General features: G+C 45.1%; 6 protein-coding genes across 33 annotated transcripts; 5 read left to right on the top strand and 1 right to left on the bottom strand.

The window, feature by feature from the left end:
- Nucleotides 1-12,226: 12,226 nt before the first annotated feature.
- Nucleotides 12,227-16,499, bottom strand: LOC140897663 (urotensin-2 receptor-like). 4 transcript variants are annotated; one of them, XM_073310563.1, is made up of 3 exons: nucleotides 16,443-16,499; nucleotides 15,745-16,031; nucleotides 12,227-13,949 (listed from the first exon to the last, which is right to left on the bottom strand). In XM_073310563.1, exon 3 carries the CDS (start codon nucleotides 13,771-13,773, stop codon nucleotides 12,628-12,630), a length of 1,146 nt encoding a protein of 381 aa, XP_073166664.1. In that variant the 5' UTR covers nucleotides 13,774-13,949; nucleotides 15,745-16,031; nucleotides 16,443-16,499; the 3' UTR covers nucleotides 12,227-12,627. The 4 variants fall into 4 exon arrangements, with proteins under 4 accessions (XP_073166664.1, XP_073166661.1, XP_073166663.1 ...); XM_073310560.1 differs by lacking the exon at nucleotides 16,443-16,499 and adding an exon at nucleotides 16,291-16,348; XM_073310562.1 differs by lacking the exon at nucleotides 16,443-16,499 and adding an exon at nucleotides 16,291-16,348 and having other exon boundaries at nucleotides 12,227-13,944.
- Nucleotides 16,500-155,467: 138,968 nt separating this feature from the next.
- On the top strand, nucleotides 155,468-178,656 carry LOC140897780 (uncharacterized). The gene is made up of 7 exons (XM_073310818.1): nucleotides 155,468-155,688; nucleotides 166,020-166,161; nucleotides 167,010-167,333; nucleotides 169,112-169,426; nucleotides 170,216-170,326; nucleotides 172,690-172,749; nucleotides 174,182-178,656. The coding sequence occupies exons 2-7, from the start codon at nucleotides 166,092-166,094 to the stop codon at nucleotides 174,220-174,222; spliced, it is 921 nt and encodes a 306-aa protein (XP_073166919.1). The 5' UTR covers nucleotides 155,468-155,688; nucleotides 166,020-166,091; the 3' UTR covers nucleotides 174,223-178,656.
- A 14,599-nt stretch (nucleotides 178,657-193,255) lies between these two features.
- On the top strand, nucleotides 193,256-205,159 carry CD7 (CD7 molecule). The gene is made up of 4 exons (XM_073311264.1): nucleotides 193,256-193,377; nucleotides 200,832-201,170; nucleotides 203,711-203,820; nucleotides 204,923-205,159. Exons 1-4 carry the CDS (start codon nucleotides 193,305-193,307, stop codon nucleotides 205,037-205,039), a joined length of 639 nt encoding a protein of 212 aa, XP_073167365.1. The 5' UTR covers nucleotides 193,256-193,304; the 3' UTR covers nucleotides 205,040-205,159.
- Nucleotides 205,160-258,823: 53,664 nt separating this feature from the next.
- Nucleotides 258,824-519,043, top strand: SEPTIN9 (septin 9). Of its 5 annotated transcripts, XM_073312122.1 has the most exons (12): nucleotides 258,824-259,025; nucleotides 296,951-297,007; nucleotides 402,810-403,469; nucleotides 483,913-484,104; nucleotides 490,583-490,711; nucleotides 491,095-491,176; nucleotides 492,959-493,096; nucleotides 503,527-503,644; nucleotides 509,104-509,199; nucleotides 510,777-510,873; nucleotides 514,203-514,254; nucleotides 516,282-519,043. In XM_073312122.1, the coding sequence occupies exons 1-12, from the start codon at nucleotides 259,004-259,006 to the stop codon at nucleotides 516,409-516,411; spliced, it is 1,773 nt and encodes a 590-aa protein (XP_073168223.1). In that variant the 5' UTR covers nucleotides 258,824-259,003; the 3' UTR covers nucleotides 516,412-519,043. The 5 variants fall into 5 exon arrangements, with proteins under 5 accessions (XP_073168223.1, XP_073168225.1, XP_073168224.1 ...); XM_073312124.1 differs by lacking the exons at nucleotides 258,824-259,025; nucleotides 296,951-297,007 and adding an exon at nucleotides 321,190-321,271; XM_073312123.1 differs by lacking the exons at nucleotides 258,824-259,025; nucleotides 296,951-297,007 and adding an exon at nucleotides 374,575-375,062.
- Nucleotides 519,044-549,592: 30,549 nt separating this feature from the next.
- Nucleotides 549,593-892,871, top strand: LOC140897602 (uncharacterized). Of its 11 annotated transcripts, XR_012154755.1 has the most exons (8): nucleotides 549,986-550,191; nucleotides 550,272-550,401; nucleotides 564,494-564,591; nucleotides 615,354-615,416; nucleotides 621,320-621,395; nucleotides 766,433-766,494; nucleotides 872,118-872,438; nucleotides 892,798-892,871. XR_012154755.1 is itself a non-coding variant. In XM_073310415.1 (7 exons), the coding sequence occupies exons 4-7, from the start codon at nucleotides 611,841-611,843 to the stop codon at nucleotides 717,729-717,731; spliced, it is 699 nt and encodes a 232-aa protein (XP_073166516.1). In that variant the 5' UTR covers nucleotides 549,986-550,191; nucleotides 550,272-550,401; nucleotides 564,494-564,591; nucleotides 611,783-611,840; the 3' UTR covers nucleotides 717,732-718,153. The 11 variants fall into 11 exon arrangements, 8 of the variants coding, with proteins under 8 accessions (XP_073166511.1, XP_073166516.1, XP_073166508.1 ...); XR_012154754.1 differs by lacking the exon at nucleotides 621,320-621,395; XM_073310415.1 differs by lacking the exons at nucleotides 621,320-621,395; nucleotides 766,433-766,494; nucleotides 872,118-872,438; nucleotides 892,798-892,871 and adding exons at nucleotides 611,783-611,891; nucleotides 716,559-716,967; nucleotides 717,556-718,153.
- Nucleotides 892,872-948,358: 55,487 nt separating this feature from the next.
- Nucleotides 948,359-1,152,794, top strand: TNRC6C (trinucleotide repeat containing adaptor 6C). Of its 11 annotated transcripts, none has more exons than XM_073311080.1 (24): nucleotides 948,359-949,689; nucleotides 980,010-980,109; nucleotides 984,094-984,115; nucleotides 1,050,356-1,050,688; nucleotides 1,084,217-1,086,814; nucleotides 1,108,341-1,108,547; nucleotides 1,110,014-1,110,180; nucleotides 1,111,789-1,111,869; nucleotides 1,112,561-1,112,618; nucleotides 1,112,965-1,113,110; nucleotides 1,120,907-1,121,080; nucleotides 1,122,536-1,122,682; nucleotides 1,123,066-1,123,185; nucleotides 1,126,539-1,126,622; nucleotides 1,126,972-1,127,203; nucleotides 1,128,861-1,129,028; nucleotides 1,129,926-1,130,117; nucleotides 1,130,271-1,130,414; nucleotides 1,137,269-1,137,415; nucleotides 1,138,656-1,138,772; nucleotides 1,140,880-1,141,074; nucleotides 1,142,467-1,142,537; nucleotides 1,143,433-1,143,572; nucleotides 1,145,308-1,152,794. In XM_073311080.1, exons 2-24 carry the CDS (start codon nucleotides 980,047-980,049, stop codon nucleotides 1,145,666-1,145,668), a joined length of 5,967 nt encoding a protein of 1,988 aa, XP_073167181.1. In that variant the 5' UTR covers nucleotides 948,359-949,689; nucleotides 980,010-980,046; the 3' UTR covers nucleotides 1,145,669-1,152,794. The 11 variants fall into 11 exon arrangements, with proteins under 11 accessions (XP_073167181.1, XP_073167182.1, XP_073167180.1 ...); XM_073311081.1 differs by having other exon boundaries at nucleotides 1,108,338-1,108,547; nucleotides 1,120,931-1,121,080; XM_073311079.1 differs by having other exon boundaries at nucleotides 1,108,338-1,108,547.
- Nucleotides 1,152,795-1,153,433: the final 639 nt, after the last annotated feature.

Raw genomic sequence — 1,153,433 nt, 5'->3', positions numbered from 1 at the left:
AGTCAGTGAGTTATGAAGCTGATGTTTTCCCTCAGAGATTATCTGGGTTTCCAGGTCCATTTGGTTATCTGGCGCAGTGCAGATGAAAGCTCAGCTCGTTCTGTAGCTTGAAAGCAGGCACTGACTGTAGGCCTGCAGGCTTAGCCCTCAGTGCTCACATTCAGACACAAGAAGTGTTCTAAGGACAGATTTTTTCCCCCTAGACATAAATTTCGAGCCCAGCAAGAATTTTATGGCTGAACATGAATCAAGCCCCAGGCAGCTATAAAAACACAATTTCTTTTTAAAGAGCTGGGAGCAGCCAAATTAAGTTGTAATCAAGCTACTGAATACAAGCCAAACTAATGCTTATTAAATGGGAACATGCTCTTACTATCCCTGGTCCGCCAGCAAAACAAGGGGCATAGTTATGCTCAGGGATGTATTTCCAATTCAGCACAGTAGGCAGGTGTCTAAGGGCACTGGCATTCTAGGGGCGACTAAAAGTTAAAAAGTTACTACATACAGCTCCTCTGCGGGTGGCTGGGCTCCCTCCACGGGTTGGTGGCTGCCCAGTGTGTGGGGCTGGAGCAGGGTGAGTGTCCAAGTCAGCCCTCCTGGGGGCGCTGTGAGCCGTGGCTGGGCGGGGCGGCTTCTGAAGGTGCTGGGAGCTTCTCAGCCCCTTCCCAGTCTTCGCTGCCCCACTGCCTCCGCCCCATGTCGGGGAGGGAGAGGGAGGAGCATGGCCGGAACCCCATTCACTTGCACGGGAACAGCTGGAGCGTGGCTGCCATGCCGGGCTGTGGGAGAGAAGACATCAGGAGACCACTTGCTATGGGGAGAGGTACAGTCCCGTCCCCCCCACATTGCGCCTCACCAGGGGCCAGTGGGCTGCGCCCCGGCTCGGGCTGGGAGTGCCATGCCTGGCAGAGGGTCTCATGCTTTCCTGTGGAGGCTGTGTTTATATTTCTTTTCAATTAATTTTTTATGGAAAACACAAAGGTCAGCTGTAGGCAGGGAGTGCACTGAAGAGGCTGTGCCTACGGGTGTGAAAGGGGTAAATCCAGCCCTGCTTATGTTCTTCATGAAGGCAGGTGCACCATGCTGTTGCAATGACAATCCAGGAAGTAAGAGCAAGGCCTGGGAGAATTTAACAGCTCAGGTTCCTTTGGAATCATAAATTGCGATAGAAGCTCCCAGCAGAGAGAGGAAACTCGAAGTTAGAGCTGACAGATTTCTGATACTACAAGGACTGTCTGCTGTAATGTCACTTGGCTTGTCATCTTGCTGAGCTCTTTGGACTCTGGTACAAAGGTACCTCAGTATATGTGTGACTTATGGCCAGACCTCACATATTAATGCAGCAGTTCACAGTGAATGGTTTGTTCTATCACTCCCCTAGATGACTGTTATCACTGCAAGGGATATTTGTATTCCAACGATCCTTTCTATTGTAGAAAGTATAGAACAGTGGAAATTGGGGCATTTAGTAGAAATATAAGCTCATGTTCTCTTCTGGTATAAATTTGGTACCGTTGCATTGACTCCAGTGGAGATGCACTAATCTGAGCCAGCAGAGAATTTGGCCAATAGACCATTTTCTCTTTTTTTCTTGGTTTTCTCGGTGAATGTAGTGCTAATGAGAGTAAGGGACTCATAGCATTTGTCTGAGTCCTGGCATAAGCAGGCACTATGCAAATTTAAACACATTTGGATCTGCTAATGCCCCTTGATCATGTACTGTACTATGCCTTGAATTCTGGACTCCCCAGACAGCTTGGCCAATGTCCCTCAATAATAATGACCTGTTTTTCCAGACCTGGGCCCACACATTTCAGCCATGAATAACCCCCCTGTTGTTCCAGTCATGGGTTACTTCATGCACAGTGCAGGGGAGGGGGAAGCTTCCCTGCAGAGTGGGGAAAGGGGATAGCAGAGGGAGCAAGGGGAGCTACTGACAGAGAGAGGGGTGCAGGAAGGGAGTCCTGGTAGTTCCTACTGCTGTTCCTATGACAGTTCCTCAATGACTGGTAGCCTGTAACCTCCCTGGGAGCAGGCTTCCTGTGCTCTGACACCCCTGCTTCCCACCCAAGTGCCATTGTCCTGTCCTGTCCCATATCACCTGTTCCCCCAGTGGCTGTCATGCATGCTCCTGCCCCTCCCCTGGGCTGGGTGTCTCCACTGGGACCCGCAGTGCCTGGAAAGTGGGACCAGGCTGGGGCAGGGAGTCCTACCTGCCCCCTGGTGGCTGGCCTGATTTTTTTGAACCATGGGGGGTCTCTCTGCATCCAGCCCCTCCTTCAGGTCCCACTCTTGTCTCTGTTCCTCACCCCACTGCATGCATGCAGAGCGTGGAACGTAGCTGAGTCCCTCTCTCACCTCTGTGAGATATTGTAGGGGCAGAAAACATTGAGGGTAATGGAAACATAGATCTGCACTCCAATATTTCCATTGTGGGGGCACTAGCCCCCTAGTTCCATCCCCCCTGGCTGAGTCTAGCAGTGGTGCCAATTAACTGGAGGGTTTCCAATATGCAGGAATTAGGATGAGATCTCCAAGGCTATTTTTCGCTCTTGTCTTCAGTGGCATTTCTTCTCTCACCCCGGTGTAATTCAAAAGTCTCAAACGCACCATCTCCAAAGTCAAATGCTAGTGCGCTGCCCTGTCGCACAGCTGCAGCCCTCAGAAAGATGGTTGCTGAGTGAAAATACTGAAGTATGATGTTCCAGCTGTTCCAATTCTAAGAGTGCTTTGCATTGCTACCTTCAGCTGCGTTGTCCTGGGCACTGAATTTTCTCCAAGCCATACTCTGGAAACAGAACTGAGACTCAAGTCCAAGGGTATCCCAGCATACCAGTTACTCTCAGACCCTTGCAGACATTTTGCATGCAACAATTCTATTTGAAAAGTGCTGATAGTTAATGTTTTAGGCTCTTTCGAGCAGGAAGCCATGAAGTAGGCAGACACAGTGATCAGCGCGAGTCTGGGTGGATGCATCTCTCTGCTTTTTTGGGATAAACAAACCCCAGAAAAATGGAGGCTGAGTGCACCCTTGCTTATGTGGAAACCATTCAGCACAGCCAACCCTCTGCCCATCTGCCTTTTGTCAGTTTCATGCATGGAGCGAAATCAGCCTTTGGGAATCGAAACAAGCACCGGTTCTGGCAAAGGAACATGCACATGGCATGAAAGGGATAGATGCTGCCTTCAGCTCTCAAGGAATGGGGATTGGCTCTGCCAGTAGGCTACAGAAGAGGGAGCTGCCTTGAGGTTTCTTCTTGAAGAGTGGGCCCAAGGTTTAAGAGGGGAAATGCTAATTTGTAGTTAAATACTGTGCTCTCACCCTTGGGTCTCAAAGCACTTAACCCATATTCCCAGTCAAGTGCCAACATTAGGCTCACATTTTCAGAAGGGGTCCCTCCATTTTTGGGTGCTCAACTCAAGTCAACTTTAGTATTTCACAAACCTGAAAAATCAGGTCTCAGGTGTCTGCAGGCTGTCATCCAGAACTGGCCCCTGATGCCAATACATTCTCTCTCTCTCTCTCTCTGAAGGTTACATAAACACTTGTTCTCCAACAGTTTTTACTGGCGAACCAGGGTATGTGTTTGTCACTGCCAGAATTTCTATGACAAAACCTTGGACTTCTCAGCTTTGTAAATAAAATATCAATGGTTGTCTGCACTCGTTACTGAGCAAGGCTCTTCCTTTGACTTTTACATATGTGGTTGTTAACTTGGGATTTTGTGATCTTTAGAGACACTTTTAAACTATTAATGGCAGCTACTTACCACTTAGCTAACAGACACTAAATCTAATAGCAATTAAAGTTCTGTCTGCCATGGCTTTTTCCTTTTTAAAACTAAATTGGGGATGTTGGCAATTTTTTTTGTCCTGGCAAAACCATGATTTCCCAGGACAAACAACCCACCTTCTGAATGAAAAATGGTTGGAATGACTGAGTTGAGCAGTAAGAGTCTATTCTGAGACATAAACTTGATCTAATTCAGTGATGTGTTGACTAATTATTTCCCAGCTGTTACAGTAAAGCTCCTTACAGTCAGAGATGCTCTTATGTGATGCTTTGTTGTAAGCAAACCAAAATAAAATCAAACTGTCATTTAAAATAAATGGTTAGCATGGCCTACTCTTTTCATTCTCCGTTGTGACGCTGAGAGTGACACTTCGCTACAGGCTGTAGCGTTTGCAGTTTTAACCATGCAAAACAAAGGAGAAAATATGAATTTCAAATGGATATTTTGTTTTTACCCAGCGAAGTGGAACTCCAGTGGGAGAGCACAGGGAGGGGTTTCAGTTTAATCTCTACATTTGCACATTCAGCCTGGAGCAAACCTGTCCCTGCATCACAGACCGAGGGTGGGTGTGTGTGTGTGTGGAGGGGGAGGGGGGACTTATACAGTGGATCTGCTGTGATTCTGCTGTACAGAGTGGGGGCAGCACTGGAGGAGCCTGAATGGGGTCTCCACTCACAGCTCTGGGGGGCTGCATGTTTCGAGTCTTTGGCTGCATCTGCACCACGAGCTGTGGTTGATTCCCCGTTCGTGTACACTTACCTGCGGTAGGTCTCAGGTGAGCTAGTGTGCTAAAAACAGCAGTGTCGCTGTGGTATCCCGGGCAGTGAGAGCCCCGGGCTAGGTTCCAGGAGTGCAAACCCTTTTGAACCCTTTGGTTGCGTATTCAGGGTGGCCAGCTTGTGCTACTACTGACTACACTACTGCAGCTCTATTACTATTTTGATCATGCCAGCTCATATGAGACCGTGTACGCGAGCTGTGACTCACTCCCTAGCTTGTCGAGTCGATGGACAGCACCTGGAGAGTTCTTCGCTGTATGGCTCTTCTGGTCTTCCCCCTTAAGCTGTAATGGCCCTGCTCCTGCTCCAAGCGCTTGGGAGGGTTCCGTCTGCTTTTGGCCCCATGGAGTTTCCCCAGCATCTGACCAAATTACTTGGGGTGGCTGCTGCAGAATGGGTTTGGATCATACCATGTGCACTGATGGAGCCTGATCCCAGTGGGAATCTTCCCATATACTTCAATGGCCCATAACATTTTTAGGGGACGTGCGATCAAGGGGTGTGTGTAAAAATGAATTCACCATGGCCATGGAACTGGGCAGACCACCCCTTCCCTTTATTAACACAGAGGGGAAATGTCCCAATTTCAGTTGAGAGTGGAGGGAAGAGTTTGCCTAAGCGACATCCTACCCCCTCCTTCTGAACCTATGCAAGCTCCCACACCTGTGGTCAAAGGGGTAAGGGTTTGAGAGGCTGGGCACAATTGGGTGAGAAGTGGACAGAGGGAGGAGATGGTCACTTTATGGACCCCATCCCTTCCAAATCCATGGGAAAATCCTTGCAGGGATTAATTCAGCCTCTGTTTTAACTGGCAACCACGTTGTAAAACCTGGATGCTATATTTTTGCATAAGACCTCTCAGAGATTGGCACATGCAAGATTGAATTTGGAGGGGCAGTAATGATTGGCATTGGCAGCATCTCCAGTGTCTCACACAACATAGGTGTGAAATAGGTGGCATAAAGTGACACAAATAGGTGGGGCCAGATCTCAGCTGTGGTTGGAGCAGCACTTGGCATATCTTTGTAAGGGATGTGTATATGCCAAGGTGGCTTTAAGGCAAAGCTGATCTAATACAACAGAGGATCTGACCCCTGTCTTTCCGAAGCACTTCACTCGAAATATATTGCTTGAGAACTGTAAAGAGATTGCACTTCTGGTTAATTAATTCTGGGGCTGCATTGATCCCAGAGAGAGATGGCCAATAAGATTTTATTTACCAGGGGACATGGGTCTTGAAGTTATTTATTAGCTCTTACCCAGACCAGGAGGTGTTTGGACTGAATGACGAAAACCAGAGCGAGGGCCTCAAGGTTTGGCCCTGTATTTCTGAAGAATATAAAAAGGAGCCCAGACAGATGTGTGCACTAATGTAGTGAGGCAGCCTCAAGCCTAGAGTTCACAGTCACAGCTGGTGTGTATTTATATACAGCTGCAGGTTTAATGGTGGTGACAAGTCCCAGCCTGACAGCCCTGCAACTTGAATATTGAACTCTGTGTCTGTGGAACAGGGACAACACATCAGGAGGAGTGAGCTTCTCCAGACGGCTCTCCCAGGGTAAGAGCTGAGTATCCAAGGCCCCTTCAGACCTTGGCCGCTGCACGGAGACTGCCAGCAAGGGGCAAATGAAATAGTGCGGGTTGTTTTGTGACATGTACCCCTCCCCCTTCCAAAATGGACTGAGATCACAAATTTGTTTAATGCAGGCCACCCATCAGCATCTAGATAGTAGCACAACTGACCCAGCCTGGTACTGAACTAGTGATCTAGAGATGAAAGGCTCTGTAAAGCCCCGTTCCTAATCCAGCCACTCCATGAACAGCTGGCTTTAACAAAGGCAACAAAACTATAAATGTTGATTATTTTTGTCCAAATTCTCTACTAGGAGCAAGAGCCAAGTGTTTTTAGCAATGAGCTTCGGAAGGATTCCCACCCTCTTAATTCCCGTGGGGAGTGAAGTGAGACAGCTGAAAGTTTGGGGTTCCCGCTGGGAGCTGGTTTGGGTTTTCCCATGTTCCAAGTCACCAGCCTGGAGAACGAAAGGCAGCTGTGGCAAAACAGTTTCTAGCTCCTTGTAGGAATGGCTGGAGAAATGAATGGCCCCTGAAGTCTGGTCTCCTGGCCAGTCCCAGCTGTTTCAGAAGAAAGATGTCAGTGCCCTCCTGGGCTCCAGTAAGGGCCTTAACCATTACATACATCGAAGGGCACACACTATTATAAAAGATGAAGGGTCAGAGGTGCAGTGTCCATATTTAAGGACCGAAATGAAAGGGGCCTGGCTTAGATTCACAGCTGCTGTCAAAGGCCCGTGGAGTCAGGCAGCCAGATTCTCCTCGTGACAGCACTTCAGTGGTGGCTAAAGTGGAGGAGATCTCAGTGGTGTGATCAAGAGGAGAGTTTGGCCCCACGCACTGATTGTCTATTGACTCATGGTACCCAGCACATCCTAGTGTACACTACGGCTCGCCCTGACAGATATAACAGCCAGCGCACATCTCCTCCTGCCAACAAATCACTGAGCTGTAGCTCACGAAAGCTCATGCTCAAATAAATTGGTTAGTCTCTAAGGTGCCACAAGTACTCCTTTTCTTCTAGCTGCCAGAGAGTTATGCTCCATCTTATAGTCAGCGTGTCCAGAGCACACAGGGCACTTCGTGCCATATATACAGGTATGTGTTTGATAAATAACACACACCTTTGTGCATTCACAGTTCAGCTCACCTTCATAGCCGGAAAGGCTCTACACGCTGATTTCTGGGGGCAAGCAAACTGGCTGGTTTCATTTCTAGTTTGTTTGTCACAAACTGGCATGCCTGATGGATGGGTTCTTGTAGAAGGCGAGCTCCCTGGGGCAGTGTAGCGGGGCAGTTGCCCCACTCCTGCAGAACGGGGGTTAAAAGCAGCCTTAGAGAGGGCTGCGGCTGGGAAATGGAGTGAGAACAGCTGGGGGAAGCTGTGGGGAAGCAGCCACAGCTGTGGCCAGCTCAATTAGGGCCCAGCTGGCCCTTATAAGAGGGCTGTGAGCCAGAAGTTGAGGAGTCCCACTCTAGCCCTGCAGTGCGAAGGGCTAGCTGCCTGGGAACAGGGTGGCAGTGCAGTGGAAGGGCAAAGGGAGCTGGGGAGCTCTAGCCTGATAAACACCCAGGCTGCAGGCCTTGGTGAAGGCCTACAGAGGCACTGGGGCTGCAGAGGGGCAGCCTGAGGATAGGCAAAGGCAGCAGGTCCTAACCCCTTGCCAATCATGAGTGGCCATTACACTGCCGTCTGCCCCAGTGAGTGGGGGCTAGATGATGATGGGCAGTAACCACTGGGGCAAGGTGGGTTTAGAGGGTGGGGGTTCCCCTGGGAGGGGAGACCTAGAGTGGGGGTCCTGCTGGGGCAGAACCCCAGGGAAAAAGGCACTGGAGTCCAGGAGGGACACAGGGCCAGTGGCAGGTCAGACACCAGCTTACAGGGGCGCTCCAGTGCTGGAGAAAAGGTAATTCTCTGGATGACCAGCAGGAGGTGCCGCACCAGTGAGTCTCACCCTACTACAGGCAGGGACTGTCTTCTTGGTTTGTGTACACACAGTGGCTAGCATAGTGGTGTCCTGGTTGGAGCTGAGCAGGAATTTTTTGATGAAACATTTTTCATGGGAAATATAGCTCAGGTCCAAGGTGGAATTTCTGATCAAAACAAGAGCGAGACCCAGAACAGCCAACAACCCAGTGGCTAGGGCACTCACTTGCCATGGGGCAGGTCCCGGTTCAAGTCTCTGCCCTGAATCAGGGACTCAATCCAGGGTGTCCCAGGCCACTTGGATCCACCTCCACAGTGTGTCAACCAGCACAGCCACACTGGGGTGTGTGTGTGTATATATATAAACTACCAGCAAATTACTGCCCATCCTTCCCCCCTGCAGGAAGGGAGTTTGCCTAAGAGGGATGTCTCTGAGCCCCAGTGCCTCCTGGGAACGCTCCTGGCATGGTGCAGTTCTGCACCCATGAAGGCCCCCAACTGGCCTGCAGTGCTAGTCACTGCAATCCCCACCACAGGGCAGAAACCCTCAGCAGAATAGGTGAAAATGTAAGACTTCAGGAAGATGAAAGGGCTCCTGGTCTGATCCAATGGAATGGGAACTCAGATCAAGTAGGATACAGCTGTGCGGACAAATTCTGGGACATCCCCCCACAGAGTTCCCATTGATTTCTAGTGAGTGTGATCCGTGCATGCAAATATGAGGCCAGAACTGAGCCATTAAGTATTTGAATAGTCATAGATTCCTGCCAGAAGGGCACAATAATGATTTTACAGATATCACTAACCAAGTAGTTTATGTCCGTCTACAAGAAGGCAGCTCCTTCTTTGTACTTCGCAGACAGTAATAAACTGCTCGGGTGCTAGGGTTGTCCTTTGCACTTGCAGGCTCTCTCCAGTTACTGCCTGCTGGCTTTGAGCAAAGCCTGGGCATCCATTTTACTACACTGAAGTGCAACTGATGCCACAAGCGATTCCTGGATGGTGCAAACCTAAAGGACCTGCTATATGGGGCTAACCAGGCTGGTCAGAGGCTTACATTTGTTTTGTAGACACAGAGTAATCTCCCCTCGATACCCCCATGCAGCTGCTATAGATGTGAATGTGTCAAGTAGTAAAACAGACCCCTTGATCGAGTGCACAGGAAGGTTAAAGGTTCAGATGAAATGTGCCATCATTGGGCATTGAAGTGTCTTGGATTTCAAATGCCACCAGTGATCGTTCACTTGCCTGCAGGAGTCTGGTATTCTTGTGACTTTGTGTCCATATTGCTTGAACTGTGACCCTCCCACTGGGACCCCAGCTTGGTTAGAAATAGAAAACAGAGGGGCTGCTGCCCTTCACATGTCATCCAAGCACAGCACATCTTGTCCTGTCCCCTAGGAGCACTGTGGGGAAGAATGCAATGAGGCCTCAGTTCGGAATACAGCCAGGAGACACAGCATAAATCAGGAGAACTTAGCACTTCCTGCTCCCCGCAGACTGCCCGTCTAAGCCGCAGGCTGGCTAGCTTCACGTTACATAGCAGGGCTTTTGCGTCAGCCAAGCGTTCAGTGGTGCACAGATTTTGTTGAATGTAGGGCTGGTGTGTTGGATGTTTTAGGCCTTCGGTATTTTATGCAGGATGGGATATTTTGGAGGCATTTTGATTTCACTGGGCCTGATTCTTAGAACAACCCCATTGAGGGCAATGGGGTTATGCTAATTTTTGTCAGGTGAGGATCTGATCCTGTTTCTTTTCATAACCACTCTCCAGCATCCCCCCTCTGGGCTGCAGAGGCCTGATAGGCCCAGTTTTCCAAAAAGGCCTCTAATTTTCAATGTCCAGTGTTGGACGCCTTGGGCCCAGGGGTGAAAGTAACTTAACGGACTGACCAGTATGCAGGGCGGCGGGGGTCCTGAGCAAGGTGTGTGTGTGTGGGGGGGCTCAACCAGAAGGGGCGGGGCCTTGGGTGGAAGGGGCAGGGCTGGGGCCAGACTCCCCCAGCCAGCCCTTCAGTGTGGCCTGGTGGTGATTTAAAGGGCCCTGGAGCTCCGGCCCTTTAAATCGTCGCTGGCGCCCTGGGGCTCCTGGCCACCACCGCTACCCCAGTGATCCGGCAGCAATTTCAAGGGCTCAGGGCTCCCAGCCGCCACTACCATTATCCCAGGGCTCCGGTGGCAATTTAAAGGGCCCGGGGCTCCCTGCTGCTGCTACTGATACCCCAGGGCTATGACAGCGATTTAAAGGGCCGAGTGCTCTGGCTGCTGGCACAGTACCGATAGCTGCGGCCGGGAGCCCTGGGCCCTTTAAATCACTGCTGGAGCCCCAGGGCTCCTGGCTGCCGATGGCTGTGTACTGACTCTTCCCGGGACGCCGGACTGGACTGGACCGGCTTACTTTCACCTCTGCTTGGACCAGATTTTCAAAAGAGCTCAGCGCCCAACTGCTCCTACTGAGGTGTCTGAACGAGAGGCTTGGTTTTCAAGTGTGCTCAGGACCCGGTAGCTCCCATTTGGGACAATGAAAGCTGCTGGGAGCTGAGCCCTTTGGAAACCCTGGCCATTTTATGGAGGTGTTTAAATGGAAGCTACACTCTCTTGAAAATCTGGGCCCTGGAGCCTGACAGAGGTGCTGAGTGGCTGAGCCTCTTTTTGCCTTCAAGAGGTGCACCTGGAAATGGGAGGACCTCCAAACTCGAGGCCATGTTTTAAAACTTGACCCTCGATAAAGACACAAGTAAAATGAGCGAGCACTGTGTAGATGTCAGAATAAAGTGCTCCCCTTGAGCAAGCCACTGCACTGCCCCGTGCCTCAGTTTCCCCATACGTAAAATAGGGATAATGATATTGACCTCTTTTGTCTAGTGCCTTGAGAGCTACAGATTAAAGGGTCTGTGTAAAATCCAGGGATTATTATTATGTGCTTTCACTATATGAAATCAGGAAAGAGCGAGTTATGAAGAGCACTAATTGTTGTGCCTTGAAGAGCATCTGCATCTGTAGGAACAGTTTTCAGAGTAGCAGCCGTGTTAGTCTATATCCGCAAAAAGAAAAGGAGGACTTGTGGCGCCTTAGAGACTAACAAATTTATTTGAGCATAAGCTTTTGTGAGTTACGGCTCACTGCATCAGTGTGACTAGTGGCTAGAGCAGGGGACAGGGACTCAGAAGATGTGGGTACATTCCTGTTTCGGCAGCTGACTTGTTGTGTGACGGCAAGTCAATGAAACGCTGTGCCTCAGCTTCCTTGTGCATAACACGGAGACGAGAATGTTTCCCCTCCTTGGTAACGTGCTTTGAGACCTCAGCTGGGGGGTTGCTAGATCATTCAGAGAATTCTTTTTAAAAATGCACAGGAAGTGTTATAGATACAGCTTCCCTTATCCCCAATCACAGTGAAAATGCTCTGTACAGGAATAGAAGGTTACCAGCTACTTCGGATAAGTGAGTGCAGTTCATCCACCAGGGGAATGTTCCTCGCTCACATCATCTCAGAGTTTGGCCCCATGCCTTAATTTGCTTCTAATTCTGTCCTTTGGCTGCAATTCCTTTTGCATGGCATAGCGTTATCACAGGGAATGGGAGCCAGGGGTCAAAGCGATAGGAGGACTCCTGTGTTGGTTCTGTGAGCATCTAAGGGGAGCTGGTCTTAGGCGCCACTGGAGAAAGCTCAAAATATCACTCTTCGAGATGAGTGCTTGGTTTGAGGGGTGTTACTAAACGTTGACGATGCCTGTCTGTCCTGTTGCTAATGGGATCAGCTGCCATTGATTCTCACTTGTGTATGGAGGGAGAATTCCTGGGGGAGGGGAAGGAAAGGTCACCCAGGAGCGTGAGTGAAAAGTTTTCCATTTCCTCCAGCACAGGAGGAATCTGAGGATCCTCATTTGTGTGTTTTCTGACCAAGGCTGGGGTAATACCCATGCTTGGGGCCTGATTCTCTTCCCATGTACACCAGTAGGTTGCTACTACCAGTAACCATTACAGTAACTAGAATGAGGGAGAATCAGGCACAGTGGATTATTACCACTGTAAAACCAGGGTGAGTTAGTCCAGAACCAGCCACGCTTCTCTCAAACCTCCCGGTAACCTCCCTACAAAATTCAAACTGGATTAACACATACGTCAGAAACACAAGCTGCTTTTTCTTTAATTGTGCTGCTTTCACTTCTTATACAACCAGCCACGACTAGTCTAGCATTACTGTTTAAAAACAAACAACAAATAAAACCATCTAAGCCAATATTTCAATAACTTAATTTTAAAATGTGGGACAGCTGTAATCATAAAAAAAAAGTGTCAATATTACAGGCTCTCATTACAGATGGGAGAGAAATACACCATAAAAAAATGAAAAAAGCAAAAGGCTTTGGGTGAGCAGCAAAATCCATGGCACTGGAAACAAATGAGTGCAGATTGCTATGGCACAATCTCTGGACTCAGCGTTAACACATTATGAATCTGCTGAGACTTTGCCTTTACAATGTTGCACTTTCAAGCAATGCAACACTGAAGTCAATATTGATTTTTTTTTTTCTTGGAGATGTATTTTACTTTCAAGCACTGTTTCCCACGGGAACATGAGTGAGCACATAGGTCTCTGTGCAATGCTGACTGCTCGTGGAAAGGGATCTCCCAGAAATCCTCTGAAATCGATTCCTCCTCTGGAAGTACCCGCTGCTGCTATGGAAAGAGCGTTGTCTGTTCCTCAAGTATTCCTTGTAGTTTTTGGTCAGCAGGGTGTAGAGGAAAGGGTTGATGCAGCTGTTGCTGTAGGTCAGGCAGGTTGTCAGATAGTTAATGTTCCTCATGGCCTTGGGGGACAACGGAAAGGATTCGTAATATTGGAAGAGAAGCTGCCAGATCCAGAAGGGCAAGAAGCAAGCCCAGAAGACCAGCACTATCGTGAAAATTAGATACAGCACTTTTTGGTTAGGCAACCGCTTGGTCTGTTTGAAAGAGGCTGTTTGGGACACCCAGTAGGTCCTGGCTAGTCTAATGTAAAGGTATCCAATGATCACCCCTGGGCCCACAATGCTGGTACAGAAGAGGATGGTCAGATAGATTTTGTAGGACAGCTTGCTCCAGGTGGGCATGCAGATGCTTTTGCTGTCTCTTTGCACCAGCTGGATCATGATGAGCATGGGGAGCGTGAGCAGCAGAGACACCACCCAGATGACGACGGCAATGGCTTTCCGGTAGCTTTTGGACCTCTTCACCGTGTCCAGGGGCTTCAGCACTGCGAAGTAGCGCTCTGTACTCATGACCGTCAGGGTGAAGATGCTGGCGTGCATGGTGAGGAAATCCAGACTGAACAAGATGCGGCAGCCCACATCTCCAAAGTACCATTCCTGGATGAAGTATGTTCCAACGATGAAAGGGATGGTGAACAGGTAGAGCAGATCTGCCAAGGCAAGGTTAATGATGTAAATGTACATAGAGGCAGAGTATCTCAGGTAATGGCACATCACCACCAGGGTGTAGACATTGCCCGACACACCGATCACACACATAATGGAGAGGATAGTCCCGATGGTGCAAGTGGCTATCATGTCCTCCATTGAACTGGCGGCTGGAGCACTGTCCTGGGTGGCATTGTAGGAAAGGTTGGGGCTGATTTTGAATGGGCTCCCTTCACTTGCCTCCGTGGCCATCAGGGTGGTTGCTGAAAACCTGTTCTCTAGCTCTTCATTTACAGACATCCTCTTGAACAGCTAACTCAGCTGCTCTTCTCATAGCTTGGGTGTTCCCAGGTCAGTTCTTTCAAGCTGGGGGAGTTGAACAGGTACGAGGAGCAGGATCATTTCTTAGCAGGTTTTCATCGGATGGAGAAAGGACTCCCTGACAATGATCTGCAGAATGGATCCCAGTTTCTACACTAGGCAAAATGTATCAGAAAAACAGTGAGTTAGATGTTTGGCAAAGCAGCAGAGAATATTATGCGGTAGCCACCCCTCTCTGAGGCACATTTTTGCACCGCTTGTGCAGGCTGCAGATGTTCTGCAGTGTGCAAAGATACACGTGATTTTTTTGCAAGATCAGGCTGTGGAGGACCCTACCCCTCACTATAGGGCCATTTTCCAGGTTGCTAGTCAGAGGGAAGCATAGGAGGACATGCAGATCACGAAAGGGTTTTATAACCACTACCACAAGACTAGACAGGCTTCAATTTGATGTTGAAAAAGAAAGGCTTTCTGAGGTTTAACAGCCATCACCATTATGAAACCAGTCTGCTCTGGCAATTTCTAAACTTCTTAATATGAAGGAGGCTAAGACATCGTGAAGAGGGATAACGAGCATTCAATTAACATCCTGCATCCAAATCTCTCTGTATTTTGTGTGTGTGTGTGTGATACACACAGACTGAGTTCTACCCAGCAGCCTTACACAGAGAGGTCATGCTCTTCACAGAACAACTTTTCTCTGAGGTTCTTACTATAACACAGATTGCAATTTGCACATGGTAGTTAACTGAAAAAAAAATCAGAACTTATACTCTACTTGCATATAAAGCCATGTTATTGGTGAATTCACTAAAAGTGAGTTCTACTGTGAGTGTATATACAATTGTTATGTATTTTGACTCAGTGAGAATAAATCTGCATACTCTCTTTCTCTCTCTTTGTATGTAGACACACTTTCTACAGTGCCTGAATTTCCAAACCCTTTGGACCTGGTGCTCTCCATGAAGACCTCCACATGCACTCTGTGTTTGCATTATATATTTTTACTCACTTAAGCCCAGGCTGCCCCTTCCCCTGCAAAAACCCACAGGAGAAGGCTCTGGAGTACCTAATCCATGCCAGGCTGCCCCCAGCTGAGATTTCCCTCCACATTGTCCCCTCAGGCCTGATCATGAGAGAGGCAATGGGGTCAACCCCCAACCGGGGCAGATCCCTGAGAGGGTCAGTGCTTCCACAGCAGCTCTGGTTCTTGCCCTTCCTCCCACTAGCTCCCTGGCAATGGACACACAGTGCCAGGGGCCCTTCCCTGGCTATGGCTGCAGGCAGGGTGGGAACAACACGACAGCTGCCATAGAGCCCGAGGGTGGAGGATATGCACCCGCACCCCATGGCGTGCCCACTCCTCCACCTGGCCCACCCAGACACCACTGCTCCCCCAGGGTATGGCAGTGCCCATGAGGCTTGTGCAGAGGGTCCATATACAGGGGCAGTCTGGTGCCTAGAGACCCCCACCCCCTCCCCCGGCACAGTCCTTGGGGCAGGGGTACAGGGGGGGGAGGCGGAATCAGAGCCCAGCGGGGCCCGTTCTCCACCCAGCCTGGCCAGGTCTGCTGTGGTCCAGTCAAACCAGCCCGTCAGATGCTCCAGAGCCCAGCAGAACTGCACAGCCCCTGCCAGCTCCCCTCCCCTCCCTTAACCCTCCCTTCGCTCCGCTGCCGGGCCGTCCGGGAGAGCGAGCCGCACGACAGAGACAGCGCCGCCCCCCGGGTCCCCAGCGCGCCCCATTGGAGCGCAACGCCAGCTCCAGCGAGCCGCCCCGGCGGGCTTGGCTCCGCTGGGGGAAGCCCGGAGTGCTCCCCGCTCGGGTGGAGCGGCTCCGCTTCACGCCCTGGCTGGAGCTCGAGCTCGAGCTGAAGGCGGAGTCGCCCTGTCTTCACTGCGCTTGGAACCCGAGTTAGGAGCGCACCTGCTCGGGCAGCCCAGACCTACCTGGAGCGGCGGGGCGGGGCGGGGCGGTGGGGTCTGTTCCAAGGGCCCGGCGCTCGGATCCCTGCAGCCCCACTTGTTTTCCTTCTCGGCGCCTGAAGAGGAGCGCAGCGCTTGGATCAAAGGGCAGGTTTGCGGGGAGAGCCCGGCACCTCCCGTCCTCCGCTCCGCCGGCTCCAAGCGCCGTGTTCGCTCAGCCCCTGACAATGCTACTTCCAAGGCTTCACCTGATCACACAGAGCCCCCAGGCTGGGCGGCTCCCCAGGCTGGGAGTCGCAAAATTCAGCAACCTGGGGAAATCATGAGCGTTTTAAAGCAGGTAGTAGTAGTAGCTGGCATCACCCCACCCCCCATGCACCTACCCTACACACAGGCACCCCCATACACCCCCATATACCCATCCCCATTCACCCTCATACACCCCTGTACACCCCCCCACTCATACACCTCTATACACCCCCATACACACACAAACACACACTCATACACCCCCCCATACACACACCCCCCTACCTCCCCATACACACCCCTATTTGCCCCCATACACACACACACACACTGGTTCCCTCCAAGCAGCAGTTCAGAGCATCTCTCAGCAGTCACAGGCTTCCCAGCTGGTCCAGCCTGTTCCCCCAGCACTGCTTCGGTAGCCCCGGCACGTTCCATTTATCTACAAGAGGAACGAAGCTTCATGCTCAAACCTGGCTTTTAAATCCAGCTGCTGAAGTTTCTTAGGGAAAAAATAAAATGGTTTGTTTGTTTTTAAAAAAGGGGATCTGGGAGCCAGAACTTTCCAAAAGCAAGGACAAGCCTGGGCAGACGGCGAGAGACCTCTGTGCTCAGAAGCTACCTCGCCACGTGTGTTTGAAATTTGTGCCCCCTTTGCCTGCTATTTATGTTGCTCCATGACGTTCGGCATCGGGTAGCTCTGACTGCAGCTAGCTGAGATCTTGTTTAAAGCAGTGGCATTTTGGTACTTGAGACTGGTTTGGCTGTCTCCCCACCTGACTGGCCAGCTGTGAGACTTAACCCCCAGCACTAGTTATATTCAAAACCTCTAAGCCCCTATTTAGCCTGCCCAAACTGATGCAGATCTCCAAGCATTGGCTGAGAAAGGGCTAAATTCCCATAGGGAGGTTTGCCTGGCCCAGGAAACTGTGTGCTCCTCGATGCTGATATCAGCTGCAAAGAGGAGTCTGAGTTTATCCACTGGAGAATTTATTGCCAGACGATCCTGCATCTGTCGGGGTATCACGCACAATACCTTCTTTTTTAGCCCCACAATAGCAAACAGTTGTCCAAGCAGCATAGGTTAAACTGATTCCCTTTCATCAGTATTACAGAAGGGAAATAAAAACAGAGAGCAGCTGGAAAACACCATTCCGAAAGGGGCTGGGATTGAGAAATCACAAGGCTAAAGGGTCAGCAGGAATTTTTTTAGCAGCTGAATATTGGGAGGGTGGTTTGCAAATCCTGGGCCTAAACCCTATGTCATTTACCCTGGCATTACGACCCGGAGCTCCATTGACTTCAATGAAGTTGTTCCTGATTTACACCAGCATGAGTGAAAGGAGACGTGGGCCCCTTGGCTTTGGCGATTATTTATATCATTGCCTGGGGAGACGCCAATCAGGCCCATAGTTTACTTTGCTGGGTTGCATTCCAATGGCAGCAGCAGGTAGATCAGTGGCTCTCAGACTACTGTACCCCTTTCAGGAGTCTGATTTGTGTACCCCCAGTTTCAGCTCACTTAAAAAGGACTTGCTTACAAAATCAGACATAAACATACAAATGTGTCCCAGCACACTTTTAATGAAAAATTGCTGACTTTCTCATTTTACCATATCATTATAAAATAAATAAATTGCAATATAAATATTGTGCAGTACTTACATTTCAGTGTATAGTATTTAGAGTGGTATAAACAAGCCATTGCCTGTATGGAATTTTAGTTAGTACTGACTTGGCTGGTGCTTTTTATGTAGCCCGTTGTAAAACTAGGCAAATATCTAGAAGAGTTGATGGACCCCCTGGAAGACCTCTGTGTACCCTGAGGGGTACGCAGACCTCTGGTTGAGAACTTCTGAGGTAGATGATACCTCCAAGCACAGATCACTCTGCTGTCTTTTATCTGAGCTGCCAGCACATGGCAGTGCTGTGGTCCATCCAGCCCATTCCAAATTTCCATGTCTTGTGCGTTTATGCTCCCTCTTATCTCTCCATTACTAGCCAAGAGTCAGTGGCCTGATTTAATTCCTTCTTTGGAATCATTTCTTCTTCATTCTCCATTTTTAATATTCCTGCCTGCTGGGATTTGCCAAGGTGTCTTCACTGCAGTGCTAACTCATGCTGTCTCTAGGTGAATTAACGCCTCTCCAGTTAGCCTGGTTCCAGGGAGAATGGCCAAGCCATGCAATAACACTCCCACTGCACAGAGCTGGCTTGTTGGCAGCTGATGAACTGTGCTAACTTGAGCCTTTTACCCTCTGTGGGCCAGCCACCTCCAGTTGAAAGGGGAGTCAAGTGCCCAGCCTACCTATGACAGGTTCAGCTGAATGGTAAGGGTCACCCCAGCTCCACATGGGGTGGTTAACTGCCTAAGTAGCTGGAAGGCAATTCATTAAGGAGAACTTGGTCCTAATAAAAGATTTGGGAGAGGTCAGTTGAAGAAAGCCCCTGAGGAGAAAGGAAGCTCCCAAGGAGGGGATCTCCTAGGGAGTCTGACCTAGGCAAAAGCTGTCCAGGCAGGGTTGCCAGGGAGAGACCCTGAGCAAGCAGGGAAAAGACTGCAGAGCTCTCCACAGAGAAGTATGAGGCCTTGCAGTGAAAGAAGCTGCTGCTGGCTTGTTTTGGGACTCATAAGTTTTATCTGGGCTCGGAAATAAGAACCTTTTAAACCAGTGTATAAGTGCTCCTTTCAGACGGCTTTAGTAAAGGGAGAAACTCTGCTGGGTTTCTCCTTGACCAGGCTGCTCAAGAGACTTAGTTGTTTCTTCATTGAAGGGGAAACTGAGGCAGGCCACAGCAGAGCTCAGGAGGTGACAGAGCTCCTGCTACGCCACTACACTTATCTTAAAGGTTACATGTATGTGGATGGGACTCAAGTTAGGAGCAAGGCAACACTAGAGCGATAATTCAAGTTAACTCTGCAGCAAAGCCAAGCTCAAAGTCAACATCATTATTAGAGATGGGCCCAGCATCAAAACCCCCCCATCCAAACACCCTGAAGTTTAGGGCTCATTGATCCAGATCTGAATTTTGCATCTAGGTCCCATCTCTTATTAAGATTGAAAACAGCTGATTTTGTTTACCAAACTGCCCTTCTCCTTCCACTGGCGAAAGAACAGACAGTCAATCTCAAAACCATTGCTGGTTTCCCCCCACACGCACATCTCACAGGTAAGTCTGCTGCTATTCTGGATCTGGTTTGTTGTTCTCAATTGCAGTTCAGCTGCTGTGACTAATGTTGAGCATTTTGGCAGACTGTAAATATATCATCATCTTCCCTTCCTTCTTGTTAATGTCCTTTCCTCAGTTGTCAACTGCCCTGTTATTTCCTGCTGATCACTAGCAAAAACGGCTTTAAAAGAATTATAACTGGAAAGATTTTGGCAGCATCCTGCGGGTTATTATTTGGTAGGAAGAATTTTCTGCCAATCCATGTGCTTGGGCCTCTTGTAAGCGTAAACGTAAAGCAAGAGTAACCCCACTAATTCAATGAAACAGGGTTTTGTACCAATGTAATGTGTGAGTGAGAGGAGAACCAGTCCCTTTCACACTAACGCAATAATTAAAAATTTGCCTTCAGTGAAAAGGTTATTAATAAATAAACAATATTAAAAACATCTTTTGAAATGTAAATTGGAACTGGGTGGCTCAGGGGACTGGGTGGCTGGGCTGCGCTGGCTAAATCCTTCATCACTAGGTTGGTGATTCTAATCTAGCCTGTCTCAAAGGTATCATTTATTGGTGGCTTGCGTGACATGAACACGATGATCTCAGTATAGTTTCCAACAGATAGGTGTCTCTACTCCAGAAATGAGAGGGCTTCCTCAGGAGAGAGGTCAAGGTTCAGACGGGGCTTGAACTGTCTCCTCGGGCCCGGAGGTGGAGGTTTCATTGACTGTGTACAGCTACCTGCACTGATCCTGTTCTGTGTAAACAGAAGGCTTCTATCGTAGCAGCACTGAAAGGGCATGGATTATTTTTTTTAGAATAGTGTGGGCCATTCTCCAGATGGAAACACTTTGACTCGCAAACTCAGAGCCCTTTCCCTTGTGACCGTAAACGAAAGGGCCGTCTCCACTGAGACATTGCTCTGGTCAGTGAATGTTTCGCAGAGTCCTTTGTAATCCTGCTCTCTCCATAGTTATGAAAGCAGTTGATGGTTGGCTTTCCACTCATGGCCTGTTACCCTGTGCAGCACCTAAAGCAGCTTTAAAAACAAATGCATTTGTCATGTAATTCCATTGTCTGTGCACATGGCACTTCCATTAGAGTTAACCGGGGCCACACATACTCATCAGACAAAAGCATCTTGTGGCAGCCATTGCCGAGAAGCCTTGAGAGAGGTTTGGCAAGAGATGTGGCGTGAGTGTCAAGCTCAGGTTTCTATTCCTGGTTGTATGCTGATTTGCTCTTTGACTTTGGCTTGTTCAGTTAGCCTCACTTTTATCCTCTGTCAAATGGAGATTGGAAGAATCAGCATTCATTCATATTTGTAAAGTGCTCTGAGAACTTTAGACAGGAGTCCTAAGTAGAGCGGGGCTACTGGCTTTTTTTGGTTTGCTGTCAGTTTTGAAAAATTTAGGGGGCAGTTTTGGGTGAGCCCAAAACCACTATCTTTTTTTGACTTTTCGGGGAATTGAAAAGATTTATTAAAAGTAATTTCAGGTCAAACAAGATGTTTTGTTCAGCCCCAGATGTTTCATTTTGATTGTGGGCGTTCTTAAACACTTTAAAATAAAAGCAGAGGAAATTTGGAAACAAAATGTTGTTTCGACCCCCCCGCCAGAAATGGAAAAATTTGTGTGGAAACAACGTGTGTGACCAAAACAATTTGTCAATATTGCAAAATGTTTTGGTCAATCCAAATCTGCATTTTTCATTGAAAAAAACATTTTTGGCTGAAAAATTTCGCCCAGCTCTGGTCCCAAGCATTGTTATTTGCAGCAGGGAACGTCATCTCCTTAATGAGGAGTTAGACGCAGTCCCTGGCCTGAAGAGTTCACAATCTATGTGCTTGTATAGTACCTAGCACTATGAGATCCCTGATCCTGATTGAGGCTTTTTGATTTTACCACCACGCAAATAATGAATAAGTAATAAAAATAACCATAATGATTCTACAGCACACAAGGCAAGGGGGATCTGTTCTCCACAGTGGCACAAGAGAGACACACCCTTCAATGTGATTGCTATTTCAAAGCTTACCTGAACTATCCAAACTTCTTGGGGCTACAGACCTGGGCTGTAACACTCCCCAAACCCTGCTGTGCCACGTCCATGTCTGGCTACAAAAGTTGTGATAACTGATTTTCCTGTGACATTGAGCACCCTGCCAGGCCCGGCCAGGTGTATACATTTTGTCTTATTTTTTTCGTAAGACTTAGTAAAGTGCTTCTTTAGCACTGCAGGGAGCAGCCTGTGCAGAGGCAGGTAAAATGCAAAATAAATACGGGAAAGTATCCCAGGAACACTTCAGACAGAAACATTTTTGTTCCAGGTCGGCTCTAGAGGAGGACAGGGGTTGGAGCTGGGCAATGGTTTTCGTTTGTTTGACTTTTGTTAACACCAGGGGGAGTCATGCCAATGGTATTTTTGGCTCCTTAGTGCCTCAATCCGTTTTGAAAATGAGGCATAGACATTGCAGTGTTGAGTGCAGCAATACCTAAATACCTTTACAAATCTGGGTCCTTGTCTTTACTACAAACCTTTGTGTTTGAATATTGTGTTAGCTGCCATGACGCTGGCTATGTCTTTGCAGTCAGACAAGGGCAAGTGCTGTGTGCTTGTGCGCTAACTGATGAAACCCTGGTCCTGGGAGGGTTTAACCATGATGAACCGACTCGACACTCAACATGACTTGCCATCGTCTAGCAGTGGGCTAGCAAACTTGACCCTTCCTTTAGAACTGTAGATAAAATGCTCATCCTCTCAGGATTTCATAGATTCATAGATTCATAGATATTTAGGTCAGAAGGGACCATTATGATCATCTAGTCTGACCTCCTGCACAATGCAGGCCACAGAATTTCACCCACCACTCCTAAAAAAGACCTCACACCTATATCTGTGCTATTGAAGTCCTCAAATTGTAGTTTGAAGACCTCAAGGAGCAGAGAATCCTCCAGCAAGTGACCCGTGCCCCATGCTACAGAGGAAGGCGAAAAACCTCCAGGGCCTTCCAATCTGCCCTGGAGGAAAATTCCTTCCCGACCCCAAATATGGCGATCAGCTAAACCCTGAGCATATGGGCAAGATTCATCAGCCAGATACTACAGAAAATTCTTTCCCGGGTAACTTGGATCTTACCCCATCTAAAAACCCATCACAGGCCATTGGGCCTATTTACCATGAATATTTAATTACCAAAACCATGTTATCCCATCATACCATCTCCTCCATAAACTTATCGAGTTTAATCTTAAAGCAAGATAGATCTTTTGCCCCCACTACTTCCCTCGGAAGGCTATTCCAAAACTTCACTCCTCTGATGGTTAGAAACCTTCGTCTAATTTCTAATCTAAATTTCCTAGTGGCCAGTTTATATCCATTTGTTCTTGTGTCCACATTGGTATTGAGTTTAAATAATTCCTCTCCCTCTCTGGTATTTATCCCTCTGATATATTTATAGAGAGCAATCATATCTCCCCTCAACCTTCTTTTAGTTAGGCTAAACAAGCCAAGCTCCCTGAGTCTCCTTTCATAAGACAAGTTTTCCATTCCTCGGATCATCCTAGTAGCCCTTCTCTGTACCTGTTCCAGTTTGAATTCATCCTTCTTAAACATGGGAGACCAGAACAATTTCAATTTCCACATCTGTAAAAAGGGGCTAATAACACCAGAGAGACAAGGTGGGTGAGGTAATATCTTGTATTGGACTAACTTTTGTTGGTGAGAGAGGCAAGCTTTTGAGCTCCGCAGTGTAATAACTTGCTGGTCAGTAATATCATGTTGAGATATGAATAGCGATGTTATATGTAAAGTAATGATTTCAGCTTAGTTTATGACTGAGGTATGTTTACCAGACAAGTCTGGGGAGGAGGTAAACCAGTTTCTCAAAGACAAAGGACAAGGTGATGCCTCTAGCCAGCTGTCATCAAAGTTGATGGGCCATCACCTGCCAAGTGACTATTCTTGGGCAAGGAAGAGGGGCAGGAGCAAATAGATCTGCATCTTAGCAACCAGTAGCATGGAACCTCTTTTGCCATGAGATGCCTTGTCTCCATCCTCAAAATGGGAATGATCTTTATCTAGGGGTAACCCTCTGGAAAAGGCATTTCAAAGGGGGACTGGACTATAAAGTGGGGGCAAAACTACCTCAGAGTGTGTCTCCCTATCCATCTCTGTCTTTTTCACCCAAGAAGACAAAAGAAACCCACCCATTTGACTTTGGGAGAGATCCTGACCTGAAATTTGGTCAGCCCTGTTGCTGGGAACATGTGGTAAGAATTTTATTTTGAACCAAGTCTAGTTGGTTACTTTTTAGTACTAGGATGTGTTTTATCTTTATTTCTCTTGTAGTCATTTCTGACTTTAATGTCTTATACTCGTGCTCACTTAAAACCTCTCTCTTTGTAGTTAAATACACTAGTTTTCTTCTTTAATGAAAACTAATCCACTGTTGTGAATTGTTTGGGTAACTCTATTTTATTGTAGCAGACTGTTGTATATTGATTCCCAAATGGACCTAATATGTCTGGACTGTCCAGAACACACATTTTGGGGGGGCGGGGGGAATTCAGGACCGGGAGTCTGTTGGGGTCACTCTCCAAATAATAACCCTGGCTGCTGGAAACCAGACTGTGGCTGGTATTTGCTGACAGGCTGCTGGGTCAGCGTTGGTGGAGCAAGGACTGTGGCTGGATGCAGACACCTGCATGCTGGCAGGCTGTTTGAGCAGCCCAGGTGGGAGCTACAGCAGCAAAGCATTGCACGGCACCCAAAGTTGCAGGGCAGGGGTGACAACACCTCATGGGTCTGAATTGCACCCCAGAGTGTCATCATCTGCCATTACAATTAGTGAGCTGCACATCAGTAGGAGACATACCACTAGTGGGGCGAAGAGGTTAAGGCCCAAATGGCATCCTTTCTCTTTGCTTATCCACAATCTAAGCAGCTGTAATGCAAACTGCTTTCCACTGCCAGGTGCTTCCATGCTGAACTGCCAGCACCTAAGTGTGTAGGGGGCTGATAGCTGAATCCAGGACCCACTGAAGCGGTGGCTGACAATGAGTAAATGAGTAGTTGGCTATTCACTGGCAGGGGAACGGCTCAGCAGTCAGTCCCTGTGTCCTCTCTTGTTCTGAATAATGGTACATTTAAACAGCACTATCCCTAGAGGACTTGAACACGGGCTCATGTGCTAGCTATGCTCTCAAATGGGTCTCAGCCTTGAAAATGGTGTTTGCTGGTAGCTTCCTTTGCTCACTCTTCCTGCTTTGTCCTTGCTGGTGCAAGAGCTGCCCTAACCTAGCCAGTGCACTTGGAGACCTCACCCTGCTCTTTTGGCATTTTTATCTTCTCTCTTCCTTTATTTGTTTTTGTTTTGTCATCTGATCCTGTAGGTAAATGCCATTTGTCTTCTCCTTTCTGAGTTATTTTTGCTTTGCCGTAGGCTGCACCACATGGAAGAAAACCATGGGATTATAATATCCAGAAGGAAGACTCAGCTAATGGGTCTGTTTTTCACCCTCCTAGAACTCTTTATGCTGAGACTGTGTGTATAAATGCTCTATGGATGCAGGGTGAGTTTCACTCCTCAGCAGAAGGCCCCGCATGAGGTTTATGCATCACTTCAGTGCTTGGGGGTGAATTTCACATACAGAGATAAGGAGAGATGAGATGCAACCAAGGTCCATTCTTTAATAAATTATTAGTGGACTCTCTGCTCTACAAAAAGAAAAAGGAGGACTTGTGGCACCTTAGAGACTAACAAATTTATTTGAACATAAGCTTTCGTGAGCGACAGCTCACTTCATCGGATGGAAAATACAGGAGGGAGATTTTATATACACAGAGAACATGAAACAATGGGTGTTACCATACACACTGTAACGAGAGTGATCAGGTAAGATGAGCTATTACCAGCAGGAGAGGAAAAAACACCTCTTGGAGTCATAATCAAGGTGGGCCATTTCCAGCAGTTGACAAGAACGTGTGAGGAAGAGTAGGGAGGAAAAATAAACATGGGGAAATAGTTTTACTTTGTGTAATGACACCTCCACTCCCAGTCTTTATTTAAGCCTAATTTAATGGTGTCCAGTTTGCAAATTAATTCCAATTCAGCAGTCTCTCGTTGGAGTCTGTTTTTGAAGTTTTTTTGTTGTAATATTGCGACTTTTAGGTCTGTAATCGAGTGACCAGAGAGATTGCAGTGTTCTCTGACTGGTTTTTGAATGTTATAATTCTTGATGTCTGATTTGTGCCCATTTATTCCTTTACATAGAGACTGTCCAGTTTGGCTAATGTACATGGCAGAGGGGCATTGCTGGCACATGATGGCATATATCACATTGGTAGATATGCAGGTGAATGAGCCTCTGATAGTGTGGCTGATGTGGTCAGGCCCTATGATGGTGTCTCCTGAATAGCTATGTGGACAGAGTTGGCAACGGGCTTTGTTGCAAGGATAGGTTCCTGGGTTAGTGGTTCTGTTGTGTGGTGTGTGGTTGCTGGTGAGTATTTGCTTCAGGTTGGGGGGCTGTCTGTAAGCAAGGACTGGCCTATCTCCCAAGATCTGTGAGAGTGATGGGTCATCCTTCAGGATAGGTTGTAGATCCTTGATGATGCGTTGGGGAGGTTTTAGTTGGGGGCTGAAGGTGATGGCTAGTGGGGGGTCTGTTATTTTCTTTTTTGGGCCTGTCCTGTAGTAGGTGACTTCTGAGTACTCTTGTGGCTCTGTCAATCTGTTTCTTCACTTCAGCGGTTGTATTGTAGAGCTTGGCTGTAGACAATGGATCGTGTGGTGTGGTCTGGATGAACGCTGGAGGCATGTAGGTAAGTATAGCGGTCGGGAGGTTTTCGGTATAGGGTGGTGTTTATGTGACCATCACTTATTAGCACTACAGCACTTCTGTTCTGTGGAACAGCCCAGACCTGGGGAAATATTGCAAAACCTCCAGGTGGTTCTCATAAATGTTTCCCTCAGAGTCAAGTGGAGAGGGCAGAAGGCATAATCTTTATCCCCAAGGGTCTGCAGATAAATCAGGTTCCCGCTCCATACCTCCTGGGCTGTTGGTTAGGGCCCTGACTTTCCATCCCATGAAAGGGTAGGAGGGATAAAGGAGAGATTAATCTCACCAGGAGCTTCCCCCAACTTTCCCAGTGGAATTCTGGAGAAAGTGTGTCAGAAGAGCTTATGCTCTGTTATGACCCAGCAAGTCCCAGCAGTGAGCAGCTGGGCAGAAAGGCTTCTATGGACCCCCCCAGGGCTGGGGACACATGCAGTTGATTCAGGAAGCTTCTCAACCATTCTTCCCATGGTTTGCTTCCCTCCCTACTATGCAGCAGGAAGAAGTTCCTGGCCCTTGATAATTAGCAATCAGCAGCTGATCCTGTGATCTATGGTTACAAAGCTTATCAGAAGGTGACATTATTTCACCTCCACCTGACTGGTTTTACTCCAGGCCAAGGCACTACAAGGGCAAGACATCACCATGAATGGCCGCTTGTGGGACATGAGCCAGCAGGCTTGCTTCAGGTTCCAGCGTGCTAAAGGCCGACATTAGGATGAGTGTCCTCATTGGCCATTTCAACAGGGAGCCTCCAAGGACTCCACGGGCAGGGAGACTGCAATCCCTTGTAAGGAGGGAGAACAGCCAGTGGATGCACCAGCTTGGCTCTCTGCTGCTTTTCCACCTGCCCTCTGGGCTGCAGAGAGCTCACGGAGCTGAGATCGGTAGCCTATGGGAGTGCACATATCCCTCAGGGGTTCCAAGCTCCTGTCCCATGCCCTCTTCCACAGCAGAACTGCACTAGTTCTACTGAGCGAGGGTCCTCTGCTACCCCAAAGAGAGTGGGCAGGTGTTGATTGCTGTCTGCCCTGACATGCATATGTGAAATGCTGTTAACTATATATTCTATTAAAAAAATGCATAGAATTCTTTCCCATTAAACAAATGGCCAGCCTGTTTTCTCTGTCCATCTGCCCTCCCATCCGTCACTGTTGGGTTCTTTATAGCTCCCAGAACGAGAATCTACATCTCAACTATCCCTTTGCCTTGGGCATCACACATATCCCTTTGCCTTGGGCATTCCTTCCAGACCTGACTTGAATTTCAAAGCTGACTGTGAGCTGGACTCTGGTTGGTGCTAGGGCTTCTCTGTAGAATCATTAATGTTGGAGATTAACGGGACTAGACTGAGTTTAGAACTGGCTGGCAGGGCTGATCTCGGGTTTTGGCTTTCATTTTAAAGCCACTTATATCACCCTCTTGGTTTAAGAGAAGGAAACCCTTCTGGGAAAAGCCTGTTATTGATTCCTTATTTATGCAACAGACATAAGTATGCAGCATTTGCCACTGATATGCAGAAGGATGCCGATCTCTATTTGCCTGGGACCACATGGCTTCCGGGGTCAATCAAGCTAAATGAATCAGCTCTGCTTTGTTTGTCTAGTCCTCATACACTGGGAATGAATGGTCATTTGGAAAAATAAGCCCACTGTAATATCCCAGCCTGTATCACTGCCCTCTCCTGGGCTGAATATGTCAGACGGGCTTGTGTGGACTGACTATAGGCTCAGACTAGTGAGCCTGATCTGAAGCCTGTTGAACCCAAGGGAAAGACGCAGTGGACTTGGGATCTGCACTGTGGTTAGAGGCCTGCCTTAATCTGACCCCATGTGGAGAAGAGAACATACGTGCATGTCTGAGTCTCAGTTAAACCACATGCATTTGTGTGAAGGGTGCAATCAGTCACAGTTCCTTGCTTGTTTCTTTCAACCAAAGAACTTGGGCCGAAATTCTCATCTAATCCCATGCTTCCCAGAGCTCAGGATTTAAGAAAAACCCCAAATATGTAGAGATGACAGAGAAGTTGGCAAAAGTGTCAAGGCGAACCCTTCTTCCCATAGGTGCTGGAACTAGGGGTGCTGCTGCACTCCCTGTCTTGAAGAGATTTCCATTATATCCGGAGTTTACTATTCGGTTTAATGGCTCTCAGCGCCCGCACTATAAAAATTGTTCCAGCCCCGCTGCTTCCTCCTCCCTTCTCTCTTTAAATTAAACTAGTGACTTTGACTTTACAGAGATGACAGCAGCCCTTGCCTCCCCTGGCTGCCTCTTAGTATGGCTAATGTGCCATTCATACACAGTGGAGTCAGCTGTCTCATTAAGAATTTTAGAGCAAGCTGCTCTCCTAGATCCACTGTGGTTTTGTGCAGGCAGGGGCTCCCCAACCCACACAGACACATTTACATTTTTATTAACAAGTCAAAGATACGCTGCTCAAGCTTCTTTTTTCTCTTACCTTTCTATCCCCCAGTGGGACCTTTGCAGTGCCTGGAAAGATCAGGGAGAATTCAATTACTCTGTTCACAGGGCAAAGGGAATCAGGCTACGCTGGACATACAGAGGTCATTGTTTGACTGCTGCAGATAGTGTGGAGAATGCCATTTAATACATGCTTTCCAGTACACATGGAAATGATGTCTCACTTCTCCCCTTCCAGACCAATAATATTGCATACATTATATTCTTATCTATCCTTTACATAAATTCCCTGCATGTAAATTGTAATGGGGAAAATGGCAAGTGTTCTAAAATTCTCATCCTTACAAACCACTCACAAAAAACAAGCCGGAGCCTTCTCATAGGAATCCACTAAAGCAACATAATGATTACGTTAGATGCATATGTGACGCTGGCAGCGCGGGTGGGTTGTCAGCGGAACTGATCCAACCTGGGCCCTTTGGATCTCAATCCATTACCCTCTACTGTCTGAGCTAAAAGGCTGATATCTCGTAGCTCAGAGTTTCTCAGCCTGCGGGCTGGGACCCAAAACTGGGTCACCAGAATGTTTCGAAGGGTCATGTGGCAGCTCCTATCCCAGGGGGCTGGCTGGGCTCAACTCCCTACTCCAGACACTGGAGCCTCTGGGGTCCCGGCACCGCTCAGGTTTAGGCTAGCCGTCACGATAACAGAAGCCTGAGTAGGCCAAGCTTGAGCAAGTGGTACTGCCACCCTATGAGACAGGTCACAACTCCACTCTCACGAATTTGGTCGGGTCAGGGGGGTGGGGCTAACCCTGAGTGACACTGCAACACCAGAGCTTGCAACACCCCCAGAGCAGAGCCAAGCCCAGCCAGCCCCACAGCACCGGAGCTGCAGGAACCACCATAGTGTGGTGAGTGTCAGGTAGGAGTCTACCCGCCCAAAGGACAGGACCTGACCGAAACCACCTCCGGGCCTCCACCCCCAGCTTCTGACTGGGTTGCGCAGGCTATACCCGTTTACAAATGGGTCCTGAGCCCCAGAAGTTTGAGAACCACTGGCTTAGCTCATGCTCCAACAGAATCATCAATCTCTAAGTGGCCTAGCCGCCATTAGAGGGCGACAGAGCACCACCCCAAGCAGGCATGGCTTACACACAGTTTAAATCATGACCCAGGATCCCTTTGTGCTAGGTGATATCAAAATACAGAACAAAAAAAGAAACAAGATGATAATATTGGTCAGTATGACAGACCGCTGTCTTAGCACACCGGTAGCTTAACTATTGTCATAATCTGTTTACCATCAAATATGTTAGCTATTCATAGTCAGGTAACAAAGAATGATCCAAGACATCCTCAGCAAGGCTAGGATCATCATCTATACATAAGTGAGCTGCCTTTTGGCCAAACTGGGACTGCTAGAGAATTCATCGGCTGGCGAAGGAATGGATGGGAAAGGCCCACTGAAAGTGAGGCCATCCTAGCCATGCGGTTCTACTTGCAGCTGTGCACCATGGGCCCATGGCTCGGCTACTCTAGGGTTGCATTCTCATTGCCCTCTGGGTTGTTATGTTGTGCGGGATTTTAAAAAGGCTGTCTTATTGCCCAAGGGAATGGTGGGAGAAGAAGTCAGTTCCCCCATCATTTCCAGTGGAAACTCCCATGATTCCGTGGGAGCAGCTGCCATTTCCGAGACTCTTTCTCAAAATGGAGGGCAAAGTGAGCACTCAGCTTTTGTTCCTTGCCCAGCAAGAAAGGTTTCTGCTAGAGCTGTTGAAAAGCAGTTGTGAATCGTGAGGGATACAAGGTGAGTCAGGACAGGGTGTGTGGCAGCACTTGAAGAGACACAGCTAGAATCATAGGACCAGAAGGGACCTCAAGAGGTTATCTAGTCAAGTCCTCTGCGCTCAAGGCAGGACTAAGTCTTATCTAGACCATCCCTGACAGGTGATTGTCTAACCTACTCTAAAATACCTCCAATGGCAGAGATTCCACAAACTCCCTAGGCAATTTATTCCAGTGCTTAACTACCCTGACAGGAAGTTTTTCCTAATGTCGAACCTAACCACCCTTGTTGCAGTTTAAGCCCATTACTTCTTGTCCTATCCTCCGAGGTTAAGGAGAACAAATTTTCTCCCTCCTCCTTGTAACAACCTTTTTATGTACTTGAAAACTATTATCACATCCTCTCTTGGTCTTCTGTTCTCTAGACTAAACAAAACCAATTTTTTCAATCTTTGTCCATATGTCATGTTTTCTAGACTGTTAATCATTTTTGTTGCTCTTCTCTGGACTTTCTACAATTTATCCACATATTTCCTGAAATGTGGCGCCCAGAACTGGACACAATATTCCAGTTTAGGCCATATCAGCGTGGAGTAGAGCAGCAGAATTACCTCTCGTGTCTTGCTTACAACACTCCTTGCTTACAACACTTATAACACTCCTGCTAATACATCCCAGAAAGATGTTTGCTTTTTTTGTACCAGTGTCATATTGTTGACTCATATTTAGCTTGTGATCGTCTATGACCCCCAGATCCCTTTCTGCAGTTCTCCTTCCTAGGCAGTCATTTCCCATTTTATATGCGTGCAACTGATTCCTTCCTAAGTGGAATACTTTTCATTTGTCCTTATTTAATTTCATCCCATTTATTTCAAACCATTTCTCCAGTTTTTCCAGATCATTTTGAATTATAATCCTATCCTCCAAAGCACTTGCAATCCCTCCTAGCTTTATATCGTCCGCAAACATTATAAGTGTATTCTCTATGCTATTACTTAAATCATTGATGAAGATATTGACCAGAACTGGATCCAGAACGAATCTCAGTGGACCCCCCTTGATATGCCCTTCCAGCTTGACTGTGAACCACTGATAACTAGTCTCCAAGCATGGTTTTCCAACCAGTTATGCACCCACCTTATAGTGGCTCCATCTAGGTTATATTTCCCTAGTTATTTATGAGAAGGTCACGTGAGAGAGTATCAAAAGCCTTACTAAAGTCAAGATATACCACATCTACTGCTTTCCCCCCATCCACAAAACTTGTTACCCTGTCAAAGAAAGCTATTAGGTTGGTTTGACGTGAATTGTTCTTGACAAATCCATTCTGACTGTTACTTATTACCTTATTATCTACTAGGTGTTTACAAATTGCTTAATTATTTGCTCCATTATCTTTCTGGGTACTGAAGTTAAGCTGACTGGTCTGTTATTCCCCGGGTGGTCCTTATTCCCAGTGGACAAATGTGATCCAGTGGATACAGTGTACTTGGACTTTCAGAAAGCCTTTGACAAGATCCCTCCCTGAAGGCTCTTAAGTAAAGTAGGCACTTATGGGCTCAGAGGGAAAGCTGGTTAAAAGATAGGAAACAGAGGTAGGAATAAATGGTCAGTTTTCACAGTGGAGATAGGTAAATAGAGCGGTCCCCTGGGGATCTGTACTGGGATGAGTGCTGTTCAACATATTCATAATGATCTGGGAAAAGGTGTAAACAGTGAGGTGGCAAAGTTTGCACACGATTCTAAATTACTCAAGCTAGTTAATTCCAAAGCAAACTGTGAAGAGTTACAAAGGAATCTCACAAAACTGGGTGACTGACTGGGCAACAAAATGGCAGATGAAATTCAGTGTTGATAAATGCAAAGTAATGCATGTTGGAAAACATAATCTATACATATAAAATGATGGGGTCTAAATTAGCCGTTACCACTCAAGAAAGAGATCTTGGAGTCATTGTGGATAGTTCTCTGAAAACATCTGTTTGGTGTGTGGTGGCAGTCAAGAAAGCTAACAGAACAGTAGGAACGATTACGAAAGGTATAGATAAGAAGACAGTAAATAACATTGTCACTATATAAATCCAGGGTCTGCCCAGACCTTGAATGCTGAGTTCAGTTCTCAAAAAACAATGAATTAGAATTGGAAAACGTACAGAGAAGGGCAACAAAAATGATTAGGGGTATGGAACAGCTTCCAGGTGAGGAGAGAGTAAAAGGACTAGGACTGTTCAGCTTCAAAAAAGGAAGACCAAGAGGGGATATGATAGAGGTTTATAAAATGATGAATGGTGTGGAGAAAGTAAATAGGGCAGTGTTATTTACCCCTTCACATAGCATAAGGGCGTCACCCAAGAGTCACCCAATTAAATGAATAGGTCAAAGGTTAACAACATACATAAGGAAGTACTTCTTCACACAATGCAGAGTCAACCTGTGGAACTCATTGCCATGGGATGTTGTGAAGGCGAATAGTATAACTGGGTTAAAAAAAGAATTAGTTAAGTTCATGGAGGATAAGTCCATCAATAGCTAGTAGCCAAGATGGTCAGGTGTGCAATCTCATGCTCTGGGTTCCCCTAAACCTCTGACTGCCAGAAGTTGGGACTGAGTAACAGGGGACAGATCACTTGATAATTGCCTTATTCTGTTCATTCCCTCTGAAGCATCTGGCTGCTGAACAAGCTGCTCTGCCTTTAATACAGTCTTAAAACATGTGATAGTGATTTGTGTATTGCTTGTTTTTAAAGCCATTCAGAAAAGAAAGTGATGTCTCCCAATGCAATGCATTTCTATGAGATCCTGATCATTGCTATGATAACTAAACTGGCATGTTCTTGAGCCCACTGGGGTGTGCTAGGTACATGGATTCTCCTGTATTTCTGAACAGCATTTTTTAAAGTGTCCTCCTCTTTTGCTTTTTCCAGTTCTGCTCCCACAATGAGTGACAGGGGATGGATCACTTGATGATTTCCTGTTCTGTTCATTCCCTCTGGGGCACCTGGCACTGGCCATGGTTGGAAGATGGGATACTGGGCTAGGTGGATCATTGGTCTGACCCAGTATGGCCGTTCTTATGTTCTTATGTAATTAACAGAATTGCAGACACAGGGGAGAGCATTTAGACCTGTTACTAGGACACTGCACTGCAAGTACAATCGCTTGCACCTACAATTAATTGTGGTAGATGCTAGGTTGAGGCCTCTTTTAAAATGTCTGTCTCTTTGTGTAATGTCTACACAACAAAAGCTGTGTGTGGGCTAGCCTACCCCAGCTAGCTTGAATCCAGCTAATGTAGTGAACAATAGCAGTAAAGACAGAGCAGTGTGGGCTTCAGAGAAGGCTAGCAGGCTGAATATCAGGGCCTGTGCTAGGCTTGTACCCATGCTGATTATGATATGCTCTGGTAAGGAGGGCTATGGAAGTACCTATACAGAGAAAGGGTTGTGTCATCTACAAATGGATGAGACGAAAAAGCGCTGTTCACCAAAATCCAGGAGATGAGCTCTGGTCTTTAAGAGAGAAAAGCATCATGCATTTTTCCCATGGCAGATGGGTTGATTTAAATCAGCAAACAGGAAACCTTGATTTAAACCATCAATTTTAATCTTGTTCTGCATTTGTACTTTATAGTTATTTTCCTAAAGAAAGTTTGATTCTCATTGATTTCCAACTATTAAAACATGTTGATTTGCAACTAATTATAGCATCCATGATTAATTTGGTACCTTCCGCTAACCCCAAGGATACATTATAAACATATGTCATAAATATACATTTAAGCAAATATATAGCTTAATATTTATTAAGATTCTTGTTTGTTCATTTTTTTATGATGTTAGAAAATGTTGAGTGATGCATTTCTTTGTTTAAAAGATTAACTTTTTACTTGTGACCTGTGTCAAGGTGCATTTAAGTACAAATTGGAATTAAAGTAAAAATGCATAAAACCAGCTTTTTAAAATCGTTTTTCATCATCTAAATAAAACGATCTTAACTGTGCTGGATACATGAGAAAGTTAAAGTGTATGAAAGCCTGTTTTGCATTTAAAATTGATTTGTTAAGCAAAGAATATATTATCTATATTTAGTGAATTTAATAGATTGGTTTTGGTCACCGTGTCCTTCGAGATTTTAGAACTAGTAGAACTTATCCTCAGACCTAGTTTTTAATTCATAGATTGGGAAAGGAAAACAAGTTTTCCTGTTTTTTCAGCTCTGTTCAGCTTCTCAGTTTTGAATGAATTAATCATTGAACCAAACTAATTGAATAAACTGAAAAGAAGAAAATATTCTGTCTGAACAAAAGACGTTACTGCTGGCACTTCAGCAAACTCAGGTTCTAGCTGCTTAGCCAGTATCGTCCGTGGCTGGACTTTCTTTTAAAGCTTTGGCAGCAAACATGTTCTGTTTGACTATTTTAATTTTATGTAAATGATTTTAATAGATTGTACCAAGTTAAGGCTGTAATATAGGTTGTCATAATTTCAAATTTAATTTTAAATAGGTTTCTTTTTGAAAAGAAAAATGTATTTAATGTACATAGAATAATCTCTAGGTATTTATTTATTTTCTAAAAATCATCCATTTTTATCCACCCTGCTTCCCCCCGGCCCACCCCGGCCCCGTGTCCTACAGCAGAGATGCATATACATGTGAGGTTCCTGGTGAGTCAGGCTGCAATGAGTAGTTGGAAACTATTTAAATGAGAAGGAGTGTGTATGAAACATGCAACTCCAGAGATGGCAGCTGTTTGTTAAACAAAGCACATGGCTGTTTTTAAAATAAAATGTCCCTCCCCGCACCCATTGTTTGCTACCTATAAGTAGGGGCGGGGTATTAGTGTGAATGCACAGGCTAGACACACATCTCCTTGCCATAAAGGTCATTGAAGGAGCCAGCTGTAAAAATAAGGCCCTGCAGCTGCTCCCTGTCATTCCCCCAGCACTGTGGCTTAGTCAGAAAGTGTAACATGCAGCACAGCAAATTCAGGGTGTGTCATTTTATTACTGGCTTTGGTGTGCAGGACACATTGAACTTCCTCCATTCCTCCAGCAGGTGGCACTGGGCATGCTAAGTGGCACTGATGAAACTGGGCAAAGGAAGCTGCCAGTGTGGGAGGGGGAGAGTGGTAGAAGTGGTGTACTGAAAACTGTAAAAATTATAAGCTGCCACTTTAAATCCTGGTCCTGCTTGCAGGCTCGAGGGTGCTGTAGCAAAACATGCAAGCAGAGTCAGTCTGGGAAGAGCCAGCTTAAAGCAAGGTGGGATGAGTTTTGCCTTACTGTATTAGGGAACAGCCTGTTTTCTCTCTCTTTGGGTTCTTGTGTGTTATCATTCTGAATTCTAAGAAAAAGTTCTGCTTTTATCTAATGTCTGCGTGTATGCTGTGAACATAACAGTACCAAATGTACAGCAGTTTCCTCTCTGTCCTGGAGACTGTTTCTACATATTGCTTTCTTGTCTCCATTCCCTTCTCCTTTCTCTCTCATGGTGCTTCTGCCTGTTCCCCTTCGCCTTCTACTTTCCCTGCCACCAGACCTCCACACCATTGCCGTTCCTATAGGGGAGATACCGGTACTGTGTCCTCCCTGTCCGGAATGGGATGGGAGTGACTTTCCAGTTTCGCAGCCAAGAGAGGGTTTGTTTGTTTTTAAATCTCTCTTTAAAAACCAAACTTTGAAACACTGTGTGCAGTGGGGGAGAAGTGGGAAACTCCTCTGAAAAAGAGAAAAACCCCTCCTTGCCTACAGAGGGAGACAGAATGGCCAGCAAAGCTATTCCTCCTGGGAAAGCCTGTTTCCTGAGGGTCCTTTTTAGCAAAGGAAGGATGGAAAGGTCCAAACTGTCTGGTTCTCAGCTTTCAGATCTGGTAGACAGGGATCTGCTATGTAGGATAAGAACATAAGAATGGCCATACTGGGTCAGACCAAAGGTCCATCTAGCCCAGTATCCTGTCTTCCGACAGTGGCCAATGCCAAGTGCCCCAGAGGGAATGAGCAGAACAGGTAATCATCAAGTGATCCATCCCCTGTCATCCATTCCCAGCTTCTGGCAAATGGAGGCTAGTGACACCATCCCTGTCCATACTGGCTAAGAGCCATTGATTGATCTATCCTCCATTAACTTATCTAGTTCTTTGTTGAACCCTGTTGCAGTCTTGGCCTTCACAACATCCTCTGGCAAGGAGTTCCACAGGTTGACTGTGCATTGTATGAAGAAATATTCCCTTTTGTTTGTTTGAAACCTGCTGCCTATTAATTTAATTGGGTGACCCCTCATAATTGTGTTATGAGAAGGAGTAACTAACACTTCCTTATTTACTTTCTCCACACTAGTCATGATTTTACAGACCTCTATCATGTCCCCCCTTACTCATCTCTGTTCCAAGCTGAAAAGTCCCAGTCTTATTAATCTCTCCTCATATGGAAGCCGTTCCATACTCCTAATAATTTTTGTTGCCCTTTTCTGAATCTTTTCCAATTCCAATATATCTTTTTTGAGATGGGGTGACCACATCTGCACACTATATTCAAGATGTGGGCGTACCATGGGTTTATATAGAGGCAATAGGATATTTTCTGTCTTATTATCTTTCTGTTTCTTAATGATTCCCAATATTTTGTTCACTTTTCTTACTGCTGCTGCACACTGAGTGGATGTTTTCACAGAAACTATCCACAATGACTCCAAGATCTCTTTCTTGAGTGGTAACAGCTAATTTAGACCCCATCATTTTATATGTATAGTTGGGATTATGTTTTCCAATGTGCATTATTTTGCATTTATTAGCATTGAATTTCATCTGCCATTTTGTTGCCCAGTCACCCAGTTTTGTGAAATCCTTTTGTAGCTCTTCGCACTCTGCATGGGACTTTACTATCTTGAGTAGTTTTGTATCATCTGCAAATTTTGCCACCTCACTGTTCACCCCCTTTTCCAGATCATTTATGAATATGTTGAATAGGACTGGTCCCAGTACAGACCCCTGGGGGACATCACTATTTACCTCTCTTCATTCTGAAAACTGACCATTTATTCCTACCCTTTGTTTCCTATCTTTTAACCAGTTACCAATCCATGAGAGGACCTTCCCTTTTATCCCATGACAGCATACTTTGCTTAAGAGCCTTTGGTGAAGGACCTTGTCAAAGGCTTTCTGAAAATCTAAATACACTATATCCACTGGATCCCCTTTGTCTACATGCTTGTTGACCCCCTCAAAGAATTCTAGTAGGTTGGTGAGGCATGATTTCCCTTTACAAAAACCATGTTGACTCTTCCCCAACAAATTATGTTCATCTAGGTGTCTGACAGTTTTGTTCTTTACTGTAGTTTCAACCAGTTTGCCGAGTTCTGAAGTCAGGCTTACCAGCCTGTAATTGCCGGGATCACCTCTGGAGCCCTTTTTAGAAATTGGAGTCACATTAGCTTTCTTCCAGTAATCTGGTTCAGAAGCTGATTTAAATGATAGATTACAGACTACAGTCAGTAGTTCTGCAATTTCACATTTAAATTCCTTCAGAACTCTTGGGTGAATACCAAGTGGTTCTAGTGACTTATTACTGTTTAGTTTATCAGTGTATTCCAAAACTTCCTCTAATGACACCACAGTCTGTGAGAGTTCCTCAGATTTTTCACCTAAAAAGAATGGCTCAGATCTGGGAATTTCCCTCTCATCCTCAGGCATGAAGACCGATGCAAAGAATTCATTTAGTTTCTCTGCAATGGCCTTATCGTCCTTGAGTGCTCCTTTAGCATCTCAATCGTCCAGTGGCCCCACTGCTTGTTTAGCAAGCTTTCTGCTTCTGGTGTACTTAACATTTTTTTTGCTCTTACTTTTTGAGTCTTTGGCTAACTGTTCTTCAAGTTCTTTTTTGGCCCTCCTAATTTTATTTTTACACTTAACTGATTTGCAATAATTCTGTGGCTAATGTATATGACCTGGTCAGTGAGACAGTCCTGGCATAGATACATTGTGTTATTGGGCTTTCCTACATGAATGTATTGGTCTAACTTAATGCTGGAAAAACCAACAGGAAAACAACATGTGTCTAGATGGGCAACCTCCTAGCAAGCACATGGGGTGCCAATTACTAGCCAATTGCTGAGTTATTAGCATGAAGATGCTACTTCCAGGCTCCAGTTTGAAGGTTCACAGCAGCTTTGCCAAGGCTGGGAGCCTTGAGACCAACAGGCTATAAACAGTGTGACAAAGCTCTGTCCTGGTCTCTGTGGGTCCTGCGCTTCCTGGCAGATTTTGCTAGCCTCAGAGGCTCACTGTGACCCTCCATGTAGCCCTTCTCTCTCTCGAGGCAAGGGTCATAGCCTACTGAGCCATTTTCATCATAAGCCAGCAAGGGAGGTGAGGAGAAGCAACCCTCCCTTGCACAGTGTCTGTTGTCTCCCAGTCTCAATGATTAATCGGGGGGTAGCCCAGGCCCGTCCTCTACTCCAGCTCCAGCCCAGGGACCCTAATAGTAGCAGCTATGGTAGCTGACTTTTTGGAAATAGGATGCGTACAATTCCTTGGGCCACTTCCCCACAGCAGTCCCCACTTCCTCAATATCTACTTCACCATTACCTCAGGGCCTCCTTCCTTGCGTCTGAAATGGTTTGTACTGCTCAATTCCTCCAACAGCACAGCTTCCTCCTACAGCTCCTGACATGTGCACCCAACTGACTAAGTGGGAGGCTTTTAACTAGTTTCAGCCATTGCCTAATTGGCCCCAGGTGTCTTAATTGTTTAGCTGGGGGCTAATATATCTATCTCCCACTATTTTTCTATAGCCATCTGGCCTTGCCCCATCACAACAGTTGAAACCTGACTTGATTCCTCTGTAGAGGGTGATCAAAAGACTGAACAGGTTTAAAGGCCTCACTCCATGAACTGGTTTGTCAGTTAAGAAGACAGATTATGCAAAATTATACCCTGCTAGTGGTTTTGGGGGAAGCTTGTGTGAATCTTAGACCTAGCAGGATCCCTACATAGAAGGTGGCTAGACACTTGGCAAGCTCGAAGTGTGTATTGTCTGCTTATTGTTTTAAGAAATTTTTATCTGAAATAATTTGGTCCTAAATAAATAATAATTGCTTTAAGAGGCTGTCTGGTCACTGGGTATCACTGATCGGAGCTTGGGGAGGGAAAAGAACTGCAGGTACTGAGCCTAAATGGTGTGGGAATAAACTTCCCTTTTATTTTATTTTAGAATATGTTTTGTTGCACAATTGCTACAGATGCTGCTGATGCCTTTCAAAACTCTAATGTGCAAGAATGTATGAGGAAGTAGCCTTGTAAATGTGTGCCGCTGCCTTTTGATGCCATGTGGTTGAAAGAGAGTCATTTTTGCAGGGTTTACAAATGGGGTCAGAGCCACCGCTGTTTCATAGGGAGTGTGGAGAATCTTGCCTCTTGGACAAACAGTTTTTCAAACCAGCAGTGCCAGAAAATACAAACACCTGCATAAATAAGAAAGCTCATTAAAAACAAAAATTAACAGCATATTCAAGTGACTTTTCTCATCAATCCTTGTTATGTGTCCCTGTCAGAAGGGAATGGAAAATATTTTGACTGCAGTGTTGGACTTTTTCCACTAGAGGCACCTGTTCCTGCTGCCGCTGGGCTGCCTCCTCTTTTTCTATTATGGTTTTGTGCGGATTTTCATCACTGCAGTATCTGAATGGTCTTTGTTCCTCCCACCGGTGGCTTCCCTGCCCACCCGTCTCTCAGGGTACATCAACACTGCAATAAAAGACCTGTGGTAAGACCACAGCTGGCCTGGGGCTGCTAGTGCCGTCTCAAGGCTCAGGCTTCAGGGTTGAAAACCTCAGTGTAGATGCTTGGGCTGAAGCCTGGGCTCTGAGAGCCAACCCCCACGGCAGGGTTTCAGACCCCTGGCTCCAGCCTGCGCCCGAAAGTCTACACTGCAGTTTTCAGCGCCAAAGCCTGAGCTCTGCGAGCCTGAGTCAGGTGACCCGAGCTTGGTGCTGCGGGGTTTTCACTGCAGTGTAGATGTTCCCGAAGTGTGTTAGGCAGTGGTTCCCAGACTTTTCTCCCCGAGGCCCACCGCTGCAGCTGCAATAGGCACTGCGGCCCGCTATTAACACTTCTGGAGGGAAATTATTAATTTTATTGCATACATTTAAACGATAACACAGTAAATAAACAATGTCCATGTTTCCTTTTCATTGTAAGGCAATCCATTGTAAGGCTAGAAATCCCGAGCAATATGCACTCAAAGAAGTGCTGCAAGATCTATGAACCCAAAGAGTTTCATGAAAACTACACTTTAAAAAAATGCTGAGAGCAAGATGTGGTGTTCAAATGGGGGAAACACAATGTTGTTTAAAACTGAACAATAAGCAACACAACAATGTTAACAAAAGGGTTAAAAACCACACCATGGTGGTGTTTACTTTAAAACAAAATGGTTGTCCAACTTTGAACACTATATTGTGTTTTCAAATTTGTTTAGTGCAAAATCTAAATTTCTGCACTGTGAAAGTAAAGACTCAACCCATGCGCTCTACAAATTAGAAAATAATCTAATATTGTAAATAAAAATAGAAAATAAGAGTTATATTAAACCCGCTGAGGCAATGGGTACTCCTCCAATGTGATAAAGGCGAGTACAAACTTCAAATATGCGTCATCGTATCTTCTTATCACTTTCTTTATTTTTTTTTTGCTGACTCATTTCGTGCCGCTGTAGATGGTCTGGGACTTTCATTTTCTTCTCCACCGGTCCACCCTACTCGTTTTTAAAAAATATATGGATCCATTGTCAGATTGAAATATGGCTTGTCATTTTTTACCATTGTAAATGGCAGACTGTGTTGTACGTTCTTGGTTATCTTTCAGCGAAACGCACTCTTGTACTCATGAGAATTAAACTCGACATATTGCAGCTTCGGGTTTTTTTAAACTTTTTTTGTATACTCTGTCCACCATATACAGGTCAAAATATTACATTTATATAGCTTTTATTTAGATTACCCGAGTCATGTGGAGTTAAACATTTACTAAGAGCTTGCTTGGAGAATTCCGTTGTACTGGGGGACCACCCGGGTCTTTGTCAGTGGGCTGTGGCCCATGGCTTGGGAACCCCTGTGTTAGGGAACATATAGTCACGCCCTGGAGGAGGCTGCTGAGTTGTGCGTGCTCAACATCTTGCTGAACTGGGCCCCTAAGCAGCTCTAATGGTAAATCTAAATGAAAGGCATCTTTAGACTCATTAGTCTAAAGGTGCGTCTACACTGCAGTCACAGGTGTGACTTCGGCACTTGTAGACATAGCCTAGCTAGCTTGGGTACCAATAGCAGCGGGGCCATGACAGCACCTGCTCTGTACAAGCCCAGTAGGGCTAGGGCCCTGGGTGTGTACTCAAGTTTCTAGCGTGTACTGCTGCCTCGGCAGCTGCAGCTTCACTATTATTGTGATTCAAGCTAGCTAGATCCAAACTAGCCTGGGTGTGTCTACACATGCTGCAGTCACACCTCTGATTGCAGCATAGATGTGACCAATGATTCTTAGCTGGCCTGCTTTATCCAAGCTTTGCCAGGCTGCATTCATAGCTCTTGAGTTACTACGTGATTGCGTGTCCTGCACCCTTTTGCAAATGGCCTTTCTGTCAGCTGTGTTGACCATTTTTCACTTAGGGCCATGTCTGAGTACCAGGGGACAGCTGACATTTATAGCACAATCAGCTCAGAGCTCTGGATGTTCAAAGCATGCGGTAAATTCCCCCTCTCAGCCTGTGTAGCCTGTTGTTTCTATGCTGGCTATTGGAACCAATGGCAAAAGGGTTCTCAGTATCTCACCTGATCAGATGGCGTGAGGCCCTTTTGACAGTGAGACCCAGGCACCAGCTGGCAATGGTTCCCGGTGGCTCTATGCATTCCTCTTCCAGCTCCCTCACTTTTCATCACCAATGCTACTTACCCGTTCATCTCTCTACCAGCAGCTCTTTGCACCTGCGCACCCAGAGAGCAGGGGGCTTCTCTTGCTGCCATGCCTGTGCTGCACAAAGTGCTCCCCAAGCGATGTAACTGAAACAGGTGTGGGCACTGCAGTGGGGACTCCCACCGTTGGTTTAGCTTAATTACATTGACGTGAATTGTCCTGGTACAACTTTCTCATGGAGACAAGGCCTCAGTTTGGACCAAGAGACTAAACAAGTCCCTTTCACGATGGGCCAGAACCAACCCCTCCCCCCTGCAAGATAAGGACACTTGGGAACTCTGGGACTGAGCCGAGCATCATGGATGAGGCTTTTCTTTATGCTCAGCTTGTGTTGACATTCACCTTCTGTTCTCATGCGCCAGCACAAGGCTGTGAGGTCTCGGGGCTCGGAAGCACAAACTCCATGGGACTATTTCTATCCCAACCAAAACCATGTCCCATTTTCAAAAATGTTTCCATTAATATCGGTTTTATAAAAGCCTTCTGGATTTCTCCGAAATGCAACATTTGGGGCTCATCTGCCTGGCAGAGTTAAATGTGAGCTGAGTCTAGCTAAATGGTTGGAGAAATGAGCCAAACCACTTCTAGTTCTGGTATCTTGGATCTAAAGAGATGTTCAAAGACAGGCCTGGTGCATTTTACCACCTCTTTACTGTCCTGCTTTACATAGACACCACCCACCAAACTTACATTTACTTTTGTCTAGCAGGCTGTGCTCTTCATTATTGGCATCAAGAATGCCGAGGCATGAAGTGAAGATTTATGACACCTGGTCATTTTAGCTTCTTGTCGGTTGGTTTTGCAAACCTGTCTCTCATTTTGTCCTTCGTGTTCTTACTCATTTTAAAGGACAGCATCGCACTGTTGAGCCCCGATAGATGGAGGGAGGAGACATTTCTTGACTGTGCAGTATCACTGGGGCTGCTGTGAGGAGTGGGTACCAATGTGTGGAGCTGAGGCTGCAGAATGGAAAGTAACAGAATCCATGCCTGATGGAGAAGAAGAAGGTGGAGGAAGACATGGGAGGGACAAGAGAAGAGGGGGAATGGAGAAGAGAGAAAGGAGAGAGAGAAAGTCAGCAAAGGTGCAACAAAATGGATATAGCAGAGGGAAGAGAGAAAACAGAAAAGGAAGGCAGAGGAAAAAGAACAGACCAATAGTAAGAAACAACAGAACACAAGGAGATGCGGGAGGGGGGCGCAAGTTGGTACAAACAAATAGGGGAGAGCCAGAGGGACAGATGGTGCCAGCTGTGTGTATATCAGCTGGTTAGGTGAAGAATGGTTTGCTCCCTCTCGCCCGAGTTAAAAGAGCAGATCACCTCATCTCTTTCCCTGAGTCAGTCCTCCTGATCTCCCCAGCTGTAATGCTGCCCCATTTGTCTGCAGGATGGCCTACCTCCTCCAGCAGCCCAGGCTTTGGAGTGGGTGCCGGGAACTTCTCGCCCGACAGCTTGTTGGTGTAGGAGAGCTCCATCCTAAGTGACAGAGCCCCTGGAAGCCTAGACAATTGCCTATCTTGAGTCACCTCTGGGCAAAAGGACAGGTGAGCGCAAGAGGGACAGAGACAATGGAATATGAAGGACAGCAGTAGAGTGACAGGGAATAACCCAGAGGATCACAGGGGACTGAGAGAATTGGGCAGGGGGAGGGGAAGAAATGCCTGGCAAGTCTATTGAAAAGACAAATAGGGGAAAGATGGCAGACTTACCTTGTTAAAGTAAGGGAGAGAATTAAGAGGCACTGCTGGCTCTACTGAAAATGACAGCAAAGTTCCTACTGACTTTTAATGGGGCCAGGATTTTACCTCCAGAAGGGGAGAGTGTGTGTGTGTATGTGTGTAATAAATCAATAACTGGGAGTCAATGAAAGAGGGAAATGGAAGAAAAGAAAAATGAGAAGGAGATAAAGCAGTGGAAAGAAGAGAAAGTCAAAGCATGCAGAGGTCCCGGCATTGACGTGTGTGAGTTTCATTTATTCCTGTCCCTGCATGTCATTGCGTTTCCGTGGCAGGCACTCCCTCCCAGCTTCATGCATTCTGCAGAATGACACAGGAAAGGCAGCTGCTGCTGTGGGGATTCGAGCTGACTTGACTTGTTCCATCACCTTCAGAGCTTCTGGAAAGTCTTCTGCCACAGCAGCAGACCTGGTGCTTTCCATCCACCCTTCACGACTCGGCTTGAAGGGGCTTCAAAGAAGGGAACAGAGGCAGGAGCGAATGGGGCTAGTTTGCCTGCACAGGCAGCCTAGAGGGAGACTTCAGTGGGGGTACTCACCTGCTTAAAGTTAAGCATGTGCTTAAGTGCTCCGCTGGATCAGTTCCAGAGTGCTCAGCGCCCTATGGGTTTGAGCTCCCAGACTCTACGAGCACCAGCAGTTAGCCAGTTGGTACTTGCTACAGCAAAGCATTCTGGGCCGGATTCTCCAGTGCCATGCACCTTGTGCAGTCCTATACACTTCCATAAAGTGGATGTCAAGTGTGACCACGTCAGAGTGGTGATGTTTCACTCCTATGCTGCGTGGGTTTACAGTCAGATTTTCACTATTGGACACTGATTTTGTGTGCCCTCTCAAGATAGCGAGGAAAAAGGACCCACATTTCCCATGACCACTGTGGTGTTTCGACCTTTCAAATTATTGTGCCAGGTTATTGTATCACTGCCTTTCCCTGTGCAAAGCTAGGGCCATTTTTCAGCAAAAACGTTATCCAAAAATGTTGCCATTTCATTCTAGGCGAAAGTTTGCTTTCCATTTAATTTTTTTCCACTGAAATAATAGAAATAATAGAAATGTAGGGCTGGACGGGACCTCAGGAGGCCATCTAGTCCAGGCCCCCACCTCTGACCCCCTCCCCACCACATGCTGAGGTAGGATTAAGTATACCGAGACCAAACCATGGGAAAATACAGATTTTCATCATTTTGATGCAAAATCCACTTTGTTAAAAAATGGGCCTTGTTTTGTTTGAAACATCACACATTTTCTAGGAAAATGTCACACTTTTTGGCCCCAAATGAGTCACTTTTCACTAAGAACTGCCCATTTTTGAGTTAAGATGTAAGGCGAAATAGGGCCTTTTCCAGTCTTCTATGGAGATGCTAAAACACTCCCATGTTGAGGCCTTTTCTGTTTTGCTGTGGAAACTGCACACAGCTTTGACGTACTTGGCTTCGGTTGGTTGCTGAAGAAGACAGCTCTGGTCTCCCCTTCATAGCGTGCAGAACAGCAGAGATGGTAACCCATGTGGAATCATTCTATCCCGAAACATGTCCATGGTCTGGGGCAGTGCTTCATTTGCAATGAAGAGGTGCCATGGCTCAAGCAATGGTTTTACGTTAATAACTGATGCGGCAAGCCCAGAGGTTCCGGGGCTATGAATTGCCAAGCCCCGAGGTGCCGGGGCTCAGTCCTGGCACAAATTAAGCACTGGTCTGGGGTGTTGGAGCGGATTTTGCTAGCTCATTGGCTGGCAACAATCCCATTCTGTATTGAAAGCCCAGAGGCTAAATTGCTTAATTGAGCTTAGATGACAATTTTGCTTTCTTGAGCCGTGTATGTATATCCCTAATCTTATCACCTTCCCAATGAGTCACAACTCAGATGTGTCTAAAGTTGGTTGTTTTTTGCTTTTATATGTAAGCTTGTAATGAGCGATCCATTAAAAAAATCAGTGTCTCCAGGAGCTAAACAAGCAACTTCACACACACACATTTTACACACCCATGAAAAACAAACCCATGAATGTAGCTGGAAGGTTTGGGTGTGCTGGCTAATTCTGACATGCATCAGTTTCAAATCCTTCAGGGCAGCTGTTTGATTCGCACTGTTTTATTCTGGTGAAATACCGTAGAAAGTGAACTGGCTCATTTAAAAGGAGTGAAGCAGCTCTTTATTCCTTCTCTTGATAGAAGAGATAACATGGTCACTGTCAGATATTGGGCTGACAGTAGCAGAAGAACGAAGACATGCAGACCTAGCTGAAATGTCAGAAGCAGTTTCAGTCCCCTCAAAACAGGCTTTTCCCGTTAGCTTTCATAGATCAATGAATTTTAGTGCTGCTGAAAGTGAGCAGTCAATCATAATGGCTAGAGATCCGAGTTACTGTAGTACAGATAGGGCATGTCTGAGCTCCCCGCACCAGCTATGACAATGCTTCCCAGTCCTGACCTGCAGAATTCTCTGCTGCTCCAGTCTGGGATACACACTCTGCTTGGTTAATGGGCATCACCCCTCCACTGCATGCTCCCCCTGCTATTCCGGTTCTTACTCAGTGCTCCTCAGTCCTTACCTGCAGCACCAGGTAGCTGTGCCAGTCCTGGATCTCTACTAAGGAGAGTTTGCAGATCAAGACCCATTATGCATGAGGATTTAGGTGCGAGCATAAAAATACCATCAGCTCTCACTAAGTTGAGATCAACCAATTACTGTCCATTGTGATTTAAACCAAGATCGAGCCCAGGTCTCAGGCAGTAAAAGATGACCCAGGACTGGAATAATGAGAGGTGTGTCAGGTCAGGATTGAGGGGCAGGGACACAGCTGTGTGTGGGAAGTCACATGGTACCTGCCTACATGGAGCTGGTGCCGTTGATGTCTTTTTCATGAGTGCAAAATTCAAAGCTTTCAACTTGGTATGAAAGTAAAAAAGTGGAGTTTTAAAGCGTGTCGTGGTCACTGTGTCACTGAAGAGCTGGGCCGCTGGGAGTGCTCTTGAGTGCTCCTTGGCCACTGCCACCTATGTACATTATTGGGCTCACTTTTACCATCATGTCCATTCAGCTGGGATCACATCACCCTTTGGCCAGGCACAGAACTCAAGCTGCTACTGCACTTCCCTGCAGCTGAACAGAGCTCTGTTATGGAGGGTTATTTTAAATCTTCAAGGATGCAGCCCTGAAACAATCCCTCCCACAACATCAGTTGTAAACAGAGGGTCACAGGGTGCGCCATGCTAACCTGGGAAACTGCTGAAGGTATGAAGTCAGGACTGCTCCTCCCAGACTGGGAAAGAGGGGATGAGAAGCCGGTTATTAGGGTATGTCTCCACTGCGATAATAAACCTGCACCCCTGAGACTCAGAGACTAGGTGAGCTGGCTCGGGTGCAGGCTGCGGGGCTATGGAATTGCAATATGGATGGTTGAGCTCGGTCTGGAGCCTGGATTCTGAGACCCTCCTGCCTCATGGGGTATCAGAGCCTGGGATCTTGCCTGAGTCGGACCATCTGCACTGCAATGTTATAAGCCGGCAGCCCGAGCCCCGTGGACCCAAGTCAGCTGACCTGGGCCAGTCATGGCCATGCCGTGGGTCTTTTATCACAGTGTAGATGTGCCCTCAGTGTCCTGGTGAGGGTTCTTATAGAATCAAAGAAACATAGGGCTGGGGGGGACCTCGAGAAGTCATTTAGTCTATCTCCCATGCTGAGGCAGGACCAAGTAACCCCAGACCATCACTGACAGGTGTTTGTACAGCCTGGTTTGAAAACCTCCATGTCTATACTATTATTGCCTCACCCCTAGAGCTGTATGGGGCCCGTCTAGAGAAAAAGCATAACAGAAAGGTAGGATTAGAACCCTTTCTTGTGATATACAGAAAATATTCCTTCTGGCGGTGATTGCTTCTGTTCCAAGTTGGTCTGGAAGCCAGCTTGCATTGCTGCAGGCTCTTCTTCCCCTCCCCTCACCCCCCTGCCAGGAGTTTGCTTGCTGTCATTATAAATATCCCTGCAAATCTGATTGCTTCTTTGTGTCTCAGTGGCCTTTACTGTAAATTTTTGCATATTCTATTCTGGAAAGTAAATCCCCTCTGAAAGCATTAATGCAAATCAGCAGTGCTTAGGCTCAATGAGCTTGAGGGGCTGATGCCCCACAATGGCAGTGAATGGTGGGATGTAATATCTCCATTCCCACTGTAATTAGGGGTTGAGCTGCATCGCTGAATTAGAAATGGCACTGCTATCGGTTAAGCAATCCTGGCTTCATTGCCTGTGAGTGCTACAATCACCTGGAGCTCCTAGAACTTCAGACTGGACTGAGCATTGGGAAGCAGAAGGAGACCTAAATGAGGGGAATTTGAATGCATGAACTCTAATTAAAAAGAAAAAGTCTGGCTGTTTCTCACACTCACGCTCATCAGAGGCGGCTGAGAAAAGAGAGAGGAGACCCTTAATGAATGAAAACTGGGGCCCAATCTTTGAGACATTTGAAAACCAGAAATAGGTATCAGAGTAACAGCCGTGTTAGTCTGTATTCGCAAAAAGAAAAGGAGTACTTGTGGCACCTTAGAGACTAACCAATTTATCTGAGCATGAGCTTTCGTGAGCTACAGCTCACTTCATCGGATGCATACCGTGGAAACTGCAGCAGACATTTTCCACGGTATGCATCCGATGAAGTGAGCTGTAGCTCACGAAAGCTCATGCTCAAATAAATTGGTTAGTCTCTAAGGTGCCACAAGTACTCCTTTTCTTTTTGCAGAAATAGGTACTAATTTGGCATGAACCTATCTCTTCTTCGTCTCTGCTTTCTCTGTGTAAAGGGAATTTAAAGGGAAACTGATAAGAAGCAGCTCCAAATACATTAAAGAGCCTGGGATGTAGGCAGTAGAGGCTGGACAGACGTCTCTGATTTTTTCAAGGCTCTCTTGTGTGAACCTCTTGGAAGATGAAATGTTTCTCTGGCGCTTTGTGGGCTGCCCTGAGCTTGTCCCTGCTCTCCTAGCCCTGCCATGAGTCTGCCTGCCTGTCACTGCGCTGATTTAGTGCTTCCTGTTGATCAGTGCCATCAGAAGTGATGGCAACAACCTGTTGCCCTGGTGAATAAACAGCTGGAGCCGGTGGTGGGTTGGAGAAAAGAGTGTACAGAGAGACCGTGAGGACCGGGAATGGGAACGGAGGGTTTCTCTCAGTTGGGTGAAAACTCACAGCTGTATTTTTCTGATCAGTGGTGAGTGAATGCCCAGAATGGCTCAGTTCAGATAATCCCCCGGATGTCCAGATGCTCACCCGTAACTTACCAAACCCAGCCAGGCCTCCTTAAAGGCTTGGAACTGGGCTGCACATAGAGCTGAGTGCAACTCAGCAGGTTTGGTGTGTAGGGATCTGATATGGATTGATGTGGGGTTGCAGCCCCATCTGGTGCTCGGAGTCTCAGGGTCGAATGGGAAAAAAATAAATCGAAGAGGAACTCAGTCAAACCCGCTAAGCATGTCCTGGTTTGGATTTGGAAATGTGTGACGTCACCAAGCCTCATGGGATTTCCACCTGAAATGATAAATGCCCCATGTCAGACCCAGTCTTGGCCCTAAGACAGCCCCACTTTTACCCAAACCAGCTTTCAGATGAGCCCTGTGGTAGCCGGAAATGTGATTGGTCAAACTGGGCCTCAGGAAAAGAATGGACAAGCTGGACAAAGCAATTGTTTTCTTACACTGGATCGGCAGCTGCAGCTGCTTGTGTATTGTACCTTATGGGTTGGTCTGCACCCTCTAGTCTAATGATTATTCTGATGATGAACACTCCCCAGTTGCATCTATTTTATCCTGCCAGATTTTCTCCCGTGTTGCCTTGTCTCTTCTCTGACAATGAGTCTGCTGGATCGTGCTTACACCGCAGAACTGTCTCATGTTGCTCAGATGAATTAACCAAGGGCTCAGCTGCATGTGTAGATAATATCCTAATAACAATAATGCCCAGCTCTCCTGGAGCCCAGTCGCTTTATGTGACAGCTATTTAGAGGCACTCTGACCACGGGTGAAATTCACCTTGTATTTGCTGTTCTCTTACCAGAATGTCTCTTGGTTCATCTCTGGGCAGATAATAAATGCCTCGAGGACAGTAGGAGAGAAGTTTTCAGTTGCCTAGGGTATGCGAGGAAGTTTATTTTATTTTAAGAGAAGCAGCTCAGTCCATCCACTCAAGGGTCTTTGGGCTCCCTTTGCTGGGGATTTTCAATACATTCTTTCAATAAAGTGGCCTATAGAAGCCAAAGGACCTTGGACCAAATCCTGGTCAATGGGAGTTTTGCCATTGCCTTTGATGAGTCTCCCTAAAGTTTTATTTCTCTCTGCCTAGGGGAAAAGTAAAGAGTCCCTCTTAGATGCTGTATCATATCCCCACTCTCAGCGGCGAAGGAACAATCCCCTGAGATTTATCTCTGGAGTCTTAGAGAAGGCATCCAATACATATTTTGTGTCTATTGAAAGCCCCCACTGTAGTTATGGTATAATTTCCCAGGAAGGGGGATCTCTGTATATCTCATCTCTCTATTCCAGGGGTAGGCAACCTATGGCATGCGTGCCAAAGGCGGCACGTAAGCTGATTTTAGTGGCCACCGTACCGGGGGGCTCTGCATTTTAATTAATTTTAAATGAAGCTTCTTAAACATTTTAAAAACCTTATTTACTTTACATACAACAATAGTTTAGTTATACATTAAAGACTCATAGAAAGAGACCTTCTAAAAACATTAAAATGTATTTCTGGCACGCGAAACCTTAAATTAGAGTGAATAAATGAAGACTCGGCACATCACTTCTGAAAGGTTGCCGACCCCTCTGAGTGGGAGATTTCCCCTAGGAGATTCCTTATCTCGGGGGAGCCTTGCAGGTGTTGTAACTTCATCTTTGGAGAGGGATGTGCATGTCTGGTGCTGCACTATTGTCATGTCCACAATTGTACAGCTCACAGCCCCAGTGGGGTTAACTGTGAGCTGAAATATGTCCTCAAAAACTGAGATCAGCGTTCACCAAAGCTGCTGTGTTAGAGATGGTCGAAAGTGTTTGACCAAAAAATACACTGTTGGAAAATGTGGTTTCATTGAAATTGAAATTTTCTGTGGGGAAAATGGTGAGTACAATGATTTATTTTTTTTACTTTCTGGTCTGATGAAATGTCTGTTGAAAACAAACATTTCATTTGGATGTGTCAGAATGTTTCATTGTGATTTAAAATGTCAACATTATGCCATTGAAACATTACTGATTCAGAACTTGTCAGAATGGCTTTTATTTTATTTTATTTTTTTACACTATTTCAACTTTTTGTCACGATTGGGAACAGCGAGTAATTTTGAAATGTCAAAATTTCCTGAGAAAAGAACATTTAATTTTTGAGCAGTTCTATGCCCAGTCATGGGACCATGGCAAAGGAAGATCTCTGAATGTACAGCCTTTATACAGCCCAGTTATAACTGATTCACATGATGGTGCTTCTACTTTTTCTGCCCCCTAATTTGAAGGAATTCAGGAGCTACAGCAAAATTATTTAATTTTTTTCAAGTTATAAAAGGACTACTCTTCTCTACCCCAGCCCCAATATCCTGCTTTTGCTGACCTTCCCAGCATGCACTGTGTTGGTGACATCAATGTCTCTCTTCCCAGGAACAGCTCTGGAGTAGTGTTTGCCACTGAAGATAAAGCACACCTGGTTTTATTCAGTACTCTTTATCCTATTTTTAATCACCTAAAGCCAAATGAAAATGCCACGGAGACACTGCATTCCCTTTTCCCCTAGATGAGCAGTTGTCCCCTTTCTGACTGACAGAATGCTAACATTTTAAAGGTTACAGCTCTGAACTTGTGCATTCAAATGTCAGAAGATGAAAGATCTGGGACGACACAGACATTCAGGAGCAGATCAATGCACAGGGTAGCTCTGCAGTCCACAACTTGACCAAAATGTTCTCTGATAAATGCTCATTCTTCCATCATGGAGTAACCTCCAGTAATTTCAAGCCTGCATGGAAGCTGGTTTACTGGGGTATAGAAGGCTCAGGAGAGGAGGTATGAGATGTACAGGGATCCCCCTTCCTGGCAAATTCTACTGGGGAGACTCTCCCAGTGCCTAAGCAAAATACCTGCCCTGCCTGGAGGGTAGTGAGAGCTGTGGTCAGATATTTATAGATGTTTGGCTGCGTGCGTGTGATAGCCCGTACAGCAGGCTCCGATCGAACTGCCCAATAAATCCACAGGCTTGGTTCATAGCGAAGGAACTTGGTCAGGTTTATTGCCGATGAGACACGGTGCTAATGCACCAGCTCAGTGGTTCCAGGTACATTGACACATGTATGCCCGTAACAATGGCCAGGCTCAGTAAATGGCAGGGACTTTCCATTCTCCTCTTGGCCAGACAGAGACACTGCCTCTGAGACTCCATTTTATACATCAATACAAACCAGTTACGTACTGCCCCTCTGACGTAGTTAGCTGACACCCTCTGACGTAGCCAGTTACCACCCATCACCTTGTACATCTCTATCCATCACACTGTCATCCTGAGCGTATCTTTAGGATGGGTTAGCGTGTTCCTGTTCTCTTTCGGGAATGTGTTGGTATCGAGGTGTTCTCATACCACCCTTCTGGAATGTGTTTGCGTGAGTGCTCTGTGCCTAACGCTTCTTAGGAACGTGTGTTTCTGTAATATCAGCCCTGTTCTTGACAGATTCTGAGAGCAGAGCTTGCCTCTCGCTCACAGCCTGATGTTGCTTTATATTAGCAAAGTTTTGACCACTACTTTAGCCCAGGCTTCAGGCCTCATACCAGGCCTCTGATACACGGGCTTAAATTTCAGGCCCTCTTCCTACTACAGGAGGATCTGATGCTAGACCTGAAGCTTCTGGAGAAGAGGTCACTTCCCAGCTGTGCTGCTGCCATGAACAATTAATAGAGAAGATGGCCACCACCAGGACAAATATCAAGGGATGTAGCCATGCTCCAGCCCTCCCTACAGTGTGTCCGTCAGTGGGGGTTCTCCCCACCCCACACACTGTTTATTTGTGATGTACTTGAATAAAGCAGTCTGTTCCCCGCCTTTGGTCCTGGGAATAGAGTGTTAGTTTTGTAGCACTGAGTGGTCCCTTTACATTAGGTATAAGTAGCTCATTCCAGTCCACATCCATGGACTTCACTGGACTGCGTCAGCTCCCTCCTGTTTGTTATTGGGAAAAAAAGCCTGATACTTATCTAGACAGCAAAGTCCCATCACAGGTAGCTTCAGTGCCTTGGGACAACAGAATATCAGCTTTCCCAGTCAGTGTGGAGACCCAGACTGCAGTCTTCACAGCTACAAAGTATAGTAAAGAGCTGTCAGGTATGGGGGTAAATGTATTGTCTGCTACCTGATTCAGTAACTGAGTCCCAGGAGTTAATGGAGTCTCTGTAGAGCTCAGCCTAGGAAGAAGCATTTTACTCTCCTTGATCGGAACTCTTATACTGCACTCTTTATCAGTAGCTCTCAGAGCAGATCAGTATTGTTATCCCCATTTTAGGGATGGGGAAACGGAGGCACAGAGAGGCAATGCGATTAGCCCAAAGTTACCCAGCAGCAGAGCCAGGTATAGAACCCAGGTTGCCTGAGTTCCAGAATGGTGCGCTATCCACTAGGCCACATTGCCTCCCTCTGGCTAGGTCAATAGTTCTCACTTATAACCCATCTTAATATTAGCTTGTACGTTCTTTGGGACAGTGACTGCATTCATTTCTGGGTCAGATCCACCAGTAAGTCCTGTATGCTCTGTGTCTCTGTGTTGATTTACACTCCCCAACCCCATCAAGGATGTAGCCAACAGCTTTTGCTTCGATGCTGTATTCCAAACCAAGAATGCACCTTCTTTATTTTCTCCTTGTAGTGCTCTCTCAACTTCCATCAGTTCTTTGCTGTGAAACTCAAAACCAAGCTGAACTCAGGAAAAAGTAGGGCTCTGTTCCCTTCAAACATTAGGGGCCTGATTCTCATATACACTTAGGTTTTCTATTGAAAATTGTGTTAAAATGACAAACTATCACGTTAAGTGTTAGGGGTTTCCTGGTCCTTGCAGGCTAGGGGGCACTGTAGAAAAGTGTGCAGTCTGGGTTTTCCCAGCAGTCAATCTGCAAAACGCCAGCCTAGAGCAAGGTGGGGTGAGTTGTGCCTCACTGCCTTAGGGAGCAGCCTGCTTTGTCGCTCTCTGTTTTTGGTTCTTCTGTGTTAGGGTTCTGGATGCTAAGAAATAAAGTACTGATATGTTGCAGCCTTCCAGAAAGAATATTTTATGTCTTGGTCTAACCTCTCTTTGTGGATACTGTGAACATAACAACTGTAAGCCCATTTGACCCAAGCAACTAGTCAAAGTTTGGGGATGTTCCAGTGAGGAGTAGAACTTTATGATGGAGTCGGGTATTTTGTTTGATGCAAGCTTGTTTATTTACAAGAAGTGTATCATATCCTGCTTCTCCTTCTTTGTGTACAGCCCGAGTTTCTTTCAACCATCCCTAGAGCCGGTCTCTAGACTTTTCCCAGGGTCATGCTATGCTTACAGGCTGCTGCTTGGCTTTCTTGCTGGCTCTGAGGCTCTCTTAGTTTCTTGTCTGCCCCTCATCCCAGCTAGTCTTTTTTCACACCCTTCCTCCCAAGTCAGAGCAATACCCAATGGAACCTTCTGCCCATGTGGTGTTAGTTTCTGGGCAGGCTCTATTAGACCTTGTGGAACCCCTTAACTCTCTCTCTTGCATCAATCTTAAACGAAGTGTGTTGTTCATACATCAGTTTCAAGGAGGTTTTAACTCAATCCATAACAAGGTTTAATCCAGGTCAACACAACTAAGCCCCCTTCGCACTGCCCTGACAGCATAAGGGGTCCCTAAAATGGATGTAAATTACAGTCATACCCATTTGAAGGCACTGAAAATGAGATTCAGGCCCTAGGTTCCTATTTCCAATCATCAGCCAGAGTTCTTTGTCCATTAGACTGATGCTATGAAATTTTGTTTCAGTTTTGTAGCTTTTAACCACGTGTGGCATCATCTTTCCTCTTTAGTTCTCACACTGAGGCATCATTTTTCCCAGTAAAGCATTTAGCTTAGCGAGCTCCCCTGGCTGGCGAGGGCTCCCAGAATCCAGATATTTTTGCACAGATTTAATCTTCAACCCCCTGCACATATCTGTCCACTTGATTTTTTTGACTGCAGTTTAATGGCCAGTCTGCCTATTCCTCTGCATTATCCTCCATGCTACCCAGCTGCTTTTCTCTTCTACGCCCTCTTCCCTCTAAGAACTCGATGTCAGTGGGTAAGACTTCTAGTGTCTCTTCTAGGGAAGACATTTCAACACAGAGCTCCAGCCATTTGACTGTGAAATGGTTCCAAACGTTTGTAGGCAGAACTTCTTCAGTAGGGAAGGATCAAGATGGGCACTTAGTGGGTTTTTTTCAAAATCAATGGACTTCCTTCTATTTTTACCTCTAGGCCTGTTAACTTGCTACTGGGTCCCTGCTGTGACTCAGAAAGTGACAGCTCATCTTAAGCAGAGGTTTTGCATTCTTTTTTCCTTCATCAGCTCACCCCTAGCAAAGCTCCCATCTTCTCTGCTTGGCTCTGCCCCCATGGTCATCTTTTTGTAACCCAAAGCTCCATTGGATAGTGGAGACTTGTGTCTGCTCCCGTTGACCAACTCCAAGCCTCTATTTGATTTCGTGGGCTGAAGTAACATGTATCTCACAATTAAAGGTCTTGCTTAGGGTGACTATATGTCCAGTTTTGGCCAGGACAGTCCTCTTTTTCAGCTCTGTCCCTACTTTTACACCAAAAACTGGGCATTTGTCCTGGCTGCAAAGCAGAGGAGAGAGTGGCAGCTGCTGCTTGGGGGCCAGCTGAAGGCAGCAATGCCTGCCAGCAGGAGAGTGGAGAAATTTGCTGCTGGCAGGCAGTGCTGCCTTCAGAGCTGCCCTCCCTCCCCCTGGGTGGTGCAGAGCTTGACAGCTCAGTCCCCACCTCAGCTGTGGGCAACATGGGGCTCGGATAGTCACCCTGGTCATGCTGTAACTTGTTTTCTCTGGGAATCTAGAGAGCTAGTATAATTGCGGAGCATCATATCTGCAGGGGAAAGACTGAACTAAATACAGTTTTCCCTGCCTGGGAACCTGCTGCTGCGTGATCTCCCAGATTATATGTTAACTAGAAATACAGCTAGCTGCTAAGAGCTCCTTAAATGGCAGCCTTTTGGATGGAGCTTGTCAAAAGGCTTATTTCAAACAGCAGTGCAGGTAGTGAGGGCTGACAGTGGATATTTCTATAGGCAGCCCAAAGTGGGTAGCTGTGACCGGGCTTCTCTGCCTCGATTTTTCAGGGAGCATGATGGCATTAATTTCCATAGTCTAGTGAGCTCACTTATTTGTCAAGACAGGTCTCACTATTCATTTGCACCAGCTCTGACAGGCAAGCACCTACTGGAATTTTGCATATTATACGTCTCTTGCCTCCCTAAGAAGGCAGCTTTCACACTGGCAGGGCCCCAGTCCCTTCCAGCACATTTCCTGGCTTCACTGCACGTCCTACACCTGTGACAGGTTGGATCACAGAAACCCCCTGGGGGTTGTCAACTGAGGTGTGAGGTGCCCCTGCTTTCCGTGCCAGTTTGGGACTCCAGCAGCCTGTCTTGCTGAGCCAGACACGCCAGTCTGCTCCAACACAGACCCAGGGTCTGAACCACATGCCCCAAACTGCAAGCTTAACTGAGAGCAGCTTACAGAAGTGTTCCTGCCTTTAACACTCAGATGCCCAACTCCCAGTAGGGTCCAAACCCCCAAAAATCCATTTTACCCTGTATAAAGCTTATACAGATAGAGAGATATGCACAGCTGTTTGCCCACCCCCTACCCCCACCCCCCCAGGTATCAATACATACTCTGAGTTAAATAATAAGGAAAAAGTGATTTTATTAAGTACAGAAAGTAGGATTTAAGTGGTTCCAGGTAGTAACAGACTGAACAAAGAGAATTACCAAGCAAAGTAAAATAAAACACGCACGTCTAAATCTAATACAGTAATAAAACTGAATACAGATAAAATCTCACCCTCAGAGATGTTTCAATAAGTTTTTTTCACAGACCAGACACCTTCCTAGTCTGTGCACAATCCTTTCCCCTGGTACAGCCCTTGTTCCAGCTCAGGTGGTAGCTAGGGGATTTCTCATGATGGCCTTCCCCTTGTTCTGTTCTACCCACTTATATATCTTTTCCATACGGTGGGAATCCTTTGTCCCTCTGGGTTCCCACCCCTCTTCTTAATGGAAAAACACCAGGTTAAACATGGATTTCAGTTCAGGTGATATGATCACATGTAACTGTAAGACTTCATTACCCACTTGCCCGCCTACCAGAAGACTTACAAGTAAAAGAGAGGTTTCAGAGGAACAGCCGTGTTAGTCTGTATTCGCAAAAAGAAAAGGAGGACTTGTGGCACCTTAGAGACTAACCAATTTATTTGAGCATGAGCTTTCGTGAGCTACAGCTCACTTCATCAGAGAGCCATTGACAGGTAATTGTCCTGGTTAATGGGAGCCATTAAGATTCCAAACCACCATTAATGGCCCACACTTTGCATAACTACAATAGGACCTCAAAGTTATATTTCATATTTCTAGTTTCAGATACAAGAACGATACATTTATACAAATAGGATGACCACACTCAGTAGTTTATAAGCTTTGTAATGATACCTTACAAGAGACCTTTTGCATGAAGCATATTCCAGTTACATTTCTTCACACTCATTAGCATATTTTTATAAAATCATATAGAGTGCAATGTCGCAACCTGGTTAATGCGATCATGTCCAGTGAGAAGCCTGTTGAGGGGCTTTGGGAAGTCACATGTAGATCTTATTGTTGGCTTTTCTGCCAGTGCAGATTTCAGGCTGCTGAATTTCTGAGCCTGGGTGGAGCCAGGAGGGTGGAAAACTTGGATGTCAGTGAGTGGTTCCCAGAGTGGAATTTGGAATTCCACCGTGTCACCCCAGGTTGCTTGGCCTGCTGGCAGGGGAATTAGTTCTTAGCTGTATCTGGGTTACATGATGGGCAGGGTGAGAGGGACTGAGGTAGGCATGGATCTTCCTGTCTGGGGTGAGAACATTGTCCACTGTCCACTTAGAGGAACTCCTTGCACTGGGCTGGAGTAGGGCACAAAGCTGGATGCATGTGCGAAATGGTCACCATGCCCTGTCTGCCTCATGCTCTTCCACTTGGCAGACATATTCAGTGGCATATATGGTATTGGGCAGAGAGGGAACTCTTAACAACATACCTGGGCAAAGGTCAATCACATGAGAGAGAGCAAAACGCAGGTGACTTTGCAAACAGAAGGGGGCACTGGCAGGTGATTAATCCCCATGGTGAGCACTGGGGACAGTGTTGTTTAAAATGGTGAGCAGTGAATTCACTCCACTCGCTTGGTAGTTATACTAAATTGTCCACAGAATAGGGACTCCATAGCAGGCCCCTAGAGCCTGAGCACTGCAGCTAGATGAGAGAGACAAAGATAGTGGGGTGTGCATTGCCACACACACACACACAGAGCCAGTGGTGGCAGCAGCATCTACAGAGAGCAATAACTCTGCTCCCCAGGCACTCTGTGGCTCACCCCAGGGCCAGGGTGAAAAGAAAGTGGAAGGGTCCCTGCACTCTCTCCTGCAGGGCGCCAGCAACAGACCAGCCCATAGCATTTACTAAGGCCGTGAGTAGGCAGCACAACGTCCATCCCGCAGCAGTTTTGTCTAAACAGCCTTGGTAATAACGACTGAATGAGCAACGAGCCATAACCCCACGAGGTCGGGGTCCAGGCAGATTGGCAGAACGCAGTGTGTGCGGGGAGCTGGCATGGCCCATGGTGTACTGGGTCTGTGGACAAATAAGGGACTCCAGTCTCCAGTGCTGTCGAGGGGGCACCATTCCCTTGTGCTGGATGCTCTGGGTTACAAACATGGTGAAAGCTTCGCAAAGACAGCGGAGGTTTTTAATGGCCAGCCTCTTGTGCGGGGTCTGTCCTATGCTTTGGGTTTTCAGTGACACTCCAGGGGAGGATTCGGTTCTGTCTGATGCGGGCCCCATTTCTGGGAGAAAAATCCAATAGCTGACCCCTAGACCGCCGGAAGGCCTGGAACGACCGCAGAGCAAGAACAGAGCAGAAGGCAGCAGCTGGGCCAGATGCCGAGGGGAAAGCAAGGGGAACCAGATGCAGGGCTCTTGCTTTAGGGTTCCCAAGTCTGTAGTCCATTTAGCTGCGTAGGCAGGGGAGGGCCAAATGGAAGGTGAAGCTCCCGCCAGTCTGCTCCCCCTGTGGCTACGCAGTCAGGCTATTCTATGGGGGAAGGAGGCTTCATACCCACAATTCTAACTGAAACGCCCAGAAGGCTGGAGACCAGGGATCACCTCCTGGTTTTGCTGCTGGTTAGTGATTGAGGCAAGCCCTTGAAAGAGCTATTGCCTCTTGTTTTAAGAGGAAAAACAGGATTTTGAACGTTTGAGCTGAATTGCAGACTGGTTGGCAAGTCTGTCTCATGCAAGCCTCCCCAGGGAAAGCACCGGGGAATGTGCTGCCACACGTCTGCTCTGGGCTTTGGCAGAGTGTGTTCAGACGAAGCTCTTCTGCTCTGCACGGGTTCCATGGTGCCCCCCAGATGAGTGTAGAGGTTTCTGTAAAATGTGGCTTGTTTTGTCCATTTCCTACTGCAGAGGATGCCTAGTGTCTGCTACTCAGAGGTGTTACTTGTGTGTAATAGCTACTGAGCCTTGGGGCATGCGTCCCCATGTGTCTGTTACACCCTGGGGCCCTTTAAAACTGGGGCCTAGAGTGATAAGTCACGTTTGTTCCTAATCAGGGGCGAGACACTAGAGACCCAGGGGTAGGGTTGGGCTAGGAAGGGAGCTCCCCTCAATAGCCAGGCAGGGTTCTGAAAGCAGGGAAGGGCCCAGGTCCTGCGTGTTTTGTATTATCTTGAGCCTTTCTATCTTCTCGTGATTAACAAACCTGCCCTAAGGGTGTGGGCCTAAACTTGAGCACATGGGCTGGGCTGGACTGCTCTGGCTACTGCATCTGCCCTGGGGTTAATTTGGCATGAATTTGGCGATTGAGGGAGAGAGCTAGGGGAAGGAGTACTGTGGGCAGGTCTGTGCAAGCTCTCCCAATACAATTCTCCCACTGCACCCCAATCCTGACCGGCACTATCTCTTGCTGCTAGAGTTTCATGCAGAGTTCTGCCATTCGAATGTACTCCTATCCTGCTGTGCAAACAGCCCTTGCTAATCTAGTGCTGGGCTTGACTTGTGTGCAAATTGCCACCATCGCTCCATTGTGAGCTCCAGAGAGAGGGAGCGGAGCAAATCATATGTGGATCATTCAAAAGTTAGAACATGGATGTTAGTGTAAATGGTGCCTATTGTTTTGGTGTCAAGTGTTTTGTTTTTACATAGAAGGGGCTGAAATGTTAGGGCTGCCTGTTCAAGTGCCTTTTCCATGAAGGGATTGAGCTTTGCTGAAGAGGTCAGTGCTCTGGGCCACAGCCAGGGGGGTTCCAGCTCAGGAAGGTGCTCCTGGAAGGCACTTCAGTGGGGCAGATTTTGCAACCTGTGTGGGTTTGCTGGATTTTGGCAAAAGCTTTAATAAAACGCTCCAGTCTGTGGCAGCCCCCTGATCTGTGTGTGACGTGCGCCGCCAATAAGGTATTTAAAGAATTCCCCTTTTTTTTTCCAGTTGGTGAATTGTCTGCAAACAGATAGTGAAATTCTCCAGTTATTGATATTCCAAATTATTTGCCGAGTTTGTTCATTCTGGTCGGCAGAATGCAACTGCTGCGAATTAGACCAACCAGATACACACTTCCTGATTCCTGTTGTGCCCTGTGAAATGTACCAAACCATCCATGCAAATTTCAAGTTAGGCAGCGCTTCAAAGTGCTACTTAATTGCTATTTTGGGGGGCGGTTATGGGATGCAGAGGCCTTCGGCTGACTGCACGGAGTGAGTTGCACTCGGAAGGGAACTCAGGAAAGTCACAAACGTGGTTGAGTTGAATTTTACGCTTGAAGTTGATAGGCTATTTGCAGAAACATTCACCCCCTCCCCCAGCTCAACTCTAGTTCTATAAAGCTTTGCATTCTGCTGCTGAGAGTGACTCATTCATACCCCAGGCTAGGAAATATTAACTCAAAAGGAGTTCTGTTTCTCTAGTACCTGTTTTTCACATCCTTTACACTACCAGCACATGCCCAGCTGCAGCATTAGCTGTGCTTTAGCTTGGCCAGGCATTATTCAATCGCACGTCCCTGGGCAAACCTGCCTAGCATCTCAATTCCTCCCTTTTGGCTGATTTCTAAATGATAGAAGGCTGCAGCTGCAGGGCATGTTGTATATTCCAAGGGAGAGGTTGATCTGCAAGGGCTGTGGATTGAATTAATCCTGTCTGCTTCCCAGGGTTCCTCCTGCATTGATTTTTCTCTCCTCTAATGGTGAAGACCAGCTGCTTGGCTGGAGAGTGCCTTTCTGCACTTAAGTGAGGGATCCTGGGGCTTCTGAATCCAAATGCACGCACACAAACTAAACTAGCAAGTCTTGCTTGGTTCAGCAAGCTAATTACATGTGTGGAGTCTGGCAAGAACATTGTCCAAATGCCCAAGGTGTGGAGGGGAAATTTGATGCACTTCAGCCAAAGCTTGTGTTTGTGCTACCTGGGGAGAGAGAGTGGAGTAACTCAGTCCTCTTTAACAAGCAGGTCATCTGATAACATAAGGCTCCACCCTGGAATGCTAGTCTTGGACAGCCCCCCAATGCACTACTTTCCGGCACACCTGAACAGTCCATCATGACACGTCAACTTCACATGCTGCTGCTGTTGTGATGATGTTAAGTCTTTGTCAACGTTGGGGATTTCGCCGAGAGTATTTCCCATTTTTGCTACCACCGGCGGGAGCCCCCGAGTAGTTGGATGTCAGCATTTTAACTGGTGCTATCTAACCCTGTTTAGAGGGTAGTTCAAATGCCCGTGGCCACCTGCATCTGATCTGTACTAGTACTCTCAGGGGTAGCAGCAATGGGGAGCTTTAGGCCAGGAAAGGCCAGTGTAGACACTAGCTGATGTTCTTGCACTGCACTGGGAGTCAGGACTCCTTTGTTGTCTCACATGCTGACTTTGCAGGAGGCTGGGCAGACCTATGAGAAGCTGGGCTGATCCCCAAATTTCAGGGTAGGTGATGGTCCCATCCCATCCTTTGGCTGTTGCTAAGGCCCATCTTGTGACCTTTACTCTACAGCAGGGATTTGTTGCATCTGTTTTCACAGGGGTCCCAATGAAACACTGTGCTGCATGGACAGTAGGTGTGGTCTAGGGAAATAAATGTGTGGGTGGAACTGACAGGAATGCCAGCTCTCCCACTGGTATGCTCTATTGCCTTGGCCAAGGCATACAAGCCCTTTGGCAGTTTCTTCACCCAAAATATAGAGCTGTTGTTATCATAGAGATGTTAATACTGAACGGGCTAACTTTGTGCCTACTCTACTGCACTCTAGTGGATAGAATCAGAATTGGATAGCTGTGTGTCATAGGCCCTACACTGCTAAGAACTAAAGCAAAATTGGCAGTGCTGGTGCTGCTAGGAAGACGCATGCACATTCTCCTTTGCCTCATTCTGTGCTGTGATTCTTTCCTGGATATCTAAAATCCAGTAAAAAGAAATACTTAAAAAATTGCTTTCTTTGAATATTTTTGGTGTCTAAGCTCAAGGCTGTGGCTCTTCCTGGAATGCACATAAGACAGGGCAGCAAGACAGTGGACTCAAAATCTGCTTTCGTATTTCAGCAAATATTAATGGAAACATCTTTCCACTATTCACCCAGCTCTGATGATGATCATCAGGCACAGCCAGCTTGGAGCTTTGCTCCCACGTATTGTCTTAGTGCTACGTACCACCCATCCTATCTGTCCAGAAGTGCAGATTGCTAATTTGCGTTCCTAGAATTTAGCTCTACAGATTGCGAGCGCCTCATTTCTTCTTCTTCCTGAGGACTTCACTGCAGGCTGTTTGTATTTCTGTTGCTAAGTTTTTAGCAAACCTGTTCATTTTTGCACCCAAGTGATGTTTTAAACGCTATTTGGGGATTTTATTTCAAAGAGCAGAAGGAAAGAGTGGAGAGGTAAGTTAGGATCAGTAAAAATAGAGATTTATTATGGGGCTCTTGGTTCAATATGGGACTCACCAGTAATCCCATATTCATATCTGTTGCCTCCTCCACCTCTTTCCACCAAGACCCGGATTATACAATTACTTCTCTCTCTAGATCAGAGATCTAGGTTCATAAAAAATCCATGTTAATACATCACAGTCATTCTTTTTCTGAGGAGGATGGGTCAGAATCAGCGGAGCAAAAATAGTGAGGTATTTATTTTTCCATTTCCCTGCAACTGCCTGCTGCTTTTCATCATCTTAGAGCCTGTAGCCTGGGCTGCTTCTTGCATCTATGTCATTCTCAATGGCGTATAAAATATTTTGACTGCAACTATGTTTTAGTGCCAGCCAAGACGCATCAGTCACTCTTGACTCCGCAGACAGGCTGTAGCTCACTGCCAGACCAGATCAGTTATTCATGGGGATCATATACATGTTGGCTGCCTGTAGCGGTGTGACAACTCACTGGTGCGGCACCTCCAACTGGAAGTCTTGGAAATTAGCTCTTTCCAGCCTTCGGAGCATCCTCTGCAGGCCAGTGTCTTGCCTGCCGCTGGCCCCGTGTCCCTCCCGGACCCTGGTGCCGTTTTCCTCGGGGTACTGCTGGGGCAGAACCCAACTCTGGGTCTCCCCTCCCAGGGGAACCCCCAACCCTCTAAACCCACCTTGCCTCAGTGGCTACTGCCAGTCATCATCTAGCCCCTGCTCACTGGGGCAGACAGCAGTGTAATGGCCACTCATCATCGGCAAGGGGTTAGGACCAGCTGCCTCTGTCTATCTCTGGGCTGCCCCTCTGCAGCCCCAGTGCCTTTGTAGGCCTCCACCAAGGCCTGTAGCCTGGGGGTTTATCAGGCTGGAGCTCCCCAGCTCCCTTTGCCCTTCCCCAGCACTGCTCCATTTCAGGTACCTTGCTCCCAGGCAGCTAGGCCTTCCCAGTCCAGGGCTAGAGTGAGACTTCTACAGCTCCTGGCCCTCAGCACTCTTATAGGGCCAGCTGTGGTCTGATTGGGGCGTGGCCCCAGTTGTGGCTGCCTTCCCAATCAGCCTAGCCTTTTCTCTCAGCCCCAGCCCTCTCCAAGGGCTGGCTTTAACCCTTTCAGGGCCGGAGCAGGGTGACTGCCCTGCTACACTGCCTCACTTCAGTCCACTAGTATAGCAGTGAAGGCTCCATGCATGGATGGAAGACCAAAATTCCCTCAGCTGGATCCTGGGTTTTTGCCTTCCTATCTTGTGTCTTAGCTGGTAAATTTGACTTTCAGAAACTAAAGGGGAAAGAGTCCACGAGACAGAAAAGTCTCTCCATTATTAATATTATTAATTATTATTAATATTTATTTACATGTCTTCAGATGTCTTACAGTTAAGGACTGTAACAGAAAGGATGGTGATCAGTTGTTCTCCATGCCCACTGAAGGTAGGACCAGCGGGGTATTAATGCCTAGGCCAATAAGGCCTAGGCCAGCAAATTTGCAGGGGTGCCAAATTTATAATAGCAGCCAGAGGCTGCTTCCCCTGGTGCCGGTTCGTGCCCTCCGCCCTCAGCCCTGCCCCAACTCCACCCATTCCCCGCTCCCTCCCTGCCCCTATTGGTCCCCTTCCTCAAATCCCCGCCCCAGCCCCACCTCCTCTCCTGAGCATGCCGCGTTTGCCCCTTTCCCCCCTCCTTTGTGAAGCTGTTTCGCACACAAGCACTGGCAGGGAGTGGGGAGAAGCAGGACCCGGTGGCACACTCAGGGGAGGAGGCAGAGGCGGAGGCAGAGCGGAGGTGAGCTGGGGGGGGGGGGCGGGCGGCAATTATTTCTGGGCCTAGGGGTGGCAAAATCATTAATCCGCCGCTGGGTAGGACAAGAAGTAATGGGCTTAATCTGCAGCAAGAGAGATTTAGGTTCCATATTAGGAAAAACGTTCTAACTCTAAGGGGAGTTAAGCTATGAAATAAGCTTCCAAGGGAGGTTGTGGAATCACCATCACTGGAGGTTTTTAAGAACTGGTTGGATAAACACCTGTTGGGGATGGTCTAGGTTTACTTTGTCCTGGCTCAGTGAAGGGGGCTGGACTTGATGACCTCTCACGATCCCTTCTAGCCTTACATTTCTATAGTTCTATGTACTGCATTACCAGCTGGGAGCCTAAGTCATGGACCAGGACCCTGAGGTGCTAGGTGGTGCACAAACACGGAACAAAACAGCCCCTCTCTCCCAAACAGCTTACAGCCCGAGTACATCTCCATTATCTTTGGTCAGTGAGTGGATTGTAGGGACCAGCTGGAATTGCTACCCAAAGAAAAAAATATTTCAATTTATTTTTGTGAACTTAATGGCATTCTAGTAGCCCTGACACTGAGAGTTGGCCCCACAAAAGCAAGGATATCCTACCGGAGGGCTACTCCTGCCCCCTCCGTCTCTCTGTGCTGATGCGTCTCATCACAGAGAGTCTGGGTGCTGACGTTCAGCAGCACAGGTTGAGCATTAGCACAGCATGGAGTAACGAATCCCCTTCTCATTCATCAGTAGCAAGTCCTCACTCTTCACCATGGTGAGGGAGAAGTACCTGGACGGAGCAGTAATCAGGGCGGTGCTTCCCTGTTATACACAGAGAGGAACAACTCCTTGGATAGATGCTCCCTCTGGCCACGTCAAGAGTGAATGAAGCAAAGGAGTGAAGTAACAGAGCAGGACAGAGCAGTCTGAATGGCTCATGAGTGTCAAGGGATGCTGTCAGGAGACAAGAGGGAGGTGGGGATGGGAACAGCAGGTCCCCACACAGGACATCACCGCTGCAGGGAGGAATCCTGTGCAGGCCTATATCCCCTCCTTCCCAAGAATGTAGAGGCACACAACTCAGCCTGCCTCTCCTCCAACAGGGACACATTTCAGTGGGTTTGGAGTCACTTCTGTTGGCACATTTCTGACACCATTTGTATAGCCTGATTGACAGACCCAGAATGAGTCTATTTCTGCAGCTACTGTTATTAAGCTGTCCCCAATGCTCATTTTGCAGAGAAAACCTCATTTAAGACAAACCTTCTGTCTTGGGTGCTTTCTTTATTTACAGAAGTTGCCTCAACAGAAACCCTCGATGTAGACCAAATAAAACTACACTAACCCCGGAATTGCAATTTGGCCATAGACAGATCCAAATGTGAGATTCAGATATGAGGCTGAGTCTGACTGATGCTTTCTTCAATTATGATTTTGTCAGCCCAGCAGCCTTGCCTTACTTAGCCCCAATTATAGCGCTGCTGATAGGAATGGGTGTCTCCAGTCTCCTGCCCAGCTCTTTTTGCAATCCCCTCAATTAACTAATTCCCAGAGTGGCGGGAAAAGCATCTTAAAACTGACTCCTCCTAGTCTTGATAGAGGAGCAATTGGTTCATTAGGCACAAGGTTTTGTTCACTGCAAAGGAAAAAGCAATTTGTGTGAGCTGGTAGAATGATGAAATAAAGATGGCCTTAAGTTCATTCCTTTCCACACAGCTCGGCCAACGTTGGTATCAGCTGAAAACATGCTTGATCTGACGGATGAACGTTTCATAACTGTTGACAGAGTGCAAGGCAGCTGTGATAGGGAAACAGCTTTCATAAGCCGCAATGACAAAAACGGAGCGATTAGTTATAATTCTAAGAAGGTGACTCTCTTAGAAGGATGGTTTTGTGGATAAGGCACTGGAGTGGGATTCAGGAGGTCTGAGTTCAGTTCCTGCCTCTGCCATAGACTCCCTGTGTGATCATGAGTAATTCAATTAATCTCCCTGGGCCATAGCTCTAAGTTAGCCAGGGCCCTCTTTACACGGGGTATGTTTGCTGAGGGCCATTTCTACACTCTTTACATTTAGAGGGGTGTAAAAAGGGCCATAGCACAAGTGGGAAACAAAACCAAAGTGGAGCATTGACATTGGATACAAAAAGAAAGCAGTCTGGGCTCCTAAGGAAGCAAAACTGCCCAGCAATTAACAAAAGTAACATGTTGCATAGAAATGGTCCAGCTGGGAAGCTGTATCTGAGAATCTTGAGCCATTGTCTCTGCTTGGCTATAGCTACTAGAGAAAATCATTAATGCCAGAAATCTATACGGGCCTCCCATTGGGAGAACCAGTGATTATCACGGAAATAATTGAGCTTGGCCCTTGAAATGACACTGTGTGTGCTGGCTGGCTTGCAGGCATTGATCCAAGAGGAGAGCTCCGCGGGAAAGGAAATCAAGTGCAAAGCAGAGCAGAGACAATTGGTCTATCTATTGGCTGGACGAAGCGTAAACCTATGGGACCAGTTTCACTGTAATTTTGCTCATGATAAAGTGATTCTGAACCAAGGCTTGGTGCAGAGAAATCTCAGGAGTGGTGTCTCCCCCACCCCTCCCCAGCAGTCTGTCACAGACTGAAATATGGCTCATCCCATGATCACAGTCCCAGGTTGGCAGGGATTCTCTCTCATACATCTGCTTGGATGAACAGAGTATACAGCTCCTTTGCAGTGACTCTGGCCTCCACATGGACACAAATGTTTCAATGTTTACAGTTCCCAGAGAACTAATATTCTGACCTATTATATCTGACTTTTAGCCAAAGGCTGCAGCTGTTGAGATAGTTTCCTGGTCCTGAGTGACCCAGGGCAGTGCTGTGCCCACTGGGGTAGCTGGCAGAGCTAGTCACACAGTAACGAGTTTAGAACAGGTGGGATAGTGCACTGGGGTGGGACTCAGGAGGTGCTACAAAAGATTTTAAATCACCAGGTTTGATTTCAAGTTACAGCAATAAATAAGAGGTGGTTAAAAAAAACACAGCAGGTATCTTACTGGAAGGAAGAATTATTATCTGTTCCATGAGTAAGCTACTGCCTACGGCTTGCATTTATTTCTTCCAAGAAAATTGGGAGGCTCACCCTAAAGATTCCTGTTACGTAGCAAAAAAATCGGTGTGGTCTGCCTTGGTTTCCTTCAGTGGGACTAATAAGGCTTTTAGGGGCTCCTGGGTTCTGAGCCCAACTCTGCTGCTGACTCGCTGCACGGCATTAGATAAGTTACTTCGTCACCATAGCACCCTTCATCCAAGGTGACGAGGTGGGGAATCAGAAGTGGAAGCAGATGAACCTATCGGCGATGAAGATCCATGCAAAGGAATGTTTCTGTAATAAATGAGGGGGGGATGAGAAGTGCAGGAAATGTGACCTATATACAGAATTGTTCCCAAACAGGCCATTGTCTGTTGCTCTTTCACCTGCTCTGTCATGCCAGAGGGCATAGCTGAGGGCATCAGGCCGGGGTTTGCAGCATGGGCGCTGCATTTCCATATTGTTGTGGGAGGGATGGGCAGAACATAAATGTAATTGGGGTAATTTGTGTCTGGTTCCCTTGCCTTTGCACTAGGGGATCAGGGATCTATGAGGGTGGTACCAGGAACAAATAGCTTCTTGCACCAAAGATCCCCCCAGAGGTGGCACCCCGGGACCCCAGGTGGCACCCCAAGATCCTATTCCCCTGTAGGTGGTACCCCAGGACAAGATCTTTCATCTGAAAGCTGCTACAGCTTTAATGGCATCGGTTGGGTTGCAACACTTTCCTAGCTCAGTCAGTGTGGCAGGGACAACATCCAGGTCACACACTATGATAATACAAGGTCTCTGCCTGTACTTGCTGGTTCCCATGAGAGCAAAAATCAGATTCCATACCCCAGTAGATAACCCCAAAAGAACTCCACAGTTACTTCTCCATCCCTGAAGACTTTCACACTGACCTGGGGACCCATCAGAGGTCTCCACCCAAGACCAAAGATAACTCAAAGTCCTCCAGCCATGTCCAGGGACCCCTCAAAGACCTCCAACTAGCCCCAAGGGCCCCTTGAAGACCTCCAGCCATGGAATGAAAGGGATCTCCCCCCACTTTGCAAGGTATCCAAAAGTCTCTGACAAATACACTGCAAGGCTAAAAGCAGAAAGGAAAGTACTTCCAACAGGCCCCTTGTCTCCCAAACCCTTCTAAGGGCTTTATTCAGGGCCTTCATGGAAGGGCTGGGGGATAACTTGCCTAGTCTTTAAACCATGCACACTGAGAGAAGATCCATTATGCGGGTATTAATTATTCAGAGACCAGAGCTGAAAGCGATCCAGGAATACACAGTTGCTACAGTCTACACAGCTAATGGGCTGTTCTATTAAAAATACAACAACAAAGATAACACAGAATAGTTTTTCCCACTCCAGAAATTAGCAAGGCTAAAAATAAGTATCTCTGCAGTCTGAAGCAATATATTTCTCCCACCCAGTGCCATGTGTTTCCCATAATCATCAAACCTTTCCTTCTCCTTTCCTCTCCATATTGTCAGAGCTGATGTTCTATCCTAGCAAGGAACGGCAAAGAAGGCATCTTTGAAGGCTCTTTCTGAAGCAGATATTAGGTGAGATGGTATCAACTGCTGCTGTCATGTTAATGATGAGCCAGTGCTGTAGGGATAGGTATCATCACATCACTGGTGATTTGCTATCGCACCAAGTCATGGCATTAGTATTTCAGAGTGAATTAACACATTACCAAGGATCTATGCACCAGACACTAAAAACTCATGCATAAAGTCCGTATTTTGAAGAAGGCACAGCAGAAGGTCGGTCCATGTAGGCACTATGCAGAGTTCTCTGGCTCCTGGAATAAAGACATCTAAGAATTGCTCTCCACCCAAAAGGAAAGCCATAAGAGGAGTCCACTTAAAATCTTAGCCATATTCTGGTGCCCATGGTTCAGTGAAAGAAAGGATGTTAAACGTCGCCTATGGCTGTTCAATTTTAGCCTTTGGGCCCTTTTGGTCCATATACAGTAATTGTTGATCTGTGTGGATTAATATTTCAGATGCTTCTTGGGGTGAAGTGCAATTCATTAAAACAGAATTGTTACATAAAAGTAAATCCTTGTTGCATTTGTTATGGAGGGCCAGATCTTCAGCTGGTGAAAGCTATGCCTGATTTACATCAATCTGGCCTTGAGAGTGAAATCATCAAGGTTTGGGGGCTCCAAAATTTGAACTTCCATTTTGTCCAGAAGAAACCTTAGATGGGTTCACACAAACATAGACATGTTGGCTGCTGGCTAAGATTTGGTGAGGTATCAATTCATCATTCTTACCTTCGTAAACATCCCAGGGGCCACATTACTTGGGGTGATCACCGAGAAACTTCTCCATCTGGGGACAAAATGTGAGTGCCAAGTTAGGTGTACAATGCTTCCCAATTCATCTATCTTCTTCCCTGGTGTCCTCTTTATTTCCCTAACTGTCCCTTCATCTCCATCCTTACACTCCCATTTCTTCTTATGACATGGATGATACTAAACTGAGAGGAGTGGTAGATACGCTGGAGGGGAGGGATAGGATACAGAAGGACCTAGACCAATTGGAAGATTGGGCCAAAAGGAATCTGATGAGGTTCAATAAGGATAAGTGCAGGGTCCTGCACTTAGGACGGAAGAACCCAATGCACAGCTACAGACTAGGGACCGAATGGCTAGGCAGCAGTTCTGCGGAAAAGGACCTAGGGGTGACAGTGGACGAGAAGCTGGATATGAGTCAGCAGTGTGCCCTTGTTGCCAAGAAGGCCAATGGCATTTTGGGATGTATAAGTAGGGGCATAGCGAGCAGATCAAGGGACGAGATCGTTCCCCTCTATTCGACATTGGTGAGGCCTCATCTGGAGTACTGTGTCCAGTTTTGGGCCCCACACTTCAAGAAGGATGTGGATAAATTGGAGAGAGTCCAGCGAAGGGCAACAAAAATGATTAGGGGACTGGAACACATGAGTTATGAGGAGAGGCTGAGGGAGCTGGGATTGTTTAGCCTGCAGAAGAGAAGAATGAGGGGGGATTTGATAGCTGCTTTCAACTACCTGAAAGGGGGTTCCAAAGAGGATGGCTCTAGACTGTTCTCAATGGTAGCAGATGACAGAACGAGGAGTAATGGTCTCAAGTTGCAGTGGGGGAGGTTTAGATTGGATATTAGGAAAAACTTTTTCACTAAGAGGGTGGTGAAACACTGGAATGCGTTACCTAGGGAGGTGGTAGAATCTCCTTCCTTAGAGGTTTTTAAGGTCAGGCTTGACAAAGCCCTGGCTGGGATGATTTAACTGGGAATTGGTCCTGCTTTGAGCAGGGGGTTGGACTAGATGACCTTCTGGGGTCCCTTCCAACCCTGATATTCTATGATTCTATGATTCTATGGCTGGGCTATTTTAGCGTGTCTTCCAAATGCTTTTCATCATAAGATCCTCTCTTAGCCATTGTTTGTCCTCCTGCCTCTCTGACATTTTATGTCTATCATCTTTCAGTCCTCTCCTGCTCAGCTTTTAGCTTTTCATCCATCTTTTGGCTGAGAGTCTGGACAAAACAAGTGCCAAACGTTTGAAGGCAGAAAACTTGCTCTTCGTAACTCTCTCCATTCTCCACGGGCACAGTTTTAAACTTTTCACTGGGTCCAATGGAAATAATGTGGTGACAAATAAATGCCTGTTCCAAACTAGACAGATGAGGCAGAGCAGTTCTTTGTCAGCCACAGTAGCCTTTTCATCTGCCATGCTGTTGATTAACATACTGTTGGTCTGCGACGTGTTGGTCTTGGCCACTCATCCCTGGCCTTCAGATCCTGAATGTTGAGTCTGCCTCCTCCTGGGGTGTCAGGCGAGACAGCCATGTGGGAACCACTTCTTTTCACCAGCCGGCAGCTCGAAAGGATGAGCTCTCCACACAGAGCTCAAACCTCTCACAAAAGATATACAAACCCGAAGAAATAATGGCTGATATTGGTGGGGGCAGTGGGAAGGGGAGGGAAGCCTGAAGAGTTGGAGACTCCCTGCAAGGCAGAGCCTGGGGAAACAGGAATATTTTTTCCAGCCAGGCTGTGGAACTACTCCTGAGAACAGTGGCTTCCAGAATGGCTATAACTCTCTGCCCCAGGGGTGTTGCCTGCGGAATCCATGTAAATGCCGATCCATTGACTTTGCCCTGCCTCTCCCAGTCCTCTCTTTCTGGCCTGCCCTTTCTAACAGTCTCCTCTTGTCACAGCCCGTGTGGAGCAGTGCTGTGTGCATCCCACTCCCCATGCAGTGCCTCTGCAAAGGCAGAGAGGGGAGGGCAGGATATCCCCAGCAAGTGAACACTATTGAGCAGAAGCCCGGCAGAACATGGGAGAAGATTATGGGAAATGAGCCTTGCTATTCTGCTCCTGCCATTGCCTGTATTTGACGTCCTCGTGGGACTTTGTTTACATTAACTCACTCAGAAAAAACCTAGGCTTTGAAAGTGAGCTGCTAAAGGATGGTTTTAAAGCACAAATGCCTTTTCAGGGTGGTAATTGCCTCCTCTGTTCGGCTGGTTTGCAGATTAACTTTTCTAGGTTTTAATGCAGGGCAGAGATTTGAATCTCTCTTATCTGTTTTTACTGTGTTGATATACCCTCTCTGGTCTGGTGTAGCCATAGGTGTACCTACCCATGCTGAGAAGGTTCAGAAACGCAGGTGCCGCCAGCCACCCATGGGTTCTGCAGCCTGGGGGCAGGGAGTGTTCTCTAAGCACATCCCTTTCAGCACCACCAGGGTCTGTTTGCCTCCTAACCCCCTGCACCATTCATTTCCCTTGACTATGTAATATTTGTATTGCCACAGCTCCTAGGAACCCGAGCCATGGAGCAGGATCCTACTGGGCCAGGGGTTGTTAACGAAGCTGCAATGTTTGATAAACTATTATTGATCAATCATCATTTTCTGGAGGTGACTGGGTGGCACTTTCCAGTGGGGAAACCAAGGGCCTTTTTTGTGAGAGGAAGGGGATAAATTCCCCCCTGTTTTCTCTCATGTAACGCACCGCTCCAGCTGGAAACCAACCCTGTCTGTTCACTCTGTAGTCAATGTTCTAGTTTCTTATCTCTGCCAGGGGCATTTGCATGAATATGCCCCACTGTTTACAAATCACCCTGCAACTCAGCCAGGCATCTGCAGCTGTGCTTTCTGCTTTGCATGTCACCACCAGTACAGAGACTAGAACTGGAGCTTAGCTGGCTGATGTCGCAAGCGGCAGACCAGCACCCAGCTTGCTCTTCTGCAGCTGGCCTCGTTCTGCAGGGCTGTTAGTGGTAAGAGTTGTTCAGGAAACCAAGTGGATGTTGTCACAGTAGTGACTAGAGTCAGGAGAGATCCTGACCCCTGGCAAGAGGTAGGGTATCACTGTTTGTAACTCTTATCCTTGTCCTGGTTCAAGGGTGAGGACACCCATCTTATGACTGTACTTTGGGGGGCCGATGCAGAGCAGGTATGGGCAAGTAAGAAGGCCACCTTCTTAGCCAATGCACTGGGGAGTGAACCAGATGCCTCCAAGCCTAAAAGCATGAGCCAATAGAGCTTGAGCTAAGGCACTTGAGCCACGACTGTCTCAGACTTGGGCCCAGACAGGGAGCTGTAACATGCTCACCCCTGGATTACATCAGGCTCAGTAGGTGCTTTTGAGAACAGAACCTCCTCACTGCACTCCTTTTTCGCTGGTGACAGTCAGCGCTGCTGGATGCTCAGGGCTCCTACCCAGGTGGTATATATAGATCCTTCCACAACGAATGATGAAAAACACGATGGGCTGGTTTGAACATAGACTGGGGAGAGCAATGGGGTGAATCATGTGCCATTCAGTATCGTTCCAGGTGGTGAAAACAGGCCTTTGAGGTCAGTCTGGTCTCTGAATGGGGACCTGGCTAAGTCCACGTATAGTGTTCTGAGGATCTCCATGGAACTTTGATATGCCACTTTTCATCCATTGTGGAAGTACCAAGAGTGAGAGAGAGTGGAGTATTCCCTTCCTGCTTAAAGCAATGGTTCTCAACCAGGCAAACGGGTACCCCTGCGGGTACGCAGAGGTCTACCAGGGGTACATCAACTCATCTAGATATTTGCCTAGTTTTACAACAGGCGACATAAAAAGCACTAGTGAAGTCAGTACAAACTAAAATTTCATACAGACACTGACTTGTTCATACTACTCTATAGGCTATACCCTGACATGTATATACCATATTTATGTTCCAATTGATTTATTTTATAATTATATGGTAAAAAGGAGAAAGTCAGCAATTTGTCAGGGTGCTGTGAGCCTTTTGTATGTTTATGTCTGATTTTGAAAGCAAGTAGTTTTTCAGTGAGGTGAAACTTGGGGTACGCAAGACAAATCAGAGTCCTGAAGGGGGTACAATAGTCTGGAAAGGGTGAGAGCCACTGGTTTAAAGCATAGGTGTAGCCAGTGACTCCTTAAGGAGTCTTAGTGTCCCATCTCCTCTTGCAGTGGCATCCATGGTAAACCATCTCTGCTTACAAACACTGATTGGATACTCTTCACTTAGAGCCAAAGGGGATTAAAAACAAGCAAAAAGTGAGTTTGTCAAGCTCTTGCATACTACATTCAGTCTTCCTTCCGGCACGCTAACTGTGGATGGGATTTAAGGATACGCTTTCCCTTATTCCACATGCCTTGATGTGAAAAATCAGTACTTCAGTAGGCAGTTTTCTCTCCGGTGAGTCATTGTCAATACATGGTAAAGAGACAACACCAAGCTGTCTTGCTTATTTTAGTCTCCAGTGTTTTGAAACTTATCTGAGGAAGCTGTCAAAGACCTTTTTAGAGGAAGAGGACATTTTGTCACACGGACAAGGTTCTTCTGAATGTTCCTTCACCTGTTGTCATTTCCAGTAACATCCATAATTCATGAGAGGCTACGTGTGCTTCTCTGGGTGGGGGCACAAGGGCATTACTCAGTGTCCATCAGTGAAAAACATCGGGGCGGGGGGGGGGGGGGAGGAGAAGCACAGGGTGGAGTTCTGCATGCAACCCAAGGAGACAGGAGAAGTCACTTCCTTTCTAATGGTTGGCCATAAGTTTGGCCTAGATTTGGAAGCAATGTCCAGTAATAAGAAAAAGCACTGCTTTTTGGAATGTTGATCACAGTCTTCATTTCCTCTTCCTCTTGCTGTAGGAAGACGTGGGATTTCAGGAAGAACAGCAGTCATTATTCTCACGTCTTTTAAGTGCAGTTATTTCCAGGAACGAACAATTTAATAATCCTCTAAATACTTTTAGTGCTAAGCACAAAGAGAACCTGCAATTGGAAGGGCCGCTAGTAAAGAATAAATGTGAGGACTTTCGGGCCAACTAATATGAAACTAGATTTGCCTGAAAAACCTCAACAAGGGAGGGGCTTGCCTCGATGCAGAATGCATGGAAAGCAGCCTGCAAGTACAATACTGCTAATCATTTCAATTTCCATGGCACTTTTCATCTTTTTTCAAGGCACTTTACAACGGAAGTGAAGTTTCCCATTTTACAGATAACAAAAATTGAAGCACGGAGCATTGAAGTGACTTTTTGCCCAAGGTCCCCCAGCAAAATTGTGGCAGAGCCAGGCCTGAAACCTCGTCTTTTGATTACTAGTTGTGTGGTGTAGCTACTGGATCATTCTGCCTTCCAGGTGAAGAGTAGCCAGGGGAGAAGTGAAATAATATGAAGGACTTGATGCTACTGCTGGAGCTTAAGAGCTGAGGTAAAGGACACCATGTTACTGATACACATGAGCAGCAGCTAACCCACTAGCACCCCTACCACAGAAATGACTGGCATGTGCGGCTGGATCAGACAGCTGTTTTTTGAGACAAGGGTTGGTTTACCGTTACAGCTCTGAAGCCGAGCTGTATTCTTTCTACCCAGGGATGCCTGAAATTTCATCCAAGATGTCAATCAAAGGGGTGTGTGTGCCTGGAAAAAGCTTCAAGTTAAAAAAAACCGCAACGAGTGCTGGAATTGCATGCAACGTGACACAGGATTTAATTTTTCCTTTGCACTGAAAACGAAGAGGAATAGCTTTAAAAACACATAAAGCAGCAAAACAAAAACAACAACAAAAACATTTTTCTCCCCCTTGATGAGCTTAGCTTGGGGTTTCCTCCTTTGCTGATGGGTAAAGGGAGCCCTCCTGCTACAGACCTGCCAATATGACCAAATCGGAGAGCTCGGGAATGAAAACAAAGATGGTGAGAAGAGCTCAGCTCACATTTCTTTTGAGAGCAGCTTTTAATTTCACCTCCTGTTATTCTCCCTGGAAAACAAGCCTGTCTTGTTTCTGTTGGACCTGGCAGGTATTTGGGATGCCAGGGTGATTCTTTCATCGTAAACGGCTCTGAGGCTCTGAAATGTGTGAGCAGCAGGCTGAGTTCTAGTGGTCTGCAGGCGAGACCTGATCTCTCCACTGGTATCCCACAGGCCCTACCATTATATGTGTGCTGCAGCCATAGCCTTGGCTCTGCTGCTGATTTGCTGCCCCTAGTGGATTCCTTTAGTGGTGTGCTAGGAATCTATCAGAGGCCAAAAATACTTTGTGGCTGCAGATGAGACCAACAGAACCAAACCCCCAGCTCTCAGCAGCCCTAGATGCTGCGGAAGTTTGGAGTTGGATCCACACTGTGTCTCAAGCCCACCTCTAGTTACAGTGTTCTGCACCTCATTTCCTCCCATTCCCCACCCCCGCCCTTTATGGCCAGCATGCAGCTCCTCCCCAGGGCCAGCGGGCCAAGCTGCAGCACCTTCTGGGGCCCCACTACCCATATAAACATTTTGCATCTGCCACCAACATTTGCACTTTCCACCCATCAAAGCTGGTCACACCAGTTAAGTGACAAGCCGACGTCATTAGACTAGGTGTTTAGGTTGCGTCTTGGAGATAGTACTGATCCACCTAGTGTCTGCCCACCGCCCTCTCTCAGACCAGCATTGAGGCACATTGTTGGGGGATATGGTAGGGGCAGCTCATGGTGTTGGTGCCTGTGCTGTACCAGTCCTGGGGATAAATGGCTTTGACAATCTTGATGTCAATGGGAAATTTGCCCAACTATAATCAAATGTATCCGGTTACTTCTGGATTCCTAGTGTTAATTATTTGTATTACAGTCGCTTCTAGAGGCCCCAGCTAAGATCAGGACCCTGCTATGCTAGGTGCTGTACAAACAGGTGGGAGACAGTCCTTGACCTGATGAGACCTTCTGTGACTGAGACCGCCTGAATGGAGGACTTGAAATCTGGCCTTGGAATTGATGAATCTAGGATTAAACTTTGAAAAACCCTTACTGGGGAAAAAAAGAACAAAATGGGTAAATCTCACTGGCAGTCTCCCTGAGATGGTATGAAATCAGATGACAATGTCTGATCTTGCTGTAACCTGTAGGAACACAGGCTGGATCAGACCAGGGGACCATCTAGTCTAGTATAGCATCTCCAACAGTGGCCAGCACCAACTGATTCAGAGAAGGGTGCACGAATCTCTACAGAGGCAGTTATGGAATAACCTACTCATTCGGAAAGTTTCTTCCTGACACACTATTAGTTCGTGAAGCATGAGGATTTCTACCCCTTCCCTCATGGTTTTTAAGTCCTTATTATTAAAAACCCTAGATATACTCATCATCCTTAGAACTATTCCATCTTTTTTAACCCTGCTAAGCTCTTGGCTTCAATGATATTTTGTGGCAGTGAGTTCCACAGGCTAATTATACATTGTGTAAAAGCTGCGGGGTTGGCATTTAAGGTTGATGGGAAAGTACAGAAAGGATCTCTTTCAATTTTCCACCCACAAAGAGCAAAACATCTACATTCACTCTGGATTCCTTTCAGCTGACTTCAAGGCAAGCAACAAAGAATGAATGTAACGTCTCCATGAGGAAAAAAGCCTCTCTTACTCTGTTGGATCCACCATATTGGATCCCCTCCCAGCCCTAATCCCTGGCTCACAGGACCCCAGACTTCTGACCTTTAGAGTCACAGAGTCAGAGAATCCAAGGCCAGAATGGACCACCTGATGATCCCATCTGACCTCCTGTGCATTACAGGACACCAACACCACCCAGCACCTGCACTGTAAACCCAAATGAAATTAGACCAAGGTATTACAGCCCACAGGAAAAGAGGATCAGGGCTGCCTCCATCACATACAGCAAGAGGTCTTTTAAATTTAGCATCTCCAATGTGCTTGATGCCGAGCTAAAACTGTCAACATCCTGCACAGGTTACTGATTGCCTCACTGTGATTATCAGGGCAAAAATATCCCAAATGAGTAATTTTTAAAATGTGCAAATGACTGAAATCTGATTCCAAGTTTCAAATGTCTCTTTCTCCACCCCTGCCATCCCTGCTGGCGGGGGATTCGCTGTGGCACCCGGTACACACTCCTGATGGAAGGAGAGTCTTCAATTTTTTGCATGATACTTGACACTCCACAAAAGCGGGGAAAGGGTCTGACACCAGCCCTAAAGGACGGGTTAGCTGTCTTGCTGTTTGTAGTTTAATCCGTTTGTGTCACATGTGTTTATAGTAAAAATCCAATGAAAGATGAACTCTTGATGAGCTTCAAGGGGAAGGTAATAGGAAGGGAACAGTGACATAGGCAGCAGTTCACCGGAGGGTTTGTTTACTCTCCATTTTGAAGGCAGAGTTACATGCCTGTGGCAGAGCAGCCACGGGGCTGGAGGCAACTGGCAGGATCTGAGGGAACATCAGGTTTTCCTTAGCTTTTTACTATTTTCTATGTATATTCTGGGAGAGGCAGTGTGGTCAAAGCTTGACAGGCAGGAGACCTGGGTTCCCTCCCTGGCTCTGCTGCTTGCGCGGTGCACTTCTCGGAATCCATTCATGGCTCTTTGCCTCAGTTTACCCAGCTGTAAAATGGGGGTAAAGCAATCACTTTGAGACCTACAGCTGAAGATGGGCTGTGTCAGTTCAAAGCAGCGTTACTGCAAAATGAATGTAGGGCTGGTGAGACAGGCCCATGCTAAGAGTTCTGCTGTCCTCGATAGCTGGCAAATGTCCACCCTCGCCAGCCCATAGCAACCTGAACAAGCAGGGGCTGAACATTTTGCTGTCATAGGTGACTGTTTACTCTGCCCGTATGGTTGGCTCTGCATTGACTGCCCCAGAGACCAAGCTTTCTCTCCACAGAACAGCTGTCTCATGGCCACTGTGCAGGCTTTCCGCTGCACGCCCCCATGGCCAGGAACGGGGAGCTCAGGGTCAGCATTGCAGTGCACAATGGCCTCTCCGGCAGAATGTTTCTGTGCTGTGCACACTTCTGAGGTGACCAGCTCGTTTTCATGCCCATGCAGCCAATGGTAACGACTGACCGGGGCTGGCTTGAACAGCTGACCTGACAATTAAGTGCTGCTCGTCCCTAGCTCTGCCTTTGTTGTGCTCAGAGCCGCAGTTACGGTTATCAGGATTGTGACAGTTTTCCTTTTGTTTCTTTTCATGCCAGTCCATTAACACCTAGCTTTATCAGCTTCCTGACTCGAGGAAAGAGTAATTGCTTTTTTATGGACTGAAGCAGACAATTATTTTTGTTCCTGTGAGCACTCCCCCTGCGCTCTGTGTGAAGGAGTCAGACGCTGGCATGGATTAGTCCTGGCCCTTCCAACCCTCTGAATGATTCTGTGTGGTCACCATGGGGAGGGGCCCTCTGCTATCAGGCTCCAGATTGCGGAGACGCACTTATGGTCTAGGGGAGGCGTGGGTTAAAACAGCTGTGACGTCAGGAGGGTGGTGGTGGGTGAGGGGGGGATTCCTTTCTGCTCCAGCTAAAGGGTTAGGAAACTGCTCGTGCTAGGCCTGTGGATGGGGCGGCTTTTATTTTGGTCTAGTTACTGTGTAATGAAAGGCACAAAATGTGTGAGCCGACACTCCATTGTCCTGCCTCGCATTTAGACCATGCAAAGTGCAGCAGGGAGTCAGCCCTGGGCAGAACCCACCTGACAAAAAACCAGGCAGTTCAGTGAATTGAAATGGCTCCCTCCTGCTGAGAACTGACCTCCAGGGACACTTTTTGAGCTCAAATGGCCTCTTGGCACTTGAGAGCCCCAGTTCAGTCCCCCAGATAGCACCATGGATGCAGGGGTTCTGTAAGAAACTTGATACCTCGGTGTGTGGATCATATAAGCTCCATACTTCCTGAGGAATGGGAGACTGGGCTTTGACGGCTTGCATCTGAAACCCTAGATATTAACTTGGGACGGCTGGTCCATCTGGCTGCATGGGCCACAGCCGCTACCCGTCCATTTTCAGCATGTTAACTCGATCCGAGCTAGTGTGGGGATGTCTGCCTGAGCTGGAAATTAAACCCCCGGGATCCTGAGACCAGGATGGGTAACTTTAAGGTACTGAGTGGCAATCTTGAAAGGCGATGCCAAAGCAGTTCAGTTACTGCGCATCGTGCTGCAGCATTGCGAGTGGCTAACAAGTCCAATTCTCGCTGGACTGTCCTTGTCACAGATAATGCAAGTGTGACATGCAGGGCCACAAGATGAAGCTGGGTGCTCTGCTAGCTCTGCAATTTCCTCTTCACTCTCTTTGCTTTCCCGTTTCTCTACCTCTCTTCAGCCTCTTTGACTTCCTGGTGCTGCGCAGTCCTTCCAAGTAGCCTGTTTTTTTCCACAGCTTCCAAGCTTGCAGTGTCGGTGTTGAAAGTTTTCAGGTCTCTCTTGCAAACATCCTGGAACCTGAGCCTAGGTTGGCCCAGTGGCCTTAGGACATCCACAAGTTCTCCATAGAGGACATCCGTTCGAATGCATCCATCATCCATCTGGTGCTGATGACCAAGCCAACAGAGAGATCTGTGTTTGAGAAGAGTGATTAAACTTGGTAATTTTGCTTTCTTGAGTACTTTGGTATCAGGAACTTTGCTGTATTCTAAATACAAAGTGGAAAACCAAAGACAGCGGGGGTGGAATGTGTGTGGTCTTCTCTTGTGTCTGTTATAGATGGTCGGGGTCTTGCCACCATACAGCAGTATGTTCAAAATGCATTCCAGGTAGACCTGAATCTTGGTGTTCAATGCAAGTTCCTGTTATTCCACATGTGCTTGGTCAGTTGGCCAGATGAGAGGGCTGCCTTTCCGATGTGAGAGTGAAGCGTGTCACCCAGAGATAGGTTATCTGATGCAAGTGATCCTAGACAGTAGAACTTGTGCACAGCATCTAGTCTGGTGCAGTCAGCCCACCTTGTGCAATAATCATTGTCTTCTTTAGGCTAATGGTTAGTACAAATTCATCACAAGCTAGTGCAAAGCTATTTCAAAATTGCTGGAATTCCTTTGTACTGCGTGCAACAAGCACTGTGTCACTGGTATGGATACGATATTGTTATGGTAAAATTAGGCAAAATTCATGAAACAGTCATGGTAAAAATGTACCAAATCAGCTTATGGTCATGGCAACAAAAAAAGTGTAACAATTTAACAATAAAGTATTATTGTGTAACATTTACAAGAAACAGACACAGTTAGTGTAATAGTTTTCATTTCCTTGTCCAAGTAAACTATTTTGAAATTATATATACATATTGTGCAATCATTTTTCGAACAAAAATGAAAAGCTACATAACCAAAATAACTGATTGTTTTAGTAAAGTCCCTTTTGCAAACTGTTGCAATTTTGGTACAGCAAGTTAGAGACAGACAGATTGTTATTTTTCGTGCAGCTTCTGTTGGCCCCAAGCACATTCTTATAAGGCGTGTTCGGCCCACACTATTGACTGGTACTGCTAAGAATCACAGGACAACTACTGACACAGCTGGGAGTCTGGCCATCATGCTTCTCCAGAAATGGAAAACCTCCTCGTTCCTCAATTCTAGAGTTGCTCCGCAGTACGCCCGATATTCTCTCTGGGCTGGATGTTGTCCTCAAACAGTGGATTTTCAAATCCCGTGATCTTGCAAAATTTGATTTGGCTCAAATACACAGCATGCACTGAAGAAAGCGGCAGCAGGTTGGCAAAAGCAGGAGGTTGAGGGTCCATGTATGATTTTTTTTTTTGGCACTTTCCAAGAGGGCTGTTTTTGCTGTTGGGTTTTGGCAGATTTCAGAGCAGCTCTCTGCTCACAACGCAAGATCACACATGCCATTTTTGACTTGATGAGCATGAACTGTGGGCTCTTCATAAGCTGTAAGCGTGTTCATGATTTGGGGTGCAAACTCTTTTTGGACCTGAAGTTCTTCAGTAACTGCTGCGAATTGGCAAAATCAACAGTCTCTTGAACACTTGAACCACTGCTATGACCATTCTCCGTAAAAAATGAAATGTAATCCTCAGTGTGTTCAGTGTGATAAAGAGCCTCATTGAACCAGCTGTTCATCTGGTTATTATGGGGGTTGGTGGGATGGAAGGACTTTTCCCTCTTTCTGTTCAAAACATGTGGAACTAGGCGTTTCTGGCAGGGCAGAGAGTGAAAGCACGTTTTACAGCCACAACTAATTCATTTTCTTTCAAAAGTATCGTCCGCCACAGATCGCCCGCAAGGTTAAGCAAATGCGCCATGCGTGTAAGATGTACAGCATTTACATCCAGACCTTCCAAACCTTGATCCCGGGCTTTCCCCATGAACATGGCATTACCGGTCACAAACGCAGTGGTGCGATCGAATGGGACTGCGAATTTTTCAACCATTGCTGTTTTAAAATTGACTGCTTCCAAAACATCACAATGTAACAAAAGAACACCCAGCTTGTGTTCACCTGCATCTGAAGTGCCTGCAATTGTCAGTGCTTGGTAGGACGGGGACAGCAAGAATGTTAATCACATACCTGTCTTCAGCATCAATAGTTTAATCTGACGCAATGCTAATTCCTACACAGGACTGCGACTCTTCCTTTCATTCTTCAACGTGACAAGCTGCGCATGATAGAACACCTACCTTGTTCTCTAAAAACCCTCTTGGTTTTGGATTGCTGAAGGCATGCAGGGGCATATTTGCAGCACAGAAGCCTTCTGTTAATTTGAAGACTTCATTTCTCCTGAAATGCTGCTCTTTGGTCTTGGTATTAAACAGCTCTGTAACGGTTCCCTGCTTTTTGACATTTCTATCTTCGTCCATTTTTAATGCCTCTCGTTCGCACTAATGAGTTGCACTTTCAAGATGCTTATCACAGCCAGCCTTTCTCGTAAAATCAACAGGGACATTGCATAATGTACAAAACAATTTTCCTCCGCTTTCATGGAATTTTGTAGGGCACTGCTCTGCTCGCTGCTCAGCACTTAATTTTACCACTTTGCTCATTTTTTTTGTTTGCTGTTGTTCTCCTAGTTGTATTTCAAACCAGTTGCTGTAACCCCTTCTTCTACATGCGTGACTCTTCCATGTGAAATTCGATGAAGGCCGCATGATGTAACATCCTTAGTTACTGTTGCTAGGCGATTGACTGTAAACAACATGAGCGGCAATGAATGCAAACAAATGTTAGACAGTTTATTTTGTTTCTTCTTTTTTAAATACACTGCTAGTTCTTACAAATACAAAAAATCAAACAGTTTTACAGGGATGGTATGGTAGATTCTCGCTGTTTTCTGGGTCAAACTGAAATATATGGCAAAACTTGCAGGTTCCGTGATGGTGGTGACAACCGTAATATAATCCATTCTTTCAAAAGTATCAGACACCACAGATCGCCCACAAGTTTAAGCAAAAGGTTAGGCAAGAAGAGGTTCTCTTTTCAGCAGGTGTTTGACTTTGCTTTTTGCTCTTAAACATGTAAATTTTTTGTTTTTGTATGGAGATGTACACTCTTGGTGGCAGATGAGAAAGCATGATCATAGAATCATAGGACTGGAAGGGACCTCGAGAGGTCATATAGTCCAGTCCTCTGCACTCAAGGCAGGGCTAAGTATTATCTGGACCATCTCTGACAGGTGTTTGTCCAACCTGCTCTTAAAAATCCCCAATGATGGAGATTCCACAACCTTCCTAGGCAATTTATTCCGGTACTTAACACCCCAACAGGGAGTTTCTTCTAATGTCCAACCTAAATCTCCCTTGCTGCAATTTAAGCCCATTGCTTCTTGTCCTATCTTCAGAGGTTAATGAGAACAATTTTTATCCCTCTTTCTTGTCTCATGTAACTTACGCATCTGCGCAAAGGCACGGCCCTCCCGCCGTAATGCCCATCTCACCCCCTTCCTGGCACTGGTGCTGTCAGGTCACCTGTCCCAACCTGGGCTGTGGCCAGACAAATAAAATGATCTGTTGGGCCAGAGGCGGCCTCTGGGCCACCAGAGGCCCATCCCTGCCATAGATTTATTTCAGTTATTCTTCATTGTACAGTGCCTAGCACAGTGCAGTCCAGCGTGGTTGTGAGCTTTCAGCACCCCGCAATATAAATGTTTAATAATAATTAATAACTGCCCTTGTTTTCTGTGAGTCTAACTCCACAGTTCAGTTCTTTCCCCTTTTGTTCACCAGGCCGGAGGGACAGCCCTGTGCTCACTGTATTATTCATGCTTTCCTGGAATCTCACAGACCCGCTGCACAAGGACAAGAGCAGACTTCAGAGAGGACATGTGCTGCTAGGACTAACCAGAAATTGAAAAAGAAAGCAAAGTGCTAGAATATTCAGGGGCTTTGGCAGCAGTATGAGCTGCTCGTTGGGAAGAATTTTTCAAACTCCCCTTCATTTATCAAGGAAAGCTCAAAGTTAAAAGGAACATTGAGCTTTGATGGCTCATTTTTCTTAGTTTCAGAATTTCCAGGAACCTCCCAGTGTGAGTTTGTTACAGGGGGAGCTAGAGTCTGAGTCCGACTGTCATCCCATTAGAAAAGCAAAGGGGGAGAGGCTTTTGCCACAGGTAAAATCACTTTGGAGCACGTTCCTGTCTCATCACAACTCTGTAATTCCCATCGCTTAAAGCAATCCACCCATTGCAGTGAAGGGTGAGCTCTCTGAGCAGGTGAGTCTTTTAAGCACCCTTGATCCAATTGCAAAGCTTTCGAGAGCCATGTCAGTAGCTCCAAGCCTTTCTCAAACAGTGTAGGTTTGCATGTTGCTGAAGAATGCATGGTCTGTGGCTTTCAGACCTGATTAATGTTTAAACATCGCCCGTGAAGGGAAAATAATAATTTTTTTCTTTTACTTCTTTCTGATGGATGCAGAAGGCCTGAAAGGTTTCTGCTCTTTTTTATACATTAGCAATGTGGGTTTTCCCTAATCTGTTTTTCCTGGGTGAGCTTGTAGGATTCGGACATCATAAAAATCAAGGAGCAGTTGAGAAAGGAGGAGATTTTGCCTCAGAATATTTAGAATTCTTTGCTTTTGTTAACACTCGTTTAATTGAAATGCCTGAAAAGAGATGGGAGGAAAAGACCATTCAATTAAAGGGTGGGAAAGCTACTTCTTCAATTACCTAGTCCTCCCAGGAGACCTCCAGCATGAACAGGGAAGATGAAGCTTTGTTGTCCCTTCTGTTATAAAGATGAAAAACAAATAGAAAATAACACTTTAAAAATACCATTCCGGGCATCTCTCGGTCTACACTTGGAAGAAGCCCCAAAGGGCACAAGCCCATGATTTTCCTTGGCATGTCACCTGAGCTTGTAAACTCTTTGGGGCAGGGACCTTCGCTGTGTTCTGGGTCTGTAGAGCACCTAGCACAATGGCGTTCGGGTCCAAGGCACTACCGCAATGCAAGTAATAAATAATAAGAGCCTTTAACTGGCTGGCAGGAAACATCTCCATTATATTCTAATGTGCTTCCTGTACTTAATTATCACTTCCCAGGGGGGGCTGGCCTGAGTAACTGAGAACTGCAGATACTTGAAGGCCACAGCTGGTGTGGTATTTTGATGCAATTAAGGGAATTATCAGGATTATGCTTAACCAGGAACATGCACGGAAATGAGAAAGGGCTGGGAATTTTGAAAACATAAATGCCTCGAGCTGTTGATTTCTTTATCTGATGTGAAACTAAGTGGGCTCAGTTGTAGCATGTGAATGTGACTGACAGCTCAGCTTCTCTCCAGTGGCAGAGCAGGGCTGCTACACTCTAGAGGAAGGGGATTGAGCTGATTATGATTAACGGTGGCTGGAGACTGGCTGGTATTAGAAGCTCATTGACTTCACGTGCTTCCAAACCAGACTCTCCAACACTGCATCCACACATCCAAAACTGCACCTGCGAGAATGGAGAAAACAAGGTATACTTAATCCTGCCTCAGTACAGAGGGATGGACTAGATCAGTGTTTCTTAATCTTTTTGAGACTCCGGACCAGCTTGTAGCCTTCCTAAACTGTGTCAGGGAGATCTCAGGGACCGGTGCCGGGCCACGGACTCAGAAACGGCTGGAACATATCCAGGCACTGTGCCAGCACCTTGCTGATGCTTCTATCTCATTTTCCACAATCTCAGCTTACAGGTTGTTGTTTTTTAAAGTCTCCCAGGTGTATGAGCTGCAAAGAAAACCTCAAAAATGTGACCAGAGTGTTCCTGAGGGCATGGCTATACTACGAAATTATGTCAACCTAGCTTGAGGAATTCCATCGCTTATGCATATCTACACTTTGCTCCTTGTCTCAGCCGTGCACGTCCTCACCAGGAGCGCTTGTATCGATTGTACGGTCAGCATGGGGCATTGTTGGATGGCTCCTGAAAGCCAGGAGCAGTCAATGTAAGCGACACAGTGTGTACACCGACTCTGCATCGACTTCACTACATCAACCTTGACTCTACACTGCTCATGGAGGTAGAGTTATGAAGTTGGCGTAGCGGGGCAGTTACGTCAGCAGGAGTGAAATTGAAGTGTAGACACTTCCCTAGTTAGGTCGACGTGAGTTGCCTTGTGTGGACCTAACACTGTAGTGTAGACCAGACCTCACAGAAAGAGGAGTCTGTGGAGAGAACAATAGATCAGAGAGGTGTGACCTGCCCCATTCACCTCAAGAAGTTAACACAGATGTCCAGTGATGATAATTTAAATAACATTGTTACTCGGTTCATTCTTCATATAAGAAGGAACGGGGGCGGGGGGAAGGTTCTGGATGTGCCCAATTTACTGTGAGAAATGTCTCATTTTGGTGTCATAAGTGGGCAGCATTTGAAAGAAGCCACCACTTCCTCCAGCCCCCTCACCCAATCAAGAGAGAGCCATACCTAAAAGAGTCCCTGGGCGTATTCAAGCCCCACCATTGGGGAAGGGAGGGAAGCTCAGGGAGCCCAGTGGAGCTAAGCCATGCACAGATTTTATACAGCTGCACAATCTACTGTGAGTGGTATCTCATTTTTTGCATCTCGCATGGGTGGAGCTTTTCCTGTGGGCGGAGCTTGGCAGAGAAGCACCACATTGTGGGTGCGCCATTTCCCCCTGCCTGCAGTGCATCGCCAGTGCAAAGCAATAAACCTGCTTCAGACTTGCTTGCAAGGTACAAAGGTATTAGTGTGGGCAGCACCGGGTCACCCAGTAAGGGAAGGGAGTGCCTATAAATCCGGGAGGAGGTATTGTTTCATATTCTCTGTGTATATATAAAGCCTGCTGCAGTTTCCACGATATGCATCTGAGGAAGTGAGCTGTAGCTCACGAAAGCTTATGCTCTAATAAATTGGTTAGTCTCTAAGGTGCCACAAGTACTCCTTTTCTTTTTATAAATCCATAGGAGAGGCCTCCCAGGATTCCAGGAATGGATGGGGACAACCCCCAAGGGGCTGGCTCTGTGTCCCAGGGTGAATACAGTATTCACAGTGGTATTATTGAACTGCTGGGGCAGAGAGGGGAGGAACTGGGAGCGTTCAGGGAAGGGAATGGTGGGGAGTAGGAAATGAAGCCCTGTTGGGAATTGAACCCCTCAGAGCTTTGGGGAAAACCCTCCCTCAAGAGGGGGCAGAGCCATGGGAAGGGACGCTTTGAACTCCCCTCATTCTTGCTCCCAAAGAGTTTCAACGCCAGTTATTTAATGAGCCCTTCTCTCACCCCTGTTCCGTTTTGTTTACAGGCTCCTTCCCCGGTCCATCCCATGGCTGGTCCCCCAGTTGAGATCAGATACAAGGCATATCAGGGGGCAGGGGCCCTACTGGAAGCAGAGGTGGAGAAGTCACAGACACATGCTCAGAACAGGTTTCAGACATCTTGGCAGGTGTGTGGTACCCAGCTGGTATTTCAGCCCATTTCCCCCAACTTACCTGTGTTTGTAGCCTTGCCACTACATTTCTATGTAGCAGTGGGGACATCTAGTGGTTACTCTTGGTAATGGCAGATGAGCAATCAATGCCCCCCACCCCTTCAGAAGAGGTATGACATCCCACTTTCGGGTGGGATCAAAGGGAGCAGTATGATAGCAACACAAGCCGTGCCAATACCAGGATAGATTAAGGCTGTTTCCTATTCCAATCCATGTGCCAGACTAAGGCTAATAGATATTGTACCTGGGAATGGCACACAAGGAGCAGGGATCACAGGCAGATGGCACTATGTGTGGCAGCTTGGCAAGTCAGAATTTTTTGGGCAGGCAGGAGGTAGGTAGGGGATGCAACCATTCCAGGAGCACTGATGTATACAAAAAAAATTTTCAAAAAAATCCCAGCCTATCTCACAGATTCCCTGGTTTTGAGTAGTGATGGGCCAGATCCTCGACTTTGGGGTTTGTATCTAGTTCCAAATATACCCTGTGTTCAGGGGTATCTGGGTCCAGAGCTTTGGTTTGGCCTGTTATAGAGACAGAAGCAGCTGTGAATGTTGGGTGTGGATCGGAACTTCTCCAAAGTTACAGGGAAGGTTTTGGACAGGGCTTAATTCTCATAGAGTATTTCCTCAAGCTTCCCATGCCCCCCTCTCACATTTGGGGCTCCGGGCTTCAGCTGTGGGGCAGGGTGTCTTGAGGCTTTAGCCCTGTGGGGTGTGCCAGAGCTCAGGGCTTCGGCCCCACAGGAGGTGCCCAGACTCGGGGCTTCTGCCCCATGGGGCGCACCAGGGCTCAGGGCTTCAGTGGGGACCTGTGGCTCCCCAGAAACCAGCTCATGGCCCTCCAGAGGGCTGCAGACCCCCCATTGAGAACCAACAGCATCAGGCTGGAATCAAGGGAAAATATTTATTGGCGCTCTGTTCCTGACAACTCCAGCTGAATTTAAGTTCAGGTTCTGGATCTGGGGTTTCAGTTCAGTCCCATCATCACTTGTTTCACCTGCGGCTGTCTCAGTGTGCTCACTCTCAGGAAAGGGAAAGGGGGAGTGGCTCAGGACTTCCTCTGAGGACAGGGTGTGATGAAGCTGCCAGTCTCCACTCCAACCCCTGGCTCATCTTTCCATCTCTGATCAATGCAACATTGACCCCAATGGAGTGACAAAAGACGACATCATTGGCCCCTTCCCCATCAGAGCCAGGGTTTGACTTTCAGCTAGGCATCCCCAGAACTTCCCAGAGATGTCTCACATCAGAAGTGCTGGGGGGACTGCCTCCCTAGTTTGAGGGGACGTGTGCAGGAAGAAGGAGACCAGGGACATAGCAGAGGGGGTGCAGACAGGGCATGTTATGTGAAGAGCTCCTGATCTTCACACTCGCTTCCCTCTCTCCATCTGACACAGTGCCCCCTGGACATGCTGCAAGGCCCATGGATTCTTATAAGGAGGAGGGAGGGTTAGGGTGGGTGTGACACTACACCCCATATTCTTCATAGAAATATTGTTTTAATATGATTATAGCACATCTAAGATATATTTTATGCAACTCTGGCAGCCAACTTCACTCTCTGCACGCCACCCGGTGATCTGCCAGAACATGCTGAGAATCTCGGCTTGGGACACACCATTAGGATAACGAAGGAAGCATCTCCGAAGTGACTCAGGCAAGGCTGGTCTAGCTCCCTTGAACCATGTCAGAAGGCGCCTGAGAAACAATATTACTGTAGCTATGCGAGCTGGCTGATCCCACCATTCAATAGCTGTGTTGATTGGAACGGTCTGAAGTACCGTGGCTAATGCTGTTGCTAATCTCATTCCTGGCAAGCCCTGGCACAAAGTAAGCACTGGTGTTTCCCCTTGGTGGATTGTGTCATTGTGGCAGTGTGAACTGTCCCAGTGGGGAGAAGAAAAAGCCAAGCAGCTGGCTACAATTAACCAATCCCCTCAGAGGCTGCTGGGAGTGGGAAGGATCTGGGGTCTCTATTAGCCAGGCCCAGCTCAGTCCACAGGGCGGAAGGGGCACACCCGAGAAGACTAGAGGCTGAAGGAGTCCCAAGGGGAAAAACAGTCCCAGAAAGGGGCAGGAGGAGAGACAATCAGTTTGGGGGAAAAGTGCTGAGCTTGGCGAACATGGAGTACAGGCTGGGACCTGCTTCCCAAGAAACTTTGGACTTGCCTGAGTGGTAAGAGAACGTAGGGGGACATGGGACTGAGGAGTTTGTTCATAGATGATGATAACTAAATGCCGATACAGCCCACTGATAAGCACTCCGACATTCTCTCTGGCACCCTTTCTCCCCCCAGCCTTTCTGTGGTAGTCAGGTCATCCTGGCCCATCAGGTAATGGCGTAATGCCATTTGGAGCTGTGGGATTCAAGTCATCTTAGTGATTGTCTGCAGATGTCTCTGGGGCTGGTGGGAATCTACTGGTTCTCAGTAGTACAATGAAGGATGAATAGCATCAGCAAAAGCCAAGGATTGTGCAAGCTTTCCCCATTCAGCTTGGCAAATGACTCTCGACTATACCCTGTAACTGTTACTCCAGTCCTGAACTCCTGTAGGTTTGACACTAGACCTGAGGGCTGACCTCCAAACCCCTCTGCTATTCCATTCCTGAGCCGATCTGCCAATGTAATTAACCTTGGCCTGTTGCGACTCTTTGAGCCTTAAATCTCTTCTAAGTAAAGATTGCTGATTCGTGGCATATGGAATGGGAGCTGGGGGTTGTTAGGGAGCTAGGTGTCTATGGCAGAACTGGCGCCTTTCACTTTTTAGCTAAATCGCAGTGCTCCAGTTGTGAGCATTAACCCTTTGTGCCACTGAGGGGTTCTCGGTGTATGAGCACAGCTCCACAAGTTATGGGTGCCATCTAAGAGGCAGGACAGACTAGAAGTGTAGCCAGGGAGGAGAAATTGCCTGTGAGAGGAGACAAACGTCAGAGGCAAAGTTGGATTCAGCCTACCTGAGGCCTGGATTGACAATCATAGCGTTGGTGCCGTGACCTATAGCTGGATTAAGGATACTGTGCCCCCATCTCTCTCCTCCTCAGCTCTCTGCTCCCTCTTGTAAAGCAACATGCTTAGCTTTCCTCTTTCTTTGCCACTTGTGCTGTGGGCAACCCGCTTTTAAACCACGTCGTGTACATTGGATGTATATTGCCACCCAGCTTGTGCTGAATGCCTGTGTGTTGTCAGTTGTTTTCAACCCAACTCAAATGCCCACCATCCACAATTACTTCCGTTCCATCAGATCACCAGAGATCAGGAATGGAATGATCACTGCTCTCACCTGGCAACTGCTTTCTTTTCACAGGGGAATGGCAGCAAAACCCTCACCTTCAACCTGTCTTTCCCGCTGTAACCCTGCCAGCTGCCCCTCCACTCTATTCCCTCCCACCTGTGTACCTCCCTAATTTCTCCCCCTTCTTCTTCCTTAACCTCTCTATCTTTCTCTCTCAACCTGATATAGAGTTCTTCCCCATTCTCAGAATAGCACACACAGGAAATACATACCAAGGAATAAATAAAGGAAGCAATGGTTGAGTTCCCAGGGTGCTGTCAATTAAGATGTTTTCCACTGGTCACTTGGTGCATTTTGTTCCTTTTTCTTTCTTTCCCACTTTACCGTAATAAAGACTGAGGAGGATCGGCGCCTCACAAGGAGGAACTTGAGCACATTTTATATGAAAGGCCAGTGATCCACAGGGGGACGCCCAAGGAGCACCTTTGCAGGTGTGAATGGAAGCTTGAGCATGGCAGACTGGGCATCTGGCACATGCACAAAATAATGCCAAGCAGTTAGATAACACTTTCCCTCTTCCAGGCGAGTTAACCCTGACAACCCCCATTGGACGTGAATGTTTGTCTCTGTGTTACAGATGGGGAATGGAAGATACAGAGCAATTGCCCAAGAGGGGGCTTGTGTGAAGCTGGATCTGGGCTGCCAGATCTGTGCTTAGACCAGGCTCCCCCTCTGCACGAAACACCCTTTTCCTCAGGCTAATCCAGGCTTTGCACACACATAACTGTGAGTGAATTCCAGTGCTCAGGGAAGGGAGGGACAGACAGCTCTGATTTAAGCCAACATAGAGCTGGCACTGGGCAAACATTCCTCACGCAGCTCTGCCAGTGCAGTTCCACCTGGACTTGCACTCCTCCTTTGGCTACAATATCCACCAGCAGCTATGTGCAGTTAACCCAGGGAGAAGCCGTTAACGGTTGAGTAATGCAAAGTGTTCTCCTGAACATAATGAGCCCCCGAAAAGCTCAGGCAACAGCTGAGCTGTGTATGAGACACCTGAAGGAGACAGACAGAAGAGATTACATTTCTTAGCTCAGGGCTGTGTGCATGGGAAAGTTTTAGAGAGACAAGGTGGGTGAGGTAATATCTTTCACACTGTATCCACCTTGTCTCTTTAATATCCTGGGACCGACACTCTACAATGACACTGGGAAAGTTTTACTAGTTATACTGGTGTAACTATACCGTTATATCTCCCCATAAGTACACTCTTATTCCCATATAATTGGGGCTCCTCAAAAGAGAGTGTGTTATACTGGAATCAGAGTGTTCACACAGGGAATTATAGCAGTAGAACAATCTCAGTTTTAATTCATGCCTTAGTTCATACCAGGATAACTTTCCCAGGTAGACATGCCCTTAGTAAATTGGTCATGAGACTAGGGATGGAGTGAGGTACTTCAGAGAGTTAGCTATGCAAGATTTCAGAGTAACAGCCGTGTTAGTCTGTATTCGCAAAAAGAAAAGGAGGACTTGTGGCACCTTAGAGACTAACCAATTTATTAGAGCATGAGCTTTCGTGAGCTACAGCTCACTTCATCAGATGCATATCGTGGAAACTGCAGCAGACTTTATATATACACAGAGAATATGAAACAATACCTCCTCCCACCCCACTGTCCTGCTGGAAATAGCTTATCTAAAGTGATCATCAGGTGGGCCATTTCCAGCACAAATCCAGGTTTTCTCACCCTCCACCCCCCCACACAAATTCACTCTTCTGCTGGTGATATGCAAGAGGAACTAGTTTTATGAACTAAGAGATAATTGTTGTTTGACAGAGGTGGCGACACTGAATTGGGAGGGAAACTAATTGTATTATTAATGGAGAAAGCATTGTCCAGTGATTAGAGCAAAGGTGGGGCTAGGAATCCAGACGCTTGCTTTCTGTTCCCAGCTGGAGCTGGCTCGTGTTCTGACCTTGGGTAAGACACCTCACCTCTGGCTCTCAGCAATCCCTCTGCCCCAGGACACTGAGAGCATTAATTAGTTAATGCCCTTACATTGTCCTGAAACTACAGAACTGGGCATCAGTAAGCATTGATTCAGGCCCAGATTCCGCGACAGAGTTGGGAGGTTGGAGGAGATCAGAGGGAGAGTCTATGAGGGGGTTATTTGGCTGAAGCACGTTTCACTGAAGCTTGATCTGACATTAGCTCAGTAAATATAGGTTTAACTGGTGGAGGCACCCAGTAAGAATAGCCAAATTATTGTGACATGGAGGATATGGGTCAAATCTGAGACCTTACTGCATATCTAGGGGAAATATGGCATGACCTTCAATCCCTAAGAGTGCAAGGAGGAGTTTGTGTTGGGCTGTGCATATTTTAAGGACAGAATATAGTTTAGTGCAGGGGTGGGCAAACTTTTTGGCCCAAGGGCCACATCTGGATATGGAAATTGTATGGTGGGCCATAAATGCTCATGAAATTGAGGGTTAGGGTGTGGGAGGGAGGGTGGGTTTCGGCTGAGGGTGTGGGTTCGGGGGTGGGGCTGGGGATAAGAGGTTGGGGGTACAGGAGGTGCTCCGTGCTGAGACCAAAGGGTTTGGGGGGTGGGAGGGGGGAATCAGGGCTGGGTCGGGGAGCAGGCTCTGGGTGGCACTTACCTCAAACAGCTCCCAGAAGTAGCAGCATGTCCTCTCTCCGACTCCTATGTGGAGGCACAGCCAGGTGGCTCTGCGTACTGCCCTGTCTGCAGGCACTGTCCCTGCAACTCCCATTGGCCGCGGATGCTGGCCAATGGGAGCTGTGGAGGCAGTGTGTGGAGCCCCCTGGCTGCCCATACTCGTAGCGTGGAGGGGGGACATGCCACTGCTTCTGGGAGCCGTGCGGATCCCCGGTATGCGCGGAGCAGGTCAAGTCCCCAACTCTGCTCCCTGGCTGGAGTGAGGCAAACCCAGGACCCCGCTCTCCGGCTGGAGCTCCAGGGCCGTATTAAAATGTCTGAAGGGCTGGATGTGGCCCCTGGGCCGCAGTTTGCCCACCCCTGGTTTAGTGGGTGAGTTTTGCCTGTTGTTCTGTTTGCCAGTTACATGAAACCAGACTTTGATTTTTATGTATCTGTCCATTATTAGCAGTTGTTTGACCCGCCTTTTATTTCAGCTGGTGGGCTGTGCATGAACTAGTTCTTTAACCATCTTTTAGGCTACTCATTATTTCCGGCTTCTGATTGGTCACTGGAGTCACATGATAAACTGTTTGCTCCCTGGCCGCTGTAACTTGTATAAATAGGAGGGAACTTAAAGTGATTTCAGGGTTACTTGGTTTGTAAGCTCTTTGGGACAGAGACTGCCTTTTTGTTTTGTGCTGTGTATGGGTTCCTGGTCCACAACGGGCTCCTCTGCGCTACAGGAATACAAATAATGAATAACAAGATGGCTGCATGAACACTTCTGCTGGAAAGCTGCCTGCAAACACATCTGCACAAATATTTGCAATCCTTTGGGCTTCGCCAGACCATTCTTGCAAACAAACACAAAAATCCCTCCTCCGACTAGCGATGGCAAATGAATGCAGAGTCTCAGCTCACAGTTTTTATTCACACAAATGTTTGCAGATTTTTTTTTTTTGCATTTGCATTTGCATTTGCTTGACTCCATTTGAAAGCTTTCTTATAGCAGGATGAATGAAGACACAGAGATTAGTAGCTGCTTGAATGTCTGACTGAGGTCAGTGAAAGCAGAAGATGATTGATGGATCCTCACAAGCTATGGCGCAGCCATGTCGATGTAAGATGCCTTACAGCTCTGTCAGCTTTGAAATTCCCCAGCACTGGCACTGACAGGTAAAATAATCTCGTGGAAAGCTCTAAAGCACCAGAGCTTTGGAAGCATCCCATCCTTCAACGAATGCCCTTATGGATAATTCAACGTCTCGTTGAGGGTTCTGAGCAACTTCCAGGAGTCAGATCCAACCTATTCTCAAGTGGAAAGAAACATGATGAATCTCTGCCTTGTTCAGCCCCACGGTCTCAAATGCTGAACCAGGGGAAAAAAGAGGAGTTGTGCCATTTACTTTAATGCACGGGTGGAGACTATTGAGGTGAAATGACTGTGTCATTAAAAAGCGAGGATCGGGGCAGCTGATGAGGAGAGGGACAAGTGCTAATCATTTGGCATTTCCTACTTTAGGATTTCTCGCCATGGCATCAAAATTGGAGCTGTGTCAAAACTCGAAGCCTTGGACCTGAATTCCTTCGGAATTTGGGGTGATGTGGGGGGTTTGAATTAGGACCCCCATGTCTCAACTAGCCCCTATGGTTCCATTTACAGCTCAGATCCAAAACTAGGCAGGGCTGAAATTTTCCAGCTCTGCTTTGGACATGGAAGAAATTTAGTGAGATAGGCTAGTTGCCTGTAGAGGGGTCTACAGGCTAGTAGATGGGTTTGCAGGCCTGTGAAATGGGCAGGTCAGGACTGCAGTGCAATGGCAGAGCGGTTTGGGGGGCACAGGATTGGCAGAATGGGCGCAGCAGGAATGGGACTGAGGGGCATTGGCAGAGGTTTGTGGGAGTGTGTGCAATGCCTGGCTGTAGTCTGCGCCAGTCCCCACTTTCAGAAACATTGAAATTCACCGATGTATAAAAGTAACTACATTATCCCCCCCTCACCTGACCCGCACACATACATGCCCTGCCCCTTACCTGCTGTGCGAGCATATCATACCATACAGCAGGTGACAAAACAATGGGAAATCACAGCAGCTGAGCTTCCTGTAATGGTTTCAGGTCAGGGAGTGCGAAAACAGTTTCAAGACCATCTTTCCCTACCTACCAGTGACTGGGGAGGAAGAAGACATACAGGCAGCTTCTCATCAATACCATCAGCTCTTGGTTCTCCAGGCTCCGTTGTGCAGAAACCAGCTTGTGGCCAAGGGGGATTTTTTTAAAGGAATTTAACCTTCCTGTTAGTGACCAGTCCCTAAGCCTGAGTGCCAGACTCCATTTTGCCTCTTGGAAGGGGACTCACCTCCTGATGAACAGGAAAGCTGCTGAGTTCTGAATCTGGCAATGGACCCAGCGACTTCACCCCATTTATTATGGTAGTGCCTAAGGATCAACCAAAAATGGAACTCCACTGTGCTAGACACTGTACAAACATGAGAGCTGCGCCAAAGATCTTACAGTCTAATAGGGTAGAATTATAGGATCAATGACAATGACAGACTCAGCTATAATCCACCCATGCAGGACGAGGCAGCAGGATCTGTCTAGTGCAGGTGGCAAGTGGTCTTTGGACCTGCCAGCTGATTCTCACACAAAAGCTGGACTCTTCCCAAGACCATTCCCAGCTTGGATTTTCTATGGATGTGCACGTTGGAGCAAATCTCAGGGTGCAGCTTGCACTGATGGGTATCACAGATGTTACTGCAGCAGTTGCAGGTTGTACAGTCTAGCACCTGTCTGTCCTATATGATCTTAATAGGACTGTGTGCTTTTCTAGCATGCATTGTTGATGTCTCACTGTGCTACTCGGGGGTGAGTGTCATTTCCTCCCCATTTGGCAAGGAAGCACAATAAGGCTGTGTGATCTGCCTAGCATTGCAGAGTAGAGTTCAAGGCAGAACCAGGAGAAGAATCGAGGAGTTCTGAATCTGTGTTCCCAGCTCACACTGCAGGACAGAGCAATGAATTCGAATGGAGGTACCACCTTCTCCCACAGTATGGGACTAGAGCACCGACAGCGGCAAGACCTCCAGTTCCTGGGGTACAACTCACACCCTTCACCTGCACTCCCAGAGGCAAGACCCACCCATACTGTATAATACATCATGAGAGGAAGGATCGTCCAGTGGTTAGGACATGGGAGATGCCTAGCTGTGCTGTAGGTTCCCTGCCTGATGGTGGACCAGTGACTTGGTCTGTCTATGCCTCCGTTCCCAGCCGTAGAATGAAGGTCATAGTCCTTCCCTTCCCCACCTCCCAGGAGTGCTGTGAGAATCAATACATCAATAGGCTGAAGACTGTGAGGTGCTCAGAGTCTGTGAGGAGGGGGCCAGAGAAGTACCTTAGGCAGGCTGCTCCCAAATGAGCCTCACAGTTTCTTAGTAGCATCCAATAACTTTGGGCCTCTTGTCTCATTGTTACCTCCTGGAGCCTTTGTCCTTTTGGTTAATCAGCGTGCTATCAGTTCCCTATTCTGTCCCCCGTTACATGTGCCAGGCTTCCTTTCTGTGCCCCGTCTCTCTGGCATAACTCCATGGGGCCTCTGACTTTTTCTGAAATGATCTTTTCTCGCCAGCATGTCACCTATTTCACTTTGCCATGCAGCCCAATACAAAATAAGTGTAGAGAGGGGGAAGAAAACCCTGCTGTCCCCACGAATTCCCACTGTCATCTCATCTATTTCTGAAAGGTTTCTATCGATTTCACCCCATGCGCTAATCGAGTGGCCATTCCTCCCATCACCCTCTCCATGCTATAACCTCGGCGTTGCTAGCGAGGCCAATCTCTCCAGCAGGTGCTTTCCCCCCTTTATTTTAGGTCCTGCAGCTTGTATTACCTACCCCAGTATTTCTCAATGGATTCACAGGGAGCAGCTGCTTTGCATCACCTCTTAAGGGACTTATCTGGAGAGAAGAGATGGACAAAGCACTTACAGCTGGTGCTGTAGCAATCTAAAAGGTGAGCCGCTGCCCTCCATTTCAATCAGAGCTGCCAGTGGCAAGTTCCTGGGGTGGGAAAAGCATATCTCCCCAGGCAGAAAGTGCCAGGTGTGCTGGAGAACAAAGCTGAACTGCCACTTGGCTGGCAGCGGGTAGAATTTTTGAGAGCAGGGAAATGGGAGCTGAGCTCAAAGGTTGCAGATCAGTTTCCATCCTGTTGTGGTAGCTTGCGGACAGCAAAGGAGCCTACTGTAGTGATACTCAGGGCCCCCTTTTCTCTAGAGGCACCATTTACAGCATTAAATCTGTACCCAGATTTGAAGTGCTGGTACTTGCATCTCTATTGACTGACCATGGATGCAAACCAGGTCAGGAGGTGTTCAAGCACTGGGCTGTGCCCATGCAATTTGGGAGTTCATCCTGCAAAGAACCAGGTGCAGAGAGCTCCGACAGAGAGAGAAGCTGGGCTCTGGCCATGTGAAAATGTCTCCTTAAACCTTTTGTTTTTTGGGGCAGGCAGGTCTGGAGCTGGGTGCTCAGCTTTCCAATTGGCAAGGGGTTGAGGACATTGAAGAGGCAGCTGTTAGGGTGGGGAAGGCCCAACCATCGCTCTCTAGAGACCCTCTGTGGTAGAGAAAAGCAGCAGCATTAACAGCCTCCAGAGAGAACCATGTGCCACGCTCCTCCAGCAGACAGGACACCCACCATGGCTTGGACCGTGGAGAATCAAATGGAGACCAGAGCTCAGCCTCCATTGTCCAGGCAGGCCTTGGCTGCAATGCCATTACATTACTTTGTGCCTTGGTGTGATGGGGGGTTCACCCCACACAAAGCCTGAAGGAGTTAAGGTGGCTAGGTGGGCCAATTAACTGCCCAAGCTACACTTGGAGGAGCAGCCAGGGAGCCGGGAATAATAAGACTAGGCTCAGCTGGACAGAAACAAGCAGGGCCTGCATAAAGCCCAGGAGCTGCAGGAGAAGCAGTCTGCAGTCCCTCCCTGAGAGGCGGGGGCTGTGGTTGGGGTGAGACAGGTATCCTACGGTTGCTCCCAGGGAGGAGGGAGTTTGGGACGGCAAGCCCAGAGGAAGGGTGAGGGCCAGAGGGGTAGGAGAGGCTCAGGGGAGAAGCAGCAAGGTATGGAGTAGGGCAGACACTGGCTGCTGATAAGAGGGCCCCTGAGCCAGAAGTGGCCCTTTGACCCTTCTGTAGTCATGGGACAAAAACAGGGGGTTAGTGGGTTAGGGTGTTGTAATAAACCATGAATCTAGTGTCTCTGTTCAGTCCATGATTTTTAGTGTCTAGCAGAGTAATGCATTTAAGCTACTCAGCTCATCTTTTGAAAGTGCTGTGCGGGTTGCCTGTGAGGAGGTGGACTGACAGGTCAGATATAGACAGATCGTGTTGTGAAAAGTGTTTGCTCGCAGGGGATAGGGTGTTTTTGTCTTTTTATCATTTTCCTGTGTGAGTTTATGTGGGAACATAGTGATTGTCTGGTTTCACCCACATAGTTGTTTGGGGGGGGGGCATTTAGCGCACTGGATGAGGTACACCCTAGCTTGTGACAGGCATACGTAGGATCCATGAATCTTGAAAGGTGAATTGTGGGGTGGGGGAGGGGTTGATCATTATAGTAGTGGAGATATGTCTAAAGGTTTTGCACCTGTTGTTCTGGTGCTGCTTTGAGTCGATGTGTCCTGGTCTGTGAGGAGCTTATTTCTGATGAAACAGGGAATCATTCCAGACTGGGGGGGGAAGTTTCTGTAGGATCCCCCTAAAAACATAGCCTTTTCCAAGGGGACTTGTATCTGAACAGGATGACTTTAAAAACATGGCATGAGGTGTCATCTGCTCTTCAAGGGCCTAGTCCAATGCCCGCTGATATCAATGGGAGCTCTTCCATTGACTTTAATAGGTTTTGGACATTTAGATAGCTATTGTAAAGTCCTGAAAACAGGGCTAAGTTCAGAAGTGATGCAAAAGGCAGTGCGAGCTAGAACCCCTTACCCTCTGCTAGACTCCTTCACATCTACTGACTCTACCCATGTACAAGGGAGCTTATGCTGGCCTAACTTACACAGCTTGGAACTGCAAGAAAGCATAAGAGGATGTATATTAAAGGAGATCCCACCCTACTTTATCTTATGTCTTCTTTTGGCTCCTTGGCATAGTCGTTAGACTCTCTTTCACATGGGTAGAGCAGATACGAGTACCTCTAGAGACCCAACATTAGGGTGAGGGGGACAAACTGCAATCACCTTCCTTCCTCAATTTGGCCCATCCATTCCAGATTCCTAACTACAATTTGTGGCCTAGGCGCTGACTCCATGGGTGCTCCAGGGCTGTGCACCGGGGAAAAAAATGCAGGGTGCTGAGCACCCACCATCAGCTCAACTACCAGAACCTCCCCCTCCCGCAGTGTCTCCTGCCAGCCAGCAGGCCCCACCAATTAGCACCTCCCCCTTCCTCCCAGGGCCTACTGCCTGCCGCGGATCAGCCATTTCACGGCGTCAGGAGGCACTGGGGTAGAGGGGGTGGAGCGAGGGCACAGTGTGTTCAAGGGAGGGGGTGCAACTGGGCAGGGAAGAGGTGGAGCAGTGTGGGAAAAGGCGGAGAAGCGGTGGGGCGGGGGCAGAGCAGGGTTGGGAAGAAGCAGGGCGGGGGTGGGGCAAAAGAAGCGGCTGTTCCTAGAGAATCTATCCTAGATTTTACACTTAGCCACGCATATGCTCGGGTAGCTCTTCTGGAATTTAGCTAGTGCTTTCACTCACCAGACAGGATAAAAAAACTTCATAGTTTATGCACTTCCCCATCTTATTTCAGTGCCTCAGTTGAAGGAGCTCCCTTTAACCAGGGACATACCAGTTACCCTTAATTATTCCACCTAAATCTTCAAGGCAATGTGAGGAGTTTGAGCCACGTGTTTCCCACTAACCCATAAAACACTCACGTGTTTCAGGCTGGCAGGCAAAGGAATGCCTGTGACACGTGGACAAGGTATATCCACTGGGAATTTTGCAGCTAAAATTCCCACACATGTGCCTTTGAAAATCTAGGACTTTGTTTCCAAAGGCATTTTCCCTCAGCCTCCAGGGGAGAATGTCAAGTGACTACTCCCGTTACCCACTCACTGATCTTGACTTCCCAAAGGAAGGCTCCTATCAGCTCTGACATCTCCCTTGGGAGCTGCTTGACAAGTTGTGGAGGAGAAGCATAAAGCCTCAGGGGTCTTCAAGAACTCTGTGGTTCTTACAACATTTCCAGGTGGCAGACAGGGACACGAAAGCTCAGTTGCTCAGACGGGTGAGATGATTAGTAATGAAACACGTACAGATAAGCTCAACAGGCTGGACATTTTCATAACTTTCCCCAGACACTTCCTGAAATATCAGAGGCTGCTTAATGCTCTCATTGGGTAACACACCTCACCCATACTTTATCAGTTATTTTTTTCCTATTGGTTCCAGTGTCATGGAGCGCAACGGACTCTGAATGTCTGCTAACATGCAGAACTCAATAAAAATACTAAGAAAGAAATCGCATTGTCTGGCCAGAACCTCAGTGGGTGTCAATTAGCATAGCTCTATTTACTTCAGTGGAGACACACCAATTTACACAAGCTAAAGATCCTATTCAGTTGTCTCTGGTTCTCTTCTACTTTCGGTTCCAATTTGTGTCTGCTGACAAGTTAGAGCGGGCCTGTGTATCACCAGAGTCCCTCCCCCTGGGAATGGGCCACACTGACATCAACAACAGTTCCCCCAGCTGAGGATCTGGCCCATTGTGTGTACAGCTAGTGTGTTCCTGCAGTCAAGCCTCAAACTGGGATCCTGACATTCCCCAGCCTCTCTGTGAAGCTGTAAGGAATCAGCTTCTGCAGGAAGTTGTTCTTTAGCTTTGTCCCACAAGTGGCAAATAAAATCTAACAAGCAAGTGCTGCTTCAAATAGCATATGTGAGGTGCTGAGTCAAAATATTATCAGCCCCCGACACCCAGAGCATGAGTCAAAGTCAAAACTATGTCTTGACACATCAGGCTGTTTTGTGCATCTCTTTTTTCTTTGTCAGCCTCCAAGCCTGCATGCCTTTTATTTGTTCTACCATTAAGCCTAGCTTGACCCATGGACTACTGGGGTCATGTGAAGAGAACAAAAGGAAACAGCATGAGCCATGATGAGATAACGTTGTCTGGTAATGAAATGACTGCATGGAGAGATCAGAACTGGTCGAGAGGATGGACTGTTTGCTTGGAAAGGCTGATACTTGCTCTGAAGGAATTATTTTTGAAGTCAGCAGAAAGAAAAACTAAATAGATAAACATCTGTGCCACGAGAGAGCAGAGTAATATTAAAACTCTGTTAACTTTACTGGAAATCAGTGAAATGCATAATCTGCACAGAAAAAGCCAATGAACCGATGGATGGGGAGAAGGGACATAGAAAATTGAAAGAGTGTGAGTGAGCAAATGCCTGGGCTGGTGCTTTTGCTACAAGTTCAGATTTTTAAATGAAAAAGAGGTATCCGCACCTCAGCGATGGGTGACCTGGGGCTGGCCCAGGGAGGGGGAGGCCTTTCACTTCTAGGTCATTGGTTCAAATCTTGACCAGCACTGACTGAAGGCCATTGCAATCTGATGCTGTTAAGTAGCTCGCGCCACTGGGCGCACTCACCGCTGGTGGAGCCTCCTCCTGGCCGTTCTGGGGATTAGCTCTGCCAGGTGCTGCCCCCCCTCTGGCAGTGTCCTTATCCAACATCCTTTCTCACCCCTTGGGACCCTCTCGCTTCAGAAACCGCAGCCACCTCTGTGTGACTTGACCCTCTGGCCAGGTCACTATTGGTTGTGCTTCCTGCCTGAGTCTATGCAGGGACAATTTTGGGCACATGGTAAGTTGGGTGTTGATGTGTGGGTTGAGATTTCTGGAAGGGGAATTGTCCATTTGCTGCCTTTGGGTTCTGTGCCATGACTGGGGTATGAGTGTATCTAAGGCAAGTTACACATAGAACATATGTAGACTCCACCTCACTGAGTTCCCCACTGGGAAGCCGACTTGCTGTCGGCGATAGCTTGGAAGGGGTGTGACACTGGTGTCCACTCTGGGCCACTGGCGTCGGAAGAAGGGGCAACAGTAGAACAGCTTAGTGTCCAACCAGCATGAGTTGAAATAGGGAGTACAGCTAGGTATGGAGAAGACTGCGGGTGGGTTCCAAGATCCCTTCCACAGGATACATAGGCTATTTGGTACAATCCGGGCCAGTCCAAAGGGAAAAAAATGCCATTCGGAAATATTTTGCTAAGCCTGTTCTTGGATGGAATTCAGGGCTAGCTGGTGCAAGGTTGGCTGTGGGGGTTCCTATTTCCACTCCTCCTTTTCCTTGTGGTCAGTGCTCCCTAGCAGAGGCTCCTCCGCTTGTTTCTAGCTCCTTTTACAGACCTCCAGGCTCTTTGTAGTGAAGAACTGGGACTAAGGAGGACTTCACTGATAAAGACCATGGGGCTGCGGAGCGGGGAGCAAAGGGAGGGCGATTTTCTGGTAATTAGGACAATTTGTGAGAACTAAACACATTCTGAGCACTAATGGAGCAGTGCAGAGCCAGCCTCCAGCAGGATTGGCCAGCCTCAGGTCTCAACGTGAGCAGGCAATCCTGCTGCTGTAAGCTTTGCCTTTCTAACAAGTCTTCCCAATGCACCACCTGATGTTTCATATGTAAAACTACACCATTAATTTCCCTTCCCTTGTAATGCACCTGCCCATAGAATACAGGTTTATCTCAACTATTGTTGGATCATATTAAAGAAGTTCTGTATTAAAATCACAAATGAGTTTGATTCCCCATAGTTTAAATTCCAGGGTATTACTAATTAAGAGGTGTCTTGGTTTTTGGTATTGTTTCTCTTCCTCTATGTGTGAAACTTGCAAGCTGCTAATTATGTTAATACATTCTAAGACAGAGTCTGTTCTCAAAGCAATTCTTTGTAACAACAACTACTCACACAGAGAGAGACTCAAAGCAATACTCTGTAACAACAGAAACAGCACCCAGAGACTCCCTGCCCTTTTGTTGTATTCATCTTGCTTTGTTAACAATTGTGATTAAAACAGAGATCGAGGATGTGTGTGGATAATAACTGAATGATCAGGGAGGTGCCAGCCTAAGAATCCAGTGTCCATTGGTTGAAGAAGGCGTCAAGTGGAAATAACCAGAGGACCCCCGGAGGGCAGCCTGGAATCCACCCAACAGCCTCAAGAATGGGAGAACCAAAGAACAAGATAACATCTGGCAGCAGGGAGCCATCAGGAATGTGCCATCTGCTGATTGATTCAGCAATAGCATGATGAAGCAATTTCCACAGACTGGCATAGGAAGAAATTCCTATAAAAATGGACTCTAAAAAGTGAGAACTTTGGGGTCTGATTCTGCAAACCAACTTCCAGGAGCATCAGATGAGCATCTGACAAGGCCCTGCTCCCTCCTCATGTCCAGGCCACCTAGCCAGTGGCTTGGCATGAGCATCTCTAAAGCTGGCAACTACGATAACAACCTTGCAGAACCTGTGTGTGTGTGAGAATAAATATGAAATTGAATGGAATGTTATAGCTATAACTAATTGCTTACTATGATTCTTTCTGTATTCACAATAAATGTGGCATTTTGCCTTTTTCCCTTTAATAAGATCCTGCTGGTTTTTATTTTATTGGTATAACACTATGACTAATTCCTAGCTCCTATGGTGATACGAGTATGTAATGGTGAAGGCAGTCCCTGAACACCCTGGTGTGATGCTGCAGGCTTGGCCCACCTTAATTTCCTCTAGTAGAACAGCAATAAATTCAATTTCAAGGGCAAGGAGTAGCCAACGCCTATTTACACAGTAGTATGTCTACCTCTGAATCAGACTTCAGAACGGGAAGCATTGCAGCAAACACTTCATCAGAACGCTGTATCAGGGCTCCCAAACCTACAATCCACGCCCAAGTCTTTCAGTCAGGTTAGACATGTCTCCTTGAACGTAAGAGCATCTGCAGCCTGCCTGAGTTCTATTCCCCACTCCACTTCCTGTTCATGTTTCTGTTTATATGGTTCAGCCTCCAGAGCAGAGCAGGGCCATCCTGGATTATCCAATCGGCTTCTTAAAGGGGTAGTATCCTTTTTACCACATACTCTTTCACCGAGTCTATTGCAAGTCCATGACATTCCAGTTAGCAATGAGTCACAGCTGGCCGCCTGCGCTCTGCTTGGCCCACTGACATAGAGAACTTCAGTTGCCATGTGCCACAGCATGCTTCCCTATGTCCCGCCATCAGGGCTGCTAACCAGTCCCACCTGGGTCAGAGTCTTGGGTCAGGGACATTAGAAGCACCTTAGCAAACAGGAAATGTTTCTTCGCTACCATCACTGGATCCATTGCTGCCATGCAATAGATAGTGTACAGATTGCCATTATTGCTGCCTCACCCTCCATTCCTGCATCTATTCATTGTACCGTCCACCTGGTCCAGCTTGTCATTGATCTAGATCGGGGAGGGCAAACTGCGGCCCACAGGCCAGATCTGGCTCGGCACAGTTTTCAATCTGGCCCATGGGATTACCAACCCTGTGGCACAGCGGGGCTAAGGCAGGTTCCCTAGCCCTGTGCTGCTCCCAGAAGTGGCCAGCACCACGTCCCTGTGGCCCCTGAGGGAGGAGGGGCACAGAGCTCCGTGTGCTGCCCTCACCTGCAGGCACCGCAGGAACGGGGAACTGTGGCCAATGGGAGCTTTGGAGGTGGTACCCACAGGCAAAGGCAGCACGAGGTGGAGCCGCCTGCCCCACCCCCATCCCACCCCACCCCCAGCAGTCACTGCTGGACATGATGGCCACTTCCGGGAGCGGCGCGGGGCCAGGGCAGACAGGGAGCCTGCCTTAGCCCCACTGCACACCACTGCCAACCCAGAGCCACTTGAGGTAAGCAGCACTGGGCCTGAGCCTGCACCCTAAACCCCTCCTGCACCCAAACCCTTGCCCTGAGCCCCCACCATCACCTCCTGCATCCCAACCCTCTGCCCTGAGTCCCCTCCTGCACCCCAACCACACCCTGCACCCCTCCTGCATCCCAAACCCTTGCCCTGAGTCCCTTCCTGCACACCACACCCTCTCCCACACCCCCTCCCGCACCCCAACTCCCTGCCCCAGCCCTACATTCATGGCCCTGCATGCAATTTTCCCACCCAGATGTGGCCCTCGGGCCAAAAAGTTTGCCCATCCCTGATCTAGATTGTGAGATCTCTGGGGAAGGGTGTGTATTTTTACTACATGTTTGTACAGCACCTAGCACAATAGGGCCCTGATCCCCTAACTGAGGCCTTCAGCTGCTCCTGTAATCCAAGGATATAATAATAATTAATACTCTGTACATTTATTTGGGATACGGTTTTTATGAGAAATGGAAATGCAAAATAAATCTGTGTTGCGTTGAAGACAAGAATTAACCCCCAGCGGAGACTGTCTATGACCCTGACGTTGAACCTATATTGCCTGAGATCAGACCTCACCTCTGGGCTCTGCCAGGTATTTACGTGGATAAAAATGCAGAGATGTCATGATGGATGTGCTGTAGTTTATAGTGCTATTGTTGGAGGTGCGTGGGAAGATCGTGCGTGGGAAGAGAGGGCTTTCCTTTCAGAGCTATATATATGTGTGCAAAAGTGCTTCCTGGATGCCACTGATTAGCTGATTACAGGAATATTCCTGTAATACTGCTGAGTTCCAGTCAAGTGCAGGTGTCACTGATGCGTCAGTGAGAGTGCTGACACTTGTCCTCTGCAAAGGGTCCTTATCAAGCAGGAGTGAATCCTTCAGCTGCTCTGCAGCCTCGTGGCTGCCCAATAGGCAGAGGGCGCAGCTCCATTTCTTCCAGCATCTTTTAAGAAAATGGAAGTTCAGGAATCTTCACTTAATCATGACACACTTAATCCACGTGCCTCCCATGGAAGCAGCTGAATCTCAATGACCCTTCAGGGCAACGTGCGTGGCTTAAACAGGAACAGCATTCCCCATAACCCGGCTGCCTTCGGGTGGCTAAGCCTTTGTGTCCTGCACACTCTTTCTGGTTCTCTCAGTTCGCAAAATGTTTAAGGGTCCTTTAAAAGGGCAAGTGCTCTTTAAAATGTCAGGACTGGGCTGGAGTCCCATACTGTAGCTCACCTGTAAAATGGGCATGATACTATTTACCATCAGGACAATCTGAAAATATCCAGGGTATTAATAGGCTCAGAGCGACCTATAGAAGGCTAGGCAAACATTAACCCACTTTTCTGACAGGGAAATTGAGTCAGAGATGAGAAATGACTTGTCGGGGGAGCCCTGCGCTCTAGTATGTTACCCCTGGAGGCAGGAGGGCGGGGGAAGGGCTGCTCAGGCAGGAGAGACACTGAGCAGGCAAGGGAGAGTGGTCTCCAGGAGGGGAGTCCTGCGAGTAGGAAGAGAAATGTTGATTTGAGGGACTTTAATTTGGGGCTTGGAGTCTTATGGAGTTATTGTCTGTGAACCAACCCAGGCTCCAAGGAGGGTATTTTGACCTCAAAAGTGGGCGGAGTCTGTGTAAGGAGCCCTCCAAGGGAGAAATTATTGGTAGGGCATCACAGAGGTATCCGTGACCACAAGGGGGCAGGTGAGGCAGCCAACCCTGTTACAGGAGGAAAGAGCCAGGAGCTAATCGTTGCTGTGCTGGAGCAGACTGTGATCCTGCCTGGTATGCAGTCTCCAGCCGTGCCTGATACTGGATGTGTCAAAGGAGTGCAAGCTGCACCCTATTAAGGCATTTCACCAACTACACAGTGCAATACCTGGAGAAACACATTCCTCCCTGGTGCTGACAAATCCTCTCCTCTCGAGGACTCCCTGGGAATTTCCCATGTCTCCCGGTGGTTGCAACGTTCCCTCCAGGTTAGGGTGACCAGATGTCCTGATTTTATAGGGACAATCCTGATTTGGGGGCTTTTTCTTATATAGGCACCTATTACCCACCACCCCCATCCTGTTTTTTTACACTTGCTATCTGGTCACCCTACTCCTGGTGTGTTCTGTTCACACATGCCTGAATTACGCATCACGCCTGGCTTCTGACAGAGGGGGCCAATTTAAAGAGCACGGGGCTCCGGCCACCGCTACTGCAGCGGAGCCCCGGGCCCTTTAAATTGCCATCAGAGCCCCGCTGCCGGAGCCCCGGGGCTCTGGTGGCAATTTAAAGGGTCCGGGGCTCCCCACAGAGCCGGAACCCAGGGCCCTTTAAATCGCCGCCCGAGCCCTGGGGCTCCCAGCTGCCACCGCTACCCCGGGGCTCCAGCAGCAGGGCTCTGACGGTGATTTAAAGGGCCCAGGGCTCCTTTTAAATCTCTGGCCTGGGGAAGCTGCCCCCTGCCTGTATGGTTCGCTGTGTACCAGCTCTTGCCAGTACCCCGTACCAGACAGTACTGGCTTACTTTCACCTCTGGCTGCAGTACTACAGGCTAGCCAGCCCAGGTACAAACCCACCTGAACCCTGTGGGCACATACTCAGGGTGGCAAGCTCATGCCCCTGTTGCCCATGCCACTATGGCTACACCATTATTTTTAGTGAACTAGCTCAGATGAGAGCTTGTGTGACCTGGGAATTGCACTCCTAGCTCCTGGTGTAGATGTAGCCTTAGGGTCCAAGGTTAATTGAACACCTGCTTTAACATAAATGCACATCATGCTTGAAAATAGGAGAAGGAGTGCAGGCTTGGATAGAGAAGGTAATTCGAATCCCGGCATTTAGGTGTGTTTGTATGAATAAGTAATTCAGGTCAATCCTAGTTACGTTCTTGTTTGCTCTCTTCAACCACAACCCAATGCAGCTGAGCTTGAGTCATTCCTGGGCAGATGCCCTGGGTCACTGGGACGTCTCTTTGTCAGATGAGATATAGAGCAGAGGCACTGATGAGCTGTGGTCATTAAAAGACTCCATGCCATTTTTTTACAAGAGGAGAGCCATTCGCTTTGGTATCTCAGCCAAATTCCAGTTCTGCTGCCTGTATTGGGGCTGTAATTTCAGATGGCTACATTAGTCTTCACATCCCCTTATGGACACCATTGTGGTGTCGCCCTGTTCCTCTTCCAGGAGTGGCTGCATTTCCATGGTGGGTCAAGTGGCCCCTGTGTAGTCTGAACAGCATGCTGGGATTTTCCCTAGTGGAAAACATTTGCCAAACATTGTTGCTGTGGATTTAAAAAAACCCTTTCTGATGTGTGATCAGCACTGGATAAGGAAAATTCCTGCAACAAGTGCCCAAAAGTGATCTACAGAGGTTTATTTTATTTCTGCTCATGCTGTTCCTACACAAACAGATAAAGTACAATATCAATGATGCTTACAGGCCAGCTATTGAGCCATGCATAACAAGCAAGGCACAGGGACTAATTAAAGAATGACTCTCAAATTGGTGACTCCCAAAATTCTTTCCCCTTTTTCTTTAACCAGCACAAACCTGCCAGATTTGGTTCTGCCTTCTCAGAGGAGAAGTGCCTCAGAAAAGGTGAAAGCTGCATCTGTGCCTAATTCACAGCATAGGCTGATGTCTAGATATTGTGTACAAAAATCGAACCCATGTTCTCCCTCCACAGTTCCTCTCAGGTGTAACACCTTCCCCACCCCAGAAGTATCCAAATAACTTATTTGTTACTCTCTTAGAGAAAGAAGAGACAATGGTTCTTTTGGCCACACTCCTGTACTCAGGCCAGGAAAGGAAGGTGGGGAGCTAGAGGTGGCTTGACGCCATCATTGCATTTCATGCAGGGTAAGTAGTCTGGGAAGAGCTGCACCAAGCGATGAAAAGAGGCACTTGGTTTTGTGTGTGTGTATGGGATGGGGGGAATGGGGGCGAGGGAAGGTCCATCTAGGGGATGCTTCCCAAAGAAACCCAATTGTTGTGTTTTTCCATGCACTGAGGAAAAGATGGTCTGGAAAACTTGTTAAAATTCTTCAAGGAAAACTACCAAGCAAAGAAGGAATAAAAGTAAAGTTTCCATCAGGGAGCACAGTGTGTGTCTTGTCCAGTGACATGCCACAATCCCGGTCTTCACAGGCAGCTGCCCCTGCAGGCAGGCAAATCCCTTGGAAATGAAAAGGGGGGTGTCAAAGGGTGCACTGCGCATCTGGACCTCCAGAAAGCACTAGTTACTGGGGATGGGGCTACCTGACAAGAGTCAGATGGAAGAAAAATCCTCACCCTCTCCAGTACTTGTCAGCAGGATTCAGAAACCAGGGATTAAAGGGTTAACCAGCTGCCAATTCAAGGCAATTGGCGTTTGCTGGGGAAGTCGGCCCAGCTGCTTTATATAGCAGGCAGGAAAGGAAGTTGTTGTGATGATTTGTCCAGGAGCACTGCGTGAGAGAAATGTCAGCACCAGCCTATTATAGAGCAGAGTTTACTAGGGTCAACTGTGGCTTCATTCCCACAATACCATGGCATGTCTGCATACCCCACCCCACTGAGTGACTGTTACCCCTCCCTTTCTGTAGCTGTTTCCCTGGGATAGGGGAAGTAGGGGGATGTCTCAGGAAGGGAGTAGACTCCCTTCCTTTTCAACATACAGCCTCTGCCTCTGTGAAAGCTTCTGCCCATGTCCAGCTTGCAAACTCTGCCAGAGCCTCAGCAAAGCTTGAGAGCTTCCCCTGAGACTCATCAGTAAACTTGATGTTTTGGGGCAAGGGAGAGGAAGACATCAGGAAATTCCCAGCTTAAAAAACAAAAACAGAAACAGAAACTCCAAGTTCAAGGGAATATTGTGCATATCAGTTGCTTTGAGGAGAAATGCCTTAATGCCTCAAGGAAACTGGTAAAAAGAATGAGGAGTACTTGTGGCACCGTAGAGACTAACAAATGTATTTGGGCCTAAGCTTTTGTGGGCTAAAACCCACTTCATCAGGAAACTGGTGAGACTCCTGACATTTGCGCATAAACTATTAGTGTGCTCGCAAGTCTAGTCAAAGGCATTAGGACAGCAGAATAAAAGAGTCAATTGGTGACAGAGAGATATATGTGGGGGCTGTGACTTTGAGGGGGAGGGAAGTTGAAAATGTCGCAAGTGAATCCCCTCCTGGTTTTGAAGCCTTTTTGCTAGAAACACCATGTCTGATTTGCCTCCAAATTCCTAGGGAGATCAGATCCTGGTATAAGATTCAACATGTACCTTTCAGGTGGATAGCTTTAGCTATGTTGAAGCTGGTTGGTGAGGAATAAAAAAAATCAAGCTAATATTGGAAACCCTTGGAAATATTGGAAAGCTGCTTCCTCCCACCTGGAGAGCTATACAGTGACCAGCACTTAGCCCAGCCCCAGGTATCTATGTGAGCATCATTAATGGCAAAAGTACACTCTTTCAGGATGCATTCTCCGAAGTTGCATTCGAAGTGCAGGGCAAGCTTGCAATGGGTGGTGACTTTATTACAGAGCAAGTTCAAGACACCTCATTATGACTATCCTCATTAAAGGGACAGGTTTCTTTAATATCTGATGTCAACAAAATCCCCTGAAGTGGATTTCACCACTTCTGCCTGTTGACACTTTGCTAACTCCTGCACAAACATGTTCCTAATTGTCCGAGTTAGTTCCTAACAGCAGCTGGCCAAAGGAGCCCATAACCTCCACAGTGGATTCAGTTGATCTCTCAGGTGCCCCTCCCAGCATCAATGTGGCAAAGCTGTTCTAAATTATAGCAGTGCTGAGGGAGCTCACCCAGAAGCCTAACTCACTTTTCAGTCTCAGCAAATACCCCGATTTGCAAGGCTTGTGAGAATAAGGTGCTGCTCACTGGAGCAAAACCACTAGTTGAATCCATTGTCCTGGGACAAGCTGAAAGAATCATACATAGTGTTTATTTCTAGATCATGCACCTGGCTTCTTGAGCTCTTCTTTAAATACTATGTCTTATATAAGGACGTGGGAGATTCGAATTCGGTTCTGCCTCCAGTAACTTACTGACCTGCTTCCAAGTTTGTGGTGGGAAACCAAAATCTTCTGCCTCATGGTCACTACTCCCATGTGGATACATCCAGTGGAAAGCCAGCTGTCCCCTAATTGCTGGAAATAATGTTGTGAGGTGGACTTCCTGAGACATCTCAGCAGTAATGACCAGACCACCTGGCACTGTGGGAATTTATCAGAGATCTTATCTTTAAAAAATCTCTGGTTTCTCCCTGCCATTATTCTCATAGGTGTTTCCTTCTGATATGGGTCATAACTGAGAATGCCAAATTCAGGAGGAACTGCTGAGAAATAGGGCAAACACAACGCAAAACTGGTGGTTATTCTTTTATAAGATATGCCAAACCAGCCACAAAATTAAATTCCTGTTTTACTACATTGGCTAACAAGAAAACATAAAGGCAGTTTCCTCAGGCATTCCAGTTCTTATATCACCACCAAAAACACTGGATTCAGAGATGAGTGGTTCTTTACAACCAGTCTCATCAAATAATAGGTTCTTCTGATCCCAAAGGACTAGCCCACACACCCAGGTCAATATATAACTTAGATCTTACCCAAAAATCATGCCAATGCCAATCCTTTAGTATCTAAAATCTAAAGGTTTATTTATAAAAAGGAAGAAAGAAAGATGAGAGCTGAAATTGGTTAAAGGAATCAATTACATATAGTAATGGCAAAATTCTTGGTTCAGGCTTGTAGCAGTGTTGGAATAAACTGCTGTCTTAAGTCAAGTCTCTGGAATACATCCACAGCTTGGATGGGTCATTCAGTCCTTTGTTCAGAGCTTCAGTTTGTAGCAAAGTTCCTCCAGAGGTAAGAAGCAGGACTGAAGACAAAATGGAGAAGATGCAGCTGCCTTTTATAGTCTCTTGCCATGCGGCCTGTGCTTTCTTTGTTTTAAACACAAGCTGCCCAGCACATGGCTAGGAAGCCTTAGAGTTCTCCTCATAGGCATGTCCCTGTATGCCTTGCTGAGTCATAAGGTGTATCTGCCTTCTCTCAGTGGGTCAGTTGTATAGCTGATGGTCCTTAATATCTTACATGGCATATTTGGCTGTGACTGGTGTCCCAGTGCGGGATAGCTATGGTTACTCAATTAGTGTGAACTGCAAAGAATGGGGCAGACAATCTCCATAAAGCTGATGGATATTCCAATATTTATAACTTCACATACAAAAATGATACATGCACAAGTAATCGTTATTATTTATATAGTGCCCCAGACACCTGTGGATATTTACAGAATAAACAGGTTCCTTGCCCAGGAGACTAAAAGGAGGAGACAATAACATAAGAAGAGGCGGTGAAGAGGCATGGGACCAGAGTAAGGACAATGAGTACATGATCACCTGGGAGGCTAGCACATCATATTTGTTTTATGTGATTAGCACTATTATTTATAAGAACAACGGATGAGGTGGGGTTGGACGTGAACACGAAGGGAGTTCCAAGGTTGGGGGGAATGACAGTGGGACATAAAGGGGGGCATCCAGGCAAATGCCTTGGGATGATTCAAGAGGTAGGGAGAGTAAAAGGAGAAAAGTGCAGAGAGGCAGGAAGGAGCTAAACTAAGGAAGGCCTTCAAGGCACATTGAAATAGACAGGGCCCCCATCAGCATTAGATTGGGGTCCAAGAACATGGGAAATACTCCCCACGGAAAATGTCCAGAAGTTATGGACATAGGGGCTGATCCTGCCAGGGTCCTGCAGGCAGAATTCCTAGTGAGTTGAGTGGGAATACGCTGTTGTTTGTTGTTAATTTATTTGTATTATGATGGTGCCTAAGAGCCCCAGCTGAGGCCTTATCAGCACAGAGGAGAATGGAAGAATTACTTCTTTTGTGTTGCTTACAACACTCCTGCTGGAAATGCTGGAAATAGCCCACCTGATGATCACTTTAGATAAGCTATTACCAGCTGGACAATGGGGTGGGAGGAGGTATTTTTTCATATTCTCAGTCTGCTGCAGTTTCCACGGCATACATCTGATGAAGTGAGCTGTAGCTCACGAAAGCTCATGCTCAAATAAATTGGTTAGTCTCTAAGGTGCCACAAGTACTCCTACTCCTGCTAATACAGCCCAGAATGACATTTGCTTTTTTTGCAAGCATTACACTGTTGACTCATATTTAGCTTGTGATCCACTGTAACCCCCAGATCCCTTTCCACAGTACTCCTTCCTAGGCAGTCATTTCCCATTTTGTATGTGTGCAATTGATTTTCCTTATTGAATTTCATTCTATTTCCTTCAGACCATTTCTCCAGTTTGTCCAGATCATTTTGAATTTTAATCCTGTCCTCCAAAGCCCTTGCAACCCCTCCTAGCTTGATATCATCCACAAACTTTATAAGTGTACTCTCTATGCCATTATCTAAATCACTGATGAAGATATGGAACAGAATCGGACCCATAACTGATCCCTGTGGGACTCCACTCATTATCCCCTTCCAGCTTGACTGTAAGCACTGATAACTACTCTTTGAGAATGGTTTTCGTAGCAGTTATGCACCCACCTTATAGTAGCTCCATCTAGGCTATATTTCCCAAGTTTGTTTATGCGAAGATCATGGGAAACAGTATTAAAAGCCTTACTAAAGTCAAGATATACCACATTTACTGCTTCCCCCTCATACATAAGGCTTGTTAGCTGTCAAAGAAAGCTATTAGGTTGGTTTGACAGGATTTGTTCTTGACAAATCCATGTTGACTGTTACTTATCACCTTATTGTCTTCTAGCTGTTTGCATATTGATTGCTTGATGATGATTATTGTGTCCAGTAATTGTTCTGTCTCTGATACCTTTAGACTGAGGTGTGTTTCAAGGGAGTTCATTCTCAACACACCTCCTGGAGGTGTGTTACCACAGCACACCCATCCTCACTGCATCTGTGAGCCCCTAATCAGTCAGCAAAATGAGGAGGGTGTTTAAATCACAGTCTTGGTACCTAAGGGATCCTTCCCCTTGTTATATGACAGTCTGTATCACTGTGAGTGAGCACTGAATGAGTAATAGATGCAGCCTCTGATAGAGAAGTTGGGGGTACTGTTTGCCATGTAACAAGGATAAAGAATTGCACAAAGAGTTTCTTTCATCTAACACTGAACAAGGAACTTTATTTGTATAAGTAACAGAGTATTTTCTCTAAAGCTACTCCATTTCTCTGTGCTTCATTGTTGAGATTCTGCCTAGAACCTTCCCCAATTCCATCCTCCACATCTGCTTGGCTTCCTGCTAGAGTTTTAAATAAATGGTGCCTATATCATCAATGTCTAAAACCAAACCCATTATCAAAAGGTCAGGAAGGTGTGTGACATTTTTGGGGTCATCCAGACCCATAAGAGGTCCTGTAACCTTAATTCTGTGCTGCTATGGCTCAGATCCCTGACACCAGTAGCCAGCCCACAAGCACAAGGTCTCATCCTGGCTTCCACCAGCTTAGTTACTCCTTGCAGGGTGATCCTAACTGCCCTTTCAGTCCCAAGTACCCCCAAATCCATCCTTCCCAAGTTCCAAACTATTAGACACTCGGACTTTCCCCTTCCAGTTCGTCACCGCAGGAGATGTGAAACCAGCGCTCCCCCCAAATGCCTGTTCCTTTTGTCTACATGTCAAATTGGTTACAAGAGCACTTTTCTTGCTGCAGTTAACTGGTTTTGGGCAACATCATACAGGTTTTTAGCCTGTCTTTGCCAGGTTAATTTTTCTCTTTTTTGCTGGATGCACCTCTGCTGACAATCTCCTAGTCTTCCCTTACTTTCTTGTCTAGGCAACAAGGTTATTGCAGTTGCTTACACTTTCCACTTGCTGTTTTAATTTCCCATTTTGATTTTTTTCTAGTTATAAGTTCCTTGTCAGCTCTTACATTATTGTTCAACACTAAACATGTGAAGCAATGCAATGCAATACCACTTTGCTTCTTATCTTTCCCTTTTTTACAAGTTATTCACGTGACCCCAAGGGTTAAGATTTACATATCTAGCCCAAATCATGGACAAACACGACTATTTGCAAATTGTACAACAAGGGATTTTAATGTCTCCCATCTCTCACTTTCATTTGCCTTGGCTTTAAATTTGTTCTATGATGTTTATTGAAAGAGGATTCCGCCCCCCCCCCCTTTTTAGTCTGTGTCTGGTATTTAGCCAAGAAAAGTGTTTTAATTTTTATATACAGAATACTGAAAATGTGGCTTTTGGTCCATGAATTCCTGAGGTATTGGCATTTTGCCTAAAGTGTTTTATCATGTGCTAGCTATAAAACTGGTCACTAGGCCTGGCTTGGCTGGCTACACAGTGTATGTGAGATTAATGAACACTAGCATCCCACTGCTTCCTGAGCATCATCCCCCTCCAAGCAGTTACATTGTGACTCTGCACTGCTTGGTTTGACTAACGTTTGGCTGGATGGCTTGGCTTACCAACTGGTTTATAAATTGTACAGTCAACTGCTTGATCACAATGTCCGTCTGGTGTATTGCTCTAAGCCAATAATAATCTAGTACAGGGAAAAGGCTGTACACCAGTCTCTGGGAAGCTATCTAGTGCAGTGATGTTACATTGACTTTATTCAGAAGGTGTGCTCCCAAGGTTACACATTTCATCTGGTATTATTTATATGATGATCCAACCCATCAGTGTGTCCCAGTTCTCAAACATGTCGTTCTGTTCCTTCCTTATCATTGTTTTGGATACAAGCATTCCAAGTACTGGTCTGGGCAGATACTTCCCTAGCTTCGATTAAGACATAGAATGAATGTACCTTGATTTTGACAAGTTTCCTATCTGCTTATGCCAAGTGCTTTCTTCAGCAAATGCAAGTAATTATGGGATACTTAGCATAAATGAATTTAGCATAACGAACATAACTTAGTATAAATGTGTATAACTCATTATAACATAACTTAGTATAAATGAGCATAACTTAGCATAAACGAACATAGTTTTAACTAGCTAAGTGATAAAAATACACCTAAGTTCTTAAAGTATGGGACTTTACAGGCAGGCCTGAATATCTATATTTTAACATTGTGTAACTCACCAAACAGGAAAAGAGGCATTGAGTAAGGTAAAGTGCTCGTCCATGGCCCATTGAAGGCAAATGAGGACAGAAACCCTGTTGACTACATTCCTGACTCCCTCCAGGAAGCAGAGACCTACACATGAACTCATCCCATCAGTTTGGGGATAAAAATCCTTGACAAAGAGAAACTGTGTCTCTTTCATGCTGTCTGGCCTCTCAGGGGTGACAATTCCTAAACATAAGCAAAGAGATCCCAATGCTGCTTGGCATAGATTAGCCCTGAAAGACATTCTGAATTGATAGATTACTACATCCCAGTCACCTTTTGAATTACAGGCAAACTTATTTTTGCATATATGCTTGCTTTAACCTGTAATTAATTCCCTTATTTCTTTTTTCTAGTTAATCAACCTTTAGTTAATTTATTACAGGCTTGGCCACAAGCATTGTCTTTGATGTGAGGTCTAAGGTACAAATGGACCAGGGGTGAATGACTGGTCTCTTGGGACAGGGAGCAACCTGCATATTTTGTGATTTTTGGTGTAAGTGACCATTTATCACTAAAGCCCTACAAATCCATGGATCATTTTTGCAGATCGGATGTCGATACAAATTTTGTATTCGCGCAGGGCTCTATTTGCCAGCTTGCCTGGCGGGTAAGCTAGACTGGAGAGCCCAAGGGCACTATCTGTGACTCCATGCTGAGACTGTTACAGCGACATCTAATTATAAAATAGACCACCAGTTTGGAGCGTCTGCCTTGCTTTTGACAGCCTGCCCTGAGGTCGTGAACCACTCCGACAGAGTGACATTTACGATAGGTTTTTGCTTAACTTTGCAACAGCACTACAGCCCTGGAATGAACTGGGATACAATGGACAGAAGTCGTGTTCATTCACGCAGTGCACTGAGACTTTCGATGAGGCCAAGAAGCTCCTAGCATCTGAAAGGGTTCTTACATGCTTCAATGCATCTTTGCCCATAAAGTAGCTTGTGCAACTTCCCCCTAAGGAAATGGAGCAGTAATTTCACATGTGATAGAAGATCATATGGAATGACCTTTGCTTCTAGAGATCTCTTACCAGGGCAGAATGCAATAACGTCTGATTGCCAAGCTGAATAGTCAGTGCACATATACCCAACCCTGGTCTCTCCCAGGGCCTTTCTGTTGTTGGATGGTGCAGAATGCTTCTTTCTTGGGGACCATTGCTATTTGTTCATGGAGCTCAGCTAATGTCTCAAACGAATCCATCCGAATGAGTCTTCTCCGAGGCCAGTTTCATAAATGGCTCTTTTACCAATAACCCTTTCATTAAGGGACTCGGGGAAAAAGTTGCCTTTTCCGTTTCAGAGCTAGCTAACATGTAAGGCTAACAGATACATTTTACAAAGGACAGAGGGCTAGTGTGAGGCCTTGGAGCCTGTCTGCCAACAGCACTTCCTGTTTCTGTGCCCATAGGCTGTGGCGTTGCTGCAGATTCATGGTTTAACTCCTTTATCTCTCTGCTATTGCTTGTGGGGCTTTGAATATCAAATTGCTTTTCCAATTTCTGCGATGTCCTGGCTTCCCCTAGGACTAGCCTATTCACCTCTTTCTGAGGCCTGACCATCACTTTCAGTACTAGCTGGGTCTGTTGGGTGGTGCAGACCCACACTTGAATTGTCTTTTTCTCAGAAGTCAACTTGTAAGGATTAGCTTTAGAAACATGTGCCCACAACATGTAACTATGGCACTCAATTAGAGGAGTGAAGTGCATTAGTAAATCATTCCCAATTAACAAGCCTTCAGTAATGTATACAGGGTGGGCGTCCCTCTTTCCCCCCCAAGTTAGCTTCTTCAGCAGATACCCACAACATTCACCCTATCCTGGAATAACTGGTGAATCTGGCTGTATTGTATTGTGGGGTGAGCATTCTCTCTGCTGACAGGAGTGCTTGGTTAATCTGGTCAAACATTCTTTCTGCCCTTAGAGTCACTTCTGCCCCTAGTGATGTGATGGAGCTAGTCCCATCACAGTGCCTTGTATCCTAACCACTTCGGGGCAGGACCTCCAGGGACAAGTTCCCCTAAATAAACTTTCCCTTTGATCCACCTGTACAAAATCAACAAAATCCTGCCTGATGTGCGAATGGTCATTTTGGATGGTTGTGGATTCTAACCCATCTCCCTTCTTCTCCATGGCTGACAGTTAGGGTCTGCCCTAGTGTAGATTGGATCCCACCACTAATCAGCTAGTTTGGGGGCCAGTTTCCAATGCAGGAAGGCTTGTCCTAAGGACATCCTGGTCCACTGGCATAGTTACAGTGAGTGGCTTGGTGAGTTGTCAAAGACAGTAACTGATCCGGTCTATCTATTGCTTTTGCAAACTGCTTGCCTGCAGACTCTGGTTACTCTGGCTGAGACCTTGAGTCCTGACAGACTGAGTTCACTTCCTTTGTGGAGCCAAAAGAAAAATTCGATCCAGATTCTAACTGAATGTGCCTCCCGTACAGCTCCCCTTCAGAAATGTTCACAGAGGATTGTGGGGCCCCTGTTCACAAGGCTAGGAGGAATCTAGTCTGGATGTCACTCAGATTGCTTTTGTACTAGGGCTGTCAAGTGATTAAAAAAATTAAGCACAATTAATTGCACTGTTAAACAATAAGAGAATACGATTTGTTTAAATATTTGTGGATGTTTTCTACATTTTCAAATATATCGATTTCAATTACAACACAGAATACAAAGTGTACAGTGCTCATTTCATATTTATTTTTTATTACAAATATTTGCACTGTAAAAACAAAAGTCTTTTTCATACACGTACCGTAGTCCAATCTCTTTATCATGAAAGTGCAACTTACAAATGTAGAATTAGGTACAAAAAAATAACTGAGTTCAAAAATAAAACAATGTAAAACTTTGGTTCAAGCTCTTGCCCATAAAGAGATTTACTGCTCTTCTGAGGGATCATCCAAGGAACGCACTGTTTGCAGCTGTATGGAGAGAAGCACCCTTGGGACAAGGATTCCTTGTGCCAGATCAAAGCCAGAGACCCTTGTGTTCTTGAATGTGTTTGCATGGTCACACTGCAGTCCTTGGACTGCTCCTTACAATTATGGGGATTATATTTAGCAAGACCCTGATGCCCTAGCTCTGCTTCTTGATCAGCTCCCCCCCCCCACCCAGTTAGTGCAGTGAGTCCTGGAGACAAAGCTGAGAACATGGTCCCCTCAAATTTGTCTCTGCCCCTATTGGATTCCGCAGACCCCCGCCACCGGCAAAAGGCTACCAGCTTCATAAAGGTCAGATTTGCTAAGGTGTCCTCCTCCTCCTCCTCCTGAGGACTGACTCAGAATCCAGAACTTTTGACACAGGGATACCAATAAGCTTATCCTTAAAATGAATAAGGGTGAAGAGGTGAAAACTCAGGGTCCTGGCTTCCCAATAAGGTCCCCTCTACCCCCAGTGACTTGAAGAGCAGAACAAATATTTCCTTTCAGTACTACACTTTTTCAAAAATGTCATAATGCAGATTGGCTGGGGATGAGGGAGAATCACTTCCAGAGTCTCTGCTAAAGAAATGCTGGAAAAATATGGCTCTTTCCCCACGGTGAACTCCAAGAGCTCCTTGGTTGAAATGACCTCCACGGCTCCCATGCTGTGCATGCAACTGCCCCCAGGGATCCAGTGGACAAGTGAGCAGAAGCCTTTCACTTCAGTAAACTACTTGGATGTCCAGGGCCTGTAAGTTTTCCTTTGAAAGAAAATATATGTTTAATGCATTTTTCCTATAACTATGGCCCTGGTATCAGTTGCTGATGTTTCCTGGCAGTTTCCTACTAATGGGATCAGGTAGCAGTCTTGTCAGAAGGGCTCTAAGCAGCTTAAACTTATTTCTCTCTGGTTCTGAGAGCATTTGCTGTGACGTTGATTAGATCTCCTGGGAACTCTTTGTTTGTGCCTCTGCTACACTTCAGTGAGGTTATTTTCCTGGGTTTCAAACCCTGATTTCTTTCTGATAATGCAGAGTAAATAAAACACACCCACCATATTTAGATTTCAACAATAGGCCAAAGACTTTCCTGTTTCAGACAACATCTCAGCGCCACTGCTTTTTCAGCAAGTTCCTTGAGATGAAGAGTTTTGTAAATATCAAGCAAGCTGCATATGTCTCAGGATGATGTTTCCATAACTGGGGCTAGACCTTTAAGGATCATGTAAAAATCTTTTTCTGTTATTACTCCAAAGCAAGCATCATTCCGGAAGTTAATGTGAACTGATGCACATCTTAAATGAATGGCACCATCCAAACTGGCATACAATCAAATTAGACTATCGTCAGTCACAGTTCTCCAAGACAGATTGCCATGCCTTTTGATGGTCATAAAATGGTTAGATTGCTATAAGCAAAACTGCTGAAGCAAAACCACTTTGCACCATAGTTAACAGCTTCACAGTTTTGGTATAACCAGATACATCATTCTATCAGATTACAGATGCTGTCTGTGATGTGCACCGACTGAGATGAATCTTTCAAGACATGCAAGAAGTTGTCATGAAGTACCAGTTACCTGAAATCAGTACATGAGGATGCCAATCCATGATCAGAGTTACATAAAATTAACACTTTCAGTTCAATTGTAGCTGCAGAAACAGAACATATATTGCTCTTTTGAGCTATGTGTATTCCCCCGTGAAAAAACTGGGTTTGTTTAGTCTGGAGAAGAGAAGACTGAGGGGGGACATGATAACAGCTTTCAAGTAAATAAAAGGTTGTTACAAAGAGGAGGGAGAAAACTGTTCTTGTTAACCTCTGAGGACAAGACAAGAAGCAATGGGCTTAAATTGCAGTAAAGGAGGTTTAGGTTGGACAGGAGAAAAACTTCTGAACTGTCAAGATAGTTGGGCACTGGATTAAATTGCCTTTAGAGCCTACAAGTCCACTCAGTCCTACTTCTTGTTCAGACAGTTACTCAGACAAACAAGTTTGTTTACATTTGCAGGAGATAAGACTGCCCACTTCTTGTTTACAATGTCACCTGAAAGTGAGAACAGGCGTTCTGATGGCACTATTGTAGCTGGCATCGCAAGATATTTCCATGCCAGATGTGATAAAGATTCATATGTCCCTTCATGCTTCAATCACCATTCCAGAGGACATGCGTCCATGCTGATGACGGGTTCTGCTCAATAACAATCCAAAGCAGTGTGGACCGACACATGTTCATTTTCATCATCTGAATCAAATGCCACCAGCAGAAGGTTGATTTTCTTTTTTGGTGGTTCAGGTTCTGTAGTTTCCGCATCTGAATGTTGCTCTTTTAAGACTTCTGAAAGCAAGCTCCACACTTGGTCCCTCTCAGAGTTTGGAAGGCACTTGAGATTCTTAATCCTTGGGTTGAGTGCTGTAGCTCTCTTTAGAAATCTCACATTGGTACCTTCTTTGCAGTTTGTCAAATCTGCTGTGAAAGTGTTCTTAAAATGAACAACATGTGCTGGGTCATCATCCGAGACTGCTATAACATGAAATATATGGCAGAATGTGGGTAAAACAGAATAGAAGACATACAATTCTCCCCCAAGGAGTTCAGTCACAAATTTAATTAACACATTATCTTTTTAACCAACATCATCTGCGTGGAAGCATGTCCTCTGGAATGGTGGCTGAAGCATGAAGGGGCATACAAATGTTTAGCATATCTGGCACGTAAATACCTTGCAACGCTGGCTACAAAAGTGCCATGCGAACGCCTGTTCTCACTTTCAGGTGGCATTGTTAATAAGAAGCCTGCAGCATTATCTCCCGTAAATGTACACAAAACTTGTTTGTCTTAGTGACTGGCTGAACAAGAAGTAGGACTGAGAGGATTTGTAGGCACTAAAAGTTTTTTACATTGTTTTGATTTTGAGTGCAGTTATGTAACAAAAAAAATTTACATTTGTAAGTTGCACTTTCATGATAGAGATTGCACTACAGTATTTGTATGAAGTGAACTGAAAAATACTATTTCTTTTGTTTATCATTTTTACAGTGCAAATATTTGTAATAAAAATAATAATATAAAGTGAGCAGTGTACACTTTGTATTCTGTGTTGTAATTTAAATCAATATATTTGAAAATGTGGAAAAACATCCCAAAATAGTTAATAAATTTCAATTTGTATTCTATTTTTAACAGTGCAATTAAAACTATTTCACATTTGGGGACAATGTATACCTTCAAATCAGCGGCACTGCTTTGGGTACCTGCATGGCCCCACAGTATGCCAACATTTTTGTGGCTGACTTAGAACAACGCTTCCTCAGCTCTCGTTCCCTAATGCCCCTACTCTACTTGCGCTATATTGATGACATCTTCATCATCTGGACCCATGGAAAAGAAGCCCTTGAGGAATTCCACCATGATTTCAACAATTTCCATCCTACCATCAACCTCAGCCTGGACCAGTCCACACAAGCGATCCACTTCCTGGACACTATGGTACTAATAAGCGATGGTCACAAAAACACCACCCTATACCGGAAACCTTCTGACCGCTATTCCTACCTACATGCCTCCAGCTTTCATCCAGACCACACCACACGATCCATCGTCTACAGCCAAGCTCTGCGATACAACCGCATTTGCTCCAACCCCTCAGACAGAGACAAACACCTACAAGATCTCTATCAAGCATTCTTACAACTACAATACCCACCTGCTGAAGTGAAGAAACAAATTGACAGAGCCAGAAGAGTCCCCAGAAGTCACTTACTACAGGACAGGCCCAGCAAAGATAATAACAGAACGCCACTAGCCATCACCTTCAGCCCCCAACTAAAACCTCTCCAACGCATCATCAAGGATCTACAACCTATCCTGAAGGACGACCCATCACTCTCACAAATCTTGGGAGACAGGCCAGTCCTTGCCTACAGACAGCCCCTGACCCTGAAACAAATACTCACCAGCAACCACACACCACACAACAGAACCACTAACCCAGGAACCTATCCTTGCAACAAAGCCCGTTGCCAACTCTGTCCACATATCTATTCAGGGGACACCATCATAGGGCCTAATCACATCAGCCACACTATCAGAGGCTCGTTCACCTGAACATCTACCAATCTGATATATGCCATCATGTGCCAGCAATGCCCCTCTGCCGTGTACATTGGTCAAACTGGACAGTCTCTACGTAAAAGTATAAATGGACACAAATCAGATGTCAAGAATTATAACATTCATAAACCAGTCGGAGAACACTTCGATTTCTCTGGTCACTCGATTACAGACCTAAAGGTCACAATATTACAACAAAAACACTTCAAAAACAGACTCCAACGAGAGACTGCGGAATTGGAATTAATTTGCAAACTGGATACAATTAACTTAGGCTTGAATAGAGACTGGGAGTGGATGTGTCATTACAGAAAGTAAAACTATTTCCCCATGTTTATTCCCACCCCCACCCCCCGCCCCCCACTGTTCCTCAGACGTTCTTGTTAACTGCTGGAAATGGCCCACCTTGATTATCACTACAAAAGGTTTTCTCCCCCCCCTCCCCCCCCCGCCTGCTCTCCTGCTGATAATAGCTCATCTTAAGTGATCACTCTCCTTACAGTATGTATGATAACACCCATTGTTTCATGTTCTCTGTGTATATAAATCTCCCTCCTGTATTTTCCACTGAATGCATCCAATGAAGTGAGCTGTAGCGCACGAAAGCTTATGCTCAAATAAATTGGTTAGTCTCTAAGGTGCCACAAGTACTCCTTTTCATTTTGCGAATACAGACTAACACGGCTGATACTCTGAAACCTTTTTTAGAGATGTGATTTTATAATCTTCAGCAACATACTAATGAAATCTTTTTAAAGCAAATTTTAAACTAAGGTCCTGTAGACTAACATGTTCTGAGTAAATATAACAGTAATGCAAAACTGTTTTTGTCAGTAAATTCAGAAACTGAGCATATATATCTGGGCTTTGGCAAATGCCTGGTAAATGGCTTCATTACCACTTGAATGGCTCTTTAACAGTTTCAATGTTGTGCTAAAAGGTCTGGCGGGCTGGAAGGCGTTTTCACTTTTAAGTACTAGATCCCCTCCGGAGGAAGACTCACCAGGCTGCAGCAGCCAGCTGTGGTGGGAACCTGCAGGAAGGGTTGGAACAGGGATAGGAAGAGGCTGACGGGTGGACATTAAGACCTAGGGGTGCCCCAAATTTTCGGGTGCCCTACGCAGTTGTGTATGCTGCGTATGCCTAAGGAGGGCCCTGGAAGAAGAATAAACAAACACAGAACGCTACTACAGGTAGTAATGCACATATTAGAGCTGATCAAAAAAGGGAATGGGAGGCTCTTTACGTACCAAAGGAGAGAATAAAATCAGCCAGAGCACTGCACTTATCATACTGTGTGTCCCTTCAATGGAGTCACGCAGCCGTTATGCATCCTGCCCCACTGATTCATAGAATCATAGAATAGAATCATAGAATATCAGGGTTGGAAGGGACCTCAGGAGGTCATCTAGTCCAACCCCCTGCTCAAAGCAGGACCAATCCCCAATTAAATCATCCCAGCCAGGGCTTTGTCAAGCCTGACCTTAAAAACTTCTAAGGAAGGAGATTCTACCACCTCCCTAGGTAATGCATTCCAGTGTTTCACCACCCTCCTAGTGAAAAAGTTTTTCCTAATATCCAACCTAAACCTCCCCCACTGCAACTTGAGACCATTACTCCTTGTCCTGTCCTCTTCTACCACTGAGAATATTCTAGAACCATCCTCTCTGGAACCACCTCTCAGGTAATTGAAAGCAGCTATCAAATCCCCCCTCATTCTTCTCTTCTGCAGACTAAACAATCCCAGTTCCCTCAGCCTCTCCTCATAAGTCATGTGTTCCAGACCCCTAATCATTTTTGTTGCCCTTCGCTGGACTCCCTCCAATTTATCCACATCCTTCTTGTAGTGTGGGGCCCAAAACTGGACACAGTACTCCAGATGAGGCCTCACCAATGTCGAATAGAGGGGGACGATCACGTCCCTCGATCTGCTCGCTATGCCCCTAATTATACATCCCAAAATACCATTGGCCTTCTTGGCAACAAGGGCACACTGTTGACTCATATCCAGCTTCTCGTCCACTGTCACCCCTAGGTCCTTTTCCGCAGAACTGCTGCCTAGCCATTTGATCCCTAGTCTGTAGCTGTGCATTGGGTTCTTCCGTCCTAAGTGCAGGACCCTGCACTTATCCTTATTGAACCTCATCAGATTTCTTTTGGCCCAATCCTCCAATTTGTCTAGGTCCCTCTGTATCCTAACCCTGCCCTCCAGCGTATCTACCACTCCTCCTAGTTTAGTATCATCCGCAAATTTGCTGAGAGTGCAATCCACACCATCCTCCAGATCATTTATGAAGATATTGAACAAAACCGGCCCCAGGACCGACCCCTGGTGCACTCCACTTGACACCGGCTGCCAACTAGACATGGAGCCATTGATCACTACCCGTTGAGCCCGACAATCTAGCTAACTTTCTACCCACCTTATAGTGCGTTCATCCAGCCCATACTTCTTTAACTTGCTGACAAGAATACTGTGGGAGACCATGTCAAAAGCTTTGCTAAAGTCAAGAAACAATACATCCACTGCTTTCCCTTCATCCACAGAACCAGTAACCTCATCATAGAAGGCGATTAGATTAGTCAGGCATGACCTTCCCTTGGTGAATCCATGCTTCCAGCCAGCAACCCTTTCCTCTCCTGGTTCGTTGCTCAGGGTATCTCCCAGCTGGGACTGTGAAGCCTTTGCTGGGGATGAACTCATAAAGGGCCATGGAACCTTCTAGCATTGCCAGGGCCTCCCTTGGGGAATCTCTGAAAAATTAGTAACTTAGAAGACTGTCTAATTTTTCAGAGATTCCCCAAGGGAGGCCCTGGCAATGCTAGAAGGTGCCATAGCCCTTTATGAGTTCATCCCCAGCAAAGGCTTCACAGTCCCAGCTGGGAGATACCCCTGAGCAACGAACCAGGAGAGGAAAGGGTTGCTGGCTGGAAGCCAGAACAATGTTCACTAGGGAGACAGGAGGCAGCCAAACAGGGCCATGTCAGCTTTGTTCTTTGTGGGTCTCTCTTTGATGTTTATGGATTTAAGCTGTGGCCGGGGTGGTGAACTATTGTTGTGTTGGTTTGATTTCTGGTGGGTTTTTTTGTGTTGCATAAACATACGGTAAAAATAGACTGTGAACGTAGAGTGTGATTTAACATAACCTCTGGCCCCTGTGAACTTTTATCTGCAGCTGCCCAGTCCCTGGACCTGCCATAGCTGATAGAGGTTAAACGGCAGTATTTAGACTGAGGACTTGAAGCCGCTGAATCATAGGGGTGAGAAATACACATTCTTAAATTAAGTGCCTATGTGACAGGCTGCTTTACAGCCCTCCCAGGGCTCTTCACTAATATAGGGCCATTGGGGAATGCCCAGATCCGTATTTTTTGAGACTAACATAACATTATAATACCCTGCTCTTACACAACACTTCCCATCCAGAGAGCTCCGTCAAAGTGCTTTTCATGCATGAATTTTCCAAGAGCTCCTGTGCAAGAGGTAAGTATCGTTATTCCCATGCTACAGATGGGCAAACTAAAATACAAAGAGATGTGACTGGCCCAAAGAGACACTGCAAGTCAGTGGTAGAGATGAAATAGACCCCTGGAGTCTATGATCCCAGGATCCTGCTGTAACCATTAACTACCCATGACAACTGACACCTTGGCTAGTGGTAGGGATTGAACCAAGGACCTTTAGAGATGAAAGCATGCGTGTCTACAGCTTGAACTAAGGAACCAGGCCCTGCTTGGGCTGTAACAGACTCATATTTGCTGGGGACTGGACACCCTGCCTTACAGGTTGCACTTACTCCCAGCACATTTCACAGGCTATTAAAACATTGCTTGGTCTGTAGCACCCATTGCTTCTGTCATCATCCTGGGTGTCAGTTAGGGAGCAGAGAACCTGTGCAGAGTTGGTCAACATCCTCCTCACCCATGGAACCCTAGCCCCCCCAGATGCAGGGCAGAGATGAGCTTGGTGTAGTTCCATGGAGGAACTCTAGTGCCCAAGGTTTAAATTTACACTCTGATTGGTTTATAGTCCCCTAAATGAGTGAGATGAGGGGGGAAAGTGTTGTCCATGCTGATTCCTTTTGTAGGTTGTGGTGATTCCTGTTTACCTCGTCTGTGGAAAGGGTAATTAAGCTGCCAAAATGATTAGAAGGGAGTGGTGGTTTTGAAGAGGAGGAGTACTGTGTTTGCTCCCTGGTTTCACTAGGCCAGTTTCTGAACATCTGGCTGTTTGAATGGCCTAACTTTTAACCCCACTCACTATAAGTGTTACAGGTAATAACAGGATGACTCTTGTGCTTACCTATCCTCAACAATGGTATTTTATTTTAGTGGATACAGGATTTTCAGTCCTTTGTGATGTTTTAACTGAATTATAGAATTAGCAGACAAGGAGAAAGCAGTACGTGTGTGCAGATGTCCTCACCGTAGGCTCCTACATATGCACAAAACCCACCTTGATTTCAGTTCTTGTTTTCTGTGTCTCCCAGTGCTCCCGAGTAACCCAGATACACCCATATTTGAAAGTGTTTGGCTTAAGGCATAAAATCATAACATTGGATGAAGTCACTCTCAGAATTTTACCAGAAAATTGAATTCCAGTGGCTTTGGAGAGGAACATTCCTATGTGGATTGAAAACTGGCTTAGATACAATAAACAAAATTATATAACTGATGGCAAAAATGTTGGAAGGGATATTCAACCTCTTACTTCAAGGTTGAAGCCAATCTCCAACTACCAGAGGTTATTATGTGACCTGTGAGAGGAGTTTCTTATCCCACATCTGCTCCTATGGAGTTTATACCTCTTCTGGTGCTGGCCACAGTTAGACGGGATACCAGACTGGATGGACCTTGGATCTGATCCACTCTGGCAATTCCTATATTCCTATGCGTTGATACATCGGGAAGGATTGAGTTGGGGGAGTTGCACAGCAGGGTACTACAGGAATCGGGGTTAAGTGTGTTCTTTGCTTAGCCTCTTTGTTAGTAGTCCAGAAGGGAGGCATGTAAATAGCATGTTAATGCAATTCATAAAAAGTGATCCATTGGGCAGAGTTGCAGACACCAAGAGGGATAGAAAAATAATACAAAGGGAGCTAGTGAGATTAGAAAAGGTAAAACGCTCTAGCTGGTTTCAAACTAATCTGAAACGCAGCTGTTCAGGGAGGAACTCTGGGAGCACTCTGAGCAAAGCAAGATACACCAGGGCTATCACCTCTGTCCTCTGAGACATATATGCTGAAAGAGATCTGGGGAGAATAGCATGTCTCCGACATGAGATTACAGTGTGACATGGCAGTAAAGGCCAAAATAACTTATGGCTAGCCTCCAAATTACACACAGAATATTGTTTTATGGTCATCTGATTACGAGAAGGAGATTGACTGAGCGGCAAGGTGTTCAGAGAAGGACTGCAAAAACAATCAGCTGACAGCAGGGATCGATAAGGATAAAAGAGGTAGATCGTTTGGGGAAGAGATGATTGTGGGCAGCGGGGGAAGGGAGCACATGGTTTCCATTTACTTGAAATCACAGGATTTAAGTTAAGAAAGTGAAACATTAGGCTGAATGTTAGGAATGTTTCATGATAATATTGTGGACCAAACACCACCACCAAACTCCTTCTCCTGCTGGTCCACTTGTGTTCACCAGTTGCAGCCTAATAGCCATGCATCTCACAGGGGTAGGTCACCTTTGTCCATGGAACAGCTGCAATAGCTAGGCCATATGAGCTGGGGCACACATCCAGGGGAAGAAGAATGGACTCCAAAGCTTGGAGGAGAGGTGCAGCAGGCGAGGGGAAGGGTAGAAGGAAGGGCTCCACAGCAGAGACAGAGCAGTGGAGGAGGGGTATATACATCCTGGGGGTGTGTGAGGACTCTGGGAACTAGAAGAGGTGGCTGGGGCAAGGAGAAAGATGCATTGATCATTCAGTTCCCGACCCTGTCACAAGCTCACTGCACGATCTTGATCTTGAGAGAGTCACTTAATCCCTCCGTAGTTCATTTTCCTGTCTGTGAAATGGGGATAATTGATATTCCCTTTCTCCCCACCTTGGTCTCTCCAGTCTATTTTAAGTGTAAGCTCTTGGGAGCAGGTGCTGTCTCCCATGCTCATGAGTTTGATCTACATATTGAATAATGTGGCCTACCATGACTAAGGAATTGGTTGGCACCATTGCTAATGTGGTGACATGGAAGACCCTGGCAATTATAGACCAGTGTGTCTAAGCTCAATGCAGGGAAAGTACAGAAGACCCCAACTAAAGTTCGAATAACATGGGGCTTGGGTAAGCAGAGCTGTATTAAGTCAAAGCAGTCTGGGGGCTGCTGTGGGAAGGATATGCCTCACTAACCTGGGATAGCCTCTTTTATCAGTGTTACCCGTAGGCATGACGTGCTTGGATTTTCCAAAGGCTGACAAGGCCTCATAAAAGTATAATAAAAGAATTATGTGCCAAGTTTAGTCATGCATGCTGATTGTCTTATAGAAAACATGCAGTCATAGCGAATGGCTGTTTCTCAGACGGGAGAGAAATAAAGCAAGTTAGTGCTGTTTGCTGGTGATGCTAAACTCCTAGATTTTTGTATAAATTATGGAGAATTGTAAGAAACTCCCCATAGATTTCAACACATTGAAATCAACACATGGGAAGAACTAGAGCCGTGAATCTGCATGGCTCACTGAGGACAAAGACTTTGGAGTCACTGGGGATAGCTTACTGAAGAAAAATCAGCAATTAGACAGGCAAATAAGAAGTTTGGGAGAATTAAAGAGGGAAAGAAAATAGCACATGGTACTCTGTGTCCACTCTGGGGTCTCCTTTAAGAGATGGAGCAAATGAGATTGGCCGTGTCCAGAGACAGGCAACAGTAATGGTTAGAGCTTTGACAGAATTTATATATGAGAGATAACAAATCCCATGTTTGTTTATCTGGGAGAGGAGAAGTGTTGGAGATACTTGGAAGCATTTCAGATTATGTTTATGGGTTTCTGATTATGAATATGAAATTCTGGGGGTACAGTGAGATGATCAGTCAGTCCTGTTTACCCACTCCCAACATAATGCAAAACAGAAAGTTACCTTGAAATGAAAGGGCAGTGAATGTGGCACAGGTAAAGGGGACTGTTACATTCATTTATGCAGTTCTGTGCAATAACAGGTCATCAGCTCAAATACTATAGCTGGGACTTAATAAACAGCTGGATAAATTCATGACCACAAACATTAGTACATAGCCTGCCCTTATACAATGTGGCTATAGAGGCTTCAGGGGGAGAAGAGAGGTGTGCCGATTAGGGTTTCAAAGGCATCTCGCTGGCCAATGCTAGGCTGCATCAGTGTGGCTGGCGTGGGAGCATAAGGAAAATACAGTGGAGCTCCCAAAGGAGCAGCAGGGCCCCCTCAATCCCAGTCTCTCCTTGACACTGTAACATGTGTACTGGCAAGCTTAGTGCCAAAGCAGGCCCCTAGCCAGCAGCCCATGCCCCAGTGAGGCTGTGATGCACCAGTGTGCTTATTAGCCGGGCCCCTGCCTCAGTCTGTGTGCTGCTGGGTGGATGAAGTCAGGGGTGGAGACATAGTGAGCCCATGTGACACGGGGCAGAATTTGGCTTTAAGTTAATAGGGTGACTGGTGTCTGGATCAGGAAATAATGGGCAAGAGTTATCCCTGGTGTAAGCCCACATACGTCAATAGTGTTACATCAGGATGAGCTCTTCTTTCTCAATTGCCAGTGGTGCACTGGGGGTGGGCAGAGGTTCCTTTGCCTCTAGAGGCCCATGCACTGGCCACTGTGCAGAGGCAGGAGACCAGTCTAAGCTCTGATCCATTTTGGCCAGTCTTTCCTCTTCCCCTCCAGACTCAGGACTTGACTTTGCTTCCTTGAAGACTTTCCTGACTTTGTTTCTTATTTGTCTATGCAACCTGAACATTGTGTTGTCAATTTTGTTCAGGCAGTGTGCCCACTAATGGCTAAGTCAGCTGGACGGTGTGTGACTGACTGAATAGCTCAGGAGGTTAGTAATGGGCTATGGAGTGACATATCTAGGTCACCAAGTTGAGCCTTGCTTAGGTCCATAGATCACCAAAAGTTTTTTCTATGTGCCAGGCCTTTGCTTGCCTCAGTATGAGATTAGCTTGTGCGTGTGAGTTTATCTTCTAGTAGGGAAGTCTCCATATCTCAGCAACCCCCAACTCAGCAGACCCCTTTGTTGACTGTCAGTAGACAGGCTAAAAATAGAATGGGTGTGAGGAGAGAACTCCCATCGCACCCTTAGGGGAGGTCACAGCAGGTCAGGGTTGAGGTTCTTTGGCTTGGACAATGTCAGGGAAAGCTTGCACTGTCAGTGTACTTCGGCTAAGCAGAAGACCTCACTTTCCAGGCCAGTTAATCCAGGACCTTTAACCAGCACTAAATTCATTGTTTAAAAAGTCAGTCACTCTAAAGAAGTGGAGACGCTGGGCCAGATTCTCACCTGGTGGAACTGCATTGTACTCAGTGATGCATAGATCCAGTGTGGAGTATTTAAATAGCACTTTGATGTAATTCTGAGCAAGTGAGGATTCCTTTCGCAGCAAGAGCACTGAACCACAATCAGAGGAATGCCATAATGGATCAAACAAGTACTCCATGTAGTTCAGTATCTCAGAGAGTGTGATAGCAATGACAGAGAAAGCAGGGAATTCATTAATAAGAGTGATGTCGTATACATCCACACATAGGCCAGAATCCTTGGCATGACTCAGGCCAAAGCCTTTAAAACATGTCAAACAGCAGATGTTACATCCCCCAGAGGAGACATAGTTTGAAAGAGACAGAGCTTTTTGGGCACTGAACAGGCTGGAGTGTCAGACTTGGAAACAGTGAGCAAGGAAACTGTCTGCTCATTAATGATCAGCGAGTTATTGGTTTTCCACATGCCATCTTTTGGGTAAATATCATGACAACAATGTATTAAGTAAAGTGAGTATGTCAGGCCTGACAAAAGTTGCTGACACAGAAGAGTGAACCACCAATGGGCCTTTGTCACAATGTGTCAGGCATATTTTTTGGTGTGATCCTGTTTATTTACAAAGGACGTACACAAAGTTCAGTTTCTCTGAACACTGCAGAAACAAACAACAGCAGGCAGTTTGTTTCTTTAAACAAGCAATGGACTTTATTAATCGTCTGTGAGAGAGCTGGACAAAGCGGGGCAGATGGTTTGGGGGCATTCAGAACTGGGAGATGTGATGGGGTCACTCTGCGAGTAGTAACCAAGGCTGGAGGGGACCAGTGTGTGGCTGTGATGTAACAAGCAGGCTGCAGGGTCAGGGCGCTGAACCAGGACTGCTCAGCACACAGACACTCATTGCATGCTTGTCTGCTGCCTGGGCTGTGAGCCACAGCAGCAGAGCATTTAAAGGCACTCAGGGTTACAGGGCAGCTGGTGACACAACCTGTCACTGGTCTGGGTTGCACCCCAGAATGTGACACATGTATCATCAATTTCTTCTTCGAACAGCCTGCAAGGCCCCAAATGTTCGCTAATTGCTCCCTCCGAAAGGGGCAACAATACATGATTAGAAGTATAATTTTATTGCTAAGTAAAATAAGTCTAAAAGGGATCAATTAAGATTCAAGAAACTATATTGAAAATTAAAGCTATCTAAGTGATAATGTGACAGATCCCTGGGCAGCGTGCCCACAGAATCCAGCAGCTAGTTCGGACTGTGCATTGTCTATTTTAAATAGAAATGTGATCAACAAGCAATTTATAACTGATCTTTAACAAAGATATATTGGACAAGGTATTGGTTTTGTGCTAAAGAATCTTATGCGTTTAAGCGGTATATGGAGAAGCTAGTGTGAAGTGAAAATCTTTAAGGTGAAACAGCCAAAATTATCAGGCCGTAAGAAAATAGGTTGCTGATTGATCCCAGCAGGTGTTCTGTCTATGTCTCAGGATGTTTTGTACAAACTGGTATGGCCTAATATATCTTGCCCAAAGTGGTATGGCACAAAATGCCAAAGTCCTACCAAGGCAGACCGCTGTGAAATCCAGAAAAATAATGAGCATACATCTATCATGACACCTTTAGGCAATCATGAATGAATGGCTTTTCTGTCTTTCTTGAGAAATCAGTCATTGCAACCAGGAAGCTGAGCTGAAAAACCCACTTTCATGTCAGTTCCAACTAAGTAGTTAAGGCAGTTCTAAACATGTATGAGATGACTTGGCTAAATGCTTCTCCAGAAGTAAATACCTAAGCTAAAACACTGAATTCCTAAAGGGTATGCTGTATATTTGTGTTTCACTAACAAGTTTAATCTTAGTTGTCTTGAAATTATGCTGTCAGTAAATAGTTCAGAGTTCTGAGTCTGGGGAAACTCGTTACACTAAGTCTAGTGGTATTTGCAACAGGAAACTGCTTACCTAGTCAGCTCTAAGAAACTCTTTCAAAGAATTCAGCCTAGAAATGGCACAGATTTTGTGGTCAAGAGAATTGACAGCACCTCAGACAAAGAGAGGAAGAAGCTTTGAACTGGTTTGTAAGCTAAAGATCGTTATCATTAATTGAATCTTTTATTAAAGTGGTATAAGAATTTATGGTCCTGTTGAAGTTCCAGAGGCCAGACAGTAGTTTCAACGTCATTCCCTGCATATTACATTTTGGGATAAGTTTTGTGCATGTATAAGTGGCAAAGCTTGGCTATGAGTATCAGGTGAGCAAGATAATTTGGAACTGAATTGACATTCTTTGATAATTAAGTAACATGTCAAAACTTCTAAATTCTACTTTAGAATTGTTTGGTTGAGCTATCAGGAGCAGTCCGATGACTCCATTGGTACAGACGTGATTAGAAAGAAATAAGGATCTCTGATTTAAGGATCAGTAGTTCAATGTTGCTTCCAAAATCATCTGCCCAGAGTACTAAGAGCTCAGATAAATGTTTACCTTTGTAAAAAGACTTGTAATCATGTAACACCAACAGACCCCAGTTGTCACTGGGCACGGTTAAACCAGGGACCTCTGGAGCTTAGTGCATGAGCATCTATCGCATGAGCTAGAAGCCAACTGGCTGTTAGCTAAGCAGGGCCGGCCCACAACATTTTGGTACCTGAGGCGGGGAGCTCAAATGCTGCCCCCATGCCCCCTCGTTTGGGCCAAAACTTTGAAAGGTCTCAGTTCTGCCAATATTGCGCATGTCATCGTGTGTCAACACTGTCTCTAGTGCCCTGCATTGCTGGTGTAGGTTTTCTTCAGGTATAGTGAGGAGTTTTGGAATATCATACAACATCCCAAATATACTGCTGTGTTCCTTGAGCTGCACGAAACGTTCTTCAACTAACTGTATTGCACAATCTAGCACCTGGTTAAAGAATTCAACTTTGAATTGTTGGTTGGGGTCTCTTATGGGATTATCCCATGCCTCATAATCAAAATGTCGTCTTCTTCAGTGACTCTTGTATTCTTGAATGGGTGGGAAAATAGCTTCAGTGTGAAGTTCCTCTGCCAACTTCTGTGCACTCTTCAAATCGTTTTGAAATCCCTCATCTGACCGGTAAGACTGTAGGTATGACTTTGCTTTGTCCAGTTGTTCCATTGCTCCAGATATATCAAGTCAACACCTTGGAGTCTCTTACTTACAACATTTATTTCAAACAGTATGTCATGCCACAACATTAAGCCACACAGAAATTTGAAGTTATGTATGTTTCTGGTGATTCCATTTCCCTCTGCCACTGTTCTCCCACAAACAGTTCCTGTCATAACATTATCCTCCATAATGGCAACTATTGCATCATCTATCTTCCCAATTTGGTGTTTGATAGGCTTTATCGCCTCCACTCGACTTTCCCATCACGTGGCACTCAATGGTTTCAGTGTCAGAGAGGATGTTCCCAGATGTTGCTTCAAAATTTGCCATCGATGAGTTGATTCAGAGAAAAATACATAGATGCTTTGAATTACATTAAAAAAATCAGCAGCCTCACTAGAAGCTGATGCTGCATCACTGACCACCAAGTTCAATGAATGAAAACTGAAAGGGACCAAAAAAAAGCTTGAGGGTTTAACTCTCGGATCTGTGTCTGCACTCCTCTGTTCTTTCCTCTCATGTTGGCACCATTATTGTAGTCCTGGCCTCTCATGTCAGCTATCACAATTCCCGTATCCTTCAGCTTTTTAAGAAGCACATTTGTCATATCAGCTTCTGTAGTATCATTAATGTCAATAAATTCTAGAAAATGCTCTCTGACAGTCACCATTGCAGGGACATTTTCACTAGGTGCTGTTGTTGTCACAAAACACACCATTAAAGTCATTTGTTCCGTATGGCTGATGTCGGGTGTGCAGTCCAGAATAACAGAGTAATATCTTGCTGACTTCAGATCTGCCACAATCTTCTGTTTGACTTTTGTTGCCAGGTACTGTATGATCTCATTTTGAATTGTTTTTCCAAGGTAGTGGTGTGTGTACATTTCTTGGGTGGTGACTCTTCTTAGATGCTCCGGGAGTACAGCATCAAACTCAGCCATCAGCTCCATAATTTTAAGGAAGTTTCCATTGTTTGGCACATACAGCTGATCTGAAGTGCCACGCAATGCTAGGTTTTGGGTAGCAAGCATTCTCACAATGGCAATGAGCCTTTTCAGAACATTTTGCCAGTAAAGAGACTCTGATGCAATCTTCTCTTGATGCTGATCATCTATGGTGGCCTTTAACCTTAGTCTCATCTCAAGCTCTTTCCATCTATGGAATGCTCTCTGGTGATTTGCTGCCTTCTCATGGCATGCCAGATTTCTAGCCAGATTTTTCCAGTCCTTTGTTCCGGTAGAACCCAGTGTGGCTGGAACATTAGACTGGAAGAGTTTGCAACAAAAACAGTATGCAGCATTCTGGGCTTTTGAGTACATAAGCCATGGCCTCTCCACTTTGTCACCATTGGGGATTTCACTTCAGTAATGTGTTGGATGGAAACTTCTGTTTTCATTGTCTTTGGGGAACATGAAGTTTTTCACTTGCTGTGTCCCATGCAGTACAAGGAAGTCCCTGAGACTACTGCTCAAGTGGGTCCACAGTCCTGGATCATCTAGATTTAAGGAACTAAACTCAGCAGCAGCTGTTTCTTGCGCCTCCACCACAATCTTCTCTGATCTACACTTTTCTTCAGCAATGTGCATGGTTACATCCATTTGAGATGGAGATATGGATGCTGCAGTAGCTGCCAGGTCACCTGCACTCTGACTAACAGGAAGACCAGGCATCTCCTCACCACTCACATCCTCACTGGGGCTGGAAGGCTCACCGTGAACATTTGTGTCTATGTATCTCAGGAGAGCTTCTTCCTGCCTAAAGAAAGGAAAGGAAGCTTTTCTTTCTCTTTTTCTGAATGTTGCCCCAGAGGGGCGTTTTCTTCTTTCACTCATGACTGCTGTTCTGTGCCAGCTATAGTGGCTTTCAACACTCAGTTGAAGGGGACAAATAAGCAGGCTGGTAGCAGGGCCTGAGTGAGGGAAGATATCAGCATCTCAAGGGCCTAACTGGCTCCTACTACTTCAGTTGACTGCCTGTTCTCCTCAAGTGGGTTCAGGGAAGCATCAGGAAACAGGAAGCTCCCTGAGAAGCTGGTGTTAATCAGTCCAGGTTCCTGGGAGGTGCTAGAGAGGTACATAAGAGGCTCCTCCTCCTCTCTCTCCCTGCAGCTCCTGCTGCTTTCTGTTATTCCCTCTCACCTTTTCTCCTGCCTGCCTATTATGTCTCTTGTGCCCTCCTTCCTCCAGCACAGCACTCCACCATCTCTGTGCATCTAGAGCAGAGAGAATACATATGCACCAGCAGCAGACACAATTTTCTACACTCTGGCTCCTAGTGGCGCCCCCCCCCCCTCACCCGCCCAAGTCTGGCACCTGAGGCAGCCGCCTCAGTTTGCCTCATGGTAAGGCCAGCCCTGCTAAGGCTGTAGAGCAGACTCATTTTATCTCTCTCTTTTTAAATGGTCTCAGTGACACTAGATGGGACAGAACACCACACCCAGAAGGTATGTGGGTTACAATAAGACCTTGAATTAATTAAATTGACTTATTACCTTTTGATAATGTGTAACATCCCATGTGAGTTTTATTTTGAGATGGTAAACTATATCTTCTAACCATCTTTATTTGGCTTTTTGTTATTTCTTAATATCTTTTGAAATGGTATTTTGACTAATAAAACTCATAAGTTTAAAATAATTCAGTAGTCTGCACATTCTCTAAGGAATAGAGATCCAAAGACCAGTGAGAAACTAGTTGAGGTAACTGGCTAATTAAAACTATTTAACTAAAATATGTAAGTTTATAACATTTCTTTCTCTGAGTGGCCTGTAACAGATGCTTCAAAGGAAGGTGCAAGAAGCACCAGACTGGACAATTATGGAATAACCAACCGCTAGGTGAAGTTCCTTCCTGACCCCCATCAGTAAGTGATTGATTTCTGCCCAGAAGCATAAGGACTTCTAGTAGAGCTGCTCCTTTCTGCAAGAATATGTTGATTTTGATGAAATTTAATTTTAATTTAATTCAATTTCAACATTTTTGGAACCAAATGTTTTGATTTTTCATTTCAAAATGACTTTTCGTTTTGAAATGTGTTAGAAAAAAATTAAAAATCTAAAAAGTCAAAATTGAAATGAAATGCTTCAACTGAGCTGAAACAAATATTTTTGAAAATTGTGGGATGCTTCAGAACTCGACATTTTATTCTGACTTGTCATGAAAACAAATTTTGAAATAGCAGAATTTTGCACAAAATGGAAATTCCAGTTCCTGCACAGCTCTAGGTTATATAGCTTAACAACATTTTCCTAGTTAATGTAACTCTGGATTTTATCATTATCCATATAAATGTCTTTTTTTTTTGTATCCCACTAAGATCATGGCCTCAATTATATACTTGAGTCAATGAGTTCCACAGGTTAATAATTCTTTTTGCATAAAAAAAGTTACAACCGCACTGTGTTGCTTTTCAAGTACATTGAATGTTACTTTGTTCTTGTAATATGAGAAAGTAAATCAAAGTGTACATGCATGACTTAGTAACCCTGATTGTTTCCCATGTGTATGAACAGTCCAAATTTTTCCATCCGTTGAAGCCAGTGGACTTTCACTAGGGAGGACTCTTTTAGTTTAATTAAAACTTTGAAAGAAGATTTAAAATTCTCAGTATGCAAAATGACAACTGAAATTCTTAGATACCCGGAGTGCTGACCTATAAAATTTCTAGTCTGCCCAGCAATATCTTGGGTTAGTTAGTTATTTTTTCTAATTGGTTCCTGTGTGCATTACTAAACCCTAGACTGCCAGTCTCTGCTGAAACTTGTAAACACAGAAAGAGTGACTTTGACCTTTGGAAGCTTGTGTTCACTACTGCCGCTTTATGGGTTTTAAAAAAAATCACATGGACTGACTTACTGGAAACACTTTATATCCCTTTGTTTATTAGTCACAGATAGCTTGTTATAATAAGCCAGGCTAATACGAACGATCACGTTCCAGATAAATGTGCTTTCGCTTTTAGGATGGCAAACAGATTAGATCTTCCTTTTTTGCAGTTTTAAAGCTCCTTTCACTCAGAAAGATACCAAAGGGCTTCATGAACTAGGTGTACACTGGTTTCAGAGTAGCAGCCGTGTTAGTCTGTATTCGCAAAAAGAAAAGGAGTACTTGTGGCACCTTAGAGACTAACCAATTTATTTGAGCATGAGCTTTCGTGAGCTACAGCTCACTTCATCGGATGCCAATGAAGTGAGCTGTAGCTCACGAAAGCTTATGCTCAAATAAATTGGTTAGCCTCTAAGGTGCCACAAGTCCTACTCCTTTTCTTTTTAGGTGTACACACAATACCAATGAAGTGCAGCCATCTTGGGGGAGGAAGAGGGTAGCAGCTAGGTAGCTAACTGACATGCAGCACATTGTACAGTATCCGAAGAAGGCCAAGGGCACTAGGGGAAACAGTGTGATAGGGCAGTGAATGTCCATTCAGACGAGATGGGATGTTGGTTAGTTGGGTTTCATCTAAACATCCCCCATCACCACCACCCCATACAAAGAGTAAATCACATGAAATTTAATTTATCTATTTCTGAAGGCTGAAAACCCAAAAACCCAGAACATGACCAAGGCAAATGGCATTCAAGCATCTTCAGAAGAAAGGGCTCTCCACTTCCTGTACAGCAGTGATGTCCAACCAAGAAAACTGTCCAGCATTTTCCTGGTGGCTCCCATTCTGTGTTTCCAGTCTTGCTCTGAAGCACTTTTGCTTACCCACTTTCTGAGGAGTCCTCCTCAAATGCTCCCCATAAGCTATTCCACTAATTTCTGTGATGCCTCCTTTGAAGCAAAAAGGAGGCATGTGAAGAGGACCAATAGCAGATGGCTGAGTGAAGGCCTGATACAAAAAATTGGGCTGAACCTCTTACTAGACGGTATAACAACTATTACAGACAGTAAGTAACCTCTCTACTGCCACCACCACTAAAATAAGTCCATTTAATGGATATTCACGGTCTAAAATGATTGTGAGTTCTCCAGTATGATCCTTCTGTCACTTTCTTTACCGTTCTTAAAATGAATTAAGCAGGGCTGTCCTTAGGCATACGCAGCATACGCTGCTGCGTAGGGCACCAGAAAATTTGAGGCAGGACCAGGGATGGCGTTTTTTGGGTGGGCAGCCAGGGCGGGTGCCCAGGGTGGCATGGCAAAGAGGGTGCTATGTGCTGGCCTGGCCCAATGCTCCATGCGTGCCGCAGCCAAGCAGCCGCTGCAGCGCTGGTTCCTCTCCAGCCCAGCCCCTCCCTCTGGCTGCTCTCGGCCGGCAGGCCCAGGGCTGCCTTCTCCCTACCCATGACCCCTGCCCACTTGCTCCTCTTGGCCAGCTGGCTGCCGGCTCCTGACAGTGATGGGGGTGGAGAGGAGCTCTCAGCCTCTGCAGCTCCGCTCTGGCCCCATCTCCTCCCCCAGAGGCTAGTACCGCTTGGTGGTGCGAGGGGGTGGGGGGAAGGCTCGGTGGCAGGCCTGGAGGTTTCTGGTTGCCGCGCTGCGGACAGCTGGGCTCCCCCGTGACACAGCCCCCGCCTCCTCCCTGTGCTCTTAGGTTCCTACCGGGCCTGGGGCAGTGCTGGTGGGAGGGTGCTGAGCATGCAGCTCCCCCTCTCGCCCCGTGCACCCATCCCGGCCCCGCCATTATTCAAATGCGGAGGCCAGGGAGCATGGGGTTCCCGGACCATGCGGGGCAGGAGGCAGCACCATCATCCAGTGGATGGACACCCCAACCAGTGGGTGCTCCTTGTTCCAGATAAAACACCTTGACCTGGGCCCCAGGGAGTAACTGGAGACCAGTTCCCCCTGCCCCATCCCCCCCACCAGCACCCCTGGGGGAGACCAGTTCCCCCTACCCTATCCCCCTACACCAGCACCCCTGGGGGAGACCCATCACCAGCAGGGTGGCTCGGTATCCTTTGCTACCTCGTCCACGCCCCCCGGGCTGTGAGCCCAGGCTGCAGCAGCATCTGCCCTGTACGAAGCTCAGTACGTGTCAGCAATGGGGCGGTGGAGACATAGTCCATCAGCATTATAGCGTCCTTAATTTGTTTAAACTGGTTTTAATAAAGTGCATGTGGCAAGTTTTCCATTACTATAAGCTTATGTTTGTGTTGCTAAGAGCAAGTTGGGCATAGGGGTACGAGCATAGGCAGGGCCGTCCCTAGCCATTTGGGTGCCGGGGGGGCGGAGGGGGCTGCATAGGGCCCCAGGCCTCTGGGGGGGAGCACCTGCTTTCCTTCCTCCTCCCCCTCCCTCCCCCGGCCAGGGTCTGGGCTGCACTCAAGGCCTGTGGGGCCCGGGAGGCAGGAGCTGTGGGGAGCCACTTTGGGGGCCCCCACAGGCCCAGAATGACCCGGGGGATCAGCGGAGGCCAGGAGCAGCCCACTCCATTTCCCTCACCCCGGCCCCAGCTGTGTTACTTGGGAGAAGGGGTCTCCCTCCGCACTCACCGGCAGCGGCGGGAAGTGGAGTAGCCTGGCCCCAGCCTGCTCTACTCTGCCAGCTCCCAGCCATGGCGCTCTGCTTCCCGCCACCGGTGAGTGCGGGGGATGGTCCTTTCCCCAGCCCCCCACCTGCACTCACCGGCGGCGGGAAGTGGAGTGACCTGGTCCTAGCCCGCTCTGCTCCGTTCCCTCCGCCCCAGTCATGTCGCTCGGGGGAGGGGATTTGGGAAGAGGGGAGGAGTCCCTCCCGCACTCACCAGCGGCGGGAAGCAGAGCGACGCGGCTGGGAGCTGGCGGAGTAGAGCGGGCTGGGGCCAGGCTACTCCGCTTCCCGCTGCTGCCGTTGGGTGCGGGATTGCTGCGGGAAGAGGTGGAATGGGGGCAGGCCGGGAGCGGAGCAGGAGGGAAGGCTAAGAGGCAGGGCGGAGGGAGTTGTCTGGGGCCCCACACCCCACTAGGGACGGCCCTGCCCCTTGCAGTGGGCACAGCCCGCGAGGGAGCTGGCTGAGGGATAGGGCTGGTCGCCGGAGCTGGTGCTGCCGCATATGCAGCACACAGCTGCCTAGGGCACCATGAAATTTGAGGCACCAATTTGCCCCAAATTTCATGGTGCCCTACTGGCAGGGTTCCCTCCCCACTCTGAACTCTGTGGTACAGATGTGGGGACCCGAATGAAAGATGCCCTATGCTTATTTCTATCAGCTTAGGTTAAAAACTTCCCCACAGCACAAATCCTTCCTTGTCCTTGGATGAGTACTGCTGCCACCACCAACTGAGTTAGACAAAGATTCAGGAAAAGGACCACTTGGAGCTCCTGTTTCCCTAAGATATCTCCCCAAGCTCCTTCACCCCACTTTCCTGGGGGAGGCTTGAGAATAATCTACCAACCAGATAGGTAAACAAGGTGAGCACAGATCAGACCCTTGGGATTTTAGGACACTAAAAACCAATCAGATTCTTAAAAAAAGAGAACTTTATTATAAAGAAAAAAAATAAAAGAAGCATCTTTGTAAAATCAGGATGGAAGGTAAATTTACAGGGTAATCAGATTCAAAACACAGAGGGTTCTCCTCTAGGCAAAACTTTAAAATTACAAAAATGAGGGATAAACGTCCCTCTTAGCACAGGGAAAATTCACAAGCTAAAACAAAAGATAAACTAACGCATTCTCTTGCTATACTTACAATTTGTAATTTTAGAGGCTTATTTCAGGTATGGTTTAGGAGAGGTTTTTCTTTTCTGCCTGGTCCCTCTCTTTGTCCCTAGAGAACACAAAGAAAAACCTTCCCCCACAGGTTTGAAAGTATCTTTTTCCCTTATTGGTCCTTTTGGTCAGGTGCCAACCAGGTTATCTGAGCTTCTTAACCCTTTAGCTGTATGTTTATAACACCTACACTGCTGCGTATTCTGCGTATGCCTAGGGATGGCCCTGAGCATAAGGCCCAATAAATCCTAAAGACGGCCCTGGAATTAAGTTATAAAAAGCAAGGCAAATATAAACCGCAAACATCATGTTAAGTAGAAATGGACAATGAGGAACAAAGATAGAGTCCAGATGCAGAACTGAATTTCTCTAAAGTTGGTAATGTTTGGATCTGCCCTTTTGCTTTTGACTCATCTCTAATATTAAGGATGAGTTATCCAAGCTAGTAATCTCTACATTAAGGAAATGTCTTTTGCAATTGCAGAGGGAATTGTGCAAAGGAGTCCTGTCTGCTCGGATCCAGATGGGCAGACCACTTTGCTAGTTAAAGTTGGTTGGAGTCCAGCCACACCGAACTTGGGGCCCTGATCAAAGACGAGAGGCTCTTAGAAACTACTGCAATATAAACAAATAATAATAATTAGACCTCCAACCTTGTTGACACCACTGCCGCTGAACCTAAACCAATGCCCTAGTTTAGTCAAGGCCACACATAGAACTGTCTTGCAAACTGCTAAATCTGTGGAGGGAAGATTGGATCCAAAACTTGAAGCCTTTGCCCCTGAGTTCCTCGAGGTTGAATGACTGAAAGAGGTGTTTAAGGTGCAACTGATAATGGCATGTTGTAAAAGCTGAACTTGATAGCTCTAAAAATCCCCTGCCATGATGGTTCAAGAAAACATTGCTCTATGCAGAGAACTAGAAATCATTCCAAGAGTAAAAATCTCAGGATTCTTGGCACGGAAGAACCTGAGACAGGGATTAGGACACAGAACTTTAAGGTAGCTCTTGGAAATCAAATTTGAGTCCCTTTGGGATGGCATACACTTCCTGTGTTCCAAGCCGAGCATCCAAAGCCTTTCACGGGTGCAAAGTTCCTCATTACAGACATTTTTATAGCGTCTGGTTTTATAAGTTGCACAGAAGAAAGGGAAAGAGAGGTTTTACACACAATTAAAGGACACAGTAGAAGTACTGGCTGAAAGTAACTAAGAATAAGACTTATTTTATTCTATTCTACACACTGCGCTCTGTTCTTATACCACACTCATCCTCCTAGTATCTGAGCACTTTTCAGTAGTGCATTAAGCCACATGGCTATACATCTGTGCACGTTGTCTCTCATCCTCTCCCTGTGGAGGTGTGTGCAGTGGAATGTCTTGTTTTGGAAGGAGTTTTTTGTTTGTTGTTTGACTGATTGTTTTTAATGTACACTATTGCATAGGATCATGATGCAGAAGGCATGTCGTTGACCTCACCCCTTCCAGAAGGTGGTGAGGTTTGGGATGATCCTTATTTCCTGGGGGAGTTCATTCCACAGTTTTGGACTGGTCCCTGAGAAACGTCTATCTCCGGCACATACAAACTTTTCCCCCTTATTGTTGAGAATTACATCGTGCCTGAGAAGCAAAGCTGTTGACCATGGTCTTTATCCTGCAGCTCTAGGCAGTCTTTTAGATATCCTGGGTGCGGGCTGCGGAGCTCCTCATAGATAAGGACTGAGACCTTGAACCTGATTGGATAGTCTATGGGAAGCTGGTGTAGGGAGCGGAAGACATATTTCATGTGCTCATGGTAGCCTATGTTGCTGAGGAGACAGGTTGCAGCGTTGTATACTAGATGGAGTTTCCTAAGTGCTGAAGGCTTCATGCCCAGGTATATCCCATTGTTGTAATCCAGACAAGTGGTGACAAAGGCATGAATAATTGAAGCCAAGACTCTGTCTGCCAGGAGGGGATGATAGAAAGCGCTACCCATGGCTCCAGCTGCGTGAGAGCTTAGTGTCACCAAGGAACCCAAGAGTACTGCTAAACTATGGACTGATTTGACCAATCATGTGTGTACTTTCCATCAAAGAAGACTGTGGCTGTGAACTCTTCTGAGTACTTTCCTTTGCCCACAAGCATTGTGCCCTGGAGAATGGACAGGGTTCAAACCGACACATCTCTATGGTACCAAAGATGACAAGCCATAGTGCTCACTCAAGCACTCCATTTGTTCCCAGGGTAAGTGCAGCCTAGGCAGCAGCAGTGCAGCCTTTCCCCACAGTCAAACCCCGTGTGGACGGACCATACCTTGGGGTGAGAGTGTAGCTCAGGCAATGTCTCTTCAGTCCTTGACTGCTCTGCTGAGACTGCCAACAATGGGGCCAATTCCAGCCAATAAGGGTAGGTTTGTGGCTGTGGACAGCTGCCCTCTGGGAACTGACCTGACACCTCCAAATTCATTCTCAACAGGCAACAGAACAGCTTTCCAAAGGAAACAGTTTCCAATTAATACTCTTCTGGGCTGGATTTGACCCTGAGATCCAGGATCTCCGTCTGTCACCGGCCGCTGGACCATTTAGACCCCTGTAGATGGCTAATTGTTGTTTTTCTTTCTCTCCTACATATGTGGGATAAAAACAGAGTCTGGGGAGAGGATGAGAGCTCAAATACTCAGGGCTAGTTCTCCTGGTGCAGTGTGGCTCCATTGAGCTGGACCAGCAGCAGGATTCTGGCTGCAGAGCTGGTTTATCCAGCCCTAAGAGATTCATCCTGGCAAAGAGATTCCTAAAACTCACCCTTCATGCTGGGGCAATAAGGAACACAGCCAGCAGAAAGGGGGCATGGCAGGGATGTCTTTACATGTCTGTAATCCCTGCAGTTTTGGCCACTTATTGCTCTTTGCCTTTGCATACACTGGAATTGCCCTTACATTACTCTAGGCTGGTGCAGAGGTCTGGCTTAGGAGCAAGAATATAAAGATTACCCTTATGACCTCTTTGTCTGTGCAGGAGAAAGAACTTTCTTGGGGGCCGGTCTGAGTCTGTGGAATGAATGTTCCCAGGAACTAAGGACCATTACGAACCTCCCCACCATCCACTCCAAGTGCAAATGCAGGTGCATTTCTTTGACCTTGCTGTCTCTAACATAAACATATAGCAACCTGTATAATAAAAACACTCCATTGCACACACCTCTCTCGCTGAGGAGAACAAACAACACATGACAAATGTGTAGTCAAATTGCTCAATGCACTATTGGCAGGTTGTTCAGATACCATGGTGCCGAGCGCAATACAGCAACTTGAATAGAATAGCATATACCTTCCCCTCCCAAGCTGCTTTCTCATCTATATTACCCAGAAAGGAAGTAGAGTAATTTGGAATAGAAATTTTTATTAAATGCTGTGACCCTGATGCCTGGAGGAACCATGCTGAGATAGCTCAATTCTAATAATTAGATTGACCAAGCCAGCAACAAAGCAGCTTCTACAATACCTTCCTGAAAAGAGAAAAGAAGTACTTGTGGCACCTTAGAGACTAACCAATTTATTTGAGCATAAACTTTCGTGAGCTACAGCTCACTTCATCGAATGTAGCTCACGAAAGCTTATGCTCAAATAAATTGGTTAGTCTCTAAGGTGCCACAAGTACTCCTTTTCTTTTTGCTAATACAGACTAACACGGCTGTTACTCTAATACCTTACTGGTAACCCAGAAGCCCAAAAGTACATTTTCCCTTCAGCAATCCAGCCCTGGGCTCCCACCCAGACAGCCAAGTCAAATATGGTGAGGATTACTTGAAATCTTGTTCACCATATGTAAAGTTCTACCAATCCCAAGACACCGGACACATTACCCACCAGGTCAGTGAATATTTCAGACTTTACCCAAATACACACTTACAGCCGATTCTTATTTAAAAGGTCTGAACTACAGTCCTCTTGATTTTCAACTACCAATTTCTTCATCCACATGGGATCAGATGCACTGGAGCTCACTACATAATTACACAACGATGCATCCGATGAAGTGAGCTGTAGCTCACGAAAGCATATGCTCAAATAAATTGGTTAGTCTCTAAGGTGCCACAAGTACTCCCTTTCTTCTTACAATGTATCCAAAGTGTCTAGGGATGAGAATTTGTCTGCCACCCCCCTTCAGAGATCAACAGCACAGCTATTCTGCCTGGGAGATTCAGCTACCCAGTCTTCTCTCTGAACTTGAGACACAAACCGTTCACTTACAATGTCAGTATGAAGACATTCCTGTTTTGACAACATTGTCACCCCAAACTGCTGGCCAAGCACAGCCTCTTGGTTGTGGGACAGTTCAAACTCCCTAACAATTTGCAGTCCATCTGAAACCTCCTTTGAGCTATCCACACTGGATCTTTCTAAAACAAGTTCAGTATGTCCATGTCCATCTGAAAGTCTTTGGCCACTAGGAATCAATACACTTCTCTCCCTAGTGAAATTGCTCTCAGTAGAGAAACTAGTTTCAGAGTAACAGCCATGTTAGTCTGTATTCGCAAAAAGAAAAGGAGTACTTGTGGTACCTTAGAGACTAACCAATTTATCTGAGCATAAGCTTTCGTGAGCTACAGCTCACTTCATCGGATGCATACTGTGGAAAGTGTAGAACATCTTTTTATACACACAAAGCATGAAAAAATACCTCCTCCCACCCCACTCTCCTGCTGGTAATAGGTTATCTAAAGTGATCACTCTCCTTACAATGTGTATGATAATCAAGTTGGGCCATCTCCAGCACAAATCCAGGTGTTCTCACCCCCCCGCCCCCCCCCCACAAACCCATTTGTGCTGGAGATGGCCCAACTTGATTATCATACACATTGTAAGGAGAGTGATCACTTTAGATAACCTATTACCAGCAGGAGAGTGGGGTGGGAGGAGGTATTTTTTCATGCTTTGTGTGTATAAAAAGATGTTCTACACTTTCCACAGTATGCATCCGATGAAGTGAGCTGTAGCTCACGAAAGCTTACGCTCAAATAAATTGGTTAGTCTCTAAGGTGCCACAAGTACTCCTTTTCTTTTTAGTAGAGAAACTGTTTACTATAGATAATGGCCTATCAAGAGCTAGTGGGTGCAATTCCCTGCTGCACTTGTTCGGGACAACAATTGACTGACACACTTCAAAGACTTCATTAAGAAATTCCTTCCTCTCTGAATGATTCTGAACACCAACAGGTTCTTTCTGAGCACCAGTTGCTGTTCAGGACTCTTCAGTGAGGAAGGAATTTCTTTGAAGTATGTCAGTCAGTTGTTGTGCCTAATGAGTGCAGAGGGGGATTGAACCCATTAGCGGGCCCTTATCTATAGTAAAAACAGTTTCTCTACTGAGAGCAAAAAAGAAAAGGAGTACTTGTGGCACCTTAGAGACTAACAAATTTATAAGCTTATGCTCAAATAAATTTGTTAGTCTCTAAGGTGCCATAAGTACTCCTTTTCTTTTTGCGGATACAGATTAACACAGCTGCTACTCTGAAACCTATCTACTGAGAGCATGGCTACACTACTAGATGTAGAGCGCTTTGAGTTAAACCAGCCTTTGTAGAGCGCAGTAGGGAAAGTGCTGCAGTCTGTCCACACTGACAGCTTCAAGCGCACTGGCATGGCCACATTTGCGGCACTTGCAGCGGCATTGGGTGCGGTGCATTATGGGCAGCTATCCCAGCATGCAAGTGACTGCAACGTGCTTTTCAAATGGGGGGGGAGTGTGACAGGGAGAGTGCTGTGTGTATGTGCAGGGAGAGAGAGTGGGTTTTCGGGGGGCTGAGAGCATGTCAGCATGCTGTCTTGTAAGTTTAGACAGCAGCAGACCCCCCTCGCCTACCCCGCCTCTCTCTCACACACAGCATTCCACACTAAGGGTTGCTTTGTCTCGGAGCAGATAAGCAGCCAAATGTCAGAATCGGAGCTTTCAAAGGGCGTATCCACATTCCTACAGTGATTCAAAAACAATGACAAGAGTGGCCACTTGACTTAAGGGGATTATGGGACGTTTCCGGAGGCCGATCAGGGCACAGTAATGCAACACCTCATTCACACTGGCACCGCAGCGCTCCAGTGGGGGCGCAGCAAACGTTATTCCACTCGCCAAGGTGGAGTACCAGCAGCGCTGTAGCTGCGGAGTCAGAGCGCTCTACGTGCCTTGCCAATGTGGACGGGTACTGAGCTAGTGCGCCCGGGCCTCCTTTATTGCGCTGTGACTCACAAATGTAGCCAACCCCTGAGAGATTTCAGTGGTAGCTGTGTTAATCTGTATCAGCAAAAAAACAAGGAGTCCTTGTGGCACCTTAGAGAGTAACAAATTTATTTGGGCACAAGCTTTCATCAGATGTATGAAGTAAAAGATACAGGAGCAGGTATAAATACATGAAAGGATGTGGGTTGCTTTACCAAGTGTTAGGTCAGTCTAATGAGATAAATCAATTAACAGCAGGATACCAAGGGAGGAGAAATAACTTTTGAAGTGGTAAGAGAGTGGCCCATTACAGACAGTTGACAAGAAGGTGTGTGTAACAGTAGGGAGAAATTAGTATAACAGACCTAAGTGGCAGTTCTTCAATAAAAAAACTTCAAAACCAGACTCCAACGTGAAGCTGCAGAACTGGAATTAATTTGCAAACTAGATACCATCAGATTAGGCCTGAATAAAGACTTGGAGTGGTTGGGTCATTAGAAAACCTAAACTTAATTTCCCCAATACTAATTTCTCCCTATTGTTACTCATACCTTCTTGGCAACTGTCTGTAATGGGCCATTCTCTTACCACTTCAAAAGTTATTTCTCCGTTTATGTTTTTGGGCATATTGGGCTGTGTTAGTAGGAGCATTGCTAGTAGATTGAGGGAAGTGTTTATTCCCCTCTATTTGGCACTGGTGAGGCCACGCCTGGAGTATTGCGTCCAGTTTTGGGCCCCCCACTACAGAAGGGATGTGGACAAATTGGAGAGGGTCCAGCGGAGGGCAACGAAAATGATTATGGGGCTGGGGCACATGATTTACGAGGAGAGGCTGAGGGAACTGGGGTTATTTAGACTGCAGAAGAGAAGAGATAGGGGATTTGATAGCAGCCTTCAACTACCTGAAGTGGGTTTCCAAAGCGGATGGAGCTAGGCCGTTCTCAGTGGTGGCAGATGACAGAACAAGGAGCAATGGTCTCAAGTTGCAGTGTGGGAGGTCTAGGTTGGATATTAGGAAACACTATTTGACTAGGAGGGTGGTGAAGCACTGGAATGGGTTTCCGAGGGAGGTGGTAGAATCTCCACCCTTAGAGGTTTTTAAGGCCCAGCTTGACAAAGCCTTGGCTGGGATGATTTAGTTGTTGTTGATCCTGCTTTGAGCAGGGGATTGGACTAGATGACCTCCTGAGGTCTCTTCCATCCCTAATATTCTAACATATCAGAGAGCCAGAGGGTTGTTAGAGAGGAAGACGTAACAGGGCTTTTCCTTCTTTGATGTCTATGGTTCTGTGAGTTAAGGAGCAATACTTTGGATACCCTGCTCTTTAATGTCCCTCTTCTACTCATTGGGTTTGGTTGTGTTGCTTTTCTTAACTGGCCAAATTAAGGACTGTTTTAGGAGACATGAAACCTGCTTGTTCTACATGATGCTAGATTATATGTAATCAGCATTTCCAAGAGAGCTCGGCATACTGGGTATTAAGCATTCTGCACTCTCTGGCCCATGATTAGGTGCATAAATGGGAGCTGAACTCTGCTGAAAAATCTGCCTCTGAGCGTTAGAGTCTGGTTGGCCCTTAGGTAGGTGCACTATGTGGTGGGGTGGGGAGAGGAAGGGGACAAGAAGCCTCCCTTCACTATGGCTCTACATCCTCTGTACTCAGGGGACCTCAGGGTGGGTACTGATAGGCTCCCCCAGGGAACATGGGGCTTCAGGCGGGGGAGTCATAGTTCTACTGTCTCTGGGAATCGGAGAGTGAAGCTGGCTGTTCACACCAGAGAACGTGAGGTGTGCTGGTTGCTCACAAAGGAAAGGGAACTTCCAAAAACCCAAACAAAGCTACACTTCTGTGTCAACTTCCTCACACTTTTCTAAAGCGTGTCTTTGTGTTTCTGAGAAACCTGGCATTGTAGAAACAGCAATGAATTTCTAGTGCTCCCTTTTCCTGTTGCTTTCATGACTAATTCAGCCAGTGCTGCTGTGTCTGCAGCCTCAAGTTCCTCACATGGCAGAACAGAATGGGCCCAGAGAAAGGAGGAACATTGAACCTTGAGTCTTACAGGGGCTCAGATTTGCTTGTCCCATCTCTAGTTTTCAGATGATTAATCCGTGTATGGAATTACTCCCCTGAATAGAAATCTCTTAGGGGATGGGAAACTCCTTGAAATTCTAATGTGATTGCGACAAAGCCTTTGGAAAAGTCTTTACATTTCACTGGTTGGCTTTACTTTATTGATTGGATTGCAGGATTTGATAGATTTGGACATGCTGTGTACTTCTGCTTCCTTTTCCCCGACCCATTACATGTCTCCATAAAGGACTGATGCCTGGCACTTAGCTTAGGAAGAGGCCTGAACTGAGGATTTGGCGAGAAAATTCTTAGCAATTGAGGCCCTTAGTATGAAGGATGGTTGTGCCTTAGGGTTTAAAATCTGAATTACAATAATTAGTAAATCTGAATGGGGTTCAACCCAATTCTCCATTTGGGGGGTAACCAATGCATGAAGAATATCTAGAGAGAAACATGGAAATAAGGCATAAGATTGCATCATCAGCAGGATATAGGTCATTCCAGAAGCCAAGTTCTTCCGTCAGTTCTGCAGTAGGGTGAATGTTTATTTCTTTAAATCTGTAGAAATGCTAGCAAAGGCACCTATCTATCTGGTCTAAACTTTCTTCACATACCTAGGAAATATATCCTACAGGAAGCAGTATAATTTTAAGAGAACCACCAACCACTAATGAGCACTGTAAATAGTGAAATTCCCCACCTTTGTGATTAGCACCTCGAAATACCGGGGGGTGGGGCGGAAAAGGAGTCTCACTGGGGGAGATGATCAGATGCAAAGGAAGTGATTAAGGAAGCAAAGACTAGTAACCAGTCCCGTGTTTCATTTCATGTGCTTCATGAAAGCTCTTGCCATACAAGAGCCGGAAGGGATGGGGAGAAAGACACAACTCAAGCTGTAGAAGCACAAGGTGTTGGATGAAAATGTTTATACCAGAAGGGATCCTACTTCAGGAGACAAAAATGGCAAACAAGCCAGGTTTAAATGAGGGGTGGAAGGAAGCCTGGGAGAGCTCCCAGCCCTAAAACTTGAGAGAAGATAGTCAAAGAGAAATGCACCCCTCTGATCTTAGGAGTGCAATCCCCTCTGTCCTTGAGCCTGAGTTTGCAAGTTGCATTTGCAGTCCTTACTCACACACATAATTCCATTGACATCACTGGGAGGGCTCGTGTGGATGTGTTCCAGGAAAAGGCAACCCGCTGGCTGACCTGATAGTGCTGCTTGAGTGTCTGTTCACTTCCATATTAAATATCCAGTTGCTTTAAAATGTGCCAGCCGGGATTCATCCCCCATGCTGGTGCAGAGCATGGTTTTCATCTCTGTCAAGAAACAGGGTGAAGTCTCCCTCCACCCACAGAGCACTGTGTCATGCGTGCTTTCTCTGTGGCAAGGGACACGGGAGTGGGAGCGGCAGTGGGCCTGGGTCATGGCCAGGGGTGAAAGTAACTTAAAGGACTTACCGGTACTCCAGAGTCCTGAGCAGGGGGCGTGGCCTCAACCAGAAGAGTTGTGACCTCAACTGGAAGAGGCGGGGCCTTTAAATACCCGGGCCCTTTAAATCAAGATTTAAAGGCCCCAGGGCTCCGGCTGCAGCTGGGAGACCCCGGGCCTTTAAATCACCCCCGGAGCTACCAGCTGCAGAGGCAGCTGGGAGCTGTGGGGCTCAGGGGCGATTTAAAGGGCCCCGGGCGCCGCTACCACAGTGGAGCTCCTGGCCCTTTAAATCACCGCCAGAGCCCTGCTGCTGCTACCCCGGGGCTCCAGCAGTGGGGCTCAGGTGGTGCTTTAAAGGGCCCAGGGGTTCCGGCCACTCCGTGCAGCCCCGGGGGTGCTTTAAAGGGCCCGGGGCTCCCCGCAGTGGCCAGAGCCCCAGGCCCTTTAAACCACCGCCTCAGCCCTGCCTCCGCTACCCCAGGGGCTCCGGCAGCGGGGTTCGGGTGGCGCTTTAAAAGGCCCAGGGCTCCAGCTACTGCGGGGAGCCCAGGGCCCTTTAAAGCACCAGCCTGGGGAGGCCGGTCCAGTCCGGCGTACTGGCTCTTGCCGGGATGCCGTGCCGTACCAGACCAGACTGGCTTACTTTCACCTCTGGCCATGGCAGATAGACTTGGGAAAACCCCTGCAGTGGCTACCTGGCTGCTCCATATACCTTGGATACGGGGTGAGGTGGGGAGGATTCCATCCTCTCAACCCCATGCATAGGCCCCTGGACAAAACCTATTTATCTGGGCATTGTGCAGGAGGACAAGAACTTGCTCCTGTGTGGCCAAAGATTCACAGAGTCAGGAGTGGAACCCAGGACTCCCACATCTCCTGTTCTAGACCAAACTCGCCAGCCTCCCTGTTCCACGCAAGGTTTATTCATCCCCAAACTTCCCAAGCAGCGACTCCCATGTATTGGAGTCTGAGCTTGGGATTTCTTTTTCAATCCTCTGCCTTCTGCTGGTGGATACACAACCATGTTGAGTCAGTGTCTGTCTCAGGGGCCCACTTGGGAATCCTAGTACTACGTGCTAGGAATTAGCAACCTTGGGCCAGATCCTCCAATGTATTTAGGCTCCTAAATCAATGAAATCAGTGCAGGTTATGCAACTAAATACCTTTGAGGCTCTGGGCCCATTTGCCTGAGAACATGACAGTACAATAACGGACTTTGAAACATGGCAGAATCTTTCTAATGGAATCCACCATTATTACTTAAATCTACCACTCGCTGCCACTCTTCCGTCTCCACGGCACATTGATTAGAGTTCAGAAATGACTTTCCGGGATTTCTTGTTCTCTCGGTCTCTTGCTGTACATAAACGTGGCAGTGCAAACAGCAGGCACGAGAGCAGGGCTACATGTGTTTTGAGTCTACGCTTTGCACGAATCCCTCATCGCATTCCCATGCCCTGCATGCTGCCTCGGAAGGTGTCATTGGTCTGGGACGCAGCAGAGGTCCACAGGAAACATTTGGCTTCACACCATGTGCTAGCAGCCTAAAGCACTGCCGGAGAGACTGCTGTGCCTGAGCCTACACTGGTTTGTTGTTTGTCTTTCTAGAACCTGATACATGCCCCTCTCGCTCACTGATGTCAGTAGTAGTTAATGCGTAGCTTTTCCTCCAGGGATCTCAAAGCACTTTACAAACACTGGGGATGATTCTGCTTGGGTCCCTGAGCATTCCACCTGAGTAAGGAACGCAGTCTCCCAATGCCTTTGTGAACCATTTTAGAGATGGGTAAACCGAGGCATGCAAAGGCCACATGACAGAGTGTGAGGCAATAAGGAATAGAACCCAGGAGTCCTTGCTCAAACTCATTGAGCTGCACTCCCCCCCTCAAGAGGACATTGCAGAATAACGCTACATACACTGTTTCCAAAGAAACAATAACAATACTTGTATAGATAGTGCTGCTCATCAGTAGATCTCAAATCGTCCTCCCATCGCTGGTGAGCATCATTTTACAAACAGAGAACCTGAGACTCAGGGAAGTTCACTAGACTTACCCAGAGTCACACAGCCAATCAGTGGCAGAGCTAGAAAGAAGCCCCAAGGAATAGGGGTCCTAGTCTGAGGTCCAGTCCACCCTATTGTTATTCCCCCACTGCATAAAGTTATGGCATTAGCTGAGCACCCATTTAAGAACCAGCTCTACAAATACAGATAATGTGCTTAATTAAGACACAGTCATTTCTTCCTTTTTGCCGCGGTTGTGTCTGTTTCACAACTCGATAGCCACTGACATAGCCTCACCTTTTCTTGAGCTGTACAATGATTTCTAATTCCTCTACCTGTCTCCAGCACTGAAAGATAGTAACAGTTCATATTTAATGAGGTAAAAGTGCTGGCTACAAATGAAATGAAAATGAAAGTGAAAGTTCCTTGGTGTTATGATGGGAAATCCAGTGCTTTCATTTCATACCCTGAGCTCAGGGATAAACACGAAGCAGGAAAATTCCCATGTCTACTCACCTGCCAGGCTATGAAAACAACCCCACGGGCCGAAGCATCTGCAGAATAAACTGGAGTGGGAAAGCTTATAGTTTACAGCTGAAGTTCTTTTCTTGCAAGATTGCCAGCTGCTGGAAGTGACTATACTAGGGAACAAAGCAGTCAGGGATCGAAAACTTATTCTGGATGCTTGTCAGCTTTCAGGTACTGTACTAGGTTATTCTTTTTCAGGCTCTGAACAGGTGACGGCCAGATTGTTTTTTTCCATTACAAAGCTTGCTGGTTTCCAGTTTAAACAGTCAGTTAGGAATTTGTATTGAAAATCTAAGTCATCAGCTGAGCAACTCGTGCTTTTAGAACATATCCTGTAGAAGGAAGTTCCTCGTTGCTTCTGTTTTATGCATGTTGCTTAGGATATGCAAACAATTCTCTGCAATTTTGAATATTTTCCCAAATGTTTTAATCCCACAAAGATTGCTTTTGCCTGCCACGAGATGAGACTAAGGCTATGTATTCATTGCAAAATATTTGTACGTTGTTTTGTAGTTTGTCTTGCATGTCAAGTTAGATATGACAATGTAGTTTTACCTCTCTGTGTAATTAGTTGAGGTCAAACACCCCTGACCTGGGATTTACATCAACTAACTACATGGAGGTAAAAATTATAGTCTGCAGTAGGAGTTTACATTCAGATTGCTAACCATGTAAAAACACACCACCTTGTTTTGCAGCAAAGACACAACCTGTGAAACAGGTGTGCTAGAAATGTTCTGCATTTGAGTGCTGCTCAGCAAAACTTTTGCATGATTCTCTCCTGTCTTCGCACCATTTATACCTGTGCAAAGTGGGTAAAAAAATGTTACCCTATCAAAACGGTCCCATCTGACAGCCACTTTGCACAGGTATGAATAACCATACAAGGGGCAAAACAGTGGACAGTCAGGTCCTGAATCACTGTAACACATGCAGAATTTTAATCCTCAGGTGACAGAGTAACAGCCGTGTTAGTCTGTATTCGCAAAAAGAAAAGGAGTACTTGTGGCACCTTAGAGACTAACCAATTTATTTGAGCATAAGCTTTGGTGAGCTACAGGTCACTTCATCGGATGCATACTGTGGGAAGTGTAGAAGATCTTTTTATACGCACAAAGCATGAAAAAGTATTTTCATGCTTTGTGTGTATTTTTTCAAATTTTTTCATGCTTTGTGCGTATAAAAAGATCTTCTACACTTTCCACAGTATGCATCCGATGAAGTGAGCTGTAGCTCACGAAAGCTTATGCTCAAATAAATTGGTTAGTCTCTAAGGTGCCACAAGTCCTCCTTTTCTTTTTGCGAATCCTCAGGTGAGTGTCCCATCACACTGATGCTATTTGTCATATCCTGTTAGCGGGTTTTTTTGGGGAGGGGATGACCCCTTTCCCCAAAGTAGTTATTTTGTAGATGTTTTGCAAAGGAATGGTTTTTAATAGCTTGCCATTACTTTACAATTAAAATTCTTGCAACTCTTGATTTTGATAAGTAGGAGGCACTGAAAGTTACATTACAGCATGGATTTATACTGAGATTTGTTGTGACTGCAGCAGGGCTGGAAGCAAACCAGTAACAATTTAGTTTGCAGGGATGTATTGACTTGAAATTAACTTTCCACACAGCCTCATCTCTTTTCATTTAAAATCCCTTTAAAAGCTGTAAGCAGTAAACAACTCTTGAGTATTATCCAGCGGTTTGAGCAAATGTGCTTTAAAATATTCAGCTTATTTTGCATTCTTTTCCACGGAGTCTAATACAGCTTCCCCACAGAATCCCCACGCCCCAGTTAATTGCTGATTTCTCTTTTTTGTTTGCCTCAGAGTCGTGTTGTCCTTTCTCGTCATCTTGCATGTTTTCTTTTAGGGTGGTAGCCCTTATTTTGTAGTGTGACTGACAGGGAAAAGTGTTTTCCCCAGTTGAGTTAATGGGTCCCAATTAATTTCAGATGTAACTCAGCAGGAATGACCCTTAACGTGAATATAAATCCAGCTAGGATTGCCAGAACGAAGCTGCAGACCCAGCATGGCAATTCAAGGAAGGCTTTTCTGGGGAAGTTTTTTTTTTTGTTGGCTTAACTTCCTTGTTGTCGTCAATAGCTCACATTTTGTTTAGTTTCAGAGTAACAGCCGTGTTAGTCTGTCTTTGAAAATGAAAATGAGTACTTGTGGCACCTTAGAGACTAACCAATTTATTTGAGCACGAGCTTTCGTGAGCTACAGCTCACGAGCTGTAGCTCACGAAAGCTTATGCTCAAATAAATTGGTTAGTCTCTAAGGTGCCACAAGTACTCCTTTTCATTTTGTTTAGTGTTTTCCACTTGTCCTACGGTGTTTATGGATTGAGTCTCACAGCTAGCAGGTACTGAGGCTGGAGTGTGAGGAATTCAACAATCCCTGAATTCTTCAGCCAGTCTGATTCTGCCACTACTGAAGGGGGTCTGAAATTTGGAGCAAGTTACCTTTTAAAAGGCTGATAGCAGCCTTCATATTTAACTGGTGAACTGCTGGGGTCTCTGTCAACCCCCAGGAAAGCAGAGATCTCCAGGTCCACATCACCTATCCATTTGTTGTAGCAGACACCAAAAAGGTCATGGGATGAACACCTGGTGTGCATGTGCAGTGGGGGTTGTGAAATGCAGATGCATTTACCTAGTGTAGGGGGGATCAGGAGCCTGTTAATTGTCTATCACCCTCCTAAACACCATCTCCCCTTTGTCATAAGGACATAAGAACGGCCATACTGGGTCAGAGCAAAGATCCATCTAGCCAAGTATCCTGTCTTCTGACAGTGATCAATGCCAGGTTCCCCAGAGGAAATGAACAGAACAGAAAATCATCAAGTGATCCATCCCCTGTCACCCGTTCCCAGCTTCTGGCAAACAGAGGCTAGGGATACTATCCCTGCCTAATAGCCATTGATGGACTTATCCTTCATTAACTTATTTAGTTCTTTTTTGAACCCTGTTAATACCTTGGCCTTCACAACATCCTCTGGCAAGGAGTTCCACAGGTTGACTGTGCATTGTATGAAGAAATATTCCCTTTTGTTTGTTTTAAACCTGCTGCCTACTAATTTCATTTGGTGACCCTTAGTTCTTGTGTTATGAGAAGGCGTAATTAACACTTCCTTATTTACTTTCTCCACACCTGTTATGATTTATAGACCTCTATCATATCTCCCCTTAGTCATCTCTTTTCCAACCTGAAAAGTCCCAGTCTTATTAATCTCTCTTCATATGGAAGCTGTTCCATATCCCTAATCATTTTTGTTGCCCCTTTCTGTACCTTTTCTAAATCCAGTATATCTTTTTTGGGATGGGGCAACCATATCTGCACACAGTATTCAAGATGTGGGCATACCATGGATTTATATAGAGGCAATAGGATATTTTCTGACTTATCATCTATCCCTTTATTAATGATTCCCAACATTCTGTTTGCTTTTTAGCCTGCTGCTGCACATTGAGTGGACATCTTGTCCTCCATGCCCCTTTGTACAGATGGACACAAATGAGTCACTGATGTAACTCTACTGACATAAGAGGGTTACACCAGGAATGAATTTAGCCCTCTGCTTGTCACTCACAGTACTTAGAACTGGTTCCCCGGCCTTGTTCGAGCAAGCCTCCATGATTTAAGGTGGAAGGAAGTGAGGTTTAGTCATCAGAGTAGCAGTGTAAGATTGGGGACTCCTGAGCTGAAATCCTGGTTCCATGGATGCTAATGGGAATTTTGCTATTAATTTCAATAGGAACCATTCTTTCACCTCTGCTTTATATTCTTCCCTTTGCCATAGAATCACCTTATGATCCTGAGCAATGCCCATGGCCTCTTTGTGCCTCAGTTTATCTGTCTGTAGAATAACTGGGCTGTGAGAATTATCTGCATAATATTTGGGAAGCACTTTCGAATCCTTAGTTTTATTTTTACTGAGCCAAACCGTGCAGTCCTAAGTGTTCACTCAAGAAAAATCCCCCTGCCTTCACTGGGTGCTTTGCCAGAGTAAGGGTTGACCCTTGATTAACGTTGTATCAACATTGTATATTCCCAGTATTAAAAGACTGATCTCTGGGCCACTAGGTTAATCTATTTATTTCTGTCTTAATAAACACAGGGCTTGTGTATAGCAAATGAAATGCAAAACACAAAAGCAAAATCAGGGAAAAACGAGAGACACAAAAAGGTTGCAGCTGATGAACAAAATTCATGCACTCATAACCCTTTCCTATCTGAGCTCTGAGCTTTCTAGTTAGGGCCAGAGAGTCTGATTCATTATCTGCCGAACTCCCTTCCTTCTTTGGTTAATTCCCCACCTTTCCCACCCCTCATTTTCGATATTTGCTCTTGTTCTTCTGCGAAAGGCAGTTCACAGGGGGCCAAACCCATCACATTAATTTCAGCGGAGCTACCCAAGGGCTGAATTTAGCCCAGGGTATAGGTAGCCTTGCCAGAAGTGAGGCTTATCAGAAAAACCCTCCCTAGTTTTCCAGCCCAAATCTGGAAACACAAGAAATGTGTGTGTGGTTCAGCGAAGGACATCATACAAAATATGAGATATCTCACTTATCTGTCCTATTACACTGCAAGGTTTTAGTCAATTAAAAACCCAAAACAGGATAGGCTTTGCCTAAGCAAATCATGCTGTGGCAAAGAACAAGGGTTCATGGGATTTAGGAATTCAGTTCATGCAGGAGGAAACCTTACTCATAGACTTTAAGGTCAGAAGGGACCATCATGATCTTCTAGTCTGACTTGCACATCGCAGCCCACAGAACCTCACCCCACCCACCCACACACTCCTGTAATAGACCCTTAACCTCTGGCTGAGTTACTGAATTCCTCAAATCATGGTTTAAAGACTTTAAGTTACAAAGAAGCCACCATTTATACTAGTTTAAACCTGCAAGTGACCTGTGCCCCATGCTGCAGAGGATGGTGAAAATTCCTCAGTGTTTTTGCCAATCTGACCTGGGTGAAAATTCCTTTGTGACCCCAAATATGCAGATCAGTTAGATCCTGAGTATGTCTGGCAGCTACCTGGGAAAGAATTCTCTGTAGTAACTCAGAGCCCTCTCCATCCCTCATCATACCATCCCCTCCATTCACTTCTCAAGCTCAGTCTTGAAGCCAGTTAGGATTTTTGTACTCCCCCCCGCCCACACTGCTCTCCTTGGGAGGGTGCTCCAGAACTTCACTCCTCTGATGGTTCGAAACCTTCATCTAATTTCAAGTCTAAACTTGTTGATGGCCAGTTTACATCCATTTGTTTTTGTGTCCCCATCGGTGCTTAACTTAAATAAGTCCTCTCCCTCCCTGGTATTTATCCCTCTGATAAATTTACAGAGAGCAATCCTCTCTCCCCTCAGTCTTCTTTTGGTTAAGCTAAACAAGCCAAGCTCTTTGAGTATCTTCTCATAAGGCAGGTTCTCCATTTCTCAGATCATCCTAGTAGCCCCTCTTGGCACCTGTTCCCATCTGAATTCATCTTTCTTAAATATGGGAGACCAGAATTGCACACAGTATTCTAGGTGAGGTCTCAAAGTGCCTTGTATAACAGTACTAACACTTCGATGTCTCTATTGGAAATACCTGTCTGGATGTGCCAAGGTCGGTGATAAAAATGTTAAATTAGACTGGTACTAAGGAACTCCCTGAGGAACTCCACTAGTAACCTCCCTCCAGCCTGACAGTTCACCTTTCAGTATGACCCACTGTAGTCTCTCCTTTTATCAGTCCCTTATCCACCTTTCAGTTCTCATATTAATCCCCATCTTCTCCAATTTAACTAATAACTTCCCAAGTGGAACTGTGTCAAATGCCTTCCTAAAATCCAGGTAGATTAGATCTACTGCATTTCTTTTGTCTAAAAAATCAGTTACCTTCTGAGAGAAGGAGATCAGATTCGTCTGGCATGATCCACCTTTTGTAAAACTATGTTGTTTTTTATTCCGATTACTGTTTACCTTTATGTCCTTAGCTACTTTCTCTTTCAAAATTTGTTCCAAGACCAGGCATACTATTGAGGTCAAACGAATAGGCCTGTAGTTTCCTGGATCACGTTTTTTTCCCTTTCACTACACTGCATGCCTGAACCATGTTGCTAACTGTGTCAGGCAGTAACCGTAGTGGAACCACCAACCAGTGACTTTTTACAGTGTAGCTGGGGTCTTACATGTGTCTTTATTCAAGTTACAACACTGCATTCAATACTAACCACCCTTAATATCGATGCTCTTTAATGATATGCACCTACCTCTGTGTTAACATCTTTCAGCCATAGACAGGTAGAAGCTGTTCTCCAGCCCCCTGCATTCTTTTAATTTTTATTTTATTTTAAAACTTTATTTTAAAGTTTTTAATTCTCTACCATACATTAAAAGGTCCCATGTTAGTGACTCTGGCTTATCTTTTTTTTTAAATCCATTTTTATTGACAAATGGACACGAAAGTACAGAGCATCTTGTTAATGTCCCGCTGACTGGAATAGCTTCACCTCTAGAGCCTCCTGAGATACGATTAAACATCTAGGATCAGTTCCTCATCAGGTGTCAATTGACATCGTGCCATTGAAGTCAGAGCTACACTGATTTACACGTGACACTACTGACTTCAGCGTTGGCTTGTAGCCCTAAATTCATCCTGGCATAAGCAGGTGCAGCGCCCCCTGAAGTTGATGTAAGTTGCACCCACTTACAACAGGGGCAAATTCCGCCCATGGATTCCGCCAAACCTCCTTGTGACCTTGGTGAAGAATTCAAAGGTGACTTATGGTTCCATCTCTTTCTCTCAGCTTCCCACCCCCAACTGCCACTGGTGTCCCTGTCAGCCGGCAATGCTCAGCCCTGATCTCACAGAATCAGGCCAGTTGAGTAGAGATGTGCAAACTGCTTCTTAGACAGTGAAAAGCAGCCGGAAGCTCAGCCTTGTTCCCAAACCTCTGCCAGTGGTCAGAGGAGTCTGGAGTGCAGCTCAGAGCTGTGGGGCCTGGGCTGGCAAATGATAAATTTTCAGTTTCCCTTGGAGAGTAAAGTGCCATGAAATAAATTATGGGGCCCTAATCTTCCCTTCCCCTTCATCAGTTAGACACAGGTGTTACCTCCATTGACTTTACAGAGTTCCTCCAAGCTTGCACCAGGGTAAAGCTGGGAAATGAGGCCCTAGCTATGAAGGGCCTAGTCCTGAGCAGCCCCAACTCTCATTGACGTCAACGGGAGTTAAGGACCCTGCGGAAGGTGCTCATCCCAGGACAGAGTTGTAAGAGTGGCTAAGTTCTGCAGCTTGGAACAGAAACAACCTGAAGAACACAGGCACAGCTGATAAGGCTAAAGGCAAAGTTAAACATCATACTTCACTGATACTGATGAAGCAGAAAGTTCAGTCTAGTGAAATGATCTCCCCGAACAGTTATTGGCAATTCTAGCTGACTGCTCTGATTTATATCACAGTCTGATTGTTTTATTTGTAGGTATCTGGTATTTCACAACATGTTACCTTAAGGGCTGGTCGGAAAATGAGGGCCACTACAGGTAGCCATCACTTCAAGGCATAGGTGCAAACACTGGGGACTGAGTGTGACATGTCACTCCCCCATTGTGCTGTTCTGGTGATGGCCCCTTTAGTGCTGCTACAGGACTCATTAATTCATATTCCTGGTTCCCTCCTCCTCATTTTTATCAAGCTATCTATTTCAAGAACAAGTAGATCTGGGCATTAATGAAAAGTTTAGTTAAGTGCGTGCCTGATTCTACTGGTCTGCATAAAACGCCCCACGTGAAACCCTTGTAGAACTGTCCAAATATTTCATACACATTTTGTGAAATCCACACAAAATATACAGAACAGGCCACAATGTCCGTACAGGGTGGTATACGGTTCACAGATCAACATCAGAGCTGGGAAAAATTGGTAAATGTTGGTCTCTGAAAATCCATGTACAATTTTTCATTAGTTCATTTTTGCAGGATGCCCTTTGCCTCTAGTTTCAGCCAGAATGAAGGTACATTGGTACATTGAAGGTCTGTAGGCAAAAAAGCTGGTGCTGCAGATCAGTGTTGAGATGCTTTGGCAGAGCTGCGTGTGGGCCTAGGAATGGAACAACAGCCATGCTGCAAGCCAGGGCTGAGGGGCGCTGGCAAAGCTGTGTGCAGGTTTAGCGGCAGAATAAGTTGATGTTGCAAGATGGGATTGAGGTGCATTAATTAAGCCTGTGGGAGAAGTTTGCCCAGCATCAGCTTCATATGCTAAGTCGGACTCAGTCTTTCCTGAGCACTACATTCAAATCTATGATTTTCATCAATGTGATAGGGAGGACACTGAAAGTGTTCCCAGAGATAAGAATCTGTCCCGAAGGGTTTGAGCCATGCAGGAAAGAATGGACAACGTACAGACCTATGCAGAATTAGAAATAAGAGCAAGAAGTAGCCAAGGGTAAGAAAGAGGCAGATCCAAGGTACAAATTCTCCAGTACAGTGCTGGAGAGTAGCAGAAAAAACACAGCCTGCAATGAGGGTAGTTGTACAGTGACAGAATGAAAACAAAGATAAAGATTACACAAGGGCCCAAGATAAACAACAAGAAGTACATACATAGGTCATGAAGGAGACAACTCATCTCAAGGCCCAGTATCCTGCAAAACACTTAAGCACATAAGCAACCTCACTTATGGGAGTAGTCCTATTGAAGTCAATGAGTAAAGTTGCAAGTCCTGTGTTTAAGGGTTTGCAGGAACAGGTCCTAGGATCACACCTCTTTGCTCCTCTCTCCTGGCTCTAGGCTGGATTCTCTGATTAATTATTAGTTGGTGTTTTTGCTGTAAGCTTCCCTGTTCAGGGGGTTTCTATCAGAGCGGTGATAATTTCCTTGCAACAAAACTTGACATAGACAGTCTCTGCGATTTTTTTCATTCTTGTAAATCTGGTACATGTAAACTGAAATGGACCATAATTTCCAGACACCTTTGAATGCCTCAAAAATTATGGCTTTTTTTCAAGCCAAACTAAGAGGCCACTCCAGACATGTAGGCTAATCATTCTGGCAAACGTGTGAGTAAGAAAAAGACAGATGGGTAGTGTAGAATTGAAAAAGAAAAAGTGGACTGTGCCCAGGCGGTAAGATTTCACACACAAAGAATTGTTGATTTCCATTGGATTTAATGGCACTGTTCATTGGGGTGTGACATCAGCCAACTTGATTTTTTTAAAATTTGACTCTAATTTGACTAGCTTCTGTTAGCCCACCTTTGAAATAGTATGTACAGAAAAGTTTGCTTAAATTCTTTTAAAGACATTATAAGGACATTTCTGTTCCCTGGTTGATTCTTGTAAGGATCTTTATGAGTAATTCCTTAACTGAGCTCAGTGAAGTTCAGCATCTGCTTAATTTTTTACATGATCATGGCCAATTGACTGTTTAGGGGAAACAGTGAAATTGAGTATGTACAAAATAAATACACTGAAATTAGAGAGAAAAATATTTTTTTAACTTTGTTCAGTGATAATAACCTTGTAAGAATAGGTTTCAGAGTAGCAGCCGTGTTAGTCTGTATTCACAAAAAGAAAAGGAGGACTTGTGGCACCTTAGAGACTAACAAATTTATTTTAGCATAAGCTTTCGTGAGCTACAGCTCACTTCATCGGATGCCACAAGTCCTACTCCTTTTCTTTTTAGGTGTACACACAATACCAATGAAGTGCAGCCATCTTGGGGGAGGAAGAGGGTAGCAGCTAGGTAGCTAACTGACAAGCAGCATATTGTACAGTATCAGAAGAAGGCCCAGGGCACTAGGGGAAACAGTGTGATAGGGCAGTGAATGTCCATTCAGATGGGATGGGATGTTGGTTCGTTGGGTTTCATCTAAACATCCCCCATCACCACCACCCCATACAAAGAGTAAATCACATAGCACGATAGAGTTGGTAGCAATCCCTACATTTAGGATGCCTAACGCTTTCTGATATAAATGACTCTTGCGACTGTTTTTTTGAGACGCTCCCATGCCTCCCTTGTTTTCAGTAGGCCTTTGATATGTGGGGAGAGGGAAACCCCACAGACTGGAGATGGGCCTTCCCTACCCCGCACCATGAAATTCCATTCAAGTTTTGCTGAGATGTACACTTTTGAAAATCACCATGTTCATACTCTTGCTTGCATTCTTCTGTGCCCAAGCCATGAGGCTAGGGTGGGCTCTGGGAGTGGTCACAAGGGTCAGGGACAGTCTAAGCCAGGGTCACACGGTGTCAGAATCAGCAACAGAACCTAAGTGTCCCCACAGCCAACCACTTCCTTGACTAGATCAAGCTGCCTCCCTATACTGCACAGGCATCATCCAAAGGTATTTGCTGTGATGTACAATGGGTTCTTCTTTCGGCAAAAGTCCTGTGATGAGAGGTCGTTTTGTTGCTGGTGGAAAGGAGATTAAACAGGATGAGAAGGGGATGGGAATTCTCAAGGCTGTAAATTAAGTTTATACCCAAGAAATTGATGTCACCTCTTCTGCTCTGATAGAATAATACCAAAACGCTGGACGTCTACAGCATCTTTCACCTCAGGATCTCAGACATCTGAGACACACGCCTGATGGGCTCCCTCCAGAAAACAGCTGCATGCCTCCTGTTCCTGTCCGTTTTCTCAAGTGCCTCCCACGGCCGTAAGTCACCTCATTTTACTGTGTTGGTCTCTCATCACACAATAATATATATTTTATGCTCCAAGGAGAAAGCTGAACTGTTAACAATTAAAACCAGCAACCCAATGAGCTGGGGCAAGGGCCAGGAGGAAACCAAGTTAGGCTACGAAAGAACTGACGTTAGAGCCTTCCGTGGAGAGGAACTAGCAGCTTGGCAAGAAGAGACATTACAGTACTGATAGTCTAAGGGGATACTGCAAACCACAGCATCACCTCTTCCCTCCAGCTCCACTCCCACCACAACCAGCGTGGTTTGGAATCAGCCAGCAGATCCGTTTTAGGGCAATCGTTATATCCCGTTTGTCTCCTGTAAACTCAGACAGGCTGGTCACTGCTCCCACTGGCTCAGCCAATAAGGAACCTCCACTTTGGCTCTCCTGGGAGAACCCCTGTCTACCGAGCCCCCACATTCCAGACTAAGACTGAGACTAAGATGTGCTAATATGCTAACAGTGCTACTCCATCCACTGGAAATGCTCTTTGGATAAAGTAGATTTAAATGCTGGCCATCAGTTGTCTGTCATCTTAGGGCACATTCACCCCAGGGGTAATTCCTCAGACATCAGTGGAATTACACTAGAGATTAGTTAAACCCAAGTTAAAATTCTGTGCTCAGTTGTGCATATTTGCTTATGTAAGTAGCACAGGTGTAACTTGGGACAGAATATGGCCAAATGGTCTTGAACGGATACAAGTTTTCTCCACTTAAACCTATTCTATATTTTAGCAATCAAACACTTGTTTTACACTTAATGATTTCTGTTTGAGTAATAATTTATTTGTGTTCTTTTTTCCCCCGCCTCCCTCAGAACTTGCAACCTTCATCTGCAGTGATGTCAAGACAGAATATAACAAAACGGCAACAATTTCATGCATTAGCAACAAGAAGATTACACATGTGGTCGTTAAGCGCTGTGAAAATTGTAATAAACAGAACTCGTGCTTAGAAAGCGTTATAAACACGTGGGCAGGAAAGGATTCCAGTGAAGAGGGAAGAATTCGGTTGGTGCTACAACACAATGTTTCTGAAGTGCACATACAGGAAGTAAAAGCAACTGATGAAGGAGGTTATAAATGGCATCTTTATTCTGACGCTGGGGAACGCGATGGATGTGCAACCCTTGAGATTACAGGTAAACTCACAGCACAGAGGGGATCATGGACACTATAATAAAGCTACTGCAGATTTCAGTTACTTTTTTGAGCATTTTAATAAATAAATTCAGTTCGACCATGGATTAGTTTTCAGAGGACAATTACCAGCACTAGAGGTTTTGGAGATAAAATAAAAAGGTTTTCAGAATAAATAAAACATTTCAAACACTGAGTTAGGCCCTGCACAGCCCCATTGTCTTAAATGGTTGAAATACCGTAAAAGAATGGAGACTGTTTGGTGACCTGTGATGGACAGGTGAAAGCTCAGCGTTTATTGTTCTTGTACTCAGCAATCCATGAGTGAGCTCACCGAGTGTCAAGGTTCTAGCTCAGTAGAGACACGGAATTGGACTGTGTTCTTCTCCCTGTTCCAGTCATTTGTATTATATTAGCTTGTTTAGGGCCAGATTGTGACCCTTACTGTATAGCCACCCAGGGTTAAGGGACACCGTTCCCTTGTGCCTGTTGCCCATGTCATGGGTACCAGTGCAGGGTGGGAGAGCAGCCACAACAGTTGCAGGGAAGCTTGGTTCTGCCCTTCCCCCAAACATATCACCCAATGCAGCTGCCTCCTGTGTGCAAGCAGAAGTATCCTTTGCCAGGTAGAGGCCTGGCATAGATTATCCCCCCTCTCTTCCCTCTCCCTTGAGCCCTTAGGAAATGGGGGACCAGATTGTGAGTCTCTGAGTTCCAAGTCTGCTCTTGGGTCAGTACGGCTGCATGCTGCTTTTTGCCCAGGGCAAAGCCACTCTTTAGCCCATGTATAGCAGCACAGGAATAGATAAATGCTGCCAGAGAGGGTTGTGATGCATTGGTAGAGCTGTGGAGGAAGTCTGACCTGGGATCTGTTATGAGACTTTCTGGTAAGCGAGAGGGGAAAGAGGGCACCTTTAGATCCACACTAAATGAGTTAATTGCTGGGTTTACCTGCAGTCAATAAAGTAAGAGTTTGTTAACCAAGACTAGCATGGAGCTAGGGTTGACTGAGGTTTCCTGCAATGGCCTTCAAAGGGCACCTACCGTATTGATCAGCAAGCCCCTCGCTCCTGAGGATGGGGCCCGTGGAATAAGGGAGCAGAATGAGGTGGGCCAGGATCTAAAATTTCCCAAGTGGCAGCAATTGTCTGTGCTGTAGGAAAGTTGGGGTTGTGACAGCCATGGCTAGAATAGCAGGAGTCACACAGGTCAGCACTGGACCAGACACAGGGGGCTGAGAAAAGAACCGCGGGCAGTTGAATTGCTGGGTGAGGGAAGCCTGTAGAGCAAATGGCTGCACTGTGTGTGACTGAAGTCACGGCTGTCAAGCCCTCCGCATTAGAGGTTCACCTGCAATATAAAACGTTTAGAGAAATCAATCAGGTATAAACAGACACCCAAACCACCCTGGCAGAAACCATTTTTGTTTATAAACTCCCTGCCGTCTCCAGAATCTTTAGTGACACCTCAATCCACTTTTCTTTTATTGTCACTTTCCCTTTTTTCCCCAGCTGTACTCACACGTATGGTATAAGGTGCAGTTGTGACCCACCCTAGCACCAGATCCTTTAGCTCCATCCCCACAGAAATCCAGCCAGAACTGTCGTTACACAGTTCTAGGGCCAATTCATCCTCAACTGAACTTCAGTGGAGTTACCCACACATGCCAAGGCTGAATTTGACCCATAGGTTAGCTGTTAATTCGGACCGCTAGTCACCTATTGTGGGAAAAAAGCAATGGATATTGTACAAGCCATAATCAACACTGTGTTTCTTTCAGCTCCAGAAACTGAGCCTAATCTCACTAGGAACGGAACAAAGCTCACCTGCCTGTCACCTATAGGGCATCGACAAAGGGAGATCCATTGGTTCAATGGCCATGGGACTAACCTGACGGGCAGTGCAAGCCTGGTATCTGAGGAAGCAGAAGGTGGCTTAACCAGCCTTAGCAGCACTCTCCATGAGAAACCCAGCTTAGCTGCCTCAGAGTATTGCTGTACTGTGCTGTATGATGTGCACACCAAGAGAAACAAAACCAAGTGCCTTAGTGCCCACAAAGCAGTCGCTGATTACCTCCATTTTACTTCAACCGCAGGTATAAGATATAGCAGAAATACTTTGAGTTTCAGCCACAAATCAATCATCCCCTGATGATGAAACGTTAGCAGTTGTCTTGTGCAGAATTCTTGCTCCCCAGATGGAAAGGGGTGACTGGAAGTTCTCAGAGTATTAGTTCTAATGCCATTATTATTGAGCACCACCAACATACTGTTCCAGGAATAGCTGTCTGCAGGTAAAGCAGAGATTTTTGAATAATATGTCACATGCATCTGCTTCACATGCTAGATTAGTCTAGATTTTTTTACAATACAAAGCAGTGTGGGCAGTGCATTTTGTACAAGAAAGGGCTTAGGCACCTGACGCCAGGAGAGGGTTCATGGCTGTGAATCGCACATGGAGATTGGTGCCAAAGTATTTCCCACTGGCTAGTTTAGGCAGCTCCTCGCTCTGTGTGCTGGCTTTTGCAGATCCCTTTCTTAGGCTCCTAAATCTCCTCAAGCAGTGCATACAGAGTTGGGTGCCTAACTCAGGGCTGTGGATTGCACTGGGTAACAAGGTGCCTAAGTCTCTTTGTGGATCTAGCCTGTAGCTGCCTAAGTTTTATGGGAAGTCAACTGCGGCTCCTAAACCACTTAGGCACCTTTGAAAATTTTTCTCCATGTAAGCTGAAAACAGGATCACAAAAGTTACCCTCAACATCTGCCAAATGTACCGTATGACACACAGATCATCCCGCTATGAATTACTGCTTTAAACACTCTACGGCTTTGGTTGTCACCGTAATGTTCTTGAGTCCTTATTAACACACCTGGTTTTTTTCCAGATCCGGAAATTCCGAAGACCATGAAAGAGCATGTTGCCACCGTTCTAGTGCTCCTCTTTCTGGTTCTCTGCTCTTTTGCAGCTGTTCTGTACTACAAGTACCGCCAGCGAGGTACAGTCTGACAACACACATTAAGGGCGAAGCCTGTCCGATCTGCGCTTGCTGAGTTTCAAAAAGTCATTTGCTAGGAGCTAGTACCCAGGGCCGGCTCTAGGCACCAGCAAAACAAGCAGGTGCTTGGGGCGGCATTCCGGCGCTGGCCATGCCGCCCCTGGAAATGTGCCCCCGCCGCCTCAGCTTGCCTCTGCTCCGCCTCTGCCTGCTCTCCTGAGCGCGCCGCCACCGCTTTGCTTCTCCCCCCTTCCTCCCTCCCAGGCTTGCCGCGTGCGAAACAGCTGTTTCACGTTGCAAGCCTGGGAGGGAGGAGAAGTCGAGCGGCGGAGGTGGAGCGGAGGCGAGCTGGGGCAGGGAGCGGTTCCTTTACCCCACTCCTTTACTTCCGGTTCTCCCCCCCACACACCCTCACTCACCTCCACTCCGCCTGCTCCCCTGAACCCGCTGCCGCTCCCTCGCCTGAGAGGGAGGGGGGAGAAGCGGAGCGGCGGCATGTTCAGGGGAGCAGGCAGAGCGGAGGTGAGCTAGGGCAGAGGGTTGCGGGTGGGGGAGCCGCAGGAAGCAATGAGGGGGGGAAATGCGGCAAGCCCGGGGGAGGAGGCGGGGCCGGGGATTTGGGGAAGGGGTTGGGAAGGGGCGGAGCTGAGGGAGCAGGAGGGGGGGCATAAAAAAAAGCGGGGGCAGCCAAAAATTTTTTTGCTTAGGGTGGCAAAAATTCTAGTTCCAGCCCTGCTAATACCACAAACTCAGCTAATCCACTCTTAATGGTGGCAGCCGGGAGCAAACATGGGTAGTGTCCATGCCAGCCTTTGTAAATGTGTTAGCTACCACAAGTTAATTGGTAACAAAATTATTTGAGATTAAAATGTCTAGTGCAAACCAATGCCATGAATTTAGAAGAGGCAGGAATGCTGCTGCTTAAGGATATGTCTACACTGCGAAAGAAAAGCTCTTTGTTCAGGTTAAAATACCAGTGAAAACATGGCAACTTGGATGAGCAGCTCAAATTCAACTCCTGGGGTATGTCTACATGGCTGCTGGATGTGAGCCTTCCAGCCTGGGTAGACAGACTCACACTAGGTGGGCTCAAGCTATCATGCTGAAAATAGTGACGTGGAGGTTGTAGCTCCAGCAAGAATCAGGCTAACCACCCAAGCTCAAACCCAGGGGTCAGGTGGGCTTGAGAGTCTGAGCCACAATGTCCACACTGCTATTACGAGCACAAGTCTGCCTACCCAGGTTAGGAGGCTTGCGCCCAGCTGCGGTGTAGACATATCCCTTTCGGCCTGCACTCTAGCTGCTATCCCAAATTAAAAGTAGAGTTGCTACATCTTCACTGCTATTTTAATCTGAGTTAGGAACACAACTCTTTTTGCAGTGTAGACATATCCTTACTCTCCTCTTGAGCTTACTGGCTTGATTTAGCCAGTATTTGTGGGCACTTGAACCCCTCCATGCTACAAACCAGGTAGAGTCCATTCCAGTCCATACTTCTTCATGACTGAAACCTAACACTTAATGCTACACCCAAGAACGTAATGGGAAGTTTGCATGATCCTTGGTGGAGACTGATTCCATACAAATGAACAAATGCAAACCTGTAACACGCAATGGACCTTACCTTGCACCCCCTAAAGAGCATGAGAAATTATATTGGAGACAGTAGGAGAGTAGAGTGTCCCTGCTTGTCCTCCAGGAAATCAAGGGTATCTTTTTCCTGCACTAAAGTACCCTGTGCTTTTCAGTCATATCCATAGATTGTGTCCTACCATGCAAAATAATGATGTTGGAGAGGTGTAACTCCCAGCCCCAATGGTCCAATTCTACCCCCAGTAAAGACCAGGCCCTATATTAACCGAGAAATATTGTTTAAAAGTGTCCCCAGGACATGTTTTTGAGTTCCACTTAAGTCAGTGGGACCAGGGCTCCTAAGTAACATAGGCATATTTGAAAATTTTTCGCTTTGCCATTAGTCTCAAGCCAGGCAAAGGATTAATCTCTTGCTAAATTTCAGATGGCATTTAAAATAAAGCTTTGGGTAGCACTGCCAAATCCAGCCCAGAGAAAGAACTTCAAATACACGCAAGACAGCACTGCCCCTGGTATACAAGTGATCAGGGAACCATGCAGAGGGCTGCACGGAAACACGTGACTGACCCCAGTCAAAATCAAAATGTAGTCCTTTCCTGTGTCTGCATTCACAATGGGGTGTTGCCTCTCATTCATTGTCTTGGTCAACACAGTGAAAGCAGCACTGCTAAAATCTGTTTTCAGTGATGCAGTATAGTTCCTGAAATTAAATCATGTAATGGTTTCATACATTTTCTAATGCAAATCCCTTTTCCCCTTCATTTTCCTAGCAATGGCCAGAGGGAATTTTGCAGACATATTAAGGAACCTCCTTCCAGTTTTGAGACAATGTAAGCCTTTCCATTGTTCATATTGTATCTAATCATGGGTCAAGTTCATCTGGTGTGTAGTTCAGCTGAAATTGCTGGCGTTGTGTCAGGGTTGAATTTAGCCCAATATCTCTGTGATTTGATTGCTTTGTTACATTTTAGTGCTCTTCATAATGAAAAGCTGATAAGAACACAATGTCGTGCGTTGCATGGACTGGCTATATGTGCTTCTCTCCTGCAGCTCTGCCAAAACACACCTCAGTTCTGACCTGCAGCAATCCAAGCAAATATGTTCCGGGAGTACACACACCTATGAAAAGTATCTAACTCCTGATCTAAAGTACCCCCTGCCAGTCCTGGGACACCATACAGCTCAGCTGATGGACCCCGAACCTCCTATTTCAGTGCTGCTACCCTCAACCGAACCACTCCTTCGAACCACCACACAGCTCTACCCACGCATATTAAACCTACCAAAACTCAGCCTCTGACCCTCTATATTTATCTGCAATGTCCTGTTCGTTTCCCGTTCTGGCAACCCACCCAGCTCTCCCATTGCACCTCATCACTGGCAGTGTGAACAGACAGGCTACAGACAGAGGCCAGGTCTGCCCTGTAAAGTTTGGTCAGCATAGCTATGTTGGTTGGGGTGTGAAAAAAAATAATCATACCTATTCCGGAAAAATGGCTATGTAGCTGCAGTTTATTGTGGTAAAGGGGCATTTTTGCCTGGTTGGTTTGTGTTAGGAGAGATGGTTGAACTATTCAGACTGAAATACGATGTAAGTTTTTAACAGTGAAGGTAACTAACCATTGGAAGAAGGACCATGGTGGATTCTCCATCAATAGCTGTTTTCAAATCACTGTTGGATTTTTTTTTAAAGATATGCTGTAGTTCAAAAGGAATTATTCTGGGCAGGTTTAATGGCCCTGTGTCACACAGGAGGTCAAAATGGTCCCTTCTGGCCCTGGAATGTAGGAATCTATGAACTATAGCGGTAGAGAATGCCTCTTGTCGGAACATGCTGTGTCTCCTTCGGGGGCTTTGCCAGTGCAGCTATTGGCAAATTGGCAAAGCCTTTGTACCATACACCAGCCCCTATGGAACAACAGTGACAGGATCCCCTCGGCCCTCGAGGCAGTTCCACTAGGTCAGAGCTGAGGTACCTTGGCAGGGCCATTCAGGGGAAGCTGGCACCACCACAGTCTGTGCTTTGCCTGTACTGAATCCAAACAGATACACACTGGGCCGGGTTCTGATCTAATTGACACCCATTGTACACTGGTGTAATGTCACTGACTGTCATAGATTCTTTTTTACACTGGTGTGAGAAAGAGCAGGAGCAAGCTCGCCGTCACCCAGCTGTCGCTAACCTGGCTTCAGGCATTTCTTTTGTAAATTGGAAATTGAGTCTAGGGTGTTCTCACAAGAGTTTCCCCCTGATTTCTACAGATGAAAGAGCAGAAGAAAATGTATCTAACCAAGAAGTCTGACGTATGAAACAAGATGGCTCCTGATAGGAAACAATGATGATCCAGCCTGCATCAATGCAACTGAATTTAAGCAAAGCAGTAGATACAGAAACTAAGACATTCAGTACATACACACTCAGCAATCAAACAATGTTAAGAAACTAGCATTTTAAAGACTTTTTTTGTCTGATATCCCCTGCTTTGCAGACTGGGGGCTACATTCTCCTCTCAGTTTCACTGGTCTGATAATTTGAGCAAAGTTCTTTCCCTCCCTGAAACACTGATGCTTTAAGACCATATTTTCCCCACTTTTGATGGAATCAAAGCTTTGTTTCCTACCTTAATAGCCAGCCCTTTAGGATGGGCTAATATGGCAGCTAGATGTATGTAGCATTGTATCCCCCAATTAACCTGCAGCCATCAGGACAGAAGTGCAGTGCACGATCACAAAGACTTTGTGATGCAAGTGCCAATCTAATTCACTAATCAAATGGTGTGTTGTGAAGGGGCTGCAGAACTGGGAACCATCCCCCGAATCAGAACCGTCTTCAATTACTTGCAAGAGTTGTATGATGAATGGACACAATGAAGAGAAAATGAATGTAAATGGGGCCCTAACTTCACAAGTAGATTGCAGAAATTAATTGCACTGATTTACTTTCTACATATGATAAAAAATATGGAAAGAAAGTAGGGAATCTTGTTTTGTGGGGTGAGAGTTACCTGGATTATTTCACCCTAAAGAATGAAAGTGTGCTGTTTGTTATGATTTGTCTCAAGCTTATGCAAGACTTGGCCACTCTGCTCATTGAAAGCTTCCAAAGGGCTTAGGTGCTTCTGAAAATGTTGCCCCTAGCCTCCACTAGAAATGTCTTAAAATTTCCCACCATTGCTCTCCTGTTGGTGCAGCTCCAATGTGGTACCAACGGTGGAATGCTAGTTAAGACAGGCCACTGGCAGTTTAAATATGTACGTATTTATATTACTGTAGAGACTGGCACTCCCAGTCATGGCTCAGGATCCTATTTTGTTAGGTGCCGTACAAAAACCAAACAAAGACTGTCCCTGCCCCACGTGCCATGTAGACCTGTTCTGGCACTTTAGATAGTAGGGTGATTAAATGACATGCAGTTAATTTACACTAGAACTGAGGAGCTAAATTGTTGGTATTGCAATGATGGGAAATTTCTGTTGACTGAATAGTGTAGCCTCAGCCATATACTGTCAGTAGTGCTGCTGGGGTCTTGGCACTTTTGAAAATCAGGGCTTTTAATCAGGTAATTAAAACATGGATTTAGGACACTAACTTTAGGCATCCATTGAAAAAAATCTTGGCCATTGATTTTATCCAAATGTCTTGCTATGTTGAAAGACACAGAGATACCTGCCTTCCTCCCTCCGGCTGAAAACCAATGGGAGATTCCCATAGGGCCAGATTTTAGTAATTTTTTCCAAACACTCTTTGGGGACAGGACAGACCTTTTGAAACCCCTGTTTAAATAAACTTAATTGACAGTTGCACCAGTGGTTGCTGGGAATTGTAGTACCCACCAGGCTTAAACAACTCCTCCTCGAGCAGACATAGAGCTGCCTAGGATGCCAGGGAACCTTGTCTAGATAACTAGTGTGTGTTTGGGAGATGCTGTTTTGTCTTCCTCAGAAATGTTCACTATTTGTTGCTATTTGAGGTAAAACACTATCCTTGATGGGCCACTGGGCTGAGCTATGTATCTGTGACACTCCAGTTACCCACCAGCGACACAAGGGCCTGTACATGGGAATGTCGGAACCTGGAGGTGGGAGGATTTGTGAGACTATTCATCCTCCTGTCAATGGGCGCCTCCGTCGCTGCCCAGTGTACCGTACCTCCAGGCCAGTTTGTGTCGACTCAGTCACAAACACATGCCCGGCCCTTACCCTTTCACCAGGGGTGTATTTATTCTTTCCTTACACGCTGTGAGGATTTCAGTGCAGGGTTATAGCAAGAGGAGGCTTCCATGCCACCTTCACTCCTCAGCCCAGGCTCACCTTTCAGCTCCCCATGCTTCCTGTTCCTCCCATTTACAGCCTCCCAGTTACCTCATTAGGCCAGTGAATAGCACCCAGGGGCTCATAATCCCCCAACAGAAAGTGTCTAATTGGCTTCAATTAATCCTGTGCTCTTGCCAGTGCTGCAGCAAACTCAGTGACCAGGGTGCTATTAATAACACCCTGTCACACCTCCTCTGGCTGAGTTTTAAACCAGTAATTAGGCCCAGGACCTAGCTTCTTCAGGGCAGGAAGCTGCAGATACAAAATTCCATCCAAACAGCCAGCCATCGCATGACCAGGAATCCATTGGTTTTGTCTCAGGAATCTGTTAGTCAAAGAGGTAGATCTTATTGTCATTGCTATGCTGATTCAGTCTTTCTGTTAATTAAGGCCAAAGGCATATCTGCAATTATAGTGTATTTTATGTACATAATGACAGGTTTCAGAGTAGCAGCCGTGTTAGTCCGTATTCGCAAAAAGAAAAGGAGTACTTGTGGCTCAAATAAACTGGTAAGTCTCTAAGGTGCCACAAGTACTCCTTTTCTTTTTACGTACATAGCAAGTCATGCATATAGAGCCAAAGGTAATGCAAAGCAAAGTCTGACACTGTCCTTTCAGATTCTGGAGCATCAAACCCGTAATGGCAATTCCAGCTGGCTCTTTTTGAATCTTTCAGTTGGTCTGTGTTGGTTTCTAGTGCTGGGCCAGACATCAGTAGCCCAATAATGAAACTATGGCTCCGTGCCAATAATACGAGTATCGTTCTGTGCCAAAACTTTTTTTGCCAGCAGAATCAGTAGAAACCAGATACAAATTTTCAAATAGAATTTCCATTAGTGACATTTTAAAAATGTGAACCAAAGTTATTCTTTTTCCACTCAAGTTGCCACAGGAGCTTGTGTTCCAGAATTAGCTCTAGCATTGTCTCTGGCTGTGGATAGCATTTTCTTTCTTGACATTTTTTTACTTCATGGCAAAACTAATTACTTGTGGTTTATTTCTGTAAGAAATCATTTTGAATTAATTTTGCAGTATCAGTGATAAGAATATTATATATTTTTTCCATAAGGTTTTGAACTTTCATATGGCTAGAAAGAGCACATTGACCAGTGAGTTAGGTCTCAAATGTTCCCATCCTGACACTTACGTATTTGCTAAAGCCATGCCAGTGTTTTCTTTATTTCCAACACAGAGGTTAACACTGTGTGAGATCAGGGCTTGGATTCTGCATGGGTGTTGGCTTGTTGCCTCTGATGGGTGCTTATACACCTGCATAACTTTATTAGTTTTTCCCGAGGTGCGGGGGAGCTGCACCAAATGAAGCCTCAGTCCTGCACTGTGACCCATGTAGACAGCCTGCAGCACCTGTGCAAAGCCCAGCTGATGTCAAAATGGGCTCCATGTGGGCACAATGAGATAACAGTGCAGGATTGGGGCCTGAGAGATGACCATGTTGAATCTGATGTGCTCTGAGCCAGAAATGACCCATAACTCTTGATGGTGGGGGGGCAATTTAAAGGTTGGGGTGGGCACGTGACCACCCCACGTGTTGCCTCTGGCCCCTTTCCTGCTCCCCCTGCGCCTTCCACACCCGCTCAAAGCAGGCACCAACTTGCCCCCATTCCCCTCACAGCTTCTTCCCGCTTACTTCTCCTATTGCCACTCCATTGCGGGCACGGCCCAGGCCAGAGAGTGCTGCGGACACCTACTGCCAAGCAGGTACCTGCGGCTGTGGGAGAGGAAGGGACAGGCTGCTAGTTTATGGTTGTTCATGGAGGAGTCTTGATTTCCCTTCACCTCTATCTCACATAGCAGAGAGCTGAGGGGGGGTCACATGGGGACACGTGCCTCCCCACAGATTTCTGCCTGGGTGGGAGTGGGGCTGAGTGCGGAAGAGGGGGCGTGCCTGGGAAAGACACTTATCAGTCCCGCTGAGCCCTGCTAGGAGGCACCCATAGCAGGGAAGAGAGACGGGGCTGGCAGTGCACCCATATGCAGCTATAGCTATGCAAGACACCTCCAGTAGGAGGCAATGGAATATTTTTTAGTTCCTCGGAGCTTGCTATTCATACCAGAAACAAGGGCAATAATCAAAGGACATCTACTAATAGGTCTCCCCTGTATAATGTCCAACACCCTCAACTCCCCTGGTGATGATCAGAAGCTTGTAGGACCAAAGCCATAATGTGCAACTTCCAAAGTATAGAAACTTCTGACCCTCAACTATTCGGCTCTGTGCCCCTTTAACCAATCCTGTAAATAACTGTAATCAAAACACAAATACACGTTGCTTTGTTTTATTATGCAATGGATCAATGTCTCCTGTTAAAATGAGAATTCCTGGCTGCAGTGTCATTTTAGCACCCAATCTACTTAATGATATGAAAGATTTTCACATAAAAAGCCATTAAATCAACTCACTGGCAAGTGGGAAATTATTTCTCTGTGTTTTTCGTCTCTGGATTCTTTCTGTCTGCTGACTGAACAGAAGGTTTTAACCAGACGGATTTTGAAGTCACCGTTTTGATTTCTATCTTAATTATTATAGTTGCAAAGAAGACTAAAAATTGTTTTAAAATGGTTTAAAAATTGTATATACACAAGGTTTCAGGAGTCTTTTGTGACAATTGAGGCCCTTCGTACGAAGGACGGTTGTGCTTTATCCTTCCATCCCATAGGGTTTAAAATCTGAATTACAAGAATTAGCAAATCTGAATGGGTTTCAACCGAATTCTCCATTTTGGGAGTAACCAATGCATGGGGAATATCTAGAGAGAAACATGGAAATAAAGCGTAAGATTGCATCATCAGCAGGACATAGGTCATTCCAGAAACCAAGTTCTTCCATCAGTTCTGCAGTAGGGTGAATGTTTATTTCTTTAAATCTTATAAAAATGCTAGCAAAGGCACCTATCTATTTGGTCTAAGCTTTCTTCACTCCAAAACATATCCTACATACAGCAGTATAATTTTAAGAGAACCACCAACCACCCATGAGCACTGTAAATAGTGAAATCCCCCACCTTTGTGAATACCACCTTTAAACACTGGGAGGTGGAGGGGGGGAGGAAGAGGAGTTTCGCAACATCCACTGAAGATGTTCAGATGCAAAGGAAGTGATTAAACAAGCAAAGACTAGCACCCAGTCCCGTGTTTCATTTCATGTGCTTGGTAGAAGCTCTTGCCACACAAGAGCCGAAAGGGATGGGCAGAAAGACACAACCCAAGCTGTAGAAGCACAAGGTGTTGGATGAAAATGTGTATACCAGAAGGGCTCCTACTCCAGGAGACAAAAATGGCAAACAAGCCAGGTTTAAATGCGGGGTAGGAGGAAGCCTGGGAGAGCTCCTGGCCCTAAAACTTGACAGCAGATAATCAAAGGGAAATGCACCCCTCTGATCTTAGGCGGGCAATCCCCTCTGTCCTGGAGCCTGAGTCTGCAAGTTGCATTGCAGTCCTTACTCATGTAACCCTTCTGCCAGGTGAAGCCAGCAGCAACAAGGGCCGGTTCAGTATCTAGGGGTTCCTTTTCAACAATACAACACCGAACCGGCTCAAGCCCCCACCCAGTAACCTCTGACAATTACACATCACCCCCTGGGTGCCTCTGAGAGGCAATACTTGCCCACTCGCAAGCACAGAGTCTGAGTGTAGCAAAAACTTTTAATAAAAGGAGGGAATTAACTCAGCATTAATTTGGGAAAACACCACAGCTATGGTTCATAAACACAAACCATGAGCAAAAGACCCACCCCAAAGTAAGTTGGGCAGTGTCCTTTTCCCCTCAGGGTTTTAAGTCCAGCAACCCAAAAGTCCCTTTAGCGTGCCCGTCCCTTCTCTGTACCCCCACTCACAGTTGCTCTCCTTGGCCAGTGCAGTCACAGAGTTCAGAGGTTCATCCGCAGAGTTCACCTCCCACCCTGTGTGGAAGACAGGGGTGGGGGGTAAGGAGGCACTAACACACTGCACTGCTCGGGCACTCGCTCGTCGCCCCAACGGCCGATTGCCACGCCTCTACAGGGCTTTTCTCTGGCCCTCTCCACCAGCTTCTCTGCTGGCCACTTGCCATGCCTCTCCACCAGCCGCCCTGCTGGTCGCGCCTCTTGTAAGGGGCAAAATCCTAAAGTTTGTGTTTGTATTATCATTGTTTATTGTATTTGGGTGGCATCCATGTTATAATCCAAAATGGAGTATTGGTCATGTGACCCGAGGGTTAGCTAGAATGCTTCCCGCCCTTTTCAACGGTCAGTAGTGGTACAGTGGTAAACAAGTACCAGCTCAAACTGGTTTTGTGCAGGGATTCTACGGGGTTTCCCGCCTTAGAATCTTTATAAGGCTGGCAGTTATCTCAGTTAGGGGCTGCCCATCCTAGAGGCAGGTACACTCATCTTGCTCCAACGGGCCGTCTAGACTCCGGATCAATTACCCGTCACAGTCACAGCCATTATTATCTGCCTTCAGACGCCCTGCTGTCATCGCGAAAAACTGTCTTGGTGTCATCATAGAAGAACAGACTAACGAGGGATCACTTCAGTGTTCCTCTCTCAGGGGTCTATATGAGCTAAGAGATAAAGGGCCTGAGCAACCAATGGAAGGGTGATATATGTATGTCATACTTACCTTGTACCCCATCTGGTATTGATTTGGGTCCTGGCTTCACACCATGCATTCACTAGGTTACTGTACCTGTAAAAGAATAAGTTTCAGTTAATGTTTACTCACTTTCCTGTCCCCACTTTGCTTACATCTCCCCAAATAAACATTTTCTGTTTGTTTTACATATGCCTATTTTCACTTGTATCGTTAACCATCATAGGAAGGGGGAGGGAAATTACATGGTAGAGGGTGATAGCCAACCAGATCAGAGATACTGGTCTCACAGTAAAGGAATGAGAGCTCATTTATAGTTGGGGGGCTCCCTGCTGCCTTATCCATTCTAGGTCTTGTAGCTAACACTCTCTGCAGGCCACCCTGCTAGCCACTTGCCACACCTCTCCACCAGCTGCCCACTCACCAAGATGTCTCCAGGGCCCTCCCAACACTTAACACAGCTCTCAGTGATTTCAGCTGTTAGTGAGAGAAGCCTCACCACTGGTGCACACTGGGTAGTCTCTTGTAATTGAGATACTGTCCCAAAGTAGGTCTAATATTACACCTAGATATCAGTGATTTCAGCTCTGCAGCATATAATAAGACTCTCAATTGAATCTAAATTAGCTTTTTTATTATACCATAAAGACAACAAGGATCAAGTGGTGTCCCCCACCACCACACACAAATACCTGTCCCCACCTTCTCTCAATTCCTTGGGCTTTGGAACCCATGTCCCCTGCCTAGCGAGTGCTGTTCAGTTGCGGGGGAGTCCCTCCATTGGGGTATGCCAGGTACAGTTCTGTTGCCCTTGGTTCACACAAAAAGGATAGCAACCCTTTATTACTCCTGCCCCAATAACAGGGAGACTGGAGATCCAACACCAGCCACAAATGATCATTTGGACAAGCAGTCCCATGATGCTGAGCACCTAGGTAGGGTGTGTGTGTTCATGCAGATGAGATCAGCTTTTGAAGTTTTTTTCCACAGCTCAACACTAGACGTCAGGGGAGAGCTCATCCAGACTTTGCTTACACTCTAACTTATAAGTCCATTGACATCACTGGGATGGCTCATGTGGATGTGTTACAGGAATAAGGCAACCCATTTGCTGATTCTAGTGTCTGTTCACTTCAGTATAAAATGTCCACCTGCTTTAAAACGTGCCAGCCGGGATTCATCCCCCATGCTGGTGCAGAGCATGGTTTTCATCTCTGTCAAGAAACAGGGTGAAGTCTCCCTCCACCCACAGAGCACTGTGCCACACAGGCTTTCTCTGTGGCAAGAGACACCGGAGTGGGAGAGGCAGTGTGCCTGGGCCATGGCAGATAGGCTTGGGAAAACCCCTGCATAAGAGGTGCATAGGGGGTCACTATCACTAGCACAGCTCACTAGCTATCTGGCTGCTCCATACACCATCCTCTCAACCCTATGCATAGGCCCCTGGACAAAGCCTATTTATCTGGGCGTTGTGTAGGAGGACAAGAACCTGCTCCTGTGTGGCCAAAGATTCACAGAGTCAGGAGTGGAACCCAGGACTCCAACTTCTCCTGTTCTAGACCAAACTCGCCAGCCTCCCTGTTCCACTGAAGGTGTGTTCATCCCCAAACTTCCCAAGCAGCGACTCCCATATATTGGAGTCTGAGCTTGGGATTTCTTTTTCAATCCTCTGCCTTCTGCTGGTGGATACACAACCATGTTGAGTCAGTGTCTGTCTCAGGGACCCACTTGGGAATCCTAGTACTACGTGCTAGGAATTAGCAACCTTGGGCCAGATCCTCCAATGTATTTAGGCTCCTAAATCAATGAAATCAGTGCAGGTTATGCAACTAAATACCTTTGAGGCTCTGGGCCCATTTGCCTGAGAACATGACAGTACAATAACGGACTTTGAAACATGGCAGAATCTTTCTAATGGAATCCACCATTATTACTTAAATCTACCACTCGCTGCCACTCTTCCGTCTCCACGGCACATTGATTAGAGTTCAGAAATGGCTTTCCGGGATTTCTTGTTCTCTCGGTCTCTTGCTGTACATAAACATGGCAGTGCAAACAGCAGGCACGAGAGCAGGGCAACATGTGTTTTGAGTCTACGCTTTGGACGAATCCCTCATCGCATTCCCACGCCCTGCATGCTGCCTCGGAAGGTGTCTTTGGTCTGGGACGCAGCAGAGGTCCACAGGAAACATTTGGCTTCACACCATATGCTGGCAGCCTAAAGCACTGCCGGAGAGACTGCTGTGCCTGAGCCTACACTGGTTTGTTGTTTGTCTTTCTAGAACCTGATACATGCCCCTCTCGCTCACTGATGTCAGTAGTAGTTAATGCGTAGCTTTTCCTCCAGGGATCTCAAAGCACTTTACAAACACTGGGGATGATTCTGCTTGGGTCCCTGAGCATTCCACCTGAGTAAGGAACGCAGTCTCCCAATGCCTTTGTGAACCATTTTAGAGATGGGTAAACCGAGGCATGCAAAGGCCACATGACAGAGTGTGAGGCAATAAGGAATAGAACCCAGGAGTCCTTGCTCAAACTCATTGAGCTGCACTTCCCCCCTCAAGAGGACATTGCAGAATAACGCTACATACACTGTTTCCAAAGAAACAATAACAATACTTGTATAGATAGTGCTGCTCATCAGTAGATCTCAAATCGTCCTCCCATCGCTGGTGAGCATCATTTTACAAACAGAGAACCTGAGACTCAGGGAAGTTCACTAGACTTACCCAGAGTCACACAGCCAATCAGTGGCAGAGCTAGAAAGAAGCCCCAAGGAACAGGGGTCCTAGTCTGATGTCCAGTCCGGGTCCAGTCCACCCTATTGTTATTCCCGCACTGCATACAGTTATGGTATCAGCCGAGCACCCATTTAAGAACCAGCTCTACAAATACAGATAATGTGCTTAATTAAGACACAGTCATTTCTTCCTTTTTGCTGCGGTTGTGTCCTTTCCACAACTCGATAGCCACTGACATAGCCTCACCTTTTCTTGAGCTGTACAATGATTTCTAATTCCTCTACCTGTCTCCAGCACTGAAAGATAGTAACACTTCATATTTAATGAGGTAAAAGTGCTGGCTATAAGAATGAAAATGAAAGTGAAAGTTCCTTGGTGTTATGATGGGAAATCCAGTCCTTTCATTTCATTTTGTACCATGAGCTCAGGGATAAACACGAAGCAGGAAAATTCCTGCTTCGACTCACCATTTGTTAGTCTCAACAGTGCCAGAAGTACTCCTTCTCTTTTTGCCAGGCTATGAAAACAACCCCATGGGCCAAAGCATCTGCAGAATAAACTGGAGTGGGAAAGCTTATAGCTTACAGCTGAAGTCCTTTTCTTGCAAGATTGCCAACTGCTGGAAGTGACTTTACTAGGGAATGAAGCAGTAAGGGATCGAAAACTTATTCTGGATGCTTGTCAGCTTTCAGGTACCGTACTAGGTTATTCTTTTCCAGGCTCTGAACAGGTGACAGCCAGATTGTTTTTTTTCCCATTGCAAAGCTTGCTGGTTTCCAGTTTAAACAGTCAGTTAGGAATTTGTATTGAAAACCTAAGTCATCAGCTGAGCAACTCATGCTTTTAGAACATATCCTGTAGAAGGAAGTTCCTTGTTGCTTTTGTTTTATGCATGTTGCTTAGGATATGCAAACAATTCTCTGCAATTTTGAATATTTTCCCAAATGTTTTAATCCCACAAAGATTGCTTTTGCCTGCCACGAGATGAGACTAAGGCTACGTACTGATTGCAAAATATTTGTACATTGTTTTGTACTTTGTGTCTCCTCCCATAAGGCAGGTTCTACATTTCTTGGATCATCCTAGTAGCCCCTCTCGGCACTTGTTTCAGTTTGAATTCATTTTTCTTAAACATGGGAGACCAGAATTGCACACAGTATTCCAGATGAGGTCTCAAAGGTGCCTTGTATAACAGTACTAACACTTCCCTGTCTCTATTTGAAATACCTCTCTTGATGTGCCAAGGTCAGTAATAAAAATGTTAAATAAGATTGGTACTAAGACCGATCCCTGAGGAACTCCACTAGTAACCTCCCTCCAGCCTGACAGTTCACCTTTCAGTATGACCCACTGTAGTCTCTCCTTTTATCAGTCCCTTATCTACCTTTCAGTTCTCATATTAATCCCCATCTTCTCCAATTTAACTAATAATTTCCCAAGTGGACTGTGTCAAATGCCTTCCTAAAATCCAGGTAGATTAGTTCTACTGCATTTCCTTTGTCTACACGATCTACCTTTTGTAAAACCATGATGTATTTTATCCCAATTACGTTTACCTCCTTAACTACTTTCTCTTTCAAAATTTGTTCCAAGACCAGGCATACTATTGAGGTCAAACGAATAGGCCTGTAGTTTCCTGGATCACGTTTTTTTCCCTTTCACTACACTGTATGCCTGAACCATGTTGCTAACTGTGTCAGGCAGTAACCGTAGTGGAACCACCAACCAGTGGCTTTTCACAGTATAGGTGTGGTCTTACATGTGTCTTTATTCAAGTTACAACACTTTGCATTCAATACTAACCACCCTTAATGTAAGTGCTCCTTAATGATATGCACCTACCTCTGTGTTAACATCTTTCAGCCATAGACAGGTAGGAGCTGTTCTCCAGCCCCCTGCATGACAGTTTTTAATGCTCTACCATACCTGTTAGTGACTCTGGCTTATCTTTTTTTTTTTAATCCATTTTTATTGACAAATGGACACGAAAAGTACAGAGCCTCTTGTTAATGTCCCGCTGACTTTTGCTGGTACATGGTATTGCACAATATGTTACCTTAAGGGCTGGATGGAAAATGAGGTCACTTCAAGGCATAGGTGCAAACACTGGGGGCTGAGTGTCACTCCCCCATTGTGCTGTTCTGGTGATGGCCCCTTTAGTGCTGCTACAGGACTCATTAATTCATATTCCTGGTTCCCTCCTCATCATTTTTATCGAGCTATCTATTTCTAGGACACGTAGATCTTGGCATTAATGAAAAATTTAGTTAAGTGCGTGCCTGATTCTACTGGTCTGCATAAAACGCTCCACATGTAAACCCTGTAGAATTGTCCAAATATTTCATACACATTTTGTGAAATCCACACAAAATATACAGAACAGGCCACAATGTCCGTACAGGGTGGTATACGGTTCACAGATCAACATCAGAGCTGGGAAAAATTGGTAAATGTTGGTCTCTGAAAATCCATGTACAATTTTTCATTAGTTCATTTTTGCAGGATGCCCTTTGCCTCTAGTTTCAGCCAGAATGAAGGTACATTGGTACATTGAAGGTCTGTAGGCAAAAAAGCTGGTGCTGCAGATCAGTGTTGAGATGCTTTGGCAGAGCTGCGTGTGGGCCTAGGAATGGAACAACAGCCATGCTGCAAGCCAGGGCTGAGGGGCGCTGGCAAAGCTGTGTGCAGATTTAGCAGCAGAATAAGTTGATGTTGCAAGATGGGATTGAGGTGCGTTAATTAAGCCTGTGGGAGAAGGTTGCATCAGCTTCATATGCTAAGTCGGACTCAGTCTTAAGGGAACCCTTTCCTGAGCACTACATTCAAATCCATGATTTTCATCAATGTGATAGGGAGGACACTGAAAGCGTTCCCAGAGATTTCCAGATACCTTTGAAAGCCTCAAAAATTATGGCTTTTTTTCAGGCCAAACTAAGAGGCCACTCCAGTCATGTAGGCTAATCATTCCAGCAAACCTGTGAGTAAGAAAAAGACAGATGGACAGTCTAGAATTGGGTGGGGAAAAAAATGGACTGTGCCTAGGCGGTAAGATTTCACACACAAAGAATTGTTGATTTCCATTGGATTTAATGGCACTGTTCATTGGGGTATGACATCAGCCAACTTGATTTTTTTTAAATTTGACTCTAATTTGACTAGCTTCTGTTAGCCCACCTTTGAAATAGTATGTCCAGAAATGTTTGCTTAAATTCCTTTAAAGATGTTATAAGGACGTTTCTGTTCCCTGGTTGATGCTTATAAGGATCTTTATGAGTAATTCCTTAACTGAGCTCAGTGAAGTTCAGCATCTGCTTAATTTTTTACACGATCATGGTCAATTGACTGTTTAGGGGAAATGGTGAAATTGACTATGTACAAAATACACTTTTTAAAACTTTGTTCACTGATAATAACCTTGTAAGAATAGAAGGTGCAAAATTTTCAGAGAAAAGTAAGATTGTTTTCAAGTTAACAGCATCCCTCTAAATAATGACAGGTCTAAATAATGATGTTTATTTCTGTACAGCATCCTCCATATACTTAAGCGCTGTGAAAGAGAGAGGAATGTCCTTAGGAGTTGCTAGTAGCCTGAGGCGGGAGGATAGGACCTGAAACTTGCAAAGATTGGAAGTGCAAGAGTGAGTTTTTGTGTGTGTGTGTTTTTGAAAAAAAGGGGGTGGGGGGGTGAGAAAACCTGTATTTGTGCTGGAAATGGCCCACCTTGATTTTCATACGCATTGTGAGGAGAGTGGTCACTTTGGATAAGCTATTACAAGCAGGAGAGTGAGTCTGTGTGTGTGGTTTTTGGAGGGGGGTTGGGGGGTGAGAAAACCTGGATTTGTGCTGGAAATGGCCCACCTTGATTATCATACACATTTTAAAGAGAGTGGTCACTTTGGATGGGCTATTACCAGCAGGAGAGCGAGTTTGTGTGTGGCGGGGCGGAGGGTGAGAAAACCTGGATTTGTGCTGGAAATGGCCCAACTTGATGATCACTTTAGATAAGCTATTACCAGCAGGAGAGTGGGGTGGGAGGAGGTACTGTTTCATGGTCTCTGTGTATATAATGTCTTCTGCAGTTTCCACAGTATGCATCCAGTGAAGTGAGCTGTAGCTCACGAAAGCTCATGCTCAAATAAATTGGTTAGTCTCTAAGGTGCCACAAATACTCCTTTTCTTTTAACATAAATTTTGTGCATTGTCACTTGTTAACGGAGTGCATTGCGCCCTCTGGTGGTTTAAAAGGAAACATACAGGAATTTCATTATTTAGCATCACCAAGTTCAGATGAAGAATAAATACGTCTGATGTTTTTTATTTTCTGAGAGCTCGATGGGTCTCAGGATAGTGATGGAAGATCCAGCAGCTTAGCACCTGAGTCACTGATTTAAATCTCAGCCATGGTAGCAACGCAGGGAAGTTATTAAAGTCTGAAAACTGCTCAGCAGTTTAGTAATGATTCTCAGGCCAAATTCCTGCAGGACAGATGTCCACATGGCAGACCCCTGCACCATGACTGCACTGCACCCTTGCCACCACTCCAGCACAGACACCAAAGGTTGCCTGGCCATGGAGACAATTACCTGCTCATCCTTAGAAGTGGTTAATCCACAGCAGATTTGAAGCTACATTCCTCTTGGTTTTAGCACAATAGGGTTGGTAGCAACCTCTACATTTAGGATACCTAACGCTTTCTGATATAAATGACTCTTGCGACTGTTGTTTTGAGAAGCTCCCATGCCTCCCTTGTTTACAGTAGGCCTTTGATATGTGGGGAGAGGGAAACCCCTCAGGCTGGAGACGGGCCTTCCCTACCCCGCACCATGAAATTCCATTCAGGTTTTGCTGAGATGTACACTTTTGAAAATCACCATGTTCATACTCTTGCTTGCATTCTTCTGTGCCCAAGCCATTAGGCTAGGGTGGGCTCTGGGAGTGGTCACAAGGGTCAGAGACAGTCTAAGCCAGGGTCACAAGGTGTCAGAATCAGCAACAGAACCCAAGTGTCCCCACAGCCAACCACTTCCTTGACTAGATCGTGCTGCCTCCCTATACTGCACAGGCATCATCCAAAGGCATTTGCTGTGTTGTACAATGGGTTCTTCTTTCAGTAAAAGTCCTGTGATGAGGGGTCGTTTTGTTGCTGGTGGAGAGGAGATTAAACAGGATGAGAAGGGGACAGGAATTCTCAAGGCTGTAAATTAAGTTTATACCCAGGAAATTGATGTCACCTCTTCTGCTCTGATAGAATAATACCAAAACGCTGGACGTCTACAGCATGTTTCACCTCAGGATCTCAGACATCTGAGACACACGCCTGATGTCTCCAGAAAACATCTGCATGCCTCCTGTTCCTGTCCGTTTTCTCAAGTGTCTCCCACGGCCGTAAGTCACCTCATTTTACTGTGTTGGTCTCTCATCACACAATAATATATATTTTATGCTCCAAGGAGAAAGCTGAACTGTTAACAATTAAAACCAGCAACCCAATGAGCTGGGGCAAGGGCCAGGAGGAAACCAAGTTAGGCTACGAAAGAACTGACGTTAGAGCCTTCCGTGGAGAGGAACTAGCAGCTTGGCAAGAAGAGACATTACAGTACTGATAGTCTAAGGGGATACTGCAAACCACAGCATCACCTCTTCCCTCCAGCTCCGCTCCCACCACAACCAGCGTGGTTTGGAATCAGCCAGCAGATCCGTTTTAGAGCAATTGTTATATCCCATTTGTCTCCTGTAAGCTCTGGCAGTGGAACACAGCTCAGACAGGTGGTCACTGCTCCCACTGGCTCAGCCAATAAGGAACCTCCACTTTGGCTCTCCTGGGAGAACCCCTGTCTACCGAGCCCCCACATTCCAGACTAAGACTGAGACTAAGATGTGCTAATATGCTAACAGTGCTACTCCATCCACTGGAAATGCTCTTTGGATAAAGTAGATTTAAATGCTGGCCATCAGTTGTCTGTCATCTTAGGGCACATTCTCCCCTACGAGTACAACTCTGCCTACCCAGGTTGGGAGGCTTGTGCCCTGCTGCGGTATAGACATATCCCTTTCGGCCTGCACTCTAGCTGCTATCCCAAATTAAAAGTAGAGTTGCTACATCTTCACTGCTATTTTAATCTGAGTTAGGAACACAACTCTTTTTGCAGTGTAGACATATCCTTACTCTCCTCTTGAGCTTACTGGCTTGATTTAGCCAGTATTTGTGGGCACTTGAACCCCTCCATGCTACAAACCAGGTAGAGTTCGTTCCAGCCCATACTTCATGACTGAAACCTAACACATAATGCTACACCCAAGAACGTAATGGGAAGTTTGCATGATCCTTGGTGGAGACTGATTCCATACAAATGAACAAATGCAAACCCGTAACACCCAACAGACCTTACCTTGCACCCCCTAAAGAGGATGAGAAATTGTAATGGAGACAGCAGGAGAGTAGAATGACCCTTGATTGCCTGAAGGAGAAGCAGGGAATCTTTTTCCTGCGCTAAAGTACCCTGTGCTTTTCAGTCATATCCATAGAATGTGTCCTACCATGCTCAGCTGATGGACCCCAAACCTCCTATTCAGTGCTTCCACCTTCCCCCAACCACTCCTTAAAACCACCACACAACTCTACCCACGCCTGTTAAACCTACCGAAACTCAGCCTCTGCCCCTCTATACTCATCTGCAATGTTATGTTCGCTTCCAGTCCTGGCAACCCACCCAGCTCTCCCATTGCACCTCATCACTGGCAGTGTGAACCAACAGGCTACAGACAGAGGCCAGGTCTGCCCTGTAAAGTCTGGCCAGCATAGCTATGTTGGTTGGGGTGTGAAAAAAATTAATCATACCTATTCTGGAAAAATGGCTATGTAGCTGCAGTTTATTGAGATGAAGGGGCACTTTTGCCTGGATGGTTTGTGTTGTTAGGAGAGATGGTTGAACTATTCAGATGTAAGTTTTTAAACAGGGACAGTAACCAACCACTGGAACAAGGGCCATGGTGGATTTTCCATCAATAGCTGTTTTCAAATCACTATTGGATTTTTTTTTAAAGATATGCTGTAGTTCAAAAGGAATTATTTTGGTCAAGTTTAATGGCCTGTGTCACACAGGAGGTCAGACTAGATGGTCACAATGGTCCCTTCTGGCCCTGGAATGTAGAACTCTATGAACTATAGCGGCAGAGAATGCCTCTTGTCGGAACATGCTGTGTTTCCATCGGGGGCTTTGCCAGTGCAGTTATATGGTATTGACAAAGCTTTTGTAGCCCTTCAGAACACTACCCTCTATGGAACAACAGTGACAGGATCCCCTCGGCCCTCGAGGCAGTTCCACTAGGTCAGAGCTGAGGTACCTTGGCAGGGCCATTCAGGGGAAGCTGGCACCACCACAGTCTGTGCTTTGCTTGTTCTGTATCCAAACAGATACACACTGGGCCGGGTTCTGATCTAATTGACACCCATTGTACACTAGTGCAATGTCTCTGACGGTCATGGATTCTTATTTAAACTGGTGTGAGAAAGAGCAGGAGCAAGCTCGCCATTACCCAGCTGCCACTAACCTGGCTTCAGGCATTTCTTTTGTAAGGTGGGAATTGAGTCGATGGTGTTCTCACAAGAGTTTCCCCCCGATTTTTACAGATGAAAAAGCAGAAGAAAATGCACCTAACCAAGAAGTCTGACATGTGAAAACAAGATGGCTCCTGATAGGAAACAATGATCCAGCCTGCACCAATGCAGCTGAATTTAAGCAAAACAGTAGATACAGAAACTGAGACATTCAGTACATACACGCTAAGTAATCAAACAACCATCATAGAATATGAGGGTTGGAAGGGACCTCAGGAGGTCATCTAGTCCAACCCCCTGCTCAAAGCAGGACAATTCCCAAATAAATCATCCCAGCCATCATCAATGCAATGGTCTCCATGCCATTCATCTTAACTGGCCGCATGTATCTATGTGGGGTCATCACAACCCCCACAAGGTTGATTAAGCCACATGGGCCTGCATGATCACCCAGATTGCACTGCATGGGCTCCTCAGTATTAGGACATTGGGCAGCTATATGCTCTAGTTCTCTACAAGCATAACACCTATATCCTGCTTGGGATATCCCCTATTCTTTGGGCTATCAGGTCTTACCCCACGACCCTCTCTCCTCAGTCCCCCAAATCCCTTTGCAGACTCCGGCTGCTCTTCAGCATCATCGTAGGCCTTCTGGGTTTCCCCACATAGGAAAGGGGCAAGGATGCTGGCCCACTGGTCTCAGGGCCAGGCCTCATGTAGGGCCGTTCTCTCAAAGGTGAGAAGGTACGCCTTCACATCATCTTCCACCGTCATCTTTTGCAGGTAACTTCTGGCCCTTCGGGGTTTCATCTCATTAAGGCCATGTGTCAGAGTGGTCAGGGCCTTTAGCTGGCTTACGAACTCCTGCAGGGTGGCTTAATCCTGGGCTGGCTTATCAGCAGCTGATTCGTCTCCTGTTGTAGTCGTACCAACTCCTGTTGGGCACTCATCTGGGTCCTGGTAGCCTCTTGTTATGCTGCCATGGCCTGCACCAGTGCCCTCAGTAGATCATCCATTTGCAGGGGCAGGGTGGTGATTTACCTTGCCCTGGGATGATTCTCAGCACCAATGCGATCCCCCTTCTGACACCACGTGCGGCAAGCACCCTTTCTGCCTCGCCGGGTTTAGCACTCCCTTCTCTGGCAGGGACAGGGCCTGGAGTACATCAGCCCCCACTCTGGAGCATGTCTGTCTTCCCTCTTCAGGATTTGTTTCTCAGAACCTTCCCAGTAGGCCTCAGGGCAGGCCTGAGGAGTCCTCCTCTGCCAAACAAAGGGGAACAAGCCTATAAAGCACCAAAACAAAAAGGGAATACCTTTCTCTGGCCCCCTCACTGGGGCAGGTGTTGTCCTGTCGCTGGCCCCAGGGTGTTAGTCCTTCCCCTAAACAGGCACTGGGTTTTGGGTGTCTCCCCTATGGGGAGGAGAGCAGTCTCTCACACTGGAGAAGCCTATCTCCCTGCTGCCTCCAGCTTGCAACAGTTTGTCTCTCCCCCCACCCTCTCACCAGGAGAGAGATTTTAACGGGTTTTAGGCAGCCCTTAATTGGACTCAGGTGTCCCTAATTGACCTGAAGTAGCCCCTTCCCAGCTTGTAGGAAAAAGGGCCTTTAGCATTCTAGGGCTAACATACCTGCAGCCGTCTGGCCTGACTTTGTCACAACAGCAATAGACATTGAAAAGGATGCAGAAGTGGGAATGAAAGTGGAGTGAACCATCTGACCTTGTACATTAGATGATGTGGGAATAAACTGAACTGGATTCAGCCCTGGTACAAGTGGGTGCAAGACCCACTGAAGTCAGTGGTGCCTCACCTATTACAGCAAGGTGGAACGTGGCCTTCCAATGGCACAAACCTGCAAGGCTCTGAGCACTCCTGTGCGGTACAGGGGGACCTGTGCTCTAGCTAACTTCAGTGGGAGTCAAGAGAGCTCAGTGCATAGATGAACTGAGCCCTACAAACACCGATGGTTTGGGGGTTTTTCCCTCGCATCAGCACTTCTTCAAAACTAGCTCATGCAGCGGTGTTTGTACGTCTCTGTTTGTTACTGATGTGGTTGACAGCTAGCAGATGCGGGTTCAGCGTCACAGGAGAAACAGCTCATCAAGCTCTGCCTTTCTTCACTTGACGATGGGTGGGATTTTATGCAGTAGCACAGAAATCTAGCTCCAAAGGTTTGTGAAAATGCCCTGGACACCGGTTCTTCCAGCTGCGTTTCTGCTCTTCCTGCTTTTCCAGAGTACCCCAGCCCAGAAAGGTATGTAGTGAAGATTCAAGCTTTAACTTTGTTTTGGAATATTGTAGCTCCAATGGCTCAGTCTGTTAAATCCAAATTTGGCTTGGGGTCCTTCTAATCTGGGCAAGTGACCTGCTATTCACAATGGCTGGTGAGTAACAATGGGTCCCCTTTCAACTAGTATTGAAGATGATTTAGCTACGAGTGTAGATAGAGTCTCACCTTTTTCATCACTCTTACAGAAAACTTATTTTCCACCAAATTCCACCAGGTCTCCACCACGCAGTGTATATATAGGTGCTGAGAAACACTTGACTCCATCTACCCTAGCCTACCTTGTTATTTGTTTGCACACACACACACCTAGTTGCCAGCAATTACGCTATTTGCACATACAATTTTGCAAGGCCTTTATGTTATGGAAAGCAAGGTCATGAAGTTCTTTCCAAACTTGCTTGGAGAAGGATTTATAACATTGTTATTTCCTGCAAATGTACTCTCTGGGTGTTAATAGTTGTTATCAACCGCTGACTGGGGAGAGGTGGGTTGGTTTAAAAGGAAACAAAAGTTTCAGAAGTTTTCTGAAATTTTCTAAGATTGAATTTGGTATTTCCCAGGCATTTCAACTATGGTAGGATTGTTTTGTGTTTCATAGTATTTTTTAGTCAAAAGAAAATACGCTTCAGGTGATATATTTCAGCCAGCAACCACAATAATAAAACCCCAACAATGTTTAACAGAGATTTCTTGGAACCTTTTTAACTCTTCAGACCATTTGTTACAGTAGGACTCATACCACTGAAAATAATTTTTGTACAGATGATTTATTACTTTAAGTTCAGTTGCTTTTCTTCCCCCACAGTACCTCTGTCTGTGCATAAAGAGGGAATATGTAATAGTGTGGGGGGGGCTGTGAAAAGAAGTATTTCTTACTGTGAGTTTGGGGTAACTCAGTCACTCTCATACATTGGAGCCAAACAATGAATTCTGCAAATCAGTCCAATCAAGTGGCTATAGTATAAGAGCTTTGTAGCACAAACATTTTTCAGTGCCACTTATTTTGCTTCTATCTTTGTAGTTCCCCCTCTACTTTCGCCCTTTGAAACATTTTTGTATTATAGAAATAATGAAACCATTGGTATGGGTTGAAGAGTGTCATCTACAAGTGCAGAATATAGATTTCTACTGCTGTTGTTCTGATTAGAATTTGGGCCACTTTGCTTAATGATGAAATGCATCCTAGAATACTCAAGAAGCTGACTGAGGAGATATCTGAGCCATTAGCAATTATCTTTGAAAAGTCATGGAAGACGGGAGACATTCCAGCAGACTGGAAAAGGGCAAATATAGTGCCCATCTATAAAAAGGGAAATAAGGACAACCTGAAGAATTACAGAGCAGTCAGATTAACTTCTGTACCCAGAAAGATAATGGAGCAAATAATGAAGCAATCAATTTGCAAACACCTAGAAGACAGTGAGGTGATAAATAACAGTCAGCATGGATTTGTCAAGAACAAACCAACCTGCTAGCTTTCTTTGACAGAGTAACAAGCCTTGTGGATGGGGGGAAGCTGTAGATGTGGTATATCTTGACTTTAGTAAGGTTTTTGATACTGCCTCGCATGACCGCCTCATAAACAAACTAGGGAAATACAACCTAGATGGAGCTACTATAAGGTGGGTGCAAAACTGGTTGGAAAACAATTCCCAGAGAGTAGTAATCAGTGGTTCACAGTCATGCTGGAAGGGCATAATGAGTGGGGTCCCGCAGGGATCGGTTCTGGGTCCGGTTCTGTTCAATATCTTCATCAGTGATTTAGATAATGGCATAGAGAGTACACTTGCAAAGTTTGTGGACGATACCAAGCTGGGAAGGGTTGCAAGTGCTTTGGAGGATAGGATTAAAATTCAAAATGATCTGGACAAACTGGAGAAATGGTCTGAAGTAAATAGGATGAAATTCAATAAAGACAAATGCAAAGTACTCCACTTAGGAAGGAACAATCAATTGCACACATACAAAATGGGAAATGACCTCCTAGGAAGGAGTACTGCAGAAAGGGATCTGGGGGTCATAGTGGATCACAAGCTAAATATGAGTCAACAGTGTAACGCTGTTGCAAAAAAAGCAAACATCATTCTGGGATGTATTAGCAGGAGTATTGTAAGCAAGGCACAAGAAGTAATTCTTCTGCTCTACTCTGTGCTGATTAGGCCTCAACTGAAGTATTGTGTCCAGTTCTGGGCGCCACATTTCAGGAAAGATGTGAACAAATTGGAGAAAGTCCAGAGAAGAGCAACAAAAATGCTTAAAGGTCTAGAAAACATTACCTATGAGGGAAGATTGAAAAAACTGGGTTTGTTTAGTCTGGAGAGGAGAAGACTGAGAGGGGACATGATAACAGTTTTCAAGTACATAAAAGGTTGTTACAAGGAGGAAGAAGAAAAATTGTTCTTCTAAACCTCTGAGGATAGGACAAGTAGCAATGCGCTTAAATTGCAGCAAGGGTGGTTTAGGTTGGACATTAGGAAAAACTTCCTGTCAGAGTGGATTAACAAAAATAAATCTGCAATTAGGGTTTTTGATTTCAAAAGGGCTGACTTTCAAAAATTAAGGAAATTAGTTAGGGAAGTGGATTGGACTGAAGAATTTATAGATCTAAAGGTAGAGGAGGCCTGGGATTATTTTAAATCAAAGCTGCAGAAGCTATCGGAAGCCTGCATCCCAAGAAAGGGGAAAAAATTCATAGGCAGGAGTTGTAGACGAAGCTGGATGAGCAAGCATCTCAGAGAGGTGATTAAGAAAAAGCAGAAAGCATACAGGGAGTGGAAGAAGGGAGGATCAGCAAGGAAAGCTACCTTATTGAGGTCAGAACATGTAGGGATAAAGTGAGACAGGCTAAAAGTCAAGTAAAGTTGGACCTTGCAAAGGGAATTAAAACCAATAGTAAAAGGTTCTATAGTCATATAAATAAGAAGAAAACAAAGAAAGAAGAAGTGGGACCGCTAAACACTGAGGATGGAGTGGAGGTCAAGGATAATCTAGGCATGGCCCAATATCTAAACAAATACTTTGCCTTAGTCTTTAATAAGACTAAAGAGGATCTTAGGGATAATGGTAGCATGACAAATGGGAATGAGGATATGGAGGTAGACATTACCATATTTGAGGTAGAAGCGAAACTCAAACAGCTTAATGGGACTAAATCGGGGGGCCCAGATAATCTTCATCCAAGAATATTAAAGGAATTGGCACATGAAATTGCAAGCCCATTAGCAAGAATATTTAATGAATCTGTAAACTCAGGGGTTGTACCGTATGATTGGAGAATTGCTAACATAGTTCCTATTTTTAAGAAAGGGAAAAAAAGTGATCCGGGTAATTATAGGCCTGTTAGTTTGACATCTGTAGTATGTAAGGTCTTGGAAAAAATTTTGAAGGAGAAGGTAGTTAAGGACATTGAAGTCAATGGCAAATGGGACAAAATACAACATGGTTTTACAAAAGGTAGATCGTGCCAAACCAACCTGATCTCCTTCTCTGAGAAAGTAACAGATTTTTTAGACAAAGGAAATGCAGTGGATCTAATTTACCTAGATTTTAGTAAGGCATTTGATACTGTGCCACATGGGGAATTATTAGTTAAATTGGAAAAGATGGGGATCAATAGGAAAATTGAAAGGTGGATAAGGAATTGGTTAAAGGGGAGACTACAACGGGTCCTACTGAAAGGTGAACTGTCAGGCTGGAGGGAGGTTACCAGTGGAGTTCCTCAAGGATCGGTTTTGGGACCAATCTTATTTAATCTTTTTATTACTAACCTTGGCACAAAAAGTGGGAGTGTGCTAATAAAGTTTGCGGATGATACAAAGCTGGGAGGCATTGCCAATTTAGAGAAGGACAGGGATATCCTACTGGAGGATCTGGATGACCTTGTAAACTGGAGTAATAGTAATAGGATGAAATTTAATAGTGAGAAGTGTAAGGTCATGCATTTAGGGATTAATAACAAGAATTTTAGTTATAAGCTAGGGACGCATCAATTAGAAGTAACGGAGGAGGAAAAGGACCTTGGAGTATTGGTTGATCATAGGATGACTATGAGCTGCCAATGTGATATGGCCATGAAAAAAGCTAATGCGGTCTTGGGATGCATCAGGAGAGGTATTTCCAGTAGAGATAAGGAGGTGTTAGTACCCTTATACAAGGCACCGGTGAGACCTCACCTGGAATACTGTGTGCAGTTCTGGTCTCCCATGTTTAAGAAGGATGAATTCAAACTGGAACAGGTACAGAGAAGGGCTACTAGGATGATCCGAGGAATTGAAAACTTGTCTTATGAAAGGAGACTCAAGGAGCTTGGCTTGTTTAGCCTAACTAAAAGAAGGTTGAGGGGAGATACGATTGCTCTCTATAAATATATCAGAGGGATAAATACAGGAGAGGGAGAGGAATTATATAAGCTCAGTACCAATGTGGACACAAGAACAAATGGATATAAACTGGCCACCAGGAAATTTAGAGTAGAAATTAGACGAAGGTTTCTAACCATCAGAGGAGTGAAGTTTTGGAATAGCCTTCCAAGGGAAGCAGTGGGGGCAAAAGATCTATCTGGCTTTAAGATTAAACTCGATAAGTTTATGGAGGAGATGGTATGATGGGATAACATGGTTTTGGTAATTAAATATTCATGGTAAATAGGCCCAATGGCCTGTGATGGGATATTAGATGGGGTGGGATCCGAGTTATCCAGGAAAGAATTTTCTGTAGTATCTGGCTGATGAATCTTGCCCATATGTTCAGGGTTTAGCTGATCGCCATATTTGGGGTCGGAAAGGAATTTTCCTCCAGGGCAGATTGGAAGAGGCCCTGGAGGTTTTTCGCCTTCCTCTGTAGCATGGGGCACGGGTCACTTGCTGGAGGATTCTCTGCTCCTTGAAGTCTTTAAACTACGATTTGAGGACTTCAATAGCACAGATATAGGTGTGAGGTTTTTTGCAGGAGTGGTGGGTGAAATTCTGTGGCCTGCGTTGTGCAGGAGGTCAGACTAGATAATCATAATGATCCCTTCTGACCTAAATATCTATGAATCTATGGTTAAGCACTGGAATAAATTGCCTAGGGAGATTGTGGAATTTCCATCATTGGGGATTTTTAAGAACAGGTTGGACGAACACCTGTTAAGGATGGTCTAGATAATACTTAGTCCTGCCTTGGGAGCAGGGGACTGGACTAGATGACCTCTCGAGGTCCCTTCCAGTTCTATGATGCTATGGTTTGAAATATATTCCATGGTTTGTGACATGCAGGAATTTACATGACTATCATAACCACATATATGCTATTAGACAATACACTGCAAAGATACTTGAAATAAGAAGATTGGGCAACTTCAGAGGATTTAAGTTGTGAATATCAGCCCCAACCTGATCATATTTAATTTAAAAATTAATGAGAGAAAATTCCTTATTCAGTAGTGTGGTATTGTAGTTTGGGATCATTAAGTCTCAGAAGTTCCTGCTATCGGTAGATATTTGCCTGGTGCCATCAGTCACTAGATCCTATTTGTACATGGTTGCACCAGATCTGAAAGAAACCCATGAAATGTAGCTACTTTGAGACCTGAACTCACTTCTATACAACATAGCCTGGGAGAAAACTGGACAACAGGGGAATCACATGGTTTTTTTTGGTTTGTTTAGTTGGGTTTTTTGGGTGGGTGGGGAAAGTGTTATGCTACAGTGTATTGCCAGACTGGGCATCTTAAAAAAAATTTTTAAAAAATGCTCTCGCTCAGTCACAAGATATGGCCTTGAAGCGTACATCAGTGGGTGCAAATCTATAGTCTGTGTTATTCAGAATGTCAGAACTAGAATATTGTAATTTTCCCTTCTGGCCTTCAAAATCTCGGAATCTGTAATATGATGATTATTGTTTGCTGAATGCCATCAGGGTACTCAGTACTGTTCAAATGCAGTGGAGCACACATTCTGTGTTCCCAAGTGTTTGTTTATAATCTGCATTACTGATCTGAAGCCTGCAGTACACAGTTCCTGTGGATTACTTTTGTATCTTTTATTATTATGGTGTGAAAGTCACTGGGAGCACATAAAACCCAAGCATTTAGTTGGCATACCTGGAGGTGAAATCTACACCCCAAAAAAGGAACAAGGCCCTGGGCAGCTATCACAGCTCCTCCATTGCAGCTGCTACTTCAGTCCATTGCATGGAATAGTGGATCCTCTGGACCTATGTAAAGTCAGATCCGTGGCTCCTTACCTTGCCCAGTGGCAGCTCCCAACAAAACAGGAGGGGAAGCAGGCCAGTGAGCAACCTCCAAAGATACTGGATGGGAGACAGAAGGCCACTGGGTCTCCCCCTGGAAGACAACCAAAATGAGGATGGAAGTCTGGGCCTGCTGATGGAGAGGGGGGAAGTCTTGTGAGGAGAGTGAGCAGATTTGTAGGGGTAGGCAGGCTCCAATGTCTGGATACACATTCACACATTTGGATTCTGATTCCAAATGACCAGGTTCACCCCAGAGTGAGAGGTCTGAGCTGGCTTCAGGAACCCAGCAAAGGCAATGGAGATAAGCTTCCAAGATGGTCAGCGGAAGGAAAATGGCTATTAAAAGAGACTTATTTGTTCACCTCTCACTTTTAGATAGGGTGTAAGGTGCACCTTATCCTTCTATCCTCCAGGTGCAGCCCTGCCTCAGTTTCCTCTCTGAGGGGAGGGATCTGTTGTAATTGCTCACAACATGACTCAAGTTCTAACTCAAAGCTTCCCCTCCTGGGCCTTGGTTTATCACCATACAAAATATATCCCAACAGGAGACCCCATCCACCCACACCTCCTCAGGATATCACAGCTCTCCTCTAGGGCCTGTAGATAATCCTTCACCCTTCCCAGACTACAGTTTCCTCCCTTGGAAGCCCCATAGCCCAATCAATTGGGTGTGCAGATAACCCTCTTCCTCTTGTGTTTGGGGTTCATAAGTCCCACCCCAGGCTGTACGGGTTCCAGACAGCTATTGCCCCTCCTCAGGCTACTGCTTGGAGAGGCCTAAAAATCACTGCTGTTCCCCTTCAGGTCTCCAAGTGGGCAGACTCCCTGTCCCTGCCAGGTCTCTTTTTAAACTAAGAAAGTGGTTTGGCCTTTTATATCCTGCTTCATCTCCCATCAAGCCTTGCCCTCAGGCCTGCGACTCTAATAGTGCCTGAACTACAAGTCCCAGAATTCCCTTGATATAGCTCTGGGAAGTGTGAACAGTGGTGGATGGGTGTCTGTCCTTGAAGGGCCAGCACACTCTGTTACAAAGAGTATGGCAAAGACACCTGGCTCTGGAGCAGAGGGGTGTTTTGTAATTGGAAGAGCTTGCTAGTGCAAGGCCATCCTCCCTCTAGCCTCCAACAGTTCCCAGTCAGCCGCATGGTAATAACATGTTTTCCTTTCCTCCTCTCTGCATGCAGGTGTGACACAGGAACCAGCTATTCTCATAGTTAATGAAGGAGAGTCGGTCAACATAACCTGCTCCGTTACTAACAAGGGGATACTAGTAGGGATGTATTTGAAAAGAGAAGTTGTAAATGCCATGGAAGTGCTATACATCAAAAATAATAGTCATACCAGTACCGTAAACTTTCACTACAAAGACCGCATCGAGAGCTCCTTACTCGGGACAGAAATGAGGATAACGCTGCACCAGTTGCAGAAAAATGACACTGCTGTATATGTCTGTAGTGGGAGCACGCTAGAAAATTTCGAGCCCCGTAATGTGTTGAGCCATGGCACCATATTGGTGGTGAAAGGTATTGCACGTTTTTCTATTTTTTTTAAAGTGTAAGACAAGTGGGTATTTATTTTCATTTGAAAGGGCTGAGGAAGTGTAGAACATTAACTGAATGGTTATGTGTTTCAGTATATGAGTAGAGCCAAGGATGGGTTTATGGAAAGACGGGGTCTTCTTACAGTTATGTTTTTTCCCATATACCAACCATAAATTTTTGATCTGAAGACAACAAGAAAGAACAAAAGTAAAGTCCCCATGCAAGAGTCCAGTGTGTGTCTCATCTGTAACAGGCTGCAGCAAGTCTGAAAGTGAAATGGTTGCTCTTTCTGCATTGAACAGATTTCTTTGACATGGAAACAGGCAATACACAGAAAACAAAGGCATCGTAGTTTTATAGCTACAGACACCACAGTTATTCCCTCCCAAATTTGCTGTTCAGCCATAAAATTTTAAATGTAACCCCCATTTCCTTCCCAGGTTACTTGGGAGTAGGCAACTCTCACCTGTGATCTGGGTACCTATGTCATTAAGGATAATGGAAATCCTGGGTGTCCCAGTTGAGGTGAAGAATTAGGTGGGAAGTCATAAGTACCTGCTCTGTTCCACAAAAGATGATAATTCCCACAACCATTTTTGAAGTACCAGACAGTACAAAGTAGTTGTTGCATATTGCCTTGAAATAACCTTCTGCACTTTCCTCTCTTTCTCTTTAAAGTCAGAGGTGACTTCTGCTCAGATTTGGTCAATTTACAAGTCAGCAGGTAATCATGCTGCAAATTCAGGATGGGATCCAAAGATAAAGCTCCATTTTGGTTAGTTTTTTCCCCACCTACCTTTTGCATCATCAGCCCCAGTAATAAAGATTCTAAAGTCAAACCTTTTGGCAATAGTTTTGTTGAAATGTTGAGGCAGAATAGAATCGAGGTCACTCTCTCCATGCTTTATTGACTCTGCAGCATAATACAGAAAATTGGTTTTGTCTATAGAATATGTAGAGATGACTCAAAAATACATGAGGCTAGATTGGGCAGCTCTCACTCATGCTGGCAGGTACTTATGACGTCATTGGGTCTCCTTGTGTAAGAGACCACCAGGAGTAGGGGTTGCACAGTTTAGCCCACAGAAAACAGAGTTGCTAAATAGAAAGGGGCAATTCCAACTAGTTTCTTTCCCAACGATTGTGTAACCACACTGCTATCACAGCCTTATCCCATGGGATTTACTGGAGCCAGGAGCATGGCAGGGATCCCAATTGTTGTCGCAGAGTTACAAAGCAGGGTGTAACTTTAAACAGAGAGGACTCAATAAATGGGGAGTACTGTACCCTGCCACAATAGAGTCTGTAATGCCCTTGGTTAAAGAGAAGATAAAGCAAGGGCCAGTTGTACCCTATTTCATCTAGTCCCCTATGTCTTTACTAGAGTCAGATATATAACTGGGCCGCCATGTGAAGATGACTTTTTCGAATCTATGCACTTGAAGCTTCATAAGAACACGTGGCTGTAGCCGTTATTAAACATGAAGTCATGGCTATTATACGGTGGTTTGTTTTCAATAATTGTGGCATTGGACAGTGGTACGCTGGTTGCACAATAATTCTTTGGAGAAGTGGTAGGGTAGTGGTTACATGTCATTCCTGGCACAGTTCTATACCCCATGATACCAGAACAGTAAACCTTGATGCTTAGCTTCTTCTTACTCCAAGTGTTCCAGCACTGCACGCAATGGTAGCAACCATCCTAATGGGATTGGCACCTAAATCCTTTGTGTTCCAGGATGAAAGCCATACTGCCATCTCCACTGGTCGTCTTCTTCTTTCGTATGGCTGGTGTAGAGCAGCAACTATAATTTCACCTGAAGCTGATGGAGCCAAATGGCTACATCAGGAGTAGCAGAATTTATTGCAGTAATGCCCCCTTCATATTTATGAATTGGGCAATCGGTAGTGATATGTTCGATGGTCTGTTGTGGGAAACAACACTCGCACCACGTGGAGTTCTTGATTTTCCATTTTTGCATTCGATGCCCGCATCTACCATGGTTGGTTCGGATTTGGGTCAGAGTTGACCATGGAACACCAAACCCAGAAACTTTCTGCGTGGAATCCGGCACAGGGTACTTATTTTTTAAGTCTTGTTTAGCCCAGTCTGCTTTCCAAGCCTCCTCCTGATCGTAGCCTGATTGCATGAGACTAAACGAATGTTCCCAGAAAGGCTTGCAGGACTTAACACAGTGGGGGCAGGGCATTGTCAAGTCTTGGTGTATAGGAAGACATCTGTTTTCCTGGATTCGCTGAGCTTCGCGGAATGTCACAGCAGTTCAGTATATCGGTGGGGGAGTGATGTTAGACAGAACAGGTAGCCAACCTGTTGTTGGAGTCGACTTAAGGGTTCCCGTGATGTGTGGTGTGACACTGGGAATGCACTGGTGGTAATGAGGAATGATGGTGACACTGGTGGACTTCCAGTTTGCTGGCCTGCAGAGCCCCCTGCAGAGCGATATAACATGTTCCTCACATGAAGTCATAATTCTGCCTCTCCTCTGATAAATCACCCACAGAAATGGAGCAGGCAGAGTGCTGTGTGGCTTCCTGGGTGCCCTATGTCCTTTCCTTCATGGTTTTGATCTCGGTTTCTGCGCTGGGATACCTCATTCTGTCTCACATCGATGTAAGTATGTCTTCGGCCACAGCCCCAATGTTTTCTGCACTTCTGACCCTGCAGATAGGAGTCATCCCCAAGCACAACCACGCCTGTTAAAGTGCTGTGCATAGAAAACATTGTGGAGCCATAGGACATGCATATGATAAACCTCTCTAACCATGTGTGTCTCCTATTGTCCCTTTGTCCTTCCATCCCCACTGCTCCCATCCCTTTGTGTGCTGACATCCCCTGGTGTCATGACTACATGTAGACTGCAAATTGCTGAAGGAGGGACTGTGGCTTCTATCATGACTGTACAGCCCCAGGCTCATTTTCAGGCTCATTATAATAATAATTTCTTAGAGAGGAGGAGGAAAGCACAAGCCAGCCCCCTTCCCCCCCCCAGCTTTGCCTATGGACCTTGATGTGGTAACTGCATTGAAATCCCACCATTCTGCGGTTGCTCTTCTCACTGAAGAATGGAATCTCAACAAGCCCCCTATTGGGATGGACGAGAGGGACGTCCCCTTCTTGCGGTGTTCTGTGGGAGATCAGGGACACCACAGGGTCATGAAGAAGCTCAGTGTCAGAGGGTAGCACAGCCATGTTCCCTGACAATAAAGTTTCCTCAGAGGGCTTATGCAGAAAAGCCTCTTTGGAAATGGGTTGTGACTGACACACGCACTCACCTCCCATGCCCTGCATGTTTATTTAGGAGAGTCATTTCGAACTGTAGAACAGGATTGAATGAAAGCCTTGCTTTGGGCCTCCTCCTAACAAGTTTAACAGGCACCGCAGTGCAATGATGCCAGCAAGCCTCTCCTAAGGAAGCCATGTCTCCTCTTGCAATAATTACAAGACAATTGTCCAAAGCTGTTGGAGCCATTGATACTTTTAGCCCCCTAAAGAGCTGCTGGTGGAAGAGCCTGTAAGAATTTTGGGGATTAACCCAGCCCTTTCTGCTTGTTGCTCTATGTAATTCCTTTGGGCTAAGAGAAGGACCGTTTTGTTATCTCTGCTTGTAACTCCCTGCACACTGAGATGAAAACAACTCCTGGGCAGGGGTTCTGCTCCAGCCCTAGACCTGGATGGCTGCTTGAGTGTTTTGTTTTTGTTTTGTTTTTTGCAGATCAAGAAACACTGCCAAGAAGGAAAGAAAAAGCAAGCAAATACGGTGTACGAAGACATGTCCTACACCCATAGGGTCAACACCCTGGCCACAGGCAACTCTTATAGCAATTATTAACAAGCTCTTGCCAGCTGAGGCAGTGTGGACATCAGCAGCTCCTTCTCCATGTGCTTGAGCTAGAAAGGCTGACATCTGACTGTTATTCCCTTTAGTGAAAAGAAAAAAATACCTGCCTTGTGTCCTGTGCAATATTTCTGCTTATTTCAATCAATTGTGAAGACCACTTTGGGGTGGGGGGCAGGGAGGTTACTTACAGAAAATGTAGAGAAATGAGTGCATCCCTGAGTGTCTGAGTGTGTGCTGGGGAAGGTGGCATTAGATGCTGCGGTGTATGATGCAACACCTGCCCTTGCTCCGCCCGTTAGTGATGCTCACAGTTCCCAATGAAGCATGTGAGAGAAGTTGTGTCGGGAGTACGGGGAGGCACTCAGGTCCAGATCCACAAAGGGACTTAGGCACCTCAACCCACACAGGCACCTCTAAGTCCCGGTTTAGGTGCCACTGAGATCCACAAAACCTCCACTCAGCTTCACCTAACCCTGTAGGTGCCTAAATGTGCTCAGCGCCTGATTTTGCAGTAAAAGTTCCCTGGGCACCTAAGTTCCTCTGGGCAAGGGCGCACCTGCCTCCCTCTTGGTGTCTGGCCACCTAAGTCCCAGAGCAATCCAAGAACCAAGGGAAGATAGGTACTCCTCCACCTATCTTACCTGTGGGACCTGATCCAATAGGCACGCTCAGACCTTACCTACTGGATTGGGTCCCACAGAAAATCTGGCTGGAGGAAAGTGGTGGTGCTGGTGCCTACCTTATAACATTCAGCCCAGTGGTTAGCTCACTTTACCGGTATGTGGACAACCTGGGTTCAGTCCCCCTCTTTGCTTGAGGGGAAGAAAGGATCTGAACAGAGATCTCTCGCGAGTGCTCGGACTACTGAGTTATGGGATATGCTGATGTGGGACTCTCTTCTGTGAAACCTGTTCCATTTTGAATAAATACTTAGTACTTGGGAGAGAAAATGGCTCTGCAGATGGGTGTTTAGAGCATGCAGTTCCCCTGCTCCAGTGATTGTAACTAGTTATCCACCATGTAAGAGCTTCAACAGGAGAAAGCGAGGGAGCCCAACAACAGACCTCTCCTATGGCTCAGTGGTTAGAGCACTCTCCTGCGAGCTGGGTGACTCCTCTTCAAATCCTTTCTCTCCCTCAGGCAGGGTGGGGGGAATTGAACCTGGGTCTCCCAAGCCACAGCTAAGTACTCTAAAGTTAGGTGGTAGACACTGCCTCCTCCCGTGGCTGTTTTGTGTGCAGGTGCCCAACTCATTCTCCCAAGAAACGAGGTAGGAACCTAAGCTGCTTGACTCCAGGCAGCTGGTTCCTATTCATGGATCATTAGCAGAAATAGCAGCCTGGTCATAGACACCTATCTCTGGGAGAGAGGTAGGGGTTAGCACACCTGCCTTTTGTCAGCATCTCCCATTGGCTAGCTGAGGTGGCTCCCTGCCTAGCGTACTGGCTTTTGTAGAGCTCATTCTAAGGTGCCTCTCTCGCCCCATGGGAGCTTAGGCACCTAACTCAGGCTGTGTGGATTGCAGTGTTGTTCTGTGATTTTCTAGGTATCTAAACATGGGGTGTTGCTATACTCCGCACCATAACGCCTGAACCCATGAGGTAGGCTTCAGACACCATGGTGATGCACATCTATATAAAAACATAGATGAATAAATAAATAGATGGATTCCAGCATTTGCAACAAAGCACAGGTAGCTGGGTAAGTGGGTTTTGTGTAATCTAAGTATTAAAGCAGAGGCAGTTCCTCAGAACAGCATTCAAAACCCATTTGTGAAATGGCAAAATACAAATGTAAAGAGCTTGTCTAACACCCCTGTAGTCATTGACTATCCCACAGGGATGAAGTTGGACCTACAGTGTATATGACTGGTCTTGCTTTAGGGTAATAGCCAGATGGCTGGGATTCTTGCATTAAATTCAGGAAATGGTGAGGTTTTCAGGTCCATGATATCACAGAAGCTGCTGTCCCTCTTTCTGATTCTTTGTCTGTTTAATGTAGGTTATTACACAACACAGCTCAGTAAATCCACCTCAGTGATGCTGCACTGTACAATGACTTTCAAAAGTCAGCTAGCCTGGACCACAATCAATAGCTAAAAGAAAAGCAGTACTTGTAACACCTTAGAGACTAACCAATTTATTTGAGCATGAGCTTTTGTGAGCTACAGCTCACGAAAGCTCATGCTCAAATAAATTGGTTAGTCTCTAAGGTGCCACAAGTACTCTTTTTCTTTTTGCAAAGACAGACTAACACGGCTGTTACTCTGAAACCAATCAATAGGTAGACATCTGACCAGGGAGTGGATGATCCTGGGCCAAAATCACTCTAGGATATTTACCTTTCTCTTGGTAACATGAGTTTGAAAACTCAGTGGGGTGAATAAAAAGCTACATTAGCTCTGTAATGGCTTATATAGACCTGTCCATTGGTTAGCAGGGAAGGATTTAATCCTCTTTCTCTCTGGCTAGAGGACAGACCACAGCTGTCTGCCTTGAGTGCAGGGAGATCCAGAGTTGGCTCAGCTGTGAGGAATTAATTAATTACCCCCAGCCCCAGCACAGTATAAAACAGGGGAAGTGGGCCTGATATTTGTTATTGGATTCAGGGTGTTTAGGAAGGAAGTTAATGAAGGAAAATGGTCTTTAAAGTTTTTTTTTGTGCTTTGTATTTGATTGAGGGAAGCTGTCTTGTATTTGGTCTGCAAAGGGGACAAGATATCCTTTATCTTGGTGGTATATTTCTATTTTGCATTACAAATTTGTTCAGAGCGTACCAGTCTCCTTTCTCAGTTAACACTGTGGGTGCTCAGCACTTCTGAGAACTGGACCTGAAGTGTCCCAACTTGGGCACCCGCAATCAGGGGCTGCTTCTGCAAATCTTGGCCTTAGTATCTCTCTATGTTGTAACCATGGAGCAATGCACAATAGAGCAGGGGTTCCCAAACTGAGGGTGGGACCCCTCAGGGGATCGTGAGGTTATTACCTGTGGGGTCACGAGCTGTCAGCCTCCAACCCAAACCCCGCTTCGCCTCCAGTGTTTATAATTGTGTTTAAATATATTTAAAAGTGTTCTTCATTTATAAGGGGGGGGTCACACTCAAAGGCTTGCTGTGTGAAAGGGAAAGGAGTACTTGTGGCACCTTAGAGACTAACCGATTTATTTGAGCATGAGCTTTCGTGAGCTACAGCTCACTTCATCGGATGCATACCGTGGAAACTGCAGCAGACTTTATATACACACAGAGAATATGAAACAATACCTCCTCCCACCCCACTGTCCTGCTGGTAATAGCTTATCTAAAGTGATCATCAAGTTGGGCCATTTCCAGCACAAATCCAGGTTTTCTCACTCTCCACCCCCCCACACACAAATTCACTCTCCTGCTGGTAATAGCCCATCCAAAGTGACAACTCTCTACACAATATGCATGATAATCAAGTTGGGCCATTTCCTGCACAAATCCAGGTTCTCTCACCCCCTCCAAAAAACACACACACAAACTCACTATCCTGCTGGTAATAGCTCATCCAAAGTGACCAGACCACTCTCCCTACAATGTACACGATAATCAAGGTGGGCCATTTCCAGCACAAATTCAGGTTTTCTCACCCCCCCTCCCCCATACACACACAAACTCACTCTCCTGCTGGTAATAGCTCATCCAAAGTGACCACTCTCCCTACAATGTGCATGGTAATCAAGGTGGGCCATGTCCAGCACAAATCCAGGATTTCTAACCCCCCCCTTTTTTTTTTCCCCAGGGACACACACACAAACTCACTCTCCTGCTGGCAATAGCTCATCCAAACTGACCACTCGCCAAGTTTAAATCCAAGTTAAACCAGAACGTCTGGGGGGGCAGGGGGAGGGTAGGAAAAAACAAGGGGAAATAGGCTACCTTGCATAATGACTTAGCCACTCCCAGTCTCTATTTAAGCCTAAATTAATAGTATCCAATTTGCAAATGAATTCCAATTCAGCAGTTTCTCGCTGGAGTCTGGATTTGAAGTTTTTTTGTTTTAAGATAGCAACCTTCATGTCTGTGATTGCGTGACCAGAGAGATTGAAGTGTTCTCCGACTGGTTTATGAATGTTATAATTCTTGACATCTGATTTGTGTCCATTTATTCTTTTACGTAGAGACTGTCCAGTTTGACCAATGTAAATGGCAGAGGGGCAGTATGCATCCGATGAAGTGAGCTGTAGCTCACGAAAGCTCATGCTCAAATAAATTGGTTAGTCTCTAAGGTGCCACAAGTACTCCTTTTCTTTTTGCGAATACAGGCTAACACGGCTGTTACTCTGAAACCTGTGTGAAAGGGGTCACCAGTACAAAAGTTTGAGAACCACTGCAATAGAGTGTGTGGGTGAGGAAATCTATTAGCTATTGAAGACAGAAGTTTTTTTTTTTTTTCCTGTAATAGACAACGGATAAGCAGGGGGTTTGTTTACCCACCACAATATTTCCTGTCATCTAGAAGGTGCCAAAAAGACAGATTGTGAGACATTAGGGAGGAGAGAGGGTACTGAGAGAGAATTTTTGGTTAGGCAACAAGCTGTAACTACAGCAGAGTGGCTGATTGAATTGGTGTCTCATCAAAGACATTCCCAACTGTTTTGTCACTTTTGCATGAGTAGATTATTGAATATTCAGTATGTTATTGCATGGCTATAGTCCAGCATGCTGTACTCACATATCTGCAATATTCATTTGTATGTGTGTTATGTGACCGTCAGCTCAGATCCTGTAATCCTTACCCAGGCAGAGCTCCCGTTGCATTCACTGGAAGTTTTCCCTGAGTAGGGACTACAGAACTGGGTACATAATATTTAATATTTTACTGTGTAGTTGTTGGAAAAATACCAAATCCACTGGTCAAACTTTAAATGTGTATGAAATGCTACATGCACATTTATGAAGAGGGCTTTACACATTTCTTTTTGTATCCACATTTTTTTCAGTTTCTATATCTTTTCATGTCCTTTACAAATTAACATTATAGATACTGATTTAGTTTTACTTTTAGGCTAGTTTAACAGTTTCCTGCAAAGCACAATAAAATCTATAGCAGACACTGCCTCTAACACTCAATTCCCATTGTTAAGGTAGCATTGGAAAATATTGTCCAGTACATGATTTTCAATTTAGAGTAAATTGGTGAAGAAATTTGAGGGGAGGAACTGCTCACCTTCCGAGTGCAGCTTTTACCTGCTTAAGCAAAAATAATTAAATATCAGGTTGATGGAGATGGGAAGAAATAAAATAGACAACTACAATTTTGCATGACCTTTGAATAACCATATGTTTGTTGGTTAGTGGCAGTTGCTTAGAACGCTTTTCATTGTATTTTGCTGGATTTATGTGCACTGTCCTTACTCAATGCACTGGCTGGGGCTTTGTGCAGAAAGCCTCTCACAAGAACCATTCCTCTAATGTCTAACAGGCCTTAGACCAGCCCTTGGGCTCTGCACAGGGGCACCTGACTCACAGCAGCCCTTCCGATTTACAGAAGTGAGAAGTAAAACCAAGACCGCAGGGGAGCTATGACCTCAGTGAGCCTGCTCTTCAAAATATGCCTGGGTGAGGTAAAGGAAGGAGCTAATGAACCACACACCAAGGCTGAAGAAATGCTTGTACTTTACCAGTGGGAGAGGAGAATATGCCATAACCAGTGGGGACCAGCTGTTTTTTTACACCAGTCTCAAAGCCTCCCCTCCCCCCGGCCTGTCTGCTGTGATTCCCAGAAGTGACACTTCTGTTAGTGTGTACAATACAGTGATGGCCTGGGCCTACCCAGATAGATAGGGGGCATCTGATGTCTGAGGAGGATCCATGAAGAGTCCCGGGGGATTTGGCTTCATGACCTCTCAAGCAGAAACTGCTTTTCATAAAGGCAGCATGTTCCTGTGGACATTGGTGGGGTTCTTGAGCCATGGACCCGCCACATAAACGTGACATGTGGGAACAAGTTCATCTGACCCTGAGGCCAGACAGGCCTTCATCTGAGGTGAACGGTGATGTGCTGCCAATCACATGACGAGGAGAATTCCACAGAAACGTTCCTCTTCCTGCCTCAGCGCAGGGCAAACCCAGTGTCTCAGGAGTGCTTGGGCCGGAAAGGGGAGGAGTGCAGGGCTGGGGAATCAATTGCTGGGTGTTCCCATTGGAACAAGACTGCTCTCTCACCACTAGAGCCAAAGAGGGAGGCAGCAGCACAGAGCAAACAGGCTTGTCATCTGGGCCACACGCTGGCAGTGTTTATAGTTTGTTCCTCAGAAACATGATGGTGTAGCACAATGGAGTGTTGTGTAGTGCAGAAGTATGGGCCGACAGGCAGGGCAATTGCTTAGGACTTGAGAGACCTAGGTTCAAGTCCCTGTGCTTGGCCGCAGACTTCCTTACGGTCCCACAGCAAATGGCTCTTACAAAACTATTCAAGATAGTTAAGTCCTACGCAGACTGCAAAGAGCTACAAAAGGATTGCACAAAACTGGGTGACTGGGCAACAAATGGCAGATGAAATTCAATGTTGATAAATGCAAAGTAATGCACATTGGAAAATATAATCCAAACTATACATATAAAATGATGGGGTCTAAATTAGCTGTTACCATTCAAGAAAGAGATCTTGGAGTCATTGTGGATAGTTCTCTGAAAACATCCACGCAATGTGCAGCGACAGTCAAAAACGCGAACAGAATGTTGGGAATCATTAAGAAAGGGAAAGATAATAAGACAGAAAATATCCTATTGCCACTATATAAATCCATGGTACGCCCACATCTTGAATACTGCGTGCAGATATGGTCACCCATTCTCAAAAAAATATATTGGAATTGGAAAATGTTCAGAAAAGGGCAACAAAAACGATTAGGGGTATGGAACAGCTGCCATATGAGGAGAGATGAGTTAAACTGGGACTTTTCAGCTTGGAAAAAAGATGACTAAGGGGAGATATGTTAGAGATCCATAAAATCGTGACTGATGTGGAGAAAGTAAATAAGGAAGTGTTATTTACTCCTTCTCATAACACAAGACCTAGAGATCACCCAATGAAATTAATAGGCAGCAGGTTTAAAACAAACAAAAGGAAGTATTTTTTTCACACAACGCAGTCAACCTGTGGAACTCCTTGCCAGAGGATGTTGTGAAGGCCAAGACTATAACAGGGTTCAAAAAAGAACTAGGTAAATTCATGGAGGATAGGTCCATCGATGGCTATTAGCAAGGATGGGCATGGATGGTGTCCATCCCCTCTGTTTGCCAGAAGCTGGGAATGGACGACAGGGGATGGATCACTTGATGATTATCTGTTCTGTTCATTTCCTCTGGGGCACCTGGCATTGACCACTGTCAGAAGACAGGATACTAGGGTAGATGGACCTTTGGTCTGACCCAGTATGGTCGTTCTTCTGTTCCTTAAGCTTCTAGCATGGTTTTGGAACCTGTAATAATTAAAACGAATAAGGCATCTTTGTGCTGGATAACAACTATGTGCAGAGAGGAGCTGGCTCCAGCAGGCCTCCCTCCCCCCAAACCTCTCTTTGAAATGAGAGGAGGATTCTAGCAAACCTCTGGCAGTGCATCACTGGCCTCTCCTGTCTTTATCTATTGATCTAACCTGGCTAGAGCATCCCCCCTGTGACGTGGGTGGAAGCAGGAAACCTACATGCTGTGTTGATTCATTACAAGATTTCAAAGCTTTTCCATTTAAGGAATGGACAAATTAACCCAAGTTGTTACCAGCTGAATTTAAACAATTCTCCCTAAATGTAACCTGGAAACCCTGTCCCTGCAGTCCCTGTGCTGTGTGGAGCTGGGTGCCCCAGCACCTGCCTGGGCAGGTGTCAGTGGAGTGCCCACACAGGCTTCAGCAGGATTAAGCAAGAGACATACTCTCTGTACTGAGCTCCAGGGAGCCTTGCTCTCTCCTGCTTCTACTGGACAGCAAAGCTCGCTCAACTGCAGAGGGGGCAACTCCTTTGTAGTTCCTTCCTTCCTCCCTCCCTCAGCAGTGCTGTTATTATCTAGCACCAAGTTATGTAACTGTACAGCTCAAAGGGAGACACCGGCATACAAAAGGAAAGTGTATTAATACTGGAGGTGAATGAACTCTCTTGGTGCTGCTATAACCCATCCCTGAAGCACATGGAAATGCTTCAGCAGAGCCACTGCTTTGCCATTCAAAGGGACCAGATTGCAGCAGATGGCAAGTGTTTTCCAAAAGTTCCCCAGCTGAGGAGGCGATCCCCTGTCTCCCTACAAGGCTCCACTGAATTTTAAATGACTCAGGTGGAACCCTCTGCTGTCCTGACTACACTCAATGTATTGCGGTCAGGAAAAAAGTCTGAGGAAGTAACCTGGGGGATAGCCATTTCAGACTTGATTCTGACAACACAGAAGAGTTGGTTGTGAATCTGAAGGTGGAAGGCAGTTTGGATGAAAGTGATTGCAGGGGGGCTGGAACAATTTTTATAGTGGGGGTGCTGAGAGCCCTGGAACCAAACTGTAAACCCTAACATGGCTGCTACTCTGAAACCTGTACATAATGGAAACCACTTCAAGCCAGAGGGTGCAGCAGCACCCCCCGTACTCCTAGTTCCAGCACCTATGAGTGATCGTGAAATGACAGATTTCATCATTCTAAGGAAGTGAAGGAGTGGGAACAGTATAATAAGGACAATGGACTCCAAAAAAACAGACTTTAGCAAACTCAGAGAAATGGTAGGTACTTTAGGAAGAAAATCTAAGGGATAAAGGAGTTCAGGAGACTTGGCAGTTTCTCAAGGAGACTATATTAAAGGCACCACTGCAAACTATCCTGATGTGAAGGAAGAGTAGTAAGAAGCCAATATGGCTCCAACAGGAAAAAAATTTTTAATGACTTGAAAATCAGAAAAGAATCCTACAATAAGTGGAAATGTGGACAAATTGCTAAGGAGGAGTACAAAAGAGTAGCACAAGCATGTAGGGGAAAAATCAGGAAGGCTAAATGAGTTACATCTAGCAAGGGATGTAAAAAGCAAGAAGAAGAGGTTCTTTAAATATATTAGGAGCAAAAGAAAGAGGAAGGAAAGTGTATGTCCTATACTTAGTGAGGAAGGAGAGCTAATAACGGATGACATCAAGAGGGCTGAGGTATTTACTACCTATTCTGCTAAAAAAAGTTAATGGTAACTAGGTACTCAACATAATTAATATGTTATTATTAGCAAGAGGGAAGGAATGCAAGTCAAAATAGGGAAAGAACAAGTTAAAGAATATTTAGATAAGTTTGATGTAATCTAATTGGCTTGATGAAATTCATCCTAGGAACTAGCTGAAGCAATCTTGGAATGGTTAGCAATTACCTTGGAGAACATACGGGGAGGATGGGTGAGGTCCCAGAGCACTGGAGAAGGGCAAACATAGAACTTATCTTTAAAAAGGGTAACAAAGAGAACCCAGGGAATTATAGACCAGTCAGCCTTCCTTCAATACCTGGAAAGATACTGGAACAAATTAATAAATAATCAATTTGTAAGCACCTAGAGGATAGTAGGGTATAAAAAACAGCAAGCCTGGATTTGTCAAAAACAAAATATGCCAGACCGACCTAATTTCCTTCTTTGACAGAGTTACTGGCCTTGTGGATAAAGGGGAAGGGGGCAATATATCTTCATTTTAGTAAGGTTTTTGACACAGTCCCACATGACATTCTCATAAACAAACTAGGGGAATAGGGTCTAGATAAAATTACTATAAGGTGGGCATACAACTGTTTGAAAAACCATACTCCAAGTAGTTATCAATAGTGTGCTTTCAAACTGGGAGGACATATCTAGTAGGGTCTCACGGGGGTCAATCCTGGGTCTAGTACTAGTCAATATTTTAATTAGTGACTTGAATAATGTAGTGGAAAGTGTGTTTATAAAATTTATGGATGACACTAAACTGGGAGAGGTTGCAAGCACTTTGGAGGACAGGATTAGATTTCAAAATGATCTTGACAAATTAGAGAATTTGTCTGAAATCAACAAGGTGAAATTCAATAAAGATAAATGCAAATTACTACACTTAGGAAGGAAAAATCAAATGCACAATTACAAAATGGGGAATAATTAGTAGTAGTAATGTTGAGAAGGAACTGGGAGTTACAGTGGATCACAAATTGAATATGACTCAACAATGTGATGCAGTTATAAAAAAGGCTAATATCATTCAGGAGTGTATTAACAGGAGTACTGTAATTGTTTTGCTCTACTGGAGACTGGTGAGGCCTCAGCTGGAGTACTGTGGCCAGTTCTGGTCATCACATTTTAGGAAAGAGGTGGATAAATTGGAGAGAGTCCAGAGGAGAACAGCAGAAATGATAACAGGTTTAGAAACCTGATCTACAAGGAAAGGTTTTTAAAATGGGCGTGTTTAGTCTTGAAAAAAGAAGACTGAGGGGGACCTGCTAAGTCTTCAAATATTTTAAGGGCTGTTACAGAGAGGATGGTGATTAATTTTTCTGCATGCCCACTGAAGGTGGAACAAGAAGTAATGGCTTCAATCGGAAGCAAATTTGATATTGGAGGAAAACTTTCTAACTATAAGAGTAGCTATATTCTGGAACAGGCTTCCAAGGGAGGCTGTGGAATCCCCATCACTGGAGGTTTTTAACACCTGATCTAGGTTTACTTGAACATAAGAATGGCCATCCTGGGTCAGACCAAAGGTCCATCTAGCCCAGTATCCTGTCTTCTGACAGCGGCCAATCCCAGGTGCTACAGAGGGAATGAACAGAGCATGTAATCATCAAGTGATCCATCCCCTGTTGCCCATTCCCAGCTTCTGGCAAACAGAGGCTAGGGACACCATCCCTGCCCATCCTGGCTAATAGTCATTGATGGACCTATCCTCCATGAATCTTTTTTGAACCCTGTTATAGTCTTGACCTTCACAACATCCTCTGGCAAGGAGTTCCACAGGTGGACTGTGCATTGTGTGAAGAAATACTTCCTTTTGTTCGTTATAAACCTAATGCCTATTAATTTAATTGGGTGACCTCTAGTTCTTGTGTTACAAGAAGGAGTAAATAACGCTTCCTTATTTACTCTCTCCACACCTTTCCTGATTTTATAGAATTCTGTCATATCCTCCCTTAGTCGTCTCTTTTCCAAGCTGAAAAGTCCCAATCTTATTAAACGGAAGCTCCTCAAACGGAAGCTGTTCCATACCCCTAATCATTTTTTGTTGCCCTTTTCTGTACTTTTTCAAATTCCAATATATCTTTTTGGGGATGGGGCGACCACATCTGCACACTGTATTCCCATACCCAGACACCCCTGCCAAGCATAACCCAGTATGCCCAGAACCCCCCTAGCCCTCCATACCCAAACCCCACCCCACTGAACCTCAACCCCTGCATCTGGAGACCCCCACCCTGAAGCTCCACCCCCTGCACCACCCTGAGCCCTCACATCCAGACCCCCACACCACTGACCGCCAACTAGCTGCACCCAGACCCCCAGCACCCAGACACCCCCGCTGAGACCCCCACACCCAGACACCTCTGCTGAGCCCCAACCACCTTCACCTGGAAGCCCCTGCAGAGTCCCATTGCCCTGCAACTGGAACCCCACTGCCCCAACAAGCCTCTGTGCACCTAGACCCCCTTACTGAGCTGCCTTTACCCAGATTGTCCCACACAGAATCCTCTCACCCTACACCTGGATCCCCCCCACACTGAGCCTCTCCACACTTGGATCCTGCCTGGTTGAGCCTGCCTGCCTCACACCTGGTGCATCTGGCGCAGAGGGGCTGGGCCCCAGGGTGTTTCTGGGGCAGGCCCAGGCCTTGTGCTGTGTCAGGGTTGGGTGCAACCTAACCGCTGAGTCCGTGTCCTGAGGGTAGGGGGGCTGCAGGGTGATCTTGCACCTTTGTGCAGCCAGTGGCCTGTGCTCCCCACTGCTATGCTGGAGCCTCTACATTTATTTATTGACAAATAAAACTTGCAGAATTTTGCAGAATTTTAAAATATTCGTGTGGAGAATTTTTAATTTTTTGGCACAGAATGCCTCAGTAATATTATTGTGTAAGTGCAACTTTAAAATGTATATTTTTTTGTTGTTACATAACTGCACTCAAAAACAAAACACTGTAAAACTTCAGAGCCTAGAAGTCCACTTGGTCCTACTTCTTGTTCAGCCAGTTGCTGAGACAAACAAGTTTGTTTACATTTACGGGAGATAATGCTGCCAGCTTCTTATTTACAAAGTCACCTGAAAGTGAGAACGGGATCCCCCTTGTCCACATGCTTGTTTACCCCTCAAAGAATTCCCGTAGATTGGGGACGCATGACTTCCCTTTACAAAAACCATGTTGACTCTTCCCCAACAAATTATGTTAATCTATGAGTCTGACAATTCTGTTCTTAGTTTCAACCAGTTTGCCTGGCCAGCCTGTTATTGCTGGGATCACCTCTGGAGCCCTTTTTAAAAATTGGCATCACATTAAGCTCTCCTCCAGTCATTTGGTACAGAAGCTGATTTAATTGATAGGTTAAAAACCACAGTTAGTAGTTCTGCAATTTCACATTTGAGTTCCTTCAGAACTCTTGGGTGAATACCATCTGGTCCTGGTGACTTATTACTGTTTAATTTATCAATTTGTTCCAAAACCTCCTCTAATGACAACTCAGTCTGGGACAGTTCCTTAGATTTGTCACCTAAAAAGAATGGCTCAGGTTTGGGAATCTCCCTCACATCCTCAGCCATAAAGATCAATGCAAAAAATTAATTTAGTTTCTTTGCAATGGCCTTATCATCCCTCAAGTGCTTCTTTAGTACCTCAGTCATCCAGTGGCCCCACTGGTTTTTAAGCAGGCTTCCTGCTTCTGATGTACTTTAAAAAAATGTTTGTTATTACTTTTTGAGTCTTGGGCTAGCTGTTCTTTAAATTCTTTTCTGGCCTTCCTAATTATATTTTTACACTTCACTTGCCAGAGTTTATGCTCCTTTCTATTTTCCTCACTAGGATTTAACTTCCACTTTTTAAAGGATGCCTTTTTGCCTCTCACTGCTTCTTTTACTTTGTTGTTTATCCATGGTGGCACTTTTTTGGTTTTGTTAATATGTTTTTTTAATTTGGGGTATACATTTGAGTCTCTATTATGGTGCAGATTGCAGGGATTTCACTTTTGGCACCGTACCTTTTAATTTCTCATTAACTAACTTCCTCATTTTTGTATAGTTCCCCTTTCTGAAATTAAATGCTACCATGTTGGGCTGCTTGGTGTTTTCCCTGCCACAGGGATGTTAAATGTAATTATATTATGTTCACTATGTTCACCAAGCGGTCCAGCTATATTCATCTCTTGGACCAGATCCTGTGCTCCACTTAGGATTAAATCAAGAATTGCCTCTCCTCTTGTGGGTTCTGGGACTAGCTGCTCCCGAGAAGCAGTCATTAAGGTGTCAAGAAACTTTATCTCTGCATCACATCCTGAGGTGACATGTTCCCAGTCAATATGGGGATAGTTGAAATCCCCCATTATTATTTGAGGTTTTTTTATTTTAATAGCCTCTGTAATCTCCCTGAGCATTTTGCAGTCACTATCAACATCCTGGTCAGGTGGTCGTTACTAAATCCTTACTGCTATATTCTTTTATTGTCACTTTTCGGCTGTCTGAAATTACATGATGTAATTGAATGGGACTCTTTTTCATTTGGCTGTTTCTCATCAGATCCTACCCATATTTTATCATTTTCCATCCTCTCCTCCTTACTAGGACATAGAGAATCTCCATTAATAGATCCTCCCCTAAGAGATATCTTTGTCCGAACACGTGCTCTTCCTCACCTGTCAGCTTTCCCCCACCCCTTTGTTTAAAAACTGCTCTATGACCTTTTTAATGTCAAGTGCCAGCAATCTAGTTCCATCTTAGTTTAGGTCCTGCCTCAGCGCGACACTTCCAGCCCAAGCTTGCTATGATTCTAGGCCTTCCAGGAAAGGGCACCCTGTAAAAGTTTGTTTTCCAGGTAGTATTCTCTTGTTCTTTGGACCTGGCTTTCAGAGTCACTTCTGTTCCAATGGAAAAACCAATGAATCCACTTTCCAGACCCTCTGGAGCATGGGGTTCATCTCGGATTAAATGTTGGGGGGGGCTTATTAAAATACACTGGCCAGGTCCAATATTTTCATTCTCCTAAGCACTTTCTTTGTTATTCTACTTGCTCCTTCTTTTCATTGAATGTTGGCTGAGGATCAGAGATCAGGAACCAGAGGGTTGAATTCAAGAACCTGGCATGACACAGAAGGCAGGAGTCTGCAGCCCTTTCTCATGCTGGGGAGCCCCTGGTCTGGGACTACTCCCCAACTTGAAGGAGGATTGCACAAGCTCTCTGAAAGAGCGGTGCCCACAGATGAGCTTGAGCACCCTTCGGCTTTGCTTCTCTGAGCTGTCTTCCTCTACCCATCTTGCCTTGCAGCTCTCTGGCAATTGCTCGAGTGAAACCACAGAGACAAATTTACTGCTTAGGGCCCCAGACTGCAATATGTTGTTTTTCAACAGTGAGAAGTGAGGCACCGGCCAGGTCAGCTGCACTGCTGGCGAATGACATTTAAAGGTGTATGTGGTTGGTTTCTCATGTGGCTTCTCAGCATACCAAGTGATATGGGTATGCGTTTGAAGGTCCTCAGCTTCTCAGAAAGGGACTGGCCTGACTAATCATCTCTGTAACATCTCTGAAGGATTCACTGCTCTTCTGATTGCTCTCGGTTATTTATAAGCAAAGCGCAGTGGTTCCTTCTGTGTGTCTGGAATGGGGAGAGTCAGGGAGTAAATTAAAATACCTCATGGACCAGAACTACTATGTTCCAGAAAGTTCAGTTAACAGGGACTCTGACTGTGTGTTGGGGGAGGTAAGGCTGCACCTCCTAATTCCCTACCGGGTTTGAGGTGGAAGCAATGAAAGGTCAGACGAAAGGCTGTCCTCAGGCAGCCATATTGTCCCCTCCAGCAGGATGTGTCTAGGAAGCTGACAGCAGCTGCATGCAGGAACACCCTGGTTATCCGTGTTTCTGGCCTAGCCAAAACCAGCACATCCAGGGAATCTCACTGGAGTGCTGTTTCCCATGGGATCTGCAGCCTTCGTTTCAATTCCCAAAGGTTCATGTAAAGATCCCAAACAGAACCTCTGACATTTCCAGCAATGGACAAAGCAGAGGTGTCTCACCCTTGACAGTCTGGTGACCAGCAGAAGAGAAGGAACGTGCTGTCCAAATCCTCAGGTCTCTTGTTATTGCTCTTTTGCTAGCAAGTTGAGGGTAACACATGATGGGCAGTCTGTGGCGGCTTTGTAGTAGTGTCTCTACAGAATGGTGGCAAGTGACCAGAAGCCTGAGGTTCACACTTAACTGGAGTGCTGGGAGAGATAAACCACCACCCCACTTTATTCCTTTGCCTCTCTGGCTCTGTTATAGAGAGACAAAGTCAGCCCTGGGAACTGGGGGTGCCACCTTGCCTTGGAAAGAGCAAAGAGGACAGCAATATTTATAACCCAAACCAGGCTGCTAATCACGATCTTCTTAGCATAGGTGCAATGTGCCTCAGGTGGCACATGATCAGGATTCCTCACCGAATCTGGTCAGCACGCTTTGCTGGGCTAGTGCATCTTTCTTTGCTGTCGCACTGAAGGAACAGTGGTGGGGTAGGTGCAGGGGTGATTGCTGCCATAGCCTTTGAAGTGTTATGTTTCTATCTGACACTCTTCACAGCTACAGCTTATCTGCAAAGGGGCTTATTTTTCGGAGGTCTGGTTTACTAGCCTACCACCTTGTTCAATGGCTCCATGCTAACACACCGACAAGCTGTGGTCACTTTGATTCAGAAGAGGCTGCTGCAGAGGTGGTGCAGCTCAGCAAACCCAAGGCGCATCAGCTCAGTAAACAATCACCTACATTCGTATCTCTCTGACCCCGAATGCTGCTGGAAGATGTGCTGAACTGCGGCTCCCTGACAGATATCTCAGCAACGTGGTTTACACCAGAGTTTGCCTCTGATTGCTTGGAAATGCAATGGCAGATGGACTGTCCTGTCCAGGGTCTCACAGGACTAATGGCTGGCTGCAGACCTCTCCCACTTGGGAGCCAAATAATTCTAGGGCAGCTGATGGCCAGGACTCTCTTTTCCCAGGTTAGAAACAGGAATGGCTAGAACACAGGACTCAGGTGGTAAAGACAGAAATCTGACATTTATATACCGCCTTTTGTCCTGAAAGGATGAAGGGTCCCACTGTATGGTTGTACGTAACCAGGCATGCTGGGGCCCTGATCCTGACCGGGTGCTCTTGCTATACAAGCAGTAATAGCAATACTGGGCCTTTATATAGCATGCTGCTTGCTCAGAGCACTTCATAATCCATTCTCACAACATGCCTGGGAGGCAGGTAGTATCTTTATCACAGAGGCACAGGTCAGGGAAGTGACAGCAAATCAGGGGTACAGCCAGGATTAGAGGTTGTCCCCTTTGAGTCTCAGCTTTGTTTTCATTGTTCCAGGCATTGCCGCCTCACCGCTGGCAAAAATGAACACTGACGGGCCCTGTTGTGGTGCTGTCATTAAGTACGGGGAAGTGGGATGTGGAAAAGGGGTGGGAGAAGAGCTGACCTTGTTGGGCTTGAGAGGACTGCAGCTTAATGGCGTCTGCTCATTTAGTGGTATTTTTACAGCCTGTGCTGTACAGAAAGGATACTCCAGTAGTTAGGAAACTAACTGGAGACTTGGGAGCCCTGGCTTCAATTCTCTGCTCTGTCACAGGCTTCCTGGGTGACCTTGGGCATGTCACTTGGCTCCACTGCACCTCAGTTCCCATCTGTAAAATGGGGCCAATAGCAGTGTTCTACCTGGCAGGGGAAAGAAATACCTTAAAAGAGTATGAAGTGTTTTGAGCTCTACTTATGTAAAGTGCTGTCTAAGAGTTAGGTATTATTATAAGTCCTAAGCAAAGCTACAACAGACATCAGGGTGACCAGCAAAGTACCCCACCCCCATACACCACACACAAGTTGGGTGCTACCGTACTTTGCATACACATACTCTGCTATTGCCTCCCAGGCTGGTGAGCTCTATGTGGAGGTTCCTATGTTAAACAAGTGTCTGCTGAAAGGGCATGTTTGAGTGCAGCACCTCTTTGCAGAAAACTGCTGACATGGATTGTTATTTTATTAGGGTTGGACTTACCCTGCCAACTCATAACCATCCTGTGGAGTGTTGGTGTGGTCTCCAACCAAGGCTGCAGAGACTTCTGACATTTACAGCAGAGCTTTAGTCTACCAGCTTCTGCAGAGCATGCTAGCATCAAGTTCCTTGCAGCTCAGACACGGTAGCTGTCTCATCTGGGCAGCACTTGTATGTCTTCTGTATGAAATCTTCAGCTCCCACCCCAACACTGACAAGGCTGCAGAGAAGGAACCCCAGAGATTGCAAAGTTAAAATGAAAGCTGCCCACTAAATGGGCTGGACACAAGGGATTTTTGTGTGAGGTACCCTTGGGTGATCATGAAGGCGAGGGATGATAAAAATGCCAGCTATTAGCATTCAGACAGTGAATATTTTTGCTGCCTTATGACCTAAGGGCCCACAAACCTGATATACAAAATCTTCATGTTTTTCTCTGATGTAAGGGGAGATCCCTGCTCCCAGGCAGTGGCGCTGACTATCTGCCAGGAGGGGATGAAGGAAGAAGAGTTATGTACAATATGGCACAATTGTCTAGGAGCATCGCAGGAGAGTGGGCATTCCCATCAGGGACCTGTCATTTCTGGGTGAAGGCTCAAGATGAGACGGGCTGATGATATGATCTGAGATGGCAATTGTTCCCGGGTACATAGTGCAGTCAGGAGCTGAACAAGTATTTTCTCCACTGCCCTGCCCTGCCACACCTGCGCTGGCTGTCACCTGGACTTCTCTTGGCCAGGGATGGTCCCAGTCCTACTGAATTGAGTGTCAGTTCTCCGATGGCATCAAATGCCTGTCCGTTCATTTGTGCTCAGCAAACCTGCTTCACGTGCTGCACTGGCATGCTGTGAATGGTAATGGTGCCTCCGAGTCCTCGGGTGGAGTGTCTTGCAGAAATGCCCTGAAAGGCTGTTCAGCCTGAACTAGATGTAGGCATGGAGCAGACCCTAGATAACAGGGACCTATGGCAGCTCTAAGTTCTCATCTTAGAAGGAACCCTTGGGGGGTTCAGTTCAGCTCTCCTCTGTACGTTACTTGTGTGCACACACAGTATGAATTTCTCATGTATGATTACATTGTGTCCAGGTGCAGAGGCCCTACCAGAGCACTGACAGGCAAGGACTTAACTGCCCACTCAGCTTTGTTGCAGGTGTAAAGGTCCAGGTAACGAAGTGCTGCTAAAGGCCTCATTAGGAGCTCAGAGGTAAATCAGGGAGCACAATAAAACCAGCTCCCTCAGGGGAGAGGCCGAACTTGGGGGCACAGTGAGAAGGGACGATTCACAAGCAGGCCATTTGGTTTTCTATTTGAGAACTACGTTTTGTCTGTTAGCCCCAGAGCCCCTTTGATCCCAACTGGGCCCAATTCATCCCCAGGGGAAATTCCATTGGAGTCCCCAGAATTGCATAAGGGAATGAATCTAGGCCAGGTTTCTTCTGCTTCTGAGCCACGTTGGAGGACTGCCAGTATGTACACATCTAATTCTAAATGGTAAAGCAATGTCAAGCTTCCTGGGAAGTGAATGCCTCCTGGGAATATGAAAGCCAGAATGCCATGAATTCTTCGACAGGCCCCTGTGCACAGTTAGAATACAGGGCACTGATCCATACTCCAGCAGACAAGACATGTCTGGTCACAGACACAATAGGGCAGTTCCCATGGTGTGCATCTTTTGAAAAAGAAAAAGCCCAGGTGTGCATCTTTTGCCATTTGCCTTCATTTGCTTAGCCCAGCCAGACACAGTCTGTGTCTTTGCCTGGTCCTCTCTCTAGCTCAACATTTCTCAATGTGGCCACCATGGCTGCATGCGGCTACTAGTGTATTTTTTTGCAGCCATGACAGCCTCCAAAGCATGGGCTGAGGCTGGGAGTGGGTGCAAAGCAGCAGCCCTTCCCCATAGCACCCAGCTATTGCTCCTGGATGCGCTGCCTTGGTATTTGCGCTGCTGGCAGGGATCGGTGCCCTGCACTGCACAGCCTCCTCAAGGACTCTAAGAAGCACATCTGGAGACAAGTGGGGCCGGTGGGTGGGGCACCAGAGGTGGCTGTGGGCTGCGGCATTTGATCACTGGGGCACTTCCTTGGGCAACTCCCTCACTCCCACCCGGCCAGGGCATAGTGAGCCTGAGACTCCACAGGCGGCCGGTGAGTTCCTAGCAGCAGGGCTTGGGCTTCATCTTCAGCCAGGGAATGGTGGGGACTCACTCTTTAGCATCAGCATGACCACCAGCAAAAGTTGGTGGCTGCACTCTGAGGCCACCAAAATAATTTGTTGTGAGAACTCCAGCTCTAGCTTGTTCTCAGCAAAGTGCTGGGAGCCTCCGGGTGGTGTCTATGTTTCCTTTGCATCTCTGCCGCACTGTCCCACCACACCCAGCAAAGCCCTCTGCTGCAGACGCAAGTGGCCCACCTAGACGATGTTTTACAAATAGACGCCAGAGCGTGAAGCAGATCACAGGTCACTCCCCACTTAACCACACATCACATTCAGTTGTTTGTTTAAATTTCTCTTGTTTGTGGGAGACTGGGGAGGAGGAGGGGACAACAACATGTGCACAATGTGGCTTACATCGGAAAATCTCTCTCTGCCTCTGGGAGAACATAAGCCTGCCGAGGCCTTTGTCTAACAAGGCTGGAGCGCTGGGTGCCAGCACCGGGCATGCCTGAATGTGTCCGCGAGGAAGTCGAGGCTTCTGGGTGAGCATGCAAATTGCTGCAGAGGCAGAGTCGTCACTGGCTTCTGGCTTGCCTGATTATCAGGAAGGATGACTGGCACAGCAGCACCGGGAATTATTTCTTGAATGATCACAATGAGTAGGATGGGAGTAACGCCCAGCAGTGTCGACTGAGATCGGAACCCCCAAGGGCTAGGCACTGTACAGACACATGGTGAGAAGCTGCCCCTGTCTCAAAGAGCTTGCAGGCTAAATAGATAAGACTGGTAAATGATGGGAGGGGAAACAGAGGCACAGAGAAGGTGGAGTGACGTGCCTCAGGGCACAATGCAAGTCAGTGACGGAGCCAGAAATAGAACCCAGGGCTGCATCCCACTGCAGTGCCCTGGCCCATGCTGGGCCTGTGTTTCACTCGCAGCCTTGCGGCTGAAGAAAGCACCAGAGACGCAAGCTGCAATTTCTCTTCTTCACTGTTCTTTCATCTCCCCTTACATGTGTGTTTGCCTTCCACGATCAGACTTCACTAATCACCACCACAACAAAACACCGGTCTGGGCTTATCACAACTCACTTTGTCTTTTTAACTCCCAAATGCCCAGTTAAAACCATGCCTAACACTCTCTGAAATGACAGGTAAGCAGGGGTTTTCCCCTATGGAAGACACTCGATACAGCTGAAGGAAATAAGGAAGATGGTTAAAATGAAAGCCTTGCATATTGCTTTGAGTTTCAAATGCTTTAAATATTTTCTCTTCTTTTTCCTGCATCTTTAGTAAGAAGTTTGTCCTGGGGTCCACTCACCACGAGTGGCACCTCCTCCTGGTCACTCTGGGGATTAGCTCTGGCCAGATATTGCATCCTCCTCTGGCAGTTCTTTCCCGTCACCCTCTTGTCCTGTGGTCCCCTCTCATGCCAGGAACGGCAGGGGTAGCAAAGTCCCCCTTGGTAAATGGGTTCAGTGTGTCTGCCTCCTCACTGCCCCACTGGTGCCAGTTTGTCAGCAGCTGGTAAGGGGACCCGGGCCCACCTGCTACTCCGGGTCCACACTCTAGGGCCCTCTCATCGGCAGCCAAGGTTTGACCTACCCCATACCTCACTGATCCTTCCCTTGAGCCTTGCCTATCTCTCTGGCTCTCTCCTTTCACTGGGCTTGCCAAACAACACTTGCTCCTCCCAAGGAGTAACTACAGGTTATTCACCTCCAGCCCCAGATACACCTCCCTTCTCCCAGGGAGTGACTGGAGACTCCTTCCTTCCAGCTCCTGGGCATTATATGGGCCCCTGCTGTTCCTGTCCAGCTGACTGTGCTTCCAGTTAATTCCCTGCTCCCTGGCTTCTTCTCTGGGTGCAGCCTGTGGAGTTAACAGGCCTGCCTGGCCATTTTAACCCCTTTCAGTCCTAGGTGGGGTGGACACCCCATCACAAGGTTAAAAAGATTTTAATGGCAATTGTGACAATGGAAGATGCCAGCGATAACTCGACAGGAAAACCCCAGACTACACTGAATTTTTTAATGCTCTAACTGGGGTGAAGGGTTTTTATTAATCTTATCCCTTGTTCAGCCTGAGACAACTTCTTACCACCATCACAGGGCACCCCAGTAATCTGAGAGCTACGCTGCTGACTCTCTCAATGGTACATCCCCTTAAGAGATCGCGCTGCTGGTAAGTCAGTGAGCCAAGGGAAAAGGCATCTGGAGGACTGGGAGCAAGTGAAAGTGGTAATAGACTAGCATGGGCACTATAAGATGGATGAGGCTGATGCAAGAATGATGCTCAAAGGATAACTTCAATAAGGAATGGAGAGAAGACGACAGAAGACAGATGGGAGCCACTCAGCTGTTTCTGAGGATACTGGGCTTTGTAGGACATAAATGGTATGGGGCGGAGGAAGGTTCCCTGGAAGCATCAAGGGGAGATCTTCATCCCTACCTGCAGAGAAGGAGGCTGTGTTGATGAAAATTCACGTGCATCTATTTCAGGAAGCTCACTGCAGCACCAGGGCTCGTCTGGTTCCAATAGATGGCCTTAATATAAACTTACATCTACTGACAAGCATCACTCCTTCCAGTGTCCATGCAAGCCTAGATGGGTGTGTCTTGCTTGGTGGTCAGACATCCTGGTGGAGCCACTGATTAAGTTTACCTAGCAAGCACTGGGGAGAACAATGTGCTCCCTAGATACGTGTGGACCATAGAGGCTGGCCATTGTACTCCTTCAGTGTCTAAGCCATGGGGGCTTTCTGCTCATGCACACATGCATCCCGGCTTCAGTCTCTATATCACTCCCATCAAGTATTCATCAGAGGAAGGTTTTCATCTGAATGTTTTGCATTATTCAGGCATGGCAGCCTCTCAGTGAATCTAGGAGATGTTCACATTGCTGACAGGATTTGGATAACAGGGAGGTGAAGGGGGGAACAGATCCCTCTTTAATTTCCTTCATTTAGAAATTTTACTTGATTAGGATTCTTTTGAAGATTAGTCTTAATGAAAGACCTTTAATTCAGAATCTTCCTCCCATTAAAGGAGGCCCACAACTGAAAACAGATGAGCCCGCTCCAAAGAAATCCCTGCAATTTGATTATCATCCATTGACTGATTACGGAGCCAGCTGTATTCAATTCACTCAGCTTTTGTCTTACCCCAGCAGGCCTGCATGGTTAACAGGCCATTCCTGTTCCTTTAAAGCCCTACTGTATAATATCAAAGGAGGATCCTTCCTAGAGCAAAGCTCTCTGATGCACTGCATCAACAAAACAATTAGAAATAATGCTGAGCCAAGTTGGAACCAAGTTTCAAACCATCAAAGTCCAGGGCTATTTGGATCCAAGGTTTTGGTTTGACCCATTGTAGATATAAAACCTGATTTTCAGAGGGATGCACAGGAGTTGTGGGTGCTCAGCACCTCTGGAAATCTGGCACACTCTAGACCAGCCAAAAAATTCAGATCTGGATCTAGGTTCAGATTCCACCAATGCTGCAAAGATCATGTCAATTTTCTTTCTATGACGCTGTATTAGGGGACGCAGCAGTGGAAGTTAAGTCAGCTATAGTGCTTGGCCACTAAGTCACAGACAGAACAGGATACTGAAAGTTTGGCATTATGGGTACTAGCACTCCTACATATTAGAGGTTCAGATGGTACCATATGGAGAGAAAAGACTCCGCAATAAAGGAAATCTAATTTTTAAAAAAAAGGACAAGAGAAATGTTTGCAATTAAAATCATACCTGGTGCATATGGGTGCAGCTCTGTTGAAGTCGATGGAGTAGCACTTGCTTACATCAGGGCTGAATGAGAAGGATGCTTAAAACCCAGATTCTAAATTCTTTGCTCATGAGCTGCCTTACAGGAATTCTTTGATGGGAAACAGATGCAAAATTAAGTTGCTGTCTTTTCAAGAATCAGTCGTAGTGGGGAAAGCTGGTAATGGCAAGCAGATTCGCAGTGCATGTTGCTCTGAGACAATCTCAGTTATTTCATTCACTCCTGGAATAACTTGTTTATCTTTATCTGCGTATGTTGGAATTTTCTGTGATTCTCCTCCATTGTTCTGTTTGGTGCATTAACAAATTTTAGTGAACTCGGACGAAGCAGGGATGGGCATTAAACAGATACAAGGTGAAGCCAGCCACATATTTTATAACATGGGGTGGTTACAGCAGGGTGAATGTCAAAGATACAGAAACTGCAAATACAATGTTTGACTTAAGCCACAAGCAAAGAACAAAGCAGTGTCTTAAGCTAAGCTACAAGGCGTGCAGGCAGGCCCACCTGCAGCAGATAGTTATAGGGATGAATCAGTCCCAAGCTGAGACTCAGCAATCGCGAATGAGACTTTGCAAAGATGTGCTCCAAAATGTGTGTACATGCATGCATATGTGTACTGTATGTGCGTATAAACTTATGTGTACTGTACTGTGTACTGTATGGTCCGAGTAGCAGCCATGTTAGTCTGTATCTGAAAAAAGAACAGGAGTACTTGTGGCACCTTAGAGACTAACACATTTATTAGCGCATAAGCTTTCATGGGTTACAGCTCACGTCATCGGATGCATAGAATGGAACATATAGTAGGAGATATATATATATATATACACGTACAGATAAGTTGGAAGTTACCATACAAACTGTGAGAGGCTAATTAGTTAAGATGAGCTATTATCAGTAGGAGAAAAAAAGCTTTTGTTGTACTGTATGTATGTGTATAAACCTAGGTTCTCTAGCTCCTTTTCTCTCCATTTCTTGTATTTACATAGGTGGTTGTGTTTGTGGGTTGTAACTTTGAGCAACATCCAATGTCTCCAGAAAGTGAGGAGCTGATCCCTGGGACTAGCCTGGAACAACCATCATGTGATGGAGGCAGAGGCTGGCCAGGCTTCATACACACACTTCAATCCCTGATGTGAGCATCCCTGCTGCTGTGCCCCTGGGCTTCTCCTGATGAGAAGATGGCCAATACCCGTGGCAATCAAGAGCCAAATTTCACATCGGGGGGATAACTCTACTGAAAGCAAAGGATTTGGCCTGAAATGTTTCCCCTGTTTTTCCAAGAGTGTGCGACAAGTCAGAGAGAGTTAAAACCAAAACGATCCACTGAGGCTATTAAAAAAAAATAGCACATGACAGCGACACTTTCGGAGCATTTGCCAATCCCAGCAGTTTGTTGGCAGCAGCGCTGGGGGCATCGTGGCAACACCAAAGTACACTGAAGGGCTGGTGACAGCAATAAAGCTTCATCTCCATGAATGCTTTCACCAAAGGGCTCCCATGCACTTCTCACAGAGATCGGAGGAGACTGTTATTTATGGTAATTAAATAATTAACTAGTAAGAACATTTATTAAGGCTTAATAGCTGAGCCATAGATAGGCATCAATTACAGAACAGCAAAATCTGCAATAAATATGCTCCCCCCATAATCAAATATGGCATAATGAGCTAATACTGAAAGAGTAGGGTTGCAATAAATAGACTCAGTAAGACTTGCCTTTATAATGGGATTTAATCAACCAGCCCTTGTATGTTCATTTAATAATGATTACTCTACATCTATTTATTGAGGATTAAAAACTCAGTGGTAGATATGCAAATCCCCCCATATTAAATACACCGGAAATTCTCAAATACTATTTAATGCACATTAGCAATCTGATTAAATCTAAATGGCTGGCCTACTGGAGAACCCTCCTTCAGCACTGGGCTGAAAGCTGCTTGTTGCCTTTGTGGGCTAGTCTGTGCGTGTGGTGGGTGGCTTTTAAGTGGTTATTTGGGGTGTAGGTAAGAATGGAGAGAGAGACAAAGGGAAAGTGGAGTGAAAGGAGCTTGCTTGATGAGCCTGTGCCTGTCTGGGGAATAGAAGTTCTCTGTGAGCCTAATCTTGCTCCACTGATTTCAGTGCACATTTCTGTGTTTATTTTTGCCACTTCTTGAGCAGTGTGGGTAGAAGGAAGGGGTCTTCATGGGGGTGAATTGGGTGGGCAAAGGAACAGATTTGGGGATCTCTATCAGGATGACTTTCCCTAGAGGAGATGATTGAATAAGCTTCCATTAAATCTCCTTCGGCTAATCTCCATGGCTTCTGTTGAGAAATATGCCACGCTGGAACGGCTCATTTGTATCGCTCCTGCGTGGGATTTTGCTGGGGTCTGTGGTGAATAGTGCCAACGGTCTCCAAGATTTTATCATGAAGTATCACCCAGAATAGGCACAGGTTGCTGGCTGAGTGATGCTGCAGGCCACAGATGGCAAGGCTGGCTCCAGTGGGTCTCACAATGGCCCAGTGACACCAGGCAGAAAAAGGGGTAGTGTCATAACTGTGATATGTTCATCCCTCTTCCCATGCATGAGGTTGCCAAAGGTAGAGAAGACCTTAGTCAAAGATCTGGTCATTTCCTGGCGACAGGTTGAAAGGGATGGTTCTGCTGGTGAATGCAGCTCAAAGCAACTAGAGGGGTTATGGCCAGGCTCTCTAAGCTGTCCTCGGGTTCTTGTCCTCAAAGACTACATGCATGTGGATGTCCATGCCGATGGGCCAGCATGTAGCTTTCTGAAAGAAATGGACTGCCTGGGTTTCACTAAGAGGATTCAGAAGAAATCCCACAGGGCCTTTGTCTTTGGACCTAGTTAAATATTCCATCTTTTCAAGGCACTCCAGTCTGAGGGTCATATCCTTTATCCTACATTTCAATACAAGATCTACCCCAACCCTATCTCAGCACCACTGCTGATCTCTTTCTTAAAGAGTGAGGAAAGCAATAGATCTCTGTGATCTTCCTAATGCTTCTGAGTTAGATATGACTTTGCCTTCCATCCCAAGGAGCAATAACTTCAACAACCCAGGGAGCTGTTATAATGAGTTTTTGCTGTTTTTGCCAACTAGATACCTCATCTTCCACCCTGCGTAGTTCTTTGCCCAGCTAGGCCATGCTATCTCAGAGATAGTTTCTTCTTCAGTAACTCCCCATCACCAAGATCCTTGGGTATTCTGTGGCTACAGGAACACAAACACACATTCAAGGAAGCAAGACGCAGAGACTTTGCCATGCTGTGGGAAACAGCTTCCCAAAGCAGATCAGGAAAGCTCTATCTTGGCCATCTTCAGGTGGCAGGGAGATTCCCTTCTTTGGCATAGCACTGCCCTCAAGGAGCAAGGAGGGAAGGAAACGTAATGGTGCACTCAGTGATAACAGCTCATCACTGAACTGGGAGCAGGATGGCTGATTAATCTCATGCTCAGACTCATGGGTCTGGATTACACCTAGAGCAAGACAGAGAACTGAACTGATTAACATGAGAACCACGAGAGGTGCTTGCATTTGAGAGGATTTGCTAATGATAAGTGTAACCTGTGGTGGGCTGTGGGGATATAGAGGCTGGGTGCACTGGGTGGATGACAGTGGGCCTGGTTCTCCACTGTCCCTGCATCTTGTGCTACCTCTCCCACCAGTGGAAAGTGGGTGTCAAATGGGAATAAACTTCCTTCATCTCTACCCAGTACCAGAAAAATCCATCCCCTCTCCTGTCCATTCCCTGCTGTTGCTTCTCCATACTCACATTTACAGTATATGTTGAGGTAGAGGGGAGACACCACAATTTACAGGGTCAGGTATTCAATGTACCTGAGAGCTAGAACTCTCTTCAAACCAACCTCCTGCAAATTTTGCTGCCAGTCCCTATCTTTACAGTGAGCTGAACCAAAAACCCAGCTCTGAACTTTGGGGGGGAGTCTGGTTGAGGTTCGGAGCTGTGCAGCTTCGAGCCATCTCTAGAGAAAGCAGAGCTGCATCCGACACAGTAGAGTAAAAGCGATTGCTGCATTAAACAGGCTGATGCTACATAGTGGCAGTATTGGGAATGTTCAAATGCCTTTTTGAACCTGGAACCCTGCACTCCAGTCCTGCAGTAGCTTCCTTTGGAGCTCTGCAAGGATGTGGGGATCCATGCTAGCAGGTGCAGCTGCAGAATCGAGGCTAGTGGCTGGAAATCGCCTAGGCTATTTTGCAAAGGTTCCCAGTCTTCCTTGCTTCCAAGCATTTTGGAACCCAGACATGCACAAATGCAGGCAAGAAAAAAAAATGTGCAGCAGCTAGTTTTCATTGAAGTCCTGCTTTGTTTTTTAGGCATGAGATCAAGTCACTTGCCATTGTGTGGTCATATAATTAGAAACTGGTTCAGTCTGGATTCAAACCTTTTATAAGTGAAGTCTTTAAAAAACATGCAGAAAAGGAGTATGGTAACATGAACCAGCTGATACTGGCCACTGTCAGAGACAGGATAGTGAGCTAGATGGACCATGGGTCTGATCCAGTATGGCCATTGCTATGTTCATTGTACAACATGGCAAATAACCGTGTGTGTGCGTGCTCATAAGCGCATAAATGTAAATACCTCCAGCAGCTAAACATTCTAGGATCTCACTTCCTAGTATTTATATTCTCTAAATTGAGTAATAATGAGGGTTAGCTGCTGGTGACATTTGGTATTTGTCCAGGGAATGGACAGAGGGAAGCCACGTTAATAGTTTCAATAATTGGGACAAAGAAGCACCCCTGGACTTTCTCCTGCATTGCCTCAGTTCTCCCCGGGTGTTTCTGTTCTCTTCTCCGGCTTGCAGAGGAGGGGTTCAAGTTTTCAGACACTCCCCTCAGTGCATGGGCTATCATGTGGATCAAATAGCAACTGTATGGGCAACCTTTGCTACGAAGACTGCTTTAAAAAAATATTTTTGCATGTAAAGAATTTGTTGCAAATCCCAAGGCAGGACACAAGAGGGCGATGTCTCCTTAGGAATTTTTTCCCCTGTGCTGGAGCTGCTTTTCCTTGGGGAACCTGCTTAGACAGAGAAACTAACCAGTTTCCAGCATTGAAATGAAATGTTCCTTTCTCTTCAGGGAAGATCCTGCTCCCCCTTTCAACTCCCACTGACTTCAACGGGAGCAGGCCCTTAATTGCCTACTCAAGCAGGTGATGAGACACGGTTAGGAACTGGTCCCATCCTGCCCCTGACGGAGGCAGCCGTGTTCATGTTTGTGATAGAGTCTCTGCTCTGGGCCAAGAGTAATGAGGGAAGGGGATCAAGGAACTCCCCACGCTGGCCTAGGAGGAGGGCTGCTTACACAAGCCAGGGAAAGGATGGGGAGCGTGGCTCTTCCACGCAGAAGCAGCTCCCATCCACTTTTAGCTGCGCTTCCTGCTTAGGGACATCATGTGGGGCTGGCCCGAGCTGCTCGCCCGATCCCTGCCTGTCCCCCTGCTGCCCTCGCGAGGCTGGGGCTGCCATCGCTGCTCACCACCCACATGTTCCTCCACACCCCACTTTTTTGACAAAACTGGGCATTTGTCCTGTTTTCTCTTGCCAACTGATCAAGTGTGTGGCAGCGAAGGCCCCAGGAATGCGAGGGGCAGAGGCCATCGTGAGGAAGGTGAGCTGCTCCCCCCACCCTTTTGACCGTAATCCATTTGCAGCTCTGGCTTTGATTCCTGGAGAGCCAGGCCTGTCTAAACAGCTTCCAAATCGCCCTGCTCTCCGAGAGGTGATTGATGCTCAGTGAGGGAAGCTATTATTAAATTCCAGCCTGCTGCCCCGTTCCTGCAGGTGAAGCACTGGGCGGTGCCTCTCCAACACATCTATCGCCCCGGCATGCCGGGCACAGGCCTGCCCCATCTGTGGCAGCCTGCTCTGTGAGGGAGCTCTGTTCCCTGTCCCTGGGGTTCCTCCTTTGCTCTGTGGGACCCCAAATGTTCTTCAGTGCCACTGGCCAACCCCAAATGGCTTTGGCACAGGTGGGTGGATCCAGGCAGGGTACGAATGCCAAAGGCCTGCACTCCTGAAACTTCCTTGTTACTGGCTGAGAGCCACCTGTGGCTGCAGGACCAGAGAAGAGACCCTCCCGAGTTTCCTTGACTTGGCTGTGAATTCGTCCAGAAAAGCATTTCTCAGGATACCTGGCTGTTCTCCACCTTGTGTCCCAGCCAGAAACCAGCAGAGAAGAAACCTGTGTTTGAACATCACGGCCAGTTCTGTCCCAGTTCAGTTCTAGAAAGAGGCCAGTGCTGCGGAAGGGTGTCTCAGAGCTCCTAAGCCAGTTTTCCCATCCTCACTTGCTCTCACCTCTCTCCCTTCGTCCCTGGGCATGAGGGCTGGCTGGGCATTTCTGCTCCCTCCTCAGAAGAGTCCAGCAGCCAGGAGATTTCTGCACGTGCATCCCCTTCTGATCCTGAAGGCTTTTTCTGAAAGTACCACTGGGAATGAGTAGAGCACATCACCCAGCCTTGCTACCCCGCTGACCTCCAGCTAGGGCTGCTCGGCTATTTCTGTAACAAGCACGGGTAAAAACACCTTTATACCTGTTTAACTGCATCCACACTAGGATCTGCACTGATTTAACTATCTCTTTATAAAATCACCCACCTAACTGACATAGAAGAAATGCTGTGTGTAGACCAGGACTTAAAGCAGCCTAGGAGCTGCTCTAGCTTATGCAATGCCACGTGGTTTCTCCAGACTGTCTATCTGCTCTGCCCCATTTGTATGCACTCTGTGCTCAGGCTGGGGGCAATGGCTGGCACAGGAGCCAGCTAAAAGTCCCCCCCTTGCTGGGATAATTTTCAGATGGCCAGTTACAGCCAGAATCAGTCACCAGCTGAGTAGGGGTCTGGATCACATAGGAGAATCTGGCTCAGTGACTTTAGTGGTGGCTGTGCACCTTCAGCCCCTTTGAACCTGAGCCCTCCCTGTAAATTAGAACATTAAAATAGCCTGATTTGGCCCCTGCGCCCCTCACTCCTAATCTGGATTCTCTCCATTCGCCAATGCACTGCAATGATGCCGATCCATGATGCCCTCCCGACCCCCCATTTCCAGACACAGGGTGCTCCAGTTTGCTGTGCAGAGTGGAGTGATTGGTACATTTGTTTTGGAGGGCTGCCAGGGGAGTTGTCTTTCCCTCGCATCAGAAGCCTTTGGATTCCCTCCAGGAAAGAGGCGAAGGTTGATTCTCGCCCCGTATCTGGTGTGCCTGCAGAGCTGGTCAGGGCCGCACAAAGGCAGGCCCTGTGACTTGGGATCCTCTCCCTGAGCTGCCGTTCTCTTCAGCGGTCGTGGTCCACACCCCCACCCTGGCACCTGAGGAGCTCTCGACCTCTGGCGGCAGCTGAGTCAAGCCTCTGAAATTACAGGTTTACCCAGAGACTGCCGGACGCCTCGCGGGATAAGTGATCCCTGTGTTTGGAACCCACATGACACAACGCAAGACAAATTGCTGGCGACTAAATATATGTTTGGGGTGCGTCAAAAGCTGGCAGCATGGTCGACTGCGATAGCCAAAAAGGGGTGGGGGAAGGGGAAGGGAAATGGCCAGATTCCTTTCCCCTCACGTTACGCTACAAAGAAGCCTGGGATCGACTGAGGCCTGTTCACGGGGCTTTGGAGGGGAAGAACAGAAGGGTTGAGCCAGGAGGACCTATGCAGGGGGTCAGTGCAGCAATACTCCCAGTGAAGGGATGTTCATTTCAGGGACACTAGAGACCTATGTAAGGGGCAGATGACCCCACATCTGCTACTGTTGGGGGTCTTCCAGCTCCCTCTGAAGTATCGGCTGCTGTCAGAGACAAGACACTGGAATAGATGGAACTGGTGTGATACAGTCTGGAAGTTCCTGTGTTCAGTCCCTGACCTGGGCTAAGCCACCTGCCATCACCGGGCACTTGTTCTGGCAAAATGACACATCTGCATTTAAAGGGGCAGTGTCAGATTTTAAAACATCAGTCTCCTTGTCTGCATTACTACAACTAAATCCTTAGATTATTACAATGGAAAGAATTCTCTAAACCCGAATTGGCTCTTTACATGTTTTGTTTACTCTTTTACACTTCTGCTCTGTGGAACTAGACCGGTCAGTTTCCCTTTCTGTTTAGGGTCAGTTTCACTTTCTGGCTCTCCGCCACTAGCATAAAAAATCCTAGTCATTCCAGCACTGAAAGCTGCTTTGAGAGGTGCCCGGGGCTGCACCAAATTCTAACATAAAATGATTCGTTTTAATAATTGAAGCTCTGTGCCCATAATTGTGACATTAGCTTTAACCCTAATGCGGGCTTGAAGCTGAGACACGACAGAGGTGCTTTTAAATCGGGAGTGTTTGCCACTGGGTAAAGGCTGCGTGATGAGGTGTATAAACCCCACACTGGTTAGTAATAGGTTAATAGGAGCTTGAGCCCTGGGGGGCACCTGCAGGAGTGGTAGATCTAATTGGTGATCAAACCAAGCTGGGTCCTCATAAAAGCAGGAGCGCTGGGAAGACTGAGAAGGCCAAGGAGGAAACTCAGGAGAAAGGCAGCTGGGAGTTTATGCTCTGGAGCTATAACTGGAGGGTCCTGAAGGAGGAGGAAGCCTGGGAGGTGGGGGCTGTGAAGCCTGGGGCCAGAGGAGGATGGTCCTGAGGAAGTAGGAAGCAGAGAAGTCCAAGAGGCAGCAAGGATAAAGCCTAAGGGGTCTTGGGATGGGAGTGTGAGGTGCTGCAGGCGGAGAGCAAAGAACTCTGCAGTCGCTCTTTGGGGAGCAGGGTAGTGGAGATCCCTGGAACAGACAGGAGTGGAGCAGTGGCTGACCCTGACCCAAGGGCAGGAACCAGACCCCTGGGGAAAAGCCCTGGGAGGTGCTGATTGTTCCCAAGGGCCCAGGAAGGGGCTAGGGGAAAGGCCGGGGGAAAGGCTAATGGTAGGAAGGAGTCCAGGGTAGCAGCAATAGTGACAGACAGAGCAGGCAGGCTTGATCCAGAGTCAATACACAGGAGCCCAGACTAGAAGGTGGGCCTGGGTTCCCCTGGTTGCCACTGACCAGGTGGCATGAAATCACCTGAAGTCCGGGATAAGGACAATTGAGGGCCCGGAGATAGGGGTGTAAGGATCAGTGGGCTCACAATCAGGGGCCAGTGACCTGACACAAGGTCTTGGAATTATTTTTTGGAGTTTCTGTTACCCTGGGATGGATGGACTTAAATGTGAATCGTTATTTGTGAATCACTTTTTCAATTTTAGGCTAGTGCTGCTATCTCTTTAATCGTCACGCACACATTCTCATACTGTCTCCCTCACACACCCCCTTGGAACTCCCGCTCCCAGACAAAAGGACATTTCCAATGGAAATAAATACCGTTTTAGACATGAAAGAGTTTCTACTAGCTGAATTGATTATCATAAATCAATAGGGCCACATTTTCAGCCACAACCTCTGACTGCACCTGCCAATTTTATGCATTGCCCCTTGCATTGCACACCTCTTGATGTGTGCAAAACAGTTGTGTGTGAATGTTGTGGGTGCAAACATTTGTGTGTGCAATTTTGTAAGCACAGAATTGGATGCTGTGGCTGAGACCAGCCGAAAAAAAGTGTCCATAAAATTCTAGTAAATCTAGAAGTGTGTGAAGTCTTAATGCCTCTCTCCAGTCAGGGGAGCTGTCGACATTGTCTGCTTGTTTCCTGTAAGCTCACTCTGATATTTGCCAACAGGTGTTTGTTTGCACATAGTCTTACTATGATGCAGTGTGTTGCTAACCAGCAGGGCTTAGAGGGAGCCGGATATCCTGGCAGCTGGACTATGGCTAGAGCTGGTTGACAAAATGTGGAGATGACAGTATTTCCCTGAGAAATGGCTTTTTGACCACAATGAAAATGTTAATTTTGGTCATTTTCCAGGGTGGTTGTTTTTTCTTGAAAAACTAGAAACCAAAAACTGAAGTTTTCCAAAAAATGACTTTCAAAACCTACATTTTTTTTGTTTACCTCAAAAAGCAAACATTTTGAAATTCCTTCCCCTCTCCCCACATTTCCCCTAAAAATAATTGGCATTTTCCAATCACTTCTAATTAATATCACCGTTACTCTGCAAGAAGTTGAGCACACCAGCACATATGATATAGGAATGGCCCCTTTAAAACCTTGCCCTGAGGCAGAGGAAGGGCTGGTTGTCCCAGGGGCGTAGGGAGAGGGAGAGGACAGGGTGTGGATGTCTAGCTCCACAGAAGAGGGCTACAGCCAGCAAGCCCTCATGTAGCCAAGAACCTGCCCGAAGACTGGGAGGGAAGCCAGGGATGCCCTGGGACAGGAGCCAGGAGGAGCACTGTGCCAGGGAGGAATCACCCGAGGAGGACAAACCGGAGCTGAACCCAGTATCATTGCTGCCCAGGGCTCTGTGGGGGGCTTGTGACCTTGCACTGGGAATAAGGAGGGAGGCTGTAGCTAGCTAAGTAGGGGGGTGGTCACTCTGTGTGGCTTTGCAGAGAGCGGCAGAAGAGGGCACCGGAGGGGTTTGTTGGGGAAAGTTCACTGGCACTGAAGACGACCAGGAGCACCTAAGACTCGCTGCTGGACTGGAACTCTGCCCAGGACTCCTGACCGCTGAGTGTAGACGCAGTGCTCGGTGTCTGCCCTGTCATATTGTGGTACCACAGGGCCTGTGGGGCCTCGTGTTGTATGTAACCCTGTTTTATTCCCCTCTTCCCCTCTGTTGTTTTTTTCTCCATTCATCCCTCTGTAAATCAATATTTCCCTTTCCTATATTCATTGTACTATTCCCAGGTGTGTGGGTGTGTGTGTTTACTCTGGGGGGGAGGGTTGAAACAGGTGTCCCTGGGGTGGAAGAGACTTTCCCTGCTGTGTTCCTGCATGTGCCTTTTCATGGCCGCAGCTGCCTGCAGAGCAGACTCCATCTTGGTCATGAGGGTACTAAAGTTACACTATTTAAAGGGATACCACCCAATTCCTATACCAGGAGTGGGCAAACTTTTTGGGCCAAGGGCCACATCTGGGTGGGGAAATTGTATGCAGGGCCGGGGCAGGGGGTTGGGGTGCGGGAGGGAGTGCGGGGTGTGGGAGGGGGTGTGATGTGCAGGAATGGGGACAGGGCAAGGGATTGGGGCAGAGGAGGGGTGCGGGATGTATGAGGGGGCTCAGGGCAGGGGGTTGGGGTGCAGGAGGGGGCTCAGGGCAGGGGGTTAGGGTACAGGAGGGGTGCAGGGTATGACGGGGGCTCAGGGCAGGGGTGCACAGGGGTGCAGGGTACAGCAGGGGGCTCAGGGCAGGGAGGAAAGGTGTGAGGTGCAGGCAGGGGGCTTAGGGCAGGGAGTTGGGGGGTGGGGTGCAGGAGTGGTTCGGGCTCTGGCCCAGTGCTGCTTACCTAATTTTCCGGGGTGGTAGCGGCGAGCACTAGGGCAGCAGCAGCGAGCACCGGGGCCAGGACAGGATCCCTGCATGCCCTGGCCCTGGCCCTGGCCCTGGCCCTGGCCCTGGCCCTGGCCCCACGCCGTGCCACTCAGCATGTCCCTGTGCAGCCCTTGTGGGGGGCACAGGGCTCTGCGCACTGCTCTTGCTGCACCTCCAGGTACCTCTCCTGAAGCTCCCATTAGCCATGGTTCCCCGTTCCCGGCCAATGGGAGCTACATGGGGCGGTGCCTGGAGGCAAGGGCAATGCATGGAGACCTCTGTCCCCGCTCCCCCCTGCCCCGAGGCCCCAGGGACATGGTGCCGGCCACTTCTGAGAGTGGTGTGGGGCCTGCGGCACCACGGGGGGCAATCCCGCGGGCCAGATCTAAAGCCCCGAGGGGCTGGATCCAGCCTGCGGGGCGTAGTTTGCCCACCCCTGTCCTATACACTACATATATATTCTTAACTTTGTGTAGAGAGCTAAGGCACAGCAGTGGGACTGACTCCGCTTAAGAGTCCTGCTTGGTCTCGCTTCCTGGCACCCAGAGGATCAGTTGACCTCCTCCAGCAGCCCCAGGAAAGACCCATGAAATCGGCCAATCCTTGAAGCAGCCTAAGGATAAGCCACTTCCCTCAGGATAAAGTTGGATGTGGACATATATATTTGAAAATACCGTGGCCACTCACAGATCTTATTGTGCTGCCCACAATGGTCATCTTGGAGCTAAATAAAAATAGAAATCTCCCTTCACTATTAGCAGTATGGTGCCTAGGACATGCCATCGAGCAGTTCTCATGCCGTCCAACAGAGGACAGTGCATAATAGTTCATTACATTTAGACCTTCATTCATTCAGCGGGCAGTAGGGAACATGGCAACATTCAAAGAGTTAAGATCTTAATTTTACCCCCTGTGCTTTGCTCCCAAGGGCAGACACTGATCAGTTTTCTCCACTTTGTTTCTCCTCACTGATTAAAACTAAGAAACCACACCAAAGGAGAGAATGGGGAAAGGGATTAGGGAGTTAGTCTTTGAACTGCCATGTGGTAAGGTAATGAGCCATGAATTATTGAAGTGATTTCAATCAGGACTGACAGCCACATGCACAGTTCCTGCACTGGACTTTCCTCTATGTGTTTAGGCAGGTTTGCAGCTTGCAGCTTCTTTGCACAAACATACTCTTCTTACAAATTATATATATATAATATTATATATTATAATAATAATATGTATATGGGTGTGTGGCTGATATATAACTTCATCTGCCATTTGGTAATGTAAGCTAATGGTCCTGTGGCCAAGAAATGTTATGCCTTAGTGCATGGGGCAGGGTCACACACTGTAGACCCATACAGGAGGGAATAGAGCAGCACTGCAATGAAAGGATATGGATACCATAGTAGAGCTGATCAGCAGCGTGGCATAGATCCTACACTGGTGACCGCTAAGAGCGATACTCCTTGATCTCAAAGGGTAGATGCATTGTTTTGATATCACGGAATAGTTTGTTTGCTTGCACAGGCATAGCCTGTTGTCAGTAGCTCACCATCAAAGAATAGTTCTATTCAAAGAGACTTAAGCACGGACCAGACTGGTGTGTGCTCATCTTCTAAAAATGACCCGCACCACAACTAACTTAACTTCCACTATTTCTCCAAGATCTAACGGCCGATACACAGTTGAGTATCTGTAACAGTGCCATCTGGTGACTGCTAAGAATATTGCAATAGAGGCTTATACTGGAGTGGAAAGATTTGAGTTCTACCCTCGCCGTTGCTGGGAGGTTCCAGACGGCCGTGGAAATCAGCAGTGAGACCTGTGACATGCTACAGTAGGAGTCCATGGATATATTCCACTATCATTGGAGCTGGGCAAATATCTCATAAAGAATGGGCTCAGCTTCTGGGGACAGGAGCCGACTCTCAGCATGCCGGGGAGGGCAGGGGGCTCCGACTCACTCAGGCTCAGTCCCTTAAGCCAAGCCCGGGTGGGAGGCAGCCCACTGCTGCTGCAGCCAGTCACTCATCCAGGCAGCTGCTATGCCGCACCGTGCAGCAACCGGGAGTGGCTCTGGGGCCTGGCTGCCAGGAAGAGCAGCCAAACATGCCCGGTGCAGCGGGAGGACAGAGCCCCCCTCCCCCAGGTACCGTGGGATGGGGAGGGGATGGGGATAATGCAGGGGGGCAGGGAGGAGTCACGTGGGGAGGTCACATGTCCTCTCCTTTAGCTGGTGCCCCCCCCCAGTATGGTGATGCACCAGTCGTCTCAGTTGGAATCAAGCCAGTGATCTATTTGGTAAAATGCTCTGTAACCCAGTCCTATGCCCATGAGCCATTCAGGTAACACATCCCCCGCCACCTGTCTCTCCCACCCCATTCATTTACTAAATTAAACAAATAATGACAATGACCATTTTTGGAAAATAGACAGGTGCAAAAAGTCATATCTTCCTATTCCCCTCTGAGGAACGGACCAGTTTCAGACCTGCTTTTGTGCATGCCTGTCTGGTTTGGTTTTCACAGTTGGAAACGGGCAGGTGCCCATGACACAAGCTTTTTGGGAGTCTTCTATTTAAGTCTGACAGGCTCCGAAATCATCATTGCCCTGCAATTGTACGAAACTGATTGTAAGCGCTGAGATATATATAGATAGATAACCTGTGCCCTGCATTGAGTGATTGTGCCTTGTAGTTCTGGTTCCACAGAGTAAGGTTCTTAACAGTCCAGTAAGCTAAAATCCTCAGTTTGCCGGCTAGCAGCAGAGAAGAGGCTTCTCTGTGGTTGTGTGGAGATGTCTGTGCAGGTGGCTATTCCCACAAGTGGAAGGGCAGGGCAGGAATGGGAGGCATAGGCAAAGCTGGAATCGGTCTCTGCTCCCATACTGAGACAACTGTTGTCAGCTAAAGCAGCCACAGGTGTGCAACACTGGAAATAAAACTCCCACCCTTTAGCTCAAAAAATCCTCAATCTCTGGCTCCTGATCTAATGATGACTCCGTGTTCAATAGGTAGTCCAACTGCACAAGGATGTACCTGTTGTTTGTAGGCCAGCCACCAGAGGGCAAAACAGGAACAAAATCTTGAGCAGTGTGGAATCCACTGAGCCCAGGGAAATGCTCGTCTACCCATGATCCATTATATTGCAAGCAGAACAAAGATTTAGGCCTCGAATAGCAGTGGGGGCTGCAAGTCAGGTTGGCTCCTTGTCCGGGGAGCCCCATTCTTTCTAGCCCAGAGAATGAACATCCCCTCTCTGAACTCTCAGAGCCCTGGATTCCGCCTGGCACGTAAACACTAAAGCATCCATCTCCAGGGCTCTTTGGAGAACAACCTATTTTCCATCTTCCTTCAAGTCAGCCCCAGCTCAGAAAGAGATCAAAAGAGCCAGGGGGCAGCGGGTGAGGAGTAGGGAGTTCCACACGGCTACATTCACACAGCTGCTAGTACCAGCCCGCTCACTGAGTTGCTCTTGAAACCAGTCCAGACTCTGAAGTCATTGTTCCATTAGGAATCTATTCATGCTCCAGCCAGGGCCCTGGTGTGGCTCCCTGCAATGTAGCAAACAGCCAAGCACTAACACAGACTAGGAGCCACCGCTCCTGCCTGGCTCGTTAGAGGAAATATACTGCTGGTTTGATGTGCGCCGGGCAGGCAGAGCAGGGCAAGCCCCCAACACTGCTCCCCAGCAGGAGCTGGGCAATGGAGTTTGAGGGCCAGATTAAAAGCTCTGATAGGTTGGACGCGGCCCGCAGGCTGTAGTGTACCCACCCCTGTGCTAGCTTGACAGCCCGGGAGACCTAAATCCTCTGCATGCTTCATGCAGCAGCCGCCCTGTGCTTCATCTCTTTAGGCCCTATGTCTACGGGTGAGAGAGGGATGGTCCTTCTCAATGTCCCTGGACTCTCTGAGATTGCCTACAAGGATACCACTTTCTGCCAGCTGTGCTGGTCAGTTTGGTAGTGCAGACCTTTGCAGAGAGACCCGCCAGGCTGTTAGATAATAGCAGTGTTTGCTTACTCCTGGCTAGACTGCCGGCCAACCCAGTGCTCTTTGGGGCACATGCTCTGGGTCCCAGTGCAAAGCCTGATAGTGCGGGATTGTTTGGGTTGGGAGATTCTGGCCCATCGCTGGGAAGAACAGTGAGAACCAATTCTCTGGTTCGCCTGCTTGACCTTTAATTACCCTACCGGCTGCACTATGCAGTGAAATCCAGATTTGGTTTCATTTTCATTTGGTGAATCAGCATTTCCTCTGATCCTTTTTCTCTCCTTCTTTGCATCTCTGGGAAGTCTTTCACAGCAGTGTAAACAGAGAGGTATTAACCTCAACACACACAACTTACTAGTTTGCAGATGGGGAAACTGAGGCATCTAACAGTGAAGTGACTTGACCAAAGTCACAGAGACAGTCAGTGGCAGAGCTAGAAAAAGAACCTAGCTCTTCTGATCCTCAGTCCTCTGGCTCTAACCACTAGGTCACACTGCCTTTTTTGTCACCAAGAAGGAGACAAGCATGGCCTTGTTTTGCTTACTTCATCTTTTGTGCAGTTCTGGAAGACGGGGGCTGCCTGTGAACTTGCACTGGCTTTGCAGCAGCAGAACACAAAAATATGGTAGACCCTACAACAACCGTGGCTATTTAAAAAAAACAGGAATGGAGACAGAAATAAATATTTAGTATCTGAGGTGATTTCCCAGCATCAAGGCTGAGCCTTTGGGAGGAGTCAAAGAACTTGGAAAACAGTTAGTGATTCGCTGGCCTCTCTCTCCCCCTCTCCCACACCATCCCTCCACCCTTGCTCTGAGACGTCTTTCTATAAGTCCCCCTCTGAGGTGGATGCATTAGTCAAATCCCTGCTGTTACCTGGTAAACTGCAGCGAGCTTGGTTCCGTGTTTACATTATCTCTTGGCTTGTCTCTTTCAAGGCATTTTTCATACTGATGGATCAGCCTTTTGGGCTGGGTTTGCAGTCGGTCCTTTCTGCTTCATTTCATTGCCCTGATAGCTTTTGGGCCAGGCTGCTTTGCACCCCCTTAACCTCACTGACTTTTGGATCTCCTGCAGAAACTATTGAGGTTTGCTCCATTCTGGGTTCCGCAGCTCCACTGGCTTTGAGCTTTCCAAAGCTGTTTTCCCCTCTCATCTAACATGGAACTGTCAGGGTCAGCATGTGCTTAGGGCCTGGGGGTCAATCAGGAATAACTGTGCTGAATTCACTGGGCCTCATTCTGCAGCTGCCCTGAACTGGTGCAGTCATTTTCACCAGTGCAATGGCCCTGCAAGGTACAGGGCCATGCAGAATCAGGCCTGATGGAGCTGCACTAGTGCAAAAACAAAGTAAGGGAGAGTAGACTCAAGTCCATAGAAATCAAATAGGAATGGGGGTTGTGGCAGGGAGGCAGTGGCGATGTCACCAGTGACAGACAATGGCATATTAGACAGAAACCTGCTCCAGCCTCCAGGGCTGCAGTAGGACCAGGCTGGGGTTCTGCTGCCCAGGGTGAAGGCATCATTTGCAGACTCCGTCTGAGGGGTGTTCTCCTTCTGTGCAGGGCAGAGTCCTCTCCTGGGTGTTGTGACACTGTCTGAAGGTGCCAGGCAGCGATTTATCGCAGCCTAGATCCCACAGGCTGTAATAGCAGTAGTGGATCAGCTCTGCTCACACTCCTCTGACTGGGGAAAGATTCTTCACCCACTTTGCCCCCATGGAAGCCTCCAGTATTGCTCACAGTGGCTGCTGTGGAGATTCCAGGCTCCGTGGAGTTACAGCAGGGGTGAAAATTGGCCTGTTCAGTTTTCCACTCGTTGGTCCCAGTCCTGCTCTCAGCTCCATGGGAGCAGATCCTTGCCCCACTGGGTCTCTCACAGGCACAGAGATCTGCACCGCATTGCTCAGCGCAGGAGCAAGGATCTCCTTGGTAACTTGCCAGCCTAGGATGGTAACGTAATAGCCCCCGGGGTAGGGTGCTGGTAGCAGGGGATCCAGGAGCTCTGGATCTAAACGCATGCGCCCCTACCGCCTGGGCTAAAGGAGCTGCTTGTGTTAGCACTAAGTCAGGAGCACAGAAACTTGTGATGTGGTCCAGCCCTCACCCCACCCTTAGAGCGGGACAGAGAGCCACACTGTGCAAGTGTGGGCTACAGGGACCTACTCAGTTCCCAGAGGCAGCATGATCTGGGGCTGGGAACTCCAGGGTTCCATTCCTGGCTTTGCCAGGGACTAGCTGCATGTCAAACCTCTACATGCCTCCATTTCCCCACCTGTAAAAAGGGGGAGGGGGCAGTAATACTTCCACGCAGGGGTGCTGCCAGACCTGCGCAATGGCCACACTGCACGCCAGCGCCGGGAAGGTGCTGAGGATTGTGAGTCACTGATTTGACATTGTGGTGTTTGTTTTCCTTTGTAAACTTGGAAGTAACATTTGGCCTGAGCTCCAGGCTGGAAGCGGAGAAGCGTAGCCCTTCCTTCCCGCCTCCGCCCCACCCCTAGATAGGACAGAAGTGCTGAGGCTGTACTGCTCACATCTGAGATAGCCCAGTGCCAGGATACCAAATTCCCTCCTTCCAGCTTTTCCATTTCACATGCCAAGGACCCAGCTCTGCAGCCTGGTATAAATCTTCCATAATTGCTTTAGTAGCGATTACAGCCTGGCTCTCGCTGAGCCTTCTGTGGTTTTCCTTCATCCAGATTTGCTGTGTTTCCTTTTCCCCTCTTCTCCAGTTCCCTGCTTCCCTCCTTCTCCAGTTACCAGCTGGGCTCTGTGGCTCCTGTCCAGAATCTCTCAGCAGAGAAACAGCTGTACAATGGGTCTGATGGGTTTCTATGCCTGCTGTTCCACAAGCAGCCAGTAGGGGGAAGGGGCCTCTCACGCCCTCCTCCCAAGCACATGCAAACACACAGGTCAAGGTCAGACACCAAGGTCAGGCTTACAGTGCTGGGGAGGGGGCCTGTGCTCTGGAAACCAGTGACTCTGCAGGTGGTTGTAGACAGCCAGCTGAACATGAGCTGCCTGTGGGATGCTGGGGGGAAAAGAGTTAACCCCATGCTAAGATGTAACAGGGCATGTACTGAGCAGGAGAAGGAAGGTGGGATTGCCCCTGAGTATGGTAGATGTAGGGTAACACTTTCAAAAGTGCCTGTGTCCCATTTCTAAAAGGCACTTTGGCTCAGACTGTCAGCAGTCTTTAGGCCCCTGACTCCCACGGGATCTGGGCCTAGGTCACTTAGACACTGTTGAAAATTTTACACACGGTCTAGTTCAATTGCAAGTTATTAAACTAGAATCAGGAATCCCTGGATGAAATGCTATGGCCTGTGCTCTTCAGCCGGTCAGACTAGATGATCATGATGGTCTCTTCTGGCCTTTATTAAAATTGATGCATCTCCAGTCTGAATGTATGTTTCCTGGTCAGTATTTCCTGGGCAAAGCACAAGGGAGAGGGGCTCCACTTGAGAGGAGAACACGAGGGTCATGTGAGTCTGCCCTAGAAAAACTGTGACTGAGGCCCTGGAGAATCCAACAGGTTCTTGCTCCTGTAGGTTTATTACAAAACAATGACTTACATTATACTAACTAGGAACTATAAAAAAGTTTACATTTCTGTAGCCCCTTTCACCTGAGGATGTCAAAGCACTTTCCGATTAATCAAGCTTCACAGCTCCCTGTGAGATAAGGCAGGATTATTATCCCCGTTTTACAGATGGGGAAACTGAGGCACCGAACAGGTAAGTGACTTGTCCAAGGTCACGCAGGGAGTCAGTGGCAAAGCCAGGAATAGAAGCCAGTTCTTGGGTCTCCCACTCCTACCCTTGAAAAAAATACTCAACAATGTCTGAACAGTGCTGTGCTCCTCTTCGTATGCTGAGCAGCACCCAAGAGATGACTGTAAGGGAATAGAGAACAAGACCATTAGAGCGCATCAAAAACAGCAACACATTTTAGAGCAAAATGGTGTCAATGTTTTTTGTGGGGTCATTTTTTGGCTTTTGATTGTGAGTACTCAGCATGTGAGTGAGATGTCTTGGAGGGGCATGAGATTCAGAGAGTCACTGAAAATCAGACTGTTTCAGATGTCTCGATCTGGGCCCCCAAAGTCACCGGTCATGTCTGAAAGCCCTTCAAATGAAGAGGCAAAACAATGACTTACATTATACTAACTAGTAACTATAAAAAAGTCTGCATTTCTGTCGTCCCTTTCACCCGAGGATGTCAAAGCACTTTTCAATTAATCAAGCCTCACAACTCCCTGTGAGATAAGATAGGATTATTATCCCCATTTTACAGATGAGGAAACGGAGGCACAGAACAGGTAAGTGACTTGTCCTCTTGCTGTTTCCCTTGGGCACCAGCCCTCCTGCCCATGCCTGCTGCTTTATTTTATTTATAATAGAAGCATCAGCTTTCAGTTTGGGGCTGTAAAAAAAGTTTCCTCTTATAAATACATTGGCAAGGTTGTTCTCAGAAACTGACCACTTGTGCCATAGCAGATGTTACCCTGTTTGGTAATAAAATCCTGCCCATGAGCAATTGGACGCTCCTTCTGGCTCACCGTAATTAAGGTGAAAGGAAAGATCAAAGCCTTCTGTCTTAAGCTAGGTAATTGCTTCATTAAAGTTCCTGCCTCCTAAACACATCCATTAGTCCAGGCTGTGGAGCAGCCGGGTTGCAGAGCCAGGTGGCTAGATGACAATGTTATGACGCTGTGGCCCATGGATGCTGCAGTGTTAGATGGAGTCACTGGAGCAGGAGGCAGGGAATGCATTGCTAAATTACTAACTTCCTAGCCATATGCAGTTGAGAGTGCAGAGGGAGCCTGGCTGTTGTGCTATAAAGTGAATCGGGGTTTGAAACAGGCAGACAATGAAGGAGCGTTCAGCTCATCACATCACAGACTGCTTCCCTCTGCTATCTGAGCATCAGATTGTGATGGGGTGTTAGGAAAGCCAGAGCATCTGTGTTCTCCCATTCCAGGGGATGCCTGCTTTAACACCTGTACTATAACTGAAGAGACGGAGGGTCATTCAGGACTAGTACAGTGCAAATCTTAGCTCTTGGAGTATGTGACTGTCCATAGAAAAGTTCTCTGTAGTGTCAGTCCCTATGGAGGTTTGTGACCATACACACAGGTGTGTGCACACTCAAATGTTACTTTGAGTTTAGGGTATAAATGAAGACTCAGCCACTGCTACCCAACATCGCCTGGTTGCATTTAGTTGGGTGTCAGATCTGAGCTCCATGTCCAAGATTATTGCTGCAACTTACTTCCTTAATGGGTGGGATCCAAACTCTCCAAACTCTGGGGAAGTTTAGACCTGGATGCTGCCCCCAGAGTTTAGATTGGGGTTTGATTCTGCTCTGCACAGAGATATGAAGTTTGGAGCTAGTTCTAGTGTTCTGATAGGGGGGTTTGGCTGCACCCCACCTCTAGCTTGGCTGGGAAACCTCACATTTGCCCATGTCTGCAAACCTGTTCTGAGCATCAGATTTCTTACCAAGCCCCAAATGAGGCAAGTTTGGCTTTGAACATTTCACAGGGCTCTAATTAGGATTGTGCCTGGACTGTAGAAGAAGGATCCCAAGCCTTCCTAGGGTTTTTCCACCCAGATTGCCAGCTGTTTTGCAGCTGCTAATTACATATATATATATATGAATATAAAGTCTGTAGGACAAGGACCACGTCTTAAGGTGTTTGTAAAACCCTGATCCTGGTTGAGACTTCCAGGTGCTGCTGTGATAGAACTAGTGAACAACCATTTTATATAACCATTTCAATTATTAGAAATATAAATAGTTGGATTTGTGATGACCGGGAGAACCACATGATGAATTACTTGCTAAGTGCAAAGGTGGTGGACTTCTCAATGCATCTAGACCAGGGGTGGGCAAACTATGGCCCGTGGGCTGGATTCGGTCTGCGAGCTGTTTTAAGCCGGCCCACGAGCCACACCACACAGCTCGGCCCGTTCTATCCAGGGCACTGGGTCAGGGACGCATCACTTGGCTCGGCTCCACTCCAGCCATGGCGCTGGGTCGGGGGCCACACCATGCGGCTCCCAGAAGCCGCGGCATGGCCCCGCTCCAGCTCCTACATGCTCCAATGGGAGCTGCAGGGGCAGTGCCTGAGGATGGGGGGGCATGCAAAGCCTCCTGGCCTCGCCTCCACATAGGAGCCAGAGAGGGACATCCATTGCTTCCGGGAGCTGCTTGAGGTAAGCGCCACTTGGAGTCTGCACCCCCTGAGCCTCTCCCCATGCCCCAACCCCCTGCCCCAGCCCTGATCCTCCTCCCACCCTCCGAACCCCTCAGTCCCAGCCCAGAGTACCCGCCTACACCCCAAACTCCTCATCCCCAGCCCCATCCCAGAGCCTGCACCCCCTCCCACACCCCAACCCCAATTTTGTGAGCATTCATGGCCCACCATACAATTTCTATTCCCCGCTGTGTTCCTCAGGCCAAAAAGTTTGCCCACCCCTGATCTAGATAGGCTTATGTGCAGTGCTGGGGAGGAGCCGGTGGTTGTTGTGGTCTATGTAGGTACTAATGACAAATGGAAAAGTAGGAGTGAGGTGCTGGAGGCCACATTTACCTGTTAGGTAAGATATCAAAATCGAGGACTTCCATGGTAGCATTCTCTGAAATGCTTCCAGTTCCATGTGCAGGACCAGTTAGACAGGCAGAACTGCAAGCTTTGAGTGTGTGGATGAGATTATGGCGTGTGGAGAAGGGATTTCAGTTTATTAGGAACTGGGAAATCTTTTGGGAAAGGAGAAACCTATACAGGAAGTTTGGGCTCCACCTAAACCAGAACAGAACCAGATTCCTGGCATGTAAAATTAAAAAGGTCGTAGAGCAGTTTTATAACGAATGGCTGGGGGAAAGCTGACACGTGCACGCAGTTCGGACAGAGACATCCCTTAGGGGAGGATTTATTAAAGGGGATTCTTTTGATTCTAGTAAAGAGGAGAGGATGGAAGTTGATAAAGTACAGGTAGGAACTGAAGAGAAACAGTCAAACGACAAGAGTCCCATTCAATTATTTCACATGAAGGCACACAACTAAATATTGACAAATTTTATAAGTGCTTGTATACAAATGCTAGAAGTCTAAATACTAAGGTGTGTGAACTTGAGTGTTCAGTATTTAATGAGGATATTGATAGGTAGCAGAGCAGCTTGGTGGAATGATGATAATCAATGGAACATGGTGATAGCAGGGTACAAAATATATAGGAATGACAGAATAGGTCATGCTGGTGAGGGACTGGCACTGTATGTGAAAGAAAGCGTAGAGTCTAATATTGTAAACATCTTAAATGAATCAAATTGTACCAGAGAATCTCTATGGATAGAAATGTCATACTTGAATAATAGAAGTATAGCAGTCGGAATATATTACTGACCACCTGACCAGGATGGTGACGGTGATTGGGAAATGCTCAGGGAGAGTAGAAAGACTACAAAAACAGAAATCTCAATAATAAGGGGGGATTTCAACTATCCCCATAGTGACTGGGAACATGTCACCACAGGTTGGGATGCAGTCTAGATAAAATTTCTGAGCACCATAAATGATTGCTTCTTGGAGGTGCTAGACCTGGAACCCACAAGATGAGAGGCAATTCTTGATTTAGTCCTATATGGTACACAGGAATCTAGTCCCAGAGGTGAATATAACTGAACTGCTCGGTAACAGTGACCATAATGTAATTAAATTTAACATCCTTGTAGGAGGGAAAATACCAAAGAAACCCACTGATGTAGTATTTAACTTCCAAAAAGGGAACAACAGAAAAATGAGGAGGTTAAATGGAAATAAAAGGAACAGTCATAAGAGTGAAATGCCTGTAAGCTGCATGGAAATTTTAAAAAAAAAAACACCGTAACAGAGGCTCAAACTAAATGTATACCCCAAATAAAAAATAACAGTATGAAGACACCAAAATGCCATCATGGCTAAACAACAGAGTAAAAGAGGTGGTTAGAGACAAAAAAGACATCCTTTAAAAATTGGAAGTCAAATCCTACTGAGGAATATAGAAAGGAACATAAACTCTGGCAACTCACGTTAAAAGCATAATTAGGGCGTCCAGAAAAGAATTTGAAAACCATCTAGCAAAAAAACACAAAAACTAACAGCAATTAGCAATTAGGAAGCCTGCCAAACAGTCAGTGGGGTACTGGACAATTAAGGTGCTAAAGGAGCATTCAAGGAAGACAAGACCGTTGAGGAGAACTAAATGAATTCTTTGCATTGGTCTTCACTGAAGGTGACAGATCTGAGGAAATGCCCCAGATTGAGGTGTCAGTAAAGGAAGTTTTAGAACAAAGTGATATATTAAACAGTAATAAGTCACCAGAACCAGACGGTATTCACCCAAGAGTTCTAATGGAACTCAAATATGAAATTGCAGAACTACTAACTGTAGTATGTCACTGATTGTTTATATCAGCCTCTGTACCAGATGACTAATGTAACACCAATTTTTAAAAAAAGCTCCAGAGCAGATCCTGGCAATTACAGGACGGTAAGCCTAACTTCAATACCAGGCAAATTGGTTGAAACTATAGTAAAGAACAGAATTATCAGACAGATAGATGAACATGGTATGTTGGGGAAGAGTCAACACAGCTTTTATAAAGGAAAATCATGCCTCATCAATCTATTATCATTCTTGAAGGGTGTCGACAAGTGGGCAAGTGGATATAGTGACTTGGACTTTCAGAATGCCTTTGACAACACCTCTTCCCTCACTAAAGGCTCTTAAGCAAAGTAGGCAGTCATGGAATAAAAGGGAAGGTTTCTTATGGGTCACTAACTGGTTAAAAGATAGGAAACAAAGGGTAAGAATAAATGGTCAGTTTTCACAATGGAGAGAGGTAAATAACAGGGTCCCTCAAGGATCTGTACTGGGACCAGTGGTGTTCAACATATTCATAAATGATCTGGAATAAGGGGCAAACAGTAAGGTGACAAAGTTTGCAGATGATACAAAATTACTCAAGCTAGTTAAGTCCAAAGCAGACTGCAAAGAGTTACAAAAGGATCTCACAAAACTGTGTGGCTGGACAAGACAATGGCAGATGAAATTCAATGCAGATAAGTGCAAAGTAATGCACATTGGAAAACATAATCCCAGCTATACATACAAAATGATGGGGTCTAAATCAGCTGTTACCACTGAAGAAAGATTTTGGAGTCATTGTGGATAGTTCTCTGAAAACGTCTGCTCAGTGTTCAGCAACAGTCAGAAAAGCAAACAATGTTAAGAACTATTAGGAGAGGGATAGATAATAAGACAGAAAATATCATAATGCCACTATATAAAGCCATGGTCCATCCACACATTGAATACTGTGTTCAGTTCTGGTTGCACTATCTCTGCAAAGATATGCAACAGCTTCCATATGAGGAGAGATTAAAAAGACTGGGACTGTTTCGCTTAGAAAAGAGACAACTAATGGGGGATATGATAGAGGTCTAGAAGATTCTGAATGGTGTGGAGAACGTGAATAAGGAAGTGTTACTTACCCCTTTCAGAGAACACAAGAACCAAGGGCCACCCAATACAATTAATAGGCAGCAAGTTTTAAAACAAACGTAAGAAAGGACTTCTTTACCCAGCGCACAGTCAACCTGTGGAACTCGTTGCCAGGGGATGTTGTGAAGGCCAAGAGTACAAATGGGTTCAATAATACATTAGATAAGTTCATGGAGGATGAGTCCATCAATGGCTATTAGCCAAGATGGCCAGGCTGCAACCACATGCTGTGGGTGTCCCTAAGCCTCTGAGTGCCAGAAGCTAGGACTGTACGATAGAGGATAGATCACTCTGTAATTGCCCTGTTCTGTTCATTCCCTCTAACATGTCTGCCACTGACCATTGCAAGAGGACAGGATACTGGACTGGATGGACCACTGACCTGGCCCAGAATGGCCATTCTTATGTGTAGAGTTACATATAACATACACAAAGACTAATGTCTATCTCAACACCTCACAATACTCCTGTGGGACACGGCAGGGCTGTTATCCACATTGTACAGGTGGGGAACTGAGGCACAGAGAGGCTAAGTGACTTGCTCAACATCACACAGGGAGTGTGTGGCAGAGCAGGAAATTGAACCCAGGCCTCTGGTGCGCTAGACCACAAGGCATTATACCATCATTAGCATGCATCTTTGACAGCCTCATTTCTTTGACTCACTTGGCTTCCCCAGACAGGAATATTGTAGCCATCCCAAACTCTGGCCAATTAAACTTTTACCCCTCCCCTTCCTGCCATGTCTGCCATAGCAAGCCAGCTGTGGGTGTGAGTATATAATTTATATAAAAATATACACACATAGCTAGTATGCTGCAGCATAACAGTGTTCTTGGCATGACTCTGGCTGTCTCACTCCCAACTGCTGGAGTGATGCATGAGTTATGGAGGCCGTGCCAGGCGAGTGCCAATCAACCCTCTAGACCTCTTCATCGTGTAAATTGCACATGCCACAGACTAGCTGTTACAGGAATGTTCTCAGAAATTCTTCAATTGGAATGGCCTTTTGGTAACGCTCTGAAGCCAGGTGTCTCAGTTATCCACCTCCAAGGGCTCAGAGGGAGAACCAGGCGAAATGTGACAGCAACTAGAAAGTTAGCTGGGTGGGCGAAAATGAACGTCGGTGCTCCTACTTCTAGGTCTGAAAGTGACTCTTGCTAGGACCCCGGGCTAGCTTCTGTGCTTCAGTTTGCCCTTCTGTGAAATGGGGACAATGCTAGCCTTAGTTCACTGCAGGGTTAATTCACTACCGTTTAGGCAGGGCTCTGAAGCTGTCAAGCTCCCAGTGTTATTACTAGGATTCTGAGAAGCCAGGAAAGCAGCCAGGGCTAGGGGGGTGTTTGGTGCTGGTACTGGCTTAGGCAGGGAGACTGTGCTATCGGCAGAGGGGGTCTCTCTGCAACAGAAAGGGATAGCTGGTGCTCTGAGTGCTAGCTGTAGGATGAGGAGGGTAGAGGCTCTGATTCTTGGGAGTGCAGGTACCAGATGTTCCCAGTGCTGGCCATTCTCTGGGCTTGGCCTCAGTCGCAAGCAACTTCCCCTTGGCGTGGAAACATCATGCCTCCAGCAGGGAGCAAACTACCCTGAAAGTCCGTTTCTTTGCAGCCAGGAAACCAGCCGGGATCCTATTCCAGCCAGTGATTTGCCTGGCTGGCCCCTTCTGCTGACTCAGTGCCTCCCGGCTGCTGGACGTACGAAGTGCACAGGAGGAGTCAGCACTCCGCTGCACATCCATCAGCACTGAGGCTGTCCCTCCGTCCCTCCCAGCGAGCTCACGCTGGAGCCAATTTCTGCCAAAGCCACAAGCTCCCATCTCCGTATGGTCCCACTCCCTTCACTCCCAGTTCAAAGGCTTTGCTTGACTTTCTTTTCCCTGGGTGTCTCTCTCTCTCCAGCCAGTGGGTGGATGGCACAGCTCACCTACTGTTTGGGTTGGCAGCTGCCCTTTCCCCTGCTGCTCGGCCAAACAGGGAAGAGTGTGCTGGATGGAAAACTTTCCAGGCGCCCTCCAGCCATGCAGCCACGGCAGAGCGACTGTGCAACTGTACGAAGCTGGCAGGATCAGACGTAAAACAAACAGAGCGCTGGAGAGGGGGATGCGGCCGATTTATGGCCCCATCACTCTAGTTTCCACCTTTACATTTGTCAGGAATATTTTTCCCCAAAGAAGTTGATGAGGCCTGGCCTGCTGCTGGCTTGTTCAACCCATGCACCCCTTCCCTTGGCCCTATTGTGCCTTTCTCCTGCTTGCCCCTCATTCCGCTGGCTTCTACTCACTCCCACCTCCCTCCCTGACTGGTGGCAGAACAGCCAGCCTGATGGAACAGGGCCCTGCTCCACAAAATCTCTTCCCCTGAGCCCTGCTGAGCCTCATCCTATTCCCTAAATGCAGCTCCTGCTGCCTTTCCTTGCTCATGGTAGCCTCGGTTAACCTTTTCCTGTTCCTAATAATAGCCACAATGATTGGATAGCGTGCAGCATCTTCAAACGCGATACCAGCACTAAAGGCTCACAAGGCTGGCTGGCTGGCTGGAAAAGAAGCATTCCATGTCATGAAGAATGTCAAGGTTTTGAATTTTGGTTACAGTCTGCACTGGAATAGCCGGGGGGCGGGGTTCCTACTGATGAGACCTGAGGTGGATTGGCAGCGCTGGGAATGGGGAGGATGGACTAAGATTGGCAATGCCAGGAGCATTGCAGGTCAGGAGTGAGGTGCATTAGCAGGGCTGCCTGGGGGCCCACAACTGCAGTAACAGGGGTGCTCCAGGCTAGGAGCAAAGTGCTTTGGCAGAGCTGATGGGGGCCCAGGACTGGGACATCAGAGGCGCTGCCCTTCAGGCCTGAGGTGTTTTGGCAGAGCTGCATGTGTGGGACGCTCACCCAGACAGTGTCGGGCCTGCACTGTGTCTGGAGCAAGCCAGGACTCTGAATCCTGCCCCTTTCAAGAGCAATAAATTCCCTCACTTATCTTAGGGAACAGAAAAGAGCTATAAATGACTTACCTATTTGCAGCTTGAGGGCTCTGTATTGGATTAAACATTAACCTGCCTTTCCAAGCAAAACTACTGACTCTCTGGATAATTCGGAGGCCCAGGCAGTTCAAGAAAAGGATTTTTTGTCTGATGGATGTTTCATAAAAAAATCCCTCCAGCCATTTTCTAGTTCTTCACGTTTATTTGGCCCTGCACTAGAGACCTTGCCCCACAGTTTGCTGTTTGTGTTTGTGCAGTCGAGCAGCTGCTCTGCACACATGCACACACATACATAGTCAAACACACAGATGCACATAATCATATGCACACATGACTGAGCACACACACAATCACATGACCATGCATGCACAATTGCACACACACACACACAATTGTGCACACCTAATTGCATGTCCCCCACACACACAATTGTACACACATACACACATGCAAATATGTGAGAGGAGCTGTAAATTGTCCCTGAACCTTCTGCAAAACGTTTCTATGTGAGTATGATAGTATTTGAATCAGCCATGTCTGTGAATATAACCAGAGGTGCAGAGACAAGGGGGGTACCCCAGACGGTAGGATATTTGATTAGCATTCAACCAAGCAAGCTGTGGATTGTCTTCCTGGCTTCATCATTGGCCTTGGCCCATTGTATGACGTTGGGCAAGTCACTGCACCTCTCTGTGCCTCGGTTTCTCACCTGTAAAATGGAGCTAATGACTTGTAAAGCACTTTGAGATTTGTTCTGTAGAAGAGCTAGGTATTGCTGTTTAATGATGGGATGGGCTACTGGTCTCTCCGTGTCCTCATGTAATGCCAGGATCAGAGCACACCCACCCTGTGCCAGGCAAGCTTGCAAAGCAACAGACTTCCTTGCAGGATATTACAGTGGGAGTAAAAGCAAGAAGGTGAGTCACCTGTCCTCTGGATTGCTGAATACAACAGGGATGGCCCTGGGCTCTCAGTAATGAGACACGTGCTTACGCAGTCCCAGGAAGGGGTGGGGGAGGGGGCTTTTAAGGGCAGTGGCCACACAGCCAACAACATGGTGAGGGGGCCTTTTGCAAACCACAATGTCAATATTTTACTACTTCGTGCAAATCCAGTGCTGGTGAAAGTTGCTGGTTCAGCAGCTTCCTTCACAACACATGCAAGTACTTCTGAGGGTTAGAGGGCAGCTAAAGCTCCATGGCCCATTCAATCCTCAACTGCTCTCCTGAGACGGGAATTAGAGCTGGCTATGATGGTGGGTTGTGTGGTGTGGACACTTGCCCATGGGGAACCTGGACTGAGACCCAAGAAACTCATTTCACACAGGGCACCAAACAGCCATCAGCTGGTAATAACTAATGGTTGGAGCTGGATTCAAACTGGTGGCCTAGAGGTGAAAAACTGTAGCTAGGAGCTAGTCAGTCCTCCCACAGCATCATTTTTATTTCAGGCCTTGTCTACATGAGAAAGTTGTGCCAGTTTAACTTAAATTAGTGTTTAAACCACTTCAATTAAACCTGTGCAAACCACCGTGTAGACATGCTTAATTCAGTTTAAATCTGGCTTATATTCTTTTAGTTTAAACCAGATCCTAATAGGCTTAAGCCAAATGGAAATACGTCACTCTGAGCTGAAATAAGAACATCCATACAGGGGCTTGCACCAGTTTAACCAAATCAGTTTCAAAATTGCACCTCTTGTTAAACCAGTGCAACTTTCTCATGTAGACAAGGCTTTGGGAGGAGGTTCTGTCACCTTTCCTCCTGCTGAGTGAGTCTCGGTGTCAATGGGAATTTTCCATTGACCTAACTCCATAAAGAGTCCAATTCCATGGGGCAGAATCCAGTTCTTTGGCCTTTTCTTCTTAATGTTCTCCTCTTTCTGTGCTAATAATGCCTTCGGCATGTTTGCCTGACTACTAATTACCCAGCATGCACTTCACATGGCCAGTAATCGGAAGCATGTGTCTCGTCTCTGGGCTCCTGAGACACCCAGACCATGTGTCAGACTCGAGCCTTCCCTCTCCCCAGATGCTCTGAAGGGCGATGAGTGGACCTGTGTGTGAGGGGGGAGAATCTCCCTCCGCTTTGTGAAGCTGGTTGTCTGGTATGTGGCTGGCTGTTGCGCTGCTTCTCTTCGGTGTGGTGAATGGTTCGGTTACACACACACGCACACACACTGTGACACACACGCACGCACACACACAACCCCACGGCGGGAGGCTAAGCAAATGCTGCACTTGCCTGGCAGCCTTGCCTCTCCATGCGGGTTTGGAGAACGAAGAGGAGATGTTTACACTAATCAGGCTGACAGGCCAGCAATGCACTTTGAACTAGAAACTGCTTCTCCCTAGAACTGGGGTGATCCTGCCCCACACAGACGGGGAGGGGCTGAGTCAACGGCGGTGGGGTGGCTCGGGGCTTAAAGGAAGAAACTCAGGTAGATTTTGTTCCTGGCTGCACAGATTCAATCTACGGGAGGTTCCAGGCCCAGGAGCTGGCAGAAATATTCTGCAGAGTGCATTTGTGTTTGGAGGGGAAAAGGTTAACCCACCAGGGAGGCTGAGCTCTCCTCCTTCCCCTGCCAATGTCAGCGCAGTTGGAACGGCCCAGAACTGAACATCAGATTAGGAAAGGTGTGTTCTAATTGCTGGGAGTGTGCTGGGCTGCCCCTCCGCTGGAGCTCCGGGTTGTGTGGAGCCAGTGTGCAGGAGGAGTGCACTTCCCCTGGCTGATCCCTGCCTGCGGGAACAACAGGACTAAGCCAGTCACACATCACCCTGGGGATTAGTCGCAGGAGCAACTTGGAAAGCCATCCCGGCACGGAATTTTGTTCCTATGTAACGTCCGCGACGGTGGCAGCATGAAGAAGTCAGTACACTCAGGTGAGCAAAGCGGGCCCTGGTTTGGTGGCTGCCGGGTGTTCTTGCATCAGTCAGCTGTGTGTGTGTACGAACCCAACACTTAAAAATAACAGTATGGCACATACAAGCCCCTCTTGCTCCACTTCTCTCTGTCGGAGGAGAGACGCTGTTTTGTTGCCTATAAATGAAAGTCTTTGATCAATGGAAAAGGCTTAAGAAACCCAGAGCAAACCCAGGGAGGCAGGTTGTGCCAGCCCGCTGGAAATGTCTGTGAATGCAGTTCCTGTGACCCACACGTCACTGTGACAGCACATGCCACAAGGAACGGCAAAGACGGTCATCTTGGAACAAAAGAGGGACTCTAAAAAGCAAAGTGGTGCCTAAGTTACCGGCTGCATTTCCTGTTGTAAGGGACGCTAATAGTATGTGTGCTGTGAACTGAATGAACCAGAGCCACGGGAGGGTGGTGTGGGTCTGAGTCAGTGCCCGCTATCCCATCCTGCTCCACTCCCCAGCTCTACTCCAAGTCAATGCAGGCTCTTTCGCACTCGCTCCTGTGGGGACAGCCATTGTAGGTGAATGGCAGCGGTGGGGCTGCAGCTGGTTACAGTCCTGCCAAGGTCATCTTCTGCCTCCTGGAAGCTGAGTCACCAGCCGAGGAGCAGTCCGATGTTACAGCTCCTCTCCTCTCATCTTCAGCCTTCCCATTAGAGCAGAGCCCTGCGAGCCCTGTGGAAGCCTGGCGTTGGCAGCTTCTGAAAGAGTTGCCAAGCCACTGCTCACAAAGAGCTGCCGCTGGTACAATGTGAGGGGAGTGGCTAAAGTTAGCATGGATTCCTGACACTTCCTGTAAGGTCAAACTAACAAATCGTTGGAATAAGTGATCAGTGGGTGACGGTGAGGGCAAATCCCCTGTGAAAGACCAATCAGTTACCCAGCTGACACGCTGCAGTTAGGGTCCCTGCTAGCACTTAGGCATATCTTCCCCTTGACAGCTGAGTTCCACTCCTGCTGCAGCCAGCAGCCTGTGCCTTTAAATTCCTTAAGCCAAATTCTGCTCACTTACACCCTTGCTACCTCAGTGACTTCAGTGGGGCAGGCTGGATGTGACTGCCTGCAGAATGTGGGCTGTTTTCTACATGCCGGTCTCTTCCAAGGAGCCGGAGTCACATTCCTTGTTGGACCATTGCGTGGGTGAGCTTCTTCGCTGGTATTTCGTTGCTTTATGGAGTGGCCAAAATACTGTGACTTATTGAAGCCACATAACAGCCAACTCGAATCCCTTCTGGGGGCTTGGATGACCTCATAAACCACAGGAGCAAGCTGGATTCAGTGCTTTGTCTTCAGAGCTCCCCAATGGAAATGCCTCGGATTACTCCAATGCTTCTGTCCGTTCAGAACGTTTCTATTGGTGTGTGTTCAGTCTCAAGCTCCCACCCCCTAAAATATATATCTTATTGGTGTCAATCAGCAGACTGTTCTGGTGGTTTTATTCTGACTTTACATGTTGAGACCCATAGCTGGTGAAAGTATTATTATTAATATAGCACCATGCCTTACAAAGCATGTCATTTAGATGGGCCATTGCCTTGGGCAGTTTGACAAGCTAGATATGACTGCTACAGTACAGCAAGACATGGCATGAGGGCAGTCGCAGCGACCACTCTTCCTGAGTGTGAGAAAGCAGGGCAAAAGAAGTGTGTTTCATGGGGGAATGTGTGGAGCATAGAAAGTGGAGGGTTATTTCAAGGGTAGGATCAGGGCATAAAGAAGGTGCAGACACCAGGATGGGAGAAGGGATTCGTAATACCTCCTTGCTCCTAAAAATAATGGGCCAGGTCCTCAGCTGGTGTTAGCTGGTGCATCTCCATTGCAACCACGCTGATTTATCTCTATGGAAGATCTGGCCCAATAGATTTTATGTGAGATGGGCAGCTAACAATGGCAAAACATGGCACACAGACACCACAGAGATGGGCCTGTTAGAAAGGCATAGATAGAAAAACATCTGATGGGTTGCAACCCCTTTCTGATGCCTCCTGACGCCTCCCAAATACTAGACAACACATATGTTCTACTTTGCACAGCAGGGCTGAATATGAGCATTACATATTTTAATCCCATACCTTAAGGAGCCTTGTCAGTGTCCAATGAGCTGAAATTGTGGCTGCTTGCTATTGAAGCTGAGTGTCCTGGACTGTCATGTTTGCTTTGTACTGATGTGTGGTGGGGTAACCCTGAGAGACTGCAAATCTTCTGGCATTAGTGAGATGTGTAGCTCATCAGACTGCCCCAGTGAGCACAATTCCAGATAACTACAGTAGGGTTCGGCTTTGATATTTGTTTAGTACCTTTCATCCAAAAGGGATTTTAGAAACACTTTGCTCATCACAAAGATGCAGCCACTTCTGGGCTGGAACATGGCAGTTGTTTAAAAAAGGAAGGGAAGTTTATATTGTTCAATATAGAGGAAGGTACAACAAGAGGAAGGTTAGGGAGGCAGAATGTAATTGCGTGGGTTGGAATTTGGCCAGGACACTAGGGTTGAAACCCCCACTTACATTCTCACAATGCTTTGGAGACAACTTTTTATTACAGAAGGTGGAGAAAGCGACTAGGGGAGAGGTTGTTCTAGATTTGATTCTGACAGACAGGGAGGAACTGGTTGAGAATTTGAAGGTGAAAGGCAGTCTGGGCGAAAGTGACCATGAAATGATAGAATTCATGATTCTAAGGAATGGTAGGAGGGAAAACAGCAGAAAAAAGGCGAAGGACTTCAAGAAGGCAGACTTTAGCAAACTCAGAAAATTGGTAGGTAAGATCCCACGGGAAGCAAGTCTAAGGGAAAAAAGGGTTCAGGAGAGTTGACAGTTTTTTAAAGAGATAGTATTAAGGGCACAAGAACAGACTATCCCAATGCCAGACACCATCCTGGCTTAATAAAGATATCTTCAATACCCTGAAGCTCAAAAAAGAATTACATGAAAAGTGGAAACTAGGTCAAGTTGTGAAAGATTAATATAAAAAACAACAACACAAGCATGTAGGGACAAAATTAGAAAGGCCATGGCACAAGATGAGATTAGGGACACAAAGGATAACAAGAAAACATTTTACAAATACATTAGAAACAAGAGGAAGTCCAAGGACAGAGTAGACCCTTTACTCAATGCAGAGGGAAAGACAATGCAGAAAACACAGCAATGGCTGAAGTGTTAAATGTCTTTTTTTGTCTCCATTTTCATCAAAAAGGTTAGCAGTGATCAGACGACTAACACAGTGAACATCAGTGTACATGGGGTAGGATCTGAAGCTAAAATGGAACAAGTTAAGAATGATTTAGACAAGTTAGATGTCTTCATGTCAGCAGGGCCTGATGAAATACATCCTAATATACTTACGGAACTGGCTGAAGCAATTTCGGAGCCATTAGCGATTATCTTTGAGAACTCGTGGAGGACAGGAGAGATCCCAGAGGACTGGAAAAGAGCAAGTATAATACCTATCGATAAAATGAGGAATAATAACAACCCAGGGAATTACAGGCCAGTCATCTTCACTTCAGTACCTGGAAAGATAATGGAGCAAATAATCAAACAGTCAGTTTATAAGCACTTAGAAGAGAAGGTGCTAAGTAACAGTCAACATGGAATTGTCAAGAACAAATCATGTCAAACCAACCTAATATCCTTCTTTGACAGGGTAACAAGCCTTGTGGATGGGGGAAGCAGTAGATGTGTTAAAGCTTGATTTTAGTAAGGCTTTTGATGCTTTCTCACATGACCTTCTCATAAACAAATTAGGGCAATATAGTCTAGATTAACCTGCTATAAAGGTGGGTGCACAACTGGTTGCAAAACCATACTCAAGAATAGCTGTCAATGGGTTCATAGAAAAGCTGGAAGGGCATATTAAGTCAAGTCCCACAGGGATCTGTCCTGGGTCCGGTTCTATTCAGTATTTTCATAAATGATTGGGATAATGGCATAGAGGGTACACGTATAAAATTTGCAGAAGATGCCAGTCTGAGAAGGGTTGCAAGCATTTTAGAAGACAGGATTAGAATTCAAAATGATCTGGACAAACTGGAGAAATGATCTGAAATAAATAGGATGAAATTCAATAAGGACAAATACAAATTACTACACTTTGGAAGGAACAATCAGTTGCACACATACAAAATGGGAAATGACTGCCTAGGAGGGAGTACTGCAGAAAAGGATCTGGAGGTTATAATTGATCACAAACTAAATATGAGCCAACAGTGTAACACTATTGCAAAAAAAGCAAACATCGTTCTGGGATGTATTGGCAGGAGTCTTGTACTCAAGATATAAGAAGTAATTCTTCAAATGTACTCAGCATGGATAAAGCCTCAACTGGAGTATTATGTCCAGTTCTGGGCATCACATTTCAGGAAGGACGTGGACAAATTGGAGAAAGTCCAGAGGAGAGCAACATAAATGATTAAAGGTCTAGAAAACACAACCTACGAAGAAAGATTGGGGAAAAAAACTGGATTTGTTTAGTCTGGAGAAGAGAAGACTGAGGAGGGACATGATAACAGTCTTCAAATACGTAAAAGGCTGTTATAAAGAGGAGGGTGATAAATTGTTCTCCTTATCCACTCAGGACAGGACAAGAAGCAATGGGCTTAAACTGCAGCAAGAGAGATTTAGATTAGACATTAGGAAAAACTTCCTAACTGTGGGGGTAGCTAAGCATTGGAACAAATTACCTAGAGAGGGTCAAGAACCTCTGTGACTGGAGGTTGTTAAGAAGAGGTTTAGACAAACACCTGTCAAGGATGGTCTAGATAATGCTTAGTCCTGCCTCAGTGCAGGAGACTGGATCAGAGGAGCTCTCGAGGTCCCTTCCAGTCCTACATTTCTATGAAAAGGCACAGTGGACTTGATCTTGACTGTACATAATCAGACCTTGTGTATAACTCAGCCAAAAGGCTAGCGCTTTGGAGGACAGGATTAGAATTCAAAGTGAGTACAGCTCCCCATAATGTCCTTTTGGGGGCTTGTCTCTTTGCTGATGCGGAAGGAAGAGGGTCACATACTGAATCACTACCATCCGTAGGTTTCTTTGGTGGTCTCCCCTCCAGACCCAAGCCTGCTTAAGCTTATAAATTGGATAGCATTACAAATCTTGGTAGATGTATGGTTTTCTTTTGGGATGGTCACAGGGAATCCCGCTGGCTTTACAAAGAAAGGTTACTGCCGCTCACTGATTGTGCAGACTATCAGGACTTGTTTGACAGGGAAAGTCAGTACTAATGAGAGATGGAAGGGAACATGCCAAAACGGCTCGGCTGAAAAGATGGCCCCTTTCTGCCAGCACTGCAACCCCCAGCACTGTGTTGTGGGATTTGAACTACAATGCCTTCTCGGCCAGAAGCAAGAGTACGGCTGTGAGAGACCAGCTAATGAACGCCCCAAAGCTACGACATTAGGAAGCAACAAGCACGTTTCACATGATTTGTGAGGATAGAGAGGGGCCATGGGGCTTAAATTCAGTCTCCCGAGGTACCAGACTTTGCCCCGCTCCCTTTGACTCCCATTGATTTCACTGGGCTTTGGCTCAGGCCCTGTGTCTGCTGGGCACGCGGTAATGCTTTTGCTGCATCTTCCTGCTGTGGGGATATTCACAGCCCAAGCAGGATTTACATTTTCTGAGGCAGTGTAGGGAAATCATATACATCTGCTGTGGCTTTTGAACTCTTGCCATGTAGGTGTGGTTGGGCTAGAGATACTGCCTTAGATACTTTATCTCTTACCCATAAACAGACATTCAGACCTTTGTGCTTTAGCTGCAGGCATACACAGCTCAGCCCTGCAATGAGCTGGGCCTGAATATACTGAGGTGGCTGGAGGGGAGAGGGGCTATAAAGGCCTTTGCAGCCGTCAGGAGGAATCTTACAAGGCAGGTTTAAGAACAAGAAGCCCCCACTATGACACCAACTGTAACTCCTCACACTTGTTTTTTCAGATCTGTGGGAAGAAGAGAGTTGTCCTGAGATATTTCAGTTGTGCTGGGATCCTCTCTAGGGGATACTGTTTCTTTAAGGATATAGTGCTCCCTTTTCCATTACTCAGATCCATGTGCATTGCCAACAAGGCAATAGACAAGCAAGGCTCATGCTGAGAGGTGAGGCTGAGGCTTGACGCGGAATGACCTTCAGGTGACCTCCAAGCTTGGCAAGAATTGCTTAAGGAATGTGTATGATGCTGAGAATATTTGAAAAACGAGTGCCCTAATTACCTCCTGAATTACCCCCATGGAACTGGATGTGACCCACCGGTTGAGCAGGATTGGGGGGAAACTTGCACAAAATCTGGGATTTACAAATCTTCCAAAACTTTCCCTCTGTGGCCAATTACACTCCTCATCCTGAACGGAACAGGAACCTCAGAACGGTTCCATCTAAGACACTGCTGCTGCTAACAGGGAGAGGCCTAGGCTTTGGTTGGGCTCCACACAACAGGGGTCTGCCCACATGGATGTGATCAGACCCTTGGGTTGTATACTGTAGCTCTCAATCCTTCTGAAGAACATCTGTGGGTGATCAAGGGGTTTCCTGCTTGTACTGCCACTGTATAAACTATCAGAGGTATAGCCGTGTTAGTCTGGATCTGTATAAGCGGCAAAGAGTCCTGTGATACCTTATAGACTAACAGACGTATTGGAGCATAAGCTTTCGAGGGTGAATACCCACTTCGTCAGATACATGTAGCGGAAATTTCCAGAGGCAACTATAAATAGAAGCATATTTATACCTGTCTCTGGAAATTTCCACTACATGCATCCGATGAAGTGGGTATTCACCCATGAAAGCTTATGCTCCAATATGTCTGTTAGTCTATAAGGTGCCACAGGACTCTTTGCCGCTTGTATAAACCATGGACTTGTTAACAGGGTGCATGCAGAAGAAATACCTGTATAGTTCATTCATGATCAATGTACTTATAATAAATGTAGAGGTTATTGAAAGAGAGCTGTGTTCTGAGCTCTGGATGGGGAGTCAGGAGCTCCAGCATGCTCCAGCATAATCTTGACTTTCACAGAATCATATAACTGGAAGGGACCATGAGAGGCCATCTAGTCCAGTCCCCTGCAGTCAAGGCAGGACTAAGTATAATCTAGATCATCCCTGACAGGTGTTTGTCCAACCTGCTCTTAAAAATCCCCAATGATGGAGATTCCACAACATCCCTAGGCAATTTATTCCAGTGCTTAACCACTCAGTTAGGAAGTTTTTCCTAATGTCCAACCTAAACCTCCCTTGCTGCAATTTAAGTCCATTGCTTCTTGTCCTATCCTCAGAGGTTAAGAAGAACAATTTTTCTCCCTCCTCCTTGTAACAACCTTTTATGTACTTGAAAACTGTTATCATGTCCCCTCTCAGTCTTCTCTTCTCCAGACTAAACAAACCCAATTTTTTCAATCTTCCCCCATAGGTCATGTTTTCTAGACCTTTAATCATTTTTGTTGCTCTTCTCTGGACTTTCTCCAATTTGTTCCCATCTTTCCTGAAATGTGGTGCACAGAACTGGACACAATACTCCAGTTGAGGCCTAATCAGCGCATAGTAAAGAGGAAGAATTACTTCACATGTCTTGCTTACAATACTCCTGCTAATACATCCCAGAATGATGTTTGCTTTTTTTGGAACAGCGTTACACCAGTGACTCATATTTAACTTGTGATCCACTATGACCCCCAGATCTCTTTCCGCAGTACTCCTTCCTAGGCAGTCATTTCCCATTTTGTACGTGTGCAACTGATTGTTCCTTCCTAAGTGGAGTACTTTGCATTTCTCCTTACTGAATTTGATCCTATTTACTTCAGACCATGTCTCCAGTTTGTCCAGATCATTTTGAACTTTAATCCTATCCTCCAAAGCACTTGCAACCCCTCCCAGCTTGGTATTGTCTGCAGACTTTATAAAAAGAAAAGGAGTACTTGTGGCACCTTCGAGACTAACCAATTTATTTGAGCATGAGCTTTCGTGAGCTACAGTCACTTCATCGGATGCATACCGTGGAAACTGCAGCAGACTCCATGGTATGCATCCGATGAAGTGAGTTGTAGCTCACGAAAGCTCATGCTCAAATAAATTGGTTAGTCTCTAAGGTGCCACAAGTACTCCTTTTCTTTTTGCGAATACAGACTAACACGGCTGTTACTCTGAAACCAGACTTTATAAATTACTCTCTATGCCATTATCTAAATCATTGATGAATCGATCCCTGCGGGACCCCACTCCTTATGCCCTTCCAGCATGACTGTGAACCACTGATAACTACTCCCTGGGAATGATTTTCCAACCAGTTATGCACCCACCTTATAGTAGCTCCACCTAGGTTGTATTTCCCTAGTTTGTTTATGAGAAGGTCATACAAGATAGTATCAAAAGCCTTATTAAAGCCAAGATATACCACATCTACCGCTTTCCCCCATCCACAAGGCTTGTTACCCTGTCAAAGAAAGCTATCAGGTTGGTTTGACATGATTTGTTCTTGACAAATCCATGTGACTGTTATTTATCACCTTATTATCTTCTAGGTGTTTTCAAATTTATTGCTTAATTATTTGCTCCATTATCTTTCCTGGTACAGAATTACTGGTCTTTATTTCCTTCTGGGCTGTAATTCCGTAATTTCCGGGGTTGTCCTTATTTCCCTTTTTATAGATGGGCACTGTATTTGCCCTTTTTCAGTCTTCTGGAATGTTTCCCATCTCCTCCATGACTTTTCAAAGATAATTGCTAATGGCTCAGATATCTCCTCAGTCAGCTTCTTGAGTATTCTAGGATGCATTTCATCAGGCCCTGGTGATTTGAAGACATCTAACTTGTCTAAGTAATTTTTGACTTGTTCTTTCCTTATTTTAGACTCTCATCCTACCTCATTTTCACTGATATTCACTATGTTAGACGTCCAATTGCCACCAACCTTCTTGATGAAAACCAAAACAAAGAAGTCATTAAGCACCTCTGCCATTTCCACATTTTCTGTTATTGTCTTCCCCCCCTCATTGAGTAACAGGCCTACTCTGTCCTTGGTCTTCTTCGTGCTTCTAATGTATTTGCAGAATGTTTTCTTGTCTCCTTTTATGTCCCTAGCTAGTTTGATGTTGTTTTTTGCCTTGGCTTTTCTAATTTTGTCCCTACATACTTGTATTATTTGTTTATATTCATTCTTTGTAATTTGACTGAGTTTCCACTTTTTGTAGGACTCTTTTTTGAGTTTTAGATCATTGAAGAGCTCCTGGTTAAGCCAGGGGGGGGTCTCTTGCCATACTTCCTATCTTTCCTACACAGTGGGATAGTTTGCTCTTGTGCCCTTAATAATGTCTCTTTGAAAAACTGCCAGCTGTCTGCAATTGTTTTTCCCCTTAGACTTGCTTCCCATGGGATTTTACCTACCAGCTGCCTGAGTTTGCTAAACTCTGCTGTCATGAAAGCCACTGTCTTTATTGTGCTGTTCTCCCCCTACCATTCCTTAGAACAGGGGTGAGCAAACTACAGCCTGTGGGCTGGATCCGGCCCCTCAGGGCTTTGGATCTGGCCCATGGGACTGCCCCCAGTGGTGCCACGGGCCCCATGCCACTCTCAGAAGCAGCTGGCACCACATCCCTGCGGCCCCGGGGGAGGGGGAGCTGGAGGGCTCCGTGTGTTGCCCTTGCCTCCAGGCACTGCCCCCCGCAGCTCCCATTGGCCGGGAACGGGGAACCGAGGCTAATGGGAGCTTCGGGGGAGGTATCTGGAGGTGTGGCAAGGGCAACATTCAGAGCCCTATGCCCTTCCCTCCCCCAGGGGCCACACAGGGACGTGGTGCCGGATGCTTCCCAGAGCGGCGGGGCGTGGGGCCAGGGCAGGCAGGCAGGCCCTGGCTGCTGCCACCCCAGAGCCGCTTTAGGTAAGCGGCGCCAGGCTGGAGCCCACACCGCTCCTGCACTCCGCCCCCCAATTCCCTGCCCTAAGCCCCCTGCCTGCACCTTGCACCCCTCCTGCACCCCAACTCCCTGCCCCAAGCCCCGTCACACCCCGCACCCCTCCTGCACCCCAACCCCCTTCCCTGAGCCCCCTCATACACCCTGCACCTCTCCTCTGCCCCAATCCCTTGCCCTGAGCCCCTTCCTATGCATCACACCCCCTCCCACACCCCGCCCTGCCTCCCACACCCCAGCCCGCTGCCCCAGCCCTGCATACAATTTCCCTACGCAGATGTGGCCCTCGGGCCAAAAAGTTTGCCCACCCCAGCCTTAGAATCATGAACTCTACCGTTTCATGATCACTTTCACCCAAGTTGCCTTCCACTTTCAAATTCTCCACCAGTTCCTCCCTATTTGTCAAAATCAAATCTAGAACAGCCTCCCACCAGTAGCTTTCTCCACCTTCTGAAATAAAAAAATTGTCTCCAATACATTCCAAGAACTTTTTCTGTAGCCTTGCCTTGAGCAACCCCCCATGCCTCAGTTTCCTTCTGAGTAGGTGATAATACCAAAGGCAAATAGAAGTTGTGCAGTTTAGTTCGACAGGAAATGATTGGGGAAGGGACTGTGTTTTCCTGTGGGTTGGTACTGTGCCCAACACAATGGGGCCCCAATCCTGACTTGGGCCTCTGGTCACTACCCTAATAGAACTAGGGTCTGATCATTCTGAGATGCTGAGCTGTGATTCAGACCAGTGGGACCGCAGGTGTTTGGTGCCTCTACGAATCAGGCTCCTACTAGATCCAGTGTTTCTGGCTGTACCATGCGGTAAGTATTAGACCCAGTAGGAGAATAAAGATTGGACACTAAGATCATTTGCTTTGGTCCTTGTCAGCTGAGGCCTTGCTGAGCAGAGCAGCATTGATAATGATCAGCTGAACTGTATTTCTCCAGTGGCATGGCATAGCAAGCTTTCACTCCAAGGGTCGGATTTTCCAGAGGCACCGAGGGCCGGATTTCACGTGGTCAGCACCCACAGCCAGGGGCAGCTCAACTACTATTTATGCACCTAATTAAGGGTCACACCTTCAAAAGAGCCAGCTCCCCAGAGGGATGGTGCTAACTGTTTACTGGTGCACAGCAACACCACACAGCCGCCGAGGCTGCAAGCGAGAGAGATTGTTTCCAATTGAGATTAGATGGGGATTTTAGAGGCGCAGAATGGAATTTGGCCAGGCCTCTGAAATTAATGTTCCTCCCCCCAGGGCAAGTGTCATGGGGCTCTTGAGAGCTCAGTTCTTCTCTCCTTTACCCATTGACCCAGCAGACAGTTTGCCTGTATAAAGCCTGGAAAATCTTTAATGACCATGCGCGGTCAGATCTCAGTCTTTAGCTGCAATAAGCGAGTGTATGAAAACAGAATTCAGTGCAAACTACATCGCTGCCAGGGCAGATTAACAAACTGGTGGCATTGTTTCCACCCATCATTTCTGCCAAGAACAGCTCTGCCTGCCACTGTGACGTGCATTCAAACACATTAAAGGTTACCCCATTATTTCTCAGGAACGGTGCCCTTAACCAGTTGCACCATTGGATGCTCAGTCAACCTGACCCAGATAATTGCGTACCCTGGATATTCTGTGCTAAGGCATTCTCAGCAGAATCCCTTTTCTGAGCTATTTAATCTAATCGGTCTGCATTATCTCTTTGTCTATCTAGTATCTTCACTATATTTATCACTGTGGTATCTGAGCAACTAAGAAAACAGATCTGATTGGAGTTATTCTTTGCCTCAGTTAGATCCTGATCCCGAAAAAGGATCTGCCACCGGGACATCAACCCACGTGGAGACCTCTCACAATTAACATGGCTTTTCATGAGCACTCGTTTATTATTGTAGGGTTGCTTGTGAGTTGCTGGGGTTTCCCACCGTGGCTTTTCACTGCAGGGTTGTGTTGAGCCATGTTCATATCGAGTTGTTATTTCCATTATTTGTGTTGCTGTTGCACTCCTGGACCAGGCCCCCATTGTGCTAGGCACTGAACAAACACAGGGGAAAAAAGGCTGCCCTTGCCCCCAAAGAGTTTACACTCTAAATGCATATCTTTGAGCCCTAGTTTGTTATTGTAGGGTTGCAAACAGGTGCTGCAGACACTGGTGTAATTTTTGGGCATGAGACTTTAGAAATACACAAGCCGTGCTTCCTGTTGCAGAGTTAGGCCAATGCTGAGCACCCATAAACAATGCCATGGAGTTTGCAAACCGATAAGGGTTGCGGGAGGGGAAGCTGACAGTCTGGCCTCCCATCCGTGCATGGGGCATTCCTGGGAGTCTAAGGTCCCTGCTGGCCATTGAGTTTGAAATCCTGACCCCGCTGAATTCAATGGCAAAGCTCCCATGAACCTCAATGGGGCCAGGATTTCATCCCAAGTCCTCCCAGCCTGAGGAAACAATGGTGGCATAATCATCTTCCTGGCAACATGCCCAATGCCTGCCCTGACTAGCTAAACTGCCAGGGGAGGAGCAACTAGGCACGGGGTTCATAGCGTGATTTTTTTGCCTTTCATTGTTTGTATTACATACAGAAGTTTCTCTATCGGGTTGTTTTAATTAAAACTCACATAAATGACACCACAAATCGTTCCCCCCCAGAGCTAGGCTTTGCAGGCTGAGCCCTGGAGCCAGTCAGTGAGGCCAGAATGCCTAGCCTAGCTCATAAACAAACGGAGCAAGGCACCCCCCTGCTCTCACCTCCTCCTGGGGGAATGTGGGGAGAAAAGCAGCTGCTGAGCTGGTTGAGGGCTCTTTGAAGTCAGTGGAATGACTCCTAGCGATTGCAGGGGCCTCTGGATCGAGCCTTTGGGGATCACCCAGCCCCACGGCAAGCCAGCTCCTGAGCAGATGAAACCTGGCCCTGGAACCGGCTGGGAATTGTTTCAGGGCTCTGCGCTGGGCATTGTAAATTTCTGTCTGCAGAAATGGACACTTTCCAATCACTCAAGGGCAGCCGTTCGCCATGCGCGACACACAGGAGGTGCTGAGCCACCCCTTGCCAGAGACCCCAGATGTATTAGACTGTAAAAATCTCATGATTTTAAGCCAGTCTCCTGATCGTTTTGGAGCCTGACTCCTGGTTTCTGAACACTGGGGGTTGGCAGTGCCACGCATACTGCTTTGCTTCATACAGCTCCTAATCTGGGAGTCTTTCTCCTGATAATAAAATCCACTGTGTTTACATTGCCCAAGGACCTGAACTCCATCTACTCATATACCATCGATCCTGCCTTAAAGCGGCCCAGAAATTATACAAGCCCCTAATTCTGCCCATGCTACCCTACTACACTCACTGGGGATGCATGGAGGTAACTAGGGACAGAATTTGCCTGTAGACTCCCTCCCACAAGCGTGACCCACGTACATTGGGCCTTTCTCATGGCCTTTCAATGTCACAGACATGCAGTTACTGCCCTTGTTTGGTCCCATCTCCTGATGGTGCCTCATTCACTTTACAAGGCTGAAGGGTCAATCCACATGCATCCAACAGCCTTCCCCGATATTGACTTGTTGCTTGCTCATTTGCAGAGTCCCCGAGGCTTGGCTCCTCCCACTAGGGGGAGGAGCAGAGGGTAGCCTCCTTAAAGACATGATACCCTTCTTCAGGGGAAAAAATGTCCTGGACTGTTACATGGACAATCCCTGAAATTCCCCAGTGCTGGGAGAAGTCAGAGCTTTCCTCCTGTCTATTATGATATTATTTATTATCTACATGAGTGTGGTGATGCACCGATCAGGGCCCCATTGAGTTCGTTGCCATACAAATTCACAGTAAGAGACAGCTCCCATCCCAAAAAAGGCTTACAATCTAAACCCTCTCTGTTCCAGCCCTCTGATGACGTGGCTAATGATGAAGGAGGGTATTGAAACACTTTAAACTTGCTTGGAAATGAGTCAGTTTTATGAAATTATAGGAGGGGGAAAAGCCAGGGGAATGTCAGGAGTTTGTCTTCCCTTAATTTAGGAGCTGCTGATAGTTGTTGCACAGACAAGGAGCTTTGTACTTTATCTTCAGGGCACTGGAAACAAATTCTGTGGCTTGGTTTGGTGAGTCACATGGGCTAACAGAGGCCATAATTTACATCTGTGAGAAAGCTTGTAATCTGAAAGGTCAATCGCTCTCCATACCTGCCCCAAACCCAGACACAAAAGAGAAAACAAATAGGATCCAGTTCCCACAAGGAAAACACTTGCCCATTGTTTCAGGCAGCTGATTAGCCTGTGCCACACAGTCACATTTTCCAGCCAGTAAACAAAAGCTACGCTGCCCTGTCATGTTTACACATGCTGCCTGGCAACGACTTTCACCACTGGAGCTGACAGACTGAAAAGCACACCTCTGAACTTCCTGCGTGACTCACTTCCCCTCCCGCCGCTCCCCCGGCTCTGCCCCTCGGCACTTTCAGCAGTGGTGTTTGTAATTCGTCCTACAATTGCACCTGGCAGCTCCAACCGCTCACACTAGAGCCTGCACAAACACCTGGCAAAAGGCAGTCCCTGCCCCAAAGCACTTTCAAAGTAAATAGACGAGACAGAAACGGGTAGGATGGGAAACTGAGGCACAGAGCAGGGAACTGACTTGCCCAAGGGTGCACCGCGGGACAGTGGCAAAGCCAAGAATAGATTCACATCCCCTGAGTCCCAGCACAGTGCCTTCGCCATGAGCCTATGCTGCCTCTCCAGCTAGCTTTTCAATACGCGATTCAACTTTTAAACACTATTAAAATTCAAATTTAAAAAATGCTGGGAAAAGCAGAACAGATGCGCTTCCCAGCATCCCATTTCCAGCCTGTGTCTGTTACCTCTTAGCATTAAAGTCAGCGACCTTCCCAGCCTATCTCAAAACACTAAGCAATGTCTGACCAGATGGCCCACTCTGATCCCTGCACATTTTCAGGGAGACCCACATTCTTCTCAGTCACGGGTGTGTCATGAGACGCTGCTGTGACACTGGCATTGTATATTGCTAGGGCACTGGCATGGTATGCTCCAAAAACATCACTAAAGTGTGCTGCTGTATTGTTTGTCTTAGCCCCAGGTGATGGGGCATCCACCCCACGCTGGCAGAGACGGGATTAATAGGGCCATAGGGAGGCTGCGTGGGGAGCAGCCAATAGGACAGGGGCTGTGAGGAACAGCCAATCAGGGCCCATAGCAGGTCCATATAAAGGTGAGCTGCCAGATCGAGTAGTTCAGTTGCTGTTGGGAGCCCAGGGAGTGAGGACTGCGACCCTGGAGGGCCGAGAGAGCTGTATGCACCTTGGACTGAGCTCTGGCTGGCTCCTGGGACTGCGCAGTGAAGTGCCCTGAGGTGGGGGTGAAGAAGGTGCCGGGGCCATGGGGAAGTGGCTTAGGGGAATAGAGCTGCATTGACAGAGGTTTCAGAGGAGCAGCAGGAGGTTGCTATTTACAGGGGCCCTGGGTTCGTGCCTAGAGTAATGGGTGGATCTGGGTCCCCCCGACTTGCCACTAGGGAAGTGGCTGGACAGATGGACAGAGATACCTACCCCTGGAAAGGGGAAACACAGACGACAACCTAGCCAGAGGGCTCAGTAGAGAAGAGGATGCTGTGGTCCTGGGAGCTGAGAGAGGAGCCACAGGCGGGAGCAGAGACGGTGCCAGTGTTCAGACTGTGGACATGGGCGTCGGCCTTGAGCTAATCCCCAGCACGACCAGGAGGGGGCATCAGTCTGGCAAGGAGTGCTTCACCTGTGATACCCCATTAGGCATCCTTCCAAGGCCCCAGGATTGCTCGCCGCAAAGACTCTAGTGTGGGTGGACTGCTTCAGTGGAACCTAATGGCTGCCATACTGATGCCAATATGTATTACAGTGATGTTGGCAGAATATGCTGCTATCACATCGGTGTGCCATGTGGCTATGATGTTGGCATGGCTTCCAGGGCATCAGCATGGTGGGTGGATGTAGCATTGGTAGGACAGTCCGCTATAGCACTGGTATGCTTTGTTGGCATGGTATGAGATAGTACTGGCAGCTCATGGTACATCAGCTGCTATGTTATTGGCCGGGCATGCGATTATAGCATCGCTTTCCCTTCCAGCTAGTGGAAAAGTTCTGCCGTAGCTAACATGACATCCTGATACCTCTCAGGAACCAGCTCACAGAGCAGGGAACTCCAGCCCAGCAGTAAGTTACTGCTTGTACATAACACCAGGCAATTTAATGAGATGTCAAATAAAGAAGAGCTGCAGCCAAAATTGCTGTTTAGGAGGCTGACTGGGTGTGTAATCCCCCTCCGGGAGCAAGGTCCTTGTTCCTGCCTTCACCCTGCCTGCCCTGAGTGAACCGGACAAAAGGCATCACGTCAAACAAGGAAATATGGCTGTGGGGAATAATTCCCTGATGAGCTAATGGCAGACGGGTAAATGTGAGGCAGGGAAATGGAAGCAAATAAACCTTCACTTCTTTTCTTCTTCGCTCCTTTCTGCTGCCTCTTGCATGTCCTGTCTTGCCTGAACTCCAGCTTAGCTGTGAGTTTCCATGCACTGCAGCTCACAGACACAGGCCCAGTCCTGTTCCTCTTGAAGTCAACTGTAAAAGTCCCATTGACCTCAGCTGGAACAGAATTGGACTCCGTGAACCTCAGCCGGGGCATTGCTTGCCATCAGTCACTCATTGGAAGCAGAGCTATTGACTACAACACAGTAACTGGCTCTTCCTGAATGATCATTATGTGCCCCCTTGCAAACCACAACAGACAGAATTAGTCTTGCAGCCCAAAAGGGCTTTCCCATTTGGGGCAGAGTCTGTGGAGATGGAGAAAACTTGGCCTCTTTGGCGAAGGGAAAGAGTGACCCTCTAAAGCTTTCTCCCAGCAGGTACAAATGGAAAGTCTCTTCTTTCTTTTTGGGGAGCTCTTTGGTGGCTGACGTGAGACGGTGGTCTCCGTCCAGTGCAGCCACCTCTCTCAGACCACTGGCCAGGCCACAGACTGACTGGGCCAAGGAAACTGAACTCCCTTCTCATCCCTGGAGGCGACTCCTCCATATTAAGGCTGAAGCTTATTGGTGTTGGAAAACTTGTGCTGCCACCTTCTGTGCCCAGTCTCTTCTCTGGATAGGTGGACTTTGGTCTCCGTGGCCGCTGGTCTGACACTTTCACCAACACCACTTTAAGAAAACATTAGGGGTTTTTCCTTCCTCCCCAGCTCCAGCATCCTCTGGAAGAAATCCAGGACGCCTGTGCACATATAATCACCGTGTGTGCAGTTTTCGTATTGTAATCAGAGGCAATCAGTCCAGTCAGAGAAAGGCAGCACAGTCACTAGTGAGTAAACGCTTTCCCACGCTTGCCGGAGATGACCTTATCATGACAAAGGAGCCCTGAGACACCCTTTGAAGTGCTTACACTTCAGATGAGGATTCATTGCGGCCTGGGAATCTGCCTCCTGCTGTGTAACTCATCATCCTGGCTAGAGTTGGTGACAGGACATCACAGAGTTTGGGAAGGCCTTTCCTAGTGCTCATGGTGGAATCAATGCCTAATCCAGCTCTGTGGAAGTAGGAGTCGTCTAATCACAGCTTGGGTTCTGACTTCTCAATTATAAAGCACCCTTTGCCCCACACCAAATGGCTTTACGATCTATGGGTCACACAGCACCAGTGAAATGCAGCCACTTCTGGGGTGGAGGGCAGCACATGAGTAGGGAAGAGGAAACTTTTGGCCAATAGTGGCAGATTACAACCCTGCTGTTTATATAAAGTGTCAGGCCATGCTGAGCAGCCAGGACCTTAGTTGTAAATTCTTGTTCAAAAGACACCCTGTATGGTACTAAACTTAGCCATCTTGGAAATCTGAAGGGCTTACTCAGAGCTGCTATGACTGGGGCTTGTGATTCCAGCCCAGACTGGTATTTCCAAACTGATGTTTAGAGCATCCCCTTCCAGTTTTTCTACAGGCACAACATTAAAGTGAAAGAGCCTGCAGGCTCCCAGCGAGGTCCGATGACATCTGGGTTCTAGGAAACTCAGCTGGAGTGGCCAATGCAAGGGAACTGGGGGAAGGAGGAGTTTGGTTCCATGTTTTGGGATTATTTATTTACAGGAAACATTGTACAGGACTCAGAGCTTTGTTTAACAAGGGGCTTAGAGAGAGGAGATAGTGATATGCCTGATGGAAATGAAGAGGGGCAAGGTTATGCTCAAGAAAGACCATCATCCTCAGGGGGGATTACTGCTGCTTTGGGGGTAGAGGGGGTGGCAGGGGCTTTGGCTCAGATTCCCAAAGGGCAAGAATACTCCAATCAGGTGAGTAGCTGAGTTTCCAAAGAGCCCAGCTCCCACTTAGGCCCCCGAACGAAATACTCAGCAGCTCCCACTGAGATCCAATGGACCTGAGCCCAAACCAGCCGGCACAGAGACACAGCTGAACCTCTGCAGCTGGTGGTTCTCTCCACACACAGGGAGACATCTCTCCTAGCAACCTATTGCTATTCACGAAGAGGGACCACCAGGGACCGGGAGCCAACCAGACTCCACGTGTTTATAGGCTGAATCTGGTTAGCTTTGGGAGGGGAAACAGGGAAAGGCAGTTTCCACAGTATGCATCCGATGAAGTGAGCTGTAGCTCACGAAAGCTCATGCTCAAATAAATTGGTTAGTCTCTAAGATGCCACAAGTACTCCTTTTCTTTTTGCGAATACAGACTAACACGGCTGTTACTCTGAAACCAGGGAAAGCATGAAATGTTGTAAAGACGCAGGGGAAGACATGAAGACAACAAGGACAGAGCAGGTCTTTAAAGAGACAAGGGCTAGAATGGATTAAAACCGCCAACGCTTTTAGGGGAGGCACGGTTGCGGGAAGGGGAGTGAGAGACGTAACAGCCTTTTAGGACACTACGATGCCCAGGAGCTATTTTGTTGGATTTGATTGTGTGTTTGTTTAAAGAAGTTTTTATGGCAATGACTTCTACTTTCAGAACAGACCTCACAGCGAAGTCCAGCATCTGTGTAACTGACTTTACAGGCCATAAAAAGTGCACTCTGCATAGCTCTGCCTTTAGAGCTTCACTGGCATAACCACGCTGTGGCATAACTGAAAAAAATGTACTAGTTGAAATTATTCTGCACCTTTATATCTAAGCGTCATGCTCGGGGCAGTATACTTACTACCTACCTTCTTAATTTGGGATGGAGTTTTTGACTCTTTGTAGCCTGGCAGTTGGTATCAGAAATGAGAGCTGCAGGTGTTGAAGGACAGTCAGCGGAAGAGGTTCATTAGTATTTTTATTTTTTTAAATGTCTGTCTGGTGCAGTTGTATGGCAAAATGAGATCACCACTAAGTGAGCCAATAGAACAAGGGGTCACAGGAGAGGAGAAATGGCACGTTCATAACTGACTGCCACTGTGCTCGGCGAGGTAGTGAGCTATGGCTCTTCCTTGTGGTGTCTGGACCACTTCAGCAGAAAGTTGATGTTTCCGGGATGGCCAGACTGTGGCTTGTGAGCCACATGCCCATTCCCCAACTAGACTGGGGGGTGGGGAGTAAAGGACCTCTGCCTTGCAGCAGGGTGGTGGGGTAGGGACTTCTGACCAGCAGGGAGGGAGGTATCAGGGCTTCTTCCCAGAGGGGAGGGGGGATCTCAGGGCTGGCGCACCTATTGGGGCTCAGGGCTTCAGCAGGAGAGGGGCTGAAGTCCTGAGCCCTGGCAGATGCGCCTCAGCTCTGAACTTCTGAAGGTTGTTGTATGTGGCTCAGAGAGTCAATAAGTTTGGCTATATTTGTGGCTTTTCTCACACCTCATTCTCCCCTCCAGTTCACCCTCAGCTACGGCCTGTACAGGGCACAGGCACTGGGAGAGTTGCTTTACCGAAGATCTTTCTTTCTTCTCTTGATGTACGGTTAGGCTGACCCTGTTTAAGTGAAGACCTCTTGGAGGGTGTGAAACCCACCAGGTTGAGTTTGCTTGTGTGTCTGTGTAGTCTGCCTGTGTCATGGCAGGAATCTGAACAGGGGCCCCCATCCTTAGTTGGCAGGAATTTGCTCATCTTTGAGGAATAAAGTACTCCATAATATTCTCACCAAAGGGGTGGCTTGGTAATAAAACCAAAGGAGATGCCCTCTGAGTGCTGCCCAGTTTGGGGTGGCTCAGCTCCAGGTTGATATAAGGGCCTATAAACAAGAGGCCGGAGTCAAGGAGCTTTCCTGATCCTGCTATAATAGAAAGGGGCAGGTAGGCAAGCTGCCAACCCACAGAAGAATCCAAATGAGGGGAGCAGGTTGGCCTCCCCCTGGTCAGAGCTCCAGAGTGGGCCAGCCAGCCAGGCCCTGAAGAAGCTGGGTGGCAAGAGGTCAATGGGCCCCAGGCTCAGTGGTCTGCAGCACTTTGGAGGGTTGGAGAGAATGCAGGTTGTGTTTGGGAGACTGAAGCTTCCCAGACTGCCAGTTACCTTTGGGGTTCTTACTGAAAGTGCCCTTGTTTGGGTCATGACAGCATCAGGGTGCACAGGCCTGTTACTGGGATAGGCTGTGTACCACCGTTTGGGCTTATACCTAAAACATAAAAAGAACGAACATGAGGGAGAGGGAAAATGGCATTGAAGGCAAAATCCCCCTCCCAGAGAGAGAGGGCACCTATCTCCTTTGAGATCCAGCTCACTACTTTCAGGACAAGGGTGGAGCAGGAGGTCAGAGGCCTAGTCCACTGCATAGATCCCAGAGGAGAACTTTGCCTGTTGCCCTTAAGCTGGCCAGGGAGAATGTCAGACTTCCTGATCCATTGGGTCCTCCAACTTTTTAAAGGCTTTTGCTGTCTGTTGCTCTTTACCCAAAAGGCAATATGAAGAAACCACATGGGCACAGTTGGATCCCAAGTAACCATACTTCCTAAACATACCCAAACACATGAGGCTCAGGTACACTGGGTTCTGCCGGATTCTAAACCACAGAACACTGTGAGCGCCACTAGGGAGCCCACGGACTATTTAAAGGGATACTACCTTATTCCTCTACTCTACAAAGGCATGTTCCTCCCACCTTCATTGTGTACCGCACAAGTCAGGTCATTCAAAATGTTATAACAGTCTCTGCTTTGCACGGAGTCAGTGCGATATCCAGCGCTGTGTTGCTTCTGTGAGGCTGAGGGAACCGTGAGTGGGTAAGAGGCTGAATTTTGTTCTGAGATAATACAGCTGACTTGAATCATTTTTCACCCAGCCAGAGCTGATTTTTCCCTTCTGGGAGTTAGTCCCTTTTCCAGGGGGAAGCCTGGCTTTGATTTGTGCCTTGAGGAGATGTCAGGAAGACTAAACAGCAAAAAAGCCCTTGGTTTCTCTGCCTGACCCACAGAGCTGCTCTGGGGCAAAGTGAAGGATCAATAGCCCCTCTGTTCAGCCCTGACATGTCCGTAGCAGCAGGAGCCTGGCAGTGAGAGCAGATAGACTTGTGGGACATGCACTTCCCCAGGGTGAAGCTATCTGACCCTGAGGCTCAGCAGCCCTGGCTCTGTCGAGGTGGTCATGGATCAAGTCGCCACCAGGCAGATAGCTTAAGTCAGTGCTACTCAAAGGGGTGGTCCGCGGACCAGTACCAGTCCACGAGCCATCGGCTGCCGGTCTGTGCGCACACTGGAAAAAAAAATTGCCAGTCCCCTACATCAGATAGCTTGAGAAGCACTAGCTTAAATGCCTTACAGCCCAGCTGAAGATTCTGCACAGAAATTCCTTCTGCTTCATTATTTTAGGACCTGATCCAAACCCCACTGACGTCAATGGACCTTAGATCAGGCCCATAACAAACAACACTAATGACAGTTACTAAGGGGCCTGATCAGACTCCCATTGTGATCAGTAGTGAGGGTCCCACTGTTCTCAATGGGAGCCAGCTCAGGCCCTGAATTTCTAGGTACCTGAATGTGGAGACTGTGAGAAAAATTTAGGACAAAGTCAGGGAAAACTCCCATGGTTTGGAGGGTTTGTCACAGTGCTTGAGTTCACCCAAGAGTTTGTGGAGATTTGTGAGCCTTTCCAGTGACCCAAGGCCTATGTGAGCTGACTTATGGTGTTGCCATTTGCTGGGTAATCTTTTCCAGGTTTTGACTGTGTCTATTGCTGGCAAAAAAGCCAGGCCTGGGAGAGCTGGAGACTGAAGCTGGAGACTGGAGACTATTTACACACAGCCAAAGCAGTGCCGCCTTGTGGCTCATCTTGCCCCACCAGGGGCGAGGGACATGGCCGTCTTCTAATGTACCTCCCGTGGAGCGCTGGTGTATGTTTGTCACCATCTCAGAGAGTGCCTACATCACAAACAGATCCCACACACAGGGAGTTCTGTCTCTTCCACTGGCTGAGCTTTGTAACTAAAGATATGTCCCACTTCTCTAACACCTTCCATCCAAAGATCCCAAAGCCCTTTACAGGCATCATTTTGGGAGGGGAGGGTGGTATGAGCCCCATTTTACAGATGGGAAGCTGCTGAAAAGAGGGGTGAAGAGACTTTATCGAGGTCACACAGCAACACTGCATCAGAGCCAGGTATCCTAACTTCCATCTCCTTGCCTTAACAACCATTGACTTAGGCTTTTATTTGGCCCTCATTAGCGCAGTATCTGAGCATAGTTATCTCACAACACCCCTGTGCAGGCAGGCAGTGCTATTATCCCCATTTTGCAGGTGGAAAACTGAGGCATGGAGAGGCAAAATCACTTGCCCAAGATTACACAGGAAGCCTGTGATGGAGCAGGAAATTGAACCCAGGTCTCCCAAGTCCCAGGGTAGTGTCCTAACACCTGGACAATCCTTCTTCCCTAAACTGCATCCTAAAAGTGAACACTTGTTTACAGCTGGGGCTAAGCCCTTCGTATCCTTCTGTTGTGTTTGTTCAGCAGGTTGCTGATTTACACAGTGGCAGTTAAAGGAGCTTTATTGCTTGAATTCACCTCAGGCCGTATGACGTTTTGAAAATAAGCGACTGCATGCTCCAACATAGAGATTCCTGGTTGGGTAGGTGCTGAGCCTCCTTCCCAGCATTCTGTAATATCAGTGGACCAGGGCACAGATGCTCATGAAGCAAACTGCCATGCTAGAGACTGACATGGTCACAGACCTGGCACCTCAGTATGATAACATAAACTTGGGCCGAGCCGGTGGATATTCTTCAGTGGCTCAGGGCGTGAGGCTGTTGTGACGTGTTAGCAGGGAGAGGGGCCAGCAGTTCCTCTTGAGACAAAGCAGAACCATTTTCTATCCATGAACTCAATTGCTTGAGATAAGCTTGAAATTTAAACAGCCGTTTAAGCATCCTCCCTCCGCCCCCTGTCCAGTCCTCGTGCTTACATCCAGGCAGGAGAGATTCCATCCTGTGAGTGGACATGTCCTAGAGAACAATACTGGAGACAGGTTTGGAATGGCAGGTTGTGGCACTGGCTGAAGATCCCTCTCTGATAGGGGGTTCTGGGGCCCTCTCTAATGGGAAAGGGGGGAAAGCAGGAGAAGCCAGGTCATTTGCTAAATCACAGAATCTGGCAATACCAAGGTCCCACTTACTAGATATCCATAATCACCTGTGAGTCCCAACCAGCTGGGAAGGGAATAGCCCAAGGCCTGCTGGGCCACAGCTGAGTTTAACATACTATGTAGCTGGTCTGGGATTATAAATGTCAGCATGCCCTGAGCTGCATGAGAATTACTCACAGCCCCTTCTCATTACCCTTTAACCTCCCTGATGTGCAGACAAAGGAGACCAGCAGTACTCCAGAAAGTGATCTCAAATCTTCAAGTCCATAGGGACCAAGAATGTTCTGATAGGGGCACTATTAACTTGTCTCTTTGTAATCCTGGACTGCGTGACTACTGTACCTTCTCCTGCCATCCAGCTTGTCTTTAAAAAGGAGACAACACAGCACCCGTATTGGATTCAGGCCATAGAGATCACCTGCCTCTCGTCCTTTATGGGCTATAGTCCTCAGTCCTTCCTAGCATATAAATGTTGCTAGCGCTGGAGCCCACTTCCAGCTACAAGAGTGTAGTCTGTCTGGGCTGCTGGGGATGGAGTACAGGCTGAGGTGAAAAAGAGCAGCCTAGGGTGTTGGGGGTCCTCTCCATTCCACAGGGGAATCTATACATTAAACTCTTCCAGCCTTTGCCCTTTGGAGCCTGGATCAATGCACCACATTGTTCGATGCATTTATATAGACCTTCCTGTTGCAAAACCAACAGCAGCACAAGGCAGCTCTCAGTTCTCTGTGTAGATGTGTATTTGCTCTGTAGATGTGGTAACAATTCTTTGGAGAAAAAGGTAATTTTCCCACACCAGCCAGCATAGCTGGATGTGTGGCTCATGTGGGTGGGGAGCTTAGGAGACTGGCATTCTGGGTTCTAGTCCTGACCTTACCACTGGGTAAATCATGTTAATCTCTTGGGCTCATGGCATTGTTGCTGATTCAACCTGGCTTTTCTAGGGGGTCATTAGGGCACCCCCTATCTTCTTCTCCTGTCCCCAGCAGACTGGGTTATGTTTGTATGACACTGTATTTCAGCACAGGCTTTGGTTCCTCTTGCATGAACTTTCCCTTCATAAATAGATGAGTGATGAATCCTGTTCTAAGGACTCATGTTCTAAGTTTGCAGGTGGCAGCTCTACTCATGCTTTTCACCTGAGCCATGAGCCAGTTCATTTTGCCTTGCATTAGAGTTTGATTGTTTAAGTAGATGCCAGGGGTTTTATTCTTTCCCTAATATTCCCACTCTTCAGCTGCAGCTGGAAGAGCCCATTAGAGCAGCTGGCTGCTTAGTGACCTTTTGGTATCCCTGGAGAGGAGAGGGTAACCATAGAGTAACATCAAGCAGTATTTCCTCCAGCTGGGCCTGTTTCAAGGCACCACTCTAGGGTTGCTTTCCTCCCACCTCATCTAGGGAGCTGACTGAGCTGGCTTCTAAGGTGTAGTCAGATGAGCTGGACTGAGGCCAGAGTTGTTCGGTGCTATTGGAAGCCGAACTTAAAAGGACACAACTAGCAAGGTAGTTTAGTTAAATAATTGTTCCCCCTTCCTGTTTTGAGCACCCCCTCCCCCTATAGCTTGATCCTAACATCTGCTTCCTTGTTCTATTACTCTTATTTAAAGCTAACATGGCTTAGTGTGGGTTCAGGACTGCCCTTCCCCCTCCACTGCTTCCCATGCAGGATTGGAGCATCCGGGGGGGTCAGGTTTTCCAGAGCTCAGCGTGCTGGGTCTTTTTGTATATCAAACCTATAGTTAGATGCCTGAATGGGAGCTGTCTTGTTTGGAAAGCCATGGCCCAATTCCAGCTGCTGAGTGTTTGTAGGTCTGGGATTAGGGCTCAGATCCTCACAGATAGGTAAGTCCCTAACTCCCCTCATGGCTCTGTGCCTAGACCACTGTGTTCCAGTTCTCTGCCTGTGCCTCTGTCCCTGTCCATCTGTGTGGAGCTGAACTGACCAAATGCAAACACAGCAAATCCTCGCTGTAGGGCTTTTTCCATAAAACCTGCCACAGACGTAGCCAGGGCAGCTCTGCTTAATAAGCTAATAACATTCTTTGTGTGTTTTTCCTTGTGTCTTACAAGGATTTTCAATATTAACTATAAGAGGGGGGGGCAAAGTGGAGTAGGGGAAAAACCTCCTGCTATGTGACTCTCTGCATCTGGATATTCAAAAAGCTCCTGTCTGCATCTCTAGGCACCCAAATCCCTTTCAAAAGCTAGTCCCCAGTTTTTTTTTCTAGTCTGCTTTGCCCTCCTCTTGCAGTTAGCAATAAAAATCCCTGTAAGACTCAAGGAAAAACATGCAAAGAATGTTATTAGCTTATTCAGTGGAGTTGCCCTGGCTGTGTCTGTGGTAGATTTTATGGAAAAAGCCCTACAGCCAGGATTCGAGGCTTCTTAGCATCCATAGCCATAAACCTCCTTCTGCCAAACTGCTTGTGGATAATAGCCATCGCTGCCATTATCTATAAGTAGTTCACACCTACCAAGTGCTTTATGGTGCTAGTAACAAGTACAGACATTCAGGAATAGATCCTTGGGCTGCCCTATAAGCAGGGAAGTGTTATTCACCCACTTTTACAGACAGGTGCCTGGCAAGAAGAATTGAATTGCAGTGAGTGAGTCAGTGGCTCAGCAATATTTAGAGCAGAGCAGTTCCTGACTCCATGTCTAGGGTTTGCTTATGCAGACCACACTGCCTCAACAGCTGATGAGCTGTTTGCCTCTTCAAACCCTGCAGCTTTATTCCTAGGGGACACTGTTGCAAGTGAATGGAACACCAAGCTGTGACTAGGGATGGGGCCAAAGCTGTAAAACAGCAATCTGGATGCTCAATGTCCCAAGGGGTCAGCCACCATCTGGGCTCAAGTGAGTGGCTCAAGGCCATTGAAGGAGTCTGTCAAATCTGGGGCTTGAATCTAGGCCTACCAGCCTATGATCAGAATGCTAGAGACCACAAATACGAAGGAGACTTGTCCAAGAGAGGTCCCGATTCACCAATGCACCTTGTGGGGCTGCTTACAGAAGTGCAAAATGAATGTAAAATGCTCCTCCTGTGGTCTGATTGTGTTACACTCACACTGCACTGTGTAAGTAATCACACAAGCTACGGTGAAGTGGGCCCTGGGTACATGAGTGCAAACTATTGACACCGAGGATGCTTTAGGGTGAAGAGCATGATCCTTTTAGAATGTTTCTGGGCTTGTGTCTGATTTTTTTATTTATTTTTTTTCCCTTGGTAGGGTGAGAACTTGATTGAGTGAGTTTGGTTAATTGGTTTTGAGGCCCCTACCTGAATTCAAGGACAGATACACTTAACAAAGGAGGAGCTCAGGAGAGTCAACAGATGCCTCTTATGAGCCTTTTCTTCTTTACACACTCCATCATCCTCTGGGAAAAATCAACATTTGTCTTTCTGAGCCTGGCAAACAGCAGCATTATGTACTCCATCCTGAGAGCAGCCCTTGGTCTGCAGCTTTCTGGTGATCAATTCTGCAGTGTCAGTCCGGGGACTTGATGGGGGAACCCTCTAAAATAGAAGCCAGAGAGCGCTTCGTGTTTGAAATCAGAGCAGGAAAGCACTGAAGGGCCACTGGGGAAAATCTGCAGCTGAAAACCAAAAGCATCTGTTGAATTGCACTGAGCGAGCGCGAGGAAAGCAGGAAACAGAGTTTTCAAAATGCATGTGTTTTTGAGCCGCACATTGCTGCGCAGGGTTACGAAGCTCTGCAGAATGCCAGAGCGCACCGAAGCTTTGCCATGGGAGTTTTCATCCTCAGCCAGAGCCTAGAATAGTATGGGGCTAAGGGCAGGAGGGGGAAGTCTTGGGACCATTTGCTCTCCTCTGGACATACCAGATTCCATATTTAAAATTTCTTTTCCCTCCATCAAATCAGATAAGGGATCTCTCTAGCCAGGTTGTAGCCCTGGCTTTGCTTTATGACAGGAGAGTTTCAGAAAGCTTGGCGGTTTGGTTGAGTGATGAGCACCCCAAAGTTTGGACACTGAAAGCTCTTTGGGGTAGGAATCGAGTGTTTGTTCTGTGTTTGTAAAGCTCCTAAGACAGTGGGGTCCAGCTCCTAGGTGCTACTGCAAGATACATAGTTCAGCGAATTATTATTATTATTATTATTATTTGAAGCTCATGAGGCTGCAGAGCTGGCCTGAAGGTTTTGTGAGAGCTGGTTACCGTAGATTTCTGGTATTTCCTCCTTCCAGCCGGCCAGAAATTGGAGATGGGCTGGAGCCATTGGTTCAAACACCCAGGCCTGCCCCCAGAACATAGCTGGGGCTGATAAAAAGTAAAGGGTAGCCAGATCTCAACCACTCCGAGTTTGGTTTTGTGAACTCTGACTGAAGGTTGTGGGTTGTTGTTTCTTTTTCTTTTTTTTTTTGGGGGGCGGGGGTGGAGGGGGCGTGTTTGTAAAACCAAATTCACCTCCGGGTTTAAGTCCCTCTCTCATGGAAATACCACAACAGCAGCATTTCACTCGGCATTTCACCCCCTCCTTTTCTGATCTCGGATGGAGCTTGGAAGCTTTGTATGGTAAATGAGGAGGGGAAAGTTAGAGGAACATCAACAACTGGGAATCTAGTACATTTCAAGAAGAGAATTACAAGTTGTTTCAGGCATGATAGCTGCCCCTGAGTCCCCTTCCTCATTGTTATGGTTTCACACAGTATTATTTTCCTATTCATTTAAAAATGTTTCTCTCCCCTAATACTGTATGAATCCCTGACAAAGAGCAGAGGAAATGGTGAAATTGACCCCCCACACAAAGGGCCTATTTTTCCAGTGCCTTGTAACTGGTGTAATTCAGAGAGTGTGATTTGTCAGTGAAGTCATGTGGTACCATTTCTACTACCTGATTGCACGACTGATTTTTAAACCAGAGAAGCACGAGTGATGACGAACACCCTTTACAGTACAAATAATCGCTTGTGCTAACATTTTTGATGCCTTCATACTCACCAGCATCTTTCTGAATAGATGGCAGATGTCCAGGCACTCATGAATAATGAATAATATTCCCACTAACAGCAACAAACAGATCCAGCCACTCCCATCTGTGGAAATATTTGTGACTCCCGTTTTGTATGATTCATCCAGCCCTCCTCCTCGCTGTGTGTATTCTGTGCTGAAATGGTCTCAGCAATAACTGGAGGCCATTTTAACCCTTGAACACCTTACCATGGGATATGGTGGATTCTCCATCACTGGAAATCTTTAAATCAAGACTGGACGTCTTTCTAAAAGACATGAACTACTTCAACTGCAAGTGAGTGGGCATGATGCAGGAATGACTGAGTGATGTTCTATGGCTGAGTTAACTCAGGTCAGACAAATGGTATTGATGGTCCTTTCAGACCTTAAAATCTATGGATTCGTTAATCACTCTCTGATCATAACTGGAGAGGAACTCAGTTTAAAACTCTCAATCTCAATTCCTTTTCCTGCTCTAAGCTTGGGAAAATTCAAGTCTCTGTTTTGCAGCTGGGGCTCTCCTCCATCCATAACCACCATTTACACAGTTCTACCTTTTGGCCACTGCTCAGTGGCAGGATGATGACCTTCCAAGCAACACACGTGGTAGCTAGTATCATGCCATGTGCCCAGTACGAGACGTGTAGGCAGTTTATTCATTCCAATTCCCCAACAGCTTTCTGGAGGGATGACTGTGCTCCAGCTGCTGGCCAGATTCTGAGCTGCTGTAAATCACCATAGCTCCACTGAAGTCAACAAAGCTTGGCCAATTTACACCAGCTTAGAATCTGACCCCTGATCTGCACAAGCTTGCTGAGCACTGACAATTCTGGTGCTTAGGCCATACAGTGGTTATAGGCAGCAGTGCACCTAGACATGTGCCACAGTCCCATGAGCACACTGGCAAGTAGCTGCATCAGAAATGGGCATTGATCCATGTCTGAATCCATTATCAGTGTCAACTAGGGAACTGCAGATGCAGCCCTGCCTTGCTTCCAGTGAGAGGTCTGTTTGCAGCATGCTGTTGCTGCTGCTGCTGCCAGAGACATCTGATCCAGGATGAAAAGCAAAAGAAACCATACACATGGGCTGTGCTTCTGTCCAGCTGTGCTCAGCTTATTTGGAGAGTGTCTCCGTTACACAGAACTTGGGGAAAGTATCGGGTTCCTCAGTGCGTGTTTCTGATTAGGGCAGGAGCTCAGCGCAGCTCAGTTTCACATATTCCTTTTTGGGTTCGACGGTGAGAATGGATTTAGAGCGAATGAAGGAGAAGTACTAATTGCACTGGCTGGAGTCAGGCATAGATTTCTGCCCCCATTACCTGCATGTTCTGCAAATAAGTGCCACTCCTAGCCTTCATCAACTTTGCTGCTTCCAAGCTGTTCCAATGCAGCTCAGGTCCTCACCCCCAGCACCCTCTGCTATTCCACTTCTAGTGCTCTGTTGAGTGGACCCGGTCAGGGCTGTTGAGCTACCGGAGAACCTCAGAGGTATAAACACCAGCGTTACGTACTGACCGGTCAACCACACAGCTCATTTGGAACTAGAAGTACACAATCGGGGCAGGAAACAAAAAGAAAAAAGTGCATACAGTTCTGGGTTAAACGGAAAAAAACTACTAAAATAATAAAGGGAAAGCAGCTTTTTTCTTCTGCATAGTAAAGTTTCAAAGCTGTATTAAGTCAATGTTCAGTTGTGAACTTTTAAAAGAACAACCAGAATGTTTTGTTCAGAGTTACGAACAACCTCCATTCCCGAGGTGTTCCTAACTCTGAAGTTCTACTGAATGTGATGTGGGCAAACGGGAATGGGACTCATCCAACCCATTTTCAGTTATGTCCCGAGCCAGCATTTGAACGTCGCACCTTGGGCAGACGTCCAGCATCCAGATACCAGAGAGAAAGGTAAAGAAGTCACTGAGGACCTGCCTATGCACTGTGGATCAGCCCTGCTGCAGAATTTCCCTTTTTGTATTATGAGCTTTGGTCCCAACCCTCAACAGCTTAACTAGCGTTTCCAGGGGTTGTTCATGAAGGCAGGGTTTAGGGCTGGGGTGAAGGACACTTGTGTTGCGCCTGGCTGCATTGCACCTGTGCAGTGGATAAACTGCATAGATTCCACTCTTCAGGATGGCCTAGCTGGCAGCTTTCAGATGCACTGAAATGCACACACAAATCTAAACAAAAAAAGGAGGGAAACTGAGTATTTCATAATCATCTAATTGTACTCCTGAAGGCAGTAAGGCTCTGCCTTGCTGTCACCCTCACATCCTCTCCAGGAGACAGGGTGGGGGGTCATGACAGTGCAGCACTGGAAGGTTGATAGTTACTATTTAGTTGATAATCACAGCCACAATGTGCTGGGCTCTTTTCAAATACAGAGAGTGATGCAGAACCTGCCCTGAAGAACGGATGGTCTAGAAAACTGAGCATCACACTGGGAAATACCAGTGTCACAGAGCAGCATTCCAGCCAAGTCCTATATACATCTCAGAAGTGTCCCCCTCATGGCCAAGAGCCCCTCCCATCATTCCTCACTCCTGATCAATGGAGGGCAGGAGATGGCTTGGAGAAGCTCTTTTCTTATCCTCTGGGTATGGGAGGGTAGCTGGGATGGCCTGAATAGCCTTGGGAAAAGGTCCCGGTCTTAAACAGAGACAAGAAAGGGCTAATACTGGGGGCAGAAACATACATTCAATTATCTGAGTAGCCCTAGAGAAGATCTCCTGGATGATCCCAGAGACTGGTAGTCTGCCAGTAATACAACTTATAGAAACAAGGGGCCAGATTCACTGCTCAGATAAGCAGGAGCCACATGACTGACCAGTGGGATGATTCCTGCTTACACCATTGGTGCATTTGGCCTAGTCATTTTAGACAGGACCAGTGGTCACCATTATATTTACTTCTGTAACGGGTGTAGTGAGCATGTGCTGCTGGTTGTAACACCTTGTTGTTGTTCAGACATAGCCCATAAATCTGAAGAGTTGGATCTAAGAATATGTAGAAGAATATCTAAGAATATGTCCCATACATATGCCTTATGTATGGGATGTGTATAGCTATCGGGATCAGCGACACAATTTGAGAATGAGCCTAAAGCATAGGCGTAGTTTGACTTCTGTAACTGGGGAGGCAGCTCCAGTCAGGCCAATGGGGCTGTGCATGAGGGGGCAAATTCCGTGCTTGCCCAAGGCTTGCAATTTGGAAGGGGGCAATGCCCTCCCCTGCTCCCCTACCCCCAAAACTACGCCCACGGAAAGGACCCATTCTTGGTATTGTTACATGTTCATAAAAGGGTCAGGGAGACAATTCTTTGCCTTAGGCACTTTGTACAAAACAAACCAGGATTATTTTGGTAGTATCGTATTTTGGGGATATTGGACGTGAAAGTAGCTATCAGTTCCATTATTAGGGTCAGGTTTTGCACCGGTAGTAACCAGCTGAGACAGTCATTTTCCACCAGCAGTGATTCCTCTAGATACACTGGACCTGATTTCCCATTGCCCTACCCCCCCCCCACCCTGGCCCTGGTATCATTTATACTAGTGCAAAATGGGATTTGGGAGCATTTTACACACACTTTGCGTTGGTGGCACAAGAGGTGCGAGGCAGTAGGGAATTGGGCCCTGTATTGTCTGGGGGTGGGCAGATGGAGTTGTGAGACTGCCAGAGTGACTGGACCTGATTCTGATCTTGCTCAAACTGATGCAACCCCATTGGAATTGCTGCTGCCTTGCACAGCTATAGAAGGGATCTCAGTCAGGCCCAGCATGCTTTGGGGATGCCCCTGTGTTCACTGTGTTCCCTATGGGCCTAGGCTGCTGGTCTGGGAGTGATTCTGCCTTGATTACAAACTGATACCAGATACTGTTCAGCCAGAGATCAGAGGACAGAGGTAAGCGTCCCTAACGCGATCCCCCCGTGCATAACAGGGACATGTCCATGTGGTGGAATGCACTGCTCTTAGACTGTCCTACTTTACCTGACGGACTGTTCCATTTCAAAATTACACTGAGGGACTGTGGGGAAACTGCCCTAATTTCAACCAGATAAGATGTATTTAATTTTGTTTCTTATTCCAGTACACTATAGCCTGGCCTGGGGATGCTCCTGCTGCTATTAGAGGGAAAACTTATAGACAGTATGTGTAGGATAGAAGCCTTTGATTTTTGATTCCTAGTCCCATAGCCCAGAACCAGAGCTGCAAAGGCCTCCATGCTATGAATAGAGGTAACCCCAGAATGCTGTCTAACATGCTGATACACTGTCCACCCCGCCTGCGCTGCAGTCTTTGCAATGATCTGGGGAGTGAATACATTTTCTTACTGATTGCATTTGCATCTATGACAGATTCTCTCTCCTGTCCTGTGGGACTGGAGTCTTTCCACATTGCTTAACTGCCCTCCCATGGTCAGTCTGGGCAGTTTGTGTCTCTGTGGAGAAGTCTAGAGGATAGCACACTGGACTGGGAATCAGGAGATGTAGGATCTATTTCCAGCTCTGCCTCTGATTTTCTCGGTGACCTTGGGCAAGTTACTTCACTCCGCTGTGCCTTAGTTTCCCTGTCTATAAAATGGAGTAATAATACTTTGTAAAGCACTTTGAGAGCTACTGATGAAAACTGCTTTATAAAAGCTTGGTATTATTGTACTTGAGGTAGCCTTCACATGGTGTCACTTAGTGGTTAGAGCAGCCAAATAGCTGTCAGGATACTCTGGCTCTAATCCTGTCTCTGCCACTGACTTACTGCGTGAACTTGGGCCAGTCACTTTAGCTCTCTGCAGCTTGGGTTACCCAGCTACTAAAAGGGGATAATAATCCTTACTGGCTTCTCAGAAATGTGAGAGTTAAATCATACTAGCAAAGTGCTGGGAGGTCTCTCTATCACAGGTGCCATGTAAGTGCAAAACTGTGCGTGTGTGTGTGTAAGTAAATAGATACATAGCTATATTGCAAGTTCAAGAATAAGAAACGCCAAATGCAGAGGGCTCTGCCACACTGGACATTGTGAATGTTTTACATTTTGTTTTTACCTTGTTACCAGGGCTAAGAGAAATAAAATCTATTTCCTGTGTCCAATCTTGTCCAAGCTTGGAAGTTCCTTGCTTTGCATCTGTTTGCCAGCAGAGTGAATATGGCCTTTGACCCCAAAAGGATGGATTTAACTAGCTCTGCATGACTGCATATCTGCAGGTCACCCAAAGGGGGGCAGTTTCTCCTATAGATGCAGTTTTCAAATGCTTGTAGCTTCTGTGGAAGCTAAATCATTCTCTCCCCCTGCCCAAACACAGCAACGGCTCAAGGAGGAGCCCCTCTTTGCTAGGTTTCAGCCACTCTTGCCATAGCCTAGCTAAAGAAGTGCTGTTAAAATTCTTGTTTAACAAAGAAAATATTTTCACCTTTGCCACACACAATCTCCAAAATATCCAGTCCAACTTCCTGAAAAAAAAATCCCCTTTTGGGCCAAGACCAAGTGAAGAAAATCTCAGGGGAATGTTTCTGAAAGTGGTGGAGGTGGTGGCAAAAACAACCCCAAACACAAGAGATTGCAATGCTGTTTGTGTTACATTAGCACCTAGAGGTCCCAGGAGAGGTTGGGGATTCCACTGTGCTAGGCACCGTGAAAACACCTGGTAAGAAGCAAAACTAGCCCCTGAGAGCTTACAAGCAAAATGTAACCCTTCTTCCAGGCGGAGGCAGCAGCAACCAGGGCTGGGTTCAATATCTAGGGGTTCTTTTCCATCAGTACAACACCGAACCGGCTCAAGCCCCCACCCAGTAACCTGGGAAAATGACACACCACCCCAGGAGCCTCTGCGGGGCAATACTTCCGCACTCGCAAGCACGGAGTCTGAGTGTAGAAAAGAAACTTTTAATAAAAGGAGGGAAGTAACTGGGCGTTAATTTGGGAAAACACCAGAAACAGGGTTCATAAACATACACCATGAGCAAAAGACCCACGCCCAAGTAAGTTGGGCAGTGTCCTTTTCCCCTCAGGTTCTTAAGTCCAGCAACCCAAAAGTCCCTGTAATGTGCCCATCCTTCTCTGCACCCCACGCACAGTTGCTGTCCTTGGTCAGTGCAGACCAGAGTTCAGAGGTGCATCTTCAGAGTTCGCCTCCCACCCTGGGTGGAGGTAAGGAAGCACCTTACTTGTTCCGTTGCTCAGGCACTTGCCTGCCACTCGCTGCGCCTCTCTGCCAGCCGCCCTGCTGGCCGCTCGCTCTGCCTCTCCGACTCTGCCAGCCACTCATTCGCCAGCTGACTGTCAGTCACTTTCTTCTGCCATCTGTCTCTCTGCCATGACCTCTGCACATCAGTCTCTTAGTGATTTTCAGCTCTTTGCAGGCTGGGCAGAGTCACTGCCCCATCTCAAGTGATTTCAGCTCTCAGTGATAGAGCATTTAAAATAACAAAAGAGGCTCCAAATGAAGCCTATTTAGCTCTTTCTTTGAACAATGGGGAGGAACAGGTTAACAAGGTCTTTCAACTGAGGGTGACCCCCTCATTTGGGAAAGATTAAGTACAGTCTTGCTTCCCTGTATTCCTACAGTAATTACAACATTGGTAACCATATTTCACTACCCTGGCATTCAGTACTAAGGTGATTTGTAACCCAACACCAGCCAAAGTTGATCACTTTGACACCGCTCTATCTGCTGAGCAGGAGCAACTATATTTACATAAACACACCCAAAGTCTCTCCCCCTCCCAGCTAGCTGTCAGGGGACCATTCATTCAGATCCTGCTTACGTCAATAGACAAGGAAACAGAGAGGTGCCCAAGGTCACACCGAAGGTCAGTCGCAGAAATGGGAATAGAACCCAGGTCTGTTGAGTTCCACGCCAAAGTCCTGTCCACTAGACTCCTGCCTTGTGCTGTCTGATAATGGAAGTTGTTTACAAACTGATCTGCTGGAAGTTTTATCAGACCCCCACTGATACAGATACAGCTGTTGAAGGGACAGGCTTTCTTCCATCTGCATTCGCACATGCACAATAGAGCAGTGTTCGCCACTAGGAGGGAAACATCAGTCTCAATTTTTTCCTTTTGAAATCTGGACTTTTTACTGTCCCCCTTTCACAGGGTGATTCTTGCCCCGAGGGCTCTCCCTCTTCCTCCTCCGGGGATGAGGAGCAGGGTGCGTCATCGTGGAACTGGCCCAGGGGTTTAGCCACGTGGCTTTGCAGTCACCGAGACTTTCTTATATTACGAAAGGAAAGTGGAGACACACACCCGCACGGCTCTGAGCATGAGGCGTTTTTTCCAAGTGAAGTTGCCAGCCAGAAACCCCTGTCCCAGGGCAGTTAGCATGCGGTTTGCTGCCTTCCCACCTCCCTCTTTTTTTTTTTTTTTTTTTTAAATAAGGCACAAGCTGTTCCAGCTGAGAGGCTGGAGCAACAATACTTAACCCACTGTTTCGGGGCTCTGGGACCTAGGCACACCCTGGTTTTCTGACTGGTTGCTGCAGGGTGGGAGGAAAACACACTTACTAGTGAGCTATCTCTTATAAATGAACTCTGCATTGAACAAAAAGTGGAGAGTTCCAAACCTGCTTGTGTCCTGTAGGTTGCAAGTACAGTGGGGACCTTAGTGGAAATTCCTGTTCAAAATGCCCTAGTGGCCAACTAGGGTTTGGAAAGAGTAGTGCATCTACTTGGCTATTTGTTGCTGGGACTACTGGATCTTAGAGACATTGGTCCTCCAGTCTTCTTCTTAGCGTATGTGCAACATGCCTCAGGTGGCACATGACCAGGATTCGTCACCGAATTTGGACCACTGACTGGATCATTAGCTCCCCGGCTTGGGCCAGTTACTGTTGGGGAGTGCGAAGTGAACGTTGATCCATGCCCCCCAGTCTCCAGTAGAAACCAAGAGAGACTGAAGGATTCTGTTTGGAATCTCTTGGAATTTCCATGGGAGCCAGATCAGCTGATCCACTGAATCCATGATGTAATTGCCACTGCTTGTAGCATCAAGGCACTGCGGAGTCAGTTAGAGTGGGGCAGCCTTAAATCTGTGATTCCTGGATATGGCCAATTCATTTGTTTGTTTTAAATCAGACCTGGTTAATAAGGAAAATTTAACACCCACAGCACAAGTGGAAGATGTGTGGTTGTGGCTATCCTCACATGGGCAATTTGTGGCACAAGGAGGGTAAGTGACTTGTCAAGGAGTAGGTAGCAGAACTGGAGACCAAACCCAGGAATCCCTCCTTGCAGTCCATTGCTCTAACCAGTAGACAGCACTGCCTTGCTGACAGTGCCCAACACCCAGATATATGGAGGATTAGTACTCTCTTTCTGGATCTGGGTATGTGGAATGGAATAAAGGAGAGATTTGGTCACCTTCTAAAGAAAAATATGTTCCAGGATGGGGTAAACTTCCTCTGTAACTATCTCCCTGCCACTGTCTGGGTAGCAGCTGGGTGGTTCACATAAACTGATATGGAAAAACTAACTCATTAAAAAAGGCCTTTCAAACCAAGCCAAATTCAGGTGTGTCTCTTCTGGTTGACCATCAGTCCAGAACACAGGGATGTGTCTAATATTTCAGCCAGTTTAGCCACACTAATACAGATGCTATGTGATAAATTAGCTCTATCTGGTCCTTTTGCATTGACTTTGCTGGTGGAGGGATCCTCTCTGACAGGCACGGAACTAGCAGTGGGTACCATTCACTAGGGTCCCGACGGAGTGTCTCCATGGACGTGGCAGGAGCATGCTGTGGTCAGGCAGTGTGTTCTGCAGTGCTGCGCACAGACCACTGCAGCCTCCTGGACTGATCTAACCTGCACCGTAGGCCAAGCTGGCTCTGGGCAGTTCCAGGATATGGGAGGCACATTTCACCCCTTCTAAGTCCCTGTACCATGCATGCACACACCGTATGCATGCACCAGCCTAGACATTGATTTGGGTCTAATATTGTTGTGTTTGCTTGTCTTAGGAAAACTCACTTCTCTGCAAGATCCAGGGGAATGTCTGTGTTTTCCTGTTGGAGAAAACATTGCCAGGCATGAATATCTGTAGTAAAAAAAAGTCCTAGGTTGAAAGGGGTTTGTGTGTCTGTCCTACTCAATTACTTCAGGACTTTCTTCTCCAATTTCATGACCTTTAAACATGCTTGCAGTTTCTGACACTGCAGAATACTAATAACAACCACTATTAGCCAGTGTATACTGCAGGGGCAGCTGAAGGTTACTAGTGAGGTATTTCTCCATTCAAAATACCCATTCTTGAGATTTCATAGATAATGTTTCTGTACAAAGCAGACACCAGCAGAAGAAGGGTGGCTTGGCAGATCAGGTTTCAGAGTAGCACCCATGTTAGTCTGTATCCGCAAAAAGAACAGGTGGAATTAAATAAATGTGTTAATCTCTAAGGTGCCACAAGTACTCCTGCTTTTTTGGCAGATCAGGAATCACAGCATGCACACCGAACCACATGCCAGGTTCATATTAGTTAGCCTTGCACCTTATCACTGATTTTTCTTGCTCTAGGAATCACCAGGACCTCCAGTGGGAGACTTCGGCGACTCGGTGACCTGACAAGTCCAAGTAAGTGGCATTAATACACCTGTTTCCCTGAGTCGTTCTCCTCCAATAGAAAGGCTGCCTCTCCCATGCTTGCCTCCTGGGGCTATCAGAGAGAACCTCTCCCACCTTCCATCAAATAACAAGCACTGCTAGAAGGGAAAGCTAGCTGCTAACAAACACAGAGAGAGGCTTCCGTACCCTACATATTCTGCACTATAGAATTAGAGGTGAATTACCTGTTGTATGATGGATCCGCACATCAAGTCAAGGGTCCGACACCAGTGAGCAGAAAGTGAGAGTGCCCTGAGGTTGAATTACAGTTCTGGTAATTAATGGCTTTCTCTCACTTTCCTAAGCCATTATCTTTTATTGCACATGGATATTTACGAATAATGTGTGCTTGTCCTTAAAATGACATTCTTAATTGCAGCTTGACATGATTTAAGCGGTTTCCCCCATTCAGGAGGAAGTCAGTGGGAGGGTTTCTCTCTTTAAACAGGTGTCTCCCAGACTCATTACTGCACAGCTCTCTTGTCTCCCTTCGGAGGCTTTCGGCATTTGAGCCACACTTGCTCTGCAGCCCTGTCTGTATCGTATGTGGTGAGCTTTGGAGTCCTGCTGAGATTAACTGTGTGAATTCAGCCCAGACTGGTGAGGGAATTATGGGGCAATAGGGAAAATGCTTGAGGGCAGCACCAACTTTAGGCATAGGAGAGACAGGCAGTTATAGAGTCAGAGATTTTTGAGGCCAAAAAGAACCATTAGATCTAGTCTGACCTGGGACTGCCTGGAGCCAGCTTGAACCCTGCTGTAGCTTACACCCGGCCTGAGGGCTGCCTAGGTTGCAGTGGTCCCTGGAGGGCTGAGCTTAGCTAGGAGGCCACATCTGAAATAGCACCATGTTAGCACAGGAGTCCCAAATGTCCCTCTTAGCGAGGTCTCAGCAGGAGATCAGTGGAATCTGGCTGGAAGAGCAGAAGGGAATCGCCTAGTATGGGGGATGTTGCAGAAGTCCCCAATATGAAGATGCTCACTGCAGCCAGTGCAAAGGATTCTGGGGCAGGGCTGGGCCTATTTGATCCTGGCAGAGGTGGGGGGGCCGAAGCCCACTAGAACGAAAGGCCCAGCTGGGTCCCAAAGCCTGGAAAACTGATTACAGGGGGACCAAAAAGAAAACTGGATGGAGAGTGAAGGTCAGAGGTATAAAGGAAGGGTTCTGGCTGGGACAGGGTTGGAAGGGACAGAGGTGCTGTGTTTAGGCCAACAATTCACCTAGGGCCAATCTTGCTTAAGGGATCCTAGTGACTAAAGTGATGGTTGAAATCCAAATGTACCCTGCCTACAGGTCCTCCCAAGACACTGGCCCTTTGACAAGTACCCCCAGCTTCTCCTATTCCAGTGGCTGGCGGGGCTGTAACTCGTGGAACAGGGTGACCAGCTGTCCCGATTTTACAGGGACAGTCCCGATACTCGGGGCTTCTTCTTATATAGGCGCCTATTACCCCCCACCCCCATTCCAATTTTTCACATTTGCTGTCTGGTCATGCTATCATGGAACCTTTGTGCAGTTGCTTCCATACCCAGAAGCCCCGGCTCCAAAAGATGGCACTTCCTCCTGTAGTGACGTGGCTGAAGTTTGTCTCATGAGAACTCCCATTGGTGTCTATAGGAGTTCCATGCACGGGGAACTCACAGGATTATGGGTAACACTTTTATTCCCTGTTCCCATCCAGGATTTTATGCTTGCAGATAACTGCTCCTGCAAATGCTGTTGGTGCCTTATTAAAGACTGGCTGGAAACTTGTCCCTAAAGCTCCCTTTTCTATCGATTGCAATAGCTTTTTTACAGCTAGAAGGAAAGGAGATTCAAAACTGTGCCACTGTTTGTCAAATGCTGTCCCTTTTCCAGCAAGATCCCTGCTGGCAGCTCCTCACTTACTACTGTTTAATGCCCAGGTGTGCCAGCCAAGTTCAGGGCTTCATGGTTAAAGGCACTGTACAAACCCAGGGTAACAGACTTTGTCTGCTCCATGGGACTAGACAAGACAGATGATGGGAGGGATGAGAAACAGGCTCAGAGAGGGGCAGTGCCTTGCCCAAGTTCACTCAGTGGCAGAGGCAGGTTTGGAATCGAGATCTGCTCAAAGCCAGTCTGCTGCCCCATGAGCTGGACCGCACCGCCACTGCAATGGCATTTCCCTAGGAAAACAAGCCCCATGTCAAATGAAGTGGCCTTTTGTTTGCAAGCTGGGAAATGACTTCTTGCTCCAACCACTGCTGTGCTGGGGAGTGTGGGCACAGCTTCTCCTGAACATCCCCCCCCCCCCCCCCAGTCGCAGCGGGAGTATGAGGAGTGGGGCTGGAGAACAAGGGTCAAGTTTCAGTTTTAGCTCAGTGTGGCACCAGGGGGCTCAGAAACCCAGCCAGGCCCAAGCTGCTTGCGCATAAAACTCTAGAGCCCCAGCACTTCACACTGTCCACTCAGCATCTGTGACAGGTATCTTAGTTCTACAGCTCCGCCTGCCTGCTGCACTGCTTGCTGCTAATGCAAGTAGAGCAATGGATGAAGCTGTCCAGATGGCTACCGGGAGATGGCAGTGGGAACCCAGATCCAGTCTGTTTCTTGAACGTTGCTTTACATCAGGGTCATAGTGCAATGTACCTGCAGGAGGCTGTGGGGTCTCCACCGATGAAGAATCCGGCTTTGTACCTGGCTCCTCTGCACAGAGTCACAACAAGCAGTAGCCATCTTGGGTCAGTCACTTGGGGGGAAAGGGAGAATACTTGTGGGTTTCATTCCCTTAGTGTGAACGGAATCCTTCACACCCACACGCCCCACGTGAGTGTGAGCTCTGATCTCCTGCAGCGGGGTGGCTTCCTCTTGCACTGTCACTACACAATTTAAAAGAGCTGCAGAGAGGTGAGCTGGAGCCAGCTGGCCAAGGTGAGTGGAGTTGGATGGTCACCTTTCCCTAATGGCTACACTGAAATTCCTCCATTTAAAACACCCATGTGGTCTTCCAGATGGCGGGCCTGTGAAAGGATCGCTGGGGACATGAGTGCTGGGGTCTGGTGCTCTTGACTGGGCTGTGTAATCCAGGGAGTGTTTTGCCAATCGATCTGGCATGGAACTTGCTTCTAGGCCTTTCCCTAGCAGCTGCGTTCCCAGTTTGGAAGCTCTTTCTGGAGGAGATGCTGAGGAATAGAGAGAGAGAGCTGGCAGCTGCTAGCCTCCATAAATCCATTTCCACAAGTATTCGCTGGCGACATTTATAGTCACAGGGCTGCTCTTCGAGCTTGAATGCTCATTTTCAAAGAGACTCTGGCTTAGTTGGTTTTTTAAGCAGTACCAGGTGCTTGCAGCCAGAGCTCATAGTGCTGTGACTCTCCTTGGGAACCTTCTCTCTGCCTGGCAATTGGACTGAACAGCCAGTCTGTGGACACCCATTTCCAGCTCTAACAGACCATTGCTTATACTTTGTCACTTGAAAAACAGATTTTTTTTTCCTTTGTGAAATAATCAAGAGAAATATGAAGCCAGTGGGGTCAGCCTGGAATGTTTGTTTGGTTTGGCAACTCCTTTATTAGTCTCTCGGCATCTGAACATGGGTTTTCCCGCACCAGGACTGGTCCTCCACCAGAGGCTGAGATGAAATCATGGTCCCAAAGCTCCTTTTATAGCCCTTCAATTCCCTTCCCTTTCGATTGCCACAGCTGTTCTCTTCCCTCTCTGCTGGGATGGGGGTAGCTATGGCATGCGCTGTTTTAGGAACTAGCAATGAGATGGTAGCACTTAGGACAGCACAATCATTGCCACTGTGCCTTTGCACAGGGGTTGGGCACAAAAGTGTGAGGAGGCTCCCTGTACTTTCTTCATCCCCTTGCATGCACCCCTGCAGGGCTGGGCACAATTAGGCTGTGTATGTAGAGAAATCACCTATTGCAAGAAGCCACAAGACAAATCTTTGTTCTGTTTCCTCTGGGGAACACCATAGGGCAGTAGAAACAACTTATGCAAATACCATTTTTAAGGGACAGACCTGCTAAAAAAACCCCTATTTTTCCGTGCACCAAAAGTTAAAATACAATAGAAAAAAATGGACCTGATGGGGGTGTATGCCTAGCGAAAATACATTTTCAAACCTCTCGTGCTGCCGGGTCTTGGTGAAGGAACGTCATTTGGGTGCAATGGAATTATTAGTGTAACAAGCTTGTCAGAATTTTATTTTCTCACTCAGTTTGTTTGTAACACTCTTTGGCTTGACCATGGACAATGTGCTATAAAAGCAGGACTGGGATATTTGGCGTCCATCCGTGTAGACTCTATATTTATAGTCTGTCTCCTCACCTGGATGTTAATCACAGATGATTTATATAAAGTGACAGTTTTAAAATAAGCCCCGACTCCTTTGAAAGAGCACAGCACATGCTGAACTTGACGAGAAAATGACTGAAATGGGATGGGTTCCTGTGGGGACGTATGGGAGCATGGGGATGTGAGGAGTTTCCCACTGACTGCCAATGCAACTCCGATATTCCCATCCTCCTTGCCCCCTGGGGAATTTTTCATAGGCTGACATGGTACTTCCTGAAAACATTCCCTCCCCCTTACTACACATGCTGTCCCTCTGGGGTCTGTTCCAAAGCCCCCTGAAGTCAATGAGAGTCTTTCCATTGGCTGAGGTGGGCTTTGACTCAAGCCCTTAGAGAATCCACAAATCCTGGTTATCAGTTCACTGTAACTCTCTTTAGATCTCGATCTATCCCACTTGCTGGGCCCCACTGCTGGAATCTCCATTAAAGGTCTCTAGTTTCTTTTGTCCTTGCTGGCCTTAGTTCAGCTCTCTGGGTGCGACAGGTATCTAGCTCCCAGAAGAGAGGTTTTCAGCACAACATTACAAACTACCTTGCTTCCGCGGCGAGGCCTACAAGAAATAACCCAGCCTGTGATGATGTGGCAGAGGGGCAGCTGGGAGGAAGTGGATATAACTTTATGCAATGCAAAGCACAGGGAAAACAGTAGGTGTGTGGAACACTTCTATCTATCTGATAGACTTCTTCTCTCCCCTGTCTCTGCCTGATGCTTGTCTCCTTAGTGTGTAAGGTATTCTGGGCAGGGATCCACTGCCTGCACAGCTCTGAGCACACTGGGGCTCTGGTCTGATCGGGGCCTCTGACCACTACCACAATAGAATAAATATTGGCACCCCTACTTTGGTGCCTCCGTATGGTGGGGCCCAGGACTGACTGGGTCATGGAGATGGAACTAACCTTTTAGCCAGGCAGCAGTCCTGGAAAGTGCCTTTGGCTCCCACTGAAACTGCGAAGACCAATCTCGCACCTACTGATGTTAAGGACATTTTGCTATTGTCTTCAGAAGGGCAAGATCTGGCCTGCTATGAGTGGAGCACTGAGCACCTTGCAGAACTGGGCCCCCGGAAGCAGATCCCTGTGCGGCAGAGTTGCCACGCTAGAGGTAATGCCGGCTTTGCCATGACCCACCCCACACTCCTTCTCTGAAGGAAGAAAGGGCTTCGGTCTTCAGGGCTGAATTAACCAACAAGAAGCTTCTAACAGAACTAGCTTCAGTGCTTTCCCTTGGTGGGATCTTATCTCTGGAGCCTGCTGGCCTCTGTGTTATCATCCCTATGCTCTGTCTGTGCTGCCCTATATCCCAAGGGGCTGTGAGAGGTTCCCTCAGAATTCTGGGAGGCTCCAGCTGCCTCTGGGGCTTTGCCCATTGCAAACGTTCTTCTCTTTTCGTTACCACTTTTGGTGTGATGGTAACTTTCATATTTATTCTGCCTCCCCAGGAGATATATGGATGGCTGCTGGCGTCTCTTACCCGCCCTACTCCTCTTTCTCTCCGGAATGCTGCAGAATTTATCTAATTTTAAATTATTATTTTAGGAATGCTTATCACTTTTCAATCAACAGATCCCCTGGAGAACTCCCACACTCTCCTTTGATACCTTGCTACACCTCTCCTTGGACAGTCTTACGTTCACAGTCTCTCTCCCTTTTTACTTGCTTTCTTGGCCATTTGTACCGCTTCCCAGCCCTCGTTCCCTGGATGTGTTGTCTGAGATCTCAGATCTTCTTGTGGCAGGTTCTTGCTGCTCTTCCCAGTGCACAGAGGGAGGCGAAAGTTATCCTAGCAATGATTTCCTGGAGCAGTGACTTAGCTACAGAAAATGTGCTGGAAGTTTAAGTAGATGCATAAGTGCTTCGCTGGATCAGGGCCTTGGTTCAAATTTGGTCCTTGGCAGATACTGGGTCAAGTGACCATTCAAAGGCCACAGCTGAGTGTTCAGGTTATGGTTGTCCCCAAAGGGTAGACTGAAGGATGGCTTCAGAAAGAATATGCAGCTGCTGATGCTGTGGTATTGTACCATGATGTCATAATGTTTGCCTCTTCCTGCACTGAGGATGACTCTACGGGTGATGATGTTGCATTCTCATAAGGTTGTGGTATCTTGATGCAAAGACATGATCATAATAGCACCCTGTCATAATCCAACATCACAAGGCTGCAAAGCCCTGAAGATCCCTCTTAAAAACTCTGATTCTCCTGCAAATTTGGGGATGGGAAGTGACACCAGTCTGGATGATAGGTGATGCACTAAACCATCACCTTAGGAAAACTGGCTTCAAATTCTTGGCCACCAATGAAATAGTCCGTAGTCAAGTCTTAGTATCTAGTGCACTTTAGTTCATTTCATATGCAAACACAAAGATGCCGTCTTGACTTCTGGTGTGGTATGTCCTCATCCAGCTATATCCAAAGACAGAAAGGGGACTAGGTAGAAGTTCTAGGGTAACTGGAGTGCAGAGACGCTAAATTGAAAGACACAGAATTAGTCTGGTTTCTTCAGACTCTACTTATATAATCTCCTGTTTTTCTGGTGTGAGCCCTTCTTAATTTTAATAAACTTTTTCATGTTGAGAATCTTAACAAGCAGTTCAGTGCTTTGATTTATACTGTAGTAAATATTTACAGCTCCATATAACTGCAGCTCCAATTCCCCTCATTTCAGGGCCAAATTTCCTCTCTCTGCTCGCTTGCCCTGCACCTTGGAGCACTTATAACTGGGACGATTGTGGTGTTTCCCCTTGTGGTGTAACTGCTGCTCAGTCAGGGATGGCGTGGGGCTCTTCGCCATCCCAAGGTGCCTTTCCACAGCCATTGCATTCTGCGGGCCAGATTTTCAAGAGTTCTGGCCATAAGCAATGGGGGCTGCTGGGGGCTGAGCCCTTGCAGATCTGACCCAGAGCCGTCTTGGAAATCTGGTCCTGTGACCCCTTTCTCAGCTTCTCTCCTCCCTGTGCCAGTGCCCTTTTGCCATTGCCAGTCATCTACAAGTAGGCTAGCATCTCCAGTTCCAGGACACCCCCTAGACACAAGGGAGACCCAGTGACTAGGGTGCTACCGGGGGACTTAGGAGAGACCTGGGTTCAATTCCTGGCTCTGCCACACACTTCCTGTGTGACCTTGAGCAAGTGACTTGTCTCAGTTCCCCATCTGTACCCTGGGGATAACAGCACTGCCCTGCCTCACAGGGGGGTCATGAGGGTAAATACATAGACACGTTTGTTTGAGGCACTCAGAGACCTTGGTCAGGGGGCCATATGCAGACCCTGGCTACAGGTACCATTGCAGCCTGTGTATGGGGATTGACTAAGGTCTGTCTGATCACTGACGCTACAGAGCTGGACCTAGCGAAGCCTATTCAGAGGTGGAACAGGGACAAATGAGGGATTGTTATTAGCCCTCTTCCCCACACCCACCTAGGTGGCCCTCCTGTATGGTCACTTGCTCCGATTCCCCACCCCTCAAATTCCAGATTCAGCGTCACTTGGGAATTTACAACCTCTTTTGCCTGCCCAGCCCAGGAAGGATGATTAACAAGTTTCAATGCTCGGTAACCACGGTCAGCAGCACTGCACAGCAAGAAGTGGCTGCTCCTCAAGAGTTGGAGGGGCCCCTGCTGAGAGTCCCTTGGACATACAAATGTCTGGGTTTGGCAATGTCACCCAACAATTAAACAAGGGAATACAGTCCATAAGGCTGAGCAATGTGGGAGGTTTGGGGTCTGTATTAAACACGCAATTGGAAACAGGCGACTCCTCTTTAGGATGAGTGGAGGCTGGGCGGGAGGAGAGAGAAGAGCAGAAGCCCTAAATCAGAACTTCCATGGCAAACTCTAGCTCCCAACCTAACATGCCAACTCGGCATGTCTTTGGTAGCCTTGGCTATCATTTCTGCAGCATGGAAATGTGTTTCCTGAGGCGGCAGGGCTTCCCCCACTGAACCTTCTTCAGATTCAGCCCTGAGGAATACTAGTGAGTGAAAATATTTGCTGATACATGCCAGCCAGGCGAGAGTGTATATTACCTGGCAGGTCCGTGAATAGCCCCAAAGCACCTGAGTGGAGAGAATCTGCATCTTGGGATGACAGCTGCTCTCTGTACTTTGGTATCCTTCCGGGCTACTCTCTGGCTTTTGTCCAGAGGAAAGAACATCTCTGGGGGGCGCTGGTGCAGCATGCAGATTGGGGTGCAGGTAAAGCAGTATACTTTTGGGGCGCAGGCAAGCCCTAATGAGGAGATGGACTTTAAATCTGATGCAGGGAAATTATTCCTTTACTAGATCTGTTTCTGGATCAGGTGATTTGTTTGTCAGAACTCCCACCCGGGTAAGAGAGGAAGAGGTGCCTCATGTTTCCCATGTTTTGTTCTCTATCTTGCTGCATGGCTAATTCATTTTCAGCCAGCCAGACCAATAGAGAGGCGTTGCACCAGAGCCAGCTGCAATCCAGGGGAGGCACCATGAGTCTATCCACAAGAGGCAGAGCGCTAGCAACATCCCTAGTTTTGCATCATCAGCACTTGGCTGAAGCCCGACTGCAGTTTATCTTGAGGCTGCCTGGAAGCGCAATGCATAATTTAGAGACGCACAAAGCTCAGGCCCAGCTATCTGGGTTGCATTACAAAGGGCACTCACTGACAGCATGAAAACCTTCATCCGAAAGGTTTGTCTTTTATTCTCAAAATGATCCTACCGGACACAAGGCGAGAAGCACCATGCCCCAGTCCTGTTACTCTTGGAGTCACTTGTGCCCTTCGTTCTCCTCTTACCCTGAGGGGGTCAAGGGACAAAGGGACCGAAAGAGCGATCAGAGGTGAGGGAGTGTGGGATGGAATCTTATGAGTACGGGCCTCCAGAGAACTTAATTCAAGGACCTCATGAGACTGATGCTGGTGACAAAATGAAAGGTTGATGTTCTCTATCAAAGTCTGAGCAGACACTGTAAAATCCCCTTCACCACAAAGTGTGGCATTGACACAGCTGTGAGAGGGACCCAGGAGTGGAGGCACAGGAGATGTTAAGGCAGGTCAGGACTGAATGTTGTCGCGGGGGTTCACCGCTCCTATCCCCAGTTAGTGCTATAAAGCCACTGCCCTAGGCAGCGAAATCCATCCCTAAGCTCAGAGACATTTTTAAAAATATTCAAGTTCCAGGGGAATCCTTAGTGAATGAAATTGTAGAACAATTCAATCCTTTTCCCCACCATTAAGATTTTTCATGTTTCCTAAGAATCAAAGGTCAGAGGAGGAGAGATTTTTCATCAGCCTTCGCTGAAGTAGGTGCCAGTTGACAGTATTTCCCAGGCATGGCAACTCCTTACCAGAGGTACTGCTCTTATCTCACGTCTCTACATAGCAAGAGGACTGGAGTTATAGATGGAGTAGGGAGAAAATGTTTTATCTGCAAATTTAAAACTTTAACCGTGATTCCCTACCAGTAAAATGTCCATTTATCGGTATAGCTTATACCAGTTCCCCTAAACAAGACAATGATACCAGCAGGAGGACCTTGCCACTGTAACAGCAGCTACACTTGGGCTTTTGTGAAGGAAGCCAGGTCAGCACAACAAATATCCAGCGCTTGTCTGTAGAACGTGGTTCACCAGCTTCATCAAGGTGTCTCGTTGGGTGACATTCTTTCCAGTGCACCTGCTGTGCAGCCTCGCCATCCTCAGGCCTGGGCTGCACTGGGAGCTTTGCTGCCATAGCTAGAGCAGTTGGGGAAGGGATTTTTATTTCTTTATTTTAGTGTTTTGCTGACATGGCCGTCCTAGCAAAAGCCCAAGTGTAGCTGCTGTTATAGTGGCAAGATCCTTCTGCTGGTATCATTGTCTTGCTTAGGGGAACTGGTATAAGCTATACTGATAAAAGGACATTTTGCTGGTATAAACTGTCTACACTAGCAAGGTTTACCAGCAAACTCTTTGAGAGCAGATCAGGCCTCACTTCCCATTGCTTCAGGAAGTGTGACCGCTCCAACTGGAGGATGGGACATGGTGGAAGAGTAACAACGCCTGGCATTTCTGTTACACCTTCCACTCAGGGTCTCAAAATGCACTACGGGTATGGGAGCAAATTCCTTCTTGGTGTAACGCCTTTGAAGCCAATGGCATGACACTAAGCAATGAATACCCCCGTCCTAAATTCTGTGATACTGTGGTTTGAACCGTTATAGCTGAATGCTTCGAAGGGTAGTTTTCAGCAAGCCACTGCCACTCCAATGGAGAGTCATTCAGCTCAATAGAGCACCCTACGTTTCTGTATCCTTCAAGTCTCTTGGGTCTGCTAAAAAGAACTGGAAATCTCATGGCAGCATCACTGTGAGGGAACCCACAGGAAAGGATTCATTGTACAGATGGGGATGCTGAGGCCAACACGTTTTACAGGGTCTGTGAATCTGGGATGCCTTAATGTTGAAATGGAACCATGTATGGCCTGCTGGTCAGAGGGGCTGAGCGAATGGAGCTGTGGGTGTTTATACCTTCACTGTTTCCAGTCAGACAACCAAAAATGGAGGCAACCCAAAATGAGTGCACACTTTTGAAAGATGAGGCTTAAGCGAATTCCCCAAGGCCATGTAGAGAGTTCATGGCAGAGTGGGGACTAGTGTCCAGGGCTCCTGAAGCTCAGGGTCCTGCCTCCCTCATAGGACCATCGGCACTCTCTTTATGCCTAGAAGCAGTGAAAGGGTTAACATCAGAGATGAGTTGGAGTTAGGAGACAGGTGAGACAATGCAGTTAACAAAACCCGACCTATATATTTGTCCAGAGCGTCAGATGACCCCAACTTTTAACTTTGGTTGAGTCATTTTCGCAGGCCACTTCCAACATCAGGTGATCAAGGCTATAACTGTAATATTTCCAGTCTCACCAGAAGCAGGAATGATCCAAATGCCTCCTGAGAGACTTTGCTGCCAGGAGATTTTCAGTTCTTTTTAGCAGACCCAAGAGACCCGAAGGATGCAAAAACGTAGGGTGCTCTATCGAGCTGAATGACTCTCCACTGGAGTGGCAGTGGCTTGCTGAAAACTGCCCTTCTAAGCATTCGGCTATAATGGTTCAAAGCACAGTAGCTTAGATTTAGGGGTACTGCAGGGTTTGGGGCTGAGCCTGTGATACTAATGGAAGCGCATGCTTTGAGGCTTGGCCTCTGACCTTTACTTTGACACAGCAGCAAAGGAGTTAACAGCTGGTTGTTGAAGCCTGGTTGCCTTGAACATGTTCCTAGATGAGGTCATTTGAATTTCCTGGGGCAGTCTCTATTCCCTTTTGTTTTATGCACCAGGCGGGCTACCCCAGCTGCGTGCAGCCCTGTGCCAAAGAATGCCCACATGTGCATGCGTCACTCACTCCTCTTGGTACTAGTGCCAGGCTGGCATTTGAAATGTGTCCTCTTTGTGTTCCTGTTTGGGCGGAGGAGGATGCGGGGACAGAAAGCAAAGGCTGAAACTGCATCGATTGGATGCAGCTGTGCACCAAGTCACAGCACCACTCACTCACTTTTGGCCCCACTATGACGGACGAGCTGTGGGGCCAAACCTGTGTGGGTGGGTGCGGGGAGGCCAGTGCTGCTGCTCCTCGCTGCTGCCGTTGGGAGAGTCCAATGCTGCTGACTTTCCCCTCTGCTAATGGTACGCACCATGTGTAAAGTACATGTGGCTGCGGGCACCACCAACATATCTGATGGTTTGTGGCAGTGAGGGGGGTTCTGGTGTCCAGGATTGTGAGGTTTATAGTGATTTATGTGTGCATGGCTAAGAGTTTCAGAAGTGGCTAGTGATTTTGGGTGCCTCATGTTATACTCACAGCATTCACACAGCGAAGGTACGTAAAACCATAAAGGATTCCTGCCGGATGGTTGCAATGTAACACTACTTTATTTTTTTGAATTTAGGTAATACACAAAACCCCCAAAACAGAGAGAGAGAAAACAGGCTGCTCCCAAGGGCAGCAAGGCAAAATTCACACCACATTTCTTTGACCTGGCTCTTTCCAGACTAACTTTTGCTGCCAGTGCTCATGTGCTTGGTTACAAAACCCTGTAAGTAGGACCAGGAACAGCCCCCACACTTAAAGTGATAGCTTGCAATTCCAACACAGTCCTCAGTATACCACACCTCAGGTTTTGAGTGCCCAACCTGAGACCTCTTAAAGGGGTCTGACTTCTTGTGGAAGGCAAGTGCTCAGCACTTTCTTTACAGTATCTCTGGTTGGGACCACAATATCGTGAGTCATTTTGGTTTGTTAGGTATATGGGGTGGTCCAGGTGGGAGGGGTGGTATAAAATATTGAGGAAGATTTGAGGTTTATTGATTTATGGGGTATTCTGGGTTTGGTGTGATAGGGTCACAGAGTTTAAGACCAGGAGGGGCCACCAGACCATCTAGTTTGACCACTTCATAAGCCACCAACATCCCCCAGCACCTGCGCACTCAGCCTAACAACTGAAATGAGACCAAAATGTTACAGCCCATGGGAGACTAAACTGTTCTGTGCCACAGGCAGAGAACAGGAGGGAGTGAGCTGTACCACGGTCAGAGGCCCCAGCCATGATCAAGTGAGATGTACTCAGATAATCCTGGCAAGTGACCTGTACCTTCACGCTGAAGAGGAAGGCAAAGCCTGCCCTCCCCCAAGGTCACTGCCAATCTTGCGGGGGAAAATGCCTTCCCAGCCCCAACTATGGTGATCAGTTAGACCCAGAGCATGTGAGCAACAACCAGCCAGCACCTGAGAGAGAGAGAGCGAATACTCAGCACCACCTCAGAGCCTTGACCCACCCCATCCAATGTCCCATCTCCAGCTGTGACCATCCATCATCCTTCAGAGGAAGGAGATTTTAGAAACACCAACAGAATACATTGGAGGAGGGGAGTTGGGAATCCCTTCCTGACCTCTGCTGTGGCCAGCTGAAACCCTGAAGCATGAGCTTTTAGGAACGTATGATATTAACTGGAAGTGAGTTGCTGCCCCCTGCCCCCTGCCATCACAAGCATTCAATTCACCATCTGTGAAATGTGGATAGTGCTATTTCCTTTCACGCACCCTTTGACTGTCTTTGTTGTTTAGACTGTGCTCTCTTTGGGGCAGGGTCTCCATTACTATGTGTTGGTACAGCGCAACAGGGCCCTGATCTGGGCTGGGGCCTCGAGGCATTACTGAAATACTGTTGCCTTTGGACAGGCTGTCAATCAGGTTCTTTATAGTCTCAGCACCAGCCAGCCTCTGGAGTAAACTCCTTAAGCCGTAGCCCTTTCAAGTGAGCATGGCAAGCTGCTGCGGCAGGGACAGGCCGGGGGGATGGGAGCAGAGAAGGGGGGAAGTCACAATGGAATTTAGCTTTGTCTGGTTTACTTTGCTAGTCTCGTTCCATTGCAAAGGCAAAACAAAACAATCCCCCTTAAACTGAACACAGTGCACCCAGAGAGGGAGATGCACACATTCATTATCAACCCTCCCAGCACCAACATGTATCCAGTGAGGAACACAACAACCTTGATGGGGGGTGGCGGTGGTGGAAGGCACTTAGCCTGCCTGAAAGCACTGCAAACTGCTTCACACGCACAGGAGCTAAGCAGAGAGTGAGGCTGCAGGCGGCTTCTCCGGTGTCTGGGGGAGAAGAGGGGAAATATTTCCTGCCAGGGTGTTGACAGGTACTGCTGAGATTATTCCACTATTGATGTGTGTGTGTGTGTGTGTTTGCATGTGCGTGTGGGGAGGGGCATACAGCATGATCCCACCTCTTCTATATAGCTCAGGAATGCATTCAGCAGCATAGAGTGGGGATCAGGTGCGAGGAAGGAGCTGTCTGGCTTCAATGGCTAGTGTGCCATTGTCTAAGTGAGATCGGTGCTGTAGCTATGTTTAGTCAGGAATCCCCTGTGCTGCATGTTTGTCTTTCTCCCGTGACTGATTTCTTCCACTTCTTTTCACCTCCACAATGGCAGTTTGCAAACTTTTCTCAAGGGCTCGTTGTTGTGAGACCCGCTGATGGGCTCTCTGAGCTCTCTTTTCTCTCCTCGGCAGCCCTGTGTCTTCACGTCAGTCGGGGATAAGTGGCAGTTTCCAGGACTCTGGCTTGCTTGGAGAAATCTTGCTGGCTTCACACCACAGGCATGCTGCGAGCCTCCAAGGCAGGAACATCCGGCTACCATCTAGTGTTTATCGAAACCCCTAATTGTATCTTAGGCACAGAGCACCCATTTACCCACCTCTAAATTTGTTCTGTAAGCAGGGCTGCAGAAGAGATGGGAACATGGCCGCTTTCTTCGTGTCCTTATCGTTCTGGTTGGATGATTTTGCTGTTTACTCTGCCATGGAAGCAGGGGATCAGCTACTGTGGACAGTTGATGCTGGGCTGCGAGGCACTAAAGAGTATGGATGGCATTCTGGGAACCATGAAAATCATTCCTGTGGGTGCCGGGGTGGATCAGGTAGCAAAATACAACTCTGACTCATGGGTCTTGGATCAGCTCCTGCTGGTCTGAATTTTTCCAGTTGAATTTCTTGTGCCTAAAAGCAGGCCTGATGATCTGAGAACTGCCCAGTCCTTCAAGATTCTGCCACTCTTAGCAAGCCCTGTAGTGTTGCCAATCCAGCCAGGCTTTTGCAGCATAGTTCCTATTTTAACAGGTGGGTCTCTTCTGCTAGCAGGACCTGAAAGACCACTGATGAGACCCAGAGGCTCCCTTAGGCCAGTGCAATGGCATCCTGCTATGTTACCCCATGGCGAAGTTTCTTTGTGGTGTTGCCTGTCAACACGATGATGGTCCTTGGAATGATGCGGTGTCACGAAGCAGTGAAATCCATCCTGCCGGGACAAACTGCTGGAAGTGGCCGTGCTGGCTAAAAGATGAGAGGGGTGGCACCCAGGAGCACCCCTCAGGAGAGTACCCTATGCACTGTGTGGGAAGGGAAGTCCTTTCCCCAGAAAGCTGTTCTTGTACGAAGTGAGAAACCAAGATCTCACCAGGCTAGATCCTCAGCTGCTGTAAGTCAGGGTAGCTCTGTTGACCTCAATGGAGCTACTTGGATTCACACCAGCTGAGGATCTGACCCACAGTGGCATCTGACTGTGTTGCATTCAGAAAACACCTATCATAGGTGTCTGGCTACCCACACTGTTATTGTAGGGCAAAAGCTAAGCGGCAAGCCCCGCTCCCTAGGACAGTCGTAGGTTCCATCTGGGCACGGCTGATCTGCTGGGTTGCAGAGGGAGGGAGTACAGTTGCCAAGGAAGCCAAGGCCCTGGCTTATTAAGAAGGGCCTTTAATAATAGAGCTGGGTCCTTGAATTGTATTCAGAATGAACTGGGAGCCATGCAGTGTATGGAGCCCGGGTGCAATCAGTTGCTTTCCTTGCGTAAGAGGTAGGGTGATGCCCATTGCATAGGTTAGATTAGTAGCTCTCATGTGGCCTTCGTTCTCCATCTTAGGTCAGAGCCACTGCAGTGACCTGACCTGGACGTGATGAGAGCACAGATCACAGTAGCAAGATCCTCATCCAGCAGAGGACCAGGTACAATCAAATGTAGGACCGTGCCTTGTCCCATCAGCCACTTGGAGGTGGGAGGGGGGAAGTGACCCAGCCCTTTTGAGCAAGGTGCTGGGTTGGGTGGGTAGAGGAGATGGGGTGGTTCTGAGAAGACAGCCCCAGTTGGCTCTCAGGGCTGGGTGTGAGGCGGGGAAGCTGAGCAGAAATGAATTAGTAGAGTTCACACTGCTAAGGAATTGAAACCAGCTCCCACGAGGTCCTGAGTCTAGTTGTTCCGCCTCCCCTTTCATTCTGCGTTGCCAGCAGCTATTAATACATCCGCACGTTAATTCTGAAGTGTGAGCAGAAAGGCTGGAGAGGATATGCTGGGGATTTCCTGCCCTTCGAAGGGAATCAGGCAGAGACTCAGCCAGGGTGGAAGAGAGTTCTAGCCAGCAGCTCTTCTTAAAGAGACACACATGCTGGTAGCAGCGGGAAGTGAAATCGAGTCCGGTTTGTGTGCGCATTAAATAAATGTTCCATACGGGCCTGGGGGCATGAAGCAATGGGCTGCTAATATTGAACAAGAGGCTGCCACTAAAATGTCCCCCGAGTAGCCAACGATAAGCCTGTGATCAGAGGTGCCTGTGATCTCAGGGCTGGGTAGCTAAGAGCTGAGGAAATGTACACACTTGTTTTCCTATTTCAAACAAATATGCTTTCTCCTGAAAATAAAAAGGGAGGGAAGTAACAGCACTTGGCAAACAAAGGTTTATAAAGAGCCATGTGCTGGGGATGTTTGTCATCCTGAGGCTATTGACAGGGCAGAGTAGCTTTCAGCCTGTATACCTGGAAGGGACGAGGGGCAGGGTGAATGTCAAGACCTAGGTGGGGTTCTCCTCCTCTCTCAGCGTATACCTGTATTTTAAATACATGGCACCTGGTGCAAGCTGGTCTTCAGAAGCATTTTTAGGAGCCCAAGGGATACGTCATCTATGGCAGGCATGATTAAGCAACATCCAGAGAGGGGATGATTGTCCCGAATCCACCTTTCAGAGGAGTGGTAGAATTCCATTAAGGGCCTCCCCAACCTGCACATCACCAAATTATTCATGCGAGAAGGGGGTTCGTGGAACAAATGCTCAGTGGATGCTGATCTAACGTGATGACTTGGTGGGCCAAATTCAGTCCAGGTGTAAATGGGCCCAGCCCTGGTGTAAGGAAGTTGCACCTGATCACTCCACGCTTGAATCTGTATTGCTACAGCCAGACATCTTCCATTGCACATGGTGTGGCTCAAACACATTCATCTACAAACACCTTGCCTCCTGCCCTCACCGTCCTTTCACTGCCTCCCAGGCTACTAGTCAGAGAGTTTAAGGCCAGAAGGGGCCACTGGCTCACCTAGTCTGACCCCTGAACATCATAGGCCATCCACACCTCCTAGCACCCGCATGCTAAATGAGACCAAAGCAACACTGCCCCCACAGAGACTAGACTATTTGTGCCCCCACAATGATTAAGTGAAATATACCCAGAAAATCCCAGCAAGTGACCCACACCCACGGACTGCAGAGGAGGGTGAAAACCCCCTAAGGTCACTGCTAGTGTGACCTGGGGGAAAATTCCCATTCCCACGTAGGGTGATCAGTTAGACCCTGAGCATGTGAGCAAGAACCAGCCAGCCAAGTACCTGAGAGAGAAAATGTTCAGTGCCACCTCAGAGCCCTGGCCCTCCCCGTTTCAATGTCCTGTTTCCACCCATGGCCATCTCTGATGCTTCAGAGGAAGGAGAGAACAAACCAACAAAACAAAAATGGGGGAAATCCCTTCCTGACCTCTGCAAGGTGACCAGCTGAAGCCCTGAAGCATGAGATTTTAGGAACATAAGACATAAACTGGAAGGGACCCCCAGAGCTGCCAAGTCCTGTCCCCCCTACCATCACAAGCAACCCCATCAGACAGTCCCACTCATAAATGTGCCCATTTCTCTCTTAAAACTAATTACATTGTTTTCCCCCACAACTCCTACTGGAAGATTGCTCCAGAACCTCACTCCTGTGATGGCTAGAAACCTTCTAATTTCCAGCCTGAATTTGTCCAACATTGTTCTTTATAGCTATTCACCCTCTCTGGTGATTACCCCACAAGGTATTCATGGAGAGCAATCACATCCCCTCTCAGCCAAGCCAAGCTCTTCCAGTCTCCTCTCATAAAATGGACCCTCTGTTCCCCTGATCTCCTAGTAGCTCTTCTCTGCACCCATTCCAGTTGGAATTCATCTTTCTTGAACATGGATGACCAGACTGTACACAGTATTCCAACAAAGGTCTTACCAGTGCCTTGTACAATGACATTAATTCTTCTCTCTCTCTCTCTACTGGAAATGCCTCGCCTAACGCATTTGCCTTTTTTCTCAGCCTCATCACACTGGTGCCTCCTCATCATCCTGCGACCGACCAACACACCCAGGTCTCTCTCCTCCCCTGTCACTTCCAACTGATGGGCCCCCAGCTTAAAGCAGGAATTCTTATTAGACCCTAAGTGCGCTTCACACTGTTGAATTTCCTCCCGTTTCTGGTGCTCCAGTCTCCAAGGTACTATGGATGTCTGAGAAATAAAGTAACTAGCTGAATCCATGGCAGCCCAACCTAGGGGCCTGCAGTCTGTGCATTCGCATGCAACACTTCCCTTGCCAGCAGCCTGAGCGCTGGGGCAGGAGTGGGAGCTATATAATCTGGTTAGTGTTTTACGGGAAGAAGACGGAGAGAGGGAGAGTGGCAGCTCTGTGTGCCAGGGACTTTGTGTCACTTGCTGGTTTGGCACCTAGTGCAATGGGGCTCTGGTGGCAGATTGGGGGCCATAGGTGCTGCTACAGTAGGAATAATGAAAGTGTCAGGAGGGATGGACTCTTGGGAGCCTCACTGGGGGAGAAGGGGATTGAAGCAAGCTGTCCCAACCAGGTGATTCTTGTGCTGACTCTAAAATCCATGCAACGCCAGTACAGCCCCTAATGACATGGGTTTACAGACTCCCCTCTCCCCAAAATGATGTAGATGCCCAAATCCCATTAATTTTAATGGGGATCCAAGCCACCTAGACAGCTTGGAAAAGCTCAGGCTGTAACCCATGGACTCGTCCCATATGAGCACCAGCTGAGCTAGAAAATAATTCTCTCCTTAACTGAAAGAAAGGAGGAACTCAGACCCTCTGTGGCAGGCACCCAGGTGTCATGGTGATGAGCATGCTAGGAAACCTAGAGAGCCAGACAGGAGGACCTGCTAATAGAATTTCTCCATGTCTCATCCCAAGGTTTTTGCTACCCACCCTGTGGTGGCCACCAAGTTGGTAATTAAAGAACCTATATGTACTGGGTCACCTCAATGTCCTGGCTAACAGTCCCCTGTCTCAGTGCAACGGGATCCAGCATCCAAAGCTGCGTGTGAGCTTTTGCTGGCCACATAATGACTGCTTTATTTGTCCGCAGAGTCGCTGCACTGCCAGCACCCAGCTGGTTGCCTTGCAAAGTGCTCCAGGGTCTCTTGACTCGGGTGTGGAAGACACGCTATATATAAACCCCAAACTCTAGCCTCTAATTGGATTCTGTTTGTTTTCCTGCTTGTTGTTTCCTCCCTAACGCCCCATCGGAGAGAAATGCCTTGTGTCTGCAGCCTGTCGTAATTAGCAAACACACTGGTTGAAGGGGGAGGCTAAAGCATGGAAGCCACACGCTGTCTCCAACCTCTGCCTGGCTCAGCAAGCTCAAAGGAGGCTGGGAGATCAAGGTTCCTATTTGTTTAAGATTCCCAGCCCCAAATGTAACTGGAGGCTCTTTTTAAAATGGTCAACAGTTCTTCCCTAAAGGCTGTTCCTAATTTGCCCTCTCACACAGCTCTATTATTGGCCCTCTGTAATGCCACCAACTGGGCCTTGTGACTTCACTTGTATTTTTTAACAAGGTTTTTTAATGTTTAAAAAAAGTCCAGGCACAAGAAAACCATCAGATAAACCTCTAGCGGAGTGGCCAATCCCTAATGTCCTAGGCCTCTCATGCACTTTGTCAGTGTCTCTCAAGGGGCAGACACAGCACCAGTATTAGGGCCTTCATCAAAGGCCAACACAATGCGACAGTCGCCGTTTCATTCTGGGATACTTCACCCTCCCTCCAGACTTTTCTTTCATTAAATATTTGCAGAACAGCCAGTTTCTCACAAGGAGCAACAATTCCAAGGATGGTCCCTGTCCTACTGACATTGAAAAGTTCCAAATGTCAATTTTTTTCTCAAAAATAAGGGCCAGTTTTCATGGATTCAAAATGAGATGCAGAAGCCGTTAATTTTGAGACCCACATTTCATGTTCCGTACCGTGCACAGCCCTCATCGGAGTGGCTCCATTCAATGTCAGACCCATGTGACCTTCAATGCTCCTCTTTCCCTAGTGCTTTGCATCAGGACGACTGATTTTAAAGTGCCTATATATCCCTCAAATAACAGCATCAGTGAGAAGCCCCATCACCAGATCACGTTTTACTAACCTCTTCCCAAGAAATTATTGAAACAAACAGCAGCTACTGTATTAGGCCCTCCCTGCTTCAGCAAACTGTTTACACACATGCTTATCTTAAGGTCATGGATGAGTACAGCAGTTATTCAGCAAAGCATGTGCTTAAACATAAGCACGTTCTTAAACGCATTGGGGTCTTAGGGACTTTCTTTCAGATGCTTCACTATTATGCAAAGGAGCGAAAACAAACAAGCAAGCAAAAGTCTACATTTTCACCAACAGGTGTTGTTAGCAATTACTATGTATTTTGTTTTACTTTATTTAGATTTATACAATTCCTACATCATAAAGCACCGATTGAGGACTCTCGGCCCCTTTGCCAGCTGCTTAAAATACAAATATGAATGCAACTAAAAGCAAACTCCATAAACTCTCCCAAACCAAGAAGGTAAAAAAAGCTGGAGCACTCAAATTCCAGCCCTTGGCACAGCTGCTCCTGCCCAACAGCCCTGAGTCACTAGATACATGCTATTTCCAATTCTAGGAAGAAAGGAAGAAAGAAAGAAGGAAGGAAGAAAATCCTGCACATAGACCACCTGGCTAGTAGCTACTGGCTGCCTCCCATCTCCCGGCCTGTACCCACTGCAGCTAGCATGCAGTGAGAGACGATGTCTCAGGTTGGCAGGTCCAGAGCCATCCAGGTCTTGATGGGTTAAAACCCATATGCGCTAACATTTGTGCTGCCTTGCATCTCTCCTTCCTTCCCATTCATCTATTTCCTCTCTCAATATTTCCCCTTAACCCCTTCCTTTCCTCTGTGGCCTTCAATTGGCTTCCTGCATGGAGAGACTGTCAATGAAGGCTCCCTGTGGGAGGCAATGGATTGGATTCTGTGCTGCATGTAGCTATGCGACACTTATGGCTTTTTACCCTTTTACATTTCAGACAGGAAGTACAGAGTTGCTCTTTGTGGATGGAGCCACATCACCTATTCTCCTCTAGACATTTGAGAGGCAACATACCCTTAGTGAATAGAGCACTGGACAGGGATTCTGGAAGTTTGAGTTTTGTTCCTGGCTCTGCCACTGACCTGCTGGGTGACTGTCATGGATCTGTGCCTCAGTTTCCCCTTCTGTAAAATGGAGATAATATTGACTTCCTTTGTGAAGTGCTTTGAGATGCACTGGTGCAAAGTGCTGTAGAAAAGCTAGAGATGATTATTATTATATGAGCCACAAAAATATCCAGAATTCTCATAGTGAAAGAATATGAGAAGGAATCTAATCCCTACCTCTTCAGGCATAAGTCAACTTCTAACTATTGGGGTCAGAAGGAAACTCTCCATGGGAATACATTATCCCATAACTGCTTCTACAGGGTTTCTTGCATCTCTCTCTGGAGCAATTGGCACTGGCCATAGGGGCCAATGGTCTGATCCCCTGCAGTAATTCCTTTGCTCCCCTCTCTGGCTTTGGCAGCAACCAGATTCCATCGTCGGACGTGTTGGAAAATGTGTAGCTTTGGGGGATTTTTTAGTACTGCTGCCATAAACCAATGGATAGTAGATCCAACCCACAAAAACCAAGATACGTTTCTTGACAGCTCCCTTAATCCAATGATTCTTTCATGGAAAGTTTATTCATCCAGACAGATAATGGCTTAGGGACTGTCTTTTTTGTTCTGTGTTTGTACAGCGTCTAGCACAATAGGGTCCTAGTCCATGATCAGGTCTCCTAAGTGCCACTGCAATACAAATAATAATCATGAGGTAATCTTCTGTCATAGTCCACATTACTAAGGGGCACGCGCCTGATGCTAATGCAATACACATAATTTTCCATATAGATTGTATGCATTTTTGGGCAGGGACTGTCTTCATTATAGGTGCATGTACAGTGCCTAGCACAATTGGGCCCTGATCCCTGATCAGGGCGTCTGTGCTACTCTAGTAGAAATAATAATCCATATAAGAAGATTGCAGGATTGCCCCTCGGTGTGTGTGTGTCCCCCTAATGCCTAGAATGTCTGTGGAGTCCGTGTGAAGCAATGGAAACAGCAAGGAGCCTGTCCGAGAGCTCTTTTTGTTTGGAATCTCACCACGCCGAAGCAGCACTGGGAGTCGTGGTCTGTTACCATCCTGTTTTTAAGTTCTCAGCCATGTTTGGCTTTTTGGCGCACCAGGCTTTACAAATGACACCTGTGCGACAGGTGAATAACAATAACGGCCTTCCATTCCTTGCCACCTAGTGGCAGTCCCTGCTTTCTCATTGCGGGGCCAGGCCTCTCTTGCATGCACACTGAAGGGGGAGGCGGGTGCCCTTATATCTGGGCTGTTGACTCACGGCCTGAGGAATTAGCAGAGTGTTCTCATTGCCCAGCTAATGAGTGACGTGTCGGCTGCTGGTACCCTGTGTGCTTCACCACTAAGTGCCATCCTCTGGATCTGCTGCAGTCACAGAGATGGTTCCTGGATCATTCAAGGCAGTGTGTCCCGTGGAAAGAACGGCTTGTGGCTTGGGTAGTGAGCAGTGTGACTGCTTCAGTAACAGAAGGTGCAAGCATAGCTCGCTCCCTACAGAGCCAGAAGGCTGTGGGTTCGAGTCCCATCAGGGGCTTGGCCTCATTCCCATGCTGAAGCCCCAGGCAGTATGTATTGAGCTGGTACAGGTGTTTGCTCATGGGGAGGTGTTTAACCAACATCTCTTCTGCCTGGGTTTGGCAGCTGTCCAGGTGGCGGTTTCCACAAAGAGGAGCCTCCAGCCCCAGAGTCCTTGCCAGCATTCCCCCTCCCTGCCCTCAACAGAAGCAGCTCTAATGTCCAGAGTGGCGCATGAGCTCCTAATGGCTGCTCCATTTACTCTGCACACTCAGTGCACTGCCAGCCCCTATCTCATCACTGTGCAGAAGGGAGTCCATGAAAGGTGCTTTCTGAAGCCCAGCTCTGTCCATTCGGGGATGACAGGGCAGCCCCTGACTCCTGTCACCACTGGGTTAGAAGGGGAGGTTTCACTATTGGTTTCTAGCTGGCTTCAGAAATCTCTTCTCTTATCGCTTGTGTAGCGAGGGGAGGGCCTGGCGTAGCCGGCTGTTCATGCAAAGGAGAAGCAGGGATTGCTTGCCAAGATTCAGCAGTAAACCTCTCCAGCAGGGCTCCGGTGGGAGACTAAACATGTGCAGCAGTCGGGTCCTTCCTGGTAGCAGGCAAACCGTGATGCTCTGCCTGAGGATGAAATCAGCCTTCATCGGCGGAATAGTTTATGCATGAATCGAAACTTCAGACTTGGCTGGGTGGGGGAACAAGCAGGATCTGAGTTCTTTAAAATGCTTTAGCCACTGAAGGAGGAGGGCTGGGGATAGAGGAAATAGCAACAAAATCAGACTGGGGAAGCCGGGAGAGATTTGAGAAGCTGGATGTGTTGCTCTGTTATTCCTAGGAGTCAAGTTGTGTAAGCCTCTCCTGGTGGATACTAAAAGGAGCCAGCCGCAGAGACGGCCGCAGTCTCCTGGATTCGTGCATGCTGCAGCTTTAAGACTGCTCTGGAGAACTTGGGCTTTGCCATCATCTACATGCTCTGGAGTATTTCGGGGGGTTGTTGAATTTGTGGGTCATGTACCCCCCCCTCTTTTTTTTTCTCTCCCTTTCTGCCTCAGTCTTTCTTTTCATTTCAAAGAGACAAAGCTACTTCAGTTTGGAGCACAAACATATGATCAGCACATGGAAATGTGGTAATTTGGATGCATTCATGATTGCAACAGATTGAAGAAATTAGACCAGACAAAGAGCTTTTTTTGGGAAGAGGAGGAGGAGGAGGAGGAGGAGGCAAGGAAAGGAGGGAGGGAGGGAGAGTGGGTGAAAGAAGGGGACACCACCGAAAAAAGGGACGGCGTGACACACGGATGCTAAATATATCCCGTAGTAATGGAGAGGGACCGCATTTCAGGTAGGCTATTGATCGTTTTATCTCTGCTGTTCTATTACTCTCCCCTGCTCCCCCTCCACTTCCCCCGGAGTGTCTGCATGTTAAGAGAAGAACCAGCCAAGCTCTGCTTTGATTTCAATGGTCTCTTTTATTTATTTTTAATGTTCTGCTGCTTTTTTTTTTTCAACCTCCTAAGTTCTCCAGACAGACCATGTTTCCAACAGAAGCAGAGGAGGGTGTGGGAGAAAGAAACCGTTTTCTGGGTCTGGATTTCATTTGAGTCTCTCTCTCTCTCTCTCTCTTTTTTTTTTATATTTTCCAATCTGCCGCACCGAGTGAGGCAGATGAATGCTGAGACTGTTAGCTCAGGACTCGGAGTCAGGGAGAGAAAATATCCTGGCTCTTGACTTAAGGATGCCTTTAGATCCTGGAGGTTGGCTGCTTAGTTCATATGGCTGTGTGTTGTGGTTTAGCTCTCTCTGCATGCCAAAGCTTGTGTTAAAGACAATATCCTCCTCTCCACTAATGCTTGTATTGCTGTACAGAGACTTGGTCATAGGTCAGGAGTCTTCTGTTGCTAGGACAGGGCCTCCTGGCTGCATGTGTGTTCCCACATTGAGCTGGGGTTTGTTGTATAACCCTGGAAAAGGGGGTTGATTTCATGCAGTTGGCATGTCTTTGGCTTCAAGTTGCTGGTGAAGTGTGTGTATTGCGGCGGGGGGTGGGAATAGAAGGGCGACTAAACTGGATACATCCAACTCCTGTCCTTCCTTGCAAACCCCAACTAATGGCGCATGTCTGAGAGATTAATCCCAAAACTGCTGCCGATTGGTCAGAAGGCGTCAGGTAACCGCGTCTCAGCAAGCAGCTTTGCAGCATTGCAGGACTTGATGCTGAGCAATGGCTAAGGCCTTGACAACTATTCATTATTAAAAGTCAGGGGTGGGGGTGGAGGAATGTTTGCCCTAGAAGCTTGAGCCCAGAGACTGAGGATAGGGCTGAGTCCATACAGAGCTCTGAGGGTCCCTAAGAAAAGACAGGAGGTCCTTCAGCAAAGGAATCCCAGTGCCTTTGGAAAGGCCAGGGGTGCAGGGGCTGCTGCTTTGAACGGCTGGGACTCTGCAGCCATTAACTCAGTCTGTGGTTCCCTGCTTTTTCCCTGCTCCCCGCCCCTGCTGGCGGCCAGGGGGTATGCTGGGGTGGAGAGCAGATCGCTTCTTACCTGCTCTGGAACCTGCATATTCTTCTGGCCACTCTGAGTTGGACTGGGTAAAGCAGCGACCGGGTGGGGTGAGGCAAGCAGCACCGCGCTACTGGGCATCAGGTTTGGAAAGAAAACCACAAGGACAAGGGGAAGCAGTCGAGCAAGGGTGGCGTGCAGCAGCCGTGAGGGAACGTCCATCCCATTCCTGGGCCAAATGGGGCCACGTAGGTCCACCGTGCAGCCACCCAGCATTGCTCCCTGCAATCAGGGGCTGGGGAGACCCATAGAGGCCATCAGGCTGAGAGTGGGGGTCTGTGGGGCTCCGCAGTTGGAGACCTTGAGGCATCTGTAACGCCTCTGCTGTCTGTCTGGACACTAGTCTGTGCCATTAAGTACCACAGGGGAGGCCTTTCTTTACTCCAGCCAGGTGTGTGACAGTGCTCGACAGAGGGAGCGCAGCCCTGACGGAGCACAGACCCGGCTGCAATTGACTAAGGGCCTGATCCGGGTAGGTGCTGGGCACCCGCAACTCCTGCCATTGCTGTCAATGGGAATTGAGAGCGCTCACAGCTTGAGACTGGCCTGCGGGAGCGTTCTCTCCCTCCCAGCCCTTGTCCAATAAGGGCAGCTCGGATGACGTGTGCGCTCCTTCTCTCTTGCCCTCCTTCTCTCTTGCCGTCTCTTCCCCACGTTCCCTCCTTTGCTTTGAGTCACTTCAAAGCATTCCTGGGAGCTGCCCTTGACCCAAAGGATGGAGCGTGTGCGTGTCAGTAATACCAGTGCTCAGAGGTGGATAACCCGCTATCACTGCAGCACAGGCCTTGGCCAGGCAGAGGGTAAACCACAGAGGGACTGGGGCAAGGTCTGCAGAACAGAGCCAGTCAGACCCAGCACCGAACCGATCTTTTAAATCTGCTGCTGCTTTCCTTTTGCGTTGATGTTTTCCCAGGACAAGGGGGCCTGACAAACAGGAGTGCTGGCAAGAAACTGGACTTTAATTTCTGGCTCCGTCACATGATCTGGGGCTCTCTTTAGTCAAGAGAGGTGCCAGATCTCCGCTCCCCAGAGTCCCTGCTCATTTTGGGAACTGCTCGATTCAACACACTTCATGCAACCTAAATGCAATAGCTAACTGCAGCAAAGAGCCCACCTAAGTCCGGGTGGGATACCGCCTATCCACTCTCGTCCTTGGTACCCCATGTGCAATGGAGCCAAGGGCAGGAAGGACCCTGGTACAGTAGTCCACAGATGCAGCAGCTCTAGCTAACCTCCAGTAGCCTGGCACCTTCCTAAGGGTCACTAGCAAAGTATGCAAACGGTCAGGTCTGCTGATGACTTAGCTTGGGTGTGCCAGTGAGGCCTGCTGGAGTCTGATGAGAGTATGCAGATTTCAGTTCTCTTGATTTAGCTGTGTCACGCAGTTGGCAGGGAAGCCAGGCAACAGAGCCCTCCAATTAAATCCTCATCCTGCATGTGGATGACAAATAGTTGTGGTATGTGATATGCACTAAACAAGGGTCGTAGCTGTTTGTCTCTTAACTCAGGGGCACAGAGGCTGGTTTGCACACACAGCTCAGACTTGGGAGCGTTTCACTGGGGACGCAATACCCAGTACTCTGCTCTTGCTCCTCATGCTCGCTCTGTTCTAGAGGCCTAAGATGTCAGCAGTCTGTGCCGGGGAGGAAAGAGTGCACTGCAGAGTCGCCAGGCAATGAAGCTCTGTCCAAGATTGGAGAAAGAAAGGGACATGACTAGAAGCAGTTTTTGAATGACTCATCCTTTCAAAACCCCCTTCTCAGCAGCAGCGTGGGAGAGGGAAATGCAGGAGGGTTATGGGTATATGTAGACCCTGAGGAAAGAGTTAAAATCCAATGACATAAATTTGTTTATAGTAAACAGTATTTAAAAGCTGCGGTTCAGGGAGGGATTTCATATGTGCTGGGTAACCACTTTAGAGACACAGTAAAGTAAGGGTTAAAGGGAACATAGGAAAATCTTGTTAAGTGAGGTTCTGGGCAGTTCAGATTATGTTGTTAGGTTTCCAGGTTTATTCTCCAGCATTGACTTCTGGGCAAATCGGCTCGGTTTGCCTGCCAGCAGACTGAGTTGTGCCTGGTACCTGGCAATCCGGCTGCAATCTGTGGATCCGATTCTTACTCGGGGTCTGACTCTGGTCTCATGTACACCAGAGTCACTCTATCGATGTTACCCCTGATGCACACCAGCAGGGCTGATGGAGGGGGGCAGTTTTACTGGGGCCCTATGCTCGGGGTGGGGGTGGGGGGGCAAAAGGTTTGTAATATCTGGGTAAATAAAATTAAATGGAGGGGGTGCAGCCCCAGCTAACATGATTGTACCAGGGCCCCAAATTTCTCTCAATGGGCCTGCATACCAGTGAACAGGGGAGGAGAATCGGGCCCACCAGTTTTGCCTGAGTCACAGCCTCATAGTCTGGCTGGTCGTGCTTCAGCCATCATGACAGGAGTTGGCAGTTCAGCGGCTGGTGTCCCAGGCAGAGGAGAAAGCATCCTGCTCTCTCACAGCTCTGCTGGCTCTGCAGTGTTGGCAGCAGGAAAGAAAAAACCCTGGTTTTGGTGAATCAACAAAACATGACTCAGATGGAGAACAGATCCACGCGGTGCTAGGCGGCCACGTTTCCAAGGCACTCTTCTGGCCAGAAACATGTTTTTAATTAATATTCCACCACTGGAGCTTCACAATGAGGAAATAAAAACTCCCTGTCTGAATTCTCCGTGTGAAGGGGCCTCAGCGTGACTGAGAATCAAGCCTCTTCTCTTCCGTAAGAGTGCTGTGTTCCTGCAGCTACTGCAAATAAGCATTCCTGAATCCTACAGGCGCTCCCCACACAGGGAGAGCACAGGCCTTGCCACGTCAAGGCAGATCAACATCTTCCCTAATTGGCTCTCCTGTCTCTGACAGTGGCCAATGCCCGATGCTCCAGATGAAGGTGTCAATCTCTGTAAAACACCTAGTTCTGCGCTTGGTGATCCTTGAAGTGTGAGGCTATGATAGTCCTTGTCGATTTTATTGTAGCTAGTTTAACTACAGAGACATATTTAGATCATGGTCCTTTAAAATTTTCTGGTCTCTCTAGGTTCTTAGATTGTACCTATCACCATAATATCTGAGCACCCTCAGCAGTGCAGTAAGCAACATGTCTAAAGTCTGTCATGTTTGTTCTCTCATCCGCTCCTCAGGGGAGAAGTGTGTGCAGGGAAGTGTCTTGTTTTGGATTTGTTTTATATACCTTATAAATGTTGCTCTATGTTTATGTTAGAGAAGGCCTTGTACTTGGAGCGGGAGGCGGTGAGCTTTGTGATGGTCCTTAATTCCTGTGGGAGTTCATTCCACAATCTTGGGCCTGTCTCCTGTCCTGCTTTACGTTGTCCCAGGCAGGGACAGTCTTTCTATGTTTATATAGGTAAAGCACCCTGTGGCCTCAATCCTGATGAATGCCTTTGGGCATCAGTAGAATAGACTGTTGTAATAGAAATGGTTATTAATAATAATATGACTATTTAGCCTCATTAAACTGTCTGCCTCAGTAAAATCACCTGGCATTGAGTTTCACAAGTTATGCTGTGGTGCATTAAAACACACAGAGCTGCTTTTTTGTTATCAGATATCTTTATTCTTGTGTTCGGTAAAAGGGCTGCAAAGCTACACCCATCTGGTGTTCTCTAGCCCCTTGTTTATTAATTCATATCCCTCTCTCCTCTTCCTCTAATCCTTTCCAAATGGTCTTGGGGAGGCTAGATAGCAGCAGGTTTGTTCCTGGTAGTGTTCCTTTCTTTCTCTAAGAGATGGACATCTTGGTTCATCCAGATTCTCCTGTTATAAAGGGCCAAGCCAGTTCTTATCTGCAGCCTCAGTTGAGACGTTAATTGCAGAAGAGGCAAAAGTTTCCATCAGGTTTTATTAAAAGGAAAGGAAAGACAGAGAGAAGTTGAAGGGGTAGGAATTGTGTTTTTATTGAGACGTGTGGGATGGTGGAGCAGATAGACGTAGCTTTTATGGAGGATCTAGTACCCCAGATGAATGATCAGTTGCACTTTTATACTAAGGTTCCATATAGAAATGGTTTATAAACAGTTAATAAATGATTCATAGATGTTATAAGCATGTTACAGACATGAGAGGCTTGTGTTGCAGATAGTCTTAGAAGGGGCTGTAGATGATTATAAGTAACCTAGTGAATTCTCTAACAATTGATTAGCCATTTATTACACACCTGTTAATTATTTATTAACCCTGTATAAACAATTTATAAATGGAAGCTTACAGTAAAGTGTGACAACTGAACAGCCAGCGGCAGCCCGAACAGCACCTGTTTGCAGTGTGTGTGGTTATCAGCAGCTGTATAATCAGTAGGGTGTCTAAGGACCAATTTCAGTGATAATCAGTTCTGCTTTGGCAGTGCCCACCCCTCCTGGGGCTCAGAGTCTATGGGGAGTGACTGAGGTAGTGAGCCCACCTGAGCCCCAGGGTATAGGGGGAGAGATTGGTAGAGATCACAGTATCCCTCCATGCTTGTAAATGGGATTTCCATAAACGTGTGTAGCTCTGAATGGAGGTGGCCTGATTCTGATCTCACTCCAGCAGTGTTTACCCCGGCTAACTCCACTGGCTTCCCCTGCAGTTAGTCTTGATTAATGGTGGTGAGGCAGCAGAATCAGACCCAGGTGTAAACTTTGAATGTCCGAATTGTGTCTAGCATTTTCCTACCCAGTGGCTTCCACAGCGGCACAGGCTCCCCTTTTCTATTCCCTCAGTGCTATCGCCCGTCAGCCACCCTCTACAGCAGAGATTTTCAAACTGTGGGGCATGTTGCCCTGGTGGGGTGCATGACATGGTTAACTGGGGGCATGAGGACTGGCCAGTGCTGGGGAGAGCCCTGTGTTAAAAACTGAGGGGAAAAAAGAAAAAAACCTGGTATGGGGATGGCCGGGCCAAACCTGAGGTTCTGCTCCCTACATCCCTGGCACTGTTGCCTATCAGATGGGCATTTTTCTTTCTGCCTTTTGTGCTGCTTTCCACAGTATGTACACTGAGCCATGATGTCTGCATTCTCAGTCAGTCTGCCTTTGTCCTAACTTCCTGGGTTCCTTTGGCTTGAACCTGAGTACTTGTTCTGTGCTAGGGGCTGTCATTGCTTTGATCCTTTTTCTGGACAGTTCAGCTGTGCTTGCTATTTGGAGGCATTTCTCTAGGGTTAGATCTGTTTCTTTCAGCACTCTCTCCTGTAAACTAGAATTGTGAGTCCTACAAGCTATCCTGTCTTTAATTAGGGAGTCATTCATGTTTTCAAAGTTACATGTGGATGTCTGAGTTCTCCACTCTGTAATATAAATATCTAATCCCTCTTCGGTTTCTTGGTTTTGGATTAAAAAAAAACAGTCTCATTCTGTCTGGTCTCACAGCACTTATCAAACACCTCTACCAGCTCTTCCAGTGTTTCAGGCATTATTCGTTGCAGCAATGTCTCTCTCGCTTCTTTTTTCCCATTGAGCAGTAAAAAAGCTATTCTTTCATTTCTTCATCTTTATCCCCCCATGATCAGATCTATGTAGAGACTCAGTTCTTGCTTCTACTGTTTCTCTGCTTGTGCAAGGCTTTTTGTCTGGAAACCCAGCTTTCCTGGTGATCTGAGTCCCTCCATGCTGCCTGTTTGTGCTGTTTGTGTGTACTACTTTGTTTTCCTGTCAATCACACTCTGTTTCTTGACATGAGTCTCACTAGACTGACCACTGCCACCATGTTTCATGTACCTCATGCTGGGTAATAACAGAGAAGATAACATTGCTTGTAAAACTTTACTGTCTCTTTACTAAGAGATTTAAAGAGATGCTGCAATTGCAGCTAGCATTCTAGTCATGTGCACACAGGCTGACGTTCTGGCACCTCCTGAAACCTGTGCTCCTCCCTCCAAGTTCCATGCAGGTTGCTACAATAGTGCGATGCCATTCCTAGAAATGGTGCCTTCTAGAGGCTGTGCAGCCAGGAGTGAGCTCTGAGAACAGCTGCTTGGGGGACCCCTGAAAAGAAAAAAAATGTGGCCACCAGGTAGGAGTGTGAGGAGAAAACTATCTCCTCCAGAAGCCAACAGATTGGTTCCCTTGTTATCAAGAGCCTGATTTGACCTCGGTTCAATCATGTGTGAGGGATTCTCTTCATTTCTTTTTAAAGGAATGCTGCCAGGTTAAAAATCCATCATTAAAAAAAGAGAAACTCATCTATGCTACAAGTAAGATTAGATTATTAAAATGGAAAAAAATTGAGCAATCTAGCTAATTCTCCTCTATGCCACTTCCTATTTCTTCTCCTCCCTGCCTGTGCAATGAACATGCTGCAGACAGGATAGCCTGCTTCACTTTCACTGCTTAGAAGCAATGTGTGCATGAGAATCCATCTTAACTGGTTAGACAGTTGTACTGCACTGATCACTGAATGAATCACTCCAAGGGAACTGTGTGCATGGCTTTGTCTCTCTTTCCATGGGATTTGTTTGTTAATTTCATGGAAATGGTTCTTAATCTTTAGGGTATTTTTCAATTTTATGCCTAATTTTTCCCTTGTAGGGGCCAGATTTTCAAGTGCTCGGCACCTGCAATTGGGGGCCTATTTTCAAACCAGCTCAGCTCCAATGCAGGGCCCCAAATTAGGGGCAGATTTTCAAACAAATAATCCTCAGCACCCAATGTGACAATCTAGCCACTTATTTTGTTGCCCAAATGGGAGCTGAGTTCTCTGACATTCTGGCCCTGGCTGAGGTGCTGAGCACTTGGAATTCAGCCCATTGGCTACTCTGCAGGCTAGCAGCAAATTAGAGGGTTCAACCTCCAGCACCAAACCTGTACTTTGGAAAGAGACAGGGACAATATGGGATTCCCACCTCCTGTTCAATGATGATAGCTTTTTACTAGACCTGTTTTTATCTCATCCCAAGAGCTGGAGTTTGAAAGGATAAGAAGGTCCATATTGGTCCCAGCCCTAAGAGTGCAGGATTTTTTATCTAGTGTTTTTCATGGGTGCCAGCCTATACCTGCAGGTGGCTTGTTTTATATGAACTGATCTTTGGACCTTGTTACTTCAGAGTCAAAAATGTGAAGGGAAACTAAACCCACAATAGAGCATGGGGTTATGTCCCTGGCCATCTTGGCTAATAGCTGTTAATAGACCCATCCTCCATGAACTTATCCAGTTCTTTTTTGAACCCAGTTATTGTTTTAGCCTTCACAACATCCCCTGTCTAATCCCCTGTCAACATTCCCTGATTGTGCATTTTGTGAAGAAGTATTTCCCTTCATTTGTTTTAAACCTGCTGCCTCTTAATTTCATTGGGTGATTCACGGTTTTGTGTTATGTGAAGGGGTAAATAACACTTTCTTATTTACTTTCTCCACACCAGTCATGATTTCCTGTCTTTTAAGCAGGTACTGATCCATGAGAGGACCTTCCCTCTTATCCCAGGACTCTTTACTTTTCTGAAGAGCCTTGAAGAGGAACCTTGTCAAAGGCTTTTTGAAAGTCCAAATACATTATATCCATTGGGTCAATGCATGTTGACCCCCTCAAAGAATTCTAATAGATTGGTGAGGCAAGATTTCCATTTGCGAAAGCTGTGCTGACTCTTCCCTAACGTATTGTGTTCGTCTATGTGTCTGATAATTCTGTTCTTTACTATAGTTTCAACCAATTCGCCTGGTACTGAAGTTAGGCTTACTGCCTTGTAATTGCCAGGATAGCCTTTGGAGCTTTTTAAAACATCAGTCAAATTAGCTATCCACTAGTCATTTGGTACAGAGTCTGAATTAAGTGATAGGCTACATACTTTGGTTACTAGTTCTGTAAGTTCATATTTGAGTTCCTTCAGAACTCTTGGGTGAATACCATCTGGTCCTGATGACTTATTACCGTTTAATGTATCACTTTATTCCAAAACCTCCTCTATTGAAACCTCAGTCTAGGTCAGTTCCTCAGATTTGTCACCTAAAAAGAATGGCCTAGGTGTGGGAATCTCCCTCACATCCTCAGCCATGAAGACCATTGCAAAGAATTCATTTAACTTCTCTGCAACAGCCTTGTCTTCTTTAAGTGCTCCTTTAGCATCTCGATTGTCTAGTGGTCCCACTGATTGTTTGGCAGGCTTCCTGCTTTGGATAGGCTTTAAAAAATTTGCTGTTTGTTTTTGTGTCTTGTGTTAGCTGGTCTTCAAATTCTTGTTTGACCTGCCTAATTATACTTTTACACTTGACTTGCCTGAGTTTATGCTCCTTTCTGTTTCCCTCAGTAGGATTTGACTTCCAGTTTTTAAAGGATGTTTTTTTGTCTTTAACCACCTCTTTTATTCTGTTGTTTAGCCATGGTGGGGGGAGGGGAGGGGTTTGGTCCTCTTACTGTTTTTTTTAAAATTTGGGGTACACATATAGTTTGAGCCTCTATTAAAGTGTTTTTAAAAAGTTTCATGTAGCTTGCAGGCATTTCACTCTTGTGAATGTTCCTTTCAATTTCCGTTTAACTAGCCACCTCATTTTTGTGTAGTTCCCCTTTTTGAAGTTAAATGCTATTGTGGTGGTTTGTTTTTTGTTTTTGTTTTTTTATATTCCCGCCCTATAAGCATGTTAAATGTAATTACAGTATGGTCATTATTACCAAGCAATTCAGCTATATTCATCTCTTGAAGCAGATCCTGTGCACCACTCAGATCGGAGGAAAGATACATTGTGAGTACGGCTCTGTACTGAGATTCACCAGATCTGGAGTCACTTCCTGGCTCTTCCACAGAATTCCTCTGTGATCTTGGTCAAGACACTTACTCTCTGTGCCTCAGTTCCATTTCTGTAAAATGGGGACAATGCTAGCCTTCACCCACCTTTTTGTCTGGCTGGTCTATTCATAGATTGTGAGCTCCTGACTCTTATTGTGTATATGGACGTACACATGTCTAGCACATCTGTGTTGTGATTTCTAGGTGCAACTGTAATATAATTTACAATAATAAAGTACTTCATGATTCTCCTCTCACATGGGGGATCAAGTAGAATCAAGTCTCCAGTTGTCAGTTTTCCCATCACCACCTCACACAGCCTTGAATCAGCACTTCAGTGCATTTCCAGTTTTCAGATTCCCTTTCACAGTGATTGATCGTGCTGCATGGCTGAGACTCAGACATTGCTGGGGATGAAGGGAAGAAGTATCTCATGCAAGTCAAAATGTTTCCAAGTTCCAGAGTCTAGCATACCAAGATGCTGAGTATTTAAGAAGCAAGTACATAGTTGGGGAAAGTATGTCTGAATCAACACGTCTTCTGTAGTCTTAGCAATCCCAGAAGCACAATGTCTGTGTGTCCTGTTGGCTTCTCCACTAGGTACTTGCAGCTGTAGCTAATACTGTAGGTACACAGTAATGCATTAAAGAAAGCAGCAACACCTCCTGCTATAAATCCTAGTATCAGGTTATGTAGCCTACATAGAAGGGACCTGCTTTCAACCATACCTTCTCTGGCTGGTATTAAAAGAGGAAGGATAGCCCAGTGGTTAGGGAGTAGCCTCGTGTCACAAGTCCCAGGTTCAATTCCTTGCTCTGCCATAGACTTCCTGTGTGACCTTGGGCAAGTCACTTAGTCTCTCTGTACCACAGTTCTCCACCTGAACAATGGGGATAATAGTCTGTCTGTGCTTGGATGGAAGGCCATGAAGGAAACTCAGGAGCTCCAGGCAATAAGATGAGTGAGTCAGTAGGCAGTGCCCCTCCCTTCACATCACTTTCCCCAGCAATGAGTTTCATGACAGTGACGCTCTGACTGCTTCTGGTTACCAAAGATCCTACAGCATTTGTTTGCGAGAGCAGCACAGCCTTATGAAATATCAATCTGGGTAACGAATTTCCCTTGCAGTTGGAATGGGATATTGCACTCCTTCTTACCACTCCTAAACCAAGGGGCATCATTATTATTTCTTTATTTATTTGTATTGCAGTAGTGCCTGTGAGTCTCCATCCTGCACTGGAGCTCCATTGTGCTACAAACACACAGTCCTTAATGTTGTTTCTGTTGTTAAACACGGGCCATTTTCCACCCCCGGCGTGGCTGCTGTGTGAGTGGCTGGCCAAGAAATCCCTGTATATCAAGTTCACCAAGCCCTTTGAGATCATTAAAGCTATGAGATGCTCTAAGAGCTGTGCAAACGTCCACTTGCCCTGGCCTGGGGAGATTATATGTAATTTGACAGGTGAGTACAATATCATTAGCTTTTACATCATTACACGATAAAAGGGCCAACAAGTAGATTTTGTGGCTGGTAAATGGCCATGGCAGATTCCCTACGCTTTTAAAAATCTGTGTTGTAAGATCCTTACTAATTAACTGATTACATCATCACCAGGTCTGATGGGCTAAATAAATACTTCTTGGAGCAAACTGGAGGTTATGTGGTAATTAGTTTGGGGCCTAACAAGCATGATTACTCACTCAGCTATACCCAGCTCCATAGGGTTCACAGGAAAAGCCCCATCAGGGGCCAAACCCAGCCATGGGGCAGGCTCAGGGGTCACGGTTCATATCCAAGGACTGGTTGGAGGTTTATGCCTTGGCACAGAGTAGAAAAGGTTTTACAGGACCGTCTTCTTTGCTGTCTGGTACAGCGGCCCCCAAAGTGGCCCAGTAGAACTACTAGGGTCTGTTACGACACACTGTGGGCAACGGCAAACCACTCAGGTTTGAAATGGTCTGCGCCATGCATGCCATTCTCTTATCCAGCCCTATCCAAGCCAGATTTCAGAGGTGCCTCTTCTTTTTCCACGTGTGCCATTCTTGGTTTAAAGGCAAGACTGGGTGTGAGTTACATGGGAATGTCCTCCCCGTAAAGCAGCCAGGGCCCAGTGAGTGCGGAAAGCGCCGTTGGGAGGAATAGGCACTGCTGTAGGGAGAAGCTTAGGCCCAAACATGCAAGAATGGCGTCTGATTTGGGCTGTCTTGCTGGAGATACCTTGGGTCTCATTTGTGAGGGCTTGAGCACCAGCAGATCCCACAGGCTTCTGAAGATCAACCCAAGGCGCCTCAGACGGGCACCCAAAAACTGAAACCGCTGTTCAAGTGATCCCCTGCTAGAGGGACCTCCAGCACAATTCCCCACCCACATACTCTTTCCCCTTTTCTCCCTCAGATCCTCTGGGCCTGGTTTGCAGGCTCCTTGGGCCAGCAGCTCTGCCCATTACTGGCCACCCATCCTCCACTCTCCAGTCCTTGTCAGCTGCGGGTGACTCTCTCACTTTGGGGAGAGAAAAGGACGTGTGTTATTTATTAGTTTCAGATGCTTTTCTTTCCAGGGCTTTTTCTTAGGGCTGCATGTTTCAAGCCCTGAGTCACAAATGTGTAATGGTGGTTTGGGGGCTGTATACAAACCCTCTACTAACAGGTCAGTGAGTCTAACCGGGGAGGATTGCCACGGGGCACATGGTCGGTAGGTGCTGTGCTTTGTACAGGCTTTTTATCCTTTCTGGTGGGGAGGAGTGTCTGGCTCCCGCTGACCTACATGACACAAAATGATTCATGCCCCTGAGCAACATAGTTAAGCCAGCCTGTAGCCGTTTAAGTGTAGATGTAGCCTAAATTAACATTTGTGTGCGTGCAGCTGTGTGTTTAGGTCGCTCTGCAGAAACAGAAATGAAAGGGTTAAGCTCCCATGGGCTCAGGTGGATGTTTTTCCTTCAGAGAATGCCTGTGACGCTAGCATGCTTTGAGTAAGGATCCGGACCCAGATCTTAGCTTTGTGGCTAGGGCCCATTTCTACTCTAGTCTCAATCTGAGAGAAGTGGCTGCATCCAGCATCCTACTCAGGAGGACTCCCCTTGCAGACAGACCAAGGTAGCATGTTCTACTGGTTAATGACCTGGACTGAGGCTCAAACCAGGGTTTTATTCCTGCCACTGCCCTGCTGCCTGATCAAGTCACTTCATCCCCCTGTTTCTCCATCTACAAGGTGTTACCTCACGCTTCAGGCCTAAGCCCATCTCTGTTAACGTACATCTACACTTACAGCTGCCCGTAGAGTACAGACACTGCACACCAAAATAGCATGGGTATAAACAGCAGTGTAGATGGTGAGGCTCTGCGTGGGTGAGTAGAAAAGAGTAGAGTGCCAGAACCCCCACGGCATGTACCCTACACAGTTCTCTACACACTCAAGCCATGCTTCCCACAGCTGTTTATACTGCTGTTTATATCAGTGAAATGTCCCACGGCCGGAGCCTTTCCCTGCTGCATGCAACATCACGCCACAGTGATAAGTGTGGACGCAGGCTGCCTTTCACTGCGGCGTGTAGCTCCACATTCCCTGCATGCTGCCAGAAGTGTAGACAAGGCCTTAGAGACCAGAATGGGGCCTGCACTTGCTTCTTCTGGGGTTCTTACATGTTGCTCTGAAGCATTGGGTGCTGCCAGAGACTGGATAGCTTGGGTCTATCCAGTATGGGAATTCCTCTGTAAAGTGCTTTTGAGATCTTCTAATTTAAGAAGGCCTATATAAATACAGAGCATTATTATGGTGGTGGTTTGTATTATCTATTGTCTAACCCAGAAGAGATCTTTAATTTGGAATTTCATCCATATGAACAGGCAAGAATAGATTTTGCAGTTAATGCTAATCCTTTAATAATACTCTAAATTCTTTAGGGCTGGGATTTTGTGTGATAGAGGTGTGTACAGAACCTAGCACAATGGGGCCGTAGGCACTACTGCAGTCCAGAGCATATTAATTACAACCCTCACTCACCACACTGGTTTCCAAAGGGTCCCACTTGCTTGGCAAGCTGCCAAAACAAAAGGCAAGAAGAGGGCACTGTGGCAGAGGGGAGTCTGGCAGAAAACTGGGGAGAGAGACTGTCAGAGCACAGGTTTCAGAGCGGTAGCCATGTTAGTCTGTATCAGCAAAAACAACAAGGAGTCCTCATTGTCAGAGGACAGTAGGTTGTGGACATGCAATTGCAATGCAAGGATGTTCTAGCATGTTGGGCCCGCCTCTGGGTGGCCAGGAGCTGGGACGTAGCTGCAATGTAATCTCTGTCCTAGCCATGCTTCCTTCCCACGGCTGTCTGTGGAATGAAGAACAAAGCAGAGAGTGAAATAGTTTTTCTTGAGGCTTGCAGGTCTGAGAGTCCCAGGTGACTATTCCCGGTTAACATCTCCCTTTGCCAGCTGTCCCACAGACTGCAGAGAGGGTGTATCTGTGTTGGTGCCGATGATTCCCGCACATCAGCCATGTCTTGCTCTCTGTTTCTACAGGATAGGCAGGGGGGAGGGAAGTAGCTGCAGAGGGAGCTGTTGGAAGGCATTGCCCTGTGGCAGAACATTGGCATGTTCAATCTGTGCAGCACCTGGACAAGACCACTCATTTGCAGGAGTCAGGGTGCTCTGGGTTTCCTTTGAATCCAGCGTTACTATTTAGGTTTTGTTGTGTCTGTGGGATACCTTAAGGCTGCCCCAGTGTGGGCAGTTGCAGGGAAAGTTCAGTGAAGGGTGCTGACTGCAAAGGGCAGAGCTGAACTTCCCCAAGGTTTGAAAGTGTTTTGTATTGGGCCCATTTTGAACATTATTATTTATTATTAAATGCAGCAGAGGCCCCAGCTGGGTGCAGGGCCCCCTTGTGCTAGGCGCTGCACATACATAGTGAGAGGCAGTCGCTGCCCCCTTGCAATCTAAACGGACAAGGGGTAGAAGGTAAACAGAGGCACACACAGGTGAACTGATTTGCCCAAGCTCACACAGCTGGGAGTAGAACAACCCAGGTCTCCGACTCCCAGTCCAGTGCCCTGTTCACTGGCCCATACTGCCTACAGCGGTGAGGGGAAGTGGCATCTTAACCCCTTCTGGTTTCTTGGGGGTTGGTCTCTGCACCCCTGAGTCCTTTAAAAATGTTCCAAAGATGAATAGGGGAGGAGGGCAATCCCTCCACATAAACAGTGTTAGCTGTAGGCTGATTGATGGCAGTGCTGACTTCATTTGCCCACGTGAAATGTCTGAACCAGGTAGTCCAGCAAGCAGGTAAATCTTCAGGGCAGATGGTATTTAACTCCCTGAATGGACTTCAGCAAGACCATGGGTAGACGCAAAAAGGTGTTTCATTGTGAACTATGGGATTATTAGCAGCTGTAACCCAGCAACCTCAGTCCTGGGCTTCCACAACGCAAATGGGAAAGGTGCCATCTCCTGGGGCATCAGGCTTGGCCTCTTCTTTCAGGAGAAGTCATCCATTTCCAGTGACTCGCTCTCCACTCCCTGTGGGTCGCTAGGGCTGGGAAGGCTTGGGGTGGGGAGAAGGGGTGCGTGGAACTAGACGTTGAGCGAAGCAGGCATCGTTTGGAAGAGGCCTGAATGGACAGAGAGTAGCCAGAAGGCTGTCGCCTAGTCAAGCTGACCGACTGGCCACGGAGACCATGATGGGAGGAATCCCTAAGATACGGGAAAATAACAAAAAGAATTGACAGGCTGTTTCTCTACGCTGGTTTGGTGCCAGTAGATGGCAGTGTGAGCTTCGCAATAGGATCCCAGGCCTGCTCTGAAATCGGAAGCCTTGGGGATGCTTTGTGGGTTTATGCCTTCACATAATTCATGGCAGAAGAAATAGCTGCTGCCCTGTTCCAGCTTCAGGGGGCAGTGAACGTGAGGGGGTGGGGTGGGCAGTACGGGAAATAGACAATGAAGAAGGGGAAGGGAGAGGAAGAACAATAAAGGGAGAGCGCCCAACAGGGCACTGGCTAAGAAAGGGGCCAGCGTCCCACCCCCGCCCCACACCTCCGAATGTTCAGTGCTTTCAAATAGGGATCTTCCCCCGTCTTTGCAATGTGCCTAGCGCCAGTTTATGGTGGGAGCTCCATGTTTGCTCATGTGAGCCTCTGAGTCCCTTTAAAAGCTCCCTTAACCCCACAGCCCAGGCTTTGATTACACATCAGCAGAGGAGAGGACAGAGGATTACAGTTCTGTAGATATGTAGAAGAGGCAAAGAATTAGTGAGGATTACAAGAGGGGATTTGAGCTAGAGGGAGAGAGAGCGAGACTAGTAATTGCCCATCTGTACATTTCTCTGGCTGGCACTACAAACAGCCAGCAGAATGTGACACATTTCTGTTTTCAGCCTCCTTAGTTTCCCAGGGGTTACTCCATACGGACCCATCTTGCCTCCAGTTACCCCAGCTCTCAGGATACCCCAAAATCCCAACATGGAGCTCTGGTGGAGAAAAAAAAAACCCTAGCAGTTAAAGATGAAAAATCCCAGTTAACTTGCCCCGTCTCTGTCTTGATGCATATTTGCTAGTGCTTTGTCCAGCCTGCTTTTAAAAATCCCAAGGGCTGAGGGTTTCTATCCCAACCATGGAAATTGTCCCACTACCGTTTTGAAGGTTTTTTTTCTGTGATCCATTTTTAACTTTTCTTAACTTCATCCCATTCCTCCTGGTTCTGTCGCATAGGGTGCCCGAAATAAATCCTGTCCATCTTTGGTATTCATACCCTTCAAACACTTGTTGACTGCCATTGTGTTTTCCTGCCCTGACCCTTCCTGGTCCCCACTTTAGCCATCTTCTAGGCGAACATAAGAACAAAAGAACAGCCATACTGGGTCAGACCAAAGGTCCATCTAGCCCAGAATCCTGTCTTCCAACAGTGGACAGTGCCAGGTGCTTCAAAGGGAATGAACGGAATAGGTAATCATCAAGTGACCCATCCTTTGTCACCCATTCCCAGCTTCTGGCAAACAGAGGCTAGGGACACCATCCCTGCCCATCCTGGCTCATAGCCATTGATGGACCTATCCTCCATGAATTTATCTAATTCTTTTTTGAACCTTGTTATAGTCTTGGCCTTCACAACATCCTCGGGCAAAGGATTCCATAGGCTGACTGTGCGTTGTGTGAAGGAATACTTTCTTTTGTTTGTTTTAAACCTGCTGCCTATTAATGACCCCTAGTTCTTGTATTCTTAGAAAGTGTAAATAACACTTCCTTATTTACTTTTTTCACACAATCATGATTTTAAAGTCCTCCATCATATCCCTGCCTCTTTTCCAAGCTGAAAAGTCCCAGTCTTATTAATCTCTCCTCCTACGGAAGCTATTCCATACTCCTAATCATTTTTGTTGCCCTTTTCTGTACCTTTTCCAATTCCAATATATCTTTTTGAGATGGGGCGACCACATCTGCACGCAGTATTCAAGATGTGGGTGTACCATGGATTTATATAGAGGCAATATGATATATACAATGCACATTTAATGTTCTCTCTAATATTAAAAAATGACAATGCTTGTTTTCTGGACTAACGTTCCAGGCTGACGTTGCAATGCCACATCAGGCTATTATGGCTGCCCTTTCTCTTCTGATCTTTGTTTTCTTGGCAGCTTGGTGCATGCACCTATTAGGAGGCAGAGAGGCCCAAACAGCTGGAGGTGGGTGCTGCATAGAGAGGTGACCTTGTAGCCTGTTAGAGATGCCCGCTCTCAGATGTTGGTCCTTTGGTTTCCCCTCTCCACCCCAATTATAATAGGGGGTGTTATGTGCATGCTGCTGGAATGTTGTGAGCATGCATGTGTGTGTGCATGAATGTGTGTACATTCTGTTTCAGTAAATTAGTGAGGCGCTGAAAGCTCAGTGTGAGAGCCATCTTTCACCCGTTGTCATCTGCTACCCATTGTGGAATTGGCCAGCAGCTCTCCGAGTGGACTAGCTGGGCTCCTCTCCTGTGCACTGGCCATTGTCCGGTTTTGTTTTGATATTGGAACTTTTTGGTTAATGTCTTTATTTTTTACCAGCAAGCCTTAGTCGAGCCCCGCACTGGAGGGAGTGTTCTAGTGGCTATAGCAGAGCTCTGGACTCCTGGATTCTCATCCAAGCTCTGTCACCGCTTTGTTCTGTGGCCATGCGCTAATCAGTTTACATACATGCCTTGATTTTCCTAGCTGTAAAATGAGCCTGGTACTTACTGTCTCCCAGAGAGATGTGCTTCAAGATCCTCTCCCAGTTGGCAGCAGGAGGGGCTGCCTTTATACAGCTGGAAACCCCAATGACCTCTGTTGCAAGCACCTCCATTTTCAGTGTAGGCAATGGGGCTTTCTGGGTGATGAAAGCAGCAGTCAGTCCGGATGCAAGGAGCAGAGATGGAGAGCCGCTGGAGGGGCTTGGCTGCAGACATGAACAAATCTCCCTGACTCAACCTTTGGTCCATTCTGGGGAGCCCAGGCAGATGATCGGGTCTGAGATTCACTCCCCAGAATGCTGCCCACCTCTGCATCAGACACCATTAGCGTTTGAGACTCCAGCCAAGGTTCTCCCTGTGGGGAGTTCTCTCCACTCCATAATCAGGAGCCTGCAGCCAGCCGCCGCCTCAGGTATGTTCAAGGTAACACAAATCATGCGGCTGCATGTCTCTGTTCCTCCTGTTAGCTGGAACTGTCCAGCGCCCATTGTATCACCAGGGACGTGCAGGAGGACACAGAAACCAGCTCGTCCTTTTATGGCTCCTCCAGCCCACACGGTTTCCAGAGACAGAGACGTTCGGGGCCTTGGCTGGTGTCTCTTTCAGCCCCCCTGCTCCCCCTTCCCGCCCGCCCCCCGCAGAGAGAGATCTTCTCCAGTTAATGGCCTACTCTTTCCATCATGGTTTTTTCATTTGCTCCTGCTTAGCTGCTAAAGCATTTAGCAGTCACTCAGCTACAGGGGCTCTCTCTTGCTTTCCCTTGCCCCAAGGCCTCTCTGTGCTCTGTGTTTTGCAAGCCAGGCCTGAAACGCCACAGCTCTCAGGGAAGGCTCAGGTTTAAATGTGCAGTAATTTATCCTGGTAGAGGAAAGGGATGCAACCTTGTGAGCAGCTGAGCTGCCAAATTCAGGGAGCACAAAATCTTTAGGACCAGATGTGTAAAGATATTGAGGCATTGCTCTGCTCAACATTGCATCAAGGCTTGAGCTTCCGAGGCTCAGATCCCCAAAGGTCTTGGGGCTGCTAACTTCCCATGGGACCTAGTCTTAAATCACATGGGCCTTGCAACTGCTGAGCAGAGTAGCAACTGAATGCCTTAGCACTTAAAATATTTACCATTTCACTCTCCTCTAGTAATCTCAAGGATTCAAATACAAGCTGGTCAAAACCATATTGTCCAGACTGTTGGGTTTTTTTTTTAACTAAAAATAACATTTTGACAAAACTGAAAATTTTGTGTGTGTGTTTTTTAAGGCTGTCGAAAAGCTGAAAACCCCATTTTGGGAAGGTTTCAGGTCTTTGGTTTTGTGAAGAAAAGCTTGAAAATATTCAAAGAAATTTTTTGATAAAAATGAATGTTTTTGTTGAAATTTTTCAGTGTGGAGAAAAATAATTCCATATCAAGCTCTATTCAAAGGTATTTTATAGCACTTCACCTATATAGGAATTGCTTCAGCTACCCATCAAATGCAGCCACCTCTGAGCTGAGCTGTTTAACAGCACACGTTAGCTCATTTTAAAATAGGGATTATTAGTTAATAAATTGCCAGAGGGGAGGAGGGAAATATATGTGTCATGGTAATTATTTGTATTGGAATGAGGCCAGTACATCAGATTTCACTCCTGCTCTCACTAAAAGTGTCATGGATCTCTAACGCCCACAAGTATTCAGAATCTCAGTGATGTGGGTGGGTGGGTGTATGTTCAGCTCCATAACAAGTCATCCTAGTTCAGTGCACAGAGGTTTTTCCCTCTGATGGTCACTTCCTTCCATGCCTGAGTCGGGGGAGGGGGTACAGGAGAAAAGGAAAAGGACAGAGTTGAATTTCCCACAGCAGATCCATGCCTGGAGTGAATTGTCGTCACAGCTGGAGACAGACCCCGTTAAACAGAGAGAAGGGGCAACTATAATAAACCACTGCTGTTTGTACGATGTAGAGGCCCCAGCAGAGATCAGTGTCCCATTGTACTAGGAAGTGCCAAAAAGCTTACAGTCCAAGAAGACAAGACAGGCCAAGGGTGGGAAGGATAATGGAGTGCATGACCTCTCAAGGTCCCTTCCAGTCCTACCATTCTGTGAAACGGAGAGGGAAAAGTACTTGCCCACAGTCATACAACAGGTCAGGAGGAATAGAACCTGGGACCCCTGAGTTCTAACCCAGTGCCCCACCAGTGGGGCCAGACTGCCTCCGTTTTAAAACTGGTGCTAGGGTCAGCCAGTGGGATAGGCACAAAGCTTGGTAGCTTAGTGAAGGTGTTTTATGGAGCGTGGGGAGGTGCATGAGAGTGGATGGAGAAGTAGTTTATCCTCATGAGAGCCCATCCTAGCAAACTGTGGATGAAATGGGCTGGGCCCTTCTGAAAGAATACAATTTCTCTACAGCAGCACTAGCCCAAGGCACAGCTGTTTACAGTAGGGTCCATGCAGTGCCCGGGGTGGACCCTAATACAGCCACACTTTTTTACCAAGGCGGGCTGTCTAACACTAATCCTTTGGAGGCTGGCCCAGCCAGTCATAGAGACTGCAGCTACAACCAGCTAAAGGCGATAAAGGCTTGTGCTTTTGATACTGCGGGCCACAGGTTCTACCCCGAAGGAGAACCATGGTAGGGAACATTATAAAGGGGGTGCGTTAAAGATGGCTGCATGGGAAAGTTCAGGGATCTGAGGAGATAGGGAGAGAAGGCAGCTACACAGGCCAGAATTCCACTGCATTAGGTCTGTGGTTCCACATGCGGGAAATCATAGAATATCAGGGTCGGAAGGGACCTCAGGAGGTCATCTAGTCCAACCCCCTGCTCAAAGCAGGACCACTCCCCAGCTAAATCATCCCAGCCAGGGCTTTGTCAAGCCAGACCTTAAAAACCTCAAAGGAAGGAGATTCCACCACCTCCCTAGGTAACACATTCCAGTGCTTCACCACCCTCCTAGTGAAAAAGTTTTTCCTCACATCCAACCTAAACCTCCCCCACTGCAACTTGAGACCATTACTCCTTGTTCTGTCATCTGCTACCACTGAGAACAGCCTAGATCCATCCTCTTTGGAACCCCCTTTCAGGTAGTTGAAAGCAGCTATCAAAGCCCCCCTCATTCTTCTCTTCTGCAGACTAAACAATCCCTGTTCCCTCAGCCTCTCCTCATAAGTCATGTGTTCCAGACCCCTAATGATTTTTGTTGCCCTCCACTGGATGCTTTCCAATTTTTCCACATCCTTCTTGTAGTGTGGGGCCCAAAACTGGACACAGTGCTCCAGATGAGGCCTCACCAATGTCGAATAGAGGGGAACGATCACGTCCCTCGATCTGCTGGCATTGCCCCTACTTATACAGCCCAAAATGCCGTTAGCCTTCTTGGCAACAAGGGCACACTGTTGACTCATATTCAGCTTCTCATCCACTGTCACCCCTAGGTCCTTTTCTGCAGAACTGCTGCCTAGCCACTCGGTCCCTAGTCTGTAGCGGTGCGTGGGATTCTTCCATCCTAAGTGCAGGATTCCGCACTTGTCCTTGTTGAACCTCATCAGATTTCTTTTGGCCCAATCCTCTAATTTGTCTAGGTCCCTCTGTATCCTATACCTACCCTCCAGCATATCTACCACTCCTCCCAGTTTATGTCATCTGCAAACTTGCTGAGGGTGCAGTCCACGCCATCCTCCAGATCTTTAATGAAGATATTGAACAAAACTGGCCCCAGGACCGACCCTTGGGGCACTCCGCTTGATACTGGCTGCTAACTAGACATGGAGCCATTGATCACTACCCGTTGAGCCCGACAATTTAGCCAGCTTTCTATCCACCTTATAGTCCATTCATCTAGCCCATACTTCTTGAACTTGCTGGCAAGAATACTATGGGACACCATATCAAAAGCTTTGCTAAAGTCAAGGAATAACACGTCCACTGCTTACCCTTCATCCACAGAACCAGTTATCTCATCATAGAAGGCAATTAGATTAGTCAGGCATGACTTGCCCTTGGTGAATCCATGCTGACTGTTCCTGATCACTTTCCTCTCCTCTAAGTGCTTCAGAATTGATTCCTTGAGGACCTGCTCCATGATTTTTCCAGGGACTGAGGTGAGGCTGACTGGCCTGTAGTTCCCCGGGTCCTCCTTCTTCCCTTTTTTAAAGATGGGCACTACATTAGCCTTTTTCCAGTCGTCCAGGACTTCCCCGGATCGCCATGAGTTTTCAAAAATAATGGCCAATGGCTCTGCAATCACATATGCCAACTCCTTTAGCACTCTCGGATGCAGCGCATCTGGCCCCATTGGCTTGTGCTCGTCCAGCTTTTCTAAATAGTCCCGAACCACTTCTTTCTCCACAGAGGGGTGGTCACCTCCTCCCCATGCTGTGCTGCCCAGTGCAGCAGTCTGGGAGCTGACCTTGTTCGTGAAGACAGAGGCAAAAAAAGCATTGAGTACATTAGCTTTTTCCACATCCTCTGTCATGAGGTTGCCTCCCTCATTCAGTAAGGGCCCCATGCTTTCCTCCCTGCCCAATTCCCGTAACTGTGAGCTCCTGGATATAGTGTCTTGGGACACATCCCAGAGCTGATCACCAAGACAACCCACCTCCCCTTCCCTATCTGGAGCAGAAGGAGGTAAGTCTCGGCCCGCTACGTCCAGCTGGGGAGGAAATGGAACCTTGCCCTGTGCAAAGGGGGAGCTGACAGCCAGCAGCAAGGTTTGTCAGGGATGTGACCAAAGGGAATCTGCAAGGGTGGGAAAGGGGGATTCAGCGCACAATGCAAGGAGCTGTGCTGCACAGGAGGCAGAACGGGAGGGAAGCACACACAGGGCCAGGGTAGCTAAGCGGATCTCTCTGATCTTTGCAGAGAGGTGATCAAGGTGATCATTTTTATCAAAGTTTTATCCACATTTCATGTTGCATGCAGGAAGCCCATGACTCTGGGCCTTTCAGAGCAGAGAGAGTAGGAGTGCAGTTTGACCTTTGCCCTCTCTTTGCTAATGTCCCCACCTCCTCATGGAATTTTCCTCTCTCCACTGCTCACCTCTGCTCACCTCCCCAGCAGGGGCCAGGCACTCATTTCACTCCCCTCTCCGCTTCTGGAGCTTCAGAAGTCTCCTGAGCCTCGCAGGAAGCGGGGCTCCTGGAGCCCATGTCCTTGGCAAAGGAAGGTGTTTTCTGTTGCTGTTCATTAAAAGCCGAGTGAGCACAGCAGGAGCTTGGATCTTGCTATCAAATGCTAGCAGCGTACAAAGAGCAAGCACTGAACACAGTTTGTAGCTTCCGGTTTCCCAGGCACCAGAGGGAGGGGATGGATTGTTTAACTAAGTGGCCAGATACAGCCCATCAAGTTACTTTTATGCTTTAATAAGTGCCCGCCCAGACCATGCTGCATTTTCTTAGCTCATGGCTTCCTACCAGGCTCTACACCAAGCCTGCCTGTGCCCAGACAGTGACAATTTTAGCCACATTCCATGAGGACAGGTTACTGCAAATCCAGTTGCTTCTCTGAGTCCGATCCTAACTACTTGGACAGCTTGGATGTACATAACTGCTCAGAATCTCCTGCAAGCAGATTTTCCCATGAGATAACCAATGCTTCAGGTTGACTTACAAGAGTTGCCCCATAGTGCAGGATTTTTCCATCCGATCTCACCCCTGCTGGCCTGAACCCCCGGTGCAGGGGTATGTAAGACTGGGGAATAAAAAGTTACCAGTGAAGCTCCACAGATATTGTTTTAAATTAAATGGGAATACTGCCCTTTTAATATTAAACACATAGAGCTCCATTGACTACACCGGCTGAGGGTCTGCTCCATAATACTTTTGCAGCACTTAATATTTCCAGAGTGCTTTGCAAACATTAGTTCATCTCCTAACAACACTGCAGGGTAGGTAAGAGGTTGCAGTTATTCGTATCATTATCCCCATTTTATAGGTGGAGAAATTGAGGCATGGGGTCTGTGAGATGCTGAGCAATCCAGCAAGTTGCTGAGTGCCTCCTGTGAGATCCTGAGCTTCACTGGGAGCTGAAGGAACTCTGCATTGCTCAGGAGGTGCTCAGCATGTCACAGAAATGGCCTCAGAGAGGATAAGGCCAATGTTTTCAAACTGGATGTAGAAAGCTAGGCAGCAAATTCCATATAGAGGCTCCTCCTGGTAAATACATAGTCTGACTTTCAGATGGAGTGATCACCTGCCAATGTCCATGACGTTAATGGGAGCTGAAAATTGGCCACTTATTTAGGTATCCCACTACATCCCTAAGTGCCTAACTTTAGACACCGACCCAAGGCCCCAGAGAGAGACAGTGGCAGCAGTGGGATTAGAAGGCAGGTATTCTGGGCTCTAAGGCCTGGACTTAGTCCACTAGACCATGCTGTCCCCTAAAGAGTCTGTGAATTGTAGGAGGAGCTCTTTCCAATGAGTAGTTCTGAACAGCTGATGAGCATGTTCTAGGCTCAGGCCCAAAAACACCAAGGGGCCAAAAGCATCACGCTGAGTCTAACTTCAGGTAAATCATGGGGCCTCACTGGGGGGAGGGATAGCTCAGTGGTTTGAGCATTGGCCTGCTAAATGCAGGGTTGCAAGTTCAATCCTTGAGGGGGCTGTTTAGGGATCTGGGGCAAAAATTGGGGATTGGTTCCCCTTTGAGCAGGGGGTTGGACTAGATGACCTCCTGAGGTCCCTTCCAAGCTTGATATTCTATGGTTTTCTCTTTGGTGTGTTGCAGCTGCTGCTCTGAAGGTTGCAAACAAAAGGTAGTTTAGGGAAGGCTCCAAACTTTATTCTGTTCACAAAGTTTTTTCCTCTAAAGCCCCAGAGACTTTCCTTGGTGACTTTGCTGGAGCCTTTCTCTGATTATAATTTGAATTTACATCTCCCTCGTTCACAGGTGTTCCCACAGGCCTTGCCTGCCTTTTGCTAAGCTGGGTTATGGATCAAGCTACTGATCTTGCTGTTTTCTGTGACTCCACATACCCCTCTTGCTGGTGGGATTGTGTTTGGACCTCCGTGATGCATGTCTAGTGTTCTGGCCTGCGCATCTGATTATAATGAAGAGGCCGGGCTTGATTCTTTTTCAGTGGCCCCCAGGAACTGTACTTTTCTTGAGGTGGCAGATAAGGAGGATTCTATACCTTTGGGGCATTCAGGGGGCTGGATGGAGAAGCGAGGTGCATGATTTGCAGGATCCTGGGATTTGTATCTTCCATAGGTCAGCCTATAAGGCAGATGCATTTCAGGATTTGGAATGTGGTGCCAGGGGTCCCATAGGATGGGGTGAATGGCAATAAATCCAGGCCATAAATAATAGCACTGTTGTCCTCCCAGTGATTGCTGACTTTTCTGATAACAAATGTAGCAACAGGCTTTCATCTGCGGAGGATGTTCTTGGCTTCCAAGCTGCGAGAGAGACCATTCCAAGTGGGCTTGGCTGCATGGAACTCACAGCCTTAAGGCCAGGGTCAAAGCGGAAAGGAAGCCAAGGCGCAGATAGGATTTTGTGTGGCTCTCCCTGTCTGGCTTAGGATTTTGTTGTCATCAGAACTTGCCCCAATCCTGTGCTCAGCTGAGGCCATTGGGTGACACCACTCTTGTTGCCATGGGAATCTCCAGTGTCACAGACTCTGGGGATCTCTTTCAGGTTCAGGGGCACGGTGCAGCTGTTTGAGACTAAAACCTAGGCCAGATGGATGCAATTCTGAAAGCAGTGTGATTGATGGGGCTAGAGTCTGGCTCTCCAGGCAAGCAGGTACTGGGAATGCTGCTGTGGAGGAGGAGGAGGAGGAAATGATTTGATCAGTCCCTTTGTGGATTGGAGGTATGGAAATGAGAGGCATTTCAAGGGAGTTCCAGCCACCTTCCTTGCAATGGGGAACACTGTAGGAGGAGAGAGAGAGGACATCTGTCAGGGCTGTGAAGATGGGGATTGCAAGGGGGATGCCCATCAATCTCCTGCTAACACATTCCAGACTCCGGTGCCCCCTGCATGAACAAACTGACATGTGGACCCTTTCCACAGGGATCTGGCCCTGCCCAGATAAACTCTTTGTGCTCAGTTTGTGGTGAGATTCCATCTGCCATCTCCTCATGCCATCTCCTGCACTGTGCTCACTCTGACGGGCTCGTAGGCCCCAACTCCCATGCCGAAACTTTGTCAGCTCTTTATCGTCCTGTTCTCTAGTAGCTGTTGGATACAGAGGGCAAATGCTGTATAAAATGGATACCTCCCTCACACCTGCTCTGGCCTGGGAACGTGAGGAGGAATATTTGATGGGCCCTGTGAGCCATCATTGCTGATTTCACTTTAAACACAGTAACTCCCTTGGGGATGACTTGAGGCAGACAGTGGAACAAATAACACAGGTTGCTCTCTGGGTTGGAGATGGGTTTCTTCACATTCTTATGAGCTGAGTAATGAGCGTCACAGATGCTCAGAATCTCTAGCATGCCAGTGGTGGGCTGGTCTGTCTGCCCTCTCTAAAGGGGTGGCATAATTCTTGCTAATCTGAGTAACCCCACAATCTCACCTGGCAGTTAAATAGATAACATTGAGCCCTCCTTTGGGTCTACAGCCATCATGGTCCTGCCTAGCCTTTCATATTTTGCAGTGGGTAGAGTGAGCTCACCAGCCGTGACTGAATTATCTACAGCTTGCTGGCACCTACATACATACTCCCGAGTGTCTCTCCAAAGATAGTGTTGACTAACCATGCTGAACATCACTCCTGGAAGCTCCAATATGGCAATTATATGGTATAATTATAATGGTATCTTTATCTTCTACACCTGTCAGACTCTAAAGTAACTGGGGCGTAAGTCTATAAAAGCCTAGAGGCCTTGCCCATCTGTTAGAATGGCTGAACAATTGACGCTGATGGAAATTTTGTCTAAGGAATGGGTGCAGACTTCAAGATTTGGCCTCTAGTTTGTAAGAACTATGGCTGCTGCTTAAGAAAACTTTTGAACCTTACACATTGTGGAGCGATTTCTCCATAGGTTTATTATAGCTCTTGTTGTTGGCAGAAGAATGACGTGAAATGGATGGCTATTTGTAAACCATATGTCCAAAAAGGACAGAGCATAATATAGGTAAATGATGAGGAATGGTTGAGCCATATTTTGAACCTCAGTGGGACTGCTCTCCTGTCTGAATATTTCCAGGATAAGGGCCTCAGCCAGCAGCATCTCCCACCTTGAGCTGAGTGTATGACCTTTGTAGTGATCTCTACTCATGCTGCCACATTGCTCTGAGACTGGCTGTGGTCAATGGAGGCCTGGACTAAGCTGAAAGAAGCCAGGTCCGAATTAAAGGGACCTCCTTGGGAATGGAGGCTGAAGTGAGAAGGGAAGCAAAACTGCATTTTTCTCATGAGAGCATCAAAAGTTCTGAGTGATGCAATCAGATTCTACAAAGAGGTCATGAAAGGGACACACCCGAGGCATGTGCAGACACTGTTGTGTGACTGTAATAACCTGGCTGGCAAAATAAGTATTCCAGGCCTCTCTGAAGAGTATTCTTAGCAGATAGAGGAATATGATGCTGCTGTTAGAACAACCCTTATCTTGACATTCAGTCACATTGTTTTCTTTAAAGTTCACCTTGTACACCTCTCCCATTCTCCTGGTCCCACTGCAGGTCTCTATTGTAGGCATCTGATCAAGTAGGACTGTGTTTGAAATACTGTAGGCTGAAAGTTGTGGATGGAAGGGATTGACAGTTATTGTTAGCAAACTGTGCGCAAAGAGTGTTATCTGGAAAAGCACTTGAGGAACACAAGTCTGGTCCACTAGGAGCGAAGATCCTGTGCTTAATCTGTAAGTGTTCTGTCACCACTTCTGTTGTAGCCAACATCAGAGATTTGCACAGCGTTTCCAGTGCAAAACCCGGCTTATTTTACTGCCTTTCTCCTATTAGGCCCTAAAATTTTGGGACCTGATTTGCAAATAAATAGAATACATTTTATATCTATAACACATATAGATGGATAGATTTCATGCCACAGTATATATTTAGATTTATAGTGCTAATCTGCTGTTCTTTACAAAATTGATAATATCCAGGATAAAAATTCCAATCACTAAATATATTCAACTGCCATATAAAATCCCCAAATCAATCCCTGTCTTCCTATCCCCAGCTCACACACACCACCTCTCCCCAAATGTCCCAGAAAAACATGCCTACCGCTAAGGTAGGCTTTATAGCTATTACAGCAAATAAGTGGCTCAGAGGCTAGGTTTTTAACATTGCTCGTGATCAGCAATATGTCACAAGGGGAGCTGCTGGTTGATGGGCACTTTTGTAAGTCTAGCCCTTATTTAGCCGCCCAAATGGGAGCAGAGCTATTTTGAATATTAGATCCTGAATCTGGGTGCTGAGTGCATGAAAATCTCACCACCAGCTTCTTGGGAAAAATCTGGATCTTGATGCACAAGCCAAGCTGCTAATGACTCTTCCTCCAGATGACACATGGTTTTGTGTAGGGCTGCCTGCCTCTGGAGATAAGAGCTGCAGAATTCAATCTCAAGGGATATTCATCCCTTGGCTTCTCTGGTGTGCTGCCAGTTTGTACCAGCTGGGCTGTGGACAGGTGGTCTCCTAGGATCTGGCCTGAGACCCATCAGCTTGTTTCATGTAGGCCACTGAGCCGCTATGAAACACTAATAGCTTTCAGTCACTTCTGATGCACATGTCATAATAACGTGATGGCTCTGGTTTGGGTTTGTATCATTGCACAGTGACTAGCTAAGAGACTACTGTGTACAGTGACTAGCTAGCTAAGTGGCTGCTAAAAACAAGATGGTATTTGCCAACCAGTGGGTACTCTTAATATCTGCATCACTACTTACCCTCCTCCTAGAGTGTCTGGAGGTATAAATAAATACGAGGTGAGAGCTCCTGCTGTGTGTTAATATGGCTGGCAGCAGAGATTCCCAGCATGGATTAAACATGAGCTCTGCAAGAAAGAGGCTTTTTGGAGCAGACAGAGAGGCTTGGTGTTGCAGTGCAGCCGCATTCATCCTGTGCTCTGATGCAAACATCATTATCAGCTTGTTTACAGGGGGGCTTGGCTGCAAAACGGCTCCTCCTCTTCACTGCGGGAAGGTTTTTTTCAAGAGGCTTTGTGACTTTTCTAAATGACCCCTTTATTGCACTGCCAAGGACTCTGGTGGAGTCCAGTCACAGAAGGAGTGGCCTGCTTGGCTGAGGTAACATCCGTCAGTGCAAGAGGTTCCATTCCCAGGGGTCCTAAAAACTGTTTCCAGACTGGTAGGTGTCCAAGAGGGGGCCCTTCCCCCCAAGTACCTATGTCAACATTAAGAAAAGGAGTACTTGTGGCACCTTAGAGACTAACCAAGATGAAGTGAGCTGTAGCTCACGAAACCTTATGCTTAAATAAATAGGTTAGTCTCTAAGGTGCCACAAGTACTCCTTTTCTTTTTGCGAATACAGACTAACACGGCTGTTACTCTGAAATATGTCAACATTGACTCTGTACATGCAACTGTCCCTTTAACTTCTGTGATGCCTGGCTTAACAGGAGCTGGAATGGCCCCATCTACCTAGTGCCCCCCACTGAGGCCAGCATTCCAGTGGAATCTTGCCACTTCAAGAGCCCTCCTGAATTCTGCCACCTCAGGGTGGATGCTGCAGAGAACTAGGAACCCAGTAAATGACCTGCTGTCACCTCTTAGGAAAGTGTGAAGAGCGACTTGTATTGCTCTTTATGCCACAGGACATTTGCATGAGGTCAGGATCAAAGGAAAACTCGCAGCTGTTAATGTGTTTGTAGCCCATCTTTGTGATGGATAAAGTTGATCTCAAGGGTTGGTTTGTTTGTTTGTTTGTTTGTTTATAACAAAGGAAAAAAGATTTTTTTTTCCAGTTGTTTTTTTAATATCTGGACTCCCCATCCTTCCTTTTGCTGGAGGACTTTTTGGAGGGTGGAGAAATGGAATAGGAGAGTGACCCCACCCACAATGGTCCGATGCGCAAGCTGCAGCTATCTCTTATATGGCCCTCATCACCATCATATCAGACTGCCTTACAGACATCATTGAACTGTTCTTCACAACCCTCCTGTCAGGTAGAGAAATGATTTTCCCTCATTTTACAGCTTTGGAAACTGAGGCACGGGGAAATTAAATAACTTGACCAAGAGCGTACAGGAAGTCTGTGGCAGAGCCAGGAACTGAACACAGATCTACTGACTCCCAGTCCAGTGCTTTTTCTTTTTGTCTCAGCCCTCAGTTAAGTTGGACAATGAGATGCTGAGGCCTCCAGAGACAGTTACTCTTCCCCCCCACTTTTTTCACTGTCAGCTGTTTGAAGTTAAACAGGTTTTAACAAAATAATTCCATCCCTTCCCACCAAAATTAATAACCAAAGGGTCAAAATGCACTTTGTGATGTAAGTGGAGCGGCTCTGGGTTTGCTGTCTTGAAGTGAGGCTGGGAACCATGCTCTGGCCTGCTGGCAGTGATCTCTTCTCCGATAAACTCTGAGCAAGCATTATTGGCAGGACCCTTATTTGGAAATTTTCAGTTATGGAAGTGAATCCGCATCGGCAGACTTTAGCAATAACCTTTGGAAATCTGATGGCATCTGTGGTGTCCATTGGCCTGCCAAGATGTGCTGAAGATCTATTGCTAGGGAGCCTGACCAAAGCATCTCCACTCCAGAGATTAAGGACAATGCCTTGAGTCTGCTGAATATGGTAAAAGAGCCTTCCCTGTATAGGAGGATCTCACCGATATGTCCAAAGGTAGGGTCATGGCTAATGTGTAATGCATACACTTGTTCTCTTTTTCAATTCCTTTCTAGGAGAAGGTATTTAGAATTTAAAATCAATCCGAATGTAACTTCTTCAGAACAGGGGTTGTCTGAGTCTATGTGTTCGCACAGCCCCTATCACAATGGGGCTGTGACGTGGGTTGGATCTTTTGGATGCTATTGCAATGTAACGATGAAATAATAATGACGAGACAGTGGGGGAAGTCACCTGGGTTGCACGGGGTGGCTGCTGAGGCCAGTAATTGAACAAATGCAGCCTGCCCTACATGTTTGAGATTGCGGGAGGGTTTAATGCAGGTGAGCACCTTACACTTGTCTCACTACCATGCCTGCATGCTTCACTCCTGTCTGCAGGGACACTGATAAGGTCTCCTGATCAGGACAGAAGTTTGCAATTACACTTTGCTGCCTGCAGATGAGCCCAGTGGCCAGGGTGTGACCGGGGCATGTGCTATGTACACAGGTCTATGCATGTGGAGATGAAACTGCTGCTCTGTTACTGCAAGGGGGCAGCCAATGCATGACTTGCTTCTGAAAGCCGTTTGGCTCTGCAGCCTCCATTTGAAACAAAAGCAAAGCTAATGACCCCAAAGCCCACAGCAAGACGTGGAACCGAGCCGTTAAACAGCTACAGCAAGGCTGGTTTGATTTAGGGGGCTGATGGATGGAGGCACTTCCTGTCCAAAGAGCACTGGTGGCTAGAGCAGCTTAGGACAGCACTTCGTAGAGCAGATGCAAAGCCAAACGCTGTTTTCAAACTCATGGCTTACCCCAGTCCAAGCCTTTTTCCCTCTTTCCCCCGTATGCACCCATATAAACTAGGCCAGTTCTTATTAAGGGAGCAGCCCCCTGCTTTGGTGTCTTTGACTCTTATCTGGTTCCAAAGGCCTCAGAGTCAGCTCATCTCTAATGGTTTCACTCCGATGGGTTAGAGCCTGGCTAGCGGGTTGCATGGAATGTTAACTTAGCATTTTTCACTTCCTGTTGATGGGCTGAAAATCCCTCATCCTCTCCCATCCTCCATCTCCTCCCGAATCTACCACCTGGGTCAGTGCTCTGCCTCCCTCCATCTCACATGCCCCATGCACCGCCATCCTCCATCGCTTTTCAAATCTACCACCTGGCTCAGTGCTCTGCCTCCCTCCATGTCACATGCCCCATGCGCCGCCATCCTCCATCGCTTCCCAAATCTACCGCCCGGCTCAGTGCTCTGCCTCCCTCCATCTCACGTGCCCCCTGCTCTTCCCTTCCCCACTGCAGGGGAAACGCGGCAATGACCCTTCTGGTTCATGGGTACCACTCCACCCCCACCCCTGCCAATCGTCTCACAGCAGACGAATCTTTATTAGGCTCCCTTCTGTATTACGGGAGCCAGCATCCACAGCCCTTTTCTCTTGCGTGTGCAGAAAGCTGCTTGTGCCAGTGGAAGGGCTTCCGTGAGCAGAAAACCAGAACAGTCTGACCCAGTGGCAGCCAAGCACTTAGCACTGCCATGCAGAAGTCTTGGGTTTGATTCTCTGTCTGTACTGTCTTGCCCCCATTTGGTGGAGGCCGCAAGTGCTGAAATGGGAGTCTCTGAGTGAGAAGAATTTGTTCTCACCAGGAAAGAGTAGCCTAGGCCGTAGCATGGGTGGTGTGGCGGATGGTCTGTGTGTGTGTGGAGTGAGGGTGGGGGAGTCCGCTGAAGCCTGGGACAGGGCTGCAGGAGGCCTCAAAGGAAAATCACCTAGGACCATGCACATCATACAGAGTCGGCTGGTTGTACAAGTATTACCCTAGGTGTGTGCTGCACTTCACAAGCCAGTAAAAAGCAAAGGTCCCTGCCCTGTGACCTGACAGTTTGGGACAGCCTGGTTGCCAGAGAGACATGCAGCCAGCTTCACTCTTGGTGTCCCTACTCTTCCCTGGGTCTCGCCATCCCTGACGTCCCATTGAGGGGCTACTCAGAGTCAGAACTGGATAGCAACACCTTGGCATGCACTGGGTTTGGCCCTGCTCCACTGGCCATGCAGAGTGGATTACTGCGTTACTGCTGCCTGGGGAGCCCGTTAGCTGAGAAGTATGGAACTGGCCCATTAGTATAATGTGCTCTGGTTAGCACGTGCTTCTCAGTTACACTCCCTTTATAAACAGTGCCTGTCTCCTTTACCACAGAAGGCTGGAAGAGTGGGCACATCTGGGAGGCTTTCTTGGGCATAGCTCCATGTCTACATGCATGAGGGACTCAACTTTCTACATCCTTTTTTGTTTGGAGAGAGGAAGGGTGAGCTAGTGGTTAGGGCTCAAGCTTGGGACTCAAGGGAGACCCTGCAGACAGGTCCCAAGTCACTATGCTAGACTACAGTCCCAGGCCACAGAGAACATGCTTTCTCCTGAGTATAGTTTTTCCTTCTCCAGATCATCAGCCACTCTCCTTCCCACTGTAGGTCCCCTCCATTGATCATTGGCTGGCCTGCTAAATGGTCTGTATTTTTGCCTGGATGGGCACAATGTATAGTGCCCACCCAAGCAAAAATACAGTGGAACATCAGAGTTACAAACAACCTCCAGAATGGAGGTTGTTTGTAATTATGAAATGTTGGTAACTCTGAACAAAACAATATGGTTCTTCTTGAAAAAGTTTACAACCGAACATTGATTTCATACAGTTTTGAAACTTTACTATGCAGAAGAAAAATGCTGCTTTTAACCATCTTCTTTTAAATGAAGCAAGCACAGAAACAGTTTCTTTACCTTGTTAAATCTTTTTTTTAACTTTCCCTTTATTTTATTAGTAGTTTACGTTTAACACAGCAGTGTACTGTGTTTGCTTTTTGTCGTTGCTGCCTGATTGCTGTCACGGAGTGTGGGTGAGTCCGGGGCCTGCACCCCTCTTACTGGGATTCACTGTGACTCTCAGCCAGCCAGTAAAACGGAAGGTTTATTGGACAATAAGAACACAGTCTAAAACAGAGCTTGTACGTACAACCAGGACCCCTCAGTCAAGTCCTTCTGCGGGGCAGGGAGCTTAGACCCCAGCCCTGGGGTTCCCTGCGTTCTACCACCCAGCACCAAACTGAAACCAAAATCCCCCCAGCAGGCTCTCTCCTGCAGCCTTTGTCCAGTTTCCCAGGCAGAGGTGTTACCTCCCCCTCCCCCTTCTTGCTCAGGTTACCGGCTCTCAGGTCTCCCATCCCCAGTGAAACTCCCCTGCCACATTCCCAGGTCAACACTCCCCCCTCCCTGCCATGTCACATCTCTCCCCCCTTCGAGACTGAACTAAGCTGGGTCACTCTGACCAGTGACCTGGGGAAGTTCAGGGCACCCTCCCCATGACAACGCATCCACTATCATGTCGGCACTTCCCTTCACATGGACCATGTCCATGTCATAATCCTGCAGGAGCAGGCTCCACCTCAGGAGTTTGGCGTTGGATCCTTTCATCTGGTGCAGCCAGGTCAGGGGAGAGTGGTTGGTGTACACGGTGAAATGTCACCTGAAGAGATATGGGTTTAGTTTCTTGAAGGCCCACACCATGGCCAGGCATTCCTTCTCGATGGCCATGTAGTGTTGCTCCCAGGGTAGCAACTTCTTGCTCAGGTACACGATGGGGTGTCTCTCCCCCTTTTCATCCTCCTACATTAACACCACTCCCAGTCCCGTGTCTGAGGCATCGGTGAACACCATAAAGGGCTTGTCAAAGTCTGGGTTTGCCAGAACTGGGCCACTGACAAGAGCCTCCTTCAGCGCCCGGAAAGCCTCCTGGCACTGCTCGGTCCAGACCACCTTGTCTGGCTTCCCCTTCTTGCATAGCTCAGTGATGGGGGTGGCTATGGTGCTAAAGCGGGGCACAAACCTTCAATAGTATCTGCCAACCCAATAAAGGCTTGGGACCTGCTTTTTGGTGTGGGGAGCGGGCCAGTCTCTGATCACCTCCACCTTAGCTGGTTCCGGCTTTAGGTGGCCACTCCCCACCCGATGGCCCAGGTAAGATACTTCAGCCATCCCCACCTTGTACTTCCCAGCTTTTATGGTCTGCCCAGCAACCTGGAGTCGGTCCAGCACTTGTCTAACCTGGGACACATGGTCCTCCCAGGTCTGACTAAAGACACAGATGTCATCAATATATACCACGGCAAAACTCTCCATCCCCTTCAGTAGCTGATCCACCAGGCGCTGGAAGGTGGCCGGCGCTCCCTTGAGGCCGAAAGGCAGGGTCAGGAACTCATAGAGCCCCAGAGGGGTGATAAAGGCCAATTTCAGCTGGGCATCTGCATCCAGCGGCACTTGCCAGTAGCCCTTTGTAAGGTCCATGGTGGTAAGGTATCGAGCTCCTTCCAATTTGTCTAGGAGCTCATCAGGCCTGGGCATGGGGTAGGCATCAGATACAGTGATGGCATTGAGCTTCCGATAGTCCACCCAGAACCGGATCGACCCATCCTTTTTGGGGACCAGCACCACTGGCGAGGCCCTAGGGCTGGCAGATGGCTGGATCACCCCCAAAGGCAGCATGTCCCTGACCTCTCTTTCCAGGTCCTGAGCAGTTTTCCCTGTGACTCGGAAGGGGGATCATCTTTCTGCACCTGGTGGAGAGTCAGATTAGTGCATTCAGGCTGGTTGGAAAACAGCTGTCGGTACGGATGCAGCACCCCCCTGATCTCAGCTTGCTGAGCAGGGGTTAGCTGATTCGAGAGGGGAATTGTTTCCAGGGGTGAACCAGCTCTGGTCCCAGGTAACAGATCTACTAAAGGGTCATCTTCCTGCTCCTCCCAATGTCCACACACAGCCAACACCACATTCCCCCTGGCATAATATGGCTTCACATAGTACACCCGGCGGTGGTGCGCCCGGTTAGACAGCTCCACCACATAGTTTACCTCATTTAGCTGCTTGACAACCTTGAAAGGGCCCTCCCAGGCGGCCTGTAGTTTGTTCTTTCTCACGGGGATGAGAACCATCACCTGATCCCTGGTGGCGTAGGCACGGGCCCGCGCCGTGCAGTCATACCAGGCCTTCTGCTTCTTCTGGGCTCTGACCAGATTCTCCCTGGCCCGGCCCATGAGTTCAGCAAGTCTCTCTCGGAAGATCAGGACATACTCCACCACTGACTCTCCATTGGGAGTGGTCTTCCCCTCCCATTCGTCTCTCGTCAGGTCCAGGGGGCCCCTTACCCTCCTTCCATATAACAGTTCGAAAGGCGAAAATCCGATAGACTCCTGGGGTACCTCCCTGAACGCGAACAGCAGGTGAGGTAAGTACTTGTCCCAGTCCTGCGGGTGCTGGTTCATAAATGTTTTCAACATCATCTTTAGCGTCCCATTGAACCTCTCCACCAGCCCATTGGACTGGGGGTGATAAGCTGAGGCCCAGTTGTGCTGGACCCCACATTTCTCCCACAAGCACTGGAGCAGGGCCGACATGAATTTGGATCCTTGGTCTGTCAAGATTTCCTTGGGGAACCCCACTTGGCTGAAAACGGTCAGGAGCGCATCTGCCACGGTGTCTGCTTCAATGGAAGCTAAGGGCACTGCCTCGGGGTAGTGGGTGGCAAAATCTACCACCACCGGAATGTATTTCTTCCCCGACCGGGTCGTCTTGCTGAGAGGTCCCACTGTGTCCATGGCCACCTTCTGGAAAGGTTCCTCTATGATGGGCAAAGGTTTCAAAGCCGCTTTCCCCTTGTCCTGGGCCTTCCCCACCCTCTGACAGGGGTCGCAGGATCGGCAATACTGCCGGACAGTAAAAGTTCTGTAGCAACCTCTGCCGGGTGTGCCAGATTCCATGGTGCCCTGAGAGGGGGATGTCATGGGCCAGGTACAGTAGCTTGCGGCGATACTTCTGGGGGACCACCAGCTGCCTCCTGATCCCACAGGACTCCACTTCCTCTGGGGGAGCCCATTCTCAGTACAGGAACCCCTTCTCCCACAGGAACCTCTCCTGGCAACCTCTCCTCATGGTCCGTACCACACTGAGGTCGGCAAGGTCCCTGAGCTTCCGCAAGGAGGGATCTTTCTGCAACTTGGCCTGGAACTCAGCGGCTGGGGAAGGGATGGGGACTGGTTCCCTCTCATTGGCCGGGTCTGAGGCCACAGCCTCTCTGAGCTGTGTCCCTCGGCGCTCCCTCCCCACCAGGGTAGGGTCCTGCGCCTCCGGTGTGGTACCCTCCCCAAGGTCGGGGCGAAGTGCCCCTCTCTGGCTCTGGCTACGGGTCACAACCAGGACGGTCTGGGGCTTGCTTGGCCAGTCCCCTAGGTCCCCCCCCCATCAAAACCTCAGTGGGCAAATGGTGGTGCACCGCCACATCCTTGGGACCCTCCTTGGCCCCCCATTTCACAACCACGGGCACCTTGAATGGGGTCCCGCCCACCCCCATCAAGGTCAGGTAGGTGTTGGGCACCACCCGATCTGGGGCCAACACCTTGGGCCAGGCCAGCGTCACCTCCACGCCCGTATCCCAGTATCAATTGACCTTCCTCCGATCCATCTCCAGGGGAACAAGGCACTCTCTCCGGAGGGACAACCCTGCGCCCACCCTGTAAACCGAGCACCCTGAGTCCAGAGCATCCAGCCCTCTGGCGGAGCTGGCCTGGGGTACTCTTCCCTCCTGAGCAGGTGGTAAGCTGGCAGCCCCCCTTGCCTGGGCCGTCTGCCCCTCGTCCAGCTGGGTCCCCACCCAGTTAACCCTGGGTAGGTTGGGTCTGCTCAGTCTGTCCCTGAGCCTGGGGCACTGGGTCTGTACTGCCACAGTGATAGCAGCTCATGTCACGTTGGTCCCCTCGAGCGGGTCGGATGGTCCTGACGCCAGGCGTTCCCCTTGGGAGGGGGTTCTCTATATTTCCCCACTGGGAGGTCCCATGGTGACTCTCTCTCTGCATCATGGGGAGCCTGTTCTTTTGGGACTCCTCCCTGCTACTCCCTGACCAACTGTTCACCAACTCGTTGGGGGTTCTCTAGCTTTTTGTCCACCAACCATAGCCTCAGGTCAGAAGGGCACTGTTCATACAGTTGCTCCAGTACAATTAGGTCAAGCAGGTCCTCTTTAGCTTGGACCCCAGCTGTCCACTTGCGGGCATATCCCTGCATTCGGTTGACCAGTTGTAGGTATATGACCTCAGGCGTTTTATGCTGAGTCTGGAACCTTTTCCGGTACATCTCGGGGGTCAGCCCAAACTCACGGAGCAGGGCCTTTTTGAACAGTTCTTAGTCCCCTGCCTCCGCCCCTGTCATTTGGCTGTACACCTCCATGGCTTTGGGGTCCAGTAAGGGGGTGAGAAACTGGAGCCTGTCTGCAGGGTCAACCCTGTGCATCTCGCGGGCATTCTCAAAGGCCGTCAGGAAGCTATCTATGTCCTCCCCCTCCTTATGCTGGGCCAGGAAGCACTTATCAAAGCTCCTTGCAGTCTTGGGTCCCCCCTCACTCACCGCAGCCGGGGCCCCACTGCTCCTCAGCCTGGCAGCTCCAGCTCATGCTGTCTCTGCTTCTCTTCATGCTGCCTCTGTTTCTTCTTCTCCTCCTGCTCATGCTGACGTTGCCTCTCCTTCTCCTACCGCTCATGCTGACGCTGCTTTTCATGATCCTCCAGCTCCCTCATTTTCATCTCCCTCTCCCATTCCAGCCGCCTCCACTCCAGGGATGGGGAGCTCCGCCGGGAAGATCCCCTGCTGGCTGCCGGAGTCAGGGTGCCCTCGGTTCACTGGGCTTCCCCCAACCCCTCCCCTAGGCATAGGTAGGAAGGGTCTTGGGATATCCTCGGCAGCAGTCTGACCCCTCTCAGCCTGGTCAGGCCCCAGGGCCCACACTGTGTCCACTGGGCGACTTCCCTCAGGGATAGGGATCAGGTCATCTAAGCGATCCTTCTCCTCCAACTGGGCAATTAACTGTTCCTTGGTGGACCTCCCAATGTGCAGCTCCCTCTGCCTGCACAGCTCCACCAGGTCACTCTTAAGGCATTTAGCATACATCTCCCTGCTGGCCACTCGCAGGCCTGTGCAGCTTTCCACGGGTTCCAGGAAGAACTCGTAGGGTGCCAGTCCTTCTTGAGGTCACCACCTCTTTGCCAGGGTCGAGCTGCAGACTCCTCCGCCCCTGGGACTGCTCGCTGCAATCCCCCGGGGGACCCTTTACTGCAAAAGTCCTTCTCTCTGGTCACGCACTCCCAGGGCTTAACCGCCCCCTGAAACTGTCTCTCTCTGAATCTTCAGCATGCCCGGTCCCCGTCAATCCCCCTTCGTTTTACTGTTCCCTAGTCACTTACTGCAGGAAGCACCGTTCACGGGGTGCAGTACATCCCACCGCTACCACCAGTTGTCACGGAGTGTGGGGGAGTCCGGGGCCTGCACCCCTCTTCCTGGGATTCACTGTGACTCTCAGCCAGCCAGTAAAACGGAAGGTTTATTGGACAAAAGGAACACAGTCTAAAACAGAGCTTGTACGTACAACCAGGACCCCTCAGTCAAGTCCTTCTGCGGGGCAGGGAGCTTAGACCCCAGCCCTGGGGTTCCCTGCGTTCCACCACCCAGCACCAAACTGAAACCAAAATCCCCCCAGCAGGCTCTCTCCTGCAGCCTTTGTCCAGTTTCCTGGACAGAGGTGTTACCTCCCCCTCCCCCTTCTGGCTCAGGTGACTGGCTCTCAGGTCTCCCATCCCCAGTGAAACTCCCCTGCCACATTCCCAGGTCAACACCTGCCCCTCCCTGCCCAATTGCGTACTTCCGGTTCCAAGTGAGGTGTGTGGTTGACAGGTCAGTTCATAACCCTGGTGTTGGTAATTCTGAGATTCTATTGTACAAGCCATTTATCAGACGTGCCCCAGGGCTTCCTGCACCTGCAGCACCATGGACCGCTTGCCTTTGTCCACACCCGGTATCAGTGAACACCAGCTCCTGACCGACAGACTCTTTGACAGATGTTACTTGTGCAGCGGCTGAAGCGAGGATACTCATAACAAGAAGTGTGCATGGCAAAGGCTGGCTTTCACCATTGGCTGAGTGCCAGAAGGAAACTGACGCTCCCATGCCACAAACCTTGGCTACACCAGAGAACAAAGATTCAACAGGCTGCAAGGGAGAGGAAATAGTCTAGCTCCTCTTGCTTAGTGTGGGCGTGGAAGTTCTGTGCTGACAAGGCTTCCAAGACGCACTTTCCCTCGAGGGGGGATGGGCGTAGGTGTACAAGTGCAGAGGAGAGGTGGAGAGTGACGGGGGGACAGGCCGGCCTGTGTGGATTGCTGTGATCCTGTCTATCTAGACCCTTATCACTGCACTCCTAATGATGCGCACACCGTGGTTCGGTGCTAGTTTGGACTGGAGGCAGAGCAAAGTTCAGTGATTGCCGGGAATCTCCCTCATGCTGCAGGATTTTAAACAGCTGAAGGGCGCTCAGCAGCTGCTTGTGCACTTTGTGAGGCAGGTGTGCCCAGTTGCAGGTGAAAGACATTTGCAGATTAACTAGTGGGGCTGTGTGGTGTTAACCAGAGGGCATGAATGAACTGACAGGCTGCACACTCTGATGGGCAGGTAAAGAGGCTGTATTACGACAGGCATTTGGTTCTTAGTGGTACTGTTCCCGAAAAGAAGTGGTGGATGTTGATGGTCTGGCAGCACCGTGAAGAGTTACACACAGCATCATATATAACGATTTCCCACACTAACCCTGTTCCTTTTGCTTATACCGACCTCACGCTGTTTTGCAGAGGGGAAGTATGGTCTAGCAATTAAAATACAGGACTGAAAATCAAGTGACTTGGTTTCTAATTTGGCTCTATGACTGCTCACTGTGCAACCTGGGGCAAGTCACTTGATTATGAGTATTGCAGCAGTGCTTAAGAGCCCCATTCCAGGACCCCATTGTGCTAGGCGCTGTATGAACAAAGAACAAACCCTCCCTGTACCTCATTTTCCCTATCTGCTTAACAAGGATCAGGATATTTCTCAGCGAGGCGCTGGGAGGCTTGCTTCATGGGTGTTTGCAAAGGCCTTGGAGATCTTGGAGGGTACTCGCAGGAGAGGAAAGATTGATTTATTTTTCTGTTCCTTTCACTTTTTTTTCCCTACTCGTGCTTCTTTTAATTTTTTACTAAGGTAAAGCTACCATGATAGAACTGTGCCTTGTAACTTTATTCTATCTGCCTCTTGCAGAGGAAGCTGGGTGGGTACGTAACTGAGGAATTGTTCTTATCAGCTCTTCGAATGTTTTTTTCTAAAAAAAATCTTTAAGGAAAAGCGGTTGAGGAGACACCATCTCTCTCAGGGCCTGCTCCACCCTATTGCACTCCCATTGACTCGGGCTTTGGATCAGGCAGCCTGCAGCTTGTGTATAAGATCTTCATGGTCCCAATAGATGCCATGTGGGGCTTGGAACATCACTGGAGCCTCTGCAGGGTGGTGAGAAGCCAAGCAGGGACTGGCACATGTAGCAGGAACCACTGGAAACAGCCTCATGGCAAAGCAGTAGGGAGCCATAAAAGAGGAAACTCTCCAGCCATGTGCTGGCGTATTTATGACTGGAAAAGTTCTGGGTTGAAAAGGTCACGCGCACACGGCTGAAGGAGCTGCTGGGGAGCATCTCTAGAGGCTGACTCCCCGGCTGGTTTGTGTGCTGCTCTCTGGAATGACATACTCAGCTGGATAGGAAAAGAGCATTGCACTATCGCCTAGCAGCCTGGTGTAACATGAGAAGGAGCGCAGAGGGAAGGGTGGGCGACAGACAGGCAGGCAGAGAGAGGAAAGACTAGGCTGTGTATGTGGGAGGAGAGATAGGGGCCAGGGTTGTTGTATAAATCGGAGTAGCCCAGGGTAATCTCTGCAGCACCTCAGCATGGAGAGCCCATCTTCTTCCTACATCATCTCCTTATCCTGAAGGAAGGAGCTCGGAAGCTCTCAGCTGGAGACCAGCTGCAAAGGAGAGGGAGAAACATCTGGCAGCAAAGCATGGGTGTTACATTGGCTCATTCCTTCCTCCAAGCCCTCTCTAATTAAGGGCTGCCAGGTAGTTTTCAGTAAGCAAAGTGGCCTGCTTCTATGGGGACCAGGGTCCCAGACTAACCTTTCCCCCACCCCATTGTCCTTCCCTCCATGAGCAGAAAGACATGCACAATATCTCCTGCTGGGAATGTGAGGACATCTCCTCTCGCTCAAGATAACGGCCCAGCGACTTCTGACAGAGTCAGATGCCTCTGACAGCTGCACGGGAAGGCTTTGCGACCGGAGACACGCTGGGCCACGTGTGTGTGTGTTAAACTCCTCGGGGCCCAAGCAAGGGTTCGGACCCCTCTCCTCTTGGTTCAAGTGTCTTTTCCATGCTGAGTTTTGCGCCTACGTGTTGTAACGTAGGGTAGCCTCTACATTATTTCTATGTGTGCAGCATGATGCATTGTCAGCTCGTTCCCCTTCTGGGAGAGCACGCTTGGCCTTTGTTGTGAAAAGGCAGCCTCCAATAAGGCTGCACCTTAAACTGAACTTTCACAGTGAGTGCTGAACTGAAAATAAACAAGCTGGAGGAGAATTTCAGGCTGACCTTATTTTACCTTGAAGGCCGCAGGGTCTGGGTAGATATAATCCCAATTGGCATTTCTACTCCCCCTTCCTCAAGGATTTCAGAGCATTTAAGTCTCCCAGCCTACCTCCCACAAGGCATGGACATGGTATCATCAGCCTATTTCCCCCCTCCCTGAGCCAGTAGCCTAGTGGTGCAGGTCTCTCTTGGGCGAAGGGAGGCAGCGAGCATGCTGTGTCAACGCTGCCGCGTTGGCTGAGCTAGAGTGTCCGTGTTCTGGTGAAGCTGGGGAGTTCAGCATGTCCCTCAGCCCAGGCTTCGGACAGTGTTTTCGTTTCCCGGCTCCTCAGTGCACACAATAGCCGGAATTGACGGCTCCACGTGAAATGCTTCCAGCTGGGCTCTGACACTGATGCCATGAGTGACTCATGTGTTTGCAGCATGAGGTCCGTGTGGTCAATAGCAAACTCATTAAGTGCACACGGGTTGCTCTGTGCAAATGGACAAATTGCTCATTCAGGTCAATAAGGCTCTGAGTGCTGCTGGGAGCATCGCCTGGGGAGGGGGACGCTTCATGTCCGTGTGCAGCTGACAGAGGCAGCAGCAGAGTCCCTGTATGGAGCCCGCTGGGCTGTAGGCCACTCTCCCTGCAACCTGGCATGCTACTGCTGTCCCCCCATGTGTTCCATTATAGTCTGTAAAACTGGGCCTGTGTGCTCCCTGCATCTTCCGTATCACATCTGCTCAGGTTGCTGGAACAAACAAAGTTTCTGTTGCCAGAGACAATGTAGCTGCAGAAGGGCAAGCTCTTGTTAAACAGAACTGTCAGCTCAGGGTCCAGTCCTGCAGTCCTGAGATGGGAAAACGGCCATTAAAGTCTAAAAGAGTTTTGCCTGCATATGGGTAGCAGGACTGAGACTCAAGTCTGAATTCCAGACCCCCGTCTCTTTTATGCCATGTAAATCTAGTATAAATCCTGCTGAAGCAAATAGGTTTAGGGCCAGATTCTCATCTCAGTTACACCAATGTAAATCCAGAGCGACTCCATTGAAATCAAGGGAGTTATTCCAAGTTGCACAAGAGGAGGACTGGGCCCTTTGCATATTGTTGGCAAGATCTGGTGTGCATGTATGTACACATGGAAGAGAAAAGGCACGGCTTGATTCTCTGACTAACTGAGCAAATTTGATCTGGAAACACTGATGGAAAAGAAGTATCATTGTACAGTCACTCTTCTTGCTGTAACTGTATTTTAGTAGCACGTGTTTTGTTTCAGGCTAAATTCATTCCTGGGTCCTGAGTTTCAAAGGAGTTCAGGGTCAGGTTTTGAAATGCTCAGCACCCACAGCTAGGGCCAGGCTTTCCAAAAAACTCAGCTCCATGTAGGTACCTGAATACCTACATTTTTGGAAGATTTTTGGAAGAACTCCCCAGCCAGATGCAGTTGATGTGCTGACCCCATTTGAAAATCTCTGCCACTAATGCACTCTCCCTCAGTTTCCCCACCTGTAAAAGGGAGATCACAGGGCTTCTTCCTAGGGGCGTTGTGAGCAGAAACTTTGTGGCGGAAACCTGAGCACATGTGACTCAGAAGATGACGGGTGCACATGGGTTCATGGACAATGGCCAGTTTTGCAGTCACTTCACTGACCAGTTAGAAAGGAAGCCCAGCCCAATTTAATGACACTGCTTCCTTCCTTCTCTAGGAAGTTGCAAACCTTTCCTTCCCTGTTCCCTAAGCATCTGGCTTAAGATTCTGTTGGATGATGTGTGTGTTTGCATTCACTGCACTGGATTTGGTAGGGATCCTAGTTCTGCCTAGGGGCTGGAACGGGCAGGAAAGCTTTCCTGTGTGCTGGCTCTATCTTCCAGAGTTCTTTGGTGAGGGAGAGCAGCTTAGGAGCAGTGAAGTCACTTGGGCTCCTCATTCCTCTGCCCCCTAATGGTTGGAAAGCCCCCTCTCTCCTTGAAGAAAGAAAAGGAGTACTTGTGGCACCTTAGAGACTAACCAATTTATTTGAGCAAATAAATTGGTTAGTCTCTAAGGTGCCACAAGTACTCCTTTTCTTTTTGCGAATACAGACTAACACGGCTGTTACTCTGAACCCTCTCTCCTTGGTTTTCCACTTCACTGCTGATGTTCTGACCAAAGCAGACAGGATGGACCAGGCAGCACTGCTCCTGCATCAGCCACAGGGGGAGCTATAGAGCATTCCAAGCCCTGGCCTTCTCCCTGCAGGGCACAGAGGCTGGTGTGTTCTTCCTATGGAAAGGGAGCCCTGGCCTGGAAAGCTGTTGAGGGCTGATTCATCATGGAGCAGCTGCAGATTCAGCTCAGCAGGGGAGGCGTCTGACTGCCCGATGTGAACAGCGGGTCCCCTCCAAGGGTTCCATTTTCTAATTAGAGCCAGGGGAGGAAAAAAGAGGGTGATGGGGATTAATTATCTGCTACAGTTTGCTGGATAATTTTAAAAATATGCCTACAGGATTCATTTAGCCACAATGACTCAGGCCATCTGCTGCAACTGAGCCTGGCATTCGAGGGGGGAGCAGACTGTGAGAGCGATAAGGCGGGACTCTGAAGGGTTTAGAGAAGAGAGCGTACTCGCCATGTGACATGTCACTCCTCTCTGCCACCCACAAACACACCATGAAAAGTGCTTTTTAAAGTGGGTGGGGATGGAGAGCCCTTACCAGGCCTGAGCCCCTCAGGCACCTTAAGAAGGGTCTGCCATGCCTCCTAGACCCTTCCTAGAGAGAAATGGGGGTTTTGCCCCTGTTTTATAATACAGCTGCCTGGGCAGTCCTCTGCCATGCCATGGTCCCTGGCATCTCCTCCCCATCCCTGTGCAACTGCAGGATCTGGAACACAGAAATTTCCCAGCCTGCATGAGACCAGAGGTCTGTCTAGCCCCATAGCCAATCAGTGGCACTGGCCAGTACTAGCTGCTTCTGAAGAAGAAGATTGCCATGGGATTTGGAAAACTCAGACTCCAGCGTAAGTGAGGATGCACACAATTGACTGGGGAGGTTGGAGATATGTTGGAGCCCAGCACAGAGTCAGCTGAGCCCCTGAATTCATAAGAACCAGGGGGAAAGTTTGCTGTGTAGGAAGGTTGCTGGCCAGCCAAGTGATGATATTGCAATTGTGGTTTTTTTTATACCGGTCTTAATGTAGCTGGCTTGGTCAGTCGGATGCCTTGCCAAACTGGAAAGTTTCCAGTTTACCAGAAAATCCAGTTTACCAGGAAATGCAGTTATGTAAAGTATGTAGGTTACAATCAACTTACAGGTAGCATCTGTAACTATAGCATGGCAGGGCTAGAGAGCCAGTAAAGACTAAGTCTGGGGGAGAATGACTGATCACAAAAAGAACTGGCTGGTTTAAGTGGTAGGATTTGATTGGTTGCTTTTTAAGAGAAGAGCTGCGAGTCATAGGCCAGGGAGAAAAGACAGGTCTGGAGAAAGCATTTGAAGAGAGCCAGGAACCACCCAGTTCCTGACCGTAGGGATAGCATAAGCAAAATACTTCTACTATGGAGAATGAAGGTCAGAGCTGCTGCTTGTCCCAGATATTAAGGGATTACACTAGTTTTAACTTGGCTCCTGTATTTTGCAGGCTGCACTTGTAGGATGTTCACAGGTCCTAGCAATCACTTCTGGGGCCTGTGAAACATCATCACACAGGAACATTGCAAGTGACATAAAGCTTGGTGGAATGGTAAATAATGATGAAGACAGGGCAGTCATATAGAGCAATCTGGATCGCTTGGTAAACTGGGCTCATCCAAACAAAATGTGTTTTAAGGCAGTCAAAGACAAAGTCATACCCTTAGGAACAAGGAATGGAGGCCATATCTATATATTGGGGGAATGTATCCTTCACTCTGAAAATAATCTAGGGGTCAGAGTGTACAAGCAACTCAACATGAGCTCCCAGTGCAATGCTGTGGCAAAAAAGGGCTAGTGCAAACCTTGGATGTATAAACAGGAGAGTAGTAAGTAGGAGGAGGGAGTTGACATTACCACAGAAAAACGGCCATACTGGGTCAGACCAATGATCCGTCTAGCCCAGTATCCTGTCTTCCAACTGTGGCCAGTGCCAGGTGCTTCAGAGAGAATGAACAGAACAGGCAATCATCGAGTGATCCATCCCCTGTCATCCACTCCCAGTTTCGGGCACTTAGAGCCTTAGGGACACCCAGAGCATGGGATTGCATCCCTGACCATCTTATCTAATAGCCACTGATGGACCTATCCTCCATGAACTGATCTAATTCTTTCTTGAACCCTGTTATAATTTTGACCATCACAACATCCACTCTGTATACGGCATGCGTGAGACTGATACTGGCTGCTTTTTGGAAGAGATGTTTTAGCCAAACATAAGTCATTGGGCTCAATACAGGGGTAACGGAATGTAATTTAATGGCCTGTGCAGGGGTGAAAGTAAGTCTAGGGACTTACTGGTACAGGGCTGGGCTGGGGCCGGCTCTGGCCCCCGGAGAGGGCGGGGCCTCGGGCAGAAGGGGTGGGGCTGGGGGAGGTCAGAGCCAGCCCCGGCCTACCCTGTACTGGCAAGTGCCTCCTTCCCCCTCCCCGGAGTAACAGCGGCAGCTGCGGCCTCTGGCAGTGGTTTAAAGGGCCCTAGGCGGTAGCAGCAGCTGGAGCCCCGGGCCCTTTAAATCTTCCCCGGAGCCCCGCCGCCACTTCCCCAGGGCTCCAGCAGCAGGGCTCCGGGGACAGGGCTCCGGCCGCCACTACCTCCCCGGGCCCTTTAAATCGCCACCCCAGCCCCGTCGCCACTTCCCCAGGGCTCCGGCAGCAGGGCTCCGGGGACAGGGCTCCGGCCACCACTACCTCCCCGGGCCCTTTAAATCGCCACCCCAGCCCCGTCGCCACTTCCCCAGGGCTCCGGCAGCAGGGCTCCGGGGACAGGGCTCCGGCCGCCACTACCTCCCCGGGCCCTTTAAATCGCCACCCCAGCCCCGTCGCCACTTCCCCAGGGCTCCGGCAGCAGGGCTCCGGCCGCCACTACCTCCCCGGGCCCTTTAAATCGCCACCCCAGCCCCGCCGCCACTTCCCCAGGGCTCCGGCAGCAGGGCTCCGGGGACAGGGCTCCGGCCGCCACTACCTCCCCGGGCCCTTTAAATCGCCACCCCAGCCCCGTCGCCGCTACCCCAGGGCTCCGGCAGCAATTTAAAGGGCCAGGGGCTCCACCCGCTGCTGGGAGCCGCAGACCTTTAAATTGCACCTGGGGAAGCCGATCTACCCCGGTACAGCGCGCTGGCTCTTGCCGCTACGCCGTACCGGGGCATACCGGCTTACTTTCACCTCTGGGCCTGTGCGATACGGTCAGACTAGGTGATCAAATGGTCCCTTCTGCTCTTAAACTCCACGAATATATGAAGTGCCATAATGGATCAGACCCAAGGTCTATCCAGTCCAGAATTCTGATTCTGCCAGTGGTCAGTAAGAGGTGCTTCAGAAGAAGGTGCAAGAAGGTGCACCAGGGGAGAGGCAGTGATGGGATAAGCTGCCCCAGGGAAAGCTGTCTCCTGACCCTGGCCAGCTAGCGTTCAGATTTTGCCAAGGCATGAGTGTTTACCTTCCTTCTAAAACTCCTGTTAGTTTTATAATATTTACTATTGTAAATCTGGATATTCTTGTTATCCATAAACATGAGTATCCAATCCTTTTTGCTCACCGCTAGCATTTTATTTATTTATTTTGCTATTTGCTATCCTGGTAGCTGATTTCAATAAGAGATTGCATATTGGGGTTAGCACCTCAGTCTCTTCATTGACAAATTCCGTCACAGCTCTAGATGCCCTCATCTGGGTCTGGTGATCCATTGACAGCACCTCATCTTTATTACCAGGAAAGATTAGATCTGGGGTACCCATCTCCTCAACATCTTCTGTGGTGCAGACTGATGCAAAGCAACCGCATAGCTGAGATTATGTCAAGATAGCTGAGTTTGCCCATTAGATAAAGTCAACCTTCCCACCAATCCTAGCAGACTGGGTAGATTTGGGAGACTATAGGAATAAATCTGGCATTCAAGGAGTTTAGGAGCAGATTGGAAACTAAGAAGAGATGAGGACAGCTGTATGGAGGAAGAGAGGAGATATCCAGTCTGCTAAGAATCTACAGCTCTATATCTTAACCCAACAAAAGCGAAACAATTCCAAATGAAAGCCGCCTCTTCCGTCTCTCGTTGTGCCCAGTTGTTATACCCCATCTGGTATATAACTTACTCACTGTTCTCACACTCCTGTGCTAGTGACAGTGGCAGCTTTAGCTCAGATGTTGGTTGCTTTCCTCCCAGATTAAATCAAACCCACACAAGCGATATTACTTAGGGTTTTGTTCAATATTTTGCAACTATGGGTATTGTGATGGGGGCGAGGCCAGATGGCTATAGAAAAGTAGTGGGAGATAGATATATTAGCTCCAGGCTGAACAAATCCCTGGTACCAGGTTAAGTGAAATGGAAGCTGCTCCAGGTCAATTAAGACACCTGGGGCCAATTAAGAACTTTCCAGAAGGCAGGGAGAATGCTAGGTTGATTAGGACACCTGAAGCCAATCAGGGGCTGGCTGAAACTAGTTAAGAGCCTCCTAGTCAGTCAGGTGGGTGTGCATGTCAGGAGTTGTAGGAGGAAGTTGTGCTATTGGAGAGGCTGAGTAGTACACACCATATCAGGCACAAGGAAGGAGGCCCTGAGGTAAGGGTGAAGTGGAGCTTGAGGAAGTGAGGACTGCTGTGGGGGAAGTAGCCCAGGGAATTGTACATGTTATGTTTCTAAAAGGTCAGCTACCATAGCTGATACTATTAGGGTCCCTGGGCTGGAGCCCGGAGTAGAGGGTTGGCCTGGACTCCCCACCCCCCGCACCTTTGCCCCCTGATTAATCACTGAGACTGGAAGACAACAGAGACTGTGTAAGGAAGAATAACTTCTCCTCACTTCCCTTGCTGGCTTATGATGAAAATGGCTCAGTAGACTGTCACCCTTCGCTCTAGAGAAAGAAGGGTTACATGGAGGATCACAGTGAGCCTCTGAGGCTAGCGAAATCTGCCAGGAAACGCGGGACCCACGGAGGCAAGGACAGAGCTTTGTCACAGTATGTCTATGCTGCAATTAGACACCTGTGGCTGGCTCATGCCAGCTGACTCGGGCTCGTGCTAAGGGGCTGTTTAATTGCAGGGGAGACATTCTGGCTGGGGCCTGGGCTCTAGGACCCTGCAGTGAGGGAGGGACCCTAACATCTACACTGCAATTAAACAGTCCCTTAGCCCAAGTCAGGTGGCACGGGCCAGCCGCAGCTGTCTAATTGCACTGTAGGAATACCCCAAGTCTGAGTATGCTGCATGCCACATTAGCTTTTCTAATATTCCTTTTCTGTGCACCACTCAGTGTGCTATTAATAGAACAGATGGCATTTAGCAGCCTTATATGAAAAGTAATTATCTAAGGGAATGGAAGAAGGAAAAAAAAGGAATCATCCGGAAAGCAACAAGTTGCAATATGGCCGGACAAATCTCTCTCCCTCATCTCTTCCCCTGGCCCAGGTTGTGCAGTGTGAGGCAGTGGAAATTTTCCCATTTCCTCCACAATAGGTATCATTTTACCAAATAAACAGAGAGAAAGGGGTTTTGATTTCCTGTTGATGACTTCATTTCCCCTATCTCTGTATTTATGGAATCCCTGTGCCTATCTCTGTTCTGGAAGCTGTTTCCCTCTGTATCACAAGAGATGTATTTCCCAGAGAAGCTATGAGTCCAGGCTCTGGCTCTGTTGTCATTGAGATAACTGGCATTAAAAATATATCCAACTAGCAGGTTTTTCCACTAGTTAGTTCACTCCCTATTCCCTGACCCCTTCCCCATCTCAAAAACACAGATTCCATCACACTGCAACACTATTGCCTGGGTGACATATTTTGGAGGGTAACATCAGACTCCAAACAATGGACCTGGCTCAGTGAGGGTCTCAGCAGTCTCCTCTCACACTGAATTCAATGGGAGTTGAGGGCACTGTGTGGTTCACAGACACTACTCAGCCCCTCTGAGGGCCATGGGTTGTTTTCCTTCCATATTTCTTTCTTTCTTTGCTTGCTCACTTTATTTTTTATTTGCATTCCACCCCTACCCCCATCATGACAATTCACCAGAGGCTTATGCCCATTAGCAGTGCTCATCTCAGTCAAACTCAGGTTATACAGCTCCCAATACTGAGAGAATTCTCCATCAGTTTTAGCAAGGCAACTTTTCTCTACCAATGGTTTTCAACGTGTGGTCCATGGATCCGTGGTCTGCAGACAGCGTCTAAGATTTCCAAAGGGGTCCGCACCTCCATATGACATTTTTTAGGAGTCCACAAATAAAAAAAGGTTGAAAACCACTGTCTTGTACTAGCCAATTGTAAATCTCAGACTCTGGGTTTGGGTTTTTTTTGTCCATTTAAAATGGATTGTGGATATAACCCCTGCACTTTAGCACCATACAAGAAGGAAACACAAGCTTCCTTTCAAAATTGGTGCCAAGGCCACTGGTACAGGTCAGCAGCACTGGATCCTGTATAACAATAGTTTCCTTTTCCCAAAGACTCAGTGTAGATCTGAAAATGGCAAGGGCCTACTACTAAGGATGTGAAATTAGCATCACAAGAAAGGCAATTTGAGCTGTGAACCCATGTGAGCTCATGCCGTTGTCTAACTCACTTGGAATGTATAACTGGGCTAATTTACCATGGGCTTCCAAAGAAAGTTGCACTCATGTATTTTTGAGCAATCTCACGTTATCAATGCAATAAGCATCTACATTATTTTTAAACCTGTAATGGCAAGGAGGCATAGTGCAAACCTCTCGGAACTGTTTGTGGTTTACCAGTTCCTTGTAAAGAATTCAAGACACGAGCATTATTCTTTTTAAAGGGAGGCTGTAATGTCTGACAAGTTATTTGTAGCTTAAAATACCATGTTGCTGTTTTAAAGGATGCATTAATCAGCTTGTTTAAACAATCATGATTTTCTTTTTTTAAGGAAGTCCTTCCACGTATTAGTAATAAAGCCTCAGATTATTAAAACTGGGTAAAAAACAAATCACCTTTCCTGCTGCTGCTTTCATATGGCTTAAAACCAGCAGTGTTAAATACCCAATCTAGGCTGGCAATCCATTTGTTTGCTTCATGTGGTCTGTCCTGTTAGATGCTAGGGCACAACCAATGTCATCAGATCAACAACTGAACATCACTCAGTGAAGTCCTGGATTGGACAGCAGTGGAAATCAGCTGTGCTTTACACTTTTCATTCATTTGCCTTTTGGATTTCTGGCGCTTTAGACAGCTTTGGGCTAGTCTGTTTTGCTTTTGGGTTCCTGTGTGCTAGGACAAGTCTCTTTGGTGTTTGGGGGTGGAAAGTCATTAAGAATTTTAAAATAAAATAAATCTGTAGATGCACCCCTATTGCAGCAATGGAGGGTTATACCCGGCCTGCTCCTTTCCACATCGCTTCCCCCATGGCCTAGCAGAAAAAGAGTTAAATTGGGTCTGTTTTATGCTACTTTTCCTGCTACTGTCTCTGAACAAATTCAGTGGGTTAGGGTAGCACAGTCAAAATGATTCTGAGGGAATCATTGGTTGGGAGAATGACAAGACAGAGGGCCAGATTCTGCCACCCCTACTCCGATGCTATGGGGTGATGAGCTCAGTGTAAGAATCTACCTAGAATGGAACAGAATGTGCTGAGTAGTAGCCTTCTCTGCGGTTACACATACCCAGTCTGAGTAAAGGCGGTAGTATCTGAATCACAATGGGAAGGGGAAAGCAGAAGGGGAGGGGCAACATCTGAGAAGAGGGGAGGCAGACAGTGACAAAACAGAGTCACAAGCTGCACCAGGGCTCTAGGGCCAGAGTATATCAGTCTGAAACCACCGAATTGTGGAAGACTCAGTCCCCAGGGAGATGCAGCATGTCTCACTGCTCTATAGCAATCTCTGATCAGCTGCAGGAACCTGCACTGATGCTATACTGATGGGCCTAGTCTAACCAGTTAGACAGAGTGAGAGGATCATAAGGGACTGTCCTACAGAAAGGCGGTTACTGGCACAGCAGGGCTTGAAGCTGTTGGAGGAGGGAGTACAAGGGGGAATTGGGGAGGTAAAGCAAAGGAGGAAGGTCCTGTGTAATCCAAAGAAGGTTGGAAAGCATGAGGCCTTATCTATGCACTAAAGTTGCACTGGTTTAACTCACTGAATTGGTGCAATCCTTGAGGCCCGCTCTACACCCATTGTTTGGCCTGACTGAACTAATTCTGCGATGGCTATGGTTTTCTACCACCCTCCCCCCGTGTGGGTCTGGTTAAGCTGGTTATAGGAGGGTAGCTTATTCCCCTGTACTTAACTGATTTAGGAGTGTCCACATAAGGGAATTGCACCCCATTTAACTACAGGCGGTTAAATCAGTGTCTAAACCCATTTTAGTTACTGTTGGGTGTAGACAAAACCTGAAACAAAGAGGGGGACCAAGAAGAGTAGAGGCGGAAGCGGTGGGGAGAAGTGTGGAAATACAGGGAGACTGGCAGAAATAAAGGGGGGGGCGGGTATAGAGGCAACGGGGAAAGCCTATGTCAGTACTGGGTACAGCGAATGAGTTCCCCCCACGGGGGAAAGGGGCTGCAGGGTGGCATGTTCCCTGTCTATAGTGGCAGGAGGTGATTTCTCCCCGTGGCAGGGAATGTGCGAATGGGGCACCCCCAATGGTAAACAGCATCAGCCCAGCTCTACCCAGATGAGCTCCCGGGTCCTTGCTCGCCCGCCCCAGCCAGCTCGCCTCGCGCAGCGCGTTTGCAAACACCGGCACGACCCACTTGCACTTCCTCGGGCAGCGGGGCGCGATCGCCGCCCTCCCGCTCTGTTGCTCCCCCCTCTCCCGGGGGCGGCGAGTCAGCAGCCGGGCGGTAGCGAGGTGGCTGTGCCCCCCGGTCCCCGAGCTGGGAGGCAGGTTTGACGGGCGTGCCGAGCAGCCAGTGCGAGGAGGGGAGGCTGGGCTCCGCTCGCACGGGCTGGGGCTGGGGCTGTGCCCTGGGTGTGCGAGAGAGCGAGCGGGGAGGGCTCCTTCCCTCGGCCCTTCCTCCATTCATTCAGCCCGAGCCTGCGAGCGGGAGGGGGCCCCAGAGGGGCTCCGGCGAGCTCGGCAGCGAACCCAGCCCGCGGTCGCTGAGATCCTGCTGTCCGGCCGGCCAGGGGCTCGGCAGGAGTTTGGCCGCAGCGCCGCCACCCCCAGCCGGGGGCTTTATTTGGGGAGGGGGTGGGGGCAGCGCGCCGCGATGTCAGACCCGGCGGTGAACGCGCACTTGGAGGGCATCATCTCCGACTTCGAAGGTAGGAGCCTGCGCCGGGGGGCAGCCCCCGAGCACTCCCGGGGGGGGTCCCCACTTAGCGCTGGGTGGGATATTGCTGTCTGCCCCTCCCCCCCGCGCCCCGGCTTGCGTAGGGGCAGCAGGAGGTAGCGCCTGGGTGGAGGCTGGATTGGGGGGATCTGCCGGGACGTGAGGCGGGGCCCGCTGGCCCCTAGGCTGGAGGAGCGCACGGGGCTGCTTGCGCGCTGGTTACTTTCCAAGCGGGCGCTTCAGCCAGGACGCTCCGGGCTGGGCTGGGTCTGCGGGGCGGCCCTTGCAGCGGGTCCCCTCTCTGCCCTTGGGGCCGGCTAGCGGCGGGGGGTGGCGCAGGGCAGGGGGTCGCTAGCTCCGGTGAGTGGCAGGCGGAGTCCCCGGGGACTGGAGGGTCTCAGCGCTGTAGCTGCCTTGGGGGCTCTGTGCGCCCCAAGCCTCAGCAGAGGCCGGGCTCTCAAGGGGACAGGACAACAGCCGGCAGCTTCCGCCGCCCCCCCGTCTTTGCGTCTTCTTCCCCGCCGTTGTGCCTGCTCGGGCCGGGCCTGCCACCGCTCCAGGCTCCAGTCATCTGGGGCTGGGGTGGATCCAAGGGCCAGCGTTGCCTCCAACCTCCTGTTGAGCTGTGTCTGGGGCAGCCTCCTTGGCAGTGCAGGGAGTGAGGCCCTTCTGTTCCTGGGTCCTCTCCAGAGGGGGATTATTGCCAGCTCCTCCCCTTCCCCCCAACCAGAAAGAGACCTGGAAATATTTCCGTTATTCCAGCAGCATCTGTGCTCAGCAGAGCTCCTCAAGTTCCTGGCCCTGGGTTCTACAGGGCAGCGTAGCAAATCCGCAGGCAGATCAGTCCGGGATTGCTAGGCACTCTTTGTCTGTGGGGCAGTGACTGTCGGGGCCCTGTCCCCAGAACCTGCCAGCACCAGATTGGGCTGAATCAGGTGTGGCCATGGGATCTGTGTGTTTGGCGCTCATCCAGCGGTGTGTAAAGGGTTAGCTTCCAATTCGCTCCTCCAGTGTGGCAGAGTTGGGGACTGAGCCCAGTTCTTTGGGTCCCAGGGCTAGGCCAATGTCATACTTCGTCTCTTCCAGGAAATGTGGCAGGCTGCACTTTTAGGAGGGGTGAAAAGTGCTTTTCACTTCTGCAGGGAGAACAAGGGGGTTGCCATCTCCTGGAAACAGCTCCATTGAGTCACTACCACTGGCCACGGCTGGTGACCGTCCCTCTTACGCAGGAGGGCAGGGGACAGACTGGGTGGGGTTTGACCTCTTCTTCAGCAAAGTGAGAAGTGTTTGGCTCCACTTGTTGACTTGTCCGTACTTCTGTAGGTAGGGCTGGGGAGGCTGGAAAAATTGAGGTGTCTGAACCTGGCCGACTGCCATCTCACATCCTCTGGCAGCTTTTTGGGGAGCTCAGTGGTGATTGACTCAGTTCTGAGTGTACGGGGGTTTTTTTTGGTTCAGCGCAATGGTGCATTCTGTTGTTATCTGTTTCGGGAAGATCTTCAGGCTGTTTTTTTCCTGTCTTTTCTTACTCTGTTTATGTAGCTTTTTGGTCTGAAGTGCATGCCTGACATAATAGAGAAGACTGTGAATCTCCAAGCACATGCAGGGCTTGCTTGCCCTTTGCTTCTCTTGGATGCCAGCACAGCTTGGAGATAGCTGTGAGATGGCCATAGCTAGAGCTGCCGGAGGAAGCTTCTTTTGTGAACTGGGTTCGAATTTCTACTGCCTGTTACGGCCTCATTACTTTGTGGCAGCCTGAACTTCTGGAGAGCATACAAGAGAGAAGGAGTACCTCCTTCTCAGACCCTTGTGGAGCGCTGAAGGGTTTTGAGGGATGCCTTTGAACTGAGGGCTCTGGGCATGTGCCCAATGTGCTGAGTTTTCAGGAGAGCACAAAGAACTAGCCTAGTCAAGTCTGGACTCTTGCCAGAGAGGCATGTAGGCCAGAGACAGGCAATGACCGGACAAAGGGACTAATCTGGAATGGCTTGGAGAACACAGGTGTGATATTAAGATCAGGGGGATTGTTCTTCCTAAAAATTGTGCGAGTTCTGGAAAAGCAACATTTTCCCTCCAGAAACACTGGGACTTAAGAGCCAGCCATGGTCCAAAGAAACGGAGCTTTGCACAGTGTGCTGTAGAAAACCAAGAGATAGCAGAATCTAGGGCAAGGATGATGGGTCATGGCTCTAGATCTGTCCGTCTAGATACTTCTGTGGCCTCTGTAGTCATAGTCTCTCAGAATTAAGTCTTGTATCCCCTGCAGTGAAGCAGGGACGTATTTTCATTCCCATTTTGTAGTTGATGATACTGAGGCACAGCATGTCTTGCTCCAGGTCACACACAGCTGGGAATTGAACCCTAAGTCCTAGTTCAGTGCTTCAACCACAAGATCATCTTTCCCCTCCTGTGAAAATCAGGGGCATGTCCTCCACAGTGTGGCTACCCCTCCCTCGCAATCTTTTACCGTGCAGGACTCCAGACTCGGCAGCAGCACGCTGGGAGGGGTGGGTGGGTGTGAGAGAGGGGGAAATACAATCTCATAACAAAGTAAGTGCTGGTGGAAGTTTGGAGTGAGTGAAGCTGCCCGACTGCTCGATCAGTTTTCCACTCTTTGTTTCCTCTAGTGCATGTATAACTGCCCTTCAGGGACTTGCACTCACATCCCTACTGAAGTATGCTCAGGCTCTGAAGTAATTACAACCCTCCCCTTTCACCCATCCCAACTGCATTTAAATCTGTCTGCAGCCTGAAGTAACCCTCCACTCGGAGAACAAACTGAAGAGGGTAAAGGCCCTGCCGTGAGCCTGAAGGCTGTTAGCTGCAGAATGTGAATGCCCCCCCCCCGACAAGGAGCTGCCCCCCAGTGGGAGAATTTTCAAGCCAGAGTGGGTATTCCCAAAACGGCAGCCTCTGTCTGTGTAGTGCGAAGCAGAGAGAAAGCTGTGGATGCATCTGGCCCAGAGTCCTGGCATTGCCCTGAGCGGGGATCCAGGTTAATGGTTCACAGCTTAATTAGCTGTCGCCATTCTGCGGCAGCATCCCAAGCAGAGACCCTGGTAGTGCCAGTTCCAGTTATTCTCCTAACCCCCTCAATAGTGAGCCCAGTGTTTGACTTTGTTCTTGCAAACTGCAGGCCTGTCAGTCCTGCAAAAAAATGTTCCCTTTGGCCATCCCTGTCTGGTTCCTCTTCTAGTGTCCCTCACTGGCTTGGACCTGACAACTTTATCTAAAACTACAGAGTAGCAGATGGGAGCAAAGTGCTACTTGGCATGAGGGGATGCTACTCCTTCCTCTCCTCCTTCGCCCCCCGGTGCAAGTGTAACCCACTGGTCATGAGTGTTCCAGGCATGTCCACAGAGGATAGGAGTTGTTGCAGCCCCCAGCCTGGGCTCTTTAGCTCAAACTGTAGCAGCTCATGCTTTCAGCTCGGGAGGTCCCTGATTCAATCCCAGGGCGTGGGCCAGGAGGGCGGCCATCACTCAAACATGAGTCCCTGCTCAGGATGTGGGGATGCCCTGGTATAGTGCAGGTTTGCGCATGGGAGCCTTGCCAAGTCTCATGAGCCAGCGTGGTGGGGTTGCGATGCCGCTGCTGAAGGGCGTGGGCATCCTTTCACAAAGTGCATCTTCAGGAGGAGGAATGCGAGTTGTTGCAATGAAGTTTGGTGGGCACCAGCATCCAAACCAGAGCATCAGCTAGCGTGGGGAAACGCCCATCCCCTGTGATGTGGCTGGGATTAAAATTGGCTCTGCCATGCTCCCGTGAGCAGTGCCACAGGTGGTGGGGAGGAAAGGATCTGATTTGAAGTGGGCGGCAGCAGGGCCATCTATAAGCATTGGTTAGGTTAACAGGTATGGTGGCGTGGGATAGATACTTTAATCCCCAGTATGTGATTGGCAGAGACTCTGTCTCTTTTAATAAGCAGAGAAATTTTTTCTCCCCCCTTCCCCACACAGTTTGGAGTCTGGTTTGCCAAGACTCGTGCAGGACCAGCACAGTTGCAGTCCTAAGTTCAGAGCTTTTGGCAGGTCCTCTGAAGAGTTCCTCCTCCCACAGTGATCTCAGCCCTGCACTGTGCCAGTACCCCCCCAGCCTCACCCCTGTGAGATAGCTCCATCAGCATCTTACATTGCCCAGCACTAGCATAAAATTCAACAAAACTCCCAGGCCCAGCCAGCTCCACAGTGCCCCCAAGGGCCTGGACTGCAGCTAGCTCAGCTTTCAGTAATGTGAAATAAATACATATGTGCAATATGGTACAGAGACTGTCTTCCAGCCATTGATCTACATAGCTTGAGTATGTGCTTCTTGCTTGCTTTTCGGTATGGGGATCAACCTGAATCTGTCCTAATGTCAGGTTACATTCCAGAACCCATCTCTGGAGTATCCAACGAAGATGGGGTGGGGGTGTATGTGTTTCTCACCAGTATTAAGAATTACATTTGCAGTTACTCAAGGTGGGTTAGTTCAGGGCACTAGTAATGTAAGAATACTTTGCACATATACAGGGCCTCTCAAAGCACTGAGCAAACATTTTCTGCTGAAGTAAAGTCCCTTAGAGAGAGAGAAGATGTCCATTAGTGAAGTACAGCCACCTCTAGGGTGGAATTCAACTGTTGTTGAATGACACTTGAACAAAGGTGTGTCTTCACTAAGAATTCATGGAGTTGAGTTAGCAGGCATGATGCGGAGTACAACTAGTCTTTCTCCACTCTTGCCATCAGTTGTGGTCAGCATCCGCTCCAAACATGGGATTTCCTAGTGAACACATGACCCAAATGGCAGCAAATGGAGAATGAGACCATAATTACCCTGCAGTTTCAAGTGATGTAAGGAGGCAGAATGTAATTACCAGAGTTAGCATCTGATCAGGATGCTGGGGCTAGCACCTTTGCTCCAACAAAAAATGCAAAATAAGCTTCAGTTGTCACCAGTGGTTAGATCCTTGGCTTTACGGTCCATCCCAAAGACTCCATCTCCAGCAGTGCAGTGACGCCATGCTGGGACATCGGATCAGCACCGACTCACTGGGACGAGAGCTGCTTATTGACTCACCCGCTTCTTCCTGTACCTGGGTGGGCCTTAGCAGTCTCCCATCCTAGCTCAGTCCTGCAGAGTTCGTGAAATCTGACGGCATCAGAGCGCAAAAATAGTGTGGCTTCAGGCTGCCAACATACTATAGTGGCTTCTTGTGTAGTTTGCTACTTGGCAGAGCAGAGCTCCGTTTATTAAAAAAGAAAACAAGAACCAATCCAAACGTGTTCCTCACAAAAATAATAGCTTTTACAATCCAATGCACTAGAGCTGGCTAGAAGCAGGCATTCCATGGGAAGGTAATTTATAACAGCTGACAATGCACCTCGATTCTAACTGGCAGATCTTTCTCCTTTTGCAGTCCCTCCCCCCAGCTCTGCAAGTGCAGTTCTGTCCTGCCCTATATCACCCCATGATATTCCAGTCATGGCCTTCACTTGAGCAAGGTCCACCAATTGTACCCGACTTCTGTGGTGGTTTTCAGGGTCAGTGGGAGATAAAAAAAAAGGCTGCCAGGTCATGTTGACAAAGGACCCAAGTAGAAATGGATCCCAGGGCTTTCCAGAGTCCCGTAGTCTCATCCAGCCCACCTTCTTCCCTAAAGTGCAGTTCAGCAAGTGTCTGGAATCTCGTAGGGACACATTTCTGGGGTATGCATGCTAAGCCACTTGGTGCACACATTCTTCCTGCATGCTGCATGAGGGAAGCAGCTGTTGCTTGAATGCTGCAGATGCTGAGTATCAGCCATGATGCTAATATTAGAGAGCAGCATGCCAGAAGGATGGAGGTGGTGTTATGTGGAGAATGTGACTTGAACTCAATATGGTGCAAAGCTGGGGGAGAGGAAGTGCACAAGATTTTCATAACATTGCATTTGGGTCCAATCTGACTCGATCAAGAGCGTGGGCTGGATGCCATGTGCATTTGGGCCTCTGATGCATGGGGTGGGGCCTACTAAGGGCTTGTCTACACTTACTGGAGGATCGATACTATGACGATTGATACATTGACAGTTGATTTAGCATGTCTAGTGAAGACCTGCTAAATTGACCGCCGATCACTTTCCCCTGGTCTCCTGTACTCCACCTGATCGAGAAGAGTAAGGGGAGTTGACACGAGACGTTCTCCCATCGACGTCGCGTAGTGTGGCTCCTGTAGTAAGTAGATCTAAGCTATGTCGATTTGGGTTTTGCTATTCACATAACTCAAATTGCGTAGCTTAGGTCGACTTTTTCCCTTCGTGTACACAAGGCCTAACTAAAGTCCCCACATACTGAGGCAGTTCCATTATTCCAGCTTCTTTTGCACATGTTCAGGGAAGTAGATGCTAGGAAATCTTTCAAGGTGCATCTCAGCCTCCCACCCAAGATTTGTAGATGCTCTAAGCAAGTAGGTATCCCTGCCCCCAATCTTTTGATTTCCTTGAGTATCTAAAAAATTAGATTGAGATGGCCCCTTCTTGCACTCCTGATCCTGTACACACATGCCCGACACTAACAAATACCTCTCCCCAGCTGTTTGAGGAAGCTTAATGCTCAGAGTTGACCAGTTAGATTTTATATAATCCTCAAATGAGACCTCTGAGGGTTGTCTCTGCTCTCCACCTTCCCCTTAACAGTCTTCTTGAATCCAAGGCAAAAAAATGGTGTAAAATGGAAGCGTTTCCCCCAAAACAACAAACATTTTGGGAAGTGACGCGGCTGTTTGAGTGGAGGGCATGGGAGGTGGCTCATGGAATGCCTGATGTCTTAGCATAACTGAGCTGGTCAGTAAGAATGGAAGAAATCACATACCTGCTTAGTTTTTGGATTTTTTTTCTTTGTCCTGCCAATACTTTTTTTTGGGACCAAAGGACATCAAACTGGAGGAGGTGGAGAGGTGAGTTGTGAGGCATCTGCTTGGCTTGATTTCATTAATTTTGTAGTGAGGGGGGTGGGGAGATGAATCCGGATCACTGGTTCATCCAGCCCAGTATTCTGTCTTCTGACAGTGGCCAGTGCCAGGTACTTCAGAGGGAATGAACAGAACAGGCAATCATCGAGTGGTCCATCCTGTTGTCCATTCCCATCTTATGGCAGTCAGAGGCTAGGGACACCCAGAGCATGGGGTTGCATCGCTAACCATCTTGGCTAATTGGTCCAACAGTGGCTATTTGCCATGAACTTAGCTAATACTTTTTTGAGCCCTTTTATAGTTTTGGCCTTCACAACTTCCCCTGGCAATGAATTCCACAGGCTGACACTGCGTTGTGTGAAGAAATGCTTCCTTTTGTTTGTTTAAAACCTGCTGCCTCTTAATTTCATTGGGTGACCCCTGGTTCTTGTGTTATGTGAGGGAGTAAATAACACTTCCTTACTCACTTTCTCCCCAACATTCATGGTTTTATTGACCTCTTGCCATATCCTCCTCTTAGTAGTCTCTTTTCCAAGCTGAAAAGTCCCAATCTTTTAAATCTCTCTTCATATGGAAGCTGTTCCATACCCTTAATCATTTTTGTTGCCCTTCTCTGTACCTTTCCCTATCCTAATATATCTTTTTTGAGCTGGGATGAGCAGATTTGCATGCAGTATTCGAATTATGGGTGTACCGTGGTTAGAATGTTCCTAAGAACAGCCTTTCTCATCAGATTTCCAGCACTGTCTGCCTCTGATTAGGCCAGAATTACCACAGAAACCATCTGTCATGATACTTCAGCAGTTCTGCTTCCAGCTGGCATCAAGGGCAGCAGAGGTGTCTGTGAGGGCAGGGGAGGGTACCTTTTTGCATCTCACAAGAGGCTCTGCTCAGGTTTGGTTTGAGTTTTGGGTAAGGGTCTCACGGCTTTTCTTACTCTGTTATGGTTAGTTTGACAACCTCTAGTCTCCGACAGATGTGGAAGCAGCTGGTCACTACCGTAGCCTATGGACTTCAGTCTCTAGTAATAGTCATAGCAGCTGGGGTGGCACAGGTGACTGTAATCGTGCTGGGCATGCAGGTGGCTGGAATTTTTCCGTGTGTAAAGTAATGGAATAAGTAAGTTGCGGGAGGGGAGGAGGAAAGAAAAGGGTTTCTGTGCCTGTGTGAGCTAGACTCTGGTGACAGCCCCGACCTTGTCCCTAGTTAGGAAGTGGGACTGTCCAAGGGTCTCTGGTTGTGGCAGCCTATGCAGTGAGGAGCCCGGCTGCTTCCGCTGGGGCCTAACAGTCTACACCACAAAGCACAGATTGTTCTGTGGCACCATGCTAGGCCCCGGAGCTTCCAGTGCTGCAGACGTGGCAAAATACTAGCACCTTTGGGTGAGGTCAGCAATGGGAGAACTCTAAGAACGGCTTTGCACTAGTACAGTTGAAGGATTGTGGGGGATGGGAAAGGGCCTATGGCTGCAGAATGTGCAGGTGCTTGGCCAATGCAAATGGACCAAGGCCAGAAGAGAGGAGCATCTTTGGAGCCTGCACTGTGAGTGCCCCCTGCCGTCCGAGGCCCCTGCGGCCCATCATTTGGAGTCCCCCCAAGGCTGGCCTGGTATGCTACCCTCAGAATTCTGCTCTTCCATATTATTATCTGCTCTTTGCCCTTAGGTGGCTTATTTGACCTCCAGACCCCCTTGTGGGTAGAGTGCGGTGGAAGCAGCTTGTTTTATCCTGTCCCAGGCTAGGACCCGCTACTCCTTTCAGCCTGGCAAGTGTCTGCAAAATCGCATTGTTAAAGGGATGTGAAGCCTTGATGTGGTGTGGCCTGGCCTGGCTGTGTCATCTGGGCTCTGCTTTCCTGCTTCCCTTTGTTTATTCTCTGGTTCCCCTTCTGCCCCCCATAGGGTACATGGCATGTTTTCATGGGAGTGGGAACGAGGGCAGCAGCAGCAGCCAAACCCTGAGTTCAGGACACACTGTAAATTCAGAGACAATAATGGAGACCTCAGATCCCAGCATCACTCCAAATATTTACATGACTAGCTTTACTATTTAAATGAGGAGACAGGGCGCTTGCAGCTGGCCCAGCCCTACAGCTATCAGCTGTGCTTTCCCTCCCCCCCACTCCCATCACCTCTGTCCCCACCCTCCTCTTCCTGCAGGAGCAAACCCCTGACAGCTCTTTTTCCACTGTTAGAGAGATGAGGATCAAGGGGCAAGGCGGGGATGGGTAATGGGCTGTGGATCCTTTTGCTTCCGAGTTCAGATCAAGCCCAGCCTCTTGGCTGTTGGTGTCGTGTAAAAAGAGTTGATGGGCCCATGCCCATTTCTCAGTGGGAGAGCATTCATGTTGCTGATAGTGGGGACAGTGTTGGTAGAAAGGTCTAGGCCTGGCTGGTTTTGTCTCTGAGCTAGGGTGACCAGACAGCAAGTGTGGAAAAATTGGGACGGGGTGGAGGGTAATAGGAGCCAATATAAGAAAAAGCCCCAAATATCAGGACTGTCCCTATAAAATCGGGACATCTGGTCACTGTACCCTGAGCTGTTGTGCCTCATCCTCCCGCTCAGCGCTGGGACATGCTGCTGCGCTGCGTGTCTGCCCCCTTTCCTTTCACAATCGCTGCGTCCCATTAGCCCCCCTGCCTCAGCCACATCTCCACCCCCGGGCAGATGCCAGCAGAGTTTAGGGTCTGGTTGCTCTGCGGTTGTCTTTCACCAGCGCACTCTAGCACTCCCGTTTTCCTTCCTTTGTACGTGAAGGACAGCACTGAGGAAGAGGAAAGGGACCTTGGGCAAGGAAGAGGTTTATTGTTATCTCTGACGTGGTCCGAAAAGCTGCCCCTGGGTTAATGAAAGCTCTCAGTGCTTCGCAGCTGTGACTCAGACTTTCGTTGTGATTACTTTTCCAAAGTCATTGGCCAGAGCTCAACACTGATTGTCACAGCAGTACGTGCAATGAGTTCTGGGTGTCCTGGGCTCCACTGGACCAAAGCTCCCATTGACCGCTAACTATACTTACTAAGGCAACCTTCCTCTTCAACATGGAGAGAGAACATTTCCTTTTCTGCTCTTAATTTATTTTTCTGTAAGGGCTTGTCTTCACTGCAGTGCTAGCTTGTGGTTTAACTTGTATGCTGCCCCGACCTGACTCCTTTCCACACACAGAAATCTCTAGCTCATGTTAAGTTGCGCTTTAAACTCTAAATAGCAGGCCTCTTGGGGGCATATGGGTTGAAGCTTGAGTGCTGATGCTTGAGGTAGTAATGCAGTGGAGAGGCAGCTACAGCTCGAGGTAAGACCAAAGAGAACGGGGAAGAGAAGTGTCCTCCACCGCACACCCAGCCCTGCCAACGTGTCTGAAACCTGACCTACAGGGACCACCCTCAAGATGGGAGAGGAGTTCTGTCTCCATGTTTCCAGATGGCTCTACCTCTGCTCCCCTTGCCGGTGCAGACACCATTGGCTCAGGCGGAGGAGTGAGGGACATGGATTTCTGGCAAATGGGTCATTACAACCCCTGTCCCAGGTGATAATGCTGGAGATGGGCCGATACCCAGGCTGCAAATCTGAAACTGCCCCCCTCCCTTTTATAGTGTTTTGAGTCTGACCCTCTAGTTCCAAACTGGCCTCAATCTGTAATAATGAAATGCCACTGAAGCTGGTGGGAGAGAGGGGCTTGGAATCCAGATTTTGCAGCTTGGTCCCTTTTCCATGTGATAGGGATATGGCAATAAACCAAAAGACCCCTTTGGCGAAATTCAGAAAGAGCATTACAGATTCTGGGAAATCAGGCCTGGTGGCATCTAAATTCCAGGGCAAGGGGCATTGGGGGAGCATCTACCATGCAACCAACAGAGTGATGGATAAGCACCACCTCCGTTTGCACAGAAAATATTAACTTGAGTAGCCACCATGGTTACATCACTCCTTGATCCTGGTGACTTGCGCAGTGTCCAGCCTGATCCAGTCACCGGGGAGGCATAGCGAGGGCTCGCAAAAACGGAGAAGGCAAACCGGATGAAAATTGCAAAGATCATTTGAGAGAGAAACTACCACTGGAGAAAGAGATTGTTGCAAGTATCAGAATTTCCTGCTGGGAGCCCATAGCTTGTATATATTTATTTTAATTGCTAACGGAAAAGTAAATTTTGAACAAGGGAGAAGGGCCATTTTAGATCTTGGATTTAGTTCATGAGATGTTTCAAGCAGTACTGTCCCAGGGAGGGGAAATGGGAAAGGGACGAGGGTTGGGAGGAGAGAGAAAGGGAAAGAATCTCTCCCAGTACTTCTTGGCAGCAGCTGCCTTCTTGCAGCACTGGTCTTTTCCCTGCCCTATAGAAGCCAGTGCTGCTGGGGACATTAAGAGTGACTGATTGGCCAGTCGGTTGCTTTCGCTCTTCTGTCCCCCTTCCTCCCTCCTTGGTTTCCTGGGTTGTTGTTTAAGGAGAGCGGCATGATGGTGTGTTTATAGTGCTGTCAAATTCTGGGAAGCTTGTGTACATGTCACGGCTGCTGGGAACAAGCTGCCTCTGAAGAGCATGGCTTCCTGTGGAGTCAGTGTGGGGAGGCTGTTAAAGATGCTGACAGGCTTTCCCCAGTTGTCTCCTCTTTCACTGCAGTTGATCTGAACCTTCACCTCTTCTCCAGACTGGAGCTCACCAGTGAGATGAGTTTGGCGGTCTCATTAGAGTCCCTATGGGACACTTGCCTATGTCACAAAAATACTAGTTGATTCTGCAGGATTGGCTCATATTGCCCAGGAGCAGATTAGGCCTGGAATAGGATAAGGTACAGCAGGGCAAGATTAGGGGGCATTGGCAAAGCTGTGGGGGCCCTCAGGCCAGGACTGAGGGGCAGTGGCGGAGCTCTATGCGTGTGGGTGGGGTCCCCAGGATCGGAATAGCCAGAAGCTCAAAGGGCACCAGCAGAACTGTGTGGTGGAGGAACTTGTACAGCTCCTGTCCGCGCTGTATTTGGCTCCAGACAGATCGGTTAAACCCTCCCTCTTCCCAAGCTTGCTCAAAGCTGCTTGGTGGCACTTCTGCCTGTTAGGACACGTTGTCAAACAAAGATTGAGTAATTTAAACTATTGAGGGTGATGAAATCTCCTTTCCAGAACCTGGCATTAATCCCCTGTCGCTCCATGATCAGCCACCTACCATAAGTGGTCTTGACATTTCTTTTGCACCCACGCCTTCCCCTCAGGATATATGACTCGCATCAGAGATGGCATCTGTCAGCAGAGTCTGCCTCTGATGTGACAGGGGACCTTTAGCTTCGTTAGACAAGAGAGACAGGCTATGGCTACACTCAAGAGCGTACAGCATTGGTGCAGATGCACCGCTGTAAGCTCTCCAGTGTAGCTGCTCTGAGCCGGTAGGAGAGAGCTCTCCCGTTCATTTAATTAATCAACCCCCAACAAACGGCGTTAGCTATGTCGGTGGGAGAAACTCGCCCACTGACAGAACGCTGCCCACACTGCTGTTTAGGTCGGTGTAACTTATGTTGCTCAGGGGAGTGGCTTATTGGCACCCCTGAGCGACCTAAATTATACCAACGTAAGCGGTAAGGTACACGTAGCCTCAGCCTTGCTGGACAGTCCAGAGCAATGGTTGTTGTCAAGCCTTTGTGGCTGTTTCCCCACATATGCCCAGCACTGCATTGCCAAAATACGAGTTGATGCTGTCTGCTTGATGCACAACAGTGGTCACGATGCAGGTGACCTTCTGACTATAGTTTAAAGACACAGGCGAGGTTAAAAAAATAATCTCTGGAAAAACAGCATTGTCCCCAATGAAGAAACAAAATAAAAAAAATCTGCAGCACAATCATGGTATTTTCTGCTGCAGGGAGAAGGGTGGCTTAAGTGAATCAGCCAAATCTTTAAACACATCTTAATTTACAAAGACAACTAGTGAAAATTGGGTAATCCCATACCGTTCCTAGAGAGGTTTCAGAGTAGCAGCCGTGTTAGTCTGTATTCGCAAAAAGAAAAGGAGGACTTGTGGCACCTTAGAGACTAACCAATTTATTTGAGCATAAGCTTTCGTGATCTACAGCTAACTGCATTTTCCACTTTTATGCATCGGATGAAGTGAGCTGTAGCTCACGAAAGCCTATGCTCATATAAATTGGTTAGTCTCTAAGGTGCCACAAGTACTCCTTTTCTTTTTGTTCCTAGAGAATTGTTGTCTCAAAAGACATCACCAGAATTTAGCCTTCTTCTACCCCTGACTTTCTAGAATATAACTGTGCAGATCTTTAGTACCGTCAATCCAAGGATCTCAAAGCACATTAGTGAACTAAGCCTCACAACCTTTCTGTGAGGGAGGGAAATATCGCAATTCCATTGTACTGATGGGGAAACTGAGGCATGGATAAGGGAAATGACTTGACCAAGGTCCCCCAGCAAGTTGATGTCAAAGCTGGGAATAAAATCCAAGGGGCTGTTTTTTTCCGTTGTCTTACACCAGTACAAAATAGGTGTAAAGTGCTCCCATTCTTATTTGGTAGCATTTTGCCCCGGTGAAATGACTTTCCCAAGATGAGAATCGAGACCAAAGCCTTTTTATCTATCCAGTACAGTAAGAGACAAGATCTGAATTTGACTTAATCTGGGAGCCGTTTGTTGCTGTTCTTAATACTTGAACATAATTAGTCCTCTGCTTTTCCACATTCAAATAGGCATCTGGTACAATGATGCAATGGTTCCTAATGGCTGAGTGTACCGCACGGGCTATTACAGGTAATCATCATAATTTAAATGAACACATGTGAAATGTTGCTTGGAGATGTTTGGTTTAGATGAGATTTCTGCGATTTCATTTACCGCTACGTTTTGTCTTTTTCTGTTTACATGCTCTCACCGACCCTCACTTTACAGCGGTCCTAATGTTAATCAGTCCATCACCTTAAACTGTTGTATATAACCCATGTATCAGCCTGGGAACTACACTGAAGCCATTTCAGCTCTGTTTGGACACTCGGTAAAAGGCATTATGAAGTGTGTACTCTAACGGAGGGCTTGGCTGCACAGCAAGTGACTACTGCATAATGTCCAGACGGGACGTTGCTTGGTGGCAAGCTGACGCCCTGTTGATTCATAGTGTGATTTTCTGCCAATAGCTTGCTGTACGGACAAGTCCTGAGAGTAATGTGACCATCCCAAACACACGCTGCTTGATGCTATTCTACCACACCAAGCCCTTGTATCATATGGACGTGTCGCAGCAAGGCTGGCTGGGCAGGATAATGATGTGGTCTCCTGATCCAAGCCCAAGAAAAGGATCCAGGAATTTCAGAGTTCTGTTCTTGTTTCTTATGCTGATTCACTCAGTCGCTTTGGGAAAGTTGCTGAACTCCTCTGTCTCCATTTCCCTGTCTGTAAATTGAGAATCAGAATATCTCCTGGGGGTGCTTTGAGGATCAGTCAGTGAACGTTTGCAAAGCAGCATACCTAAGTGTTATGGTGACCATCAACCATTTATAACTCATTGTTTTTTAGAGTGCGTGTCAAGTCCAAACTAGATGTTCTGTGCTCTTCTTGGCACATACAAGCGTAACTCACTGGTGAGTATCTGTTCCAGGTTCCCTTCTATGTCCCAGCCACAAAAGCTGTGACTTTGTTATAGCACCCTCTAGGGAGCTTAGCTCAAGCTGTAGCAGTTTACACTTTTAGCTCTGGAAGTCCCCAGTTCAATCCCTGGACTGTCTACCAAGATGGCAGCCATCACACAAATATAACTCACAGTATTGTTGGAGGGGAGCTGTGAATGACCTGCATGCACATTATTAACATATCTAATATTCCAAAAGCTCTTTCCATAGCCTTTTACTTCACCTGTCATGTCATATCCATTTGAATGTAGAGGGGTTAGTGAAGTGTAAGAATGTAATTATTCAAGCTGAAATATGGCCAGAAAACTGGTGCTAACATCCTGCCAGTCTGGTGACAAGTGTCCTGGGATATTTAATGACCGTGAATGGGTAGGACCTCAGTTCTATGGCTCACCCTCCCTGGGAACCCCAGCTCACCATCTGGTAGCCCTTTAAAGAAAATCAATGTTTTGGAATAATACCGTTGTATATTCTGAAATAAACAGTTTAACTGGCTCTGGCTTATTCCCATAAGAGTCTCGTGTGTCTAAAAATGCAATGAGAGCTTTCAGTGCTTAAGCAAGCAAACAAACATAACTCTGAGGCTACAGAAATCAAGTGCGGGATGTTTAGTGGGAAGCAGCCGCCTCTCCTTTCAGTTCTTCAGTCTCTGCAGAGCCTGAGCCAGGTTGCAAAGCAGTTAGCATAGGTCCTGTAGGAAACGGCATCCCTTTCTGTTTGTTTCCTTTGGTCTCCTTCAGTGCTTTGTAAACAGAGGTTTCCTTGTCCACGGCATCACCTTGGCTGGGACTTGGTGTCTTTTTGTTTACAACATGTCCACACATGTTAGCCTCCCCATTTCACAGGTGTCATCCAGAGATTTTTTTTATCCCCACATCTAAAACGGGGTGTTTGATGTCGGACATTATTTCACGTAGCAGAAAACAGATGAGCAGGAAGCTCTCTAATGAAAACCCAGCAAAGATTTGTATTGCAGGCAAGGGGCAGGAAGCTTGGCGGGGAGGGCAGGGGCCAACGAGCCCAATGATGTCAATGGGAATCTTTCCGTCTACTTCAGTGAGTTTGGATCATGCTCCAGAGAGAGTCTTTCACTCTGGAAGAAAGGCACTTTCATGCATACAGCCCTGGGCTTTGCCCCCGACTTTGTTTTTGATGATTTGTCTGTTTTGTAAATGAGTGGGATTTTCTCAGAGCTTTGTGGCTCAGCCCTACTTCCCTCTCTGTGTGACCCTCATGGGAAGATCCTAATTCTTAGCTTGTGATTCCATGGTGTGTGATGACAGGCATGCCTGAGTTGTCGCAAAGTCAGCATTACGATGACCTCCATGCAGCAGTGGGAGAGGCAGATGGTCTGGGAGATGCACAAAAATGATTGTTCATCACTCAGGTTGCAGTGTGCACAGTTACCGTGATGCACGGTCATAGAGCAAGACAAGTTTCCTGTGCCAACGTACTCACAATCACAGGGCCCGGTCCTGCCAACTCACGTTACTGGGCACGATGCTTACAGGAGCCGCACAGCGCAAGTGTAGGTGGCAGAATCAGATTCTGTAGTGACACTTCTCTACATTCACTGGTGTTTGCAGGATCAGGCCTTAGTAGAGATCAGAGAAACACAGACAACAGTTCCATCGAGATGGGATGTGGAGTGATTAAAGCTGAGAACCGCCAGGTCGGAAGGCTTTGGGGGGGAAGTGGGTCTTACAGAAGGATTTTTTTGGTGGGAGAGAGCATTAGCAGTGAAGGGAAATTATTAAACCCACAATACAAATCTGTTCCCGTACATATTTCAAAGCATTTTCCAAGGACCAAGTAACACATACATACACAAACGTTACCATTTACTGTATTAAAGGAAGCTGTGCCCCGACTTTCTGTTTGAACACGAGTTTCCTTGTAGGAGCAAAGAGTTGCTGCATTTGTGTGTTGTAAACTAGGCTGATTACAGCAAGGTGCCTTGGAGAGAGACATGCATCTGATGAAGTGGATATTGGAGCACAAGCTTTTGTGGGTGAATACGTCTGTTAGTCTGAAAGGTGCCACAGGACTCTTTGCCGCTTTTGGAGAGAGAGCTGCTTTTCCCCCGGGAATCCACACTGGGGGGATTGTTTCTTTTTTTTTTCAGTATCATGATTGTTTAAGCTCTGACCACCCAGTTACCCTCACAAAGCCAGTCCCTGAGTTGGGGCTGGGACGGTAGGGTGAGGTTTCAGATCTGCTCCCTTCCCCCTCTGCACAGGACAGCTTCGCTAGCCAAGCCCAGATGGGGGATCAAGATGGATCCCCTCCAAGGGTATTGCAAAGGGCATGCCAATGTGCATGGCAGTTGGTGCTCCTAGAAGAATTTTCTGCTGAAGCCTCTCCAGGACTGATGATACACAGGGCAGAATCCAACACTTAGGCAGAGCTGGAGCTGCTCATGTTATCTTTTAAACCGGGTAAACAAAAACACACCAGAAAACAAACACCTTTTTCGTGGCTGAATGTTGCTTGGCCTTATGCAGATGTTGCATTGTCAACACAAACACAGACAGCTTTTCAGGGGAGAAGGGGGAGAAAGAGATTCTATTGTCTCTTCATACTATCATGGACATGCTGTCCTTTTTAGAGAGAGTGAGCACAAGGCAGCCAGTCATCATACAATAGCACACTGCATCCTGCACAGGTAACAGCAATAATGTACATTTACAAGTGTCTTTCATGCCAGAGGCTTTACAAAATGCATACAGACATAAATAATTCACCCAGCACTAAAATGTAGCCACCTCTGGGGCAGAACATGGTGGCAGTTTAACACACAGTGATATTGTGGAAACTGCCTAAGGTCTTCAGGGTGAGTCCCTTTGTGGAATAAGTGCAGAATATGTGCTCCTGAGAGGTCAGTGCTGTTGATGATTGATTTGCAGTGCAGGTTGGAGCAGGGAGGTTTCTGCCCTGTCACAGGTAGGGAAGAAAAATACAATGGAAGCTGCAGGGAAAAGTCAGGAATTTGAGTTGGTGGAATGTGCTGCTATTAGGCCACATATAAATGAATCCATGTCTTGGGAAATGAAGGACTTGGGGGGCTACATAGGGGCAAAGGACCAGATTTTAAAGGGGAGTTAAGTGCCTTATTGCCTCTAAAAATCTGGCCCTGTAAGTATTAGCCATGCAGTGGTGGGAGAACTGTGCAACGCATCTGTAGACGCAGCCCCTTTGGTATGGTGTTGTGCGAGGCACCCAGGAGGACTAACACACAGGGCCTGCCTGCAAGGCTGATCTGCGGCATTGGCCTTTATTTGGCTATTATTGTTTTAATTAGTAAGCCAACTTCCCTGCAGGAAGCCAGGAGGCGGGTCCTTTGGAACACGGGCTGTTTACTTCCCTTCTCTTGGCTCCGGGCTGTGCAGGCTATTTTTAAACTCTCCAATGTTGATGGGTTTTTTTGTTTTTGTTTTTTCTGGGATTGTTTTGCTTCCTCAGGTCTTTTTTTCCACACTCTCTCTCTTGCCCTTTTCTTTGCTCAGCTGCTGTGTGCAGGGGCGTGGTGACGCTGAGCAGGAAAGAGCTAGAACAAGAGGCAAGCAAAGCATCAGGGAAGCTGAGAAGGTGAAAGTTTGAGCAATGGGCTAACGCAGTCATAAAGCCAAGGTGATCTTGAGCCCCAGGATGCTTTAGAAGCATGCTCTGCTCAAAGGAACGTGCTTCTGCTTGCAGGGCAGAAATGCAAGGCCCATTTGTCACAGCCATTTTCCTTCCTTCACCCCAGGAACATGGAATACTTGCCCTGCCCAAGACTAAAGTGGAGTTGGGGTGGGTCCCTCCTGCGCTGCTCAGCAGTCTGTAGCTGGCTGCCCAGCACAGTTTGTTCTGTATCTTTGGAGCCGTCTTCTGCATTCCTGGGCTGGTCTGAAAACCTCTTTGATTGGACCAACCAGCTCTCTGCTTTCACGACCCGGTGTTCCTGCTCCTCTTTATGGAAGAGGCTTGCAGTGATTAATAGGGATGAAACCAATGGAGTTCTAGAGAAACATCTCTCGAAGCCTGTTGAATCCTTTCTGTGGGCCTGCTTCAGAGCCCAGTGAGGTCAGCAGGAAGTCGCCCATTGACTTGGGTGGACTTGAATTGGGCCATGTAGGAATTCTGAGCCATCCTGTGGAATTCTGTGGTTGGGCTGTGAGGTTCTACAGGCTGGTCCAAAAGAGCTATAGAAGAGTGATGAGCATAAGAAAACAAATAAATTTGTTAGTCTGTAAGGTGCCACAAATACTCCTTTTCTTTTTGTTTTCTGTTACATTCAGCTGGCCTTTTCAGACCACTATCTGCCTAACCCCCTCCCCCTTGGTCTGATCTTGGTTTAATGGGGTAGGTTCTTTCTGGTTTCCAGAAACTTTCAGGGAGGTTTATGGTACAGAAAAATGAGTCTGTAAATCACCCCTTAGGACTGTACATATCAACTGGGTCCTGCAACAAACTGAGCACTCAGGCCCCGATCCAGCAGAGCACTGAAGTGCATGAGTGATGCCATTGGAAGGGCTGATTTTGGCATATGCTTTGCTGGATCATGGCTCAAACAGTCAGAACATTGGAGCATTGAGCCCTATAGGTCTGAACCTATAGCCCTTAGTCACACAGGTTGTTTGTTCCTCCTCACCTAAGTACTTCCATGGGATTACTCACCTGAGGGAAAGTTGCAAGTTCAGAGATTTTTTCAAGGCCAGAATAGACTATTGTTATCATCTACTCTGACCTCCTGCATATCACAGGCCAGAGAACATCCCCCAGTAGTTATCAGGCCGTGTTCCCCTCTACTTGCTTGTGGAACTCCCTTTGATGTCTCTGGGAAACTAGAGTATATCCCACGTGCCTTGTCCCAAATCCTAATCTGGTGAGTTTGACAAACTCTATTGAATCCTTCTGTCAGCATTGCAGAACTAGCATAATTGCACCGCAGCCTCTCTTTGGCTGTGCTGGTCAACAGCTAAGTAGCCAGTGAAATTCTGATTCCAGAATCTTTAATTCCTGCGGTGCTGGTGATTTTTTGTGCAGACTAAACTCTGCTGAAACATTGAGTCAGCTTCACAATACACTTCCGTGGGCTAGGAAATGGTGGTTGGTGGTGCTGTTGGCATAGACAGCATGTTACCAGAAAAGGAACGTAAATCTTGCAGCCTGCTCACAGAGTGAGTTCCACAAATGGAGTATTGCCTAAATAAAAAAACTTTCCAGTACTCATCAAAATGTTGCCATTTCCTTTGCTATCACATTCGTTGGGAGAACATTATTTACCTTGGAATGTATGATCTTCCAGACACATTTGTCTTTACATGAGTAGGCCGCTTGGTCCAAGGGAATAAGATAGAGGTTGAAGCACTCAGACATCATAGTGATGAGCAAGGTTTAAAACCCCCAGCTCACAGAACTGCGGTACTGTCTGTCACAACAGTGGCAGCGGGTAATGATTGTGTCCTCATCTGACCTACTTCCATCCTACCCCCACAGCTGTCTTGTGTAGAGAGAATGGTGGAGGGAGCAGTTCAGATTTGAATCCTACTTTCTCCTTTCCCATTCTCTGTTGTACCTTTATCCAAAACTCATAGAATCATAGAATAATCATAGAATATCAGGGTTGGAAGGGACCTCAGGAGGTCATCTAGTCCAACCCCCTGCTCAAAGCAGGACCAATCCTCAATTTTTGCCCCAGATCCCTAAATGGCCCCCTCAAGGATTGAACTCACAACCCTGGGTTTAGCAGGTTAATGACCTGAATCAAACTTTTTTAAAATAGAGATTAGGGGAAAAAGGAGTTAATCATTAAAGAGGCACAAAGCAGGAAAGAAAATGGCAGAAAAGCTGATGCCCTTGGGTTCTCCAGCCCAGCACTGGAGACTTGAAGGCTTTGGATAGTTTGGAAAAGCTTTTGAGTCTGGACCTTTATTTTTAATTACGGTTCTGAATAGGACATTGCTGATTTCGTCAAGAATTAGCTGCTGCTCACCAGCAATGCGCTTGGTGGTGGTGGCTCACAAGACCTAGCTAGCAAGACCGAGTCTGCCTGAAAGCGCACACACACGAAGCTAAGCATGGGGCTAGCACTTGCTCGGCTGCCCTATAGGAGCCTAAGGAAGGAAGGGCACAAGAACCTCTCCCCGTTCTCCTGGGCAGCAGCCAGGTGCAGTTGCAGACCATCTGTTTTTTCCTGGAGTGTCCTTGAAGTGTACGACAACCCCTGAGTGACCAATGAGGGAGCCTCTGGTAGAATTCTTCCTAGATTTTCCACTGAGGCAATGCAGCTCTGCATCACCTCTAATATGCACCTGGGCCTATACAGTACTGTACAGCTCACAGATCTTCTCATCATGGAAATGTAGGGCTGGAAGGGAAATTGAGATGTCAGCAAGTCCAGCCCCCTGCACTGAGGCAGAACCAAGTAAACCTAGACCATCTCTGACAGGTGGTTTGTCTTAAATGATGATGGGGATTCCAGTCTCCCTTGGAAGCCTGTTCCAGAGCTTAATTACTCTTGGACTTATAAAGATTCCCTAATCTCTAACCTAGATCTCCCTTGCTGCAAATAGAGCCCATTACTACTTGTCCCGCCTTCAGTGGACACTGAGAACAATTGAGCCCCACCTCTTTGTAACAGCCCTTTGCAGATTTGAAGACTGTTATTAGCTCCCCCTTCTTCTTTTCTCCAGACTGAACAGGCCCAGTGTTTTTTAACAATACATGTGGTTTTCTATGGTGGGCTTCCTGGAAGAAGTGGCTCATCAGAGGGATTTGAATGAGGAGAGGGGTGGAGTCTGGTGTGCTGGAACTGGCTTGTCAGTCAGTCGGAGTTTAAGACCAGGAGAGACCACTGATGGTCTAGTTTGACCTCGTGCAAATCCTGCTGCAGGCTACTAAACACTACCCCCACGCCAAGCCAACACCCAGAATTCGAACACAGCACTACAGCCCTTAGAAGACTAAAAGTTCTGTGCGACTGGTGGAGAACAGGCCAAATGCTCTCTGTCAGCCTCAGGAAACTAATTATTTAGGCTTAGTATTGGTGCCATCGATAGATTGTTCACTCTCTTATAAGAGATAAAAGAGGGGTGGGGAAATTTTTGACTTCAAATATGGAGCTGCCAACCTGAAAAGGTTGAGACCCGCTGCTCCGGAGTATTAAATCCCTCCCAATTCTTCCCTCTGCCTGCATTACAAGGATTCTTTTGCCCCAGTAGAGATAATTCACTTTAGGTACGGAATGGGGCAGAGGATAGCCTGATCCAGTATGGCCAACCCTGCTGGTCCATCCGACCAATATCATGCCTCCAGTAGTAGTCTGGACTTGATACCTCAGAGATGCTGCCTAGCATGTCCCCTTTCGTTCCCAGATCTCAGGGTCCTATAGCAAAGGTGGATGTTGTTAGCTCCGCTTTATGGCTTGAATAAGTGAGGCACGGAGAGATCATAGCGAATCGGTGCTCTGGAGATAGCGCCTAGTCCCCTGACTCCCAGCCCTTCTCTGCTGGACTGCCCTTGCCCCTCAAAGTTAGGCAACAAATCCTATAATGCCTCCAGCCAAACCCCACAGGGGCCTTCCTGAATCCCACAGGCCTTCAGCTTACACCCTGAAGCCCGACATTCGGTAGCTTCTTCCCATTGTTCCTCACCTCAAGTCCACGCTGCCAGCCTAGGAGATGGTGTTCTTCCTCACAGCACTGCATACAAAACTGACACAATCCTTTCCCAGCCCTTCTGAGGTTTGCTTGCTGCTTAATTGCAAGACCCCTGGTGGAATGTTCTTGTGCTGAGCTGATCAGTCACAAGGCACCGACTGCTGATGGAAAGACCTATCTGTGGCAGGGGTCTAATGCACAGCAGTGGGGCTCTGCTCTGTTGCGCTGGATAATGGCATCAGTGGGAGACAGTGGTTATTTCATTTATGGGAAGAGTGCTGGGAGAGAGCCAGGCGCTGCTGGGGTGCTACAGGGCTGCGTGCCACACCCCATGTGTCAATGGGGGAGTTGGGAGCAGAGGCAGCAGCAGCTTTCATGGTTGTGACAAAAGTGATCTTATTGCAGTTGAGAGTCTGTTTCAATCCCAGGCTCGTGAACACAGGCTTGGAAATTTTAGCAAGAGGCTCCCGTGAGACCCCTTCAGTTCATCAGTGGAACCAGGAGTGGGCACAATGAAGGGAAACTGTCCTGACATCTTTCAAGGCTTTAGTTAGTATTTTCTGCTCCTAATTTCCCCTGTGTAAATGAGCCTGATGATTCTCTTTCCTCTGGGTCCGTATTGAGTCAGTGCCCGGCCTAGTGCTGGATGGCGCCCTGCTGCTGCATGTGTTGTCTTTCCCATGAGAGGTAAAACCAGACCGCTTGCAGGTCTGGAAGGTGCAGGTACAGGGCTTTAACCATTGTGTCCTGGCTAAATGCCAGGGCAGAGGATATTCTGCCGACCTCACCTCCTGTCCCCACTGCAGATTCAGTTGGACGAGTCTTTTCTGCTGCATGCCCTGAAGTGTTGCTGTGTTGTGTTAAACAGCTGCCGTAGTCCATCCCAGCACAGTCTGCATTTGAGCGGTGGATGAAGCAGTCTAGCTCATCTGATCTTGCCATCTATTTACATGGCCTGCTGCCATCATGGTATCTGACCACGCTGGGTAAGAGGGTGCTAGAAGAAAGCAGGGTATTGCTGCTTCGTGATTGTGATTGGAGTCGGTGCCGGTCTGGGGGTTTCATGTGGATGCTGTGGTCTGTACCTCAGTGCCTCGGAAACCCTCCTTCCGTATTGCACATTTGCTGCTTGATAGCAATAAAGACTTGATGCTTTCTGAGTGGTAGTTCTAAATGAAGAGGCACTTCACCTCTTTCATGAAGTAATGTCTCTCATTGCATGGCACACAGAGTATGCAGACACCTGTTTATCTTAGTTGGCGGTAATCCATGAACTGGGCAGGTTAAGTGCAATGTTCAAATAACAGAGCAGGGTTCCCAGCGTGCAGTGGAGTTGCTGTACTGATGCAGGAGTCAGGGTGATGCTATAGAGAGCTTGGTAGGGCAGGGACTGTCTAGATTGCGTTTGTACAGCGCCTGGAGGGGCTACTGGAATAGAAATGCTAATGGAGCAGCCCATAGTTAACTATCACTTCAGGGTAGGGGAAAGTGATATTTAATGAGCTCTTGCAGCACGCTCCCTCTCTCAGCACCCCCTCCCCCCCAATAACCAAAGCTTCTACCTAAAATTCTTGATCCTGGCTTCTTCAGAGCTGCATCTGTCAAGGTCCGTCTGGGGCCCCGTTCGCTGCACTGTCTGTGTATTACGCAGGCCTTCATGCACTTAGCCTCTCAACGGCTTTGGAATTGGCTTGTTGGCCAGGTCGAAGAATCGTGATTCCTGTTCTGCAGCGAGGGGAATGGAGGCACTGAGAGTTTGTCTCTTGCCCACGATCACACACAGAGCTTGTAGCAGACTTTAGAATTGAACCTGATCTCCTGAGTCCCAGTCCAGTGCCTTAAACTACCAGACTGGCCTTTCTCCCTTCGTGGCTGCTCCAGCTGGGGGAGAGGTGTCTGTGGATTCTTCAGCTGCTGAATACTGCCCTCCTTGTGATGCCCCCTGCATGGCTACTGGGAGAGGCTGCCAGTGGCAGTCTGGTCCCAGGCCACTGTTGCTTCCCACCGTTCCCACTCCGGGAGGTAGAGTGCACACGAGTGAGGCTCACAGGAGGGGGAATGTGTCCTGTGGACTGCTGAGTAAAAGAGGGATCTCCAGAGAGAGCGACTCTCCCGATACCCCTGGTGAGGTTATAGTGCAAAGCATCCAAGCGAGAGCCCTGGGGCCACACTCAGGTGAATACTGAGCATCCATGATCATGCTATAGGGCTCCCTGTTGGGAAGCTGTTTATGAAAACAGAAGGTTCTAATCCCTACAGCACCTCACCATGGGGGCCCGTAGCTTCTCTAAGTCCCGCAAGCCCTGCTCGTGGAGTCGAAGGTGGTGTAATTTACATCATCTTGTCCCCTTCCAGACTTGCAGCCACTCACCAACGTGTAACGTACCCTTCCTCTCGCTCCTTACGTGTTACCTCTGAGCATGGCCAACCCAGCCTACCTGATGCGTAAGGGCTGTGTTGATGACAGAATGGGAATCAAAACCCTCTTGGAGGGGCCTGGAAGATGTCAGTGACATCAGCAGACTCCCTTGTACTCCCCTTTGAATTGGCCCTAAAACTCCAGCCACTCCTGAAATGTGGGGCTCATGGTGACCCCAGGCACTGCAGATTATGCCGGTAAAGCATGCAGCTGCCACATGCCTCAAATCCCATTCTGCTCATAGCAGATCCAAGTGTGGGCATGGCTGTTTAATCTGTACCGGGCTCCACCAGCTCCCTGCAGGATAACCCCTCAGACTGAGGTGCTGCAGCAAATCGGTGCAATCTCCATCACAGCCGTTCCCCCCCCCCCCCACCATGCTATATTGCAGCCAAGCGCTTTCCCAGCAGTTGGCTGGCCTGTACTTTGCAGCACTCGAGCTCATGACGAGGGGAGGAGGAACCTCCTGAACATAAGCATAACTAACGAATGGTTGGGCGGCTGCGTGTCAGCAGCTGCATTTACAATCTGCTGGCAGAGTGGCGCTGGAGTTCCTGCCACGTGGAACGCTTTCCTGACCCTGTACGCTGGAGAGAGCTGGAGCAGATGGTTCCTATTTCTGAGTGGGGAGGCTGCTGCTCTGACAAATACATGTGTCAAGAGGGTCTGAGAGTTCACAGGCCTCTCTTCCTTCTCCTCTGGGTTCAGGCGCTTTCCTCCACTCTGGAATTAATACTTGCCTTATAGTCGGGACAAGCACCGCTGCTTCTGGAATATATGGGACCAAGCTGATGGGACAGCTCCTGAGCAGCATGTGTGTCGTTCTTCATGGGCCAAACTCGGACATTTGTATTACAGCGCCTGGGCCTTTGCCTGATTGTTGTTGAGATAGGGGAGTACGTGCACCCTGATCTGGGGGGCAGGGCAGCAGGCACCATTCAATAGCCACCCTATTACAGAAAGGCAGATGGCCACCCTATTCACTATGCCACCACGGTAGGGCTGCTACTTCCAAGACTGGCCCTGTGTTTTCTAAGGAGGAGCTGGCAGGTAGTAGACCTAACTCATTGCCTGACTAGAAAGACACTGACCTGTCCTGAAGTTCTCTTGCCCTTAGTCCCTGTCTCTGCAATTGCACAGTGGTAGGCTCCTAGACTAGAGAACCCAGCAGGAGCTAACGCTGCTTTAGGCAGCTACTCCTGGTGAGAGCATCCATCAGGCTTGGAAGGGATCATGCAGCTGCATGCTGACTCCCCCCTCTTTTGCTCCCAAATTTCAGTGGAGTCCCAACCCCACAGAGCTCATGCACAGAGGGGAAGCAGGGTTTGGTGCTGATGCTTTCTCCACACCTCCTTGGCCTGTCCCACCATGCTATCGTTGCGTGTGACAGGTGGGGAGACGCCAGGGCTTGTTTCTCTTCCGTGCACCCTGGTCCCCTGGCTAAGGGTGCTGTGCAGTAAGTAGGTTTTAGGACATTACCATAGCACAGGGAGGCAGAGTAACTGAGAGTAGCTATGATTTCTTCTCTCCCTCTCCCACTTTCCCTCCTGTTGTGCACGTGCTGTTCACCTCTTGCTCCCTGTGCCTGACGTTCAGGGACTGGAGTGGGTCCTGTGGGCTGTGGAGTTGATGCCTTCTCTTCAGGTGCCTATTCCTTTAACGGGGGGATAACTCCAGGGGTGGGCAGGGTCAGTCATACCTGGCCAGTCTGACATGAACCAGGCTGGGATCTGACAGGGGCTGACCCTGGGCTAATGTGGGGATCATCAGGTTGGAGGAGTTTATAATAATAGTTGATGGAAGAGAGATGGATTGATGTGGATGGACCCAGCCTGCTAGGATACTCTGTGCTTCCTTTGATTTCTGAAGTGCAGGTCCAGCGAACTCAGGTTTCTGGGGCCGTGCAATACTTATTGGCTTTCCCCAGACAGATTCCTGGGTCGGGGATTTCAGAGTTGCCTTTTTAGTGGGAAAACTGTCTCCATGTGTTAAAGGGGCCAGAGCAAATGCTGTGGGCCCCTTGAGACTGGGACAGCAAGAACAGCAGAAAATTTCACTTTCAATGACATGCAGCTTTGTAGCGCCTCTCAGACAGGCTGATTACTCAGGTCTAGTATGTGAATGACTGAAAGCAGTGGTGTAAAGACATTCTGCAGTCTATTGATTAAACCAAAGCACTCGGTGCTAAGCTCACATTGAAGCCTAAGCCTGAGAACCAGAACTCCTGAGTGTTATTGCTGGCTGTGTGCAATGCTGGATGAATCACTTAGCAGCACTGTATCTCAGTTTCCCCATCAGTAAAATGAGGCTGATCATGGTTTGTTCTGTAATAGTGTCCAGAGGCCCAACCAGCACTTCCCTGCCCCAAAGGAGCTGTGGCAAAGCTAAATTCATGAACATTTTAAAAGCGCATTGCGATCCTTGGGTAGAAGGCTCTTGAGAAATACATAGTATTGTTATAGAGGATTTATTCAGAGTCTGGTCCCTTGTTATTAAAATATAACCAGCTTCTCTCTCAGTGGTATGTTTATTGGGGATTTCCTGGTCTTCTCCAGTTGTTTTGGACACTTTCATGAGGGTGGGTTTGGATTACTTTGCTCCAAGTGACCCACTCGACCCTCAGAAGTTGTATATGTACCACCGCGTCCTTGGAGGTGGAATCGCGCTGGCTGGCTACTCAGAGTGTAACTGAGCTAAAGCCAGCCAGCAGGCCCTCATTAGGACCTGGTTCCAGGCTGCCTTGTACCTTGTGAAGTCATTTACACCTGTGCAAAGCAGGAGACAAGACATTACCCCCAGGATGAGTGGAGAATGCTAATAAGGTAATAACTTGTACTAGAGGTGTAAAAGATACTCAAGTTGTGGTTAGATTTCTAGGAATTGGGATTCCTGGATTCTAGTCTTATTTCCAGCACTGACTCGCTGTGTAAGTACCATAGGGGTACTTTGGGTAAGTTCCATAAGTTCTCTGTTACTTAGTTCCCCCACGTATTCAGCGGGAGTACTGATCCTCCTTAACCATCTCTTGAGTGTGGGATGGAAGTCTTGAAGGTTCATGAACATTGGTAAAGTGTGCTGTGATCCTCTCATGAAGATGCTGTTGTTAAATTCTGAATTCTGTTCATGTATTTCAGCTCTGAAGCGATCTTTCGAGGTAGAGGAGGTAGACCAGTCTCCGAACACTTCTACGCCGCAAAGACGGACCCCGAACCCTCTCCTCAGGTCCACTGTATCCAGTTCCACACAGAAATTCCAGGATCTTGGTGCCAGGAATTCAGACACACCTGCCAGACATGCAGACCCTCCAGGCCAAAGGTCGCCTAAGTCGTCTCTGAGGAGGGTGGAGCTCTCTGGACCCAAACTTCCTGAGCCTGTGTCACGAAGAACAGAAATCTCCATTGATATCTCATCCAAGCAAGTGGAGAACTCCACTCCAGGGTTATCAAGGTTTGGCCTCAAGAGAGCAGAGGGGCTGGGGCACAAACCCCCTGAGCCCACTCCAAGAAGGACTGAGATCACTATAGGCAAGCCTCAGGAGCCTGCTGTCCGGAGGATGGAAGCCCCCACCTCAAAGATCCCGGAGCTGCCCCAGCGGAGAGCTGACACAGCCAGTGCCCCTGTGCCGGATGTTGCCACCAAACGGGTAGAAATCCAGGTGGCAAAGTCTCCAGAGGTCCCAGTCCCACCTGTCAGGCAGATGGAAAATTTGGAGCCTTCCTTGACCAGTCAGTATCTCCAACCAGAATCAAAGGCGCAACCAGTAATGGCTGAAATCCCGCCAAAGAGTCCAGAGGGTAAGTAGAATCCTGGGCAAATGCTTGTGTAACATGCTGGCTAAGTATATGTCTGCCCATGTCTCCCCCTAGTGGCTGTCCCACAAGGGGGGCAACAGCCAGCTGCTACTTGTTCACAGCTAACTGTTACTCCCTTAGTTCATGTCGTGAGGTCTGGTGCTGAAGGTCCTGGGTTCTGTACCCGCTGGTGTCCGAATGAATATAGTCATGCGTCCATTACGCTTGGATTTATTGAGACTTCTGGAACTGCTGGGGGCACTGCAGAATTTTCATTAAGTGGCCCCATGAGACCACAAAGCTTGCTGCAAGTGGAATGAGAAAATATCCCCCTCCCCCTTACCTCAGCTGTTTGCCAGGCTTGTAAAATGGGACACTGCTCTCACTTTTGGCCCTAATCTTGGGCCCACCCGCCTTGACTGTGTCTCCTTAAGAAAAGCAGCCACTGGGGTGACGTGAAAGGTGCGGACATGGCGCCTGCATTGCTTGCTGTTTCATTGCAGTGCTGACGCTTGTGGGACTCCAGCACTGTGTCAGCAGTTATTGTCCTGCTGGGGCAGCCACCCAGCCTCTCTCTTAGCAGGAATCAGGAGCTCTTTCCCTCTGGCCCCTGTAGCCAGATGCTGTAATTGTGTCATGGACTGGAGCCACTGTGAAATTGGAGCCCTGTTTTACATTAGCTCTATCTTGTTTTTGATTAATCCTGCATTAGGCATTAAAGCTGGCTCCCCTCCCCCAGCGGCGCCGGGACCTTTATTCCCCCCCACTTCTGTTCTAAAGAGATTTTTGTTCTGTTCCAGCTCTTTGGTTATTTTTCCATTCCCCAGTCCCCTCCTCTGCTAGGTGCAGCACTGGCATCGAAGGCCATAACCTTCCCTCCTCGCCCTGCTCTTCTCCAGGGCTCACGCAAGCCGATCCCTTGTGGGGTGAAGTGTTACAGCTGAAACAGGCCGCTGGGCGGACTGTGCATGTCCAGTGAGTTACGCAGCCCGCCCTTCTCGCCCCCCAATTCACTCAGTCCAGCCAGGAGTTAACCAGACTTCCTTACAAGGCAACGTCTGTCAGCCTGTCCAGCGCTATTGTTCAGTTGCTTTGTTAGCTCGGGAGGGTGGTTGGAGACCATAGAAAAGCTGCCTTCTTCATCGCGCCCTCCCCTTTCTGCTGCAGGCCTGTCGCATGCGGACCCGGCCGTGGGTGTCCAGGCCTCCTGCGGCTTTTGCCATTACCTGTCAGGAGCCTCCCTGCTGCTCTACGCCGCAAGCTGGGCTGCTTGGTTGTGGGAGTGACTGCTGCCAGCAGAGGCTGTTAGGGTGGGGTTTTGCTTGGGGGAGACCTGGCCCTGTAGTAACACTTGGACAAGTAGAGCATGATTTTCACCCCCTCCCTACACGCATACATTCTGCCATTGGCTGCTGGACCCGTTCATTGGCATTAGGCGGGGGCAGCGGAGAAGTGCCTTGGTCTGAGGACCTGGCCTCTCAGGTGTTAGCATTGCTCCAGGTGGCCTCCCATTCAAAAGTGTCCATGGAAACAGGAAAGCCATATTATCTGATACCGAAGCTGTGCTGGGCCCTCTCCAGGCTTGGGCCTAGCCCCAGGAGGACCCTGTGTGAAGTCAACTGCACAGGGCCCCATCCAGCTCACTCCCCCTTCACTTCCACGTACGCTTGATGCTGCTGCTTGCCTCTGACCCCTCGTCCCTGAGCTGTTGTGAGACTCTCTGGTCTCTAGCGAGCCCTCCCTCCCTCCCCACCTGGCCTAGGGCATGAAGCTGGCAGCGCTGAAGGGCATCATTTAGCGATTGGGTGCGAGCGCGTGAGGAGTTGGTCTCTGCCATTGGCTCAGCTCTCACTGACCTTAACGGGAGCTGCAGCTGCTCAGGGCTTCTGAAAATCAGGCTCAAATCACATCAAGTTGGGCGCCCAAAAGCTGAGGCACCGAAAGAGTGCCACATTTTTGATGCAAGTGACTTGCTCAAGATCTGAGGGTGAGTCAGTGGCGGAGCTGGGCTTTGAACCCCCAAATCCTGACTCCCAGTCCTTTGTGCTAACCATGAGCCCACAGAGTTTACAATATGTGGAATGAGGAAATGGTGAAGTCCCCCTTGTCCCAACTGTGTGTAGCCTTTGTAAGAAGAGAGGAACAGCCTTGGTGGGACTGAGGGAGGGGAAGCAGCCTAGGACAGCTGCAGTTATCTCAGTAAACAAATTCTGATTATCTGTGGCTGAGTGATATCAAAGAAACAGCACAATAAGCCATAAAAGCACTATAGGCCAATCCACTTTGCCTCATCCCACTCCGGGTTTAACATAGCCTGGATAATCCCAGAGAGACCATCCGCCCAGTGAGATGCTCGGTGGGTCTGATCCTGCCAGGCGTGGAGCTCCTTCTGGGTGGCGCAGAGCCCTATCCGCTCCCACTGACGCTGAGCACAACATCACGCAGGATCGGGCCCTTTGTTAGGTACTGGAAACAGTGTCTAAGCTACAGAATCCCTGGACAGCTGCCTGGAAGTGGGGGTGTCTTTAAATCAAAGGGGCTCCACAATCCCAAAACAGGTTTCAGAGAAGCAGCTGTTTTAGTCTGTATTCGCAAAAAGAAAAGGGGTACTTGTGGCACCTTAGAGACTAACCAATTTATGTGAGCATAAGCTTTCGTGAGCTACAGCTCACTTCATCGGAATGCAGCTCACAAAAGCTCATGCTCACATAAATTGGTTAGTCTCTAAGGTGCCACAAGTACTCCTTTTCTTAATCCCAAGACAGCTGCTGAGGGTGAGGTTTACACGGCAGCTGTCTGGGGTACGATTTACAGAACGAGGCAGCCGTGCTCGGTGGGAGTGACATAAAGGGAGCTTTCAGGCCCAGGGAGGCTCCAAGTCCAATAAAAGAGCTGAAGAAACTGAGTTAAAAGGCTCATCCTCCTGGTCACTCTTTCCCAGCTCAGATTTACAGCCCAAGAGCTAGTGCAATATCCCCACTGCACCCCTCAAGCCCCAGCACCCCTTCCCCGTCCCCCACTGATATCTTAGCCACTCTCCGTTGTGAACTCTAAGCTGCCTATGCAATCACAGCTCCTTGGGTCACTTTCCCTGCCAGACCCCATTGTGGGGCACTCCCTCCCTGTGAATGGCTGTGTAGTGCCCGCTCTGGAGGAGCGCTCTCTGCTGTGGCCTAGTGGGAATGTCGGAGATCTGGCATTTTATGGGACTGCCCATTGTTTGTCTTGCCTGGCAGCGGAGGAGCATCCTGCCCCCTTAGCCCTGTGGAGGGAGGAGCTTTGATCGGCACCCTGCTCACTGAGCATGGGCAAAGCAAGCAGAGCTGATGTCTGGAGAAGCCGTGGACTTTGAGAGCCAAGGGGGGGTCCCTTCAGTGGTAGGAGAAAGAGAGAAGGCTTCTTGGAACCCCCTGAGAAGACGTTACTACATAATCCCCCCGCCAAACACACACACAGTCTTTGGGGGGTAATGAGATGCTTCCCTTACCTTTCCAAGATGGAAGGAGTGGCTGGGGTGGGGGCTGCTCTGCTTCCCACTCTTAAAAGCCCACAGGGCACCACTGGCTGCCATGCTACAAAGGCTAGGACTTCTCAGCTCGGCTGATGGATGCTCCGTGTCCAAGCTAGTAGAGTGATAATGGAGGAAAGTCTGCTCTGAAGAGTAGGTGAGGACTAACCACTCCAAGTGAGGCCCATGAGGTCTGTGATGTTTTCATAGCTCTGAGCTGTAGTACAACTGGGTCTGCTAGCAGGGTGGGGACTGTGATAGGGGTGCCGTCCTGGAAGAGATGTGCCCAGAGCCTATATGTGAGTGCGGAGAGGCAGGCCACGGCTGAGCCCCACAAAAAAGAAACTGGATAATCCCTCTACCCAGTGGGGTCTTGGTAGGTGGCTTCTCTCATCTGTGTTGAAGGGGCCAAGGGACAGACCTGTCATCCCAGGCTGTCCTTCCCTAGGATTGAGTTTGGTGTGGGAAGAAATCGCTTCAAAGCTGCTCGTGGACCTGAGACCAAATGAAACAACCCAAGAGAAAAACAAGCTCTCCCCTTAAACAAATCCATCCCGTTGGGAGCTGGAAACGGGACCGATTTACAGCAGGGGTGAATTTGGCCCTGTGACTAAAAGAAGCTTTGATTTGGAGGGCGATGATAGCTTGGCAACTCAGCTGCTTCCTGCCCAAGGGAGCTGAGGGCTGCAAACAGTCCCGAGTTCTTGTCCGACAGCCAGGATTAGGAACTGCCGTCCTCCCCAGTTGTCCCTGCACTGCAGAGCAAAGTGCATTCCCTTGGAGATGCATGGCTGGCTGCAGGTGAGACTGCCAGGTCTCTACGCATGCTGCAGCTGTGTCCCTGCAGTGGCACTTGCCCCTGTCTCACTTGGCAGTTGTGACACCTGGATTGATGCCCTGCTTCCTCTACCTGGGAAATGCTCCCAGAGGTTGGGTCAGGCATGATGCTGCAACATGATGTTCGTGGAAACTCCCCTCCACCCCAGCCCCCTGCTACCCCTACAGTGGAGCCTCAAAAACAGCCCAGAAGTAATTAACCCCTTGTGCCTGCCTCTAGCTTGTTGAGATTTTATTTCCCTTCAGCTCCAGCGGTCAGTGACTTGTCTGTGTTCTCATGCTGTTCCCCTCCCCCTCACCCCACTGCTGCTGTCACCACCACCTTTGCTGAGGGTCTCAGGAAAGTGTGTGATGCAGGAAGGAGGCTGGTTGGAGATGAGCTGTCACCTGGAGCTCAGCAGCTCTGAAAGAAACGGCAGGAAAAGGAAGCCAAACAAATGGAGCAGCTAGCTGTGGTGAAACTGCCATTGCGGGGTAGGAGGGGGAGCAGTTAGTTTGTATTGAGGTTGCCGTAGAGCGCGATTTCCACCTGCATAGCTTCAAAAGCCTCATGGCAGTTTGCCAGGCACTGGAGGGCTGTGCCTAATTTGCATTTTAATTTACATGCATATTTAAATCCAAATATTATTGTGCACAACCTGATTATCTGTCTCTTGCTTTTATTCCCCCTCTACATTTATTTGCATTAGTTTAATGCTGTTTTGACAGCCCTGGAGACTGGAATCCCCAATAGCAGCTATCCCTAGGACAAGCAGCAGTCATGCAAACTCTTCCTCCCTTCCTCTCTCATGCCCTGCCACCTGACCTGAAGGGAACTTTTCTAGTGGAGGAGGGTGTAGTCAGTCCTCCAGGTCTGTTCATTCCTTGGCTTTTCCTCTGAGAGTGACGACTCTTGTGAGGACGCCGTCCACTGCGCAGGCGATTGTGACAGCCGGTTCGCTTAATGCGACAGCAGCCAACATCAGATGGTGGTAACCTTTGTTTCCTGCCACCTTCCTAAGCAGGATTTGAACTGATGACAGGCTACTTCCAGTCCGCTGGAAGCATGGTCCAGTGGTTAAGTTGCTAGGCTGGGTTCAGTGGTTAAGTTGCTAGTTCAGTTCCTGCTCTGCCATATGTTTTATTTTGTGACTGTGGGCGAGTTGCTTGGGGTACGTGTGCACTGCAACTAAATACCCGCGCCTGGCCCAGCTCAGCTGACTCCTGCTCCCTGGGCTCTGGCAGTGGAGCTGTAAAATTGTGGTGTAGACGTTTGGGCTCATCTGCACCCCTCAGCTCAGACTCCAGAGCTCAGGCTCCAGCCAAAGCCCAAATGTGTCTACTGCAATTTTACAGTCCGGCCGTAACCTCCGTGCTGGAGCCTGAGTCAGCTGACATGGGCCAGGCACAGGAGTTTAACTGCAGTGCAGACATACCTCAAGTCTCTCTTTGCATCCGCTCCCCCCTCGGTAAAGTGGGGATAATAGCAGTTGTGTACCTCACAGGGGTGTTTCTGAGGATGAATGAATTACAGACTGAGAGGGGCCCAGATGCAATGGTGGTAGGGCCCAGATAAGTACTGAATGTGGGCTGAGCTTCCTTGACAGATGAGCAGAATTTGCAGGTTGGTTCACTTTGCCAGCAGTAACTGCTTACTGCTGCTAGGTTGTGTCCTCACTCTGCAGCTCTGGGCAGAGGATGGTTTCAAACTACATTGTCTCTCAGGCCGTACTTCGGATACTTTGAGCGAGACACATGAAGGACTGAAGCGGGCCCTGGGAGGATGGGGGGTGGGGGGGGGGGGGAGTAATGTTATCAGCTAGACTATTCCACCTCTGCAGTAGGTGGCAGGAGGCAGCCTCAGATATGGTATAGTCTATAGGCAACAGCATCACTGTAAACAACGTGCAAACAGCTTCCTCAAAGCGTTACCGCAGGCCCAGCAAGCCTGCTGGGGAAAGCCTGGGTGGAGAGCACAGCTGTGCACCAAAGGGTCAAGTAGCAAACCCCTACGGTTGGGCCAGGGGTGCCCAAAGCTCACCAGCTCCAGGGCAGCTTTCCACGTGTCCAAGGGATACATGCACCTTCCATAAAGGAGCCTCCTGAAGCCAGCCTCTTCTTTAATACAGGCGTGCTGTCCATGGACACTGTGGTTCCCAGCATGCTGTGCTCCATCCATCTGAGTGGCTGGCTGGGCTGCACCTCTGAGAACGTGTCCTTGGGGGCACGCTGTAGGCGTGTGGACTGAATCTTCGGCACGCTGACGCTGGGGTTAGGGAATGGGCCTGGCGATGCATCTCCCTCTGCTGTGGCCCTATGGACCTTGAAACAGCTGTGGAATAGATGGGCAATATTGTCCTTGCTTCATCCCCTCCTGCCCCTGTTGTGTCCCCTAGCTTAACCTGATCCACTCCAGAACATCCCCTGGGCTGGGGACTTTGTGCCTGGTAAGGGGGTGCTCTGCACTGGGAAGGGTGTTCACAGCTGCTATGCTGCCCCTTTCCACCAGTTCAAGGCAGGCAGGACTCTGCCTCAGGTGTGTTAGTGCCCGGATGTGGGTCCCTGCCCTGGTGGTGCAGGCATTGGTCAGCTCTACAATTTCTCTTCTCAGGTGTGTGCTTTGTTACTGCCTTCCAAACAGCCTCTCCTCTGCTGCCTGTTGCCAGGCAGCACCTAGGCACCTGCCTTCCTCACTGCCTCCACAGTGCCCCTCTCCAAGCTCCTGGAGGCATGTATGCTTCACAGCTGCTGCATACTGTGTCCCTTGATGTCCAGGTGCCGGGCTAAACCAGGAGGGGAGCACTTGACATTTTTGGGGGCAGGTTTTATCCCCGCCCCCTGAGACTGTGCAGCTGTTGTCATTTGCCTGGAGCCTGGATATTAGCTCCTTGGCCTCTGTTGGCTTGGCAGATGGTGCAAGGAGAATTGTGTTAGGTGCAGCACGAGAATTCCCTTCCATGTTGTCTCTGGGACAGGGGAACCGGGAGGGAGGAGTAGGAGGGAGCCATGTGCATATGAACCAGCATATGACATCCACAGACACTTCTCAATAGAAGGATTTTGAGGGCTTCCCTTTGGTTTGGATGGGTGCCAGCCTAATCCTTTAGGAAGAGCCTCGTATAATTTGTAATTACTAATTCTGCAAGAGCCCTCTTGTCTGGGGAGATGAACAGCATGTCTCAGCTGTTTCTGGTATTCATGGTTCCATCCATGGCCTCTTGTCACTAATGTTGCAATTTTGAGTGCTCTAAACTCACACACTCAGTCTACACACCTGCTTACAGACACACAAATGTACCTATACACACACGTGCACAAATGCATACCTACACATCACAAATATATATTCAAACACACGCTCTGCATATGCACGTAATACATACACGGATGCATTAGAACCACAAAAACTGCTGGAGACACTCCAGGGATAGATGACCTGGGTCCGGCTGTCTCTACAGTTGAAGCCTTTCTATGTCCAGTTCTTCTTTTTATTTAATTGTTGGGAAAGGGTAGGTTCTCCTACTGGCATCTCATGGCAAGCATTACACCAGTGCAGGGAGCAGCAGCTGTTTTCTATGCTTACAGTAGAGGTCTAGAACTTCTGGGTTTTCTCGCCTCCTCCACTCCTCATTTACTTTGTCATCTTGGGCAGGTTATCTCCTCTCTCTGGGCCTTGGGATTCCCCTCTGTAAAATGGGTATAATTCTTTTGAGCTCCCTTTTGGGTGTGGTGCGGCTTAATTCATCTCTTTATATTGCACTGCTTTACCGTCTTTGGTGAAAGGGGCTCTGTCGCATGCCCAGTGGTGGTGGTAAAGGGTAAGGAATCCACACGGCTCTCTCAGAGCAGGTCTGAGTCCTGGAGGCAATGGGTTTGATACAGCACATGGAACGAGGCTCAAGAAGTTGTCTGTGTCACTCAGTTTGCAGCCCTCTTGTGACAAGTAGAAGATGGTCAGTCTCCAGGATGGTTGAATTGGCCTGCAATTTCCCTGGCAGTAAATTTTACTTTGAAAAGTAAAAGGTAAATAACAGGATAGCCTGCCACCTTTTGTCTGATGAAGAAAGTAGCACTAATGAGTTTTGAAAGGAATTCAGTCTAGTTCCCCTCAGGTAGAAAGATTGAGAGGGGACGTGTGTGGGGGTCGGTGGGTGTACATTGTGTCAACAGGTTATTCCTGAGGAAGAGCATCCAAACCTCCAGCTTTTATTCTACATTCCTTTCATCTCCTCAGTGGACTCTCTGAAGAAGTGTTCTAGTGGCTAGAGTGGCTGTCTGAAAGTCAGGACTCCTTGGTTCTCTTACAGACTCTGCTGCCAGCTTGCTGCATGAGGCAAGTCACTTTTTGTCTCTGCCTCCGTTTACCCATTAAATGTGGGGTACGGACGCTTTAGCCACAGAATAGCTATAGGACAGGCAGTGGCAGAGCAATCTTCCCCACTTCTCCCTCTACATCCTCTGCTCCAGGGACCTCTTCTGCAGGTGAAAGGATAGTTCAGTAGCACAGTTTCCCATGTCCATTCAGTTGTTGGCCTCTGCTGAAGACACCCAGACAGAAAACCCCAGCTTACTTATGACAGGCCCTTGAACAGCTTCCAGATGCCAAAAGCTTTTTGCCATCACTGAGGTAGGCTGGATTGGAGGTGGTGACTGGAGATGAAAGGTTCCATCTCCTGCTCCCTGTCCTCTCCCCATACTCCTCTTGTGCTTACCCACTAAGGTTGCAGCTTTTCCCCTGGTAACAAACCTCCTTTACAATCAGTCCATGAACACTCAATGTAGAAGGCCATAGGTGCTCCCGGAACTTCGGTAAATTTTTCCTCGTTAGTCAATTATTTCTCGTTCTGGCCCCGGCTCCTCCTTGTTCAACCCCTGGGTTGTATTTGGAGGTGAGGCTCAGTTGCAATACCTGGTGCATTTGGAAATCTTCCTTGATCTGATACGAAAGCGGTGTGAAGTGGCTTCCCCTTGAAAGCACATGCTGTGCCTTCAGTGCTGGCCCAGGCTCTGGGAAAGTTGTCCTGGCCGCATGCTGCCAGCAAAATAGGTCATATTTAGAAAGCCACCAGCTTGAAGTTGGCACTGATGAAACTAATTTTCTCTTTGCTTTTTTGCCTGATTTTCATTCCTGCCAGCTCTAACTGGCAGCGGAGCAAGGAGTTTAGCAAATGCCTGGCTCTGGAAAGGTTAGAAAGACCCTCTGTGTGTCAGTCATGAGAGGAAAGAGTTCATTTGCTGGTGTCACTGAGAGCCCCATCTCCACACTTGCCCTCAAAGGAGAAGAGGGTCTGTTTGACCAGGTCTGCTCGGGAAAGGTATGGGGGTCCTCGGGTTTGTAAAGGGCAGAAGGGTGTTATAAGAGAAGCCATTGTGTCAGTGACTACTGACTGCAACCACGTGATGTGGGTATAACTTTGTCTCATTCTGACCAATGGCATATGCTTGGGGCCAAGAAAAGCCCATAAGTCTCCTATCGGCTCTCTCACGCCTTCACTACCATTATCGTGTGGCTAGTTTAGTCCCCTCGATCCCCACCCATGGGTTCTCAGAGTGCCTTCGTGCATATGCTCTAGGCTGAGGACACCGCAGAGTTTAATGTCACTCCACAGAGTCATTGTCCTGCCCTTGCCCAGCACTAGGATCTCATTGCCTTTATCCCTCCATTTTTTGGCTGCTGTTCTCTCCAGGACTCTCCCCAGCAGGCATGGAGAAACGAAGGCAGATAAGATAAACTAGTACCAGGTACCTTCACCCAAAACCTGAACTCAGCCTTCCTCTGAAGCGGCTACTAATGGCCACTGTCACTAGATGGACCTTAGATCTGATTGGGTGTGACATTTTTTGTGTTCCCATGAGCCTGCCTTGATTCTTGGTTTGGCTTCCAAAGCTTTCCAATAACTTTTTAAAAACCTATTTTTTCTTGGAAACAGCCTCTGCCCTTCCTGGCCCCCGCTGGGGAAGCCAGAGAAGTGCTGGGAAATCTGATGGGAGGTGAGCGAGGTTCCCAGCCCTGTTTTGCTGTCCCAGGAGGTTCAGGAATTTAGAGAAGGTGTGGTGAAGCATCTGAGCATTTGGGTGCTTCTCCAAACTGAACCCCAAACACCACCCTGTAACCTAGGTGGCCACTCAAAGCTGATGAAAAGAGTTGCCCGGGGAGGCAAACTCTCTGACCCTCTCTGTGAGGAGGGACATCTTCAGAAAAGGGCTTTTTTTGCCTTTGGAGGAATCTGAGAGGCGAATGCCTCACTGCCAGGACAAGGCTCCTGTGAGGAAGACCCTATCACAAGGGTCCATTGAGAAGAGGGCCCCATTGGTTTGGGGGAGGTGTGGGCGCGTGGGGCTCTTCTCATCCAGAGAGGTTTGGGGATGGAAAGGTGGAATGTGCTATTCAAATACCATTGTGTCTACTTTATCAAGGCCCTCTTGGGATGTGGCTCTCTGGCCTAGTTGTAAAGGGGGTGGGGAGGGGAAGGGGAGTTAAAGAGATTTAAAAGACAACAAACAAAGCAACTCTACCTGAAATGAAAAGGCCAGGGTTGAGTAATCCTTTCCAAGTCCCTGAGTGGCACAACAGTTTAACTGCACTAAGAGATTAAACCTGTGGGGAAGCATTTCCTTACAACCAGCTGACACACTGGGGCTAGATTGGGTGCTGCAGCCGAACATACCCGAGAGAGACTGCGAGCAGGGAGGGGACTGGGGAATGAAAAATGCACCGAGTCCAACGCTGTGTATATGTAGTAGGCGCCAAATATGAGATAATCTGGAAAAAAGGAAAATCTGCAGCGCCAGTTATTTGGAAAGAAAGAGAGGAAAGAGGAGAGAGCGCAAGGGGGAGATGTGCCTGTCTCACTACAGAGGTTGCACACAGTCTGGAGAGCAACATGAATTTGACAACAGAGGAAGCTCTCTGTTCACACTCTATTCCCCTCTCCCATACCCCCAGGCAGGTACCGCATAGGCAGCAGCAGAGCAAGCTTCCCCCTCCTCTGCCAGCGTTCCTTGATCTTGCTCTGGAATGGCAACAAGAAATGCATCTGATGAAGCTCACGAAAGCTTGTGCTCAAATAAATTTGTTAGTCTCTAAGGTGCCACAAGTCCTCCTTTTCTTTTTGCGAATACAGAGTAACACGGCTGCTACTCTGAAACAGGAAATGGGTCGTTCAGCCTCCATGCTCATTTAGACTTGGGACTGGCTGCTGAGAATGCTGGTGAAGGTGCCAGCAGTGATAGTGGTTTTTCTGATGAGGACATCTTCCCTGTTGAGAGATGATCTGAGGCCTGCTGAACTCGTCTCACCTGGGCCACCAGGTGGTGAATAACTGGTTGCTGGCGACCTAGGGGTGGAAGGTTCTGAAGTCAATTACCAAGCCACCAAACCAACATGGGCAGGGATAAGGAGTTATATTTGGACACCAGAGATGGTCTAGTATGATTGAGCCAAGATGCAGAGCATTAAATAGGAGTGTGATTGCAGGCAAGTGAGGCCTTATTACTGACTCAAGCAGTTATTAATATTGTTTGACTGGCAGATTCCCCCCTCCTTCAAACCAGCCCCTCCTTTCCAGTGTGACTCAGGGCCAATGTTTGGAGTTATTTCCTTGTTTTAGCAGATTCAGTGTCTCCTTTTCTCATTTCAGAGTCAGCCAAACTCTGATAAAAGAAGGAATTTGTTTGCCCCAGTGTAAGTCCCTGTGGGTCTGCAGTGAAACGGGTGATCTCACCAGCAGACAGATCTATTGTACTGTGGAATAGTCTCCCAAAAGAAGTGGTGCAAGTCCTGTTGTTTAAAGCTGGACTGGATTGAACACTGTAGGCACCTTCCTGCAGTGGACTGGATGATCTAAACGTCTCTCTCCCATTTCTAGTTTCTATACATCAGCATGATGTTTGCCTCCAAGAATTTCCAAAGAGGATGCTGGGATCTGTGTACTTGGGATTTTTAAAGACCCCAGGTGATCAAGGCCTCTGTTTTCTTCAAAAGGCAGCCGCCCAGCACTTCATCACATCAGGCTGGGGCACTGGCTCCTTGCAGACTTAGGATATGTCTACACTGCACACTAAGCCTAGATCTGGGGCACCTGGGCTTGTGGACTTAGTGTTTCCAAGTCCACGCTTGAAGGTTCACACTGCATTGTAAACCTGGGTTTACAATTGCTGGGCCCAGGTCTGAGCCATGCTAATGCATCCATAGTGTACTATGCAGACCTTCTGACTTGGGTCTGCAGCTTGAGTTGTGTCCACACTGCAAAATGACAAGGCTTGGACCTGAGTTCCTGTGGGACTCTGGCTCTGATCCACCTCCCCTAGCAGGGTCCTAGGGCTCTGACCCACCCCATTAGGGTCTTAGGACCTGGGTCCTGAGTGCTCGCTGACCTGAGTCAGACTGATTGGTGTGTGGATTGAAGGGGGGCTTGTGCTCAAACCTGAATCAGAGCCAGGGCTTAGTGTGCAGTGTAGAACTACCCTGCGAGGGAAGAGTGCCCCCTTCTGAATCAGCAGCACTCTTAGATACCAGATCCTCTACAGCTTTGCACCTTATGTCGTCATTTACACTTGTGCAAAGTGGGTATAAAACGCTACGGACCTAGTTCTCGTTTATACTAAGGTTCTACTATGCTCTGACAGGGTAACAGTGCCTCAGAGTAAAGGAAAACCAGTTCCTACCGTAGGTGTAAATGATTACACAAGGTGCACGGCGGTGCAGATCCTATCTGCTAATTGGAGGTCTCCCATCCACACGCCCTGGAAAATCCTACTTAGCTCTACGAGATATGGTCCCCAGCTCTTCTCTCTTCTGGATGTTCCAGGGGCTCACGCATTTGGGAAAATAGTCTTGCAGGCTGATAAGAAAAAAAGTCAGTTATCTTGGGAGAGATAAGACAAAAATTTCACCAGGGTCTCCTTCAGTATGGGTTGGCTATTAACTTGGACTTCAATGCCTTCTGCTGATAGGGCACTTTGACTGTTGATAAAAGTAGGATAAGAATTGACTTTTCCAGATTGAAGAATTATCTTTTAAGCTATTTATAGATCTTTCCTTCTGCCTAAGCTTGATGTTGCTGTTGGCCACTGCTTGACAGGATAGGTTGGGTAACCTGCCAGCGCAATAAGCCTTATAAGACGAGGCAAAGGACTGAATTAAGATTATGCAGAGATAGCTTTGTTTTGGGAACATCAAACTTCATTGTGATCAAACAAGATAATTTGACAATTGGCCAATTGTGTTCTTCACTACTCCCTCAAACACACACACTTCATTTCCTAGAGTCCAAGATGTTGCAATGAAGCTGGACTGAACATGGCTATAAATGGAAGAAGCAGCTCATCTTGGATTGGAGCCTGTGCTAAGACTTTCTTGGGCCCAGTTTTTGTTCCATCTGCCACAGAGTTTAAAGAAGGGAATTGGGGAAGGGGGCTGCTTTCCTTTAGATCAATTTAAATAGTACATTCATTTCCTGGGTCGGAGCAGGAGTTATCTGGATTTCTCCAGGGTCGCATACAAAACTGGTTCTCTCCATTGAGTTTCATTCTTTCGTGGGGTGGGGGTAGACCTAGACAAAGCTCAGAGCCAAAACTCTGCCAGAGAGGCTGGCTCAGTTCTATGGACCAAAGTACCATGCAAGCCACTGCAGCTAATGAATTATACACATATGAACAAGGAAAATACGTAACATGCCTTATAAGGCTCTTACAGCTATCAAGAAGTAATGGCAGGATGTTCTCACTGGGCTTTGCTTTGCCTATGGTTCCTTCAATAGGGGAAAAAAGGCCCATCAGTCTTCTTGCATAGCAAACGCAACACTTGGCAACTGGAATAAATACTGGTTGAAGCAAAGAGGGATTTTGCAGGGGCTGATGCTCTGGTGGGTTGGGTGTTAGTGTTCTAGCTTGTCACCCCTTCAGAGGCTTATGTTAAAACTCTTAGGTCCCAAGTGAAAATGAATCTGATGATCTCATCATAGTCCCCCAGGTGTACAAATGGCAAAACACCATTGTACGGTTTTCAGTCTGCTCAGGAGAGGCCTGGGTTTGTATGGTGGGGATTTATTTCAGCTCAGAACTGAGGTGCACTTGCAGAACTGTTTTCAGGACTGGACCAGCACAGCCGATTCTGTGCTTCCGATTTGATCAGGACAAGAATCGGTGGGGAGAGCTTTTCATAGACCAACTATGCCTGGCTTTTGGGGAAGGGAGGGAATTAATCTCTCGATTTCATGCATACTAAAACTTCATATTCAGCTTAAGGGCCTGTTCTAAAGTGCTAAACAACCTTCCCAGATCAAGCCCTAGAACTAAAGAAAGAGGGGCTGCTGATGGGTGTTGCCTTTGCAGATTATATACCTGCAACATGTTACAAGCACACATTGTACATGCAAAGGCTGCCTGTGTCAGACATGTGACATGTCTGCTTTTTGGCTGGCAAGGGCTGAAGGCACGCAATCCTCATTGGCTTTCAGTGGGAATTGAACGGCAATTTGAAAATTCCTGCTTTTGGTTTCCTCTGAGAATGAGAGCAGAAGAGGCCTGGACTGAGAGTATTGTCTGATGCATTCCACTCTCTATATATGTTGTCTATTATTTCCGGAGCAAGGCCAAGGGTGGTAGAGGTGATTAAGAGAAGCATTCCTGCATTGCAGAGCAGTGTAAACTACCAGCCCCTTGTAATGTTCCGCACAGTGGTATTTTGAGCACCTCTTTGTGTCTCTGGCCTCATTATGTCATGCAGTGCTATGATCAATTCATGTTTAACAGTCATCTACTTATACAAGGGAATAATGTTTCTTTGATGTTTATCTGCAGCACTTGAATTTTATGGTGGCAGCATGTTCCCTCCTCCTCCCCCTGCACCTCCCCCTCCAAACAGAACAAACACAATTCACTCCTGGTGGAAACAGTCTGGCCTTGAAAAGGCAGAGAAAGATGAGATGGGAATCCGAAAGGGAGGGTTGTAGGGAAAGGGGGACATTGGAAACAAATTGACATGCTCTCTAATGGTGACTGAATCACAGCTTAGACCTCCTAAAGTGTTAGGCAGTGTTCCTCAGAAGAACAGATTGGGATGGATACCACGAATATTCATTGGGATCTAGAGTTTAGTCACTGTGCTTGGGCCCCTAGCCATGTTTGCTTTTGTTTTTGCTGGCTGAGAGTGAATTGGTGCAGTCAGGTATTCACAATGAAAAAGGTCTCTCTGACTTGGGTTGGGATGGGATGGGACAGCACTTTATTAACACAGCGGGGAGGCAGGGTTCCCCAAATCCTTTGCAAAAAGAAAAGGAGTACTTGTGGCACCTTAGAGACTAACCAATTTATTTGAGCATGAGCTTTCGTGAGCTACAGCTCACTTCATCGGATGCATACCGTGGAAACTGCAGCAGACATTATATACACACAGAGATCATGAAACAATACCTCCTCCCACCCCACTGTCCTGCTGGTAATAGCTTATCTAAAGTGATCATCAAGTTGGGCCATTTCCAGCACAAATCCAGGTTTTCTCACCCTCCACCCCCCCACACACAAACTCACTCTCCTACAGAGTGAGTTTGTGTGTGGGGGGGTGGAGGGTGAGAAAACCTGGATTTGTGCTGGAAATGGCCCAACTTGATGATCACTTTAGATAAGCTATTACCAGCAGGACAGTGGGGTGGGAGGAGGTATTGTTTCATGATCTCTGTGTGTATATAATGTCTGCTTCCGATGAAGTGAGCTGTAGCTCACGAAAGCTCATGCTCAAATAAATTGGTTAGTCTCTAAGGTGCCACAAGTACTCCTTTTCTTTTTGCGAATACAGACTAACATGGCTGTTACTCTGAAACAAATCCTTTGCCAGAGCCCTGGGGCAGAGACATTAAGAAAAGCTGGATGAGGATCTGAAGTGGAACCCTTCACAGCTAGGAGCACGTGGGCACGTGCAGTTTCTGCACAGGGGAGCTTTCTGTCTGTCACTCTCTTCTGTGAAGCTGGAGTCAATGGGAGTTTTCGCTAGTGACTGTTATGGAAATGGGGTCAGGTATTCTGAGCATGAAACACAGCATGGCCTGGAAGAATAAAGAGAAGGTTGGGAGAGCGGAGGTCCCAAGTTCTGGTGGTGGCTCTGCCATTAAACTGTATAGCGTAGCCTCAGGCAAGTCACGTCACCAATGTTCCAGTTTCCCCCCTCTGTAAGACAGGGCATCATGAGATTTTCTGTAGCTATCTGATGGGGGTGTGAAGAGGGTTAGTTAGATAGACCTGAATTTTGCCACCCTTGATTAGGACCTCATGCTTTGAATAGTCCCACTGGGTTCATTGTGATTGCTCGTGGACATGGTGCTACTCACCGTGAGTAAGGGTTTGGGTGATCGAAGCCGGCCCTTGATGTCTGCACAACTTGTTGGAGCATTATTATTCCATGAGAGCTGCTGGCAGTTGTCTGTGGGGAAGGGGAAGATGCCAGCCAATGTCTGTATCTATGCAAAACAAGCTCTTTCCAGCTTGCTCTGAAATTCTGCCCTTGTGTCCACTTTCTCAGGGATCTAGGAAACAGCTGGCAACTCACGGCCAACTTCAGAGAGCCCTTGGGTTTAGAATGACATCTATTTTCTGGGTTGTTTTGGTCATTTTCCTTGGTGTTTGATTGCTAGTGTTGTTTTGGGATATGAGCCCACCCAACAGACTCTGCAAACAGAATCCTTCTAAGGCCTTGTCTACACTGGCACTTTACAGGGCTGCAACTTTCTCACTCAGGGGTGTGAAAAAACACCCCTCTGAGCACAGCAAGTTTCAGTGCTGTAAAGTGCCTGTGTAGACGGTGCAGCGGCTCTGGGAGCCGCGCCCCTCGTGCAGGTGGGTTTTTTAGAGCGCTGGGAGACCTCTCTCCCAGCGCTCTGCTGCGACTACACAGCCACGTGTAGACTAGCCCTAAGAGGAAAGCAAACAAGAAACAGCCACGTGTAGACTAGCCCTAAGAGGAAAGCAAACAAGAAAGGTGCCCATATGCAGTGTGTGGACGCGGGTTGGTTGGCAGCGGCTGCAGGTTAATGTACTAGCTAGGAGAAGGTCTGGGTGGGGATAGCAGGGGGTTCTGCAGATCAGGGTTGGGTTGTGTTCATCAGCAGATCTGTGTGTGGGCACACCCAGAATAGCATGGGGTGCTGTGGGTCATAAGAACAGCTGTGGTCCATGGTCCATCTTTTCTGACTGTGGCCAATGCCTGATGCTTCAGAGGGAATGAACAGAACAGGGCAATTTCAAGCAATCCATCCCCTGTCACCAGTCCTGGCAGTTGGAGTTTTAAGGACACCCAGATCATGGGGTTGCTTCCTTGACCATTTTGGATAATGGCCATTGATAGTCCCCTCCTCCAGGATTGAGTGCATTCATCCAGTTGTGTGGTGGAAGAATTACATTGTGCCTGACTGAATTACATTAAGCCAACACATTCATCCCTTTTTCCTGTGGAAGGGACATTGATAGCTGCTTCTTTATGGCTCTGTTTTTCAAACTTTGATTAAACTGTAGAGCATTCTCCTTGTTCCCATTCTGCACTTTGCGGTGATACAATTGAGTCTCTCTGGGGTAGTTTCTGGATTGCTTGTGGAACAGCAGAGTTCTGGTGTAGAGCACAAAACCAGGTTGACCGTGTATTGCAGTCCTTCCCCAGCCTAGCTCATAGATCTGGAATATGCTGAAGGTATCCTTAATTAACTGTCCAGACGTTCACTTCTGCCCCTCACTTTCACTATAGATAGTGGGCAAATCGTGTACACGCGCAGTACTCCTAGGTGAAATCTTGACGATGTTTGAAGGCAAAATTCCCCTTGACTTCAGTGAGACCAAGATTTCACACAATGTTGCCAACCCTCAGGATAGCTGATGCTTTTCTTAAAGCCCCAGTTCTTGGAGGCATGTGGTTAAGTGAAAATCTCAGCTTTCATATAAAAAAAAGAAAAAGTAGCTAATCCTCATGGCTGCAGAGAAAAGCTTGAGAACATGATGCTGAATGCACCCCAAAGGCCCCCAAACCAGAAGACAAAAAGGACATTTTTTAAAAAAAAATAAAACCTCTCATGATTTTCAAGCCAATCTCATGATTTTGGGGGCCTGCCCCATGATTTTTTGACCCTTGGGAGCTGGTACTCCTGGTCAGATTGGCCTCTAACAGGAAGCGTGGAACACTATCTGCGATTCCTGTCCAGCGCGCTCCCTCCTCCACCTTCCCCAGTAAGAGAAAGGAGGGTGAAGGTTTCCTTGGAGTTGTCAGGGTTTGCCTGGGAAAGGGAGGAGAGCGGAGCAGCTTTTCGCATAAAACACAATGTGTTTAGACAAACTCTGGCTGAACTCGTTTCCTCTCGCGGCCCAGCACGCTGATAAAGTGGGTCTTGGGGGAAATTACCTCACATGCTGCTCGGGCCTTCCCTGGGGGTCACCCCGCCATCGAGATCCAGCGCCCACCCTCCCTTCCGCCGCCCTGAGGGGGAGGGCAGGGTGCGGGAAGGCACTTGGCACAAGGCTCATTAGCGGGCCGGGGCCTGCCACCAGTGACAGTTACTGTTCTAATTTATAGTCCTGAAATGGAGAGGGCGCCGCGATATAAAGTGCATTAGTGCCATTAGCCGGGTAGTTAATGTAAATACCAGCCTCATCAGAGGTCACTGTAGGATCAGTCGTAGCTAGTCAGCTACAGCTCAGCCTTGTTTACGTTTCACTCAGTTTTATGTACGTGGTGAATTTCCTCAGGAATGTGTGAGCCACTCAGCACATTCGAACTAGCAACTCCTACCATGTCTGTTTGGGAGTTCTGTTGTGCCTCTCTGTATGCTATGCCGAGCAATGGCTGGATCCCTGCCCTGAGGAGCTTCCAGACTAAAGGCACGAGCGTGATATGAGAGAGCAAGTGCAGAGTGGGGAATGGCCGTTGGAGCTGGAATGTAGAAGGGCCAAATCCTGCTCCCGTTGAAGTCAGTGGGAGTTTTGCTGGTGCGTCCACTGAGATTGGGATTGGAGCCGTAGTCGTGATTTTCCTGGCAGTTACCGTCTCTGTTCCCTGGGGAAATAACAACCCCCGCCACCACCTATGTCGTAGGGCGGGACACTGGGTTAAATGTCTGAGAAGGGCTTGGAAGATGTAAATGCTCAGGATGAGAGCTGTGCAACGTTTTGCTCCCCAGCACCTGGAGATCTTTCCAGGGCCAGAGTGCTCTGCTTTGGTCTGAGCTCCTTGTAAGCAGGGACTCAGCAGAGCTAGGGCCTTTTGCATGGGCACCGGGGTATTGTTTTGCTTCACTGGAATGAGACCATGCATCTGTCCCCCTCGCCCAGACAGTCAGCGGTGAGGCAGACGAGTCACACGGAAGCACAAAAGGAGGCAGGGATGGCTGGGAGAGCGTGATTTATTGTCTACTTGTGGGTGTAATTGGGCTTGTGAGGCTGCAGGGCTGAGCCCTGCCCCACTGGGTCATCTCCATGGGCCTTGCACCAGAGCTCAGGCGTGAGTTCTCTTTTGCTTGAGATTTTTCTGTTTATTGTTCATTTTGGGAGTGAACCTAGTGCAGGTGAAAACAAACAACTGATGGCACTGGCGAGAGTCTGGCAGAGTGCGGTCGGGTGGGAGCTGAGCCCTCCAAAAGCCCTGCCAGTCCACCTCAAACCTTGTCTTCCCCCCACTGCTATGCCGGTGCACCTCAATCCTGCCCAGCAGTGCCAAGTCCTCTGCTCCACCCCCAGCTCTGCCAATATGTTTCCACTCGCTTGCTAGGACCGTCATGACAACGCGCCCCTTACACACACACACACACACACACACACACACACACACACACACACACACACACACACACACACACACACACACACACACACACACCCTCCTTCCCTCCCTCTGCTCTTTCACTTCCACTGCTCTGGTGTGTAATGACTGGAAACTACTGACTCATGTCACTTTTCACCCAACTGGGATTTGGAGCCAGAGGTGAGAAGTCGGCTCTTCTTCATTTAAATTTGTGTTTGAGCAGAAAGAGATGGGGAAGGAAAGAAGTGGTGTAAGAGGACCACAGGGAGAGAGAAAGTGCTTGTGTTTTCCTTCTTCTCCTGCTCTTCTGGCCTTTTCCACAAGACTGTAGATTGGTGGGCTGAGCCCTGCAGAGAACATACTTCAGCAGCCAAAGGGAGCTGCAGGCTTTGAGCCCTTCATCAAGGACCAGGAGCGGTCTGGAGCGTGGCCCATTGTAGCAGCTCATCTGTTCAAGCCTAATGGAGTGATCTGTGCATGCCTAGTGCTCCCACTTCTCAGCATTGGGGCAGCTCTGGTGGGAAGGACAAGACCTTTCAGCTGAGGACTGTATATCAGCCCAGCGCTTGTTACCTCGCGCTCAAAGGCATTCTGGTGAAAAGCATGCCAAGAACGCTGGCATTTTGCAGGCTGCCAGCTAGGCTGTCAGCCCAGGAGGGTGAGCTCTGAAAGCAGCAAGTGTGTGCAGGCCCAAGAAGGTTAATCTGGGTTACTCAATAGGCAGCATTGACCTCAGGAAAAAAAAGTTCTCAGAGCTGCCTGCGATTCTCACTGGGGTGTCCAGCAACATGCACAGCCCCTGGGACTGCACGCTCTGTAAGGAACTAAACTGTAGGACTGCAAGAGCAGGAGGCAGGCCTGCCTCTGAGAGCAAGATAAAGAGACAGGCAGGCAGATCTGATAGATCTATGGCTGAGCTATCCACTGTCCAAGGGCACCATTCACCAGGCCAGTTCTTAAAGCATAAGGGCACACGAGGGCCATATTCTGCCTGCACTCACATCCGTGCAAATCTGGAGTAACTCTGCTGGCTTCAACAGAGAGACGCTGGCTTGGCACTGGGGCAGATTCTGTCCTTAAGGTCCAAAATACATGGAGAGCAAAAATGAAGCTCAGCCACTTCCCCTTGGTTTATCTCTGCTACTTAACACAGGTTGCTGCCAGCCTTTCACACGCAATGCTCCTGTTTGTTCCTATCTTTATGGACCTCAGGGGTATCGAAACTCTGGTGGTGATGATCTCCAGGCCCCCAAGGGGAAGCCAGATCAGATCTGGGCTGGTTTTGTGAGCCGCATGGCCCTAAGCCTCTGGAACAGGGGTGGGGCTGAACCGGGAGTTTTTTCCTTCTCCAGTCCCATTGCTGGAAGGCTGCAGCCTGTGGGTGTGTGACTCAGAGTAGATCTTCAGGATCTGAAGCAGTGGTGTGAGTGTTGTTTGTGCCTAAGGCCAGCCCTGTTTCACAGTGGGGAGAAGCCATTATCTGAAGCATCCGAGTCGAGCCTTCTGTCTGCTCAGAGGAGAGCGAAGACCATCGCTGAGCTTGTCTGAACCACTAGACCGGTTTGTGGGACAAGGTCTGTGAGGGTCCCTAAACAGATTGGTGAGAACCAAAGTGAGTCTCCTCCTGACCCCACTGTAATGAACAGCACAAGGAGACAAGGCCACCTCGTAATCACTGGCTGTCTATACAGAATGTGTGTATTGCTGGGAGCAGCTGCTGGGGGTTGCCTGTCTGAGCCCCAGCACAGCTCCCTGGAGAGGAGAGGGCTCTATCCAGTGTTTTCGGTCTTTGTTTTCCTTTTGATCTCCAAATATGTAGGGCTCATTTAGCTTTTCAACAGTCGCCCCATGGCAGCTGTGTTCTCCCTAGGTGAGTTTCTGCCCAGTGGAGCTGGGGACTGGCTGGGTTTCAGATGCTGTATTCATCCTGCCCAACAGAAACGTCCCCTCCCTGTGTAAGTCACCAGGCTGGCTCCCATGCTTTGCATAAATAGTGTGGTACTTCAGGGTCAAATGTCTTTTAAGTGGCGGTCAGTAGAACACAGGAAATGGCTTAAGTTTCCAGCTCCCAAGATAGCAGGAGTGTGAAAGCTTTGAAATAGAAGAGCATTCGACCTCCGACTTCCTGCATAGCAAAGAAAAGTCCACTCTGCGACCCCAGGGCGAAATGCAGGATTGATGGAAAAGCCTTGCCCACCCTGCAGCACAAGTGCAGCGTTGTTCCGTACAAGATAGATGCTGATTTTGGTGCTGTTCAGGAGTAGTAGATGTTGGGGGGAGGGGGATTCAACCTGACTCCTCCCCACCCCCACCAAGATCTTCAGGATTTCTGCAGGGGAATCAAGGCTGATTGAATTTCCTCTTCTGCTCTGCCTTGCTCTATTGCTCTGTAATAACATGCCCAAGGAGAGCTGTTGACAACTATCAGCTGGGGCAAATTCTCGCCCCCATTGTGTGAGCACGCAAGACCAACCTGCAGCATAGCTTGGGCTGCAGAGAGGCTGTGTGGTGGGGACCCCAAATCCCTTGCATTGCATGGAGCAGTACTTTGTGGCAGCTGTCTCTGCGGCAACATGGGGGCGAGGGTGTTGTAAGTGAGGCAGGAGAAGGGGAAGCAGAGGCAGGTTGGAAAGATGCAAATCCAGTGGCCGAACCCCTATGTAGGGGGAATGTATTGGCTAGGGGATAGCTGTGCAGCAGCTCGGAGGGTTGAGGTGGAAGATTCCATCCACCCCCCATAGATCTGTTTTCTTGGGCTTTGCATGGCAGAGAGGATTTCACTCTAGTTTCTCAAAGGACCTTTCACTGCTTGACCAAGCTGTACGGCAGCTCCCTTTAAATAGTCTCCCAGGCTGCGCCACAGCTTGGTTGCATTGGGCTGGTACTGGCAATACCTGCCTTTAGCAGCCCGCTGAGCTGCCTGGGGCAAGCTGAGCCCTTCTCTCAGCCCTCTTGTTTTAATCTGTTTGCTGCAGACTCTAACTAGGAAACAGCGGCCCCATCGACAGTCAGAGGGGCTTGGAACTGCCAGCTGGAAATGAAAGATGAGGTTCTGGAGTCAACAGGAGATGAGGATTTGAGCTGATTTTCACTTTGGGCTGGACTGGCACCTTCTAGCCTGACCATCACAATTCAGCCCCTGCTTCCCCTCTACATCAGGATGGAGGGAAATTGTGCCAGACAATTTTGCAGGACAGATTACATCCCCCATCAAGCTGGCTGAGCTCCACCCACTTCTGCACAGGAGGGGGACTAGAAGCCTGGAAATGCAGCCCCTTGTGCCCCCTTATCCAGGGTTGGTTGATATAGGAGGAGCATGTATAAGAGGTGTTGCTATAGAACTGGGTGCCAAATTCATCTCTGGTGTAACTCCAGTGAAGTCGGTAGAACTATACAGTACTAGGCCTGAAGTGTGTGTGGGTGGGGGTGGATGGATGGAGGAAGGGTAGTAAACATTTAGTGACTTAGAAGACCGGAATTGCTACACCAGAACAGACGAAGGCTACGTCTCCATGGCTCTTCAGTTTGGACTACAGGTGTATGAATTGCAGTGTTTACTAGTGCAGAAGAGGGAAAGAGTGTCTTGTTTGAAACTAGGTACCTTTTAGTTCACACCTGCAGTGTTCACATGGGGCAGTTATAGCACAACCGGCTCGTACACACTGCACTTCACACCCCCATAGTCCGAGTGGCGGGGCTATGTAGACTAGCCCTTAGACTCTATCTAGTTGATATCCTGTCTCTGACAGATGTCGTGTGTTTTCAGAGGAAGCTCCATCCTGTAATCTAGCTCTATACTACACCATTGTGGGAAATTCCTCCAAGATCCTCTAGCTTCTGGACTGACGCACAAGGTGTGAGCACCCTTGTCAGTGATCCTAGGTGTTGTCAGTAGGCTGGCAGTGGCTTGTATTACATATAATGTGACCAGGGACTGCAAAAGTGCAACAAAAGAATAGACCCCTTCATGGTTAGAGGCTAGAAAACGGTGAACCGGAGGGAGATGCCATGTAAAACCTACTGGCTGGTGTGAAGGAGCATTTCACTTGACAATGCATTGGGCCTGTGTCCCATCTCACTTGCACCATTTGCCCCCCGGTGCAACTCCATTGACAGTCATGGAGTTACTCCTGATTTATACCAGTGCATGTGAGAACAGAGTCAGGCCCATTATTCCTGCACTGCATCAAGGGCCAAGGCGTGGGCCTGAGTCTGTGCTGGGCACCAGCGGCACCTGCAGCCGGACACATGTTACACTCGCTGCATACCACTGGCAGTGGTGAGGAGAAGCAGCACTGGTTGCCCCACTGCCCAGGAGGCCCACTCTGCTTTGGCCTCGCCGGCCCTCTGCTGTAACAGGGTGGGGGTCTAAAATTAGTGATAAGCATTGTGACACCCATGCACCAGGTTGCAATGCCACTCACTCAAGTTTGGCCCCATAGCTACCCTCTGAGGGGCTGGCTTTTATACGAGAGCTCCCCCTGGGGACTTGCCTGTCCTCACCCCACTTCCAGCAGCCTGTGTCCCCTCTCAGAGATGGAGAGTAATGCTGCCCCAGGTGGCCTGGGCTGGAAGGTGGGGGCTGAGCGCTCAGCGGGCAAGGTGCCAGGGCCAGTGGCTGCAGTGGGGATGGCTCTACAGGGACTGACGGTGCATCATGAGAAAAGTTTCTGGGTGTGCCCCTGCCAAGTGCTTAACTCCATTGGCCACAGCGGAATTCCTGGGCTGAGAGCAGAACCACACCATGGTGGGAGCTTTCCTAAGGCAGGTCCGGCATGAACTGGGCACTATCCTGTAGTCAGGTCATGCCTCTTTTCGGCTCTCATCTTAACCCCTTCTTTGCTACACTCTGCTGAATCAGACTCTTGCATGTGGCCTAAAAGTTATTCTGGGAGCTTTCAGCCTCTTACAGGAAGCAAGATCAGAAAAGTGAGGTAGGTGGCATGCCTAGCGGGATGCTAGATCCCTTGCAGCATCAGGAGCACAGAGAGCTGGTTTGGGGACGCCTTTTGCTTCTGCAGACATGAGTAAAAACTCATATTAAGTCCCCAGCAGCAAAGCTCTCCCCATTGGAGGCGGTGGGGTTTCTCCTGGGGACAGGCCCTAGTTTTCACAAAGCTTTTCCACAAGGCAGTTTTCCCCAGCAAAAGCTACATTTTGATTTACAAATCTGGAGTGAAGGGGAAAAAAAACCTGAAACTGGGCACAAATGGCTGTAAAATGTACACAGCCACTGCCACCCAGTGTGTGAGGGGGGTAATAAATGTGGGATTTGAAGACTGTGCCCAGTGGGAAACTGATGAACACTAGCCTGCATCACAAAACTTCTTGGATGGGCTGGCAGATCTTGCTGGCTCCAGTCCAGGCCTGGGAGGACGGAGTATTGCATGGTCTAAGCTGCCAGAATTGGTGGGAACCCAGGACAGCGTAGCAGTGAGATCTGAGGTGGATTGGCAGAGTTGTATGAGGACTCAGGACTAGAGTAGCAGGGGATACTGCAGCTTAAGACTGCAATAATAATGATAAATAAATCCTAGCTCTTATGTAGCACTTTTCATCCATAGAGCTCAAAGTGCTTTATAAAGGTGGTCAAAATCTTTATCCCCATTTTACAGATGGGCAAACTGAGGCACAGTGGTGAAGCAGCTTACTCACAGTTATCAGAACCAGAAAGGAGACTCAAAATCTCCACTTCCTTGCACCACCCTGTGTAGTAATTTATGCTGGTGCCACTGGTGTGTGTGGAGTACTGTGATTTGGTAGGGTTTTCACCAGTGTAAATGACTTCATAAGATACCCAGCAGGGAAGAATTTATCCCTCTCTGGCTGTCTCTCCAGAGGGCTGCTTACCCCTTCTGCCACCAGTGCTGAAGTTCCACTTGATTCACATATTGAGGGGGGTAGAAAAGGGCGCTTGTCTCTAATCCTGCTGAGTCAAAGCTAGCAGCTGCTCTCTGGTTGTGTTTCCTGCCCTGCGTGCCTCTGACGCTGAGCGATGCCTTCAGGAAGCAGAAGTCAGTGAAAGAGTGAATTACATGTGTATGCAGTCCTTCTCCCAGGGAGCCTCTGGGCTTTCCCAGGGAGAGGGCAAGTTCCACAGAAACTTAATTTGTAAGGGAAAAGGTCCTTCCGTGGCTCTGCTGAGCAGCCAGGGCTGAAGTGTGGGGGAGAGGAGGACAGGGAAAGCTTTTGTATAAATCACTGTGGAATTGATTATTTGTCCTTTAGTTTTTGGCCGCCCTCCATCACCTCCATAGCCGAGACTGTTGAGTCCCACATAACAGCAGTCAGCCTGTGTGAACCAACTCACCGTAGGCTATGTGGCAGCCACCGGTCCCCTGGTCAAACTGTGAAATCTGAGCCTGCAGGGTTGGTTTGCAGTGACTGGAAAGAGGGAGATTCACTGATACACTTCGGAGCAGGATATTAAATGTCTCCTTGACATGCACAGCCAGATCCTCCATAGAGGGGCCAGAGTGCAGCACCGAGCACTTTGCCAATTGAGGGTGAAGTCCTACCGAGCCTGCCTTCAAGTGAATCCAAAGTGAAGGTGTTTCCCTCCCAGTGAGTGAGTCTTGGGTGGTCTTCATGAGGGGCATGGGGGTCCCTTCTTGATCTAGCCAGTCCTTGCCTTAAAAATAGATCGGCCGAAGAAATTGAATGGAAGGACTTTCCCCTGCCGCTGCATTGCTCTTGCTTTTGGGAAGGGGGATTGTTCCCAGGCTTGGTTTGTGGTCACCCTTTACAGGTTGGGCTCAGTAGGGTGATGAATCCTGCCCAGCACAGCTGTGGAATGTTACACAGAGAAGCTCATGGTAAAGTCATGAGCAGGACAAGGAATGCAAAGGGACCAGATGCTGCTTTTAGGAGAGCGTTGCTGCACTCCTGCCAAGTTACTCTGCCTGCTAGCAGGATTAAAGCCTACGAGGGCAGTGTGAAGCTAACATGAGTCTTTGGCTTGAACCTGTGTTTGCAGACCTGCCTGTTCCAGTACTTCCAACCCCAAAAGTTCAAAGATCCAAAGTCAGGCTCCCCGAAAATTACATTAGCTTCAAATCATGAGATTTAAAAATAAATAAAAAATGTTGGGGTCTTTTAACTTATTTCTGAGCCATCAGGGTCCATTTGATTCATGTTTCAGGCTTTTCTCCACAACCATAAGGGCTAGAAATTTACTTCTTTGTAATGAAAACTGAGATTCTCATGTGACAAAATGACTCCAGGAGCTGGGGCTTTAAGAAAAACACCAAATATCGTGAGATTCATAATAAAATCTCGAGTTGGCAACATCGTCCCTTTTTCACTCTGCATCTCTAGCGTGGGGATTGCAATACCTGGCATGTAACCTGACTCGCACTCTCACACGGAACCCTTCCTTGTGTTTGTGCTGGAGCACTGCCGCTTCGCACAGCCCTTCAGGGCATCGGGCAAAGGCCTGAGTGAAGGAGGGACATGTAGAGTGATCCCAGCCATCCTGGAAGCTGAAGGTCAGCTCTGCTTTTGGGACCTCAGACCTGCATTTCAGTTCTCCTCTCTGTAGGACAGGAAACATGGAGAGAGATTAAAGATCAGCTCCAGTCAGTGAAGCGTTCCAACCAGTCCGTAAATTGCTAGTAAGAGTCTAATAATAATTAATAATAAAGGAAGAGCTTTTCAAAAGCACACATGGGGGAAAGCATTCAGCCCCCACTGAATTTCAATGGGTTGGGCACCTTAACTGCCCGTTGTGTGTCTGAAATTTTTCCCATATATCTTAACACCCAAAGACCCCAGTCAGGATTAGCACCCCATTCTGCTTGGTGCTGTGCAAACATGGGTAAAGAGATGATCCCTGCTCCACAAACCTTATACTCGAAAGGACCCAAGAACAAAGCTGTGTATTTTTCATCAACATATTTTATCCTTAGGGTCGGGGGAGGCTTCCAGGGATTTCGGAAAAGGGCTTCCAAATAAATGATTTACCAGGGCAATAAAGGATCAAGGGATGTTGGGATGGCATCTAATCTAAACCCCTTCCATCTATGAGGGGGTATCCTCCACCCACTGACCTATTATAGCTTTCCCTTAGCTGCTTATTGTTCTGCATGCCATTTATGGCCAGGGTCCCTTTCCTGCTGAACATCAGTGATTAGACACTCACTAACGCAGTTTGTGCAGTATCCAGTCAGAACAGGCTGGCTTTTCTTTTGGGTAGCAGAAGTTCTTGGTTAGTTTCAAGTCATGAATCGGGAGTCCCATGGAAAAGAAGCCCTTGAGGAATTCCACCATGATTTCAACAATTTCCATCCCACCATCAACCTCAGCCTGGTCCAGTCCACACAAGAGATCCACTTCCTGGACACTACAGTGCTAATAAACGATGGTCACATAAACATCACCCTATACCGGAAACCTACTGACCGATATTCCTACCTACATGCCTCCAGCTTTCACTCTGACCATACCACACGATCCATTGTCTACAGCCAAGCTCTGCGATACAACCGCATTTGCTCCAACCCCTCAGACAGAGACAAACACCTACAAGATCTCTGTCAAGCATTCTTACAACTACAGTACCCACCTGTGGAAGTGAAGAAACAGATTGATAGAGCCAGAAGAGTTCCCAGAAGTCACCTACTACAGGACAGGCCTAACAAAGAAAATAACAGAATGCCACTAGCCGTCACCTTCAGCCCCCAACTAAAACCCCTCCAACGCATTATTAAGGATCTACAACCTATCCTGAAGGATGACCCAACACTCTCACAAATCTTGGGAGACAGGCCAGTCCTTGCCTACAGACAGCCCCCCAACCTGAAGCAAATACTCACCAGCAATCACATACCACACAAGAGAACCACTAACCCAGGAACCTATCTTTGCAACAAAGCCCGTTGCCAACTGTGCCCACATATCTATTCAGGGGACACAATCACAGGGCCTAATAACATCAGCCACACTATCAGAGGCTCGTTCACCTGCACATCCACCAATGTGATATATGCCATCATGTGCCAGCAATGCCCCTCTGCCATGTACATTAGCCAAACCGGACAGTCTCTACGTAAAAGAATAAATGGGCACAAATCAGACGTCAAGAATGTTAACATTCATAAACCAGTCGGAGAACACTTCAATCTCTCTGATCACGCGATTACAGACATGAAAGTTGCGATATTACAACAAAAAAACTTCAAATCCAGATTCCAGTGAGAGACTGCTGAATTGGAATTCATTTGCAAATTGGATACAATTAACTTAGGTTACCTTGCATAATGACTTAGCCACTCCCAGTCTCTATTCAAGCCTATTTCCCCTTGTTTTTTCCTACCCGCCCCCCCCTCCTCAGACATTCTTGTTAAACCCTGGATTTGTGCTGGAAATGGCCCACCTTGATTATCATACACATTGTAAGGAGAGTGGTCTCTTTAGATAAGCTATTACCAACAGGAGAGTGGGTTTGTGGGGGGGGGGGAGGGGGGAGAGAACCCGGATTTGTGCTGGAAATGGCCCACCTTGATTATCATACACATGGTAAGGAGAGTGATCACTTTAGATAAGCTATTACCAGCAGGAGAGTGGGGTGGGGGGAGGTATTTTTTCATGCTTTGTGTGTATAAAAAGATCTTCTACACTTTCCACAGTATGCATCCGATGAAGTGAGCTGTAGCTCACGAAAGCTTATGCTCAAATAAATTGGTTAGTCTCCAAGGTGCCACAAGTACTCCTTTTCTTTTTGCGAGTCCCATGTAAACGGCCCTTCTTTTTTCTAGAGATGTCTGAACCCAAATCCCCGATCCAGGCGCTCCTGAACTTTGTCATACCCATGGCACTGCCTAGGTCCCATTGGTGGCTAGAAGCACCGAGCGGACTGCAGCTCACTGAGGCAGATGTGCCTGTGCCACAATCTCTGGTCCTCCTTCTAAGATGCTGAGCCGAGAAACTGCTCTGCTCTTGGCTCCAACACAAAAGTGTCAGAAACAAAAGCTGTATCCTGTAGAACTGAAAACCCCAAACCAGCAGCAGTGGTGACCTTTAAGAGCCTGCAACAATACTGCAAACCAAGTGCTCTCCCTCTATCTGCAGAGCAGATCTCAGAGCCACGCTGCTTGCTGGGTTGAAATGCACCCTTGAGTTGCTTTTAGGTTGCTATGTAATGTTTGGGTTTAAGGGACGGATTGTAAGCTCAGGTAAGGTCGGACTGCTGTGATGCTGCTGCTTTGGGCTTGTCTTGTGAGGGAAGCGTTAGAAAAGTCAATGTCTAAAGCTGCGCTCATTGCATTAACAGGGGATCCTTGAGAGGGTTTCCTTCCCATGGAGTCAGGGCTGCTACTCCCATCAGCAGCAGGTGCCGCCTCTCTTCTCAGGAGCTGGCAGTTCATGCTGGAATTCAAGAGTAGAGGCTGCACTCAGAGTCCATTCCACGATGGGCACCAAAATCCAGTTCCTGTTTTATTCCTAGTAAATTAAGACAATAGGAGGTTAAGCGTCACTTTTCTCATACCCCTGCGGCTTTTGTTTTTGCTGAGAGACTGACTTTCCCAGGCTAAGGGAACCTCCCACTAGGGCCTAGGACCATCCTGGCAGAGAAGGCTGTGCCGTCTGAGAGCTCCAGCTGTCCACAGAGTGATGCTAATGGATGCTACAGAGGCAGATTGTAGGTGTAAAATGGCAACCGAGCAGGTGCAAATAAACCCCAGCCTCAAAACAGGACCCACCTGTACAAAGATGGTGAGAATATCCTGGTCATTTATTTTGGTCCATGAGTTTTATTTCACCACCAGACCTCAGCTCTGCTTCCTCTTCCCAAAGAGGCGGGATGGGCGGGAGTTACGGTTGCAGGCGGCTGTATTCTCCCAAATACGCTGCTGGGCAATAACTCCTGGACATTCATCGATAGACTTCCCAAAACCCTCCTGGTTACTATTGATATGTGCAGCTCTGCTCCACCCAGTCCCTGCTACGCAGGGGCCTTCTGTCAATCTAGCACCTTTCACCACACAAAATTCACTTTAAACCACCTCAGGAAACAATTTTTTCACAAAATAGAGCAGCAGACATGGGTTCTGTAGCCTCCCCGTCAGAACATAGACCCCCACCATCTCTCATGGTAAAGTTTAACATCACTTGTTCCTCTCCTTGTCTGTGCTGCTGGAGGCCAGCCAGAGTCAATACAACTGGGCTCCAAAGCCAAAGACCAGGAACCCAGTGGAAACTAGACTTTGGAGAAAGATGTCCTGTGTTTCCTCTGCAAATGCCTCCCTCTGCCACCCTGGCCTCGGCAGGGCACATGTGGACAGAGCACTGTCAGTACCAGGAGACTTTGCTCATGGGTCTGAATTCTGTTTTTGTTCTAAGCAAATTTAGTGCAGTGGAACGGGGATAGGAGAGGAAGGGTGGCCATTGGCTGGGGGCTAGCTTGGGACTCGGGAGACCTGGGTTTAGTTCCCTGCTCTGTCACAGACTTCCTGTCTGACCCTGGGCAAGTCACTTAGCCTCTCGGTGCCTCTGTTTCCTGCCTGTACAATGGGACACCAGCACTTCTCTGCCTGCCAGGGCTGTTGTCAGGATAGATATGTCAGAGATCATGAGGCGCTCAGAAACTACAGTGGTGGGGCCATAGAATTACATTAGAGAGCTAGAAGAAATGGATTGATGGACCTGGAGTGTGACGGCTGTTGTTTATGCAGCGCTGGAGTACGGCACCTTTGGCAGCCCTGCCGGCTTTGCTCACCAGTGGGCATCAGCCCTGCCCTGCAGGGGCCAACTCTAGGAGCATGACGGTCTCCATGCCCTTCATGGAGTGTGCCGAAAAGAGTGTTTCTGTGATGTGGATACTTGTCTGCTCCGAAGTGGAGCAAGCCAAGCAACAAGCTTCACATGGGCCACCACATAGCCAAGGGATGGTCATAATATGCAGTTGCTCTCAGGCTTGGCTGGATTCATGCCAGCAAGCTCAAAGTGAAAGGGCCTGGTTCTCAGTTACTCCATGTGCTTGGGACTGGGATGAGAGTGAAGGTGGTTTTCATCTACTTTTGCATTCCCAGAGTTTGGTGCCATACAAGGACCATCTTGGTCCCTGGTGTAAATTAGAGCTGCCTCAAAGCTGCTCTAACCTATGCTCTGCTCTTGACATGCTCCCCATCCACCACTATGCATGGGCCTGGGAGCAGAGCCACTGAGAACCCTTTCATCAGCTCTAGACCATGCAGGGACGTGGCAGGAGGCTATTTCTGCCTCTTTTGAGGGCCCTTTACACGGGTAGCTCGGTGAGCTGCGGCCAGCTGAAGGGGAACACGCACTATTTGGATTTGAGTTGAGGCTTCCATCAGGCATCCGAGGCAGATGGCTTGTCCTAGTCAGAGTCTGTCCTTTCCCTGCAGTAGCTGTATTTCCCGGATCTGTCCAAGTGCGACTAGAATCCCACTCATCTTACAGAGTGCACAGCTGCTGAGCCCAGCCGCATTCCTCTCATAGCTGAACAGGGGCAGCTGTAGTGTGAGTTCATGGGCCCAATTGCATCCACAACCAAGGGTTGGTTCATAAGCAGGCAAATGTACCCTTCTCCTGGCCCAGTCTGAAGGGGAGGCTGGGGGAGGTGTGATGTTGGAGAGAGGGACCTCCCCGCACTCACCCTGCAGTGGCATCTCCTGTCCCGCGGAGCTGAACCCAGCTACGCACTCCAGGCGTTGCGACCTGGCGCACTGGGTTGCAGCGCCACTCAGGATGAGCCAGCCATCTGGAGTGGGGAGTCAGGCTCAGGAGCCGCGGCTCTGGGGTGAGTTCAGGGTGGCCTCTGTCTCCAACGCCCCTGCCCCCACTCCCTGGGGCCTCCCCTCTGCAGTGGTCTGGGATTAGAGTTGCAGAGCTGGGGCGGAGGGCGCTGCAGCGGGTGGTTGGTGCCCCCTCCCCAGTTAAGTATAGCGCACCCATTGAATCAGGAGGCTACATCCGCCCCTGTGGCTGAGCATCCGCCTGTGGCTGAGCGCTCTGGCAGCCTTTTTGGGGAAGGCAGACACCCACTGAAGAGGTTTCTGGTGGTATTAACTCTCTCCTGGCCAACCCCTGGAAGGCTGCATCCAGTCACTATGGCGAGTTGAGGATCTTGATCGGGGTGGGCAAACTTTTTGGCCTGAGGGCCACATTGGGGTGCAAAACTGTATGGAGGGCCGGGTAGGGAAGGCTGTGCCCCCCCCGAACAGCCTGGCCCCCGCTCCCTATTCACCCCCTCCCACTTCCCACCACCTGACTGTCCCACTCAGAACCCCCGATGCATCCAACTCCCCCTGTTCCTTGTCCCCTGACTGCCCCCTCCTGGGACCCCCCCGCCCCAAACTGCCCCCTGCCCGGGATCCCACCCCCTATCCAACCACCCCTGCTCCCTGTCCCCTGGCTGTCCTGACCTATTCACATCCCCGCCCCCTGACAGGCCCCCCAGGACTCCCACACCCTATCCAACGCCCCCCCCCGTTCCCTAACCCCTGACCACCTCAGAACCTCCACCCCATCCAGCCACCCCCTGCTCCCTGTCCCCTGACTGCACCCCGGGACCCCCTACCCAACCCTGTCACCGCTGCACGCAGGCTGCCGCTGCCCCCTTACCATGGCACTCAGAGCGTCAGGAGCTCACAGCTCTTCTGCCCACGCGGCAGCATGGCTGCATGGGAGGGGCAACAGTGGGGGAGGGGCCGGGGGTAGCCTCCCGGGCCAGGAGCTCCGGGGCCGGGAAGGACAGTCCCGCGGGTCGTATTTGCCCACCTCTGATCTTGATGCTGTGGGCTGCTGGCTTTGTGATGCCAGTGACATAGGGCTAGGAATCAGGAAGCCTTCGGATTGGCTAGAGGTTGGCTCCGTTTCTTTCATATTTAGGTTGGGCCAGTAACATTGAAAAGTCCCATCACAGAGAGTCAATTGTTATCCCCCTTCCAACCCCTTCCCGTACGTAAGAGCTACAAGGAGATTGCTTAGGGCTGCAGCTTGACCTTTCCTTGGGCTGTGCAGCGCTCTGCCTCCAATATAGACAGGAGGCTTCCAGGGGAAATCTGATGGAGAACAAATGGAGGGGTACATGTGCAGAGTGTATGAATGGGGTGGGGGGACGGGACATTCCACTAAATCATATGGGGAATTGCCCAATCCAGTTTCTTTCCTCCTATGCTAACAAATACCCCCATCTCCCAAAGTCAATGGGTTGGGCTGGTCCTGAGGGAATCACTGATGATCCTCATGAATGTTTGGATTCAGGCGTGTGCATCAGAGCACAGGCTGGAAATCACAAACTGCAAGGGTGTTTTCACACTTGGCCAGATTTTGCTCTCACTAAAATCTGGTGTAAGTGCTTTGACTTCAGAGGGGCTCCTCTAGATTTACACCAGTGCTGCTGAAATCTGAATATGCCCCAGCGAGAGAGACAATCACCATATCACGGAATTAGTGACCCTTTCATGAACAATGGTGTGAGCTGCCAACAACAATACCATGTAGCTCTTCTATAGCACTTCTTATAGCTATGAAAGCTTATAGCTATAAGCTTATAGCTGTTTTACAAAAGACGTCAGGATTATTATCCCCATTTTACAAATGGGGAAACTGAGGCACAGGGATGGGAAGTGACTTGCCCTCAGCAGGCCAGTGGCAGAGCTCGGATTTAGACCCAGGTCTCTTCTAAGTCTTAGTCCAGTGCACTAGCCATTGGGCTCCACAGTATTTGCATTGATTTAGCATTAGAACCATCTACTCAGACCTGAAGTGTTTATTAGCTGAATTCAGCATCTGAGGAAACTGCTTGCGCTCTGCTCTGCTCTGCTCCCACCTGTAGGAGCTCAAAGCAAGAGGAAACCATGCAAGAAAGAGAGCGGAAGTGAACCAAAGCCACATGAGAAGCTTTTTGGGTCACACATAAGTCTGGCCTCTGCTGAATACATATCTCGTCTGATTCTCTGCAGCTTTTGATGTCAGTAACTGCATTGCTCTTTGTTCATTATGGCCCCAATTCAGCAAAGCACTTAAGAACACTCTTAAGTTTAAGCTCATGAGAAGTTCTGTTGAAGGCAGTGGTACAACAGCGCTCACATGCGTAAGTGCTTTGCTACTTCAGGGCCTACATGCTTAGAGAAGTTACCAGCATTGCTAAGCTGGAAGTTAGAGTTAGGCAGGAAAGCACCAGTCACTATACAAGCAGAGGACTGCTATGAGCCAGGCACTTAGGCTGTGAATGTGAAATGAAGATGAACAAGGAGACTGAGTTATCAGTGGTGGTAAGGGTATTTAATGTCTCTCAGCCTTGAAAGATTCCAGAGCACTTCGGAAAAGACTGGCCTGCTCCTGCTCTCATTGTGGTCAACAGGAACTTCCCCCATTACTGAATGCAGCCATGTCCAGGATGGAACATGGCAGCTATTTAACCATGCACACCAATGCTACACAACCCTTTTAGCAAACCGTGTGTCCCATTGAAACCACAGAGGAAATGTAGAGAGAAAGTAATTAGCCGGTGGGAAGTGGGCCGGGACCTTGCAGGTAGCACCCCTGTTCTGCAGAGAGGAGCCAGGGGAACAGTGAGGACGAGTGCTCAGGTACTGTGTTTCACACCACACCCAGAAGATGGCAAGTGAAGGAGCACTGTCAGGTTCCCTTTCAGCCCAGGACAGGATGTGGCACATCAGAATGTGCTGCAGTGTCATCATATCTGATGCTCCAGGATTTGGCTGCAAATGAATGTCTGTTGCAGAGACAAACCCCAGCGAGACTGATTAAAAGGAAATCCTTGTGGACTCTGAGGGGCGTCTATGCAACGGGCAGTCCCAGAGCTGTAAAGCTGCTTACTGCAGGAGCGAGGGGACACAGGAGAGTGAAGCTAAGCCTTGATGGAGCAAGCACAGTACTTTAGGAGAGTCCAGTTACAAACTGGCTTGAATCACAAGTGAAATGACTCCTAAGTAAGCTGCTTGGGAAATAGCTCAGACAGTCCAGGCTTGGAGGGTTATGCAGACAGATCTCTCAGCCCTGCAGGGAGACAAGAGACAGGGCCACCCAGCACTACCAGCCTGAGAACAAGCTTTTATGAACACTTGCTATGAAAACAGAAAGAGATTTGAATGATAACTTGAGGCTGCTTCCTGATTACAAGGTGAGAACTAGATGATCTCCCAGGAGGGAGGCAGAGGTGTTTACAGCCCGGGCACCCCCTCCATGGATTCTGAGGACATGTGATCCTTCCTCTTGCTCCTGTACTCTGATTGGCTCCTGTCATGCTCTCTGGTCTGATTGACTGTCCTCCTCAAACTACTGCTCCGTATGCCTACCCCAAACATGGAGACCTCAGTTTTTGACCTTCCACCCATTTTGTCACCAAGGCATCATAGAAATGTAGGACTGGAAGGGACCTTGAGAAGTCTCTATGCCGAATGTCTGTCTCCTTTGTCTTCCCCATCCTCCTCCTCGTGGTGTGTATCCTCCCCACTCCTCTCAGACCAAATACACATAGTTCCTTTTCCGGTTAACTTGCAGTTAGTATCAGTGACAGAGTGGGGCAGGGGCAAGACAAGTTTAGTGTGGGCGTATGGATGGGAGATCTGAAGGCAATGATTAATGAGAGTACAGGGATTTGAATAATCATCAAAGGGTTACTGAGAAATAATTTGAGAGCGATTATGCAAAGCAATACCCATCAGCCAGTTAGATGTATATTTGAGAAATAGAGGCCCAGTTATGTGTCACATCCTGTAGGTGCATCCTTCTATTCTGACTGGCTCTGCTCTGCATAAGAACTGTACAGTCTTTTCTCATAACCATGCAAATGATTTTGCAAATCCCTGCCCTCTGATTAACTCCTGCCCTCAGCACTCCACATCCATATGCCCAAAAATTCCATCTCGGTGCAATATGGGATAGGCTCCAGCCTGCACAGAGAACATCTGGCATCTGTGCATTGAACGGTATTAATCACAGCACAGATGCAGCCAAGTGTAAGATGGTACATCATCCCTCCTTCCCCCCAGTGAAGGTCGATTCAGTGTTTCATTAGTAAAAATAACATAGTGGTCTGGGGGGGCAAATGATACTCTGGCAAGAACAACTGCTGTGGGATGAAGGGATGGACAGCACTCTTAAGCTAAAAAACCATGCCGTCCTGTGACTTTTGAAATCCCCTGCGGCATTTGAGCTGTTTCCTAACAATTCCTAATCTCCTTCATTTTGAGCCTAAATCCATGAAGGTTTCTTGTCACCCTCACCCAGGCTGCTCTCTTGCCTTGAATCCTTTTAATTGTTCGTAGCACTATTGAAGGGCCAAATCTGGCACCCTTACTCCAGATGAGCAGCACCTTATTCCATGATGTAATGGGATTCCTTGCATACTTATGTACCGCTCAGCCTATGGGTGGCAGAATTGTCACTCTAATTGTATTCTAGTAACTGTACTGATTGGAATCGGGGCCCCATTGTGGCAATGCTAGAGCATATTCCTATCCCAACTAGACAAGACAGGCACAGGAAGTATTACTGACCCCATTTTACTGCGAGTAATCATAGATGGGGGAACTGGAGCATCTAGAGAAAGTGGATCACATCCTCACCTGGTTAAAATCCATGTAGCTCAAGTGAAGTCACCCAGCATCTGGCCCTAAATGATTAGCCCAAGGTTATGCAGGAAGCTTGTGGCAAAACTCAGAACTGAACTTAGATCCCTTCAGGCTCAGTGTAGTCAGTGCCTTAACCACAAGGCTATCAATCCTCTCTGAGAAGTCTGCCCTGCATGAACAGCTGCATCTAAGGGACATTATGCTCCCCATATGTTACCTTAGATGTGGGTGTTTCCCAGCACTGCCCATGCAGGAAAGCTAGTCCTCCTGGAGCACTGTTCTGGGAGGAGGCCCAGGAACTGGTTGTGATGCACAGAGGAGGACTGATGAGAGAGCACTGCTAAGAGGGAGTGTCGACAAAGGTTTGGAAGCTCTAGCAGCCTGTAGATTTGAGCTGGGTGGGAACTGGATTTTCTGTTTCATGGGAAATTCCATAATTTCCAGTTTCTTTCTATTCCGAAACAGAACGGAAGCCAAACCTTTGAAATTTCCCGCAAACAGAGATTCTGTGAGGGGGGAAAAAACGGGGGAGGGCGGTTGATTAAAACATTTGGTTTTGGTAAAATCAAAACATTTTGCTCTGATTTTGACCCATTTAAACTACACACAACTTTTTAATATTAAAAAAGTGAATTTTTGTTTGACTAGTGTTTTGAAATGAAAAATCATAACATTCTATTCCAAAAATGTTGAATTGGGATGTTTTTACATTATTAAAATGCTTTGTTTCATTTGTTTAAAACTAAATGTCAAAATCACCCTTTTAAAAACATTTTGATTTTGACAAGTGTCATTTTCCATTTAATTTTTTTTTTTAATGAAAAATTTCCAACCAGCTCTGCTGTAGATGTGATTAACAAAGAGCTGGTGTCCCCCAATCATCCTGGAGCCTCTGCAGACTCTGGCCAAGGCTTATTCTCCTACATGTAATCCTTGGCTGAGTTAAATCTCTCTGCCTGACCTCTCTGTTCCCCTCACAGCAGGGAATAAGGAGCAGGGGAGGAAGCTGCTCAGGTTTTGTGGCTGTGTGCAGCTACAGGAGTTTAGCACAGGAAGTCAGAGCTCTTGAGATGAGATGACCGGAGTGTAAAGGAAGTTGGAAGATGGGGGGATGGTGCAGAAGTGGCTTGGTCTGGGGGAGGGATAGAAGGAGAAATACCAGGGGCGTGATGCAGGCATCAGCACAGGGAAATGCTCCTTTGGCAGAGCCCAAGTTACGCAAAGCGCAGAGATTTTTGACATGTGATACTGAACATGGTCTCTGCATGCTCCTATGCAAACTAGACGGTTTTGCCCAGAACTTAGTGATCCAAGCCAGGCCTGCCTTGGGGAGGAGGAAGCCCCTGGGGAGTAGGTTTGGTTATCATTGTGCCTGGTTTTCGGTTGCTGAGCAGCTGGGTCGGGTAGCAGAAGGGAAAGTGTCACGAATAAGCCTGTGCTCTGCTTTAGGAGCGCATGTAGTGGCCCTTCCTAAATGAGCTGCTACCTATTGTTCTCCCGATTTCCTTACAGGGCTGCTTAATAGTCTGCAGCAGGGCCAGGGGAGCAGGGAGCGTATGTAGTTTTAAATGGATGGTTCTCTGCCAAAGGTTAGGGTTTAAGGCTCTCTTCAAAGCCCCCTCCCATTAATGTCTCATGGGAATTGGGTTTCCAGATCCCTTAGCTGGCTTTGACAGTCTCAGCGTCCTATCCTTCCATCTCCCTGTTCACTTCTCCTTTGACACATATGGGGTGGATTATGCAAAGTGCTCAGCAAGTCCTGGAGGCACTGAGTGTCCTCCAGTCGCTCAGGACCTTGCAGAATTGGTCCCCAAATTGCTTAACCTTTCTCCTCCTATTACAAAGCTCTGCCCACTCACACTGCAAACTACAATCAGAACATCTGAAGGGCACAAAGGATGGAGATGATGGTGGATTTAACAACCCTCTTGTATGTTCCCTGGCTCTGTTTTAAGGGCCCTGACGGCAGAGCTCGGGGAGCACGGGGGGGACGGGGGACTGGACCTGCTTTAACTTGAGTTGCTGGGAGGAGGTTCTCTTCAATAGGTGGGAAGCTGAGGATGCTGGTTTGTTTGCCTGCTATCTACTGCAGCTGCCCTAGCACTTCCCCTGTGCCCTGTTGTTTGTTTTTAGGTCCAAGCTCTCTGGAAGGACAAAACCACCCAAAGACCTGGGTGGATTAAGGAATAGGTCAGCTTGCGAGTGACTATTTTAAGGAGGAGGAGAGTGCAGATGCTTACACTCAGTCTGCATCTCTTTGAGACCGAGGTCTTGCATGGCAGAGACATGACCAGTTCCTCAGTTTGGTTCTTGTCCCTGAGCTGGGGCATGCTGGGAAGAGGAGAGGAACCTGGGACTCTCTGTTGGCAGGGTCGCTTCCCCACGTCACGCTGTGGATGTTTCACTCGAGGCTGCTGCAATAAGCGTCTCTCCTCTGTGGTTGTATTTTATGTGACCACTTTGGAGGCAACCTGGGAAGTTCTGGGCTACACTATCCCATGCACAAATAACGGTCACTTATTCCACGGCCTGCAGTGGAGCAAAGCTTCTGCCCGCTACCTCCCAGGCTCAGTGAAGTGTATTGCAGGTATGATAACCTGCCTCAGTGTAACGTCCCCCGCAGCTCGGAGGGGCTGGCTCTTGAGAACATCCCCCTCTGCCATAGAGCCCCATCTGTAAAACACATGCTGCAGACCAGAGGCGACCACTGATTTTTCTGATGATCCTGACTTTCCAATCCAGTGTGCTGGCGTTGTCCAAGACTGTCCAGCTCACACAGTCCTGTGTCGGACTGACAAGTCAGACGCCAACCACAGATCACCCTTGCCAATTGCAAAACTGCTGTGACACATATTCCACTGAGAAGCATATTTCTCTCTTGCAATTTTGCTTGTGGACAGTTTAAATGTCTGTATAAAGGCCAATGCGGCAGGAGCTTGTCTCCCAAATCTCTCCCTGGTAAGGTGCTTTGCTCTGTCAGTTGGATAGTAGGAAGAAGAGGAATGGTCAGGAAGCAAACTCCCTTCCTCCCGGTACTGGATGGGCTTGAGTTGTCCTGCTGGCTGTTTAAGGTAGCAGGGATGGGTTAGGGCAGGGCAAACTCCTCCCCAGTACATCTCTATGGAGTACTAGTAACTTACATAACTTGCCTGGCCCCTCATTAGGGCTAGGAAGAGATGGCACCAGAAGGATTTCTCCCATCCCTGCCCCAACAGCTTTAGCTGTGAGAACCTGCTCCCAAAAAGGGGTTGGAAGAATCTTTATTTTTTCTCTTTATCTGTCTTTGAGTTTGTTCCTGTGTGAATGAGTGGGGTGGTTCAAAGGCCAGCCTTCCCCCGCCTTCCCCATGCCTCAGTGTGTTCTTCGCCAGTGGGAGAGAGAGATTTCTTACCCCAATTAGAAGCAAAGGCCAGCCAAAAGATGGAGAAAACTGACTGTGGCCAGTAATCCAGAGAGGCTGCCTGCATGCAAACCCATTGATATGTCCTGACCTGGACAAAGTGCTCATGCTGCGTCGAGCGTTTGCCCGTGGGGTTAGTTTGGGAGCAGACGTGCTGTCAGAGGGCGACGTACATTCAGCTTGCAAATGAACAATGGATAGCAGTGAAAGCCTGGCCCAAAGGCATGTGTTACCATCCATCTGACTTACCCAGGCTGGCAACCCACCGAGCTCCCTGATCCTGTGCCAATGCACCATTTGGGCAAAGAGGAGTTCATACAAAAGCACAAGAAAGGGAGTAGTCTTAGGTGAAGCAACTGTGTAGGCTTATTCGTAGATTGCATCGTGGGTCTCTGTGTTATGGTATGTTTCAGAGTGGCAGCCGTGTTAGGGCTTATGGTATGTGATTTGTGTCAGAGCCAGACACTAGAGCCTTTAGGAGAGGGTGGATAGGGAGTGTCTGCCTTCCCATGTCCCAAATTATTCATGTAGCACCAGTACAGTAGTGATTAGACACTTGAAAAAAGATGACAGGGTCCTCTATTCCCAGGTAGTCATTCTCCAGGTGTTTCCAGGTACTCTCCCACAATGGGACTCCAGTCCCCAGTGTTCCCTCTAATTTTTCCCAGCATGTGCGGAATGATTTTTGTTATGTGCATCACCTCCATGTTGGTGCACATAACAAAATTAATGTGGCAGGGTGGGGCCGAGGGGTTCAGAGTGTGGGAGGCAGCTCAGAGCTGGGGCGGAGGGTTGGGATGTGTGTGTGGGGGGCTGAGGACTGCAGCTGGGGGTGTGGGCTATGGAGTGGGGCCGAGGATGAGGGGTTTAGGGTGCAGGCTGCCCCAGGGCTACAGTGGGGAAAGAGGACTCCCCTTGGGCTGGGCATCTCTCCCCATTGGGGCTGGGCCGGGTCTGGGCTGAGGCCAGGGGCGGGGCGCCTCTCCCATGGCCATGGCCATGGCCGACCCAGGGCTGGGTTGGGGAGGGGAAGGGGCCCCTCTCCCCCAGCTGTGGCAGGTCCAAGGCTGGGCTGGGTCTGGCGGGAAGAAGTGCCTCTCCTGGCAGCTCCGGGGCTGGGCTGGGGCCTGCAGAGAGAGTCGCCTCTTTATCAGGCATCTCTCCCTGCTGCAGCCCTGAGCAGCGCTTAATAGGCTGCTGCACAACTGTACAGCTTAGAGGGAACTGAGGTCCTGATTAATGATGGGCTTGATTCACCACTGCCCTGCACCTTGTGTCATCATTGGCACCCAGGGAAAGCAGACAGGTATCCCTTTACGCCCACCTTCCAGAGCTGGAAAAGCCAAGATAAATGGCAAGGTGGTGGAGAGTTGGGCCCAGTACATTTATGGTTTTACTAGCCCAAATCCACTGAAGTTCCTTGTCTTGAGTATTTACTTCCCAACAAAAGTGGTTCATAAAACTATCTTCTGCTCATTCACCTTGTTTAATAGATTGTCCTGGCTATCCTTGCTACTTGTTGTTTCTTAGCTGGGTTGGTTTAAGGGCTGGGCCTGTTCTAGACCACCAATTCCTCTGGCTTGATTACTCCCAGCAAAAGCCTCCCTCCTGCTCCAAACACAAGGGGCTAGACTTGGCACAGGGGATTCCACGCAGGCGAGGGGAGAAGTACTCCTCAGGCTGCAGTAGCCCCAGTTGCTCCTGCACCTGCTGATCTGGGTGGGGCTCCATGTAGCCAAGAGACCAGCAGCCCTGCTCCCTCTAACTCCGCTGTCTGAACACGTGCAGGGAGCCCCTAGAGGATTGAACTCCACTGTGCATAGAGGGTACAAGACTCCTCAGATAATTGCCCCCTCCCTGTGCAACAAAACCCCAGCAGCTCTGTGCCTATGTGGCCCTCGTGTTCGTGGAAGAAGAGGTAGGACTGGCTCCTCGGTGAAGTCCCAGTGTTGAACTGGAGACATCAGAGTCCTCTCTGTGGCAGTGGGTCGGGATGTAGGACAAGCTATTACTAGAGGGCAGGCATAGGCATGGGAAATAGGAGTGCAGGGGGTGCTGCACCACCCCCAGGTTTTACGTGAGGCCTCCGGTCCTGCACCCAGGGCTCCACTCCCCAGCTCAGGTCCTGGGGGTCGGCCCCATGCCCCGCTCCCCAGCCGCTGGCTCTACGCCCGGGAGCCCTGCTCCCAGCTCTTGCCCAGGATTCCATGCCCTGGCCCTCTGCTAGGATCCTGGCCACCAGCCCCACTCCTCAGCTGCTGGCCCTGTGCCAGGGGCCTATGCCCCGGCCCCACTCCCAGCCCCGTGCGTGGGGTTCTCTTCTGGGGCCACAGGTGCTGGCCCCACTCCCCGGCCATTGGGCCCCGCATCCAGCCCCACCCCCTGCTCCCAGGGCTCCACTCCCTGCTCCCAGGGCCCTGCTCCTGGCCTCACATGTGGCGTCCCAGCTGCAAGCCCCTGCCAGGGGCTCTGCTCCTGGCCCCATGCCCCTCCTCAGCTGTGGCCACAGCCTCAGCCCCCTTATCCCCGTCTGGGTCCCCTCTTCCTGGAGACACAGCCCTGCTCCCAGCCTTAGCTTGGGCAGGGGGGTGGAGGGTGCAGAGAGGGGTAAGGGGGCTGGATTTTAACACCCCTACTATTAAAAATGTTCCAGTGCCACTGAGGGCAGGATCAGGCAGCAGGAGGAAGAGCTGGCTGGGCTGGGAGGAAGATAAATTGGGGGTTAGAGGAGATCAGTGAGGTCACCCCATTCATCTCCCAGCGAAATGCACAAATGCAAAGTGCTGTTCAGCACAACTATCATCACTTACAGCAGAGGAGCGGCCAACTAACCTGCTGTGTTGGCCGCAAGGTGATGGTCCTGTGGCTAAAGCACAGGGCTGGGCATCAGGAGATCTGGAGGCTGGTCATCATTCTGCTACTGATTTCCTGCATGACTTTGGCCAAATCCCTTAACCATGGTGTGATGTGGGATCCCACCCCCCACCAGTGAAATGGGGATGATAATGCTTAGCTGAGTGGCAGGGGAGTTGTGAAGCCCAGTTCATTCACACATGTGCTGTGCTTTGAGATCCCGCCAGCACTGTGGGATGAATGCTTCCCTGTTTTCCAGATCGCCCCTGTGTGACAGCGCCCTGAGTTTTCGAAATCCCCATAAGCTGAGTCAGCTTCACCTCCTCTCCTTTTTAGAGCAGAGACTTTCCTCTGAATTACTGTGTCACAGAGTTTTTATTTTTAATTGGCTCTTTTGAACTGCCCCCCCCCCTTGCCGGTTCCACTCCACTCTCTGCACCCTAGGCAGTAATTATCCATCTGCACCCCCACCCCCCGCACTGTTGGGTGCTCATAATTCACAGAGTGACAAAGCCCCTTTGATCATTGACTAGTATTCTGAACCATGTGACCCTGAAGGGGGCGGGCCTTCTCTGCTAACATCGCCAGGAGCCTAGAGTGTTTCAACTGCAGGGGTGAGTCTTCTCATTCTCCCTTTGTTCTTTCCAGTAATCCCCCTTCCCTCTGCCTCGCCGTGTGCTGCACGGGGACTCGCCTTCTCTCCGGCCACGGCTTCCCTCGCAGGGCTGGGGACCTGCATGCCAGGGTAGGGATGGGGGGGAGGCAGCAATCCTAAATGGTGATCGTGGGCTGCTTTCAGTGGTAACGTGCAAGGCTCAGCAGAGCAGGACGCCTTCAAGCTTCTGTCCCCCTTCTGGAGATGGGCAGGTTTCAGCAGCGAAAAGCTTTCAGCCTCCAGGCTGAGTCATTGGAACCAGAGAGAGACAGGGATGGGGGAATTTTGTTTCCATGCTCCGACCAGATTCCGCCTGAGAAAGAAGAAAAGAGCTTTGTGCTTCACAGCTATCTCTTTGTAAATATTTGGCCAACTGAGCCGGGTGCTTTAGTTTCTTTCTCTCTGGTGGTTTCTTGCCCTTGCTTTGGAAGGAGCTTGTTTTGCTCTCCTTGAGACGGGGTCTTAACTGAAACTCTCCTCTTGCCTTTATCTAGCAATCTCTTTTGAAAGAGTGCAGAGCGTGTTTTCCTATGAGCCCGGGGGGAGGGGGGGAGTCCAAGTCGGTTTGTGTTCGCTTGAAACTCAAATGAGTACTTTTCTTTACGCCGTGTTCTCAAGTGTCGCTTTCAGTCAGTGTTACCCTTTACAAGCCTTTTCATGATGAAAACTTTCAGGGCTGCAGGGAGATATAGTGAGGGGATTGGGGGAGGGCAAGACGTTCTCTTTGCAACTGACTGGGAGCTCCCGGTTCTTAAATGATCACTTGGGACAGCTGCTTGCATTGCAGCAGGATCACTGAAGGTTGGGAAACGTGTGTTTATATGGCATTATGGGAAACCGTAGTCCTACTAAGGAAATGCTTTTCCTGGGACTTCTCAGACAGACAAGTGCTTGGGCGTGGGGTCCTTCGGCAGGTACAGATCTAGCAATGACTCTTACAGTGAAAGGGCTTGTTTACAGGAAATGCACTCTGTTCTTCCAGGTCTGGTATCCCCAAGCAACTCATTGTTGCCTGGCACTTTTAAATCCAAACAGACTGAGCACCAGATTCTTAGGGTGGCCCTGCTCCCTCAGCTACAGTATGCCTTGTGCTGCTTGAAGCCAGCATCCTTGTTGGGAAACCAGCTTTGTTCCAGGAAAGTTTAGACTCTCTTTTTAAAAGAGGCCAGATTCATTCCTTGGGTAGCTCCACTTCAGTCAGCAAAGTAGCATCTGGGATGAATCTGGCCTGATCTATCTAGTGCCATGAGCATCCGCTGAGACAGTCTTTACCCTTTATGAAGGATGCTTTCTTTTCCATAACAGGCAGGGGCTGAGGGCTGAGCAAGCAGCTGAGTATGTAACTGTAGCATTGTTACTGGTGGAGTGAGATTGTTTCCAGGTTTTTCTGTAATGACCATCACCACAGTATGCAGGATGCATTTATGTTATTAATGCAGAGAACTGAGAATGGAAACCAGTTTCTGAGTTCAGGTCCAGGTGTGTTCTGGTTCAAACCCACTGGCTTAATGTGGACTACTCTTTCATGTAAATTCCCCACCGTGCACTGGCATAGATGCCATGTGGATCAGATAAAGCAGGCCATCTGTAGGACCAGGGGTGTAGGGTACCATTGCTCCAGCATTTTAAAACTGACTATATAACAGAGTTGCTGAAGTAACCTACCATCCCAGGGGGGTGGGTTTCTCCTGTTAGGAAGCCTTACAGATTAAAATCTAGATTCTGGGTTGGATTCTGCTCTGATGCATGAGCATAGATCTTGTGATGCAAGGTTTGCTTGTACAAGCCCATACAGGAGCTGCTTTTAGTGGGTATGTGACCATGTGGGTCTTACGTTTTTAGGGGACCAGATCTGGTTCTTTTAAGCACTTCTGTTCAACCCCTTCCAAAATCTAGCACTGTGCTGCTTTAAAATCCGCCCCCCCACCCAAGGTTAAAGTGTAAATTCATGAGAGTAATTGCACAGGGGCAGCTATGACCTAGCCCTGACCCTGCTGTGAAGAGCATCGAATAAGAGATGTGGGTATATAGGTTCCCCACTCTCAGCTTCATGCCTTCTATTGGAGCAATGTGCCCTAGTGTATAGAGTACTAGACTGGAATTCAGGAGACCTAGGTTCGGTTCCTAGCTCTGCCACTGACCTGCTGTATCACCTTAGGCAAGTCATGTCCCCTCTCTGTGCCTCAGTTTCCTCAACTATAAAAGGGGGATGACGATATGTCTTTTGTAAAGTGCTTTGAAATCTACTGATGAAAAGTGCTATATATGTATTATTATTATGTCATGAGTTCATCTTGCACTCAGAACAGTTTCCCACTCCTTCTGTGCCAAAGTGTCCATACTCTTATTGGAATTGGGGCCGCAATCAGTCCTGTACTGCTTCCCTCACAGTTCCCAGTGTAGGGGGCATGCCAAGGGCAGGGCCAGGGACCTACTGGGAGCAGGAGAGGGCATATCCATAGCACAGGGCACTGTGGAGATTCTGTGCTGGCACACAGCTCTTAGGCTGTGTCTACACTGCATTTAGATGCCTGCTGCTGGCCTGTGCCCGCCGACTCAGGCTTGGGCTCTAAGGGGTTGTGTCATTGCGTGTAGGCTCTGGAACCCTCCCACCTTTCAGGGTCCTAGAGCCTGGACTCTTGTCCGAGCCCGGAAGTCTACACAGCAGTGAAACAGCCCCACAGCCCAAGCCCCACGAGCCTGAGTCAGCTGGCACGGGCCAGCCACTGCTGTGTAGGCAAACCCATAGGCAGCCCATGGGAGGAGAGCAGTCTCATAAACTGCTCTAATTTATGCCTGGGGCCCCATGAGCCGTGAATCTGGGCCGCACAAAGGTGTGGTGAAGTTACCTCTGACCCCTCTCCCGCCAATCTCTGCCTTCTGTGCTGAGTCTCCAAAAGGTTCAGCACAGGATGAGACCCCGTGTTTTCCAGGTATCCTTCCTGCCTAGTTCTCTTCACTGATCCTATCACCACACTGTCCCTTACCTGACCCATTGCTCTGTGCCTAGTCTTGTCTTGCTGAGTTTGTAAGCTCCTCAGGGTGCGGCTTGTGTCTGACATTGTTTTGTAATGAATCCTGTATGTTTACAGCACTATAATAACGATGCTTAACACTATCACAAAGTAACTAGTGCAACCCATGTAACACTTTTTAGTTAAGGTGAATGTCTCCTTCTGTTAATACAGCAGAAAGTCTCCTTGTCTGCTGGTGGAATAAAGTCCATCTCCTGGAGAGGACATCAGAGTGCAGTACCCAAGAGCTGTGACAGCACAGTGATTAAATATGACTTTTAAAGTCTGCCAATATTCTAACCAATAGGATAGCTGTATACAAATGAACCAAGGTCCAACCGTATTGTGATTGGTTGAATAATCAATAATGTCTCACTTCTGCACTCAGCAATCAGCTGTTCCTAACTTTTTTGAACTCCTTTGAAGGGAGGGACTCTAAATGTTTTCTTCTTTCCCCTTGAACAGAACACAAAAGAGATTTTACATTGTAATTTTTTTTAATTTTAAATACCATGGTTTTCTTATTAATGCAGTGTGGTGCCCTATATGCTATACCTAACATAGGAACCCCGTCCGTGATGGGGGGGGTTGGAGGTTAGGCATGCATTGCAGGTTCCGATCCCCACACAATCCGTCCAAGCCTCATTCTGGTTATCACAATGTCCTAGACTACAGTGTTGTCTTGATGTATAGTTCAAACGAACGAGTGAGAGCCAGGACTGGGTTTTATTCCTGACTCCGCCAGTGCCATTTTGTGGCCTCAGGCAAGTCACTTAACTGCTCTGCAATTCGGTTTATTTATCCCTGAAAGAGGGTTAATACTTTCCTATCAGGAGTGTAGAGAGGCTTAATTAATTCACAAGAGAAAATCTTGCTGAGTTAATGTTGCCAGTGCATTTCAAATGGAGCCCAGATAACAATCCCTCCAAAAATTCTAGCCTGGGTTGAAATGTGGCATGTGAAATTTCAAGGGAATTGGATTCTTTTAGGGAAGTTGAGTAATTGCTGGGAGAGCTTGATAATCAGGTTTGTACCAGGAAGTTGGTTTCAACCTTAAGTCCGGTTACCGCCGCTGCATGACGTATATAAAGCACTTTAAGATGCTCAGGTGACAATTGTTCGAGAAATGCAAAGGATCATTATCACATATCCCCTGCTCAGTGTGTGTGGGTACGGTCTTCTAACTTGCAGTCAGCTATAATTAGGCCATAGCTGTTGCTCTCAGAAGCATGTGCCCTGGTTTCTACTGGAAAGTGTCAGTTGTGTTCAAGAGAGGGAAATGGAAGTCCATCCTCACCATGCTCTTGAAATGGCCTTTCATGCGCCCTGAGAAGTGAGAGTCTTTTGAGCAGGGCCCTCCTTTCTCAGAATTCCAGGGTTCTCTGGAACTGCAGCATAGGAATTTGCTTTCCCAGGGTTTTGCTGTTGTGAGGATACTTCAGCATCCTGCAGAGCAATAATAGACCTCCCACTGAAATCACTACCTGTAATCCCCATCCTGTTTATAGAAAGAGATGCAGCCTCACTGTAGCTCTCGCTGGGTCATAGAATTCCATGGCCTCTGTTACCTTAGAACAGTGGTGTCCAAACTGTGGTCAGTGCAGAGCTGGCTGGTCATATGGCCCTGGCTCCTCTTGCTAAAAATATATTCACTCCTTTCCTAATACGCATTTTTCACGTAATAAGCAATTGCTGTCATTGCCGCCGGGCTGTTATTTGATTGACAGCAGGAAGGGAGGTGGCCGGGGGATTTCTTGTGATGTGGTTAAACTGTTGCATACTGGGAACTCCTGCTCGGGGCTCATGTTCCTTTCTCCTGCTCTGAATTTTTAAACTCTGTTAAGATCATAAATGATGTTGAAATCTCCATCCTCATCTGTGTTGCCCCCAGGTGTGTTTGTTCTTTCGAGGGCCAAATACTCAGATCTTAGGAACGGGAGCTAAGGTCCCAGCCAGGACTTTTGGTGCACAAGTTGCTTATTGACAATCTTTTGGCTTTCGCGAGGGTCCGGAGAGCACTGCAGGATTGTTCGGCATCAGACGCTAAACCCCTGAAGCACAGATTTACATGCCTGCTCGTTGAAGGGGCCTTTGGAGCAGAGAGAAAGAAGAATCAAAATCTTCCTGAGCTGCTGCTTTAGTGGCAGCATCTCTGTATCTTCACTTTCATGGAGGCTTTTGATTTGTTTTCTGACAGGAGGAGTCACTGAATGGAAGACAAAAAACCATGTTCTTCAGTGTTTGGGGAGGATTGTGAGTTAGATGGAGGCACCATTTGCTGTGAGCTTTCTCCTGGCTCAGCTGGAAAAGGTTAATTTTTTTCCATTCCCCCAGTAACACTCTTTCCCCAGGATGATTGTGGGGAGCAGGGGAATTGCCTCTGTCACTTTCTCAGGGATGGCTGGGCAATAGGGAATGTCTGTAGCTGATTCTCCTGATTCATAGATTAAAAATAATAACATGCAGCCCCTATTGGACAGTCCACAAGAAGTGGAAAGTACGAACATTTGAAACCAGACTGGACAACAGACTTGCCCACAGTGTGTGTGAGACAGGGGCACTGACAGCTCAAGTTTTATGCCCCCTAATGTGGCTTTCTGCTGAGTTTCATTGGCATAATTTCCCCCTCTGTTTATCGCCTCCACGTTTCCCCACTGGTCAGCGACACTCACTGTAGGCTTCCTCTCCTGGAGCCCTCCCATTGTTAGCCACTGGCCCTGGAGCATCTTCAGATGAGACCCTCATCTCAGGGTGCCACTTGTCCTAACCACTAGTGCTGGGAACTGTATTGTGATCCTGTTTTCTTAGTGCAGTGTGGGACTTTGCTTTCCCATCACAAACTGTAGGCAGTGGCCAGCCAATCTCACAGTGGCCTTTGATGCCCCTTCAGGACTGAGGGCAGCCACTAACTGGTGCTGTGTCAGACCTCGCCTCAAACAGGGGAGCTGCCCCCGCTCTACCTTGGGCAATGGGACTCCATTCAAATGCCTCCTTCCCCCTTGCCAATGGGCCAAGCTGTTTCCCACTCTGGGCTGTTTCCCTTTGACCCCTGGGCCCATGCTGAGCTGGGCAGGCTCTGAATCAGACCAGCAGGGGCTGTCGGAGGGTGGGGCAGGCCGGAGTGGGTGGAATAGGGACAATGCCAGCGAGCAGGCGGGAAAAGTAGAACAAAAGGCAAGGCCTGTATTTTTGTCCCTGGCGGTTGGGGCAGCCAGCTGGCTCCTCCTTAGTGGGAGCCCAGCCCCAGCTGCTGAGCAGAAGAGGCTTCTCCTTGTTCTCTCTTCGCAGAAGAATTACCATATGAATACCGCTCTTTCCCAATCCCAATGAGGCTGGCTCCTCTGGCGCCCAAGGAAATGCAGATCGCAAGGGCGAGGCCTGGCTTTAGGCACTTCTGCAACTGCATCTGCACAACAAGGCCCTGCTGCTTGGCAGGCAATGGGAGCCCTTTCTCCCAGCAGTTCCATGGGAATGTGGATTTGCGACTTGCGCTCTCTGCAGGGATCCAGTTTGCAGGGCATGTTCTCTTGCCAGGAGGACTAGATCAGTCAATTAGCCCTAGGCAGCAGGGTAATCCCAAAGTGAAGGTTTCAGAGGGGTAACCGTGTTAGTCTGTATCACAAGTCCTCGTTTTTTCCCAAAGTGAAAGAATCCCAGTAGAAATGGGACTGCAGTAAAGTCCAGATCCAGTTCTGGGAAGGCTCTGATCCACATCAGAACTTGGTGACCTGTTCCACTCTGGAATGGCCAGACTGAAGCCACCATAGTCCTGTGGCTCGGGCACTGCCCTGTGAGTCTGGAGTGCTGGGTGCTAATCCAAGCCCTGCCATTGCCCTGGTGTGTGACCTAGGGCAAGTCCCAAGAGCTCGGTTTTGCCTCTCACTCTGTCTCTGTCTTGTCTGTTCAGACTGGAAGCTCTCAGGCAGGGACTGTGCATCCGGAGCCTGCTGCACTGAACCCTGATCACAGCTGGGGAATCTAGGTGCTGCTGTAATACAGATACTAATAACTAAAACATTGGCTATCCACCAGAAGTTTGGGATCCAAATCGGCCCGCACCAGCCAGGAGCCAAGGACATGTGTTGGGGAAGGAGTGCTGGGCTCTGCCCATCTGGGAAGAGAATCATAAGGTGCTTTCTCTTGGTGAGTTGCAGCTAAGAGAAGAGAAGGGATTTCCCTTTTGGGTCTGAGTCAAACTGGCATGAGAGGGGAGTTAATGAGACGCTCCCAGGAGTGCCTCTTTACTAAATTGAACGTTAAGATACGGTGACCCTAAAGCAGGCCTGGAAATGTCTAGGAACATATTTTCTAGTCTCTCCTGAGACTGAAGAGGGAAGGTGAGACCTTTTGCATTGTTGCTGGAATCCCAACAGTTGCACCCAATTATCCCCTGCTTAGACCCGTCCTCTGACCAAGAGTGAGTTGAAGATTTGGGGCCCATCAGTGTCACTCATTAATCAGCCGGAGGCACCACTCTCGTGCAGTGCGGGACACCCCTTCTTCAGAGGTTCTGTGCATTGCCTTCACAGGACTGGGGAGATGCCAGCCGGGGCTGTTGCACATGGCCATGCAGCATGCCACACTGCTGGGCCAGCTAAATGCATTATGATTTCCTCAAGTCCTTCCTTGGGGGCTGCTACCATCCAGTCTCCTCCGCTTCATATGCTGGAGGGCTCTGAGGATGCTAAACTGGAGCCTTCTACCTAATTCAGCCCAGAGCCATGCAGCATGTGGTCACTGGAACCTCCCCCACTTTCCAGGGGACAGTGCTCTAAATATCAAGTCCGGAAGGTCCAGCTCCCAGTCTGTTTCTAGGGAGTCGGCGCTTCCTGTGCCGTTCGCTGACATGAGTGTAAGCCATGAAGCACAGCCGGGCATGTGCTGGTGTCGGACGCACACAGCAAGCAGCAGCCACTGTCACAAGTAGCTCTGCACTCTGCTGTGTGCTCAAACGAGGCAGCTTGGGATACTCCTGGACCAATGGAGCATTTGCAGCTGGGGAGCAATGAAGCACTTCCCCTCCCAAGAGAGGTGCTGAGGTGGAATTAGTGAGCTCCAGAGTTAACCCTTTACCTGCTGGCCTCCAAAGCTGTCTGTACGCTAGGGTGAAAAGCGGAACATTGCCTCCTCCGTGGTGAGACCTAGGACACATGGCTGCACTGGAGATGTGATTTGTCTTGGGTGGATGAGAGAGCGCCACAGGGGTTTCAGTGAAAGCCACCTCCCAGGTTTAGGGGCGGGGTAGACACCTGCTTTACCTCTCCTGTAAGGTGCTACCACTGAGGCTCAGTGAACTGACACTGATTTGAGCATTTAGGGGTCTGATCCTGTGAGGTACTGAGCATCCTCCATGCCCATCGAAGCCCAGGATGGTTGAGGGGGCTCAGCACCTTGCAGCTTCAGAACCTGCATCTTCAAGCCCCAGTCCTGTTGCCCAGCAGCACCGTGGGATGTGCCGCTGCACCCACCCTGTGTAAGGCTGGTGCACTGGGTTCCCAGGGAAGTGTTTCCTCAAGGAGGAAGCGGGTGAGGGATGTCCTCCATTGAGCGCTCACTCCCTGCTGGTGCTGCAGCGCAGAGATAAACAGGAAGCTTGTAACAACGCATTTATCATCACGGTGAGCAGAGCTGACACGAGGGGCTGGGACCAGCCCAGGGTTCCCACTTGGGTTGGGTAAGACACAGTGCTGAGCATGAGGAAACAAAATGATCCATTGTTCCCCCTGGGAGTGGGGGCAGAAGGGAAGATATTATAGGGGTACCAGAAACAATGGTGATGGGCATGACTATAAGAATGTAGCTGGATAACTCTGCACTTACATGCCTGGGCCCTTTCCCCCCCCATCTGCCTCCACCCTTGCTCATGGATTTCTTAGATGTACAAGTACAAAGCATTATTATTAGCAGAACAGCATCTGCATTAAATGACAGGGCTGGTTCTATAAACAACCTGGGATGACAACACGCTGTTAATTAAGCTCTAGAAGAAAGAGGAGCACCATGGCAGCTTTAATAGGATTGTAGCTAAGAGTTTTCCCCTCTCTTCAGTGTTGGGTTGTCCTCCCTTCTTCTGGGTTGCACAGCACCAAAAGCAAGAAAATCTCTCCACCATGGGAATCTTTAGGGGCACAAAGAAATGCCCCTTCCACCTGGTTTGTACGTGTGCATGCATTGTACATTGACCATCATGAATACATAGGCACAATAGGCCTGTCCTACATAGCCCTTACTCAGGTGGGCTTTGCATCGGTGGGAGTTACTTACGTGAGTAAGGGCACGATTGGGGCCAGCTGTCAAATGTGGATGTCTCTATCAGGGCATGCAAAAGGCACTAGAAGAATCAGCACTCAGGAGCATTTTAGCCATATACAAGCCTCGTGGAGCACCCAGTAACGAACCTAAGTTCTCTTATGCAGAGAAATGTCCTAACAAAGACCAGCCATGCTATATGCTGTTGCTAACTCTGTTCTGAGACAGGGGAAGTGCTGGCTTGCTCAGCATTGACAACAATAGTCCAGAAACCGCCTGCTCTGCCTGTGCACAGTCATACCTCAGCTGGGAGTATTTGTACTAAGACGTAACTGACCGCCTTTGTCTGGCCCGTCATGGTAACACACCACACCACTTTGAGCAGGCATCCCTTTGTTTCCTGATGCTGTAGCACTAGCTGGACCCACAACAACTTGTGGTTAAAAATAATGAAAGGCTGAAGCACTATGAGGAAGTTCTCTAGGCTACTACTTATGCTTTGTAGTGTCTAGAGGTCTCGTCCGAGAACGGGGCTCTGGTGTGCTAGGCACAGTACAAACACACAAGACCATCCCTGTCCTGCAAATCTTACATCCTAAATAGAGAAGGCAGATGAAGGGTGGGAAGGGAAATGGGCTGAGAGAGTTCAGTTGACTAACCCAAGGTCACCAAGCAGGTCAGTGGCAGAGAGCCCAGATCGGCTAATTCCCATTCTAGTGCCATGCAGCCTCTTTGTAACTAATTTGCTTCCATGATTCCCTTTTGCTGTTCTCCACGACTGCTGATTCTCCTCCTCAGTAGATAAGGACAGAGCGAAGGGAATTCAGAGTAGAATGACAATAATAATTAAGGTGACTGGTGAGGAGCTATTGAGAAAACTAAGGGCCTGGTACTGCATCCACTAAAAGCAAATTGAAGTTTTTCCTGTTGACATCAGTAGGGACAAGAATGGATCCTAAATATGTGCCGCTTGGTCAGATAGGGGCTTGTGTGTGCAGTTTTCACACCAGTCTAATGACATGGATAGAAAAACCAATTCAGTTAAAGCCTCCAGACAGACACTGATCCTTGGTTGCATCCGATGAAGTGAGCTGTAGCTCACGAAAGCTCATACTCAAATAAATTGGTTAGTCTCTAAGGTGCCACAAGTACTCCTTTTCTTTTTGCGAATACAGACTAACACGGCTGTTACTCTGAAACCTGGTTAAAGGTGCTTACACGTGCAGGGTTTGTATTGGTTCCTGATATACAAAGGGTTGGACTGGTTTAAGCAACATAGTGAAACCATTGCCAGGCCTGTGTAGACAAGGTTGAAGAGAAATGTGGCAAACCATTTCAGAAGTGTGTGTGAGGTGCCATGCTTGGAGTAGAATTTTGGTTGGTACAGAAAGGCCGTCCTAGGAATTACGGGATGAAAGTTAGCGTGGGAAAGTCCAGCTGGCTATCAGAGAAATGCTCCTAACGGGGAGGTCTGTTTGACTTTATAATTGAATTTATAATTTATAAAGTTTATAATTCCAGAGGGAATTGGGGCAAGCTGCAGTGCTGATGTCACTCAAACTCTGATGGAGCAGAGCGCTGAAGAATCTTACTGTAGAGCCAGTCATGCTGGATTGAAACGGTCCAGCAAGCCCATTTTGAGCTCTGGGGTGACTTCCCACACTTCACTGCATTTATTTGTTCACCAAAAAAAATTACAAGATGTGCATTTTTCCCCTCGCCCATTTAATGCCGTTGGATGAGAACTGATTGTTACTTGCTGAGTGCATTTCCTGTGTGTCTTTATGCAAATCGCCTGTTGCTGTTTTTAGTTGCCCATAAATTAAGCTGCTAGTGGCTAGAGAAACACAGGTCGTGGTGAAGTAGTGCCAAATCACTCTGAAAATGTCCTGAGTTTGTGGGGGCAGACTAGCTTCAAGCTGCTTTGCAATGGTTGTGCTGGGGAGTGGGAGATGTGGTTCCTGATTCTCCATTCATTCTGATCTCCACTCCATCCATTGATAGAAGATTTTAAGGGTACGTCTACACTGCAATAAAAACCCAGTGGCACAGAGTCTTGGAGCCCGGGTCAGCTGGCTCGGGCTGCGGGGCTAAAAATAGCAGTGTAGGTGTTCAGGCTTGGACTGGAGCCCGGACTCAGGATCTCAAAGCCCAAGCTCCAACCCAAGCCCCAATGTCTACACTGCCAATTTTAGCCCCTCGAACCCAAGCTCCAAGAGCCTGAGTCAGCCGGCCCGTGGCCATGCCATGGATCTTTTATTGCATTGTAATCGTACCCTAAGCCACTGCCCCCATCCCTGTGTTCTCAGCCTGGTGTAAGTGAGAGCAGTCTGAGGGAGCTGCAAGAGGGAGTGGCGTAGAGCAGTTCCACTGGGGTTATTAGCCAAGCAGTCCGTTCTGCTACCGAACAGCTCCTTTATGCTGCTGGAATGGCTTAAAGCGGGCTTTGTGGAACAGTGAATTGGGAGCTTGGTGCATACATTTTATGTGGCAGGAGGCTATGTGGGAGAGAGGTGTCCAAACTTGGGGTGCAAGAGTGGGAGGCAACCCAATCTTGGGGTGCAAGAGCCCCTTCAGACCAGCTGATCCATTCAATCTCTGGTTAATCAGCTGCTGGCTGCAGTTAGTGTTTGGCTGAAGGTGGCAGATGAATTTCTAATGTAGGGTGAGGAGTTAGCTATTGATGGTCTCCTCTCTAGGTTCAGGACCTCTCTCCCATAAGTAGTGGGACAACACTCAAGTCTTAACTGCAGGAGGGGAGCTGTTAGCTGCCCATCAACCAGAAACACACTAGAAGACACAAGCAGCTCCGAGGCAATGTGGCATGGGAATTAGTCTGCTCTCTTCCTCAACCAGGGCAGCAGATCTCTAGCTGTGGCCCAAAGAGCAGGCCTCCCCACCTTCTGTAGGTCTGAGCATCACTGTCTCCAAGGTAACCTTTGTAGCTGCGACACTTGTGTTTGTCTATTGTCTAACAACCTCTACGTGTAAAGGCAAATCAGTAGCTGCTGGGCCTGATCCTGTCACATTCTAGGTGTCTCCTGAGTGCTCTCAACTCCTGATGATGTCAGCACATTGCACGACCGAGCTTGTGTCCTTGGTGAGCAGAGAATGATGGGAGCATTTTTCTCCCGTGCTCCTTGAGTGCGTGTCTGGCCCTGGGCCTGCCTCTCAGCAGTGACTGATGGAGCACAGTTAGAGGTCGCTGGCCTAGTGGCGCTGTGGGTCTCCCTGCTGCTAATGAGCCGCGCTGGAAGGAAGGTGCTGCTGCAGTGGCAATGCTGGGTGAAGGGAAGTGAGTCGCACCCTCTTGGCAAAGCAGCTGACGCCTCCCAAGGATGCAGAGTCGGCTTTGCATATCAACCAATGGCAAAATCCAGAATGGTTCTTTCTGTCCGTCCGTCCGTCCGTCCTGTGCCTGCTGGTGGATGCGAGCCAGGCTGGAGGTGTCAGTCTGCAGGAGCTGTTCTTTCCCCTTCCTAGCCAGGGGTCAGGCAGCCAGGCCGAGCTCGCTGAACAGGAATGTGTTGTTTTTCTTAAGAGACACAGAGCTGAACTAGCTGAGCCCCAGCTCCTTTTCCCAAACTTGCTGTAGTTTCACCTGAAAGGGTTGAGCAAAGCGGAAGGTATGTCCAGAGCTGCCCATGTGATTTGTTGGGCTCCTAGTCATAGGAGGGAATCAGGTTGTAAATTGGCTCTCCCTCTGGTACTTTAACCCGGGGGAGTGTCTGTGAGAGAGCGAAGGTTAGACTGGCCCAGGACTTGCAGAGTCTGAAATGCCCCAATACGCTGCTTGCCCTACTCATGTGTTAAGACCAGGCTTGAATTTTACGGAGCAGGCTGTGGGAACGAGCTGTCAGAGCGGATGCATTTCCCACACAGATGTTCCCTGCGCTGCAGCAGGAGGGAGAGATCATAGGTGGCAAATGGAAAACTGATGCTTCTCCAGAAGATACGAATGATGCAGCTTATTGAATTCAGGGAAACAGTCAGAATTGCTCCCTGGTTTCTTGCCAATCAAAACAAATTCACAACTGCAAAAGTACTTGATTCCAAAAGTTCCCCTCACTATCTAAAGTACTGATATAGTCCCTCACAGTCTTTAGTGTGAAAAGAAAAGGAGTACTTGTGGCACCTTAGAGACTAACCAATTTATTTGAGCATAAGCATTCATGAGCTACAGATGAAGTGAGCTGTAGCTCACGAAGCTTATGCTCAAATAAATTGGTTAGTCGCTAAGGTGCCACAAGTCCTCCTTTTCTTTTTGCGAATACAGACTAACATGGCTGCTACTCTGAAACCAGTCTTTAGTGTATTTACCTTCACAACACCTCTGTGAGGCAGAGCAGTGCTATCATCCCCACTTTACAGATGGGGGAACTGTGAGGCTCAGAGACGCTAAGTGACTTGTCCATGTTCACACAGGAATTCTGTGATAGAGCAAGAACTTGAACCCAGGTCTTCCAAGTCCAAGGCCAGAGCCCTAATCACTGGACCGTCCTCCTCTCACTCTTCAGTTTCCCCCCACTCAATGCTCCCATTCAACGCTGCGTTCTCCTGACTCTTAGAACCATTGATAATGGAGTATCTTTACCACAGCATATGGGGGGCAAAAAATTTATGGCCAAAACTCTGGCCAAAAAGATGACTGGTGAATAACCAGCTACTGCAAATGTCTGGGGAGTTTTTTTGTGTTTGTTTGTTTTTACATCTGTTCTCAAACAGGAACTGCAGCTATTTAGTGCAAGTCTCTGCATTGCTCCTGTTGCTGGGGCTGCCCCGCAGTGGCAGGACCGGGTCTTGTTTGTTCTGAATCCTTGGAGTTTGGATTGGGTTCATTCACCCCCAGAAAGTGTAAGGTTTCCCTTTTGTGGGATTAAGCCGCTAAGTAAATTTCTGCTTGCAGCCCTGTTCAGAAATGAATGGGGTCTTTGCCCAGGCCCAGGCATATGCTAAGCAAGGATTATGCTGTTTAAATAGGGAGTTCAACCAGTGCCAAAAACTGACAACTTGAAGAAGAAAATTGCATTTTATGTAGGAGGAGGGACTCGGGGCTCTGCCACAATCGAATGTAACAAATATTAATATCTAATTCCAATACAATGATTATAGCTAACTCTTATATAGTTCTCTTCACCAATAGATGTCTAAGCGCTTTACCCTGGAAGACGTGTATTATTGCCAGGACCGGCTCTAGGCACCAGCAAAGCAAGCACGTGCTTGGGGCGGCACAATGCCAGGGGTGGTGGCATTCCCACATTCCTTTTTTTTTGTTTTTTTTTTGGCTTGGGCAGTTGCGCTCTCGGAGCTTGGGGCAGCAAAAAACCTAGAGCCGGCCCTGATTATTGTCCTTCCATTTTGGGGTGAACTAAGGGATAGAGAGGTGAAGTATCTTATCTAAGGTCTCAGTGCAGGCGAGTGGCAGCTGATTCATTGATTCATAGATTACAAGACCAAAAGGAACTATTGTGATAATTTAGACTGACCTCCTGCATATCACAAGCTTCCCGGAATTAATTCCTGTTTGAACTAGATCAGATCTTTCAGAAAAACATCCACTCTTGATGTAAAGATTTCCAGTGATGGAGACTCCACCACAAACAACCCTTGGTGACGACTAGTGGGGAGGGACACAAAGGGGGGCATGTGGCCTCACCACCTGATGCCCACACATGACTCCTCCCAGCCCAGGGCCTCCACGCTCTCCCCAGCCTGTCTCTTCCCTATCCCACGTTACCTGGCTGCACCACGCTGGGCAGCGTCCCCTCCCAGGCAGCGTGGGAGAGTACAACAGCCAGGCAGCATGGCCGGAACAGGAGAGACTCTGGCCCTGCCTCTTCCCTTCCGGCTTTGGCCCTGCCAGCTGCTGGCCCCTTGTCCCCCCCACCCCCCCCAGCATTTGGCGAGGGTCATGTGACCCTCTGGGCCCCTCCCACCTGTCGCCCTTGAATGCTTCCAATGGCTAATTACCCTCACTGTTAAAAATTTGAATTGCACTGGCTAGAATCTGATTTGCGGACCGGAGTCCTTCCCTGTTCAGTGGCTCACACTGCCTCCTATTGACTTTAATGGAGCTTCACTATGGTCTGAATTTGCTCCATTTTCTGCTCCTGATCTGAGAGTTGCAATACAAGCGGCTGGAGTTTCCAAGGTGCAGAACACCTGCAACACCCATTGAAGCCAGTAGGAATTATGAGTGATTGGCACCACTGCAAATTGGGCCATTTTATTTACCAAAAATAAAATACAAACAGTTTGGTGTCTGAGCCCTATTGCTGTGCGGTAAACCAGGGATCAATGCGATGTGCGCCTGTATGGATTGTAAACCACTCTTCAGAGCTCTGTTGTTAAGAGCCAGAAGGCCGAACGTCTGGCTGCCAGAACCTTGCACTCTGTACTGTGTCCAAAATAGCGTATCAATTGCCGAGTTAAAACTAGAACCCAGCAATCCTGTCTCCTAGCCTGGTGCCCGTCCAGTGGGCCATATGGCCACCCATTCCAAGATAAGCAGCAGCGGACCCTGGTGCAGCCTTTGGATGGGATTGCCCCAAGGAAAACCTGGGCTCCTGTGGAAAGTGCTACTGGCACTGATGATTCATGACATACCACGGAGTCTCCTCTGGGAGCCGGTACTGAACCAGTGCCCCAGCAGAATTTCTGGCACCCTGGGCTGCTTCTGGGCCTGATTCTCCACTGCCTTGTACCAAGGGGATATAAAATGCTGCCATTGGTGTGCATGGAGAATTTTGATCTGGTCTAGTTTTACACTCACACGTGTAAGTGGCTGTGCAAAGGAGGGGAGAATCAGGCCCAGTGTTTTGGAGGAGATGCAACACTGACAGCATGTCCCCTTGTGCATAGTGCAAATCTGTGACGCTTCTCATAAGAACACGGGGGGTTGCCCAGAATTATTCCTAGCCCCAAAGTTTTTAGAGAGAGGCAGGGTGATCTTGTGAATTATGACCCTAGACCGGGGTGCAGGAGTCCTGGATCCAATTCCTGGATCTACTATAGATGTCCTGTGTGACCTTGGGCAAGTCACTTAATCTCTGTGTTGCTCACTAGCAACTGGTGATAAGAATCCTTCCTGCCACTAACCTGCTGTCGTTTTGGGCAGTAAGCTCTTCGGGATAGGGACTGTCTCTTCCTATCTCCATTTATAGAAACTAGTATAATTGGGCCTCAACCTCAGCAGCCTGTTGGTGCTACTACAGCACAAATGTGAGAGGTGGTCGTGTTGCTATTACAAGCAATTCCTCTGTGCCAGTGATACTCCGACTGAGGCTTCGGCGCCTCAAGTGAGTCTTTAATGAGTTGCTGGAGCCTCTTTGCAGTGCGTGATATTAAAACACAGTGTGACTTAACTATTAACCAATCAGGAGGCTTTTACTATGTTGTTAACCCATTGTAGTTGATAAAATAATAATACTTGGTCAGTCATTTTGCGTGAGAATGATATATGTGGGGATATATGTAATCTAAATATTTCCCTGTCATACTGTTTAAATATGACTAGATAGTACTGTAGTAAATGGAACAATGAATTCACACGACTGTGGCTATTTTGGGTCACGTTGATTGCTAATTTGGCTCCTGAACCCCTGAGGTCTTGAGTATCACTGCTCTATGCAAACAGTCCACAAATAACTTTGATGAAATGTACTGTTCTAAATGCCCAGCGTGTCTCTTTGGTAGAGTCAGGGGATGTCTCTTTATAGTCTTTGTGCTTGGGGGCTCATTCTCCCCACCCTTCAATCGTTTTTCTGGGTGGGCTCTTTGTGTTGCCTCTGCAGCTGAAACAGTAAGTCCGATCGAAAGAGCGTGTAAGAGTCCCGTGATACGTGAGCAACCAGCCCCACGGTATGTGAGTTACCAGCCATGATGCAGTGTTTATAAGATGTGCTACAGCAGTGGTTCTCAAAGCCGGTCCGCTGCTTGTTGAGGGAAAGCCCCTGGCATGCCGAGCTGGTTTGTTTACGTGCCGAGTCCGCAGGTTCGGCCAATCATGGCTGCGGGAAGGGCAGCCCGCATGTCCTTTGGCCCGCGCCGCTTCCTGCAGTCCCCATTGGCCTGGAGCGGCGAACCGTGGCCAGTGGAAGCCGCGATCAGCCAAACCTGCGGACTCGGCACGTAAACAAACCAGCCCGGCACGCCAGGGGCTTTCCCTCAACAAGCAGTGGACCGGCTTTGAGAACCACTGCACTACAGCGCTTGACTTGTTGAGGGGAGAAACTTTTTCTGCAGTTTTCTGCTGCTCACAAACAAGGCTAACATCACAAATCCGAGTCTGTGTGGAACAGTGAGGACAGTAGTAGTACGCACGGCTCATGCAGCACCTCATGGTCTTGGACGCCATCCAATGGTCCAGGGACATCTATGTCGAACACATCACCGGCCACCGACAGTACCAGGAGGTGTGAGCCGGTACGACATCGTGCATCAGCTATGGGAAAGGGACTGAGAGACTTTTTCCATTGGACCATATGAACTGGAATCATAAACTCACTGAACATTAAATCCCACCAAATGAGGGTAAATCCATCCTCATCATCTTATCCACTCATACTCCACACCTGAACATAGCCATTATATGGACAAAATACCCCCATATCTCAGTGTCTGTACTTTGACCCGTTAAACTTTTACCGCCAATCGGGGAGATTGCAGATTACGTATTCCTTACGCCACCCGTTCCTAAACCGAATTTCGCACCCCTTGATAATCTGTACTTTATTCCCTGATAACCAGAAACTTCTATGCTTAAACTCTGTACCATTTTCTTTTTACTTCAACATCATCTTAATAAAATTATTAAATCTGTAAAAAAAGAAAAAAGACTTCAGTTTCAAATATAACAGGCTGGCCAAGCATGTTATGTTCTCCCTCCAGCAGCTCACTCACGCAGAGGATAAGTACTTGCTACTGCTAGCAATTCGTGGAGTTACTCCTTTAGTTCAAGGGGTAGAATTCCATGCTGTTTGGGTAAAGTTTCTGGTTCAGTCCCTGCTCGTGACCCAGAGTAGGGACATTTCACAAGCATCCAGGAAATGGTTGTAATCCTGAGCATGTGTAATTATTTTAATAATAGTTAAGTGTAGATTAGCCACCATTTATAAAGTCAGCACACATCTGAGAGACCGCACTGATTTCCTGTTCTAAGCACAGATGGAAAATGCAGCACCTCAGACACAGCTGCGTGCTAACTCTTGGCACATGATGGCTTTTCAGTGGTAACCATTTTATATTGATAGCTCTTGTTCGAAGGCCCCGATCCTGCTCTCTTTAAGACATTGACTTCAGCATGAGCGTGACTGAGTCCTACATCAGCAAGGCCCTGTCACGGTTTAGGTGAGCCTGCTGGCTTGCATGACCCAGTCCTGGCCCTTAACCTAATGAAAACCTGGAGTGACCTTAAAAAATGATGGGCCCAGCTGCTACTGGGCAAGGCCCTGTTTGGCATCTCGCATGGGATTTTCACTATTAAGGAGCTTAAAACACTAATGCTCATTGATAGGGTTTAGCGCTTTATTAAGTCATAAAAAGTGGTGTAATCCAGCTGCAGGGTAAACAGATTGAGGCTGGATTTCCAGCCTCGGTTTCAACGCAGTGACGGCACTTTCTCAGCAATTGTTATTTGTGGCGATCAGTAAAGTGAGGGGCCGGAATCAATCCTGTCCAGTCTGTTTTCCAGCCCGTTTTCAGAGGGATACATGCCAACTTCAGCAACCTTGCCAGAGCTGATTGGCAGCCAGGGGAAGAGAAGAGAAGGGAAGGCAGCCATCGGGATGAGCGGGGTTAACATTGTAATCGGCAGGGACCTACCACCGGACAAGGGAAATAAGGCGGCTCAAGCCAATTCTTAGGGGAGAAGGAAAGCAGAATGTGAGTTATAGAGCCTGCCGCAGACAACAGAAAGCAACAGAACAGGCACAAAATGCTACTTGAAGTCCGGGGGTTTAGGCACCAGTTGGGTTTGGGTTGCATGGCCTTTGGCTGATTTTCCTGCAGAAGAGTATTTCGTACACGGCTAGGATCCCAGAGGGCTGGTGGCATAGCAGCAGCTCCTTTGGTCTAGTTATCAGAAATCTGTCTAAGGGTTTGATCTTGGAGGGAGGACTGCTGATGCTGATAACACGTCTGATCTGTGCGTTCTCCCTACCCGGTTTCAAAGCAGTAGGGGCGCACAGTTTGATCTTTCTTCACCTCTTCAATGCCCTATGATCCTGGTCCTGCAATGTACTGTCTCCTGGGATAGCTTTAAAATATATATATATCCCTGAGGATCAAAGAATCTACGCAACAGTATTGGAGCCTAGACAACCAGGTCTCAGAACAAGGGAGCCATTTTAGCTTTAATCTGGGGAAGACAATGGACTTGGAGAATAGAGGAAGGAGTGCCCTTAAATTAATTTGCTGAGCCAAGCAGCCTCAGCATGTCTCCATTTCCGTGGTCTGTGTGATCTGCTGCAGAGATGGTGGACAGGTAGGCAGCGCCCACGGTGCAGTGACCACTCCTGAAAAGCACTGGGCACCAAAGCCTGGTTCCATTCATCCCAGGGCCTGGCTGGTTCAAGGGTATCCGGGCTCGGGCTGCCTACGTGCACCAGTGCAATGACAGCGGTGGCGCCAGGCATTCCAGCCTGGCCATTTTACATTGTGATAATCTTCGGGAATCCCGCCTTCCTGCTTGCACTGGGGGGAAGTGGAGGCTAGGGAGGCCCTTCTAATGCAAATATTTGAGGATGTCGGCTAGGTAATGTTGGGGGTGGGGTGGGATGTAGGCTGCCTTTGGGTTTATTTACTGTAGCAGACTGCTGTGTGGTTGAAATAATCCAAGGGGCGCTCCCAGGGGCTGCCTGGCTTTGTATTCCATCCCACTAAAAAGTCCCCACTAGCTGCCGTCCCTTTAACTATGAAAAGAGCCTCCGTTCGCACAGCAGGCCCCAAGTCCCTATGACACTAGGCACCCAAAGGCGAAGTGCCAGCCTCACCCCAAGGATGTTAACAACTTCCCGCTGCCGGCACAGCTGGGAGGGGACCATAGCTCCTGCTGGCACCCCGGGTTGGGAATGCAGGGGCAGGGCAACCAGGCACTTTGCCCAAACTGAAGCGGTGATGCTGTGTTAGGAGGTAGCATCACAGCACACAGCCCTCTGGGGGTGGTTTTGAATGTGGAGTCAGGATGGGTGGGTCTGCCCTAATGCCCTGTCTATAATTGTCAGTGCTTTTTAACCCTGGTGGAGCCACAGTGTGATGAAAACCCTCCATCCTGCCCTCGGTGAATACGCAACCATGTAAAATGGCGCTTGCTCCAGTGCAATTTACCCTGGTGAGTCACTGGGGTAAGGTGCAGTGTGTCTTCACTAGAGGTTTGTACCCATGCAGCTCCATGGATGTCTAGACAGGGCCTGAATCGATCTCTGCTGCTGATGCTCTTTCTCAGTGAAAATCCCTGCTAAGACACTGCCATTCCTGATAGCCATCTAGTCCAATCTCTAAAGCTGGCAAGGACCCTTCAAGGGAACTGGTCCCTATCACTCCATTGAGGGCATGCACAGTATACACAGTACAGACACGTTCTTACAAGTAGACACAGGCCAAGCCAGCTAATGAATGCATCCGATGAAGTGAGCTGTAGCTCACGAAAGCTCATGCTCAAATAAATTTGTTAGTCTCTAAGGTGCCACAAGTCCTCCTTTTCTTTTTGCGAATACAGACTAACACGGCTGCTACTCTGAAATCTCTCAGAAGTGTGGATCCAAATGTCTAGGCCTTTTCGGGTCTGTCTATGCTGCAATTAAGCACCATGGCTAGCCCATGTAAACAGGCTTGGACTGTGGGGCTGTAAAACTTGCAATGTAGATGTCCGGGCTTGGGATGGAGCCTGAATTCTGCAAGGGGAAAAGGTCCCAGAGCCCAGCCTGAGCCTGGATGTCTACACTGCAGTTTTACAGCCCCGCAAGTCCGAGTCCACTGACCCAGTCAGCCGTGAGTATTTCATGCAGTGTAGACATACCCTTTGTCTTCGCAAGCCTTAACTCTCCAGGGGCACAGTTGTTTCCAGCAGGCCTACTGAAATTGCCCTGCAATGCAGCAGCCTCCCTGCCAGAGGCAGGGAACTTCCCACTCGAAAAGGGTGGGGTGAGGGGTAGGGAGAGCATGGGGTGGTCCATCTCATTGCAGGGCATCCTAGGAGGATGGGTGGGCATATATAAGATTCTGGTAAAGAGGGTTATATGCCCTTTCAAAAGTGGCTGTGGGAGGAGGGGTGGAATTCTGTTGACTGTGGGGATGGTGGCAGGGAGCAGAAGAACAGGAAAAGGAGAGTGCTGGGGAGCGAGTCCCCTTTAAGAAGATGTGTTTGCAGGCTGACTGCAGCTAGTCAAGGGGGAGCTCACCATCAGCACAGAGCAAGGCAAGTGGAAGTAGTTAGTTGATTAGGGGGAGGAGGAAATCATTGCAAGCTGACTGGAGGAGGAGAAGCAGCACCAGCAATAAAAGCAGCCAGGGTAAGTTGCTGTTTCCTTTCTTTGCTGAGGTTTCTGCTTGCATTGTATGCAATGTTGAAGGCAGGATGGAAGAGGCTCCTGGTAGCCTGTGCAGTGAGCTGAATTCACAGCAGGCATCTCTGCCTAAAGCACAGGGAGGTATTTTAACAGTATCTTAAAAAATTCTGAGGTCTGGAGTGGAATAGCTTGATAGCAAAGTATCTGAAAACCCATGGGAGTCCCCTAGTTAGTGTAATGGACCCAGGCAGATGGAGTCAGGAAACAGCGGCTCTCTGTGTTTTAAGGGTCTTGTACCGGGGGGGCTGCCAATACTACTCCATCTGCAGGGCTTGAGACAAAACCCCCCCAGATCACATGCAAGGTTCAACTGGTAAACGCTCAACACAGGGCCCTCTCCCTCCTGGTTGTCCTTCCCTTGTATTTATAATTAATTAGCTCCACAAGACAAGCTGTTGTTTCTTCTCCCTCCTCAGTTGGAGCCCTGCTTACATGCCCAGTATTGTTTGGGATGGAATGAATAGGAGGTTGTATTCCTAGCAGGAAGATGGGAAAGCCTCGGTGCCGGCTAGCACAGGGGCTGCTGTTGGAATGAAGGGGGAAGCAACTGCAGGCAACCTAGATGGTAATGTGGGGGGAAGCAAAGGGGGATATGTGCTCTGCTGATATCGGTGTGCCAGAGGTGTTCCATAGCCTCTCCAGGACTAATTGGTTAGTCTCTAAGGTGCCACAGGTACTCCTTTTCTTTTTGTGAATACAGACTAACACGGCTGCTACGCTGAAACCTGTCCAGGACTAATGTACCCCTTGTATAGATGAGTTCCCAGACTGTAACCCTAGCAGCGCTCTTAGTAGAAACCACTGTATTCTAGGCCTCCCTGTCTTGTCTTCCTCCCACATCCTGCTGCTTTGACCTCTAATCCACAGGGAGGCTCCCTGGACATAACTCTCCTTATTACAGTCCCAGAGGTTTTAAATACCCCGCAACAGCTTGATGGCTGCCCTTGAATGCCTGTCAACACTGACGCCTGTGGCTAGTTTTACTCACCCAAGTGGCCTTGTAGAAGTCATTGGGACTGCTCAGGTACCTCAGATGCATATGTGCAGGATTGGGCTAGGTTGGGCAACCTGCTTTGTCCGTGTCTGTAGCAGCTCTTACTCTGAAGATAACGGTGCCTGAAGCTGGGCAAAGAGAGATGGGGAGTTTCTTCCAATGACACTCATTTAACAACCTGCTTACTCTTTTTTCAGCTAATTTAACTAGGGTCTACTTCCATTTTTAAAGGGAAAAATGGGACTAAAATTCTGCAGTTAAAGCCATAACACAGGCCAGCACTGGTTTGTGTCCTTTCTCTGTCCCTCCTCTGCTGACCTCTTACACCTGGGACAGGACTATGGGCAGAGGGGCTCTTCTCCCTGGGGGGAGGGTGACAAGCTTTGTGTCATTCATTTATTTAAATAATCCCCCAATCACTCCACTCCTGTTTCTCAGTGGGGAGTAAAGTAGCTGGCAGTGCAGTGTGTCTTTCTGAATATAGGGTGTCTGGGAGGGATGGCTTTTTTCCCCTGTATCCTGGCCTTTGCAGGGAGTTTCATTGACCCCACTGGAGAGGATTTTAGGGTATGACCATGCCCCATCCTAACTGATGGCCCTGAGTGAAGTTGTTATACAAGTAGGACTTAATTGCACTTCTCAGCTGCACCTGGCTCCAGAACCCATGTACAGTGTGCTGAAAGCTAGGTATTCTGGGAAATCAATCCAGGGATGTCCAGGAGAGCTAAGCCATGTGCCATAACTTAGTTTTTTCTCTTGGAAACAGTCTTTGTGAGTGGGAAAGGGGAATAGGCTAAATGACAACACATTTGTTTTCTCTAGAAATGTTGGCTTCCTGCACTTTTGTCTGTCACTTGAGCTGCACTCTCCTGTGGTTAGAGAAACCAGGGCATGTGGTTTCCTGTCCCTGAGAGGACTGGTGTGTGGGTTAGAAAGATGTTGAGTCCAGCAAAGTGAGACTGAGTTTTGGTAGCTGGTGCACAGCAGGAGGGTAGATGGGCAAGACTTACATGTCCTGTTGGACGGCTCTCCTTCCTTCTCAAAGAGCCTGAGATTACAGCATTTTCCAAAGTGCAGAATACAACCGACTGGCTGGAGACCTCTCAATTGTTCTTCAGAATCTCAGCTCTAATTATTTTAAAACACCAGCTGGAGACTGTCAATAAAACATTCAGCAAGTGTAACTGAGGCAGAGACCTCTGCCTGAGTTTGCTGAGAGCCTGAAACAGTAGCTTTCCAGTGTGAATGGCCCCATTCATTTCAGTGGGTGCTAACTGAGACCCCAATCGTGATACTTTGATTGCGAACAGAAATGGTACAGGAATCCTAGGTGAGGTTCTCTAGCTTGTGTTAAGCAATAGGTCAGACTGTGGGATCAAAATCGCGCCTTCTGGCCTTTAAAACAGGAAATTATGAACTCTCAACTATTTCTCTGCTCATCAAAGCATGGAAGAAAGGAAAGGAGGGGTCATATTATGAACTACATCAGGGTCTCCCAAAGCATGGGTAGAGGGAAGGGAGGGCATGTATAAATTAAGATGTTGGGCCTTTAACGCATAGCAGGATCGTAGGGGACCTGCAAGTGACTTCAGTTTCCTGCAGGGGGACTCACTTTCCAAAGCTTGGATAATGCTGGGCTGCTGGAGTCCTCCACAACACCTCTCATGGTATTTCTTGTAGGTGGGTTGAAGGGAATATATAGCAGTTCTGGTTGGATCCCCAGCTTCCTGTCAGAACTAGTGGCTACTCCCATCCCCTGTCCTACAAAGGCAAGGTTATTTTGTTTCCTCACTTGTGTGTGTGTTTTTTGGTTTGTTTTTTAGTCTTTCCCTTCAGGCTCTCTTTTTTTCTGTATGTTTGTTTCCTGTTTTTTTTTTCTTCTATTTTGCTCAGTCTTTTAAGTCCGTCTCTTGTGCAGGGGCCAAGCTCCTCCTTGCCATGTGCCCTACTGATAAGCTTTTTATCCCAGAGACAGGGGACAACCCTGCCTGAGTCACAGGGGATTGAGCACAGGAGCCATGGGACACTGCAGAGGGCAGCTGGCATCCCAAAGTGTGGAGTTCCCTAGCTGTAGAAGGCTGTGTGTCTGTAGCTAGCTGGAATGGTGAACAGCAGCTGTTGGGATTAGTGTGAGTTCCTCTCCTGGGAAGTGCCCACATGGGATGGTGTAGTGCTGAAAGGGTTAAACTCTCTTACTGTCACAGAGCCTCCCTCTGGGGAGAAGCAACAGGAGGAGAGTGGGAATTGGGAAGCAAATTGCAAAAATTCTGCTTCTCTTGCAAATGAATGAGTGAGAGATAAGCCTCAAATGGCACTTCCTGGTGAGGGAATGGGCAGTTCGGATCAGGAGGGTTGGAGCCATTTAACCTAAACTTCTACCCAACTCAGTAACTGAATGTCTACACTGCAATTAAACACCCACGGCTGGCCCTGACTCTGGCTCGGGCCATGTGACTGCAAAATTGCGGTGTAGATGTTTGGGCTCGGGCTGGAGCCTGGGCTCTGGGACCCTCCCTCCTCATGGGGTCCCAGGCCTTGGGCTCCAGCCTGAGCTTGAATGTCAACACTGCAAGCCCAAGTCAGCTGACCCAGGCCAGCCATGGGTGTTTAATTGCAGTGTAGCCATATCCTAAAGCAGTGGCTCTCAACCTTTTCAGACTACCGTACTCCTTTCAGGAGTCTGATTTGTCTTGTGTACCCCCAAGTTTCACCTCACTTAAAAATGACTTGCTTACAAAATCAGACACAAAAATACAAAAGTGTCACAGCCACGTTATTACTGATAAATTGCTTATTTTCTCATTTTTACCATATAATTATAAAATGAATCAATTGGAATATAAATATTATACTTACATTTCAGTGTATAGTATATACAACAATATAAACAAGTCACTGTATGAAATTTTAGTTTGTACTGTCTTCGCTAATACTTTTTAAGAAGCGCGTTGTAAAACTAAGTCAATATCTAAATGGGTTGCTGTATCCCCTGGAATACCTCTGTGTACCCACAGGGGTACGCTTACCCCTGGTTGAGAACCACTGTTCTAAAGGATCGGGGGGAGGGGGGGGACCCATTGTGTCTTTAAGGCAGGAGGTCATGTAGCTCGAGTTCAGTTCCCGTGCACTTTCGAAGTGCCACGTGCTGGATTGGCAGGTTGAACTACTCACTCCATAGCAGCATCTGCATCACCAATGTGCCTCCCCACCTGGGAATGAGAGAAGAGGGCTGTCTGCAGGTTCGCTTTTGGCCTGGTTTTTCTGCAGACACTACCAACATGGGCACCTCTTTGGGATGGGAGCCCCCCCCCCCCCCGCCCTCACTAGGATCTGGACAGAAACCATCACCTTGACCAATGTACGTACGGCAGCTGTCCGGTCATCTCACCAATAGACCCAGGAGGCAGAGATGAGATCCTTCTCCCGTTTCTGGCTTATGGCTGTTGTGGTGGGGATAAGAACCTCCAAAACTTGAAGCAAGGGTAACCGATGCCAACTCAGGCAGATGCCCTTGCAGAGAGTCTGAAACGGTAGCTGTGAGGCATGAACTGCCCCTGTTCACTCAGCTGCCCAGTCCTCTTTCACCTCTGCGTCAGATGGTCTAAAACTAAAGCACCGGAGCGTATTTCTTACCTACCTTTTGACTTCATTGTATTGCTTTTGACTTGAGAGGTTCTGCAGACAAGACTCAGAGTGCTCCTAATTCAGGAGCAGCCATCTTCGTGGCCATCCCTCTTGAATGAAGACTGTCCAATGGGGTCATGCTGTGGCATCCCTGGCACCAGGAGCAGGCCCCGTGGCATTCGTTTCTCATGGGCTGTCTGTATTTCAGTGGGTGATTGTGGGGAGGAAAGGGAAGAAACGCCGTGGAGGGGGCAAGGGCTATGAAATAATTGCCTTGCTGGGTTAAAAGTAGTCTGTGATGACCACAGAGTTTTCCTAATCCGCATAAATTCATGCCATAGTATCTCTGGACATAAATGCTGGTTGACTTTTTTCAAAGGAGCTTAAGAAAACATGGGGCCCAAATCCCATGGGAAGTCAATGGGAGTTAGGAACCTCCCTCCTTTGAGAGCTCCTGGCCCCTCTGCTCAGGAAATGCCTGGGCTGGAGCACCAAGCTTAGCCTAGGACTGAGCTGCAGGACGAAGGTCGGGGACCCGGCACCTGTGTGTGTTGTGCTTGGTCCATGCTGCCCTCTAACCAGTCGAGTGCTCTGTATGCACATTCGGGCTCTAAAACACATCCCCGTTGCACCCACCAGCCATGGCTGTCATGGGATTTTGGTGCCCAGCGGTTCAGAGGTTAGTTGGCATTGGTCTGGACTGCTCTAGTAGCTGTTCGTGGATACCTGACCCTGAGAAGCTGTTGCTTTTCATCCCCTCAGCTGACTGATACTGTTGGTTCAGCACTGTGCATCCCACATCCAGGTCTGTCGAGTGGGCTTGTCAGATCATGCAAGTCTGTGTGTTTCCCTGTCACACCCATGCCTGAAACCCCAAATACAGGGAAAGATACATTTGTAACAGCTGGTAGCAACTCCCCCTTCCCCTTGAGGGGTCTGGAGCGTCTTTCCTTCGCTGGAGTACCTGTAGTTGAGAGGAATTACCAGGAGGTAACCAGGTGCTAAGTGCAAACAGAAGACTGAAGGCCAGCAATAGAAGGAATCTGTGGGGAGAGAAATGAACTCTATGGAGGGGAAATCCTGCCTGTGCAGATCTCCAAGAAGAAGAGGGGAGAATCAAGTTGTCTTTCTGCGGCAGTTTTGTACCCTCTTCAAGGTGTACGAGCCTCTGTGCTAATCCGAGTGAAGACTCTGACCCAGTCTAGAGACCAGCACTCAGTACTAGGAGAAGGGACAGCAGCCTGGGGCAGGAGTGAGTAACTGGGCTGCACAGATGCTGCAGAACAAGGCTCGAGGCCCACGAAAGTCCCAGTGGAAGCTCCTGTTGCTCCTTTAGAGGTGCAGGATGGTGCTTCAGGCAGTTTAGCAGCAGTGCTTCTCCTGGCTCTTCTGAACGGGACAGTTTGTTATGGGCCCACTCTTCTGCCTCTAGCCCCAGTAACCCTGGCAGTGGGGGCATTTTGTAGCCAGAGACGTGCATAGCATATGAAGAGTTAAACCATGGCAATACACAGGGATGATGCCGAATCATGTTGCATGGTTGGATGCTGCATTCTGATATAGCTGTCGTGTAGGACTTGAAACCAGCTTCTCTGGTAGGGCTTTAAGCAACATCCCTCAGTTTGGGCTTCCGTCTTTAAGGGTACATCTACAGTGCAATTAGACACCAAATGCTGGCCCATGCCAGCTGATTCGGGATTGTGGGGCTCGGGTTAAGGGGCTGTTTCATTGCGGTGTTGATGTTAAAGCTTGGGCTGGAGCCCAGGCTTCTAGGACCCTGTGAAGTGGGAGGGTCCCAGAGCTCAGGCATCTACACTGCAATTAAATAGCCCCTTAGCCTGATCCCAGGTCAGAGGGCACAGGACAGCTGTGGGTTTTTAATTGCAGTGTAGACATACCCTAACTCTACCATTCCTGATGAACACTTTCCTTGCACGGAGTGCCTCTCAGACTTGTCATAAATAGAGGCAGCATGATCTAGAGGGTGGAGCAGGGAGTTCCATCTTAAAGCCATTTAACCTCTGTGTTTCCGTTTGCCTGTCTTCAAAATGGAGATAATTGTGTTTATCCCCCTTTTTGTAAGGCTCTGAAGAAAGTCACCTGCAAAGTGGCGGGAAGCCTGCAAACCATCATGGGGGCCACTGTATTATCAAGGCAGCAAGGAGCCCTCAAGGAAAACAAGGCTGTTACAGAGAAGCTCAATTAATTCTTTGCATAGGCCTTCACTGCAGAAGATTGAGGGAGATTCCCATACCTGAGCCATTGTTTTCAGGTGACAAATCTGAGGAACTGTCCGAGACTGAGGCATCAATAGAGGAGGTTTTGGAACAAGTAAGTGGATAAATTAACCAGTACCAGGACCAGATGGTTTTCATCCAAGAGCTCTGAAGGAACTCCAGTATGAAACTGCTGAACTACTAACCGTGTAGGGTGACCAGATAGCAAGTGTGAAAAATCGGAACGGGGTGAGAGGTAATAGGCACCTATATAAGAAAAAGCCCCGAATATCAGGACTGTCCCTATAAAATCGGGACATCTGGTAATCCTATAACCGTGGTATGTGACCTATCACTGAAATCAACCTCTGTACCAAATGACTGGAGGGTAGCTAATGTAATGCCAATTTTTAATAAAGGTTCAAGAGGCGATCCTGGCAATTACAGGGTGGTGCCTATCTTCAGTACCAGGCAAATTGCTGAAAACTCTAGTAAATTATCAGACACCTAGATGAACACAGTATGTTGAGGAAGAGTCCACACTGTTTTTGTAAAGGGAAACCGTGCCGTACCAATCTATTAGAATTCTTTTTTTTTGGGGGGGGGGGGAGGGGTTCAACAAGCAACCAGGCAAGGGTGATCCAGTAGATATAGTGAACTTGGACTTTCAGAAAGCCTTTGACAAGGTCCCATACCAAAGGCTCTTAAGTAAAATAAGCAGTCATGGGGTAAGAGGAAAGGTCCTCTCATGTATCAGTACCTGCTTAAAAGATAGGAATAAATGATTAGTTTTCACAATGGTAAATGGTAAATAGATGGGTTCTCTGAGAATCTGTACTCGAATTTATGCTGTTCAACGTATTTATAAATGATCAGGGAAAAAGCGGTGAACAGTGAAGTGACGAAGTTTGCAGATGATACAAAACTGCTCAAGATAGTTGAATCCAAAGCTGACTGGCAAGAGTTACAAAGGAATCTCACAAAACTGGGGAGTGGGCAAGAAAATGGCAGATGAAATTCGGTGTTGATAAATGCAAAGTAATGTACTTTGGCAAACATAATCCCAACTATACATGCAAAACAATGGGGTCTAAATTAGATGTTGCCACTCAAGAAAGAGATCTTGGGGTCATTATGGAAAGTTCCTTGAAACTATCTGCTCAATGTGCAGCCGCAGTCCAAAAAGCTAACAAAATGTTGGTAATCATTAGGAAAGGGATAGATACTAAGAGATAAAATATCATAGTGTCACTATATAAATCCATGGTATGCTCATACTGTGAATAGTGCATGCAGTTCTGGTCACCCCATCTCCAAAAAGATGTATTGGAATTGGAAAAAGTACAGAGAAGGGCAACAAAATGAAAAGGGGTAGGGAACAGCTGCCATCTAAGAAGAGATTAAAAAGACCGGGGCTGTTTATCTTAGAAGAGAGAAGACTAAGCGGGAAAATGACCGGGAAAGTAAGGAAGTGTTATTTACTCCTTCATATAACACAGGAACCACGAGTCACTCGATGAAATTAATAGGCAGCAGGTTTAAAACAAACAGAAGGAAGCACTTCTTCACCCAACGCACAGTCAACCTGAATAACTCATTGCTAGGAGATGTTGTGAAGGCCAAAAGCATAAGTGGGTTAAGAAAAGAATTACCCAAGTTTATGAAGGATCGGTCCATCAACAGCTAGTAGCTAAGAGGGTCGGGGCTGCAACCCCATATCTGGGTGTCCCTAAACCTCAGACTGCCAGAAGCTGGGACTGGACAACAGGGATTGATAACTCGATAATTGCCCTGTTCTGTTCATTTCCTTTGAAGCATCTGGCATTGGCCACTGTTGGAAGACGGGATCATTGGTCTGATCCAGTGTGGCTGTTCTTACATTCTTATGATTGCTCTAAAACCTAGGGTACTAGAAGCACTCTGACTCTAATGGGAATCCAGTCAATATGCACAGTCTACAATTGCTCTCTTCCTGGCCTCCCAAACACTTTAGGTTATCTCTTGAACTGTGAATGGTGCATTGCCTGTCCATTTTTTTCTAGGCCCTCATTTCTCCTCAACTACTTGCTGGCTTCAAGGGGTTCCTATGTCTTTGAATGAATGCACTCTGCTAACTAACTATGGCTGCCTGTGCGTGGACTTGCTCTTAGCATCTCAGCCCCACGTGGGTAGCAGATGCGCTCTCTGTGCCTGAGGTGAGCTTTTCATGTTGATACACAGATGCTGAGTTTGGCTTGAGTCCGAAGTGTGTGTGTGTGTGAACTGCTATCAGCCATCCCAGGGTCTCTGACAAACTGAACTCCCGCACAGCTTGTTGCTGCGTGTAGCATAGCACTCGGTTTATTTTGTTCTTGCTAGTGCAGTGACATTCTGATGGTCCCCTATCCATGTATCTCTGGAGAGTGCAAACGGCAAGCAAAGTAACATGCTATTTCGTCAGATAGGTGTCACCACAAAACACATGGGAGGGTTGCACCTGGTTATCCTCAACTAGAGGAAACAAGGCATCTGTAATGAGGTGGATACTATGTGTCACTAGCCTTTCCAGTATGCTGTTGGAACTGCTTGGCTGTGTGTCAAAGGCCCTAGACTGAGATTTTCCTATAGCGCAAAGGGGTAGGGGCTTTTGGGGCACAGAGGCATCTGAGATCTGTCTTAGCTGTTGCTACGAGTTCTCTAGGTGGGCAGCATAGTGACAACCATGAATTTCTTAAGCAACCACAGATCTGTATCAGTATTATGTAGCTTAGTACATGCCCGCTTCTAGCACTCAGAGCTTCTGGTTAGTGGTGTTGATATGAGTATTATGGAAAGTTCTGCAGCTCTGGCACTATTACCATGATCAAGAAGATACGTTTTAAATACTAACAGGAAATCCTGGCAGCATGTATGTACAGCCAACCACTGCATCTGTTCAGATTTAGTTCTGAGACTGTTTTATACATGTTTGGCGAGAACACTCCCCCAGCCATAATGGAAAAGTCTGCCTGGAGAAAAGCAGGAGAGCCTATTGTTCCAAGAGCTGCTGCAGCCAAATTACTCATGCTTTGGGATGTCAGAGGAATCCTGGATACAAATTGGCTGGTGAGAATAAGGCCAGGACACAACCAACCATGCCAAAGTGGGATGCTCGAGTGCACCTATTGACACTGACTTTTTGTTTGTTAATTGCTGATTATTAAAGGAACCCTGTCAATTTAGAGTCACACATCTTAAAAATTGTTCACCTATGTTTGCTACAAGTAACATTTATGGCTACTTGCAACACTGAGAGGTCAAATGAAAAAAATATTCTCAATTCCTTTGTCACAAAATCTCTCCTGTGCATTTGAGAGCACTGCATGCAGAGTTGGCGTCGCGGCTTTGCCCTGTAGGGTCAGTAACCTTCCCCTAGTCAGGTTGAGCTTTCAGACCACAGCTGGAGGAGAGAGAAACATTTAAAATAAATTCTTTCTGATTACATTTTCTTTTAGCCTGGACCAAGCAGTTGTGGAACTAGCTGCTACCTAACTGCATTGCCATACACTAGCTGGCAGCAAGTCATTTCGATTTGCACCAACAGGATGTTGTCTGCATTTCCTCTGATGTCGTAGGGCTTTTATCTGGTCTACTGGGGCTGCTGAAACATGAGAACCTTGGCGGAGTCAAGTGTGGACTTGTGTGAGTTGGGTTGGAACATCCCAGCTCGGCGTCTCTAATCCATTCCCTTGCACCATATGGGGGTTTGCCTTTCTGTTTGCCAAGCACAGACCTATGTAGCAATGCATGTTGCATCCTCTCATAGGACTGCAAGCATTGTTAGAAGTTGTGTGGGTTGGAGAACATGGAGCAGATGCTGTAGGTGCATTTCCTTTGCTGCAAATGGAGAATAACTCTCTTCTCCAGATATTTTGTTTCCCGGTTCTGAGTACAAACAATGCGGCTTCTTAGAGTACAAACAATGCGGCTTCTTTAGCTGAGCACAGAAAGTACGCTCCAATTTCTTTGCTGCCAGCTTTCCGCTCCAGTGCTGCCTTGTTGCACCTGAATCCTCCCGCACGTACATGAGCAATCCCCACAAACCACCCCAGAATCGTACAGGTTTAGGGTTCAGTCCTACTGATCTCTCTTACCTAAGCTATGCCTAGAAGGGTGCTTTGTGTTACTGTTTCTGTAACTGCAACAGTTAAACCCTTACATAACCCAGTATTTCTCCTAGCGGTTACATTCTTTCCAAGTGGATTTGTTTTTTCAAGTGGTATGTAGGATTTTTTTCCACTCTTGGCCTTGCCATTTTGAAAATGGCACTAATTCAGGATCCATGGAAAGACCTCTGGCTTGCTGGGTCTATAATTTTGCAAGGAGCAGTGTTGGGGCCAGCAGCCCATTATCAGCATGACTTTTTGTGGCTTTGGTACAAAGCTATGCTTTGAAGGAACATGCCGCTACTGTGCATATAAAAATTGGCGTGTTCCCTACTGGATCTGTGTGTAACTCTGTTCTGGAGAGCCCGGGATTGTGTGTGTGGTTGTTTTTGTTTTTAAAGTTCGAAGTGGTCTAAATGCATTTGTGCTGTCAATTTGTATTCTGCAATGTAGGATTGAGTATGTGCAATAGAATGTGTGCTACTTGGGCGAAGTGAATGCTTCCTAGTGCCAGATTCATGTGAGTCCTGACTGACTGTCTGGCTTACAAGAGGTTACAAGCTCTTGCAGGTCACTGGCAGAGAGAGGATGGTGAATGTGAAAGTGGCTTTGTTTGGATGTAGGCTTCTTTAATTCAGCTAAACTTACACACCCACACTCACTCACTCAGTCACACACACATGTTTTTGGACTTAAGGGGGGGGGAAGCACCTAGCACATCATAAAAGGCCAAAAATAACAGCGGAGTGAGGCAAACAAGCCAGGAGAGGGTCTGATTTCATCCTCGCTAGGCCTAGTAGCAGTGAGGGGGGAATGTGTCCAGAGCCTAGGAGACTTCCCAGAAGACATTGATTACTCCAGAATAGAGAACCAAGCTCTGGACATAGGCCAGGGGTTCTCACAACAAATTTTTTGGTGGCCTCAGAGTGTGGCCACCAAATCTTGCTGGTGGCCGCTCTGACCATTTTCCCTAAAATACTTTAGGAATAAATATGCACATACATATGTCCAAATCATTGTAATTTATCTACATAGGGGTTGGTTGTTGTTTTTTTTGAAGACTCAATAATAAAAATTAATGTACAGTTGTCTCTATTCTTTACTGGACCTAAACAGAACAGAAACACACATAATGTGCTTTGAGCATTCTTGTCTTTTTTGCTTGTTTCCTTTGCTTTTTTTTTTGTTGTTGTTGTTGTTTTTTAAAAGACTTGCTAGCTACTAAGTGTACTGTGAAAAGTGATATTAACAAACATACAAATATCATTTTCACAGCAGACTTACTCATCCCCAGCAACCCCGGGGACAAATTAAGCCCTGGGTACAGAGGCAATGGGGGCCAGAGGCGATGGGGCACTGGGGGAGGCAGCGGGGCCAGGGGATAAGGGGGGTGAGCTCGGGGCCAGAGCCTGGGGGTGGAGCCTGCCACCCCAGAGCTGAAGCCCAACCCCCACTACTCCAGGAAGGTGGGGAACTCACTGGCTGCCTGCTCCTCCAGCTTGTGTGTCTCCAGAGGAGGGCAGGGTCCGCTCACTGCTGCTCTGCCCACCCACCCCCCACCCCCCGCTCCCCCCAATCACTGCCCAGGAGGCTGTGGCCACAAGAAAAATCCCTGGTGGCTGCGTTTGAGAAACGCTGAACTAGGCTGCAGCTCCCAAGACCCAGGCTGGTGGAGAGGGGGTTGAACATCCTATAAGGTGGCAGCTTTTTGGCTTCTACTGGAGTTTTTCTCTAAAAACTGAACAACTTTGGCTGTCATTGCAGGCCCTGGTTCCTTCTGGAAAGGATGAATTCATGAGCTACTTTAGTTCGGGAGCCCCAGAAATAACACACTGACCCACAGAGCAGAGTTGTCACGTGTGGGTTGGAGATGCAGTTTAGATATTCCCCCCTTTTAATTTACAGGGTTTCCCTGATCAAGCCACTTCCAAACAAAGTGGGGCACAATCAAGGTTTACACTTGTGCATTTTGTAATTGCCCTTTAGCAGCTTACAGTTGCAGTGTTTCCTTACAGGTAGCATGAACCTGCAGCTCTGTTAACATGTGGGTGTGGGAGTGGCTGGTTACAAGGCACTTTTTTTTCTTTCTAAACCAAGTAATTGAATCTTTTGATACCCACACGCCACTTCCTCCCCCCGCCTCCACAGACTCGTAATAGTGACAATACAATGGAACTTTACTAATTCTCCCTCTGCTAATCCACAAACCCAACAACGGTCTCTCAAACCAGGCAATACTGTCCCATTTATGAACATCAAGTAGGGGGTTGTCTACACAGGGAAATTTACCAGCAGAACTACACCAGTATAATTATCTCTGCAACTATGCAGTATAAACCAACACCCCCACCCCACTTTGTGTGAACACTCTTTCAGGATTTAGAGTGGCCTCTTTTCAGCCTAGCTTTTGTCCTTTGGAAGCAGCTGAAGCAAAACTGTAAGTGCGGTATAATACTACCACTAGGCTGAGTCGGTAAATTTCCCCATGTAGACAGGCCCTTAGTAGCAGGGTCTGTGCTGAGATCTCATCTCACTAAGACTTCATCAGTCTGATTAAATATTCTGACTACGACACTTACAGGAAGGTTCCTTGGCTCTGGAATTCGCCTCCCTCCTTGCTGTGATTGATTTGCATCATCAGATTTCTGATGATCTTTGGGATATGACGCAAGGGCAGCCTGTTCTACCAGGCAGCTCTTGTGAATGGGTATCAGAGGGGGATGGATGGGGGTTGGGAAGATATTGCAGGAGGGGTCTCTGGTATGGGCCTTGTTGGACAACCTAATATTCCATTTTAAATTGCTTTAAATAAGCTTTGTAATGTTCTTAGACCCATAGTTGGGTGCAGTGAATGGTAAACCAAGCTAACTGCACTCCAAGGAAGCACCGTCTGTGATGCATTATCCATTTTTAACCCATCTGTCCCCTTCACTTGCTTGGCTAGGTTAGTCATTGGCACTCATGCTCAGGGTGTCTCTCAGCTTCCAAGCTAAAGGGCAAGAAGGTGTTTGTTGCCATCCTCTCCCGTTGCTCTGCACTCAGCATTTACTTCCCAGAGTTCCTCACTGCTCTTCCTTCACTTCCACAGGTCCAGAGGCAGTTCCCAGTTACACGCCAAGCATGACGGACGCCCCCAGAGATGCTGGCCTCAAGCAGGCAGCACCGCCACGGCCCGAAAAGCCAGCTCCCGACTTCAGCTACGTCGGGATCGACGCCATCCTCGAGCAGATGAGAAGGAAAGCCATGAAGCAGGGATTTGAGTTCAATATCATGGTAGTCGGTGAGTTCCCGTCAGACGCTGCTCTCCCAGGAGACGCCGGCTGTGCTGTGCTTGGTGGAGGACAAGCTGTTTATTTTATAGCTCCTTGACAAGATTATTCTCCCTGTAGCTTCTATAGGAGCAGCTTCCAAGATTTAATGCTGGGATTCTTGCATTCAGAGTCAGCAAACTCCCTTCTACTTTAAGGGGCCTGGCTTGCTATCGGTTGTTAAAGCAGAGAGTTGGTTGGGATCAGTGTTGCCAGGCACATCGTTTAGCATTTAAGAGTTTGTGCGCCCTTAAATCTAGTGGGGGCTCCCCACAGCCAGACCTCAGTGCCCCCGCTTGGGCCATGGACCAAGGAGTCTTTCTCCTCTCTCTTCCTGTTTTGTCCCCAGTGCAGTGGTTTGATGGTATAAGTGGGAGGCCGGTAGTAACTGCATGATTTCAACCTCTTCCTGTGAGTATGTACAGCTCCTAGCATAATGGGGCATGGTTTTCGATTGGGGCCTCTAGGTTTTACTGTACTACAGATAAACAAGAAGTAAGCAATGATTCTGCCCAAGCTGTACGGACAGTTTCCCCAGATCTGCTGCATTTACCTGGGGATACCAGGCGCTGTGTGAGATGGTGCTCTTGTGAAACAAGGCCTCAGAGCAGGGCTCTTTTCCTGAAAGGCCTGGGGACGGGGAGGAGTGCAGTTTACAGGTGGGGTGTACGAGGCTGGAGATGAAGAGGGGTGTGCAGCAGGTGGGTTGGAAACGCACACCATTATCAGGGTAGTTGCTGTGGTGTAAGCAGGGCCTGTGCAGCATGGCACAGCGTGGCCCCAGGTGTCTACTCCTCTGCAGCTGAATTCTCGATGTGTTATGATGAAGAGGAGGGGCTGTCGCTTTGCGTCCTGGTTGCCTTTCCATTGCTGCTTGGGTGAGGCACAAACCGCTTGGCCCTCAGAGCTGGACTGGGGGTGCAGCAGCTTTATAAGCAGGGGAGGAAATAACACCGAAGATTTGCTGATGTAATTAAAGGACCCCAATGGGGCTGGCCTCATTTTGAGGCTCCTCTGGCTGGACCATTTGCCAGTCTGAGTGGCCTGCAGCATATAAAAGCTTACCCTGGTGCAATGTACACTGGGATTATAGCATCCCTGGTGCTTGTGGTATGTGGGAATGGGGAGGAGCTTTGCTTTTCCCTCTTCCCTTGTGAATGGTGAGCTTGGTGCCAAAACCCGATACACCGATAGACGTTCTTGAGCTCTTGTTATCCCTTTGAGGCTGCAGTGGATAAAGGACAAGGAACCTAGAGTCTTCCTTCGGTCTCCGGCAATCCCCACCACCACAACCCACCTGCCCTCACTTGGAGGCCACAGGTTTCCTTACTGCTGCTCTAGCTGAAGTTTTACTGCTGTGGCTATCTAAGTTTCCCTTTTATAAGCCTCTAATTTAAGAGGTTTACGAAACTTGCCTCAGGTTAAAACTGTCTGCCTCAGCAGATAGCAATTGAAATCTGAGCACGTGGATCTATAGGTTTGGTTATTAAGGGGGAGGCTTTACAGAAGAGCAACCTTTGAAGAAGCATCTGTCTATAAAAGAAATGAGCAGAGCTAGTGCTATCTGTGCTCCCTGCACTGCCTGTAAAACTGTCATCGATGCTCCGTGCTTTGCAGTGGTACCCAGATCTAAGCTGCTCAGCTTGCAAAGTTCAAGGTGGTTTGCCTGGACCTGTGAAACTCCACCTGGGATCTGGAAGTCGGAACCCATTTGACTGGGGCGAGCATATGTCCCGTTTTGGCCAGGACAGACCCCCTTTTGAAACTCTGTCCTGGCAAAACTGGGCATTTCTCCCATTTGCTTTTGCCCTAGGGGAAGTGCAGAGGAATGTTCAGGTAAGAGCAAACGGGAGAAATGCCCAGTTTTGCCAAAAAAGTCATGATGCCCCTGATGGCAGCTCGGGTGGGGGGCAATGCCGGGCAGGGCTCGGGCCAGCCCCCCACAGCTACACCCAATGTTTTCAGTTAGGAAATATGATCACCCTACACTTGACTCCTGCATAATCCCCAGGAATAAGGGCTTTCAAAGCAGCTTGTCCTCAGTTCCTCTTGAGCAACTGTAAGCAGGACTTGGCCAGTCAGCTGTAGGTAAGCAGTTTCTCAGGTGACCGACCCGTGGCAGGGTGCAAGGGGAAGAGACCACAACACCGAGTCTGCTTGGAGCACAAGGCCTCTGACATGTGTTTTGTTTTTTTTTTCCTCTCTCCCTCAGTGCCTCCTGCTGCTGGGTATGGAGTGGAACAATGTTTGCTCTCCCCGATGGTGGAGGGTGCCAAGCACTGTTTATCCTGGGCTGGCAAAGTACAGAAAGAAAGTCTGGGGGGTCAAAGACGACTGGAGTAGTTTTGGCCTAACCTGCCGTGTGTGCTGGCACTGTCCATTTCCTCTGACATCCGCTCCCCTGGGAGCCTGATTCTGCACCTGGCTTTCCAGCCCCCTGGCATGTAGCTCTCTTGCTCTCTCTGCCCTCATCCCTTTCCTGTACCTGGACAGCCGGCGCCTCCTTGCTGGTTACCCTGGAGCTGTGCAGCGAGCCCAAAACCAGGCCTGGCTCACAACAAACCCGGAACTTGGGTCAGAGTCACTGAGACCGGTGAGCCTGGGCCAGCTTTGCGGGTTACAATAGCTTCTCCCCAAATCAGCTGCAATTTCAGCTGACTTTCTGTCCCCCAAAGATCAAGATTCTTCATGAGATCCAAAGTTGCATGAACTGAGACCCTAGGCCCCTGGCAGGGCTGGACTTGCTTCTGCCCTGTCCTGGGATACCCTGAGTTCACAGCTTAGGGGTGTTGCTTTGTGATGCCCAGGAGCCACAACTCTCCTCTTGCCATCCAAGGGCAGGCTGCAGTGGGAAGGCACCTCTTCCTTCTGCAGTTCTGGTGGTGATGGGAGACTTTTAAGAGGGGCCTGGACTTGCCTTTGCAGAATGCTGTGTATGGTGTGGAAGCCCATACCTCACAGTGGCTGGAAAACTCTGTTCTTTCCTTGGCAAGCTCCTGGCTGAGTGTTCACAGGCCAGGGAATTCGTGGCAGCCTAAACAAGTGCTGAAACTCTCTGCCTATCACAGGAAAACACAGGGTATGCAACAGAGCGGGCGAGGGGTGCTCAGTGCATGTGAATGGGAGGGTGACCCTTGCGATGGATCACCGAGCTTTATAAGGACAGGTTGGACAACCACCTGTCGGAGATGGGATAGGATTACCTGGTCCTGCCTTAGGACAGGGGGCTGGACTAGATGGCTTCTCAAAGTCCCTTCTAGCCCTACAGGTCTAAGTCTGAGGCCCCAGGATGGGATCTCCCATTATCCCCTCACTCTCTCCTGCCTGACTAAATACCATGCCAAGTTGGGAGACAACAGGCTTCCTGAATCTGTACAGATAAGGGCAAGGGGATGGGGCAGCTGCTTATTTCAGGGCTCCCACAGAACTGCAGTATTACTTGGGGGTTGTGTGTGTGTCTGTCTGTCTGTCTCTCTCTCTCTCTCGCTCGCTCTTGCTGAATCTGGGAGTCTTGCCATGTTCCTAAAACTGTCTGGAAGTCATCCACAGGTCTCTGGTTCAGGCAGACAGAAGGGAGAAATGAGGAGTAGCCAAGCAGTTTCAGTCCTTCTTCCTGATGGGCTTAGTCTAAAGCATGCGCTCTGTGGAGTCCATTTGAATGCAGCTGAGTGGGATCCTCAGGGTTAGCCTAGTCATGTGGCAGTGCAGAGCACCCAATGAACCTCTATTGGAAAGCAACTTCCCAGGCAACTTGCTTACAGGAGCTGTAGAGAAGCACGCCTTCCCTGGACACGTTCTTTCCAGTCAGCTCTTTCTTGGTCCCGTCCTCTGCCTTTCTTCATTAGTGGTCAGCTGGGCAGCCCCACAAAGAGCCAGACAACACCCCACTGTATTGCCCAGACATTTATCTAGGTATAATATGGCCCCCCACTCTGGCATTTGAGCACTTGCAAAGACAGGTACTATTATCCTCGTTTTACAGTTGGGGAAGCAAGGGGCAGTGAAGTTAAGTGACTTGCCCAGAATTACACAGGAAGCCTGTGGTGGTGCTGGCAGTTGAACCCAGGTGTTCTGTGACCCAGTCTAGTGCACTCAACACAGGACCATCCTTTCTGTAGAGCAAATCTCTCTGGAGACCTTTGCCACCATGAGCACTACTAATGTCCTCAACAATATTGTTGAGAGCTTCAATCAGATTCCTGGAAGTGTTTAACTTGTGGGTCAGTCTGGATTTCCCAGAACTACTTTAGTCCCCTAATCCCTGCCGCTAAGATGTGGTTACAGCCAGGAAAAGGACTATGTAAAAAATGGCTCCTTATTCTGAGATATTGAGAAGTTGCAAAGTAACTACTTTCCTGAACAAAATCCGCATAGTATGTACTGACCAGAGATGGCCAAAAAGCTTCGCATTCCAACCTCCGTCTCTGCTACCCGCTCCCAGGAGCTGCTCTTCTCTAGTGTTTTTCACTCCAGCTAATTAAACAGCGTTAGATGCAGGAACAGACTAGCACAGGTTGCAACAATGTATCACATCTTAATTAGAATTATATGGGAAAAACTAACAAGATCACAAATAGAATACCTAGATTAGCCTATTTTGTTTACACTTCAGGCGTTTACACTTCTGTTGCTTGATGAAACTCTCTGCAAAGGGCAAAACACTTGAACTGAATTTGCCCTGTGTTTCTTTTGCACCCATAGCTTCTCTGCCTACTGACAAAAACAAGACTTCCTCCTGTTGGCACTGCTAAAAGCAGGTGGGGAGAGACTATGGGAGAGCAAACCAGTGCAGAAGCTTTTGGGACCTATGAGTTTTCTGGATGCTTGGGGAGATGGGGAAGGGGGTATTTTGATCTTCTCGGTCCTAGAAGGGTGGGCATGGAGGTGGAGGTTGGGTGTGGGGCAGGGGCTGGGACTAAGCTTACTCTGAAGTGCTTTTGCAAATTTAGTTAGCAAGCGAGTGGCTCTGCTCGGTAGCTGAAGCCTGTCTGACAGTATTTTTCGTAGGAATTTTCTAGCACTATCATTGTGCTATTTTTCCTGGAACATTGATCTAACCAACAGAGATGGATTTAGCCCAAGCTGCCATGCGCTGCCCAAATCTGACCCTTAAGAGAACCTCTGGTCCTGTTAAACGTGACTCATTTCTGGGGCCAGAGCCGATGCTTCGTTAGTTTAGCTGAAAGAACCAATCTATCCCCAGACCTAATTTATTCCCCTTTGTGATCTCAGCCATAAACCATCGAGTTTTGTTTTTAGCCTAGTCCTGGATCATTCGTATCTATCCCGTGCAGGATATATTGAAGAGCTTGGGGGAAGCTGTCTGTCATGGTGGATGATCAAAAACATAAGATACAGTTTAGAGTGTCCTCTTTAATATCGGCTGAGATAAAGGTAGAAGGAGCCTTGCAAGGAATGGGATTCATGTGGGACAGACAGTGAAGGAAGCCTGTAAGTGAGCCCTCCTGTGGGCCATTTCAATCTGTAAGTCCCTTTAAGAAAATCTTTATTGAAGGGGTCATGGCGGAGGGAGAGCTTGTCTGCTTCCCATCCTCTTGTTAAGGAGGGAAATGGTTAATTGCAGCCTTACAGGGGGCAGATAAATAATTCAAGATGACTGTGTGGCCTCTGTGTTGGCTCAGTTAAGGTTAATAAAGGGGTTCTGTAAACATTAGCCCTTCTGTGCTGTGTGTATCTCTGCCCTTACTGGTCGTGTGAGCTGCTGCTGTTCAGCGAACTGACAAACTAGCTATTCACATGCTCCCCAATGAATTTGTCTAGTTGTGCCCAAATGGGCTGTGTTTTCTGTCTAGCACGTCTTCAACCAAGTGAGATCTTGTTCCATACTGGAGTCTCTTGTCTGACTTCACTCTACGGGGTGCCAGATCCCTGCTCTTTCCATCCCACATCTCCGGGCAATGTCTTCAAACACACGGGTTTTGTGTTCCACCCTGAACAGGGACAGGGGGCAGAGAACCGTATTGATTGCAGGAGGAAGCTGTTTCCACTGAGTGTGTTGCCGCATTACCAAGGATGCTTTCACTTTCAAAGACGGAGCTGCAGTTCCAGTGATCCACACCCACGTGCTGAGCTAACGTGCGGCATGAGCAGGAGAACAGACCTGGGTTGAATAAGCTATAGGACCCACTTTGCTATGTCAGCCAGCAGGGGGCACAAAGCATGAGCCGGTCTGAAACGTTTGCTCCAACACATGTGTACCCAAGCCAATATGTAGCCATCCTGCTTGTGTGAAGAAATATCCCAGAGGGTCTGGGAAATACTGTTAAATTCTGCAAAGAAACTGTAGGTATGTGCAAAGCCGCTGCCTGCGGAGTTGGCCCCACCCTAGTTAGCAGAATGTGTTCTTGATGCATGGTGGGGACGGGGAATTCCCATAAAGGTGAAATGGAGACAATTCTAACTCTGATTCTGACTCTCCCTGTCCTCCAGGTCAGAGTGGCTTGGGGAAGTCCACGTTAATCAACACCCTCTTCAAATCCAAAGTCAGCCGGAAATCCGTTCAGCCAGCTTCTGAAGAGCGCATTCCCAAAACCATTGAAATAAAGTCGATCACTCATGGTGAGTCTCTTGGGCATACATGCACCTTGCGGGGTGACAGAGCTCTGGGGGTGCCTCCTAGGCCAAGAGAAGCCAGAGCATCTTCTCTGTATCCACCAGCCTAGACCCCTTTATGCCAGAACGCAATAAGTTGAAAGTGCTGGTTGTGTATCATGCTTCGCAGGGGGAGGAGTTATATGGTCTATTGAGAGAGCCGAGCTGCATAGTGTCTTCTTTATAATGCAGTTGAAATGCTAGTGATGTAATAGGATGCTGTATCTTTGGAGGGCTGCAGGTACCAAGAGAGCAGCCGCTTGGAGAGATCTCTGGTAGTAGGGCAAGGCTGCACGCTGGGCCTGTCTCTGCTTGCTGCCTATACCATCCCTTGCACATTTCTGTTTCAGATATTGAGGAGAAAGGTGTCCGTATGAAGCTGACTGTCATCGACACCCCAGGGTTTGGAGACCACATCAACAATGAGAACTGGTGAGGAGCCGGGAGAGGGGAACACTGCAGCCAAATGGCCCCGGGCTGTGCTGGCATAGGCCTTCTGTCATGCAGACCACCTATGAGGGTGGGGGCTCACTTTACACCACCCTTCCTTTGGCCTGGGGCATGGAATGGGCCGGGGCGCATTGCAAAGATGCGGATCCCTTGTGGCTCTCATTCTGCCCAGCTTGGTTGTTGAGGGGCGGGGAGGGAGGCTGGAGATGCTGAACAGCTGGGCTGGTGAGCTGCAAAGGGAAACCAGATAATCCTGCCAGCTTCCTTCCCCAGCAGGCTCCAGTGCAAAGGGCTGGGGTTAGTCAGCATTCTCTCTGCCAGGGGGTGGAGCCCAACCCCCCCAGAGTGTCGCTTCATGGACAGGGCAGGTGCCAAAAAAGGCCGAGGAATCCTGCTCTTTGGGCAAAGAACCTGGACAAATGGTGTGGAGATGGCATGGGGACAGCTATGACCCACTGGTGGTTAGTTACAATCCTTCTGCACCCCCAGATGTCTCAGGGCCCTGGGGCACAGCGCTATGTTGCACTGCTCTCAGCAGGCCAAAGGCCAGACTCTGCCCTAGATTTCCCGGGAAATGGCCAGGCAGTTCCATCAGCAGCTGTTAAAGAGCACCTTACTGCCACTGCTAAGGAGGCCACCCGTCTCCTCAGCCCCAGCATCCCCATCATGCTAACACAACTGATCACCTAGCCCTTTCTGCGTCTGCTGGAGAGTTAGCAGCTGTGGGGAAAGTCCTTGGGGCAGCCACCGCCTCTGAACATCCATGTGTCCCACTTGTGGGGATGTGTGAGTGCTAAAATATCTGTACATTTCCCCCCCCCCACACACACACACCCATGCACCCACACGCTATGTGGTTATGTGGGGATGAGGATAACACTGGAAGCATACAGACAAATTTGAGTGACCAGTGTCTGTGGGGAAGGGCACACAAGCACGTTTCTTTTTTTTTTTTTAAAAGCCCACTCCCCTGCCCCCCAACCTCTCTCTAAATACAATGTCTAGGAAAGCACTACAAGGTCTGTTAAGCTTTCTGGGGCACTGCAGGTCTCCCACAGTCCGGGCAGTCAATGGCTAACTGCTCTGCTGCCTTTCTCAGAAGTGACTCCTGGTGAAGGGTTATGGCTGGGATCCTGGGGTGGATGGGGAAGAGCAAGAAGATGGCAGGGCTAAGCGGCCAGGCTTTCCAGGGCTTATTTGACACTCCTGGTGCTGTTCACTAATATTTCTGTTCTGAAATGGGTCAGAGCCTAGTTGGTCACAGGATGCCCATTACTGCGGCAGTAAAGGGGCTACTGTGGGTGCTAACACTTACAAAGCCTGCTTACCATTGTGAGAGTCTCGCATTTGGATGGTGGAGCCCAGTTATCCACGTGAAGTGGTTGCAGGCTCTGCACTGCCTCCTAGTGCTAGAGGCAGAGCTCACAGCCAAGAAGCTGAGCTCTCCTGCGGCCATACATCCTAGTTGTTTCCCTTGTTGAGTGCCAGGACTGGGAGGGTTCCCAGAAAACTTGGCTTTAGAAAGGTGATAAAACAAGATTTGCCATTCACACAGGACTTGGGGGATTCTTTACTTAGCTGCCTGCAGCTGTGGTATGAAACGTTCCCGTGTTTTTACTTGGGGGCCCAATTCTGCAAGATGCTAAGCACCATCCACTCCCAATGACTCCCCCTTTTAGAATCCAGTCCAGAGGGTAGCCTGTGGGTGGTTTTAGAGTCCCTGCATGAGTCCTGTCTCACCTGTGTGTGTGTCTTTCTGCATAGCTGGCAGCCCATCATGAAGTTCATCAATGACCAGTACGAGAAGTACTTGCAGGAGGAGCTCAATGTTAACCGGAAGAGGCGGATCCCAGACACCAGGGTGCACTGCTGTATATACTTCATCCCAGCCACCGGCCATGCGTATGTACCCGCCTCCTTGGGAGAATGATCTTTCCTACTGAGGATGGCGTGTATATGTGTTTATGGGGGTGGGGTTATGATCAAGATTGAACCTACTTGTCTCTCTGGTGCAAGCTGTCTCTGTCTTTAGTCTTCCCCAGAAGTTGCTAAGAAATTCAAAATCACTCTGGTTTGTGTGACCTTACAATAACTTTTTCCAATCAATCATCTTTAGTGCAGATACTACATCCTGTTTAGCCAGGTTCTGGTCACTTCCTGTACGTTGAAGCATGCACACATTGACTGCTAGGTGCTCTATATACAATCCCACACAAGTAACATATCAATGCCAATTTATTTGAGCATGAGCTTTCGTGAGTTACAGCTCAAAGCTGTAACTCACGAAAGCTCATGCTCAAATAAATTGGTTAGTCTCTAAGGTGCCACAAGTCCTCCTTTTCTTTTTGCGAATACAGACTAACACGGCTGTTACTCTGAAACCTGTCATATCAATGCCATAATTCCTAATGCTTATAGCTAGCTCCTTCCCCATCTATAGCTGTTAGTATTAACACAAAGCAGTCCTAGCCAGGCATAGGTAGAACAAATATGCAGGTATCCCTTCATTCCCCCCCCCAAGGACCAATCAAACAGTTAGCCAAAATCCAGGGAGTCTGTAGCATCCCAAGAGTCCTTGTGAGTAGTGGCTAGAATCTGATGGTAATGTGCTTGCCAACGTTTAAAATGCCTCCCTACCATGCTATCCGTTTTTGTTAAGCAAGGATCCGGTTGTCCGAGCAGTATAGAGCAGATGGATCAAGTTGGTGCTGAGCCTGAAGGGGGTATTTAGAAATAGAGCTTTTAGCCTGGAAGTGATCATGGCCTATTTCATATGTAGCCTCATTTCTGTCCTTGGCACCTTTAAAAAGCAAGTGTCCAAGTGTCGGGACCTAGAATTTTCATTTGGTTTGTGGCATTTTCTTCACTCGAGATCTGGCCTTGTCTTCTGTATAAACAAGGTATGAAGTTAAACCTATATAGTTATACTAGTCTAACCCCCTGTGTGGACACTCTTGTTTGGATATGAGTGACTTGTTTTGGTTTCACATATGTCACTTGGGAAGGGGCTTCAACTCAACCAAAAAAAAAAAAGGCACTCTTCGACTAGAATAATTGTCCCGGCGTGGAAAGTTAGACAGGTATAACTATACTTGTGTAACTGACGAAACTTTCCCATGTAGACAAGACCTTAGAGTGCCCTTCTCCATTGGCTTTAGAGAGCAAATTCCTTGTCAATGTAAACGGCCCTGCACATACCTTAGCATAGAGCAGAGGTGGTTGCATACATGCAGTTTGCAAAGACCCTGGGGTCCTTGGATTGTCTGATTGGGCCGTGAGCCTGGAGTCTTTGTCTGTTGTAGCCTTCTGCTAGGGGCAGAGGGAGCCAATGGAGTTGTCTGCCTCGGGATGATCAGACCTTTTCTAGAGAAGACTCTAGGTCTGGTGACCTTGCAAATCCCACTCTTCAGCAGAGGAAGAAAAGGAGGCTCTGAGCCCTCTGCTTGTGTGCAAAGAGCATTGGAGCTTTAGAAGGGGTGACCACGTGCATCCCTTGAACCCTTAGCACTATGGCTGTGCCACTGACCTGGCCGTGCATCCAGCAGCAGGAGTTTGCTAATGCAACTCTTGAGGTGGAGCAAATGACCCATTCCACAGCCCGCTCCCCCATCCCTGGGAAAGCGCCGTCATTCTGTGTGTGGCCGTCGTGTGTGTGGGGGAGGGCACTGACATGTTAGGCGTTCATCCCTCTGCCTGTGCCTCTCTAATGGCATGTTCTGGTTTCTCTCACCCGGTTGCTCCCAGGGTAGCAGTGTTTGCATGGAAGTCTGATTCTCTGCTTCCTCCCCCCCCCCCCCCCACCTTTTCCTCCCTCCCTCTCCCCTCTCTCTCCAAAGAACATGTGTTTCCAATATAAGAAAATGGCCCTGCAGTTCAAGAGGCTTCATTACCACGCTGCACGCAACAGGCTCCTTCCCCTGCAATAGCCTTTGGCTGCATGTAGCCTGATACCCCAGCTGGGGGTTAGAACCCGCTCGCTTGGCTGCCGTCTCAGGTTGCTTCTCCTAGGGCCACGGTTTCCTGCCCAGGTGTCAAAGAGGACATCTGGCTCCTGACTTTCGCCTCCCGACAGAGGATGCATATATGCTGGGGAACAGCAGGACGCACTGAGGCCATAGACTACAGCTCGGGGGGAGGGAAGACCTTTAATGGGACTGGGGAGTGGATGGGAAATGCTGGCTCTCTCGGAGTTGTAACATGTGGCATTTGAGTTCCTGATGCCACACTCTGGTTAGTTTCATATCTAATTTCTTATTGCCATTGGCACTTTCCTCCTGCCCTTCATAATCTCCCCTGCTCTCCTAATGAGTTGCCCCATGCTCAGAGATTGTGGGCTAGCACGGGGTACTCTCTCTTCCCACTGTCGAGTGGAGTATTGTTTGAAATGACCATAAACCTTTTCAGAGAGTGGTGAGCTGGGAGGCATCTTCCCATAGTTTTATGTAAGCAAGGCACATCCCTTCATGCTGGTTTTGTGCATCTCTAACACAGCTGGGAGTTGCAGATGCTAGTGTAACCCACACACCTTCTAGATATGGTGTTCTGTCCCATCTAGTGGCACCGAGACCACTGCGAGAGAGATTAATGAGTCTGCTCTGCAGCTTTAGCTAAAAGCCATGTGTCTTTTAGCTCATACAGTAGAGACTCATGCGTTTCGCTCCAGAGTTCCAGGTTCGATCCGGCCCGCCGATGACCAGGGTCTGTCACTGTTACACTACCGCTGTCTTGAATATGCCACAAGTGGAGGGAACCGGGACTAGAACCCTGGTGCTTCTGCTCTCAAACCTCAGGCCTCTATCACTTGAGCCACCTTAGCGGGTAATGACAGGTATCCCTTTGGACTCCGTGGATCCCCACTGGGGGCAACATCACACAAATCCCAATGGGACGGATCACTTGATGATTCCTGTTCTGTTCATTCCCTCTGAAGCACCTGGCATTGGCCACTATCAGAAGACAGGATACTGGGCTAGATGGACCATTGGTCTGACCCACTATGGCCATTCTTATGATGCTCACCAGAGGTGTCCCCAGAAGGGATAACTCTCTGGGTGTGGTGGTTCAACCTGTTGGGATGCTTCTGCCTGCATAACCTGCTTTTTAATTTGGATCCCAGTTTTTCTTGGCAGCCAGCTCCCTCTCCCCGTTCTCACGGACACATCTTACTACTGTCAATCGTTTGCACCGGTTACAGAAAATGTGGTAGAGGAATTAATCCCCATGTCATTCTCAAGTGTCCTGCACTGTTCAGATTGTCCTTTTCAGGGGCCTTCTGCCCCTTCATTGACGATGGGGAATGATGCAGCGGCCCTGCTGCTTTCCAGACCTGACGACTCAAGGGCAGAGCATTACTCTTTTCCTCCCTTCCCAAACTGCACAGCAAGGACTCCTAGCACCCCTTTGGCAGCATGTGACTGCTTCCGCAGCCAGCAGTGTGCAGGGGGTTAGTTTAACTGCAGTGCCTTGTGGAGATGGGGACTGGCTTGGAGTTGGTTCTGCTTTCTGTGCCAGTTGCATTTGGATTAATACCTGATCCTCTGGAGCCGTTCTTTTTGTCATTGTCATAAACATTTAACATACGTTCAGAATCCACCAAGACTGGTGAATCCCTGAGTGACTTTTACGAGACTGCTGAATATAGCACTCCAGTCTGTGAGCCAGAGATGTCCTATCCCATGATAGCCCTCACCCAGTAGACTGCTTGGTTCCATTTCAGACTCTGCCGTAGACCTTGAGTAAAAGGTTTGTCTATTCCTCCCGTAGAGTGGAACCCGAGAGTGAATCAGCTGATGCCTTTTCCATCTCCTAACGACACATCCTCAGCTCTGTCTCCCATCAGTCAGGAGTCCAGGGCAGAGGAAACTAATCTAGTGCGTGCCCTGCCCTCCTCATAAGGCCCTGGTAAAATGATGTTTGCAAAGACTAAGTAACATGCTGGCAGGGGCTTTTGTCCATGGACATAAAGCCCCAACTACTTACCACCCAATAAATTCCACAGCAGGCTCTGCATGATGTCTGGAAAGCATGGCTTGACTCTGAAAAGTGGCTGTGAAATACGGCACTTTCTCACTCACCGGCTGTGCAACCTGTGTGTGTTGGAGTCGCTGCTTCTCACAGTACTGACACCGTCCAGTTTCCTCTCCTGTTAGTGTCCCTGCTATTGGAGAGGGAGCTAGATTCAGTTCTGGTTTGTGCCTCAGCAGTTTCCTGTTGCGCACTTAGGTATGTCTACATGTAGCTTGCTTCCTGCATGCGTAGGCAGACCCACACTAGCTCTGCTAGTTACTTGCCTGAGTATGTCCCCAGGGGGTGGGGTGGGGTGGGATTGTGCTCAGGCATCTAGCCCAAGCCACTGCCCATGCCACAGCAGCCATGTTGCTATTTGTAGCACACTAGCTCGAGCAGAGCTGGCATGCGTCTGACTGCCTGTGCCAGGAAGCACCCTCCCAGCTTCTGTGCAGAGGCTCCCTTACTGGCGGTGGTGGGGGGAGCCCTGCGTGACTCCGCACGGGTGTTTTGCTCAGTGTACAAATCAGAAGATTTTATTCCTTGCTGCTAGTTAGATCTGGGACGCCACTGACAGGGTATATTCTGTGTTTCGTACTCTCAGCGGCTTTTATTCCTTAACTGCATTTTAAGGGAACAAGCAAGAGCCGAGTCTGCCCTACAGTGTTCCTTCTAATTGTTTACATCCATGTGCGGAATGAATTTTATGTGCACCAATATGGAGGTGATGTGGGGCAGAGGGGTTCGAAGTGGGGAGGGAGCTCAGGGCTGGGGATGCAGGCTCTGGGGTGGGGCTGGGGATGAGAAGTTTGGGGTGTGGGAGGAGGCTCAGGGCTAAGGCAGAGAGTTGGGGTGTGCGGAGGTGAGGGCTCTAGTAGGGGATGAGGGGTTTGGGGTACAGACTGCCACAGGGCTGAGGCGGGGAGAGAGGACTACCCCCAGCCCTCTTTCACCATGGCAACTCTGGTCCTGGGGAGAGGCGCTTCTCCCTGCCACAGCCCTGTATGCCCCAACTTGTTCCCCGCCCACCCCCTACCTCTGTCCTCTCCAGGCCCCTGTGGCTGCGCGGCCCTTGATAGCCTGCTGTGTGGCCACGCAGCTTAGAGGGAATTTTCCTGCCTGATCCCACCTATGCTAGCAAGCCCAGGTGTAGATAACTTGGAGGGGCCATACACAACCCCCACAGTAATTCCCTCCATTCCCTCCCCCACCCCCAAACTTTGTGGGGCTGAGTAGTGGTCACTGAACAAAAAGGAAGGACAAAGTTTTATAGCCACCCAGTGTGTATATTTCAGCTCAGTGGAACAATCCCCTGCCACAGTTCCACTCAGCTGTGGCCTGTCCTCTTTCCCTAGAGGTCCCTTTGCCTCTCAGGCAAAAGCAGTTTCTCTTGTACATATTCAGTCACAGACCTGGCCTTCCAGAGATCATACTGGAAAAGAGTTAAAATATAATTAATTGCCTCTTGTGAACTGCACCCACTGCCTGCTTATGACTCTGGAACACACCACTGATCACAAGAGATCCTGCATGTTTTTGTACTGTGATCATCCATCTTTTCTTGCATGCTTTATTCAGAAGTGAAAAAGTTAATGTGAGAACCAAAATGGTCTTCCTTAGGTTCCAGAATCAGCTGCTTTGCTCCTTGCAATAGGGAGCTGGGGATGGACTACCTGAGACTAGAGTAAGCCATCTCTTCCCACGGCTACTACAGTGGCCATGTCTATAGTGCACGTAATATCTATGAAAGGGTTAATTTGTGCGTAAGCCAGCTCCCAGTGCTAGTGACTTCTCAGGTGCATTGAGCCAGTGAATTTTCATCTGCTTTAATATTTGTAACTTAGTCTAGAGCTAGAGCTTTCCTGGCTAGACTTCCAGTTACAGGGCCTCCTTTGGGGAAAGTCCCACGAAACTGAATAGAAAATGGTATTTTTCTATAGAGTTCTTTTTAAACTGTCCAATAGAATGTAGTAGCAAATTGTAGAGGATGGTCCAAAAAGCATAAAGAAAAATTATTTGCTCTCTGAAGTTCAGTTACTTCTCTAGAGCTCTATTTGTTTAATCCCTGTGACTTTCATTTGATAGGAGAATAATAGCATTTTCAAAGCACTTTATAAAGGCGGCCAATCAAGCTTTCTAACACCCTGTGTGGGAGGGAGGGAAGTGTTCCCCACATTAAAGGTGAGGGGACTGAGACAGAGGTTATACCGTGTCTAAGACCACACACCTTTAAATTGTGTCAGTGGCAGAGCTGGAGTTTGGCTTCAAAAGACCTGGATCGTCTATCTTATTACTGTGCCCTGCTGCCTCTAGGCTCAGAGCTCGCCCTGTTTGCTCTGCTACTAACGGGGAGCTGGGTCAAAGTGTAAATCCCCAGCAGCCAGCCTGGCTGTCCCATGCCCTGTCCTGGTATCAAGCCTCGAAGCTGGAATGCTGCTCGCTGCAGTGGTGTAGGAAGAACTGCTGTTTGGGAAAGTCTGCTGACCTCGGTTCTCTAGCAGTCAGAGGAAAGAGCTCAGCAAGATGCCAGGAAGCTCTGCCTTGGGGACTCTGGGAAAGCACAGGGCCCCACAGTGCACAAAGCCTTACTCTGTTTGGTCTCCTCTGACAGTGTCTTACTATGGGGGGAGTGGGGGGGTTACGGCTTCATGGATGCCCTAGGTCTACTGAGGTCAGACAGGGGACCTGGCTGATAGTAGAGAAGAGTTTGCATCCCTGAGTCCTGCTGCTGACCCTTCAGTCAAAAGCCTCCTCACTAACGTACAGGTTCACACCCCAGCTTGTGAGAAAGCAGAAGCCGCAGCCAGCAGATTCAGTTAATGGGGTTTTAGAATGGTCACTATGGGCCAAATCCTCTGCTCAGTGGAGCTGCAGAGAATTAGACCCATAGATGCCTTTCCTCCCAACGAGTGTTACAATCAGCATGAGAATTCTTACGCCCACCACTGAAATGCAGCCACTTCTGGAGCGAGTCCTCTGCTGCAATGTTGCATCTGTGTAGGGCAGGAAGTGGAGACGAATACCCTATTGAACTGAAACTTCAGTGCAGGGGGATTGAATTGGAATTCGTCTGCTATGATGGGGTAAAAATCTTCTGATAGACTCAGGGCCTTCTTTTCAAAGACCACACTGGGTGAATGCTGGGAGCAGTGCAGCCTGCCTTATTGGCTTGCATTTCTGCTCCTCCAGCCTCTCCTCTGGTCTTTCACACCATCTCACCATTGTTAGTGCAAGAGCCACCTTCTGGGCAACTCTTGCCATTTGGAGCAGCTTTTCTGTATCTCTCTATGTCCCAAGTCTGCCTGTACCTCTCTCTGGAGAGATGCTGGTGTTGCAGCTGTGTTGTTTGTCTAGTTAGAGCATCGAGGGGAAACCAGTCACTGGAAGGACACTACAGATTGAAAGGTGTGTGGGGCTCTTAATGCTGTAAGACCCTTAAGATCAGAAAGGATTGGGACCTCTGTTTTAGGGCTTGTACGAAAGATAGCAGTGCCCCCTATTGCTGTACAGGGGCATTGCTGCACTGCTGAGCTAGAGGGAAAAGCATCAGTGACTGAGTCAGAGTGGGCTGGTGTTATGGGGAGGGAGATGATCGTAATCTTGCAGCTGTGTGGGCTCACTCAAGAGCACCTCCTCTGCCTCCTCACCCCAGTATTAAGTGTGCACAATCTCGTATATTGTACATAGGAGACTTCATGACTGGTCTTGGCCGTTAAGAATACCTCAGCACCAACAGGAGATGCACTGCTGTTGCCCAGTCACCAAACCCCACTGGGATGGGCTAAACATGGTGCGCAGGTGCCAGCAGATCCAAAGCTGTGCAGCTGGCTGATGTCGGAGCTGGGTGCAGATGGGGATGTGGGCTAGGTGTGGCGTGGCACGCTGCTGTTAGAGTAACAAAGGGCACCCCGGCCCCCTACGGCTCAGTGGACCAAGGCAGGCTTGATAACTGGGCTCCGACTTTTAAATCAGAGTTAAAATTCCAACGTACTTCTGATTGTGACTCAATCTGCATTGGCCACATACACATCCCCATCTTCCACCTAAAACAAAAGCTGATGAAAGAGGCAGGAACATGCTGTCAACGGGGGGAGAGACTTTTAAAGGGGAAAAGCTGTTTGAAAAATTGCAAGGAGAATGGGAGGGAAAGAAGTCCTTGGGGAGAGAAACATAAGAGTGATGCTTCCCAGGGAGGTTGGCACATGTATTCTGCAGAGTTCCAAACAGCACTCTCCAACAGCAGTCTGCTCAGATGTGTCCTTGGGGGTTTCCTTTCCAAAGCCAAACTAATTTCTTGCTTTCCTGGAGCTCAGGGCAATCTGTGACTGCAGAGTTTGTATTAGGACCTTGCTCTCCCTAATGCTAATGATGTGATCTCTAGGCTTTTTGGTGTGTTTGCCCCACGCCCGCTGCTCTCTGTGCAGTAGAGAGACCACAACCTCTCTTGTGTTGAATCTCTCCATGTCCTCCATGCATTGTGGCCACAGCTGCACCGTGGCCAGCTGAATGTAGAAAAGGAATTCTAGCCTTGCACTGGCCACAAGGCATCTGAATGAGACAATGTTCGCAACTCAAAGCTAACTCCTGCCTTTCACAACTGAGATTGCTACAAAGCTTTGTGGCAATCCCAGTTGTGAAAGGCAGTGGCTAGCTAGCCTGGCTTCCAAGCGGGAAGTGGACTTGCCTGCCTGGGAGGTGAAAGGCTTTGAGTTGCCAATATTGTCTCCTTCCGTGAGTACAGAGGTGCCAGTCTCCCAGTTTACAGAATAGGACTCGGGTTTAGGAGAGCTGGTGTGTAGACCCAGTTCTGCCACTAAGTTGCTGTATGGCCTTGGGCAAGACATGTTGGCCGCTCCGTGCCTCAGTTTCCCCCACTGTACATTGGGGATAAATGCACCCCCATCTGTGAGGCAGGACAATGAGGCAAGGATTGATTCATATGAAGCTGCATTAATTTAGTGTTCGCCCTTTGGCTCCAGCACTGACCTGGCTGCGCCCTTTCCTCATACTCCCTGCATCCACTTCTACCCTGGCGTACTCTGGCCAGTTTCAAGCAGGCAGATTCCTTGGGATTTCCCTCACCCAAGGGGCTTCAGTGCTCGTAAAGTGTCCCTGTATCCAGGCAGTATACATGACACTGCGCTCGCTTCTTTACAGTAGCTTGTTCTTCTTACCACTCTGCTTCCCAAGCTGGCTGGGGCCTCTCAGCCCCATGGCAATGGCTTATCTCCCTGGCATCATGTCTGGCTGCCTGATGAGGTAGTTGGAGTGGGCAGGGGGATCGTGCCTCACTCAGGCCAACACAACTAGCTGCAAATCCAGATACCCAAATTGTGTTTGTTCTTCGCAAGGGGCAGGAGTGTTCTGGACCCCAGCAGCATCTGGGCCAAAAGAAACAATCCTGGCCTTGTGTTCCAGCAGTTTGCTCGGGTGGATGGAGTTGGCTCCCTTAAGCTGCTGGCCAGCAGTTAACGAGACTTGAGGCCACTCTTGGTTTTAGACAGCCTTCTAGCTGGGAACTTAAGAAGGACAATCATTTGGGTTGTGAATTCCTTGTAGCTTTGGGGCATCTGTTTTTCCCTTCATGCTTCATGTCCTCTCTAACCCCGCTGTGGAAGTAGAGTAATCTGTTCCACTGCTACTGCTCAGTGTGGGCATTAACCAAGTCATACTTTTTATCTGCACTGACAGATCTGTCGTTTTGGGTGAAATTCACCCCTGTGCAGAGGGGTCAGTACAAAGCGTGTGGTCCATAGGCCAGTTACTCTGCGCGCAGGGGTGGGGAATGGCGGGGAGGGGAAAGGGTCATGATTCCACTTTATTCTGATCAGGTGCCAGGATGGACAAAGTTTTATACAATGGGTCACCCTTAAACTGTCCAGTTCCATTGCACAAGGAAGGCAGGATGGCTTAGCAGACCGAGCCCAGCCAGGAATGCCTGAGTGCTGATCCTGGCTCTGCGAGAGACTTGTGTAGCCGTGACAAGTTCCTTAAAATCCTCTGTGGCTGAGAATCCCCATGAAGATAAAAATCCTCTCCTCCTTCACAGAGTGTGGAGGATTAATAAATGATTGCAGGGCACTTGGAAAATGGAACCTGGCATGTTTCGGTATTTGTGTCCACAAAGCATGTGTCTGTCTCTATCCCCCTCTCATGCTTTTAAGAAAATGTTGATTAGAGAGGGATGTTCTCCAGCGTTACAAAATTACTCCCCCGCTTCCCTAGGCTCTAAATACCCTTTCTGAGCTGGGGATTCTCCCCCTGAAACAACCCCTACGTCGCTACTGTTGAAGTCTGATTCCCTTTCTTCTCTGCTGTGCTTTTAGCCTCCGACCGCTAGACATCGAATTCATGAGACGCCTGAGCAAAGTGGTTAACATCGTGCCAGTCATCGCCAAAGCCGACACGTTAACGCTGGAGGAGAGAGACTACTTCAAAAAAAGGGTAAGGGGATGGCAGCCACTCCCCAGCCAGCACTTCTTCTCCCTCCCTTCCCCACCGCCCCCTGCAGGGCTGCAAAGCCTAAGGGCTGGCCTGGAGCCCAGAGCATTCCTTAGGCTGCAGCTCTGAGTGATCCCATGTGGCAGGAGGAAGGGCCTTCGCCTCCAAACAGTTCCTTGTGTTTCTCTTGGATCTCTGTCAGCTCACAATGGATTTCAAGCTCTTGGTCTCCCTCTGCATGGCTGTTTTATTTTTTCCCCCCAGGCTGTTTTTATGGTTTTTAGGAGGCCGGTCCTGCTGTATGTCGAGCCTCTAAGCCCTTTTTGGGGAGCTCATATTACTGCACAGCATCCTGCAATGATACAGAATCCAGGCCAAAATGTATGCATGCTGAGGTCCGCTTTGAGATTGACGGGGGAAGCAAACCGTGCAGTTCCCTTGATTGCATCAGCTGGAGGTTGGTGAGGTGGGGAGCCCATAAGAGGCTGTCTCAGTCTACAGCCAAGCGTGCTGTTTCCTTGTGGTGCCGCTGCTTTGCTTTGGCTTTCAAAGGGCTATAAATCCAATAATATGACCAACGATTTTGCTGCAGGCGTGATGGTCTCAGCATGCGCTGCAGAAATAAGCAAGCCACCAGTCGCCTCTTGGATTGCTGCTTCTCGAGTCTGAATTGCCATTCTGAGCATGAATAGCCTGGGTTTTGCCAACCCAATAGCTCAGCCAGCGTTCCATAAATACCCCCGCGGAATGCAGCGAGGCTGACGCAGGAAGGAAACGGGCAAGGGGCGGAGTCAGGTAAATGGCAGGGAAAGGGGTCTCAGGGTTGTCCGGCTGACTTCAGGATGTCCTGGTCCTCTAATCCAGTATTAACCCATAAGAGCCCAGCGGAGAGGGAGGCTTTGCATGTGGTAGCAAATAGCTTGAGGTGAAAGGGTTCGTTGTAAATCCAGGCTCAAGGTAGTGAAGGAAAATATGAAGCACAGCTAAATCCACATGTTCAAATGTCTCCATAAGCATCTGACTTGGAGCAACAGAAGCAAAGAGATTCCCAGTTTGATTTCAGCCCATTCTTACCTTGGGCAATATAGCAAGGCTATGCGGAGAGGGTTTGCTAACATTCTGCCTGGGGAGGGACTCTCGGGGTGGTGGGGAGAGCACAGATTGTCATATCCAGGTCACCGGGGGATGCTGTGGGTTGTGGAGAGAGGCTACAGGGCTCTGAAGCCTGCCTGGCTGTAGTCTTACTCAAACCATCGCTGCGGAAGGGGAGGAGCTGCCCTGCTCACTGAACGTCATCCACCGGCTGGGGTTCAGAGCTGGCTTGAGCATCCTCTTGTCCCATCCATGGGAGTGAGGGCCATGAATTGAAACCAGCAGTCTGACCGGGAGGGGGGGTTGAATCCAGATTTCACAGCTGAATCCATTCTACAGAGGGCCAAGCAAAGTTCTGGAAATGGAGCCAAATCTTTTGGCCCAGCCCAGGCTGCGCGTTATCAGCATCCCGTGCTCTCGGGGACAAGTGAGGAGCTGTTGCAGTCAGGGGAAGGGTTGTAACGACCGACGGTCTAGCCTGCCGTAGTCTGGTCTTTCCTGATGACTTTTCCACATGCCGTTTGCTCAGTTCAGAAGTTACAAAGCTCGTGCACGCGTATGTGTCGCTCCCTCTCCGTCTGCCTAGCTGCTGGAGCTAAAGTCAGTCTGGAATCTGAAAATCCAGCTTGGCCCCTGTGCCTCAGATATCATCCTTGGCAATAAAAGCTGAGCTCGGAACTGAGCTGACAATGTTGTTGACGCGTCAGGCGCAATAGAATCCAGCTGGCTCTCCTGGTGCCGTATTGGCTTTGCAGTTAATGGACTAAACTTGGATTTGTCAGGGAAGCAGGAACAGATAGAACTTGAAGACTCAGCAAATTTTCCCCTCCGCTGTTTCAGCCCTGTACCATGCTATTCACTCTAATTGGGTGGCAGAGGTGTCTCTGAGCAGCACTGGCCCATGATAGCAGGAAGGCGGGGTAAGAAGTTCCTTCTTTTTATTGAGTCACATTTTTGATTATAACCAGACTCTTAAAATCCTTCCCAAAGGGAGGTGAAAAATGTAACTAAGTTGATCTATGCACCATGTGAGACTGGACACCTTGCACCCCTTCCTCAACGGGCTCCAACGGAACCAGCCAGCAGCTCTGGATCCTCAGCTGATGTAAATCAGGAGACAGTGGAGTTGGGCTGTTTTACACCAGCTGAGGATCTGGCCCCCCCAGTGGTCCGATATGGCTCTGGCAATAGTGGTTAGGCGTGTGTGAGTGTCTCTCTCTCTCCAGATCTATACACACGTGCACAGCTGTAATATGCAATGGCCTCATCTGCATTAGGTGGCCATAGTATATTGGAAGGTGATTTAGCTGGAACTGCCTTTAAACTCTGCTTTCTGGTCCGTTGTAGCTTAGTGGTGATGGAGCATTAACCACCAGTAGCTGTCTTGTCCCCACTCAGATCTCAGTAGGTCCAGATTCTGTTCTCTCTTAAGTTGGGATAATTCCCATGGGCTGGGTGGTATTATTCCAGATTTATGCCAGTGCTCTGTTAACTTGCACCAAAGTGGAGTCCAAAGACCTGCACAGTTGTTCCTTCCCACATTAAAGCCAAGCCTGCTCCTGAAACCGCAGCATGTCTTTGCTGGTGTTACGTGACTCCCCCGCCCACCAGAACGGAGCGTGCTCTCAGGTGGGGAAGTTTGTCAGAGTGGACGTTTCTGGCTTGGGAGAGGGGGTTCACTTCCCCTCAAATGCAGGGCTGATCTAGAGCCAGTGTCAGCCTCATGGCACTGTCACCATTCAGACTTGGATTCAAACATGAGTTTTCTTCAAGACAAACGGCACAGGTGTGTTTTGGTGCTGATGGCACCCGAATCTCCCTCCAGGAACCTGGTATCAGTGCGTGTCTAATGCATGCACCACAGCGAGATGTTCACCGCACTGGGGAGTGTGGGCCTGCACACGTCCCTTGGTGTCAGGGTTGCTAATTCCGTGCACATTACAGGATTCAGGAGCTTGAAGATCCCTGACGCTGATGCCCAGTTGGATTCAGGAGCTGAAAATCTGCCCTTCTTCCCGGCTGAATGGTGCAGTGCTGGTGCTTGCATTAAAACCGACACCGATCTGGACTAACAGACCGCCCCCCTATCTGGGTAGGATGCTCTGCCCTTTAGGCCTGGTGTGGAGGAGGGAATGACATCACTGTTGAACAACCCAGTGCTACCGTCTGCTTAAGGCAGTGAGGAGCAGTGTATGGTGTGCCAAGGGGAGCATGAGCCACCCCTCCACCTCAAGCCCATGGATCTGGGGGAGGGAGTGGCTGAGTAGGTGGCGGAGGATCAGCCCGGTGTCTAACAGGGGAGAACCTTTTGGTGTTGTCTCAAACACATAGCAGATCCCAGTTTGCAAAGTGAGGCTCCCCCAGAGCAAGTCTCCTGGCAGATGGTTTGTTTGCAACTTGAAATAGGTTTCCGAGACCCCATTCCAGGCTCTTCAGCTCCTGGGGCTTGGGTGTCACTGCTCCACTGTGCTTCTTGGCGCGGGGTGCCTCTTTCCTGTGGGGTTATCCTGTGCGGGGTCCATGGTGGCATAACTCACTGATCAGTGTGTGTCTGTCTTCCTCTGAGCTCGATCCCCAGAGGATGGGAGTCTGTTACGCTGCCCAGCTACTGAACACAACCCTCAAGAGCCTGCAGCTTTAGCTCATGCCTTCAGCTCTGGAAGCTGCGGGCTTGGTTTGCCAGGTATCCGCCAAAATGACCGCTGTTGCAGTGGCCAATGCCATTGAGCACCATGGTTTTCTCCCCACGGTGTCAGGCTGGACAGAGGCGCACTGTTCTCATTCATGGCCAGCTGCAGCGCCTATCTGAAGGGGTAGAAAGAGCAAGTTCGTGCATCTACAGTTCACTGAGCTTGTTGGATCATATTAAAGAAGTTCTGTATTAAAATCACAAATGAGTTTGATTCCCCATAGTTTCAATTCCAGGGTATTACTAATTAAGAGGACTCTTGGTTTTTGGTACTGTTTCTCTCCCTCTATGTGAAACTTGCAAGCTGCTAACTGTGTTAGTACATTCTAAGACAGAGTCTGTTCTCAAAGCAATTCACACAGAGAGAGACTCAAAGCAATACTCTAACAACAGAAACAGCACCCAGAGACTCCCCGCCCTTTTGTTGTATTAACAATTGTGATTAAAATAGAGATAGAGGATGGATGTGGATGGATGCTTGGTGTGGATAATAACTGAATGATCAGGGAGGTGCCAGCCTAAAAATCCAGTGTCCCTCGGCTGAAGAAGGCGTCAAGTGGAAATAACCAGAGGACCGCTCCCCCCCAGGAGGGCAGACTGGAATCCACCCAACAGCCTCAAGAATGGGAGAACCAAAGAACAAGATAACATCTTGGAGCCGTCAGGAATGTGCTATCTGCTGATTGATTCAGCAACAGCATGATGAAGCAATTCCCATAGACAGGCATAGGAAGAAATGCCTATAAAAATAGACTCTAAAAAGTGAGAACTTTGGGGTCTGATTCTGCAAACCAACTTCCAGGAGCATCAGATGAGCATCTGACAAGGCCCTGCTCCCTCCTCATGTCCAGGCCACCTGGCCAGTGGCTTGGCATGAGCAACTCTAAGGCTGGTAACTATGATAACAACCTTGCAGAACCTGTGTGTGTGTGTGTGTGTATGAATGAATGTGTGAATAAATATGAGATTGAATGGAATGTTATAGCTATAACTAACTGCTTACTATGATTCTTTCTGTATTCACAATAAATGTGGTATTTTGCCTTTTTTCCCTTTAATAAGATCCTGCTGGTTTTTATTTTATTGGTATAACAAGCTGGGTGTTCCTGCCCCCACGTGACCCCTTTCAGGATATGCAGCACCAGATCTGGGGTTCCTCTTCCAGGGAATGTGAGCAAGACACAAATACCAGAAAGTGACTTGCTAGCTTACTCTGGAGCACCCAAACTTGCCCACCTCCAAGTCTCAGGAGCGTGTGCCTGGGAGGTGCACAGTCGCCCTGACTTGCTGCCCATGGTGCAGGCTGTCACTACCCTTTGTCTTTTTAATGTGAAGGCGGGGTCCAGCTTGCAATGCTTCATCTTGATCTGTGTGGCCTTCTGCTCCGCTCAGAGATGGACGCTGTCCTAGGGGCGTTGGGGTGATGGAGAGAGGATCTTCTAGGACTTCATGGGCTGCACTTCAGGCTGGGTGGATATTTAGCACTAAAACTCGCATCCTTCACTGAGCAGTAAGGGGGGGAGGGGACGCAAGATTACCTGGCTAGTTCCAAGCTGGAAAGGGCTTCGAGTTGTTCAGTATTGCGCAGGGTGCAGCCTTGCTATGCTGCCGGGAGGCTGAAAGGCAGCAGCTGTGGTCATGGAGTCTAACATGGTGTCCTTTCCATGTCCGTCTTCTTCAGATCACGGCTGACCTGCTCTCCAATGACATCGACGTGTATCCCCAGAAGGAGTTTGATGAAGACTCTGAGGACCGGCTTGTGAATGAGAAATTCAGAGTGAGTGGATGGTGCTTTTGTCCCGTAGCACTGTGGCCCAGAGCTCTTCGGGCTGGGCCTTACGGCTCCAAAGGCTTGTGAAGATTTTGGGAGGTTCAGCAAAGTGCCTGTATTTCCTTTCCAAGGCTGGGGCACTATACCCCTGTTTGTGCACAGAGACTGGAGACAATACAGAAAGAGTGGGTGGGAGATTTGCTCCCCAGGTCATGAGAATTACCTGATTTCAGCCATAGCCTGGGATGCTGAGCCCCATCCTCCTGGCAGCAGGCTGGCTGGGTGTTTGTTGCACTTCCTTCCCACAGGGATAGGAAAGTAGGTAGAGTGGCCTTCCTTCCTGTGTTGTGTCCCTGACGCCGTTCGTCTGGGCCTTGGGGAATGTTGGCTGTTGCTGCACTCAGAGGAGCAAGCGAAGGCTTCCTGTGGCTGGGGCTGTGACTTGTTTCCAGACGGCTCATTGAGAACTGGCCTGGCTGTTAGAGTCTGGCTCCCTAAATGTGACATGCTGGACCACAGTATTTGCCCAACAAGGGCCCTGGGGGCAAAGCCAGGCTGGGGAGCTAGGCTAGGAAGAGGAGGGCTCTGAATGAGAACGTTTCCCAGCCGTTTGCCACCCACTGGTATTTTCTGACTCCGAGGTGTGACGGCTGGCAGTGGGGCAGCCAATCAGCCATTAGTGATGGGCTAGTGTCATCTTTCTGCCACTCTTTCAAGCCCTCCTGCCCTTTGAGGTGTCTCTGCAGCTTCCTCCCTCAGCAGATTCTCCCTCAGCAGCCCTTAACAAGTGGGCAGGGGAGCCCCTCCGCACTGTTGCACTGCACTGTTGCCAAGCCATGTGCAGGTGATGCCCTTTTCCTGCTGCGCTCTGGGTGGAGGCGTCCTGTTCTCTGAAGAGCATTTCCCTCTGGCAGCACTACTGATGGGAGGTTTTAAATAGGAAGAGATAGCAGAGAGGGGCACGATTGGAAGGGAGTGGCCAGGATAGAGGCGCATCCGCAGATTTTTATTGGTGTCTGCGATTGGAGCAGCAAGTGGGTGCTGCAAGAAATGGTGCTCACAGCATTCACAGAGCTGTGTGTGAGGCCCTTCCCAGCACTTGCTGAGGCGATGCGTCCCCTCGCTTTGGGTTTTGAAAGCCCCCAATCCCCTATTTTTAGTCCTGTCTGCCTGCCGTGTTTCAGGGAGCTACCACCAGTCTCCCAAAGGGAAGCCGGGGAAGCCTGTCCCTTCTTGGGAGAGCAGCTGTGGTCAGGTTGGCCCCACCCACGGCAGCGGTGATGTATCTAGCCTCCGTTGCTGGGCTGAAGATGCATCGCCCCCATTAACGTGCAGTGGAAACAGACAAGTCGAGCCTATGGAGATGTTCCTGTGAAACTCTTCAGTAAAAAATCTCCTCTGCAGATTTCTCCGGAGGCTAGATCCACAGCCCAGAGACCAGAGCTCTTAGACATGTACCATAACTGCTTTGCCTGCTGAGCTGGCTGTGGATTATCCTACCCAAGGCAACTCCGCCCAGTTGGTTTACCTGCTGGCTTCCAGGATGAAGCCATTCACCTGTGCGCTATGCTCTGTCCCTCCAGGAAATGATTCCGTTTGCAGTGGTGGGCAGTGACCAGGAATACCAGGTTAACGGGAGAAGAATTCTTGGAAGGAAAACAAAGTGGGGCACCATTGAAGGTAGGGGCTGTCATTGTTTGCCACCCCCCCGCCCCCCTTGTCTGTTTTCTGCAGTGTTTGAACGGGAAGTCAAAAGGCGGTAATTGGAAGCATGTGCAATATGTGGATAGAGCACCCACCACTGCCCTTTACAGAACAGAACTGGACCCTGCTCTCGTGTTTGCGATGGGAGTGGCTCTTGAAAGCCTCATGGCACGGCAGAGCCCAGGCCAAGCATCCCGGAGCTGGGGGTCTCATCCCAGAGCAGCCTGTGTGAAATTGCTCCGGCAGCTCTCCATCTGCAGAGAAGCAGACACGTGTGAGGTTCCCTCCAATACGGTGTTGGGGCCCTACAGAGGAGATCACACGACTGCTGTTGATGGGGAAGCACTGGTGTTTGATAAGTGGTCATAAGGAAGGCAGTATGGTCCAGTGGTTAGGGCACCAGGCTTGAGTCCAGGAGACCTGGGTTCTGTTTCTCGCTCTGCCACTGAGCTGCTGTGACCTTGAGCAAGCCACTGCCACTTGCGGAACCTGTCTCCCCTCTTCCCGCTTTCTCTGTCTTGTCTGTTTAGACTGTAAGCTCGTTGGAGCAGGCAGTGTCTTAGTGTGTACATGCCTAGCACAATGGAGCCTGATCTCAGCAGAGGCCAGTGAAGGTGCTACTGTAATACAGATCAAGAGCTCCCCTTCCTACGCATCCCACTCTGGGAATGAGGGTGAGAGCAGGGTCATTTCTGAGCCCTTTCATTGTTCTCCTGACCGCTGGCTAGGAGGGGAGGATCCTCCACTGCTCCCGTTTTCCTTTCTGTTGTCTCCCTTCTCACCTGTCTTCTGCCCCGATGCCAGCATCTTTCTCTTGTTCAACAACTGCCCCAAAGGAGGGGCCTGGCTGTGGGAGTGCCATGTAAGTGTGGAGATTCTCTTAACAGGCTCTAGAAATCTCCATTTCCCTAGCCTGCAGTCATTGATGGTGCAGTTGAGCCTGGAAATCTGGAGTCCAAGGTGACCTGAAACTTCCGCTTTCTGATGGAGAAAGACGGGAAGGGAGCGCGTGAGGGGATGGGGATTCTGTGTGCATTTTCCATCAGAATCATCTGGTCTGCCCTGAAGACTAGAGAACAGGGAGGAGAGGATGATATTCTAAGAGAGCTATTGTGGGGGTTGGGCTGTCCCTTGTTTAACTACAAGGGCCAACATACACTGGAGAGAGCAGGCCTTTGTTACATATTCACCCCCTCTATCTCTGCAACGTCCTAGAGCTCCCCACACCCATCTCTGCTGCCTCCCAATGATTCTCCAGGAAAGACTGGACATGTCTGCTATCGCTGAGGAGAGTGTGCCTGTTAGGAGGTGGCATTCCCATTTGGCAGCTTTTATCTGTCCAAAGGAGCAAAAATGGGCACAGCCCCAATTTAGGACTTTTTTTTTTTTTTTTTTTTTGCAAGTCACCTTCAGTGGATTCAACTGCACTCGCAGTAGCCACTGTGCTCAGTTGGGACTAGTGTACGACTTTCTCTGCCCCACGGAATAGTCTCCACCCACCTATCCCCATCCCCTAATCCGCAGAGGCTGGGAGTGACGGATACTGAGTGGTGACATCTTTTGCCTCTCTGAAAATGCTGGGATCAAGTTGAGTGGGGGCAGGGCCCTTCTTCCCGGGCCCTTCTCTCCTGCCCATCCCACCAGTGCCTGCAGGGGGTGCACAGCCCTTTTTGAGTCTTGCTGCTTCATGAAAGGGCCCACAAATGGCCATGTCCAGCTCCTCAGGCCCTCCCTGCCTTACATCTGGAAGGAACCCTCCATGCACCAAGCCGGTCTCCTCAATTGCTGCAGGAGCCTGAAACCGAATGCTTGGCTGCTTGTGGGGGAGGGCATCTGTGCAGACAGGCCGCCTCTCAGCACCCGCTGGGACGTTTGAATCGTCCTTCTGTCCAGGACTCTCACAGGATTTGTTCTTCTCTCTTCCCCACCATGTGCTGCACCTTCCTTTCTTCCTCCTCTTCCCCTCTGCTTTCCTCTTCTTTTTCCCCTCCCTTCTTTCCTTCCACAGTCAGTCTCCCGCCAGCATTTCATTGGGGAAGCCTATCTCTATCAGTGCGACACATGCTCTGCTCTCGGTAGCTAGGATCCCAGAGGCACAGTCCATGTGATTTCACTGCTCCCTCCCTCTCTTCTCCCCCCACCTTCCATTTCAGAGCTTTTTCTGATTTTACGATTCTTTTTATAGAAATCCTATTTCGAGTAAGCACTTAACAAAGATGCCAAAGGAACCCATTTTATTTTAAACCCTCGGATGCCCTCTTGTGGCTAGTTCTTGGTAACTCTCGGGGCTTGGCAGTGATGGTCCTGGCTGGGTTTGTGAGAAATGCTGGTCATCCTTCAGGTGTGAGGTATCTGCCTTCAGCATAGGGAGACTCAAGGACCCAGTGTTTGCCATTGGTTATGTGGCAGAAATAGTGTTGTTAATCTGCTTGCTATTTGAGCATTGTGTTCAGCCATGTAGAAAACAAAGGGGAAGACGCTTTCCTTGGCCCAGGGATCTGTCCCTCTGAATTAGATCAACAGCACCGTTCAAACACACTGTGTGCTGAGAGCAGGACACAGGATGATCAGACAGCACAGTGATCTTTTTTCAAGGCTTTTCGCTCCACGCCACTTTTAATCCGAACAGTCCCAATAGTAAATCATGTCACTCCACAGCATGAATCAAGATTGGGGGGAGGGGCTGACTAAGGCACAGCGATCTGCTCCAGGTCCCACAGGAAGTCGGGGGTAAAGCCAGGAATTGAATCCAGGGCTACTGAGTCACAGTCCAGGGCCTTAACCACAAAACCATACTTCCCTTCGCCTTTCCGGTTACCCCCGGCCATCTCGGGAGACACTTACGTTGAAACAGGCTCGTTGTTTACGAGGAGTCAGTTGGTGCCCCTTGCCTGGGTGAGGCAGTGACGTAGTTGTGGACTTACACCGGAGGGTGTTCGCTCCAGCAGCAAGTGAGTGTGAGCAGACGAAACAGACACGAAAGCTCTTCCTGTCTCTTGCCAGCTGCTCTTTAGGCAGGTAACAGGTAATGAGCCTCTGTGTAAATATCCTGGCTTATGATGGCGAAGAGGCTTTTCCTCATGACAGGCAAACATCGATTTTTAAGCCCCTGGAATCCCTCAACTGAGTGATCCTTCTGCTGGGCTGAAGCCCCTGCTCCAGGCTGTTTGTGCCCACCGTGCACTGGTGTTAATTCTGAAACAAAAGGCAGAGTCCCGCTTGTCCTGAAATTGCTGGCTTGCTCAGGAAATGTGGCTGTGTTCTGGGCTGTGGCCTAACGGTTTGCCTCCTCTTCTCCTTTCCAGTTGAGAACACGACACACTGTGAGTTTGCTTATCTGCGGGATCTCCTGATCAGGTCGGTATAACTGCTCTTGGGTGAGAAAGAGACGCCATTGTTGTATTCGTGTCACTTCTGCCAGCAGGTGGCATCAAAGGGAAGGGCAGAGCTCAGCAGTTGCTTGGTGCATGGGCTGCTTTATCCTCTCTGCCGTTGCTTCTTGCAGACCACAGTAGCAACAGCTGCTGTGTAACCCGTAGCCTCTTGAATGAGGACGTGAACTAGGGGGCTTCCTGGGTGCACTGGCCAGCAGAAGTTAGGGAGTAGGGAATGGGAAGGGAGTCCTGCTGTCAGACTAGCAATGCCCACCATAGAGGCATCCCAAAGATTGCTTCAGGCCCAGTGTCTCCTGCATCACCGTGCCAGCTGCCTATTGCCACCATACACCTCCGTGCCCTCCAGTTGGCTGCTGTAGCACTGGGCTCATACTAGTGAGTGGAATCCCAGGTGTGGTTCCCTACAGTGGCAAAGGTGATGCTCTAAACCCCATTTAAACCCTTCTGAAGAGTAACCACCTCCAGGCCTAAAACTTCCTGCACAAATAAGACTAGTCCCTGCAGTCACGCCAGCTAGGGTAAAGAGATAAGGGGCGTTGGACCTTGTGTATCGTGGCTTCAGTTGATTGCCAGCTTGGATTGGGGGAAAACTTCCCCTCATGATATATGGATTCTAGGAATTCCAGGCTTCTCCCTGAAGCCCCTAGCACTGATCACTGTTGGAGATATTACACGGGAGTCCAGGGGCCATTTGGTCAGCTCCTGTGTGAAAGACATGACTGACACGCTGCCTGACTTTGAGACGGGCCAACCTGCTGTTTGGGTGTGAGTCACGCTGCTCTCAGAAGTGCTTTTCAGACTAAAGGGCGGGCAGCAAGCTGAGAGAGGGTGTGCTGGTTGCAGAGCTGTGCGTAAGGGCTCCTGTGAGAAGAAAAGCCTCCTTCACTGGTAGCAAAGCTGCAGAAAGCTCTGAACTGGGGAAACCTGTGGCAGCCGTTCCCTGCCAATGTAGGCTGTTTAGCTGAGCGTATTCCACCAGTCCCCATAACCCCCTCTAGGCAGTCAGCCCTGAGGTATGGACTTCCCCCCACCCTGCAAATAGTGTGTAAGGTGCAATACCTCCCCTATGAGCCAGGCTAGATCTGCCTGGAGCCTTTCCTCCAACACTAATCCCACGGCCAAGCCCTTCCTTCCTGGATCACCTGTCAATGCCCTCCTCAGAACAACAGGGAATCGAGAGAAACTGAGAGTTGTGGAGAGGGGGCTGATCAAACCTCTGTGCTACCACCTCTTCTCCCATATGAGTGATTCCTCCCACAGGGGAATGGGAAGCCAAGCTGCTCTTGTCCGTCCCCCCCGGTTATCAAAGTTTCCCTGAGTCAATAGCTCATCAGGCCAAAGTGGTTAAGGCACATCTGTTTCCTACCCCACGGCACCCAGGGGCGATCTGGCCAGCATCGCCTCCTACTGCCTTTAGCAGATGAGGGCCCATTTGGGGGCCTGGTGCACTGAAAGTGGTCTTTGCATGAGATTGAGCAAGACTTGAACCCATGCCTTTCAGAATTGTACTTGAGTGTCTTAACCACTCAGCTACTGCACTTCATGGGGGGAGGGGTAGATGCAGAGGTTAGGGGAGTGAGAAAGGCAGTACTCTTCCAAGACTTGCCTACACTGTAAGCTGTGCCCGCTGGAGATGCTCCGCCCACTCGCAGTCTGCAGAGCGTCAAAATATGAGCCTGTAGGCTCTTTGGGCTGGGCTCCCTGTAGAGGGGACCACACACGTCCATAGGCCCCCACCTTGGGGCACTTTGAATGAACAGAGGCAGTTGGTATCTCTCAGAGCTGTTGTTCCATCTACATCAGCTACACTGGGGTCACGTTCTCGAGGTTCCAGGAGTAACCAGAAGGGCGAGAGACCTTGAAATTGCGGGGCCTGAGGTGGCAGCATGGAGGAGGTGGTGGCAGACTCTGCTGCCGTGAAAGCCCCATTGTGGGGCTACGCATCTGCGCACAGAGATCTCCTTTAACCGTCTTCTCTGCTTCCCTTAGGACACACATGCAGAACATCAAGGACATTACCAGCGGCTTCCACTTTGAAGCCTACAGAGTGAAGCGGCTGAATGAGGGCCGGAGCGCACTCTCCAACGGCGTGGCCGACCAGGAGGCCAATGAAATGTAACCGTCTCTCTCCGTCGCCAGGACCCAACGCGCTCGCGCTCTCAGTTCTTCCCCTCCCCCCTTTATTTTTATATAATTCTTCTGCCACCGTCCCCCTCCCCCGCGCTGCCCATGTTAACTGACCAAGTAACCTGATGCCATATCTATCATCAAGAGCGTGGTGACTGCCAGTCCCCTGGCACGGCCTGCCCCGTAGCGCAGGGGTTCCGTTCTCAGCTCCCGTTGGGCTTAGTGAGGGGCGGCTGGGTGGTTGGACAGGATGGCTGGGGAGGGGAGGAGAGGAGATGACTGTCCCAAGTCAGAAGTCAGTCTCTATTTATTCTCTAACACTAGCCCAAAGCATAATCCCTGGGTAGGTGGAAGATCCCCCTCCTCGCAAAGGCCTGCTCTAACTCACTCCACCTGGCTTCACCAGGAGCTGGAGCGGGCCCCGAGGGTTGCTTTATAATGAAATCCAAGCCATGAGATAGGGGAGAGTCTCTCTCTCTCCTTGCTCACAGAAGCCAATCATGAAATGAATCTGATTTCTCTCTCCTCCATGTCTTGAAACGGCGCCATGGAGTGGGGAGCAGGGACTGCCCTCCTTAGTGCCACGCATCATGTCTGTATAGATAGTTGGAACCAGATGGCTTTACCCTGCGTCATGTGGCTCTTTTATTTTCTTCTCCGTCCATTGAAGGCAAGGCTTTCTCTAAGTAAACATGGCCTTCGTAAACGAGGTGCGGGCATGTGGATGGAAAGGGAAAGTGATCACAAGCTTACCTCTGCCGCCTCTCTTCTGCCCCCAGCCCTGTGCCTAGCCAACCCACTCACCCCACTCCCTGTCACCTGCAATAAGCCAGGAATGCCATGGGGTGACTCACGGATCTCTAAATCTCGGCCCGCTCTGAGAGAAGTGCCTTTGAATTCAGCTCCCATGTAATAGCTAGTTTCTCTGTGCAGCCTGCCAAATGCCTATTGAGATTGACTCTTCAGAGATTCTTCTTCCCAGCTTTTCCCTCTCACTCAGTGCTTGGACCATACCTATGGCTGGTTTCCTGGGAACACTTGGTGTATTTATTTTTAATTCAGTGTCTTTGTTGAAGGCTCAGAGTACGTTTGTGTGTGTGAAGGGGGCTGAGAACAGAACCATCTCTGCAAAGCACGGGCAGGGGGCCGGAATTCTTTGTATTGTGTGACTTGTGTGTTTTGTTAGGTTTTAAATAAGCCAGAGGAGGCTGTTGAATCAATTTGTTTTATTCCTTTACCTGGGCAACTTATATGTACATAGCCAGTTCCTTAATCTGGCTAATGCTTTCTCTTGAGAACCATGTGCACGCACACAGATCGAGCCCCGCATGCCACACGCTTGTTAGAAGCCTTCAGCTGTAAGAAAGGCTAAACTGGTATCTCACGCAAGCTTTGTAGTATAGGGTCACTGATCCCCAACATGGTCTGTTGACTTCGATCAGCTACCGTAAACGCCAAGTGTGCTTAAATGAAACTCCATGCTTGGGGCCAATCCAGCAGGGACAGAACCACCCATGTGCAAGTCGATCTTGGAGCAGAGATCCAACTGCCCAACTTCGACTTCTGTCTAAAAACCCAGCCCCAAGACAGATTCTGGTGTCTGCCCAACATTACTTTTCTGACCCCCCCCCATGGAGGTGTAAGACTGTGCCCAGATTGTCTCCTCTTGGTGCTCCCACAAAATGGCAAAGGTGTCCCAACTTCCAGCCTCACAGAGACACCTGCAGAGCCCCCCGACCCCCCTGAGGGTTGAGACCAGTTACATGTTTACAGGCAGTAAGAAGGTTTTGAAGAGGGATGCTGCTCTCTTCTTGATTCAGAGGCCCGCATGCTCTTCTGCATCAGTGGAGTATCTGCAGACTGCTGCTCCCCACACATCACTCTTCAGAGACCCAGCCATAGAGTCTGCTCAGGGCTGCATCCCTCCACACCATTTCCAGCTGTCTTACTGTCCATGCCAGGCCAGTAACAGGAACCAATTACAGGCTAGCAGGGCCCAATTCTGCATGATAGCAGAGGGAAGTAGCATCTTGCAAGATCGCCCCCCTTCATGCCTGCATGGGCAGATGTTCTATATGGTGGGTGTGGTTATGGGACACATGAATGTGTCTGTGCAGGTGTGTTTGCCTTGCAGGTAAAATCTGTACTCCCCTTTAACTCTGTTTCACCCCCCTCGTGGAAAAAATGTAGGAATTTTTACAGAGCTGTGTTAAGTTGAGGAAAATGAATTATTTACTTGCTGACTTGCTATATTTTAGCAAAAACAAAATATTGTGTATTAACTGAAAAGTGTATGTATTTCAAGTGTTAAAAAGACTATTCAAGGGGAGGGTAGAAAGTCTTTTCTGCGTGATGCACTTCTGCAAATATCACCATCTTAAACTCCTTTCCTAGACAGTATCTCAAGCTGGGCCAAGCAAGACATGCCGCTTTCTCCTTTGTAATCTAATTTTTGAAAAAAAAAATGTTTAAAAAAATTAATCCAGATCTATTAAATATGGCCTTTTGGGTGTTATATGCATTATGACAAATTTAGTCCTTTTTTGTATAAATAATAGTGTTTAATATGTATTTCCCAAAATAAATGTTTCAAATGCAGATGGAAAGAGGCTTACTTAGAAATGTTCGGTTGGTTTGTTTGTTTGTTTTTCAGAGCCACACAACCTCAGGAAGTTTGATCTTGTGTCGGATCTTTTACTATGCAAGGATATTTCTTCCTGAAGGCAAACTCAGGAGCTGCAGGGATTGTGTTAGGGTCTCTGTAGGAAGTGCTCTTCTTTGAATTGCTAAGGTTCCAGTGCCACCATGCTGGGGTATTTGGGGTGCCACTTTTGAATATGATAAAAGAGGTCCTGTGGCTAATAAAGATCCCTCTGGTTCTTTCAACAATAATGATACTGGGCCAGATCTGGGATATAAGTGGAGATGTTGGATGCTAAGCAGGCTTAAAAATCGGGACAGGGAGCCACAGCATCCTAGCCAAATTCTATTATGGGTGACCGACCTACCTCAGTTCCTGTATTGTTCATTCCGCTAATATATTCCCATTCCTGTTGCTGGTACTGCTCTAACAGAGGCTGCATTTCACTTGAGGCAATACCAGGAGCCTTTACTGGACCAACACTCATTAGAAAGACCAAGAAGCTTCATGAACATATTCAGCATCACCAGTGGCCCATCAGTCCTGTCCCAGTTCAGGTCTTGCTGGGACTGAGCAGAAAAGGGTTAATAGGCTAAGGGGTCCAAAGAATTGGAACCCATCAGCTGCACTGTAAACCAGACAGGAAGTGGAAGGTGAGGGGAGCAGTAGTTCAGAGCCCAGGGTACAATAACCGCTGTTGAGGTGAAGGACTCCTACATTTTCACTGGGTTTGTAAATGGGAAGGGGAGAGTCCGGCTGGAGCTGGCTGAGACATGAGGACCTCTCCAGCATGTAACCAGCTAGGTGCTGTGATACTTAAAGAGGAAAAAGAGACCGTTTAAGTACCATATATTCTGCTTCAACACTCTCTCCAGAGCACTGTGGTAGGTAGCAGGAACGGCCCTAACTGTTTTGTGGGTCAGCATAGAAAATGGTTTTGGCACACCCCTCCCTGCAGCAGCTGAGCCAACCCACCCCCACACTTGGAGCCAGCCAATCAGCAAAGCAAAAAAAAACACATGTAATCACAGCCTGGCAAACCAAACCAAAAAGAAAATCCCAGTAGTGTACCACCTTGAATGGAGCAGCCTGCCCCAGAACTAGCCCTGGTTGGTGCGGCAGGGGGAAAGAATTGCAGGGGTGAAGGCAGCATAGATGGAGGATTTGAGGGCAGGGGAAACTCTATGCCAATGGGATCCAGAGAGGAGATACTCAAGGGAGAGGTTCCTGAACAGAAACTGCAGTGTGAATGAAGTGATCACGGATGGGCCCTACTTTTCAGGCACACCATGCACTGGCTAGCATAAGTATAGCTGTTCCCTGAGACTTATGCTGCTTGGATGAGTGTTCAGGGGCAAAACCCTTAATGCACGTTCCCCAGTGACTGCAGCTCCGCTGGAGGAATGAGGTCTGGCCTCAGTGAAGGACCCTGGAGTCCCTGGGTGGCGGAGCTGTAGCATGGAACTGGAAACGGGTGGTTGGGAAAGCAGCTGGGTGGAACCCTGGTGCTGGGAGTAGGATGATTAAGCCATTGTTCAGGGGCTGGTCTGGGGTGGGAAAGAAACTGGCACAGATGGAGGAAGAGAGGATGTACTGACCTGACAGCACTAAGTTGTGCTGAGATGAAACTGGGATGTGCCTTTCCAACACAAAGTCTCACAACATGGGCAAGTACTATTATTATAAGAATGACCATATTGGGCCACCCCAATGGTCCGTCTAGCCCAGTATCCTGTTTCTAACAGTGGCCGATACAAGACCTTCAGGGAGAGTGTAAAGAACAAGCAATTGGAGTAAGCCACCCCTTAGCTTTTCCTCCCAGCTTCTGGTAGTCAGAGTTTTCAGGTCGCCCCAAGCATGGGGTTACACCCATGGCCATCTTGGCTAATACCCATTGCTGGACCTATCCTCCATTAATTGGGTGAGGGGGTGAGAGAACCTGGATTTGTGCAGGAAATGGCCCACCTTGATTATCATGCACATTGTGTAGAGAGTTGTCACTTTGGATGGGCTATCACCAGCAGGAGAGTGAATTTGTGTGGGGGGGTGGAGGGTGAGAAAACCTGGATTTGTGCTGGAAATGGCCCAACTTGATGATCACTTTAGATAAGCTATTACCAGCAGGACAGTGGGGTGGGAGGAGGTATTGTTTCATATTCTCTGTGTGTATATAAAGTCTGCTGCAGTTTCCACGGTATGCATCCGATGAAGTGAGCTATAGCTCACGAAAGCTCATGCTCAAATAAATTGGTTAGTCTCTAAGGTGCCACAAGTACTCCTTTTCTTTTTGCGAATACAGACTAACTCGGCTGTTACTCTGAAACCTGTCATTTTTGAAGCTGGTTATGCTTTTGGCCATCACAACATCCCATGGCAATGAGTTCCACAGGTTAATTGTACTTTGTGTGAAAAAGGACTTCCTCTTGTTAGTATTAAACCTGCTGCCTATTAATGTCAGCAGGAGATACACACATGGTTTTTGTATTGTGGGAAAGGGTAAGTAACACTTTTCCCCCCGCCAACCATGATTTTCTAGACCGCTATCATATTGTCCCTTAGTCACCTCTTTTCTAAGGTGAACAGCTCTAATCTTTATAGTCTCTCCTTGTGTGAAAGCCATTCCATATTCTTTATCCTCTTTGTTGCCCTTCTCAGAACCTTTTCCAGTTCCACTATCTTTTTTGAGATGGAGCAACCAAAACTGGACACAGTACTCCAAGTGTGGGCACACCATGGATTTATACAGTGGCATTATGATATTTCCCTTACATCCTCTGCAGTGAGGACTGATGCAAAGAATTCATTTAGCTTTTCTGCAGTGGCCTTGTCTTCCTTGAGTGCTCTGTTAGCACCCCGATCATCCAGTGGTCCCATTGCCTGTTTGGCAGGCTTCCTGCTTCAGATGTCCTTAAAAAAATGTTTACTGTTAGTTTTTGCATCTTTAGCAACTTGCTTCTCAAATTATTTCTTGGCCTACCATCTTTTACTTAACTGACAGAGTTTGTGCACCTACCTGATAGCCTCACTAGGATCTGACTTGTAAATTTTAAAAGGATGACGTTTTGCCTCTAACAGCCTCCATTACTTTTCTGTTTAGCCATGCTGGCATTCTTTTGGTCCTCTTATTGTCTTTTCTGATTTGGAGTGTACACTTAGTCTGAACTTCTATTATGGGACTTTTAAATCGTGCCTATGTTGCTTCAAGGTATTTAACCCTTGTGACAGTGCCTTTTAATTTCCAGCTCACATCCTCATTTTTGTGTAGTTCCCCTTTTTGAAGTTAAATGTTACCATGGTGGTTTTTTTCATATTATCCCCACTACCAGGATGTTACATTTAATTACATTATGGTAACTATTATGGAGCAGTTCAGCCACAGATACTAGATCCTGTGCTTCACTTGGGACTAAATCGAGAGTTGCCTGTCTCTTTGTGGGTTCTTTGTGCTTCCGTGTGGATGGAAGTATATTGTCTTATAATTGTCAGATGTGAAATATTTCTGTCTAGCAACTCCAATACACAGTAGAACCTCATTTATCTTGCACCCCCTTTTTAGCCCAATTTAAATAGTGGAGGGGTTATGTCCATTGCTGAACACTTTGTATTAAAGTTCCTCCCATTTCTCCAAAATCCAATTAGTCGAAATAAATTCTTGGTCCCCCATTCTCTTCCGACAAACAAGAGTCTACAGTCGTGAAGCTGTCTGCACAGAGCGTCTCATTGTTTTAGTGAACTGCAATGGGCAGATGGCCACTTGAGCTGAAGTTCTTATGAAAAAGGACGGATGTAGATAATGTAGCACTTACAAATGAGCTGGAGAGCTTCGCCTAGAGATGTGACTGCAGTAATGCCCACCCCCCTGCTCCCACAAGCATTACCTCATCCTGCAGGCTTTCCCTAGAATTCTGTTTCAGCCTGTAAGCAATTTACTCCTGCACAAAGCAAAAGACATGGGAGCAAAGGGTGCCCAGCGCATTGCAAGCTCCAGCCCAGTGAGTGCATTGAGCTAGCCCAATGTTTCTGCTGTATCAACAAATGTTCCTGAGCATGATGGAGAGGGATGCTGGGAAACCGCTTGGGATGGGCAAAATTCCTCTTCTCAGAAAAGGGGACCATGCCGTTCAACTCGGCTGAAGAACCATTCCTCGGGGTCAAAGGCCATTTCACGGGAATGGCCCAGCGAATGGCTTCCAGCTGTTAGGATGCTATGGAAAGGTAGTTTTTATAAAGCCATAAAGCCAGCTGCTCTCAGGAAGTTCTGACACATTATGCATAGTCTGCTCTGCTGGCTGCAGCTGGAGTGTTAATACAATATTGCTCCCCCAAGGTTTTAAAACCTCTCTACTTTTATTTATGAAAAATACAAGAGCTGCCAGTGTGTTTTGAGAAGTGTACAGGCTCCACCCACACTGCGAGCTCATACCCAACTCAGGGCTTGTTGGCAGATCAGCCCTTTATGAAATCTCGCAACTTCTTGTCACAAGATTTTTGGCCCAAAATAGTAGAAATCCTGGGAGCTCAGCTGTTCGTGGGGTTTCAGCTGCCTTGGAGCAGGAACTGGTTTGGAACTTAAATGTAGCTCTATGTTAATCTAGGTTAGAGAGAGAGGGAGAGGGATCTTGGCTAGTTTGGATACAGGGGTCCTCAAAAAGTGAAGGGATTTGAATTTGATTTACCTGGCTGGGTCTGTGAATGGATGTCATGCACCTTAAAGGCCAGGAAGGAGTTAATTCAGCCCCAGGGAGAAGCAGAAGGGGGACCAGCTGGGTTCAATTACAGAACCCTGGTGATGAGGCCTGGCCCCTCAGTGCTGGGGCTGAGTTAGGAAAGTTCTTTCTGGGAGCCCTGAGGAATGGCCTGAAGACACGTGTGCTGAAGGACCCTTCCCAGAGGCTCGGCCAGCAGCAAGAGGTACTCACTGTGAATAAAAGAGATCTGTGGCTAACAGGTTCACTGGGGGGCTGGCTAGAGCCACTTGCCCCTCCATCCCCTGCTGGCTACCATAAGTCCTAAGGGCCTTTTTGCCCACTGGCAGTTCTTGGGTCTGAAGGGGACAACTATACACAAAGGTTAAAGTAAGCAGGAATTGGGGGTATGGTAGCATAGTGAGAGAAGGGCTCGCCTCTCCTGAAAAAGGAGGGGAAGAGTCCCTTCCTTTCCTGGCTGGAGAACACAATAATCCCCCTTTCTTTTTGCGAATACAGACTAACACGGCTGTTACTCTGAAACCAGAAAAGAGAATGAGACTCTAACACTTCCCATGCTGGGCTCCATATAAAGAGTTGAAGGCATTTCTGAAAGGGCTCAATAGAGGGAGGCATTCCCCAGTGTATTCTCCCAAGGGTCTACAATCTATTAGAGAAACCAACCCCCAATAAGAAACGGAGTACTTGTGGCACCTTAGAGACTAACCAATTTATTAGAGCATAAGCTTTCGTGAGCTACAGCTCACTTCCTCAGATGCATATCATGGAAACTGCAGCAGGCTTTATATATACACAGAGAATATGAAACAATACCTACTCCCACCCCACTGTCCTGCTGGTAATAGCTTATCTAAAGTGATCATCAGGTGGGCCATTTCCAGCACAAATCCAGGTTTTCTGGATGGGCTATCACCAGCAGGAGAGTGAATTTGTGTGGGGGGTGGAGGGTGAGAAAACCTGGATTTGTGCTGGAAATGGCCCACCTGATGATCACTTTAGATAAGCTATTACCAGCAGGACAGTGGGGTGGGAGTAGGTATTGTTTCATATTCTCTGTGTATATATAAAGCCTGCTGCAGTTTCCATGATATGCATCTGAGGAAGTGAGCTGTAGCTCACGAAAGCTTATGCTCTAATAAATTGGTTAGTCTCTAAGGTGCCACAAGTACTCCTTTTCTTTTTGCGAATACAGACTAACACGGCTGTTACTCTGCAACCCCCAATAGTTATTTCAGGCTTTGCTCTAGTAACCTCCCCTGTGTTAGAAAAATCACAGGATAATGATCCTTTAATTCAACACAAGATTTACCCTTCCAGGGGAAGGCTGGTCTAGTGGTTAGGGTGTGATAGTCTCAGACTCAGAAGACCTGGGTTTAATTCTCAACTCCACCATGCACTTCCTGTGTGAGCTTGGGAAAGACACGTAGTATCCCCGGCCTTAATTCTTCAGCTGTGAAATGGGGATCACAGCACTTGCTCCTCTCGCAGGGGTGTTGTGAGGACAAATACATGAAAGCTCGTGAGGTGTTCAGGTGCAATGGTAATGGGACCTGGGGGCACTAGAAGTACTTAAGATAATAGATATTTCAGAGTAGGAGCCGTGTTAGTCTGTATTCACAAAAAGAAAAGGAGTACTTGTGGCACCTTAGAGACTAACAAATTCATTCTTTGTTAACAATTGATTCTTGTGCTGTACTCTGGGCGCTGCTTCTATCAAATAGCCTCTGAATTTAAGCACACAGACCTCAGGGTCTTCATTTCGGAGCGTAAAAGTCTCAGGGTGCAATCTGCTCTATTTTTTTGTTTGTTTGTTTTTCCCTTCTAAGGGGGGTCCCAGTTACTGCCAGGTTATTCTACCTTCTATACTTCTAGCTTGCAGGACATTAAATGACACTGAGCTAGCTTTGCAGGCCTATGTAATATCAGTAAGTTTGGCAGCATTTTATTTTTATTTTTATTAAATATATTTTGGGACAGGTATTGACGTTTATGTTCAAGATTTCTTTTATCTATTTAAACTTTTGTTCACAGTTGTATAAAATTACGGCTTACGCATTTGGGGGGGGGTTAAACGGATTTCAATTGTCATAGTTTCAGGAAACTGGGCAGAAACTGGGGGAAGGTCAGACAATAATTATTTAGTGACAGGTTTCAGAATAGCAGCCGTGTTAGTCTGTACTCACAAAAAGAACAGGAGTACTTGTGGCACCTTAGAGACTAACAAATTTATTTGAGCATAAGTTTTTGTGAATGCATCCGATGAAGTGAGCTGTAGCTCACGAAAGCTTATGCTCAAATAAATTTGTTAGTCTCTAAGGTGCCACAAGTCCTCCTTTTCTTTTTATTTAATGACAGTAGATTCTGAGATTCAAAAAGTTAAAGCTTTATTACTGTTAGAACACAAATTGTTAACATCACAATATATGAAGTAAATAGCCTGAAATCAAACTAAGACGTTCTCAAGCAGCATTTTTCTCCCTCTGCCTATCTGTGAATTTCTGTTATCGATGGAAATATTTTTAATCAGTTTGTATGTACTGTGAAATCGATGTTTATTAACATTTAGTGATGAAAAATCTCATCCTTCCAAGCTTAAATATCAAGGAGTGGAGTTTCGGTAGCAACTTCACAATTGTATGTTGACATGCGGGACTAAAGAGTTTACGGGTGGATGTCACGTAAATGACAGCCTGTTGAAAAAGTGTTCTGTGTGCCCTGTGATGACCTGGACAATTTATCTATGTACAGCTCATTCTGGCTGGTGCTATGAAGTTATTCTGAACGCCTCAGTGTGGACATGATGTCAGTCATCTGCTGTCAGGGTTATAAAATGTCCCTCCCCAACCAGGTACAGTGGTGGGTCATTAGACTGTTAATGGTCATCTATTCAGGTGGAAGCACCTTGGGGCAATGGACTGACAGAAGCCTAGGGAAACCAGTTTGACCAAGTGTATGTGCAAAGGTTTGGAGAAGTGGACAGTGGAAGATTCCTACTAGCAAAACAAAGAAATCAGCTGCAGGTTATGGGACATAAAAAATTGAGAGATTAGCAGAGCAAGATGCAGGAAGCTTGGGCAGGAGAGCAGAAGGCCACGGACTGCAGAGGTCAGAGAGAGACTCCATGAGTCTTAAAGCCATGAGCTGCAGGAGAGGAATCCTGGACCCTGCAAAAACCTCCAGAGTGGTGAGGAACCTGAGGCAGAGAGGCGTGTGGGTGTGTTCAATATTTTGTCCAGATCTGTGTATTTCTCATGCTAAGTAAACAGTAATAGTGTGTTAGAATCCTGTGCACATGTTGGAAAAGGTAAAGAGCTTTCTGATGAGATGAAAAGCAGTTTCTGAGTAGTATTTGGACATGAAAAATATGCTAGTACTTTCTTGTAAAAACAAACATGTGACCCCTAGTGTGCCAGTTTTCTGGGTGTCCAATTACACTTTTGCCTTTCTACATTTCTTTTGCAGTTTCAAATGGATACAATATTTTGAAGAGACACTAAAGACGGAAAGTATCAGGGGATAGCTGTGTTAGTCTGTATCCACAAAAACAACAAGAAGTCCAGTGGCACCTTAAAGACTAACAGATTTATTTGAGCATAAGCTTTTGTGGGTAAAAACCTCACTTCTTCAGATGCATGGAGTGAAAGTAACAGGTACAGACATAAATATACTGACACATGAAGAGAAGGGAGTTACCTCACAAGTGGAGAACCAGTGTTGACAGGGCCAATTCGATCAGGGTGGATATGGTCCACTCCCAACAACAGATGAGGAGGTGTCAATTCCAGGAGAGGCAAAGCTACTTCTGTAATGAGCCAGCCACTCCCAGTCCCTATTCAAGCCCAAATTAATGGTGTTAAATTTGCAAATGAATTTTAGTTTTGCTGTTTCTCTTTGAAGTCTGTTGGATTCTGAAGTCTTTTTTGTTCAAGTATAGCTACTTTCAAATCTGCCCAGAAATCACCTACTACAGGACAGGCCCTACAAGGAAAATAACAGAACACCACTGGCCATCACGTACAGCCCACAGCTAAAACCTCTCCAGCACATTCTCAACGATCTACAGCTTATCCTAGAAAATGATCCCTCACTCTCACAGACCTTGGGAGACAGCCCCCCAACCTGAAGTAAATATTCACCAGCAGCTACACACCACACCACAGAAACACTAACCCAGGAACCAATCCCGGTAGCAAACCTCTTTGCCTACTCTGTCCCCATATCTACTCTAGTGACGCCATCGGAGGACCCAACCACATCAGCCACACCATCAGAGGCTCATTCACCTGCATGTCTACTAATGTGACATGTGCCAGCAATGCCTCTCTGCCATGTACATTGGCCAAACCGGACAGTCCCTACATAAAAGAATAAATGGACACAAATGGGACATCAGGAATGGTAACAGACAAAAGCCAGTGGGAAAACACTTCAATCTTCCTAGACATTCTATAACAGATTTGAAAGTAGCTATACTTGACCAAAAAAACTTCAGAAACAGAAAGTTTCAAAGAGAAACAGCAGAACTAAAATTCATTTGCAAATTTAACACCATTAAACTCCCTTCTCTTCATGTGTCAGTATAGTTATGTCTGCATCTGTAACTTCCACTCAATGCATCTGAAGAAGTGAGGTTTTTACCCACGAAAGCTTACGCTCAAATAAATCTGTTAGTCTTTAAGGTGCCCCTGGACTCCTTGTTGTTTTTTTAAAAACAGAAAGACCCTCTTGGGTCATTCTTCTCACTGCTGATGCAAGAGGCATCCACTTCCTGTCCTAAACTCTGATTTCATGTTGCTGTGCACCATTAAATAGCTGCTGAGCATGCCTTGGAAGTAGCTGCATTTCAGTAGTGAGTAAAGCAAGACTCATGTACACAAAGGCCAAACCATGCCCTTTCTGGCCTAAATTCAGGAGCTGAGCCACAGTTTAACAGGAAAATCCATTACTAAGAGAGTTGCTGACAGATCATCAGAAGCTGGGTTGAGGGTTTCATGCCTGCAAAGCAGGCAAGGAACACATCCCTCCAGGATGCCCTGAGATCCACTGTACCCCTTTAGCTGCTGGTTGCCAGATTAGTAAGATGCTTTCCATCTACACAGCACCTTCCAGCCCAAGCTCTCAAAGTGCTTTACAAATGTGGGTTAATCCCTATTTTACAGTTGAGCACTGAGAGACACAGGGTGGTTAAGTGACTTGACCAAAATCATTTCATGAGTCACTGGCAGAGCTGTGCATAGAACACAGAAGTCCTGATTCCTTGTAGTAACCACTGGACCACACTCCAGTAAACCTCTTGCCCATGCCCTTTCCCTTTCTCTCCTGTTTGTCAAGCTGCTCAAAGGTTAACAAAGAGGTAGAACTAGTTACCTAGCAATCCCTACACTTAGTATATTCTTCTGTGCAAAGAGTAAAGTGAAAATAAGTCTCCCTTATTCTCAAGAGAGAGACGGTCCGGTGGGACAAAACATTCCCTGAAAAGCTCAGCCCTGCCTTGGGGAAATTGGCCTACCAGTGCTGGACTGGGACAGCAGGGAGCTTGGTGTGGATGACTTGTTGAGTGGCCTCACTTTAATTAATGACAGAAAGGACGATGAGGGACAGTTTAATGACTGAGCAGAGGAGGGCTTCTTGTAGCTTGCGACTTGGGTGGAAATTTTCACTTTAATTTGTCTTGCCACCAGAAAAAACAGCACAAGTGAAATTTGGCCTCTGAGATTTTTTGGTCCCTCCCCCCCACCTAGTAGCTGTTAAAATTCCTGGCTCTTACAGAGATGTGTGCTCACCAAGGCCAGGCTGGAGCTAGGTTTCTGTTCCGGCTGAGTGGCCCACCCCAGAAAGCATCTCCCTTTCCAAAGAGGATGACTATAAATAAGAAGAATAAAAGGGAGTATAAATAATTAAAGTCGCTCATAGTGAGTAGTTTCTGAAATGTCTGCCTGATTTAAAAACTAATTACTTTGAGGGTAATCATCACCAGAAGCAGCATATATTTACCCACAGTGCTGCACTTCTTTCTCCTCTCTCTCTCTCTCTCTCTCCTGATTGTTATCCAAGGCATTGGTATTCGCTTATCATTCATCCACAGCACACAATAAACTTTTGTTGTACTCTTCCATCTCTCTCTCTGATTAATAACTTCATTGGAGACCTATTTCTGAATGAAATAAATCCTCTCCAGATAATAATGCAGGTGCCAACAACAGGGGAAATCTTAGATACGAGACACCAGGAAGTAGCACTCTCACTTCTGCAATAGAGGGGAGTGGGGTTCACACTCCATGGCAGTTTAGTGCTAAGACCAGGTTTTGCGATCAAAGGGGCCATCTGCAGTGGTTGAGGGGCAGTCCCTTTGAAGGTTCCTTCCACCCCAGCTCATGTGGGCTGTGAGGCATATTATAACTCTAGTGTCCTGGACAACAAAACCATGTTCTGTGATCCAAGGCTGAGTATAATGGATGGGGAAGAGGGATGCCTATGAAGTCTCATCTACACTGGGGTTCTGGTGAAATTCACTAGGGTAGACCAGCTGGTGCTACATGAGGGGCTGAGTTCTGATCCCGCTTACCCCAGGGTTACTCCACTGACTTCAATGGATATTAGAATCAGGCCCTTTTTGCCAAAGTACCTCTCTGCTCATGCAAAATTCTCTGAATGTTAAGATCTAGCTGCCGGTCTCATTGCTCCTTTTAAAATCTAAAGCAAAGGTTTTCTCCCACCCCCGCTAAGTGAAAGTTTGTAACTCTGTCCTCTGTTTTAATTTGTTTTTAATCTGGCAATCCCTGTGAGTGGTGCTACCCAAATTAAAAATCACCATTGAACTGACTTAGAAGCAGGATTGTGCCATGTTGCCTCATTTAGGAAAACAGAATAATTTATTTCAAACTTATGGGATTCAGGAGAACTGCAATCACAGACTGCAATATTTTCTCATTAACATTACCCATCTAGGCTAAAAACTGCAATTTCATAAGTCATGCTTCCTTCAAAGGCACCTCACAAGCTTCCCAGGGATTCAAAAAAATTACTGAAGCTTAAAAGGATATCTCCTAGCATGCAGCAGCAATGTACTGAATTCCCTTATCTGATTAAAACCATCTTCCCGTGCCCATTCCCCCAGAGCTCTTTAATGGGTTCTTGAGCCATTCCCTCACTCTGATAACGTCTGATATCCCAAACTAATGGGTGTAGGGCAGTTCCTCACAGGCAACCCTAGAAAAACAGCCTAGGATGCACAGCCCAGCACCTGCCATGAGTAGTCCTTTGATAGCAAATAAGCATCCACAACCCAGCTCCATTAGAAACAGCCACACGACAACAAACTGGTAAGGAAAGCCCAGCATTCATTAGAACCAATTCTGCAATAACAAACCAATCTGCAGGGAGCCCGGCTCCTGACAAGCTACCCTCAAGAGCAAACCAATGTACCAAACCTTGCTTCATTACAACCAACCGCAAAATAACAAACCAATGCTCAGTGCCCAGTGCTGCTGATCAGCCCTGCAATAACAAACCTGTGGTCGAAGCCCACTCTGCTTTTCTTGAGCAACCCTACGATAACAAATAAAAGTGCACACCTCCTCATGGGCAGCCCTGCCACGACAGAACAGTGGGCGCCTGGCTCAACGGAACAACAGAGAATATTTAATTAAAGCCGCAAACTTCAGTCCCAGCTTTCCAGGGGGTTGTTCTAAACAATCAAGAATTAAAACTGATTTGAAAATACCTCAACCTCGTCCCTTTGACTTTAAAAGCGGCTGGTCTGAAGTGCTGCTCCTCTCTTATCTTATCCTTGCTACCTCTGCTGTTAGTCTGGCACTGGGATGACCTGCACAGGTCTTTCTTTCCAAATAATTCCAAAGTACTGTGTAACAAAAGACGATCTGCACGTCTAATGCTATTGCAGCAGAAGCATGGGAGGGCTGCTATCACTGTGACCCTGTGAGGCACAAGAGTAAATGAGGGGAGCGGGGCAGCAGTAGCTAATGTAGAGAGAAGCTAGGAAGCACCAGCGGGAGAATGGGGTTGGTGCCAGGCAGCAAAAGTGTGGGAAAGGGAAAATGAGAACCCATTGGCATTGGGTTAATAAGGGCTGGGGAATGGAAGGAGCCATCAATGAGCAATGGGTAGATGGGGTGTTGCAGGGAGCTGGCTGAAAATTATTATCCAGGAAACAGAATGGCTTACGACTTGCTTTTGGGTGCAAGCCAAGCTGTTGATATAACCCGCAGCCAGACTCTTGCTCTGTGTGATATTGAGAACCGCAGGGGCCCCTCTGTTAATAGGCATTGATGGATGGCAAGGCGGGTATCCTCAGGAAAGAGGGGGCAGGGCTATGAAGCCCTGTTGGTCCACCAGAGCCTGTGTGTGTTGACGTTTCGGGCACAGGGCAAAGCTTGTCTGTTCTCTCAGTCGTCTGTCTGCTGGGCTGTATATTTAGGACTGGCTTTTTAGGAGTCCTGGGTACCCACAACTCCAGTAGGAGTCAGTGAGGGTCACCTCTGATAATCAGGCCCTAGGTTTATTCTAGGGGGTGGGAGTCTATGCAAACTGACTTTACTTGACCTGTTGTAGCTTTTAATGCTGCACATGTGCTGTGATCTGGGCCTTTGTCAGCTCAAGGACAGATTATTGCAGTGGGCCATACACAGGTGGCAGTTCGTCCCAGTTTTAGTGGCTTTTCATAACCTTTCCTGTGACATGGACTAAGACTAACAACTCCCTGTATGGAGGCAGGTCATGGGCAACAGAAAACCTGACAACTTGGACCCCTATTATCCTAAATGGGATTCAAACCTAGGAAAACCCCATAACCCAATACCGGTGCCTGAGCTATCCAGCCCCCCTTAGCCAAGCCACCTCTTAAAAAGAGTTTTACCACAGACCCGTCTCAAAAACTCCCTTTAACCAGATCGACAAACCTGGCTTTAAAAATAAAATCTGCAGAAAAATTTAGCCCTTTAAGAAACACATCCTAAAATGTCCTTATTGATTACATTGATGTGAAAGTAGGAAGAACGAGTTAGTTCCCTTTTATGTTTCTGCCACATTTTACATCCTATTAGCTGTAGGTTTACGTAGGGGAGCGATTGCTAGGAGATGATTTCAGTGACTTTCCCCCTTTCTCCTACCACCTCAAGAAGAAAGGCAAGATTACATATCATATTCCTAAAGCAAAATTACACATTGGAGAGTCTGAGCTCCCCTCGGGAGGATCAGGGCATTCCTGTATAAATATCTGTCTCTGTATATGTAATTTGCAGATGAAATTAAGTCTGTGAAGAAAGAGAAGTCTGTCTCTTTATGTGTGGGCTGTCCAGATTTTGCCTTGAATATTAAAGTGAAGTGAGTTACAAAGCATTGGCTCTCCAGGATTATCTAAGAAACCTTGTAGATCCCAAGTGACAGTGGTTACCGGATCAAAAGATGAAGTACTTATGCAGAAAACAGCCAGTGTGGTTCTTAGATCAGACCCTAATAGTCAAAGTCTCAGGTCAGTTTACAAAGCTCAGAGCTTTCCAAGGTAACAAGGAGATAAATGAGAAGCGAGGGGAGGTTGGGGTTTCATGTGGATTTTGGATTAAATATTAATTCACTGTCTTTGGTCATAAGAATAAACATCAACATTAATAATGTATACACTCATTATTATTGTGATAGTGGATTGCTGGAGCTAAGGTTGCATAAGCAATTCCATTCTAACCCCCTGTTGTCAGTCACTTATAACTTACCAAAACCTCCACCTTTCAGGCTATGCCTCTTTGGAAGGTGATTGATTCATTTAAACCATTTTTATTTGTTTATTTTGAAAGCTTGGGCCAAAATGGTTGCTCTTGAGTATGAGAGAATGAAGAAAATGCACTTTTCGTCATTAAAAAAAATAAATCTTATGAGGTTTTTGTGCAAATCCCAAACTTCAAGGAGGCAGAAAACTGAACTTTGGCCTGGAGATAGCTCCCATGATAGAGATATGCCTTGGCTGTGCCAGTGAAAATTCATCTTGATATTCATGTTGATGACCTCTTTAAAATCACAACTTGTCCACATGCAGTACCTTTTGAACACGGGTTTTTCTTGCTAAGTATGTAAAGTGTGCTGCTTAAGGACAGCTTTGGAGGCCTACATGAGTGGCCAACTTGGCTGTATAAATGAAAAGTAGTCCAAGATCATGTGATGAGATTGTACTGTAATTACAGGCAGTTGATATTTGTGGTGTAAAAAGTTGTTTTGCTGAAAAATGACCTTTTCCTTGTTCTTTTCTTTTTCAAATTCAAACATTTTTGTGAAAACTGGTTTTATTTTTTTTACATTTTTTCAAAACGTTTTGCCTGAATTTTTTCACATATTGTTTTTTCAGTTTTTCTTTCTTCTCTTTCCTTTGTTATTATTCTTCTGTCTTTTTTTGCTCCAGTCATTTTTCAAAATAGCTGGCATGCAGGGAACGGAGAGGGGGAACAAAAAGAAAGACATGAAAAGATTTAAAAAGCAATAAAAAATAGATCTGTGGTAGAGGGCCTGGTTCTGTCATTAAGTGATATTAGATATGGAGCAAAATTATTGTGAAGACGGAGTTATGCATGTCTGCAAATTACTTTTCTAAACCCAGACAAAAGACATGGAAGGGAGCTCACCTAGCAGACAAGAAACTGTCTGATATTAAACATTTGGAGGGGTTGCACTCGTATCTCTAATGACCATCTTCCCAAGATGGAGAGGATGCAAAGATCTATAGACTCCTCCTATGTGAAGCTACCTTCAAAAGGATTATTTGGGTGGGAGGGTGGGGGAGGAGACGGACTGCTAAGACTGGAGAAAGGAAGGTAGGAAAACTTTGGGGAGCTAAACAGGGGGGCGGTAGCTGAATGAGGAGAAAATGACCATTGTGTGGGGAACAAAGAACTGTTCATTTCTTTAAGACAGTCCACCTGATTAAACCTTGTTTATGAAAATGCTGATGCAACATCACCCTGATATGATAATGAACTCTAGCATTTTGGAGGTGAATTTATTTCCTGCATACTGCCTCATAAGGTAGCAAACCCCTCATCCCCTAAGGAAAGGGGGTTGAAGGATACAGGTATCTGCAACCTTAACCCTCACTCAAGGCCTGTCTCAGAGGGGCATAGACAGATGAATCTTTTCCCATTAAGATGTGTTGCAAAGCAAGGCGGGTCATTTGTACACAAATGGAGTTGCTTGAGGATGATGGAGGAGATGAGATTTGGTTAGGGGTGCATGGGGCAGGGCCCAAGTGCAACCCTGTGTAAGAAAAAGTATTTTCAAATGGCGTTAAACTGTTTTTCTGATTTTTGATCAGCCCTAACTGCAGTGCATACATGAGGTGTTGGAGTTAAGGTAACACAGCCAATCTTCACTTGGACATTTCCCAACTTCCGAATGATTCTAGCCAGGCAACCATAATAGTTTATTAACACTGACTTTTCTGATGGAACAATACACTCTTTATGCTTCTTTCTTTCACTGTGCTAAGGATTTGGGCACTGTTAGGAAAAAAAAGATGACTGCAATGGTGGTTTTTCTGTTGTCGTGCAGGTCAATATGACATATCATAAATATCAACATTTGAAAGCTAGAAATATTGGAGAGAAAACTAGGGAAGCACCGCTGAACTGCACTGAAGCATGCTTGGCTGGGAATGCTTGCAGAGGAATCTTGATCTTGGTGCAAAATTTACAAGATGCTAAGGAACAATGATTGACGGCTGCTGATGGCTTGAAAGCAGATGCGATGATGGAATGAGTGAAATTATGGTGCTGTTGCTTGTTCACCAGGTATTTTTAAGGCTGATAGCTGCTGCTGCAGCAGGTTAATATTAAAAGTAATGAAGGTCCATGAGGCAGAAAACTCAAAAGGGTCACAGTCCTCAGAGATGTGCACTGAGGATCTGAAAACTAAGTTATGAAAACTACGGTGAACTCGTCGTGATCTGTTTTCATTTTATTTTCTCCACCATGGGCCAGATTTTCAAATACGCCCTGCACCCAACAGGCTGAGCTATTCTGAAGAACTGGCGGCTTACTTTGATGCTTAAAATAAAAGTCGAGCCATTCTGAAAATTTGGCTCCAATTGTGAGCGTGGAGGTTTTTTTAAATTTTGCTTGTCTGGATCTTCCTCTTTACTCACAGTCTGACCTTTGGAGCCCACCTGGGAAACAGGACAACACAAATTAGAATGCAACAAAGCTCAGATGCAAGAGAATATAAAACTGTCACTGAAAAGTTTCAGAGTAGCAGCCGTGTTAGTCTGTATCCGCAAAAAGAAAAGGAGTACTTGTGGCGCCTTAGAGACTAACAAATTTATTTGAGCATAAGCTTTCGTGAGCTAGAGCCCACTTCATTAGATGCATTCAGTGGAAAATACAGTGGGGAGATTTATATACACAAAGAACATGAAACAATGGGTGTTACCATACACACTGTAAGGAGAGTGATCAGGTAAGGTGAGCTATTACCAGCGAGAGCGGGGGTGGGGGAACCTCTTGTAGTGATAATCAAGGTGGGCCATGTCCAGCAGTTGACAAGAATGTCTGAGGAACGGTGGGGGTGGGGGTGGGGAATAAACATGGTGAATGGTGGGGGTGGGGAATAAACACGGGGAAATAGTTTTACTGGGAGTGGATGGGTCATTACACAAAGTAAAACTATTTCCCCATGTTTATTCTCCCCGCTCCCGCTGTTCCTCAGATGGTTCTTGTCAACTGCTGGAAATGGCCCACCTTGATTCTAGAAAAAAGATTCTAGTCACTTGCATCTTGGGAGAGAAGCCTCTTCCTTCAGGTGGGGGCGGGGAGCCTTGTCCTAAATTGGCTCGCTGGGAAGATGAAAATGCACCTGTCTTCTCAAATCCCTTGCATGTGACAAGTGATCAACCCACAGTCATTTGAATACATAACCCTTGCAAGTACTTAAAATAAAAAAAAAAACTCTAAAAAACCTGGGGCAGGCTATTTTGAGCCCAGGCTGCATCACATGGGAAGTCTTGTCTGATCTGGCTTGTTTAAATCATCTTAACAGTTCTTAGTGAAATGGAGAGAAGGGGAAAAAAAACCCTCCTCATCCTCAAGGCGAGTATATTTGGGGAAAGCAATAAGATAGACTTGAAGAGGTTTGGAGGTTACAGTGGGAAATAGCAGTTACTCCCAATAAGCAGTGTTTAAATGGAGTGCTGCTGACAGTACCCTCAGGCAGGTTCAAGAGTTCCAAGATTTGCAACTAAAAGATTAACCAAAATAGATGTCTTATTACAGGCGAGTTTGTATCTAAATCATTTAAAGTGCCTTTAGACTCTGTAATGTTTTTCCGCCTAAGTACTTGTAGTATTTCTGCCGGTTCCTCTCGACTTTAGTGAACAAGTAATGAAGGGCCCTTGATCTAAGGAAGCCTGAGACCCTTCTGTTAATCACAAGGACCTCAGTGTGTCTGACACGCTGTGACTGAGTGGGAGGCTGTTTGTCTGTTTGTTCTTTAAGTCCAGGCGAGGGGGGGGGGGGAGGAGGAATTCTTGGCCAAAATTTTCCCTCCTTTCTGCTTTGTGTGGTCTGCTGTGCTGTCTGCCTGGATTATGTACACTTCCCCAGAGGGGATGCATTCCCGTAGCCCTGCACAAAATATTGAGCCAAATTCTGTCTGCCACAGGCAGAGAGAGCATGGAGTGGGATTTTTGTGCCTTGATTCTGGGTATCTTCCCAAACCACCAAAAGGCCACTCCAGAGACCCCGAGGTAACAGAGGAGCATTTGGGGGTCAAGGACATGCTCACCAGACTTCTACAGTGTGCCCCCTATATCAGAATGGGGACCACAGAGCCCCACTCACACAGTTTATTGCTGCTTTGAGCAAAGGGTACTGCTGGTAATCTGGGTATACTACAACCCTGCTTTGGCAGGGGTAATATGTGCCTAAATTGGGATCTTTTCCATGTTTTGGGCCATAATTTACAGCGTTTGATAGGATTCTTTAAAGTGGGAGGTGCTGTTTGAAAATGCCAATTCTAATTACCATCCTAAGGCAAAGGTGAACCTAGGCGATCTTGGTTTCCTAGGTATTGCTATATTACTGAAAGCAACAAAGTCTCAGGTTTACCGATAGGTTGAGAACATATCCAGATGATGTTAAATCCTTATAGTCCCCCAGGATTTGGAAAGTTAAATCTCTTAAGAGGAGGCCAACTTGAGCAGGAAAGAAATTGGAAATACAAGCTTCCCCCCCCTCTTCCCCGAAGCCGGTTTCCAAGTTCTAAAGCTAAGTGACATTTCTGTGTCATTCAGAAAACCTGAGATTACATATTTTTTTCAAAAAAAGAAAAGGATTACTTGTGGCACCTTAGAGACTAACACATTTATTTGAGCATAAGCTTTCATGGGCTACAGCTCACTTCATCGGATGCAAGTCTCTAAGGTGCCACAAGTCCTCCTTTTCTTTTTGCGGATACAGACTAACATGCTGCTACTCTGAAACCTGTCATATTTTTTTCACTATGTCCCGGATAATCTCCCACTTAAAAAATGGCTCCAAATCAGTTTGCAATCAATTTTATTTAAAAATAAAAAGTGATTAGAATTAAGAGTTCCTGTCAAAAAGAACCTTTGCCTTGTTACCTGAGCACAGCATGTTCTGAGCTGTCCAGTGGCCATTTCAAAAGCATCAATCTCATTACCACGATAACTCTCAAAAGGACATAGCTTCCTTGCAGAACAAGAACCACAAGGACTGATCTCTAGTTAGTTCCTTAAGGCTGTCTGGCTGGATGTTCAGTCTGTGTCCATCACTGATGATTTCATCGGACCACTGAAGCTTTTGGACCCCCATATAGTCACCAGCTGGGTAGCGGCATTCCCTTGTAAATGCACTTCCTAATTCACTGGTCTTCCATCCTAAAATGTCAATATTAAGGAAGTCACCAAACCTGAACCAGTACGTTCACATCATGAGAGTGTTTATACTGAAGACACCTGAGACAATCTGGTTAATTGTCCTTGTAGCCAAAATGGTCAAGAGTTTCTCTGTCCCTGAAGAGAAAATGACCAATGAAAACCTCGTGAAAGCACCACTCAGGTATCCTGTGTATTGGTGGCAGAAGCATCGTGAAATAAGGTCTAAATAGGCAAAGGTCAAAGACCCACCTTCTGTAGCAAATTAACGTGACTCATTTACCTTGGTGTGTTTAGAAGGAGGCTTCAGAGCGGACTCAGCTGCTGAGGATGGCGTTGACCTCGGTGTTAGCACCATACATAACACTATCATTCCACAGTGCCAAAGCATGCTACAAATACTTCTTAACACTTACCATACCCCTGTGAGGTGGATATGTGTTTTGCCCCCACCATTTTAAAGACTGGGAAACCCAGGCACAGAAAGGCATCATGACATGCTCCAGGCCACACAGCAAGTCAGTAGCTATTAGTTTTCCCGCTCATTAAAATGACGAGGTGTCAAATAGTATGGTGATGGGTGCCAATATAAGACAATACTTGGCCCGCCATGAGCCTTCGTTAATGTTTGTAATGAGCTGTGGGATCCTCAGATGAAAGCTACAGACTGTTCTTACACAGAGCAATATACATGTATTCTCTACCTGTATAATAAGAGAGAAGAGCACGGAGGTTGCAATACCTAGAAAGTGCTCTCCTTACCCCAGCACCTACCACAGAGGGAATCTGATATAATTGACAAGAGCCACGTTCCTGAATGAACTGCATTGAAGGTACAGGCTGTGTTATTGATAACAGATGGAAAAGTAGCTTTTCTGGGTTCTCAGAAATCTCCCTTTCCCCGTCTCCACTGCTCTCACATTCTCTGCAGGTTGAATCACTGCCCCTTTTTCTGTCCACTCCAGGAGTCTCCCCCTGAAGGGTAGAACCGCTACACAAGCTGCGTGGGTGCATCCTCTTCAAGTGTAAGGAGTCCCATTCAAGTCAGACACCACCCATAACACTCTTTTACAGTCAGTGTTTTATGATTGTATGCAAATTATTTACAAAAATGTAAATGAGGTAATACAAAATTTGCATAAAATGTCCTGCACAAAGCTTGTGAGTTATGTCTCCCGGACAAGAGGGCTTTTCAGGCCTCCTTGCCTAACACTCTCATCCAAGACACTAATGGTTTTGTTCCCCTGACTGCATGATGTAGATTGATGAGAGAGGGCTCCATGATTCTAAACCTCACTGTCCTCTTTAATCCCCCACATCCCTCCCTTCCCCACCCTCTTTCCACTTTTTCTCCCATCCAAGCCAAGAGATGGTACTGTGGTATGCAACTTCACTTGCATCTGTTCTGACTTGACTTCTCTGTAGTGCATCTTTCACTGACAAGAAGCCCCACCCACTGCAAGGGGCGCAGCGGCCGTCTTGTGTTCAGGTGCACCCAGTTACAAAGGAGACTTGTGCACACACACTGTGCTCTTTCACAGAGACTTAACTTTTGTTCTTTCTTATGGTGTTCTTCCCTTAATTAAAAATTTTAAAAGTAAAAGGCATTGCGATTGAAAGAGTATTATTGCTCTTTAGGGCTGGAAAAACCTAATAGGCCCAAACCTAAAAAGCCCCGGATCTGAACCCTCCTTCACTTTGGGAGATTTTCTGAGCTGAGTCCAGATTTACATCCTTGTGCTGTTTTCCCTCTAAAACACTCTGACAGCTTCCCTTTTGAATGGGCCCCCTGGTCTGTTATAGTTGGAGAGGGAAGTTAGTTTTTGCCTCATTGCTGGGTTCTAAGTGAAATGTCCTGCGATTTTATTGTGGGGGTCTCAATGCTTTCTCTGAAAGCACCAGCTCCTGGGGTTAGGTGATTACATGAGAATATGAGATTTGATTTTTTTAAAGTAAATTTCAACCTGTAACTTAAGTTTTTGTTTGCCAGAGTGAGATCCTGAGAAGGAGTGAGGATAGGGGTTGTGTGTAATGAAGTGGCAGCCCGATAATTTGGCAATTAACGTAACCCACACTTGTAATGTACATGATTTCTCAAAAGTCTCACTGGTGCATTTCCCCTCTTTATTTTAATGTATAGTTTGCAAAGCTGCCCTTTTAACTCTCCTGGCACTGAAGGGAGGACACTTACCCATGGCTTCCTTCTCCCAAGAGTTAAAATGTTTAATTAAAAAAGGTATTTTCAAGAATTTCTGCAACAGACACAAGCATTTTGTCCTTTAAACAAAGCACCATCCAGACTCTGAATTCCCTGTGCTAATTAACTGTACATTCTGTTAGGCTGGTGAATTATTCATTGCGACTGGAAGTTTAAACTGGGTTTTAAAAAGAACTAGATAAGTTGATGGAGGATATGTCCAGCAATGGCTATTAGTCTTTAAGCCTCTGCCGGCCAGAAGCTGGGGCTGGACAACAGGAGATGGATCACCTGATAATTGCCCTGTTCTGTTCATTCCCTAAGAAGCATCTGACACAGGATACTGGGCTAGATGGACTGTTGGTCAGACCCAGTATGGCCATTCTTATGTTCTTAAAGGTGCCAGTTGATGGCAATTGTAATTGGATGTGGGCATGGGAAAAACCCCTGGCTTGGTTCACCCGGTTGGACTTTAAATCTCAACCTGTCTTTCCTGAGAGTGTAGAAAGAATCTGGCATATAATGGGAGATACTGTAAATAACTAAGTAAAGTAATAATAACAAGGAGTCCAGTGGCACCTTGAAAACTAACAGAGCCATGTTAGTCTGTATCCACAAAAACAACAAGGAGACCGGTGGCACCTTAATAATGTAATAATAATAAGAAGAGTAGTAGTAATGTGAACTCTGAGGGTGGAATATGGCTTTCCTTTCTTTATAGGCACTAAAGCTGCCACCTCCAACCACTTATCACTTGCTCATTGTAGAAATGAGACTTAACCTCACTGATACTTAAACCACAACTACCCTGGGAGAACAGAGACGTTTCTATTTAAAATAGGGACTAGTGAAAACTGCAACATACCTAGCAACAGGTAGAAGGCCCTACGTGTGGATTACACGTTGATTGGTACATGCGTCCTGCTTAGCAAAGGCCTAAAGCAAAACTGTAGAGGTAATATCTTCAACTTAGGGAAACTTGGGCCCAGATACGAGTTTTGCACCTTGGGATCATTCAAATCAGGGCAGTGAGTGTATTTGTCTCCACCTCCCATGCAGAACAGAAATCTTGTGTTCATGTCCTCTATGTTCCCGGCACCATATTTCCAAGCGCTGTGCAAAGCCGTGAGTCAGATACTAGAGTCAACACACAGGCAACTGCAACAGCCCGTGTTCTTCACAATAGCACCTTGGATATTAGAATATGATTACTGAGAGGGGGAATGTTACCTGGGGGAGGTGAGCGATACCTGATTCTCTTCAACATGTTTCATGGGATCTTTAACTTCCACTGGATTCTGGCAGAAGAGGCCTCAAATAAAGTATACCACAGTGTTTTAAAAGCAGGAACTCTGAAACAGCTGCCATGATTGTAGTCAGGCCAGAAACTGCAATGGAACCTGGCTGTGGTGGTAGTTAACTATAAAGACACAGTAGCAGGCAAGCTACTGATATTTTGGATTGGATTGAGCTGGAGAGGAGATATTTGTGCCCCCAAATCATTAGCCAGGATAAGTTACTGGGGCAGAACTCTTAACCAAGAAGATGCAAAAAGAGGCCTTTAGAGGGAAACTCAGGGAAGGCATATGCGTGAATTTTCAAGGCTTTGATGGGGACACGGAGGAGATGGATGGAAAAGATGAGATCCTTACAAGAGTTAGAAATTCAATATGACCTTGTGAGTGGGTGCATAAACCCCAGACAGTTTATGGAGGTGGAAAGGGTTATGATCCTTCCTTGGATTAAGAGAAGGAAACTCCCCTTTTCACCCATAGTATTACCTCAACTGTGAGGAGTGGAGGCCAGTTGCCCCAGGTGAAACTATTTGAGGAAGCTTAGCAAGGAGGAAATGTGCTGGGATGGGTAATTAAGTTACCCTGCATATATGCAAAGAAGAGCCAGGGAATTTTTCTTTTTCTGCATGATATATTTTAAATATATATATATATATATATATATATATATAAAAAACATCCAGCTTTCAGTTTTTTGTGGGGGAAAAAAAGAAGAAACAAAAAATTTAGGGGGAGAGGGGTGGGTTGGTGAAATTTCTCAGTTTCTGAGTTCTGAGTCGGGTTTTTTGGTATGTTTGTTAGCTTGTTTTAACAATAAAAACAATGGAAAACTGACCAAAATGAAAACTTTTCACAATTTTGTTTATTTTTGTTTAAAAAAACAAATTAAGAATTTTTTTAAAGGTAACCAATTCTAATTGAATTCCCTTTAAAGGCTGTGACTAAGGGTCCCATCTACACTATACAGTATTTGTGGCCTCTTAGGTCAGGAGCAGGGAACAGGACTCATAGGGGCTGGAACGGGCCTGGGAGTAGATAGGAACCCCAGGACTCTCATTTCCAGGCTGGAGCTGGCTGTCTCACCACCACCCCCACCGAGTCTCAGTATCTCCCCTTACTCCCCCTCCTATTCCTCTGCCCCTATTTGCAGAGAGTTTCCTCCCCCCAATTTTCATAAGAGTGGAAGAAGGAGCAGAAAAAGCCCAGTAGTTCAAGGTGGTTCTGCTCCCTTCTGCCTCATTACGAACAGTGGATCAGTCTGCTTTCTGCCCCTTTGGCCCTGGGGAAGGGGAAAGGGGGTGAAGAATCTCTGGAGCAGCACCTTCCCTTCAGGCCTAGGAAGTGGGCGAAGAAGCCCATGCTGCAGCTGTCCCCAGCCCCAGGTCTGGGTGCGGGGACTGGAGAGCCCTGGAGTTGCAAAAGGAGCAGAGGTGCTCTGGGGACAGAATTGGGGTAGAATGGATGTGGGGGATGGGCATGTCTGGGGCTGAGAAGGATGAATTAATTTGGATTTTTGGCTTCAGGGAGAAGTGGAAACTTGGCACTGTTAGGCAGCATTTTATACCCATCGGTGTGGTTCAATCTTTGTTCCAGTGAGCACTCCTGCACCCTCTAAATGTGGGAGAGTTGGCAATACGGTCATGCCACACACATGCACTGGAGGTGGACAGGAGTGTGTGTCAGAAATCAGGAGACAGACCATATCACACACTAAAACCTTTTCTGTTTTATGATTTTTTTAAATACAATTTTAGGGCCAAACTCCATGATTGCTTGGGGTCTGACTGGTGATGTTCAAACTTTAGGGGCTGGCAGTACTGGCAGCTACAGCCTGGTGTGGATTGCACCCTGCTGACCAGAGGCCCACCTTCCAAAATGGAGCATCCCCTACCCTAACCTAACAATAACAACTACTCCACACTGCCTGGGAGGAGGCCTAAGAGGCAGATAGACTGAAGGGTCAGGAACCCCAGGGAGGGAGAAGTTCTTATGGACTTTGATAGAGATACTTGGGGTGGATAGAGCTGTTGGGGGACAGATTTGGGAGTGACGGGTTTTGAGATACCTCAGGAATAGTTGGTTTTATGCTGAAGGGACAGAAGTAGCTAAGACTCAGGGGAGAGTTAAAGGACAAGCAGAGAGAAGGAAAAGGTCACAGACAAAGGGAGCCAAAAGGTATACACTAAGTGTTGGCTTCCTAGTTCAGGGCCCATTGGCAGGGCTTCCAAGAGATGGTGGATTTGAGAGGGGCTGTGGTCCAGAGACAACAAAGAGCATCTGTTGGAGCCACTGTATGTTTTGGACTCTTGCTTACTCTGGAAGTGTGGAGTTTTCCTCGTTTAGCCAGAGGGTTACATTTAAGCTGCCCCCACTCGCTATGGAGAAACGGGCTGCCCTGGCGATGGACATACTGGGTTATTAATAGTGTCTAAACAATTTCACAGAATCCTGCAAATTGGCGATAGAAAAGACTTGTTAGCTCCATTCCCTGTCTAATGCAGAATTTCTCCTCTTCACGTATTAGCACAGCATGCTGTCTAGTGGCATGTCCAGTCCACTTTTAAGATTTAAACAGGGGGGCTTACATACGTTTTTTTGATATTCATCCTTAATATCCCCCCCACTTTAGTTTTTCCCTTTACTTCATATTACACCACTTTATTACCCTCCCCCCAACTGCTCTTTTGCTTTCTCGGTGTTTATATACTGTGATCATATTCCCTTTAGTTGCTGTCATTTAGCCAAGCTGTTCATATTTAATAAAAAATATGTTGCACATAGAGACTTTAATCCAAAGGTCTCAAAGTGCTTTATGCCTCATAACACAGCTGTGAGGTTGGGGTTGGGTAATCCTTGTTCTGCTGCCCAGGATACTGAGGGAAGAGAGAGAAAGTGATTTGTCCAAAGGCATATAACGAATCTGTGATAGAAACAAGAACAGATCCAAGGCAACCTGGCTCCTACTCTACTCTAACCATTAGACCACACTCCTTTAGTTTTAATCTTTCTTCATAAGTCCTAGGACCACAGGAATTTTCATACAGGATCAGACCAGTGCTCCCTCAAGTCAAGTATTTTCTTTCTGATTGTTGTCAGTATAAGATGCTTCAGAAGATGATTCAAGGATCCCCATATAACCTGCCCACAGGGAGACGTTTCTTCCTAACCCCAGGCAGTTACTGGGTAAAATATGATTGTTTGTATCCCTTACATTAGATAAGTTTAAAAATAATTGAACTGTGGATGTTTTCATTATATAGAACAGTCTAGTTGGGTTTTATACTCCTCCTAATTTCTTGGCCTCACTAATATCTTGTGGCAGTGAGTTTCACTGGGCAATTATGCATTATGTTTTTTTAAAGTATTTTCACAGTTTTAATTTGTTGCCTTTCAACTTCATTGACTGCCCCATTGCTCTTATATTCTGAGAAAGGGTAAATAGAGAAATAGGTCTGGCACTCCTATCCCAATCATTATTTTGTGTATCTCTTTCATATTGCCCTTAATTTGTTTCCTCTCTGAACTAAAATAGTCACCATCTTTCAATCGTCTATATAGGCTTTTCTTCTACTGTGTTCATCACTGTAATGTCTGAGCACCTTCCAGTAGTGAATTAAACAACATGACTAATATCTGTCACACGCGGTTCATTCTCTCTCTCCTCCTCTCTCTAAGGAGATAACTGTGTGTGCACCGGAGGGTTTTATTTTGGTAGGGCTTGTTTTTAGGTATTTTTAGAATGTACATGCTGCTCTGTGTGTGTCAGGGCTTGTTTACACTTACAGCACTGCAGCACTTAGTGAAGATGCTACCTCAGCCAATGGGAGAGCTTCTCCTGTTGGCGTACATACTCCGCCTCCTCGAGAGGCAGTAGCTATGTCAGTGTGAGAAGCCCTCCTGTCAACTTAGCGCTGTCTACACCAGATGTTCGGTCAGTATCACAGGCGCTGACTTTCCAGAGTGCCAGGAGGTGCTGGACCCCAGCTCTGCCCCAGACCCTGCCCCCAATCCACCCTTTCCCGCCCCTACCTCTCCCCGCTCAGTTCCGACCCCTCCTCCAAGCTTGCCGCGTCCTCGCTCCTGCCCGCTTCCTCCCAGCCTCCTGCATACCACAAAACAGGCAGGGGTGGAGGAGGCTCTGATCCATGGGAGGCACTGGGGAGGGGCAGCTGGGGGGCTGCTGGTAGGTGCTCAGCACCCACCATTTTTTCCTTGTGGGTGCTCCAGCCCCAAAGCACCCACAGAGTTGGCGCCTATGGTCAGTATAACTGATTTTCCACATCCTTGAGTGACGTAGTTATACCAGCATAAGTTTGTAGTGCTTTGAGAAAGCAGGTCGAGGAAGTGCATCTTGAACCTGGAGTGGAAGGTAAAGTTTCTCTTTTCTGGAAGCCTCCCCATACCTCTAATAACTTTCTTTGCCTATCTCTGGGTCTCTTCTATTTCTGAACTATCTCTTTCAAGACATTAACCACAACTTTTACTCCTTGAAGTGGAAAACTTTTGAAAATAAGAGCTCTTGCAAGGAATGTTTAGAAGGCAAGCCTTTGTTGTTTGCAAAGCGACTTGGCAGTCTTTTTCTGTGTCCCAGTATAAAATCCAAAATTAACAGGAGGATTGATACAATAATAAGGACAGTCACTTAGACAGGGTGGCATTTTTATTTTTAATGTGAATACATTTAATAAAAAAACTTAAAATGTGTTGAAGAAATAGACATTAAATGATGTTGTTTTATAACACCTGATGAGTGAGTGTTAGAGAGGAAACAGTGTGAAAACTAGCACATCATGAGCAATAGCAACAGACAAAGCCACAACTGCTAGCCACAACTGCAGTGCTTTGCACCCCCATTCTCCCTCTATAGCAATTTCAGTGCAACAGAGAAGAAAGAGGTTTGAAGACAGTTTTTAAATTATGGCATAAATGAGAAGGAGGAGGAGGAGGATAGCATTCTGGGGAGTTGAGGTCCAAGAGGAGAAGCAAAATAGTTAGGAACAGCACTGGAGGCATGAATAGTATAGAAACGATTATGAGAAGCTGGTACTAGTAAGGTGTGACGAAGAAAGAGACCTGTTTAGGAAAATAGTGCTGAAAGTAAAGCCAGGAATGAGCTGCCAATATTTATACAGGGATTCCCACAACATGTGTCCATCCCCTGTCATGCTCCACCCTCTGCCTTGCCCTCTGAGGGCTTGTCTACCCAGAGACTTAGTGCTCAGCAAACCAGATGGTGAATCTACAGCTCACTAGCTAGCCACGCATTAACTAGCCATGTGGACTCTGCTACTGTGCACAAAAATGTCCCTAGTGTGCTTTGACTGCTGTAGATTTACACCTTGGCTTGCCACACGCTAAGTCTCTGTGTACACAAGCCCTGATAAATGTTTATCGGGGTGCTGCAGAAGCCACATACCTTTCAACCTGACAAGGTGTAAATTTGGGACACACTGTGATGGAAAGCCAGGATGAGGGGACACAAGTTATTCACTAAGAAAGCCTAAAATAATGAGGGATTCCCTCCTTTGGCATAAATGACTCTCTAACCACTCTTCCATGGTTCGTTTGTTCTAATGTAAATAATCCTCAGCAACGAAAGTGAGGGGATGCCAAATTTATGTGGGACCTTGCTAACTCTGGGACTTAAATGAGTGAGGTCCCTCAAAACTGGGGATACTTGAGAGATTTATGTGTAGGGGAATGGTCTGGGAAGAATTTATTTCCTAGTTTAAAATGCCAGCACTACTTCATAGCCAAGGAGGCAAGAGCACTTGAAGTACAAGGGCCACCGCCTGGAATTGTCTCTGAAAAACCTATGAAGTATTTTGCATAGCACATTGTTTGCTGGTGATGATATTGTCAGGGGAGGGGTTTGAGAGAAAAGACTGTGAACCTTGAGGGTTCAGCTGACTCTGGCAGGGGTAATCCAGATGTGTGGCTCTCCTCTGGAGAGAGGGACCCTAGTGGACTTCTCCAGCATGTCAACGTGTATAAGGCTGTGGCAACACCTGTTGTCAGCGATGGCTCCATTTTCTAGGGAAATTACAAATAGCGCTTGGGTGAGAAATTTAACATGGGAGAACAAGAGATTGAGAGAGGCAGAGTGAGGAGAAGACTGGTGAGATGTGCGAGCTGCGGGGAAAAAGAGCTAGGTGGGCTGTATAATCTTGAGCAGACTACAGGGGCAACTCAAGTCAACAGCCCTTCATGGAATCATGGTGCTGTGGAGTGAATATGCCAAGCTTTCACCTCTGGAGACCCAAGTTCAAAACTTCCTTCCAAACAAATTGAGGGGGTGGGGTTAGGACTGGATTAGCAGGGGATGCAGTGGGCTCAGTGTTGACGTGCATTGGCAGAATCGGAGTGGGGACAGTGTTGGTGTAGCAGGACAGGTTTGGAGTTAGTTCACTGGCAATATCCAGAGGGTTGTGCTACTGGAATGACTTTGGGTATAGTATTTTGGGACTGAGTGTGCACTGCTAGGGTTGTGTGCATCAGGGAGCTCCATCTCATGCCTTATGCTGGCCAGTGCAATTCAGCCTCAGCAATACGTTCACTCACACTTGAGCAAAAAATGTTTTTCTCTGCAAGTCCCAGCCACCCATTGTGATAGGTCAGCCCTTCTGTTCCTCTGATCAGCAGCATGCGAGCAGGAGGGTGGAGAATATACATTGATGTTATACTCTGAGCTTTGATTCTTCTTCTTTGTAATGGTTTAATATTTTGGCTTAGTAAACAATCTGCATATGCAAAACAAAACCTTACAACCCTCCCCAACACTGGCTGGCTCCGTTGAGCTCATCTCATTAACTTCCTGAGAGCAAAACCCTTTTGAACAGCCATTTCAGAATGTGTGAAATTGATTTCATATCCATCCTTCTCAGTGAAAGAAGATGGCGGCACAGAGCTGTGGGCTGTATGAACTCCTCTCCCCCCCTCCCCCCTCTTGCTTTAGTTTTTGAGAGATCCTATTCCCACAGCTCATCTCCATGGTACAAAACAGATGGCTTTCAGTCTCACTGATGCTGTGTCTGGTGCCTGCAGGTTAGCCACACTGACTTAACACACTGTCTCCACTCCGTACCTTCTGGTGAGAAAACAATAGGAGACAAATTTATAACTGCCCCTCCTCAGGTCATTTGCATAGTGCAAATTCCCCCACTACCTCTCATCCTCACCCCCCGCCCACAAATGTCTTCATGTAATTAATTAATACAGCATTCATCAGGGCTTAATTCACGTTCCTGTAGTACACCAGGATGGCAGGAAAAGGCAGGGGGGACCCTACCGAGGGGGACAGTAGTACACTCCAGCTTCTCCGTTCTATCGGTAGAACTTAATTAGTCCCCATGATAATATCTGATCATTTCCTGCAGCCTTTGGATCACATGGTTCAAAAATTTTTTAGTGCACCCTAGTGTATAGCCCATTCCAAACAAACACCGCAGCATCTTTCCCTTAAGAGTCAGTGCACGGGTTTTGCTTTTGGATTTTTTGCAGGGGGTCGGCTAGGGGGAATGTATGGAGAGGCAGGACAATCTGTTGTAACAAAGCCCCCTTTTTCTTTCCAACTTTAAACCCACAGTGTTGAGCCTGGTGAGGAAAAGAAGCAAAATAGCCTGCTGCTGCCTCCTTAGATACAGTCTGTCTCTGGGGTTTGACATTGGAAATGGGCAAGGTATGTGGAGTGCCGGAGCTAAAACTGTGTCAGGCTGTAAAGAGTCCAGTATATTCATTTTTGCTCATAGCTGTTACTACTGGTATTGCAGGCTTGCTATTCTTTTTTCCTTTTTAAACATGACCTGCTTTCACATGCAGTACCTCCTATATTGCAAATTCTTACTGCCTTTGCCCTGAAGGGGACCACAGCTGGAAATCCAGCGAAGGTTGGGGGAGGGCGAGCGGGCCCGCGCTTTTATTTTTTGACTCTGGCAAAAGAGCAAACTGGGGGAAAAAAAAAAAAACAGAAAATTTAACCGATGTGGCAATTTTAGGAGGCGAGCATAACTTCTCAAGGACCTTCTGCAAAGGCATCCAATCTGGAAGGTAATTTCCTGCTGGTTAATTAGCATTGGTTTACAGAGCGCATTGGAATTTAAACGTGGTTTTTCTAATTTTTTTTTAAGCTTTAAAAGGAAAAAAAAAAAACCCAAAACAACAATGTATGCCGGCAGTCCATTCCTTGGCAGCATACAAACGAGGTGGGGGCAGAGGCTTGTAAGTACGGACGTGAATGCCAGTCGCTAACGCAAAAGGGTATGTCTTTTATTTGCACGTTGTCTTTGGAGAGAGACTCACGACTCTCCTCCCCTTAAAACAAAACAGTCCCCCTTTGCTTTAAACATTTTGTGCGGTCAGCAACTGCGAAATTCAGATTGTCTGGATACCACATTTAAAATAAAATAAATAAAGGGGGTGGTAGATGGGAGAGAGAGGGCGAGGGAGAATGGGGCAGAGGGGAAAAAAAAACAAAAGCGGAAAATATACTGCCTGGCATGCCGAGGTGTTCAGCGGTGGATCAGGCGCCTTGCCAAGTGTGCACACAATAAGCAGTTGTAGTATGCACAGTGCCCTTGTCTTCACTAATGGCAGCTGCAAAATAAAAAGTCTTGAGCATTGATTACGATGGAGGGCAATGGGTTGGGGGGGGAAACGGGCGGGGGTGTGGGGATGCGGAAGTATAGACAGGCAGGTTTGCGTGTCTCCCTCTCTCTGCCCCACTGTTTCCCTTCGATCCAAAATGGCTGGCGATGTTCCCTGACACACACACACACACACCTCTATTCCCCCCCCCCATTTTCTTCTCTCTCTTTCTCTCGTCCTCCCCCCTCGCTCTTTTCAAGGATCTTGGTGTTAATGCTGTAGGTCTTTAGCTTGAATGCAAAGGCTGTTTTCTGTCAGTTCGGCACACCAGCCTGTGAGATGCCATCTCGCTCACATTCTTCCCAACGCTAGACAGAACTGAGGAATCTGAAAGGCATTATTGGTGCTCCGGCAGCCTGACGCACCCTGTGCACTTGACTCGCTCGATTTGCATATGCAATGCAGCCATACTTAATGAGTGTGAGTAATTATGCCAATCAGAGGGTTGGTTTGTGTGGGGCGGTATTTTTCCCCCTTCCTCCCCTCTTTATCCCCGGCCTGCAGCATTGAAACTTAGCTACCTCTTTGGTGGTGGACTTAGGAGCGAAGGGGGAGGGAAAAAAAGGGGGTCAGTTGGCACAGCAACTGTTGTTAAGGGAGAATAGGAGGCTTTCTTAGATACAGTAGCAGCTGCCAGCCAGAATAGCAAATACGAGAGACTTGGCAACACTCCAGCTTCCTGGAGGGTTTCAGAGGGATGGTATGTTTGTGGGTAAGACTAGCTAATTAATCTTCCGGCAGGGAACAATGTAATATCAGACAATTACAAAGACAGAATGAAATGACAATAGTTGGAAGGCTGGCATATGAATTTCTCAAAGGGTCCATTCCTCAGCCCACTGCTGTATACTTTATATGTGGGGAAAGCATTGACTGCACTTGCGTTTTTGTCTGAATTGAATTATATCCATGTAAGGGAGAGGCTGGGGGGAGGGCGGGAAACTAGACTTGACTGCGTAAAGGTTTTCAGGAGAGAAAGGGAGAATTGTTCAAATTGAAATGGGTCCCCACTCCACACGCCATACTCAGGAGGCAAAAAATGTGTTGTCAGCAACCCCATAGGTTTGTGGGTTTGGGTTTTGTTCCCCCCATGCCCATCCCTTCGGTTGTCCTGTGATGATGCCATGGTGTGAAACAGAGTTGCCATTTTGGGGGGAAATGGCTGGCTGGCTGGCTGGGCTGAGGCAGTAAAGCCTCCCTCAAAGCCCCACTAGTTGTTGGAAGTTATTGGGGAAACACACCTACTAGCCCAGTGGCAGTAATTGCCAATAATTAGCTGTGATAACTGTTACCTGTAGTTGGGATGCTGTGATGAATAGGTCAGCACAAGTCACATGTCAGAGGCTCCCCATCTGTTTATTTGCAGTGGGGAAAGTATTAAGAAAGTTTTATTTATCCTGGAGCTTAGGAAAACATCAGCGGGAGTTCACGGTCTCTCCAGTATTTGCATGAGAAACCACTCCCTCCCCATCCTCCCTTTTTCAGGGCTTTACAGCTAAGCTATTGAATCTCCCTCCAGGCACTGCGCTCCCACAATAAAACTTAACGCAAATGGGTCTCTATATAGGAATGATTAAAAATGAAATAAAAACAAAATTGGTCAAATTCTGTAAATAAAATATGTATTTCTGCGGCTAAGGCTGAGCTTTGTCAAGTGATGGCTTCATAATGTGGCCTTTGCCATGTGTCTGGCACAATGGGGGATGCTTTGCAAAACTGCCCCTTAGCAACTCATCCAATACAACACAGAAGAGAAAAAGCTTGTTGGATCTAAACCTCCTTGGTCACTCTCCCTCCTCTGTGAGAGAGCTGTTTGTTTGGTGCCTGTGTACAAAAGGTCAGATGTCACAGGCAAGGCTTTTTAAAAACCCTTATGAATTTCTGCACACCTGTGATAGGGAAGCGGCTCTCAGGAAACCTTTCTCAACTGCCTGGGTATAGACAGGGGGATCTGTGAGTGCCAATTGTCACTAAAGTTATTGGATTTAAGGTATTGTAAAATAAGGGGAAATTTTAAAAAAATGGCATGGTTATTTTTTAAGGTAAACTAATAATGAAAAATGTTTGATTTACAACCCTGGGGCCCAGTTCTCCAGGCTGCAGGATACTTGTCTCTCCTTTTGGTGGCAGGGGAATAGGGTCTCTGGCAATAGTTCTCTGTTTATCGACAGATACCTCGCAATCTGTAGCAAGGCAAGTCTCTCTTCACGCCACTCCCTGATGCCCTGCTCTAGAGAGAATACCTTGAGAGTGAAAAGAAAGTTCAGACTCCACACATTACATTTTCATTCCTTATCATGTCACCTGAAGACCACCACCAAAGGTGCTGTTGGTGGATTTTGTAATGTGGACATTTGTCCACCAGCAGTGAGGTAGAGACCTTCAGAGACGGTGGAAACTGTTGCTGCCTTGGTTTCATTGGGACTTTCTCAACAGTGACTCCCCCAAAAGCCTCTTGGGTCAGTTTCTTATAAGGGTGAGTAGCTTTTTGTACGATTTCAACAATGAAAAGGAAATTGTGAAGCCAACATTCTCTATGAGCACAGGTTCCCTGATGAGCTGCAGGGTATGCAGTCTAAAAGCTTCTCCATGACAGACCTACTTGCTCTGGGACAGCTCTGAGGCCTTCAGCTCCAATCCATGAAACTGAAGTCATAGAGCTGTGAAGAAAGGATCCAGATTACTGAAGGGGGAACCTGAGAAGGTGCCATTCACATCATATTTTGTATTTATACAGATCCTTTCCTCTGAGGATCTGAGAGTTTTTTCATCAGAGAGTATTATTCCCATTTTACAGATAGGGAAATGGAAGGCCTGAAGGGTTAAGTGAGCCCTGCCCAGCCCCCCAAGACTATGCAGTAACTCAGTGGCAGATCTGGGAAAGAGTGGTTATATCTCACTAGAAGTTTATACCGTACCTGTCACCAGGGTAGTTGAGCCCAAGTCTTCTGACTCCCAGTCCTCTGCTCTAGCTCTTATACCTCTTAATCCTGACCTGCCCATTGGAAGCTCAACCAAATCCATTGGCACTGCATATTTGGACCTGGAACTCTTGCAAGATCAGCCTTTTCAGAAGATGGGCAGACGACCATCCCAGCTTCTGTGTAGGTGCAAAATACCTCAGCCATCCTTTCTCAGGAATCTGATGCTTTTACTTCAGGGCCCTAGCTGGAACCAGGAAGTGAAGAGGGAGAAGAAAGCAAAAGGAATCTGATCACTTTGATATTCAACAAAAGGGTCCATTTGGGTTTGGTTTGAATCTTGGGCAAAGGTTTGTGATGGTCTGTACTTTATCCAAACTATTCACCATTCCTGATAGTGGATTTTGTACCCTTTGAGTCCTACATACCAACTGACTATTTTCTGGCTTTTCTCTGTCTTCAGTTATGTGTATATCAATCTTGTTGATACCAGTGGATCTGGACTTGACTTTCTGAGGGCAGAATTTTCACTTTTATGTTTACAGTAGAGCGGTTTAAAACAAAAGCGTGCATGAAATTCTACAGAAACGGCTGTAAATTCACAGGTGTCTTTCGTTTAACTGCAGGTTTGTGCTTTCTGAATTTTCTATGGATATTGTGATAGGGTCGAGCCAGATGGCTACAGGAGAGTAATAGAAGGCAGATATATAAGCCCCAGGCTAAGTAGGTCCCTTTTCCCTGGGTAAGGTAACAGGGAAGGTTCCAGAACAATCAGGAACCTTCTGGAGACAATTAAGACAGGCTGATTAGAACACCTGCAGCCAATCAAGAAGCTGCTAGAATCAATTAAGGCAGGCTAATCAGGGCACCTGGGTTTTAAAAAGGAGCTCACTTCAGTTTGTGGTGTGCATGTGAAGAGCTGGGAGCAAGAGGCACAAGGAGCTGAGAATGAGAACGCGGACTGTTGGAGGACTGAGGAGTACAAGCATTATCAGACACCAGGAGGAAGGTCCTATGGTGAGGATAAAGAAGGTGTTGGGAGGAGGCCATGGGGAAGTAGCCGAGGGAGTTGTAGCTGTCGCACAGCTGTTCCAGGAGGCACTCGAGACAGCTGCATTCCACAGGGCCCTGGGCTGGAACCCGGAGTAGAGGGTGGGCCCGGGTTCCCCCCAAATCCTCCCAACTCCTGGTCAGACACAGGAGGAGTCGACCTGGCCTGTGAATTCAGAAAAACGGCCAAGCTGAGGGCTGCTGTGAAGCTCCAAGGCGAGCAAATCTGCCAATAAGCGCAAGGTAGAGCAGGAACTTTGTCACAGTATATATTTTTAAATGGAAAAAATCCATGCTTTCGTTCCTATAGCTAGGAAGATGAAATGGGTGATTAGGAATGTACATTTTCCTCTTGCCACTGAAATGTAAGAGAATTGGTACTCTGCCAAGTGGGGCATGGTGGCTAGGAAAGGGTTAACAGCACCCTAAATGCCTCCCATTCCTGGGGGGAGTGCACCTGTGCATTGTTGAACATCCCCTGTTTACCACAGGGTGCCTTCCTTTCATGCCGAGCCTCTTCAAGTCAACCACTTGAGTTAGGAAATGTAATTTGTAATAAATCTGTATTACAGTTCTGCATTACTGTACAAGTAAATCTGCTTCAGTGGTTGTAAAAATTAATTCCTTATCCTAAACATTATTATATAGCTTTTAAAATGAATTGACTGTAGTTGGTATCTTAGTATGTGCCATTATTGGTAATTAGTGTAACAAAATAATGTTGCTGTAATATTTCCTTCCTGCCCCTCCCTCCTTTAGGAGCCGTTTCCTATTAGACAATCAGAATTGCAAATGTGATGCTTGCATGCAAACCTCTTGCTTTGGTTTTTGTGTTGGAAGATAATCCCGCTTGTTCTGCATCTTGGATTGCTGTTTTGCCAATAAGTTTTTGATTATGAATAAGCTTCATAGTCACGGTGCTTCAAGGCCCAGTGTCTCAAGATGCTGATCATTCTTCTGCACTTGGATTCTGTTCAGCAGAAGCTGAGGTTGCTTAGACCTCCTGGACCTAGTCCGTACTTTGGGTAGCACCTTTCCTACAAAGCGGATCTCAACAGGCTTTACCGTGATACATCATACAGGCATATTTTGGGCAGACTCATCACCTTCAAAAATTGAGCTTTCTTTAAAAGTTTCCATCTCTTCTGATGGTGAAGTTATGCAGGGTACTCTTTTCAGCCTGCTGGCAGACAGCCTGAATAGCTCAGGGAGTTGTGATCCGATAAGAATGGGGTGTTAACTCTGAAACCTAATGGCACATTGAATGTCACTATTTCTAACTATTTCCCTGCTGATCACTTTTGCTGAACCATCCAGCTGCTCAGACAGAACTTTTTCTCTCCATAGTCTGACCACCAGTTAAACAATGTAAGTGGGAAGCATATGGTATAAATAGAACCACATTCCATATATTCTCTTTATAACAATGTTTTACATATTTGAAGACTTTTATGTCCCCCTTCACCCTTCTTTTCTCTAGACTAAATATGTGAATTATTTCAGTCTTTCCTCAAGAGGTTTAGAACACCTGAACTATAATAATTTGTGGTGTTCGCTTCTGGATTCTCTCCAATTTGTTCACATCTATCTTAAAGTGTGATTCTCAACGTCTTCTCATGGATGGCTACCAAAATGACATGTAGTGGGCAGCTTTGTAGGATTAGCCAGGAAATCGGTTACATTTTCTCCTTCATGTTGGTTTCTTAAGTGAAATTTTTCTTTCTTAGCTAAGGAATTTTGGGAGGAGAACATAGCGCTTTTTAAACACTTGGATCAAATCATCAGAGTCCAAATCACTGGGATCTTGAGGGACATTCTAAGCCTTTCAGGATGCAAATATCTCTCTTTTTCCAACCACAGTGAGGCATTTTATTTTATTTTGCTACGTGCCTTAGGTACAGGGTGGATGACCCCTGTAAATAAAGTAGGTCCATCTTCTTTATGCCAGGACAGCTGCTCCTGTCCATTTGGACAATTAAGAGCATAGGGGAGCAGCTGAAGCCTATAAAGGACTAGGGAGAATCAGAGACAGGGGGAGGCCTGGTGAATCAGAGTTGCCTGAGAGGGAGTCAGAGCAGATGAGAGCGGCCAGAGACTGTATGTTTGGGACCTGGGAGAAAGCTGAAGGTAGGAGAACAGCAAGTGGGTTTGTTGGCTAATATCCCCAAGCCTGAGAGCTAGGGGCAGAGGGCTGGAGAAGGCTAAAGGCAGGAGAAGCTGCAGAGGGAGATTCCTGCTGGCTCTAAGTCAGATAGCCAGAGCCAGGGAAGGCTGAAGGCAGGGGACCAGCAGAGGAGCTTATCTTCTACTGTCTCTGGGGCTGGAGGGCTGGACTCAGAGGAACCAGGAGAGGGCCAGGGGGAGGGAGAGATGTTCCCCTGGTAAAGATGATCTGCCAGCGAACAGGCTGTGGGGGTTCCCACTGGGAAGAGTGGGATTATGTTCCAGTAGGAGGGGCTGGTACAAGAACAGTGGGGGCCTGCCAGAGCATCTGGACAGGGTCAAAGGCACTAGTGTGTGATATATGGAGTCTTATGAGATGAAACACCAGGTGAGCTTAATGACTGTTTGCACTGGAGTGAGAAGTGAACTGTGTGTGTTTGGAACTTACATTTTGGACCATTTGCACCATGTTTTATAATAAACCATCCCCAAGGACAGTGTTATTGTGTCAAGAGAGCTTACGTGGAATTACTGGGGACGAATTTTTGTCTGAAACAACGTTTCCAGAAAGGTCTTTTGCCTCTTTGGCATTTTCTGATGGAAAAATTGTTCTGTCAGAAAATTTCCAACCACACCTTCTTCTACATGACACATCCAACCCTGCTAGGTTTCCGAGTAGCAGCCGTGTTAGTCTGTATTTGCAAATAGAAAAGGAGGACTTGTGGCACCTTAGGTTCCATTCTTGCTTTTGGGCTCCAGGCCAGTTCCAGCTACAATGCTATCAACTGACAAATCTTTTGATCTCTGACATATGGAATATTCCAGACCTTAAAGGTTCCATTTGTATACATGGTCACCACAAGCTTTAATGTTCCATACACCACTGTAGATGCTTTTGTCTGGAATTCAAACACAGAAATCCCTCCAGTGGGCCACTATGTGAGTATGCCATTAACAAAGATATACAACTCCTGGGGTTAAAATAGGACTTCACCATTGTCCACAGTCAGTTTCTGAAGTGGTAAAGCCTGAAAGAAGTGAGAAAAAAATTCTAACATAGTGGTGATACATCTGCACTACAGTATAATAATAATAATTAATAATCATAATACCTAGCTTTTTATAAAGCACTTTTTATCCTTCGATCTCATACTGCTATACAAATGAGGTAAGCATAAATATAGGATCTGTTAGGTGCGCATGGTGTAAGAATGAGCTCTGAGTTAATGTCTTCTGTTATAGTGCAGCCCAGAGGAACGTGTCTTTTGAATTATCTTTTCCCACGTGCTCTTGCAGTAGAAGAGTTAAATTGGGGTGAATTCTCTCTGTGACAGTGACCATTGTGTACTGGCTAAGGCAAGGGGAAGATGATTATTGTAACTTGTTTCCTGCTTTTCTGAGTTAAGGAGATGTGTCCCAAGTTTGTTTGTTTGGGTTTTGTTTTTGTTTTTGTTTTTTTTTTGGTAGGAATATACCAAAGTAACAGATGTTACAAGAAACTTTAGATCACATTTGGATAATTTATTGAATTACTTGAAAAAACTTGAATTTTTAAAGTACTTTTTTATTTTTTGTCTCTGGTTGTATGAAAGGTCAGACTTTTTACAACTGCTGTATAAAGGACAGAAAGATGTTTACATTTTATATATATTTTTGTGAGAAATCTATGTGATAACTGGCTCATTTTGCTTATTTAGACTTTGTAATTATGTATTTAAAACAGGGGTTTTCAAATTTTGTTTACTTTGTGGGCCATTTCTTAAGATCATGATTTACCTTGTGGCACAGCTTCATTCACAGCCTCCTGACCCTAATTCCAGACCTTCCTTGTGGCACCTACAAGGCTAGGAAGAAGTAGTAATCCCACAATATTCTGAAGACAGAATACAAATATATTATCTTTATGGGTTGCGTATGGCTGCCTGGTTGCATCAGTCCCCACATCTTTTTGCATCAGTGCTACTTATCTCCTTTCCTTGATCAGTCCTGAATCACTTTCTCTCTGCAGCAGGCTCCTACTGCTGTTAGGAACTTTGCAAAGAGAAACCAACTGGGATTAATCATTTTCCACATCAACCTCCTTGAAAACATAAACCTGCTTGCCATCCAGCTCACAGCTTGTTGCAGAGGGGAGACTGACTTACCTTGCTCATGCTATGTTTGTTTGCTCTAGCCTTTTTTTGCTGAAAAATTTCTCACTGTCACTGAAGCAGTTCAGACCTCACAGGTGGCTAGTAGCAGTGGGAGCCCTAGTGTAGACAAGATTCCAAGCAGCTGCCAGCATTTTAAACCATTGTGTCAGCTAACCTAGTCAAAGTGGGTCTACCTGACCCAGTGTTAAAAACATCAGCATCCACATTACTACTCCACTAGCATTCACAACCATTTCTGCTACCACTGGTGTTGGTAACCGTGGGAAATTTTTCAGGAGAAAAAGCCGACAGTATATTTTTTATCAATTAGGCACGTTTATCTGAATTCCCCCCCCCGCCCACACACACATGCTTGCTCATGACTGTACCACAAAGGGTACACTATTCATAGTTCAAGTTTCAGAATTCTCCTCTTGTTTCACTGTGGTTGTCAGTTCTCTCCCCTTTCCCCTCCCAACATAGAATCATAGAAATGTAGGGCTGGAAGGAACCTCGAGAAGTCAAGTCCAGCCCTCTGCACTGTGGCAGGACCAAGTAAACCTAGACCATCCCTGACGGGTGATTTTTCTTCCAACTTATTTTTAAAAGCTTCCAATGATGCAGACTCCATGACCTTCCTTGGAAGTCTATTCGAGAGCTTAACTACCCTTATAGTTAGAAAGTTTTTCCTAATATTTAACCTAAATCTCCCTTGAGGCTGATTAAGCCCATTACTTCTAGTCCCTTCATTGCACATGGAAAACAATTGTTCGCTGACCTATTTATAACAGCTCGTACCTTAGAGGAAGACTGTGATTGTGTCGCCTCACTCTTTTTTCTCAAGACTAAACATGCCCAGGTTGTTTTTTTGTTTGTTTGTTTTTGTTTTTTTTCCCCAACCTTTCCTTATAGGTCAAGTTTTCTAACCTTTTGTCATTTTTGTTGCTGTCCTCTGAACTCTTTCCACTTTGTCTACATCCTTCCTAAATTGTGGTGCCCAGAACTGGACACAGTACTCCAGCTGGGGCCTCAGCTGGGCCAAGGAAAGAGGGAGAGTTACCTCCTGTGTCTTACATACACCACTCCTGTTAATGCACCCCAGCATCATATTAGCCTTTTTCCAGCTGCATCATATTCAGTCTGTGGTCCACTATAACTCCCAGATCCTTTTCAGCAGTACTACCACCTAGCCAGTTATTCCCAATTTTGTAGTTATGTGTTTGATTTTTCCTTCCTAAATGAAGTACTTTATACTTGTCGCTATTGAATTTCATCTTATTGAATTCACACCAATTTAGTAAGGTCATTTTGAATTTTAAACCTGTCTTCCAAAGTGCTTGTAACCCCTCCCAGCTTGGTCTCATCTACAGATTTTATAAGCATACTCTCTACTCCATTATTCAAGTCATTAATGAAAATATTGAATAGTATGAGACCTGGGATTGACTCCTACCAACTCCACTAAATACACCCTGTTAACTGGACAGAAAGCCATTTATAACTACTCTTTGAGCATGGTCTTGCAACCAGTTGTGCACCCACCTTATAATAAATTCTTCTAGACCACATTTCCCTAGTTTGTTTAGAGTATGTCATGTGGAACTGTGCCAAAAGCCTTACCAAAATCAAGGTATATCACGTCAACTGCTTTCTCCCATCCACTAGGTCAGTAATCCTATCAAAAAAGGAAATTAAGTTGGTTTGGCATGAATTGTTCTTATAACCCTATTATCCTCTAGGTGCTTACAAACTGACTGTTTAAGAATTTGCTCCAGTATCTTTCCAGATTTTGAAGTTAGGCTGACTGGTCTATTGCATCACGTGAAGTAAGAAAGGCTGACAAGTTTTCTGAAAACTTCCAGTAATATGAAAGATCACCTTGCAGCTGAGTTGAAAGATGGAAAATTTCAGTCCAAAGGAAGGATTTTATTTTAAAGAAAGTATCAGAGGGGTAGCCATGTTAGTCTGAATCTGTAAAAGCGGCAAAGAGTCCTGTGACACCTTATAGACTAACAGACGCATTGGAGCATAAGTTTTCGTGGGTGAATACCCACTTTGTCGGATGCATGTAGAGGAAATTTCCAGAGGCAGGTATAAATATGCAAGCAAGAATCAGGCTAGGGATAATGAGGTTAGTTCAAGCAGGGAGGATGAGGCCCTCTTCTAGCCGTTGAACTAACCTCGTTATCCCTAGCCTGATTCTTGCTTGCATATTTATACCTGCCTCTGGAAATTTCTACTACATGCATCCGACGAAGTGGGTATTCACCCACGAAAGCTTATGCTCCAATATGTGTGTTAGTCTATAAGGTGCCACAGGACTCTTTGTTTATTTTAAAGAAAGTTATGAGTGAATGAGAATGGGGTTTATCCCAGGAACTGTCCTGTAATCAAAATTGTACTATTCATTATACGTCAAGAAGGGGAAGAATGGCCTTGTGGGTAAGGCCCTGGAATGAAACGCAGGAGATCTGAGTTCAATTCTTCACTCTGTGTGGCTGCCTTAGTGACTTTGGGCAAGTCACTTCTCTCCACGTTGAGTCCCATCTGTAAATGAGTGTAATACCACTTCTTTTTTGTATCTTGTCTGTGTAGGTTGTAAGCTCCCTGGAGCAGGGACTGCCTCTAGCTATGTGCTAGGCCCTGTAGGTGCACAATCTTGTGTGGGGCCCCTAAGTGCTACTGACTTACAAATAGTAAGTTATCCAATGTAAACTATTTTGTACTGACTGATGCACGTAAAGTGTAGTTGCCTTGGTCAGTTTCGCAATGGCAGCATGTGGTTAAAAGCCCTGCATGAACAAATGCACAATTTACAATCATGCTTCAAAGATACTACAACAGGTCCAAGAAAGGTCACATAAAGGGAGCCTGGGTGGGATCTGGGGACATTCTGAAGAACACAATTCACCCTTAATTTAATAGAATGGTCCATTCGATAGAGAATATATTGTAAAGTTCTCTCAGGTTGGATGGCTTCCAGTTGTGCCTGGCCTTTGAAGTGCTGATTAGCTGGGCTGGGAACACGCTGATAAAAAGTTAATTTCTATTTGCTGTTGCTTTGTAATCGGATGAACACGAAAGCAATTAAATATTAAAACATACAAACAAATAACGAAGTCACTGTAATTAGCCAAAGTTTGATCACTGTCATATTTATTTAGGAGGAGATGATACGTCTCAGCAGGTGACATTTTAAATACCCTTGGCCACTTTGGTGGTGTCTTCAGAGAATGCTGAATAATATACAGAGGATTTAATTAAACCCCATTGTAAATCATCTGTGATGACAAGGCAGTGACAGCCACATGTTGAAAAGAGAATTAGGCCTCAGCAAGAGATATTAATTAACTATTTTCCATAGGGTTCAACCTAGACTTCTTGCTCTGAGGTTTGAGTTTATGTGAAAGGGGGCTTGTTTGTTGCTGAGGGTGTTTGCTTATCTTTATAAAAAGTTTAATTCAATTTCGATGTAATCCCTAGAACACTACCTTTCTTCCTAGGATTTAACAGCCCTTTAAAAATGTGAGCATGTGTTGTTATCCCCATCTGACAGCTGGGGATAACTGAGGCACAGAGCAGTGATGTGACTAGTCAGTGGCAAATCTGGGCACTGAATCCAGTTCACCTGAGTCCCATCCCAGCATGTAGAAGATGCTTCTGCAGAAGAGACTGTACTGAGGGCTTTCACAAATTGGAGGCAAGGGATTTATTTTTCATTACCCATTGGTGGATATTTTGAGAGAGGAAACTTTGTGGGCACTGAGGTCTGCTACTCACCAGCTGTGTCTGAAATTCATGGGAGTCTGAGATCTTTATTGTGTCAATGGACACTAGGAAAGAAGCTCATCTGTTTGTGTTATAAATGAAGGAATCCTTTGGAAATGCTGGTGTGTTGCTTTGTGCCTTAAAATAAAAGGAAAGAGAAAGGAACCTCATAGGATTTTCTCAGCTTCGTTAGTGTAAGCAAAACTGAAGGTTTGTTTGCCTGTATGTAGTGTCGTCCAAACCTCATTGGGCTAGAGATTTCATACTAACAGGCTTTCTCATGGTACTTCTGTCACTTCTGTCATAAAGTGCAGAGGCTCCCCTAATTCTGCCAAACAAATGAAGTTAACCAAACTCTTTTTAATACCAAAGACTTCCATTTGGTTTGAGTAGGGGGTTAATTTTTTCTGCTGGTCCTTTTCCCAACTAGTTGTACCCTGCTTTTTAAGTACATTTTAGCAGACTCCTAGACAGTGGTTAAAAGTTTCCTGCACTCTTGAGGTTATGGGGAAAAATCATTGAGTGAGCCTGTGGGGCTGTCTAGTAAAAATAGCCAGTGTTGGTCAAAGGACTGCCAAAACAAGAAGTGGGTGTCAAGATTTCAGGGGATGAAAGAGTCAAAGCCTAAGATGCCTGTGTTGGGAAAGAGGGACAAAGGGGAGCTATGGGAAAGCCATATGAAATAATGAATGGTATGGAGTTTGCCAGTCAGGTACTCCTGTTTGCCTTTGCCCATAAAATAAGAATAAAGGGGCAAGTAAAAATTAAACGGCAACAAACATATAAAAAGAAACAATTTTTTACACATCATATGATTAATCTATGCAACTTGCTGCTGCAGGGTTTTATTGTGATTATAAAGCCAAATACCTTTGAAAGAGTTAAAAACAAGATTACACATTTATACAAATAACATTAGCACCTACTGTTAGAGAAGAGTGAAATGGAAAATTATTAGGGCTACCAATTCTCATGCAGCAAGGCATATACTGATCACTAGTTGGCCTTAGGAATCAATTTCACTCTGTAGCATAGTGTTGCACAATGAGGTATATTATGGGGGTTTTGCACCATCCTCTGAAACATCTGGCATTAGCCACCAGCACCCGGGACAGGAAACCAGATTAGAATGGGCTGTTCTCCTATGAAAACAGATAAGCTGGGCATTTTTACCATGACTCTAGCTGAGTCTTATGCATGTGAACGTTCCTCTACCCAGAGTGCTACTTAGGTGATAACGTACAATGCAGCAATGAATGGCTTTTGTGAGCGGTTACACACCTGAGAGCAGATGAGTGGGCTCCAGTGCCGGGAACCGTATTTCTACTATGACAACGTAGAAGGAGGTGGGGGACCGAAGGCCCTGATTCAGCAAAATACTGAGGCATGCGCTTAATCTTAAACGTATGAATAGTGCCGCTGATGACATTTTAATTACTCGTGTGATTAGTGTTAGGGATATGGTTAAGAATCTCGAAGAATTGGGGCATAGGTGAAAAATTGTTCATGGGCAGGGCTCATGAGTGCAAGACAGAGAGTGACCTGGGTGGGGAAAGGAGTTATGGGACTGGACACACACATGATATGCCTGTCAGTGCAGTTTGTGAGAATCGTAGCTGTATTTTCCCTTCCTGTCAAACCAAACCAACTCCCTCCTTTCTTTCCTCCCAGGGGCACCACTGAACTTCAGAGGCCATCAGAGAGAATGAGTCTGAATGGCACTGTGTGGAAAGATCAGCACAGAAGCGTCTGTAGTCCTTCCCGGTCAGGTAAGGCGATCGGTTATCTTGGATTGCCGCACACAGGTCTCCAGCGCTACTTTTGCTGCTGGATGGTGTGATTTGCTCAAGTGACTTTGCATTCCAAGGGACTCATTCTCCTCTCACTCCCACCCATGTACACACTGGAGGGGAAAAGTCGTACTATGCCTACACCTCGCAGGGCTGTAAATGTAATTGTATCCGCTCAAGAATGGGACTTGGATGCCACTGTGGACAGCTCAATGAAGACTTCTGTTCAATGTATGGCTGTGGTCTGAAATGCAGATATGATGCCAGCATGAATAAGGAGTGGGAAGGAGACTAATAAGGAAAAATTATAATGCTATTCTATAAATCAGCCTTGTCTGGAATACCGTGTGAAGTACAAATCACTCCATTTCAAAAGAGATATTGCAGACTTAGAGGGGATTCAGAGGGGGTGACCAGAATGACTAGGGGCCTGGAAAAACTCTCCTCTGAAGGGAAATTGGAAAAGATTGGGATTAGATTAGAAAGGAGACCAATAAGAGGGGATGTGACACAAGTGTATAAAAATAATGAATGATACAGAGGAGGTATCCTGAAGCTTCTGTTCTTTTGGTCTCATAACAAGAACAAGGGAACATTAAATGAAATTAAAAGATGTCAAAACTTAAAACTGATAAAAGGAAATAATTTCATGTTGTGTGAAAAAGCAAAATGTGGAACTCATTGCCACAAGATGATGTTGAGGCCAAGAACTTAAAAGATTCAAAGAAGGTTTGGACGCTTTAGATGGATAATAAGAATATCCAGCATTGTTATAGTCATTGTTAACAGGGAAAAAAAAGTACTGGAAGGGAGTTTAAGCCCTGAAATGAGAGGCTTTAACTAGTTTTTAACTATTGGGGTTTAGGATGAGGCTTGCATCGGGGCACATTACTTCACATCAGCCCACCATGGACTTCTTGTGTCTTCTCCTGAAGCTCCTGGCATGGTTAAAGACAGGACACTGGTCTAGATGGACCAGTATGACAATCCTTATATTTCTGTGTTGATTGAAGTTCAATGGAGTTAGACCAGTGTAATCATGCTATGAAGGAGAGAAGAATCATGCACTATAATTAAGGCTACGTTTTAATTATGGGTTTTAGTAAAAGTCACGGACAGGTCATGGGTAGTAAACAAAAATTCACGGCCTGTGACCTGTCCATGACTTTTACTAAAAACTTTGGACGGGAGGCCCATGATAGTGTTGGGGGTGGGGGTGAGGGAGAGAGCTGGGTCACGGCGCATGGCCCGGGCCACCACTGGTGCTGGGGAGGACAGGCCGCAATGCACGGCCCAGGACCCCTGCTGGTGTTGGGGGGAGGCTTTGGGGGGGCTGGTCGGGGTTCCCTACCCTGCTTCATGTCCCTGCAGCTCCTTTGCAGCAGAGGGGCCAGGGTCCCCCATGTGCTGCTCCTGCCACAAGTGCTGGCTGCTGCAGCTCCCATTGGCCGGGAACCACAGTCCCCCCTGGTCCCTCTACCAGCTAGGAGCTGCAGGGCCATGCCAGTGGGAGCCCCCGTCCCCGAGGTAAGCACCCCCAACACCTTCCAACCCCCTGCACCTAGCCCTGAGCCCCCTCCCACACACCCAAACCGCTGCTGCTGCAGAAATCCCGGAGGTCACGGAAAGTCACAGAATCCATGACCTCTGTGACAGGCTCGCAGCCTTACCGATGATAATATCCCAGTAAATAGATAGAGGTGTGTGTGTGTGTTGATCCTGTGAGATGCTACGCTCCCATAAATCTTGTTGAGGCCATGGGGCGGTGTGGTAGCTTGGTGTTGCTCACAGAATGTGGACAGTGTACCCTGAAACCTTGGGGGTGTGTCTTGTTGGGGGCCTGTCTGCACTGGCTGCCTGCCCTATACCTGCTGCTTCCCCACAAGTTCCACACAGACCTGAACCCAGCTGCAATGTCCAACAGTTATACCCTGTCCCACATGTTGTAGCCTGCTCTGTTCACAGTTCCCTGGCAATTTCTCCTGCATTCAGCTTCCCTGCTGTTCCTGGCGTAACATGCCGCTGCTGCCTCTTCATGGCCCAAATTACTTCCTTAACTGCCTTAAACCGCGAGACAATCCTTCCTGTTCCTTCTGTGCCCTGCTTCATTCACTACACACTTTACAACTTCTGCCTCAAATGGGGCAAGCAGGGCCGTCCCTAGAGGGGTGCAGCACCTGGTGCGGAGTTTCTAATCTGCCGGGGGGTGCTCCCCCTCCCCCGGCTCCACCCAGGCCCTGCCCCCACTCCACCCCTTCCCACAAGGCTCTGCCCCCACCCCACCTCTTCCCGCCCCCACCCCACTTCTTCCCCGCCCAGTTCCGCCCCTCCCCTGAGCGCGCCGCTCCCTCATTCCTCTCCTCTGTCCCCCAGCGCCTCTTGATTCCACAAAACATCAGATCCGCGAAGAGGGAGGGGGAGGCGCTGATTGGCGGGGTCTGCCAGTGTGCAGGAGGTGCTAGGGAGAGAGGGATGTTCTGGTAAGGGGGCTCCTCCTTGCCCCCTCGCCTACCACTTGCCTGCCCATTCGCCTCCTCACCCCGCTCACTTGCCCACCCACCTCACCTCCACACCTGAAATGTGGGGCCCCCTAAAGCGCGGGGCCTGGGGCAGTCGCCCCGATTCACCGTACTCAAGGGACAACTCTGGAGGCAAGAGTCCTATACAGAAGTGCCTCCTTTGCTTCACAGCCCTGATTCACTGACTGAGCAACGTCCATCCTGTGTATGGAATGGGGTAGGGGTCCTGTGGAAAAAAATGGCACGTGATCATGAATTTAAAGATTGTATTGTACAAGGGGCTGAATTTAGATTGCTTGGACAATCTTATTTCCTCCATTTCTAAACTTTTGAGTGTTTGACTTTACAACCTTAATGGTCTTTTAACATAGTGTTTTGGATATAATCTATGGATAAAGTGCCAGTAGATGGTGCTCAAGAAGATATAGCATAGTTCCTGGGTATAGTAGGACCCATAAAACTTCTTGCTGTGCACCTCAGATGGCTTCCTTTATATCCACTATTAGCAACTGTCATGTTCTGGTCTGGAAATTCAGTGTAAGAAGTGAGGAATCCAAATCGTTGAAGCAGCAGCAATTGTTGGTTGATCCTCGTTCTTGTCTGATCATCTCCATTTTCTTTGCACCGTTTGGGTTTAAACAGCTTCACGGTCTAGAAATCCTGAGCCAACTCTCTCCTCAGTTGACCCCCTTTTATGCTTTGCTTTCAGCTTATTTGTAAAGTGACATGAGAATTTAAATGGAAAGCTGAAGTTAATTGACCTAAATGAGCCAAGAGCCTTCTGCTGGCTTTATATATATACACACCTGTGTAGCCCCAGCTCTCTTGCTTAACCATGTTCCAGATCAGATCAGATTGCCTAATGCATATTGAAGCAGCTGTTTTAACACAAACAATAATATGGTAACATCTAGACACCCTAATTGAGATCAGAACCCCATTGTCCTACACACTATGTATACAGAGAGATAGTCCCTGCTCCCAGAGAGCTCAGTCTAAATAGCCAACACAAAGGCTAAGAGGAGCAACACGGGCATACAGAGTAGCAGTGACTTGCTCAAGGCCATACAGCAGGTGAACAGCAGAGCTGGGAAAAGTCAAGGTCTATCGACTCCCAGTCTAATGCCCCGTTCACGAGACTACACTGCCTTTACAACACAGTGTAGCCTTTTAGTGGTTAGGTTTCCTCAATAAATATTGCATTTTATCATTAATAGAAGCAATGCTCCCAACTTCTAAAATATGTGGCACCTCAGACAGTGAGGGACTTATTCCCATGGCTATACCCAGGCATAGTTTGGGCAGGCATTGTAGAAGTTTCCAGAGCTCTTCTAATGCATCTCAATCCTGCTTAGACTTCTTTCGAGATGTTATGCTCCATTCTACCACCGCACCTTGTTCTTGAAGTGCTGCATCCTCTGCTGTTGCATTCTGTGGCTACCACAAATCTTTCTCAGTGCACCTCGTTGCCGACCCGCAGAACCCTCTGCCCGTGCTAGGCCTGGTCTGCATTAAGAAAACTAGCACCAGTGTAACAAAATCGGTACAATTACACTGGTGCAAACTACCCATTGTAGTTGTCCTTAGACCAGTTTAGCTTAATTCAGTTTCCAAAATAACCAAAACCAGTAAAATCATGACTTAAAAGTGGCTTAAGTGCATCTGCATTAGGGGTTTGATCTAGTGTAAGTGCACTGATTTAAAAGTGATTTAGTTACATGGTGGAATTTTTCTACTCTAGATGAGCTCCTAGTCCAGCCTGGAAGGTGGGTGCATGGCAAGTATGGGGAAATGGGCGAAAAGAGAGGACATATCCTCAAGGCTCAGATGGGGATCCCCGGGAAGCACAGGGCTCATCGTTGCATCACAAATGGAGGGGAGGCAATGTGATCTAGTGGATAGGGCATGTGGCTGGGAGTCAGGAGATCTGGGTTTTATTTTTTGACTTTGCTGCTGACCTGCTGAGAGACCATGGGCAACTCACTTCCCTCCTCTGTGCCTCAGTTTCCCCTCCTTTGTAAAGCACTGAGCTCTCTGGATGAAATTTTCAGTTCATATTCTATAGATAAAGGAGCCTAAAGAAAATAATCTTCAAACAAAAGACTGGCCACAAATTTGGATCAAAATCCAAGTGTCCTCACAACATGGAGAAGCTCAGGTCTGAGATTTTGATGGGACCCCTGCCCTCCCCCCTGCCCCCGCCCTGGGCTTCAGATTTATTAATCCTTAGATAATTTGCACTTTATGGAAATGTGCCAGTGGAGAGGGCTCTCCGAGGGCGCACCATTCTCTGGACAGGAAGAAAGCAAGCCGTCTAGTTAGGTGAAGAAATGCCAAACTGCCTCTAGCAGTTTCATTTAGGGAGCCCTCTTGTGGCAAATGCTAAACATGTCTGAGGCTTTCTTAGAGTGCTGGCTTGGTACTTGTAAACAATAACAAACTAAATAAACCTACAAAGAAAATGTGTCTAAACAGAGAATATTCCCATCTCTCTCCACCCCGCCACTGTTTCGAGGGTTCTCCTTGTCCACAGACTAAATAGCAGTAAAGAATAGTGACGCTTTGTGAAAGTGAGACAGCAAACCTGTTACAGAAACAGCACTCCCCCTTTAAACTTGGTGGGAAGAGAGATGCTTTGGTGATCCCTTAGGCAATTTAGTTTAATGCTGTTCTATAATCTCCCTAGAATCCACATGGTGTCTGCAGTGTGTAGAATGCACTTGTTTTGTACCTCTGCTATTATAGAATATGATGATACAGAACATGACTGAATTAATCACTTTCCTTTCATGCACCTGGCAAACTGGCGGGACTTGTGGGGGTGGGGGGGTCTTTGTGCTGATGATTTGGACTCATTAAAAGTCTCCAGCCTGGTGGGGGAGCAGCAGTATTGCTGTTCAGAACACTGTACGGTGATATCAGGAAGCAACTTTGGAAACAATCCTAATTGTCCCTGTTTGCTCCAGTTTGATTGCATGGTACATTTCTTCGGAGCAATTAGACTGAATGGGAAGGGAATGAGATCTTGTGCCAGAGTTGTCTAGGCTAGGGCCAGTTGTTGCTCCCATTTCAAACCAAAATCAGGCGAGAGAGAGGATGGTCCTGCATCTCTTGGGATGGAAGACTGGGCGGAGCATTGTCACACCTTGGTTAGCATCATTCCAATGAAGGCTCCCTTGCTTGTGGCTCATTGTTGGTTTAAATACTGCTTTTGGGGGGTGTAGCAGGTGGCACAATTTTGCACAGGCAATTACCCATTTTATGAGTACAAATCCGAGTGTTGCTCATACGGTGCAACCACACAAACTCTGTGGGCACAACTTCAGGTAGATGTCTTCATCTGAATGTTTTTTCCGTACAGATATATTAGAATTGCCTTTGTTTTTAAGGTGATGTACAGAATTGCATGCCCATAAGAAACTGCTACGAAGGAGAGTAATAAAGATATGTTTGCCCTTTTATGGCAGGCAAGGATCTCCAAAACTTGTACAAACACAAATGAAAGTTTTGCAGCATTATTCCTGTTTTACTAAAGAAGGTGACTGAGGCACAGAAAATCTAGTTAGTTTTCCCAAGGCTACACAGCGAGTGTGGGAAAGAGCCAGGAAAAGTTCTCTTGACTCCCAGGACAAGGCACAAGGACACCTTCTTCCCTCTGGTAATTCGAATGCCATGCCCCCTGCCCTTCCCTACACTCTTAACATCTGCAGCGGCTGGTGACTTTCAGATAAAAGTTGGGAAGGTGACATGAAGACCTTTTAAACTTCCTTCACTTTCAGTCAAATTTCTTTGACAGATTTCTATATAGATCTTATTTGTGAGTGAAGCTGACAGAACCCTGAGGGCTCCCTGTTCTTTCGCAAGCAGCCTTCTTTCCCTCTCATGCTCTCTATTGTCAATTGGGATAAGACCTTGACTGTGGCTTTTTTCCCTCCTCCTTCTGATGTCTCTTCCCCATGCCCGATGATGACTCCCTGTTTATACAAAGTGGAGATGACATCTGCACTGGGAGTTCCTTATTTCTTCCACATGTTATTGTAATGAGCAAAATAAAAATGAACAGCATTAGGTAATGTCATCTGCTCGAAAAGCCGGGCTAGGGCTTGTACCTGTTGCTGCGGGGAGATGGCTCTGCTATGCTGATTGAAATAATTAAAGCCCACTGAAACATTGGGGACATTTCTGGCTTGGGAATGTCATGTTAGACTGCAATAGAAAACAGATGTTCCCTACTATATTTATTCTCTAAGTGAAAGTATAGCAGATGCAAAACAACATTAAAATGGTATCAAGGCTGTAAATACTGCTCATAATTACTGCGCCAGCCAGGTAATGTCATTTGCAGCAAGCCGACTTTCTCCAAAGGATGCTGCAGGCACATCCCGGATGCATAATGTCTTTTAAATGACAGATTTGTGCATTTTCCTCCTTTTTAACATATGTGTGGGTAAGCTTAAGTGCCCATGGGGGAGCTGAGGAGAGTGCTGGATAGTTAGATGTAGTGGGCAAGATTCTGCACTCGCAGGTAGGAGATGTACTGGGAATGGAGAGTAGAGAACAGCTGCATGTTAGTTACAACAATCATCCTGCTGGCAAAGAGCAGGAATGACTCGGGCTAGACAGCCACAGTGTGGTGTGAAAAGGAGCAGTGTGCGCTCCTGCAGACAGACACAAGCCAGTAGGGTCACTGATATGTAAGAAAGAGAGATCCTGATGGCAACAGTGACATCAGAGACCTAGAGGTGAGGAATATGAAGGAGAGACATGAAATATGTGAAGGAAAAGCTGACTAGGAATCAGAACAGCATGAGGAGGGGGAGTGAGGGGAACAGAATGGGGGGAGGGGGGAGGAGGGAAGGGAGATGAAATGAAGAGGAAAAAGGAGACCGTACTTAACTTGTCAAACTAAACTTAAATTAAGGGGTGGGGGGAGCTCAAACATTATAGTGCAAAATTTCCAGTGCACTCTTTAAAAAAACAAATAAAACCTCAGCACCCCTTAAGAACTTTAAGAATTCAAAAGGGACAATAAGTAGAGACTGAGGGGGGGGGGCACCTGGCATGGTGAGCAGGAGGGAAGGAGCCTATGAGTTTTTCTCTCTATTAAGAGGAGCTACAGAAAAGTGTGAGCACCCCTTTATGTTGGGGCAGCAAACGTCCCACAGTAGTTAGGCAGATGTCTGCCAACTACTGTGCTTCTATCTTAAGGTTTTATACTGCAGCCCATCACCAGAGTATCAAAGCACCTTGCACATAAAACCAATAGCAACAGAGAAGCTCCTAATGGACTCCATGGAGCCTCTGGCAATCTCAATTTTTAGGGTAAAACCTCTATGTGGGGCAGGATTTCTTTTTATTTTAAAATTATTAATTTACTTTTTTAAACAAGTTAGTTTTGCTTCAGGTATGGTTTTTGTGTGCTTGGGGATTTTGAGTAAAAGGGGTGCCAATGTTAGGCATTCTTAGGATGGAAAGGCCCCTTCAGAGGAAGGGTTTGCAGTATTTCCCAAAGATGGTTAGACTCTGGATTTGCCTGATCGCCTCCAGAAACGTGTTCCACAGCCAGATCCCCTTGACTGAGAATACTTTGTCTCCTACAATCCTGCACTTCATCTTGGGCTTTATGATCTGGTTTGTCCCAGAAGAGGTCAACTGTCATGGTGGTTCATAGATCTAAATTTGGTCTTTAATATAGTTGGGCCTAATCCATTAATTGCTTTGAATACGAGAAGCAAAGGCTTAAACTGGCATTGGACATTGATTATGTCTACACTACCTGCCGGATCGGCAGGCAGAGATCGATCCAGCGGGTGTCGATTTATCGCGTCTACACTAGAAGCGATAAATCGATCCCTGAGTGCACTCCTGTACTCCACCGCTGCAAGAGGCGCAGGCAGAGTTGACGGGGGAGGGGCAGCAGTCAACTCACTGTAGTGAAGACACCGCGGTGAGTAGAGCTAAGTATGTCGACTTCAGCTACGTTATTCATGTAGCTGAAGTTGTGTAACTTGGATCGACCCTCCCCCCAGTGTAGACCAGGGCTAAGTGGGGAGCCAATGGAGGGACGTGAGCATGGGCCTGTTATGATCACAGTGGCTGAGACTACAGAGAAGATGGGTAGCTACCTTACATATGAGCTGCAGTCTACCTAGTGTCTTCAAGTTCAGCTACCATGAATTTCTGTAGTGCAGCCTGGAGGTGGATGAATGCAGAGATGAATGGGGTTAGGTCCTTGCCCATGAGGAAGAGATGAAGTTTCCTAGCTAGCTGGAGATGAAAGAAGGCGTTTTTAGATACTGCTTCTGGGTGGATAAACTTCATTCTCTAGGCAGAATGAGAGCTGCAGAACAATCCTTCTCTGAGGTTCCTAGGGACCTTTTCCTTACTCATCCTCTTCTAGACACTGTGCTCCCCTTTCCTTGTTGTTTTTTATACTTTTCAATAACTAGCTTGATAAAATGCAGCTTGCAGAATTGCGTCCATAGCCTGAGAGCTGCCCTGTGTTGTTTCTGTGTAGCACACAGTGCTCTGGGCATCAGGAGCTAATGGCTTAAGATGTATCTCAATCTCTAATACCAGCAGGGGCAGGGTATGAGCTAGAAAGCTGATGCTATCAATTTAGCTTGGACGTGTGGCTAATAACCTGCCTGGGGGTGACCCATTGCTATGCTATAGATGAACTGGTCAGCAGTTACTGCTAATCCCTCTCGTAGGGCATGGTATGTTTTATAGGAAGATGTAGCCTGCTGTGGGGAGTTTGAAGTCTGTGGTTTTCAATAGTTTAAGGGAAAAAATGCTACATTTTCTTTTCTTTTCTTCTTTCTTTTACAAAACCTTTGCATTTCTGCAAAAGATATTCCAAAGGGGTTGGGTCTCCCCTTGCTGTGTGTTTGTATCTCTTGTTAATGGCTATAGAAGTAACATATATGCACTGAAGTAAGAATTCCTGGGAAAGTAAAGTACTGTATTACAATGTAAGTATTTCTTCATACAACACACAGTCAACCTATGGAACTCCTTGCCAGAGGATGTTGTGAAGGCCAAGACCATAACAAGGTTAAAATAGATAAATTCATGGAGGATCAGTCCATCAGTGGCTATTAGCCAGGATGGGCATGAATGGTGTCCCTAGCCTCTGTTTGCCAGAAGCCAGGAATGAGCAACAGGGATCCCACTCTGCTGACCACAGTCCTTCATGGAGCATGGACAGCACAAGGAGCAGCCACAGGAGCAGAGAGCTTGCCTCTCCCCACCAATGTCTCTTGAACCTCCCTGCATTTGTGAATGTGGCCCGCAGTCTTTGTGACATGTGCACACAGACCCCCTCAAACAAACACCCACTCTGATATGTTTACAACTGCAATACACTTTTAAAAACAAAAAATCCCCTGCTGAATCAAATTATCTAGAGAGATCAACCAAATGTGCATTAACTAATCAAACTGTGATTTCAAATTGATTATTGCAAATTGCCAACAATAATGGAGTTCTCATAATGGGAATAATAAAGGTAGAGGCTGTAGCAGGTACCTTGGCTGCTAGCTAGGGATGAATTTATGTCCCCTTTCCCAATACAGAGATCTCTCTGTGAGTTGATAACCTTGGATTACTGTCCTAATCTGGATGTCCCCATTACCAGTGCTGGCACAGATGCTTGGCTTGCTGTTTGTTTCGTGCCCCTCCCCCACTCCTCTCTTAGAATGCATGCCTCACATTGTCCTGCCAACTGCATGGTGAGGTTGGCGGTAATTGGCAGAGTTCCAGCGGGGAGTGCTGAGCTGCTGATTACAGGCATTTCTCACACTTTGCAATGTGGGCAGCAGCCCTGTGCACCTTCACGCTTGTTTCCTTGGCAACCAAATCACTCTGCCAGAGCGCTGCAATGTCAAAAAATAAAACAAGATGACACCAGAGCGCCTTAAAACCCCTTCCCTGCTCCCCAAATCTGTCGCTCCCTGAAATCCTGTGTGTTTCAGAGCCGCCATGTGCTAGCTGGGCATGCCTGGCTGTTAGAAAAGGAGTGAAAGAAATCACTCTTCCTTGAAGACCGTCTGCCGACATATCCAGATCAGCCAGATGTTTAAGGACTGTTAGACTGGAAAATGGCTTCTGAGCAAGCCAGAGAATGTGTACACTTTCACACTTGTAGGAGACTTAAAGTGGCTTAAGATGGCTGCACCAGCTGCTCCCCCTGTATAGCCCCAGCCCAGTTGCTGAGCAAGGTAAAAAAGAAGTAGAATGGTTTTGTGTCCGAGACAGTGGCCTAGGCTTTGGGAGACCTGGGTTTTAATCCTAGCTCTGCTACCCACCTGCTGCATGTGACCTTGGGCAAGTTAATTCATCAGTTTTCCCTGCTATCTTTTGTCTGGCTTGCCTATTTGGATTATCTGTTACTAGGTGTTTGTATGGCACCTTGCACAGTGAGGACCTGATCTTGGTTACAACATCTAGGTGCTATTGTAATACAAATCATGAATGATGAGCTACCACTCAAACTGACAAACATTTCAACTGTTCCATAACAGGATGGACGCAGTTACACCCAGTGCTCTGACCTCATTCTCCTTCTAACATTTCCCTATAGTTTTAACCATATCTCCACCTCCTGAAACCTGTGCTGACAAGTGGCAGGGTACATAGAACTGTGGCTCCCTCTGGTAAGAGGCCTAGGCTAAATTAATGACTGTTTTGCAAAGTGCTGACATCCTCTGATGGAGGACCACAGAGCAGAGCAAATTATTATTACCTATTAATAAAGGTACAAACTCTTCTTTCTTTGTGGTGGCACTTAATGCCACTTACTGTCTTCTCAAAAGGTCATCCCAGATTAGAATGGTTGACACTTTCTGATTTATTAGTTCCTCTTTCTTCTAACTTTGGGTTCCCAATTCTGGTTTTGGAGCAATATTTTTCCACCGAAAGCTCTCATGTAAATCCCAGTGCAAACATCCATAACTCATCCCTGCCCCTTGCTCCCCTATTCCACATCTAGAGCACCTGTGCTTTTTCAATGGTGGTTGGTGAAAGCAGCTCTGGAGTCTGGACACCAGCTGGCAGTCGTGATGTATTATCAACACATAGAATAAAAATATTTAAAGAGACTGTTCTTACTGGATCAAGATATGGCCAGTTTATTTCCCCCCATCCCCACTTTTTAAAGACAGTACAAAATAGATGCTCAGGAAGAGGGGGTGTTGATTCGCACAACTGGCTTAGTAAGAGAAATTCTGCATTGATGTAACTAAATATACAGGGACTTTGGTAAATGGAATGCAGAACCTTTTAATTTCAGGTCACTGATTTTAGTGCCTCTTAGTATGGTGAAATGACCAGAAATGATTCTGGTGGATGTTTAATGGGTAGCTTATATGAGGTGAGTTGGTGGTGTCAATCCATTGGCTACTTTACATGGGCCCCTATCCTTCCCCCCCACACCTCCACAAAAGAAACCATCATCAGCATTAGCCACGTGGTTGGCAGTTTCTGTCAGTAGAGTCGTAAGGACTGACAGTGCATGGAGACTGAACTGTGCCTTCACTCCTGTGGGTGGTCCTCACAGGTCTCAGAAGAAGGACTGGGAAGCTTGTTTCTGTTCTGGCCATACTGCACCTCTTGTGGATTAATCAAGAAATTTAGTTTTGTAGCCTTGTCAGTTTGGCCCCTTTCACCACTCTAACGTTTACTTTAAAAGTACAGTTGGACAGGTTTAACATATTTTCCAGGGTATATTGCATTCAAGCCCCCCTCACCTGAAAGGTGAAAGAGTTGTCAGAACAAAAGCATTCTCCATGTCACAAGGATGCCATCTTAATACCTCCCCCAATGCACACAAGTTATGAGCATGTCCTTTGAGCAGATTTGCATCCCAGCTTTGTCATGGTACCTATGAAAGCAATGCTTTGTAAGACGAAATGTATCTTTCTTCCATTGGCAAATATGGGGTCAATGTGGGGTGTCTCTTTGTATTCGTGTGTATGTAATGTACTGGCCAAATGTATATGTCCCACCTGAGGCTGTTCCATAGACTGCAGTGGTTCTCAACCAGGGGTACATGTACCCCTTGGGGTATGCAGAGTTCTTCCACAGGGTCCATCAACTCATCTAGATATTTGCCTAGTTTTACAACAGGCAACATAAGCACTAGCAAAATCAGTACGCACTAAACTTCCATACAGACAATGCCTTGTTTATACTGCTGTACATACTATACACTGAAATGTAAGTACAGTATTTATATTCCAATTGATTTATTTTATAACTATATGGTAAAAATGAAAAAGTCAGCAATTTTTCAATAATAGTGTGGCTGTGACACTGTTGCATTTTTATGTCTGATTTTGTAAGCAGGTAGTTTTTAAGTGAAGTGAAATTTGGGGTACACAAGACAAATCAGACTCCCGAAAGGGGTACAGAAGTCTGGGAAGGTGGAGAGCCACTGCCATAGAGTAGTGATACCTGCTAGTGCTGCCAGCTTATGACTTGGATCTGTTGGATCCATTGGTTGAGGTCTGTCCTTGAGAGATACAGGTGCCTGGTTCAATACTGGCTGACGTCCCCCGGTTTATATATAAACCTCTTTTATTAAGATGAGAGTTTATATTCACAAGTGGGTATGCCCATGTTGCCTGATACTCAAGCTTACCTGTCGGGGTTTGAATGTAATCCCCTCCGGTCTGATCACCATAAACACTTTGATAACCTACCCTTTACCAGCTGTGAGAGAAGTCTTATCACTCTTTGCTAGGGAATTTGCTCCTATGATTCTGAAATACCTGTCTAATGTACAGGAGATAATTTCTATGGAGAAGTTCGTCCTGTTTGTACAGGACCAGTCTTTGGACTATTAAATTACTGTGTAGGCACCATGGTGTGCGTGTGTGCAGCAAATTAGCCTTTGGATGGCTAAACCACTGATTCTGTCTTCATTTGATCATGCTGTGTGTCGGGAGAGAGGGGGAGGGAGCTATTTCCTTCCTTCCTTCCTTCCTTCCTGGGATTCTTTAGTATGAAGATCCACCACTCTTGTGGCCATACTTCACAAGGAAAGAGGAATGACTTTCCCCTTGTTAAGACAAGTGGATTGGTGTAGTGTGAGGGGAGAGAGCTCCCTGTGCTATGACTCCTGCTTTTAATAAGAACGGCCATACTGGGTCAGACCAAAGGTCCATCCAGCCTAGTATCCTGTCTTCCGACAGTGGCCAATGCCAGGTGCCCCAGAGGGAATGAACAGAACAGGTAATCACCAAGTGATCCATCCTCTCTCTCCCATTCCCAGCTTCTGTCAAACAGAGGCTAGGGACACCATCCCTGCCCATCCTGGCTAATAGCCATTGACGGACCTATCCTCCATGAATGTATCTAGTTCTTTTCTGAACCCTGTTATAGTCTTGGCCTTCACAAACATTCTCTGGCAGGGAGTTCCACAGGTTGACTTGTGCATTGTGTGAAAAAATACTTCCTTTTGTTTGTTTTAAACCTGCTGCCCATTAATTTGATTGGGTGACCCCATGTTCTTGTGTTATGAGAAGGAGTAAATAACACTTCCTTATTTACTTTCTCCACACCAGTCATGATTTTTGACTTCTATCATATCCCCCCCTTAGTCTCTTATCAAGCTGAAAAGTCCCAGTCTTATTAATCTCTCCTCATATGGCAGCTGTTCCATACTCCTAATAATTTTTGTTGCTCTTTTCTGAACCTTTTCCCATCCCAATATATCTTTTTTGAGATGGAGCGACCACATCAGGACACAGTATTTAAGATGTGGGCATACCATGGATTTATATAGAGGCAATATGGTATTTTCTGTCTTATTATGATGTATCCCTTTCTTAATGATTGCGAACATTTGGTTTGCTTTTTTGACTGCCGCTGCACATTGCGTGGATGTTTCAGGGAACTATCCACAATGACTCCAAGATCTCTTTCTTGAATGGTAACAGCTAATTTAGACCCCATCATTTCATATGTATAGTTGGGATTATGTTTTCCCAATGTGCATTACTTTGTATTTATCAACATTGAATTTCATCTGCCATTTTGTTGCCCAGTCATCCAGTTCTGAGAGTTCCTTTTGTAGCTCTTCGCAGTCTGCCTGGGTCTCGACTATCTTGAGAAATTTTGTATCATCTGCAAATTTTGCCACCTCACTGTTTACCCCCTTTTCCAGATAATTTATGAATATATTGAATAGGACTGGTTTTAGTACAGACCTCTGAGGGACACCACTATTTACCTCTCTCCATTCTGAAAACTGACCATTTATTCCTACCCTTTGTCTCCTATCTTTTAACCAGTTACCAGTACATGAGAGGACCTTCCCTCTTATCCCATGGCAGCATACTTTGCTTAAGAGCCTTTGGTGAGGGATCTTGTCAAAGGCCTTCTGAAAATCTAAGTACACTGTATTCATTGGATCCCCCTTGTCCACATGCTTGTTGACCCCCTCAAAGAATTCTAGTAGATTGGGGAGGCATGATTTCCTTTCACAAAAACCATGTTGACTCTTCCCCAACAAATTATGTTCATCTAGGTGTCTGACAGTTTTGTTCTTTACTATAGTTTCAGCCAGTTTGCCCAGTACTGAACTCAGGCTTACCAATCTGTAATTGCCGGGATCGTCTCTGGAGCCATTTTAAAAATTGGTATCACGTTAGCTATCCTCCAGTTATTTGGTACAGAAGTTGATTTAAATGATATGTTACAGACTACAGTTAGTAGTTCTGCAATTTCACATCTGAGTTCCTTCAGAACTCTTGGGTGAATACCATCTGGTCCATAAAAGATCAGGAAGGACTTTCCATTCATATCCCATCAAATGTTTCTTCTTATTGGTCAGAGCAGTGTAAGCGAGTAATTCGGCTCTTAGCTCAGGTCCTGGTGACATTGCCTCCACAGCATCCTCAGCTAAGGTTGCCAGGCATCTGGTTTTAAACTGGAACGCCCAGTTGAAAAGGGACCCTGGTGGTTCCGGTCGTGTTAAAAGTCTTGTTGGTGGCACAGCAGGGCTAACGCAGGATTCCTGCCTGCCCTGGCTCTGTGTAGCTCCTGGAAACAGCAGGCATGCATGGCTCCTAGGTGCAGGGGACGGGGGGCTCCACGTGCTGCCCCCACCATGAGTGCTGGCTTGCAGCTCCCATTGGGCCAGGAACTGTGGCCAGCCGGAGCTGTGGGGGTGGCGCTTGCAGGCACGGGCTGCACACAGAGCTCCCTGGCCCTTCCCCTCTGCCTAGGAGCTGGACATGCCGGCCGTTTCCAGGAGCAACCTGAGGTAAGCACCGCCTGGCCAGAGCCCACACCCTGAGCCCCCTCCCGCACCCAAATTCCCTCTTGGAGCCTGCACCCCAACCCTCTGCCCAGCCTTGAGCCCCCTCCCACACTCTGAACCCCTCAGCCCCAGCCCAGAGCCCCCTGCTGCACCCCAAACCCCTCATCCCCAGCCCTACCTCAAAGTCTTTACCCCCTCCTGCACCCCAACCCCCTGTCCCAGCCTGGAGCCCCCTTCTGCATCCTTAACCCTCATTTCTGGCCCACCTCAGAGCCTGCACCCCAAACCAGAGCCCTCACTCTCTCCCACACCCCAACCCCCAGCCCCAGCCTTGTGAAAGTGAGTGAGGGTGGGGGGATGGAGTGAGCGGGAGGCGGGGTCTAGGAGAAGGGGCAGGGGCGTGGCCTTGGGAAGGGGTGGGGCAGAGGCGGGGCATGCATGTTCAGTTTTGTGCGATTAGAAAGTTGGTAACCCTATCCTCCGTGCATGCCCACTTAGGGTATGTCTGCACAATGAAATTAAGTCGAATTTATAGAAGTTGGTTTTTTAGAAATTGTTTTTATATAGTTGATTGTGTGTGTCCCCACACAAAATGCTCTAAGTGCATTAAGTGCATTAACTCTGCGGAGTGCTTCCACAGTACCGAGGCTAGCGTCGACTTCCGGAGTGTTGCACTGTGGGTAGCTATCCCACAGTTCCCGCAGTCTCCACCGCCCATTGGAATTCTGGGTTGAGATCCCAATGCCTGATGGGGCAAAAAACATTGTCGCGGGTGGTTCTGGGTACATGTCGTCAAGCCCTCCGTCCCTCCCTCCCTCCGTGAAAGCAATGGCAGACAATCGTTTCGCACCTTTTTTCCTGAGTTACCTGTGCAGACGCCATACCACGGCAAGCATGGAGCCCGCTCAGCTCACTGTCACCGTATGTCTCCTGGATGCTGGCAGATGCTGTACTGTGCAGCTCCTGGAAACAGCAGGCATGCTCCGAGGTGCTCCTGGCCGCCTTGGTAAGGTCGGTCTGGAGCGCCTGGGCGGACAAGGGTGCAGGGACTAAATTTGGAGTGGCTCGACAAGGTGATTCTCTTTAGTCCTGCAGGTAGTCCTATTGTACCATCTTATGGTGAGCAGGCAGGAGATGAGGTTGGCTTGCAGTCCTACTGCACCGTCTGCTGCCAGCCAAAGATGTAAAAGATAGATGGAGTGGATCAAAACAAGAAACGGACCAGATTTGTTTGTTTCAGAGTAACAGCCGTGTTAGTCTGTATTCGCAAAAAGAAAAGGAGTGCTTGTGGCACCTTAGAGACTAACCAATTTATTTGAGCATAAGCTTTCGTGAGCTACAGCTCACTTCATCAGATGCATACTGTGGAAAGTGTAGAAGATCTTTTTATACACACAAAGCATGAAAAAATACTTTGCCATGTACATTGGTCAAACCGGACAGTCTCTACGTAAAAGAATAAATGGACACAAATCAGATGTCAAGAATTATAACATTCATAAACCAGTCGGAGAACACTTCAATCTCTCTGGTCACGCGATTACAGACATGAAAGTTGCGATATTACAACAAAAAAACTTCAAATGCAGACTCCAGCGACAGATTGTTGAATTGGAATTCATTTGCAAATTGGATACAATTAATTTAGGCTTGAGTAGAGACTGGGAGTGGCTAAGTCATTATGCAAGGTAACCTATTTCCCCTTGTTTTTTCCTATCCCCGCCCCCTCCTCAGACGTTCTTGTTAAACCCTGGATTTGTGCTGGAAATGGCCCACCTTGATTATCATACACATTGTAAGGAGAGTGGTCACTTAAGCTATTACCAGCAGGAGAGTGGGGTGGGGGGAGGTATTTTTTCATGCTTAGTGTGTATAAAAAGATCTTCTACACTTTCCACAGTATGCATTCGATGAAGTGAGCTGTAGCTCACGAAAGCTTATGCTCAAATATATTGGTTAGTCTCTAAGGTGCCACAAGTACTCCTTTTCAGATTTGTGTTCATTTGCTCCCCTGTCTCTCCCTCCCTCTGTCTGTGAAATCAACAGCTGACAATCGTTTTGGTGAGGTCTGTCAGGGGCACCTTGAAAACTTTAATAGAGATTCAGTCCTGCCTGAAATACCAGAGGGAGGGATAGCTTAGTGGGTTGAGCATTGGCCTGCTAAACCTGTGGATTTTAGTTCAATCCTTGAGGGGGCCATTCTGTGTGACAGTTGTTTTTGTTTCTCCTTGATGTAAAGCCACCCCCTTTGTTGATTTTAATTCCCTGTAAGCCAACTCTGTAAGCCATGTCATCAGTCGCCCCTCCCTCCATCAGAGCAATGGCAGACAATTGTTCCGTGCCTTTTTTCTGTGCAGAAGCCATACCACGGCAAGCGTGGAGCCCGCTCAGATCACTTTGGCAATTAGGAGCACATTAAACACCACACACATTATCAAGTAGTATATGCAGCACCAGAACCTGGCAAAGTGAAACCAGACGAGTAGGTGACGTCAGCGCGGTGACAAGAGTGATGAGGACATGGACACAGACTTCTCTCAAAGCATGGGCCCTGGCAATGTGGGCATCATGGTGCTAATGGGGCAGGTTCATGCAGTGGAACGCCAATTCTGGGCCTGGGAAACAAGCACAGACTGGTGGGACCGCATAGTGTTGCAGGTCTGGGATGATTCCCAGTGGCTGTGAAACTTTCACATGCGTAAGGGCACTTTCATGGAACTTTGTGACTTGCTTTCCCCTGCTCTGAAGTGCATGAATACCAAGATGAGAGCAGCCCTCACAGCTGAGAAGCGAGTGGCAATAGCCCTCTGGAAGCTTGCAATGCCAGACAGCTACCGGTCAGTCGGGAATCAATTTGGAGTGGGTAAATCTACTGTGGGGGCTGCTGTGATGCAAGTAACCAACACAATCTAAGATCTGCTGATATCAAGGGTAGTGACCCTGGGAAATGTGCAGGTCATAGTGGATGGCTTTGCTGCAATGGGATTCCCTAATTGTGGTGGGGCCATAGACGGAACCCATTTCCCTATCTTGGCACTGGAGCACCAAGCCGGCGAGTACATAAACCACAAGGGGTACTTTTCAACAGTGCTGCAAGCACTGGTGGATCACAAGGGACGTTTCACCAACATCAACGTGGGATGGCCGGGAAAGGTACATGACGCTCTCATCTTCAGGAACTCTGGTCTGTTTCAAAAGCTGCAGGAAGGGACTTCATTCACAGACCAAAAAATAACCGTTGGGGATGTTGAAATGCCTATAGTTATCCTTGGGGACCCAGCCTACCCCTTAATGCCATGGCTCATGAAGCTGTACACAGGCAGCCTGGACAGTAGTCAGGAGCTGTTCAACTACAGGCTAAGTAAGTGCAGAATGGTGGTAGAATGTGCATTTGGAGGTTTAAAAGCGCGCTGGTGCAGTTTACTGACTGGGTTAGACCTCAGCGAAACCAATATTCCCATTGTTATTACTGCTTTCTGTGTGCTCCACAATATCTGTGAGAGTAAGGGGGAGACACTTATGGCGGGGTGGGAGGTTGAGGCAAATCTCCTAGCCTCTGGTTACGCGCAGCCAGACACCAGGGTGGTTAGAAGAGCACAGGAGGGTGCAGTGCACATCAGAGAAGCTTTGAAAACCAGTTTCATGACTGGCCAGGCTACGGTGTGAAAGTTCTGTTTGTTTCTCCTTGATGAAACCCCCCGCCCCTTGGTTCACTCTACTTCCCTGCAAGCTAACCACCCTCCCCTCCTCCCTTCAATCATTGCTTGCAGAGGCAATAAAGTCATTGTTGCTTAATATTCATGCATTCTTTATTAATTCATCACACAAATAGGGGGATAACTGCCAAGGTAGCCCGGGAGGGGTGATGGAGGAGGGAAGGACAAGGCCACACAGCACTTTAAAAGTTTAAAACCCTAAAACTTATTGAATGCCAGCCTTCTGTTGCTTGGGCAATCCTCTGAGGTGGAGTGGCTAGGTGGCCGGAGGCCCCCCCACCGTGTTCTTGGGCGTCTGGGTGAGGAGGCTATGGAACTTGGGGAGGAGGGCGGATGGTTACACAGGGGCTGTAGCGGCTGTCTGTGCTCCAGCTGACTTTCCTGAAGCTCAACCATATGCTGGAGCATATTAGTTTGATCCTCCAGCAGCCTCAGCTTTGAATCCTGCCTCCTCTCATCACGCTGCCACCACCTTTCAGCTTCAGCCCTCTCTTCAGCCCACCACTTACTCTCTTCAGCCTGCTACCTCTCCTCCCAGTCATTTTGTGCTTTCCTGCATTCTGACATTGTCTGCTTCCACGCATTCGTCTGTGCTCTGTCAGTGTGGGAGGATAGCATGAGCTCAGAGAACATTTCATTGTGAGTGCATTTTTTTCGCCTTCTAATCTTCACTAGCCTCTGGGAAGGAGAAGATCCTGTGATCCTTGAAACACATGCAGCTGGTGGAGAAAAAAAAAGGGACAGTGGTATTTAAAAAGACACATTTTATAGAACAGTGGGTACACTCTTTCACGGTAAACCTTGCTGTTAACAATACATACGTAGCACATGTGCTTTTGTTCCAAGGTCGCATTTTGCCTCCCCACTCCCCGTGGCTAACAGTGGGGAATATTTCTGTTCAGCCACAGGCAAACAGCCCAGCAGGAATGGGCATCTCTGAATGTCCCCTTAAAAAAAGCACCCTATTTCAACCAGGTGACCATGAATTATATCACTCTCCTGAGGATAACACAGAGAGATGAAAAAATGGATGTTGTTTGAATGCCAGCAAACATACACTGCAATGCTTAGTTCTACAATGATTCCCGAGTATGTGCTACTGGCCTGGAGTGGTAAAGTGTCCTACCATGGTGGACGGTATAAGACTGCCCTCCCCAGAAACCTTTTGCAAAGGCTTTGGGAGTACATCCACGAGAGCCGTGAATGCCAGGGCAAATTAATCATTCAACATGCTTGCTTTTAAACCATGTATAGTATTTTAAAAGGTACACTTACCAGAGGTCCCTTCTCTGCCCGGTGGGTCTGGGAGGCAGCCTTGGGTGGGTTCGGGGGGTACTGGCTCCAGGTCCAGGGTTAGAAACATTTCCTGATTGTCGGGAAAACTGGTTTCTCCACTTGCTTGCTGTGAGCTATCTACAACCTCATCATCATCATCTTCCTCATCCCCAAAACCTGCTTCTGTGTTGCCTCCATCTCCATTGAAGGAGTCAAACAACACGGCTGGGGTTGTGGTGGCTGACCCCCCCCCTAAAATGGCATGCAGCTCATCACAGAAGTGGCATGTTTGGGGCTCTGACCCGGAGCGGCCATTTGCCTCTCTGGCTTTCTGGTAGGCTTGCCTGAGCTCCTTAAGTTTCACGCGGCACTGCTTCGGGTCCCTGTTATGGCCTCTGTCCTTCATGCCCTCGGAGAGTTTGACAAATGTTTTGGCATTTCGAAAACTGGAACATAGTTCTGATAGCACGGATTCCTCTCCCCATACAGTGATCAGATCCCGTACCTCCTGTTCGGTCCATGCTGGAGCTCTTTTACGATTCTGGGACTCCATCATGGTCACCTCTGCTGATGAGCTCTGCATGGTCACCTCTGCTGATGAGCTCTGCACTCACCTGCAGCTTGCCACACTGGCCAAACAGGAAAAACAAAACACAAAGCACAAAGATTTAGAGCAGGTTGCACAGCGGAGTCAAGAGACCAGTGAAGAAGCTTGGCAACATGTGACCTCCAGAAGAAGAAGGGGGAATGTCCGGGTTCCAGCAACGCAGACACAGGTAACTAACCGCTTTCATGTTCTCTCCACAGGTACCATTGCGGAGAGTGGACCAGATGATATGTCTGGGGGGAGAAAGCAGAAGGAGACTCCGCTGGTTGGAAGGCATGAGATGCGCTGTCCTGAGATGGGGGGTTCCACGACCACCACTCCCAAGAGAAGGAGGCGGGTGGTGGTGGTCGGGGACTCTCTACTCTGGGGGACTGAGTCATCTATCTGCTGCCCTGACTGGGAAAACAGAGAAGTCTGCTGATTACTGGGGGCTAAGATTCGCGATGTGACGGAGAGATTGCCGAGACTCATCAAGCCCTCAGATCGCTACCCCTTCCTGCTTCTCCACGTGGGCACCAATGATACTGCCAAGAACGACCTTGAGCGGATCACTGTGGACAACGTGGCTCTGGGAAGAAGGATAAAGGAGTTTGAGGCACAAGTGGTGTTCTCGTCCATCCTCCCCGTGGAAGGAAAAGGCCTGGGTAGGGACCGTCGAATCGTGGAAGTCAAGGAATGGCTACGCAGGTGGTGTCAGAGAGAAGGCTTTGGATTCTTTGACCATGGGATGGTGTTCCATGAAGGAGGAGTGCTGGGCAGAGACGGGCTCCACCTTACAAAGAGAGGGAAGAGCATCTTTGCGAGCAGGCTGGCTAACCTAGTGAGGAGGGCTTTAAACTAGGTTCACCGGGGGAAGGAGACCAAAGCCCTGAGGTAAGTGGGAAAGCGGGATACCGGGAGGAAGCACAGGCAGGAATGTCTGTGAGGGGAGGGCTCCTGCCTCATACTGAGAATGAGGGGCGATCAGCAGGTTATCTCAAGTGCTTATATGCAAATGCACAAAGCCTTGGAAACAAGCAGGGAGAACTGGAGGTCCTCGTGACGTCAAGGAATTATGACGTGATTGGAATAACAGAGACTTAGTAGGATAACTCACATGACTGGAGTACTGTCATGGATGGTTATAAACTGTTCAGGAAGGACAGGCAAGGCAGAAAAGGTGGGGGAGTAGCACTGTATGTAAGGGAGCAGTATGACTGCTCAGAGCTCTGGTACGAAACTGCAGAAAAACCTGAGTGTCTCTGGATTAAGTTTAGAAGTGTGAGCAACAGGAGTGATGTAGTGGTGGGAGTCTGCTATAGACCACCAGACCAGGGGGATGAGGTGGATGAGGCTTTCTTCCGGCAGCTCGTGGAAGCTACTAGATCGCACGCCCTGGTTCTCATGGGTGACTTTAATTTTCCTGTTATCTGCTGGGAGAGCAATACAGCGGTGCATAGACAATCCAGGAAGTTTTTGAAAAGCATAGGGGACAATTTCCTGGTGCAAGTGCTAGAGGAGCCAACTAGGGGGGAGCTTCTCTTGACCTGCTGCTCACAAACCGGGAAGAATTAGTAGGGGAAGCAAAAGTGGATGGGAATCTGGGAGGCAGTGACCATGAGTTGGTTGAGTTCAGGATCCTGACACAGGGAAGAAAGGTAAGCAGCAGGATACAGACCCTGGACTTCAGGAAAGCAGACTTCGACTCCCTCAGGAAACGGATGGGTAGGATACCCTGGGGGACTAACATGAAGGGGAAAGGAGTCCAGGAGAGCTGGCTGTATTTCAAGGAATCCCTGTTGAGGTTACAGGGACAAACCATCCCGATGTGTCGAAAGAATAGTAAATATGGCAGGCGACCAGCTTGGCTTAACGGTGAAATCCTAGCGGATCTTAAGCATAAAAAAGAAGCATACAAGAAGTGGAAGGTTGGACATATGACCAGGGAGGAGTATAAAAATATTGCTCGGGCATGTAGGAATGAAATTAGGAGGGCCAAATAGCACCTGGAGCTGCAGCTAGCGAGAGATGTTAAGAGTAACAAGAAGGGTTTCTTCAGGTATGTTGGCAACAAGAAGAAAGCCAAGGAAAGTGTGGGCCCCTTAATGAATGAGGGAGGCAACTTAGTGACAGAGGATGTGGAAAAAGCTAATGTACTCAATGCCTTTTTTGCCTTGTCTTCACTAACAAGGTCAGCTCCCAGACTGCTGCGCTGGGCATCACAACATGGGGAATAGATGGCCAGCCCTCTGTGGAGAAAGAGGTGGTTAGGGACTGTTTAGAAAAGCTGGACGTGCACAAGTCCATGGGGCCGGACGAGTTGCATCTGAGAGTGCTAAAGGAACTGGCGGCTGTGATTGCAGAGCCATTGGCCATTATCTTTGAAAACTCGTGGCGAACGGGGGAAGTCCTGGATGACTGGAAAAAGGCTAATGTAGTGCCAATCTTTAAAAAAGGGAAGGAGGATGATCCTGGGAACTACAGGCCAGTCAGCCTTACCTCAGTCCCCGGAAAAATCATGGAGCAGGTCCTCAAAGAATCAATCCTGAAGCACTTACATGAGAGGAAAGTGATCAGGAACAGTCAGCATGGATTCACCAAGGGAAGGTCACGCCTGACTAATCTAATTGCCTTCTATGATGAGATTACTGGTTCTGTGGATGAAGGGAAAGCAGTGGATGTATTGTATCTTGACTTTAGCAAAGCTTTTGACACTGTCTCCCACAGTATTCTTGTCAGCAAGTTAAAGAAGTACGGGCTGGATGAATGCACTATAAGGTGGGTAGAAAGTTGACTAGGTTGTCGGGCTTAACGGGTAGTGATCAATGGCTCCATGTCTAGTTGGCAGCTGGTGTCAAGTGGAGTGCCCCAGGGGTCGGTCCTGGGGCCGGTTTTGTTCAATATCTTCATAAATGATCTGGAGGATGGTGTGGATTGCACTCTCAGCAAATTTGCGGATGATACTAAACTGGGAGGAGTGGTAGATACGCTGGAGGGCAGGGATAGGATACAGAGGGACCTAGACAAATTGGAGGATTGGGCCAAAAGAAATCTGATGAGGTTCAATAAGGATAAGTACAGGGTCCTGAACCCAATGCACAGCTACAGACTAGGGACCGAATGGCTAGGCAGCAGTTCTGCGGAAAAGGACCTGGGGTGACAGTGGACGAGAGGCTGGATATGGGTCAGCAGTGTTCCCTTGTTGCCAAGAAGGCCAATGGCATTTTGGGCTGTATAAGTAGGGGCATAGCGAGCAGATCGAGGGACGTGATCGTCCCCCTCTATTCAACATTTGGTGAGGCCTCATCTGGAGTACTGTGTCCAGTTTTGGGCCCCACACTACAAGAAGGATGTGGATAAATTGGAGAGAGTCTAGCGAAGGGCAACAAAAATGATTAGGGGTCTGGAACACATGACTTATGAGGAGAGGCTGAGGGAGCTGGGATTGTTTAGTCTGCAGAAGAGAAGAATGAGGAGGGATTTGATAGCTGCTTTCAACTACCTGAGAGGTGGTTCCAGAGAGGATGGTTCTAGACTATTCTCAGTGGTGGAAGAGGACAGGACAAGGAGTAGTGGTCTCAAGTTGCAGTGGGGGAGGTTTAGGTTGGATATTAGGAAAAACGTTTTCACTAGGAGGGTGGTGAAACACTGGAATGCATTGCCTAGGGAGATGGTGGAATCTCCTTCCTTAGAAGTTTTTAAGGTCAGGCTTGACAAAGCCCTGGCTGGGATGATTTAATTGGGGATGAGTCCTGCTTTTGAGCAGGGGGTTGGACTAGATGACCTCCTGAGGTCCCTTCCAACCCTGATATTCTATGATTCTATGAAATTGAAATTCAAAAGTTTGCGGGCCTTTTCCTGTCTACCTGGCCAGTGCATTTGAGTTGAGAGCGCTGTCCAGAGCAGTCACAATGGAGAACTCTGGGATGGCTCCCGGAGGCCAATACCATTTAATTGTGTCCACAGTACCCCAAATTCGACCTGGCAAGGCCGATTTCAGCGCTAATCCCCTTGTCGGGGGTTGAGTAAGGAAATCGATTTTAAGAGCCCTTTAAGTCGGGGAAAAAAGGGCTTCGTTGTGTGGACGGCTGCAGGGTTAAATTGATTTAATGCTGCTAAATTTGACCTCAACTCCTAGTGTAGATGAGGGCTTAGAGAGCTGGAGGGTTGTGCTGAAAAGGAAAGGAACTTACTGCATGACTAATAGGAGGAGACAAGGAGCCTATGTGATCCCATAGCAAAGTAATCATTAAATGTGTGTCATTAGCACTGCATTAGGGCTCCAATCTAGAAATGGAGCTGGAGATACAGGACTGTGATGAAGATTCCCTTCTATAAAAACTAGAAGGGACTGAAATATTTTCAGTACAGTTTTTTGGGGTTTTTTTGGTTTCCCCCGCCCCCAAAAAGTGGCCTTTTAATTTTTTGGTGAAAAATTGTCTGTTCTAAAAATCATAAATTTTCATGAAAAACTTTTTGAAAAGTTTACATCAGTTTATTTCCTTCCTGTCCCCCTCCACCCTTTTTTTCTTTTTGTATTTCCTTTTTTCCTCTTGATTTTTCAAGTCATTTTTAAAAACAAATTATTGGGAAAAGAAAAAAAGGAAAGGAAAAATCAAAACAACAAATGAAATTTTTTGAAAATCTATCACAGCAAACTGATGGGGCGGGGGGAAACCAATAATGATTTACTTTGAATGATGTGAAACGAAATCAACTGGAATATTTTGATATTTTTTTTGGTAGTTTGTCCAGTTTTTGACTCGCTCTATTAAAAGGTCAGTAATCTACCCGTGACTATTAAAGGTATTCAGGACACATCCCATCTTGTTGTTAATCAATGAATGGCTGGCTGGTGGCCTGTGTGAAATGAGTTGATGGTCTAAGTCCGGCTCCCAGTGAAGATTTGCCCAAATTGCAAAACCCTAACTTATTGCTGGCAGTCTCAGCAGACCAAGTGTGAAATCCTGGCTGCATTGAAGTTAATGGCAAAAATCGCACTGACGTCTGTAGGTTCAGGATTTCACCCCCAGGACTGAGGATGCATGAAGAGTGAATTCTCATCTTGGGGTGGTCCTTCCAATTCAAGAGTGGAGCTGCATGGGGGGGGAAGTTTGCATTGCAGCTGCATGTAGAATACTTGAGTTTCTGTCACAGCCCAAAAGTTTTCACCTGCGCTTAACATATGCAGAGTTTTTGTTTTTTGTTTTATTTAAACCCACCGATTTCTTCAACGAGCACAAAGGAGCGGGTAAGTGCAGTGATCTCCCCATAAGTCCTTTATCTTGTGTGCTTCTCTTATGAAAGAACTTCAAGTGCAAACGTCTCCTTTTTAAAGTTGGGGAATGTGCTCATGTAAAAGTGTCTTTCCAGGCTATTGGGACAGGACTCATTGCTAGACTTTATGAATTCCCAAGGATGTTTGCTAGGAGCCTGATCCAAAGCCCATATGCTTTTCCACTGACTCCAGTGGGCTTCGGATCAGGCCCTAAAGCAGAGAATGGATCTGTTCAGCTCTAAAGGAAGGAAATGGGCTAACACGGAGGAAGAGCTTCTGTGATTTCATGCAAGATGGAATCCTCCCCTTGCTCTGTGTATCAAAAGAAGGGTGTAGACTGGTTTAAACTTCTAAATGATGCCAGCACTATGGGTAACTACCAAGCAAACCTGGTCTCTTGGAGTGGAACAATGGAGAGGCTAAAATAAGAGGTTGTCTGGGACGTGGGGAGTCATGCCAGCATTTTCCTTGGTCTGTTTCCAAACAGATACAGTCTGTGCTTGAGGAAACAAAAGAGATGAGTCAGTCCTCTCAGTGAAGGTTATTATAGGAACCTCTCGCAGCCTCCAATTTAGCTTTGGCTTGAGTGGTCAATTTTCTTTTTCAGTGTCCTTTGTGAAATAGGGGAAGTTAGGTTCTAGTTCTAAAACATCTTACTGAGTCTATTAAATGAAATGATTTCAGACATAGGCTTTGATTGTCTCCAAAAATAGTATGGGGTTGCTATAGTGCATTGCAGGATTAAAGCAGCAAGGACAAAAATTAATATCTTACATAATTTAACTGCAAGAGAGAGTCCATATTAGAATCAGAGGCATCTGAATCTCTCATGTGAGGAGTTTTGCATCCAAAAGAAGATTGGCAGAGGGTTTGTAAACTGAGGAATGTCACGTAGCTTTAAGCACATGGCTTGTGCCAGGACTGGCTTTGTACGTGTGGGACTCTGGAAGAGAAATGAGGGAACACTGGGTTCAGTTCTCCAGCCCAGTTGGTTGAAATACCCACTAGCAGTGGCTGAGACACTCAGGATAATAGCTCGGACTTCAAGGGCTAGAGGAAAATTTGGTTTTGCAGATGTTTGGGACCTAATTGATGCATTGCTTTGAAATTGCTGCCTTAGTGTGGCAACTGGCTTTACCTGGGGCCCTGTTTCAAATTTGCTGCAAGTAGAACTGCCCCTCTAGGAAGTGCTGAAAGGACAGGAATCCAGGAGGGATTTTTCAGATCCTGGTGCTTCCCAGTAAGTCACCAGGCCTGGCATTTGCCTTCCAGATTGTGCTGATGATTGCACTGCTGCCTCCCAGCCAGGCCATTTCAGGCAGAAGTGGCTCTGTCCTGCTCTCCACCCAGCTGCCAGGGAGAATGGCCAAATATGCAGGGGGTAGGTGCAGGGAGATAAAGGCAGAGAGCCCTAGCCCCTCCCAAAGGTAACATGGGGCCAGGAGAGCGCTGCAGTCCCATGCTGGGTGCAGGGCAGGAGGGGTCACTGGGCAGGGGAGATATGTGGGGTAGTCATGTGTCCTCCCCTTTAGCTTGTGCCCCCCCAGTATGGGGGGCACCACTCGTCTATGGTCTTGCCATGGAGACAGACTGGAATGCCCAAGGCAAGCTGGACTATGTGATAGATGGTTACTTTACACCACAAATCACAATATTCAGGTTACTCCCAGTCCCAAAGGACCAGTCACTCAGTCCTGCTCAGTTGTACTCGGATCTCAAACCAAAGACAATGCTTGGAGCCAATCCTGTAATAAACCAACTCAAGTTTTATTACCTAGGAAAAGGAAATGAGTTATTGACAAGGTTACAGCAGGTAAGCATACATACACAAATGAGTTACAGTAAAAGAAAAGTAATAGAAACTTCAACAGTAAGCTGACTGCCTATCTTTTAGGGCTAATCCAGGCAAAAGAACCGGGGACTCCTTGCAAATGCTTAGAAATCCTCACCCCTCAGAGCTCAAGCAGAATAGGTATAAGAAGTTATCCTTAACAGGTATTTTTATTCCCTTGCCCTAATGTTCAAGCTGTGATGGGAAGAGGGCTTGGGCACGTATCCTCTCCAGGGTTTTGGGGGAAGCAATCAACAGTCTTTTGTCCACAGTGGCTTCTCTGATGAATGTAGACCTTATTTTGTTGGGGAGGAGCTAACGCCTCTGGTGGTGAACTCGTATTTCACACTTGATAATGCTTCTCCCCTGACTGGGGTGGGGATTTTATAGTTACAGAGCAAACATTTAAACATTACCTTATATCATGAGATACAGACATTTGTAAGTAGGATTAATACATGCAACATCCTACAAGCTGTTGATAAGGTTTAAACACATTCTTATCAATTTAACATCTATTTTAACAGGTGACCCAGAATGGTTCCCAACTATGCATTTGTCAGTGTTCAGTAAGGCCCAGGCCTTGGCATGAGCTGGCACCTGGTCTGCCAGCATCCCAGCAGGTACATTGGTTACCTGCACAGCCTTAACTGCTGCTCTCCAAACCTTGCAAAATATATTTTATGAAAATAAACAACCTAACTGCCGAACGTGGTAGCTTAAATTAAAGCAGGCAATTCTATGTTCCTACTGGCTGTAAGGTATAATGCTATGTACTTACAGTTAGATTTGATGTCTCTGTATGATGTGCAGTGTTTCAGAGGGGATGTGCATCTCCTTTGCGAATAAGGGTGTCAAGGTTCCTTCCCCACTCTGAACTCTAGGGTGCATGAAAACCTCCTGACCTTACTTTTACCAGCTTAGATTAAAACTTCCCCAGGGTACAAACTATTTTACCTTTTGCCCTTGTACTTTATCGCTGCCACCACCAAACGTCTAACAGATATATAACTGTGAAAGAGCCCGTTGGGAAACATCTTTCCCTGCAAAATCCTCCCAAACCTTACACCTCCTTTCCTGGGGAAGATTTGATCAAAATCCTCCCCTATTTGCATAGGTGAACACAGACCCAAACCCTTGGATCTTAAGAACAATGAAAAAACAATCAGGTTCTTAAAAGAAGAATTTTAATAGCAGAAAAAATAAAAGAATCACCTCTGTAAAATCAAGATGGTAAATACCTTACAGGGTAATTAGATTCAAAACATAGAGAATCCCTCTAGGCAAAATCTTAAATTACAAAAAGACACAAAAACAGGAATATCCATTCCATTCAGCACAGCTTATTTTCTCAGCCATTTAAAGAAAACAGAATCTAACACATATCTAGCTAGATTACTTACTAAGTTCTAAGACTCCATTCCTGTTCTGTTACCAGCAAAAGCATCACACAGACAGCCACAGAGCCTTTGTTTCTCCCCCACCCCCTCCACCTTTGAAAGTATCTTGTCTCCTCACTGGTCATTTTGGTCAGGTGCCAGCGAGGTTATCCTAGCTTCTTAACCCTTTACAGGTGAAAGGGTTTTTCCTCCTGCCAGGAGGGATTTTAAAGGTGTTTACCCTTCCCTTTATATTTATGACAAAGGGCGATAAAGTTGGGACTCAAGCTGTGTGGAAGCCTTTTTCCCCCTCATATCTGTAGCTAACAGTTGTGTTAATGAACACCTCCTGTTTCAGAGAAGCACAGATCCTATATAACATGACATTAGGTTCCTAGAATGAGGACTTGTCACCTAAGTACAAAATTGGCTACCCCATTTTGAAAAATGGCCCATTTCAGCTTGTCTTTAAAATGTGAGTGCATTTTTGTACTGAATTTATCCTTTAACATATGATACATTTAGTATCCGAGACATCTGAATGAAGATTGTTTTCCCTGGGATATTCTAAATTAAAAATTTGTCAGTGGTTGTGTTTTTCTCCCCCAGTAAAGAACTGGGAACTTCATACTGTATGCTGAACTCCAGTTGTGAATTCAAATCAATCTGGTGGAATTAGAAGGGACAATTTTCTGGAATATTCCCTGCTAAAAAGGAGCTTGTACGTTTTGGTGTTATAATGAATGGGGTAGTGGGTACCACTACACTGCTTGGAATCAGAAGTGCTCATGTGTCACAGGCCTGTCACAGGCCTGTCACAGGCCTGTCTGTGTCACAGGCCTGATAGTTCTACCAAGAGCAGGAGATTTCTCCGTTAGTTCAAATGGCAGGGGCATGAGGTTTTAGAGAAGGAAGATATAAATTATGTCCTGGTAGTGTTCATGATGGACAGCATAGTATAGTAAGAAGAAAAAGTCTTAGGTATCATAGAGTAGTTAAAAATATAACATTGTTTCTTGCTTAGAAAGGCATCTCAGAAAATGAATGTTAAGTTAATACTAAGCAAAAAAATTCTCTCACTCCTCCTTCTTTCCTCCTCTCCCCCCCACACACCCCAAGCTGATTTCAAAGCCCAAACCAAGGGTTCATAGAGTTTCTCAGGGCACTGGTACTCATTGTCGGCCATCTGTGCTATTTAATTTTGAACTACCTGTTTGTTACTCGGCTGCATTAAATATTGCTGCATACTTTGCCTATACAAGAGCTCAGTAATACAATCACGTGCTAATAAATTCATTTTCTACTTGACTGCTCATTCGTTGAAATATTAGTACATAGGAAGAATACAATCACAGTGCATGTGGGATTGACTAATCAATGTGTAACGAATAATCAGAAAATACAGATGTCCAAGAAAGACGGCGGCAGTGCAGAATGACTGCACCAAGGAAGGGAGGAGAAAAGCAGGGGGAGCTGTGAGCAAAACATGACATTGAGCCCCTCCTGCATCCCCTAAATGTCCCAATTTCCTTAGACACATCAAGGTGCTGCTGGTTGGGTCATAGCTTCTGCGCACCTCACCTTGACAGAACCATTCTGTGTGGTTGCCATATTCAGTTGACATTCTTAGGGGCGTTCAAAGGCTCTCTAGTGACAAAGGAGAGTCATGGTTTTTTTCTACCATTGTGTTATGCAAATTTGTCTTATTCTGCTTCTCCACAACTTGTTGTTTCCATGTGTAAACTACACAGGCTAAATCCTAGTGATGGCCTAACTGTTCTGGAAATACCACAACATCCCCCACCTTTATCTGTTTCAAGAGCTGAACCCTAGCCAATCTGTGTATATGCCTGCAAGACTGAAAATGTTCATATACAGGTTTTTGTTTTTACTTCATTTTTTTTCTTTGTTGCTGTAACTGTGGGTTCCCCCTGGGAAGAGAAGCTAAAGGATATGAACAGCAAGAGAGTTGTTTGCTTGTTGTTTTCATGAAATTCCCAACCCAGTTTTGCAGCCCCAGAAAGTTGGAATAGTATGGTTAAGTGTATGATCTTCTGGGTGCCGATGCAAGCTGGATCTCTGAACCTCAGCACCTACCCTGGAGGTGGCAGCAGGGTTCCTTCCCATAATGTGGCTTGTAAAGTGCTTTGGGATCCTTTGGAACAGAAGTTGCTAATCCCTATGTAAATGATAAGTCACCCTTTGTGACTGCCTTCCCTTAGCATGAACCATACTACAGTAATCCATTCTTCTTTCTTGGAACATGCTTATTTCTAGGAATGTTTTGCATCTTGGCTGGAGCCCTGAAGGCGCCTCCTCCACCTTTTCATGGTGCAATATATCCCATCCGCCGTTCCATTTTCTGAGCACCAAATCGGGACTACCTTCTCATTCCCAAATAGTGCTCAGATTGGCTCCACGGAAAGCTCAATCAATAGCACTCCTTAGCATTTCAGAGGGAAGAATGAGGTAACACAAGTCGAGAGAGAGTGAGAGAGAGAGAGAGTGTGTGTGTGTGTGTGTGTGTGCACATGGAGCTGCCATCTGAAGAATGGAATCAGAACAGCTTGAGTGCCTTCTTTAATCTGCCTCTAGTGGTTGAAGGCAGGGGATGTAAGAACTTTACTGTAACTGGGTGCATTACAGGGTGTTGTGAGTGCTGTGGTACACCCGACCTCTCTAGATCTATGTCGACACAACAGTGGGGAGGGCGCTTCCATGACATTCCAGGATGCAATCCGAACTAGTTGAGAGTTCATGTCACCACCTGCCCTGCAATGCTTTGCTGCTGTAGCTCCCACCTGGGCCTCTCACAAACAGCATGCAGGTCACACCCTGAGTATCTGTGTGTAGCTGCAGCCTGCCAGCAACACTCTGGCTTCCACTTGTAGAGTGACCCCAACACACTCCCAGTCCCCAGATTTTAGCCAAAAACATGGGTTCTGCACTATCCAGCCCTCTCCTGGACAGTTCAGATATTAGAGGTTCGTTGTGTTTGTACAACAGTTTGCTACCTTAACTAGAGTTACCAAACAATTCAGTTTAAACACAACACGAGATTAGTTTTGATTAAAGAAGAAAACAAGTTTATTTAACTACAAAGAGAGAGGTTTTAAGTGAGCATAGGTGTAAGGTATTAAAGTCAGAAATTGTTACAAGAAAAATAAAGATAAAAATGCTTTCTAGTAACTAAAACTTAACAAACTAGACTCAGTTCAAGGTTCAACATCCTTACCACATGTTCCCAGCAATATAGCAACCAAATTCTCAGGTCAGACTCCTTCCCAAAGTCTAATAATGACTGGTTCCTTTGTCTTCTCAGCTGAAAGAGAGAGAGAATACCTGGGGTGTTTTTGCTCCTCCCTTTTACAATCCAGTCACACTTTGAAATACATTTTCCAGAGGGGTACCCCTATATAAAATTCATTCTAGCTGTGAGGATGGACATATGGGGTCTCGTGGTAAAAGAGGTTCCATGTTAGTTGTTTGTTACGATGCAGATCCACCTATTCCTTCCCTACTTCACTGCCAAAGAATGGCCACTTGATTGGTGATTGCCAGTCAACTTTGACACCTGGCTAGAGGTGTTACCTTGTCCTTTGTCTTTGAGAAACTGATTTACCCACTCTGCAGACTTGTCTGGTAAACACATTTCAGTCATAACTTCAGTTTATGTTCATAACTGTATATATAATGTTGCTACATACATTTCAGCATGACATTCTTGACCAGAAAGTTATTAGTTTTCAAAGGATACCTCACAAGGTGTATTTTGTATGAAGGTTATTACAATGGTGTGTAGGGTGTGAATACAGGGGTGCATTTGGTCACAGCTTCCCAGTGCTGGTAGAAGGACACTCACTAGCTCTGCTTTAGCTAGTGTGCTAAAAATATCAGAGAGAGTCATTTCCCCGTGGGCACATACTGCACCAGTGGTAGGGCATCCAGGAACCCTTTCTTCCTGTCCTCTACATTAAACACTTGGCAGCATTGCCACTGTTGGAAACTTTCTGTAGGACCCTTCTGCTCTCCCAGGAAGTATGAAAGCAAGGACATAGAAAGATTTAGTGAATGATCATTCAATGTTTCTTCATGAACCTTTTCATCTTTCCTCTTTGTAAATCTTAAACCCATGAGCCTGGATGATGCTGGTGGGGCATATTCTAATGTTTGTATTAGGAAATCTTTTAAAAAATGTATAACCTTAGAACCTCTCCTGCTTATGCTGGGCCAGAATCTGATCTCAGTAAACTTCAGGGCTAAACTTCAGAGTTAACTTGATGGGAGTCATTTTCATTTAAGGGCAATATTATATGCTGGGTTTACACCACTGTGACTGAGATCAGAATCTGAGCCTTAGAAATGACTCTCCCTTCTTAAAAATAACGGAACTGCTTCCCCATTTTTGACTCTCCCCAGTTGAGGGGGTGAGGCAGCATGTAACCGTTCTGTCTTTGTTCCAAAACAAAATAAGATTCAGGCTGGGAATGGCTCTTTTGATGTTCATAAGCAGTTCAGTGATCCTGTCGTGTGAAATGATTCCTGCTGGTAGAGATCAGTGCAAGTGATGGGCGGGGTTATTAATGTGTCTGTGTGATTAACCCCAAAGCTGTCTGTGAGTGTGTGTGTGTACATGAGTATTCACTGAAGTTTATCTCTCTTCCATCTCCCTCTCCAGTAGACATGTGTTTGTGTATTCACTCAGGTTCCAGATTACCTTTCTAGAGGAGTCTGTTTCATGTAATAAAAAGGTTATTCACTTTAGAGGGGAGGGGGGCAAGGATGAGGTTAGGAGTGAGGTGGCTGGAGGGGAAAGAGAAAGCAAACTCTTTTTGCCTTTTATAGGGTTCAAATTAAAGTGTGTGTGTTTAGATAAATTCATAACAGGAGGAAACTAAAGCAGATGCTAGTCAGGAATATGTGTGTATTTTGGAAATGTAGACATAGAATCATAGAATATCAGGGTTGGAAGGGACCCCTGAAGGTCATCTAGTCCAACCCCCTGCTCAAAGCAGGACCAATTCCCAGTTAAATCATCCCAGCCAGGGCTTTGTCAAGCCCGACCTTAAAAACCTCTAAGGAAGGAGATTCTACCACCTCCCTAGGTAACGCATTCCAGTGTTTCACCACCCTCTTAGTGAAAAAGTTTTTCCTAATATCCAATCTAAACCTCCCCCACTGCAACTTGAGACCATTACTCCTCGTTCTGTCATCTGCTACCATTGAGAACAGTCTAGAGCCATCCTCTTTGGAACCCCCTTTCAGGTAGTTGAAAGCAGCTATCAAATCCCCCCTCATTCTTCTCTTCTGTAGACTAAACAATCCCAGCTCCCTCAGCCTCTCCTCATAAGTCATGTGTTCTAGACCCCTAATCATTTTTGTTGCCCTTCGCTGGACTCTCTCCAATTTATCCACATCCTTCTTGTAGTGTGGGGCCCAAAACTGGACACAGTACTCCAGATGAGGCCTCACCAATGTCGAATAGAGGGGAACGATCACGTCCCTCGATCTGCTCGCTATGCCCCTACTTATACATCCCAAAATGCCATTGGCCTTCTTGGCAACAAGGGCACACTGCTGACTCATATCCAGCTTCTCGTCCACTGTCACCCCTAGGTCCTTTTCCGCAGAACTGCTGCCTAGCCATTCGGTCCCTAGTCTGTAGCGGTGCATTGGATTCTTCCATCCTGAGCAGGATGGGCTAGGGAAAGTGATAGAAGGTTAAGGGGTAGAACTGATTGGGGTAAATATATTTTGTAAAGCATAAAAAGTTAATCTTGGTTGGCAGTTGTGTGGGGGAGAGGGGGTATTTTTTCTTCTCCTCTTTCTGCCGACCAGTGTTCTTTATTGTCTCTCTCAGGTAGATCGCACATTGCTATAAATTTTCTTATCTCCAGTGCTTTTCCAATTATGGATAACAACAAAAAAGCAGTCATTGGTCTCTAAAAGGTCATCAAGATATAAGGCCCCATTGGGAAAGGAATGACTTACGGAGTTGGCTTGTGTAAACCTGGGGAAGTTTTATGCACAAGTCAGGCACAAAATGTAAGTGAGATTCATAAAAAACAGAGATTTACACTGGTTTCAGTTAGTAGAAATCAAGATGCTTATGAAAATTTCCTCTCTTCTCTAGCTCAGTGTGTATGCAAATAAAAAGCTGTTAAAAGTGGTCTTTCAAGTGAATTTAGTGGTGGAGACAATACCACATTGACAGCCCAGGAGGATGGAGACCTCTGTTTTTCCAAAGATTACTTATTGTGTAAGCAAAGGTAAAACAAGCCCTCTCCTCACACCCTGCTCTGCCAGTGACCTGGCAATGACCTCTTTGGATGAGAGGGCAGTTCAGTCTCCTCTGCCTCTCTGCTAAGACTGCCCGCCAGGTCCCACCTGTGAGGATGGTGATATAGACGCGTCTCTGCTAGGATCAGGATTATTTCCTACAGCTCATATCACACACAGCAGGTCACTGAAGGTCCGTTGGTGTGGCTGTGTTGCTCTGCTCGCCGCTGCCGATCACTGTCAAATTCACACTAACCTAGAAGCAAAAGCCTCCCCAGCTCATTACTGGGGACAATCCCCTTCCCCACCTCTGTGCTTAGTCCGCTTAGAACACACAGTGTGGAAACTGGGTAAGAATCGATTTCCAAGCATGTAACGCAAGGGTGCTTGTTCACAGCTCCCAGGGCTGTATTGCAGGGTGCAGGCCCCCAAATGACAGACACTGGCCTCTCTCAAGAGGGGACTCACTAAAGGACATTTCTCCCAGAGTGTCCTTGGGTCTTTCCTGAAATGTCAATAATTGCCACCTAAGTATCCCCCCTTCACTTCTCCCCCTGTACTGTTCCAGATCCCTCCCTTTTCTCTATTGCTCCCAATGCCTTCCCTTACTCCTCTAGTCTCCATTGCCCCTATGCTCCCTTCATCATTCCACTGTCCCTCACTTTGCAGCACTGCAGCCAGCCGCCTCAGCAGTCCCCGGGCCTTCCCTTTCCCCAGGTTCGAAGCCGCTCTTGGAGCGCTTCAGCTGTTTGGACAGCACTTGCTTGTTTACCCATCTGAATGTAAGTGAGGGGAACGCATTGGCACAGCACGATCAGGTGGCACAGCACTTTGCACACAGATAAAATGACTTTCCTGACCCAAAGAGCTTCCTGGCCGAATAAGACCACCCTGCAGTAAGATATAAGGCAACCATTCAGGGGAGAAGAGGGTGTGTGTTCGCACGAGTGTTAAGGAGCCCTTGGGTCAAAATGATCACAGAGTGATAGAATGGAGCCCTGCCATTCCGGGTGCCTAGAGGACGATGGGGGGAGGGAGAAGGGGTTTGGCAGCTGTGGGAGAGGAAGCAAATAGGCTCCCCCCCTCGATAGCCAAACAATATGTCTCCTGACTGCCCTGTGGGCTTGCCTGTGCAGTGTACAGCAGGCCCTAGAGTCAATGGACCAAGAAATAAATTTAGTTTCTTCCCAATGCTCCTATGTGTCAGACCTGTATTGCAGTCAGGGGAGGGTGGGTGCAGAAAAGCAGGCTGTAGGAGCTCACTGGAAGCTCTAATGCGCTCTGCTGGGGTTTATAAACACTGCGGCCCAATTTGTAATTCAGAAAGAGAATTTGTAATTCAGAAAGAGACAGAAAACTAGGCCCAGGAGACAGAGGCATTCCCTCTTTCCAAAGACACATGGATGCTCTGTTTTAAAGTATACTATATATTCAGGCCCTGTTTCCAATGCATGTTACACTGTAGATTGTGGCAAACTCTTCCTTGGTCTTTCCAACTCTGTAAATATTGATTTCCAGATGCTTGGGTGCCAAAAGGCACTAGCTGTGACTCTCCAGCTCAGATGAAGAACACAGTGAAACTGCCCCTCAGTCCACTTTGAAGGTCCATGATCCTGAACCAATACAGAGGCACCTGGCAGCCGCAATAGGTAGCGGGAGCTGCCATGAGCTACTTAACCTGCCGACTAATGCAGAAAGTCATTTCTGCCACAGCTGTCTGAACAATACATTTGCCAATTAAGTTAATTCAATCAAATCCCTTGTATCCAGCACAAAGGAAAGAGCAAATCCAGGTGAAAGAGAGACCAGAGTGTAAGCTCTCCTGTATGTCACACAAAAAAAGGCAATTTCTATATAGGGTTTGTGTATATACTGATGTGTGGAGCCACAGAATCAAAGCCTAGACATCTTAACTTAAGGGGATGTGTTTTCCTGCATTTGTGCAGGGACTGGACAACTGAGGGAAACAGTGATGGCTGGATGCAACTGTTTCACCCCCAGTTCACTTGTTCAAATGCAACCCAGGTCAGGAATGATCTAAAACTGGTGGAGTGCTGTCTGCTGGGTAAGAGAGAGTTCACTGGAGTTGCTTCTGAAAGGTGAGCAAACTCACCAACGTGTATATGAAGCTGCTTTCTCCTGCTGTTTTCTCAACTCTAAAGAACCGCTGTACCCATTTTAGCTCGAGTGGACTAAACCTTATGAATGCAAACTATTCTCGTTACTCACACCCTTTGGTGGTGACCCAACCTTTTAAGGACATGCTTCTTTGCATTCCTCTGGGTGTGAGCATCCATTATGATTTACTGTACAACAACACTGAACATGAAGCTGTATCATTTGTAGATGACATACTCCCCCGGTTCAAGGTGTGACGGTGCACTCCATAAGGCTTTATAGAAATATGCTTATGAATATATATGACATAACTGGAATATGTTCTATGCTACATATGCCATGTAACATATCTATGTAAAGGTTATGATCTACTGCATCTATTAATCCTATTTGTATGCATGTATCACTTTTGTATTTGAAGTTATGAATATTGGCCGTGTACTGGCTTGATTTCTAAATAACCTTAGTAGAGCATTTGGTCAAATCCTGGAGAAAGGAATTCGCAAAGTTAAGTGCCCAGTCAAGAAGCACTTAAGGAACAATGCATCTTGGAATGCTCCAATCCACATAAGACGTCTTCCTGGAGACATTCAAGATACCATGTGGGCAATGGCTGCTGCCTGTAAAAACTGTGAGTTATGCATGGACATGTGATTTGCCCAGGTGACTCCATCTTGGAGCTGGACTTTGCATAGGAGAGAGCAGGGCCGGTGCAACCACTAGGCTAACTAGGCGGTCACCTAGGGCACCAAGTGGTTGGGGGCGCCAAAAAGCGGTTCCCTGGCTTGGCAGGGAGGAGCCGCCTTCCGGAGCCACCGGAGAGCCAGAGTGTCGGCTTGCAGGGGCGGGGAGCCCCAGTCATGGAGGAGCCGGCATGGCGCAGGGGGGCAGCGCCGCTAGTGGGGAGTAGCTGCACCCCCTGCCCCTCCTGCCCAGGCTGCGGCCTGGCGTCCCACCCCCGGGGACTCCTGCAGGCTGCAGCAGATGCATGTGGGCGGCGGCCCCCGTGTGCCCCCCGGCACCTTCCTCGCCATGCTCAGGCTCTGCGGCTCCCAGGCATGTGAGCCGCCGCCACCCCTCCCGCTGCCTCAGCACTCCGCAGGGGAGGGGCTGTGGGCGCAGCAGCCCGGCAGTGTGTTTTGCCTCAACATGGAGCCAGCATCTGACCAGCATGAGCATGGTAAGGGGAGTCCCGGGGGGCAGTCAGGGAGCAGGGAGAGGGTTGGATGGGTCTGGAGTTCTAGGGGGGGCCTGTCAGGGGTAGGGGGTGTGGAGAGGGATAGGAGCAGTCAGGAGACAGGGACCGGGGGGGTTGGATGGGTTGGGAGTCCCGGGCATCTGTCTGGGGCGGGGGTGTGAAGAAGGGTGAGGACAGGTAGGGGGCAGGGTCCTAGGGGGGCAGTTAGGATGGGGGGGTCTCAGGAGGGGGCAGTCAGGGGACAAGGAGTGGGGGGGTTGGGAGTTCTGAGAGGGGCAGTCAGGGGGTGGGAAGTGGGAGGGAGTGGATGGGGCGGGGCTAGGGCAGGGCTCTTCCCCCCCCCTTTCTCTTTTTTTGATTGTTGAAATATGGTAATCCTAGGCGAGGAGGGAGCTGGGGGGCACATGGAGGCCGGCATCCGCATGCATCCGCTACAGCCTGCAGGAGCCCCCGGGGGGTGGGGGGTGTCGGGCCACAGCCTGGGCAGGAGGGGCAGGGGGGGCGGCTGCTCCCTGCTAGAGGCATCGCTGCCTTCGCAGGGCTGCTGCCCCCCCCCCCCGTGCTGCGCTGGCTCCTCCATGGTTGGGGCTCGCTGCCGCCGCAAGCGGAACACTCTGGCTCTCCAGTGCCTCTGGAAGGCAGCTCCTCCCTGCTGAGCTGCTGCAGCGGCCCAAGCCTGGCAAAGCCAGTGAGTGGACTTGGGGCGGGGGCCACCGGGGTTGGTGGGGTGGGGTGGGGAGGGCTCGCGGGGGCGCTGTGCACCCTCCAGGGGAGTTCAGGGGGCAGGAAGGGGGGAACCTGGTCTGGGGAGCAGCCCCACAGCTGGCTCCTGGGGCCTATAAAGGCTTGTTGAGATTTGCCCAGCAATGAACCAATGTGTGGGGGGGTGAGCGGGGAGGGGGGCAAGGTGGAAGTTTTGCCTAGGGTGCAAAATATCCTTGCACTGGCCCTGGGAGAGAGGAGGGGATCTCCACCCACAAGAGAAAGTCTATTTAAGCCCATGGGAGACCTCTCCATTTTGTCTTCAGCTGGCTAAGGAGATAGCTTCTCCACCCCCAAGGATACCTGAAAGAAACTGGAACAAAGGACAGTAACTACAGGGGGTGTAAGTGCTTGCTGGACCCAGACTAGAAGGAGGCTAGTCTGTAAAAGAGAGCTTACTGGAACTGGTGAGGTTTTTATCTGTATTCCGTTTGATTTGACATAGACTTGCGTGTTTTATTTTATTTTGCTTGGTAATTCACTTTGTTCTGTCTGTTACTACTTGGAACCACTTAAATCTATTTTCTGTATTTAATAAAATCACTTTTTACTTATTAATTAACTCAGAGTATATATTAATACCTGGGAGGGGGCGCAAACAGCTGTGCATATCTCTCTATCAGTATTATAGAGGGCGAACAATTTATGAGTTTACCCTGTATAAGCTTTATACAGGGTAAAACAGATTTATTTAGAGTTTGGACCCCACTGGGAGTCGGCATCTGAGTGTTTAAGGCAGGAACACTTCTGTAAGCTGCTTTCAGTTAAGCCTACAGCTGTTAGGGGATGTGCTTCAGACCTGGGTCTGGGTTTGCAGCGGGCTAGAGGGTCTGGCTCAAACCAGGCAGGGCACTGAAGTCCTAAGCTGACTGGGCAGGAAAGCAGGAGCAGAAGTAGTCTTGGCACATCAGGTGGCAGCCCCCAGGGGATTTCTGTGATTCAACCCATCACACAAGGGTGCTTTAGGTAGACAATACAGTTCAGCCCAATAATACGCCTGTTTTCTTGATAAAGGTGCAATCTCCCGAAAGAGTGCAGATTATTTTAGGGTGAGATCCCCAGTGGCTGTAAACTGGCATTGCTTCTTTGCCTTTAAAGAGTCAATAGAGCTGTACTGACTGGCCCATTGACGTCAGTGGAGCTCTCCCTATGGACACCAGCTAATGCTCTCACCTTCTCTTCCTCAGACCACCCCACTTCCCCATTTTTACATCAACACTTTTTATGACACAAGAACAAATAATAAGCGAAGTCGTCCTCTATTCCAGTCTCCTGCGGGGTCGGGAGTCTCAACTAGTCAGGGCTTGTACAGCACTTCTCAGTGCTAAGCATTATCATGACTTTAAAAAAAACAAAATCAGGGCCAAATCTCCCCTCACCTACTGGTACAACTCAAGTGGGGCTGGCTAGGGTCTAAGTGAGGCCATGATATGGCCCCTCTCCTGCAAAGGTCAGTCTTTCAATGGGCAGCCCAGTTGCTTGTTTTGCAGATAAAATTATTAAATTGTTTTTTTTTGACAGGTATATGCCAATTTGGAGTATTCCCCTTTAAACATTTCTTTAGCCATGCTGAGGTGATGGCCAAATACAGAAGACTCCAGCTCATGTAAATGATCTTCCCTGCCTCCCCCAACTCAAAGAACTCAGAAGAGCAGATCAAAGTGGCTGTGTGCCTCATACGATGTGGGTGCTAATATGGAGCCTTGTTTGAATAATAATTCTTCATCGCTGACATGAGGCAAGGAGGACAGAGACAGATTCCCAGAGTCCATGCTTTTTTCCCCTCCTGCAGGACAAAGAATGGGAACTATGAGTGAATTTGCTGGTTTCCAGATTGACACAGAGCAAATGCAGTCACTGGTAATCAGTGCATACAAGAATTTATCACCTCTGCAGATTACGAAGTGGGGAGCAGGTGTCTGACCTGCAATGACAAAAACACGGAGTGGCAGTGGGGGAGGAAGTTGGTGGGGAGAAAACAGATAAGATGTCATTTTTCAGCAGTTTTTCTCTCCGTAATGTTCTCCTAGATTATGGGAAACAATCATGGGACATGAGATGCTGGTGTTTTATGGTGTCAATGGGGTTTAAGGTTTTAGGTGCAAAAAAAAATGTGATGTTTAGATTCTGTATATTATGGGGCATTTATAGGGCACACTAGGGATTTTTTATCATTACTTATTTAGTTGAGGCAAGAAGGATAAATTGGATTCTGTATCCAAGCACTCGCATCTAAAGGAAATTAAAAGGAATGAACTTGGCCTCCACTTGGGGCAGAAATCAGCACAGGAATGACCCTCACTAAATTAAAGAGCTACTCTTGCCTCAAAGAAAATGCTGAGAGTTACTCAGTGCGTGAACCTTTTCCCTTCCCATATGGTGTGTTTTCTGGATTTCCCTTTACTTATTCTTTGTTAGTAGGGATATTGCCATTTAAAAAAAAAAAAAAGCATCACTGCTCCTGTAGAGCTCTTTTGCTCCCTCCTGTAGGCGCACATCTCCGCCTGACAAACCACTCTACTTACCGTGGATGTGATTATGTTGTCACTGAGCAAATTCCAACCTCTACTCAGGTGTCAATCCATTGACTTCAGTGGAGTTGCATCTGGTCACGCTAGATCTGAAATCACCCCATGCCATTAATGAGATGGATACTTTGCCCTGTTTTAGGGCCTTCCATCTGAGGATGACAGAATGTTTTACAGACATTCATTAAGCATCATAGCACCCATGGGAGGTAGGGAAGTATTATGCTCATTTTGCTAGAGATGTTCTCAAGCTGCAAAATTCAGATGCAGCTCCCAAATACCCCATAGTTGAGAGCTATTTGGATCCAAGCTTTCAATATAGGTTCACTGTTTCATTTTACAGGTGGGAAAAGTGAGGCACAGTCAGGTAATGTGACCTTACAGAAGGTGACCCAGTCTATGTTAAAGCCAGAAATACAATCCAGGGCTCCTGTCTCCCAGTCCTACACTAGACATTAACCACTAGATAATCCGTCATCTCTTAAGATGGGGAACTGGTAAAAGAAGTGGATGAACGGTTAAAGATCCTTTTCTCTTGCAAATGTACTTAACGCTGAAAAGGAATGACAGAAACAGAATCTGCCCCATGACCTGGTAACTGGGCATGAAGCACCAACATTTCATGAAGCCACTAGAACTGCTGAGACTTCATAAACTCAACGGCCAACATCATGCTGACGACACCTAGCTCTATCTAGCCTTTGCTATGTATGACAACACCGCTGTCACTGAGCTGGCCCAGTGCTTGCCTGGAGATCAGCTCATGAATGAAGAATACCTAGTTGAAGCTGAACCTAAACAAGACAGAGATGATGCTAGTTGGCAGAAGGAAACGTTTTGAGATGGTTTTAGCCACTTTGCGGTCTCCACTGGTTGAAGATGCACAACCTCAGCTGGTCAATGGAGTCGACAGTGTCGGAGGCTTCTGGATTCCTTGCTGATGTTGAGCTCTCAATAGCAGCATCTGCAAGTAATGCACTCTACAACGGGCCCGGAGGCCACTTCCCATCGTACAGAATCTGGACTCAGTTATATATGTTTTTGTCACCTCCAGGCTGGACTACAGCGACTGTCTCTGCTGCCATTGAAGTGGTGACAACCTGGATTTGACCCCTGAGCAACTTTTTCATTAACTGTGCTGCATATGTCAATTAATTTCAATGAACTCATTCTCCTGATGCTCTAGAGCAGGAAACTCCCAACCAGCACAGAAGGCAGAAGTCTGGCTCCTCCACAATGCAGGCTATGGTGAGCACATGCACATCAGACTTGTTCTCTGCTCTCTACCTTAGCTTTCTATAGACTATTGAGCCAAATTAAGGTTGCAGCCCTTGTCTTTGAGGTATTCAAGGGTTTGGGCTAGTGATATATAAAAGATCACAAAGGTCCAGGATCAGGACTGGAGTCCACAGCTCCCCTCTGTTGACACAATGGCGCTTTCCAGCAGAAGGATAAAGCTTGTCTTTCTTGGGGGGTGGTCCCAGACTGTGGAAAGAGTTCCCACAGGATCAAAGACATGCCATAAATCTCATTCTCTTCTGCTTCAGGTGCAAGGTGCTCTTCTTTGACGTTGGATTTCTAATAGAAACACATAGCATAGTGTCTGTATAATACATTAAATACAGTTAAAATAGTAAAAGTAAAAAAATCTCCAAATAGTTTCCTTTGGGGGGTGGGGGTGGGGGGAACCACAGGTGCCACATGCTAGTCATGTCTCTTAATGCATTTCTGCAAAGTGTTCAGATACTATGGGAATGAGGGCTCTGTGAGAGCCCGGATATAATAGAATTTGTCACTTTGTCTCTGGGTCTGTGCCTATTGCACCCACATTCCTCCCCCATTGCATGGGAGGCACAACTCCATGCCCGTCTGCTCACCCACACGCTCCTCTTGCACATTCCTGTGAGGTGAGATCCCCCTGTCTGGCCTGCATACGTGCATCCTCCTCCCCCCCACAGCAGAACCACTGGGGCTTTGAGTCTTGCACACCCTTATAAAGAGGGACACAGTGCTTAATTGGTGCCTGGGCTTTCCAGGGCTGAGCTCCAGCACCTCTGGGCTTGGCTATTCGTAGCCCCAGCACCTCTGGGCTTGCTGTGTCAGTTACGAAAGTAAAAAAACTGCTTGAGCCCTGGCACCAAATTGCTTCAGCTCTGGCACCTCTTTCATTGCAAATTAAGCACTGGTGGGACTGAATTTGGTTCTTCATTCTGGTTTTGGGAAAGCGCCCAATGAATTTAATGGCAATTCTCCCATATAAGAATTGATCCCGTGGGGTTCTAACCCATGTGAATTATACAGCAATCACCTGGTTAGTCTCTTAATTTCCTTTGTTGCAAGAGGAGCAGCCTTGATACACTGTCCATCCTTCTGTAATTTCCAGGATACACCCCAATGGCTGGCAGCCTCATACCCCACTGCACTGTGATTTTGTCAGACTGTACAAGCTAAGAAGTGCCCAGCAATATTGTACATCGGTTTGGGACAGGAAGTGAAGTATAATATGGTATCCAATGGAACTGCAGAGGGAATTTAGGTTAGCAGAATGTAATTACCCAAGCCAGGATTGAGAAGACACCAAGCCCAATAGCCTTTATGCTGGGGAAAGAGCTCCAGCATCTTTAATGATGAGGAGTTCAGAGCGGAGTGCAGATTCAGATAGAACTGTTGTTTGAATGAGGCTGCAAGGTGAAGCCTGTACTAAGTAGGGGAGGGGGAGACCATGAGCTCACACCTTTAAATTCCCCAGAATCCCTAATGTATTGGCAAATTAAAGTAGTAAAAGAGATTAAGCATGTTTTCAGTACACATTCTAAGTACAATATCATATGTCTGTCTTTGGTCTTTGTGAACTCAAGTGTTCTGAGGATTGAAATGAAGGAAGGACAGCTAGTCCAGCCTAAACTTTTGCCCATATGCTTCTTAAAAATCTAAACTGTTCTTTTATTTAGGGTTGGATACCTGGCCCCGTTCCAGCCTTTTTTAGATGCGAGAAAAACAGCAGGCCCCAGTTCTCCATTCAGTGCAAGTGTCCTGGTACTGTGGGCTTCTCAGACCAGGCATGCATCTAGTCTGGTATCCTGCCTCTGACAATGGTGTCCATAATGGAATAACTATCATATATTTGGAGCTGATTAGCATAACTGACAGGAAACTCCTGGGCATGGGAGATGTCTCACAAAGCTATGTAGACTGTATATGCTGCTTGGAAGCCAATGGAGGAAGGAGGAGGATGGGGGGAAGGGAGTTGCATGTATTTTTGTGAGGCCTTTAATCTGACATCACCTGTGGCACTATTAGTAATTCACAGCAATCTCTTTCTGGTCCAAGGAACAGCGAAGCCAGAGAGCATCACCAAGTTTACCACGAACAATACGCCAGGGCCTAGCAAAGAGTCCAGCAGACCTCCGTTTTAAAATATAGATAGAGGAAAAAGAGAAGGGAGTGAGGCTGGATGGGAGGGCTGAATTCCCCTCTGATGCAAGCAGACACAACTCCATGCATTTCAGTGCAGCTATGCCAGCAGAGAATTTTTCCCAAATACTGTAAACCAGCGGTTCTCAACCAGGACTCCGGGGACCCTGGGGGAGAGCCGTGAGCAGGTTTCAGGGAGGCCACCAAGCAGGGCCAGTGTTAGACTTGCTGGGGCCCAGGGCAGAAAGCTGAAACCTTGTGTGTGGGGCTGAAGCCTGGGGCTCCCAGCCCTGCCACCTGGGGCTGAAGACAAAGCCTGAGCAACTTGGCTTTGTATGGGGAACCCTGTGGTGTGGAGCCTTGGGCAATTGCCCTGCTTGCTGCCCCCAAATGCTTGCCCTGGCTTTTATATGCAGAAAAACAGTGGTTTTGGCACTGGTGGGCTGTAGGGTTTTTATAGCGAGTTTGGGGTGGGGGTGGGGGGGCTCAGAAAGAAAAACATTGATGACCCCTGCTATAAACAATGGCACAATGGAGTAGTGTGATCTGCCCAGATTCAGATCAAGAACCCCACCTCCTCTTGACATGCTGATGATCCTAGAAATTCTTTCTACTCATGGGAGCTGCTCACAGCTTTTTGTATTACTCTTTGTCTAACTATATATAATCAAACTTTGAAGATGGCACTTGTGGGAGTGCAGTGTTTTGTTTTACCTAGATCTACAACAGCCCTCCTGCTAGTAATCTGAGCAGGAATAATCATTTGAGAGGGAAGCTAATTAAATTAAAAAGACGATCAAACTGGAGGGATAAACCTTTTGATGAAGAAGCGCTGGGGAAGCATAGGGGGATGGGGATGGGGATGGGGATGAAGGCACATATCTCTTTGAATCATCAATGTCTCAGGGCAAGGTTGCTTCAGCCATAGTGAGTATCCCTATGAATTATCTCCTGCTTTTATTATCTGTTTCTACCAGGAAAAGACGTGGGGGGAACTAACTTTTTTTTTTATTTGGACAGACTTAAAGAAGTGGCATCAAATTTGAAGGGCACCCAATCAATCTGTTGTCCTAGCTGCATGAAATTGTATTTCCCTGCCACTTCATATCTTATTTGCAGCAGCTGGGCTGTAAGTCATTGGTGATAACATTCTTTATTATGCAGTCGTGTTTATGAACTGAGCCTGGAAAGAGATGATAGAAATATGCAGCAATATGCAAAGGGGGGGAACGAGGGAGGGGGAATAAATGCTAGTTGCTAGGGCAACCATGGGGCTATTTTGGGCATCAAATTTTGCAGATGCTGAAAAGCATTTTCATGTGATGGCTGGTCTCTCCGGGAAGGGAAGGGGAGAGAGGGCACACAATAAACTGGGAAGATAATATTCAAGAAGGCAGCAATTTAATTTTTTCAGTAGTTTCATCTTTTTTAAAAAGTATTAAAACCAAAAAAGTTGATATAACCTAGTTAGCAGGAAAGCTGGGAGTTTTAAAGAATAATAGAAAAAGACAGCCTAGGAATTTAGGAATCTTCACTTCAACTTCTTACGAGCACCAAGTGAGATTGTTTAAATCTAGCAAGTACTGTCAACCCTGGGGTCTGTAATCACTTTCGTTCATAACCAGTCCAGTTCACAATAAACTAATGCAAACTTTCCTTCCTGAAAAGATCCTACCTGCCTCATAAACCACGATTAGCCTGTGTGCTTGGGCTGAGCCCCCACCCCTGCAACAAGAGCTAAAGACGTGAATTCCCAAAGACCCAATTGGACTTTTCAGGGACCCTGGTTTGTCAAAGGGAGAGAGGCAGCTATTTTGTCTCCGCCTTTAGCTATATAAATACCACTGATCTCTGTTAAAATTCCAAAGTATCTAAATAATGGGAATTGTTCTAGTCACAGCTCAATATTTCTAGAGTACCAGTGTTGGTCAAGATAATGGCTCAACTCACTATCATTTAAGGGCTAGTTTTCTGTTTCTTTTATTTTAAATAGTCTACAATGAATTTAATGCTGATGAAAGGTGCCAGCGCAAGGACTTTGTACAGGGACTTGAACCAAGGTATCCTCTCACGCTACATAGAAGTTTCACCTCAAAGCCCAGAAGGTGCTGAGGGCTAGCGTGGAGTCACTCTGATTTGCACCAGCTGAGGCTCTGGCTGGAGCCATTTGCAGCTGTTTAAAGTGGGTGTGAAATTCTGTTAGATCAGAATTCTGCCCTCACAGCTGTGGTAACATTTTACACAGGTGAAAAGAATTGCATGAAGAGGAAGGTAAGGGAGAGCCAGGCTCTCAAACCACAGAACAGGTAAAGCAGCAGGAGGAGGTTCCTCACAGGATCTGTTTGCATCTAGCAGCCTGAATGAAGAATCCCTTTATAATCCTTGTATCCAAGGTTTGTCTGTTTCCCTACCATGAGAGATACTAGCCCCATCCCAGTTGCCCTAGAGAATCCTTTTCTCCAGCTTGATATTGCATAAATTAAGCAGAATCCAAATAAAAAATAGCTTATGGCTATTTTGTGCAGCTCACACCTCACCCTTTCTCTAGAATTCTGAATGTATTGGCAAATTTAGCCAGGAAAAGGAATTGGAATAAGTTTTCAGCGAGGAACCTCCTCTAAGTACCATGTCACATGTTGGTGTTATTGCTCCCTGATAGTGTTTTTAATTAAACAGTTAGCAGTGGTGTTGAGATTCTCCTTCAATAATTAAATCACAGTAGTGAATAATTATAAAAGTGAATTGTTGAGTTCAACAGTCTCCAACTGAGGCAATAGGACCTGTTTCATTAAATTAATCCAAGTAATATGGAGGTAGATAACTATCATTCAGCCCTGCATGTCTGCCTCTTTTAGGTGACGTATATTCCCAATCTCATCTTCTTGTTCTTTCACCATTTTCTTCACTTCTCTTCTCCTGAAACAAATGTTGCTGCTGTCTTTTTTATTCACACATGGTGTGCTCTCAGCTTTGCCCTGGTAATGCATAGATTTTTAAGGCCAAAAGGGAATATTACAATCCTCTTAGTCTGACCTTCTGTATAACATGGGCCATGGAACTTCACCCAGTAAATCTTGCATTCTGCCTCTGTTTACTCAACTTCTAGCTGGCCTTTTGTGTTAAACAATTCTCTCTCATCTGGATTATCTCACTTTTAGTGAAGATGAGCCTAAGGTGCAACTGGCTCTGACCCCTTGAACTCTGGTGTTTAAATCTGAATCCAAACTTCTTGGCTCCCCCTAATATTTAGATTGTCTTCTTTACATTTTTAAAGCCCTTACTGTTATATCTTCCATACACAAAACGCAAACAGATTGTTTGTCAGAATGACCTTTATTTGTTAAGAGAACAAAATTACATTTTTCATGAGAAGCGCACACAGTAAGAGGATGTCTCTTTTGTTACAGTCTGTACTTAACTGAACACACAATGGGTGCCTGTCTTTGCAGACAGCAGTGTCCTTAGCGGGTGAAAGAGGCAGTGTAGGAAATAAACCCACATGGGGGGGGGGGATAATATTTCCCCTCAATGTTGCTAGACCTACATGATTTTGAAAACCTGTTTTAGTTCATCTCATGGCCTTTCGCTTCTACCCAGGGAGAATAAATCCAATTCCAATAACTATTGTGCAGATCTTAAGATAATTAAGCGGATTCCAAAATATTCTGGTGAACTCTTCTTCAGGTCTGAGGAATGAAGCACACTCTCCTTCTCCAGACCTGAAGAAGAGCTCTGAGTAGCTTGAAAGTGTGCACCTTCCACCAACAGAAGTTGGTTCAATGAAAGATATTACCTCGCCTACCTTGTCTCTCTCAAAATCTGGGCCTTAGTCCCCAAACAGCCAGAGAGCTATGAAATGCAGCTGTTGAGAAACTTTTTTTCTTCTGCAAAGATCTGAACATTGATAATGGTTAATAACAACAGGAAACTGGAAGCTCAGATTTCTGGGTACTGCTTCCTGATTTTGCTGTTGACTTCTATGTGAATTTGGACAAATTGTCTCTCTGTGCCTCAATCTTCTCATCTGTAAATTGGTATAATAGTATCTTCCTTACAGGAATGGTGTGAAAATGACAGATTTTTAAAGTGCTTAGAAAGCCTTGGTTAATAGATGCTAAATATTCTTTGTTCTTATTACAGCTGGTCAAATTTTTCAAATATTGATAAAATTTCAAAGTCTGAAACAGAATCTTACAAAATTCTCACAAAATTTGCCCTTGTTTTTGAGTAGCTACTGACTTGGTTGAAATTTTCCAAATTTCAGAATTTAAAATTTTTAAAGTTTCAGAAAAGAGAAGGAAATTGGGGGCAAGAGGGGGGTCGTGGGAGAATAATGAAATTCTCCCCTCCCTTTTTTTTTTTTAACCCATTCTAATCAGCCCTCTTTAATGTGAGCCAATAGAGGTGTTGCAGAACTGGAAACATTTTTTGCCGTTTTATTGAGCTCCGTTCCACTTGAGCTCCTGGATTCTACAGGAAACAATCACCTCAAAATTGCAGCCATCTTAATATTCACTATTCAGTCTTTTATTACTGGAAGCACAGATATAAAACTTGAAAATAATGCAAATTCGATATATTTTTTTTCCAGGACATGGATGCGGCTTTTGAATTTAAAACCAAAGACAATCAAGATCTTGGTGAGAGAGAGAAGGTCAGTCTCATAGCTTTGTTTAATCAAAATTGAAATTGTGACATCTGTTTCCCCAACCCTCATTTAAAAAAAACACATCACTTCATTTTATGGGTTGATGTCTCCTCGGCTGCATAAGAGGGGAGGCACAGAAAGGTTTAAAAGAAGTTTTCTCTTCATAGTTTCTGCAAGTGGTGATAAGGGAGAAAGAATGACCAAGAGCTTAGGATGCTAACTTGGGAGACCCATGTTCAATCCTCTGTTCTGCCAAAGACTCCTTGTGTAAGTTTGGATAGTCATGTACTGTAGTCTCTCTAGTCCAGATCTATGAAGGCACCCCTGCAATCCACAAAACCCCTGTGAGGCTGCCACCTAAACTCACTCTGTGCGTAAGTCAAAGTTTCCTCAGTGCCTACATTTCTGCACTGGAGCATGCACGCTGCTGCCTCACTCTATGCGTCTGAACATCTGTCTCCCACCTGAGGCCCTCTGTGATCCACAAACTGGGGGAAGTGAGGTGGAGGAGTGTCCATCTTAGGGCCAGAGGGCGAGAGAGAGAGAGAGAGACTCGAGTCCAGTGGTTACAGCACCCACTTGGCAGGTGGAAGACCCAGGCTCCAGTCCCTCTGCTCCAATCACTCTTTCATTATTCTACACAGTGAAAACACTTCAATAGGAGAACTTTGGGAGCCCCTCATCATAATATCCCATAGCTCTGTGGTTAAAGCACCCTGTTCAAAACTTTTCTACCCCGTCAGCCTGAGGGGGGAATTGAACCCGGGTCTCCCCCATCCCAGGTAAGTGCTGTAATCACTGGGCTAAAAGTTATGGGTGGGCACCACTGTCTCCTCCTCCAGACATTTTATATGGAATGAGGCATCCACCTAACTCATTCTCACAAGAGATGACTCCAGGAGGTAGGTTCCCAGTTGTGGTTTGCTAGCAGTCCCTGCAGCCCAGTCTTACACACATAACTCTGTGAGATGGGTGGGGCTTAGCATACACCCCTCTGGCATGCTTAGATGGGGAGTTACCAAGCATGGTGGCTTTTGTGGATCGCTTTCTAAGACACCTAGTTCTCTCCATGCATTGTAGAGACAGCTTAGGCACCTGGCTCAGGCTTTGTGGATCACAGTGTTGTTTCAGTGATTTTTCTAGGCAACCGAGCCCTTTTGTGGATCCAGGCCTCTGTGCCTCAGTTTCCCATCTGTAAAATGGGGGTAATAGGGAAGGACTATTTCAGAGGAGTGTTGGGTGAACAACTACATTAAAAACATTGTGAGGCACTCAAATACTAAGGTATTGTGGGGGTGGGGAGGACTTATGAATATCCTAGATTGATGGCAACTAATAGAACAATTTAAACTCCAGGACTAAGACAGTTTGTTAAAGGGATGAACTGAAAAATTACAGATTTATAAGTGAGTCCTCTTGGGGCTTGCAAAGGTCTCAAAGGATTGCTGGGTCTTTCAACGGTAGAATTCCATTTGGTTCATAGCAAAGCATTAAGGCTAGGGCTTCTCTTTTTAAATGCTGTTGTTTTATTTGAAGGGGAAAGGACGTGGTTGTTTGTTTTTTAAAGCTGTTCAGTTGTGTTGTCTGTGGCTAATTCCTAGAGCTGGGTAGACACTACCAAAAAACTATCTGTGAATATTTGTTTGAAAAATTGTATTGTGAACTTTCTATTTTTATTGCTATACTTAAACCACATACTGGATATGGAATGATACATTTCATCCAAACTGTTACAAAAGTGGTAGGTTTCAGAGTAACAGCCGTGTTAGTCTGTCTTTGCAAAAAGAAAAGGAGTACTTGTGGCACCTTAGAGACTAACCAATTTATTTGAGCATGAGCTTTCGTGAGCTACAGCTCACTTCATCGGATGCATACCGTGGAAACTGCAGTAGACATTATATACACACAGAGACCATGAAAAAATACCCCCTCCCACCCCACTGTCCTGCTGGTAATAGCTTATCTAAAGTGATCATCAAGTTGGGCCATTTCCAGCACAAATCCAGGTTTTCTCACCCTCCGCGCCCCCCCCCCCCACACACACACAAACTCACTCTCCTGCTAGTAATAGCCCATCCAAAGTGACCACTCTCTTCACAATGTGTATGATAATCAAGGTGGGTCATTTCCAGCACAAATCCAGGTTCTCTCACTCCCTCACCCCCCTCCAAAAAACCACACACACAAACTCACTCTCCTGCTGGTAATAGCTTATCAAAAGTGACCACTCTCCCTACAATGTGCATGATAATCAAGGTGGGCCATTTCCAGCACAAAGTGGTAGAGATGTCATACAGCATTTCAGCATAACCATATTTTTTGCCAATATAAGAGTATAAGAGAAGAGTATAGGTAAGACAAAAAGAAAACATGTTGTTGAATCAGTTTTTACCCCTTAACTAAAAATTAGCACAAACTAAACAATCCTGTTTCCCTAGGAAGTCCTTGAACCATCCCAGAAAAAAATGTTTCTGTACATCTACTTGTGTGTGAATGGCCTTCAGTTAAGGTAGCCTCCCACAGCAAGATGATCAGGGTTTAATTGAACATTTTTGAAGATGAAGTTTACTAATAACTCAGTGTGACAGAATTTGCACAATAATGGGACATTTTTACATTGCTAAACTCTGTGACAATTAAAATATATTCCAGAAAGCTGGGAATTTTAGTATGAAAGATTTTTAGTTAAGTTTTGTTTGTGTACATCCTTTTACCTCAGACTTACATACATATTGAATGTTACCAAGTTAGCAGAATGTTCCTAATGAATGGTCCTGGTACAACAAACCATGCTTGGAGCTAAGAATTTAAAATATGTATTATATATTTTTAAAAGTTGACCATACTATAGCAGCAATGTACTGGTACCCAATGGAGAAGAGAGGAGCTACAGTACCTGAGTCTTGAAATGTCAGCAGCTTTGGTCAAGATTTAATTTTCAAAAACATTCTTGATGGAATCCATCTCTGACTATATTTCAAATATATAAATCCTACGGAGAGATGGGCCTGAATCAGAATCCTGGATCTGAAAATCCTCACACTTTGAAATTTGGATCTTGAGCTAGATAGGAATTTTGTCACTGGCCCTTTATAAGTATCTTTTATAATGGCCTGAATTAAAACCCGGAAAACAAAACATCACAGGAGTTTGTGAAAGTTCAGATCCAGTCTCCACTTTGTAGCTAGGTCCCATCTCTATACATTTTGCAGACATAGTATATGATAGATGTATTTTAAAGTCCACTGGCTTCACCTGGGTTACTGAGGAGATGATTCATACAATAATAACCACTATTAAAATGTCATAAAATATATATTAAAAGCGAGGAAAAAATGGCATCTCTGACAAGTATGTCTGGGATACCTTATAAGGCATCCTCTATATAGTAGTATGGCACTTTAAATAAGAATGCATCAAATATCAGAAATGAGTGTTGAAATAGGAGCCGATCCTGGAACACTTGTAATCAATGAGATTACTGTGTGAGTAAGAATCACTAGCATGAGCAAGGATTTGAAAGTGCCAGCCATATTGTGTTCTCTGTAAATGTGGACTTGCTGTAGACCGTTGTTGGGAAAGCGACCAGTCAATCATTTCTGATGCGCAGCCCCATGATTCATTTTCTCTTGTTATCAGATGTCAGGGCAAGACTCCCCAATAGCTGTCAGCTCTTCAAGTTTCTCTCTAGTGTTAGCTTCACAACTATTAATGAGGCGTCCATCTACAGGCAGAGTTCTGGTGAGGCCTTTGGTTTTATCGGGACTGTGAGCTTTTGGTTGCATGGTTGTTTAATCCTCTCAGTAAGCATCCCGTTTTCACACACAACCGGAGGGGGTTTTGTTAAATGTAATGAGTATATTTAATTTACGAGAGATTTAAGAGACTAGAATTGCAAAGTTAGATTCTGGAACCTTCACAAGCGATGAGTGGAACCTCCTTCCACTAGCAGTTCCACTAACGTCAATGGGCCTACTGACCGAGTCAGGTGTTGTTCATGTTAAATAGGAAGCAGAGCTTTACAGGCCCTATCCAAGCAACCAGCTATGTGGTCTTCTGAGACATATAAACCTACCTCTAGTGGATACTATAGTGGAAAACTTTCAGCTGGTTCCTACAGTTTCCACTTGGCAACTGGGTTTTAGAACAGAACAAAAAGGCTATTGGTGTCCTGGCCCCTGGAGCTACTGGCCCTCCAGCTGACCCAACAGAGACTAGCAGAAATCAGTAGAGACCAGATGAAGGACTCAAATTAGCTGCGGGAAGGATGGGGATCCCATAACTAGGTAGATAGGTGCTCAGGGCAAAATATAAAATCTACCAACTCTGCAGGCAGGAATAGATGAGATGTAAATAATCTCCCCATCTTGAGCATCCCTACTATCTACTGCATTAGCCTCTTCCTTTTCTCCTCCCACTCGAGCTTGCAGGGGGTGGGAATTTCTCCTGGGGAAAGGGAGCTGCTTCCTTGGCCAAAGGTTGTGGAACCATGTTGAAGAAGCAGCAACAGAGTCCAAGGGAAATCAGTAGGCCCTCCCTGTGCACGGAAAACCTGTCATGATTATCCATTTAACTAAAACACTCATGTCATAGGGCTATTTTAGTATTATTTCTACCGTCCTCAAAAGTGTGCCAGGCACTTTATAGACAAAACAGAAAGGCATAGTCTCTGCCCCCAATATGGTCCAAACTGACACATGACAAGTATAGGTAGCAAATGTTACCTTACAGCACATAGTAAGTTTGCTAGCTATTTGGTTCAGCTGATGATCTTGATGGTACAGGTAGTTTAATACATAATAATTATTAGTGACTCCATTCTTGTAGGTACTGGGGAAGAAATCGGTATCAAGAGAGTGCGGTGGCTTGGAGGACCTGTAATGGGACAGTATTCTGTACATGAGGGTAGCATGGCTGAGGGAGAAGCAGACAACTTAGGCTTTGAGGCTGATATCACTATGAAGTTGGAGGCTGGGATAATAAGAAAAGCGATTAAATGGGAGATGTCAGTTGGGGCTGAATTACGGAGAGCCTTGTAAGTGAGGATCCGAAGTTGAAACTTGATATAGTGGAGGAGGAGCTAGAGGAGAGACTCACAGATGTGGTCAGACCAACAGGCAAGGAAGATAGATATCGTGGTTGTATTTTGGGTAGACTGGAGGGGGTGATGTGGGTATTTGGAAGGCCAGCAATGGGTACATTTCAGGAATTGAAATGGGAGATAATCAGGAGTATAACTGTTGGGATAGAGAGGAAGGGACAGATCTTGGAAATGTGAAGGAAGAAATGGTAAGATGTGAACATGGCCTATTGGTTACAATGTTCTTCCCCAAAAGGCTGAATCCAGGCATTAAACTTCATTATTTTCTCATGCAGCTTCTTTTAATTCTAAAACACTGGATTCTTGGGTCACAGAAATGTCACTCCAGAGAGTGAGGCAAATTTCACTCAGAGGTTCTAGCAGATTTTTAAAACATGTCTTTAAATAAAAATTATGCAGGGTTGCCTGCATTCACCCACATTCTCCCATGATGCAATGAAGCAGGTAGCACTGTTTGAGTGAACTTCAGGCACTAATGGTTTGGAAAGATCAACTGGTGCTGAAACATGGCAATTCCACAGTTGTGATAGGACCAACAGGATTATGTTGACTTCAGGTACAGAATAAACAGCAGAAGCAGGTGCACCAATGGGGAAAAAATAAAAAGGATTCTAATTTCCGCTGATGGCAGTAGTGGTCAAACACAAGCAAGGAGAAATACCAAAAATATGAGCCCCACTATCAGTTAGCAGTTGCTCTGTTTATTTGGGTTCTGCATGAGAATGTGCAATTCTTTAAAGGACAGGTAAGATGGTAACTTGCCTGTTGTTTGATTTTACTGTAACACTACCTGTTACTCTACTTTCAGGTCCTTGTGTACCTCCAGGTCCTGATGGAACCCCTTAGGGCAGAAACCTCTGCCCCTTCCTTTTGCCCAGGACCAGGTAATAGGCTGTAACCCAGATGAGTGAATTACTTACCTCTCATTAGAAGATGGAGATAATTTCAGAGAGAAAGTTATCAGAATGGACCCTTTCTTTTCAAATAAATTAGCTATAGCAAGCTATCTTTTGGTTTATTAAACACCTTACATTTTTAACATCAAGTTAATCTAAGAAAGAGAGGTATTACAGAAAATAAAATTTAACCTTTAGCCACATCACTTCAAGAGAAGCCTGGGGAAGTTAACCTATGAGCTACAAAAAAGATAGGAGAGATTATGTATTCTGAGATCTTCACTCCATTGGAAAGCACTACTCTCTGACCATCCTCTCATCTACATTGAGTCTCTGCCTCTCATCACGTCCCTTGGGATTTATCTTCCTCCTGACTCTGGTCTACTTTCATATAAGTTGAATTCCCTCTTCAATTTCCCAGAGAAGGTAGGAAGGAATACTGGTTGAACTGCCTTTAGGATTCATCCTGTCTGACTGAGAGCCTTTTCCTTTCAGACAATTCAAAATTTCTTTCTGAGTTTCCACCTCCCCTCTTCAGATGTGCTGAACAATCTCTCTCTACAGGATACCCACTGAATGTATAATTTTTAACCAGTCTGTCTGTCAGATCCACAAAAGCTGTTACTGGAGGTGTTTGCATAAAAGAGCTCCTCTCTAGGTATCAGAGCCGTTGGCAATGCTCTAGACAGTATCCAACAGGGCTGATCAGGACTGGATGCTTTAGTCTCCTTGACTTAATGGCTATGTACATCTTCTTACTGTATCCTCCCCATCAATTCCCTTCTGCATTAGCATTCTGGTTGTGCCCAGCCATGTAAAGAAATGAAGTCTGGAAGCTCTTAGTTTCAGACAAGACAGATTCTTATATTATCAAAAATAAAATTTAAACCATAAGTCGAGATAAATCAGAGAAGATAATGGGCTTGATCCTTGGGTCTGGCTGAGCGCCTATAAGTGCAGACCTGAGCATGCTGTGGAAAAGATAGCTTTATATAGTACACACACCCCACAAGCCTAGGGGTGGTGACTGAGGGTCACTCTGGCCTCTGAAGCGATATAAAGCAGCCTAGGATTTGCTCTAACTTGTGCAGGCTGATAATAGTCGCCAAGGGACTATTAAACCAAGTAGGGATCATTGGGTCACAGCAGTGTTCATGCTGTGTCCCTGATGCCAAGAATTGTGATGCAAAGGGAGGTGCAGAGGCAGGGAGTTCTCAGCTGGGTGATTGAGCCAACTTTATAGCCTGTTTGGGCAGCCAGAACATCACAAAAGGGCCTTAGCAGGGGCAAGATCCTGGCCAAAATGGGCATACTGCATCGCCATGCCACTCATCTGTATGTCGTTAGTCTTCACAATCAGAAATAAAATATTTAGTTAAGTTTTGGATGGACTCTCAAGCAGACAAAATCAGAAGTGACCCAAAGTCATTACCCAAGATCTAAAGGCTTTTGGGGTCATCTGTGAGATGAGTTTGAGGTCTAAGTCCTGTTCTGACTGAACAGACGTTCATGGGATGGAACCACCACCTAACAAATACCTTTTGAAGTCCTGGATTAAGTTAGACCATGGAATCTTAATTACTTTTATTTTAGATTAAGGAAAACCAGCTACAAGAAAAAACAGAAGTAAAGTCTCCAGGAGAGAGCAATGTGTGTCTCTCTCATCTGGAATAGCCTAAAACAACACTGGGAATAAAATGGGTGTGTTCTGTGTACACAGGCGAAGTTCTTACAAATGCAAACATTGATCACAGATTAATAGCTGCATACACCTCATTAACATTTGTTAGTTACTGAAACATCCTTAACATTTAGTTAAATAAATTTCTGGCAACTTCAAAATAGAAGAAGAATGGCCTTGTGGTTGAGACACTGGTCTGGAACTCAGGGAATCTGGGTTTAGTTCTCTGCTCTGCCACAGACATTATGTGCATGACATTGAACAAGTCTTTTAATCACTCTTATCCCCATTTTACAGATGCAAAATTGAGGCATAATTCCTTTCTCTCATCCTCTGTCCCTCTTGCCTAATTAGAATACTGTCCTGCGAACGTGTACATATGTACTTAACTCTAAACATGTGAATATTCTCATTAAAGACAATGAGTTTATTAATATGCTTAAAGTTAAGTGTGGTTAAAGGTTAATATTAAAAGTTAAGAGTGCAAGCTCTTTGGGGCAGGCACTCCTGTCTTACTATGTGTATGCTCAATGCCTGGCACCACACTACTCCCATCTTGGTTGCAGTCTTTAAGTGCTACTGGAACACAAATTTTTAACTTGAAATAGTAAAAAAGAAAAGCTCAGTGAAAATGAATCTGAAAGATGCAGTATTTAAGACAATAGATTAAGTGCTTTGATGGCTGTAAATCAATAGACAGAGAGATGGGTGCTATTTTGGTACTATACTTCACTGGAAAAATAACCATGTTGCAAAATGTCAATCCCTGGCAGGCTGATGGCACAATATGAGCTGCAGAGGGCTGATTTCCATTTGTGCACAGTAGAATAGAAAAGAGACAATGGGCCAATTTTTTCTCTCGATTACACTGTTATCAAATCAGAGTAAGTTCTATGACTTCATTAGAGTTACTCTGGATTTATACTGGTATAAATGAGAGCAGAATTTGACCCTAGTTCTACCAACTGTTGTTTAGATGGAAAATCCTGCATTCTGCTATACGAAGTAAAAATGAGCAGAGAAACCTGCTCTTGGTACCACACAAAGTTTCCTTTAGGAAACGTTGTTTCTGTGTAAACTATGAGCCAGGCAGACCTGTTGTCCCCTTACAAGCCGCAAATTACACAGGCAAATGAAATTACCCATTCTTTTTGTTATTAGCTTGAGCTAGGAAAGCTTTAAGCAATCATCCCCTTTCAGTGTATTTCAAAGCTTACTCACAAGATGCATCCCTGATATTGAAGACAATGAGGTCCCTTTTTTTAAAATTCAATTAAACATTTGCCTACTGTGACTCTTTATTCACTGCAAATTGTCTCTGTAAATAATCTTCATCAAAAGTCAGAACCAATCCCCATTAGTTGTTTAGATTAATTAATGAGTCCCCCTGGAGCCACCCAGATGAATTCAATTTAAACGTCAACAACTTGGCTATGGAGTTTCCCAGGTTGGCATTAAGACAATATTAAACCTGCAATAAGTCACATTTAAAATGTTAATTCGTAGAAGCTCACCATTTAGAGCATTTAATTAAATCCTTAAATAAACTGCATGGGCTCAGTACCAGATGGTTCTGCATTTTCATTGCAGCAGAGAGCCTTGAAGTCATTGAGGGAAGTAATATTAGAGGCATGGTGAAGATAACCAGGATATATAGTGTAATAAAATCTAATCTTGTTTCCAGCAGGGAAATTCAGTGTATGTACACAACCCAGGCTAAAATTGTAAGTTAATTACATTAACCCCAATGTACTCTGGTATCTGAGCAGCCAGAGATGAAATTAGTCTTTTCCTATCATAAGATTCTTTTCAACTTCACTATATTAATTTTTAGCCAAATACTTACTCATAAGGAAAATTGAAGTTAATGTAACCAAAGACAAAGTAATGCAGTCTTAATATTCTGAAGGGATTATGGAGGGCCGTGAAAATACACTTTGCAAATGTCACTCACTTAGAATGGATTTGTGGTGGGAAGTTGGGGAGAGAGAAAAATTATAGCTGTGATCTGAGCCATGCTGGGATTTAATAAAAGTCATGATTTAAGGAATTCAGACCTGTGAGGAGGGAAGGGCTTGGAGGGGGAGGGGGGAAGAAAAGGTAAAGGCTTCTGTCTGGTGACCTAGATTGCCCATCACTATTACAAGGAATGCTTTTTTTATCAGAGGCTTGAGACACACCTATTTTGCTCAGTGAAGGGCTTCTAGAGTACACAAGTACAAAAGTGCTGAGTCCTCAGTATAGAGTTCAGAACTCTACACTGTCTTGGAAAGTTTTAGATTTAAAATCAGGGGCGGCTCTACCAACTTTGCCACCCCAAGCAGTCGCCACCGAATTGCTGCCGTGGGACACGGACTGCCGCCCCATTCTAAATGCCGCCCCAAGCACCTGCTTGCAAAGCTGGTGCCTGGAGCTGGCCCCACTTAAAATAGCGTTTCAGAGCTTTCTGTTGAAAATGGACCATGATGCTGAGGTCAGCTTTTCGGAGGCCCATTTCCAATTATGCTCTTGCTTTTGACCCTTTTTAAAATCTCTGTCCGACATTTTCAGAAATGACTAATCATTTTGGGTCCTTCAGTTTCTGAATGCCCAACTTGACACGGTAGAGGAGCCTGATTTTCAGAAGGCGGGTGCTCACCACTTTCAGAAAAACAAGGCTCCTTTTAAGTGGCTGAAATTGGGCAGCTAACATCTCTAGTCACTTTTGAAAATTTAGGCCCATCTTTCCATCACCACAGAATGAGTGTGTCACTCAGATGACTTAGTAAAAAGCAAAAGACCACTTGTCTCTTAACCTTCAAGAAAAATAACTCAACTTTCAAAAATGGAAATGCTTCTGTCTGTGAAATCAAATACGGCAGGGAACCTGCTTTCCAGTCTCTTAACTGCAGATTTGCACAACTGGCTTCTGCAAGAACCCAAATAAAGCCCAAAACAGAGGGACTTGTGCAAATCCCAATAGAGTTAGATACCTCAATATTTCTATTTATGTTTACATTTTCATTGTCCTCTTTATTGCATAAAGCCATCTAGATAGTGAGATCTAGTCCATTCAGGAACTGGAAGGTGCTTCAAGAAGACCAGATCTTTTCTGATTTAGGCTCCATAAATAACTCTGTGGGCGGTTTAAAGAAAAAAAATTCACTGGAAAAATGAAACCAATACAAGTTCTTTAAGTAAAAATAATAGATCCCACTTTCAGCCCTATTGGATACTCCTCTCTCATCATGGTGGGATTACAAAGGAAGTCACATTTTAATAGTTCGATCACTGCCAGTAGAAGGCTCAGAAATCCAATTAACAGTTTGTATGCAGCATGTTGCTCGTTGTGTGAACTTTCAGGCTGCTGTGCTGAGCAGAATGAGGACTGCTCTCTTTTCATATGTTTTCTCTCTCTCTCCCCCTTCCAACCTCCTCGCTCTCCCCACCGCCACATTGTAGCTAAGAGCACAGAGATTCAACCCTCCCTCTTCCCGCCCCCATCCCATATCATGAATGCTCAGACTTGCCATTTGTATGGTATCTCTTTATCAAACACTGCCTAAGCCAGGATGTGGCCAGCCCTTGTAATAGGGTGTATGTAAATGAAATTCTTCCCAGGAGGCCTTGCTGCAAACTATTTGTGGTGCATAAGGAATTTGTGGCCGCGGGGGGGAACTTGTTACTTCAGTAATCACAAGCTCCTGAGCTCCCTCAAAATTGGAGAAGCAGCAATAATAATCCATCCTGCACCGTTCCTAGTGCTTTGAGTCACTCCAACAGAGGAGCTTGCTTTGCATCTAAATTAGCTGTGACAAAGGGAGAGGAGAAATGATTTTTACATAATACAGGGATGGTAAGAAAACTGAAAACTTTCTTCCCTCTGTCTCTGTCTCATATGAAACTGCATCAGTCAGTGCCTTGAAAACACAGAAGTGCAGGTGGAGGAATGTGCAGATAGTGCAGCAGTATACCTGCTGCTCATGAATATTTGATTCTGTAATTATTTGGGAGGGAAAATCCCATTCTGCCACATTTTAGCCTTTTACTCCTCTGACTCCTTTCTTCAGCACTACTGGCTGTGATTGCACTGTGGAAGTTTTAGAGCCGTTATTTTTGGAGGAGTCAGGGACAGGGCAAGGAAAGTGCATGTGAGAGAATGTGGGGGAGAAGGGTCCGCAAGATTTTTAGAAATGAACTAGAAAGCTAATGTAGTGCCCATCTTTAAAAAAGGGAAGAAGGAGGATCCTGGGAAATACAGGCCTGTCAGCCTCACCTCAGTCCCCAGAAAAATCATGGAGCAGGTCCTCAAGGAATGAATTCTGAAGCACTTAGAGGAGAGGAAAGTAATCAGGAACAGTCAGCAAGGATTCACCAAGAGCAAGTCATGCCTGACTAATCTAATTGCCTTCTATGACGAGATAACTGGCTCTGTGGATGAGAGGAAAGTGGTGGACGTGTTGTTCCTTGATTTTAGCAAAGCTTTTGAAACTGTCTCCCACAGTATTCTTTCCAGCAAGTTAAAGAAGTATGGGCTGGATGAATGCACTGTAAGGTGGGTAGAAAGTTGGCTAGATTGTCGGACTCAACAGGTAGTGATCAATAGCTCCATGTCTTGTTGGCAGCCGGTATCAAGCGGAGTGCCCCAAGGGTCGGTCCTGGGGCCGGTTTTGTTCAATATCTTCATAAATGATCTGGAGGATGGTGTGGATTGCACCCTCAGCAAATTTGCAGACGACACTAAACTGGGAGGAGTGGTAGATACGCTGGAGAGGAGGGATAGGATACAGAGGGACCTAGACAAATTGGAGGATTGGGCCAAAAGAAATCTGATGAGGTTCAACAAGGACAAGTGCAGAGTCCTGCACTTAGGACGGAAGAATCCAATGCACCGCTACAGACTAGGGACCGAATGGCTAGGCAGCAGTTCTGCAGAAAAGGACCTAGGGGTTACAGTGGATGAGAAGCTAGATATGAGTCAACAGTGTGCCCTTGTTGCCAAGAAGGCCAATGGCATTTTGGGATGTATATGTAGGGGCATTGCCAGCAGATCGAGGGACGTGATCGTTCCCCTCTATTTGACATTGGTGAGGCCTCATCTGGAGTACTGTGTCCAGTTTTGGGCCCCACACTACAAGAAGGATGTGGAAAAATTGGAGAGAATCCAGCGGAGGGCAACAAAAATGATTAGGGGACTGGAACACATGAGTTATGAGGAGAGGCTGAGGGAACTGGGATTGTTTAGTCTACAGAGGAGAAGAATGAGGGGGGATTTGATAGCTGCTTTCAACTACCTGAAAGGAGGTTCCAAAGAGGATGGATCTAGACTGTTGTCAGTGGTTGCTGATGACAGAACAAGGAGTAATGGTCTCAAGTTGCAGTGGGGGAGATTTAGGTTGGATATCAGGAAAAACTTTTTCACTAGGAGAGTGGTAAAACACTGGAATGCATTACCTAGGGAGGTGGCAGAATCTCCTTCCTTAGAAGTTTTTAAGGTCAGGCTTGACAAAGTCCTGGCTGGGATGATTTAATTGGGGATCGGTCCTGCTTTGAGCAGGGGGTTGGACTAGATGACCTCCTGAGGTCCCTTCCAACCCTGATATTCTATGATTCTATGAAAGCAATCATTGTGAACTGGTTATTAGAGCTCCAGCAGATTTGACCGTTAGGCACAGCAATAGTTCAGTTGAGAAGTAAATCCAGGTCCTGGCCACGTGGGGTCATAAAAGATCCCAAGATGTCATTTTTTGCAAGAGATGGGTGTATTTGATCTGGCATCCTGGACAAATTCTTATTTGGGTAATCCATCTACGTACATTTTCTCAGTCATTTGTTGGTATGTTATTCTTCTTCATTTCCTGTCTGGTACTGCTTGTTGGGTAACATTTCAGGATGCCATTTCTGTAATGGGAGGTAGTTTTTCTTGTTCTTTCCTTCCCTTACTGGGTTCACCTTCCTGAAAAATGTGTTGTGTTGTATCTATAAATGTTACTAATAGCAAGACTCTGGAATAGTCCTTCAAAGGAACTGGGGGAACCCCATCATTTGGGATGTCTAGGACTGAATTAGACAAAGCATTTAAGAATATACTTGATAGTACATTTCTGCAGTGACAGGCTATAGAAAAGATGATCCGATAGATCTTTCCAACTTCCATTTCTTTAGAGGGGCCCTAAACAAAAAATGTTTGTTCAAATTCCCACAAATTTTGGTTCAGATAAAATGTAACCTAGATCCAAATTGCCTCAGGTTTACCAAAGCCAAACTCTGACCTCCTCAACCCATTTCAGGTTATGTCTGTGATGCTGGTATTCCCCTCTCAGAACTGGCATTTTGGATCCTGAGTTCCAGTACAATGCTCCTAACATTTTTGTTCTTGTTTGCTTGTAAAGCAACTCTCTTTGGGATGGGCTTTGCTGGCAGCATGGATCACATAAAACCTGAATGCCCCTGCGTCAAAGTATGTGGAACTTAAGTGCATCAGAACCTATTGCTGGATTCTGCCTGAAGCAAGCATTTGATTTTGTAGTTTCTTCGGGTTCCTTCTTTAAGGACTGTCAGGGTTCCCTCCCCACTCTGAACTCTAGGGTACAGATGTGGGGACCCGCATGAAAGATCCCCTAAGCTTATCTCTACCAGCTTAGGTTAAAAACTTCCCCAAGGCACAAATTCTTCCTTGTCCTTGGAACGGAATCGCTGCCACCACCAAGTGAGTTAGACAAAGGTTTAGGAAAAGGACCACTTGGAGTTCCTGTTTCCCCAAAATATCCCCCCAAACCCCTTCACCCCCTTTCCTGGGGAGACTTGAGAGTAAACAAGGTGAGCACAGACCAGCCCCTTGGGGTTTTAGGACATTAAAAACCAATCAGGTTCTTAAAAGCAGAACTTTATTCTAAAGAAAAAGTAAAAGAAGCCCCTCTGTAAAATCAGAATGGAGGGTAATCAGATTCAAAACACAGAGGATTCCCCTCTAGGCAAAACTTTAAAGTTACAAAAACAAACAAACAGGAATAAACCTCCCTCTTAGCCTAGGAAAAATTCACAAGCTAAAGCAAAAGATAATCTAACGCATTTCCTTCCTATTACTTACAATTTGTAATCTTAGATGCTTAGTTCAGGTATGGCTTTAAGAGATGTATTTTCCCTGCCCTGGTTTCTCACTGTCCCGGAGAGGAAAAAAAAGAAACACAAAACAAAAACCTTCCCCCACAGATTTGAGAGTATCTTCTCCCCTTATTGGTCCTTTTGGTCAGGTGCCAACCAGGTTATCTGAGCTTCTTAATCCTTTACAGGCAAAGGAGGGATTTTATGTTACCCTTAGCTGTATGTTTATGACAAGGACCCCAACCCTGATTATCCATAGGACTTTTGGAATGTCTGAAACATTCAGCTGAGTATTTCACATGTCCCCCAGGTCATATGGATAATCAGGATTGGGACTCTTAAAGAATGAATCAGATAACTCCGGGGTTGGCAAGCTTTCATCCTGCAAAGCTTAGCAGCTCCCCACCTGCAGAGCACCATCTCTAGTAGGCACATGAAGTAGCATTGACTGGCTCTGGAAGGAGCTACTTTAAGCCTTCCTTGGAGGGAAGGTCACTGCAATGTGACCATAGGGCAGGGATCAGATTGGAGAAAAATGGTGGTGATGCTGCACTCACAAAATAAGCTCCACCCATGGGAGTCACCACAATGAGGTGTTGCTCACAGTAAAGTGTGCAGATGTTAAAAATATGACTGTGTGCACAGTATGGCTTAGCTCCACTGGGTTCCTTGAGCTTTGCCCCTCCTCAGCGGAGATTGAACATGCCCATAGGCTCTGCTAGGCTCCATAGGCTTGACTCCATATTGAGCAAGGGGGAAGTTAAGGAGCGACAGCATCTCCCAAATGCCTCCCACCTGCAGCACCAACATGGGCTGTCGCTCACAGTAAACCATGGAAATCTGTGACTCTTCCTCTCCTTTTTACATGAGGAATGAAATAGCTAACACTGCTGACACTTAAATGATCATCACATTTGATGATCTGAGTTAACCCCTCACTGAGATGAATGGGGCACTTCACCTCTCCAAGCTATTATCCCAGGCTCTCTGCAGATTCATCGCTACATCAATTACTCAGGTAACATTTCTGAGGTTTTCTTTGCAACCATAACACCTAGAGACTTACTTTTTAAAAGTATGCTTCAGAGAGGTGTGGTGCATACATGTTTACAGGCTGTTTCCAAGCCCGGCCATGGGGCAAAGAGACCGAGGAAAGCATTTGGTGGCTGAGGACTGACTACTCACTTCTTTCCTGCTCAAAGAGAGGCAGGAGAGCATGCGATGGATTTTCTCTTAGTATAGACTGCTGGATTTAAGAGCTGTTGTAAATTGGAAAGGACAGGACCTGGGGAAGTGCCTGATGTTTGGTTTTGGTTAATCAGAGTTCACCCGTATATCAGGGCTTTATTGCAAACACTTCTTAATGGCATGACGCTCAGAGACCAGCAGTTCCTGCCCCAGCCTGGCTGCACCTGGCATTCTCTTCCTCTCCACATTCACATCCCCAGCTTACTGTGTGCTCATCTTAACTGTCTTAGTATCTGTTGTTCTGTATCCTGTGGCTGGTGCTCTGATTGCTGATGCTTGATTGTTAGCTGATGCTGTGGGGATACAAAAACAATAAGGGGAAAAATAGCCCCGGAATAGATGCTTCTATTACCAAGTAAACTGTTTCCCTGGCAACATAACCCTCATGTTGAGATTGCTCTCCAAACGTCCTCCCTGTTCAAAGGGGGTGTATTCAGAGTGTTTGAGATGCTGTAGACTGGGCAGAGGAAGCAGATGTGCATGCTGGTTATAGACTTGTACCGGAAAATAGAAGGGTAGGGAATGTCAGTGCAGCTGGGCTGTCCTCGGTGTGATGTTATTCCAAAGCATTTTTGCCTGGTTTTGATCCAGCTGTTATAGGTCCCCAGTCTGGCATGTTGACCCTTGTTGTCTTTTCCAGGTTTCCTTTCTTTTCCATGATGTCTTTGTGAACGTGCCACAAAGCAGCATGCCAGCGAGTCAGACAAGATACAACTGCCACTTACTATGCTGGCTGCAGTCCTGAAGAGCTGGCAGGCTCCCCATTTCTTAGCACAATTTTTAAGTGTCAAAGCTGTATAGAAGCTTATGCAGCAATGGTGTCTCAATGGCCAGGCTCTGGTTAACGCTTATTGTGTATTTAGCTGAGCCTTTTACAGCTGTACTTGACCTACTCATCAGCAGTGCTATTCATTCCCGGAATTGAAAGTAACATGTTCTAGGGGCGGGTGTACTCCTGCAGTTTATACTGTGAACTGGGTGTTAACAGCTGAACTACTTCCACGTCCTTTGTGAAGTTTTTGGAAGTTCACTGGCTAGCACTTACCTGCAATTTCATCCGTCTCTTTGACTCTAGCAATTATGTTTGTCCTTCCCCCTGCTGGTCTCTGCTTACTCTCATCCCTTTTTCTTCTTTCTGCTGTATTAAATTGCAGGCCAGATTATACTCAAAGCCTCTTTCATTTCTCCAGGGCTAGCTGGGCAGTGATTTATGACTGTCTTTAATTCAACAGAGCTTAGATGGGGAGAATTCTGTCCTCCTCTTGATGCTCAGAAGTAACTCCCAGTATTTATTTCGATGTATTTATAAAGTCTCCTGAGCTGTCAGTACTGAGGTAGTTATTTAGGGTTTGCAAAATGTGGAGATAAGCATCCAAAACAAACTATGATTTGCCAACAAAATAATTCCAACTCCCAAGGTTGTAGGAGGCCAAATAAAGAAGCTCCCACATCAGTACCCAAGTCCCTATACAGCCGCTCCCGAAAAGCCACTGGACAAAGGAATGCACGTTCAGGCATGACTTGAGAGTCACCAAATTTGGGCTTTGTTGGACCCAGGATGGGGGTAGGGGCTGAGTGTTATGGTGAATGAGATCAATATATAGGCAATGCAGTGTTGCCAGCCCCAAAAATTCAAAGATCATGAGTCAAACTAAAAAAAAAAACACACATGGATTTTAAAAAGAAAATTAATGTTTTTTGACCTGTGTTCTTATTTTTTTCAGTTTTAGTGAAACACAATTTTGGCCACCACATCCCTATATCAATTAATTTTGTGCTCAACCCCCCCATATCAATTCTGCACCCTAATCCCCACATCAATTAGCTTTGTGCACCCCTCCACCAACTCCACCCAGCCAGACACACATCTTTTGGAAGAATGCAAAATGTCCAATAAATTCTTGGAATATGCTGGGGACAGCTTCTTCTTTCAGAAGGAAGGAACTAACTGGGGGGCTGGGGCAATGATTTTAGACTTGATTCTGACTAATGGGGCCATTCTTTGTAAATTTGAAGGTGGCAGGGAGCTTGGGTAAAAGTGATTATGAAATGATGTCCTGACTCTAAGGAAAAGAAAGAATTAGAGCAGAAGAATAAGGACAATGGACTTCACAGAAAAAGCTGACTTTATCAAACTCAGACGACTGGTAGGTTACGTCCCTGGGGAAGAAAATCTAAGGGAAAAAGGGAGTTTAGGAGAGTTGGCTGTTTCTTAAGGAGACAATATTAAAGGATCAATAGCAAACAATCCTGATGTAAAAGGAAGGATAGGAAGAATTGTATGAGGCCAATATGACTGCACCAGGAGAGCTTTATCTGAAAATCAAAAAGGAATCCTACAAAAAGTGAAAACATGAACGAATTGCTAAAGGTGAGTACAAAAGAACAGTGCAAGCACTTAGGACAAAATCAGAAAGGCTAAGTCACAAAATGAACGAGACCTAGCAAGGGATATAAAAGGCAATAAGAAGAGGTTCTTTAAATACATTAGGAGAGAAAGAAAGATGAAGGTCCCCTTCTTAGCAGGGAAGGAGAGCTAATAACTGATGACCTCAAGAAGGCTGAGATGTTTGTGGTGTTTGTTTTGCTTCAGTCTTCACTAAAAGGATTAATAACGACTAGATGCTTGACAGAGTTAATGTTAACAAGGGGGAAGGAACACAAGCCAGAATAAGGACAGAACATATTTAAAAATATTTAGAGAAGTTAGAGAGAGCCAAGTTGTCAGGGCCTCGTTAAATTCACTCTAGGGTACATAAGGAACTAGCTGACGCAATCTCGGAACCATTAGTGATGATCTTTGAGAACACATGGAGGATGGGTGAGGTTCCAGAGGACTGCAGAAGGGTAAACTCTGTACCTGACTTTAAAAAAGAGAACAAAGAGGATCAAGGGAATTATAGACTACGAAACCTAACTTCAATACCTGGGAAGATACTAGAACAAATTATTAAAGAATCAATTTGTAAGCACCTAGAGGGATAATAGGGTTATAAGGAATAGCCAACATGTATTTGTCAGGAACAAATCATGTTGGACCAATGTAATTATCTTCTTTGATAGGGTTACTGGCCTCGTGGATGGGGGGGAAGCCGTAGACATGATATATCTTGATTTTAGTAAGGCTTTTGACAAGTCCCTAATGACATTCTCATAAGTAAACTAGGGAAATGTGGTCTAGATGAAATTACTATTAGATGCATGGTTGAAAGACCATACTCAAAGAGTAGTTAAGGTTCCTTGTCAAATTGGAGGGACATATATAGTGGGGTCCCGCAGGGGTATGTCTTGGGTCTGGTACTATTCCATTTTCAAGTACACACAAGGTTTTTACATGAAAGAGAATGAAAAATTGTTTTAATTAATCTCTGAGGATAGGACAAGAAGCAATGGTCTTAAATTGAAGCTATGGAGGTTTAGGTTGGACTTTGGACATTAGGAAAAACTTCCTAACTGTCAGGGTAGTTAAGCATTGGAACAAATTGCCTAGACAGGTTGTGGAATCTCCATCATTTGAGGTTTTTAAGAACAGGTTAGACAAGCACCTGTCAAGAATGGTCTAGTTATTACATAGTCCTGCCTTGAGTGCAAGGGACTGGACTAGATTACCTACTGAGGTCCCTTCCAGTCTGACATTTGTATGATTATATTCAGCATTTTTATTAATGACTTGATAATGGAATGGAGGATATGCTTATAAAATTTGAGGATGACACCAAGCTGAGAAGGATTGCAAGTCCTTTGGAGGTCAGGACTGGAATTCAAAATGACCTAGACAAATTGGAGAATTAGTCTGAAATCAACAAGATGAAATTTGATAGACAAGTGCAAAGTACTTCACTTAGGAAGGAAAAATAAAATGCACAACTACAAAATGGGGAATAACTGGCTAGGTGGTAGTACTGCGGAAAAGGATCTGGGAGTTATAGTGGGGCTTAATCTGCAGCAAGGGAGATTTAAATTAGATATTAGGAAAAGATGTCTGTCTATCAGGGTAGTTAAACTCTGGAATAGGCTTCCAAGAGAAGTTGTGGAATCCCCGTCACTGGAGGTTGGACAAACATCCATCAGGGATGGTCTAGGTTTACTTGGTCCTCCCTCAGTGCAGGGGGCTGAACTAGATTGCCTCTTGAGTTCCCGTGCTGATATAAGTGCTGGGACTAGTGGCGCAGGGGGTGCTACTGCACCCCCTGGCTTGAAGTGGTTTCCATTATATGCAGGGTTTACAGTTTGGTTCAATGGCTCTCAGCGCCCCCACTATACAAATTGTTCTAGCACCCCTGCCCATCCAACCCTAAATTTCTGATGCTATGAATTCTGCACTCCATTACCCCCAGCCCCACATCTGTCTTTTGTCCCCCTACACATCTCTGCTCCTCATGCAGTTTCAGGGATTCTTCACAGGCAGCCCCTTTCCAGACTTGAGGGAGCTGACTTTTAAGGGCTCTTCATACCCCCTTCCCAGTCTTTAGGGAGTATTCAGATTAAAGCAGGGCCCTCTTCTCCCCCTTCCCAGGCCTGGTGTTGCAGCTGAGCAGAGATATTTTTTTCTCCTGGACAATCCTTAAAATCTCCTTTGGTATGTCAAACAAAATGCTGCAGCAAACCTTCCTTCCAGGATGGAGCAGACAGAAAGAATGGGATGGCAGCGGACACAAGCAAGGAGGGGAGATGAGAACTACCTCCATCACTCCCAGCCCATTGTCATTGATAGTTTTTTCTAGCAAATACTCTAAAACCCAATGGCATATATAACTATCATGGCTAGATAGGATTTTCAGAAGCACTCAGTGTTGGCCTAACTTGGCCCCCACGAGTCAATAGTAGAGCTCCCACTGGGAGCAAGGTTCAGCCAGTGCTGAGTGCTTCTGAAAACTGCATCGATCATGAACCAAGTGACTCTCACCCTGGCATGGGGTAGAGGTTGTATACACAAAACACAAGGTTGCACTGAAGTTTTTATATGGTGTTTTCTGCTAGTGCACATTTGCCGCTGTGATGATATCCCTTTCTCTCACAACCCAGCCATGTTTTTCCTAAAGAAAGCAGTTGCTGAATGATGGGTAGATTTGTGTGCGGCTAACTTTTCCCTTGAGCAGTTATGGGAATGTAGTCGGGGCAGTTTTGTTCACCATAGTCAACAAGAGACTCCCTAAAATGTTAGAAATGGTACCATGGGAAATGTCACAAGCTGAACTGAAAAGTAGAAAAAAAATGTATTTTTCTGATCGCTTTGTAATTTCCATGCTCCTTTTCAAATAAGCTCAAAAACCAAGATCGTCATCATTTCTGGTCATTAAACATCTTATGGCATCTTTCATAAAAGCAGTGTGTCCTGGTGAAATCCTAACTCCGTTAACTATGGTTTACTTTCCTAAATTCTCCCTACTCTATTTCCTTTGTACTAAATTAGAGTGTAGTGTTGCTATGTGCTCTTGAAAAGCAGCTCCAGAGGTGGCTGCATTTCAGCATTGGATGAAGTATACGCTAAATAGTTAGTACATCAGCTTGTTGTGTTCGCAAAGGGCTATTGGTGATGAAAAGTGCTATAGAAATGTATATTGTCTTATTAGATACATGTCTAAGTTGGAACTAGGGGTTTTATTCTGGTCAGGATACACCTGAGTTCATCTATGGCTGGAGAAATTGTTTAAGGCCTCATAAGAATATAAGAATGGCCCTACTGGGTCAGACCAAAGGTCCATCTAGCACAGTATCCTGTCTTCCAACAGTGGACAGTGCCAGGTGTCCTAGAGGGAATAAACAGAACAGGCAATCATCAAGTGATCCATCCCCTGTTGCTCATTCCCAGCTTCTGGCAAACAGAGGCTAGAGACACCATTCTTGCCCATCCTGGCTAATAGCCATTGATGGACTGATCCTTCATGAATTTATCTAGTTCTATTTTGAACCCTGTTATGGTCTTGGCCTTCACAACATCCTCAGGCAAGGAGTTCCACTGGTTGCCTCATCCTGCAGAACCTCACTGACTTGAATAATTCTTCAGACTTCCCTTGCTACTTCCTTTACTCAGATGGGAAAGGTGATATAGCGCCTGGCTTTCAGTGGCTGTGAGGTCCAAGGGCTTTTCTCAGAGTGCTGTGGACATTGAGCACTGGGCTCTGTAACAAACAATGGCACTGAGCTCAACCCAGACAAAAGAAGATTTGACTTGAACTACCCAAAATGCAAACGGAGCCTTTTTTGAGCTTCCCCAAAGGTGCAGAGAACTTTTCTAGTCAAGTTATTTTTCATTTTTGAATGCAAGTAAAGGCGTTTACACTGCTGTATTACTATCATCATTGCAGTGGCTCCCTAGCAGTCCCAATCATGGACCAGGACACCATTGTGCAAGGTGCTGTACAATTGCAGTGTGTTACATTTTTCAGTGGGGCCACCAGTGACACAATCCTAGTAGACTCAGAACCACCCACAATGGAACTAAACAAACCATGAGAGATGCTGCTTTTATAATATTCCTGGACCAACAGGAATCAGAAGGTACCGTGACTCTCCTGCATGAAGCTGTGCACTAGGAGCTAGATCCCAGAGCCACATGTGGAGTGGATCCATCATATGTGGATATGCCTCTACAAGTGCAGAAGAGGCACCACTCCCCTGGCTAAGAACCTGCTGGAGAGCCGTCATGCAGAGGTGAGCATTGGATAGAAGAAGAGGATCAAAATGAATGGCCCAATAAAGTTTCCCCCAATCAAGAACATGATTAATTTGTTCATCAGTGAATAGATATTCAATACTGTGGCCTACACACTTAGAACTTACATAACCGTGTAACCTTACTATAACCTACATCCTTCCTTTCCCTCCTCTCTCCCACTTGGTTTCTGTTGCTCTTGTTCATTGATTTCTATTTAAAATTAGGTTATAAGATACTTGGGGCAGGGGCCATGCAAAACGTGTAATGCAGCTAGTTTTTTGTGTAAACCATAAATTCTCCTGCTTGTGGGAGTCATGTGGAGAACAAACTTTTCAGCCAGCAACTGAGCTCTGCATGTGGGCGGTTGTTTTTGGAGTTACAGAGATTCATTTGACCACATTGCTGCAGAGGGTGGATATCTCTGTCCCATTGATGTAACTGATTGCAGAATTAAATCATTTAAAACATGTAAACCCAGACATGTTTTCATGCTTCACACAGGAAGGGGGAAAAAAACGTGAATAGATTAGGGAAAAGTACCACAAATTTCTATTAAATTAATTTCAAGAAATAAAAGAAGAGCCATACCATGGCTGCTGCAGGGAAATGGTAGTCATGAGTATAAGGTAGTAGCATAAGCCCAGATCCTCAGAAATACCTATGGTCCTAACTCCAAGGTCCGGGACATACAGCCTTTGCCTTGAAGTCATTGTTCAAATCCAGCACTGGTCCATAGTGAATGAAGGATGTTCCCATCTGCTGACTACTGAATTGACTATATGAAATTAGCTTGTTTAGACTTAAAGTGTCATCTAGAGCTCTGAGTGTCCATCCTCATGCAGAGGCCATGCTAATTTTCTGTCTCCTTCCAATTTTAGTACCCGTGCTGCCAATGGGAGCCCAAAAGATTAGCCACTGCAATACCAATTTGTAGAGAAGATGGTGCCACATTCTCTGCTTTTCTGAAAAGCAGAGAAGTGAACATTACAATTCTGCCTTTACAGTCCCCACCAAAGACGGGTAGAAGGAACCTCAGAGGACAGTTCATGTAACAGTGAAGCACTTGCTTCTGTTGCTGCCAAGCTGTGTCAGCACTAGGTAGAAGCTCAGGTCCTGTATGGGACTTGAACTCGCTGGTTTTTGTCCTCAAGCCTGAGACACAACTAAGTGGGACAGGCTCAGGCTAGTTTGGTTTCCCAGAGGGGTTGGTATCCACAACACAAAAGCACTGCAGCACTTGGCACTAGAATTGAGTCCTTTGCTGGCCCCCTCAGCAAATAGAGTGAATGGGTGCAGATGCTGAATTACCTTCTGATTCTGTAAAAAGAAAAGGAGGACTTGTGGCACCTTAGAGACTAACACATTTATTTGAGCATAAGCTTTTGTGAGCTACAGCTCACTTCATCGGATGCATTCAGTGAAAAATACAGTGGGGAGATTTATATACACAGAGAACATGAAACGATGGGTGTTACCATACACACTGTAACTAGAGTGATCAGGTAAGGTGAGCGATTACCAGTGGGGTTCGGGGTGGGAAGAGAAACCTTTTGTAGTGATAATCAAGGTGGGCCATTTCCAGCAGTTGACAAGAATGTCTGAGGAACAGCGGCGGGGGGAATATGGGGAAACTCTGTGGAGATGATCTCTCAAGGCAAGGCTGAGACATAGGAAAGGGCAGCAACTGGGGTCGGGTTGGGGACAGGTTGGGGTGTGGAGAGGCAAAACCAACTCTGGTGGTGGGGGGATGGCTTCCATTTGTACCTGTTCTCTGGATAAACAGGAAACTCTGTGCTGTCAATCATGCTTGTTTAAGAAGCAATTCTTCTAAAATAAATATATATTTTTTAAAATCCCCAAATACCTGTAAGTTATTGTCCGACGTAATAAGCCCTTGCGTGGGATTTGTCAGCCAGTGTCAAACGCAACCCTTTAACAGCAGTATTGCATTGCATATACATTAATTTAGGTTCCTGGGAGGGACCCCACTCATCGCAATGACACAAGGAAGTGAAGACTTCTTGACACGTTTGTGGCTTGTCAAGCACAGCTTGGTTCTGGTAGCTTCTCCCACCTTTGACTAATTGCTGACCTGACATCTTTCTGATAGTGACCTTGTTTCAGCTAGTAATTCAAATATCTCTGTGTCAGAAATAATAAGTGCTACAGTGAGACGAACAAGCAGAGCTTAAGTTGAGCACAGATTAATGGGGTTTTAATATTCCTAATTTAATCACTCCTTTCTATCTGAATGTGTGCAACATGATGTAGCAGCTAATTATTTTTTTAACCATGATAGGGAATCTTTCCTAATCATTTTTATATTTAACATGAATGAAGGGAGGGCAGTGATTAATGAGGGAATAAATCTTACGAAACAGAAGCAAGCACATGATCGGTTAAAAACGCGGCTGTTTGATTCTCCCCTTGCTGCAAATACTTAACCAACTACACCTTTTCAATTCAAATGGCAAGCTGTTTTCAGCCTGAAAAAGGGGCTGAAACTAGGCTTATCCCCATGATATGGTCCCACCAGAATCTCTGTGTGAACATCTTTGTGGCAAATACACAGTTAGTTTTTCTTTTTCTCTTTAAAAAACAGGTTCACAAATAGATGCATTAATGGGTGGATAGATGTCTTTTGAAACATTTGTTCTTGACAAGGTGTTTGGAATTGCAGATGAGAAGCAAACCGGCTCTGAGCATCTGTCTGTCACTCCAAATGCAGTAAACCACCCTATGTTTCCATCGTGCTAAGGCAGCAAGACAAAGCCAGGAAACTCAAAGCTTAAATGGACAGTTGAGATATTTGATCTCTTCTAAAGTCCTTTTTTTTTTACATTTTTTTTCTTTTCCTCCCTTGATCGTTTTTTATTTTGTTTTTTGTTTTAATCAGGAATCTGTCCTTCATCTGAGGTTCCATCTGAATGTCCCTCTCTTTTGTACATGTCCTCAAGTTTGTTATTGTAGGGTTGTTTGTGAGCTGTGCATTGTGCACCCTAGGTTGTTACTGTAGAATGTCTTGTGAGTTCTGTGCTGAGCCGTAAAGATCGCGGGTGGTGAGTTGCTTCTGAACGTTAGTACTTTGTTGTTGTAGGTTTGTCTATAAATGCGGGGTTGCATCCAGGGGTTTGTTAGTGTAGAGTTACTTGTACATACCACTTTGTTTTTTTTGCAGGGTTGGTTGTGAGCAGAGTTCTGCACAGACTGGTGGTTGCAGAAGGCCTTGGCTATGCACAGTGGATTGTTATTGCAGGGTTCCATATTGGTTCACACAAAAGTGAATACAGGCATTGGTTCACACAAAGGTGTCACACAAACTGACTAGTTCCCCTCTTCATTAGCTACTGTAGTGGATAATCTAGACTCTAAGAAATGAAAGACCATTCTGGGTGCCCAAGTCTGCTCTTCTACCAACACTTACAAGCTAATAAGACTTTTAATAATTTACTGGGATGATTTCCCCACCGCCAGTGCCCAAGCAGCCCTTACAGGTGGCCCTAATTCCTCTGAATCTCAAACAGGTTGTAAAACTGGTTTAATTAACTGTGAAAAGCGAGAAGGCATTCTTAAATACAGCTTTTATAGATTAAAATACTATATCTGTTGCTTATTGTGATGGGGTGTATTGGCTCTTTAAGATTGAAGGGAGCCAGAAGACCCCATTCCAGGCACATTGGAATAAAGAAAGGCTTGGAAACAGCATTGTAGCCAGAAAATGAGGTGTTCCCAGGGAATTGGATGGGAAAACCAGGATACTGTACTGGGACCAGGAGTCCTGTAGTGTACACCTCCCCTCCCTTCCCACCAGTTTAGGGGAGGTCTCTGAAGGAGGCAAGTATATATGCTGCCTTCTCGCTCAGAACAGGGAGTGTCCTGTCAAGGGAGAAGGAAGCCAGTAAAGAATAACCCCGTTACAGGGTGACATACACCAAAACACAGATGCACCATGTTTTGATCACTGGTCTTACATTTAAATGACCTGTGACCCACATTGACAGGTTTCAAGTTTGAGAGGAATGCCACCAGGGGGATTTATTATTATTTGTATTGAAGTAGTGCCCAGGAGCCCTAGTTACGGACCAGGGCATCACTGTGCTAGGCACTGTTCAAACACAGAACAAAAAGACAGACCCTGCTCCAAAGATCTTACAGATCTGAGCATAAGATGAGACAATAGGTGGAGACAGACAGATGGGGGAGCCGAAGGAAGCAAAAAGACAATACTGGATTTAGAGTAATAGCCGTGTTAGTCTGTATTCGCAAAAAGAAAAGGAGTATTTGTGGCACCTTAGAGACTAACCAATTTATTTGAGCATAAGCATTCGTGAGCTACAGCTCACTTCATCGGATGCATACTGTGGAAACTGTAGCTCACGAAAGCTTATGCTCAAATAAATTGGTTAGTCTCTAAGGTGCCACAAGTACTCCTTTTCTTTTTGCGAATACTGGATTTGTATTCCAAGCATTTTAGGAAGGTATTCTCAAAGGCAGTTAATTAAAATTCTACCCTTGCAGGCCTTGGATTCAAATGAATGTTATACTGTTCACCTTTCTATTTATTTATTTTTTCTGTTAAAACTAAATTTGAAAAAAAAATACAGGGAAAAGTATTGTCACTTTGTCTGACTTGAGATTAGGAACATGCATCAGGATCAGATGGAACACTTTATGCTACCAAGATCCTGTTTATGTTAATATGTGCGTAGTAGTAAAGAACACAGGAATGGAGACATACAAAGCATAAGCAGATTTGTTTCCAAATAGAATTTTTTGCCCAAGTTCTTTCCATGAGGTCTTCTCAACCAGTCTATATAGCATTGCAAATGGTGGTATAATTGCATTTGTCTTCCAAACTGTCTTTCCTTGAGGGCAAGCTTCACTTTGTTCCTGATTTGATTGTGTACTTTTAATCTCAAAGAAAAGCTAACGCATAAGTATTCATTACAAAATTGCATTTTACATGGTCAGTGTCCTCTCCTATAATTACAGGTCCCATCTGAATGGCATTTCTTTTTCTGTATTTTCAGCTGTTTTTGCAGCACAGGAGTTTATTTCTCTCCAGCAGTTACACATTCACTGGATAAATAAATACACTATTTTTGCTGTCAAAGCTGAAAGCATGCACAGCTGTTTGCCACATGATACGCTGGGACTACAAGGTATAACATTTCTTAATTAGACTGACCTGGGTTTGCGAAGCAGCATCATTAGCTCAGGAAACTTAATTGCAAATGACAAGCCAAATTCTGCTCTCAGTTACTAGGAGAGGTACAATATTTCCCACTGGGGGCTTGATCCTAAGAGGTGCTGAGCATTTCTCTCTCCCCATTTCACTTCAGTGGAAGTTATAGGTGTGTCCAGCACTTCTCGGAATTGGCACAATAATTAGAGAGTGGTTCAAAACAGCCGTGATATTCCAACTTCAGAGGACTACTCTATGTCAGAGAACTGCTCTGCTGATCACTGGATGGTGGGATATCCCTGGTGTAAGGACCATCAGTGCAATGTATTAGCACTAGCCAGGCTCTTTTGGCTGTTGATTACTCGCAATTTTGCCCCACATCCACCCAATGTGCTGTGCTATTCTGTTGCATTTGTCCTCTGGGTACCTGCCCAATGGTCCTGGCACAGCTTCCTGAACCATTAGCTTCTGGGAGATTTGAAAAGGCCTCTGGAAACCCAGGGAATTGTGAATGGGGGGGAGAAGAGGTCAAACTCCAGTGATTCCTGGGGAAATCATCAGTGCCCTGATCCTGGTGCCATTTTTTAACCTCAAAATAGAGGCCAGAAAGAATGCTCTGGATTTGTTCCTGACTTGGCAACCAAGATTTTTCTGCTAGAGCTTTGGAAAAGCAATTGTGTATCACATGAGGTAGCAAAGCAGCGGAGAAGGTTCTGGTGGTATGTTCAGAGAGCCAGAGCCAGAGACGAAGTGTTTAGAGTCCATGATGAAGCAGCAGTATACTCGCCACTACCCAAGTAGCTGGCTCAGAGTGATAACTGAGGTTGATATTCACCCAAAGGGGCCCAGACCATGACATGAGATCTAATGGTTCTCAACAGCTGGGATGAGCTTCAGTGGCTGCAGAACTTCAAGATAAGATAAGGAATCTTTTCTGCATCTCTGTGATAAGCTGTCTGGACGTTGCAGGGCCATGCCACCGGAAGGAGAGATGGTCTTGTCATGGAATAGAAAGTATCGATTGCCCCGTGGGTGTTGGCTACTACAGATAATTTATTGGTCAGTTGGGCACCAGTTTGTGGTTGGGGAAATCCATGAAGTGTGATCCTTTGGAGAAGGTGTCAGAGATTAACCCATAGTGTGTTGTGGGGCATCTGATCAAAATGGCCAGTGAGCCAAAAATGATTCAGGATTTAAATAGTTGAGGTTTTGATGGAACAGACTTGGCTATCCTGTGACCCTTCCATTCCAAGTGATCCCAGAAGTATATTAACACAAAGGGTTTTCACTCAATGGTGATGCAGGTGTTAGGGGTTAATTGTGGCAGATTCATGGACTCTTACATGAGTTAATGGGGGAAAGTATGTTATGCCAGGAATGTCAAAGCGTCTGGACTTTTTAGAAGCAGGAAAAGCAGTATTTCATCCAACACTGGCATTGATGGTATTTCTATCCTCCCATGACTCTAGATAACCCTGCATATTCACTCTTGCCATGGCAAATTAAACCCTTTCCTGATTGCACAAACCTAAATACAGAGATTCAACTATGATAATGGCGGAGTGTGCTTTTTGGCAACTGAAAGTAAGGTGGAGATGTTTTCTGATCCTCAAAGGTGGTTCAGATCCACCTGCTGCATTTGTCATAATGTATCTGAAAGTAAAGGTGAAATTTGCAATGCACAGTGCAGTGCTGAGGGAGTGACCTGTGTGCAACACAGGGGCACCCTGATCCTGACTGGAAACGTTGGGTCTTACCATAATACGTCTAGTAAAAATGCATTGAACTGGTACAGCAAGAATAATGGGAGGAGAAGCTTTCCTTACATTCCCTGTTCCTTACTAATTTGCCTCAAACCTTAGCAGGAGGTGCCCTCTCATAGGAATGATCAAGGAGATAAGTGTCAAGGTGCCAGCTGAAGTGGTACTTCTTTGTGATAGATACTTGTAAGAAGCTTGAGCCCTTCATCTCAGTTCACACGGGGCAAAAAAACTGCAGGCAGCCTGTTATCTCTGCCAGCTCAAGATGGATCCAGACCAGTGGTCTAGAGGCAAAAGGTTCTATATCCCATTACCCACCTCCCCACATCATCCAGCCCCCTGACTGTAAGAATTCTGAGTAATTCATGTCCCTTATTAGAATCTCAGGCAAGAAAACGAGAGAGTTTTGAGATGCCTGTGACACCGGAGTTCTGCTGCATAGCAAATATAGTCACAGGGCTTCTTCATATATAACACACTGGGAGCGAGAGCATTCAGGTAAGGAAATGAAGAGCCTCAGGGCTCAGCTGTGCAAGATGAAAATTAATTAGGGCATGTTTATCTCACGCTCAAACCTACAGAGGCAAAAAGCAAGGGGCGGGCATGTGGGTTCAGAGAGAGGGGTGAAAAAAGAGAGTTAGTTCATACACACCTCTCAATTAGGTTTAGTTGTCTATCCTTCGGATAAATGCACCTGCCCCTCGTCCCATTACCCCACTGCCCAAAGGCCTGATCCTTGCCTATACTGTTGTCTGTCCAAGTCCACTGTAGGTCTGTCTGACTCTGCCATGCTGGGCGCTTTTTGTAAAAACGCGTGAGCCCCTGGCTACCGAGAGAAGGGGATGCATTTTAAAAAGGGCGCCACTGAGCTAGAAGATTCCCCAGCGTAGATAAGAAATGAAGAATGCAGCTGGCACTGCACAGACTTGCTGGGATCCCATGTTGCATTTTGCAGAATGTTGGTAATGTTGTTTGTTTGGGGGTGGGGGGCACAAAGAGGAAAGAAAATCAGGCTTGGGGGCATGGGGGTGGAGGAACAGAAGTCGCTCGCTCCAAGGTGGGATTGCTCCAGCTGAGAGTTGAGGAGGAAAGCCGGAGAGCAGAGCTGGGTAGTAAGGGGGGAAGCTTGAGATCGGGGACAGCAGGGGCAATTCAAGTGCCAGGATCTGCAGCTGCAGGAGTCCCAGAGTCAAGGTAGGTGGGGGCAAGCTGTGGCTTTGAAGAATGCAGTAGGATAAGTTTTATGGAGAGGCCTGGCCCCAATCTAATGGCTTTGCAAGAGTCTCCAGGTTTGCTTGCAGGAAGGGAGGAAGACCTCAGAATGGTGAGATTAGCATATGAACTCATGGGGGGCTCTCCAAACCAAACTGAGCTCTGAACCATATGGGGGCTCGTCCCATCGCGAGCTTAGTGTGGTGAAATCTTTCCACAGTTCTTTTCTGCACAGTACAGAGTGCTCGGCATAAGCACAGCCACCGCGTAAACAACTCTGCAATGCTGTGCTTTTTTCTGCTGTTTCGTGCATCTTTCTCTGGCCTTTCCTAAGGTCAGGCAGTGAAAACTGAAGCAGAGCAAAGCAGGCTGACGCTGAGCTGTGTTTATCTTCAGCAGGAGAGGTGATCAGCAGTTGTACTTTACCTATACGTCTTCCTTTGCTCACCTCCTAACGAAAAAGTGCACGCAGTTTTCACATCAGTCACGAGGAACTTTGCTCATCGTGCTTGTGAAACATGCAAACGTGGCACTTTCTGGTGGCAAATCCTATTATTTATCCAATGTCTTTTGTTCTTGAACATACTCCTGGGCCTTCCAGGTCTCAGCACAGGCTCTGATGCTTTGCTTGGGTATATTTTGTATGTGCTAACTCTACCGTCAGCTTCAGCAGCACAGTCTCCTTGGTGTTCTGCAGCGTTAGCTCAGAGACAGGGTGGCATCAGACAGTGAGGAGTGATTATTTTTTCATTCCAGGCTTTGCCACAGTTCTGCAGAAGGCCTGAGGCCATCTAGTCCATCATGGCTCTCTCTTCCTGTTCCCTTTCCTGCTTCAGTCTCCAAGTCATGGCTACCTTCCTATTAGCTGAGGCAGATTAGATGGAAATTCCTCTGCAGCCTGTCTGCTCTGCTTTTTCATTGATCCCCAAGCTCCACATTCGGATAACAAGTCATTCCACCCATGCCAGGGATGAATGTGAATAGCTGGGGTTGCCGATGGCCAGGGCTGAGGTGCATGGGCAGAGCTAGGCGGGAGCCCTGGACTGGAATATGAGGGGATGCAGCCAGTGATACCTAAGCTACATTGGGAAGGTCCGTATTCAGAAAGCTTGACTAGTCCCTGCTCACACTTTGCCCAAGGTCCAGCTAACGTATTCAGAGTCTTGTTTTCATGATCAATAAAATTAGACCTAGGCCTGGTCCAGACACTCTGAACTCTCTGGGTTTCAGGAGCCAGGTGATTCTCCAGGCAATGCATCCATCTCCAAGTAAAAGACAGCAAAAGTGTCCACCTGTATTTTTTAAAAAAAAATCTAACCACCTTCTACCAGCTGATCAGGAAAGAGGACCAGAGGCTCATTTGAGAAGGACCCGGCAGTGGGATTAGTGACCTTTTCTCTCTCATCCTAGGAAATTGTGGATTTACCCACCCCCAACATGAGAGAAGGAGTCAGACCTTAGTTTTTACAGATCACATTTTCACCCACAAATTATATTCTATTTAAACCCTTTGTACCCAGTGTGGGATACAGCTTCCTGTTTCAGTCCTGTACCCCCAAAGAAGAAGAATTGTAAAGACCTCAGCTTGGCCTGGATTTTGTGGGGTGTGATCACATCCAGAAGATGGAAATCCATCTGATCAAATGGCAAATCTCTGAGCCTTGGCAGATATGCCTCCTGCTCTGCAAAAACACGTTGCCATGGCTACCACACTGTGCGAGTGTCTCTCTCCTGATCAAAGTGCTGTTCCTCCTGCCAGGGTCACTGCTTGCACTCAATAGCAAACCCGGGCAAGGTTTGGGCCATGCCTCTGCAGAAGCATGGTGGCATCAAATAATAGCTACTAAATAGCCTGGTAATTTGAATTAAAGGTGGATGAATAGTCCCCAAAAAAATCTTGGAACCCATCAGGAGCTTGAAAGGTTTATCAAATCCAAAGACTCCCATTTACTATTTGGGAACAATAAAACTGGGAGGATACTGCGAATGTATTGCACTGAGAGATGAGAGGCCTGGGTTCTAGTCTCACCTTTGCCACTGACCTGTGCCTCAGTTTCCCCTATATAATGAGGATAATATTTACCCAGTTTTCTAAAGTAGCTTGTGATTTATAGATGAAAAATCTTATCACGAGTTATACTTGCTTCTGAAAGCAGCCATCCTATCCTGCAGTAAGTATTGCCTCAGTGTTATAAAAAAGTATCCTGCTTATAGACCACATTTAGGAAACACCTGCTTTAGAGTAAAAAGTAAAAGTTTTAAAGGTCTGAGTTAGAGAAGGGACCTGATCCAAATCTCCAGACTCTGGGGTTGTTTGGGTCCAGATTCAAACATCGCAGCTTGGACTCCTGTCTAGTTGTCGTTATTATTAACAATTAAGAATGGGCATGTGGGATGCTTTATAACACAAACAGAAATAAGACCTTGCCCCAGAGAGAAACTCTAGTACTGGATGTGTGGCCATGAGTGAGGATGACACTCAGTGGGAGGGGGCAGGCTGCAGCTTCCACCCGTAGACGCTCGCTCTAAGCATATGCACGGCTTGGCGTTTCCACAGAGCACTAAATATCATGCTAATTATTTTGGTGAATTAACTTCCTGTAGGCAATGCAGCTGAAATGGGTCTAGAGGAGCGTGTTGGCAAAGGCCGTAGAGCCAAGTTCTGCATGCAGCTATTCCTTCTATAGGGGCTTGATCCTGCTCCCACTGAAATCAATGGGACAGTTTTGCCAGCAACTACAGTGGGAACAGGAGCGGGCCCCTTCACTTCGAGTGCATTTGTTCTGCTGCTATCTGAGTGTCTGGCTGTGTGAATTTGGCTACTGGAATGTCTCATTTGGACTTGTGTGACTGGGTGCACAAATCGAGTTCTCAAAGGCACTTCAGTCCCCTGCGTGAAGTCTCGATTAGCTACTCGGTGCTGCTAGCTGCCCACTCTTTTGTATCGCTCCTTTTACTTACGATAAAGAGTTAAAGCTGGTGATACGTACTCTATAGTCTGCTAGCTAGCGTGTCTCCAACCCAGTCCTTGCCCTTTGCCTTTCTGTTGCAATGGAAAGGAAACCAAAGAAAATGCATGGGTTGGGGTTCTTTGTGTGCCACAGGCATCCATCAGCCTTCAAGATTTACCAGCTGGATTAATTTTTTTTCTCTCTCCTGGAAAGAGAATACTCTCTAAAATATTAGTAACATTGGCCATTTGGGATCCAGGAAAACCAGTGTCAAACCCACCTCTGCGTTCAATAGAAATGAGGATGACAGTGGCTAGCAGATGTACTGAAGGGAATGTTATGCTGATGGAGATTCAGAGCTTTCGTCCCCTTTCCTTTCTCTCCTCCTCTTCTGTACTCATTGGTGTGAAACTGCAAGTTTCTTCCAGTGGCCGTGTGAGGAAGTTGCCTCTCAGCAAACACAAAAGAGAAAAGAGGGAAATTTTACAAGGAATGTGTTCTCCCCAGGTGTGTGGAGTTTATCCTAAAGGGGGGATTGAGGTCATGTCTATTTTCTCTTCTGGTTTTAATTGTGTATTCCAATATGAAATTGCAGTATATCTACTTATTAAAGTGGCCTTCTGCTGTTGCCGTTGCAGTGTTTTCTAGAAACCCCTGAAAATCCCCCGAGCTGTGATGTGGGAATCCAATTCTTTTTAGCGGATGATTCTGTAAACACATTTCCCTGGATTTGTAAGAACCATAGCAAGCATTTCAATTATTTGAATAAAGTGAAAGAATATCTGATGGTGACTGTTCCGCTTTGCATATTCAAAACTTGCAGCCTAATTCCTGGGCTGTATCCTTTCCAGATGAATGGACTATCAAAAGGCAAAGAAGCTGTGCAGGGGATTTAGCCAAAGATCTTCTCTTAAAATTAGTTCACATATGCATTTTTTTTTAACAGTATAAAGGAAGCTGCATAGCGATGGGTGACTCTCAAAGGGAACCTTGCCATTCAGTTTCACTTAATATACCCCTCCACACACACACCCTCCCAAAAAATCTGGGGCTGATCTTTGGCCATGTCCACGCTACGGGGCATATAGCCGCATAGCAACAGCACTGTAGCTGTGCTGGCATAATCTCATAATGTAGACACAGCCTACAGGGACAAATGGGGTTTCCATCGCTTCTGTGGGCTCGCACATGCGTAACTCTAGAGAGAATCTGGCCCCTTGGGTTTGCAATACTGGGCTGGAAATCTTGCAACAGCAGATTTTTTTTTTTTCTCCTGTCACTTCCATCCACAATCCCAGTCAGGAATGGCAGGAAAAAAATCTTCTGTGAACCTTCAAAACAGTTAGGGGTGAGTTTGGTCCTAGAAGGGGGTGAAGTTTTGAGGAGGAGGAATTCCTATTTATTCCAAACTGGTTCTCTCGTCTCCAGTCTGCAGTTCTTTCAAATAACTGGGGCCCATTTTAAAGATATTGGCCAAAATACCCAGTGCAACCAGTTGAAAAATACCAATTATTTTTCACTGAATATTTAAAAAAAAAATTCAAAATCTCCTGTAAAATGTTTTCATTCTTTTTATGAAACCAAACCCAAGAACATCTTCAGTTTTAAAAACAGATTTTGGTTAAAAAAAATGATTTTTCAATTTTAAAAAATTGCTTTTTGAAAACCAAAACCCAATCCTTCCCCCCCCCCTTTTTTTAAAAAAAGGTTTACCTACATTTTCTGTTTTCATTTTTTTTGGGGGGGGGAATGAATTTTTTTTAACCAAAATGAATTTTTTTGCAGAAAATTTTCATTTTAGTTAAAAAGCCATTTTTCATCAAAACATTTTTCCGTAAAAAAATTTTGAATTGACTAAAATACTCTGACCTCAGTCCTAAGGAACAGCCTAAAACTGGAAATAGGGGAAGAAATGGGGTGAGACAAGAAATGAGGGTGAAAAAATCAGAAGAGGACAGAGAATTGGAGAGGAAAAGAAGCCAAAAAAAGGAAGCAAAACTAGAAAATGGGCGAGAAGAGTGAGAATTAGGCAAGGACAGGAAGAGGGAAAGCAATCCATGCAACATAAAGAGCAGAATGAAATAAAACACAAGGAAGAGAGCAAGGAGCCGGAGAGACGTGAATCATGCAGGCAGCTGTAATAGATGCACATAAAGAAACAATTGTAAAAGAAAGTGAACCAAGAAGAGAGGAATGAAAGCAAATAAAAGTCAGATCCCCAGCAGTGAAATCTGTTTGTTTTTACTTATTGTTAGCAAAAGGCAAAAGACTATAAATGATCTGAAATAAATTCACTTAGTGGCCAGTAAAAGGCCCGTGTTATGCCATGCTGTCCATGACAGTAGTTGTATTCTTTCTAGTTCTGCAAGTGGAAAAAGCCACTTGGCCTAAACAATTTCAGAAGTGGCTTCTGAGTTGGGGTATTTTTTTTCCCCAGAGGAGCTGAGCAACAGTGGTTTCATTGACTTTGACTGGAACCGTGGGTGCTCAGCACCTCCAGGAAATCAGGCCCAAGCTGGACTGGTGAAATCAGTGGCTGCTGTTAAAAATGTCAGGGCTTGTCTGCATGAAGACTTAACATGTGGCAGGTACTGCTCCCTAGCTTGTCAAGCACCAACAGGCCGTGTGGATCCTGCTACCACACACTAAAATTCTGTAGGTCAAAACACGCTAAGGAATCAGGGGCCACACGGCCAGTTAGTGTGTGGCAAGCTAGCGTGCTATAGATTTACATCCCAGCTTGCTGCGCACTAAGGGTATGGGTACGTTTTGACCTGGGCCAAGACTTTAGGCCGGTACTCGGGGCAGCTGGGCCCTCAGGTGGCTCACGCTGCCATGGCTATGCTGTTTTTAGCATGCTAGCTCAGTCAGAGGTAGTGCTGACATGTCTCCTCAAGCTGGGAAGTACACCCCCCACTCAACATCTAGACATACCCAACAGAGACTTTGGATATGCATACACTGCAGCTGGAAGTGAGTCTCCCAGCCTGGGTGGACAGACTCATGCTAGCAGGGCTTGAGCTAGTGCACTAATAATAGCAGCGTGGATGTTGCTGTTTGGGCAGCAGCTTGGGCCACCTGACCCACCGGGTTTGATCTTGGGTGGCTAGCCTGAATCGCCACTGGAGCTGCAACGACCACAGGTGGGAAAGCTCGCTCCCAGCTGCCGTGTAGACCTACCCTGTTTGTCTCTATGTAGACAAGCCCTTATGGCTTGATTTTTCACCTGCTCTAGGGCTTGCGCCTCCCACGAAAGCCAATGGAGTCTGTGAGCTCTTAGCACCTTTGAAAGATCAGTCGTTAATGTGATAGGCCCCACCTGTTCAGGTGGGCGGTCTGATTTCTGGGTTTGGCACTGAAAGCGAACCAAGGTCCCTCTTCAGATAAATCTATATTAAAAGCGCTATAGCAGCACAGCAGCAGCCCCACTGTAGCGTGGGTACTTGCTGCAGCGAAGGAAGGGTTTTTTGTTGCTGTAGTAAATCCACCCCTTTGAGAGCTGATAGCTAAGTCAACAGAAAAATTCTTCCATTCACCTACCACTGTCTACACCAGGACTTATATCGGCTTAACTACGTCTCTCAGGGGTGTGACTTTTCCATAGAGACATAGCTAGGTTGACCAAAGTTTTAGGTGTGGATCAGGCCTTTGTGGCTTCTCCCACCCCTAGAAAGTACAAACCATAACCAGCTAATGCATAAGAAAATGTTCACACACCAATGAGTAAATGATTTACAGTCAAACGGGTTCAGCGTTAATTTGCCAGCGGTTTGGCCTCCTCTCATTTTCAGAGGATCTGCCCATGCTAGTGTTCCAGCATCCACTCAGGTTGGAGTATCTTACGGTGTTCTAAAAGGGAAAGTAGGAGCATTTCTGATCTCATTTTCCAGTATTTCAGCTGTGCCATAATCTATTTACCACACAATTTGTGTCACTTTGATAAGCGGCTGCTTCAAGACTGCATTTATTAAAATCAAGCGCAAGGACAGCTTTCAAGTCTCTCAAGTGTTGTAATAAATGTTTGAAATTAGTCATTACAGTGTTTGCCATGGTTCATATCATATACTCTATCTAAATGACAAACGATCATATCCTGGACACACACTCTTTTTCGGGTGATGCTTTCAGGGTGGGATGAGGAGGATGACTCTGCACCAGCCCAACAAGGGAGGGACGGTGTATGGGGGGGAGAGGAGCGGTCAGTTGGAATTATGAGTAGAATTCTTATCACAGCCTCAGGACAACAGCTTAGACCAGTGAACCGCTGGCTCAGCTTTTACTTTCCTGGCGAAAAATAAAATAAACCCAAAAGATGACGAAGGGCCAAGGAAGAAGCCTCTTGTTTTTTTTTGTGATGGTGGAACCATTTAGTTATCTGCATAGACAGGTTCTGATAGGGTACAGCCATCCCCCACGAGGCAGCTCGAGCACAGCATCTGTATTTCTATTGAAAGAAAAGGAGGACTTGTGGCACCTTAGAAACTAACTAATTTGTTAGTCTCTAAGGTGCCACAAGTCCTCCTTTTCTTTCTGCGGATACAGACTAACACGGCTGCTACTCTGAAACCTGTATTTCTATTGTAATTTGGTCTTTGGTTATCTTAGCTAATTTCTTGGTGTGTGTGCACACCTGAGTGTTTATTTAAAAAAACTGTTACTAGTTATGAGTATGTACACACACACATGAATGCCTAATTATATATGTGTGTATCCAGTTCTTTATATATAGGTTATGTGTATTTATACACAGATGTGTTAACACATACACCATAGAAAAGAGACTATTATTAAGACAAATATTCTGTCTCAATTCATTTCATTCTTCATTTTCCCATCAGGAACATAATAGCTAAATTTATAGTGTTGAGTCTGGGCTATCAATTCTATTATTTTCAGTGACAATATCAGTTATGTTCCTTGCAAGGGAACCTTACGGGAGGGGAGAAAATTGGAGACAAAATCTTTGGAGGGCAAGAAGGGAGCGGGTGGAAGAGCAACTTTCCCCCCTTTTCCTTGTTCATTGTCAGTAACCCAGCGCTTTATCCCTAGAGAAACCCATCTGCTCAGCTTCTTGATCATCCAGCTTGTAACTCAGCCCTGTACACAACACATCTAAGATCACAAGTCTGTCACTATGGAAATAATTGTGCCACTACACAAACAGGTGCTGGGATGAGAGGGGGAGAAGAGCGAGAACAGGAAATGGCCTGATTTGAATGTAAACAATGTTTATTTTTTAAAAATGAATGATTGGAAAGGGAAATAATGTATCCAATTAAAGAGAAATCGAGCTGTGTATGAGTATTAGTCTCTCCTGCCCTTGACTTGAAAGTGATTTTTTAAAAAGGTCTTTCACACATGAAAGGAGAAAACATTATTACAAAGAGCAGTTTATTGAGTTGGTAAGCTCTTCCTATGTTCATTCCCATCCCTTTTTAAGGGTTTTCCATTCTGCTTCCTCACCTCAATCCCACCACAGTCTTAAGCCTGTATTTGTGACGTCAGTCTGTTGCTATGGAAATGACTGAATTGTGCAGCATGGTCTCATCCTATAAGGTGCTGAATGCTCTCCATTCCCATTGACTTGGAAGTTGAGGGTACTCTGCATGCTAGAGAATTGGGGCCCTATGACATAACTACTTATGGAACTTGAAGAGGGTTAGAAAAATGCTTGGGAACGAGCAAGCCAATTTGGATACAAAAAAGATGATCCAATGCAGAGACGGTAGCAGTTAGATGCCCAGCTTGCACTGAAATACATTGTCAAATGAAAAAAGAAAAGGAGGACTTGTGGCACCTTAGAGACTAACCAATTTATTTGAGCATAAGCTTTCGTGAGCTACAGCTCACTTCGTCGGATGCATGCAGTGGAAAATACAGTGGGGAGATTTATATACACAGAGAACATGAAATAATGGGTGTTACCATACACACTGTAAAGAGAGCGATCAGGTAAGGTGAGCTATTACCAGCAGGAGAGCGGGGGAGGGGAGAGAACCTTTTGTAGTGATAATCAAGGTGGGCCATTTCCAGCAGTTGACAAGAACGTGTGAGGAACAGTGCGGGGGAGGGGGAATAAACATGGGGAAATAGTTTTACTTTGTGTAATGACACATCCACTCCCAGTCTTTATTCAAGCCTAATTTCATGGTGTCCAGTTTGCAAATTAATTCCAATTCAGCAGTCTCTCGTTGGAGTCTGGAGTTTTGAAGTTTTTGTTGTTGAAGAATTGCCACTTCTAGGTCTGTAATCGAGTGACCAAAGAGGTTGAAGTGTTCTCCAACTGGTTTTTGAATGTTATAATTCTTGACTTCTGATTTGTGTCCATTTATTCTTTTTCATAGAGACTGTCCAGTTTGGCCAATGTACATGGCAGAGGGGCATTGCTGGCACATGATGACATATATCACATTGGTAGATGTGCAGGTGAACAAGCCTCTGATAGTGTGGCTGATGTGATTACGCCCTATGATGGTGTCCCCTGAATAGATATGTGGACATGGTTGGCAACGGGCTTTGTTGCAAGGATAGGTTCCTGGGTTAGTGTTTTTTGTTGTGTGGTGTGTGGTTGCTGGTGAGTATTTGCTTCAGGTTGGAGGGGCTGTCTGTAAGCAAGGACTGGCCTGTCTCCCAAAATCTCTGAGAGTGATGGGTCGTCCTTCAGGATAGGTTGTAGATCCTTGATGATGCATTGGAGAGGTTTTAGCTGGGGGCTGAAGGTGATGGCTAGTGGCGTTCTGTTGGGCCTGTCCTGTAGTAGGTAACATTTGCTCCAACCCCTCAGACAGAGACAAACACCTACAAGATCTCTATCAAGCGTTCTTACAACTACAATACCCACCTGCTGAAGTGAAGAAACAGTTTGACAGAGCCAGAAGAGTACACAGAAGTTACCTATAATAAATAAAACTATTTCCCCATGTTTATTCACTCCCCCCCTCCCCCCCCGCCACCCGCCCCGCACTGTTCCTCACACGTTCTTGTCAACTGCTGGAAATGACTACAAAAGGTTCCCTTCCCCTCCCCCCTCCTGCTGGTAATAGCTCACCTTACCTGATCACTCTTGTTACAGTGTGTATGGTAACACCCATTGTTTCATGTTCTCTCTGTATATAAATCTCCCCACTTTATTTTCCACTGCATGCATCCAATGAAGTGAGCTGTAGCTCATGAAAGCTTATGCTCTCATAAATTTGTTAGTCTCTAAGGTGCCACAAGTACTCCTTTTCTTTTTGCAGATACAGACTAACACGGCTACTACGCTGAAAATTGTCAGTTGAGTCCCTAATTTCCTTAGGCTCCTGTGCAAATCTCAGCCCTAAATCTTCCTCCCAAACTCCGACCAACCTTGAAATTTCTCTGAAGTTTTACAACAATCCCAGTAATATTTCAAAGCAGAACAGGCTTCTGGATGTCCTGTCAGATTATTGAAAATATAGGAAAAACTCCTATAGAGGCTGTTTGTGGGATTTTTTGTGACCCACTTACACAAAAGATTTGTTGACCTTCAGGAAAGGCTGCAAAGCCTACTTCTTTGCTCATGCTTTTGGGGTTATCTCAGTGGATACTTGAAATAAGTTATTTTGGGGTGAAGGAAAGTAGGATATTTTCTTAATGTGTTTTATTGCTAAGGGTTGAGTTACTTGTTGGATTGAAGTTTTTGTCATATTATTTGACTCCATATGGACCCTGGAATCATTTATATATATTTTTCTGTATCATTAAATGAGAACCCCTGTAAGCCTCAGGCAAGAACATATTCTTGTTTGTATTCCAGGCCAGTTCCCTAGCATCCGTTATAGATGAAGGGGTAGTTTAGTCTCTGTTGCCCATTCAGTCATTACCCCTTTTCTACTGATACTATTAACAAGGAAGCCAGTACTGGTGATATGAACATCTGCTCCCTGTAGAACTAGATTGAGACCACCAGCTCATTTCAGCTGGCCTGCTGATAACCTTTGATCATTACCAAGCTGAGCCATATTCCATCCGGTAACCGAGAAACAGAAGGGTCTACCAAGCCATAAAGCCATTTGGGCAATACAGTTCTCAAAAAGCGCTTCAGTAAATCATAAGTCCCTTCACCTTTCACATGGTTTTATAATTTCTTTTGCTACTCTTTGTGATCATCTAGTCTAACCTCTCGTAGATGATCATCTAGTCGAACCTAACCACAGAACTTCTCCCAAGTAATTACTTCTGAACTAGAGTATGTCTTTTACAAAAAATAACCAATCTTGATTTTAAAATTGCCAGTGATAGAGAAATCCACCACAACCATTAGTAAATTGTTTCAATGTTAATTACTCTGTTAAATTTTTTTGCCTTATTTCTAGTCTGAATTTGTCTAGCTTCAACTTCCAGCCATTGGATCTTGTTATACCTTCTCAACTAGACTGAAGAGCCAGTTATCAAATGTTTGTTCCTCATGTAGGTATTTATATACTGTGATCAAGTCATCCCTTAATCTTCTCTTTGTTAAGCTAAATAGATCGAGCTCCTTGAGACTATCACTGTAAGTCATGCTTTCTAATCCTTTGTCATTCTCTTGGCTTTTGTCTGAAACCTTTTCAATTATCATCCTTCTTGAATTGTGGACACCAGAACTGGACACAGTATTCCAGCAGCAGTCGCACCAGAGCCTAATAGAGCTAAAATAACCTTGCTATTCCTATTCAAGGTTCCCCGTTTATGCATCTAAGAATCAGATTAGTCCTTTTGGCTACAGTGTTGCGCTGGGAACTCATGTGCAGCTGATTAACCACCATGACCACCAAATCTTTTTCAGAGTACAGTCCTTCCCCGGATTCAGTCCCACATCCTGTAAGTGTGGCCTACGTTCTTTGTTCCGAGATGTATACTTTTATATTTAGCCATATTAAAATGCAGATTGTTATCAAGCATATTTGTTTAAACAAAGGTTTTTCCCTCATTGCCTTGTTGCTCCGAAAAATATTTTCACTGGCCCTTAGAGCTGGAAAGAGAACATTCATTAATTTTTGTATGTCCTGCTATCTTGCTGAGTCTGCAGAGGCAGACATAAACAATGCACATGAGAGGTGTGAACAGACTCCATTCACCTCAATGTGGTGTTGACTCTGAATCCTCATGACAACATGTCAAAATAAAAGTTAACTATGTCATTGCTGGTAATTTCATAAGAAATGTCTAATTATTCTGAATTGTAGGCATGGTTTGGGTAGAGTTCCCTTTCCCCACTTCTTATGTCTGTTGATCTGGCAGTGAAATCATAAGGCTGAATTTATTACTGGTGAAATTTCCAAAATCACCTGAATGACTTGGGAGCCTGAGCCCCATTTTCAAAAGTGACTTAGGCACTTTAAAAGTCAATGGGATTTAGGGTCCGAAGTGCCTGTGGACTTTTTGAAAATGTTACCCTCCATCTCTATGTATTTTCATGACAACAGACTGATGTTAAATTAGGAACAGTGGTCTGATTTAGCAAGGTCATTCCTTTATGGTCCATGAGATTTTGGATTTCAGTTTCCAGGGCTTTCACAAACACAGCATTCATTATAAAAGAAAGAAAAGCATTTTTTTTAAATTTCCAAATTCAGGAGAGGTCAGCACATTAAGCAGGCTGTCTCTCCAGAGCTCCGACCATTATACAAAGTGCTACTGTCATAAACATAGGGGTAGCCTAAATTCATCCTTACCTGTAAGGGGTTAAGAAGCTCAAGTAACCTGGTTGGCACCTGACCAAAGGAACCAATGGGGACAAAAGATACTTTCAAATCTGGGGTCGGGGGGGAAGAGGTTTTGTTTTGGGTTTTTATTTTCTGTGGCCGTTTGCTCTTGGGACTAAGAGGGACCAGACATCAATCCATGTTCTCCATATCTTTCTGAACAAGTCTCTCTTATTTCAAACTTGTAAGTTACAGCCAGGGAAGGCGTATTAGTTGAGAAAACAAAGATAAACTTGTACATTTTCCCTTTACTAGAGGGAGGTTTATCCCTGTTCTGTTGTAACTTGGAAACTAAGGCTAGAGAGGTTCCTCTGTGCTCTTTGAATTTTCTGCTACCCTGTAAGGTTAACTACCAGCCTAAATTTACGAGAGGTGATTCTTTTACCTTTTCTGTTTAAATAAAATCCTTCTTTTTAAAAACCTGACTGATTTTCCCATTGTTCTGAGACCCAGAGGTTTGGGTCTGTAGTCCCTTTGTAACCAATTGGTGAGGATATATGCTCAAACCTTCCCCAGGAAAGGGGGCATAGGCTTGGGGGACTATTTTGGGAGAATAAGACTCCAAGTGGTCCTTTCCCTGATTGTTTGTTTGTTTGTTAAATCACTTGGTGGTGGCAGTGATCCCAAGGCAAGAAAGGAATCTGTGCCTTGGGGAAGTTTTAATCCAAGCTGGTAAAAATAAGCATAGGGGGTCTTTCATGTGGGTCCCCACATCTGTACCCCAGAGTTCAGAGTGGGGAAGGAACCCTGACAGCTACCATTTGTCCCCAGAGAGGGGAAAGTTGACATCCCCAAAACCCTGCAGTCCTCAAGCATAATGTGGTGTGTTGGGCATGGAATTTTACTGCCTTGCTGGTGGTGCATCTCTGCTGTGACTTGAAGGGGCCACTTCCTGCCTACAGCCCTAGAAATCCCCACTGCAACTGGTACTCTTCTTGGTGGGCTTGCGTTACCTTGGCACGATGGACCAATTTCAGGACAGATAGCTTTGAATGTTTGAAAAGAAAAATAGTGTTTTTATTCTTTGGTGGTGAATATTGATGCTGAACTGACAGCACTAAAATCCTTTCTCCACCAAAACAGCACCGGTAGTGGAGGTTCCACATTTCTCCACAGCCCCCTTCCACGTGCCTCATACCTGTTATGAATGGTCCCCTTTGCCATTTTGACCTTGGCTGCTCTGCTGAGATTTGCCAGTGAATACCAGTTGTGATTTTGCCCCAAAATCCCAGTTAAAGGGAGTTGGTTTTATGTTTGTTTGTTTTTTATTATATTTTTCCTTAAAGGATATTGTATGGGGAACATCAGGAGATGACCTGAGTTACCTTTATAAATACTTTTTTTTTTAACTTGCTGGGAAGGCTGTAAAAATGTCTTCTTGGAAATTCATGCAGATGATATTTAGACATGCAGATATGCACTCCTGTTTTGCATGAATGTTTGACCTTGGGCAGAGCTGTTCGATGCAGGATGGATGTGTTGTGGCTGCATTTAATCATCTGAAGCAGAGATGAAGCCTTGAAAAAGCTCACAGACCCAATTCCCAATTCCCAGCCTCTGGATAGTAATGAACTTCTGAGAAATAGCTAATCAATAAATTGAACAAAAGAGTCAGGCAGCTAAACCACTTTGTCAGGGCCTTAATTACAATTGCAGAAATAAATTGGGGGGTGGGGAGCCTTTGCTAGACAGAACTAATCCTTTATTCTCATAAACTAACCCTTTATAGGCAGAATGCAATGTTTTAGTCAGAGGTTGTGCTTCTTTGATAGGCTCTAGATTGCAATCCCTGAGTGGGCAGATGACACTGGATGATCATCTCTGCAATGGCAGGGGAATTTTTAGTGTTTGTTTTCCTTGCTGTCCTTTTTATTTATAAAGAAGCACATGCTGCAGCCTAGAAGTTGCCTTGAATTGTGCCAACCAGACCTTGTCTAGGAATGGCTGATGCTGTGTGTCTTGTAGAGAAGGGCTCAGGGACAAATGGGTGCAGTGTAGACTGCCTCAGGGATTCAGCATCACCATGATCCTAGGGTGCTGCTGCGAGCCATGGGAGGAAAGTTTTAGGGACTAATGAAAATTCTCAGTGCCCTGGACCTGTAAAACCACCCAAAAGCTAGACAGGAACATACCTGTCAGGAGGTGTGGGGTAGGGCAGGGTGATTTGGATCCAGGGTCTTTGGTCAGAAGGAATCCTGACACAGCTGTGAGAGTGAGGAGGTGCTGAAGCACACAGCTGACTGCGGCAGGCTGGGCTTCCTTACTTGGGAGGTAGATTGAGAATCTGGGAGAGGGGAAAACCATGTACATGCCTTTGTTGGCGTTGCATTGTCTGGAGAGGGAACTGAACTGAACCCAATCCAGCACCATTGCTAGTACAATTAGAGCAACAACAACCAGCAGGACAGTGGGGTGGGAGGAGGTATTGTTTCATGTTCTCTGTGTGTATATAATGTCTTCTGCAGTTTCCACGGTATGCATCCGATGAAGTGAGCTGTAGCTCACGAAAGCTCATGCTCAAATAAATTGGTTAGTCTCTAAGGTGCCACAAGTACTCCTTTTCTTTTAACAACTTCATGTGCATTTCAGTTTATTTCCAGGAAATAACATGGCTGTAAAAAATTAAAACGTGTTGTGTCCCTGATGAGATTGCCCAGTAGATGTGGCCTTGCATTAAGGGGATATTAAAATAGCTGGTGTGTCCTTGGATGAGCTACTTGATCATGGCAAGTCTGGTTCACATGCAATAGGGTTGATTCTCCTGTCTGGGGCAGGAAGGGAATTCCCCTTCCAATCTCATTGCCTCTTCAAGGCATTTGGGCAGGGACCCTGAGAGGCTTTTGTCTTCCTCTGGAACAGTGAGCGGAAAGCTTCTGTTACGATCATAGAGGCATACCCCATACAAATGACTTCCTGCCACTGCAGCAAGGAGAAGTCATTGATGGCCTTTCAGTCTTCTCCCCTTCTGTTTCCATGTTCCTGTGACTTGGCAGAAAGGAGGCTAATTTGCTTAGTTAATTGAGATGCATATTTAGGAGGGAGGAACTATTTTAAATGGTGGTTTGCTGCAGATGAACAGCTATGGCTGCTCCACAGTGAAGTCAGCAGACTCTTGTGTCCAAACAGAAAAAGTGAATTCCATGCAGTGAACAGGTCCAGGACTAACAGAGCTCTGGAGAATGGAGTCCTCTGTTTATCCATGGAACAGATAAACAACAGTGTGATTTTCCTGCACCCCCCATAGCTGACCGAAGAGGCCAGTCTTAGTCTGTGTTGTAAGATTTTAGTTGTATGGTGTCCTTGTGGTACAGGAACACTGTCTTCCTTCATGTTTATACAGTACTAAGCACCCTGATGGTACTCAGTCCTCATGCACGTGATCCTTAGTTCTTCTGCCGAGGCTGCCAACTAGTGCTATACATTGGTGCTTTTTGTGAGGTCCACTAGGTGCCTGATCGAGAATCTAATGAAGTTAATGAAAAGACTCCCCTCAACTCCAGTGGGGTTTGGATCAGGCCCCAGCATTTTTGGCAGGGATTCAGTCACTATTGTGCTGGCCTACCTTTGAGTGCCAGTGGAAAGGCTTTCTACTTCATGCCCATTCCCAATCTCTTTGGCCAGCTAGTGCCACAAAAAAAAAAAAAAACATTGTGAAGAGCAGAGTAGAGAGCAGGGCATGCCTCTGCCTTGGTCTTTTACAGGTCTGTGTATGTCATAGTCACACCAGCAGCCTCTCTGACTGCATGTCTAATTCACACATATAAAACACTGAGGTCACACTTGCCAGCATCTGAATGCTAGTGTACAAACAGGAACTCTTCTTCAAGGCCATATTATTCAGCAAAGCACTTAAGTGCCTGACTTCAGTGGGATTTGCATCTGCTTAAGCATTTTGATCAATATGGGCCTAAGCTACTCAGACCGCTTTTTGAAGGGTTAAAGTTGGGGAAATAATAGTAACTATTTCCCAAAAATAGCATTTATTTCTCCTGAATAGGGATAGTGGTGAGGTGCATCGTATTTCTTCCTTTTTTCAGTTTGTTTTTATATTAATGTATTTGTTTTATATTGATATAAAGCACAAACAGGAAAAAGTTATACAGGTTTTAAGGGTAGTGTTTTTAGATAGTTGATATCATATTATTCTGCATATGTAACACACAGGTATTGATGTAATAGCATTACACACACAGGGTAGTCTGAGTCCCTGAATAGCTGGTGTTGAGTTTTCCTACACAAATAGACATAGGATTGCTTAGTGAAGAACTGCTGTACTCAGCTAAGTGTGCAGATGTTACTTATGCAGCATATAAATGAGAGACACCTTTCTCCATAGGGGACAATGTCATTTCAGTTTGAGGTTAATGGTTTGTCTCTGGTTTTTGCATGTTTTCCCACAGCTCATTCACTAAAGCCCAGTCATCCTCTCACAAATTATGGGGCTGCCTAATCTGATCTGTGTTCTATATCTCCTATTTTGCATAGCCTTCCTCTATTCATATTAGTCAGTGAGTGTTTGCCATATCAGCTGGTGGTTGAGTTGGTGATGTATGCCATTAAAAAGATCTACAGGAATGGAAAAATAAGTATTAGTTGAATTATAGAAAAATCAATTTTGTTGAGTGGACCAGGACAGTTCACTCTGGAGACTGAGGCCCTGATTCAGGAAAAGCACTTAAGCACACAATTAATTTAAAGGCCATGAAAAATCCCACCTTAGTAGGACTACTCAAGAACATACTTCAGTGATTTGCTGGATCGGGGCCCCATTGAGGTAGCAGTGAGATCCATGCCCTGGGGACAGTGTGTATCCCACTCTAATTCAACCCAGGCTGCTGTCTTTCTCAAAAACCTGGGGAGCTGCTCTATAATGAGGCAGCAGCTGCCAGTGACAGGAGGCTGCTGTGAATAAGACACTCGGTTCTCTGTGAGCTGCTTTCGCCTTTGTGCTGGGATTCGTCTTGAAGCGGCAGATAAATCTCCTCCTCAGCAAGGTGGCAATATTCACAGAGCAGTCCCGGGGAAATGAGTAAGGTGCTGCTGTCTGCACTGTGTTTACTGCACTGATAAAATATTTACAGCTCCATCTTTGGTGTGAAATGTGACTCTTCCAGTCCTCATGAAGGTCACTGGAAAGTCAGTAAAATTTATTGACGGTTTATAGCACTTTTGTGCCAGAAAGCAAGGTTACAGTGTTCTATGCTTCTGCATGCCAGCCACAAAGAAATAGAGGCAGACGGGAGTGAGGAAAGAAGAACAGTTTGCTTTAGCTCATTGGTTTGGCCCCAAAACTCATGCATTATTTTTAATTAAATGATAAGCTCCAAATAGCAGAGCATGTGTTAGGCTCATAACAGTCTGTAGCCTCAGGTCTCGTTGCTTGAGCGAATGAAATGTTTACTGTGTGGAAGTGCACATTCCTGGAGGAGGGGGGTTTCACAATGTGTATGTTTGTGTAGATAAAGTCATATTTTTACATTAGCAACATGGGAAAGAACAGGGTTTAGCTCCGGCTCCCATTTCATTTTTTATTATTATTATTATTTATTTTTTCTGTAAGCTACCCAGCCAGGCAGTAGGGTCCTATTGTGCTACACACTGTACAAACAAAGAACACAAAAGCTATCCCTGCCCCAGAGAGCTCCCAATCTAGGGCGTTAGGCAACTCTAGATTCCACAGATTTGAAGAGGGTTATTAACATGCTGCTCTTTTTCCATGTGTCTCTTTGTCTAATCTATACTTCACTCATCCCCTAGTATCTGTCAGATGGAATTCTAAAAAATTAAGTAAGGATAAGAACATAAGAATGGCTGTATGGGGTCAGACCAATGGTCCATCTAGCCCAGTATCCTGTCTTTATCCTGCCCACCTGATGATCACTTTAGATAAGCTATTACCAGCAGGACAGTGGGGTGGGAGGAGGTATTGTTTCATATTCTCTGTGTATATATAAAGCCTGCTGCAGTTTCCACGATATGCATCTGAGGAAGTGAGCTGTAGCTCACGAAAGCTTATGCTCTAATAAATTGGTTAATCTCTAAGGTGCCACAAGTACTCCTTTTCTTTTTGTCTTCCAACCGTGGCCAGTACCAGATGCTTCAGAGAGAGTGAACAGAACAGGGAGTGATCAAGTGATCGATCCCCTGTAGTCCAGTCCCAGCTTCTGGCAGTCAGAGGTTTGAGGACATCTGGAGCAAGGGGTTGCATCCCTGACCATCTTGGCTAATAGCCATTGATGGACCTGTCCTCCATGAACTGATCTAATTCTCTTTTGAACCCAGTTATACTTTTGGCCTTCACTACATCCCACAGCAATAATTTCCACAGGTTGACTGAGTGTTGTGTGAAAAAGTACTTCCTGTTACAGGTGCCGACTTTCTTCTTTCTGGGTGGGTGCTCCACCCATGCTTTGCCCCGAGGCCCACCTCCACTCTGCCTCTTCCCTCTTCCCCCACTCTGCGCCCCCCCCCAACTGGGCCCCACCCTTGCTCCGTCTCTTCCTATGCCCCGGCCCCAGCATTTCCCACCCGCCGCTGAGCAGTTGATCGGCTGGTGGGTGCTGACCACCCACTTTTTTTCCCCCATGGTGTTCCAGCTCTGGAGCACCCACGGAGTCTGTGCTTATGCTTCCTTTTGTTTGTTTTAAATCTGCTGACTTGGTTAATTTCATTGGCTGACCCTTGGTTCTTGTGTTACGTGAAGGGAAAAATAACACTTCCTTATTCATGTTCTCCACACCAGGCACGATTTTATAAACCGCTATCACATCCTCCCTACGTTATCTCTTTTCTAAGATGGACAGTCCCAGTCTTTATAATATCTCCTTGCATGGACTTTGTTCCATTCCCCTATCATTTTTTGTTGTCCTTCTCTGTACCTTTTCCAATTCTACTACATCTTTTATTTTTGAGGTGGGGTGACCAGAACTGCACACAGTATTCAGTGAGTGGGTGTATCCTAGCTTTATATAATGGCATTAAGTTATTTTCTGTCTTCTTATCTATCCCTTTCCTAATGGTTCCTAATATACATCTCTGTTTTGTGCCAGGATTTAAAATAAAATTATTATTTCTTGCACAAACGCTGCTGTGACACACTCTCTATGATTTTATAAAAGTATGCTGATGAGTGTGAATATAATGTAACTAAAATATGCTTCCTGCAAAAGGTGTCTTGTAAGGTATCATTACAAAGCTTATAATCTACTGAGTGTGGTCATCCTATTTGTATGAGCGTATCACTCTTGTATTTGAAACTAGAAATATGAAATATAATTCTGAGGGCCTATTGTAATTATGCAAAGTGTGGGCCATTAATGGTGGTTTCGAATCTTGAAGGATCCCATCAACCTGGACAATTGACTGCGGATGGCTCTGTTTGCAGGCAGGCCTTCCTGTGACTCAGGCTGGGAGGAGCGAAGGCTTGGGGTCTTACAGTGACATGTGATCATGTCACCTGAACTGGAATCCATCTTTAACCTGGTGTTTTTCCATTGAGAAGGAGGGGTTGGAACCCAGAGGGACAAAGGATTCCCGCCTCATGCAAAAGATATACAAATGCGTGGAACAGAACAAAGAGAGGCAGCCATTGTGAGAAATCCCCTAGCTACCACCTGAGCTGGAACAAGGACTGTACCAGGGGAAAGGATTGGGCCCAGACTAGAAAGGTGTCTGGTCTGTGAAAGAAACTTATTGAAACATCTCTAAGGGTAAGATTTTACCTGTATTCAGTTTTTATTACTGCACTAGACTTAGATTTGCGTGTTTTATTTTATTTTGCTTGGTAATTCACTTTGTTCTGTCTGTTACTACTTGGAACCACTTAAATCCTATTTTCTGTATTTAATAAAATCACTTTTTACTTCTTAATTAACCCAGAGTATGTATTAATACTTGGGGAGGGGGGAGCTGTGCATATCTCTTTATCAGTGTTACAGAGGGCGAACAATTTATGAGTTTACCCTGTATAAGCTTTATACACGGTAAAATGGATTTATTTAGGGTTTGGACCCCACTGGGAGTTGGGCATCTGAGTGTCAAAGACAGGAACACTTCTGTAAGCTGCTTTCAGTTAAGCCTACAGCTGTTAGGGGATGTGGTTCAGACCTGGGTCTGGATTTGAAGCAGGCTCGCAGGTCTGGCTCGAAGCAGGAAGGGCACTGAAGTCCTAAGCTGACAGGGCAAGAAAGCAGGAGCAGAAGTAGTCTTGGCACATCAAGTGGCAGTCTCCAGGGGGTTTCTGTGATCCAACCCGTCACACCTGCAATGCCCCAGAAATACTGCCCTGTGTTCTGAAGGTGGTAACATTTGTGAGAGGAAGGATGGGTCAGTGGTGTGAGTGCTGGCCTGGGGCACAGGAGGCCTGGGTTTAATTCTCTGATTTGCCAGTCTCCCTGTGTGATCTTTGGCAAGTCAATTAGGGCCAGATTTTCTAAGGTATTGAGCTGCCTCAAGACGCAGACAGGTGCCTAGTGGAGTTACACCAGTGTACGACATGCCATAAGGAAGTGATGAATCAGATCTCAGAGTATTTAGTTGGGGACTGGTCCTGCTTTGAGCAGGGGGTTGGACTAGATGACCACCTGAGGTCCCTTCCAACCCTGATATTCTATGATTCTAGTTAACAAATTTTGGAATGCAGGGGCAATATTTTGGCTCCCAAATTCTTGTTGAGTGCAACAGCAAATAGAGAGTGATTAAGAAATGGAGTGAATTTCTCCAATCAGCTCTGTAGCATGGGGTAGACCTGAGATCAGTGGCAGCAAAGAGGATTTATGAGCTGCAGTGCAAAAATTTAGTTTTGCCAGGTGCTTCTATGTGCCAGATAGGGATTTCAGCAGCTTGTGCACCATATCCCTGCTGGCTCAGATTGGATTTCCAAAAGAGATTATGGACTGACCCAAAAGGGCAATTGTAACCCATCTCCGTCCCCTAAACAAGTATTCTGCTGACTCAAAATTTGATGAATTAGTGGCAAAGTCAAAGATAGAATAGATAAGTTATTCCATCTCATACTCTCCTGAAATGGAGTAGCTGATGCTCAAAGATGCTGGGCAGATGGGTGGACATTTGTAAATCCTCATATACAGATCTCACTAAACAACAGCTATACAGACTATCAGACTGGCTTTTGGACCCTCCCTATAGGCTGTGTTTTCCGAGATCCCATGAAAATGTCTTGGCAGAATATGCATGATATAATGATGGATCCAGATGTCATGCCGAAACACAGAAAACTGGTACTGTGCATCTATTTGGTCATGTACCTGTCCTAGGGAATTTTCTGAAGACTCCCTTTTCAACCAGAAGAACATAAAGAGACAGGTTAAAATGATCATGCTGTCATCTCTTCCAAATAGACCCAAAAGGAGCCAGTGATCTGTTAGCCACTGTCCAAAGCCACATGCGACAGATATCACACAATTCAAAATGTTATCCCAAATACTACTATTCCCTACCACACTTTTTTGCAAATAGATTTTAAATTTTAATTAACTAAGATAAAAAAAAAAACCAACCCCTACCCTGGGCTATAGACACCCCTCTCATTAATTAAAAAAATACAAGTGATAAACCATCAGAAAGGCATCTGTCTGGTAAGCAGAGCATGATACCTTGAACCAAAGAAGCAGGCATAAATGTAGCCCCAAATACTGGAGCAGTTTGTTGGTGGGATAGAGATCACATGCCAGGAGAATGAGGTCTGGTCAGTTAAAAATTGTGGCTGACAATTAAAAAAAGTAAGTTTAAAACAAAGGTGAACATTGTAGCATCCCTGTATAAATAGAATCTTAGTGTTCTACAGTAAAGATTCAAAACATCATAGCAGCTCTATTGTAATGTGGTGATTTGGGACCGCTACAGAGAGTGCTACCATATATTTGTCTTTATGGATTTATGAAATGTTTTATTTTTGATCCAGTGCTTTTCATTTAACAAAGGAGGGTCAGAGTCAGATAAGTGAGAAATATGGGAAGAACCCAAGAATTAGCTGCTGCTTGTTCCTATCCGTTCCTGGTCATATTTAAAGCCCAATAATGAAATAGCTTCTCTGTGATCTTATTACTAAGGAAGGTTTGAGTCTGAGCATGTCATGAAACTCAGCCAGCTTGGAGGTAATAACAACCCATATGTGCAGTAATGCAGACACTGCAGTCAAGTTAAGACTGGGCACATGCTCGCATAGCTGATATATTTGCATCATTCAGCAAATCCCCCCTTGTCCTGATCGTGCCACAAAAGAGTCATCAGTTTGAAACTGAAGGTGTCTGTCTGATCCCGCTAGCAGGGAAAGGGAATCTTGAGAACATTTGACAAAAAATGCAGAGTTGAAATTAAATATTGTAATGATATAAAACAGTAAGCAGATCTGCTTGACAGCCCTGACAGCTATTTGTTATAGAAAACAGCGTTTATGATGTCAGTCCTATAACGAAATGTGTTTGAATTAAAATAATTACAGCAGATAGTACAACAAAGACTCCTTGTAGTCAATCATCCTTCACAAATACACTGTGTAAATCTTCCCAATGACTGAAAGGAAGCACTGGAAAATAAATACAAATAGAAGATTCTACAGAAAATGCAAGTGACCACAATCAGATTGAGGATTTTCTTCTCTTTTTAATTTCAGTGAAAGAAATGGAGACATTTGTATAGTTTCCCCTTTCACTGTTCATCTAATTCCAGATCTGGAATTGGAAAGACACCACCGTGGAATGGGCACAGTGTGATTATTTCTTGTGGTCATCAGCGTTATCCTGTGTTATTCCTTGTCCCTTCGTCTTCATCTACCCTACCTTCAATGCTGAATTAATTTATTTCCTTAGGGAGCTCTGTCACAGTTCATGGCAACCACACTTGTATTTCCCCTCAGTGGCACCCACTCTCAGGCATCCAGCTGCCCAACCGTTGCCTTTTTTGGTGGAGATCTGCGTCTCACTCCCTTCTGACCAGGGTTTTTCCAGGCTGCACAGTTCCCTGCCATCACTGTGCTCTTCCCAACACAGACAGGTGGCCCAAGCACACCTGCTTGCTTTCTCTTCAGAGACTGGTAACAGAGTGATTGCCAGTAGTTAGAAGTACCACACAGCTCTTTTTATGGATGCCTATTTTATTCTTCACGTAAAAAACATTACAGAGAAAATATGTTAAAAACAAAAGAACCTACATGCACACTAATAAGCTTACCAGACATCACCTCAATCCTAACATGGGCTCAGGCAGGAGCAGTCCTTCAACACCCCACCAAGGGGCTGCCTTGTGGTTACGAGTTCATTAGACCTTCCGCTCAGAACAAGCACCTAGTTTTATGGGGTCTCAATAGGCCCAGTCCTTCCAACCCTCCCCTAAGAATTGGGGCCGTCTTTGGGCCAGGGGTCCTGTCCATTTGCTGGATCAGGAAGAAGGCCCTGAGCCAGTTTTAAAAGAGACTATTTTCCGAAAACCCTCTCTTTGTCTGTTGGTCCCTGGAGAATCCAGTTTGAACTAGTACATGTGCATCACTCCAAGGGTGTGGCTTCTCTGGAGATATCGCAACTTTAGTGAATTTGCTTAATCACCCCCTGCTGTTCTCCTATTACCGCTTCCGTGGAAATACATGCAATTCCACATACACCATTGCATTTTTAATACAATGAACCCCAAGGGTATTAACCTAATTCAATAAGGTTTAGCTTAATTAAATAAGTTCATTTAGGATAGTGCTGGAAATTATCAGTGTCACAAGCATATTTGAGAACTTTCCACTGAAAAATTACTTCTGCCGTATATCCTGTTCTTACTGTCTTATAGTGTGTAAGTGCATATTATAGGAGGTAGTAATACTGCCTATTATTAAGGTTGCCTGACATTTCCCTGTTTTAAGTTGCTTGTAACTTTGCCAGGCTAACTGTTCAGGCTGAAATTTTAAATCTCTGTCTCAGGCTGCATGCTTCTGAAAAAAATTCAGACAAAATGGTTTGGCTGTTTTTGGGGAATGAGGATAGGGACAAACACAGTGTTTAGCCCATGTTCAAAAATTGTCTACTTTTGTCTTCGAAATACTCTGGTGCTTGCATCCTTTGGAGCAGAGTCTTGAAATCTGGGCAGATGACCTTTGTCAGGGATGTGCAGTTTGCTGTCCCTGTGAAAATATGCCCAAATTTGGCCAACTTATAAGCCTTTGGAAAAACCGCAGTTCACACATTCTCCATAGAGACTTGCTGGAGCTTAAAGCTAAAATCTCTGAGGATTCCATCCTCACTGAACACGCTCCATCCCCTCACAGTTCATAGTGCTGGCCAGATTGGGCATGCGCCACCCCCACAGAGAGACTGAGTGCGTTCCAGTCAGGGTTACAGATATGCAGAAGGACCTCCCTTGTCATGGTTACTCCTGGCTGAACTGGGCCAGGGCAGGACCAGGCACCAGAGCTGAGAGCAGGGAGCCTCTTTCCTGGGCACTCAGTGCTCCCCCACTTATGACAGTCAGGCACCATGGTAAAGAAAACCATCTGAATCTAATACAGAGGGGGCAAAAGCCAGACTGGGGAGAGGGAAAGGAATATGGTGAGACTGGGAATGGCATGGGAATGGGGAGAGACTGGGACTGGCCAGGCAAGGACACTGGGATTAGGATGAGAAGTTTGAGGAGTAGAGGTTGGCTCTGGGTGGGCAATGAGAAAAGGAGCTGGGGGATAGGGAAAAGACAGGACTGGGACAAGGAACAGAAGGGGTCGAGCTTGGGACCAACAGGCAGCAGAGTCTCTGCTCACTAAAGAACACTCCCTCCCAGAGCCTAGAATGGAGCCAAGATTCCTGTGCCTCACCGTTTCTCTGATGCCAGCAAATATCAGTGAAACTCGCTGACAAAGTATTTATCTCATTCCCCTCTGGTGCTGGTCTACAGAGAGGCTGACAACCTGCTGTTGCTATTGGTTATTCCATTAGCTCAAATGACAGAAGTCCGTGTGGTAGGGCTAAGGTTTCTAACCCTGCTGATGACCTATGTGGGTGTCAGTATGATGCCACGTGATGGAATTCTGCTCTTTGTTTGCTTTTATTTAAAAACCTAGGAAATTACATTCAAATATATGCATTAAAAGAACATTAGTAAGGTTACAAAGTCAAGCCCTCAAAAGCTAGGAAAGATTGGAATTAAGGTTGCCTGCACAATCTTAATTCAACCCCCTTGTGCTTGCATATGCACTACAATAGTCTTTAGTAATATGATCAAATACTATTTTTCCACAGCACCCAAGCCTCTGTCCATGCACAAGATGGAGTTCTTCTGTGGATGAATTAGGGTTGTGGGCCCCTGCCTGATTTGTTGCAGAAGTTGGCAGGTATGTAGTGAATGAGGCAGGGGACTGCTTGAGGAGAAAGGATGGCCTCATGGTTAAGACACTTAGGTGCCTAAGAGAATTGGATTCTATCCCTGTCTCTGCGTCAGAATTCCTGGGTGATGCTAGTCAAGTCACTTAAACAAAACTTTTCACATGTGGTCACTAATTGTGTGTTCCTCATTTTGGGGGTGTCTGACTTGAGACTCTGGGGTCTGATTTTCAAAAGCATTGAGCACTCACAGCTGCAAATGAAATCAATAGGAACTGTACTTTGAACTAATAAAGTATGATTTAATGCTAAATACGCTGAAAAAATCCGGTCTTAGAATCTCAGTTTGGGCACCCAAAATTAGTGGATACTTTTGACCTTAACTTTTCTGAGCCTCAGCTCCCCATCTGTAAAATGGGACTAATAGCTGCACCTCACCTCACCTCACAGGAGTTTTGTTTAGATTAATTGTTTGTGGAGTACTTGTATACTATAGTCATGGGTGTCATAGAAAAGCCCATGAGGAAATTAATAATTCTGCCTCCAGATCAGTTTGAATAGTATGCAGTAAATAAAGTCTAGGGCTGCACGTTGAACAAGTAGGGGAAAACAAAATATTGAATAGCTTTTTGTTAAGTGCAGCTCTTAAAGATCCATCCAATGCAGTGAATAAGGCAATGGTCCTGTGGGGAAAAAATTGGTATGTGATCATGTAAATAAAGACTGTATCATAATGTATGGGCACAAGGAGGGTGAATGAAAGCAGGGTGCCACTTCCAAAAGTACTCTCCAAACAAAAAACTGTAATCAAGTTGCAATTCAAGTAGAAAGTGTGTATCAATCATTTAACAGTATAGGAATGTTGTAGGATGGAAACGGGCACAGAAAAGGATCTGCCATCCTACAATTTGTCTTGTCTATTTGGACTGTAAGATCTTTGGAGCAGGGACTTTCTCTTACTATGCATTTGTACAGCACCTGGCACTGTGGGGGTCCAATCCTGGTTAGGCCTCTAGGTGCAGTTGCAATATAAATAATAATAAGTGGCCATTTCAGACACTGTTTTAACCATTTTTATGCTACAGTTCATTGAAATCTGCCGACTGGTAGGACACAGCAGCATGAGAATCTTTCTCGTTTCTTTTTCTGTTTGTTTAAATCCACCCTTCCCAGTGATGTTATCATCACAAATATGTGCTCTTGGCCGCTGCGCTGATGTTTTCACAGGTGGGATATTGAGGAGTGTAGAATCGCAGGAAGAATATCAGCAGTGTCCCATGTGAAAAGAGCAGAGATAATGGCCCACTGTTTTCCTTTTACATTCCATGCTGTTTCCATTATTCCAGAGAAATTCTGTCTTCATGTCCCCAGCCCCCCACTGCATCCCCTTTAACAGCTCAGACCCAATCCCAAAAGACGGGGGGGGGAGAGGAGAGGAGGAAGGGAGGGAGCAGTAGTACCATTTTATCCCACCTTCACTAAAGTAGAATGAAACAGATTCAAATATTAGTCTAGTTAGTGAATATGTGGTGCTTCGCTTCTGAATCCCATCATAGACCCAGTGGCAAAGCCTCATATCCAGGTTTTTATGTTACAGTAGCAGCTAACATGTCAAGATCAAAATAAACCCCATTCTGTTCTCCATGGTTACGATTCCTGACCTGATACTCCACACCAGATAGCAAAACCACACTCGCCCAGATTAGCTGTCTCCATGTGTTAGACACCTAAGGTGCTGAGCCACCCTGCCAAGGAGCTTTATTGCAGTTTTTATTCAATGAGGTTTGGATAAGCTCAAATCAGCAACTTCCAGACGCCCCAGTCTCCTGCAGCTTGGTGTCAGCATACCCCAATATTGTCCTGTGGTGGACTGGAACCTGAGAAAGGTGTGACGTTAATCTGCGTTCAGTGCCAGCATGTGTTAAATTGGGTCGAATGGTGAGGCATTGCTTTTGTCTTGTAAAAGGGCATTTTGCATCTGGTGAGTTGAATTCATGGGCATGTGTCCCCCTTGGAAGGATGCAAAGAGTAATCTGCTTTCCTCTGGACTGCCACAGGCCAGGGAGAGCCTGCAGGAGCGAGCAGAGATTTCAGTGAAAGAATCTGAAAACACTTTCAGATACAGAGGCACTGGGCCTAGTGCTCAAATGCAGATGTCTCAGTAAGAGCACCAAGTTCTGAAGCTGAGTGCTCAGATTGGCAATAGGGCTCCCAAGTGCCTGTTTTACATGTCTTTATGCCAGTCTGAGCTCACAAATGTGGGATCTGGATGTCCTATTAAAGCTTCCCTGGCCCACAGTGTGCAATTCCTATGGACTGCAGTGCAGAGACATTCTCCCCCTTCCCCCCGCCCCAAAAAAAAAAGAAAAAAAGAAAGAAAAGGATGGGTTAAAGGTTTCTGCAGTGCTGGGAAACCCTAAGGTTTCCTCTCTTCTCTCTGCTGTAACAGCTTCCCACCCTCTCAATCCAATCATCCTTACAGATGAGGCGTACTGGGAAGGTCTCCTTTAAAGTCCCCAGATTTTCCAGGGAGAGTGTTGGGGGGCCATGTTTCTGTCACTCTTCCCTTCCTGTGACAACCGCAGTGAAAAGGCTGCTCTGGTGTTGCCTGGAGAACCTTTCACGTGAACGGTGATTTGGAACGTGAGGCACTTGGCAGGGGCATGGAGTACCTTGCCAATGTGATGCTGTTTGGCACTGATGCAGCCAGTCGAAAGGTCCATCCAAACGGATTCCAGCTAGAATATTTCAACTTTTGTTTCTAAAAATGTCCCCTGCAGTAATTATGAACCTCTGTCTGCCCACATAGGCTTATTACTGGACCCAGGTAGCCTGGCATCACCACAGCCATGAGGTTAACCCTTTTTGTTCTTTTCCCAGCACTGAATGTAAAAGCCGCAGAGCAGATGCAGGTCAACCTAGAGAGGGGCCAAAGTTGCAAAGTCCAAGTGTGAACTTTCTTATAGTTAAAGGATGCTTGACTCTGGGGGATTGGTTGGGCCCAATAGAGAGGGAATGGCCAGCTGTGAAATGTGAATCTGGATCATCCAAAAGTACCATCCAAATTGCAGGATGTTCCCACAGTCCACATCACAGGTAGCAACACTGGAGTGGAAGAGAACTCTGTACAGTGGCTACTTCCACCCCGTCCCCTTCCCCAGCAGTGCAGGCAGATGGAAGGAGGTGGAATGGGATTGGGAATGGCCAGTCAAGGCTCTGCACCCTTTTCTCTCAAAATAAACCTCAACAAACGCTGCTGTACTGTACATGCTGGGCAAAGCATAGACCTGGAGCAACTTACTGCCTCCTCGGAGCAGAGAGATAATAACCTGCTGAGTCAACATCTCTCTCCCAGGCTACTCTGGGGGTAGCATAACAACTTACTGCCCTTTGCTTAGGACAGATTGTTATCTCATGGTCTCATCCAAAGTTTGGGGATGCCTAGGTCTGGGTCCATTTTTAGTGATCATGGTGTTATGCTGACTGGAGTGGCTCACAAGTGTGAATGCCAACCTCAGAGCAGACTGTCCAGGAACAGGGCACAAACCCAATTGGTTGTGTGTTCTATAATTAGATTTCACCAACCAGATAACAAGTGTGAACTCTTAAAGCAGTATAACAGCCTTAGCATGGAGTCACAGACAGTCACCTTAGGCACTCCGGGCTATCTTACCAAAGATAAGATAGATGCCTCTTGATAGATGGTCCTTTACACCAAAAATCACAATATTATTCAGGTTACTCCCAGTTCCAAAGGACCAGTCACTTACCCCAGGTCAGTTGCACCTTAGATCTCTCACCAAAGACAACTCTTGTAGCCAATCCTGTAATTAACTAACTAAAGATTTATTAACTAGGCAAAAGAAAGGAGAGTTGTTTACAGGGTTAAAACAGGTAACATACGCACACAAATGACTGACAGTCTTAAATGCCAAAGGATAATAGAAACTTCTATGATAAGCAAACTTTATGCATCTTTTAGGGCTAACCCAAGCTAAACAGTTGGGGACTCCTTGCTTATGCTTAGAAATCTTCATCCCTCAGAGTCCAAGCTATGGAGTAATAAGTTTTCCTTCACAGGCATCTTTATTCCCCTTCCCCAGTGTTCAAGCTGTGATGGGACAAGGGGTTGGGCACTACCCTCTTCAGAGTTATGAGGAAAGCAATCAATGAAGTCTTTGTTCCACAAAGGCCCATTTGGATTCAGTAGTCCTTCCTGATGGGCAGGAGAGAGCACCTTCTGTAAGAATCCAGCATTTTGCATTAGATGAAGGTTTTTTGGTGAGTTACATAGTTTCAGAACAAACATTTTACAATTATAGAACCAAGCCTTAAGTACTACCTTATACCATGTGATATAGCGGTTATGAGATTAATGCATGCAGCAATTTACAAGCATTTCATAAAGTCTAAACACTGTACACATTGATAAATCCAATACCTATCTTAACAATACTATACACAGGTGAGACAGACTGGTTTCCAGCTATGCATATGTCAGTGTTTGTTGAGGCCTAAGGGCCTTGGTGTGAGCTGGCATCTGGTCTGCCAGCATCACATACAGAACTTAAAATCTCTCAAAAGCCAATTTCCTTATGAGAATAGATTTTGAAAACAAGAAAGCACTATTAAAACTGACTGGCAATTTTCAGAACTTTAAAGATGCTGGTCCAGTAAAGGGGAGGGAATTGTGGGGTGGGGACAGAGGTTCTTATTTTTACTAAAACAGTTTGTCTATTTCTATCCCATCTTGGAAGAGTGTGTGTGTACACGTGCACATCTATAATAAGTGGTTTATTTTTCCTCCCCTGGAAATCATAATAGTGGGAAATCTACATATCATCTGTTCCGTGAAATAACCGAGCAGACAAGATGGCATTGGAAGGCTTCTGCATTTCAGCCTGGCTCTAAATTTCTTGGTGAATTTCAGTCAAATCCTTGATGATATTTGAATGCTGGATGGTGAGGTTTGGGTTTTTTTGTTTGTTTTGTTTGTTTGTGGCATGTGGTTTAATTATAGTGTGGCTGTGCACTGACTCTCCATTAATAATACAGTGAATTTCAGCAGCAGATTAAATTTCTGTAAAGTAGTAAATTGTCGAGGAAAGTCATGGTTGAGGAAAATAAGTACATTATGAGTCCTTTATTAGATAGGTTTCAGAGTAGCAGCCTTAGTCTTAGTCTGTATTCACAAAAAGAAAAGGAGTACTTGTGGTACCTTAGAGACTAACAAATTTATTTGAGCATAAGCTTTCGTGAGCTACAGCTCACTTCATCGGATGCATTAGATAGAAGCCCATGGCATCAGCCAGACGGGTTCTTACAAACACACACATATGAGAAGAACAGGGACTCCATCAATCAGCTTATCAAAATCACTTAAAAGAAATGGGATTCTGCTGAATGTGTGGAGTGTGGTAAAACATCACTGTAAAACTGGACATATATTAACTGGCACAGAAAGTTTATGACATGTCCATTACCGTGCTTGCTCCTCCTGCTGTCTGCAGAGAGGTCCCAAATCCTACAAACTGTGTTCATTTAAAAAAAATCTTTATTTTTATTAGTCTTGTTATAAGCAGACACACTTTAAAGTAACATCAGAGTCAGAACAGCCACATAAGAGATGCTGAGTCTGCCCTGAAAATCAAATGTACTTCATAAGGGGTATGTAAATAGTCTGCTAATCTAGAGCAATCTGAGAACACAAAAGAAATGAAAAGTGAGTAAAAATCACCGTGCAAGCAGTTCTTATCTCCAGTTAGTTCTGCGCCGACAGCACTCGCCTTCTGTCCTCATCGTGTCTTAGTGGTATGTACTCTAGAGTGTTTGTGGAGGTATGTTGTGTGTTTAGTCATATGTTAGCATGTGTTACTCAACACGTATTAACCAACACCGTTATAATTTTTAGCATCGATGAGAGACAAATGTTAATTTCTACTCATGTAGTGGAATTTATAATTGGGATAGTTAAAACATGTTAAACCATGACTGAAAATGAAAATATGTGGGGTGGAGGTGCACATGTCCATGCATGTGCTACAGAGAGAGCACTCAAAGTAAGAAGAAAAAATGAAGCAATATGGGGACAACTCTTTTGCTACCGCACAGATCTGAGCAGGGCACAGGAGTCAGAGGAAAAAGCAGGGGAGCTCCTGAAATGTTGCAGTGCAGAACAGAGAGAGAGAAATGGAGGCTGGAGAGTAGAGCACAGAGGGGAGATGAATCAAGAACCCTTCTGCTGTTCTGTTCCCTTTTGTTTTGTAATAGTATGTTAGTATGGGGGAGCAGAGTCCAGGAAGACTGGGGGAGTGGTGGTCAGCTAGGTGAAATGTAATGAGTTTTGAGGAGGACAGATGGGTTGCTGGTGCATGGGACAGATCTGTTCATTTCAGATCACTGGAGGCAGACACTTGGTCATCCGCCCAGGAAGAAATTTCCTAGAACTTTTAGCTCATACTTTTGTTTTCAGCATCTTCTATTCTCTTGACTGGTAAAACTCTTATCCACTGGATCCTTGCTACAAGCACTCAGGTTCCACAAGCGGATTCTCTCCCTCCAGCATAATGCCTCCTCTTCATTGTTTTTCAGTTCAGGCGCATTCCTGATCCAGGCACACAAACCTCATATGCTTGAGGAGCTGAGACTGTCTCAGAGGTGAAAGTAAGCCGGTACGCCCTGGTACGGCATACCGACAAGAGCCGGTGTACTGTACTGGGGCAGCCCGACTTCCCCAGGGGGCAATTTAAAGGGCCTGGGGCTCCCAGCACTGGCTGGGGCCCCAGGCTCTTTAAATTGCCTCCAGAGCCCCGCTGCTGGAGCCCTGGGGTAGCGGCTGCAGGGCTCTGGCAGCTATTTAAAGGGGGCTCCCCTGCTTCTACTGCCCGGCCCCTTTAAATAGCCACTGGAGCCCCGCCGCTGCTACTCCAGGGCTCTGGCGGCTATTTAAAGGACCAGGGCGGTAGAAGAGGGGAGCCACGGACCCTTTAAATAGCCCCCGGAGCCCCAAGCTGCTGCTGCTACCCCGGTGGGGGGGGAGGCACTTACCTTATAGGGTGGGCTGGGGCTGGCTCTGACCCCCTCAACCCCACCCCTTCTGCCCTAGGCCCCGCCCCTTCGGGGGGCCAGAGCTGGCCCCAGCGTACCGGTAAGTCACTTGACTTACTTTCACCCCTGTCACTGGCTGGATTGGTAGTAAAGCTGCCTTGTTTTTGCTGTGCCTCCTCATCCCAGCTTTAAAAACCTGGGAACACTAGTGCTTTGGATATGAAAACCGATGATAGCAAACCTGAAACCCCGCCTTTGCAGTTCTGCCCTTTGATTAGGTGACCATCTTTCCCTATGCTGAATACGGGACACCTGGTAAAATTACTCCTATTCAAGCAAGTTCAATGGCAATCAATCAGAACTATGCAGTACAAATGTTCAAATTAACATCAAGTTGACTGAGCCATTGTCAAAAAGAAATACTGCCTAGTTGGATTCTTTTTATTTACTTTCTTATCTTTAAGGCTTTAGGGTTCACGCGGGGAGGAGTGACACACACACCCCTACCGCGCCCCCCCCCCCGGATCGGTTACACACAAACACTCCCATACTCCTCTCTCACACAGCTGGGAGCTGCTTCCAGTTGCAGGGTCTCTCCCTCCTCCCCTGTGGCTGGAGGCAGCTTGTCCGTTCCTGCCCGCACAATGTTGAAAGGCAGCTAACACCTCCATGCTGCTGCTGGCCACTGACGTAACCCAGCTGCCTCCTGTCCCCCGGCTAAGCATGGGTAGGAAGGTGTTAAGCCCTAAGGATGCATTGTGCACCAGAGCCCAGGGAACCTAACTGCAGGGGCTTCAGCGAACTTGGCCAGAGAGGTGGCTCAGCAGGGGAGGGTGCCTAGGGGATGAAGCATGAACAGGCTGGAAATTGCTCTCTTCCCCCGTCCCCCGGCCACTCCAGAGCTTAACTGAGGGGCGGAGAGGCTTCCCCGTGCCGGCGCTGTGTGCGGCTTTGGCACATGCAGAGCTTGGCTCCTTCTGGCCAGCGCCCTGGGCCGGAGGATTTTGGGCTTTCCTGGGATGACGATCCAGCCAGAGGCAGTGTGGGAAGGAAGGAGCCTGTTGGCCAGGCTGTTGGTGAGCTGAGCACTCCAACCAGGGGCTGGTTCTCCACACAGTGCTGGGAGTGGGACATGCCCCTCCAGGGGGGATATGGAGGAGCAGTGGGGTGGGGGAGTGAAGGGGCAAAGCAGGGAGAGGACAGCGAGAGGGGGAGCATGTAAAGGGCCAATGGGTGGGCAGCAGAGGCGACACATGACCGGCCACCCCTTGCGCCTGCCTATACTCACTAGCCACCCCAGCGCGCAGCCAGTGCTGACCGGAAACAGGATGGGAGGTGGGGCCCTGCTGGCTGAGAGCCAGCACGCAAAGGGGGCTGCGCTGACGGACCAGCAGGCGGAGCGGCCGGCCCCGCACGCTGCAGCTTTGCCCCACCACCAGCCTTGCACACCCACCCCCATCGTTAGCAACTGGTCCCCACACTCACCGCTGGTGTGTGGGCAGGCGGTGGGCAGGGATCCAGCCAGCAGCAGGACCCGCCAGTACTGATGGGGGGGACAGAAAATACAGGACAATTTGCCCGTTTTTAAGAAGAAGTCTGGACACCTGCAGGAGGGTTTAAATACGGGACTGTCCCTTTAAAACGGGACTTCTGGTCACCCTACCTTTGATGTAGCACCAGAACAGAACACAGCTTGTCCTTCAGCAGCTAAAGGGGGTTTGCTCTGCTGATACAGAGCTGGTATGACTTTTTAAATTCACACAGGGGGAACAGATACGCTAGGTACTGAAGGTCCATTTTTAGAACCCCTTTTTGGTCCTTATAACCACACTTGGAACCAAACGAGAGGTGAGGACTCTTTCAACTCAAACTGTAAGAGACCCCGAGGGACACAAGATTATGGACACTTATAACTAATGCAAAATAAACAAGACAAAATTATATGTAATTACTCCTAAAGTCATTTACTTGTTTCAGCAATTGACCTGTGCATTCTTTATTCTTTAATGCGCCTTTAAAATTCAGCCTCAGGGACTCATAACATTTATTGACGTTTGTCATGGTTAAGGCTCTGGAGGAACTGGACTTTATTAGAAGTCTTCAGAGAAATATCAATTTTGCGATAAACAGCATTAATAGTTTGTACACAGCCTCCTCCACACGGAGTGCATCACTATATTCCTTTACATTTTATGAAAACAAATGACTGCTAAAGAAGGGCATTGTATTCAATTGCTAGGTCTGGAGGATGAAGTACATGATGCCATTGTCTGAGTAAATTTTCTTCGTGGAAAATCTGGGATGATGTAAAGAAACAGCAGCTGATGCAAGACTTTGATTTGTCTAAATGGCGTGGCAGAGTATTTACATCTGAGAGGCAGCATAGTCCAGTAGAATTGGAGTCAGAAGACTCCATTTCTGTTCCCAGCTCTGCCACACACTTGTTCTGTGACCTTGGATACGTCACTTCATTTCTCTGTGCCTTAGTTCCCGCGTCGGTAACACGGGGAGAAGGATGCTTGAAGATGGTTACATTATTTGAGAGCTGCAGATGAAAAACACTATATCGGACAGATCCAAAGCCAACTGAAGCCAGTGGGAACCTGTCCATTGATTCTATGGTCTTTTGGTCATACCCTGTAGGAGCTAAGTATTTTTACTAGAGAACTGTAATGCAAAAAAGACTAAAAAACAGTTTTCTGCCAGATAAATGAACAACATTAAATCTAGTTACAGTATGAAAATTCAAATACCATCACCATTTGTTAACCCGCTAGTTTTGCCTTGGATAGACTGATACGGTTATCCCAGAATTTGCAGATGTGTAGGTACTCACTATGGTAAGTATAGGGAAGCATGGAGGATACTGCAAATACCAGTGGAACTTCATTTTTGCATCTAAGTTAAAGCTGGCAAGGCTGACCACTGTAACACGAAGTGACACAGCCACTGTGGTGTTATATTTGGCTCTCTTGCAATCATTTTCTGCTGGGCAGCTGTAATATTATTTCAGTGATTCAGGCAATTTAGAGAGGGAAAACATCTGTTAGACCCTCCCATTCATCTCCCAGCCACATGATGCTTCTGGGCAAGTATTGGATCAACAGCACTGTAAATAGAAGTCCTCTGTTTTGTAACTGTTACAGTGTGGGAAGCATCTCCTCCCCCCACCTCCGTTGTTCCACGCACCTTTTTGGGGAGGGACCAACTCTAGGGTCCACAGTGTGGTTAGACTAGTCTCAATGTTCATTCTATCCCTTGCCACTCTCTTGTACGTCAAGTGTGATATGCACAGAAACTGGACTGTTCCATTTCTCAGAGGCTACCAAAGATCTGTCTTGTCAGATGACAATGCCTTTGTCAGAGCCATCAAGCTTAGATTCAGACTAGGGGGAGTGACCATGAGGTTTAAAAAAAAAATCTGTATTTTATTGCCTGTCTAATCTGTTGAGGCTTTTCCACAACGCTAATCACCATGGTATCTGATTGCATTACAGAGCTACATACACTAATCCACCACATATCTAAACACTTATTCTATGGCATTTTCTCCTCTTATCAGGAGAGATTGGTGAGGGGGTATGATACTTGGGCTTGTTTGTTTCTACTTTCTGCTGGAAAGACAGAGTGATGCCATGAGTCTTGCAGTTTTGTCCTAACAGCAGTGCGATTTATGCTCATTTTAATCTCTTTGGAAGGAAATTCCATAGCACTGGGCTGGTCACTATGGCCCGGATGGTGATTAAAGGGGCTGCTCTGTCAGCTAACATGAGTTACCTTACACCATGGCCAGGCAGCATGATTTAAAAGTGCATCTACCTCAGGTGTTAAGGGGTGTTTCAAACTACTGTTAATTTTTTCTATTGTCCTAGTTACTAGGACACCCAATTAACATGGTTTAAAAACACCCTTTTTTGGCCCAAGACAGCACTTTTCCTTGTTAGTCCCAGCTTTGTGGTTGACCATTTTATTGCTCCTGAAGGTAGCAGGTGTCGTGTAAATTTCTGGTCACACAGGGAAGGAATAAAGGAGAAAGAAGAAAGCAGGGAGAAATGGACACACAGGCACACTGGGAGCTGTGGCAGCTTTGAGCATGTGGCCATTTAAGGCTGTGTTAAATTGAAGTGCTGTGTAGCCCTTAAACCCCACTGTGTAATAGATGCCTTAGAAAATCCTAATATAAACAGTTAGCTTGCCTGTGGCCAGGAGGAGATTGTCCTGAGCCTTCCGGTCTGCTAGCCCTTTGTTTTTTTGGTAGCCCTTTGGTGTTTTGCTTTTAAAGGACGTTTTAAACACCAGACATTTTGCAACCTTCTCTTCCTGCATGTCCAGAGAGAATTTCACGCTATAGCTTAGAGCATGGTAATGAAAATTCCTATTGCAGTATTCTAGGTAGTTACAAATGTTGACTTCAGTGTATCTTCAATCAGAAAGAGGACACACAGGATTTCTGTTCAGTTACCATTTGCCACATTGCCCTTTTCCATTGGGACAGGTTGCCTCAAAAGCATATCGCTTTCTTAAAAGTATTTACAGAGGGAAACGGAGATTGAAAAGAATATGGTTCTGTTAGTTCCCCACTTCAGCATGTCATTTGGGTGTCATTTTGGGGGAGCTTAGGTGCTCTCCGAAAGGCAACCCAAAAAGAGGCCAGTTTTTTCAAAATTGCTGAGCACTTGGGGAGCTGTACATTGGATGCTGATTTTTTTTTTTTTTAAATTTGGCCCCTACGAACTAGGACTCCCAGTGATGTCCCAAGGAAAGATTTGTGCACAGATCCAGGGCAACATATTACATTTATTCCATGAGTACTCAGAATAATTGCTGCAAGGGTGAAATAATGATAGCATTTGGAAGGAAGACTGTTCCACAGGTTGCATTTCAGCATTCAGCCTTTTCAGGGCTCTCACGCCGGGCGAAAGGTTTGTGATAGAGATGGCCCTGGGCTGTGAATTTATGATCTAGATACAAACTTTCCTGAAGTTCATAGATGTTTTTATCTGAGGTTGTGAGTTGAACTTTCCCCTAATAGCCTTGTGGAGAATGCTTTTACCGCACTATGTTTACTAAGTGTGTAGTGTTTGTTCAAACAAGGTCTTTTGGAGCCTCTTCTCCATTCATCTTCTCAGCTTTCTACACCCCTGGAGCTGTACCATGCTGAGCCAGTGCTGTCACCATGAGATCAGTTTGCAAACAAATCACAAAAGGAAAAAGGGCTATACTCTTAATAAATATTGTTTACAGATCATTTGTCCCACTCACTCATTAGTATGAAATAAATTAAATGTGGCTTTAGATGTGTTAAAAATTATTACTTTAATACCTGTGATAGCAAAGGAACTAAAAGAATAGTGGAGGAGATGAACAGACTCATGTTTAAATATTATGGGCCAGATTGCACATCCCGAGCAGTTACCCCACACCACCAGTCCTGTAGATGTCTCTTAGATGCCTGCTGTCAGTAACTGCTCAGCAGTGTGCCAAGGGGATTACTATCTGGCCCTATCTTTGTAAGTGATCAGGTGGGGGTGAAAAGCTTAAATATCGTCCTATGCCATGTGCCCTTCTGTGCCTGGGAAGACAGTGGCTAACCTGATACCAAATGATGCTCACACCTTTTATCCCTTAGCAGGACATAGTATTATTCTCTTTCTGGGCCGCAGCAATGCCATGGGTGAATTAGAGTGAGGTTTCCAGCAGAGTGGCAGAGCTGAGCTGCCTCTCACATTAAGCGTTAAAGATTTCCTTAAATGGTGGAGGAGGGAGCTGGTGTGGAGTGGGAGGCTCACCCCAGAGACATTACAGATTGTCTCGTGCTATTTTAGTGGGCTAAAATTAGAGGGAAAGAATCTGCAGCTAATTTGACTTGTGCATTAATCATAGTCTGCTGCCGGAGTACTTCACCCATTAGAATGTGTTAATTTGGTAATTACGGTGAGGGAGGGGGGAGGGAAGGTCTCTCTTTATAATCAAGAGCCTTTCTCTTCCACGTTGTGCACATTGGAAATAGGTGCAGTCAGACATTCCAGCCACAATTATTGTCAGAGGAAACTACATATCACCACCTCCTACTGCACATCTGAGCATGCAATCTCTCTGCTTCCAGTTACCTACCCTTAACCGAGGTTAGACACTGAGAGCAGAGTGTCGTTTATTTTTCAGTTCAGTTGTATCTCAGTTTGTACTGTACATATCCCTCTTTCACTATGTGAAGTGATGAGAACATTCCATGGAGCTGCTTTGGAACGGGGTGTTTTTGTTTGGGATTTATCTTTTCTGTTCACCCCTCCTTCTTTTGAATTCTCTTATTTGCCCTCCTCTTTCTCTGGGTGTGTGGGGGGGTTGTAACAGAACTCTGAATATTCCTCCTGCTTTCCCATTTTTCCACTCTTCAAGGTCCCATGTTGCAGCCCAAACCATTCAACAGAGGAAAAATTATCCCTTACCCTTCTTTTGCCCTGAGTTCTGTTGATCAGTAACCCCAGCACTACCCACCTTCTCATCTTCCCCAGCTACCCAATTGGCAGCTCATGTTAAATTCAGAGGTGCTATATAAACCAGTAAGGAGGGAGAAATAATACAAAGGTATTATTACATAGATAGGAAACATGGACAGAAAATTCAGTTTGGGTAAAATGCAAGAGAATAGTCCTGGGGGAAACTAATACAAAACACAGATGTTCCCAGGGAGGGAGAAACCTGGAAAGTACTCTTGCAGGTAACAGTGAGGAGCAAATTAAATCTGACTTTGCAACATAAAGCAGCGTTCAGTGACTTCATTTGCGGAGCAGGTTGTTGACAGGAGGCTCCACTTTTGGCCTTTCACTGTGGAGGAGTCTGCTAAGAAATAACCCCCTGATATCAGCTCTTACAAACTTCTCCAGCTATAATCACACACAGTTATGTTGCTGGTTTATTAGCCAGCAAGGAGGTAATCATCCTACAAAAGGCCCACTCTGCTTTGAAGCTTCACATGTTAGTTCCTGACGGGGAAGAATTCCCTTCATGCTAATAGAATGTTGTGCAAACATTGATTCTAGTGCCAGAGCCTATTTCCATGTACGTTCAACCAATACACAGCCTGCCCATAGGTCCTCTTGTTATGAATGACTTCAGCTGTGATATATTTGTGGGAATTCTTTGTGCTCACATGCAGCCTTCACAAATACTGACCTGAGATACTGACCTCAAAAAACGACATCATTTTCCACTTGGGCAGCCCCAGATTGGTTCTCTGAGTCTGAAGAACTAGAGGGCTGGTTTTGACTCTCACAATAATTTGCTGGCTCATCAGTACAAACTTCTTAAAGGGGCACCTTTAATGTTAGTAGGCCTAAAATGTGACTTAATTCCCACTCCCCCTGTTTTATCTTCTTATAAATTCCATGTCGTTAAACTGTGTATACTCCCATCCCTCCACCCCAAATTCAGTATTCTTTTGAGAGGATCCTTTTTCAAACCTGCTCTAAAACAAAGTCCAAATACTGTCAAAACAAACCCTTCCTGGGTGTTTGCTTTATTTATGAAGTAATTAACAATAGGAGAACATAAAGGTCAGTACAAGCCTTCCCCTCAGATTTGGCTGCTCCTAGAGATCTTTCCTCTGGACTACTCAACTCACCACACCCTAGACACATCCTTGTGGAATAACAAGCAATAATAAACCAGCAATCTGCTTACAACAGGAAAAAATGTCTGTAAGAAAAGAGATTTCAGTTTCAAACCTGCAAGGAATTATTGTAAACATAGTTTAAAAATGAAAAAGAAGATTTTTAAAGATAACAACCCCTTTCTAAGAAATTATTGTGTGTACGGTGAAGCCAGTTAAACCAATCCTGAATGTAAGAATTAAACCTCTTACAAAAATGATGCTTTTAGTACAATCCAGTCTGTACATTTGCTACAAACTGCACATACCCTTTGGAATAAAATGATTATTACCGCACCAGTTAAATGGATAAAGACCATTCACCAGCTTCTATTTTTGGGATGACTAATGTGAAACCTTGTTAAACAAAATGCATGATTAGGGTATAATTTTGTTAGAAGAACAAATTTACAATGCCCAGTGACTAGGTGTGAAGGAGACTTCCTCTGCACAAACCACTTTGCACATCTAGCCTGTGCTCCTGGACTTTAATTAGCAACACTGTATATATCGAGTTACAAGTTGTTCCTTGCCAGACCTTCAATTCTCATGTTGGCAGGTGATAATCAAGTACTTTTAACAACGTAATGGTGCTACCTTGGTCTTGGCTAGGAGAAGCAGCAGCTAACTATTTCAAACTTCTATGGGTGAAGTTTGTTTTCCATGGTGAAAACTAAAATTAGGATACTATTTTATGTTGTTTTTAAGAATTGTAAGTTCATATTTTTAATAATTTAAATTTCACTAATTATTTATCCTATGAAACCCCTTTGAAGCTTGAAACTGAAATCTGTTCATTTGTCAAATTAGTTTTTCCTTAGCTGTGCATGCATGTTGGTAGGTCATTGCAAGGCTGCTCGTTGCTGCTGGGATTTCATATGCTGGTTTGCTATAGCACAGCAACCTGTTTGCATGGGGTGGCTCACACTGGTTTGTTGTGTAGTGTTGCCTCGTGTGTCTGTCTGCTGGGATTGTTTTATTCTGAAGCAAAACAAATGCTGAAGTATTTGGTAGTGTAACCCACTGGTCAGTATGTGTTTACAGGTCCCCTTCTGTGCCTGATCTGGAGAGGATTTGAGTCTGTTACAGCTAAGGAGACTTGGCCCTTTAGCTCAAGATATAATGGCTTGTGCTTTTAGCTCTGGAGGTCCTCGGATGACCACCCACCCCGAATTGGGCAGGACAGTCCCAAAATGCAGAATTCAAGTCCCAGGCCCAGGCTGAGTGACTCCATGACAGCGTTTGTTCCGGATTCCCTGTGGAGCCCCTCTGCGCCTGTCTGAGGCTCAGGAGTGGCACCAGCTGCTTCCCGGAGGCGGGGAGGATGAGCTGGGCTTTAGCCCCCCCTCCCCCATCATGAGACCTCACTATCTGCTCCTCCTCTTCCCGAAGAGGTAGTAAGAGCCGCCCAGGAAGCCCAGGCTGCTGTGGGGTGTCCCGAACCCTCCACCAGTCCTGGGCAGGCAGGGACATGGGTCGGGGGTGCTCTCAGGCCCCCCCTAACCTCCCACCCAGGGCAGGTGGAGGTTCCGGGTCTCCCCCCAGTGACCTAGGCTCCCTGGGCGGCTCTTACCATGGCCTGGCTCCAGCCTGGCCTTAGGGGGTGGAACCTCGGGGGAAGAGGAGGAGCAGGGGCAGAGCCACAGAAGGGAGGGGAGCAGCTCCTGCATGTGTCCCGCTTTTGCCTTTTGAAACGGTGATCACCCTGGGAGGTCCCTGGTTACATTCCGAGTCGCAAAAAGAAAAGGAGTACTTGTGGCACCTTAGAGACTAACCAATTTATTTGAGCATGAGCTTTCGTGAGCTACAGCTCACTTCATCGGATGCATACTGTGGAAACTGCAGCAGACTTTATATACACACAGAGACCATGAAACAATACCTCCTCCCACCCCACTGTCCTGCTGGTAATAGCTTATCTAAAGTGATCATCAAGTTGGGCCATTTCCAGCACAAATCCAGGTTCTCTCACCCCCCCACCCCCCCTCCCAAAAACCACACACACAAACTCACTCTCCTGCTGGCGATAGCTCATCCAAAGTGACCACTCTCCCTACAATGTGCATGATAATCAAGGTGGGCCATTTCCAGCACAACCAGAACGTCGGGGGAGGGGAGGGGGTTAGGAAAAAACAAGGGGAAATAGGCTACCTTGCATAATGACTTAGCCACTCCCAGTCTCTATTTAAGCCTAAATTAATAGTATCCAATTTGCAAATGAATTCCAATTCAGCAGTTTCTCGCTGGAGTCTGGATTTGAAGTTTTTTTGTTTTAAGATAGCGACCTTCATGTCTGTGATTGCGTGACCAGAGAGATTGAAGTGTTCTCCGACTGGTTTATGAATGTTATAATTCTTGACATCTGATTTGTGTCCATTTACTCTTTTACGTAGAGACTGTCCAGTTTGCCCAATGTAAATGGCAGAGGGGCATTGCTGGCACATGATGGCATAGATCACATTGGTGGATGTGCAGGTGAACGAGCCTCTGATACTGTGGCTGACTAACATAGGTTCTCTAGCTGCGGCTCAAGATCGGGGGGGAGGGGGGGCGGCATGTAAGACACACTTGCTAGTGAGTTACACTTTGACCCCCTAGACTAGGGCTTAGCTGTGTCACAACAAGCATGCCATACTTAGTTTGGAGGGTAGACATATAAGGAAGACTGACACCTAAAGTTTTCTTAAGTGTCTTACCAAAAGCCGGTATCTGAGCTGAGAATAGAAGAGAGTTGTCCCTGTAAAACCATGTAATATATCCCCTGAGGACGTCCTGTATTTTTTATTTACCATCAGGTCAAAAGTTTGAAGCAATGAAAACAAACAAACAAACAAAAAACCTTTTTAAAACTTGAGACCAGTGAGTTCTCACTAAGGAAGCTAAACAGGAGACATAAATGGCTTGGATTGAATTTACAGTGATGCCAGCATTTCAACCGAGCGCTTTATTACACCTTTAAAACAACAGCTTGACATTAGGAAATAGTAAGATGGATTGGCTGAAAGCAAGAGCCACCCTGCTTAAGAGATTTTTTCCACCCAAGCTCCATTTAAATTGTACAATATTAGAAATGCATTCTGGCATGTTTGTTAATAAAGGCACTCAGCTGAACCAACACTACTTGTGTTATGTGTTTGTTTCAGCCCATTGTGTATCTCTAGAGAAATGTTATTGGAATCATATTGCATTTTCGGGTCCGATGAAACTACAGTAATATAAGCATTTTATGTAAATTTGTTGTAGTGGGAAGAATAGCATGTCATGTACTATCAATCTTTAGGTAACTGACATTCTTGTTACGTCTCAGTTTTAACATATCCTGATGTAAGGGCAATTATTTTGAGCCAACAAATTGCCTCTCTTAAAACTTCGTTTCTTTTGCAAATAAGATGTCTCTTTGCCAAATCATATTTAGAGGCAGCTGTTGACATTGGTGAACTGATTACATTATTTTATTGGCCATTCACCCCCAACAAATATGGTTAGGGTAAGCTGTTATAGCATAGGGTAGGGATTGATTTGAGTACGACATTGTAATATATAATCTTTGCATTTACATGGTAACTTTCGTATGAGGATATCAAAGGGCTTCTACTGGAGTCTCCTTAGACCCTTGGCTGGTAGTAGATATTGGTCCAAATCGTCAGCTGATGTAAATCTGTGTACTGTGGAGCTATGCCAATTTACCCCAGTTGGCCCATTATAGCCTTCTTACTGATGGGGGAAATGAGGCACAAAGAGGTTAAGTGATTTGCTCAAAGTCACCTAGAGAGTCAGTGGTAATGCTGGAGAGGAGTTTGGTTCCTAATCCTTTTCATTAATCACTTTCTTCAGAAGCATACTATTATGAGTAGTAAAAGCAGAGAATGGTTAGCTGCCTTGTTAACCTATTTGAAGTAAATATGATAGAATTTCCTGCAGTGCCCTAAAAGCTGGAAGTCCCAGTATAACTATTTTATTCTCTGCGCAAGATTTTAATTCCCCTTCTCCTTTCTCCCAAATGAAATCAAATTTAACTTTACAGGAGAGACGAGGGTATAAATTGTGAATTTGAATAAGATGTATTTTTTCCTGACTTCTCAGCTTCATCTACCATTTAGTGGTTCATGCTGAGAGGGTCTAACAGCTTTTCCAAATTCTGCATGTGCAGCAACCTCTCTGGGGCTCCCTTAGCTCAGAAAAGCAAAACATTCTAGCAAGGAAAAAATATTTTACAAAAGAAAATACCACTGGTTTGTGTTCGCTGTGAGGTACTGGAGGGAGATGGGGGAAAGCAGATTCCGGCACCATATTGCTAGCACCTTGTATCCCAAAAGATTAGACAATACTTTAGGTGCTGTACAAGATGCTCATCGCTGAAATGCAGCGAGATCTGTATTGGAACACAGCAGCTGTTTAAGGTTTCCATAGCAATAGTACTTCACAGTTTAGGACAGGAAGTGAAGAAGTAACCTTTATCCAGGGACTTCCCAAATTTTGTCATGGTGTGGACCACATCGTAACTGAGAAATGGATGGAAACCTCTCCTGCTCTTGGTGATGGTCTGACTCCACTTCCTCTTGATGATCACATGACACCCATGTGGCAATGATAGTAACTGGAAAACATGGAAAATTAACATTGGGAAATTATTTAATGTATTTGTAGCTGTCGCTAAAGCACATGGAAACAAAGAAGAGTCAACACCTGTAATTATCTCTCCACAGAACACTAGCAATAGCTCCAGTTCATGGACCACAGTTTTGCAGTTGCTACCGTTATCCAAATGAAATTGTATGGGAAGTTTATGCCACTTGAACATTATTAGCCATTTTATAATCTGGCCAAAATACAGGTGTTCGCACATGTCCTCTTACAAAAATAGCTAGAAAATCTTTAAGTACTCACAAGTGGTTAGGACCTTGATCTTACATTTTCTCTGACAGACACCACCTCCAACAGCAGTGTCACCTAAAAACAGTACTGAGTCAGAATGAGGCCTGTTTAGGCCCTGATTCAGGAAAGCAACTTAAACACGAGTTTAGCTTTTAACAACATGTTCAAATCCATCCCTGTTCGGCAAAGCACTTAAGCCCTGTTGAAGTCAAGTCTGAAAGTTAAGCCTGCGCTCAGGTGCTCTGCTGAAATCACCTAAATGGACCTACAACATTAACCCGACTTCCTGCACCAGCAGCCATCATTTTTCACTTGTCTCCCATTTGAGCAGTGAGCAGGCCCAACCCTTCTTAGCTTAGCTCATGAGCACTGACAAAACTCACAACCTGAGCTAGAATGGCTTCAGAATGCTGTAGGAAGGAAACAAGCAGCATACACAGTCAGGAAATAAAGAATATATCTGAGCACAGCTGCTCAGGATGATTTCACTGTGGCTAGGCAACAGGATCGGAAGTGGAGGAATGATCTCTCTTTGTCAGACAGCCGAGCTGTTAGAGGTTATGAGATTCTTTTATTGCACTAATTTGCAGTGCGATGCACTGACATTCTCTCCCTGTTGCACAGAGAATATATAAATTATGTCTGCAGGACGATTAACTGTTTGTCCAGGCTAATTGTCAGTATTAAATCTTGCGCAGTCACAGTTTTAAAGCTTTAATTTAAACTCTCTATCTTTAAGAAATCCATACTCCCACTCCCCCTCCCATCCTGGGAAAAAATAATAAAGCTTTAATGGCTTAAGTCAGTTTCTTCTGTAAAAGCCAAAGTTATAATTGGGTGTGTGTATAACAGAAGCATCTACACATGACGAGCCTGTGGAATTTTCCTTTGACTTAGCCGATAATGCCTGTTTCAAATCCCATTGTCTTTGCTACCCTGTATTAATTTCCGAATTATGTATTATTGTTCAGAGACCCTTGAGCCAGTGCTATTCCCCACATCTATTACTGCATAAATCTTCGCAGTATGGTTAAAACAGCAATGATTCATCATGAAAGACGAAGAGGAGCACAAGCTCTAATGAGAAATTTCCCCCATGAAACAGGTACACTCGGGTCTGCAGACCTTGTAAAATGTATCAAAGGGCAAGTGGACCCAGTTGGAGAGAGTTTCATGAAAAGGGAGGAGTGTGTTTGCAGTGTGCTCCCGTGAGTCACAGACGATGAGATGTTGTGATCAACCACAACATCCCAGGGTGCTCAAAGCAGGCAACTGTCCCATCACTGGACCTGTGACAACCAGTCACCCTTTATTCTGGGGAGTGGTTTAATTGTGTCTGTTGCTTCAAAACAGGTGATAAGAACTGACCAAAACTGTCACAGAATTTTCATCTGCATTTGATGATGTGTGTTTTGTTGTTTTATTATGAAGATGCCACTCCATAGACACACACGGTCCATGTCACCTTTGTGATAAATAAAGTGGGGGGATAGCTTCCTTTGATGGACACCCAGCCAGTCAGTGAGCTGTAAAATCCCTCTTTCTGTGGCCTGCCCTCAATAGACTCCTGATTCTGTTCAAAGGCATCAGCTAAAAAAAGGTTTCAGAGTAACAGCCGTGTTAGTCTGTATTTGCAAAAAGAAAAGGAGTACTTGTGGCACCTTAGAGACTAACCAATTTATTTGAGCATAAGCTTTCGTGAGCTACAGCTCACTTCATCGGATGCATCCGATGAAGTAAGCTGTAGTTCACGAAAGCTTATGCTCAAATAAATTAGTTAGTCTCTAAGGTGCCACAAGTACTCCTTTTCTTTTAGCTAAAAAAAGCCATCTCATCCACAGACTTTACATCCGTGTCCCATAGGCTTTGCTTTACATCAGCCTTACGTATGCTATGCTTAGGAAACGCTCTTGAGCAACAAGATCCAACATTCCCTCCAATCTTACCACCTTTTTGCCCCACACCCATTTTCCCAGCAAATCTTTCATTTTGTGTACGTATTCCCCATTACTCATCCCAATATCCCTCTTAAGATTCCTAAATATAACTCTATATGTTTCAGGGGTAATCTGAAAACTTCGCAAAAACAGTATCTTTAAATTTACAACAGTCTGCAGCATCTTCAATAGGCATTCCATTGAATACATTTCAAGCTTTACAGTTAATTTCGCAATCAAGGTAGGAACTCTCTTATCAGGGATTTTGTGTATTACACACAGCCTTTCAAAGGTTGTCAGATATTCAGCAATATCGTCGTCCTCACTGTATGCAGGTCATAAGTGTTCCCACTTGTGGATTTTGGGAGTGATGGGAGTTGTTGGGGTTGGGGAGTTCTGCTTCCGTAGCAGGTTCACTTGATGTTTTCGCTCTTTCTCCTCTCACTCTCTCTTTTATCTCCAGTTCTTTCAGTTGCAATAATCTTTGGTGCTCCCTCTTCTTTTCTGCAGATTGAAGCCTAAAAAGCTTGCTTTACCTGTAAAGGGTTAAAAAGTCCACCAGGTAACGAAAAAAAAGAACAGCTACCAAGAGCGATTTTACAGCTAACTGGCTGGCTGGGTGTCCATCAAAGGGCGCTATCCTCCCACTTTATTTATCACAACCTTACATTCTACAGGAACTCAGCTGTAAAGTTCTCCTATTTGTCTAGGAAAGGCTTTTTTCAGGATTTCACCAGTAATATGAGTTTAGCTGATCGTTACAATGCCCTTGTCTGAGATTAGCAGTTGCATGCCAAAAATGAGCTGTCAGTAATCTATCACTGCGTGCTCAAATTTGCTTTTTAATCCACAACATGCCTTGGTACCTTTGGTAAAAAGCTTCTGCACTTGTGAGAAAACTGTATCATATAAAAGGGCAGGGTCAAGACCCTCCACTTTAAAACGTACTTTACTATGCTCTTTTCTTCAGCTAAACTACAGTCATCATAATTCAGTGAGAGAATATACTGCTGACCCAAAACCTTGGAACACAACATCAGGGTAGTGGAAATAGGTCTGACAAATACAGTGGGGTATGCCAGCCCATGGCACATTTTACATTGGCAGTGTGGTCACCGGTGACTTGCTTAACAGTGTTTTGACCTTACTAACCCTACTATGGCCAGGCAGGGTGAGGTTCAAGCATGACAGATAGAAAGAAATTAGAGGCTTTTGCTCTACTGTGACTTGAGTAACACGAGATGTGGTCAGAGCACATAATGACTGAGGCATTTTCTGTTTCGTTTGAGCCAATTTCAAAGTATAAATTACTTCACCTTTTGTGGGATATTATCCAGGGGGGTTCTTATTCCAGTGCACTTCTAGGAATATGCCATTGGTAAGAGATCCTGGCTGAAGCTAGGTTTGACCAAATACTTTAATTTTCTCAGACCAGTGTCTATCCTTTCTGGAGGTTTCAGTGTCTTCAAGCCTCTAGAACATGTTCTGCTTGGAAAAGCCTCAGTGAAGTCTGCAGATTAGGAAATCCTTAGTGTTCTCTGAAAAGCATGATGGGGCTCCCCAACGCAAGAGAACAAGCCATTGGTGACCATTTCATTTCCTGCTTCCCTTATCCAATAACACACCGGTTGATTCATATTCCTGATCTCTGACTACTCATTCCACGAAACATGTTGAGATCTTTATTGACCTGAGGCAGGAGGTAATTGAGAAAAATGAGGTTGCAGTCAGAAATGAACACAGAAAAGTAAACAAACTGGCCTCTCTCCTAATGGTGAACTTGTTTCAGGAAGATCGGTGACCCCGGCAAAAAGGAGAAGCTCTTTTGCCTTAAAGAAAACTGCACAGCCCTTATATTAGAACCTATTTTATTGAGCAAGAGAGAGTGTTAGCATGATGGGTTGGGTCACAGAGACCCCCTTGGGACTGTCCTCTGATGTGCTGAGACTACCTCTGAGACCGTTTTTCTGTCAGTTTCGGACTCCAGAACCTTGTCTTGTTGAGCCAGATATGCTAATCTGCTTCAACACAGACCCAGGGTCTGAACCATGCTCCCAAAGCTGCAGACTTAACAGAAAACAGCTTAGTAAGTGCTCCTGTCTCTAGCACCCAGACACCGAGTTCCCAATGGGATCCAAACCCCAAATAAATCCGCTTTACTCTGTATAAAGTTTATACAGAGTAAACTCATAAATTGTCTGTCCTCTATCATACTGAAAGAGAGATATGCATAGCTGTTTGCTCCCCCAGGTATTAATCACTTACTCTGGGTTAATTAATAAACAAAAGTGATTTTATTAAGTATAAAAAGTTGGATTTAAGTGGTTCCAAGTAATAACAGACATAACAAAGTAAGTTACCAAGCAAAATAAAACAAAACACGTAAGTCTAAGCCTAATACATTAAGAAACTGAATACAGGTAAATCTCACCCTCAGAGATGTACCAATAAGCTTCTTTCACAGACTAGACTCCTTTCTAGTCTGGGCCCAATCCTTTCCCTGCTACAGTTCTTACTTCCAGCAGGCATCTTAGGTGAAAAGCAGGGGATTCCACATGACTGGGCCCCTTTGTTTGGTTCCACCCCCTTTTATAGCTTTGGCACAAGGCAGGAATCTTTTGTCTCTCTCTGGGTTCCCACCCCTCCTTCTAAATAGAAAAGCACCAGGTTAAAGATCTATTCCAGTTCAGGTGACCTGATCACATGTCCTGTGAGCCCCGCTCCATTCCTCCAGGACTGGCCCACATGAATGCAGTGGAGGCTTGTAGGTAAACAGAGCCATCTACAGTCCATTGTCCTTGACAATGGGAGCCATCAAGATTCTAAACCACCATGAATGGCACACACTTTGCATAATTACAGTAGGACTTCAGAGTTATTCTTCATATTTCTAGTTTTAGATACAAGAATGATACATACATACAAATAGGATGAATACACTCAGCAGATCATAAGCTTTGTAATGATACCTTACAAGAGACCTTTTGCATAAAGTATATTCCAGTTACATCGTATCCACACTTATAAACATATTTTTATAAAGCATTATGGCGTGCAACGTCACAATTAGCTTGGACAGGAGAAGCTGGACAGTCACCAAGGACAGACATTTAACCTCTCATCTGAAGGATAACACCTTTCACAGTTCATCTCCCACCTAATGCTGTGCTACAATGTCAGCACTGAATAGAAGCCTGAATCCTAAGGTAGAGTTTGAACCCATGACTTTTGGCTGAAAAGTGAGAGTGGGACCAACAGAGCAACACTGACACATTATGTAGCTTTTGTCTTATGAAGCTTTAATTACTGGAAATCAAAGAGCAACTTTTGTGTATTCCTGCAGAAGCAGTGATGTAAAGTACTCAGGGGTTTAACTAGAGGATGGAGAAAGGTGAATGGATCGATACCAACTGAAGAAAATAGCCATCTGGGAGCTGAGAAGAAAATGGTTCTTGCTAATCCTGCTCTTTCTGACATCTTGTAGAGAAACAAAGGGGCTCATACCTGTTCTCTTGCTCTACCAGAGCTCACTTTGATAGTGACAGCTTTTCTCATTTTCTCACTTCTTTTCTGAATTCTGCAACATTGGGGAGAGCAAAGGGGTGGGGGAGAGCAAGACTGGCTAGAAGAGAAATGCCTGAGAAATGTAGAAGACTACAGGTAGGAGAGAGAAATTCTGAGATGAGATGTGAAAGCAAGAGGAATGATAGGTAATTAGCTGGCCAGGCTGCCTGATGGCAAAGTATTATTGCATATATGACAAGAGGCTGCAAAGCCTAGAATAATTTTGCCTGGAAAGGGGATGCGCTTAAGAAGATTTGGGAGTGATATTTTAGATTAAGAAGGGTGTTGTGAGAACTGACCAGTCCCTCCTTTTTATAGCTACCCCAGAACCCAAGACGAAGGGTCACTAAGTGAACTGAATGGCAGGTAACACTAGAACGAATAAAAACAATACTTCATCACGCAGCCTGCTGTCAGCCTGCAGAATTCACACTCTCTGCGGATCAAGTCAAACACTTTGCCTGGATTCCTTTTAAAAATAGAATAGTTTGATGATCAATAATAGAGCTGATTGCTTCCATTGTGCAGGCACGTTGCCCCCTCACAGCCCATATTCATGACTGACACAGGCATTTACGGGTGCACAACAGGTAATTAGATGTGTATGTGTTCATTCTGCGCACACCAATGCAGTGGTGTCAGCACAAGAGAAGTGGGTGCCATTTTGCAGGTGCAGTTTAGGTGGCAAGTTTTAAATGTCAGCACTTGTTCAGACAGTGGTCCATCTAGTCCAGCATCCTGATTCTAACAGTGACAGAACAGAGGAAGGAACAATAATCTTGGCAAAGAAGAATGAGAGTGTAGCTTGCCAACAGGGTGTGTCCTCATAACCCCAGGCAGTTAATGTTCAGTTTATACCCTGAAACATGATGTCATATATTCCTTACATTTTTATTATGACTTATTATTTGTATAACTGTCGCACTTAGGAGAATTAGTCATGGGCTAGGACCCCGCTATGCTAGATGCTATACACACACAGAACAAAAAGATTGTCTCTGCCCCCAAAGAGCTTACATCCTCTCTAATGCAATTGTGGACATTCCAGTTATCTATATAAATGTCTAATGCTTTTTTTAAAGCATGCTAAACTCTTGGCCTCAATTAAATCTTGTGGTAGTGAGTTCCACAGTTTAATTATGAATTGTATATAAATAGATACAAATAGTAAAACAAATCTTTTTATCAATTTTACATGTGCCACCTTTCAATTTCCTTGAATGTCCCCTGGTACTTGTATTATATCGCTTTATAACCCTTCTTATTTGTCTCCTCTCTAAACCAACCAGTCAAATGCTTTTCCAGTTCTTCTCCTATGAAATTCTTTCCATGCCTCTAATCATCTCAATTTCTGCAGTATTTTCTTTGAGGTGGGTTGATCAGAAATGATTACAGCAATGAAGAGGAAGGGTTACCGTTGATTTATATAAAGGCATTATTATATGTTCAGAATTATTTTTTTCTGGATACATCCTAACACTTTGTTCACTTCTTTGACTGCCATTGCACACTGAGTAGATGGTTTCACTGAGCTCAAAGTGCACAATGACCCTCAATGATGCTAACAAAAGATTAGTCAAATCTCATGCTTCAGAGTGTACAATGATCACTGGAGGGGTCAGGAAGGCATTTTCCCCCATGTGTATAGCATCGCACAACTAACTCAGTTGTGAGGCTTGTCTAGAAAGCATCAAGTTTTGGCTACTCTTGGAAGCAAGACTATAGACTGAAGTCTAGTGTGGTCAGTCCAGTACCGGGTTTACAATGGTGCTGTGGTGCCAGGCCCACACTCAGAAGGGGCCCCAGCGCCCGGACTGTGGACCCACACCCGCTCCGCCCCAAGGCCCTGCCCCCGCTCGGACTCTTCTCCCTGAGGCCACACCCACCACTCACTGCTCTCTGCCCCCTTCCCCCTGCTTACTCCTCTTCACCTCCTCCCCTCCATGCAAGCGGCAGGTGGGGCCTCAGGGGGAAGAGGCTGAGTAGGGGTGGGACCTCTAGGTGGAGCATGGGAGGAGTGAGGGGCAGGGCTACGGTCCAGGTGCTGGGGCCCACAAAAGATTAATCTGGCATTTGGTCAGTCTAATCCCATGCTCCCTTTAAAACAGCTTGGTTTGTGGGAGTGACTGAGATTCCAGACCATCTCTGGCTTGTGGTGCCAAGCGACATCATGAAGGTGAATGTCAGCAAAGGGACTTGGCCAGGCTGCTTTCTAGGCACAATGTGTCCTTCGCCTCTTTGTAGTAGGGTCCCACCACTCCACAAGTGAACATATGAGTGGCCCTCCCCACTGAAAGAATGTTACAGCAATGTTGATTCAGCAACCGAAGGGGGTTAAGAATGTACACTGAAGGAAATACCTCTCTGTGTTCTGGGGTAGTCTGATGCTGTGGGGCAGGGGAAATAGTGAGTGATACAGAAAATGCAGTGACGCAAGGAGATCTGCTATCTTTATTATAATTAAAGATGGGTCTGGGTTTTCATTGGAAGCCCCCTTTTTGGAGGGTTGGAGATGGAGAGAGGGTGTAGAGTCTAGACCTAGCTGCAATTTGCATTTGCACAAGTTGTAAAATCGAAGCATTTAAAACTGTAAAGGCAACACGAGCAAAATACCTTTGCTAATATAAGAACAAAGGACATTGGGCTGAAATACCTGGGATCTTCAGCCCATGCTGGGGAGCGTGTGTGCAGGGTTTAGGGGGAGGACGTTAGTCTGCCATGGTTCAGCAGGGATGCTTTCTTTAGCATACGCTCTGCATATTTTACTACCGGTGAAGATATGGCAATGATTTAATATGCAAAGGTAGACAGCATGGCATTGATATGCATCCACACTGCATAACATGTGCATACATATTTCAAAGGTGATACAAGTAAGTATCACAGCTGAAGGCAGGAAGGCATTTGTCAGGTTTCAGCACCAGGAAGGGTTTATCTTGATGAAATGGGAGGGGGCTTGTGGTCAGACATTTGAGACCTTTAAAGCCTTGAAGAGACCCTGAAGGAAGAGAAGCAACAATAATAGTCCTGGTTATTTATTTATTTATTTATTATAACTGTATTAGATGTTGGGGAAGAAGGAAACCAGGCATAGATTAAAAAATACTGGGTGATGCAATGGAGAAAAAGGAGGAGAGTCAACAGAGTCAATAAACAAAGGGCTAAAGATAGTGATGCAGAGGGAAATAAAGAGGAGAACCTGAAATGGGAAATCATTCCCTTGCGGCCTGTGCATTTCTCTCCTTAGCAAATTTTGCTCTAAAGCCACAGTAAGTGAAATGAGCACCGCTGAGAGCTGCACTTGGTTTTGTTTGTTTTATTCTGGGAATGGAGCTGAGCTGTGCAGGAAAAGGGGGTTTGACACACACAGAAGTGACCAGTGAAAAAGGGAGTGTAACCTGCAACTAGCATAGCTTGCAGGAGCCTTTTTTATTTTATTTCATTTTATTTCTGGAGGGTTGGGGGAGGGAAGCAGCAGTGAATGAAGCGGCCTGTCTGATTCTGGTGTTTCATTGTAACTCTGATGTGTGAAGCAGCCCGGAGAGGGGATGAATTCCCCCTGCCAAGCTGAGGTGAGCTGTATGTTGGGCTGTCCACTTTACTGTGAGGCTGATGACAAGATTAAGGGTAGGGAGGGCTGAAGAAGGCTTAGTTTAGAAAGGGAAGCTGGTACTTTCAAAGCAGCTCAGAATATCAATGAGTAGTGTGCCTAATTCCCTTAGGCTCCCTTGGAAATTACCAGCCTGAGAATCCAGACATAGGGATTTCCATATCAGGTAAGATCAATGGTCCATGGAGTCCAGATCCTGTCTCTGTAAATGGCTAGTACCTTTTGCTTCAGATGAAAGCCATATCAGGCAGTTATGAGTAACCTGTCCTTAAGAATGTAAGAATGGCCATGCTGGGTCAGACCAAAGGACCATCCAGCCTAGTATCATGTCTTCTGACAGTGTCCAGTTTCAGCTGCTTCAGAGGGAATGAATAGAACAGGACAATTTGAATAATCGCCCAGTCCCAGCTTCTGGCAGTCAGAGGTTTAGGGACCAACCCAGAGCATGGGGTTGCGTACCTGACTGTTTTGGCTACTAGCCATTGATGGACCTATTCCTCCATGAACTTATCTAATTCTTTTTTAAACCCAGTTATATTCTGGCCTTCACAACATCCTCTGGTAACAAGTTCCATAGGTTGACTGTGCATTGTGTGAAATACTTCCTTATGTTTGTTTTAAACCTTCTGTCTATTAATTCATTGGGTGACCCCTGGTTTTTGTGTTATGGGAAGGGGTTAATAATACTTCCTTATTCACTTTCTCCACACCAGTCATGATTTTATAGACCTCTATCATATCTCCCCTTAGTCCTCTCTTTCCTAAGATGAACAGACCCAATCTTTTTAATCTCTGCTCATATGGAAGCTGTTCCATACCCCTAATCATTTTGGTTTACCTTCTCTGTACTCTTACCAGTAGTTTCTTCCTGACCCCTCTCAGATAGAGGTTGAATTATTAGCTGAAGCTTGGGGATTTTTAGCCCTTCTATTCTCTCCTCCCCTTTGCCTATCTAATGCAGTTACTCTTCTCACAAAGGTAGGCTTTTCCAAACTCCCACTCTTTGCCTAAGGGTGGCGAACCCTCCTGCAGCCTTCAGGGAGGCAGGAATTTACCCAGGAATTTACTCCAGAATGCTGGTCTATTCCAACATCTTTGTCAGCATGGGCAGAAGAACCACAGTGCCATGGAAAGGGGATGAGACGCTTAACAAAGGAGCTCTAACTTCATCAATAACAAACTCTCCATGAGGCCTCTCCAGCCTTAGCCCCAGATTAGGTCACCTCTTTCCCTCAGGGTGATGGCCAATTCTTATATTAGTGTAGTGCAGTGCAAGCCCTGACTGGTCAAACACCCATGCTGCTCCCTGGACAGGCTGGCCCTCCCAGCCCAAAATCTCAGGCTATGGGCCTGCTGCATCCCTGCAACAGCAGCAGCATATGCCCCCTGCTTCCTGCCTATGCCATATGGTCTCTTCTTGAGTGGAATTCGCACGCTCAAATGAGAAGGGAGCTGACAGCAGAAAGGGGGCTGGGATTTCCTGCCAGCTCTCTAGCCAAGCCGGGCTATGGGGAAGTCGAGAGATGATAGCAGTGATACTCAGACTGAGGCTTGCGAGCTGCAAGTGGCTCTTTAATGAGTCTCCTACGGCATTTTGCAGCACATGATATTAAAACACTGTGTGATTTAATTGTTAACCAATCTAAGTTATTAACCAGTCAGGATTCTTTTACTTTGTTATTAACCAATTGTCGTTGATAAAATAATACTTGGTCAGTCATTTTTTTGCTGTAAGAATTATATAAACTAAACATTTCCCCTCTCATACTGTTTAAATATGACTATATAGTAATATAGTAAATGAAACAATTAATTCACACAACTGTGGCTCTTTTGGGTCACATTGATTGATAATTTGGGTCCTGAACCACTGAGGTCTGAGTATCGCTGGACTTCCTAGGCCCCTTCCATAACCACTTGGCAGCAGGGGCAGCAGGCTGCAGATGTGTGGAGTTGGACCTTCCACACTAGCATACCTGTGGGTGTTCTCGCCATCCATACGAAGCACCATTGTTTAACGTGAAGTGTTACTGGTCCAGGAAGGAGATCCTGGTAGGTAAATTACCTACTTGTGAAAGGTGGCAAGTTTCTGGATTGGAAACCAGAAACCGTTGTTCAGTTGCATAATACATATCCACAGATAGAATAGGTAGACAGGTAGAGGCAATGTAAGTAACCCTGCCAGGGTTTGACCCGCAGGTATCACTTCTAGAGGTGACTTCTTAGTGCAGCCTCCATGCCTCTGTTCTGCTGAGGCTGTTTAGTGTTCTGGTTAACAGCAGTTGTGACAGTGGTTTTTAGTGATAGGTATCAGGGCTGAGTGAACCTCCAAAAGGCTTAACCAAAGCTTATCTAAAAGTTCTTTGGACCCCCACTCCCCCTCCAGTCCACCATCTTCTTCCTCTCTGTGACAAAAAATAATGCTCTTTCCAACAGACTCTTGTTCTTTACTACCTTTGAGCCACCATTCTTCCACCATTTCCCACATCCACCCTCCCTCCAGGGGTGGCAAGACTTGGGCGAGGTGAGGGCATATAGCCTCTCTCCTCTGACGGCTGCAACATTTCCTCTGGTGACAGGGCACAATAACTTCTCTGTTGAACCGTACTACAGCTCAGTCTCCTGCTGCCCTGGGACTGCCCCATGTTTTTATCCCAAAGAGGGCAGCTGCCACCTCAAGTCCACAAGAAGATGAGATTTGCATGAGCCACCCACAGGAATAGGAAATCACTAGATTACCAGGAAGCCTAAGGAGAACTACTGTAGCAGTAGCAGAATTGGGGGCCAGAAGACAGGCTACTGGATCTACTGAGACCTGCCTCTTGGATTTAAAAGGGAGCAGGTGTGGTTGGTTGGTTACAGGATGTGAGGGAGATACTTTCTGAGATGATCCAAGCCCTGAGAACAATTTTGGTTTTGGAATGGGCAAAGGTTCGGATCAGTTCTTACTGGAGATGGGTCTGAGCCAACCCACTGGGTCTGGACACCACCAAGCTTTAGGAAAGTTCTGCCTTGAAGGCCATAAACAAACCTGGTCTGTGCTGGGGTCTGAACCCAAATCCCAGCACCCCCCAGAGTTCGGGAAACTTTGGCTTCACAACTAGATGTGAATTTTGCAGGCTGGGATTATTTCTTATATTTGCTTCAATCAAATATGATTTCATGTCCCTATTGTGGACACTGAGAAGATTTCAGAGGTTAATGGGCTTTGGTTAATACAAAAAGAACTAGTGGCCTACAGGTGAAAGGCTCTATATCCCAATCCCCTGAGCCATTAAGCCCATTCACAACAGGTATATTTGGGAGAAGCCAGTGAGAGATTTAGGATGTAACCCTTTTTAGATGTATAAAAAGTAGGTCTGTTGATTAATCACAGTTAACTCATGCAATTAACTCAAAAAACTAAATCGTGATTACAAAAATTAATTGCAATTAATCGCAGTTTTAATTGCATTGTTAAACAACAGAATACCAATTGAAATTGATTAAATATTTTGGGATGTTTTTCTACATTTTCAAATATATTGATTTCAATTACAATACAGAATACAAAGTGTACAGGGCTCACTTTATATTATTATTTTTATTACAAATATTTGCCCTGTAAAAATGATAAACAGTATTTTTCAGTTCACCTCATACAAGTAGTGTAGTTCAATCTCTTTATCGTGAAAGTGCAACTTACAAATGTAGATTTTTTTGTTACATAACTGCACTCAAAAACAAAACAATGCAAAACTTTAGAGCCTACAAGTCCACACAGTCCTACTTCTCATTCAGCCAATCACTAAGACAAACAAGTTTGTTTACATTTATGGGAGACAATGCTGCCCACTTCTTAATTACAATGTCACCAGCAAGTGAGAATAGGCATTGACATGGGACTTTTGTAGCTGGCATTGCAAGGTATTTACATGCCAGATATGCTAAAAATTTGTTTGCCCCTTCATGCTTCAGCCACCATTCCAGAGGACATGCTTCCATGCTGATGACGCTCATTAAAAAAATAATGCTTTAATTAAATTTGTGACTGAACTCCTTGGGGGAGAATTGTATGTCTCCAGCTCTATTTTACCTGCATACTGCCGTATATTTCATGCTATAGTAGACTCAGATGATGACTCAGCACATGTTCATTTTAAGAACACTTTCGCTGCAGATTTGACAAAATGCAAAGAAGATACCAGTGTGAGATTTCTAAAGATAGCTACAGCACTTAACCCAAGAATATGAAGTGCCTTCCAAAATTTTAAAGGGATGAGGTGTGATGCACGCTTTCAGAAGTCTTATAAGAGCAACTCCAATGCGGAAACTATGGAACTCGAAGCACCAGAAAAGAAAATCAACCTTTTGCTGGTTTGCTTCCACCAGAGGGAGGCGCTTAACATTCCATTTGTGGTTCTTGGGCAGTTCCTGTGGAGATGTGCTGCCCTAATGTTTCTCTTGGGTGTCCTAGCCCATCCATTACTTTGGGGGCTGTGCCTTAGAGTCTGTACTACTGTTTCCCCATTCTAGATAGATTTTGTGCCTCCTCCCCACAGACTGTCAGCCTGGATTCTACTGGTGGCATCTGGCCCAATGTTTGGAAATGCTTTGCAACCGGTCGGTTCATCTTAAGATCTCATTATGATTCAGAACTGTTTTACAGTGATTTCTAGCAGCAACTATGGCTGTGTTATACAACTTACTATACCTCAGCCTCATCCAACAGCTCTGGAAAGTTACTCTTCCATGAGTCTAAGTCATCTGCGGGATATGGGTGTCGCTTTGCTTGACAGACAAGTCCGCAGGGAGATGAAAGTAGTTTGTTCGGTTCCATTTGCTTCTCACTAAATCACTACCAAAATCCCACTGGAAAGGAACCTTTTGATCAAGGCACCAGGAGTGGTGTTTGCAGCATCCTTTGGGGTTCAAACTCAGCCATCGAGTCTGTAAAGGGGCAGGCAGACACCTGTCTTTTATTGGTAATAGGAAATGAGGCTGTTGCCCAAGCCCTGAGCCACACCAGTATGGAGCAGCAGGCACCTCAATCACAGGATGCTCTATAGCTCTTCAGTCCCTGGGGAGCTCGAGAGAAGAGTGCACTTTGCAGTGAGGTGTGAAGAATAGAGAGGGCTTCTGCAGTGTTAATGACAGTGGGCCGCAGTGGAAGCTACTGTAAGTCGATCACTCTTTAATTATCTGGAATTATAGTGCCGTTCTCATCCTTTTTATGTTACGGTGAAGGAAATCAGGGCATACATTAATTATCTAATCCGTATGTAAAGTGTCACCCACAATTTTCCCAGAGCAAAAGGTTCCAGCTTTAAGACCTGCATCGTCTCTTAATAATCATGTGTGAAGGAAGAAAATAACTCAGTCTATGATTATTACAGTGGTTGGTGCCCATTGGTGCTGCTCTCACCACATCTGGGTTAATGTTCCCATTAGAGAACCTTATCTGGGAAGGCTTGAAACTGGCCTTTAAATGTCCCCTGGGCCTGACCCTTGCCTTGCAGCCTGGGATGAGTGGGAGAGGTGTGGAAATTGGATGCTTTTTGTTGTTGTTGCAACTGGTATGATCAGTTTTGCATTTTGCTTGTCCACGTTTGGAAAAAGTTAAAAATCTAAGGCCTAACCTGTAGAAGATGTACTGAGGTTTTAAAAGCTAGTGGTCTACTAAGAAAATCAGTATTGCATTCGCTATCCTTGGTCCTCATGATACATGGTGTTATGGTTAATTCATGCATATTATTACTATGATTAATTAATTCAAGTAATCATTGCAAGTGTATGCAGTGAAAGCTTATTAAGAATAGAGCTGGGTGACTACTGGTTAAAAACGGTTGAGTATTCATTCAAAATATGAAACTGCTTTGCTTTGTCTTCATTTTTGATTCTTTTGGATTCATTTTCCATGAATATTTTCACAAATGAGTTTAGTGGAAGGATGTTTATGGGAACAGTGAATTTCATGAGGATGTTTCAGAATATTTGTTGTAAGTGAATAATAAATTCTTAATCATGATTGTTCACAGTGGAAACCCTATTGCAAGTGTCACGCTCAGAAACACACCATGTGACTTCTGCAGCCAATCAAAAAAGATTGAGTTTTGGATACGTGCAACACAAATTGCTTGTAAACAAACTAAAGACCAAAGATTTGGCAGGAAGTATTAGATGAGTAAATTCAGATAAATCTGAGAAAATTGCAGTTTGTTTTCAGGAAGCTCATGAGCAGAAGAAGCAGCGGAATTAATTGTGTAATTATTTGTCACAGATTATTCATTAGCTCAGAAGGATATGCACAAATGTGCTGAGGTAACAGGGCTAATAATATGATAGCTATGGAGAGGTCTAAACCCTTGATCCAAACTTCAGAGAAGGTCAGAGCAAGACTCATCTTCCCTCATTTCTAGTGATCACAGCCCCAGAGGAGCCCACCAAAAATACAGGGCATGTTATATGTTACAAACCATCTGAGGAGATAAGTTAAACGCAGTTCCGTAGGTCTTTTCTCTCTTTCACTGCCTATGATTGCTGCACTAGCCTTTCAGTATTGGGATGCCTTGGCAAAGCTACACAGAGAAACTTCCACATTGCCTGCCCAGCTCCACTATTAGGTGATTTTAGGCGCGTTAACAGAAAATATTTTTTTTAAAGTAAAAATCTTCTGGGAACACCCCTCTAAGCTCCCTGGTACACAATGCAATCCTTTACAAAAGAAGAAAGCTGGTAGTAAGCAAGGTACCTGATGTATCCCGGCACTAGTGGGGCTTTAGAGTGTTTCTGAAATGACTGTAATTGGTATTCCATGAGACAAACTACAGGACCCACAAAAGCCATCACTCCATAAGATCATTCAATCATTGTGCAGACCAAACTCTCGAGATTGCTCTTAATGGAAATGCAGAGCCTGGGAGTTTTTGCTTTAGAACTTGTAGCTGTCAGTGACCTCTTTTGGATAGCATAATAGCAGCTAATTGCAGTGGATACAGCTGATAGATATTCCTGGTTCACACAGGAAATCAGTTACATCTCTTCATAAATATCAGATCTTCTGCTGTCATATATGAGCCTCACACTTTAAACACTCGCTGCCTCATTCATTTTGTTTCTGTTTTCCAGTGGGCTAGAGATATTTTGCTGAAATCTTATTTTTTCCCTATGCATGGAAGTATTTTGCCTCCATGGTTGTTTCCTATTTTGTTTGTGTTTTCCTCCTCCTGCCACCAGACCTTCTTTATTAAGTACCTTGCCTCTGGCTAAGAAAGAGGTAGAGCAGAACAGCTTTTTCCCGGAGGTGGCTCCCGAAAATGGAGAGCCACAGACTGTAATTTGTCTTTGTCCCCCGTGGTGCTGCATGTGTCACCTGCAACCATGTGTCTAGCATTTACTCCCCCAGTCCCTAGCCGTGTCTCTCCGCTCCCTCCCCCCCGCCCCAAGGAAGCAGCCTTGCATTCTGGGTTAGGTGTCTGGCTCAACAGTAAAATGCAAAGTTTGCTGGTGGCTCTGCTGCTGCAGCTGCTGTTTTTTCTATGGGCAGTAGCTTGGCAGAGTGCAGAGTTTTGTTCAGGATTACAGGAAAACTGTAGTGAATCTCTTTGTTGTCTTTGGAGTGCCTCTTCCTTCCTCTCAGCCTGCATGTCTCATGCTGCAAAATCTCATGGGAGACAGGACTGAGAGTCAGGATACCTGCATTCTAGCCCTGGATCTTCTGCCTACTCACTGTGTGACAGTAGTCAAGTTATGTACATCTGTGCCTCAGTTTTCCCATTTGTAAAATGGAAGTAATGATACTTGTTAGGATATAGATATTCAGGCCTGTCTGTAAAGGCCTATACTCTAAGAATTTAGGTGTATTCTTATCACTTGGCTAATTATAGAGGTATAAAAGAAAGAATCAAAATCACTATCTGCTGGTGTAAGGGCCTTCTCTTACTGTGACAGTCTGAGGCCCTGTTCTTAGGCTAAGGCCTTTGGCTAAGCAGCAGAGGCAGCCATAAGCTGGGAAGCGAATGGTCACATCCTCACATTCCAAATTAGTCACATTGAAATAAGGTGCTATTGGGCTGTTAGGCACTATCAGGACAGGATTGTATTCCTATCACCTCCAGAGAAAGGGAAGTGCCTAGAAAATGTAAAAGAAAACTTAGTTTGATAGCATCCTGTCTGGCAAGAACTCACTTATCAATAGCTGGGATGTGAAATCCTCACTTCTGTATTGTCTTGTCATTATAATTCCCACTTTGCTATTGTTTGTCTGTATAATCTCTGTCTGGTTCTGTGATTGTTCCTGCCTGCTGTATAATTAATTTTGCTGGGTGTAAACTAATTAAGGTGGTGGGATATAATTGGTTACATAATCATGTTACAATATGTTAGGATTGGTTAGTTAAATTTCAGGAAAATGATTGGTTAAGGTATAGCTAAGCAGAACTCAAGTTTTACTATATAATCTGTAATCAATGAGGAAGTGAGTGGGTGTGGGTGGGAGGGAGATGGGAACAGGGAATGGGGGTAAGAAAATTGGAATCGTGTTTTGCTAAAGGGGGAAATGGGAACAGGGAATGGGAGTAAGGAAGTTGGAATCATGTTTGGCTAAGGGTAGGAATGGGTAGGTGTAAGGCTCTGTGGTGTCAGAGCTGGGAAGGAGGATACTAAGGAAGAAAACTGGAATCATGCTTGCTGGAAGTTCACCCCAATAAACATCGAATTGTTTGCACCTTTGGACTTCGGGTATTGTTGCTCTCTGTTCATGCGAGAAGGACCAGGGAAGTAAGTGGGTGAAGGAATAAGCCCCCTAACAATACTTACCACGTTTGCACAGTGCACTGGGTTGCTAGAATGAAAAACTCTGTGTAAGTGCTTAAGTATTCTGTATTATCATCACCTATTCTAGCTCTTCTCTGGTCGCTTGTTCTTAGTCTTTATCTTAGACACTAAGGGCTTGTCTACCCTTACTGGGGGATTGACACATGGTGATCGATGCATCAGCAGTCGATTTAGCGGGTCTAGTGAAGACTTGCTAAATCGACCACCAATCGCTCTCCCATCGACTCCTGTACCCGTCGCTTCGTGTGGACCTCACAGAAAGTAGATCTAAGTACATCGACTTCAGCTACGTTATTCACATTGCTAAAGTTGCGTAACTTAGATCGATCTCTCCCTGTAGTGTAGAAAAGGCCTTATTAGGCAAGTATGGAGGAAGCAATTTGACATTTGTTTACACACTGACCAGTCTGCTGTGTGCCGTTTCCTTCCACCCTGCTTTACTGTTTACTGACACTGTTCACTGGGGGTAGATGAAACCTCACTGAAGCTGGTGTGTGTAATACCCACCCTTCATTCAAGATAAATGTAGAAAGCAAGTAAGCTCCTTTTATGGAATAGACAGCTGTAGGACTAGCCTTCGGTGTTTTGGTGCCCATGGTTGAAAACGTTTTCAGGCCCCTCCCTGCTGAGAAACCCTCCTCCCCCCCCAAAAACTGAATGAGCAATATGCGCCCTTCTCCCTTTCCCCCCTCCCCCAGATTTGGGGCTTCACCGGAAGCTGGCACTCAGGATGGCCACCCTGATCACCTGCCCCTAAGGCAAGCCCTGGATATCTAAAACAATAGGAGCCACCACCCAGAACACAGGCCACTTGCAATGCTGGAGTAGAAGTTGAGCCATTCTGTGTGATGGGTTTTTCCTGGGGTCTGAAGGGACGGGTATTGTTAGAGGAAGGTGTGTGTGTGTGTGTGTGTAAGCAGCAGAAATACCATAGAAAGGGAGGGATAGCTCAGTGGTTTGAGCATTGGCCTGCTAAACCCAGGGTTGTGAGTTTAATCCTTAACGGGGCCATTTAGGGCTCTGGGGCAAAAATTGGGGATTGGTCCTGCTTTGAGCAGGGGGTTGGACTAGATGACCTCCTGAGGTCCCTTCCAACCCTGATATTCTATGAAACACACAGAAAAGGAAGCAGAAACATCCCTGGGGACAATGTTGGCTAACTGCATGGGTCAGAAGGGCTAACAATACTTTACTCTTCTTTCCAAGGACCATACAGTGTTTAACAACAGTAATGAATTATCCCCACAACCCCTGCCTGGGGTATATTGCATATATATTTACCTGTGTACTCAGGTACTCAGCTGCTCTGCCCCTCTAGAACATTCAAGTCCCCTGGCAGGAGTGGGGATCCTGGAGGCAGAGGTGACGGAAGGTCCTGTTTCACTGTTAAACCCTGGTGCCATTGAGTTTGTGAAGATCTGGCTGTACTGCGGTGGCACAGGGTTTCTCTTCTGCATCTCTGACAAATACTTTAAGATTCATGGCTCTAGACAGAAACCCATGCTTGTTTTCTCTTTTTTTGGGGGGGGGGAGCAAAGGTGCGGTAGGCAAATTCTCTCTTCCATCCCTCCCCCGTCCCCCACAAGAGAATGATCTCCAGCAGTGATTCTCAAACTTTTCTTTTCACGGACCACTTTAAAATTGCTAAGGGTCTCAGCGGACCACTTAATGATCTTTCCAAATGCTGTTTGTACCATTAGCTAACTATTGTAAAGTGCTTTGGGTAAAAGCTCTATATAAAAAAACCTTAAAAATAAACGTTTTTTTGTTCTACAAATAAAAGCACACAACTCATATTTTAACATGAGTAGTCTTACCTTTCTAATGTGATGGATGTGCCCTCTCTCCCCTGCTGTGGCAGGCACCGAGCTGGACTGGGAAGGTGGGGGGGTGTCTCCCCCACCACAGAGCTGAGGCTGGGAAGGAGGGGGGTCTCTCCCCAGCAGCCGCAACCCTGGAACTGGGGAAAGTCGCCTCTTTCTCTGGCCACCGCAGCCCTGTACATCCCAAATTCCCCCCATGCCGCCTTCTCACCCCACTGCCCCCTCCCACCTACCCCCTACTCCCTCCAAGGCTACCACCTCACCTTATGTGTGCATCTTCTCCAGGGTCCAGGCACCTAATTAGTGGAGCCAGGCCTGCACGGCTCCACTAATCAGGTGGGTGACCCTTCATTCTTTTGTGTGCGGCCACCCAGGCGTGCATCTTAGAGGGAACTATCCGCAGAACATCTGAATGGAGCCCAGTGGTCCACGGACCACTGTTTGAGAACCTCTGATCTGGAGGAAGCTATGGAGTTTTCCTGTCAGGGCAGCAGAAAAACCTGGTTTTAAAAGTGGCAAAGAGTCCTGTGGCACCTTACAGACTAACAGTTAGTAAATAAGGTGCCATAGGTCTCTGTGCCGCTTTTACAGATCCAGACTAACACGGCTACCCCTCTGGTAGTGGTTTTAAAAGATACTATTACACAGTTTCAGAGTAACAGCCGTGTTAGTCTGTATTCGCAAAAAGAAAAGGAGGACTTGTGGCACCTTAGAGACTAACCAATTTATTAGAGCATAAGCTTTCGTGAGCTACAGCGTAGCTCACGAAAGCTTATGCTCTAATAAATTGGTTAGTCTCTAAGGTGCCACAAGTCCTCCTTTTCTTATTACACAGTGATGATGATGACAAGAAATAAGGTAATTAGCAAAATGGAAGGAACCTGAGTAGTTTGTGAGAATGGCATGGAAATAATTTCCCATTGGAAGTTATGGCTGTAGAAAACTCTATTTGTCATAAAAATCTTAAGGCCAGATTGTTGTCCTCACTTGTGGTCCTTTTGCACTTTTCCAGCAGCATGAAGGGGCTGAAATGCCAAATTATCTGGCTACCTGAGGATTCACTCTATGGAGGGGGAACTCCTTGAGAGTGTGGAGAGATCAATGCCACCCCTAAAGTAGCATCCATGTCCAGAGCACCCTTGTACACTTGCTACCAGAATAGGCCCTTGGGGCCATAGGGAGTGGTGTGCAATTTAGAGCGGCCCCAAGGCCCCTCTAAATTGCACCATAGGATTGAATCAGCCCATACCTCGTCTTGGGATTGTGGGGACACAAAGGCATCATAAAGCCATTTTTGTGCGTGTGCACACACATACATCCTCACGGACAAATACACAAGTCCTGCACTGAGCGCAGCCTGACTTGCCCAGAAGACCTGTCTCTATACATCCACATGATAGGTATTCTTTCAGTATCAGGATTTCTCTTTTTCTTGCCAGGGGGCCATTAAGTTGTTTACTAGGGATAAAAACTCTAGATGAATATTTTAAGCTTCATATTGCTATGTTTTTATTAGAACTCCTGGTATTTATAATAGCTTCTGTGCATTTATTTATTTTGGAATGTAAAGGTGGAGCCCTCTCCCATTGACATCTGTGGGAGTTTTGCTAATGAGTTCAAAGGGAGCATGATTGGGCCTGTAATAAACTGTGTTGTTTGGTCTTGAAAACCAGTTAAAAGAAAATTGCCTTCAAAAAACTGTGTTCCAGGACTCTGAGACCTGGAACCCGAGTATTCTCCAGCTCTAGGCTCCACCCTTCTGTCTAGTCTATATGACCTACAGAGGTACAACCTCATAAAAATAGGGAGGGGCCTATAGCAAAAATGGACAGGATCTGCAGCTATGTTGAGGGAATCATTAAGAGAATGCTGAAAAGTTAGCGGGAGCAGAAGTTATTTTCCCCTTGTACTTCCCCAGCACCCTGTGACTGTGCCTATAGTCACCTGTTTTTATTTCTAAGGGTATGTCTGTACTGCAATCACAGAGTACGGTGGCAGCTCAAGCAGATGTAGCTGAGCTAGCTTTAATATACGTACTAAAACTCATGCGCTTCAGCGGGCGGTACAAGCCCGCCCAAAGCCCTGGGTTAATTACTCAGGAGGCCCATCTGTGCTGCCACAGCTTCCCTGCTCCAGGTCCCAAGCTAGCTGAAGTTAGCTCAGGTATGTCTCCTTGAACCGCAGTCATACCCTGTAATTGCAATATATACTTACCCATAGGTGTCTATCACTATGGTGTCAAAGCAGCGCGTGAGGTTGGTACCTTAACCTGTTGTCAGGGTTCCTTCCCCACTCTGAACTCTGGGGTACAGATGTGGGGACCTGCATGCGAGACCCCCTAAACTTATTTTTACAGCTTAGGTTAAAAACTTCCCCAAAGTACAAATTCCACCTTGTCCTTGAACAGTTTGCTGCCACCACCAAGTGATTTAGATAAAGAATCAGGGAAAGGACCACTTGGAGGCCTATTCCCCCAAAATATTCCTCCAAGCCCTGAACCCCCTTTCCTGGGGAAGGCTTGAGAATAATATCCTCACCAATTGGTACAGGTGAACACAGACCCACCCTTGGATCTTAAGACAATAGAGAAATCAGTCAGGTTCTTAAAAGAAGGATTTTATTTAAAAAAAAAAAAGTAAAAATCATCTCTGTAAAATCATGATGGAATATAACTTTACAGGGTAACAAAAGATTCAAAAACACAGCAGAACTTCCTCTAGGCTTAGTTTCAAAGTTACAAAAACAGGGATAAACCTCCCTCTTAGCACAGGGACAATTCACAAGTTAAAACAAAAGACACTCTAATGCATTTCCTTGCTATTACTTACTATTTCTGTAATATTAGATGTATCATTTCAGTGGGAGCTGGATTACTTGTCTGGTCTCTCCCTTTGTCTCCAGGGAGAACACACACAGAGCACCAAACAAAGCCTCCCGCGGCCCCCTCTCCCCCCCCCCCCGGATTTGGAAGTATCTTCTTTCCCCATTGGTCCTTCTGGTCAGGTGCCAATCAGGTTATCTGAGCTTCTTATCCTTTACAGGTAAGGAGGGATTTTATGCTACCCTTAGCTGTATATTTATGACACCTGCGTACTGTGTATCACACAGAGCCCAGCTCAGTAGAGGGGACATCCCCACAAATCCAGAGAAGGACTGTAGGTGAATGAAATCAGACCCAGTCCAACAGAACCACTTTAAAGAACAGGTTCAAAAAGCACGAAGCCAGTGAGTCAATTTGTGTTCCAAGTTCCACCTGTCTAGCTTTCCCATAATTCACCTCTTTGTAGTGTTACAGACCAAGGTATAAGCGAGGCCCCTAATACCTCACATTAATTTACAGTGGATTTCACTGTTTTTATAATGTTGTTTCTTTCCCTTTGTTCTTCTGCTGTGTGACACATAGGAGAATTGTAAGATTCCATTCTCTTTCACCTGGATTTGCTCTGCCCTTTCTGCTGGATACAAGGGATTTGATTGTATTAACTTAATTGGCAAATGTATTGTTCAGACAGCTGTGGCAGAAATGACTTTGTGTATTAGTCGGCAGGTTAAGTAGCTCATGAAAGCTACTGACACCTATTCCTGCTGTCAGGCTCCGCTGTACTAATTCAGGACCATCCAGCTTTGAAGTGGGCTTGGGGGATTTCTAGTGCAACATAGGTTTGAAGTAGACATTGATGATTTTGGAGCTAGAAACAAACTGGTAACGAACAACAAAAATCCAGGGAGGGAAGAGAGGCACCAAGAAGCATCATGCAGCTTTCTACACACTTGTTCAGAAATTAATTCAAAATCATTATATATTGGATGAACAACACAGGCTGAGCTTTGCAAAGCAGCCTGGGGGATTCAGATCCCAGGTCCCATTGATTTTAATGGGGATTGGACAGCCAAATCCATTAAGTGGCTTTGACTATCTCAGCCTTAGTGTCTTTATTACTCTATTTGTGTACTTAGAAAAAACAGATCCGATCTAGATGCCTTCTGAGCTGCTAATACACCTGTATTTCAGTTTATAGATGTAAATATCGGAGAACTGTGATTATAGTTGCAGTTTGTTCCAAAGACAACAAAGAGGAAGGACAGTCCAGTGATTAGGCCACTAGTTTAGATCTGGTTCAATTCCCTGCTCCACAACAGACTTCCAGTGTGACTGTGGACAAATCACTTGTGCCCAGATTTGGGAAGTTGGGCACTTAAATACCTTTAAAAATCTGGGCCTTCGTCACTCTGTGCCTCTGAACATGGAGGTAATAGCGCTTCTCTCCCTCAATGGGCTGTTCTGAGGATAAATACATTAAAAAATGTCAGAAACAAGGAGGAGTCCTTGTGAAAGTGTCAGATACTCAGGCCCAGATTTTTAAAAGTATTTAGGTGTTGCACCACTCAGCACTGCAAGATCTCCGTGACTTAGTCCCATTTTCAAAAGTGACTTAGGCAATTGTGACAGTCAATGGTCTCCTAAATCACTTTTGAAAACAGGGCTTCGCCATCTAAGTCACTTAGCCCTGGTCTACACTAGGACTTTAGGTTGAATTTAGCAGCGTTAAATCAATGTAAACCTGCACCCGTCCACACGATGAAGCCCTTTATTTCGACTTAAAGAGCTCTTAAAATCGATTTCCTTACTCCACCCCTGACAAGTGGATTAGCGCTTAAATGGGCCTTGCCGGGTCGAATTTGGGGTACTGTGGACACAATTTGACGGTATTGGCCTCCGGGAGCTATCCCAGAGTGCTCCATTGTGACCGCTCTGGACAGCACTCTCAACTCAGATGCACTGGCCCGGTAGACAGGAAAAGAACCGCGAACTTTTGAATCTCACTTCCTGTTTGGCCAGCGTGGCAAGCTGCAGGTGACCATGCAGAGCTCATCAGCAGAGGTGACCATGATGGAATCCCAGAATTACAAAAGAGCTCCAGCATGCACTGAACGGGAGGTATGGGATCTAATCGCTGTATGCGGAGAGGAATCCGTGCTATCAGAACTCCGTTCCAGTTTTTGAAATGCCAAAACCTTTGTCAAAATCTCCCAGGGCATGAGGGACAGAGGCCATAACAGGGATCCGAAGCAGTGCCGTGTGAAAATTAAGGAGCTGAGGCAAGCCTATCAGAAAACCAGAGAGGCTAACGGACACTCCGGGTCAGAGCCCCAAACATGCCGCTTCTATGATGAGCTGTATGCCATTTTAGGGGGTTCAGCCACCACTACCCCAGCCGTGTTGTTTGATTCCTTCAATGGAGGTGGAGGCAACACGGAAGCAGGTTTTGGGGACGAAGAAGATGATGATGAGGAGGAGGTTGTAGATAGCTCACAGCAAGCAAGCGGAGAAACCGGTTTTCCCGACAGCCAGGAACTGTTTCTCACCCTGGACCTGGAGCCCATGCCCCCCGAGCCCACCCAAGGCTGTCTCCTGGACCCGGCAGGCGGAGAAGGGACCTCCGGTGAGTGTACCTTTTAAAATACTATACATGGTTTAAAAGCAAGCATGTGAAAGGATTAATTTGCCCTGGCATTCGTGGTTCTCCTGGATGTACTCCCAAAGCCTTTGCAAAAGGTTTCTGGGGAGGGCAGCCTTATTGTGTCCTCCATGGTAGGACACTTTACAACTCCAGGCCAGTAACACGTACTCGGAAATCATTGTACAACAAAGCATTGCAGTGTATATTTGCTGGCGTTCAAACAACATCCGTTCTTTATCTCTCTGTGTTATCCTCAGGAGAGTGAGATATCATTCATGGTCACCTGGTTGAAATAGGGTGCTTTTCTTCAGGGGACACTCAGAGGTGCCTGTTCCTGCTGGGCTGTTTGCCTGTGGCTGAACAGAAATGTTCCCCACTGTTAGCCATGGGGAGGGAGGAGGGTTGAGGGGGTAGCCACACGGTGGGGGGAGGCAAAATGCGACCTTGTAACGAAAGCACATGTGCTATGTATGTAATGTTAACAGCAAAGTTTACCCTGAAAGAGTGTAGCCACTGTTTTATAAAATGTGTCTTTTTAAATACCGCTGTCCCTTTTTTTTTCTCCACCAGCTGCATGTGTTTCAATGATCACAGGATCTTCTCCTTCCCAGAGGCTAGTGAAGATTAGAAAGAAAAAAAAATGCACTCGTGATGAAATGTTCTCTGAGCTCATGCTGTCCTCCCACACTGACAGAGCACAGATGAATGCGTGGAGGCAAATAATGTCAGAGTGCAGGAAAGCATAAAATGACCGGGAAGAGAGGTGGCGGGCTGAAGACAGAGCTGAAGCTCAAATGTGGCAGCAGCGTGATGAGAGGAGGCAGGATTCAATGCTGAGACTGCTGGAGGATCAAATCAGTATGTTCCAGTGTATGGTTGAGCTGCAGCAAAGGCAGCTGGAGCACAGACTGCCACTACAGCCCCTGTGTAACCAACCGTCCTCCTCCCCAAGTTCCATAGCCTTCCATAGCCACACCCAGACGCCCAAGAACACGGTGGGGGGGCCTCCAGCCAACCAGCCACTCCACCACAGAGGATTGCCCAAAAAAAAGAAGGCTGTCATTCAATAAATTTTAAAGTTGTGAACTTTTAAAGTGCTGTGCTTAAAATGCTGTGTGGCATTTTCCTTCCCTCCTCCACCACCCCTCCTGGGCTACCTTGGTAGTCATCCCCCTATTTGTGTGATGAATGAATAAAGAATGCATGAATGTGAAGCAACAATGACTTTATTGCCTCTGCAAGCGGTGACTGAAGGGAGGAGGGGCGGGTGGTTAGCTTACAGGGAAGTAGAGTGAACCAAGGGGCGGGGGGTTTCATCAAGGAGAAACAAACAGAACTTTCACACCGTAGCCTGGCCAGTCATGAAACTGGTTTTCAAAGCTTCTCTGAGGCGTACCGCGCCCTCCTGTGCTCTTCTAACCGCCCTGGTGTCTGGCTGCGCGTAACCAGCAGCCAGGCGATTTGACTCAACCTCCCACCCCGCCATAAACGTCTCCCCCTTACTCTCACAGATATTGTGGAGCACACAGCAAGCAGTAATAACAGTGGGAATATTGGTTTCGCTGAGGTCTAAGCGAGTCAGTAAACTGCGCCAGCGTGCCTTTAAACGTCCAAATGCACATTCTACCACCATTCTGCACTTGCTCAGCCTGTAGTTGAACAGCTCCTGACTACTGTCCAGGCTGCCTGTGTACGGCTTCATGAGCCATGGCATTAAGGGGTAGGCTGGGTCCCCAAGGATAACTATAGGCATTTCAACATCCCCAACAGTTATTTTCTGATCTGGGAATAAAGTCCCTTCCTGCAGCTTTTGAAACAGACCAGAGTTCCTGAAGATGTGAGCATCATGCACCTTTCCCGGCCATCCCACGTTGATGTTGGTGAAACGTCCCTTGTGATCCACCAGAGCTTGCAGCACTATCGAAAAGTACCCCTCGAGGTTTATGTACTCGGCGGCTTGGTGCTCCGGTGCCAAGATAGGGATATGGGTTCCGTCTATAGCCCCACCACAGTTAGGGAATCCCATTGCAGCAAAGCCATCCACTATGACCTGCACATTTCCCAGGGTCACTACCCTTGATATCAGCAGATCTTTGATTGCGTGGGCTACTTGCATCACAGCAGCCCCCACAGTAGATTTGCCCACTCCAAATTGATTCCCAACTGACCTGGCTGTCTGGCATTGCAAGCTTCCACAGGGCTATCGCCACTCGCTTCTCAACTGTGAGGGCTGCTCTCATCTTGGTATTCATGCGCCTCAGGGCAGGAGAAGGCAAGTCACAAAGTTCCATGAAAGTGCCCTTACGCATGCGAAAGTTTCACAGCCACTGGGAATCATCCCAGACCTGCAACACTATGCGGTCCCACCAGTCTGTGCTTGATTCCCGGGCCCAGAATCGGTGTTCCACAGCATGAACCTGCCCCATTAGCACCATGATGCATGCATTGGCAGGGCCCATGCTTTCAGAGAAATCTGTGTCCATGTCCTGATCACTCATGTGACCGCGCTGACGTCGCCTCCTCGCCCAGTATCGCTCTGCCAGGTTCTGGTGCTGCATATACTGCTGGATAATGCGTGTGATGTTTAATGTGCTCCTAATTGCCAAAGTGAGCTGAGCGGCCTCCACGCTTGCCTTGGTATGGCGTCCGCACTGAAAAAAGGCGCGGAACGATTGTCTGCCATTGCTCTGACGGAGGGAGGGGCGACTGATGACTGGCTTACAGGGTTGGCTTACAGGGAATTAAAATCAACAAAGGGGGTGGCTTTACATCAATGAGTATTTCAGGCAGGACTTCACGGAGGGTTCCAATAAGAAATGGTGCACCTAAGTAATTGTTCTTATTGGAACAAGCAGGTTGGTCTGGCCTCTGATTGATACATGGCTAGATTTACCTCGCTGCACCTTCTCTGTGAGTGACTGCAGTGTGACCTAGAGGAATGAGTCTCCTAGACGGGGAACGGGGGGGGAAGCAAATGAGTACAAAACAAATCTGGTCTATTTCTTGTTTTGATCCACTCCATCTATCTTTTACATCTTTGGCTGGCAGCAGACGGTGCAGAAGGACTGCAAGCCATCCACATCTCTTGCCTGCCTGGCAGAAGATGGTACAGTAGGACTGCTAGCAATCCGTATCGCCTGCCTGCTCACCATAAGATGGTTCAATAGGACTGACTGCAGGACTAAAGAGAATGACCTGGTCAAGTCACTCCAAATTTAGTCCCTCCGCCCATGTCTGCCCAGGCACTCCTGGCCGACGTGGCCAGGAGCACCTCGGACATGACGATGATGGCTACCAGTCGTACTGTACTGTCTGCTGCCACAAGGCAATGGGTTGATGCTGCTGTGTAGCAATGCAGTACCACATCTGCCAGCACCCAGGAGACATACGGTGACGGTTACCTGAGCAGGCTCCATGCTTGCCGTAGTATGGCGTCTGCACAGGTAACTCAGGAAAAAAGGCGCGAAACAATTGTCTGCCCTTGCTTTCACAGGTGGAGGGAGGGAACGGGGGCCTGACAATATGAACCACCCGCGACAGTTTTAGCCCCATCAGGCATTGGGATCTCAACCCAGAATTCCAATGGGCCGCGGAGACTGCGGGAACTGTGGGATAGCCACTCACAGTGCAACACTCCGGAAGTCGACGCTTGCCTCGGTACTGTGGAAGCACTCCGCCGAGTTACTGTACTTAATGCACTTAGAGCATTTTTCTGTGGGGACACACACACGCGAATATATAAAACCGATTTCTAAAAAACCGAGTTCTATAAATTTGACCTAATTTCGTAGTGTAGACGTACCCTTAGGCTTTGCAATGCTGAGTCTAAATACCTTTAAAAATCTGGACCTCAGATATTGTGGTAATGGGGACCATATAAGTATCTCATCTAGCTAGGAGTAATCTGATCTGTGGTGCATATTTGAGTGAAAGGCTGTGAGTGTAATGTTCAGTCCGATTGTGATAAAAGCACATTTTAGAGGCACCTGAGGATGGGGAATGCAGCCATCCGTGCAGTTTATATGTAGTGTGAGCATATAGATAGTACAGGTATCTCCTTCAAAGATTCAGATGCTGTACATGAAAACAGAGAGAGACAAGCAGACCTAAAGGTCATCCAAGTATTTACTCAAGATTTCGTCATCCTACTTCTTTACCAAGTTGATTCCCATTTCTACAAGGGCCAGTGTCTTGTGGACAGAGCTATTGTAGTAAATGACATTTTAGTGTATCTGGCTGACACAGATCATGTGGCTGCATGCATGTGTATCTGTATCAGGGCCTGAGGTAAGTCCTCCATTGATGATGTCCTGACCAGTGAGAGCCTGATGATTCCAATTGGGGATCTCACCAATGGTCAATATTATTTATTTATAAAGCATTTTATTAAGATGATAGTTTCAGACCCAAGCAGTGTATCATCTAGTTTAGATGGACACAATGTAGTTAATTAAGACTTAGGCAGAACAGGGGGAGCAGACACTTGTGGAGTGATCAGCATCTGGAAGCAAATTGACCAGTGAGCAATGAGGAGATGTTTGAAGGAAGAAAGACAGGTCTTAGTGCATGGGAAAACAGAGCATCTGGGGCATGGATGAGGCATTGGAACAAGTAGGCTGTATATGGTAACCTCATGCCAAGTACATCAAATTTGTTTCCTGAAATCAAAATCCTTAAAGGCTCATGTCACATTGTGGGAACCTGTCATTTTATAGATCGGGAAACTGAGGCACAAAGAGGGGAAGTCACTTCTCCAAAGTCACCAGCAGGCCAGTGGGAACAGAACTTATGTCTCCTCATTTCTATTGCTGCCTTCCATGTATGGTGAGACTCACCTCCGTTCATCCCTAACACACCTTTAAACACGTGCATGATCAAGCCTGGCCACAACTGGCAATTCAGGTTTCAGACTGCGTGCCCAGCTGACTCTAGATGCCTATGGTCTCTGTATCTTCAGGGTCCCCTGCTTCTCAAAGGGCCCTCAATAAAGCCTAGGTCTGGAAGTAGATGTAGTGCCCATTGTCTTGGGGAGGGTGCAAACACCCCTGTCTTGATGTCTGTTACCTCAGGTTAGACCTGACCTTGAGGTGAGCAGTGTTGTTAGTTTTCTTTTTAAAGAAGCAAGTTTCCAGTAGACAACAAGCAGGGACAAGAAGAATAGCAAAATCTCTTTTAAAATTTATATCGACAGCCTGCTGAAGAAATGCTGCCAATCCAGAAAGAATAGTCCCCTTCAGTCAAATGTGGCTTTAATGAAAAATACATATCCACAGGCTTTCTTTCAGCCTCTGTTATTAATGTGACCTTTACTCAACTGCTTCCCTCTCCTTTTGATTTCTGTGAATAAATGTAATTAGGAGGGTGTATGAGACACAGCTGAGCTTCAGCAAGGGGTTCTGATGCTGGGTAGGTGAGCGAAATGTTGCCCAATTAACTCCTTCAGCCATGCGGACACAGGAACAAGTGGAGGGTTTCATCATGACTGACACTATGGGGAAAATAGAACCTTTTTAACAATTGGATTGATGAGGAGAAAATTCTCCTGCAGTCGGTGGCACTTGTGATGAAAGAAATCATAATCTTGTGTGTGTGCCATTAGAAATTGAATAACACTTTTTTTCAGATTTAAAGTTGCATTATTTCAAAGTCAGAAAATGCAGAATTAAGATTATAAACTCCTCCCTTTGAAATGTTTTCTCTCTCTAGCTTTGTAAACTATTTGTCAACTAATAGAATATAACACCAAATTAAATTCAGTATGCAACCTTGCATAAGTAAGTTACAGACCGCTACTTGGCTTTGATTGCTCAGTTCTAATGAGATCTATGAAACAAGCTAAGTTTGAAAAAAATCAGTTGTATATTTTACAGTTTTGACTGTTTAAAGATTAATGGCCTAAGATTAGAAATGACAGAGTTTGAGATATTCTGCAGTTCTTAATCCCACTATCATTGAATCCATCTTTATTAAACCAAATGAAAAAAAGGAGGGGCTGGATGCAAGAGAACAGCTCTCTCCACTTCATGGTCTCCCCTCTTTCCCAGATTCTAGCAGTGTGGTGAATCAACACAATGGTGCTGATGTTAGACATGCTGGGATAGTTTCTCCAGTCCAGTGGAGATGGAGTCTGCAGGGAGCCAGTTGTGGTTCCCTGATCCTCAGTCATCCTTCTCTAGTGCAAGTTAGAGCTGCACAAGAGCAGCTCAAAATTACACTGCTAAGCTCCCTTAGGACCTTACACTAGTGGAGAATTGGACAGAGCTGCTCTCTGGTCTGCCACACCCCCTCACCATCCTGCCCATGGCCTACTCCCCTGGAACTCCCCAAACACCTCATCCCGCCCCTTATGGTGGGAGTAAGGAGTAGCTGGCAAAGGAGTTAGTGACCAGTTCCCAAACACAGTGGGAATTCTTCACTTGCTTCTTCTGACTGTGTTAAGGCCACTTTGAGACACCTACAAAGTGGTATTAGGGGACCAGAAAATCCCACCCTGTAACTTTAAAACTGTTGAACCAGCTTTCTTTAAATTTGGCTTGTCCTTAAATGGGAATCCTTAGCTCTGAGGTGCCTGTATTGGGTAATAATTCTTTGTAGTTCTGCAGCATTTTCCATCTGGGTATCTCAAAGAGGCTTACAAACATTAACTAATTAAGTCACTGTCACACTACAGCTGTAGTGTGGGAATTGTGGGTCATATGTTCCTTTATTATCAGTGGGGAAGGACAGAAATAAGTTAGGAGTCATATATCTGAAATATATATTTTACTTGGAAACCTTGGAAAAAATGGATTTGTAATTTGGACAAAAGTTCAGGCAACACTTGAGTCGGATTTTCAAATATGCCTAAGGGAGTTAGATGCACAACACCTTGGTGAGGGGCACCAAACTCCCTTAGGCACATTGGAAAATGCCACTCTGGATAATTATTATTCATTCCAAAGATCCAGATTTATTAGAGAGCTCTAGCCTGGAGACTAGGTGTATAGGCCTTTGTCTCCCCTTCCCTTTTGCTTCAACCACTCAGCCTCCTCCACTATCTTTCATAGTTCTCCACTTCCTTTCCTTTCCCCCAATATTCTTCTAATTTCTTTCAGATATAAGGGGAGATTTTCAAAGGCCCAAAGAGGAGCTCGGTGCCTAACTTCAATCAATGGGAGTTGGGTGCCGAGCTTTCCATTGTGCTTTTGGAAATCTGCATGGTAGTATTCATAGATGTTACTTGTAACAAGAGTAGGTAGAAACTTTTTCTGACACACGAAGTACCATTCTTTTTAACATTGACAAATTCCCTTTAAAGGTGACCTGCAAAGGACATAACACTGGGATAGTGCCCAGTTTTGCTTCTTTATGATGGAGACAGAAGATCTGAAAGGTTTCTGTCAATGTTTTTTTTTAGTTTGGTTGGTTGGTTGGTCTCCCTGCTTGTTACTTACATTAGGAATTCAGGTTCTGTCTTCTCTGGAAGATTCTATGATTAAGGCCCTACCAAATTCACAGCCATGAAAAACATGTCACAGACCGTGAAATCCGGTTTTATGTGTGCTGTTACACTATATTATACAGATTTCACAGGGGAGATCAGCATTTCTCAAATTGGGGTTCATGACCCAAAAGGGAGTTGCAGGGGGGTCACAAGGTTATTTTAGAGGGGTCACGATATTACTACCCTTACTTTTGTGCTGCCTTCAGAGCTGTGCAGCTGGAGAGTGGCAGCTGTTGGCCAGACACCCAGCTCTGAAGGCAGCGCCCTGCCAGCAGCAGTGCAGAAGTAAGGGTGGCAATACCATCCCGTGCCACCTTACTTCTGCGCTGCAGCCTTCAGAGCTGGGCAGCCAGAGAGTGTCACTGCTGACTGAGGGGCCAGTTCTGCAGGCAGCAGCAGAAGGAAGGGTGGCAATACCATACCCTGCCATCCTTACTTCTGTGCTGCTGCTGGTGGCGGCTCTGCCTTCAGAGCTGGATTCCCGGCCAGCAGCCACTGCACTGCTCTCCGGCTGCTCAGATCTGAAAGCAGCTGCCTCCAGCAGCAGCAGTGCAGAAGTAAGGGTAGCAGTACCGCAACCCCGCCCTCTACAATAACCTTGCGAACCCCCCACAACTTCTTTTTTTGGGTCAGAACCCCTAGAATTACAACACCGTGAAATTTCAGATTTAAATAGCTGAAATCATGAAATTTGCAATTTAAAAAACCCTATTACCATGAAATTGACCAAAATGCACCGTGAATTTGGTAGGACTGTAACTGGAGAACTACTGAAATGCGAACATCACAAGAAAGAGAAGCAGGGTGAAAGTAAAATGGAGCTCTTACCAGTACATGGCCATCTCATGGCCCAAAGGGGTGTGGCCTCGGGCGGAAGGGGCAGGGCTAGGGTCAGCATCCCCCAGCCAGCCCATTTGCGCTACCTGGCCCATGTCGCCTGGGACTCCAGCAGCGATTTAAAGGAGCAGCAGCAGCCGGAGCTCTGGGCCTTTTAAATTATGGCCTGGGGCCAGCTACTTTTTATGCTACCCCCCCGTTGGCATCCGGGGGGGACCAAAAGGGGAAACAGCGCTTTAATGTCACTGCCCCTTTTGCGCCCCCCATCGACAACCCGGCAGCGCTTTAAAGTCAGCGGTACGGGCCGGTATTGGTGGCTACTTTTTACCAGTACACTGTACCAGCCCGTACTGCCTTACTTTCACCCCTGAAGAGATGGAAGGGATTTGTAATCAGACAGCTTAACCCGCTGGAGCGGTTGTTTTTGTTAAGCCCTATTTAATGTCAACGTGTAATGAATATGTGGGAGAAAAATAGACCTTTGTTAAAGATTCAATACCTTTATCCCATTAGGTGAGGTATAAGAGCTTGCAATAAACTTTTCCGGCTGCCCCATGGACTCCCCCAGCAAAACCAGGGAAGAGCAGACTGGACATTCCAGGCATTTCTTAGGTTTAAAAGAAAAGTGAAAACCCTCCTTCAGGCTTTCTTTATATCATAAATGAAATGCAGGAATAGCACAAGCCCAGTTTTTAAAACTTTGTTCATAGGTCACTTTTAAATGCTCATAACTTTAAAACAACTGAGCTGATTTTCTTCAAATCATGGAGACTTAGAGGTCATCGAGACTTAAAACTAAGTGTGCCTGTAAAGCAACCAATAAGCAAAATAGATAGCAGTGTCCTTCCTGCAAACTGTATCCCCAAAAGCTTTATAGAATGAAATAACATCAGAGCAGAAGGAAGGAAAAATTCAGAGGGTGAGAAAATGTTTAGATATGAGATTGGAAAGATCTAAGTCTGTAAAAGGGCTGTTTGAGTCAGATAAAAGGGATGCAAAAGTGGAAGATTCTTAAACCAGCACGGGTGAAAATATGTGAGTGAAAGAAGGATGGATGGTCTTAAAATTTGAACTACACTCAGAGTTGCATCAGCTAACTAAAGGTGTGATTTTTAAACCGGGTTAATTAAAATAATGCAACTCCTTGTGCGTATACTCCCAATTTGGTTTAAACCAGCAGTGTAGCTTTAGTTGATCAGGAAAAGTTTTAAGCTAAACTGAAGAAGCTACTGTTAAATGAAAGTAAGTGTGTCCACACAGGAGTTTGCAAGACTTCAACTAAACCAGTTTATCAGTCAGAAAAGCAGACTTTGACTCCCTCAGGGAACTGATGGGCAGGATCCCCTGGGAGAATAAAATGAGGGGGAAAGGAGTCCAGGAGAGCTGGCTGTATTTTAAAGAATCCTTATTGAGATTACAGGGACAAACCATCCCGATGTGTAGAAAGAATAGTAAATATGGCAGGTGGCCAGCTTGGCTTAACAGTGAAATCCTTGCTGATCTTAAACACAAAAAAGAAGCTTACAAGAAGCGGAAGATTGGACAAATGACCAGGGAAGAGTATAAAAATATTGCTCGGGCATGCAGGACTGAAATCAAGAAGGCCAAATCACACCTGGAGTTGCAGCTAGCAAGAGATGTTAAGAGTAACAAGAAGGGTTTCTTCAGGTATGTTTGCAACAAGAAGAAAGTCAAGGAAAGTGTGGGCCCCTTACTGAATGAGGGAGGCAACCTAGTGACAGAGGATGTGGAAAAAGCTAATGTACTCAATGCTTTTTTTGCCTCTGTCTTCATGAACAAGGTAAGCTCCCAGACTGCTGCACTGGGCAGCACAGCATGGGGAGGAGGTGACCAGCCCTCTGTGGAGAAAGAAGTGGTTAGGGACTATTTAGAAAAGCTGGACAAGCACAAGTCCATGGGGCTGGATGCGCTGTATCCAAGAGTGCTAAAGCAGTTGGCATATGTGATTGCAGAGCCATTGGCCATTATCTTTCAAAACTCATAGCAATTGGGGGAAGTCCCGGACGACTGGAAAAAGGCTAATGTAGTGCCTATCTTTAAAAAAGGGAAGGAGGAGGATCCTGGGAGCTACAGGCCAGTCAGCCTCACCTCAGTCCCTGGAAAAATCATGGAGCAGGTCCTCAAGGAATCAATTCTGAAGCACTTAGAGGAGAGGAACGTGATCAGGAACAGTCAGCATGGATTCACCAAGGACAAGTCATGCCTGACTAATCTAATTGCCTTCTATGACGAGATAACTGGCTCTGTGGATGAGGGGAAAGCGGTGGACGTGTTGTTCCTTGACTTTTTAGCAAAGCTTTTGACGCGGTCTCCCACAGTATTCTTGCCAGCAAGTTAAAGAAGTATGGACTGGATGAATGGACTATAAGGTGGATAGAAAGTTGGCTAGATTGTCGGGCTCAACAGTTAGTGATCAATGGCTCCATGTGTAGTTGGCAGCCAGTATCAAGTGGAGTGCCCCAAGGGTCAGTCCTCGGGCTGGTTTTGTTCAATATCTTCATAAATGATCTGGAGGATGGTGTGGATTGCACCCTCAGCAAATTTGCAGACGACACTAAACTGGGAGGAGAGGTAGATATGCTGGAGGGTAGGAATAGGGTACAGAGAACCCTAGACAAATTAGAGGATTGGGCCAAAAGAAATCTGATGAGGTTCAACAAGGACAATTGCAGAGTCCTGCACTTAGGATGGAAAAATCCCATGCACCGCTACACACTAGGGACAGAATGGCTAGGCAGCAGTTCTGCAGAAAAGGACCTAGGGGTTACAGTGGACGAGAAGCTGGATATGAGTCAACAGTGTGGCCTTGTTGCCAAGAAGGCCAGTGGCATTTTGGGATGTATATGTAGGGGCATTGCCAGCAGATCGAGGGACGTGATCATTTCCCTCTATTCGACATTGGTGAGGCCTCATCTGGAGTACTGTGTCCAGTTTTGGGCCCCACACTACAAGAAGGATGTGGAAAAATTGGAAAGAGTCCAGCGGAGGGCAACAAAAATAATTAGGGGTCTGGAACACATGACTTATGAGGAGAGGCTGAGGGAACTGGGATTGTTTAGTCTGTGGAAGAGAAGAATGAGGGGGGATTTGATAGCTGCTTTCAACTACCTGAAAGGAGGTTCCAAAGAGGATGGATCTAGACTGTTCTCAGTGGTAGCTGATGACAGAACAAGGAGTAATGGTCTCAAGTTGCAGTGGGGGAGGTTTAGGTTGGATATTAGGAAAAACTTTTTCACTAGGAGGGTGGTGAAACACTGGAATGCGTTACCTAGGGAGGTGGTGGAATCTCCTTCCTTAGAAGTTTTTTAGGTGAGGCTTGACAAAGCCCTGGCTGGGATGATTTAGTTGGGGATTGGTCCTGCTTTGAGCAGAGGGTTGGACTAGATGACCTCCTGAGGTCCCTTCCAACCCTAATATTCTTTGATTCTATGATCTAAGCTGGTACAAATTTGTTTGACGACAACCCCTTAAATAAACAGAAAGAGTCAAGAAAGCCTAAGCTAATTTATTAGAATAGAGATGACTATTTATACAAGGAAAAGGACAGGCATCATGCACAACTAATGCCAGGATTAATCATCCAAGGTTTAATGTAAGGATCATGCCTAGTGAAGATCACTCTTGCCTATTCCATTCACCATTCTTGTATCATGCATGACACTTTAGCTGAACTGAGGGACACCAGCATGGGCCTAAGACCAAATGTGTTCCTGTTTAGCCACTGACTGTAATAAAGCCCTCCTCTTGTCTCTGCTGCACCTAGAATCAGCCACTTGGAGGGCTATGCTTGTAACAGAAACCTCTGCTTTCTCTCCTCACTTGCCAGACGGTGTTTCATATGAAACTCTTTTCTTCAGCTACATATTCTGACTCAAAAAGTAACCCTCAAGGGCTGAAGCTTTATAAACTTGGTCTTCCCCAGAAGTGAATGTCTTTGGGGGAACAGTTGAAGAAAATACATTTGGCCATTTCTGATATTACCTGCAAATGAAAAATCAGTGTATTCCAACCACCTAGGAAATGGTTCAGTCGTATGCACTTCTGTGCCTGAACAAACCATTGCTATATGCTGTCCTGAATCATGAATGAGGGTCCGATCCTGCAAGGTGCTGAGCATCTTCAGTTTCCACTGAAGCCAGTGAAAGCCAGACTCTCAGCTGGTGTAAACTGATGCAGCTGTATTGACTTCAGTAAATCAGTGCAGATTTACGTCAACTCAGGAGCTGGCCCCAAGAGCTGAAGTAACTGCGGACGAGGCTCAGCAACTCAGTTCTTTGCCTTATTTGATGATTTTCAAATAAAGCAGGGAATGTTTTAAAATTGTGTGCTGAGCAAGCATTGTGCTTTGCTTATTGATTTTAGAAAGCACTTTGATACCACAGGGAGGAGCACAGTGTAAGTGCTGAGATAGACAGAATTAATGTTTGCAAGGGGCTTTCAGATCTATGGGGGAAAAGGCTGCCAAAGAAGTTCACAATGCCACTATGACTGTGGACATTGGAGGTCGCTTTTCAGTCCAGCAGTGACTTAGGAAAAGAATCTGTGATGAGTAGGAGGGATGCCTCAAACCTTATCCAACTGGGGAGTCTATTCAGTTTTAAATGACTAAGTCTAGCAATATGTAAGTCTAGTATCGAGTTTGGAGATCTGCTCACCAATGTGGCTCTCTGCCACACATAAATGTCAGGGAAGTCCCTGGATCTGTCTGGGTCCTTTGAGTTGGTGCCAAAGACCCAGCACAGTTAATGATGGAGAACCTCTTGCCAAGAGGGTTCTGTGCCTAGCATGAGCAACAATGAGGTCCCTGAATCTGTACCAATTGATCAAGTCTGGTGCTGAGGACCTGGACCTGCTGGCTCCGGAAAACTGCTGTCTAAAATGGCTCTGTGCCCAGCATGGGTGGCAGAGTATTCAGTAGATCCACCGCAGCATCCCGCTCCTGGTTTTTGCTAGTTTGAGGTGAAAGGTTCATAAATCCAGCTGGTGTAGTGAATAGAACAAGTAAAGCTAATTAGTTTCAAAGCGGGAAGATGATAGAAAGGTACTTAAGTCCAATAGTTAATGTTTATACAAATAATATATATTTGAGGCAGAGGAGAAATGATCACAATCTCCTCCTCAAATCCAAACCAGAGCATCTACCAAGATTCTGCTCTGTCCCCAAAGTACCTCAAAGAATTAGCGGTCCAATTATAGATTATAAGGTTTCGTTCATTAGGTTGAATCCAAGGCCAATTAATTCCTAGTATTACTCTGAGCAAAGGGCTCCTCTCACTCTCCAGCTGGGAGCCCCTACTGAGGCTGCAATGTCATTTTAAAGACATTAGAAGGTGTAAGAGCATCTGTTTTCTTCACCTTGCCTCCTCAAGTGGGCTGAAATTGATTAGGATCTTTTGCATGGCTCCACCGATATCATTTACTTTCAGTGAAGAAGAAAGACTTTTCATGCCCCTGGATCTGTGGACAGAGGTGATGCTGGTGGGCAGAGGAAACTATTTCGAAGAGTTTGCAGCCACAGTCCAGGCTTCTTTGGTTGAAGGTTAATTCCGTCTGCAGTCTAGGAGTACTCTCCGATTCCTTGCTGATACTGAGCTTTCACATAGCAACAGCTGAGAGTAATGCTTTCTGCCGTCTCTGGTCAGCTAAGAGACTCCATCCCATTCTGGGGAATGAAAACCTGGTTTCAATTATTCTTGTCTTCCTCACTCCTCACCTGGAATACAGCAGTGCATTATACCTGGGCATGAAACCTTTAGCACTTAAGAAACTCCAACTAGACCATAACACTGCAGCAATATTTCCTCAGCAATACAAGCTATCACAAGCACATCAGACCTGTCCTCCACTTTCTACACTGACTTCCCACAGTTCCAATCAAGTTCCAATCAAGTTCAAGGTCTCAGTCCTTATCTTCAAAGCACTGCATGTCTTGGGCCCAGGACACCTAAAAGACCACCTAAAACTTCAGGACAAAAACTGACAATTATGCTCCTCTGGGACAATGGAACTCTCTACAATAAGAGTAAAAAGCTTGTCTGTGCAAGAGACCAAATGTTTTCTGGGGGTGGTCTGAGCCTGTGGAATGAATTCCCTCAGGAATCAAAGACAATCACAAACCTCATCACTTTCTGTTCCACGTGTAATGTGCATTTCACAGACCTGCCTTCTCTAATATTAATATTTAGTGACAGGTATATTTATATTAACAAAACCAAAAAACACTCCACTGTACACGCTTTTCCCTCTGGAGAGAGGATGAGAGAACAAACAACACATAGGACAACTGGAAAAAGGCTAATGTAGTGCCCATCTTTAAAAAAGGGAAGAAGGAGGATCCTGGGAGCTACAGGCCAGTCAGCCTCACCTCAGTCCCTGGAAAAATCATGGAGCAGGTCCTCAAGGAATCAATTCTGAAGCACTTAGAGGAGAGGAAAGTGATCAGGAACAGTCAGCATGGATTCACCAAGAGCAAGTCATGCCTGACTAATCTAATTGCCTTCTATGACGAGATAACTGGCTCTGTGGATGAGAGGAAAGTGGTGGACGTGTTGTTCCTTGACTTTAGCAAAGCTTTTGACACGGTATCCCACAGTATTCTTGCCAGCAAGTTAAAGAAGTATGGGCTGGATGAATGGACTGTAAGGTCCCAACAGGGTTTTGCTGGTGGAAAATGTTTGCCGGAAGTAGATTTCAAAGTCACATGTGAATACTTGCAGAAACTAAACTGTGTGCACAGATACTTACACCAGAAGTTCTTGTATGCTTTCATTCAGACAGGGAATGGAAACAAGGGCTGTGTGGCTGTTCTGACCACTCACAGCTAAGCAGCACAGCTTGAAACAGCAATATGCATCATCAGTCCCTAAAGGAGTTAAAAAAAACAAAAACAACAACTAGAAGAGATACTCAGAAACAATACCATACAAGATTTCTAATAGCAAATGCAAGGCAATCGGCAGCTGCTTATGGATATTCTAAGCAGAAAAAAGGGGTAAATTCAAGGTATAAATTATTCATTAAGAATTATTTGTTCCAATCTACGACATATGTGTGTTTGTGTGTATGTATAATATATGTATGGGTGTATACATATAAGATAATCACAGAGACTGCAGTGAAGTCCTATTTTGCAGTCCTTTACCCTGCTCAATATAATCCATTAGGGTATTTTTCTTCCCTTTTAGATCTAATCACAGTTAGCAGTGCAGGTTGAAGCATTTCAAGTGTTTTCTGTCGTCTTATCCGGCTGCCCTTTTAATGTTGTTATTGAACGCCAGGGCTTGTGTTGATTTGCATGCCATTTTGCTTTTGATCTCCATGGCAACTGCTACCAAATGGCCTGAGAATAATAGAAGAGCTTTTTGGAGCTGCAAGCAGGCTCTATGCAGAGCGCTGGCGCTGGAGGTTTTTAAAAAATAAATAAATAAATAAAATTAAAATTAAGATAGCTATTGTAGCAAAAAACCCAGCTAGCAAAGCCATGCATTCCCTCTCCTCCCCACCCCCCTTCTTGTCCCTGAATCCTAGCATGTTGTTACATTTGAGAGATGTTCGTGACAGCCACTTTAAAAAAAAAAATAGATGCACTTGGAAAAGGCTGTAATAAATGATGAATTGGCGTGGCACCAGTTTATAGTATCTGGACCTCATAGGAGTCTGCACTATTGTTCCGAGTCCTGATTTTTATTTATTCCATGAGTAAGAGTCCATAGACTTAAAAATTCTTGATGGCTTCTTTAAAGGAGGAAGAGGAGGAGGGATTGGGAAGCCGCTCACAGGTTTGTGAGAGATTAAACGACTTTTGCTACACTTAGCTTTCCTTATAAAGGCAGCTGTGCTGGGCTGATATTCTTCATCTTATTTAAAGGGCAAGACTGTATGCAGGTTTTTAGGTCCTTGCAATGAAACACTCACCAAGGTGATTTTTAATGTCAGTGCTCTCCTGTCTTCAGCAAAGTAGCTTCTTTTGATCCAGACTCACTTTCCCTCCCACAATGTTTGTAAATGAGAGGAAGGATGGTCTTGTGGCTGAGGCACTCAACTGGAACTTGGGAATTCTGGGTTGAATCCCTGGCTGCACCATAGACTTCCTCTGTGACCTTGAGCAAGTTACTTAATTTCTCCCAATCTGTACAATGGGAATAATGTTTCCTTTCTCCCGCCCTTTGTCTGTGTTTTCCATTTAGATGATAACCTCTGAGCATAAGGGACTGTCTCTTACTATGTGTATGTCTGTCACCTCACCCAATATGGCCCTCATCTCAGTTGACGTTTCTAGGCACTACTCTAATATGGATAATACTAAAGTGCAGCACTATGGGAGCATTAATCTAACAATAAACCTCTCTGCACAGCTGGGGGTGTCAATGCCATCAGTGCATGTCATATGTTTTCCTCTCCAAATCTCACATCACAAATAGTTTAGTGGGATAGTGGTCTGTCTTGCATCCCATGCAGCTCTGTCAATTTAATCATGTATACAGTCAGGTATGTATACAGTCAGGGCGTGGTTAAAGAGATTTTATTAGGGCCCTGAATACAAACCAGAGAGTCATCAAACATCAGTGAAGAAACATAGTAAGAAACAGGGAATAAAGTCATGTGGCCTAGGTTACATCTATGTAGCCAATGGCTGTCCGTGGCAGCAAGCCTTGGCTCTTGGCTTACGGGGATTGCCCTATCACATTAAAAATAGCTGTGTAGACATTGCTTTGAAGTTGAGGCTCAGGCTTTGAAATCCTCCCTCACCCTGCTAGACTTCAGACCCTAAGCTCCAGCCCAAGCGGCCATGTCCACACAACTATTTTTAGCATGGTAGCGTGAGCTCCAGTCTGTTGACTTGGGCTTGGAGGCTCGCTGTTGCGGACTGTGTAGACATGCCCCTAGTGGCTATGGCAGGTTATTCTGAGGCGTGTCTCCTGTTCCAGTTCTGTCTGCATTGTGACAGAGCTTATAAGTTTCTCCTTTCCTTCTCCAGGCTCCTTCCTCTCCCATAAACTCCGCTGTCTACTCCCTTCCCTTCTTTTAAACTAGAGATAGGCCCAACGGTGCCAAGGCACCCACTTCAGTTACTGAGCAACCAGGCCACCTTCGTAGGAAGGGAGAATGGGACAAGAGAGGCAATGGCAGAGGGAGGAGGCAGGGCAGGCTGGAAGGAAATACATGACAATGCTTTTTGCTTTCAAACTGTCCCCCTGACCCCAGCAGCCCTTTCTTGTCACTTTCAACCAATTTCCTATGACAGTAAAATGATTGCTACGGCCAGAAGGAATGAGAATGTTTTAGAACCCACTGGGTCCCGAGCAGGCTCCAGATACTGAAGGGAAAACATCCAGGGCAGCTCTTCTTTTCATGGCAGTGGAACAGGACTCAGGGTTTTATTGCCTGGATTTGGCTCTGTCGGAAGTGGTGAGAATAAATCTCCCTTGGTTTGGAGTGGTGCACAATGAAGGGCAGTTGGGGCAGGGGGGAGGCTGATGTGTTGAGGTCCCCTTGGGGAGACAGCAAGTGTTTTGGAGCGGCCCTGTCATCTGGGCGCTGTCTGCCATGCTAGCTGAAGGGTCCCTGCCAAGTTCCACCCCACTCCCTCCCTCCTTAATTAACATCGCAACCACAACTTTGTTATCCTGGGCATGAAATAAGGCTAATGAATCATGTCCTACTTTGAAGCCACGTTAGAGCTGAAATTGACACAAGCTTTTACATCTGTGTCACTCCGCCCCCCCATTTTTCCCCTCCCTTTCTTTTCCCCACCCCCTAACTCAAGGCAGGGCCATCTCACTGTTCACCTGTCAGTCAGCTGAGGAATTTGCATGTGAGTTAAGCTGTTAGCATGAGTAATTACTGAGTGGGTCAGTGACTCCTCCCAGCAAGCCGGCATGAAGTGCTTTGCCTAGCGAGCAATGTCTCTATCGCTGGCGGACTGGCAGCTTGCAGTTGGGGAAATGAATGCAAACTATGACTCAGGGCTAATTGCACTCTTTCACTATCGCTTGGGCGTAAGCTGCCGGCTTAATTAGAAAAACAGTCTGGTCCCTCAAAGCGTGAATGAAAAGCTGCACAATCAATACATTCAGGTGAGAGGTTGAGGAAAAGGGGCAGAGAGGAATCCCACAGTTTTCCAGCTCTGTGACCCAGTGTGGTCATCATTGGGGGCTTCCCTAGCAGAGCCAGAGTGGCAATTTAAGGAAATAGTTGACAAAATATGACTATATTTTTTTTTTGCCATTGATAAGGACAAGGAGACTTTCCTGTTTGTCTCCAAAAAGCCAGTGGCTTCCCACCCAGCATCAGTTCGCAGATACAGGGCAGCGGCAGCCGCAGAGGGTATTCCCACTCTGCAGGAAGGCTGTAGAGCATTTAATTACAATCATAGAACTTGGGCCTTGCCTACATTGAGAATTTGTCCCAATTCCATCAGCCTATCTAAGGGATTTATATGGCCCCCATTAGTGTAGTATCTGAACACCTCACACCTTTAAAGTATTTATCTTCACAACACCCCTGTGAGGAAGGGCAGTTCTGTTATCCCCATTTTACAGATGGGGCACTGAGTCACAGAGAGACTAGGTGACACATCTAGAGTCACACAGGAAGTCTGTGGTGGAACACGGATTTGAACACCAGTCTCTTTTCTTCCAGCCTAGCTCCATAGCCACTGGAACCTTTCTTCCCCTGAAAGCAATGGCTAGCCACTGATGTAACTGCTCTGGGGTAAACACCAAATGTAGACAAGATGAGCTGGTGTGATTTGCATTGGATGACTTTACACTAGTTTCAAGGTACATCTGTGGCTGGTCATTGATAAGACTGCAAGTTTGTCATGGAGGTCATGGAAGTCACGGATTCTGTGACTTCTGCAGTGGCTGGTGCAGCTGGCGCGGGGGCTGTTTGAGCAGCCCCTGAGCCAGCCATGCCAGCCGTTGCTGGGGCAGTCTCGGGCCACCACGCCTACTCCCCCCAGCAGCAGCAGGAGTTTGGGTGCATGTAGGAGGGGGCCCAGGGCTGGGGTTTGGGGTGCGGGAGGGAGTGAGGGCTCTGGGCAGCGCTTACCTTGGGGGCTCCCCGAAAGCAGTGACATGTCCCTCCCTCAGCTCCTAGCTCTGTGTGCTGCCTCAGGCACCTCCCCCACAGCTCCCATTGGCCGCAATTCCCGGCCATGGGAGCTGCAGAGCCAGCGCTTGGGGCAGGGGCAGCACACGGAGCTAGGAGCTGAGGAAGGAACATGTCGTCGCTTCCAGGGAGCTGCAAGGAGCCAGGTAGAGAGCCTGCCAGCCCTGCCAACCCACCCCCCTAGCACCTGTGGCACCCCCAGGCCACCCCTTCTCCCCTGCAAGCACCCAGGGCCCCTTCCCCCAGGATTTAATCAGGGATATATAGTACAAGTCATAGACAGGTCCCAGGCCATGAATTTTTGTTTACTGCCCGTGACCTGTCCATGACTTTTATTAAAAATACCCGTGACTTAAACATAGCCTTAGCCATCGATCATTGGAATTGAGGCATATTCCCAGTATAGAAATGGCTTTAGTGATGGCAAAGATCTGTTAGATCTTCTGACGTGTCCTCCTGACTTGTCCACCAAAGTCATATAGTGAGTCACTGGTAGAGGTGGGAATAGAACTCGGGAGTCTTGACACCTGCCCCCTGGCATAAGTATAAAGGACGCATCTTGTTAACAGAATAAACTCTCAGGTCATCAGAAGATCCAATGCGATCAGAAACACACAAAGAACCTAGACCTGCACAAACCTGAGCGTGGTGCAGCACTGGTTGCTTTGGTAGCTGATCTCCTCCTGGCAGTGGATGAAGATCAGGTGTTCATGTAGTTAGATCTGTCAGCTGCTTTAAGTACTGTTGACAATAGAGTGCTGGTGATTTGTCTGTGGACTCTAGCATTTTGATAGCCCCCTTCAGTGGCTTCATTCCTGTCTCTCTGCATGGTCCCAAAGGATAGTTCTGGGCAATTGCTCTTCTTTCCCAAAGTTTCTTTCATGTGGATTTCTGCAGGGTTCCATCTTGTCCCCACTCTTGTTCAACGTGCATATTGGGCCATTGGAAGGATTAGTCTAGAGGCATGGACTACTGTGTTTACAGTACACTGATGACAACCAGCTCTATCCATCTATTTCATGTGATCCCAGGCAGTGCTCTTGAATATCTGACCCTGTATTTGGTAGAAATCGGGGTATGGGTGAGGGCTGCTGGCTGATGTTCAGTACAGATAATACAGAAGTGATGTTTTGCAAAATTTCTCTAATAGAGATGAGGACTCCTAAGAAAGCACAATGTGCTTGTCTCCTCTGTAACAATCTGTATTGAATGGAATACAAAATGGCTGTCAGTATCTCCAAACAGCAGAATCTCTAGACATTTAAAGATATATTATATAGGAAAAAATTAGTAGTTACATAGTGTATCTTTTATACACAATATCTTTGCGTACTTCTGATGATTCAGATAAGCTCTGACTAAGCCCCTAACATAAAATCCTCTGGAGCTTTCATTTTCTTGTTTCATAAGACTCTATTGAAAGTTATTCAATACAAATCTGTGCACCATAGGTCACTTCTTTTATGGCATATATAGGCTAAAAAATGCATCTTTTTAACAGAATGTTTGTTCTGAGAATAAATCACAATTGTTTGTAATGCTTACACTTTAAAAAGGAGCAGCTCTAAAAGCCCAATTTTTAAACAATTGGATCGTGAGTATAATATGAATGTAGTTAAGATGATAAATGCAGCTAATTTTCTCCCTCTATTAGCCCCTTTCACAAGCTACTCACAAATGCCAGTCAAACTCAGCAGCCCTTTCATTTTATTATTCAGTGACGGGGCGGTTGGGTTAAAAATACACGATGGCATTTTCCAAGTTGGAGCTATATGTGCCGCCCCTGTGTCTAATTCTGGCCTGCCATTTGCTATCCACAGGAAGAAGCATGGTTTGTGGGTAAAATCCTAGGACTTGACTGGGGGTCAGGAGAACAGGCTTCTATTTACAGTGCTGCCACAGTCTCCCGGTGTAACCTGGAGCAAGTAACTTCATGCCTCTGTGCCTGGGTTTTCCTAGCTGCAAAATGGGGATAATGATGCCTCTTTGCTCTTAATACTTCTCTCGAGTAAAGTAATTCAATTGTTGTTTTCCAAGCACTTTGAGATCCTCCAATGGAAAGTGCGTTGTATTATTACTTTGGCCTTTCCCAGCGTTCCTCGATTTTGCACCTACTAATGATCCCAGTCTCTGCTCACTTAGTCCTATTCAAATCAATAGGCACCGGCTGCAGTCAGTGCACAAACCTTACCCTGTTACTCCAACAGGCCTACTGTGTCTCCCTATCTGAAAAGTATCATTAGCATTTCCGAGGTGAATAGACATCACCTGCTCATTTAATCTCCAAAGGCTTCTCTTTTGGCTGATACCTTCTTCCCAGAATTTTTGCTGTTTGATCTGCAGCAGAATGTGTCAGGCCTGTTACTGCAGCACCCTCTGGGTGTATTTATCCAACTTTGCTCACTGTCATGGCAGATGAAGATTGTCCAACACGCAGTCATCACATGACCCTCCTACCAGTCTAGCCTTCCTCTTGGGTAACAAAATGGATTCATATTCCTCCCAGGTCTATCCTAGCTCAGTCTTGCCTAGAGAGTGAATGCTAATGAAGGCACACTGACTATAGGTGGGTTTGTGGATTGTTGAGTGGCTTTATTTCCATATATGAGAACCACTTGCTATTCTGGGTTCATTCCAATTAAATTTAGGGCTGTACTAGGGTCCCAGAGGTGAAAAGCCATGTGTCCAAGTGATCAGCTCTCTAAATCAGCTATTGTTTTTTTAAACGAAAGGGACACTAAAGTCCAATTATTGCAATAGAATGAGCTGCTTCTTTAAACTGAAGAATTTGACTCAGCTCAAGGGATATTTGTGATTGCCTCTGGCTTCCCTGGAGCTAAAAAATTATATGCTTTCCCTCTTCACTAAATTAAAACATACTTGGATTGGTAGTGGGACTGAAGGAAGTCCCTGCCTGAAACCCCAAGTGTCAGCCCGCTTTGCAAACTGTAAGCTAGTAATTGGTTTGGAAATACTGAGTGAATAAGTAAAAAGGCTTCTGAGGGATTCATGCTGGATAATATAGACTGTATACAGTGTAGGGGATTGATTTTGTTGCCAGAGTTTGCAGCATGAGCTGTTAATTTCAGCCTTTCATACATAAACACAATTAAACTGTGTACTCTGCAACCGCTAGATATAATTCTGCTTGAATCACACATCAGCCTTATCTAAGGTTTCTCTAACCAGGTCCTCTGTCTCTCAAATGTCAAACTCCAGCCAGGCCCAAGGGCTAGCATTCTGCAAAGCTCTCAGCTCACCAAAGCCAAAATGTCTGATACTGGCATCTAGAGTGTAACAGACTGACATTCATGGAGAAAGCAGAAAATAGCTGCAGAGGGAACTTGCAATGCATTCAGATAACTCAGTGGTGAGCTCTGTATCAGTTCTCCTCACACTGTGGTCCATGGAGTCTTGGGTGGAGGTGTGCAGAGAGCTGGCAGGACACATGATCCTGGCTCTCCTCCTCGATTCCGGCCTTTATACTGCATTCAAGCCATTAAGAGTATGGTGAATGCTTTCTGAACAGTGCTTTGTCTCGTAAGCAATTCTGGTTGGCACAGAGAGATTATACAGTTTTCAAACGTTGTCTTTGGGACAATCTTTCTATTAAGATGAGGTCAACTTTATAAAAATGTTTGACAGCTCCTGGCTTCATGAGATGGATAGGAAAGATCAAGCTCCAGTTTCCTGTGATGCGCACGTTGCCTCATTTAACCCATCTCCTGGCAGCCTCTGCCAGCTGGACTCCTATGGAGTCCCAGCTGAAAATACAAGCTTCTGTGTCATGACAGATCCCACTGAGAAGGGCAGTGGAGGCCATGCCACCTGATCTCCCTTGGCATGTATATTGCCCCCCATGCCGCACAGCTAGCCCCAGGGACAAAGGGGATGTACTTTGAAAGCCATGATCTGTGGGAATGAATCAAGCCCATGGAGCTTGTTCTTTGGGATATAATGGTCTATAGTAAATATAAGATATTATTTAGGATGATGCCAATGAAGATTTTGAGAGTTGCTCCAGAGAGAGGAACAGCTTTTCTAGTTGACACAACAAAAGTGTGAAAATATGAATAATCTCTCTAGACCGTTCCTTTTTAAAATCTCTATACATCCATACCAGAGCTTCCTATGTATATGGAGACCAATCCAATCTTATGGATTTGTTGTCCAATGCATATTTTTGTAGGGAAGCCTTCTGCCTAATTTTCAAGAAAGTGTGTGTATGTGCTATTTCTTTCTCATCCTCCCAAGCTCCTCTAGCCTAATGCCCGAGGCATGATAGGGTGGGAGCAGATAGAATTGCTGGTTTCTGAAATAATTACTATGGGATTTGGAAGGGCCCCCTTTTGAAGATAATCACAGTGTGCCAAAAGGAACTCACGTAGAACATAAAAAATCCATGCACTCTCCACTCTGAAGAACCCTTGACCTTGAAATCTCAATACCATGGGTGCATTCTGAGTAATTAGACCACACAGTGGCAACATTGTACATTTACATACTCACCAGCTGCATGGTCATGGCTAGATTTTAGCAGCTGCCATCATCCTTCTACCCACTGTCTTCCAAAGCATTGCAGGATTTGCACTGTTGAAGGATTTCAATAGTGGGAACTAAATGTAGCAAGTGTCCTTTACTTTCTTTCTTCAGTGTCTCTTCAATGGATACATGACTGTGGAAATGTCTCAAAATCATCTTAGCCCTTGAAAGAGAAACTAACATTTGATCACAAGGCCCTTCTCTGTCACTATCCTATACTAATACTAACAAAAATGTTTCTCAAGTGGGAGCTCTCCATCTGTCTTCTAAGGGTATGTGTACGCTGGAGCTGGAAGTTGTAAGGGTGATGGGAGGAGTTAGCTGCCCTGAGTACGATCCCATCTGAGACTCTAGGCACATTCTCAGGCAGCTCAACCCTCCTGCAGCTCGCAGCACTCTGCCTACAAATCTGTTTTTATCCCTGTGGCTTGATCACAGCTAGCACTGGTATATCTACCCGCAGGGCCGGCTCCAGGCACCAGCATTCCAAGCAGGTGCCTGGGGAGGCAATCTTAAAGGGGGGGCAGGCTGAAACTATAAAAAGGAGGGGAAAACACGCCAAGAAACTCCTCTCTCTTTCTCTCTCTCTCTCCCTCTCTCTCTCTGTGCCCATCTCAGTCTCTGCACCTGAAAAGACACAGGAAACAGCCGTTGAACTCTGGGGGAGGGTCCTGAAAGTTTGGTCAGTAATGTTGTTGGAAGCATGTGGTGAGAAACTTTGCTTTTAATCTAATATAGTGTGTTAAGCTAGGCACTAGAAAGCATTTTTATCTTTATTTTCTTGTAACCATTTCTGACTTTTAAGCTTCATTGCTTGTATTCACTTAAAATCTATCTCTTTTGTAGTTAATACACTTGTTTTATCTAATCCAGGGTGTTTAAATTAAAGTGTTTGGGTAATTCCATTTAGGGTGGCAAGTTGTGTGTATATTATTCCCTTAAAGGAATAATGGACTTAATATTTCTGTACTGTCCAGGAAAGGACTGGGTAGTATAGAACATTAATTTCTGGGTGGAAATGCAGGACTGGGAGTGTGTTGGGGTCACCCTACAGAAGTAATCGAGGCTGGTAAAAGCCAGAGTGTAACCCAAGTGTGGCTGACAGGCTACACACAGACACTCAGGGTGTGGCTTGCATGCTGGAAGGCTGTTTGTGAGCGGCCCAGGTGGTTGTTACTCTAGCAAAGTTTTTACGGCACCCATGGTTGCAGGAAAGGGGTGACACAGCGCCTCATTGGTCTAGATTGCACTCTTGTGTGTCACACCCATGTCATCCCATAGCTCAGATAAAATGGGCAGCTGAGTTTCTGACAACAATAAGCTCATAGCACTTTTCATCTGGAGATCTCAAAGCGCTTTTCAAAGCTTGGTGAGTAACGCTATTCTCATTGTATGCTTGGGGAAACCAAGGCACAGATGGTTTAAGTAATTTAGCAAAGGTTATTTAACAAATTGCATAGAAAACGGCTCTCCTGACTAACACTGGTGCCCTATACACTGCACCACACTGTCTCTTACTACACCGGATGAGGATTGTGAAAGTGCTTTGGAAGATCGTAAAACAAGATGTTTTTGACCACAAAAAAAGAGCTTTTGGAAATGCTGCCTTTAGGAACATGGCATGAATAGATCCATATACTGTAAAACTGGAGCGGCTTGTGGAAGGCAAGTACCTGAAGGGCCAATGACTATTGCTAGCCACAAGGGCCACAGCAGGTCATAGAAACCACTGGTACCTTTCAGAATCCACTGTACAATTGCTATTAGGGGCTTCACCAAAGAAGTAGACTTGGGCAGATGTCCCTACTGCAGAACTGAAGCAAAGTATCAATAGATTAGATGGAAAACTTCCTATAATCAGTACAATGTGGAGAAATCACATTGGGTGCCTGACAGAAATGATTATTAAAATATCCCCCTTTAAAGAATAGGGAATGTTGAAGGGCCTAATTTAAGCCAGATAAGGAGCCCCTGTTGGTCAATGAAAGTCAGGGCAGCCTATGGTTCAGGGTGTCATGGATTCACCTTAAACTCGTAGCTGTCAGTGTACAGAGGGAGCGCCACTCCTGAGCACAGCTGGATTAAGGCACAGGCACATCTGGTGCATGTTTAGGGTCCAGGCACATAGAGATTTTGACATCATCACATGATTCAACTTCATTTTTTTTAAAAACCCTCATGGTTATGAAGAACAGCTTTAAAACCTGACTAAAGTGTAACGAATGCAGTGATGTCTCTCCGGCTCTGCAGGCAGGCTGAAACAGTAGCTGTGAGGGGCACCAATTGCTTTATTTATCTCAGCTGCTCTGAGGAGGTCCTTGCTTACACCAGCCCAATGGAGGACTGCGGGGGAGGGTTCAGCGTTGCTCCCCTATCATGGGGAAGAGTTAGTTGTGTCTTGGACACAAGAACAAATGGACATAAACTGGCCATCAACAAGTTTAGGCTTGAAATTAGGCAAAGGTTTCTAGCTATCAGAGGAGTGAAGTTCTGGAAGAGCCTTCGAAGGGGAGCCGTGGGGGCAAAAAACCTAACTGGCTTCAAGACTCAGCTTGATAATTTCTTGGAGGGATGGTATGATGAGACTGCCTGCAATGGCATGTAGGCAATCTGTGACTGCTGGCAGCAAATTTCTCCAATGGCCGGTGATGGGACACTAGATGGGGAGGGCTCTGAGTTACTACAGAAAATTCTTTCCCAGGTGTCTGGCTGGTGGACCTTGCCTACATGCTCAGGGTCTAACTGATCTCCATATTTGGGGTCAGGAAGGACTTTTTCCCTGGTCAGATTGGCAAAGACCCTAGGGGTTTTTCACCTTCCTCTGCAGCTTGGGGCACGGGTCACTTGCAGGTTTAAACTAGTGTAAATGGTGAATTCTCTATAACTTGAAGTCTATAAATCAGGATTTGGGGACTTCAGTAACTCAGCCAGAGATTAAGGGTTTATTACAGGAGCAGGTGGGTAAGGTTCTGTGGCCTGCAATGTGGAGGAGGTCGACTAAATTATCATGATGGTCCCTTCTGACTGTAAAGTCTATGAATCTATGAGCAGGCCCTACACACAGAGAGATGGGCATGTGGGGGCTGAATCCTATCCACCTCTGGGACAGACCCCACTAGAAGACAGAGATTGGTGGTCCAGGGAGAGGTGAGGGCAGCTTTAGCTCTCTACCAGCCCAGCTGCTGGCTCCTAGGTGGCTGGCCCCTGCCACTACCAGCCCAGGCAGGACAGGGCTACGGTGCAGGGGTGAAGCTGTGGTGCAGGGACAGGACACCATGTGGGTTTAATGCCTTAATCTGTCTCTGCTCCTGGGCTTCAGTGAGGGGAACCACCTCTGAGGTAGCCCATAAAACATAAAGCAATAAACACAATAATGAAGGAATTAATCAAGCATTGAACCCTATGTCTAAAACTAACTGACAGTATAGCCGAGTGTGAGTGCACATTTAGTGTTACTCGACTGATGCTCTGCCTTCGTTCCTCTGGCCTATTGTACCATTTACTGAGGTTGTAACATAATAGCCATGCAAAATAGTGTCTCCTTTTTTTTAGTAAGTGAAAGTAAGTCTTCTAAGCAAGGTTAACAATATATATTTATGAGTTCTGGCCAGCTGCTTCTGTGTTTTCACATGTGTTTGTTAATGAACAGAGACCTAAGGGTCAGGTTATTATGTAAATAACCATTGTCAAGGGTAAAGGTGAAGAACCCAGTAATGAGTTGTGTCTCTCTGTCTCTCTCACAAACCACTAATGAACATTAGATATTCCCATTTACAAGGTTTTTTACCTTCATTTTATCAGAGGAGGGAAAAAGAGAGAAGTAAATTTGCAATTAAGTTAGAATGAGTTCGTTTTCCCTCCCCAAGAGCAGCCAAAGTGAGTTATTTCTTCTGTAGGAATTAGGTACACATAATCTGATTGTCCCAAATTTGGACAAAAACACCTTTCATCCTCTGGTCTGTGCTACATCCAGCCATTTCGTTTAAGCCTCTGCAGCTCTCTCTTTAAAAGAAGCCCACAAATCAACAGTCTGCATCTTTGCAGATAATACTTAACTGTGAGACACAGCCAGTGAGCCATCTAACAGACTTTCCATTAGGAAGGTTAACAGCAAACCTGCCTACGCGGGATTACTGACAGAGTGCGAACAGAAGGTGCAGCCTCGTTGCATATGCTTTTAATATCATACCACAGAGAGGGAAGCCTTTAGCTCCCAGACACCTGACACCTTGTGCTGTTGTTAGGGTAACAGTGTAAATAGGAGCAAGAAATCTCTCTCAGGTGAATGTGAATTCAGAGACTGCAATGGAGGCAGAATCATAGGACTGGAAGGGACCTCGAGAGGTCATCTAGTCCAGTCCCCTGCACTCATGGCAGGACTAATTATTATCTGGACCATCCCTGACAGGTGTTTGTCCGACCTGCTCTTAAAAAATCTCCAGTGATGAAGATTCCACAACCTCCCTAGGCAATTTATTCTAGTGCTTAACCACCCTGACAGTTAGGAAGTTTTTCCAAATGTCCAACCTAATTTAAGCCCATTACTTCTTGTCCTATCCTCAGAGGTTAAGAAGAACAAATTTTCTCCCTCCTCCTTGTAACAACCTTTTATGTACTTGAAAACTGTTATCATGTCCCCTCTCAGTCTTCTCTTTTCCAGACTAAACAAACCCAGTTTTTTCAATCTTCCCTCATAGGTCTTGTTTTCTAAACCTTTAATCATTTTTGTTGCTCTTCTCTGGACTTTCTCCAATTTGTCCACACCTTTCCTGAAATGTGGCGCCCAGAATTGGACACACTATTCCAGCTGAGGCCTAATCAGCACAGAGTAGAGCAGAAGAATTACTTCGCATGTCTTGCTTACAACACTCCTGCTAATACATCCCAGAATGTTGTTTGCTTTTTTTGCAACAGTGTTATACTGTTGACTCTTATTTAGCTTGTGATCCACTATGACCCCAAGATTTTATTTTCCAAAGCCCTTGCAACCCCTCCCAGTTTGTATTGTCTGCCAACATTATAAGGGTACTCTCTATGCCATTATCTAAATCATTGATTAAGATATTGAACAGAACCAGACCCAGAACTGATCCCTGAGGGACCCCACTTGTTACGCCCTTCTAGCATGACTGAACCACTGATAACTACTTTCTGGGAACCGTTTTCCAACCAGTTATGCATCCACCTTATAGTAGCTCCATCTAGGTTGCATTTCTCTAGTTTGTTTAAGAGAGGGTCATGTGAGACAGTATCAAAAGCTTTACTGAAGTCAAGATATACCATGTCTACTGCTTCCCCCCATCCATAAGGCTTGTTACCCTGCCAAAGAAAGCTATCAGGTTGGTCTGACATGATTTTTTCTTGTCAAATCCATGCTGATTCTGATGTACACTATCAAAGTATATAAAGGAAGTGTACTGTATATGCCAGTGGCTAAAATCCTGGTCTCATTGAAATCAGGGTAGCTTTGCCTAAAGGATATTTTTCTTGGGGACGGGGCTAAGTTTCTCCATCTTTAAAACAGAGACAGCAATTACATACTTCATGGGGCTATCATGAAGATACAGTCAGTAATGATCTTGGATTATGAGCTCTCTGAGGCAGTGACCATCTTTGTTGTACTTGTTTGTACATTACTTAGCACCATAGGACCTTGAACACCAGTTGTGGCCTCTAGGTGCTACAACCATACATATGTAATTGTCATTAATGTTTGCTAAGTCCCTTGGTCCAGATTTATGAAAGTATTTAGGCAGCTGAAGATGCAGATAGGCACTTAATGGAATTTTCAAAAGTTAATTCCCAATGGGGTTCAATGGGATTTAGGTGCCTAATCTGCTTATGCACTTTTGTAAATTTCACTAGGTGTCTTTCTGCATCTTTGTGCACCTGAATACCTTGATAAATCTGGCCCTTTGAGGCCCTTTGATGAAAGGGTCTCAGGGGGATGAGATGTCTGTCTATATTTTACACAGGGGTACTGTCCCTGATACTTTGTGCCATCGGAGAAATCATGGTGGGGCATGTGTGTGGAAAAATCTCTAGTGTAATGCTCCAATGAAGTGAGCTGTAGCTCAGGAAAGCTTATGCTCAAATAAATTTGTTAGTCTCTAAGGTGCCACAAGTCCTCCTTTTCTTTCTGCGAATACAGACTAACATGGCTGCTACTCTGAAACTTATAATTTACTGACAGTCCAATGAAAATATTTGTTTTTACATAAAGTTTGCTTGATTTTTCTAAATGTCAATGCTGGAAATCAAATTGGTTAGGAGAATAAACTGGGGGGAAGGGGAAAAAAAGCCCTAATTTGCACATACAGCCATTGGTAAGATCCATAAAGTGAACGAGGAGCAGAATGGGGAAGTTTGCATTATCTGCACAAGCCTCATTTGGTGTTTTGAGTAATGTAATGTTGCCACTAGGGTGTCTCTGCAAGCAAGATATTGCATCTCTTAAGGCTTTCTAGCACAAATAAAAGCTAAATATGAGTGATGGGCTGACTAGCTGGCTGTCTTAGCCTCTGCTTTTTACTTTTATGATTGAGAAATAGTTCTTGAAATTGTTGATAAAAATAAATAAAATTAAGTTTCCTTGATTAGGTGGGGAAAGAAAATCCACCTTTCTTTGCTGACATGCCTTTTTGTTCTTTGTGGGCCTTTATATACATGGAAAAACACCACTGAGAGTTTCTAGGGAGCTGCGACGGGGGCAGTTATAGACATTTTTACATCCATCATATGAGCTTAAATCCATTTGCCGATGTGCTGTAGACAGAGAGACATTTTTACAGTAATTGTCATGTATACGAGGGTCTTTATGTGTCACAAAAAGATCTCACTTAAGAGAAATAAATGTGCTTTTCATCTTTTGTTAGCAGAAGCAGTGGTGGTTGGGAAGAGGGTAATTGGTGATCTTTTCCAGTCTGATAACCAGGACAAATAGGGGAAAGGGTAGTACAAAGTGGTTGTGGCATTCCCCACTTCCCTCCCCATCCTTTGTGGAGGGGTATGTATTGTTATAAGGTACTTTCCTGGTTTTCCTCTCAGCACAAGCAATAGATATGATAAATATCATCACCTAAGCCATAGGGGCAGGTTACAGGAGAAAAATGCTGACACAGGGTGACCTGAGTGTTGTGGTGAAGAATACCTCTCAACAATAATCCTTATTCACACTAGCTTTCTGTAATGTATGTGTGTATTGGGGGTTATTGACATTGGAGTTGCTTCTCTGACAGCTAATCAGGACATTTCCACTTGTGTCAAGGGTTTTAAGACCTTTTCTTTAAAAAACAAACAAACAAAAAAACAACAACAACAAAACAATCCTCACAGGCCTACCCTTGGGGTCTTTATTTTTAGGTAGAGTTTGTTCTGTAACAGAAATAAGGTAGTCCAAGGCTATGCATTTTCTGGAATATTATTGCACTTCTCAGGGGATTGACATTCAAAAGCCTCCCAGGAGGCTTAGGGGCTTTGACAACACTAAGTCTCATCTGTACCACCAAACTCTCCGGGACACATCATGCATGTGCTTAACTCCAGCACTGACCAGATTGACATTGTGAGGACTCAGATTGGAAAGGTACTAGTGTTCCACTGTGGATACATGATGAATTTTATTGATTTTTTTTTTTTACAAGGCATTTGACAATATCCACATGGTCTCCCTTTGGAACCCTATACTATGATATTGCTCCTGAGGAGGACAGTCAATATTGTAATTAGATTGCATGCAGGACACTCTTGTAGGAGCATGATGACTGTTAGGTCAAGGAAAAGACCGAAACCAAGCTGCCTTCTCTAATCCATACTTTTGGGATTAGAATGGGCTGCACTCCTATGTCATATAGCGACCCTAGCAAATGGCAGGTCATTACACACATCTGCCTACAAGCAGTCATCTGTTCTATAGGACACAACATGGGGCAGGGACTCATAGCAAGGATCAAGTAAAGGAAATTTAAAATAATACCAGATCCTTGAACTTAACACCATGTGCTTCATTTTCACAATTCAGCATGTCAGTTTAATACATATTTTATACTGACAAAAGTTACACCAACGGCATGTCGGGCTGAAGGGAAGCGTGGGTTTAAAATGTTGTGTGGCCTTGAAATGAGGGACAGGTGAGCGGTAGGCTGGGCCTGATAAATAATGGATGAACTGTACTTGATTTTGCTGATGATGTAGTGACCTTTGTGGAGGCAAGAAGCAAAGAAACAGCAAATGATCAACAATACTGATGAACAGGCTAACTGAACTGGACACATCATTAACACCAGCATACCAAAATAATTACATGCAAAGGGGAGCCATGCAGTCAGCAAAAACAGGCAAGAGGTGGCAGCTTTGAGTAAGTGTGAGCTTTTTCCTATTTAAGCAGGGATGGCGGGTTTCAGGCAGAGCTAGTTTCTGGCATTTGCTGCGGGAGAAGCTTGTAATGTGACTAGCTGCTTGAATTTTGACTTTTGTACCAAAGTACAGTTGTGGTAAAGGATGGGATTTTGTTGCTATAAAACTCCCATTGGTTGGACCCAGTTAAAAGCCCAGTGGGATCTTCCTTGTTTATGTATAATGCAGGAGCGTCCGAAGGCCCCACTGCACTAGGAGCTGTACACCCAGGTAGCAGAATGCAATTCCCACTCGGAAGAGCTTACATTCTGTAAAGACACAAAAATAAAGGCCATGGGGGGAAAGGTACAGCGCAAGCAAAGTGAGTAGGGTGGTGCTGTGCACAAGGTGTGTTTGTTCATTTTATTTTGTGTTTTTTCATTAGCACTTACTAACTTGTTTCTGTGGGTTTTTCTTTGTACTGCTGGGTATTCAGTCATAGGCTGCCCACCTCCGTATTTCAAGTACCCGTGTAGGTATAGAAGGTGAAACTGTGAAAACCAGTGTTTATGAACCAACCATTGTTCGGTTGAATCATGGGTGCGCCCACGGTTGCTCGCTGTTGAACATTCATTTGAATGGGGATTTGTTTGCAGACATGTATAGAGAGTGACTATTCTTCTCCCAGTCACCCATTTTAATATGCCAACAAGAGTATTCATTATTCTCATACTTAATAAAGGTTTAGCAATCTAGTCTGGGAACAGAAACAATAACATGGTGACTTATGTAACCAATCGCAATCGCTGAATAACAAGTAATGAATAGGCAAATGAAACACTTTACCAGTAAGTCAGAGTCTTAAAATTATTCAAACCAGCAAAGTAGATTGGTTTGTGATAGATTTACAGCCAGAAAAAAAGGGCTGAATTCACAGTGAATAATTCAACCAGGTTGGCTTACCAGTTTCATTTATTTTATTGTAATGATAATTTTCACTTTGTTTAGTGCCTTCCATCTGACGATCTCAAAGCAATTTACAGATGTGAATTAATTAGTCCTTGCAACCGCACCCCTTCCTCCTCCCCTCTGCCAATATTAGCAGAGTTAGTATTTGCACACATTTAAAACTGAGGCCCAGAGTGAATTCCACTAAGTCACAGATTAAATCAGTGACAGATCTGTGAACAGAGTCCAGAACTCCCAAAGTAGCCACTTGACCACATTCCCTCTCTATTATGTGAACTGCAAAGGCAGGACTTGAAACAAGTTTTTCTGTAATATTATAAAGTGTCAGATTTATAAATATCATGAGACAGTATGTTTACAATAAAAATAAATTGTCTAGGGACTAAACAGAATCTTTATTGTCTGCCTTACTCATCTCATTCTGCTAGAACTGACCTGAAATGGAGGGAAACATTTTGCAAATTTAAATAAAACGACCTCTATCAAAAAGTTTTTAAAAATCTTTTTTTTTTTCAATTTGAAATTAAAATGTATATAGTGAGTTTAAAAGCAAGGAGGAAATTTCTTGGAAACACCAAAATTTCTCCTAATTTTTTTTCAATTTTCTTTATTTTGTAAAAGTTCCAAAATTTTAAAATGTCTATCAGTTCTATTTTCTGCTGTGTTCTGTGGTTTGTGTTATGTCTGTTCTCTGTTATAGCTCATACTGATGAGGTTTTTCTTTAACAAACAAGAACCAATTCTTCAATAAATGCTGAGTTGTAAATGAGGCTGGGTGTATTTTAGTTAGGGTGAGGGCAGTAGAACAACCAGTAATGGCTGCATTCCAAAAAGAGTTAATCCATTGCTTTTATTATGCATTTGTTTTTGGAAATTTTACAGTTTACAAATCTAGCAATGAAATCCCGTTATAAACTGGTTGCCAGTTGTAGCTAGAGTTGTGCAGTGCAGAGGAGAAGTGCTGTTTATTGCTCTCCCTCTATGAAAATTGCCCTGGGGGTGATTTTGGATGCTTATCTGAACCAAAGTCAGAACATTTCAAGGTTCTCCCTTCACTATGATTGTGTATTTCTGCTCTGTGAGGTTTACAACATATTTTTCCATGTACTTTTGCTATGGGCAGGCTGACTTGCTGCATGCTTTTATCCTGGGTGCTATGAAGTCTGCCTACATTGTTGCTGGAATTTGCACGCTTCTTTACTTTATTTGACTTGTAGCTGCAGTACTAGAAGTAGGGCCAGAATAATTTAAAGGGGGTAAAAAGGATTATAGTTTTAATATAGAAATTTGGATATCACCCTCAGTGAAGCAAGCACTCAAAGAGTGCCGCTATCACTCAGTAATAAAAGACTACAACACCAAAAGATCACCATAGCCCGGTCACAGGGCAGACCTGTCTAGGGTGAGGAATTATGCTCCTGAATGAGGCTTTGGAAGTGGCTAAGAGGCAAGATAGTTACTGCTGGTAACAACTCAGACCCTCAATTGTTTACAAAAATCTGGTGGTTATATTCCCTTGAGAGTTTGATAGAAGACATGCATGCCTAATAAAATGCATGTCTAGAATTCTTTCCGTAGCCAGACATGTAGAGGAAGGATCATCTAGTGGGTACTAGCATGGCCCTTTGGAGACCTAGGTTCGATTTCCTGATCTGACACAGACCTCCTGTGTGACTTCAGGCAAGTCACATAGCTTCTCTGGGCATTAATTCCCCATCTGTGAAATGAAGATAACAGCACTGGCCTACTTCACAGGATATTGTGAAAATAAATATGTTAAAGATTGTGAGGTGCTCAGATACTATGGTAATGAGGCCATGTAAGTACCTCAGTTAGATCAGTACGTACCATGCTAGATACACAGAGGCTGAAGTTAAGGAGGATTTGGGGAAAATAAAGCTTACTTTGTTTAAAGAAACTCAAACTCGTCATATATAAGAACAGCACAGAAGAAAATGGCAGTTTCTAAATTAAGGTGTGGTTGAACCTGATCAGATAAAGTAACAATGGACCTGAAAATTCACCCAGAGCTCAAAACAATTTTTTTCCTGAGGTTTCAAAAATGCTGGGTAACTTTTCATTGTTTTCATTTTTAATCATCATGCAGTGCAGGGGTCCAGATCTGATTTTCTGGTTCTGTTCTGGCCCCACCTCTGATTTTTCATGTACATCTCTGAACTTTCTGTTTCCAGCCAAGACTGGAAGTGGAGATGCTGTAATACCATAAAAAAACAGCTGTTCTTGCTGTTTTACCAGTCCACCCAGAAGCAAGATGTGACAGGGTGAAGGAGCACTTTGTGATTTTTGGTGACCTGGAGATTAACCAGCTCAGTCTTTCTCTCTTCCTGCACAGGTCCGCAGAGGTAGCTCTGTAATATAGGAATGGCTGTTTTGGAAAGAGAGGGCAGGAGAGGGCCTTTGGAAAGATGATGCTCCATACTCAGTTATCATGGGCCTGGGTTGAACACAAGCTGGGGAGTTTCTCCATTTTATTTTCTGGTTACAGCCAGATATTTATTACCTCATTATAAACACTGCCCTCAAGAATAAATGCCAGGCAAGAGACTTGCTGACTAAAGCCTGAATCCTGCAAAGACTTAGGTGCATGCTTAACTTTTGAGCATGTGATGAATTTCATAAGACTGAATGAGACTATTCATGCTTCAAGTCTTTGCAGGATCAGAGTCTAGGCTCTCTTTGCTTTAGATCGTTCCACCAATTTACACAGGAATTTATAAGAAACCTCACAGGAGTTTGTTTTCCTGAGATTTCCAGACCAATTTTGGAGATTCAGGAGTTTGGGATAGTTCGGGTATAATCCAGGTAAGCATGCAAACATTGGCATGTTTATGTAAACTGAAACTCTGAACCTTAAAAAACCCACAGAATTTAACTAACTAGCAAACTATACCACTGAGTATACATATTCCTTTAATACTCTCCAGGAGAAATCCCCTTGCTGCACTCTGAGATATAATCTCTGCCCCTCACTATTTCCTGGCAAAATAAGGTTTTAATGGACAAAACTGTTGCTCATAGTCTCACAAGAAGGTGGTCATTTAATGAAAAATGATGGCATAAGATCAGATAAAACGTTATAGATTCCTGGAAGGGAGAGGGAAGGTAGAAGTTTTTAGAGAAGGGATAGGAGAGACAGGCCCTCTGGGTTCTACGCCTGATTTTGCCATTGGTTTGCTGTATGACCTAAAACAAGTTTATTTAATCTCGTTATACCTCAGTTTATCTGGCTGCAAAATGCAGTTAATGACACTAACCTGTCTCACAGGGGTGATGTGAAGCTTAATTAATGTTTGTAAAACCCCTTGAAATCCTCCAATTGAAGGTTCTGTAGAAGTGGTTAGTTTGCATATTTTGGGAAATGGGAATGAAAAAAATGTTTTTAAAACTATAACTTCGATGGTAATTTTCTAGATTAGTTTCTCAGCATAATACCAAGTTCTCTATAAAGATCATGAAGTGGCAGCTTAGTTGAGCAATCTATCTACTCATTCACCCAGTGGCGCTGGAACAGTTTTTAGAGTGGGAGTGCTGAGCTGGGGCTGGGAACAGGGCCGTGGCTCTGGGAGGCAGGGATGTGGACAGGAGTGAGGCAGCTGCGGGCAGGGCCAGGAGCAGGCGGGCTGGCCACTGGGACTCGGGGCCAGCAGCAGAGCCTCTGGGCGAGGGGCCAGCAGCCGGGACTCTGTGCAAAACCTGGGGGTGCTGCAGCACCCCCTACACCCCTAGTTCCAGCACCTATGCATTCACTTGTTTTGTATTATGTTATGTGAACATTTTATGTGGCTAGTCCTTACATTTCCATATAGCGAATAGTCAGCGATGAATCTATCCATCAATACCATGTTTGTGTGTCACACTAAATACAGCTTTATTTTTCCTGACTCATAAAAAAAATTGGACAATGTTTAAAAGTTACGAAGGGCAATGGTGGCCAATTAATGTCAGTTCTCATTTCATCCTCTGGAGGACTTGCATATACTGCACGCCAACGGGTGTATTGACATTCATAGCTCCTCCAGGGGGAGAAACGTATGGAGGCTCCACAGGGACAAACTTTGTGATCTGAATTGGCAATCAATGCATGGCTGAGCCTCAGCTGTGGAAAATCTAGCAGATAACAAGGCTTCATGCTTCCACAATTCTCATTTTAATCTGTCTGTTGCTAAATATGGTTTCAGTATTGCTTGAGTCAGTAAGAAAACTAGAACACCAGCTTATTATGGAGTGGTGTCAAGGTGCAGCTGGCTTCCATTATAAAAACCTGTTTTGTTTCCCATATAACTTTGATTGTAAAATTGGATTGACCTGAAAATTGAAATATTTACTCTGAAGGCAAAGGAGAATGTTTCCGCAAAGTTTGAAGAAAATTCATCAAACTGTTCTTGAGTCACTTAACAATATCATCCTGAGCTGAAATGTTGACTTTTGTCTAACTGTTCATTTCCTTCTAGCTCAAAATATAGCTTGTTACTAGATCTGTGTAAATACCCGATTTTTCAGTTCACTGGCTGTTCTGAAAAATAAAAAAATAAATAAAAAGGGGGTTGATCCAAAATGATTTTCCCCCAATTTTTTTGGTGAAAACTGAAAAGTAAAAAAAACCCCAAAACTTTAGGCCAAAATATTTTGGCCAACTTGTGAATGTTCCAGCTCTGCCTCTCAGCCCTCTAGTGTCTGGTTGTGGAGCCATAGGTGAGCCCTGCCTTAGTTTCCCCTCACCTAAGTATAGACAAGTCCACATGACCTTCTGTGCATAAAAGAGCAACCTCTTGAGAGGGTCTCATTTATTGACCACAAAGATTAACAAAAGTATAAGCAAGACTTTGTTTAGGTATTTCTGCCACCTTGGTATCAGCCAATTAACTTCTGAATCTGGTAGACACAGGGAGTTCAAGGCCAAGTCCCTCGTCTGAAGTCAGGACTCTAGACTGCTTTTGTTCTCTTCCCTTGGAGACCGCCTCCAGATCCTTCTTTCACGATATTCCTGTTCCTGGGGAACAGTCTTAGGTTCCTTCTTTTCAGGGTACTTCTGTTCATGTGGGGTACAGTCTCTCCCTCTCTCTGGAGCCCTCCCAGTTCCTTCCCCTGGGCTACTCCTATTCCCTCCATGTGGACACTCACCCTTCAGGGTTGCCTTCCCCCTTACAAATCCCTTCTCCTTAAAGGCACCTCCCTCATAGGAGTATCCTCAGGCAGCCTTTTTATAGGGCGCACATGCTCCTCTACGGATTGATAGGCTTGGAAGGATTAGATTTTTACTGCTAAATGTAGATCCCATCCTACCACACAAACCAACGAAAAAAAGTTTCCATTGATGAGGATCAAAATGTACAGATAGGGAATGTAAGAAAGAATTGGCTAGAGTTTGATTTAAGGATATTGACTTGGTAAATTTGACATGTAATCCTGACAGTTTTGTGTTATGGTGGTTAGAAAGCTTTAACTTTTTGAATCTCAGCATCTCCTGTCATTAAACAATGGTCTGACCTCCCTATTATTTGACCTCCCCTCTCCTGTAATTTCTGGCAACTGTGAAATTTAAATAGATACAAAATTGAAAAAACACTTAAAAATAAACGTTGATATTATCCGTCTAAATTATAAAAAATAAGGATTGAATTCTGCCAAGTCTACTGATTGACAGTTACTATATGTTGGCATTAAACAGCCATATAAGCAATCAGTTACTCCCAGGGGGGGTCTTCCCAGGGTCATTGTGTGCAAGCTAGGCCCTGACTCCCCTTCAAGGGCCAATTGCCCTGTGACACAGCTCTACGTGTTACTACCTCTTACACTTTCCGCGGAGTCATATCTCCATGGAAATGCATGTGCTAGCGATACAGGAAGAAAATCGACTGTAACGAAAGCAAAATTATTGATTACTTCTATTGTTGGATACTTTGGGGCCCATTAGAGATCATGTTGATTTCAGTGAACGATTTAGCCATGGGCTTCAGTTGGAGCATGGCTGGGCACTTATTTACTTAGCTCTTAGTGAATTTCAAACACAGATTTCAAAACACCTTACAAAATTGTCCCCATTTTACAGAAGGGGGGACTGAGGTCACATACTAGGTCAATGACTGAGCCAGAAATAAAGCCCAAGACTCCTGACTCCCAGTCCAGTGCCCTAGGCACTAGACCCCATTGCCTTTCCCATTGTACATACATGCATCTCATGTATGTATGTCATCTTCTATTGGCTGGTTGCAGCTTAGAAAGAACATGAGGCTCATTCTACAGCTGATATATAACAGTGGTCTCCCTGCACGACCTCTGTGCCTACATGAAATAGAACTTCCCTGGCTTCTTATGTAAACCTTGTCTCATTTTAAGGCTGATTTTTATTCTTCTATTAATTCAAAAAGACAGAAAAAATTCTCATGCTTTCTAATGTTTCAGATTAAGTCTCATGGGCAACTGGAAACTTTGCTGAAAAATTTGGAAAAAAATTGAGATTTAAAGGCTTTAAATAACGTTTTTGAAATGTGAACAGTGTCTAACGTTCCTTTGCGTCCCTCTAGCTGCCCAACAAAATCACATTATGCCACAAAATAACATGTAAGTAGATTTTGACATTGACTTGTGCAAAAGACATTTTTCAAGGGCAGGAATTGTAAAATGTTTATGCAACTGGCATCATTTCACATCTAGACACAATTCCCTGTCAATGAATTGATGGAGGGGGAAAAAATTGCAACAGAGAATCTATTATTGGCCTCAATCTAGGCTATTCCTTCTCCTGGATGCCTGACCAAAATGCCTTGGGAAGTGGGCAGCATGGGAACAAGCTGGCCTGGGAGCCTGGAAACCCTCCCAGCCCTGGGGCAGTCTGCAGAGAAGGCCTGCCGCAGAGCAGGCCTGCCCCAGAGCTGTGAATCTTGGAAGCCTGTTCCAGGACTTTCAGGTTCCCTGTTGTGGAGCTGGTAGCCAAGCCCTGGTTAGAGTTGGGGCACCCAAGACTTCCAGGTTCCTGGATCTATGACAGGGAGCCTGGAAGCCCTGGCATAGTGAGGCTGCCCTAGAGATGCAGATCCTGGAACCCTGCAGCTGGAGGCCCTGGAAGTCTTGGCTTCTCAGTAGCCCACCAAGAACCCTACCTCTGTTCTGACAAAAATTCTTTGAATCAGAGATGTTTCCGCAAAACATTTCAGGTTTGACAAATTCGCATTTTCCAATGAAACTTAAGTCACTTTTCAAAATGGGATTTAGACTCTTCTAAATCACATGTATACTTTTGAAAAATTAACTCTGAGTTACTTGCTGTAGGTCACCTAGTAAGTTTGTGACAGAGCCAGGAACCGTGAACTCTGAATTGGCAGAACCATATCTTGCTTTCATATATATTGGTTCAGAGCTGTACTTAGTACTTAGGCCAAGCAAAGCACAGTGAAGGATTAGGGGCTTGGCTGGCAGATACTATGGCATAGTGGGTGAGATATTGGCTGTGGAACAAAACAGCTGAATTCAAGTAATTGGTTCCACTCTTGGTTCTGACACTTCATTTGCTATGAATTTTTTATGCTTAATATTTAAGTGAAAGTAGGCTATGTTGTGCATGCACTCATGTCTAGCGTAGCTAAATAACGTGTCAGAAGCACAGTGAGGGCCTGATCCAAAAGCAACTGAAGTCAATATGTGGCTCTTTCCACTGACAGCACTGGGCTTTAGATCAGGTCCTGAACAAGGCGGAGCTTTGTAGGAGCCATTATTAGATTCTTCTCCTCCACCGAGTTCCTTAACAATCTGGTGACTCGCCTGTCCCATTTATTTACAGTTTTAAAAATTGTGTCTTCCTTTGCCTACGCAAAAGGGGGGGGGGGATGCAAGATGTACAAATAAATAAATAAATAATGGCATGAGAAATTCCAAAGATTAAAAAAACAAAACAGGAGAAAACCCTTCATTTATTTAAGGGGGAGGGGGGAACTAAGGTGACTAAGTGATAACAGTATAATTAACAATCACATTGTTTCCAAAATCCATGCACTAAAAAGTAAGGAAGTGAATGGTTGAGATCATCATCAAATCTTGCACTGCCCACCTAATAAGCAAACACGTTATTCTTATCATGTATAAAGAAATACATATTTCATCACAGCCCAACAGTCTTAGCTCTGCCCATAGATTTTTGGAGGGTTGGGAGCATTTCTGGGGTACTGAGAGGCTTAAACCATTTACCTGTCTAAAGCACTCTGAGAGTCTCAGGTGTAAGGCAGTAAAGACATGGAAAGTTTAGGTATTGTTTATTATTTCTTGTAATGATTATATGGCACTCTGATGGTGTTTTATGAATCCTGGAAAGCAGATTTCCCCCTTTAAAAAAAAAAGGCACTTCACAAACACTGTGAGGGAAGTATGTTGCTGCCATTAATAATATTCATAAATAATGGAGCCCCTAGTGCTATATTTTTAAATGACTGAATTGTAAGAATCTACTTTAAAAAATTGTATGAATGCCTATCACTTGTGTGCATATAAATGTATTCAATTAGTCCTCAAATCTTGAGTTACCTCCTGATGGAAGGCAAAACCTTTTGAATTCAGTCCCAGGCAAAAAATACTGTGCCCTTTAACTCACAAAAAGGATGCTATGCACTTAACAGATAATGACTGAAGAGGATTTCACTGTATTGGCCGCCCAGCTGCTAGAGAGGACAAAGAAAATAATTCCCCCCTTAGGATCCTATGGGGTAATGATGAAACCCTCTCTGCAATGATCTCAAATAACATGGAATAGGGGAAAGGAAATAGCCAAATAGGCTAACTGGCTGGGTTTTCATTGTCATGGTCCTCCATGTACTTTCCATGTTTTGTCTGTGATGCTAAGCCACTGGGTAACCTGTCTGTGAACCTGCCACCAGCACGTAGAGATTACTCACCCTGGATACTGCACTTCAGCAAATGCAGAATTAGCCCTGGCTAAGTAATCTTGTTAGCGTGATTCAGTGTTAAATGGATCTCGATTAAATGGGGCTTTATATCGTCCCAGCTGGAGATGATAAGCCTCCACAAGGAAATGGCAGGAGACCGAAGGAAATTGCTTTACTTCAGACTGGGACATTTAATCCCATAAAACACTTTCTACTTCCCCACCTCTCTCTTTTTATTTAAGCCCACTTGCATGGACCCAGTCTGCAGTTATAGAATGATGGTAGCAGTGCAGTGGTATGAAGCCAGGTCTCTTCCCATCACCTACCATTTACCAGATAGAAAATAAGGCAACTAACATTCATGTTGAAGAGCGGGACAAGTACTAACTGTGAGGTGGTGATGACGATGCTCTCCTTTCATGTTGTGTTCTGTTTATGAAGATAATACTTCACCATCATTATTACTGCATTTCCGTCAGACTGTTGTCCTTTTTCTGTTTCTGCTATCCAGGCATTTATAGAATGGCATCTCTGGCATCTGCTAACCCTACAGTCAATGTAACTATGTCCGGGAGTAGTTTGCAGAGCACCAACACAGTGGAAAACATCTGGAGCCTCTTAAAATAATATAAAGAGATTGCTTAAATGTGCCCCAGGGATTTCTGGGCATGGCCTGGGGTTTTATTTATGTGAGATAGAGATCTGCCCAATAGACTGAAATATCAGAGCCTGGCCATTTATTTCTTCCTGCTATTAGATTGGCACAGTGTGCATGGTTTGGGTAGATCGAAAATTACCCTAAAATACCCAGGGGACTTCGAAGGCAAAGGGAATTTGTACTGGGGACACCAGCAAGGGGAAAGTGTTGGGAGATGGAGGTTTTCATCTTTCAGTTGCTGGTTTGAATCCCGTTCAGTGGTGACCCACCTGACAGCCGTTGAGTGGCCTGTGAGAAAGGAATTGGTAGCCGGACTCACATTCCCAGTGGACGTTCATCCTCAGGACAAGACCCACCATCGTGGTTGGCATCCGTTGACCTCCTTTTTGGCAGTCTTCGCAGTGAGACCCTAGAGACGGTATGCACCAGCTTGTTGCTAGAAGCAATGAAGCACGGTGGTGTTGGGGAGCTTGCTTCAGTGTCTCTCTGTTCTGTGGATAGAGACTTCACTTTCCAGAGATATCTGTTCAACACTAAATGACACAGCCACCAGGGGCATCTGGCTCAGTCTGAAGCTCACAGGCTTTTGGTTCTTTCCAAATGTATTTAAGTTTACATTTTTAAAAAGCAACATACACTTCTGTCTCTTTCTCTCTCACACGCACGCTCTCACACACAAGAATCACACTACCAGAATTGTGGAACAGTTCCTTTGCCACCTAATTGCACAGAGCAGGCCAAATGCTGCCCTGACAACTCCATGTTGTCCCACTGGGATGTAAGACAAGGCAGAGCTTGCCCCGGCACTTTCATCATTCATGTGCCGCCTTATACTCACCATGTGAGATAAGGAAAGTTATAATATTTTCTGTTAGTCTTGCTGAATCTCTGTTCTGACTGGGGTGAGTCCAATCTATGCAAGTTTTTCTCCATGTCTGTTCTACTCACTGCAAGCTCATTCTTAGAAATGCAGCAAGGAAGTAGGTTTGCCAGGTAAATTCAGCAGCCCATTAAGATCTACTGTCCCCATTCTGCTGCCCTGACAATCTGGTTCCGAGGACGGGGAATCACTGAATTGCACCAGAGAAGGAAGCTGATGAGTGGTGAAAAGGACTGAGTTGAACCACCCCATTTATAGTCTGTGTTAAATGGTCTATGTTAGTAAGAGGCCTCCAGACACAGAGAAAGAAGTGCATATCAAAATCCCTACTCTCCCTTTACATCAGTGAGTACCCTCCTTCTCCTCCCCTGCACATGCCATGTTCTCAGGGATCCCAAACCGTCTGTGATTTGAGTCCAAAATATGGGTCATTCCCATGGACTGAGAGAACACGAGATAGGATGCATGCAAAATCTCTTCCCAATATTGAATCAACTGATCTGATTTTTTTTTCTTATTCCATTGACAGAAATATGATAAACATGCTGTTACTTGAATTTATCCTTAAATATCACATTTCAGGTGGATTTGCACTCTCATGAAATTTCCCTGACATGAATCCCAGAACCACGAAAGCAGCCCATGTTAACAATGGCTGCAATTAGACTAGAAATGATCTAATCTACTGGAGATTTCCTTCATTATCCCTCTAATCAAGGCCTCTATCAAGCTTCTTTGATGGGTTACTGGGAAAAAAAATCTTCAAGTAAACTGATGCTGGAGATAATTAATTAACTTGCCACTATCATCAGTCTCAGACAGACTCAATATAAGAAAGAGGATGTGTCCTTCTCAATTACTGATCTGCAGGTTGTGATGGGCAAAAATACTCTACCAAATTTCAGGCTTCAGACACATCAGTGTTTGCACTTCAGAGTATTTTCTCCTGCTTCTATTTATCATCTTGCTGGATACTGATCACATGGCTCAGATTTCTTTTATCTTCCAAATGCATATTCTTCCCTCCCCCGACCCCCCCCGAAAGTGCCTCTGGTTTCCTCTCTGTCTGGTTTTAATGGCCCTTGAATAACATCTTCAGTTGTTTCTACACTAGCCACTAGTTTCTTAAAATGTCCAGTATTGGTATCACCAGAGCAGCTTGACCCACGGTGTAGGCAATTCTGCTGGGGCTTTAAACATTGTCACCTAACACTGCTGAGAACAGGTCTAGGCAACATGATGGTTAAAATACCGGTGGCTACCTATGGTGCAGCTCCCACTGTTGATACCAACAGTGGAGCTGCACCAGGGATGGTAACAGTGGGAAGAGTAAAGATAAAAAGGCTAGTGTAGACAAGGATGCTGAGATTCATTAACAAGTTCCCTGCAGACCACTTACAAAAATAGGGCTTTCATTCACACTCAGAGCCAACAGCTTGTGCACATAGAAGTCACTTGGATTTTATGATAGGTTTAGTTCAGATCTAGTCATCTGTCCCAAGAGGTTTATAAGTGAACCAGTTGATATTTATGGTCACCTATTATGTATTGTATAGAAATCAGGTATCGTATTGCTTGATCGTCCAAAACCTCTAATTACTCTTTCTGGAAAAACACTATCTGCCCGTGTGATGAAATAGCCTGCCAACCCTCGCCTTCCCTTTTAAACAAGTATAAGAAAAAGAAAACCATGGAACTACCAGACATGTACAATCTTTACTGCCTGTTCACAAGTCCTAGGGCCTCCAGTCCTCTTCCCTATATTTATAGGACGACTTCTGATTGCAAACTCCTAAGGCAGGGACCATATCTTTTTGCATGGCTGTACAGGGGTAAATAATATCTAATGGCATCCTAATGCTCTAATTTGCTTATAATACAAAAGGAACCTGAGGTATTCATAGCAAAAGATTCTATTTTACCCTCTCTCTTTGTAAACAATCTACAAGCACTTCACCATTTTCTCAGATGTGTTTGTTTTTTGAAGTTATTGCTGAATACGTTCTGCAAATTTTTCTTGTTCTATAGATTACACATGAGCCTTTATTGTGGCACTTCAGTATGGTAAATCTGAGTTGTGTTGGTTGAGTTTTGATAGGTCATATGGTATTGCTGACATACCCTGATTGGAGGAGAGTAGCTTCTAGAATCAGGTTTCCAGGGTAGATAAGCAAAAATGTACATGTTCAAAATTTGCTTCCCATCAATATTGTGTAATATTTGCTGTTTTTTCAAACAATTCTGCCAGAATGATTGTGGAAAGTAAACACGCCCAAAGTTAATTCATCATTTTATCTGAGCAAATATTTGAAGGATATTTTTGAAGTATTTGCTCAGCTCTAAGTCTCCTAACATCGAGGCGTTTTTGCAGTGCCCAGCTAAGATAGGTGACTTTTACAGAGCTAGCCCAGTACTTGTGCATATGTTATCAATCAAAGATAAAATCAGAACCTGGGAGCTGTAGTGAAGGTTGCTGATGCACTAAAAGGTCCTATTCCATGGTTCAGCTACCCATCTCCAGAATTGCAATCTGATATGCCAGATGAAAATGGAGTCTGATGGGACAGTGCTTCCTCCATTACCTGTAGGACACCACAGATCACCCTGTTAATTTTCATCTTCAAAAATGTTGCATAAATATGAATTAATGCTGAAAATGGAATCCTGAAAATAGTTCACAAAGGCTTAAAAACAAAGTAATATTGGAGCATCTGCTTGTAAGCTTCACCCCACTCCATGTATCACCCCATTTATAAAGCACTTTTCTTAAAAGCTATAATTCATCCTTTTGGCCTATAAGCATTGAAAAGCTCCTAATCAATGGCCTTTCTCACACTCCTCTTTCATCACAGAAACCCCCTTTAAAAATATTTGCTAACTGATTTTAAGCCTCTTTGTGGCAAAGCCTAAGAACTGGATTTACCAAGTTACTAGGGAGATACATCTGGTGCAGAAAGACTATTTCCTTGCCAAAGTATTTCACCTTAACAGAAAGAGAGAATGGGTTGTAGGCCCAGCCCTCTTGGCTTGACAGGAATTTCAGTTTAACTAGCTGTTCGCATTTCATGTCCACATTTTGAGGAATAGTGAGGAGGGTCTTCCACAGGGAATTAAAGAGGGGTCTCTGCCCTATTCTCCTTCACTGTATATGAGATATACAGTTGTGCTGTGCATAACCGTTTCTTTCCATGTTATTGTTTTTAAATATTGGGAGGAAATTTGGTGACCATGAGGGGACCACATAACTGGAATGAGTAAATGATAGTGAAGACAGATGCACTGTCTCTGTCAAGGCACTTAAGTTCAGATCTGCAATATGTCCCTTTCCTGTGCAGAGGGGTGGGCAGAAGTTTCCAAACTGTATGGGGTCTTTCTGATACCACTAGGTTCAAGGTTCATTTTTTACTTGAGATTCATCCAGCTTTGAACCTGGAACATAAAGGCCATTGGTTACTTTCTTTTTCTACAATTTACTTGTCTCCTTCTTTACAACAAATAAGCTAATATAATGCTTTTTAAAAAGGGGAACAAAATGGCACAGAAAATATGGTATATTAAACCAGTAGTGTACGCCCTTGCCAAAAGAATCCAGGAAGTGGATCTCTTGCGTGGACTGGTCCAGGCTGAGGTTGATGGTGGGATGGAAATTGTTGAAATCATGGTGGAATTCCTCAAGGGCTTCTTTTCCATGGGTCCAGATGATGAAGATGTCATCAGTATAGTGCAAGTAGAGTAGGGGCATTAGGGGACGAGAGCTGAGGAAGTGTCGTTCTAAGTCAGCCATAAAAATGTTGGCACACTGTGGGGCCATGTGGGTACCCATAGCAGTGCCACTGATTTGAAGGTATACATTCTCCCCAAATGTGAAATAGTTATGGTGAGGACAAAGTCACAAAGTTCAGCCACCAGGCTTGCCGTGGCATTATTGGGGATACTGTGCCTGACGGCTTGTAGTCCATCTTTGCGTGGAATGTTGATATAGAGGGCTTCTACATCCATAGTGGCCAGGATGGTGTTTTCAGGAAGATCACCGATGGATTGTAGTTTCCTCAGGAAGTCAGTGGTGTCTTGAAGATAGCTGAGAGTGCTGGTAGCGTAGGGTCTGAGGCGGGAGTCTACATAGCCAGACAATCCAGCTGTCAGGGCGCCAATGCCTGAGATGATGGGGCATCCAGGATTTCCAGGTTTATGGATCTTAGGTAGCAGATAGAATACCCCTGGTCAGGGTTCTAGGGGTGTGTCTGTGCAGATTTGCTCTTGTGCTATTTCAGGGAGTTTCTTGAGCAGATGCTGTAGTTTCTTTTGGTAACCCTCAGTGGGATCAGAGGGTAATGGCTTGTAGAAAGTGGTGTTGGAGAGCTGCCTAGCAGCCTCTTGTTCGTATTCCGACCTATTCATGATGACGACAGCACCTCCTTTGTCAGCCTTTTTGATTATGATGTCAGAGTTGTTTCTGAGGCTGTGGATGGCATTGCGTTCTGCACGGCAGAGGTTATGGGGCAAGTGATGCCGCTTTTCCACAATTTCAGCCTGTGCACGTCGGCGGAAGCACTCTGAGGACACCCTCCCTTTTGGTTGTTCTGAAGTCCTACAATATCTTTGCAAAAAGAAAAGGAGTACTTGTGGCACTGTAGCTCACGAAAGCTTGTGCTTAAATAAATTGGTTAGTCTCTAAGGTGCCACAAGTACTCCTTTTCTTTTTGCGAATACAGACTAACACGGCTGCTACTCTGAAACCTACAATATCTTTAGTACTCACACAACAGACCAAAGTGAACCGTCTTTTCAGCCACACGGGCTAGGCTGGAGAAAGATATTACATTAAAATAGCAGTTGGTGGAGCACTCACCGGAAAGGTTGCTACTGTTCTAAATTATCTACTTTATCCAAATCGAAGTTATCTATATTAGATAATTATCTAAATTATCCACACCTTTGGGTTTGCAAAACTGGATTGGAAATCTCACTCAAACGGGTTTTTTTTGTGAGAGTTCTGGGGCTTCTGTTTGTGGCTGGACAGGAAATAACCCAAGAACAGGCTTCTTCCTGCTGTTTTGGCCCCTTGGCTTTCAGACCAGACTGAATCCAGGAAAAATGCATGTGTTGTCACAATGTTCATGGTGTTTACTATGCTGCACAGTTTGGCTTCTAGAACTTCAAAGTGACAGAGGGGATAAGCTCAGATCATCCTGCTCCAAAAGCACAGGCACTTACCTCTTAAGCTAAAATGGAATCGCCATTAGCAAGACAGGGCCTATAACACACACACCTGAGCAGCTCTGTTTCTATGCAGAAAGAGGGCAATGGAATACATACACACTAGCCAATTATGGTGTGAATTAAATGAAAAATAATGTGAGAAAAGCTATGCAAAAATAATGGGGGAAAGTTATGCAAATTTTGTTTTGAAAGTCAGAAAAGATTTGGTTTGATTATAGGGTGCAAATGCTCATAAAAAGTGTCTCTTATGTTATCTGAATCTGTTCATCCATCCCAATTCAAAATACAATAATATGTGGTGGGGAGAGAGTTTGCCAAAGCGAAAAAATTGGGTGGAAAGAAATATTCATTGTAAGTGAGTGTTGCACATAATGCTGAATAATGAAAATAAAACTGAAAGATCTCTGATACTTTTTACCCAAATGTAGAAAAGATCCATCACAATCAGGTAAACTGTTTGTGTGTCATTTAAATTCTTTATTTTCTCTGTCTTTCAGCAAAGAATAAATCATCCAATAAGCTCTTGCCAGAAAACCGCCTTTGAAGGAGTCAAGAGCAGGTAAGGATTTTAATTTGGATTACATCAAAGCAAGAGGTTTATTTGTTACTTGACATGGGCCCAGTGAAGGTCTGTGTGCTTGCAAACTGCATAATCTCCCACCCCATCATGAAGGGACAGGTGAGGCTGGGATGTTTACTGTAGTGGAAACATGAAACAATGGTTGGAGACCTGAATGGAATTCCTGTAAGAAACAAGCAAGCAATAGTCACCTTTTTTTCCTACAATATATTTGTAGTAAAGATATTTGGCAGCAAAATATGCTCTGTTAAAAGTGTATATGTAATACAAATATAATATTGCTATTGAGAACAACGTAGAAATATTTGTTTCTCTGTGTGTTGTCTTACTTTGTGTTATTGTACTCTGAACCATTTGATTTGCATTCCTAGATGATTAGAAGTTGAGGGTTATGCCATATATCATTCAAAGGATTGTTTTTAAAGCTAGTTTTTTAAAAATCCAATTTGTCAAAATTGAAATATTTTGTGTTATTTTTATGCTTTTCAACCAACTCAGAGTGGTCAACGTTGTTTGAAAATTTGAAATGTTTGATGAAAAGAATTGAAATATTGTTGCAAAATATTTTCTGCATTTTTCAAACAGCTCAAGTTATTCTTCTTTAGGTGTGCAGTAAGATGTCTCTGCTTACCTACACCTCCATATCATGAGGCATCAACGATTTCCACGTGGTCCTGTATTTTTATGATTTGCTGGGATTTTCTTTTAATTTACATGGATAAACTCAAGCTATCTCATTTATTCCTAAAGCTATGGTAGCTTACACTGAACATGGTGGTGAACTCCAGAGATCATACATGATGGTTGCTTAGATTTCAAAGCCAGCTCAAACATTAACTCAGACAATTGACTTCTCCCATGCAGAGCCATTAACTTTGTCTATGGGATGGCATGTGGGGGACAGAACTGGAGACATGTAATGGAGTTCCTTTTCCTCCAGGTTCTTGTATTGTATTATTTTGAAGGTGTAATGTTGAGTATGGATTCTTGGTGTCTCTTGCCTTCAACGGGTGGCTGGTTTTTAAAATAGATTTGTTGTAATTTTCACGTCTGTCCTTTTCTGGAACGGGGATAATTTTTTATCTTTGTCATTAATTGAGTGCCTGATTCAGCAAAGCACTTAAGTTTCACTTATTTCAATGGAGCTTAAGCACATGCTTTAAATGAAGTAACAAGACATCTGGGACAGCAGCAGTCTCCAAAATTAGGGCTCACAGCAAAAGGTACTAATGATTGTGTGTGCGTGCATGTGTGTGTGTCTGGACACTTATTAGAGCAAACTAACCTAGGAAATGCATTCATCTCACTGGCTGTGCCTTGTCTATTAGAGGAAAAACCACACTTTGGAAAGGCTTATATCACACTGTAGATGAAGTACAATGAAAGTAAGAGAGAGCACTTTGAAATAATAGAGACAAAATCTATCTCAGCTACACCAGTATAGGTGAGGAGTAACTCTGCTGAAGTCAGTGGAGTTATTCCTGATTTATCTTGCTACTCATGAGATCAAATCTGGCCCCAAATTAGTGAGAAACTTAGGTCCTGCTCCAGCTCCCATTTAAGTCAACAAAAAGAGTCTCTGTGACTTCAGTAGGAAATGGACTGGGTACACAGAGAATGGGGACCATATAGACAAAAGGTGAACCAGTATTGTCTAGTGGTTAGAGTGGTGGAGCAGTGGCCTGGGTCTCTTCCTGACCTTGTCATTGGCTCTGCTGGGTGGCCTTGGAAAAATATCTGGATGCCTCACTTTCCCCATCTGTAAGTGGAGATGGACCTGAGCCATGGCATTTAGATCCAAATATGAATGTCAGAATGTCAGGAGTGTGCAGTGGTGGAAGGAGGAGTGCTCGAATCCAAATGATTACTTTTTCAATACAGCTTTGACAGGCTCAATCAGGTGGATCATGGAGACAAGTTAGAGCCGCAGAACTCAGATCTGAACCTTCCCAGCATTCGCCTGGCCCAGATCCTCTTTTCCACTTTGGGCCCTTCTCTGCTGCAAACTGGTGATAACAAATGCCCACCTCCCTTCCAGGGGCACTGTGATTTGTAAACTGTTCGGATGAGATCATTGGACGAAAGGCAGTAGATGCAATGCATTGTTATTATATCCTACCTGCAATCTGTGACTGACTCCAGCTGATGATACAGATCCCTTTGGGACGGGTTTATTTTTGAAGAAAGGGAGCTATGCAGTGTATACTGCATCACAGCCAGTACATGACCTTTAACATGTGGAAAGAAAGAGAAACCCGTTCCTACTCACAACCAGTAACAACAACAATCATAATAATTCATGTAGTAATTATCCTAACAGATGGAAAACACGATTGGAAGCAGCAGAGAGAGGTGTACTGTTGTTTACTTTTAAAATACTGTGTCTGTGCCAGGCGCTGTGTAATTCCTTCAGTTCTGTCCTCCATCAGGGCTGTAGTCCCAGGCTGGTGGATGGGCATAGCTGCTGCAAAATATTCTATAATGTTAGATTGTCTGAAGGTGCTCGGTAAACAACATAGAAGGGGATTGAAGGGATCGGGAGGTCTACTTACTCAGCTGGCAGGGTTGTGGGTCCTGTATAATGGTGCAGCTAGTGGTGATGGAGAGAGGGAGGGGGGCAATGGGGAGAGCGGGGGGCAATGGCAGGAGTTACAACAGCATTAGAATAAATAATACACTAGCAGGGATGAACTGCTGAACCAAGAGGGCACAAAAAGGAAACCTGTCTCCTCCCTGCCTGGAAGGAGGTCACAGAGCAGGCCACTAAGCAGGGAATGGGCAAGGGGGAGGGGGCAGGACAGAGCACTGAGCTCTCTTTAACTGGGTCTCTCTGACTCCCCAGATCAGTGGAATGCCGTGTGGCATATGTAGATCATAGCAACACAGCAGTTAGGAATATGATTGTGCAGCACTCCCTCTAGGTATGGGTGCACACAAAGACCCTTCTTTGCTTTCATGTCCCAGGGGAGAAACGGGGACCAATGACAGGTACTGGAGGAACCATACTCCCTACCCCCACCGCTGCCTGTAAACACCAGTGCAGCTAGCACTGTTCTTTTCTCATCCAATGCCAGAGAGCAATCCCTGCATGATAGGCTCTGTCTGGTTTTAATAACCATAAATCAGTTCTTTCAGGTACTTACATACTCACTCACTGTTCTAGGAAGAAATTTGCTCAGTTAAAAAACAAGTCCCTGAGCTCTGATGCTGGAAAGGGACCTAAAACAGAAGGACAATGCCAAGATGGCTTTCACTGCCGTGCCATGGCTCAGAGCACCACATATGATAGGCCAGGGATTTGGGCTTACGGAGCTTTGCTGCAGTGCTAGGTAAGCAGCACAGAATGGAATAAATAATTCCAGCACAGCGCCTTGCCTGCAAACAGCTCTACAAAGAGAAAAGGAGAGGGGTGGAGGAGCAAATCACTTATGCAGAGAATGCTTAAAAAGGGGAGAGAAATTAATCAGAGTCGTTAAAGGCTTCAGACAGCTGAGCAGTAATTAACTATTTCAGCCCCAGCCCACTTTAGTCTAGGGCATTACGTTGGAACCATTCTCATAAAGGTGTTGCCCCTTTCGTGCCAATGTGGGAAACATCTCCCCCACCTCTCCTGTACCCCATCACCCCCATAAAACAAGGGGAGGGGAAGGCTCAATTCCCTATATGCTTTTATTCAATTGGATACTTCATATCAAACCTGTCTCTACTCTGTTTTGCATCCCCGCCCTCCCCATTCAGACAGCTCCAATGGCACATGCTAACTGGAATGGGGTGGTGACATCGCAGCAGGTGTCCATAGCTCAGAGAGCTGCAGGATCTTCTGAAAAAGAGCCCAGGCTCTGCAGCAGCTAGTAGCACTTCCAAAGTCCCAGAACCTGGTATGCTCGGCTCTGATGTCCGATTCCTGACACTGTTCTGAACTTAGTGTTTGTCTGAGAGGCTCTGACAACTTGCAGGGGAGTCATGAGACAGCTCAGGTAAAATGTGTTTTGGGGAAGCACTATTCATTTTTGCACAGGCTTCGCAGAAGCTGTAGCTAATAGAGAGAGGCTTGTAGTTATTGCAATGGGAGAAAGGAGAGCTAGATCCGATTTTCCGCTCAGACAAAAATTTGCTCTTTGACCTTGGGCAAAGTCCCAAAATCCAACATTTTCAAAAGTGGCCTCTAATTTTGGGTGCCTCCCTCAGCTTTGGGGTGCTCAACTTGAGATACCCAGGGCCTGATTTTCAGAGACATTGAGCAGTCAGGCTCTGAGAATCAGGTTCTAAGTATCCCAAATTGGGCATGCAAAGAATACAAGGTACCCACCATTAAAGGTCATTTCTGAACATTAGGCCCCTACCCAACTGTGCTTCTTTTTCCCTATCTATAAAATGTGGATAACAATACTTATCTCCCTCCTAGGAGTCTTGTGAAGCTAAACTTGTTAACATTTGTGAAGCTCTTTGAGGTCTTCAGCTGGGCAATGCTGCCATACGTAAGGGCAAAGTATCTAAATTACGGAATGTGCAGTGGTGGACACTGAAGAGACTGTTACTCCTATGATGGAGCAGAATGTGCTGAGTGATGAAGAGTTGCCTAATTGGGTCTTAATGCTTTAAATAAGGTTATGGCTACAGCTGAATAAATAATTTATAGTGAACAAACTGTTGAGCTGATTCAGAGTTTTTCCTTGTTGGTGAATGGCCTGTGAACAGCTTGCCGGTTTCTCAGATGTATTCATGATTTAGAATTATTACCCAAATAATGCCTGCCAGTTACTCTTGGTCTGCAGCTTGTTTGCAAGCCGTTCATTGAGAGTGTGAGAGATTCAGAATTCAAGCTGCATTGGTTAGGTTTTGGTCGGACAAATGGGTCTCCTGATGTTGTTTCTGCTCCTTGATTGGATGAGGCTAGCTCTTAGAGGTGTGGGGCAACCACTGTGTTTAATGAATTCAAAATAGCTTTGGGCAGATAGTCTCAGACAGTCGCATACGGCTTGCTATTTCCACAAATGTTCTGGTTAGTAAACTCCTTCTCCAGGAGATTCACTCAAAGCCTCCTACGTGAACCAGCAACTAGAAGGGGATAGACACTGTCTCCATCTACACTAGGCATTTTTCTGAACCATTCCCCACTTCTGCAGCTCCAGTGGTGAGAACTCTGCTATATGCAAAGTGTCAGCAGCCTCTGGTATATTTACCATGGCATCCCATAGATCTGCTTAGAGCAGAATTAGACAGCATGGCAGTTAAAATGCCAAAGGCCAACTCTGTCTCCATTGCTCCAGCTGAATGGAAGTGCAGTATAGATACTTTGCAAGTCTACAGTGGTCTATATCTTGCATCTGAAGATCGATCCTGCATTTATATTTGTTTGCTGTGTCCAAAGTGGATTTGATCTGCAGGAAAGAAAAACTAACAGTCTTCCACTGTCCACAGGTTTAAAACATAGTGCTCAGACATACCTCTCTTTCCTTCTCCCTTTCGTAGTAACTTCACCACTGACCCTGCTAGCAGCGGTGTGTTAATTTTTATGATGAAAAGGATGCCTGTTCACTAAGAACTGGAGTGAAATTCATTTCAAGTAGCAGCCAACCAGCTGGTGGATGATTCTCAGTTTCATTTACTGCTGACATGGACTAGATTGTGTTAAGTCTTGAACATACTTACTCTGAACAAGGCTAAGCACCAAGTCATCCACCACCATGTTACTTTGTACCATAGTGGTGCCAATGCAGACAATTAGCACTGGCATAGAAGCCAGACCAGAGCCTCCCAGTACCTGCCTACGATGCTCCTGCCCATCAGAATGTACTGACTGTGACATCTTCTCTTCACTAGGAACATAGGTGTGTTCTTAACATGTGTTGGCCACATCCAGGGTTTGACCCCATGACCCCCTATCTTCACCCCGTATCTTTGCCACCCAGAGCAGCAGAGAAGGACACAGGGAACACATGGAATATACTTGATTTAAAACTTAACTTTTTTTTCTTGTAGAACGTTGTTGCACACAGCAGTTCACCAGGAAACCAGACAGGGCATAAATCAGAGGTTATGAGCAGAAAGCCACCCCCAGCTAGGCATACATAGAGTACTTTATTGGGGCTTGCCATAGAAGCCCATGTTAGTATTGAATTAAAGTTTGCACCACCATGAAGTCTAATGGTTTCCCTCCACTTTGGGATTTAACAAGGTCACCTCTCCTTAGCCCTCCCCCTCATTTCTCTAAGGGAAATCCACTTACTTCTCCATGGGCAAGCACCCACTCATCATCCCTCAGCCCTATACCATAGCATAAGGAGAGGTACATCTCTGGGGTCACCACTGTGGTAGGTGGAGGAATGAGATGCTATGGGGAGCTAATGAGGTTGCCTTGAGGTGTCCAGAGAGATGTCCTCCTCTAGACCTAGGCCAGGGCCTCAGATGACTGCTGACTCTGGATCCTAGAGGCAACATACCAGAGAGAAGGAATTAAAGGAAACCACGTAGCCAAACCACAAGCACAAACGGAGGTTTTTATAGCACCGGCGTGAGCAAGGAGGTGTCACACCCATGTTACAAACAGAGACAGAGAAACTGACAGGGAACCAGGACCAGATTTCTGGGGAGAACTCAGGAGTCCCAGTTATCAAGCTGTTGGCCTAACCACTGCATCATATTCACTCTAGAACAGTAACAGTCATTCAGCTGGTCCTGGCTTCTTGGTGAAAGGAACATGACCTTCGTGGTGCTGACCAGCAGGCCCTGACGAACCTCAGACTCTCCCACTTCCAGCTCTCAAGGAGCTTGTAAGATTTCCTGAGATAACCTTAATAATAATAATAATAACATAGTCATTATGCAAGGTAGCCTGTTTCCTCTTGTTTTTTCCTACCCCCCCCCCCAGATGTTCTGGTTTAACTTGGATTTTAACTTGAAGAGTGGTCAGTTTGGATGAGCTATTACCAGCAGGAGAGTGAGTTTGTGTGTGTATGGGGGTGGGGGGGATGTGAGAACCTGGATTTATGCAGGAAATAGCCCAGTTTGATTGTCATGCACATTGTGTAAAGAGTTGTCACTTTGGATGGGCTATCACCAGCAGGAGAGTGAATTTGTGTGGGGGGGTGGAGGGTGAGAAAACCTGGATTTGTGCTGGAAATCACTTTAGATAAGCTATTACCAGCAGGACAGTGGGGTGGGAATAGGTATTGTTTCATATTCTCTGTGTATATATAAAGCCTGCTGCAGTTTCCACGATATGCATCTGAGGAAGTGAGCTGTAGCTCACGAAAGCTTATGCTCTAATAAATTGGTTAGTCTCTAAGGTGCCACAAGTCCTCCTTTTCTTTTTGCGAATACAGACTAACACGGCTGTTACTCTGAAACCTGAGATAACCTTATCTCTCAGGAGCTGGGGAGGAGAAGCTTCCTTCCTCCACAGTCTTACAGCAGACATTCGGGGGAGGAAGAGAGCCCTTCCTGGAACCCTTCCTTCTCCTTCTCCTATTAGGCAGATAAGGAGGGTACCCTCAGCATGCTTTTGAGGTTGGGATGACAACAGAGCCACCCCTCCCTCAGAGGTCCAGTGCTCTTAACGTCAGTGCAAAACCAAAGCAAATCCTGTCACCACTGCAAAAATCAGTGACAGAGCAACCTGTATGGGTGGGCATCATCCCTGTGAATCCTGATACGGGGGCTGTTCCTGTGGCATAAGCCTCACTGTCCACACAGCCCTGCAATGGTCACAGCATCCCCTCTTTGTCTCTCCCCAGCTCAGAGGCAGACACCACAAGAGAAAGCCCCTCCGCCTTCCTCTCTCCTGCTCCACCCCCGGTCACTTGCCCTTCACTAACTTACAATTCTCAAAGCATGGGAAAGCTTTTTTTTTTTTAAGTCAAAATCAATGACAATGACAGAGTGGTAAGCAGAGTGGTGGGAAAAGAGAAGAAAGCGGCCGGTGTCAGGTTTGATGCAGGAGGCAGTTAGAGGAACCTATTACTAGCTCTGTTGCCTTAGGGGAAGTTGGTGGGTACATCGAAGAGTGTAATGTCAGCGGAACAGGCGAGCAGTCTGTTTCCCCTTGTACCCTTATCATTAATGTGGAAGGCATACATTGTCAGCTATTAGTCTGGAGGGGGTAATATTGCAGGAGATGTCCTCGTTTAGAGATGGAGTCTGGCTCATCATCACCCCAGCGTGGGAAGCTTAGAGGGCTTCTTTTTATTAATATCCTGTTAAAGGTGAAGTAGGAGAGCCCCTAACAGCTGCCATCAAGACTGTGAATAAAGGGGATGGGGAAGGGGAGGAAGAAACCTGATTCTTATTTTGTTAAGGCTGCTTAATAAGAGGGACACGTGTTTTATGTCCGTGATATTTTTGGAGACTGGTCGGTTGTGTCCCTGGCATTTAGTCTCTGTGGAAAATCACTGGATGTGGCTTTTGGAACATAAAGATCGCCCACCTCTCACTCCATGCACAGAGCCCATGGAGGCCACAGCTGATCATGCTTTGCACTTCTACAGTGCCTTTTGTCCAAAGACGTCAAAATGTTTCATGCAAACATCAAATAAGTCTTGCAATGTTTCTACAAGGTAGGTAAGTCATTACAGCTGCTTTGCCAATGGGGAAACTGAGGCACACAGGAGCCACACAGAGTCACTGCTGGAGGTGGAAGTAGAACTCCAGTGTTGTGACTCCCAGTCTTTGCTCTACGCACTAGGCACAGAATCCCCTATTTAGGAAGTATGAACCCCCAACAGTAACTAATTCCTTGGGGTCTATTAATCTCTAATTTACATGGGTAATTCCCATTAGTATTATTATGAGGGTCTCCATGTTTTGTGTGCGTGTATCTCTCTCTCTCTCTCTCTCACAGACACAGACTGACAGACACACACACACACACTGAAGCTCAGCACATCAGCAGGAGGAATAGACACTTCCCCACATTCCAGTAATGATTTATTTGAAGGAGGGTCTGAAAATAAATACAAAATAACAAATCCCTGGCAGAAAAAGTTAGATCCTTTGTCTGATGATGCTGGCATTTTTCAGACCTGTTACTAACTGTGAATGGCTATTAACTCCTCCCTTCCCCGCCCCACCCCCCCCCCCCCGGCTTTGGCAATTGGGGCTTTCAAAAAATAGCTCCCAAAACAGAAGGCAAAGAGAACTGATCTCACATTAACTTGGGGAGAATAAAAAACCCATTACTGCTCTGAAAGGGAACTGCAGGGGGAAACATATTATTGGGTCTATATGACATGCGCACACCCTAATCCCTTCTTATCTGCTGGGTTCTGACATGCATGGGCTGCGTCTGGTCTAGATTTCAGTCTCTTTGGGGTACAGCTGGGTGAAATTTTTTGACCAGAACTTTTTTCCTTCAAAAATGCACATTGGGCAACCCCAAAAGATTTCCCCAATTTGTGTCGATTTTGCTAAATTGTTTCAGTCAGAAAAAAAAAATCTGAACAAATCCAAACATTCACTTGGAAAATATCAAAATGAAATATTTTGATTCTTCTGTTTCAAAATAACCTTTCATTCAGAAATTTCCTTTATTTTTGAAAAAAAAATTAAAAACAAAAAATATTTGAAATTGAAACACAATACTTTGTTTCAGTGTAGCAGCCGTGTTAGTCTGTATCCGCAAAAAGAACAGGAGTACTTGTGACACCTTAGAGACTAACAAATTTATTAGAGCATAAGCTTTCGTGGGCTACAGGCCACTTAATCAGATGTGTAGAATGGAACATATAGTGAGAAGATATATATATACAGAGAAGGTGGAAGTTAATTAGTCTCTTACAGTTTGTATGGCAACTTCCACCTTCTCTGTATGAGTATATATATATCTTCTTACAATATGTTCCATTCTATGCATCCAATTCAGTGGCCTGTAGCCCACGAAAGCTTATGCTCTAATAAATTTATAAGTCTCTAAGGTGCCACAAGTACTCCAATACCTTGTTTGGGATCACATGTAGCATTTCATTCGACCTGAAATGATTTTTTTTCTATAGATTTTTTGGAAGTGTCAGCAAATCGGAATATCTGTTATTCAGCAAGCTCTACTTTCGGGAGAGGTGCAAAAAGTAATGGAATCATTTGAATGGATTCTGCTCTCCCTTTCAATATGTTTAATCCTGTAGTCCTTGAAGAAGACTGGGTTGAGGGAGGGGACCTAAAACAGTCTTCAAGTATGTTAAGGGCTATTATCAAGAGGACAGTGTTCAAATGTTCTTCAGGTCTACTGAAGGTAGGACAAGAAGTAATTGGCTTCATCTGCAGCAAGGGAGACTTAAGTTAGCTATTAGTAAAAACTTTCTAACTACAGTATAAGGATAGTTAAGTACTGGAATAGGTTCCCTAGGGAGGTTGTGGAATCCCCATCACTGGAGGTTTTTAAGAACAGATTGGACAAACACCTGTCAGGGATGGTGTTGGTATATTTGGCCCTGCCTCAGCACAGGGGGATAGACTAGAATCACTGTTTCTCAACCTTTTTGATACCAGGGCAGTGGTGGCGGAGCCTTCCCAAAAGTGGGGGGGCCAGCCTGCCCCTCCCGTTGTGTCCCCACCCTACCCCTTCTCCTGAGGCCCCGCAGGGAGCCATGGACTCTCTACATGCCTGGGGTGTGGGGTGCCAAAAGCAACCCCCAGGCCATGTCCCCGCCCCACGGGCCCCCTGCCCAGGGAAGGTGGAGGAATTGCAGCTCCCCACAGCTACCTGTGTGGCTCTCCCTGACCCGGTTCCGGCTAGGAGACAGGGCCTCGGAGCCGCAGCCCAGCCATGGTAAGAGCTGCAGTGCATACCCTCTGCCCCTGGGGCCCTCCGCCCAGGGCAGGAGGAGCGTCTGCGGCACAGTGCCCCACAGTGCCCGGGCTCACTGGCTGGGATCCAGCTGCCACCCTGGCCAGGGGCAAGAGGAGGAGCAGGGAGGCCCATGGCGAAAAGTGGATGGGCCAGGCCTGTCCACTTTCAAAAAGTGGGAGGGCCATGGCCCTCTGGTCCCCCTGGTTCCGGAGGTCTTTTACCCAGCTTGCTGCCTTCCTAAACTGTGTCAGGGAGATCTCAGGGACTGGTGCCGGTCCACGGACCAGTCGTTGAGAAACACTGAACTAGATTACCTCTCGGGGTCCTTTCAGCCTTACGTTTCTATGATTCTGATTTGCACATCAAACCCTGGAGTTTGGTTCCCAAGGGCCAGAAGCAAACCAGTGCCTAGCAGATTACTTGGAAAGCCCTAGGTACACCCTCTCTCTGCCATGCCTGCTCCCCACAAACTAGCCCCAGGACCCTTATAATTTTACCTTAGCTGTCTTAAGGGGGTAGGTCCTAAAGCTATGGGGAGAGGCAGGTCTCCCTGTCCTTTAATTGCCCAGTAGTTCGCAATCTTTTCCATGCTGTGACCTCGTGTTACACCAGAAAAAGATTTGGGATTCCCCGTCCACCCCATCTAGCTATAAAGGAAGGAGAGTGTTTGTGACTCCCCTGAACCTGATTGTGCCCCAGCTGGAGGCTCTGAGCCCCAGGCTGAGAACCCATGTTCTAAGCACCTCAGCCTATGTTCACAAAAATGGTAGGATATGCAAAAAGGAACTCACTAAAATTATTGTAAAACCTTCAAGGAACTGGCAGGCTCAAGGGAATGTAAATGTGCTAGGTTGCTAGTTCAAATCTAGTTTGTGTTGGTAGTGACTAGAAATCATTGCTGTATTGAGTGATGGCTGCTCACTGAAAAGAAACAAATAAGTAGAGACAAACTGGTGTTACTGCTTCACAAAAGCCAGTGCCACGATCCACGTCGAGACGAGCCCTTGGCTGGCATTCTCTGCAGAAAGGCCAACGACTGAGTAGACATAGAGGGCAACCCGAATTATCTGTTTGTATTGTGGTAGTGACCAGGAGCCCCCATCATAAAGCAGGTTTCAGAGTAACAGCCGTGTTAGTCTGTATTCGCAAAAAGAAAAGGAGTACTTGTGGCACCTTAGAGACTAACCAATTTATTTGAGCATGAGCTTTCGTGAGCTACAGCTCACTTCATCGGATGCATACCGTGGAAACTGCAGCAGACATTATATACACACAGAGATCATGAAACAATACCTCCTCCCACCCCACTGTCCTGCTGGTAATAGCTTATCGAAAGTGATCATCAAGTTGGGCCATTTCCAGCACAAATCCAGGTTTTCTCACCCTCCGCCCCCCCACACACAAACTCACTCTCCTGCTGGTAATAGCCCATCCAAAGTGACCACTCTCTTCACAATGTGTGTGATAATCAAGGTGGGCCATTTCCTGCACAAATCCAGGTTCTCTCACCCCCTCAACCCCTCCAAAAACCACACACACAAACTCAAAGCATTGTGGTAGGCGTTGTATAACCACAGAACAAACTGATGGTCCCTGCCCCAAAGAGCTAAAAATCTAAGGAAAGCCCACGAAGCGGTCTCTTCAGTTTAGGGTCAAGACACATTGGCAAGCCTGTGTGTGGTAGTGGTGGTGAAAAAGTTGTATGCTGCTGCCTATGCGACTTCTGTCCTGCTTCGGACTCAGAGGCTGTCAATCACTTCTCTTTCACCAGCTCTAAATTCATTTACACTAGAGTACGAATGTGCAAATGTTAAGACCCTTCATGTGTCACACTGTGTTTATTTTAAAGGTCTTTCCAATCAGGCTAAAGTTTGAAAGATGATACAAGCCTACTTGTGCATTTGCGTTTCCATATGAAAGAAAGTTCTATATTTTATGAGCAATTGGCTGAGAAATCCAGTTGGAAATAGTTTTGGTTTGGTTTGGTTTGTTGTGTTTTTTTGTGAGGGGAGGAGCGGCTGGTACTGTAAAGCTGTGAAATCTACACCAATATCTATTGCAAGAAGCTGTCTGCTGAGGATGCAGGCTCAGTTTACCTCTGTTATTCTAAAAATAAAGGGATAATATTTATTTCATTAGAATAAACCTTTCGATAGCTGGGAAATGCATTTTGAGTAGCGAGAGGAACTCTAGGATCAGGGACTTTACTGCATTTGGGATTGTGTGTCGCTAATATTCTGGTTAAATAAATACATTTTACTAATTGGATTACTCAGACAGCATAATATACTGCTGGATTTCCAACATGATGCTAATAAATTGTGTGAAGAACTTAATCATGTTAGCTTCCAAAAAGCTTGTAAGAGATGAAATTAAAAAATAAGTAGAAGTTGACATCAATTGCATTTCATAGTGTCTTCATTTTCCTCATCCATCTTAGAGTTCTCTTTACCATAGCTTTGCTGCTGTGGTTTTTCTATTATTATTATTATTTATTATTATTATTTAATCTGCCTATGATTAGGGAGGCTAGGGAGTTAGAATAGGCCCCAAAGGATGGTGGCACTGTCCTTGCCAACTGTCCCTTCTTCTTACACTGATTCATAGCAATATAGAAAAAGCGAGACCTTCACATTGTCTGTTGGATGCAGAGGGGAATGCGGCTTATTTATTTGGACACATACAGATGTAAATGAGACCTGAGGGAATGTAAAGCAGCAGTTGCCACCGGAAATGAGGGAGATTAATGCTGGGAGAAGCACAGTAAGCCAGTGCTCTGGTTTCTCAACTCAGATGACATGGGTTCTAATACCAGGTTAGGTCATTTTAGAAAGAGCGCTGCATAGGTTAGTGTGATTGACAGTCTCTGGTTAATAGAAGCTGAGAAGTGCCATAGCAGAGGGGAATGGGGCATGCTGTGGGTCAGAATTAACATGGAGCAGAAAACCTGTGGGGAAAGCATGGGGAAATAACTCATCAGTATTACAATAGTCCTACCCTTAGTCTATACTAAATTGACTTGTATATTTTAACCCACAGGAAATAATGGAGGGTTTTGTTTGTTTTTGTTTTTCTGGACAGCAATATACTGCAGGACAGGACAGATTTCCCTTTTCAGCAGCAAGTGACAAATGCTCTGTTAAAAGCCAATAACTTGTAGTCCAGTCAATAGAATAACACTGTGGGTTAGATATATAGTTCAAGATGTATTATTTAAGTGACAGCCAGCTGTCAATGTGGTCTACTCTTTACTGTGAAATAAATGTCACAGAAGGGAATTTTGTGTCCTGAGCTGAAAGACACACAGCAAGTCTAGCCAACAGGTGGGGATTGTACTAATTGATGAAGTCCACTATGGATGTCTGGATACCAGTTGGCACACAACGGGCCGTTTGTCTGTTACACAGGTAAAATGCAGTCCAATAACAACATACACTGCAATTATGGCTTAAGGACTCTTACTCATAACTATAATTACATCCTTAAGCATCCCCTTCGCCTTACAGATACTTAATGCTGAGCACAGACCTGTCACACACCAGAGAATTAAGCCCCCATGCTGTAGTGATCACCAGAAGCAAAATGATCACAAGAAAAATTATGCCTGCAGCTCAGTGTGATGGAAGGGAAACATTTCTCATGGCTCTTCATTCCTTCCTGAACACTTAACAGTAAGGATGATCTTGTAGTTAAGTCCCAGTACCGTGAGGCAAAAGATCTGAGTTCTGTTCCAAGCTTGTTCATAGATTACCTGTCTTATCTTGGGCAAGTCACTTAAGTTTTCTATACGTGTTTGATATGTAAAATGGGGATAATCATTACTGCATCAAAGGGATATGCAGAGGAGTAACTGAGCATTGTAAAATGCTGTGAGACCCTCTGATGGAAACAGCCACATACAATGGTTATAACTAAAAGATTAGGTGGAAAAAAGATTGCTAGTCATTATAACAGAGTTCTTTCCTATTCTCAGACTATGGAAAAACTACCAGTGTCTCAGATTCTACACTATGGTAACTATTGGCAAATGCTGACTTTGGATAGCAACCACTGTAAGTGCAAAATATTATGAACTCATTATCAGGAACCTCTGAGCAGCCTGTTGGCTCCATACATAACCACATTCAGCTGGGCCAAAGCATCATTGTCAATGATATCCTCTGCAGCTCAAATGCTGCCCTCGCTTCCACTAGTTAACCGATTGTCTATAGCAACATGTGCATGGAAGCAAGGGCAGAATTCTACCCTGCAAGTCTGATGAAAATGCATGAGAGTTGCTTCTGCTTGGGTAGGTCACCCTGAGCACACAGTGTAAGACTGAGTAAGCCGGGGATATTTTATAGACACTTATCAGAGCTAAACTGCAGCTTTTCCCTCTCTCTCTCTCTCTCTCTCTCACTTTACCTATCTGTATAATGGGCATCATGAAGCTTGGGCATCTGTTTGTTAACATTTAACATTTACAAGTTGCCGCTGAGTGTGGGTGCTCAACTTTCAGCTGAATACTGAGTGCCCACAATTCCAATTGAACCCCACAGAGGCACTGGGTGTTCAGTACCTCTGAAAGTCAAGCCCAAATTTGGCATCCAAAATCAGTGCCCACTTCTGAAAATGTTGGCTTATGGGCTTTAAGATCCTAAACTGAAAAGTGCTATATATTGGAGTAACAGAGTCTAAGGATATGTCTTCACTACCCGCCGGATCGGTGGGCAGCAATCAATCCAGCAGGGATCTATTTATCGCGTCTCATCTAGACGTGATAAATCAACCCTAGAGCGCTTTCCTGTCAACTCCTGCACTCCAGCGCCGTGAGAGGCGCAGGCGGAGTTGACGGGGGAGCAGCAGCAGTCGACTCACCGCAGTGAAGACACCACAGTAAGTCGATCTGAGTACGTCGACTTCAGCTACGTTATTCACGTAGCTGAAGTTGCGTAACTTAGATAGCTCCCCGCCCCGCAGCCTAGACCAAGGCTCAGGTTTTCGTGCTTCCTTCACATTTATATCTGCTCCTCTTCAACCTGACTTCATACATTTTGTTCCTTGTTTGGCAGTGCAGTCTGCATGAAGCACGCTGCATCGCCCTGCATTTATTTATATTTTAGTTCAAAGCAGGATTTAGGGGGTAAAAGAAAACAACAAACCAGCCCCTCTAACGGCAGCAGCTTCTTGATAACATGAACCGCATTGAAATACTAATAACTAGGTTTTGAAGCAGCTTTGTGGGTATTAATGCAAATGTTTTTTCTGACTCTCCAGGTTTAATAGCAACAGCTTATACAACTCTAATTAGCATAACAAAATTCAGTGATGAGGAGTAAAATGCTTGTCTTGTTTGAAGTTTCCTAGTAATTAGCAAGAATAATGATTTATGCAGCGTTCCAGGTTCTCAACCCACAAAAGATGGCAGAGATCACTTACAGCGAGTGGTTAACTCTCTGTTCTTATGAATAGGGTGTAGCTGAATGAAAATACATGCACTCACGCAGGCATACACACATACCAGTGTGCACTGGCAGACTACACATGTGTGAATCTGCAAACACACTTGCATATGCAGACACAAGCAGTCTCTGACTGTCTTTTAGACAACAACAAGAGTGAATGAAAGCCACTCAGGATTTTGCTGGGGGTGGGAGGAGGGGTTGTTTTCTATTTGTTCATTGAAGTGGTCTATTATATACTGAAAATACACTGGGCAGAATCAAACCCGGGCCAGAAGAAACTTGTTCTTTTTCCCCTTTGGTCAGATATTTGACCTGACTTCTTGGAAAACACAAACAATTATTGGACCTGGGGCCTCTCCCCTGGGCCATGCAGAGTCAAAGGTCAGAAGCATGAAGAGGATGTGGCTGGAGCAGCAAAGTGTTCCCAATGCAGGCTGTAACCTTTCCCAGGCCCACCTGATTCTGGTCCCCATTTCCAGGAACCTGCTTACTAATTTTCTGCTCAGAGGACCTGTTCTCTCTAGTTTCAGAGTAGCAGCCGTGTTAGTCTGTATTCGCAAAAAGAAAAGGAGAACTTGTGGCACCTTAGAGACTAACCAATTTATTTGGTTAGTCTCTAAGATGCCACAAGTTCTCCTTGTTCTCTCTAGTGAGACTCTGTTTGTAGCCACAGGGCTTTGTATCTGCCTCTGTTATTTCCGCCAAGCTATGAACCCTTTTCCTTAGGTCCACAGAGGATCACAAGCTTTGCCCAACCAGGGGTTTTCTTGGCAGCCCCTCACAGGCCTCTACCTAATTTGCATAAAATGGAGCAGATTAAAGGCCATTCCCATCTTTAATACGGAGGTGCAGGCTGCAGGGATCATATGGTATGCTCCCCCCCCCACCTCTGTATGGTGCTGTAGTCTACATTGTGGTCTTCTTTGGCAACGCACTTTGGTAGCTCCTGTCCTAGTGCAAGCCGTAACATTTGTTATAAATTTTGGGCTTCATGTCAGCCAGTCCACCCTGAGGCCCTTGTATAATCTGTGGACTGTAATCTCCTCTCCTGCTAGTTTTTCACTGTAAGAATTCCACCAGCAGCATCTTCTCCTTGCAAAAGTGTCCATTTGTATTAACAACCACAAAGTAAACTTTAAAGGGTAGTAAATTTTGAACCACTAAAAAAAACAAACACTCCTTTTATGTTGACTTTAGAGAGGATTTATCTTAAGGTGTTTATTGAGATAAATGTTCTGGCTGGGTTTTTAAAAGAACTAAATAATGTATGACCATTAATTCCCTTTGTGGTTACATAAGATAACAGAATTATCTGAGAGTTAAGCCACATGCTTCAGGGCATAAACTGAATTCCTACCACGGTCAGGAAGGAATCTGCAAAAAATGTACACAACATCTTCACAGAATGGAACAATTAGCTAGGTGGATAAGGGAAATCCTCCTTTTTTTCCTGACTTATCGGCAGCCAGGCACTGCAGAAGGAATGTCCAGGGTCTGCTGCAATAAGGCAAATCCTTTGTTTCCGTACTACAAAAGCTAACAAGGTAAAGAAAAACAATGAATGATGTATAATCTATGAATGCCTACTGTCTGAGGTGCCTCTTCTAGTCTATTTCTGTCATCTCTGGAGTAAAAGGGCGTGCTGCCAGAATCACCCAGGTGTGTTCCCTCATTCTCCCCCACCCCCCCAACAAGTGAGATGATCAGAACACTCATTCCATCAGTGATACCCTGGATGAGATATTTTCAGTCATGCTAATGGCATCCTAGCTTTTTCGTGGGTGAAAAGGCTTGGGGAGAGAAGCATTAACGATGAGAAGAATAATTTGGTCCAGCAGACTTTGCAAACCACTTGGGGGAAACATTTTCCCACCTCGAATGATGGTGTGCTGTTCACACAGGGGAGCACAAGCTGATCTGACAAACTGAGAATGTCAGCCTAGAAATCGACTAGGGAATGTAATCAGTTCCTGCTTACACAGCAGTGCCTCTGTGATTCTCAGGGCTGTTTACATTGAAAACAGCATGGGAGTCTAACCCCCGCTCCCCCCATCCCCCTTGCCTTGATCTCAGAGTAACACAGGAGGGGAGGTCCAGGGTCATTCAGGAGGAATCTCTTTGGCACGGCCTTTCCACTATTTCTACCCCTAACAGAACTACACTGGCAACCCCTATGGAGACTATAAAGGCAGGAGAGATTGTACCTGGGAGTTAGGGTTGCCAGCCCTCCAGGATTGTCCTGGAGTCTCCAGGAATTAAAGATTAATCTTTAATTAAATATTACGTCATGTGATGAAACCTCCAAGAATATGTCCAACCAAAATTGGCAACCCTAGTGAGTTGCCCTTTCATCTTGCACAATGCAAGAACTTGTTTATAATCATGGAGAACGGTGCTACTTAACAAGTGTAAGGATTGTGAAATCAGGCTCCGAGGCATCCTTTATGGTGCTCATTAGAAGGGCACATTTGGATTCCTGGGTGGCAAGACACACAGGATGGGTTCCTGTACAAATTGACAGCATACCAAATCTGGAGTTTAAGGGGTGAGGCATTGTTACAGAACATTTCCATTTCCTTTGGGTCTGAAAGACATGCAAGATTTCCTGTGTGTGTGTGAGAGAGAGAGAGAAATTATAAATGTTGGGATGCATATATAACATATATAAAAGTGTGTGTGTGTGTGTGTGTGTGTGCATGTAAAATTGACTTTCTTAGATTCTGCAGAGTACAGTTCTGTTGCTGGAGATGGATCACTGATCTTCTGGGGAATTGTGCTCTACAAGGTTAAACGTGTTTGCAGAAGAAATATGGATAATGCTCTTATCATGTATGACCTTTACTATATGTGTAACATTGTCAGTGACAAAAATGGCATTTTTAAAATGGTTTTCACACCATGGTATCCAGCCATTAATCATAATGTATGTGAGTGACTCTATATTGTTTCTGTGAAATTGCAGCATTAGATTACTTTCCATGCAGGCTGCTCACATAAGTTGTACCCCGTGTTACTGTGAGCAAGGTTCTTATTTTCCATGCCTAATGTCATTCTGGTCCTGTATTTACCCAAAGGACTAGGGAAAGACTTACAAGGCACAAAGACTGCTGCTCTCCTCTCCTTCCCCAGCAGACAATTTGTGCATGTGCATATGTAAATGACGTACTTACTTTAAGATGTTTCTCTGATCCTGGAGTTGATGAATGACTCTTTCAGATGCCTCTGCTGATGTTGCATTTTTAATGTAGACAAACTGTATCTCTGGCTCTAATCCCCCCAGCCCCGGTTCTTCCATCTTCCCTCTTCATGGGCTGATGTTTGATCTTGCTGATGTCATTTGAAGGCTTTTATTTCTGAACTGTGTTTTGATTTACAGGCGAGATAACACTTTTTTTTTAAAAGGCACCCAGAGCTGAAAGGTATAAATGCTATTTCCAGTCAAATGTAGCTAATTCTTGGTCCCTCCTGGCCTGAAGAAAGAGTTAAGATGCTATAAAACAGAGGTGTCAAATTCATTTACCCAAATTCTATGTTTATTTATGGTCCATGGATCATGGTATGAATTCAGAACTATACTCTCACCACAATGCATGGTGAAATGTCACTGATGTCAGTAAATCCCTTGCAAAGAGATCAAGGGGAAAATACAGCTTTTATGTAGCAACTGAACGTTTAGTTATTATTTATTGTTGGTTTAGTGCCTCGTTGTCACATTCATCACTCAGTGAGAAAATCGTCTCCTTGTTAGGCCCCCACTGTTTCTGTCCTTCATTATTGTTGTTGTTTGTATTTCAGTAGCATCTCGGAGCCACAGTTATGGACCCCACTTTGCTAGATACAGCACAAACACAGATTCCTTTCCATCCTCCTCCTCCTGTTTCTCTGAGCCTTCCTGGTCTTTGTGAGTCTCTTCTGTTCTTCCTTCTGCATTTACTTTCCTGCCACAATGTGGAATTCCCAGTCCAGTGGGCTTCACTCCATGCCATCCGCTAAAGCAATCAGTGATTTAAGTACTTTAATGTTGACACTAAAGTGCGATCACTGGGCTCTAAAGATGAGGCTCCAATCAGATTGGTAGGGGACAGGGGTGGCTACTCTTCTGAGTCATTATTTCAGGCTGTTTGCAGACTCAGGTAAAGGTCAGTGCATGGGTTCATGTTTGAAAGGTAATTTCCGCAGCCACCAGAGCTAGAAACTTACTTTTATAAATCAAAGCTTCGATTCTGAAGGATCTGAATATGTCATGCAGGACACATCAATGTATCATGTGTGCCAGATCCAGCCTCCAGGCATACATTTGATACTCCTGCAATAGAAAAATTAAGCATCATTTGACCTTGTTGGGGTCTAGTCTCCCTTCATTGCCTGGGAGGGAAGTAAATGAGGTGGAGGTGAAGGGTTTCTACCTGTAGCCCCATTAGCATTATCCACCTGAGCAGCTCCTCACATATCACTGGGAGAACTGGCTACCCTGTGTTTGGATTCTCTCCGTCTGGTACCACAAGGTCTGATTCTGTTCACCCACGTCAGTGTAAAACATGACTGACTCCGCATCAGGTGATGGGGTTACACTGTTGCAAGTGAGAGGTCAATTAGGCCCACGGTCAGGAGTGAAAGTGGGCCGGTACAGTGTACCGGTAAGAAGTGGCTGCCGGTACCGGCCCATATGCAGAAGACATTAAAGTGCTACTGCAGCAGCATTTTAACATTGCTGCCCCTTTTGCTGTCCCCACTCCCGCCGCCGACAGGGCCACCGACGGGCCACTGACAGGAGAGGGGGTAAAAGGAGCCAACAGGATAGGGGTGGTAAAAGGGGCAGCTGCCCCGGGGCCTGGCGATTTAAAAGGGTCTCCCGGCTACCACTGCAGCTACCTCAGCAGCGGCCGGAGGCTCAGGCCCTTTTAAATCACCGCTGGAGCCCCAGGCGGCACAGGCCAGGCATCGTGGATGGGCTGGCTGGGAGAGGCTGAACCCCCCCAGCCCCGCCCCTTCTGGGGCCCAGAGCCAGGCCCCCATACCGTTAAAGGCCCTTTTTGTCATATAATCCATTTCTGACCCTGTGGATGAGGCACCAGACTAGGATTTGACCTATATTTGAAAGTTAGATTGGCATGGCTGCATCAGGCAGGGAGGGGTGTGAAAATACCACTCCCCTGAGCAACGTAGCTATGCCAACAAAACCCTGCAGTGTAGACACAGCTAGGTCGATGGAAGACTGCTTCTGTCGATATAGCTAATGTCGTTTGAGGAGGTGATGCTCCTATATCATCAGAAAAACCCCTTCTCTCAGTGTAGGCTGCCTCATGGTGACATAGGTATGCTGGTGTAGTCTCGGTGGTGCAGACATACCCTTCGACTTGATAGGCATGTGTCCAATTCCTGGCTCCTCCAGAGACTCCCTGTGTGGCCTCAGGCAAATCTCTTGATCTCTCTCAGCTGCAGTTCCTCATGTGTTAAATGGGTATGGTAACATTTCCTTCCTCCCCCACCTTTGTCTATTTAGATTGTAAGCCTTTTACAGCAGTCTCTGTCTCTTACTACATGCGTGTACGATGCCTAGCACTAGTACAATGGAGGGACATGACCTCCACTGGGCTATTACAATACAGCTTAAGACTTCCTTTACTCCATTTCATTGCTTTATCCTTCAATAATGCAGAACCATAACTGCACAGAAAGTAGAGACGGTAAAGATCTGTCAGGCCACCTAGTCCCTCCCCTGTCAGTTGCCAGTCACCCTCTCATACCGTTCCCTTCTCATGCTTGCACCGTTCAGTTACTTACTCCACTGCATACAGATCATGGGCAATTTTTGTTGCTCTGCCCAAAAATCCCTACGGTTTGTTGGTGTCTCTCAGGAATTGAGATGACCAGTCTGTTGCAATATTCTAGGTCTAGCCTCACCACTGACCTATAGGGAGGAGCCAACATTGCTGTCCCTGGATTCCATCTATAGGTCACATCATCCCCAACTGCAACAGTTCCTATCACTCTCTTTTCTAGCTCAATTCCTATGTACTGGAGAAAAGCAAGGGCTCAGCTGGCGCTTACAGCCACTGTCTATGGTGGAAATAGTGTGAAAGTGCAGCCTCCCTGCAGGAGTTCCCAGAGGAATTGTGCCTTCAGGCAGGTGAAGGGAGTGGGGAAGAAGAGACGTCTTTGGGCATTGGCTCAGTGCTAGTCACAGCAGAACCCTGCATGTACAGGAATGGATGAATGGGAAAGGTCCAGAGTCATTCTGGACTGTTTTGAGAGCCCAAAAGCTTTTCATTGCCACAGTAAATTTATAAATACAGCACAGTGGGTACTGCTTCCACTCTCAGTGAGCATTTCTCACCACGCTAGCCCTGCAACTGCACAAAAGCATCTTGAGATGAATAAATTATGTGTGTGAGAGCAAATGCAAAACAAATTGCAGAGGCACACAAGACCTGCTGTGTCTCATCTCTGCTCACTCTCTCTCTTTCTCTAAGTATATATTCTGGGTTTTATTTCAAAGTGCTGGTTTCTAATGAGCTTTTCCATTTAAGACACATTAAAGTTTTAAAACTAATGTTGCTGAGAAGGTTTCCGATTAGTTGGTAAACTCCAAAGAGTTAATGTCTTTCTGTCTCTTTCCTCCTCCTCTCCTCACATCTCCCACCAGTCTCCCTGATCTCAAACCCTATTTCTCACTTCATTTGAATTTGCTTTTTTCTTTCCCTTTCCGCTTTGTTTTGTTCACCTTAATAATAAACATTAGTGAATTAGTGAACCCCTTGGGCCCTTAACTCACACTCACTCATACACACACACACACACACACACTCCAGGGATCCAGAGGAAGTTAGGGTAAGAGAAACCCGCACGCTCAGCTCTTCTCTCTTTTGGAAAGGTAGATGGATGGGGTTGCTGCGTCTTCCGTGCTGCGCAGTGAGTCCAACTCCGCTAAGTAACTAAATAAAGATGTAATTTTAATTATGATTAAATTGAAGCACCTCATTAATTTCATGTGAGAGGTGGGGAAGTACACGGCAGTTCTTTCCCTAAATTCATTGTTTGCCTGGCCGTGAGATGTCCCCTCTCAACGTCTGGTTGAGTCTAATTTAAGTATGTAAATTTAATGGTTCAGTAAGTAAAATTGCCTTTATTGTTTAGAATGGTTTGCGCAGTAATTTACAAGCTAGCAAGGCTCATTTGATAGGAGCTTATGATGGAATAGGTGACTACATTGAAGGACATGTTTATCTTTAGGATACAGAGGAGGTACACGAACACCGGGCATTCACCCTCAGAAACCAGGGACGATGGTGCAGGCATGAGACTCAGATATGCGTGAAGTCTGCCGGACAAATAATTTTTGCTTTTAAATCTCAGCTTTTGAACCAGCCATGTTATTGGCTAGAATCCTTCATTCTACTTGAATATTATCATGAGTGACTGTACCAATCCTATGGGTGCAAGCGGGGATTAAGTGGTGCGTAGGCCCTTCGCTGGCTCTCTTCACAGCTCTGGTGCCTTTGTATGCAGATTTCCAGCATCTCAACAAATTATGGAAAGAGGAAAAGAGACCTGATAGATTGCAGTAGGGTGAGAGAGATCAGCTCTTGCTGGTTTATGACCGTCATGTGTTAATGTCATTTCACCCATGGCAGTTCTCATTGGAAAGTTTTCTTTTGTTGAGCTGGGTAATAGGATTAATCAACGCATGTTATTTCTAAACAGTAGGCCAGTCATTCTATATTTAGAGACACATCTCCTTCAGCATCACTGAGAGAGCAGTTTCCAAGCTGAGTCTGGTTTCATCCTCATTTAACTTGAAACAAAGCTGAAATGTGGCGACTGCTGATTGCCTCTATGTCCTCTCATGGCCTTCCTACCACTCATCCTAACCTGCATAACCGCCTCTTCTTAAAGCTCCTTCATTTTGTATCCAAATATCTATGACAGTATTTCTTGTTTAAAATAATAGCTTGTACCAAGTAATCTGAAGTGCTTTTCAATATTAATTGAGCTTCTCTACAAACATATTAGTTCTGAGAAACTAATATTATAGATGGATAAAATATTGCACAAAGTAAGGTCACCCAGCCAATCTGTGGCAGGGCTGGGACTAGAACCCATACATCTGGATTCCCATGCAGCTACTCTAACCCCTTGACAACACCATACCAATGGGTCATCTCTTCCTGAAGCAGTCTTTAAAACAGACCCATATTTGTTTGCTCCATGGCCCACAGCCTCCAGACTGACCAGCTGACAATATTTTCCTTGGCTGAATAAACTTGGGCTGCCTTTGCTTTATACAATATGACAATTTTACAGTATCCCATTATTGGTGCTCAGGTACTGCGGGAATGGGAACATTAGAAAAATACAAACTAGCTAGCTAGACTCTTTTCTATAGAGGCCCATTTGTTTGTCTGATTTAAAGCTTGCTTTCCATATTTTTCATATTTTTTTCTATCTCTTTGCTTTTGATAACCTCACTATCCACGTATCTGAGTGAAAAATGAAGCTAATAAAATCTTATTTGCTTGACTATGGCTAGACTTCTTCCAGAAAATCTGCTTAGGACATGTTAAAACCATGTAATGTAAGCATAGGGGGAAAACGGGGAAAGTGTATAAACAAGCAATTTCTCTCCATGAGGGAAAATAAAATGCACCAATACAGGCAAATATAACACAAAACTGCTTCCTAGAAAAATCAGTCTTTGTCTGGGGGCTTTCATTTTAGAGTAATCATAAGTTTTCCTTTGTTCACTTTGGCACTGATATCACTGAAGAAAATACTCCTATTTGCTTAAGCAGTCCTCTCCTGAGAAACTCATAGTCTTCCCTGATCAAACTATGGACTAGATAAAAAATATTGATACTCTGTTGAATAGAAAGGTATTAAATCAGTGTGTATTAAAGTACTAGAACCTGGCCCCATGTTTTTCAAACTATAATGCCTTATTAAATTCCCACTTTCTACCCCAGTGCACCAGCAGCCCTTAAATAATAATTATAAACAATATTTATTCTTTCTACTAGTATACAGTAATAATTTACTTGCTAAGGTCTCGTGGTCCTTAATAAATATTCACCATTTTCCAGTTCACGTGAATAGGAAAAGCTTCTTTAAAAAAATTAATTAGGACTAAAGCTTAGTCCATTTCTTAACTAAACTGAACATTTCTGTTCCTAGAGATATGATCTAGACAGGTTACTGTTGCTACCCCAATAGTGCCCAGGTTTTTGCTACCATTTTTATTGCCACCTGAACGTTAACTGCTTCCCACAAGGCACCAGGAAACACAGTCTCTTTTTTAGGGTCTCTCTCCACAAACCTTGTATGTGCAAAGCCCTGCTGGCTTGAACTGGAGTTCCTTCTGAATAAGAAGGCTGTGTAAAGCTGCTCTTTCTATACATTTCCTTCCTCTGTTACAACAGGAGCAACATTTGGGACTGCTGCTCATTCAGACCTTGGCAGGTGGTATGATTCTCTGCAACTGCCTCTGTAGCTGAAATTGGAATGCTGTTGACAGACACTTACCCCAGGAAGGTTACAGTAGTATAGGGCAAATAGTGGGTAACTTTTCTTTGCTTGTGCCTGCTGAGAATGTGACCCAAAGAATATTGTTCCCTGAAAATATTCCATGCAATTTGGTAGATTTCCTTTCATTCTTCTAATTACCACTTTAACTTGCTTCTGCCTGGTTTTATATATTTCCAGTCCTCCTCCTTCCTCATCACACTCTTCACTACACACTGTCTACTTGAGAAAATAAATTGCTCAACTCTCAGCACAGAGGGGAGAATAATGGATGCTCTGCTTGCTAATGTTCTGCCATTGAAATGTAGCAGACACAGGGTTAATTATATCTAACCAGCTCCAGAGACTGTGTCCAAATGATGATGGATAGGCTACTGACAGAGTGACTATGATGATATCTCTGACATCTAAAGCTACAGTCAGTTTCTGGCTTCCTAATATATTATTTTGGCTCAGTCTTCAAGATATCTGAAGGCGTAAAACAGGTCAAAGTGTTCTCCCTTTCTGCTTCCCAACTTTGGAACAAACATGACTCGTATACTTCCAGCTGCATCTTTAACTCCATGTTGCCAATACGAGGTGGTAAATTGGCAGCACTGGAAACACACCAGAGCACATGCAAATGCAAGTGCAGTACATACGCAAGCTTTGCAACAGTGTCCCTTCCCTATCCATCCGTGTGCCTCAGACATGACCACCTCTAGGGTGTGTCCTCACCAGGAAATTTGCATTTTGTTGGGGTTTTTGCATCAGTGCAACCAATGGTGAAAGCTATAGAGCAGCCTGGGTGCAGGCACTTTTACCACCATGCCATTGGTAGTAGGGATCCTGCCAGTAATGGTGCAAAAAAAAAAATTTAAACACACATCTAGCTACAGATGTCCCTAGTTCAAACAAGGCCCTAACAGGGAGAGGTACCATAGTTCAATATGCCCAGCCCATAGAAGAAGAGTATTTACAAAGGTCACAGTTGTGAGTTAGGTTTCAGTGATATGGATATCTGTCCAATAAGAATTGGATGGAGAGCCTCTTACTCAATTCACAAAGGCTATTGAATAGCTGTTAAGATTAGTCAGATTCAAACCAGAGATCTAGAGATGACCATTCTTCACTGTGTCCATAATGAATTGAGAGCACCATCTGTTCTCCACCTGGAGCACGTTACAGGCACAGGATAAGCACCACGACTAACTTGGCTTAGGGGGAGGCTAAATAAATTGTTGGATAAAGTTAGAATTAGGACTAAGAAGCAGTGAGGGTCCATACATTTAATATCTAGAACAGAAAATTGAGGATACCAGGGTCCCAACATTCTGCAAACTTGTGAGATGTCCCACCTTAGATGGGTAGATCTGACAATCATATACAGTTTCAAACCACTAAATTTTTCATTTCCCTGTTACATTTTTACCTACAGACCGGGACCATCTAATAAACACGGTCACGCAGACTTGTGATTGCATGCCTTTTCTTTTCAGTATTGCCTGCAGTGACTGTGCTTCTTGTACCTAAACCTGATCCCAGGCATGGCAACCAAGAAGCTCACTACTGGATGCCTTACCGTCACTGGAAAGAAGAGAGGGTATAGGTATTGCAGACTGCATACAGAGTTGTGATCAAGGGCCTCGAGACCAATTAGACTACACTAATTATCTTTTGACACAGCCTCCAGCTTCTTAAAAATTCCATCTCCATCCCCAACTCTCACATTCTTTAGATTCTTCAAAGAAATAGACCTGTCTGATAGCCTGGACAGGTTGAAATCTCTTGCGTGCCAGGGGCTCAATTATATCTTTCAACACAGCTCGTCACCTATAATCCTACGGACCAAATGTGGGGGCACTGACCTTTTCAAGTCTCAGAAAGGTTGCTCAAATGAAGATGACAACCAAAAAAAATAAATGAGTGGAACAGGAAACTCTGCATGACGCAGAAATAATTTCTTATGTCCATGAAAGGTTTTACTTTGACTTCACTTACATAATTTATCAGTTTGGATATTAGTAAAATTGTACTGTCTGTAAGAAAAGGAAAATCTGTGGAGTTTTGCAAAGGATTCATCCTAACAAGGAAGGGCAGACAAAAGAAAGAATTAACAACCTATGTGCAAGCTTTTTTAATATTCATTAATTAAAAGGACACTGTCATCTTAGGTTGACCCAAAAATTTAAGTTATCTCCAATTAATTTAAAAGGATATTGACAAACACCTGAAATTAATAGAAATGTTTTTGTTTTTAATTCCAATTAATAGGGATTTTTTGTGAAGGTGACTTTACAGTTTTCCCTCAAATATAGGGAACCACATGCAAAACAAAACTGACTAGAAACAAAAGTGCAACTGGTCAGTTGTTACATTCTTCAAACTGAGTGAAATGCAAATAATAAATAAATAAGCAAGGAGCATAAATGGTGAAGAAATAAAATTGGTTTGAAATTCTTTTCATTTTAATAATCTAATATGTTAATTACAGAGGTGGAGAAACTTTAAATATTTTTAATTATCTGCATTTCAACTTGACAGTGTCTCTTTAAGATAAAGTAAGCTTTAGATGTTTGCACTTTTTCATTATCACACTAACATTCATTGAAATATATACATTTTTCCTTGGAGCGCTCTTATTTTGCCCCAAGAAGTGCATATCTTTATATTAATAGGAATTTGTTTCCTGACAGCCACTAAATGCGCATTTAAACACACAAATCTATGCCCAGCAGAGTTAAGGAAACTAAGAAGGAGTTTTTTTAATGTACTACGAACAAAAAGAATCCTAATAAAGGTAATGGTCCGTTACTAGACAGAAATTGTAGAATTATCAACAACAGTGCATAAAAGGCAGAAGTGTTCAATGACTCATTCTGTTCTGTATTTGGGGAGGAAAACAGGTGATGTAGTCATATCATATGATGATAACACCCTTTCCATTCTACTAGTATCTCAGGAGGATGTTAAACAGTAGCTACAAAAATCAGACATTTTAAAATCATCAGATCCAGATAATTTGCATATAAGATTTTTCAAAGAGCTGGCTGAGGAGTGTGCTAGACTGCTAATGTTGATTTTCAGTAAGTCTTGGAACACTAAGGCTCGTATAATTAGTCAGTTATTTTGACAGGATCTATTTTCCATAAACCCATGTTGATTACCATTAATTATACGACCATCTGTACCCTAGAGTTCAGAGTGGGGAAGGAACCTAGACAGGGGTTGTGCTGGATAATCAGCTGAACATGAGCTCCCAGTGTACAGCTGTGGCCACATGGGTGAATGCAATCCTTGGATGAATAGCCATGGGAATCTTGAGTAGGAGTAGTGAGGTTAGTTTACCTCTGTCTCTGGCACTGGTGCGACTGCTGATGGAATGCTGTGTCCAGTTCTGCTGTCCACAATTCCAGAAGGATGTTGATAAGTTGGAGAGGGTTCAGAGAAGAGCCTTGAAAATGATTAAAAGATTAGAAATTCTGCCTTTTAGTGATAGTCTCTAAGGAGCTCAATCTGTTTAGATGGGTAAGGGGTGACTTGATTACAGTGTATAAGTACCTAATGGGGAACAAATATTTGATGCTGGCTCTTCAGTCTAGTGGTTCCAGTGGCTGGAAGCTCAAGGTAGACAAATTCAGACTAGAAATAAGGTGTACATTTTTAACAGTCAGGGTAATTAACCATTGGAACAATTTACTAAGGGTCATGGTGGATTCTCCATCATAGGCAGTTTTTAAATGAACATTTTTCTAGAAGGTCTGCTCTATGAATTATTTTAGGGATGGTTTGTGGGCTGTAATATAGAGGAGGTCCGACTAGCTGATCACAATGGTCCCTTCTGGCCTTGGAATCTGTTAATCTATTAAACTTTTACATACATTGGACAAACTATACCAGTGCTATGTCATGCTTTTTCATAAAGCTAAAGGCCAGAAATGACCAGCAGATCACCTAGTCCAGGGGTAGCCAACCTGAGCCTCAGAAGGAGCCAGAATTTATCAATGTACATTGCCAAAGAGCCACAGTAATATGTCAGCAGCCCCGCATCAGCTCTCCCACCCATTGGCAGCCCTGCAGATCAGCACCAGGGCTGCCCAGAGGATTCAGGGGGCCTGGGGCAAAGCAATTCTGAGGGGCCCTTCATATGGCGTAGCCAGGTGGGCGAACAGGGGGAGCAGACATTAAAAAAGGTGCCCGCCGCTTGTACTCACCCAACAGCGCTCTGGGTCTTCGGCGGCACTTTGGCGGCAGGTCCTTCACTCACTCCGGGTCTTCAGCGGCACTGAAGGACCCGCCGCCGAAATGCGGCTGAAGACCCGGAGCGCCGCCAGGTGAGTAAAAATTCAAAAGGTGCCTCTTGTTTTCAGTGGGAGAGCAGCCACTGCCCCGCACCCCCCTAGCTACGCTACTGGCCCTTTCCTTGTCTCAGACCTCAGACTTCAGACAAGTCCCTGTGGGGGCCCCTGTGGGGCCTGGGGCAAATTGCCCCTCTTCCCCCTCACCCCCCGGGTGGCTCTGATCAGCACCTCCCCTTTCCTCCCTGCACCTCCCGATCAGCTGTTTCGTAGCATGCAGGAGGCTCTGTGGGGGGGAGTGAGGGCACTGGGCAAAGTGGGGGCAGGGGTTGAGCAGAAAGCACCCCCTGGCACATTGGAAAGTTGGGCCCTGTAGCACCAGCCCCGGAGTCAGTGCCTATACAAGGAGCCACATATTAACTTCTGAAGAGCCGCATGTGGCTCCGGAGCCACAGGTTGGCCACCCCAACCTAATCTGACCTCCTGTATGTCACAAGCCACCAACACCACCCAGGACCCTGACACTAAATCCAACAAGGGAAATGAAACCAAAGTAAATGAAACCCACAGGAAACTAGACTATGCACCGCAAGCAGAGAATGGGGGGACTGAGCTGCACCAGTGCTCCAAGTCCCTACAATGGCAGGGCAATGATTAAGTGAGAGAGACCCAGATAATCCTGGCAAGTGACCTGCACCCACATACTGCAGAGGAAGGTGAAAAGCCCTCAAGGTTATTCCTCCCCAACCCCACATAAAGCATGAGCTTTAGCAACACAAGATATAAACCATAAGTGAGCTTCAGGGCTTTTGAGCCCAGCCCCTACCATCACAAGCAACCCCTCCATATAATTGCACTCATAAGTTTGTCCAACTTTCTCTTAAAACTAATTAAGTTTTTTGCCCCCACAATTCCGATTGCGAGGCTGTTCCAGAAGCTCACTCCTCTGATGGCTCGAAATCTTCTTCTAATTTCTAGCCCAAATTTGTTCGTGGCCAGTCAGGAGCAGTGGAGCCTTTCCAAAAGTGGTAGGGCCCTGGCCCACCCCGTTCTGGTGCCCCTGCGGCCAGTTTTCATCCATTTGTTCTTGTGCCAACATTGTCCTTTAGTTTAAATAGCTCTTCACCCTTCCAGCTATTTAACCCTGTAATGTATTTGTAGAGAGCAATCATATACTCTCTCCACCTTTTTGTGAGTCTAAACAAGCCAAGCTTTTCCAGTCTCCTCTCATAAGATAGGCCCTCCATTCCCCTGATCATTCTAGTAGCTCTTCTCTGCACCTGCTCCAGTTTAAATTTATCTTTCTTGAACATGGGCAACCAGAATTGTACACAGTATTCCAAACAAGGTCTTAGCAGTGCCTTGTACAATGACATTAATACTTCTCTATCTCTACCAGAAATGCCCTGCCTGATACTTTCTCGGATTGCATTTGCCTTTTTCACGGCCGCATCACATTGGTGGCTCATAGTCATCCGGTGATCAACCCACACACCCAGGCCTATGTCCTCCTTTGTTCCTTCCAACTGATCACCCCCTCACTTGTAGCAGAAATTCTTATTATTATACCCTAAGTGTACTTTGTACTATTGCACCTTGCACTTTGTACTATAATTTTATCCCATTTCTGTCACTTGAGTCTTTGAGAACCTCCAAATCTTCCTGTATAATATTCTGATCCTCTTCACTATTGATGGTGCATCCCAACTTTGTATCATCAGCATATTTGTTTAGCACACTCTTACTTTTTGTGCCAAGGTCATTAATAAAAAATGTTGAATAAGATTGGTCCCAAGACCAATCATTGAGGAACTCTGCTCCAATCCGATAATTCACCTTTCAACACAACCAGCTGCCTTCTCCCTTTTAGTTAATTCCTTATCCACCTTACAATGCTTATACTGAACCCTGTTGTCTCTAATTTAACTAATAATTTCCCATGTATTATGATGTCAAATGCTTTACTGAAGTCCAAATATATTAGAACTACTGCACTTCCCTTATCTAAAAAATCAGTTATTTTCTCAAAGAAGGAAATCAGATTAGTCTGGTATGATCTACCATTGGCAAACCAATGTTGCATTACACCCCCTTTACCTCTATTCATTTTACCTCTATGAATTTAATTATTTAAATTTACATATATTAATTTAATTTCACAATTTGCTCTAAATCCTTACATACTACTGAAGTCAGTAACTAACAAGCCTATAATTGCCCGGATCACTTTTTCCCCTTTTTTTAAATATAGGTATGACGTTACCTATTCTCCAGTCATATGGTACTACCCCTGAATAGACAGATTTATTAAAAATCCTTGTTACTGGACTAGCAATCTCATGTGCCAGTTCTTTCAGTATTCTGCGATGGAAGTTATCCAGTCCTCCCAATTTGAGTGCATTAACCTCTTTACGTTGTTCTTCCACCTCAAATATGAAAATGTCTAGCACCAATCTTTGAGCCATCTGTTGATCTTAATTATCTTGTCAGGCTGTCACTGCCTTCTCTGGGGTCTAGAAGTATTCCACTGAAAATCACCTCAGCTTCCACTTCTTCAAACTTCTTAACCAGCTGGGCTTAGACACCCTTGATCCATTCCAATGGGAATCTAGCAGTGTCATTTGTCCCAACATGCAGCATGATCAGTGAATTTTCAACCACTCCATCAGGAGCCTCTTCAGCCTCATGTCCACATTACTTATCCTTGCTCCTGGTGGACAGCACACTCTCCTGTTCTCTGGATCTGGTCTGGGGACAGGCCTGTCGAGTCTTTTGAGTGTGGAGTCCCGTTCACTAGGCCTGTCTCTTCCTGGTATTGGTAGGAATCTGTTTTTTGTTCTCTCACACAGTCCCCTGTACAACATCCTCATAATTCCTTTGGCTCCAGTCCCTGGTTATCTCCATCATCTCTTCGTCTCTTCTACCATCCCATCTTCTGCCTGTTTCTCCTCCTCATTCCCCAGTGCAGCAAACCAGTTATTCAACTTAATTTCACCACCACTAGCTGGTCCCTTCCTTTACCTTGTCCTCATGGTCACATTCTTCTATGGATCACCCTCCTCTTCTGGCAGCCCTCCCTCCAGCTCCTTTTGTTCAGCAGGGATCTACAAATCTTGTTGTCTGTACCATCTCCTCTGTCTTCTCCGGCATTATATCTTCATCCTCAGATGAATTCCATCATTGTATTAGCAGGAGTGTTGTAAGCAAGACACTAGAAGTAATTCTTCTGCTCTACTCCGTGCCAATTATGCCTCAACTGGAGTATCGTGTCCAGCACTGGGTGCCACATTTCAGGAAAGATGTAGACAAATAGGAGAAAGTCCAGAGAAGAGCAACAAAAATTATTAAAGTTCTAGAAAACATGACCTATGAGGGAAGATTGAAAAAATTGGATGTGTTTAGTCTGAAAAAGAGAAAACTGAGAGGGGACATGATAAAAATTTTCAAGTACATAAAAGGTTGTTACAAGGAGGAGGGAGAAAAATTGTTCTTCTTAACCTCTGAGGATAGGACAAGAAACATGGGCTTAAATTGCAGCAAGAGAGGTTTAGGTTGGACATTAGGAAAAACTTCCTAACTGTCAGGGTGGTTAACCACTGGAATAAAATTGCCGAGAGGGGTTGTGGAATCTCCATCATTGTCTAATCTGCTCTTAAAAGATCTCCAAACACCTGTAAGGAATGGTCTAGATAATATTTAGTCCTGCCATGAGTGCAGGGGACTGGACTAGATGACCTCTTGAGGTCCCTTCCAGTCCTATGATTCTATGATTATCTTCAGCTGCATCTCTAATATCTGAATCTTTTTTGCCATGAGCTCTATCAGGCCACATTTCATACATAAGTAGCTTCTATCAGATACCCCCTCAAGGATGATGTGCATTATGCAGCTCACCATCTTCTTTCCTTCTTGGGTCACTACTTGGGTCACTTCTAGTGCTGCCTCAGTAGCCATCATTGTCTTCTCTTCCTAGACCTCTAATAAGCAAGGTCTGGCCCTTTCTTCAGTAGGTGTTGCTGAACCTATTGGACTTAAACCAGGTTAAAAGAACTGATATTTACAACACTGCCTCAGTCAGCAAGAGCCCTTTATTGCACCTCAATTGATTTTAGAGTCTCTGCAGAATTTGAAATGGCCCAACCATTAGCTGATTCAAAGTTTCAAAGGCTACCAAATATGAATCACTTCTACTTGATTCCTCCTTACAATATTCATTTTCTTCCCTGGAAAGATTCTGCAAGTGGCTTAAGGACTAGTGACCAAAATGTCTGTTTCCTGCAGGGGTTAAGTTAGGAGGAAGCAGCTGGGTGGGATAGGTGGTAAAAAGCAGATGAAGTGATTTTCTTAGACCGTAGAACAAGATTCTCAGCTGGTATATATCAGAGGCCCCCTGTGTTTAAAAATAAGAGAGTTTAGGAAGAGAAGGTCTCTGGGTGAATGGAATGGGTGTGTCCCCTTTAAGATCTTTTCAAAGCACAAAACTCCCAGAGAAAGTCAAAGATTTGGGGAGTGGGTGTTGAGTTCATGGAGACGCTAATTATGGCATCATGATTGGGTGTCAGGCTCGGCAGCCAAGAGACTTGGGTTCTATTCCTGACTTTGCCCCAGGGTCGTGGTGTGACCTTGGGCCAATTACTTAACCTCTTCATTCCTCTGTTACCCTGTCTGTAACGTGGGGTAATAGTGCTCACCCAAGTGTGTAAAGCAATTGGGATCTAGGGATGAAATGTGCTTGATAAATGCTAGATATTGATTATTTATTGAATTATTATTGTTTATTTATTGTGGTCTGCCTACATTAGGATTTTATGCTATGCCCATCGCTGTGGCATTATCATAACTTGAGGTATGAGTTTGGGATGCTTATGAAGACTTAATATGAGGCTCAGAGGAGGAGCCTGGGTACTCACGGAAACTGAGCACCCCTCTCAGCCCTACAGGCTTGCCCTTTAGCTGAAAGTTGAGGCCCAGTGGCAGGGCAGTGTGAGTGGAAGCTTATGCTGCTGCCACCCAGGCTGTTCTTGCTCTGTCGGAGCTCTTCAGAGGTGCCGGAAGCCAGCACCTTTTGCCCTTCTGAAGGCCACGAAAAGGACTTATGAAAATTCTGGGATGGCAACAGACTGAAGGTTTATGTTTGGATTCTTGGCTTTTTATTTGGATGTCTTCATTTCAGACAGAGGTGTTAATCAGAGCAGATTTTAACTCAATTACAAAAGCTGATGTGTAAAAATAACCAGTAATAGAGGAATTGAAAACACAGGAAAATAGACCTGTACATTCATTTCCAGGGCAGTGATTGCTGCTGCACTTCTTCAGTGGGACAGGAGAGATGCCAGTGGCTTTCCCCATTTCCTGCCCTTCTCTTTGGTCCTTTAAATACGGCACTGATTGGGTCTCATGTAGGCACAGAACCACGACTGATGCTTGTAAAGTCCATCATCACAATTAATCTGCCTCACAAGAGAAAAAAAGTTATGTGGAATGAAAGGGAGGGGATGGGGAAAAATGTAAATATTACAATGACTGTTTAACATTTTTATTGTGACAACTCCTAAAAGTCAACCAGGTCAGGATGCCATTGTGCTAGACATTGTTAAAACACATAGTAGGTGACAGTCCCTTCTCCAAAGAGCTTATAATTTAAAAGACAAGACAGAACAGGTGGATGAACCGAACATGTGTACCAGGGTGGGATTTGAGAGAAAAACAGGGTAACCACCTAGATAATAGGGTCCAACCCAGTTAAGGTCTTTAGGCACTGCCACAATATAAATGTTTAATAATAATAATAACAATAATAGGATGTTTGCAATTCTTAGCCAATCAGGGCAGTGATCACAACTCTCCACCTGCCTAGCCCTCGTCAGATTGCAGTTGTCATTGTACATTATGGCAGAAGGAAATTTGGAGGAGGAGGCGGTGGCTTTACAGATTTTGATCTGCAGCTTTTCTTATTCATAAGGGGCAACCTGGGAGAGCAGCAGTGAAAGCGATGATACTTGCACACAATAATTGCACCTTTTATCCATGGATCTCACAGCGCTTTACAAAGATGGACAAGTATGATCATCCCTATTTTACAGGGGGAGAGATGGAAAACAGAGAGTTTAAAGGGGTTGAACAAGCTGAATCAGTGGCAGTGTGGGGCAATGACATCCAGGCCTTCTGCACCGTAGTCTCCTGGTCTAGACAACTATACAGAGTGTACAAATACAGAACAAGCCTGACTAAAAATCTCCTTTTTAACCAACTGCCAGGGACCATATTAATAAAATAATTACTCTCCATTTTATTCTACTTACTCTATCCTACGAATAGTCATTGAGCCTGCTATTCTCCAACTTCCACCAGAATATAATTGTCAATCAAGATGAAAAATGTTGTAATTTAAGTATGTCCCAGTCTGACAAGGAAGTCCATATGGTCTTTAAGGGAAGAGAGTGTGGGGTGATTTAGCACTGTTACCATTTAAAACAGCTTTAAATGAGCAAGTAGGTGTTGACATCAAGGGACTGAATAATAACCCATGCACCCTGGGGGTGAAGTTGCTGCCACATCAAGAGCTGGCTGTGTGTGAATTGTTGTCCAAAGTGAGAAGTGCAGAGTGACTAGCTGCTGCCATTGTTATAATTTTTAATCAGATATTCTTGGGAAGGCTGGGCAGGGATGGCATGGTGAATTCATGGGGAAAAAACCTTCCCATCTGGTGCGCCACGTTCAAATCTTGGCTCAGGTCACAAGCAGTGATGGGTAAATCACAAAGAGCTCAAAATTCCGGTTTGGTTCAGATGCGTCTTAGGTCTGCAACACTGCCCTGAAAATCTCCTGGTGAACATGAGACTGCTGGTAATTTTGGTTCTTATCTGTTTGTGGAGCTTCTTATAGGCCCTCTTTGCCATAGTATCTGCACACTTCCCAGACATTAATGAAGTAAGTCTCAGAACTCCTCAGAACGACAGAGAGAATTAGTACAACCCCCTTCTTTACAGATGTCACAGGGAGTTTGTGACTTGCCCAAGGTCATGCAGCAAGCTTATGGCAGAGACAGAAACTAAATCCTAGATTCATAGATTCATAGATATTTAGGTCAGAAGGGACCATTATGATCATCTAGTCTGACCTCCTGCACAATGCAGGCCACAGAACTTCACCCACCACTCCTAAAAAAGACCTCACACCTATATCTGTGCTATTGAAGTCCTCAAATTGTAGTTTGAAGACCTCAAGGAGCAGAGAATCCTCCAGCAAGTGACCCATGCCCCATGCTACAGAGGAAGGCGAAAAACCTCCAGGGCCTTCCAATCTGCCCTGGAGGAAAATTCCTTCCCGACCCCAAATATGGCGATCAGCTAAACCCTGAGCATATGGGCAAGATTCATCAGCCAGATACTACAGAAAATTCTTTCCCGGGTAACTTGGATCTTACCCCATCTAAAAACCCATCACAGGCCATTGGGCCTATTTACCATGAATATTTAATTACCAAAACCATGTTATCCCATCATACCATCTCCTCCATAAACTTATCGAGTTTAATCTTAAAGCAAGATAGATCTTTTGCCCCCACCACTTCCCTCGGAAGGCTATTCCAAAACTTCACTCCTCTGATGGTTAGAAACCTTCGTCTAATTTCTAATCTAAATTTCCTAGTGGCCAGTTTATATCCATTTGTTCTTGTGTCCACATTGGTACTGAGTTTAAATAATTCCTCTCCCTCTCTGGTATTTATCCCTCTGATATATTTATAGAGAGCAATCATATCTCCCCTCAACCTTCTTTTAGTTAGGCTAAACAAGCCAAGCTCCCTGAGTCTCCTTTCATAAGACAAGTTTTCCATTCCTCGGATCATCCTAGTAGCCCTTCTCTGTACCTGTTCCAGTTTGAATTCATCCTTCTTAAACATGGGAGACCAGAACTGCACACAGTATTCCAGGTGAGGTCTCACCAGTGCCTTATATAACGGTACTAAAACCTCCTTATCCCTACTGGAAATACCTCTCCTGATGCATCCCAAGACGACATTAGCTTTTTTCACAGCCATATCACATTGGCAGCTCATAGTCAACCTATGATCAACCAATACTCCAAGGTCCTTTTCCTCCTCCGTTACTTCTAGTTGATGCGTCCCTAGCTTATAACTAAAATTCTTGTTATTAATCCCTAAATGCATGACCTTACACTTCTCACTATTAAATTTCATCCTATTCCTATTACTCCAGTTTACAAGGTCATCCAGATCCTCCTGTAGGGTATCCCTGTCCTTCTCTAAATTAGCAATACCTCCCAGCTTTGTATCATCTGCAAACTTTATTAGCACACTCCCACTTTTTGTGCCCAGGTCAGTAATAAAAAGATTAAATAAGATTGGTCCCAAAACTGATCCTTGAGGAACTCCACTGGTAACCTCCCTCCAACTTGACAGTTCACCTTTCAGTAGGACCCGTTGTAGTCTCCCCTTTAACCAATTCCCTATCCACCTTTCAATTTTCCTATTGATGCCCATCTTATCCAATTTAACTAATAATTCCCCATGTGGCACAGTATCAAACGCCTTACTAAAATCTAAATAAATTAGATCCACTGCGTTTCCTTTATCTAAAAAATCTGTTACTCTCTCAAAGAAGGAAATCAAGTTGGTTTGGCACGATCTACCTTTTGTAAAACCATGTTGTATTTTGTCCCATTTACCATTGACTTCAATGTCCTTAACTACCTTCTCCTTCAAAATTTTTTCCAAGACCTTGCATACTACAGATGTCAAACTAACAGGCCTATAATTACTTGGATCACTTTTTTTCCCTTTCTTAAAAATAGGAACTATGTTAGCAATTCTCCAATCATATGGTACAACCCCTGAATTTACAGATTCATTAAAAATTCTTGCTAATGGGCTTGCAATTTCTTGTGCCAATTCTTTTAATATTCTTGGATGAAGATTATCTGGGCCCCCCGATTTAGCCCCATTAAGCTGTTTGAGTTTCGCTTCTACCTCAGATATGGTGATGTCTACCTCCATATCCTCATTCCCATTTATCATGCTACCATTATCCCTAAGATCCTCTTTAGTCTTATTAAAGACTGAGGCAAAGTATTTGTTTAGATATTGGGCCATGCCTAGATTATCCTTGACCTCCACTCCATCCTCAGTTTTTAGCGGTCCCACTTCTTCTTTCTTTGTTTTCTTCCTATTTATATGACTATAGAACCTTTTACTATTGGTTTTAATTCCCTTTGCAAGGTCCAACTCTACTTGACTTTTAGCCTGTCTCACTTTATCCCTACATATTCTGACCTCAATAAGGTAGCTTTCCTTACTGATCCCTCCCTTCTTCCACTCCCTATATGCTTTCTGCTTTTTCTTAATTACCTCTCTAAGATGCTTGCTCATCCAGCTTGGTCTACAACCTATGAATTTTTTCCCCTTTCTTGGGATGCAGGCTTCCGATAGCTTCTGCAGCTTTAATTTAAAATAATCCCAGGCCTCCTCTACCTTTAAACCCATAAATTCTTCAGTCCAATCCACTTCCCTAACTAATTTCCTTAATTTTTGAAAGTCAGCCCTTTTGAAATCAAAAACCCTAGTTGCAGATTTATTTTTGTTAATCCTTCCATTCAGTTTGAACTGAATTAGCTCATGATCACTTGAGCCAAGATTATCCCCTACAACCATTTCCTCTATGAGATCCTCATTACTCGCCAAGACCAAATCTAAAATGGCATCCCCTCTAGTCGGTTCAGCAACTACTTGTTGAAGGAATCCATCAGCTATCGCATCTAGGAAAATCTGAGCCCTATTATTATTACTAGCACTCATCCTCCAGTCTATATCTGGGAAGTTAAAGTCTCCCATGATCACACAGTTTCCATTAGTATTTACTTTATTAAAAACATTAAAAAGGGCTCTATCCATATCCAAATTAGATCCCGGCGGTCTATAGCACACCCCAAGCACTATCCCAGGGGAGGCTCTAATAGCTTTCTTCCCCAATTTAATTGTTGCCCAGACAGACTCAGTCATATCCATTTCATCGCTTCTTATTTCTTTACATTCTATCTCATCATTGATATACAGTGCTACTCCACCACCTTTACCTTTATCCTGATTTCTTGAGTCCTAGTTCAGAGCCTTAAACATAAGATCATTCTTCCTGTCATAGAAGCCAGGTTCAAATCCACAAGGAGACTGTAAAAAGTGCCCTTCAAATTCAATTGTAGCAATTGGAAAGGTTCTGTGGGATTTTTTTATTTAATCAGAATCAATTCTCTCATCCTTGGACACAACTGAAGGTAAGTATTTTAGGTCTTTTTCCTATTTTCTCTGTATCCTTTATGTCTGTCAGTCTTTCATGAATGATGCTTGGGTACCATGTGCCCTGTGTTAGCCCTTTCCAGACCACATAAAACCACAGGCTAATAAGCTCTACCCCCTTTTCTCCAGTTAGGCACTCTACTAAAGGGAATATTTGCAGAAAAGCGTGTGGGGAATTAGCTGCTGCAGTTCACACTGACGTAAATGGAAGTGACGTAGCCAACATCCCCAAATTCATCTGCTGCCCTTAAGGAACAGCAGCAATGGCCAGGATTTTCCCTTTTTATGTTTGTCCTGTGGCTCTTCTGTAAAGTCAGATGTTCGCAAGAGAGAACAGCTCGATTTTTCTCTGAGGCTTAACCCACTTAGCAGGGCGTCCTAAGTCCCATTCACCTCCATGGCCTGAAAGCCAGGACTGCAGGATTTTGTGTGTGTGTGTGTGAGAGAGAGAGAGAGAGAAACAAACACATGAAGAAATGAGCAGTTGTCCTCAAAGCCTAGAGGGGAGGGAGGGGGGAAGAGTCTAACCTCAGTTCCCTGTAAGTCATTCGTTTAAAAACAAGGTGCAGTACCAGCCTATGCCGTGCGTGTCTCAGACTGTGCGGCAGAGTCTGATGCATGGGGAAGCTGTAAGGTTAGGGGGACAGAACACAGCAACACAGATGAATGGCGCGTGTATACACATGCACACACACGCCTGCGCCTTCCTTCTTCCTCCGGGGCATCCCCAAACGAGCCTCACTGGCCAGGGCCTTGTTAACCGACCACTGCCCCCAGAGTCGCCCTCTTCCTGGGCGCCCTGCAAAGAAGCTGCCTCTCTCTGTCCCTCCCTCCATTCCCTGGCAGGGTGGGTGGTGGTCTGCGGAGGGAGGATTGGTTTTGATTCGTATTAACGCTGGGTCTGTCACTCTTTCCCGGCCGTTTCGGCAGGTGGTTTCTCTTTCAGTCGGACGTTGGCCCGCTGAGACATACACGAGGGGGCGCAGATCGATATCGCAAGTGCAGGCAGCGCGCGCCCCCGGCTCTTTTTATTTCTCTCTCTCTCTCTCTCTCTCTTCATCTAGTTATTTAATCTTCCGGCTGCCCTCATCCCTGTCAGATCTGGGGGCTGCAGTCAGGTGGCTTCTTAGGACCACTCTCACAGGCTCTCGGGCTGGCAAAATTGCCAAAGAAACCGTGTTATAATCAACCTGGCAGTCTGTCTCTGAATATTATCATTCTCATCCTGTTTGTCAGGGCTGCGCTGTTCAACCATCTCCCCCTTGCCTCCCCCCCCCCGCTCCACTGACATCCGCCCTGCTCCACTGCGCACACTTCTCTCTGTCGCAGCCTCTCTCCTTTACAGATTTGCTGTTCTCGACACTTGCTCTCCCTCCTGCCAAATCTCCTTCACCATTGCATAACCCTCTGCTGCGCCTTCCCCTCTCTTCGCGGCGCCTTCCTCCCCCCACCGCCCTCCTCCTCTAGCTGCCTCTCTCCTCTACAGCTCTGCTGTAATTGACATTTTCCATCTGACAGATTCTGTTTTCCCTTCCTGCAGTTGCTAAGGAAACAAGCCACAGGGCCCGCAGCCAGGGAGCGGTTAGCTGCCTTTAGAGGCTGCCTGTCCCCATAAATGTTGCTTTCGCTAATGAACGTTTGGGCAAAAAGTTAAAACCCAACCCAAACAAAATGCAACACTAAACCGAGCTAGTGTTAAATGAGGGGGAAACAAAAAATCTCTTTGTAGAGCTGAACCTGTAACCTCCCAATGAAAGGTTTTGCTTTCCTACCGCAGCATGCCAAACAATTAAGCAACGTGAGCTCAAGTACGCGACAGATCTCCCGTTCCTTTCGTCCCTTGTGGAACAGGAAATTATCTTTCCCGGGCCAACACTCTGCCCTTGTGGGGCCCCGGGAGGGCTGGCTCTTCTGAGTTACAAAAAAAGGCACATTCCGGGATGATCCTAAACCCATAAAACTAGACAGCTGGCAGTGTGTACTGAGCACTTGTACAGATTTCCCAGGAGAACTACCTCAAAAAAGATTCACTCCTGGGAAAACCTGGACAGGTGGGAACCCTAGGTTATAGTTAGGGAGACAGAAAGATGCTATAGATCAGCCTGCCAATATTTAACCTGAGGCAAGTGGCTTTTTGGACAGGTGAATAAATTAACATTAGTTTTATCATTGTCTACATCATGGCTAAGGACCAGAAAGTAGATCTAAGTTAGTCCTGGGCTTGTAAATCATCCTGCTGGTTTATGTCTTCTCTCTGTGTTACATTGCAGGGTATGTCATGGTCCAGCTATGCATACATACTACGGGGCAGGATTCAGGTTGAACAGGAAACATAACCATTGTTGTATCCTGACTTGGGAATACTATGCTTTGCAACGTTCATGTTCTTTCCATGTAGATTGTTTTGTTAAAATGGGATTTCCTACATTTAAAAAAAATTAAAAATGAAGAGACAAGGAAATGTTGCTGTTATGGTTGTAGGGCGAGCTGCATCTCTCTTCCTCTCTGATCTTTCTGAGAGCACTCCTTCAGGTGTCAGGCCTCAGGCCCTTACTTCTCCTGGTCTGAAATGCTGCAATTCTTTCACTGTTACGCCAGACCCCCTGGGCTACAGCATCCTGTGTAACAACCATGCTTTCCCAGCAGGTCCAACTGGTTTCAGCACATGCAGTTCTTCCTTTTGGGAGTCAGTGACCAGTGGTGTATAGTGACCAGACCGCCTTCTTAAACCAAAGCATTGTTTATTTTAACATTAGGAACAAAATATTTAGAGAAAAAGGGTTTTAAAACAACAAAGAATCTTACATGCTTACCCAAAGAGTCCTGTGAAGGTGACTTAGGTAGGCCTAGCTTCTTTGGACACCCCAAATGGTTCCCCATGTCTTTTTATCATGCCCTTGAACATCTCCCCCTCTCTTGAGAGAATCCCTTTTTAAACTGCTCTAGTCCTATCAACAGCTGGTGTGCATGGGCCTTTTCCTGTAATGTGCAGTGTTGTAGCGATGCTAGTCCTAGGATATTAAATAGACAAGGTAGATGATGTAATATCTTTTATTGAACCAACTTCTGTTGGTGAGTGTGATGGGTGGGGCGTGTACTGGGCCCTTTGCAGCCTCCTGCTGAAGGCCTTGCAGTCCTAACACACTCTGCCCTAGAAAAGGAGCAGCGAAGGGGCTCCTCCAGGCCTGCCTAGAAAGACTGCAGGGAAGCCGTGAATCAGAGCCCAGCAGGTTCAGTTGGAAGGAGCTGCAGGGCCTAAGCAGGTCAGTTGTTGGCTGGGACCAGAAGGGGGCAGAATGACTGAAAGACTGAGAAACTCGGCAGACAACAAGGCCTGGAAGAGACCTTGGTCAAGCAGGAAACAGACAGAGAACCCAAAAAGGTGATTGGACCAGTTGGGAAGCCTCCCAGTGAAAGCAGCAGTAACCATTAAAGGAAGGCAGTACATGGCTATAGGGTCCCTTGGTTGGGGCCTGGATTAGTAGGTGGGCCGAGGTCCTACCCACTGGAACAGTGGCCAAAGCCCCAAGGAGGAGACAAGCACAATAAAGGGACTAGGAGTTTAAACAGGCCAAGGACTGAAGATGCTGAAGAGGGTCAACCATCTACTGAACTTTGTTACCCTATAAAGGGTTTGTTCGTTCCTGCGTATTAACTGTGTGACTTAGCCAGAGGGCTGAGCCACTGAAGCTCCGCCTGACAAGGGCAACAGCCGACGGGGCACCATGAGCAGAGAGAAAGGGTGTACAGGTTTGCACCCAGCCAACAGGAGGTGCTCACAGTGAGAGAGTCAAGCTTTTGAGCTCTTCTTCAGGTATGGAAAACTAATTCAAAGTGTCACTCATTGTTAAATATAAGGTTTGAACAGATTGTTTTGCATCCAATGTCTCTTAAGAGCCCTCAGGCATTTGCGGAGAAGTGGCTTATCTTGAGTCATTCATTCCTGCTTGTTTTTTCTTACAGACCCCTATTAAATGAAAACCAGTATAGTCATATAGTAAATATCCCAATAACCTGGCAACATGGAGTATTCATAAATTATTACAGAGCAGCTCCAATTCCACAACAGTCACCACATTCAGCTATTTGCTAGGCAATGTGTACAATCAATGCAAAAGTAACCATTGCTTCATTTGAGACACACCTTTCTGTGTCATATAAAAGAAAACAAGACTCCTTCCCAGCTTTGCTTCCTTCTTCATAAATGTTTTGAGGTGCTCCCTCCATGTCTGTCTAGGTACTTATATGCCCCCATGCCCAATGATATCTGAGTGCCTCACAGGCCTCAGTGAATTTATCTTCATAGATAAAGCAGTATCAATAGCCTCATTTTACAGATGAGAAAATGGGGCACAGAAAGATGAAGTGACTTGCCCAAGGTCACGCAGGAAATCTGTGGCAGCGCTTGGGAATGAACCAAGGTTCCTGTGTCCCTATCTAGTACCTTAACCACAAGTCCGTAATTCTTTATTCCTCCCCTTCAAATATCATACTGAAGGAGGCTGGACTCCTTTGAACACTGCCTGTCTCCATACACCCCTTCGCAGATCATATTCCACAATCTGCTATGTGTGCAAACAGAAATTCCACTCTTTGTTATGCTTTCATCTGCACGTCCAGCACAGTCCTGAGACACTGTATGTTCATTGTATGGACATTTTCTCTTAGTTTATATAAACACTCATATGCATTGCTAGTGGAATTTTCAAAGATCCTAATTTTATTATTTAACATGATCTGGTGCACATTCACAAAGTACACCTTTAAACAATATCAAATCTGATTTTGACTGGACCATTGTAAGGTACATCTGCAACCTAGGGATTATGTGTCTGCCAAATTTCAAATTCCCATCACCTTCTCCAAAGGCACTAGAGTTATTCAAAGAAAAGGTTGCAAAATTATCTTCTTATCAGGAAAACTACATTATTTCACTTGTTCCATGCTTGAAAATGCTCAACCATTTTTTTCATGAAACTTTCAGGGGAAAAGAAATTTATTTGAGGAAGTTACAAGTAACTGAAAATAGGTTGGAGAGGCAGTGTGATCCATAGATAGGGCACACAACTAAGAGTCAGGAGACATGGGTTCCATTCCCAGCTGAGCCACTGACCTTCCTTATGGCGTTGGGCCAGTCACTTCATCTCTTGCCTCCTTCCGTTCTTTGTTTGTCTAGTCTATTTAGATTGTAAACTCTTTGTGGCAGGGACAGTTGCTAAATGTTTGTACAGCATCTAGGCACTGCTGTAATACAAACTGTAACAAGAAAAGTAAAATTTCACAATAGAAATGCATAGGCAGCCTTATCTCTAAGTGTTGCTCTGTGCATTACTTGTAACAAACTCATCCTTCCATCTTCACCTGATTTTAGAACTAAGCTTGATCCAAACTTTTGAGGGGTGGGTTCCTTTCTAGTTTGTGGCTGGCACCAGAACTGGAACTGTAGAATCTGCCAGCAGAAAGGAAAGTCTTGTGAGAGAGATCCTGCCCAGTTTTGCACACCCAGAGACGTGCACAGTTCAGATATGCCTAAGTGTCTGGTCTTCTGGATGCATATCCAAACCATGCCTGAACACCAACTACATGTGCTCATTTACACTAAAGCCCTTTTATACCTCCTCTGGCAGTGTAAAAGGGCCTTAGAATGGTATCAAATTACATGTGCACGAGAGACCTTAGGTTAAGTGTATACATCTAGGAAAAAAGAATGTACAACACATTTACAGGTGCGGGGACTCTATCCTGGGAAGCAATGACTCTGAAAAAGATTTGGGGGTCCTGGTAGATCATCAGCTGAACATGAGCCCCCAGTGTGCAGCTATAGCCAAAAGGGCTAATAAGATCCTGGGAAGTATAAGCAGGGGAATCTTGAACAGGAGTAGAGAGGTTATTTTATCTCTATATTTGGCATTGATGCAACTGCTGCTGGAATATTGTGTCCAGTTCTGGTGTCCACAATTCAAGAAGGGTGTGAATAAATTGGAGAGCTTCAGAGAAGAGCCACAAGAATGATTAAAGGATTAGGGAACATGCCTTATGGTGATAGACTCAAGGAGCTCAATCTATTAAGCTTAACAAAGGAAAGGTTAAAGGGTGACTTGATTACAACCTTTAAGTATCTTCATGGGGAACAAATATTTTATAATGGACTCTTCAGTCTAGCAGAGAAGGGTATAATACAATCCAATGGCAGAAAGTTGAAGCTAGAAAATTCAGCCTAGAAAAAAGGTGTAAATTTTTAACAGTGATGATAATTAACCATTGGAACAATTTACACAGGGTCGTGGTGGATTCTCCATCACCGGCCATTTTAAAATCAAGACTGGGTGTTTTTCTAAAAGATCTGTGCTAGAAATTATTTTGGGGCAGTTCTGTGGCTTGTGTTCTACAGGAGGTCAGACTAGATCATCACAATGGACCTTTCTGGCCTTGGAATCTATGCACAAGTAGGCCTATCCGTGCTACTTTTAAGCATGGGAAACCACAGTAATGTAGATGTGACAGCCTGGGCTTCTGCATGAGCAAGCAACCAGAGTACATATCCAGGGCCCCCAGAGGGCTTGTACTCTGGTTGCTAGCCCATACTGAAGTCCCTGCCATATCTACAGTACTGTTTGAGAGTAACAGCCGTGTTAGTCTGTATTCGCAAAAAGAAAAGGAGTACTTGTGGCACCTTAGAGACTAACCAATTTATTTGAGCATGAGCTTTCGTGAGCCACAGCTCACTTCATCGGATGCATACCGTGGAAACTGCAGCAGACTTTATATACACACAGAGATCATGAAACAATACCTCCTCCCACCACACTGTCCTGCTGGTAATAGCTTATCTAAAGTGATCATCAAGTTGGGCCATTTCCAGCACAAATCCAGGTTTTCTCACCCTTCACCCCCCCCCCCCCACACACACAAACTCACTCTCCTGCTGGTAATAGCCCATCCAAAGTGACAACTCTCTTCACAATGTGCATGATAATCAAGGTGGGCCATTTCCTGCACAAATCCAGGTTCTCTCACCCCCTCACCCCCTCCAAAAACCACACACACAAACTCACTATCCTGCTGGTAATAGCTCATCCAAAGTGACCACTCTCCCTACAATGTGCATGATAATCAAGGTGGGCCATTTCCAGCACAAATCCAGGTTTTCTCACCCCCCACCCCCATACACACACAAACTCACTCTCCTGCTGGTAATAGTTCATCCAAAGTGACCACTCTCCTGCACATTGTAGGGAGAGTGGTCACTTTGGATGAGCTATTACTAGCAGGAGAGTGAGTTTGTGTGTGTATGGGGGTGGGGGGGTGAGAAAACCTGGATTTGTGCTGGAAGTGGCCCACCTTGATTATCATGCACATTGTAGGGAGAGTGGTCACTTTGGATGAGCTATTACCAGCAGGAGAGTGAGTTTGTGTGTGTATGGGGGTGGGGGGGTGAGAAAACCTGGATTTGTGCTGGAAATGGCCCACCTTGATTATCATGCACATTGTAGGGAGAGTGGTCACTTTGGATGAGCTATTACCAGCAGGATAGTGAGTTTGTGTGTGTGGTTTTTGGAGGGGGGTGGGGGGGTGAGAAAACCTGGATTTGTGCAGGAAATGGCCCACCTTGATTATCATGCACATTGTGAAGAGAGTTGTCACTTTGGATGGGCTATTACCAGCAGGAGAGTGAGTTTGTGTGTGTGTGGGGGCGGGGGGCGGAGGGTGAGAAAACCTGGATTTGTGCTGGAAATGGCCCAACTTGATGATCACTTTAGATAAGCTATTACCAGCAGGACAGTGTGGTGGGAGGAGGTATTGTTTCATGATCTCTGTGTGTATATAATGTCTGCTGCAGTTTCCACGGTATGCATCCGATGAAGTGAGCTGTAGCTCACGAAAGTTCATGCTCAAATAAATTGGTTAGTCTCTAAGGTGCCACAAGTACTCCTTTTCTTTCTACAGTACTGTTGTTACTCATGCTAGATAAATTAAAGCTAGCCTGGATGTACCTATCCATACTACAATCACACCTTCACTTGCAGTATAGGGATACCCTTAGTGATGGGCAAGATTCAAATGATTTGGAGGCTCCTGTGACCTCTGATGGCTTAGCTGAACCTCTGGTCTTTGTGAGGTTGCCCTTAGAGCCTGTCCAGAAGTCTAATTCCTTTTCATTAATGCATCCACCCCTGCTTACAGTCCCCTTTCTATTGCTTGTGCTCTTTCTCACACTCACACAAAATCAATAGGACCCCAGGTTGCTCCCTTCCTAAGACTAGACAATAGTTTTAATTATCAGGACTTGGGGCTGGACCTGCCTTTCAGAAGATTCTGCGGCTGCCAGGTGAAACTCAGGGCTGTTCATGAGGCTTCATGAACTGAAATGCTGATTTGCTCAGTTCTAGAAATCCAAAGGGGTTAGCTTTGTAGGTGTCTGAAGTCAATAAAATACTTTTGTGATAATCCTGAACCCAAGTGTTGAATTCACCCTGAGAAGTAAGCCAGAGTGGGCCCGGTGGCTTTGTGAGGTGGGCCACCCAACTCACTGTCACTTGTGACCTGAGTCAGATCTACAGAGGTGCAAGGCTTTTGCACTTTGTGTGCACTGTTTGTTATGACTGCTCGAGAAGCACAAGGGCTGTGCTTGGCTTATTTAAGAGTGAAATAGCAGAGGGCGATACAGGCCAGGAATGAGGCTCATTGTCAGTAAAGAAGGGAAGGTGCAGTCTAGATGCCTGCACAGTGCTTCCCTACATTGCTTGACTCCAATTAATACTTCATTCTTGTGAATATGAGATTCCAATGGCCTGAGCCAGGTCCTGGCCCCCTTGCTGATCTCAGACCCCTATCTGGGACAAAGTGTGAGTTGCCATTACAACCTCATTATTTACTTACCCATAATGCAAAAAGAAAAGGAGTACTTGTGGCACCTTAGAGACTAACCAATTTACTTGAGCATAAGCTTTCGTGAGCTACAGCTCACTTCATCGGGTGCATACCGTGGAAAGTGTAGAAGATCTTTTTATACACACAAAGCATGAAAAAATATCACAAAAGCTTATGCTCAAATGAATTGGTTAGTCTCTAAGGTGCCACAAGTACTCCTTTTCTTTTTGCGAATACAGACTAACAGGGCTGTTACTCTGTTACCCATAATGGTTACAGTTGGATGTTTCCTGGGTTTAGAACAAGAAATAACCGTGTGTGACAAGGTGAATGCAAGGCAGTCTCAAGAGTTCATAGGTCTTAACTAGTCTCATGGCTGCTGGGAGCAGCATATAAAAGGAAGGGGAAGATGAGTTAAGGGGAAAGGAAGCCTGGCTGGCTGAGCAAAGCCTCTGTGGAATCATTCCCAGTGTTTTTCATCTAATTTGCTTCTGGGTTTTGTGATGTTTTTTGTTTTTGTTTTTATTTTATTTTATTTTATTGGTGGTTAATGAACAAGCCCTGAGGAAAGGACTGCGGCTTGGAGCTTTATTTCTATTCCCTAGCTGGTGAAACCACCCATCAGCTTACGCCACGGTATTTTACATACCTCTGTGGGTAAATGTTGGCTTTTTAGTGGCAATGACTGTATCTATTATACAAGGGTGAGGAAGTGGTAAAATAACAGAGCATGAGAAATGTGCTTGAATGAGTATTAAAATGTGAACATAACAAGTGCAGTCAGTGTAACGCTCAGTCCTGAGGGATACGGGAGCTTTGGTGTGACTTTAATTTCTTTAAAAAAAAAAAAACTTAAAAAAAAAAAAAAAGCCCTAACCTTCCCACCTCCTGGGCATTGTTTTCAAATTAATTACTCTCTTTACATTAATTGTGTGAATGCCTCTTCCATTCCACCCTCCCCAGCTCCATGCAGTGGTGAGAATGTAACAGTGTTGCTAAAAATACAGAACCCAGGAATCATATAGCAACAAGTAATCCAGTAAAAAAATGCTGTTGCTGAACACACTTCCCTTGTGTAACAGATAATAAATAACAATAACCATTGATCAATTAACCATTGTGAGAACACTCCCTCCCCCCCAATATAAGGGTGATACATTTCTCCCTCATTTGAAGTTGGGGAGCGTTGGCTGTTTAAAGGCAAACTGCAAATTAAAAATTAAAATTGAGTTCTGCCTCGTAATATGGCTTGAATGCAGCCCCCAGCCCCCGAATTAGGCATTGAAGGGCATTCAGCACAGCATCCTTGTATGTTTTAATTTAAGTGGTATATGTTGTTAGATTATAATCCCTTTAGGGTAGGTATCTCATGTTTTATACCTGTAAAGCGCTGTGCAAACCTATGGCTCTATACAAATATCTTTTACAAAATGAGTTTGTCCTCCTGCTGAGAAATCCTGTGACGCCTCCTGGTTTGCATAAGTAGCCTCGAATGGATTGTTCTGTGACCACACTGATTCCAGGGGTTGCGTGGAAATTCTGATGATCAGTGACGTCATAGAACTGTGACAAACCTGAATGTGCTGTGAGGATTTCACAGGGGAAATAATGGAGGGGGATGAGTACTTAAAAAAGAAATGTTATTTTTGAGCTAAAGGTCTCTAGAGCCTGGTGAATGTTTGCAGGCTTGACCCCATTTCCATTTAGCATTGCATTTCATAGTGCTGCCTAGTGACAGGTTAGATGTAAAAAGGCTATTAGGGCAGCCTGCCTCTCCCTAGCTAGGACAGGATTGTAGGATCGTTCCTTTCACTATATTCTCCCATGCTTTATCTAGTCTAGTTTGAGATGACTTGACTTGTGGAGTTTCCTCACTTCCTCAGGAAGGCCATTCTACAGATCTCACCGCCATCCAACCGAAATCATCCTCTTCTTAATTTCATCCTATTACTTTCATTGGCATTCCGGCTTGGTCCACTCTAAAGGTAAGAGTCCCTCTGCCCCTCCTTGGTGCTTTGGCATTTACAGCTGGGGGTTTTAATGGGAGCTAAGGACCAAAGTCCCACTGAAATGTAATGGGACATGAGCATATAACTCCATTAGACTCCTTTGATAATCCCAGTCTAAAGCCTCCATTGCAACTGATTCGGCAGGATTTGCATCTTCAGTATTTCACACAGTGCAACTTGCACCCTGTGTTATCACCTTGAGCTGTCAGTCCATCAAAACAAATGCTCAGCATTCTCTATTCCCCATGTGATGGGCTTGGGCCCTTTGGGGTATCACCTGATGTCCTGGGGTTTAACTGAGTCAGCCTATTCTGCCAGTCTGGGTCCCCTTTATCTGTCCATACTGGGTTAGGTGCACAAGCCTCTTCCAGCCAAGCACACAGGCAGGGCCACACCCAGCTGCAGAGAAAGACAGAGATCTTCTCTGGAAAGATTCAGCCTTAGGGGCTTGCTCCAACAGTCTGGTGCCCACTTCTTTTAAGGGGTACAAACCCAAAGGTTTTATGAAATTCGCCCCCTCCCTCTGTGTGGAGAGAGATATGCACAACTTCTTGCACCCTCCCCCCCTGTGAGAAATTACATAAACTGGGTTATATTATAATCAAGAAATAAATTTATTAGCTACAAAAGGTGAATTTTAAGTGAATATAAGAGATAACACACACAACAAAGCAGATTACTGAGCAAGTAAAACAAAGTATGCAAGCTAAGCTCAATATACTTAAGAAACAGGTTACAAAATGTAATTTCTTACCCTAAATGTTATTTTAGACAGGTTGCAAAGTTTCTGTGGTTCAGAGTTCCAGTTATATTCCTTTTCAGACTGGACCCCTGTCTCAGTCTGGACTCTCCTCTTCTTCCCCCTCCGTCTTCCCTTCAGGTAGCGTTAGCAATCTTTCTTCTTAGGCAGACAGGCCATGGAGAGGAGGAGTCTCATTTGCCTTCCTCCCTGACCTTAAATAGCATTTACATACGGTGGGAATCCTTTGTTTCCCAAACTTGCCCCCCCACCTGGTCCCTTCCAGTGGAAAGTTACAGGAAGTCCCAGGTAATGTTTAGTATCGGGTGACAAGACCCAGTAGCGTAGCTAGGGTGGGGAGCGGGGCAGCAGCCGCTCTCCCACCGAGCAGAAGTGGGGCCTTTTTAATTCTTTGGCACCTTTTTAATTTTTACTCACCCGGCGGCGCTCCGGATCTTTGGCGGCAGATCAGGTGGTGCTCCGGGTCTTCAGCGGCATTTCGGCGTCGGGTCCTTCACTCGCTCTGGTCTTCGGCGGCATTGCAGTGGCTGGGTGGGGGGTCCTTCAGTGCTGCTGAAGACCGGGGCGAGTGAAGGACCCGATGCCGAAGTGCCGCTGAAGACCCGGCGCGCCGCCGGGTGAATACTAGCCGGTGGCACCTTTTTTTTTTTTACCTCCGCTCCCGCGGTTTTCTCCACCCGGCTACGCCAGTGACAAGACCACCTGACTTTGTAGTATCACAGCATCCATGAGTCAGTGGCGGTATGGCATGAAGGCCAAGCCTTTTCACAGTCCCTTGCCCTCACTGTTGGGCCATCCACCCTTTCTGGCTTTTCTGGCTAACCTGCAGTGTTAGTGGATGTCACCCAAAGTAGCATAATTGAAATACAGATATATAGTCAGTTTCAGAGTAGCAGCCGTGTCAGTCTGTATCCCCAAAAAGAACAGGAGAACTTGTGGCACCTTAGAGACTAGCCAATTTATTTGAGCATGAGCTTTCGTGAGCTACAGCCCACTTCGTCGGATATATAGTCAACATTCCTAACTTCAGATACAGAAATAATACAGGCATACACACTGGAGAATCACATTCAGTAAATCAGGGGTCCCCAACGTGGTGCCCGCCGGAGCATTTCTGTGCGCCCACAGGACACACCGCCGCCGAAATGCCGCCGAGAAGCGTTACCGTTACCAAGAAAGGTTGGGGACCACTGCAGTAAATTATAGCCTTTCCAATGATATTTCACATAAAGTACATCTCAATTATGTCATATTCATAAGCATATTTCATAAACAATATGGAGTGAAACATCACATCCCCATTTTCATAGATTTTTAGGGCCGGATGGGACCATTAGAATTATCTAGACTGACCTCCTATATACTACAGGCCAGAGAACATCACCTCATAACTTCTGCACCAAGCCCATAACTTCTGTTTGAGTTCCAGCTAATTTTTTATGAAGACATCCAGTTTTGACTTAAAGACTGCAAGTGCCAGAGAATCTATTAGGACCCTAGATAAGCTTATTTTATTTAAACTTTAGACACCCTGTGTTTGCATTGAAACAACATCTCTGACTCGTATTCTATTGGACTATCTGTCTTTACATCCTTCTCTCTGTCTATATCCATTTATTACAATAAATAGGTAGATTCATCTCTATCGGGTTTCCAACTGCAATCATCACCATGATATTTTAGTGACCAAGGCCTAAATGTTGAATAGTTCATTCTCAATCAGCCAGACTTTTCTTCGTTTATGCCAGTGTAAATGTGGAGTAACTCCATTGATTTGAGCAGAGTTACTCCAGATTTATACCAGTGTGAATGAGACTGAAAGCTGGCCGAATGCCTATGTATCTGCATTATCAGAACAAGTAAATGGGATTATGAGAAATAATCATGTGCCAAAAATAAACAAAGAATCTTACGGATTTTTCACTGAGCTAGAAGAGCCTTAACAAATGGATGGGTGAATCCTAAAGACAGTGGGTCTAATATGAGTGGTGATGAACATAGCGACGGTTACATGCCAAGTGTAAAATGGGTGTAAATGATAAAATATTTTTGGTTGCACTGATTTGTGCATTTGTGCATATGATGGGTGTACAAAACAAGTGTAGCTTACACTGCTGTGATATTCTGGGGTGATTGAGACCTGCTGGTTCGAACTCAGCCCAGGGGCAAGCAGGTACATCTCCCACTGAAGCACCCTCGTAGTGGGCTAAATTCAGATGGGTTCACCTCCATACATCAGGAAGAGAATAGAACTCTTCTGTTCCCCCAGCAATGCATCTCCGGGTATGTTCTGAAAACTGCAGAGCCGTGTGCATTAGAATTACAGACAAACCCTCCGGAAGTATAACTGCCACTAAGCCGCAAGAGTGCAACTGCACAGTGAAATAATCCTTGAAATATTTTAAGAAGATTTTCATAGTAGTGTTTATTATCTAAATTCTAAGCTTGTCTTCTTAATGTCCTGGCTAGTGTATGAACAGAGAGAAGGGGAGCAACAGCCTACTCTTTGAGTCAGCACAAATTAAAGAAAGTCAAGGAGTTACTTGGGCTTTAAACCAGGGTAAATGAGATCAGAGTCTGGCCCAGTAAAACTACTGTCCTACGGAATGAGACACAGTCGGCCTGATTCTCTGCTGCTTTGCAACCCCGATAGTCATTTACACTTCTGGAAAGGAAGTGCAAAATGTCATCACCAGTGGAGGATTTTATATTTTGCTCTTACCTTGCACAGGTATGTATGACAACACAAGGTGCAAGGCAGTGGAGAAGCAGACCCATTGCTCTTGCTTCTGAGCTCCATTGATTTTATTGGAATTACTCCTGATTTACATCCCCGTGAGATCAGAGACTTTATTGCCTATAACTAATAAAGGACATTCCTTTATATAGACATGAGGGTTGCAGTTGGTGAAGCTTGACAGATTTGTTTACAAAGGTTCATGCAACTCTTTCCTTTGGTTTCAATCACTCCCCCAAGCTTCGTTTCTGAAATGCCCAGTTACCACAATGTAGAACTTCCATCAGGCCATTGACTTTCTCCTGGTTTAGCATCAGAATCCTGTAAAACAGCAAAACTCATGTGATTTTAGTGACAAACTATGAATTGTTTTTCAATAAGCTCCAATATGCCTAGGTTTGTGTGCCTTGGGGAGCTTTCGTTGAGCCTAGGCTGAGGTTACAACGAGAAACAGCAAGTTTCATGTCATTCCAGCTTTGTAGTAGAAGCTTGGCTGCTTAGCAGTTTAAGCTGAATTGTTTATTGGGATAATTTGGAGAACATGTGTTAGGATATGTATAAATATTGATGAATGGTGTTTTTGATAATAGCTATAGCTTCTGCTTCCTTCCCAGCTGAAAAAAGGAAGCTCAGAGGTGCATGGTGAAAATGGAGAAAAACAAAACAAAAATGATCCAAGAAATAAATTAACCTTTTCTAACCTCAGGGATTAAAAAAAGCAAAAAACCTGTTCAGATTCAGTTTGAATTTCGGGTGACATGGGCAGTGCTGCTCCTTGTGTTGTACCATTTCTGTGGCTAAATAGGTGTCGGTCTCCAGGCCCATCCAACCAGCACCTTTCCCTAGGTAGCTTCACTTATAAATATCAACAAAAGACAGCTGGCAGCTGCGAACTATGATCCTGACTCAACTCCCACCCCAGATGACACAAATGGCCTCCATGGAAATTAATGGAAAATGTGCTTGTGTCCTGTCTGAGTGGAGAGAATTGGGCCCCACATAGCTTTGGTGCATGTGGGAGACATTTACCCAGCAACTGTTTCATATCTGGCCTGTTGGCAGACCCCAGGAACATCTCTGTGAGTTGCTGCTGTCTAATCTTTGCACAGCTTTGAAGCTATAACCAGGCTGGTCTTAGGGGAAAAGTACGTTAGCTAATAAGGATGGCCTGTGTGGAGATTGCAGGGAGGATTCTTGTCATGACTTTGTGTGAATTGCAGCTTCCTTTATTTACAAAGAAATATGGAGAGGGGGGTGAAGAAATTGAGGGGAACCATATTCTCAAGCCACCCTGCACACCCTGCCTCCCCTATACTTGACTGCAAAGATTTAGAGAGAGACCAGTGCAGTGAATAAGGCGTTTCTTTCCTGGGGTTGCTATTTAATTCAGTAACATGGGAGTTCAGAGTGGGATTTAATGTCATTGAGAATGATCATCCATCGCACATTGTTCCTGCAGATCCAGCTCTGTGATCACAAGAGCCTGCTGCAGGCTGTACTAAAAATAGGATGCAAACATCATTCCCTTCTTGCCAGCCAATCCCTTGTTGTGCTCAGTGTCATCTGGCTCGTCGTACCCTGTAGCACTGAGACTGCTGACAAGTTCTGACTGGCTGGAGACAAGGTTGGTTTTCTTCTATTAGGGGAAGGAGATTTTTTTCTCAACAGAACTAAAATGATGTAAATGAATGTATATGTACGCAGCTTTCAGGAAACAATAATGGCACAAAGCAAAATAGAAGGTACAGGGGGGAGGGAAGGAGAGGTCAGGTCAAATTTGGCCCCAAATCTAGCACCTTATTCTGCAACAGATAAATATCGCAGTGCTACTCAGACACTGGAACACTGTGGAAGTGTGAAAGACCCTGACAGTAAAATTGATAAGCAATGGCTAAAGGTGATAATTATTTCCCCTCTAATTACCGAAGAGCCTTAGGCCCTACAGTAATACAAATACTAATAATATTTACAATATAGGCAAGGATATTTTTGATAAATATTGGGGGCGAGGTTTTCCAAAGAGCTGCTTCCATTTAGGCACATATATGAAGTGGCCAGATGTGCAAAAGTGCTCAGCGCCTGGCAGCTTCTATTAAGAACATCTGAAAAACTAGCCAATAGATTTTAACTGGACAGTATCCTTTTAGTACACACTGCCAGGGATAGCTGAGTGTCAGCTGGTTTGCAGTAGAAATGGGCAAAAAGAGCCACCCGTTTGCTTATAATAGGAGTTGACTCAAAAATCTTATTCTTTTTATGGCTCCATAATTGTACCGTAGACAGTGCTTTTCAGAATTTTTACAAGATATAGTCACTGCCACAGAATGCTTTTAATCTTAGACAAATACGCCACACAGGGCAGCACTTCAAGTGCGAGAACTTTTGCCAGAAATGGAAATCAAACCTTTTTCTGAGGTTCAAAAAAGTTAGGTTAATATTTATGTTTTACTGTTTTTCATTTTCACATCCTTCTGCGCTTCTGAGGTTGGGCTAGGAGTAGAAATGCCAAAATCCCGAGTAGGAGCCTGTAATTATAAGATGCACAGCCTGTATTTACAGACTCATGACATTTGAATAGCTCAGATAAGCTCTGCATTAGCATCAAAACTTATGGCTGCTTAACTAAACTTTGGAACACGCTGAGTTTTATGTGTCATTAAATTGTAGGGCAAGTGCTGGATCTGCTCTGCTTTGTAATACAATCCTGTCACCCCCTTTCCTGCCCTTCTTGACAACTAGGTTATGAAATGGAGCAATAAGTCTATTGTTCTACTGGTTCCTGAGCCTACTTGTCATCATGTGCATTTATTTTATTGTGGACATGCTTAAAGTTTAGAAAGGTGCAGTATAAAGGGGGAATTTTCAGAAGCGCTCCATGGTGACCTAATTCTGCTCCCATTGAAGTCAAAGGTAAAACTTCCATTGACTTCAATGGAAACAGATCTAGGCCAACATTGCGTGCTTTAGAAAATCCACCTTAAATCTAAATAAATACCTATACAAACCAGCAGAAACCAAGCAAGATTTGTTGTCAGATTCCAGTGGAGTCCAGTGGAATTACCAGTAGAGAGGAGTATGAAGTTCTGTAGAGAGGGCTTCTTGGTTCTGTTTCTCAGTTTGTTTTCTCCTTCAAAGAGACTCTCTGTTGCTGTCATTTAAGTGTCAAAATATCCTTGGCTCTGAGCGCAGAAGCAACTGTGGTGGAGTGAGTGGAGAAGCAAACCTTTTCATTTGAAAGAGATGGTTATCCACAGTCAGCGTCTCAGCTTGGGAGAGGCAAAAGAGGGGGTCCTCCAGGCTGCCCTTCTACCTCCAGGCAGGAAATGCATTACATTTTAAATGTGAATAAGAGCAAGAAGCTAATTCCTGTAGAGAAGCATTTCAGCTAACACAGCCCTTTACAAAAAGAAAAGGAGTACTTGTGGCACCTTAGAGACTAACCAATTTATTAGAGCATAAGCTTTCGTGAGCTACAGCTCACTTCATCAGCCCTTTACGTCCCTTATCACAGTGCAGCCGTAAGGTTTCTCTGCCCACTTTTATAGCTGTGGTTTTATCTAGATTTGGGCTGAAATTGGCACCTTGAATTCAAAACTATTCAAATGACATTCCAGCCTCCTAGGTCATTGGTCCTAGATCATGACCCAGACCTAAAGGGCCCTATTTTCTGGTCACTGCTGGGATGCATTCAGGATATTAGAAATCTTGCGAGATCTCCATTCGGGTCCTAAATATCTCAGGTAAAGTTCCCAAGATGACCATGTCGAATCAAAACCCAAAGCTCTCACCCTGGTTCAACCTTGTACCTTTGCTCCCTAGACCAGCTGCAAACCCACCTCACTCTAGTTCTGTGCAGACAGAATCTCCGGTACTGTGCAAATGCGTATGGCCTGCATCTGATGCAGCATAACTTTCTGTGCCTGGGCTTGCCACCCTGCCACGCCAGAAAAGAAGGTGCTGTGAGAGTGTGTAGCTTTTGTTACATGAGGCATGACCGAGGGAAGGTCTCTGGGCTGAGAATCTGAGAAAGAGGAAAAATAAGCATGTAAAAAAATAAAAATCTCTGCTTCAGTGATATTCCGTGTAGTTTGGTAAAGGCACATCTCCAGGTAAATGAGATATGTAATCCTGCTCCTTTCAAAAGGCTTTATGTAACTTCCTCATTTTACTGAGAATTAATATTCCTCAAATGCCACCCTAGTGCAAGCTGTATTTATGCAAATAGGTATAACTAGGAAGGTAAATTATACCAAAAGCCTTTTTTGTTTGTTTTAAGTGCAAGTACCACATAGAATTTTTTATGAATTAATCGTTTTTTAAATATATACTGAAATATCATCTCTTCTTAACCTCCCAAAATCAGGGATAGCAAGATACATGATGGGGCCAGGAACAACACAGGGAGCAATAAGATGAATTGACGCTGAGAAATCAGATTGTGCTGAGTAGCCCTCTGCCTCCTGGAGAGCCCCATCTTGCTGATGGTGCGTTTAGAGCTCAGATTTCCTTGAATACATGCTAACACCTTCGCATGACATCCTTGCCTTGTATAGTTGCTGGTGATGTGACTTTTAACAGTCCACTTGTTAGTCGTTTCTTGCCTTTTTAGGCAGTTGAGTTTCAAAGCCATACAGTTCAGTATATTGCCACATGAATCCAATGGCCAATAGCCTAGGGGCTTGTCAGCCTCCACTGAGGACAAAAAGTTTCCCTCTTTTCAACAAGGACATATTTAATTGTAAGAGCCAGTCACCCCTTGGCAAACTCCTTCTTCCCTTTTTTTAACCAGCATATTTTATGATAATCCACATTCTGGCATTCGTAGCATTACATTTATTTCTATGGAAGTTACTATGATCCCATGAAAATTTGCTGTGTGAATCAGGCATGAGGAAAGGAGCTGGTTTGCAAGGCAAGTTCTCTCTGCTCCCCCACCCGGTCAACGAATTCTGATAAACAGCAAAGACAAGGTGCTCTTCTAGGAGGAAAGATGGTCTTGTGGTTAAGGCACTGGACTGGGCCGGCCATGTCCTGGCTTTGGTTCCTAGCTCTGCCCCAGATTCCCTGTGTGACTGTGGGTAAGTTGCTTAGTTTCTCTATGCCTCAGTTATCCATTTATAAAACAGAGCTAATACTTCCATTTCCTCTCCTTTGGTTTTCTTGTTTGGTATACTGTAGATTCTGAGGGGCAGGAAGTCTGTCTTACTCTGCGTTTGTATAGTGCCTAGCACAATGGGCCTCAAGCTATAATAACAACGAGGTCTCATTAACACCAGTAGAGTTGTATTGAAAAGATTTAAAACAATGGTCATTTGCAGTGTCTGCCCACTTAATTTTGAATGGTCTCTTGCAGCATGTGTTAATTCCATATGCTTAACAAGCCATTCCACCTTGTATTTAGCTGTGATGCTCTGATTACCTTTCCCAGACCTGAAGAAGAGCATGAAAGTCTCTTTCACCAACAGAAGTTGGTCCAAGAAATTATCACAGGCCTTGTCTCTAAAAGGATCATTGTCTGATTTAAAATCTGCAGTTTTCCTTCACACAATTTGCCTAAAGTCACACAAGAGGTCAGTGATAGAAATCATTTAAGATCATGGGCCAGATCTCTTGCTGATGTAAATGCATTGACTTCAGTGGACTGCACCAATTTATACCAGCTGAAGACCCATATATTGTTGCAGGATTTTGGTTGCTATTGAACCAAAAAATAGGCCCCTTCTGGTACTGGAAATGGCCGAGAACCAAAACTGTAGAGACAGGTTTGGCTTTGTGATTTCACTTCTGCACCTCCAACCCTAAAGTTCAAAGAGGTTTGGATTCAAGGGTCTGGTTTGGGTCTATTTCTCAGAAAAATATTTTTATGTATTAAAGTTTTCCATCAACTGGCAGGAGTGCTGTACAGCTCGTTTTTCAGTATTCACCGCTGCTGCTGCTGGTAGTTTTGATGCATAATTTCTTTTTGCTATATTTTCAGCCTTGGGAAAAGAGGTATTTAAAATACCTTATTCCATCTTGACCCTATTCATTTGATTTCCAGTAGACTCTAACTCTTGGGAAGGATTTAATAGCAAAGTTGTCCTTGATGCCTAAATCCCATCCTCAAAATGTTTAAGGCACCTATTTTTTACTGAATAGCTTTAAAGGCCACATTTAAAAGGATGATGCAATGGGTGCATCTGCAAACCACACTGGAATGTGCAAACAGCCTTGGCACACACAGATCCAAGTAACTGGAAGCCTAGCTGCCCAGCTGTGATGGCCATTAGCAGTGAGGCATTCAAATGCAGCTGTTTGGTGGTGCGCCAGATGTCTATTTATTTTTACAGCATCACTCATCATCCTCTCCTGTCAAATGTAGGTAGAAAGGGTGAAGTCTTTCATTTAAAAATATCTTCCTTGTCTGCCTTTTACCAATTGATTTATCCCAACAAATGCTGGCTTGACTATTTGCAACCTGGGCTGCAATGGAGAATTCAGATTCCTGTGTTATTTCCTGTTCACAATCCTTTCTTTATCTGTGTCACCTCAGTTATACGCAGTGTTGTTGTAGTCGTGTTGATCCCAGGATATTAGAGAGACCAGGTGGGTGACATAATTCCTTTTATTGGACCAGTTTTATTGGTCCAATAAAAGATATTACTTCACCCACCTTTTCTCTTACTTCAGTCATGGTCTATGTACCTAATTACTTATTCAGCTGCCTACCTTCCTGTATCAGCAAAAAGAAAAGGAGTACTTGTGGCACCTTAGAGACTAACCAATTTATTTGAGCATGAGCTTTCGTGAGCTACAGATGAAGTGAGCTGTAGCTCACGAAAGCTCATGCTCAAATAAATTGGTTAGTCTCTAAGGTGCCACAAGTCCTCCTTTTCTTTTTGCGAATACAGACTAACACGGCTGTTACTCTGCTTCCTGTATCAGAGTAACAGCCTTGTTAGTCTGTATTTGCAAAAAGAAAAGGAGGACTTGTGGCACCTTAGAGACTAACTAATTTATTTGAGCATAAGCTTTCGTGAGCTACAGCTCACTTCATCGGATGCATACTAGAGTCTTGGTCTTCTAGCCAGCAACGGCACTTCCCCAAACTCTCCTCTGCTCTGACTGCAGAGGAGAGTTTGGAGCAGAGGAGAGTTTGGGGAAGTGCCGTTGCTGGCTAGAAGACCAAGACTCTAGTATGCATCCGATGAAGTGAGCTGTAGCTCACGAAAGCTTATGCTCAAATAAATTGGTTAGTCTCTAAGGTGCCACAAGTCCTCCTTTTCTTTTTACCTTCCCATAAATACCTCTTTGAAAAACAAATAAGCGGTTGAAAACAAACACATTTATTTAGTAATTTACGGAGTGCTTTACAAACATAGATTAAGGCACATTCTTCCCCCGCCCCCCAGACTTTACAGGCTAGGTGAGACAAACACAAGACAACAGATCCTGGAAAGAAGGGTTGAAGGGAGTTGATGATGATGATGTCAAGGAAGGAGGGATTGCTTGAAGGAGAGAGGATGAAAACTGGAATTCTCTTCCAGGCATTTGAGAGGGGGCAGGAAAGAGATTGTATATAGATATCCGGGCCAGATCCTTGGCTAGTGTGAATTGGCACAGTGCCATCAGCAACTTCAATTGAACTACACTTGTTTACACTAGCTGAGGATTTGGCCCATACTTCTGCAGCATCCTAAATAACATTAACGCAGTTTGTGGGTTTGCTTGCTTGCTTGCTTTTTTTAAATGGCAAAAAACATTTCTGTTTTCAGCTGTCCTAATTTTGGCTTCATTGATGCTTTCCAAAGTGCGAGGCGTTTCCTCTGCTAACTTCCCATTAATATCTCCCTTCTAATTCTCACATTCAAAGATGAGGCAAATTATTAATAACAGTAATAATAATCTGACACTTTTTGAGAGAGTGAGAAATGTCAAGGAGGAGCAACAAAGACAAGAGGTTGGAAATAGTAACCTGTTGGCACTTGGCATACAATGGAGATGAGAGGTAGTTTCCAAGCATGGTATTTGCCACTGAAAGGGAATCCGATATTTCCAAGATATGTTTTCTTTTTAATAATGCCAATAATACACTAGTGACGAGGAGGGAGGAGAACAGATAGAGCATTCTGGCATTAACGTTGCTTTCTGTCATTTATAATAATGTGCCAGTACTTTTAGGAGTATCTCAGAGCTTAAGAGGTGAAAGGTGAAGTTATCTTTCAAGAACAGTGTTAACTCTACAGAGCTATTTAATGCAAGCTAGAAATAATGCAAGACCATCAATTTAACTGGACAATGTATGCATGGGATTGTAGTGTTTTCCCATTGATGCGGGGGCTTCATCTTTTCTTTCTTTCTTTCTTTTTCTCCTTCCATCTTCTTAGCTCAGCCGACCCAATTATAGTATCGGGTGGCTTGCTGACAACGGTGGCTTATGTTGTACTTCTCCCATTTAAGCCTCTGGAGTGCCAATGTGAATTCATGAAGCGCAGTGCATGTGTGTGTGTGTGGACAACAGAGGTGATTGCTTCTGGAAGGGCTTTTGTACATGAAAAGAGAAGCTCTACAAATCCTTTTGCACTTACCATTTTTTCCCATTTAAAATATCACAATACAAAAAATCTTTTTTAACTGTTGGGCTGTGTGTGTCTCTTCTCTCCTTCCTTCCCCCCCGCCGGTATAGTCTTGGTGTCTTGGAATAGACTTCAGGCCCCGCTCTGTTGAAAATAGCAGCATTTGTCTGGGAGTGCAGTTCTGTGCAGTGAGACTTACATTGTGCTCTCCCCCTAAGTTTTGGGGGGTCTATAGGAAAGCTGCCAGGCATACTGCCTGTGTGGTATTGTGTCAGACCAAATTCTCATCCCTCAAATTTGGTGTCATGCTGTCTGGAGTGGCTCACAACTGTGAGTAGTGCCTATCTCAGGACAGACTGTCAGAAAACAAGGGCAGATACCCCAAACTGGTGGTATGTTCTGTATTCTGATTTCACCAAATCAGTAACTAATGTAAACTCCAGGATCACTGTGCCAGTCTTACCATGGAGTCACAGACAGTCCCCTTAGACTGTCCAGTTTATCTTGCCACCTAGACAAACTGAACTTTGTGATAAAAGGTTATTTAAACCAAAAATCACACTACAGCAGATTGCTTCTTAGTCCCAAGAGACCAGTCACTTACTCCAGTTGGTACTCGAGATCTTACACCAAAGACAACGCTGGTAGCCTGTTCTGTAGTAAACTAAGTAAAGATTTATTAGCTAAGAAAAACAATGAGACATATTGAGAAATTAAAGCAGGTAAAATATATGTACAAGTGAATCACAGTTTATAATTCCAAAGGATGGCAGTGATGTAATAAACTGCCAGTTTCCCTTTTCAAAGTACTTAGATATCTGGGTATGGCTGCTTTGCATCTGGTACACTTCCCTGTAAGAGTCCAAAGAGTTCAGAGATGCAGGATCTTTCTTTGAATCCATATTTGTAGTCTCTTCACACAGAAAGCAAGCTGACAATGTCCCTACCCACATAGGCTTTTCCTTTGATGACGGTCATCAAGGAATGCACTTAGTCTTTTGACCTCCGAACACCATACATAATGGCCACTTGCTTTGAAGTTAGCATTTTCTGTTAAAGTCCTTTATGTCCTTCATTAGCATTTCACACGATTTCTTTGAAGGGTTACTTAGTTACAGGGATATACACAGTGTAAATGTCTGCTATTACATTATAACAGGGACAGATAAGTGAAAACAGTACAAGTAACATTCCACTAGTTTTCATGAAGTTTAAACACCTGAATACACTCTTACATTTACACTCATTTTGATCTATACTAATACACAAGTGAATTGGCCTGAATATGCTCTAGTATGACCTGGTCAGCCAGTGTCACATTTGGAATGAATGAATGACCTGGAAATAGCTCCTCCCCACATACACCTCACCATGTCTCTGAATCAACTGAAGTAGAAACCCTGCCATGACTTCCCTCCAAAGGGTCCATTTCAGGTTTTATACAGGACCCTGGATGTGCTGGGACAAGGGTTAGGGAGGGTTTTTTTGTGCTGTGTAGAAGTCCAGGCAGAGTGGAAATGTTCAATGGAATTGAAAGTTCTTTCCATTAGTACTCAGGGCCCAGCTTTAAAACTTAGGCATCTAAGTTTAGGTCTCTGCATTCTGCATTTGGATGCTCAGATGGGCACTTAGATGCTCAGATACCTGTTAAATATGCCTGAGTTCTGTTATCTGATGGCCTAGATGCAGCTCTTAGTTGCGCAATGTAGGGCCCCAAGTTTGACAGCTGGTCTCTTCAACCTAGAGCCAGAGCCAGCAGCCATTATTCACCATGGGACAAAATTCACCCCTGGGCAAGGAGCCCGCACAAAGTCTATGCACCACTTACATCTCATATAAACCCAGCAGTTGCAATGAGCATGTAAAAACTGTAGGATTGGGCCTCATTAGTAATAATTCCAGACTTCCAGCCATGTGGGACGCAACTAGGGTAGCCAACATTGTATTTCAAAAATAAGGGACTGTTTACTTAGCAGCCCTCCTCCTGATATTATTATTATTTATTATTATTATTTATTATTTATTAAAGAAGAAGAAAACAAAAACTCATCTACATTCACTAGGGATATTTCATGCTGCTTTTTGCAGCACTCAGCTTCTTCTGATCTTGTTGTACATATATTTTTTTAAAAAGGGGGACATTCTGTGTAATAAGGAACTAGGTGTAGGGATTGGGGTTAATAATTAATACACCCCAGATTCAGTTGCCCCATCTGTGGGAAAGTGTGGGTGAGGATTCACATCTGAATTTTGCACTTCACCCCTATGCTCTGTTTCCAAGGCCATTTTTTCTGGGGAGGCAGTAGCCGTTCAAAAGCTAGAGAGGTACTCAGACTAGGCCCTTGTGAATGTTGTGTGCCACCCCACTTCACTCTCATCATATGGAACCCAAACCTATTGTATGTCAATGGAATAGAAACTTCTAGATCCTCAATTTATATTCAGGGAAGGTGAAAGTATCACAATTCCTGTACACCCAAAATAAAGCCCAGGGAGGAGCTGGGAGAAACCCTTTAAGAAAAGCCAGGTGGTTGATAGCTCATGATGCATGCTGGCAGCTCGGGCTGCTTATGGACATTATCTCTGCGTAGAGTGAAATAATGTCCCTAGTTGGGGGAGGCCTGTTCCATGGACTTTGAATCATCAGACAGCCAGGAAAATGCAATGATGATGGACATATGAATTCAGCAAGTTAGTATCATTATCCTGTTTCCCATCTCTTGCAATCTTCTTCAATTGCAGCGCTCTAACCTTTGATCCAAATACAGCATGACACAATGCAGCACAGCTACACAAGCCCTGGTACCAATTGTGGTATTGCAAAGTCAAGTGTGCTAATAACAAAAGAAACTGGAATAACGTAAGTGTAGCAGAGCAACCAGGCAAGTAACAGCTGATTTATTGCTGAGTAATTTGGTACAGATGGGCTGATTTTGATTTCTCTTATTTTTTAGACAATCCTTTTCCTCCCATTATTTCTTTCTTCAAAGTAAAATAAAATCTGCCCAAACATCAGTAAGTTATTAAGCTGCAGGGGTTTCTGAGTAGGAGAGAGCTTCAGCAGATTGAGAGTTTTATTGGAGGTTGTTGCTTTTTCAAATTTTCTGTTCCAAAATGCGGTGTAGACAAATAAATATTTATTCAGTGTCTCTCCCTCCTCTTCCTCATTGCACAGGAGTGATCTAGCAATTCCAATCCCAGTGTATTTTGGAAGCTTGCCTTTCCCACAGGAAGCGCTGCAGCATGTTTCACAGTTGAGAACTTCCAAAAGGCAAAATTGCGCGTTCTTTCTCTCTCTCTCTTTCTCTCTCTCACACACACTCTCTCACACACACACACACACACACACACACACACACACACACACACACACACACACACACAGAATCAAATACGATGTTCTGGGAACAGAATTGCAGTAGTTACTTGGAAAGGAACTTCTGGGTCACCTAGCATGCGAGTGCGGGATGTAGTCCCCGGATGGAGGAAATAACAGATGTTAGACTAACAATATTTTACACTTGCAAGTGAGCCTGAAACTTGTCTGCTCTCCACAAAATCCACGCTCTGTAGTCTGTGGGTTGAAAGACACTGTGTATACAATAGAAATGACATGCAAAAATTGCAATGAGGTGGCATGCAGTGGGGACGTCAATTTGGCTAAGGGCACTGGTACAAAACACTACTCTTATGCAAAGTGCCATCATGTGAAAGAAACAGAACCAAAAGAAAACCCACATATTTAACTGTATGTTATACATTTGACCTGGAAAAGATAAAGGGATAAGATGCTGCTGGGCTTTCAACCTGTAGCTCTAGGAGAAAGGGGGGATTAAAAATTGGTGTTCATTTAGGGCAGTAAACTGATATGTCACACTTGTTGCTGAGCATAGGCGCTGACTCCATGGGTGCTCTGGACTGGAGCACCCACAAGGAAAAATTAGTGGGTGCTCTGCACCCACCAGCAGCCAAGCTCCCCGCCCTGCCTCACCTCCTCTTCCACCTCCTCCCCTGAGCACGCCGCGTCCCCTCTCCTCCGCCTGCCTCCCAGCGCTTGCCACCACCAAACAGCTCTGGCAAGCTCTGGGAGGGACGGGGGAGGAGCGGGAACATGGCGCGCTCAGGGGAGGAGGTGGGGAAGAGATGGGGCCGAGGCGGGGATTTGGGGAAGGAGTCGGAATAGGGTCCGGGAGGGGGCGGAGTTGGGGCAGGGACTTTGGGGAAGGGGTTGGAATGGGGGCGGGGCAGGGGTGGAGGCAGGGCAGGGCCGGGGTCAGAAGGGGGTCGAGCACCCATCGGCGCTAGTAGAAGTCGGTGCCTATGTTGCTGAGCCCAGCATCAGTCTCTGGTTTAATTCTTCATTTGTCTGTATCCAAAAAGCCAAGAAAAGGAAACGAGTGACAGGTTAACGGCTTGTCTGTATGGAAAGTTAGTGCTCTTTGATCTAGATAAAGTGGACTGTGGAACTTTAAGTGCCCGGTAGCAGGATCCACGCAGCCAGTTAGTGTGTCTCATGCTAGCACGCTCTAGATCCACGCCGCAGCTTGCCGTGTACTCACTCTCCATATAGGCATGCCCGAAATCAGATTGCGGGACTACGTGTAGGGGTGGGGGAGGGGTAGTGTTAATTTCTCATCGTAATGGTAGAGTTCAAATTAAACGTTTAAGAGGTAGATTTTCCAGGTTCTCGTCATCCTCTCTTAGGAAACTGCTAACATATCCCTGCCCAGATTGTACACAAACCTTCTTGCCTAAAATTAGGAGTGGATCTTTTTGCAGAGAGCAGCTTAGCTACTAGACAGGGTAGCTGCTAGCATCCATGTAAACTCTGAATGACCAGGAAGAGAGCAGAAAGTCTATGAGTCGTCTGTGTTATTCAGTCACTCCATCTTGGACTATGGCCTTGACAGAGTCACAAGCTAAGCAGGTTCAGACATATGGTATCAGTGAGTCACCATAATGGCACCCCTTCTTTCTGGGTCAGTACAGAATTGATGCCCCAGTGGAATGTTGAGAGGGGGTCACTGTGCTGATGGAAATGTCACCTTCCAGATGAGGTGTAAAACTGACCAAAATCCATGGCATTTTCACAACAGTAGGGGTGTTAGTCCCAGGATCCTGTCCAAACTAATTTTATACTTTGCTTCCCTCATACGCTGCCCGGACATTTTCAACTTGATCTGACATTCTTGTTCTTTCCTATCATGTGGTGGGGTTGGGACCTGTTCTACCCCAATGATAGCTACATTTCAGTGGCAGACTGAGCAGATTCCTGTGTAAATACACTCCTGCGGCATTCCAGTCCACCTATCCTGTAGAAAGGAGGTGGTGCTTAATACAGGAACTCACAGTTATTCAGTGGAATTCACCATGTAGGCCAGGATATCCATTGTATGAGAGGCCGGCTTTTAAGGCCCTTGGGTTTCTATACCTTTTAAAGTGCTTTGAGATCCTTTCGGAATGGAAAGCACTGTTGAAATATGAGAGATGTGTGTCTGGAAAATGGACCCACTGATCATGATCTCTGCGATGCTGCAAACCCAAAGGACTGTGTTACCTCTTTGAGACACATTGCAGTGCTGGCTGCTTGGACATGGGAGGGAAAGGTTTTGGTTCTCAAGCCTGATGGTGCCTAGGGATATCAGGATTCGTCAAACAGCCTTTTGGTGTCTTTAATCCCTTGATGCCTTGTCCTGCTGCAGCCCTTTCACTCCAGCTTCTAATGAGTACAGAAAGCAATACACTTAAATAATGGAGAGTGAAGTCTAACTGAATCTTGATCTTCACTTTGCAAGACCCTCTTTCACGGTATTGAAACACATGTCGAGTGCTCCATGACTCTGCCTTGCTCTCCCTCATCAGCATGTCGTTGACAATGGGTGCTACCTTGGAAGGGCTTGTCCTGGGTCTTAAACAGTTTAAGGCAGATAAGGATTTTAGCTCTTCAGAGAATGATCTTCTTCCCTCCTTGCCAGTGAGTGGTGGCGTGTCAGCCCGGTGCCTCTCAATAAGGTAATGCTTTTGGCCCTTTAACAGAGACAACAGCAGGAGTGTGCAGGGATGGGAACTGAGGAATCCAAGTTTTGAAATAGTCATGAGGAGAGAGAGGTCATTTTCTCAATGTGCAGCGAGCCCAAAGAACCAGGCTATGCTGTTAAACCACAACTCTGAGTAGGTGGTGTCCTGCAGCAGAGTGCAACTCTGGAAGGGTGCATGCCCTCCCCAGTTCTGCACCACATGCTAAGTAATGACCACTGCCTTCCCCAGCCAGCGAACCCTCCAGGGTGAAGCGGGTGGGGCATTACCCTGCAGCCGTCCTTTTTCTGAGATGGCTTACATCCCAGAAGAGTACCAGTGGGATGAAGCCCTGCAGTCAAGAAACCACAGGAGCTGCATTTGTGTGGTTAGGACCTGTGTGGGGTTGCGAGAAGTGGGAAGGCTCCTTGTGACCTTCCTCTTGTGCATTTGTGCTGAAGCCCAGTCCGGTTTGGCCTTAAACCTCCAAAAGGCTCCGAAAGGCAAAATTGCTGTGGCAGAATATGAAACTAACAGATGACGTAATCTGCCACATAATAACTTTGTATACAGCCTGGGACATGAACATTCATTTTCCTAAGAAAAGAGAATATTCCCTAGGACAATGGGGTTATTCCCTATTCCTTATCTTTTTTTAAATGCCATGGGTCTTCTTGCTTCCATCTTCATAAATCGCATGTGAGGAGTCTAAAGGACCTAGCTTTAATGTCTTGTCTCAAAGCTAGGTTGGGGAGGAGGGGAGATACAGCCACTGCCATTAGTCAGACACCAAATGCATTTAAAATGTCCTTTTCACATTGAGCCAATTATTTGTAAAGGTGAGCCCAAGGTAGAACATTTGGATCCAGATTTCATTTTGCCCATCCTATCCCAAAAATATAGGAGTGCTCCATTCCAGGGATTTGGATGGAGTCCATTTGTAGTTATTTGTCCTTCTTGTTTCTCAGTGGCAGTCAAGCATGTGGTTGCTTAAAGTAGTTTGGCTGGGGGCTCAGTTAGGTCTGGGATAGATTGGGACAACTTGATTAGATTTAAAGCATCTCCCAGCCCCTCTGAAACTAGGCCACCATTCGTCTGCTCTGTCAGCTGATTGCTTCTTCACAGTGAACCCCAAACAGATAATTATACTGCCCATCTTTTCACTCCTTAGATCACAACAGCTGTAGATTTTATTATAAAGCTGTTTGATTTAATTTAGAGTATGATGATCATGATATGTATTGCGGAGGTTTCATCCAGCAGTCTCAAATTGAGGCCCACCAATCTCAATAAACAAACATTTATTCTCTCAATGCCCCTCTGGTGTACTAATTAAGCGTTATATCCAGTTTATGGATGGGCAAACTGAGGCATAGAAGTTAAGGACATAACTTTGCTCTCTCATGTTGTTTTTATATCAGTGGCACTCTCATAGCTGTGGAGTTACTGCTGATTTGCACCAGTATACCTGAAAGAAGAATCATGCACTGAATGAATTTTCCAAAGTTATATAGTGAGTCACTGGAACACGCAAAAATGGAACCTAGGAGTCCTGATTTCCAATCCCCTGCTCTGACTGCTGGACGTTGTCTCTTATTTATTTCTTTTCTTCTCTTTGCAAAAGCTAACCTGATAGTCTATATCTCAATCTTTTAATTAGTGTCTGGTGGTGTTTTGTTTTATCACCCTGGCTTGTCTCTGTATCTCTTTGTAGTAGAACCATTTGTACCTGGAAGAGTGATGAGGTGAAAATTAGCTCCAGAAGTTTCAAAAGAATGGCCCGCTATTAAGATTGTTTCCATTGCAATAGCTGGATTAATAGCCACTAAAAAAGAAAAGGAAAGAAAGAATTGTGTTGTGGCTCCTGGTGACTCGTGGAAATTATCATTATCATAAGAAGCTGGCATTGCCTTTAGCAGCTGCAAGACAGAAGTTAATTTAGTTATTTCTTTTGTGTGTTTTTAGACCCTTATAAAGTCTCCCTTGCTTTGTAAACTTTCCAGCACTTTTATATATCACTGCTGTGAACTTCCCAGGGATTTTTTTGCAAAAAAAATTTATCTTGGTCAGCACATTTTTATGTATTTCTTTAACCTTCCTGTACAGCAATGAGGACTGGTGGGTGTGGCCTCAGCATGCTAGCAACCTCGCTTGTGGCACTAATACACCTCACGGGCTGTGGCTCAGTTCCCAGGGGACTGCACCAGCCTGGGCTGATTCTAGAATTGCACCGCTAGTAACTGATCTTGAAAAGCATAAGCAAGAAGAGCACTGCTGCTCCCCTGGAATCGAGGAGAACAGAAAACTAGAAGGTCCATGCTGATATACACTAGCAGGGGGCATTGCTGTGAGCAGTAGAGCTAACAGACTTTGGAGGACTGCTGAGATAAAAGAATGAACAAAGAAAGAGAGATAGTGGCGGTTGGGGGGAATCTTTTCTCTGCTAAATTTGTTGCTGTATTGGAGGCTGAAGGAGAATCCTGGAGACAGTATTTGTTTGTACTGCTGTATGCCGGCAGTTGAATAATAAGGGTAACGCAGGCTAGAAGTGGGATAAGACACTTAACCAAGGTGTACTTGTGGCACCTTAGAGACTAACCAATTTATTAGAGCATAAGCTTTCGTGAGCTACAGCTCACTTCCTCAGATGCATCTGAGGAAGTGAGCTGTAGCTCACGAAAGCTTATGCTCTAATAAATTGTTTAGTCTCTAAGGTGCCACAAGTACTCCTTTTCTTTTTGCGAATACAGACTAACACGGCTGTTACTCTGAAACCTGTCATTAACCAAGGTGATTCTTCCTTACTTAGGGCCCAGTTCAGCACCTACTGAAGTCAGAGGAAAGATTCCTCTTGACTTCAGTGGGCATTGGCTCTGATATATAAAGAGATATGGTGTCTAGTTGGGGTGAACACTGGACCCAACCCAATGCGGTCTGAGGCCCTTCTTGGTGTCTGAATGCACTCAGGTTTAAGCTGTTCACCACCTCTGACTGGAAGATTGGTGATCACTCCTCATTTTCTCCCATTTCTATTTATCTAACAGCCTCTAGGCCTAACCCCAAGACCATTGAAGTTCATGGAAAGACTCCCGGTGCAGTGGACTTTGGATCAGCCCCTTTGTGAAGCAGTATCTGGGCCTTATTAAGACTTCACTAGTATTGCTTGGGGTCAGAGGGCTCTCATGTAGGGCCAAACACCCCAAGTGAAAGCTTTAGTTAATACCCCTATTGCTCCGGTGGCTGGTATACCTTGTTTTGTCTCCTATTATGGCATTCTGGGAATCCCAGGTGTATCCAATTCCATATTCTTTACTAGCAGATTCCCTTTATGAGCACCGGGCACATGCAGGGATATTGCAGAGCAGAGGAGAAGAGGCAGATGCTATCAGTGCTCTGTGACTGCCAGCTGCTGATGCACACGAAAGCCTTTCAATTCCCTGTCTAACACAGGGCAAACGGAGTGTGATGTACAATTTATCTCAGATGACCAGGCTCGTGGCTGGCATCCCAGTTCAGATGTGCACTATACCTGCCACCGTGACAACTGATGGCCATTTGGTATCATAATAGGATTTGCTCCATGTCTAAAAACTGTTATCCTAAATATCATCCCAAATCCTTTGATGCCCAGTGACAACCTGTCTCGTTAAGTCTTTTTCTGAATAAAGCTGTATGAATTCAAATCATAGGGATTTCCATGTATACTGAGTACAGTTGGGTTATATTTTATGTGTCTTTTTATAATAATGATGCAGTTAGATCTTATTCTAACAATGAAGGGACTCAAACCAGAGAGGGGACTCACTGTAGCTGTGTTATAAATAATGCTGGCAAGCTGTTTGGGATTATCAGTAAAAGAACTTGTTAGCCTCTTGGAGAACAGATGCTTAATTAGAGTTGTGTGACACAGATGGCCGCCTATTAAAGGGAAAGCACCTGTTTTGGCCTTGGAAAAGAGCTGGCACCAGTTGGTATGGCTTTTACCACCTTACCCTTGTGACAATGTGCACAAATCCTCATCCTTGGGTGCCAGGGGCCTAATTCTACCTTCATTTGTGCCAGTGTACATCAGGAGTAATGCCACTGAGGTTAATTATGTTACCCAGGTGTAAAACGGAGGTCAGATTCAGGCCTCACATTTTATATTTCCAAATCTCTCTTGTTGTTTTAGAAATCACCTTCACCAAACAGTGCCCTTCAGCAAGGTTTCAGTGTTCAGTGAGTCAATGGACATTCAGATGATAGCATTCTGAGCATGATGAAATCAAGGAAAAGAAATCTTCTTGGGAGGGGAAACCTGGGATACATTTGCAGATTAAATGATAAAACCATTTTCTTCAGTCCTATTTTGACTTCTAATAAAGGGCTGTGAGAGGCAACGCTCAACGTCCCAACTTTGCCAAAATTTTGGATGGTTTGAATTGGGGCTGGGGTTTGGTTTGACCAATGTAAGATAGGTAGGAGATATCTTCAGGGCCATTTGGATCCGGGGATTCAGCCCGGAGCTTTCATTCCAGGAGGCTGCAATTAGTGGTTTGTCACAATTGGGAGGTGGGTGATCTGACTTAGTGATTGGAGCATGAGTTGGGAGTGAGGAGGCAGTCTGGGTCTGGATACCAAAGCTCCAGAAGCTGACAGAGGGCAGAGGGCAGACTAAGAGTCTCATGTCAGGAGACAGATTACCAGGAGATCAGAGATTGAGACAGGTCAGAGGCCCACGGTCAAAAGGTAGACAGGGTCGGGATAGCAGAAGGTCAGAGTCAAGGAGCAGGTAGCACAAGGAAGACAGTCCTAAGCATGGACACCTTCCTGTTCCTCTGCTTGGTTTAAGTAGAAGCAGGGAACTAGTCAGGACCCTCAGAGTTTCACCAATCAGAGCCCAGAACTGGAGTCCTCTGCCAAAGTTGAGCTTCCAGTTCTGGAGACTGCTAACAGGTCAGTGGATGGTGAGTCAGAACATGCTGGCTCCTAAGAGCCCTGGGGGGCTGGGGTTTGAAACCTCGGGCCCCAATGTGGTTATAACAAGGTTCTGGGAGTCAGGACTCCAGACTTCCATTTCTGGGTCTGCAACTGACCTTGGGCAAAGAACTCCCTTGCGTTGTCGAATACCACCCGGGAGGTACTGACTGCTTTCGGCTCCTATGGATTTCCAGCTCAGACCTCTATTTTTGAGCACCCACGTTGAAGCATCTGTGACCTGAATTCAGAGATAGTGAGCCCGTGGAGCTCCCACCAACTTCATTCAGAGCTGTGGATATTCTGCATGGCTGAAAATCATGCCCTTGATGTCTCAGGCTGGGCACCCCAAAACTGAGACCCCCAAACATGGAGACCAGTTTTGAAAAATTTGGCCTGTGGGCACCTCCCTCTGGATGCCGAGGATCCTGAAATTTCCCCTTGAAAGAGTATCAGACCTTTGGCATCTTTAGCCATCCAGCAGTCTGTATTGGGGCTCAGTCCTGTTCCCATTGAAGTCCATGGGAGTTCTTCATTGAGAACAAGATGATGCCCATCTGGAAGTGTAGCATTGTTTTTATTTATGTGTGTATAGATATATGTGCATATTATTGTACGGTTATTTGTATAGCACTGGGGATGCCAAACAAGGGTCTGTTGTGCTAGGCAGTGTCTAAACAAGTAAAAGAAAAGACAGTGTCTGGTCCAGAGAGTTTGCAGTGTAGTTTCCTGGCAGAATGCTACAGGTGGATAAAACAGACAAATGGGGAAATGAGTAGAATCAGGAGGATAGGGTAACAACAAAATAAGTAAGTTTTGCACAATAAACAGAAGGTCACTTGTGTAGGCGTAAATGGCGAGTAATAAATATGGCTGCATCTTTGTAGCTAGACTAGATATCAGTGTGGTTTTTCGAACCTCGTTAGTCCATCCAATTTCTCTTTTATATAGCTCGTTTTATTTAAAAACTGAATAAAGATAACTATTTTATTCACACACACACACAAACAATAACAAAAGATCCATCCTTTCAAACCATCTGGAAGAGCTGTGTTCCTAGTGAAGGGTTAACAATTACAGAAGTTCCTAAATCCCATTTTCAAAAGCGATTTAGATTATGTCTACATTGTAGTCTCAGATCTAAGCCCAAACCCCCCTACCGTCCACACACACATCTGTCTGACTTGGGTCAGCAAACAGTCAGGACCCGGGTCCTAGGACCCTGCTGCAGGGAAGAGGGGGATTAGAGACCTAGCCCCCTGAGACTTGGGTCTGAGCCCTGTCATTTTATATTGTGGATCTATGCAGACCCGAGTCAGAAGGTCTACGTAGTGAGGTATGGACACGTTAGCATGATTCTGAGACCCAGCATTTGTAAACCCAGGTTTACAATGCAGTTTGAAACTTCAGGCATGGACTTGGAAACACCATGTCCACAAGCGCAGGTCCCACAGACCCAGATTTACAATGCAGGGTAGACATACTCTTAGGCAGCCTCAGGAGCCTAAATCCTATTGAAAGTCAATGGGATTTAGGCTCCAAAGTCATTTAGGCATTTTTGAAAATCGTACCATGTGTCTTACTGCCTTTTGTGGAATAACTTGACAAACCTAATTACCCATCCTAGCTCTCAAATTTCACATAGACCTCTATTCAGAGTCAGGGAGCGGGTCTTGGATTTCTAGTGAGCAATCTGGAAATGAAAAAAATGAACAAGTCAAAGTCCTTTTGTCCACATATACTCCAAAACTAGAGCTTTATGAACCACAAAAAAATAAAATCAAAACATCTTTACAGGAGTTCATAGTACAAATTACCCTATTAAAAAACCCAATATTTTCGATGTTTATAAAGTGAAAAACATGACTAGTTTATTAAGGGAAGGTGAGACAAAGTGCTCAGTAATGAGTTATCTTCAGAATACATTTTCTCCAGGCTGCTGTTGCTGCTTTAACTTATCATAGAGATGGTTATTTTGATCATAATTGAAGTGGGTGGCATGATTTTCTGGGCATTTATTTTGTTTAAAAATGAATGAATCTCTCTCATAAAAACAAAACGAAAAAAGGTGGATAATTAGCATGCAGTAGTTAATGGGTAATTTTTAAGCAAATGAGCAGAGTTCAAACTTTCTTCTGAATTATATTTGCATTATCTGAACTTATTATTTTTTGCTGTAGTGGAAATGAGTTTTTCCCACCAATTATTCTTTTGATGGAGGAATCTTCCCACTGAAGCTAATGGACAATGATTTGATGATAATTTTCATTTATTTTTGGGTGGTCACAGGTCAGGTTTTGTTACAGTACAAAGTTCCTGGCATTAGCCAGATTCAGGAAAAACTGAACTGATGATTATATGCTTTTATGGACTTCATAAATATTCCGTTACCTCTTTTTGACCAAGCGGCTACTCAAAGTTCAGGGCCATGGGAATGTCCCAGTTGGAAGTAGATATTGATGATGGAGCCCGGTATTTTCTTTGATGCTGTCTTGCTTTTTTATAAGGAAAGTACCAAGTCCTTGTGATGTGGTGTATTCAGCCTTTGTTGCTTCCTGCTTGGGGTCCCTTGGTCCTATTACACCCCGCTTCAAGAAGCAGCAAGCTGAGAGGAAAAGGGGGTTCATTTGGACTTTGTGACTTGGCTGGAGGGCCAAGCCACTGAAGACCCACCAAAGTCAGATGGCAGGGGGCACTAGGGGCAGGAAAAGGAATCTGGTACCGCAGCCACTCAGAGGTGCTCAAGAGGTGAGGGCCCCTTTACAGTCCTGCTTCTTCAAACACAGGAGGGAACAAAACCAAGAGGAACAGTTTCTTAGCTCACACACGCAAGCTTCATTCAGCCAGCACTCCTGACCCTCTTTCTGAGCTTCTCCAGGATTGCACCATGTTTACATGCTGCTGCTTGGCTTTCTGGCTTTGGTCCTGAGTCTCTCTCATTCTGTGTGTTTTGCCTCTCCCCCTGCCCTCCATAAACACTTACCTAAACAATACTCAGCAAAACCCTCTGACCACTCAGTCCACAACTCCTAAGTGGGTTCACAACCCCTTTTTTCTGAGGTGGGGGGTTCCTGACATTATATTAATTGAACAAAGGGTGTGTTCACCAAGTCTGAAAGAGGTTTGTAACTAGTGTAGTCATCCACACCTCTCAGCATAATAGCTCTAAAGCCCCATGCAGAACTCCAAACTAGCACCTGGGATATTTTTTTCAAAGATTTTAGTATAAAATGACAGGTTTCAGAGTAACAGCCGTGTTAGTCTGTATTCGCAAAAAGAAAAGGAGTACTTGTGGCACCTTAGAGACTAACCAATTTATTTGAGCATGAGCTTTCGTGAGCCACAGCTCACTTCATCGGATGCATACCGTGGAAACTGCAGCAGACTTTATATACACACAGAGATCATGAAACAATACCTCCTCCCACCTCACTGTCCTGCTGGTAATAGCTTATCTAAAGTGATCATCAAGTTGGGCCATTTCCAGCACAAATCCAGGTTTTCTCACCCTCCACCCCCCCACACACAAACTCACTCTCCTGCTGGTAATAGCCCATCCAAAGTGACAACTCTCTTCACAATGTGCATGATAATCAAGGTGGGCCATTTCCTGCACAAATCCAGGTTCTCTCACCCCCTCACCCCCCTCCAAAAAACACACACACACAAACTCACTATCCTGCTGGTAATAGCTCATCCAAAGTGACCACTCTCCCTACAATGTGCATGATAATCAAGGTGGGCCATTTCCAGCACAACCAGAACGTCGGGGGGGGGGGGGGGGGTTAGGAAAAAACAAGGGGAAATAGGCTACCTTGCATAATGACTTAGCCACTCCCAGTCTCTATTTAAGCCTAAATTAATAGTATCCAATTTGCAAATGAATTCCAATTCAGCAGTTTCTCGCTGGAGTCTGGATTTAAAGTTTTTTTGTTTTAAGATAGCGACCTTCATGTCTGTGATTGCGTGACCAGAGAGATTGAAGTGTTCTCCGACTGGTTTATGAATGTTATAATTCTTGACATCTGATTTGTGTCCATTTATTCTTTTACGTAGAGACTGTCCAGTTTGACCAATGTACATGGCAGAGGGGCATTGCTGGCACATGATGGCATATATCACATTGGTAGATGTGCAGGTGAACGAGCCTCTGATAGTGTGGCTGATGTTATTAGGCCCTGTGATGGTCTCCCCTGAATAGATATGTGGGCACAGTTGGAGAGTGGTCAGTTTGGATGTGGTCAGTTGAAATAATATTGCTTCAGCACTCTGTGTGTGTGTGTGTGTGTGTGTGCCTCTCTCTCACTCTTGCTCTCTGCCCCCCGTCCCCAGGGACTCTTCTAGGCTGGGAGCTAAAACGCAAGAGTAACCATTATGATATCATATCAGGAGACTGTAAAGAACCATGCTGGGCTTTGTCATGCAGCAAAACTATCCTTTACCACAGGATCGTGCTCTTTACAATGGTTATAATTGTCTTCATGCTAAGACAGTAGCTAGTGGCTACCAGTTTTCTTAGGATCTTTTATCCTAGGCTTCTGTTCTCATTTATGCTTTCAAAGACAATTCAGTTTTCACACTGCATGTAGCAATACCTAAATACCCTTAAAAATCTAGGCCAGAGTTTTCAAGTTTTAATGCTGTGTCTAGAGAGGTGCTGAGCACCCACAACTGCAAGGGTTTGAGCCTATTAATGACCATATTGATCATAGCGGCCACCATAACCCCTGGTAGGATGAGCTAATCTGCACGATGATTAAACTGGGCAAATCTACTGGACTTCTGAGCCTCTGTTGGATCTGAGTGAGATTAGGATATTGTGTACCATTATGGGGCCAGTGATGGGAAAATGGGAAAGACTAGTGGCAGATATCTACCAACAAAGTGGAAGCTTTTGGCTTTCACTTTGGAGTAAAGATGCTGATAAAGCCCATCCACTCTACAATGCACTAGCTGGCACTTCCACTTTGGTACTCAAGTCCCGGATGACTTGTTTAAACAGAGCAGTGGTAGAAGGTGCTGTGTTTCAAAGCTAAAGAATATTTGAGGATGGTTCTTAGCTAAACATCTATTGGTTCTCAACCTGTTTACCATTGAATACTACCTCTATGGCCCTGAGAATGTTACATGGGCTGCAGCTATGTGCTGATTGGGCCACAAGCGGCCCATGGGCCGCAGGTTGAAAACCACTGAACTAAGGGATATATGGCCCCTGTTAGCATAGTATTTGAGTTCCTCACAATATGTAATATATTTATTATCTTCACAGCACCCTTGTGAGGTTGGGCAATGCTACTATCCTTATTTTACAGACGGGTAACAGATTTTCAGATGCAGATAGGCACCTAGTGGGATTTTTAAAAGTGCCTAAGTAGGTTAGGTGACTGGTTTTCAATGGGAGTTCCTCCTAGACGTGTATCTGCCTTTATAAATCTGGCCCAGAGAGACTAAGTGATTTGCTCAAAATGTCTGTGGCAGAGCAGAGTATTGAAGCCAAGTCTCCTATTTCCCAGGCTAGCACCCAAAACACTAACCCGCCCTTCCTACATTTTCTTTTAAATAAATCAGCAATCCAAATATATGTATTGGAACTCCTGTTGCTGTTGGTCCAGAGCTACTGAAAGAGCCCCATTCCCAGAGCACAAGAGAGGGCTTCCAAGGGGATCAATCTTTTCCCTATTGATATGTTTTGAGGACTCCCAACTTAACAGAGTTGCTCATTTGGCTACTTTATTGCAACCGCTAGAGCAGCACTTAGACCAACTCACCAGATGTATCCTGGCAGGAAATTGGGCAGGAGCGATTAAAAGTCAACATAGAATCAAATCAACAAGATCAAGGCAAACTGCAGTAGCATGTTTTGTTACATCTACTTGATGAGGGACTTGTGAGGTCTAATTACTATTTGTAGAGCAGTTTGAGATTCTCAGGTGGAAGGTGCTACATATAGTACACATAAGTAGATACAGAAAAAGCCTGCAAAATGAAATGTTTCTTGTTTAATTTTTCTCCTCTGATGCTCTCTCAGAAACTTGAAAGTAACATTTTTATTATCAGTTTTGGTCCATTTCCATTTAGCATATGGATCTTTTTAGGAAAAGATTATTATGATCCAGAGGATTTTCCTCAATAATAATAATAATAATAAATAACAAATTAAATGAGTCTAATTGATGCTGTCCCTAATGAGAGATGTCTTTGCTAGAGCTGGTAACACCCTAACTGACAAACTCATGAACCTATCTTAGAAGTTAGAACTTCAGATTTTGCAATAGAAAACCAAAAAACCCACCACAAAACAACAAATACATTTTAAAACTTCACATTAATGCACCAAAGTACTAAAAGAGTTTGCCAGTAAAATGGGATAAATACTTTGCATTTGTTAATCCTGGTGACAGCAATAAAGAGAAAATAAAAACTGGTTAAGCTGTAAATTGTTGAGATGCTTCTCTTGTGCCTCACACCACCCTCTTTGGAAATTAGCCAGTTGCTTTATGGAATCTCTAATTAGCATCATCCATTGTTGCCAATCCACCATCAAAAAAATAAGGAGGTTTATTTAATATATTTTACTGTGTTTTAAAAAACCAACACCCTTTCTATCGCTCTCTTTTTTAAATGATAAATTCATAAAGATTTTGGAGATATCTTAACTCCTGTCATGTCATCTTTTCAATAGCCCAAAGCCCACCTGCTGTATGAGAATGAGGTCAGTACAAATTAGGTTTCTAACAAATGACTGTGCCAATCATTGGTCAGTGAACCCCTCATCATAAGAGAAGAAACTGAGCTGATGCATGTGTGGAAAAGGAGCTCAGTTTAGTAGACACACTTGCCATTTGGGCTTAAAATAAACATCAGCAAATAAGCCAGAAAAGGATCTAAACAGAAAACAGCAGCTCCGCCAGTCCCATTTGGTTGTGTGTTCTCAGGAAGTTGTTCTGGGGAGTGGGATCAGCCCCTGATCCCACTCCCCAGAACAAGTACACAATAGACAACATATATTCATCTCATTGTGGCTACAAGATATTATAAGACTCACCAAAGCCAAACAAACCTTCCATTATGTAACCTAGAAGACACCAAACTCTCCTGGCTTGTGTGTTTCATTATAAACTTGGAATCCAGTCATTGAAAGTTTCACGCTAAGGTTCATAACTGGGTCCAGTATCAAGCAGAGAATTGACTGAATCAAAATCCTGCATGTAAATACCCTTGAACTGTGGCGAGGTTCTGATCCTGGTACCATGCTTGCAATTGTCTCTTAACTTTATAATGGGCCAACTCAAACTGTGAGAAGGTTTGGATCCAGATACGAATATGGTGGCTGTGGTCCATCTCTAAATTTGAGCATACCGGGGCCAATTGATGGGTTTGCTTCATGAAACTCGAGTCTGATTTAGATGCAGATTGTTACTGAGTTACTGCATTTGTGCATACCTGAGAGTCAAGCCATGAGGACCCAGGGGAACTGAAACCAGAGAAAAGGATCTCACAGCCCCCTGTGAGCTGAGTTTTTACACAGTACCCCGCCCCCCAAAAATCCTTCAAGTTATGATAAGTGAAGGGCCACTTCTCACCTTTAAGTGTAATGAAATTCCTTCCAGACTCAGGCACACATGCTGCCAAAGTGTGAGAAAAACAAACTGCTTGACTTGAGAAGCCAACATGTCTGCCTCCAAAGTCAGGAAAGACCTTGGATGATGACAGTAATAGCCCCTTCTCACAACAGGAAGTTTTCACATCACCTATTGAAGTTGCCAGACTTGTAAACCCACTTTTAAATAATGTTTAAACCCCACCTCCTTTCATACACAGTGTCCCACTCACTCATTGGTGTTCTGAGCTCTCTCCTGCTGGGATGCAAGTTCAAATCCAAGGACACTGAAAGCAAATGAAAATTACTTCTTCTATAGGTCAGCTAGGAAGCAGGCAGCCTGAGATAAGTCTGTATGTGAGGATGGACTCTTTCTATAGAGGTCTCCACAAGGCAGTGTTGCTCTCCCTGAGTCATGCAAGACTCTTAAACTCGTTTCTTAAACTGACAGCCCACTCAGATGGCTTTGTTGAGAAGGACATGCATGCATGCATGTGCACACACCTTAGATTTACTCTGCTTTTGCTGTTCAAAAAGCCCGTTCTTTCAGGCTATGCAATCTGAAGTTTAATGTAACAAAACAAAAATAAAACCATCAATCTGCTACTCAAAGAGGCAAATATTACACATTGGACAGCTCAACATTTAGGAAGGCTGACCCCATTAGTGTAGCTAAAGAGTTGCAGATCATGCCTCTGTGATCATTTTTTTGAAAGGATATAAAATTATTCTCTTTCTTTCTCTTCTCTCCTCTCCTCTTCCCCCCCCCACCCCCACCCCGGTGAGAAGCAAAAATCTGTGAATATGTCCATATGGAACTGAAATATGCTGAGGGTTTGGGCTGAGGGAAAGTGGAGTCCTTACCTAAGCCTAAACCCAAATGCTGGCACTTTCACAACAGCATCTAGTGCCGGGGTTTGGCTTGGGAAGGATTTTGAAAAGCTTTTTGGATCACCCTCTCCCCTGTTTCTCTCCCTTGTTTGTCCTGCAAAGAGCTGATGTGTGTTATTTTTTCCATTTCTATTCTCTTTTTTTAATTATTTTTTAAAGCTGAGATCTATAAAGCTAGAAAATAGTTCGCTTTGCTTTTTTCTCTCTCCTTTTTCTCAAATCACTGAGCCATCTGTGGAAATGCCACAATTCAAGCCGTCTCAAGACAGAATCCAGCTCTCTGCCTTGTGATCTGCATGTCAAGGTGAAACGGCAATAAGATAATAATGTCACTATCCCCAGAAGGCAGGCGGTAAAAGATACTAATTGCATTTCACTGAAGGCTTCAGAAACACTCAGCAGCTGGAAAGCTGAGAAGAATTTTGATGCTATTCTTATAAGGGAAGATTTTTTTTCCCTTATACTGTTTGTAAATCTATTACAGAACATGGGGAGTGGAGGTGGGGGAGGGAATGTATAAAACCAGTTAAACGCTTAATGTTTCCCATTATATTTTGTGAGCTGTAGGTGGTCTAGAGCTTATGAAAATATAACACACTCCCTTGTTATCAGCAATAATAATTTATTATTATTTATTGTGAATTGTTATTTTACATTTTAAAAGGCCCCCACCAAGGCACTTATATTTAAAATGTATTATTATGAATATTAGTGTGTTTTTAAAGTAGTAACTAAATAATCTAAAAATAACATCTAAAAAGCCTAATGAAATTTTACCATTGCAAAAAAATATGCAAGAAGGCAGGTATCTTACAGAACAGTTGATACTGATTAAAATAGAAAATCTCTCAGGAAAGAATATATATTTCAGTCCTTTTGAAAAATGGATAGAGGCAGGGCTGGGAGATTCATCTGAGGAGATCAATTCTACACCCTAGGGACAATACAACCAAGGTTGGGGAGAAACAAGCCATCCAGAATGAACCTCAAGGATAGAGGTCTGGAATATAGTCAATTATTTCAAGAAGGATGAAGGGAAAGAAAACAAGCTTTTTGTTGAAACAGTGGATTAATGGAGAAATGGATGATACTAGTTGATCTGGACTTTTACAAAGCCTTTGACAAAGTTCTTCCTAAGAGACAGTTAGAGAAACTAAGTAGTCATGAAGTTAAAGGCAAAATTGTCATGGATCAGAAACTGGTTAAGAGAGGAAAAACAAAGAGAAGGGATAAATGGTCAATTTTCATCATAGTCACAGGGATCCCTGGAAGCCCTAGTTTTGTGTAATATATTTATTAAGGAGCTGAAAAAGAATTTGAACAACGAAGTAGCAAAGTTTGCAAGCAGCCCAAATTTACTTAGGTTAGTCAAGACTAGGGAAGACCATGAGGAACTTCAGAGGGACCGAGCGAAGCTCAGTAAACGGGCAGCATGCTTGAGGATGGAATTCAGTATTGGCAAATGCAGAATAATGCCAACCTGGAAGGAAACCTTTGAGCTACTCCTACATACTGGTGGGTTCTAAATTAACTGTAATGGCTCAAGGAAAAGACCTGAGTATCCATGTGGACAGCTCAGTGAAAATCTCTGCTCTCAATGTGCAACAGCTGTCAGATAAGCAAAGAAAATGTTAGGAAGTATAAAGAATGAGATTAAAAATAATGCTGAGAATATTGTAATACTATTATATAAATCAATTATATGGCCTTGCCTGGAATATTGTGTTCATTTCCAGGCAAACCGTCTCAAAAAGATATAGCAGAAATAGGGATTGGAGACATTGAAAGACTTGCATATGAAGAGTGGTTGAAAAATGGGACCATTTAGCTTGGAGAGGAGATGATGTGTGGTGACAGTGAGTGGTGTGTATATAAGGCAAATCAGGCATGCCTATTCACACTTTTTTTTTATAATACAAAAACAAGGAGAAATTCAATCCAGTTGGAAGTCAACAAATTTAAAACTGACCAAGGAAATAGTTTCTATGCAAGACATAATTAACCCATTGTGACAAAGTTCCTCCTCTACCTTGGTGGGTCCTGCGCTTATTGGCGGATTTTGCTCACCTCAGAGATTTACAGTAGCCCTCAGTTTGGCCACTTTCATGGCTCAAATCTGCCGTTCACTCAGATAACCTCATCACTGGCCAGCATGGGGAAAAGAAAGGAGAACAATCCCCACAGTCTCTGCTGGTCCACCTAGTAGGTTGGGGGACAGGCCAGGAACCTTCCCCTCTGGTGGGACCCACAGTCCAAGGCAACTCCTCCTGTATCCAATAGGGAGTTGGAGGGAACCCAGGCCTTCCCTCTACTCGGGGTTCCAGCCCAGGGCCCTGTGGATCACAGCTGTCTATAGTGTTTTGTGTAACACCTGTGTGATAGTTGCAACTCCCTGGGCTACTTCCCCATGGCCTCCTCCCAACACCTTCTGTATCCTCACCACAAGACCTTCCTTCTGATGCCGGATAGCGTTTGTACTCCTCAGTCCTCCAGCAGCACGCCCTCTCACTCTCAGCTCCTTGCACACACCTCACTAACAGGAGTGAGAGCCTTTTTAAACCAGGTGTCCTGATTAGCCTTAATTAATTCTAGCAGCTTCCCAATTCGCTACAGGTGTCCTAATTAGCCTGCCTGCCTTCATTAGTTCTAGAAAGTTCCTGAGTGTTCTGGAATCGTCCCCGTTATTTTACCCAGGGAAAAGGGACCTGCTTAACCTGGAACTAATGTATCTACCTTCGATCACTCTTTTGTAGCCATCTGGCCTGACCCTGTCACACCATAGAACTCATTGCTTTATTTTATTGAGGTCTAAGGTAAACATGATTCAAAAACAATTAGAAATGTATTTGGAGAATGAGAGTATTCACAACTGCATTCACAACACTCATGCTTCACTAATATCTTGGAATTAGGAAGAAACTTCCCCTTGGGCAGGTTATTCCATACTGGTCTGTTTCAGGGATTCTTGCACCTTGCTGTGAAACATCTGGTGCTGGCCACTGTCAAAAAAAGGATAGTGTTTTGAAGTAGTATGGCATTTCCAATGTTTCTTCGAATAACCCTATTGACGTCATTCTTGGATCAGCTTGCAATGTTCTTATTCTTATTCTGATGCCAGACTGATACTGAGAGGCATCCTTCACTGTATAAGTCATTCTTCACATTAACACATTCAACTCTAAGTCTGGGTATGAGACATACACATTGCACTGGTGAGTGGTCCATTTCAGTAGCATTAAAGACCTGCGCAATGTGTAGCAAAGGCCCTACCTGTAATGTGGCTTCACAGCCCCAAAGGAGCAGTGTGTGGTGCAATTGGTCTGGATGTGTGTCAATCAATTGAGGAGGCAGGGACTAAATAGTTTTCAAATAGGCTGGGGAAAGGGTCAACCCCTAGAGATGGTTAGTTCTGCCCCTCGTTTACAATCTGAATCTAAGGCAAAAGAAGCAAAACAACACCCATAGCTGTGGCTTTGTCATTACTCCCTGAATAAGGTACGTTGTCCTGAGCTATCACCGATGTCTTCTGTTCTTCAATACAGCTTTGTATTTATTCATTCACTGGTGAGGGGGTGATTTGGAGGAATAATTTTCTCTTGTTGTTATTTTGAGTGCTGCACAAACATGCATAGGCTCTGCAGATGTTTGGGGGGAGATGGGGGCTGGAAGGATTTGGCCGTCATTCGCCTCCCCTTGCAGACGCATAAGCTAATCCACTGTAGCACTTGATTCCTGAGTTGCATGCTACCTTTCGGGATCAAGGGCTGCCCTCCAGTTCGGCTGCCGAATTACATAACTCAGAAGCACACCATAAAGAGGGTCAGTTCCTGCTGATATTTTTAAATGAGCATGAGAATTCAAACTGAATGTTCTTTGTTTCCACCCCTCCTGGTACAAAGCACCCACCCGTATGCATGTGGAGGGGGAGGAAAGCATTGTATGTGGTTTGATGGAATAGAGCCCATAGTGGTGCTTGTAATCAACATGCCGTGCTAATTGGGGTACCAGCCAGCCACACGCTGCCAGGATGCAGAATTAAGCCCTGTTTTCTAACGGCTGTTTCCTAGGTTGCTTGGCTTTCCTGAAAGACTTGAGGTTTAATTTTTTTTGTTTTTGTTTTTTCCTCTCTGTGAGACTAAGCTGGAAAGGTGCAAATGAGGAGCAACGTGCCATAGCAGGCAGGATCTCTCTGTGTAGCTGGCTGCAGAGCACTCTACCTAGAAGACATTGCTTAAACCTGTCCCAATTAATCACCCCTCACTGACTTGGACCTGGCAGGCACTGTGCTGAGCCGCTGCTGCCTTCTCCTATTTTATCCAGCTCTAGCTGATTCAGGCGGCCCTGCAGTGGCCCGGTGGCGGTGGCGTATGCTTGAAAAATCTTCTGGAGTGCCATGAAAGATTCATGAGGGTGAAGTGTTAGCATGTGTACTGACTGGGTAATAGGCTGGGACTGTTCTTCCTGGATATCAGGAGGGGAGGGAGGGCAAGGCACACAATAGGAAGTCTTGGCACAGGCAGTTCTCGATATAGCAGCTATAGCTGTGGAATCTGTTATATGTCAACATGACTGCGGCAGCGTCTGTAGAGGAATGGGGAGGGAGCATATTTCCTTTCATACTTACGCTGGGGCAGGCCCTGTATTAGCTCAATAAAAAATAAAAAGAAGAGAGACAGTTATTAATTGGGCTGGTACAGTGCATGTTATCACAGCTATCCGATCTCCTTTTTGTCTGTGTAACACACTCTTCTTTGGTGTCGTTCTCTAGATACCACTGGAAGGTTCACAATTTCCCCCTTGTAAATAGGTTACTAAAGATGGTAGGAAACCCAGACCCCAGATTCCAGCACCCCTCACCTGTGTTCATTGGGGAGGTTCAGAATCCAGACCCAAATTTTGCAGTGAACCCCTCTCTCTAACTTGGCTTGAAACCAAACCTTGGATCTGAATATCCTTCATGGACCATGGAATGGGGAAATCTGAATGTTCGTATCAGGCCCCTTTCTGTGCTACCAGCTAAGGGCCTGATCCTGCAAAGGCATGCCCATGGGCAGGGGGCCACTGAATTCAACAAGATTTTGAACAGATGCAGGGGTCCACACAATGTGCAGTGCATCCCTTTGCAGGATTGGGACCTAATGGAGTAAAACTACAGAACATCTGAGCTACAATGGAATTTATAGGCTACAGGCATTCAAGGTGTATCTTGTGTGTAGGGGTGGGTGGGCTTAGATACTGTAAGTGAAATCCTGGCCCCATTGAAGTCAATGGGAAAGCTCCTATTCTATATAGGTTCTAATACCACACTAATCAATGTAGTGTCTGAGCTCCTTCCTGTAATGCATTTCATGACTAACGTTTGTCACGTATTGTTTGTTCTCTCATTCTCTTTCCAGAGGGAAAAGCATGTACTGGTAGTTGTTTTTTGGGAGAGTGGGGGTGGGATGGGGTTAATATACACGTTGCTATGTTAGAGACAGCAAGGTCAAACAAAAATGTGCCTTGCACTTGGAGTGGAAGGTGGTGAGGTTTACAATGGTCCTTGGTTTGTGAGGGAGTTCATTCTACAGGGTCAGACTGGCCACCAAGAAAATTCTGTCTCCCACACAGGCGAGCTTATTGTCAAGAGTTCTGTTGTGCCCAGGAATGTGCCACAATCTTTGTCCTGGAGCTTTGAGCAAACTTTCACATATCCTGGGCCCAGGCCATGGAGTGCCTCAAAGATAAGAACAGAGACCTTAACTTTGTTTGAAATTCAACAGTAAGTCAGTATAGAGAGCGGAGGCAAATCCTCTGCATACAGCTGGCACATCAGCCGACGCGGTCTGACCAGTTCACGTTGTGGTTGCATGTAAATGTTGAAAGGGACAGGAGAGAGAATTGATCCTTGTGGAACACTATCAGTGAGGGGCCTAGTGGTCGAGGTGCAGTTTCCCATCACTACTCATTGGGTGCCTCTCCAGAAAGGTCTCAAACCATTTTAACACATTACCCAGGGCCCCTGCCATCTCTGTCAGGTGAGACAGCATTGCCTCATGGTCAACAGTGCTGAATGCTGCCGATAGGTCCAGGAGGATGAGAATGGTTGTCTGCCCCGTATCCATTGATAGCGGGAGATCCTACATCAGTGCCATTGAAGCAGTTTCAGTTCCATGTCCTGGCTTGAATCCAGATTGCATCAAGTTGAGAATGTTAGCATCAGTTAGAAGAACTGTTGTTGGCCTTCGCCTAACATCTCTGTGAACTTGCTCGGGAATTGGAGTTTTGACACTGGGCAGTAGTTGGCTAGGTCTGAAGTATCCAGGGTGACAATAGCAAAATGCCCATTGACTTCAGTGGGTTCAGGATTTCACTTTATGATCGTAGGCATCATGTTAAAAACCTGAGAGACACTTTCCAATTTGCCCTTCCTTTTCTATCTGTATTATAGGTGGAAACATATATATTTACATATTCAGTATATTTGACACAGCAACATGGAATGCAGTACATCTATGAATGATAATTCATAGCACACCTTGAGTGTTATTTATTGAGCATGAAACCAAAGACCAAGATACTTAACTATCTGAAAAAAAATCAGCTGGAACACCCTGCCTGGTCCTCTGAAATGTCTGCCTCACCTCTGCAGTGCAGTGCCTAGATCATCATATTGCTATTGTAGAATGGAATTTAGGAGTAAAAACAAAAGAAAACTTGTAGGGTTGTTGGTCTACATGCTCAGCCCTTGGGAACAGGGAATATCTCATGTTACACAATAGTGACCCCTTTGTCCAATTAAGGAACAGCACTGATGGGCTCCAACGGGAATCCCATGCAGTCCTCCTGAGCCAGAAGGTAAATATTGGTGAAAAAGCCAGACAGTCATTCAAGGCAAAGAATAAATGAGTTGCAGAATCTCTCCATCCCACTCTTTCTGGATTGCATCCCAGACTAAGTCAAACAGTACAGACATCTAAATGGCTGAAATGAGTTCAGAAGACAAAGTTCAGTGCACTGCAATATCCAGTAATCAACTCACTGCAATGCACTTACAGAAGAATGATGGCTGAGTTGCAGGAGAAGGAGCCAGGAGTGGGATTCAAGTAGGGGTTGGGGGCGAATTATGGAGATCATGAGGTTCCATCATGGATGCGAAGAACACTTCAAGGGGAAGCATTCAGGGCCAGATTGTGACTCACCCCAGGGTGGATGTACAAATTGCAACCTTTGCACTCACCTGAGCATAGGCAGCGTGAGGCTAAAAGTGTTAGTGGAACTAATCACTGCAGAAGACACAAGGCATGATCCCACCCTTCCATACCAGCCTGCAGATCTGGATGGTCACTTGCATGCTGCAGACCCAGAGCTCCAGGGAGCAATGTGTCCAGCTGAGGCACCTCACTGCCCTCAAGTGCAGATGAGCCTTAAATGCACAATAGAGCCCTTAACCTTTATAGGCACAAGACATGGGCACTCCCTTTGCTTGTAACTGTTTAGTACAGCCCTAGTAGAGATAACAAATAACCCTCAGATTCAGGGGAGGGAGGTAGCTGTGGTGCTCAGAATGAGGGATGAGAAATTATGCTTTGTGCAACAATCTGTGTGCTGTAGGGACCCTTCCTAATCTCTCCCATGCTTGCTGATTATTCTAAAGCAGGAGTTCTCAACCGTTTTTGAATCATGCCCCACTTAGCATTTTTTTTAACTTGACGCCCTCACCTCCCCCTACTTCCCCTCAGAAGTGAAAAGAATACTGTCTGGCACACAGGGTTGCAATTCTACTCCAATTGGGCCCAGCCAGCTGCCTCTCCTTCATGATGGGCAGGTGCAGGTGTGTGTAGAGGTTCCCTGAAGGCAGAGGAGAGGTCATGTTGCAGAGTAGGGGCCCTCAAGGCAGAGGTGATGGGTGCAGGACCTTAACTTTTGTTTTGTAACTGAGTAGGTGTCAAGTTAGCAGCAGGGCTCTTTACCCTCCAACAAGAGCTGGATACCCCCAACCCCATTTCTCCAATCCCCAGGGTAGGATGGTGGGACCCAAGCCCCTGTGCCCCAGAGGCTATCCCAATTCAGAGATCCCTGAAGGGGGGGCTAGCACCACTGGGCCTCCCCTCTTCTATTCCTGTGCCCAGTGGGAGGCACAAACCGCAGCCCCCGCCCCCACCCCACTTACTAGGTATGCCCCAAGGTCATCCCCTGGTGCAGCCAGATAGCCAGAGAAGCAGTGCTTAATTCATAAGAAGTGCCAGGGCTCAAGCAATATTTTTACTTTCAGAACTGACGCAACAAGCCCAGAGGTGCCAGGGCTACGAACTGCCAGGCCCAGAGGTGCTGGGACTCAGCCCTGGCAAACCCCAGCACAAATTAAGTGCTGCAGAGCAGGCAAAATCCTTGAGGCCACACAGGAGCCACTGCGCTCGGTGGCCCAGGCTGGTTGAAATGCGAGGCCAGCACTAACAGGGTCAAGTGCAGGCAACAGCACTCTGTGAAGAACCTGAGGCAGTGAGTGGAATGAGCCCCCAGGGAGCCCAGCCCTAACCCGCCTGGGTCCCCAGCCCTGTCCTCTTCCTTGTCTGCCTCCACCACTGCTTCTACTGGGTCATGACGAAGGGGCAGCTGGGCCAAATTTGAGCGAGTGGCATAAATTTCTGAATTAGAAGGCTTGCTGTGACCCCCATAGAAAGTTTGACTCATGCCCCAGGGGACACCCCTCTGGTGCCCCAGTTGAAAACCTCTGTTGTAAATAGACTGTGAGATGTCTGGTTATTTAGTGGACTGGTCTAGATCAGACACGATTCCCTTGACTAACACCTGTTTCCCATTTGGTTACACAGATTTTATGTATATAAATAAAGAAGAGTCACTTGTCACTTTGTGTGTCTTTGTCACTCTGAAGCCCAAAATCTCTGAGCCAGTGTGAAGGGATGGAAACAGTTACAAGCACGGTTGACAGGTCATCTTATTCAGAATATCACCAGGTTGAATCACCACTGGGTTTCATGCTCTGATACCATCCATTTTTTAAGTTCTCAGCCATTTTGAGTTTACAAATTACACCTGTGTGACAGGTTTCAGAGTAACAGCCGTGTAACAGAGTAATAGCCGTCACAAAAAGAAAAGAAGTACTTGTGGCACCTTAGAGACTAACCAATTTATTTGAGCATAAGCTTTCGTGAGCTACAGCTCACTTCATCGGATGCATACTGTGGAAACTGCAGAAGACATTATATGTGTGTGACAGCAAGACATGTATCTATGCCATGCCAAGAGACCTAGACCATTGTGAGATGGCTCAACCAATCACCTCCCTGGCTGTACACCTAATTTGTATACTATTGTTTCATTGGTTATGTGAGGGAGATTACAAAGAGGGTGGATTACTTGGGCCAACTGCCACAGATCTTCAAAGCTAGAGAGAGAGAGAGAGAGAGATACATACACACACACACACACCTACCTGAAGGATGGTTTGAAATATTTTATTTCTTCCAGAATATCTTAATATGCATATGTAATGGGGCACACAAGCCTTCACGCAAGGCAGGAAGGGGTTAATGGGCTACTGAAGGCCCAATGAGCCCAAATTGAGATACCTGGAGCAGGAGGCAGGCTTCCAGGGAAGGGCTTAAAAAAGAAGAGCCTTGTTCAGTTAGGGGGTTGGAGGGGAGGAGGCAGAGAGAGCAGATGTGGAGCTCTTACTGTCAGACTGGGGAAGACTGGTGTCAAGCAGATCTACCAGAGGAAAGGGAAGACTTTATGTTGCTTCATACTGGTTTGGACTTTGAATCCCTGAAGGGGTAGAACTGTAAGTGACCTAGCCAGAGACCTAAATTTCTGCAATCCAGAAGGCATTAGAGATTGGGGGTGTGGAGCAGCAGAAGAGCAGTTGGGAAACTGAGGGTGAGTTGCTGCTTCACCACACAATGCTGAAAGAAGGTGCTCTGGTAAGGACACACTATAACGCCATGGCTTAGCCCTGATAGCAACGCACAAATATCTTTATCAATGTGTTTGGTATTTGGTGTAGTAAGACAAGACTAGATTTACAAAGAGATGTAGGTGCCTAAAGATGCAGATAGGCATGTAGGGAAATTTACAAAAGCACCTAAGCAGGTTAGGCATCTAACTCCCATTTAAATCAATAGGAATTAGGCAGCTAACTCCTTCAGGTGCTTTTGTAAATTTCACTAGGTACCTATGTGTATCTTTAGGCAACTTCAGCCCTTGATCTATATTTGTTATTTTTTCTGGCAGCTATAGTAGGCATTAGTTTGACAGTAATAGGTCTTCTGTTGTCTGAATTTCTGCAGTAAATTTACCTGTGGCTTTTGTTGTTTGCATGTGGGAATTTAGCAGGACAAATTATCCCATTGGGGAATGCTGTTTAATTTCTAAGGAACCACTTTCTTATGGTGATACAAATTTGATTGTAACGACATGGTTACTGTGGCAATAACACAGCAATGATAAAGCTCTTGTGGAAATAACATTATTTTCAATGCACCTGTATGAGTACCCTAAGGACTACACAGTAAATTAATCTAGAGACTAGTTTAACTAGGCCAAATCTTTGATTCCTTACTTGGTTTTTGCTTAGCACAAATTCAGGAACACAGTATCCCTGAGTAAGGACTGAATAAAAACAGGACAGAATCTGGATTTGGGCCTATCAGTACTGTATGCGAGTCTGATCCCGCAAACACTTGCTACCCAGTGTAGTTCTTACGGCTATGAATAGTCTCATTGGACCTGATTCTCTTGTCACTAAGGCCCCTTGGCACCACTTTGTCAGTATAAAGGGGTCTTAAAGTGGACATAAATTACATTTACACGTCTTGTAAGGCCACATTATACTGCCAGAGTGGTGCAAAGTGGCTTTATTGTAAATGAGAATCAAGTCTAGTGAGACTATGCACACTTGGCCCATTGACTTCAATGTTTTCAGTGTTTCATTATTAATAGACCCAAGCCACAAAATTTGGGTCTGGATTTCGAACACTCCAGAGTTCATGAGGGCATGCATGGATCCATTATTTTGGTCCATCCGATCATAAAGATAGGAGCCATATGTGACATTTGGCTCTGGATCCAGCTTTGAGGGTTTAGGAGATTCGAAGTAAGGGCATGTGCAGGTCAGTGTGCTTTGTTTAGACCAATCTAGTACTTTATCTGTGGACCTCTGTAGAATGCATTTCCACTAATTGAGACCCTTAATTTTCTTTGAAACACTGCCCTGATGGTAACTACATTCTATACCCACACATCAGTCAAAGTGTCCAATGCTAAGTCCTCCTGTGCAGAATCGAACTTTTCTTCTATTCACATCTTTAAATTAGCAGACAGTGAAAATGAATGATTGTTCCTTCTCTAGGGAGACATTCTAGGATCTGCTCAACACAACAGTTCTGGATACTAGGCTGCTGCTGATAATAATGCAACCTTAGCTGGGGCCTCTACGGCATATTAAAGCTGAAAGTTGCATCATCAGTTCAGCACTGTTTACCGGGGGAGGGGAGGAGAAAGCTCAGTCTCTAATTCCCCCGAGAGTGCAGAATGCTGATGTGTGCGGTCAGCCCAGATCTAATCTCTGAAGGGAACAATAAAAAAAAGCCAGCCCCCCAACTCCTACCCCTTGATCCCCCTCCCCCCCCCCCGCCCCTGGTTATTTCTGTTTTCCGGTTTGGAATAAATATGAAAACATGACATTTAAAGTGTGTCCTGGATATTATATTTCCCCAACTCCCCTCCTTAGCCTCTTAATGGTGTGCATGTTTGTGTGTGTGTAAGCGTGTAAACACATGCACACATATAAAATACAGCACCTGCTTTAGTGGGGATTCCCCTCCCCCTGTTTCACATGGATTTCTCAGTGGCAGCTCGCCAAGCTGGAGAAGCAGATCAGCAAAACAGGGCACATAAATTGTGAGGAATTTGTCAGCCTGTACAAGTAGTTGGCCAGGCCCCTTCTGTATACATTTTACTATGTTATGTAAATGCAATTGTTCTTTTGTTACTGCTTATGGGAGGATTGTGTGTGCTAGGAACACAGCCCTGTTGCCTCTCAAGTGTATGTTGTTCTGTACTGTACAGTGCAGGTCAATAAAACAACAATGGTAGGAAGAGAGAATGCAGATTACAAGAGTGGAAAATCTCTGCTAGTAATGCTCTGGGATCCAGTTTAACTAGGAGAGCTGGAAACATGAATTTGGGCATGGAATGGGGGGGAATTCAAGGTAAAAGGAATTATCTGATGAACCTATTAGAGGGGATTAAATAAAAAGTGAAAAATAAATGCTTTTCATGGTGTTTCTTTGTCATTATTGCTAAAATATTGAAGTTTAAACAAGGAGGCTTTTAATGGAGGGTTGTCTCACAGCATGTATTGTATTCACTGGAGTTTGGTCTCTCCTTAGCTAATTATATGTATTTATCCATCTTATTGTAAGCGTCCCTAGATCAAAGAAATGCCAGCTTATTTCTTCATAATATAAAGAACAAGAATGGTGGAGAGATACTTGTTAAATGTTGGGGTGGTTCTGATGCTGGCACTCTTGCCTCCTGGCCAGAAGATAAGGCGTTCAGGTTTCCCATTGAAGGGGAATAAGAACGGGGAACACAACTCCCCTTTCCACAGTACTTAAAGAGAGATGTGTCTAGTAAATCTAGGGAGAGGCCTGAAGGGAAGAGGAGATCTTCTTGTTAACCATTTGAGCTGGAATTTCCCAAAGACCTAAGGAAGGTAGGCATCCAGTTCCCTTAGGCACTTTCAAAAATTCCAGCCCTAATTTGTTTGCGCCAATTCTCAAGTGCATTAGTTATTCCAATCACACATGTTCCAGTTAACAGACTCTCCCACAAGACTACTGCACAACCATGTCTTCAGACACCTGTCCCCCCTCGTCACTGTCGGTCTCCAGTCCCCCCAGCTCTTGATCTCCAATCTCCCTTAATGCCCATGAGAAAAGATGAGCTTTGCAGTGTGTCCAGAAGGTACCAAAGAGAGAAACGCTAACCCAGATTCCATAATCTTTCAGAGAGAATGTCCAGCCTACAAACCCTCCATTATTTCAAGTGTGTCCAGCCTGAGCACCTTCACTGATCTCCTGTCATAGCAGGATGGGCCAGGGAGAGAGGTAGTGCATCGCATAACTGGAACCCAAACCTTTTAGAGCTTTGTAGGCTGAAACTAGCAACTGGAACTTCACCTAGAAGCCATTGCGGAGGGTTTATGTTATGTGCTTTGTGCATACAACGCACTATTCAAAAGCAGAGTTCTCCATTCAGGTGAGAGGTGTGTAAACATTCAGCCCAATTTACAGGTGGAGAACTGAAGCACAGGTAGGCTGAGTGAATTCCTCAAGATCAGACAATGAGTCAATTGCAGAACTAAGAACTGAACACTGGGGTCCTGACTTACAGTCACCTGCTCTAGTGGCCCATGCACCTTCCTATTTTATAATCATTTTATTTCAGGTGCTGACCTTTTGTTCTACATGTGCAATCTTTTAATTAGTGTGATGTGGGGGGTAAATATTGTGTCTCTCTATGGCTGTGGGAAGTGGCTTATACAGGAAAAACATCAGTGAGATCAGAGACATGCAAAGGGTTTCACTATGGTCTGCAGTGGAATAAAGTTTGTTTTCCTGAGCTGTATGACTGTCAGAAATGTGGCTTGCTCTGCCTGTCATAGCCAGATTACTGAATCTTTGGAATGGCACAGAAGTCTGGGGCTTTATTTTATTTTATTGTCCCTGACCATCTTGGCTAATAGCTATTTATGGGCCTATCCTCCATGAACGTATCTCATTATTTTTTTAACACAATTATACTTCTGGCCTTCACAACATCCCCTGGCAACAAGTTCCACAGGTTGGCTATGCATTATGTGAAGAAGAACTTCCTTAAGTTTGTTTTAAACCTGCTGCCTATTAATTTAATTGGGTGACGTCTAGTTCTTGTGTTATGTAAAAGGGTAAACAACACTTCCTTATTTACTTTCTCCACACCATTCAGGATTTCATAGACTTCTCTCATATCCCCCCTCAGTCATCCCTTGTCTAAAATAAACAGTCTCTGACTTTTTAATCTCTCCTACTATGGAAGCTGTTCTATACCCCTAATCATTTTCATTGCCCTTCTCTTTTTCCAATTCTAATATATCTTTTTTTGAGATAGGGCAACCAGAACTGCATGCAGTATTCAAGGTGTGGGTGTACCATGGATTTATATAGTGGCATGATGATATTTTCTGTTTTATAATCTATCCTTTCCTAATGGTTCCTAACCTTCTGTTAGCTTTTTTTGTCTGCTGCTGCATGTTGAACAGATATTTTTAGAGAACTATCCACAATGACTTCAAGATCTCTTTTGAGTGGCAACAGCTAATTTAGACCCCATCATTTTGTATGTATAGCTGGGATTATGTTTTACAATGTGCATTACTTTGTATTTATCAACATTGAATTTCATCTGTTATATTGTTACCCAGTCACCCAGTTTTGTGGGATCCCTTTGTAACTCTTTACAGTCAGTTTTGGATTTAACTTTCTTGAGTAATTTTGCATAGTCTGCAAATTTTGTCATCTCACTGTTTACCCCTTTTTCCAGATCGTTTATGAATATGTTCAACAGCACTGGTCCCAGTACAGATCCTTGCTACCGATTTCTCTCCACTGTGAAAACTGACCATATATTCCTGCCCTTTGTTTCCTTTTAACCAGTAATTAATCCATGAGAGGACCTTCCCTCTTATCCCATGACTCCCTACTTTGCTTAAGACTCTTTGGTGAGAAACCTTGTCAAAGGCTTTCTGAAAGTCTCAGTACGCTATATCCACTGGATCATCATTGTCCACATGTTTGTTGACCCCCTCAAGTAATTCTAATAGATTGATGAGGCATGATTTCCCTTTACAAAAGCCGTGCTGACTCTTCCCCAACACATCCTGTTCATCTATGTGTCTCCTAATTCTGTTTACTATAGTTTCAACCAGTTTGCCTGGTACTGAGCTCTTGCCAATGGCTTTTACTTGAGATGCAATGCAGACCTGCTAGGTTATGAAATCTGAAAACAAACAACACGATTAGCTTGTTAAGAGGGATTCTGATATAATTTCTGCCATTTGTTCCAATTAGTTTCCCCATCCTGTAGTCATAATTTGAGCTGTGTCAGGGTTGAGTCTCAGCCAACTAGCCCTCACTCAAGCTTCAGTCTCCATTAGGCAGTGAGTCCTTCCACTGTCCCTCCGTGGTTGGATAAAGGAACATTTTCAAAGATATAAAGCAAAACTTACTTTTTTTCCTTATGGCATGGAATACAGACATTACAAATAAGATTAATGAATGCAGCAGTTTACAAACATTCTGTAGAGTCTAAACACTAAATACATTCTTATAAGACTATTTGAGCAGCACTAACACATAAGTGAACTTGTCTGGTCTCCAGCTATGAGTTTGTCGGTTCTTAGCTAATGCCAGCAGCCTTGGCAAGAGCTGGCACCTAGCCTGCCAGTGTCACAACTGCTGCATGTTCTTTGGATTTGGATGTGAAGCAATACTTCCCCATTCCCTAATGGAACCTCCCTGAACTCTTGTGCAAGGTGGGTGGTGGATTCAAACCCAGATTTCAACCCAATGAATTATTGTGAAGCGCGGGAGAAGATCGGATCCAAGCCTGAAACTGTATCAAAATTGTTTGCTGACTCCTATCTCTGCAACAGGACATCCCGGGTATTGGTTTGAATTCTGGATCTGGATTTTGCAGCCCATCCTTTCTCTTGCCTGAAAAAGAAAATAAATAATGTTTTCGTTACATTTTGAAGGATTGTGGATGAGAGCAGGAAAAGTCTCTTCCATACCCCCAATCCTCATCTCACTACTATGGTTCTGCTCTGAGCCATTCCAAGACGCTGTTACATTGTGTATGAGAGAGTTGAGGACCAAGAGGGGTCAGTCTGGCGGTAGAGGGAGAGAAATGCTTCATCTCTAGCAGCCCATTCATGTTGGCTGTTGCCAAATGTTGCTGCAGTAGCTGCACAGAAAGGAGAAGAAGAAAAGAAGGGAAGAGAGTGGGTGGGTGGGTTGTGGATTGAAAGGGCATGAGCATGCTGCAAATAGAGCTGCAAAAAACAGCGTCAAGGACACACTGAGAGTCTCACTCCTCACACAAGCAAGGGAATGCAGGGAGAAGTGGAGACTCTGCAACCTCATCTCATCCTGCTGAGCTTGTCACAGGAGGATTTAATGCAGCACGCGCAGTATGCATAGGAATTCAGGGACTTCAGATATTTCAGTGTTAGGGGGATTATACCAATATTAAAACCCCCCACAAAGAATGAAGGGGAAGATCTCTCTTGGGAGAAGTTGTAAGGGTTAAAACACAGCCCTGCATTGTCCCTTCACAGCTGTTTCAAGTTCAGAGTGCAAGGTGGTGTATGTATTTAGGCTTTTTTCCCCCAAAAAACCTATACTTTGTTAGCTATTTGTCTCATTAGGGCAGGGTCCATGTGGTTCTTTGCTGCACCTTTCACACTTTGGACCATAAGGGATAATAAACAGTAATAGTTAATTATAATGACAGTAATTTAATGCAGGACACAAGTAGGGTGCACCACAATTCCAAAATGTGTCTTCGCTGTCTTCCCTGATGTTGTTTAAACGGTATTTGTGTGCACAGGACTGATTGCCAAATGCTACCTGCCAAAAGAGCCTTTTAGGGCCAGATCCAACTCATGTAAATTGGTGTAAGTCCAACAAAATCAGTGGAGCTATGCCAGCGTACTCCAGCTGAGGATCTGGTCCATAATATTTTATTAGATCCTATCACTCTGGAGCGTGAAGTTCAGAATTAGACAAACATAGAACAAGTTACAAAATTTAAATTGTCAACATGACATGTCAAAATATACAAAACAAATATCCTTAAAGCAAACTCTAATAAGTTCTCAAGCAGCATTTTTCTTATTGTGCTTATCTGTGCATTTCTATTATTATTAATGGAAATATTTTAGTTGGTATGTGTATGTACAGTGAAATGGACATTTACTCATAAAAATCTATTCCTTCCAAGCCTAATTTAAAATGTTTTCTCCCTCTGTAGGTTTGTATACTGTGACAAAGTCCCTCCTCTGCCTTGGTGGGTCCTGCGCTTATTGGCGGATTTGCTCACCTCTGAGGTTCACGGCAGCCCTCAGTTTGGCCACTTTCGTGGCTCAAATCTGCCGTTCACTCAGTTAGCCTCATCACTGGCCAGCCTGGGGAAAAGGAAGAAGAACAATCCCCGCAGTCTCTGCTGATCCACCTAGTGGATCAGGGAACAGGCCAGAGACCTTCCCCTCTGGTGGAACCCACAGTCCAGTTCAATTCCTCCGGTATCAAGTAGGGAGTTGGGGGGATGGAGGGAACCCGGGCCCACCCTCTATTCCGGGTTCCGCGCAGGGCCCTGTGGATTGCAGCTGTCTACAGTGGCTCCTGTAACAGCTGTGTGACAGCTACAACTCCCTGGGCTACTTCCCCATGGCCTCCGCCCAACACCTTCTTTATTCTCACCACAGGACCTTCCTCCTGATGTCTGATGATGCTTGTACTTTTTAGTCTTCCAGTAGTATGCCTTCCTACTCTCAGCTTCTTGCGCCTCGTGTGCCCAGCTCCTCGCATGCACATCACAAACTGAAGTGAGCTCCTTTTTAAACCCAGGTGCCCTGATTAGCCTGTCTTAATTGATTCTAGCAGCTTCTTGATTGGCTGCAGGTGTTCTAATCAGCCTGTCTGCCTTAATTGTTTCCAGAAAGTTCCTGATTGTTCTGGAACCTTCCTTGTTACCTTACCCAGGGAAAAGGGACCTACTTAACCTGGGGCTAATGTAGCTTCCTTCTATCACTCTCCTGTAGTTGGCCAATGGAGGCTCCTTTGACTGTGGGGCCTATTTCCGATCCTCCGTCCATTCACGTATCCGGGCAGAGTTCCTCTGGGCGGTGTCCACTGACTCCCTTGACGCCTTTGAGGAGCAGTGGACGCTGTCCGGGGTTCTCTGCTCAGTGTCCCCGTCTGGTTCCCTTCGTTTGACCTTTTGACCACACTCCTGTCCCTGTTATTTCATTAGTTGTCCCCCATACTCATTTGGTGTCCAGGTCCTGTGGATCCCCCTCTTAGGCTGCAGGGCGGGGATTCTTTAGCGCTTCCCGGATCCCAATAGGATCACTCTCCTGTAGCCATCTGGCCCGACCCTGTCACAATACATAGATACATGCATGCACACACATGTACATAAGTAATACATCACAGTTACATGTATTCATACATACACAGAAATACTATTTATATACATATATTGCACATATATTACATCACTGTATATGTATGTATTTCAGTGTACATATACATTATGTATTTGCACACAGTCTGTTGAGAGGAAGAGAGAAAGTGTCTCAGTCTAGTGCAAATTTTTACAGCTACACTATAAAGGATGGCAAATGTAGGAGTTTGAGGAGCAGAGGGAGCATTATTCTCTCAAATGGAAACTGACAGCACCTTAACTGTAGCCGCACTAGCTGGCGTCACTATAACGATCCAGTTCATTGATAGGAAGTGGCAAGCAAAGCAGATGCTTTTAGCAGTGCTGGATTATGAAAGGGGCAGGCTGCTAGAGGCAACAAGCTATTGTCTGAAACATGAAATTTATTACAGGGCACCATACAAAGCCTAAACTAGGCTAGCCAAATAAATAAATAAAGGAACAATTTAGTATGTGTTATATGTATGCAAAGCTAGTCATATCAAGCAATGTAGTATAATAAGGCTGAACTAGTCACTAATGGGCTATATAGCTTGCTGCCTTTTTTTTTTTTTAAGATGGCACTTTAATGGGTTTTCCTCAAACAGATGCTTGAGTAGTCACACTCTAGTAGCCAGTGATAAGATTAAAAGAGAGAGAGAGAGAGAGAGAAAATAAATAAATAAATTTTAAAAGCATAAGATTGGCAGAACCCATTTGTCAGAAGGAAAGAGGTTGAGGGCGATGGGCAGGAGGAAGAGAGAGAAGCCTGTCAGGCTGTGGGAAAGTTTAATAAATTCCTTGTCTGAAGACCGCTGCACACAGAGTTGCTCAAGGCCATTGAAACCTGATGAACCTGTGATAGGCTGGTTGCAGTTTTGCTGGCACGCGTTACTGCTTTGATATCTCACACAAAGGTTGGTTGTGAGTGAGTGAGTGAGAGGCATTGCTGTATGCTTGTCTTTATAGATTTAAAAATCCATGATGAGAGCACCTAAGTATTTAAGTGTGTAAATGTCATCAGTTACTGTTTAACTGAGTGAAATGTGTTGAAAGCAGCAACAGTACAATATAGCATTGAACGCATGAGAGCTCAAAGAACCCTCCTCCCACATCTAAGAAAAAGTGCGTTTTAAAAAAAGTGTAATCCAAGTACACTGGGAGCGGGAGGAGGACTGAGGGCGTTGTTTCTCTGCAGGGAGGGCAAGAATGTTTTTTTATTTTGTTTTTCTTATAATCAAGCAACTCATTGCAAACCAGGGTCCCCATCCGGCAAACACTTGTGCATGTGGTTAACCTTTCTCACATGAGCAGACTCACTGAATTCAATGAGGCTACTCGTGCTGACAGAATGGATCCCTGTACCAGCATGGAGCCCATGGGTCTACCTATGTGGTTCTGATTACAGGAGTGGGGCCCAGCATGGTCATTTTTAAATTTAATGGAGAGGCATCATGATCTAATGCAGAGCACCCTGGGTTGGGGCTCAGGAGACCTAAATTATTTTCCTGGCTCTGCCACTGACCAGCTGTGTGCCCTCAGAAAAGCCCCTTCAGCTCTCTGTCTCCCCTCCCACCCTTTGTCTTGTATTTAGACTGTAAGCTCTTCGGGGTAAGAACTGTCTCTTGGTATGTGTTTGTACAGCACCTAGCACAATGAGGTCCTGAAAGTGTTTCTCAGGGGATGATTTTACCCCCAGGCATACAATAGATTTAAATCAGTTCTTATTGTGACGTTGGGAGAACACGCACACAATGGTGTCAAGTAGGTGAGCATTAAGTCTTACAACGCTTCTGATTTTTAGCAGGAATATGCTGATATTATATTGGAAGTGTATACTGGTAAGAAAGCTTCCTTAGCAGGAATGATAGCACTAGAGCAATAGTGAACCATTGCCTCCTCACTGCTGTAAAAATAGCAAAATGTCCAACCAGTTGCTGCCACAGTGATAAAAGTAGACAATGGTTTGCCAGGCATGGTTAGCAGAACTGTGTGAGAGCCCACTACCAGATCTGAGGGTACATTGCTACTGCAGCTGGGAGCGTCCTTCCTACCATGGGCATGGGCTCAGGCTAGCTGCCTGAGTATGTACCTAGGGGTCCAGGCAGAAGACAATCCCACGCAGCCACTTGTGCTACCCATTCCCACAGCTACACTGCTATTTTTAGCATGCTAGCTTGAGGAGAGCTAGCACATCTGCTTACCCCGGCTGGGAAGTACAGTCCCAGCTGCAGTGTAGATGTTCCAAAGTGCATTGGCAGTACATTGTTATGTGAGATCTTAGCATGGTAATAGCAGTAGTGATGTAGGCCAGGATTGTGAGACTGTTGATCCCCAGGATTGGACTAGCAGGGGAGTTAGTGAAGTATTTTGGCAGATCTTGTGTGTGAAAAGCCAGCACTATATCTGGCAGTAGCCAGTGTTTACCAAGGCCTCACTTTTCCGATCACTGACTAATTCCATTCTGGTCAGACAGAAAACTTAAAGTAATAATGCCAAGAACTGACCAACTATCCCCAATATGATGCAACTGATTGAAGAGCAAGACATCTGCTATATTCACTCAGTCAAAGTCAACGTTAGTAATAGCCACTAGTCATTGTAAGGAACACACCTTTCTCCACAATGTCATTCGTAATTGGTTGCAAAAGACAGTAAATGTTGAAGTTAAAGTTGTGCTTGCAGCTCAGGAAATCCCAAAGTTAACTCTGCCTCCTTGTGTGAATGCAGTATGGCAGTTTTAAATTACTCAGATAATGCAATATAAGTTTATACATTTTTTCTGCAATCCTAGAATCCCATGTGTAATTACTGTTGTAGTATTGCGTATGCCAGACAAAATCCAGGAATGTCATCCACATGAACAGTATACAGCAGAAGTACACATGTTTGCAACTATGTTATCTCTTGAATTACCTGACTCACACCCTGAAATGGACTTAAGGAAAGCTGCACTGTGCATGTATGCACAAGGAAATTAGCTTTGCATCATAGTTCACAAGCTATTCTGCTGAACAGCACCAAAGGAAGGTGTTCCTGCTGGTTGAAAAGAAAATATATAGTACAAGGCTGTTGCTAGCCTTAGAGTATTGAAATATTTATTGTGGAGAGAAGTGCCCTTTGGAAAAAGTGTCAGTAAGGAAATACTAGGAACATAAAAAATGCCAGACTGGACCAGACCCAAAGTCCACCTAGTACATTTTTCTGTCTCCGACAGTGGCCAGCTCCTGATGCTTCAGAGGAAGGAGCAAAACTTCCTAGTCCATAGTAATTAGAGCATGGTTTAAACCCTTAAGCTTAAGATTTAGGTGAGCCATTGTAATAATGAAAATAATGTGATTATCCAGGATTGACGAATATACTTCCACATGCTACGTGGGTATTGAAGACTGGAAAAATGGCAAAACAGCTAGGCAGCTAGCGTGCTGTGACTGCTGCTTATTACACTAAATATCATCATGGCAGGTTACCTCCTCCTTCCCGCCATGTGTGGTATCCAACTGTTGTCTCTCATCATATGTTGAGACTGTAAGATCTTTGAGGCAGAGCACATCTTTAATTGCGTACATGTACAGTACCTAGCACAACAGAGGTCTAAGCCATGACTGTGGCTGCTGAGCAGTTATTGCAAATAATAAATAAATAATAATCATAATAATATTTTCTTGTATTCTCACATAACTTTAATATTTTGACATCTGACTTTGGTGTGCTTTACCATGCAATCCTGAAGTTCTCTAAACCGAGTTTGTGTTTGGGAAGCATATTTCCTTCACTGAGCTCTTAAGCATGAAGATTAATGAATAAATATAATTTTCCATTTAGGATTTAAAATGAACTTAAAGCAAGGTTGTTATGTTTTTAAAAATGCACGGCATCCTTTTTATCGCCTGGAGGCAATAAAAAGATCCGTTTTTAAAGTAAACAGACTTCAAAACAGGACTGTGGCTCTGAGACCATGCCAAACTCCAGCTTTCATATGATTTCAGTGTAAATCCATAAATCTGCACCAAGTTGCAGAGACTGACTTGAAGGGCTGGTGAACCTTCACAAACCAGGTCAGAGGTTTTAGATCGGTGGGGACTTGGGGGGGGCTGGTGTGGGTCGGCTTTGCATAGCTGTGCAGGGTGGTTTTAAATTTTGGCATCCCAGTCACTGCCATTCATAGTAGTCACTCAGGAGTTTCCAGATAACATTCCTTATCTCACCACTTTCATGCTTCACTATGCAATGGTATTTGGTTGCACTCTCTTTTTTATGGAGCACAAGCCATGCACCTGTACCTTGGTTTGATTTGTTGATATACATCCATGTGTTGGTTGTCATAATTCAAAGAACACGGTTCATAATGAGCTGGGCCTGTTTTGTGTCTATTGCACCTTGACATTTCTAAGAATCCTGCTTGCCTGCATAGACAGCAGCCATTTTGTTCTCCGATTTGCATATGCAGAAGAGATACATGCATTGACCCTCTCGTGTGTGTGTGTGTGTGTGTGTGTGTGTGTGTGTGTGTGTAAAGAACACAGGATTATTTAGTTAACTTAGGCTCACTCTTTTCTCTGGGAGTGTGCTTCGAAGGTGAGACTCTGTTGGTAAGTTTGTGACTGCAATTTCTTTTAAATTCTAGACAACTCAGAAATTCCCAGCTGATGTTAGGAAGGTCTGGAAAAGGCCACCTCTCACCCTTTCATCCTCAAGTCATTGCTCATTCCAGGGAGACTTCTTATAAACACTCCTATCTGGAGAGGGGAACAGGCCGTGACACTCACACTTGGAATCAAATCTGGATCCAAACTTCCCCAGAGCTGCGAAGGTCAGATCTGGCATTCCGGTTAATGGATCTGGGTGCAGATTAACATTGCTGGCATGGGCTCCGGAGCAGGTTCACAAACACACTGGGCTGGAAAGCGTGGGCTGCAGCAATTGTGAAGCACTTGGGAGCTTCGTGGTTTGTATTTATTTATTTATTTATCATTACTCCTTTTTATGTCTATTATTGTTCAGCACTTTTGAGCAAGAGGCATCATGTGAATGGGAATGAACTCAAATCAGCTTCCTCACTGCATGCATTGCTACTCAGAGGGTCTGGCAGAAGAGTAATAATGCTGGGCCTCATCCTGCAAACATGTATTGCGGAATGTAGTGCTTACAACTGCAAGTGTTTCCATTGAAGTGGATGAGACTACAGCACTATACTCAGGAATAAGTATTTGCAGGACTGGGCCCTTAGTCAGGAACAGATCGGAAGGCAGTATGGTCTGTTGGGTAGGGCACTGGACTGGGATTCAGGAGACAGGCTTCTATTCTTGGCTATACTGCTGATCTACTCTGTGACCTTGGGCAAATTGCTTCACCTCTCAGACCCTCTATTTCCCATGCCCACCCCTTTGTCTGCCTTGTCTGTTTGGATTGTAAGCTTTTCAGATCAGGGACTGTCTTTCACTATCTGTTTGTAAAGTGCCGGATATAATAAGGGCTTCAAGGTGCTACCATAATCATCATCATAGCCAAAAAAAGGGAGGATTCAGTAACTTTGGAGAGGCTAAACGTACATACTGTGGTTTTGATTCTACCAGCAGTACCTTACTGTGATATTAAGTCTAGTACGAAGGGCACTAATACTTAGTACTAAGTACTCTTTAGTGTCAGTAAGAACAGCAGAATTTGATCCAGAGAATAGAGAGATCTATTCACACATGCTGGTGGAGTCTGAGTCAGTGAACAACCCCAGTTTCAGAAATGTTAAAACGTAAAATTAATCTCACTGAGCTATATTGATCCAGGAATTTGAAAATCCCTTCCCACTTTAACTGCCCTGGGCTTTCTGTGACTCATCAGTTCCTGAAGTTTCCCCTTTGCTCTCCCGGTGGGGTTTGCTGTATACAGAATTCACCTATACACACACAGTGCAATTAGTATGCTAAAAACAAAGGGTAACTAGCAGAACAAGCAATGAATTCTGGCTTCATGTTTACCAGCAAGAAAACACACACAAATCTGGATGGCATTTTCCAAAACCTTGCCTTGGCATGTAGAGAATGCAGTGCTGTCTAGCTGGTGGTAGTGAAAGCAGTAGACTGGCTGACTAACACCAATCACAGCTCTTCAGTTCTGTTGATAGCTCTGCCACAGACTCACTATGTAATCTTGAGCGAATCATTAAGTGCTCAGTGCCTCAGTTTCCCCATCTGTTAACCAGGTTAATAAAACTCAGGTACCTCCCAGGCATGAGTTAAGTTTGCTTTGAGATCTTTAGATACAAAGAGCTATGTATCTGCAAATTATTAAGCAGCTATTGAGGTCTTTTACAGTGAAGTGCAAGTTTATGGATCCAAGAGATACCTATTTGCCTCTTTGGTCATGAAATCCTGATCAGCACAGAAATAAGAAGTTAGGATATGGATTATAACCAAGGTGGCAGCAGCTGCTATAATTAAGATGGGTATTAGTATCATTTAATTTTTGTCTTGTGGTAGCACCTAGAGGGCAACCAGGTAAGGACCTTATTGTGCTAGGTGATGTACAAACATATGATATTTGAGTATAGTCCCTGCCTCAGAGAGCTTACAATCTAAAAGACAAGACCTAAAAGATGGATGAGACAAGCAAAGTGACTGGGATATGGGGGGCAGGATTTCCATTCTAAACACCTGTTTAAATTTGTGCATAACTTTCTGGTCTTTTCACTTCTTGGGCTGGAATTTTCCAGGCTTGGTTTCTTGTATAAAGGTGAAATATTTAGAGAAATGTAGCAGAATCAGTTCAGCCAGTTTGAACATCAAGGAAGTGAAATAAATATTACAACCTTTTTATTTTTGAAAGGTGTTTGCAAAATGAAATTTGGCCTGGGAACAGTCCTCACTGAGAAGTGCCTTTCATTGTTCTGGAAGATATTGGTTTTGATTCGACTCAGCTATGAACCTTTGATAATCACATGCTTAGCATATTCAGAACATTTTTTTCTTCTGAACTGCCAGCTGTTTTCTCTCTTCCCCGCCATTTAAACTAGCATTCTGTAGGGGAATGCAGAGATTCAAAAACAAAAAAATGTTATTCATCTCATCGAATCTATTGCGGTCAATGGGTAGGCGCTTCTTTGTATGGTGCTACAAAATATTCATGCACAAAAAGGCAGAAAACACAAAATCATACATTTTCCCTGTTTTCACTCTAAATCTTGTCTTCCAAAGTGTCCCTAATTTTGAGCAAAAGTTGCACAATTTGAAATGTAGTTTCTTTTAAAAAAGATATATGTTCTTTTTAAATAAAGAGATTTCCACCCACCCCAGAAAAATACACATTTACAGAAACAGGAAACTGGACAAAGAAATTCACTCCATGGCCTAGATTCTCCATTGTGGTGCAACCACTTTTCCCCACCCTACTATAACTAGCCACAAAAGAATTACCACAGCATACAGGAATTGCCTAGTAGTGCAGAGACAGCGTAGCAGTTCCTGAGTCATTGGCTGCACATATAGGGGGTATAGATGCAAGAAAGGGATGTGGCTGAGGTTTTCTTATGCCCCAGTGATTGTAGGCTGCCAGTTTAACACGTTGGTGCAGTTGATGTAATTTAAAGCAGCCTTCAGACCTCTCTAAATTATATTGGAGCACATAGTCCACAATTGTGCTAGCATAAAAGCCACTTTTGCAGCCTTACCAACAGTTTATTTGCACACAGTCTCTAACACCTTAGTGGAGGTAGATTAGCAGTAAAATTATCAGTTTGTGCTTAATAATAAGAGCCGAGGGTGCACAATGCAGATGAGGTTGAGACACAGGAAAGAAGGGAAGTGAGCCAGTGTGGACTGGAGTCTGAGGAGAAAATGATACCAATGTCCTGATTCTACAGTTAGATTTGCTTCTGCCTGCCCCTTTGCTGGGACTCTGCGAGTAGATCCCATTGTCGGATCAAGGTCTAAATAAGGATTCCTTCACTTGTGAGTTGTGGCAGGACCCACAGTGAGATGTGAGCCTGCTTGCTGCATCCGTCAGTACTGGAAGAAAAGGTGTAGGCTGCCTGTCCTCCACAGGGGAATTGTTTATTTCATTAAGGGGCAGGTGCTAAACCAATTCCCCTTCTAGGATTGGGATATGTCAGTCCTTTCAGTAGAGAGGTCTTTTGATTGGGACACTGGACTGAGACACAGAAGATCTTGGTTCAACTCCCAGCTGTGCTGTAGTCTTCCTGTGTGTGACCTTAGGCAAGTAATTGAATCACTCTGTGCCTTAGTTTCCCCCATTTAAATGGGGATCATATTTCTTCCTTTCTCCCACACTTTGTATATTTTGTCTAGTAAAATTTTCAGCTCTGCAGAACTGGGACATAAAGACCTGGACAGTCCCTATTACTTACTACATATATATTTGGCACCTAACACAGTGGGGCTGCAGTCTTCAATGGGGCTTCAAGACATGATCGCAATACAAATAATGAATTATTAGTGGTATAACAATGTCTCCGTAAAATTCTCCCTTTGATGCTCGATTTCCATCTTTAAACATGCAAAAATTTGAGCTGTTGTGTTTTAAAGCAAGCCCAGACGTTTCACATATAAAAATCATGAAAATCAAAATGTAATGACCCAGAAAAAAATAGTGAACATTTTGGCAACATTTTATGAAGGCTTTTCACGCACGACTGCTTTAATGCCATGCGTGACCTGTTAGCATTGGCGCTGATCTCAGTGGGCGACGTTCTCCCCGGTGCAGGGGGCCAGCACAAGAACTATGCACCACTTAAGTCTCACTCAAACCTAGTTAATTTCACCCTGAATTAGTAACCTGTGATGAGGTAAATAGAAACTGACTCATCACATAATTTTTTCAGCCAGTCTCAAGCCAAGATCGCCTTTATTTATGCTAACAGTTCTATTTTGCTATTATTATCTCTGTATTACCTTCCTCTTGGTGAGCCTACAGACCTGGAGCCTGAATGTGAGGGGAATACAATGCAGAAGCCTGCTGCGGGGGGAAGGGGGGGGAGGAGGAGGAGAGAGAGAGAGTCTGCAAATGTTTAATGTAGCCCATATTTCAACAGCATTCACTCTGTTCATCATAATCCCATTTTCTGCCTCAGACATGTCATTACTGCCCACCGGATTTGGGGTGATAGCAGCAGGAAATGAGCTGGAAAAACATTAGACAGTTTTAAAAAAATCATTAGCACCTTTAAGATATTTAATGAACTGCAGGCTGCTTCCAGAGTGGAGAAGTATAAATTCTATGTGGGGATTGAAGAAAGGTGAGGATGTGCATAAGAGCAAAGGGAGATCTTGAATTAAATTTGGGACAGGCTAGAAGTGAATGACTGGTCCCAGGATGTAACTTGTTCAATGTCTGCCCTAACTCACAGCATTCAGGGAGATTTCACAGTAGTTTCCACCAAAGCCACCCCTTCATCATCATGAGAACTGCTATCCTTAACCTCATTTTAATTCTGAAGGGGTGAATAAATATAGAGTGTGAGCAGATAAAATCTATTGGCTCCAAAAGACCTGTCTCTTGTGGACTTATACCTGATCATATGATGTCCCCTATTGTACATCCATTGCTGACACGGCAGTGTGGTAACAGGGATCCAGAATGTTACAATTAGAGGTGCTATCCTTCCTATGAGTCATTAAACCAAAGTCCCCTCTGCCCACCTCTCAAATGTAGGTAGAGCTATAGAACTCATCATACATTTTAGAAAAGATAACCCTTGTGTCTGGGCCAACTTCCCAACCCTGAATGACGTGTCTAAGGTTTGTATTAAGTCGAAGTTCATATGCATAATGGTTGCTGCATTTACCTGCACATGGCCACTGCTCTACTTGTACTTGAGAGTATGCTTCAGTGCCCATTGATAGCAGTAGAAAGAAGCCCATTGACTATAGTGGATGTTGGATGGGACCCTAATTCCTCATTTTGTAAAGAACATTAGGGTATGTGAAATATATGGAAGAAACTTTAACTAAAAGGTGACCTGTAAAACAACAATATTTGGGTTTCTACCTGTTTTTTCCTTCTATCAAGTGTATAAAGAAAGCCTGAAAGTTGAGGAAAGGGAGGTTAATTGGATTTATTTCTGCTTGTGTTTTTACCTTTAAAATATCTGGAATATCAAGTCTTATCTTCCCAGGTTTCACAGGAGGGTTATTTGGAGATCCAGAGACCTCTTTGGAGGCCCAGGAATGGAAGTTTTCTTAGCCCTCAGTTGAAGAGACAGGGACATCTGAAACTTTCACAAAGACATCTTTCCTCTCCTGACTTAAATGGGTGTTAACAAAACTAAGGGTATGTCTACACTACGGAATAAGGTCGAATTTACAGAAGTCGGTTTTTTTAGAAATCGGTTTTATATATTCGAGTGTGTGTGTCCCCACAGAAAATGCTCTAAGAGCATTAAGTGCATGAACTCGGCGGAGCGATTCCACAGTACCGAGGCTAGAGTCGACTTCCGGAGCGTTGCACTGTGGGTAGCTATCCCACAGTTCCCACAGTCTCCGCTGCCCATTGGAATTCTGGGTTGAGATCCCAATGCCTGATGGGGCTAAAACATTGTCGCGGGTGGTTCTGGGTACATATCGTCAGGCCCCCGTTCCCTCCCTCCCTCCGTGAAAGCAAGGGCAGACAATCGTTTCGCGCCTTTTTTCCTGAGTTACCTGTGCAGACGCCATACCACGGCAAGCATGGAGCCCGCTCAGGTAACCGTCACCCTATGTCTCCTGGGTGCTGGCAGACGCGGTACGGCATTGCTACACAGTAGCAGCAACCCCTTGCTTTGTGGTAGCAGACGGTACAGTACGACTGGTGGCCGTCATCGTCATGTCCGAGGTGCTCCTGGCCACGTCGGCTGGGAGCGCCTGGGCAGACATGGGCACAGGGACTAAATTTGGAGTGACTTGACCAGGTCATTCTCTTTAGTCCTGCAGTCAGTCCTATTGAACCGTCTTATGGTGAGCGGGCAGGCGATACGGACTGCTAGCAATCGTACTGTACCATCTTCTGCCGAGCAGCCATGAGATGTGGATGGCATGCAGTCCTTCTGCACCGTCTGCTGCCAGCCAAAGATGTAAAAGATAGATGGAGTGGATCAAAACAAGAAATAGACCAGATTTGTTTTGTACTCATTTGCATCCCCCCCTCCCCTGTCTAGGGGACTCATTCTTCTAGGTCACACTGCAGTCACTCACAGAGAAGGTGCAGTGAGGTAAATCTAGCCATGTATCAATCAGAGGCCAGGCTAACCTTCTTGTTCCAATAAGAACGATAACTTAGGTGCACCATTTCTTATTGGAACCCTCCATGAAGTCCTGCCTGAAATACTCCTTGATGTAAAGACACCCCCTTTGTTGATTTTAGCTCCCTGAAGCCAACCCTGTAAGCCGTGTCCTCAGTCACCCCTCCCGGTGTCAGAGCAATGGCAAACAATCGGGCATCTGAGAGTGCTGTCCAGAGCAGTCACAATGGAGCACTCTGATGGGGCTAAAACATTGTCGCGGGTGGTTCTGGGTACGTATCGTCAGGCCCCCGTTCCCTCCCTCCCTCCGTGAAAGCAAGGGCAGACAATCATTTCGCGCCTTTTTTCCTGAGTTACCTGTGCAGACGCCATACCACGGCAAGCATGGAGCCCGCTCAGGTAACCGTCACCCTATGTCTCCTGGGTGCTGGCAGACGCGGTATGGCTTTGCTACACAGAAGCAGCAACCCATTGCCTTCTGGTAGCAGACGGTGCAATACGACTGGTAGTCGTCCTCGTCGTGTCCGAGGTGCTCCTGGCCACGTCGGCTGGGAGCGCCTGGGCAGACATGGGCGCAGGGACTAAATTTGGAGTGACCTGACCAGGTCATTCTCTTTAGTCCTGCAGTCAGTCCTATTGAACCGTCTTATGGTGAGTGGGCAGGCGATACGGACTGCTAGCAGTCGTACTGTACCATCTTCTGCCAGGCAGGCAAGAGATGAGGATTGCTAGTAGTCGTATTGTACCATCTTCTGCCAGGCAGGCAAGAGATGAGGATGGCTAGCAGTCGTACTGTACCATCTTCTGCCGAGCAGCCATGAGATGTGGATGGCATGCAGTCCTTCTGCACCGTCTGCTGCCAGCCAAAGATGTAAAAGATAGATGGAGTGGGTCAAAACAAGAAACAGACCAGATTTGTTTTGTACTCATTTGCCTCCTCCCCTATCTAGGGGACTCATTCCTCTAGGTCACACTGCAGTCACTCACAGAGAAGGTGCAGCGAGGTAAATCTAGCCATGTATCAATCAGAGGCCAGGCTAACCTCCTTGTTCCAATAAGAACGATAACTTAGGTGCACCATTTCTTATTGGAACCCTCCGTGAAGTCCTGCCTGAAATACTCCTTGATGTAAAGACACCCCCTTTGTTGATTTTAGCTCCCTGAAGCCAACCCTGTAAGCCGTGTCGTCAGTCGCCCCTCCCTCCGTCAGAGCAACGGCAGACAATCGTTCCGCGCCTTTTTTCTGTGCGGACGCCATACCAAGGCAAGCATGGAGGCCGCTCAGCTCACTTTGGCAATTAGGAGCACATTAAACACCACACGCATTATCCAGCAGTATATGCAGCACCAGAACCTGGCAAAGCGATACCGGGCGAGGAGGCGACGTCAGCGTGGTCACGTGAGTGATCAGGACATGGACACAGATTTCTCTGAAAGCATGGGCCCTGCCAATGCATGCATCATGGTGCTAATGGGGCAGGTTCATGCTGTGGAACGCCGATTCTGGGCTCGGGAAACAAGCACAGACTGGTGGGACCGCATAGTGTTGCAGGTCTGGGACGATTCCCAGTGGCTGCGAAACTTTCGCATGCGTAAGGGCACTTTTATGGAACTTTGTGACTTGCTTTCTCCTGCCCTGAGGCACATGAATACCAAGATGAGAGCAGCCCTCACAGTTGAGAAGCGAGTGGCGATAGCTCTGTGGAAGCTTGCAACGCCAGACAGCTACCGGTCAGTTGGGAATCAATTTGGAGTGGGCAAATCTACTGTGGGGGCTGCTGTGATGCAAGTAGCCCACGCAATCAAAGATCTGCTGATATCAAGGGTAGTGACCCTGGGAAATGTGCAGGTCATAGTGGATGGCTTTGCTGCAATGGGATTCCCTAACTGTGGTGGGGCTATAGACGGAACCCATATCCCTATCTTGGCACCGGAGCACCAAGCCGCCGAGTACATAAACCTCGAGGGGTACTTTTCGATAGTGCTGCAAGCTCTGGTGGATCACAAGGGACGTTTCACCAACATCAACGTGGGATGGCCGGGAAAGGTGCATGATGCTCGCATCTTCAGGAACTCTGGTCTGTTTCAAAAGCTGCAGGAAGGGACTTTATTCCCAGACCAGAAAATAACTGTTGGGGATGTTGAAATGCCTATATGTATCCTTGGGGACCCAGCCTACCCCTTAATGCCATGGCTCATGAAGCCGTACACAGGCAGCCTGGACAGTAGTCAGGAGCTGTTCAACTACAGGCTGAGCAAGTGCAGAATGGTGGTAGAATGTGCATTTGGATGTTTAAAGGCGCGCTGGCGCAGTTTACTGACTCGCTTAGACCTCAGCGAAACCAATATTCCCACTGTTATTACTGCTTGCTGTGTGCTCCACAATATCTGTGAGAGTAAGGGGGAGACGTTTATGGCGGGGTGGGAGGTTGAGGCAAATCGCCTGGCTGCTGGTTACGCGCAGCCAGACACCAGGGCGGTTAGAAGAGCACAGGAGGGCGCGGTACGCCTCAGAGAAGCTTTGAAAACCAGTTTCATGACTGGCCAGGCTACGGTGTGAAAGTTCTGTTTGTTTCTCCTTGATGAAACCCCCCGCCCCTTGGTTCACTCTACTTCCCTGTAAGCTAACCACCCGCCCCTCCTCCCTTCAATCACCGCTTGCAGAGGCAATAAAGTCATTGTTGCTTCACATTCATGCATTCTTTATTCATTCATCACACAAATAGGGGGATGACTACCAAGGTAGCCCAGGAGGGGTGGTGGAGGAGGGAAGGAAAATGCCACACAGCACTTTAAGCACAGCACTTTAAAAGTTCACAACTTTAAAATTTATTGAATGACAGCCTTCTTTTTTTGGGGTAATTCTCTGTGGTGGAGTGGCTGGTTGGCCGGAGGCCCCCACACCGCGTTCTTGGGCGTCTGGGTGTGGAGGCTATGGAACTTGGGGAGGAGGGCGGTTGGTTACAGAGGGGCAGCAGTGGCAGTCTGTGCTCCAGCTGCCTTTGCTGCAGCTCAACCATACACTGGAGCATACTGGTTTGGTCCTACAGCAGCCTCAGCATTGAATTCTGCCTCCTCTCATCACGCTGCCGCCACATTTGAGCTTCAGCCCTCTCTTCAGCCCTCCACTTACTCTCTTCAGCCCGCCACTTACTCTCTTCAGCCCGCCACCTCTCCTCCCGGTCATTTTGTGCTTTCCTGCACTCTGACATTATTTGCCTCCACGCATTCGTCTGTGCTCTGTCAGTGTGGGAGGACAGCATGAGCTCGGAGAACATTTCATCGCGAGTGCGTTTTTTTTTCTTTCTAAGCTTCACTAGCCTCTGGGAAGGAGAAGATCCTGTGATCATTGAAACACATGCAGCTGGTGGAGAAAAAAAAAGGGACAGCGGTATTTAAAAAGACACATTTTATAAAACAGTGGCTACAGTCTTTCAGGGTAAACCTTGCTGTTAACATTACATACATAGCACATGTGCTTTCGTTACAAGGTCGCATTTTGCCTCCTCCCACTGCGTGACTACCCCCTCAACCTCCCCCCCGCCCGTGGCTAACAGCGGGGAACATTTCTGTTTAGCCACAGGCAAACAGCCCAGCAGGAATGGGCTCCTCTGAGTGTCCCCTGAAGAAAAGCACTCTATTTCAACCAGGTGACCATGAATTATATCTCACTCTCCTGAGGATAACACAGAGAGATAAAGAACGGGTGTTGTTTGAATGCCAGCAAACATACACTGCAATGCTTTGTTCTACAATGATTCCCGAGTACGTGTTACTGGCCTGGAGTGGTAAAGTGTCCTACCATGAAGGACGAAATAAGGCTGCCCTCCCCAGAAACCTTTTGCAAAGGCTTTAGGACTATATCTAGGAGAACCGCAAATGCCAGGGCAAAGTAATCCTTTCACAAGCTTGCTTTTAAACCATGTATAGTATTTTAAAAGGTACACTCACCAGAGGACCCTTCTCCGCCTGCTGGGTCCAGGAGGCAGCCTTGGGTGGGTTCGGGGGGTACTGGCTCCAGGTCTAGGGTGAGAAACAGTTCCTGGCTGTCGGGAAAACCGGTTTCTCCGCTTGCTTGCTGTGAGCTATCTACAACCTCCTCATCATCATCATTTTCTTCATCCCCAACACCTGCTTCCGTATTGCCTCCATCTCCATTGAAGGAGTCAAACAACACGGCTGGGGTAGTGGTGGCTGAACCCCCTAAAATGGCATGCAGCTCATCATAGAAGCGGCATGTTTGGGGCTCTGACCCAGAGCGGCTGTTCGCCTCTCTGGTTTTCTGGTAGGCTTGCCTCAGCTCCTTCAGTTTCACGCGGCACTGCTTCGGGTCCCTGTTATGGCCTCTGTCCTTCATGCCCTGGGAGATTTTGACAAAGGTTTTGGCATTTCGAAAACTGGAACGGAGTTCTGATAGCACGGATTCCTCTCCCCAAACAGCGATCAGATCCCGTACCTCCCGTTCGGTCCATGCTGGAGCTCTTTTGCGATTCTGGGACTCCATCATGGTCACCTGTGCTGATGAGCTCTGCATGGTCACCTGCAGCTTGCCACGCTGGCCAAACAGGAAATGAGATTCAAAAGTTCGCGGTTCTTTTCCTGTCTACCTGGCCAGTGCATCTGAGTTGAGAGTGCTGTCCAGAGCGGTCATAATGGAGCACTCTGGGATAGCTCCCAGAGGCCAATACCATCGAATTGTGTCCACAGTACCCCAAATTCGAGCCGGCAACGTCGATTTAAGCGCTAATCCACTTGTCAGGGGTGGAGTAAGGAAATCGATTTTAAGAGCCCTTTAAGTCGAAATAAAGGGCTTCATTGTGTGGACGGGTGCAGGTTTACATCGATTTAACGCTGCTAAATTCGACCTAAAGTCCTAGTGTAGACCAGGGCTAAGAAACCCTCAGAGAGTCGTAAGGAGTCTGACTACAAATCCTTTCCCCTCCTAATTGGGCTATGGCTTTGGTCTCTTGTGATGTTATAATGTCTCTAGTTGACCATTGAGCCCTCCAGCAAAAACAGTGTAGATAAGATCAGGTATTGCTAATGAAGCAAGCAAGCAGAAAAAATGCACAATTTTTGCAAAAGAAAAATTTCAAGATGTTTTATATATAAATTATGCACCAAAAAGCTATGCTGAAAGAACATTAAGGTTGTAAAGTCATGGACTCAAAAGTTAGGACATGCCAGAATTCAGGTTGTTTGTGCAACCTTAATTCTGCCCTTTTGTGGTGTTTGTCCTATGATCATCTTTAATTATATGATCACATGCTATTTTTTCCACAGATCCCCTGCCTCTTTCATTGTTCAGCATAGACTTGCTCTGGGGATGAATCAGTGTAAGAATGCATATGAACAAGGGGGCCAAATTAATCTAAATAATGTTCTTTTAATGTAGTTTTTGGTTTGTAATTTCCTACGTTTTAAATAATGCAAACTGAAAAAAACATAAATTCCATCATGCAGAGGCATATTGGTACACACACTCTATCAGCAGGGTTAGAGCCTTTATATCCACTGCATAGACCTCAGCCACTTAATAGCCCTGATAGCAAGAGTAAATTGTCTTCCTTTATATGGACCATCGCTAGAGGGGGATGAGACACACACTTTGCTAGTGGGCTTGACAGATATTTGCTGGGATCAGAGGAGTCATGAGACTCAGGATTCTTCTGCCCATTCTCCCCAAATTGACCCCTTCTGCCCTATTTCCTCCAACCTGTCCCCATCCTTTCTCTTCCCCACCCCGACTTCTTGTGTCTGTCCCATTCTCCTTGACTACCTGGTCCCAGACTCCACCCCTTGGGCTTCTCATCACAGTCCCAGCCTCTTTACCCAGCCAGTACTAGTCTCCCTCTCCAGGCCTGCTGTCCCAGTCTTAATCTACCCCCAAATCCCAGTCTCTCCCCAGTTCCCAGCTCTTCTTCCAGTCTGTCTCTCTCCTTCCACCTCCATTGGCTCCCAGTCCTGCTCTCCCTCTCTGTGCTCCTCATCTAAACTCAGTCTTCCTTCTGCCCCCTCCATGGCTCCTTATCCCAGTCTCTTTGCCCATCCAGTCCCCATGCTCCCCACAAACACCAGCTCCTTGTCAAAATGTCTCTCCTCCCAGTGCCCCGTTTCCCACCCGCACACACACACTGGTGCCTTGTCCAGGTCTCCTTGTGCAGCTAGTCCCAATCTCTTCCCCTCCCCCCAACTCATCCAAATTCAGTGTTCCTACTCCCAGTCTCCCACCCAACCAGCCCCAGCCTCTCCTAGTTCCTGGCTCCCAGCCCCTGTTTCCTTGCCCAGCCAGTCCCAGACTGCTCTTCACATCCCTGGCTTTCAGTCTCCCCACACTCCAATCAGAGTATTGTCAGACTCCTTGTCTCAGTTTACTGCTTTCCCTCCCCTTCCCCTAGTCCGACTGTTGTCCCTTTTGCATTCTAGTCAGACTGCTTACTCCTCCATGCCACCTGGGTGCCAGCAGGGTGGTCACTGAGAGCACGGGAGAGACTGGCTCCTTGTTCTCCATTCCAGTGCCTGTCTCCACCCTGGCCCAGAGCAGCTGGAAGCAGCCATTACATGGAAGTCCTTTTGAGTCCCCATAGCCCTGGGCTGGAGCATGGTCAGTCGCTCTGTGGGGATGGCACATTTCAATGGGATTTAGGCACCTAACCTGCATAGGCTGATTTGAAAACCCTACTAGGCACCTATCTGCATCTTTAGGTGCCTAAATACCTTGGTCAATCTGGCCCTTAGAGACTTGTCCATTTGGGGTGAAGCAGACTTTCTTGTTGGTCCATTTCAGTCCTACTAAGGGATATCAACTTTATTTTTTCTTCTCCATGTCCCCTTGAAGAACATTCTATATTATTCTGCATATAGTTGAACTATTCTCTGTATGCTAAAAACCAGGGTGTGCCCTGATGTGACAGCAGCTGAGAAGAGCTCATTTCCCATTTATGCACCAAAATAAATGGCCTGAATTTTGAAAGAGCTCATCTTCTTTGGTGCTGAGATCTTTTGTAAATCCAGCCCATCATTACCATTATTTTATATTACAAGAACAAGAAGTCAAGAAAGAATAAAAGTAAGGTCTACAAGCAAGAACGCTGTGTGGATGTCTGCCCTCTAGCAGGTTGAACCCAAAGACAAAAAGGGCAACTGTCCCATCAGCTGGGAGTTGGAACTTCCCTACAGGTGTGCTGAGATGTTCAAAACTGGGCACCTAAAATTAGCCTTCTAAATCCATATTTAGATACCTAAATAAGTGAATTCATTTGTAAAAGTGCTGAGCACCCAGTAGCTTCTGTCGACTTCAGTGGAAACTGATGAGAGTTCAACATGTTTGAAAATCAGACCATATAGTTAAGTATCCCAAAATGGACCTATGAGCCTAACTTTAGACAACCAATTTTGAAAATCTCAGCTGTAGGACAGAGAGCAAATTATACAGATGCAAACAGCATACACCAGTGTATGAAGTTAAGCACATCTGGGTGGGATTTTCACAAGTACCTAAGTGTTTTAGGCACACAAGTTCCATTGAAAGTCGTTAAGCTGTGTGCTTCTAAGTCACTTGGAACATGAGGAAAATCTCACCCATGGGTCTTTCAGGAGAAATGTAGTAGCAGAATGTTAAGGTTTCTTTGCACAGCAGTTCAGTTGATATCAATTTAATTGGGCTGGTCAAACCACTAGCACTAGGGATTTTTTTTCCCCTCTGACCATTCCTTTCCTTTCACAAAAAGGGCCCCTTTTCTGAAAAATTATTACCAAACTAATAATTGAAAACTGGAAATTAGACCCTAGTCTTCAAAGAAAGGGTTCTGAAGTGTGCATTAGCCTTCTAACAAGATGAGCCATCTTACTAGTCAGCACTCGTTTCCTACTTGAAATTATGTTTGACTACAGGGCATGAAATGTTATTCATCCTTCGCCATCTCCCTCCCATCCATTTCTATTCAAATTCAGCACTGAGTGGTAGCAGCAGCAGGTACATGAAAAAGATTTTCAGGTGTGCATGTGTCTTTTTATTTTTCCTCCCAGTTCCCCTTTTATATGTGAGAAAGTAGCATGAAAAGTAAAGCAAATTAGAATCAGAAAGAAAGTGTTGGATTTAAAGCAATCTGTTTAACATGGCAGAGTTTGTTATTCACTAACATGTGGTCATGGTATGTAAGACATTGCAGGCTGAATGGGAAGCATGCTGCATGTAGAAGGCATTCTCTCTCAGCAACGAAGAGAGGTGGTCAAGGCCGGCTTGGAAAGGGTGGTGTTGAGGCAGCTGATGGGCACTAGGTTAATTTTCATTTCTCTCCTTGGCAGTTGCAATTTCACAGATCTTGTCATCTGTGGATGGTTGCAGGAAAGGGAGATCAGAAATGATAAACATCCACATTACCATCTGAGATTAAAATGTCACCAAATGATCTTTTAATACAAAGCTGCTGGTTGATCTGTGGTTTGGTTTGTATAATGGAGACTTTTACTTTAAAGGGAAAAAAAATGAAATTTGGAGCCTTCCACGGTGACAAGTGCATGATCTACATTAGACGTGGATGGGTTTGATTTGCCTGAATGAATCATGGTCATCATCTATTTATCCCTTCACCTTAAAATGGACTAAAATACTGCTATATTTACTAATAAAAAATTACAATAGGGAAAGTTTAATACATATAGAGCCAAGTCCTGGAGTCTATTCTTGGCTGTTGTCTTACTGAAATCAGTCAGTTTTCCCTTTATTATAGGCTTAGTAAAAACTGTGGGTGAGTTATTTTCCCTACATAGGAATATCTTTGAATTGGTAGAAACTCTGCAGAGTTCACCTTGAGGAGTTTCTATGCATACTTTAGTCAGGGGAAGAGCGTAGAGTCCTAGAACCCGGGCTCCAGCCCGAGCTCAGAAGTCTACACAGCAATGAAACAGCAGCGCAAGCCCAAGTCAACTGGCACAGGCCAGCCACGGGCATAGGTGCTGGAACTAGGAATGCTGAGGGTGGTGGTGCACCCTCTGGCTTGAAGTGGTTTCCATCGTATACAGGGTTTACAGTTTGGTTCAATGGCTCTCAGCACCCCACTGTAAAAATTGTTCCAGCGCCCCAGCCATGGGTTTTTCTTTGTGTGTACACATAAGAAAGCAAAGGTCTGACCCACAGATACCAAAGATGCCATGAACACAGCAAGAGTGCAGGCGCCCTGAAGAAAGGGGAATACTGCCCCACAGGGTGGCTGATTCTCTGTTCTGTGCAGAAAAGACTGCATGGGCATAGGCAAGCCATGAACAAAGACTTCAGGGATCAGTCCCCTCTTTTGCTTCATAGTCTATCTGGCAGCCAGTTAAGGGTACACAATAAAATTATCGAACAATGTGGTTTTATTTCTGAAACTGATCTGAATCTTGACTCCTACAATTGTTGCATTGTGAATAAATAACAATTATTATTGATTAGTGCCTGAGGGTGCTTTGGTTTTGTTTCTTTTTTTTAATTAGCTGCTATGCAAAAAAATTTATTTGCAATAATTCTGTGTGTTTTTGTGGGTGGGGGTGGAAGAGTTCTTACCCAATGAGGGCCAAATCTTTGGCTATCCTGATGTAAGTCAGCACAGTTCCATTGACTCAGAGCTAGGCTTATTTACCCCAGCTGAGTATCTGGCCCAGAAATTCAATAAATTAAATAAATCCAATCCTAAAGTCTTTCTTTTTGGACAGGGCCTGGGCTAAAGGCTTATGTAATGCATTGTGGATAAGGGAAAGAAAGGATAGGAAAGAGTAGAATATAGGTTTGTGCACACATCACCAGGACAAATCCGGAAGAAAAGGAATAAAAAAGGACTTTGTTTCTGTGGCTGTTTGAAAATGGTATAGTATCTGTGAACATCAGTTGAATTCAGCCATATAAAAACAAGTTACCTCAACCATGTGGTCTCAGGTTTCAGAGTAACAGCCGTGTTACTCTGTATTCGCAAAAAGAAAAGGAGTACTTGTGGCACCTTAGAGACTAACCAATTTATTTGAGCATGAGCTTTCATGAGCTACAGCTCACTTCATCGGATGCATACCGTGGAAACTCTCAGCTAACGTCCTCTCAGCCACTGTACCCTGTACATCCCCCTCATTTACAGTAGACCACAGCCAGCAGAACTGGGGCTCCCTGTAGCGATTCAGTTGGTTTCTCCTGGCTACAAGGCCCAGGATTCTCTGAGTGATAATGCCCCTCCATACTCCAAACTCCTGTGCCAGGCATTCTTTGGTTGGTTGTGTCTGTGGGTAGTGGGGCTGGGAGGAAAGGGGATCAGATCAGTTTCATGTAGGGCTCAGGGTTTTCAGTGAAGCTGGAGGACCAGGGAACCTGTGATGCTTCCCAGACATGGGCATGATGAAAGAGGGTTATTTGAGTCCCAAGGGGGCTAAATTATTATCACCACAGAGCTCTCAGTCAGCAGAAAGCAGCTCAAGAACACAGTGTCTCAGCTTTTACTCACCTCACCATATAACCCCAGATAGAGCCATTTCAGCTTCTTTGCCATTTGCAACTCTGATAAAATGGTCTTATCAACAGGCTGCCTAAACAACCTGCACTTCCTTAATAGCCTGCCAACAGACTTCTTTCCCAGGCTTGGCATTTCGTTTATTAAGCCATAGCCCTTTGTTGAATTCACCTATTATTTCAGGGAAATTCAGCCTGCAGTCCAGTGAAACAAAGTACAAAGAGGAAGGTAGCCCAAGGCCACTGGCATGGATCTCACCCCACCCTACTCTCAAAGGCATTGGGATTCCTCTACTTGAGTAGCTAAACCTGATTTTAAAAAGAATTCTTCGATTGCTGCTAAACCTTTGAGTCCGTTTCAGACAATTAAACCAGAGTCCATCAAAAAGCCACCTTCCAGATAACAGCACCATTTCAGCATTCACTGTCTGAGACAGCTGGCTTTTCCATGAGTGGCAGCCTATCCTTTCACCCTTCCTGGAAGGGACAAACCTAACATCTCAGGTTGAGCGTCCGTCATCTTTGTTCATGCATAGCCAGATTCTGCCACCTTCCTCTCATTGGGTAGCACCTTATTCTGCAAGTAGCCTGGTGAAATTACTGGCCCTGAGATCCAAAATGTTGGAGAGCATTTGGGCTTTTTCTTGTAAGTTGGACCCATGTCCTTCATAACTAGTTATAAGAAAAAAAAGAGGGAAAAGTGCGGAGAGGGATTGGTTCTGTTGTTTCTGGAGATAATTAATGCTACTTAAAGACAGGGCAGGATACCAGCCTGCTTCAAATTAGTAGATGCTTGCTTAAGGAACTACCTTGTAATAATCTCACTAAATGTCCCATGCCTGTGTAGTCCAGTAAACAGAGCAGTGGAGTGACATTCGAGACATGGGTTCTCATCCTGGCTTTACCGCTGACCTGCTGTGTCAACAGAGTGATCTTGAACAGGCCACTTCCCTTCTCTGGACCTCTGTTTTCTTTCTCACCTTGTCTATTTAGTTTTTCAGCTCTTTGGAACCAGAGACTGTCTCTTACTGAGTGTGTGTACAGTGCCTTGCACAGTGAGGATCTGATCCTGTTTAGGGTCTCCAGGTGCTATTGAAATACAACTATAATACTTAAATTGAACTTGCCATTTTGGAGCAAACGTATTGAGAGGAGTCTCTTGATCCCTGCCAACCAGGTTTCAGGCCTGGGACTATTAGAGACACTGCAGTGTCTCATTGATTGATGTTCTCCTAGCAATGGAAAATGGGCAGGCATTTAGGATGATTCTTTGAGATGTCTCATTGCCCTTTGGTACAGTTAGCCATGCTAATAATATATTACTAATAACAATAGTTTGCACTTCCTGTACTGCTCCCCTAATTACCAGGAGCAGCTAAATACATCAAACTTTGCTTACCGTACTCATACAAGTACATTCAGGATTATGATCTGATATAGTTTCCTCCCTATTTTAGTCTCAAAAGTCAATGGGAGGTGTGCTCCTAAACCCCTTAGGTACTTTAGAAAATCTCATCCTGTAAATCTTATCCCCTCCTTTTTTTTTAAACACAATCAACACCTGTTTGGTGAAGGGATGGAGAGATGTGAGTAAATGTCTGAGGTAGAGCATGGGATTAACTAGACTCTCTTGTTTGCAACCCTGTGTCAGCGTGCTGAGGTCAGTGAGAACACAGCACAATGGCAGTTATTAACGTTCTTTAGTATTTTGTTGCAGAATTTAGCCATGACCATGGGTTAGGTAAAATGGTGCTGCTCTCACCAGTCGTACATACTCATCAACTCTACTCTCATGCTGCTTGCTCTCACCCTGGTTCACTCAGTGGAGAAAAGAAGAGGCTAGGTGGGACAGTGGCGCCCAGGCCAGTCTTTACAAACTGGCGTGCCTAAAGTTAGATACCTGCATTCATGTGTAGGTGACCACATAAAAGTGTTCTGAGCAGCCACAGCTCTCATTAGCTTCCCCTGGTTTCATCTGCAGCTTTGAATCTGATTACATCACAAGGTAAATGAGTTTGTGCAAAAGCAGCACATGCAGTGGAGTTGTGCAAAGCCCTGGTAATTTGTATCCGAGAGCCCTACTTTGCTATACAGTAACCAGCAGAGGACTGCTCCCCCATTGCCATCCATGCTTTCATAGCACTGCAGAAAAAGTTGTTTACCACAGATACCACTCAGAGCTTTGTTTGTTTATTTGGCAGGAAGCACAGTGCACGGGTGACTTGCTTTGGCCTGTAGCCAAGCAAAGATGGGGGTGGAAAAAGGAAAAGAAACCACTGATGCCTGCAGCTGTTGTAGTAGTAGTGTGCCTTGTATGAAGGCAGCTTCCTCCTCCTCATTCTCCTTGGTGCTTTCAGTTTGGTGATTGTTTTAATTCCATTGCCTTGAGCATGTTCTCGTTGGCTGACAGAGGTTGGTAAATACTATGAAACAAAAGCCTTTAGGTTAGTGCTTCAAACTGTTCCGATTTTAACACTGGATGCACATGCAGATCTTGGGTGGTGCAAAGTTGTAAGCTGGTGTCCTCCTATTGCGGGAGATAGCACAGATAAACAATGAATTATAACTGTGATTGTTAATTTTTTGTATTATTGTAGCGCCTAGAAACTCTCGTCATGGACCAGGACCCCATTGTGCTAGGCACTGTACAAACACAGAACCAAAAGATAGTCCATGCCACAAAGAGATGACAATCTAAGTATAAGACCAGAGACAACAGATGGATACAGACAGAAATTTAAGAAGTGGCTGCCGGGGGCTGGCATCAGTGGCCAATTGGCGGCAGAAATCATCCTCTCAGTAGTGAATGAGAGATGATAGGTAGGGCGATATTTAAAGAGGCCTGGTCGGGTATTTCCTTTCATAGTTGTGCCTTGTCCATCCATGAGAACTTGCCTTCCCTTCCCTTTATAAACGTACACACACATGTGGGTGGGGAAGGAGATTACATATACTGTATACATTGCATATGTGTGTATAAAATTTCAAGTTGCTGTTTCAAACCATGGAGGCACTCAAGCTACTTTTAGGAAAAATGACTGGAAATGCTTAATGTTGGGAAACTACCAGTTTTTCAGTGACTACCTTCTTGAACATGGCTGCACTGTTTTTGCTCAAACTTTCAAAACAAACATTCCACCTGAGGTGGAGAGCAAGCATTGGAAACTTCAGAAATTGTCAGTTATATGTAAGTAATCTAAAGTAGTGAAAAAGGTTAGTCAGTCTTCAATTTAGGTGTCTCCAATGATCTACCTAGGACATAGAATATACACACAGTGTATAAAGCTTGTGTATTTACCCCCCATTCCTCCACCCTAGAGTCATTTGTGGGACAAGAAGCGATCCATTCTTTTTTAATGGTAGCTGTTTGAAGCCCCAGGGAGGTTTGGAATGTTAGAAGCAGTCCTGGCAGAGATGAATTATCAGGCAGAGTACAGGTGAAGTGACCAAAGGTGGACGACAAATACAATTTAGCACATGAATATCATAGTGTTAGTCAATGGGATGCCTCACATGAGTAAAGACTGCTTGCATGAGCAGGGGCCTGGAAGAGTGGGCCATATATCCTTTATAAGAGATGGTCCAGCTGCTGCAATTTATTCCCTATAGGTCAAGGATGTGGTTCGTCTGAGAAATGATTAGTAACGAAAGCTTCATCCTGCAAGTTGGGGAGAAAATCCGTTGCCTTAAATACTTCCACCATGACCTTCCACAAGGGCCTGTTTTGGCTTCCCTTTTATTCAACATAAACTCATATGACCTTCCTGAGACACAAGCTGAGAAGCGTGTGTACGCTGATCACATCTATTTTCCTGACACTGGAAATGACTTCCATAGGATTGAAGGGAATCCCAGCCAAGACATGGATACTTTGATCACTTACTTCCAGCAATGGAAACGAATTCTTAGTGAAACCAAGACTGTGGCAACTACTTTCTAACTAAACAATCATCTTGCCAATCAACCCATCTCAAGCCAGGTACAAGGATGGCTACTGCCATTCCAACCAGTTGTCACATGCTGGGGAGCAAAACTTGACCATAGTCTGACACATCAGCTTCACCTGGAACACCTGTGAAAAGGAAGATCTCTTCCTGTACTATCTTGATACAAAAACTATCAAGAACCTCCTCAGGAGCAGATCCTTCAGGCCTTCATCTATCTGCATTGGCCCTGGTGTTTTCGGACTGCTCTGCAGCTTGGGGACACTGTTGCCACACAGTTTGTCAAGACAGAGCTGAATTTGGCCACTTGTATTATTAGTGGCTGCTTGAAGTACACACCAAACTTCAGTTTGTATGTGCTAGCACACGTAACTCTGACAGACCTTTGACAAGATGTCATTACTGCTAGATTTGCCTGGACAGCTTTGACAGGTGAAACTTGATGCCCCATTTTCAGATAGGAAATAACACACAGCACTGACTTAAAGATCTGCTTATATTCAGGGGGGGAGAATCCCTCCCTGTGGACCAGGGCATGACACCAAAGCTGGTCTTTTGATACCACTTTTCATTAGCAGCTAACTCACTTCTGGCCAAAGTGCTGCTCTTTACCATCCACTGGTGATCAGCACTGCCAGGGAGCTGAAAACTATGTTCTTATGGCATGGAAAAGTTTAACACACTAAGTAAATTCAGGAGTCCATCACCTGCACCTGTCTTCTTGTCCACTTGATCGTAGATCCCGGACCAGGCTTAACCAGATTTGCTGCAACAATAGGCCTCATTTCCTCCCTATGCTGTGACTGTGCGGCAGCATTGCAGACAGTAACTCATGGGGTAGAAGAGTGCCCAACTTGACATCTGGTGGGTGGTTTGCAGTGCCTAGTCTTCCCTTGATAACAGAGTCTATCCTCTGGTTACAGAACCTGGTCATTGATCTCTGATGTTTTTCTAAAAGATCTGCTCTAGGAATTATTTTGGGGAAGTTCCGTGGCCTGTCAGACATGAGGTCAGTCTCCATGATCACAATGATCCGTTCTGGCCTTGGAATCTATGTCTGCATACAAGAAAAAGATATTCTTTACACAGTCCATGTGGTGATATTTTGGCAGCTATATTACAGTACATATCGTGAACCACAGTGGGATCGTTAAATATATCTCAGTATTCCACAACTATACATACTGGGAGAGATATCATCTAAAGCGGTGACGTGAACAATGACAAATCCCCATGCTGTCAGAGCAGCTATGATTCCCCCCCTCTCAGTTGCTGGTTTCACACTCACTTTGTTCTCCCTGCTACTGTTGGATGGTTGGTTGGTTTTTATTTTTAACCAGAAGCCTTTAAAAGAAAGAGAGAGGAAATGCATGGAAAATGACAGCCATGGACTCAAGCAGCTTTCCAAAAATAAAACGCACATTTAAACACCAACCAAGTAAACAGCCTTCTCTCTGCCACTGGTGAGTCATGGCTTAGCTTCAGGAAAGCATTTAACTACATGTTAAAGTCCAATTAACTTAAGCGCCTGGTTAATGTTAGGCAGTTGCATAAATATTTAGCTCAGTCCGGGCTTACTGAATATCACTGTTCTTATCCTGACAAGAGTCCTCATCTTCTCATTGTCTGTCTCGGTTCTTATACTGCATCAATCACTGTGAGATCTGAATGCCTTGTTTTTCACATTGGCCTGTCCTCTCATGTATTCTGTCTGCATAACACACACTCTCCATTTAGATTTCCAGAGCAAGTTCTTTCCCTCTTGCCCCACTCCCGTTACCCTCCCTACCCTTTCTCCTACTGACAAATAGTGGTAATCAGTTCCTGCTGCTCCTGTATCTCCTCCCCAGTATGCCCCGGAATTTCCATGAGATTATATTATATTGTTCGATTATTGGAATGGTTACAGGAGCAGAGGAGCAATGTCTTAGTGTACCCAGAACTGATGTTTGGGGGTATTGGTGCCCATCAGAAGGAGAGAGGGGATGTAACAATATTTATGTCAAGTTTCTCTATAGATTTGTCATTCTAAATTGGGGGCGTTTGAGTGGAGAGGAAATCCTTTTAGTTCTGGCAGGGACATAATGATTTCCCCCTTTTTTTAAACCCTTGCCTATGGATGCTGTGTTCCAGTCACAGTCTTGCCAATCAAGAAGGAACCTGTCAAGACGTTTCTTTAATTGGACAAAAGGGTTACTGTTTAGCAACATGAGGCATTGCCTAAAAATTAGGGGCAAGCACACAAACTCCACAGTAATGCCAGACTCTGCCTGGCCCAAGGAGAGAGACTTCAGCCCAGGAAACTGCATCGTGTCCTCCCCAACTCCAGGCTACATTCATGGTCACTCTATCTATTAGGGAAACACAGTACCTACCCTTTTTGCAAAATATCTACCCCCAAAAAACTTCCTTAGACCAGACAATTTCAATGGCATTAAAGGGGGAGATCCTGGGGGGGTTTTTTTGTTTGTTTGTTTGTTTGTTTTCAGATATCCTGCTCCTCTCTTTAGCTGTTGAAGGACACAGCTTTACAAAAGTAAAGGGCACAACTTCTAGGCCACCAGTTCTTTTAGGTTTTGTGCAACTCCAGAGCGTGGGGTTGCACAAAATGCCTACAATTGCCCTACACTTGGATGGGGACCCTGCAGATGGTCAGTGCACCCCATAAAGGTGGTGTTGCTGGGTGGGAGGAGCTGTTTCAGCAAGGGCTTGCTTCTGCCTCTGCTAGCAGGGTCCTAGAGAACCCCAGATGGGAATGAAAACTGCTTCCCTAGTGGAAACTTCAAGGGAGGGATGCCCATGGTAGTCTGCACTACCCTCCCTTAGCTAAATCCCTCTGGGATGCATCAGCTCAGGCTGGTTCAGAAAGTTCAGTTGATAGCTCCCTGCAACAGCATGAATAGATCTGGCCCTGGATGTTGGCTGTAGCAGATGCCATCTCTCTGTGCGTGTCTCACTCTCTGCATTAGAAAATTATAGACTGCAGTAACTTTGGGGCGGTGTTTGCATACCTCTTTTTTAATAGACAAAATTATTCATCTGAGCCAAATTTGTGTTTAAAACAGGTTTGCCAAAACCCAAAAGTATCTGGTGATGAATTTAGTGATTGCAGCTGTTGCTAATGACAGGGAGGTGGTCACGTCTGCTGTACTTACCACTTCCTGTAAATGAACTGGGTCATTAATCAGAGAAACACTTGCTAGTACAGATAAAGTTAAGGTGGTGTCAGCTGTTTTGTTATAAGCCCTTCCTGTGTTCTCTGCCACACTTTTTTTGTTGGCTTTTAAGAGGCTTATCACTCTGATCTTTAAATTTGGAGGCTGGACTAAAACATCCACCATTAAGAGCACAGTCTGTATGTTGCACCTATGAAAACCTGCTTGTTCCTGCACAGAGGGGCATTTGCAGTCATAAATTGCCAGTGGTACCCATTAGTACACAGCTACCCAATTTGCACATGCCAGCATGGTGATTTGCATATGCAACTGCAGAGTTTGTCAGGCACAGTGGAGTGCATGCCTATCCATTGCACACTCATTGGAAAATTTGCTCTACAAAATCTCTTCACTGAAGCAAATGTTTTACGCACTTAGAAAAAAGAAAGGAGTCCTGATGTTAGCATTTAGGTTGTGCAAGTACCAGACAGGTGAGAGACGGAGGTTTCATGGTTTTACAGATATTTGTTGTTTGTGGGGCGGGGAGAGGAGGGAAGTTTTGAGCTCTTATAGGACTTGAAGGACTTGGGGTTTGTGTACATGGGGAAATTGACTAACATAGCTATAGCAGAATCATTATGAACCTGATCTTTTGGCACTTATATGTATTTGCCCATTAAAATATCTGTTTATATTAATTCTTGAAACTTGGCTACTGTGTCTGCATGGTTTCTATTCAGGGCACTGCATTCCACACTAAAATTCGCTAGGATACTAAATACCACAGCATCTTTTTTGTAAGACAAAACTGAGGTCCTGACCATTTTTAGTGACTAAATATCCCAAATCAATTTTATTAAAAGCTGATGTTAATTGCAGAGTTATGCCCAAATACGAACCTAAGTAAATAATTCCTTTCTGCTGAAGTTTCAGCAGTATACGGTATGCTTCCTTGCTTCCTGCCCGAAACTGTAATTGCTGTGTGCCATTGACTAGACAGAGGTGGCTGCATTTCAGTGATGGGTAAAGCGGCACTGCCATTCCCAAGTGTTCAAATATCATGAGTCAGGCCCTAAAAAATCATGATATTGACTTTAAAAATCATGGGATTTTAAATAACCTGGGGGTCTTTTTATTTGCCTTCTGGTTTTTGAGCCTTAAGGGTACACTCAGGTTATGTTCTTCAGCTTTTCTCCACAGCCATGAGAGCTAATAACTTGATTTTTTTAACAATACTTGCTGATGGTGAGTAGTACCTTACTGTCTGAGTAATCCCATGGACTGCAGTGGGTCTACTTGCACAGTAAGGTACTACACAACGTGAGTCAAGGTGCCAGAATCTAGCCCAAAGTTTATAAGACACTTTGGGATTCTTAATGCTACATAAATAAAAGCTGTTGTTATGATTATTCTAATTCTTATTTATTATTTGTAACATAGCAGCACCAAGAAGTCAAGACTCCGTTATACTAGGTGCAGTACAAACTTAGACAAAGAGATCGTCTCTGCCCAAAAGAGTTCACAATCTAAGTTTAAGGTCAGAGACAACAGGTGACTATGATAGATAGACAGGCGGGGGGGACCACAAGGTGACAGTGAGACAATTACATTTAGCATAATAAGTAGTGGTCTTGTGTTAGATTATTTTTGTAATAAATCCTATATAACATTGAAGGAGGATCGCTGAGCAAGTGTCAGACAGGAGGAAGAGGGGACAGGCACCTGCAGTAACTACGACCTGAGCACTGAATGAATTAATCCAGAAATTTTCAGTACAGACAGAAATGAATAAACTCTCCAAAGGCATCAAAAGCAGTAACAAGTCTAACTAGTTGTTAAAAGATGTCAGGCAGGTATTGTGCAAAGAGGCAGGTTTGGTGCTAACTTAAAGGAAGGGACAGATGCCTGAGATGGGCTACTGGCTCCCTCCACGCCTAAAATCTCTTCTGTTTCCTGTGTTACCACTGCCAGGACTCTTTGATGTGTTGCACGCTTTATTCCCCTCTGTCCACACGCACTGCGTGTGGCATTCTCTCTCTTCAAATGGAAGGCAATATCTTTTGTGACACGGTGCGGCTAATGAGCTGTCCTGGGAACTGAAAAGCTGACGCAGGATTGATGAACTCTGCTGCTTGTTTCCAAGTCTGTCTTAATCATGACATGGAGAGATCACTGTGTGTTTAGTAAAGACCGTTCCGTCGTGCTATTCAGCTGCTTCTGCACAGAAAAACAAAACCACACCAAGATGCATTGCAGAGGGTTCGGGGGGGGGGGGCGGGGAGGGCTATTGGTGTTGGGGATGGGAAGGGCGCGGGATAGTTAAATGTTTGGCTCTTCCTGGACACCACAGATGGAGAAACCCACTTTTCTCCCCCATTAAGTGCAAGTCCTCCCCACACCTAGAGACATCCAGCCACCCACACAAAGAACAACTCCCCCCGAATCCAACCTGTGACACAAACTTTCCCCCTCAAGAGAGCACCTGCCTCGGCCAGTCTGAGGCAATGCAGTGTGTTTCATTCCCATTTTGAGTCACTGAGGCCCTCTCTTCACAAGGAGCCTCTCTCCCCTAATTTATTACACTGAGGCATGATCTATACACCGGGTAAGTCCGCACTTTGAGCTGAAGGTGTAAATTCTAGCCAAGGAGGCATACCCGCCGCACAAGCCCTGAGCTAACAATGAAAATGTAGCCGTGGCAGTGGGACGGGCTAGCCACCCCGAGTACATGCCTACCGCTTCAGACGAGATCATAGTTGGTGGCTAGCCCCTCCCACTGCTCCTGCTTTGGCAGCTACACACATTTTTAGTTCACTAGCTCAGCCAGAGCTAGCATGTGTAAAGCTCAAATTTACATCCCTCGCGTGAAGTGTACACGTACCCACAGAAGTTGTACCAGTTTAACTGCAAGTATGATGATGAACCACTTTAAACTAACTGTTGAAACTTGGTGGATGATTTTGTTTGCTGCATCTATTCAACCTACAGACAAGCTAAACCACTGTAAGACTCATTTAAACGGATGGAAAGTGCCCCCACACAGAGCTGCACCATTTTAACAGAATGGGTGCAGTGTCACACCTTTAGCTACTCCAGGGCAATTTCATGCATAGACCTGACCTGACATCTACTCCCCCAATTTGAGATACCATGAATCCAGATGCAGGGTCTCTGAAGCAGATTGTCTACCATTACATTGAAGCGGGAGAAAGTAGCCACAACTTCCCCTCAGTCAGAGTGGTCCATCAGGGTCAGCTTAGCCCAAAAAGTGGGGAGGGGCAGCCTGGACATATGCCCATTTAGAGATTCATAGTGTCAAAGAGTTTAAGGCCAGAAGGGATCATCAGATCATCTGGTCTGATCCCCTGCACATCACAGGACACCAACACCACCCAGCATCCACACCATAAACCCAGCAACTGAAATGAGACCAAAGCATTACAGCATTACCAAGGTGCATGAGTGTCCTCCCCAACCCCCCGATGGCAAGGAAATGATTAAATGAGGTATACCCAGATAATTCTGGTTAGTGACCCACACCCACATGCTGCAGAGAAAGGTGTAAAAACCCCACAGTCACTGCAAATCTAACCTGGGGGAAATGAAGGAGAGCAAAAAACACCTCCCAGAATACATTTGGGAGGGGGACGGGGGCGCCACGGGGAAGAGGAATCCGTTCCTGACCCCTGCTGGTGGCTGGCTGAAACCCTGAAGTATGAGCTTTTAGGAACATAAGACATAAACTCCCTTTGGTAGTTTCAGCCAGTGGGCTACTAGGGAACTAAACACATTAAGCTGCTGCAACCCAGCAGAAACTCAGAGGGAGAATAGGGCACCAGCTCCCCTCTCTGAAATAATCCCCAGAGCAGAGGGGTCCAGGATGGCAAAGGGGGACCTGTCAGCAAGAGCCAATCTGATGCATGAAAGCCCTAATCCAAAATCCATGGAAATGGGTGGGAAAACTCCCATTTACTTCCATGAGCTTTAAATCAGGCCCTTGGTGGTACGACCGAAAGGAGAAAATGCCATGGTGTTGGTTTGATTTGATGTTCTTCCTGTGGACTACTTTCCCCGAATAAGTGGAAGAACACCAAAAGGGAAAGTAATGCTCAGTATTCCAGTGTATCAGAAACTGGGCTATAGCATAACAGTAGCCGTACCTCCCCTCTTCAGAGTAGCAGGTCCTTGTCTGTTAACCGTGCAGTTGTTTGGTCCCCTCCAGTGTTATCCATCCGGATTTATTTATTAACACCCTGGTTCAAGTTAAATTTTATGTGCACAATTTTTCTCTTATGCCCACTTTAATGGACACTGCAGAGAGAGCCAGCACACAGGGGAGATTAGCTCCTTGCTTAAAAGAACATTGTCCAGGTATTTTTCATAATCTCTTAAACATTTTTGCTGACTCTTTTATTTTTAATTAGATCCCCTTGGAAAGCTGGCACTGAAATCTGTGTCCTTCCACTGTTGCTGCGGTATTCTGTATACAAAACACAGAAGGGAGATATGGTTTCTTGCCACATATTTCTGGATCTCCTTGACACACAATAGATCAGATCCGCAGCAGGCATAAATCAGTGTGGCACCACTGAAATCAGTAGAGGAATGGTGATTTATACCAGCTGAGGATCTGGCCCAACTGTATTTGTTTGTTATTGTAGGGTTGTTTGTGATCACTGGGGATGTCAATTGGGAAATTTTAATTGCTTCCAAAGGGCTGCAATATAAGTAAGAAGATTAAAAATGCAGGGCAAATTTGCAGCAAAGCAATCTAGACAGTGTCCCAAAATGTACAGGTTGGAAAAAGGTGCTAGTGGTGGAAAGAAGGAGTTTACAAAACTGTAATAGACCAGTTCTGCCTTGGAAACACATATGAAAAGCTGCAGGTAGGAGGAGAACTGTAGAGCAGAAATTGTTTGCCCTGAGGCTGCTCTAAGTTGCACAAGAACCAAATTTGCCTGTTGCTAGCAGGTAGGCAGTGTAACATAAGCATGGTACAAAAACATCTTTCCCAGGAGCTGTGCTGAGCCACAACCTTGTTGGGCCTGAAAATTGGGTCCAGATGATCTAGGATATGGGCTGAGCAGTTCTGGGATGGCAAATTTAGGAGCACCCAAGCTTGGGGACAAGGTTTGAGCAGATCTTTATCTTACTGGTATTTCTGCATTGATAAAGCCAACTTCCAGGCAGGGGATGAGCTTTGACTCTACACTGGGTGAAGACTTTGTTTTAGAGTGTGGTGGGAAGGCACCTTTGCTCATATTGCTTTTGCAAAGTTTGGCTTAAATGACTTGCCAGGGTCACAGTGCATCAGTGCAAGAGATGGGAATAGAATCCAGGTCTCCTGACTCTCATTCTGGTGCCTTGTCCCCAGGACCACACTGCCTCCCTCAGCAATCTCCTTTGCTGCTTTATTTGAGTTTTTCATTTGTCTTGGAGCCCTCTGCTATAGATTTATGGGCCCAAGGAAAGGAATGCAGTGAGCAAGCAATAGCCTCTTCAAAAAGAAACCACATACACCACAATGCAGTAGCTTCTCCATGGGTCTCTGTCCCTTCACAACCCAATGTTACATTAGACAGGCCTTGATTACATTGTAGATCTGTTGGCAGAGATACTACTCTCTCAAAAGACTAAATTACACAGTCATTTCCCGCCAGAGTGGAGAAGTACAAGAAGCTCTTTTCTAGTATTTATGTGACTGCAGGGGTCATTTACAGGAAAGCAGTACTAATCACAGTGACACCTCCAAAGGAAACCTCCAGCCTTCTCAGATGGGCTGGGTAAAATAGCTTATCTTTGGCTTTTCATCTTCATGATCCCAATCTCGCCATTTCTAAAGAAGGCAAATGCAGGACCGATCTGCAGTAATTACAAGGAAGTGTGGGCCTGTTGCCTGTTCTGCAGTAACATGGAAGGATCAGCTTTGCAAGAAGTTTGAACACAATTCATGAGAAGATGGGGAGGAGGGGGAACAGACCGAGAGTGAGAAAAATTGCTGTAATGGCTTTTTTTAAAAATAGGGCTTTTCCCCTTGAGTCCTGCTTCCTTAATCGTTGGTCAGATGAAAGCATGTATGCACTGGGGAAGTGTGATCTATTGGGTAAAGCAGCAGGACTTTTGGGTTGTATTCTCAACTCTAACACTAACATACTATGTAGTCTTAGATCAGTTACTTAGGGCCTCAATCCAACTCCCATTTAAGCCATAGAGAGTATGCCTCCCAGCATAGCAGGTAGACAGACTTGCGCTAGCGGGGCTCAAGCTAGCTCACTAAGACCAGCAATATGGACGTTGCTGCTTGGACTCTCAAGCCCCCCTGACCACCTTGACTTGAAAGCCCAAAATCCAGCCATGCCACAATGCCTATGTTGCTACATTTAGTGGAGTGGATTGAACCCTGCTAGCATGAGTCTGTCTACCCAGGCTGGGAGGCTCACTCCCCGTGGCAATGTTGAGACATACTGTCTTCCCATTGACTTAAATGGGAGTTCGATCAGGCCTTTAACCTCTCTGTTCCTCAGTTTACTGGCTGTACAATGAGTAAAGTAGCTATCTATTTCAGTGGATGTTGCCAGGTTTAATTATGTCATGCTCTCTGGAGTGGCTCACAAACATGAGTGCCTACCTCAGGGCAAACTGTCAAAAACAAGGGAGATACCCCCAACTGGTGGTAAGTTCTATAATTAGATTTCACCAACCCAGTAACAAATTGAATTTCTGGATCACTGGAACAGTCTTACCATGGAGCCAGAGAAAGTCCCTTTAGACCAGGGGTCAGCAACCTTTCAGAAGTGGTGTGCCAAGTCTTCATTTATTCACTTTAATTTAAGGTTTCGCGTGCCAATAATACATTTTAACATTTTTAGAAAGTCTCTCTCTAGAAGTCTATATATTATATAACTAAACTATTGTCATATGTAAAGTAAACAAGGTTTTCAAATGTTTAAGAAGCTTCATTTAAAATTAAATTAAAATGCTGATCTTACGCCGCTGGCCCGCTCAGCCCGCTGCCAGCCTGGGGTTCCATTCACCTAGGCCAGCAGCAGGCTGAGCGGGGCCTGCGGCCAGGACCCCGGCTGGCAAGGGGCCGGCAGCCAGAACCCCAGACCAGCAGCGGGCTGAGCGGGGCCGGCGGCTGGGACCCCAGACCGGCAGTGGGCTGAGCGGCTCAGCCTGCTGCCACTCAACCCGCTGCCAGTCTGGGGTTCCGTCCGCCGGCTCCTGCCAGCCAGGATCCTGGCTGCCGGCCCTGCTCAGCCCGCTGCCAGTCTGGGATCCCGGCCCTGCCCACATAGGGTGGGTACCTACCTTCTCCCTGGTTCTAGCCCATTCACTTCCTCTCTCTCTGCACTGAGCTGAGGGTGGGAGTGCACTGATCACAGGGCTGGGGGTGAAGGAGCAGGCTGGGGTGTAGGGTCTGGCCAGGAAATAGAATGAGGGAGGGGGCGCAGGGTTGGGGCACGAGGTTGAGGTGTGGAGCGCTTACCTGGGCAGCTCCCATTTGGTGTGAGGGGTGCAGGTGGGAATGTGGGGGAGGGGGGTGCAGGAGCTCCCGTTTGGTGTGCAGGGTGGGGGGTGCAAGAGTCAGGGCAGGGGGCATGTGAGGAGGGTGTAGGAGTCAGGGCATGGGGTGTGGGGGGGGGGCTGGAGTCAGGGCTGGGGTCATGGGGAGGTGCAGGGGTCAGGGCAGGAGGCTGGGGTATGTGTGAAGGGGGTGCAGGGGTCAGGGCAGAGGGCTGGGGTGTGTGGTAGGATCATGGGGGTGCTCCCAGCCCCCTGCCCAGAGTGGCTCACAGCAGGGGGCTGGAGGGGATATGCCCTGATTCCACCCCCCTTCCCCAAGGCCTCATCCCCACCTCTTCTCTGCCTCCTCCCCCGAGCGGCTGCTTCTCCCCCTCCCTCACAAGGGCCATCAGCTGATTGGAGGCAGGGAGGGAGAGGAGGAGGGGCAGGAACCCAGCACCGCGGGGTGGGGGGGAAGAGACGGGGGAGGGGGGACCTTGCCTGCCCTGCAGCAGCAGCCGGCAGGCCCAAGCTTCTTCACCCTGCCCCCACAGGGGGGAGAGGGGCGGCGAAGAGCGGGGCTGGCAGCTGGGACCCAGCAGGCCTCAGCGTTGCATTAAAAATCGTCTCATGTGCCTTCTTTGGCACGCATGCGATAGGTTGCCGACCCCTGCATTAGACTCTTCAGTCCATCTTGCCACCCAGGCAAGCTGGACTTAGTGGTAAATCACACAGAGACCAGTCACTTACCACAGATCAGTTGGTACCCTAGATCTTACACCAAAGACAATGCCTGTAGCCAATCCTGTAATAAGCTATCTAAAGGTTTATTAACTAGGAAAAAGAAATGAGAGTTGTTTACAGGTTAAAGCAAGCAAACATATACACACAAACAAGTTGCAATCTAAATCCTAAGAGTGACAAAGTTGTAGTCAGAAAAGGAGTACTTGTGTCACCTTAGAGACTAACAAATTTATGAGAGCATAAGCTTTCGTGAGCTACAGCTCACTTCATCGGATGCATACAGTTGAAAATATAGTGGAGATATTTTATATACACAGAGAATATGAAACATGGGTGTTACCATACGCACTGTAACAAGAGTGATCAGGAAAGGTGAGCTATCACTAGCAGGAGGGGGGGGGACCTTTTGTAGTGATAATCAAGGTGGGCCATTTCCAGCAGTTTACAAGGAGAGAGCCAGAAGAGTACCCAGAAGTTACCTACTACAGGACAGGCCCAACAAAGAAAATAACAGAACACCACTATCCATCACCTTCAGCCCCCAACTAAAACGCATCATCAAGGATCTACAACCTATCCTGAAGGACGACCCATCACTCTCACAGATCTTGGGAGGCAGGCCAGTCTTTGCTTACAGACAGCCCCCCAACCTGAAGCAAATACTCACCAGCAACCACACAACAAAAACATGAACCCAGGAACCTATCCTTGCAACAAAGCCTGTTGCCAACTGTGTCCACATATCTATTCAGGGGACACCATTATAGGGCCTAATCACATCAGCCACGCTATCAGAGGCTCATTCACCTGCACATCTACCAATGTGATATATGCCATCATGTGCCAGCAATGCCCCTCTGCCATGTACATTGGCCAAACTGGACAGTCTCTACGTAAAAGAATAAATGGACACAAATCAGACATCAAGAATTATAACATTCAAAAACCAGTCGGAGAACACTTCAATCTCTCTGATCACTCGATTACAGACCTAAAAGTGGCAATTCTTCAACAAAAAAACTTCAAAAACAGACTCCAAGGAGAGACTGCTGAATTGGAATTAATTTGCAAACTGGATACAATTAACTTAGGCTTGAATAAAGACTGGGAGTGGATGTGTCATTACACAAAGAAAACTATTTCCCCTTGTTTATTTCCCCTCCCACTGTCATTGTAAACTGCTGGAAATGGCCCACCTTGATTATCACTACAAAAGGTTTCTCCCCCCACCCCCACCCCCTCTCTCCTGCAGGTAATAGGTCACCTTTCCTGATCACTCTTGCTACAGTGTGTATGGTAACACCCATTGTTTCATGTTCTCTGTGTATATAAAATCTCCCCACTATATTTTCCACTGTATGCATCCGATGAAGTGAGCTGTAGCTCACGAAAGCTTATGCTCTAATAAATTGGTTAGTCTCTAAGGTGCCACAAGTCCTCCTTTTCTTTTTACGGATACAGACTAACATGGCTGCTGCTCTGAAAGTTGTAGTCATCTGTCAATTCAAAATGCCTTTCAGAGTGGACCCAGGGGTAACCCCTGGGCATCTCTGGCTTCAGCTTAGTGTCTCTGGCCCTGTGAGAGTTCAGACAGCAAAGAGTTAAAAATAGTGGACACAAAGATTTTTTATTTCCCTCTTCCAGCATTCAAACTGATGGGACAATGCCCATACTTCTCCACAGGTGAATGGGGCAATTAACAAAGCTTTTGTCTTATAATGGCCCACTTAATTTTTTATAGTCCTTGATGGTCAAGGCAGTGGGGATGATTCCCATGCTTGGGATCACAAGTTCAGAGCAAACATTTTCGAAGTTATAAAGCAAAACTTACATATGTCCTTATAGCATGGAATACAAACATTACAAGTGAGATTAATGCATGTAGAAATTTACAAGCATTTCACAGAGTCTAAACACTAAACACATTTTATAAGATTAATACCTGTTTTGAACAAAACTAACATACAGGTGAGCTGGTTTGGCTTCCAGCAATGAGTTTGTCAGTTCTTAGCTGTCACCAATGGCCATGGCCAGAGCTGGCACTCAGCTTATCAGCATCACAAAGTAACCCTTGTAAAATCCTTTGAGATCTATGAACTAAAGGTTCCTAGGTAGCACAGAGGCGCAGAATTTTTTTATTATATGATTAGGTATAGTTAGCTAAAATTGATCCAGTATCTATAGTGCTCCAAACAGTCATCCATAAAATGCTGCAGCAAGATCTGTGAAGACTTATTTTGCATTACTTTGGTCATCATCTTCAAAAACTTTTTGCTAGAGTCCTTTTCCTGACACACTGAGGCATCATACTTTTATTTAACTTTAATCTTCTTATACTTTCAACCTCTGCCATTCTTTTCCATTCCATATTACATATATGGGTTTTCTGGGTTAGTTGTAGCCTTTCTTATTTCAGACATCACAGCTTTAAGAGCTGAGAAAGTAAAAGATGAAGTCAGACTTTAAGAAAGAGCAGGAGACTTTTAAAATATGGTGGAGAGGCTGGAAGGACTCTCGCAGGTTTTGCAAGAGCTGGAAGAATATAACAAAAGCTTTGCCTCTAGCCTTTAACTTGAAAGCTCTAAATCAGAGAGGGTACAGTGTGTGAGAACAGCTTTCTGTCTCTTTCTGGTAGGTTTGGATCGCATCCAGAAATAAAAGCACAGCCATAAAGCAACACACACATCACATCCAGCCAAACTTCCGTGCAAGCCTTGGGCACGTTGGTAGGCAGAGTCAGTGCAACTCATCAACATCATTTTTAAGAATGCAGCAGCAGCTTGGTCTCTTTCTGCTCTGTGATGACATACACTCACATCATGAATGGCGCTTTTCTGCAGCGCACACGTTGCTGCAGAGAAGCCAGCGACTGATTGGGCACATGGCTCACGCTTACCTATCATCCCTAATTCCATGGCTGAGTTAAGCACATACTAAGGCAGAGTCAGGTGTGCTGGCATGGTCACTGACCATTCTCTGCCTGTGCTATGCAGACAGGACTTCACCCTTCAGGTAGCTCAAACCAGTTCCTTTCAGTGGCATAGCTACCATGGTGCAAGTGGTGCAGTCACACAAAGGCCCACGCTGTTTTGGGGACCCAACCAGATGGAGGGAGCAGCCAGTGAGTGAGTGGCATTTTGATGGGTTCGTGAAAGGCACAGCACCTCTCAGGTTTCGTCCGGCTGCCCCTCTGTCATGACAGGAGATCATCCAGGCCAAATTTGAGTGAGTGGTGTTATAACTTGGTGCACAAGGTCACAATGCCACTCAGGTTTGGCCTGACTGGCCCTTCTGTAACAGAGGGGTGGCTGAGCCAAATGGCACCTCTGCATGGGGTCGCAACTCTACTCATCATTCATATTTGGCCCATGTTGTGTGAGTGTGGGGCGGGCGATGGGCGTAAGCAGAACTGGGTGGCAGGAGGAGCCACCCTAGTGTGGGATGGGGCAGAGCGCTGAGCCTGAGGGGCAACAATGAGAGGCCAGGACGGTCCCAGGGATGCTGGGAAAAGGGGTGTGAGCTATCGGGTGAGTGGGGATTGTTGGGGAGCTGCAGGATGAGGGGTTGGGTGAGTGAGGGATATTGGGGGCAATGGGGTGAGTTGTGGGGGCTGTGGAGGGAATGGGTGATGTTGGGGGGTAGTGGCGTAGGTTGGGGGCCGTGATGTAGATGGTAAAATAAATTTTCAATTTTAGAATCATGGAGCAGGCCTCTAATCTAATTCTTGCACCAGGGCCCTCTGGGGCCTTGTTATGCGATTGGTTCCTTTCACAAGCACTAAATGTACTCCAGAAAATAATAAAGTTGCAAAATTGTTTGCTGTGTTGTTGTAGCCAAGTTGGTCCCAGGATATGAGAGAGACAAGGTATGTGAGGTAATGTCTTTTATTGGACCAACTTCTGTTAGTGGAAGGGTCAATGTTTTGAACATCACAGAGCTCTTCCTCATGTCTGGGTAAGGTAACCAGAATGTCTAAGCTAAATACAAATTGGGACAGAAGTTAAGCATAAGGGGTTCACATGCTGTAGGAGACTGCTTAAAATAAAGTGGGGAATTAAGAGTTAGCAAGCAATGGGGGGTGTTACAAATTGTTGTAATGAAACCAGGATCCTGCTAAGTCCTTGTTTATTATTTCTAGCAGAGATGAATTTAAGTTCCCAAGCTCAACTTTTGAAGGTGTTGTACAGACTTCCTTTGAGGATGAGGACTGAGAGGTCAGATATGGAGCAATCATTTTGTGAAAAGTGTTCGCCTACAGGTCACAGGCTGTCTTTGTCTTTTATTATTTGTTGGTGTGAGTTCATTCAAGAGCATAGTGATTGTCTGGTTTCACCCACATAGTTGTTGATGGGCACTGGATGAGGTACAGTACTCCAGGAGAACTTGCTTCAATACAGAAGAAAAAAAAAAAGCCCACTGACCACATACCCTTGGTTGTCACCTGCCACCCCACACTGAAACCCATGGGGGGGTCAGAGGGAGACTGGGTATGTTGCTGAGGAGCAAAGCTCAGCCTCTTGGTAAGGAATGGGACTGACTAAAGTTCTCTTAGGGTTAACATTTGCAGACTGACCACAAAAGGCCAGTAAAGGAAGAAGGATGGTCTTGTTAGGGCAGTAGCCTAGGACTTGGGAGACCTTGGTTCAAGTTCCTGATCTGCCACATACTTCCTGTTTGACCTTGGGCAAGTCACTTAGCCTCTATGTGCCTCTGTTCCCCTTCTGTACCATGGAGATAATAGCACTGCCTTACCTCACAACAGTGTTATGAGGGTAAACACATTAGGGATTGTAGGCGCTCAGATATTACAGTAATGGAGACCATATCATTAAATATATAGATGCACCAGTTAAGTCCCACTTAAGGACTCACAATAGGGTTTCAGTTGGTTTGAAGTTTGTGTGTGTTTTCTGCACCAGGGTGAATTTCACCTTAAAGCACTGATTCATGACTGCTGGATGTTGACCATGTGTTTCACCTTGTGAAGTAGATATTACGTGAAGTTATCTGCCTCTCTATGCTTAGAGCCATGCTAGCTATACATAGTACAGATAAGAGAGCGAAAGCAACGATATCATAATATCAGCCAGCTAGTGAGTTGATGTAATGAGAAAAGGGCCTGGAGTAGAGCAACTCACAGAACTGCTCTCTGCCCATCAGCGCTCCTTAAATGTTTCATACTATTGTACCTGCCAATTTGACGTGCTCCCACATCATCTCTAGATATTCTACCTTCAGATTGCAGCATTTCAGGAAATGACATCCCCCCTCCTTCCCCAGCCAATCAGTATTTCCTGAGCTACTACTGTACATTGCTGGCAACACTGATTTTTGGCCATGTTTCTGCCAGGGTTGATATCATTAGGGATCATGGCAATGCCAAGCACAGTTTGGAGGAAGCCTGTAGGTCTCTGAGCAGCCTGATGTTTGGAAGTAGCAGCAAACCCATATTTTTCTGCACCAGCTGGATTCTGTCTCTAGCTATGGCACAGCCAAGGCATTGATATCCTGGCAAGACCGTAGTCATTAATCACTCTGTGATCTGGTCAGGCAAAATAAACTTCTGGAGGTGGTATATAAATACACTTAACCATTAAAAAGAAAGTTTAAATGAGGACCAAAGGCAAAGTGAAAGACCTTCCCCTAGAGGAACGTTTCCAGGTGACAGTTTCTCATCAACCCACCAGGAGAACATTTCAAATGAGACTGAGAAGCCTCTTCTACCCAGCCTCATTCATCAAACTGACAGGGCCATGCCCACCCAGGGACGCAGACCAAACAAAGCAGAGAGCGAGTCCCTCTGAGGAGAAACAAGAGACAGCTAAAATCAGTCCTATTCCCCTGACCTGGTTTGCTACCAACATACTTGGTTTGTTTCCTGAGAAAGGTCAGACTGGAAAACGTGTGTTTCTTCCCGATTCCTGCCAGATGAGTTTCAAATGTTAACAAGATACATACAGGGCAGTTCTCCGTGAGAGCTTCTGGCCCAAAATTGGAGTTCCGTTGCCAGAGGACAAGGGGAACATGCACATGAAGGGAGTGTGTTTATTTTCTTTCGGGTTTCTTAGTTCCACTGTCCTGGGTGCAGCAGGTTCATCAGCCTAACGTGAGTAGACACACCTGCTTTTGCTACTGCCTCTTCTGTAGTTGCTGTGGGGAGGGTTAGCAGGTTATTTCCTCATGCTCAGAGCATCTACTGAAAGCAGCAAGAGATGGACGAGTGCTTGGAAATCTCAATGAGACTGAACTTGTGGAGTTTCTAAGGAATGCTCCCTCCTGTAGAGGACAGGGAGTGCAGCCCTGACAATTCATGATTATTACTATTGTCTTGATGCTTCAGTTTCACCCATATCTTGTGGTTAAGGCACAGGCAGAGCAAGTGGTGACAGAGCTCGCGGATAGGACCTGGAAGTCCTGACTCCCAGTCCTGTGTTCTGTCCAATAGACCACACCAGTCTTACAGCTGACCACCTCTAATCGCATGCTGACATGACCTCCTCTTTTACAAAACACGGAGAAGAGTCTCACTGCATTAGTAATAGAAGTATCTCCAAGGTTATTTACTCTCTTTGTCTTAAGACTGAGCTGTGGCAGCCGCCAGAAAGCTTGTTAGCATATCTGCTCTCCAGTGCGGTTTGCAAGCAGCGTGCCCCATGGCAATAAGCCTCCGCTACCCGTTCTGCAGTGGCTCTGTCGCACCACATCAAAGACCTCTGCCATTTGTTCCTCTTAATGAAGACCGAGAGTTGTAATGGTGCCAGCAGGAGCTCAAGAGCGTTAACGGCTGATATCTCCTTGTCACTCTTCTTTTAGCCACGGTCATCTGTACTCTGGGGTTCAGAAATAAAATAGGACTCCAGCTCAGGGAGCGTGGTGGCTTCAATTCAAACCCCGAGTGTGTTCTGGAGTCCCAGCACAATTCATGCCAGTGGACAGAGATGCCTCCCTCTTTCTGCCTGTGAGAGCACACTGGGAGATCCTTGCCAAGGAATCTGACTGCTGGCTCTAGCTAGCAAACACCTGTGCTCATCATATCCCCAGCTGTGAGCGTCTGTGTGGTGATGCTGCTGGCTCTGCAGAACGTTCCAGTTGCTTCTTCCTCTCTCCTTGTTGTCCTCCTCCTCGTGTTACTATTCTTTTTCTGCCACACACTGTAGCTAAATGCTAAGGAGATGCTAATACTTTCAGGTCCCAGTGCCTGCAGACTTTATTGTTACATTTCAAGGTAGGCACAGTTAAGAGGGGATTTGGAAGGAGATCTATGGATATTTTTGGGGAACCTGACATTCCAGAAGATCCAGGAGCACCTTCCCTCTTTCTCCTCTTCCCTACCCCAGTTAATAGTACTTTTCTATTTCCATTATACATGCCACTGTAGAAACCTAGACATATTTAGTTTGTATTTAAAGAAAACAAAAAGATTTTATAAAGCTTAATATGAATCAACATGTTTTCATGAAAATGTCAGCAAACTCAGTTGTATATGCTTAAATGTGAATGTTTCCCCTCCAGCACTGCAAAACAAACACCAGGGGGTTGTGTTAGTGTGTGAGAACCAGAAAGGGACTGACTAGAAGGAGAAAGTGAAAATGCACCGATGAGTTTCACTGTCAATGCTGAGTGAAGAGCAGAAAGATAAATGATGAAAAGGAAATGTGATATGTAAAGTTATTCAGGGCCCAATGTTGCCACCTTTACTCACCTTGTGTAGTACCTGCTGTATTGTAGTAGGCTCTGTACAAACACAGCCCCTGCCCCAAAGAGCTTGTAAAGCCATTTTAGAATACCTTTCACATTTTTCTTTAAGTGCATCCGATGAAGTGAGCTGTAGCTCACGAAAGCTTATGCTCAAATAAATTGGTTAGTCTCTAAGGTGCCACAAGTACTCCTTTTCTTTTTGCAAATACAGACTAACACAGCTGCTACTCTGAAACCTTTCACATGAAAGGTAACATATGCAAAAAACCTAATTCTATTGCATTGTAAATGTGGCCTCCATAACAAACCTCAGAGCTAAATAAAGCAGCCTGTTTTACCATTAGTACCATGCTTTAATGTTCCTAAACTGCTTTCCAGTGGTAAAGGGTGCGCTGTCATCCAAATCCAGTACAGCACTTGATCCATACATCTCCTTGTCTTCAATCCTGATCTACAATCATGAGCCAAAACTTTTCAATCTATTGTCTATTGCAGTAGCCTGGTACACACACAGCCTTTCGCTGACAGCCACAGATTTCTCACTAAAGAAGTAGGATACCCCAGCATTAGTTAAATCTCCCATCTTGTGGATGCTATGGAGTAAAACACCAGCAATACTAACTTCTACCTGTTACCCATGTATAACTCCCACTACTATCAGTGAGAGCTATGCACAGATATGGTGAGAAGGAGGAGCAAACTGAACCATCAGCAGATTTACCCCCTTGGCTCTTGTGTACAAAGGTGGACTCGGAGATGCACATTTACCAAGTGCGTGGCTTGGAGCCATGGTGTTATACTCATAATGGCTTGTCCCATTCAAGACACCAGCAGCTACATTCTGCACTAGCTGAGGTCTCAAAATCATTCTCCGGAATAGCTCCAAGTAGCATGTGTTGAGATAATCTAGCCTGGAGGTTACAAAGGTCTGAATGATTAGGGTGAGAACTGCATCAGAGAGGCAAGTGGTAGATTACAGGACAGCAGCCAATGAAAAAGTCACTGCTTGCTGCCATTGTCACCTGGGAATCTAAGAGCAATGATAATTCTAGTGTGAACTATGCTGGACTTTCACCTCCAAGGGAGAGCACACTTGCAACCCTGACCCCAGTCTTCCAGATGTTTCCCTTGCCTATCAACATCACCCCCACCTCATCCAAGTTATTTCTTTAGCCAGTTTTCTCCTCAGTGGCTTGGCTCTGACAAAAGTTAGAGCAGCAAGGAGGCTACTTTAACTTCCACCACTGCTGTAAATTCAGTAACATAATTTACATTGGTGGAGAATCAGGCATAGTGGAGCTCAGCTCACTCCCAGCCCTCCAACACACCCTTTCTTCTGACTTTATGACACGGTAAGGAAGACAAGTAGTGGAGCTCACTACAAATGTTTTTTCCACATCCCTACCTCTGTCAGGCACTGGGAAAACAAGGAGACCACAGAATCTGGGTTTAAAACAATGGAGCTATGAGTGTTACTCATATGCTACTGGTCATCCAGGCCAAAGCATCTTCCATACTCTCCCAATGGCTATATGCTCACATTAAGCAGGAAGGGTGGCAGGATGGAACCCTGTAGCACTCCACAGGCAGCAGGGGCATAAGAACCTATTAGCACCCTTTGGGACATCTCAGAAAGGAAGGAATTAGCCAAGTGATGGGTTGTCCTGCCCCTGCCCACCCCTTCAAGAACCCTCAGCCAAGTCAAGAGAACATCATGACCAATGGCAACAAAAACAGCTGATGGGCCTGTCAATATCAGCATGGGTACCTTAGCTTGGTCCATCATCGATCACCAGACAGAGCTCCCTGTTACACCTGTGTATAAAACAGGCTCGTTGCTAAATAAAGGAGATGTATGCAGGGTCTGGGTTATCTGGAGTGCTTCCCAACATTCTTTCCTCCATACTCTCCCCCAGAATGGGGAACATAGAGACAGGGTGATAATGGCCCAGACTGTTAATATCTAGAGATAGATTTTTAGGCCCAGGGCTTCCTCACAACCTGTGTAAGGACAGCTGGCACCCTCCCCTCCTGAAGGGAGGTGATAACAATCCTCACAAGGAGCCTAACCCCCTTCCCTCCCCCACCCCCACCCCAGCTCCAGGCCCCAAAGTCTCCAAAGTCTTTAGGAGATTTAAGGGGCAAGAATCCAGCTCATGGAGGGCAAATTCTCTCCACACATCTAAGATATCTCTGTACAAAACAGAGTGAAGCTCGCCAGACAAGGAGCGAGGTGGAGTGTATTTCTAATCCTCTGGTCCGGTGCTGTTCCTAAGGTACCAGCCAAGCTTCCCCTTATCCGGGCATAGTCGCTGATTCCGTGTCTGCTCCATGGAAAAAATGGCAGCCAGCTTCCCCCTCCATCCCAGTGCCTCCCACTCACCATGATCAGCTGTTCTACATCATGCAGGAGGCTCTGGGAGTGAGGGGAAGGAGTGGGGATGGGGCACACTGGGGGGAGGGGGCAGAACTGGGTGGGAAGAGGCGGGGTGGGGGTGGAAGTGGCGAGACCTGGGGTGGAGCAGGGGCAGAAAGAGGTGGGAAGGGGGGGGGACTTGGGGTAAGGGGTGAGGTGGGGGAGGGGCCTGGGGTGGAATGCGGGGTTCAGCCCCCTCAGCCCAGAGGAAGCCGGTACCTATGTATCCGGGCCTGGTTTCTCTGCTGTGTCCGAGCTGTGTAGAGTGGCTATTTCAGCGAACCAGTTTCAGCTCCCTGCTCCTCAGTGGCTTGGCTCTGGCAAAAGTTAGAGCAGCAAGGAGGCTACTTTAACTTCCACCACTGCTGTAAATTCAGTAACATAATTTACATTGGTGGAGAATCAGGCATAGTGGAGCTCAGCTCACTCCCAGCCCTCCAACACACCCTTTCTTCTGACTTTATGACACGGTAAGGAAGACAAGTAGTGGAGCTCACTACAAATGTTTTTTCCACCAGTGGAAAATCCCCCTACCCAGAGGGAATTCTTTGTGGGGAATCTCCAGCCAGTTTCAGTGTAGAGCCTTAGCAAACTGGAGTATGAATTTCGGGGGGGGGGCCTCAACTCTGGAGATAGGGCATTCCTCAGAGCAAGGATATCTCATCTCTATAGTAGTGAAGAGAACTATGATTCCCCAGCCTGCCCTCCTCTATTCTGATCAGTGCTGCCAGATGAGAAGCTGTGGCAGAGCTTTGTTTTCACTACACACTGGTCGTGCTAGGAGACAATAAAGCTAAACCAATATGTTTACAGTGAGAATCTATTCGAGGAGTTACTGCTGTGATTTAATAATGGGATGGGGAAACTACAGAAAATTACAGAAGTATATAATTAAAGTAAATCTATTTTTTAAAGTCTTCCTTTATGGCTTGGTAGTTTTTGGATCTCAGCATTTTCCTCTCTCTTTTTATGAAGGTCTGTGAGAAGGGAGATGTGACAACGTCGCTCTCCTCTTGAAGCCTTACAAAGTGCACCTTCATGGTCATAAATCCCATTCATATTTATGATTCAGGGCAGCTAACCTTGCAAATCAGATTATACAGATGATTATTACCTTTTGCCTTTACCTGGATAGGAGACATTAGGAAGACAAAGCACATATTCTGGCAAAGGCACGTAAATACTTTTGACAAGGATTTCTTCTCTTCCCCAAGCCCTTAATTTTGAGGTCAATCTCTCTGTTGCTCAGGGGTTCCTGATCCCTGCTGTAGGATCTCTCGCACCCCGTGTAATCAGTTGCTGTGAGAACAAGCAAAAAAGAAAAAGCAGCTCCACCATATTTCACCGCTTGGCTCCATGGGGGCATGAGTCAGCACCTGAAACATAGCCTCAGGAAGCTCACAATTTGCCCAACAAAAGGCCCTGGTGGCAAGTTGCTAGGAGTCTGATGACAATAAAAAATTTGCATAAAATGGAGACGCTTGCAGTCTCCTTCACATTTAGCATGGGGGTGTGACCTTTGGAGACCTATCTAGTAACTGAAGTTGAAGGAAAGGAGTACTTGTGGCACCTTAGAGACTAACCAATTTATTTGAGCATAAGCTTTCGTGAGCTACAGCTCACTTCATCGGATGCATACTGTGGAAACTGCAGAAGACATTATATACACAGAGGCCATGAAACAATACGTCCTTCCACCCCACTCTCCGGTCTCTGTGTATATAATGTCTTCTGCAGTTTCCACAGTATGCATCCGATGAAGTGAGCTGTAGCTCACGAAAGCTTATGCTCAAATAAATTGGTTAGTCTCTAAGGTGCCACAAGTACTCCTTTTCTTTTTGCGAGTACAGACTAACACGGCTGTTACTCTGAAACCTGAAGTTGAAGGTGCACTCTTAGCCCTGCCCTAATTTTCTAGATCAGGGGTTCTCGAACTTCATTGCACCCGACTCCCTTCTGAGAACAAAGATTATTACACGACCCCAGGACGGGGGACCGAAGCCTGAGCCTGCCCAAGCCCTGCTGCCCCAGGTGGAGGGGGGGGGGGGGGTCAAAGCCAAACCCCAAGGGCTTCAGCCCCAGAAAAGGGCCTTTAACCTGAGCCCCGCCACCCGGGGCTGAAGCTCTCAGGCTTCGGCCCAGGGTGGTGGGGCTCAGGCTTCAACCCCAGACCCTAGCAAGTCTAAGCCAGCCCTGACGACTCCATTTTAACGGGGTTGCAACCCACTTCGGGGTCCTGACCCACAGTTTGAGAACTGCTGTTCTAGATGTTCCATCTCACAATCTCAACATGCCATGCTCCATCTTAAGCTGACCGTGTCCATCTATTCAGTTCAGGATGGTCACTGAGCGCTGAAGCAAATACATCTGGATCAAAACTCACAGTTGTTCTCTGAATATATAATGGTCTAAAAACGCCAGATCCAAGCACATGTGTGCATACACACCAGATGTGAGAGCACTGAGATCTCTTTATACATTTCATGGCCCATGCTCATTTTTGATAATGGTTTTATGTTGGGAGAGTGAAAGACCTTTAGTGAAAATGGTTATTGAACATTACAGATGGGTCTAGGCTGCAAAGTGCTGATTCAGATCAGAACAGAACTTCCCCAAAGTTTGGGATCGTTCAGTGTTTTGGTTCAAGCTCATCAGGACTATTAGGAGACAAGGGGTGGAATACCATATTGCAGGGTCTTTTTCTTATTTGAATCAAGTCTGCTCCTATCATTTTGATTTAAATAAGTGACTGATCTCAATGTCTGTATGGCCGACAGAGTGTAAATCATAGCTTGCTGAACTCACGTGAGTGCTTATGCTTAGAACATCTGACTCATTTTTGGTTGTCGTTACCTTGTTATTCCATAATTCTTCCTTCAGGCTTGTGGAGTCTTTATTTTTTCTTTCTTTCTTCCTTCCGCCTCACTCAGAACTGTGGCTTTCCTTATTAATTAAATGGTAATATTCTATCACCTGTGATCAGATTTTTAATACAAACAGTTCAGTGCCAGCGGAAGTGATCAAATTAAATAGAGTCAGAATGACCAGTTGCTGAATTCAGAGGAAAGTATTACAAAAGGCCAGGGGATAACACTGAAATGACAAAGCTACTAGTATTGACAATCCCAAGTATTCAAAAAAATTAATGAGTCAGACCCACAAAGTCATAAGATTGACTTTAAAATCATCAGATTTTTAAAAATAATCAACGTTAGGTTCTTTTTATTTGCCTTCTGGTTTTTAAACCTTTATGTTACACTTGGGTCATGGTTTCCCAGCTTTTCTCTGCAGCCAAGAGTGCTAGAAACATCCTCTTTCTTTAAGAGACAAGCAGAGATTCTCACATAATTTCTCAACTTCAGGAGCTGGGGCTTTAAGATAAACACCACCTCTCACAAGTGTTGGCAAAACTCAGGTACAAATCCCATTGTAAAACATACCCTTCTAGCGAAGCCAAGATAAGAAATAGCACTTTAAATAACCACAATTAACTTGTTGCAAGGATAATTTCTCTGCACCTTGTCAAGGCACAATGGGCCTGATCCAAAGCCCACTGAAGTCAGTAGAAAGGTTCTTATTGACTTCCATGGGCTTTAGAACAGGTTTTGATTCTGTTGATGTTGCTGTGATCGACCCATGTAGTACTCTTCTCCCTGTATCACTCATAATACAATGTATGCAAGAATGATCCTAAAGTCTTGGTTAGTTTTAATTTGGGGGGGTGAATTTTAAGGCTGAAACTCCCCTGGAAATTTTCAAATCCTGGGATTTCCTGATCAGAGTCTGCAGACTACTTGTTTGTCAGGTGGGGACAATTCATCCTCTAGGGATAAACTCATTTCACTTGTGACCTAAGATCTGTTTGAACACAGGTCTCTAAAGTCTACTTAATTAGAGCTCTTGAGTTTACGGCTACCACTGCACCACCACATCCAGCAGAGGCTTTGTTGACTAGTCCAAAACTGCTTGAATTGTTCTGCATATTAAGCTGGCAGAAGGCCACTTTGTCCATTGTTATAGTGTTACTACAATTAAGTCTGTGCTGATTAATCTTCTGCTGGTTTAATCAGAGATGTGGTGTGCAGCACAAGAAACACTTACAATAAAAATCCAGGGTTTTTTAACTACCTCACCATGCTTATTATTCAGAAATATTACCTATACTTAAAAAATTTCTTTGAGCAAAATCCCCTCGGGCCCATGTGCTTTAAAGTCCTGTTAATATTGAGTAGGGAAGTGACATACAGCTCTCTCTGTCAAGAGTATCTATTGTACAGCCTTTATCAGTCTAACCAATAGAAATTAGGTTAGGAAACACGGTCAAGAGGTGATGTAATGCCTTATTTATAAATAGCCATAGAAGTGCATCCTGGGAAGCATAGATCTGATCTGCAATTGCTCAAAGGACATAAGAGAGGTAGAATTGAACAAATCAGCTATGAAAACTATACCCTTGCTTTCCCACTTAGAGAAAACATTATCTGCTAACCCTGGTAGAGGTCTGGATAATGATAAATTGGTACTAATGGAAAAGAGTAACTAGATCTGCCAGTCATTGTTACATATTTCCCATTTCCCACTGAGCTTTCATCACAAACAAGGAATGAATCTTCATACTCCCTGATATAGTGTTAGACTATATGTAGCAAAAATTAAAAAAGGCATTTGTGGGCATGTATAGGTACATCTCCAAAGACCAATTTGCATAAGGAGCATCCATCTTCCTCCAGAAATCGGTTGACAGACTAGATTGTGAGGTTTTATTTTGGGTGGGGAGAGTCCATCTGTGATAACTATAATTAAGTTTTGGAGCCTGTTAATATCCCATCAAAAACGTATAAACTAAGAACAGGCTAGTGGCCATTTCAATGTCTGTTCTCCAGTGTCACGCATATGTCTCTATTCTACAGCAAAAAGAAAAGGAGTACTTGTGGCACCTTAGAGACTAACCAATTTATTTGAGCATGAGCTTTCGTGAGCTACAGCTCACTTCATCAGATGCATACCGTGGAAACTGCAGAAGACATTATATACACACCTTCTGCAGTTTCCATGGTATGCATCCGATGAAGTGAGCTGTAGATTTCCACGGTATGCATCCGATGAAGTGAGCTGTAGCTCACGAAAGCTCATGCTCAAATAAATTGGTTAGTCTCTAAGGTGCCACAAGTACTCCTTTTCTTTTTGCGAATACAGACTAACACGGCTGTTACTCTGAAACCTATTCTACAGCAATATCTCTCTCAAGTTTTGCTTCTCTTTTCTTTTTTAGCACTTGCATAGAAACTAGAGCCACTGAACCCCCTCTCTCACAGACATGCACACATAAATAGTACCGTGCACGGGTTGTTGTTGTTGTTGTTTTTTTAATGGTTCTATTTTAATTCTACAGACTTTTCTGAAGAAGTTCTCAACATCAAAACAGGGTTTTGTGTGTGCATGCATACATGAGAGAGAGAATACTGATAAAGTAATCTCCCTTAGAGCTAAATGTCATTAGAACTAGAGATGTGCTGGAACCAAAATCCTGGATTAGACTATCTATGAATTTGGGGTCATTTGGATCCAAATCTAAATTTCCCAGCTGGCCCTTACCTATAGAATTAACCAAACCAGTTCCTCCAACCTTTGGGGGAGTTTGTATCTGGATCTAACCCTTGCAGCTCACTGGAAAACAAGGTTGTGAGTTTATCCACAGAGCACAGTTTCCTTTTCCCTTTCCCCTTCACTAAACGTACACAAGCCATTCTTTTAACAATTAGCCTCAAACATATCCATTCCATCCACCTTTATTATTCCTTATCTTAGGTAATGTTGTTGCATAATGGTACTGTGTCAAGATCAGGTATTAATATATTTCTCTAATATAATATCTGAACAGCCAGGTTTTTTGTATAGTGTAGGGGTATGTATGAATTTATTATGCAAATTCACAAATATTTGAATAAACATATTTTTATTGTATTAAAATACATCTCCTGTATTTATTTGTGAGAAAATTCATAACATTCAATCTGGATGAAAGCCAAGCACTGGTAATACTTACCTGACATAATATGGGCCTGTGACAGAAGTCTAATGAAGACTTCCATGATAGGAATGTAATTGTAAAGAAAAAAAATGATTAAAAAATTGGTTCCAGTGCTCTGCAATCCAAGAGTTCATTTGTTTCCTCCTTCATGCACTAAACAAGTCCCTAATTAATCTTGAACCTTGGAGAAAGGAGACTAGATTGGCATCTTCTGAATAAGAACGTACTTCACATTTTGGAAAGTTTGAAGAGGCTCTTAAGCATTCTCTTTTAATGGTATTTTTGCAGGGATTTAAAGTGGCTTCATTAGACAGCCAAAGCCACTAATTGCATTACCATATTTTTAAACTTCAGAGGTGCAGATTAGGTTCAGCCTTTTCCAAAAAGAAAGAAAGAAAAAGAAAGAAAGAAATTAATTTGATGGTTTTGATGGTTTGAAATGTGTAACTGTAACATTGATTTTCCAGTCCCTGAAAAGGAGACACTGCGTTGTAATGACTACTGTATGCAATCCCAGGGCTTAGCTGTACACAATTTTTGTACCACTGTAACTATATTGGTTTGAAACTAGTATAATTAAAATGGTACAACCTGCCTAGTGTGGATGCTGTTATGCTGGTTTACAGATGCGTACATCTGTATGGTTTATTCCTGCAAATTTAGTTACTGGTAATAAGCAGCTTCGTACTGCTATAACTGCATCCACACCAAGGAGCTGTACTGTTACTACCTAGTAATAAGAAAATATCACACTCCTAGCTGAAATCAGTTAAATTGGTACAAATTTGTATGTTGACCATGCTTCTCCGACAGCATCTGTCTCAGTGTGTGAGGAACTCCTGTTCTCTCTGACAAATGGGTGTCATACACAGAGTTTTGATAGAAAAGCTATATTTTAAAAAATTGCAAGTTTGTACCAAGTTAACTGATTTCAGCTAGGAATGTGATTTTTTTTTCTTTTAGTGGCTATGCATAATAAAATTCTTGCTACCCTTTTCTCTGAGCTGGACCCACAAAGGTGCTGAGCACCTGCAATTCCTGAGGAAGACAATGGGGCACACCCTGAAGGCTTTATTCAGAAAGACTCCCACTGAAACAAGATGTCTGAGTAGGCACTGAGTGGAAAATCCATGAGCCGATCTTCTGTCAGGATTGTGGGGCCAGATTTCCATTAGTTTAGCATCCACAGTTGGGAGTTTGATTGTCAAGAAAGCTGAACTCACATTCAGGCACATAAATAAGAGGCAGATTTTCAAAAATGCTGAGCACCCAGCAGTTCCCATTGTGATTCTTATGGCCAGATTTTCAAAAGAGCTCAGCACCCAAGGTGCACCCAAGATCTTGAAAATCTTTTGAAAATCTGTCCATTTCAAGTAGAAATGACACCTGATAAACTTCTGCTCATCTGTGCCATGAGGTGTAAAAGAGAGCAAGTAAAGATTAAGCAAGTAATTTTCAGCTGGAAAATTGCATAGAAGTTCAAAGTATGATTGTATTCGGCCAGCTTATTCTTATGATAGTAAATAACTGTCTGAACTTTTTACTTTCATGAGGTCACTTCCTGGAGACTCACTTGCCAACTTCTCCGGGTGGCTTATCTAGAGTAATATTAATAATACAAACAAGATAAGATAACTTCGTTAGCCCTAAACAAAGTTATCAGCCTGCGATTGCAGCTACCTACATTATAGTGACAGAAAGGGAAGCAAAAACCTCTCCGACCTATAAACACTGTGAAAAAGACCCACATATGAGCTCATCAGAAGAAATACTATCCTGATCCGGATGGGAGAGAATCAAGTGCACTAACAACAGCTCAGGGTTGGGATTTTATTTTGCAAATTGTGTTTTTGCTCATTTCACTGTGAGTGATGCGATATATTATCAGCTTTCACAAAAGTGAGGCATTGTCAGGGTTTCATTAGTTATGTTTATGCCAATACAAATGAATCTTAGCAGTCCTGGGAAGAGATTGGTTCTACTCCCTGCCCTGTCTGGGGAATTTGACTGGTCACATCCCTGTTGTGCTAGTGAGGCAGATATAGTTTGAGATATACTTTGGCCTTATTGATCTCAAGGCTTCTTCATTACTTCCACAGTGTTGCAGATCAATAGTCAAGCCGAGAGCAACATAATGATTTTTTAAAAAATCAATTAAGCAGAATATTTTAAACAGAATCTAGTGCAAAATTTGGTTGCATTTTGGTATACCAGTGTAAGGCTTTAATGTATTTACCTCCACAAGTCTACGTTATAAGAAAGTTACAGATCCTTTGTTTTAAAATACGTGTACCGTGATATTAATGTTTTACATCTGAAGAGGGAGGAGTGAATCACTATCACCAAAAGCAAAAACAATCAGGCTTTCTCCTTTGAAACTCAAATTCATCACTGCAGCCTCACTAGAAAATGAAATAATGTTTGTGGTTTTAGCTTAATCCCCAGTGGACGATAATTCAGTTAAAATACACCAAAATCTGTCATGATTTTCTCTTGCTCTCTCTCTGAACACAAGGAGATGAGCTCCTTTTAAATTAGCTTTCATGCTTGAAGAGTTTCCTTGTGCATGTGGAGCCCAATTCTGCTCCCATTCAAGCCAGCGACAAATCACCCATTGATTTCGATGGATGCAGGACTGGGGTCATGAAGGAGACTTCCCAAAGGGCAGCCCCTGGGGCCAGATGTGACTCTTGGAGTTCTGAAATGCAATCCTCAGCTGTCTTCTCCCTCCAAGGGTAGAATGAGGATGAAGCCAATCAGCTGTCCGGTTTTATTGCTCATGAGTTCAAACAACAAGCAGTTTGTGTTCATCATGGAAGATATTAATGGTACTGGAGCTTTGTCTGGCAAAGAATTATGCATATGCTTAACTTTATTCATGAAAGTAGATCCTTAAGCTGTGGCCTCTGAGCTCCAGATGAATTGCCAATGTGACCTTTGTTGGTGTAAAGTTTATGTGCCCTCAACGCAAAGCAAGGTTAAAAAGCCTGGTACATTTTCATTCAGTTGTGCTAATAATTCACATTAACATCCTGTTGCAGTAGCTTGTAGATCTGATGTCTAGAAGGTTCATTTGTTATTTTACATCTTGTACCAAGCCAACTGTAAGTGATTAAGCGCTGATTCCACAGAAGAGATGGAGAGCGTCTTTGCCTGGACTCCTCAGATCCTTCATCCCATTCGTGAAAATAACATACTGCAGGCAGGCAGGGTTGTGTCTGAGTGATACAGGCTAGAAAAGGCAGAACTGTGGGGAAGAAGCTGGGGGAGGAGGCTGAGTTTGGAGGTGGGCTGAAGGATCCAGGATGGGCGGAGGGGGCTCAGAGCTGTGTGAGCATGCTCAGTACAAGCCAAGCAGCAAATCTGGCCCCTCTGGATGTGGGAAAATTAGGTCAGGAAAAAACTAAGCTGGCTGGAAGTGGCAGAGCTGAAGCAGGGAGGGAAGCTGAAGCTCAGGAGATGGGAAGCAGAAGTGCAGAGAAAGAGAGATGGGGCAGACGGGAATAAATTTGAGGGGAGGTAGACAGAGAGATGGGAACCTTAGAAAAAGAGAGTCCCACGGCCTCCAGAGGAAATGGGCAGGGGCTGCTGCCCTCTAGAGCTACAGAGTCAACAGGGCCTGCTATTTGCCCCTTGAAGATGTGCACATTTAAAATGCTGCATTTTCGGGCAAGGCACATATATGCAAATTGTATGTAGGGGTTTTGTTTGTTTTCCTTTAAAGCTCTGTCTCTGCTGGTTCAATGCAGGCAGGCTTGCCTTCACAGACTCTGACTTGTTGCAGCAGTATGCACATCTCCTCTCGGTTTCGCATACCTCTCTCAGCAGCTACGGCTTTGTCCACACTGACATCTGCGGGCAATCTCCCACTAGTGGCTCTAGTATTGGTACATCTGCTCCAGCGGTAGCAGCAATGGGAGCCTTAACGTAGACCAGCTCCCAACCTTTTCTGCCATGTCAGCCAGATCTGCTACTGACACCGCAGTAAAAATGGCAGCATCTGGGTCTACACTGAATTCTCCCATTACTGCTACCACTGGTGGAGCTGCAGTTGCTAGACCAATAGTGGGAGAACCCGCTAAAGTCCTGTTTAGACACAACCGGTCTGAACTTGCCTTTTTACGCTTCTGCAGAATCACCACTGAATGAGCTGAAGGTGCAAACAGCCTTTACCCACCCAAGGTCAACGTATGCCTCTCGATCCACCACAGAGTCAAAGCCATTAGTTAAAACCCTGTGATTTGTGGGAGTAAAGTGCTCATGTACACTTGGAACCAGACTTACAATTCATAATGTTGGAACAAACTAAGTTAGAGGGTCGAAGCAGGGTCATCTTCTAGTTCAGAGATTATTCTTGAGTCCTTCTTCCAGCCTATTTTTAAATGACCCAAGCGATGGAGTTTCCAGCACTTTCTTTGAGGAGATTATTCTGTACTCTAGTAACAGCCCTCATCATTGGGAAGCTTTCTGCCAAATTTATTATTTTTTAGTCTAATTTTTCCCTTTCTTAATTTCACTCCCTTCCTCTGAGTTATTTCAGTTCCCTCAAACGCTGTCTGCGAAATGCTTGTTTTTGTTTGACTAACACATTTTGCGTGAGGAGACGTGCCATCCTTTGGAAGAGCTGGTCTGATTGCTTTGGTGGTAGCAGATGGAAGATGCTTTTTATTTTTCCTCAGACACTTCATGATCCAAGCTGCTCAGATTGTATGAGAGAGGCCAGATGCCTTGTTAATTCATAGACATGTTTACAGCATGGAGTTTCTAATAGGTGAATATGATTACTAAATATAATGATTAGTGCTTGTCTGACAAACGTCTGCCTTGTGACTGAAACTGGATCTGAGTTTGACCTTTGGTGATGTAGGAAGCTATCCTGGCATATAATAAGCTTTTTTATATCTTCTTTGAGCCTTGGGAGCTAAATCTCTCTTCACTTTCTGACAAAGGAGTAGCTGTTTGCCCTAAAGGCATGAGAGGTTTTTCAATCATGCTGTGCCTACCTGCCTGTGTGTCACTGATTGAAAATAAGGGGGCTATTGCCAGTGTGTGACTAAAGGTGGTTTGGTGTGTGTGAAATGGGTCACATTTGAGCGTTCTGGGTCTGGAGAGGTAACAAGGAGCAGCTTGAAATACTTACAGAGCTGGCTCAGAAACACATCTAGCAGCAGCAGGGGAAGGAGTCCCTGATTCATGCAGGACAAGTTTGACCTGGGACCCTGCACTCCGCTGGTGTCTGAGGACAGGGACCAGGGGGCAAGGGAGTTGGTTGTTGGGAATTATGGGGATTTGGTCTCCCAGTGATCACTGTATTGAATGCCTTGGGATCCTAAAGCCAAGAAGAAAAGGGTTATAGCTGGGCGCACATGCGGTGAAAGAGGGAGAGAGAGAATCTTAAGACTGGGCCTTACCTTCAGATTTTTTTCCAGTTCTGCTAAACCAGTAGTGGGCAACCTGCAGCCCACGGGCCACACGCGGCCCGTCAGGGTAATTCGCTGGCGGGCCACGAGACAGTGTTTACATTGACCATCCACAGGCATGGCTGCCCACAGCTCCCAGTGGCCATGGTTTGCCGTTCCCAGCCAATGGGAGCTGCGGGAAGCGACGCAGGCCACAGAGACGAGCTGGCCACTGCTTCCCGCAGCTCCCATTGGCCGGGAACAGCAAATCACAGTCACTGGGACCTGAGGGCGGCCATGTCTGCGGACGGTCAATGTAAACACTGTCTCGCGGCCTGCCAGCAGATTACCCTGGTGGGCCACAGGTTGCCCACCATGGTGCTAGACCCAAGTGTCCTCCAGTTCTCTTAGAGTTTGGCCCACATCTTAAAACAGAGATTGTCTGATAGTGCCTCTCCTATCCATAATTGTGCAGGCTAGCTCTCCTTCCACTGGTGACTGTGTAACATAGAAAACTAATATCAGACCTGTATTGTTAATTCTCCTTAATGTAATAGAGCAGCTGGAAACGAGGAGGGGAGGAGCCAGGACCATGTGAGCAGGAGGCAGTCTGGACTACCAGTTCTGAACCACAGCTCTAAACCATGGGAAGCAAATGGAGAGGGGAGGATGTTTTCTGGGACTGAGTGGCTAGAAAAAAGCAACAGACCTTGGAAGCAGAACTGTGATAAACTGATATATAGATATATATGATCAGCAGCTTTTCCCATGGAAACACCCACATTTGGGAGATTGATAGAGGATCTCTGAGATGATTTGTGGAGGAAAGGAGTGTGTTAAAGGAATAATTGCTGTTAAAATATACATGTGTGTCCAGATCCAGAAATACAAATTGACCTGATCCTTGGCTGTTGTGGTATGTCCTTTTCCCTACACACTGTTTTTCTTTTAGTCTAGTCCATTAATCATTTTTTTTTCAAGAACACAGGCTGGGAATTTCAGAGGCCTAAGGGAGTCAGTTGGGTTCTTGGCTCTTCTGTCTCAGCCAGAGTAACTCAAGGCCTGAAAAATAGTGTATTTAAGCTGCTCATTCATAAAGGGATATAAACTTATTCTGTCACTTGTGATCATTGCAGGGTGTGGCTGTCCCTTTATTTTGCTTTTATAGATTTCCTTTTCACTTCATCTTTAAAATCAGTTGTTAAGTTTTTTCCCCAATTAGCCCAATAAGGGATAGGATGCTTGGTTTTGTTTGGTTTTTAGGGGGTGGTTTAGGTTTTGTCTTGCTGTTAATTTATTGGATACTGCTGACTGCACAGGAAATCTTGGAGATGTTCAGACCTAAAGGTGTGCTGAATGATTCAGCCTCAAGTCAGCTCAGCTTCCACATAAGGCAAAGAGTGCACAAAAATCAGCCTACAGAGTTTTGTTTCTGACCTTGGCCTCCCTCTGTTTGGAAAGGAAGCTGAAATAAGAATGTGGTTTTGGCAAACAACCTCAAAAAGCAAATCACTTGCTCTGTGGACTGAAAAACACATTCTTTTTCCTCTAAACAGTACCTCTCTGCAGGGAAACAAGCTGATAAATGAACAAGACAAGAAATCTTGCTTGGAAAGCTTAGTAGCACAAAAAGAGCTGGGTTTCTGTCTGGAATGCTGCTGCAGGTTAGTGGAGCTAACACTGTAGCACTTCACTCATGCTGGGACCTTCCTTGTTCCACAGGAGAGAAGGAGAAAACAGAATTGCTGTACAAAACATTAATAAAAAGAGGAGGAGGACTTGTGGCACCTTAGAGACTAACCAATTTATTTGAGCATAAGCTTTCGTGAGCTACAGCTCACTTCATCAGATGCATAAAAGTGGAAAATGCTTTTATGCATCCGATGAAGTGAGCTGTAGCTCACAAAAGCTCATGCTCAAATAAATTGGTTAGTCTCTCAGGTGCCACAAGTCCTCCTTTTCTTTTTGCGAATACAGACTAACACGGCTGCTACTCTGAAACAAAACATTAATAATTATCATGCTTTAAGTACAAGCCAAGTGCTCTTCAGTATGCACTTCTACAGTCATTCACAGAAGAAAAACAAAATATTTGTTGCAGCTTCTTTAGATGCTCAGGTGGGAGTCTGCCCATTTGGTAAGGAGAAAAGGAGGCTGGTTCACATCCTGCTGGGAAGTATGCCGTATAATAATCAGTCGTCATGATAGTTAGCACTTACATAGCATCAACTCCTGTGGGGCAAAGTCATCTGTGTCAGTGCTAGGGATTAGGGGCTTATGTCTTCCCTTTTCCGGGGCTGGCTCTGCCCTTGGAACAGACTAGGGGGCTGTCCTAACTTGCACCCATGTTGCAGTGCCCCATGTGGACCATTGCAGGGGGACAGAATCACAAGAACACCCTGGCCATGTCCTCTCCATCTGCTCCCTTTCTCTAGCTGCTTCCACCCAGCCCTGGGATGCCTCCTTCACCAGGGGCTCCTGTAGAGGCACAGCAGAGCTGCCAGAGAGGCCCAAGTGCCAGCAGTATTACCCAAGTTATATGCTTACCCCTACATGACAATGCTTTACTCCAGCCTAGCTGACCAGGCGTCATGGGGTCATAGCACACTGACAGTGAATCTGGCCAATAACTCCGTTCAGGATACTGTGACACCTAAACCATGAGTTGAGGTTGGAAATTAAAAATCTCATGCCATTTCTTGTAGAAAGTAGCAGATAAACTCTGCTTTGTGGGCTGGCACTCCAACACAAATTTGTCTTCAATTCTGTCTTCTAAATTAGTAACATTTAGACGTGCGCTCAAGTCATAAAGTTCAGATCCAGGTCCGAACTTGACCAAAGTCTGAGGGTATTTGGAGCCAGGGTTTTGGTTCAACCCCTTCACTTGTAATATGGTTTCCCTTGCTTTCGAAAGAATGATGCACTGCACTTGGTTTTGATGTCAGGTACTTGGGGATTATAATTACTGTGCAGACCAAGCAGCCTGAAGAGAGATGTCTCAGGAGGGGCAGCCTGAGGGAAGGGAGGAAAGTTCTGAAATGCAGATGTTTTTAAATTGCTGTAATTAACTGGAATGGATACAAAGCATTACAGACATAAAAGCTTAATAGGCTTTTGTTTTTAAATGTTTGCCATATATTTAAAGGGGTCATTCAATTATATGGCACACAATAATTTCAGAACTGTTTACATCCCTTGGCAAACTTCCCTCCCCCCGCACACCCTCTTGGGCAATGCTGAAGACCCCCTATATTCAGTGCTTACAGGATCCTGCTGCCCTTCAGGACAGTAAACAATGAAAACTATTTTAAATAGGAATCAGCGGGTGGGGGCATGGGGAGCATAGGAAAAAAATAACAAACCCAGAGGTCTTATATGAGTAGGAGACAGATCTCCAATCCCAAGTTATGAATATTGTCAATGAAATTAGCCAACAAAGTTTGGGAAAGAGAAAAAAAAATAAAGCAGTGCACACTCTAAGGAAATCTAGCAGAGACCTGGAGTGAATGGAGTCTTTGTTCAAGCTACTGGTCCATTCAATAGGCAGCTTGCAGCCCTGTGACTCACCTCACACTGCCTGCTGAATGAGAAATTGAGGCTCCATTAATGGGGCAATGGAAAAATCTGATTTGCACTCCTTCGACAGACTAACCAGCAAAAGAATAAAATTAATTTACTGTTACCGTTAATTCATTTGCTAAGAACAGGAACTAGAAGCAGACTACAATAATCACACAGGCACAGGAACCAGCGGGAAGGATGGGGTATGCGAAGCAAAGGCTGGTGCTCTCTCCCCTAATAACAGATCTCATTGTGCCCAGGTATTACAGAACATGTCTGTTCACCATCCTCCACAAACTGGAGACCCAAGTGATACTCGCAACAGGAAAGGTTAAAGGGAGTAACCAGTTATAAATTGGAAATTGCTGTCATTGGGGTGATTTGTCTTGCAGCTCCAGGGCCAAATTTTTAAATGTGGATGCAATAGGCACACAAGCACCTCCTGTGCATGGGAAGCTCTTGCTAAATTCATCTGTTGTTTTTTATTCCTGAGTGTTTTCTAGATGCCCATGGTACCTAACACTATAACAAATTGAAACACTTATTTACCATTGCCCTAAAGTGCCACTACAGTGTTGCCAATAGCCTCATCGACTGAAAATCCAGCCAGCATTCAAACAGAATAGGTGCCTCTTGCACTGTGCCCTAAAAGTGGACAGACATGGCTTTGATGGATCTGCAAGAAGTAGTGAGTTTCAGGACAGAGCACTCACCACCAAGAATGCCAGTCCTCATTCTCCCCCCCCCCCCCCCCCCGATTTAAACCTTGGGACAGCTGGCAAGAGCATTCTAGCTCATTGCCAAATGGCATTTGTGCACACAAATAAGGTAATTACAGGAGTAAATGGATACTTCTTCATGCAAAATTTAATTTGTGTGTAATATGGAGCTCTCCACAAGCAACCCGTGCACTCCACATTTTTGTGGGTGCACCCATTGTCTCCATGTATGAAAACCTATCCTCTAAAAGACTGATGTAGCTATTATGAACTAAGTAATGCAGTTGCCATAGGGGCATGGAGGTGTATCTCAGGAGCACTGCTGCACTCCAACAATTTCTTGCTGAAATGACACCCCTTGGAGGCTATCACTAGCCAACATAAATTAGAGCAGCCTTGAGATTTGCCTAACTTACTCTAGGATTGAACTGGCCTGAAAGATCAGGAGAACAGAAAGATGGCATACAACCACCTTTGCCTCCTCACTCGGGTCGTGGGTGGGTGAAGCACAGCTCTGCCAAACCCAAGGATTGGGCCCTGTATGTTTTACAAAAGTTGTCCTGAATGCTTACAAGAACTTCTTTTTCAGTCAGGAAGTATAACATAAAGTTGTATAATCTTACGTTCTAGCGCTGCATCAGATACAACAAAGATAGATAGAAAACCTCAAACTCTTGCACATAATATTTAATCTTGGACCAAACTTTTATGATTCTTTAAACTCTCTGAAACTCAGGGTTAAAACCAGAAACAATGAGACAAAGGTTAACATGGCTGTGATGCTTCCCCTTCACAGCTTTGAAAGTCCATGTTGTGACCAAAGTAATACTCTCTTCTAATCACATCATCTTTCTGGATTTATCATTTTAATGTTCTCTGGGCCACTGAGCCCCACAGCCGTAAATTAATTTTTAAAGTAATACAGGGTTTAAAACTTCGATCTGTTTTAATGAGCTTAGGGTGATCCCCTTGTATTAAAAAACATGCATGCAATTATTTTTTCCATCTTGGGTTTCATCAGTTCCCGGCACCCCTTCTGTGATGACATCTTGCCCTCTTGAAATTCTGTTGGGTTTTTTTGTGATTATATGGCATTGTATCCTTGTGATGTGTGTATTTTGCCTTACATGGGCAATATGGCTAGAGAGGTCTCCTCTAAGGACTATACAATATCATTAGTGGGTCCCTTGGTGCCTTCCTTAGTCACCTTTCCATTAATCTGGCTCTGCATCATAGAATTAGGAGGTGGCTAATGAACAGCATTGGCACTGGAAGCCTGAAGGTACTGTATTTACTGGACGTCTCTTTGAACTGCATGATTTCTGGTGGGAAAACTTCATGGAAAATGAGATTGTATTTGTTTTCACAGCCTTCTGTGTCTGTTTTCAAATATTTGCTCACAGTACTTTTTTTTTTTTTTGTATTAGCAATTAGCCTAGTAAGCCATCTTTTCTTTGCTCCACATGTAGATTAACCACTTCAGAGAATAGAAAATAAACATGCATCTATCTTCTGGAAAAGATGAGTAACCTGTTTCCACAGAGACTGGGTCCTGCTAACATCAGGGTTATGCTCTCACAAAAGAGCCTCCCCCCAAGACAACTTCTTACAGTATTCATTAACCTGAATTTTTAACACAATTAATTCTTATTTAGACAGTGTGTTCAAAATGATGTTCTTCATAAGACAAATAAATAACTCTGGAACATGAAACCTTCTCAGGTATCAGAGCTCTTAGAAAGTTCATCTAACATTGAATCAGGCAGACTTTTTTAAACAACATGGACATATTCCAAAATATTAGCCTAATCCTGACCTGTGTTCCATGGATGAGCTGTGTAGTTGTGGGTGTAGTGGAGACAGCAGAAAGTACAGAGAGCCTTTTCTCTATTGCACCAATGAATCAACATGGTAGGAAACCTTCCTCATGCTTTGTTAAGGGCTAACATTTCTGCCCGCACTCTGCGATTCCATCAAGGCGTAACCTCCTGGCTGAGGACAAGGACAGACTCCCCTTCCCCTAAGCATGTGCTTCAACCAATGGCACATAGAGAGTATGTGGGAAACCTGTCAGCAGCATTACTGAAAAGAAGTTACATTTTGCAACAAGTCTGACTGGATGACTCTGGGGGTTATTGATAAAATACAGAGAACTTCACTGTTGGGTCACCAGTCTGAAAACAGCCCAGGTTGGTGGTGACCCAGTATTATCATCTGTTTGGCGGTCATGTGCTTGTGATCTCAGTCCAGTTCCTACTTGAAAGGTGCACCTACATCACCCAAACCCACCAAGCAGCTGTCACCTTGTGAGCAGAGGCCAAGGACTGAATACTGAACCTCTCTTTGTACAAGTGCTTCTTCCGGTCTTGGCTGAGTCCCACTGGCAGAGCGGGGCGTGGTGAACTAGCTCTGTTGCTGCCTGTGCTGATCCTTTTCTAATAAGTAAAGTAATTCAGTCTCTGGGGATGATGTGAGTTTGACATCTTTGACCTCTCAGTTCATTGACAAAAACAAACCAAACAAACTCTATTCCTTTTACTCCTGAGGGAGTTTTGAGCCAAAAAATTAAATATTCTGCACCAAAAAATTAATAATTCTGGGGCTGCTCCCCTTCTGCACACAATATTTTAAAATTTTGTAACAATGTGCATATTTTATTTGTCAAAAAATCACAATATAATCACCATTTGAAATTATTTGCTGAAAATTATTTTGAAATAAATTACCAAAATAATTGAAAATGGTGTGATTATATTGTTGTGTTTCTGTGTTATTTTGACAATTAAAATATGCAGAACTTTGCAGAATTTTAAATTTCTTAATTTTTGGCTGCAGAATTCCCTCAAGAGTACAGGTTTCAGAGTAGCAGCTCTGTTAGTCTGTATTCGCAAAAAGAAAAGGAGGACTTATGGCACCTTAGAGACTAACAAATTTATTTGAGCATAAGCTTTCGTGAGCTACACCTCACTTCATCGGATGCATTTTCAAGAGTACAAGGGTTCTGTGTGGCGCAATCTGGGTGCAGGCAGCTTGGTGGAGGTCTGGGTTTGGGGGGAATCTGGCTACACAGGGGCTCAGTGCACGGTTCTGGGTGCAGGGGGAATGGGACTCTGCAGGGGATTCCAGGTGAAGGTGATTAGAGCTCAGTGAAGGGGACTGAGGGAGTGGGGCTTGGAGGGGTGGGGGGTCAGTGTGGGGGGCTCCTGATGCAGGGGGTGAGGCTCAGCAGAGAAGGCGTTTGTGGGGCTTGGTGGCGGGACTCTGGGTTCAGGGGGCTCCTGATGTGGAGAGGGCTCAGCAGTGGGGGTTCTAGGTGCGCTGGTGGGGGGGAAGGGTCACTGTACAGGGAGCTGCTTTCCCTGTCTGCCCAACCCCTGTGCATCCAGTCTCCCCTGCACCCAACCCTCCCCACCACTGAGCCTTACCCTCCCCCCGCACCTGGAAACTCCCCTCCCCCCTGTCCCCCAGTCCAGAGCTTCCTGTAGCCACGTGAAGTTTCTGGGGCTGCTCCATGCAGGGAAGGGGGAGGGGGAACTGTCTCCATCCTCCCCCCCTCCCACCCAGCTGTGACTAATGTCACTGGGTGGCCAGGGCATCCCCAGTCCCCACTCTCCCCAGTGAGTTACCTCTCCCCATGGCTGCCTGAACAGACACCTCTGAGCTGCTGAGCTGCGGGGGAGGGGTGAGTGAGTACTGGTGCAGCTTCTCTTGGCTTTCCCACAGAAATCATTTTCTGCAAGGAAGCAAAGAGAATCTGCAGGGGGGCATTTTTCTGCTGAGCCGCAGTGGTGCAGAATTTCCCCAGGAGTATTCATTTATAACAGTTTGATTGCCTACCATCACAGCACATCTAACAGTACCTTGAGTGTCATCTCAGTCATGGTATGAGTGCTCTAAATACATCTGTCTGCACTGTCAGAAGGGTTCCCTAGTTTTTGGTGTCCAACTTGTGGCACCCAAGGCCTGATTTTGGAGTGGCCGAGCAACTGTCATGAGAATGCAGATGATCGTCACTTTTGAAAATCAGGTCTTAGGTGTCTGTCTGACATCTAAAATTAGTGGACACTTCTAAAAATGTAGGCCATCGCATCAGCCTTGCTTTTTGGCTGGCACACCATTATTGCTCATGGTATGTGCTGATATACAGATGGTATGTGCTGATATACAGAACAAACAAAAATCACACTAGCAAATCCTGGCATAGTCATTCCCTTCTAGTTCCAACAAAATAAATCCTTCACTGTATTTCTTAAGCAGCGGAAACAATGGACCTCTGTCTTTTTCAGCAGAAGCCGCAGCTCCGAGAATGAGGCACCAGACCCAACAAACAAAACAAAGGGAAACGACCTAATGTTTCAGTAGAACTGTCGTCAGATATTCACTTCCAGATTGCAAAAATATAATCACTCTATTCTGTATATAATTCCATACACAGATATGTTGTTTAAAAGCAAGTCAGGTTGGTAAAATGTGGTGGTCATCCAATACAAACTCTAAAAAGCAAGAAAAAGCCATGTTATGGAACAAATCTTACCTGTCTCCTAATGCCCACACAGCACATTTCCATAGATAGCAACAGACTTCATCCATATCATTACAAAGAACTTCTTTCTGCTTCTAACAGATAAGGGAATACATTACACACAACACTTTAGTCTCCCTCGCAGTACAAAGCAAAACCTTAATTATGATCTCATGCCTCCCCACAAACACACCACACACCACACACTTAACTTGTGCATATCAATCTCAAACACTGGCTAATGTTGCAAGGACCCCTACCTTAGGAGGCAGTCAAGCATCAGCCTCCCCATTTTATAAATAAGCTGAGCAGCTGCACAATGTCATTTCTAGCAGAGTGTGGAATAGGACACAGGTCACCAATGTAGCACACCAGACTTATCCACTGAGCTACACTATCTCCCAGAAAGAACCCTATATGCTTGGCTATGTTGTCTAGAGATGCTAAAGAATCCCCTCCCCTTCCTTCTCCTCCCCAGAACTAGGAATGGAGCACAGAATTCCTGATTTCAGTCTCCTTGCTCTAACCAACCACTAGTCTACACCATTTCCAAGAGCCAGGAATAGAACCCAGGTGGTCTTATTCTTAGCGTTCTGCTGGTGTGTAGCAAATAACTATGTAATGCACTGGCAAAGTGTGTCATGTCCCCTTGTGTAGAAGGTAACGGTTACTCCTGAAGTTCATGTAATAATAGTCTGGGTTGGGTGTCAGATGGTCCAGGATTCAACCCTGCTGAAGACCCATGTTGCGGTTCTTTGTGAGACCAGATGACAGAATTTCTGTTGAAATAGTTTTCTTAAAAAAAAAAAAAAATCTGGTTCATATAATTTGTATAACGAGAAATATCCTTAAAACAGGTTTTATACTTAAAAAACATAATAAAAATTCATAAATTTTTGTTGTGCATTATGGCACAATGCACAACAAAACACCGGTTCTACATTTCAACTGCTTGTGTCACACACTGGAAGGTTGAGAAGTATGATCGTTTTAGTGAAATAGCATCCATCTTCCCAGAGATCAGTCCCAGTGGCAGTCTTTATTATGATCACCCCTCCAGCAAAGTAGCAGCTATCTTTACTGAGGCATAAATATCTTTGCTTCATTTGGGTAACTTCAGTCCCATTGCAGATTATAGCAAATAGTGGCCATTTTTGTTCAGCAAAAATTGTGAATAGAATGGGGGTAAGATTTTTTTTGTAAGTGTTAACTCTGCTTACTTACCACCTACTGCCCTCTCAAGTGTATATTTGAAGGTAACTGGCTACCATTTTTAATTATATGCAAAATGTGAAGGATAACAAACCAGCAAAAGGGTTCTGAAAAATGGTGAGACACTAAAAAGTCTTAAAGGTCTTATTTTACAATTGTGTTTAACTCATAAACTAAGTAATAGGTTTAGATGAAGATGCCTGGGAAAGTTGGTCTTTAATCAAACATGATGTGTTGTAAACCTATGAGAGTATGCACTGTATCCTTTGTACAAACCAGAGGTTGAAACCCTGCAAGTGCAAAATAGAACTCAAACTTAATAGAGGCCCCATCACACCCTTCTAATACCCAAGTATGTACCCCTTTCTTAGCTAACACTGGTGCTGGCTCCAGAAGAGTGTGTGTGTAGCTGTGTTCGGCATATATAAATGAACCAAACATTTACCATAAAAGAGAATTGAGGGGCACTAATGAAACAAAATGATACCCTTAGACAAGCTGATTTATACTGTACCAAGCCATAAAATGCTCAACAAAAAAAACCTACTGATGCTAAACCTTCAGTTTGATCTTCTTTTTAGCTGTGACACTCTGAGTACCTTTCCCAGACCTGAGGAAGAGCTCAGAGTCGCTCGAAAGCTTATCTCTCTCCCAAACAGAAGTTGGCCCAATAAAGATATTCCCTCACCCACCTTGTCTCACCTCCTCCCCAAAAAAACAAAACAAAAAAGAACAACCAACCAACCAAAAAACACCACTTCAAAGCAATACATCTGTCTTGGCATCCAAGCACCAGACCGTGAGCCTGAAGCCTGTTTCTCCTCCCATTTACACCACTTTAAAGTTTGGTCCAACTGCTTCAGTGGAAGAGAATCAGCCACAAAATGTTTGTTCTGATCAGAAACGAGTATGGTATGAAGGAAAACATTGGAAAGATAAAAAAAAATGCATCTACACCTGGGGGAAGATGTGGAATACACGCTATTTTCTATTCATTCAGATTCTGACAAGGGTTGTTTAAGGTTATTGTATAGCAGCTGCATTAGTAAGGACCCACAGAGTATTGGAATGTGCAGTGAACTTTTCAGAGTTCCTTGCAGTCTCAGATGAAGCCTATGCAGACACATTCATTGCTTGCAGATGGCCCCTTTACGGTTAGGCACACATTGAAAACTTCATATTTTGCCAAGTAGTGATTTTTTCCCAACAGTAAATTAATCAGAGCTGCATTTTCTTGCACTGTCTTCTGCAATGTCTTAGTGTCAGATTCTGGCTGCTCTTTTGTGGGTGAACAAGCAGGGGAAAATGCAAGCAGGGACCCCTTTCCTCCACCTTGCTCTCCTACTCAAAGGGCAGCCAAAGTGTCAGCAATTGCACAACCTGAGTTCCAGGGTTGTGAGTGGGCTAGCACAACCTGATGTTTCCAATATCTTGAAATGGGAGTGGCTTTTCTGTGTGGAGGTGTGGCCAAGACCCTGCTTCCTTCTGTGTTCATAATCACCTGAAGGTCAGTTTTGGAAGATGAGTGCAATGAACTCTTCTCGTCCCATGCTCAATTCCACACAACTCCCCAACAGAGCTTCTGCTTCCAAAAACCCAATCTAGCCCTTACTGGGTTTTTCCAGCATAGCATATAATGCTGTAGTCATACGCAGATTTCCTTGTTGATTTTCATTTTGGTGGGGGGCTTTATAAGGGGAACTCTGAGAACAAAACACCCTGAAATATGGTCAGATGAGCGCTCTTCCTTCATTTCCTTTGTTTCTGACTGTTAGGGCTTTCACCCTGGGCCAGGATATCCAGCGCCGTGGACTTTGATGTAGTGATGCTGATTACATAAAGTGAGAATCTGGTCCTCTGTGTTCACAGAGAAGTCAAGTCACTATTACACTCTGTTATACTTAATTTGTATTAAATTTTATAAGAATGATTTATTTTGTCCTTTCCATGCAAATTACTTGAATAGACTCTGTTTGCCTATCATACACACAGTAGTGCATACTCCTTCAAGCTGCTGCACTTAATATGTTATGACATCATGTTGTATTATTTGAGAATTATATTTTTCTTTTATTTGACCATATAATTAAAGACTACATCACAAAGCGTATTCCCAAGGGGGCAGACTTAAGGTTGCATTTCTTGACTGTTGTGTGATATACCATACAACCTTAATATTCTCTTAACAGCATTTTTAAAGGCACACACACACACACACACACACTAAAAAAATAGAAAGAATGAATCCAAAACTGTTTCCCTGAGCTAAGAGGCAGTAATAACATTCACAAAATGGAAAATACTCCAAATCTTGATCCAGTAAAAAGTCTATTAGTTCAGAATGAGATTATAGGGAAGAACCATATTAAAAACAATTCTGTCTAATTAATTGTACATATTTAAACATATAAAACTCCTGTAGTTCTCAATATGAGTAATATATTATTATGCACAGTCAAATCCCCACAGTAAACACAAATATTTTGTTTGTAATTTACTTACCCCAGTAGAGTTCAGCAATCTCTCAGTGCTTTGGCTCAGTTTTGCACCTAGGTTGATTTGAGTGCAAGGGAGTCACATGATGTGTCTGGGGTCAGCCTGTGAGTCATCTGATCAGTCAGCACACAAGTTAGGAGCCTCCTGTTTCTCCACTCTCACTCCCACCTGCTAGTTCAAGGCATGAACACGCTTCTGATTTCTCATGTGCTCAGGCAGGGCCTCTTTTAGTTGGCATCATGTATCCAAAATCCTGCTCCTCAGTGGCAAAAATGCTCTGCATTGCCTTCCCTTTTGGGCATTTTTGTTTTAGCTCCGTTCCAGAACTGCCAGGGTGAAAACATGTTTAAATATACTCAAAGTGTGTATGCCAGCTTCTCCAGTGGCACCAAGCTCCTGAATGGGGATTCTGCACTTGCCATACTGTCTTCGCTCGTCATACTAGTTTGCCTGAATAGAGCTGTGTACATGCACTTAAAAGCTGCATGTCTGCTTTGCAGGGGCTGTGCCTGGGGAGGCAAAAATCAATGGAGAATCCCTTTGGAGAGCTTCATGCCCTCAAGTGCATTGCAGAGGAGATCTCTGCAGAAGGGAGGGGCACATGGCAGAGGGATGGCCATTGAGTCAGTTCACAATGAGGATCCGCATGGGCACAAAGCCATACAGAAGGGAAACAGCAGGCCTCATCCAGCTACTGCTGGAGATGCAGAGGAGTAGCATATGAATGTATGTTTAACCCTTGCTGCCAATTTGAAATGAGAACTCTGTTTACCCTAGCTCCCTTGTAGGGCTCCGAAGCAAAGCCTTTCTACATAAGATTTGCTTAGAGAGTAGGAGGAAAGAAAGTCTCAGTATGGGGCCTATAGCGAGCCCAAATTTCCAAAGTGGGCACCTAAACTGGGCACCACTTAGCCACAATAAATAAATAAATAAAAACAAAAAAACCCAGTAGTTGTTCATCTAAGTGCCCCTCTGCTCATGGGAATGCAGCATTTGTGCTACCAATGTACTCAACTGCTTTTGAAAACTGGGCTTAGGTTTCAAAAGCAGTTACATCTTCCAGTGTAGCAGATAAAAGCATATTTAAGGATCATAGCAAAGCCAGTAATTATGACCTTTATTTCTGTTGATGCTGCACACTGAGTGGAGAGTTGTTCTCAGGTGTTCTTCAAAAACTGTTCCACTGCACACAACTAGGACCACCCTGACTGAGTGCAGCATTGTTAAACACATTCAAAGGTGACAAGTAAAGTGGTGTAAATTACATCAGTGGGTGCATGTGGTTATAAGGGAGAGTAACTGGCCCAAATTCATCCCAGTGACATTAATAGGACTATACCAGGGCTGAATTCGGCCCATAAGATGTTCCTTATGCCCACTTACTGACATATTTTACATCGTCTCTGACATACTCTGTTCTGAGTAGAATAGTGCCATCCATTGTCCCCAGCTAATGCCATAATACTTCGGATATCAGAGCGGCACATGACAAAGGTGGTTGGCTAAAAATATTTTAAGGTGCTGAGGCAGGAAAAAGTGGCTATTCTATGAGACCTCATCAGTTTGTTAGTAATACTGTACATGGAACCTTCCTCAGCATTTCGGAAGTTAACAGGTCATCTTGCTCTGTGTTCTGAATACTCTATACCATTTCTTCTTAATCCATGGAGCCATGCAGCCCCTAGTGATAAATTTATCACTTAGTATATGGCTTTCCTCCTAAAATCCTCTTCAGGGAACAATTCTCCTAGGCCTTAAATAGTGACTAATTGATAACTTTCTTTAAGGGGACTGGATGATAACTTTCTCTAAAGCACTATATTATGATCAGTGGTCTTTCAAAGGAGTGTGCTGCTCTCTTAATTCTCACCTTCATTATTTTAATATCTCCGTAAAATGGATTTCTAATGGATCTATATTACCATAAAACTTCAAGGATGGTAGGTGGGTATCAATAAATTCTTCAAAATCAGAGTGACTCCTCCAGCCAATTAAGGAGTGGACTGACAGACTTTGAAAGGAGTCCAGTCCCTGGCTTGGAAGGATTGCAGTTTCCTGTATGGTGTGGGAGTTTAAAGCAAGTGGAGGATCTTCTCTTCTATTTTATTCTATTCCCTTTTTTATATGGCCCTCATCACCATAGTATCTGAGTGCATTAAGGAACAAAGCTAGTATTTGTCACTTGTGGTTCTTTATTTCTCACTTTCCCTCCCCATGGATCAATCTTGTAGGCTTTGTCAGGAATACAGAAGCCCCTTTGGGTGCAGGGACAGGAAGATAATTCTTCATTCTTTCGGATCACCTATAGAATCTTACCAAAATCACAAATATGTCATGAATGCTTTAATCAAATGAAAGGTATGCAGTTAAATCCTTGCAGAATAATCGCAATAATGATAATAGTGCATTTTCATCCACAGGTCCCAAAGCATTCAATAAAATTTACATACTCCAATGGGTATGTAGTGGGGTCACCCAGCTTTGAAATGCAGTCATCTCTGAGATAGAAGGCAGCAATGTTTATACAGTACACAATTAAGGACAGAAAGAAAAGAATGCTATATTCAATTGAAACTATGGAGAAATATTAGATAGGCAGGATCCAATTATCCGAATGGAATTTGGCCAAAACACCGAAACTACATTTTTTATTAAAATAATTCCAATTTACACTCATTAAGTAAGCCTCATAACACCCCTCAGAGGTATGGAAGGTGAATATCAAGAGCCTGAAGGAAATATTGCAAAAAGCCTTTCTACCATAACAGGAATGATACAGCATTGACAACACTTTCTTCCCAACATCCCCCTTTCTCCACATGAATAAATAAAAAGAAAGAAAGAAAGTGAAGCAATTCAACCAACCATCCAAAAAACTCCAAGCCCCTACCTGAAGGAGAGATTTTACCCACAAAACTGAGAAGAACCAAACATCCACTAGGGACATTGCTAGAGCTAGTGATTTTACATGGAAGATGTTCTGATACTACAGTGGTGGGTGGCAATATAAAACCCTAAGTTAGATAGACAGAATATTATATCCAGTTTACTGGAGGATGCACTGAGGTACAGAGAAATTAAGAGATTTGCCCAAGGTCATTAGCAGACCTGGAAACAGAAACCAGGAATTACTATATTATTACTGCTTTATTCTCACCATGACAATACTCCTGCCCTAAAGCGAGCCAGATAAATTAAACCTGCCAATGTTCTTCTATCTTCAGCAGGCAAAACTTGAATTCACCTCTCTACATTAGGATCTATCTTTTCACTTTCTGCTGCAGGCTTTTTATTCCAGAGCATCAGAGACTTTAGTATCAGTTCCCTGAATTGATCTGTCATTGGCAGGTTTAATACCCCCAGCACTTCACCACTTCACTGCTATTTTGTATACTCCTTGTTGTATTTTGAGCAATGGCTAGGCTGTCACCCTCAGATTCTTTGTGCTCACTTAACTGCCTAACTGCATCACTGATCCACTGCTGTGTTAAAGCACCCCAAGAAAACTACCTGCAAGCAAAATTGACCTCTCTGCAGCCAAAGACATTTTTTAGCCTCTCCAGACTCCTCAGATCTGTATTCCTGTATGAAGCTAGCTATTGTCATATCAGATTACACTCTCCCTCTCAGACTATAACCCTTAGGCTCTTAATCCCTCCTGCTCCCATTTTACTCCACCCCACTTGATGAGTGACAATCACATGGGTAAAAAGTTGAGTAGGAGAAACCCATTCTAGTATCTGCTGTTACCACCAGCAGAGCTGGAAATGTGTGAAGGGCTGCAGAGGCAGCAGGGTGGAACACAGAACATTGTTTTTGCCTAGGTGCCAAAAATAAAATTAGCCAGATTTTTGGAGGTGCATGTGCAGCTCCCATTGAAGATGGGGTTAATATGGCCTTGAGAAGAATAAGGAGATGAGTTGCAAGGGCTTCTGGAACCTTGTTTGGTGGTCTTCTGATTGTGGAGTGAACAGATGTATCCCAGGGTGCAAGGAAAGAAGAAAGAAAGAAAATATCTAGAAATAGTTAAAGTGTAGCAAGAATGAAAGATTAACAGGTCAACTGCAATTTTTGTTTCTTCGTCTGAAAAGTGAGATGAGAACCAGTTATTTAAATCTGCTTTGCTATAAATATGAAGACATAAGAAATCATTTTAATTTATTTTCTGAAATCAAAAAGTGCTGGTAGTGTGGACGAGAAGAGGATAGGTCTGATCATCAGAAGTGTTGAGCATGTGCAATGCATTTTGAAATCAGCATCCATCCCAGAATCAGCCTTGATCAGAAGTCACCCCCACGCCATCCAATTCATAAAAATCTGTCTTTGCCTATCTTGTCAGAATAACAATATATTACCAAGGAAGGTTTTTAAGGTGGTTTCCAGGAATTCTTAATCTTGCATAATGACACAAACCCCAGCCCTTCCAAAGTGTGGGGATTTAATTAATCTGAAAGAGTAGCTAGTCCTGATTATACAAGTTGCTTGAACTGAAGATTGTATACTCTTTATTCTGCATGGAAGAAGCCTTTGGTTGCCTTTCTGACCTACTCCCACACTCTTTGGTTGGGCTGTTGGAAAAAATGTCCTATCTAAAAGTGGTGGGGTCTATGATGGAAAATGAAAAATAGCTTAAATTATCCATTATTAGGCCTCTCCCACCTGATCCCAAAGGGGCAAAATCCTGTGTCTAGAATTCCTGCTCTCAACATACAAAATGAATGTAGCTCTATGATCTGGGCTGCCTACACTTAGGTCCATCTGTTCAAAGTGCACAGTGCCCTGTCAAAAAAGTTTGCCAGGTCCTTTCCCCTTGGGCACAGGGATACCTAGAAATGATTGGTTTACAAAGATTGCTGGCATCACACTGAAAATTCATTCTCTTCTACAGGAATTCCTCTTTTTGTTCCAGCAATGAACTACCAGCATCATACAACCCCTTTCCATTCCTTTCATACTTGATCACATCTGTTCTTGCTCATGTGTGACAAAGAAAATACTTGAACTGTGGAGGGAAAGGATAAAGTTCAAAGGTAGCAGGGTCTACCTGAAACATAGGCTGTACTTCAGTAGATGCCTTGGAAATTGATGAAGGCCATTCAGGGTTTGCCACAAAACATGTTAAATATTGGCCCTCGATATGAAGGGAATTGTATGGTGGAAGCTGGCACCAGGAGAAAAAGGGCTGATTTCTGTGAAGCTCAAAACACAAGCTGTTCACTTGCCCACCAAAATGAGAATCTGGCTGACAGGTGAAACACAAGTCAATAGGCCATATAATATCCTTTCCTCTAGGGCAAAGAAAATACTAGGTAGTTTTAACAGGTTTCAGAGTAGCAGCTGTGTTAGTCTGTATTCGCAAAAAGAAAAGGAGTACTTGTGGCACCTTAGAGACTAACCAATTTATCTGAGCATCAGCTTTTGTGAGCTACAGCTCATTTCATCGGATGCATCATGAAAGCTTATGCTCAAATAAATTGGTTAGTCTCTAAGGTGCCCAAGTACTCCTTTTCTTTTTAGGTAGTTTTAAGTAATTAATCTTGGTACATGTTAAACTCCCTTAATTGTGCTAAGCATAGAAATGAAATGCACAGAAATTAAAAAAGTATATTGGCTGTCTCTTAGACACAGGCAGCCTCAGAAGCATTCAGTACTGCAGGTTGCAGCAATTATGATCGGTGAACCAGAAAATACCTGTTAGCACAGTGAGACATGATGAAGAAATGTTTGGGTGAGAAGTTGTGGAGTTGTCCTCCATTTCTGGATGAAAATACTTTTTCTGAGCATGTTTGGCTAAGTCATACTATCATCTGACCTAGACAAATTGGAGGATTGGGCCAAAAGAAATCTGATGAGGTAAAAGGTCAAGTTCAGAGTCCTGCACTTAGGAAGGAAGAATCCCATGCACTGCTACAGGCTGGTGACCGACTGGCTAAGCAGCAGTTCTGCAGAAAAGGACCTGGGGATTACAGTGGATGAGAAGCTGGATATGAGTCACCAGTGAGCCCTTGTTGCCAAGAAGGCCAACGGCATATTGGGCTGTATTAGTAGGAGCATTGTCAGCGGATCGAGGGAAATGATTATTCCCCTCTATTTGGCACTGGTGAAGCCACATCTGAACTGTTGTGTCCAGTTTTGGTCCCCGCCACTACAGAAGGGATGTGGACAAATTGGAGAGAGTCCAGTGGAGGGCAACAAAAATGATTAGGGGGCTGGGGCACATGACTTATGAGGAGAGGCTGAGGGAACTGGGGTTATTTAGTTTGCAGAAGAGAAGAGTGAGGGGGGATTTGATAACAGCCTTTAACTACCTGAAGGGGGTTTCCAAAGAGCATGGAGCTAGGCTGTTCTCAGTGGTGGCAGATGCCAGAACAAGAAGCAATGGTCTCAAGTTGCAGCGTGGGAGGTCTAGGTTGGATATTAGGAAACACTATTTCACTAGGAGGGTGGTGAAGCACTGGAGTGGGTTACTGAGGGAGATGCTGGAATCTCCATCCTTAGAGGTTTTTAAGGTCAGGCTTGACAAAGCCCTGGCTGGGATGATTTAGTTGGTGTTGGTCCTGCTTTGAGCAGGGGATTGGACTAGATGACCTCCTGAGGTCTCTTCCAACCCTAATATTCTATGATTCTATGATTTGTGTGGACCATTGTTCATGTATAGAAATATTTAAGGGCATGACTTACTGACCTATAGTAGTCCAAGTATTTGAGGGTTCCCAGGATAGGGAGAATAGGCACTGCCTATCCTGTTTTGAATCAGATGCATTATAACCTTTACCCACATCTGCAAGTTGCTCTGAGTACTCCTTTGTGTGTCCGTTTCACTTACCAACTTTCAGATAGCTTAAACCAAGTCAGAGGTGTTCTCAAACTTGCCAAACACCTCTGCTTGAATTCCAAGGGAGCACAACCAAGATAATTAGAAATGCAAAATCGGGAATAAGTCCAGTGGTGGCTGAGCCAGGAGAAACCAAAGCAGGGAAAATCAAATAATGGATTGAATAATCCTTGTATTTAATGATAGAAGAACATTAATTGAAATAATTTTTAAATGCATTTTTATCTTTACAAATAGCACCTTAAAATATGGACATTGATTTTTTTTAAAATCTAATTTACTTTTCACAATTGGTTCTGTGTAAGGGTGTGTGTATTTTAACTAATAATGTTTGCATTTATTTCAGCTTGGCCAAGAAAATACATTAGTTAGTTTCACTTTTGGTTTTAGTCAGTTTCAATTTTTGGCTATCATGAACTTTGCCTCATGCTACAATGTTTGTGTTGAAAACAGGCAGGGGAATGTTTACTTCTTAAAAAGACATTTTGAATTTAAAAAATCAGGCAAATACTTCTGTTCTTAGATTTTATAATAGCTTATATTTGTACAAAATCTAAATTTGGGGCCAAATTTGACCTAATATATCTAAACAAACAGAATTATCTGTAGCGTACAGTTGTATCTATACAAAATTTTATTTGTGACATAATATTCCCATTATAACCTTTTGCTTAGATTGTACTATATACATCAGTGATTAAGATACATGGTTGTCTCTGTTTTGTTTGTACTGTATTGGGTTGTGTTATGTTGAACAAAATCCACTCTGAAAGTAACAAGGTGGCAATTTGCTTCCTTGCTTTTGGGGAGATCGTTGTGGGAAGCCGTTTGCAGGTGTTGACCTACATTTGTTTAACAGAAAAAGGTAAAGAAAGCTCATCTGAATTATCTACACAGTTACACTAGTACAAACGACTTGCCTTTGAAATGTAAATAGCTTAGACCTTGATGTGTAAGAGCAGGAACACTGTAGTCAAGGGTCTCTCAGCCTCACATTACATTAGAAAAAATATACGTGAATTTAAAGTTGTGGTGAAAGGTGCTAGATTGACATTCAAAATGCAGGGAAATTGTTGTTCTTAATCATTTTACTTTTTGCTGCTTACGAAGCAAAATAGTACACTTAAATCTGATTTTTATAACATTTTGCATACATCTAGATCTTGGTCTGACATAGAGAACACACTTTGTTCTAACTATAATGATCTGATATTTCATGTTTTATTATTTTTTATATTTGAAGTTCTGTTTCTGTTGCATTCTGGAACAATATGGGCTCCCTCCAGTGGCCAAAGTAACACTTATGCTCTCATTAGTGTTAACCAAAGACATTTTAGCCTGCTTGTTAAGGTATTGTCTTTGTATCAGAGGTACTGAATTCAAATTCGATTACGATTGTATTTTTATAAACAAAAATTTCATATGTTTCTGTTACATATACCACTAATTTTTCAACACTTAAGGTCCAATCCTGCAATCCATACTCAATCACTTAAGGCAATTACTTATTGGTTTAAGGTAAATTGATATAAGGCACTCAAACCAATTTGATAGTGTCCACACAAGAAGTTTGTACTAATTTAACTAAATCAGTTCTAGGTACACATTTTGTCTGTAGTCAAGGCCTAAATTTTGCAGGATCAGAACCTAAATGTTTGGTTTCAGAGTAGCAGCCCTGTTAGTCTGTATTTGCAAAAAGAAAAGGAGTACTTGTGGCACCTTAGAGACCAACCAATTTATTTGAGCATAAGCTTTCCTGAGCTACAGCTCACTTCATCGGATCAAAGGTAGTTTGCTGAGCACTTGACTCACTGATTTGCGCCAGTTGCAGGAAGTTAGAGGCACAAGTGCTCAGATTTGTACCCACCATTCAGCAGCAGGTACAATTTCGGTCCACAAAAGGGAGAACATCCTTTAAAAAATTATCCCTGTGTATTAATATTATGTACCTGGCAATCCTTGCAAATTGCGCCTGATCCTGCAGTACTTTCTCAGTCAAAACTGTCATTAAATCTATACAAGCTTTGCCTGAGTAACAGAAAATGAGGTCCATGTACCGTAAGGACTTAAGTGCTCTCTGACTTTTTCTTGTTACAGAAAATGCAAAACACAAATTGGCCCTAGATTTAAAATATGCATTGTCCCTGGTACGTTTTGCATTGTCATTTGTGAATTACGTTTATGTTGGCATAGTTTTCTTTTGAGCATTGTGCACTGCTGCGTTCTGCGTTGGTATTTGATATATGTTGCATTTGTGCCAACTGTACTGGTGCTAAAGACCCTCACTGCAAAACGCATCAGTCTTGGCAATTTTTGCATTGCTTCTTCACTTGAAGCTGGCAGTCATACACAGTATGCATCCGGTGAAGTGAGCTGTAGCTCACGAAAGCTCATGCTCAAATAAATTGGTTAGTCTCTAAGGTGCCACAAATCCTCCTTTTCTTTTTGCGGATACATTTTTAAAGTCACGTTTTGCACCGGCGCGCTTAGCCTTGGGGGGGCGTGCATTTTTTTTTTTTTTTTGAGTTGCTGGGTTGTGTTTAGATGGTGATGTTATTTGTCGGTGCTGCCTTTTAAAGTCGCACAAAAAGGCATTGCCGCGAACGAGTTGTGCATATAGCAGCCGCCCGGATGCATTCTGCACATAAAATGCGAGAGGGTGAGCAACGTGCCCAGTTGCGCGGGCAGCAGGTGCGAGCCGCGCGCCTTCCTGCGCAGTTAGGTGACACACAAGGCTGCTCTAGCCAAGATGGACGGAGCTAGCAGAAGCTGGCGGGAGGGAGGACCGGAGCAGCTCGCGCGTCTTCAGGTCTCGGGAGCGCGCGGGAAGGGGGGCAGAACCTGCCGCTGAGCCGCGGCGCTGATTGGCTCTGCCACCCAAACTAATTTGCATGCCGCAGTTTCTCTTCCCTCCCGTCACGTGATCGGGGGGGGCGCTGAGGCTTCCTGTTTGGGGGGGGCGGGGGAATCGAGCAGCGGGTCTCCTCCTGGTCTCGCGCTGCCTGGCGGGGTTCTTGTCAGTTAGCAACAAAATGGCCGCGGTGGCAGCAGCTCTGCTCCTGAGGACGGTGGTGGTGGTGGCGGTGGCAGCGGCAGCAGCATCGAGGAGGAGCAGCGGGGGCCCGGCACCGCCTGTCTGCTAGAGAGAGCGCGCGCGAGACGCTGCAGCCCCAGCCTCCCCGCCACAGAGAGACGCTGCTGCAGCCCCCTGGGGAGACGTTGCTGCCTCAGCCTCTTGCCTCCCCCCGGGGCGCAAGACTCCTGGATTCCCTCCCCCCCCGCCCCCCAGTGAGAGGCTCCGCTGCGGCAGCTTCCAGCCTGGTCCTGAGGGGCACTTCTGGATCCCTCTGGAGGAGACGGAGAGACCCCGCTGGATCTCCCCTCGTCCTCCTCCTGCCACTAGATCCTCCGCGAGAGACGCTCTGCTGGATTCCCCTCGCCCCATTGGGTCCCCCCTGTGAGAGATCCTTCTGCTTGGATGCCCCATAAGAGAGACTGCTGGATCCTCCCCCTGTGAGTGACTGCTGGATCCTCCCCCGTCCTTCTCCCTGTGAGAGAGACTTCACTGGATCCTCCTCCTGCCTGGATCCCCATGTGAGAGAGACTGTTGGATCCCCCTGTGGCTCCAAATTTTGGAGGGGGAGCCCTCTTTCAACCAGGTTGTGGGATCCACTTTCTCCTTTTAATTTGCACTTTTTGAAGCCTCAGATGCTCCTCCATGTGGACAGAGAATCCATCAACACAAACAAAAAATAAACTCTCCCCGATCCACTCCACATCCTGATTCCGTGGGTTTTGCTGCAACTCGAAAGCAAATGTGTATTTAAAACAACATTCGTGTGCAAAAGTCTAGCTAGGGACTTTTTTCCCCTTTCTTTCTCCACTGGAAATCAAAAGCTTGTTTTGGAATTGAACCTGTTTCTCCTGCACTTGGGCTGGATAACACTGAAGCTCTTTGCTCTTCTGCTTGGATACTGTTTCTTGTTGACTTGTTTTTCTTCTCTTCTGTGGCAGGTTGTGGGGGGAGTTGCTTTTTGTTGGGGGGGGGGGAACGACTGAATCTTTTTCGTGGCCGTGTGAGGTTTTTTTTTTTTCGGATTCAGATTCGTGAAATTACGGGTATTTTTTTTTTTTAAAAAAAGCATTAAAATAAGCAAGAAGCACGTCAGAGAGACCACACGCTAGACGAAATACTCACTCGTTTCATTGCAGAAAGACTGAGTCGAAAGCTGCCAAAGAGCCCCTGAAGGAAAAGAAGAAAAGGTAAGGGGCGATAGTTATATATTAATCTGGAAACAGTAGAAGTTGGAGATGGGAAAGACCTGTTAAGTCATTTCGTTAGTGCATGCCACCCTTTCCCCCCTTGGAGTTCAGGGCAGGATTTTTCACTATATCTGTATTTTATTTTCAAATCGTCTTCACCTTTTAATTTTATTATGGAACCGGTGGAACAAATAATACTGTGAAGTACTTCCACGCCAACTGTTTTTAAACCGTTACTTTAAGATATATCTTAAAACTAAAATCGTTTTCCCTACTTCCTAATTGTTAAAAAATAGACCTTTATAAAAACTTGGTATTTTCATATGGTGATTTTTTACACGTATCTAATTATCATTACCTGCATCATCATTTAAGTGGAGTCCCATATGTAGCAGTTAAAAATGTTCTAGATTACAGGAAGAACCTTGTGAGTTTGCTTTTAATAAATGATGATGGATGTGTGAGTTGATGTGTAGCGTTTGAAAATTAGTATAAAATAATTAGCGAGGTCACCAGGGCTGCTTTTGATCATAACCAAGTAGGTGAAACTTGAACATCATCCTTGATGGTCAGTTTCAGTTAAATGGTAAGAGCTCTTTAGATCCGTAGTTTTTTTTATATAATTAGGTTATGGTAACTACCAGAACTTAGTCTCTAAATACTAGACATGAGGGAGATTATTTTTCATATTTTCATGAAGCCAAATTTTCCTTATTGGTTTCAGTAAGAGCATCAGTAAGGAACAAAAACCGTGTTGCTAACTGCAAAGAGAGATGGATGTTCAATTGTTATTCTTAGAAATCATGAGGCAGTGGAAGTTTATTAAAGATATTTGAATCCTCTGTTTTATTTTGCAAGTTTCTGTCAAAGGGTAATCTCTTTACTGTGTAACTGTGCATTAGTAGAAGGTCCAGTTATGAGACTCACTGAAATATACGAATTATTTTATGCCTCATAATATAATTTAATATTTTGTTTTCTTAAGTTATATATTTTTAATTGTTATTGCTGGAAACTTCAGCATTTTATTTTCTTTAGAATGGCCATTGTAGTCTAGCAAGTCATACTTTGATTTGGTCTAGGGTTAGCTTTATTCTCTGCTTCAATTTGGATATTTTTATTGGAAAATATTTGCTTATATTTAGTTTATATAATTTTCAACTTTGATTTGTATTTTTCTTGAGCACAACATGGCCATTTTTGCATATAATGAATTGAGGAAATATTTTTTCCTGTATCTTAAACTAATTTGATTTTATATTCAGTGGAATCCAGACTAATAATTTAATTTCATCATTGGACTAATCAAACTAGTTAAAACCCAGTAATTGCTGCTGTTAGTGGTCTGGTTGGTTGTATTTGTATCAATATATATCTTAAATCAATGAATATTGTTACACTAAGAATAATGAACAAGACAACATCTGCTGTTCTTGGATGCCATTATTCAAATGATTCCCACTTTTTAAAATCCTTACTAACAGTAAATGTTTCCTCAGTTTGGATTTGGTGAGAGATGACCTTTGGATTTTGGTTGCTGTTGTACATTATATTTGATTTGTTTAAGAAATCACTGAGGTGGTAAACACAGATTTAGAAAACCTTTGTTTGCTTCTCTCAGAAATATGTATTGGGGGTTAGGTGAGATAGTATTGGATGCGACCTAACAAATTACCTGACAGGTTTTTTTTCCCATGCCTAATAGTTGAATTGCTTCACATCTTCTGTGACTTGTTAAATTCAATAAGCTGCCATTTGAATATCTTTCCAGCCAAGTTAATCTATGAATTGTGAACTATGATCTCAAAATGGTGCACTGACAAATGTCTAAAACGTACTGGTCTTCGAGTAATATTATTTTGTCTGCTACTGCCCCTTTTAAAATCTTTTCCAAAGTGACTCTTCTCCTTAATAGTAACTTGTGTATAAATAGTTAAGAAGGCTGCTGCTAGATATTTCTACTTAACTATATTGGAAGACACTGTTGTTATTGGATATCAATATTTTTACAGCCATGTTTCTTAACTTCTAAATTCAGACAATCTGGTTTCCAAAAAAGGCTGTGGAGTTCAATACTGGATAACTTGAGGGGACCTGGATGGTTCAAGGGACTGGTGGTAGTTTTTCACCTCTATGACCACATTAAATTCAGTGAAGCATGTTGATTTCTGAAATCATTTCACCATTGTTAGGCAGACAAGGTGGGTGAGGTAATATCTGTGAGATGAGAATGGTCTCAGTTCAGTTCCTGGTGAACAGGTGCTTGGGTCCCAAAAATCGCAGTTGTATTGGCCAAGGAATGAATGGGCATGGAGACTTAGAGGCAGTCCCTCCAGAGCAAGGTTAAAACATGCATCAGAGGCTGTTTGGGGTGGGGCCAAGAGTATGATATACTTCTTTGGATAAATAAGACTGTGTCTAATGTATGTAGTGTCATAGGCCAAATATGTTAGTGCAAAATGACTGTGCTGTTCAGAACTTTTTCAGGTGTTTGGTATTGCACTTACGATTTTTTTATGTTTCAGTTCTTTGCAGGATAGCAAGCTATAGGTAGAGCATGTATTGACAAATATTAATTGTTTGGTAATATACAAACGTACAGCTGTTTTTAAAAAAAGCCCACTTTTATTCTTGAGATAAATGGGTGATGGGGTCCTTTACCATTTTCATTTGGTGTCTCTCAGTTTATGCTGTACAGATTCTTTTGTGATTAGGAGGTTATCTGGTACATAGTTTGGATGTTGTACTAAACACCTACCAGGCAGAAGACTAAACCTACTAGCAAGTGGAAGAGGTGAAGGAGAGCAGGGAGAAGAGCTAGTCTAGTCCACAAGCAATGTCCTGGTGAGAAGTCTAGTCCCAACAAAGTTTCCCAGCTGCTGGGAAGTGAAAGTGATGGAATGTCTGACAAAGTGCTGTTTTTGAACCTTGGTTGGGGTCTCTTTTTAAAAAGGATTTGCTAATTTAAAGCTCTTTCCTTTTCAAGTTTTCTGGAATGTCTTTCCGCCTTTTCCAAAACTGTCTCCTGTGCTCTGTGAATGGGAATGTGTGCATCACCCTCTTTCACTAAGCCTCGTCAGTTGCTAGGAAGAGGGAAAGAAGAGGTAGAGACCTCTCTAACCTGCTTAGAGGGTCTTTCATTACCCCCTAACATCTAAAGTACACTTTTGGTGAAGTTTGTGATCCTTTTGTTGAAATTTTAAAGACAATAGATAAATATTTTACTTCTGCCTTGTTTTTATTTTTTGAATATTTTTGATACAATAGATGTTAAGTTTTTTCAGGTAGGATGAATTTTTCCAAATAAGTTTGAGAAAAACATGATCATTGTGGGAGACTGTATTGTTATGCCCAATCTTAAGATTCTTTGTGTTGACTAAATACTCAGGACTGTTAGTAGTTTAATGATGTGTGAAACTCAAAGTAAAGCATTAGATTAGAGTGAGACTAAAACTTTTCCCACCACAAGCTACAAATTATTTAAATCTTGAAATATTTTGATGATAAATATAAATTGAACTTATTAAGAAATTTCACTTAAAGAACAGAGTCTACAAAAGCAGTCTATCTAGAAATAGCACAAGCATTTGGTAGTCTACTTTTTAAGAATCTTGGTTACTTAGGATTGTGAACAAATTTGTTTTTCATATAGAGGTCTTAGTTTCCTTACTTGCTGACTTCTAGAGAAAACAGCTACCACTGTAAGCTGCTTACATATCAATGTATGAGTTACTCCAAACAATCTACAGTTTAACATTATAGACCCCCTTTTTTCATTCATGAGAAACCAATATATTAAAACAGTGATCTGGAAATGTTTTACTTTCAGTTTCAGTAAGGAAAAATCAATGAGACTGGTGACAGTGGGAATGGATAATACTTTAAATTACATTTATTTCCCTCTAGGCAGCTGTCCTTACAGAGATAAATATGCACTTTTCCAAATGCTGTCATCTGGCCCCTTTCCAAAACAAGCTGAAGGAGGAGGTCAAGGGTGGAGCAGTCTTTTACTTCAGCAAAGAGAGGCTCTCAGTTGGAAAGAATTGTTAGATAAAGTCTATGTAGTGCTGGCTATGCGAACACTGCAGACTTAAAGTTAAAAAACAAACAAACAAACCCTAAACCTTTCCTATTCAGATAAAGTAGACTGTTAATTTCCTGTATGTTAAATCCTGTTACTGTAGTTATTTATGTAATAATTTCAGGTTATGCTAGTTTAATTGTGGACATGCATACTACTTACTTGAAAAAAAAATCAATGAAAAATGCAAGACTTTGTTCAATCTTCAGTCACACCAAACCATGAGCAGCACAGAATTACTATTGGGTGTAATAGTTAAAATTCAGATAACAAGATTGTGGTAACACCATCAGAAGGTTTTCTTCTGACTTGGAAGTTGCAGGTAGAAGTTTGTCAATCCCTTAGTATTAGAGATGAATGATAAGGAAACCTCTTTAATGCCTGGTGACACTATATTCTGGCCAATTTTGTATCAGCTGGTGCCTTCTAGTGATTAATGACTGGAGGTTTTCAGTTGCATTATGAAGATATCAGCGAGGACAAATGGTATTTAAAAGAGAAAGTGAATTGGGAGATGCTTTAGAAATGACAATATAAAATTGTGTGCAGTGTTGTAGGTGTGTTGTCTCAAATAAAATTGCATTACTAAATGGATTTTACACTCTGCATGGCCTCTTTGATTTAGCAGTAAAAAGTAACCACATAAAGAGAGAGTGACCATTTTAACAGAAGTCAAATTTAGTGCTTAAAGCAATATATGGTTTTGTTTTTGAAATCTTGTCTGTTTATGAAAATTATTAATCTGTCAGAAAATCATGCTTTAGAGTTTGGACTCTTAATATAAGCATATTTAGAAATGTTTTGCGTGTAACACTTAAAATATGACTAATCTGCATTGTAGTTTTCAGAAAGCAACTACAAATGTGACCATGTATTAAAAGTTATTTTCTTTTGTATGAACTGCAACTTTAAAAAATTGCTTTAGTGCCATTCTGCTGGTCAAAATTAGGTTAGTTAAATTACTGATTTTAGTTGGAGACTAAGTTTTGCTATTAAATCACAATTATCATAATTAGATTCTTCAAGAAAATATTCAAACTTTTATTAGTATAATTTTAATGTATTTTAAGATTGACTTTGTTTTTTCAAGAAATGTTCTTGATTCGCTTAATTTTTCTAAAAATGTTTCACTTGGCAATCTGTCCCTTTTGAGTTTACATTTTAATCTTACCTCTTTCAAATCAAAAGCTCGCTCTTTGTGAAGACATGCTGGATAACACTATTAATATCTATAGAAAGATCTCTATGAAGTAGTTAGCTATATATTTACAATCTTCACAGTTCCAAGAATCTAAGCATCAAATTTTGAATTGATTAACCTTGACCCTGGATGTATCAGCCGTATAATTTTACAAAATTAAAGTCCTGTGTAATTCAGACCTATGAAATATTAAAAGTTTGGGGAGGTAGTGAAGGCTGCTTTCTGGAGCTCTTTCCTTTTGTGTTTTGTGGTCATGGAGGGCTCAGAAGAATGAGAACAGTTATTTGTGCTATAGCAGTGATGTTTTATGGCTGGATGCCCAGATTGTCTAGCTTTGCAGACAGCCCCATCGTTTCTTTTGAGGTCTGTGTAGTTGGAATACATTCTTAATGTACAACTATCTGCAGCTTGCTGTTCCTGTGTCATGAAATGTACATTCACGTCAGAAATTTAAATCAAAGTGAGATTTTTCTCTGGTTTGTCAACAAATGTAGTGGAATTTATTTTTACAAGTTTAAGTTTACAGAATATTCACGGTAATCTCTTGGGGCTTGCCTACACTACAGGGCACAGCTATGGCACTGCAGCTGTGCTGCGATAGACACTTGCTGCGGTGATCTGCTTGAGAGGTGGTAGCTAGGTCAACAGAAGAATTCTTCTGTCGACATAGCAGTGTCTATACGAGGGCTGATGTCAGCTTGTGTGTGTCCATTAGGGGTGTGAATTTCACAGCCCTGAGTGATGTTGACCTAAGTTTTAGGTGTAAACTAGGTCTTACTTGGAAATGTAATTTCTTTGTATTTAAAACGTGTTAGATCTATTCTAAAGCTAGTTTTTGTTCAGACTAAAGAGTGGAATCTTTAGAGAGAAAAATGATGCATATAGTTCTTCAGAGAGAAATTGACTTGTCAAGTAAATGTGACATACTTTGTGGTAAATAAGCCAGAGAGAAACACATTTACATGGCTCAAAATATTTTATAACTACTGCTAGGCTAGGGCAGTATTTTATTAGAGTCAACCCAAGGGCAGAATGGGACCTGTGTGGAGCTTCCCATCAAGCTGCTGTCTGTGGGCCTTACATTTTTATAGTCAATAGTATATAACTAGTACCAGTAAATATCTACTGAAGAAGGAACTTCATTTTCTTCCTTGCTGCTGTTTCCTTTCCCACTCCCTTTTATTCTTGTTTGTGTATGTATGTATTTGGACTTCCAGTGACAGATGAGAGCCTTTTTTCATTTTTTGTTTGTGAAAGTAAATTTTTTACTTATTTAGCTTTATTGAATAGAATTTTAAGGAGGTAGTTATCCATTAATATACAAAAACATGAGTTCATTTTAAACTCTGGTTTTAGTTAAAATTGTTATTGGCTGGCACTTCATGTTGAAGGCACTGCCCCCACAGTGGTTCCCGGCCAATGGGAGCTGCGGAGCCAGTGCTCGGGGTGGGGGCAGCATGCAGAGGTGCCTGCTGCGCCTCCGCCTAGGAGCAGCTGGGACAGGTCGCTGCTTGCAGGGAGCTGCTCATGGTGAGCCCCCTCCCATGCTCCAGCCCCACACCCTCTCCCTCACCCAAATTCCCTCCCTCTTAGTTAACCAGCATTTTTCACTTACCGGCACCCCCCATTTCCCCAACATGCCTGATAAAACAGCTTTTACTGTACTAGTATCTCCAGAGAATATCTGTTTCATTGGGCAGGCTGCATGAATTTATCAGAATTACAACTGTTTATTTAATTTGGCATAAACAGTAGTTCATTTTGATCCATCTAACTTAACTTCATCAACACAAGAAGGAAAAACTGTAAAAACAAGAATACCCAATTTAAAAATACTTTAATTGCTCTGTCTGAGATTAACATGTAGTTTAAGATTGTCATTAAACAGTGAAAAATCAGGTCAAAATTCAGAGGTAATTGTCGTTCTAAAAAATTCTTCATTCTATTATGGTTATATTTTTCTCAATTTAGTTTACCATGTATTTGTTAAGCATGAGTACAGCGGAGTCCTCAAACAATAATTGTAAGTTTAGCTTTCTGACTGTAGTCCTGATGTTGATATATAACAAATACAATATTGATTTAATAAGTTTCTGAATTTAAAAAGCTGAATCATTTTACTACAGGTTTAAGTATTTGTTATTCATCTATTAGTGATCTTTTCTTAGTATTTAAAGATTCTGCTTTGTATTTTGTCTACAGACTTTGCAATTGGTTGTCATTTTTTTTTCAGTTAAACTGTAGGTGTGGTCTGGAAAATAACCTTATAAATAAAATTAGTGTACCATATAAAACTCTGTTCAGATTACAAGGGATTCTTCAGACTGCCAGCACTGCAGGCTTAACCTGACATTTGAAAATCAAATGGTGTTCTCTGCTTTTTGCATTACCAAAAATAGAGAATCTGGAGTAGAATTTTAACTGTCAAGTTTGATAGGAGAGCATGTGGCAACTCGTTCTCATTTTATTTGCAATGCTGATGATGCTAAAACCTTAATACATTAGTTCAATAAGCAGTGGTGACTCAGAGTAATTAGGAAGCCAACACATGCCATACATAAGTGGCAGATAGGTTTTTAACAATAACACCGCTTGGTTTCACATTATAGAAGTAGTTGGTGCAAAATGTAATTCTACACTTAATAAGTAGATTTCCCCTGTGTTTTGGTAACTCGAATATGAAAAACATAGCTGCCATGCATTTGTGAAGCGGTGTAGGTGATGGTATTCTAACTGCCAATTCATATTTTCTAACATCATTTGTCATAAGACAGAATGCATATATTGTTGATTTAGATGTTAGACCACTGATTTCAGTGTAGTTGTCATAAATGTGTGGTGAGTAGTATTCTTACCATTAATAAACTAGTATCCTTATATGAACAGCATAGTTTGAGGGAAAACATGATTTTCTGTGGGATTTGATGGAATTGGGAAAATGCAGAATTGTTACTGTTTTTTGGTAATGCATATATCTTTCTAATCAAGCTTTTTGAGAGAAATGACCCAAATCTGGTTCAGATGTAAGTCTCCACAAATACTTGTTAAGTGAATATCATAAAGGATAAATTATCATGACTCTTGGTATATTGGAGTCTATTGTCAGACTTATTTCTTCATTCGGTTTTCAGACTTATGGCTGTATTCATACATGCTTACAAAATGTATCGTTCTAGCCCAAAAAAAGCATTTTGGCTTGTTTAATCTCATCTGTAAAAAAACAACAAGTTTTAATATTGAAAATAAAACTTTTAGCATAGTTTTATGGTGTAGTTAAATTAAAAATAGGGCGGTCAATCACAGTTAATTCACATGATTAACTAAAAAAATTAATCACGATTAAAATATTTATCACAATTGCACTGTTAAACAATAGAATATCAATTGAAATTAAATATTTTTGGATGTTTTTCTACATTTTCAAATATATTGATTTCTGTTACAACAGAATACAAACTGTACAGCGCTCACTTTATATAAGTATTTTTGATTACAAATATTTGCACTGTAAAAATGATAAAAGTAATAGTGTTTTTCAGTTCACCTCATACAGTTACCATAGTGTAATCTCTTTATTGTGAAAGTGTAACTTACAAATGTAGATTTTGGGGGGGGGGGGGTTACATAACCACTCCAAATCAAAACAATCTAAAACTTTAGAGCCTACAAGTCCACTCAGTCCTACTTCTTGTTCAGCCAGTCGGTAAGAAAAACAAGTTCGTTTACATTTATGGGAGATACTGCTGCCCACTTCTTATTTACGATGTCACCTGAAAGTGAGCACAGGCGTTCACATGGTACGTTTGTAGCCGGCGTTGCAAGGTGTTTACATGCCAGGTATGCTAAACATTCGTATGCTCTTTTATGTTTTGGCTACCATTCCAGAGGACATGCTTCCTGTTGATGATGCTTGATTTAAAAAAAAAAAAAGTGTGTTAATTAAATTTGTGACTGACCTCCTTGGGGGAGAATTGTATGTCTCCTGTTCTGTTTTATCTGCATTCTGCCATATATTTCATGTTATAGCAGTCTCAGGCGATAACCCAGCACATGTTCGCTTTAAGGACACTTTCACAGGAGATTTGACAAAACGCAAAGAAGATACCAGTGTGAGATTTCTAAAAATAGCTACAGCACTCAACCCAAGGTTTAAGAATCTGAAGTGCTGTCCAAAATCTGAGAGGGACGAGGTGTGGAGCGTGCTTTCAGAAGTCTTAAAAGAGCAACGCTCCGATGTAGAAACTACAAAACCCGAGCCACCAAAAAAGAAAATCGACCTTCTGCTGGTGGCATCTGACTGAGATGATGAAAATGTACGTGCATCGGTCTGCTCTGCTTTGGATCATTATCGAGCAGAACCTGTCATCAACATGGATGCATATCCTCTGGAGTGGTGGTTGAAGCATGAAGGGACATATGAATCTTTAGAGCATCTGGCACGTAAATACCTTGTGACTGTGACAGATTGGATCACAGAAACCTCCTTGGGACTGCCACCTGATGTGCCAAGATTACTTCTGCCCTTGCTTTCCCTGCCAGTTTGGGATTCCAGCACCCTGTCTTGCTGAGCCAGACATGCCAGTCTGCTCCAACACAGACCCAGGGTCTGAAACATGTGCCTCAAACTGCAAGCGTAACTGAAACAACTTAGGAAGTGTTCCTGTCTTTAACATTCAGATGCCCAACTCCCAATGGGGTCCAAACCCTAAATAAATCTGTTTTACCCTGTATAAAGCTTATACAGGGTAAACTCATAAATTGTTCGCCCTCTATAACACTGATAGAGAGGTATACACAGTTGTTTGCGCCCCCCCCCCCCGGGGTATTAATGCATACTCTGGGTTAATTCATAAGTAAAAAGTGATTTTATTAAATACAGAAAGTAGGATTTAAGTGGTTCCAAGTAGTAACAGACAGAACAAAGTGAATTACCAAGCAAAATAAAATAAAACACGCAAGTCTAAGTTTAGTACAGTAATAAAATGAATACAGGTAAAATCTCACCCTCACAGATGATTCAGTAAGTTTCTTTCACAGACTAGACACCTTTCTAGTCTGGGTCCAATTCTTTCCCCTGGTACAGTCCTTGTTCCAGCTCAGGTGGTAGCTAGGGGATTTCTCATGATGGCCTTCCCCTTGTTCTGTTCCACACATTTATATATCTTTTGCATAAGGCGGGAATCCTTTGTCCCTCTGGGTTTCCACCCCTCCTTCTCAATGGAAAACCACTAGGTTTAAGATGGATTCCAGTTCAGGTGACATGATCACGTGTCACTGTAAGACCCCCAAGCCTTCGTTCCTCCCAGCCTGAGTCACAGGAAGGCCTGCCTGCAAACAGAGCCATCCGCAGTCACTTGTCCTGGTTGATGGGATCCTTCAAGATTCGAAACCACCATTAATGGCCCACACTTTGCATAATTACAATAGGCCCTCAGAATTATATTTCATATTTCTAGTTTCAGATACAAGAGTGATACATTTATACAAATAGGATGACCACACTCAGTAGATTATAAGCTTTGTAATACCTTACAAGAGACCTTTTGCATGAAGCATATTTTAGTTACGTTATATTCATACTCATCAGCATACTTTCATAAAATCATATAGAGTGCAACGTCACACTGGCTACAACAGTGCCATATGAATGCCTGTTCTCACTTTCAGGTGATATTGTAAACAAGCGGGCAGCATTATTTCTTGCAAATTGTTTGTCTGAGTGATTGGCTGAAGTAGGACTGAGTGGACTCACAGGCTCTAAAGTTTTACATTTGTTTTATTTTTGGATGCAGTAATTTTTTTTGTACATAATTCTACCTTTGTAAGTTCAACTTTCATGATAGAGATTGCATTACAGTACTTGTATTAGGTGAATTGAAAAATAGTATTTCCTTTGTTTTTTTACAGTGCACATATTTATAATAAAAATAAATATAAAGTGAGCACCGTACACTTTGTATTCTGTGTTGTAATAGAAATCAATTTATTTGAAAATGTACAGAATATCCACAAATTTAAATAAATGGTATTTATTATTTAACCGCACGATTAATCAAGATAATATTTTTAAGTGTGCGATTAATCTAGATTAATTTTTTTAAGCTCTTGACAGTCCTAATTAAAAACATTTAAAGCCAATAATAATATATATTCTGTTTTAAGGGGCCAGTCTGGTGAGCTAGAATTGCAACATTCTGCTATGCCACGGGAATAGAACTGAATGTACAACTGATCTGTGAATAGGCCTCTGTGGAACTCTTCCTGCATCTGCTAACCAGATCCCAGATTTGGTCCCTTTTAGTATGTGCCGCAGGGGTCTCTCTTTCTCCCAGGCTTTTTATGGAGTAGTGGGTGTATGTACAAGTTATGACTCGGATTATGATGGAAAACTGATGGTAGACAAGAAGGGTGTGTTCACTGCAACTGATTCCCAGATCCACGGAGAACATTTATAGATACGGTCTCCTATAGAGCTGGTATCTGTTACATGATCTTTCTGATGCCCAGAACATTCTCAATAAAATCCAGGGAGATGGGTCATTCTGGTGGCTACAAGCCCGGTACATGGATGCCATCCAGTTATCATTTGAATAATTTCTGCTTGCTTAGTTCCCAAATATATTGTTGCACTATTTCCCCCCGTGCCTTGCTTTTTGAAAGATTTTTTTCAGGCTTGATGACCTTAATGGAGTTGTATAAGTTTATTTTTTGAAAGGAGGTCATACTTTAAAACCTCCAGGTAAATTTGAGAAAAGCATTGATGCACTAGTAGAGATGTTGATACTGGTGAGATCGCCTCTCTTTTCTGTGTAGCTCAAAAACTTGTCTCTTTCACCAACAGAAGTTGGTCCAATAAATCTTATTTCTCTAGTATTGTTGTAATTTCAAAATAGCGTTTCAGCTGAGGATACAGATCTGGTTGCAGAAACTTCAGTGAAACAAACTACTTTCACTCACTTCAGAGTTCTTGATCTTCTCTTTTCAAGATGAATGAAACAAATCTTGAGCACAAAGTTTCAACTAGTTTTACTAAACAAAGTTTAATGCACATTAAGAAGTCAGTAAGATATAATTAGACAGTAATGTGCCCTCTTTTGTCTTTAGTTTAAGGTTTCAGATCTGTACAGTGGACATTTTAAAACACAGTTTATAGTAGAGCATGTAGGTGTTCTTTCTTAAAGATTTGGTGTTATCCCCCTGCTGAGAATCCCAGGACCCCTGACATTTTATTGTGACTCTGGATTAGCTCACTGGGGTCTTGCTCAAAATTCTTCTTTTCATACTTGATAAATTGAATTCCATATTCCCAGTGCATTTAACTAGAATAGTGTTTGAAAAACTTTAAAAAGGCAGCTAAACTTAAAAAAAAGAATTAATTCATTGAAGAATGGTTGTATGTTGTTGCAAGTTTAAATGTGGGGAGGCAGAGGAAATAAGGATTTATTGTAATCCAAAATCTTCCCAAAACATCAAGCATTTTGTATCCCATTGTAGCAATTACATTTACAAAAATGGAAAGCAACATTTTTTCCTTTTATTGTAGGCATTTTGGTTAAAGACCATAAGGCTTAAAGCTAAAACATTGGCATAGATCATGTACTTTTGTTTTTAAACAGGCCACCTATTTCATTTGTTCTGCTTATTTCTGTTAAGGTACTTACAACAAAAATAACTTCTACAGTATTACAATTTAATGGCGAGGCCAAAGTGAAATTGAACTTCTTTAATTGAACAGAGTTGGTTCTCTTTCCATCTCAGGTCTGACATGTCTTCTGGTATGGCACATATACACCATTGCTAGATGGCAGGGCTTTTATATTTTTAGCTTCAAAAGTAAAGATGAAAAACTAGAGAAACAATACTTAAGCTTGGAAAGATTACATTTTTATTGGTACATGTTGGGAAACGTTGATTGCACTCTTCACGCACAAACCGACAAAGTCCATCAATAATTGAAATTTACAGATGGGCAAAGTGAGAAAAATGCTGCATGAGAATTTATTAAAGTTTCATTTGAAGGTATTTTTACTTTTGATATGTAATGTTGACATTTTTTGTTTTATTGGTTAAAAAGCTTTAACTTTTTGAAATGTAACACCTAATGAAGTTAAATAATTATTGTCTGACCCCTGTAATTTCCCACAAGTGTGAACATATAAATGGATAAAAAAAATTGATATTATCTGTTGAAATAAAAATATTCCAATTTTGACAGTCCTAACAATACTGGGTTGATATAACTAGTAGTTTTGCTGTAAATTCAGATGCTCCAGGTATTCTTCATCAAGTACACAATACTACTTTTTTTCTAATGTTTTCCTCCTCCTTGTACCATCCTATACCTGTTAATTGCATAGTAATCTGTTGTATTTGTATAAATGCTCTTTTTTTAAAGTCTTGGATTCTTGTTTCCAGAAAGACTTTTTGTATATATTTATGATTAGATTTTTCTTTAATACATTTCACCACCTGCCCTTCCCTGGCATACACCTTGTTCAATACACCAGTGTTTCTGGGTCACTAATACAGCCTTTTTACCCTTCTAATCTTCTCTTCAGGACATTTGCTTGTAAATATAAGGTGATCCTGGCTGCTTTTTCTAGCTCTGTTTCCTAAGTTCTTCAGTTCTCTTCAAAGCTCCATCGATTGACTGACTATGCCTCGGACTCTTGGACTTGAAAAGCCACTAAAACTTTATTTAACCCAGAGTGAACATAACAGAAGCAGATGGTTACTAACAGAATTCCGACAACTGATTTTTAATGCAGTAGAACAGCTAGAAAAGCAACTACTAACTTGTGTGTGTCTACCATAGAGATTCTCAAACTTTTGTATTGGTGACCCCTTCCACACAGGAAGCCTCTGAGTGTGACCACCCCTCCCCCTCCATAAATTAAAAACATGTTTTTAAAATATTTAACACTATTATAAATTCTGGTGGTGAAGTGGAGTTTCGGGGTGGAGGCTGACAGCTCAAGACCCTCACGTAATAACCTCGCAACCCCCTGAGGGGTCACAACCCCCAGTTGGAGAACCCTGGTCTACTAGGTGACATTTGCTAAAGTAGAGTCTATTTAAAAACAATTTTTCCTTTTTGGAAGATACAAAAATAAAATGGGAAACATTTCTGGTAACGAATTGTCCCCTTCATGTCTTTCTTCCATTCTCATCTCTGCCTCTTTCCATTCAATGCTGTCTGCCTGGAACCCTCTACTTGACCTAGTTCACTGTGCCTCAGTCCTCTCTTCTAAATCTCTCATTAAAACATCTGTTAAAGTCCTCCATGCAGAAAAATGTACCATAATTGACTAAAAACACAAAACAGAGTTGTTTCCCTCTGCTGCCCCCACCCCCAACTTCAGGCAAATCCTAGAGCTAGTAGGATACCTGCCAAACTTAATGAGTCAATTCTGCTGTGTGTCAGTATTCTATATTCTTGTTTCTTTTGAGGCTTTGTTCTACGTTGGGAATTTTGTTCCAATTCGAGCAATAGATGACCAGCTAGCAGTGAAGCTGCACTGGTGCAAACCCCAAGTGTAGACCAGAAAAGCCGTGAAGTGCGCTGGTGTGGCGCCTCTTGAAACTGGATAAAATGCCACCAATGCAAATTGCAACTTCCCTTGTCTGCACTTGGGGGTTACACTGATTCAGGTGCTTTGGTAGCTGGATGATGATGGCTGGAATCAGGTCAAATTCCACTTTAAGGAGTACTGCTTTCCAGTATATGTGAACATAGTATATTGAATACTAGTGCACTGATTTTTTTCTTTATACTTTTGTAATAGAAATGGTGTTGAATGATAGGTTTGGTTATTAGTGTTCAGTAAACTAACACAACATAGCTCATTAAATAGTAATGTATAAGGCTGCATGTCTTCTGTCACAGAAGTCACAGATTCTGTGACTTTTGCAGCGGCCGGTGTGGCAGCCCCTGGGCCAGTAGCAGCAGTTTGGGTGTTGGAGAGGGCTCAGGGCTGGGTCAGGGGGTTGGGGTACGGGGCGGTGCTTACTTGTGGGAAGGGGACTCCCCGGAAGCGGCTGGCATGTCTCTGCGGCTCCTGACCCAGGCAGTGAGGTCAGATGGCTCTGCTTGCAAGCACCGCCCATGCAGCTCCCATTGGCTGCGGTTCCCAGCCAATGGGAGCTGTGGAGCTGGAGCTCATGGCGGGGGCAGCGCATGAAGCCTCCCTGGCCTTCCCTCCCCCTAGGAACTGCAAGAACACATGGAGCTGGGTAGGGAGCCTGCCAGCCCGCCCGCCAACCCTCCGCGTGCCCCCTCCCCCGCCAGCACCAGTGGGGGTCCTGGGTTGCACGTTGCTGCCAGGCCACCCCAGCCCCAGTGGGGGTCCCGAGCCACACCTGCAGCGCCCCTGCCCAAGTTTTAGTTAGGGTATCATACAAGTCATGGACGGGTCACGGGCCATAAATTTTTGTTTACTGCCTGTGACCTGTCCATGACTTTTCCTAAAAATACCCATGACTAAAACATAGCCTTAGTAACGTGTAAATGCTTGGTCTCCCTTATTGTCCAGCTCACGTTAATTGGCTTCTGTGTGTCAGTATAGCTATACTGAAAAAAATTAATGAAGCAGTTGTTTCACCCTACGTGAAAGGGACCTGTTGAGTTAATATTCGGAAACCTCCAAGTAAGATCTACATTTTGCAGGAAGTTGTTTGGCCTCTTCTCTTGGTACTTAACCTGTACGTCAAAATGACTGTAGTAGTGGGAGACGTTGTGCTGTTGGAGATACTATCCTTTAGGTGAGATGCATAAAACAAATATCCTTTTCAGTTCTCCTCATGAAAAATCATTGGCACTACTTGTCAGAGTAAGATTAAAGTATTAACATAGTTTCCTGTGTCAGCCTAAATATTCCCCTGTACCTTCAATAGGATATTTTAATTGACTGTTATATTTTCACGCTCTGTTCTAAACTATTGTTGTAGTGCTTCTGTGAGCTGTTAAACTGCAGCTCTATTTCACCCTTGATGCAGTAGCATTTCAGTAGTAGATTAAGTTTTATCTGTGTATATCCTGTTTCTACTTAAGTGTGTTGTGTGATTTTAGGGCTTGTCTTCATGGGGTTATTCTGCAATAGCTATTCCTGATTAACGATTTCTAATTAACTCCATGTGTGAACACTGGTATTCCAGAAGAAGAGTTCTTTTCTCAAAATTAGCTTAATGCACTAAGGCACTCTTATTCTGAAATAACATCCACATATGGAGTTAATCAGGAATAGTTAACCAATTTTAAATTCACACCTTACTTTTTCCAGATTAACTTTCACATGTAGACAAGCCCTTAATTAGAAGCTGTTAATAAAATGCTCGGAGGTCTCTGAAAGATGGTGTAGAAATGCCAGTGTATCAGCATCTACTAAACTAGTGGTTCTCAACCTATTTACTATTGTGGGCTGCACATGCAGCTCTCTGTTATGTAGGCCACATACCACATACTATATGTACTACCTGTGTTGCCCTGAAGATGTCACATGAGCTGCAGCTGTGTGCTGAATGGGCTGCAAGCGGCCCACGGGTTGAGAACCACTGTACTAAGCTAATACCTTAACCTTTTCAGAATGTTGACATGCTTCACGTTGCCTACAATATTACTTAGGAGCATATATGTAATGTATAGGATTTACTTCAGCAACACTACAATTAGTTAGTTTGTCTACATGGGGAAGTTTTTCCGGGATAAGGTAGGGAGTGAATTTAAAGCACAATAGTTATTTTGGAATAGCTCCCTGTGTGAACTCTCTTATTCTGGAATAATGGTCCCTTTTTCCAGTAGAATAAATTAAACCAGAAAAAGGCGCACTTGCTTCAGAATAAGAGTGTCCACATGGGGAGCCATTGTGGAATAGCTGTTCTAGTCAACTTTCATGTGTAGGCAAGTGCTCAGGATCTTAAAATGAATGAGGACAAAACTCATTAGAATGCCAATGTAAGAACTACAACAGAATGCATTGTATTTAGTAGCAACACCATTAGACTTAACTTTGAGTTTGTGTTTAAGCATAAACTATCCCCAGAAGGGTCAGTGCCAAGTTGTCTAGACAGGACTTCACCAAATTCTCTACAATTAAAAGTGTAAACTGTGATTTCAAATGTGAAGGAGACTCTGAAGATAATAAGAGAACTCAGTCACATGAGTTGTGAATATTTGGTGTCACCTGGAAACAGACATTTTTCTTTTTTTCACTTCCAAACTCTCAAAAAGTTATAAATAAGAAACCTAGCCCTGGTCTACACTAGGACTTTAGGTCGAATTTAGCAGCGTTAAATCGATGTAAACCTGTACCCGTCCACACGATGAAGCCCTTTATTTCGACTTAAAGGGCTCTTAAAATCGATTTCCTTACTCCACCCCTGACAAGTGGATCAGCGCTTAAATCGGCCTTGCCGGGTCGAATTTGGGGTACTGTGGACACAATTCGACGGTATTGGCCTCCGGGAGCTATCCCAGAGTGCTCCATTGTGACCGCTCTGGACAGCACTCTCAACTCAGATGCACTGGCCAGGTAGACAGGAAAAGAACCGCAAACTTTTGAATCTCATTTCCTGTTTGGCCAGCGTGGCAAGCTGCAGGTGACCATGCAGAGCTCATCAGCAGAGGTGACCATAATGGAGTCCCAGAATCGCAAAAGAGCTCCAGCATGGACCGAACGGGAGGTACGGGATCTGATCGCTGTATGGGGGGAGGAATCCGTGCTATCAGAACTCCGTTCCAGTTTTTGAAATGCCAAAACCTTTGTCAAAATCTCCCAGGGCATGAAGGACAGAGGCCATAACAGGGACCCGAAGCAGTGCCACGTGAAACTGAAGGAGCTGAGGCAAGCCTACCAGAAAACCAGAAAGGCGAACGGCCGCTCCGGGTCAGAGCCCCAAACATGCCGCTTCTATGATGAGCTGCATGCCATTTTAGGGGGTTCAGCCACCACTACCCCAGCTGTGTTGTTTGACTCCTTCAATGGAGATGGAGGCAACACGGAAGCAGGTTTTGGGGACGAGGAGGAGGAGGAGGTTGTAGATACCGGTTTTCCCGACAGCCAGGAACTATTTCTCACCCTGGACCTCGAGCCAGTACCCCCCGAACTCACCCAAGGCTGTTTCCTGGACCCGGCGGGCGGAGAAGGGACCTCTGGTGAGTGTACCTTTTAAAATACTATACGTGGTTTAAAAGCAAGCATGTGAAAGGATTACTTTGCCCTGGCATTCGCGGCTCTCCTGGATGTACTCCCAAAGCCTTTGCAAAAGGTTTCTGGGGAGGGCAGCCTTATTGTGTCCTCCATGGAAGGACACTTCACCACTCCAGGCCAGTAACACGTACTCGGGAATCGTACAACAAAGCATTGCAGTGTATGTTTGCTGGCGTTCAAACAACATCCGTTCTTTATCTCTCTGTGTTATCCTCAGGAGAGTGAGAGATCATTCGTGGTCTCCTGTTTGAAATAGGGTGCTTTTCTTCAGGGGACACTCAGAGGAGCACATTCCTGCTGGGCTGCTTACCTGTGACTGAACAGAAATGTTCCCCGCTGTTAGCCACGGGGAAGGGGGAGGGTTGAGGGGGTAGCCACGCGGTGGGGGGAGGCAAAATGCGACCTTGTAACGAAAGCGCATGTGCTACGTATGTAATATTAAGAGCAAGGTTTACCCTGAAAGACTGTAGCCACTGTTTTATAAAATGTCTTTTTAAATACCGCTGTCCCTTTTTTTTTCCTCCACCAGCTGCATGTGTTTCAATGATCACAGGATCTTCTCCTTCCCAGAGGCTAGTGAAGATTAGAAAGGAAAAAAAAACGCACTCGAGATGAAATGTTCTCCGAGCTCATGCTGTCCTCCCACACTGACAGAGCACAGACGAATACGTGGAGGCAAATAATGTCAGAGTGCAGGAAAGCACAAAATGACCGGGAGGAGAGGTGGCGGGCTGAAGAGAGTAAGTGGCGGGCTGAAGAGAGTAAGTGGCAGGCTGAAGACAGGGCTGAAGCTCAAATGTGGCAGCAGCGTGATGAGAGGAGGCAGGATTCAATGCTGAGGCTGCTGGAGGATCAAATCAGTATGCTCCACTGTATGGTAGAGCTGCAGCAAAGGCAGCTGGAGCACAGACTGCCACTACAGCCCCTGTGTAACCAACCGTCGTCCTCCCCAAGTTCCATAGCTTCCACACCCAGACGCCCAAGAACGCGATGGGGGGGGGCCACCGGCCAACCAGCCACTCCACCACAGAGGATTGCCCAAAAAAAAGAAGGCTGTCATTCAATAAATTTTAAAGTTGTAAACTTTTAAAGTGCTGTGTGGCATTTTCCTTCCCTCCTCCACCACCCCTCCTGGGATACCTTGGTAGTCATCCCCCTGTTTGTGTGATGAATGAATAAAGAATGCATGAATGTGAAGCAACAATGACTTTATTGCCTCTGCAAGCAATGATTAAAGGGAGGAGGGGAGGGTGGTTAGCTTGCAGGGAAGTAAAGTGAACCAAGTGGCGGGGGGTTTCATCAAGGAGAAACAAACAGAACTTTCAAACCGTAGCCTGGCCAGTCATGAAACTGGTTTTCAAAGCTTCTCTGATGCATACCGCGCCCTCCTGTGCTCTTCTAACCGCCCTGGTGTCTGGCTGCGCGTAACCAGCAGCCAGGCGATTTGCCTCAACCTCCCACCCCGCCATAAACGTCTCCCCCTTACTCTCACAGATATTGTGGAGCACACAGCAAGCAGTAATAACAGTGGGAATATTGGTTTCGCTGAGGTCTAAGCGAGTCAGTAAACTGTACCAGCGCGCCTTTAAACGTCCAAATGCACATTCTACCACCATTCTGCACTTGCTCAGCCTGTAGTTGAAGAGCTCCTGACTACTGTCCAGGCTGCCTGTGTACGGCTTCCTGAGCCATGGCATTGAGGGGTAGGCTGGGTCCCCAAGGATACATATAGGCATTTCAACATCCCCAACAGTTATTTTCTGGTCTGGGAATAAAGTCCCTTCCTGCAGCTTTTGAAACAGACCAGAGTTCCTGAAGATGCGAGCGTCATGTACTTTTCCCGGCCATCCCACATTGATGTTGGTGAAACGTCCCTTGTGATCCACCAGAGCTTGCAGCACTATCGAAAAGTACCCCTTGCGGTTTATGTACTTGCCGTCTTGGTGCTCCGGTGCCAAGATAGGGATATGGGTTCCGTCTATGGCCCCACCACAGTTAGGGAATCCCATTGCAGCAGAGCTATCCACTATGACCTGCACATTTCCCAGGGTCACTACCTTTGATGTCAGCAGATCTTTGATTGCGTGGGCTACTTGCATCACAGCAGCCCCCACAGTAGATTTGCCCACTCCAAATTGATTCCCAACTGACCGGTAGCTGTCTGGCGTTGCAAGCTTCCACAGGGCTATCGCCACTCGCTTCTCAACTGTGAGGGCTGCTTTCATCTTGGCATTCATGCGCTTCAGGGCAGGGGAAAGCAAGTCACAAAGTTCCATGAAAGTGCCCCTACGCATGCGAAAGTTTCGCAGCCACTGGGAATCGTCCCAGACCCGCAACACTATGCGGTCCCACCAGTCTGTGCTTGTTTCCCGAGCCCAGAATCAGCGTTCCACAGCATGAACTTGCCCAATTAGTACCATGATGCATGCATTGGCAGGGCCCATGCTTTCAGAGAAATCTGTGTCCATGTCCTGATCACTCGTGACCGCGCTGACGTCGCCTCCTCGCCCGGTATCGCTTTGCCAGGTTCTGGTGCTGCATATACTGCTGGATAATGCGTGTGGTGTTTAATGTGCTCCTAATTGCCAAAGTGAGCTGAGCGGCCTCCATGCTTGCCTTGGTATGGCGTCCGCACAGAAAAAAGGCGTGGAACGATTGTCTGCCGTTGCTCTGACGGAGGGAGGGGCGACTGACGACATGGCTTACAGGGTTGGCTTCAGGGAGCTAAAATCAACAAAGGGGGTGGCTTTAAATCAATGAGTATTTCAGGCAGGAGGGTTCCAATAAGAAATGGTGTACCAAAGTTATTGTTCTTATTGGAACAATGAGGTTAGTCTGGCCTCTGATTGATACATGGCTAGATTTACCTTGCTGCACCTTCTCTGTGAGTGACTGCAGTGTGACCTAGAGGAATGAGTCCCCTAGACAGGGGAGGGTAGGAAGCAAATGAGTACAAAACAAATCTGGTCTATTTCTTGTTTTGATCCACTCCATCTATCTTTTACATCTTTGGCTGGCAGCAGACTGTGCAGAAGGACTGCATGCCATCCACATCTCATGGCTGCTTGGCAGAAAACGGTGCAATACGACTGCTAGCCATCCTCATCTCTTGCCTGCCCGGCAGAAGATGGTGCAATATGACTGCTAGCCATCCCCATCTCTTGCCTGCCCGGCAGAAGATGGCACAGTACGACTGCTAACAATCCGTATTGCCTGCCTGCTCACCGTAAGATGGTTCAATAGGACTGACTGCAGGACTAAAGAGAATGACCTGGTTAAGTCACTCCAGACTTAGTCCCTGCACCCATGTCTGTCCAGGCACTCCCGGCCGACGTGGCCAGGAGCACCTCGGACATGACGATGACTACTACCAGTCATATTGCACCGTCTGCTGCCAGAAGGCAATGGGTTGCTGCTACTGTGTAGCAATGCAGTACCGTGTCTGCCAGCACCCAGGAGACATATTGTAACGGTTACCTGAGCAGGCTCCATGCTTGCCGTGGTATGGCGTCTGCACAGGTAACTCAGGAAAAAAGGCGCGAAACGATTGTCTGCCCTTGCTTTCACGGAGGGAGGGAGGGATCGGGGGCCTGACGATATGTACCCAGAACCACCCGCGATAATGTTTTAGCCCCATCAGGCATTGGGATCTCAACCCAGAATTCCAATGGGCAGTGGAGACTGCGGGAACTGTGGGATAGCCACCCACAGTGTAACACTCTGGAAGTCGACGCTAGCCTTGGTATTGTGGAAGCACTCCGCCGAGTTACTGCACTTAATGCACTTAGAGCATTTTCTGTGGGGACACACACACGCGAATATATAAAACCGATTTCTAAAAAAACGACTTCTATAAATTCGACCTGATTTCGTAGTGTAGACATACCCCTAGACCGTAATATGTTTTTACGGTGGTGGGTGAACTAATAGAGCCGCATGTAATGCCGATAGGTAATATCCATGCTTCTTGACTTGGGTCTCTCAATTTATCTGAGTTCTGATTTGCCACCCTTCCTGCTGTTCCAGTAGAAGATCTCTCCTGAGCAATATGATGATCTCCAGTTTGAAAAACCATTTTGCTTTTAGGGTTGTGGGTTTAAATAATTTGTTTTCTTTCAGGTCAGTTAGAATGTGATAGTACAGTAAAACTCTTTGTCTCTGCTAGTTACTTAAAGCACCTGTGATACAGTACTGCATGTATGCATAAAATGAAAAAAAAGTCGTACAAATGCATACAAAGAAATTATGCTTTATTTTCAGTGGGCTTTTATATTTTTTAAACCAACCTTTTAACTTGCTCCTGTATAATAAAGGAGAACAAATAATGCCTTTGGAGAAAAATGTATAACACACACCTTGGTTTTTATCAATGGCAATATAATCAAAACTTTAAATAACCTTGTGAACTGTGCAGACTTTTAAATATTCTCATTTCATTATGCTGTTAGTTGACTGCTTAACATTGTACCTAGAAGTGAAATCAAGAACTACTGTCTGAAGCCACTTGGAGATTTAGTTGTGTAATTTTAAGCATATTTAAAGTACATGTATTCAGATGTCATTATGTAAATTAGTAATGAAAATTGAGCTCCATTAAAATTATAATATTTTCTGACTGAATTTGAGGCTACTTTAATCTCAGAAATGAAATAAACAGGTTTTTATTAAGAGTGGCACTTGTACCCCTTATAATGGTAATTGACATGTTAATGTGGTGATATTAAATATACAGTGTATGTTTAATATAGCAAAAATGTTTGCTGATCTCTGGTTAGTTTTGAGATGTGCTGTACCTAAACAGGTTTTGAATTTAAGTGTTGAAGTTGAAAAAATAAATCTGTTTCAAACCAGTTGGGTTGGGAACTTAGAGGACAGGTTGGAGGTACACAGTTAAATTTCCAGATACAATTATAACTTTAATAGAATATTAAAACTAGCCCTTTCTTTCAAGATATCAGAATTTTCTGTCATAAGTTATGTTGAAAGTCAAATTATTTCATCAACAACTAGCGGTAATATACATTTTGACAGGAGATCACATATGGATCTTTTGTGTAATGTACTCTTTCAGATCTTTTGAAAGATCTCATCATACCATAGTTAAGGCTAAGTTTTTGTCATGGATGTTTTTAGTAAAAGTCAGACACAGGTCACAGGAAATAAACAAAAATTCACGGCAGCCTGTGACCTGTTCCTGACTTGCACTAAAAATATCCCTGACAAAAGGAGTAGGTGTGTTCAGCACCCATTGCTGCTGGGTCCTCCACTGATGTGGGGCATGGGAACTTCAGGGTCCCCGTGCCCCTGGGGGTTGGGATGCTGCAGAGTCTCCTCGACCTGGGTAGCTGGTAGCTGCAGGGTCCCCTGGCTGCAGCTGTGGTGGGGAAGCAGTGTGGAGTCCCCATTGCCCGCCACGGCTGGGCAGATGCAGGGGGTCCCACTGCGGCTAGGCATATGCAGGGGGTCTGCCTGCCTGCCATGGCTGGGGCCTGCGAGGGTGGGGCTGGCTGGGAGCTCCAGCCCCAGGACAGAAAATGTCCTGGAGGTCAATGGAAGTCATGGATTCCGTGATTTCCATGACATAATTGTAGTCTTAACGATAGTATATGGGAACAAAACAGACAAAAGAGCTGCACCTTCTTAATGCATCGTGAATAGTGGTTAAAATATCTCCATTAGGGTTTCCTCTCCAGATCCCTACTAGTGCATACCTCAGCCTATGGAATTCAGAATCCGCTAGAAAGAAATGACCATTGGGATTACATTTACCATTTTGCAATTCATACATTTTTGTAAGTTTATATAAGGAGTTGTGACTCTAGCCATTCAGAGTTCCTTTTCTGCTAACCGTGGCCATGCTTCTTGGAACCATTGTACTGGATAGCTTGTAGCTTGAGCTGACAGACAAACACAAGGAGATGTCAGAAAGACAAGCAGATATTTTAGTTTGGACAGAGACAATGTGGAGTAGAGAGGTAGATCTGAGAGTTGTCAGCATAGATGTAGTAGTTGAATTTGGGTTTGTGGATGAGATTGCCCCGAGATAAGGTATAAAGCAGTGGTTCTCAACGTATTTACCGTTGTGACCTGCATACACGCTATATATACACACACACACATACACACTACCTGTATGGCCCTGAGAATGTTGACTGGATTGTGGGGTTGAGAACCACTGATGTAGAGGAAGAAGAGAAGGATACCAAGGGCAGATCCCTGTGGAATCCCCACAGAAAGTTGACAAATGGATGAGAAGGATCCTCCAAAGGAAACACTGAAGGAGCAATTAGAGAGGGAGGAGAACCAGGAGAAGACAGTCATGAAGACAAGATTTCAAGAAGAATAGCAGGATTGAGTGTGTTGAAGGCAGCTGACAGATCAAGGGGGATGAGTGTGGAGTACTCATTCTGAACTTTAACTGGGAAGAGGTCAGAGACTTCGGCAAGAGCGGTTTCAGTGGTGTTCGGTGTCTCCAAGCTCTCTTACATTTGCAGCATGTCACAAATTGAAAATGATCTTTCTATGCTGAACCTCAGTAAAAAGAAATAAGATTTAAATGTAAGCCATGTGGTGGTCTGGTAAAGACTTTATTACGTCAGATGCTGTTAAAGTCTGGGAGGAGAAACTCCCTAAGAATAGTTTAATTTGCACTGGTTTTAATCTGTCGCCTTAAAAGAGCAGTTGGCTCAAACTTTGTTGAGGGTGTGCTTGAAAGCTTAGTGGAATAGCTAGGGTTTGTTTACTCCATGGAATGAACCATGAGGGATTTGGCATTGCCTGGAAACCAAGTGGTGCAAAAAAAAAAAAAATTCTAAGGAGCAGATACTGTTAACCAAGATTGGTATCCAAATCTGCATTGATGGAGCAAATATATAACACTGCATGAAGCTTCATCTTTGGGAGACCTAAATTTTCTGTCAAATCTGAGTTCATTCCAACAGGGGTTTTTCCTGTTCTCCTCGGCAGAACCAGACTTGTGTATCATAGTCTCGGCTCTATTTACTCTCAAAATCCATCAGCGGCACAGATGATGTCCAACCTCCTTATCTTTCTGCAAAGCACTAGAAGAGTTATTTAAAAACAACTTAAAAATTACCTGTACATAATTTCTTAATTTCTGCGTGCAGTGTAAGTGTGGTGGAAAGAGGTCACTTAAACCTCTTCAGGTAGCATTGGACTAACTATAGCTACAGCAATGAATATGGCCCTTTGAAATCAGTAAAGCCCTGTGAATTTTTATAAATTTTAAATTTTTATAAATTTTTTTATTTTGCTTTTTGGGGAATTTGTTTCATTTTATCTATTAAAATTTTATCCATTTAATTTTTTCTATGTTTACATTAATAAAATACCTGAAATGACTATATATAAATCCCAGTACTGCGACCCCCATATAACATCCACTTCTCCATCCTCACTCAATGACACAAACCCCATGGGAGACCATGGATCTTCCCAGTCCCTAATGCTTTCTTCTCCAGCTCTCTGTACCCCCCACCCCAGTATATCTAGGGACTCCTCCTTGGGTGCCCCATCCCCATTTATATATTCTTCTTTCATTGAACCTTCTCTCTTGAGTCCCAACACTTCAGCCTCCCCACTGTTCCCAGGAACTCCTCCCCTGTTCTCTTCCCCTGCTGGAGCTGCTGTGGAGCAGCAGTGGCGTGCCGCCTGCAGGTGGGGTGGGAGGCCTAAGGTGGATTGCGGAGTTGAACCTGCCCTGCACTCACCCAGCAGCAGCAGCAGCAGCTCCTGTCCCATGGGGCTGGGCGTGGCTTTCCTCTCTGGATGTTGCAGCCTGGCATGTTGGATTGCAGTGCTGCTCAGGTTTGTCTTGGTGGCCCTCTGTCATGATGACAGAGCAGGGGCAGGGCCATATTTGAGTGAGTGGTGCTGCGACTGTGTACGCCATGTCAGTGCCCAGAGTGGAGAGGCAGCCCCCGCCAAGGAGGACAGGAGCTGCTTCTGTGGAGTGTCTGTCTGAGGATTTTTTTTTTTTGGTTCATTTTATTTCATGGTATTTTTGAAAATGTGAAATATGCAGCATTCTAGAAATTAGCGTAAGGTTGGGAGAGCAGCTGCATGTGTCTGCATGCTCCACACATCCTATTCTGGTGAGTTCCTGAGCCTTGTTTCAGCCACCATTGTTGTAGCCTACAGGGAGCCCCCTGTAACCATGCACAGGTCTTTCCTAAGTTGAATATGCATTAACTTGCGGGGGCGGGGAGGGGAGGGAGTTTTCTATATGGACAGAGCAGAAATATCGGCCTTCTGTCTTCGTCCACTGTCTCTTTCTACCATTCAGCTCAGTGGTGTCAAATCCTTATTTTGTATTTTAAGTTGGATATAAATACTGTTTGGCAAAGAGGCTATGTTTAGATGTCAGTAGGAGATTTACACAGGCAGAGTGTTGGGGTGCAGGAGGGGGGTGAGGGGGTACAGGCTCCAGGAGGGAGTTTGAGTGCAGGACAGGGCTCTGGGCTGGGGTGCAAGAGGGATATGGGGTGTTGGCTCTGGGAGGGGGCTCAGGGCTGGGGATTGGGATGCAGGAGGGGGTATGGGATGCTGGCTCTAGGAGGGGGCTCAGGGCTGGGTGTAGGGATGTGGGCTCCCACCGGGTGGTGGTACAACGGGACTAAGGCAGGCTCCCTGCCGGCCCCGGCCCCACACCACTCCCGGAAGCGGCCATCACACCCCGCCCCCCCTGGCGGGGAGGAAGGTGGGGGAGGGGGAAGTGTGGCTCCACATGCTGCCCCTCTCTGCAGTCACTGCCCCCGCAACTCCCATTGGCTGCAGTTCCCCATTCCCAGCCAGTGGGAGCTCCAGGGGTAGTGCTTGCCGGCAGGAGCAGCGTGCAGAGACCCCTGCCCCCTTCCGTACTCCTCCCCAAGGGCCTCAGGGTGTGATGGCCGCTTCCGGGAGCGATGCAGGGCCAGGTGAGGCAGGGAGCCTGCCTTAGCCCCGCTGCACCGCCGGTCTTTTAGCAGCTGGAGATCACAATTGACTGTCAGAAGCTCCAGGATTGACCAGTCGATCGCGATCTACCGGTTGGTGACCACTCTTCTAGCCAAACATGGATCATAGGAGCTTTCGTTTTAGTTAACATTACGCAGTGGTCATTGTGTTTTCATTTATAACACTGTTATCAAGCACAGTCAAGGAAAGTTTGTCATTTAAATTAATTGTACTTCATTCCGCACAGTATTCATGTGGATTGTATCATGCATGCTTTGCATTTGTTTACATGATCTATCCAAAGTCAACTAAACTTAGAATTCGAAAGTTAAGAAGTAGATGAAAAAATTCTGAATGAAACATTTTGCCATTGAAAAAAGAGGTTGTGTGGAAAAACTACATTTTCAATGGAACTTTGTCTGGGAAAATCAATATGTAAGGTAGAATCTACATTAATCTGAGTCCATGGAAGCACATAATGACTCAACCTCAGGGAGAGAGATGTAGTGCAGCTCACATAATACCTCTGCGCTTCACAAACATTAACAAATTTATCCTCACAGCATCTGTGTGAGGTAGGGAACTACTGTCCCCGATTGACAAACGGGAAACTGAGACAGACCAAGTAAATGACTTGCCCAAGGTGAGAGAAGATGTCTGTGACAGAGACTGGTACTGACGCTTCAATTCAGCAACATACTTAAAAAAAGAAGTGCAATTGATTTCAAGGAACTACTCACATACTTGAAGTACCTTGCTGCACGGAAGCCTCAAACCAGGTCTTCTAAGTTCCATCTCAACTCATTAACCATTAAACAATCATTTTTTTTAAAATTTATATATTTGTATCTCAGAAAGAAAGAAAACCGAATCCAGGTCAGCATCATGTTTACCTTTGACAGCCTTAAACATTATTTCTCCAGGTCATCAAGAACATGGGTCTAGAAAAATGCAACTTATAAGCACTGCCTCAGCTATCTAGTTTAACAGGTTTCCCCATACCAGCATAATGCTCCACTCTTAAATTCATATAAACATTCAAGATGGTCTTAGGTTTTGTAAAGGTTTATTTTGACAAAAGACAATTTTATCCAGTATTGCTTGAATCTCAACTTTGAACTTCCAAGCCTACATTTATGTGTTACAACCTCAGTGGAAAGTGTTTTTTAAAAAATAAATAAATAAAATAAAGAAAGCTAAATTAGTACCATTCTAAACTGGTATAAAAATGTAACAGTCAATATTTCAGATCCTAAATTATATTTCCAATAGTAATGGCTCATTTCAAGGATGGACATTATTCCATCCATGAAAGCATTTCTACCCTAAGCCAAAATGCAGGGAGGTGTTTGTTTTGTTTTATATTTTAAACAAGGGAACACAATTTAAATTTATTATTTAAAATTCTTTTCTTTTTATGCTTTTAAGTGGGTTTCTTTTTGCGAAGTAAAGACCCTACAATGGCATTTTGAGAATGGTATCATGAACATGGAACTTCCCATCCCACAGGAGCACTTCTTGTGCTGATACCACTTCATTGGCTTTCTTGGGTTGACAAAAATAGCTGCTACTGTAGGATGAAGAGACGCTGGGGCCCGTCTACATGAACATTGGGTTTGCAGCAAGCTGGAACATGAATCTATCTTGCACTAGCTTGCCGCAAACTAACTGTCCTTGTGGACCCAGATGACACACACAAACAGTTTAATACGCTTTGATCTAGTCTTGTTTCGAACAGGACTAGATGAAAGCACATTAATGAACTGCTCATATGAGTCAGCAGGGTCCACATGGAGTTAGTGTGTGGCAAATTGTGTAGACAAGTCCTCTCACATAAAAGCAAATATTCAAGAGTGGAGAGAGAGAGAGACTATTTTAGCTGCAATGTTTTAGAATGGCTGAAGAGTTGGGATCCAGGCCTTGGTGCATGAATATAATGAAGGGGCAGATTTTAAAAATGAGATGGAGCAGCAATAAGATTACAAGAGAGCCTAGAATTGTAAGGATGGCAGAAAAACCAAAGATAACCCTATACCAGGGGTCCCCAAACTTAGTTTGCAGCTTGTTCAGGGTAAGTCCCTGGCAGGCCGCAACACACTTTGTTTACCTGAGCGTCCACAGGTACGGCCACTCGCAGCTCCCAGTTGCTGTGGTCCAACACTCTGCTCTAGTCTGGAGCCTCCTCCTGCCCCCAAACTCCCTCCCAGAGCTTGTGCCCCTCAGCCCCTCCTGAACCCCAACCCCCTGATCCAGGTTCAGCCTGGAGCTCCCTTCCACACTCTGAACCCCTTGGCCCCAGCCCAGAGCCCGCATCCCCTCCCACATCCCAGCTCCCTGCCCCAGCCCAGTAAAAGTGAGTGAGGGTGAGTGACGGTGTGGTGGGGCCTAATTTTGAGTGGCTGTGGTGGGGTGGTATAATAAACCATTAAAAGGTAATATTTTTGAGCTTTCATGTCTACACCCTAGCTATTTTATTATTATTACAAGGGAGTTGTCTGGCTTACTCCTTACTTGCCAAACAATAATACTTACTTTTTGTTGTTGTTGTTTTGGATGTTTTAGAATTCCATATAAATCAAATTATATGGGATGAAAGATTTGGTCAGAATCTTAAAAAAAAAATCCAGTTTTGTCAGTTAGTCTTTTGGTAGGAGTTTGCAAGTAGACATTCTCTTTATTTGGCTTTGGAATTTTGGTTTGGAATTTTTCATAACAATTCTGTTGGAATACTACTTGTTAGAACTTTAGAGAATAGTGTTTTCAGATATTACTTACTTCTGAGAGATGTACTTTGTAGCATTAATATTATGTATATTGTTTGTCTTGATTGATACGACTGACCTCATTCATAAACTTTCCCAATGCTTATTTTTAATAGGGAGAAAGAACAAGAAATTCAAGAAGAGGAACATTTGATGGAAGAAAAGAAAAAGAAAAAGCAGGAAGAAAAGAAAAAGAAGGAAGGTGCTCAGAAAAAGGTTAGTCTACACTGTTGTATTTTAGAGATGCAGTTACTTGAACGCTTATGTGGAGTTGGTCCTGTGGCCTTTACTCATGTGAATTAATTCTAGATAGTTTTAATGAGAAGTCACATTAACCGTATAAGAGTTGCAAGATCGAGTCTCAAGTTTTCCATGTACTGGGACCTCCTCTCCCTCCCGCCACCTCCAGCCACTTTACTACTTTTTTTTCTCGTGTGTACGAAGTTGCTAAATACATGGATTTCATTCAATATCCATTTAAGTGGTCAGCTGAAAATTATGGCTAGCGCTATATATATGTTATCTATTAATTAATCTATTAAATCTAACTCGTGTAGCATCCTGCAAATAGCACCAGTGGTTTTTATGTCTTAAGAAATTTAGAAAATAACATGAGTTTGGTTTTTATTGGTCCTATTTTAGGCTGCTCATACCCTTTCACTAAGAACCACACTTTCAGGAGGAGCTCTGATGGGAGGAAATATTTGGGCAACATGAGAGTATCTTGGATAATGCGGCAAGATATTAGGAAAACTTATTAAAACTTTGCTAGAATAAGCATATATAAATTACATTTAAAATGTGAATAATTGATAAACATTAAAAAAATCAAATTGAAATGGATAGCTCCAAATTGCAGCAGTACATGACATAAACACTTATTAAAACATATTTAATTATCTGTTTAATACAAACTCAATAATAATATAACAAATATGGAAAGTTCTTATAAAAATGCAATATAGTTTAAATGAAAGTGGAGGGAAATATTAACTATTTGATAAATAGATGAACAATATATTTCAGTACTTGGGTAACAGCTACTACAATGGCATTCAAAAATAAACTCCTTGTTAAAACCTCATGTACATAGTCATTTACCTTTGTGTGAGACTATTCAGAAGTCATGCCACTAATACTCACGATGGGATGGTTTCTGGTATAAGTATTATAATTCATTATTAATTTGGTATTTACAATCAGTAGAATTTGTATTTGTTATCTATTAATTACATACAAACTACTATATTAAACAGTATTTAGGTTGCAAAAGTAAGGTCTTGAAAGCTAGTAAATGCTTAGGTCACACATGCAACCTTAATTCTGCTTCGTTGTGCCCATGCATTGTAATAGGCTTTAATTACATGATCACATAATGTTTTTTTTCTGAAGGAACCCTGCCTCTTTAAGAGCACAGGGTGAATGATGCTCAAGGAATGAAATAACTGGTAAATATTTTTATCCATCTAACTCAATTAGTGTCCCCTGCCTTAATTTTAGCGTACACCATCCAGAGTTTTCAGTGAGTACAAAACTGTTCATTTCCTTATGGTCTCTTTTATGGGACTCATCATAGTATCTAAGCTTTACAAATATGAATGAATTTCTCTCTACTTCAAGATAAGAGAGTACTGTTTTATCCCCATTTTACTGATGAGGAAGCTAAGACAAAGACTTGATTGAGGACATACAGTTGGACTAGTGAGCTTGGAGTTAGAGGGTCCTGAGTTCTAAGCCTGTGCTCATTCCTTCTGACCACACTACTGTATTGCAAGAGGTACTAAACATCCACAGTTCTAATGACTTCATTTGCAGTTGAGTGCTCGATATTGCTGCATTTTCAGCCCCAAGTGGGGGTATCAAGTTGGGCACCTAGAAAATGAGGAATTGCACAATGATGAAATTTTGGTTAGTGACTTACTCAGCATTTGTATATGACTGTGGCATAGGCAGGGATTGAGCTGATTTTTCTCCTGCGTGCAATCACCTCCTTTAATTACAAGACCATTCTTTCTCTCCCTGCAATCCCCTACCTCATTCCCTTCCAACTTCTAGGGCAAATGAGGCAGGACTCCTACAAACAGCCTTACTTATTACACAACAGTGAATCTTTTGTTGAGCACTGTCCATCCTGTGCACTGAAAGAAACAGGATTCTTGTGGAAAAAATAGTATGTTCTATAATTAAAAACTCCTGGGGGAGGGAATGAGTCACCGAGTTCACAGGTGTTTGGGGGAACTTAGCCTGTTTCTCTTCCCTTCTTCTCCCAGATATGGGGAGTTTCTTCCCCATATAAAGCAGGGGGAAAAAGCCTGGAGGTTCAGGTGCGAGTGTCATGCAGAGGAAACCATCCTGTGTGTCTCTGTCTCTTGCAGAGAGGCTGCCTGCTCCCAGGATTCTGAGTGAAGTGAAGCTGCTGCTTTTTGGATTTGGCGTGAGCCTAGCTTTAAATTAGAATGTTTATATTCATTTATTGTTTTGGAATGCTGCTAACATTTTTCCTGAGGCATGCAAGCAGCGGAAGGAAAATGGAGATTTTGAAAAGTTTTTATATCTGACAAACATGAATTGAATGTAGTGGGACAAAGAAAAGGCATTTATCTGGCCCCGTGGCTTTTCTTTGCTGAATATTGAACACCTGCTGGAAACAATAGGAGAGATGCAACCTTTTCTGAAAAGTTCTCTGAATCTTTTATAATGGGAAGTGGTAAGCAAACTAAATATAGGGATTGCTAATAGCTCCCTTTATAATATGTATTACATATCCATGATGGGTAGTGTAACATAGTTTTTGGGCATGTGTTCTAGATGGACTCATGGTATAATAAATAGCAAAAATATGGGATATGTGGATAATCTCAGAGCAGTACCAATAAATCCTCATTACCCCTATACACCATTAATGGCGTTGTCGTGTACTTTTTACATAAGAAAAACAATGATACTTTTTTTTAATCCCTCCACTTGAAGCCAGCGTACTTAATTCCCAAGAGTCCAACTTCACAGACATCTAGAAGAAAGATAAATTTATATTAGTAACCTCTAATATAGCCTGACTGTAGATCATATTACATTTTTAAGCTCTAAGGTTTCATAATATCTTAAGGATATGTGCAGTATCTTATTGGAAAAAGGGATACCTAGCTCCCTATTGTGTCTATCTCTCATTCTCAGACTTGGATCATTAAATTGGGCTGTAAATAGTCATTCTTCTGAGACTGAGTACACCCAGTCATTGGCTTCAAGTGAGGAAAGAAACTTTTTTCAGCACTTGTATTTTATTTTTAAAAGTGGCAGGTTGAAGGGTGTCCTGAGGTTTGGAAAGGTGGAAGTAGTCCTGATTAGATGGATCAGTGAGCAGAATACAGATAAAGGCAGTCAAGGGTGGTGCAAGGTAAATTGCACTGATCTCTTGGTTCTTCAGTTTATTAATTGGATAGCATATTACATATTAATTGGATTTATAAGTGGTATAAATACAGATGTGTCTACAAACATTCCCACACGCTATGCTGCCGCTATAATAGTTCAGTGAACATTATTATGTAGAAACTTTTCAGAATGGGGCAAAGCTATCTTTAAGAAGCTAATTCCTTGTGTTGTGCACTTCATCTCTGAAAATGGGACTTCCAGACTATTGTTTTGCTTCAGCCCAAACAAATATTTAGATAAATCAACTTCACACATTATCTATCTAAAAAAAAAAAAAAAATCCAGAGTTTCATATTTCTCAAATCCTATATTGCAGCGGAGCCCTTGCATTTGGTTTTGAATTATTTTCATGCTACAGCCATGTAAAGATTTTGTCCCCTGGCTTTTATAGACATTGCCATTAATAATTATATGGATATTTTGGGGAGTTATCTGTATCTGCAAATTTCATAAATTATAAGTAAATATTAACTGGGATACAGCTTTGATGTTAACCTTCATAACAAAGTTAGTGATGCTAACTTCAGGTCATTTAAGAGCATAGCTAAATAGGGTTAAATTTAAAGTAGAAATAATGTTGTGTGACAGTAGTGCAGTCCTAATAAGATATCAGCAGGTTTCTCCTAAAGCAGGGACTCAGTGTTCAAGGAAGTTCTCTGCAAGAGAGGAAATTTTAAAGGGTCAAGGGTACAGTCCTATATCTTTGATATAACAGTAGTAGAAAGTGTCTAATACTGACCAGTATTTCTGACTTTTTTTTTCTTTCAGGCTGCTGAACAAAAAACCAAAGGTAAATTAACACTTACTATCTTATTGTGAAATATTTGATATGTTTGAGTTTGTTTTGAATGCATTTCTGATTTTTCCATAAATATATAGTCTTACTACTTACATTAGAAAATGTTCTTGTATTTTTCCACAGACTTGTGGGTGTTGTCTTTGGTATAATACTTCCTTTGGGTGTATTTGCTGTTTTACTATTTTTTTAAACTATAAAAGGCATCTAGCCTATGGTTTAGATGTATGACTCGATCATTATCAACTACAAAATCACAACATATGTTGGTCTGTTTAGTAGTAGTTTAATTTAGGGAGCCTAATGTAGAGGCAAATGTGATTTTTTTTCCCCTTCTAATTTTTAGTGGTCATCTAATGAAAATGGATCAGGATAATTTTCAACTGTTTATCATGCATTAAGACTTTCTGTACCTATGTCTCTTGGTTGATTTAACTAGGAAAATCATTTATCTCAGTTACTTTGAATAGATTTAAAATTAGTAGTTTCCCTTTAAAGATACAATTTTTGCATCATTCATCAGTTTTGGATCTTGTGCTCGGTGCAAAAGCTCTCAGGATTTAAGATTATTGGGCAGAGGCAATGGGACTTACGTAATGATCTACCTTCCTGCAAATGCTTAATAGCCAGGACTCCTACCTCTGCTCACCTTGGAAACATTCTTGAGCATAATCAGTGAAGAAACTTCACATGGGAGGTGCACTTCTTCATTTTGGCTATTAAACCCACCTAGTGAGTTGAAGACTTCAGATATGCTTTTCGACATGCAGCCCTCCTTGCCTTCTGCTCAGATCCTGTTCTTATGTGATTTGGAAAACCTTGTTTCTCTTGTTACCACTGGTTCAGGAGCACTAATATGGCACCTTTTTCTGGAATTATTGGAATTATTCTGGAATCTGTTTGACCCAGGTTTTCTGTTTTGCATAGAACATTTCAGCACCTTATTTGCCTTGGCACTCTTCACAGCCACAGCTTGTTACCTCAAGATTTTGATTCTCTGCACTTCAGAATTACTTCAACTCCAGAGGCTATTGGTTTCAAGTGCTTCTTGTTTCACTATATCATGTACTGCTGTGACCTTTTGAGAAGAAGGAAGACCACATAGAATCTTCAAATAATGCCTGTGTAGCAAAATGAGTATTGCTGAATATGAGACCTGGCCAAGTCACCCCTTATCTCTAAGACTGCCTCAAAGACCACAAGGCTGTCTTTGATTCTTCCCTCTTGCTCCATGTCATGAGCTGTTTAGTGCATTTTGCACTGAGATTTTTGCCTACACCCATAGAATTCTCCTTAGCACAAGCACTGGCCCTGACACTGATACCCCTAGCACCTTTTGGTTTAGAAGTTCTCTGCACAGCCCCTGGATTTAGTGTGTGCAAGCAGCTCGCATGCTCCCCGACAGGAGTCCTTCCACACAGTGGTGTGTCTTCTGTCTGGGAGTGTGCAAGCTGTTTGCGCACACTAGCACAACCAGGAACAGCTGCCAGTGAGCCTGTTGCCTGCCACAGTGGGCAGGGCTGAGGGTAGTACAGCTGCTGGTGCATGTTGTTGGCTCCTGGGATCAGTGGCCCAACATGCTGCTGCTTTTGTCGCTGTGGTTCCCAGTAGAGTCTGTGGTAGACTGAGAATCCTTGCTCAGTAAATATCTTTAGAAATGGAGAAATTAATTGCATTGTAATTCTGTTTCCTTCAAGGTGCCTTTCAGGACTCTCACTATTTATGGCCCATAGGTATCAAAAGCCTTGTAGCACAAGCCTCAGGAGTGAAAATCCTGCAAGGTATCTTCAGAAAAGCAAAATAATAAGGAAAGTGACTTCCAGTATAATAATAATTAGGTGTTCTACAGTAGGCCAGAATCTTGTCCCAATGAAGTTAGAGAATAGTCATGAGTGGGTACAGTACCTCCATAAACAAGTACCGTGAAGGGAATATAACAGGGTTCTGTCATTGTAAATGGAATACATAATTGACCAAGTTTGTTTTCCAAGAGTAAAGCCCTTGATTTCAGGGTGGATTGATTTAAATAAGTGCAATTTAATTAAGACACCAATTTTAATGCTGATTTGAATCAGTAAGCAAGAATTGTGTAATTTGTTTTCTGAATTCGTACTTTTCAGTTATTTTCTGAATGAAGGTTGGTTCTTATTAGTTGATAAAGATGTGGTTAAAACATGTTGATTTGCAACTAAACATTCCCCTAAATCCGGTGCTGCTTTTTGCTAATCAGGGTACACTATGTCTATACACATTTATTTAAGATCTTATATAAGACCTTATATAGTGTATCTTGCATGTATTCAGAGTCTTAATTTTGACATTTTTAATGTTAGAAAATAATGAATGATACGTTTCTTAAATTGATTAATTAGTTTCTTGTGATGTAAGTCTGTTTAGATGGAAATTCAAACAAATACACAAACAGTATTTTAATTTTATTAAATAAAACTACATTACAAGTCTGGATACTCATGATTCTCCCCTCCCCTTCCCCCCCTCCCCCCCAAACATGTTTTGCACATAATACTAACTGGTTTATTAAAGGCAGTATTGTCTGTAATTAATGCAATTACTGATTTGTTTTTTGTCACCATGTCTTTCAAGATTTTAGAACTAGTCTATCTCACCCTTTCATATCTAGTTTTCAGTCCTAAATTGGAGGAGGAAAACAAGCTGTCATGCTTTTTCAGCTCCAAATCAACTTCTTATCTTTTACTGAACTAGTCATTGAACTGAACTAGCTGAATAAACTGAAATAAAGAAAATATTCTCTCTGCACATGCAGGGGAAGCTGATGCTATCAAAAGCTGGTTTAGCACATCAACAAATTTTGGTTCCAGGTGCTTAGCCAGTGACTTCCACCAGTTCAGTGATTTGACTTCCTTTAAAATTTTACAGCAAACGTACTGCTTAATCTTGTTTTTTTGTATTCAGTTAAAATGATTTTAATAGATTATAATTTTTTATCTTTTAAAATAGGTTATCAGTTTAAAAGTTTAAAATAAAATGGGCTGCTTTTTTAAAAATAGCCCTTCATTTAATTTAAATAAAATTTGATATTTTTGATATTTTTAATTATTGATTTTCCCCTGCTAGATTTATGATTTTTGGACGTATTCTGATAGTGTGGGGCATCAAGAACTCAGGCACTAGTATGAGTGGGTAAATGAGAAAGGAGCTATCGGAAGACAGGTTTGGGTGGACCAGAAAGAGTGTATGATCTGTAGAAGATGATGAAGGTAGAGATGTAGGGAGATACAGTTTTGCATTTGCCTTGAATGTGAAGAGACGCTTGTATTTCAGCCAGTGACGTAATCTGGAAAGGGGAGACATAGTTGTGGAATAAAGTGGGTCTTTGAAACAATGTTCTGGATGGAAATAGAAAGGATACGGACCTCCAAAAGGCAGGACAAATTAGAAGAAAAATTCAGTGCAAAAGATTATTTTATTTTGGTTCTCATGGTAGTATTTTTTTTATTAATTCATTTCCTTTAAATTCATTCATCAAACAGTTGTGTATTCTATGTTTAAAAGCCACTGTTTGAGACTTCATATATTGAGAGAAAAGAAAATATTAACATAGTTGAACCTTGAATTACTTAGCTTTGTAAACACACACAACTGAATGTCAGTATCAAAAAGATTATTGTAGCTGATAACTATTTCTGTGTTCTCACCACACTACTTCCCACTAGATGTGTTGCATCTTCTACTTCAGTGGCAGTTAACAACACCAACGCTTAACATACCTACATCTTTTGGCATCTTCAGGGACTTTTTCCATCTTGCTAAAACTCCTTTTAGTTACAAACATCGTATTAGCAGCAGCTGTTTAATTTTCTCTGACTTAAATGACAGGAGTAAACCAAGAAAGGATAAGATGTTAAAACTGCTGTTGTGAATTACATAGGCAAAGTTGTTCCATACCATTTCTTCCTGTTCAATTGCTTGTTCTGATGGGAACAGAAGAGTGCTTTGAATATTTAGGCACCTTCTTGCCTGACCAAAGTAGCAGCTGATCAGATGCGATTCACCCTGGAAAGGCGAAGGAAGTTTCTCCCACCGAAACTGTGCAGAGGAGAATGAATCCATGATATAGGGTCAAGAAACACCACAGAACTGACCAAGGCGCAAGTGACTTACTTTTCTAGTCTGTTAGTTTGCCATTAGTAAATCAAGAACTAAAGAAAATGTCTTAGAAGACATCCAGATGATGCTGAAAGTCTCCTTCACAGAACAGTCCAGAACATGGTATGACTCTTGAAAGTTGTTAGTATAGTAGTCTAGATGACACACCAGAATTAAAAAGTTAATACTTTCAAAAGCTTTGCCTGTTTAGACCCTCCTTAGATTGAGACATGGCAGACAGTAAGGAGTTTATTGCTGTCCTTGAGAAACGTTAGACTCTCGCTTTCAGGCATTACTCTTCAGAGGGCAAACTACCTGCTGTCAAACTGAAAGGATGTATCTAGTGTGGTCTGATAGGGGCCTGTCCTAGATCTGGTACTAGTCAATATTTTCACTAATGACTTGGGTAATGGAGTGGAGAGTGTGCTTATAAAATTTGTGGATGATATGAAGCTGGGAGGGCTGGCTGGCACTTTGGAGGACAAAATTGGAACTCAAAATGACCGTGACAAATTGGAGAATTGGTCTGAAATCAAAGATGAAATTCAGTGATGGCAAAGGCAAAGTACTACACTTAGGAAGGAAAAGTCAAATGCACAAAAATGAGGGGCTGGGGAGCACGGGCTAGGCAGTAGTACTGCTGAAAAAGATCTGAGGGGTTATAGTGGATCACAACTTGAATATGATCAACAATGTTATGCAGTTGGAAAAAGGGCAAATATCATTCTGGGGCATATTAACAGGAGTGTCATATGTAAGACCAGAAAGGTAATTGTCCTGTTCCACTCAGCACTGGTGAGGCCTCAGCTGGAGTACTGTGTCCAGTTATGGGCACCACGTTTTAAGAAAGATGTGGGCAAATTGGAGTCCAAAGGAGAGTAACAAAAATAAGAAGTTTAGAAAATATGACCTGTGAGGAAAGATTAAAACATGGCATGTTTCTTTTGGAGAAAAGAAGGTTGAAGGGAGACCTGATAAGTCTTCAAATATGTTAGAGGACCGTGATCAGTTATTTCTCCATGTCCACTGAATGTAGGACAAGAAATAATGGGCTTAATCTGCAGCAAGAGAGGTTTAGGCTAGATATTAGGAAATCCTTTCTAACTATAAGGATAGTTAGTACTGGAATAGGTTACCAAGGGAGATAGTATAGTCCCCTTCATTGGAGATTTTTAAGAACACGTTAGACAAACGCCTGTCAGGGATGGTCTAGATATACGTGGTCCTGCCTCAGTATAGGGGGCCAGACTAGATGACTTCTCAAGGTCCCTTCCATCCCTACATTTCTGTGATTCTTTTCTTTTTAAAAAATGTCTCTAGTATTCATGGCTCTTGAGAATTGCTTGCCCTCAATATTTTAATCTCTCCCTTAATTGAAGGGAAGTCACTTCAGGGAGGTCACTACAGAAACAGGCTTCTCTGCTGAGGATACCATACCATACTTGTTTTCAGGTGATTTTTTTTTTTTTTTTTAAAGCTAGAGAATGTTATCGTGAGCATCCTAGATGACTTCAGCTGCCATGGCAGCCTCTTTCGTGAACTGTCTTTGTGATTAGCACTTGGTTAGGGACTTGGTTTAGTTTTGGGAATGGCCTGATGTGCATCCATGCATCAGTAATACTAGAATTTTGCAATAGGTATAGGACCAGTAGGTCAGTAACTATTATACAAATTAATGTTATGCAGATTAGCACCATTTTTATGGAATAATACCTTGCACGGTATCCAGTGGTTTCTAAAAGCACTGACATCCCAACAGTTTTGCAAAACAATCGGTTATATTTTCTTTTAGTAGCTGTAATTGCAGGCAGGATAGCAAATACCCTTAGTAATATGTGAGTCTCGGTTTCCCTTCAGCCACAGTCTCAGTGGTGACATTTGATATAGCCTTTTCCTTTGCCTGTATCTCTGCTATTCCTGGTATTCCATAGAGATGCGTTTCTAAGTGTGGAAGGTAAGGGTTAATGGAGCGTTCAGGTTGTGTAGTTGTAATTGTGGAAATCTGTAGGCAGCAAACCAAAACCACGGGAAAATTCATTGTAGTTTCTAATATCACATACCTGCATGAGGAAAGTATATCTACCAATATGGTATTTATAATGGAATCTGCTGATGGTGGTGTTTCTAGACAGTATGGGACTCTGAAAACCCTAGGCTAACATAACTTCCCATTTGTTTTGCTTTTGCAAACCATTTTTCTTTCAATCTCATTTTGATGCCAATCTTGGAATATGTTTTAGCATTTCAGTATGGCTTTTGGTCACAAGTTAGTCAGTTGAAATGTATCATAGTCCAGTGTCAACACTTGTCATGGAAAACTGCTACAAGAACGTAGAGTGAAGTGATACACTCGGTGTTATGAGAAGCATATTTATATCTCCTGGCGTATTGCATCATACTGTGTCAGCCAAAACCTGTCGATAAAGATGGTGGGAAATGACAGACTCTGTAGCTGCCACCTAGTTGGATGAATGAGTGAGTCTTCATGTGTCAGGCAAACTGTATGCAGGAGTTTCTCATCCATTTTCTTCTCCCAAGATGCAGGCAGGCTTCACCAATTGTTCTGGTCTTACTGGAAGATGGGTCTCTTGAGGCATTATCTTTCTTCCAGGTCTCAGCAGAGCTCCAGCATGACAGACCAGGGAAGAAAAAGGAAACTTACTCCAAAAAGAAGCCAGGAAAGAAGGGCCAGATAATGTCTCTCCCCTGCAATATTAGGCATTCAGTGCATTCTCCCTATCCAGTCCTTCTACCTTTACTCCTGGGGGAATTCTGTGCCAAAAATTAAAAATTCTGCTCATAGTATTTTAAAATTCTGCAAAATTCAACATATTTTATTTTTCAAAATAAAACAATATAATTACACCAGTTTCAATTATTTTGGTAATTTGTTTCAAAATACCTGTCAGCAACTGTGTCTGTAACAATGCAGACAAAAAAGATTCAGGAAATGTTTCTTGACAAATAGATTCCTTACTAGGAATACTAATACATAATTCTGTGTAATAATTCATTTAAACTACAATACAGAAACATATTTCCTGCACCCCTCAAAAGCAGTGCAAAGGCTTGGGGGAGTCAGGAGTAATGGAGGAGCTGAAGGAGAGGGAAGCAATTGCTGGGAAGCAGCCTGCGTGTGAACTTGGCGGGTTGTTGGGTGTGGGTGGGAGAAGTATGTAGCAGAGTTTTTGGGGGGCAGGGAGGGATTGTTTGGGAGCTTCCAACATGCAAAGCCTGGTTGATCCCTAGCCTCTCATTCAGGCACATCTGCCCATGTGTCCTTGCACCCCCACTCAGCCACCCCTCCTCCTCCTCCTCCTCTACCCATGTATCCCTGCATCCCCCTCCCCCGAGGGGCCCTGCACCCCCACTCAGCCACCCCGTATCCCCATGTATCCCTGCACTCCCCTCCCTGTCCCCATGTGTCCCTGTGTGCCCACTCCCATTCAGCCCCCACCCTAGTCTATCCCCCCATTAGCATTTCTGAACCCCAGTCTGAACCCCCAGCAACCCCATATGCCCCATGCTGTCTCTGCCCCTCCCCCCCCCAATTCCTCCTGACCCAGTCTCATGGGCAGGATACTGTGAGGAAGGCAGCCTCTTTTCCCTTCCCTATCTGCAGCTGGGGCTGCTCCTGCCCAGGAGCAACTGCTCTCTGCTCTGGCATCACAGCGCCCCCGAGTGGGTGAAAGGAGTAACTGCAGCACTTTTCTGGAAGAATGTATTTTCTGCAGTGGGGAAAAATCTGTTTAGCACATGAATTCTGCGCAGTGGCGCAAAATTCCCCAGGAATATACCTTCCAGGCCTGGGCAGGGGTGATAGAGTGGCTCTGATCTGGCCCTGACGCTGCAATACTTCAGCAGCTCCTGTAGAATATGGGGATCAACCTGACAGCTTCTAAAAAAACAAACCAGACTTCCAAGAGTGGGGCCTTCAGAAGGACCAAGACTGGGACAGACAACTTGTGATTTGAACTGTTCTACATATTATCCCAGCAGAATTATTTAAGTTTCATCTGAGTAGCCCAGAGTCCTGAGATGTGTAGGCTTGCTGATATGTGATGGGGAAACTTTGACAAGTATACTTTACAGACTGCTCAACTTTGTATATATGAACTGTATTCCTCTGTCCTGACTTCTTATATGGGAAAAACTTTTGTATGAAAACAGGATCTTTTGATTTAGAGCTCTGTTTCTGTTGCTCATTCTCCACTTGAAATCATCTATAACATCTTAAATAGTTACTGTGGAAATAAATCATTCAAGAAGATTGACTTCAGGTGAGGACTAAACAGCAGGAGTTAAGCTTTTAAAGATCCTTATTACATGCAAAAATTGCTTGTACTAAAAAAGACTTAGACCAAATTGTCTCTAAATGGAATGTTTTCCAATTTTCCATGAGGTATCAGCTGCTTTGTCTCACTATTGGCCTTTTGCACTGTGTCAAAAGGTTTTACTGTTCTGCGGCACACTAATGAATCTTTCACATCATAATTCAATACCAACTGTCTTCTATTGTCATTGTAACTAATTAGGTTTCTTTTCACATTGTAATTTAATGCCTGTTGATTTGTGGTAATAGTGGAACACAATGCCTGCAGCTTTCTTGTATGTGAAGGTACTGTTGTGATAGCTATTTCTTTTTTAATTGCTTGAAACTGTCAAGTTTAATATCAGTTTCCTAAGTAGCTTTGACACCGTTTTCTCATCTAGACTTCTGTTTGTTTTTGTGTTTCTTTTTCAAATTTAGAGATGTATTTCTCCACTAATTTCTTGATTCTGCCCCTTGCTTTCCTACTTAGATGTCCTATACTACTGTGGTAGAAAAATGGGAAATTAGTGTCCACTTCTTCTGTAAAAGTATTGTTGCCAGTCCTTCTCTTGCTATATGTTTGATCCACTCCCCCATACACCCAGGTTCTGTTTCTGCAATAATTAGTTGTACAGCTATAATTCATGCATTCTCAATCCTTCAGAAATACATAAACAGTTTAATTTTTACATGAGAATTATGGGCTCCAAGACCCTACACCCCCACTCAGCCACCCCGTATCCCCATGTATCCCTGCACTCCCCTCCCCATCCCCATGTGTCCCTGCGCGCCCACTCCCATTCAGGCTCTGTTTATGCAATAATTAGTTGTACAGCTAAAATTCATGCATTCTCAATCCTTCAAAAATACATAAACAATTTAATTTTTACATGAGAATTATGGGCTTCAAGACCCTCAAGTGTGTTCTTTAGCCAGTTTCTGTATTTTTTTAATTGAATGGGATGGTGATGTCAGTACTCCCACCACAGCAATTGAAAGAGAGTTAGTGAGATTTAGGAAGAAAAATCTGAAATGTGTACTGATATGGTAGATCATTTTTCCTTCCAACATACTAGAGAAGCACTGCCTCAATCTTGAATAAACACTATACATAACAGGTATGCTTAGGAAGAGGAGAGCAAGAAACCAAACCAGAGAGTTTATACTTACTGGTTTTTTGTAACTCTTGTAAAATGCTCAGATACTACAGTGATGAGTGCTGTATAACTAGGTAGATGTTATGTTGAAAAGAGAACAATGTTCCTTCAGTGTGCAACAAGTGTTTCCTTTAGCTTCCATGGTATGTAATTCCAGAGATCCAGAGGAGTTGAGAGGTGTAGAAGTGTCTTACTGTTTTCTGCATCCTGACAATTTAAATATAAGTATAGGTTTCCATATTGAACTGGTGTAGTGTCTGACTACATCTATGAGGGTCTGATGATAAAAGTCAGGAACTGAGATGGCAATTGCTTGGTAGAGGGTAATGGGTTAGGAACCAGAAATGGAAGATTTTCTATGAATGTTATGCTAGTATTTTCAAAGTAGCCTGAGGAGATAAGCATGCAAATCCCATTGACATTCAATAAGAGTTGGATGCATTAGACCTTTAGGTTCCTCTGAAAATCCCAGCTTAAGGGTTTGTGCCATATCTGAGTAAGTATAGACAAAGCAGTTGTGCAAGAGTTATACATACTTTTAAGTTAGGTAGAGGTTTCAAAGAAACCTACTAAAATAAAATGTAGGTACCAAACTACATGGGGTGTGTGTTGAGGAGCAATGTGAGAACAGATCACAGGAAGTGTGTGTTAGTGTATTTACTACTGTAGTGATGGAAGCTTTCTCCTCCCTAGGGATCATGTTCCTTGCTCAAAATGGAAAACAGAACATTTATGGATTTCATACTGAACAGCTGCCTTCTTAACTATATGAACAAGTGAACTAGAAAAAGTTCCTGTCCAAGTTTTGAGTAACACTTTGGAACTGAAAATGTAATGATAGAGAATTTAAGCACTAGTGACAAAACATAATCAGATTTGTAATGGGAACTAAAGTGAAGCAAAAAAGATAATTTGTTCTGCTACCAGATATTTTGGCACTATGCAGGAAGCAATCAATGGGAAGAAAGTGAGAAAACAGGAGGCAAGGAAAACATTCAGAGGTTAAACTACATATGTGTTTTACTGTAGCAATAAATATATTTTAAATAAACATATATAGTGTGAAGAAAGGAAGACTACAAGTCAAGGTAAGAAAGTGGAATAGGATAGAAAACATCCTGTAAAGTGGACTGGAAAATCAGACTGTTTAGTCTTCAAATACAGTTTTAAAAGCAGTAGAAGTTCAGAATGAATATAAAATTGTACAAATGGTTGAGAAAGAGGTTTTCAAAGAAACTAGAGGTCATTGAATGAGATGAGGTCTCTTAAGAAATAATGCTAATTTATTGATGGAAGAGTGATGACCTGACCAGCATAGAAAAAAGGGGGGTTGTGTCGGGTGAGGGGGAGGGCAGAGAATGTAACAGTTTTTATTTGGTTCTGTATTAGTATTTAACTAGAGTTTTATACCTATTTAACTTTTAGACCCAGCCCCTGTGATTTCTGCGCCTCTGTGTTTTTGTGTAATTAAAATCTATCTTTCTTTAGGGAACTCAAAGTTCAGGTCTTTATGGGGAGGAAGCCGTCAGCCTGTGCCCAAACTCTCTTAAGTGTCTTCCTTTTAGAGGGTCTGCCTTGTTCTCCAGTACTCTGTTCTGCTGTGCTCTTGGACTTTCCTCTAGTCTTCCTGGTTTACTTGTCGGTCTCCATGCTTTCAGCAGGGCCTCTTTTAGGAAGCAACAGCACACTTCCTGGAGTTAATGCTCCCTTGGAATGAGCTTAGCCTGACCTATATGGGACCCAGACCCTTCCCACTCCCAGCAGCCTCTGCAAGGATTAGTGGTTAGTTTAAAATGAGCTGGACCCAACTCTAGTTCAGAGTTCCTAGGGTAGATCAATATCTATGGCTGCTTCTCAGAGGACTTGTATTTTTTGGTTTCTGTCCGGTGACAGTTCACTCTGTTTCTTTCACCCTTAAAAGAGATGCTGAACCACTAGCCATTGACAGACTAATGGGAATATCTTAAATTGTATAAAATCAACATACATTCATGAAAGGAGCAAATCTTGCTAAACTTCTTTTTAAAGAAGGGTCAAAGTTGAACATGGAAACTATGGACTTTGATTTAAAATAGAATATTTTGTGCAGTATTTTATGACATTTCAAAGGGTTGTTTGAACAATGCTGAAGAAGTGAGAAGATTAATTGGTACCACAAAGATTAATATTGAGAGTACAGTAGAATCTCAGAGTTACGAACACCAGAGTTATGAACTGACCGGTCAACCCCACAATCTCATTTGGAACTGAAAGTATGCAATCAGGCAGCAGCAGAGGAGAGAGAGAGAGAGAGAAAAGAAAATACAGTACAGTACTGTGTTAAATGTAAACTACTAAAAAGATAAAGGGAAAGTTTTTTTAAAAAAAGATTTGACCAGGTAAGGAAACTGTTTTTCATTTAAATTAAGATGGTTAAAAGCAGTACTTTTCTTCTGTAAAAGTTCTGTAAAGTTTCAAAACTGTTTTAAGTCAATGTTCAGTTGTAAACTTTGGAAAGAACAACCATAATTGTTTTGTTCAGAGTTACGAACAACCTCCATTCCCAAGGTGTTTGTAACTCTGAGGTTCTACTGTAGTTGTATTTACCTCATATACTCTGACTGAGAGAACAAGGCAATGTGCCGAAAAATAGTACAAAGATAGTGCTAATGGACCATAAAATTGAGTGAATTGTGTAGAGTAGATGTTGCATTTTGATGTGCAGAAGTGTTAAAAGTTACTGAGGCCAGTGACAAATATGAAAGAAACTGATAAAATGGCCCTTGGATATGAGTCATGTAACTGCAGGGGAAACTGTATTCCGCTTTAAGAGTGCGGTGACTAATAACTTTCACTTTACTTCCTGTCTATGAACTTTGTTGTTTTTGCAGTCAGTTGCTGTAACAATGAGGCATATTTCCATCGCTCTTCTGGAGTGAGAGGAAAGGAAAGGAAATTGTTATGTGGCCAGATTCTGGGTATAGAAGTGTGCAATTAATACCTCTCAGTGTATTTGAAGCCTTGTTTTTATACTGTTTTATATTTGGGTATTGGTGTTTTAGAAGGGAAGGTATCCGTTCTAAGTAAATATAGGATGGAATAATCTGTCCAAGGAGCTTTACTTATATAGTCAATTAAAAGGTTAAGTTATCCAGGGTCACTTATTCCATTTTAGAATCCTACAATGATGTATTAAGTTTCTTTTATTCTGAACAAAACAGAGTTATTCAGTTAATTCTCTAATAAAATGCAAAATCCACTGCATTGTTTCATAGTGTATAGTGTAATGCATAGTTAGCTCCATCAAATATTGTGTGCACAGTTGTAGTTTGCTGTAAAATGTGCCCAATTTCTACATACCTTAGCGACCATTTTCTGCTGCAGCCTCAGGAAAGAGAGATTAGTAAGCAGAAAAAAGGTCTCCTGTGGGTGGGTGTATGTAGTGTGTTGTCAATTAAACATCACAAAGGGGTCTCAAGTGCAGCTAAATGTTTTCATTTATGACTTGAAGCACAGAACTCCTCCAGAATAAACAAACGTACGTTCCCAGCAGAGGAGGTGCTTTGAAAGATATGTGGCTTCTTCTGAAGTTACTGATCCCATGTTAGAAAGCGCTCCATTCACAACTTACACTCATATTTCAATTAAAAAAAGGATTAAACTCTAAATTTTCAGAAGAGATGAGAAACTTAGGCATTTCTCAGTTACAGAAGAGCTCCGTGTTGCTCGAAAGCTTCTCTCTTTCACCAACAGAAGTCAGTCCAATAAAAGAGATTACCTCATACTCCTTGTCTGTCTCATATTTTCTGAGGCATCGGCCACTAAGGTTTATTGTAGTAAGCTGAATATTTAATATTTCATTGGCCACTACTGCAGAGTTGTGTGACTAAAAAAGGTTTTCAGAGCTCTGATGAGAAATGAGGGTTGCTTCCTGTTTAACTGGAGTAAAGTGCTGCAGAATTGGATGATGTGGGGAGAACGTATACTTTTATCACATACTGGGTGTACTTCCACATTATTGGATTTTTTTTATGGTACTGCATTTTAGAAAATGGCTAATGAACTACACAGCTTGCTAGAATTTACTATAATTGTATAAACTTACTATTTTATATGTACTTGATGAATAGGTTCTTCTGATAAAGATTTTGTAAATCAAAGTATTCTTCTATAACATTCAAGTGTTCTGCACTCTGGTAAATAGCAGCCATTAGATCGGAGTGGGCAAACTTTTTCACCCGAGGGCCACATCTGGGTGGGAAAATTGCTTGCAGGGCCGGGGCAGGGGGTTGTAGTGTGGGGTGTGGGAGGGGGTGCGGTGTGCAGGAGGGGGCTCGGGCTGAGGTGGGGTGCGGGGTGTATGAGGGGGCTCAGGGAAGGGGGTTAGGGTGCAGGAGGGGTGTGGAGTGCAGGAGGGGGCTCAGGGCAGGGAGTTGGGGTGCAGGATGTGGCAGGGGGCTCAGGATGTGGAGTTGGGGTGCAGGAGGGGGCTCAGGGTGGGGAGCTGGGGTGAAGGAGGGGTGTGAAGTACAGGCAGGGGGCTTAGGGCAGGGAGTTTGGGGGCAGAGTGCAGGAGAGGTTCAGACTCTGGCCCAGCGCCACTTACCTAGAGCAGATCCGGGGTGGCAGTGATGCACACCGGGGCCAGGGCAGGCTCCCTGCCTGCCGGCCCCAGCCCTGCGCTGTGCCACTCCGGGAAGCAGCTGGTGGGGACGGGGGGCACAGAGGGCTCCTCGAGTTTCCCTCGCCTGTGGGTACCTCCCCCGAAGCTGGCCAATGGGAGCTTCGGGGGAGGTACCCACAGGCAAGGGAAACACGTGGAGCCCTCTGTGCCCCCCCACCCCCAGGGGCTGCAGGGATATGGTGTGGCTGCTTCCAGGAGTGGCACGGAGCCCGTGGCGGTGGCAATCCCGAGGAGGCTGATCCAAAGCCCCGAGGGGCTGGATCCGGCCTGCGGGCCGTAGTTTGCCCACCCCTGCATTAGATTATTATAATCTTAATTAGTAACTATGGGGAGGCTTTTAAGAGAGGAAATGTATATACTTGTAGACTATAAACACTGAGGCTGACCCACCCTGTCCCCCTTATGGCACCGAGGGAACCATTGCTCTAATAATACACAGCTGTTCTCTGCAAATAATAGGTGATTGATTTGCTCTTCTCCCTGCACTTCTCTCATTGCCTATCCCAGCTGAAGCCCCACAGGCTTTGTCTAGACCAGGATTTAAAAATATGGTACTGTTTAACATATTCTAACACATGGTAAAAATCATGTTATAAAAGTCTGGTGTAGACAAGGCAGTGTATACTTGAACAAATACTACACTGATTGTCTTAAAGCTTAGGTTTCCACCACTGCAGAGCACGTCAATGTAAACCATAAAAAGAAAGGATATACATAAATAAGTTGTACCTGTGTGTTCAAAGTCGGCTAACGAAAAACAGTTTCTCCATATGCTCTGATTCTGGGTTCCCACTTCATTTCATAAAGCACAGCTATCTTTATTTTGTAAAATCTTTTTTGTCTGCAAACAAACGCAATGTTTAGTCTTATATAAAGTTTGTGAAGAATAGCAAGTGTTTCTCTGGTGACTGTATCTTAGATATTGCCAAAGCTCAGGACAAAAATAAGTGCATGTCCAGTTTTGGTTTCTTGGCAGTCTTAAGAAGCAGATGAATCTCAATATGTTGTAGAGGTCATTGGTGGCTTACTTTTTTATTATATATACGTCTGAGGGCATTCTGCATCAAAAAAGAAAAATTATATGCACAATATTTTACAATTCTCTACATTTTATTTGTCAAATAAAAGTGGAGAGCACAGGCCACTGGCTGCACAGAGGTGGGAGATCACTCTGCAACTCTCTCCCTCCCTCCCCGGGACCTAACAGTAAGGCTGCACCCAACCATGACACAGTGCAAGGACCGGGCCTGCCCTTCCGTGCCAGGCAGCGTCAGCCTGGCAGGATCCAAGTGTGTAGGGATACAGGTGTGGGTTGAGAGGGTTCTCAAAAAGGTAGAGGCTGTTTCTCCCCAAAAGTGAGATCATCATCAGCAGCTGTGGTGTAAATATCAAAATTCTGCAATGATTAAAACTGAGAATTTTCCACACCATCCCTCTAAATTCCTTGTCCAATTCTCATACTTTCTAAAGATAACAGTACAAGTTTGAGTCAAGAGGAGTCTTGAGTAGGTAAAAATGTGAGCCTCAACAATTGTAAATAGTATTTCAAGGAAGTAAAATAAAGTATAGCTTGGCTGTTTATGTACATCTATACGTGAGATGGACATACAGAATTCTGTAAGACTAACAAATTTTATTTAAAGAAATTACTGATATGATAGTTTTGCAGTGCTTTATAATGATCCTCCTGATTGTTTTAGGATGACTCAGACTTTGTTTATTGGGGGGTTTGATTTTATGAGCTAATCTGTTTTAAGCGTTGGTTTTCAGACTTGGTCCATATATTATTGGTAGTTTATTAGTTTTACATTTGCTGGTTTCTTTTTTAAGTAAAAGAATATGACTTTATATGAGCTTTTTAGTAATACAAAACGCCACTTCCTTTGTCTTGTCAAAATTATACTATTTCTTTGATTGTTTGGCTTGTTTAATCTTCTAGATAGCTGACCAATTTTTGGCTACAACACACTTATCTACCTGGACAGTTATATTTTCACTCCTGTTTGACAGTGTTTTAGATACAACATAGTTTGAGCGTGCATGTATATATTTTTATATATGTATAAAAATAGAGATGTTCATAACTTTTGCATCGTGCAGGAATAGGTAGTTTCTTGAAAATAGTTACATTTTCTCTAGTGTGTGCTTAATTTGTGTGGTTGTCATTTTGGATCCCTTACCTTGGGAAAGCCATGAATACAGGATGTGGCTCTCTTCAGAACCAGTCAGTTTCATTTCTGAATTAAACAGATAAGTGTTATATAGCTTTTGGGATTGCTGCTCCCTTCTCCCTTGCCAAATGTGCTGTTTCTAGTGCTCCTGCAATAAATGGATCAAGCTTTAGCCTTACACTTAGTTCTGGTTATGGTAGGGTGTTGTGCATTTACTAGGCTGCTGGCCAAAATGTAGCGTTGTGTACATTCCTTCGATACCCAGTGTATCAGAGCATATTAGAAAGCATTGAAGTAGTTAACTTGCATGTGAATTATCACCAGAAACAATGCAGAACCTTTTTTTAGCAGAATCCTGGTTTTGTTTTTGGAGTAAAATAACGCTGATATGTTTACATAACTAGGCTGGAACAAATTACACTTGTAAGTTATTTGGGGTGGATGTTGGACTATCTGTAGTTTGTCAGGGAACAGCAGAGTTTGATGGGAACATCTCTGAGATTTGTACAAGATTAGGAAGTGTGTTTCAGACAGTAGTCTGGTAAGATTTACAGCAGATTTATGACCTCTGACTCATCTGACTATTTATAGTGTGTGCTTGAATATCTGCCTCTGCCATCTTGCTTGTAAAGCGCTCTGTTTGTATTGAATTGCTTGACTTCCAGTAACAAAACATACCATATATCATGGCTGCTGAAGGGGGAAGGAGGCTCACTGTAACAAATGCTTCAGTTAAATCTTAATGTGTAGTCATTTGAGAATACAGTGCAGTGTATTAAGACCTTCAAGAACACAATCTAATACTCTCATTATTCTCTTTCATAAAGTTTTGTTTAGCTGCTTTTGTATTATATGCTGCTTAAATTCAGATTATAATGAAAGGCATATGGAAATAACCAAATGGCTTTCTTGTACTTTGGTGAAAAAAAGTAATGGTTTTATTTTCCACCTCAGACCAAGATTACAGGAAATACTGAATGCCTTGCAATGGAAATGGGTTTGCATGTTTTGGATGGTAACTAGATGAGGAGAAAAAGGTGAAAGTGGACAGACTCTAGGTTTTTTTGGAAATCTTGGGAGGGCAAACTTTTTTCAGTTCCAGACCTTACTACTGGTATTTATCCACTCCAGATGCAGAAAAGGACTGATTTTAGTTTTATTCTATTTGAACTCATGTTCTGCCTCCAGAGCCGTCCCTTGGGTAGGGCAAATTGGGGCGACCGCTCCGGGCCCCGCGGGCCGGTGCGATTGGCCGGCGCATTTGGTCCCAGAAGAGATGAATCTGTCACTTCCGCCCATGGGCCGGTGCGATTGGCTGGTGCGGTCGGTCCCGGAAGAGACGAATCCGTCACTTCTGCCTCTGGCCCTGCACGACCCTCTGCTCCCCTTACATCCCCCCACCTCCCCCCCGGCCCTGTCTGCCTCTCCCAGTTCTTAATAAATTTGGAGCAAATGTGAGAAATGAAAGGAAGATGCATTGTTTTTGTAAAGAAGACTCTAGCCTCAATTGTAATGTTTGCAACATGGATTCTGATAATTTAAGTTTTTATTATGACACTATGAATGAAATATTTGTGGTCTTTCATCCTAATGTATCCTCAGTACATCAGATCTGAACTGATGGGTTATTTGTTTTCTTCCTCCTGACAAGCAGCAGCAACAATCATTGCCATCAATAACTTTTGGCACCACCTTCACTTGCTTCCTTTCTCTCTGACTTTTCCCAAATTTATTACATTTCTTTTGAGAGAAGCAGAGAAACACCTACTCCCTTGTGTTCTTCCTCACTTTAGTTTAGATGTGTGTTTTGGAAGTCTGCAAGGCAGGCTCCCACTGCGTGTGACAATAGCAATTAGTCAGTTGTGAGAAAAGTAACCTCATTTTTATTAAAATAGTATTTTTCCCTTCTTCAAGGAGTGCCAGATTCTCAGATTGCTCCTCTAGAGCTCTGAAGTTGTTTAAAAATGGATAGCTTTCCATTCTCTACAACTCTTAGAAGACCAGCCCAAAGCCAGCTTAAGTTAGAAATCATCCTGAAATAAGAAACCCACAATGGTGTGGGCCCAGTTTCCACCTATGCTATGTCTCATTTGCAAAATCCTCTTTACCCCCAGTCAGTATCTCTCTTACAGACCAAATTTGACAAGAAAATTAATGGGTTTTTATGAAAAATCTGTCTATATAGCTATTCATTTGATTATACAGCTTCATCATTGCTTGAATGAGGTGGAGGACTTCAGCAAGACAGTTGTAATCCATGATGCCCAGATCCCACTTTTTCAGGAAGAATCAGACCGTGTACTGCTTTGGGGATTACAGCTTTTGTTTGTTTGTGTCTCTGAAGAGCTTTTGAACATTTTTGGAAGTATTATGTTTACAAGGTGACAATTCTGGGGCCTATGGTCTTCTAAATCCTAAGTTTAGCATTGTAACTATATAGTATACAGTAACTCCACAATTAATGTCCTCTCGCTTAACGTTGTTTCTATCTTACGTCCCTGCTCAATTACAGAACATGCTCCATTTAAAGTTGTGCAATGCTTCGCTATAACGTCATTTGGCTGCGTGCCTTGTCCACAGCTGACAGCCCCCCATCAGCTCCCCTACACCGCTCCCCTACACTGCCTCCCGCCCGCTGGCAGACCCCACGGATCAGTGCCCTCCCACTCCTCCCCTCGCCTCCTGCCCGCAGCAATCAGCTGGCTTGTGGTGTTCAGGAGGGAGGGGGGAGGAGTGAGAACACAGCGCACAGGCTCCCCCTCCCTCCCCTGCCTCCTGAAGACCACAAGCCAGCTGATTGCTGTGGGCAGGAGGCAGGGAAGGGAGGAGGGAGGCTGCACGCCGCGTCCTCGCTCCTCCCCCCTCCCTCTTGCCCCCTGAACATTGCAAGCCAGCTGATTGCTGTGGGCAGGAGGGAAAAGTGAAGATGCAGCGCACAGCCTCCCCCCTCCCTCCCCTGTCTCCTACCCGCGGCAATCAGCTGGCTTGCGGTGTTCAGGAGGCAGATGAAGGGGGAGCCTGCGCGCCATGACCTCGCTCTTCCCCCCTCCCTCCTGAATGCCGTAAGCCAGCTGATTGCCGCGGGCACGGGAGGGAGTGGGGAGGAGCAAGGGCTCAGTGTGCAGAGTAAAGGGGAAGGGGGGATGAAGAGGCAGGTTAAGGGTGGGGGCTTGAGGGAAGAGGTGGAGTGGGCGGGCTGAGGGTTGAGCCCCCTGCCCTGGTGCTTGCAGAGTAGGGGAAGCTGCTGCTGCGCAACATGCTTCTCCTAGCCTACAGCATCTTCAGCCTCCTTGCCTGCCTCATTGTCTCCAGTGCCAGTGGGCTGTGCCTGTGTGGGGTAAGGCGGGGGCATCTCCTGACTATAGTACTGCAGTGTATGGCAAAAAAAATTTCTCTGGAACCCAACTCCCCATTTACATTCATTCTTATGGGGAAATTGGATTTGCTTAACATGGTTTCACTTAAAGTTGCATTTTTCAGGAACATAACTACAACGTTAAGTGGGGAGTTACTGTATGTCACTGCATCAAACTACAAATGCTGGGTTTTTTGTGTGAACACAGTTTTGGTGTTAAGAATATACTGTGCCTTACCTCTTATCATTTTGCATCCATCTTTTATTGGAATTCCGAAAGGTGCTGATCTCTTCCAGAGAGGGTGACCAATACAGAGTGATCAGGGGTCATTAACTTGGGGAGGGGGGTGTCTCCTCTTTAGAGTTACTATATTTCAGGTTCCCAACTTCTCAGGAGGCTTAAGAGAGCCAGCACTAGTTTCAGTGCCTAGACAGTTGGACCACAAGGAGGTTGCCACTACTACCGGGTGTCAGACACATGGTGGTCTGCACCTGGACTGTGTTTGGTGGCCCAGTGCCAGAAAGACTCTGCCCAGCCCAAGTAAACCAAGAGCATGTGGCATCCAAAGTTTGTGTGCAGTAGAGTCTGATGAGTGTCCAGCAGAGAGAGCTTATCAGGTTTGTAAAAAAGTTTTAAACTCAATAAAACTGAACTTGCTAAATAAATAATCAAGTGAGACTCCTGAGCAGGAACAAGACTATTGCAGCTGACTGCAACAGATGTTAAAGCCCAATGTAATGGAGACACTATGGGTTCTAGGGTCTAGATTACTAGTTTTCTGAGACTTGACTTTTGAAATGAGATTAAGTCCAAAATGGTCCTTTATAGGTACCCTGTTAGTTATATGCTTTAGAAGTCATTATGTGCTATTACTGTGTATTGAAAAAAGCTCAGATCTCAGTTTAGCTCCGAAGGAGTCTGTGTTACTTCAGGTTTCAGAGTAGCAGCTGTGTAAGTCTGTATCCGTAAAAAGAAAAGGAGTACTTGTGGCACCTTAGAGACTAAGAAATTTATTAGAACATCATGCTCTAATAAATTTGTCAGTCTCTAAGGTGCCACAAGTATTCCTTTTCTTTTTTGTAAAAAGAAAAGGAGTACTTGTGGCACCTTAGAGACTAACCAATTTATTTGAGCATAAGCTTTCGTGAGCTACAGCTCACTTCATCGGATGCATACTGTGGAAACTGCAGAAGACATTATATACACAGAGACCATGAAACAATACCTCCTCCCACCCCACTCTCCTGCTGGTAATAGCTTATCTAAAGTGATCACTCTCCTTACAATGTGTGTGATAATCAACTTGGGCCATTTCCAGCACAAATCCAGGTTTTCTCACCCTCCGCCCCACCCCCCACAAACTCACTCTCCTGCTGGTAATAGCCCATCCAAAGTGACCACTTTCTTTACAATGTGTATGATAATCAAGGTGGGCCATTTCCAGCACAAATCCAGGTTCCCACCCCCCCCCCCAAAAAAAACCACACACACACACACACACACACACAAACTCACTCTCCTGCTGGTAACAGCCCATCCAAAGTGACCACTCTCCCCACAATGTGTACGATAATCAAGGTGGGCCATTTCCAGCACAAATCCAGGTCTTCTCACACACACCCCCCCCCACACACACAAACTCACTCTCCTGCTGGTAATAGCTCATCCAAACTGACCACTCTCCTTACAGTGTGTATGATAATCAAGGTGGGCCATTTCCAGCATAAATCCAAGTTTAACCAGAATGTCGGGGGGAGGAAAAAACAAGGGGAAATAGGCTACCTTGCATAATGACTTAGCCACTCCCAGTCTCTATTTAAGCCTAAATTAATAGTATCCAATTTGCAGATGAATTCCAATTCAGCAGTTTCTCGCTGGAGTCTGGATTTGAAGTTTTTTTTGTTGTAAGATAGCGACCTTCATGTCTGTAATTGCGTGACCAGAGAGATTGAAGTGTTCTCCGACTGGTTTATGAATGTTATAATTCTTGACATCTGATTTGTGTCCATTTATTCTTTAACGTAGAGACTGTCCAGTTTGACCAATGTATGCTCAAATAAATTGGTTAGTCTCTAAGGTACCACAAGTACTCCTTTTCTTTTTGCGAATACAGACTAACACGGCTGTTACTCTGAAACCTTTTCTTTTTTGTGTTACTTCAGACACTTTGGATTTTTCTTAAACTTACTGGAGGCAGGTTGGATGAGGGGTTGGTTCCAGTACCCAATGTGTGCATTCTTCAGCTTTTATTATGTACAAAGGAAAGTTTCAAGTTTTCAGATACCATGGTGCTGGATGAGGTATAAAACCTGGATAGTTTATCTGGTGGGTCCCCTATATTAAAAGCCAGGTAGCTTAGAGCAGATGATTAGTCCCTCTGCAGTCTATTCACTGCCACTCATTTCATTCATATTCTCCTACAGTTGTTGAGAGGCTCCATTCACGCTCCTTGTCTTGGTTCCCTCACTGGTTTCCTATCTATAAATGTTTTTGTTATAAACTGGCCAAGTACCCCACTGAAAGGTGACTATTCTGTTGCAACCCAATTTCTGGATCTTGGTAGAGTCTATTCTCTGTTTCTAGCTCTAGGGGCTATAGGGCATGTTCCTAGGCTTCCACCTCTTGACTGACACCCTACTTACAGATGTGTTGCTGCTGCCTAGCCACCCTAGACCCCAAAATCAGTGTCTTATATCTTCTGAACTCCCCTCTCCTCTAAGACACTTACTCATTCTCCACTTAGGCTATGAGCACTCTGGTCTTCTCGTTTTACACTTTCAGGGACAGTGTAACAGGAAAGCAAAGAATATAGGCTCAGGGCTGGTTTACACTAGAATTCACATCAGCATAGCTATGTCTCTTGGGTGTAAAAAATCCACATCCCTGAGAGAGACTATGCTGACCTAACCCCCAGTGTGGACAGTACTAGGTTGACAGAAGAACTCTTCCATTGACCTAGCTATCACTTCTTGGGAAGTGCTGATGGGAGAAACCTCTCCCGTCAGCATAGGTAGTGCCTACCCTGAAGGGCTGCAGCATCAGTTTAAGGGTAGACATACCCTTAACCTCTCTCTCTGATGTTTTACAGTGGGAAGCTCCCATCCAGTGTAGGCACCTGTGTAGAAAGCGTATTGTTCCTTGAGGGTGGGCCGGTAGTTAAGACGATTAGTTGGTGGCCTTAGGTTGCAATCTTGATGGTTTCTCAGTGACTGTCTCTCAATGAGAAGTGAAGCAACTTTTCTGGGTATGGTAGCTGTATGGAACACATCACAGGCTGCCCTCAGGCGAATTTAGGTCTGCTCAGATTATGAGCTCCATATTGTATAATGTGCTGATACAGACCTATCCCATTCTGTCGCAGTTTTGTTTCACTGAAGACTGTTTTTCAGAGTACGCCAAGATTTCTTCTACCTGGTTTGTTAGTTTCCTGGTTAACAGGGAAAGCAGTCTTGTAAGGTTTTTGTCACCATTCTTAATCTGGGTAGGTGAGGGAGTTGTTTAAAAGGCATCTGGAATGTAGGGTATGTCTACACTACAAAATTATATCGACCTAAGTTACAAGAATATATAGCCACCACAGTAATTAAATCGTTTTTGCATGTCTACTTTAGACTCCTTGTGTCAGTGGTGCACATCCTCACCAGGAGTATAGCGATTGAACTGTCAGTGTGGGGTATTGTGAGATGGCTTCTGAAAGGCAGCAATAGTTGATGTGCATCAACCTAACTGCATCAGTGTTTATGCCTTCCGTGGAGGTGGCGTTAAGTCAGTGTAGTGGGCGAATTACTTCAGTGGGAGTGAAGTTTTAGTGTAGATGCTTACAGAGTTAGGTCAGTGTAAGTTCCCTTACAAGGCCTTAGAACTGTAGGTCTTAGTCTCCAAAGTGCGTGTGTCACTTTTGGAAATGAGACTCAGGCACCTAAGTCACCAGGCACATTTGAAAATTTTACCCAGTACCCCATAAGCTTTACATAGTAGCTTTTTATTCTATAATATGTCTGGGGCCTTACGCCTCTAAGTGCTTGTCTGCATGGGGAAGCTATTGGGAAATAAACTAGAATGTAAATTAAAACAAGATAGCTATTCCACACTAACTTCCCATGTGGATGCTTATTCTGCACCAAGAGTGCCCTTTTGCAGTTTAGTTTAATTCACATCCAAAAGTGGATTAAGCTAAACTACACAAAGGCAGTTTCAGTGTAGAATAAGTGTGTCCACATGGGGACCTAGTGTGGAACATCTATTCTGGGATATTTCCCCATCTTGACAAACCCTAAGACTACTCTGTCAAGGTGGAATAAAAGCAAATATAAAGGTCGGTCTATCAAACTTTGTCCAGTTCAAGCTCACTTTTCTAGGGCAGCGGCAGGCTCCTTGGTAAAGCATCTGCAGAGAGAGCTTGCTTGTTCTCTGTCAAGTTTCAATTTCCTTTACAAAAAATAATCTACATTACTGTATTTTCTAGAACATAAATTGAGCCTAGCTATACAATGATAGTTGTGATCAAGCTGCATGCTGCTTTATGATGATTTATTTACCCACAGTGTATACTTCTGTGCACAATAATTGGCCTCTCCCCCTGTGACGTGGATTGCCTAACACAGTGTATTTAACCATGCAAACTGATATGGTCAATCACTTGAATTTCTGTAATCACAACTGGTTTTGGAAAAGCTCATATGCTTTATTTTTTTAATGGGTCTTTAGGAAACAAGGGTTTAATTTTTTTAGGAGAAAGTGACTCTCTGCGGTTTCTTGGCGCTTATCGAAGAAAGTCTTCTTTTTTTTTTTTTTTTTTTTTTAAGTGGATAAGATGTTTGGTTGAGTAACTGCTCTTTGGTGTCTTGCCATCCCACCCTGCAAGTTTCAAGAGTCAGTGTTACACAGCACAGTCTTCCAAGGAGCCAAAACACAGTGAAATGCATAGACTATTGAAAGGCAGCCTCCATGTCCACCCAGTCTTGGCTATTCTATGCCTCCTTTCTTGAAAGCATGGCTCTGACTAGTCCTCCAGTGCCTCTGTTACAACAAAAGGAGAAGAGGGACAAAGGGAGCCAAGCATTTTTATGATGATCCTCCACAATATATTAATGCTACCAGTACTCAGAAAACTAAAGCAAACCGTCTCTCTTGTGATCCATCCTGAATTTCAGGCTACCAGGATCTCAGATGGATGATGACTTTGCAAATTAGACACCTTAGTCTCTTAACCCCCACAGTTTTGACCTTAAGTGGCCAATCCAGGAGTCTTCCTGCTGCTGTTTCTGTACCTCAATCCAGCGTGCACCTCTCTGACCCAGCTTGTCTTCAGGAGTGCTGCTGCTGCCGCCGCCTGCTCTGGATCCTGTTCCCCAAGTATTCAGGAGCCTTCCTTTCTAGTTCTGTCAATTCTCTGGTAGTTAGGACAGTGGGAATATGTCTACACAACATTTTGGAGTGAGCCTGCCAGCCCAGGTCAACAGACTTGGGCTAGTGCAGCTGGGGCAAGCTTTCTAAGAATAGATGTGTAGACAGCGGTTTTGAAGTTGTGACTCGGGCTGTTGCTTGGGCTCTGAATCCATAATGCTGTGTGGACATACCATAGGGGTGTTGTCTCCCAATTGCTGCTCAGTTTTTTTCTGATTGATTGTGAGCAGTTCACCTCTGCTGCAGCCTTCAGAATCATACAGCTGAATGCTACTATTTGTTGTGAGGTTGAATACATCAACACTCCTCACTGCAAAGCTCCCACTTCTTTCCTGCCTCCCCTCTGGGGTTTCCTGTTCTCCTATCTCATTTACAGTAGTTAAATATTGGTATGAGTGGCTCCCTCTCCTTGCAGTCCCTCTCTGACAAGCATCTCATAAAACCAGTGGACCACTTCTCAACCAGAGGAAAACTTGAAAATGAAATAGTAGGGAAATCATAAATTTGAATATGCACCTGTGATGTAGCACAGTGTATTTGCTTTCTGCTGTTTCAATAAACACAAAGACAACTGGTTTTTTTCCTTAATGTTTAATAATACCTAGCTCTTATATAGCACTTTTGATTAGAGATCTCAAAGCACTTTTTTAAAGTGCTTATCTCTATCCTCATTTTACAGATGAGGAAAGTGAGGCACAGAGAGGGTAAGTGATTTGCCCAAACTCACCCAGCAGGTCAGTGGCAGAACTGGGAAATGAATCTGTCTCCTGAGTTCCAGTCCAGTGCTCCAACCACTAGGCCACGCTGCCTGTCTAAATCATGTTTCAGATACAGCCCAACAATCACCTCAGAAGATCAGATGGTAGATACTTTCGTTTCCTCAGGAGGCTGTAGAACTCTTTGTTCAGACATGTTTTCTCCCTTGCGTTCATCAGACAATTTTTTAAGCCATAGGACTCTTGTTCTCTGCCTTCCTTCCCTCTTTCCAAACACCAAATTAAGGATCCTAAGTCTCTCCACCTCATTCCTCTTTCATGTGGTCAACAGAAACTGCTTTTTTCTTTTCTTCCTCTCATGCTACTGAATAGTTTTCTCAATCATATGTCTGTCTCAGAGCTCCCCTCCTTTGCTACCATGTATGATGGTCTCCCATAATGCAGCACCATGGAGACATGTGAACCACTTCTCTCGTCTGGTGACGTTTCAGTATCTGCCAACTGCCTTTTGCTCCAGCCTCAAACTTTCCAGGAAAAGGAGAGCCGATTCTCCAGATGAAACTTCCCTTCTTTTATCATAGGTGAATGGGGCTCACAGTGTCCTTGCATCTGATGAAGTGAGCTGTAGTTCACAAAAGCTTATGCTCAAATAAATTTGTTAGTCTCTAAGGTGCCACAAGTCCTCCTTTTCTTTTTGCGGATACAGACTAACACGGCTGCTACTCTGAAAAGTGTCCTTTCTCACGCTCATATGTGGGATCACCTTTGGTCTTGCTCACCCCAGATTGTATTCTAAACACCTCATTTTTCAGTTCTCCCTGGTTATAGCTTGAGATGCTTTCTGTTGGAAATGGGGAAAGGAGTTATATATAGCTCCTTCCCTAATTCCAACTGATCCCCAGGACTGTGGAGAGGGCAATATCTATCCCATTTCCCCCCAGGTAGCCCCAAGGACTCTGAGCTCCTAGACCTTTCTTGGAGCCCAGGTAGTAGTCCCAAACAATTTGTCTGAATATCTTGCTCCAGGGTCGAGTCCACTTTTTTCTTGAGCCTCTAGGTCTGAAAGATAGTTTCACAGAGAGAGATTTCTGTGTCATGGTTGCTAAAATGTTGTTTACATAGCCACAAGCCTTCAAGCAAGAAGTTTAACCATGTGTCTGGATGACCTCTTTTAAGTGGTAAATGTGCAGACCTAGAATGCTTTTCTGGTGTTCCCTGCAACAAGTGTGTGCAGTTTTTTGCCTGGAGTCAAGAGGGCTTTGAATCTGCTCTCTGAATAGAGGTTTTGACTCTCTCTGAGTTTCAGGTTTCAATGCCATAATGTTTCTTTGGGAAACAATGGATTATGCAGAAGGAAGTGAACTTCTTCCAGTGGAAACTGGAATTATTAAGAATTAATCTGGGAACAGTTTTGAGAGACACTATCTTTGAGGAATGTTAGAAAAGTGTATAAAGGGTAAATGGGATGACCAGGTAATTATAGATAGGTTAGCCTGATAAAAGGATTCCCACTATACAGGAGTGGTATGTATGCATCCTGTAAGCCCTTGAAGACAGAAATTACACCTTTTTTTTTTTTTTAAAGTGGAGATAGGGAGAAGGGGGACATGCCCCCCTCCCATTAGTACACCTATGTATGCCACGAATGTGTACCTTACGATGTGAGGGAAAGAAGAAGTGCATGGTGGAATGTATTGCAGAAATATAATTTAGAGGTAGAAACAAGGATTCCTTGTTGCTCACTTTTAACAAGTAGGTAGTGTATGATGTTGGTCCAGTATTGTTTGTGATAAACTGCTTTCAGTCTTTCTCTTGTATTACGACTTTTTGGTTAGATCTGCCGGGACAGTGATCTCTAATTAATCTAAGGAGTTCATAATATGATTCAGTAATGCTGAGATTGGCACATTTTATCTACAACGGATTTCATTTAAGTAATTCTCATCCCAAGATAATAAAAAGATCCAGTGAGGTATAAAAATGTTTCCCAAATATTTTTCATCATTGTTTTTGATTAGGGACACTGAAAACATTAAAATTATGGTAATATTCTGTTAGTTTGGATATTTACGGTGCTAAAAACACTCCAAAACATATAAATGTCCGAAATGTGACTTTCAGATAACATAATGACAGTATAACTATTGTAACATATGTTAGGTGGATAAAGTGTTCTGGACATCTCTTTATAGTTTTCGTTAGCAAATATTACTTTTCTGCCAGAAATGCATGTTCATGTAGTTCAAAGGTGGCCAAACTACAGCCCCTGGGCTGCTTCCGGCCCATCAGACGTTTTTATTCAGTCCTTGAGCTCCCGCCAGGGAGCAGGGTCGGGTGCTTGCTCCGCTGCCCGGCACTCCCCAGCCCCTGACTTCCGGTATGCGCAGAGCCACACTGCACAGGCGCGACTTCACCGTGCTGATTCTAGGATCAGATTCCCCCACCCATAGGTGGCAGCTCTCCTCCCCCTCCCCCCTCCACACGCAGCAGCCGGCCCAATTCCCTCCCAGTCTCCTACGGCCCCCCCTTGAGAGCCTTGAAACCTCCCAGAGGCCACACCCATCCCAGCTAGGGTTCTTCCGCCCATGGTGGTGCCAGTTACGGCCGCCTTAGTGTCACTGCTGGCAGGGCCCCTAGGAGTCCTCAGTACTGTCCCTGTAGAGCCCCCCTGTAGTGAGGCGGTGTGGTGCCCCACCACCCTGCTGAGGGAAGAACCTCCCCAGACACCAAAGTGGGCGGAGCCAGTGGATCCTGTGCCCGCCCGCCCTACGAGGTCAAGGTGCAGGACAGGAAGTAGAAAAGCCCAACCCCAGAGCTCATTTGGGCGACAGCAGCCGGAGAGGCCAGACGCCCATGGCCTGGCTTCGGCTTGGGAGACCCTGGCAAGCCTCGGCTAACCCGAGGACTGGCCAGACCGGCCAATGCCTGACACTGACCAACGCCCAGAGGAGCTGCCGAGCCTACCCTTCACCAGCTACCCAGAGGAACTGCCGAGCCTGCCCCTCGCCGGCGACCCAGAGGAGTCCGGGGTGCTGGAACCCTCCGAGGACACCATCCTGACCCAGGTGCCATATGAGGGGGAGTCCAGAAGTAGCCCAGGGGCAGCCAACCCCAGTCTGGCTGCAGCACTGCCAGAGCCCATGTCAGTGTGTTGCGGCCAGGATCCCTACTGAAACAGCAGCGGGTCTTCGGCCACTGCTAGGGCCCTGGGCTGGGACGCAGTGGAGTGGGTGGGACTGCGTCTCCCCTGCCACCCACCTTGCGGGTGACAGTCTCCCCTTCCCCCTGGTTGCTAAAGCTAGGAGCCAGAGCTTATATTGAACTATTTGACTCAAACCCTGCCTGAGAGCCTGAGCCCTTGACTGTTTGCTGCCCTGCCCTGACCCAGGGGCTGGGCTTATATTGAACTGCTTGTGGGACCCAGCCTGAAGGTCTGTGCCATAGACTGGGTATTCACCAACCCAGCCGAGAGTGTAGTGAGGCGTGTGGTGCCCAATCATCCCGTCGAGGGACGAGCCCTGGCTGAGTTCCCTCACACACACCCTCTCCCCACCTCAGTAACATCCCTTATAGAGCCCCCACATTCTACACCCCATAGAGTCCCCCTCCTGCACTGGGCATTCATGGCCCACCATACAATTTCCGTACCCAGATGCGGCCCTCGCGCCAAAAAGGTTGCCCTGCCCACCTCTGATTTAGATGTATAGTGGGTAAACAGTTACGTTTTTGTGGTATGATTAAAGGTGATTAAAATGACTCTTGCATGGATAACGCAAATATTTCTCTTACTTAATCATTGAACATTAGCAGCTGTGGTTTTGTATGTAGATATTCTGATCTTGGGGCAGTTATTGCATGACAGGAGCAACAAAGTCTTTTAAAAAATATAATCATTGTAACTTATATTCAAACTTCCAGTTGGTACTTCAGTGCACGCTTGAATCCATAATATTGTTTTTGTGATACCTCACAAATATGAACACTTTAAAGCTATCTGTGAGCCTCAGTTAGATTGTTGCTTTACTCCTGCACATTTAGAATGCACTCTTTTTGGTTTAAAAAAATGTTGAGAGACTGAAGAAGGTTTTTTAAATGATTGTCTTTGTTTTTCATTGTTTCTTATAGCTCCTTTTAGAAGCATATAATTTTTTCTTACAAGAGTTTTTTTTGCTGAAATGTTGACTTTTCTATATGTTTATAATTGAATTTGAAATGAATCTGGCATCTGTTTTTTCTGGTTTGTGCAACAGCGTCCTCAATAAGGTCAGCATAGGTAAGGAAATAGCTTGTGCTCCCTCTGCTGTTAGTAAAAGATTCCTGTTGTAGGTCATGCATGTTGTGGTTCTGGTTTAAAAGAAATGCAGTACTCAGATGTTATATGCAAAAAGAAAAGGAGTACTTGTGGCTTATTTGAGTATAAGCTTATAGTTCTGTAACTCCATTAGATTGTAATAGTACTAACTACTTGAATTTACCTTTAATAACTTCCATGCATGTTAAATGTTTAGTAAATGGTTTGCAAGCATCTTAGCAGCTGCCATCCAGTCCAGTGTTAACTTCATCGTTTTATGGCTGTAACCTAACATTGAAAAGTCTTGAATCATCCCTTCCCCATTTGAAAGAAATGGTGTCATCCAATATTTGAAAAAAATCAAGATAGCAGATTCCTTGTCTTTTGTGGATCCACAGTGATTCAAGTATTATCTTAGTGACCTGTCTAGACAGAGCCCGTCTCCCTTATTCTTCTGTCTGTTCAATGCCACTTCACAGTAGAGCTAAAACTACAATTCTGGAGATGATCCAGTGGGCTTGAGAAATTCCCAAAAGCCTTATGTTAAATGTGCAGTAGTAACCTATACTGTTTCAGTTTAAATAGTGCTGTCCCTTCCCATTGCTGGTGTCCTTAATTGCTTTGGACAATTGTAAGTAAAGCTGAATGAGACAAAGGCATGTGATCCAAGCAGCTTTGTGTGGAATGATTATGCATTCCTCTGTAACACGGGAAGAACGTGTCTGAAATAAACTGAACAAAATTTTGAATTAAAATGAAGTAATAACTTATTAGTAATAGTAATCTTTATTAAAACATCTTTAATTTCTTTTAACAATCATGTAATAGAACCTGATTTACTGGGAGTGGCATTTAATTAATTTAATTCAATTTAGAGAGTTTAACTCTATTACATATTAGTAGAGAAAATTACCTCTGAACAGTCATTTCTCATTGGTGACATGCAATAAGTTAATTTAGCTCAGAGTTCCTTTGGGTGCATTGTGAGTTTTGCTCTGAAAGTTGCTATGGTGACAGCCTGATCAACCAAGGGCTGTCAACGAAACAACAAATAGAACAGCCCTGCTTTGCACAGTGGCTCTGCTGCTGTAAACACTGGCAAATGGGTACTGCTTGCTCTATGCCTTATTCTAGTCTCATCATACTATTTTTAGTGAACCTGCTTGTTTAAATCTTTTATAGATGCCAAAGTTGTGTTTGAAGAGCTAGTGAAAAAGCTTCTTAAGGAATGCCTAGTCATTTAGCAGACCTGCTGTGCAGAAGCGTTTTCACTGAGAAGGTTTTCTTTCAGATTCTGTTCAACAAATTGAACTGAGCTTCATTGGTTTCAGCTCAGTCCCAGTGAAATGACTGCAGAATGGCTATCAGAATTTAGTGTGCTTTTTCTTTAGAGAACTTTCGTGCAGCATTTGTGAGATATCTGGAAACTGCTGGAATTGCATTCCTTGTGTTCCTGAATAATTTACGACCTGCTTCTCATATATGTCATTAATGTATGATGGCCCTGCAGATATAAAGAATCTGTTTGGCTTTAGCTGAATTAATGAGAAGAGTTCTTCTGATACTGTGTCAGCCAAGGTTTCAATGTTAGGCCCTTAAACTCCTCTGTTCAAAACAAAACCTACATAGAGAGGCTGGCTTTTGTAAAACTAGCAAAGGACAATTGTTTATGTATTTGGGGCATTTAAAAAAGTGTTAAATATTAAGGGTATTAACAGGCCTGAAAGAAAGTATTAAATTATAAGTTCTGTATATTTGTTTCTTTTATAATTCAGTGTAGGGAAGTGGAGGTTTGCCTTCTCAAGTATAGGAAGTAATTGTTTATTTACAAGATTTTTTTAGATAGAAATAGCATACTTTATACTACAGTGCATCCCAACACTAAACATTAGAACTAAATATTGTAATATAATGGCAAAACTTTAGTTGAAATGGCCTGCTTGTGTGACGAAGGGTTTGTGGGATCAAGATTGTAGTTTATAATGTCAGATTTAATTAATACAGTACATCTAAACTTTCACCAAAGTTACATGTTTTGGTATAGATTACAAATAGAAACATAACAGATATTTTCAGAGGAGTCAACATTGTATAATAGCTGCTAGGATATGAAGATTATCAGTAAACAAAGCAATATCAATGCATTTACTACCAAAAGACTAATTTCAAAATTAGGAAGGAAAGTGTTTTTAACGGTAATTTTGAAGACATGTTTTTTGCACAAAAATCATATTACTTCAGAAGACAAAGAAAAAACATTTTTGCATTGTCAAAATCAAAAAGCAAATAATTAAATCTGTCCCCAAATTCTCAAATTTATTTAGAAAAATTTCTGCAATAATATGTATTAGAAACATTGGTCTTTCAGAGAATGAAATAATTGCGCTTTGTGTTGACTGGTACATGCATACATTTGGGATGAAATTTTACTTTTTATTTTCAGATTTTACTCAACCTACCCTTATTTGGGGGCAGAAGTAAAAAAATAGCTATGCATATTAATTTTTCAGCAGTGGAAAAAGCACCTGAAGGAGGATGCAGGTCATCAGTTATAGCCTCCAACCATTGAGACAGTAACACAAGATTTGCCCTTAGTGACTCTGCCTGAGTCTCAGAAAAGCCTTCTCTTGTGGTAAAGGGTGAGTGTAGAGCTGTACCATAATTTCTGCTTCCTGCATCTGCTTCATCTGAAATATCATGGCTGGACCACAAAATTATTAGTTTAGTATTTCTATGAAATATATATTCCCATAAATGTACATGATTCTAGGGCCTTGATTTTGCATGTACTTAAGGACATGGATAATTTTATTTACATGAATAACCCCACTGAAGTTAGTAGAACTACTCATATGAGTAAAGGTTGTAGTTAAGTTTTTTCATTGTTGGATTCATAAATAGGACAGTGTGCCTTTGCAAGCTATAGTCTATAAACTACTGACAGATCTTTAATGGAGAGATCCTCCTTTTAGGCAGCAGTAATTAAAAACAAAAAATTTAAATAGAAACTGAAAATAATTGGAGTGGCCAGATAGGTAAACCAGAGTCATCAAACAGTTAAGAGGAAAAGGAAATGGAAAATAGATGCATTGTAATACTTATGGACTTGGCAAACAGTACTCACAAATCTAATGCCCTGCGAGCAGAGCTACGATACAAGTCTAAGTCTATCATTTTGACCACTGCTCACTTATGAAATACTTTTAATTATAGTAGCTCCTTTTCCTTTTACATGAACAAATCTTTCTTGGTTTGTGTACCATTTTATCCTCCCAATGATCACTAACCTGTCTTTCACCAATACCATACTGATATGTTGTTCAATAGAAACATTTTGTTTTGGGGCATTTTGAAAGGACTGTATTCATGGAGGAGAAGGAGCCAGCCCCGTCACCCCCATAACATTTTAGCTCAGGAGTTAGAGCACTTATCTGAGAGGCAGGAGACCGGGGTTCATTTCTCCCTTCTGCCTGAAGTGACGATGGGTTTTGAACTTGGGTCTCCCACCTCCGATGTGGGGCTATTGATTTATTCTGGGTTTGATCTCTGTCTCTCCTGTTGAAGCTGTTCCACTTTTTATAAATAATTAAATAGTCAAAGGGCCAAAGAGAGAGAGTGGAAGAGTGTGGCTGTCGCCTGGTGGTTAGGGCAGTTCCCTGGGATGTGGGAGACTCAAGATCAAGTCCATCTCCAATAACTATTTAATTAGTTATACTAAGTGGGACAGCTTCCACAGGAGAGATTGAAAGAGACCTGTCCAAGAATGCTCCATAGCTCAGTGATTTAAGGCATTCTCTTACAATGTAAGAGACTCAAGTTCACATCCCTGCCCTAAATCAGGCAGACTGGAGAATTGAACCTGGATCTCCCACATCCCAGTTGAGTTCCCTAACAAGTGGGCTAAAAGTTGGCACCAGAGACACCACTATGAGGATGACATTTTGGGTCAACCAAAACTGTATTTTTGGGGGTGAATAAACTATACTCCTGTCATCCCAATTTATCCAGTTCTAAGTGTTTCATCATAAGTAACACCTGAATAGATTATTTGCAGACAGAAGTGTTTTTTTTAAAGTTGGTGTCCCTCTACAATATTCAGCTGCGTATGTATTTGAAATCAGCAGCCTTTGCTTTCCATTACCCCCTTCATATTCCCAGTTTAACAGCCTTTCTACTCTATTTTCAAAACTCAGTTGCTTTTTGATCTGTAGTTAGGTAGTTCAGAAGGTTGGTAACTTTAAAAAAATTAATTCTAATGTGACAGTGGAGTGATGCAGTGTATTTGTAGTCACTCATCATTTCCAAAGGCAGAGAGAGGCTTGTTTCTCTGGAGTTCCTTGCTTCTATCAGCATAAAAGTATGAGAGCTTCAAGTTAACCTCTAACCTGCTAATCCACCAGACTGCCCCAGGTTATTCATTTAAAAGAAAAGCTAGTCTCGAGATTTTTTTTTTCTTGTAAACTCTAACCTATAGATCTAGTAGTGTCCCACATTCTAATGTAATTTTAGTCTCTCGATGTAGACAATAGAATTGATGAGTACACCAGACTATTATCTCTCTTTATAAATAAATGTGTTGATTGCTTTGAACTGAATTTTCAAATAACTTTGTACAGGTGTGTTATGATGCAATTGTGAAGTTTTCTACTGTAAATAATACTTAGCTTTCAAGCTGCTGTTAGAAGTGGCTATCTCATTACTGAAGAAAAGACAATTTGGTCACTCTGACTTTAGCACCCTTTGTGAATTTCCTTTGAAATAGAAAATGTTATGCAAACATTGCATACCCTTTGCTCAAAATTGCCTTTAATTTATTTTTTGCTTTTTAGTATCAATTTAAAAGAAAATGATTTGCCTGTCTTCTGTATGATATCTGTACTAAAGGGACGACATCATTTCAAAATAAAGGATTCTATTCCTGATTCTGCCACAAACTTAGTATGTGACAGTGGGCCAAGTCTCATAATTTCTCTGGTTGTTGTACGCTAGAATTTTCACCTGATTTCTCAGCAATCCTAGCAGGGGGCAACTGGTGTCTAAACCACCATGTGAAACAGAACTCTGAACCAGCTCCTTGTCTTCACTAGCCCTCCTGGTGTTACTCTCTCTGGTGAAGTTGAACTGTTGGTAATAACATTGCAAAAGTACAGGGGGGGAAAAATTGTAGTATACACAGTTTCTGACTCTCTTCTAGTTTGTAAAATGTTATACTTTCCGATCTTACTGGGCTGTTGTGAGATAAATTAATTTTTGTGAAGATCCGATACCATGGTAATGAGGATTATAGAAGAACCTAATAGATCAGTGGTCCCCCAACTGTGGGGTGCGCCCCCCCCCAGGGGGGCACGGAGGAATGTTTGGGGGGAGGGACACAGTGGGCCCTGGGCAGCCCCCACAGGGGTGCAGGAGGGAGCTCCACCCAGCCCTGCTTTGTCCCAGCTTTGCTAAGGCCCCACCCCAGCTGCAGCGTGGGCCCCAGCCATGGCTGTGGCTCCGCTTCTGCCCCAGGCTCCCAGCCATGGTTCCAGAAGGGCTGCAGACAGGTTTCATTATTGGCAAGGGGAGGAACAACAGAAAAAGTTTGGGGACCACTGTAATAGATACTGGATCCTGTCCCTGGGTCCACTTGTCAGTTGTTGTGACTTAAAATTGCTTTTTCCTATTTTTAAATAGATTTTTCTCTCCACTGTTCTGTGAAAGACCCATACACGCAAAACTACCTAGTGAATTCTGAGAATGCTATGAAGACTAAACCTGCTTTATGTAGAACCACATTATCAGAAGATTTACTGACTTCCAGAAGTTTCTAATACTGGCAAACCAAATGCTCCTAGTAGTTAGCAACTCTACCCATCCATTTAATCATTCACTAATAGCTGATTCCACAGACAACTAGTCCCTCCCTCTCCTGAGGTGAGAGTTGAGTTTACAGATATCAGAATTCTACAAATGAAGTTCTGAATTCTTCAGGGTTGTTGAGTGAAGACGACATATCCGAGAGCAAAAGAAAGAATAGGTCTGTGCTGAAAATAATGGCATGAAGCTTACATTTCAGAATTAGAGAGTAATCTGCAGGCTGTTTTCTAGCAAGAGTTATGTATTTCTTCTTGCCACACACAAAGGGGTTTTTTTTGAAAGGCATGTGTGATATAAAAATGAATGATTAATATTAGAATTAAGTCATATGGATTCATAAATGCTAATTCACATGATCAGTGAGAAGGAGATCTGTAGTTTGAAAGAAATCAGAGAGAGAGTATTAAGCAGTGAAAGTTACCATCAGTTATCAGCTCTCATCCCAGGAGAATTTAGCCATGAAAACTATGGTAACTTTAAATGTTCAGTTCCCCAGACTGTGATTCGAGAATTTCGAGTTCCCACTTTTTAGTAAGTTTACAAAGAGCATTGAATGTAAACTGTGAATTTACTTGAAGATTAAAATCTTATTTCAAGCAAACAGAAGAAAAGTGCAAAAGAAAGTATTAGAAGTTGTTAAGGATTTAAGTTTTCTTTGACAGACTACGACTGCATGTTAAAACAAAACCTAATGATAAAGAATGTGATTGACAAAAGCTTTTAGGAAATTGAATAACATAATGCAAAGCAACTTCTGTATCTCTGTTTAAGAAAGGCTAGATACCTGGCTGCTGACAGCTATGAAAACAACAGGAAATGCAATCATTCTTCAAGAATATGCAACAGAAGCTAAAATCTAGTCAGCGAAGCATGCTAATTAGTACACAGGTTATAATGTTGAAATACAGAAAAATACCTCATCAAGAGTAAACCATAGTGAAAAACATCCTAAGTACTGTGAAAAAAGCAAAAGTGTACTGGATTGGCTATAATGTAAGAGGATGGGGAAATGAGCTGTATTTATGACATAAAGGAAACAAGAATGAATTAAGAATCACAGTTTGTGGTTATGTTTGACCGAGAAAAAAGGATGCTTCATGATGAGGCTTTTATCCTATAACAAAGAAACAGTTGTTAATGTTTGTTCATTTGTATTGTGATAGCATCTAGGTGCTCCAGTCATGGATGAGAGCCCCATTGTGCTCGGCAATGTACAAACACACAAAGACAGTTTTTGCCCCCAAAAGCTTACAATCTAAGCTTGTAAGATGAGAAACAAGAGAATGCAAGAAACAGACTGAGGGGGCAGAGGTGAGGAGAAGTGATACAAAGAAGCAGTGAGATACTAATGGTCAGCATAACCTGTGTTCATAGCACACCAGCTGCCTAACCATTGTTGGTTTTTTTTGTAGGCACGAAGAGTTTTAAGAGGGAATTTGAAGTAGAAAAATGAGGTGGCCCTGCAGATGCCTTCAGTGAGCTCCTCCAGTGCATAAGAATGACATGAAAGGAGCATGAAGGTGTTCAGAAATTTTAAAAATGAACAATAGAGGCGATATCGTTGGCATAGCAGAGTTGGGAGTTGATGTCTCAATACTGTGTAAGAGGTGATAGGGTTGGGATAGACCGGGGTTCTCCCACTGAGGGTCATGCCCCTCAGAGGGTCACTAGGTGGTTACATGGGGGTTGCGAGCTGTCAGCTCCGTGGGGCTGAAAGTCCTGAGCCCCCATTAAATTAAACTAACTCCCCCCATTTTTAATTTATGGGGGGGGTCACATTCAGAGGCTTGCTGTGTGAAAGGGGTTCACCAATACAAAAAGTTTGAAAAGCACTGGGATAGACAGTGAAGGGCTTTCAAAGCAAAGACAAGAGATTGTGTTTGATGTAGTGAAGATGGAAGAATGTGAAAAAGGCATGGTTGAAGTGACGAACCATGAAAGTGATTTTGCATCAGATCTATTATTTAGTTACAAATGGGGACAAAATGGAATATGACAGTGCTAGAGAGGAAGAGGTTGCAGTAGTTAAGACATGAAATTACAAGGGCCTGGACAAGAATTTCAGCTGTGTGGATGAAGAGGAAAGGCTGGGTTTTCAAGGTGTTATGCAGGAAGAAGTGACAGATATTAAACGTGGTCTGGATGTGAAAATCTAGAAAGAGAGCCATGTTAAAGGCCGTGCTCAAGCTTTGGATCTGAGTGACAAGGAAGGTGATAGTTTATCCACACTGTCGACTTCTTAGCGTATGTGCAATGTGCCTCAGGTAGCACATAACCAGGATTCATGACCAAATTTGGTCCACTGTTTAGATCATGAGCTTCCCTGGGCCAGGTACTGACAGGGAGTGCAACATGAACACTGATCCATGCCCCCCTCCACAGTGACTGCAAAAAGAGAAAGGAAGGACACCTTGGGGGAAAGATTAAGAGCCCTGTTTTGGCCATGTTATGCTTAAACTGTTGTCTGGATATCGATGAGAATATGTCAGAAAGATGGGCTGAGATATAGTTTGAACTGGAAGACACAGGTCCCTGTCTTGCTTTCCAAGTGGAGGGGTAGATCCGTGAGCTGCCAGCATAGAGACAATAGTTTAATATATGTTTTTCAATGAAATTATCCAGAGGTAACATTTAAAGGGAGAAGGGGAGATTGCCAAAGATTAAGGCCTGGACAACCTCCACAGAAAGTTGGGTAGAGGTTGAGGAGGCACCACTGATGGAATGATTAGAGAAAGTAGAGGAACTTGGGGGGAGAGAGAATGGAGTCACAAAAGCTATGGGGACGACACATTTCAAGAAGTGCAGGGCTGTGTGTGTGAAAGACAGGCGATAGGTTGAGGAGAATGAGGATGCTGAGCTTTGGCCTTGAAGAGGTCATTAGAGACCTTGGTGAAAGCTGTTTCAGTGGAGTGCGGGGTTGGAAACCAGATTAGAGAAGATCTGTGGAAAGTTTCAGTAATTGGAGAGGCAAGTGAAGTCAAGGGTGGTTTTAATAAGATGAGAGAGACTGAGGCATGCTTATACTGTCCCTGAAAGAAAAGTACACAACACCAGATTGTTTGCTTCAACTGAGGATCAATTTCAATATAACATCACAGCACTGAGATATATTTATAGTGAAAAGCTTATTATCAAAGGCTAGGATTTAAGAGATAGTGAGTAAGGATAATGATGAAAACAGATCTGGTTACATATAAAACAAAAAGTGTAACACAATTCCTAGAGTCTAAACTTTAACAGGCTAAAACCCTTGTCAAAAGTAGTTTATCTCAATCTCCCAGCTGACATGGCTGGGATCCAACTTTTATGCCTACAGAAGGCACTGTCCTTTTTGCTTTTTCAGTGACTGATGGAGTGTCTTTTTGCCTTCCACTTATGGTCCCCAAAGCCACTGTTTTGTCCCCAGAGTCACATGACCCCCAGGGTTTATTCCCTGGTATGCTGGCACCATATTGCCTTCACATCCTCGTGTTGATGTTGTAAGCAAACTCCCTTCCATTGTGATGGCTTATAATGATAATTTTACATATGAACCAAGGCAGACAGGTGAATATACATGCTTTGTCTTGTCCAAACCTGTTTGTGAATTCTCCTTTGGTTCAGACTTTAAAACGTAAATTTCCAGTATATATACACAGATCCTTAAATGTCATCTGGACATACATCTTGCAATGACTGAGGATCAGTATGACAAGCTTTTTTAGATACCTCACTTGATCCTCTTGGATAAATACTATGAAAGCAATGCATAAGGAGTAGAGAGTTTGTCAGGCCTGTCGAGTAACAGTTATAGAGCAGTGAACCCTTTGCCAGTTGGCACTAGCTCAGGTTCACAAGGGTCCACACTGCATTGTAAATAATTGCTGGACCCAGGTCTAATAGCTTTGCAAACATGTCCATGTTGCCCTACCGAGACTTGGATTGGGTCTGCAGCTTGAATTGCATCCACACTGCAAAGTGACAGGGCTTGGACCCGAGTCACAGCAGTACTCGGGCTGTGACCCTGTGATTTTTTTCCCCCCCTGTGATGGGTTCCCACCGGGGTACCACTTGGAATTGGGGTTCCACTGAGCCCTCTGACCCACCAGCCTGGATTCCCTCTCACACTGTGCTGCTGTGACAAGCTGTAGACTGCTCCTAGTCCTACACTCCCACCAGCATTCACACAGACAGGGACATACCCAGCTGCAGTTACATGCAGGCTGACCAGCCCCTGCATGAACCAACAATGGAGGGGCTACAGCCAAGATAACGCCCACCTTCTCAGCCTAGGACCTCAGAGCTGTACCATTCTGCCCTGGTCAAAACCCTGACCAGTATGAATTTATTACTCAGTTTGCCTCTCCCTCAGTGTGGAGAGGAATATGCAACAAGTCTGTTAACCAAGCTGAGATTTTTCCCCAGACACTTCACTTAAAGGCACACTGATTTAGGTTAAAACATAAAACAAGTTTATTAACTACAAAAGATAAATTTTAAGTGATTATAAATGATAGCAAACAGATCAAAGCAGATTACCTAGTAAATAAACAAACCACAAACTAAGCCAAGGATACTAGAAAGATTGGATATGAATTACCAGTTTCTCCCCGACTGATGATACAAGCAGCACTTGCTTTGCAGCGTGGGCTCTCCACCCCCTTTTCTTTCGGAGCTTTTCTCAGGTGTTGAGTTGTGGGGGAGTGAACAACAGATGATGTCACTTCCTACCTGATATAGCTTTTCCATATGGCGGGAATACTGTTTAAAAAAACAGTTCCCAATTTGTGGGGGAAAAAACAGGTACCCAAATGGAGATCAGTGTCATGTGGTCTGATCACATGCCCTGCTGAGTCATAGCAGCCACAGGCTGTTTGGAGCGTTCTCAGGAAGGTTCACCAGGTGATGGATAAGCTTCTCCTAAGGTCTGTTGTTTTTCCTAATGGCTCATTACTCTGAATAGGCCCTTCACCATGAGCTCTCTAGGCTGGAAGCATTTTGCCTAGTGGGTGCTACCTAAGTGTGATTGATTGATTAGCCATCCCTCAACTCGAGGATGATCTCTACCACAGATTTACATATGGGTCCTGAAATGACTCAGGAGTCCAATCCTGGAACCGCAGATCTGCCCACTGTAGGTACAGGCATTTTGTGGCAGGCCAACTGCCTGCTGGGAGAAAGTTATTTCTTTTTCCTTCCTTCCTTCCTTCCCTCTCTCTCCAGCTTCGAGGGCAAGGCACTTCTTCTTGAAGTGGGCCACTGCCTTATGGAGGATATGGCTCCATTGGGGTCGGTTGGTGGCTTGCTCCTCCAAGCTTGTGATGTCCACATCAGTTTTCTTAAGGTACGCTTTCAGTGTATCTTTGTAGCATTTCCTCTGACCACCATGGGTGAGCTGAGAGTAGAAGACTTATTTTGGGAGGCAAGAGTCTGGCATCCGCAAACAATGTCCAGCCCAGTGAAATTGGTTCATGAGGATCATTGCTTCAATGCTGGTGATATTGGCTTCAGCGAGGATGCTGGCATTAGTGCCACTTGATGCGAAGGGTCTTCTGGAGGCATCACTGGTGATACCTCTCCAAACTCTTGAGGTGCTGTCAATAGGTCACCCAGGATTCACATCCATAGAGGAGTGTAGGAACAACAATTGTCTTGTAGTCTTGGATCTTGGTGTCCAACTGTAGATCACGGTCTGTGAAAACACGTCAGAGCAATTTCCCAAAGGAAGCACTTGCACACTGGATCCTGTGCTGGATCTCTCTGTCGATTTTTGCATTTTGAGAAGGTTGGCTACCAAGGTAGCAAAAGTGCTCAACTGTCTCCAAAGTCAGGTTGATAGAGCACTTTAGCCTTCTCAATATTCAATGAGAGTCCTAGGCTTCGGTAAGCTTGTGCAAGTAAATCCAGGTCATTCTCGGTGTGTGTGAGGATGACACAATCATCAGCATATTGAAGATCAGTAATGGATATCCTGAAGACTTTAGACTTTGAGCAGAGATGTCGAAGATTAAAGAGCTGCCTATCCATTCTACATTGAATGTCAGCTCCATTGGGGAGGTGATCTTTAATGAGGACCAAAATAACTATTAAATAGATGGAAAACAGGGTTGGGGTTATAACGCATTGTTTAACCCCAGTTTTGATGATGAAAGGTTCCATCTCAAGGCCATTACAGAGAACCGTGACAGTCATCAGATCATGGAGAAGACTTAGGACTTAATAAATTTTGGAGGGCAGCCAAATCTGGCCAGCACCTTCCACAGGGCTTCGCGATTGACAGAGTCAAAGGCCTTTGTCAAATCGATGAAAGCCATGTACAGGTCGTGATTTTAATACCAAGATTTTTCCTGGATTTGACAGGCAATGAAGCTCATGTTGGCTGTCCCGCGGGATGGTCTAAAACCGCACTGAGATTGCGGCAGTATTTCTTCAACAAGGGGAAGTAGTTGGTTTAAGGGGATATGGGCAAGAATTTTCCCTGCTGTAGATAGCAAGGCAATGCCTCAGTAGTTTTCACACTCCGACTTATCGGTGTTAGCGTTTCTCAAGTCTTCTGGAATCGTCTCATTATACCAGATATGAAGAAAAAGTTTGTGGAGCTTCCTTACCAATTCCTCACCTCCAAACTTGTAGACTTCAGCTAGTATGCCATCTGGCCCTGCTGCCTTGTTGTTCTTAGTTTGCTTAATGGCTTGTGTTACTATTTCGACCTGGGGAACAGGGGGGTGTCAGTAAGTGATTCTTTTTTGTATCATTGAGGTATAGATTCGATAGTGGCATCAGAGACAGTTGACTCACAGTTCAGGAGTAACTCAAAATGCTCCTTCCATCTGGCTTTAATGGCTTTGCTGTCCTTAAAATACATTGACCCATCTTGAGCTTGGACTGGGGTGGGTTCATGGAAGCAAGGACCATAAATGGACCTTATTGCTTGGAAAAAAACCTCATGTCATGTTTATCAGCATAAAGCTCAATCTCCATCGCCTTTTCTTGCCACCACTTATTTTTGATATCATGGATTTTCCTTCGGGCTTCAGCCTTGAGTTGCTTGTATGACTTCAAAACAGTATTTAAAAAGAAGCTACTCAACCTCAGTTTGACAGAAGACGACATTTAAGCACACATTGAAACAAGAAGGGATGAAAAGACTGAGGTGGAGACCCTGTAATAAAAATGGATAGGCTAGGAAGATGAGACTGACAGTATTCTGGGAAACGCACTTTTGTCTAACCATTTAAATAATAATATGCTAACAGTGTATATAAATGAAGGCAGTATCTTCATTCTGGGGTGCTCGTAGCAAGAGCCAAACCATTTGTTTGACTTTCTGTAATTTCTTACACCATCTGCAGTGTTTCCTAAGAGTGGACCCCAGACAGACTATCCAAAATATGTAATGTAAAGTATAGGAGAACAGGAAATGTGAAAAACACGGATTAAATTACTTATTTTTGGTACTGTCTTCGACTGAGAAAAGATGATGGGAGTCTTTCACAGAAGAAAATATAGTGGTGGTAGGGTCCTTTAGGTCTGGGGGAAGAACCTTGTTCCAGTCTCATTTCATGGAATTATAGCCTCATGTACAAAGGTTGGAGTGCATTAAACAAACCAACCTTGCCCACTCGTCTGCAGATGTAGAAGGTCCTCTTGGAGCAGAACTATAAACTGAAGGTGGGTAACAAAGTGAATAGAGCCTATAGAGAGGGTGTGGTGATGTGTTCCATGGTGAGGGTCAAGGAGTCTTCCCAGCTTTGAAAACACTGTGTGCTTGGAGAAGGATTTGGGTTTAAGGGTCAAAGACTGGTCTCACTTGTCAAAAACTCCCATTGATTTGTTAACAACCAGAATTTGGTACTGAAATTTGTGCCCATTTCCATAAGGACAGTTATTGATGGGATAGAGAGGGGACTGTAGGAATTGTACTCTCTAGGGAAGCTGTGTGGCTCTAGCTGATATGGCATTGGACTGAGACCTGAGTTCTGTGCCTGGTTCTGCCACTGGCCTGCTGGGTGACTGTGGGTAAGTCGCTTCACCTCTGTGCTTCAATTTCCCCTCCTTTCAAATAGGGATAATGATACTGATCTTTGTAAAGTGCTTTGGGATCTAGTGATGAAAAGCCCTATGTTAGGGCTAGGTGATATTCTAAAACTGAGTTAAAAGGAAACGCACTTAAGTTCAGACATCCCATAGCAGCCATGGTTCCATATGGTCTAACAATATTTGGTATAGACAGCATATAACAGCACCTCTGAGGATCCAGGAAGATGCAGAAATAATAGATTTTTAAAAAGCCTTGTTTTGAGAGCAGCTGTTAATGTCAATATAGGAATGAAGGCTTAAGAACAGAATGTTTAGAGCTCTCAAAATTGGAAAGTATAATCAAATTAAATACTATTCTCAGTTTACTTGAATTTTTATGTGCTTCTAGGAGGTTAAGAAAGGAAGATTTTATTTTAATCTTTAATTTATAAATATTAATATTCAAGTCTCACTCTTGGAAATGTGATTTGTGACATGCTCATCGCTGTGGGGCCTATAAGTTATCAAGGTTTCCTCATAAAATGTTGGTTTCCAACGGATGGCAATAAAATATTTCTGGATGACAATTGCAAAGGAGCTTTTCCAGTATCAAAATTAGGAATTAATTTTTGTCTGAATCAAAAGCCACTGAATAGATAGCAAATAAATTTCACTGTTCTATAATATATCCATTTATGATGGGTAGTTATCTATCAACTGCCTCTGATCATATGCCTGAATATGTGAGGTTCTAAGACAAATCATGTTCACACCTTGAGGAAGCCCATGAAATGTATTCATATGAGCAGAGCAGACTACTGCATTTGTCTTTAGAATACATGGACTGCAGATAGATAGGGCTTTGGAAGGTACTGCAGTATAGATATTACACAAAACTAGAAACTTAATTCTAGGCTGAAGAGCTGCCTCAGACAAGTAATATATATATTGTTTAGGCAACACTTTAAAAAAATCACTTACCTACAGTGAGTAGGGATTTTTCCTGAATGAGTGTCATCTACTTGTAGAACCAAAACTGTCGTTAGAAAAAAAAAAAGTTTGAAGACAGCTTTTCAAATGTGAACTAGGTATAAACCGATGCAGTGCTGACTTGTAAGTCTGCACACAGAGCTCCAGTGTCTTTCCCTCGCCCCCAAAGATGGAGCAGAGTGAAAATAGACCAGAACGTTGTCATTTTTCACCGCTGCTATTGGGTATGCTATATGTAACCATGAAACAGGTAAAGATCACATTCTGCTGTGATTTAGGAAAGTTATGAGTAACAGCGAACTGGAGCTGTTCTCGTTGGAAGAGGACCCCAAAACTGAGACTGAGGAGAAGGATTACCAGAATCACTCTGCCATCGCAGAGAGAAGGCTCTGGAATGGGGATGAAGGAACAGAGCATATCTTTTGGAAATTTATTGTATATGTGCTACCTGCAGGTTACAGAAAATTGAGCCACTGAATATGGTATATGGACATTACCCTATTAGAAAACCCAACAACTGGGTAAGGGGGAATACATGGTTTTTTCATTGCCATTTCCGGTGTGATGTTGGGCTCCTGATCTTCGTTTATGCATCTTATTTAGTAGTCTGACTGAGTACCTGGTAATTTTTTCAAGCTCCATATATGTATACAGGGCTACTAGGGTGGGCTGAGGGTGAGGGGTGAAAGGGTACCCTGATGTAGGTTGGGGAGAATGGGGGAAATTGGTAGGGAAGAAGCCTGGTGCAAGGAAAGATTTTGGAGAATGAAAAGAAAATAAGGGAAAGAGGTAGAGCACACATAAGGAACAAAAGAAGAAAAGATATAAGGAGGTGAGGGTGGAGAACGAAAAAGAGGAAGCTGACACTGACCTGAGACATAAATTACGTTTTTAAACATTAGGGAGAGACAAACTGGATGCTGTAATATTTTTTATTGGACCAACTTGTGTTGGTGAAAGAGATGACAAGCTTTCGAGCTACACAGCTCTTCTTCAGTTCTTGTCAAATAGAAAATTGATTGACAATATCTTAAATGCAGTGTGCAGTAAACAGCACAGAACTGATTTATTCCTTTGAATACTAAGGAGTAAAGCTTTGGGGGTTATGGTGATGCAAACATATTCCGTGTAATTTTATATTTAACCCTGGCTAGTAGGCTTAGTTGTCAAAATGTAACTGTTGGGTAAATTTTTTAAGCCCGTTACTAGGCCATTTCTTAAGTCATTGTTTAAAGTTCTTTCTCTTGTGAACCATCTTGTTTCATTGTCAGTGTCAAACTGAAATTCATTGTTACATCTGATAGATTTTAAGCATGTGTGTGTTCAGGTGAGAAGGAGAGGGGGAAGGATGACTTTTTGTGTACAAATCATTGGATATTACATAACAAGCTAACAGTTTTGCTGAAATACCTTTACTTTTACCAGTAGATGTCACTGTCGTGAAAAACATCAGAGTTTAATAGACAAAGGAGATAATTTTCTAAATGAAAATTCACCATTTAAAAGTAGATTGGAGGAAAAAAAATTTCCCTGTAAGAATTTTTTTCAGCAATTAAAAGTGAATTTACTACTTATCAGAGCATCTGTGCTTTTGACCTAGAATTTTTATTTCTCAGCTGAGTTGGGTAAGCGCTAGCATTTGTATCTGGTTCCAGGAGGCAGTGCTTATGTATGGGCATGCTAATGTTCTCTGTTTTATCAAAAAGGCATTTACTGTTTCAAGGTTGCTTTAATAACTTCTGTTTCTCTGCTCAGCATACATGTGCAGGGATTTGGACATCAAGGAAGTGGCTTCATTAAGATTGATTTGGAGTGGGGAGCAAGATGGGGGGGGTGGAAATTGCCTGTATTATTGAGTGGGAGAATAGTGCTGAATTATGGGATCCATCTGTTTCCTGTAATGAATTCATAAACCATCAAACAATGACCTGAACGAATTGCTGAAGGAAAAAAATAATACATTGGCATGATATGTTTAACGCAGTGAGGCATTAGCATTGTGTAATCAAAAATTCTTCTCACATACAATAGTTTGTAGTGGAGCTGCTGTGTTTAACAGAAGCTGTAAATAAATCCTGTCACAGTAGAAGCCAAGAATGCATTTCTGGTTTTAACTATTCCTGTTTCAGAATGCCTTTTTTAAAAAAAAAAAAAAAAAAAGTTACAAACGCCAGTTTGGGCAACTGGGGGCCATGGGTGTAGGATTCTGTAGTGTAGTGGAATGTTAATAATCCTGCTATAAATCAGTATTTTGTGGCTTCACCTGTTTCTGTCATTTATTCATATTCTTTCCTTATGTCACAGAAATGTACTTAAAAGCTGTTGTACTTACTGAAACCTGGTAGTTTGATCCTATTCATTACATCAGTACAACGGCTTATAACACTTTTTTGTATAGTTGGGCTTTCTCAGAGATTGTAATCATTAAAAAGCATATGCAGTAATTATTGGATTTGTTTGTGTAAAATTGGATTAAGACGTTTAGATATCAGTAAGTATCAAGTAATTTATTACTAGCAAGCAATATTTTAGTATGTAGTAGAACAGTGGTTCTCAAACTTTTTTTTTGTGGACCACTTGAAAATTGCTGAGGGTCTTGGCAGACAACTTAATGATCTTTCCAAATGTACCGTTAGCTAACTATTGTAAAGCGCAAAAAGAAAAGGAGTACTTGTGGCACCTTAGAGACTAACCAATTTATTTGAGCATAAGCTTTCGTGAGCTACAGCTCACTGCATCGGAAAGCGCTATATTAAAAAAAAGTAGAAATTGTTTTTCTGTTCTACAACTAGAAGCACAGAACTCATATTTTAATATCAGTAATATTGCCTTTCTAGTGTGATGGATGTGCCCTCTCTCCCCGGCCATGGCAGCCACAGAGCTGAGGCTGGGAAGCAGGGGGTGTCTCCCTCTCTCCCCCACTGCAGCAGCTCCAGGGCTGGAAAGGGGGGGGGGGTGTCTCTCTCTGGTAGCCGCAGCCCTGAAGCTGGGGAAAGTTGCCTCTTTCTCTGACCACCACAGCCCTGTACATCCCAAATCCCCCCCACCCCCTCTTCTCACCCCACTGCCCCCTCCTATCTACCCCCTATTCCCCTCAAGGCCACCATCTCACCTTACATGTGCGTCTTCTCCAGGGTCCAGGCACCTTGTGGCTCCACTAATTAGGTGGGTGGCCCTTCATTCTCTCATGTGCGGCTGCCCAGGCATGCACCTTAGAGGCAACTATCCACAGACACCTGAATGGAGCTCGTGGACGAGTAGTGGTCCGCGGACCACAGTTTGAGAACCTCTAATAGAAGATACATCTACATCACATAAATCTAAAGTGCTGGCAATATTTTCTTGTATTTTTTAAAAACATGCTTGTTTTTGTGTTTGACAGAATTCTTGCATTTATCAAGAATGTGCAGTTTCTCTTCAATGAAGTTTTAAAATTGAGTTATTTAAGAGCACAGTATTAAATACTGTCATTTAAAAAAATAATATATTACTTTAGAAAAGATGGCTTGTGGTGATATAAATGACGTCATGAAAAGGCTAGACTTTATTTTCCATATTTCAAACAGTTGATCAAATAACAACAGCTGTGAAAGTATAATACCTTCCAATGAAAGGTTTGACATGCAGCTTCTTCTGGTACTGGCAAGATCTCTCTATAGATTGGCCGTTGACGCTGATTAAATGTATGGTGCACAATGCTTCCATCTCCTGGTCAGCCTCCACTGACCACAAGCATTGCCCTGTTGTATGAAAAATAATGCTCTCTGGTATGCTTTCAGCCTAAGGTTTGCTAAAATAGTATGCCTTTGTACATTGTGGGTACGTTTTGCAAAGAGCATCCACATTTCAAAAATGTGCCTGTTGGATCAAGGAAGGTGTTTTCAAACTCTTGACAATTCATACAGTAGTTATGAGGTCTGCTGCAGTACATGAAGAGTTAGCAAAATTAATGTAGTCACCCACAGCAGCAGGCATTTTCCCACAATGCAGCAGCAAATCAGCATTGCTGCTTAGATGCTGCAGAAGACTGCTCTACAGAATAGTATGCTGAGAGTTTTTGAAGAGTTTGTTACAATTTGTAGTCATTTTAAAAATACATTCTCCAAATAATTATTGCTGCTTTTGATACCCAAAATGAAGTATTCCATACCCATACCCCAAAGTGTTGCTCTTGTACAGAATTTTGGAATTAAGCCATTTTCTAGATCCTTCATATGCCTTGCTTTAATTAATCATAGTGGTGTAATTAAATGTTTCTCTTCCAAATACCATGATGACGTTAATCTATTTTTTTTGGAAGGATATTAATTTCATTGTTTAAATGTTACTTTTTGTTACTAGTTTAAAAGATAGAGATATTTTGGCATTCAAAATAAAAAGCACTTTTATGTTTTGTAAAATTATTATTATTAGTAGTAGTATTAAGTATTATTATTATTAATTTGTGGAAATACTTTCATTCTAAAACAGAAGCATGACTGATCCTTCCATTCCCTTTTTTCTTTATATGTTCTGCTAGGACTTTCATACTTATAGTGTGACAAAGTTCCTCCTCTGCCTTGGTGGGTCCTGCGCTTATTGGCGGATTTGCTCACCTCAGAGGTTCATGGCAGCCCTCAGTTTGGCCACTTTCGTGGCTCAAATCTGCTGTTCGCTCAGTTAGCCTCATCAGTGGCCAGCATGGGGAAACAGAAGAACAACAATCCCCGCAGTCTCTGCTGATCCACGTAGTAGATTGGGAAACAGGCCAGAGACCTTCCCCTCTGGTGGAACCCACAGTCCAGTTCAACTCCTCCAGTATCAAGTAGGGAGTTGTAGGGATGGGGGGAACCTGGGCCCACCCTCTATTCCGGGTTCCAGCCCAGGGCCATGTGGATTGCTGCTCTCTACAGTGGTTTCTGTAACAGCTGCGTGACAGCTACAACTCCCTGGGCTACTTTCCCATGGCCTCCTCCGAACACCTTCTTTATTCTCACTTCTTAGTCTTCCAGTAATACACCTTCTCACTCCCAGCTCCTCGTGCACACACCACAAACTGAAGTGAGCTCCTTTTTAAACCCAGGTGCCCTGATTAGCCTGCCTTAATTGATTCTAGCAGCTTCTTGATTGGCTTCTTGATTGGCTGCAGGTGTTCGAATCAGCCTGTCTGCCTTAATTGTTTCCAGAAAGTTCCTGATTGTTCTGGAACCTTCCCTGTTACCTTACCCAGGGAAAAAGGACCTACTTAACCGGGGCTAATATATCTGCCTTCTGTCACTTTCCTGTAGCCATCTGGCCTGACCCTGTCACAACAGGCAAATATTGTTTGTAAATCCAAAATTAGGCAGCTACTGCTATAGCTTATTTATGGAAAATGCTTGGTTAAGAATTTATTTAAAGCAGTCATTTTTATGTAGATTATTCTGTGCTATTAGTAGTTATATGTATCAAATATTATTACTGTCAAATGTATATGCACATACTTATAAATATCAGATGCTATGGTTTCTATACAGTGCTTACCCCTGAGAATATGCTGCTTTTCCAAATCAAAAATCTGTCTTGCCATTTCAAATTTTAAACAATGTAAATTTCAAACAACTGTTTTCCTTTGGGAAAATCTTTGGGACAGGAGGGCATCTGATTTCTTGCCATCATGACCAATGTTGGGTTTAGTTCTGCCAAAGAAACTTCCTTTTGGGGTGCATCCACCCTAGAAAATTTTTTTTCTTTTTTTTTGTTAAACCACGTGGTAAAATCCTGGTGAGGACAAGGCAGTGTGTCATTTTAACACATGAGCAGGTCAAGGTAGACACTAGGTCAGGGGTCGGCAACCTTTCAGAAGTGGTGTGCCGAGTCTTCATTTATTCACTTTAATTTAAGGTTTCGTGTGCCAGTAATACATTTTAACGTTTTTTAGAAAGTCTCTCTCTCTATAAGTCTATATATTATGTAACTAAACTATTGTCATATGTAAAGTGAACAAGATTTTCAAAATGTTTAAGAAGCTTCATTTAAAATTAAATTAAAATGCTGATCTTACGCCGCCGGCCCTCTCAGCCCGTTGCCAGCCTGGGGTTCCATTCACCTAGGCTGGCAGCAGGCTGAGCGGGGCCTGCGGCCGGGACCCCAGCTGGCAAGGGGCCAGCAGCCAGAACCCCAGACTAACAGTGGTCTGAGCGGCTCAGCCCGCTGCCGGTCTGGGGTTCCATCCGCTGGTTCCTGCCAGCCAGAGTCCTGGCTGCCAGCCCGTCTCAGCCCACTGCCAGTCTGGGGTCCCGGCCCTGCCCATATAGAGTGGGTACCTACCTTCTCCCTGGTTCTAGGCCATTCTCTTCCTCTCTCTTTGCACTGAGCTGAGGGTGGGAGTGCACTGAGCACAGGGCTGGAGGTGAAGGAGCAGGCTGGGGGTTAGGGTGCAGGGTCTGACCAGCAGCTAGAATGAGGGAGGGGGCTCAGGGTTGGGGCAAGAGGTTTGGGTGTGGAGCACTTGCCTGGGCAGCTCCCATTTGGTGCAAGGGGTGCAGGAGCTCCCATTTGGTGCTCAGGGTGGGGGTGGGAATGTGGGGGGTGCAAGAGTCAGGGCATAGGGTGTGTGGGGGGGTAGGAATCAGGGCGGGGGCTGCGGGTGTGTGAGGAGGGTGCAGGAGTCAGGGCATGGGGTGTGGGGGGCTGGAGTCAGGGCTGGGGTCGTGGGGGGGTGTAGGGATCAAGGCAGAGGGCTGGGTGTGTGTGTGGAGGGGTGGAGGGGTCAGGGCAGAGGGCTGGGGGGTGTGGGCTAGGGTCGTGGGGGTGCTCCCAGCCCCCGCCCAGAGCGGCTCACGGCAGGGAGCTGGAGGGGATATGCCCTGATTCCACAGCCCTGTCCCCACCTCTTCTCCGCCTCCTCCCCGGAGCAGCGCGGGGCTCCGCTTCTCCCCCTCCCTCACAAGGGCCATCAGCTGATCGGCGGCAGGGAGGGAGAGGAGGAGCAGTAGGAACCCAGCACGGCTGGAGAAGAAGCGGGGTAGGGGGGAGCTTGCCTGTCCTGCAGCAGCAGCCGGCAGGGACCAAGCTTCTTCACCCTGCCCCCAGGGGAGCGGAGAAGAGCAGGCCAGGGTGGGCAGGATTTTGAATGGCACGCTGCTGCCTGCCAGGTTCCCAGCCTGGGTTCAGCAGTCGGCTGAGCGGGGCGGGCGGCTGGGACCTGGCAAGCAGCAGCGTGCCTTTAAAAATCGGCTTGCATGCTGTAGGTTGCCGACCTCTGCACTAGGCTCTTCCTTCATAGAATATCGGGGTTGGAAGAGACCTCAGGAGGTCATCTAGTCCAACCCCTTGCTCAAAGCAGGACCAATCCCCAAATTTTGCCCCAGATCCCAAATGGCCCCCTCAGGGATTGAACTCACAACCCTTGGTTTAGCAGGCCAATGCTCAAACCACTGAGCTATCCCTCCCCCCTTCATTACCATGTGTGTGTTAGCATATGGTATCTCTACACCCCCTTCACCATACACACACTTTTTTTGTAGTGAAGACCATGTCTTAGGCCTTGTCTACGCTGCCACTTTACAGCACTGAAACTTTCTCGCTCAGAGGTGTGACTAAACACCCCCCTGAGCGATGCAAGTTTCAGCACTGTAAAGTGGCAATGTAGACAGTGTACCAGTGCTGGGAGCTACTCCCCTCGTGCGGATGGGGTTTTTACAGCTCTGGGAGAGCTTTCTCCCAGCACTGGTGCCGCAACTACACAGCCACATTAAAGCGCTGCCATGGCAGCGCTTTTACGTTGGTAGTAAAGATATACCATTAGAGTAGTTTCAGGATTACTGAGTGAGCCAGAAGCCCTAATCTCTGCTCTGCCCCTGCATCATTTTGTGGCCTTGGGCAAAGTCATTTAGAGTTTGATTTTCAGAGATGTTAAGAACCTGCAGTTTCCACTGGAGTTCTAAGCACTCAGCCACCTGTGAAAATCAGGTTCTTAACCTTTCTGTGTCTGGTCCACATCTGTATAAAATGGGAATACTTACATTCCTCACAGGGGTACTATAAGGGATTTTGTACAGAACTTTGAAATTAATAATAAATGCTCTTTTGAGTCATCTCAATCACCAAAGCTAGGCAGCTTATCAGATTTTTGCATCTGATCAATTTGAAAAGACAAGCATTTAGATATAAGTTCTGAGTACAGGTAAGTCTTAAATGAGGTAGCCTTCTCAAAGGCAGAATGGCAGGCAGAAGTACTGTGACTTTCTTCATGTTCTCTGTATAGTATGTTCGATAGTTGCCAGTGTCTATTGTTAACAAGTAGAAGCTATGCTTTTTCTAACAGCAGTACTTCTGCAGAGAGCTTGCCTGAAATTCATTTCCTTAGGGACTATAGTCAAGTGAAAGAACCAATTTAATTCTTACTGTACACTGCAAGCTTCTTAAAGGTCAGCTGGAATGTCAAAATCTACTGTAAAGTAATGAGATGCATTAAAACAAAATGAAAATATTTTGGATCACGTGGGAAACTTGATAAAACTAAAAATGATTTATGCTGAAAAAACAAAATCATTTGCGTGTAAATGATGAATGTTGATTTTATTCATATTTGAAGAGGCATTATTCTGTGTTTCATAGGTTTCTCTTTCCCCATAAAATTTTCAGTTGCAGGATCTGAGAAGACAGTATTGGTTGGCATTTTAGAAAAGGCAAAAGTTTTTTTTTCCTGCACATTGAAATTATTTAGAAATTATTAAAATAGAACATCATGGAAATGTATTATTTTTTATTTTAGAAATAAGTTTATATAAAATGATGTAGACTCCAAAATGAAAGGTAGATTAATTGTTTAAAGAGTTACTTAGATTGTTTGTTCTTTGTGGCAGGTACTGTCTTGTTATGTATTTTCACAGCACCAGTGGGTTCCTGGTCCGTGACTGGGGCTATGCGGTGTTATGATGATATTTATATAGTAAGATTCTGGGATTGGTACTCTGTCTCTCTTTGAAGCCTTATTGCATACGAGCTTGCCAAGCCAGTTTGTCGGTGCCTCATCAGTGAAGTGCAGAGCCCTCAGACCACTATCAAATCTCTTCAGAGGGCAGTCCTCCGTGAATAATGTCTGTTTGAGTCAGTGTGGCATGTTAGAAAACAGCTACAAGCATGGTGAGAGTTCTTTCTGTTTAGAATGTCACTACGTTGAATCATCACTGGTATTTGTGGTGTGTTACTATCTGGTTTTCAAGTTCAGTCATTTTCAGCTTTTTTTATACACAACTTTACAAATTGCACTCATGCAACAGCACGGGCTTTCAGCTGCTAGTAAATAATAGTGAGAAATGGAGTATTGATGAGTCCTATTGCTTTTCAAACATATTAACCTATTTTACATATGCGAAAGCAGCACTTAGTCATCGGAACTGCTCTCAAAACTCCTATGACACCTAAACAGTGTTTACATTGTAGGGTTGCCAATGTAGGGTCGTCCTGTATTGTAAGGGACATCCCTTATTTAAATAAAAAATTGCCTGTCCTGTACTAATTCAGTGCAGGATGCCTTTTATCCTGTATTTCTTCCTCTGCCTGCTCCCTCCCCTTTTGTGGGCACATACACATGTGCTGCGGATGAAACAGCCAGAGTTCATTGGCTGTGTCTTCCATCAGTAAAAAAAAATTCTGATTGGTTGGCCTGTACAATAGGAGGCAGGGCTACAGGGGTTGCGGGCAGTCAGGAAGGCTCTCCATACAGCAGGCAAGGTAGCTGGTCTCAACTGAGTCAGGAGGCAGAAGCACAGGACCTGGTTGCACAGGGAGCTGGGGTCAAGGGAAGCTGGGTTGAAGGGATGGGGCTACTGCATAGTGGGGCAGAGCAACAGCTGTTAGGGGAGACTCCTTGGTCCTAGAGCCAGGCAGAGGGCTAAGCCCTCCCCCCGACAATTCCCATCTGTGCTGCACCCCTTTTTTCTACGTCCCAGTCCCCAAAACCCTGGTCATTAAGGACATCTGAGGTCTGTCCTGTATTTTTGAAATGCAGCATTTTCAATCCTAGTTCACAATATGGATGCATAACAGACTTTCCAAGGATGGCTAAAGCCAAAAGCCAAAACTTAGTGGCTGATCATGGGCATTGGCTGGCTGTGAAGAGTCTAGGTTCAGTTTTAAGCAAACCATGATTTTGCAGTTTAGTCAACATTTTTCTGATTAACCAAAAGAAATTTCCTGCCTGTTCTGCAGTGGCTGCCCAATGACTTCACTGAATCAGTGCATTTCCCAGCTACAAGCCATAACCTCTCCTTAGCTAATGTCACTCTCTTGGTGTTACTTTGGTCCTCAGCATCCTATTGCCCCATCAAAGTGGAAGTCACAGCTATGAGCCCCTTCCTAGTAGACTTTACACTATTAAGGACTCTGTGCCAGTCTTTGTTGGCAGAATCTGGTGTAGTTTTGGCCTCATTACTTCAGGTAAGATTAGCATGTGTGACATGTCAGATATAAATCTGGAGTACAGGATTTAGATGCACAGCAAAATGGGGATATGCTCAAATGGCTGATATAAATAAGGTAAAAGATTTGGTTAAAGACAGCCAGAAAACAAAGGCTTAGTATGTCCACATAATAAACTTTTGGATCAGTTTTGATGTAGTTTTTTGTTTCCTGAATTATTAGACAGGTTAAAAATATGTAAAATTGCTTAAGGTTCAAAGCATCATGGCTGTAAACAATGTGAAGGTTATATAGTTATGTGGAATCTCACCAAACATTAGGAGAAGTGACTAAACTTAAAAGACCATGGGCTGATCAGACATACACAATGGCTTATAATTAGGGTTGGAAAGGTTAGATTTTTATCAGTAAATGTCAATCTCACTGTACAAACACAAACTGATGAAAAAATATTGCAATTGACGATTATCAAGATTTACAGATAGGCAAAGTAGGAAAAACGTTTCTTGAGACCTTAGTTTGATCTAAGGAAATCTGCTTTGTATATTTTGACATGTGGTGGTTGTGTTTTAATGGTTATAATTTTTTGAATCTGTTTACTATCATTAAATAATTGTGTGACCCGCTATAATTTCCACAACTATGAACATTTAAATCTATAAAAATCTGAAAAATGCTTAAAATAAACATCGCTACTGTCCATTGAAATGATAAAATTGAATTCTCCAAAGCCTGCTTATAATTCAAAGTCTAAATGAGTACTTTATCCCAAGAGTAAATTGCCCCTGCTAAAGAGAGGAATGTCTTATCAACTGTACAGACGAGAGATTTGTTATAGTAACTGCGAAATAAACAGCTCAAAGATTGGAAATGCATATTATTCACACAGAGGATAGTGAGAATTTTTCATGATTTTGAGAATTTAGTATTCTGCTTACTTAACTGGTACTTCTATGGGGAAATTTTGGCTTTGGTTTAAATTTAGAAACTGGTAATAGAGGAGGAGATAAAAGTTGGGATAGCCATTAAAAAACACAAGTGAAACTGATTTTAGTGGTTTAAATCTAAAATTTGTGGAGAGCATTAAAGTTTAAATACAAGGATTATTTATATAGTGTATTATTTCTATTTATGTACATTTATTTCTGAAGTATCTAAGATAGATCTTTTCTGACTATCCTATAAATTACTCAGTACATTTATAAAAGCTAGTGCTCTTTCTGTAGTGCTGTCCTACTGTGCCTTGGTCTATCTATCTGATGCCCAGAAAATGTAAGATAACACAAACGTTGGAGAATCAGACTTCTCTTTCAAAAAGGCAAAATCTTTATCACCCAAATTGAAGATACTCTCACCAGGCGAATACTAATTCAGCAAATCCACATTCAGTTGTACTGCATGGAAAACATCTATTTTGGATCAACTCTGCAATTTAAATAGAGTACCTCTCCTATTGTAATCAGCAAGGAAAAAAGGACTCCGCTACTATTCATGATATGAAGAAAACTAATTTGGTATTGTCAACACATATATTGTTGATTATTATCCTTACAGCCATTCCCTTTTGTGTGCCTGCAAAATATCTTCAAAAGTACAAAATATGTATGGCTTTTGTATAGAAAATGGGGTAGTGAATTTAAACTTAATGTTATGACTAGGAATGTTTTTGGACTACTATATTTAGGAGTACTATTGGACTACTATTTAGAAAAATGTCCTTGACTTAGAACTATTGGATAGAGAAACAACTGTTGATTTTGTAAAACATTGGATATGTTATAATGAATTATGTGCTCTTAGTTATGAATTAGTACAGTGATAGGAACACTTGGCATTATTGTATGAAAGTGCAAAAAAAAAAAATCCAGAGAAATGTGGTCAGCGTACATAGGATACATGTAATTTATTCTTTCCAACCAAATGAAATAACTGAATAAATCCATCCTATTCATGTGTTTAAAACAGATCTCATAATTTAAAACATTTTCTAATTATGTATGTATGTATAATCCATTTCTAAACAAACGGCACATACATACACATGAATGCAGTGTGACAAAGTTCCTCCTCTACCTTGGTGAGTCTTGCATTTATTGGCGGATTTGCTCGCCTTGGAGCTTCACGGCAGCACTCAGTTTGGCCGTTTTCGTGAACCCACAGTCTAGGTCAATTCCTCCTGTGTCTGACTAGGAGTTGGGAGGTTTGGGGGGAACCTGGGCCCGCCCTCTACTCCGGGTTCCAACCCAGGGCCTTGAGGAATGCAGCTGTCTAGAGTGTCTCCTGGAACAGCTGTGTGACAGCTACAACTCCCTTGGGCTACTTCCCCATGGCCTCCTCCCAACACCTTCTTTATCCTCACCATAGGACCTTCCTCCTGGTGTCTGATAATGCTTGTACTCCTCAGTCCTCCAACAGTCTACGTTCTCACTCTCAGCTTCTAGTGCCTCTTGCTCCCAGCTCCTCACATGCGCACCACAAACTGAAGTGAGCTCTTTTTTAAACCCCCATGTGCCCTGATTAGCCTGCCTTAATTGAGTCTAGCAGCTTCTTGATTGGCTGCAGGTGTTCTAACCAGCCTGTCTGTCTTAATTGTCTCCAGAAGGTTCCTGATTGTTCTGGAACCTTCCCTGTTACCTTACCCAGGGAAAAGGGACCTACTTAACCTGGGGCTAATATATCTGCCTTCTGTTACTCTCCTGTAGCCATCCGGTCCAACCCTGTCACAGCAGACAAATACATAGTATGTGCAAGTATATCTTAAAATGGAATCCAGAGTTATTTATTTGATAACTTAAAAAATAGTGAGCTGACTTATTCCCTTGAAATTACTTTTCAGCCAACACACACACACTTCGCTTCAGTGATAACAGAAAGTTATTTAACAATATTCTTAAATTAGGTATTAAAGCAAAACACTGCTGCATCTGTATCTTACTCTGACCATTATGGATAAAACAGTGGTAGAATAGTCTGTATAGTTTTTGACTTTGTAATTTAATTCCTTGGCTGTGGAGAATAGTAAAGCAATTTTATTCGAAGCAACCTTATACTTGCTGTTTTATTTTATTGTTTTAGGACAGTCTTACTTCACCAGGAATCTAGCTTTGACTTAAACTCAATTTAAAATCCAGAAAACTTTTCCAGTCACACACACACAGAGTTGTGGAGAGTTAAAGGGAAATGCAGATGAAACATTCATTTCACAAGTATACATTCTTGAGTTATGTTTTTTTATATATATTTTTTTTCAGTTCCTTCTCAACTGCCGTTGGCCTTAAAGACTAACAAATTTATTTGGGCATAAGCTTTCATGCGTAAAAAACCCACTTCTTCAGATGATGTGTTTTACCCACGAAAGCTTATGCCCAAATAAATGTTAGTCTTTAAGGTGCCACCAGACTACTTGTTGTTTTTGTGGTTACAGAGGAACACAGGTACCCCCTGATATGTGTGTGTATATATATATTTTACTTACACACACACACACACACACACACTCTCTCTCTCTCTCTCTCTCTCTCTCTGTTTTGAGCTTCATGAATGCGAGCCACACAAGGTTTGGAATGAATTTCAGTGAATATTTAGGGCTTATTTTATCCTACACTAGGAGATGAACACTGGTGTGTGCATGAGCATGCGCAGCTCATTTCCAAGATGCTGGGTGAAGGGCAGAATGTACATGAGGCAGAATTGAGTTTTTGATGCGCTCTGTTACAAAGATACTTGAGATTATATTCACTGGTGTGTACGTGGACCTATGTTATGGTTTTGATCCAATTTATAAATTGTATTTAAACATCATTTGATATTTTTAGCTATCATAAGAGTTATTGTATATATTTAAGCATGTATTAAAGTTTGAGGAGACCACATTTTTTCTTTGAGTAGTGTCCCTGTGGGTGCTCCACTATAGGTGTATCTGCCTCCTTGCGCCTCAGATCGGACATTTTAGGTGGCAGTGTCTGTTCAGTCTGCACATGCACTTTCTCTGTCTTGTTTCTTGCCTCGAGGCTATCTGGCACTGCACAGGTGAACCATCCTCAGTTCCTTCTCAACTGCCCTTGGCCTGCGACGGACCATTAGCACAATCTGAGAGATGTTTAATTTCTAAAATTAATTTTAGTTTACAGAATAGCTAGTAGGATTTGTTATCTAGGTTTGTTTTATAATAAAACATTTTTTTGTAGCTTTCAAAAACCGTTATTTCCCTCTCCTTACTGATTTTGTTACCTTCTCCCCTTGTGGGGGCGGAATGAACCCCAAGAAGGGGCATGACCAGCTCCCCCAGGTTTAAATACTGTCTTTCCTGCAGAGAAGCCATTCTGGTCAGTGACAGCCATTCATGCTGCAATAGCTGCTTAGGAGAATTCCATACGCCACCAAAGTGTACTTTCTGTCTGAAATATAAATAAAGGACAAGACCGACCCATTAACTGAAGCTCAGATTCCTTATGATGAAAAATTTACTTAGACCAGCCTCTGACCCAGGACCTCTCCAGAGCAACAATCCTTGACGTGACCATCAAGATCCTCGGGACATTAAACTCCAGTGGATTCAAAGAAGAAATCTGCTGATTCCTTTAATAAAACCTAAAAAAAGAGGGCTACAGGTTCCCAGACTGAAGAATTTGACTAGGGAAAAAAAAGGTGTGTACAAAATGGGAAATGACTGCCTAGGAAGGAGTACTGTGGAAAGGGATCTGGGGGTTATAGTGAATCACAGGCTAAATAAACGCTGTTGCAAAAAAAGCAAACATCATTCTGGGATGTATTAGCAGGAGTATTGTAAGCATGACATGGGAAGTAATTCTTCTGCTCTACTCCATGCTGATTAGGCCTCAACTGGAGTATTGTGTCCAGTTCTGAGCGCCACGTTTCAGGAAAGGTGGGGACAAATTGGAGAAAGTCCAGAGAAGAGCAACAAAAATGATTAAAGGTCTAGAAAACATGACGTATGAGGGAAGATTGGAAAAAAATGGGTTTGTTTAGTCTGGAGAAGAGAAGACTGAGGTGGACATAACAATTTTCAAGTACGTAAAACGTTGTTACTAGGCAGAGGGAGAAAAATTGTTGTTCTTAACCTCTGAGGATAGGACAAGAAGCAATGGGCTTAAATTGCAGCAAGGGCAGTTTAAGTTGGACTAACTATATCAGAGTGGTTAATCACTGGAATAAATTGCTTAGAAAGGTGGTGCAATCTCCATCATTGGGGATTTTTAAGAGCGGGTTGGACAAACACTTGTCAGGGATTGTCTAGATAATACTTAGGCCTGCCTTGAGTGCAGGGGACTGGACTAGATAACCTCTTGAGGTGCCTTCTAGTTCTATGATTCTATGCCTGGCAAAATAATCTCTGTACTAACTGAATCGTGACATGGTACCCATGAGTACCAGTATTGGCAGTAAGCCTGAAGACTGGAGGGGCACAGGTTCAGAAGCGTCAATACGGTCAGTCAAGAGAAGGGATAGAGACCGGACTACTTCTCCTAAAATAGCACTGCTGGAGACAAGGAGAGCTTCGGTTCTGAGCACTTTCACCAGAGCGCCATCTTCTGATCAATTGTTGGACCACAGAAGACTGCAGGTACCACTGACTCCCTGGACACTGATGGGCCACTCTAGACCGACTCAGTCGACACCGATTACCACCATGGTACCACAGGAATTCCGTTTCTCCAAGGACCTCTTGGTTTCAAATGCTGGAATCCTCCCTGCTAGGTATCGACCCCATCTTAGTCTCCTGAATTCCCCAGAGTACTGAAACACTCTCTCCATGGGCCTCCTTATCTGCTCCACCTCTGTTGAGCGAAGAAGAAGAGGTCAATGATAACATATCTTTGGTCTCAGTTCAAAGCTCCCCAGGGCAATGTCAAGGGACCAGTCACCTGGAAACACTTGCAGAGCCACAACGTCACCGTGACAGGGAAGGCCCGCCCACTTGGTATGGACAACGTTGGGTATGGACCACCCATGACTTTTGCACCACTCCAGTGGCAGTACTGGGACCAGTGGGCAGCATATAGACACCAGTTCTCTAGGACCTCAGGTGTCTCTCATAGTGATAGAGAAAAACGATCTCCCTCAGCTTCCCTTTCTAGACCCCATGATCCTCAAGAGGAGATCTTTGAGGAGTAGGAGGCACAACTGAATAAAGATGATATTCCAGCAACAAACATTTCATCATTCTATCCAGATGAAGCTGTGATGCCTCCTCCATCATCAATCTCAGATGACTTCAGACAGTTTCAAGACTTCACCAAGAGAGTGGCAGACTTACTTTAGATCCCCCTCGAAGTAAAGGAGTCACAACACAAGCTGCTGGACATACTCCATAGGTCCTCATCAGCTCTTACTACACTCCTGATCAATGAAGCTCTACTAGATCCATATAAAATCATCTGGCAAACACTGGCCATGATAACGCCCACATGGAAAAGGGCAGACAAAAATATTATGTCCCCTCTAAAGATGTGGACCCAAATTTCCTTGTGGTAGATGCTGTAATTGATCCTGGCAGACAGCACCACCCTAAATCAACACCGTGCAACAAGGATTGGAAAAAACTGGGCTTATTGAGCAGGAAATTGTACTCAACAGCAATCCTGCAGTTTAGGATTGTGAATTATCAGGTCCTGATGGCAAAATATAATCAATATCAATTATGTGAAAATCAGTGCCTTTATTGAACATGTCCCAAATGATCAAAGAGAACAGTTACAAGCCATCAGTGCTGAGGGCCAGCTTGTGACAAGGACAGCGCTATAGACCACATTAGACACTGCAGATACAGCTGCTCACTCCATATCAACTGCGGTAGTAATGAGGAGAGCTTCATGGCATCACTTTTCAGGCCTCCCAAGAGAAGTCCAAATGACTGTGGAAGACCTTCCATTAGAAGGATCCATACTCTTTGTGGAAAAAACATTCCTCTCCACACAGTAAAGGGCTCAAGAGCCACATTATGTTCCTTGGGGATCTACATACCTGCACAGAAAATAAAGTACAGCAAATCACAGGCATCACAAAGATTGACTGGCCCAGTTCCTTTCACCCCAGAGACACTACAAATCCCAGAGGAAAAGACAATGGATACAAAACCAAAAGCTAATAGCCCCTCTCCCCCCCAACTTCAACTGTACAGCTCTCAATGTCGAAACATCAATTTTGAGACATTGGTTGAGGTCCAGATCGCCCACTCTCACTATTAATTGCTGCAAAACTAGAGTTAGCTATATCCTTTTAGACTTTTTCGATAAAACTGGGAAAAGATAACAGACAAGTGGGTACTGGAGATCATCTCCAATGGTTATTCAATCCACTTTACCTCCCTCCCTCCTACATATCTTCCCTGCCTGTCCCTCTTCAGGAACCCTTTTCATGAGTGCCTGTTATGTCAGGAAATAAATCATCTCCTAAATCCTGGTCATGTAGAACCAGTTCTAAATCAGCACAGAGGGAAGGGTTTCTACTCCAAATATTTCCTGATACCCATAAGGAATGGAGGATGGAGACCCATTCTGGATCTGAGGTCACTAAAGAAATATGAAACGGCACAAAGATTCAAGATGGTTACATTAGCAACAGTAATTCCATCTCTGGACCAGGGTTCTTGACTGTTGACCTATAAGGTGGTTATTTTCATATTGTGATTCAACCAATCCCGCAGGCGGTTCCTGAGATTCACCTCAGGTCAAGACCATTTTCAATACAGAGTACTTCCATTTGACTTATCTGCACCCAGAGTGTTCTCAAAGGTCCTATCAGTGGTAGTGTCCCATCTTCGCAAACTAGGAATCCTGATATATCTGTATCTAGATGGGTGTCTACTTAAGGCTCAATCCTTTGAAGTCGTCCTGGTAGCCAAGCAAAAGACTATAGATGTATTCATGCAGGTGGGACTACAACTGGCACTCAAAAATTGACTCTGACTCCAGTATAACATCTACAATTCATGGGAGCCTGTGTAAATGTGGTGAAGGCCAAAGCCTTCCTCACACTACACAAGTTCAACACCCTAAGCATCTTAATCAGTGCCATTCAGATCAGCCTCCAGACATTGGCCAGAAATTGCCTTCAGCTACTACTGGGGCACATGGCAGTAAACACCTTTATAAAAAGTCACGTAAGTCTCCACATGCATTGCCTTCAAGCATGGCTCCAAACGGTATACACACCAAACAGAGACAGATTGAATAAACTGCTGTTGATGGTCAAAGACTCTCTCAAATGGTGGAAAGATCTGCAGGATGTCTGCATAGGAGTCCCCTTCACTCAGCCACCTGCAACACTGATACTGACAACAGACTCATCTTTACGTGGCTGGGGAGCTCATATAGATAATCACATGGTTCAAGGCAAATGGTTCCTCTTAGAATCAACACTACATATCAACCTGTTGTAGCTCAAGGTGGTCAGGAATGCTTGTTGACATTTCCTATAATTGATCAAGGATAAACATATAAAACTCATGACAGACAACATAGCATGAATGTTCTACATAAGCCACCAGGGAGTAGTGAGATCACCATCCCTTTGTGCAAAGGCAGTGAAACTATGGAATTGGTGTGTTTGGCACAGCAGCATCATAACAGCAGCCTTCCTGCTGGCTGTGCAGAATACCACAGTGGACACCCTCAGCAGGACATTCTTGCAGGAACATGACTGGGAAATGGACCCTGTTGTTCTCCACAATGTATTTTGTCATTGGAGAGTCCGAAAAATACTTATTTTATTAATTATTTTAATTTATTAATAGACCAAAACAAAAAATGCTCCCAGTATTGCTCCAGAGCCGGTCTGGGACATCATTTGCTACGAGATGCCTTCCTCTTTCACTGGAATACAGATCTCCTTTATGCTTTTCCTCCAATTCCTCGCATATTGAAGGTCCTGCTCAAGATAAGAAAAGAAAAGTTATTCTCCTAGTTCACACGTGGCCAACCCAAATGTGGTTCTCATACCTTACTCAGTTAGCGGTGTGCCTCCCAATCACTTTTCAGTCCCTTCCTCACCTCCTCTCTCAGAATGCCGGCCAGATTTGCCATCCCAGCTCACAGGTTCTGTGACTCAAGGTATGGTTCCTCAATGGTTCGAAAACATGGAGCGTTCCTGTTCAGAGCATGTGAAAGAGGTGTTATTCCATAGCACAAAAATAACAACTCATCACATGTATATGCAGAAGTGGAAAAGATTCCAAATCTGGAGTGACTCAAAACATGTTACCCCCATATCCTCTCCACTCCTGCTAGTACTAGACTACATCCTAGATCTAAAAAAGGTCAGGATTATCTCTAAATTCAATAAAGGTACACCTCACAGCCATAACAGCCTTTCATCATAAGATAGATGGCTATTCCGAATTCACTTATCCTACAATGATTCCTCAAGGGTATGGGTAACCACCTACAAATCAAGCGTCCTACACCAACATGGGGCCTTAACTTGGTTTTCAAGTGCCTTACAAAGCCTCCTTTTGAACCAGTGGTCACATGCTCACTTATGCCTCTGTCTATGAAAACGACATTCCTAGTAGCCATCTTCTCAGCTTGGAGAATCAGGGAAATAGAGGCTCTAATTGCACACCCACCCTTCACAATTTTTTTTTTAGTGATAAGGTCACACTGACACCACATAAACCAACTTACTTCCCTCCCAACCTTCTTTCCAAAGCCACACCATGCCAAGAGAGAAGCAATATTGCATAAACTCAATGTCAGAAGAGCTTTGGCATTCTATTTGATTAGAACAATAATTTTCAGAAAATCTCCAAAACTATTCCTTTTGCTTGCAGAGGTCTAAAGGATCCTCAATCCTGAAACAGAGACTCTAGATGGATATCTAACTGCATTTCCTATTGCACCTACAATCTTCAGCCTCTGTCTGGAGTTCAAACTCATTCCACAGGATCTGTTTCGACTTCATTAAAAACGTTCCCATCACAGAAATATGTAGAGTAGCAATTTGGGCATCTGCTCATACTTTTGCAGAACAGTGTGCAATCATCTATAACTCAGCATCAGATGCTGTGTTTGGATCCACAGTATTATCATCAGTACTAACTCTTTAAGTACTGACTCTGAAGTCCCACCCTTCCATCAGGGATACTGTTGTACAGTCACCTACAGTGGAGCACCCATAGGGACACTATTCGAAGAAGAGGTTACTTACCTTGTGCCGTAACAGTGGTTCTTCAAGATGTGTGTCCCTGTGGGTGCTCCACAACCCGCCCTGCTCCCCTCTACTTTGGAGCTCTTAATAAATGTCTTTGTGGTAGAGAAGGAACTGAGGATGGTTTGTCCACACAGTGCTAGATAGCCTCGAGGCAAGGCATGAGATAGGGAGAGCGCACGTGCGGGCCCAGATGGACACTGCTACCTAAAATCTCTGATCTGAGATGCAGGAATGTGGATACAGCTACAGTAGAGCACCCATAGGAGGGCATATCTTGAAGAACCACGGTTACGGCACGAGGTGCGTAACCTCTTCATCTTGTAAAGTAATTTTGGTATTATCCTGTTTGTTCCTGCATTTGTTGCTTCAGGATTGTTGTTTAGGGAAAAGCCCTGGTCAATTTTATACTATTATCCCTCCTAACAGAAACTTGGATAAAACTGTTTATTCCTTAAACAAATGTAAACATTTTTCTCCGTAGAAGTTTCTTTATATATTTTATATGTAATTCTTGTATGTATTTTACTTTGCGTTTCTAAGATTAAATTTTATAATTTCTTTTACTCACTCGTTTTGAAGAAATGATCTTTAATTCTTCCTTGGATTAAACTAATATTTGTTTCATTTTATACAGTGCCAGAACCTATTAAGACCAGTTTAAGCCAGCCCCAGCCTGCCGGTACCGGTACCAGTACTTCCACCAGCACTATCACCAACAGCAGCAATGGCAAGCGTGCATCTGCTAATGGGCAGCAGCCAGCTGCATCCCGTTACCTGCCTCGTGAGGTGCCTCCACGCTTCCGCCAGCAAGAACAGAAGCAGCTCTTAAAGAGAGGTCAGCCACTGCCTACTGGAACTCTGACAGGCGCAACCCCACCACAAGGTACTGGACAAGGAGGGGCAAGTCCTCCTCCACAGCCAGGAGCAGGTGGACAGCATCATCCCAGTAAGACCCTAACCCAAACAGGTAAGATGTTCACATCTAATGGGGACACTGCAAACTCATTCTCTGTGTAATTATGCCTTTTACCTTTGGTAATTAAAGAGACTATGATCAAAACTACTGTAAGAAATTCCAAATATTATATGTGGCAATGATAGTATTGTAAGTTGAACATGTGCAATTTCTTTCTTCCTTAGAGAACATGAAAGCAGATGCATTAGCAACTTTATCGTGCAGAACTCAAATTTAGAAATGTTTACATATGCCAAAATTTAAAAAACTTTTTGTTCAGCAACCATTATCTACTGTTTTCCTTTTCTCAGTATGATGAATCTTACTGAAAATCTTACTATGAGAGAGGAAAGGGAGACATGAAATCTGAATCTTAAAATATATTATTTTTTGTTTGTATCACTGGTAAAAATCTTCATATCATGTGAATAGATTTCTATTTCTGCAGGTAGCAGGGCCTCGTGCTAGATGTTTTAGGCACAGCCTAAGATTCTTGCACAGGCAACCTTAATTTGGGAATTTCCTATGTGTTGAGTGCTTGACTTTGCGATCGTCATGTTCTTTAAGATATCTTTTGCATGTAGGTTAAAAACAGGTATATTTCACATTTGCTGTACTGCATTTTTTTGGTGTACATTTACTTGCTCTTCTGCTCCCTGATAAGCCACATGGTAAGAAACAAAAATCATAGAAAAACTAAATGAATACCCTGGACCTTCCTGCAAAGTCACCATGTTCACTTCAGATGGAAGCATGAAGGCTACCTACCTTCCTGACTATTGGGACTAGTGTGTGAGAGGATGGTCTCTCATCCACCTTCCCTCTTCTTTCTTCCTCCGCTCCAGCTACTGGTGAGGACATAAGAGGCAATTTTGCTTCTCCCTTCCCACTCCCTGTTAGGGATTCTGTAAATCTCTTTCTCACAGTGGTGATCCATTCGTTCAGAGTCTCTGATAGATACCTGTCAGTCTGTTTTCCACTATGCCTGTTACGTACATATGTCAGGCAAAGCAGGGTGCATTCTTGTATGAGGTATTTACTCTGAAAAGGCAAACAGAGTGGGTCAGACCTGGTCCACACTTGAAAGCTAGGTCGTCCTAGCTACATTGCTCAGGACTGTGAAAAATTGCATGCCCTGTGCAACATAGTTAGGATAACCACATCTAGATTAATGGAAGAATTATTCCATCAACTTCGCTACTGCCTCTCAGAGAGGTGGGTACACCTACATCAACAGAAAAAACCCTTTCGTTGATGTAGGAAGCTTCTATGCTAGAGCAGCATAGCTCCAGTGCCAATCTGTGCAGCTATAGTAGACGTACCCTCACAGTGTTGTCAATGTTTGAGATATCATGAATATTACTGTTGCAGCCTGACTTAATTTAATTTTGTCGAAACTGCTCGCGGTTTCCCCATTTGGATGCTCAAGGACATTTTGCTGTAACTGTAGATGTAGCTGCTGCCTGCAGTACGGTAGTACTCCTACACATACTGAGCATGGCAGAGCCCTGGAGCAGGCAGAGCAGGACAGTGTTGCCAGCTGTCATGGTCTTATTGCAAGTCTGACAACATTTGGTGTTTTCCTTAAACTCTCAGCTTCTGGGGGTATTTAATTAGATTAGAATCTCAACCTTTATTTAAAAACAAAGAATACGTTTCTAGTTCTTGTGGTTGGGGAGAAAAAATTTGAAAATGTGACCTGAGTATTTCCCTAAAGGCACAAAACCCCAAAGGCAAATAAAAAGAACCTGAGATTGAATTGAATTTATTTTAAATTTCATGATTTTGCAGGGTCTGACTCTCATTTGGGCATTTGTCTTTGGTGGTACTGGAAGTAGCCCATTCCCACACTCCCAAGCTCAGAAGCAGAATCCTCATCCTGTCCTTTTCCCCAGTCACACTGCAGGAAGGAGGGAACTAACAGAGTTAAGGTAGTAAGCCCCTTTCTCCATAGATTATAGAGAGAGGACAGCTGCTGGAGCCTGCCAGGGGGCAGTGTGGCTCTTGGGGGCTAAAGGAGCCTATCAAAGTGGGAATCAAGGGAGCAAGGCAGACTGGGGTCCAGGAGAAAGAAGATATACAGGGGAGCTGCAGCCTGTATTTGAATTCACTTACAGTAAATTTTTTACTCTGTAAATGTCACACCGATATTTGGGGAAGGCAGGGGGAATTAGATTAAGATTTTTCAAAAATTCTCATGGGTGTTTTTGGGGTCCCTACTCAATATTTTTGAACACTTAGGCTGTGGTCGTGTCATGCAAGTTGTATGACTGTGAAAGCACCAAACTTCTTAACTGTTCTTTGTTGCAAATTGGTTATGAAAATCAATTAACTTGAGGTTTTTGACAGAAATATTTTAGATAGGAAACTAAGTTGTAGAGGTATTTCTGTCCAAAGTACCCTGTGATTGTATTCGAAAAGATATTGGAGGCAATTGCCATATGTTAGACCACAGGAAATGGTAAATGCTACGAGATTTATGCAATTGCTCTTGTCCAATATCAAACTAAAATGAACAAACTCAGAGTAGCTAGGAGTTAAAAAGTACTCTCAGAACAATTTATAAATGTGTTCAGTAAGCAGACACAGTTGAATTTCTGGGGAAGTTTCACAGTTATATATTTGAGAAGAAATAACTCCATTATTTTTGTCTTGATTTTGTTTTGTACATTCTCTGTCCTAAGATGATGATATTCCAGAAATACAAAAATAAGGAATTCAGTCACTCCTTAGCAGATATGAATTTATCCTGAGTGATATGGAGGTCTTTGAATTTGAAGTCTGTGGCAGTATTTTCCTATGGCAACAATGTATCATGTAATTGCTTGATGTTTTATTTATTGGTGCTCATATTGCTGAAATACCATTTTGAGGTACGTTTTCAATATTTCTTTGCTGTTTAGGTTTGAAAACTGAATAGATCAGTTAGTTTTCACGGTTCTTTTTTTTTCTTCCTTTTACATTTGCTGCTGATATAGAGGTGCTTGTGAATTGTCAGATTACAGCAGCATTTCACATCAAATAAGTTTTTGTTATAATGAAAAAGAGGATCAAGGGAAAACTTAGAAACACAGTAAAAGTTATTTAGGAATTGTCACAACAGATATAGTTAACTACACATTTGTTTTTCTTCTGCCAACTGATGTAGGCCAGTTTCTTTCACTTACTATATATCCTGCAGAAGTCATAGCTACTTCTCTCATGAATGACAAATTTTTATCTGCTTCTGCAATGTACACCTGTGGCTAGCTGGAAAGACATGTCTTCCATAATTACAATCTCTCATGTTCAGAGTTCGCCTTGTTTCATAACCCTGTTGTGCTATGGATGGGATGTTTTGTTTTATTTAGTTTTCTAAAAATGTGTCAGTACAAGTCTAAACACATTTAAGAAAACAATACAGTTGTCCAGTGCCAACTGAGACTTTTCCAAGCCATATGGCCAAACACTACTTAATAGTCATCCCTATCCAACATCCTCTTCTTACTTAGAAAAACCCTGGAAAAACATGAGCCTTGCAGCGTTCTCTGTAAGTTGTCATATCTCCTTTCTGGAAGTCCAAAGAGAGAAATTATTTCCAGAATCAAGAATGCCATTCTTTTTGGGTTGTCATAGACACTGTGCCGTTGGATAGGCTGTAAAGAAAATACAGTCTATCCACATAGCGTAAAGAAATCAAAGGTAAATTAGTTCTTGCTCACTTTGTGGAAAGTTACTCCCCTCCCCCCAAAAACATGCAGAAGATCACTATAAATTACAGTATAACCTACAGAGGGATTTAGTATACAGTAATGTGAGGCTCTCTAGCAAGCCTTGAACCAGAGACTCCCTGACTAATAGGTCTCCTGAGGTATCTGGCTTTTATAGTTTCTTGTACCTCCATTTCCCATTTGCTAATCTGCTGCACCAGTGCTTCCAGCAGGGTTTATTAATTTAGTTCTTTCAGTCTTAGTAGCAAGGCAGTCCTCAACAGCACTTTCTACATCGGTGTGTGCATTTACTTATTTACCCTTTTCCTAGTTTTCTGTGAAGGCTAGAAAGAAAGACAGAACACTAGCAATTAACAAAAGAGAAAAAAAAAAAGCAAGCAGAGCAACCTTTCCCACTTCTTTCATAGCACATTCACTCTGGGGCATGCAAAACAAGTGAACCCACAATAATAAAGAGAACTGCTGCAATATTATACGGTTAGCGAAATCGGGATGCAGAACAGTTAGGGTCAAAATGAAAACTTTAAACTACACGTAGAAATCCAGTTAGCAGATTTTGGAGCACACGTAGTAGAATGTGTCTTTCTCCAGTTATCTTGGCCAAGCTAGATGCTTGGGAACTGTTCTGCCTGCTAGCAGATGGAGATGGCACACTGAGACTTTTTAGTGATATCATCCCCTGCATATAAGGAGATTGCTGAAATCTCAGAGCTCATTTGTTTTTCTCCACCAGGTGGTGCTAACTGAGGAGGCTAACTGAGGAGTTCAGATTGAATATAGGAGAAAATGCAACTGGTAACATAGGTCTAGGAAGATATCAGGCTACATACCAGTGTGCAGCTGTCTCAGTCCCACATGCAGTGAGCCAGTTGAAAGAGGTGTACAGCATGTCTGACTCTTATAGGAATTCCAGGGTCACAAAATGCCCATGTTGCCAGTCTTTTACACAAAAAATGAGGCTTTCGTAATGGTTTATTCCACCTCCGAGCAGCATAGAGAATCAGGAGGTAAGACCTGTTCAGCTGCAAGGGGGTCTGGTATCTAAGCAGATAGTCTTCTCAAAGGGGATTTATGGTGCCTTCACCCAGGCATAGCTAGAGAGCCTTTCCCTGCTTCCTTTAGGCACCTCCCTGGTGATAGAAGCAGCTGTGACACCTGGCACAGGGAACATTCCCGCCCTTGACCCCACCCTAACTCCTGCCACTGAACAGAGGCTGCTTCTCCCCTCCCATTGGAAGAGCTGACATATTGCACAGAGACATAGATAGCTGAACTAAGAGGTTACAGAAGGAATTGAGTTCATACGGCTCCAGAGTTCATGGACTTATGAAAATAGCCTCAGGCATTCAAAAAAGAGGATCCAGGCTGTGAGAGAGCAAGAATCTGCCAGAAGCAAATGCCTCTACTTCCTCCTGATACTATTACCTTACCTTAGACCTTAGTCCGTCCTGTGCTTTGCTGCATGTTGGGCTACCCACATTTGCCATCCTTGCGTGTCAACTGCCCTTCTCTGCAGATCTTCCCATTTCATGTTGAGGTGCTTGATGTCCTTCAGAACTGTTTGTTTCCATGTTATTTATGGTCTTCCTCTTTCTTCTTGCGTTTTCTGGCTTCCATTCAAGGGCGGTATTTGGTAAGCATTCTTTTTCAATTCTCCCAACCACTGATGTCTTCTTTTGTAGATTATTTGTGAGAGAGTACCTTGTCTAGTAATTTTTCTGACTTGTTCATTCGTCTTCGTATCTCTATATGTTATTCCCAGTATTCTTCTCAGACATTTGTGATGAAATGCATCCAGCTTTTGCGTATCTTTCTTGGTAAGTTGCCATGTCTCACTGCTATATGTTGTGATGGCAATAACAATTGCTTTGTACACATTCAGTTTTGTCTTGAGGGAGATGTTTTTGAGTTGCCTGATACTATTAGACAAGGGGTATTCATATTTCAAAACCTGTTGACCTGGGTTCCTCAGATGCACCATTTACCAAAAGAGGTCCCTGGGGGATAAAAATACCCATGGGAAGAAGAGATCAACAGTGAAGAGGAGGACCTGAATAATCAGATCCACATCTAGATCAGTGATCCTCTGGTAGCTTTAGAGGCATGATGATGCACATTGTATCATCTGCTAGACATTAGAAGCCTCTGGATCCTTTTTTCAGATGAAAAAGTCTTGGACGAAGAAGAGCTCAAGGGAATCCAACAAGCTTCTGGGGATAGATAGAACTTTTTCCTTCTTAAGGATAGATTAATCTGTAGTGGAGTCTGTCCCAGCTCCCTTGGAAGAGGAAAAAATTCCAAACTTATTGTTTGGGAAAACGGTCACAGTTTTTCAGGAAAGGAGGTGGTTCTTTGAGAAGTGCTCCACTTTTGCTTTGGGTCTACTCACACTCCTCTTTTGCCTTTCAGACCTCCCCAGTGGCCATCCTGGGATCCTTGTGCATCATCTCATCAGCAGTTTTTCCATGCCCCACAGCCTCTCTAGTGGAAAGTACAGGGGAAGATGCTCTCCCACTCCAACTGCCCCCCTCCATTTCCCCAGGTGCAAGACTGTTTTGAAGAACAGGAGGTCAGAGTAGATAGAGGTTACCCCTCAAAAAAAAAATTCTTCATCTTCCCTAGATGACATGTTTGTGCATGTCTGCCCGCCCGCCCCCCCCCCCCCCCAATCAACCATGGCCGATGACTTCAGACTCTTCCAAGAAATGATGAAGCACATTGGAGACTCCCTTCAGATTCCCTTGGAAGAGGTCAGAGTTACAACATAAGCTCCTAGACATCCTCCAATGGATTCCCTCCACCCGTGTTGCCCTGCCTATTAATGGGGCCCAGCTTGACTCTGCCAAATCCATCTGGCAGACCCCTTTCACAATCTCCCTGATGTATAAATGGGCTGATTAAAAAAAAAAAATACATTCATGCTAAGGATTGAATTTCTGTTCACCTACCCATTTCCTAAATCCCTGGTTGTGGAGGCAGTGAACAAACGTGGCAGACAACACAACATAAAGGCCACATCCTATGATAAGAATAAAAAATGCCTTGATCTGTTCAGCAGAAAGACATGCTTATCCACTGCTCAGCAATTTAGGATCCTGAACTATCAGGCTTTCTTGGCTAAATACTATCACTCAAATTATGTCAGATTCACCACCTTTATTGAGCGCCTGCTGGCTGATCAGTGTGAATGATTTCAGGCTACTATTAATGAGGGTCAGCTGTTAGCTAGGTCATTGCTGCAGGCCTTGTTGGATGCAGCTGATACTGCCGCTCAATCCATCTCTATGGCGGTAGTCATCTGGAGAGCATCCTGGTTTCAGATGTCTAGATACCCAACGGAGGTCCAAAGTTAAGGACTTTCCCTTCGATGGTCTCAAATTGTTTGCGGAGTCCACTGATTCACTTTGTACCCTTAAAGATTCAAGATCCACAATTAGATCTCTACACACTTAAAAATAAACAGAGGTTTAGTAGATCCCAGTCAGCTCAAACATCCTACCCAGTCTCATTTTCAGGACTTCAGAGACCCTATGGGCCACCCAGGAAAAGGTCAAGATTCCAGAGGGGGAGTCCATCTGCTCTGTGTATGCCCACTGCAGAACCATCATCATCTAAATGTCAATTTCAGTTGTCTGGATGAGGGTCTGAAACTATCCCGCAAACCCGCTCTGCCTATATGACCTGTTACCCATCTCCCACCCTTTGGTAACAGTCTTTTCCCCATTTCTTTCTGCATGGGAGCGAATCACATCAGAGAGATGGGTGCTGGAGACTATAAGATTGGGATACGTTATCCATTTACCTTCCTGCCATTTACTCACCCACCTTCCCCATACTTTTTCTGGAACACCTCCTATAAGCACCTCTTTTTAAACAAAAAGTTGACTCACTTCTGCAAATGGGTGCTGAAAAGCCATTCCGTATTCAGCACAGAGGGAAGGGATTTTACTCCCAAGTACTTCCTAGTTCCAAAAAAGAATGGAGGGTGGAGACTGAATTTAGATCTGAGCTTCTTAAACAGCTCTGTCGGGTCGCAGAACTTCAGGATGGTGTTTCTTGCAGCTATAATCCCATTATTAGAACCAAGGGGTTGGTTTTTGGTCCTCAGCCTGCATGATGCGTATTTCCATATTGCAGTTGACCCAGTCTACAAAAGGTTCCTACACTTTTCAGTGTCAAGTGCACCCTTTCGGACTCTCATCTGCCCCATGAGTGTTCTCAGTGGTGCTGGCAGTGGTCGCAACTTACCTCCAGCATCTGGGGATAATTGTTTTTTCATACCTGGACAACTAGCGGATCAAGGGCCGTTTTTACAACGAGGTCTTTGACACTATACAGACTACAAGATCCATGTTCTGCAAACTAGAGTTGCAGCTCAACATTAAAAAGTCAGCTTTGAGCCCAATACAAAGAATAGAGTTCATGGGAGCCTAGGCTAGGGCTTATCTTCTCCACAACAATTCGTGACCTTAGCAGATCTCATCTCAAAGCTTCCTCCTGCCCCCTCTTCCCTCTTGATCGTCCTGGATTACCTCTAGAGCTGAAGAACACAGGTTTATCTGTAAGCTCTGTCAAGGTCCATTTGGCTGCTGTAACAGCTTTTCATTCAGCGGTTGAAGGATTCTCAGTCTTCACCCATCTTACAAATGTAGTATTTCTGAGAGGACTAAGAAACCTCTTTCCCCAACTTAAGGAACCCACCCCTATTTGGGACTTGAAATTAGTTCTTAGATGTCTGATTGGGACCTCCTTTTGAGGCAAGGACTACATCTTCCCCCTTTGATTTATTTCAGAAGATAGCCTTTTTGGTGGATATCATCTCTGTTCAGAGGATTGGTGAAATAGGAGTTCTAATGGCAGATCTTTCATTTACAGTATTTTGTAAGAACGAAGTCACGTTACTCCCATGCCCAAAATTTTTACCCAAGGTGTCAAGCTGGTTGATGTGAACCACAGATATCTACCTTCTGTTTTTCCCCAGAGAAGAAGTGGTTTTACACACTTGAGATGTTAGGAGGGTGCTAGCTTTTTATTTGGACAAATCTAAGGAATTTAGACACTAACAGTCTGGTTGATTTTCTATCGCAGATAGAGCCAAAGGTTTGACGATTTTCCACCCATAGACTTTCCAGATGGATCTATGACTGTATCATATTCTGTTTTAAATCTTCAAATATACAATCTTCTTGTAGAGAGTTGGTCCATTCTACAAGATCCTTATCTGCTTCTGTGGCATTACTCAAGAATGTTCCTCTTTTGGACATTTAGGCAACCACTTGGTCTTTCATACATATCTTCTCTAATCATTACACAGTGGTCCAGTCTTCTAGATTAGATGCTGCTGTTGGAAATGCTGTGTTGTCTGCAGTCTGAAGTCCAGCTGTGAGTACTGCTCGGTAGTCACATAAAGTAGAGCACCCATAAGGACATTACTCGAAGAAGAAGAAGAAGAAGAAGAGGTTACAAACCTTTCAGCAGTTTTACTCTGTCTTCTTCGATCAAGCCAGTGCAGGGTTTGAATAAGTTAAATTCATTCCTTTGGGTATGGAGTTTTCAAATAGAGCCTGAACAGTCAACTCAAAGCAATTCTCTTTTCATTAGGTCTACAGAAGTTTACCTCTAGATCCTGATCTTAAACTCTCATCCATGGTTCCTATTCTGTGCAGTCCTGTAACAACATTTTCCAAACAAAACACTGCTGTCACATCTGAACTCAGCATGTTGAGTCTTTACCAAGATAATGGCCAGATCTGCAGATGCTCTTGGAAAATGCGGCCTTTTGATTCACTCCACCATGAGGGTCAGTTAGTCATTGTCAAGTCACAACCACTGGTCAAGCCACCCTTCTCTCAACTATGGTCATTTCTCAACCAGTGTGGCTGGATATTTAACAGAAATTCATGGTATCCTGATGTGTCCTTTTATATTCAGGAGCCCAGTGCAATACTAAACCAGAAACCACTTCAGATAGTCACACAGATGTCATAGCGTCCAAGCAATCTTGAACCAACTAACAACAATTATCTTAAGAAGATATCCTTCAGCTAAGGTTACATGTAAATAATAAGACACCTCCACCTGCTTGATTCTCTCTCACTGCATGATGAGCTGGGTGCCTAACGAGTTGATTGGGTCAATATTGGACTTAGTGTCGTCTGACCAAGTCTCCATTATGCTATGACAGATCAGGTGCTGTTTCTGTACTCACATGATGAATAATAGAAAGAACGAGGAGTACTTGTGGCACCTTAGAGACTGACAAATTTATGTGAGGATAAGCTTTCGTGGGCACATCTTCCTACTGTATTTTCCACTGCATGCATCTGATGAAGTGGGCTTTAGCCCACGAAAGCTTATGCTCAAATAAATTTGTTAGTCTCTAAGGTTCTACAAGTACTCCTCGTTCTTTCTGCTGATACAGACTAACACGGCTACCACTCTGAAACCTGTCATGATGAATAATATTGTCTTTATTTTAACCATTAGCCTGAATTAAAGGACAGGAGGGTCACTGTTGGCCAGTGTCTCACTTCTAGCCCAAACTATCTTAAGAGTCTGTTCCTGCATAGTTAACTTCAAACATGTGCAGCCAGTATCCTCCATGGGCCTCCATATAATCCTTCCAGCCGCAGAGGAGCAATTAAAGGCAAGTACATCTGGTCATCAAGTACTCACTATTGCCTCTTTTCTTCCTGTAATATCCTCTTATAATTAGTCTTCCTTATCCACTCAATCCTATCATTGACCTATTCAAAAGACTCCTCATAATGTTCATCCTGATGCCAAGGAGTTAAAAAGGATGTTCTGTAAATATAAGGAATGTAAGGATTAATGCCAGTAAATATATCATTACTACGTATCAATGAAGCGGGTATAATTTTGTTGTTGGCTTTTAAAGTATTCTGTAATCATGATCTGGATGGGTAATACTTAAGAAGTAAGAAAAAAATGTTTCAAATCGGTTAGGAATGTTGATGTACAGATGTAAGTAATGTAAAAATCTTATTCTTTGACCTAACTACGGTAGAACCTCAGAGTTACGAACACCTCGGGAATGGAGGTTGTTCATAACTCTGAAACCTTTGTAACTTTGAACAAAACATTATGGTTCTTTCAAAAGTTTACAAATGAACATTGATTTAATACAGCTTTGAAACTTTACTATGCAGAAAAAAATGCTGCTTTTACCATTTTAATTTAAATGAAACAAGCACAGAAACAGTTTCCTTACCATCTCAAATATTTTTTTAAACTTTGCCTTTATTTTTTTAATAGTTTACGTTTAACACAGTACAGATGCTCCCCAACTTATGCAATCGTTACCTTCTGGAAAGCCTTGCGTAACTCGAATTTTGCGTAAGTTGGAAACGTATACTCGAAAGTTATGCCAAAAAAAAACCCAAAACCCCTACTCCTATTTCTAGTTTAACTTTTTCTATAAGTGCAAATTTGTGTAAGTCAGGTCTTGCGTAACACGGGGAGTGTTTGTACTGTATTTGCTCCCTCTTTCCCCCCCCCCCCCCCCAAAAAAAAAAAGACACCCTCTTCTGCTGCCTGATTGCATGCTTCTGGTTCCAGATGAAGTGTGTGGTTGACCGGTCAGTTCATAAATCTGAGGTTCTGCTGTATACATTTAATGTTAAGTATTTTAAACTCAATTTCATAAGAACATTGTATTTGACACTACTAGATTTCTTTAAAAATAAAAGCATATAAAAGTGTACATAAGTATCACTGTCCAAATCCTTATACTGGAGTCAAATAACAAAAACAGTCCTAAAACTCATGATATACAGAATTGCTCTTTTGGACTTCTTTTCAAGATTATAGTTAAAGAAAGCTATGTGTGTGTATGTAGCTTGTTCTAGCTTCCAGTTGCTATTCCTTATCTCCCCCGCAAATAATGATGATGGAAATTGGTTTGTACCTTTTTTCTCCTCCTCCAATCAACCCCAGTATGTCGCCAGTAGCGTCTTCCTTTATTGAGGTGGAACATTTCTAGAGTACTTCTAGTACCTCATGATCCAGAAGAATGAAGACTACAGCTGGCAACTATTCTTAGAGAACAAGAGTAGCAAATAATATGTCTCATCCGATGAAGTGAGCTGTAGCTCACGAAAGCTTATGCTCAAATGAATTGGTTAGTCTCTAAGGTGCCACAAGTACTCCTTTTCTTTTTGCGAATACAGACTAACACGGCTGTTACTCTGAAACCTGTCAATATGTCCTTTGTTTTGTTATAAGTAACAAAGTTGGTATAGCTGTGTCCAGATAGCCAAAGCATGTTTGATTAGATGTGCCAGGTTTAAATGATACAATCAGTATTAGTTTTTCTTAAAAGATTATTTTTCTGTAATTTAGCATTATGAAACTGGCATGCATTAACTCTCAGAAATGGTCATGGTCCTGCAGGAATTATGATGAAGCTTCTGAGCGTTATGGTTTTTTGTATTGGAAAGCAGAAGGTCGTCTTGCAACTGATCAGGAACGTATAAAAAGAAATGAAAACAAGAAATACATGCAGTAGTCAATATGATGTGAAAAACCAGATCATTTACAAGCAGATTTAAAAGTGCATCTCTTGTGCTCTGAAAAGTGAGGGTTTGACAACAGTGGCAGTATCTCATTATTTTCCAGCCCCATGGGCTGATGCCAGCATCAATACTGACCTTTTTTCTTTCAATCTCTGTGGTTCTGGAGAAAATACAGCTTTTATTTTGGGTTTTAAAAGCTCATTGGCTGCAGTTTTGTTAAATAATGTTCGTAGTGTATTCTGTTTAGTTTGAAATAAGTGTTGTGAACAAATAGGAATTTGTGAATGCTATTATATAGACCACATATTTCCTATTTGGGTTTAATTATGTTTTTTGTTTGTGTAGTGTATAAAATTTTGTTTTATGTAGTAATATCACAGGAAAAACTAAATGAGCTGTATTCACATCTCAGGATACTTATTTCATCACATATTACTTAGCTTCTCTTTTGTTGTCATATTTTAATTTAGAATTCCTGGGGGTGGCATATCCTCATAGTTTAGTGTATTGGCTTATAAAGGCAAGATGTCTACAAGGATAGCAAACATACTGTCTAATGTATACTGATAAAGTTATCCTGATTTCAGCCTCCTGAGAATTATAGAGGTCCATGTTTAACCTCATTTCTTGGAGGACTGTCTAACAGGTGCTTTTTACATGTAAGGCGTTCAGGAAAATAATTGTTTTTCCAATTAAAAAAATTAACTGAAGACTGGCTGTTTGGATCCTAAATTCTGTAGCTGCTATTAGGAAATATCTTCACATATCTCTATTTTGTTTGGAGGAAAAATCAGTTACTGTATGAAAGCAAAATTATTCTAAAGGTATCCTGAGCTGCTGCTTAGTCAAGGAAAAAGTTTAAAAAATTTGACAATTTTCCCATTCCACTGCAGTCACTTTCCCCATTTGTTTTATGGGTGATGTTTCACTCAGGTGGAAGAAGCATTTTAAAAGAGGAAAATGTAGTTATAAACCTTCAAGAATGGTAGGAGTACTCAGACAGTTGTGGTATCTGAAACTACTTTTAACTAATTTTTAACAGACTATATTTCAAGTTGATGGTGTCTCTTTAACAAATAGGCACAGCCAGCTGAGTATTCACAGGCTTGGTAAAAAATGAGAGCTCAGAAATCCCAACTTTATTGCATTTCACCAAAACAAACCATTTTAATTTAGTTTAGGTTTTTTAACATGTGGACAGTCACCACTAATTCCTTTTTTTGTAAAACAGAAGCGGTTGATAAAATAAAAATAGAATGCAAATCAGTGAAACTAGAGGTAAAGCACTAATCAAAATCAACAGCAAAACAAATAGGGAAACATTCTGGATTTAGAATGGAACTTAGCTCATGGCTTTCAGTAGTTATTAACTCATAGCAATGCCACTGTCTACTTCGGCTTGTTTTCAGATACTGTATATTTTTTCTTTGTGGCTTAGGGGTTCAGAGCAGGAGTTGGAAGTGATTACTAAATGATGATTTTTCAAATTTGAGTTCCTTTTCAAAAAGTATTTCTGGCCTTGTTTGTAAGTCTCTTATGTGGACTGTTTTAAAACTTGCAAGAATAATATCTTCTGTTTGTATGGAACATACAAAAAAAGCTATTCCCTAATGTTCTCAATAGTTAGTTAAAATAGTCCTTATTCCTGTTTATTGGACAAATATGTTTTTTGTTTAACAATGGAAGGGAAAGAATTATTGCGGTTTTTAACTACTGAACATAGTTATACCACCAAACTGAAGTCACTCCTATGAATAAACTAATTTGCAAGTTCCATATAGCTACAGCCTTACATCTTACAATTTTTTATTTTAACATATTCCTATTTTATTAATTCTTAGGAAAGTCAACTCTACATAAACCTGTAGTGTTTAAAGGTAAGGTTTATCAGAGTAATAAGGTAGAATTACAATCATGTGTCCTGTATTAGACCTTGTCTTTGGAGATAATTGATTTATAAAACTAAAGCTTATAACAAAATAAAACTAGTCCTTTATTTGTTGGTTACACATCAAATGGTTAAAATGACTGGAAGAGAACTTAGTTGATGGCAGTAGCCCTTAGATAGAAACTGTATGTGCTGATGCTGGTGAAATTTAAATATGTAACTGGAGAGCCAAACATGCTTACTAGTATTAGATGAACATTTTGAAAAGGCTGACAAGAAGTAGTATTGTTAGTGTGAAACAAGTTTTTCTTTTTCAAATGTTGCTCTAATGTGTTGTGGAGGAAACTGAACTGTCAGAAGTAGTAGTCTCCCTGTCCTATAGTCACACCAAAGTAAACCTGTTTGTACTTAAGATAAGTAATATTTTTGTTATGTTATTCAGAGTGTGATTAATAAACATATATCTGATTTAATTTGGCTTTGCCGCAACTTACTTTATTTAGGATTATTTTGCAACTTGCATCAAAGTGTATTTAAATAAAATGCTTGCAGGAGCAGGATGTTACCTGCAGTCTTCCTGGTGCTAAAACAAATTTAGTAAATTGTCTATTACAAAAGTTCACCTTGCATGTTCTTTATTTTAACTAAGTGCTTTTGTTTAAAAAAAAAAAAGTCAATACACAAAATTAATGGGGTAGGAGGAACAATCCAGGTTTTCAGATTTATAATTGCCTGTGAGTTTTAATGATTATATTGAATGGCAGTAGTAAAAATAGTTAGAAAACTGAAATGAAGTGACAAAAGTTGTTTGTAATGGGTGTAAGTTGGCATTTGATTTGATACTAGCTAGTTGATAACTAACAAAAATTATCCAGAATGGATTTCACACAGGAATCAGATTAATGTTTACGTGTTGGCTGCCAGAAAGAGCAGATATCCGGATTATAGATCGAGACCCTAAGAAGGACTTTAAGCATAGTGGAGTAGTCTTTAATTTTCTGGGGTTTTTTTAAGTGTGTTATGAAATAACTTTAAGATATGCAGTATTATATAATCACGATTGATCCTGAAATAAAAGGAACTCTCATTCTACTGTTGTTTAGCTAACTCAGGGATCTGCAATATCTTATTAGTTATGTAAAGATTAAACCTTTTTATAGCAAATATCTGATTTCTTTTTTTGAAGATGGAATAGAACATCTAGCAAAATCAGTTTTCATGTCACTAATTAGCCATTCCTCTTTGGATATATGTAGGTCATAATGTCACTACCATGCAATGTAATAGGATAGCTGGATTATAAAATAATAGGCATTTTCTATAAATTTGACAACATAAGGTTTAGATGAAAAGATAAGTGTACACATGCTGCTTACATCTGAATTACACTTTAAATAGAAAATCATTTTATTAATGCAGTTTTGTGTGTGATGTTTATTATACTGCTACAGCCACTAAAGCTTAACAGTTGTGTGTATTTAATCAGTGCACACATGTCATCCATAATATGGTTAAGTAATAAAGTTGTCATATTAGTGGGACCAAGTCTGATACTATGCAGTCAGTATAAAAAGAAAAAAAAAGTAAAGTTCAGTTTTCATTAACCAACTGATACCAGCAAAAACAACGAGGAATCCTTGTGGCACCTTAGAGACTAACAAATTTATTTGGACATAAGCTTTCGTGGGCTGAAACCCACTTCATCAGATGCATGGAGTAAAAAATACAGTAAGCAGTATATATTACAGCACATGAAAAGATGGGAGTTGCCTTACCAAGTGGGGGGTCAGTGCTAACAAAGCCAATTCAATTAAGGTGGATGCCGCCCATTCCCAACAGTTGACAAGAAGGTGTGAGTATCAGCAGAGGGAAAATTACTTTTCATAGTGACCCATCAACTCTCAGTCTTTATTCAGGCCTAATTTGATGGTGTCCAGTTTGCAAATTAATTCCAGTTCTGCGGTTTCTCATTGACGTCTGTTTTTGAATTTTTTTTGTTGAAAAATTGCCACTTTTAAGTCTGTTGTTGAGTGTCCGGGGAGATTGAAGTGCTCTCCTACTGGTTTTTGAATGTTACAATTCTTGATGTCTGGTTTGTGTCCATTTATTCTTTTGTGTAGAGACTGTCCGGTTTGGCCAATGTACGTTTCAGTGGGGCATTACTGGCACATGATGCCATATATCCCATTGGTAGATATGCAGGTAAACGAGCCCCTAATGGTGTGGCTGATGTGTTTAGGTCCTATGATGGTGTCCCTTGAATAGATATGGGGACAGAGTTGGCAATGGGATTTGTTGCAGGGATTGGTTCCTTGGTTAGTGTTTTTGTTGTGTGGTGTGTAGTTGCTGGTGAGTATTTTCTTTAGGTTGGGGGGCATTTCTATTCAAGGGACACAATCATAGGACCTAAACACATCGGGGGAGGGGAAGCACATACAGTACAGTGCTGTGTTAAATGTAAACTACTAAAAAATGAAGACGAAGTTTAAAAAAAAAAGATTTGACAAGGTAAAGAAGCTTTTTGTGCTTGTTTCGTTTAAATTAAGATGACTAAAAGCATCATTTTTCTTCTGCATAGTAAAGTTTCAAAGCTGTATTAAGTTGTAAACTTTTGAAAGAACAACCATAATGCTTTGTTCAGAGTTACGAAAAACTTCCATTCCCACGGTGTTCATAACGCTGAGGTTCTGCTGTACTTTAAGATTGTGCTTGGGTTTTTGTTGTGTTGCTTTCTTCTACCTATATATATCTCAGCAAAATGACTGACCAGGTATAATTTTATCAACTACAGTTGGTTAATAACATAATAAAAGCATCCTGATTGGCTAAAAACTTAGATTGGTTAATAATTCAGTCACACAGTGTTTTAATAGTGTGTGCTTCAAAAAGCTGCAGGAGACACTGCAAAGAGTCACTTGTGGCTCCCAAGCCTCAGTCTGAGTATCACTGGTTTATTTCAAAAGTTGAATGACTATAGCCCAAATGCATACATTAGCAGAATAGGTATATTAATCCAAGGCTACAAATTACTTGAGCTGGTTAGCTCATTAGTGCAAGAAGAAATTGGGTAAATGATATAAGGAGGAAAACAGAGTCAATGAGAAGGCGAGGAGCCAGCAGGACTGGTTAGGCAACCTGTTAATGCTGACAGCCCCTGAGATGAGATTGGGTTGATGGTTTTTCTTCTGACTCTTTTTTTCTAATGTGGGGAAGGACAGAATCAGTGAAGCATCTTGAGTGGGAGCACCAGTGTGGTACCCATTCAGGCCTTTTGACAGGGACTTGGGTGCATAAGTGACTTAGGTGCTTTTGAAAATTTTACCCTTTGTGCTTATTGTGCTTCCCATAGAATTTGCCTGCACCAAAAGATAGAGTGATCATGCTAGAAATCTTCCTTTGCGTTCATGGATTATTATGATTTTTAGAACTTCGAAATATTTGTCTGTTTGAGTTAGTGAAACCAAAGAAGTTTTAAGTGTAACTAATGAAGGGAAAACATTAAGAGAAATGACAGCAAATCTGTATCAGTGGATTAAGCGGACACCAGAGCTTGTCTATATGTACTGAAAACCAGATATGATGGCCAGCTATCGGAAAAATGGACTTCTAAATAGAATTTCCTAATGGAAGTAATTCTGTCACTATTATTACTTATTAATTTCTTTAATGTGGATAGTGTGCTTGGTACTGTACAATGCACAGAAATAGAGTTTTTGTTGTAAAGAGCTTTCAGTAGAAAGGTCAACAACTTCTAGAAATTTACTTTCTGAAACTAAGCCTTTCAAAATCACTGTGATGTGTTATTTTAAATTGATGTAGGCTGAAAATCAGTCTGTAGATGAAAATACATTCAAATAGATTTTTTTAAACAATTAATTAGTTCAGAAAATATTTGCTAATTTGCAACTAATGGTTAATAGTGGTGTATTAGACTAAGTATTTTAAAAGTAATAGTTTTAAAATAGAAAGTCTTAGAAGCATTGTATTATCTGGTAGTACAGTGACTATAGAAATCAGCTAGCAGGGTCCCAAATCTGCAGCTTTTACTGAGAGTAAACAATAGATTAAATAGATATGTACTCCTTTAAAGGAAACATGCATCTGCCGATAACTGCTTGCAGCAAATATAGTAACCTGGGGCTTTAGCTGCCTTCATGCAGAGATTCCCGTAACCTGTTGCCATTCTGGCAGTAGCTTTGAAAGAGCATGCTATGAAAATGCCATTTGTTGTCACCTCATATTTCTCTGTGCACATAGGTATTGCCTCCTTTTTATTAAAATGTGGAGGCAAAGGTTTTCAAACTACATGATGTCACCATCTATAAGTTGTGCTGTTTATCATGATAGATAAAGGTAGACTGTTAATGATAACTATGGCACACAGCATGCATTTTGATGATGACCGACAGGCTTGTTGTCATGGTGAGCACAAGACTCATATACATACTGGACAGCATAAGATCATTAGTCCCTGCTTGATAAACACTATTTTTCCATTAGAGTTTAAATTTAAAAGTCGTCTTTTGTTAAGCTCTTCAAACACAGGCCTTGCCTGTTAAGTCAACGGTGACTCTTGCTGGCAGAGCAAAAATGGCAATAATTAAGCACTATTTGCACTTCTACAGAAGATATGCATGCGAGTGGCTTATCTTAGTGATGAGAGAGACCTTTGTGAAGTCCTGCAAACTTAAGTTGAACATCTTACTGCCTTGTCACCGTATTACATGTTCCCAAACATCTGGGACATGAAGACATTACTTATGTAGGGTTGGAGACAGTCATTGGAGAGAAGGCTCCGATAGGAAATCAGCGTACAGTTGGTTTCAGAACACACTTTAAAAGTTGCTGTGTGTGCAAGCTCGGTAGTACAGATTCCAAAATAATGTCCCTCTTGTAAGACTTCTCAAGTGCTGTGTTTAGAGGAAACAACCACAGAGTGAGCAAAACAGGTATAATTACACTTACATGGTGTAAGTACATGTGCTTTATAAATAAAACTCACCAGAAGCATTGGTAATTTCTCCTGGAAAAGCCCAATTTAAAAAAGGAATTGTCACAAGTAAGGAAAAATTCATCTTACCCCATTGTAAAGGGAAATCTAAGGAAGAGAATGAAAGTGTTAGACATGTTGGTGGCTTCTGGTGGACATTCAGAAACATTCTGTGTTAAGGCCAGTTCACATAAATATATTTTTCTGTATTTCTCTCCTGCTTTTTTGATTTCTAGATACATTAGCATAGCCGATCAGTCTGTCTTGGTTAGAAGTTGATGTTTTCCTGCTGCTCATTCCTCACTTGAAGTCTCAGTCCTCCTGTTCCTAATGTTCTTTTACTTTGGAGATGATGATATCACAGAAACAAGATTTGGATTTCATGTAACAAGAAATAGTAACACATGACCTCCTAAGCAAGAAAGATTCAGAATTGGTTGCATGTTTTTTTTTTCATGAGTGTCGCTGATGAAGGATTTACTTTTTCATGCCATATTTTAAAAATTCCAACATATGGTCATTTTGACGACAATTAGAAGTGACAATCTCAATGTAGAGAAAACCACGAGCATTTTAAATTAAAAATTACTGCAGTTGTAAAACTCATCAGCAAAGTAATTTTTGGAAAGAATTTCTCTGTTTTTTACAGGGCATTTGACATCAGACAGCAGGGCTGGAAAAATGTACCAGACACCTAGCAGAAGTTAAGCTGTAGTGTGTACATAGCCTAGGTCAGTATAAGCTATGTCACTCGGGGGTGTGAATAAACCCACCACCCTGAGTGACTTAAGTTACACCGACCTAAGCGCCGGTGTGGACAGTGCTATGTCGACGGGAGAGCTTCTCCCACCAAAATAGCTACCGACGCTCACAGGGGCTGGAGTAATTGCGTCTATGGGAGAACTCTCTCCTATTGGCTTGGAGCATCTGCACCAGCAGCACTGCAGCGGCAAAGCTGCATCGGTGCAGTTGCATTGCGGTAAGCTCTATAGTGTAGCCATAACCTAAATCTATTGAGTTAATGTCCTTTGCCAGGCACTGGAGTTATTCACTGGATGATCCAAAACCAGAGATGAGTGAAATGTTGAATAACTGAGATCTCTTGGTCTTCTTTCTCTCCCCACCTTGCTGTATCTAGCAGAGTGGGGGGAGCGGGTATATTAGTTGGAGATCCTTTACTATCACTACATCAAGGTTCTTCAGGAACAGGAAGAGTGAGAAAGCTCCTGCTTTCCTCCTGCAACTAGATCCTGGGTGGGCAAACTTTTTGGCCTGAGGGCCGCATCTGGGTATGGAAATTGTATGATGGGCCATGAATACCCAGTGGGGAAGAGGGACTCTATGGGATGTAGCATGGGGGAGCTCTATAAGGGATGTTACCAAGGTAGGGGGAGGTGGGACTCATGGGGTGTGGCGCAGAGGGGGGGCTCTACAGGGGCAGTACTGGGGGCTCCTTGGGGCCCTGCCGGCAGTGACACCAAGGCAGCTGTACCAGGCACAGCCACGGGCGGAGGCGCCCTAGCTGGGACAGGTGCGGCCCCTGGGCGGTTTCGAGGCTCTCAAGGGTGGGGCCATAGGATACTGGGAGGGGATTGGGTGCGCTGCTGTGTTTGGGGGGGAGGGGGCTGCCCTGTGGGAGGGGTTCAAATCCCGTAAACAGCACGGCAAAGTTGTGCCTGTGCAGTGCAGCTCTGCATGCCAGAAGATGGTGTTCATCAAGGGAATTGAGTTGGGGACTGGGGAGCGCCTGGTGGAGAGGGGCAAGCCCCTGACCCCACTCCCTGGCAGGAGCGCGAGGTCTGGATAAAAATGTCTGACGGGCCGGAGTTTGCCCACCCCTGAACTAGATGGAAACAGAGTTTCCAGTGTATAACGCCTACTAGCCAGAGGCTGGTATAATTAAGCCCTCAAATTTGGTCAAGGGACAACACTCTGGTAGAAATTCTAGCAGCAGATCGAATGGAAACCGTGCTTTTAACCAGGATGTTGCCCCTGAAGCCTCCTTAGAGGCCCTAATCTCTCTGTAGCTTCCCACAGTCAGATTTCCCATTTACCTCTGTCCAATAAACATATTCCTGTTGACTATCAGCTGAGGGTTAACCTCTGTGGCCCTAATCTGAGCGAGAGAAAGTACTCTATTATAAATATTTTTTTTTGCAATCTACCATATTTAAAAACAAAACCAAGCCGCAATGTTTGTGGAACTCATGCAAACAGGGTTCTACATTCTTTGCTGGTTCTGCAGTAAAACGAATCAAAAGTGCACTCACATAACTGAGTTCACACAGATATTCTTACATGAAAGGTGCTGTAAAATGGACACAACATTCATGCCAGTTATGGTTCCATTCAAAATAGTGGGGTTTTTTTCCAAATTGAAAAAGGCATGGTCAGAGGGGAAATTTTATTTTTAGGCTTCTAACTTACTTAGATTTAAGTTGTACCTATTCAGGATTCTAAGGTTATTACAAACAAATGGAGAGTAAATGTCTTCAAATAAAAAAAATTGAGCACTTTCAAGAATGTTTAGTAAGTGAAACGAATAACTTCACCCACTAATTTGACAGTGGTGATTGTACTGAGATGTTAGAGCGGTAGCAATTTTAAGAATGCAACCAAGCCTTCAAAGAGGCATCAGTAATGTGCAATCTAATTTAATGGATAAGGCAGCTCAGATAAAAGTCTGACAAGAATTGTATCTGCAGACTTAAAACAGTTGAATTTAATATAAAATTAGTGTGTATTTCAGACAGAGGAGAGGGAGAGGAAGAAAGTGAGGAAGCAAAGTAGTTGAAAAGGCAATGCGTTAAAAATATTGGAATGGGGGGTTGAAGATGCACCTGTTAAAGCTTTTGTACGTATGCATTTATATAAGATACTGTACATACGTATTACTATAACTCATGATACTGTTTAGGTCTTGAAAATGTTAGATCATTATGTTTATTTTTGTTCACACTGTATACATTCACAAGTCTGCAAGATAACTAGTGGTCTCCAGCCTGCAATTATTAAAGAATTTCTTCTTCTTCTTCTGCACAGCAAGCAAGGCAAGAACCATCACAGTCTGATGTATTGTTTTGGACTGCTGTGCTATACATTTATAAACAGAGGCTTTGATTAATATGCTCTCATGTTTGTTGCTTAGATCTTTTTTTAGATAGAGGTAGGAAAGTAATTAAGAATTTGGCAGCTTGCCAATTTACATATGGGACTTGCCCTGAATATTACAGCTACTGTTGGTATGCCAAATGTCTAGAGCTGTTGTCATAGAGGGATTGGGGAGGAGGAAGACATAAAGGAGGCAGGAATGTATTTGCATGCAGCCAATCAGCAATATGCGGTTGTTCTTTTGGCTGACTTTCAAAAAACAGAAGAAAAGCAGCTACAGTGCTAATTGTAGCTAGGTCCCGAAGTGAAAATGTTTAGTGACAGTTGAAAGAATTTAAAGAGGAAGGAAGATCGGTTTAGTGTCAGCTGCAATTAGATAATCAAAGATTAAAAATCCTAGTCTGTTGGTTCCTTAACCCAGAGTTAAAGGGGCTGGAGATTGCCAGGGGCCGAGGGGAGCTCCCTGTGTGGAAAGGGCTTTTCCAAAGCCAGCGCAAGTAAGGCCCGACTGAGCTTGCAGGTTGTCTGGATGCACGCTTGCACCGAGAGATTTTCTTGGCAGCTCTACAGGATGAGGCTCACACTGTACACAGCCGACATATTGAAGCAGAGAGCCCAGGCGAACATAGATGAAGGAATAGAGACAGCTCTGCACACAATGTAGCGTCTCCTAGGATGGTTGGGCGGCACCTTTCCTCAGGTATTTCATTACCCATCAGCCCCTTTTAGAGCAAAAAAAGCCTCCACAAAAAACCCTGAGCAAATAGCATCTGCTTCTGTTAAATCAATTTATTACATAACATTTCAGAGACAGAGCAGCAGCACAGCGTCCTAAGCTTTTGGCTGCATTTCAGGTTTGATAAAATGGCGTCCTCGCAGAAAGAGCTGCTTGCTAAAGATATGCTGCACTGAACAGAAAATTGAATTATTTGTCATTATTTACTACTGTTTTTGTTTTAGAGAGTTAGCATTTAGTGGAATACCCACTAATAATGAAGAATGCTCTTTCTTCTGCTTGTTTTTCTTGATGCATTTTAAAGGCTCTTGCATCGGAGGAAACCAGCTACATTTTAATGTCATGGTGCAGAAAATTAAACTAGAGTAACAGGCTTTTCCACTTGGTTACTTAATTTTGTTTTTGTCTTTTAAAAAATGTTCTATTCAATTGTCTTATCTCTTAACTATCTTCCCACACTTCTAGAAAAACATGAACAGTTTGGCAGCTCTAGCATTTATAAAGTCACTGTTCTTTGGAAGAAATTTTGGACACAATGCTTTCAAGAATTCCTCGTGGGACTTTAAATCTGAGAATAGTTGTAAATTGGCTTTTTGAGCACCTTCAAACATACAACAGTTTTTAAATTTGCTTAGACCCCAGAACATAAGGATTGATGGAATTAGACAAAATCTGCTAATGTTGTTAAACATATCTGACAATCCAACTAGTAGCACTTGAATTGAGATGTTTTTCCTACTTTATGCTGCATCTTATTCTTTAAAATGAATGTTCCGAGACTCTCTTTTTTGCTGTATAAAAGTTAGACTACATTTGAGCTAAGCTTTTAAATGCCTTTCTGGCAGGTCCTATTTATTTTATTAACATTTATTGTAATCTTTTTAGAATTCTGTTAAGATGTCCATTTGAATCACTACAGTGAGCTACTTCTTATTTTGGGGGAGAAGTAGTTGTCCTTTTTGGACTTGCCTGATCAGGATACATAAACTTTATCTGATTAGTGCTGTGATTTAAAATCCTCACCAGGATTGATGTCACTGGCTTTAGTCATTGCTCGCAAAATGAACCAATTAATTATTATGTTGGCTGAAAAAAGAATTCAAACCTAGAATAAGATTTTCTTGTAACGAGAGAAGGTTTTATTTTTATCTTTAAAGGTTTGGGGGGGGGGGTTGGTGGGGGGGGGCTAAGGGGGAGAGAGGTTTTATAAATGAACTTGAGCTTTTCAATTTTTTTCTTTTTTAAATCTGTTAATGTGCAACTATCAAGAATCTGTGCCAGTCTCTGACATTTCATCCAATTCCCCTCTCCTCCCCTCCCCCCCGCCAATATGTTTTTGTAAATCAGTTGAATCTTTCATTATGGTTGAAACTTGTTAGGTGTAATTGGTTTGAACTGTGTGCAGTGAACAAATAGAAATTTGGGAGATATGGATAGTGTACATTATTTTTTTTCTAGAATAGAATGCAAAGCTGAAAAGAAATAGTTTATGTAAACCACTGAGTATCACTGGAGGGGTTATAACTTTTGAGTAGACTGCATGATGTATAGAATGGGTATTCTGTTTGTTAATATGAGTTTACGGGTAAAAGAAGCTTTTCTTCATTTCTTGCTCTTCTCAGAGTTCATATTTGTTATCGGTTTACTTTTGATGGTGCTGCCAAACTCAAAACTAATATTTGAATTGTTCAAGCTAATTATGAGCTGTAGGAGCAAAAAAAAATTGGGTTCTATTTTGAATTAGTAACTAAATCAAAGTTTTAAAGGTATATTTCACCACAGTTCTTAATGTTAAAAAATGTTGTCTGTCTCCTACTCTTTGTAAGGGAGGGATTGAATTATTAGTGATTATTGGTGACACCACTTAAAGCTATGCATGTTGGAGGTATGCTGTCCTCCAGCTTTCTCCATTCAGCTTTCCTAATGAACCATTAATCCTGAAGAGCAAAATTCCTAATACTTCCAGTCCTGGATTGTTTCTGAGCAGAAACTGCACATGGTGCCATTTTGCAGGTGGCTTTGTGGAAAATGGAAATGGCCACCAGGAAATGACAACCTCAATTTTAAATTGTTCCCAAAGGTGAAATATTGATGGATGAATTTAGTGTACAACATAGTAGTTGTTAAATTACATCTGTCTGAAATATATAGCTAAAATTATTTGCCTCCTTAAGATCATTTCCTTTATTTGATCTCATTTTGATTGTTGCATTTAGTGTGTGAGTGCTGGGTGGTATTGCTGGCCTGTGATGTATAGGAGGTCAGACTAGCCCTTCTGGCCTTAAGCTCTGTGGCTCTATTTTATTTTCCTTCATTCTAGGGTACTAGGAGTCATTTGTAAGATTTAGTCCCATCTTGACAGCTCACTTGCTGTGTGACCTTGTGTAGGTTAATCTCTATGTGCCACAGTTTGCTCTGCGATACAACCGCATTTGCTCCAACCCCTCAGACAGAGACAAACACCTACAAGATCTCTGTCAAGCTTTCTTACAACTACAATACCCACCTGCAGAAGTAAAGAAACAGATTGATAGAGCCAGAAGAGTTCCCAGAAGTTACCTACTACAGGACAGGCCTAACAAAGAAAATAACAGAACGCCACTAGCCGTCACCTTCAGCCCCCAACTAAAACCCCTCCAACGCATTATTAAGGATCTACAACCTATCCTAAAGGATGACCCAACACTCTCACAAATCTTGGGAGACAGGCCAGTCCTTGCCTACAGACAGCCCCGCAACCTGAAGCAAATACTCACCAACAACCACAGACCACACAACAGAACCACTAACCCAGGAACTTATCCTTGCAACAAAGCCCGTTGCCAATTGTGCCCACATATCTATTCAGGGGACACCATCACAGGGCCTAATAACATCAGCCACACTATCAGAGGCTCGTTCACCTGCACATCCACCAATGTGATATATGCCATCATGTGCCAGCAATGCCCCTCTGCCATGGTCAAACTGGACAGTCTCTACGTAAAAGAATAAATGGACACAAATCAGATGTCAAGAATTATAACATTCATAAACCAGTCGGAGAACACTTCAATCTCTCTGATCACGCAATCACAGACATGAAGGTCGCTATCTTAAAACAAAAAAACTTCAAATCCAGACTCCAGCGAGAAACTGCTGAATTGGAATTCATTTGCAAATTGGATACTATTAATTTAGGCTTAAATAGAGACTGGGAGTGGCTAAGTCATTATGCAAGGTAGCCTGTTTCCTCTTGTTTTTTCCTGCCCCCCCCCCCCCCCCCAGATGTTCTGGTTTAACTTGGATTTAAACTTGGAGAGTGGTCAGTTTGAATGAGCTATTACCAGCAAGAGAGTGAGTTTGTGTGTGTATGGGGGTGGGGGGGATGTGAGAGAACCTGGATTTGTGCAGGAAATAGCCCAACTTGATTATCATGCACATTGTGTAAAGAGTTGTCACTTTGGATGGGCTATCACCAGCAGGAGAGTGAATTTGTGTGGGGGGGTGGAGGGTGAGAAAACCTGGATTTGTGCTGGAAATGGCCCACCTGATGATCACTTTAGATAAGCTATTACCAGCAGGACAGTGGGGTGGGAGGAGGTATTGTTTCATATTCTCTGTGTATATATAAAGTCTGCTGCAGTTTCCACGGTATGCATCCGATGAAGTGAGCTGTAGCTCACGAAAGCTCATGCTCAAATAAATTGGTTAGTCTCTAAGGTGCCACAAGTACTCCTTTTCTTTTTGCGAATACAGACTAACACGGCTGTTACTCTGAAACCAGTTTTTTTTTCTCATCTGTGAAATGGGTATAATACTGACAGGATGAGGTGAGACTAAGTGTGGAAAGCATTTGAACTTACCAGATCAAAAGTATTCTAGAATTCCACTGTAATTGTGTTATAGTTGAATTTTTCCTTTCTGATTGACTACATATTAAATTTTACTTTTCAAGTGAACTATACTGTGAACAGATTGCATATCTAGACTTAACAAACACACAGCAATGTTTAAAAATCTGTTCCATCTTCAATGACCTATTAAGACTAATGCTCAAACTAGTCTGTTTCCTGCTCAGGACTCCTGGACATCAGATTCCTAAAGCAGACTGATTTCCTGTACCCCTTGCTTTAAATGTTTGTCATCAGTTTGCAGGGTAAATATGGAATCCTGAAAGCATATAAATGAAATAGTAATTGATTTTCCAATATTAAGTTTTGTAATGTTCTTTTCACTTTTGAGTCCTAACAGTTTTATTTTTTAAAACAAACTTTGGCAATGCTTATGAAGAATTATACCCTTTGTTTATCTTTAGATTGTAAACCCTTTAGTGCAGGGATTGTCTCTTTTCTATATATGTACAGTACCCAGCAAAATGGGGCCCCAGTACTGATTTGGGGCTTTTGGAAGCTATCCTAATATAAATACTTACAAAATAATAAAATACTGACTAACGTGGCATTGAGATCAAAACTGTCACTCTCCTCTTTATTATGTGGCCTTCAGTAATGTAGCTAGATTATTTTTGGTCTTTTTATATTTTAAAAGTTTAATAGAATTCATAGTAAAGCTTTTGCATTTGTTTTGCAGATTAGGCAGATCTAGTCCATTCTGTCATTGTTCTAATCAGTTTGGCTCTTTCTCTCTGTTGTGATGTAAGTATCCCTAATGGTGGACTGGTCCGGCGTGTGTGATCCAAATGATTGCATTTTATGCATCCATTCAGTGAGTGTTCTGTATCAGTCTTCACAGCTGAAGTATTCTGGCATTTCCCATAAGGTCTGATCCAGTGTAACAGAGCTACTTTTTGAAATCCTTTACTACTACATTTCAAAGGCAGATGGCACTCTGGATGAATTCAAGGAGATGAGGTCTATCTGGTGATCCTTTACAAGCTTTCTCCAGACCAGGGATGGCCAAACTGAGCCTGAGAAGGAGCCAGAATTTACCAATGTACATTGCCAAAGAGCCACAGTAATACGTCATCAGCGCACCCACCCATCCCCACTCCCAGCGCTTCCCAGCCACTGACAGCTCTGCCAATCAGCGCCTCCCTATAGCTCCCAATCAGCTGTTTCGTGGCTTGCAGGAGGCTCTGGGGGGCAGGGGGAGGAGCAAGGGCAAGGCCAGCGTGGGGGCGGGAAGGGGTGGAGTGGGGGCAGGGCCTGTGGCAGAGCCAGGGGGTGAGCAATGAGCATCCCCTGGCATACTGAAAAGTTGGCACCTGTAGCTCCAGCCCCGGAGTCAGTGCCTATACAAGGAGCCACATAGTAACTTCTGAAGAGCCACATGTGGCTCCGGAGCCACAGTTTGGCCACCCCTGCTCCAGACTCTAGAGTTCCTGTATGTCTTCATTCCAATACTTCTACTAACAAGGACAGATATCCATTCTGATTTTGGTAGTCCCAACCTGGAGTTATCAGATCTGATTCTCAGTCTAGTTAGAAGAAATACAGACCAACTACCAACTCTTGTCTTTTTTGTTGTAAGACTATGTTTACATTGTAAACTCGGATCTGAAATTTCTCTGCATGTCTGTATGGAAAGTGGCTTCTTGTTAAGCTTTTGTTTGGATTGTGCACAGGAAGCTCAACAAATCTCTTAGCAAAGTCAAACTTTCTACAAGAAAGAGCTGGGCCTTGAAGTGGAATAGGAAAGTAGCAAGATCATCTGGCAGCTGTATCAGTGTTCCATCCTTCAGTTACAGACAGCCTCAGTCTTTGACCATTGTAAGTTAAAGAAATTATTGAAAGGACTAATAAAAGTCTTTACAACTATACGTGAGCCACCACCTACTTGTGAGAATGTGGTGTTTTTAATTCCCTGCCACTGAAGATTTCATTTTTAATGGCTATAACATAATTGAAAAGTCAGTGAGAACCAAACCATGATGGCTAAACTTCCAGATGATGATATTTTCTGGAGGATAACATTGTACTATATTTACACCCCAAATTCCTGTTCAAGGTGCCTTACATTTGAACAAAGCTGTCAGCCCTTCCTGAAAGTTTCCTAGTAAATATTGCCAAGACAAACTAGGTTTCGTAATCCAGATATTACGAGCTCTTAACAATTACCAATATCTGAATAATATCAAACAGGCTTTTACATAAAGAACCCAAGATTGTGCCGTTCGAAGATATTCTTTTTATTCTTTCCTCCCCTCCCCTGTGCTCAGATTAGAAAATCTGGTAAAACGCTATATAAACCTACTGTTGTCATGTGGGTCTCACGGTGCCTGAGAGTTTGGGGACACAATTAACCAGGTGCCAGGCAATCTCCAGAGCTTGTTTTAGGAATAGCTCCTTCACAAAGAATCATAAAATCATAGAAATGTATGTGTGGAAGGAACCTGAAGAGGTTATCTAGTCCATTTTCCCACTCTACCTCCCGTTTTCCCCCACGCACAAACACACACACCTTTCCCTGCTGAGGCAGGACTAAGTATACCTAGACCATCCCTGACAGGTGTTTGTCTAATCTGTTCTTAAAAACCTCCTGTGATGGGGATTACACAACCTCCCTTGGTAACCTATTCCAGTACTTAACTATCCTTTAGGTTTGACATTAGGAAAAACTTTCTAACTATATCTTCCTTGCTGCAGATTAAGCCACCACTACCTGTCTTACCTTCAGTGGACATGGGAAAACAATTAGTAACTGTCCTCTATAACAGCCTTTAACATATATGAAGACTATTATTAGGTTCGCACTCAGTCGTTTGTCAAGACTGAACATACTGAGTTTTTTTAACTTTTCCTCATAGGTCATGTTTTATAATGTTTTTATCATTTTTGTTACTTTCCTCTGGAGTCTCTCCAATTTGCCCACATCTTTCTTAAAGCATGGCACCCAAAACTGGACACGGTATTCCAGATGAGGCTTCATTAGCAAGTAGAGCAGAACAGGTGCCCCGTGTGTCTTTCATATGACACTCCTGTTAATACAGCCCAGAATTATATTGGCCTTTTTCACAACTGCAGTACATTATTCGCTCATATTTGTGCTTGGCAGAATTAGATTTTTATTTTTATAATTTCAACGGATAATACCAGTGTTTATTTTTAAGCCTTTTTTTAGATTTTTATCAATTTAAATTTTCACAGTTGCACCAAATTATGGGTTTTAAGCATTTTTTGATTGAATTCTTATCTATTTAAATTGTCACAGAAAATAATCAGTTGGTCAAACCGGGGAGGTGTCAGACACTTTAATGACTGTAGACGTTAAGATTCAAAAAGTTTAAGCTTTATAACTGCTAAAACACAAATTGTCAACATCACATGTCAAAATATAAAAAAATGCCTTAAATCAAACTCTAATAAATTCTACAGCAGCATTTTTCTTTGTTTTTGTGACAGGTGATGGAAAGAGTTATGTAGTACCATTAAATTGACTATGAGCATGAGCATAGAAGTGAATCAATGGCAACGGTTTATTTAAAAAGGAAATGATCATTGCAGTTGTGGTTTAACTACTGTGTAAATCTTTTCTTGGTCTGTGTATACTTGATAAGGTGTAAGCATGTATTAAAAGGTTGCTAGGCAGAATGGTATTTACTGATAGAGCATTTGGCATTTTCCATTGACTCTGTAATGACTCTATATCAGTGGTCTCCAACCTTTTTAAGCCCAAGATCACTTTTTGAATTTAAGGGAAACCCAGGAGCTACCCCGCCCCTTCCCCAAAGCCCTGCCCCCCCACCCAATCCCCCCATCTCTCCATCATTCACTCTCCCCAATTCTCACTAGTTTTCACTTGCCTGGGGTAGGGGGTTGGGGTTCAGGCTCTGGGCTGGGGCTGAGGGGTTTGCAGTGGGGGAGGGGGGCTCTGGGCTGAGCCTGGGTTAGGGGGTTGGGGTGCATGCTCTGGGAGGGAGTTTGGGTGCAGGAAGAGGCTCCGGGCTGGAGCAGAGTGTTGGGGTGCAGGAGGGCGTCAGGGGTGGGGCAGGGGGTTGGGGTGCAGGAGAGGGTACGGGGTGCTGACTCTGGGAGGGGGTTCAGGGCTGGGTGTTGGGGTGTAGCCTCCAGCCGGACAGCACTTATCTCCAGTGGCTCCTGGTCCGTGGTGTAGCATGGCTGCTGCTAAGGCAGGCTCCCTGCCTACCCCAGGTCCACGCCACTCCCGGATGGGGCCAACGCAGCCCCTGGGGAGGGGGGCACATGGCTCCGTGTGCTGCCCCTCTCTGCAAGCACCACCCCCACAGCTCCCATTGGCCACAGCTCCCCAATCCTAGCCAATGGGAGCTGTGGGGGTGGTGCTTGCAGGCAGGAGCAGTGGGCGGAGGAAGACCCCTCACCGCTGCGGGGCTGCGTTTTCCACTTACGGGAGCGGCGTGGGGCCAGGGCAGGCAGGGACTCTGCCTTAGCGGCAGCCTCACTACATCACTGGAGATCGCGATAGATTGGGAGATCCTCTAGGATCAACCAGTTGACCGTTGGTGACGACTGCTCTGTATTCTGACTGGTGAATGGTGTTTCAATCAGCAGCATGTTTCATTTTATTACTGCAAATTAGAGGTTATACACCACTGCTTTTATTTCCTTTTTTACATGCTGATTCAATAAACTAGTGACGATAGTAACGATACAAATGTAAAAACACAAACGTGGGCCTATATAGTACACTGATTTTAGAAAAAGAGACCCTTTCTTGGCTATTTTCAGTTATGAGACTATTTCACTCTGGCTGCATAGTTGTGGTTTTTTTGTTTTTTGTTTTAAATCCACTCAAACATAATTGCTGTTAGTAGTCTACCTTTGAAGCATTATCCTTGGTTTTAATTTGGCTTACATAGGGTACACACCTATACAGAGCTGGCTAAACATACATCCCTGGTTGGCTTTGTTTGAGGTAGATGATTGGTTTTTTGTGGACAATATAATTGTCTATCTTGTAAAGAGTTTGGTCTGCTTTAGAAGTAAAGTAGGTTGGAAAGGCAAAGAATAATTGAGACTTCCAGCATTCAATATTTGCATGTATGCACACTGGTTTTCCTCTCTACCCAAACTACAATTTAGAGAGACTATCCTACAAGTTGCCTCTATTCATAGCTCTCTGATCACACTAGCTATACAGGATAAAATTCCCATCATGAGAAAATATAAGGGAATAATTGCACTCATATCTTTTGCACAGTGCAGTCAGGATAGATAACAATATCTAAGTCTTTAAAACTTGAAATAAGCTTAACATGACCAATTGTGGCTTCTCTCAGGTTATTTAACTAAGTGCACTCTAGTAAAGAGCCAGGTCATCAGAAGGATTTGGTTATATTTTTCTGTTTGCTTATATGTTGGAGGAACATGGGGGAAGGGAGCAAGAGGATGAGGAGCTAAGAAGGCTGGTGCTGCATTTTAAGGATAAGTACAAAGATAATGTTTATTTTCTTTGGTTTTTGAGACAAATTGGACTGTAATTACAAGTTTAAAAATGATATTCAAGTACCACCTAAATCATTTAAGAGCTAAATTGCTTATTCTGGTCTTGCCATTTAATACATATTATTGAGTGACATAACCAGGCTGTTCTTTAGAACTACTTATCTTGCTCTACAAAAAACATTACTTATAGCCATGCTCAGATACTATAATATAGTTGCATTAAAATATCATAGTTCTGTATTCTCTGTGTATGGTTCTTAGAGAGTTTAGCAACGAAAGAAAACTAAATGAGCAGTGAATGTAGTGTTTTGACACTATTCATATTTATCAGTAATAGCTCTTTGAATATTTTACATGAGGAAATATTTTAATTTTTAAAATGATTTTTGTTGAACTGTCTTTTTTCATATTTCACCAAAAGAAGGGGGGGGTTAACTGAGTCAAAATAACTAAAATGTTAACAGAATATCAACACTTGACATAGTATTCATCTCTTTCCAGTAATTTTCAAAATACAGATACAGTTTTCTTAAATGTGGGAGTTTTTTTGGATTGCTTATTTCTGGTGCAGAGATATTATGACTTAGAGACCAAAAATTTAAAATTTGTAAGGTTTTATTTTTGGAAGCTCAAAGGAAAAGTTTAAAATTAAACCAGGTAAAGCACTAGAAAACCTATTATTGTAGGGACCAGCCTGCATTGGCAAGCGGATAGATTAGATGTCCTAATAGTTTTTTTTTTCAGATCTTCTTTTTGGATTCTGTACAAGTATACTGTGCCTCAGTATAACCTGTTTGTTGTTTTTGATCTGTTTGTTTTTCACTGGTTTATCAGTTTCTACTAGTATACCAAAAGACGCAAAATATTTATAACTTCTGGGCAGTTCTTAAACCTTTTCAGTGTAAAATGTTTGTAAAATTTACATAAAATGTTGAATATGAACTTGATGATATAGAAGATAAATTTATGATCAAACTCCTTTTATAGAAAAAACGTTTTTAAACAGAAAGATGTAAGGTACTTATTGTGGTGCATAAAATTATCTTATATACGTCTTTTAAAAATAGTGTATGCTTCGTTTTAGTGTAATTTGGAATTTATGTAGAGTATGGTATAGTAATTAAGAAAGTAAAATGTATTTAATGACGTTATTTTAACAGAATTTGAATGGCAGACTAATTCTGAGTCTTGTTTAATCCTTTTCAGATCTTAGTCACAGTGGTTTGGGAGACCATTATGAAAATTCCCACTGGGGACAGCAGCCCACTTTCAGAAGTGAAGCCAACTGCAGCTGGGATAAAGTGATAATAGATAGGACTGACAAGGAAGCGTGGCCTTCCATTACAGGAACTGAGTCTGAATCTGCTTCAGAATGTACTACAGAAACTGACTCTGCCTCTAACTGTGGCTCAGAGAACAGTAGCATGGCTACAGGGAGTGCCCAAGGCAACTTCACTGGACATACAAAGAAAACTAATGGCAATAATGGCACCAATGGAGCACTCATCCAAAGCACTTCTAACCAGAGTGCCCTTGGAGCTGGTGGAGCAAATGGTAATGGAAACTCAACCAGAGTGTGGGGTGTGGCCACAGGCTCCAACTCTGGCCTAACTCACTGCTCTGCCAGTGGTGGGGATGGAAAGATGGACAACATGATTGCAGATGGTAGAAGTCAAAACTGCTGGGGTGCTTCCAACTCAAATGCTGGCATTAATCTTAACCTTAACCCTAATGCCAATCCAGCTGCCTGGCCTGTACTCGGACATGAAGGAACTGTGGGAGCAGGCAACCCTTCCAGTATTTGTAGTCCAGTCAGTGCCATAGGTCAGAATATCGGCAACCAGAATGGTAACCCAACAAGCACCTTAGGTGCTTGGGGAAACTTGCTGCCGCAAGAGAGCACAGAACCACAAACGTCCACTTCTCAGAATGTGTCTTTCAGCGTACAACCTCAGAACCTTAACACTGATGGACCAAATAACACTAACCCCATGAACTCTTCACCAAACCCTATCAATGCAATGCAGACTAATGGACTGCCAAACTGGGGGATGGCTGTTGGTATGGGGGCCATCATCTCGCCCCACCTGCAAGGCCTTCCTGGTGCTAATGGAACATCAGTTTCTCAAGTCAGTGGGGGCAATGGTGAAGGAATGGGTAGTTCGGTATGGGGAATATCCCCAGGTAATCCTGCCACAGGAAACGGCAATTCTGGGTTCAGTCAGGGGAATGGAGACACTGTGAACTCAGCATTAAGTGCTAAACAGAACGGATCCAGCAGTGCTGTGCACAAGGAAGGAAATGGAGCAAGTGCATGGGATTCAGGACCTCCTGCTGGTCCTGGGGTACTAGCATGGGGCAGGGGCAGTGGCAACAGTAGTGTTGGTAGCATGCATTCTGGAGCTTGGGGCCACCCCAACCGTAACACCAGTAATGGTGTTAATGGTGAATGGGGTAAGCCCCCAAATCAGCATTCCAATAGTGACATCAGTGGTAAAGGATCAGCAGGGTGGGATAGCCCTAGTGTTACCAGCCAGAATCCTGCCATGCAGCAGGGCAATGAACAAATAAACTCTTGGGCCAAAGCTGCAGCATCTGTCACCACAGCTAGTGAAGAAAGTAATGACAGTGGTGGAGGTCAAAATGAGGGCAACACTGGGAGAGAAGGAGCAGGAGAGGCCAGAAGGAGAGACAAAGGGGTGATAGACCAAGGGCAAGTCCAGTTGCCAAGGAATGACCTTGACCCAAGAGTTCTGTCCAATACTGGTTGGGGGCAGACTCCTGTAAAGCAAAACACTGCCTGGGAATTTGAAGAATCCCCAAGGTCTGAACGAAAGAATGACAATGGAACGGAGGCCTGGGGTTGTACAGCTTCTCAGCCTTCAAACTCAGGGGGGAAGAATGATGGGTCCATCATGAACAGTACAAATACCTCTTCAGTATCTGGGTGGGCCAACTCTCCACCCTCAGCTGTTCCAGCAAATACAGGTTGGGGAGACAACAACAACAAAGCGCCAAATGGCCCAGGGGGATGGGGAGAATCAGCTAGCTCTACTGCTGTCAATGCTGCTGCTGCTACTGCTGCCAAAAGTGGCCACGCTTGGAGTGGGACCGCAAATCAGGAGGAAAAATCACCGACATGGGGTGAACCTCAGAAACCCAAATCTCAAAACTGGGGAGATGGACAGAAATCAAATCCAGGCTGGACTTCAGGAAGTGGAGATTGGACTGAACCATCATCTGTCCCTGGACACTTGGCTGAGGGGAAGAAGAATGGATCTGGATGGGATACTGACAATAGATCAGGGTCAGGTTGGAATGATACTACAAGGTCTGGGACCAGTGGATGGGGAAATGGCACAAACACCAAGGCTAATACAGGTACAAGTTGGGGAGAATCTCTAAAACCTAGCCCTCAACAGAATTGGGCTAGTAAACCCCAGGACAACAGTGTGAGTAACTGGGGAGGAGCAGCTTCTGTTAAACAGACTGGGTCAGGATGGGTTGGTGGGCCAGTGCCACCCAAACAAAAAGATAGCAGTGAGGCAACTGGCTGGGAAGAGCCTTCTCCACCATCCATTCGCCGTAAGATGGAAATTGATGATGGTACCTCAGCTTGGGGTGATCCAAACTACAACAACAACAAGACTGTAAACATGTGGGATAGAAACAACCCTGTAATTCAGAGCAGTACCACAACCAACACCACCACTACTACCACCATTATCAACACAAATATGGCTGAACCTCAGCCTTCGCACCAGTCAAGTGCCCAGCCGAACCGGTCCCCACTGCTTGGTCCAGGTATGGAAAAAGTTTCATTTTCTTTTTAAGACAGAAGTAGGATACAGTGGAAATAAATATTTTATTACACACACACACACACACACACACACACGTCTCTGTCTTTTAAGACATACATACACATGCTAATAACGAGGAGTGATTTCAAATGTTTTTAATTAATGTGAATAATAGTATAAAATGAGATCTGTTGGACATTTCCTATTTATTTAAATTTAGTGTTACTTAAGAATTTGTTCAATTTTTCAGATAAGTTTAAAAAAACGTTTAGGATAATACAATTGTGTAGGTTGTGTTTACTAAAATAAAATAAAAAATATTACATTCTCACCTGCAGAGCCCCCAGTTGATGTGCTTTTCCAGTTGGAAAACTTCTGATATGAGGGAAAACAATGGAGAGTCTGGTGTCACCTTAAAAACTAACAGATGTATTTGGGCATAAACTTTCATGGGTAAAAAACCCAGAAGAAGTGGGTTTTTTACCCACAAAAGCTTATACCCAAATAAGTCTTAGTCTTTAAGGTGCCACTGGATTCCCTGTTGTTTTTCTGAATACAGACTAACACAGCTACCCTTCTGATACCTCATCTGAGGGATGCTCTGTAAAATTCATGAATAGGTCAGCAGGATCCAGGAATGAAAAGAAACTGGTGTGGGGAAGGGGATCCTTCAAGAAATCATTATGGCAGGATCTGCTGTCATAGCTGCACTCAGCATTGCATCAGGTTCAGCAGGCCAGTTGAGGCCTTTTGAGCTAAGAAGGCAAGGGGGAATGGAATGTCTTTAAAGAGTCTGCACTCACTTGTCTAAATTGGTTGTCTGCTGCACAGGAAGAGCATCTGGAAAGTGAGGTGGAGGATTCAGCTGGCACAACCCATAAAAATGTAGCTATGGTCTCACTCAGATTTTCTGAGTCCTGAAAGCCTCATTCAGAAATTAACTCCAGCCCAGCAATGCTTATGCTAGCCACTGTTTCATCCTCTGGGTTGGGATATGCATTGTTGTTTGAAGACCTAGAGAAAGGGATTGAAACTATAGCTAGAGAGCCTATTAAAGTTTATTAGATATTTCATTTTTATATGTACAGTGTTGTAATGTTTGTAGTGTCCTTAATATTTTTTTAATAATTGCTAGATTTATAGAACATTAGTGGCTTAAGTATTATAAACAAAAATTATGCTGTGTATGTTGACTAGCAGTAGTGATTACCCTTTGATGTCAAGCATATTTGGCATAGTGTAGTAATTAGCAATAAATTGTGTTTTTTGTTAACTGTTTTGTACCTGGAATCAGATTTTCCTTGAGAATAAGCATAAAGATAGAGAAAAAGTCAGCCTTGTGCATCATGAACTCTAGACCATAGGCAGGAATCCATCAAGTATTGATTTTAATTGCTCCATAGCTGGACAAACGAGTTTGTAATCTTGCACTCTTTGTACTTGTGAACAGGTGTAGTCTACCTTTTTATTAATTAAGGCAGTGTATTTGCAGATTTACCAAATCACGTGTCCCACATGTCTTAGGGTAAGGGATTTCTCTTCAATGGCTGGCTCTTAAAATCACACTTTTACTGCTCTCAATTGGGAAGTTGCCTTTTTACTGGTCTGCTGCTGAATTCAGAAATTTAATTAGGGAGGCTAGTATTCTCAGTTTTCTACTTTCCTTTTTTAAAAAAAGGAAACCAAGATGTAACAACATCTGATAACCTAGATTATTCAGCTATCCCTGTGCCTACACTAGCGCTAGTCTGCCCTGCTGTGTCACTATTTCAGGAGAAAGACTGGAGTCTTCTGTGTCTTATTTTATATCAAGGCAGTTCCCCGCTTCTTTGTCTCCCTAAGAAGAAAAGAACATTGTTCACTCTCCATGGTTCCATTCAGTAACACTCCTAAATAAATCTCCAAACTTAATTCAGTTTTCCTTAAATGAAACAATATTTTATTGATAGTGCAAAGAAAAGGAGATGGGACATAAACTTACCTTGAGCATTCACCTCTGTACAAATACTACAGAAAGCTTTCTAGGTCTGGTTGAAGTTTAGTTGCAGATTTTTTGAAATGCTGTCTGTATTTATAGCATGGCAGAAAATGACTCCCACAACCTACAGCTTGGTTAGCTTGATGTCTTGGTTAGATACCCTTAGTATCTGACAGTAGGAAAGCCCCCACTTTTCTTTGCTGCTTTTGAAATCCAAGCATCAAAAATCTCATTTATAATTCTTCCTGGGCCTGACATGGAAGTAATCTTTTTCCTAGCGTCCTTGCTACCATTTTGTTTCTCGAACAATGCTTAGTTAACGTATCTGAGACTAGCTTGGATTAGGTTCTGATAGCCAATTTGGAAAGCTGTTCATCCAGAGTACATTTACTCAGTTACGAAATGTGAATTAGAAATTTAGATATCCAACAGAATTAAAACTGGCCAGTAGTCCTTACTTATCTCCCAGTGTTTGTGATAAAGGAAGAATACTTTTCTACAAGTTAAGGAAGTTCAGCGGAATTTTGTTGACTAGCAGAATGAATGTAAGAAAAGCTTCTCAAAAATGTCAGTTTAGCCATTGATTACACTCTTAGTAATCAATCTTGATCTCTCTCAATTTTTTCAAACTTTCAGTGGGTGGGAAGGTACCATGTTGTAATTCCTTTTCATAATTGTCACCATCCTTACTAATCTCATCCTTACAATCACAGCAGGAACAAAGATGAGGCAAGAGGAATTATAGAGGGAAAATCTAATAAATATCTTAGTTAATCTGTATACTAATGCAAGAACTATGGGCAATAAACAGGAAGAACTAGAAATACTAGTGAATAATCGCAATTTTGACATAATTGGCATCACAGAAACTTGGTGAGATAATTCACATGACTGGGATATTGATCCAGAATAAGTTTGCACTGAGGTTGAGATAGTGGGAGGCAGACCTGTTGAAAGTCTCTGAGTAAGGATAAAAGGAGTAAAAAACTAGGTGTGATGTCATGGTACATATCTGCTACAGATCACCTAACCAGGAAGAAGAGGTCGATGAGGCTTTTTTAAATAATTAACAAAATCATCCAAAACATGGGACTTGGTGGTGATGGGCGACTTAACTACCCAGACATCTGTTGGGGAAATAATACAGTAGGTCACAGATTATCCAACAAATTCTTGGAATGCATTGGATACAACTTTTATTACAGAAGGTGGAGAAAGTGACTAGGGGAGAGGCTATTTTAGGTACGATTCAAATAAATAGGGAGGAATTAGTTGAGAATTGGAAGGTGAAAGTGATCATGAAATGATAGAATTCATGATTTTAAGGAATGGTATGCAGGAAAACAGCAGAATATAGACAGTGGACTTCAAGAAGGTAGACTTCCGCAATCTCAGAGAATTGCTAGGTAAGGTCCAATGGGAAGTAAGTTTAAGGGGAAAGAGACTTCAGAAGAGTTGATAGTTTTTTTTAAAATCAATTTTATTAAGAGCACAAGAGCAAACTGTCCCCATGTGTGTGTATATATGGCAAAGGGACAAAATTAGAAAGTCCAAGACAAAACCAAGATTAAACTAGCTAGGGATATAAAGAGTAACAAGAAAACATTTTACAAAGGTATTCAAAATAAGAGGAAGACCAAGGACAGGGTAGGCCCATTACTCAATGAAGAAGAAAACACAATAACAGAAAATGGGGCAATGGCCACAGTGCTAAATGCCTTTTTGGTTTGTTTTCCCCAAAAAAGTTAGCAGTGATTGGAAAACTGAGGACAGAACAAGAAGTAGTTGTTTTAAATTGCTGCAAGGGAGATTTAGGTTAGACATCAGGCTAAAATAGGAAAAGAACAAGTCAAATTATTACTTAGACAAGTAAGATATCTTCAGATCAGTAGGGCCTGATGAAATAAATCTTAGAATACTGAAGGCACTTGCTGAATAGATCTCTGAACCATTAGTGATTATCTTTGAGAACTTGTGGAGGACAGGAGAGATACCCAAGGATTGAAAAAGGGCAAATATAGTACCTATCTATAAAAAGGTGAATAAGGACAACCCAGGGAATTATAGACTAGTCAGCTTAACTTTGGTAACCTGAAAGATAGTGGAACAAATAATCAACCCATCATTTTGTAAGCACCTAGAAGAAAATAAGGTGATAACTAATAGTCAACATGGATTGGTTAAGAACAAATAATGTCAAACCAAGCTAATGCCCTCATAGCCTTCTTTGACTGGGTTAACAAGCCTTGTAGATTGGGGGGAAGCAGTAGATGTGATACATCTTGACTTTAGTAAGGCTTTTGATACTCTCTCACATGACGTTCTCACAAACAAACTAGGGAAATATTGCCTAGATGAACCTACTATAAAATGGGTGCACAAGTCTTTGGGAAACTACTAAGAGAGTAGTTATCAATGGTTCATAATTAAGCTGGAAAGGCATATAAAGTGGGGTCCTGTATGGATCTGTTCTGTATCTGGTTCTGTTCAATATCTTCATATATGATTTGGATAATGGCATAGAGAGTACCCTTACCAAGTTTCTGGACGATACCACACTGGGAGAGGTTGCAAGCATTTTGGAGGACAGGATTAGAATTCAAAATGATCTTGAAAAATTGGAGAAATGGTCTGAAATGAACAAGATGAAATTCAATATGGACAAATGCAAAGTTCTTCATTAGGGAAGGAATAATCAATTGCACAAATACAAAATCGGAAATGACTACCTAGGAAGGAGTACTGCAGAAAAGGTTCTGGAGATTATAGTGGATCACAAACTAAATATGAGTCAATATTGTTGTGCAAAAAAAGCAATCATCATTCTGGGATGTATTAGCAGGAGTGTTGTAAGCAAGACACGAGAAGTAATTCTTCCACTCAACACTGATAAGGCCTTGATTGCAGTACTGTTTCCAGTTCTGGGCACCACATTTTGGGAAAGATGTGGACAAACTGAAGAAAGTTCAGAGAGCAACAAAAATGATTAAAGGTCTAGAAAACATCATCTTTGAGGGAAGATTGAAAAAAATTGGTTTTGTTTTGTCTGGAAAAGAGAAGGCTGAGGTGGAACATAAGTATGCAAGTGTATGTAAATGGTTGTTCTAAAGAGGAGGGTGATAAATTGTTCTCCTTAACCACTGAGGACAGGACAAGAAGTAGTGGGCTTAAATTGCTGCAAGGGAGATTTAGGTTAGACATTAGGAAAAACTTCCTAACTGTAAGGATAGTTAAGCACTGGAACAAATTGCCTAGTGAGGTTGTGGAACCTCCATCATTGGAGGTTTTAAAGAACAGGTTAAACAAACACCTGCTAGGAATGGTCAGAAGATAACACTTAGTTCTGTCTCAGTGCAGGGGACTGTACAAGGTAACCTTTTGAGGTCCCTTCCAGTCCTACATTTCTAAGATTCTGTGTTTTCTTTTCCCTGTTGCTATTTGTTTCCCTATGTTTGTCTTTCAGCCTTTGATGGCCATTTTCAGACAATTACTGTACTGTACATCTGTTTCTGTTCTTCTGGCTATACTTCCTGCCAAAAGACATATTTTTCAATTGTGTCTGTTATTCAAGTCTGGAATGCTGCTGTTTCTACTAATTCTATTCATTGACTTGTACTGGGAGGATATCCTCTTCTGCACTGGGATAACAAGCATCCTTGCACTTATATGTCACTCCCACAGAGGCACATTGGTTAAAAACTTTTATCTTCAGGGTGACTAGGAAAGCATCTGTAAACTTCTGTTGTAGTCCAAACTCAAGTTTTTAGGTTATTGGGTCATTTCAGGAGGAAAGAAATATACAGTTTTCCTTTATAGGGACAGGGTGTTGTGGTGAGCGAATAGCAATGAAAAATATAGGTCACCTTTTAAATACAAGTTATCAGAAACCTGAAAGATCATGCACTGGAAATAATGTTCCATATGATGATTCCCGACATCACAAAACTAATTAGACCTAGCAGTGTTATCTGAAATTCTTCCATCCAGTTTTGTCTTGACCTGGAAAGCTGTCCAAGCTAATGCTACTTATTTTCTCTGAGTTCCCACCTATAAGGATGTTTTGTTCAAGTTCCAGATAGATTTGCCATTTTCTTTTCCTGCTACTGAGTTCTTGGTGCCTCTTATTTTGGTCATGACTAACACTGACATTCCAGATGCTGCTTCTATCCAGTTGTGGTTTTTCTGCCTCTGCATCTCCTTCATTTTCTTCTACCTGGTGTTCTGGAACAATACATATTTATTGTAATTTTGGTATAAAACTATTTCCATACACATTGGCCTTAAACTCTATGATGATATGAACAGAAGAAACCATTAGATCATCTAGTCTGACTTCCTGTCTATCACAGGCCCTTAACTTTGTCCCAGTTATCTTTGTATAGAGCCCAATAACTTGTGTTCGGCTAAAGCATATCTTCCAGAATGGCATCCAGCTTTGATTTGAAGACATTAAGAGATAAAGGATCTAGCGTTTCTTTTGGTAGGTTAATCACACTCACTGTTAAAAATTTGTGCCTTATTTCCATTTTGAATTTGTTTGGCTTCAGCTTCCAGTCACTAATTAAAGTATTTTTAAAAGTTGAGGATATCTGTTTTCATTAAATTGACCTAAACTCTAGAAAGAAAAATATTTTCCAGGGGCTAAATGGATGACAAATATAATGGACTTGCAAAACATTTTAATCATAGTACCTTGCACATGAAATTGTCACTTCAGATTTTTTTAATCTTTCTGGCAGTGTTAAAGTAATTCTTTCTTTACACTAATTCTGATTTTAGTAGATCATATCCACAATTTTGAAACTATAAATTTTAAATTATGTGCTATTCACACTATTCAAATAATTCGATACCTTGCACAGGAAAACTTACTATTTTTAAAAAGAAAAGGAATATTTGTGGCACCTTAGAGACTAACAAATTAGTCTTTCAGGTTTTGAATGTTACCTTTCAATAAAAGGTGTTACTATACATGGTTTCCTCTTCAGATGGAAAAGCACTATTACAGATTTTTTTTGTTTTCTAAATTTATCTGCTTATACCATATGACTTCTAATGATCATTTTTAAAAAATCCAACCGAGAAACCATAGCATTAGGTTCAAATGATAATATTGAAAAATGTGCATGAATGTTCATTAAAAAATGCTGAGATAGTGAAATAAAACAAAATCCAAAATATTTATATATTGGTATATGTTGTAAAAGGAAGAGAATTGTTGCTTTAAAAATTAATTCTGAAATCATTGTTGCAACAATGTTATGAATAAACATCTGTCTGTGTGTGTCTGTATGTATTACACACAGAACTGTTAAAAGGTTGCAAAGTCAAGCACTCAAAAGTTAGGAATTGCCATAATTATGGTGGTTGCCTGTGCAGCCATAATTGGGCCACCTTGTGTGCATGCATTGTGATGCAGTCTTTAATTACGTGATCATATACACAGGAGGGAGTTGCTCTGGGGATGAATCAGGTTTGTGTTGTAAAGAAGGCTATTGTCTGTCAAGTCCCTTTGACTTTGTTGCAGAAATTGGAAATTATGTAGTGAATGAAGTAGGAGATTACAGGAAGAGAAAAGGAAGTCTCATGGGTAAGACAGTTGAATGCTGCCCTGCAGGCCTGGATTCTATCCCTGTCTGTGCTTCATTATTCCTGTGTGATCCTAAATAAGTCACTTAAACCTCATTTTCTGAGTGCCAAACTTGAGACCCTGGGGTCTGATTTGCTCTGATGCTGAGCACTCACAACTACAACTGAAGTCAGTGGGAGCTGAGCTTAAATATATACAGTGATATAGAAAGCTAAATACTCTGAAAAATAAGGTCCTTGATGCCTGAACTAGGGCACCCAAAATTAGGGGATGCTTTTGCCCTTAACCTCTGTGGCTGTGCTCCCCACATATAAAATGGGGATAATACAGCCCCTTCACTTCTGTTTTGTGAAGATGAATTAATGTTTGTGGAGCACTCAGATATGATCGTGACGAATGCCATAGAAAAGCCCATAAGGAAATCAATAATTCTGTCTTCAGATCAGGGTTTGAATAGGGTGACCAGATGTCCAGTTTTTAAAGGGACAGTCCCATATTTTAAGGCCTCCTGCAGGTGTTCTAACTTTTTCTTAAAAACGGGCAAATTGTCCCGTATTTTCTGCGTGCCTCCCCCCCATCAGCACTGGTGGGTGCTGCTGCTGACCGGATCCTTGGTCGCCAGCCACCTGCCTGCCAGCGGTTAGTGGCACGGGGGTCCAGTGGTCGATGATGGGAATGGGTGTGCAAGGCTGGTGGCGGGGCAAAGTTGCAGTGCACAGGGTTGGCCACTCCCTCTGCTGGTCTGTCAGCACAGTCCCCCCCTGCATGCTGGCTCCCGCCTCCCATCCCATTTCCAGCCGGCAGTGGCTGTGTGCTGCAGTGGCTGGTGAGTGCGGGCAGGTGCTAGATGATGGCCGCTTATGTGTCACCTCTGCTAACCACCCATCGGCCCTTTACGTGCTCCCCCTCTCGCTGTCCTCCCCCTGTTTTGCTCCCCCTCCCCCCAGCCCCACTGCTCCTCCACATCCCCCCGACAGGGCGCATACTGCTCCCAGTGCTGTGCAGAAAACCAGCCCCTGGTTAGAGTGCTCCGCTCCCCTACAGCCTGGCGAGCAGGCTCCTTCCTTTCCGCACTGTCTCTGGCTGGGCTGGAACCCTGGGAAATCTCAAAACTTTCTGGCATGAGCTGGGCTCCACAGCAGCCCCCCCTCCCCGGGAAGGGGCTTAGTACCCTCTTCACCTGCTCCCCCGGCCCTGGGTCCTGCCCCCAGTGAGCACAGGGCTGCTCTGTTCCATAGGCACACTCTCTTGCTGAGCCACCTCTCTGGCTGGGTTCGCTGAAGCCCCTGCAGTCAGGTTCCCTGGGCCCTGCCTGCTGCACAATGCATCCTTAGGGCTTAACCCCTTCCTGCCCGCACTGTAGCTGGGGGACAGGAGGCGGCTGGGTTATGTCAGTGGCCAGCAGCAGCCTGGAGGTGTTAACTGCTTTTCGACACTGTGCAGGCAGGAAGGGACAAGCTGTTTCCAGCCACAGGGGAGGGTGGTAGAAGAGATGAGATCTGCAAAGACACGGGGCAGGTCATCCCTTTCCCCCCTCCTCCTTCCTTGCAGCTAGAAGCAGCTCCCATCCCTTCCCTCCTGCACAGTGCAAAAAGGCTGCTGCGGGCCACGTTCTGGGCTTGGCCTTGGCAGAAATCTGGGGCCGGGGAAGGGGGCATGCATGTGACCCTTCATGCCTCCCAACCATGTATTGCCTCAGGAAGACGCGGCGCCAGGTACCAGGAGAGGTGTGTCTGTCCTGGGGGCCCAGCCAGGCATCGAGGACGGAGAGAGCCGGGCAGGGAGGGTCGGGGTCAGTCACCCCCTCGTGTGAGAGAGGTGTACGGGAGTGTGTGTGTGTCACCTCTCCCCGTGTGAACCCTAAAGCCTTAAAGATAAGAAGGTAAATAATAAGAATCCAGCTAGGCAGTATTTCTTTTTAATGGGGGCTCAGTCAGCTTCATGTTAATTTGAACATTTGTATTGCATATTTCTGATTGATTGCTGTTGAACTCACTTGAATATGAGTAATTTTACCAGGTGTCCCATATTCAGCATAGGGAAATATGGTCACCCTAGGTTTGAATAATGTGGAGGTCTTGTGGCACTGGTATGTTCTGTGGCCTGGAACTATCTTTCTTCTACAAGAAATATTGGGTGGGTATCTCAACCTCTACGGAGGCACCTGAGAGTCTTTCTATCTCACACTGACTACACTGTTCTTAGAATATAAAAACTCTCACACAGTAAATATATAAAACCACACAGGAAGTAGGTGCCCTTAAGAAGTTAGTTGTCACTTCATAGAAAAATGTAAGAGAGTAATGCTGTGAGCAGGTTTCAGAGTAGCAGCTGTGTTAGTCTGTATTCACAAAAAGAAAAGGAGTACTTGTGGCACCTTAGAGACTAACACATTTATTTGAGCATAAGCTTTTGTGAGCTGTAGCTGTAACAAATAAATGTGTTAGTCTCTAAGGTGCTACAAGTACTCCTTTTCTTTATGCTATGAGCAGGTATTCTCTCTCCTTAGAATAGGGAGTTCTGGTAATGCCTTACTTAAAAGTAAAAAGTTTACATAATTATTTTCAAATGGGGCCCATTTTATTAGGTTGCACCAGAGTCATTTGCCCATGTTTTCCTTCATGGAAAATCTAGGATAAAGAAGAAAAATCCCTTTTTATTTTTTAAATACTTTTTACTCTAACAACTTATTTCTTTTTTGCTACATGACTACTTTTGTGTTGAGATATAAAGTGTATGATGAAGATGAATGGACATTTTCTATCCTAGTTTCTCCTTGAAGTGTGTGTCTTTCTAAGCAAATAAAGAAAAATATGGCAATTGAAGCATCAAAGCTACATTGAACAGAATGAAAACCAATAACCCGGAAGAGCATTTAACAGAAAAAACAATTCTCAAAAAATAATATAAAAAAAATATTGTTCTGATAGAGGAAACCATTAAGGATCATCTTTAGGTCTGTAATTTAAGATTAATATCTCAAACTCTACGTAGATGGTCTCAACCACAGTTGAACTTGGTACATTTTCATTATATTGGACCAAGAATCTTCATGTAATTTTTTTCTCTCATAATATGGTCAGGAGAGTTACTGTAATTTTACAATAGGACACAGATGTTGCGTCTAGCACTAGAATATCATGAGATCAGACCGTAACCTCACCTATGGAATGGTGACCTCAACCCTCTTGCTTGAGCATACTGTACTATGTCACCAATTTAGGAAGAGAGGATTCTGTCCCTGTATTTCTGAGTTGATCCTCTGCTGAAGCGCATTTATAAGGAGTGTAGGTTTTCACCCTCAGTGTGCAGTGTGTCTAATTGATATTTTACCATTGGTGGAGAAGGGGGAATGAGAGGGGAATCCTATGCCTGGTCCATAGTTCCAGTAAGTGTTGAAGGGATAGCTGATTCATTTAAGAATATCATTATATTCACAAAATTTCAGCAGAGGATAGAGATGTACTTTAGCAGATATGACCCGTCAGTCCATTTAACAAGGCGTTTGTAGTTCCTGTTTCAACAACCAACAAAACAAAACACATATTTTAAAATGGCATAATACACATCCTGTGCATTTTTAACATATTTTGAAGGCAAATTAAATATACATTTCTTGCCTCTTGACAGTTTCTCTTAGACTTTTGATTGTGTGGTCTCTCGTAGAGTAGTAAATACTAAAACCAATTTTTCTGCATTACATCAAAAGTTCATGTTGCAATTAGCAACATGTCTTGTACAAAGTAAATTCTTACAGATTGCTGTAGACCATTTTGATGGTAAAAGGCTGACCTGCAGAAAACTGATGCCTCTGTCTGGTTCTTGTTTTATGCACATAGTTAAGTTGAATAAATGAGGTGGGTTTTTTTGTTTTGTTTCGAAAGTGCATGTTGAAAAGAAACACCAATTAAAACACCACCCGGAAAACTTTCTAAAAGTAAAATATGACCCTTAATCTTTGAATCACAATTTTTTCTTGCACAAAGTCATTTTTACATGGTTTTAACCTTAAACAGTCTATTGACTGTTGCTAATCTGTTTAGGATCATGTTATGCTTCTGGAAGTCTCTCATCAAACTGCAAATAAAGCAAAGCATGCAGTATTTCAACAAAAGTTGATATCCACACCCATTCAGTATGCTTTTCTCCGAGATGAATAGCTAAACAGAAATGGTTGCTTTTAAGCTCTTTAGCTAGCTACCCCCACAACTCATTCTGAATTGAAACCAGACCGAGTCCCTCCTTCACATAAACAGAAGCCTAACTTTTTTTTGCATCTGTTTAATTTCTGTTATTCCACTAGGCAGTTCCTTTTCTTACCTGGAAAAACCGAAGAAGTGTGACAAAAGCCAGTCTGATAGTGCAAAACATAATTAGAAAAGAAATCCATGGTAAAAATATAATAAAATAAAATAAGAAGAAAGGGGGACACTCTTGTGCTCTGAGGAGTTAATATTTTTAGTCTCAGTGGATAATGGGAAACACCCATTTTAATTTCAGTTGGAAATAATAATGTCTGTATTATGCACAAGTGGTAAAGCAACAAGTGAACTATGCATTTTATCCCAAACAAATGACAAAAAACCTTTGTGTATTTTAGCAAGTATTCATGTGCTAAATACTTAAGGAAAAACAATTAGGTTTTTTTATTATATTGGCACACTTTTTCACATTCTTCTGCTTGTAAAGCCAATCGTGCACATTTTGGATGGAGAGAAAATTAATAAAATATCAGACCTCTAAAATGTATCTATAATACCTGTTCTTTATCTAATAATGTGTGGTTAAGGTCTGATCTAAGGCTATTCTATGTCCTATTGTAAAACTAGGACTCTCTACTTTCTAATGATTAAAAGCTCCAGTCTCTAGCCCTGATATGACACAAGATATATCAGACCTTAAACTTCACTGCTCCGGGACCAGTAGAAGTTTTGGGGATGCAGAGACAAGAAACATTTCTATAGCTACTGAGTGGTTTGTGATGTTAGTAGTCCTGGTAAAGATGAATTAGTGGACAGAGTGCAGATCAAGTGTTTAAGGGTGCATGGTAAATGAAATCTGTCATTCTGCAATTTATTACATGGATATCACTTCTGCTTTTGTGGAGTCAATATTGTGTGTAGTATATTGTATGATTCTACACAAATAATGTATAGTAATAAACTTTCACTCTACACTTGTCAGCTGGGTCTAATGATAATTCATGGGTTTTTACCCTTTCCAACAGTTTTCATATAAATGAATAATGAAAAGTGTCTGAGTGCATCAGAAATTAAATTTGTCTATTTAAGCCAGTCTCCCCACATTGCCTTCTAAAGCGTCTCAACCCTGACCTGAAGAATACTACCTCCAAGGTGAAGTGAAAACCCATTTTTACGGTTTATTCAGTTTTGCACCCCTGTTGAAAATAACAAGAATGCAATTTAGTGCTGTTTGTGTGGGTTTTTTATGATATTGAAACTGATGTGAATCCACAGACTAATTTCACACAGACTTCCAAATGTTTTGTGTATGTTGTCATAAACACAGTTAGGACTAGAGTATGCATGATTGTGAGGTTTGAGTTACTCCTATAATATAAATATTTAGAACTAGAGGAAGAAAATCCAACTGAAGAATTTCAAATAACAATCTAACCATTGGAACCACCAAGACCCCTATTTGCTTTGCTGACTAATGCAAAAAATGCATTAGCACATCTCATTGGTGAATTCTGACTTAGAGTACCACAGGCTTAATAAATAGAAATTCTCTTTAAACTTATAATACAATCAAGTGTGCTGGAGCAAACAGACAACAAAGATGACAAATCAATATTAAAGTTTCCTTCAGTAGATAAATTTGTAAAATGTTTTTTTGTAGCAAAATTTCAGATGAGCATTTCTCAGTTGTTTTTATTTAATATAAAATTGCTATTAGAAAAGTTTTAAAGGGCTCTGAGTTGCACTCCCTGTCAGTACCTAGACCAAGCCGGGGAAGCTGGTCTAGGTACTGATCCACCAGTGCGCCAGGCAGCACAGTAAGGAGGCAGGGAGCGGGGGGCAGAGGAGTTTGGGGGTGGTGGTCAGGGGGTGGGGCAGTGATCAGGGTGGTTGAACGGAGGTAGGGGTCCCGGGGGGGGGGCAGTCAGGAAGGAGGGGGATGGGTTGGATGGGGCCGTCAGGGGCAGGGGTCCCGGGGGGGCAGTCAGGGGACAGGGAGAAGGGGTGGTTAGATGTGGCAGGGGTCCCGGGGGGGCCATCAGGAAGGAGAGGCAGGGCGCAGTCAGGGGCAGGGGGTCCAGGGGCGGTCAAGGAGAAGGCGTGATTGGATGGGGAAGGGGTCCGGGGGGTGGGGGGGCCAGTCAGGAAGGAGAGGGAAGTTAGGGGTGGGGAGTCCGGGGGCATTCAGGGGACAGAGAGCGGGGGGTGGATGGGGCAGGGGACTCCAGGGGGGCTTGCAGGAGGCGAGAAGCAGGGGGAGTCGGATAGTGGGTGGGGGCCGGGCCATGCCTAGCTGTTTTGGGAGGCACAGCCTCCCCTAACCAGCCCTCCATATAATTTCAGATGTGGCCCGATGCGGCCCTTAGGCCAAATAGTTTTCCCGCCCCTGCTCTAACATGTGGGTCCTGGTGATACCTGACTTATTTGGAGAATTTGCTGTGGAAAATAATTTCACTGTTAACTATGGATCTGTCTTTGTCATTTTAATTGTCTATCTAGGATTAAATCCATTATTATAAACTGTTATATTAGCAACTAATATTATCAGCAGATACTTAATAAGTTAACAGTTTATAGCCACGTATAGCTTAATTATTTCACAGTACTATTAGACTGTCTAGTGACAGATTGACTAGTGGTTGTTTTGTTACCAATCAACTTTATAAGGAGATCTCATTGTTCTAGAACACAATCTGTTTCTTTTTAACCTATATGAGGCCTCTTGATTTTTGTTTGCTTGTTTTCAATTCCACTGTCTCCTCTTTGCAGTGGATAAAATAAATCTGAGGAAAAATAACACATCTACCAAATGACCATAGAGTGATTTTAAGGGGAAATAACTGCCTTGTGACACAGTTTCATTTCTCTTGATTATCCAGGGCTGGATTTCCTATTGGCTGAGACCCCATGTTGATTATGCTTTATCTTTCTGTAAACAAACCCTGCTACTGTGCCCAAAATATTTTTTTAATAGGGTCGCTGTTAGGGTTACCATATTTGAACATTCAAAAAAGAGGACACTCCACTGGGGGTGGGGTGGTATCTCGTGCCTCCCCACCCCAACTCCACCCCTTCCCCGCCCCCATTCCAACCCCTTCCCCAAAGTCCTCGCCCCAACTCTGCTCCCTCCCTGCCCCATTGGACCCCTTCCCCAAATCCTCGTCCCGGCCCTGCCTTCTCCCCTGAGTGCGCCACGTTCCCCCTCCTCCCCGCCGTGCGAAACAACTATTTCACAGCGCAAGCCCTGGGAACTAGGGGGAAAAAGCAGGCACTCTCTCGAGTGATCAACATTCACTTTCTTTCTTGAATGATCAACATTCACTCTTTCTTGAACGATCAACTCTTCTTTGGGGAAAAATAATAATGGCAAAATCCCGGATGTTTTTAGATATTTAAAAATTCTTCCCAGATGGCGATTTAAGAACCAAAAAGTTGGACATGTCCGGGAAAATACGGATGTATGGTAACCCTAGTCACTGTGTGTATTGATATTACTGGTCTACAGCATTAAAATAGTGGCTGGAAATGTTAGTGTTAAACACATACTTTCTTGCCACGGAGAAAGCCCTTTTATGGACTTTATTCCTGTTTTAAAAACAGATCTGTGTTTGCCTAAAACCATGGAGATATTTTCTCAGGACACTTTATATCTGTCTCTCTCGCACTGTAAAGAAAAATGTAAAAACAGAAATTTTCTATTAGCAGAACTGTAGAAAACCAACAAAATGATTTCAATAGTTTAAGCTGTTATAGAGATATTGTCTTTCCCAAAGCCTTCCAAAAGACAGATTGGAGAGGTTTTAAAAGCACTTTAAATCATTTCCATCCAAACAATTCTAGCTCATTTTCTAAGCTGCTTCCATTGTGAAATCTAAAGTAGTAGTGGAAAGCAGTACCCTTACCAGTAGGAAAGCTGCTTGGACTGGGCAGGCAGAGAAAGGTTTGGTGTGGAGGACAGAGTTTCTTTGAACTAAGATTCCACACGGACGTGCCACAGATATGAATCATTTCATCTTATTTTCAAACCCCAGAACAAGTAAAAAGAGGAACTTTCCCTCTGAATACTAGGTAAGCAGACACTCAGTCCATCACTATGGCAGTATTTTGCGTCAGTAGATTGATAATGGAATTTTCTCCCATCTTTTTAAGTCCCTAACGTAGAACAGTTGCGTACAGTCATAAATGTTGGCACAGAGCTATGTAACAGCATTAACAAAATTTTATACTTAGCTTGGAAGAAAGTAAAAATGAAAAAATTACAAATATTCATAGCTGTTCTGTTTAAATTACCAAGATTGTTGGCAGTTTTTCTGGGGGTTAGTGTTTAGCAGCACCCAAGCTATTGTAGAGGTTTCCACACCACCTATCATTTTTATCTACTCTGCTAATTTCCTGCATTTAATTTCATCTGTTAAAAGAGCTTTGAAAACTGTTGTATCAAATGGATTTTGTTTTTATGTAATTACAAGTAATATTTTAGTAAGGGCTAACTCCATTGTTATTGGTAATGTTTTACATTGTTATACTTAACACATTTAGAGCACTTAAATCAAAATGACTGAGACATTACATACAATCTGTGGTTATTAGTCAATGTTACTGAATTTAGTTAATGTAAAGAGCAAGAAGAGAACTGCTTCCTAGGATTTTTTACTTATTAACTAGGTCTATCAATTAATCACAGTTAACTCAAAAAATTAATCGTGATTTAAAAATGTAATTGTGATTAATCGCACTGTTAAACAATAGAATACTAATTGAAATTCATTAAATATTTGTAGATGTTTTTCTGTATTTTCAAATGTATCAATTTCAATTACAACACAGACTACAAAGTGTACAGTGCTCACTTTATATTATTTTTATGACAAATGTTTGCACTGTAAAATGATAAAAGAAATAGTATTTTTCAATTCACCTCATACAAGTACTGTAGTGCAATCTTTTTATCATGAAAGTGCCACTTACAAATGTAGGGGTTTTTTTTGTTGTAACTGCTCTCAAAAACAAAACAATGTAAAACTTTAGAGCCTACAGGTCCACTTGATCCTACTCTTGTTCAGCCAAGCACTAAGAGAAACAAGTTTGTTTACATTTACGGGAAATAATGCTGCCTACTTCTTAATTACAGTGTCACCTGAGAGTGAGAATAGGTGTTTGCATGGCACTGTTGTAGCTGGCATCGCAAGATATTTACGTGCCAGATGCGCTAAAGATTCATATGCTTCTTCATACTTTGGCCATCGTTCCAGAGGACATGCTTCCATGCTGATGATGCTCATTAAAAAAATAATGCGTTAATTAAATTTGTGACTGAACTCGTTGGAGAGAATTGTATGTCTCCTGCTCTGTTTTACCCGCATTCTGCCATATATTTCATGTTATAGCAGTCTCGGATGATGACCCAGCATGTGGTGGTTATTTTAAGAACACTTTCACTGAAAATTTGACAAAATTCAAAGAAGATACCAATGTGAAATTTCTAAAGATAGCTACAGCACTGGACCCAAGATTTAAGAATCTGAAGTGCCTTCCAAAATCTGAGAGGGATGAGGTGTGGAGCATGCTTTCAGAAGTCTTAAAAGAGCAACACTCTGATGCATAAACTACAGAGACCAAACCACCAAAAAAAGAAAAGGAACCTTCTCCTGGTGGCATCTGAGTCAGATGATGAAAATGAATATGCGTGGGTCCACACTGCTTTGGATAGTTGTCGAGCAGAACCTGTCATCAGCATAGACACATCCTCTGGAATGGTGGTTGAAGTTCAAGGGACATATGAATCTTTAGTGCATCTGGCATGTAAATATCTTGTAACACTGGCTACAACAGTGTATTGCAAACTACTGTTCTCACTTCCAGGTGACATTGTAAACAAGAAGCAGGCAGCATTATCTTCTGTAAGTGTAAGCAAACATGATTGTCTGAGCGATTGGCTGAACAAGAAGTAGGACTGATTGGACTTGTAGGCTCTAAAGTTTTAGATTGTTTTACTTTTTGAATGCGGGGGGGTTGTGCATAACTCTACATTTGTAAGTTCAACTTTCATGATCAAGAGATTGCACTACAGTACTTGTATTAGGTGACTTGAAAAATACTATTTCTTTTGTTTTTTTACAGTGCAAATATTTTAATAAAAAATAAATATAAAGTGAGCACTGTACACTTTGTATTCTGTGTTGCAACTGAAATCAATATATTTGAAAATGTAGAAGACATCCCAAAATATTTAAATAAATGGTGTTCTTTTATTAAGTGTGATTAATCGCGATAAATTTTTGTAATCGCTTGACAGCCCTATTAAGAACTAATACCGTTTATTGAAATTATAGCATTCATGTTCTGAGGCTAAATTTTGGGGTTGAACTAGTTATAATTTTCAGCATAGGCTGTGCACACACAGGCAAAGATTATAATACTGTAGATACACTGTGTTCTGGTTGGGACTTCAGATGCATTTCACGTTTTCCTACCTCATCTGTTTGTGTATAGTTGATCTCTTTCATTATGCCAACATATATGTAAAACAGAATACATGCACCTGTCTGCCAGGGATGTCTCCTGAACAGAGGAAAGATTATTTTGAAATAATGTCATTTTAAATCTTTTTAAATGGATTTGACTAAATACCCACTGTCACCAAAAGCAAACTTGAATAAAAATTTTAGATGAGTCACGAAGAGGTTTGATTAAGAATTTCTCTAGTTTTCTATTAAAAATCTTAACATGAAAAATACATTACTTTCTGGTACTACTAAGTACACAGTGACTTTGTTTCAAAAATGAAAATCTCTTATGAATTCCATGAAAATAATTTGAAAATCATCCCTTCTTATGGCAATGCAAATTCAGAAATGATGTTTTATGGAACATCATGAAATCAATGTTTGTGTCAAGAATAACATGGCGATTATTGTAAAATATATTGGAGTTAGAGTGAAGAGCATGCTGCTAGGGAAGGAGATTTATATATTAAAGTTAAATGGGTATATAGTTTATCTCAGCATTATGTGCAATGCAGTCATCCAAATATCTAAAAGTGAGCTGTGTGTTGCTGTGTGTTGGCCAGTCGCCAATTATTGGTGAAGTGATGTATGCTGCCTGTGGCTTAGCCACACCAAGACTGGAACATTGGTGCAAGTTATGGGTAAATGGCAGCAGCATGGAGTTTGAACTCAGTGTCACCTCCATGGTCTAACAATCAGTTAGACTGATTGTTCCCTCAGAAATGACCATATGGATTACTTGCAAATGTAGACCTCCTTGTTAAAATGGCACCTGTTCTTAGTCAGTTTACATGCTGCTTAAAAAGGTAGAGCAAATGATATCAAATATCTTGTCATTTGCCAAGAGGCTTCATCTTTTGGCAAGGGAAATAGTTCTTAAAAATATTAGTACTTGATGGAGTTCTTCTCTGTTGAAGAAAAAGGAAAAATTATGATCAAATCAGATAATACTCTTCTGACCTTGCTTAAATGTAAACTAATCTGAGTGAGAAAAGACCCTTTTTATACAGTAGAAGGGAATTAAGGATGATTAGAAATGACTGATATCTGTTAAACAGATGGATTCTGCTCTACTTAAAGTAAGGGGGAGTGCTGCGCCAGGTGCTTTCAACACAATCTTCCTACTTCTGGATTAGGGAGAGGACCATTAGCATCTCCCCCACAAGTTTCTGTTCCCAGAAGGAATCCGTGCTGCGGCAGAAGTGACATACAACTTCAATTATAACAATACTAACCTTGTGTTTTGTATTGGGTGGCAGCCTGTTCATAGTGGGTTTTTTAAGCTTATGCTCAATTAATGAAATGTGCTGTCCTTTCTGAACTTTGTGCTTGCACGTGATGTAATTAATTTTGTGATTACTGTAGAACAATATTTCTCAAACTGGGGGTCCAAAAGGGGGTCACAAGGCTCTTGGGGGGGGGGGGGGGGGTTGTCGCAAGATCACAAAAAATAGGGTTACCATACGCCTGAGTTTTCCCGGACATGACCTCTTTTTTGGTGGTCCTGTTTCAAAATGGACAGATTTTTGAAATATGAACAAATATCTGTGATTTTTTTTTCCTTGCTCATTCTTTTTCCTTGCCTTCAGTGCTGAGCTGCCAGAGAGCAGCAGCTGCTGACTGGGCACCCAGCTCTGAAGGCAGCACCGCTGCCAGCAGCAGTGCAGAAGTAACAGTGGCATGATATGGTTACTTAGCTCTGTAGGAATTTGCACTGAGGCTGCAAAGCTATGACTGGTACCAAGAGTGTGGGGAATGAGGGGGTGGAAGTCGTCAGAGCCTGAAATATTTTCAAAGGGGGGCCCAGCAAAAGAAAGTTTGAGAACCCCTGCTTCCGAACATGTACCATGGTTTCAGTTCCGTGTAAGATAACATTGTCTTTCAGTTCCCCTGTAATATACTGCCTGTCATAAATACCCAGTGCATATGCTTTACCTTGACTTGAAGTCCATCTCTAATAAAAAAAAATATTTCACTCATATCTTTTGGGAAACTTGCCCAAACAATTCAGTTCTCCAAAAGAATCTGTAGGTGCTATGTTTGTCTACATCTTGTTTTGCTTTCTAGACAAAGTTGGTTTCTTAATCGCTAACACTCAAGTACACTGAAATGAATATATAACAAAAAATGGAATGAGTAACTTTTCCACCAGGAAAAGCTTTCTGTAGTGTAACAGACTTCAGAAGACCTAATTTGGAGGTAATTACAACTTTAAATGGAACCTTCCGCTTGTACTATATCCCACGCTTTATTTTTCTGTTGGTCCCAAGAGCTGTGCCATAATTCCTGGTAGATTCATCCTAAGTGGTAAAATCAATAGGAGGTGGACTTGGCTAAAAGCATTCCACTCAAGCCAAGCTAAAGTGATTTACCAGGTAATCCCTTGAAAGACATTAAGATACTAATACAAAAACCGCTTTGGTTGGGAAATAGTACCTTGTATCAGCAATCCCTTCAACTGGTTTTGGTGTAGCCATAGGTGGTTGTTGTAGTCCCATTTAGTCTTGGTATGGTAGGATGTTGGTTACAGCACAGGGCCTCAGTGATGGAGGGAATATGGGGGGAATACACTTTCCTGCAACCCCATAATAAAAACTTTTTAGAATGCTTATGAAATATATGATCACATTAAAGGTAGCCACCCAGGCAAATACAGTATTTTATTTTCTAGAGCACAAGAAAGGAAGTGTGACCATCTGCAAATGGTTAAGAGAACTAAAAATAGCTTAAATTATTTGGTTAAAAATTGCACCTCTGTGTTCAACTCTAGCTGAGATTCCTCCTGATATTTTCAGTGATCTTACAGCCTCCTAGTAGCATGATATGACACAAAACCACTTCACTTGCACTTTGAGACTGGTTAGCATGGTCTGAAGAGGCATAGCATTTAAGGAGATGATTCATCTGAGAAGGAGAGTGGTTTCTCCAGATCAGAGTTGAGGTACATTTGTATAGCAGTATGGATAAGCTTGAACATCTGCCTTTATGCAGTTGATAGAAAATATTTTTTCCATCTTGACACATGCATATCATGAAGTTCAATTAAGAAAAAGAAAATTGAGAGTAAGTCAAGTTGATTTTTACATGCTCAATTAGAGCCATTGTGTCTATCCATTGCTTTATGCTCTCTCTCTCAAAAAAAGTCATTTTAATGACAGATGTAGTTGGAAATTTATTCAGAAAGGTTCACTGTTGTTTTCCACTTTTTTTCCTTTTTGACTAACTTTATTTTATCTTTCTGATTTCAGCAGGCTGGGGAGAAATGCCTACTGTCCACACAAAGACTGAATCTTCTTGGGGAGAGCCCTCATCTCCTTCTGCTGCAGTTGATAATGGAACTTCAGCATGGGGGAAACCTCCCAGCAGTGGTACAGGGTGGGGAGATAATTCTGCCGAGCCAGCGGGGACCTATGGAAGAGTGAATGCTCCAGCTGCTGCCCCAGCACTGTGCAAGCCAGGTGAACTCTCACACTGCTTCTGTTGTGATGGTGTTGGGAGGTAGGGTGGATAATGTGGGAAACAGCATCTGTACTTCTGCATATTTTTCAGTCATGTTTCCTCTCCCATACCCTTTTTTTGCATTTAAAATTGTTTTTAGTTTTAATTATGGTTGGAAAATATAATACCATTATAACCAAGGACAATCTAATATCAATATATAACTTCCACTTTCTTAACTCAGTAAACTATCTCAATTCTTTTGGTGTGTGCACTAATTTTGTCCCATTTAGAACATTTTAGAAAACCAAATTTGTTTACTGGACTGTCAGATTCAAATACATTGCTTATTGTGTGTGTGTGTGTGTGTGTGTATCCTGGAAGCAATTCAGTATAAACAGCAAAAGATATAGAAAAGGGAAGTCGTAAGACACCAACACCTCAAATGCCTACGTTACACAGATGACACCCAATTCTGTTCTTCCTCATCAAATGCCAACAGTGCTATCACCAATTGTGTAATTGAGATAATTGCCTGGATGAAAAGCTGCTAAACTCCTTCAAGACCCAGGTGATGTTAGTAGGAAGAGGATTGTACTTAAGAACTAATAGTCTGAAACATCTTAAACTGAATTAGTGGGAGAGGAATTATACCCTTCAACCATCAAAACAGTTCACAGCCTCAAGTCATCCTGGATTGTTTACTGCTATTAGATTCCCAAGTAGCATCAGCTGTCAGATGCACATTCTTTCATCTACAGTTGGCCTGAAGGCGACACCTCATCTTGTAGAATGCCATTTTGGCTGTGGTGAGCTTTTTATTTGTAACTTCTAAGCTCTACTGCTGCAACATGTTGTACATAGAAATAATTGACAGCTCTGGAAAAGCTATAGAGGGTTCAAAATGTGACATTCCACCTTTTGAGCAACACAGGACAGGACAATTGGAAATAGATCATCCCAGTTCTCCTTACACATCTACTTGCAACTCACTCACTACTGCCAAATTCCATGTTCATGTTGTAATCCTCAGAGATCTCAATAGGTTTGGCTCAGACCACCTTCGAATCTGCTTCTGTCTCAGCAGCTATAATCTATGTTCATTAGGAATAACAGAAATTGTCAACTAAAAGGGCAAGAATCATGAGATCAGGAGATAATATATTTGTAGTGGCTGCATGGCTTTGGAGCCCTGTTCCCCAAGAGATCGGATTGATCTAACATTTCACCTCCTTCAGAATATAAGCAAGATTCTGCTCTTCACAATTTTCCCACAGTAATAATAAAAATATTGTATCCCTTCCCCCCAGCTTCAGGGAAGGGAACAAAAGATTAATATTGATCAAACTGTATGTTGCACCTGTGTAATTCTGTAAAATGTTCAGATGCTAAGATAATGAAGATAGGATGGATGGATGGATGTGCATATAAACGAAAGGATTTAAAATCTAGAGAAAATTAACATAAATGTTTCCTTCCTCCCCAGCTTCTAAATCTATGCAAGAAGGCTGGGGCAGTGGTGGGGATGAAGTGAACCTCAGTACTAGTCAGTGGGAAGATGAAGAAGGAGATATGTGGAATAATACTGCTTCACAAGAGAGTAACTCCTCCTGTAATTCATGGGGGAATGCCCCAAAAAAAGGACTTCAAAAGGTAGGACAGTGATAAGGATGGATTGTAGAAATCAGTAGGATTAGAGTACAGCATTTCTAGCACTGAATGTTACACATGGTTTCTGTATAAGATTAATACTCTGAGTTTGAATGAAAGTTTGTCTCATCACGAGTGGTGAAAATGAGTGCAGTACTGTAGGAAATGGATTTATATACACTTGTTGCAACTAAAGTAAAAGCAGTCATATTAAATGATAGACAACAAAATATTGTTCCCTTGAATACACTTTAGCTAGTCTGACAGGTTTCAGAGTAGCAGCCGTGTTAGTCTGTATTCGCAAAAAGAAAAGGAGTACTTGTGGCACCTTAGAGACTAACCCATTTATTTGAGCACAAGCTTTCATGAGCTACAGCTCACTTCATCAGATCCGATGAAGTGAGCTGTAGCTCACGAAAGCTTGTGCTCAAATAAATTTGTTAGTCTCTGAGGTGCCACAAGTACTCCTTTTCTTTTAGTTAGTCTGTTGTAGGTGTGTCTAGAATGTCTTAACATGCAGACTATTCCCAAGGGGGGTAGTGTAAGGCAGTGGATGGAAGGCTACAAAAATTTCTTTTACTTTTAGAGTGGTGTCTGATGTTTCTGATTGTTTTTGTTTCTCACCAGTTTCATGAACGTTTATGTATTATGAAGATCTTTTAATGTATTCACAAATAAATCATACTGATGACCTCTTAAACGATTTTATTTGCAGTGGAAAAATCAAATGTTGGTCTCTTAAGAAATGGTCCAGCTTAATTCATAAGCAAAAAAAAGTATCTATTTTGTCTCCTACATCTGAAGGGGGAATGTATAATTTTGTGGCCTGAACTGATGTGGGAAGAAAGCAAAATTTAACCAAAATGAAACTCAAACAAGAGAACATCCACAATTACATTAGGAATTTTTATATTACAAGAAATATAAACCCTCAAATTTCAGGACATGAACCAACCTCTAATTTACAGACTTAGCTTTGCTTATGAGCAGCTTGTTCCATAATTGTCAGCTATACTAGATAGACCACTGGTTTGATCCAGTATTACAATTTTTATATTACTGTCCCAACCCTTAACATTTGTTCCTCTGTAATTCAGAGAGTTGCACTTCAGGGTCTTGAAGTGGAGAAGTTGCCCAGAGCTCTACTAAAGATGTCTATTTCAGTCTTTTCAATGCAGCCGATGGATTGAATGGACTCTGACAGATTAAGTTTGCATATTCAGTTTGTTGGGTATTTTGAGGGAACTTTGTACTATGTCAGAATTTCTGAGTGACTTTATTTTGTTTTCCTGCTGATAACTGAAATGAATAATGCTGTTTAGAGAAAGGGTTAGCTATTTGCAGTATCCAGCGTATCAGGCAGATAGCAAGTAGTTCTTTACAACACCTGATCAGGTGAGGTAAAATTTGCTCTGTGCCCTCTGGGGAGAAGAGGAATGTAATTCTATCCTGTTTTGTAGGTTTCATGAATGTGTTATAAATATACATATGAATATACCCTGAAGCAACATACGGTATTAATAAGGGAAACCTGCCATAGATTGGGCTGCAGCTCATTGCTATAAATATGAAAAATAGATGATTAATGGTCTTTCCAATTTGTTTACCTAGGGCATGAAGACATCTAGTAAGCAAGATGAGGCCTGGATCATGAACCGTCTGATAAAACAGCTCACGGACATGGGCTTCCCAGTAAGTAACATTCATATTCTAGGATTTTCTGCAGCTTGGTTTTTGTAGCTTCTAGTGTGTGTGTTTGACCTTTCTGACTGCAGATACAAAAATGTTTCCTAAATGGGAAATCAGTTGTTTTAACTATATTTGGCCATTTACTCTAATATAGTTTGTGAAACCTCAGAAGAGCATGTAAAATACCCTTTGAGTGTAGATACTGACATGCTTAATTTTGATGAAACCTGTAGAACTTTTATATTTGTAGCTTTTTTTAATCATGGGTTTTACTTTGAACTTATTAATAGTCTTCGTTCTCTTCCCCATTCCCCTATTAAACAAATGAAATAGGGAGTATTATGTGGTTTGGGGAGTTTTTTCGTTTGTTTTTTTTAAGTTAGGGGTGTGTGGTGATATTTTTAAAGTTATCCGTTGCATAAGGTTACAAATTCGGTTATAAAAAGAATATAATTTAACTTTATAGAGAAGAATATACATTTTGTCCAGTGAGACAAGCCAGATCTTTCTGGGAAGCATGTCATAATTGGTGAAAGCAAAAAAGTTACGTGTAAACATAATCTGATTCAGTTAATACATGTCAGTGTTACCCCAGTATTAAAGAGAATCTTGAAATTTCCCATTTAGTTTGGAGTCCTGTAAATGTGTTCTTGCTTGAAACACAATATAACCAAACCCACATTATTGTTTGCAGAGAGAGCCAGCAGAAGAGGCCTTGAAGAGCAACAATATGAATCTCGATCAGGCCATGAGTAAGTGTCTTTCTAACCAACACTTTTCGTAAAAGGTACTTCAGTAAATGAATACATGATTATAAAGTTTGATCTATTCCAGTTAAATTAGCTTCTGTTTTCCTAAAGAGTATTTCAAGAAAACACATACAGTTTTGTGATTATTTTCTATGCCAAACCCCAGAGTGTAATTTGTAGTGCTTTCAAAGATAGTGTATTTTAGTTTTCTACTGTAAAATTAATATTAATTGTAATAGGTGTATAACTGACACTAGTGTTGTCGTTTGGGTTTTAGAAGTTTTTGCAGACTCACTTTACCCTTGCATCACCAGCCCTTGTCTTGCTTCCACTCTTCCCTTCTATGCAGGTACTCTGCTGGAAAAGAAGGTGGAAATGGACAAGCGTGGAATGGGAGTGACCGACTATAATGGAATGGTCACCAAACCCCTTGGCTGCCGCCCACCATCAATCTCCAAAGAGTCTTCCATGGACCGCCCCACCTTCCTTGACAAGGTAAGTTCAAAAGTATGAGTGTAATTTATAAATCAGTAGTGACAATGCAGGGTGGGGGAAGAGCTGCTGATTTCTGCTGACTGTTGTAGTAATCTGGACAGCACTACAAACAAAATGAAGAAAAGAGGTATAGATGTGTCCGTCTTCTCCATCTTTTTTTTTCCTTTTGTAAATTCTGCAAAGGTGAGAGGAGCCCACTTAGTACTAACGGCCTGCCCCTCATTCAAGGGAAGGGCCACAAGAACTGAGGAATAATTAATTTCATGGTATGGGAAGAAAAAACTAAACAAAAAACAAACAAACCAGGAACAGTAGTGCAGGTTGTAGATATAAAATGAGGGCACTGGATGTCAATACCAAGCAGTCCCCCAGTCAGCCCTCACTGCTCTGTGAAGCAGTCCAAGCAGTTAGTGGATGACACTCGGAGCTGTGCTCAGATATGTGAGACAAGTAGGGACTGAAAATAGTCTTCCCAGTCACAGAGAACCTCCCTGTCAAGCTTTCTTCTCCTAACCTCAGGTATGGCCATCTTGGCCAATGCCAGGAGGAGGAGGTCTAGACGAGGTTTTCATGTCTTTGTGAGGCCGTGGACACAAAAGGCTGTAGGAAAAGGGTGTGAGAACTTCAGCACGAAGTTTCGAGGAGCCAGAAGTGGGGAGGCAACCTGGTGCACTGGAGCAGAGATAGGTGTGTGCCAGGATCTCCCTCCTACTGCAGAAGGTACAGGTGGCAGGAACTTCGTGAACTGCACCTACCACACACCTGTGTTCTTGGCTCTGTGGAGCAGCCACCAACTTGTGGAAAGGGACAAATTGACTATACTGTAGGTTGAAATGCTTTCTTAAGTTACAGAAGAGGTACAACAAAAGCATTGGCACTGTTAACCTCCCCGCAGTGACCCACCAATGTATCTCAGTACCCCTCTATAGGAATTATTAGGAGAGAAAAGGATAGTTGAGATTCTGAGATTCCTCTCCCATTTGTTTCTTGAATAATGTTGAAAATCAGTACCCACTAGGAACTGCATTGAAACCAGTTCATTTTATGTAGGCTACTCACCTGATGATAATGACTTTGTTGTCTATCAATTTGGGCTAGCTTAAAACTAGTGCTTTACGCATGAAAGGGTGTGTCTGTTACCAGTCCCCTGAAGCATTCAGTTTCCCTCCTCTGTATATTAAACTCTTTCCTACAGTGGTCATCATTAAAATGCAGTTACTCCACAGCTTTTTTTTGAGATGCCACAATTCTTTTCCTACATTTTAAATAGAACATAAATTTGGTATCTCAGATACTGAGCTATAATTGCTAAATATTAATTTTTAGTGACCACCATTGTAGATAATTTCTGCTACTTTTACTTTGCACTTTGCAACACAAACATTTAGCTGAAGTTTCTATTCAGTGTGACAGGGTCGGGCCAGATGGCTACAGGAGAGTAATAGAAGGCAGATATATTAGCCCCAGGTTAAGTAGGTCCCTTTTCCCTGGGTAAGGTAACAGGGAAGGTTCCAGAACAATCAGGAACCTTCTGGAGACAATTAAGGCAGACAGGCTGTTTAGAACACCTGCAGCCAATCAAGAAGCAGCTAGAATCAATTAAGGCAGGCTAATCAGGGCACATGGGTTTAAAAAAGAGCTCACTTCAGTTTGTGGTGCGCATGTGAGGAATTGGGAGCAAGAGGCACTAGAAGCAGAGAGTGAGAATGTAGACTGCTGGAGGACTGAGGAGTACAAGCATTATCAGACACCAGGAGGAAGATGGTTTGGTGAGAATAAAGAAGGTGTTGGGAGGAGGCCATGGGGAAGTAGCCCATGGAGTTGTAGCTGTCGCACAGCTGTTCCAGGAGGCACTCTAGACAGCTGCATTCCACAGGGCCCTGGGCTGGAACCCGGAGTAGAGGGCGGGACCGGATTCCCCCCAAACCTCCCAGCTCCTGGTCAGACACAGGAGGAGTTGACCAGGACTGTGGGTTTACAAAAACAGCCAAACTGAGTGCTGCCGTGAAGCTCCAAGGCGAGCAAATCCGCCAATAAGTGCAAGACCCACCCAGGTAGAGGAGGCACTTTGTCACATCAGGAACAAGGAAAAGTATAAAACAAGTTACTATATTTAAACAGACACACACCTTACATTAATACTGCTAAAAATTATTAGTTACTAAAATCAATCTAGTCTCATTGCAGTTTTCCTCCAAGTGAATGTATGTTAACAAAACACTTCCCTGTTTCTGGGGGATCAGCTTTATTCTCCCAAAGACCACTGTTGTATCAGCATCTATTCTACCATCCTTCCTTAGACCAGACTAAATTGATAATTTTCTCTGTCTCCCATGGCTCATCTTTCTTACTATCCTCTTCCCCTTGCTTTAAAATTCATCACTCATTCTTAACTATTATCAGTCAGTTTGTGGGATGCCTTAATGAACATGGTAAGTGAAAGATTCTTTCCATACTCAAGTGTACAAAATGTGTGCGTATGTGTCAGTTAACCTTTTCTTTTCTAGGTTTACACATTGAGCAGTTATATCATTACTAGAGAGAGAGAGAGGCAGGCACATTATGCAGCATATTGTACATAATATAGAAATATATGTTAAGCATAACTATTTAATATTAAGTACTAAATTAATCAGTATTTATACAGCAAGTAAAATCCCTATCTGTCAGGGTATGCATAGTCTGTCACAATGACTTTTTCTTTCAACAATAACATTCCACATGATTCTAAATAGATATTTACTTGTTAATGTTAGATAGGGATTTGATCATCTTGCTAGTAAATAAAAAAAATCTCTTCTCTAAAGTAGAGAAAATAGTATTTTTTTAAATATATCATTCTCATACTTCAGTTTCATGCAACTAGAGTAACTCACCTTCTCAATGATTTTTTTGCCTTTTGAGTGGTGGTATTTCAGTACAAGAATTCATCAACTGGCACTGCCTTAGTCCCTAGTCCCTTCTAGCCAGCTCAGCTTTGTCCTTGGTCAGTGAACAAGCTAACTGCCTTAGCTGCATCAAGATCTTCAGTCCACCACTGCTCCAGCCCTCCTTTAGCCCACTGTTTCAACAAATCACCAGGTATCTTTTTATTTGATTTTTCTGAGTCTCCAGTAAGTCATTAAATATTTCTATGTTTCTGCGTGCCAGCTGTTTTTGGATGATCTGAGCTGTGTGCCCCACAGCTCTCTTCTGAGTTAAGCCAAATGCCCTTTCTGCTACTCCCACTCTGAAGATTTTGTTCAACACTTATTTATTCAGATTCTTTTTCTGCCCTATGAATTGTGGTGAGGGACTTCCAGCTCCTCAGTACTCCACATTGGGGTCTGCTTCTGGATGTGCTGCACTCCTTACTTGCTTTGGGATAGCTGTAGTTTGTGGAGCAAAACACTTATTTGCCTTGAAGCTTTTGTTTGACTTGCTTTCTCAACATAACACACATTTTTTATTCTGTTTTGCACTGAGTCAAGCTTTGACACTCAGTGCTTTCTGAATTGTATTATTTTTCAGGATGTCATCTTGTCTTTTAAAAGGAAGAAGTCCAGTGGCTTCAAGAGCTACAGATGCAGCCTAGCAGTGCCCCTCACACATGATTGCAACCATATTATCTTGTACCTAAGAGTCAAGTATGCTCTGCTCAGATATAAGATTTGCTTGAAGTTGTAACCTGGATGTCCAGTGGAGCCATCAGTTTGGGAGGGGAGCTCCTGAAGATCCTATGAGAGAAACCGTCAGTCAGCCCAGTATACTTCAGAGGATCTTGTCTTGAAGCAAAGGTCTAATCTGAGTTCCATTGCTGACAAGTAGCACTCAATGTTACCACCACTCATAACTTCACAGACAACAGTATTCATTAAAATTTAGAGGATCTACTTGGTTGTCTGAAGGTGATCTGCACTGACCACCTCATAGTTAAAGTCTCTAGAGCATATTGAGGCTTGGTTTATTAGCAAACTAAATAGATACTATTGAATACCAGATCACTGAAAGAGGCGATGCTTCGACTAAAGTGCCAAAGGTAGAAGATGCTGAGAGGGGCAATATCCATCAGACTCCACCACCACCAATTTGCTTGTTCCAGGCAGCTAAAGATCCCCCTCTCCATGTGTGTGCGACATTTAGCAATTTGAGACTAAGTTGCATCAGTGTATTGTGTGTTATTGAATTGCTCCATGTAGCTTTGTGGCTGAGGTTGTCTTGAAGGGAACAGTACCATCTTTGATGCCCAACACCAAATTTGTCCAGAGCCAGAAATGCCAAAGGGCCAAGATTGATAGCTGTACCAGGCTCCCTCCCACATTTCTGTGCTTTTGTATCCTGTTCTTGATGAGTTGGTGAAGAATAAACTTAGCATGGCTCTCTCCTTATCCCAGCTGGTGGAGAAAAAATGTATCTTACAAAGTGAGTACGGCTAAGTCTTCTACTCCCAGTATTAAGAGCTTGATGAACATGGTGTCTCTTGGTAGAGGAAAACCTGCCAAACTCATGACACTGCAACCAAACCTCTGAGATTTGTTACATCATACAGTTTGCTACTGCAAAGATGGTTTCCTGACTGGTTTGGCATCAGATTCAAGCCTGTTAATTGACTTGCCTTCAACATCACCTCTATTGATTTCATGGTAGACTCACTCAATTCTACTCTCTCCTCCTCTCTTGACTCTTTATGCCTTCTTCCACACTGCTCCATTCATACCACTAGCCCCCAGGCCTGGCTCACACCACCCGTATGTTTCTTCCAAACCTGCTGCTGGACCCTAGAGCATCTGGAAGATCACATGGAATTCCTTCCTTACAAATTCTGTCCTTTCTTTCAGTACTATCTTGCTCACTAAACAACAGTTCTTCTTCACCTTTATTGAAGAATCCAGTGCCTAAAAGCTTTGATGCCTATTTGCCACGTTCAGCTCCTTCCACAAACCACTTCCTTCTGCCCAGGCTGTCGCCTAGTACTTGGAGGTGAATATCAGTGAGTTTCTTCATCCTTATCCACGCTCTCTATCTTCTTGTCCCAGATGTCCCTAATGAGTTGGACAATTTTTGAAAGTTTCTCTCTTTTTAGGAGGACATAGTCTGAGCTTTTGTCTGTTTGTATGTAGATGATGATGTTGGTTGGTGGATTTTTTTATGATATTTTATTCACTCGCACACACTTTGTTCCCTCATCTATCCATGAAGCATCTGATTCAGTGTTTTGTATTTTTTTATTTTGAAAACTCTCTCAAGCTCCACAGATAGTATCCTCAGGATAGTAATCACTGCTTCTTTGAATAGATCACCTTGCAAGATTTGCACATACCTATCTACTTGCATGGGTTTGTGTGATCTGCTTCTGAAGTGTGATTTCCCTCCAAATACTCCTACTTTTCAGCTTTATGTATGTAATATTTTTACATCTTTAGCAGGGATTGGGGGGGATTGTATTTATTTTTTTTAATTGTTTACTGATGTTTTGTCTTATTTTTTAAATTGATTTGTATGAAAAGCTTTGGCTTTCTATGCAAATCCAGTACTGTTTAAAAGGCCCTTTGGAATCAGGTAGTGGCAGTTAGGTGGCATGTGACCATTGAGGTGTAGGGGAGTCTCGTGAAGCTATCAGTATCTTGCACAGCTAAAAATCTTTGCACAAAGGGATTTCGGTTGTCTATCATTTGGCGTATGAGAAGAAAGAATCCCATGAGAGATTTTCAAATAACTGGAAATAAGTAACTTTGCCTTACTGACCACCAGTGGCGTGCTCTGCACTATACAACCACAAGAGCATATGGTCCTATCCTAGAAGATTACAATCTTATCAACTCTGATAAAATACTAAATTCCATATTGGTTTCATTGTTTTATGGGGAGTCAAATATGAGAAATTGTACTAATGGATAGGAGACATGATGGTTGAACTTGGGAGGAGTGTACACATTTTTTTTAACAAGATTATTAGAGATGGACTGAGAGAGGGAAAGTTGGCTGTGACTGGATGGTCCTGAAGTTTAGTAATGGGTTACAAATCTCTAGGTCATTAGTATAAGTCCAGCCTACCCTAAATTGGTAGTAACCAAAAGTCCTTAACGTTTATTGAATTAAGTGCCTAAAATGAAATGAGTTTACCTCAATTCCATTTCTAGAGAATAAATATCCCACGTCACAAACTGCAAACCACAACCAAAGACCAAATTAACATGGACACTGAACTATACTTGCCATTTGATTGTTCCGGTTCAGGGTTGAGGCACACTATTGAAGTTCGGGGGGAGATGGCATTGCAGCTAAGCAGAACACATCTGTTCTGGAAATTGAAAATTTTGATTTCCATAGTAGTCAGTCTAGCACTTTCACCAGCACTGCAATCAATGTACATTTTTTTTAAATGGGGGTGAGGGGGGGAGGGGAAATGTGGCAGTAGATATTTCTGCTTTTGGCAATATTTAGTGGTTACATCCATTACTCTCTCAGCCAACACTGTTGTTATTTGTGTAGAAAACAATGGCACCTGGAAGAAAGAACACACAAGTCACTGGGAATTATCTCCACTTTAAAGAGTCCAAAAAAAAAAAATTAACGCATGTCCATGACCTAGGCATGAGAAATCTTTGAACCTGTTACTGTCATGCAAGCTGCAGTTGTTTGTGGAGTATGACTGATGTCCAGCAGAATGTAAAACATCTTGAGCTGAAAGGCCTTGGGGATATCATTAGAAAATGTCAGCATCCCCCTCAGGATATTCAAACACCAAATCAAGTGTCACTTTGACTGATGATAAACTTTTCCTTTGCACAAAGGACTGCTGTTGAAAATTCATATTTACAGGGTAACTTAGAACATAAAGTTTCCTGAGAATTCCCACAGTTAGGTGCTTTATTTGATATGCTCCTCTTTCAGCTTTTTTGAGGTGCGAGAGAACAGCAAAAGACTTTTTTTTTTTTTTTTACTTCTAAAAACTTGTCTCATGTTTCTTGGGACTCAGCACTTTAATCACTTACCAGGGAGAGTACATACTTAGGATATAAGTAGTTTTTAAATGTCTTTTTTGTGTTCGCATATATAGAGAGAGAGAGAGAGAATAGCAGAATTTAATTATGAATATTAGTAAGTCAGTGCTACATGAAAATTAAAACAAGGTTACAAGTCTTATCATCCAGTTGAAACTGGAGTGGGAAAGAGGATTAATGCAAACATGCTTTCTGAACAGCTGAGTTGGGATTTGGAACTGAACCCAGACTAGTGATCACATGGCATTCTGCTAAAGAACCTGTAAAGCGAGCTCATCTGGTCTTTCCTTAGTTCTAGCTTTACAAAGTGCGCGTCACAAGTGGGTGCTGTGTTTCTCTGACAGTGCAGCAAACAAACTGCAGGGAGAAAGATTTCTGAAATTTGCTGTTGCACTACTCTTTCCACTGTTTAATGTCCTGGTGCCAAGAGAGGAGAGAATAGAGTGAGTTGTAAAAGCAGTTGTATGGCAGTGGTCTGATTCATGAGGTTGAAGTTGCCTGCAAGGCCATGGAATTTGTTTTACCATGTTCATACTAGATTTTAAACTTAACATAAGCACCAATTCCTGATTATTCTGGATGGGAAATGAGAATGGTCATGCATCTGTACATTTGCAATGTGCAAAAAGTAAAAAAGAACAGTACCTTAATCCTGTTTCTCTTTTTCTTCTTTCTTCCACCCCATACTTTCCATTCCCTATTACTCATGCCTTTTTTTTTTTAATATTTTGATTTTTTTTATTCATCCATGCCCATTTATATCCCCATGGGAAACTGTTTGGTGCTCTGTCTGCTTGTGGACACGGCACACAGCTCACCCTTTCTTTCTCCAATCAGGATGGCGGCCTAGTGGAAGAGCCCACTACTTCACCATTTTTGCCTTCACCAAGCCTGAAGCTCCCCCTTTCAAACAGTGCACTCCCTAATCAGACCCTGGGCGGGATTGCCTCAGGGCTGGGCATGCAAAACTTGAATTCTTCTAGACAGGTAAGGCTGTTGGGAGAGATCACAATTTGAATTTCGGCTCTCTTGAACTCACTACTAGAGGAATTTCTCATCCCTTTTTCAGTTTAAACCACTATTTCCAAATATGAACAAATTTTGTTCATATGAAATGTCATTGTAAACATTTCACTTTAACAGCTGCTGTTTAACTGTAGTTGCTGTAACCTGAAACTTACATGCATCCATTGAGAGGAGAATGCAGCACTACAGATTTATAATACTGGACATTGTATTTTGAAGTACAAGGAACTTAAAATATATAGGGTATATTTGACTAAACCATAAATGACTGATATAGTGTTTCTGTATTTTTAAGGCATTGCTGATTGCCAGAATAGTTGTTTAAAACAGAAATTTTCTTCTAATTAGCCTTCACTGGCTTGATTATTCAGTGATGATACAACCTTGTGATGAGGCTGGAGTTATATCAAGTTTTTCTACCATAATTGCTGAGATAAGACTGTTAGCTTTTGCATGTGTGGGGAAAGATCTTGCATATCTCTTTAGTGAGCATGTCTAGCAGACTAAAGGGTGGGAATCATTTCTTATCTGCCTTGTTGGAAGAGGATTTGAGGGACTGAAAATGAAAGGAGGGGAAAGGAAAGTAAGTGGAGTGAACATTTATAACTATGAATGTTTGTGAGGTCATAAATTATGGCTGATCATGAAAAGAGAGAAGAATATAGAAAAATCTTGTAGCATTCTCTTGTGGCATTGACTATAAAAAGGTAGCTTGAGCATGGTGGAGTATGCTTAACCACTTTTCTGCTTTTCTGACAGCAGTAGCTCTCCAGCATTTACAACCCGTTAGGCACACCTTTGGGAACAGTGACTACACTAATATCAGATACATTACCAGTAGCCAGGGCTTTGGAGCAGAGCCTGGAGCGCGGAGCAGTTCCGGAGCAGTGGAGCTGCAGGTTTTTGCCTGGAGCTGGAGCAGAGCCGGAGCACAGCTTCAAAGCCCTGCCAGTAGCTTTATAAAACAGAAGTGTATTGGGGCTACATGGACACTACTTAGAAAATTCAGTCATGTGTGGTGATAGGATTTTAGTGATTTCATTCTTTGCCCCTTCTCATGGACACAGAAATGTGTTTGGCAGATGATTTTATTATTCGTTTCTTGGATGACATCCTAGAGTCATGCAGACTTATTTTGGAAAATATTCAACCTTCTGGTGCCACTCAAAGAACTGTACAAAACTTTAGCAGGCTTGGAATGTCTGTCTTGGATTTATAGCTATTACTTACGAGCCTGTTTCTAAACCACATCTTCAGTAAAACTTGCCACAAAATAGATATAAGCCTGTATGTGATCATTTCGTTGTCTATGCTTATCATGATCTTTGAGAATAAAAGGCAGCACAAGCATGTCACTGTCATGGAGTCTGTGGAATGTTGCATCGAAATAAGACCATCTTCTTTGTCATATTGTAGATACCGAGTGGCAATCTGGGTATGTTTGGCAATAGCGGAGCAGCACAAGCCAGGACCATGCAACAGCCGCAGCAACCGCCAGTGCAACCTCTTAACTCATCCCAGCCTAGTCTTCGTGCTCAAGTGCCTCAGTTTCTATCCCCTCAGGTTAGACTGAATTGCATAGCACAAAAAACTGTCACATCTTTGTTTCATAGCGACTGTATACTGAGTAAGAACATTTTCAATATGAAAAAAATTCTAAATAATGAAGTAACATGACCAGATGATTTGGACCAGCATTGATAACAGAAACACCATTAAAAAACTCTTTATTTTCTTTGTTTCTGCATCCATCAGAAAAACAGATTTGATTGTGGTTATTGTTGTTTATATTTGATATAGCGCTTCTAAAACTGGTGACAACTCATCTAATTGCAAATTTATTTTGTGTATGATTTGTGGCTCTTACTGGCTATTTACATAGTGGGCAGTTTTAACAGTGAACATACTGCGCTTAAATCTGATATGCTGTATTCTCTGTTCCCCAGGTTCAAGCACAGCTTTTGCAGTTTGCAGCAAAAAACATTGGTCTCAACCCTGCACTATTAACCTCGCCAATTAATCCTCAGCATATGACGATGTTGAACCAGCTCTATCAGCTGCAGCTGGTGAGTTAAAAGGCACAGCAAACGAGATGTAAATCAGACTTGAAGACGTTTTTTCAGATTTGCACATCACATTTAAAATAAGAGAAGTGCCAGCTTAGTTTTAAAAATGGAAAGTACAATGCTACTGTTTTGTTTTTTTTAAAGATAGTTATTCCTTTGAAAGTTACGTATTCTTCAAGAAGTAAAAGCATGTTTTGTTTTTCCTAATGCTCCTTAATTGTTACAGTGACTAATTTTCTGTATTGTCATTTAATACTAAGGACACTAGTCCTTTTCATTCTTGTAGCTGTAATTAGTAAGTCAGTTGTCTCCGTTTTTGATGTGTGTACTGTATAGCATGCTCTCAAATAGCCCTACTAATATGTGGCTTGGTGACGTCTTATTTACAAATATTGTTTGGGAGCTATAGATTTTTCTGTAGCCATAGAGTTTTATTTGTTTGTTGTAAGGACTAAAACTGCTGATTTATTTTTAAAAATTTCTTCTATTATCACTGTACTTTTACTCACTTACGGAAATCGTCCCTGGTTAGAATCTTTGCTACCACTATTAATCTCTGACTGCCTTTCTCAATTTTAAGGAGGAAAATTAGATTCACACTCTTTAATAACTGAGCAGGATGGTGCTTGAAAAAACAGCCCTGAAACTTTCCTCAACTAGTCCCTCTGAAATCAGTGGTACAACTTTTGGAGTAAAGTACTACTTGATGTAAGGATGTCAGAACCTGGTCCTGTATGACTTCATTTTATTTTGTTTTAATCTGACCAAATGCCAGAATTCTACCAGTCTGTTTGGACAGCACTGAAAAACATTAATTCACATTATTGTTTGGATAAATAGTTTTCATAATTTCCCTTAACTTTTTCATTTCTAGTTTTATGAATCATGCAGAGAAACTCTCATTCCCATCTTTAAGTGAAAAATAATTGCTGAGAGTCCTACTCATTATCAACAGTTAAGTTTTATTAGCTGAATTGCGTTTTAAAAAAATCAATATACTTAAAGCAAAAATATATTTATCCTTTCAAAAGTTCTTTTTAACCAGAAAATGTACTTTTGCTGCAGTAACCTTCTTCAGGAAGCAAGAATATTTCAGTTTGCATTTTTAGAATCATAGAAATGTAGAAATGGAAGGGACCTCAAGAGGTCATGTAGTCCAGCCTCTGCACTGAGGCAGGACCAAGTAAACCTAGACCATCCCTCACAGGTGTTAGTGTAACCTAGTCTTAAAAACCTCCAGCAGTGAGTATTTCATAGCCTCCCTTGGAAGCATATTCCAGTACCTAACTGTCTTTATAGTTAGTTTTTTCCTAATCCTAAATCTCCTTTGCTGCAGATTAAGCCCATTATTTGTTGTCCTACCTATAGTTGACATGGAGAACAATTGGTCACCATCTTTTCTATAACAGCCCTTAGCATATTTAATGTTTATTATCAGGTCCCCCTTCAGTCGTCTTTTCTCAAGAAGCAAACCTGTTCAGTTTATTTAGCCTTTCCTCATAGGTCATGTTTTCAAAACCTTTTCTCATTTTTGTTGTTCTCATCTGGACTCTCTCCAATTTGTCCACGCCTTTCTGAAAGTGTGATGCCCATAACTGGATACAGGACTCTAGCTGAGGCCTTTCCAGTGCCAAGTAGAGCAGGGCAATTACTTATATCTTAAATATGACACTCCTCTTAATATAGCTATACATTATAATATATTGCTTATACGTTGAGCAAGTAAGGCTCACAACCCCCACCCCCAAGAAATAAGTATTTTTGTCCCCATTTTACCAAACGGGAAATTAAGGCATGGAGATGTTGTGTGCCAAAACAGTGATAGGAAGAGAACTCAGGAGGCCCCAATCTCATGCGTAAATCTCTAGATAGATCATAACATTGCATTAGTTCATCATAATGGGGCTCTGACACAGTGAAGAATGTTACGGTATAAGTGTCATAAGGCCACTATGTTGTCCCACACAGAAGATCAAACACCAAGAGTGGCAGGAACATAACTGTGCCGCTCGCATCCACACAAGGACGGGGCTGGCCTCGTTCTCCTTTCAAATCTCAGGTTTATTATTTAATGGCAGATTATCTGTGGGATTTACTGATGCCACATGGGGCCAAGTGGAGCCCAAGAATGACGTTAGACTTTTTTCTTTTTTTTTTTTTTTTGTAACTGCATCATGTTGACTCATTTTGAAGTTGTGATCCACTGTAACCCCCCAGACCCTTTTCTGCAGAATTACTGCCAGGCCAGTTATTCCCCATTTTGTAGTTGTGCCTTAGGAAGGAAAAATCAAAGTGTAGTACTTTGTACTTGTCTTTATTGAATTCCACCTTGTTGATTTCATATTTATTCTCTAATTTGTCACAGTCATTAGGATTAGAATTCAAATTCTTCAAAATGCTTGCAATCCCTCCCATCTTGGTGACATCCTCAAATTTAATAAACAGACTCTTCATTAATGAGAATATTGAATAGTACGAGACCCAGGACAGACCCCCTACAGGATCCCACTAGATACATCCTCCGAATTTGGCAACGAACCATTGATAACTGCTCTTTGAGTACGGTCTTTCAACCAGTTTTGCACCCATCTTATAGTAATTTCATGTTGACCACATTTCCATTGGGACTGTGTGAAAAGCCTTACTAAAATCAAAATATCATGGTTACAGCTCCCTCTCCCCCACCCACTAAGCTAGTAACCCTATCAAAGAAGGAAATTATGTTGATTTGGCATAATTTGTTCTTGGCAAATCCGTGTTGGGTATTACTTATCTCCCTGTTATTTTCTAGCTGCTTACAAATTGATTATTTAATAATTTGTTCCAGTATCTTTCCAGGTATCGAAGTTAGGCTGACAGGTCTATAGTTCTCCAGTAGTCTTTGTTCCCCTTTTTAAAGATAGGTCCTACTTTTGCCATTCTCCAGTCTTGTGGAACCTCACCCGTCCTCCATGAGTTCTCCTAGATAATCTACCACGTCTGTCTCACAATTCTGTGAGATTGTTTCGCCGGGTCCTTAAGTACCCTTGGATCAATTTCATCAGGCCCTGCCAACTTGAGTGCATCTAACTTATCTACATAGATTTTATCCTGTTGTTTCCATATTTTGGCTTGTGTTCCTTCCCCTTGTTAATATTAATTGTATTAAGTATCTTGTCGTAATTTACCTTTTTAACAAAATAGGCATTAAACACCTCACCCTTCTTGATGTCAGCCATTATTAGCTCTCCTTCCCCGCTAAGTACAGGACTAACACTTTCCTTATATTTTGTAACTTACAAACACACTTTAAACAAGGATGTTAGGTTTTTTTTAATGTATGACTTTTGACCTTCCTTGTTTCTTACTTGTAGGCGTACCAACGTTTACAAATCCAGCAGCAGATGTTACAGGCTCAGCGTAATGTTTCCGGACCTATGAGACAACAGGAGCAGCAAGTAAGTTTAACCTGCCAACTTTGATTTCAACATTAGGTTCTGGTTTCAGCTGCCTATAAAGATTCTAGTTCATTACTCGAAATGAGTTAGAGTAGCATTAAGTAAACCAAACTGTATTGCATGGATTTATATTGAAAGAGAAGAGTACCAGTGTTACTGAATGCAGTTCTACTTTCCTCACTTTTGAAAGAATGTTGTTGAACTCTTAATTCAGTTAATTCTTTGTTTCAAAGGGCTGGATGTTGTGTTGATTCAATTTAGAAACTGGGGCAGCATGGCTTGTGCACCTTTGTACTATCTAGCTTTTGTTGATTGTTTTTTGTTTTTTGTTTTTAATCTTTGGTGACAGGTTGCACGTACAATCAATAACATGCAGCAGCAGATCCAGCAGCACCAGCGCCAGCTGGCTCAGGCCCTGCTTATGAAGCAGCAGCCTCCCCCTCCACATCTATCTTTGCACCCCTCTGCAGGCAAATCAGCCATGGATAGCTTTTCACCTCATCCCCAGGCTCCCGGCCTACCTGACCTGCAGACCAAAGAGCAACAGTCTTCTCCTAACACCTTTGCTCCTTACCCTCTTGGTAAGTTTCTTTCATTTAAGCTTCCACTTACAAAAGAGAGGAGATAGTGTTTATATGTTTAATTATTTCAACTTCTGAGCACCTATCCTTTGTTCTAGGTCAGTGGTTTTCAACCTTTTTTCATTTGTGGAAGCCTAAAAAATTTTGAATGGAGGTGTGGACCTCTATGGAAATCTTAGACATTGTCTGCGGACCCCCCGGGGGTCCATGGACCACAGGTTGAAAACCACTGCTCTAGGTGCATTACAGTACTAAAAATATAAAATACAAGAGAATCTACAAGAAGCATGTTAACAAAATGCATATTGAGTTGCTACACAAAATTACAATAATTTATCCCCATCACTGTAGTAGCCCTACACCTAGTCGTCATAATAGCCTACCTCAACTCACTCCCCCAAAAGCCTGAAAGAAATTATGAACTTAGCAGCGTACTTAGAAAGCTAATTCTTGATTCTGGTGCACCAAAGGGGGGGGGGGGGGGGAGTTCCAAAGTCAAGGATCTCTTACAGAAAATGCCCTTCCAGCACTGCAATTGCCCTCCTCTTTAAGCTGGATTACAGTGCATTAGATGTCAATGTGTTTATTTTTGTCAGCAGAATGTAGCGTGATTGTGAACCAGTTCCACTCTAACTGAACTATATGGTTTTCACTAAAACTTGCACCAGGAGGATATTAAGGATGGTCTTGTGTGCAAGGCAATTGAGTGGGATTCAGGAGATCTGTATTTTATTTCTATCTGTGCGAGACTTCCTGTGTGACGTAGGGCAAATAACGTAATTTATCTGTGCCTCTATCTAATCTTTGTAAAGTGGGGTTGATGATACTTACTTATCTTACAGGTTAGCTGAAAAGGTATATTAGTGTATGCTAGGTACTAGGATGATGACCACCACAAGGTCAAAAAGGTGCTTATAAGTATATGAAGGGCCTAAACTTGAAAGGTGCTCAGCACTGTCTGATCTGTTAACTTTCAGAATCATTTCCTGAAAATCTAAAGATCCCCATCTTGGAAAGATGAAAAGTTCTTCCCTAGAATACTGTCTATGTATTGATTATAAAAATGTATCATTTAGTCTTTATTATAATTTTTAAATACATTAAACGTGACTCTGAGTAGAAGAGCAGCAACTTAAAGAATAACAAATCAGTATTATGCAATTGGTTGCTGAGGTGTTAATCGTTTTAAAAAACAGTGGTAGCCCAAAAAATCCAAGGATTTTTTGGAAAGTTGACCAGAATGATCTGTCACTGATGGAACGTTGCAAATTCCTTGCTTGTTTTAATTTCGAATTCTAATGCAAAATGCCTTTTCTGAGACAACTAGGAAGAATTAAAGTGGAAATGCCGATGGCATTAAAATACATCCCTACGGTGAGTTCTTTTTCTCATTGTCAATGGTTTAATTTTATCTGAAGTTAGTGGGAGTTTTAGCAGAAACAAAAGGGTGATATTTTTTAGAGGAGTAGAATTTATTGAGCAGCAGGCTGAGACCAGCATGTGATAAATTGACATACAGTATATACAGAACTATTTCTATCTGAAATCTAAAGTTCAATAACTCATTTGTGTGGACATTAAGCACCAAGAATTAATGTTGGGGATTGGGGGAGTATAAATGTTAGGAATATGTAACAACCTACCTGCTTCCCCTAAGCTGGACTGAATCCGAACATGAATGTAAACAGCATGGACATGACTGGTGGTTTGTCAGTGAAGGATACTTCTCAGTCTCAGTCTCGCCTTCCTCAGTGGACACACCCCAACTCCATGGATAATATATCTAGTGCTGCTTCTTCACTTGACCAGAATTCTAGCAAGCATGGTATGTCAACTACGTTTATCAATTAGTACTCTTAGGACATGATGGTCAGATTGGCAAAGCAACCTAATTTCCAGGCATTCTCTATTATAAGAGCTCATACAAAATACCCTTTCAGATTATAAACTATTAAATTAATACTTTTAAAGAACTTCTTATGGTATAGGCTGTCTCATTATGGTTGCAGAACATGGATCCTTCCATCAAAGCTTTGTTTAAAAATGTTTTTGGTTTGGCGAATGTAGTTCAGAAAAATGAGTGAATAATAGCACCAACTAGAACCAGCCTTAATGTGGCAGGCACTACGCAAACATCCCTCACAGAATTGCCAGTGTACCTCAGAACAGAGCTGCATCACCTTTGCCCTAACTGTAATGCGTTTTAAATTCCTTCCCCAACTCCACCTCCAAAATCTTGAGTACTAAATTCCCAGCTCTGCTCAGAGTTGTGCTCTGTTAAGATTACTGTGTCCTGCTTCTTTGTCATTAGCAGCACAAATCATTTCACTTCGATGATAGCTGTTAGCCTGCAACTATTTCTACATCCCCACATTAACTTGTTGTTTTCTAATTCCTATTCAGAATCACCTTATCCATTTGAGCTTGTTTTTGACAGAGATCTCTGAATTGCTGTTAGCTAACTTACAGTATGATGTGCTACTGAGGTTTTCATCCGATTCAGATCCTGGGAGTGCCAAGAGAGACTATCTTGAACTGTGTTAAATCTTGAATAATTGTTTGTTTTCTTACTGTATGTATATTTTAATTACATTACTTAATTTTAAAATTTGGAAAGTTTTAAGGACAAGAAAAATTATAAAATATAATAAAGATGAAAGGAGCAGCCAAAGAATGAGTCCTGCCCCCATACAAATTATTTTTTTCCCTTCTATCATTTCAGGTGCTATTCCTGGAGGTCTAAGTATTGGTCCTTCAGGAAAGTCCTCCATTGATGACTCTTATGGACGGTACGATCTGATCCAAAACAGTGATTCACCAGCCAGTCCACCTGTAGCTGTTCCTCACAGCTGGTCACGTGCCAAAACTGATAGTGATAAAATCTCCAATGGTTCCAGCATTAACTGGCCACCAGGTAACAAAACACAAAAATATTACCTTAAAAATACTGATGTCACTGAATCTAAGTGTTGGTTTTATTTACTGAATCAGTGTCTGTCTTTTGTGTGGGAGCTTAGAGCAAAGGATAGTAATTTCATAGACTCTTGCTTCTGCTATTTTAAAATAGAATTTCATCCTGGAGTGCCATGGAAAGGACTGCAGAATATTGACCCTGAGAATGACCCAGATGTCACTCCTGGAAGTGTTCCGACTGGGCCTACCATTAATACCACCATACAAGATGTTAATCGCTATCTTCTCAAGAGTGGAGGTAGAGCAAAAGTCACACAAACACTTTGCACCTCTGTAGTCACTTTGTTTCCCTTCCTTCCAAACATTTGAACTAACTGTCTTATTCCTAAAAAACAACAAGGCTTTCGGTGGCACCTTAAAGACTAACCGCTTTATTTGGGCATAAGCTTTCGTGGGTAAAAAACCACTTTTTCAGATGCATGAAGTGAAAATTACAGATACAAGCATAATCTGTAATTTTCACTTCATGCATCTGAAGAAGTAGTTTTTTACCCACGAAAGCTTATGCCCAAATAAAGCGGTTAGTCTTTAAGGTGCCACCGGACTCCTTGTTGTTTTTATGGATACAGACTAACATGGCTACCCCTCTGATACTTGTCTTATTCCTGTGTTTTGTATATACTGGGGGTTTTTTTCGGTAGAGAATTGTCTGTACTACCTATGTGCAGATGAAAGGTGGATCTGATAGTGTTCATGCTTTGCTGCTACTGTTGAACTTCCACCATAAATCTAGACATTTTTGGCCCGCTAAGTCAGAATTTGGAGATTCCTGGATTCTTATTGGAAACTTACCACTTTTCATACTGTTGAAAACTCTCAGGCTTAAATATAAATCTACATGTTTTCCAGGAGATTTCTTATTATGTTTAAATACTATATCTGTTTGGTTTTGCTCTCTACACAACCCAGCCTTTTCTCCTACTTGACACAGCAGTGAAGTCATAATGCCAAAGTCAGGAAATCACAATTCTTTCCATGGCAACAAATTGACGTCATGAAAACCTGATTTGTGACTTCACTACAGGATCAAGCAGAAAGAGAAGATGGATTTGTATATCCCTAAAATCAGCCAAGAGAGGGTTGGAAAAAAATTATTATATATAAATATTCTTTTCACCTTTCTCCATCCCTCTCCCCATAAGTTTTACTCCAGAATGAAGAGGGATCCTCTCTAAAACACTGAGTCATTGGACTTTAGTACACCTCAACAGGGGTCCATAGCTTCGGAAAATGGACCAAACTAAAGGTAGCTTAGTTGTTGTTTGTGGTCATGCTATGACCTAATATGTAAATTGTCCGAAGAAAGCAGTCTAGTAGAACACTATAATGCGCAGAGCAGAATTATAACCAAGCTGTCAGTAGGACCTGCAAGGACTTTAAAACGTAGATTGAGCTATCATAGTCACTTGTGGGTGTTTGCCTAGATTGTGAATCATAATTATCATTGAAGCAAGTTTCCTGGTATCCTGAGCAGTGGAACTCGAAGCTATGTCCGGTAAGAGGCTGTGGAACTTGAAGGGAGTGAGAGATGACGGGATGTTTTTTTATCACATTAAGTAATGTTGAATTATATCCTTTATCATCTGGAAAGCTGTCAGAAAGTAGTCTTTGTTCAAGCTAAAACTTCAGTTATTTGTGTATATGAGTAATACTCAATTAACTATTTAATGACTTTAGGTGTTTTTAAGGGAGGGGAATTTAAACATTTTTAAATTATTTTTACACTGCTAATCAGGTAGGCTTAAAGAAGTTATTTAGCTATAGTTGAGATTCTGATGCATCCAGTATTTTATTTGTGTTGTGCCAACATTAGAGTGACACTGAAATTAATATTGTCTACTTTGTACATTTATATATAATAATTCATGGCTCTGCATCATGCAGATCTCATATCTGCGTAGTTAGAAAATGTACTATAATCCTTTACATAAATACTAGTGTATGAATAAATAATTGTACTATTTCTTCAAGTGCTGGTCCCTATGTGTATTCCACACATGGGTACACATACACGTCATACACCCGAGTCCGGACATTCTTCAGAGCAGTGTCCACTGACTCACACATGCACAGTGGTTTCCCTTGTGCTCCTGACTGAGAGTATAAAGAGCAATGTGGATCAATGCCTTTCCAGTTCCTCCTTGCTGTCTCATGGCCTGAATTGGAATCATGTCCTCTTTTTCAGTGCATAATCTGTAAAGTAAACTTGTTGTAAATAGATTTTATATGTAGTTTATTAGTTTTAGTTAGCGTATGTTTATAGTAGGTATAGGATAAGTTTCCCCAACCCCCATTCGGGGGACAATCCTCCCCGGTCCTGGGATTATGCCCAGAGTCCCAAGATTGAAGAGTTGCATCTCCTGCCCTCATTCCTTCTCCAATAGTGACAAGCATCAGTGGTGCCGGTACCACCTGGGTGAAGCACGTATGTCAGCAAAGTGCAATATCTGCTCATCTTTTCCATCCAGAACTAGAGAGGCATGAAAGTTCTGTTGTAGGAACCTATGTAGGACCTATGTAGGAAGGTCGTCTCCTCTGCAGGTCTGCAATTTCATTTAGCTGATTACCAAGCCTTATTAACAAAATACAATTTCAACACCTACGCCAGATTTACGGACTCCCAGTGGAAGACCGAGCCCAATTCCAAGCTTTTCTGGTCGAAGGAAAACTAGTGACAAAGTTGACTCTCCAGCTGCAGTAGATGCCGGAGATACTGCATCCAGAAGTTTGGCCACACAGGCCTGGTCATGCAAAGGGACTCCAATTGTCAGGCTTTTCTAGAGAGGTCAAAAACACTATCCATAGACTTTCCTTTCGACAGGTCCCACCTGTTTAACGAAAAGTCCATTACACTTCAGCCCCCAGGAGAAGAAACCAGAGACAGCCCTTCAGGCCACAACCACCCCCTGCAGATGCTCCATATTATCAGTGTCCACCTGAACCACTGGCAGCTCCTACTTCCACAGCCTCTGCTTATTCCCAGCCTCAGGCCAAAGGCCATTTTTTACATGCAGGTTGAGACTTGCTCACCACTGTTCATGACACTTACGCCTTCCCCTGTCAACTTTGGAGGTCATGTTACCCTCTTCACCCACACCTGGAACAAGATCACCATGGACATTTGGGTCCTGGAGATTATACACCAGGGATACTCTATAGAGTTTCTTTCCTTCTCCCCTCACAATCCACCTCCCCAGTCCCCCTGCAGGGACTATTCTTATCACCATTCGCTATACACGGCTTGCGGGGACTAGAAGTGTGGTTTCATTCAACCTACTGACCAAGCAGAGATCACATCGACTCCAGATGCCAGTGTTTTTCCTGACATGATGTAGCATTATTTCTAAAATGCCTAGAACAGCACCCTAAAGAAATTAAAGGAGAAAGATCGGAGAGGGTAAATGATGCCCAGCAGCAACACAGTGTAGTTCTGAATTATCCAGGGGGGTTTCTTTTTAGATCTCCTCAGCTTCTAGTTTCATCACGAGTGTTTCAACAAAAAGAGCAAGAGCTACCTCCAGAATGCCCCTTCATTTACCTATGCACAAGTATTGGATGATGATAACTTGTGGAGTATGTTTAAGTTCAATTTTATATCTAAATGGCTTTCTCTCCTCCTCCCCTCCCCCGGCCAATGAAAGGGTTTTGTTGTGGATGATCTCTATACAGATGGACCTTTTACCATAGTTAATTAATTTCAGTTGGTCCTACACAAAGGTCTCATATTACTGGGAGGCAATGTTTGTTCCAATCTTTATTTTACGGAAGTTTTACAAAGAAACATAATCAAGTAAGTTCTAATAATTTAGCTGCGCTTTAATACTTACAATAAGTTGTGCTAAATGAATTCTTCAATATAATGAGCCACTTAGGGAGAGGTTTTACCAGAGAATCACTATCCATAGCTGTCTCTAGCACAGTTTCCAACAGAAATTGCACTAACAAACACAAAAGGGCAAATTCTGTTCTCTGTAGTACTGCTGTAAATCTGGAAAAAATTGCCTGGGTTTCAACCATTATTCTGAATTTGGAGTTGTATAAATGAGAACACAATATGGGCCATCTTGTTTCATTTTTAGTTTTGATCTTACTGCTATAAGATTTTGAACAATATATTTTGACCTCCTTCATATAAACATGAAGTTCATTGAAATTCTATTACATTTAGAATGTCAATCAATCATTTATGCATTGGGAAAGTCAGAATACAAAAACCAATGCTATGGAAAGTGCTTCCATTGTGTGTTACTGTGAAACAATCTTTGAGTTAGTGTGTAATAAAATATTGTTTGTGTGAATCATCCAAATTGTTTCAGTATCACAAGGTTTAAAGTAGTTAGCCTGCAAGGTAGTGGTGGTTGGTTATTTTTGAAAACTACTTGTATCTGCAGTGTAGCCCCTGGAATCACCACTAAAGTTCTCCTCTCCCCGCTCCCAATCTGAAATGGCACCCCTCTCTGGGCTACCAGCTTCCCTGCACCCTCCTTCACTCTGAGCATTGCCTGCTAGTCACCCATGTGTGGAATACACATAGGGACCAGCACTCGAAGACGTAGTGGAGATTACTTACTGGAACTGGAGAGTCTTTTAGATTGGTGGGCTCTATCTGTATTCCACCACCTGCCCTCCTTCACCTCTGCTTTGGATCCTGTTGGATTGTGGTAAGAGGGAACTGGAGAGTCATCAATCCATACTGCCCCTTATGCCCTTGGTCAGGAGCACAAGGGAAACTACTGCGCATGTTCAGGTCGATGGATGCTGCTTTGAAGAATTTTTGGATTCTGGCGCATGGCACACATGCATACCCACATGTGGAATTACAGATAAGGCCACACATCTCGAAGAATCTCCAGTTACAGTAAGTAATCTCCCCTTCTCCTTTAAATGGATTGTCAATATGCATTACCATTCTAGGGGCATACATGCTCCTTTGAGACAAACCTCTATGGAAAGCAGTGACTCTGGGGCTCACTAACATGCTGTCTTCCTTCATCAGCTTTTTCCTTTAATTTGTGTAAGAATTAGCATTGTAATGTTAGCTTAGCTGTTTGGATAGCTTTTATCATTGCTTAATACTGAGGTGTCTGGTCCCGTGCCCAGTTCTGAGCACTTTTGTCAGCACCTGTTCCTTCAACCCTGGTCAGATCCCTTGGAGTCTGAGATTATATTATGGCATGCCCTAGCGTAAGAGATTGACTTAAAAGCTGTGCATTTTGTAGTACAAAGAAGACACTGACAGACTGGCATTTCTGATGCCTAAAGTACCTCAGTGAAGGTCACTCACAGGGTCAGAGCATGGCTTGTAGTCCTTTTATCCTTCATACCCATAAGGAGGCGGATTCCAAGCTTTATTCCCTGTTCTTGGAAAAGCATTGCTGGATGAATCTGCTCTTAGTTAAAAAGCCTAGCTATTTAGAATCGGGGCTATTTTTGGCACCAAATAGATTTCTGAATCATGGCTCCTAGAAATCCTCAGGTTCAAATAAACTCGAGGAAGGGCAATGTGTTGTGCTTGGCCTTAACCTCTTACTCCTTGATATAAGAAGGAAGATAAAAATGAAAAGTCATGACTAAATATAAGAATTTGTCACAGAAGTCACAGATTCCATAACTTTTCAGAAACCTCTGTGACATTTTCCCTTCAGCTTCAGCCACTGCTGGCAGTGGGTACTGGAGTGCCCCCCCCCCCACCCCCCACCACACACACACACACAATAGTGGGGCTTAGGCTCTCATCTCCAGCATTTTTGTTTATTGCCTGCAACCTGTCTATGAATTTTACTAAAAATACCCGTGACAAAATCTTAACCTTCGTCATCACTATTCCTCTGGGTATTTCGGAATCCCCAAGGAAGGGTCTGTTTTGAAAGTAGGTTAGCACCAGCGGAGGCCTTGGCATTGAGGCTTCTTGGCACTGACGGATTCCTTTGTGTTGGTGTGTGTGTTGGTGCCCAGCAAGGTTGGAAGGGTGAAGTCTAAGCAATTTGTTCAACTTTTGTTCTCTTCTTGCCTACCTTCTCAATGCCAGTTTAACACTCAATCCCTGTTGCTGTAGTGGAGGTGAGGAATTAGATGACACTCACGGTTGTCCTGTCCATTTTTTCCCCACCTTCTTTGAAATGTCAGTCTCCCATTACCATTAGGCAGTTTGAGGTATCCTAGAAATTGAGGCCTCTGGCCCAGGGATTTTTGGTGTCCATTCTGCTGCCATCAGGAAGGGAGTTTGAGACCCATTCAACTGTTACAAGGTCAAAGGTCGAGGTCCAATCTTTATTTGAAAATTACCAGTGATGGAGAATCCAGCACAACCCTTGGTAAGTTGTTACAGTGTTGAATTAGTCAAATGATAGATCCCTCACACATAGCATTCTGTAAAGATAAGGTGGTTCCACAACCTGTTCTAAGTTTCACCCAGGTGTTAAGTTGCAATTTGGATGGAACTATGCATATCAGTGAGTCCCCTACACTGTTTGTATCATCTAGGGAAATGAGCTGAAATTCCCTTTAATCTCCCCCTTTTCCTGTCCATAATGGCACCTGTGATAGTTTGGGGGAGTGTGGCTGTTTATTCCCCCCATGCCCTGGACTTTTGCCTGCTGCCTGTCTTGGGAGGGTAAGCTGACATGGCTGTCTGAACCCTTCCTCTATCTCAGTGTTTAATCTTCCCTCTGTACCTCCCACCAACTCCCACTCCCCTTACTAGTTCTGCTACCCCTGCTTTCCAGCAAGCTAGTTCACCCATAATAGATGGGCTGCTTCCCTTGCAAACCTTGCCTCCCTACAGTGATGTCTGAGACCGAGCTTCCTAAGGCTCACTCAGAATAGCAGCAGGGCTCCCAGGTGTTCTGGAAAACTTCTCCAATTAATTTGTCAGCTCTTTTGAGCTATAACTGGTGCTAATGCTCACTTCCTTTTTTTTTTTTTTATTTTTTTTAAGGTGGGGGTATTATGTTTATACCAGTACTTCAGTCATCTAAAATTGGGGAGCTATACTGACAAAACAGGAAGAAGAAAGATAATTGACCAGTAACTGTAGTGTAACCATAGATCCTCACTTTCCACCACCATTCTTCTTCTATGTCTTCATTTTAGATTCTGAATACATAGAAGGAACTGAGGGACAGTTATGGCTGAGGATCCCTTCCATGCCTTCAGGTCTTGAAGGTTCAGTTCTGCATGGAAGCATTGTGCAACCCCAGCTGCTTTCGAGAGGGTTCCGACTCAATGGCAAGAGAGCATGTGCGTCCCGATAGTGTTAATATGTACTGACAATATACTGTGAGAGCTCGGTTACTGATAAGCAATCTGTCTATAGGCTGTATTCTTAGTTTCCATTCTACTTTGTCTTAGGAACAGTTTGATGGCAGGAGTTTAGATGTGCAGCAGCCACTGGTGCCACGTATTTATTCAGTTTCAGTCAAACTGACATTAAAGTCAAGTTGCAAGTGTCTGTCTTCTGGGTGCTGTATAAATCATTAGTCTCTTGTATCATCAATTAAGATACAAAACAAAATATTTCCTAATAACAGTGCATCAGAATTAGGCTTTTGTATAGCATATCATCTTGTAAAGAGAAACAATTTTGTGTTTTCTGAATTAATATATTACGTAACACAGTATGTGTATATATGTTTTGAATAATGAAAATCACTCATAATATGCTGCTAATTGTGGTTGATTGCTAGAGTGGATACTTTCAGTTCATAGCCTCCCATTCTTTGTTCTGACTGTTCTGAAGGTATTTTGTTTCAGTCCCTACTTTTGGTACATCGTATATTTGTTAAAAGTAGGAAGGTTTTGGATGTATGTTTAACATTCCTATAAGGCAACCTGATGACAAGATAGCTCCTAATTTAAGTTGTGTGAGTTTGTCGAACACATGTAGAATGATTTGCCAACTTAAGATGGTTTCAAGTTGTTTCTTACTATTGCTCTTTTGATATATAGTTAGTTTTAGAACATTGTTATGATATACACATTTATTTTACCGGCTGCAAAACCTAAATTTGCAAAATACCTGAGGGTATTTGTGGGGATTAGGGCATGGGAAGAAGTGCTTACTTCAGCAGTTTTTAGGTATCAAGGATATTTGGTTGGTTTTACATATACATTCATATCCATCCACAGTTGCTGGTGCTTAGATAGGCTGACAAGCATGTTATAAAATGCAGATAGATAGCTTCCCTCCTTCAGATCTCACTTTAACTCTGATGTCCCAAGAGTCAGATAGTCTTAAAGGAAATCCAAAATGTGTCTTCTGCATGGGCACCAACACACTTGCCACTCTGGTGCCAGCTTTCTTTTCTTTTATACTGAAGAATTCTGCTTCACTTTATCATGCTTTCTATGACATTCATTCATGGTTAGAGGAAACTGGTTGCCTGGTTTGTATTTGCACATGATGTAGTTAGAATTGCTTATTCTGCAGCAAATACCATTTTGCCCATCTTTCTTAGTTGCTTCTTTGCTGGTTCTGCAGGGTCATCCCCAACATCATCTCAGAATGCCACGCTGCCTTCATCGAGTGCCTGGCCGCTTAGTGCCTCCGGCTACAGTAGCTCTTTCAGCAGCATTGCATCCGCACCTAGCATTGCAGGTACGAGAAATGGCCTTTCTACTTTCAGCATCCCTCTCCATCCCCAAAGAGCAAAGGCCCTGAAAAAGTGCTTTCCTCTGGTTATTATAATAGAACTACTGCAGACTTCATATCTTTTGAGCACTGTGCTGCTCCCACTGGCAGCTCTGCAGTGGTGAGCATTTTAACCAGGTGCCTGGAGTTGTGAATATCTGATAAGGGCGCTAATGAAATATATATTCAGCCCACTTCATACCATGATGCTACTACTTTATTTTGGCATTCATACTTTTTTAACAAAGTTTATTTTTGCTCCAACTGCGAGGCAGAATGTTCTCTGCGAGAACTCAGTGGTAACACTATTGCTGGATCTTACCAGGAAAGGTTGATCTGAAAGCTATTGCCAGTAAATTCAGTTTTGCCTGTCCCTTTAGTTAAGTATCTTCTATAAAGCTCTAGCCCCGGTATTGTTAGGATTTCTTTGAGTCCAGCAAGCTGTAGAAAAACTTTTAAAATTTCCAAACTTAAGTACTAACACAATAATCAAGGCTTCATATTTTCCACTGCAGTTAAAAACTTTCTAACACAAACCAAATGCAAAGCGATGCAATCCTGTCTGCCTGAGTCTGCAGACAGTCTCAAAAAATAACAAAATCTTCAGAGTACTGAAAGCTGGAAATGTGCAGCCAGTATAAAATAAATATAATATAACAATACCCACTCTACTAATTTGCTTTATTCCTGTTCATATTTAGTAAATTAAAAACCTCATTTTAATTTAAGTGACGCTTGAACATCCAGGGACCTTAGTGCAGCATTTAGGTCCACGTTGCCACAAAGCAAAGGGGCCTTGAAGGAGGGTAAATTAATGGCTTGCTTATCTCTTAATTTTATCTGCCATGCATATTTCCTTTTTATTTGTTTGTTTTTTTGCTGTTACATCCTATCTGCATGTGAACCTCATAAGAATCAGTAACATAGCAACATCTAACTTTTATTAATGCACATTCGTTATATGTTAAATTGTAGGCCCAGCTGCTGCTACTAGTTCTAAAAATCAAACTTTCAGATTTCTTTTCTCAGTCAGTTACTTGAATAGTATTAACAACTTCCTTTTTGTCACTGCAGTTTGCACAAAAATATGGGCCTGACTGGCCTCTGACTTTACACCAGTTTGACTCCGTTGACATCAATGGAGTTGCTCTTGATATACATAGGCGTTAATGAGAGCAGGAGAATCAGGCTCTATATCTTTGGTATGTGTGTAGCTACATGAAAGACAGGCAGATATGTGGAAGCTTAACGGTGAAATGTTTCAGAGGTGATCATTTGACAGTGTGCATTTTGTTTGGTAGTGTCTATATTTTGAGTTGGTCCTGTTTGTGTTATTGACACCAAAATGCTAACTTGTCCTTTTTTTGTTTTAATGTTTGTCTTTGAAATGTATAATTTTAGGTCATTATAGTATGTTTAATAAAACTCTGGTTTGACAGAAATTGGAATAAAATAAGTATGATACTAATATAAATGAAGGTAGGATTCAGAGCATAACAAAAAAGTGGTCAACAAAAAGTTGTAAGAAGTGGTAGATTGCGATGTATAGGGCTTTTCTCGTGAAGATTGTTAGTGTTTCAAAGAGGAACTTGTAAAAGAATCCATACACCTGATGCATTTATCTTTGATTATTCAGCAGCATAGGAAATTTTGCCCTTTCTACCTCTTCTGGAATCAGCTTAATACTGAACCATGAGAACTCGTGTGTGCTAATTTCTGTATTTTAAATAGCAGTGGTTGTTCCTTCTTGGGTGCAGAAAGTATAAACTTCATTATTTTAATAATTTGGGCTAAATAACTTAGAACATATACAGTAATGATTTTATTTTTGATTTCAGCTAATCAGACATAGTCTCTAGTCTTGTTTTATGGTTCTTTGTCCTTTATCAGAAAGAGAAGTGCTGGGAGTTACAATAGAAAGCGGACAATAGTAACAAATGTCAGATACTAGCAGATTATAATTAATGAACAGCCTTGAGGATCACCTCTTCACTTACTGGAGTTGCAGATTGTTCAGATTTTTTTTTTTTAGCTTACTTACCAAAAATACATGAATTATGTTTCTCTGTTGCAGGTAAATTGTCAGACATCAAGTCTACATGGTCCTCTGGCCCAATCTCTCACACACAAGCCTCTCTATCCCATGAACTATGGAAGGTACCCAGAAACACTACTGCTCCTACGAGACCACCTCCAGGTTTAACAAACACCAAGCCATCATCTACCTGGGGTGCCAGCCCACTGGGTTGGACCAGCTCTTATTCCTCTGGTATTCCTCTGACTCCTACATTTTATAATATTGCAATGCTCTGTTTGCTTTTATTTTCCATGTTACAGTAGTATGGTACTATGGTACTTTTGCTCTAGTACTGTGCTCCAGGTACTTGAGGTTCAATAAACACAGAGTGCATCAACTCCTGTGTTGAAATGCAGGTTTTATTTTCTATTACTTAGGATGGCTCATTCTCAAAATAGAGTTATGGGTCAGTAGGGCATGTTTCCAATCAGTGGGGAATAATTTCACTACAACAGGGGTCTTTCTTTATAATACTTTTGCTCATTTTTTCTAAATATCTTGAGACCTTTTTCTTGTTTTGTGGCAGGTGTTTTTCTGTGAATTGTTGCAAGACTTCAGTATTAGCTAATTAATCAGTAGAATTTATTACATAGAATACACATCCACTGCTTAATTTGTGCCAGGGCTTGCCAGGACTGAGCCCCGGCAGCTCTAGGCTTGGCAGTTCATAGCTCTGCCACCTCTGGGGTTGCCACATAAGTTTTGAAAGTAAAAAACTGCTTGAGCCCCAGCCCCTCTTTCATTACAAATTAAGCACTGTACATCTCTATAGCAGGGATGCAAAACATCCAGGACCTGATTATCCCATCAGTTTTATGACGGGGCCCCCAGACAGTAAGGTATATGTTCTTTTCTGTTCAATCTGTTTCTTTGGCTGTCATAATTTTGTTTATACACAAATTAAAGGGGGAATGTGTATATAATTGCTCTATACTCTGTGTGTGTGTTTATCAAAAAGCATCTGCATCAGAAATAAATGTCACTACTGATACCTGACTATTTTATCAATCATCTTCCCAAAAAGCTGGGAATTAAATGTTCTACCTAATTGTCAAAGGCTGTCACGTCCATTTTTTCTTGGGAAAAGCCCACCCGATGGCTACAGAGCGCTGGTGCAAGGATTTCATCTACAGCCTCAGTATTTTTACCAAAGTGACTTTAGAAGTACTGCAGTTTTTCAAATGCCACTAGAAAATGTCATCTCTGTTGCTTTTAAGGTATTACCCGCTGGCTAATTCCAGTGTAACCTGAAGGAAGTTTTGTTGCAATATCAGCTTTCACAAATATAGTGTCACAGTGGCCGATTATGAAAGATACGATGGCAGGATTGTGAGAAATCCCACTGATCCTTCAGAGCCAACTGGGAGCATTCTGATCATTGAGCTCCCTCCTTTCATTCCAAATAAGAAAGGAAAAAAGGATGGAGATAAATTGGTTATTGGATTGCTTATGAGCATGTTTACAATAGCAGTTGCATTGCTAGCGTGTTGTATCTTGCACATTCTTTATTCCTGATGAGTTTGATTGTTGTATTGTGCTCTCACTAAGGTATTAAATTAGTCCCTTTCTGGATTTATGATACAGGTTCTGCCTGGAGTACTGACAGTTCAGGAAGAACAAGCAGCTGGCTGGTCCTACGTAACCTCACACCCCAGGTAAGCAGAATAATATTACCGACTACACAAAGAACAATGCTATACTTAAGAGATGGTAGGAAGAATGCTTATCAACCTCGTAATTTTGGTCAGCTGCAATGAGTATATAATAATCATCTATATAGCAGTAACAGTAATATGTTGAGATAAGCCAACATAGTGGATTTAATGGTTTTAATGGGAGCCACTGTGGCCTAGTGGATAGTGCACTGGATTGGAACTCAGGAATCCCTGGTTCTGTTCCCAGTTCTGCTACTGGCCTGCTGTGTGACCTTGGGCAATTCACTTACCTTTGTAAAGCACTTTTAGATCTGCAGGTGAAAAGCAAGAGCAAATCAAATATGAACTCTGAGTCTGTATAATTAGTCATTCCAGTGTACATCGTTTATTTGTTTAAAAGTTAGTGGTGTTTTGCGGGCAAATTCAAAGATTTAAAGTCCAATTTTTCTGGGGTTTCTGCTATTCTCCCCAGTCTGTCAATTCTTCTACTCCTCTCCATAGTATAATTTACATGGAGAGGCATAAGACTGAAAGCAGTGGGATCAGAAACCAGGAGATGTCTTGGAAAAACAAGCTTTATTAATATAAACTATTTATGAATAAGCTGGATTCCCGACCTACCCTTGGTAGGCATGTAGTGATAAATATTTTTATATTAATTTAAAATAACTGGCTGGTTCTTTGTGCTGAACTGTACAGAACTTGAAAAGAAAAGATTACCTCCTCCTAATAAAATAGTGACACATCTAATTCCATTCTTTTATCTTGTGGGAGGAAACTACATTTGCACTCTATGTAAATTTTTTCCTTTATCATTTAAAGCCTCTTCCATTAACAAATATACTAAGGACAACTACAGAAAAACAAGTCAACTTTTTTCTTCCTCTGCAATTAGATTGATGGTTCTACACTGCGGACACTGTGTTTGCAACACGGCCCTCTAATTACATTCCACCTGAACCTGACTCAAGGGAATGCTGTGGTCCGCTACAGTTCCAAGGAAGAAGCAGCCAAGGCCCAGAAGTCTCTGCATATGTATGGTTTTTCTCTTCTTTTCCTTTTTTCTGTAAAGTAGAATCTAGTACAGCACCTGTTCTCCTAAGCATTCGCTTGATATGTCATTGAATTGCTCTGCTGAATTGTTTGGTGGTGTCTTGGAAATTATCTGTTAGCAGAAATTGTAGGAGAGCTGCATAAACAAAAGTATTTGTGGACTAAATACATTCAGAAGTAATGTATGAAGTGCCATTATAGAAATCGATGGTAGGTGTTCACCATAAGTAGTGTGTTCATTTCTGCTCACACCACCTCGAAAAAGATACAACAGAAATAGAAGGGACCCAAAGACAGTCAACAAAAATGATTAAAGGCACGGAAAAAATTCCATATGCAAAACAGAAAAGACTAAGACTGTTCAATTCACAGAAAAAATGAATAAAAGAGGACATGCTAGAGCTAATCAAAATAAGAATTGGCGTAGAGAAGGTAACTCATGCACTGGTATTTACTTTTTCCCAAAGGGACTGCCAATGAAACTGAAAGACCTTTAAACTAATGAAAGGATGTTCTTTTTAAACTACATTACTAAAAGAAAAAAAAAAACCTGTGGAACTCATTGCCACAAACTGTCATTGAGGGCAAGATCTTAGTAGCCGTCAAAAAGGAATTTGGCATTTACTGGGATGAGACATAATTATATTAGATTTAGAAATATAAGGAATATAAATCCTAATGTTTCAGGACATAAGCCCACCACTAATTGCTAAGGATTAATAACGTAAAGCACTCTTCTCTGAAGCATCTTATTCTGGCCACTGTTGGAGACAAGATTCTGGGCTAGATGTAACACTGGACTGATCCAGTATGGCAGTTCCTATATTTCCCTATACTTTAAAATTACGGGGCAATAGTCACTCCAGATGCAAAGTTGCAGCTAGCTTCCCATGATGAGCCTCATTAGATAAAAGAATAAAGTGTATGTAATATAGAAATATTTGCATAATGATATGCATGGTGGTGTTGCTTTTTAAAGTTTTGACCTTTCCTTAATTAAAGACTGTGTGGCAGCATTCAGAACAGATAAGGTCAAAAATTGCCCTGACTTAATTATTTCAGTTTAGATGTGGGACTAAGTTAGAAAGAATTCTATCCTTTAGGGAGTGTTTATGCTGTAATTGAAAATGTAGATTTAAAAATCAGTGTATATTTTAAAAGCGTATACAGTACATCCTCTGTGTTCTCCGAGGTTTCAGCATCCATATAAAGGAGGAATTTTGATTAGCGGGGAAATAATGTTAGTACATATGCTGCTAAGGACATGACAGACCTCTGCTTTACAGAGGTTGGATATTGGGTTGTGCTATATGTATTGTGTGCAGATACAAAAACATATTTGTTTGGAGGGCAATAATGGTAAATTAAAAAGGGATTTCAAAAAGTTAACGAGATTGTAACATAATACTAAAAGACTTCAGCTATCATTTCACAATTGAAACTCAAATAATGGCTTACATGCAATTGTTTTTAGAAAATATGAATCACTGAACTGATATGAATCACTGGCATTCAGGAGACCTAGGTTCCAACTCTACCAGTTCTCAATGTGTGACCTGGAGCAACTCACTTAACCTCTCTTCCTCATGTTCCCAACTTGTAAATTAGGAATAACCATGCCTACTCACATTTAATACTATATAAGCAGGCTCTGATACTTGTAAAAATAGTGTCAGTTGTATCCCTGTGTTTCACTGTGTTGTGTTGTTGTTGTTAGGTGTGTTTTGGGAAACACTACCATCTTGGCTGAGTTTGCTGGTGAAGAAGAAGTAAACCGTTTCTTAGCACAAGGCCAGCCACTGCCACCCACCTCCAGTTGGCAGTCCAACACTGGAACCAATCAGACTCGTATGGGCTCCACGAGCAGCTCTCATGGATTGGTGCGGAATGATGCAGGCCACTGGAATACTCCCTGCCTGGCTGGCAAAGGGAGCAGCGATTTGCTCTGGGGTGGGGTCCCTCAGTACTCAAGCAGCCTTTGGGGGCCCCCCAGCACCGATGATGGCAGGGTTATTGGCAGCCCAACACCTTTGAATACTCTGCTCCCAGGTGATCTTCTCAGTGGGGAGTCCATCTAGGAAAGAGAGAAACAAAGTGGAAATAACAATCATCAGCACTAAAGGAAAAAAATGTAACCCTTTCCAGTCCAGGGCTTCACGAAGAATCCAGCTTTAACAGATCAGACTGGCAGCCCTTTTTAGTACCTCTGTCCAATATCTAATATGAAACTCTGCAGAAGTCCTTGTGAACTGTTAATGAAACAGTATGGGCTACATTTGGTCAGTGTCACATGCTAATGACAGGTTTTATTTTTTTCATGGCTTATTATTTTATGTCTTTTTACGTTTGTATGGTGTTTTTAAAAACAAGGTATAAAAGCTGCTTAGAATAGGTCTATCATGAAGGGCACTTTTCAGAATTTGGGCTGGAAAGGGTTATTTTGTCAACTTTGGGGGGAGGGAGAAAATGAAAGCCTATTTTAAATGAGCCTGTGACTATTATGCACATTACCAGAGGCGGACCCAATAATCAGAAGAGAGTGGAGTGTGATATTCATCTTTGGTACAGAAAAGTAATGAATCCGAATGGTAACTATTGACTGTACAGGTTGAATTGGAGGGTGGGGGTGGGGTATCTGTGTCCACATCTCCCATGGATCTGCCTATGCACATTACCCTTGTTTCATTACTTTTTCATGTCATTTTTTTAAAATCCCCCCAAAATATAAAAAGTTAAAAAAACAAAAAAAAACACATATCAAACATGCAAATACTTGAATCCAGCAGGCCAATAACAAAATGTGAACACTTTCTAATTATTACACTTCCAGGTTGGCATCAATACACACAAAACAGGCTCTAGGAATTTTTTTAAAGTTCATACAATGTGTTTGTGTTGGAACAGATGTATGTGTGTGAGTGAGCTTGTATGTGTGTGCGTGTACACGCGCCCGTGTGTGATTTAACAAATGTGTGATTTTTTTTCTCTTATCAGTATATATGCTTTTTATTTGCTCATTGGTCAAACGTTTAATTGTTATTAGCTTCTAACTTTGCACTGAGTGTCCGCAGCCCTTCTTGTAGCTAATCCTATATGTTCAAAAAAAAAAAAAAAAATTGATAGGAGGGGCCGGCGACAATTCATGTGTAAATGTTTACTCAAGGACTCTTATTGCGTTTTAAAAATTACAGTGTGTATCTCTGGAGAATAATATGTATATCTACCTTTAGCGGCTTTTTATTGTGGACTAATGCAAGAAAATTATTACCGGAGTATTGCACCATTTTCCATTCGGAATATAAAGTTTAAAAAAAAATACTCTTGTTGAACTGTGGCCATAGATATTTGTAAAGAGTGGATAGTTCCCCTGCAAGCAGGAACACAAACAAGCACTTGGACATAGTTTTGACTGCTTTTGGAGGAGTCAGGAGTTTTGGCTCCCACCTGTTTACAGACCTTTTTTTTTCTCCTTCAAACTTTAAAATAAAAAAGGAATTAAAAAAAAAAAGAAAGAAAAAAAAAAAAGACTTCCATCGTAAAGAAACCTATTTTCAGAATGAAGATATGCTACTTCAGAGCTCTGGGATTGAACAGTGTTGTTGTATTATCCTTTTCTTTGGCCATTGCTGTGTACTATTTTTTGTTGTTGTTTTCCTCTTCTTCGTCAAAGTGGCGAAAACTTTGTGATCACTATCTTGCACATGGTGGAAGATGTCTCAGGAAAGCCGGGTTTCCCGAGGAGCAACTCCACACCATTTCATGTATTTTTAAACCCAACTCCTAGCACTGAAGATATTATTAAAAAAACAAAATAAAAAAAAATAAAAAGACAGAAGAAAATACCTAATCTAATGTGTAGCAGTTACATATTTACCAAATAATGGACTCAAAAGAAATAGATGTTTGAAGAGTGCTTTATATATTAAAAAAATTGCTTTATGTTTTAAAAAATGATCAATGTTTTTGATTGTTTTGAAAGGAAGAAAGACAATGGAATAACATACCCTTCAAGTATGTTTTAAAAAATTATATGAACATTGTGCTCCCTGCCTGCTTGGATCAGGAAACTTGTGCATTACATTTTTTTATTTTTATTTTTTTGGAAGATTAGCTTTTTAATGGTTTTATCAGATAAAAAGGGTCCTGCAAGTTTGCAAATCAACAAAAGCTGGTTTTATAGAGGATCATGAACTATGCACAAACTGGGTTCAAGACTTGTTTTTTTCTCAAGTTTTAGTAGTGTATTTAGCTGAATAACCTTTCCTCAGAGTAATTGCATCTCATTGCCATTACACGCAATCTACATATATATTTTATATATATACACACACATAAAATATGTATGTGTGTATGTGCGTGTTTCCATACAGTACATAAAATTTTCCATGCTGAAGTTTAGCATTGAGTTGTAGAAAAACTCCTGATATTTTAAAATTGGCGATGGAAGTTTAAAATTTCTGTTAAGCTTTTTTTTTTTTTTGTCTTTCATTTGGAATTAAAGATGTCTGTAACTCTGAGATTTAAAAAAAAAAAATTGTGGCTTTTAATGTTATTTCTCCTCATAGAATGTGATTGTTAAAGAACATGCACCGAAAGTTGCTTTCGAGAGTACGAAGATTCTTTGAAACTTAATAAATTGCAGTTTTTTCTTGGCTGTTCAAATAAATGTGTATTTTTCTTTAATACAGGGGATACTAAAGGATATTGTTAAATGTCAGTTTATTTCATGGAGGAAGTTTAACCCTTTCAATATTAATGAAGACTTAAATGTGCAACCAGGCAAATTACTTCCATTATTAAAGTCTCGTCCTTTAAAGGTATGCTAATTGATGACTACACTCTCATAGTCTTTTACCAAATCACATTAGGAACATGTGGTGTATAAAAAAGAAGTTACCACATTTTTGTTAGAATTAATTTTGTTTCTGCTTCTGTTATTTTATTTATCCATGCTTTTGTTTTCCTTTTAAAATATTGTGGATGAATTGTTTTAGTGCTTCTGAAAATGAGAGTAGAAGCAGAGGTAATGGGACCCCAAGTATCTCTGCTATAAACGATTATGATGAGGCCACCCAATTATTTTCATGTTTGTACCAACGAGGTTTTGAAACCAAGAGCCAGATCCTCAGCTGGTGTAAATCGTCATAATTCCATTGAAGTCAGTGAAGCTATGATTTATACCAGCTGAGGATCTGGTTCCAGGTCTCCAGAGGTAAAAGGTATACAACCCACTCTACTACCTGCCCTTTAAGATTTTTTTTTTAAAATTGCAATATTTTCATAAAGGTAGTTCGGGGCATCTGAGAGATTTTGAATACTGGAAGGGTTCTGATGGCAGTGTATTTCACTGGCCCAGCTTCCTAAAATTCTGGCCTTGGCACAATGGCCAGTGATTCCGTAAGTAATACATCTTCATTTAGAAAGAAGTCTCCTTTATGGAATAGAAGCAGCTCTTAGTGAGTTTTCTGACTAGTCTTAGCATATGACAATATTATCACAAATGATCAATTCTAGATATTGGGGTGATTTTTACTGTGTAAATACCTAAGATAGCTAGATCTGTCTATCTTGCTCGTAAACATGGTAACAAAAATTACATAAATACAGAGGTATAAACATTGTGTTTGGTTCTCTGTTTCCCATGCCCAAAGAAGGGCGGTCCCACCCTTCTTTTAGTTTCTGTTCAAGATGATATTTGCAATGCACCTCTGGGAAGAGAGCTGTGCCTTTCTTCTTCTTTCGCTGTCTTTCATGAAGAAGAGTTCAACATCAGATGTTCTCAGCCTTCATTTGTTTAGACTTCGGAGTCTCTTACAGAGCCAGGTGTTTCAGTCAGCTTCCTTTAGGCTAGCAGAGATGTCTTTTTATAAAGTAGAACTACTTTCAGAAATTAGAATACATCCTGTCAAAGCAAGAAACAAATTTGGCTTTTGGCCAAAATTTGATTGTAGTGCTTCTTGTGATTTTTTTTTTTTTTCATTTTCAGTATGCCACATTCATAGCTATTTAATGCATTCAGTGACATAAGATATTTCTTAGTTCATATAAAACCACTGTTGACTTTTACATGGAAATGCATTAGGGGCTATTGCTTTCATGTACATGTTGCAGTTATCTTACATAGGGAGCCATGCAATGAGAGTGTTGTCTTCTAAATCCAGACCAAGCGGTCTGAAACTGTAAGCAGTCTGAAACTGTCAAACTTCTTAGAGAGATAAGGTGGGTGAGATAATATCTTTAATTAGACCAGCTTCTGTTGGGGACAGAGACAAGCTTTCTAGCTTACACAGAGCTCAAAAGCTTGTCTCCTCTCACCAGTAGAAGTTGGTCCAATAAACGATATTACCTCACCCACCTTGTCTCTAATATCCTGTGACCAGCACTGCTACAGCAGCATTGTAAACTTCCTTATAGTCATTTGTCCAGTCTAATTTGTGGGTGGTGCCGTCAGAGCAGGGGTTTTTTCCCCTTTTTTCTTTTGCTATTTCTGCTCCACAATTTTCATCCTTGATAAATCAGTGTATGGTTGTGTATGTGAAGGAGCATTTTAATTACAAAAAATTGTATACAAACATTTGTGTATGTTAAGTATCATTGGAGTTGAGAGAGTCTGGAAATAGAATTGGAATCCTCTAGTTTTTGGGCTGTGGACAGCTATGGTGTGATAACCAGAGCAAGGACGGTCAAGGTGATCTGTAAGGACCTTCTCATATTGTATATGAACTGCTAAATGTCTGTTAGAATTGACATGTAAAATGACAGCTGTACTAATTGTATCACTGTATTGCTGCTGAATGTACAATCTCTTCACAGTTATTTTCTCAGCTTCCATGGAGGTGCGGGTTCTGAAAAATAGGCATCAATATATTTATATCAAACAAACTTAGTATGTAACTGTATGGATGCCTGCCCTACCGCCTCCACCCACCCTCCGTGCAAAAAAACCCAACCTGGCAACTCCATGAAACGTCTGGAAACTTGAGATTCATTTCCTTGGAGGAAACTCTGTGCATAAGACTATCCAGGACCATTTTAGGGGTCCCCTCAGACTGTTTTACCTATATCATTGCATCTTGCATGAATGGCAGTAACTTACCAACAGAAAGCTTTGTGGGAGAGACAAGCTGTTGTTCACTTTTGGAACTTGCAAGGGGCTCCTCCAACATTCACTCCACTTTTTCGGGGGGAGGGTCTTCTCTAGTTTTCTGGAGAGGGGAAGCTCTGCTGACGTGCCCACGTTCTAGTGGGGTGTGGGTGGCTTTGTTTAACTTTCCACCCATTCTCAGGTTAAATATTGCTTGCTGCAGGTTGCCAGACTACATTCTCTAATGGCAGATTGAGTCCATGCAAACACAGTAAAGTTTCCCATTTATCTTCTCTTCTCCTCCCCCGCCCTTCTCCCTAATGAAAAAGTTTCATATGACATTTTATCTTCTATGTGCCCCCAGTGTTAATTTTTACTGTCGAATGCATTGGAAACAATTTGCTTGTAAATTTTCACTGATGAAACATGCTTCCAGTGCAGTCATGGTTTCAGGGTTATTAAAATGTTATAAAGCATAATAGGCTGGAAGAGTCCTTTGCTTTTCACTAAATATTATTTGTAGAGATGGGCTGGCGTTAAACTAGCAACAGGTGCTGCCTAGTTTCTATAGGTAACCCATTCACCTCCCTAGCTGGCTTACCCTGATACATGCAACAGAAACTCGCATTGAAATTAACTGGGTCATTCATTTGAATGTTCATTTTTCACATAGACTTGTTAATCTTCAAAACTGTGCCTCCCCCATTTCTAACCCAGCTGCAGTCCTCAGCACTTTTCTGGCTATTCTGCCACCCTTCACAATCCATATCAGATAATTGTATTAGAACCAAAATAGACCACTAGAGAGTTATAGACTGACTTCTTCAGTTAGGAACAGCCTCTTTTGTTTATATCTTTGCAACAGGTGACCTAGTTTGGCTAACAATACAAAAGGCTGAACATATAAATATACCTCTTCAGATCCTGCTGGAGCAGAAAAAAACAACTGGGTATTCATTCCCTCATATGATTTCAACTACCACACGCTCCTTCAACCTTTTCCCTGCACATCTGTGATCTCACGACTGGCTTCCCTTATTGGGAGGCCCAGTTCTCTTCCCCGCTCCCCACAGGCTTCAAGTAACTCCCAATAAAGTCAAAGAATTTATTAACCTGCAGAGGGAACAATTGGACCCCTAAGTATTGAACTTCTCCCAGTACAAGTTGTTTATCCTGCCTATTTACAAATAGTTCTATTTAGTGGCAGATTCAGCACAAGTGTATCCTATGTAATACTTAGGGTCAGCAGCTGTATTGACTATTATGTTTTATCATCCTAAAACTAGACAGCCATACTATGCAGGTTTATATGTGAGAACAGAGTAAATACTGAAAGTTCTTTGACAACTCATACTGTTATGGAAGTATTAGTAACAATGCAAATGAAAGGTATTCAACAGCGTTCAAAATGTGTCATTGTTCCAAGGTAAGTATTGCTGTGTAGCTCTCACCCCATCACATTATGCTTTGAGAGAGATTCCAGAGTAAAAGGAAAGACCTCACAAGAGAATGAGGCAGACAAGCATGGAGGAGCTGGAAGGAGACATAGTAACCAAACTAAAAGGATGTGTCCAAGTCTTAAACAATTAGTTTTGGACTGGTTGACCATGGATGAGCCCATTCTGCGTCATTTAAGTGTCTTTTTATCCCCCCTTTTTAACTAAATCATTTGGTTTTCTTCTGTCAGCTTTAGTTCATTGACTATTTTCTTTATGGTACAAAAATGTGACCAAAAAAAAAAAGTAAAATATGTAGATTGCTTTAATATTTTTTATTTCTTGCTCCTCAGTTAGGGTGCGACAGATGGAAAAAATCCCATTGGGTTCAAGCACTGCTCCTTTATGATTATGGCACTGCATCAAACTGTATGTCCTGGGCAGGCCAAGATAAAGCTACATGTGAGAGATTCTCAGAGATGTCCTCTCCTTGAACTTTCCTTTAAGTTTTCATTATCTGTCAGTCTAGTCTAGCCAATGACTCAAGGATCAAATAATTGCCTGGATGGAAGTCAGGATGTACTCTATCTCGAGACACTTAGTTTCAGAATAATTTCTGAACGATTTTTGAACATTTCAGAAACACATTACTGCCTGGGACAATTTCAAGTCATGGAGACACAATTACAGAACATCACTAAACCAACACAGAGGAAGGGAAGGCTTGTATCTCTTGGGTAGATAAGCACTGATGCATGGTGGCCTTTGCCACTATTATAATTATAACACTACCTTTTGATCCATTTTATGGAATCCAAACCCTACTAGATATCACGGATCTATTCTTGTGCACTCCACACCATTGTCTTCTCAAAATGTGGTCCATTACCTCCAGTTGCCTGGTGCTTCACAGAATGGATTTTAAAAGCCAAGTAGTGATGGGATTGGACTGTTGGGAGGAGGAAAGTTAGCCATGAGAAAGAGGAACTTTTCCAAAGTGAACCTCGAAATGAAAAGGTTGGTGAACTCTCTTTTCAGATTTCAGAGTAGCAACCTTGTTAGTCTGTATCCGCAAAAAGAAAAGGAGTACTTGTACCACAAGTACTCCTTTTCTTTTTGCGGATACAGACTAACACGGCTGCTACTCTGAAACCTGCCATTATGCAAGGCACTGAATTTATCCGTATGGAGTGGAAATGTATCAACTTCATGAAAAAACTCGTACAGATACAGACAGACATCTTCCTTTACAATGTGTATGGAAACACCCATTGTTTCTTATTCTCTGTGTATATAAATCTCCCCCCTGTATTTTCCACTGAA

Source organism: Lepidochelys kempii, chromosome 14 (genome assembly GCF_965140265.1).
Source record: "Lepidochelys kempii isolate rLepKem1 chromosome 14, rLepKem1.hap2, whole genome shotgun sequence".
Classification (NCBI taxonomy): Eukaryota; Metazoa; Chordata; order Testudines; family Cheloniidae; genus Lepidochelys; species Lepidochelys kempii.
The sequence above is the reverse complement of the archived record's forward strand: the minus strand, read 5'-3'. Positions and strand labels throughout refer to the sequence as shown.

Coding starts and splice junctions, on each gene's coding strand:
- SEPTIN9 (XM_073312122.1), top strand. CDS start 259,004: ATGAAGAAGTCAGTACACTCAG. Junction 491,177..492,958: donor CACATCAACAATGAGAACTG/GTGAGGAGCCGG, acceptor CTTTCTGCATAG/CTGGCAGCCCATCATGAAGT. Junction 509,200..510,776: donor TTGTGAATGAGAAATTCAGA/GTGAGTGGATGG, acceptor CTGTCCCTCCAG/GAAATGATTCCGTTTGCAGT.
- LOC140897602 (XM_073310410.1), top strand. CDS start 564,538: ATGGCACTGTGTGGAAAGATCAGCACAGAAGCGTCTGTAGTCCTTCCC. Junction 564,592..615,353: donor CTGTAGTCCTTCCCGGTCAG/GTAAGGCGATCG, acceptor TTTTTTTTCCAG/GACATGGATGCGGCTTTTGA. Junction 716,968..717,555: donor AGGCGGAGAAGGGACCTCCG/GTGAGTGTACCT, acceptor TTTCTCCACCAG/CTGCATGTGTTTCAATGATC.
- CD7 (XM_073311264.1), top strand. CDS start 193,305: ATGCCCTGGACACCGGTTCTTCCAGCTGCGTTTCTGCTCTTCCTGCTT. Junction 201,171..203,710: donor CACCATATTGGTGGTGAAAG/GTATTGCACGTT, acceptor AATCACCCACAG/AAATGGAGCAGGCAGAGTGC. Junction 203,821..204,922: donor TCATTCTGTCTCACATCGAT/GTAAGTATGTCT, acceptor TGTTTTTTGCAG/ATCAAGAAACACTGCCAAGA.
- LOC140897663 (XM_073310563.1), bottom strand. CDS start 13,773: ATGTCTGTAAATGAAGAGCTAGAGAACAGGTTTTCAGCAACCACCCTG.
- TNRC6C (XM_073311079.1), top strand. CDS start 980,047: ATGGAAGAAAAGAAAAAGAAAAAGCAGGAAGAAAAGAAAAAGAAGGAA. Junction 1,110,181..1,111,788: donor CAAAAAAAGGACTTCAAAAG/GTAGGACAGTGA, acceptor TTGTTTACCTAG/GGCATGAAGACATCTAGTAA. Junction 1,112,619..1,112,964: donor GAATCTCGATCAGGCCATGA/GTAAGTGTCTTT, acceptor CCTTCTATGCAG/GTACTCTGCTGGAAAAGAAG.
- LOC140897780 (XM_073310818.1), top strand. CDS start 166,092: ATGGGCTCCCTCCAGAAAACAGCTGCATGCCTCCTGTTCCTGTCCGTT. Junction 166,162..167,009: donor CTCAAGTGCCTCCCACGGCC/GTAAGTCACCTC, acceptor CGCCTCCCTCAG/AACTTGCAACCTTCATCTGC. Junction 167,334..169,111: donor TGCAACCCTTGAGATTACAG/GTAAACTCACAG, acceptor TGTTTCTTTCAG/CTCCAGAAACTGAGCCTAAT.